The sequence below is a fragment of the Acomys russatus genome, chromosome 10 (assembly GCF_903995435.1).
Source record: "Acomys russatus chromosome 10, mAcoRus1.1, whole genome shotgun sequence".
NCBI lineage: Eukaryota > Metazoa > Chordata > Mammalia > Rodentia > Muridae > Acomys > Acomys russatus.
Window position 1 is genome coordinate 37286217 of NC_067146.1, and position 1152225 is coordinate 38438441.

General features: G+C 40.8%; 9 protein-coding genes and 1 pseudogene across 14 annotated transcripts; 2 read left to right on the forward strand and 8 right to left on the reverse strand.

The window, feature by feature from the left end:
* Positions 1 to 55087: 55087 nt before the first annotated feature.
* Fzd1 (frizzled class receptor 1) lies at positions 55088 to 58713 on the reverse strand. The gene has a single exon (XM_051152012.1). The coding sequence runs from the start codon at positions 58091 to 58093 to the stop codon at positions 56165 to 56167; it is 1929 nt and encodes a 642-aa protein (XP_051007969.1). The 5' UTR covers positions 58094 to 58713; the 3' UTR covers positions 55088 to 56164.
* Positions 58714 to 104198: 45485 nt separating this feature from the next.
* Positions 104199 to 643895, reverse strand: Cdk14 (cyclin dependent kinase 14). Of its 6 annotated transcripts, none has more exons than XM_051152013.1 (15): positions 643680 to 643895; positions 636665 to 636696; positions 507675 to 507920; positions 491458 to 491552; positions 456694 to 456773; positions 401932 to 402026; positions 371987 to 372049; positions 360931 to 361054; positions 328392 to 328512; positions 306627 to 306720; positions 244145 to 244208; positions 223006 to 223054; positions 188571 to 188710; positions 182882 to 183024; positions 104199 to 105707 (listed from the first exon to the last, which is right to left on the reverse strand). In XM_051152013.1, the coding sequence occupies exons 1-14, from the start codon at positions 643768 to 643770 to the stop codon at positions 182909 to 182911; spliced, it is 1410 nt and encodes a 469-aa protein (XP_051007970.1). In that variant the 5' UTR covers positions 643771 to 643895; the 3' UTR covers positions 104199 to 105707; positions 182882 to 182908. The 6 variants fall into 6 exon arrangements, with proteins under 6 accessions (XP_051007970.1, XP_051007973.1, XP_051007975.1 ...); XM_051152016.1 differs by lacking the exons at positions 636665 to 636696; positions 643680 to 643895 and adding exons at positions 526103 to 526198; positions 526566 to 526591; XM_051152018.1 differs by lacking the exons at positions 636665 to 636696; positions 643680 to 643895 and adding an exon at positions 560453 to 560507.
* An 86226-nt stretch (positions 643896 to 730121) lies between these two features.
* Pttg1ip2 (PTTG1IP family member 2) lies at positions 730122 to 752478 on the reverse strand. Its single transcript, XM_051151484.1, has 5 exons — positions 752328 to 752478; positions 746059 to 746105; positions 735844 to 735937; positions 734490 to 734587; positions 730122 to 730214 (listed from the first exon to the last, which is right to left on the reverse strand). The coding sequence occupies exons 1-5, from the start codon at positions 752476 to 752478 to the stop codon at positions 730122 to 730124; spliced, it is 483 nt and encodes a 160-aa protein (XP_051007441.1).
* A 2241-nt stretch (positions 752479 to 754719) lies between these two features.
* LOC127194131 (uncharacterized protein C10orf143 homolog) lies at positions 754720 to 755251 on the forward strand (annotated as a pseudogene).
* Positions 755252 to 785605: 30354 nt separating this feature from the next.
* On the reverse strand, positions 785606 to 787567 carry Cldn12 (claudin 12). The gene has a single exon (XM_051152022.1). It carries the CDS (start codon positions 787364 to 787366, stop codon positions 786632 to 786634), a length of 735 nt encoding a protein of 244 aa, XP_051007979.1. The 5' UTR covers positions 787367 to 787567; the 3' UTR covers positions 785606 to 786631.
* Positions 787568 to 804258: 16691 nt separating this feature from the next.
* On the reverse strand, positions 804259 to 823582 carry Gtpbp10 (GTP binding protein 10). The gene is made up of 10 exons (XM_051152020.1): positions 823467 to 823582; positions 821386 to 821579; positions 820213 to 820304; positions 819404 to 819548; positions 814809 to 814882; positions 812069 to 812121; positions 809746 to 809853; positions 809003 to 809080; positions 807656 to 807779; positions 804259 to 804482 (listed from the first exon to the last, which is right to left on the reverse strand). Exons 1-10 carry the CDS (start codon positions 823497 to 823499, stop codon positions 804274 to 804276), a joined length of 1110 nt encoding a protein of 369 aa, XP_051007977.1. The 5' UTR covers positions 823500 to 823582; the 3' UTR covers positions 804259 to 804273.
* Positions 823583 to 843907: 20325 nt separating this feature from the next.
* Fam237b (family with sequence similarity 237 member B) lies at positions 843908 to 844922 on the forward strand. Its single transcript, XM_051152023.1, is given in 2 exon segments — positions 843908 to 844276; positions 844278 to 844922. Coding segments are annotated over 2 exon segments (399 nt in total). The 3' UTR covers positions 844308 to 844922.
* Positions 844923 to 848704: 3782 nt separating this feature from the next.
* Cfap69 (cilia and flagella associated protein 69) lies at positions 848705 to 900549 on the reverse strand. The gene is made up of 23 exons (XM_051152024.1): positions 900209 to 900549; positions 893803 to 893862; positions 891878 to 891943; positions 888578 to 888687; positions 886044 to 886120; positions 882565 to 882663; positions 877292 to 877441; positions 877012 to 877189; positions 874369 to 874492; positions 871588 to 871636; positions 871377 to 871498; positions 870821 to 871037; positions 869637 to 869801; positions 868147 to 868265; positions 865753 to 865871; positions 863234 to 863315; positions 860955 to 861147; positions 858479 to 858616; positions 857869 to 857945; positions 855794 to 855991; positions 853528 to 853614; positions 851152 to 851256; positions 848705 to 848882 (listed from the first exon to the last, which is right to left on the reverse strand). The coding sequence occupies exons 1-23, from the start codon at positions 900326 to 900328 to the stop codon at positions 848715 to 848717; spliced, it is 2823 nt and encodes a 940-aa protein (XP_051007981.1). The 5' UTR covers positions 900329 to 900549; the 3' UTR covers positions 848705 to 848714.
* Positions 900550 to 909700: 9151 nt separating this feature from the next.
* Positions 909701 to 929594, reverse strand: Steap2 (STEAP2 metalloreductase). Its single transcript, XM_051152025.1, has 6 exons — positions 929418 to 929594; positions 924713 to 924762; positions 918363 to 918884; positions 914372 to 914899; positions 912807 to 912971; positions 909701 to 910019 (listed from the first exon to the last, which is right to left on the reverse strand). Exons 3-6 carry the CDS (start codon positions 918849 to 918851, stop codon positions 909732 to 909734), a joined length of 1470 nt encoding a protein of 489 aa, XP_051007982.1. The 5' UTR covers positions 918852 to 918884; positions 924713 to 924762; positions 929418 to 929594; the 3' UTR covers positions 909701 to 909731.
* Positions 929595 to 975824: 46230 nt separating this feature from the next.
* On the reverse strand, positions 975825 to 982496 carry Steap1 (STEAP family member 1). The gene is made up of 4 exons (XM_051152027.1): positions 982386 to 982496; positions 979287 to 979799; positions 978710 to 978874; positions 975825 to 976082 (listed from the first exon to the last, which is right to left on the reverse strand). Exons 1-4 carry the CDS (start codon positions 982467 to 982469, stop codon positions 975825 to 975827), a joined length of 1020 nt encoding a protein of 339 aa, XP_051007984.1. The 5' UTR covers positions 982470 to 982496.
* Between the last annotated feature and the right edge of the window lie 169729 nt (positions 982497 to 1152225).

Consider the following 1152225-nt stretch of genomic DNA (forward strand, 5'->3'; position numbering starts at 1 on the left):
CCATAAGCTTATCTTCTAAAACACTTGTCCAGATGCCTAAAGGTATTTTTAAAAAACAAGGTCTATACTTCAAATTGGAAACCCAACAAATTGTCTTCTCATCCAAGTGGTACTTAACAAGTAGCCTCTCATCCGGAGTGATCTGCTCTTTCTAAAACAGAATGAGGTTGCTTCACAAACACTACCTGGAAAAGGGTCGATGGCATTCAACAAAGAGCAAGCCACAAAGCAGTGTGCACAGAACGGTCCTACTTTGTAAAGGAGAAATAGGGTAGAGGTGTTTGGAATATACATAGATGGGCCTCTTACTAAGAAGCCTCACTTAAAAGTGATAGAACCCACAGAAACTGGATCCAGCTAAAAGAGATGGCTTGGCTCTTGTGGCTGGAGCCCATAGGTGGAGCTGGCCTAAGAGTAGCAGGGTCCCGAGGCTTCCAATGCTGTGTGCAGCATGATCTCTCTGCTGATTGTGCTTCCCCCTGGGTTTTGTCCTCATTCTTTTTCTTTCCGACAGCTGCCTCCTTCCTATAGTTAAAAAAAAAAAAATGTGGCCACTGGCAAGCTAACTTCAGCTGTTCCAAATAGAGTGACCTCTACAAGCAAGAGAGAAACTTCCCTGTGGTTCTGGAAGGAACCCCAGGGAGGACCTTGACATGCTCTGTGGAGGTCAGGATCTTTCCCTGTGGCCAGGGGAGCTCCTCTTTACATTTTTGGGCAATAGGAAACAGTCAGGCCACAGAGGAGCACGGGCCCTTCCCAAAAGAAAGGGTTCTGAATATGGACCAATGTTTCCAACTCCACAACTTGGATAGCAGCAATTGTGGAGAGTGAATTTCCATTGCAATTGAAAACCCAGCTGTAGGACTGAGGTTTCAAACCAAAACCTGCTTCCAAGTCCTACAGCTCTCTTCTGCAGGTACCTCTTAAGACTTGCAGGCACCTGCCTCTCCCCATCCTCTCAATATGTCTTTCTCTCTCCCTCTTCATCTCTCTCCTTCTCTTCCTCTTCTCTCTCCATCTCTCCTACCTAGCATTATTTGTTAACCATTAATGTGGTTTACATATTTCTTGGTAATGAAATGGTTAATTGTAAATTTCTTACGGATTCTTTTTAAACTGACACAATTTTTTCTTTGAGCATTGGGGTTGCACAAGATCTATAAAGGCAGGAACAAGTCCTGGGTGAGTGCTGCAGTGGCTCTAAGTGAGCTTGTTCTGGGGAACCATCCAGCCCAGGAGGGATTCCAGGACAGCCTGGTGGCTGTGCTCCAGACCTCAGCCCTTGGGGAATGTGACAGCTTCTGAATAGGCTGAAACTAACCTCAGAATGTTTTTCTCCCCAGGGACAGAAGTGGCTCTGCGCTTGACCTGACAGCCTTCCTTGGGAAAAGCAAGCCAGTGACAAACCAAGAATATAAAAGCCAGTGGTTAACGTCATCTGATTACACAAATTGATATTAATCAAATAGGAACTACACAAAGCTTTCATATTTATTATTGATGAATGAAAGATTTACTTTGCAAATTATAGAATAAATAAGATCCCAGTAGGATAGATTTCCCAAACATCATTCACTATTTTAGTTATCAGGTGATAGACTCCGAGGAATGATAAAGCACTGATGTCTCCTCTACTAGACCGTCTTTGTTGCTATGGTCCAAGAAGGACAGGCTACTACCTGAATGAGGCAAAAGATCATGTGTCATTGTCTTGTTGGTCTTGCAGGCATTCACAGGGCAAGAGATACCGGGTCAGGGAGGATTCCACGTAGATGTCTAAGGCAAGCACAGGAAGCCAGACAACGTGTGACCAGGTCAGAGTTTGTTCAGGCAGTCTCTGGAAGGGCAATATCTGAAGCTGCAATGGTGAATCCTAAATTATCATGGAGATTCAAGGGTGTTGGACATTTTTACAGTGTGCCAAGGAACACAACATTCAATAATGGAGACTGCTCAAGAGTGAGGCTATTTGGACTTCAAATTTCAAGGGTATAGGGACAGGAATGTCCATGCCTTCTGGACCTTCTATACTAAAACCTCGTGATCTGAGTGCCAGATATGAATGTGCAGGAGCTAGTGTTTATAGTGCAGGCTTTGGTCTTGCTTTGGCCAAGTGCTTCCTTTTTTTTTCTTCCTTCCTTCCTTAACCCAGTTTTTCCTATCTAGTGAATGCTTACTGTGAATGCTCACTCTGCTATTTCATATTAGACTATGTAGCTTTATTTCTTACTTACACAGGCTCACTATTTTTTTTTTTTTATCCATTCTTCAGTTTGAGGGACATCTAGGTTGTTTTCAGATTCTGGCTATTATGAATAAAGCTGCTATGACCACAGTTAAACAAATGTCCTTTTTGTTTGGCGGAGCATCTTTTGAGTATATGCCCAGGAGTGGTATAGCTGGGTCTGGAAGTAGAACTATTCCCAATATTCTGATAAAGCACCAGCTTGATTTTGAAAATGATTATACAAGTTTTCACTCCCACCAGCAATGGAGGAGTGTTCCCCTTCACCACATCCTTGCCAGCATGTGCTGCCATTTGAATTTTTGATGTTAGCCATTCTGATAGGTGTAAGATGGAATCTCAGAGTTTTTTTTTTTTTTTTTAATTTACATTTCTCTCATAATAAAGGATGTCGCACTTTTTTAGGGTCTCTCTTGGCTATTCGATGTTGCTCTATTGAGAATTCTCTGTTTAGCTCTGTACCCCACTTTTAATTGGATAATTTGTTTGGTGGTGTTTAGTTTCTTGAGTTCTTTATATATTATAGATATTAGCCCTTTGTTAGACGTAGTGTTGGTGAAGATCTTTTCCCAGTCTGTAGGCTGTTTCTTTGGCCTGTTAACAGTGTCCTTTACCTTACAGAAGCTTTTTAAAGGTTTCATGAGGTCCCATTTATTAGTTGTTGACCTTAAAGCCTGAGCTATTGGAGTTCTGTTCAAGAAGTTGTCTCCTGTGCCTATGAGTTCAAGCTCTTCCCACTTTTTCTTCTAACAGGTTTGGTGTGTCTGGCCTTATGTTGAAGTCTTTAGTCCACTTGGTCTTTAGTTTTGTGCAGGGTGATAAATATGGATCTATGTGCATTTTTCTACATATAGACATCCAGTTAGACCAGCACCATTTGTTGAAGATGTTATCTTTTTTTCTTTTATCTTTCTTTCTTTCTTTTTTTTTTTTTTTTTTTTTTGAGACACGGTTTCTCTTTGTAGCCTGGACTCACTTTGTAGACCAGGCTGTCCTTGAACTCACAGCGATCTGCCTGCCTCTGTCTCCTGAGAGCTGAGATTAAAGGCATGCACCACGACGCTTTGGCTTCTTTTTCAAAAATCAAGTGTCCAAAGGTGTGTGGGTTTATTTATTGATTGATTCTATTCCATTGGTCAAGCAGTCGTTTTCTATACCAGTACCATTATTATTTTTTTATTACTGTTGCTCTATAGTACAGCTTGAGGTCAGAGATAGAGATATCTCCAGAAGATCTTTTATTGTACATGACTGTTTTGGCTATTCTTGGTTTTTTATTTTCCATATGAACTTGAGAATTGATGATCTTTCTTGGTCTATAAAGAATTGTGTAGATATTTTGATAAGGATTGCATTGAATCTGTAGATTGTTTTTGGTAAGATGACAATTTTTACTATGTTGATCCTCCTGATCCATGAACATGGGAGATCTTTCCATCTTCTGTCTGATATCTTCTTCAATTTCTTTCTTAAGACATTTGAAGTGGGTTTTTTTTTTTTTTTTCATACAAGTCTTTTACTTGCTTGGTTAGAGTTACACCAAGATACTTTATATTATTTGTGGCTATTTGAAGAATGTAGTTTTACTAATTTGTTTTTCAGCCTGTTTGTCATTTGTGTTCAGAAGGGCTATTGATTTTTTAAAAATTAATATTATATCTGGCCACTTTGCTGAAGGTGTTTATCAGGCGTAGGAGTTCCCTGGTGGAATTTTGGGGTTACTTATGTACACTATCATATCATCTGCGAATAGCGATACTTTTACTTCCTCATTTTTTGATGTGGATCCTCTTGATCTTCTTTTGTTGTATTATTGTTCTAGTTAGAACTTCAAGTACTATATTGAAGGCATATGGAGAGAACAGGCATCCCTGATTTTTAGTGTAATTTCTTTGAGTTTCTTCTCTCCATTTAATTTGATGTTTGCTATCAGCTTGCTATATATAGTGTAGGCTTTGAACTTTTTTAAACTTACTTTATTTCGGGATCTTTAGTGCTTATACCTCCCTTCGAACTCATCTACCCTAGATATGAGAGAAAAGAGGTTAATGGTAACAGTAGAAGACCATTTTAATCTAAGTTCCTGGGAGTAATTCCACTCTTTGCAGTCAGAATTTCAGCAGTTAAATAGCAAACCAGAAATTCACTAAAGGTGATTACAACCACAGCAGCCATAACCTGTAGCAGCAGCTGGAACTTCAGAACACCCTCTGGAGTGGTTATCTCTAGGAGCATCTTAAAGCAGAGCAATGAATAACCAAACAATAAGAAGCAATGACAAAATAAAAAAGTCATGTCTCTTGTTTTGGGGCTCTCTCTCTCTCTCTCTCTCTCTCTCTCTCTCTCTCTCTCTCTCTCTCTCTCTCACACACACACACACACACACACACACGCACACGCACACGCACACGCACACGCACGCACACACACACACACACACACACACACACACACACATTCTTTCAGAGTCCGAACTTGGATGCTTATTAGTTGGCAAAGATCATGCCCCTACAAGAGGTGGTTCTTCTAGTGGACAAACACCACATGTTCTCTCACAAGTCTATTTCCAGAGGACAAATACCACACACCCTCAAACAGTCTGTTTTACATCCCACACTTGGGATCTAAACAAAAATATGTTTATAACCACTACAAATTGGCCTTTATTATGTTTAGGTATTTGCCTTGTGTTCCTGATCTCTCCAAGACTTTAAACATGAATAGATGTTGGATTTTGTTGAAATTTTTTTAGCATCTATAGAGATGATCATGTGGTTTTTTTTCCTTCAGTTTGTTTATATGGTGGATTACACTGATGGATTTACATATATTGAACCACCCCTGCATGCCTGGGATGAAGTCGACTTGGTCATGGTGAATGATATTTTTGATATGTTCTTGGATTTGATTTGTGAATATTTTTGCATCAATGTTCATAAGAGAAATTGGTCTGAAATTCTCTTTCTTTCTTGCATCTTTGTGTGGTTTACGTATGAAGGTGACTGTGGCCTCATAGATGAGATTGGTAATATTTCTTCTGTTTCTTTTTTTATTTTTTATTTTTGTAGAATAGTTTGAAGAGTATTGATATTAACTCTTCTTAAAAGGTCTGGTAGAATTTTGCTCTGAATCCACCTGGCCCTGGGTATTTTTGGGAGAATAGAGGGTTGGGAGATTTTGATGACTGCTTGTATTTACAGAGAAGATATAAGACTATTTAATTTATTTACTTGCTCTTGATTCAACTGGTAAATGTAATCTATCAAGAAAATTGTCCATTTCATTTAGATTTTCAGATTTTGTGGCATATAGGTATTTGAAGTAAGATCTAATAATTCTTTGGATTTTCTCAGTGTCTGTTGTTATGTCCCCCTTTTCATTTCTGATTTTGTTGATTTGGATAGTGTCTCTCTGCCTTTATTTAGTTTGGCTAAGGGTTTGTCTATCTTCTGGATTTTCTCACAGAAACACCTCTTGCCTTTGTTGATTCTTTGAATTGTTCTCTTTGTTTCTAATTTATTGATTTCAGACCCAAGTTTAATTATGTCCAGCCATCTACTCCTCTTGAATTTTTCTGCTATTTTTTCCCTAGGGCTTCTAGATGTGTTGCTAAGTTACTTGTATAAGATGTTTCCAATCTTTTTATGAAGGCACTTAGTGCTATGAATTTTCCTCTTAGCACTGATTTCATTGTGTCCCATAAGTTTAGGTATGTTGTACTTTCATTTTCATTGAATTTTATAAAGTCCCTAATTTCTTTCTTTATTTCTTCTCTGACCCAGTTATTATTGAGTAGAGAGTTGTTCAGTTTCCATGTGTGTGTAGGCTTTTTGTTATGTCTGTTGTTATTGAGGTCCAGCTTTGGTCCATGGTGGTCTGATAGGATACAAGGCATTATTTTAATCTTCTTGTATCTATGGAGGCTTGCTTTGTGACCTACTATAAGGTCAATTTTGGAAAAGGTTCCATGAGGTGCTGAGAAGAAGGTATAATCTTTTGTGTTTGAGTGAAAAGTTCTGTAGATACCTTTTAGGTCTGTTAGTGTCATTATTTCTTGGTTTAGCTTCTGTTTCATTGATCTATCCTTTGGTGAGAGAGAGGCATTGAAATCTCCCACTATTTGTAGGGATCATAATGTGGTTTAAGCTTTATTAATATTTCTTTTACAAATGTGGACACCCTTGTATTTGGGGCAAGGATTTCAGAATTGTGATGTCCCCTTGGTTGAGTTTCCCTTTGATGCGCAACCTTCATCCTCTCTTGATTAATTTTAGTTGAAAGTCTATTTTATTAGATATTAGAATGGTCCCTCCAGCTTGATTCTTGTGTCTATTTTCTTGAAAGACCTTCTTCTATCCCTTTACTCTGAGGTAATGTCTACTTTTTGTAACTGAGATGTATTTCTTATGTGCAGAAGAATTTTAGGTTCTTTTTAAGCATCCATTCTGTTAGTCTGTGTCTCTTTATTGGAGAGATGAGACCATTGATGTAGATAGAGTTTAATGACCAATGACTTTTACGTCCTTTTATTTTGATGTTGACTGTGATAGAGTGTTTCTGCACTTGTCTAATTTTTGTTTTGGTAAGGTGAAGTTATCTATTTCCTGTGTTTTCCTGGGTGTGGTTGGTCTCCTTGGGTTGGGGTTTTCCTTCTAGTTTCTTCTTTAGGGCTGGATTTGTGGATAGGCACTGTTTAAATTTGTTTTTGTGGTTGAACATTTTGTTTCCTCCTTCTATGAAAAGGTTATTGAAAGTTTTGCTGGGTACAGTAATCTGGACTGGCATCTGTGGTCTCTCTAGGGATTGCAAGACATCTGCCCATGCCCTTCTGGTTTTTCTGGTCTCTGCTAAATAGTTGGGTGGGATTCTGATAGGTTTGCCATTGTATGTTACTTGGCTTTTTTCCTTCGACACTTTTAATATTTTTTCTTTGTTCTATACATTTAGTGCTTTGATTATTAGGTGGTGAGAGGATTTTCTTTTCTTGTCTACTCTATTTAGTGTTCTATAGGCCTCTTGTGTGTTTATAGGTATCTCTTTTTTAAATTGAGGAAATTTTCTTCTGTGATTTTGTTGAAAATATTTTTGGGCTTTGGAGCCAGGCATCTTCTCTTTCCTCCATTCCTTTTATTCTTAGGTTTCATCTTATCATAGTGTCCTTAATTTCCTTGACATTTTATGTCAGAAACTTTTTAGATTTAATGTTTTCTTTGATGGTGGCATTAATTTCTTCCATTGTATCTTCTACACACGAGATTCTTTTCTCCATCTCTTATATTCTGTTATTAACACCTCTGCAATTCCTGTTTTAAGTTTTCTCTTTCCAAGCTTTTCTCAATTTGTGTTTTTATTATTGTTTCCATTTTCATGCTCATATCTTGGATTTCTTGATTTCTTTCACCTAATTGTTTGCATTTTCCTGAATTTCATCCAGTGAATTATTCATTTCCTCTCTATATGCCTCTATCATGGCCTCTCTAAGGACCTCAGTCTGTTTGGTGGTATCTTCTTGTATTTCTTTACGGGTTTTATTTGTTTCTTCCATTACCATTTTCATAAATAAAGATTTGATGTCATTTTCTTGTGTTTCAGTTTTGTTAGAGTGTCCAGAGCTGATTGCCTTGGGATAACTGGGTTCTGAAGATGCCATATTATTTTGTATTTTGTTGTTTGTGTTTTTTATGGTGGCCTTTAATCATCTGGCTGTCTCTGGTATTGGGTGGTAGTTTTTGGTGTCCTTCACTAGCCATTGAGAGCACCTCATAAGTGAGTAGCTATAGATTGAGACTCCTCATCGTCCAGCATCATGGAATTCTTCTAGTGGATCAGGCACTGAGGTCAGACCTAGGAACTTTCTGTGGACCACCTGAGGTCAGATACACTTGTGTTCTAGCCTTTGGGGTATCCTCTGGGCTACCCCAGACACTGGTGTTTTGTGACCCACAGTTCATTATAAGACACACTTGCTGCATGCAGACAGGCAAATTTGGAGACTGCACACATGCCTGCAGAACCTCTCACATGAAAAACACCAGCAGTGGTGTTTTGTAGCCTCAGTTTGTTCCTTAGGTTGCTGTGCAGTCACTGCTGTCCCACTTATCAGACACAGTGTGTTATTGGTGCTGCCATCCTGGATTGAATCCTGGTATTACTTTTATAATTTTAATATTAAGTGCACTCTAGACTTTTTAATTGCAACATTTTTGGTAAGAGTTTGTAGAAAAATCAGAAATTTTTAATTGCAACATTTTTGGTAAGAGTTTGTAGAAAAATCAGAAATTTCCTCAACATTTAGAAAATAACCTGGTTTTTACTTTCCCTTCTGCTTGGTTTGGATACAGCTTGCCCTTCTTCTCTTTTGTTGAGATAGATATTTCACTGTTGATTTGAAGTTTCCTAACTTGGTTCTTTAGGGCTATACTCCCTTTAAGGGCTGATCTAAACTGTTGCTCCTCATTTTAATACAGTGATTAGTTAGAGCATGTTCTGATTTCCACTGGAACTTCTTTGTTTGGCCTGTTGGTTATTTTGGGTCATATGCTTTAAATTTTCAATTATTTGTGAAATTTCCAAATTATTTTATGGTATTTTTCCCAGATTAATTCCATTGTGGTAAAATATACTTTATACAGTTGGAACCTATCTAAATACATTGAGATCATTGATGCTTGTTTTACAGCTAACATTATGCCCTCTCTCAGAGACTGTCTCATGTAAATTTGAGGAGAATGTATATTTTACCGCTGTTGATTGGAGTGTTCAATAGATGTTAATTACATTTGTAATATTGATCAAAATGGTTTTTATTTTGATCTGTTGTGTCCTCTATTGAATGTGGGAAATCTTCATTTTTATTGAATTTCTTATGTTTTCCTCAATTCTATAAGGTTTGGCTTTAAGGACTTTAAGGTTGTATTATCGAGAGTGTATTGATTTATGTACAAGGATAATTATTAAAGGAATGAATTAATCCTTTTGCCATTATACAATAACTCTTGCTTCGATTAACAATTTTGCCTGACTTTTTTTTTTTTTTATCTAAGGTTAGTAACATATGAACTTTATTCTGGTTATTATTTTCATTTTTTGGCATAGTTTATTTCCTTCATTCTATATTGAGTACTTTTGAAGTGCTCTGAGTAAATACCTGAGCAATTCAGGGTAGATTTGTGGGATTTTAGTTTATACTCTTTGGACACATTGATTCTGGGCCCAAGGTGAGAGACATCACAGTGGCAGGAAATGTGGGGGGAAAGAGTACATTCACTAAATTATCAACAAGGAAAAGTGTGAAAAGGGACGAGAGAACCTAGTATAACCTTCAAATGAAAGGCACATAGTGGCATGCCTTTTACTTGGCCCATACTTGCAAAGTTTCCAGGGCCTCCAAGAAGAACATTACCAAGTAGGGCCCAAGCATTTTATAATAAGCTTATGGAAGACATTTGTATATATAATTCCATATATATATATATATATATATATATATATATATATATATAATTTCAGCTTATTTGTCATATTTTAAAGTGTGTCTTTTGTAGACAACAATTAGATAGTTTCTAGAAGTATAGCCTAACCTATGGTTATTTTATTTTAGAGATTATAATATAATTAAACATTTTTTTTCCTTCCCTCCCTCCAAACCCTCCAATAATCCTTCCTTATTCTCCTTCAAATTCAAATTAATTTCTTTTAGTGATTGTTACTGCATGCATAGACGCATATGTACATACTTATATTCCTAAATATAATCTTCTCACTCCATATAATGTTGCTTGTATGCGTGTTTTCAGGGCTGGCCATTTGGCAGTGGACAACCAGTGCTCTTTCCTGAGGGATAGCACCTTTCTTGCTGCCAGCTTCCCTCTGTTGCCTGTAGTTCTTTACGTTGGGTTGGATTCTCCAGGGCTTTTCCTCATCCACGTTGGCATGTTCATTGATGTCAACCTTGTTCAGCTCCCCTTGCCATTTTGCAACAGGAAGATACCACTACAGAAAACCACGTTCCAATCAAACCACAGAATTGTGAAGCTTAGTCTCAGCAGAGTACAAGCTACTTCTTTACCTGAAGGCTCAAGGAACTTAGTGGAAGAGGGGTTGAAAAGATTATAAGAGACAGAGATCAAGGAGTTTGCTATGAGATTGTGTCTCCCAGTAGTATCAGAAGCTACATTCACAGAGTCTCACTAACATGACAACCCAAACATAAGCTATTAACGTGATTTGTGACTGAAATGTTTAACCTGTTTACATTTAATATAATGACTGAAAGGGTAGAATTTATATAGCTACTATTTTCTATGTTTGTTCTTTTAGTCTTTAGTTTGCTATTTATTTCCTCTCTGTTAACAAATTTGCTTATATTGCCCATTTTGGATTAATGCTAATTCATTTCTGGTATCATGTGAAACTCTGTCTAATATGGTTTTATTCCAGGCTTTACTTCTTTCAATGTAAAGGCAGCAATTATGTACAGTTGGTGTCTTCATTTGATTCATTTGTATTTCACTTGAGTTAGTGAGCATGTCCTAAGGAAATCTTAATTTCTAGTTAAGAAATAAATGAAGGGATACAGTAATTGGGTTAACTCTTCAGGCAGAGGATATGCCAACTTTATTTGCTCAAAGAACTGTCCTATATACTGAGCCTTTTCAGTTCTCATGTGGAAACTCTTATGCTGACTTTATGTGCTCCTGGGAAAACATAAAACTGTTTCCCACAGAATTTAAACAAGGCATAATGCATTCTTAGGTACCACAGATTGTGGGGGAAATTTTTTGATAAGCTTGGATATTGATAAGAATTTCAATTTTTATGAGATTCTTTGAGCACTTTGACTTTTGGGTGGCATCTATTGGCTCACACTTCCTGACAATGAAGCACGTTAAGGGAAGGAGAATAGGGCAGTGAGCATTCTGGGAAAAGCAAAATGTGTCATTGGTGTCTCACAAAAACAATTGTTCTTCAAAATTTATTACAGAAAGGTGAGACACACACATTACTCAGCACATTCACATTTGCACACAGAGTCACATAATATGTAGCATATTACTTGCATTGCAATGATTATCTTGCCATGGGCTGAAGTAGAAATTATGCTTGAAATATAGAAATTTGTATGTGGTCTTCCTAAATGTTCCATTAAAAACAGCATGGTATTGCTGTCAGGCAGATCTGAACTTGAATCATGGTGCTGCCACTCTCAGTGTGACTTGGTACTTAATCTCTTAATCATTTGATCTCGCTAAGACTCAGTTTCCTCAACAACAACAACAACAACAAAAATTTGACAAACTCTGTGCCAATTTCAACAGTTCTGATGAGCTAAAGCACCAACATTACTAGCTATTACTTACACAGTTACTGCTAACAAGAAAATAACTAATTACAAAATAGTGACAACAGCAATTATTTTTTGTTCTGTCAGTGAGGCAGGCTTAAAGACAAATGGTAGATGGCATGAATATACTAAGCCCATTTGATTCAACTGTGCTTCAGGGTAAATCTATGAAATGAGGAATAATAGCCTTCAGAATGATGGCGGAGATTAGGGCAAATCTCTAAGGTATTTTGGGGGTAAGTGGAAGCAGTAGGATTAAGGTAGGAGCATAACTGAAGCCAGAATTTTTTAAATTCCAAAGAAAAGGAAATAACTGGGGTTTATATGTGCTTTGTTTGCAAAGCTTCATTGCACTTACAATTTTTTTCAATGCACTGAAGAAACACTGTAACCATTCATCGGCCCTTGACCTCACCACAGATGCCTCCACCTTTTAGGTAACATATAGGATTTTACAAAGCTGTAGGTTCAGTCCAGGTACCATGAATACACTATTGGGTTCTGAATGACTTTTAGTCTTTTGCTTACCAGTCATCACAGTTTATTTAACTCCTTACACTATGTTCCCATCTCTCCCCTGACAGCCCAAATGCTATGAGTCTTTCAGGGTCATCAGTTATATCACATCTCTTAACTTTTCTAAGGTCACTCTGGTCCTTGGGATTTTCTATTCATGTGAGTGGTTATAGAATCTACATTTAGTTATAAAACAGTCAAACAAGCATAATAAACTGTGCACTGGAATTTCTACTAGAGGCATACAGAAGAGGATGTAGTCCATGCCTACTCTAAGGCAGCACAGGGTTAGATGGTAGACATACCATCTAACATACTGAGAACTATCATTCCAAAGGATTTTTCTCCTTCTATCTGTATTATTTTTGATTGATTAATCAATTAGTTCACTTTATACCCCAGTTGTAGTTGCCTACCTCCTCTCCTCCCAGTTGCACCCTCCCTCCCTCTTCTCCTTACCTCTCAGGAAAGGGAAGCCCCACCCAACAACCCACTCCAGCACATCAAGTCACATCAGGAGTGAGAGTATCCTCTTCTTTGGTGGCCAGACAAGGCAGCACCACCAGGAGAAAGTGATCAAAAAGCATGCAATACAGTCCTTGTCAGAGACAGCCCCTGTTCCCCTTACTAGGGGACCCACATGAAGACCAAGATGCCCATTGGATACATATGAGTAGGGGGGGCACAGGTCCAGTCTATGCATGGTCCTTGGTTGGGGCTTCAATCTCCATATGCCCCTCTGAACCCAGGTGAGCTGGCTCTGTTGGTACAGAGACACCATTAGCGTCTCTGTCCCCTCCAGGTCCTTCTATCCTTTCCCCCTACTTTTCAACAAAGCTCCTTGCACTCTGCACAATGTTTGGTTGTGAGTCTCAGCATCTGTTTTTGATCCACTGCTGGGTAGAACCTCTCAGCGGACAGCTGTGCGAGGCTTCTATCTGCAAGCATAGCAGTGTATTGTTAAGAGGGGGTTGGCTCTCTCCCTTTGGTGTGGGTCTCTGATTGGGCCATGCATTAATTGGATATTTCATCTATCTCTATCGCTGCACATCTTGTAGACAAGGTAAATTTTGTGTCAAAGTTTTTGTGGGTTGCTTGGTGTTCCCCTCCCTCCACTAGGAGTCCTGTCTGGGTAGAGGATGGCCCCTTCAGTCTCCATGATCCCTGCTATTAGAAGTCTCAGCTAGAGTCACCCCCATATCCTCCCAGAAGCCTACCTTGTCTTAAGCCTCCAGCTCTTTTATGAATGAAAGAATATTTTTGGAGAAATATTTCATCAGAAACAAACCCAATCATTCATTTCCTTTCATCTAAGTTTTTGTGTAAAGCATTCAGCCGGACCTTAATATCTTTTACAATGATGGAATTATGGCCATTTTCATACAGTTGTTGATTTTCTGTGTCCATAGACAGAGGCAACATTCACTTTTCTATGGATACTCCTCTTACTGCACAACAGCATTCTAACATGCAATTTTATTGTGCAACAATAGAGCCAAAATGCTACTCTGAAAATAAAGACATCAATACAGTATGTAGCTATATAATAAATAGCTTTGCATAGATGCAAAAAAAATTAGTGCTTTGTGGAAAAATATGCCTCTTGTATCACTTAGCTTTGGCTACAATACTGGTGTATATATAAGAAACAAGCTCAAAACTCAGTGGCTGAGAAAAAAATGCTTTTTCCCCCCTCACACATCTGTGAGTCAGCTGGCCTGGTTTCACTTTTCCCTGCAAGTCTACAGGTCAGGTCTCCTGGAAGGTCTTTCATCCTCCTTGGTCCCACTAGGCTATTCAAGGCACATTCTTCTCAGGGTGATGGCCAAGGCATAACAAGGGGTGAACCCAAACTCCCACACATTTCAAGCTACCTTGTGCATCACATCTGCTAACATTCCATCAGGCAAGGCAAAATACATGGCCAAGGCCAAATTCAAGTAATAGGAAAGGATACACTGAGTTCAGCAGGAGAGCACACGAACCTGCAAGGCAAAAGGTATAAATATAGAAAGCCATGAAGGGTTGAGTGCATTAATTCAGTCCACTGAACTCCAGCAAGGCTTTCATTGAAATGTGTTTGAAACTGAGGGAGGATTTGAAGCTTGCAGATCCCCTTGGTGGACCACAAAGGAAAGATTTGAGAGACGGGAAGAAGGCGTGCCTATAGGGGAGAGTAAACAGTTACCACAATGTGGTAAGAGGTGGGATGAGTCAGGGAGAAGCTGTGAGCAATCTGTTATTGCCAAGTTCCTTGGTGTCATTCACTAACAATGACTTCCTGACAGTAGCTGAGTTTGCGGATGTTAAGAGAAGCCAAGAAGCAAAGGAAAATCAGGAGCATTGTATACACCAGATATTTTGAGGGTGCTGTAATAACATACTGTCCAGGGATGCAAGGCACAGTAAGGGTGGACATTGAACACATAAGTGTTCGCTCAAGGTTTCTAGGAGCATTTTAAGTTGTCTGTGGTCAATATTGGTTTTCTTCTAGACAAGTAGGTTCTGCTGTTTGAGCTATCAAAATTCAAATAACATTGACTCTATATCCTGGCAAAGCAAGGGGTAATGGGTATTTGCTTAACTCAAGTAGCTTTCCTACCAGTAACAATAAGAATAATTATAATTTCTCTGTTAGAAATTAGATTAAATTTAGTGTCTATGCTATCTTCTCATTTGGGAAGCTGCTAACCTGCACTCCTTGTATACTCGGGTAATTAATTTTATTCCTTCTCAAGTCTCTGATGTGCTTGAAGACCAAATAGTTTAGTGTTACAATTAAGTTTAGTTGTTTAAGGGTTAAGATGTTTTTAGGTCTAGATAGATGTTTTAAGTTGATAATGATGAGATATGGTAGATATTGATTTACATTCACAATTATAGATGCACCAAGATAGGAAAAATGCTTTCCTCAAGGCTGCCAAATACAAATAGCCAAAACATTATGAATGTAACATTCATATAATTCCTGCTTATTTTGTGTTTCTTCTTGCTGTAGGTAGTTTATTGTATATATGTGATAACATAAATGTATGTAAAAAATTAAAATAGGAAAAGAAATAGAGGAAGAAACGGAGGAATAAGAGAATTAACAAAAACAAAATTTGCTTGAAAAGTCATAATAAAACCTAATATCATATATTCTCATTTAAACTAACTAAATACATATGTAAATAAAATTTAAAAGAACTCTGTTTCTTGTCATTTGGCTACAAGAGAAGAAATACAAATCAGCGAACAAACAGAAGGAACAAATGAATGTGGCAAAACCATCATTGCTACAGAGGTGCTAAGGCAGGGAGCTGCACTGCAGATGCTCCTGTCAGTTAGCTAATGTGGTGAGGAAGGAGATGGGAACAGAAGCACCACTCCTTAGCATCAGCAGCTCTGAAGCCCGTCCAGTGGGTGTGATGTGACAACAGAAAATGGCAGCCCCTCACTTCGCATCTTTTACCACTTACTGATGAATAAATCCAGCTTTCATCTGGGAGAGAGTCAATGAGTTAGCTCAAGAGTCGTCATAGTTACTGGTATTTTTATATTCTGGATGTATAGACATTAGAAAAGACATTGCATCTCTAAATTTGGAAATAACACAATTTTGAAAAAAAAAAAGCAAAACAAACGAGCTTGATGTATGGAGGGTCAAGCTTGTGCAATCAATGTGTCCAGTTACCACACTTGACACTTGTACTACACAAAGTCACCTTTTTCATGAAAGAAAAGGAGCCCACAGAAGCCTTCTCTTGCTCTTTAAACTTCCTTTCCAGTGCACTTTCCTGGGCACCTGCAGATGGAGGAAGACGAGGGCGAGCAGAAGGTGAACGGCTTCTTTGCAGCCACTTGAGTTCCAGCTGCAGTAAGGCTCACACCACACTTCCTTCTCTTCCAGCTCCTGCAGGAGGACGGGCTGCTACTAACAGAAATGCAGCCAGGCAAACAGGCCTCTATCTTCTCTAGAAAGTGAGGAACAGGAGTCAGGAGTGGCCACACACATAGAATCCCAGCAGCACTCAGGAAACCGAAGCAGGAGGATGGGGACCTAAAGGCCAGCTTGGCCTGGTCTCAAACACTCAAACCAAAACATAACTTTAAACAAAAAGAAAATATGAATAATGACCTCTGTTGTATGGCTCTACTGATAAGAGAAGAAAGAGGTGTGGCCTGAAGCTGTTAGTTAGATATGCTGGTTTGAAATTAGTTTTAAATCTGTGGCACCACATCTTCTTGGCTTTCTACAGGTATTTGTTAGAGTGATGAAGCCCTAATTAATCAAATGAGTAGTTCTATGTGTAGGCAAGTGAAGAAATGTTAAAGGAAAACATACATTGATAGTAAATACACTCAGTGTCTTCACTTTTTGAGATTGAGTTTTAAAAGCTCAAGATACGGCCATGGGAACATCTGTCATCTTCCAAATTTTCTGGATCCATCCCAGTCTATTTAGGGCCAGCGCCACTAAGCTGAGACAGGAAGTTTAAACTATGAGAGCATGTTCAAAGAAAGACTGTACCAATTTAAAGGAAAGAAATGAGAGGGGAAAAATACAATCAAAGTTCTCTCTCCAGCCATCAAAATTGTAAGAATGTTAATTGAAACAAATTTTATATTGTAGTCTTTGTCACATTGTAAAGTGATCCATAACCAACTGTGAGGGCTCTGTTCTTGCAAAAACGTAAAGCAAGGAGGATAATAGTTGTGCATGCTTGTTTCAGAGAGTTGGTCAGATCCTTATATGTGCTAAGGTGCCAAGAAAACATTATGTGTGACTCTAAATGCTTGATTTCCAAAGCAATATTATAAAATTCATGACCTAAGATAGTATGTATAATTTACTTCTGCATTGACACAATATTTATTATGCAAAGGAAGCACATAGTCATAGCTTAGATCCTAAAAAGGTTTTGTTGTTGGTTTTAACTGTGTGTGTGTGTGTGTGTGTGTGTGTGTGTGTGTGTGTGTGTGTTAAAGGTTGTCTCATGTGTCTGAGGCTGACCCTGAACTCCCTATGTACTATGTAGCCAAAGAAGATCTTGAATTTCTGATCCTCCTGCCCCCTGCTTACTAAGCACTGGGATTTTAGGCATGAACTACCACAACCAATTGATGTAGTTCTGGGAATCCAGCCCTGGGTTTCTCACATGGCAGATAAGCATTCTGCCAATGGAGCTACATCCCAGCCCTCCCAACAAGTTTTTAAGACTTTGACATTATATTATGTCCTTTGATCACAATATGCTTATTAGAATGTTATAGCTATTTTGGGCTGGCTCTTCAAAGGTGATTGCTGAATTTCAGAAACTGTGTGAATGGATTGTAAAAGCAGCTGTTATCATAATAAAGTAATATGAATTTATAATTAAATTGAAATAAGACAAACTTGGTACTAAAAATTCAACCACTTCCCAGCTATGTTAGTATTATCTGTTTCTTGAAGTTGTTTGCATTGATCCCATCAATGTGGAGGACATGTCACCCAGTGGCATGCTATCTCCTCATCTTCATGCTCAATGATGTCACATAGTTTATAATGGACCATGGTGGTAGGTCTTGCCCCCATTAAAATTAGAGAACACAGGCGATCAGAGCTCTGTTCCTTGCTTGTCAAGGTAAGACAAATAAAGGACAACAAATCATCAATGTGTGTTTAGTAAGTATATTGGATACTAAACAGTTTTAAATTTTATTTTGTTGTTAATTAAAATATAATTACATCATTTCTCCATCTTCTTCCTACAGCACCTCCCATACCCGATCTCTCTTTCTCTTTATTATTGTTATACATACATATTAATATATATATATATATACACACACACACATACATACATACAGTCTGCTGAGTCCATATAGTGTTGCTTATACGTATATCTTTTAGGTTTGACCCCTTGACATTGGATAACCAGTTAAGGGACTCATCCCTCAGGGTTAACCATAGAAATATATGAAGTACAATAACTTCAAGGAAGTCTCCAACCTGTGTTAAGCTCTGTTCCCCAGTTTCATGTTCCCGTACCTGGAAGAGAAGGGTAAGCCCTTCATGTGTTCCCAGGGAGGCCCCTAGGCTTCTGGACTTGGTTTTAAATGTGGCATAATCACTCTAAAACCCCACTTGAGCATATTTTCTCAGGACTACTCCTGACATTGTCAGTTTGGTATCTATTGAAAACAGATTCAGAGACAGAAAACACTAAACAGTACGCTGAAAAATCAGTGGGATGAGAGGAAGACAGTGGATCAGAAGGAAAAGTTGAGCCTTGACGTTTCCCAGTGAAGGGTTCAGTCAACCACATGGAAAGCTGGGGAACTCCAGTCCTTTAGCACCCTGGATTTGGTGCTATTGAGTGATCAGTCTTTGGAAGAGTGACACCATGCAGGGTTTTTTTTTCTTATAGGTAGCCTCCGATGAGTGCTGATAGGTCAGGACTGGCTCCTTTTGGCATCCTTGGCTCCTCCAAAGGATGAAAGGTCAGGTTTCCAGCTGACAGAAACCAGACTAAGACATCATACTTGAAGTGGGGGGGGGAGGGGGAGGGATTTTCAAAACAAATACTCACTGAAATAAGAAGATCCCCATAGTATAAAAATGTTTGTCTTGACCTTTGAGTAGGCTTATTTATTAAGTCATTTAAACAAACCTTTCTTTAGCACCCATTGCATGCCAGAAATTGTTTTTAGCCCTTGGGGATAAAATAAAGGTTTCAACACTGATGCCCATCTCTCTGGAAGGAATGAGGATAATGGACATAATAATATTAACTTCTGTGCTTGGTAGGAGCTCGCACAGGAGAGTGGAAGTCTTCCCAAGTGGCGAGGGAAACAGAGGGAAAAGGTTGGGTTCATCAAGAGAACAGAATTGTTGGGGTGCAGTTTCCTAAAGGATGGCCAGGTCAGATGACATTTCCAGTAAAACTAGAAAAATCTTCAAGTTATAGAAACATCTAGTGCAAAGGCCTGGGGAGGAGCTTACCTAGCATGCTTAAGTGACTAGAAAGAGAACAGCACACCTGTAGTGGCCCCAATCAGGATGTGAGAGAAATATCAGAAGATATAGGCCTTAATGGGTTGTTCTGTGAACCAATGTCACTGCGCCATGAATGTACACTGAGTAGGTGAATTTACACTAAGTAAGCTAGAGGGACCTGAGAGGAATCTAGAGAGAGAGACGGAACCTGATGAAGATTGGGTTTAATTAAAACATTTGGAAGAGTTTTCAAGGCTTTCACTTTCAATAATTGTTGTGGATCTGTTTAAGTTGTTTATATCCTCTGTTATATGTACCTAAGAATTTACCAGTTTCCTCTGGGTTTCCCAGGGTGTGTCTGTCTGTCTGTCAGTATGTGTGTCTTTGTGTGTATGTATCTGTGTGTGTGTCTGTCTGTGTGTGTGTGGGTGTGTGTCTGTCTGTGTGTGTGGGGGGGGCGCGCGCGCGCTATATGTTTAGATACAAGTTTTCACGTATTCTCTATCGAATCTCCAAATCTCACTGGGCTTGTCTTCCTACAATAACAAAAAGTCCCCTGAGGGATTCCTTGCTGACTTCTAAGACCCTTAAAGAGATAACACCAGTGCTTTTCAAACTTCCATAAAACAAAACAAAACAAAACAAAATAAAACAAAAAAAGCAAAGAACACTTCCTACTTCAGTCTATGAAGCCAGCATTCTCCTGTTGCTAAAACCAGCTAAGGACACATACAAAAAGAAGCTAGAGGGAAATCTCGCTTAAACTAGCTTAAAACACACACAAGAGAATGAGTCTCGTCAAGAAAATGAAAGATGTCTGCAAAGTAAATATTTTTTTAAAAAACACTGAAGAAACAGCAAAGACAGACGGTAGTAGAAGATGGCGCTGCTCTTCTGTAGCCGCAACAGACGCTCAGTGTGGGTGGACGGAGTTGGCCGAGTTGGACTAAAGCGGCTTTGGGGTTTTATTAGACAGACGTAATAGAGAAGGAGAAAGGACAAAGAAGTAGACTGTGTGTAGCTAAGGATGGCTACTGGGGATAGAATCCAGCTGAGAAAAGGAGGAGTCAGAATGCGCAGGGTGGTGCGGTGAAAGGGCGGTAGAAGAGCTGAGGTCCCTCCCGGTAGTCAGTGTCGCCACCAGGAAGGGACTGGGAAGGGGAGCAGGGGATGTCAGGAGATGGTTGTCGGAGTGGGATGCACGACTCTGAGAGGGACATAAAGGAATGATGAAAGAATGTCAAGAGGTCTCAGAATATCAAGTCTCTTCTTGGTAACTAGCTATCCTTCCTCTGAGTGCCACCAGGTCTCCCCATCCAGGGGACATGGTCAGAAAAGGGGCACCAGAGTTCGTGTGAGAGTCAGATCTCACTCTCCACTCAACGGTGGAGAGTATCATGTTCGTCGGCTAGGTCTTGGTAGGGGTTCGAAGCTTACTGCCTATATTCTCCTTGGCTGGTGCCTTAGTTTGAGGAGGGCCCCAGGATCCAGATCTGCCTGTCATAAAGTTCTTCTTGTAGGTTTCCAGGACCCTGTGGGTCCTACTATTTCCTCTTTCTTCCATGCTACTCTTGCCTAAAGTCTCAATCGGATGTCCTCTCCTCTGACCCACTTTCTTGGTGAGTAAAGATTTTCATGGTACGTATCCCTTGGACTAGTGTTTTGATATAAGTGAGTATATACCGTTTGTCTCTTTTTGCTTCTGGGTGAACTCACTCATTATCATAATTTCTAGATCAATCCATTTGTCCACAAATTTTGGGAATTCCTCGTTTTTAATAGCTGAGTAGTATTCCATCGTGTAAATATACCACAGTTTCTTAGAGCATATATAGGAGGAGGAGGTCTCCCTCGGTCACGGACATAGGGGAGGGGAGAAGGGGAGAAATGGGAGGGAGGGAAGAATGGGAGGAAACAGGGGAAGGGCTAACAATCGAGATGTAATATGAATAAATTAATAAAAAAATAAAAAAATAAAAAATAAAAAATAGCTGTGTAAATGTACCACAGATATTCTATCTATTCTTCAGTTGGTAGACATCTAGGTTATTTCCAGGTTCTAGTTATTATGAATAACTCTGCATATGAAAAAAAAAAAAAGAATGTCAAGAGGGAGAACCGAAGATGTACAAATTTACCTTAAAAATACCTAGGCTTAAGTTGATAATGACAAGATGTGATGGAGATTGAGTTACACTCAGAATTTTAGATGCACAAAAGACAGAAAAGATGTTTTCTTCAAGGCTGCCAAATACAAATAGCCAAAACAGCAAGAATGTAACATTTATATATAATTCCTGATTGTGTCGTGGTTCTTCTGGCTATAGGTAGTTTATTGTATATATGTGTAATAATATAAATGTATATGTAAAAATATATTTTAAAAAATACCTTATGAACAAAGAAAAGACCATAAGAAGAGAAAACAAAATGGCCAGTGGGGTTCACCTCTAAGTGAAATGTAAAAAAGGAAAATATATTAAAGAGACGCAGCAAAGAGAGTAAACATGTAAATATTTCTAGTGCATTAAATTTCCTAAGAGTGTTTATAGTGTGTGTGTGCGTGCACACGCACACGTGTGTGTTACACATAGTTCACTAATATTATTTCCACCGTCCATTTCCATTGTCTTCATTATATCTCCCCAGAGCATTTATAATATGTATTTTATATGCAATATACATGCAAACATTTTACTACATATTGTTTTCAGAGTCGGTTTCAATTGTCTTCTACATGATACATTACTTGAAGTGAATAAAATTTGTGGCTAAATTTTGAGCTGTTTTTTGTCTCCAAAGAGGTCTTTGTTTTTGTTTCACTTTTAGTCAATAGGATCAACCCCCGCGCCCCCCCCCCCCCCCGCCAGCCCCTCCCCGCCCCACCCCCAGCCCTCCGGGGAATTTGCTTAGCTCCTTTTTTCTGCCCTTTACAGAAGGATGCTGCTGTGTAAAATTGCAGCTCCGAGTTTCAGGCTGGCACATCTGGATCAGGTGTGGAGAACCCGCCTCCTGACTCACTGTGCTGCAGTAAAGTGGCTGCTATTCAGGGTTAGTTTAGAAGAACAAGACTTCCACTGTGGGGCTGTTAGTTAGCCACAGGATGACCAGGTAAGTTTAACAAGAGTGATGCTACTTAAGCCCCTCTTTAAAAGAATTTCTCATTGAAATGGAATTATGTCACTTCCCCCACTTTTCCTCCCTCCGGCCCCTCCCAGCTACCCTCCCCTGAACTCCTCCCATGCTCTGCCACCCTCAAGTTGATAGTCTTTCTCTTTGATCATATTTGTTACATATATGTAGGTATGCATAAATACGTGGTAGTAAATTAATTTTTAAATTTTACAAAAATTTCACAGTATATATTTCTGTTTTTTATTATTTTTAAAACAAAATTTAAGTTTAAATCTATTTTGATCATGTTCGCTCTCTCACCCAGATTCCCCCTGATGCTCTCCCCTATCTTACCCACCCAACTCCGAGTTCTTCTCAACAAATAAAAACTCAGTGCAACAACAGACCGACCCAAAAGCAAGAAAAGAAAAGAAAAACACACCCCAAACCAAAACAGAAACCTACCAAACTATAATAGAAGCGCGCGCACACACACACACACACACACACACACACACACACACACACACACACACACACACACACAGACGTCGGGTCCCAGCCCGTGGGAAAAATTGAATCAGGGTTCACCTGAAAGAGGGGTTGGGGATTGAAAGCAGGATACAGAGATGCGAAAAATAACGAATCAAGTCAGGAAATTTCTGATCAAGATTCACTTTATTGCCGACTAGCAGGAACATATATAGGGCAAGGTCAATAGGATCTATTTTTATCTCACTCACCCTAGCCCCCGGGCAAGAATACAATAGCCTAAATTGCTCCCTGTAGAACTTCCTAGTTCTCTGAGTAGTTCCTTGTAAGAACTTCCTAGATCCTCTGGGTGGTTCCAAGTTGCGACTTCTCTACTTCTTTCAAAGGTAAATAGGCCAAGGATGGCCTAGAACACAAGACCTCATGGTGAGGTAAACATCAGCAACTTGAAGGTCACAGCATAGAGCCTAAGCACAGGATTTCTGACATGGCAGAATTTGTCATGGGTCCCCCCACCCACCACCACCACCACACACACACCAAAAACAAACAGACAGATAAAATCCTGTGGAGTCCATTATATGTTGGTCGGCTACTCCTGAACGTGAGGCCTATTCTGAAGTGATTTATATACCCAGTGTCACACTACTGGAGAAAATAGATTTGGCCCCTCACGGAAGGTACAAGTGACAGTTCTGCTGTTAACCTTTACCCTGGTGTCTAAGTTTTCACTAATTCACTCACTTTTTAAAATATAGTAAGAGAAAACAAAAACTATCTCTTTGGAGTTGGAGAAGACTTCAACAGAAGAGCCCAAGATAAGGCACAAGACTCAGAGACCTGTTCATTTGCACACTCAAGAATCCCATAAACAGTAAACTGAAAGCTGATAGATATTATATGAAGACCTTGTGCAGACCCATGCTGGCCCTGTGCTTGCTGCCTCACTCTCTGTGAGTTCATATGAGCTCTGCTCAGGCTGATTTCGATGGCCTTGTTTTCTTGGTGTCCTCCATCCCCTCTGGGTCTTTCATACTTTCTGCCTCTTCCACAGGGTCCCTGAACTCTGAGAGGAGGGGTTTGATGGAGACATTCTCTTTAGGGCTCAGAGTTCTAAGGTCTCTCACTCTTTGTGTAAAGTCTGGCTGTGAGTCTCTACTTTTGTTTCCATCCACTGCAGGATGATTCAAGTAAAAGTGCTCTCTCTCTCTCTCTCTCTCTCTCTCTCTCTCTCTCTCTCTCTCTCTCTTTTCCTGAAGGACAAAGTACACATCTGCGTTTTTTAATCTGGAATTTGTCTTATGTTGCTTTATTTTTCCTTCCGTATTTTCCTAAAGACTTTCCTGCTCTTCTCAGGGTTATTGTGTGGGTAACAAAGCCCTAAGACAGTGCCTAGACTCTCAGCCTAACTGCTTCTATAAGCCCTTGTCTCTAAAATCCTCTAGAAGATTAGTTCATAGCAGATTAGGTTAGAGAAGATAGAAGAAAAGATTTCAGATTGAGTTACATGATATTTGATTCAATATTATCATTGTAGAAAAATTTATAAAAGCATTAACCTTGTATTAACCTACTCCAAGGACAAATTCCCCTGGCTACTTTCCATTTTTAACATGTAAGGTTAGAAAGGAAAATTTATTTTTGCTTGAAAGCCATCTATATACAATATATTTGAAGGCTAAAAATTGAAGTATGATTTAACTTGAACTATGGAAATCTTGTATATCTGATCTCTGAAGAAAAGTCTCTGGAGCGATTCTGCAAGGAAAACAAACATGTTTTCTAAAAGCTAGGGCAGGGGGAAGCCACTTTAAAGTATAAAATTCCACAAGTCTTAAGGATTCCAGTCTCTCTGCTACTTCTTGAGTACTCATTACTGGTCTTGAGTATCCTAGTCTGACAATCCAGCACCTCCCACCTGGTCAGCGCATGGTTAGGGTGCTCATCTGTCTTCTTCTGTACTACCTCTCTCTCTGACCATAAGGCCAAGATGAGATTTCTTTTAAAGCCATACCTACCTCTACTCAGTTACATACAGAAACTTTGACATGTCTGGGTAACATACAGCCTTGTGATAATAAGGGATCTCATTCCACTTTTATGGTAGCGTACTCATCTCCAAAGGTGATGGGGAAGTCAGAAAGATAGGTAGTCTAGAGCCCAGTTTTGCAGAGTAGGAAGGCACGCATACCAGGTAAGTATTAGGGCCATGTAGGAGCACTCACATGACCTCAAAATTAGAACCTCTTGAGCACATATGTACACAGGAGCAATTCTCTCCTTTTTGCACATGCACGCCTGCATATCCACCCAGGTGTACACACGAACACACACACACACACACACACACACACCATATACCTTTATTAAGAAGGAAAGTTTAGGGGGGGCTGCATAAAATGATGCACCAACCAAGGACAATGCGAGCATAGGAACTAGACTCCCTGTTCAGATGTAGCCTATGGACAGCTCATTCTCCATATGGTGGCTGGGGGCATGGGAGAGAGGAGGAGACTGCCTTTGACCCACTGACATACACTCTGGTACCCAAGATTTGATCACTGCTTCTTGGAAGAAGGGGATGCAGGTTATTCTGATGAGACCGGATAGGCTGTGGCCAGATGATGGGGGAAGAGGTCTAGGGGAGGGGAATAGGACAGAAGAGGGAAGGAGGGTAGGAACGGGAAGATAAGAGTGAGGGGATAATAATCAGGATGTAATCTGAATAAATTATAATAAATAAAAAGCATAAACAACTAAAAAAGGAAAATCTAACTTTTGGCTATAGTTACTGACTCAATTGTTTGATTTATGCACTGAAATTCTTATTTCATTGTAACATTTCAATTGTGGAAATACAGATACATTGTATCCCAAACAATACTAAATGTACAAATATTTTAGAATTACAGGTTAAATTGGAAAAACAGGTACAATGACATTTATTATAAATTTTCAACTTTTTCCATAAGAATTCTTCCTGTCTGTATTGATTCTAAATAAATTAAAAACTTAGTGTTGTAGTTCAAAAATACTAAGGTCCTTTAGCCTGCACAATCTGTCCAATTAGAATGGCTTCGGCTAAAAAAATAAAATAAAATAAAAATCAATTGTACAGTTATGTAAAGAAGCTACTGATATTAAAACTAAAATCAATACCTATAAAACCAAAAACTAAGTAATTAATATGTGACAGAGACCACCTGCTGCAAAATATTTTTTTTTAAGTTTTAGATTTAGTTGATTTTAAATGGATGAGTGTTTTTGCTTTGGAGGTCAGAAGAGGGCATCAGATCCTCTGGAATTGGAGGTAAGGATGGTTGTGGACCACCATGTGGGCACTGGCAACTTAACCCAGGTCCTCAGCAAGAATACCAAGTGCTTTTAACAGCCGAGACATCTTTCTGTTCTTCAATTTCACCTTCTCTAACTCAATAACCCCATGAGGACAGCTGCTGATAGCAGGGCAATTTTATAAGGGAGAGATCTGAGCACTGAAAGATGATAAATTTCCCAAGATAACCATCTACTGCACAGCCAAGTTAAGACTAAAAGCCAGAGGATCCTAGAAACCTACAAGAAGAAAATTATGATAGGCAGATTTGGGCCCATGGGTCCCGCTCAAACTATGGCACCAGCCAAGGACAATACGTGCAGTAAACTTAGAACCCCTATGCAGATCTAGCCAATGGACAGGACATTCTCCACAGTTGAGTGGAGAGCGGGGCTGACGTTCACACGTATTCTGGTGCCTCATATTTGACCACGTTCCCTGAATGAGAAGACCTGGTGGCACTCAGAGGAAGGATAGCAGGCTACCCAGAAGAGACCTGATACCCTATCAGCATATACATGGGGAGGAGGTCCCCCTCAGTCACAGTCATAGGGGAGGGGAGTAAGGGGGAAATGGGAGGGAGGGAGGAATGGGAGGATACAAGGGAGGGGATAACCATTGAGATGTAATATGAATAAATTAATAAAATAAAATAAAATTTTAAAAAAGACTAAAAGCTAGACTGTCTTAACCTGATGGCATAACACAGTTACTAGTAAGTTAGAGACGTCTGCTTCTGTGTGACTTCAGGTCTCAGCTAATGAGCTGTGTACTCAGCTGATGGCTAACGCGATTATCACCTTATAAACCATGGAAATGTTACTTGTCAAGCGTGGAAAATGGAAATATTTGTGCTTACTCTTCTGTTTCCAAGACTAATTTCTTACATTCCATGAACATAAGATAGTGATGATGGGGAAAGAAGTTAATTGCATAAACAAGTCACTAGATTAAAAGTCTACATAAGCATGACCTACCAATTTTGCGAACTGATGGTAGAAATTAGTGGGTTGACGGACTTTAGCCATTCCATCAAAGCAGCCAGCGCGCCCCTGTCAATCAGCGCTGAACTCATTACTCATTGCAGATTGTGTTTCTCATTATAACGCCGCATGTAAAATTTTGACATGATTTGCCTGTGCATCCAAACCACATCTTCTGACTCGAGCAGCGTGCTTCTCTGGTGTGTCAGCCGCTGCAGGTGTTTCTCGATCACGGTGAATAATCACATCAAACAAAGACAAGAAATAGTCTAAAGCTGGCAAAACCACACATCTGAAATCTGTATCTTCTGTCTCTCGGGAAAGTAAAACCCACAAGTGTGTGGGTTTCAGTGCCCATGTCTTGGGGGGCCATTCCAGGAGTTTGAAGATGTTCTTTTCTTTACACACCCAAAGATTGCAATAATGCAGGAAATTAAAGTGCGTTTACAGACTGGACAGCACCACGCCAGCACATATTCCTAGCTTTCTGAATCTCCCAACAAAAATAAAAACACTAGCAATCAAAGGAATGAGCCAGAAATGACAAGTGTTTTGACAGCTCTAGAATACTTTGAGGTATTTTTAGCATATTTCTGAGTCGTATTAGCTTAACCTGTAATAGAATATAAATGAGCCCATATGGCACAGATGTAATTATGCTCCATGTGAGAAATCCCTGCGGTAGATTGGGAAGGGGGAGGGGAAGGGAGAAGAATAGACCAGCGTCCTCACCCCTCTTCCCTCTCTTCGCCTCACCACATGCATCTTCTGGAGGGCATGATTTACACATCATTTGCATCAGGGAGAATAGAAAGAAACACAATGCTAAGAACATAGGCCTGCAAAGGGCGGGCACAAGACTGGGGATCCCTAAGGGTGCCATTCGCTTGCTCTCTGTGACTGACATCCAGTGAGGAAGAGAGGCGGCTTTCCCTCGGGATGGCATTGATGAGGTGATCTGTGATTATGTGGGCACAGCAATCATAAAGGCGTAATTATTATTACTGCTAGGGAATGGGCAACAAGTCTCTCGGGAAAGACTCTGTCACAGGCACTTTGCCGGCGGATGCTAGAAGCGAATGTTCTCCCAAGGATCATTTCCATTCCAATCTGATATTTAGCCGAAGCGTCTTTGACTACCAGTCATGAAACATTAAATATAGATTAGAGCCAGAGAGATGTTGAAAGTTGAAATTCACCGGAGGTGCGCGCTCACGTCCTTGAGAAACAACCTCAAATGCTGGCCAGATGTTGTAGCAGGAAGGCAGAATGGTCCCAAGCTACAAGCAGGCCACAACAGAGGACGGAGAAGATGGTTAGCATTCCACCCGCCTTCTGGTTGGTTTATTTGTACTACACTCGTTTAGCAGAGAAGCCTAACAGGCTGTTAGCAGTAGACGTTGCAAAGTATTCACCATCCCACAAGAATGAAAAAGAGTTTTTGTGCCAGGAAGGGGAGTGATTCAAAGCACATAATTGATTTTCTACAGTTTGTAACTGTGATAAGGCCAGGGTCTAGCAACAGAAACATATGTTCGCAGTTTTGTCTCTTACAGTGGATGCAAGGGAAGGCACACTCTAACTAGTAGATGGGTAACTGGCTTTGAACTTCTCCCTAGATATTAACAAACAGTGGTGCTGGAACTTGGAATTCCTTAGTCTGCTTAGGCAGCTGTACTGTAGAAAGTAAACCCATCCCCCACCTGCCATCCCAGGTACGGTGTTCGGTCACCCCTTCCCTTCCCATGCTAAATAATGAGTGCAGAGTGGACGCTTACCATTTCTCTACTCTTCCCTCTCCTCCACCTCACCCATGCTTGCAGAGCAGGATGCAGAGATAGGCTTTTCTGGTACATGTTGGACACCTGTGACATGCTTTATTCAGAGAAAGCGCCTGCTCTCTAGAATCCCCGGCACACCAGAGCCATTAAACCAGCCATCCTGGAGCCAGTTGACCAGCTCGTCTCCCTCGTCACTCTGACTTGGACCCAGATGGGATAAGCAGCAAGCAAGCTAGACAGTGGGGCTTAGGAACTCTATTGCTGACAAATGCTGCCTTCAGTGAACAAAAGGATTTCGCTCCCAAACACCTTTAGAAACGGGGCCACTGGTTGTTATTTCTTCAGATCACTCTGAAAGCCAAGAACTGGATTAGATAACGGACTGACGCCCCCTTCCCAGCTTCCTAAGATTTTCCTTTTCTATCAAACTGTCTTACAGATTTTTCTGAGTCTCTTCCGAACCAAAAAATGTAAAGAGAAAGAAAAGTTGAAACCAAAAGCTCCGTCTGAAGTTGAGACGGTCACTGGGGGCCTTGAATCATTGCGCTTCAGGGCCTAAGGTAATCATTAACAGTCAAGCAGGCAGGAGCCTGAGGCAGGAGAGCTGGGAAGAAGCCGACTTGATTCCTAGCTTTTAGACATCCCTGGAGCTAGAGGCCCCTTCTGCAATGCCAAGTTTGTGTTTATCCTGCCTCGGGAAATAGATTTGTAGGAATGACCTTCAAGTCACACTAAGCAAAGCCAGTCCACCAAGACTGAGAAGAGAATGCCAGTTTGTGCCAATTCCGGTCATCTCTGTTCCACTTAGAACCCTAGCAACTGAACCTCCAGAATAGTGCCACACTCCAGTGGGCTGCCATCTTTTGAGAGGTATGGGTGCGGATGAGGGTGCCCTGGGGTCTGTTTCACCAAGACGGTGAACCTTGAGTTGGTTCTTGAAGAAAAAAAAAAATAAAATAGAATTTTGCAGGTGCACGAAGCTGAAGAATTCCAGCTGCTAAGGAAGACAGTCTCTGCAGTTGTGTGGTACATGTAAAAATAATATAGATGTGACAAACCTGAGAGATTCCAGGGCACAGAAAAGTGATCTCCGAGGGCCAGAGTTTAATTAAGAAGTGGGGGAAAGAAAGAAGGCCAGTCTTCTAGTCATTAAAATGTTCTGGGTTAGCAAGAGAGATGGGATCGAGGCTATGATGCTAGTGAGTTAGCACTGGCATGGTGCAAGGGAGAGAAGAAAACAGAAGGCCCTGAACTAGGCTTGGCATTGGGGACAGACACCAAAGAATTAATGACAGCTCTGGTGTCAGAAATGACTGGTCTCGATGGCTTTGAGGGTATGAGGAATGAGAGAAGGGAGTCCATGTGGGCAGATGTCACAGGTAGAGTGAGCAGTGGCAGGACCAGTAGCAATGCACTGGAATTTCATCTCTAAATTGATGACTAGAAAACTTAGGCGGTAGGGCTATGTTTCTATGTTACATTTGATTTTCAAAGAAGTGTCCACTGCAGTATTTTTAGAATGGGGGGAAACCTTAAATGATCTGTAGTTGAGGAATAATTAATGACTTCTTTAAAAGTTTAGTTAATAATTATGAAAAAGAATAACACAAGAAGCATACAAGTTGGAAAAGGCTGACTCTATCATCATTAACAAAAGAGACAGGTGCATCTGTGGAAGTGAATCAACTGACATCTTGGTTATAAACAAAAGAATTCACTAAGATGACTGTGTGACCTGACAAAAAAAAGTCAAAGTTGCCTTAAATATAACGTGCAATCAGAAAACAATATAATGCCAACAACAACAACAACAACCCAAAACCTTATTCAGGGAACATAAATGATTAATTAAATGGAAAGACATCAAAGTTAAGAGGCCGGATGATTAAGCATAAAAAAAATCAATTCTTTCTAAATCAATTTATATTTTTATAATTTGCAATAAGAACATTAATCTTCATGGATTTCATTGGTGATGGTAGTTTGATGGGTTTTGTTCTTCTTTGCTTTTGAATAGGCAAAAAATATCTCTAAAGCTCACTGTAGTGAGATTTAATATTTGAATTTGTGAAAATAGCCTTAATTGCATACATTTCAGTAAAAAAAAAAAAAACCCTCTTAAAATTGGAAATTAAACATTTGGTTAAATCAATGGAAGACAAGAATGGATCCAGAAATAAATTTGAATGCTTACTAGAGTTTATCAAATGGCTAATGGCCCAGTGCCAGTCTGACCTTAAAATCTGAAATTAAAGTCCTATATTTCAAGATTTCGGAGTGGGGTGGAAAGATGGCTCATCAGTTGAGTGTTTCCTGTTCTTCCTGGACTTAACAGTTCAGTTTCCAGCACCCATATGACGTGGCTCACCGCCACCCATAACTCCTGCTCCAGGGCATTCAATGTTCCCTCTGTTCTCGGCAGGCACCTTCATGTACACAGCATATGCTCACACGTATAAACGTATAGAAGTAAACAAACAAATAAATGAATTTAAGCAATCAGAAAATACTTTTTTCCATTTTCATAAGCAAGAGCATAGAAGGTATATTTGCTTAAGTCTACCTGTTTGGGCCAATTAATGTACATTGTTAAGAGCTATGTAGATCACCCAACATTTATACTGTCGTCAGATACTCAGGCTGCCCCAGATGTGACCTTTTTGCTCAATGCAGACATTCTTGGGTTCCCAGAGAAACAAAGCCATTACATTGTCATCTTAAGCAAAAGGTTTGATAGGTAAGGCATTTAAAACTTCTGGCTAAAATAAGGTTTGGGGATTATTAACGGATTTAATTTCTGCAAGCCAGTCCCATGACACATTACCATGGCTGGCTAAGCATTAACTGGATTTTCCATCCGTTTCCCACATTGTTGAGCTCAACCTTAACTTGTCAGCTCGGGTAAATCCCTTAACCCCCATAAGCCTCAGTTTCTTCCCCTGTCAAATGAAGGGGTTACAGAATTGATCCTGCAGGCCATTGCTCAAAGCTTCTGCTATTCTGGGTACAGCAGCTTGCTGCCGTACTCCTGCAGTAGCATACGGTGCAACAAAAGAAATGTGCTTAGCTGTAAATGACATCTGAAGGTAAGGGGCTGCTAGTTAGGAACAGTGGTCTTTAGGCATTTTTGGTCCTGTAGCCCTGTGCTTAAAATAAACAATTTTCAAAAAATGAAGCCCAATATTTGTAAAAGAACATAGTCACAAATTATATGCATTTGTTGCTATACATATGTACAAGTATTAAGGTCCACTGCAGTGATATATTTTCTTCACTCGAATACACATAAAACACAACATGGAAAGCGCTAATACTTTCTTCTCATATCCTAACAGATTATGTGTAGCCTCTAGAACTACTGGATTATAGACAACGCCAGTTTTGCTCAAGTTACTATATTTAATAGAGAAGAAATGGTAGAAATTTTCAATTGATTTCTGTTGGTGAACCAGCTAAGTTTGGTTGAAAAACAAAACAAAACAAAAGTCGTTTGCATCTGAAATGAGAAAGCCAGCATTTGCACCATTGCTCTGACAATGAACAAAAATGTCATTTTATCACTCCCAGGGACTTTTTGTGTTTTGTTTCTTTGTTTGTGAAAAACAGGGTCTTACTCTGTAGCCCATTTGACTTAAAACTCACTGCGTGTACAGGCTGACCTTGAACTCATGGCTGTCCTCCTGCCTCATTTTTCCAAGTGCTGGAGTTGTAGGCTCTCACCATCTTGCCACCAACTCAGCTTCCCTAGGGATACCTTTCATTTCCCTCATGAATGGTTAGCTCCTTATCTTCCTCCTATACTAGTGCAATTAATAGCATCTGCCCCATACACCTTTCAGAATTATTATGCCTAAATAGGTGCACAGATACAAATTGTATATATATATACCAAGCAGACTATATATAATGTTTATTTGTTGTATATACAGCATGTTATGGTATGTATATGTAGCTATATACTTAAAATGATGTTTGTGCCATATTACATGTAATGCACTTTATGTATTTGAGTATGAGTTGTTGCCAATGCACAAAAGTATAGATTATAGTTCAATCTAAGTCCAACTGTGAGATACTGATAAACCTAACCAAAGACTGCCAGGCACTGGGTATCTTAAGTTGATAAAGGTTCTCATTCGGGAAAAGAGCAGGGCAATTCCTTTAAAAATTATCTTCCCACAACAAAATTGAGCTTCTCATGTTTCTAACACAATTAATTCCTAGGGGGCAGGCCCCTTGGTCACACTGAGAGCACATGTTGCTCCTTAGCTACCTACAGCTCCCCACCACAGAGCTCCTTGGCAGCATTCAGCTAGTCACTGTCCGTTGTTTGATGACCTCGCCACTTTATTACAACCTACCAGTCCCATGACACATCCTCTCGCACTTTACTGTCTCCTCGTCTATAAAGCACCATCCATATATCCTTGAGTGACCAGAAACCTGGAGATGCTGTCTATTGTCCAAAGGATAACCAGCTAGAGCTCAGTTGTAAACAAACTCCTAGTAGGGAGGGCAGTTGGCATTAACTTTGGCTTCGCTGTGGTTACTTTGGTTGGCTCTCACCCCGCCCCCTAGTCAAGCTGAAGACTGGGCCCACAAACCAAAGACTGAGGCATTCTTGGCAAGTTGTCCAAGTAGGGATTAGGCACCAACTACTGTTCACAACCTCTCCAATTCCAAAGGGATGGCAACTGACAACTGTTAACCATTTACTAGGTATCAGGGTTCATCCTGAAGGCTTTCATGTTTTATGCAATCCTTATTCACAACAACTCTGTGACATTGAATGACATGTCAGAGAGGCTTAAAGCAGCAGTTGGGAGCCACCCTGCATGGGTCTTGGGATCCACACTTGAGTTCTCTTAACTGGTGAGCTGTCTCTCTAGCCACTATTAGACCTTTTAAAAAATTGTTATTACACAAATATTTTTGAGCTACAACTCTATGCCTATAATTTGAATTTTAATGTGAATTAGCTCCTGAAGGCTTATGTGTCTGAATGTTTGGTTCCTAGTTTTTTTTTTTGGAGGGTGCCATTTGAGAGGTTGTGGAAACTTTTAGACATGAATCTTACTAAAAAAGCCTCTCTGTCTCTCTCTCTCTCTCTCTCTCTCTCTCTCTCTCTCTCTCTCTCTCTCTCTCTCTCTCTCTCTCTCTCTCTCTCTCCTCCCCAGTGTGAAAGTCACTACAAGCTTCTACCACCAGTATTTCCCCACTATTAAACACTGAAAAGCAATCAATCCTTTCTTCCGTTTGTTCTCATCCTCCCCTAAAGAGCAGATTACAGGTGAGCCCAGTTCCAGTATATACATCTACATGACATATTCTATGGCTCAGGAAACAACATGGAGTAAGGAGAGGAAAGCTTTCTGGAGCCAGCTAGCAGCAGGCCTGTGGTGTAAGTCTCTCCTAGAGATGACTGCATTAACAAGATCAGAACAATGGCGATGTCAACAGATGTGCTGACATGGAAGAGGAGCAAATTTACTGGATCCCACCCCTAAACAAGGAACTGTAGGTAACCAAGAACTGCTGAGGGAGAATTAGCCTCTCTCAGGATTAAGTGATCAGTCCTGAAATCATATGCTCGCAGGCAACAAAAGTAGACTCAGCAGGCTGTATTTATATACCTATGTGCATATGTGTGTGTGTGTGTGTGTGTGTGTGTGTGTGTGTGTGTGTGTGTTGGTAACAATAATAGTCAAAGAAAAGGCTCTCAATTTGAAAGTGGGGAACATGGGAAGAATTGAGCAGGGACTATCTGGGAGGGGCTGGAAGAAGGCTAAGAAATGAGGAAAGTAATATAATTCTAATTTAGCTAGAAAATATTTTAAAATTTCCTGTTGTCAGATATTACATCACTGCAACAAGTAAAGTAACAACACACCTGAATAAACCCATGAACAAAGTCTTCATCTTCAAAGGTCTTAGACAACTAGGGCAGAGGAAGACTATAGGCAGAATTCTTAAATAAGACCAGGTCATCAACTGCTTCTGATAGACCATCAAAGCTATAGTCACTGGAATGGCGCCTCTCTACTTTCAGAGGGCATGTATTCCACTGTACTTACTCTCTGGTGGACACTGAAAGCTGAGTCTTCTAGTTGGACTCCACTACTTTCTTCTTTACCTCTTCCATTCTACCTCGCCCCTTTACTTCTTCCCTTTCAACCCCCTAAACCTAGATAGGAGAGAAAAGGTGATAGAGGGGAAAGGGGTGTTATAGTTAAGCTCGTTCCTGCTGGCTAAGAGTGTCTAGTTCCGTGGGGCAAGAGTGAGCTTCTCCATCAGGATATCTCATTTCTTCGTACATGACTACTTGACAAACTACAACCAACAGCACCCAACCATCAACTAGCCAGCAACAGCAGCAACAGCAACCTCGCCTCTTAGTCTCTAGCATTTATATAGCACCTGAAAAATTGACAGAAGTTCAAGTGTCACACACTTGCAGAAACTATCTTCAGCTGAAAAAACCATGCCCCTGCTAGGGCATGAGGCAAATCATAGTCACCTGCTGTGAAGTAGTGACATAACCCCACACCTGGGATTAAAACAAAAACACACTCCCATAATATGTCTGTGTTTTAAAATAAACCAAAAATTTCACTGCAGAGTCTGGCATCTCACAAAGGCTTAAAGAACATGCCTGGGACTAGGATAATGCATGAAGAATTTATATTCTCCCTGTACCCACCCAGTGAACAAGAGAACTGATCTAAAAATGAGCTTTTAAAATCTTAGTAACCACACACAGAGCTCATGATGAAACAAGTGAACTGTGCAATGTAAGTTTCTGGGTGAATTAAAATTCACCAAGGACAAAAGTTCAACTCTCTTTCAGAAAAGGAGCAACTGCTTTTTGGGAATTAAGAGAACTTTAAAGTAATATCTTTATTTTGTCAGATACCCTACTTAAAAAGAAGTATCCTAGCATCAGCACTCGGGCAGGACTGATGTAGTCAGCTGTGATGAGGAAGCGTTGTGTTCCCAATCTTCACCCCAGGCTTTTAGTAGAATACTGCTTTAGATCTTGGAAGGCTACTATCTTGGAGAGATGACAAGTCAGGCAGTAAAATCAAATGACTAAAATAGGGCACCACATAACGGAGCATTGGTTATATCTGTGCTAATCAAGATGGGGGCACTTTGGGCTTCCAGTGGACAGTGGGTAGTTTAAAGACCTACAGTTCTAGACTGTAATATAGGGTTGGGGAGGGACATCAAACCAATGTAAATGGTATCCTTGTATTTTTGCTTGCCACTCTTAGAGCATCTCAAGTCCTTTTTCTCCAGGTAAGACACGCACACCATTTCATATATTATTCTATTTAAAATAAAACATGTTTAGGATAAAATCCAAACACTATAAAACAGAGTTCAAAGTAATAATTCTTTTGTGGTGTCCCTATTCATTGCAGTTTGCTTAGGAAAGTAGTTTATGTGTGTTATATTAGCTAGTAGTAGCAAAGCCTTCCTTCTTAAAGGCATCTTTATTTGGACAGCAAATTATGTCTTGCCTTGCTTGTAACTTACACCTTATGTTAACTCCTCCAGTATATTTAAAATATCCTCTCTCTCTCTGACACACACACACACACACACACACACACACACACACACACACACACACACACACACACACAGAGGCTCTATGGGCTCTGCCAAAATCATATGCCTAATGTGTGCCCGAGAATAGGCTCTTCACTTCTTCACAGCCCTTATTATGGCAGCCAGCACTTTCTCCTTCCTGGGCTTTGCTTCTGAAGCATGGAGCATCTATGGTCCTCCTAGGAAGCCATTCCCACAAGCCTTCTATTTTCATTTACAGGTACACACCTCTATTTATTCCCTCAAGCCCGTCCACCCAACATAGTGATGATACCATAACATGATAGCTCTAGGGAACCAAGTGTGCCAATATTGCCAAAGCTGCCAAAGACACACAGCTTTTAGTTTCACAGAATCAGTATGTCTTCTCCCCAGCAACAACACAGCATGCTTCTAGTATTTTCTACAGAGACGTTTGAGAGAAACATATTTAGGGTTTATCCTCAGATTGCCTTCAGTGGGCCTCAGGGTATTTTGTGAGGATGGATCCAAGGTTACTATGCACATGCACCCAATATCTGAAAATGGTTTCAAATCTTCCACAAGCTGGGATATTCAGGATTGGGATGTCCTCTTGGTATATCTTTCCTTTGATGAGTATGAAGTTTCCTTCCCCATCTCTTTTGATTAGTTTTGGTTGAAAGTCTATTTTATTAGATACTAGAATGTCTACTCCAACTTGCTTCTTGGGTCTGTTTACTTGAAAAACCTTTCTCCAGGCCTTTACTCTTAAGAAATGTCTATATTTGTTGCTAAGGTGTGTTTCTTATATGCAGCAGAATGATGGATTCCTGATTTTGTATCCATTGTGTTAGCCTGTGTCTTTTTATTGGGGAGTTGAGTCCATTGATATTGAGAGATACTAATGACCAGTGATTGTTAATCCCTACTATTTTGATGTTGGTGGTGATGGAGTGTACATGTGTGGTGTGTGTGTGTGTGCTTCCATTCTTTTAGTTTTCTGATATGGAGTTGTTTATTTCCTGTGATTTCCTGGGTGTAATTAGCCTCCTTGGATTCAAGTTTTTCTTCTAGTATCTTCTGTAGGGCTGAATTTGTGGATACATATTGTTTAAGTTTCTTTTTGTTGTGGAACATCTTGTTTTCTCCATTTATGGTAATTAAAATTTTGCTGGGTACAGTAGTCTGGGCTGATATCTGTGATCTCTGAAGAGTCAACAAGATGACTGTCCAGGCCCTTCTGGCTTTTAGAGTGTCTGTTGAGAAGTCAGGTGTAATTCTGATAGTGCTTTGGTTATTATATGGCAGGAAGATTTTCTTTTCTGGTCCAATCTACTTGGTATTCTGTAAGCTTTGTATATGTTTATAGGCATCTATTTCTCTGGATTGGGGAAGCTTTCTTTTATGATTTTATTGAAAATATTTTCTGGGCCTTTGAACTTGTAATCTTCTTCTATCCCTATTATTCTTATATTTGGTCTTTTCATAGTATCCCAGATTTCTTGGATGTTTTGTGTCAGAAACTTTTTAGATTTAACATTTTCTTTGACTGATGTATTGATTTATTCAATCTTATCATCTATCTCTTGTATTCTGTTGGCGATGCTTGCGTCTGTACTTCCTGTTCTCTTCCTTAGGTTTTCCATCTCCAGGGTTGCCTCAATTTGTATTTTACTTATTACTTCTATTTCTATTTTCATATCTTGGACAGTTTTATTCATTTACTTCACTTATTTAATCGTATTTTTCCTGTACTTGTATTTCATTAAGGGATTTATTCATTTCCTTCACTAGTTTGATTAAATTTCTTTTTTTTTCCCCTTTAAGTGATTTATTCGTATCCTCTTTCAAGGTCTCTCATCTTTTTAAGGTTGGGTTTAAGGTTGTTTTCTTTTGTTTCAGCTATGTCAGTGTGTCCATGTCTTGTTGTAGTAGGATAGTTGGGTTCTGGTGATGGCATATTAGCCTTGCGTTTGTTGGTTGCGTTGTTACATTGGCCTTTATGCATCTGGAATTCCCTGATGTTGACAGGATATTCCTGATTGCTGACAGGACTCCCTGAGGAGGCAAGCAGAGCCTTGGGCCTGATAGTGAAGCTCAGGGAAAAGCAGACTGCTCACTCTTGCTGGTTGGGTGTTCCTGGACATCCTGCAGACCCGGGTGTTCCTCTGATAAGTGTGTCTCCGGTGAGCAGGAGAAAGGATGTGTGGGGTTTAACCTGACACTTCCTGGTGCCTGGTTGATCCTGGTGCTGGTAGGCCTCCTCCAGAGGAAAAGTTATGGATCTGGAAGGTATCCATTATTCTTAATCTGGTTTTTAAAAAAATTTTTTATGATGGTAAAAGAGATGAGGAAAGAAGCTTTCTTGTAAAATGGTATTTCTTTCCAACTGTCAATTTCTAGAGAACAGGACTTTGTCACAGCCCAGATTCAACGTTGTGCCAAAGGACTCTTTAACTCTGTTTACGACTTACAAGATATCCTTCATATTATTAACTTTTTGGCCAAACAGAACTACAGACATCAAAAAATTTTTTTAATGTGGAGTTGAGTCAGGAAATGGAAGTACAATTTTATGACACCCACTACCCACAGGGAGGGCACCAACTAGAAGGACATTTCCGACTCTTCAAGTTCTGCTAAGAGAAAACCGAATTTTCCTTAGTGCTGCTGCGTGTGAATGTTTGCTAAGCGGAGCATCTTCAGTTTTCATACTTTTCCAGTTCTTTCCATTTTTTTTTTTTTTTTTTTTTTTTTTTTTTTGCTTTTGTGGTCCAGAAGTTCCTCTTGCTGTTAAGATGGGCATTGGCTCCTGCATCTTCACAGTCTCGGATAGGAGACTAGGTATTGGGTCAACAAAAAGGCTCTTAAGGAGGAGCTCCTAAACTTGCCTGCATTCCGCAGACAACAGCCCCACAGCTCCTAAGACCCTGGCTTAGCTTGCCAAATGGGACGAGTTAAGATAATTTTAAGCAGCCTTAAATTTCATGGCAGCATTTTGTACGAGGGAACTGAAAGTCTCTGCTAATTAGGGATATTTATACCATGGGAATGTCTTGCACCGTAGAGTTTTTAAAAACCAAATTATACTGGATTCTTCCGGTAAAGCCCTCCTTAGGCTTCCTGCTGTGGACCTCCTTCGGGTTTGAGTGGCTCCTAATAAGACCCTTTTAGTGTTTCAGGAAAGAAACAGCTTGAAGAGTCTATGAGCCCCCTGGCCCGCCGCACGCAACCAATTCTGCCTCGCAACCTGGGTATAGGGACAATAACAATAATAACAACCCAGAACGGTTTGATTGATCTCTTGTTCAGTGACAAATTATTATACTTACTGTAGGTTTTGAGAAATTTAAAATTTTTGCTGTCAGTCATTATTTAATTGCGGGAGGAAATGATTCTATCTGAGAAGTAGTCACTTTGTTGACTCTCTTGCCTTTCCTTGAAATAACGTCCTTTTCTCTCCTGAGACATCAGGAGATTCTCTTTTTTGCTTTTGAGCCAATGTTAACCACACAGAAGAATACAGTATCTGTAGAGATTGGAGGAGTATTCTGTGATGGATACACCTCCAGCCGGACAATGTACTGAACTATTAAGATATGAATAACATAGAAATTAAAGGACATGCAAAGTCCAGAGTGCTAGTGGAGAGTGGGGTCTGACTTTCACACGAACTCTGGTGCCTCATATTTAACCATGTCCCCTGGAGGGGGAGACCTGGTGACACTCAGAGGAGGGCTAGCAGGTTACCAAGAAGAGACTTGATACCCTGTGAGCATATACAGGGGGAGGAAATCCCCCTCAGGCACACTCATAGGGGAAGGGAGTAAGGGGAAAATGGGAGGGAGGGAGGAATGGGAGGATACAAGGGATGGGATAACCATTGAGATGTAACAAGAATAAATTAATAAAATTAAAAAAAAAAGAATATATTTTAAAAAAATAAAGGACATGCAAAAACAGACATTTACAGACAGGATCACACAGTGTCCAGGTGGGCCACAGTACCAAATGGGACAATGGTCTATAACAGTGGAGGGGTAGAACACCAGAGGGGCGAATACCAAGGGCATAGCCACTTCGTGGGGGATGGGTAACAGGCAGATGAAACATACATAATGCCATATTTTCCCTTGAAACTGTCTAAGTAGATTCTTCTAGCATCTTTGGAAATTTTGGTGATGTTTAGGAGAAGGAATGTGGCATTTTAGAATCTTGAGTTAGAAGAACAATAGAAATCTCGCCACCATGATCATGTGCGTGGGCTGTTTCTTTAGCACTGGAGAGAGAATAACGCCAAAAGGACAACTGTACATATTTTACTTTATCCTCTCCCAAAACAGATGATATAAGGCTGGGAGACAGAGTGGCTGTGACAGAGGACAGAATTTCAAATGAGCTTTATCATTTCAGTTTGCAGAGGTTGAGGTTATCTTTTCTGGGATACATAAGAAGGTTTGCATTTAAATGAGAAAGTGAGAGCAGAGGAAAGCTTGGTCTGGCAGCAGAGTGTTAAAAAGAAATCACAATGTTTAGTAACGTTCCCTTGGGTGCCAGAGTGAACAAGCCTGTGAAGGAAAGCTGTGCAGGCTGAGATGATATTCATAAAGTATTATTTCCAGGGCAGGGAGGTATCTAGGATGTGGCAAATGTTTTTTTTTCAATCTGGGGTTCACTTTTGAAGAGAGACAGGAGCAAACTCATGTGTGCTTACAGAAGTCACGTGAGATCGGTACATGCAACTCTGCTTTTGGACAGTGGCTTTGTGTTGGACACTGGTGGTATGAGACAAATGAGGACGATAGCCTCGTGTGAATCAGCCATAGTCCACCAGGGCGGACAGACACAGACGAGTCCCTGTGATAACTCCTACACACAGCGGAAACACATAGTGATGCCATCTGAGTTTGACCTTGAAGAACGGAACTCACCAGGTCTTAATCATAAGGGAAAAGAGACAGAAGAGGTCAGACAAGGCTTTGCGAGGTGAAATGAATGTTGAAGCCAGCCTGCCAGGATCATATCAAGGACTGAGAGGAGCTCAGGACTAGAAAGCCAGTCTAGGGTTAGCAAGTTTAGCCTTAAGTCTCCTAAAAATGGGGAGTCATCTGATATTTGTCATAGAAAGAGTGAATGCTCAGATTTGAAATACACAGAGCTTTATATGTGCTTTAAGCAGTTGTACTGCTGCCAGATAGAAGTGAGAGGGTTACTTAGCGCTTCTGTTGTCTGGGATTGTTAGCTACATGAAGAAATGCTTCAAGACTTGGGATCCCCGGGATACTGGTGGGATCCTGCAGAGAATAAAGACCTTATAATACTCAGTAAAGGGCTCTGATTGTTGTTTATTTTTTATACATTGTGCATTTTTCATTGGGTCACCTTGTCTCATACGAAATTCAATAACAAGAATTTAACCCATGAAACAGTCTTACCTGCATTTTACTCACCCCATACTCTTGTGTTTTCCACACTTATGTTGCATTATAGATTTTGATAAGTCATACAAATTCCTTTTATTAACAGAGTAGCATATGAGTAAATAGATAGGCTTTTAATCTTATTCTAAAACCACTCTCGTGTGTGTGTGTGTGTGTGTGTGTGTGTGTGTGTGTGTGTGTTCATGTGTACACATGTCACAGCACTGGTAGGAAGGTCAGAGGACGACAACCTCGCCTTTTGCCTTGATTGAGAAAGGGTTTCTGTTCCTTCAGTGCTGCATACACCAGACTCCCTAGCATCCTTGCTTCTGTGGCTCCTCCCACTTCATCTTTGCTCTCACCACGGGAGCACTAGCATCATTACACATGGGACCTCCTCCTTTGTAGCTTTACATGTGCCCCAAGGGTTCAGACTCGGGTATTCATGTTCACAAGGCAAATGCTTTACTCACTGAGCCATTTTGCATCTACCTTCCTTTTTCAGTTTACTCACAGGTGTAAAGGCCTCCATGAGCTTCACTCTCTTTCCCATAGAAAAGGAATTCCAAGCACTGAAAATATGTGAATGCATGTAAAAACAACAGTGATAGCCTATCTCATGTGCATTACAATGACTGCAGTCAAGAGACGGGCAAGGACAGGTTTTTGCATAGCTACGGAGGAAACGGAACCGTCAGATAGTAGTGGTGGAAATATAAATGATTAGTCAACTAAATAGAGTTACTAAATGGACCAGCACCACTCCAAGAATATATGTAAAAGAATCAAGGTCACATGTCCACAAAAATTAAAACATGAATGTTCATGGTAACATGACTAACTATAGCTCCAAATGACAGCTCAGTTATGTCCTGACTGACAAGCAGAGAAGCAAAATGTGCCCCCAAAACACAACCAAATGGTATTTAATCATAAAAGGAAATACCACGCTGACATACACTAAAGCATAGATGAACGTAGAACAAACTGTTCTAAATAAGGAACAGATAAAAGTTTTATACGTGCATAGTCTCATTGCAGGTGTGTCCACCCTGCTCTGGCCCATGGGCAGCACAGAGGTTTCCTAACACAAAATCATAAACAATTGAATTCTGTAGTGTGAACCATTCCCCAGTGAGGCAAGGTTGGAGCACCCTGAAGGAGACTGAGAATAGGCACTTCCTAGCTTACAGAAAGCAAATTCATCATTGCAAGGGGCTGGGGGACGAAGTGTTTGTTAATAGACAAGGGCTTCTTTTTCTGTGTAATAAAATTATCTGGAACTGGGAAGTGGTGAAAGTCATCACTTTATGAAAATACTAAAATATACTGAATCTTAATATGTAAAAGACTGACTTTTGTAGAATATGAATGATAACTCTTTAAGATTGGTATATATCAATAAAAATCATTGAAAGAATTAATTGATCAAGTGAATTATGCCGAGGACAGATAAAACTTTATTTTCCTACAAAGAATTTTACTGACTTATCATTTCATTCATCTGCACTTAATTCAGACGCTTCCTGTTGCAACTTTCATTACAAATTTCATTTTAAATGTGCTTACTAGGCTTAATAGCCTATAAATTTGCAGTTTACTAAGCATAAGTATAGCAGAAATATATACCAGAAATAACTGCTAAGTGACAACCTAGTAACTGAACTGTCTGTGTATTGAATATTAAGACTTTGTAAAAGTAATTACAAATATTATATTAATATTAATACTAAATATTAATAAATCCTTATCTTTGAAATTCACCACCCATTTTTACATAGAATACCTGGTTTACATTTTTTTTGGCTAGCTTATGTAAATAACATGCAAATAATGTTTGTACAAACATTTTAATATTTTCAGTGGTCAAGATAACTCTCAGTACTCCTAAGCTAAATTGGTATTATGCGCTCTATACGTCCAGAGAGGGTATCTCCTTCCAAACTATCCCATATTATAAATAGACTACTTTCATTAGTTAAAACTGCATTCTAAAAAGATTCAATAGCCTTTTCCTTTCTACTGTAATTCCTACAAAGAATTAGCATTCTTAAGATGCTTAAGACAACACAAGTTTAAATATCTTAGGCTTGGATTTGGTATTTCATCTGGTGACGTCAGCTGGGATATATCTCAGTCTGTCTCACTCACAGTTCCCACATACCTGGACTAATTGATGTGAGTAACAGCAGAGGTGCTTTGAAGTTCCAGGCACAACAGTGGAAAAGATCACACTTCTTAGTTAATGAATCAATTGCTCTTTCCTAAGGATTTGTTTATGTAAATAAATAGACTAGCACCTTGATTAGCAAATTCCTTGGGAAGGAAAGTCCTTCCATGCCCTGCTATATTTAAAAGCTAAACAAAACAAATTCTCTGAAAAGATGGGAAGCCGAGCTTCCTGGGAAGTCTTCATGGCTCTTTCTGCCTGCAGCAGCCCCACCTCAAGGGAAGCCAGGAGCTCTCTGGGGCTCTCCTCCACGCTCCCATCCCACCCCGACCTGCTGGTTCTATTTCTACCTAGTGATACCTTAGACTGATTCTATTCTAGATGTCTTTAAATTCAAGAAGGAATACTAAACTAACCTTTACCTACAGAATTAAGCAGCCCACTTAAAATAAAAACTTCCCATTCCTATCCTCCCTCCCTCTTCCCCCTATTCCCTTCCCCTAGACCTCTGACAGAAGGGGACCTCCCCCCGCCCATATGACCACAGCCTATCAGGTCTCATCCAGATAGCCTGCTTCCCCTTCCTCTGTGTGCCCCCCACCAGGCCTCTCCACCTCAGGGAAGTGATCAAATGGGGGGGGTGTCGCCAGAGTTCATGTCAGAGGCAGTCCCTGCTCTCCCCACAACTGTGGAGAATGAGCTGTCCACTAGCTGAATCTGAACAGGGAGTTTAGGTTTACTGCATGCATTGCCCTTGGTTGGTGCAACAGTTTGTGCAGGACCCTCTGGGTCCAGAGCCACAGGCCTTGATGGTCTCCTGTGGGGCTTCTGAACACTCTGAAGAGGATAACAATAGGGATGTAGTCGGAATAAATTATAAATTAAAATTAAAAAGAAAACATTAAATGATAACTAAGATACTTTCACACAGTATATGTAATTTGTATACATATACAAATATCTTTATGTTACATCTGTATCTCTATGTACTCTATGTATATTTAAATCTAGACATTTTGAAAGGACTTCCAATAGCTGATGTAAAATTGCAAAATATGAGAAAAATTAAACACGAAGTAAATGATGTTTAAAATAAAAGAAATAAAGTCAAAAGGAATTTTAGGTGCAGGGGAACTGCATTATATTAGTAGAGTTTGTTAGGCTGACTAGAGTCTGGCCATGTCAGAATTAGTCCTCTACAGACAAGGAGGCCAAGCTGGCAAACCAAGGACAGCGTGCCCCGTTCTGAGGGTTCCAAACAGGAGTCCTGGTTCTGATTACAATGTGTTATGGGACACGGTTTGCCAGTGGGAGGCATGGCAAGGACTTGTCTTGAAGTTTGTTTTATTCCCATCTTTTAGAACAACTCAGAACCTTCATCCCCTTCACTGACCAACACAGAATCTCTGAAGATAGGACCAGAACTTCTCATAGCTTACGAATGAATCCCTCATGTATATTTTATCCATGCCCAGCTTTAATAATTGCTGGTTCGCAGCCAACCTGGTCTACGAAGTGAGTCCAGAACAGCCAAGGCTACACAGAAAAAAAGAATTCCTGGTAGTTCATTACCATCTCTGGTGAATATTATTTTGACAGTCATCTGGCTTTATCTTCATTAGCATTTCATGGCGCTCCATCACATCCTGACTTATCCGAGGTCTCAAAGCATTCACTATATCTTCTGTATTAATTCAAGTTGGCCCTCCACAAGCACTGCATCATCAAAACTCACCTCCTTTACAGAGGCATACTCCTCTACTCCAGTGTGTACCTCTACTCTGTTCCTGGACCATCTCTAATTCGAGGCGCACCAGTGTGGGAGCCAGGTCTACAGAGAAGACAGATGCCAGCAGAACTAAAAATAGCTTTTAGCTTTGTCCTTGCTAACTTAAGGCTCATTACTAGAGAGTTTGTTCTATCTCTACACTCCTTTCACATTTACCTTTGAAAAGAATGTGTGTCTGGGCATAAGAACTTTGGAGGTCCTTCCTCTTAAACAGCTGCTGATGGGTTTTGCTCTCAGACTGATTTAAATGTGCCCAGGAAAGGAAAAGTTTGCTGCTGGCAACAACACTCTAGATAGAAAACGTTTTAAGTTGATTTCTAGTATAAGTTAAAAAAATTACATTTTAGACACTATTTTAAGGATGGGTTTTAATGCCAGAAAAATTTCTTCTCCAGAAAAAAGTCAACATAACATTTTAAACTAGGACAGGGAAATTCATCATACAAATAAAATGCAATCCAGGCCACTGGAGTTCTTTGTTGACAAAATGTTTAAAGAGGAGAACAAGGCTCCTTTATAAACAGGATGCACACTTCATACAGACTTAAAATCTGGAGTCACTGCTAGAAGTATGTACAGGGTTATAAAGGATAAGATGAAATATGCCAGTTGTCCCTCACATTCGGTCCCATATCAAAGGCTAAAACTACAACCACCTGACAGATGTATTTTTGAAAACATATTTTGATGAACACCATCTACAGCTACACCAGAAAAACGGGGCCACTGTGACGCAGGACAGTTGACATTAGCACACGTCGCCATATTTTTTCTGACCTGTTTCTAGGACTCACAGAGAATGCAAATCTAGAGAGAATACGTATTGCCCTGAGACATTGTACTAGGTCCTTGAAACTGGAAAACGAAAGGCATTCTTCCAAGAACTGGGATAACTCACCACCTTGATTTTAGCTCATGGAGGTCGGTGTCAGTCTTCTAGTGTATAGGGGTGTAACATGATACACTTAGGCATTTCCAGTTTACAGTGGTTTGATACAACAGCAATGGAGAACTCATACACTAGACCTTGGAGGTGACTGAGACACCCAGATGCCTAGTTGCTCTTTCTATATGGAAAAACACATAAGGAAAACCACCCCATGTGCATTATCTAAGCCCACAAATCCTACTCAACTTCACGGGCTCGGCGTGAAGCTCAGCGGCATCAAAGGAGCACTTTTCATAACTGCCACTGAGTGGATTTCATTTGGCAATATATAGTCAACAAGGACAAGCAGAGAGCCCTTGAAATTTTTCAGCTGGTTATCAATTGAGTAGAGAGCCACATTTTAAAGAGGAAATTATAGTTCTCATCCTGATTGTGACTCAGAGTGGCCTGAAAGAGCTGTCACCACATTTCGCTAGTGTGCAGGCTACCAATGAGGTCAGAACTATCAGCAGCCATAGAGGAATTGTGTTGAAATAGTGTATCCTAAAGCATACATAAATGTGTGGAGAGGCCTATTTATTTTAAGAGCATTTTCTTACTTGGCTGATACGGTGCATTATTTGTGTCGTCTAACTTTAAGATGGCCCATTAGCTTAATCTTTGTGTGACCAGGTCTTAGAAAACATTCTTAGCTTAAAAAAAAAAAAAAAAAAAAAAGATGTAGGGAAAAATAAATGGCATCAAGTTACACCATGCTTTTTCAATTTCCATCTGTGAGATACCAGTGGGTTAAAGAAGGAGGGCAAGAAAAGAGAAAGGAAGTAGGAAAGAAAGGAGATAAATGAAGGAAAGGTGTGCGTGTGTTGGGGCGTGAGGGGGACTAACAGAGTAGAGTGAAGAAGAGAGATAAGAAAAATGCAGGGCGGGGAAGAATTTTAAGATTGTAATGACTCTAGCACTCAAAGTACCATTTTATTTTGTAATCTCCTCAATAGCTATGTGAATTAGGAAAAATTGCTATTATTAACATTTTAGATAAATGGATCTGAGGCTAAGAGCTGGTTGGGATACAGTCCAGGTCTTACAAATCCAACATTCTTTCCAAGATAACATTCAGTTCCTCTCTATAATTCCTTGTTGTCTTGAAATTGAATTGTTTTAAGTGAAGAGGCAAAGGAAGAGAAGGGAGAGGAGAAGGAGGAAAAAAAGGAGGAGGAAGAGGAGGAGGGAGAGGAAGAGGAGGAGGAAGAAGAGGAGGAGCAAGAGGAGGAGGAGGAAGAGGAGGAAGAGGAAGAGGAGAAGGAGGAAGAAGAGGAGGAGGAAGAAGAGGAGGAGCAAGAGGAGGAGGAGGAAGAGGAGGAGAAGGAAGAGGAGGAGGAAAATCATTTTTCCAATCTAGGGTCATGACTCTATTTCAGAGATGTTTCCATTTCGCTCCCACCAGGAGGACCAGCTGGAGGAAAGTATTACTAATTCTGGTTTTCCCAATCCCTCTTCTCTTCCTCACTTCCAATGCTGAATGATTCCAGCTGCCTGTCCTCAGTACATACGCATCCACAGCTGCTTCTCTTGTCTACCCAAAGCCACCCACGAACATTAGACACGGCCAGTCTGGAGCACACTCACCACACTGTGAGTGTGGGTTTGCCACATGTGGACCTAGAGTATAGTTCTCAGCTCCCCACCGCCACTCTCTCTAGTTCCAAAGCTCTTCTGGAACCCGGATCTTGTCTCTATCAGCCTTCTCAGACAGACTCCTTCTAAGGAGTGTTCAGCTCCACGAAAATAACGAAGCGGGTGGATGCCAGATCAACTCACCTGCAGCCGAGGCAGAGTTTGGAAGTCTGCTTGCGTAGGCCCAGAACCCAAGAGTGTTGGTAAATCCGATGCTACGGCAGAAAGACCCGCAGGCACCCTGCATCCCAGCAAGAGCGGGAGCGTTTCTCCCTAAAGAAGAGGCAGTGGCTGAAGCCGAGCAGAAGTCTTCAGAACAAGCACGTTCTTTAGTCATAATGATGTGAACACAAGCGACGCCGCTTCACACTCGTACTTCGCTCTGTAACATAGGGTGCACATCCGCGCTTCTTTATCATGACGTCTTCAGTTTAGACTGTGTGGATCAGATCAACACTTGATCTCTTAACACATGGTGATCAGGACGAGAAGCCAGGCTTTTTCTAGCTTCCACCTTCCAGACTGGAGTTCTTTCCCTGTGTTAATGCCTCTCGAAACACAGTGAAATGCATGAAGCAAATGGCAAACGGAAAAAATAGAAGCATGGTAGGGTTTTGTTGTTGTTGTTGTTGTTGTAACTCTGAATGTTTAGAATTTTTTTCTTCTGTAATTGTGATATTGTATATCCCTTCCTAGATTTAAATAAAGCGACTTTACTTTATTGACCGCGATGGACCAAATGCTTTTGTTTTGCCTTTGTTGTCCTGTTTTCCCCATATTTACATATTGAAACCCTAATCTGCAACAGGGTTGTACTTGAAGACAAGGCACTCTGAGAGGCAGCTTGATCTATATGAGGCGTTACTGTGGGGTTACTATATTTCTAGGAAAAGAAAAATAAAGACATTTCTCTCTACCTGGCAGCACTGAGGAAAGGTGATGGGCAAAAGCTTCCCCAGGAGCCTGATCGCTGGTGGGCTCCTCGCCTTCAGCAGTGTGAAAAAATAAAGGTGTGCGGCTTATAGCACCAACGCGGTGATGCTTCATTACGGCAGCTTGAAAGACATTGACCTAGCATGCGACATTATCTAGTTTTTCCATCAACTTAAAACAAACTTTACATGTCAAATGTAAGATACACGCTGTGACCCACCAACAGCATCAATATTTTTCTTATTTTAAAATATTTCACTATTTTTAAACGTACACTTCATGATTTCAATGATCCATCCGGAGCAAGGAGTCTCCACTTTGGAACTTTGAAATATATACTTGTGGTTGTGGAGAGCTGTCCTATGCACGAGTGTCTCTGGTGTCCACACACTATATGCTTTGCCACTTCCCTTCCCACACTCATGATAGCCACATGTGTGTCTAGATTCTGCCCAATACCTCCTGGCACCAAAATATCGCCTGCTGAGCAGCAGCTACAGATCCCAGTGTGTTCCGGAATAATTACATCAATTTGCCTCTTTTTAACTTCATTTACATTGAGTTATATTAAGAGATAGTGATAGCGGTGCTGTGATTTCAACAACGCCAGTGATATTTTATGTGCATTTACATGAAGGATGACATTGAAATAAAAAAAAAATGGTGGTGGATGAACTAATTCTGATTGAAGAGCTTCATGTGGAAGTGTGAAGACCATAGGTTGCATGGCCCTACACTTTGTTCTACAACTGCCAATAATGACAGTAGAATCCTAAGATCCAGCCGACATATTTTTTTTTTCCTTGTAGAAATGGTTTTTAGTTTGGCAAATGTATGAGAACTAACCCTAGTTATCTCTGAGAAAAAAAAAGTTTGACAGTTAAATTGGTATAGGTGTACGCAACTCTTTGGAGTGACTTTCATTGGAGTGTGTAATTTTTCTCCATTGGGTTGCTTTTATAATGAAGAAAAATAAAATAAATACAAAATTGCAAAAACTTAATAGGTCCCCATATTCTGATAACTGATAAGGCCAATTAAAAAATAATACCCCAAGGGAATACATATGAGCTTCTTTTCTAAAAATTAGATGTTTAACCAGATCTCTCAAATAGCGAGAACAGGGTCCAGTGCGTGGTCAGACTTCTGTATCCACGCCTGTCCGGTGTGTGTGTGTGGCGCTTTGTTCCATGGTGGTGCCACATTCCACCCAATGTTTGTTGATTGTGCTTACCGCGAAGATATGCCACAAAGACCTGAGCTCATGAACTTCCTGTCTAGTCACAGCAAGAGCACCACAGCCTCAGTGGCACACTCCGAATGTTGTGACCCACACATGTGCTTTTAAGAAAATATAAAAGCTTATTTTTATTATATGTTGTCATTGTACCTTGGTCATACTTATCTAGCATATATATTTCTACTTTATTTTATGGGAGTGTACTTTAATCCACGACACAGAGGTCCAGCCATCCATTTGTCCAGAACATTTTTCATTTTTCTCTTTCTTTCCTTTTCTTTTTCTTTCTTTCTTTCTTTCTTTCTTTCTTTCTTTCTTTCTTTCTTTTTTTTTTTTACTACTACAACTTCTCTGTCCTGAAGAAACTCACATGGGTGCTTACCCTATTGGAGGAACTACAAGTTTTTGACAAGGTACTTATTAAAATTAGCATTTAAAATTGTTCGTCAAGATGTGGAAATACAAGGTCAAGATTAGTCTCTAAATCTACTGCGTATTTATTTAGTCAGGGTCTCTCTTTGTAACCCAGGGTGATCTGGAATCTGGACTACTCCTAATCCTGTCTTCAAAGTGCTGGAATTATAGCTATGTACCAACATGCCCCAGCTTAAATCTACTTCTAAAGAAAAAGAAAAAAAAAAAAAAAAAAAAAACCAAACCAAACCAAAAAACCTAACACTCAAGTACCACGTGGCATGTGAACAGGGCATCAGCCAGACTGTAGGCCTTCTGGGTACTGTGGCTACAGTAGTGGAGACAAGCATTTCCAAGGAGGAGAGAACAGTGCATCTCAGAGCGTTGCATGTGAGCAAGGACATGCTGCCACCTTGAAAGGTAACAAAGGCCACACTTTGTATACTGGGATGCTGCAGTTATTCCCCCTGCAACTTTAATTCAGACAGGTACTGAGATCTGAAACGTGGAGAGATTGACAAATTAGATGGATACTTGGTTTTCTAAAAGGGAAGAAAAGAAATCCAGGCCACAAAGAACTAGCTCAAAGCAGCATCAACAGCTCTTTTGATGTTAATCGCTGCGTGGCTATGAACATGTTTTGAAAGTCCACATTGTGGACAAAATTTCTTGGGAGCATTATATGAAATACATGTATTATAAATATTAAAGCTTAAAAATTGTTTCCAAGAGTCAATTTCACCTTTTAAAAAAAGTGTGTGTACAACAGGCAAATAAATTCTATTTGAAAACTCCATATTGCTTTCAATTAGTATGCCAATGTTCACTGAAGAAACTCAATTTTACTTGAGTTCTGTCCTTCAACTGGACCTCTTGAGAATATGAATATCTTAAAGAAATTAATCTCTATTGGAAGTGGCACTTTTTTCCCCCCAAGGAACTTTAGGATCTAAAACTAATTATGATACACAGCACATTGTATGTTCACATGGCTACAGAGCATAGTTGAGTTTATCACATAGATTTCATTTAATGGGTTATTAGGTCCCATAAAGATCTATAAACAAAATTCCCCAAATTAATTATTACAAGGCAACTCAACTCCAGAATAGCATAAAGACACTTCCCACCGTGATAAAACTCAAGGAAAACTCATCTGCAGATTACATTTTAATTGGCAGCTTCTAAGCACACTGCTTTGTGCTATATCTTGACAAGTCCAATAAAAAAAGGTGAGATCTGAGTGAGCAGAAATGCCCAGCTCCTTCAATCGTAAATCTTAAGGAAAATTTGAGCCACCATGAAGCTCAAATACTATTTTCCCCCTTTTATGGGTTTCTGACACTTGCTTAGCAGTCCCTTCTAAGCCATTATTGCAAATGTAAAGGCCTCAACATAAAAAGTGTGAGTGTTAAGTAACATTACAATTCCTTTTTAGTTACCCATGTGTCATAGACCATAGCCTTATTTGTGCCCCCATAGGTCAGTCCTGCCAGACGTTGAGACTTGTGTGTTTTAAGGAGTATTCAATGACAATATTACTAGTGTCCACACATGGACATATGTAGTCACCATGTTTTTAATTTCATGGACTCCAGTTATATAGAAAATCATCACCTGAAATGTGTCAAGGGTATTCCATGTCATGTAACTCTGATGGGCTCTTTTTTCCTAGCTGGATCTTTAATAACAATGTGTGTATGGCAGAAGGCTTCAATGCCTACAGCAGAGACAAAAGGACAAGCGCTCTAAACTCAGGCTAAGAGACTGTTGCAGAACAGCTGAACTATCCTGTCTGGTTCTGTTGCATATGCTTGGCACTGCCGGAATCTGAGATGAAAAATGAAATTCTTTGTCTCCATAAAATTTAGGTGAAAAAAAAATGAGCATTGGAAGGTTTTCATGTTACCTTCATGTTTACTGTAAAAGCTAAATCAATTACACTGTGAGGGGAAATTGACTCCAATAGATAGCTGCCTTAAAAAAAAATCCAGGCAAATCAAACCATGTGAAAATAGGGTTTGTCATGGAAACAGCATCCTAATGGGATCATATCGTCAGCAGCTTTATGGTTTCCCAGGTAAGTTCTATTTTGCCATCAATATTGAACGAAGCAAAGACAAACCAAATTTAAAAACAAACAAGCAAACAAAAAACTCCCTGGTTTTACGTATCTCACATACCTTAAAATAAATTGCTTTCTGAACAATAAAGCCTGACAGTGACTTAAAATACTGTTTGAGCATTTGAATATAGAATATAAAACCTTTTTGTGTCAAATTCACATCTGCATCATTTTAAGGGCACCCACAATAAGACTGTTTTTGACATTTATTCTTGGGGCAGAAATGAATGAATTAATTGTCTTAAAAATTTCTCCCAGAAGTTACATAATTATCTAGTGAGCCATGTTCTAATTTGGATAAAGACTTACTGTTTTTTCCATGTGTACCTCTATATAAAAGCTTCTCAAATATCACCTTTTCTATTAATATAACAAAAAGGGGGAAAATTGCTTCTTGCTACTTAAAATGGTATATTTTCCATTAAATTAAAATTTCTAATGTCTTAAAATTAATTAAGGCTTAGAACACAATTTCCTGACAACCATAAAAGTCACTCTAGTGTATTAATGGTCTTCTCTTTAGCCATTTGTCCTCGTATTTTAAAAAGTAATAAAAAAATATAATAAAGATATTTCTAATCTTTAAGTATTTGAAGTTTTCCAGGAGTGTTCCATTTCTCATATTATTCCCATACAATAAAATGTAAATTGCTATTTCTATTTTAAAATTTAGTGTATCTACAGTCACAAGCATGTGTACAGGTATATATGTACATGCATGCATATACATTCTGAGGAAGAGCAGGTCGACTAAGAAATTCCTCCGTGAAAGGTTCTGTGAACAACATGAAAATGGAGTCTTCAGAAGGGAATGAAAGACTTCCACAGCCTACTGATGTCCTAAGATGCTTATGAGCTGTGGCCACTTACTGATGGCCCTTGTATGGGTTTTGAAATGTGCACAGACGGCAATGAGCAAAAAAGATAAAACAATACCTCCCAGAGCACCACAAAGGCAACAACTGAAAGATAAACCTCCATGTAAAAAAGTCACGTAAATGTGTCCCTTGAAAGAAAAAAAAAAAAAAAACTTTAATGTTAAAATTAGAGTTACAGTTTAATAATATTATTTGGCTTAAAAACAAAATGGAAACCTTCTCTTTTCTGCTGTCATGAAAACAGCCTTTTGCGTGGGACTTTACAAATGCCACTTGGCAGGCAGGCAGGCTGTTCTTTGGAATCTTTAGGTTTGTGTCATGTGGACTGGTTGTGAGGCATTAGAAAAAGTAAAGACAGTTCAGATATGTCTATTATTTTTCAGGCACAAAACAATGTAATTTCGTACAAAACTTTCATTTTTTATTTGCGAAATTAAAAATATGGCATTTTATATATATAAACTTCTATTCCTCTATAAATATAGATGATCTCATGGTGGTGAGAATAATAATAATAATAATAGTAATAATAATAATAATGCATACCAAATTAAAAAACCAATGTCATTTTAGGGTATGAAAGACATATATATTTAGATTTTGATAAACTCTTAAAGTTTAAACACTACAATCAGGAGGATTGCTTTTCTCCTCTTCTTCATAGAGAACTAAAGTGAATATTTTTTAATGGCTTTGAGAGACTTACATTTGAACATTGTTGTAAACCCAAACAGGAGCACACGAGATGGGATGCAATAGGGATGCACATGCTTGCCCTTGGGCATGCATGCCCAGATCACCTTTCTTCCTCTCACCCACCAGTCAGCCCACCTCCTCTGTCTTCAGAAGTCTTACCAGGCTATTTGCGGGGCTGTGGATTGTCCGTCCCTCAGAATGTGCTGCTGAGTGATCACAATATGTTGACAGTGTACAAGTTTTTGGGTTGTAAAATGTGATACATGTCTAATAACAATTTGACTAAAACCAGAAAAACAGCATTTTCATTTTGAGGAACTCCACTCCACTGACATCTCCTTCCGTTTTCATATTCTGTATGTTCTGCCATCCTGCTATGGAAGGGGAAGATCAACTCCTTCACCAAGCTTTCCAGGTGACCTCAAGGTCTCCATTTCATAGAAGGGTAAAATCTAAAAGCAAGCAGCATGGGGGGAGGAGGGAGGAGCAGGGAGGAGAGGAAGCAGGGAGGGAGGAGCAGGTTGCCAGCCATGAGCATGCAATTAGAACTAACACACTTTCTAACCTCTCTCTCTTCAGTCTCTCTCAACCCACACAAAGCTCGCTGCTCTTCCGCAATCTGACTAGCCCTGTGTCTTTCCATGGTGATGGCCAAACCCATAGCAGGTTCCAGACACTAGAGAGTAAATGAGCTCATCTACACAAACTCAGACTTTCCAAAGTTTGGCGTTGGTTACTGCACTTACTCTCTGACCAATTTAAGTGGAAGGAGGAAGAGTCTGGTTGAGGGACACCAGGGTAGAGGGAAGCTGGGTCATTTGGCCGCGCCCACCCTCTGGGCCTCTAATGAAGTTGGAAGGTGGTTCTTAAACAATCATCATTCGGGAAGTCACAGGGACAGCCCTCCACACTCTACCGCTGAAAAGAGGAACTGGAATGGGCGGGGCCCACCTCAGGATCTGGAAACTTTGTGGGATTCTGCACCTTAAAAGTTCCCACTGCAAGGAGGGAGGGGGCGTGGAGTGGGGAGAAGCTGATGGAAGCGACTAGAAAGGACCCTGGACAGGCAGTCCCTGCTACAGCCAGCAGGGTGAAAGCTGGCCCTATGCTCCTACAAAGGGATGAGGGCACAAGGCAGAGCAAAGTGTGCTTCGTTTTACCTCCTCTGCAGTCCTCAGAAAAGGGCAAGTAAGAAAAGCTTCAAATGCTTAAACCGCCCGAAATAATTAAACATTTTTTTTTTAAAGAAAAGAAAATCCCCTGTTTGGTAGTCTTTAAATACAAATATACTTACAAAAATCTTACACAGGTTATTTACAATCATAAAAGCATAAAGTCCTGCGATCAGAGAGAGGGCTAGAGAGATGGTCCACACACAAACACCTCTGGCATTTGCGCCCTCTGATTCCTTTACCCCAGGGACGGAAGCTCTTGCAGGACCTGTGCAGACTGTTGAGAGGAGCCTGCAAAAAGTGTATGTCTAGAGACGAAGCCTGGAGTGGCCAGGCCTGGCAGAAATTCCTTGGGGCCAGCTTTCAGGCAGTGGCTGGGATACCGCCAAGAACCAGGGAAGGTAATGAGTCCAGGTCTCAGACAGTAGTCTCCCCCTGTTTGCTGTTGGTAAGCCTCGTGTAGAACTTCCTCCACGAGTGCAGCGTCTTGCCGGACCAGATCCAGAAGCCCGACGTGATGCCCACGATGAGCGTCATGAGGTATTTGATCATGTAGACTGTGAAGTCCGGGCTCATGGGTGGGTGTGGCGGGACGCCTCCACCCCCCTGGAGGTGAGGGCAGGGGATGGCATAACTCTTGCAGCTCTGGGCCACCCAGCTGCGCTCCCACTGGTCCCGGAAGGCCTGCTCATAGAAGTAGCAGGCGATGACGATGGTGGCCGGCACGGTGTAGAGCACGCTGAAGACTCCGATGCGCACCATGAGTTTTTCTAGCTTCTCTGTCTTGGTGCCGTCATGCTTCATGATCGTGCGGATGCGGAAGAGTGACACGAAACCGGCCAGCAGGAAAGAGGTGCCGATGAACAGGTACACGAAGAGCGGTGCCAGCACAAAGCCACGCAGCGCATCCACGTTGTTGAGCCCCACAAAACACACCCCGCTCAGTACATCGCCGTCCACCTGGCCCAACGCCAGGATGGTTATAGTTTTGATGGCTGGCACAGCCCAGGCGGCTAAGTGAAAGTACTGCGAATTGGCCTCGATGGCCTCGTGGCCCCACTTCATACCGGCTGCCAGGAACCAGGTGAGGGTCAGGATCACCCACCAGATGGAGCTGGCCATACTGAAGAAGTAGAGCATCATAAAGAGGATAGTGCAGCCCTCCTTCTTAGTGCCCTGCACCACCGTGCGCGCCCCGTCCTCTGCAAACTTGTCGTTACACACCACCCGATCCTCCAGCAGAAAGCCGGCGATGTAGGCCACGGCTACTGCTGTGTAACAGCCGGACAGAAAGATGATGGGCCTCTCTGGGTAGCTGAAGCGCTGCATGTCCACTAGGTACGTGAGGACCGTGAAGAGCGTGGAGGCGCAGCACAGCACGGACCAGATGCCTATCCAAGTGCGCGAGAAGCGCAGCTCCTCAGGCCCGAAGTACATGAGCCCGTACACCTTGGTGGGTTCACAGGGCGCGCCGCAGTCCTTCTCTCCCAGAAAGTGGTAGTTGAGGTAAGAGGGCACTCTGAGGGCGCGAGGGCAGGAGAACTTGCCCCGCTCCACTGGGCCGGTACCCCCCGGATAGCCGCCGCGGTAACCGCCGCCGCCGTGCTGCGGATTGCTGGTCCAAAACTCCGGCAGCAAGGAGGGAGTCGGAGTGCCTTTATCAGACGTGTTCTGGCCCACGCACAACTCTCCTGCGCCGTGGACTGGGAACTTCTCGCACTTGAGTGTGTCTGGCCACTGGAAGCCGAACTTGTTCATGAGCGCCTCGCAGCCTTGGCGCGCGCGCTCGCAGATGGAGCGGCACGGCGGGATGGCCTGCTCCAGCACGGTGCACACCGGAGCGTACATGGAACACAGGAAGAACTTGAGCTCGGCGGAGCACTGCACCTTCACCAGCGGGTAGAACTGATGCACCTCTAGGCCCGCGTCCTCCTGGTTCGTGTGGCCGAGAAGGTTGGGCATGATGGTCTGGTTGTAGGCGATGTCCGTGCACAGCGGGATGGAGATGGGCTGGCAGAAGCCGTGGTCCGGGATGGAGATGCCTCGCTCGCCATTGTACTGCTGCCCGCTCTGCTGCGGTTGGGGCGGCGGCGGGGCTTGCTGGCCCGGCCCGGGTACCTGGCCCGCCGCCTGCGCTCGGACCCCCAACAGCAGCGGAGCCTCCAGCAGCCAAAACAGCAACAGCAGCCCGCTAGCCCCGCGCCGGAGGTCAGCCAGGGGACGGCGGTGGCAGGTCCTGTCCCCGTGCCCCACCTCCTCCCGCCGGTCCCGGAGCGCCCCGGCACAAAGTTCCAAGCTCGGCGGGCCGGCGGCCCGGGACTCGTTAGGCACCGCCTCCTCAGCCATACTTTTTCGGCTCCCTCCTCGGCGCCGGTAGGCTGGGGCGGTCAGCGGCGCGGCGGGTGGAGGCTCCCACTCTGTTTAGGGAGATCTGGTCCCCTCCCGTGCCCTCCGTCGGGCTGCGGCCGCGCTCCGCCCGCTCCCCCGGATTCTGCTCTGCGTCCCGCAGCCGCCGCCGCCGCCGCGGAAACTTGCGGTTCATGAAGCGCGGGCGGCGAGGAGAGCGCGAGTGGTCCGGGCGCGCCGGGATCGCGTCCCTCCTCCCCGGCCAGCGGCGGGCTGTAGTTCTCGGCCGGCGGCGCCGCGCTAGTGGCCGCAGCGGGGAAGAGGAGCGCGCAACTCTCGGCAGCCTAGCCGCCTTGGGTCCCCCCTGCGCCTCCGCCTCCTCCTCCTCCGCCGCCGCCTGACCATTTGTGTCAATCCCTCAACTCGCTGCCTCTCCTTTCCCTAGCGCGCCCTCCAACCGGTTTCTAGGCGCCCCGCAGTCTGTCTTTCACCGGGAGGGAGGAGCCTTGAAACCGACGCGGAGCTGGAGGCTCAGGGACCGTCGCCCAATCGCAGCACCCGCTTCACAGCGCAAAGGGAGCTCTAGCTGGAGCCGGCAGCAGGCGGGAGGAGGAGGAAGTGGTGTGGTGGTAGTGGCAGAGGCACCGCTCTGGCACAAAGGGTAGCTATGAAGCGGCACAGGCTTGGTTGCTTTTGGTTCGGCGGAAGAAAGGCCGAGGAAAAGTAAGAGAATGGCCCCATATGCTGCTGGATATAATGAATAGAAATCGGCGGGGATTTAGCTCTGCCTTGCTTTTTATCTATCTTCATATTTTTAATAATCCTACCCTGGACTCTAGTCACAAACAGCTACTTTGAGCGCCGCGTTCTGAATGCACGCCTCTGACTTGAGAGTCAGGTTTCCTTTGAGTTCAAGTCTGTCTAGGTTTTGTTTAAAATATGACTCCAATAAACCTTGGAGTTCACGAGCTGGGCTTGGCGGGCTTTGGATGCGCCATTTCCCCGGATCGCTGTCAAAAGAAAACAACAAAACACAAAGTTTGGTGGGATGTAAAGTGTAAAGCCAGACGCGCCTTCTGTGAGTAGTATGCTTTGTGTAGTCAAACTCCCCCCCTTCTCTTTAATGGAGTCAGAAACAGACGTAAAGGAAAGCTAGCTGTCCATTAAATGTTAGAGAAAAAGGCTTGAGAACGAAAGCAGTGGGTGCCCCTGCCTGAGATACAGGGTCTGCACTGCCAGACGGGCGGGCAAAGCAACCCAGGAGCCATAGGGGGCCCCTTCTGAACTCTGGGGACACTGCAGGGTCTGGTAGGAATTCCTGAGACCTGGCCATTTAAATTCCTCCTAGGCGGAAGTACTCATAGCTGAAGGTTTTAGTGTGAAAGACAAAACACTCCTGAATAGAGTCTGAAAGCAAAGGGTCAACTACACTCTCTTAACTCAAAATGGGACGACAATAATTGCAAGATTATTTTAAAGAACTTGTGTGACTCTCATTTATCAACAAAGTGTCGTGTTTTATTAATTGTAACAAAATTTCCCCCTTTGATTAGACTTATATCAGGAGACTGTCCCCCAAATATATATATATGTATATATACATATATATATCCATTTATTCATTAGATACTTACCAAGCCATCCATTACACAGTGAGCACTGTCTCTGGAGGTAGGGTACACAGAGCCCTAGCACATATTTAAAGGAGGGCATAGTACAGTGGGCACAGGAATGTAAACCAGGGATGGCAATGTCCACCCCTGATCAAAAGGGCACAAGGGAAGCAAAGGGCCAACTAACCCAGGAGAAAAGGAGTGGGAGGGGCCCTAAGGGACAAAGATGCAAAATGCAAAAAGAAAGGAGCAAAACAAAACAAACCGCTTAAGTCTCTGCAGGGCAGAGTGTGCTGTCCTGGGAGTTAAAGTAAAGAAAGGGCTCTTTAGCCCATACAAAACAGCAGGAGCCAGACTGCTCAAATAACAGAGAGCTATAGTAGGGGGCTCTCCCCACAGAAGCTGGAAGTGGCTCCAGGGTGACTGAAAGAGGGAGCAGCGATCAGATCATGCTGTCATGAAGAGACACCAACATTCCTCTACACATATGATCACCACTCAGGACTTGTATATATCCTAACAGACACTATGTCTGTTGTCTCCATGTCGTTGTCTGAGGGAACCTGAAGTCATATCATCACCTACCAAGGAAGAAAGACATTTATTTGTCTCATAGATACCTTATCTTTTTTTGGGAGGGGAGGAAGTGTCTCAAGGCAGGATTTCTCTGTATAATAGCCCTGGCTGTCTTGGAACTCACTTTGTAGACCAGGCTGGCCTCGAACTCACAAGATCTGCCTGCCTCTGCCTCCCAACTGTTGGAATTAAAGGTGTGCATCACCAATGCCTAGCTCACTATTTTTTAAGTGTTTTGAGTCTTTGCCTGGAGCTTGCATAAAACTTACTATCCTCCTGCCTCAGCCTTCTGAGTACCTGGGACCACACACACCACTATGTCTGAAGGGGGGGGCGGGGATCACGTTTTTTAATTAGTAGCATTTTAAAGAGCAACAGATGCGAACTATACAATAGAGTAGCAGGTGTTGTGGGGCTTGTTGAATGTAACTCATGACACGTTTCGATAGTGAAAAGGAGGTAGGGGAAGCACAGATCCTCGCCAGAGTCTTTTAAACACTCACTAATTGTTCGTTTTACCTGCCTCATAGCACCCTGAGGTCCATAAGCTCACAGGGACTACTCTCAGCATCCACTCTGATGTTTATTCATCGCTGCTAACAGTACGCTGCCCTTAGGCTCTTTGCTGAGCCATTTCTCTCTCTTCTTGGGCATCTCTTATAAAGACCCATTTGTCTTGTGCTTCATTCTCTCCAGGTCATTTAGCTGACCGTGCTGAGCGAGAATCAAGTTTATTCAAATAAATTAACTCCCAGGAAGCATCATAGGAATTAAGCACTTACCATCTCTGTCATCCCACGGCATCGCTCTCTCCTTAAAGAGATAGGGCAAAGCACAGGGCCATGCAGAAGAAGGCTTGGTTCTGTTTCACAGAGTATGGAGCAGCTTTCTGTTTCAAAAGTTATTCTAATGAGATCCCTGAATTTTCATCGCCCACCCAATGACAAGATTTGCTAGAAAGGAGGCCAAGATTAGCAGCCAAGGTTTTTCTCTGCAGGAATACCAGGCCAATCTTATCGTATCTGGAACCTGAAGCTGCCCTCAAACCAAAGATAACATCTAGGAACTAGGTTTTTCCACAGTTTACCATTAAAGGCACCAGGTCTAGATATGTTAAGATATATGCGTGCTTCAGGTTAATGGCTTCTTTGGCTTGGATTTTTGTCAGTCGCTGTAGTCTTTCAAGTAACTGTAACTCTTGGTACTGTTTTTAAAGCCAGTTTTCTATAGATTCTTTCCCTAAATTGATCGCATTGAAAAGTGTATGTAAAATTCAAGATCACTTTCAGACAGTTGCCTTTCAACGTTAAGTCCACTAAAGTAGATTTCCTGTTTATTTGTTGTGCGCATAGAACATTTCACGTATTAAGCAGATGTGACACAGAAAAGGCTACAATAATGAAAAAATAAAATAAGTTAAAAAAAAAAAAAGCAAAGGAATCAATAAACGGTGTACCATGGCTACCAGTGTCAACTCGTGTTCTAGAAGTCCATTGGGACGGTGGTACAGGCAGTGGGGAAAACCAAAATCAGCAAAGAAACTTGAGCACTGTATGGCAAACATTATTTTCTGGGGATCAAAAAGCTTTGGGATCCACAGATTAAAAATTACTAAATCAGTACAAACTGTCATGGACTTGGTAATAGATCATCTCAATTGCTCCAAGATAACCTAATAAACATAGTTCGATTCCTCCTCGCTCTTGCTTTGGCAGGCATCAGAATCAGGTGCAGTTTTTTTTTTTTTTTTTTCTCTCTCTCAAAAATATCATCATAGCTGACCTTTCTTAAATAGTGTGAAGAATCTGGAACTGACTATGCCCAATTGGATGTGGATGGTAAGTTACGAGGGTGGTGATCTAGGTTCAGTTGCACACAGGGACTCAAGCAGTTCAGTAGATGGTTCCAGAGCATCCCGGGGGCTCACTTTTAGGGGACTTGTTTTGTTGTTGCTTCTGGCTGACAGGCATGGATGGCCTCTGTTGAATTACAGATGCTAGATCATAGATTAAACCTATATTTTTGAGGCTCTATTTTGGATGCTTTTTTGACGGTGCTTTCTTTTCCTGCATTGCATTGTTTGAGCTGTATTTTGTTGTGGATATTAACCATTAGCCCTCTTTAATAGATGAATCTAAGTCTCATAGTATTTAACTAATTCTAAATTCCCAAAGACAGACAGGCCTACCCGAGTAGGCTTTGAGACTGACCAAGGTCATAGTTTTCTACTGAGGGCAATCTCTGAGCATGCCCACAGAGGAAAGCTTGGGTTCTAAGGGCCAATCATAGTGACTCTTGAGTCTTCAACACGGTTTTCCAGGGTACATGTGTCAGAAAAACACTGGGATTAACTGTTGGGTTGGGCCAGCATTTTCCAAATGGTCTTCTGTGCAATGCATGACCTTCCCTAAGGTATCCTATAAAATAAGGTTGTTCAATAAAATTTGAAAAAAAAAATACCATGCTCTATGTCCTCATTGGAGATTTATGGTCCTCTAGAGTCTGTGGGAAGTGCTAAAGTAAAGGGGAAAAAAATCTCATTTTAAACTTTGTCCTATCCTACATTTTACACACACACACACACACACACACACAGAGAGAGAGAGAGAGAGAGAGAGAGAGAGAGAGAGAGAGAGAGAGAGAGAGACCAATGCTCTTGCTTGTCATTAATGCTCTATAGAATACAGTTTGAGAAAAGCTGAAGTAGGAAAGTCATATCAGCTGAGACTCTTCTGGCTCACTTAGGTATGTCATGGGGAGAAAGAGAAACGTGCCCTGTTGCACTCTGGATCCCTAACTGAACATGTATATGGATACGTATATCTGTTTGGTCTAAATGTGAATCGTGGCACAGAAATATCATAAGGCATTTTAAGGTAGAAGTACAAAATATGACAGGACAAATTCACACTAAATTTTCACCAACAAAATAAGTCAACAATCACTTCGAATTTCCTTGGCACTCAGAGATGAAACTATCAAGTACAACTTTGTGGAGTGCACCTCTCCATTCAAAAAAAGGACAGACTCTGGAGGCCTCTTCACGTCTCTTCCCCAGTTCTGTTGCCACTGTGCGACTGGAAATTGTGTATACTAAATGACAGAAGTCCCCCCTCAATGTCCAGGGGGGACATTTGGTTTATAATGCAGTCTTTTGTGATGCTTCAGCCAAGCAATATAGATGAGACCTCATAAATTAAAACCTTATGCCTAATATGTTTGAAGAGGCCTGCCTGGGTGGCTAAGATGTTAAGATGCAGGAAGCTGGGTTTGCAATCATTTAGTACAAGAAAGAAACTGAGAGAACAAGGCAAACATGTGTTTCTGCGAGTGAATATTCTGCTCTCCCAATGGACCACTTTGGTTTCTTTTAGTAGTTTATTGGGTAAATAACTTTATACCTCTTTTTAAAAATTGCAGTCTGATAGATTGTTCACTGTGTCTTTATTTGTAGTTTCTTGCTTTGTCCTGGATAGGTAAGCAGGAAGTTAACCCATTTTCTAAAATGTTGGTAAAAAGTCTTGGAATCTAGGAATTACGATTAAAAGTGAAGGACAGTATACCCTTCATTTGCATTTCAGATATGGCATGCTTTTGGCCAGTAAGAGGAAAGCCCTGATCTATCTGTGCTTCACTCAACATTTTAGAGTAAATATTTCTTGGTACTTAAAAAGGGTAGAAGTACAGAATGAAAGAGAAAATCTCCCCATGAAAGCCATCCTACTACTGAGCCTGAGTTTATCTTCCCAATCCTGTTGTATTGTAGGACGGCCACCCTCACTTGAGGTGGAGACCAGGAGCTTAAGAATTGGAGTCACAGCCAAGCGTGATGGTGCATGCCTTTAATCTCAGCACTCAGGAGGCGGAGGCAGGCGGATCACTGTGAGTTCGAGGCCAGCTTGGTCTACAAAGTGAGTCTAGGACAGCCAAGGCTACACAGAGAAACCCTGTCTTGGAAAAACAAAATAACCAACCAAACAGCAACAACAACAACAACAAAACAAACAAACAGAAGTGGAGTCACCTATGTGTGCCAGAATAAGGATTCAAACAGTGTTACCACATGCACTGACCCCAACTACATGCCAAGGAACGCTAGTGGAGCCCATGGCCTTTGCAGCCTAATTAACAAAAGCTCATTGGGAAATAGAAAATTCTCCCAAGGACACAGCTCCGAGACAGCCATTTGAATCTTTAGTATAATGACAGCAAGCACCATAAGTGCAGTGTCAAAAGACCATTACACTTGACCATGATAACAACCAGGCTACCATGGTGTGTCAGTCTTAGCTTGAGAAAGTTTGCCTGCCACTAAGGCGATAAAGCGATTAGGGTCAATATAGAGTTTTCCTGTGAGCAGTATCTGCCTAGGGTAGACCTTTAAAGTCCTGTGTCCTCTAGTCTCACAATTCTACATTGAAAGAAAGGACTATGCAGTAGAGAATTCCCAGGGCTGGGTGAGAGGCATGAAGCCTCCCATCATGGTGAGCCTGCCATGTCTTATTCAGCCTCCAATTTCTTTATGTATAAATCAGTGGGCAGGGCTTGTCTTCTTGGTTTCATGGCAAAAGAGTCTGTGAGTTCACATTTAGAAGTCAGAATATTAATCAACAGGCAAGCGAATTTGCTAAAACCCTCATAGCTCTCTGGTTTCAGAAATCTCTCCTCATTGTTGATCTCATAGGATGGAATGCAGTAAGAGGCTACTTAAACCAAGGGCTTTTATTTCCACTCAGTTCCCGGCAACACAGAAGTAAGAGAATTCTGACTGCATGCACTGGTATGCTTTCCCTAGGGGCCTCCCGCATTATATAGCCTTTCAGATTAATACAGACCATTTAGCTCAGGCAGAAAATAAGCTGCAATTATTACCAAACACACACGGATTGAAAAGTGTGCACACAGATAAAGATTTGTTACGAATTTCAGATATGCTGAAATTTCCTCTGTAATTTCATTATTGCCCCATTCATTAGTTTCCAAATGTTCTCCATTGTTGTATAGATGAGTGTTCCAAGTTTACTGTCATAACAGTACATCCATTCATATATCTCAGAATTGCGAGATCTGTAGTGCGAACAGAGACCCAGCAGTTACTGGAAACTCAACTGAGAGGACACAAGTAGCTAAGGAGTGTGTTAGGCGCTCATGAGTTCAAGCAAGGAAGGGCAGAGGGGGATCTTCAGGACCTGCTAGCAAAGTGAGTCTGATGGGATTGTTAGCCAGAGAGATTATGGTGACCTCACCTGCATGGCCAGCTCAGTGCTTCGTACACAGCAAGCTGTGTGCACTTTCTCAACTGAGCCTTAGGAACTGCCCAGTATTGCTTCAAAAGAATTCTTCCCCCAAGCAGAAGCAGGTGCAGGGGACATACATGATGTCAGTGGGAACACTGTATATGGAGAATGTATAGCAATGGTGAAAATCTGCAGTACCATCAAATCTGAACTTACAGGGTAAAATTATTCTATATTATAGCGTTAAAGATGGTTGTAGTGGTGATATATCGATTGCTTACTGTGTTGTCCATTTTCAATCAAAAGTTTGTTATCAGCGTTCCATAGACTAGGAAAGGGAAGGATGGGGAGAGGGTAGGGACCCGGTCACATCCTGATTAACAGGACGATGGAGAACAAGCCTGTATGGTTAGAGAGTAAAGAAGCTTACCCAGTAGGCTCAAATTTTCCTCCTCAGCTACCTAGATTAAAAAGCTGCTCCAAAAAAGTTAAAGATATGGCTTTCTTTATTAAGAGAAATCTTGAATAAAATTGTTACTGAGACAGGCTTAGTGGCCTTGGGCCCACAGCAACTAAACAAAAATACCTCATCTCTACATAGACACCTGTACCTCAGTGTAGTATTTTCCTGACAAGACTGGGCAAGCTCAAACTGACAGAGCCGAAACCTTCCCCAAGGAGAGTGAGATGAGTCACCAGGCCTAAGGCTTGCTGGCCTGTGACTGATGGGAAATTAGGCTTTTGTCCTCGACTCTTAGTTGGATGTCATTCCATAGCTCAGAAACGGTTTACATCCAGAACTGGGCTCTTATTGAGACGTACTTGGAGACAAAGTTATTTTATCTCTCGGGGCAATGAGGAAACAGATCGCTAACAGAGTTACAAAGCCCCATTTCTTAAGCTCAAATTTCACACATTAGGCTGAATTATCTGGCAAGTTCACGTTCTGCCAAAAAAATGTAAAATTACAAAGAAACACATTTATTGATAAATTAAAAGGCTGTGTTACCAGGAGCCTGCAGTTGACTAAAATATCTCAGCTTGCAGGCAGAGAGTATAATAGCCCTTGTGATGCCAGCCACAGGAATGCTAGGGCAGGAGGATAAGGGCATCCTCAGAGCTATGAGGCTTTAGAATCAATTGTGACACAGAAATTTCAATCCACTGGCCTTTTTTCTCATTTCCCTAGTGTATAGGAACTGGTATAGACAAGAAATGGTATTTCTTCTCTCTCGTACCCTTAAGCATCTCTCCCTTCTACAAGGGCCTGGCATGGCTGCTCTGGGCCACTACACATTGGAAGCGTGAGAGGCCATAGGAAGTCCTGGTTGCTCTTACACTGCCTCTGTGGCCAGTCACAACTTGTCCTGGTTATTATTATTTATTTTTGTCAACTTGACACAAGCTAGAATTATATGGGAAGAGGAACTTCAACTGAGAAAATGCCTCCATCAGCTTGCCTGTAAGCAAATCTGTAGAGCATTTTCTTGATTAGTAATTGATGTGGGAGGGCCCAGCTCATCAGGCGCAGTGCAGCTTCCTTCTACCCCGTACAGTGGTCCTTGGTGTGTAACACAGCCAACTGAGAGGGCCATGAGGTACAAGCTAGTAAGCAGCATTCTTCCATGGTCTCTACATCAATTACTGCCTCTAGATTCCTGTCTTGAGCTCCTGTCTTGACTTTCCTCGTTGATGAAGTGTGACTTAAAAGTTGTAAACTGAAATAAACCACTTCCTCCATGAGTTTCTTTTAATCATGGTGTTTTACCATAGCAGTAGAAACCAAACTAAGACACAACCCTTCATTATCCATTGTTTTCCAGAGCTACCATCTCCTGCTTCTATGGTGCCCAAGTTTAGAGACCTTTGCTGACTTACTAAGCAAGCCCCTTAAGCCAGTCTTGCTATGCAAAGGTCTACAGGGCTTATTTCACTTTCTGCCTTTCAGATGGTTTCTAGATAATGAATTAAATGACTGACTGATCAGTAGAATTAATGAAAATTTTCTGTTCAAAGTGTTAGGATCATCAAATTCAAACCCACAAGGTTCCTTTAACTCTTCCATTCAGACAAAAATGAAATCTTATTTCTTCCCAAGAACTTTCCAAAGAGCTATTTGAGTTCTGTATTTCCATATATTTATTCACTCACTCACTCACTCACTCATTCATCCATCAATCATTTAGTGCTTCAGAAACAATATTAAACAGCACATATTCCTTCCCTGTCTTCACAGAGGTTTCATTGCACCAAATGACATAGGAAATGAAGTAAACAAAGTATCTGTACTAGTGGTCCACACACACGTAAGTCCATTTCCATTTATGTAAGTTTTGTATTAATTATTTTGCCTGGGAATTATAGATAGCTCTGGATAATTTCATCAAAGAAAGGCATGCATGGGAAGGACATGGCGATGTCTAACAGGATCCAAGGAGAGATAAATAAGTGCAAGAACCAAATTGGCTGGACAGCTTTGACAGCCTTTTGATATGCTTCATTAATGTGACTTCAATATCAACAACTCCAAATCTTGACACTAATAAGGGGCTTCATCTGTCTCACTTGAGTGTAATGTCTGCCCTTGGACTAATTAATGTAAGCTGGGGATAAGAGTTGTAGAAGACCATCGTGGTTGTCTGGGTCTGCCTCTGGCTTGAGGAGTCGAGCAGCCTCTGTAAACTTATTTATACAAGAAAAGGAGGAATTGTCCCAAGAGCAACTTACCTAGTTTTGAGAAGAGGGTGGTGTCAGAGAAAATTTCACCATGCGTGAGAAAGGTAACCTTGCAGCCCAAAGGAAGAGGAACTAGCTATGTTAAAAAGAAACTTCTGGGAAAACGAAAGAGCAAGGTGTCATGATAAACAGAAACAGTGTCTGCAAAACCTCAGAGGCACGAAAGGGTAAGACACAGGCCAGGGCTCACCAGAGGACTGACTCCAGCCAAGGGCTCATTTAACTCCAGCAGCTAGCACAGTCTTGTCTCAAACCTCAATTCCTAGTCATTAGTCCTCCTGGCGGCCATAAAGGCACTCCTGGGTTCCCGGGCTGTGTACCTAGAACTGACTCTGCTTTTGTTAGTGAAAACGTTAGTTGACAACTTTGCCTCATAGTCTGTTTTTACCTCCAAGACACACGCATTTTCTTATAGAAATATATTGGCTTTGTGTGTGTGTGTGTGTGTGTGTGTGGTTAGAGGAAAACAGTTTGGTTAAAATTTCTTTCACCTTCTTTCTCTAGAATTCCCATGACCTGTGTATAAAACAGGCCTATATAAATGTGAACTGAATTATAAATGATTGCCAAGCAGCTTTTCAAGTCCTGATATTAGTGTTCTTCTAACTTAAGACCAGAAATTGAGCTGTTTTATTCTATGGAGGAAATGGTAATTATTGTGAGTCATACGAGGTGAGGCCCTGATCTATGCTTACTGATGCTGTAAGGAATAATTCCGGATGCAATGGTGATAGCAGCAGTGGTCCGAACAGAGAAAACCAGGAAGCTGAGGTGACATAACAGGAATCAAACCATTCCTGTCATTCCTCCCAACCTGAGCTGGTTCGTTTCCCATCCTCTTTCATCTAGGTTGCGGCTAGGGTCTGTGCTGCGCATCCTCAGAATGAGGGAGAAATATCTCTGAGCTGCATCCATGCCTATCTCTCCATGAGGAAGGCGGAGTCTATGCTTGTGCTCCTGGAAGACAACTGCCATCCTGTCACAAAGCTCTAAGGGACTGTTAAGCCAGAAAGGAGGCCCAGTGATTCCTACAGAAAAGGGTGCCAAGTTGTGAGTCCCAGGGCCAGCTGGGGCTCCGCCAGCTGCGTGGAGTTCCTGGATGAACTCAGACACACCCTGTGGCACAGAGCTGCCCACATGGACGGGCCCTGTCCACCCTCAACATAGGCAGACCTGATAGCGTTTTTTCTTAACGTAGGCCGGTTAATTTGGAATGGCTTGTTATGAAGCGGCAAATGCGTCAGCAAGCTCCGGTGTGGATTTCTTTCCCGTTTCTTTAGGAAGAATCCATTTCTAATGGTCATTTTCTTTAACTTGCGGTTTTAAGAAAAGCTTTCAACATTTTCTTCTGGTAATTGCTACCAGAAAGTATACAGAAAAAGCATCTTCCTCTTACCACCCCAGTCAGTGAGTTCTACTTCCAGGGATCACTGTGGGAAGTTGCTTTTGTTTTGTTGTTTTGAGATAGAATTTCACTGGGTAGCCCAAGCTGGCCTCAAATACCTGATCTTCCTGTCTAGGCTTCCTAAGTGATGGCATTACAGGAATGAGCCACCATGCCTGATTAGGTATTTGAATATAAGCGCAAACATGTGCATCATCTTTGTTTGTTTGTTTGTTTGTTTGTTCATACACCTCCATTACTCACTAATTTATTTTTTGATAGCTCCATATTTGATATACACAAATATACTTCCCTTTTAAAAATGATTATATCATATTCTGTTGCATAACCACTCCTACTTTATCTTGTGGGTCTCCTATTCGTTGTGGTTTGTGTCTAATCAGACTGTAATAATGCTCAAGGCTGTAGCAGATGCAGTGACTCATGCCTGGAAGGCCAGCGCTCAGGAAGCAAAGGGAGGGCCAGTATGTGTTTGAGGCCAGCTTGAGTTTCATACTTGAGACTCTGTCTCAACTAAACAGAACAACAAATAAGCAAAGCTGTAGCAAGTATATTTGTATTTGCATCATTTTGCACATGAGTATAATATTACAAGTAAAACTGTTGGTCCAAAGGCTATGTCCATTTTCAATTTCCATAGAAGAAACTGAATCTTTCAGCTAAAGTGTACCGAAGCACTCACCTTCTAGCAAGAGGTGAGAGTGCATGCATCAATGCACCATGGTTAACTTATTCATAAAAATCCCTCTGTGGTATGCTGTACTTTTACAGTTGATTCTTAAGGTTTTCTGATGATTATAACTTCCCTCCTTCCCACTGATATTTCATCTTCCAATTCTTTCATTCCTCTTCTTGTATCTGCTAGTACTTTCAGAAGGCCATGCACTAATTCTGGTGATGGGGAACATATTTGTCCCAACCTTGATCTAGTGAGAAGGATTTTACTGCTTTCTCGCCAAAAATACAAAAACAATAAGGCTGACATTTGAAATGAGACATGTTAATTTTGTCATGTTAAAAGCAGCGTCCAAAAAAAAAAAAAAAATAAAATAAAGCAGCGTCCATTTATTTCCCCACCACTGAGAGCTGTTTGTTGAAAAGGGTCCATCAGAATCCACAGAAGGGTCATACCATTTTCAGGTCTCTTTCAGTCTATGAATATAATATAATATAATATAATATAATATAATATAATATAATATATTGAATTAATGCCTGTTTTCATTGAGTAAGCATTATGTTTTTGCTCATAATGTATTAGCCTTCTGAATTTATTTATTTGCTGGTTCCTTTTTGTTTGTTTTTCAAGACAGGGTTTCTCTGTGTAGCCTTGCTTGTCCTGGACTCACTCTGTAGACCAGGCTGGCCTTGGACTTACAGACATCCACCTGCTTCTGCCTCCTCAGCGCTGGGATTACAGACATGTGCCACTGTGCTGGGTGGCTTTTTGTTTTTAATGTAGGTATTAGGTTATATTTTACTTGGGTGTTCTAAGAAGGAATTGGTCTGTTGTTTCATAAGAAATGATTTCACAAGACACAAAAGTATAATAGTATGAATAGATAATCACCAAGTGAGGAACTAGTGAGCACAGAAAATGCTAAGACTGAAGGAGATCATGGCTCCACTGAAAGAGACCCTGGAGGAGAAAACCGAGGGCATCCTAAGTGAGCTGGATAGAGGATAAAGACGCTTCTATCACACTGTTGAATTTTAGTCAAGTGGAGACAGGGAAGAAACGCAGTGCTTCTAACAACAGTGTGTGCTGAATAATGCCACTTGGCATCAGGCAGTAGGCAGATTCTGAACAAAAACATCTTTATTTTATTTTTTTAATTTTTATTTAAGTAATTTATTCCGATTACATCTCATTTGTTATCCCCTCACTTGGTAGAAAAATAACTTTAAATTATATCTTACTTCACTGCACCTAGAAGAGAGTAAGAACCAATTTTCTTATGGAAAACATTTAGTGAAGGAAGGGAAAGTGGTTGGCTCTGACCTGTAGGCGTCTACCTCATCCATTATTCATCGTTGAGACGTGCCTTTTCACTCCTTCTTTGGTGGAGTGAATTCTCCAGCTCAAAGTTTATAACCCAGACAGGAGGGACACACTTCTGGTACAGGGGAGATGCCTTTTGTCAAAAGCCAGGGCTCCCCTGCACTCAGGCAGTGTGTGAGCAAGCAGGCAAGTTCGAGTCCTGGGTATGGGAGAAGCAGCCTGCTGGAAGCCCCGTCGTTTATGGCGCTGTACCATCTATTTTCTGTTTTCTCACGGGAAAAGGAAGCCGAACCTGAAGATCATTAGATGCTCTCGAAGGTCCTGGGTGTCAAAAGACATGAGCAGGACTCCTCCTGACTTTTATTTGTTTAAAGTGTTTGAGCTTAGCAATGATATCACCAGAAGCTATTAAGCTTAATATGAGATGAGATAATTTACAGCCTTTATTAACATATGACACCGAACACGCTCTGTTTCTGCATCTCATTATGTCGGTGACTTTGGAAAGGCTTACTTAGTGATGCCGAGCCTCAGTTTTCTCATCTGTGAAATGATTGTTGTGAAAACAGCTTCCCCACTGACCTCATTGGGCAGTTGTGTAAGGATCAAATGAAATAATGTACGCTGCAGTGAAACTGGTCTCCAGACTCCGAGCACATTGCATAAATCATTGTGAAAAATACCTCTGCCCACTAGGACAGCTCGTCTCAATTCCAGGGCAAACTGGGGGAAGAATTTGGAGTTTTCCTTTTTCTTTTTCCAAAGCAAGAATAATTTCCTTTCTAGAGCTATCTTTTTGGAGTCTGAGTGGTAAAGGCTGCGAAGTCACTGAGCTTTTGCTGGCCTCTGAAAAGCTCACAGCCCTGCTGAATCCTAGCTAGCCATGCAGTCGAGTGTAAGAATCATCAACACGGGCAAGATACTTAACTAGATAGAAAATTTCTACCCAGACTAGGAACCCTAGCCTCTACAACCGTGGGTAGAGGGGAAAACCCTTGGGAACACAAGGAAGAAAGAAACAGCACATTTTCGACAAGTTAAGTATCCAGAACTTAATGGCTGAAAAAAAAAAAAGTGTTTGTCAAAGGCATGAACTTAAGAGCCAGATTGTATGGGTTTGGTTCTCAGCGTCTGTCATTTAACAACTGGGATCTTAGGCATTCTTCACTGGTTCTCTGTGCTTGGTTTCTCTGTCTATATGCTGAGGAGGGATGTAACAGCACCTCCTACCCAGCACCCAGCATCTTTATGGTGATTGAATTTAGTTAATATTTACAAAACACTTCCAACTGTGCACATACAAGTGCTGCACAAGGATTTACTCCTGAGTTGTTCGTCAGATGCTGGCTAGGTTGCCAGGCTGAGTAAAGCATCCATGTTTGCTTATTAAAGAAGGTATACACCACAAATTTTAATAACGAATACAAAGTTCAGGGGGGGGGGCGGTCTTTGCGTTTTTAGATCTAAAACTTTCAGCAACGTTTTTTAGCCTTTGGTGTAAAAAGCTACACCTAAGCGCTTCACAAATGTTCTGTAGACAACATCAAGCCGGTCTGGAAATCTGGGATCTCAGTTTAGACAAACCGTTTAACTCTTCATGCCCCATCTACTTTATGAAGAAATGCAATAAAAAAATAAAAAAAAAATGCTGGCTTGACAAGGATGTCGTAAGATGAAAATGAGATAACGTTGGTGAATTCTGAGTGTTTGCCAGGAGAGGCGCCACCTAATGCAAATTGTAATTATTAGCATCATCTCATATCCCACTGGAGGCTGCTTTACACACTATTATCTTATTAAATGACTAAAGCCAATCTTAGAAATTACAATGTTAGGGGTTAGACCATTACGATCATGGTGCCAGACAGCCTTTCGCAGGAAAGTGGTTGGGAAGGCGCCACAGGACTGCTGGGTTGGAACTCACAGGGGGCAGTACCAATGCTCTTGGGTCCAGATTAAGAGGCAAGTCTAAACACTTTGCCAAATATGGCTCCCTCAGGTTCCTGTTTGTGATGCAATCCATGGGAACACAGCCGGAAGATTCTGATAGTGATTTTCCTACCTGAAGTTCATTAGCTACTTACAGCAGTCCATATGCAGTGGACCTCCATGATTTTAATATTCTGACTGTCCTATGTTTTCTGGGGTGGATAGTAGCTGGCAAATGTTTGAGGAAATTAATAAGTGGAGATCTGTTTCTCCCTAAGAATTCTACTACTGCTGGGAGACAGAATCTCCAAAAAGAAAAACAAAACAAACAAACAAACAAAAAACCAAAAACAAAAAACTGCTACAATGAAACAGTACATTGAGCAAGATGATTTTAGATGATGCACAGATAAATATTTAATGCACATGCTTAGATGAGTGTATGTGTATATAAAAGCTAATATGGTGCACAAAACTATATAGTCATAGATAAAATTGCTCTGCCTATAGTTTGTACTTGAAGAAAATGGTTGCTAGTGCAAAATGGTTTGGGCTTAAGAAATCATGTATTAGTGATAATAGACATTACAGCTAAAGGTCTGGACGCAGCATCTTGGAATAACGAGAGCATCCGTTTTTTGTTTTCAAATTTCTGAGACTGGGATTGAGACCCTAGATCAGAAGTTAGAGGAAGATGATTTCTCCCATCTGGACCAGTCACCACTGTTTGGGAAAGACTCTTACATGCTTTTAGTTATTTTCAGGTCAAGTGCTGTTGTTGCTGTTTAGTAGATGGAGAAACAGATTTACTGTCTTTGAAATATTGTGCAATAGAAAGTTGGCAAGGAAGCTCAGCCTGCATATGCTGTGATGCTGTTTAGGGAAAGAATCATATGCTGAGCATTTCCTACAAAGCAGGGAACTCTGCAGAAACTAATGGAGACACACTTAACTCTTTGTCCACCCATGTATCTATTAATGGACATGTACTTCCAGGCAGTAGAAGGCAGGGAGAGAATATGGCCCCAAGGAAGTTCAGCCTTGGCCTGAATCCTGGAGGGAGTCATGAGGCGTTAACTATACCACAGAATTGCCATTTGTTGAGGCCAGGAGTCCAGACTTTTCTACATGTATCAGTTGGTCATGGGCTGTGGCTGCCCCTACTAGCTTCCATGGTGAGATGGCTGCTCTAATTGTCCTGGGCAGATTTCCCAGCAGCAGGGACATTTGTTAAGTCATTCAAAACAGCTGGGAGAGGGTTCACTAGCCCAGTGAGTGAGAGTTTAGAGGGACCATCACAGCAACACCATCTCAGTCCTGATCATAGTCACAGTGGCATCCAATTAATATCCACAGCCCATGCGGATACACACACACACACAAATACACACACACACACACACACACATTCAACATGACATATTTAGTAGCAATTTGAGAAAATACATAATATCCTCTTCTCAAATAACTGAAAATTAAAAGCTAATAATTTTAGACCAAATGCACAGATAAAATATGAATATAGATATACATATATATGTAAAACATAATGTATTTAAACATAGGTATGATTGTGAACATTTGGAAAACATTTTGCCCCCCAAAGTGAAAAATCTTCCTGTTCAAAGGGTTCAGAAAATCAATTCTATTTCCACAGAGCCTATCCTTTTGGGTTTTGTCATAAGGAGGAAGAAAGAATTTTCAAGAAATACCAGATTGTCCTCCTGGCATATTCCTACTTTGTTCTGAAACAACCTGAGCTACGAAGTGCATTCCTTCAAGGGTAGACATATAAGTTTTGGTAAATATGAATAGAAAAGTGAAATGGGGCAAGGAACCTATGCTGGTGTGAAATAAAGGTCTATGTTTCACCTTTAGAAAAATGTAGCTGGGCATCCTACTTATCCTCATTATTGAAGGATGTTGATTGTGTACTCCTTGTGATGGGAGACATCAGTGCCAACATTTGAGGCAAGTTAAGGGGAAGAGAGAGGAAGCAGACATCCAAGGTAGATGTAGTCTGTTTTATTTCTTCTCACAGCACCTCAGAGATGTCATCCTAAAGTTATTAACATAGCTGAGCATTTTATATAACAGAAAGTGCAGGCACCTTAGATCTCCTTCTGCATGACAAATATTTAATTGGAAAAATAATAGGATGGAAATGAAATTGATATTTACTATGACTGGAACATAGACTTGTCCTAGAGAAGAAAAATCAGTTTTTACCCACCAAAGGCCAATCACAAAAGAGAATCCTAAATTAAAGCTGGAAAGATGTGAACTGTATAGCTCATGCCTACAATTGAGGTTGAAGTCCCCCACCTCTCTCTCTCTCTCTCTCTGTCTCTCTGTCTCTCTCTCTCTCTCTCTCTCTCTCACACACACACACACACACACACACACACACACACACACACACACACACACAAATAACAGGAAAAGAATGTGAGGAGTGTGGTACACAATCTTAAAGCTCTTAGGTTAAAGAAGTCCATATTAATTGCTTAATTTATAAAAGATGGCTCTAAATATTGCATGTCTATCATTGTAGATAAAATATATGCCAAATTAGCATGTATTCTGCATCCTATTGTGCATTGCATTAGCAACATAATTATAACTGCAAATAATTCAGTGTGGAACCATATGCTAAAATATGATAATTGAAATTGTATGATTTTGGAAAAAAAACAAGCTGTGTTTCCCAGTGTCTCTCTCCGTCCCTGTTGATCTGTTGACTTTGGGTGTTGGGTCAGAGGCCATAAGTGTCATCGTCATTATAAACTATCTCAACTATGGTAATTCCTTCTGCTGGCATTTGCGTGCAGACTTTCATTTAGCAGAAAATCTTGTCATGAAAGAGTGAATAAAGTTTCCTAGAGGTTGGGACCCTGAATTTTTTTGTTCATTACAGTCCAGCTCTGGGCGCTGGATCCAAAGCTTCTGGGATTCTTTTGCAGAATATACAACAACTGTTACTGTGCCCCATGCTGAAGGACAGGGTCCAGTTGACATGAGCTTGTGCCCTCAGGCATGAGTGGTTGCCTTTCTGGTTGGATATTCGCAATTTGTGCTCTGTGGTGAATCGAGTGGCTGGTACACAAAAGGTGGAACCAGGAAAAGAAGGGCAATGGATGGGTCATCGACCCAAGAGCCACAGCCCTCAGCAACTTGTTCTCATTAGCAGTATCAGCAGCACCTCCTGCCTTCAGTGGTTGAGTGCAGTGGCTCTACTCTGCAATAGACTGCACGTGAATATGATGTGAAGCACAGAAAGCAACTACTGACCTCCAAGTAACGTCTTCAGTCTCTGTAAGTCTCTAATATAGAGTTACAGATAGCGTCGGATAGCATCCTCCTTGTAGTCTGTGATAAAGATTCGACAAGAAGCTAACTGTGGCACCCAGGCAGCCCATGACACTGAGCACTCTGATAACTGTCAGTTATCTATTTGCCCATCTCATGATGAACCCCGTTTCCAGAGGTGTAACCCAAAATCTTGAATGTAGTCTCACATGAATTGTTTCAGATTTAAAACATATTACATAGAATAAGGTTTATTTTTTCAAATAATATTAGGCACTCTAGTTGCAATCCAGTTGATACTAAGTTTAATTTCTTTCTACTCCTAATCAACAAAATTAATCTTGCTTGGACTTTTGATTAAAATTTTTTAAATATTTCAGAAAATGGCATGGAAACACTTTTAAGTGGGTCTGGCAGCAGTTGCATATCTCTGCCAGTTTGCTAAATGATTTCATTGTATATCTAAAACAGATGACAGATATAACTGACTAAAATCTGAATGGCACATACTTAAGTTTTCTTGCTGAAGAAACAAACACAGACGTTTTTCTTTGAGAGTATGTACAAAAAGGGGAAAGCCTTGGGTCACCTGTGGCTATGAACATCACCCCGTCAGGGTTGTCATTAGTGAGCTGACTGCACAGTTGCTGCTTCTGCTTGTTCATCTTTTCAACATTTTTACTGCTTCAAGAACAAGAGCAAATTAAGAGCATCATCTGAAGAGGCTATTAAAATTATTATCTGTGAACTGTTTGCCTTGAAACTGACACACAGTAGGTCTTCATATGATCTGAATGCTCCAGGGACTACCTCTTATATGACGCACAGTTCAGTCTGTGACCATCCCACTAGAGTTTGGCCCAGAGCTCATCTCTGCCGCTTTAAAAAAAAAAAAAAGCACAGCAACGGCACAGAATTACTCCTTGAGTTCTCTTTTCTAGCTACAGGGTCTGCAAGAAATAAAGCTTGCTATGTCTTATTTTTTATTTATTATTTATTTTTTGTTTCTTCTGTCATTTCTAAGACAGACAATCAATAAAGGATGCATGGTGACAGACAGGGTCGTTCATGTCTTGTGCTTGATGACAGTCCCTTCCCAGGCCTCTTGTCACCTTTGGATGAGGGCAGCTACAGGACCCATATCATCAGGATCGTGTGTAAAACTAAACGGAAGTAAAATTAGATGCTATTTCAATGCCTTCAGCTTTTCTGTTGTTTTAAGATGGGATGGATTCTTTTTTTTTTTTCTTGGTTTTTCGAGACAGGATTTCTCAGTGTAGCCTTGGCCATCATGGACTCACTTTATAGACCAGGCTGGCCTCAAACTCACAGTGATCCGCCTGCCTTTGCCTCCCGAGTGCTGGGATTAAAGGCGTGCACCACCACGCCCGGCTCGATGGGATGGATTCTTCTTATTTATATATCCCAGACTCAAAATCTTTGAGTCTCAGTCTCCAAAATTCTGGGATTGCATGCATGTATCACTGTGCCTAATTGTAAATTCACCCATCTTTGCACATGGTATTGTTTGCCAAGTTCCCAATCCTGCCTTAGGCTCTGGGAGTTGATATGAACATGGGCTGCAATGGAAGGAATGGGAGGGTATGTAATTCTTGATAGATTTCAAAATCTGTGAACCTGGCCATAAGAGAAGAGTCCTCTGGCCCTGGGACCTGAGCTACTGGTGCACTTGACAACAGAACTATCTTATAGTTGCAACTATATGGGAGAAGGTCCTAGGAAATCTCTTTCTTTATTCCCTCATGATTATGCCCCAAGTCAAACCAAAATTACCTCAACAGAATTGCTGACAGAAATGGGCTTCTAACTGGCTCCTTGCCTCTTTGGTCCACCTTCTCAATTCCATTCTCACAACAGCTGGTGTGAAAAATACAAATCAGACAATCTCATCATACCCCCACCTTTGCCTTGAGCAGCACAGACCTGTAAAGAATTGTGCTAGAATTTTGATGGGAATTGCATCAAATCTGTAGATTGCTTTTGGTAAGATGGACATTTTTACTATGTTAATCCTATTGATCCATGAGCATTAGAGATCTTTCCATCTTCTGATATCTTCTTCAATTTCTTTCTTCAGACTCCTGGAGTTTTTTTTTCATACAAGTCTTCCACTTGATCATGGTGGATGATATCTTTGGTGTGTTCTTGGATTCAGTTTGCAAGTATTTTATTAAGTATTTTTGTACCAATGTTTATAAAGGAAATTGGTCTAAAATTCTTTTTTGTTGTTGAGTCTTTGTGTGGTTTAGGTATCCAGGTGACTGCAGCTTCATAGGATGAATTTGGCAATGTTCCTTCTGTTTCTGTTTTGTGGAACAGTTTGAGGAGTATTGGTTAGAGAATCTCATGAGGAAGGCCTCCCTGGGAGCTGGCTCTGCCTGCTTCTTTGATCACTTGCACCCACCCACGCGTCACACTTGGCAAAGCACACTTCCCTGAGCATCACCATAGCACAGTGCTCTGATGCTTGCCTTTTACTCTGGGTTCCCTTTGCAGTCTGTAGGTGGAGTTTGCACCCACAGCCTCAGTTCATGAAAAGCAGGTGATCTTGGTGGGGGGGTAAGCAATGAATGTACAGAGCATAAAGTTCCCGGTATATACAGGAAATCTTCAGCATATTTAACTCTTCCATTATTACTCTTATTCTTTACTTCTAAGACATTATCAGGCATAACTGCAGGGTATTTTCTTGTTCCTGCTTCTAATTCTACAAGCCATATTAATCAGTCCTCTCAAGTGATCCTTAACCTGGGTATAGCACCTATCATATTTGAGCTCTACTCAAAGAATTGCTTCAGACTGTGGCCCTCCTACCGAAAGGGGCTGTGTTGTTGGTCGTTCCTGGACTTCGAGCACCTGATACTGTGCACAGGGCCAACTGAGTGATGTGTTTGGTTTTGTGCAATACTTGGACCGAGCCATGAGAATACAGTGGGGACAAGGAGCAGCATGCTTGTTTGTGGCATATAGAAGAGCAGCTTCTGAAGACGCCACTGAGAATCCAGGTGAGGTGAAAGACTCACAGAGGGGCGGTACACTGGTATGTGACCAGGTGGTTGGTCCACAGAATTCTATCAAAGGAGCCTGAACAATAAATGTAAACATTGGACAGTAAGCCTACAAGTCCCAAGGTGGCACTTGTCTCTGGACCCTGGGTTCATCCTCTCTGTAGTTGAGACAAAAGGAAAGAAACAGAACAATTTATCACTATGAAAAGGCAGTCATAGAAGCCTGGAAATCAGCAGATCATTTTCTGCTTCATTAACATCTCTTTCTGATTTGAAATACTGTGCAAAGGATGTATTCACTTTTGAAAAATTCCACCTTGGTGACCCGTGTTCAAAGTATCATCTTGTTGAGGTGCCCCAAATCATACAAATATTTAACCATGATGAAACAAAGTCATGAAATGGCCCCATGGACCTCTAAAGGTACCAGCCTTAGACCTACCCACATAGAACAGAGCATATTGAGAAATGAAATCTAAAAATCAATGGACACTGCCTCCTTTCTGTTTATGAGTTATAGGATCTACAGGAATGCTTGATATGCAAGCTTAGTTGGGAGCCTTTTCCATTTGATCAATAGAAAGAAAACAAAGTCCGACAGACAGAAAGGCAGTAAGTTTGGAGTCTGCCTCGTGGTCATTGTTACTAAGGAAACCAGTTCTTTAGTATTCATGTGTTCAGCTGCTGGCATTGTGGAATCTCTGAGGCCAAGGAAGCATTTGAGGTGGCACAAGGGGAAAGAAGGGATGAAAAAAAAAAAAAAAAAACCCGTGTAGACAAATGGGAAAGCTATTTAAACAGGTGTCAGCAATTTAGCCCTCAACTGTGTTTCCCAGCGGCTCTCACAGCAAGATCATGGCCAGCATCAAATGATTCGCTGTGTGATCAGGTCTTGCGTTCTTCACAGCTCTGTGTTGTCATATTTGCACACTGTCCACTCAGAGGGAAGAGAAGCTTCTCAGGGGACAAAGATTTTTTTTTTCAATCTAGTTCCATTTTTAAAATAAGCATTGCTTAATGCAAAGAGCCTTCTGTACTTAAGCCAACTTATTCCGAAGTGCCTTTCCCTCAGTGCTTAAAGAAGGTGGCAGTGTCAGATGCCTCCTCAGTGTCCCCACGAATGACATTTTCTCTGCCAGACATCGGATGCATCCATCACTTCCTGAATATATGCACTTCCCTTAATATATGAAAGTAAGAAATTCCACAGAACTTAGGATTGCCAAGAGGAGAGCCTGTTATTCCACTCAACAGCCTGTGGTTGGTGATCAAGCAGTGAGAGGTGGCCAAGGCACTAGAATGTGAAAGAGCCAACCCAGGAGCCGAGAGCCCCAAGTCACAGACCAAAGATCATCTGAGTGAAATAAAAGGAGATAAAAGAACCAGGCAAGTAAGAGAACCCATTTCTCCCTTCCTTATTAGATTCTTGCACTGTAACAAAATACCTAATAACAAACAAACAAAGAAAGAAACAAAATGAAAGGCAAAGGCTTTACTTTGGCAGAATCCACTAGAATCCAAGAGTCACTTGGTCCTATTGCTTCTGAGCCAGTAGAGCACGGCATCACCCACGGAGCACGTAGCTCACTGTGTATTAGATGGATGGAAGGAGAGAAGGTTGGAAGAGGGGATAGTGGCAAAATATATCCTTCAAAGGAAGGCGCACTTCCAGTAACCTATTCTTTTCTGTTAGGCTCCACCTCTTAATACCTTGCTCATTATAAAGTTATCAATGGATTATGTTCATTGATAAAAAGCAAATATCCCCAGGATCCAATCACATCCCAATAATGTCACCAGCTGGGGCCCAAACCTTCAACATATACAGCTTTTTGAGGGACACCCCCACTCCCTCCTACTAGTCATTTGAAAAATGCTCAATGATATTTATAATTGAGATTGTGCCTGACTAGTGATTTTGCTACTAAGATTCTGGCCAAGGGAATAGCTAGGATCTCCTTTTCTTCTACAAAATTATCTAAAGTAAAATGTTTGTTGATAGTGTCCTTGTCCCTTCAACTGTGGTCTGCAAGGAGAAATCACTTGGTATTCTAGGGCTCGCCTCCTGGTTTGCAGTCAATAATGGCCACTGAACCAAGTCTACACTCTTAGCTGACTGGTGCCTGGTCATGTCACTGTGCCGCAGGGTGTGGTAAGAAATACAAAGCTTAGTATGATGCAGGCTTACAATTCAACAATTTGGTGGCTAGGACACAGCACTAAAGTATATATCTGAGTTAATGGCATGCCCGTTTAACACTTCAAAAGTTGTACCAGACAACAAAATTCCCTGGCTCCTGTCCAGTTCTTAGGATTCATCAGTTTGGGCTTCTAGTTCCTTCCACTTTGATACTGGCTGCATCCAATTTACTGCAGGTTCTTCTCATCAGTGAGAGTGCAGCGAAAAGACTCCCTCCTAAGGAAGTTTATCCAAATCCCCAGATCAGGCTCCCTGCTAGGTCTTCTCACAGCGACCTCCTGTTTCCTCAGTTTCTATAGTTGTAGTTTGATTATGCACTTTGTGGTCTGTTTCACACTCTGTGAATTCGGCATTAAAGCCCAAGTTTCATGCTGGCCAAGGCTGAGTGAAGGGTTGTTCATGGCTGATATTTCAATCCCCATCATAGGTCTTAGTACAGAGTTGACACTGTAACTATTTCTTAAGTTAATGAATCAATGTCCACAAGGACCTAGATTAGAAGGTGAGAAAAACAAGATCTGCACACAAGACAGTTCTTTTGTTTCAGTTTGAGGTTTTTGTTTGTTTGTTTGTTTCTTGTTTGTTTTGTATTTTTGAGACAGTGTTTCTTGGCTGTCCTGGACTCACTTTGTAGTCTAGGATGGCCTTGAACTCATGGAGAGCTATTAAATGATGCAACTGCATTTCAATTGTTTCTTCCCCATACATTTTGTGTACACACATGCCTTTCATACATTTTAGGAATGAATAAAATTAATGAATGGGTGGCAGAATGACATTATGCAAAATCATCTCTTATTTACCTTTGTTCATATAAATATATGTCAACAGTAATATTCACAATACATTTGTTTGTGTGTATACTCCACATATCTGTGAAAGGTGGGTTTAAAAAATGCATGCAGAAAACAAACACAAAGACAGTCAAAACCCCAAGATACAGGAGCTGGGTAGATGGCGTGGTGCCTCAAGCACTTGCCATGCAAATATGAGGACTGGAATTCAGTTCCTCTAAACCCCAACCTGCGCATATTGGGTGCGCAGGATGATAGACCTGTAATTTCAGCCTCCGAAGGTGGAGATAGGTGCTAATCCTCACAGCAAGCTGGCAAGCCAGACTAGTCATCTAGGCAAGTTCTCCATCTGGATGAGAGACCCTGCATCATTGAAAAGGTGGAAGAGTGATCAAGGATTCTGACAGCAACCTGGGGCCTCTATATGCACATGCACATGCATATGCATTTACACACAGTGTGCCCACACACATTTAAAACATGACACACACACACATACAGCAAAAGAAAAACAAAACCCAAGTTGGGTCTGAGAGGGTTTTCAGTGGTTCCTTGGAGCCGGAGCTAAGGGTTGGAGTGAAATTTGTGTCTCACAGTGATGAGGGATATACTCTGTGTTCTGTGAGACACAGTGTTTCGATTTAACTGGTTTCAGTTCTAGAAAGCTTCAATCTTCTTTCAACGCCCAGAGCACTGCATTCAGGTTCTAAAGCCACTTCTTTCAAACCCTTAACGGCCTGTATGCTAGCCTTGATGGCAGCACATGCAAGGCTGTGGACTCCGACTCTAGCACCAGAAAAGTAAAACAAAACACAGCAAAATGAGATCTTTGGATATGTTCAACTAAGGCTCCTCAGCAGTAAGAAGGGACCTGTTCCTTCACCTAGCTCATGAGGAAGTGATTTGAGCAAAGATTATGGAACTCCATCTTCTCTTGTGAATCTCTGTCTTGCATCCCAGGCTCACATCCTTCCAGTATCAGAAGTCTATTCTGGCCTTTCTCTCTGTATATAACAGGACCAGCTCTCTCAAATGTCCTGTTCTCTCTCCTATGGCAGATGTGGGCAGATTGGCTCCCTGTTGTCTTACATCACAAGTAAACTGTAAACATTCTGGTACCCCAGATAATGTCCTGAAGCTGCTTTATGCTAGTGATGGTTTTTGACTCTCTTGTGCTAGGTAGACTCTTTAGTAATTAGTGAAGCAGTAAGCAGTGAAGATGGGCAAACTTGCTTTTCTTAGATTAACCCTAAAATGTTTTTAAATAGAAAGGACTAAAGTATGGACGTGTCTAACAATATCATATCGTATCATGTTATCATCCTAATATGTTAAATAAGGATCAATCAAAATGAGAAAAATTATCATAGGACAGGAACATGGGACATTAGAGAAGTGGGACAGCTCAGAAAAAGATTGTATTTTGTTAAGCCTGTGACCATGGATTTGAAACTTTCTCTGAAATTTTCTGATCAAAGGTAAGCTTTGGCTACTGGTCGTCCTCTTGCTGTAGTTGGGTGACACATTAGCCTGTTCAAATTGTGTCATCATGAGCAAATCTTTAGAGAGTGAGCTGGCAGTTCTGACATGCTCATGTGTTACCCTGGGAGCTGAGATGAAAGGAAGGGGTGAGGCTACTGATTGTGACTTTCCTACACATATGAGTTTCCCCTAGCTGTTCCAATTCCAATAATTTTAGCTAACAGCAACAACAACAATAACATCCTAAATGTTTTACTTCCAGAAGGTGAGAATAATCCCAAAGTAACAACAATAATAAAGCCCCAACCACATCTCTGGGAAGCTGCCTCTAATACCCCATTTACTATGTAATAGCAGCAAAAGAGATACTGTTGCCATTGGTGATATGAAAGAGATACTGTTGCCATTGGTGATACTACTTGCTAAAGGATTTTAGCAGTGATGTTGTCCCAGGAAGGAAAACTATGAAGACACTAAGAATTGGAAGTTGACCTAACTCAGCATGAGGCTCCGTCACTATCGCCCACTGTCCTGCTGCTGCTTCCTTCTTTCATGCTGCTTCTTTGGCTCTTCTAAAGAAATGATCTCTAAGCCGGGCGTGGTGGCATACGTCTTTAATCCCAGCACTTGGGAGGCAGAAGTAGGTGGGTCGCTGTGAGTTCAAGGCCAGCCTGGTCTACATAGTGAGTCCAGGACAGCCAAGGCTACACAGAGGAACTCTGTCTCAAAAAGAAAAAGCAAAACCAGAAAGATCTCTAAAATCTATCATGCCTAAATGTCTATCAAATCTTCATGAACTCCACACACCACTCTTCACCAGTGCGGAGAGGAACCAGCAACATGGAGCTGAAGGACTTGCCTGGGACAGGATGGCAGGTACTCAACATCCAAATAGCAAGGACAGTGTTAACTGAAAAACTCTGAATGTGCAATCCCCCTCACAGTTCCCTGCAAAGCTTTGTCGCTTTAATTGTTTCCCTTCTTGTCCAAAATAAACTATCTTTGTATTACTCAAGGATTGCTCATGTTTTCTGCACAATTTATTTTAACACTATAAATTACTCACTGGTAACATGTAACTCTTATTTTTTTTTAAAGATTTATTTATTTATTATTATGTATGCAGTACTCTACCTGCATGTATGCCTGCATGCCAGAAGAGGGCATCCGGCACATTATAGACAGTTGTGAGCCACCATGTGGTTACTGGGAATTGAACTCAGGACCTTTGGAAGAGCAGCTAGTGCTCTTAACCTCTGAGCCATCTCTCCAGCCCCATAACTCTTATTATTTTTTTATTTTTAGCACAAATATGATCTTGGAGAAAGGGGGACAGATAGAAAATGGTTTAAAGCAGGGGTGTGGGGGGTGAGAGGAAGAACAAATAATGCGTTTTTATGAACTCTAAGATATAGGGTAAATATAGAAATGGAAACGCCAATTGTCTTCCATGGTTGAACATTTCCTTCACTTGCACCACCACTGTGCTCAAAGACACGTTGCTATTTGTCAGTCAGCAAATACATGGTTCTGCACATCTACAGCTTCTTCACACAGGAATATTTATTTCTTACTATCCTAATATTGGCTACAAAACTTACATTCCCTAGTATCGACACCTGATAGATACGGGGTTTCCTTGCCTTGGGGGGGGTGGGGTTGAACAGTTGGTTCTCTGTCCACAAAGATGCTATGTTAGTTCCCTGTGAAGCACTTAAAGCTAGAAGATGCCTCCTTTGATTCTTTAAGAATTAGTGTTGAAAGCTCCTTGCCTGGTGCAAGGCAAATCTAAGCATTATTAGCAAATCTTGGAGACTAGAGATGGAGCGAGCCTTGTTTGTGAAGAATTATTACCTTCCTTTTGGGACAGTGGCTACTTGGCTTTGAGAATCAGGAAGCCAGTCGAGGACAGAGGGTAGAAGTCCCTGTGTAACACTTTCCTTCATGTGAGGCAAGTGAGGTACTAGGCTATTAGCACATCAGGATTCAAAACAGTGAGATGGGCAAAGGTTTCCTAGGTGATTATGAGGGGGTAATATCCAATTGCAGGTCACTTCAAGGACGTAACTCCCAAAAGCACAAGGAAATCTCTATCTATTCTCATGAGTCTGGCAAGCTCATCTTTTTCTTTTTTTTATTGTTATTAATTTATTCATATTACATCTCAGTTGTTAGCCCATCCCTTGTGTCCTCCCATTCCTCCCTCCCTCCCGCTTCCCCCCCCTACTCCCTTTTCCTATGTCTGTGACTGAGGGGGACCTCCTCCCCCTGTATATGCTCATAGGGTATCGAGTCTCTTCTTGGTGACCTATTATCCTTCCTGAGTGCCACCAGGCCTCCCCATCCAAGGGACATGGTCAAATATGGGGCACCAGAGTTTGTGCGAAAGTCAGATCTCCTTTTCCACTTAACGGTGGGGAATATCCTGTCCATCGGCTAATCTGTGTAGAGGTTCGAAGTTTACTGCCTATATTTTCCTTGGCTGGTGCCATAGTTTGAGGAGGACCCCCGGGCCCAGACCCGCCTGTAGTTTTCCAGGACCCTCTGGGTCCTTCTATTTCCTCATTCTCCCAGGCTTCTCACACCTAAAATCTCAATAGGATGTCCTCCCCTCTGACCCACTTTCCTGGTAGGTAAAGTTTTTCATGGGGACGTACCCCTTGGACTAGTGTCTCGCTGTAAGTGAGTATATACCATTTAACTCTTTTTGCTTCTGGGTGAACTCACTCATTATGATAATTTCTAGTTCAATCCATTTGTCCACAAATTTCGGAGATTCCTTGTTTTTAATAGCTGAGTAGTGTTCCATAGTGTAAATGTACCACAGTTTCTTTATCCATTCTTCTACTGAGGCACACTTAGGCTGTTTCCATGTTCTGACTATTATGAATAAGGCAGCTATGAACATGGTTGAGCATATGTCCCCGTTGTGTGGTAGTGCATCTTCTGGGTATATTCCAAGGAGTGGAATAGCTGCATCTTGAGGAAGCCCTATTCCCATTTTTCTGAGAAAGCACCAGATAGATTTCCAAAGTGGTTGTACTAATTTGCATTCCCACCAGCAATGAAGGAGTGCTCCTCTTTCTCCACATCCTCGCCAGCATGTGGTGTCAGTTGAGTTATTGATCTTAGCCATTCTGATGGGTGTAAGAATCTCAGTGTCGGTTTGATTTGCATTTCTCTGATGACTAAGGAGGTCGAGCATTTCTTTAAGTGTTTCTCAGCCATTTGAAATTCCTCTGTTGAGAATTCTCTGTTTAGTTCTGAGCCCCATTTCTCTTGGGTTATTTGGTTTGGTGGTGTTTAATTTCTTGAGTTCTTTATATATTTTGGATATTAGACCTTTGTCAAATGAAAAGTTGGTGAAGATCTTTTCCCAGTCTGTAGGCTGTCACTTTGTTCTCTTGACAGTGTCACCTGCCTTACAGAAGCTTCTCAGCCTCATGAGGTCCCATTTATTAATTGTTGACGTTAAGGCCTGGTCTGTTGGTGTTCTGTTCAGGAAGTTGTCTCCTGTGCCTATGTGTTCCAGATTCTTCCCCACTTTTTCCTCTAACTGGATTAATGTCTCTGGTTTTAGGTTGAGGTCTTTAATCCACTTGGACTTGAGTTTTGTGCATGGTGACAAATAAGGGTCTAATTGCATTTTTCTACATGTAGACATCCAGTTAGACCAGCACCATTGTTGAAGATGCTGTCATTTTTCCATTGAATGGATTTGGCTTCTTTGTCAAAAATCAAGTGACCAAATGTGTGTGGATTCATCTCTGGGTCTTCAGTTCTATTCCATTGATCCACTAGCCTATTGCTGTGCCAGTACCATGCTGTTTTAATTACTGTTGCTCTATAGTACAGCTTGAGATCAGGTATGGAGATTCCTCCAGAGGATCTTTTATTGTATAGGATTGTTTTTGCTGTTCTGGGCTTTTTGTTTCTCCATATGAAGTTGAGAATTGTTCTTTCAATATCTTCAAAATATTTTGTAGGTATTCTGATAGGGATTGCACTGAAATCTGTAAATTGCTTTTGGTAAGATGGCCATTTTTACTATGTTAATTCTCCCAATCCACGAACAAGGTAGATCCCACCATCTTCTGATGTCATTTTCAATCTCTTTCTTCAGAGATTTAAAGTTTTTTTCAAATAAGTCCTTCACTTGCTTGGTTAGGGTTATTCCTAGATATTTTATATTGCTTGTGGCTATCGTGAAGGGAGTAATTTTCCTAATTTCTTCCTCTGCCTGTTTGTCATTTGTATATAGGAAAGCTACTGACTTTTTTTAGTTTATTTTGTATCCTGCCAATTTGGCAAGCTCATCTTGATGGGTAATCACATACAGTGTTGTTCAATGGCCTGTGTGGTGCTGCAAATTACCTTACCTACAACTTCTTCAAAATTTTGCTCATCAAGGGGCTGAATCTACTTCCTCTTTCATCTCTCACTAAACACTGCGCTGGTCTTGGTGACTCAATCCTAATTCTTTAAGCATAAATAAGTAAATCTTGGAGAAAAAGGGAAGGAACAAAAAATAATCCTATGTGACTTTCAAGGCCAGTTATTAAAGACATTGAAGCAACGCCCCCTCCCGCCTTTCTCTCCCATGCTCATATGTTCCTTTGGAGAATGAAAACCACATAATGATAGAACCACAGACTGAGAGACTGGTCGCATAGACAGAGCGATGCCTGAAAGGACCCAGGAGTTCTAGCCCTAGCTGTTCTAGTCATTGCTGCCCGTATGTCAGAAATGGGTGAAGAGGGTGTTGGCTCCAATCCTAGCAACAGGTAATGAGCCAGAGCCACTCAAGACAATTCAGGATGCTGGTTTGCTAGGAATCATTACATACTAAACAAGCAGCTGAATATTGAGTGTTACAGGCTAATAATTTTGAAAGTGTTGTTTTGCAATGAGTTACTGTTATATCACCTAAAAGTGAGCTATTGCCATGAGAAAACATAAAGCCTCTGACAGTGAATTGGGCTTTGGAGAGGCTGTGGATGAGAGATTAGAGGAAAATGCGGAAAGGAGACATTGATGGTGAAGAAGTGCAAAGTCTTATGTGGGGGCCTGGAAATCAGAAAAGCACAGGGTGCAATACTCAGGATTTAGTAAGGACACCCCCCAGGGAGGATGGCAGAGGTTATTTCTTGTTCTTCTGGCTGACTTACTAAATTGGAAGAGGAAAGAAGCAGACCAAAATAAGCCTTAATTAATATGAAAGAGTGAAGACTTTGGGGATTCAAAAGTGAGGCTATTTCATTCTCTCCTGGGTGGCCAAGGAGACTAAAACAAAGATGAATGCAATGGCGCGACTCTAGAATCTGTTCTTTGCCTCAGGTAGGATGAATCTGGTGCCTTGTGGGTTTTCAAACAGGTCCAAGCTCCTCTAAAGAGTTGAAGGGTGTGGACTTCAGATGTGTCTATTAGGCAAAAAATGTTTCTGAGAATCTAAATTAAGGGTGCAATCTCATAGCAGCCTTTGGTGGACCAAAGGCAGAAAAAAAAAAATAAAAATAAAAAGAATATACGAAGAAGGATTTTCACTGTGGTTTTTATTGGATAGAGAGGCTTCCGTTAAGATTTGTCTGGAAATGGAATTTTAAAGTGACGTTACTCCCCCAAGTGCTGCCAATTAACACTAAGGATAACAGAGTTTGTACAAAATGAAGAGGAGTTCCAGGGCCCCAGATTCTTCTGGGAAATCATTCAGCCATAATATTGGGCTACACTTATAGGAGGAAAGGAAGGATAGCTCAGAGGGAAAAAACCAAGAGCTTAGAAAACAGGGCTAAAACCACCCACCAGTCTAGTGCTCTCTACAAGTCACAGATTACTGATCTCTAGTCAAAGAGCAGAAAATACCCAGATGTGGACTGACTGCAGAATGGTCAAAGACTACTGATTATGGCATGGGCTCTGTTTTTGAAACATCTGTATGGGTTGTCCCGCGCTGACTCTAGCAAAGAATGTTAATTGTAGAGCAAATACAAGGACCTGTATCTGAGGAGCCTTGGTTATAGCACCTTCCCCAAATGTAATGAGATTCCAGACCCTAAGCCAGAGATAGATACAGACTAGGTATATACTGGGGACTTTGTATGCTGTGTTGTGTGATGGTTAATTTTTGTTGTCAGGTTTGTATAGCCTAGAATTAGCCTGGAAAGAGGGAAGCTGATGAATTTTCTGATGGTCATGTCTATAAGAGATGGTCATGAATGATGATTGATGTGGAAGGGCCCCGCCCACTGTGGGCGGCACCATCCTTAAGCAGGTGGGTCTGTGTTACATATAAGAAAGCTAGCTGAGCAAGCCAGTGAGAAGACCAATAAGTAGCATTGCCCTGTGGTTTCAGCTTCAATTCCTGCTTAAGGTCTTGCTCTGACTTACCTAAATAATGGATTATTGCCTGGAAGTGTAAGCTAAAATAAATCCTTTGACCCCAGATTACTTTTTGTCAGCGGTTTATCACAGCAACAGAAAACTAAGTATAGCCCAGGGTAAATGGTATTTTGTGTATGAGATCAGTATACATGACTTGTGAACTGTATGTGACCTGTACGTGACTACAGTTCTATTAATTCTGTAACATGACCACAATTTCTATTCAGGTCCAATTCTCTTTGCTTCAAAGACAGACTGGCCAAGGTGATTTTGCTGTTGTCTCTTGGAGCCCTGAGACTGTAAAGCTTGTTGAACTAACCTGAAGCCATCGAGCTTGCGAGGAACCATGTTAAACTAGAGGGCTTTGCTCTAGCTGTTCACCACTCAGTGCATTGACCTTCAAAGATCAGGCGCCGTTACCACAGCCTCAGGTGACCTCAGTTGAGCCACCATCAGACTGCAGCCTGAGTTCATTGAATGGTGGAAGTCACAGTCACCTAAATAAGCTCCTTCTGAAACCATTGAAAGTACAAAAAAATAAAGGTCCCGTTAAAGACACCAACCGCTTAATGTTATCTATCACATAGAAATGGATTGCCAGAACAGCAATACACCATACTTTGTTCTGTAAATCCCAGTCCACAGCTGCAGGCTCCATCCCGCCTCCTTTGTTTCTTGCTCACCTTCAGGGTCCGAGTTTAGACTTCCACTGGAATCCAGATACAGATGCTTTAGGCTAGGCATCAGTGATGGGGACTTTTGCATACTGCTAAAGTCTCTTGAGACTCTGATTCTTTCTGGAATTTTCTCTGATGTCTCTACCAGCACACTTTGGCCTCACAAGACCACATCTTTCCATCTTCAGATCTTCTGCCTTGGAGGGACTCAGGGCACCTCTGCCAGCCCCACATCCAGACTTCATTTTTAGTTTATGCAAACCACACGCCTCTTGCCTGCTCTTCAAACTCCAGGCTGCACATAATGGGAGCAGATATAGTGCATTTTCAGAAAGACAGGGATGGGGCTTATATAGACCTATCACAGACTTGGCGAGGCCTCTCAACTTTGACTTTCAGAATCCACAAGGAGGGAAAGAACTGGTCCCAGGAGGGCAATGCTGCCTTGATGCCACCCACCAAGACTAGGGTGTGTTCTGTGCCTGACCCATTCACTGAAATAATGAGAGAGCTTAACTGGAGGCAGACTACTGTCCCCATCCAGGAAGGAGGGGCGTGATGGTGAATCCTGGGGTTCACAGTTTATCATTGCTGCAACTCTGAGAAATTGCTGCTTGATTCCTACTCCCCCTCCCCCACTGTTGTTAAATTTGGAAGCATCCCATTGTCATTTATGAAAAACATTACTGTTCTAATAAGGCCTCCTGGAGTCTTGAAGTAACCTTCAGAGAGCAGATAATTTCCTGAGTTAAGCCACCAACACAAAGGTGCCCATTCATAGTCTCTGTCCCAGGGTTTAAATATGAAGCTGACATCATTGTCATTAGTAGCTGGGGATTTATTCTGTGGTTTGGGTGGAAGCATTTGCATTGCACTTCTGTGGTGCAGCCTAACCCCCAAAGGACCAGACTGAGATGCCAGCTGCACCACACACTAATATTGTGACCTTAGACTTACTAATTCACCATTCAGGCCGTCATTGTAGGCTTACGGAGTGGGCATGCACCAGGTTTCGTGGTGAGACCTCCCTCCCAACAAAACTGCAGCTGGTGGTCAAAGTCTTCAAGGAGAGAGAGAGAGCACCACTTTAGTCCATATGCAGCTGCCCGACAACATGGACTAAATATTATAATAAACATATGACTAAAACCCCAGCATTAACTGACATAGACTGGGCAGTAACGAGACTTCTTAAATGGTCTTTTATAGACTTGCACCTTGGCTCACTACTTTGGTAGTGACAGAAAGCACGTTGCCTCGCCTGGATATGGACACTAAGATAGAAGGAAGATTCTGTCTCTCTCCCCAGGCACAGCTTTCCTCCGGGGCTGCAGTAAACGACATGTACCAAAGTGCATGTGTGACTGTGGCATTCGGAGAAGAGGCCCACAGGGTGAGTAGCTCTTCCATTACTTCACAGAAAGTGAGAAAGAATTGGGAGCTGTACTTTGTCTGGCTTTGTGAAGATCCAGGGAAGGCCCTTGCCAATAGGCTTGTCTCTGTGTGTTTTCTATGTGCCTGAAGCAAAATTCTCTGTGCTGAAAATATCTGGGAGCACAGAATTATGCTAGGTACAAGCTGCAGAAATAATATGAGTAAGTCTGGATGAACCGCTTCTGGAGCTCTGTGTCCTAAGGAATGTCAGAAAAGCACTGGCCTAGAGGACAAGAGGGTGTGTGTGTGTGTGTGTGTGTGTGTGTGTGTGTGTGTGTGTTAGGGGATGGATTTGGGGGAAGGCCTGTACATGCTACTCTGGAGGGTTTGATGTTTTAAAAATCGAGAGTCACATTGAAGTATAACACTTAGCTTTGGTGGAGCAAATTCAGAAACCTTAATGTTTCTTCTACAGAATCCCAGAACTGGGATTGAACTGATATGAGGGCATTTATTGCTGCTCTGTGTTTCTTTTGGCTCTTTGCCAGAAGACTGCCCTTGTTTCCTCGGAGACTTTCCTGTGCCTTTCCCTTTCCCAGCCCAAATCCCTGCCTGGAACCAAGGAGCGGTATCAGATCTTCTCTGATGCTTCTGTGACTTTTACTTATATCCTTGTTGGCAGGAACACAAGGTCTGCACGGTGGTTTCTCCCATGGAGGCTGAAGGAAGGGCAGTGTCTCTCCAGTTCATTGTCTTCAGAGCCTAGCTCAGTGTTGACTCCCGGGAGGCATTTGAGAGATGTTTGGAGAAAGGACTGACACTAGGTGACCCATGCCAAAGTGAAGAGTCTCAAAGCAGAGTCTTGATTCTGTCGTTGCTTTGGTGGGCATCCCAAAATTAGAGTCATATCTTTTGGTACCTGAATTCTAGGCTAGGCACACGTTTATTATCTCATCTTCCACATCATCTCAGCTGAGCTCTGTAATATTTATTTTCTCCAAGTATCCTGCACTCCTAGTGTCTTAGGGTTTTATTGCTGTGAAGAGACACCTTGACCACGGCAACTCTTATAAAAGAAAACATTTAATTGGAGATAGCTTACAGTTTTGGAGCTTTAGTCTGTTATTGTCATGGCAGGAAGCATGGTGGTCTGCAGGCAGATATGGTACAGAGAAAAAGGTGAGAGTTCTGCATCTTGATCCAAAGGCAGCAGAAGGAGAATGGTGTGCCACACTGGGTGTAGCTTGAACAAAGGAGACCGCAAAGCCTGCCTCCATAATGACACACACCCTCTAACAAGGCCACACCTCCTGGTAGAGCCACTTCCTGAGGCCAGATTTCACACACACACACACACACACACACACACACACACACACGAGTCTATGGGGGCGATTCACACCAGCATGCCTAGTGTTTGTGTTTATTTCCCTGTTTCCTGCAGCTTAGTGTGACTTCCTCCCCCACCTCAGCAGCTTATGCTAAGATGGCAACCCCTTGCGGAAGATCAGTTTGGATACCAGGCCTTCAGGAAGCCTTCGCAGGTATTTTTAAGTAGTAGATTCATTTCCTTTCTTATTTTCTTTCTTTGGGTTCTGTTTTATTTGTCCTGCTATTTTATTCTCACAAATTCATTTATTTAACAAATATTTATTGAAAACCTAGGTTGGGTCAAGTGTTACTCTAGATCTAGACAGTGAAAGATGGAAAAGGTCTAACACTCACCATTAAGGTGGATTCCAATGTGTGGACACATGAATAGGTAGTTACAATACAAAGGAAACAGCACAACAGGAGAGACACCCAGAATGGCCTTTTCACTACTCATCAGTGCCTGAAACCACTTTCTACAATTTTATTTATTTGTAATCCAAGAGGTTGAGCCTATGGCCTTGTGTATCTACTCTACCACTGAGCTATATGCCACTGGCAAATGCCATGTTCTGTGTTTTCAAGCATTATTTAAAAGAAGCATTGTTCCTAGCCCATTTCCATCACTCAGAACATTCATGATAAATGGTAGATACTCAACTATTATTTCCCAAATAGATTGTTATAGTATGTACTCTTTTACTTTTTCCAATTAGTTCATATTTTTGTCTTGCTCAAACAAAGTCCCTAAAAGATATCCTCGATTATCTTATGGCTCCATTTCAAGCAGAAATTCTTCCACACTGTTGCCCCCATCTTCTTAGCCTTGTGGCTTCCAACGCGACCATGTTGCATGAAGATGAGATAGAAACACAAAAGTCTTTAGAGTCGGTTTGATAAGCTAGGCACAGAGTATTGTGATCACAAGTGTCCGTGTTCAGCTTCTAGCAGTTAATACTCAGGCACTCAGTAACACCAGGGCCCTGTGAGATGTGTATGTGAAGTGTGGTCCGTATGTTCAAGTCCTAGAGGAAAGCGGAATACTTTTGTAGCCTCTGCCACACTGCATGAATTACGAAAGGGAAGAATGAAGAGAAAATAGAAATAAGGAGAAGATGATAAGGGTGAACCTATTAGTTGGTTTTCCATTTGCTGTGATCAAACACTATGGTCAAGGAACCCTACAGAAGGGAGGATTTGTTTGGGTTTACAGTTCCAAAGGGTTTAAGAGCCCATGATGGCAGCTAGTGGCAGGCACAGTGGCAGGAGCAGAAGTGCTGAGTGTTCACATCTTGAACCATAAGCATGAAGCAATGAAAGCAAACCTGGAGTAAGACAAGGCCTTAAGCTCTCAAAGCTCATACCTAGTGGCATACTTCCTCCAGCAAGGCCACACCTCTGAAGCCCAGAGAGCATAAGTATTCAAATGCTAGAATCTACTGGGGACAATTTTTACTCAAAGCACCACAGTGACCTAAGCAGGTGTGATAGATAGCCTTGTCTGCATTCACGAAGCAAACGATGGAAAAGATGAGACTTAAAGGGTAGGTAGGGTGGAGCCACATGAGGAGGTGAGAGGTATGTGCGTGTGTCAAGCAAAAGTGAGAAGAAAAGTGGGGCAAAGTAGCAACATTCCCTAGGGCTGAAAGACTAGGAAAATAAGAGGCAATGAAGAAAATGTGAATAGAAGGGAAAGGGAGGTTTGGGGGTACATTGGGAGCATCATGACATTTACATATAGCTTAAAGTGCAGCCTGAAGGAGAACTGTGGGAAAGTTTGAAGCTTGTGTGCATCACAGTCGATTTGCAGGTGAACATAGTCTTCAGGTGGAGAGGATCGAAGACGTCTGAAAGGGAAGCAAGCAGACCAATTGGAAAGTGTACCTTTAACTTTCCTACAGAGTCTGTATGTGGTGTTCAGTGCAACCATCAGGGGAGATTTTAGAAAGCACCTGGGCCCCTGTCCCAACTACTGCATTTCATTTGGACTATGTGGAAACCTCTCCAAGTGACAGTGGCGCAGCCAGCCTTGTGTAGGAGCCATGGACTTGGTGCACAAAGGTCAATTCTCATCACCAGGAAGTGCCTCATGTATAACCCTGTATAGCTGCATAAATTATTCTTTATTAACATTCTTTGAAGTCTTTCTTTTCTTAAAAAGGAAAGTGATACTCTCATTTGTCTTATTTAAGTGGCACTATTTTTTTTTTTTAATTTGCTAACCAGCATACCATTTTTAGTCCCAAGGACATAGAGATTAAAAAGATACGTGAATGTGGCTATTTTTGAAATGATTTGGGACATGAGAAACTTCAAGACAAGAATTCTAAGTGTAAATCTGGTCTTGGTCGTTATGAAGGCATATTTCAAAGTGACAGTCTGGAATGCATTAAGATTTTATTAGTCGGGGTCATATCTCAAGGAATTAAAAATATGGATCTTCATTTTCCCTGTGATCCTAGGTCTTGCAAATGTTACAAGTGGTTCTTATCTGCCCCTTTACCAGAACTAGCTTTTAAACCCCCAGCTTCTTTAATTGGAGTCTGTGACCCCATTTGGGATCTTGTAAATGCAGGGCCCCTCCAATTTGGCACTAGTATTAGTTTCCTGAGTGTATGGCCAAAAATTATGTCAAAAACATTGAGGAAATCTAATATATCTCTGGCATCTGCTCATCTGTGCTGCCGTGTTCACCTTCACTACAGTCTTGGGTCTCAATGCATATGCTCTTTATATTGCACGTGCTGTCATGTCATCCAATGCCAATGACCGATGTCTTGACACAAGCGTATATGACAAACTATATTGTTTACTATACATAGAAAACTTTCTGCTTTTTAAGAGCCACTTGGTTTCATTATGGAGAAGACACTTTTAAAAGGCTGGACAGATGGGGAGGATGTGGAGAGAGAGAGAGGAACACTCCATCATTGTTGGTGGGACTGCAAACTAGTACAGCCACTTTGGAAATCTATCTGGTGCTATCTCAGAAAACTGGGAATAGGGCTTCCGCAAGACCCAGCTATTGCACTCCTTGGAATATACCCAGAAGATGCTCCAGCACACAACAAGAACATTTGCTCAACCATGTTCATAGCAGCCTTATTCATAATAGCCTAAAAACAGCGTAAGTATCCCTCAGTAGAAGAATGGATAAAGAAACTGTGGTACATTTACACTATGGAATACTACTCAGCTATTACAAACAAGGAATTCCAGAAATTTGTGGACAAATGGATTTAACTAGAAATGATCATAGTGAGTAAGTTAACCCAGAAGCAGAAAGAGTCAAAGGGTATATACTCACTTATATTTGGACACTAGCCCAAGGGGCATGTCCCATGAAAGTCTTCACTTACCAGTAAAATGGGACACAGGGGAGGACATCCTATTGGGATTCTAGGTGAGAGAAGCATGGGAGAATGGGGAAATAGAAGGATCCAGAGGATTCTAGAAACTTACAAGAAGAACATTATGATGGGCAGATCTGGGTCCAGGGGTCCTGCTCAAACTATGGCACCAGTCAAGGACAATACGTGCAGTAAACTTAGAGCCCCTACCCAGATCTAGCCAATGGACAGGACATTCTCCACAGTTAAGTGGAGAGTGGGGTCTGACTTTCACACAAACTCTGGTGCCCCATATTTGACCATGTCCCCTGGATGGGGAGACCTGGTGGCACTCAGAGGAAGGATAGCAGGCTACCAAGAAGAGACTGGATACCCTATGAGCATATACAGGGGGAGGAAGTCCCCCTCAGTCACAGTCATAGGGGAGGGGAGTAAGGGGAAATGGGAGGGAGGGAGCAATGGGAGGAGACAAGGGATGGGACAACCATTGAGATGTAATATGAATAAATTAATAAAATATATTTTAAAAAAGAACACATACTGTTCTTCCAGTGGACCAGGTTTGGTTCCTAGCACCTACATGATGGTCAACAACTGTTTGTAACTGCATTTCTGGAGGACCTGTCACCCTCTTCCATCTTCCTGAGACCTACATGCATGTGGCACACAAACATATGGCAGCCAAGAAATCATGCATGTAAAAAAAAAAAAAAAAGAGGCATAAACACTTTAAGTAATTTCAGGCCACCATTCTGCGACATCTAAGTATAAAGCGAGCATGTTTAGAATGCACTGTGTTAAGAATATTTGATTTCAGCAATTGCTGTCCACATTGCTAATTTGAGTCTCATGAAAAATTGTTAAATTTTGCCCTGGGAGTAGGATAGATTTTCCACTTCTATCCTTAGCATTGGCAATAGTAAAACCAAAATCTTTAATGAAAATCATTAAAGAGGATCTGTGTCCTTTAGTATTAATTATTCTGCCCAAATATAATTGTCTCTGCAAAAATAACTGAGCACATTCATCTCACTAGCATGGTAATTCCCTTTTGATTGTAATAAAAGGTGAAATTATTTTTATACCAAAAATTCCAGGGATCAAATCCAGGTTGCCAGGCTTGGCTATACATACTCCTGCTAGCTGAACCACCCATCCAGCCCTAAAATAAACGCATTTATGATGTACTATGAACAAATGCTTGATTTGATTTGTGTACCTATTTTATATATTTACATACCCAGGGTACTATAAAACATTTTCACATAAAAAAGGGTGGGAAATGAAAAAAGTTTGGGAATCTGTTTAAATGATACATTCTACATGATGTACAAATTGGGAGATTCACCGTCATTCCCATGAATGAGAAAGTTAACTTCATCCTAAACCAAGATGTACAAACTATAGTCCCTAGGCCATTTCCTGCCCACAGTATTTTATATATGATCTCTGTGTTAAATTTATATATATATATACACACACATATATATACTAATATATATACTAAAACATTTATTTTAATTTTATTTTCATGAGTATCTTACTTGAGTGTGTATATGTGCACCACGTGAGTACCTGGTACCCACAGAGGCCAGAAAAGAAAGAGTCATATCTCCTGGACCTGGAGTTACAGTTGATTGTGAGCCTCCTTGTAGGTGTGCTAGGAACCAGTCCTCTGCAAGAACAGCATGTGAAAATTAGATAAAAACCCAAGTCTGAGTGTGCAAACTTTCTCATCAGAACCCTGCACGCATGTGTTGTGAATGGCCACTTTCTCTGCACACTGACAAAGCAGGTAGTTGTGGCATACTGAATAGGCTGATAAGGCAAAAGTGATTTCTCTCTGGCCCATGCAGAGAAAGTGCTACCTGTCCCTACAGTGGACCACAGGCGGGAGAAAAAGAAGTCTACCAGTTCCCACGATGCCTGCACAATACAATCACCTGTTGAGTTCCCAAAACAAATCAGTGCCAGGTCTCCACCCTCAATAGTTCTAGAATGAATTGGTCTGGGGTGGAGGTGCTTTGAAAACTTCCTGGGAATTCCAACAAGAGTCAGGGCTGAAAGCCACTGGATTAGCAAATGGCTGCACAAAGTTCTGAATTTCTCAACTGTTAAGCAAGCTAGTCCCATACCTGTGTCTGCTGGGAGCTTAGTGGACTGCAGCCTTTCGTTTAAGGAAGCAAAGCAGCTACTGACGCTGGAGGAGAGGGAGAAGTTGTGGTTTCTCACCATAGCACTATTAGAAGCATCAGGGTTTTTTGTTGTTGTTGTTGTTGTTTTAATTTTAATTTTAATTTTATTTTTTACATATACATTTATATTATTACACATATATGCAATAGATTACCTATAGCAAGAAGAACTGCGACACAATCAGGAATTATATAAATGTCAAGCTTAGCGTTTTGGCTGTTTGTATCTGACAGCCTTGAAGAAAATATCTTTCCTATCTTGCTGCGTCTAAACTTCTGAATGTAAATCAATCTCCATCACATATTGTCATTATCAACTTAGAACACCTATCTAAACCTAAAAACATTGTAACCCCTAAATAATTAAGCTTCATTGTAAAACTAAGCCAGGGAGTTGAAGACCAGATCAACATCAGTTTTGAACTTCCCTCTGCCCGTGGACTAGCACCTTGGACGCGTTCCGTTCCTTGAGTTCTCAGGACTGTGTGCGCATGTCCCACAAGCCACCTCGGGCCGCGTATGTAGCACACACCTTTGCAGGAACCCCAGCTGGTCTTGTTTCTCAGGATACACCCCCAAGAAGCAAGCCTTATTCTGTCTTTGCAGTAGCCTTCTATAATTATTGGTGATCTCACAGGAAAGGGGGGTGAAGGACAACTTTATCAGAATCCTATTCTCAGCACCATTGGCACAGGATGGCTCTGGGACTGCGAGGCTGCTCTGAGCTATTATTGTGCCCGGCTCCTTCTCAGCACGACTCAGCGCAGACAATACAGCACACAGAGCACATGGGGGATGAACAGTAAATACGAGGCCTTGGATTTTTTTTTTTAATCTTGTCAGTTTTTCCCTGATTTGTGTCCTTTATCCTAGCCCCTCTGCTATAAAAGCTTCTCAAAGCTAATGCCCATAACGCTGCCACCCACTGGTAGCAGCAGGCTGCTGGACCACTATCGTGTTCTCACTGCAGCCATTTCTAAAGCCTGCCATTATTCAGCGACTGTACATGCTAACCCAGTGGCATAAAGTTGCTGCAACACCTTCCCCTCCTGTTTCTCTACACTCTGGGGGCCAACAGCAATGACAAGAGTCCTTCAGACTCTAACTGCCTGCCTCAGACAGCATGCATCACATCTTGCCAGAGATGGAATAGCCCTCTGCTGAAAAGAGAAGGGATGCTGGGTAATTATGGGCCTCAGAGGGTGCTTGACATCTCTGTTGCCATATTAGAAAGTTAAAAATATTGCTCAGACATATTTCTTTGCCTTTTGATATTCCAATAATTCACCTTCCCCTTTTGTTTATTGAGAACTCATGTGACTAAAGCAATGGAGGCACACAGCCAAGCTCTACAATGTACACTAGCTGTGGAGGCTTCTGGGAATGACTCCCAACAGAAGTCATGCAGCTGTGAGGAAGTGAAAGATGACCCTATATTTTGCTTCTTGGAACCGGTTCTTCTTTTTACACCTGTGTGATGTGAGTTACTTTCTACAATAACTTATGGGTCCCCAAATTTGCGAACTATTGCTACTACGGTTATTGTGAAGGCCACGTGTATACAGTGCCTGACCTCAACAGACAGAGGAAATGGTAGTAACTGTCTTAAAATGCATTTGCCCTTAGCACAGGTCCCTCTGTGCTTTACAGACAACAACAGGAACAGCTGGGCACCAAGAAGCAGCTGTTCCCACGAGCTGCTCTTGTGAGGAATACACACAGGCTAAGAAACAGATTTCATTGACCCATGGAAATGTGGTTTTGTGGAGTGCTTAAAACAGAAAACCCAGTGGCTACAGGAGAGCAAAGGAAGAAGAGCTAGCTGCCTGCTCTTCATGTGGAGGGGTCTGCACAGAGGAAACAGGACGTCTGCCTCTTCCTAAGTGGGTTGTAGCCTTGCAAACATCTTCCAATCACCAATACCCTCCGTATGTTGACAACCATATTTGTCATGACCCTTATTAGTAACTTGGCAAATTATGTGGGTGTGCTTGAAGTTGTGACAGATCCAACACGGTGACAAAAGGAAAGAGATGTGTCTCCCAAGTTGTCACTATCCAAATGTGGGCTCCTAGCCCTGTCTTGCCTACCTGGGCACAGATACCCTCTAGGTGGTATTCAGGTATACCCTAGCTCAGTCTCTGAGAACAGTCTTGCCCCTTCAGAGAGTCTGCAGCATCTTACAGAATGTCAGGAGAGGGCCACCTACTCCCATCTTCTGGGGATATGTGTAAGGTCAGAGAAAGGGAGGTAAAGGATGAATATGGGTGCAAGTAACAACTAGGTAGGCTCCAACTGCATCTGCGTTAGCAGAACACGGGGGGGGGGGGGAGGATGCTGAGCACAGGGCCACGGGGAGACTTGCAGCTCACAACTTTGGCTAACAGGGCCCAGAGTTTCTACCAAATGAGAAAGGGGATGATTTACAAGATTTCTGGAACCTTCCAGGAACATACTTGCTCCCATATACTGTGCATCTGGTCTCTTGTTTCACTCTTTCCAAGGGCTTTGTTGAGTGTTGAGCTCTCATTTCTTTGATACGGCACATGGCTTCACTGGACACACCCGAACAGGTAGCAAGCTGATGTATGCAGATTCGGCTATACTTTATTCCATATCATGTTACAGAAAACAACAATGATATCTGACAAACCATTACATCCTTCATAATACAGACAAAGTACAATTGGCAACACATATGCAACATGTAATATTCCATTCTCCTCGCTATATGCCATGTCGAAGCATTGTGAGCATCTGAGGTACTAACCGCATTTAAAAAGTACACATCTCAGTGCATTACATAAACAAAGGGTGAAAAAGAGAAAAAGGAACCAGAAGAAACGGAAAGCCCACTCACAAAGAATGTAGGTTTTATATGTGCCTCTAATATATGCTGCTGTGAAAGGGGGCAGTGAGAACGGGAAATTGCTTATTTCATTTGAGATTTAAATTTTTTTCAGTTTGGTGTATGAGGAAGCTGAAGTCTAGCATACAGTTTCCTCTGTCTACAAGCCAGGAACGGAGAAGGAAGTTATGCACAATTATGCAGCATAGTTCTATGTATAGGGGCAGGCAGTGATCTACCCCAGTATGTACAGCCTAAACGTCCTCTTATATAACAAAAGATTACAAACCAGGAATATTCACAGATGGGTGTCTGCTATGAATGCATACACAGGGCACTGATTACAGTGACTGTCATAGACACACTGAGGAAAGGGTACCAAGAGTCCCTGGTTTTCCTACAATCCCACAAGCTCCCTTAGAAACTTCTAGTCACTTGAGAGCTAGAAACAGATTCTCATCTGTGCATGGTGGGTAGATAGCTGCCCCTGCCTTATACCTCTAATTTCTTGCCTAGCACAAACACATTTTTGCAATCCATGTATCTTGTATTTCTTAATTAAATAAACTGTTCCCCTTCAGAAGATGGAAACTAGGTCCCAAACTTCCTTTCCAAATACTGTGTGCCATGAGGCTGAGATGACCTAACCGCCATGCCAAGGTGTTCGTGCTATTCTTACCAGCTGTCATAGAAAAATAATCTCACCAAACATTCCGGTGCTTTCTCAACAGTGTAATAACATGTTAATAAACACAGCAGTCTGTGCTGATTTTCATGATGCCCTTGGAGGGCAGAAGAGAAAAGCGGGGGGGGGGGGGGGATATAACATATAACTGTGCTGGGTTGGGGCTGGGGGTGGGAGGCGGCACACACACTTTGGATTTCCTTCCTTGATGACAAGGACAGGAAACTTAAACCCTTTTAACTTGAGAGGTATGCCTGTCCTGAGGCAGACCTCACACCAAGCAGTGTTGTGTCTTGCATCCCAGGAGACGCTGTCTAGACAAGGACATGGGTCTCTAGTTGCCTTTACATTCTTGGAACCTTTCAACACTGGCATGGAGCTCCTCCGACTTATACTTAGTGAAATGCAAACATGGTTGTGCACCACCCCACCCAACCCCCCGCCCCAATGAATGGAGGATTCAAGCGAATCACAGGGGAGGCTGTTGTTAATTACACTTAAGTTTTCACCCCACTTAAAGAACTCCCAGTTTAATTATACTTTAAGTCAAAATACCTATAAAGACTTCCCATGGAAGGAATGTACAAAAGAGATGAAAATGGTTCTCAGGTAGCAACAGTAGATATTGTCGCCTTGGGTGTCTTTTGCTTTCTTTCAAACCATTCTGTAAGCAATTCCTTGCTTAGTGTCTGAAGTGAGTGACCCCATGACTAGGCTGGGGTTATGCCTACTACTCAGAGAAAGTCCCTTTGAAAGTTGAGAAACCTGGATCTACCTCAAGGGATACACTGGGTTTGACTACAGAGAAGCTTTCCCCTCATCCAAGAATCAGCCCTTGTCAAATTGGATCAAAATTCTTAGTCTTGATCCTAAAAACGTGCGACACATTTTGAGCTTGTAGGATTCCCCCCCCCCCCCTCTTTCTCAGGAGGAGTGAAACACAGTACAATGCGCACAGACGCGTTTCCATGGGGATTTGTGTCAGGAGGAGCAGAGGGCATGCTTCGCATGAAGTTTGCTAACTGCCCTTTGGGCCCAGCTATACTGGAGCTCTGCAGTGAGGTTGCCCCTGGAAGTGGCCTGCACTGGGCAGCTGCCCCCAGATCAAGGGGCAGTGTATGCTAGGGCAGCCCCTTTCTCCCAGTGGTACAGACTCGCCTTCATCCTGCACGGTCCCAGAGCTCCTTAAAACAAGGGAAGCTGGACTTTTTTTTTTTTTTTTTTTTTTTTAACTATTTCTATTTTTAAAGCAAAATTCCCCATGTTACTTGTAAGATCTGCCTTTGAACAGTTATTACAGGAGACTAGTTTAAAGCTTGGTACCCAGTGATACCTTCTGAATGGCTTGGAATGTTTCTGAACACTAATTCAAAGGTCCTTTGTTGTAAGTGAGCAAACTTTGAACTCTGGATAATTTTTAAATTTGCTTTTTAAGCATTAATCGGCCAAGACTTGCTACTGGGACTCACCCTGACAGACAGATTTTTTTTTTTTTTTGCACCCAAGTTTTAAGAATGATGTTCATCATTATTTTATCCAGTTTAAAAATACAGAGCATAACAGAGTTGATTTAAAAAGAAATAAAAAGACATTGACGAGACCCAGAATGCATGTAAAAAGTTGCCGTGCTTTCCACAGGCTTAAAAAAAAAAAGTCAACTTTTACTCATCCCTGTCTTTGTCCTTGTTGTTTGTTTCTCTACCTAAAACCTGCTCAGAAGCAGTCATGCTATTGGAAATGCCGAGCTAAGCTTCTGGTCTCCAATGTAAATATGCAGGCATTTCCAATAAAAACGAAAACCCCACATTTCCAAACGTCCTCAAAGGTAAGCAACAGGTAGGGCCCCACTGTCTGCAACCATGCTGTCTAGTCAGTCAGAAAACATGGGGTTGGTTTTAGCAAAAAGAACGTTCTTCCTGATGGTTGCAGAATGAACTCAGCTCTCAAAGAAAACACACGTTGTTTCATGCCACTGTGTGGCTTTCAAGTGTACACATTACTGACGAAGTGTGAACACCAAATGTGTTGTCTCAATGTATTTAAGACATGGCTGCTGAAAGCATTAAAAAAAAAAAAAAACCTTCACAGAGACACTGTGCGGCAGAGGGAAATCAAACAGAATCAGACACAAAAGACTGAAAAGAATACATGCCATGTATCAGGAAGCAAAGCTTAATCTTCACATAGCTCTTGGAAATCACAAGGTATCCAAATGCGTGCAAGGTTTTAAATGAACTGCAGAGAAAACAGGGTCTTGCCAGCTTCAATTTTCTTGGAAGTGAAATCCACCACAGGGAACCGAAGGGAGCTGATCCAGGAGCCCCCTTCGCACTGTTGGCCACTTCATTAGTGTTCTTTATTTTACTATTATTTTTTATTTCTTCTTCTTCTTTTTCTTCCCAGAATGATGACAACTTAATCCTGGGAGGAGGAAAAGAGAACATGGTTACACTAAGAAGTGAAACTTTACCTCATTCATTTCCTCAAGATTACTTGAGACATTAAAATTGGTCAGGCCAAATTAAGTCCACGGCCATTCCCTGCAGCTACACCAAGCATGTACATTTGAGATAGAACAATTTCCTTTATGGAAACATTTCTTAAATATGATAAACTAATATCCAGGCTATATTTTCTTCCCTAGAAATGCCGTAATTTTATGAATTTAAATGGGCTAAATTCCTTCCCTAAACTGTTGGGGCCAATGCTGGTCCTCAAGTGCCTGAAATGCTATGAAGATGATTAGAAGGACGGATCACCATCTTGGCCATTATGTATGTGAAAAAGGAAAATGGATCACAGACTTGTCCTTAAAAAAATCAGCATGTGATTCCTTGGCTGTCTATTCTCAGTTATATTGGATTCATCAGAATGCATGTTGGCCAGCGTGACCCGAATTGGCAGCCTGTTCCCAGCATCATGCACAAACCTTTGTGCCTCCAAGGATACCAGCTTGAGAATGGGAACCCACTGAAGGCAAGAGGTTGGTGAGAATGAAGGAACCTTCATATATATATATTTTTAAAGCTCCTATCCATCTTTGCTGAACGTTTGGTAGGAAAGAGAATATGCCTACTTAGGAAAAGTGTTTGACTCCCAAGTCCAAGTCCCACAGTTTAAGGAGTTGATGAATCAGTTTTACTCTATACCAGAACCCATTCCTTAACTAAACTTAGGACCATGTTCCTGGCCACTGCCTCGCCAGGCTTGCCTGGCATCACCTACAGGAACATCGTGTCATCCTGCGGGACACAGAAGAAATCCTGGCCAACGCTGCTCCCACGCCTTTCAGATACTTCACACACACTTGCCCCATTGCTGCTCCCATGGGCTGCAGTGCTGAGGGCATTCCCTGCCTGGCAGTGACCCAGCAGTGCCTGAGCCAAGAGTGCAAAAGCCCCATTCTTAGATTTAGGGCACATTAGAACAACAACGTCCCTACCTTCTACCGATCTTTACTTAGGCTAATAAATTTTCAGAATTTTAACCTCCCCTTCAGTTTTTTTATGGAGGTGGAATTCATATAACACAAAATCAACCATTTCAAGGTGTATAGCTTGGTAGCACTTAGTCCATTCACAAATCTAGACAGCCATCTTCTTCTTCTCTGTGTAATTTCAAAGCATACCACTTTCAAGGGAGACTCGACACCACTTCACCCAAGTCATTCTCGTCATCCCTTGACCTGCCCCTTGGCTAGCACCAAGTGCCTTTCTGTCTCTATGGAGTTACCTATTCTCAATATGTCATCTAAGAGGAATCAGACAATGTGTGGCCAGTGGCATCTGGCAGCTCTCGACTAGCATAACAGTTTTGAGGTTCACCATGGTGTAGTATACATCAGTAGTTCATTATTTTATAAAATGTCCAGGTAACATCTCGTTTTCTGCCTATGTCACATGGCCCTTATCCATCCGTCAGTTAATACATGCTTGAGTTGTATCGCCCTGTGGCTTCTGTAAATAAAGTTACTATCAACACCGATGCCGTGAGTGTTGGCTCCAACTCCCGACTTGATTTCTTTAGCTTGTACATCTGCAGGTGTGATTCTGGGCTCAGGTGAAAATTCTGCCTTTAGAGTTTTTCCTCACTTGCAGTGAAGAAGCACTCCAATTTCACCATACCCTTGCCAACAGTCTTTGTTTTATAACCATAGTTATTCTATTATGGTAAGCTGATTTACTTTTACTGATTTGCCTTTTCCTAATGGTTAGTGGTGTTGACCACCCTTTTATGAGCTCATTTCCTTCAGAGAAATGTCTACTCAAGTGCTTTCCTCACCTTGTGATTTATCTTGCTGTTGCTGCTGAGTTACAGTGCTTCATGCATTTGGGACATTAATTTCTCATGAGATAAACAACCTGAAAATAACTTTCTAGTATGCATTTTTGGATTTTGATGAGGATCAAAATATGTATTTTTTACTTCATTGCTTATACTTTTAGTGTTGTACTTAAAAATGCATGGTGAAATCTAAAGTTACAAGGATTATATCCTATATTTTCTTCTATGATTTCCTATAATTCCAGTTTTTTTTTTTTAATTCATTTTGTGTCTTTTAGGTATGGCCTGAGGTAGGGCTCACCTATTCCTGAGAATCCATGGATGGAATATAAATATTCTGGGTAGAATATAAATCAAAGCCTCCTATCACGTTTCTGGAGAGGTCTTGGTATGGACAGATAATGCACGTAAGCTCTTTGCTGCCTCCAAATCCTAACTCATCCACCATTGATTCAAATGTTTGCTGCTTTATGTAGCATTCTCTATCCACAGGAATCCACCCCTCACCTCTGCCTAGAGACACCTTTATTAAGTATGTTCTAAAAGAAGTCATAACCATAGCACAGCGATTACATGGAACATTTTGTAGAGCCCCACCCCATCTGCTCCCTCCAGAGAAATAAAGCAAAAGCACTTTTCTCCATCTGCACTTTTATATGAGCATCCATTCTGAGTCATGCATGAAAATCATTTCTCAGGTCCTTGAGATCGAGGAGAGAGGCCACTTGCCCCCACAGTATTTCAAGGACATTTTCCATTTCAAGCAACCTTGTCCTATCTCAGTACCAGTTTTAACTTGACCTTTATATTAAGCAGATGACAGGGGTGTCCCTTTTTATTGCATGAAGCTTAGGCAGAATGAGACTCCAAGTATTCCAGGGAGACTCCAAGTCAACCAGTGCTTGCCTAGGCATGGAACCCTTATGACTCTCTCCAAACCAATCAGTCTTTGCTTGGTTCTCCTGGTGCCCAGTCGGACTTCCTGAAACTGACACTTAGTCTCTCTTGATGTGTTTCCTTTGACGAAGCAAGCTAAAGATGCATGTGGCATAAATATATTACTGATTAAACCCATGTGTACCCAAAGCACGGCACAAGCGTAGCTCAGGGACACAGTAAGTAGTTGATGAAGGACAAGAAGTGAAAAGGAAGGATCTGAAAGCATGGGAATGGGTGGGAAGGACACATTCCCCTGAAGCTGAACAGCTCTGTACTGGGGCTTGCATTTGTTGCTGAGACAGCTGGTACCAAGCTGCTCTTTCAGCCACAGTGCCAGTTACTTAGCTTGGCAGAGAGAAGAAGGTTATCGACAAGCACCACCAGTCAAGAATGATTTTTACTCCACTATGTTATATTCCAAAGATGTGATTTGATTTCCAAAATACATGACTTCATATAACAATAAATTATGTTGACACTATACACTTTACTATCCTCTTGAGTTCATGAAAGATATTTTATACACATGGATACTATTGATTTGGCCTTGTGTTGTCCTGATCCTGACTGCAATCTATAGGAGAATCACACATACCTTACTAAGGTGTAGCAGAATCGGGGTGTAAGGACTAATACACACTAGCAGTAACTGGCTAGTCAATGTGAACACAGTGGTTATGGCAAGTGCATCACTTAGCTTTGGGCTTTGACATTAATGGCAGGTTCCAATGACAGCATGCCTCCCATCTCTCTGAATAGCTCATATTGTGCCATCTACCCTGCCTGATGCTTTTACAGAGCACAGGATGCCCATCCTCTCACCTTGGGCTACATTAGCTTCAGCTTTTCCAGAAAGCAATAAACACATTTTTAGAGATCTAAGCGCAATCAAATATTTCGTGGGTGGGATGTAGACTGAAAGAATGAAGATATGCTATGACAGGTAAGTAAAATATGAATGTAACTCTTCCTCTTGCATTTGGTTGCTAATTAAAACAACACACACACACACACACACACACACACACACACACACACACACACACACACCAAATGAACAATGAGTACCAAGTATAAGCTGGATGGTTGGCATGCACAGCTACCCCTAGGTATGTAAATCATAAGCCAGGTGGGCACCATTTCCATCCAGTTTTTAGTTTTCACAATGAGCTTTTTCCTAAAAATGAATGTTTTAAAGAAGAAATTGGATTCAATTGATAAAAATCCTTATTCAGAAGTATCTACATAGAGCTTCTCAGCTATAAATATTAATTAATTGGATCCCTGGTACCCATAATGCAACTTTGTTCTGACCCATGTGCCCTATGAACTAGATATTTTTTGGATTCAATTTTCTTAAAACCAACTGTCAGCATCATGTGATGGAGGAGATGAGAAATGAAAATGAGGAGTCCCGCTGTGCAGGTGGGTGACCTGTGGGAGAGAGTCTGCCTGGTAGGATTTTTGCACCAACCATCAGACACAGACCAATTGATTAGATCATCTCATAGCCGCCACCAACTAGGCTCAAGAGACTAATTAGAGAGAGTACTGCCTGCGCGGGCACCCCATTGACACCTAATTTGCTCAGCCAAAGCCTTTGGGGAAAATGTATTATCTCTGCAGCTGCACTTCATGCATTTCTGATTCGAGGCGTAAGCAAGGAGCGCTTCATCACTCTTTTGAGCGAGCTGAACGCAGAAGCCCTTGAGTGCTAAATGCAAGCAAACAGACTCAAATTAAAAGCAGGCCCAGCTCTTTCTAAGTCCCTCTGTGCCCTCTGATAAATCTTTGTGTGTACATTCACACATCACTACACACATGCATGCCGTGTACACGCCGGAGGGAGAGCGGAACCAAGGCCCCAGATCAGGGCGTTCCGATGCCATCAGATGGCCTGTGTTTCACACTGGCCTATTTACCCTCTCCAAGGCTTTGTGTTTATTTTTTATTGTGGGCTCCCCCCCATCCCACCCTGCCACCCTGGCTGCTCACTGTCCCTCCTCAAAGTACTCTTTCTCTACAGGAAGAGACAAACAAACATTTCCCTCTAAGCCTCACTGGAGAAAAGCAATTGTTCTGCTTCAAAATTAAAACAACTGCATGTGTTCCTTTAATTCTCTGGTTGCAGGTGTGGCTGAGGATATGCGGGCGTTCTTTCCCTCCATTGCAGAGAGTCCTGAAGAAGTCTCTGCTTAACTGAGAAGAAACACCAACTTTTGACAGGAAGGAAGCTGCTTCATGCAGCAAATTCAATATAAAATGATCTAGAAAGCAACTAAGTTCTCTTTTTAAAAATGGAATATCATAAGCTGGGAGGTGGTGGCAAAAGCCTTTAATCCAGGCACTTTGGAGGCAGAGACCTGCAGATCTCTGAGTTCGAGGTCAGCCTGGTCTACAGAGTTGAGTTCCAGAACAGCCAGGACTATACAGAGAAACCCTGTCTCAAAAAACAAACAAACAAACAAAACATTTAATTGAGTTTAGTTTTATCTGTTTACAAGTTAAAGTAAAACTAATGTTAGCGGCCCCCCCCACCCCCCTAACCCCACTCAGATGGAGGGAGTCCCAAATAGGGGGCATTTAAAGATAGGTATGTAATTAATTACACGCTTGGAAAAATAAAACAATCCAGGCAATATGGAAAAATTAGGGTGGCTTTGTGCCAAATCTAGAGGATTCAGGCAATGCAATTCCATATGAGAGAGAGAGGGAGAGAGAGAGAGAGAGAGAGAGGGAAAACAAAAAACAAACAAATAAAACAAGTAAAACAAACAAACAAACAAAAACAACTAAGCAAAGGGAGACCCGCTGTGCACAGTGTCTGCAGTGGGAGATCTGCTGTGGCGCAGTGTCTGCAGAGGAATCTCTGGATTTATGGCTTCCTACTCTCTGTTGGATGAATTCATTTTCCTATATGCTCCAGGAAATTACAATAAGTGTGATGTTAAAAAAATGTTCACTTCATTCCTAACTACTTCATCACTAATTTCTAAGAAACTACTTTAACTGTGTGGCTTTTAAGTCAGTATTTAAAATTGGACTTATCCGGATCCTGTCAGTGGAGTCTGGTGGCCATGAGACTGTTTTTCTAAACATATTGGGAGAGTAGTTTGAAAAGACTTAGAAGTTAGAGCCCTTACTAAAATGTGTGACTCTCTGTAAAACTTACACTGGTTTTGTAGAGAATCAAGTTCAGAATCTTCCCCTCGACTTTCATGCCTATAAGATTTCACAAGAAAATTGCCTGGGAAAGGCCACCGACAGATCTCTGTGGCTCTCTCCCTGTCGTTCTGTTTAAAGTACTAAGAAAAACAAAATAAATCTTTGTGTCCATTTCATCTTCAAGCATAGTTTGCTATTGCACAGGCTTAAATGTACAAATAAGACACTAATTGTTAAGTACTTCTGGGTAAGCCCATCTCTGTCTCTCTCTCTCTGTCTCTCTCTCTCTTACACACACACACACACACACACACACACACACACACACACACACACACACACACACACACACACAGGCACACACATGCACACACATTCACACGCATGTTCTTTTTTGTGTGCATGTAAATACCACACGATCAGTTTTTATTGAACCTTTTTTTTTTAATCAATGCTGGAATCAATTCAGAAAATCTGAAAATTGTTTAACTTACTGTGTTTCTGAGTGAGTTTGTGTTATGATTTAAATAGAAATACAGTTTTTTTTTCTTTCAGAACATCTTTAGTCAGTGTATTCCAGTTTCTCTAGCCCTGTATCGACTCTTTCTAGGGGTGGGAGAAGCATAAAACAGATAGAAGTAGAATATAGTTAAACCTACTTCTGTAAGCTATTTCTGGTTTATGATGATCATGTCTCCTCCCTCCAGACGAGAACACGTCTTTGAGACCAGCAAGATACTATTAATTAAAATGAATACAGAGAAAGACAAGCTTTGTTTTAAGCTTACCAGAAGGCCCATCATTCAAAATAGCCCAAATCCTTTAAGTTGAAAGCTGTTTGGTAACATCCATATGGACGCACAATTCACTAATTGCAGCAACTTTGCACATTTTAAGCTTTTGTGCCAAAGTGGTGAGTTTAATTAGAAAAACTTCAGGCAAAGCTGGAAGTCTGACATCTCAAAAACAAAGCATTTCTCAACCGAGGAGACGGGTTTAACATATCATTTTAATAATCATCACCAGCAACAAACATTTATTGATGTCCTCATTAAAGGCAGGCATTATATGATGGAGAATTAGTATTGATTGAAAAGAATGTGCTATTTTAATGGTGTGACTGTTTATTATATCAACTTTATGCAAATGTCAAGCACTGGTCATATTTTAGACACATGTAGACAAAAGATGGATAGTTTTGGGACTGCTGCCCACCTTCTCGAGTACCAGGTGGTCATGGGAGGCTCTAGGCAGTCTTCTCAGAACCAAGACACAGTTCATGTCTTAAATATACATACTTACAGAAAATTAAATATTAAACCGATACATTAAAGTATAATTATGTCTATACAAAATACATAAAAACTCTGTGAGGCCTAAAATATCTTACTGAAACCATTTGAATAACAAAGCCAACAGAAAAGTCTTCACCAAAAGTGGCTTCTTCTTTTCAGGGATTTCTTATTATTTGAAGCTTTTTTTATTTGCTCAGCATACTTTTACAAGTGACTGGTTCCCAAGTGAGTATAAGTTAATTAAACAGGATTCTGATGCCTTAACCCTTATTATGCATCACAGGGCTATTAAGATATATCTAAAAAAAAAAAAAAATGCAATGTCATGGAATTCAGCCACGAGAGCATTTTTCACAATTTACAACAGGCACATAACAAATCCTATAAGACTGCTTATAGTATTTAGCAGTCAGACAAGCACAAAAGTTCACATTGAATTTTAATTAAAATATTTGAGAGGAGGTTTGAGTACACTTTGGATAAACCCGCTAGTTTTCAAAATACACATTCAGCATTATTGCCTAAAATGTTTACATGCTTAGGGTTTTGGATTTAGTATACACGATCACCTATAATTTTGAACCCACTTGATGAACTATAATATTTAGTAACACTTGCAAAGCTAAAATTAATTTCTGTAGCATACACAGATAACATATAATTGGTTGGCAGAGAATGATGTCAGTATAGCAGGCTCATGGGAAATTTCTTTCTAATTCTATACTCGTGAATTATGAAGCAACAACAGCCATGTGCAGAATGCATTCATACAGTTGCCTTCCAGCCAAAGAGGCACATGGTACTGCATACACAGTTCTCTTACCTACATGCGTCTTTTCTGTTTGCTTTGGCTACAGGCTCTGTCTTGGGATGGACTGTTAACCAACTGTACCACTTGCCTGAATCCTCTGGGATTTCCCCCTTTGTATCACTTTTGGTTCCTCAAAATTTACACCAGGCATCTTTCACTTGTAACTTGTGTTCCTCTTTTGCATCTGTTATGAATGAGCATTGTGCTGTCAAGTTGTGTAAATTTATAATGCTCTGCTTCTTGCTCTGCCCCACCCACCAGAGAGTTTTCTTTAAAGGTTAGAAACATAACTGTAACATTATACTAGATAAGTTTATATTCATGGAAACACTGTGACACTGTCACAGAATGCTTTATTGGACTTTTTTTCTTTTTGTCCCACCAGGAAATGCCTGCAGAGATGAAGGCAGGCCCCCTGCTCTGGGATGTTGGACAGGTAGCTAAGCTTCCCCACTTTTGCACCACGAAACTACTTTACAACAGTAGCAATAAACACTTCCTCCATCAAAGACTTACCACTAACTGCTGATATGTGGAAGCTTCAGCCACAAATAGGAAAATCCTCCATTACACACACACACTCCCTTCAAAGTCACAAGCTATTAAGTTTACGTGTTGAAGTATTTTAATATTATTACACCATTAGTTGCTGCAGTTTTATGATAGTCTTGATAAACTATAAAATAGGTAATTTCAGACCATGCATGTTATTGTGAGAAATAGACACCAGTGCTTGTACTCAGGTGGCATTTTCTCCTTTTCAAAGTGTTCTACCATTTATTCTAATTTTTAAAAAATCAGAAAATAGGACCATATCCTATAGAAGAAAAAGGTCACATAACTTTTTTTTTTTTTTTAAGTTCTAATCCTTTTAGTCATCAGCTCTATGCCTTCTGGAACACTGCCTGCAGGAAGCCTACTGCAGGCTTAAGTAGTCAGAGCACTGACAACAGGGCCCACACCATCACAGGAATTGGAGAGGCAGAGAGTCCCAGTTTGCCTAGGTGGAGGGGGAACCTATGAAAGTGAGGTCTTGTTTTATGACCGAGGCAAATCAGAATGAGTTGGGGACTCTGGTAGAGCAACTGGATTAATATGTGGTGGCCTCCAAGTTTATTAGGAAAAGAGAGATGGCAAGGTTGGTACTTTATTGCATGAAAATAAGAAACATGCTGGTGTCTCCAGGTAAAAACATGAGCCACAATGGCAAAGAGTAAAAAGGCAAAAAGCTCAGGGATAAGAAGACAGCAAGTAGGCCAGCAGTGTGTGTGCCTTATCTCAACTCCCCCAGACGCAACTGGGAGTTTTCACTCCTCTCCTTTGGCTCTGGTTTTGGAGTCCTCTTTTTACTAGGGCTGTTATGAGTCTGTCACATTCCGTACCAGGCTTTTAAGTCATGGCCATCAACATGCTCCTCTCTACAGTTCCACAGATGAGCTTTCTGTAGAACCATTTACTGGAGTTCATGCAGGCCTGTGTAGTGTGCTACACAGAAGTGGTAAGGGAGTGCCACCAGCCAACTCCCACCCAAAGTCCCTCAGGAAACACTTACTAAGCATTCCTTTTCATGAAAACACACACACACACACACACACACACACACACACACACACACACCACCACCACCACCAACAACAACAACAACAACAAAAACAACGTTGTTTTCGTTTGTTTTGTTTTTGTTTTTCTTGTCATAACACTTTGTATTCCTCCTGGGTCACCATTCAAAATGCTGGGACTACAAACAGGAACCACCATGCTCTGCTCTGGGCATCTGTTTTTAAGCACAGTATAGTTTTAAGGTCTAAAGGGAGGATAATGCCAGGACTTGCTACTAAGGCAAAGCCCCCGATGGCGATCTGAAACATATGCATACACTTGAACTGGATTGAGAGACCTGAAACCTGTGTCTCCAGAGGTGTTGCGGGATAGCTGTTAGGTAATCTCCCTTGACATTAGCAACTGGACTATTTCATGCTACAGGACACAGTCAAACAGAGCCAGCCAGGATTCTTTTGCCTTTCGAAGGTCATCAAACATGTATCAGGGCTGTATGATGCTTAGACTGTGGCCAGAAAAATGACTGTCCCCATGTCAAAATGGGATGTGTAAGCATCATTCTACGCCTGCCAAGACAGTGAAGAAGCATTGTGAGCCAGGCAGAAAGACCAGGGGATGGGGAAGTGGCACAGTTGACAAAGTTCTGAGCAGGCATGGAGGGCGAGTGTCATCCCAGCACATGGGAGGCAGAAACAAGGTATCACTGGACAAGCGGGCTAGTTAGAGTAGCTGAAATTGGCAAGCTCCAGGTTTCAGTGTGAGGCCCTGCCTCAGTAAATACAAATCAGAGGGCAATTAATGGAAACATCTGCACAGGATACATCTGTGCGCTCACACATGTGAACAAGTATACCCACACAGGCACACCACACATACACATTAAAAAACAAAAGCAAGAACAAACAAACAAACAAAAAACCCAATAAGGACAGAAAGAAAGGTAAGCCCAAACACAGTCTCCGGAGAAGGAGGAAGGAATTCATCCTGCTCAGCCAATGACTGGGAAGCAGCAAGTGGCCAATGCAGTAGGTATGTGTTTGATTGGCAGCTGTGGATGCCGATGGAGGCGAGGATGCCCAGAAGCTCCAGGGTGGCAGAGTAGAAGTCCGGAGCAGGACTTTGAGCAGGGGAGCCTCATGTCCCAACCCAGAGAAAGACATGTGCTCTCACAATCCTGAATTCTTGAGGTGCTGCTTTGAGGGCCATAGGCAACTGATACCCTCTTTAAGATATCAGGAAGTCGGTGCTCTTATCCGCTGAGCCATCAAAGAATAGGCAGGCTACCAAGATGAGACTTGATAGGCTGTGACCATATGGTGGGGGAGGAGGTCCCCTTCTGTCACAGACCTAGGGGAGGGGAATGGAGTGTGAGAGGCAGAGAGACAGAGAAAGAGAGAGAGAGAGGGGGAGAGAGAGGGGAGAGAGAGAGAGAGAGAGAGAGAGAGAGAGAGAGAGAGAGAGAGAGAGAGAGAGAGAGAGAGGAAGGAACAGGAGACAAGTAAGGGGGATAACAACTGAAATGTAATCTGAATAAATTAATTTTTAAAAATACCAGGAAGTTGGAGATTTCAGCCGCTTCTTCCAGTGACTCCTGCAATTGCTAAGTACTATGTTTTGTATCATTAAATGCTGAAATGTTTTATTTTACCCATGAGAAATATTTAGCGTCGGGGATGAATGAGGGCATAGAAATTAAGTTTTCTCCCAAGGACTATAATTTTCAAAACATAGCCCTTGGGTACAATTTGGAGACTTTCATGTCCCGGGAAGATGCACCAGGTACTCAGTAAATAGCGTGTTCACTCCTTTCTTTACATTTGTCTATGAAGTCAGAAGGAAGAAAATGAAATAATAACTCCAATCTTTATTGCTCTGCTATCCTTTATAATTCAGACATGATCAGCTGTTTTTGATTAACACACAACCTCAGACAGACTTTCTAATTGCAGCATTTGGCGCTCTGAAATGCCGTCAAACTCTGGAAAGAGCAACCACCCTAAATTAGAAAACATCATCACTCCATCACTTGTCTTGATCCACTGTGGTTGTGCATCTTGCACGAGGAATTGCAGCTCATTAAAAATGTGGAGCCTGTTACGTCTGATGAATGAGACGTTCACATTAACACAATTGGTTTCCTCCTGGTATGGAACAATTGACATGCCAACAACTCTGTGGTTTGCTGCCAGAGTAAAGAAGAGTGGTGGCAGGCCTGGGGTCAGTGTCTCACTTCCACTAGCAACAGAGCTGGGGAATGCGATGAGAGGAGCCAGGGTGCTCTAGGCTCATGGGATTAGGGGCTGCTTTATGTTTTTATGCTGTCCTCTGTGGTAGCCTGAAGCAAACGCACCAAATGCATTAAATGAACAGACTTCCCATTATGAGAATCGGCGCGGTGCCCCTTCAACTTGCCCCACACCAGCACCCCAGACAACGTAGTAGAGCAGGAATGTGACATCTTCTGTTTTACACCTGTGAATGGGGAGCACAACCCAGAAAGATCTGATTTCCTTTTCACACAGACGCTAAAGAACAAAGTCACGTCTTGTCTGGGTTGCGCTGTTTGTTTTCCAGTCTGCTGGCATTAAGGTTGCACCCTAAGCACCTGTCACATCTCATGACTTTCTGTTAAGTCCTTCTCAAAAGCTCTGGCTGGTCAATACTTGGTGTCATTTGGAATTAAAAAAAAAAAAAAAGAATCTAGTCTCTTGGTTGTTTCACGTTATCACAAGGGGAGAAATCATCAAACTTCCATTTAAAAATAATGATTAAGCAGACAGTAGATTGCATAAAGTTTATAGATTGAAAAGAAGATGAGCCCCGTGAGCTCCGGTGAGCCAGTTTGGTTTTATTCCTTTGGCAACGGCTGGAACCAGTTGTCCAGCAGGAGCTGCCCCAGCAATGAGGCTGGACCTGAAATGCCTGCTCAGAAACACTCTTTCATGTCATGTTTGCATCACCAACCTCCCCATTTCAGAGCCACAGTCGACAGAATTCTCATCATTAAATTTTGAACGTTCTTGTCCAAATGGAATACAAAACACATGTGTTCAGACTAATATAATAAAGCCAAATTGGTCTCTATCAGTACTTCCTTATTAAGAGGAATTCTAACACGGTTGAGTTTTTAGACTCTGGTGTATGTTGGGTAAAATGTAAGGGGGAAAAAAAACCAGTAGCTTTCCCCCAGACCTCTGGGATCTGATCGAGTTAGTGCCATCTACACATTAGAGATGGTGGCTCTGGTGAGACCAGGTATTGGCGTCAGTGGACTTCCCTGAGCAACAGTTTGTGAGATGCTTCAGAAACAAGTAATAGAAACGACGGCGTTCTGATAGAGGCAACTTCAGCGAAAATACTACTGACCCTGACAAAACAGCCAATCATGGTTGCTATGTGGAGGGCTATTATGCTAAGGACATGCCCGTGCCATAAAAATCTCTTGACCGTTATTCTTTGCTATTGATATCTCAGCATAATACAGACTTGACCTCTGGTCATGGAATGCTTCAAAATTTGATATAAATATCGGCAACAAAACTGATCTCTTGACTATCACTTCCTCCTTCTAGCCTCACTAAAACGTCAGTGGGTAATAAACAGGTCAGTGTGCTGCTCATGCTGAGTGCATGACAGACTCGGCGCTCCTTCCCTTTCTCAGTTAATGACAGAACCAGATGGACTGACAGACAAGGCAATTCCTTCCAGAAAGCAACATGCTTAGCCGCACGCAGAATACTCCGGGTAATTTCAGTTGGTTCGCAGAGCCTCTGCCTTCTGCCACTAGATCCGTAGGCTACAGAACAAGAATCTCTATCCAGATGCCAGCGTGCTGAAATATCGCGAGAGCAGCCTCCAGTCTGCTGGACATCCGCCCACAGCATCGTGTCAGGGAAATGCCACCGTGAACGAGGCACGAAGGAACAAAGAAACGCCCCCCATACAGAGATAAGGGAAACAGTAATAATTAAAAAAAAAAAATCTCAACCTGTGTTGCACTTTTCCTTCTAGGGAAGGGAAGCCTAGAACAGTGTAGCCAAGAGGGACCAGGGGCAGCTACAGGGCCGGTACTGGTCCCTGTTTAGACACCTGGAAAACAGCTTTCTCCAAGGAGAAACCCTCGTTCTCCCCTTCTTTTTCTCTCTACTAACACCAGAATCAGTGATGAAAAAAAAAATGGAAATGGAAATTAGCTCTACAGCACTCATTCTTACTAAAAATCACATCAATCCTTTGTCCTCAGCAGGCTATATTTTTTACTACATGGTTATGAAAATAAAAAGTTCCTCATGGCTTTGCCAGTGACCTTGAAATGTTTATTTTCCTGTGTGTGTGTGTGTGTGTGTGTGTGTGTGTGTGTGTGTGTGTGTGTGTGTGTAATCAACATTAGCCAAACATTTTCAGTTGTTCTGGGTTTGGCCATCCATCTTCCTCCTCACAGAGCGGATTGCAGACCCAGCTCATCTGAGTTCCCAGGGAGAATTTAATGCGTGCGCTGCCAGGCCTCAGGGTAGGTATTTTTAATCCTTTCTCTAGCTGAAAAAGCAGGAGCTGGGCGAGTTGAGCAGTGGTCCTCTTCCTCCTCTGGACGAGCTCTGTTTCTGTTATCAGCAGGGCTTCTTCTGGGCTTGAGAAATTCGCTCCTGCTCCCATGCATCTGCTCCCACGGGCTCGGCTGGTCTTCATGGTCTTCCTTTGGTTTTGTCGTGCCAGAGCTCCGGCGGCATACCGGTATGCGGCCAGGAAGCCTCCTCACTTCCACTTCCCTCACAAACTCTACCTACATCTTAGCCTATTCCTCTCGGGTAGACGCACTCACTGTATGTGCCTTCCTTGTTAGGAGAACAGCTACTTCCGGTTTCATGGCATCTCTCTGTAAGGTGGCTCGGTAGCATCGAGACGCCAAGGACTTCAAGTCTTGAGGAGCCAGGGAAGGGAGAAGAGAATGTGGAGGCAGGTATGAATCAGGAACTCTCAAACATTTCAATCAGCATATGGTTGCCATGGCAACCACACCTAACTGCTCCCCTGCCTTGCTCTTCCTGCAGATCTGCTTGCTTGCTTGCTTGGGTGTCCAAGGTAATTTGCACAGGCTTGCTTCAGTGCCCTGATCCACACAGTTCCTTAAAAAATTTATAACATCCCTTCTCTTGAACACTAGACTAAGAGTTTCAGAATCACAGCATATGGAAGTTTCTGAGCATTTTTTTTTTCCCAGTTGAAGTGCAGCATACCCATGGCTCATTTATCTTCCTTGAAGCTTCTTCCTTTCCCATCAAAACACTGACAGTCATATCTCCACGTCAATCATCTGAACACCAGTTTGTGATACTTTGGGGAAATACTTTGAAGAAAAATTCTAAATATAGAGATAGGGGCCTCTTCAAATATTCAGACCTTAAACCCTTCTACAATTGAGCCAAAGTTGGGGATGTTTAAGGAAAAAAAAAAGACTCTGCACAATGAAATCAGAACTTTGTACAACTCTCATGCATTTCTATTAAATGATAAAGGAGGGTCAGCTTTAAAAAGCAACTAAAGGAAAATCAAATGCTCTTTAGACAGTATGTTGTGGGAGTGGACACAGAACGTGAATATGGTTGTTTTAGTGGCTTGTGCAGCCTGATAGCCATGGTTTCCATATCCCTGGATTAGGCTGTGAGGAAGAAACACCAGGTTCCATACAGAGTCAAAGCATTATCTACCTCAGTACTGATAGTGAGCTCAGTTACAGGATACAAGAAGTAATACTGGGAACTGAGCCAAAGGTGGGCCACAGAGGCTTCTGGGTTGTTTACTTGTGGAGGCTCCCACCTTTGATGTCCACAGGTAAGTGAGGGCGAAATCACGTAGGCTGCAGTTTGCTACCCTCTTCTGGCCTAAATGTGTGACTGACGTGTAGTGACACATGAGATGTGATGCCGTCCTGCCCCTCTTCTCACTGCCTGTTCTACTGACATCGGAGGGCTACGCCCCTTCCAAGCCTGAACAGGAGTCCACTGTTTGCTCTCCAGACTTGTCTTTTCTCTTTTGGAAATCTTTCCTGATCTCTCTGAGACCAAAGAAAATGACAAAGAATGAGTTCCAACTCATCTCACTCACCTCTAGAAGAGTGTAATACGGTCTCGTCTCTAACGCTTGCTCATCGTTCTGTTGTGGAGAGTAGAGGAATCCTGAGTGGGCACGTATTGTTTGACTTGGGCACAGCTGTGCCAAGGACCCCAATGTCTGAGCGCCATGACAGTCACAGAGGCTTTTCTGAATGATGCTTAGGGTCATAGCAAAGCCTTCTGTGGGGTTCTGAGGACGACTGTTGATAGTGTAGGAAGTTATGTCCACTATAGCTTTTTCCCCTGACATATTTGCTGCTGAAGTTGGTTCCCCACAGGGATTGCTCCTTACCAAGATCAGTTAGACCTGCAATGGCTTGGCAATCAGTAATGACACTCAATACTTCCCAGATCTCTGGCTTCTGGCTTGCCTTCCCCGGATCTTTTGGAAATGGAACAATAGACACTGACAGGAGCATCTAATAAAATGTGTTTATCCATGAGACAGAATCACGTGGCTATATATATCCATATTGGTAAATCTCATTCCCAAGGGGACAATGTCAGCACTTTGTGAATATGGAGCCTGAGTTGGCTGTGTCTCTTAGTAAACAATGACCTATCTGGGCATGTATTATCAGTGAGAAATAGGCATTTCTGGTTTTAAGCCATAGAAAAACCTAGCTTGCCTGAATGATTCAGCACCCATCATGTCTAATTTGGATCACAAATTCTTACAGGAAAAAACCTGCATCTTTTCCCATACTTCTTTTACCAACTGGTGATGTTATCTCTTCACTTTTTAATCCAATGAGAGATAAAAGTGGACAAAACACAGGGTGAACTTCAAATTTCTTACAAGTGACAAAACTGAAACTTACCCCCAGGGTTTATTGTTCCAGAACCCATGGCCTGTGTTTTCTACCTGGATATGATGTGAGCCGACTCACATTGTGTGATAGGAGATGTTTCATTTTTGTAAAGCAATAGGATGCTTCTGTACAGTAATATATCTGACACAGCATTTTATTTTCTTGTGTTTCTTCCCTCCAGTAATAGAAAAGATTACAGCAATCCAGTACAAAATGATGGTTGAACGTCCTACAATTTGACTCTAAGTAAAATTCAGGTAACAACAGTCAGAGAGATGGAATTTGGCCTAAGCATGGAAAATGGGATTTTGTGGGGTAAATGCTAGTAGGAAAGATTGAGATTGGGAAAGGTATGAAAAGTCAGACCAATGAAGGAAGGGAAACACTATGTAAACAGTACTTTGGAAGACTGATGCACCATTGTTCAGAGCACAGGAGGGCAAAAGAGAGTCAGCAAGCACTCAGAATGTGCTGTTCAGTTAGGATGGAGAAAGTCCCACAGGAACTCAAGAGTGAGATGTTGGCAGATGGAGAACTGAGCAGGTAGAGGCAGCTGATGGGGGATCTTGGGACGCTGACTAGAAACTCAGAAGAATGGAGCAGCACCTCCCACCCCTGAGAACCCAGTGGGACTCTGAGGAAAGAATGGCTGAGTGTGCTGTGTTGGCCACAAAGACACTAAGGCAAGGCATGTCTGTGACAGAAACAGACACTGTGCTGTTTCAGTCAGACCTCCCTCCCACTGTGCGCCACCCCAACCCAGGCCTAGTGTTTAAGCCAACAAAAATGAACTCACTCATAAAATTAATGGAAACAATCTGCTTTTTACTTGTAATAGAAATAATTTTTCTTAATTACTTAAAAAAAAAAAGAAAAAAAGCTTTGAATCTCCTATCTTGTAGCTAGATGAGATCCCTTAGGAACCAGCCAGGCATTGGAGGTGTGGGGCCTGAGTCTTAGAGCTAGTATTCTCATTAGCTGCCTGTAAACTGGTAGGCTCTGAAGAGCTCTCCACAGCCAAGGCAGTGAATACACCTCTCCCCCCCCCCCCCCCCCCCCCTCTCTCTCTCCAGGGCAAAATGTATTCCTCAGTATTTTCATATAAAAAGCTGGAGGTTTAAAAAAAAGCTAGGAAAAAAACCAAATCTTTAGTGAACCTCTCGATTCAAAATTAGGTTTTACAATATGAATCTTATAATTGTATGGATCCTTCCCTTACAGATAAGCATGGTTTCCATCTATTTTCTCCCCCTTTTGATTTTTCAAATTCTCACACCACTTTTAGTGGTGTGGTTCTCGTGCCCTCAACAGAAGCATACTGACATTTATCTAAGTAGACAAGTCATACATACAGATAGATTTGTTTCTATTATAAAGACGTCCAACTCCCTTCCTTGCTCCTCTCTTCCTTATATAACTTTAACACAAATGGTGGCTTAGTGGAAGGGTCGCCATGCAGGCATTACTTAGTGGACGGCATACCACAAAGTCTAGGAAAAGTGTACAGGCAAGGGAGAGGCAGGGGTGGGTAGATTTTCTGAATATATCTCGTTTCATAGATCCGACTTCAAGAATGTAAATTTACTTCACCACGCAGGAATCCTATTCTCCCAGAGGAATAGTTTGCACGGCTTCCGGTGGATGCCTGAAATTGCAGATCTGATTAAATTCTAAACATACTAGAATTTTTCCTGTTTCCTACAGCCTTGTCATTAATGGTAGAATTAGCATCTTTTAGCATGTTTTCTTGGACACCTACAATGCCTCACTACTTCTGTGGTTTGTGACTATTCAATGTAAAGTAAGAATTACTTAAACACCAACAAAACTGAGATATCTGATTGATAACCAAGTGTCTATTGAACCGATAACAGATACTATACAAAGGCAGGGATGACATTCAACCCGAGGGATGCTGGGGAAGGGGGGAGAATAAGATGATTCAGGTGCAAAATTTTACCCTGCTGCTCAGCAAGATTTAACACTTAGGAACTATTTCTTGAATGCTCCACTTAATACTTTGGGGCTTATAGTTGGCTATAGGGAACTGAAACCATGGTTTCATGGCTAAGAAGAATATATATAAATTAAAAGGTAATCTTTAAAATGTTAATAAACCGGTTTAACCGGTTGGCAATGTAGAGAGTAAATTGTTCTGAGTGGTTTTAAAGCATAAGAGTTTGGCAGTTACGCTTCAACTTGTCTGTGTGTGCAGCCGATGTTCCATGCCTGTGTCTGAATAAAAACAAGCAACTATAACACAAGGAATGAAAGGAGTGGAATTCTTAAGCTATTTATAAGAATCATATTGTCACTACAAGGTTACTCTGCCAAGTGGGACAATTGGGTGGGCAACATTCTGGCTATGATTTGGTGTGTAGAAAGGGGAGAACACTCTGAAGTCGGCAAAGTCAGAAGGTAACTATTCCTACAGTCGCTGCTTCATATTCAAAGCACATAAGCACATCATAACCCATGTCCTAATCAGCCCAGGGCCAGTGTGTGCCTTCCATGTCAAAGGCTGACTCCATGCCTGGTGCATGAAAAGCATAGGTCTGGAGCATCTTGCCCTATAACAATGGAAGGAGCCGCTAGAGATTATTAGTGTCTTATCACAGTGAGAGACAAGCAGCCTGGACAGACTCTCCTATTGCCCCAAGGTCAAATCAAAACAAGTTGATCACCTTGGGAAGATACATTTTCTCTTTTGTTTTTGTTTTTTTGTTTTGTTTTGTTTTGTTTTGAGACATGGTCTTATTATGTAGCCATGAGTTGCCTGGAATTCACTCCCAGAGATCCCTCTGCCTCTGCCTCCCAAGTGCTGAGAGTAAGGTTGTCTGTATTATAATTCATTGAGAAGTAAGCTATTATTTTGTGTTTTCTATATTAAGAGTTCCTTAGGGTGGCAAAATGATCAACAAAGAGAAATTTTTATTTATGGAAATATTTTAGTTTATAAACTAATAAGAAATTAACAACTTACAATAACATTATTTTGCAAAGCCAGATGGTTATAAACGAGTTTAGAAAGCTATGGAAGAATACCATTTCATTATCTCCAAGTATTTTGCTGATTAAAATGCAGTACTAGTTTATAAAAAAAAAAAAAAACACGAGAGAGGAGAAGGTGTTAAAGGATACAGCAAGAATACAAACAGCGCAACCTCGAGAACAATCGACTTGGTTTTCTCAGCCCAAAGGCAAACAGAAGGAGAAGAATGAGAGGAGGTCGGAGGTCGGGGAAGCAGAGGAAGGTGAGGTAGATCTGACTTGATAAAACCAAAAACTGATACACAGGACACTGTTAGAAAAGTAAATACGACTTGAATGACTATTCAGTGCTTCTAGGGAAATGGTGAAATCGGGAGCAATTACAATAGTTTGATTATGTTGTTAGATGGTAAGTCTCAGGGCTAGAGAGATGCTCAGAGGGAAAAACTGTAAACTGGTCTTGTGAGGAGCTGAGTTCTGTCCCCAGTACACACAGCAGGCAGCATACAGTCACCTATCACCCTAACTCTAGTGGGTTCCTTAGTCTCTGCCCTCCATGGATACCTGTATTCACATTCAGAGACCCATACTCATAATTAAAAATAATAAAAAGTCAACTATGTATAAAAACGCATTGTAAAATAGTTTAAAATGTAACAGCATTTGTTGGGAAATCGTCTGAGGAGGATGGGGAAAATGGGTGATGGCCAGAGGGGAAAAGCATTAACGTTGTGTACGTAGGGTTCCATCACTCTAAATTTTTGTCTGTATACAGTTTTCTTAAAAAACAAAAAACAAAAAACAAACAAACAAAAAAACACGTGGGGGCTGGGGAGATGGCGCCATAATATGACTTGCTGTGCAAGCATGGATACTACTGGACTTTGGATTCCCAGCCCCATTAAAAAAAAAATGGTGCCTCAGTCAATAAAATGGAGAGCAACTGAAGCAGACAGTTAACCTCCACAGGCACAGACAAACATGTGCATACACACACACTTGTGTTCTTTCATATGAATACACATGTGCACGCGTGCGCGCGCGCGCGCACACACACACACACACACACACACACACACACACACACACACACACAGGTGAAGAAGAATCCTTGCTGTGTTAATCGTATAATTGTGGATCCATACAGTCTAGATCCATTAAAAGCAATCTCATTCATTTCACACAACGTCCTCAAGCTTTTAGTATTGGAGTACAAGAAAAAGAATCCAGGAGCAGAAATCTGCCTGTTTCTAGATGGTGTGGCTGTCGCCAATTTAACTACTGAATAGTTCTAAATTCAAATAAAAACACCAGCCTCTTGACCCAGCTTCTTTCATGCTTAGATCAGCGGGAAGGACAGTAATCAACAAAGCAAGGAAGAGGAGGGTTCATACTTTTGTGAGAAGCCTTCAAAACTTGCTACCACTTGAGATTAAGCAGGCCCTTTGGCTCACTGGCAGTAAAATAGTTACAGAAGCCCTGGTCTTGGGTGGTCACTGCTGGCCTTTCAATATACATGTTTTTATATTTGAGATGGGGGTGGGAAAGCCATGCTGTCTCCCTATCCATCTATGGCACTAAAATCAAATGATAAGATGATACAGGAGATAAACATTTTCCACATCTGTTCAGCCCTCCCTGGGTTAGATTCTGGTCACTTAATAGTTCTCATTCATTTTTGCTTACTGTTTTATTTATGTTTTGTTGTTGTTGTTGAGACAGGGTTTCTCTGTGTAGCCTTGGCTGTCCTGGACTCACTTTGTAGACCAGGCTGGCCTCGAACTCACATCGATCTCCCTACCTCTGCCTCCTGAATGCCTCACCATGCCCGGCTCTTTATTTATGTTTTCATTAATCTGTTAGACCTCTATTTAAGTATCTGCACATTTTCTAGTCAACGCAGAATTTTTAAAATCATAGTTGTAAATAGTAAAGCCTGAAAATATATGGGTTTTTAAAAAAAACATTGGCACTTTAAAACAAATATTTTATTTTAAAATAAGACTAATATTTTTTAAATGGGTGTAGTGGAATATGAAGATTTCATTGATCCTCCTGTATTTTAGAAGCATGTGAATAGCTTGGCAGGGTCATTTGTGCCTTAATCGCAACACTCAGGAGATAGAGTCAGGAGGATCTCTGTGAATTTGATGCCAGCCTGGTCTACATGTTGAATTTCAAGCTAGCCAGGACTACATAGTGAAATCCTGTCTCACAAAAGAAAGAAAGAAAAAAGAAGGCACATGAGTAGACTGGTATGGTGGCACACACCTATAAGGCCAGCATTTGCACAAAGGATTGCTGGTTTGAGGTAGCCTGGCCAATAGAGTAACACCAGATCCAAAAAATATACCACAATACGAATATGAAAGAAACACATATCATTATTGTACACACACACACACAAAAAAAAAAAAAAGGAAGAAAAGATTTTAACAGGGGGTTGGAGAAATGGCTCAGTGGTTAAGGGCACTGACTACACTTCTGAAGGTCCTGGGTTCAAGTCCCAATATCCACATGGTGGCTAACAATTCTCTGTAACTACAATTCCAAAAGGATACAATGCTTCTTCTGGTTTCCATGCGTACTGCATGCACATGGCGCACAGGTACACATGCAGGCAAAGCACCCATACACATAAAAATATAAGTAAATAAATCCCCCCAAATTATCTCAGAATTTAATAGCGTTTAACATCCTTTCATGATAGCAACTCTCAGCAAATTCATGCAGAAGGAATGTGTCTTAGCATAATAAAGGCCATAGATAACAAGCCCCCCCCCCCCGCTGTCGTCACACTCAGCAGTAGAAAACGTCCCAACCCATGTTTTGCAGGAATAAGATGGAACTGCCTACATTCTATACAAACTAAAATGAAAAGTTATAGGCAGGCTGGGGATGAAGCTCCGCGGTAAAGCGCTTGCCTGGTATTGTGTAAGGCTCCAGGTTTGATGTTCAGCACCACAGTTTAAAGCGTACATGAGTAAATTACTCTTTCACTGTTGAGAAGTTTGTATCATATAGCGCTATCAATGCACTTAACGGAATTGTAACTTGACATGAGAGCCATCCTTGTCTGTAAACACACATGCTAAAACACCAAGGGAGTGTCTAGAGCTTTGGATAGTGCCAGATCTCTTCGAATATTTTTTTTTTCTCCTACACATACACCTATAATGGCCAGCACAAAATGAGACACAGAGAATAACCTCTACAGTACACTGTGACGAAGATGCTGGCATTACTGCTTGTCCCTGCTCTTGCGCCCAGGTCACATTGTTAAGTGAAAAAGGTGTTCTATGAACACAAGAGCTGTGACAAAACAGAGCTGAACTGATAGTAGAATTGGGTGAGAAGAGACTAATGGGTGAGCAGTCAAGACACTGTGGATACACTGGGCAAAAGGATGACTCACTTCCTGGCCAGGATGCAGCCGGAAGCCATGTGACTTCATCATGCTTCTTAGCATAGCATGCACTTTGAAATTCTGGAATTTTAGAACTTTGGATTTGATTTCGGAATTTTCCATTCTACATTTTTTGGCTGTAGTTGGATTGCAGGTAATTAAAACCAAGGATGTGGAGATACTGCTTAATACAATTTAACACTATACTATACTCCATATCATAAATCTGAACATACATTTAAAACTAATTAAAAATGTCCAAGAAAGGGCTGGCAAAATCGTTTAGTTGTTAAGGTGCTTGCTGCCAGGCCTGATGACCTATGTACCAACCCTGGACCCATGAGGTGAAAGGAGAGAACTTGCTCCTTCCTGTAAATTGTCCCCTAACCTCCACACACATACTCTTGAACACACACACACACACACACACACACACACACACACACACGCACGCACGCACGCGCACGCACACACACACACACACACTAGTTGATAAATAACTGATTAAAACGTGAAATTTTCTTCAGAGTTGAATTATAATTAATAAACGTAATTGGTATGTTACTTATCAAACATGTTTCAAAAGAAAAAAGTAATAGAGAGTTAGATGAAGGTGGCTTCCCCCCTCCCCAGGTGGGCTAGCTGTACCTTGGGAAGAACAGCATCCACCAACATAACGAACCCAGATGCATGCTCGGGGATGCTTTCTGGGCACGTATACATCTATTGGTCCAGTTTCTAATTATCATCTCAAGGCTCACATGGCTCACACTTTCATAGGAGAGACATAAAATGACTTAAAGTAAAACGTGATATATGATATATGTAAGATAGCTGGTTACGAAGGAAGAGAGAAATAAAAGTTACCCCTTCATGGAAACTTAAAAAAAAATACTCTTGAAGAACTAACTGCAAGGGAACAAGGGCATGTCCAGACATGGGAGGGATGGAAGAGCACACATGTCCAGTGTGGCAGGCCCTTTTCAAGAACACAGTAAGTTTCAGGACTTAGTCGGAAAGATGAATCAAAGCCGGTTTACTTGGGACTCTGAATCTTTAACTCCCTAGCAGTTGGAGGACACTGTAATATATCCAGGTAGGAGTCCACCTGCCCGATGGACACTGGGCAAAGAAGCTTGTCTTAGCGGTGAAAAAGAGGGAAGGTGGTAAGGAACAGGAGTCATCAGGGACGGGGACAGTCAAGGATGCACAAGATAAGCAAAAAGGATCTCAAGGCAAGAAGAGAGTGGGGAGGAGAGAAGAGAAGTTAAAGGTAGTGTTTGGAAGCAGATTGACAGGCCTTCTTAGTGTCAGGTCAAGAAGACAGGGAGGTCAGAGGTCATGGAGGATGCTGAGCTTCCTGGGCTGGGCAATGTGTGGAGGAGTACACAATTCAGGGAACGGGACAGTGCACAGGAAGTCTATCAGTGAAGGGAAGACCCGCTGTCTCACTCACGCTTGTTCCGCACACACTAACAGTTACTGTGGAAATGGATAAGCCTTTCACTATTTATGAGTTCTCTGTCTCCGTGTCCAATAAGATGCCACTCTCTAAGCAGCCTGTAAGTTTTGTTTTATGATAAAATTTCAAGGATCACACACAGGTGACTTTTAATCATAAGAACTGGAAGCCTAGCCAACTGTTGGAAACAATCCTGTGCATTTAAGAATGACAAAGCTAACTAGAAACATGGGAATCAAAGGCTAAAATTAGGCTACTTGACCTAAAATTATGCAATTCCATGAGCTCTTTAATTCCTTGGGTTGTTAGGTGTCTGTTTAAATGCTAAAACAGACAGCAGTTTATTCTGGCATATCCTGTACGATCCAAAATCTTACATATACTCAAAAAAGCACCTTCCAGGACATAATTATAGTAATGGCAGCTGTGGAGATGACGCTGGGTTCAACTAGAAAGATATCTAAAGGTTGAGCTAAAAATTGAGATTTCAAAATAATTTTGTAGTAAAACTTGCTTGGATAAGTAAGATCACTTAAAATTATATCCTCTTTGGTGTATTACTCCTCAGAAATAATCCTGTATAAACGGCTGAAGTTATTTTTTAAATTAGTCGGTCAGCTGTCACCGAGGGCGAAGGACTTTGTTGGATGTCTTTATTTAAAAACTACCTCTCTATGTGGAAAGCAGCACTGAAGCGACTAATGCTGTGGCCTTTAGACTGCTTCTCAAGATATTACAAAGCCAAGGAGTTTACCATGTCACATTAACTACCATTGGTTGGACAAACACACTGATTTCTGAAAGGTAGATCCTGACAAACTTAGTGGGGTCCTTCGTAATTTTGGAACTAAAAACCAAAAACCACTAAATTCTTTCTAACAAGGCATGGTGCAATCTCAGCCCCCTGGAGGAGGGCGCACGAATTCACTGTCAGCATAAGCTATGTTAGCAGTATGACGCCAGCCTGGGATACTTACGGCCCCACTACACCGAGCCTTCCAGAAGGAAAAGAAACTTTTTCTTTTTAAAAAGAGACCCAAATCTAGAAGAAAAAAAAATTGCTAAAGTGAGAGCATTTGCCCTTATTTTTAGGCCTATTATGAAGTTTGGGCTCTAGCCCTTCCTGGCTCTGTGAACACACAGGGAGCAACTTATCATAGCATCACTATTCGACCTCTGCGGATGGCTCATGTCATCACACAGCCAAAGTGCTGGCGAAACATTTATCTAGATGAAAGACCTCAAGCAGTTAACCTGCTCAGCAGAGGCAATGCAACCAGGCGACAGGATAATGACCTCTATCCAAATGTGGAAGGTGCATCAATTTAATACCCTGACAGCTGCACAAAAGATGACGGCAGCTCGGTGGGAGAACATTAGCCATGATAACATGCCGTACTGTATGTGAAAAGAATGAATTATAAAGCACAATGCTATTTGGGCCGAGGAGGGATTTTTTTCCCCCCACTTAACCATATAATATAACTTTATATTTAGGACGATAGTCATGCCTAAAACTTCCATTCTTTTCTACCTGAAGAATATCCTGATAAAAGCAAAAAGGCAGTGTGGATTAAATTGACAGCTTGAATACAAATGGAGTTTCCTATCCAACCCAGGGGATGCTGTTCATCTCTGTACCATTATTTGAGAGCAAAATCCCTGAGCATCCATAAATTGTTTTAATCCAGAAGAGAGAGAGAGAGAGAGAGAGAGAGAGAGAGAGAGAGAGAGAGAGAGAGAGAGAGAGAGAGAGAGAGAGAGAGAGAGAGAGAGAAACTGAGTGGACAAGCCCACTATTTACTTATTTAATTTAATTTAATTAATTTATTTTATTGTATTTTTTGGAGACAGGGTCTTACTTTGTAGCCCAGGCTGGCCTGGTACTCACACACTTTCAAGTGCTGGGGTGATTGGCATTCACCACCAAGCCTGGCTTATCTTTTAACCAGGGAAGGTATCTGGCACACATTGGGGGCTTACAGTTCTGTAGCTATTAGATGTCTCTACTGCAAATTCAGTTTATAAAAACAATTTAATTCTAAAGTAGCAGCATGCTCTTACTTGTATGTTTACCCAGGGCCCTTTCCTCTGTGGTGAGGTTTCTGCCTGTGAGGTTTTTCTCTACACATGGCAGGCAGCTGTCAGAACCAGTGTGAGGGTGAAAGGGCAGCCTGGCTGCTCTGTTAAATCACGGGGTTCCATCAACATCTCAGAATTCCTGCCGAGTGGGAGCTGGGAGACCACAGATTAGAGTACACTGGAGTGTGTATATTAGGTCACTCGGTGTCTATCAAAGCAATAGCACGCCGGTGAACTGTACAATAGATTTTACTGTGTTCTGTTCAAAGGAAGTGTAAGGCAAGGGGACATGTGTGCAGCAGACCACAGCCGAACACTGAATTCTTCTTGTCTTTAAGTGGAGGGATTTACTATCCATGGGATGAATGAAGTGCAGGGGCACAATAAGGAGCTGTGGAAAACATGCGGGGCTGGAGTTTATTCAGCTTCTGGAAACAGCCTGGGATGAAGCACATGGTACCCTCCACCTAGCTCCAAGCAGGGACAAAGCGCTTGGCCACAGCTGCTGTCCTGGACCCGCCTCAGAATTCTGGGTGTTCCCTTTGCCCCGGTTTTACAGAGCTTCAATGTATACATCTATAAGCTGAAAGTAATTTCACTCTTCTCTCTCGCCCCAAAGGAAGAAAACAATTTTTAGGTAAGAAAGGAATTTTAAAAGTATGAAAGCAACTTAGTCTAAAGTTATACTGGAAATAGAAAATAAAGTTTAATACTTAAGAAACTAAAAATTGAAATTTAGCCAGAGCTAATCCATATTTTGTAAACATGTAAATAAAAATACTCACTATAAATACTTATTGTTCAATTTTGTAAATGTAGTAAAATTCATATTACACAGATATAATATAATCTTTAACATATATGTTTAGAACACCAGGTATGACAAGGAAAATGAAATATTAAAAAGTTTAAGCATTCTTACATTTTTGTTTCTTACTATCATTTATGCAAAGCACTCCTTGATTATGCCATGTACATTAATTTACATTAAAAACAATAGCCAACACTAACCAAATGGATACTACATGTCAGAAATGATTCTGATTACTTTATAAAATTTACTTATTTGACATAACCATACATATGGTGGCTAAAGTAACTAGCTTTTAGCCAACATCACATTTGTAAGTTTTATTTGAGAAAAGATCTCACTCTATGGTCCATGCTGGCTTAGAGTCATAGGGGTTCTCCTGCCTCAGCCTCCCAAGTGTGGGGGTTACAGGCAGAAGCCACCATGCCCAGCACGGATCTTTACTTTATAAAAAGAAGACTGCGTTGTAGTCCCAAGTTGAATTAGGTACCTTCTAATCTTGTGAGGTGTGAAGAAGCCAACTACTCTCCACAAAACAATTTACCTTTCTCTTCTACATTAGAAATATTTGTCATCATTTGGAAATAAGTCCTTGATGAAAACCTTTAAAAGACGGAGAAAAATAAAATTCATAGACTCAAGTTCATTTTGCCTGTTAGTGGGTGACAAAAAGAGGGTAAAGAGAGCAGCAACAAGCACAGACAGACTGCGCAGAGCGGCTTTGCAGCTTTCCCTTCAATAAATGCACAGACTATCTTCCTATCCAGTGACCTTTAAGGGAGGATTAAAAAAAATTTTTTTTTTTTTTTTAAATCAGAAGACCCAATTATAATTCTCAGTCTTATCCTTTATAGTTGCTTCTCAAAATTCAGCTTAGGTAAGCAAGAACTGAGAAAGATTCCTCCTTCCTGGATAATATTATCAAGGGAAGTGAGGCCCAGGTCTTGTCTCGCTGCTCTGTGCATGGCTGCTTCCACTGGTGACTGATTCCTTAATGAGCTTGCCAGCAGGCACAGGAGTGGACAGTGCCCAGCGACAATGACAATTCAGACACAGACTGGGGTCCATCGTTAGGACTGACTAGAGGACCACGACACATATTCTATGAATAACAAAATAGGAATAGAGATGCACTTGACACAGTGATCGCACATATTCAGACCTTATGAATAAGAAGCAAAAATGTGAAGTTACTTGGGTGGCAACCAGCCCCAGTGCTCCACTTCTGGGCTAGATTAGCATCGTCAGAACATTGTAGGGATCTGTGCATAGGGTTTTAATTTGTTTATGTATTTTCAACTAGAGAAAAAAAATCACTAATTTTCAGGATCCAAATTTGTTTTGCTAATAGCCTGCTTTAAACAAGTATCTTTGTAAACAAAATAATGTATACAATATATTATATGAGGTATGAATAAACAAACCTAATGAAGACAGCCATCATCCGTTTACTTATATATATGGTGAGACATTTGAATCTTATACTTTTAGTGACACTGAAATATCTAAGTCATTGTCAACTGCAGTCACCATTGTCCAACAGCTCTCAAAACTAACTTATTTCCTCTTGTCTATCTGAAACTTCTCATTTCCACCCCTCCTCACTTTGCATTAAACCTCCTGGTAACTATAGTTCTATTTTTATCCTACAGGGTCAAATTTTATCAGATTCCTTATATAAGCTAAATCATTCATTTTTTTCTCTCTGTGTTTTTTTTTTTTTTAAAGTACAAATGTCAAGATAGCACATGTTCATGGATTAGAAATAATATGGGAATGACTAGGTGGCCCATATTTATCAGAAGAGTCAATGGAGTTCCAGTAAAAATTCCAGTGTCTTGAGCAAAAAGGACAAAGCTGTGGATTTCACACACATATGTAACAATAAGAATTACAGAGGAAGAGGTTATAAATTTGAAAGGGAAAGAGGAGTTGACAGGTGAAAATTATATATATTTATGTATGAGACTCTTAAAAATTTTAAATATAAAAAATTATAGTCAGGACAACAATAGCATTGATATAAAATCACATGGCTTGGCCAATGAAACAGAGTAGAAAATGCATAAATAAATAATTGAATTTGATAAAAATCAAAGATTTGATTTAGGTACATGGGACAGAGGGGAAAGAGGAGGCCTGGTTAAATAAATCTAGCTGACTCTATGACAGGCTTCAGTTCTTGTTAGCTTGGAGCAGGCCTGAGCCTCCACTCATCAGAAATGAGCTCAGCAGTTACTGGGAATACCTCAGAAAACAGGCAGCCAAGCAGGGACAGCCTAACCACCTGGCCTGAGGGAGAGAAAGTTGCTCAAGGTTAGTTTACTGCAGGTCTAGAAATCTCTTGTCTTATGACCACTGACTAAGGCTGCCCACGCCTTTTCAGTTTGAATGCTCCAATCATATTAAAAGTCACCAACTTCTCCCTTGGAATTCCCCTGAATGCCTTTAAAAAGAGCTTGAGAGCTCACCTCAGCATCGCCATTTTGTCTAATTGGTGATCCCAACATGCTGGACTTCTGCAGAAATAAAGGCACCTTGCTTTTGCATACATGAAAATAAATAAATAATTGCATTAGTATTCAATTTATTCTTAAATTTGCATGTGTGTGTGTGTGTGTGTGTGTGTGTGTGTGTGTGTGTGTGTGTGATGTATGTGGGCATGTGTCAATTTGTGTATGGAGTCGGAGAACAACTTTGTGTGATATCTATAACTTTGTTCTTTTTGCTCAAGATTGTTCTCACCATGTGGGCACTTTTGGGAGGGTTTTCATGTGCATTTCAGAATTGATTTATTTACTTTTCCCCCTTTTGTTTCTGAAAGAGGACACTGGAATTTTTACTGGGACTGCACTGAGTCTTCTGATAAATTCAGGCTGTCTAGCCATTTTCATAATATTAATTCTAATCCATGAACACATACTACCTTGACATGTGTATTTTTTTTTTTTTTTTTTTTTTTTTTTATGTTTTTCGAGACAGGGTTTCTCTGTGTAGCCTTGGCTGTCCTGGACTCACTTTGTAGACCAGGCTGGCCTCGAACTCACAGAGATTGCCTTCCTCTGCCTCCTGAGTACTGGGAGTAAAGGCGTGTGCCACTACGCCCGGCTGACATTTGTACTTTTAAAAAAGTTATTTCATTGGTGTTTTATAGTTTTCAGTATGTAAGTAAAAAACTGTTCTCTTAATTTCCCTTTCAGACAGCTTGTTACTTGTATGTATAAACACTCGACATTTTTTCATGTTGGTTTTGAAACACGCATATTTATGACTTGGATTTTCAGCTCTAACAGATTTTGATAAAGTCTTTAGGTTTCCATAAGAGAGATCGTAAGATCAAAGAGTGGAAATCATTTTTCCCTTTTTATTAGGATGGTTTTCACTTCTTTCTCTCCCTTAAATCTCTGATATGTTGAATAGATTATTTTTTAATCTTAAAAAACGTGGATAATCCAACTGCCTTCTACAAACCAGCTTCACTTCATAGATCCCTGCACACGTGGGCAGCTAGGCTGCTGCACCGCGTTCAGAATAGTTAATTAAAAGGCAGTTCAAGTTCAGCCTCTTCACAAGGCCATCCAATTTATTTATAACTTTTATTAATTCAGAAGTCAGTTGCTCCTCAATGGCGCATTTATGTTCAACTAGGTCAGGTCCACTGGGGTGATATGTGGTCTTTCACAGAAGACACACAGAACCTGTAAGGACAGCAGGCTCAAGCTACCAAATATACTTCCTGTCTCAAGATCTGACTGCATGCATCTGTTAGACTTTTGTGGAAAAACATATAGAAATCCAGATATGCATTCCCAAGGCTGTCTACACGAGAGCTTCTACACACAAGGCTGCCAGTGCTGGGGAAGCAGGCACTTGGCAAGTGGTCCATCCATGATGCCTAGATAGCAACGAGGAGCATCCGCAGACGTGAGTGGGCACAGACGCTGAAAACAGTCTTCTCAGATTGTGTTCGCTTTCTCAAAAAGTATGTGTTTGCTGACCAAGCCACAAACAACTATTTTTAATTTAGCTGCAAATCCAATAAAATTTGGTAAAAGAACAGCTTAGGTGAGATTGAAAAAAATGTGTTTATATTTCTGATAGTGCCATGAAAGACAAACTTTGACAATATTAATGACATAGAGATTGCTTCATATATATACCATTCAAACTAAGTAAACATCCCCACTTCCCTTTCAGGAAAGTTATACGAGGTTTAAATGCAGAAGGGAGAGTTTGAACTGGCCAGCCTCAACATGAAGGGAAAAGAAAAAGAAAAAATAAGGACTCGCAGAGGCTAAGTGACATTTCCAAGGTCATAGCAAATTGGTGGCAAGGTTAAATTTAGTCTAAATCCTTTGCCTTTGGATTCCTAATAAGGTGCTTATTCACTCCATGTCTGTAAATGTGATGAAGGACAGGTAAATAATAGTAAGTGCTTGCAGTCCCTGGGTTGACACTTGATTATTAGATGTGTACTGCTGACTCTTGGAATTGTCCGAGGTTGGAAGAAATGTATAGTAATCTAAATGTCACAGGCCTGGAAGTCACCACGAGGAAGCTGGATGTTAGTCACAACCGTGCATGGTGTTCGTAACGTATCTGTGGTCGGCTGCAGTGTGTTATTAGAGCTTGGGTTTTTGTTGTGACGGTATGAACTGAGCTGCACAGGGAACGCTGAAGCGCGATTACAAAAATACCTTTCTTTCCCTACTGTCCCTCAAGCAGCAGGGATCAAATAACTGTTTCTCGGCTGTCTGTCTTTTAAACAAAAATATCTGCTTCACTCAACACGTATCGGTGGCAAGCTGGCGTCTGCTTCGTCTCTCTGCTGCTCTAGTTTTTGAGACCCCAGCCATGGATCACCAGGGGATACTGGGACTAGAAAGGGCCTGACATGATGTTTTACAAATTTATCTTGGATTCCTTCAGCGCATCACAGTTTGTGTTCAATAAAGGCAAGCAGTATAGAACAGGAGGCAGAAGGGCCTGCGATTGCTTGTGGGATGAGAAGACTTGTTTGCAGCCAGTCTTGGTAACTGATGGGCTCTCTACTGAGTAGGATGCCTTTCATTTGCATCTTGGGACACATACTATGATGCCAAAAATACAGTAAGTGCTTTTTCATCAGTAGCAAGCCAAGTCTACCTACACTTGCCCAGGAAATTACAGAGTTTGGTGGGAATTTTGTTTTGTTTTGTTTTGTTTTCATTTACATGACTCCCTATCTGGTCACAAATTCCCCCAGTTCCTTTTACCTGATTATGGACTTAACAACCTGATACCTGGACACATTTCTTAGTGTCATTTTGTCCTAACAGACTCATGTGTAAATAGGAGTAATAATAATAGCTTTCCCTCTCTCTCTCTCTCTCTCTCTCTCTCTCTCTCTCTCTCTGAAGAATGCTGTGAAGCTCTCATGAGTAATATGTTCAGGATTTACAAAGAGCCTGGGATGTGTCATAATAAACAGAACTTGCTATAATTATTATTTCTACTACACAGCATTAAGACTTCCTTGTAGTTCTGGGTATCAGATGGCTGTGATTTCCTTTATGTCAATGAAGGAATGGCTTATTAAGCTATTGGATGTTGTGTGGCTAGATTATAATTTCTTCATCAGCTTTACTGCTGGGCAGTTATTCCCAGTGCTCTGCTGTGTGAACACCACACAATATCCATCACTTCTAGGAATCTATCCGTAGAACTTCTCCCTGGAAGAGGGTACTAATTCACCTCATAATTTCTAAATGATTAAACTGATATTGAGACAATATAAATCTGATGCAACCACACAGCCAGTAAGCATTATCTGAAACACACAATCCTCTGCTTTTGGCTTCTTATCCATTCCCTGGCCATCTTCTTTCCCACAGTGGCTGTAATGGTAAGCAATCTGCGTTACAAAGTCTACTTGATGCTTTTTTCTCATATAAAGTACCTCTCTCCTCAGTAATTCAGAATAATACTAAAGGTGGGAGAGGGCAGGTGAGGAGGTGCTCCTGATCAAAGAGCACAAAGCTTATACTATACAAGAGGGACATTTAGATACATTACAACTATAGTCAATAGCAGCATATTGTATATTTCAAAATGACTAAGAGTAGCTCTTCTCGTTATGAAGAAATGACAGGCAGGTGAGTGAATTAGCCTGGCCTACTCATCTCACCGTACACTTATATGAAGCCCTTAAGTGGACATGATTACAATTTTCAATTCAAATAATTTAAACTAATTGCAGTGGTATTTTTTCCTTTGACCCCCCCAATTCCTCAGTTTAAAGCCTTTGACCTCTTGTTGAGGATGCTGACGCTGCAATACCACCAGCAGCTCCATCAGCATTTCTAGTAGTTTGTAAAGGACTCAGACACTTCCTTGTACCAGTTCATTCCAGATTGGCTGGGCCAACAGGAGTGAGCAAACATGAAGAACAACTCAAGGGCCCAAGGGGATAAGATGATGATATTCCAGCAAAAAGGTCTCTCTTGCTGCTTTAACATGTTATGTACTTGGATAGTCTACTCACTAAAATCTGGCTGAACACCTTATTGGTCAGGGGGGAAATCCCTGTTATCACTTTTGTAAATAGTATGAACAAAGTACATAGGGTGCTAATTTTAGGGACATGAAGATGAATGTTAACCAAGGCAGCACCATGTGAGTAGGCTAAATTCATGCCTCCTTAGCATTGTGAATTTGGAGATCACAGGTGTTCCAAGAGAGAGGGATGATGATGGCAATGTCACACATTCAAGCTGAGACTGTCTATTCTGACTACATGTCCCTATTCCAAAGAGATCTACGACAACAACAACAGCATCAATAATAATGATAGTTGTAGTTTACTATTCAGTTGTCATGAGTCTGACAACATTCTAAGTACTTAAAACATATAATTCCACCCTTTTAATAATTATGTGATATAGTCACCATTGCTGTCCTTTTCTCAATTTGACAAACAAGGAATGAAAAATGCAGGTAGGGAAACTGTTCTGGTTTGAATGTGAAATGTCCTGTGATGATGACACAACATATAAAAGGATTGGAAGCTTACTGATAAACACCAGGGAAACAAAGGGATAGTGAGGGTTCTTAACTGGATGCTTACTGGAAGGTGGTCCTGGTTGAGAGAAGTAGACACATGGCGCAGTGCCCAGTAAGGGAACAGCTTGTGTCCATCCCCTTTTCTCTTTGCTTCCTAGATGCCACACAGTGAGCATCTTTACCATGAGTCTCAACATGACCTGCTTTACCTTGGGCCCCCAAGTAGTGGACCCAATCAAGCATCGGCTTAAACCGCTGAAGCCAAGAGCCAAGATAAATCTTCTCTCCTTAAGGCTCATTTGCTCACCTTTTTTGTCCCAGTGCCAACAAGATAACCAGCAAAGTATCTTCTCCAAATTACATAGCCAGTACTAGTGTTTGACTCCAGCAGCCTGGCATGCAGACCTTTGCTTTCCCCAGGCCCTAGGCCTGGAGGTGTCCTTGCTTCCTCCATTCCCCACACCTAATGCACAGAAATTTGCTTCCGCTCGTTCGTCTCATTTGCCACTCAAACTGGCAATCTCCATACAGCCTCTCCCGAGCCTGACTCCCATGTGTGTGTCCCTTGCACTTCCAGCTGGCCTTCCTACTCTGTGACAACACTCCCAAGAAAAGTCTAAGGAATTCACACTTACCACTAAACAATAACAACAACAACAACAAAACCAACCAACCAAACAAACAAACAACAACAACAACAAAAAAAAACAACAATTCAACACAAGACTTAAATGACTTCTAGGACTACCAGAAGAAGAAATACAAATACTTAATATAAGTAAATGAAAAGCATACATACATATAAACAAAATACTTTTTAGAAAAAATTTATTGCTTAAATAAACCATAGCATCCCTTCACTATCTTTTTATTATTATTATTATTAGCTGAGTGTGGTGGTGCACACCTGTAATCCCAGCACTCGAGGAGGCAGAGGCAGGCAGATCACTATGAGTTCAAGGCCAGCCTGGTCTACAAAGTGAGTCCAGCACAGCCAAGACTACACAGAGAAATCCTGTCTTGAAACAAAAAAAGTATCTATTTTATGTGCGTTGGTGTTTTGCCTGTATGTATGTCTGTGTGAGGATGTCAGATCTTAGAGTGACAGACAGTTGTGAGTTGCCATGTGGATGCTGGGAATTGAACCTGGTTCTCTCTGGAAGACCAGTCAGGGCTCTAAATTGCTGAGCCACCTCTCAAGCCCATCCCTGTACTATCTTAAACAAAAGAGACAATAAATAAAAATATGTTACTTGGTTGGATGAGTGAGGTTGACTTGGAACTGCAGCGAGCACTCTCTGGAACAAAACTCTGTGGAAACTAGAGATAATGTACCTCCTTTGAGAGGACGCTCCTCTCAAAAGGGACCAGCACTGCCATACTTGTTTAATGCAACTTTCTCCAGGTAACACAATCCTCTCCTGAGGGCTGTCCACAGTCTGTCCATGCCAAGGCAACTGACCTACCAAAGAAGGCAGCAATGGTTCTCCTATATGCACCTGTCTTTCAGAGCTTTAGAAAACAACCAGCATTGGGCATATCAAGAGAATAGTAAATGTTTTCTAAGCATCAAGTTCATGCTTAATCTGCTATCTTGACTTCTTTGGAGATTTTATTACACAAGTGTTATACAAAACATGTACTTAAATTTCATGTTGACATGCCATTTTATAAGCTGTTAATGAAAATTACTAACTCACAAGTTGAAGGGGGAACTAATATTTATTTATTATGTCTATTACATGTTGAATGCTAAGAAGACATTGTTAGTACCCATTTCCCTCCATTTCAGTATTTCACAGGATTTTATTTTGCAACTATACCTTAGGTTTAAAAACTATTTGGGGTCCGTTAGTAGCTGAGCAGATAAAGGCACTTGCCTCCAAGCACAAAGCGCTGAGTTTGATCCCTGGAACTAACATGAGAGAAGAAAGGAACTATCTGACCTCCATCAAGTTGTCCCCTGATCTACACACACATGTATACACACACATGAAAACACACACACACACACACACACACACACACACACACACGCATATACATGCACACAATCAAAATTAAGTTTTGATCCATTGAGTTTTATTTACTACAAAGAAGTTGTCTGCCTTAAGATTTTTAAAGTGTCAGAGGATTTATATTTTAAGTTTGCATTTAGTTAGTTATGATTTATCTGTGTACCTGTTTATCATGGTGTTATGGGTGTGGAGGTCAGAGGACAACTTTCTGGAATTGGTTCTTTCCTTCTATTATGCAGTTCCTGGAAACCAAACTCAGGTCATCAAGTTTGGCAGCAAGTGTCTTTACCTACTGAGCCATCTAGCCTGCACAAGGTAAGGGTATATTAACAAGGAAATTTAGCTAGAGTAATGAAGAGCTTGGTGACTTAATTACAAAACTGAGACGTTGGTTCTGCCCTTTCACAGCCCATTTCTGGATCACCCTTTTGTGAGGAAATTTGTGCTGTTACCTGGCATCAAAAAACAGTTATGTCTCACCTTACATTATAGAGACATGCACTGTTCTGTGCAGCACCCCTGCATGTTAGGAAGACCAACCAGTCTGTTTTCTTAGAATATGTTGTAAATTATATAGCAAATGCTTAGATTTCCAAACAAAACAACAACAATAACAAAACCAAAACCAACCAACCAAACAAAACCCACCACAATTCAAGCATCCAGCTTCATACCAATCCATTCTTGGTGACCACACCATTGGTCTATGTGGGGCAGCTCTTGCTGGACTCCCTGTTCACTTGGCGACCACAATCCTACCAACACACACTTGGGCAGGCCAAAGGCTACTTCCAGGGAGAATAGTCTGAGCCAGAGCCAATATCTCTTGGTTCAGAAGCCTGCCAACACTTGCCTGTATCTCTCCAACTGTTTTCCTCCTGACTTGTCTTTCTGTGGCTTTTGTTCCTGAGAGACACTCCAGGAAGTCAGAAGCTCTAGACATAGATAACAGTGGGCTTCGGTGAGCTTTCTCCACTGCAGAATAAATGAGCTTCAGCATTATCACATACAACTATGAACAACTATGATGACGACAACAGAAAACAAAATGTAGATGGTTTCTGGGTGGATCCTAAGGTCGCTTACTCTATTGTGTTGTAAAATCCATAATCAATATTGTTAAATATAATGCCATAAAGTAAACACAAAAGAAAAGAAGGAGTTCAACAAGAAGAGTGTGAAATAGATACTAAACTATAAATTACATATGTTACCCATCGCTATGTGTTACTGGCTAAGGTAATTGGTTACCCCTGAAGTGGGTGAGTCATCCTAAACTTCCTGTCTCATTTTGTTGGCTTGGAGCACTCTTTAAGCTGACTTCAATTCATTTCCTTTGATTTGTTATTAAAGTTTAATGTATATATTTACAAATAGTATACATACTACATATTAACTATTTGGCTGATTTCAAACCTGAGCACTTACAATCAATATATAATTACAAATTAGAGTCTGACAATCTATCTGCTGAACTTACCACTACCATACATGTATTTGCTTTCTGAGAGTTGATTATATATTAAGAATTTATTTCTGCTTACTTTCATAGTACAATATACGCATACTACACACAAGGTGTGGCTGAGGATTTTTCTGCCCTTAAAGCATGGCTAAAACTGATGGGGACTCTGCCAATTGCTCAGCCCATGGGAATTCACTGTCTGCAAGACCTCTTCAAATTCCAAAGATGGAGCCAGGCATGGTGGCACATGCCTTTAATCCCAATACTCGGGAGGCAGAGGCAGTCAGATCGCTGTGGGTTTGAAGCCAGCCTGGTCTACAAAGTGAGTCCAGGACAGGGAAGGCTACACAGAGAATCCCTGTCTCAAAACACCAAAAAAAAAAAAAAAAAAAAAAAAAAAAAAAAAAAATCCAAAGGTGGAACAGTACTTACGCTCTGAGCGTCCTGGGCTTCAGTGCTCTCCCCACTTGCCAGGAGGGCCATGAACACCAAACTTCAGCTCCCAATTTGTTACACTAGTGTAATCTGATGAAGATTTGATAAGGATACAAACAAAGACATGTGGTCTTTTGCCACCCAGATGACTTTCTTTTCTATTATCTTTCATTTTCTATTGTCTTTATTCTCTCTCTTCTAGAAAAAGGTCTTGAGACTTCCTACAGAAAGTATCTAATCTCCCTGCCCCCAGGAAGGAAGACCTCATTTTTAATCTGTAAAAACATTTGTTCAGACAAACGTAGTATCTTACTTGAGGGAAATTTTGATCTTGTCGATTAAACAGTGTAAAAGGGTCTCCCCAGTGGCAGATGGTTAACAATCTGGAAAACCAGAGCTCACCAGAGCTCACCAGAGCTTATCAGACATGCTGATATATCTCTAAGCTTACTCATGATCTGAGACTGAAGATAGTGCCGGGGCCTGAAAACACCACTACGGCCATATCTCAGATTCTTTCACTCGTCCCACTCCAGTATGGACTTATCGCAGAATCCTCCATCATAAGCCCCACTCCCATCCAGGCCAGCCCGCCCTAGGATGGGAGGAGCTTTAGCATCATCTGTTTTCTGGTTGACTCTTGGCTGTGCTATACATCTCAAACTGCTGCCTCCTGTCCAGTCTTGAAACATTCCCTGTTGCAGGGTATTTGATCACACTGTGATCTACGATTGTGTTGTTTGCTAGAAGAACCTGTTTTTAGTTGTGGTGTGGCTCAGCTCTCCCACACACCTTTAATCCAGGAGCTTTCTGATTAAATATTTTAAACAGGATTGAATAAAGTCAACCAACATTGGTCAAGAGGCAGAGCAAGCAGCCAGTTGACAGGGAGTGAACCTAGGGGAAAAAAACCATAGAGAGTGAGAGGAAGTCAGGTGGAGGGATAGAGAGATGCACAGGAAGTTGGGATGCTGGCTGAGGAGGAAGGTCAGCTGGGTGCTTTCTCTTGGCTTCTCTGAGCTAGCAGGCTCCTGAATCATTATTGATAAAATTGAACATTTGACATTTTATTAAAAACACCCCTCTCATTAAGGCCACTGTACTCTGCAGACTATGGGCCTGTTCCACTTCTCTGGTTCTAACAGTAAAGACAGCAAAGGTGGAGGAATGCTTCAGGTAGCATGGACTCGGAATAATGGCCAAGCAAATTGGCAATTATTGTTTCAGATTTTAGGTATCAGCTCTGGGTTTCCCGTGTTTATAATTCTCATGTTACTTCTCTCCTCAGACTGCTGGGGAAGGATGTGACCTCTTTGCCTAGAAGGTTTTTGCGCTTGTCATTACAGAATGATCATTTGCAGTGGCCACTCACAGCCTTCCTTTTCTACAGCACTTTTCTGTGCAACCTGTTTTATCTTGGAAAGGACACTGACTTTCAGAGAAAACTTCTTGGAAATTAAAGAGTGCTTCAAAGTCTACAAACATATGCACCAGTGACCAATTTGCATCTCCAATAATGGATCTGGAAAAGTCAGATAGTCTCTGTTTGGCAAATGAACATCATGAGAAATAAAGTTTCTTGGGAGCTCTGAACTTATCATGGCTTTGAGGAAATACAACAGCAGCAGACATTGAGAGCCAGGTGGAATGCGCTGGGGCCCTGAAGATCCAGGGGTCTCTGACTAAGAATACTTCTGATATTCACATAAAGAAGTTGGACATGGTGGCATATGTTTGGAGTTCATAGAGTGTATGCCACCGGCATACCTTAGCACTTCATTTACTTGAGAAGCATGGAGGCACTGTGGCCTGGCCATTAGGAGTTCTGCTTCCAGAAGTGCTTTCTGGGTTTGACTGTCAACTCTGAAATGTTAATTTTGTTCCACACTGAGAAGGCAGAGACCTGGGGTTCGCTGGCTGGTGAGCTTCAGGCTGAAGATAAACCTTATCTCAATGAAAGAATTTGCCTGAGGTTGACCTCTGGCCTCCCATACATGTGCACATATATATATACACACACATACACATACATATATATTCTCATATACATATATATACACACAGAGAGACTCCTCATTAAGTCACACTCCACTTACTGTTTATACAGAACACGCAAGAAGCCAATACTACTTGCTTACAACTTTATAAGGTTGCAAATGAGAGTGATGAGAACTTTTCGTATGTCTAACAAGTACTAGTCTAAGTGTTCAAAGGTGTTATATCAGTAATTACTCCGCATATATCTGTGATTTATAAACCTGATACCTCTTGCTATCTGAATAAGGCCATGGGGCCTATTTTCCCAAGACCACAAAATTAATGTTTCAGAGCTGGCATACAAACCCAGAAAGTTCATTCTGAAAGCAGAATCCCTAATGGCCAGCTATAGGGCCTTGATGCTTCTCAAGTAAATGAAGCTCTAAGATACGCCAATGACACATACTGTATAATAGAAATCTTTTCTATATCAAATATAATAATGCTGTCATTAATTGACAACAGCGCTGTAAGATCAACGTTACCAGTACTTGGAAATGAGGACTCTGAGCCTTGGAGATGCTTAACCACGCACAACCATGGGTGTACAGTAAGAAGTGATGTGGCTGGGATTTGAATCCAGATCTGAGTGGACATAAGGCACAGCTTAAGCAGTATGGGGTCTGTGAAGGACAACCCATAGCAGGTCTCCTGAGCATCATGGACAAACACTGACCACAGTCAGAGTCCATGTGCTCATAAGCCAGTGTCTCGGGCAACAACAGAGCATTTTAATTATAGCTTGCCCTTCAGACTTATATGGTCACTCGTCTCATAGAGAAAGAAACAATGCATAGCATCCAATAGAGCATCCTTTCCCATGAGCTTTATCCCAAATCTGAACACAAATCCCAACTCTCTTTCAACATGCTTCAGTGCTTAAAATGCTCTGAGCACTTACGATATCCACATCTCAAGGACAGAAATCAATCACCAGAGACAGGGGGATACACTGCATATGGAAAGAATTGCAACTTAATAAAACATAGGTGGTACCATCCAAATGGAGGCCAGCCCAAAAATGCCATTTCAAACCACCGACATTTCCCTTAATGCGTCTATGGTGTTTTCGTAGGCCTGTTCAATGCCCAGTGTGGATCGCGCCAACAGGCGTGGGTGTAAACGGCTTCCAATGCAAATCTCACAGAAAACCATATGGCTTTTCACAAATGCTTCAAATGTTCAAAGGTACAAGACTGAAAAATACAATCCTTCAGATACCAATATACAAATAAATCAACGGTGCGGATGCTTCCTTTTCCTTACTAAATTCCCAGATAGGCTGGGGAGTGTGAACCGCGTCTGCTCTGTGGCTGATTTTCGGGAGTGTGAACCGCGTATGCTCTATGGCTGATTTTCAGGTCAGATAACTCATCTTTATTCATCTCCTTTCAGTCATGATGAGCCATGTTGAGAGCAGCTGTAGGCAAAGAGGAAGAAAGGCTCTTCCCCCCTCCCCCTCCCCCCTCCCGCCTCCAAATCCTTGTCAAACAGTGCTCACAAAGACTCCATCTGGGCTCTGTGCTGTGCAGGGCACCCACGAAGTAACAGAGAATGGGAGAGGAAAACTCAGTGAAATCTAGTGTCGAGAATTAAAAAATCACCTGGCTACATATTCTGGGAGAAAAATCAGTCCCTCTAATCTCTGAATTATTTGATGCAAAGCCAGGAAGGGCAGAGTGGCAGAGAAATTACACTTCATTAAATTTCAAAACAAACTGAACAAACCGAACACTAAAGACAGCGGAAAGGGTGATAGCAAGTGGCTAGTTCTTGGAGGCCTGGTAGCCAGTTCCAGGTGAGAGTTACATGGAAAGCTAGAGGGTGAAAACTACCAGGTGAGAGTTACACAGAAAGCTAGAGGGTTTAAAAAAAAAAAAAAAAAAAAATCAGTGTTCGTAAGGGAAGCCCCAAACGCAAACATAGGGAAATGACAGCTCACACAAAGTGAGATGGAAGAAATGACTAATGTCAGTGATTGAGGTTTCAGATCTTCAAAATATCTTCCAGGTTTAGATAGCAAATGAATATGTGATTGACACTTAGTGTGCTTCCTTCCTTCCCTCCCTCCCTCCACCCTTCCTTCCATTCTTCTTTCCTTCTCTTTTTTCTTTCTTTTCTTCTTTCTTGAATTTTGGGTGAATGATTTTTTTTTTTTAATAATGTTTTTGGATCAAGCTTTGTCTGAGCTAGGAAGTAAATGTTTTTTAGCATTTTATTTAAAATGATTTCATCTGTTTTAATATGTAAACTCAACAGAAATCTTGTTTCTAGATCGTTCTACTACACTCCAATGACATAAAAATGGCTCCAGTTTCAAAGGGGAGACTTGGCAAGTGGTTATTGCATAAAAGATTGCAGCCATGTTTATTTTACAGCATTTTTGCTCATGCATTTTTAATAGTTACATGGACCAAATGCTTAGGCGACTGTGCTCAAGACAATGATGAATGAGAAGGAAAGATCTGTAGCAAGCAAGAAAGCCTGCGGCCTGCTTCACACGCTGCCTTAAAATATAGCTGTATTGCACAGTGAAAGGGTTTTTAAGCTGTGTTTGAAAACAGCCAAGGGAATATAGTAATTAAAATTAACAAAAATTTAAGCCAAAGTGAAAAGTAACAGAAGAGTAGTCACAGAAAACTCAGAGTGCATTCCAACTTTGTAGCCTTTCTTAACTACAAGTAGAGGCCATCTTGTTCTTCTGCCGCCTCTGCCGCCTGTGCCACTTGGCACAGCTGACTGCCTGCCCTCCTATGACATGATCGGCATCATGATCCTTGTGGCTGTCCTCTGTGATGATGTCTTCTCTGTCTTCAGGGCTCCTCTGCTCCGGGGGCTCTGTTATCCTCATTGGCCCTGCCTTTGCTCACTTTCCTCCTGTGCTCAGGATTCCCAGCTCTGCCCTGTCGGCATAGCTTCTTTCCCGTGGAGGGGATCAGTTTTCATTCCTAAATCCACACCACCCTTCCTCCGTCTCTGGCCTCAAGTGCTCAGGCACCAGCTGCAGTCCATTTCCTGCAGTTGACTTCAGCACAGTTAAAACCAGAGGCCATCTCCACCAAGCAGCCCTTCCTCTAGGCCTGAAAACTTGGCCACACTTTTTATGTCTTCTTCTCCTTTTCCCAGGGTAGCCAATGAGTCACAGAGTCCCACGGGCTCACCCGACTTTCCCCTGCGCGCATCCTCTTGACTAGTTTGACAGGGTTAGATTTGATGTGTCAGCCACAGACCTCACCACTTCTTGTGAACTGTCTAGTTGCCTAGAGAGAACCCATGTCACAGAGACTTATGCAGCTGGACTATGCAGCAAGTGGAGGCGAGATCTGAACTCAAAACAATTTAGTTAGGTAGAGCTGATACTGAACTCCCACAGAATTTCTAATGCAAGCCCTATTCCATATGACATCACGTCATTTTCCTAAATATGAGTTTTAAGTACGGGAATAATCACCAACATTAGCAAACCGCATCTGTAGCTTGAAACCTCTTCAGTCAAAAATTTTGGAAACATATCCTAAGGAAATATGCGAATCACAAAAGGTCAATCTTCTAAACAACTTTAGTTTGCAAAGGCTGGTACTGTGACCCACTCGTGAGAGCTACGACAGTATCATGTGTTTCCCTGCAGCAGAATCCATCATTAAGGAAGAACGTTCGAGTGCAATAAGGAGAAAAATATCTACCAAAATATTAACCAAACCAAAAGCTATATACCTAAATAGTAACCAAATTGGAAGAGATATACCTAAATAATAGCCAAAGCTGTTTCTGATGTGTTGGGATTTGAAAATAGGGGATTCATTTTCTGTTTTTTCAGGGGATTCATTTTCATGCTGTATGATACACAAAATCAATCTGTGCCTTGATGTTATGTAAGATGGCACTGAAATGACCCCTCTTCCACGTTGCCACCTTCTTGCTCACGGATGCAGCAGTACTTACTGTTTGTTGCATGGAGTTGAGAGTTTCTTCAACTGGAATTCAAGTCCCTCTCTCTAGGGCCTCCTACTGGTTCCTCATTCTTCCCAGGAGGATGTCTAATTATAGTCAGACTGGGTTCCTTGCTGCAGTTTCTCTACCCAGGTCCCAGCAGCCTTGCAGCAGGCAGAAGGCAGCACTGCTTGTATCACAGCTACAGATGCACCAATCTCTCACTGGTATTTTAGAGCACACTGTGGATTTCCTTATAAACGGGTGAGTGTTTCTGTTTACTTTTGGCACGTGTGGAATGGCACTTAGCGCATGGGTTGTACATCACTACAAAGGCCATTTTCATAGGCAGGTGGGCTTACTGGTGCTTCTCATACTTACATGCTGTACTTTTCATATTTATACACTGACTTAGGTTGTCACTCTCTGTCTTCTGCCGCACATTGCTCATAGGCTCTACAACACTCTTTATGCTGCATGGGTATGTTTATATGCATGCGCATTGCCCAGTTGTCAGCACAACAGTAATACCTAATTAAATTTACTAGCTCCAGGACATAGTACACAGTATTCACTCAAAAAATATTTGAGTACTAAATTATATATTAAAGGAAGTTTATAAATTTGTATGTGAAATAAGTTGCTTAGGGAAAATTCTAGAAGCAAATTTCACATGACTTATGAACAGAATATATCCCTGGCACCAGAAAAATTTAAATTAATGAAATAAAGTAAAGGAATATTATAGCTAAAGGAAATGTCTAGATTCGGTGATATGTATATAAATAAGTCTAAAAATTCAATGCATTGGGATTTTTCATCCACCATATTAACTTTTTATAAGACTATGGTTCAGTGATAAGATGAGTGAAGGGAAAGGAAAGAAACAACTTTAATAACTATGATTCTTCAGTAAGATTTTTAGATGGTATTTCCCACATTATTCCTAACTTAAAATTGTTATGTGTCCATGGTGACCAGAAAGGTCTACTATGACTCATGAGGCTCAATGTTGTATAAATAAGTAGTCTTTTGTGGAGCTATAATCTTTCTGTGGGGCTATGGAGATGTTACAACCACTTGAGGAGAGCATGATGGGAATACGTAGCCAGCAAAGGGCACTGGTTACAATTAAGCACGCCATAATGCCAACACGCAGGTTTGGTTCTACATAATGCATGGGTCTAACTCCATCTGCATACCGCAATGACTACTCTATCTTCTGTCAGCCCTGGTTTTCATTTCTACAAACGACTTCATTCTTTTGAGCATGTAGGCCATATCCTTACATCACAAATGGGCAAACTTGGGATGCCTTTGCCATCTTAATGACTGCGGTGTGGTCATCTGGCTGCCCGTGAAGTTTTTACACAGAAACCAAGCAAGAGGACACGCAGAAAAGGGAAGTATTTGCTTTCTGTCCTGCTGGGTACCGAACAGAAGTGACTTTGTAGAACCAAGTTCAGCATTCCATGAGGGAGTTTGTTCAAAATCAGTTTTGGTTTTCTTTTTAAGAGAGCAAGAATTTATCTGGAGCCATTTTCAATGTGGAAGCAGTTTCATAAAGTTTTATAGGACAATGAAAGTCATACATCAAAGCAGGTTTAAAACACATTGGTGGGTACATCAGAGAAGCAGGTATGGCAAGACGGAAGAAGTCTATAGGCCCAAGATGCTGCCTGATGACATTGTTAGCCCTTGGGTTGGTGGAGGCTAGTGGTCAGCTAAGTTAATGGTCAGTTAGGTAAAACGTTTTTGTCTCTCAGGCATAAGATGTTAGTTCAGAAGCAGAGGTAAGCAAAGGATGGCTGTTCTGCGGGGCTAGAACTAGTCAGTAAGGTAGTTAGTCTTTGAATCTGAACATTCTAGTCTCTTCACATACTGACATCCAAATCAGTCAATCAGTCTCAGCAGATATAGCATCTTCAAAGCCAGTCTTTATTTGGATTGCTTAAAATCCTAACAGAAGTTATTTAAAATAATATTTTAAGGAATTCAGAGAGATGACATCAAAGCGTCACAAAATGCAGAGTTGCAAGTGGAATCTTATCTAACGCTGGAGCCAGGGAAATTTGACTCAAGTCTCCATCCCCTCTCCTCATTCTGAAGGCTAACTATATTCCCTCAACTTCCTCAGCCGGTAGAGCTATGCTTTGCGAAGACAGAGAGCCTGGTCACATCATGGTTGCCTGGATTTGAACACCAAGCCATTTGTAATAGTCCATTCTGCATCAGGTTCACGATTCCGTAATGAAGATGCTCCTGGCTGACTTACAGCTGTTAGCAAACAGCACTCACTTTGAAAATAGGGCTTCCGAGTCCTCTGTCCCAAATCACAAGACAGCCCGCCTGGTAGGGTGTGGACACAGAGCAGAGAAGAGAAAGACACCGCCTGCAGCAGAGGCACAAAGGGCTCTGGTGTTAAAGAATAAGGTGTCTACCTCATGGGCTATACAAGCCTCAGAACAGCAGGGCATGGTAGTGCATCCCTTTAATCCCAGCATTCGGGAGGCAGAGGCAGGCGGATCGCTGTGAGTTCGAGGCCAGCCTGGTCTACAAAGTGAGTCTAGGACAGCGAAGACTACACAGAGAAACCCTGTTTCGAAAAAACAAAACAAAAAAAACCAAACGCCAAAAAAAAAAAAAAAAAAAAAAAAAAAAAAACCCAAAAAACCAAGCCTCAGAACATGGTTGACTTTAACGGAAGATATTAGTAATAACTCCTGTGTAGAGAAGTCTCCACATTAAGATATTAAAAAGACTTTATGTGCCCAATATGGTGGTAGCACACACCTTTAATCCCAGCACTTCAGGGGTGGGGTGCGGGGGGTGGGGCAGGGGGGGATGAGAGAGGCAAGAGGATGCATCTCTGTAAGTTCGAGGCTAGCCTGATTTACATAGTGAGTTCAAACAAATCTTGTGTTTATTATAGTAAAACCTAATAGATTTACATTAGTGGCCTAAAAGTTCTATCTGAATCAACATCTAAATTGTATTGTCTGTAAGCACACACAGAATCTAGAAGAAGCTACTTTTCAAGCTGAGGCCCTTCATGAGCCACGAGGAGCTGGCTTATTAACAATAGTTCTACCATGCTTACAAGCAGTTTGCTCAGAAACCACAGCCTTTGCGTTTTACTTCAGAGCATTTGTTGGCTGAGCAGACTACTTTTCAGAGATGAAACCAAGGCCATATTCACCAAGCCACTTTACTTAATAAATTATTACTACTGATGTTTAGATGCTTAACAATTACATACATTTATTAGTGATCACATGCACAGTTAAAAGTGTGTAAGTTTTAGGTCTTTCTCATTCTTTTAGAATCATATGAATTTTTTAAAAAAATTCCAAAGGTGTGTAAAACAATGTAAACACACAAGAACAGGACTGAGTAGATTTTATTAAATGGATATTATTAATTGGTTGATCTAATATACTTAGTTGAGAAGAGACATGGAAAGAGAAGTACATAAAATGTTTTAAACACAAAAATGGTTTCTTGTAAAAAGCTAGAAGGCAAGTGATAATACACTGTGGTATTAAATAAATCACTATCCACGCCCCCCTTCAAAGTAGAGGATTTTGTTGCTGGATTTTGCTTGTTTGTTTGTTTGTTTTTCGGTTTATGAACTGGCAGGCCAGCTAGCATCCCGAAGACTGCAGCCTCTGTCTACGTCTAGCTCATACCTGCTGGGAAGAGACAATTCCCTCACTCGTGGAACCCTGCAGCCCTTTAAGCTGCTTGCTCTGAAACAGAGCCAGCTGGGCTCTACATAATTCCTCATCTCCGACCACCAGGCCTCACTAAATAAAGACTCTGGTGCCTTGTTAGCCAACAACTGAGCGTGAAATCACTACACTGCAATCCTGCACTTTCAGAGTCAATCAATTCCCCCCTCCCCCCGTTATAGATCTGGGTACACAGGGTCCATAAAGAGAAGGGAACGAAGCCATGGGATACAATGCATGTATCAGGGCGGCTGTAACATATCCATATGGCATATTTAATTCCATATGGCGAGATTAGTGTGTTCACATAAAATAGCTCTGAGCTGGCTAATAACAGTAAGGCATGTGCTTTCAATGTCATCACAGCCTTTGAACTTGCCCAGGATATATAAGGGAGAGAACTGTAAAGACAGATGTATGACCAAGAACAAGCTTCTGTCAGCCTAAAATTGCTAACAGATCAGCGTGTGTCTGACAAGGCACTGGGGCTGTAACGTATGTTCTCTTTAAGGAGTATTAACATTTTAGGCATTAACTACATGCTAAGGGAGGAGAGCTCAAAGTGCTAAACGCTATTAGACTGTCACTTTCCTGCCATCAGCGGCTCCCCATCACACCTGGAATCCTGCCTGTTTGTACGTGCCTGAACTTAGGAAAGGTAAAAGGTCAAAAAAGGAACAGGAATGAGGCTGCAATGAAAGTGGCGCTTTTTAAACTTGAAAGCCGGGATGTTCTGCAAAGGGCTTTGGAAGGTGCGATAAAGTTCTCAGGGTTTCTTTCCACCTAGTCAGGTAGGAAGATGTTGTCTAGCATCCCCTATCTGCTGAAATTTCCAAACTCCCACAGCTTGGTACTCGGTGTCTGAAAGAAAGAACGAACCCCTTTGCTTATACTCAGAGAATAGTTCTTCAAAAGGGCAATATTATTTTATGGCAAAAAAATCAGCATGATAAATGAATATTATTAATGAAAAATAAGCTAAGACTATTGGCCCACCAAGAGGGCTCTAAAGCAGAAAGTCTTCAGTGTGGGTTGCAGAAATTTTCACATATGGCCCATTGTGGTTTTTATATAAAATTTCAACATTTGCTGCTGTTAGGCTGTAGATAAAGCTCATGGCTTTATTTTATCTTACACAGTAGCTGGTAGACATAGAGAAATGGATCAGCATTTATTGGCATGTCTTGATGTGAAGGGAAAAAAATCATAGAATAATACTTCTAAGAATGAGCCACTCTCTATACCTTCTCCATAATGCTCCCAAGAGTCTTACTCCAAGTAGGCAGGCCAGACTTACTGTTGTCTGTCTCCCACAAAAGAATGCTGTGTCTTTAAGAGCAGGCATTCTGATTTTCTTGATTTTGTAGCCTACACATCTAGGACAGTGTTGTGTTTATAGGATCACTGCACCTTTCACACAGAAGCAATGGTCCTAATTCCCCCACCCCACCCCACCCCACTCCTAATTATTAACTCACAAGCATCACAGTCCACAACAAAGCTATGGCAACTTTTTTTTATGTGAGTGAAATGTGGTTTTATAGATACACCATTATTTTGTTTGCAAATTACCTTTGAAAACGAACTTTGATTTCACTATTTATATTACTTTTAATTTTTAAGATACCTAATTGAAAATATGTGTCTGTGTAGATTTGCACATATGTGTGTGTGGACAGACAGGTGCACACATATAAACTTTAACCCTAGGTCTGTATTTGCTTCTTGACTAATTCCTCAATGATGATTTGAATGTTAAAATATGCTAATTTAAAGATCAAGCATAATTAGAATCATAGATTAGAAGAATAAGCATTATCATACCAAAAGAGGAATAATTTCAGTTTGTTGTTATGCTGGATTATTTATGGCCCTAACCAGTATTTTTGGGCAGAAAAAATTAGTTTTTGATCCTTAGGCTCACAGACTAACTGAATACATGCATGCTGGTAGTACCTACTGTGGTGTATAAGATAACTGTCATATATGCAAATGTAATCTGCTAGAGCAAATATGACATGACTTATATATAAATGCGCAGCAATAATTTGAGTTGAGATGGCCAATAAATAAGCAGTACATATAATTTATTTAAACTTTTAAGATACCCATGACAAAACTCTACATAGAAATGCTTTATAAATACAGCTGACATGGAGTGAGGAAAGAGTATTTTCTCATACGTAGGCATTAGTTGGATTTTCTATTCAACGTACAAATTATCTTCATAATAGAACATTGGGGGGAAAAGAGAGAAAACGGCAGGACCCATCTGCCATCTGCCTTTTCCTGACAATGAGATACCCAAAAACATGATTCAATCTCTCTCTCTCTCTCTCTCTCTCTCTCTCTCTCTCTCTCTCTCTCTCTCACACACACACACACACACACAGAGAGAGAGAGAGAGAGAGAGACAAAGAGAGAGAGACAGAGAGACAGAGAGAGAGGCATTTTTGAGAAAGCATTAAAAAGCAGACACTGCCGTTGCCTGTGTCCCTCACTAGCTTGCTTTGTCTTACTCAGCCTGTGCAGGTTTGACTGCCGTGCTTTGCATGCCACAAGATTGAAAGAAACCAATGAAGCAGAGAAACCAAATACTGTAAATTGCATTTTTTAAATAGAAGGAAAGGAGCCTTATTGGTTGTGCTTGTGTGGTGAAAGAGAACTATGGGCACAGAAAGTGAAGGTGTTTAACACAACAAAACAGAAGTTAGGAAGGAAAAGCAGAAAGCTTATAGAATCACAGAGGACACAAACAGGCATCATTATGTAAGGCTCTTTTGGGCACATGATGGAAAGACCCAGATTTACACAACTGGTGGCCATTCAAGACACAGCCTCTACTAGAACACTGGAACAGGCCCGAGAACCTTGGCAAGTCAAGAGAGGCTCCATCCTTGACAGGCCAGGAAAGGCATCAGGACCTTCTAGATGTCTTCCACCTTTCAAAATTATCTTTGAGACAGCCTTGAATGTTCTCATGGACAGGAGTCGGGGGATGGCTAGCCTAGTAGGCCATTTCTTCATTCCCCACACTAGCTGAGAAAATGGAATGTGACCATGAGTGTTGTATTAGCCATGGCTGTTGTCAACACCAGCCACTAATGACCCAATTTGGGAGATGACGGGTAGAGGGGAGGAGGTTGCGGACCAACCACAGTACTGTCTAAAGATGTAAAAGATCTTTCTTGAGGTAATTAAAAAAAATGTTGGCAACTTTAAAGGCTGGCTTTCTTGTGTGCAGTATGGCACAGAACAGCTTGCAGCCCTGGCTGGTTTATTAGCTTAAATTTCAGCCCTCCAAAGCTATGTCTAGAGAAATAAGACACTCTACGGAGCACCGAAAAGCTACTCAACCAGAACAGGTCTTCAGGAATCCAGGGGTTAGCACATGACTTGGAAATCCCAAATTATGGAAGAGAACAATCCTGGCCCCTCCTCTCACATGCAGTTCTGTGGGAACCCTGACTAGACCTTGTAGCTGGGCAGCAGACAGCAGTGGCTTTCCTTGAACAAGCTTCAGTAATTAGTTAGGCAAGAGTGAAGACGTGAACGTGAGTGTGTAAGAGCCAAGACTGTCAGGATGGATGGCCACTTTCACTTCGTAGTGTCTCTGACAGCTGTCTTTAGTATACAACCTAAAGTCTTGGGTGGAAATGAGGTGCCAGAGAAAGCTTATGATTTTTTCCTTTTGGTTATTTCTACCTTTGTATATTCTATTTTGATTCTTTACCTTGTTTTTTTTTTAAATATATTTATTTTAAAAATCCCTCTGTCAGTTGTCAGAGGCTCCAAGGCATCAAGGTCTTCTGGGGTTACAATTAGTATTTTAAGAAAGACAAGTTAATTTTCTGATCAGGTTATTGTGGTAAAATTACTACCGTAGTACAGCTGGAGCAAAGCACCCTCAAACCAAGTGATTTTCTTTTCTTTTTCTTTCTTTCTTTCTTTTTTTTTTTTTAACCTTTCTCCATTGCAGAAGCAGAGAGAGCTGCCTGGATCTATAGAAGCTGGTCACTGACTAAGGCTGTAGCTCAACTCTGCCGCTCCAGTTGTATTTTTATCCTGAAAGAAATATTTATGAGATGCCAATACGATTCAAATATGGCCCGTAGTGACAGCATCTGATACATGTGTTTTTTAAAACACCAAATGCTTATGCAGAAATCTCAGGTGCTTTCCGAGCAATGTGCTTTTATGAAATTTACAGGCGGCATTATCATTTTATTAATAACCAACTGTGATATATATTTGAAGAAGCAGCTGAAACAATGACACGTCTGCCACATTTTCATGTTGAGAATTTTAGATTAAAGACAGACTCACACTTTTTATTTTCTGATTGCATTCAGTTTTAATCAAGGTTCCCCAGGCGTCTCACTCATAGTAAAATTGTATTTAAATAGGGCCTTTAGGGTGTTCAAGTTACAGATTAATTAACTCAATTTGGGCAGGGCTTGAGGAGCACTGTAGTTCTTGAATCTCTAATTTTATCTCTAGAGGTAGCCAACGTTCCTTTAGATATTAGCAATGAAGTAATTGCATAGGCCGAGATAGATTAAGATCGAAACATCTAAAACGAGCAGGCTTGTCAGAATAACAAGGCAGTGAGGGATAAGGGAAGTCAGGATGCACTACCAGCGTACAAATGTGAGCTCATTGCCTCTGAGCTTGCATCCTGGTCCCCACATCTGCAGGACAGGTTTAAATCCCCACCCCCACCCCGACCCCCAAGAGCATGCTGCGGGGAGGCTCAATGAGCTGGTTCGTGCAAAGCACTCCACGTGGCCTCGGCACACAGTGAACAGCACTCTGTGAATGAGATAAGGGATCAGGATATGATTCAGTGGTAGAGTGCTTGCCTAGCGTGTGCAGGGCTCCAGGCTTCATCCCCAGTACCGAGAAAACAAAAGAGATGCTATCACCGCCATTGTCACCACTAATCCCATTGGGCTTCATGGCAGGGCAGAGTCTCTGGAGTCAAGAAGCAGAGTTTATGGGATATAGCTTGTGCTTCTTCTGCCATGTTTTCTGCTTTTCTCCGGGACCTGTAAACCCTCACAGACCCTCCCGCTGAAGTAACTGCATCTCTTCTCCATTTCCAGATACACTCTGGACTGTCAGCCTTTCTAGACCTGACACTCCCTCCTGCAATGGCTTGTTGATTGTTAAGTACCAGGTCTGATGAACCAGCTGTATCTCAGATGCCACCTTGCTCCCTGCCACTGCTCCCAAAAGCTTGTTTCTGCTATTAGGCTGCACTGTAGTGCATGTGTCAATGGTACACTTCACATTTAACATGGGATGGACAGAGCTATCATCTGCTGGACCACAGGGGGCTGCCTGCTACATCTCCATATCTCTTAGGGAATCTCTGTGGGCATCTAATTGTCTTCTGACTCATTGGTTTGTGTCACTTACTTTCATGACGATCTTTCTTCCCTTGGAAATTCCCTTCACTCTTGGATCCCCAGAAACTATATGTAAACCTTTTACTTTGTGGTTAGCATTCTGTCATGTGCCATGGAACAGGCAGGTTGACCTCAAAGAAAAGTAATGTAATAATAAGCCCGATTAACAGTTAGAAAATATACCTAAGACGAGCATCAGTAAAAACCTGAAAGATGACTGAAGTGAGAGACATGGGCTAGGCCATCACCAGAAAGAAACATGCAAGAAAAATGTTGCTTTTCTTTTCTCCAAAGACAAAATAAACATTAGCTATATGAAGGCCCATGTGTCTGGGACACAGAGGACACTGGAAGCTTCAGTCAAGGCCCTTCTGATGAAAGTATATAACTGCTGTCTCTTTTCTTCTTCTTCTTCTTCTTCTTCTTCTTCTTCTTCTTCTTCTTCTTCTTCTTCTTCTTCTTCTTCTTCTTCTTCTTCTCCTTCTCCTCTCCTCCTCCCTCCTCCTCCTGTTCTTCTTTTTATTATTATTTTTTTACATGAAATCAAAGTGGCTATCATCTTAAAGATTTTAAAACACTGACTTAGTCAAATGCTACATGGATGAGAGCAATACCTGTTACATGTTTTCAGGTTCTAACTACTAGCTACATGTGTTGAGAGAGAGGGGGGAGGAGAGATTACAGTATTACAGTTACCAGCAGGGGGTACCCTGGCTGGTCATCAGGGAGGCAGGCAGCTGGCATGAACCTGGGACTTCTCTCTGTCTTTCAGTCTGACCTTATGCTCTTTCTTGTCAGTGCTGACCTCTACCCACAGTTCAGCAACAGTGACCCAGCTTTCAAACACTGATGTTTATCTCATCAGAGCTCTTTCAGGTCTAGAGGGAGTAAATCTTTGGTCTTGGTTTGAATTCCCATCCTCAGACCGCTATACTGAACCACTAAAGGGTTCTATTATATCTTCCCAGGCTTGGCCAAGTTGTCGTTCTTTGCAGCTCACCTCCCCCACCCCCAAGTTCTTTGAGGACACCTGTAAAGGGGCTGTGTGGCCAGTGAGCGCTCATCACTTAGGGACAATATTAATTAGTGTCCTGCCTATTGCTCCCCATTTCAGCCATGTGACTGTGGCATCCTGGTGATCTCACTGGAATGGGCACTACTGAGGAACATGAAAATTTAATTATTATCTTCATAACTATTTCCTCTTTATTACTTCTCTGCTTTGCACAAGTGTATCTTGGCTATCTCTTGCATCCAGCACATTTGGTCCTTCATTTGTGTGATTTCATTGTTAATAAGAAAAACGATCTCTTGAATGTCTTTTCTCAACTGCTACAGAACTCTTTAACAACTTATGCCCACCCAAGCTCTCATCTTTGCTCTACCTTCTGCCATCTTTATCATTTGTATCAACTAATATGGTGCATTGTTGTCTATTTTTAATTTTCATTTTAGATAAAGCAGAGAGCTGAAAACTCCAAAGTCAGCATGAAGGGTCTCAAATAAATCTCGTGCTTATCACAAATGCCACTCAATTCTTACAAGCCATTTCAGTTGCTGAGCACTTTCTGTGGACAGACAGACACTGGGCTAGATGCTCCACAGTCTACATTCTGTTTGATCTTCACAAACTGATGAGATAGGTCCCTTCCTTATTCCTGCCTCATTGTTGGCAAAGCTGAGGTTCAGAAAAGCTGACTTAGCCCAGGATACCAACTTGTAAGTCATTCAACAAGGTCCCAAGCTCTGGCTGCCCATGGACTAGGTAAACGCTCACAGTACTTCCAAGTTCCAAGCAGCTGCTGCAACTGAGGGAAGTCCTGGAACAGGACTCATGGTAACCATCCAAATGACTAATGAAAGGCTCACTAACAGCAGGTAAATACAGAGGATGCCCATAAAGGCTTCCATCTTTTGTCAAATGAGCCCTGAAAACACTCATCATTAAACATAAGAGCTCCATAGAAGGGTCTGGCTTTGGGGGCAGTCTGTGTCACATGTGTACAATGTCCAGAAGAGGGAAGAAACAAACTCAAAATCTATTTCAACTTTCCAAAGTAAGTCATATGAAATGCACTTTGAGGGAAGTCAGCTTGTTTTGTTCTTAGGTCTTTGCTCTCTGTTAAGGAATCTCTTCTCTCTGGGATTCTCTGCTCTGTAAGGACCTCAGCTGAGCCCATGAAGAAACTCCCACATCCTCTACGCAAATGTCACTACGACTTGGCTCTGCCTACGGATCAGAACAGGAGAGAGGACAGAGAACGAACGGCTCCTCTCTTTATTCAGTTGCAAATCTGTTTAAAGTCTACCTATATTTAGTGTTGTTCATGGCATTAGTTAGAGAAAGAGCATTTAACTTGGAGGAAGGGAGGGAGGGAAGGAGAGGGAGAGACAGAGACATAGGCACAAAATACCGACATCTAGCTGGTTTCCCAAACCATTTCTAGAACACAACCAAAGTAACGGCTACTGTACTTAGTTCTGAAAAACCCTAAGAGAAGCCTGAGAAATCATCCCTTCAAGTTCCTGCCTATTGCATCCTTTGTTTAAAAAACATCTTAGGTGGAAGCACAAAGTGCAAAGCAGATTAAAGTGGGGCTACTTTGATGCGTGAGTGCAGGGGCTGGAGGGCTGCCCAGTGCCCCCTCCCCCTGCCTCCCAGGAGAAGCAGTGAAGGGGATCTGAGGAGCAGCCACTGCTTTGAAACTTGTTTTGGCCACAGCTCACTGTGAAAGAAAATGCATTTTATTAAGTGACTCTGTGTAGTATGGCCACTATGTGTGTGTATGGGAGTGCGCGTGCATGTGTGCACATGAACACACGTGTGTGTGCATATGCACATATACAAGCATGAACACAGCTGAAAGAATCATTTCATGAAACGTAGCTGACTCCTACTACATGTAATCAGCTCAGGCAGCTTGGGTTTTCCATTTACTTCCCTGGCCCTAAAAAAATGCCATTTTCAGTCATGTTCCATCAAGGGAATTAAAAGCACTGCATTCAATACTCGGAATAACTCTGTAGATGAGGAACTTGGCTCCAGTCTGAATTTGAAGCAGTATTAAGGGACCAGTTGGGGGGAAACGCAGCAAGGAGTGGTAGGTGAGGGCCCCTACATCCCCCAGTGGGGGGCGCTTCACTTGGTCTAGGTCAGGCTGTGGGGCAGTACAATGGTGACCTGAGTAATAATGTCTGGTTTCTTATTACAAGTCACAGGAGAAGCTCACTTGGCTTCTATCACATGAATGGAAAATGGGGAAGCCAGAACTGAGACCTCTAAATGACAGTGCAGGAGAGACCTCATTTTTTTTTTTTTTTTTTTTTTTTTTGCTGTAGTCTCATTATTTCAAATTAATTTTGCTTTGGGCTTCACAAAACACCCTATATCCTTGTGATCTCTTATTTTATGTAATAAAGAGAAGAAACCATTGTGATCATGAAAAAGCTGATGTTTGTCATCAACGTACGTAAAATCTATGTGCACTGCAAAATCGTCGCCAACATGGGGCAGGTGTCTTCCTTAAAAGAGCAACATAGAAAATAGTGCCTGTGGATTTAAAGAATATTAAAGGGAATAAAAATGTATTGTTTCCAGAAAAGTTCCCAACGCCTGTTGTTCCTCTCCTTAGGACCCAGAGATAGCCACTGGATTTAAAGGTTTTACTGCAATTTCCTCATGAATGCAAAATTAAAACAACAACAACAATAACAAGTGCCACGTATTTAAACGTGTGTCCCTTGTCACCTCTAATGTCAACAGGAGGTTCTAAGAAACAGACCTTTAAAAGAGTCCAGCCACAGTGAACCTATATCCAGACTTCAAACGTATGTGCTTCCACACCACATTACAAAACAGGCTTTTATAAACTTCTTTCTACAAAAATAAATAAGAGTAAGTAATAAAAAAAAAAAAAGATAAAGCCTTCGTACAGAATTGCAGCAATTATAGCCCCACAGCTACACTGCAGTCCAAAACTTTGCAAGGGCTTTGATTATTGAACCATGGCTGAAGTGAATGATTTGCTTTTCACTAAGAAAACAAGCACATTCATTCTCACCACAATGGAGAGAGGCAGTTTTAATTAAACCTTATCAAAAGATGAATAAGGAATAAACTCAATACCCATTGCACAGAACTCTATTTTCATCTGTTTAGTTTAAGCTTTGCCATGTTCGTGCGATAATTACCCACTGTTCAAGGAATGCCGGAGTTGTGTTAATGTTGGTAAAGATTTAATTAGCTCAATTATCTGGAGAGTAGTAAGGGAGGCTCAGCACAGTACAAATTTCTTCAGGCTTTATATGTATTTCTGATCCAAAAACATGAAACTGAAGTCTGAGCCTCTTACCTCTGCAAGTCCACCACAGAAATATTTCCACACTTCGTAATTTTATTACTCCAGTTAAACACACAGTCTTTAGAAGTAGAACTGGAGTGAAGATTTATCTAGATGCACATGCATGTGCATGTGCGTGTGTGTGTGTGTGTGTGTGTGGGTTTGCATGTGCATACATGCCTGTGAGCATATGAGCATGTGTGTGCATGTGTCTGCACATGCGAGTGCACATACATGTGAGGCTGTATATTTGTGTGTATATAGGTGGATTCGTATGTGTATACTTGTGATTGAATGTCTGTGTGCACATGTGAGACTGTATGTGTGTGTGTGTGCATGTGTGTGACTGATATGTGTGTGTGCATCACTGTGTGTGTGCATGAGAGACTGTATGTGCGCATCTGTGTGACTGGTGTGTGTTTGAGAGACACTGTGTGTGTGCATGTGTGTGTGAACAGCACACACAGTTAACTTCCTGGATCTGTAAATATGTCCTTAGAAAGTTAATAAAATTTGCCATTTAGGTAAATATTAACATCCAAAGTCCAATACTTAGAAAGGTTTTCTTTTCTTCAACACAGCCTATGTATATATTATCTTTTTTCCAGAAAGCAACACATTTGGACACTGCTGAAAGCACAGCAATACAGACAACTGTTTCAATCTGTCAGACACCAGGGACAGACAGTAGGGTTCATTTCAGAAAACAGATTGGCCCCCAGCGGCCTGACCTTCCCGGTGGGAAAGAGAACACAGAGCCATGCTTGACAAGCTCAGCAACAAAGAGGTATATTCAACTACCCCCCATTCAGACACGCTTCTCACAGGGAAATGCAAAGCAGGAGATGGAACGAGCCACTTTCCAGTAAAGAGAGTTCACTGAGATCAGAGACGGTGTCCCACCATAACCAAACTTGGTACAGTTAGCAAAGTTGCAAGCACTGTTTCATCCTCCCTCTCGCAACTTCAGAAAGCTCCCACTGGCCACTGCCACTGTCTTAGCTCGTGGCTCACCTCTGATGATTCCCACAGGCTTCAGAATAGCAGCAGAAGCCCCCAGACACCATCTCACAGATAAAAGGTCCCTGCTAGTTCCTTTGGCATGGAGTCCATAGCCTGTCTCCCAGGAGCTGGCTCCTGGGAGTCTCTTTCCATGTTACCAGTTCTGCCTTGATTGTGAAAGTCTGACAGACATTTCCTTTCCTTGTAGATACCGAAACATTTTCATTATTTTCATTTTATGTTTGTATGTGGTCTTCCAAGAAAGTGGAAAGCGAGCCAAAGTTTTATCCCAAAGATCAAAACCCATAAAAAGAAATTGATAAAGCAATAGGCTCAGTAAAGCTCAAGTTACATTTGGTGCTATAAAACAACACATGCATTTTTTTCCAACTTCCACTGCCAAGTTTTATTTTCTGTCCTACTTGATCAGTCACAAGGAATGTTCACTTTATATATTGTAAATTTTACACACACACATACACACACACACACACACACACACACACACACACACACAGAGAGAGAGAGAGAGAGAGAGAGAGAGAGAGAGAGAGAGAGAGGCAGACAGACAGACAGACAAGATTATTTATTTTTTACTTATTCATTAAGCTCTATGAGGAAAATAATCAATTTAAAAGGCAGTCACAATGGCTCATATTACCCACATGAACAAATACACTGGTTGAAAACAATACGGTCAAAAGCATATGTTTTTAGTAAAGATTTTTCTGACTTATAGAGATTATGAGCATTTAGGTTCAAAACAAAACAAAAAACTAGGGAAGTTGAAAAAAGTTTTAACTTCTGATCCATCAATACTGTGTCAAGAAGGTACTGCATCTGGGCATGGTAGCACACGCCTTTAGTCCCTGCACTCGGGAGGCAGAGGCAGGCGGATTGCTGTGAGTTTGAGGCCAGCCTGGTCTACAAAGCAAGTCTAGGACAGCTAAGGCTACACAGAGAAACCCTGTCTCGAACCCGCCCCCCAGAGAAAATACTGCAGACAAACACATTTTGTTAAAAATACATAGATTATGACATACACTGACAGTGAAGGACAGGCCACTGAATGCCACATAGCACATCCTATTTTCAAAAGGAGGGCGTCATTCTGAAAATCAGATGCAGACTTAAGTCACAAGATGAGGCCGGTTGAGCCTAAGAAAAACTGCATCGCAGAGTGATGCAAACTGTTTACCTAGGCTTTAGATGTGAACACTCCAAGTTCCTCAGATCTCACAAGGGAGCAAATGATCCATGCTAATCAAAAACTGTTTTTATCTGATACATATTTTGAGGAGAGGAGCATATATTTGGCAAGTGAGCCAAGACTTCCTTTGTGCTGGCAAAGAAAGACTTAAGTGTGGGTGGGTTTTGCCTTGTTTGTGGACAGTAGAGAAGAGCTGGTGGGACCTATTCAGTCTGGCCCTAAAAGGGACTCAGTGCTTCAGAGTCACCTGCATAAAAACAAAGGGGGCTTGGGTACAGGCTGCAACACACATGAGCCATTTTAGCCACACAAATGTCCTTCTTTTGTGCTGGAAGAAGGGAATACTTTTGAGCCCTCTGAGTTTAGAAGATCCTCAAACAGACACTAGTGTGCAAACAGCCCTCAAGAACATGACTTCACTGGCACAGCCTCAAGGCTGAGCTCAAGGCTTTGAGAAAGGCCTCTATTAGCTGAGTCCCTCTGCTCTTCACCATGAACAAAGCCAAACCCACAACACTAAAGTCTCCTTTCTTTGGATTAAACCTCCTCTGCAGGAAAAGTATGCAAATGCCACGCAGGTCCCTTGTTTGAGGCCCCTCCTCCTGGGATGTCTTTTTTCTCTCTGGCTCCCCAGCAGACTCTCCACTGCCCAACTGGAGACCAGTCCTCCAATTCAGCATCTTTTACACCTCTGACAGATAGATTCCTAGCCTGCCACCTCCTCTAAAGGGGGTTCGTTTAGTCCTAATGAACTATTCCATTCATATTCCCTTAGGTCTAGTAATTGTGCTAAAAGCCAACAAGTGATGCATTTGCCTACTTCTCATTTAAATCTATGGCCCCTGAACAGCCTCTTCCCTGTGACTCCACACACCCTCTGACTCCTTGCATGCACAGCCTTTTCCTTCCTTCCTTCCTTCTTTCCTTCCTTCCTTCTTTCCTTCCTTCTTTCCTTCCTTCTTTTTTTCTTTTCTTCCTTTCTTTTTTTCCTTTCTTCCATCCTTCTTTCTTTTTTCTCTTTTCTTTTCTCTTTTTCCCCCCTCCTTGGTAACATTTCAAATGAAAACGGGGAATGAAGTTGAGAATCTGAAACTACAGGGAAACAGTCAGCTCAAAAGACACACATACTGAGTGATGAGGTGTCCTGTGAAAAGTCACAAAGAAGGTGAAAGGAAATTTAAAGTGACACAAAGTATTTTTGTTGGCAGCAGCACAGAGGCACATAACCCGTACTCCCCCCCACATATCATTAATATATTTATGCAAAATAGCCAGTGTAGGAAGCTCATGTTTGGTCCCTACAAATTCATTTTTTTTTAATGTTTTGAGTCTTCTTAAAATTAATTTTTAACCTGTATTACAAATAACTGGTACAATCAGAAGACAATAACTTCATCTCTTTTTCTTAACATGCAGACAAGACAGAAATAAGTTCATGGATCTAAATTTCTGACCACTCACTAGCAGCCTCAGGTCTTGGTGAGGAGGTGGCTGTCTATTTCAGACCATTTGTATAGTAAACAGTTGACCATCAGGAGACATTTAGGATGAGGTTGGGTGACAAAACACCCTTGGAAGACTGTCCATTAGCCAGGAACTATTTAATTTGTGTCTTCTAGAACAATCTAGAAAACGGGCCTTTCTTGAAACTTTACCATCTGCTCAGTCCACTTAGTCTTGCAATGGGTGAATACATTAAAACATCAACAGTTTAGTGTGTCACAGAGATCCTTCACAACCTGGGTCCAGCCAGCTGCTGCGGGCCCTTTTTAGCTCACTCTAAGTTCCCTGCCATCTTTTAGAAAATTCCTGAAAGAAGTAGAACTTTGTGACACGGCTTGCTTTGGGGTATCACTTCCTTTGTTTTAAAGACCATTCTTATTCATGGAAGGGAAGGCAGAAAGAACACAAGAACTGTAAGATAAGAAAATGACTCTGAAATGTCATCTTCTAGGTGTAGCATTGCAGTCATGAACTGACTCCAGCTACAGCTGTCTGCACTAGAGTGGCCATGTTGGCAGTCTGCCATGAACGGGGAAGGGACTCATGGGGCCTACCTACCCCTCCCTGGTGATAGAGTCTGGCTGATGGGGAACTATTGTCATCAGTTGTCCACCTATTGGTGAGCCCACCAGGCCCCAGTAGTTCAAAGCCCGTGGTTATACTGATGGCCCTGGTTAAACTCAGTGGGTCACAAAACCAAACACCAAGACATGGGCATGGAAAATATATTTATGGAAAAGAAACAAGGCTGACAGGTATGAGAGGAAGATAAGAGAGGGCATGGCAAAAATAATCAGAATTCAGCATAGACCCGTAGAAAATGGTCAAAGAACAAACCAATTTACAACAATAAAGAAAAAAAATACCATTTCTTTCCTTTATGACTATGCAAATTGCAAGGCCTGCTGCTTAAATCTCTCCCTTTGGTACTATTTGTGTAAAACCCTCTAGCAAAATTAATTTCTTCTTCATTTGTTCTCCCATATGAATTTATGCAAACTTCTACTGTACCCATTATCATCCTTCAATTTAAGTGACAACATTTTTGCCCCAGAGTTATGAATGTCTTTCTTACTACCACCCAGTATCAATACAGTTCTGGCTTGAAAATTACTTGCTCAAAGATTCAATATGATGGCTATTGACTGACTGAGTCAAAATTTCTATACACACACACACACGCACGCACATACACACACGTGTATTCTATGTGAAGAGATGTAGAAACAGTGAAATGCAAACACTACTGTGAGCTTTATATTGTAATGGAAAAGACACTCAAATAGACAGATGACCTAAGACACTCCATCTTACTGGCACTCTTCCCCCAACTTCAGAATCCTAGTCTAATTGTGAACAAACATCCTAAGAGACATTCTATAAAATGACCAAGTGCTATTCTCAAATCCATTAAAATCATAAAAGAGAGGATTGAAAAAAATATGACAGCCAGAGGAAACTAAGGATGCATGGAGACCCAACGTAGTGTGCCCTGCATGGGAGGCTAAAGCAAAGAAAGATCATGAGGGTAAAAACAGACAAAATCAAAACAAAGCTATAGTGTCGTGAATAGTATGGTACACACACTAATTTTATAGTACTGTAAATGTACTATGATTATAAAGGAGGCTATAAAGGAGAGGTCCTTGATTATCTATATAATACTATAAATCTAGAAGTACTAAAAATAATGAACTAAAAAAAATTATAATGCAGCTGGGTGTGGTAGTGCACATCTTTAGTCCCAGCACAGAGGTAGGCTAATTTACCTGAGTTTGAGGCCAGCCTGGTCTACAAAGCAAGTTCCAGGATAGCCAGGGCTACACAGAGAAGCTTTGTCTTGACCTCTCCGAAATAAGTAAGTAAGTAAGTAAGTAAGTAAGTAAGTAAGTAAGTAAATACTACAACCCTACACTGGATAATGCTCATGCTCAGTTATTAGAGTTCTGAACCCTAAATGTACACATATCCCCATGAGAGCAGAGCAGAGCCCCCAAACCCTAATGGACAGCAAATATCTTTAAGACTGTCAACCCACCATGAAAATATATTAAATGATACTACCATGATTTTCAGGTGATAACTATGTGAACACATACTTGCTGTGCCTCATGGAAGTTGAGACACAAAAGTAAATTGATAGAAAGTGAATAATTTTATATGGCAAAAAGAAATTTTGTAGAGAATAGTAATTTCTTCAAAGGACTGATAGAAAGAGCATGCTACCGTAACACACAGCACGGCAGTCCATGTACAGGGCAGTAGCACCTACTCCACAGTCTTTGAAGTCCTTTGCACTCTAAAAGTGTAAAAATCCCAAGTTGCTCATGATTACGTTGACTGTAGCTCATGACAGTTACCACATTCACAATTAAGACTGTTTACTTAAAAACATTTAATTCAGTGAGTAAAGGCTCTTTCTGTGGAAACTGGTCTTCTAAGTTCATTCCTCTCAGATACCATGTCAAAGTGGGGGGACCCCATGTAGCACCCAGAAGTTCTTCAAACTCCACCCACCATCACACATACACATACACACACCATTCATTCACTAAAATACCATTACCTATTACCATAAAAATGTTATTTGACTAAACTATATTTTCCAAACAGAACAACCAAGAAGGTGGCACTACTCTATCTACAGATGTAGAGACACAGTCATATAACACCAGTATTTAGAGGTAGTGTGAGGCTAGCCTGAGCAATACAGTGAGATTTGGCCTCAAAAGGCAGTAAAAATCCTAACAAATGTGCAAAATAAAAGAGAAACAAAGTCAATCTATATAAGCATTTATAATTATTTAAATTTTTCTAGCTTTTACCTGAAAAAAATTAGCTGGATACTCATAGTTTGTTTCTGCATTTAATTAATCTGCTATGATATGTTGTTTGGGCTGAAAAAAAGCTAAAACTATGTGCTTACTTCTCAGGGCTGCATAACAAGGAAAGGACACATTTTAGTAGCTTTTCTAGATAATTACAGATACCCTTTGACTACAACAAAACACAAGATTTCTCAAACATTAAAACACTCTACCATAAACATGAGCGTGATAATAATAATAATAACAGTAGTAACAACAACAACAATAATAAAACTCACTTTTAGCACCACAAATCCTACTTGAAAAGTTTTGGAGAGCTGCCTAGCTCACAATGGCAAATCCAAGGTTTCCCTAGTTGTCTCAAATTCTAGTTTTCTACTGTGAACTCCAATTTTATCAGCAGCAACAGGTATTCTTGGCTATTTCCATGAATGCTGTTTTCCACGAATGGCAGACTCACAGTTTTTCATACATAAAAAAAAAAAAAGCTTTAGTAACCTTAGTTGGTAAGCTTGCTCCAACTAAAATCGAAATTCCAGAAATCAAAGCATCTAGCTCAGTGTGTACCTCATTGACCTCCAGTGTGACCTCCTTCCTGAGACAAGCATGGCAGCTAGGGACACAGGACACATGATCTGTGCAAATGTGTCAGAGTGGGGACTTGAAAAATAAATGACTTTCGTTTCTTCATTAAGAACAGTATTGACAGAAACTAGCCTTTAACATGTTGTTGTGGTGAAAGAGTGCCCAGGAATCGTCTGTTGTTGCTGCTGCCTTGATTCACCTGAGAAGCCAGCTTGGCTATGCACTGAATTGAAGCTGTGGCATCTCTGGCGCCAAGTGCCAACATAGGTGAAAAGGCAACATTCAGGACTTGTGTGGAAACCATTTTGATTCTGCGGGGACCTGTGTGGTAAATACAGCACATGTTGAGGTCTGTCCACACAGAGGACAATCACAGGTGCCAATTCCTTTCCTCAAACCCAAAGGGACCTTGTCTGAGGAAAATCCTCAGACCTGAAAGTGATACTTTAAGCAATGTTTACCCAGTCCATAGAGTTCGGAAAGTCTCACAAAGAGATGGGCAAGAAAGAATTCAAAATAGTAGAACCCACAAAGGTAGTGAACACAGAGCTAGCTTTGCTGTATTGAGTCGGGGAAAAGGATAGTGCAATGGGACCAGGCACGTGCAAACTCTCCTTCTGTAAAGAGGCCACCTCTGAAGTTAGGGCTTCCTGCCCAAAGAAAGGTGATGGCTTGAGAAACCAGTATAGACAATCAACCATTTAAAATATTTATTGTTTGCCTATCTATAATTCATCTATCTATCTATCTATCTATCAATCATCTATCAATCATCTATCTATCTATCAATCATCTTTCAATCATCTATCAATCATCTATCGATTATCTATCTATCTATCTATCTATTTATCTACCTACCTAATCTAGCTATTTTGTTTGTGACTAGCCCTAAAAAAAAGAAAAGCAAAATAAAATTACCCCCACAAAATTAATTGATCTGATTTATACTCCAGTCCCCAATTAAAAAAGTGAAATGACAGTGGTTTCTTTCCAAATTATTCATTTTCCTAATAAATCTGCCAGCTATTAACAAATGGAATTACTGTGATAAATAGTATTTATTTTAGGGGAACCATTCTCATATAAATATATATTCCCTTCAAGGCCGGTTTCTGGACTATACAATAAAACTCTCAAACGAAGAGATGAATTGGTCCTCACTGATGTTTAAATTTTTTGATTTGCTGGAACTAATACAGTACAACTTGACAGTATATACAGTGGCTTAATGCTAAGCTTTTTATGCTAGATAAAGAAGAGAATAAATTCTGCACTGGTGTTTTGACGGGGAGGGTTTAAGAACGCGATTCACAGTGCACAGCAGTCTGAGGCTGCTCGATAAAACAGTCTCGGCTACTTAATAATAGCCTCATAAAATGTCTCAGTACTCAGGGGAAAGGAGAAAGTCAAGACACACTTCTTCAATAGGATCTGGATGCCGAGTGAGCACCCTTCAGCGTCCAGCGAAGAAGACCTGCAGCTGAGGCCTTCGTAAGTACAACAAGAAGATGGTGATCTCCAAGCAAAAGAGAAATGATATCATAAAATTTCTTATTGAAATACATTTCTAATAGAATTTATGGAGGTAAAGTCTCCATATGAAGACCTATTTAGATCATTATAAAAACCACTGGGGTTTTTTTTTTTTTATTCCAGGCTTGGTGCTAGAGTACCTGTCAGGAAATAGTACTTTCTGCTCTGTCACTGTGCTTTCTTTTTACAGCTTGTGGGTTAATTTTCTCTGTGAATGTTTAGTTTTGCTTGTATTCTGTTGGCTGCAGATCAATTCTAGGTGAACTGATAGCCAGGCTGTGGTGAAATTTGGGAGCTTCCCCTTTAAGAAAAGCAAGGATTAAATATTTAACCATGTACCAAAATATGATGCAGTCATAGTTGGGTGTACTTCTCTTTTAACACGGGTCAGATGTAAATATCTCAGAAGGCATCGGGTCTCCTGTATGAATCCGGCTGCATGAAAATCAAGAGCCGTGGTTTGGTGTGTGCCGTGTTACTAAGCAGTGAGTACAAACACACCAGCCTTCTCGTGATTCAGTATGAAGCTAGCCTAGTTGCCCACACCAGCAGGGGAAAACAACCTCCTTCTTCTCTAAAGTTGTCCATCTCGCCATCTGTTTCTGTGGAGTCGCCACAACCGGGCCCATAAAACATTCCAGAGCATGTCAGCTTTCATTAATGTAACACGGACCTGATCATTTTCACAGTTAAGAATAAAGAAGTTTGCCTTCCTTAAATCCAAAGCTCAACCTGCAGATTATGCTAAGTTGCTTCATTCACAGTCCACACTCCTCTGCTCATGTCAGAGGGACAGCATTTGTCCCCTCTAGTGATAAACAAATTATACATGAAATCAATTCCAGTTCACAATCGGTGTCCCTATTGGGTAGTATCTTTCCTTCCTTGCTCCCTCCAGTTAAGCCTGCATCCTGTAACTAGCTAATGAGCTGAGGGCTTTCTGTTGCAGGTGGCACCCCCTGCCTGGAAGTCATGACATTTCCCATTTCGAATGCTGCTGGCATTTTTCGACAGCTCCTGCTAACTAGCCTTTTTGACCTGCACTAAGAGGAACTCATCTGATCGAATCCTCTAACCTGCCAATCATTCCAGCAAATGATCTTCACAGTCACTCCCAAGGCAGGAATGGAAGGAGGAGGGGGGAGGGCTGAGAAGAAAAGCGAGTGAGAGAATGAGGGAGTCAGTGAGGCCGCTGCCTCTGCTGCTACCTAATGAGAATACTTTAAGTCTCCGAGGCGGCTGAAACGCTGAAAAACTGGTGGGAAAATTAGGACACAACTGAATGCCTGGCTCTGTAATTACTGATTTCTTTCCATCCTGAGATCATTTTGAGAGCAACACCTCTGAGATGTGCCAGTTTCTAAAGAACACAAGAACACCCCACCTTGCCCAGAGAAAATAGATTCATTTTCTCCTGCCACTATCAATATGCAATTCTCATAATCCCACTCTGTCAAACAGCATCCTTTGCAGAATTAATTATGTGCTATAAGCTTGTTAAGTGTGCATCTGTAAACCAAGGATGATTATAATGTTTGTCACAGCCAAGACAAGCCCTCTTTTTTTCCCCCCAGGCGTATTTTAGTGCTGCTGCTGCTGCTGCTATGCTTGGTGCTGATGGAGCATGAACACAAAAGCAAACAGGTATAATGGGGCTTAGTGTTATGTTTAGGAAGACTTAAATCCCTGAAACTCACAGAACTTAGGGATTTGAGCATTTTTAATCAACGAGGTAAAGTCATTTTTTTTTTCACATTTTGATGTGTGTCTGGCTTGCGCAGAATCAGTGTATTCAATTGCACTCACAGAATAACCCAATTACTTCACAAAAAAGGGTCCAGAGGGTGGCTTGTTGTCAATGGATCACAACTCCATGTGTTTTACTATGGAGATTTGTTGACTGAAGGAAGATTCAAGATGATTATGTGTTATCATTACACGTGCAATAAAATAAGTACTGTACACAAGCTAGTTGCAAATGATAATCACACATCTTTCCCATTTATAGTAATTAAGCCAGTAACCTCATTCACAATAATCATGTAATTGAAGGTATTTTACTAATTGCATTGAAAATTATAATCCACATCAATTAAAAATCCAAAGGCACCAGACAGAACACAAACTACTATACAACAATGGTGATAATTCACAAGGGAGAATTTCACCGAAGTGTGGGAGCTAATGACAGTATTTGGCTTATATATCGTACCAATTTCTTTAACTTTATATTATTTTAGTTTTTCCTAGACCTTGTAGAGTATTTCCAAAAATAGAAAAGTAAAGTTTAATCCACATGTTGTTAAAATTAGTGTCATTGATGTGTAGCACTGACTGTGTGTGTGTGTGTGTGTGTGTGTGTGTGTGTGTGTGCATGTGTCTGTGTTGATAGAAGCAACAGCCATTCTAAGTTCCAAAAGATTCAGTAAATTATTCATTTGTACAACCAAGTTCATGTTCTTAAGAGCTTTATTCATATAAGCATCTCAGAGTACCACAAACATTTTGTTCATTATACTTGTAATAATTTAGCTAAAATGTTTAACTTTGGTTATTGGAATACAATCTGGGTGAGGTTTTCGTTGCATTTGCTGGAATTTTAGTCTGTTTAAGCCCTCATTTTTGTGCCTAAGTCCAAATGTCTAACCCTTCTGACCCCACTCCCCTCAGACAGCAGTCCCACTAGAGGACGTCCTCAGAGGGAGAGCTGAGGATGATCTGTGGGACAATGGGTAGAGTTCCAAGCTTCTGGCTGCCTTTTCCTCTCAACACTGCCCTGTGTACAACTGTCTTTCATGCATTAAAATGTCAGCCCAGACCATCAGCCCACTTTGCTCAATCAACCTCCTTTTATGCTCAGACACTTCCTTGAGTGCGGGCAGACCACAAAGATAATCTGGTGGGACTTTGCTGCTATCCTGGTATTAATAAGGAGATACAGTGCACTTAGGGCAGAGAGGATTCCTTCTTTACCCCCAAATTCATGAGTCAACAGTAAATAAAAAGGGAAAACAAGAGTTCCTGAGCTGGTAGCAACCACAAGCCACAGGTGGGGTCATACATTGTAAAATAGTTTAGTTATTAGTTACTAACACCCATGCCTCTATGCAAACAGTTCCCTCAGATTATGCTGTTGGCAAATAGTCCCTAAGAAATTGATTTGGGCTTTGAACTGCCAGAAGCTGCAAGTATTACTTTCTCAGTCCAATTTATAGTTTGAAACTCCTCTAATCTGGAAATGCTAATGCACTTATACAAAAACATCCAGAAAGCCCATTTGTTTTAGGATACAGGGGGCTAATGAGCCAGGTTGTGGAGCACTAAATCAGTTTCTTTTCTTTCAGCCATTTAAAATAAAAAACAGCCGCAAACAAACAAAATCCCAAAAACAAATAGCCACAAAAATATGCAAAAGAAAAACCAGCCAAATAAACAAATAAAAAGCACCCCTAATCAGTGGATGAAAGAAAGAAAATCAAGGTCAAAAGGTTATCATTACTTTTAATATTAAAACTATCACTCTAACTTGCTTCTCTTTATTGTGTTAAATAGTACATTTTAAATCTTTTTATTAATTACGTCCCCATTGCAGCTTTCGCTTCCTCCTCTCCTCCCAGTCCCTCCCTCTCTCCACCTCCCATCATCCCTCCTCCCCCTTCTCCTCACAACCAGATTGCCTATCTTGTTTTTGTTTCTTTTTAAAGATAAATACAATGTGTTATTTAAACACAGAGGGTTATCATGTGAACTGCACACAGTTTAGACAAGTAAAGTGTATGTTCACATTTATGTATGGCAGAGACGGGGTAGAAAAAGAGAGAATCGTATTTAGGAACGTGAGGCCAGGGGGTCTTCATACTGTTCCCACAACTTTTCTCTAAGTCTGTTACTTTAGTATGAAACAAAGTGGTTTACAGAGGCACTCCCGAAACACACTAGAATGTTTCCACTCCGCTTTTAGGCAGTCAAGGTCTGAGTCTTTCACTCGCCCACTTGTGGAGTTGGGGTGGTGGTGATGCTGCAGACCACAGATGAGAGGTGCAACAGGAAAAGGTAGAAGGAAAGGACAGAAGAGGCACCTTCTCCATCCTTCCTGGAGCCCCTTAAAGGAGATGAGCGACTCCTCAGCGTGGAAGAGAGCTAAGGCTGCAGGGGGAGCCAACCTTTAGACATTGTGACAAGTGGTTGCGGTGTACACATCTGTTGGGTTGCATTCATAGCTGGGCTGGGATTCATATGGTCACCCCATTATAGTGAAGGGCCTGTAAGAGGGTGGGTGGGAACCTAAACAGGGCTGCAGCCCCCTCTCAGCTCAGCTCAGCGCTTAGAACATGCACCATGCTTCTGTGATACAAAGTCCTATTTTGGTTTTCCAGCCCAGCTGGAGCAATGACAGCAACCAGAGCGCTTTAGGTAAAGCTTGAGAGGATGCTCGTGTTTGCTTCCTCTGTTTCCTATTATTTCCACAATGCTGTCCACTCCCAAGAAGAAAGAAATGATGAAGCTGCAGCTGCTTGAGAAGAAATATTTGTTGGCAACAAGAAGAGAGATAGTTATCTTCCTTCTCCCGAAACAAACTCAGATTTAGCACTTGAATAAAGATGGCGACATCCTCTAATAGCCTCTTTCTCCCTTTGCTTCTGTAGTTGAGAGAGTGCGAGAGGACTTAACAGAAAACTTTTAGCTAGTAGCCGCAAATATCTCACAGTAAGGATCCGAAGTGTCACATTCAAACTGAGCCTTCGTCTCCTGAGTCTGATATTAACCTGGCCCCACACATCTAAGGCAAGGTGCATTCTACACACATGGTTTGTTTCACAGAAGCATTTGGGACAGACAGGCTCTGAGCTGCATTTTGAGTGGTCTTTATGAAGGGACTGGCCACCCGATTCAGATAAGTGAGGGACCAGGTTCAGCTCTGACCCAGTCCTGAAGCAGCCCAGAAGCAGCGCAGAAGCAGTCAGTAGCAGCTCATACAGGGATGGGTGACCCAGCATCCTCCCCCTTGGCTTATGATGGTTATGCAAATCAGAGCTGCTCTCTAGTGGGGGCCGGGTTTAGAATCCAAGGCAGTAAGAGCCCAGCAGCCGGACTCCTCCAGAAGTAGGAAAAGGGAAGGAAGAGGAAGATGGATGCATGATTAAGCAGAAACAAGGCAGCAGAAGCTAAAGAGTGAAGGGAAGATGAAGACAGTTTGAATTGACACAGACCAAACAGTGAGCCACCACAATGTCACAGCGTGGAGGAGAGCCATGGGTGGCTTGATCTCCTGGAGAAGTTTCCAGAGTCAAGATGGCAGACAAAGATTAAAGTTACTGCTGGCTTCTGTCTGACAGTCCAGTCTTTGTGAAGCTTGTCAGTGCAGCTATAGAGACTGCCAATCTGCCCTTCCTTTTGCACACCCACCCACTGGTAACCAAGGAAGCCATGGTGGCACTTTACTGGAGTGATGCCCTTGCTGGCTTCCCCTTTCTCTCTTGTTCCTGTGGGCACCAGGCTTTGGGGCTTTGCAAGTCTCTTTCCTGTCACTCTCAGTCACCCGGCTCTGGCCCTGTTCCTCTTCCTTTGGTACGTGCCTCTTTGTCTCTTGAATATTTCCTCACACAATCTAGGGTCTTCTGAAGCTATTTTAATCTAGCCCCAAAACACACTATGTTGCAGTGAATTCAGTTTAGTTTTCCTGATTTCTCTTCTAAAAGGTGGATGGAGGAAGTGCTCTCCCTCAGCATTGTCCAGAAGGGCACTGCGAGATGCTGTCCAGCTGTTGCCTGCCCAGTTTTATCAGACACAGTGACTATGCACTTCAACTATAGAGCACTCTAAATTCTAGCAAGTAAAGATATTTAAGGTGGAGCTGGGCGTGATGGCACACGCCTTTAATCCCAGTACATGGGAGGCAGAGGCAGGCGGATCGCTGTGAGTTCAAGGCCAGCCTGGTCTACAAAGCGAGTCTAGGACAGCCAAGACTACACAGAGAAACCCTGTCTCAAAAAAACCAAAACCAAACCAAACCAAAACAAAACAAAAAACAAACAAACAACAAAAAAGATATTTAAGGTGAATTCAGATACTTATTAAAAATAATTTTAAATGGCAACACAGTTAATATATTACACATCATGGTATCATTCTTTCTCATGGAAAAGGAAGAAAGGAAAAGGAAGGAATGAAAAGAAAGACAATTAAATAGTTTTGATTCATGTTGTAAAATACCATTTTCCTAGTTTATCTTTACCCTGCTCTGACTCAACTTGTTTATTTTACTTTATAAATATCTCTTCCCTGAATATACTGAAGACTTCACTATCTATGGTCCCTTCAAGTTCTTAATTTCTCTAAGGACTTCATGTATAAGTGCTGTACTTATGTCATTTCATCTTCCCTTTTCCTCTTTCCAACCAATCAAGTGCCCCCAAACTTATCACCTCTTTAATTATTGCTCTATACACACACCACCCATATATATCTGTCCTACTGAGTCCATTTAGCTTTGCTCCTGTGTATATGCATGACCACCAAGTATTAGGTAACCAATTAGGGAGCTCGTCCCAGGGGAAGAGTTACTTTCCCTCTTTCAATAGTCAATTAATGACTTCTGGAGTTTGTTAAGATACTGATTCATGGGCCCTAGGAATTAGGTTGAAACCCCACAGGAGTTTGGTATGCCAGCATATAAGGCGCCTATTTTCAGAGGACATGGAACCAGCATACTGTGTCATGAATAGAATACGGCAAACAAACAACATAATAAATAAACAAAATGAAATCTTTGATCCTACTCAGTGAATGTTTCCTGACCTATTAACTCTTTCCAACCTCTTTACCTAACAGATCACTTTTAGCAAATTACTATTTCCAGACAGAGGCACTCAAAGTGGGACTAACCACCTTTACCACTGCCATGTAATTCTTAAAGGATACGGACTACGAATGATAATGTGCTGAAGTGGAAAGGGACCACTCAAGCAGGTGTAGTTAACCTCTTGCAATTTAGCCAGATAGTATTGCTCCATGCATTAGACAAATATTTGTAGGCTTACTATGCCTGTGATGGACTCTAAAGACCAACTGATTGACTGAAAAGGGATGTTCTTATCCCTAGACTATGTAAAAAGATAGTGGCTAACACTTTCTATGCCAGTTTAGAATGACTGAAAAATTCGGCTCTGCACAGGCTTATAGCTGGTATCACTATATGCAGATATGTGTTACTAATAGACATGGTATTCAATATTGCCACTGGTATTTTCCTTAAAGAAACGTTTCTATGTACATTTGAGACTCTTTTAGTTTTACTTAACTATTCAGTGGTAACCAAGTGACTGGGAACAAGCTTAGAGACAACTTACTAATAGCTCTAGAGAATAGCAAAATAAAAGGAACTTGGTATTTTTTTTTTATTAATTTATTCAGATTTCATCTAAATTGTTATCTGCTTGCTTGTCTCCTCCTGTTCCTCCCTCCCTCCCTCTTTCACTCTATTCCCCTCCCCTAGCTCTGTGACAGAAGGGGACTTCCTCCCCCACCATATGGTCACAGCCTATCTTGGTAGCCTTCCTATTCCTTCTCTGAGTGCTACCTGGCCTCCCTACCAAGAGGAAATGGTCAAATAGGGGGAACCAGAGCTCATGTCAGCATCAGTACCCGCTCTCCACACAATTGTGGAGAATGGAACTTAGTATCCTATTCTTAAACCAGGCACTTGTGTTTTTCTTCTCATTTAATTTTGCTACAAGACTCTAAAACCCAAATTGCTTTCTTCTGCAAAGCAAAATGCATCTCATTAGCTTTTCTGCTAAGGCCAATTTATGCAAATCCAACATTATTAACTAACTAATTGAAGTGACCTTAGTTTGTAAGGAAAGAAATAATGTGGCATTGAGGTATAGGAGAAATATTAGGGCTTGAAGCATTCCTGCTTGCCCAGTCCCCAGCATCTCAAAAACAGCATGACAAAATGAAAGTTCCACACTGAGATCCCTGCAGATCACCAGAGAGGGATGGCTAAAACTCTAGCCTGTGCTTAGGCCACCTCAGCCCCCAGTCTCTTCCCCTCTTTCTCCTTCCTAGTCACTATGGGTATTACAAAAAAATAAATAAATGGAGAGAGAGAGAGAGAGAGAGAGAGAGAGAGAGAGAGAGAGAGAGAGAGAGAGAGAGAGAGAGAGAGATCAGTGAATTTTAATATGCTATACTGCTCTGAACAGGTGATGAATAAATAAACAATAAGAAAATTAAGGATTAGAGTATTATATCTGTTTTTCTGAGAATCATTTATTAACAAGACTTTTTGCTTCATAATGTCTTTAGTCTGAAATTCATCTACTGAAAGCTATGCTATAGGATGTATGGGACCAATAGAATAGTCTGCATTATTTTATCTCTACCATGGACATTTTTGATATTTAAAGGAACTTGTAAAAATAGGGAACTAAGATGATTTCTTTTCTGTTGACAGAAACATGTTAGAATCTAGCTTTCCTGTGGCTTTTCTGAAAAGAATTGAGATATTCCTTTTGTGGCCTGCTGAATCAGAGTTGATATCTGGAACAAAAATAATATTGAAGCCTTCAAAGTTGATGTGACAAAGACAGCACTCATAGGGAAACATCTGTATTGTTATCAAACAATTCTAGAGAAACTTGTGCACTGTGGATCTAAGCCTGGATCCAGTGTGAGGAAGCATACTGCAAGCTTTACAGGCACTGCTGGCGACAGTCCTGAGCACCTTTGAAAACCGCTTTTCAATTAGCAAGCTTTGAGTCTTTCTAGACAATGCTCTGTCCAGTTAGCTCCTTTTGATTTTACAACAATGAGCTGATCGTAAACACACCCTTATAGCTTTGACTGGATAGGTCAGAAATTCAAAAAAGTCAACAAGAAAAGACATCTATAGTCCTGTGACTGAAATGCAGACTTTGTGTGTGTGTGTGTGTGTGTGTATGCGCGTGTGCGCGCGGGTGTGTAAATCAATAAAACAGAGCTAATATGAGAGCTAAATGCTAATAAACTTAGCATGCTACTTACAACACTCATGAATCAAACCATTCTCAGAATCATGAGGTTACTGGTCAGAAACTGGTTAGAACTGGAGCCCCAGTCTATCTGTCCAATTTTAACCCAGAGTGAGTCCCAGATGCCACTGAGGAAAGTTCCCTCCAGGCAACCTCATATCCAATAGCCTAAAGAGAGCTGTTCTTCCTCCCATGCAGTGGCAGGCTTCATAGCAGCATCTCCTAACCAGCCTTGGCACATCATACTTTAACCAAGAGCCTTTTTTTTTCTTCCAAAGCAATATAAATCTCTGCCATATCCCTAGGCCATCAAAATTAAACTCCATGTGGAGGGCATGACAAGCTAAGTTCTGAAACTGCTAACGACACTGGCCGGTGTTTCACAGGGCTGTGTGCACATTTGAATTTGCAGCCTTTGCCATCTATCCACTTAACTTTTTGCCATATACCCAAATAGGAGCAATTTGGTCCTTGCACAGAACATATTAGAAAAAAAAAAAAGCCAAGCATGGTAGTTCATACTTGTGAACTTAACGCTACAGAGGCAGAGAGACAGGAGGATCCTTGAGGATTGCTGGACAGCTAGACTACCTGAACTGGAGAGTTCCAGGTTCAATGAAAGACCCTTTCTTAAAAAATAAGGTGGACAGAGACAGAGGGAGGGAGGCACTTGATGTCAATCTCCAGCCTGCACCACTCCTGACCCCCAACAGAGACAGAGGTCACACACGTGACTACTTCTTACTGTCCATATCATTCATCTCCCTTCAAGCAACACATAGTTACAGAACACGGAGGAACACGCTCTACAGAAACCAGCATATAAAAGCCTTGCCCACAAGAGTGAGCCATGAGTAGTGGTGGCATATGCCTTTAATTCTAGCACTCACGAGGCAGAGGCAGGTGGAGCTCTGAGTTCAAGGCCAGCCTGGTCTACCAGTTCCAGAACATCCAAGCCTACACAGAGAACGCTGTCTTGAAAAACTAAACAAAACCAAAAATGCACTTCTGTAATCCCAGCACTCAGAGAGGCAGAGGCAGGTGGATCTCTGTGAGTTTGAGGCCAGCCTGGTCTACCAAGTGAGTCCAGGACAGCCAACACTACACAGAGAAACTCTATCTCAAAACAAACAAACAAAAAGTAAACAAACAAACTCCAGTAGAAGTCAGAGAATCAAATTGTGAGAAGCAAAGCCTTACTCTGATAGGTCTGTGCCAGGGGCCAGACAAGTATCAGAACCCTGGGAGGACCCGGCGGCCAGCTGATCTTAAAACAGGGCCTGTGAATTCATTCTCTTATCACACATGGAACCTTCTAGTGGGGCAGAAGTAGAGCATTGTCAGAGCTGCTGATACTTCATGGGAAGCTAGAAATCTAGGCTTCTATATGAAATACACCAATCTTAAAACTGCAGCTAATAAAAAACAAATGATTTCATCCAAATAAAGCAGGCCTGTTGGTCAGGTGCAGCTCATGTGGAACTTTCCTAACTGCAATGATGAAGTCAGAAGAAGTCAAGATAGATGCTCTGGACTCAGTGGTTTGCTTCTGACTGCATCACTAAGCTATATCCAGGGCAACTTTACTCAGAGTCGAGGAGGTACCTGAGAAGATTGGAATTCCTGTGGTTCTCTGCCTCAGAAAAATGCTCGACACATGCCAAAATGAGGCCACGGGACTCATAAGGCAGTTTCAGGGAGAAATGAGGCTGAAATATTTCACTGAAAAGCTCTATTCCATGTCTATTAAGAATGTTACTCTCCAGTAAAGCAGGTCCTCTTACCTGAGCTCTCCTAGGAATGCCGGCTTGTCAGTGCTTGCTGTTCGATAGACTTTTGCCAAAACTATTGTTTTTTCCAAAGGCTCTCATGCTCTCTCCAGCTTCAGGTTGCAATCTCACATTTGGGACGGTAAAAATAGAAGACACTGAGGAAAGAAAAAAAATGCTTCTGTTTACATATTTCTTCACGCGTTGACAACATTTTATTTAAAGAGGCAAAGGAGGTTGCAATGCAGTCTGGATGTCCAGCATCCGGCATGTGGAGCATTGTGGTATGTGCTGATGTTTGAAATGGCCAAATGTGCACACACAGTTACACATGCTTACACACATACACACACATACACTGCTGCATGAGGTGGAGCTACAGTGCCTGCATTTCTGATATTATAATGATAAACTTGGATTTGGAGACAAGTCTTTGCCATCCTTTAATTCACTCATGAGAGAAGTATTGTTTTGACTAACATTTCCTGGGAACTGCAGAATTCTGTATCAGCTACATCAGAGTTGAAGGAAATGCTTGCCTTGGGGCATTCTGACTAGGATGGCAAAATAAACAAACAAATCAAGCTAATAAACACTGGTCATTGTTAGAAAGAAGTGAAGTAGGGAAAGAAAAGTGAACATTGGAGAGAAAAAGGAGGCCAGAGCAATCCCTGCTAGGGAAGGAATGTTCGAGCAGCCATGTGAAGGAAAGAGGGCAGGGAGACCTAGAGGAAAAGCAAAAGGCAGAGCAACCTTAGGGAAAGGACAATTAACCTGGGGTGAGTGAGGAATGAAGTCAGAACTGGTGTGAAGCGGTGGAAGTGGGGGGTAAAAGTGTGTGAGAAAAGCAGAGGACATGAAGATCACTTTCATTACCCAGAGGACAGTGTTGCCATTTATTCTCAAGGGTAGAAATCTGGAAGGAGCAAATTGGGGTGAGAAAATTGTGAGTTTGAACCTAGTAATCCTAAGTTTTCAGGGTCTACCAGATGGCTAAGTGGATGAAGCTAAGTAGTTGGTTGAATATGAGAGTCAAGTGAGCTAGAACTAGAATAGGATTTTAGGAGTCAGTGTTAGTGTTTGGATGCTATTTAAATCTTGAGACTAGATGACATCACCTAGTCTTAGGGAGTGAACCAGATAGGAAGGTCTACAGAGCATGTGTTGGAACACTAACGGTGTTCCTTAGCCTTCTTGGCAGAGCAGAGAGTTTGGAAAGGAAAGTTATAGGAGGTGGAAGGCAAGCCATGCAAGAATCCTGCCCTGGGAACCAAGTGAAGGAAGTGCTAATGGGGAAAAAGTGGCAGATAATTGTGTTAAATTCCACTGACAGATCAAGGTGAGAGCTAGGAAAACCCCCAAAGACAGAGGTGTTAAAACAGCAGTGTAGGAGTTATTCCCACCTATGTAGAAAGCATTCAAGATAGAATAGGAAAAGGAAACAGCAGAGCTGCTCAAAATGGGTATTCTGACCAGGACGGTGATGCCAGCTTTAAATCCCAGCAGAGGCAGGCAGGGAGCACTGTGAGTTCAAGGTCAGTCTAGTGTACATAGTTGAACCCCTGTTTCAAAAGAAATGAATAAATAAATAAAATAAAATAAATAGGTGTGTTTCTATATTCATGAAAAGATGGCATGATACTACGTTAACAGCAGCACGCTGTCAAGATATTATGAAGGACCATGAAGGCAAAGATACAAACATTAGATCAAAGAAAAGGTCTGTCAGGACTTCTGTATCTTCTTAAGCCTCCTCCCTGAGGGAGAAGTTGGAAGCACAGAGGGACTAAAGCACAGATCCAGTTGCCTGGCTAGGACCTGTGGAGCTGAGCGTACAGTTGGGGGTATCTGTTTCCCAGCTCAGTGCTTTCAACGCTGGACCAATTTGCTGGCCTTCTTTTAGGAGATTTGAGTCTTGTGAATTAGCAAATGAATGTAATAAAATCAAGGACTCTGTGCTGTGAAGTGTATTTTGTTCATTTACTTTGACAAGGATAGTTCAATTATTTATGTGGCCTGATAGTATACACAGGAGAATGCACTGTGGTGTGCTTGGGGAAAGTAATGAATTTCTTCTAATTCAGCTCTCTATTTATTTCCCTGCAATTAAATCTTTGTGAAGAAGTAGAGCAAGGCTATTGGGGTTTGGGGATAGGGGAATGACATTGTCACCATCCCTGGTCAGCTTTAGCTGCCATACAGATCCCTAGGTGATCATATAATTACTCTTGCCTGATGCGTTTATTCTATTTTCTGCTTTGGTGACACTAACATCTCACTTCTGAACTTTCTTATTACATAACTAAAATAAACGTCCACAGATCTAATGTGTACCAGTGGCCATTTTGAAAAGAAAGTTGAATTTTCTCATGCCACCACCAGGGCAGGGACAGCCATAACACACTTTACCTCTACACTTCCTACCCCTGTTCCTGGCAAATCCAGGTCAACCTTACCAACAGCTGTATTATCTGCTCCCTGGGGGTCACTTTCCTGTGAGGCCCAAAGGGCTCCACTGATTCCACAGATTCTCATGCCCATGTGGACTGTACGGTCCCACACAGCCTAAGTAAAACAAGAGCTCAGTCTTCTCCTTTTAATTTGGTTTCACCTCCTGCCTTAAGTATTTTTCCTTTTGTGGGCACTCTTCTTAAAAAGTGCTATGAGCCATGAGAGACTAAGCTTGTGTTAATGCCCCAGTCCCAATGTGTTGGTACCTGGGGAAAGTACCTTTGAGAGGTGATGAACCTTAGATGACCCCAGGAAGGAGATAGTTCTCATGATAGGATTAGTAGCTTTATAAGAAGAAGAACGGAGACATCTTCTCTGTACCCTATAAGGACCAAGCAAGGTGGGCCACTGACAACCATGAGAACAGCCCTTACCAGGACAGAATCAGCCAGTAGCATCTTCATCTTGAACCACAGACCTACCCGGGCCCCACCCCTGCCCACACTATGCTATTCCCTCATGGCAATGTGAAATACAGCCACGTTCCTGGATTCGGTGAACCAGCACCACCGCTTGGCTGCAGAAACATCCTTTTGTTTTTCCTTCTGTACTTCTTGACAGGTGCACCCTCCCCTCCCCCAATCTCCCTTGACTAGGAAGACACGTGGGCTCTGCTGCTGTCACAAATTCTGCCATTTGCCAGACAGTGAACTTTACAGAAATCCACACTAATCTGAAGTTTAATATGAAGAATCTCAAGGATTTCTAATCACAGCCAGCCAAGCAACTCAGACAAGAGTTACACACACCCGCCATTCACTTTAAGTAACTAATTCCCAAAGTCACAGAAGTCTGGGGATTCTTTGTTTTGCAAGCATGTTTACAAGGGCAGCCACGTTGTTCTAAATGGAAATGACTATAGTATTTAATATTGGGATTGTCCTTTCTCACGAATGGATTTATCCTTCATAACGATTATCTTCTAGACACAGAAATAGCATTTCTGTAACTCAAAAATTGTTACCGGAGGCATTTAGCAGAATCTCGCTTTAAAAAAATATAATGATTTTTTCATCTTTATTCTCGCCCCCCTTCAAAAGGTTTCACTGCTCGTGATGTTTAACGTTATGCAGAGACGTGTTTCCGCCAATGAATATCGCCTTATGGTTACGCTTCAGCAAATAGCCTGCTGTGAGCTGATAAAGGGATTAATGCAGCCAAAATTCTTAATCTGTGAAATTACAAATTAAATTCTCATATTAAAAATACCACCCTGAGGTATTTTTTGTGGTTTTAATTCCCCTCTGGTGTTCTGCATACATTGTGCTTGTTAATGACAGGGACAAGCCTGTCTCGGTTGGCAGTCTGCTGCTCAGCGATAATGTGTAGGCATTTACTCCCTTACAGAAACTGGATTTAACCACTGGCTGATAAACTAAGTGGCAAGTGGGTAATAAGTCCATATTAACAGGAAAGTACTACTACAGAATTTGGAATTCACAGACACTCAAAACCCTGGCTTAAACTCAACCATCAAGCCAGATAGCATGGAGTTGTGTCACCAAGGAGGGGGGAGATCAAGGTGGAAGTTACACTGCGTGGGAAAAACAAACACATTTTTTTTTTTTTTAGTACAGTGAGCTGTAAGCTAGTGTGACCATTTGTACTTTTTGTCTTTTCCAGCATTAGGAAATCCATGATCAATTTATTGGATTTTTCTCCCTTGGCTTTAACCTTGAATTTTCTTTTTAAGTCTGAAATCACTGTTATAACAGAAGTAAGATAGAAATATAGGCTGGGAATGCTTGAGAAATTAATGGGGATTTGTAAGCATAAGGGGAGTATCAGGTCAATACATCTATAGTTACCTTAGGGCAAAAAAAAAAAAAAAAAGGACAGAAGTAAGTGTCTCAACACACAGAGAGAGAGAGAGAGACGAGAGAGGAGAGAGAGAGAGAGCGAGAGAGGAGAGAGAGGAGAGAGAGGAGGAGAGAGGGAGAGAGGAGAGGAGGGGAGAGAGAGAGAGAGAGAGAGAGAGAGAGAGAGAGAGAGATTAAAAAGACTCAGGGGAGTTACTTAGGATTTTGTTCCAAAATAAAGGGTGACTGTGACTGTTGCTATGGAGAATCCAATATGGCAGGGATAGTCAAAAATTCTGGAGACAAAGAAAGTGACTTCATATCTACTATAAGTGATGTGTGCACAAGAACTAATACATGCATTATAAATATTTATGCATCTATGCAGTATGCTATTTTTAAGGCAATCAGGAAATATGTGAGGAAATATCACTAATGGGTCTTTGGAAAAAAACATATCACCACTGAATAAAAATATTCCTACTGCTGCCACAGTGTTTTTCAAAATTTCACAAGAATTCTGTTTCACACTTGGGAAGAAAGCTGAGATCCTCCCAGCCATAAATCTTTCCCCAAATTCTTTAAATGTAATTGAAAAAGCCTGTGTAAATATGAGCAATTTTATAATAACAAAACAAAAACCCACCCAGGAATGTGTTTTGTTTTAAAAAAGATCTAGAGAAGAGCTGTCTGTACAAATACCAAGAGCATATGTAGTTAAAATGAATTACATGTCAATTGAGCGCATTAGCCAATGGCCAGCTCTGTTCCTCAGCTCACTGCCTAGCAGTGCTGTTTAAGGTTATTGTTACAGCCAAGATGGTCTCTGAAAATCAAACAGAAATGAATCATTTTTCCTCTGTGTACTGCAGCCAGTTAAAATAGTACTGTACGCAGAAAGCACTAAATATGTAAATCATATTTTCCTTCTCCTTTATGACTGCTCAGATCATTTTTGGGACACACACATAATCAAATACAAAGACATACAGCTGCTGACTGCAGAATAGAGATAGCAAAAAATGAATCCATTTTCTTCCTGGGTCTGGTAAGCTAGCAATTGAATGGCAGGGCTCCAATGAATATATGTATACACATACGATCCCCCTTCTGGCTTGAGCAATCTCTTGCGTGCGATCTCTCTCCCTCTCTCTCTCTCTCTCTCTCTCTCTCTCTCTCTCTCTCTCTCTCTCTCTCTCTCTGTCTCTCTGTCTCTCTCTCTGTCTCTCTCTGTCTCTCTCTCTCTCTGTCTCTCTCTCTCTCTCTCTCTCTCTCTCTCTCTCTCTCTCTCTCACACACACACACACACACACACACGAATGAGCCTATCTGTCTATATGCATGCTATATACTGACGACCAAGAGCTTTGATTGGATGCTACAGCCCTACTCACTATCAGTCAGCTCCCATAGCCGCGGGGGCAGATCGCTGAAATACTCGTGGCTCAAGGCAGCTTGTGCAGATAGCCTGTTCTTTGGGGAACACTGTAGAAGCTTGGAGGCCAGATCTTCAGCATGATTTACATAGCTGAGCCTGAAAACACAAGCAGAAACAGAGAAATTAGACCAAAGAAGAAATCCGCTGAGTAGGACCTGAGGCTCAGGCTATTTTATGTACTTCAATTTATTCCTGGCCAGGGAAACAAATTACCTGCTGAAATAAACAAACCAAATGCAATGCGTTTTTCCAGTTACACCAAAATGGCCCTTTCTGTAGCTATGCTAACTGTTGGTGACTTAAAATATTTTGAGTGTAAGCAAAGTACTGATTATTACAGAATGGATGAAAGTAAGCCCAGAACTAGAAAATTATAGATGACAGTTTATCAAATAGTTGCCAGCATTTATTCATAGAATCTTTGTATGGCATACACATATGGATACATTTATAGGAAATTAATACCAAATAACTAGGGGAATTAAAATAGAGCTGTTATTAAGTTCTCTAGTTACTAAAATTACTTTTCCCTCTAAGAATTTATATTTTCTTGCCTTATATTTCTTGCCTTCTATTTAGAAGATTACTGAAGCAAGTGTCCTGCCAAATGCCAGCCATTCTGATACCAGCATCCAGGTTCACGAACAGATACACTTAAATGATATGGGGCTGAATCAATTCAAGATGACCTTTAAAACAACAGTAGATAGAGGACATGTGTCTCAAGATTATTGGTGAAAAGGATAGAAGCAAAGCCTTTGATGTGGCATAAGCTCTCCAACAAGTGACGGCCACACTCAGTTGTTCCCAGCTTTGCTTTTCATGGAAACTATTCTGCCATTTGGTCAGAGCAATCAGACATGGGTAATTAACATAACACTGATGAGACTCCCTTTAGAGGGCCTAGAACAGATGTCAGGCACTTTCCCAAGCACTTTCCCCCATTCTCGTATTTAGTACAGTTCAACAAGGAAACTACCCCCATCTGGCAGTGTGGAGAGGAGGTGGAGATGGTGGTTGGTGGAATGCTTGATGAGCAATTCATGTCCTCCAAAGGCTTCGCCACGGATCCCTGCGACTCTCAGAGACAGCAGGCAGGGCTCAGGGCCAAGCTGCTCCAGGAATATTTTTAAGAACCTTGAGGGTTCTGAGCATGCCCTTAGCCTCCGCCACCAGCACCACACTCAAGCATCTCTGTAGGGGGAAGGTGAGGGTGCTAGGAGAGGTCTGAGGGAGGGGAAAGGAGGTGCTGCACTCAGGTGGAGAGACAAAAGAAGGTGGAAGACTGGCCTGAGAGACTTCTTTACATCCTCCTGTCAGAAGGCTTTATGAATGGGTCCACTGCTGCAATGGCCAGTGGGTTTATCTGCTTGGTTCTTTGATTTTCAGAGAGGCCCATGGACTGGTTTCAAGTGTCCTTGGCTGAGAGACATTTGTTCACAGGGAAGAGTCATTCTCAAAGCCCTCTTCTCTCCCTTGCGGAGGATCTAGGTCACTAATGCTGTATCTTCCTGACTCAAGACCTCTCATGCTTACACACCTGCAATTAGTATTTCTAAAAATCAACTTTGAAATAGAAAGACTTTGCAGTAAAGGCACAATTACATTGAAAGTACTGATAATGTGTTACTACAGCGAACATGCCATTCCTGTCAATTTTATATCACTTTGATAAAATAGAGCAATCAAGCCAGACTGGAATCAGATCTAAGTTGGGGACCTGACACAATTTTGTACAAATTAAATAAATATCATTTACTAAAAGAAGAAAGAATGCTGCCAATCACCTCAAACCCTATGTTACTATTTTGTGTACACAAAGAAACTAATGATTACAATAGTTGGTATGCTGGTACCCAACACCAAATTCATGACTGTAAACATGGAAACATGTCAAGTACAGAATAATGCATAGAGTTCTTTCTCTCCTTCGCTTTCTGAGATAGGATCTCATTTTGCTGTCAAGGCTGGTTTGGCATTCACTATGTAGTTGAGGCAGGTCTTGAACTCATGACCATTCTCCTTCCTCAGCTTCCTAAAGTGCCCGGATTAATACATGAGACATAACTGTCTCATTTTATAAGACTTGTATGGCTTGACATATTACTTCTGATCTTTTTGTTTTATTTATTTATGTATGTATGTATTTATTTATTTATTTATCTTTGAGACGGGGTTCTCTTGTAGTCCTGGCTGCCTTGGACTCGCTTTGTAGACCACACTGGCCTTGAACTCACAGAGATCCGCCTTCTCTGCCTCCCAAGTGCTGGGACTAAAGGCTTATGCCACCATGCCTGGTTTTATTTTCTCATCTAAGAAATAAAATGGATCAACGACATATGTCTGCAGTCCGTCTACTACAAGAGCTATGTGTAGTACTTGAAACATGGCTTACTGCTTACACACTTGCAATTAGTATTCCTAAAAATCAACTTCGAACTTACCTAAATGTAATAATCTACATTCAGGTATAATGAATTATTCCTAAACCAAAGAAATTCACCAATATAAGACAATCTCATTCTTCCCACCCAAGTTAACTAAACTTTTTAATAATGTCTATGAAATAAATTTTTAGTTGTGGTATCAAGGTTATACACAAAGTTAAAATCATAAATAAAGTTCTTGTTTGGACATTTTACTATTTTCTCTTGTATTTCAAGAAAAGAACGAGCTTTGTCCTATTTCCCACCATGCATTTTTAGAACCAATGCTTTGGTCATGCTAGAACCTCTCCTCTAGGTCCATCACACACACACACACACACACACACACACACACACACACACACACACACGTAATCACACCTTGAGGAATATGTTTTATCTGAAGCCATCAGTTTACCCTATCAGAGGGCTATAATGGCTGTAGATATCAATTTCCTATTAGGATGGTATATTTTTCATATCTTCCATATTTATCCATTAATGTTTTATGCTGCACAAGGCTAGTAAATAGATGCATAACATTCTAGATATGTTATACTTTCCACGTAAATTAGGACTTTCATCCTCATATGATCTTTTCTACATTTAACAAAACATTCTAAGCTAAAGTTCACATTTTTTTCATTAATTTAATGGGTGCATGTGCCTTTGGTATAATAGTTCTCTGACACCTTTTGTGACCTGCCCTGTTTCACATATATTACATAGCTGGGCTTAATTTTTATGCATTCAAGCAATCCCTGTGATTTAATAAAGAAGTTTAGTCCATTCACATTTTAAAAAATTTTTAATTTATTATAATTTATTCAGATTAATCCCGATTGTTGTCCTCTCACTTGTATCTTCCCTTTCCCACCCTCCATCCCTCTTCCACCTAGACCTCTGACAGAAGGGGACCTCTTCCCCCATCATATGACCACAGCCTATCAGGTCTCATCCAGAGAGCCTGCTTCCCCTTCCTCTCTGTGCCACCAGGCCTTCCTACCAAGGGGAAATAATCTAATCGGGGATGCCAGAATTCATGTCAGAGGCAGTCCCCACCCTTCCCACAGCTGTGGAGAATGAGCTGTCCATTGGCTAGATCTGAACAGGAGGTCTAGGTTTACTGCATGCATTGTCCCTGGCAACAGTGTATGCAGGCTCCCCTAGGTCCAGATCTACCAGCTTTGATGATCTCCTTGTGGGGCTCCTGAACCCTCTGAGTCCTTCCATCTCCCACTCTTCCACACCACTCTCACCTACAGTCCATCAGCAAGTGCTTAAAGTCTTGAGAGATCAGGGACACAAGGCACATACCTAAACACAGTAAAGGCAATCTACAGCAAGTTGATAGCCAACATCAAACTAAATGGAGGGAAACTCAAAGAAATTGCACTAAAATCAGGAACTAGACAAGGCTGCCCACTCTCTCCATATCTCTTCAATATAGAAGTTAAGTTCTATCTAGAGCAATAAGACAGCAAAAAGAGATCAATGGCATCCATGTCAGAAAGGAAGAAGTCAAATTATCCCTATTTGCAGATGATATGATAGTGTACATAAGTGACCCCCAAAACTCCACCAGAGAATTCCTACAGCTGATAAACACCTTCAACAAAGTGGCTGGATACAAGATTAATTAAAAAAAATCAGTAGCCCTGCTGTATACAAATGACAAAGGGGCTGAGAAAGCAATTCGGGAAACTACCATTTACGTTTTTTTAAAGTATCATATGTCTGGAATTGCTGCTATCCAGGTAATTTTGCATTGCAATCTTAAAATTCAATATCTTCTGTCTTCCCTTTTAGTCAGATGCTTAATTGCTCATCTGTATACTGGTGGCTACTCTTAACTCTCCTTTTCCCTCTTTAAAAGGGGTTGTCATTTCCTCAGATGTGTAAGATCTTGCCATAAATTTTCAAGAGATGATAAAAAAAACCCATGATTTCTTCCTTAGGACTATAATCAAACATCTATGCTGGAAGTAACATCAATATACATTACAATTTTACTGATTATACAAATTTAAAAATATGCAGATATTAAGTTATGCAGATCAGCTGGCATATAAAGTATTGAATGTGTGCTTAATTCATTAGCACAAGGTTGTGAAGAGAAGGACACTTACACCAAAAATACTTGGCAAACAACTTTCAATAGAAATAAAAATATTTAATAGACCTTACAATTTTTTATGATTAAAAATTATTGCTGGTTGTGGTGTCCATGCCCACAGGGGTAGGCTATATCAAAGAGGCAGAGGCAGGCCTATAAGGCTAACCTGAGATACATTTTAAAAAACAAGCTTTAATCCCAGTACTAGGGAGGTAGAAATAGGTAGAACTCTGAATTGGAGGTAAGCCTGGTCTATATATGAGTTATAGGCAAGCCTGGGAATCCTGCTTTAAAACAAAACAAAACAAAACAAAACAAAACAAAAAAACAAAAACCATTTTTAAACATACAACCCCTCAGCACTCCTACCTTAAAAAAATTTTTAAACTCAAATTCCTGGAAAATCGAATATATTTTGCTAAAAAACATGTAATAGCTCACACCAAGTTTGTCATCAGCCTTTCTTGTTCAAGACATCCCCCAAAGTGCAAAACATTACATGAATTTACAATTTTCTTGTTTGAATTATTTAAAAATGTGTGCTTCTATACAATGTGGACTTACCACAGACCTTTGAACTGGAGATTTGTCATTTTTCAAAGTAGAGGTTTTTACAACAGCACAAAATAAAATCTACGAAAGACATCACAAAACCATTAAGACTTAACTTAAACCTGAGCCAACAAAATCAATGGCTACACAATTCTGGTGTGCGCTGTTTCAAACATGGGTGACATGAACAAAGAACTAAAGGCAGATTGCCAACAGAGACCCGCCTGCCAGCTGGCTCTGATGACTGTCTGATGCCCGCCAGTAATGATGACTGTGGAGTAAACTGCGGGTCTGGACCACTGTTGGTATCCCAAGATTCCAGTTCTGAGTGATGAGGAAAGCTTAACGATTCTGCTCAACATTGGTTCGCCTCGTCTCTGTGAATGGCTCATACAGTGAAAAGATTCTGGCATGGGAACAGTTTAAAGATGTGACCAACACTGCCTGATTTCAGGAGAGGGCAGCTGATATAAATGGCAAGCACATCTTAGATGTGCTTGCTGAGTTGGGATTCCAACACTGCCTATATCCACAAGCCCAAAGAAGCCCCATTGTGCTTACGAAGTTGATCCTGTCTCCTTTTACCTCACAGGCAGTAGAAGGCAGTTTTGTTGGCATCCATACTCTGCCCCCCGCCCCGCCCTCTATCTAAGTGTTCAGCTGCACTGTAGGGCTGCGTGCCTTCAAATGTAAATGTTAATTTCCCCTCCACCTTAATATCCGGAACTTCACTACATCTTCAGGTAACTCTAGAGCAGCAAACAGTGGAACCCTTGCAAGGCCTGCAACTTCTGACAGCGAGACAAGACAGCCTGCCACCAACAGCGTCATCCATGGCCAGACCTGAACGGAGCCGGGGGGGGGGGGGGGGGGGGGGGGGAGGAGAGGTTGGGGGTGCCCTCCCTTTCAGGAAAGCAGCATTAGCACTGTGTCACATGCCCTCACACCATGGTAGCACCAAGACTTTTCGTATGACAGGACCCTCATGGGGGAGGGACACTCGGGAATGGAGTGTGGACTGAGTATGCAGAAGCAATGGAAAGACACCTTAATGTAACAAATCCTCAGCGCCTGTGAAGCTGGAGGGAAGAGAATGAATGTCCCCACGTCAGCAGAGGCTTTTTTTTTTCTATCATGTATTTCATCCCAATAGCAGCCCCCTCCCTCCCCCGCCGTCACGCCCCTCCCCCACTTCCCCTCTTCCCCAGATCCACTCCTCCTCTGTTTCCCTTCCGAAAAGGGCAGTCCTCCCAGGGATATCAACCAAATATGGCATATCAAGTTGCAGTAAGACTACGCACCTCCTCTGGAGGTGACCCGCTAGAAGGAAAGGGTTCCAGAAGCCGGCAAAAGAGCAAACGACACAACCATAACATGCATGCAGAGGTCCTGGGTCAGACCCATGCAGGCTCCCTGCTTGTTGGGTCAGTCTCTGTGAGCAGCCATGAGCCCTGCTTAGTTGATTCTGTGAGCTTTCTCTTGGCGTCTTTGATTCATTAATCCAGTAATGAGGCAAGAGAGCCAGCTCCTCCAGGTTTTCCCACATAGGTCAGAACTCTTGTAAATATTGCTCCTGGTTTTAATTCTGTCTCAGGTGTCCTAGTTAGCGCGCCTCATGGGCTTCTTGGTGGGATAGTCACGGGTTTCTATAGGACACATGTCTGCATAGATTATATGCCTGGCAATGATGTCCACTGCCCTTCAGATAATTCCCAAACCTGTGACCAAAAGCCACAGAACTACCCAAACTACAGATGGCAAGTGGGAAAGCCACCGGAAGAAACATCACCATTCTTCCTTTGACTATAAATCAAGCTTTAGGGTAATCTTTACTTGCCTGCCCAATAATTCAAAACACACTAGAGTATGCTAATTCAAGTGATGTTTTTCTCATCTTTTATGTAATTGTCTAACATTGGCTTTTATTTTCTACTTTCTTCAAAAGACGCACATTAGACTCTATGATTGCTGCTGTGGCATTACTTTGTCTCTTTATCCGTGCTTGCTAATTTATTAAATTATCTTCTGTCTCCTGTTCAGACATTCCTTGCTACCTTAAAAACAAATTTATGGTTGCTTTATTTATTTAAATGTGTTTACTTATTATTACATGAGCTTTATGTATGTGCTTAGCATTCGTTGTTCCCTAAATTTCATGTCCATCAATTGCAGAAAACCTGCCCTAGTTTTGACCCTTTCAGAAGTCTCTTTTCTCACCTGTAACTCCTGTGCAAATTCTTCACATCAGTAACGACTTGTCCATGTTCTTCCTCTGTTGCTCCCTGTCTTCTCTGACAGGAAATCACCTCAGAGCCAGTTATTTGCATTTAATATGTATAATATATAATTTATTAATACTCATATATATTCATATATGAGAAACATTACCTGACAATTCTTAATAACTGAAGTTGTGATTTAGGAGGGAGTTTAACCCAGCTTCTCTTGCTGCTGAGTCTCAGTCCCAGTGGTTTCTTAGATTGCTTTGTAACTCCGGCTGGTGAGCGCTCACGCTTGCTTGCACGCCGGTGATGCTGAGGAGCAGACCGAGAATGTGCTTCTTCTCCATGGGGATTTGCTTTTACTTTTTCCAAGAGCCCCAGGGCTCTCCCAGGACCCAGAGACTTCATAGAGTCTTGCTGCTGGCTTTTGAAATCCCATAAGTTGTGTAGATTTAGGCCAAACCTGAAGGAATTCTCACGGGAGACATTTTCATCTCTATCTAGAGGGAAATTGGTGTGAAATTTTTTTCTTGCAGTTTCTCTTTTTTAGAAGCAGTTCTTGTAAAAAACAAAAACAAAAACTGAAGGCCGTTCCCATGCTTTGAGTACTATTGCTCTAGGTGGGGACTTCTCCATCCTATGTCCTGTTGATCTCAGGCCTACAGCAATGTTTCCTACTTTAGACAGTGCCTCCAGGGAAACTGCAACCTTATTACTCTGGTTTCCTTTCTTCCTTCATTCTTTGTTACTAGAGCTTTCCCTCTTTGATACACCTGTGAATTTGAAAGGATGTACCTTAGATAGCATTGCAGGTAATTTCCAGTGTTAGTGAAGAAAACGCCCAGTCACACACACACACACACACACACATTTATATACATGTATATGTACATACATGTCCGCCACAATTTAATTACACACTATAAAATCATCATCTATAGTTGCAATTTTTACATCATTTTCCCTGGAATAATGACTAAATTGATGTTTCCTTGTGCCCCGACTTCCTCTTTACAAATCAGTTCTTTCAAGTCTTCTCTATTTAGGATCAATAGTTTGCCATGTGAAGATGATTTAGTCTGGTCTTCTTTTACCACATAATATTTTATTTCCTTAGTGTACTCAGCGAGCCTCTATGCTTATGAAGGGTCAGAGAAACCCTAGCAGGCATGAGAAAATGTTCATTTCACATTCATTTTTAATGCTCATGGGTTGGTTGATTGACTCACTGAGCCACCTCGCTGACGAAATATTTTCATATTAAAAAAAAAAAAAAAGAACTGCTGTTTGTAGAAATTCTTTGAGGGAAGATCTCAGGAATTTGAAAATCACCAGTTAAAATAAGAAATAAGTAGGTCTTATCAGCTCTAGAGTGAGGGTGAACAGAATCTTATATGAGTGACTTTCAAGCAAATACTTCTAAGCTCGTTGAAAATGATGCTATACTTTTATTTAAATCACAGTGGATGTTCTGCATCCCTCTTAACCCACCTGCCACTCTCATTCTCTCTCTCTTTACTTGAAGTGTTTTAAGCATAAAAGGTGATACCTGGGACGTGAAATACAGCCATATACTTGGACCATCACTAGCAGGCAGCATGGTCTTTGTTTTTCGCATAGGAATGGTTTGTGCCTCAGAAACAAGGCTGAGAAGGTAAAACAGACCCAGCACGCTCTAGCTATAACACCACATAACCTTGGATCTGGGGAAAGCGTGACGAGAAGTAGGGGCCATGGGGTTAGCACTGGCCTGCTGGGAGCGACCTGCACAACTCCGCTGCCTCCAAGGAACAGATCAAACAGAGCCTTCTGTTTCATTCCATCCACCCTTGCACCCATCTGCTGCAAAGCGAGTGGAAACTGCACCTTCTTGACAACAGAGGGCAAGACAAAGCCAGAATCCTTGATTAGACTAAAGAAGATTGCTCAAGTTGAGGAGAATGGACGCAAAAAGGTACAGAAAAGAGAACACAGCTGTCTGTGGCCAGGTGAAAGGGGCCATGATATAGGGAAAGGGAGGACAGGGCACTAGCTGAATGCCCTGAGTCAGCAGATCAGGGCTGAATATAGCAGTGATATCTTAATCTGAGAAAGAAGAACTTTCAAAACTAAACACTCATTTTCATTTATTTTTTTTAAAGATTTACTTATTTATTATTATGTATACAGTGCTCTGCCTGCGTGTATACCTTGCAGGCCAAGAGAGGGCATCTGATCACATTATAGATGGTTGTGAGTCACCATGTGGTTGCTAGGAATTGAACTGAGGATCTCCAGAAGAGCAGTTTGTGCTCTTAACCTCTGAGCCATCTCTCCAGCACTAAACATTCATTTTTAAACCACACCAACCACCACCACCACCACCACACACCACCACCACCACCACCACCACCACACTCACCACCACTTACCACCACCACCACCACCACCACACACCACCACCACCATCACACACACCACACCACCACCACCACCATCATCACCACCACCACACCACCACCACCACCATCACCACCACACCACCACCACCACCACACACCACACCACCACCATCACCACCACACCACCACCACCACCACCACCATCACACCACCACACCACCACCATCACACCACCACCACCACACACCACAACACAACAACAACAACACAACCACCCTCTGTGTTCAAGTCCTGGTTCTTTAAATACTTCTTCAAAATATATATCCCTGGAAGAATGTTATTTTACTTCTTATGCTTTTGTTCTTTTCCAATTGGGATTGAGACCAGCTCTTGTTTTGATTTTTTGTTTTTATGTCACCTTAAAAGGCAGACATGGGTGTTTTTGCTTTTGCCTCACACTGTGGTTCCAAAGGGTCTTCCCTCCAAAAACTGATGATAGGTCTGCTATTAGAACGAGTAAGGAAAGTTCCACTTTGTACTCTAGAGTTTAATTCTAAATATAATATTGATTTTTAACTATTAATATAATGAATACATGTAATATGTAAGTCCTCATTGGAATCTCTGAGTGGTTCTGCTCATGAAAGCAGGATATAATTAGTAGTTGCACTAGGCATAATATACTAACTACAGCATTCAACGCAGAACTAATTTCCATACAAAAGCTTGAGAAAATATAGAACGGAACAGAAAGTTCCAGACTATTCCCCACTTCCATCTTACACAGGTTTTGAGTAGAAGTCTATAAACTATGTGCCTATGTCTGAAGCACAATTACACTTACCATGTTTGTTTTATACATTGCTTAACTACTTGGAGTAATGTGACAAGGAGCTATGCCCATGAGGCACATATTGCATAGTCTCGGCAGAACAATGCCATAGGCCATGGGTCCTTTCATTTGATAGCACGCATGTAATTCTAGAAGGCACCACCATGGATAGTGGCCACTGGGTTAAATACCTGACCTCTTAGAACAGCTTCCATGACTTGTGAAGTAGCCATACACCAGCCATAAAGACGATCTCTCTGTTCTTGACAGCACCAAACAGAACTATGGATGCAGCTCTCCATCTTGCCTGCAAACCAGAGGCACTTGCATATCTACTTTTCAGAGCGTCTGTCAGAGGAGATCATCCTCAGAAGTCTCCTTTGGGTTCTCAGAAAGGCTCTTAGTTTTAGGCAATTAAGCTTATTTTCTAAAGAAGGTTCAGTGATTGATCACCCATGACTTAATGGATGCTGTGACACTGGGACAAACTCTTGGGGAAAATAGACTAATGTGAGGGGAATCTAGAGGCGTGTGCAGGGAACTCCTCAACCTGAGAGGTGAGGCAGTGCAATAAAAAGGGAGGCAGTCCTAGCCAAACCGACAGCAAAGACAGGCGGAACCACACAGAGAGCACAGTCCTTTGCTGGTGTCCTCCCTCCAGAGCAAACAGGCAACCTTGCATAGTAGTTTCCATAAGTGCTTAGAAGACTTTGAATCTCACTCATTTACCGTAATTATAATCTCTCTGCAAACACCTGTCCCTATAAAACTAATTTTCTTTACTATCAGTGTCTATAATGATAATGCTATTTGCAGAAAACTCTGTAATCTATGAACTGTTTTTTTTCCCAAATACTATTTTATTGATTTAGTTGATCAGAGGGTTATTAGATCAGACTCCCTCGTGGAGGAAGCTGTGAGGCACCGCTTTCTGGACATGAAATGACCATTATAGTCAGGAACTCACCATAGCTGTCACCTGCAGGAGACCTACCCAAGCTGGGGCCAGCCAACACTCTTTCATGGACAAGGCCTTACATAGGCCAGAGTAGCTATTGGGAGTTAATGGTTGCTGGGAGGAAGGAACAATCGGTTTCAGCAGTGCGGCACTGGTTAGTTGCCTGTGCTCTGTAGATACACCGCAACCCCAACTCATGGGAACGATCTTACTTAAACTCAGTGTGTTACAAATGCCTGTGTGCACACATGTGCACACACACACACACACACACAGAGACACACATACACACACACACAGAAAGAAAGAAAAGAAAAAAATCAAAACAAAAAGGGATTCAATGAGAATTAGAAGTGGATGAAGGAGGGTAATGGAGGAGTAAAAAGTGGCCAGAATGTATTACACACATCTTATAAGTAGTTTAGTCATATAAAATAGAGTTGCCATCAGACTTTCGATTCTTAAATCATGATGTCTACTGAATGCCTTGTAAAATATTGACTGCTAAAATACGAATTTAACAAGTTGTATATCACTCAGATGGTAAAGATATTATTGAGTTAATATTAAGTTCTTAAAGTCTCATTTCCCTATATTTCTCTTTCCTTTAGTTTTGACTTCCATTTGGTATAGAGATATTCTTTCTCTAATGTTGAGACCTTTATTCTCATAATTTAATAGCAGGGAAAGTCCAGGCATAAAACAGGAAGAATAGTCTTAACATGGACATGGCAATCTGCAGAGCTAGGCACCAGCTACAATGCAGGGCATACATGTGCTCAGCACACAGTGGCACTCGCCCTCTATCTACCTGGAGAAAAAGCAGATAAAGCGCTAAGACCCCCCTCAGTGGGGTCTGCAAGAATCAAAACTTTAAAAACACTCAGGCCAGCATTTCCAAAACTATGCTAAATTGTTGAACAGTGGGATGGACAAAGCAAAATATTAAACTTTATCCAAACTTAGCAGTCTTGATTTTTAAATGACCATTTTCCCTGGAAAACAAAGGTCTTAAAAAGCTTAGGTTCACTCAAAAATCCAAATTGGTGATTCTATGCTATAACTATACTAGTCTTTCCCAAGAACACATATGGAACTATCTCAGTTGCACATCACAAATCCACTGACGTAGCCATCTTAAACATTCATAGTGCAAATGGTGAGCTTTCTGGTGCACCGTTTTCAGCAAGAGCCCTTACATTTGCTTTTACTTAACCATCGCAAAAGTCGATCACACATCAGTCTACACCCGTATGATAGTTATCTATTAACTACTTTCTTACATTGATTTTACAGGGAACCCCACTTTTTAAAATATGTATTTACTTATTTATTTATTATTATGTATTATCTTCTGCCTTTATGCACACCTGTATGCCAGAAGAAGGCACCAGATCTCATTATAGATGGTTGTGAGCCACCATGTAGTTGCTGGGAATTGAACTCAAGACTTGTGGAAGAGCAGCCAGTGCTTCTGAGCCATCTCTCTAGCTCCAGGGAATCTGTTTTAATTTCTCTTCCAGTTCTCCAGTACTTCTTTGAGTTGTGAAGTTTTACTTAACACTATCTATATAGTGTGCGTTTCATATATAATACATACATATGATACTTATTACATAAATAGGATAATAATAAATTCTTAAATATACTTAAGGTACAGTTTTATATCTCTAATGTCAAAATAATATATTTTAAGTTACACTTTTATTTGTCAGTGCTTATCAAGCATTTTTTTTTTCTTAAGACAACACAAACCTCTCAGATAGTATACTTCCGTCTTGCTATGTTTTAGAGGAGGTCCAAGATTAAAGCCAATAGCTATGTGGTCCTGTAATTTTAAGTATCTTAACAGTATAATTAACAGCAGAAGTACTGAAATCTTTTTTATGAATGATGTGACTGGAGGGCATAAAAGAAAAAAATTAAAATATATTTTATGATAATAACCCATAATTCAGAAAGATAAAACTTGTAGAATACTTAAATAAAGCTTCTAAACTTAGAAGTTGCCATAGAAAATGCTAAAAACCAAACGCCTATATGCAACAAAACCGGCTTGCAAATGTACAGTACTTTTTTTAAATTGAATTTTTTCAATGCGGTATATTTTAATGATGTTCACTACCCTCCACCAACATCTCTTAGGTCCTACCTACCTGGTGACACTCTGTAGGCGAAAGCTGGTTGTTTTTCAGCAGGTATCAACTGCCATAGGGGTTGGAGTCCACATCCCCTTCTCCCTCTGGGATTTTTCCAGTTTGACCCTGTGTGGGACTCCTGAAGGCAAGCCAGTCACAGTCTCTGTGAGTCATAGGCGCAATCGGACTACTTTTGGCTTTGGACAATACTGCCTCCTTACAGTCATCCACCCTGTCTACACTGAGAAATAAACACTAGGCCTTCTTAACTCCACGACCCTACTCCGTGTGGAATTCTGCTGCTACCTCAAGGACGCCAAGGGACTCACAACCCTCCCTTCCTCGGGATACAGGTCAGTGTGGGACTAATAAGCTTATCCTCGTTGACAGTTTCTGAGACGGCTGACATTTCCTTACCTTTAACTTGCTTACATCGATGTAGATGTCTTATCATTTCACCTAGATCGGCGATTCTTAAAGGAAATCAAGAGTAAAGCAAGATAAAGTGCTAGTGAACGTTAAACAGTATGATGCTCTGGATATTTATACCAGATTAGCTACTTTTTTTTTTTGTAAATTCAAGTGGTTGATTAAAACACTATTTCATCTGAAGTGGATAATTCTCATTATTTTTTGTGATGCAAGATGGAACTGAGAATTCAAATCTAAATCTTCATTTATGAAAAAAAAATCAATCCACATTGAACTTTAGAGATGGCTTCTGTTTCAGATAGATCGGCTATAAATATTTAGCTCAAATTACACGGTCGGCATGAACATTTTCACCCTAAGAGGTCTGCATAAACAGTATGACTTAGTGGCACATCTGCTTGAGGTAAAGAGTACACATTACTGGTAGCTACCTCTGAAGCCTTGGAAATCACAAATCTCCCCCACAGTGGACTGTTTCTGAAGGCAGAGACCTGCCTCGCCCTGTAAACATGGCTCAAAATAGCTCGAAAGGCATCATTTGTGGGATATTATTTCACAAAAAAAAAAAAAAAAAAAAAAAAAAAAGCAGCAGCAGGAAAAAAAAAAAAAAACCTTTTAATCCTGAGGAAAACCTCTTCAAGGTTTATGTTCTCAATAAACATTTCACTGAGAACCGAAATATAACTCAGTAATACAATAAATGCCCTAACAAATATATCAGATTTTTCACTTAATGCCTTTTACAGGCTTAAACCAAATGGAGTGAAAGGAAATGGCCGTCCCCAGGCTGACTGCTGCAGGAGACACACTCTGCTGCAGCCCTTTAAAGTGGGCATGGTGAATTTATAATCAACTCTGGTCCATCTTGGAGAATGATAAAAGGAGAACTAGAGAGCAGTTAACATCTCCGCAGAACTCTCTCTCTCTCTCCATGTTTTTATTCCCTTACAGACCAGATGTGGCCCAAGACAGTACAACACCCACAGATTTAAGAACACTCAAGGCAAAAGACACTCTAGTATTTTATGCTGACATAGAAGACAAGTGTCTCCACCCTTTCAACAATGCCACCTTGTTTGTTCGAAGCATTAAATGGGTAGGAATGGAGAGTGTCACCAAGTAACAGTCCTGCTTAAAGAAAAATGAAAAACAAATCAGGGTAGAGGTCAAGGACGTACTGAAAAAGCTCAAATAAGGGACAATGTCTTGGCTAGGGACTCAGATTTCAGCTTTGTCATCTTATGACACTGTCAGTGGAATCTGAAAGTAGGCGATACTCTTGAGATAGGAGGAATTGCATTTATGTCTAAAAAACAAAGGTGTAGACTGTTTTCTATAAGAACCTTATGCCTTAAGAGAGAAAAAAAAATTAAATCTCTTTTGAAACTTCTTGCTTCCTGGAAGGCTGGAGAGATGCCTCAGAGGTGACGGCTCAGTGATCCCTGCTTCTCTAGAGGCCGCAAGTCCCTGGTCCCAGCACTCACAACCCATGACTTACAACCCCCTGCACCTCCAGCTCCAGGGAATCTGATGCCCACTTTTGGCCTCTGAGTGCACACACACATATACACACAATATATAATATATATATATATATATATAAAACTTTTAAAATATAAAAATATAATCTTTGCTAAAAGTAACTCATCGTTTCCACAAGGACTCTACCATCAACCTTTCTGAGAAGAGTATCTCCCAACTGTAAAGTGAACTTCCTACCGGTTTTACTGGTGATTCTCACCACGGTATCACCAAAGACACATTTTAGTTTATCAGTTCTTTATATATTTATAAAAGGTATTACCATTCAAACATTTAGAAAATATACAGAAAATGAAAATCCCCTGTAAATCTTAACCAAGGGGTAACATTTTTTATTGATTAGACATATGTCCTTTTGTGAGGTCAGAGCACATAGATAACTTTAGTTCTTCGTGTATATAGTTTTTATGTTGAGATTTCTCAATTTCAACAGCTTTTCTTATACAACTGGACGTTAGGCTCAAGACCACAGTTAGGCCTTATTAGCCATTTAATTCCTATCTAGTGAAGAGAAAAAAAAAAAAACCTCAATCAACAAATTTAGATACAACAAGTATCCCTTTTTAAAGATGTGTTCTTTTCTGGCCCTAGGGCTGTTACCTTTTTCACATTGCCACTCAATATTCTTTTACCAATGTCACCAGTGTTACCTAATCTCCAAATGCTGAACCATAATTATAGAATTTTACATTAGGCCACCACACTGTGTGATGCCCATAAAAAACATGTAAACTTGCCACAGTGTTCTATTTGTAATAAGTCTGTAGTCATGAAGTTTGCCATACCAGAGACTCCCAGTAACACAGGGCAGGCATAGGAATGGGGATGTTTAAACTTGATTGCATGCCTGTGCTGTGGTGAGAGAGAGAAGACAGGAAAATTTAGTATTTTCTTTACCCTATTTTATAAATGATACAACAGCAGATATTTGTTATGTAACAAAGTTTCTCTAGGTTGGACACCTGGGGGCAGTTTATCTGAATGGCTCATACTCCGTATCGCAGAAGGCTGCAGTCAAGTTACTGATCTGAAGTGTGTCTTGCCCTATTTCCAATGTAGCTCATTACATGGCTGTTGGCAGAAAGCTTTGCCACTATTTAGTCTTCTCTACAGGTCTGGTCATGTGACATGGCAGCCAGCTTCTCCAGAGCCAGTAAGCAAAGAAAGAGATGAGCCAGAATCCAAGGGAGAAGCAACTTTGATAGCCTAAGGTTAGAATTAACCTGCACACTGCTGGTTACTAAGTCCAAGCCATGGAGATATGGTATAGTGTGGGAGATGATCAGGAGATCTATGGGATCACTAAGAGCCACCATGAAGGCTGCTGACGTCCTTCCTTGATAATTATGGAAGATATGGGGCAGTTGTTAAATGTGAACAGATATATTCTCTCTCCGTCCTTCTGTCTCTCTTTGTTTCTCTCTCTCTCTGTCTCTCTCTGTCTTTCTCTCTGTCTCTCTGCTCTCTGTCTCTTTCGTCTCTTCTCTCTGTGTGTGTGTGTGTGTGTGTGTGTGTGTGTCTAGCTCCTAATATTGCCACTTGGACTATCTGTAAGTGTCCAAATCAGTAGCAGCAAAGTCACAGTACCAATCAACCATTTCTAATGTTTAATTTCATAAACCGCATCATACACCTGAACAAAACGGCCATGCTAGTTTAAAAAGATACCGCCCTTATAAATGACAAAAATAAAAATAATTTTTACAAGTTAAAATTCCACCACCTATCTTCATCTTGTAAATTACATGTTGGTCATAGTTACTGTGTTAGCGTGCATACAGTTTCTTATTTTGATCACTTTTGGAAACTCAAAGAGAATTTACCTTTGTGCTCTTATACATATTATTCTAACGACACAGTATATTTGATTGAGTTCATTCATAAGTCATGGCGTATTAAACCTATATCCCTATCCTCTTAAACTTGGTTAAATTAGTGTGAAGCATTTATTATGCTTTCCGTGTTTTATTTATTTATTCAGTCGGGGCTGGAGGGGGGGGGGCGGTCAGCAAACAACTTTCAAGAGTCAGCTGTCTCCTTCCACCATGTGGGTTCCAGGATGGAGCTTGGCAGCTGACATCTTTATCTGATGAGCAATCTTAATGGTTCAGGGCCAAATCCTTTTAAAATGTTAATCTACAAAACAGCTATGGGAATCTTTGACCGCCAGTCTTTACTTAGCTATTTCCTGAAAGAACCGCTAAAACGCAGAATTACTAAACAAAAACTCACCACGCCTCCCGGTACTCCCTCTGGCCACTCCCGACCTGGTCTCCCACCTCCGCCCACCAATGTCCTCCTCTCGCACTCCCTCCACTCACTGCGATCACCCTTTTCCTCCAACTGACATTTACTGATGTCCTTATGTGATGGGCCCTGTTACTGGTGCCTTCGTATGGCAGCCAGCCAGTGTGCTTCATCTTAATTACATTGCCTGTTTGCTTGACTTTATGTACCAATCACATTATTTTACTACTGCTACTCTTGAACAGTGGTCCTCACCCTTCCTAATGCTGTGACCCTTTAATACAGTTCCTCATGTTGGGGTGACCTGCGAACTTAAGAGTATTTCATTGCTGCTTCAGAATTGTAATTTTGCTACTCTGTGAACAACAATGTAAATATCTGATATGCAGGATGTCTGATATATGACTCCCAAGAGGTCACAACCCACAACTTGAGAACCACGGCTCTCGAAGGTCACATCGAGAAGAGCGGGAACCTTTCTGAGTATTCTCAAGACCACGCAGACAGTGATACCTACAACTAATTAAATGTACCATGATATATATAATCACAACCTCCAAAACAGTCTTATTGCTTTTTGTGTTCTTTGCCACTTTTCAGGGCCACACACATTCTCCACAACCTCCCCAGATTGGTGTTTCGAGGAAGAGCTATAGTCTTGGCAATGGTGCTAATTAGAAAAGTAGTGCATGGATGTAGTTAACCACCGTAGGTTGGTGTTTTTCTTCTACTATTTCTGTAGGGTTGGATTTATGGATAGATATTCCTTAAATTTGGTTCTCTCTTGGAATATCTTCTTTTTTCTATTCATAGTGATTGAGAGTTTTGCTGGGCGTGGTAGTTTGGGCTGGCATCTGTGGTCTCTTAGTGGCTGCAAGACATGTGTCTAGGCCTATCTAATATTTTTGAGTCTCTGTTGAGAAATTGAGGCTACCTTTGTAAGTTACTTGGCCTTTTTCTCTTGCAGCTTTGAATATTCTTTGTTACATAGATTTAGTGTTTTGATTATTATTTGGCAGGAGGATTTTCTTTTCTGGTCCACTCTAATTGGTATCCTGCATGCTTCTTGTATGTTTATAGGCATCTCTTTCTGTAGGTTGGGGAAATTTTCTTCTATGATTTTGTTGAAAATATTGTCTGGGCCTTGGAGCTGGGACTCTTCACCTTCTTCTAGTCCTATTATTTATAGGTTAGGTCTTTTCATCGTGTCCCAATATCTGTTTTTGCCATGAATTTTTAGATTTTACATTTTCTTTGACTAATGTACCAATTTCTCCTATCATTTCTCCTACACCTGAGATTCTCTCTTCCATCTCTTGAATTCTGTTTGTGATGCTTGTGTCTGTTGTTCTTGTTCTCTTTCTTAGGTTTTCTATCTCCAGGATTCCTTTAACTTGTGCTTTCTTTATTGCTTCCACTTCCATTTTCAGGTCTTGAACAGTTTTATTCATTTCCTTCACCTTTTAAAATGTGTTTTCATGTATGTCTTTAGGGGATTTATTTATTTCCTCTTTAAAGGTCTCTATCTTCTTTTTAAAGTTGGATTGAAGGTCATATTCTGTGTTTCAGCTGTGTTAGAATATCTAGGACTAGTTGAAGTAGGATAGCTGGGCTTTGGTGGTGTCATATTGCCCTGGCTCTTGTCAGTTGTGTTTTTATGCTGGCCTTTAGCCATATGGCTGTGCTTGGTGGTGGCCAAATGTTCTTGATGCAGGGCTCCTGAGGGAGGCAAGCAAAGCCTTGGGCCTAACAATGGAGCTCAGGAAACATCCCCTTGCTTACCTCTGGTAGGTGAGCCTCAAATGGACCTGAATGTTCCTGGAGTCCCACAGGCCTCCTTGTGAAGAGATGAAGAGCAGAGGTCCTGACAATGGAGCTCAGGGAACAGAGCATAGCTCACCTCTCCTGGCTATGCCCTAAGTGGCCCAGGCAGGTAAATTATTTCACAAAATAGAAACAGGAGTTACACTGCCAAATTCATTCTATAAGGCCATAGTTACCCTGATATCTAAACCACACAAAAACTCAACCAAGAGAAATTTAAGACCAATCTCCTCTATGAACATCGATGAAAAAATACTCAATAAAATACTCACAAACCAAATCCAAGAACACCTCAGAAACATCATCCACCATGATTAAGTAGGCTTCATCCCAGGGATGCATAGGAATGCAAGGATGGTTCAATAAAATATAATCCATGAAAGTAATCCACCATATAAACAAACTCAAACCAAACCAAACCAAACCAAAAAACCCAAACCAAACAAAACAACAACAACATCCACAAAACCATATGAAAAAGCCTTTGACAAAATCTAATGTTAAAAGCCTTGGAGAGATCGGGGATACAAGGCGCACGCCTAAACATGAAAGGCAATAACAGCAAGCCTATAGCTAACATCAAACTAAAAAGAGAGAAATTAAAGCAATTCCACTAAAATCAGAGACAATACAAAGTTGACCATTATCTCTGCATCTATTCAATATAGTACTTGAATTTCTAGGTAGGGCAATAAGATAACTAAAGGAGATCCAGGGGATACAGACTGGAAAGGAAGAAGTCAAAGTATTACTATTCACAGATGATATGATAGTGTATGTAAGGGACCCCCAAATTCTACCAGAGAACTTCTATAGCGTCAGCAAAGTGGATGGATACAAAATTAACAACAACAACAAAAAAATCAGTAGCGCTTCTTTATACAATTGATAAACAGGCTGAGAAAAACTAGGGAAACAATACCTTTCACAAGAGCCACAAATATAAAATATCTTGGTATAAGTCTAACCAAGCAAGTCAAAGACTTGCATGACAAGAGCTTCGAGTCTTTAAAGAAAGAACTTGAAGAAGATGGAAAGATCTCCCATGCTCATGGATAGGCAGGATTAACATAGTAAAAATGGCCATCTTACCAAAAGTAATCTGTATATTCAATGCAATTCCTATCAAATTCCAACACAAGTCTTTACAGACCTTGAAAAAGCAATCTTCAACTTCACATGGAAAAAAAATTACAGTATAACTAAAATAATTCTGTATAATAAAAAATGTCTGGAGGTATCATTATCCATGATTTCAAGTTATACTACAGAGCAAGAATAATAAAAATAGCATGATATTGGCATAAAAACAGACAGGTTGATCAATGGAATTAAATCAAAGACCCAGAAATAAGCCCACTCACTTATGAACACCTGATTTTTGACAAAGAAGCCAGAACCTCTTACAATGGAAAAGAAAAAAAAAAGAAAGCATCTTCAACAAATGGTGCTGCTCTAACTGGATGTCTGCATGTAGAAGAATGTAAATAGACCTGTATTTACTACCCTGCACAAAATTCAAGTCCAAGTGGATCAAAGACCTCAATATAAAACCAGATACATTAAATCCAATAGAAGAGAAAGTGGGGGAAGAGCCTTGAACTCATTGGTACAGCAGAGAACATTCTGAACAGAACACCAAGAGCTCAGGCACTAAGATTAACAATTAATAAATGGGAGCTCATGAAACTGAAAAGCTTCTGTAAGACAAAGGACACTGTCAATAGAACAAAATCGTAGCCTACAGAATGGGAAAAGATCTTTCCCAACCCTACATCCAACACAGAAAGCTAATATCCAAAATTTACAATGAACTCAAGAAATTAAACACCAACAAACCAAAAAATCTAATGTAAAAAAATGGGGTACAGAACTAAACAAATTTTCAACAGAGAAATTTCTAATTGGTGAGAAAGACTTAAATAAATGCTCCATGTCCTTAGTCATCAGGCAAATACAAATCAAATCAACTCTGAGCCTCAATCTTACACTCATTAGAATGGCTAAGATAAAAAACTCCAGTGACAGTACATGCTGAGGAGGATATAGAGAAAGGGAACACTCCTCCATTGCTGGTGGGAGTGAAAACTTGTACAACCACTATGGAAATCAATCTAGAAGTTTCTCAGAAAATTGGAAATAGTTCTACCTTAAGACCCAGCTATACTACTCCTGGGCATATACCCAAAAAAAATCTTCCACAATACCACAAGGACATTTGCTCAACTATGGTCACAGCCGCTTTATTCATAATAGCCAGTAACTATAAACAACCTAGATTCCCTCAACCAAAGAAATGGATAAAAATGTGGTGCAGGATAACTATAGGACAGTTACAGATCCAAAGCCTAAGTAACAGGGAGGGCCCAAGGGAGGATGCTTGAATCTCACTGAGAAGAGGAAATAAAAAAGGCATTTATGTGAATGGAGGGGAGAGGAACTGGGTGGAGAGGGGATGGGTGGGGATCAGGTGTGGGGAGAGTACGGAAGGGTGGGAACTGGAGAGAGAAAGAAAATTGGTTGGGGGGCATTTCTGGGAGAAGGGAAGCCTCAGGGAGTCTATGGAGGTGTCCCTAGATAAGACTCCTAGCAGCAAGTGGGGGAGGGCTAAGGAGCCTGAAGTTGCTAACCTCCTGTAGCTTCCAGTGGAGGGAGGGTGACACCAACCCATCCATGAAACCTTTCATCCAAAATTTGTCTTGCCTACAAGAAGTGTAGGAAAAAAGATGGAGCAGCGATTGAGGGAAGGGCAAATCAATGACTGGCCTAACTTGAGACCCCCACATGGGAGAAGGCAGACCACTATCACTATTGATGAGGTATGATTGCTGACAGCCTAGCATAACTTCCTGAGAGGCTCCACCCATCAGCTGATGGAAACAGATGCAGAGACCCACAGCCAAACAATAGACCAAGCATGGGGAGTTTTGTAGAAGAGTAGCCGGAGGGATAGGAGGAAGTGGAGGGGTTAAGGACACCACAAGAAGACCTACAGAGTAAACTAACTTGGCCCATGGGGGCTCACAGTGTCTGAACCACCAATCAAAGAGCATGCATGGGCTGAGCACATATGTAGCAGATATTCAGTGTGGTCAACATGTGGGTCCCCTAATAATGGGAGAAGGGGCTGTCTCTGACTCTGTTCCCTGCCTCTGGATCCCTTTGCCCCTAGCTGGGCTGCTTTGTCAGACTTCAGTTATGAAATATGCTAATGTGGGACAAGCTTCTATTCACATTTTGTCACATTCTCTAAGTTCTGATTTTATCTTTGGAAATCTAGACACAAATAGGTGGTGACATTTAGATTACAAATTGCCCAGCACCCACAGCTTCACTGTGACTACAGTTCACCCTCTGAGACTCGATTCCAGATACCCAAGAGAAACACAGCCAGTACTCAGCAGAAGGGAAGAATTTGAAATATGAAAATCTCTCAGATGTTCTGAGAGAAACTAAATCCTGGGGCGCAGAATCAGGGATTTGAATTTAAGTCTGCAGCTACGTGAGGCATTAGTAAGTGTGAAAAATAAAAACCTGGGCTGTAGTTTTGTAACTAAAAAATTTTAATCCACCAGCTTAATATATTCTAAATACTAGCTATGAGCTGTGCAGGAGTTATGTTGTGGTCTACTAGCCAATGGAATAGTCACTAGCTACACATAAATTGAAATTAACAGCAATTACACGTCACAGAATACTCAGATCAATGGCAATTTTAAATTACCCAACAGCACCATGTGGCTAGTGGTTAGTGGAGATATTCAGGATTTTCATCAGTATACAAGGACCCACTAGACAGGACTACTCTGGTTCTTTTAATACTTCATGCAGCTTCTAGGAATTTCTATATTTCCTCAAAGGAACTGGGTGGTTCCTGCATTGTCATGGTCTGGCTTATTAGATGAACAGTGGACCTAGCTTAAGAAAACAAAGACCGTGGCAGGTAGCAGAGAGTATAGCCCTGGGTCAGGGTCTCACCCAACAGATGCATGGGCTGACCAGGGAATGGCCTCTGTTTTAGGCTAAAGACCACAATGGCAGGAACTGTTTCTCAGTTACTGTTAAAGAGCTAGTAGGATTCTTTTGGTGGTTACAACCTCCAACTAAGGAATGGAGGAGAGCAGAATTCTTAGGATAAAAAAATGAAGGCTGCGTGACTAGGCACAATTTAACTCCAATTGTAAACATTAGTCAGGGTGGCAAAAAGTGAGAAACAAACAGATAATCCTATTTATATGCATTCTATATATAGATGAAGCAATGCACTTAGTCCTATTCGACTCAAAACATAAGACCTGGTGTGATGTTTAAATAAGACGCCTCCAAAGTAGCTGAGCCCACTCCAAAAAATATTCATTATCCACAGGCACATAACTTATGCACAGGGACAGACCATCTAACAAACAAACATAGCTATTTACCTCACATTGCGCAGTTAACTTGCTTTGTTTCATCAGAGCATGCTGCCCTCTACAGGCCATGGGAGCATACACGTGGATAAGGTTCAGGGAGCCAAGTTAATTGGAATCCTTTGCAAAGGTGAGATAGGAAAAAAGGGAGTGGGGTGGTAGCGTGTTTGTATCTACATGTTTTCTAACTTTTAGGAACAGGATGAGAATCAACCAAATTCATTACAAAGCTTAAAAACTCTTGCAACTTCATCTGAGATTATGAAAGAGAAGTCATAAGCAGTGCTGCAGTCCCATGGCATTTAAAAAAAAAGAAAAAGAAAAAAGAAAATTGTAAGCATGCTGAGACAGCCATTCTGCCTCTATTTCAGCTATTAACAAACAGGGTACAAAGGAAAGGGAGGGAGGGTGGGTCATGTGGTTTTACAGCCGTTACTAACATCTCCAAAGTATCAATGTCTGTTTTAATATAAAATTCACTAAGTGGGATTCAGCTCTAAATGGGGACAAAAAACAAATGAATCTAAAGCAACATACATAACCTTACCCTTAAGTGTCTCAGCTTTTAAGCCCATATGAACAAAGTGATTAACATTTGGCCTGAGAATGGAGACCAGCCCTTCCTTGTTACTGTGAATTGATTCTTCTCCAACGGCCATGCCATATACAAGTACTCTCTCTCTCCTCTCCTCTTTCCTCCCTGCCCCCTCTCCATGCCCCACAGCCGGTTTTATTAGTTTAGCCACTGAAGGATTTATCTGGACAAACATCACAAAGATGATGGCTGATTTAATTGAATTTATGATCAAATGTTTTTCACTTCAGGAAGAGTGGGAAATCACTTATGAGGAGATTTGAATAATTTAAGGGAGGTTCTCTGTTTGGCATGATGTTTGTATATCAACTCTTGAGGGATTAAATGCAGCTGAGGACTAGCAAAGATTTCATATGCAGATACACAAAAAATAAGCAGTAAAACAATGCAGTGAGGGGAGGGGCAGGCACCAGTCTCTCCCCACTATACTACTTTTCACATACATGCTGTTTGCAGAATGAGTAATCACACACATGCACACCCTCATATGCACACACACACATGCACACACATGCACACATACACCCCACATGGGGGGGGGACAGAGGGAGAGAGAGAGAGGGAGAGAAGGGGGGGGAGATATCAATTGTATACCACAAGTAAATTGTTCTGACATCCTCCAAATGCTAAAATTATATATACATGCTCTCCGGTAAAACAGAAAAGAACGGACTAAAAAGCAATAAATGTGTATAAGACATTTTATACATTTTATGTTGTTGGCAAAACCACAAAATCTCCTAATAAAATCATCATTAGCATGATGGATTCAAGAAAGCAAACACGGGATTTGTGCTTAAGGGTATTGACTTGGCCCAGTGTCTGAAGAGAAAGGCCAGTTGCCTTGGGAATCCAGTCTGCTTGCCTTGCCAGCGGTGACAGAGGCAGCAAAGCCACACTCCTAGCCATTATTCTTTGTGCTGCAAGAGATAAGACACCTACTCTCTTCATTTTAAATATCTGAAACAAAGACAGATCGAGTGTGGACACCCAGGTCCTTTACACCAACTTGAGGTCACCCATCCTTTTGTGCATTCAGGACACCAGAGGGGGGGCGGGGAAAGTCTACTAGACATTTGAACTTGGTAACGGTGATTTATCCGTGGATTTCTTTCAGTCTAATTGGGAAAACTATCTAGAAGATGTGTTTCAAGATTTAGGATAAATCACAGTTTTTCATTAATTATGTACAATGCTATTTGTTAACATATCACACTCTTAGGAAGGAACTGATGGGGGAAGATAGAATCTTGTTTCCACATAAGTATTTACAAGAAAAACAAAATGGTCCTCAAGCAGCTAGGCATGCTCCCCTGGGATGGTGGGAGGACGTTATAGCTGCCTAGGGGCCTGCATAAAAGTAGCAGCCACGTCCAAGGAAAACCGCTTATTTGGAACTGAACCAATTGAGTGATAGGGGAAGGCAAGGAGTGCTAGCAAGCACAGTGGGAGGTGGTAAGGCTATGTGAGGGACTGAGGGTGTTAAAGCACTGGGTAATTCACACTCACACCTGCAAGGCGGAGCTCAGAGAGGTTAGTGAGCCTCTTGCATGTCAAAAGGTTCCTAGAGGACCCAGTGTGAAAACTCTGGCTGGAGGGCACCAAAGATGATTTGGTTGCAGGCATTTTCTTGCCAGGTCTGCCCCAACTTGGATGTGCAGCCTGCCTGCCCTTCCTTCCTTCCTTCCTTCCTTCCTCCTTCCTTCCTTCCTCTGCTTATCGTTGGGCTCATATTAACAAGAGTTCTTGACCATATATTCTTAGGTGAGTAGGACCACCACGCACACAACAGGCAACAGACACCTACATCAACCTGCATAGTTTGGAAACTGTTGTCATTGTAAATGGGAGATGAGCATTCAAGCTCCCACAGAAAGTGCCCCTAGCAAAGAGGTCACCTTGTTTTATCAGTGTGGTGCCAGTGTGGGTGCCAGTGATTACAAAGTATAACATTGCTGTTTAGAATCATCTTTCTTCATATTCTTCATCATTCTGAGACAGAAAGTTCACTAAATTCATCAACATTTCTTAATCCAGAGAAAAGTCTACAAATAAGTGGTGAGGAAAGGGATCAAATTACAGGAACTTCTAAACAAAGTAGTTTAAAAAAAAAGTCTGCACTTCTGTTTACGTACGACAGTATAAAAAAAAAATGACGATGTTCAGCATTCTAAAGTTTAAATATAAGCACATGTATACAGCAGGGGCAGCGAAGGGAGCCCACACTCGATTAAGGAGGCTTATTTGGGAAAGAGAGTCCTCTTCCAGAGCATTTCCTATGCGGGGAGCAGGAAGCTGGCTTCTGCCAAGGTGTCTGAGCAGAGTGAAGAGAGATCAAGGGGATCGGAACAACAGCAGAGAGATGAATCCTTCAGGGAGTTCAAAAAGGGTAGAGAGCGTTGTCTAACCCCTACCAGCTCCCAACAGAAGCGGGAAGAGAGAACACTGGGGGCGGGGGGGGGGGGGGGGAAGAGCACTGGCAACAGGAAGAGTCACTTAGGAGGGAACAGCATGGCGTCTGCGGTAGGAAGAGGTGGGGGCAGGGACGTCTTCTTGATTTCTCTTTGATATTCTTCCCTTGGCGGATTATTGCACTCACTGGGCACTCCAGAGTTACTGTCTTCTCAGAGTGTTTACAATTATGTGTGTGCGTGTGTGTATAAACATTTTCTCTTTCTTTCTCTCTCTCTCTCTCTCTCTCTCTCTCTCTCTCTCTCTCTCTCTCTCTCTCCTCTCCTCTCTCTCTCTCTCTCCCCGCCTCCCCCTTCCCTCTTCTCTCCCTCCCTCCTCCCTCTTTCCTCTCTCTTCTTCTTCTTCTTCTTCTTCTCTCTTCTTCTTCTTCTTCTCTTTTCTTTTCTTCTTCTTTTCTTCTCTTTCTCTCTTCTCTCTCTTCTTCTTCTTCTTCTTCTTCTTCTTCTTCTTCTTCTTCTTCTTCTCTCTTCTTCTTCTTCTCTCCCCCACCCTCCAAGAAAGAGCTCCAGACATTTAGGTGCAAAGTACAATGTCTTTTAGACATGATATCCATCCTTGTATTACGGCCCTGCTGCTCCATATGGTCGCCACCAACTGCATGTGGTTCTTTGCGTATCAATGAAGTAAATTCAAATTAAATTGAAGCTGAGCTCCCGAACCGTGCATTTTAATGGTTCCACCAGTGGGTACTGCTGATGCGTGTATCAGCAGTGTCAAGTCAAACCTTCAGTTATTACCAGGCTTCCTGAGCATAATCTCTTCTAAAAAGAACGGGCAGCGATTCCCTCCTCGTGCATAATTTTGAACGTATCTCCTCTGAACCAGGCAAAGTGGATTATGTCTGAGCTGGCTAGGGCTGGGTCTGCTCTGCTTCACCCAGGCCTAGTGACTACATAGGGAATGTTTTACTGCCCTGTAAACAATGGCTTCCCAAGATGCCCTGCTTACTAGTAATTCCCTCGTGGCTGTCGATACGCTAATAGACGGGCCTTGCTCCTGACTAAGGGTACCCATTTTCCAACAGAGGGAGAAACCTGGTCCATATGTGACGTTGCCTTCCGTGACTCAGAGCAGAGGAAGGAACTGGAGACATGCAGATTTCTGCCCCGCAGAAGTGTGAGATCACATTTCTAGATAACATTCACAGGCCCCTTGGTACAGCGGTCAGAGAATACCAATGGCCGACTCACTTTGGCTGAAGCAGAACAGCCCCCGCTGGAATCCGACTGGGGCAGCCCCGCCTGCCCCTGGGAGCTCTGGGCTGCTTCAGAAACTGCTGCTGGGGTTTCCTCCTTAATGAGCGCCCTGCAGAAGGATGGCATTAACCACGCCAGAAGCCTGTGTACTTTTGGACGAAGAGGCCAAAACATAATCCAAAGGATGAAAAACAGTGACTGTTGCCAACTCCCAAACCTGGCACGTCCTGCCAATTAGCAGGAGAGACGATGGCTATTTCCTGTCTATCAGAAGAACAGAACCTGCCACCTGACAGGTAGCCAACAGCAGGGGGCCTGCCCTCAGCCACCACCAGGAGCTATTAATGACAATGGATTTTTGCTACCCCCAGAAAAAAGGGGGGTGACAGACAGATGAGAGACCTGGCTATGAGACAAAAGAACAGGGGATAAGTCCCTTAGGGCAGTGAGGGCTTGTGGAGTAGGTAAAGAATTTCACTTGCAGGAAGTGAGTGGGTGGCTGGCAGAGCCATCAACCTCTGCACTTAGTTGTTTTAAGTCCAACCTTCCTCCCACCACACACAGGGCACTTCTCAATAACGCTACAAAAAAGGCTTGTGCTGGCAGGCTGCGGTCAGAAAGTTGCAAACACTTCTTTTTCCCAGCGAGGAGAAAAAAAGCAGGTTTCTACTCTGCCCTGCCCCTTCTGCTGCAGGAAGCCCAGACAGAGAAGGACATCAGGTTCGGAAGAGTTCTTTCTACCCAAAGGCGTCCTAAGAGTGGATAAAACCAGGTTGTTTCTAAGTACATGTGTGACAACAGGACTACTTTAACAAGGCTCCCAGGAGCATCCGTTCCAAGCTGTGCTTCTTCGATCGAACGGGCATCACCTCTACCCTGTCTTCATATTGCCCTTACCGATCAGTAACCTGCAAGCCCATTAGCTATTTCTCTTTGCCATGGAAAATGCCCCAACTGTGTATTGGCATACACCCCCATTCTAACTTTTTTGGGGCGGTCTAGGACACCTTCCTGGATCCACATAACGTCTCTTATTTTTGGCCTTCCTCACTTTCTTTTCAGGACTCCTTGTCTGCAAATTCTTAGGTGTCATTGGGTTTACTGGATCTGCCTAACACATCCCGGGTTCTAAGGAATTAACGACTCATTATTGTGAAAACAGTTGTCACCAGGAGCTGCTCTTGAGCAAGCAGGGGAGCCTTCTGGGCCTTAAGACCAGACCACATATGTGCAAGGGCAACTAAGAGACCTGCTTACTCATGTGTTGAAAATGACATTTTGCTTTGTGGTTTTGTTTTTTGAAATAGGGTTTCCCTGTGTAATCTGGGCTGCCCTGGACTTGCTTTGTAGACCAGACTGGCCTTCAATTCACAGAGATTCACCTGCCTCTACCTCCCTTGAGTGCTAGGATCAAAGGCATGCACCACCGCAACCAGCTTAAAAACGACACTCTTAAGGCAGTAGAATGTGGGACGAGCTCCTGCCACACATCCTTCTACTGCTGTACTTGAATCGATAGAGACAGGCAGCTGGCAATCGCAGCCCATCCTCAAATTACGAAAGGATGGGATTCCAAAATGTCTGGTTTAGAGCTGATCACCCCTATAAGCACCACTGCCCCCTAAATCCAATCAATGATGCAAAGAATCATTGCTTTGAAAATATTGTGAAAGGAAGTCTCCAGGCACTAAATAAATTAAAACTGCTACTTTGAAGTAAATAGAATTATAACAAAAAAAATCATCAACAGTGAATAAAACGTGCAAGTGGATGACTTTAATATCTGACTTGACTCAACTGCTCCCCCTAGTGTAAGGACAGTGCTCTTACCTTCATCATATTCCTAGGTGGGCCAAGAAATGTAAATCTCAAATGTACTTTGTAGTGTATTGTTTTGCTAAGGTAATTTTAAACCAACATTGAACATGGCAGAGTGGAAAAGAGGTTCTTTTTGTTTCATGGGAAGGTACTGATTTAAATCTTAATGCCCCACATCAGATACGATGGCAAGAAAAACAGTAGAGTGCCTCTAACAGAAATACACAAACAGAAAGGTTGTTCCTGCAAACCTTACTTCCTACATCATTCCTTATGTGTATGTGGCAAGACTATTCAGCCAGTCATCTTTAAAGATGAAATTGGATAAAATGTTTCAGGAAAGCTCAAGAGCACAAAACTGGGCTGTTTCTAAATTAGGGCTGTGGCTCTGTTAGGATACAGACACACAGCAAGGAAATGTTTCCTTTTCTATTTTTTTTTTTTCATGCCCAAAGGTGGCTTCATCATTGCCTTTGTATTTACTGCACATTTACCAATGCCAGCTATACACATTCTTAGGAGAAATCTGGCTGCTCCTAGGACCAGCATTCAGTGTTCCTGCATTTTCCAGATGTGTCTTCTGTGACTTAGTGGGTTATCCTTAGTTCTCATTTCAGAACTTTCAAACCTCCCAAGTTAAAAAGTTCCAAGACAAGCAAATGTGTTCTTTGGGTCCCACTTCACTTCGCTGGAGAATGTATATTAAGCTTCTTCTCCAGCCAAAATAATAATAAAAAAATATTTCAAGTGGCTGAAATTCTTGGTGGGTTGCACATACATGCCAATGTCAGACAACTATAAATAGAGAGATTTGCAAGAGAAACCATATGAGTCTTCATAATGCTATTGAAATAAAATGGACTATTTCGAAGGCAGTTAGAAACATAAGACATGTTTTTATGAAATTCAGATTTCTCTCTGTTTAGCACCAAATCCCCTTTATGCAGGAAGAGCTTCCTGGACCACCCCTCTTCTTTTGCTGTGTACCCATAAAATGTAGTTTATTTGATTCCCTCACTCATTTGACAAGTCTCATTGATGCGACTCTATACATGGTTTATGATGGCAGAAGGTTGGATCACATGACTTTCACATAGATGTATATCTTTAATTTCTTTTTCCTGACTTATAACAGCATGGATTTAACGCCAAATACAAGTCCACTTCTAAATACGTTTCTGTGCACTTACCTACTTTATTTGTTTGCTTTACATTTAAATTTATTTTTTAAAATTTATTTGCTTTACATCCCAATTGTAGCTCCTTCTCTCATTTCCTCCTGATCCCACCCACACTCCCCCGCCCCATGTACCTCCCCTAGTCCTCAGAGAAGGGAGCCCTCCCTCTCTATCATCTGACTCCAGCCTACCAAGTCTCATCAAGAATGCCTGCATCCTCTTCCTCTTTGGCTTGGTAAGGCACCCTGCCAGGGAGAAGTGATCAAAGAGCACGCAACAGAGTCCATGGCAGAGGTTCCCTATGGAGAGTGAGCTGCCTACTTGCTACATTTGAGCATGGTATAGGTCCTCTAGATGCATGGTCCTTGGTTGGTGCATCAGTCTCCGCTAGAGTTGCTTGCTCTTGGTCTTCTGATGGAGCTACTGTCTCTTCTGGGTCCTTCTATCCCCCCACTCTTCCATAAGACTCTCTGCGCTCTGCTCAAAGTTTGGCTGTGGGTCTCAGCTTCTGCTTTGATCTCCTGCTGGGTGGAGTCTTTCAGAGGACCTCTGTAGGCCCCTGTCCTGTTGCTTTGCTTCCACTGCTTCCAGTTTCTATTGTACTTGCCCTTCTGAATGAGAATTAAACACCCTTAAAGTGAATTGTTTCTCTTTATATTAGGGGTTTCAGTTTGGATATCTGCAGCATCTTTTTGTGTCTTCCTCTACCACTGCTTTGCTCATATAGAATATGTAAAAATTCAGAAGATAAAATTATGCTTATGGCTACTGATATAGGTGAGATCAACTGATTTTTCTGCTGGTGTAAGCTAGGGAAGATATGGATCCCAAATGGATTTGATTATTTGTGATAGCTATTTTGGCAGGAGCTTCTCTTCCTCAAGAAATTCCTTACTATTTGGCAGGCTAACACCCTCAGTAGCTTCCACAGCTTGCACAATACATATCTTTGAAGGCATTGTTTAATTTTGAGCCTTAAAATATTATTACTTAATTCTGCACCTTAAATTTGAACAGCAACCTTTCTTTTTAGATTAACTCATTGTCACATATTACGCAAATAAATTTTTGTAAAATTATTTTGAAGGCATTACTTAAGTACAAGAGAATTCAGCAATTGCTTCAGGCTAGCCACCGTGCTCCAAATTTTTAAAAAAATTGTCATATATGCATTTTACAAAGTGACTGGATTTCATGTTTTCATTAAAATGTATCATTTTACTTTACCCTCTACACCTACATTATCCCCTCCTATTTACCTATGCAGTAGTCCTTTCTTCTTCCTGAATAGTCACATTGCTACTTTCACGTCATTCACGTGAGTGTGTGTTTGTGTGTGTGTGTGTGTGTGTGTGTGTGTGTGTGCATGCATGTGAGCATGTAAATTCTAGATTCTGTACATAACAAAAACACGCCATATTGATCTTTCTGATTTTAGTGTATTTTGCTTAGTATGATGGTTTACAGTTCTGCCCATCTTCCTCTCAGAGGACTAATCCAGAACACAGCCTGCAGAGGGTGTGCCTCCCAGGGAGCTGACCCTTCAAGTGGTGCAAACAACTAGCATATGACCTAGCCATACTATCCTCGTGAGTATACACATTAGAACTTAAGTCAGCCCACCACAGAGATACTGTCTTAGCTGCAATTAGCATGGCAAGGTTCATAACAGCCAACTTAGGAAACTTGCCAATAAAACATGGCAAGATGAAGAAGAGGTGGAAAGCAAATTCAATGGAGCATTCTTTAGCCATGAATAATGAAGAAGGTTCATAAAGTACATGACACATTTTAAGAAAAGTATTATGAAATCCATAGCCTTGTGCAAGGAACATATCCTAATAATTAAGAAAAACCACAAGCATTATTTTTCAAAATCCTTGTAGTAGGCAAATATGGCCATACCAGTCATTCTTCTAAAATATGCAATTATTTTTAAAATGGTTCAATCCTTCAAATTACTACAGAGTGTGATTTATTCATACTAAGAGTTTCTCACCATCAGCTGACCACCAGCTGTTTTGACAGCATTGATTAAAAGCATTCCTGTATAATTTTTTCTTATTTTTAGTGTCATATCTGACAATGCCCAAAATTAAAATGTCACAACACTACATTGTCATGCTAGATCCTCTATAAACAACTTGTTACAACAAATGATATTTTCCTTAGTCAAAGGAGGTACCATTAAGTTTTCTGCAGTGTGGTATTTGCAATGATGTCAAAGCTTAAAGGGGCAGACTCACCCTGTTTTCTAAGCGTTCCGCTCCCAGGTTGCAAACCCCAAGTTTTCCTATTCTGTCATCTTTTCAAGCCAGCAAATGTCTCTTCTATACTTGTTATTATCATGTCTATGGCATGTGTAGACCACTACATGCCATGTGGAGTTCAGAGACAACTTTGTGGAATCAATTTTCTCCTTCCACCTTTATATGTCAGGACATTATGGCAACCTTTCTAACGATGACATCAACTCTCACACAATAAATAAGACTATTTTTATAAGGTCAAATGAAATGAAAGAATTGGGGCGGGAAGAAAGAATATATATACTTCAAGTAGTAAATGTACTTAGCTCCTAGTAAGGTTTAGGGGAATAGTAAGTAAACTGGAAAAAAATTTTAAACATCCATTTTAATAGAACTCAGGCATAGTTGGCAATGCCATTTGTTAGACAGTCAGTTACAATAGTGTATTCTGTAAGTGTTATTCTGCGAAAACTAAGATATTGCCTAGAATGTGGTTATAAGATAGACCACAGTAGATTCTGGAATCTACAGTTCACATACAATGCCACACGGCTGGCTCTGATGATCCTAACCCACACTGGCTGCTGGCTCTGCCTGAACATGGTAATGGCAGGCAGTAAGGGTTTATTTGTGTTTAAATTAATGGATAGGTAGCAGCACCGGTGAATAAAACCATGCTGTGACAAATTCACTCAGCGAGTTGGAGGGAGGTGGGAGAGAGAGAGAGAGAGAGAGAGAGAGAGAGAGAGAGAGAGAGAGAGAGAGAGAGAGAGAGAGAGAGAGAGATCTGTGTAAAAGACTTACTTATTCCATGCTTGTCTAAGGCTTTTAGAGCTGTACACGGTAAAGCGTTCTGAAATAAAAAAGAAAAATGGTAAGCAATCTCTGTATCAAATATATATACTACAATCCTGTTGGAGGAAACAACTTGTCTTTAAAAGGCAGTCTCACTTAGTAGGCCTGGGTCTCACTGTGTAGGCCTGGGTCTCACTGTGTAGGCCTGGGTCTCACTGTGTAGGCCTGGGTCTCACTCTGTAGGCCTGGGTCTCACTCTGTAGGCCTGGGACTGCTCTCCAGCTTGCAGCAGAGCTCCCCACACCTCCCAAGTGCAGTGGTTATAGCCCGGCACCATCACGCTTGAGAAAATCCAGTTTTTTCACAAGACGCTGTTTAATTAGACCATGGTTAGATATAGGCACAGAAAGGCCATACTCATTAGGTTAAACCGTTTATATTTATAGGTTGAACATGCCTTATATTTTCACAGAAATTTCCCATTTCCCACAGCAATGAGGAGGAATACCATCTCTTCTCCATGCTTTTCAGAACTAGCTATTACCAGCCTTTCCTATTTTTGCCCAATGGCCGCTTCACAAATTTTACTTCATACTGGTTTTAATTGGGGGGGGGGGGCATCGGTTCTTTATCAGTCTAGAGATGCTTTTTATGGTAAGACAAGTTGTGCCATAGGTACACAGAGTCGTGTACGGATAATGATGGTTTGGCCAAGAATGGAGTGCACGCATGCGTACAATAGTGGTCTTGTCAGGCTATGATACAGGTGAAATTTTCACAGTACCCGACAATGCCGTAGCTCTCACGTCATAGTACAACGTGCTTGTGATGACACAGGTACACAAACCAACTGTGCTGCCAGTTCATGAAACATTGCACATATATTACATAAAGTACAGAGTACAGCGATAGTACTAGCAATAGTGATATTATTAGTTTATCTATTTACTATAGCATACTTTCAATGGTTACTTTAGAGTCTCCCCTTCCCTACCCCCCCACCCCACTTTCCCCAGCCCTGTGTGTGCATCCATCCATGCAGGTCTTTAGGAAATTGTACTGGCTAGTCTTATATAAGCTTGACACAAGCTAGAGTCATTTGTGAAGATGGAGACCCACTTGAGAAAATGACATCATCAGATTGGCCTGTACGCAAGCCTGCGGTGCTTTATCTCACTTAGCAGTTGAGGTGAGAGGGTCCAGCTCTTTGCTGGTGGCTGCCTTTGTGAAGGTGGTCCTGGGGTATATAAGACAGCAGGCTGGGCAAGGCTTGAGGAGCATACCAGTAAGCAGCACTCCTCCATGGCCTCAGCATAAGCTCCTGCTCTGACCCTCCTCAATGACGGACTGTTACCTGGAAGTGTAAAATGAAGTAAACCCTCTCTTTCCAAGAGGCTTTTGGTTGTGGCATTTTATCACGAACAGCAGAAACCCTAATTGAGACAGAAATATTCCAGGCATTGTGATCATAGAGAGTGGCAGCTTCCTGAGTGTTAGGGCCCCCTGAAGACCTTCCATGGCACAGATATGTTGCTGCAGATAGTGATGTTGATGTCCCCGGCCCTATCGCTGTGTAGTCTCCTGTTAATGTTCATGTTTAATTTTTAACAGAAGCATTTGAAAAGGATCCAAACAAGACTAAACACACACACACTACTCACTACACACAAATGTTTATGATTGGGGGAATGGTTTTAAATTTAATTAATTAATTTGTTGCTATAATAATACCAATACTAATATTATATATTATTATTAGTAGTAGTATTAGTATTAGTATTTTAGACAAGTTCTCTTTACATAGCCCTGGCTGTCTGGAACTCACAGAGATCCACCTGCCTCTGCTTCCTGAGTACTGGGATTAAAGGTGTGCAGTACATGTCCCCAGGCCCCCAGTGTTTTTAAATAGACAAAAGCTTTTCAGTAGCTGAGGAAACAGTTCAGAGTACTTGTCTGAATTGTAGAAAACTTTGGGTTCAACCCTGAGCACTGCATAGGCCAGGCACGGTGTGCATGCCTGTAATCCCAGCAGTTGGGCGATAGAGTCAGGAGGATCAGCAGTTCAAAGTCATTCTAGGCTACTGATTTCAATGCCAGCCCAGAACACATGAGGGTTCTACTACAAACAAAACAAAGCAACCAGAAAATAAAAAGCTTTTAACATATTTTTAACATAAGGATATGTGTTATATCTTAAGTATTATTACAAGAGTCTAAAAGTTTAAAAAATTAAAGTATAAAAGCTATAAGTGAAGTTAGTTTATTGTTGAAGAATGAAAGTGAGTTTTTATAAATTTAATGCAGCCTACATGCCAGAGTATCCACAACAGTGGCCTATTGTGCTATGAGCCTTCACATCCCCACACTCTCTGCTTACCTACTGATGCACATGGAACAAACTCTAGTCCGGTGAGCTCCCCTCATCCTAAGTGCTCTACACAGGTGAATCACTCATTACCCTTTATATTATGTTTTTGCTGTATTTTGTGTGTTTATATACACTTAGGCACACAAATACTGTGTTATAGTCACCTACAGTGTTCAGCATTGTAACATGTGGTGAGAGGCATGCAGTGCAGCAGCAATGAGCTACACCATACAGCCCAGGTGCAGAAAGCTGTACTATCCAGGTCTGCGTTAAACTACTCCTTGACAGTCACACAACAACAATCACATCAGGAATCACCTAACCACTTCTCAAAACATATTCCTGTAGTTAAACAAAGGATAGCTGTGTGTGCGTGTGCATAATTGTAAATGTACAGGTGTGCAGCTCCGTTTTCACTATTGCACCGCATAGTTCTTGACCTGTTTGCTCAAAGATGATCAACAGTGATGCTAGGTATGTGCCATTCACCAAACTGTTACCAATCATTCTCCAATAATTTAATCATCTACACAATGCTTAGGCCTAAAGTACACCAGAGTCCAGGTCATTTCATGCGCATCTGTTTATGCTAACGCTGTATATTATCTTAACCACAGTACCTCATGATTTCTTTAAAAAGCATCTTTTTCTTATTAGCATTTATCTTATATAAATGGATACTTCCTTATGTGAGGGCATATAAAACCAAATTATTCCATGCTTTCTTAGTTGAATATTAGATATACTATTAAGTAACCACATAATGCCGCCAGTATTTTTCACAATGGCAATTGCTTTTGAAATTATGTTAACTGTTATTTAACTTCATTTGTGTAAATTGTCTAATTATTTTCACAATGCTATGTAACTACTTCACTTCGACCATAAAAAATGATGCCAAAATGAATCCATATAACATGAAGCTCCTAGAGTGATCAAGTAAAGGCAGAATAGTGACATTTCCAGCCCACTGCAGAGCAGGGGTGTGGACTGACTGCAGAACTTCCTCCTGGGATGATGTAATGTTGCAGATATGGACAGTGGAAATGATTCCACATTGTTCTAATTATATACCCCAAATTCATTCAAATAGCCATGTAACATGCATCTTAACACAATAGTAAGAAAAATGCACAATGGAGCCTGAGTTGAAGTAAGAAAAAGTTTGTACATTTCTTCACTTTCCATAGACATAGACAGCTTTGGTGCTCAGAACACAGGAATGAGCAAACAGAAAAGACAATGTTCCTCCTGGATCTTACATTTTGTCTAGTTGAAGGGAGATGGGCTGTTAAACGCCAATGCTGTCATTTGCTGCTACCAGCACCAACACCAAAGAAACGAACACACTGGTTTAAAAAAGCCTAAGTGTTTGAGAAAGTCAAACAAGGAGCTGCAGAGTTAATGACACACAAGAAGACAAGCTGGCTGGGTAATGAATGCAGGACAATTTTAAACAAAGTACACAACCAGCCAACTATCCTGAGTTCCCTCTGGAAATCTTGAGGGAATCCCATTAGGATGTATTTTTCTGAAAGAGGTAGTAGGCAGCCTGTGTTCACCAGGTTGTGTTGACATGCACAACTTTCAGGAAGATCACACAATCTATTTTTCCAAACAGACTGGTTTCCTTTTCATGATTCATATTGAATAGGTATAATTTAGCTCAGATGAAGCCTTTGTCAGTCCTGTCTTGCCAGTATTGTTTGATTTAATTTATAAGCAGTGAGAAAGGAAATCCAAGTGACGTATACTGATTTTGTTACAGGGTATTTCATGACTAAGAATACTATCAGATTAGAAAAGCCAACACATGAAGTAAAAAGCACAGCTTCCTATCTAAACCAGAGTGTATGAAATGGAGTGACTGGGAACACCATACAGTAGTCTACTCACCCATCCATCCATCCATCCACCTACTCATAACACACACACACACACACACACACACACACACACATACACACACACATACATACATACATCTACCTATCCACCCATTCTGTAACCAGAGTACATCATGTTTTCTTTTTATTTTTAATATATTTTTCTTGGGTTGGAGAGATGGCTCAGAGGTAAGAGCACTGGAGCATTGACTGCCTTTCCAGAGCTCCTGAGTTAAATTCCCAAAAACCACAAGGTGGCTCACAACCGTCTATAATGGGATCTGGTGCCCTCTTCTGGCGGGCAGGCACACATGCAGACAGAACATACATTGTGTGCATAATAAATAATGACGTCTTTTAAAAAAAAAAAAAAAAAAAGTCTTTTTCTTATTAGCATTTGTCTTATATAAACTGCCACCACCTTATATTAGTGTATGGAGAGTCAGGCGGACTTCTTGGGATTGAGGATACAGAAGGAAACCAAGTAGAAATATTTTCTGCTTGCAGGGACCTGGCATTCCAGGAGAGGCTGTGCAAGGCTGGAGTCGGCTGGAGGCTAGGGGAGGTGAAGCAAAGAGTGCTGCTGGATAGAGTGCAGAAGGGCCGAGCTGATGCACGGCTTTTTCTTTTACAGACCGCTCAGGCCAGTCAGTCCATTTAGAGACTGGGACCACACCTATGCAGGAGGGAGAACACAGGACTTGGGCTATGGTGGTGGAGCAAGGGCAGTAAAAACGGGAACCTGAAAACTCTGGCGGGAAGCCCAACAGGGTTTCCTGATGCATTGTATGGTGGTGCCACAGAAACCAGGAGTCGAGATGACTGGCAAAGCACCTAACTGTCCTTAACCTCCCAGGTGGCAAAGGCATTGGCATTTTCCATGTGATATAAGCAGTGCTTCGAGAATGGATTTTTCTTTCTGCGGTGACTCAAACAGCAGCCAAAGAATAGTGTTCATGGAGTTTCCGAGTTATAATTCAAGTGTCAAGCCTCTGACAGCATTTCGTAGTGTGTAAGACACAGGTGTGGAAAAAGAGAACAGAAGCCAGACGTTCGGTTACAGCGGTGTACATGAGCCAACCGTCTGCCTAACTGTAGACATCTGTTGCTCTGAAGTCTTGATCCTCGGCAGGATCTGTTCCTTTCAATAGAACATGTCATGTCTGAGCTATCCTTTACTGGACAGCATTGCAAGGTACAGCGAAGCCCAGGCAGTTAGGGCAGCAGCGCCAATAGTGAAAGGATTCTTCTATGTTTGAGAATGAAATGGCAAGGAAATGAGACAAGGGGATAACTTGTTCTTTGTTAAAGTTTTTAGGAAAATATTATCAAAAGTCTAACATTTGAAAAGCAAGAGATATTTCAAAAGTTAATTACATCAAATGTCCTTGTAAAACGAATTTGATTCTCTTAACTTTGTAGTCCCTACAACGCAATTTGAGTAATCGGTATCACTTCAGATGAACAAGAATTCTATTAGAGATAAAACCAATGGAACCTTGCACTTACAAGTAAATTATTATTCTCACTAGTTAATGACTACACATAAATACTGTTTCTAAGAAATGCCTCCATTTAGAACTTGACAAGATTTGCTAATAGGATTTTTTTTTTTAAGAACTATGTCATTTTCAGCTGTGTATAAGAGACAGCAAGAGTAAAACACATCATATGATATAGGGGTAAAAAAAATGAAAGTATTTAAGGTTCATTGTTACATTCACATCACCATCCTCATAACATCTCAATTCTGCCAGCTAATATTCCCTGTGTGTTTGCCTGTTTCACATGATGCACTGGGCACATGGAACTGATTACAGTTCACACCCCATGTGTATAAGTGCAAGGTCACAGGTTCCGGGTGGGAAATGCTGCCCCACGGATACCAGCAAAGCTCCCAAAGTCAGTGACTAAACAGAAGCATCTCTTTTCTACATGAAGACAAAATAAACCCAAATATCTGCAGCTAATCCAGGAACACACAGGATTTCCTGCCCTCCACATGATAAGTGTGTTTAGTATCTGGGAACAATGAATGCCCAGAATCAGAAAACAGTGTATTTTATAACAGTAAAGTACTTGCACATATAATTTATCTGATTATTCAAGTATTTGCATATGCATGCTTTACACTGTTCTCCCTCAGCTGAACATACTCTTGCTTTGCTCCTGTCATGTCAGCTCTCTCTTCCCAGTCATGTTTAAACCAGGGGTTTAGAGTGTCATTAAAACACTAGCTAAGTCAGCTTCACCAAGAACTGCAATTAATTTAAACCTGCAGGCCGACTTTCACCTTCTCCTCTTATTATTGCAGGGACATTGCAGAGGATGATCACAACACAGCAGGAGACCAGGGAGAGGAGCCCGCAGAGAAGAAATTACTTGCTAGGCGACATCACTCAGGGGACAGAAGACTGGAAAGGTTTTCCCTTAAACCCAGGCTCTGTTGACATTCCCCAGGAAATGTCTCGGGACATTTGGCCTGATGTGGCCTGAAGCAAACTGTAACCCTCCTGAAGTCGGAGCCTCAACTGGATTTTACGCACGTGCTTATAGGTAGGCACTGTGTAACCCAAGACATTCGTTTTAAATTCTATTCTTCTCCTCCTCTTCTCATGGACACTTCTGTAACTTACAAGATACTGCTATGTTTAGAACTTCAATAACATGAGGACATAGCGAGTAAAACGTTCAACCCACTGATTAAAAATCACACAACTCCAGTGTGTGCAAAAGGTAGGACTGGCTGACTGTGGATATTTTTCTCCTGGGAGGGTGAACAAGGAGGAGAGCAGCACGGAGATCATAACACGTCCAAAGATAGATTTGATGCCATGTAACATATCAGTACCACAAAGTGACAACTTGCTAGAACTTGATATAAAAATGAATATATGCTTAGGAATAAATGCACACATTTACTCCAATTAAACACACAGGAAAAAAACAAAGAAAATTGAACACAAAGGAAAAAGGCCATGAATTTGAAAGAGAGCAAGGAGCAGATGCACAAGAGGTTTGAAGAGAGGACAAGGAAGGGACAAATGATGTATAATTACATAATAGTCTCAAGAGGGAAAAAATTACAAAGTGTGTGCCAACTGTCACATGTCTACTGTGTCAGTCATGCTTTAGAACTGAGACTACTCAGCTCTCCACAGTTTCAATTTAGACTTACCTTACATTTTAATAAGTGTATTTACTAAGCTGGTAAGAAAGTGGCCAGAATTTAAGCAAAGAAACCCGGCCATCCTGGAGGCTCCCTCTCATCTGGCAGAAGTATAGAGATAGAGAGCAATTCCAATGCCTTTCTTGGGAGTGCTTCGTTGGAGGAAAATAGCTTGGCCTTTCTAAGGATGAATAATCACCATAGTCACCAATCACTGTGGCTATGTTTCAAGCAAGCACCCTAACTGTATGTTTATATAGCAGACAATATCCTCCAATCCTGTTGGGTAGAAGTCACAAGGACCCATTCATTCTTTTATTCACTCCACAAGTACTTTGTGTAGGTCTACTACGTGTCAGGTGCTGTGAATACAGCAGGGAATGAAACAGTTATAAGTGTAAGTAGCCCACAGGCAAGTATGCAAAGCAAGAGGGTGGGTCCTCAGCAGAAGAAAACCATACTCACATATGCTCGTGAGAATAAGAATGATTATTTTTTGTTCTGGTATTTATTACGAAAACCAAGCAAGACATGAATATTTCACTTAGTGTCCGCATATAGCTGTTTTAAAAGCTAAAAGTTCCAACAGGCCTTGGAACACAGGTAACAGGGGAATTTACATATACCAGAAAAGAGCTCACTTTTAAACAGAAACTCTGAGGACTTTAATTGTGCTAGTGCCAAAATACCATAGTGATTGCAACTGGCATTCTGGAAACGCTACCTCTGTTGTGTAACTATGACTCACATCTTTAAATGCCCCAATACATCATGGTTGAGAGCTGACAGAGTCCCATCATGAGCAGCAAGAGGCTCTCACGTGACACAAGCATCCCTGTGGACTATGTTACAATGCTAAGAAACCATCCTCAGACCTCAGAGACACAGCACATGCTTGGCTACCACAACCATCCTCTGCCTTGCTTTTTCGAATCGGCAATTGCTGAGAAACTTCTAGACTCATGAATTCCATTCTATTCCTTATTCCTCTATTCCTTCCATCTTCAATGGTAGACATATGCGTGTGGGTTCAGGAATATCTCTGTAGGAGGTGTCCCACCGATCTATACTTCCTCCACCCACACAAGACAGAACACTTGTCTTTCCACCAGACGAGTCTTTCTAGAGGGCATTTACGAAAGCTTCCAAGTGTGCTCTCCACAGGTAAGAAGCTTACAACTCCTCTAAAAGAAGATGACGGAAAGAAAGGAGACATTTCCATGGTTGCAGAAGGCAGCAGGAGGGTTGGCATCCACAGTCTGCAGGACTGCAGTAGCACTGGGGGGACAGGGAGGAGAACCCCTTCATCTTACATGCAAAATCAGAGAGGCAGGAGCTGTGTTGCCTGAGACTGTGATGTGGGCTAGTGGCAGAGGCTGAGGTGGGACTACGTGCTCCAGTCCTTGTTACCAAAGAGCGGAGGGCACTCGTGCCTTCTACGTGGCCTCCAAATGGAACCTCCCTCTTTTCCTCACAACGTGACTGAAGGGGCACAGCACTGCAGTTTACAGACACTGGAGAACCTGTGCATAACACACAGCTCACCAACAGCTGGGCTATGCTCCAGTCCTCACCCCATGAGGTGTGTCTTGGTTGTGAGAGAGCCGAAGTTTTACCATGAAGTCACAGAGCCAGATCAGAGCTCCTTCGGCAGGAACAGAAAACCTGACCATACACAACACTGCCAACTTTCCTCATCTGTAACGTCCTGTCTACCTGCTCCCCGCCTGCCTTACCCCAATGGGTAGCACAGCATTCCTTATGTGCATAGCAGCGTAAGGAATATTCATAAGGAAACATAGCTTTTACCTTTTGGTATTTACAACTCTTGGTCGCAGCATTTAGACATCCTATGCTTCCGTGTCCTCCAGATCACAGGTCAGGAGACTAGCAGTTATTATGTTACAGAGACAATGAAGATGGAGAATAAGAAAATGCCTATCCAGGGACAATAATAAACACACTGACGTGCCATGCTAACCATGAGTATTATTGTGATTAATAATAATAATAATATGCCTAAGAAACTGACCATCTTACAGGCAATTTTGTATGTGTCTTAGGAGACGTTCAATGGAAGAAAGCCTCATTATTCCAGAAAGAAAATGATCTGAGTTAAACTTCATTTTGAAGCAACAGGCAAATACATACCACAAACATGTTTGTGTTCTTCTAACTCCTGATATGTAATTTCGTGATTTATTTTTCTTCTGGGGAGGGTGTTGGGGATTGAGCAAGGCCTTAAGCATGCTTAGCAAGCACTCCACCACATCCCTAGATGTATCAAGGGGTTTTTTGTTTTGGTTTTGGGGACAGGGTCTCACTGCAGGTCTGGCTGTCCTTGAACTCACAGAGATCCATCTGCCTCTCCCTCCTGCGTGCTGGGATTAAAGCATGCACCACCAATGTCAGGCTTTAGTTCTAGGTCTTTTCAGAAAAGGAATTGCAACATAGCCCAGGTTGGCTTCGAACTTGTGGCCCTCATGTCTCCACCTGAATGATTCCATTACAGGTGTAAGGTGCCATGCCCGGCAGTAGCTCAGTGATTCTAGTGCACTGGTGAAAAGTGAAAGTTGACATTCTTAGAGAATATGAGTTGCTCTACTTCATAGTAGGGGTGAGTAGGGGTATATGTGAGGCCCCTAAGACACAAGTGTTTGCACACATGCATCCACACACGTGCATGCACACACATGCATACACATAAAACAGGTATAAGTGAAGGAAGCTTCAGTATCCCTATGACCTCACCCATCAGTACAGTCAGTGTACTGGTCTGATTTGAATATTTGGAGGGTAAAAACACTACCTGCATCACAAGTAATGGAAGCCTACATTTTTCTTTCATCCATACAATAGCATAATAATTGTTTTAACTTTTTTTCTCTGTGTATGTGATTCATGTGTATGTGTGTGCATTCACAGGTGCATGAGTGCCATCTCAAGCGTGTGAGGATCAGAGAAACACCAGGCTAGTCTGTCTCTGAGCTTCTGGGGATTTTCCTGTCTCCAGTTCCCATCTGGCTCTAGGACTAGTTACAGACATGTGCTATCACAGCCAGTTTAACGTGGGTTCTGGAGCTCTGGACTCAGTTCTTCATGCCTGCAGGGTGAGTACTTTACCCATTTATAGTCATCTCTGCAGCTCGATAATTATTATCGCATAGTGGTGCCTTTGTCTTAATGCAGTTCAGGTCCGCACTGAACCCATGTTCGCAGCAGGGTATCAGTGGTATTGATATGACAGAGGCTTCAAATGCACCCACAGCCGAGTCTTCCATAGTTTGCTCCTGTCTTTCAGGAGGAAAAAGCTGAGCATTTTTTTTCCCCCATAGCATCTCATGGAGGATGCAAAACCAACCTCCGTCCTGGAACCAAGAATTGTAAGAACCAGCCAAGATCAGCCCGACCTCAGCTCACCACATAGGCAAAAACAATTAAGCAACACTGTTCTGTGCATGGCTACGACGTGTGTGTGTGTGTGTGTGTGTGTGTGTGTGTGTGTGTGTGTGTGTGTAGGTCAGGGGTGGAGAGGTACACTTATCTGTGCATGGCTACAACAAGTGTGTGTGTATGTGTATGTGTGTAGGTCAGGGGTGGAGAGGAGGGAAGAGGAGGAGCTGTTTGAGACCTATCACAGGCAGGATGACACAGGCTTGCCCATTCCGGTTTGGTGTTACGCATGGCTTCAGCGCCAACCATCTCCTTCACTACCTGCTCATAGGGCTTGGAAAAGGACTCGGCGGGCAGTAAAAAGTGACCCAGCAGGAAGCAACAGCCACAGACTAGCACAGAAAAGTTTTGTATTTATTCCTCTTCTAAGAATTCTCAAATCTACAAAATGCATGTAAAACATCAGATAACTAAGTGCCACACTATGCTTTGTGATCTCAGTGTTCCCAGGGGCTTGAAGACAGAAATTATTTTCTATTACCCTCGCCTCCACCACTTTTCATGGATTTTTCACTGTGGCATGGAATTACTCGTGTGGGAAGACACAGTGCTCTGTTATGTTAAGGTTCTACTGTCAAGAACCAATCTGAAGACAAATTTCATGTTCTCAGCTTTAAGTCCAGGTTCCCAATCACCTCGTCTTCCTCTTGAAGTAGTGATTTCTCTTTTGGAAAGATGTCTGAAAGGTTAGATTCGGGAGTTGTGAGGGATTTTTTTTTTTTTCACACTGTGGATTTCTAGCTATGTGCCCGCTGACATTTATTTGTGAGCAGGATAAACATAGCATGCCAAGTAACTGAAGACAGACATAAAGAGTAGCCAGCTAGTTCACAGTAATGCTGCTGGCACTTAACAACTCAATCAAATGTAGACCAGGCTGGTCTTGAACTCACAGAGATCTGCATGCTTCTGCCTCTTGAGTGCTGGGATTAGAGGCATGCGCCGCCACACTCAACTGCACTTAGTATTTATTTGTATATTTAGGGTAAAAGTTTACCTTCTCCCCCCTTAAGTATGACAGTAACCAAGTCATACAAACTAGGCAGTAGATAGCAGGCAAGGGTTTTAATAACTTGCAATGGGAAGTCCCTGAAGAGATGGAGATATGTTTATGTGGTGACTGACACTCTGTGTACCATTTGGTGAGGTGGAATATGATTGACACGGACACTGAAAATTATAAAATTACCAGGGCTAGGAAGAGTGGAGGAACAAGTATCCTTGGAATTAAAAATAAATCCACTTTGAAGAAGCTCACATCCCCTTGAGAATTTATTTCCTTCTTTTTCTTTCTTTTCTTTTCTTTCTTTTCTTTTTTCTTTTCTTCCTTTCTTTTTTTTTTTTTTTTTTTTTTTTTTTTTTTTTTTCTGATACTTGGTAGACGTCCTGTTAGTTTCCATCATTATGGACACTACTGGTGCAAGTGAGTGAGACACTGTTTAAGCAGACAAGCGGAGATACGTATCAACCCTCTCTGCCGTAGTGGTTAACAAGACACCTGGCGCCTTTCTATTTATGTGTATGTCACTGGCTATACCCCTGACGCAGCTTATCAAATCTTTATCCAGCAACAGACACATGGGGGAAGATGTCCCTGTGTCTGGGATGTCACTGGTCACTGGTATGACAATAATTTTCCTCTGAGTCAAGACTGACTGGTATAGACACTCTCCCCCAAGGGCTGCCTGGCAGGAGGGACCGACCAATCAAGAGAAATCCACATGACATGAAACTTCTTCCAGCTCCGCATTAGGTCTATGACACTGTGTAGCCCATGGGTCCTTTTGAGAATGTAAAACATCAATTTCCTTCCCTATTCAAAGCTCTCTACTATTTCCCATACTTCAGAAGAACTCTCAGTTCCTCCCTGTGGCGTCCCAAAGCCTGGGCCCCTCTAAACTGTCTCCTGCCACATTTCTGCAGCCACGCTTGCGGCTTGGCATTTGTCCTTATCTGTTCTCTCTGGCTTGTGAGCTGCTTAGGGGGAGGTTTGTCTGCTTGGCTCACAGCTGCGTCCCCAGCACCTGGAGAGCACCCACCAACATGGCAGACTCTTGAGCACATATGCAAAGAACAGTTACTTCTGGCTGAACAGACTCCCTGCTTCCTCAGCATCCACTCTACAATTTACACCCACTAGTGACCACCAGTAACGCTGTCCCACAGTCAGAATGTTAAAGTCAGTCTCTCCTTCCTGTCACTTTCACATTTTTTTAAACGTCTCCTTCTCTTCAAAGTTCACATAATCCCATCCTTCCCCTAGCAGCTATAGGAAGTTAATGGTTCTTCTCAGAGGGAAGAGACATTTTCTTCAGTAGTGTAGCCACTCTTAAGTTGTCCACCTTCCTAAGCCTTCAGGAATGACATTACTGTAAGCAATCTCAATTAGGCTCATTGGATCATGCATATGGGCACGCACACACACATACACACACACACATACACACACACATACACACACACGTGCGCACGAGCACGCACACATGAAGGTAGTGGGAAGGAGATAAGAGCGAGTGGAGGTGAATTTGATCAAAATATTTTTAAAAAGTTTATGCAAACTCACGTTTACTAATTACGTAGTTTTTAGTTGACATATGTGGTGGTGGTTTATAGTTAGAGAGTTCTGAAAATCCCAAACCTATGTCATCAAACTTTTAAGGTTTGCAGGAATGCAACCTGACACAAGAACCAAATCGGTGCATGATAATTCTTGTGCTAAGTTGTGTGTGTGTGTATGAATATAAGCATGTGTGCACATGTGTGTGTATATTGTGTGGATGTGTGGATGCAGGTGCATGCTCACATGTATATGCATATATATGGAGGCCCAAAGTGGAAGTCAGGTGTCTTTCCATCACTCTATGATTATTTTTTGAGATTGGGGGGGTCTCTCTCTCTCCAAGTCTGAGTTCCCTCTTCAAGTAGGCTGTCTGGTCAATGAACTTCAGACATCTGTATCTGTTTCCCCTTACCCTAAGACACAGTTATCAGCCTGAACCACAATTAATGGCTGTGTTGAAGAGTAAAGGAGGAATCTCTGCAAATCACTTTAGGGGTGCTCTGTGAGGTACCTATGACACCAAGACGCTGTCTCTCTTATCTTCAAGGATTCTATAGCCCACCGAGCAGGAATTCTTGCCCCAAAGCTTTGTGAGTACCTTATGAAAGACTTGCAAACACCTAGTAGTGTGACTATAGGCAAGGGCCTAAACCTCCCTGGATACAGAAAGGACCAAAGTGGCATTTCTTACCCAGGTACTGAGACCCCCAACCCCAGACTCATCATTGGCAGTTTTGTTACGTGAGATGTCAGCCCTACATATTTGCCAGCAGTGCTGAGATGAACTTCGTCTGGCTCTAGAATCCTAATCCTGTACTCTGTGCAATAAAGAAGCTCTGGAATAGGTTCTACGGGGAGGGACCACGTTTCTGATCACTTTAGGTCAGGCTGGTTTACGGCCTTTGTCCTAGTGGTAATATTCATTGTACCACTTTTCAAAAAAACAATGGAGGATAAATCATCTGAAATTGTCTATAGAATTGCCAGATTATTTGAACAGCAGGTGTGGAGAGCTTAAAGATGTCATCGTGAGCAGGTGGTGGGCAGTGAAAGACCCTATAGGGGTATAATTCTTTGGCAAGATGCACCACACAGACAGGAGCCTGGCAGTGGTCCCTCAGAGCTTTGGCTATAACAGGCAAGCCCTCTTTAAAAGCAGTTGTAAACTTGGGGCAAAGTCAGAGCTGGCTATCACTTTGTCTATAAAATGGGACTGCAACACTAAGAAAATAGTATAATTTCAATTCATTGTGAATATCAAATGAGATAAGGTATTAAAATATTCTGTAAGTACTGAGATGCCACAGAGAGGTTAAGGTACCAAGGTATATTTCTGAAATCACTTCCTCCCTGTGGAGGAAGTGCTTGGCTCAAGAAGCACTGCCTGTGACTAAGTAGGAGAAAGTTTATACCTCATTGGCATAACTGAGTCCACAAGGAAATGCCGATTCAAAGGTCAGTGTGTCTGCCTGCTTGGATTAGGGCATAATACGTTTTTTATTCCACTGTCCCTCACTTTTCCTTCTTCACTGGCAAATGCTTTTTTATTCATCTGATGTCATTCATGTGGCAGACCCATCTTCATTAAAGTTCCTTCAACTGAACTCCAATCCTTGTATTGGAGGGTTGACTTTCCCTGAGAAGTGATGTAACCACTTTTGATATGCCCTGCCCCTTGCTTGCTTGATTTCGGAAAATGGGGCTATTTTATTTGAAATCTCATTACTTCTCGTTGCTTCCAGTCTGGCAGCCCTGTTTCCTCCTTGAACTTCACAGCGTCTTCCTGTCTGAGCTTCTGAATAATACTCCATCATTAAGCCACTGATGAATGCCCCTTTGTTGGGAGAATTTAAGAGCTGGAGGAAAATACCATACATAGAGTATACATGAAGCCATTTTGTACAGAATTCGTTCAGGGTTTTTGTACATATTTTGAGAATACAGATATGAAATCATCTCCAAGAGATGTAGCTGTCCCGATTTATTTATGTATGGCCCAGAACACTTTGAAATGCTTTCTCTTATATGAATGTATATACAAACTCTGTATGTGTGTGTGTGTGTGTGTGTGTGTCAGGATTTGGTATTTATTTTAAAAACTCATGCCTGTACTGTACTATTCTGCAAATATCACGGCATTTTCTTTTCTTGAGACAAAGCATATTGTTAGGCAAGTCAGAAAAGATACAACATAACCCCAGGACTACACTCATCTTTGCTTTAAACTCTAGAGGACTCTGAGCTTCTGCAGAACCAGACAGTGACGAGGGCTCAGGTCTCGTGGCCTCAGAGGTCAATTGAGAGCCCAGGCTTCAGCCCCAGTGTGCCCAATGTCCTGTGAGCTTCTGAAGCTTTGTTGTGGTGGTCTCGGAGGGCATTATAGGTGCGAGGTTTCTGAAGTTCCAGTGGTTACGTCCACACCCTAACTCACTGTAGGCGGAGGTCCAAGGTAAGACAGCCACTGCGGAGGTCAGCTTGGAGATTTCTCAGAAAGTTAAAAATACAACTACCTTATGTTACCTGACAATCCCACACCTGGCCATCTTCCCAGAGAACTTCATATCCTCCTTTAGTGGTATTTGAAACTCATGTTTAGTGCTGTTAGTCACTACAGAAAAGTAACAGGAATCAGCCTAGTTGTCAGTCAACAGATGAATAGGTAATGAAAATTTGGAATATATACATATCTACTTATCTGTCTATAGCTTGAACTATAGATACATATATACATATGCACGCATGCATTTATAGATATAATTATATATATATAGGAATGAATATTATTTAGTCTAAAGAAAAATGTAATCACAAAATTTGCAGAAGAATAAATGGACTTAGAATGTGTAATATTAAGTTAGGTAACACAATATCAGAAAGAAAAAAACCACATGTACAATCTAGACACACACACACGCACACACATGCACACACACATACACATACATATATACACAAACGTATATAAACAAATATGTGTATGGGTAGAGTATAACATGTGGAAAAGTCAAGAAAGACTAAATATAGAGGCTGGAAAGATGGCTCAGAGGTGAGAGCACTGACTGCTCTTCCAGAGGTCCTGAGTTCAATTCCCAGCAACAACATGGTGGCTCATAACCACCTATAGTGAGCTCTGGTGCCCTCTTCTGGCAGTCAGGCACATATGCAGGCAGAACATTATCTACATAATAAACAAAACATTTAGAGGAAAAAAAAAAAAAAAAAAAAGACTAAATATTAAGCTGGGCAGGATGGTGCATGCCTGTAATCCCAGAACTCTGGGAGGCAGAGGCAGGCAAACCTCTGTGAGTTTGAGCCAGCCTGGTCTACAAAGTGAGTCCAGGATAGCCAAGGCTACACAGGGAAAGAAAGACTGACTAAATAGTAGAGCACAGTGAGGAAAGACCAAATGCAGGTAATGAAGAGGAGTTATGAGAGGGGATATGAGTTAATGTTTTCCTAGTTCTAATTGTGTCATGGGACTTTAGGTCTTGGTAGTAGATGAGTGCATACAAATATTTTGATAGTGAAAGGGTAAAGCCCAGTGTCAAGAAGCTCCACAGCATCTGTCCTGGACAGCTGTTAAATTATCAAAACTCTTAGAAATTAATGAGGAGATGACAAAGATTAAAACTTCCAATTGTAAATTGAACAACAGCCATAAATAGTTTACAGTGAAGGAAAAGCTGAAACTGGTGAACAGATGCCCAACCTCATAGAAGAAGTGGGCAAACTGACATGAATGTGAGAGTCCTGTCGGTGCAGAGAAGACTGAGGAAGCATCACACATATTGCCAGCACACAAACAAAGGGGACCATCCCTGTAGACTGATAGAAGTGCTGAAAATCACAACTGTTTATACTTGTTGACTCTTTAACCCCATTTCTCTCAATTTACTATTTAGATATAGCTGTCACTCCATTCCTACGTCTAATGGTAACGTATGGAAGACAGCCCAAATGCCCTTAGTTAGAAAGCAGGTTAAATCATGCAGTGGGAAATTATATAGCATTCAGAGACAAGAGGCAAGCCACATTGACTTTTGTACGGTGACCTGTAAAGACCTATAAGATATACTAGTGAGAAAAACAAGACACAACTGTAGTTTGCATAGGAAAAATAATATATATTCATAATTTATTATATTTTCATAAAGGAAAGAAACAAAGGCAGCTAATATATCAGAGAGGGAACCCGGTTGTCAGGGAGGGCAGTGGTTGCTGCGGAAGCCAGCAGATGGGAGAAGGGGCAGAGAGAAAGCTTTGTGCTATGGTATTGTTCCATTTTTCAAAATGCTTAAATTTATTTTGTTAGTGAGTAAAGCTGTTTGCCATCAAGGCTGAGGACCTGAGTTCAAGCTCTACAACTCATGTGGTGGAAAAAAGAAGAACCAATATCTGCAAGTTACCGTCTACCTACGTACGTGCACACAATTTTTTTTTTTTTTTAATTAAAGAATGTATATCCTTGTAGCTTTGCTCCTACCCTTTCAGGATCCCTGTAGCCCTCTTTGGGAATAGACCAGGCAGGTGGGGAGTAGGGTGGAAGAGGTGACCCTTAGATTACTAGTGTCCTTCAGGGTATGTGTTTTCTTCCCTTGGAGTATATATAGGCTGCAAAGTCTTTGACTAGCACCCCACCCGACATCATGGTCTGGCCGTACACTATGCGAAAGTCCTCAGGGATCTGTCTCCCCGCAGTTCATGACCTTGCCTCTCCTAGGCGAGCCTCACACCATCTAGTCCTGTTGTTCTTCTGCGTCCCCAGTACAGCCATGTGTCCCCAGTACAGCCATGTGTCCCCAGTACAGCCATGTGTCCCCAGTACAGCCATGTGTCCCCAGTACAGCCATGTGTCCCCAGTACAGCCATGTGTCCCCAGTACAGCCATGTGTCTGTTGCAGTGCTCACACAGCATTTAATATATCTATCCTCTTTAAATATTTCTGCAGGAGTTTCGTAAGACTGCTTTATAATATTCAGTATAATTCAGAGCATCACCAAATTTTGAATGTCAGATGTGTGCTGTGTATAGTCAGTTCCTTGGTCTCCTGAGGTTCACGGTCTGCTATGCTAGCTTGTTCTGTATCTTAGCCTTTGTGGAAACTATTAAGTGCTTGCATGTATCTTGATGAAGATAAGCTCTCATCACACAAAAAATAGACAAATGGCTCCATATTTTCTCGTCTAGACACTTGACATGTGAAATGGATGTCTTAATTGGTCCTTTATGTATATAGCTTTATTCACTTAAAATATTATTTGTTTGCTTGTTTTGGTAAATGCTAGGACAGTATTCTGCCAGTGAGCTAAGTCTAGCTTCTCGGGTTCTTCTCTTTTATTTCTTGTGTCTTAGAATGTTATATCCTAACAGGACTGCTAACCTCAAGGGCCCATAACAGTTATAAAGAGCTGTTGTCTTGCCTTAAACATCACTAGGAATAAGAACACTGGCTACAAGATGCTTCTTCTTTAATTAGAAAAAGAAAGATCTGTTATAATAAGTTGCTGTGTTTTTAGAATTTTCCTGAACACAGAATTCATTTATAATTTTCAGTAAAAGTACAAAGAGCCTTGGGGCTTCTGAAAAAGATAAAGAAAGTCCCAGCACAGTGTACACTTTCAGAAGAAAAATAATGAAGAATACAAATAGTCCCCAACTCGGTCATTCTTTGAAATTGGTCATTTATTCCTGGAGTCTGCAAAGAGGAGAAAGAAGCAGAGTGTACTTGGCTCCCTCAGTGAAGTTCCTCAGCTGTCCCTCTGACAGGACGCTGGCTGTCGGATGCTCCCTGAAGTTCCTTGGAAAACTATGGTGGACTTACAGTTGATGAATCATATTTTGTAACCCCAAAAGAAAAACAACAGGAGAATCACATAACAATTCATTCTCCTGGTCTTATTCAATTTCCATGTGCAAATCTTTCATCTCTTAAAAAAAAAATTAAAGCACATCATGGCAGCTTTTCTTGTCACTATTAAAACTAAAAGTTTTAAGACTGCCATCTACTGGTGAGTGAGAAGGTGACAATTTATTTTTGAAATAACACATTCTCAAAGGCCTCTAGTTTAGAGGCCTACATAATTTCTATTGAAATATCATTTGCTACACAATTAAAGAATCAGGACACTTTATATTTGACCATATATTACTAGCATAATTTAAAAGAGGACAACGTGTTTTCTTTTCTATAATGTATTACAATTTCTACGTATTATTTAAAAGTAATAATATAGGTATGAGTTGTGTTGCAATTTAAATTTTTCTCGTGTGTGTGTGTGTGTGTGTGTGTGTGTGTGTGTGTGTGTGTGTGTGTGTATTGATGTTGGGTCTCTTCTTCAACTTCTCTTCACCTTGCCCTTTGAGACAGGGTGTCTCCCTGAACTTGGTGCTCACAGATTCATCTAGACTTACCCAGTCCGCCTGTTCCCAGGGATCTGCTTTCCCTGTTTACCTAGGCCCCACCATGTCCAGCCCCACCATGTCCATCCCCACTGTGTCCATCCTCACCATGTTCAGCCCCGCCATGTCCATCCCCTCATGTCCAGCCCCACCATGTCCATCCCCACCATGTCCATCCCCACCATGTCCAGCCCCACCATGTGCAGCCCCACCATGTGCAGCCCCACCATGTGCAGCCCCACCATGTCCATCCCCATCATGTGCAGCCCCACCATGTGCAGCCCCACCATGTCCAGCCCCACCATGTCCATCCCCACCATGTCCAGCCCCACCATGTCCATCCCCACCATGTCCAGCCCCACCATGTGCAGCCCCACCATGTCCAGCTCCACCATGTCCATCCCCACCATGTCCAGCTCCACCATGTCCATCCCCACCATGTCCAGCCCCACCATGTCCATCCCCATCATGTGCAGCCCCACCATGTGCAGCCCCACCATGTCCAGCTCCACCATGTCCATCCCCACCATGTCCAGCCCCACCATGTCCATCCCCACCATGTCCAGCCCCACCATGTGCAGCCCCACCATGTCCAGCCCCACCATGTCCATCCCCACCATGTCCAGCCCCACCATGTCCATCCCCACCATGTCCAGCCCCACCATGTCCATCCCCACCATGTCCAGCCCCACCATGTGCAGCCCCACCATGTCTAGCCCCACCATGTCCAGCTTTCTTTCATGGATGCTAAGCAGCTGGACTCAGGTTCTTATGCCAGTGCGAACGTTTTACCTTTGCTTTGCCATCTCTCCAGCTAAATTTTGCTTTTATAAGCAGGGACACATTGCCTAATTGATAAATCATTAGTTACTACCAGACCGTCTATACCAGTGGTTCTCACCTTTCCTAACGTGGTGACTCTTAGATACAGTCTCTCATATTGTGGTGACCCCCAACCATGAATTATTTTTATTGCAACTTTATGACTATAATTTTGCTACCGTTATTAATTGTAATGTAAACATTTTGGGAGATGGGAGTTTGCCAAAGGGGGTTGCGCCCCGCAGGATGAGAACCGCTGATCTAGGCCAATCATAGTTCGTATGGTGAAACTCTCCCATGGTAGAGGGGCAGTGAAGTCTATTTTTGAAAATGAGTTGTGAAAATCCAAGGACAACTCCATTAGCATAAGATACACAATGACAAGGGTAAGCAGACAGTTTCAAGGCCGTACGTTGCTTAAACATGAACATTTATATAGTCGCCTTTGACATACAGGAAGCATTTAGCATTTACAATTAGTGAAGCATACCTGGCTTAAAATGTGGTAAGGAATGAACTCCAGGCCACGTGTCCTCATTTGGTGTTCCAAGAACCTAGTAGAGAACAGGAAGTTGTGAAAACAGACATTATTTCCAAAGCACTCACAATTCTCAAGTGCAGAAGGCTACACACTGCATGGTAGGAAACTGATTGTTTGCACCACTATCATCAGCCACGGTTTTCATTTCAATAAAAGCATAGCCAGATTTAAAAAAAAAAAAAAAAAAAACACCCAAGGCAAATCTCTGTGTTCTAACAAATGCAGCTGAATGTGACAAGTTATCAAGCACAAACTTGATAAGTAGGTGAAGAGCCACACAGTGCTATGTCATCTTCATGGAACTGAATAAAGTATGCCCATGCCCCTCACGGCTTTTTCATGAGTGCCTGTCCTCCACTACGCTGTCACGGTGTATCACCCCAGTTGTGAGACTTCTGTCATTTCTTCCCCTATGCCCTCGGTCTCAGCGTCGTGACGCTTCAAAGACTCCAGCGTCACAGGATAACATGTTCAAATGTTCTCAGTACACTTCATTTTTAATCACTGTGATTTACAGTCTCTTCTTGTCAAAATGGCCTTTTATATGCACGGTCTCTTTTTTCCTATTTTTTTGTTTCCACTTCTTTCTGATCTACATTTGTTCTTGCAAAAGGAGTTTAAGGGCAGTTAGGGCTCCCACGCTGAACGTGAGTGTTCAGTTCTCTTAATGATCATGATGCACAAAGCTCAGGTTTTCAGATCAAAAGTGGTGAGTTGAAGAGTTCAGAGCCTTGAAGACAGGCTCACTGGGCTGAAGTCCTTGTTCTCCTGCCTCCTAGCCATGTCACCTTGGGTGAGAAGGGGCCTCACAGGGATTCATTTTTCTCATGTATAAATCAGAGTGTGGTAACAGTGCCTGCTTCATCTGTGTGGGTAATAGTCCATGGCATTCAATAAACAAGAATAGGTAAGTACCCACAGAAAACTGGATGGCTCAGGGATGTACTAGGCTTGGAGACTACATAGTCTTTTGATAGTAGCTCCCAGCTCAGTGGAATCTGAGCCAACGCTGTCATTCCAATGATCCGGGACAAGCATGGACAGTGAGCAAGTTATAAGGGTGAGAGACAGCAGTAGAGAACTGTGAAGAAGTAGGCAGATGGGCACAGTAGGAACAGATAAACCATATATCTTTCTATCTGAGGATAAGCAGGTACTGGTAGGTAGAAGACAGTATAGTGCTTTGGCTACTGGTACAAGGATTTACTGGTGAAAGGTTCCAGGGCTGTGTTGGCCAAGTGTGGCAGGCACACTTCGTGTTTTATTCCCATTTCCTGCACTGGCTATTCAGTATCAAATAGATGCCATGTCCTCACCTCAATATTAAATCAGCACAAGAGATGATAAAAATCTTTGAAATTACAATTGCTTGATTTTGAAAACACTAATAAGTATTAGCAGAGATCTTTTCTTAGTTATTTTCCTATTGTTATGATAAGATACCACGATAAAAGAACTTACAGGAGAAAGTGCTTACTTGGAGCTTATAGTTTCAGATGGTAAGAGTCTGTGACTATCATGTTGGAGAGCATAGCAGCAGGCAGGAAGGCAAGGTGCTGGAGCAGTAGCTGAGAGCTCACATTTTTTAATCCACAAGCACAAGATAGAGGGAGCTAACAGTGAACGTTATGTACCCCTAGTACACACCCCCTCCCACAAGGGCACACCTCCTAATCCTTCCTAAATAGTTCCACCAACTTGGGACCAAGTATTCAAAGACATGAGACCATGGAGACCATTCTCATTCAAACACCACAGAGCTACACAAACAAGGTTGCATGATTGATGGGCTATGTGGATAGAGGGAAGGAGAGAGACAAGGGGGCCAGAGGGAAGAAAAGTAAAAGGGCACTGCATAAAGGATTTTGACAATAGTGTCTCTGCCAAAGGCACTTTTCCAAGTTTTCAGGCAACACACACACACACACACACACACACACACACACACACACACACACACACACACACGGCTGTCTGGAGATGATGCTTCTTTGTTCTCACACTGGTTAAATTTTTCATAAAGGACAAAGGAGTTCCACATTAAAGTTTAACTAGAGAGAGGTGTGTTCAACTAAAACTGTGAAATGGACAGTCTGTGCATCACATACGAACCTCTGGAAGGTCTATGAACAAAAGTCCAGCAAGGGTCTAAGTCTTGCTGCAGAATGACTACTCAGCTGGTGGTCTAGTCAATGTTCCCATAAGGCCTGTATCAGAAAGCCCTTTTCCTAGGCATCACCCCCATCCTTGTACAGTGCTCTGTTTCATGGAGATTAGCAGCCATTATGGCTGTCACATGAACATCCATGGGAAAGACAAACCACATGAGACTGTCCTTTAATGACAAACTTGGCGATGAGTTCTTGGACTCCATTTCTTCTATAGACATTCTTGGAGCCTTAGTTCAGGAAATGCAAAGTGGGCAGAATGTTCACAAAGTAAAAGAAGAATTAAAAAGTAATTTTGCTTCCAGTAAAAGCCTTTTAGAAGGTAAGGGCAGTGTGGGTTAAGTGGGTGATGGGCAAGGGACGGTATCTATGTGCTACAGAAAGTGTGCATGTCTTGTCTCTGGGCCAGATATTTATTTGCATGAACTAATAAGTTTTAATGCTAAGAAATTTCTAAGTTAGAAAGCAAAGGAATATTGCCTAAAAGTCAAAAACAATCTTTTGTGAATAAAATATGAAAAAGAAAATTGAATCTGTGCTATCAAAATGTAAGAGTCTCCATATACGTAAGTAAATGTGTTTATAGTATCTGAAGCCCCCTTCATCTTAAGATAATAGGTCACAAGGGTCCTTTTAAGTTTTTCTCTTAGTTTGGAAATTATTATTATATCATTTCTCCCTTCCCTTTCTTCACTCCAAACCTTCTTATGTATTTTTCCTTGCTCTCTTTCAAATTCATGGTCTGTTTTCCCCCCATTAATTGTTGTTAAATATGTGTATGTATGTATCTATTCCTAAATACATAAATACAACTTCCTCAGTCTGCATAACCTTAGTTACATGCATGTTTCAAGGGTTTAACATCTGGAACCATAACAACGACCAGCCTGTCACAATAGCACTAATGGTGCAGTAGGGGTACACACACCTTGGTACACACAGCTCTTTAATTGAACTTGAGACCCATTCAACAAGAAGAAAATCATACCTGGTACTGGAAACCTAGGTAACCACCCTGTATTAGTAAAGTGGATCTTGAGGGGAGAATTTATAACCACCATGTTACTAAACCAGCAGCATACTCCCTAACTACACTCTAAAAACTTGTCCTTATATCCACAGATAAGTATAGTTCTCACCCATCGTTATGAAAACTTCTCTTGGCAACAGCCAGACAATAAATCCAAACACAGAGTTGTGGAGCCTAGTCCCAACTGGCACATTTGCTGTGAGTCTGTAATGTCAGAAGCGTCACCCATAAAGTCTCATCAACATTACTATGTAAACATAGCTGAACAAGGGCAATAATAGGCATGCTGAAGTAGATGGGAGAAAGCCCAGGAGGCCTCAACTCTACACAAAGAACCACAGGAAACCAAAGAATGTTGAGAGTGGAAGAAATTGTCTTCTGTGGGGAAGAATGCACCAACCGGTTACCCAATACCAAACGGTCAGCTCGGAGAGGCCTTTTATAGTCACTTATGCAGCTTTACCTTAAATCTGCCCAAGAAGTTGTGTATCTATCTTCTAGCTTCCTACAGAGGATGCAAAGTTTGGGATCCTCTTGGAGACACCTTAGTGAGGGAGGTGAGAAGGGGAGGAATTGGTTTCCTTTGGCATGACAAAGGGTCTCTACAAGGCGCTAGGGTGGGTGTTGGGGGGAGGACTAAGAGCACAGAGGACTCTATGCTCGGCTCCCTCACGGAGGGAACAACTCAGTGCAATAGAAGTTAAGGAGACAGGAGCACTGGGTCCTGAGGCAAGAATGAATATGGAAGCCTTGGGAGCACCAGCAGACAACCGTGGGAGCATTGCACTTCTCAAAACTGCAGGGCTGCCCTGCAGCGCTTTCCCTTAGCGGTTTTATCTCCTGCAGGTCTGGCTTCTGCCTTGGCTGAACTTCCACCTCTGATTCCAGCTTCAGTGCACCATCCACCTTGGCCTGGGAGCATCTCTGGACAATCTGGCTCGAGTCCCAGGATGCTTCTCTTTGTGATCCTGGAGCACTTACTGTAGACTTCTACCTACAAATAACTTGTTTTTCCATTGGACTTCCAGTCTCATAATAAAGGCCACCATATTTACCCTTTGGTTCTTAGTGCTCACCATGTATCTGGTACTGGATATAGATTCAGAAAATGTTGACTAACTGACTGGGCGGATGGATGGATGGATGGATGGTGTGCCTGGATGACATAATTTAGTTCTGACTGCAGGCTAGCTTCAGACTGAGAGGCTAAGATTCAATCAGCCTGAGGGGGGCTGCATTTATCTGTTGCAGTGTGTCGGCATCCATTGTGAGACTGTAATTTCTTTTTACAGAGTCAAGTGAGTCCCTCAAGGCAAGGTTCCCCAACTACTTTCTGGGATGAATATAAGACTTGGTCAAATGGTGTGGTAAACCAATAAATTAATCGGGAGATATATGCCCGCCATTAGTTAAAAAGAGATATGATAACTATCAGAGGGTGATCAACAGTAAAACACAACGCTGTTTTTGGAAACATATGTTCTAGTTCTAACTCTGTGTGCATAAAGTGAGTCATAATGCAAAAATGTTTATATAGCTGGTTAAAAGCTAATTTCTATTCTAATGAGAAGCTAAAAGCATAAATCAGGAATGCAAGAGATAAAAGACATTTAGGCTGAAGGGCAATGGGCTTAGCTCTGAGTCTGTTAAATGTTAGGAATGCCTTCAGGTCAAGAGAGAGGTTGTGTACAGGGCAACTGGAATCAGATATGGCTCCTGGGGAAGAATTTCAGACGGAAAGAAATATTTGAAACTCCTCAGTATATATGTGGTAATTGAAAGCAAATGTCAAATACAAGCTACAAAATGGTCTCACTTTCCTGTGCTCCCACATATGCTAGAACTGTGTAATCACTGGAGTGTTTGGAATTTGTTAAGGCCAACAAGAAATGAGCCCATGTTTATCAGTGAGGTCTGTGCTTCTGATGGTCGTGACTTAGAACCAATAATCCTGGACTTGCTTTTCTGGGATAGGCTCAGACAATGCAGCACCAATCCCTTCCATGCCAGCCTCTGTGGTCAGCCATAAGAAGAACTGGGTACCTCTATAGAAATACCTGTTTCACAATAAGGAGAAAGTAAGTGTCTGGAGCTCAGAGTTCAAAACTTAGTGGGTTTTAAAAAGTATTTACTTGTTCTCCCCAACTATTAACAATTACAAGAATGCTCACATTTTTCCAGTCTTGTGGTTGCATTAGCCTTGGGTCTGCTAACATGGAGCTCATGGGCTTCTCCACCAAGAGTACCCAGGGCTTCTGGAAAACAAGGACGGACAGAAGTCCTCCCCAGCTTGAGACAACCTCGAAGTTCCTAACAGAAATTCCAGCACAGGGTCCTTCTGGCCTATGGTGTATGTATTAAACTGGATCACACAGGCATGGACTCGTGAACGGGGACAGAAATGCTGGGTTCTCGCTTCATGAGCATAACCATAGTGGGACTGATGAGTATACACCAGTGTAGCCGTGAATCTCAGGCGAATAGAGAACTGAATAATGCCTTTTCATCTGAATCCATGAAAGCCCACACACAAAGGATCTCTAAAATAGTACTGCTTTTGTGGCTCATGGCTGCTTCTGGCTCCTCAGTGGGAACTCCTGACTCAGCAAGACGATGGGGCTATCACACACCACACTCTGGACAAGAGGCAGAAGAATGAGAAAAGCCAGAGAACGCTGATCTTTCAAAACTCTTGCCTGGCAGTGTGTTCTCCATCCACAATGATGGTCAAGTGGAGATTGAGAGCATCTCGTGTTGCACATGGAGTATATTGTGGATGGTGAGAAACAAAGACTCAGGAAGCTACTGGCCCCAAGGAGGGTGGTGAGCAGGAAATCTTAAGAGCTCATGGGTAGTAAAGACAGTTACAAGATGGATTCAGCTAAGGAGAAGGGGAAAGATGCAAGTAGCAGGAAGCCAAAGGTGGCCCAGTGCAGAACAAAATACATCAGGCAAATTTCTGATGGAAATCTTTGGAACCACAGACTACAATGCTTAGATCAGTCAATTATTATGGTTTGAACCCGGGTCTCCAGCTGGTGGCGCTGTTTGGAAAGGTCATGGATGCTTTGGGACATGGAGCCTGGCATTTGGCTCCAATCTAGATCTCTGCTTCCTGGTGAGCCTCCGAGACGTGATGAACATCACACTCTTGGCCCTACAGATGATACCTTTCCTGTTGCCACACCATCTTGACCACCTCTAATACAGCAAGCTGACAAGTAAAAGAAACAGTGTCTGTCTACATCAGGGTAGGTGATAGAATAAGGTCGAATGTCTCTCACTCTTCATCAGATATGCTTCCACCTCTGTAGCTTCGTATCGCACAGTTACCTCTTCACACATAAATTATGATGGTTTATGTTTCCAGCTTGGTGGGATCTAGAATTAACTTGAGACAAACCTCCGAGCATGTCCCTGAGGCATTGCCCAGGATTAGGGGAGATGAAGTGGGAAGACCCACTGTAGCCTGGGTAGCACCACTCCCTAGGCTGCAGTTCCAGTTGCATAAAAAGAAGAAAGACAAGCACCAGGACTCACAGCTCGCTGCTTCCTGGCTGTGGGTGTAGTGTGACCAGCTGCCTCAAGCTCATATGTCAGGCATTTTGTCACAGCGGCAAGACAGGTACTTGGTATGCTCTCTGCTGTAGTTTGAATGAGAACGGCTTCCCTAGGCTCATATGTTTGAATGTTTGGCTCTCAGTTGATTTACTGTTTGGGAAAGATTAGGAGGTGTGGCCTTGTTGGAGAAGGTGTGTCACTGAGGCACTCTTTGAGCTTTCAATCTGTCTGTCTGCCTGCCTCTGTCTCTGTTTCTCTCTCTCTCTCTCTCTCTCTCTCTCTCTCTCTCTCTCTCTCTCTCTCTCTCTCTCTCTGTCTCTCTCTGTCTGTCTCTCTCTGCCTCTTTATCTTTGTCTCTGCCTCTGTCTCTCTCTGTCTCTGCCTCTGTCTCTCTCTTTCTGTGCTGTCTGTGGATTGTGTATAAAGCCCTCAGCTACTGCTCCAGAGCCATGCCTGTCTGCCTCCCACCATGATGATTATGGACTGACTCTCCAAAACTGTGAGGACCCCCCCGCCCATTAAATGCTTTCTTTTAGAAGAGTTGCCTTGTTTCAGAGTCTCTTCACAGCAATAGGTGAGTAATTAAGGCACCACACATGCAATAAATAGGAACATATTAAGTGCTGTCAATATTGCCTTCTCTGATAAACAGTAAAAGTGGAGGTATAATCACACTCCTGGAGACATGGTACGCCAGCAACTGGGAGATGAATAAGGTGGCCACAGGAGGAGGCTGAGGAACAGGCTCTGACCAGACGCACACAAGGTCTACATCACAACCACCGGAAGCAGCTAAAGCAGCTACGTTCAGTCCTCGCTTGCCTGCTGCCTCCCTTTATGCTTCTCTTCCCGGTGCTGGCATGGGTGACCATGCCTGCTTTATGGGGATGGCTGGGATTGGAACTCAGGTCCTCACGCTTGCTCAGCACGCACTCTCGCCCACTGAGCCATTTCTGCAGCCTAACCCCCAACTTCTGGTTCCTATGCTAGAGGTAGGGTGACGTATGCAGTCTACAGCAGCCTTCCTCACAATGGAAGATGAGAAACCTCACATATAAACTGCTTTAGTTGGCAAATGAAACATGGCGTGATATTTATTCTCTTAATGAGAATGTCAACCCTTTTTGCTTCCCCTTCAATTCTGTTGAGAACACTAAGAAGAAAAATTTCATCTTGCACCTTGGTGTTTGATTTTTTTCCCCCAATATCCCAAGCCCTTGGCTCATATCCTTCTGAGGGGGAAGTGGGCCTTAGGTTCAGAATCCTGGGTGGGTAAGACCAAACTTAAATAACACCTCTTACTTATTTTCATTGATTTTATTTTACCTTCTTTTCTAGTATGGGAACTCTTAAGGGATATCTGTAGTGATATGAACAAGCAAAATTGCTGGAAATGAGTTGACTGAAAGAAAAATATTAAACCGCTGACAGTAGGCCATGGCGCAAGAGCAGAGATCTCAGAAACGGGGACAGAAAAGCAGATTCAGTGCTTTGTTGTCTTGGTGGGGGAGGAGGCCTCAGAACTGAAGACCATCAAAGCAGACCCCTAGAATGGTACCTCAAGGACCAAATGCTAGGAAGGACCATTTCTGTCCACCCTCCTCTAATAGTAAAGATCAGGTGACCGGGGACTCCTCGGGACTGCTCCAGAGCCGAGCGAACACATGTAAAGATGAGGCAGGAGTTTCGAAAACATTTTAAACGTCTTTGCTTGCTATTTTTATACATCTCTCAACCCCATTAATGTTATTTTCATTATACTTTCCCTGTATCCCTCTTAAATCCATCAATTCTTTTCCTTCCCTTGGCACACCCATGCTACCCCAGGCTACCATCACTTGCTAAGCCCAACGCCTCCCAGTGATCTATGTGCCATCACTCTTACCTTCTTCCCAGTTACATATCCATACTTCTAACTGGCCTTTTCAAAATCAGACTCAATTAAGTGTTACTCTGTGAGGAAAAAACGTCTTCGATGACTCAAAAGCCTCCCACTGTGGATAAATCTCTTCTCCAGTGACGCACTTAAGTAGCTGCCTGGCTGAGGCCTGCAGACCTCTTTTCCCCTTATCTGTAATTGTTTACACATTCTTTCCCCCTTTGTGCTCTCTCACATGATCCTTCAGTGCCTGCATCTGGCACATTCTCCCACTAACCACAGTTTTCCCAGACGCAGTTCCGAAGCCTAGACATCTGTGTCCTATCCATGTAATTAGCTGCTCATTAATTTCTCGGCCCTGTGTTGAAACCTCATCCTCAGGTCAAGTCCCACGACTTTTGTACTAGGACAGGATTTTTGTAATACTCAACTGTAACACCACAGGCTTCATGGCAACTGTCACGGCTAAATTTTTAGTAAATGTTTACTTTGCCCTCAATTATTATTAAATTTTTTTGGTTTTGGTTTTGGTTTACTTTCTATTTATTTTACCTATTGAAGTCTATGGCATAAAGTAGGCACTTCATATCTGTTCAACAAACTACACAGACCTGAAAGATCCTTATGAATGGCCAGTGGGTATCAGCATGAGCCAATGACTGAAGTAAAGAAAGTTCTTCTTAGTCTTCTTCAAGTACAGGCTGTACCTCATATATTCAAGGTGTATATTTCCTACACTGCTGAACTCCACTTCTAAAGAACAGATATGCCCGTCCTTGTGGGTGAGATGTGCTCTTGAATGTAGAAGAATGTTGGGTAATGTTTATGCATCCACTCAGTCTGTGTCTTTTTATTGGAGAATTGAGACCATTGATGTTGAGAGAGATTAATGACCAGTGACTGTTAAGTCCCTTCATTTTTGCTGTTGGTTACAGTCGAGAGTTTGTGAGGTTGTGATTTTGTAAGACTTGTTAGCCTGCGACCATAAAGCGGGGGAGGAGATCACCCTCAGACATGGACTTAAGGGAGGGTAATAGGGTGGGAGGGTAGGAGGAACGGAAGGATATGAGTGATGGGAGAACAACTGAGTTGTAATCTGAACAAATTAATAAAAAAATAAAAAAGAACAGAAATGCATGCTCAGATCTTTTTCTAGGATCCATGCAGCCAGATGACTGTGGTAAATGGTTGTGTATGGTACTGCAAAAAGGAAGGTTTGATATGTGTGCACAGCTGTCTACAAAGAGCATTGACTATGTGGCTCCCGAGCGTCAACGCCATGTGGAATGCAGGACAGTACCACCAAGATCATCCCTTGACAGGGCTAGGTGATGCCAAGATTTCCTATAAATCATTCTGAACTTGACAAAGTTCATTCTGTGAGAAATTATTTAATTCAAATTTTATACAAAACGCAAATGCAATGGGTCCACGCTGTTCTGAACTCAGAGAAAAGGGGCCATATTGTAACTTGTGTACTGCATGTTAACTTTAGGCAGGCGTTAGCAAAAGTTGTTGTTATCCACTGATGCAACTTCCTGACCCTGAGAAACACAGCAAGGGCGGCTGAGCTAGAAAACGGCTCAATTAAAAAGCAGGCTATTGGGATAGAAAGGCTTGTCTTTTCAGAGCTATACTCCCTAGCTGCCAGAGGACTGGGGAGTCATGAAGCTCAGAGTCTTAGGAGTACAGCTTTTGTCATTCTTTTCCTCTGAAAACACATATATGTAAGTGTGTCTGTGCATGTATGTATAGTGAACGTACGCCCATATATGCATACCAGTACCTTCTGCATTTTCACCAGTGACTTGACAGGGGCACAGAGGAACTTTCTTACACTTTTAGGTGAAACATAACAGAAGAGATGGGTGGGGCTGGGGATGCATCTCGGGGTGTACAGGACCCACTCAGCATGCACAGGGCCTTAGTTTCAATCATAAAATAACCCCAGACATGGTGAGGGTGCTTACTGTTTAGTAGAGCAGAAGCAACTGTCTACCTAATGAAGAGAAAGGTGGCAGCAATAAGCATAAAGCCTGGGCCTTGTGTTCTACTCAGTTGTTCATGATGGGCAGAGCTAGGAGACATAAGCTGCATTAAAAACCCATGCTGAACCTCCTGATGCCCACCACTTGGCATCCACACCTGAGTGTGGGAGTGGCCAGTGACTTTTTCTAACCAAAGGAATACGGCCATGGTGAGATACCAATGTTGGCTCAGTTGATAACTCCCATTGCATTGCACTAGAAGATTTATTCTCTTACTGACTATTTGGAAGCAAACAGCTATGGTGGGAGGGTTTAGAGACAAGAAGCTGTGGCTGGCCTAAGCTAGCAGCCAGCAAAATTCCTAGCCAGTTGTCAGTCCAATATCCAGCAGGAAACAGTTTCCAACAACCACATGGAGTTGGATTCCACCCTTATCCAGCTACCTCAGTTAAACTTGCAGGCCCCAGCAGACTGCTTGATGATAACCCTGTGCGTCCAGGAAACAGAGGTAACATCTTTCCCAAGTCTGCAAACTCCCACCCCACAGAAAACTTGAGGTGATAAACATGCATTGATTTGGTGAGTTTTTGGTAACAGTTACACAGCAATAAGCAGCTTGCGCTGTGGTTGGCATGACGAATACTATGTCAGTAACAGACACTCCATGTGAAGATGACTGGGAAGAAAAAGTCGGTCGTCAGTGGAAAGAACCTTGAAAGGCCAGAGGATGGTGCGTCCATGTCTTGTGACTGCATCGGGAAAGGATGCCCTTGTTGAGAAAGGATGGTTTGGGCTGTTACCTCTAAGGGGTAAAAAGCTGCATTGCTCACTACAGGAGACAGAGTTGCCATTGTGCTGAGGCCAATGAAAGCAAGAATCAACAGAGTACGATACTCGTTACAACACAGACATGAGAAAAGCTGTGTACAGTGCAATGGGCACAGTTATAAGCATTAAGAGAGGTAAGGGTTGTGCAATCACAGTCTGCATTCTCGTGGAGTTAAGATCAGATTCTGCCCCCAGAATGGAACTGGCCGTGATATAACACCATGGCAGTCTGTATGATATGTCTATTGTTCTTATTTAGCTAAGATTATAGCTTGACATACAGGCAAAAAAAACCTAATAAACAAGGCGATAGAGAAGACATTCAGAGAGGCTTCCCTGTCTCGTTTGCTAAACAGAGTAATACTGTTAACTTTCTTTCAGGTACCAGCAAATCATGGACCAGCAAGAAACCGTGTGTGTGTGTGTGTGTGTGTGTGTGTGTGTGTGTGTGTGTGTGTGTGTGTGTGTGTGTGTGTGTATGCTTATAGTTCTCTTCTTTCATCCTTAGGTTGAGCCTAGACTGGGACAGTTAATGATGTAATGCTTTGACTGTTCACTGTGGCGATGGCATGCAGCCTGGATGTGGGATTCTAAAGATGGCTTTAAGGAGAATGGGTGAGCATTTGGGGTAAGAAGAGAACCACCCGGAGGCAGAGGGCATAATAGATGGGGTGACTAGAAAAAAATATTGTCACACGTCCTCACAAAGAAGCTATAATGAAGCCCATTACTTTGTACGCTAACTTTAAAAAGTTCACTAAAAAACAAAAAACAAAAAACAAAAAACTAGTGATAAGGTAAGGGAATGCCTCTTGAAAATCAAAACAAAGAAATGTCATCATTGTGGTTGTGGGTTGCAGAGGAGCAGAACTCACGGTGGGGCTCTAAAGAGCAGCAAGCACTACACAGAAAGGACCAGCAGGGGGAGCCTATAGACTGAAAAAGCTGCTTCAGAAAGGGCCTGGATCATTAACCGGCTGCCCAGCTGTACTGGCTTGAAAGAGAGGATGTTTCCAAATATTTGCAGTGTTCTCACCATGGCCAACGTTTAGATGAAAAGAAACCGAGTAAGTAAGGACAGATTTTGGGAACTGTTCAGGACAGAGTCAGATAGCAATGGTCTGGTTCAGAGGGGCTGGCCACACACGGATTCCTCTGTAAGCATTAAGAAAACAGTAATTAAAACAAGAAGAAAAGGGAGGCTACAGAGATATCCGTGCAAGTACGAGGACCTGAGTTCAGTATTTATGTAAACACCAGGCACTGCGTGTACCTGTAGCCCCCAGTGCTGCAGAGACAGACACATAACGCCGAGGATTGCTCGGCTAGGACAGCTGCATTGGCGAGCTCCTGTTCTAGTGAGAGATCCTGTCTCAGAGCACAAGGCAGAGACCGAGGAATGACAGCCAACCCAGACCTTTGTCCTTTACACACATATCAACGCATGCACACATGCAGTCACACACATGTGCATGTCTACACAGATGCACACACGTAGGAAAAATGGGGAGAGAGCTGAGGAAGTATCTCAGTCAGCAAAATGCATGTTATGTGAATCAGAGGACATGAGTTTGATCCCAGAACTCAGTTGGACGTGGTAGCTCCATGTTTGTAGTCTGTACCAGGGAAGCAGAGGCAGGAGGATTGCTGCCTGCTGGCCAGCCAGTCTAGCTTACCTGAGTTCCAGTGAGAGACCCTGGCTCAGAAAACCAACGTGGAAGATGACTGAGGAACAAACAACACTTGAGGTGTCCTCTAGCCTCCTGCACATGTGTACATGCACACACATGCATGTGTGCCAATGCTCAAACTGCATACACTCATGCACATGTGTACACACACACACACACACACACACACACAGCAGAAATAACACTCTTACCCCAAAGAGTCACTTGAACTGGCACAAAGCAGAGTAAAGATATGTAAACTATTCTGAAACTCACAGATGGACAGCCAGGCCTGGGGCCTCTGACTGCCCCAGTCTGACTAGGCAACTGTCAGGGGTTCTTCTCTGATAAGTGACTTAGAGATTTGTTTGTTTGCTTTCAATACAGAGGTCACAAAAAATCTGTAGACAGAGGAGAGATGAAACAGTTGTTGGAAAAATCGCAGGAGAAACAAAAGCTAACTTTAAAATTACTCAGGAAGATGCCAGCAGTAAGAGGAGCTTACTTAAAAAATCCCCTCCCCTTGCCCCAGTGTTTCCATCTTTCTTTTTTCCTGTTGCTGCAATTCCTGGTGAGCATAAATCCCAGCCTCTCATCGCTTTCTGCTCTCACCTCAGGGACTCTTTTTCAGAGTAAGTTATTGTAACAGAGCCTCAGACCATCAGTCCCCAACCCTGTGCCACAGGAGCCAAGGCAATGACGCCTGCAGGTGGCAGCCCATGGGGCAGCTGCATGGCGTGGGGGTGGAGTGCTTATAAACCTCCACACCAATGCAGCTTGCCCCGCTCAGAATGCAGCTTACACCCCCCCTCCCCCGCCGGAGCAACACAGCAGAGCTTCCTAGCGACCCAAGAAAGGGGTCCAGGGCAAAAGCACTAGATTGGAGCTCTGCTACTCAGCTAGCGGCAGCAGGGTGGCTCCGGGGCTACAGCAGCACAAACTCAATGGATCTCCAGCGCTCCAGGTGCGAGCACCCCTCGTTTTAACAGCCTCCCACCCGTTAACCTAAGCAGCACAAGCAGAACAGAGGAAGTCATGAAGGGAAACCACCACTTCACCAACATGAGATGAGGTGCTCAGTCAGCGCCTGGGGTGAGGGCTTGAGGCAAGCTAGAGTTCAGCGCCATGGGCATCTCAGATGATGCGGATTTAGGAGCTGGCTGTGAGCCTTGCAAATCAGGCCTCACCACACTCCTTCCTTTCCTCTTGGACTGGCTCAAATCCTCCATCCACTTATGACACTGGTCCACGCACTGAAACCCTTCACTTTAGCTGTGAACGTGAGACCAGTTAAATGATAAAAGTTAATGTGGATCCAGGCCACCCCAACACTCAATGTGACAAAGTTACCAACTATGAAGCACCGATATTCTTGGACTGATTTTTAAACACACGTGTGGTGATTCAAATGATATGTTTCCCATAAACTTTGGGCATCTGAATACTTGGTCTCCAGCTAGCTGCTGTTTGGAGACCACCAGGAGGTATGGCCTTGCTAGAGAAAGGGTGACACTGGGGGCAGGCTTTGAGGCTTCAAAAGCCAAGTGCTGTTTCCAAGTGAGCTCTTTCTGCTTCTTGTTTGTGACTCAAGATGTAAGTTCTCAGTCGCTGCTCCAGCCCCATGCCTGCCTGCTGCCATGCTTCCCCTACGGTGGGGGTGATGGACCAAAGGCCCCAAATACACCTTTCCTTCTAAAAGTTGTCTTGGCGATAGTGTTTTATTACAGCAATAGAAAGTAAATACAATATTATACTCAAAAGCATGTAAGCATGAATATATTACTTTCCTGTGAGTGTAAAAATACATATTTGGCACCCTCGGACAAGATAAATGTATTCTCTCCCAGTTTGGGGCCTGACGCCAGCAGTCATTTCAGGGAGCTGAAGTGGAGATGCCAGCAGGGCTCTGCTCCCCGTGCAGGATCCAGGAAAGAGCCATTTGGGGCTTGTTTCAGCTTTTACTGGTACCTGACATTCTTTGATGTGCTTCTTCCTCCACCTCCATACTGCCTTCTGTTTCAAATTTCCATCTATGTCCTTCATATAAAGTCATAACTGGTGGCCTGTCCGGATTCCTTCTCAAGGCCTTTAACTAAATCCTATTTGTAAATATCCATTTTCTAAACAAGGTAAAATTAATATCTTCTTTGTTTGTTGTTGTTGTTGTTGTTGTTTTGTATTTTGTTTTTTGGGTTTTTTGTTTTGTTTGTTTTGTTTGTTTTGTTTTGTATTTTGTTTTTTTCTTTTCTTTCTTTCTTTCCTTTTTTTTTTTTAGACAGGGTTTTTCTGTGTAGCCTTGGCTGTCCTGGACTCGCTTTGTAGACCAGGCTGGCCTCGAACTCACAGAGATCCGCCTGCCTCTGGGATTAAAGGTGTGTACCACCACGCTCAGCTCTCTATCTAATATCTTGATTTTTTATAGTTTAGCCTAAAAAGGAATGGAAAAAAAAATCACCATTTCCAAAGTATTCTTTATAAACGATCCTCAAAATGTGCCACTGTGCATCTATACACACATGAACTCGACCCAAGAGGCTGTGGAAACACATCTGCTTGGCTACAGTAACTGAGAAGCTGCCTGGGTGTTTGCAAGTTTATTCACGGTTATCTCATGAGCTGTACATCAGTCTAGTGAAATGACACAATAACAGAGAATGCCAAGAGAAGACCTCACTCCCTATGTGCCCTTAGGGGCAAGAGACACAGCATCAGGACCCAATTTGGATCTACGGTCCCTGCTGCATCTGAGCACACAGATTTATGTTGTCAGACATTGTTAATATGACTGTAATTTACCTCAGCTGACTTGCAAATCAGCTTATGCATGCAAGAGCAGTCAAGATCAACAGACTGAAGCTGAGGGGCCAACCCAACTACCTCCTGGCTAAGTGACCCTGTCCCTCTCAGCAGGAGCTGCTGACTTCCTGTGGCTCTCCTGGACTTATTTCCTTTGGTTTCAAAGTTAAGGATGGCATTCCCATATGGTACTTCCTATGAAAACCGGTCCATTCTCATTTGACCCTGGCAACTGTGATAGAAATGTTTTTCCTCGAGCTGAGAAGAAAAGAATCTATCCAGTATACTTCTCTTTCCTCGGATCTGGCACACGAGATTTTGTTTAGATTATCTTAGTAAGTATCCATGAACTCATTTGGGAAGGAACTGGGTCATTAGATACCACACATCTAACCGGATGTTCTCTGCCTGAAGTGAGCCACACCTAAAACATGTTCATTATCATCTTTCATTTAAATAACTTTGTTTTTAAATTAAGAATATGTAATGTTTTCTATTATTTATTTTAAGGTTTCTTTGTAGCTAATTTTTTAGATTTTCCCACATATGTTACATTGCTAAATTTTATCCAAATGCTGGTGTTCCTATTACGTGAATGAGGTACTGTTTATCCAGTGTCCTGATCATGGACACAATTACTTCTTATAGGTTTCTGCTCCTGTTACTGGGAGGAAAAGTGGACCATGAGAAAGTGGCAGTGGAAAGCTCCACAGATCTTATTAGCAATATAATACTACTGCAAAAATGAAATACTTAGACCCATCTGGAGTTGAGTTTCAACAGTCAAAGAGCTGTGAGACACTCACAGTAAAACCCCCAAATAACAACAACAACAACAGAAATCCTTTGAATAGTAGTCTTTTGACCAATGCACAAAAGAGTGAAATATCACACACACACACACACAAAACCAAATTTCTTTCAAAGGAAACACAACTGTGCTTTCTGCTACAAGTCTTTCTGATAAGAAGTACCTGGCATGGACACCTCTGTTCTATTAAGAGGGAAAAAGCTAGGCAGCGGAAGAAGACTTCTGGTCTCTTATCCAAGCTAGAGACTGGGGCAACAACAATCCAAGTCACAGGAAGAACAATATTGTAGACTAAAGCTTCCTAGATGAAGGAAATATATGGACGGAGGCCATAATTCTAACCCTAACTGCAACCCTCTAACCCAACCCTAGCTTTAACCATAATCTCAATCTTCTAACCCTAACCCTAACCCCAACTCTATCACCCAACTCTAACCCTAACCCAAACCACAACCCTCTACCCAACCCTAATGCTAACTCCAACCCTCTAAACCTAACTCCTACCCCAGCCCTCTAATCCAACTTTAACCCTAACCCCAATCCTCTAACCCAACTCTAACCTTAACCCTAACCCCAATACTCTAACCCTAACCCTAACCCCAACCCTCTAACCCAAGTTTAACCTAATCCTAAACACAACCTTCTAACCCAAGTCTAACCTAATCCTAAACACAGCCCTCTAACCCAACTCTCACCCTAACCCTAACCTCAGCCCTCTAACCCAAATCTAACCCTAACCACATCCCTCTAACCCAAATCTAACCCTAACCTCAGACCTCTAACCCAAATCTAACCCTATCCCTAACCCCCTAACTGCTGAACACTAACCCTAACCTCAATCTTCTAACCCTAACCCTAACCTTACCCCCCTCCTCTAGCCCAATTCTAACCCTAACCCTAACACTCTACCCACAACCCTCTAGCCCCGCTCCAAGCCTAACACTTTATCTATACTCCATTAAGTGGGTTACTAATTGCTAGCAGCATTAGTGGATCAGGAATTGGTTTTTAGCTTTGTTGCTTGTAATCTAGGACTAATAATGGCAGAGGCCCAGAACTGAAAGGTCTGTGACTTAGAACAGACAAGAGCAGAAGTGGAAGGGATGAGAAAGGATGGTCAAAAGCAATTCCTTCACTCTCTTCTGAATTCTTAGTACCAAGTCCAAGATTGATAGCAGGGTGGGGCAAGGCGGCAGAGCAGGCATCTCCACTAGGTGACAGGCTTGGTCTTTTATTTCCTCTTTTCCACACTTTCCTGGTTTTTTCTTCTATAGAGACTTGGGGTGGGGCATTTTAGAGATAGAATAAGAAGCTTTTGAAAAAGGTGGGGCATTACGGGAAGTGGGCATCTTCTCTGAACTGTGGTGTTCGTGGGCACTGAAGGGGACAGCAGAAAGCAGAGCAGGCCCTGCAGGCTGTCCCAGGAGGCCAACGGTAGTCTGCAAAGGCTGGTCCTACACTGAGAAAATGTAGGACAAAGCGTGATCTTGGAAAGAAAACCCATACATTTACTCATCCTAAAACAGATGCTGATATTTTTAGAGCTTTGAATGGGGCATATATAGTGCTAAATGAGCTACTGCCAAACATTTGGTAGGCACAGTGGCAGGAAATCACTAAAGAAATTTATGTCAACAATAGTTTTATTAAAAACATTTATTAAAACACTCTGTAATTATGTTCTTTTGCATACTGATCCTAGCTTATGAGGTTTCTTGTATGTATGTAACTAGGGATTACTATGGGTCTTGGCTATGGAATTTGAAAGAAAACCGCAAGTAGAGGGCACAGAGGTATTGAGAACAAGGGATGACAACAAAACCGATGGACATGAAAGCTGAAAGGAGAGTATGGGGCTGTGATCTAAGACTAATCAAATTAAACTGTAAGAGGAGGCATTTTCCCAGAGAGGACAACAGGCACCACTCCTTACAGCCACTGGCACCTGGGGATTGGGCATTTGGAAGGAACAACGTTTAGGTCTGGATTCATCGCCAGTGTTACAGTGCATATGCTGTGATTTATAGCTGCCGTGACTCTCCATTGTAAGTGACGAATCACTTTCCATCCTCAGTACCAGCATACCTTATAGCTTACTACTGCAAGGTAACCAACTAAGTTTAATAATATATAGGAATGCATATTCCTATATTAGGCAAAAGATAAGGAGGAATATATATTCTTTTATATTATTAAACATATATTATTAAATATATACATACACATATCTTCTCCATATTAATTGTTTGAGACAGGTCTGTCTTAGCACACTACAGTCTTTCTTGTGCCTCCTGAGTTGTGAGATTACCAAACCCAGAAAACTTCATCTTATATTTTAATGTACTTCTATATCAATAACACATCTGGGTAACTATTTTCAAATAACTAGAAATTTTAACAGCACAATGTAGATTATACATGTGCCAGCTACGAAGCTGATGCTTAAGCAGATAGAGATTCATTCTCCTTATCATTTGGTGAATATTTTTGAACACTGACGTGGGGGGAAGCAGCCAACAGATCTCTCTACTACTCAAAGACACCAAAGAGAGCAAAGTGGCAACCTGTCCTGAGAGTTCCTGGCAAGAAGCACCCAGTTTTTAACTCCTCCTGCAGCGTGAGAATGAGCACAGTTTTAAAGAGGGCGTTGGAGAGAGAGGGCTCCATCCCATGTGGCTGTGAAGTGGGGCATGATGAACAATAAACTCTGATCCTGACTTACGCTGGCATCCACACATAGCCTCTGGGACAGGCAGAGTGACTTGCCAAAGGTTACAGGAGCTAATGGTGACTGGTGGGCAGAAGGGAAAGCAGATGGCTCCTGAACTCGAGGGACAGCCCAACTAGACTACAGCAGAAAGATACCTTCAGAACACATGCTGACCTTCCACAGAGACTCTGCCTGCCCTCACTTGCAGGCTGAGTTGGAGGTACTAGACCCTCGGCTTTTTCAGCGAGGTACTTTAGTTATAGTTCTGCATGACCTGTCTGCCTTGCTGCTTCTCAAAAAGATGACCAGCCAGTCACACAACACTCACAAGCTGCATTACATGTTCCATAGGAAAGTTAAAATCTGAAGAGTCAACAGAATGGTCCCTGCTGCAGCTCAGCTGCCTCAGCTGCTCCTCACAGCGTGGGAAGCAACACTGCAGTCCACCCTCTCCACTGCACTCCTCTCCAACCGAGAGGTCACAGGGACAGATACCTTTCAGTAAAAGGATCCAAGGCCAGTCCCAGTCCCACCAGGGCTCAGAGGATGCTGATGCCCTAAGCTCCCAGAAAAGTCAGCATCTCAGCCTCTAAGTGAGTTTGTGGAGATTCTAGATTTTCTTTTCTTTCTTTCTTTCTTTCTTTCTTTCTTTCTTTCTTTTTTTTTTTTTTTGGCTTTTCGAGACAGGGTTTCTCTGTGTAGACTTGACTATCCTAGACTCACTTTGTAGACCAGGCTGGCCTTGAACTCACAGCGATCAGACTGCCTCTGCCTCCCGAGTGCTGGGATTAAAGGCGTGCACCACCACGCCCAGCTAGATTCTAGATTTTCAGCCATTCCTGTTTTGTGTCTTTATTATTGTGATAGGTGCTCAGAGAAATAACCTGTGGAGAGGAGATGGTGTGGAGGAGGGATTTTTGCAAGATAAACGATCAGGACTGGGCTGCCGTGAGGACCTGAGCTGGATCCCCTGAATCTACGTGAAAATATCCTGGAATGGTAGGGAGTGCTTGTAGCCCCGGTACTGGAGAGAAACAGGGCGATCCCGATCCCTGAAGACTCACTGGACCTAGTAGGCCTAGCCTACCCAGCGAGTCTATTCCAGTGCAAAGATAACACCTGGGCAAACAAACAAACAAACAAATAAACAAGTTGTCAAGGAAAGACACCTGAAGTTGACCTTTGACCTCCACCCACACAAGTCCAGTATCCCACTCCTGCCCCAAATCAGGACTTCCTGACAACCATCCCATTGTTCAAAAATCCTGGGGACTCATTCTTTTAAATTTTATTTATTTATTTATTTTTGAAGGCAGGGTTTCTCTGTATAGGCTTGGCTGTCCTGGACTCACTTTGTAGACCAGGCTGGCCTTGAACTCACAGTGATCCACCTGCCTCTGCCTCCCGAGTGCTGGGATTAAAGGCGTGTGCCACCACCGCCCGGCTCTGGGGACTCAATCTTATACCACATAAAAACTAAGTTAAAAAAAAAAAAAAAGAAGGAAACCTATTGCATTATTTCCATTTTTCTGCATTCTTCTACAGCTGTAGGGACTGCAAATGCAGTTGGCCTTGAAGCTTGCTCTCATAAGAGAACTATGTCGAAATTAAAACAGTGTTATTCATGTCTGTCTTTGTCTTAATAGCCTTGTCCCTGGAGTCAGAAACCATGCGATCAAGGTCACCCACAGTCCGTTGAAGTACTAGACCTGAGTCCGAGACCCGCCACCCTCTCTTCACATGCTCGCATTCCGCTGCCCGAGCAGGTGCGCACACCATTTAATGAGATGGAAGTCATAAAACTTCCCGCGCTGCTCCTGAACTCGCCACCTCCTACTTGAACTGACCATCAGGGTTTCCCCCAAGATGCCTTTTACCATTTTCATCCCTGTCTTTGTACAACTGCCTCCCCTGGGAGGAATCCATCTCTCTCTTAGCAAGCTCTTTACAGCCGACTTCAGAATAAAGCGATCTGAAGAAAGTGGCAGGCCGACGACAGGGGAGTATGGCAACGCGGCTCTGTGGTGGCTTGTGTTTATTATAGGGCACGCGCGCGTGTAGCTATGAACACGTATCACAAACTGATCTGTGGCTAGATTAGAAGCCAACGCTGAGGCTGTAGCAGACCCTAATGAGAAAAGGAGGTGATTAAACAAGTACCCACAGACAAATATGCCCGGTTCCTAAGGTGATCTGAGGATATTCAGCATTATCTGTATCCAGGGCCAGGCTGGACTGTGGGGAGGGTAGAAAGGTCACAGCTGGAAACACAGACAGTCCAGGGAAGATGTAGGGCACAAGTGTCAGGTGCACAGGAGGAGCTACACCGGTAGGAAGCCGTGCTGGGGAGCACGGGCTGTGTGCTAAGGGGAAGAAGGCATTTTGCCGTGCTGCCGTGCCCTCACTCAAGCCTTACAGTGGTCTAAGTAGGCCGGGCTCTCCCACACTGCGGAGATGGGAGGTATGATTGGCTGCGGGTGGGTAGGCTCAAGAAACAGGACTTAAAGGGAGGTCTGTTGTGGGGGGGATATAAATTAGCAGAAAAAAAGTGTCTAGAAGCTCTTTGCAAAACTGAAGTACAACTCCTGGACGAGCAGTAATCGTGCTTCTGGGTCTACAGCACGAGGACACGGAATCGGTACGTTCACTGAGGCACTGCAAAAGCTACAAACTGGGGGGAAAAAAACCTGTCAACCAACAGATGAGTGTGTAGGAATAGGGCTAGAACTCTGTGGTTCAGCCCTTTCCTAAGAGAAAAAAGAAATGCAATAACCACCCTTTCACCCCTCGCTTCTATTAATTCACTTACGTTCCACACACAACTTGGGAACTGTGGTATTTCTGTATCCAGCTTACTTTACTTATGGTTAGTCCTCCACATTGAAACATGTTGTTACAAGTGACCAAATTTCCTCCCTTTGAAAGCTAGTGTGTGTGTGTGTGTGTGTGTGTGTGTGTGTGTGTGTGTGTGTGTGTGTACCTAGCAAGCCTTTGTGGAGGCCAGAAATCCATAGCAGGAATTCTTTTTTAACCTCCCCATATCAGTTTTTGAAACAAAGTCTCTCACTAACCCCAGGGCTCTCTGGTTGAACTCTGGGGATACCCGTGCCTCAGCCCCACCCACCCGCACTAGAGTTACAGATGTTGACAGACTGTGCCAAACACATGTGTTCTGGGGATCCGAACTCGGGTCTTCATGCTTGCAGAGCAGGCACTTTACTGACTGTGCCATCTCCCCAGTCCCCTCAAAGGTCATTTCAGTTTAGTATGACACTGTTGCTGAGTTCAAAGCCCAGACTTGTATCTTCTAGGGGGAAACTGTATATTTTAATGTTGGCATTTTTTTTTCCTGATTGGGAAGTCATCAAGACATTCCAGGGGTACCAGAAGTGTAGGGGTAATCCTAAAGCGATGAATAACCTTCCACTTCATCCTCTGCACGTGGCCAGAGCTAGAAGGCTGAGAAGGCATCTTCTTTATCTTCAATCATTATTTTGTGATATGTAGTTACTAGGTACAGGGCTGAAGGGGAAGAAGACTTGCACGCTACACCATATGGCCTTCTATCAGATGGAATGAGCTTTGTTCATTAGTTCTGCTTGGTGGGTAGAGCATGTATAGACTTGGGCTTAGGCCTGTAACTCACCAATCACACGATCGTGGCATTAGAAATCGTGATAAAATGGTGGCTTCCAAAATCAGTCTACCTAACAGTCTACATTTAAATATTTTGAACTCTGTGAATTAAGTTTATTTATTTTAGCTAACTTCCCTACATCTCAGTTCCCAGTTTGGCAAAAAAAAAAAGAGAGAACATAACTCATTGGGATTTGGTAAGAAGATCGAATAAAACAATATATGAAAAGTGCTGAGAACATGGTGAGATATTTAATGGTACTCAGTATATTTAGCTGCAGTCATCATCATCATCATCATCATCACCATAGTTACCATCATGTCCCAGGCTGATGCTGAACTCACTGTGTAGCTGAGGATGGCCTTAAACTTCTGATCCTCAATCTCTACACCCCAAGCACTGGGTTTATTACCACATCTGGTTTATCCAATGTTGGAAATCAAACCCGGGACTAAGTGTACGCTGGGCCAGCTCTCCACCAGCTGAGCTACATCCCCACTGTCTGGCTTCTTTAAGAAGCACATTCTGTTCACACGTGCTAGCAACAGCACATATTTCACAGCATCGTGACAATAAAATAAAGCAGGAAAGTGCTTAGCCTTGAATATTTTTTAGCTGCTGGAAATAGTAACAGTAACAATAAATCTAACTTATTTATTCACTATCTGCCATCTTTTCCACCTAGATTTTAGGTCCTTGTGATTATTTAGTAATTCTGAGAAGTCTAGTTTCTGAATAATATTGTACAAATGTCCAACAGCTAATTGATCCAGTGGAGTCACTGTCTTGCCTTATAATCATGTCAGGAGTGCTACAGAGCTCATCTTGCCAGTGGCAGAAGGTATCATTTTGAAAGAACATCTCAGAATGATTATATAACACCTTAAAAGTCAGGATGTCAACATTGATAATGGACACATGTATGTGTGACATATTCTACTATATAATAACGTAGTGCAGTGGTGCAAAAAATATTATTATCATGGGTGTGGTGTCCTTGGTAGCACCAGGAAGTCAATAAAACCCAAACCTCATGTATTCCCAACAAAACCTAGCAGCTAGGATTTTTTAAAAAAGATTTGGTTGTTTTGTTAGATGAAAAATGCATACTTCAAGATCTTAAACCATGAATACCCCTAAGAGCTCTTTCTCACAGCAATAGAGCATTGGTCTTAAGACAGACTGCAGTGCAAGGCTCCAGAGGCTGAGGAAATGCAGCAAGGGGGTTCAAATAATCAATCATGCATGAAATCTTTCTTCTTGAGATGCATATTTCGATGCAGAAAGAGCTGACAAGCCACAAGGAAACAAACTGAAGCCGATTCATTCTAGCCATTTTATCTTCATTCATACTGAGCAGAAATGTAAAAAAAAAAAAAAAAAAGTCACTAATCCAAAGCATAAAAGACACACCTGTGTGTACTATATGTCTATGCCCATATTACAACTTATGGGCATCTGCAAACTAAAGGATGGTGATATGTTCATCTCTGGAGGGGAAGCATGTCGCTGCGGTGTTTGGAGTAAAAGACACAAGCTCACTATTGGTCCCTCTCAACTGCTTGAACTTATTAAAAGCATGCAAAGCATATTATAAAATCCACTAAAAAACTCTACGTATATAAAATAGAAAATGAACTCAGGATATCTTGCAATATTTATAGACATTCTTGATTGCCACAACTTGGGTTTAAGGTAGCGAGGGCTACTGGCGACAAGAAACTAGAAATTTGAGCTTTTGTTAGGCATTGTGTGGATGTGTGGGACAACCCCACAACAAGGAGCGAGCCAAATGTAAAGGGTAAAAATCACTGGTGTTTAGCAACCTCTAAATGATGGGCCTTGGTCTCCAGGGCCAACACAAACTATGACCAAGGCTGCCTCACTGCTCCAGGCAGGGCATATCATTCAAAGAGACAGGAGTGGACGGCATCCTGCCGACTGTGCCCTAGCATCAGTTTGTAGCACATCCCAGAAGGAACAACAGTCATCAGCAGCTGTCAACAGGGGCCACAGGGACAGCAAGCACTGAACTCATTGTATGGCCTCAAACATTTGAGACAGATGACCAAAGTCTCTCTCCTGTGGGCCATCTCAGGGAGTAGAATTCACTGAGGTGTGGAACAGCCCTGGCTATCCATGTTTAAATGGTAAAAGCCATTCACACTTTCATAGCTCAGACAGAGCACTGGCGCCTGGGCTCCACTGATTACATTATAAGCCAGTGGCATCGGCCAATGGTCTATTCAGGACCTCAGACCTCAATTAAGAGAGTATAATAACCAAAAGGAATAGATTTTAAAAATGTGACATTTGTTTGAATCCTTTAGATCCAAAGCAGACACTTGATAAGATATTCCACCAAATATCAAACCAGAAAGAACTCAAGGAAGAAGTGCCGACAGCGGCATGGAAGCAGAGTCTTGCTTGCTTGACACAGACAGCTTGGGAGGCTAACTTCAAAGAGTCCCTCCACTGTCCCATTGCTCTTTCTTTTCCAAGTGCATTTCCTGTATTTGTCCGCTGTTGTACCGTAATGTACTATAAAATACGGTGAGGTTGAGGTGTAAGTGATCTTTGAAATCATGTAATAGAGTCCTTACATGGAAGGGATAAGAAAATAGATAACATGCTGAGATTTCTGTTATCAAGTAGTATCCTGAGTGCTTCACTTAATCTAATCCCCTTAATTCTCAAACTACCCCATGAGGCTGACAACATCTACATTTCACTGAGGAGAAATTTGGCACACAACACAAAGGTATTAAATACTATGTGTGGCAGCCAGATGCTAAGACAACAAATGAGCCATGTCCTTGCATAGGGGTTCTGACTACATACAGGCTGGAACTCTAATTCCATCTAGTCCACAGAAAACGGCAATGACAGTGGAGTCACCTCCCATACGGCTTTAGCGTAATAGAGCTTAATAAATTGGAGGTGGCGTCTCCTGCTGACTGGCAGCAATAGCTTGCAGGAGGGAATAGCATCCAGGAGAGAGAGAGGGGGGGGATGGGAGGGAGGGAGGGAGGGAGGGAGAGAGGGAGAGACAGAGAGAGGGAGAGAGACAGAGACAGATACAGAGACACACAGAGAGACACAGAGACAGAGAGAGGGGGAGAGGGAGAGAGGTGGGGATTTCAGTTATTTGGCCATAAAGGATTAAAATGTACCAAAACCATATTAGACTAAAAGAGAAGGTGAACCTCCAGAAAGAAATGCAACCCAGCCAATCCACAGACTTCCAATCAGTCTTGGAAGATCCTAATGCCAGAGCCGAGTGTACTTGGCTTTAAGACACTAAGTCACTGGTAACTTTTTTTATGCATCAATAGAAGCATAAAGGAATATCCAACAGATTCTAGATCACAAAGGAACTAAAAGGAAGAGTAAGCATTTAAATCCCAATGGCCATTTGTAAGTCCTGGCAGCCCTCAACCCTAAGTAAAAATCCATTAACAACCTCCGCAGCAGAGAAAAGTGAATTATTTTGCTTGCTCTATTAGTTTTTTCCTCATTGAGTTTTCAATCTGTTACACACTTACACATGCAAGTGAACACGTACACATTATTAATTCATTCTCTCTCTCTCTCTCTCTCTCTGACTAGAATATGAGATCCATGAGAGCCAAGATTTCTGTCTGTCTTGCTCACTATATTACTATCACTTAATCAAAGGTACTGCATTGGGTATGTGGCTGTCTTATTTTCTTTTTTCTTGCTCTGACAAACTACACTGATAAAAGCAACTTAAGGGAGAGAGTATATTCTGGCTCATGGATAATGTCCACCATGGCAGGGAAGTCAAGGCAGCAGGTGCATGAAGCAGGTGGTTAGATCATGTCCACAGGCAGGAAGCAGAAGAGATGAATGAATATGTGCCCTACAATTCCCTTTCTTCATTCACAAAGTCCAGAACATCAGCCCAAGAACAGCAGTGTACACACAAAGGACAAATCTTCCTACATCAAGTAATATAATCAAGAAAATCCTTACAGGCATACAGGCATACCCAGAGGTCTAGTGATTCCATGGTCTGTAAATTTGAAAACACAAACCATCACAGTGTAGAATATGTGAAATGGAGTACGTAATCACTGAAATGCTGAGGTGTGGTGTTTGCTCCATGTCCCTTGACAATCAGTGGAGTGGCAAATCCAGACTGTGGTCAGTTGTGTTTTGTTGAGGATGCACACTCTTTACTATTTTCTATAACTGGGATGTCTGTCACATGATTGTGTATTTCCATAATGGTAATTTCACTTTCTTGGCCATTGTAATGGAGCTGGAAGTGAAAGGGTCATTACACACCCATGACTTAGGACGCACTACATTTCCATTCACAGTCCTTGCTGTCCTGCCACAAGAAGAGAAGAACGGCCTTAACTCTGGCCCAACAGGGATGAAAGAATACGCAGAGCAATGCTGGACTCAACTGATGGTTAATGAGAAAGCTTGGGTTAGCCCATCTCAACCTCGTGTGTGAGCATTGCAATAAGAACAATTGCTATGAGCAATTTCAGTTAATTTCTGCAGCAGCTTGCTAACACAAAGTTATCGTAGAGTAGGATGTGTCCTCTGGGCTTCTACCTCTTCAGAGGCCTATTAGCATGGAATTTCATTGCACTGACATAAGTGGGGGAAAGTTCCAAATGCTATAGGCAGGTATAATCAGTGCCTGGATAGTCCTTTCGTGTGCAATAAGATGCATTGCAACCATTAAGTTGAAAGCATCTTTTAGGATAGAATATTGCAAAACTCATGGTTTCGATAAAATAACAAAGCCAATGCATAAATATCCACTCCTGAAATAAAGGCATTACAAAAACCATGTTATATAAGATTAAAGAAAGAATTGAAGTGTGAATTGGAGCCAGGAGTTCAACACAAAGGAGCCCAAACCACTGTGCAGCAGACAATGGTTAATCATCTGCTTTCAAGATCTGAAAAGGCTAAAAAGGTTTTGGATTTCTGGAGCCTGGAGTTTCTAACTACTTGAAAATAGTGTATTATTGTCCATAATTCAGCCAGAATTGAAAATAGATAAAAGTCAGGCCTACTTGCTATAATTTTCCCTGGGTGAAGAGGCAACAGGAGTGTTAAAGCTCAAATACTGTAGACATCAAAGTCCCATGAAGCTAAGAGTCAGATAGAGTTGCCCATACACAAAGGCAGCCAGGCTCAGTAGGCCACGGAGATGCTGCAAAGGGAAGCCAGCTTAGCACAGGGGCTGCTGCCACTTCCATTGGTAACAATCACAAATTTATTCCTATTTACTGGGATTTACTGGAGCTTCTGCCTCCACCTCTTCTCCTCCTCTTCTTCTTTTTCTTCTTCTTCTTCTTTTCTCTCTCTCTCTCTCTCTCTCTCTCTCTCTCTCTCTCTCTCTCTCTCTCTCTGATAAGCTGTATTATCTTCAATCATCACAAACATGCTGACAAGTACCATACTAGCTATGGCACCCAGTGTTGTTTGTTGAAACCTACTCACCAAGGAGAATGCAGTAGGCCACGCAGGTGTAGACATGTGAGTAGTTAATAAAGACTGCCCCGTGATGGGTAGGGCTGGTATCCTTGTAAGCAGCTAAAGAGACCAGGGCTCTTCCATCCACTCAGTGAGGATCTGGGGCGAAGATATATTCTGTGAGGAAGAGAGACTCTAAATATGCCAGAGCCAGAGCCTTGATCTCGGATATTTCAGCCTCCGAGGTTGTTAGAAACAAGTTTCTAGCTTCCATACTACTCAGTTTACAGTATTTTGTTGCGGCAATCCTGATGGACAGATGGTACTCTTCTGTTCTCAACATTTAAAGCTCAAAGAGTACAGTTCACTGTACATGAATAAGCAGCTACTAAACTGCAGAGGACGGGACAGAACAGAACAGAAGGCCTTGGAGAAGAGTGCGCTGGTAGCTTCCTTCCCTTTCAGGTTCCTTTCTCTTTCTTAGTGTCGAAGATTTCAAATTTATTCAGTTTTTCGTATACTCACCATTAATGCCATAGACTGTATAATACATTTTTTAAAATCAGAAATACCAATGCCTCCCTATTTCTTTCAGAAAACATATTTGTCTGCTGTTTGCCAGCACAGTCTCTGCTTGATGTGAAGCCAATCCAATTTCATTCCACCCAAGCCCTGCAATTGCAGGAAGCTGGTTAACAACAGCATCCTTTAGTTATGGAAATAGCCTGGAAGGCTGGTGTGTCTTCGCATCCTGGTGGCCCTGGAATTCAAAACGCCTTATCTCTGTGTACAAATGCAGCTAACAACAGGACAAGAGCGGTGACAGAATGCACAGGCGTGGGTCCTTGCTATCAGCACTCTGTGCATGCTCAGCCCCTCAGGAAGCTCAGGCATTCTTCCATTGTAAAGCACTACCCATTTGCCCTGCTAACGTCAGGAACAACCCCTACCCTGAAGGGATCAGGAATAGCTCTACAAAGCTCTAACACCCAGGGAGCATCAGGGAGCATCCCATCCCCTGGTGAGCCAACACCTACTAAGAGATCCCTGATCTAAAAGGAGAGCTCTGAAAAGCCTCTAGGAAGAGCAGCACAAGAACAAAGCAATGATTTAAAGAGGATAAAAGTTTTTCAACAGAGAGTTGTTTTTGTTGGCACAGGTTGGGTTGTGAGCGGCATGGGAGGAGAGTGACAGGAAACAATCCATGCCGCACCTGGGCATCACATCATGTCTATCTGGTCAGTCTCCTTCCCACTTCTCCTACTGAAGGCACAGAGACCCAGCTTGTGTTTAGCTTTTTCTTACTTTATGTATCTTTTTAAAAAAAAATAATCTTTCCATATTCGAAAAAACAGTAGGAAACTGCCATAGGTCAGTTTCTTTTGAAAAGTGGAATATGTCTCAATAAGAAATATTAACTTCAGAATGGAAAAAAAAAAAAAAAAGCCATGTCCTCAAACCATTTTTGCTCATTACAGATGGATCCCAGCAGAGGAAGTGAAGGAAAGCAATATCACTGGAAACCCGAGAACAGACAAACAAGGAGTGCCAGTCCTTGATGTCATCGTTTTGTTCCTTATTTCCCGCTCCTCTTTTGTGAATACGAGTGGTAGGTATATGGAAGCTGTCTGGCTTTAACAGACGTGTCCTTCAGGAGGCCGTCTGTTCCTCTGTAGTACTACTAGCGCAAGCGACATTATATTGACAGTGATTTGCTTAGTTCTGCTTGAAAGTTTAATAATAGAGGGGATTTAAAAATGACTCCTTTCTCCCCTATCCTTCCAAAGAATCTGGTTTCTAAAACCATAAGGATCTCTGTAGATAATGGCTCTGACAGGCACCTGGCATCTGTGGGCACCTTCCTTGGTTTTGCCATGGAAAGGCTCAAGGAAGAAGATACCTTATCCAAGTTTCAGATAACCCTTGAAGTCAGTTTCTGAGCTGGGTTTCAAATCTCTTCCAGTTGCCCACTAATAAGAATGAAGGCTCGGAAGGGTCCGCTGAGGAGGAGGGAGAAAAGATGGGAAAGTGCCTCGCTCTCAAAAGAGGCTGAAAGTCAAGGTGGGACCCTAAGCAGACACCAGGGAGTTAAGAGAACAGTCTACAAATAGTGAAAATAAATGGGGACTTGCATCGCTTAGGAGAGTGGGGAGGTGGCTTTTCGCAACACTCATATGCATATTTGGAACAGTCAGTCTTTAAGTTCAGGCAACACAAAACCAAGTCTGCTAGACTTGAGAGGCTGCTGGAAACCCTGATAAGGTGAAGGCAAGTACAAAGGGCTATTGGTAGAAAGGCGATGGGGCACTAGGTCTCTACCAGCAGAGGAAACACACCACAGAGTTTCAAACATTCTCCCATCCAAAGGCACAAGGGACAGATGCTGAACCTGCAGGCATTATTGTGCAGCGGCTACCTGTCCCAGGCTACATTTCCAATGAGCAGCTCTCTGTGGCTCCACACAGGATCCTGCAGAGTGACATCAACAGGGGAGGATAGGCACTGCTCACTTCAGGTCAACAGTCAGTTTCTGGAAAGCCAATGTTCCCTTTGAGGATGGCGAGCGCCTATTCCCTATGACTTTACATTGAAACAATTTTGGTATGTTCCATTGATTGTCAGAATGAATTTCAAACACAATTTTTTCTGTTAATATATAAGTCACCAGCTTTCACTTAAAAATGTATATTGATGGGATAACAGTTGAGATGTAATATGAATAAATTAATTAAAAATAAATAAAAATGTATCTTGAAAACCAAAAAAACGAACCTTGTGGAGTGTTGAGATACTGTTAATCTATGTATAAAACCCAGGCTGAATCTGACCTATATTCTATGAAGCAGTTTACGAGAAAGTCATGCTATAATTGAAAATAGTAACCTATTAGAAGGTGAATATTGCAGGATGCACATGCCATTGTTGTGTGCGATACATGGTCCAGATGGCAAATGGGATGAAAACAACCTTGTGTGTACTGCCAGGAAGGAGCAATTACTTTGCTAAGAAATCTTGCTGAGGTTGCATCCCTAGAGCAACGGGGATATAAAGAATGTAGGCAAACCAGAGAAAATAGTCAATGCTTTGTGAGGGGATCAGGGCTCAGTAAAACAAACAAACAAACAAAGGAGATTTTTTTTGGTTTTATTATTATTATTATTATTATTATTATTATTATTATTATTATTTTCCTTTTTTTAATTAATTTATTCTTGTTACATCTCAATGGTTATCCCATCCCTTGTATCCTCCCTCCCATTTTCCCCTTACTCCCCTCCCCTATGACTGTGCCTGAGGGGGACTTCCTCCCCCTTTATATGCTCATATGGTATCATTGGGACTCTAGATGAGAGAAGCATGGGAGAATAGCAAAGTAGAAGGATCCAGAGGGTCCTAGAAACCTACAAGAAGAACATTATGATAGGCAGATTTGGGCCCAGGGGTCCCGCTCAAATTATAGCACCAGCCAAGGACAATACAGGCCGTAAACTTTAAACCCCTACCAAGATCTAGCCAATGGTCTGAACAGAATCCACAGTTGAGTGGAGAGTGGGGTATGACTTCCACACGTACTGCCTCATATTTGACCATGTCCCCTGGAGGGGGAGACCTGGTGGCACTCAGAGGAAGGATAGCAGGCTACCAGGAAGGAGATTTTTTTATTAAGGAGAAAGATTAGGTTTGATGAGGAAAAACAATGGGTAAATGAGGTCCAGTCCAAGAGATCAAAGTGTCAGGTCTTCCTCTAAAGCTAAAGGACAGCAAGAGGAAACACTAGGAAAGTCAAAGAACACATTGTATGCAGTATGTTCTGGGAGACAGAGAATCTGGGGAGGGAAATGGACTAAGCGTATGAATGAGAAAGGAGTCACAACAGACGGTAGGTTTGAAAACCTAGTTTTAAGGCATAGAGGATTCCATATGGACAAGCAAGTAACCGTAGACTTTGAGAATGGAAAGGGCTCTCACTGCTGTCCCAGATAACCAGGCATCTTACAAGTGATTGGTTTACACAGTCAGGCAGATGGTCCTTCCGGCTCTGAAAGCTGAGATGCTCCCCACACCCAGGTTCCTCACCATTCTGGGCATATACTACAGACTATATTCAAATCAAATAGCACTAATTAGTAGCAATATAGATAGCAACTACTGAAGTCCGATAACAGCTTCTCATAAGGTTGTTTAAAACACTAACTTGTTATTTCTTACACATGTATGTGTCCTGGTGGCAATATAGTTTCCTAATAAGAATTAGGGGTAAAATTATTATTAACATATGCTGAAGAACTGGTAATGCTTGGCAAAAGATTAGGGAAAACATAGGCTTGACCATTATTTTAAAGATGATCTCATGTTTTGACTTGTGGGGAGACATTCACACACAGCAGTTTTGATTTCTGGTCTAGGTGTCTTTGTGTTTCAGATTTCCATGTCTAAATAAAGTATTGCATTGCAAAGGAGGAAATCCCTAAAATGTAAACTAATTTGGAAAAGAAAGAGGGAAAGAACTGGTGGACAATTTAATACAAGCAAGAGGAAATTTATTTTCCAGTTAAATTCTGTCTCTTTACTCCGTATTCCCCAACTATACTGGGGAGAGTAGGAAGAGTTCGAACTGTGGTGTTCTAGTGTATGCCTTCAGAAAGAGAAAAAAAAGTCATTACTGGGCTATTCAAGTAAACTGAAGGTGAAGTCTGGTGGTAGAGACAACAGAAAGATATAAGATGTCATCTGGCATGATGTCTTAAGTCTCTAATACCTTGGCAACTAACAAAAACTGCCATCTGCTTTTAACACCAGAGTTTGGGTGCAATACTCTGGGCACATCTGTAATTAGAAAGGATAATAAAACGAGGTCACCTACTTTGTAGTTCAATTTGCTCATTCTGAACAGCTTTTCAGTAGTTACAGAATCGCTCAGGATGGAAAGACTCTGCTGTATTCTCTTTATTAAAGCCACTTTCAATTGTGTCTTAATTACCTGTTACCTCAAATAATCCTGCTACATTAAGTTTGTGATTATAACAGACACTGAGATTCTCTGAACTCAGACCCAACATTTGTTATTGTTTTTTCTTTTTAACTGCAAGATAAATTTAGGGGACAAAGGAAAAAAAAAAAAAAAACCCAAGAGACTAATAAGACTCCGTGTGGTCAAGAGAACTGTCTCTACTTAATGGCACTTGTGAAACACCATAGACACACAGGTTCTGCCCAGATTGCTCAGACATTTTCAATGCCAAAGTGACATTTTGAAAGAAAAGTGTTAAAACTTGATGGATTCACAGGGCATTGCTTACAGTCTCAAAGAGGTTCATGGCTCAGTATTAAGAACAGTTCATCGAGCCTATATCAGTGGTTCTCAACTTGTGGGTTGTGCCCCTTTCAGGGGTCAAATGACCCTTTCACATGGGTCAGCTAAGACCATCAGAAAACACAAATGCTTACATTATGATTTATGAGTATGGCACAATTACTCTTATGAAGTAGCAACAAAAATAATTTTATGGTGTGTGTGCGTTGGGGTTAGGTGTCACCACAACACGAGGAACTGTCTTGAAGGGCTGCAGCACTATTAAGGTTGAGAACCATTGCTTTAGATGAGTCTTAGGTCCTGTTTCCCAATGTTCCAAAGCAAGGCCAAAAAGATAACACTTTTAAACAGAATTTGAACTTGTCATAGAATAGCTGACAATGATCTGAGTAGGGTGGGATTAAAAATTAGCACAATCTCATAATAAAGATTTAATAATCTATGTCTTTATACTTTTTAAAAATTGGGGACTCGTGACAGTTAATTTTGATTGTCAGCTAAGAAACAACCATGGAATCATTGAAGCGTGCCCTTCCTTGTGCCTGGGATGGTGTGAGTGGTGTCTTGGGTAAAGGTTGGTGATCTAGAGGCACTGTTGAGTTCCTTTCATGGAGTGGGGCTGGCATTTACAGCCTCCTAGGGGCCCTCCCCTCTGGACTCGCTTTTCTCCCTAGGTGGTCCGGCCCACAGTATCCTCCCTTGGATAGGCTCTTTTTCTCCAGGTGGGCCATTGCATCAGTTGTGATTTCCTGAAGAGGGGGTCCTAGGGTTGGGGCACAAGTCTGAAGCAAAGTACAGTCCTTCTTAAAAAGGCCACTCTCAGTTTTCCCAAGTTTCAAGGGCCAATTAGGGTTCTTGGTGCATGAGGGTTCTTTCATAATTAATACGTTAGTCCTTTGATGGATTTACAGTATGATGGTGTCATTATTGGGAGTGATGATGGGGAAGAAGTGAGAGCCAAGATACAGGAAGCAGACCACAGGGGCTATGCCACTGGGGCTATATCTCAGCTGGGTCCTTTCTGTGTTCCCTTTGTTCTTTAATTCCTGTTTATCTAGAAGTAGAGACTAGCCTCTGACACACACACACACACACACACACACACACACACACACACTCACACACACACACATACCACTGCACCTCTGCCAGCCTAATGTTCTGTCCTTAGCTGACAGAACCAAAAAGTATGGATTAAATCTCCGAGACAGTGAGCCAAAAGACACCCTTTTCATCTTATTTCTGTCAGGTGTTTAGGCCCAATGATGCAAAAGTAACTGATTTAGCATTCAAACAAGAGGAAGAGGAAGAGGAAGAGGAAGAAGAAAAAGAAGACACAATCAATAAGAAACTAAAGTTAAACTGACTCAATCATATTAATCCAGAAAAGACAAAAAAAATTTAAAGAATGTTTGAAAAAAAGAAAACCATTACAGACATTCTATAGTTCAAAAATCTAGAGGAAGCATTACCCATATTAAGTGGAAGTACAGAAGGGATTTCTAAGACTAAGACCCAAAATAAACTTCTAGAAACCAAGCATATGATGTTTAAAAATAATATTGAATTAGATGTTGGAGAAGAAAAGCATAATTAACCTGAAGGCATAGGTATGGTTACACACCAGGGAAACATACAGAGGGGATGCAAAGAGGAAAAAAGGAAATTAAGATTGTCACTCATGTGACAATCAGTGCATCGGTGGACCTAACCATCATGTAAGTGATGTTCCTGGAGGGGAGACACAAAATAGGATGGGAGTGGGGTGGGGATCCATGGCCTGAAAGTTTTCAAGTTTCACAGAAACTATGAATACTCAGGAAGTTGAGGAAGTATCAAACACAAATATGGTGGAAACCACATGGTCAACACATTACAGTAACATCATGTAAAACCAATGACAATAGCACATTTTAAAGGCAGCTAAAAAAGAAAAGCAAAAAAGACAAAAATCTAAACATAGGAATATATATATATATTCCAATATAATATATGATTTATAATAATATGTATCCCAAGATGATATAATCAATTCAGCAAATTAAAAATAACAAAATATTTAATCAAATCTAATATCTATTCCTGATTTATTTTTTAAAAGCCACTCTGGAAAGAAAGGTCTCCTCAACCAGATAAGGGGAAATTGTAAACAACAGCAAATTCTAAAGCTAAAATCAGGTTTAATGGCTAAAGACCATATCATCTTCTAAAATAAACAAGACAAATGTGTCTACACTGAATACTTCATTTCTACATTATGATTGAGGTTATAATCTATAAATTAAATGAAGAAAGACATAAAAGGGTTAAATCTTTGAGAGAAGAAAAATAACCCTATCTTTATTCATAAACTATTTTTAAAGGTTTATTTTTGTTTTATGTGCATAAGTGTTTTTACCGGTATGCATGTATGTTTCTGAACGACATGTGTACCTGGTGACCCGAAGATGTCCTCAAATCCCCTGAACTGGAATTACAGACAGTTATGAGTGACCATGTGGTACTGAGAACCAAACCCAGGTCCTCTGTAACACCACAAGTGTTTTTAACCACTAAGCTATCTCCCTAGCCCAGCAAAACCTTTTAAAAGGCTATGGTAATAAATTGAGTTTTGAAAAGTTAGAGGATATAAGATGAACACACAGAAATCATTCATATTTTCATATACTAGCAATGAAAAGTTGAATGCAAAAAATTAATGTTTATTTTTTTTGTAAAAAATATCATGTATTTGGGAGGAAACACAAGCATGTCAACTATAGCATCTCTACTCCCAGTGCCTGAGCTTCTTGGTTTCTTTTTAAAAAATTTTTATTAATTTATTCATATTACATCTCAATTGTTATCCCATCCCTTGTAGCCTCTCATTTCTCCCTCCCTCCCATTTCCCCCTTACTCCCCTCCCATATGACTGTGCTGAGGGGGATTTCCTCCCCCTGTATATGCTCATAGGGTATCAAGTCTCTTCTTGGTAACCTGCTATCCTTCCCCTGAGTGCCACCAGGCCTCCCCATCCAGGGGACATGGTCATATATGGGGCACCAGAGTTGACATGAAAGTCAGTCCCCACTCTCTACTCACTGATCCTAAACCAAGATGTTAGTGTGTGCTTATTTATATATAATTTAATATGTATTTAAATATGTTCTTTCCAAAATTATGTCCTTTGCCCTTCAAAAGTAGCTTTTAAGCAAAAAGACTGGACAGGCTATTTTCAAGCTATATATCCAATGCAGCTGTCTACCCAGAGCACATAGAGGCCCCAAAGCCAGTGATTGGAAAGGGAGTATCCAATATGAAAGGGACAAAATATCTGAACAGAATCTTAAGCAAAGAGAACATATTGTCGACAAACATTGGCACAAAAAGCTATTCGACATCTTTAATCATTAAGAAAATGCAAATGAAAGTCACTATTAGATACAAGTGCCTGTTTTCTAAAATCAGAAATGCAACAGCTGTAACTCTCAGACACTTCTGACAGTCAGGTAGACTGCAGCTCTCATGTGTTGATGATGGACTGGTGAACTGTGAATTCTTTCTTTTCTTTTTAAAAATTAATTTATTTTATATATATGAGCATTCTATCTGCAAGTACACCTGCATGCCACAAGAAGGCATCAGATCCCATTATAGATGGTTGTGAGCCACCACGTGGTTGAGGGGAATTGAACTCAGGACCGCTGGAAGAGGAGACAGTGCTCTCAACCACTGGGCTATTTCTCCAGCTCCTAGCTGTAACTCTCATGCACTGATGATGGCCAGGTAGATTGCAATACTTACACATTACCATTTACCAGGTAGACTATTTCTCATATACTGTGCATGGCCATGTAAAATGCCATAGCAACTTTAGAGACTGGACAGTCAGGATTTTTAAAGTTGCCTTTATTTATTTATGTGTGGTCATGCATCTGCCAAACTACATGTGTGGAATTCAAAGTTCTTTCCACATACCACGTGAGTCCTGTAAGAACCTTTATCCATTGACCCATCTTGCCAGCCTAGGATTTTTATCTAAGCCAAGCTTGTATCTACCATATGATCTCTCCTTTCTACTTCTACATGTTCAAAGAAAAGTTAAGTATGTCCATATAAATAATTTTATATGGACATTGGGTTATTAATATCAGCTCCCTTTGTAATAACTGGAAACAACAAAACTAGAATCAACTTAAATACCTATCACTGTGTAAATGTTTTTTAAAAAGTGGTACTGTGGACTCTGTTGCCTGCTTTTCCATCACTCCCCTCATCAGGCCACAGGGGAAGAGGATGCAGTCATCCTGATGTGACTTTGATATACTGGGGTGGGTGGGTAGGGAGGCTCCACTTCTCTGAGGAGTAGGGGAGGAAGGATAGGAGAAACAGGGAGGAAGAGGGTTATGACTAGAATGTAGAATGAATAAATTTTTTAAAAGTGGTATAGTTCCACACATGATCTACATCCTTGTTCCTCTTCCCTGGAGATGGGAGGGCTGGAAGAGAAAAGGGAAACCGATGGGGGTAGTCATCTCTGAGACAAGCTGGAGACCTGCAACAGGGTTGGTTCCTGAGAGGATGGGGGTGGGGGTGACTCTAGCTGAGACTCCTAGCAACAGGGAACATGGAGACAGAAGTGTCTACCTCATAGCCCAACGGGACTTCCACTGGAAGAAGGGGGGCACCAACCTACACATAAAACCCTTGACACAAAATCTACCCTTTCTATAAGATATACATGGATAAAGATGAAGCAGAGAGAGAGGAGAGGGGAGGGGGCGATGGCCAACCAATGCCTTGCTCAACCTTAGGCCCAATGCATGGGAGAAAGCCAACTCCAGACACTATTAATAATACTCTGCTATGTTTGTAGACAGGAGCCTAGCATAGCAGTCCTCTGAGAAGCCCCACCTAGCAGCAGATCGAAACAGATGCTGAGACCCACAGCCAAACATTAGAAGGAACTTGAGGAGTCTCGTAGAAGAGTGGGAGAAAGGATAGAGGAACCCAAAGGGGACAAGAACTCCACAAGAAGATCAACAGAGTCAACTAACCTAGGCCTGTGGGGGCTTACTGAGACGGAAGCATAAACCAAAGAGCATGCATGGACTGGACCTAGCTACACGTATGTAGCTGATGGGCAGCTTGGTCTTCATGTGGGTCCTCTGGCAAGTGGAGCCGAGGCTATTTCTGATATGGACACTGTTGTCTGCTTTTGGATCACTTTTCCTTAGCTGGGCTGCCTTGTGGAAGAGGATGCTCCTAGTCCTGATGCAACTTGATGTGCTTGGGTGGACTGGTACTCTGTGTGTGTGTGTGTGTGTGTGTGTGTGTGTGTGTGTGTGTATGTGGGGCTTTTCTATGGAGACGGGGATCAGGGAAAGGAGAAAGGAATAAGAGGACTGAGGGTGGGACCAGAAGGAGAGGAAGGAGGGGGCTACAATTGGGATGTAAAATGAATAAATAATTTTTAAAGTGGTATATTCATACAATAAAAAATTAATAAATACTAATAAGAGTTAAAACAAGATAAATGTGAAAATAGTTAGATTTTATCAAAGAGTTAGACTCCCCACCACAAGAGAACACGTAGGCTGTACTTCTACAAGATTTAGAATATATAAATTAATCTCTAGTGACAATAGGCTTCCTGGAATATGGGGAGAAAGGAGGAAAGGAGATAAGATGTCGAATGATCACATGAATTTGGAGAGGTGATATACACTGTCTCAAGTAACAGTTTTAAGGATACACACACAGACACACACACATATATGTATATATAATTTACAATTTGACTATACTTAACTAAAGGAAATAAATCTTGTAACAGAGTGACAGCTTTAAATGGAGAAAATGTTAACACAAAACAACTCTGCATGCTTGTTCAAGAAGCGTTTCATAGACTTTAGTAAACTCAATGTCCTCCCTTTCTTACCCATAAAACACTCAAGTCCTCGATGGAATCAGTATTCTGGAAGGAAAAAACAAAGGGAAAAAAACCTGAAGGGGCTTTTCTATCTTTAAGTCCTCTTCTACTCACTATGGCAAAATCTACCACTTATAACCTTTGGCTTTACAGGGAAATATTGTAGTAGGCATCTGAGAGACATAAGGCATATGCAAAGGAAGAAAGGAGAAAGGGAGGCAGTGAAAGAATTGGGGAGGGGAGCAAACAAGATTAATAAACATACGTGAGAAGCTCAAAGAATGACCTCCACGCAGGCTGAATTCAAGTGTTTGCAGTCTAAACTTAGCTCAGAAGCTGCGATGCTGATACAGGTAGCTGTGTGTTCATTTTCCTCACCTGCTGGTGTTTCTCTCACCCTTGATTAGTCTGAGAATCCCAATCCTGCCTGCACCTCTAGTCACCAGAGCTCTGCAAAGTGACAGACAACAAACTCTGGAGAGGAAGGACTACCACTAATGATGCAAAGTCCCAGTGTTGCGGCCTTCTCCCTAGCCTTGCTCCTGTCCCCAGATGCTCTGTAAGGCTGTGCTGTGCCCAGAATGAGTAATGAAAATCTACTAATGAGACATCTGAAGAAGTGAAGGTCTTTTCTGAGGAGGCCAGCCCCTCATCCCTAACTCACAGACTGTAAAGGCTGAAACCATTACATAGAATGTCTAACAAAATGCAATGTTTGAAATAAACAAATCAGAACGCAAAAACTATATTCATGAAAAGACATCATCAACCACAGATAACAGATGGCTAAAAATTAGAAAAGCACACATAAAAATGAAAATAAAGAAGCTGGCAGGACTTATGTTTTTTTTCTTTCTCCTGTTTTCCCAGACTATCTTTATTGATGCTATATTGTCTTTATAGAAGGAAAAGGGGATTATTGACAGGAGGTAGCTTGAAGGCATTTTCATTCCATACAGCTGAAATGAATCTGAGGCTTCTATTCATCTGGGAGAAAAAAGGGAAAAATAACATTTATTTTGCTCCTGTGGTGGGTGGTTGGAGCTGAGGCGGATTTGTTTGACTGCCAATTACTGGTAACAGTTATCTGGTTGTTATACGTTTTATAAATGTGTCTAGCAGTGTTCTGTCTACTTAGATCATGCCTATCATAACTTAATATTCTATTCTACAGGATGAAGAAGACTAACCCTGTTTTAGTATGTAACTCCCAGTTTACAAGTCCCAGGAAGGTCTGGGTTGAACACCATTCTCCAGGGAATTATGCTACACTGGCAAATTATCGAGGACGCGAACAGGCTTCTGCCAAAGTGCATGTTGAAAAAGGGAACTGGGCTGAGCAAGGATACTGCATCACCAGCCAGCCAGTCAGCAACATTGGCATAAGGAGAGTGTACGCTGATGGGAAGTGCAAATCAGCCCAGTGCTTTTAGCGAGTTATCTAAGAAGCATATAAAATGCTGGGTTGTTTCTGCAGAGAAACCGTATGTGCAGAAAGCTCTGCGTATGATATGAGGGCTGACCCACTGGGCCTGTTCTTTCGTGACAGTGAGACTGTAGAAAGCAACCTAAGTCCTCAGGAGTAATACAAGTTATTATGTACCCACACAGATTGGATTGACATGTGCTACTAAAACAAAATTCAAGTTTTATATGGAACGAGGAACAAAACTTTCCATGACTGAATTAAGTGGGGGGAAAAAAAAAAACAAGTCGAAATAACGTTTGTAGCATTTTTGAGAATCAATGCAGATTATCACTTTCAAACCTATACTGTTTAGGAACTGATTGCCCAGGCATGAGAGCAAGGGCATGCGTGGGCTTTTTAATCAGAGCTCCTAGGGATTATAGCAATGCTGAAGAAGCCTGGCTTCTTAACTCACATACTTCCAAACTCTAGTGGGATTTGGGGAGCTTTTTAATTTAGGAAGTCATAAAAGAAGACAAACTCTGCAGGGCATGGTGTTGAATGCCTGAAATCCCAGCTCATTGAAGGCCAAGGCTGGAGGATCATGCATCACTGTCACAAGTTTCCAGCTTGACCTGGTCTACATAGCAATGCTCAGGCCAACTGGGCCACAAGCAGAAAACAAACAAAACAAAACAAATTCCCCCCAAACCCAAGACAGGATTAAATAAATTTGAGTGCATCAGGTTATTGATTCAGGGAACAAATAATAACAATGGGGCGAGACCAAATTAAGGAAGGGAATTTGGTAATGCATGTGTTGGTAGTAAGCAATTCTTTTCAGGGGGATCTTTCTGATATACATCTGACTGCATGCTCAGGGGCTTGCTCCCCACTGCTCCTCTGACCCACCCAGGTAGCGTCTGAGACTGGACAGACAAGTTATGCTGCAGGTGGAAAGAACATTAAGAGTAATTCCAAGTGGGGTCTTCTGGAGAAGGATGAATTCAGCATTAGGATTTGTTTTTTAAGAATTAAGGGATGTCAGGGGGAGGAAGTCCCTCTCCAGTCACAGTCATATGGGGAGGGGAGTAAGAGGAAAATGGAAGGGAGGGAGGAATGGGAGGATACAAGGGATGGGATAACCATTGAGATGTAATACGAATAAGTTAATAAAATAAAAAAAAAGAATTAAGGGATGTCATGAAAGGAAAAACTTCAAGCTCTTTTTCACATCAAAATAGGCCTGGCTAAGCTTTTTCTGAGCACAGCCAGCAGGCAGAAACAAGCTGTCGAGGGCAACTGCCTGTCTGCAGGGTCCAGTACGGTCCACCCACTAGGACTTCTGTCTGGACCAGCCTGCAGCCAGCACTGCCTCTAGGGTGGGCCGAGGATAAGATTGGATGTCTTTATGAACTACTTCAGATGCTAAACCACAGCCGCCCACATCACCATCTGTTGAGTGCCATGTGGACAAAAAGAAAAATCCACTTTGGTCCTAAAAATACTATTTGCCTTACAAGGAACAATCCCTGATGGTTCTGCTTCCCCAGCCTCTCTCTGTTTTACATAACATTAATCAGGGGATGCTAATTCTGTGTCAGAATGGTACTGCAGCCACACCCTGGAATGTGAAATCCTAAGCCATAACGTGCTGCCAAAACGTGTCATTTCATCCAAGTGCAACAAATTCACTTTACATTATTTATATTTCTTGGCTTCCTGACCACAGGTCCGCTGAACTGGAGTTGTAATCTTTCCTGACATATGGAATTGTCACCATTAACTCGTCGTATGTAAGCCCGATTTTGTCATCCTTTAGTCAATAATAACAGTACACTTATTCACATGTGTTTGAAAAAGAAAAAGCTTTTGACTGTTTCAGTGAACTTCCATGAAACTAAGATAGTTTTTAAAATTCATTTTACAAACTATCTCTGCTTTCATTGGAATGCCATTGAGATCCAAGGGTCTCCCAGTGGTACTTCCATCTTTCCAGAAGACAGGCTATGGGTTTTGCCAGGTAGAAGATAGGGAAGAAACCCTGGAAGAGAAAGGATCTTGGCCTGATCTATGTAGGGTCAGGAGACCATAGCAGTGCACTGGCCACCCAATGATGCTCACTTGCAGCCTTGCAGGCCTCTCCAGCATTACTTCTCTGCCTGCCAGAAGCCAGCCTGGGCCCAAGGGCACACACAGGCTTGTGACTCCATGCCATCTGTCTCTGACCTGCAGTTGTGGACCATCTCCAGCCAAGCTCCTGTCTCCCATCCAGCCCTTTTATTCTCCTTTTCCAGTTTTGCAAATACCTCTCTTCTATTGTCTCAATTTCTGAGCCAGGTGTTGACCGCTCTTGACTTTGTTGATGTTTTCAATTGGTTTTGTTTTCAATTGTCTATCTTTTCTTTGACATTTATTATTGCTTTCTTTCTGGTTGCCTTTGATTTAATTCGCTTCTATTCTCCTACTTCATAGAATAAACACATACATCATTGATGTCAAACTTTTCCAGTTCCCCGTGTAAACTTTTAATGCCATAAACTACTTCAAAGCACTGCTTTAGCAGACTGTCACACAGTCTGATGTATTTGGAAGAATCTGTTTGATATCTAAATCAAAGCGCAACACAAAAGCTATTAAAGACTGTTAACATAATTTGACGTTCTGAATAACCACCCTATGTGAAAGTTTACTTATAACCATTGTCTGTTTTCTCTCCGAGGCAGTCAATCTTCTGGAATTTTCTTTGAACACGTAGTGGCATTTTATCATGCTCCTCCATCATATCAATTTGCAGAAGTCTGAACAAAACGTCATGAGAGAAAGCAGCAACTACTAGGCCATGTCATTAAGAAAGGGCCCCTGAGTGCTGCAGGAGTTAATAACATCCACCAGGTGAATGATGGCAATACCCAAAAGAACAAGAGGCTGCAGACATGAGAGATGCCAAGGCTGCTGGAGAACTCATGGGGCATAGCACGGGGACACTTACCAGTTTGCGTTACACAGAAGAAGTGATTTTTTTTGAGATACACCATTGTGTTTCTTCTGAAGTATAAAAGATAATAAACTAGCTAATACATTCTGGTTACCAGTGAAAATGAGAGGACTACTGTCAAGGATGAAGGCAAGATGGGAGTTGTGGTGGTGACCAATGGAGATATAATAGAGTCTTAGAAAAAGGTATGGTAAATTTTGGGCCAAATCAATGTGTATGTTAGGAATGAGTAGAATTATCTGATTCATTCAATTGCTGGCTTTGGTTTCAATGGGCACTACCATTCACTAAAAGAGGAAAGTGTGGAGACCAAATGTGAGTTAGTTTATAAGTGATACATCAAGAGTCATGGTTGAGATTGGTTATATATGATATTCTTATTATGAAGAAGATGGATTACTAAGTAAGGCACAGACATGAAGACTTGTTACCACATGCTATCATAACACACTTCCTGGTCTTTCTCCCTGGCTACAGTGGGAGGTCCTGAGATATAGGAACGATGTCTTATTTATTTAATAAATAAGTTGAAGTAATAAATTAAATAACTTTAATAAACATGTGCTGATCTAAATTTACCATTAAGCATTAGTAAAAGAAACATCAAGGTATAAAGTATGAAATACAATGCTATTGGGTTAAAATACCTATGCAGCATGAATGATTTGAATAATTAATGATTAAAGGAACTAAGAAGGTGTTTTGTTTGTTTGTTTTTTTGTTTGTTTGTTTGTTTTGTTTTTTCCAGACAGGATTTCTCTGTGTAGCCTTGGCTGTCCTAGACTTGCTTTGTAGACCAAGCTGGCCTTGAACTCACATTGATCCACCTGCCTCTGGAGTGCTGAGATTAACGGTGTGCACCACCACACCCAGCTAAGAAGATTTTAACAAAAAGCTTTAGTGAAAACTATGTACTGAGGCATACAGACAACTTTGTGACTTTAACTTGAAAGTATTAGAGATATTAAGGCAAAACAGTAACTATGGTGGAGAAAGATGAATAGTTCTGGAGAAACATTAGGAATTTTCTGGCCTAGTGGTTCTCATGGGGTGTCCCTGGCAGAGTGGCCATTTGCCTAGTAGGGACACGGGTCAAGAAGGTGGGATTTCATTTTAAGAAGGAACTACACTATTAAAGCTTTTGTTTTTCCTTTGAAAGCTACAGAGACTCTAACCTCATTCTACAGGTTAAGAAAGTGAGCCCTGCTGTTCTGTTCTAGGATTTCTCTTTAATAAAAAAAAAAAAAAAGGCTTTGTAGCATACTTGCCAAGTCTCATCTCCTGGAACCGTGAGTCCCATACCTTTATAGTAAATGGTTAAACTGCATCTCCCGTGGCATAACACAAAAAATGGGCTTTCAACACCTCCTCCAGGTGTAAGCTCTGCCAGTTAGCAAGTTATGACAGCATTATTTTAAAGGAGATCACGCACTACATTCAAGTCAGCCACCTTTGCTCCATGAACATGGAGGAGATGAATATGAAAATTACTAGGTATAGCCTAATTTCCCCCCCCCCCCCGAGTGTTCAGTCGGAGTATTACACACTAGGAGATGGAGAGAAAAAGAGAATGAAAGGACAGTTGCTGTGCTCATCTCTGAGAAAAATACTGCCTTTCCCATGAAAAGAAAGGAAAAAAAAAAGAGAGAGAAGTACAATCATTGTTGGGGGTTCCTTTAAGTTTATTTGCATTATCATTAGATCATTTATCCAGCAGGTTTGGCTACAACACACTGAAGATAGAATTTTATCATTTTCTTTCTTCTTTCCTTCCTGAGTAAATGTTTTATCTTATCACCCAAAATGACAGGCTGGTATTATCAAAGCAATGTACCCTGAGAGTCAGCAGCAGGGGTAAATTTCCTTTTTTCATTATTATTATTATTTTTTTTTTTGGTAGAACACACAGACCTTAGGGGTAAGCTATCAGCCAAGATATGCCTTCAAATTCTTACCAGGCTCCCGTAGGGGAGAAAGGAGGTAATTAATCTGTCATCCTAGACAGCATACTGTGTCTCTACAGTATTTAAAAGCCAATTTCATTGTGATAAAATTTTGTCATAAATAGATGAACTAGAACAAAAGGAAAGGGAGTGAAAAGGAAGCAATTTTTAACCAAAACTTGCTGAACAGCATAAAGGGAATAAATATTAATCTGAAGAGTTTCCAGATCCCAAGACTGAAGGGAAAATCTAAAACAACCAACTGACAGAAGTACTAGTTTTGCTTGCCGATTAAGTTACACAGCCTGAAAAAAAAATCTGGATAAAGAAATTTAGAAACCCGCTGGTTTTTCAATGTATAATCCTCTCAGCTAACATGCTGACCTGTTGGTTTCCTGAAGCACCTAGCAGCATTCTGGATCAACCCTTTCCAGTTGCTCTTTAAAAAGACATCACTAGACATGTCAGCCTCTCTGAAAATGTCACACATTTTCTGGGGTTTGAAGGCACTGATGCCCCATCTTTATTTATCTCTGCCTCCATGTTCAAGCAACCCTCTTTTAAAACTTATTTTATGATATTGGTTTTAAAGACAGGGTCTTATTAAGTATTTTAGGCTGGCCTGGATCTCATTATGTAGACCAGGCTGGCCCGGAATGCACAGAGATCCTGCTGCTTCTGCCTCCAGAGTGCAAGTGCATGCTGGGATTAACAGTGTGCAGCACAGCCTGGCGCCTCTTGAATCATCTTCAATTCCAGAAACAACAGGCTAATGAATAAACCTGTTTATGACTAGGGACTCAAACTGTCCCCAAGCAACAGGAGCCCTCAGGCAATTATTCACTGCCATAAGGCTGTGCTGCAGAGTAGAAACAGAGATGGCAGAGCACACTTCTGCACTGCAGAAGCCAGACAGTTGTTAATTAGACCACACTGTGACCAGCTAAGCATCCTCTTGGCTTTGCCCTGACTCTCTCTTTCTCTTAAACTCAAGCCTGCATCCCTGCCTGGAAGAGAGCTTGTGGCTGCTGGACTCTGTCACATATGTCTCTTTTCAGAGTGACCACATTGTCTAAATCTCTGTGTCTGTCTCTGTCTGTGTCTCTGTGTCTCTGTCTCTGTCTCTCTCTCATCTTCCCATAATTACTTATCTCTTAATTAGCCTGCTGCACACTGGTTGAGCCTCTTAGGAAGGCAGAGCTGGTGCTTTTGACAGAAAAACTCCAGTAACAGTTGGAGAAAAGACCCTCTTTAGACAATTTTTCATCTTATCTTTCTAAAACTTGTCCTAAGTATTGCTGAAGGCTTTCCTGAAGTTAGAACAACTGCCAAAGCATCAACCAGGTTCTGTGGAAGGAATACATAATTCTGTCATGATAGCAACATCTAAAAGTGACTGACACTGTTAGGAATCTGAACATAACCATGCCCCTCTACAGCTTTCTTGGATGTCATGCCAATTCTGTAAGGACTAAGCCTGGCACAGCAGACCTGCCTGACAACAGTAGAAACAACACGAAACGAATGAGCAGTGTGGCCAAGTACAACATAGCTGTGTCTTGAGAGGACCACATGAAAAAAGACGGGAAGATACTGAGAGTGAGGTAGGAGTCATCTACTGAAGGCATCCCTTTGATTTGGATGCAAGGCTTTGGACACTAAATGCTCCACATTTGTCAAACTCAGTTCTTGAGCTATGGGCATAACAAATGAGTCAAAAGCAGTTTTGGAACTTTATTCAGCTCACTAATTTTTTTTTAAGCATAAGCAGTTGACTTATTAAAACAAAACAACACCTGACCCCTCCCCTCAATTAGTCACCCAGCTTTTTAAACAGCATTTTCATAAACGAAACAACTACTTTGGAAACCAGAAATAGAAGAAATATATATCTTGTAGGGAACTTGAAGCTGCTTGAGTTGTGGGGCTTACTCATTAGTTTTTAAAGATGCTAAAAGAGCATTCTGGTGCACAGAATTGCAGTAGCAGTGTTGGGAGATGGTCGATGTATTTTGACGCTAATTACTGCTTGCTGTCTCTGTAATCCACCTTTTGATTAATAAAAAGCCATCCCGCCTGGGCAGGGCAAAGGAGATAGGTGGGGCTAGGAGAGAGAGGGATTCTGGGAGGAAGAAGGAGAAAGAGCGGAGGAGGAGAGGAAGGCTGCCATGGGTTTGATGGAGGAGAAGCACATGGCTGGTGTGGATGGGGAATTCAGCCCAGATGAAGAACATTAAGAAGTATTTGGGCATATATGGGGGAAGAGATCCCCCTCATTCACAATCACAGGGGAGGGGAGTAAGGGGAAAATGGGAGGTAGGGAGGAATGGGAGGATACAAGAGATGGGATAACAATGGAGATGTAATATGAATAAATTAATAAAATATATTTTTAAAAAAGAAGTGTTTGGGATTATGCATGGGAATAGCTTGATAGAAATTGGTAGAAACAGATGGCATAGGATTGGGGCAGGTATCACAAAGCTGCCCCACTATGGGAAGTAGTTTAGAAGATTAATGTCTGCCCTGCCCCAGGCTATTTTAAATATAACAAGTGTCTGTCTCTTATTTGATTGCTAGCCAGGCCTACAGATAATACAGATAATTTAAAAACAATAGTTCCAGTACTTGGATTATGGAAGCAAGAAGGTCAGGAGTTCAATTTGAGGCTAACCTGCTATACCTGAGACCCTGTTTCAAAACAAACAAAACAACAACAACAACAAAATGCTAAAACAATAACAATGAGTTTTATATCTTTTTTTTGTAGAGATTGGTAGATATTGCTAAGAGTCACAAACTACTTATATTTTCAAAAAAATAGATCATTCTGATCTTCAGCCTCAAAGGCAAAACACTATTTTCTACTAATGTCACTGAGTTTTCTGTGAGGGACAATGTGGCCCACCATCTGTTCCCCTTTTGGAAGTAAGGGTAATGCAGGTCTGTGCAAAAAAAATGAATGTTCCATTTCAACCAGTTCATACCACGTTAACCACTAAGGAAGAATAATCCAAAGTAATATCCTCCCAACCCAAGCCCTGCCTCAGGTACAGAGAATAGAATTTATTATTATTATTGTTATTATTATTATTATTAATTATATCTATTTATTTAGTGTGTGCCAAAGGGAGGGGGTATGAACATGCCAAGGGGCTTGTGGTGGGAGTCTGTTTTTCCTTTCACCATGAGTGTCAAGAATATGGAACTCATGTCATTGGATGGGCTAGAGCTATCTCGTTAAAGGTGTTTTGAATGCACTGGTTTGTACTCATAACTACACTCTTGGTTCTTTCCCTTTAGAGATTAGTATATATGATCCTTCACTTCCCACACCCTTACCACAGCTATTATTAGTAGGCAAACACATTTTTAATGCCAAAGTATCTACTCCTATCCATGTCATGTCTCACTTAATGGAAGGTGATGCCATCAGCTCAAAAGATAATGAATTATGTGAACAGTATTTTTTTCTGCAATTTACTATGGATAACAGCATTTTGCATTTGCATGCATATAGTTTTAAGACTACATAATAACTGAGTAGAAGGCATAGAGAGTCACCATAAATATTATTTTTAAGTTTACTGCAAAAACTGAACTTACCATTTAGAAAGAACAAATACCGTCTTACATTTGTTTCTACATGTGAAGAAGGTGGCTGTAATTTCCCTAAAGTTAATACCTCTAACATTTTGTATCGAATTCAGCACCATGGCATATCAGGAAGACCACAATTATGAGATGGGCCATTTGCTACACTTGCTGATTATTTAACACTAAAATGGAGTTTTACTATAAAGAAGAAAATTTGTAAATAATGTATAGTCATATTTCATGCCTCCATAATTGTAACTTAATTCCCTAAGATTAGCACACTCTGCAAGTGAGAATTTTCTAGAAGAAAATTGAAAGGAAGCTGCAAACGTCCTTTAAAAATGTAGAAATTGTTACTTCTTAGCATATCATAGACCGAAGTGATAAGTCAGTTGACCCAAGTGCCAGAAGTGCACAAGATCAGCTGTGCACACATCAGTATCCTGCATGAGAGATGAGCACTATTTTCCATCTTGTCATCAGTGTGAGCAGATTGAAACAGTGAGCCTAGCATTACTCTTCATAAAGGGTTCATCAACGCCTTTCAGATGTTTGCTTTCCACCTGGCAAACATGATGAAACACTTTTAAGGCTGAATTTTGCTTGCAGTAAACTGATAGTAATTTGTCCTACTGAACTTCAATGAAATGAACCCTGCATCTGAATGTAAATTGTTACCTATTGGTAATTCCATGTTATTAGAAGCAGGAACTCCAAGTGGAAAACAAATCTCACATCTATTTTTTTAAAAGATGCAAAGGAAGAAAGCATTCTTTTAAATTTTTATGTGCCTACCACAGTCGTTCTGTGTGAGTCTTTAAAGTACGCATTTCAGGAAGAGCAGAGAAAGCTGGTTATGGTGCACAGTGGCTCAAGCCTAATTCCTTTCCTCAAGAGATTAGATAGGAAGATTGTCACCAGTCTGAGACAAGGATGGGCTATACAGTTAGATTTTACACAGTGAGGCCGCAGAATGTCAATCACCCTCACCCCCGGCCCTGCAAAAAAAATCAGAAGACTGAAATTAAGGTTAAGAAATTTTTACTGGCTACTGCATGAATCTATGAGTTACTACAGGTGCAGTGTTAAGGTCACATCAGTGCTTGCAACATACAAAGTACCCCTTTCCTTTCTATGCCCCAGTACAGCATTTTACACCCTTGTAAGTAAATTAAAATAGTAATTCCAACTGCAGTGCAAAGTATGAACTAAAGGGATAACGCAGATGGGTTGATGCGGAAACGAGATGGGAAGAAAGAGGAGGAATTTCCAACCGGGCATTGAGAGAGCTTCACTGGGGGCCAGGGTCCATTGCTAGTACTTAGAATCATGAATTATGCTTAGAAACAATCTGTAGCTGTTAAGCACAGTGGCAGGATAACCCTGTGGTGGTCCTGTGAATAAGAAACGCCCCCCGATGGGTTCCTAAGTTTGAATATTTGGCCCCAGTTGTCTTCAGTGTTTGGGAAGGTTATGAAACCTTTAGGAGATAGAGCCTTGTTGGAGGAAGTATGACCCTGGTGATGGACTTTTTATAGCCTCATCCCCAATACCCTCTCTATCTCCCCATCCCCTCTCCTCATGCCCTGCACTTTTTGTGTGGATAAAATATAACTAGCCAGCCAGGTATCTGCCTCTTCTATGCGCTTTCCTGGCTATTACAGAAACTCCCTTTGGAACCATAAGGCAGAATAAACTCTTTCTTCTGTAAACTGCTTTTGGTCATCCCGTTTTGCCACAGCAACAGAAAAGTAACCAAGACAGCCCCTCAGAGAGGTCTTGCGTGGGCACCAGGAAGTGGCAAACATGGATGGCAAAGTGTGGTAATCCTGACATTTGCTCTTCTCCTTGAGAAGATAAATTAGTGAGCAGAGATTGACAACCAGGGATACACTGTATACATACAGTTATTAAAACTCGACATAAAACCTTCATTCAGATGAGTCACTGTGCTAAGAGGAAAAAAATATTCTGTCACATTTATGTTACTTTTCCATCACAGCTAAACATACAAATAAAGAGACTTGGTGAAGAATACAAATTGCCATGGCACACACACTAAGTCTAGGAAATGTATGACGACCATTGTCTGAAGACAGCAGAGACGGAAGATGAATCACCTCCAAGGGCAAATAGCCTGTTAACTTCACTTAGAGAGAATTTGTTCTCTAAGGGACATGCTCCAATGACTCGAGTAGATTATTTTATAAGATGTATTTTAATCAAACAGCTCCAGACTTTTATCAAGCTATCTAATAACAAGACCTGAGATATCAGGTGAGGAGCAAATATTCTGAGGACGATTTGTTTCCTTGCAGAGATCTGGACAAGAGACAACTGAAGGTCCCTTCAAGTGAAGCTGTGCTTCACAGAAAGATTAATGGGCGAGACAGATTCACCATTCTGGAGGATAAGTGAAGGGAAGCAACAAAGTCAACGTGGGAAACACATTATTAATCAAGTCGTGCAGGAGATAAATGGTCCTGCTTCAGGGACAGGCTGATTCCAGCTCTGCATTTCCTCCACTACAGAATAGCGGGTGCAGCATAGCACTAAAGGAAAAGTGAGCCTTGTTTTTTTTTCCTTAAAGGTCAATTTTAAAAATTTATGTAGCTTCATGTGTATGAATATGTTACCTTCATGTATGTGCACCTTGCATGCTTGGTACAGGCAGAAGTCAGAAGAGGACAGCAGATCCCCTGGAATTGGAGCTAGGGTGCTTGTGAGGTGCTGTACGGATGCTGAGAACGGAACCCTGGTCCTCTAAAAGAGTAACAAGTGCTTCCAACTGCTGAGCCATCTCTCCAGCCTTAGAAGCAACAACCCTTTGTGCCTTAGTCTATAAAAGTGCTATATGCCTCCATACTCTACCATTAGACACAAGTCACTAGATCCAACCCAGTACCAGGGGGACTGTTTCAGATGCTGCCTACATGAGGAGAAAAGCTGTGGACACTTATTTACAAATAAAGAAAAGGCTTTAAAAAGCAGAATTTGAGTTATATGGCAACCTTTTAACATCCTGAGAATTTACAAAGTGTCATCACCTCCTCACTTGCCTCAGATGTGTCTGTCACACTGCAGCAGCATTTGCGGTAACCAGTGTTTCAGTCTGACACATCTGTGAACTCGCCAGTGCAAGTGGGAAGAAAGAATGGTAAGCAAAGAGGGTACCCGACGGCCTGAAAGAAACAAGGTGACAATTCACACTTTCACAGTCATCCTGGGACATGGCACTGTGAGGGCTACAAGGAGCCTTGGAGAAATGGAGATAAAAATAGGAGTTTGAATCAACTGTTGACAGAGGATGTCTCCCTGAAAGGTTGTTTACCAGCTTCATATGATTTAATGAAAATTGAGACAGCCAGTACAGCAATTTTAAAAAATGGCCCCGTTATTTTTACATCCTTCCCTTCTAAAATTGGGGTCTATGTCCCTTCTGGATTTTCAGAGAGAGAGAGAAGGGGGTATCCAAGCAGATGCTGAGACTCACTGCCAAACCCTGGGGTGGAACACAGGGAGTCTTATGGAAGAGTTGGGGAATAGAAAGATCTGGAGGGACAGGAGCTCTACAAAGAGAGCAATGGAGCCAACAAATCTGGGCAGAGGAGGGAGCTGCTGCAGGGACTGATGCACCACCTAAGGACCATGCACGGTGAGGACCTAGACCCTCTGCTCAGATATAGTAGATAGGCAGCACAGTCTCTTTGTCGGTCCCATAATATGGGGAGTAGGGACTACTTCTGACATGGACTCTGGTCCCTACACATTGATCAGTTTTCCCTGGTGGGATGGCCTTGCCAAGCCACTGAGGAAGAGGATACAGGCAGTCAAGATGAGATCTGACAGGCTGAGAGCAGATGTTAGGGGAGGAGGCCTCCTCCTTTCTGAGGACTAGGGGAGGGAGGGAGGGGGTATAAGGGAGGAGGCAATGAGGGAGGGAGCTACAATCAGGATGTAAAGTGAACAAAGAAAAAAAAAATAACCATAGTAGTATGAAAGTAAGCAAGCTATTAACTGAGAAATTGGAAATAAAGCCATTTCTGTTTCTATAATAGTGTCTCAAATCAACAAAAAATCTCAGAAGGTGGTCAGCCACGTCTCCTCTCCTGGTCATACGTAGTTTCTAATTATCATCTGTTACTGTCCCTTCACTGAGAGAGTATTATACACCCTCATTTACAATGCTGTGCTGGCCCCACTTTTTCCTTTCATTTGTGAGAACCTGAGATCACATTCTGAATTTTTCATTGTCCTCTACAGTATTAGTCAACTGTGTCCACTCCTTTCAAGGCACCATCTCCTCTCCCCACTCTCTCTGGCTTTTTGCAATATCTTGATCTACCAACTATGTCTCCTTCAATCTTCAGTGTCATTTATAAACACCCTAACCTGCACCATTGAAAAATATTTATAATAACACTCCAACCAGGGAAGCAGATCAGTGCCCTGCTCAATCATCACCAGAGAGCCTCCTCCTACAGCAGATGGGGCCAAGTATAGAGACCCACAGCCAGACATTATGCAAAGAATGAGAGGCCTTGGAAACAGTCAGCCCTAATAGGACGTCTCCATGAAATTCCTCTCCCAAAGGGTGCATGGAACCCCCGTGAAGAGGAGGCAGAAAGAGTGTACAAAGCCAAAGAGGACAGAGTACACAAAGGAAAACATGGGCCTCAAAATCAGCAAGACCTACACATATGAACTTCCAGAGACTGAGGCTGCATGCCCAAGGTCTGCAAGAGTTTTCACAAGATGGTGTCCTAGAGCTGGAAGTAGAAGCGGACACAAGCCCCCGTCCCTAACCCAAAAGCAATATCCAAGTAATAACCACATGCAAATGAAAATTTAGTTTCCTCCAAGGCAGTCTCACTGGGGAAATGAAGCACACATAAGGGTAACTGCGTTCCCAGGAGTGAATGGCCAAGAGGCTCAATGGTATCTTTGAAGGTTTCTTGTCTTATAACTTTATATATATACTATGTATGTATATACATATATATATAATTTAGCCTATATAACATATAAGTATATATAAATACGTAAACAAATAAATATATAAATATAGAATTAAATATATTATGCATTATATATATATATATATATTTTTTTTTTTTTAACCCTACAGATCCTTTGCATATATATTATGGCTCCCAGTTTAGTGTTTTTATGGAATCCTCAGGGTGCGAACAAGTGAGTTCCTTTCTTGTGCTTTCTTTTGGACTCTTTTCTTACTCTCTTTGTGTTGACCTATAGAATGTGTTAATTTTTATTTTAATTAGCCCTTAAAATCCTTTTTTTTTTCTAATGAGAGATAGGAATGGGGGAGCTCTGGAAGGGAGAGGAGGTGCATTGGAACTAGGAGGAATAGAGGGAGGGGAAACCATAAATAGGACAGATTATGTGAGGAAAAAGGCTTATTTTCAACAAAGAAAATATTTATGATATATCATAACACATACAAATACTGACTTTAAAGTACCCTTAGGGGAACATCAGTCCTCTCTGCTGACCAATCTCTCAACATGGCTATCCTCACTGGTTTTTAGTTTTTCATAGCCTACTCACACCATCAATACACTGCAACCTGGTTCTCCCAATCTAGCATCATAGAAGTATTTGTTCAGATGTTTCAAACATGGCCTTTTCTCAGTAGCCTCACTAACCTCACTGCATTACACGGGGCAGAGGACAAAGCCCTCAGGTTCTGGTTCTGACGTGCAGAGACTGAGCCCATGCTTTCTGCAGTCCGGGCAGTCTTCTGTCTCCTCTTAGCCAACATCTGCTCTTCCAAATGGAAACATTTCTCCTTTCCTTCATCCATGCTAAGTCTCATGGTGAACTGAGCCCTTATCACCAGCCTAAGACACTCACTCAGGTGCTCTGCAAATTCTCTATGAATCAGTTTAGTATCTGATAGTAAGCGATACACGAGCTGAGTGATTGACACACAAGACAAACCTCCCAAGTGAAGAATGGTTTATGTTTAGAAAGTCAAAGTAGTATTAGAACCCACTTTGATTATAAAGAAGAATACTTTTAACAGATTTGGTCTTGAGAACTTTCATTTTAATACTGTTGCCAGGAGCTATTCCCTCTGCCTGAAATGATCGCATTCCCAGTATCTTTGTGCCTTCTGCCTACTACCGTCAATCAGCAAGTACCATCTTCATAGATAGCACCTGAGCATGGTAAGAAAGCCAGAGCCTCCCACAGCAGCGATGGAAAAGTATCTCCTTATTTGTGTATTGACCGTCTTCTCTTGTGGGAATGAGGTTTTACCCATCACCAGTCCCAAACAGCCCACTGTGCACACACACACACACACACACACACACACACACACACACACACACACACACAAGGTCCACTCCTACTGCCCGTGCCCCAGAGCTAATCCATCACCTCCTGTGTTTCTCCACATACCCCACTTGTTTCCACATCTTCAACCCTTGTTCTTTCTTCAATGCCCCCCAAAAAAACCTTTCCTAGAAATGTCTTCTTTAATCATCCACAACCCTGAGGCCTAATCTTATAATACCATACATTTTTAGAATTAAAATTTTTTTGTCAATAAATGGTAAAAACACTTAACTCCAAGCCTGATGGCCATTTGTGTCTGAAAGAACTGACTCCAACAAGTTGTTCTCTGACCTCCACATGTGGACTGTGGCATTCCTGCACCTGAGCACACACAAATGGACACACACACACACACCCCACACACATACTAAAAAACAAATAAAATTATATAAAAATGCAACAGTTGTAAGACAGAACTAAACTTACTTAGCTCATTCCTCCCTCTACAGATTAGAGGGAGGTGACTTACTCAATTAGAGAAGGTGACTTACTCAAGGTTCAATCTTTTAATACTTTAATTAACATAAGCTTCAGTATGGTTGCTGAGTCTTCTATCTGCTCATCAGGTGCTCAGCAGTCACCAGGAACTACGTTTTTAAAATTATTTTATTTTTGTATGTATACATTTATATTATTACACATATATACAGTAGATTATCTATGGCAAGAAGAACCGCGACACAATCAGGAATTACACAGATGTTGCATTCTTAGTGTTTGGGCTACTTGTATTTGACAGCCTTGAAGAAGACATATTTCCTATCTTGGTGCAGGAACTACATTTTTTATGGTTCTTGCAGCCTGTCGCTCTTGTGTCTCGATAGCAGCGGCCAGGCTCTACACAGATGTCATAATAGCACATGACTCTTCCACATCACACTGTACTGAGAACTGCAGTGAAAGAGCTGACGCAGCCCAATGGAAACAACCTAGGCTAAGCAGAATGAGGGCAACGATGGGACAAATAGCTTACACCAGCATGCCTCTATAGCTGCCACAGTCCCCTATGGCCGTGTAGCTTTTCCACACACTCTGTATGGCTTCCTTAGCACATTGTGCAGCCCCTTGACACAACCCCATTGTGTCAATGGGGTACACAAGGGTACACAAGGACAGCAACTAGGGTATTCTCTCACAGTCAGTTCAAATAGAAACATGGGGGCTTAAGAATCTTGAAGGTTTAAAGTTAAATGGACTATCTTTTCTCTCTCTCTTACACATACAGAGAGAGAGAGAGAGAGAGAGAGAGAGAGAGAGAGAGAGAGAGAGAGAGAGAGAGAGAGAGAGAAAGAAAGAAACAGAAAGAAACAGAGAGAGACAGAAAGAAACAGAAAGAAACAGAGAGAGAGAGAGACAGAAAGAAACAGAGAGAGAGAGAGAAAGAAACAGAAAGAAACAGAGAGAGAGAGAGAGACAGAAAGAAACAGAAAGAAACAGAGAGAGAGAGACAGAAAGAAACAGAGAGAGAGAGAGAGAGAGAGAGAGAGAGAGAGAGAGAGAGAGAGAGAGAGATTTAAATCCTGAGTGACACACTGATGAGGAGGAATATTTTCACCAATGTACCAATCAAATAATATAAACTAGGTTAACAACTGGCAGAAGAACTTCTGGCAGGCAGATATGAGTGACATCGCCAGGGTTATCAACGTTCAGAGACAGGGAGGAAAAAGCAGGCCTGTAAAACAGAAGCATGTGGTCCCACTGTCACCAGTGCTGTACTCTGGGCCATGAGCCGCATAAACCCAGAAGCATCTGTCGAAGTCTCTGACAGCTGTCCTTGTACCCTCTGTCATTTGCTCAGCTGTTTGGAAGTGAGTGACACATATTCCCAGGGTTCTACCATGTGGGCTTCTTCTTCTTCTTCTTTTTTTTTTTTTTTTCAAGCCAGAACATTGTGTTCAGAATAGAAATTCTTATTAGTTGTGACTTTTGTCACTCACCTAAATGAATGTATATGCTGCTTATGTTTTACAGCTAACGGAGGTGAACAGAACACAGCATGTTATATTTTAAAATAGGCAATGCTGAAAATTAAAACAAACCACTCTCCCCATATTCCAGCAAAGCTGCCCTAGTAAATATGCACAGGCAACTCCACATTGAATAGGATTTGTACAAAGTCTACCGCTTTTCTTCATGCCTTGCATATGAACATCATGAATTCAAGGGAAATGAATTCATGTGAAAGTGGAGACTGAAGCAATGCCAGCTCACCTTGCATAGCAACATGATTATGATGCTCTGAAAATGAACTAATTGGATTTGTTAAAAATGTGACCTGCTCTCTCCCATGAAAGAGCGATACATAAAGAAAGCAAAACAGAAAGGCTTTCACTGACTGAGCTCTGCTGCCTTGCTCATTTTTAATATAGACTCGGTATGTGGAAACTAATTATATTGACTATCTTAGGTTACAAGGAATTAATTTTGTGCTTCAAGGTTATTAACCACCTTTTAATACACAGTTTAGAGGGAAATGAATGGACTTAATCCCAATATCAAGACACGAAACAAAACAAACAATCCCACATTTCATGACTTCCACAGTTGATTGTCTTCTTGGCAATGCTTTTCTATATGTACAGCTGCCACTTTAGAAAAGAGATTCTGGCAGTTTCCAGTAGATGCCTCTTAAAGGGGATTTAATCCCCATTTAATAGCCATTCCTGTTTAGGCCAGATATAAAAGCTCACTGAGGAAAAGAATGTTTTCCCATTGATTCAACCTCATTGAGCTTGTCCAATGTCCTTATCCAGTGATCGACAAGCCCCGAGAGTAGCTTGCTTAACATGTCATATAGCAGATCAACAATCCAGAGGAGAATACACAAAATTTACGATTATAATATTTGCTTTCCAAAGTTCCTAGACTTTTTATTTTGATTTGTTTTCTAATTCTTCGGGGCAAATCCGTACTGTCATTTAATTCTAAATCAGTAACCTTCCACAAAAGGTGGTCTTCAGCTCCTAACCACCGCAGGATAGTTTATCTTAAAGAGCATTATGCACTTCAAGTATCTGTGGAAAATGAAACATTTACTGCCAGCAGTCACAATGGTTATCTGCGTTTATGGGTCTCTGTGCTCTAAGAAGAGCAAATTGTGGCTTGGTACACCAATAATCTCATGGGAAATTTGTAATGATTTATTTCTTTAGCTTATTAAAAGCCTAGCCATGGCTCAAAGGTCTCTGGATACCCATAAAATTAGAAAAGCATTGCCATAAAATTAAGAAATGGGAGCTAAATATCCTTACAGGAAGAAATCCAACAACGCTCCTGGACACAAATTATTTGCATTATACAAACATTTCTAGTAAGAATTTGCTGTTGTGTAAGTCAGTTCTATTGCTATAGTATATACTTCATTTATATAACTATTGAGGTTTCTTCTGAACTCATCCTAAAATAATATCCAAGAAAAAAAAAACTAATCTTGTTATGTTTTCTTATTTACCTATTTATTGAGACGGGGATTTAGGCAGCAGTCTGGCTTTGAAATCCCGATCCTTCTGTTTCTGCCTCCTAAGTGCTAAGGTTAAAGGTTGCAAACCTAGCTTTCTTATTTTAAATACAAGAAAGTAATTATTTTATCATAGAGAAGAATAAAACACTTGAAAAGGTTATTTAATTATTGTTTAATAGGATTCAGTATTAAAAGCTAACTAAAAACTTAAAAAACCAGTCTCAGAATGTAACAAGTAATATAATGACTGTATTTATGTAGTAAGCAAACCTGAAGGCTAAATATTTAGATATGACTTAGCATGATATAGAAAACATATAAAATATACTTCATTAAAACAGTATGTTCAATGGTTTTATACAGTCACAAAATATGTGGAAGGGCTCATGGAGAAATGGCTCAGTGTTTACAATAGTTGCTACAAGAGCAACTGAAGTTTTTATTTCCAGAAACCACCTAGGTGTCAGGCTGGCATGTTTATAACTCCAGTGTCAGAAAAGCATGGCCACAGCAAGCTGTCTAGCAAGCCTAACCTTACTGGTGAGCCCTGAGTTTGATTAAGACACTGTGCCTCGAAATAATAAGATGGAATAGAAATCTAGAAAGATTCCAGAATCAGCACTGGGCCTCCACACTCCTATGCGCACATATGCATGTACACTCAGGTACCACCACACATGTGACTATGCATACATACATCATTATACACACAGAGAAAAGGAAGGAAAAAGAATACTTAGGAATAAGTTGTTTAAATTAACTCAGTGAAAATGGTGGTTCTAGAAAATAGGAAACAAAAATATGTTTATAAGGATTATACCCATGGAGCTGGCTGTATAGCTCAGCTGCAGAGTGACTGTCTGGCATACACAAAGACTATGCTCAACCCTAGCACTGCATAAAAGTACTCATGATGGTCCACATCTGTAGAGCAGAAGTTCAAGGTCATCCTTGGCTACATAAAGAGCTTGAGACTATGACAGACTGCATGAAAACCAAACCACCATCACCATCAACTAAACTAACTGGGCTGGAGAGATGGTCAGTGGATAAAGACTCCTGTTCTTGTAGAGGACTCAGGTCTGATTCCCAGCACCTACAAAACAGCTTACAATTATCCATAACTCCAGTTCCAGGGAATGTAACACCCTCTGTGACCTCTGTGGGCACTAGACAAGCACATCGTGCACAGACATGCATTCAAGCAAAAACACTCATATGCAGAAAATAAGTCCAAAATTTTTAAGTAAATTAAACTAAATCACTCACATATTATGACTCATATATATTATATGAATAATTTCTTCTTAGTAGAAGTAAAATGTTTCTCACATGAGAAACATTTGTCTCTCAAATAATCTGCTGGCCCAATCCAACTAGTCTCTTTCTCACTGTTTCATAGCTGATAGGAGGGAAACACAATAGTGACAGCGTCTCAATCCATGTGGAACATCCTCCTGTCACATCTCTAGAGGAAAGCTCACATCTCTAGAGCAAATGGTCGTCAGGAATCTCCTGATGTGGTCTACACTGAAATCCACCTCAGCGGTTTTACAGGGGAGTTTTGTAAGTAAGGAGAAAGTATGGTATCATGAGCTATCACAATGTGTTTAATTTAAATCCTTTAAGTAAAATTATTACTTTGTCTAGATCTTATTCTCTGTTTAAAATGATATAATATTTATGGCTAGTAACTAGCATAAAATCCCTCCCCCCAAACAAAGTACTTGACATTAAAATGATGTGCATATACTACGCGTACTAGGCAATTAAGAAACACTTTTTATTTTAAGCCAATGATTCCTCAAAGTGAGAAGCGTATTGTTCATACTCCTCTCTCATCCATGAAGAAACAACCTCGGCAAGTGAATAAGGCCTTGTCCAAGACAGAAGAGGACAGACACAGACAAGCTGGCTCAAGACAACCTTTTGCCGAAACTCAAGATATGCCTTTAGTTTTAGAAGAAATTTTAAATTATGTAAAGGTTGCAAAAATATCAGCGAGAGTTCCTGCACACCCTTCGTTCAGCTCTCATGTTAAATTTTTACCTAGTACATCTGCCACAAATAAACACCCACACTGATACATGGCATTAAGTAAAACCCATACTTCATGTGGGTCTCACTAGTTTTCCTTTGTTGACTTTTGATGACCCAGAGGTCCATCCAAGAGACTACATCACTCTGAGCTGCCACATCCTCCTCACTTCCTCACTGGATTATGATAGTTTTTTAGACTCCTCTTGCTTTTGACATTGGCAAGCTTTGGAGAATGCGAGTCAGGAATCTTGTAAACTGTCCTGTAATTTGGTTTCATGTTGTATGAGGCATAGTTAGGGTGGACTTATATGCTCTAAGGAAGAAGATGACAGAGGTGAGGCACCATTTGCCTCACGTCATCTCCTGGGAACATGCTACCATCTGACTTCTCAGAGAGGAGAGAGCAATCTTGAAGACCTGGCTGAGACAAGTTTTGCCTGGTTATCTCCTCCGGAAGGTCTCCATGCTCTCCTCACCTACCGTTCCTCAAATTCAATGTGACAGAAGGCAGCTAGCAATTGAATACTACAGTCCACGCGTGGAGGATGGTACACAGGGGACCTCCTCCTTCTTGGAAGATGCAACCATTGTGCCTGGATGTTCACTGCAGCCCATTAGTCTACAGTACTTCTCTTATCTCACACATTCTTACTGCTTTATCATTTTATTCACATATGATAATTTAAAAGGACATGTCAATTAACTCTCTGCTTCTTAAAGGCAAAAAGAAATATGTTAGAACTAAATGTGACAATGGGCAAATATGTCTTAAATTATTTCAGGCAGTTCATCAAGTCACTAAAGAACTAATTAGAGACAAGTTTTTCTGAGAAGCACTTTGTATAGAACTTACCAGAAATATTCGTTCAAGTTGATCCTGAATATCTTTCATTCCTGGAAATGCAGCGACTCCTTGGATCATCTCAACAAAGATACAGCCAACTCCCCTGAAGAGAGAATAATTATTATTTAAAAAAAACTTCTATAATTCTGCTTAGAAAACCAAATCAGAGAACTGAATGTCCCCACACCAGAGAACGCTCAGTGGTCAACCAAAGCTGCGAGGCACACCTAGACCCACACTCTGCACCCCCTTTTTCTGTTGCCCTGGGTGGACTCTAAACTTGTGCAGCCACGCTGGCTTGGAACACAATGGAAACCAATGATGCAGCAGGTTTCAGCATTTCCTCCCTGTAGGTGAAGAAATCCTTGGCTTGACACAGGAAAGCTTCTGTGGTCCTGTCCTGGCACCTTTTCCAGTTACGGTTCACAAATTCGTAATGGACTATTATTCTCTCTCAGCTGCTGGTGCTTCTCAGTGAGCTCCCCATCAGCATCATCTGGGAAACTTTGAAAAACCACAAATGCTCTGACCACAAACCCCAAAGATTCTGCCCAGGCATGAGTTGCTGAGATGGTTGAGGGCAGCTAAGCACAGGGTTGCTGAGCCAGATTCATACCCTGCCAAACAGAAATGTCTCATTCCTTGGAACAGCTTCCCTTCACACATTAGCTCTTGGGCTCTAAAACCAATGCAGGCACTAACCCTGCATCACTGTCATCTCCTCCAGGAAGCGGGCCCTGTACTTTCTAGCTAGTATACAAGATCGTTCCCCCCATGCCCACCCCTGCCATAAGCTTGCTATGACGATCCAGTGAGCTCAACCCTGCCACCTACCTGAACTGCCATGTTCATAATACCTGTCCACCATACAGGCAGACAGCTAGTCAAGTACACGTGCTGAGACCTGGGAGAACAAGTCACTTGGAATAAGATGGAAGGGACCTGGAATAAGCCAGGGAAGTCACACTAATGACAAAGAACTAGAACAGAGTGCGCGTGCTCTCTCTCTCATTCCTGCACATGAAAACCTCTGACCCGATCTGATTCCTGCCTGCAGGAGACCAGGCCGTGCAGAATGCTTGGTAATTTTTTTTTTCAGCTCTATTTTTGAATCATTCTCTATCATTTTTAATGTCTCTGCCTTGAACGTGAGCAGGTTTCCTGACTGACAATACCAGGCCATTTCTTCAAATGCTGCATTTACTTCAATCTAGGGCAAGCAAACCATTGTATCGCTAACTTACGTCAGAGTCCCATGGGGTAAAAGACAAGTGACCTACTTCTGTGCAGCCATTTCAGTTGTTGTCACAGTTGTGACCAACACTGTTTCGAATTAAAGTCATACGTTAGTTGGAATGACTTTCTCACAATGCGTGCCCCATCACTTCTACTTAAACATGCACAGAAGGGTTTATACGCCAGAATGCCTGTGTAAATCCCAGGTTACATCATAAACAGAATTTCACTCGGGGAATGAGAATTAGTTTCATCTCATTCTAGACAGATGGAGTTCAGATGTCTGACTGCATCTACTTAAAATGCTAGTATGGTAGTTTTCTAAATTTTTCTGCAAAGAATTTTTTGCAAGCCTATTGACCCAAGTTTCCATTGTCCTCTTATTCAAGTCCACATTAAGCATTGTGAATTTGGAATACCCACACCTTCCTGTTTTCTGCCTCTGTCTTTCCTCTTGCCCCCTTACTCGGCATCTTTGACTGTGAAGCTGACCATTTCCTATGTGCATAGGGCTGAGCTGTCTGGAGGGATGGGGGAGGTAACAATCACACTGTCGGAACTGCCTACAGAATTTCTTGTTCAGCTACTTTTCTTAGTTTACATCGTTTCCAAAATATAATACTTAGCAGATAAACTGACACTTCACTTCTGTTCAGTTGGAAGAAAACGATACTGTTACTCTGTAGATTTTAAATGCTTGGCTGGCTGGCTAAGAGATTTGGACATTCATTCCTAATGGATGGTTTCTATGACATCATTTTTCTCAAAGACACTTAAGATTACACTAATGAAGCTCAAAGAATATACTTAGCGACCATAAAGAAATTATAATGCACAAGAAAATAAATTATAAGTAGAATTATACCATGTATCTTTTTTTTTTTTTTTACTAGAACTGCCAGGCAGCAATAAAAGTCCTTCAATTTCACATGAAGAAGCCACTGCCTGCCTCCGCCCTTTCTCTTTACCATTAGTTTTGTGCTTCTTTAACAGACAAAGTAAGTTGATGGCACTGAGCGGGTTGTTAAGAACGAATCCATCTACTTATTCACTCACTCACCTCACTTAAGAAATGATGTTGTATATGGGACCTGTCTTCTTTTCTTAATTTGAATGGTTATATTATGACTATCTGCAGAGTCTAAAGTCTTCATTAAGAAAAAGATAGGCGATGCTGGGGAGACAACTCACGGTGGTTGGTTCTGCATGCATGAACACCCAAGTTCAAATTCCCAGCACACACATGCAGACTTGAGCATGGCCACGGACACCTGTAATCCTAGCACTGTGGGGGCTAAGACAGACAGGAAGATCACTGTGGCTCGTTTATGTGAGAGACCCTGTTTCAAGGGAGTAGAACAAAGGGGACAGAGTAGGACACCTGATGTCCTCCCCTGGTCTCCACAAGTAGGCACACCAGCCTCTACATCTGCACACACACATGCATACACCACAGGAATACACATACACACTACAGAGAAAAAACACGGTCTGGTGCAAAAGCTCAGTTAAAAGGCCTCATGCAATTTAATACACTGACACCAGACTCTAGGATTGCTGAGCTGGCAAGATAACTTGATGTGGCCACCCAGGCACACATAGCTTTCAACCTTTGGAACTCCAGTTTTATAAATTTAACTTAGGTCATCTGCATATGAATTATAAATGCTTTTTTTTTTTTTTTTTTTTTGGTGTTGTTAAAATGGAGAGAAAATAAATAAATAAATAAATAAATAAAATGGAGAGCAATGGATTTCAGTCACATCACTAGCCAAAATGTCCTGAAGGCTGGAGATTTGGCTCAGGGAATGTACTGTTCTTTTAGAGGACCTGAGTTTGCTTCTAGCACCCACATTATCTGGCTTAAAGCTGCCTGTAACCTGAAGTCTCTGGCTACTGTAGGCACTGCACTCACGTGTATAGACACCTCCCACACACATACATGCACATACCCAAGTAAAAATATTTTTTTAATTTTAAAATAGAATTTGAAACAAAATTTATAATTCTTTGCCATAATAAGCAAAGAGAGGTGCCTTCTCAGGCCTGGATGCCTTTAATTTGGTACTATTTATTGTGAAAAAGAATACAAAGTTAGGAATAAAAACAGTATAAAAGTGAACTTAAATAAACTTAGTCAAAATTAATTACATGATTTTAAATGCTAAAAAGTAAGCTATAATGTGGAAAATAATAATCAGTATTTATTACTAACTGTCACAGAAAAAAAACCTCTCTATTTCTTTCTGCAAATTGGTTGGATAATCTATAGTGGATTCATAATATCTTAAAATATCTTTTAAAAATATTTCCCTCCTCTTCCTTCCTCTTTTGTTTATTTGTTTTTGGTACTGCTGGCTTCAAGGCTCCCCCACCTTGACAAAAGACCTACCTCTAAACTAAATCCCTAGCCAGATATCCTTTCTCCTCTCATTTGATCTGGGTTGGGGATCAAACGGAGAGACTTGCACATGCTAAGCATGTGTTCTCCCACTGAGATCTACCCAACCCAGTCACATCCTTTTGTATTAAGAGACTAAACAGATGACTTATACTTTTCTCTAATGTGTGATATTGGTTTCTTCTATACTCAAAAAAAAACAAAAAACAAAAAACAAAAAAAACATTTTGCAGCTTCACTCCTCATTATGGGTAAGTTCAAACAAAATTTAAGGGCCATTGCCAAATTAGGACAATCATATCGCATTTCCATATACACAAACACAGATTTTTAGTATATCCTATAGCTCCGCGGCAAGATGGAGAACAGGACATGCTACACTCGGTGTGGAAGTCTAGGGAGACTCAGGGATCTCGAGGCCAGAAGAGCTAGAGAGTGTCAGCCTGTTGGATCACGTGATACGGGACCCCATGGATGGGGCCTTCCAAGCAGAGGAAACAGAATCTAGTAAGTAGAGAGTCTTGAGAGAGTCAAGTGCTGCTGATATGGCTTTGTGTGAAAAAGTGGAAGAAAGGCTAAAAACAGCTAGAGCTGATATTTGCTTTTGTAAAATTTTTGTTTTACTCCACAGTGAGTACATACACAACCCCCCTTTCTTCTATTCCTCACTCAAAGGGAGACACTTGACAGCTGGATATACCCACAGACACTCAGAGGGGATGGAGAGAGGCTCAGTAGTTAAGAGCACTGGCTGCTATTCCAGGGGATCCAGGTTGCAAGGGGGACTGGGTGGGGTTCTGTCCTCAGCACCCACATGGCAGCTCACAACTGCCTGTTAAGTCCAGTTCCAGAGATTCTGAAGCCCCTGGAGATGCTGGATGCCCAGGGACACACTATATGCACAGGCTGCACAGATATACGTGCAGGCAAAAACATCCATGTGAATGAAATTAATTAAAATGAAATTCATTACAGCTTTCAGAGTTGAACCCATTACAATCACTAGTTGTTAAGTCATCTGACCCTTCCCAGTCCTAGCAGTGATCGCAGTAGGCAAAATGTAGGCTCCTTTTCCAGAGGCTGAGGGAGGGATAAGTGCAGAATGATATACAGCCTATAGGCCTGCCTACTATGGAGCTTCATATAGCCTCTGAAAGATACAAGCATTGTTTCCTCTTCAGATTTATTTGCTTTTATTGACACACTATATATGTATATATATTTCGATAAAATATTGACATGATGCTCTGAAATGTGTGTGAGAGTAAAATCTAGCTAATCAACATCTGTATTATTTCACGCACTTATTTCTGTGGTGTAAAAATGATGTTCACACTTAGTATTTTTCAGTCATACACTACACTGTCATTAACCTGTCACCATGTTAGTTGAGAGGCTTCTCAGATTACTCCTTTCTGTCACTTTGCATCCACAGCATCCCTTAGATAAGGACGAGCCACCGAGACAGTGTGAATCTGGAGATGCTTCAGAAACAAGTCCTGGAGGGATTGCTTCTCAAAATGGAGGGTTTGGGCATTGGTTGGTACGACAGGGTGAAGGAAGAATTTATCTCCATGAGTCAACATCACAAAGAGTTTTTGTTTTCTATCTAGAAGATTGGAGAGAACAGTATCTCATTTCTTGAGAGAATTACCTTTTATTTTATAGCATAAATGCTAGGACATTCAGTCTATTGAGCTGAATTTTATATGTAAATGCACAGTAGCTGAGATCTGTGATTTCAGGAGTTTTTTTTTTTTCTTTCTATCTGCCTACACTATGTCTATACCCTCCATCACTGACTCTGCATGCTGATAAAAGGAGAATTCATTTTTACATTATATCTTAAGTTTTCTTTTCCTTGTACTAAATAATGGAGATTGGAAGCTTATACAGCCTTTTTCCTGTTACTACTGTCATGGTATACACAAAAAGAAATGTATGTACCTCCCAGTTAGGGTAGGTGACAGTCTGAACAACAGGCATGAGTTCTAGAGAGGGGCCCTCACCATGGCTGCATCATCTCATAGTGAAGGAGGAGAGAAAGACAAGGTAAAGAATGGCTAACTGCCAGTCGAGGAGCCAGAGCCATACCTGGGCATGTTGTATTCCTTTCTCTGAGCATCTCTCTGTCTCTTGACCCTTGTGTTTGATTATATAACCAAATTCTCAAACTGGGAGGAATAGAGTGAGGTTGCCAAAATCACTTACTAATATGCATTCTGCAGTACCTGTTTGTTAAAGTCCTGGTTAGATTTTATGACAGAGTGTGACAGCACGTATAAGACTGATACAGGAAGATCATGAATTCAAGTCCAGTATAGGTCTGGTCCCAAAACAGAGGGAAAAGAGGTAAGTGGGAGGACCTAATTATATCTATCACCAAGCATATTTGATTCCAAGCATAATCTAAATGGTCATCTCTAAAAAGAAAGGTAACATAGTACCTATGCAGAGGTCTCAGGGACCACCTGAACTGCCACTGTCACAGCAGGGAGAAGCTGCCCCTTTGCATGCAGGCTTCTCCAACTGCAACTGAGGGAGGCCTCCAATGCAGTCTAGAGAACTTCTACAGCCTTCACAGAACTTCTAGAATCATCGGCATCTTCAAAACCTCTGCAAAGAGGACTGCAGACCAAGACACTGATAACTTACTCTTGAAAGGAGGCAAGCAGATGAACAAACCCATAACTTAGTGCATTATCTTGGCTTTCCCCCTTTCAGCATCATGTTGGCACCAGAAATCCATCGTCAGCCCATGTGTCCATCCAACAGCACCGTGGGAAACAGTTTCTCTGTCTAGTGTGTATGCTGGTCCTGCAGGATCCTATCAGAAGCTGGACTCTGGCTTACTGAGTGAGATCTGAGATCTGAGAATGCAACGAACTCCTAAGTTACTCCAGGGTGGCTGTTCTCCAAGTCAGACACTGAAAAGCAAGAACCTGTGTAATTCTGTTTTGAAAGAACTTTGGGTGCCTCCGATAAATCCCTGTAAACATGTATTAGAACTATGGCTGAAAACACAACAATGAAACAATGGACTAGTAAATTAAATTAGGTTGAATGTAAACCACAATCTAAACTCAACACTAACTCAGAAAAGCTTCCTCGTTAATTAACCTAGCAGGTAATTTTATTTAGCCATGGTTCACTGAAACAAACTATTATCCAAAGAAAGCTGGAGCTATTTTGTGCACCAAGGTGGCTATATATTTATCCCACTTTTCTCTGAAGAAACATATCTACTTGCAAAACAAGCCAACTTTTTTTTGTAAAAGACTAAAGAAATAAATCAACTTATTTTTATTATAACTTGTACGAAAATTTCTTATACATAACAGATGTGATCTTTTAATTCTAGCATTCTTAGTCGTTGAAAAGCGAAAGATTAAAAAATTACACTTCACCATGCCCTTGGTGGGTACTGAGAGGACTGAATTGATTAAAATGTCACTCACCATTTACTGTGGTTAGTGCTTCATTAGGCACCGATAGGCACAATATATCTTTGTCAAATACTTCTATGGAGGACTCAGCTCTCAGGCCATGAACAAACAAAACCCTACATTGTGAGGAAAATCCCTGTTTAGAAAACATTCACGTCCATACAATAGAATTGTAGCAGAAAGAGCAACTTGGAACTAAATTTTCAAGCTATTTAAGAAAATTATGTCTCCAACAAGATGTATCTACATATTAAGCAAATCAGAATAAAAATAATACGCAAAAGCAAAGAATGGGCTCTGGAGTGGAGTTCCAGGGTGGCCGCAGCAGGGAATTTGCAGGTCTCTCTGACCAGAGTCCACATCTGCAGTTAAGAGCAGCAAGAAACAGCAAGGACCCCTGACTACACCATGGGCTCCATAAGCTCCAACGATAACTTTGGTCACATATGTTCAATAGCATGTGCCGGTCTATATGTTCTATCAGTAGTATTTTTAATCAAGCAGCAACCAAATATTTTTGTTTTCTTGTTTCTCTTTAGTTTTCTATTTAGCATCTCTGAAGTCTCCAGTCATAAATCCAGGAATCATCCAAAAACCTTGCCTTTCATGGGATACAGCCAAGCCACTGAGCATTCTTCTAACCTTTAGCCACTTGCTCTTCCCTCCTGCCCTCCTTTTTCCCTACCTGTTCCTGGGTTGTTATCTGACATCCCTATGCATTAAGTGCCAGCATTTCCATGCCCTTGTGACATCTTCTTCCAGGAATGCACCTAGTACTGTCAACTTAGAAGGATGCTGTGCTGGCTGGTCTTATGTCTACTTAACACAAACTAGACTTATCTGAAAGGAGAGAACCTCAATTGAGAAGATGCCTCCATAAGATCTGGCCGTAGGACTTTTTCTTAATTAGTAATTTATGGGGGAGGGCCCAGCTCATTGTGGCTGGTGCCATCCCTGGGCTGGTGGTCCTGGGTTCTGTAAGAAAGCTGGCTGAGCAAGACATGAGGAGCAAGCCAGTAAGCAGCACCCATTCATGGCTTCTTCATCAGCTCCTGCTTCCACCTTCCTGTCCTGTTTGAGTTCCTGTCCTGACTTCCTAAAATGATGATTTGAAAGTGTATGTTGTTTCATCACAGCAATCGTAACCCTAACTAGACAGATGGCTTTCTCAAGTCAGGCTGAAGAGCGTACTGCTGGGCCTGTATGTATCCAGAGATACATCTTAGCACTTCCCCTCAGAGTTACCACTGATGTAACTGTATTCTTGTGTAATGACACACAATCTTGAAGGCATGTGGACCTTTCTCATCCCTGTGACCAGCACAGTGACTAGTGAAAATATTCAGAAAATGCCTTTAAAATGAATGAATCAATCAATTACTTAAGTGAGTCTGAGGAGTACTCACACACATGGGATAGTCAAAGGAGATGTCTAATTGATAATTAATCTTACTACATAAGATTAAAAAATTTTAAATTATCCACTTTCCCCCAAACACCACCATTTTAACTTTGTTTATAAGATACCTCAAAGAAACTCCAGCAATTGCCATACTTTAGAGATAGAAGAACTTCAGCAGTGCCCAAAACAATTGCTTTTAACTTATAAAGAAATTGCATTTTCTAAGTACATGTCCAATTTCAGCGCCAGGTTTGGAAGCTTTCCTCCTGAGTATGTCTTAATAGGTCTTCACAATCAGACGAAAAGATATTAAGATGGTAATTCTGTTTTCTATCCAGGTGACATAAGGATGGCCGGATAAAAATAGAGCTGGAATCAAGTGTTCAGAATTAGAAGTTTTGGCAGAGAGTGTAAAACAATTAGCCAAGGGAAAAAATGTCTACTACCACTGTGAGTTACCCTCAGCATATGACAGCTACAGATCTTTATAGATGTCTTAATATTTGAGAAAGGTGAGCATGGGTCGTGGTTAACCATATAGATAATGAGGGACATTCAGACTGCAGATAAACAGCTGCCAGGTATAGTGGGCGGAAAAGAAAACACCCCCACCAAAGCCTACTCTGAGGAAAACCAAATAGAAAATGCAGAAAGTTACATCAAACAGCATGGGGATATTACATGGTGTGTTTTAGAACAATTAAAGAAGGAAGTCATTTAAAACACAACCAGAGGTAATGCTTCTCAAAGGATTAAGCATAAACCAGGCAGAACAAGAAAAACAAATTATGAAGCCTGAACATCTTTGATGTCTGTGTCTCTTCCAGCTGACGCAGAATAAGCAAGATATTTCTAAGGCTTCTCTCAGCAAATGCATCAATTCCTGTTCAGCAAAACAAAGAATTAGGGGGAAATATGATCATATTCAGGAGGAGGAGGTCCCCCTCAGTCACAGTTATAGGGAAGGGGAATGGGGTGAAAGAGGGAGGGAAGGAGGAACGGGAGGATGCACAAGATGGGATAGCAATCGAGATGTAATATGAATGATTTTATTTTTCAATAAAAAAAACAGTAAAAAAAAAAAAAAAGAATTAGGGGAAAAATCTACTCATGGGTATCTTAAAGATCCAAGCAAATGACCTATTTCAGCTGTTTTGTTTTCATAAAACCATATATGGTATATCATGAAGAAAAATTATTACTAAAATTTTCATGTAAATTAGTCTCCTACAAGGAGAATTCTGAAATTCAATTATGTTGCACACTATATTGGTATTTAAGTCTATTCATCAAATGGCATAGCTGAATTTTTGATGGACTCTGATTATGAATATTATAACACTACCACATTAAGATAAGTGACAGGGCAGCTGATAATTAAGAATCATTTAGTAACTCAGATAATATTTATAAGATATGAAGACAAGAACACCTTTCATCATAGAATGTCATGGTTCATTTTTTGGAAAAAGCTGTGTACTTTTTGGTGCATTGTTGAATACTTCGCCTGAGTGTAGTTTAAAGGCAGAATCGGTTCCCTTTCACCCTGGAGTATCCTGTAAAATGTCATTCAAAATGAATGAATGAATGTCTAGACTCTTTGTATGTATAAGGGAAATCTTCATGAGAATGGGGCTACCCTGGGATTCTAAGGATAGTTTTGTCTTTTGTGTTCTGGTTTCTTTCTGTGCCACCATCAAACAGTGTGGGAAACATAACCAAACATCTCCAGATGGGGGTGGGGGGTTAAAAATCATCATAAAACAATACTAAAATTATAAATTGATTTCAGAGTGTTACTTAAACTCTGAAGCAGCTTCTAAGTTAAACATGTTAAATTAAACATGACAAATAAGTGCAAGTTTATATTGTTGCTATAATAAGGTTTTAATCTGTTGAATTTTCATTGGGTTATGAAAATATTCAATTTCTAAAAGCAAATATGGCAAAAGCTAGGAATAAAAGTGGAATTGTTTGAACTATCAATCAGAAAGAATGATAAAAGCCTTGCCTGGCTCTGTAGGAAACGTAATTAGGTAAGTATCTCACTAGCTGACTCTCTCATCTCACATGGGAATACGGAGAAATACAAAATGTCATGGCAAAGATGAACGACCCTCATACACCCCAGAAAACAGTACTCGGGTCCCGCCTCTAGCGATCACTAAGTGACTGTCACAGACCTGGAGTTCTGGATATTTTAATGGATTCAGCAAGCTGTTTCTTGGCCACTGGTAGGTTATTTTAGTTAAGTTTTCCTTCAGTTCTTTTAAATGGTTGCTTTGGGGTTATAGACATGACTCAGTGGTTGAGAACAGATGGTATTTTTGTGGGGCTCAGGTTAGATCCCTGAATCCACATGGCAGCTTATAATCATCTGTGAACTCCAGCCCCAGGGAATCCGATGCTCTCGTCCACCCTACCAGGCATACATGTGGCACATATACATAAATGTAGGCAAATACTCAGATACATAAGAAATAAATCCTTAAAAATTATTGCATTATTTTCTTCATTCTTTGCATGACATTACTTAGCAGTGATAATAGGAGAAACTACATACAATGAAAAAATTAAAAGAAATGTTAGGTATTTAAGCTTATTAACTGCATGCTGTACCATCTAAACTAGAAAAAAATCTGCTAATACATTTAAATTTTATATAGCAGTATATCTGTAAAGAAGATATGATTCTTATTTAAACTATATCTTATACAAAGCAGTATCATGAAGAGTAAATTGCCTCCATTTTTGTCCATTGATGAGCAGTGAAAACAGCAGACTCTTTACTGAGTACTGTTATGAATGGTATTCATAGAGTTGGCTAGTTTCTGTCCAATCACATTTCCATTTACACACAATTATGTTATTCCCACGCATACAAACCAGCATTCCATCTTTTTAGATTCACTGACCTAGAAATTTTCTCGTGGGTGAGAGATAGTTCTTGAATGTCTTGCTAATTAATTTTTCTCTTGAGACCAAGTCTCATGGAGCACAGGCTGGCCTTTAGCTCACTTGGTATCAGAGAATGAACTTGAACTTCAGATTCTCCCGTTTCAGCACCACATGCCTGAGACAGCAGGGATCCACTAGCACAGCTGCATTTATGTGGTGCTGGGGACCAGGCCTGGACATGATGCTAGGAAGCGCTCGACCAACGTAGGTAGCTGCATCACTAGCAACGTTTGCGTGTTTAAACAGCAAGTTCACAATGGACACATACAGGACATAGATCCAAAGGTCGGCCTTCTTCAATACATTCTTTATATTTACGGAAAATGTTTATCTTTTAAAAACTATGAATCCATATTTTGTCTCCTTTTTATAACTGACTCTTAAATCAAAATTTGGTTTTCTTGTAAAGTTTGCTCTCTTATATAAAGTTATTTTTATTTCACTAACAATAGTAAGGCTTAACTGTTTCCACCATCATGCCTAGAGGCTGGCAGTCACAAAGTTTCCTCCACAGCTCTGTCATTTCACTGGCTCCCACCTAGGGCCACCTTAACAATAACCCATTCATGAGAACTCAAAGCAGCCATCTTATCATAGTTAAAGCCATAAGTATTGAGTTATCAATGGGAGAAGGGCATACTGTAAAATGTACAGTTCTTTTTTCCTCTCAAGGAGACCAATATGCCTGATCAGAAAAATAAAATTAAAACAAATTAACACACACACGACAGGAAGGGACCTGGGGTGAGAGATAACCTGTTTTCAGATGTGCATGAAGGTGTCTGGATCTGCACAGACCACAGACAACAGCAATTCCGAGCTGCAATGAGAGGATTTGCAATTTAGCAACACAGACAAAGCTAAGCACAAGGAGACACAGGCTCTAAACATTGGGAAGATGGATCTGACAGCTGGGAATGGGGTGGAAGATTAGAAATGTGTAGAAAGGGTAACTGCCCCATCAGCTTCCTCTCACCAGCCTCTTCTCCGACACATACATGAAATGTAGTCAACAGAGTTTCAATCATGTCATGATTGAAAATGGGGAGGCCCTGAGAGGAACACAGGAGTCTAGTGAGAAGTATGTGCTTTGTCTGTGTGCTTGTCAGGTCCCATCATCTACCCTGATCTGAGGACATCATCTATCCGCTACCAGCTTCTGAAGAACCAAAAGTAGTTCCGGGATACAGATTTTGGAGGGTTTCCTGTCAAGAAGGCCAGCCTGATGCGAACCCAGTGCTCTGACCTGTACTGGACAGGCATATCTTCAGCAAGGCGTGTACTGGGGCTCCTGGTCTGAGGAAAAACACTGCATATTCAGAAAGATGATTTCTATGTGAATATATACATATATATTCTGTATTTTGTATATATATGTATATATATACAATTTAAAACTTAAGGATATATATGTATAGATCGCTCTCTCTCTCTCTCTCTCTCTCACACACACACACACACACACACACACACACACACACACACACACAACTTAAAACATAAATGGGGTGGGCTGAGGATATATTTCAGCCACACAGTATTTGCTGCACAAACAAAGAGCCTGGGTCTGGATCTCCAGCGTATGCATAAGAAGCCAGGCATGATGGCATGGGCAGCATGCATCTGTAATCCCAGAGCAGGGAGGTGGAGACAGGGAGGTCCCTAAAATTCCCTGGCAAGCAAGTCTTGAACATAGGAACTTCAGCTTCACTGCCAAACCTGTCTCTAAATGAATGAAGGAATGAATGGATGGATGGATGGATGAATGAATGAAAAGTTGAAGAGCAATATAGGAAGACGTTCAACAATGATCTTGGCTTTCACACATATACAAGCATTCCTGGACATATAGTAAACACACACACCAAAAAATTAAAGGGATTAACCTACCTATCACAGTCCTTAATTTACATATTTCTAGATTAAAACATAGAATCATAGTCTACCCACGCCCCATTCTCCCATGTAATATGACAATATCCTGAGCTGAAATTTCTAATTCCTAAGACAGAGGCTGTATGTTCATTCCCTTAAAATGAAGTATAGCATCTTCCATTTCATTGTCATATCCTAAAGCACTCTTGGATGCTATAAGCCAATAGAAACACAAGACATTTAATTTGGTTGACTGACAGACCCAAAGGGTAATAAGAATGCTGCTTTCAATATTGATACAGCTTTATATTTCTCAAGAATTTCTTGTAATCATCTTTTTCTATTCTCACATTGCAGTGAGGCAGTAGTGTGTCCCAAGGTTGTAATAATGTCATGACACTTAGACTGTGTAGCTGGCTATTTGAAAATCAGTCAGGAAAACATTTGTGAGCAGCCAAGTACTTTGCCAACACTGACAAAAAAGAAATTAGGTGCAACTTAATTTGTGCAATATATCTACATATTCACCCTATATACTATTATTGATACTCTCGTGGCCAAATATGTTGACTGAGTGACACTTTGTCTCACAGACAATCACATTGATAAATGAGATGTAAAAATATAACCACACATTTTTCATTAAAAACAAAACAAAACAAAAGCTTCTATTTATCATTCCAGAGGCAGATCTGGGTTTGGCATGCTGGTGTTTCACAACCAGACAGAGTGAGAGGACCATATTGACAAAAACAAAAAACAAACAAACAAACAAAACCTCATAGGCAATGATAGCTTTTCTGTAGCCAGCAGTCAGCCTAGGGTGTGACTTAAACATGGAAACTATTGCAAATCTCTTTGACTGAAATACAGAGCCAATTATTGTTCTGGTGTATTTTAAGTCATGTGGCACAGTTGGATCCTTTGTACCATTGTCCTTGCTGAATTTTTAACTCCCAAAGGTATCATTGTATGTTCATAAACTAGGCAGTAACTTAAAATTTCAGAAGCCTTATTACTTGTAATGGACTGAAAACTCTGACTTCCAGCAGGGACATGCAGGTCCTTCTTTGTGGCTGTTGCACCCCACTGTCGGAAGCTACAGTAAGTCAGTTGGAGCATGCATTATTTGAGCTCTGCTTGAGAGCTATAAGAGAGCTGAATTTGACAACGACTGTTTCATATCTTCCTTGGCCTCATGACTGCAATAATCAGAAAACATGCAAACAACGCAGGCAGAAAGATGACTCTGTTGTGGCTCAGGAATCCAAAGCTTCATTCTTACTTAGCATTCTTTTTAAAAATGGACTCATTCACTTTAGCAGGAACGATAAAAGGGTAATGACTAGGAGTTGGGAAAATGTATTCAGCACAGATACTGGTATCATGAAACTATATTCAACCCAATGATTCATGTCTTTAAAAAAGAGGCTTCCTTGAATAAAATTGTGTCATAGAAGATATTGGAATAAAGCTATCAGGAGAGACAGACAGGGCATGGGCTCCTGAGTGAGAACCAAAGCCACCCAAAATAGCAGAGCGACACAAAAGACCCTACATGGACTGAAGTCTAATATTTTATAAGGCACTTTGTATGTATTTTAGAGTTACATTAGTAGTAAAATGAGACCAATTTCTTACAAATCGTCTGATGAGATAGTACAGAATATTGGAAAGACCAAGGGATGCCGACAAGGTTGTCCTACAGTGTGCATGTTGACGATTTACTAACCACATGACTTTAAAGTCATCATTTAGATGTGGTGAGCATTGTTTGTTTCACTGCATAAAAGGGAAGTAATTTAAAAGCACAGCAGGGCTTAGCTACAGTTATGCCCAATGAAAGTACATACTATTACTATTATTATCATTCAAGTTTCCAAAATAACACAGACCTCACACAGAAAGAATCTGTGTTCAGGATTGGGGGGGACGACTCTTTCTCTTAAAATAATGGTAAATAAACCCAAGTCTTAAGAAGTTTTATTGTATAAATTGCCTTGTTTCAAGATAGAAAGATCAACTAAGATGATGGCAGAACACTGGATACTGCCAATACATATGGTCATTAAACTTGTGTAATATGAAACAATGCCAAACAGCTTTATGATACTTAATAAATAGGCAATATTCTTTCTAATATACTAAAAATCAATCTTGTTTCAGACATTTTCTTATATATTACAACTTGCACAGATTTTTTTCCAAACCACCCAGCTGCTACAATGTTAAATAAATTAATTTTAATCTTAAATCAGAGATGTAATAGAGAAGAGGTGATTTAATATGCAATCTCATTATGTTTGACAGGCTTATTTATAAATGATCTGCTCCACATTTTGACAAGCATAGTTAATATGTTAATTAGCTTTAAAAAAAGATGATGATAGGAAGTGCCTGACATCCCATCATTCATTGCGTACTATGTTGGGGGGCAGCACAGTTGCTACCATGGGTTCCCTCTAAAACACAATGCCTTTGACGAGATAATCACGTATTAACAGTGGATAATTTAGTTATCTGATACAAAACATTTAATCCTGTAAAATGATCCCCAGCCTATTCTGCTTTAGAGAGTGTGTGCAGCTGCAAACACAGCTCTGAGCATCTAAGAAGGGACAGACGTTTATTTAAAAACACCGGCCAAGGACTATACGTGCAGTAAACTTCAAACCCCTACCCAGATCTAGCCAATGGACAGGACATTCTCTACAGTTGAGTGGAGAGTGGGGACTGACTTTCACATGAACTCTGGTCCCCCATATCTGACCATGTCACGTCCCCCTTGATGGGGAGGCCTGGTGGCACTCAGAGGAAGGGTAGCAGGCTACCAAGAAGAGACTTGAAACCCTATGAGCATATAGAGGAGGAAGAGGTCCCCTCAGTCACAGTCATAGGGGAGGGAAATAGGGGGAAAGCATGAGCGAGGGAGGAATGGGAAGATACAAGGGATGGGATAACTAACTATTGAGATGTAATATGAATGAATTAATAAAAAAATAAAATTAAAAGAAAAGAAACAAAGAAAGATAAATAAATAAATAAATAAATAAATAAATAAATAAATAAACACCAGCTCTACAGTGAGATCTGCACTCTCCAGAGAGTAAAGAGCTAACAGACAAGCCGCCTTCACAGCCATGTTTCCACTTGTGTGCCTGTCAGAACCCTGAGCATCTCTCTGGCTTCTAAGCTTAGCAATGGTTTTCCATGCTTTGACTTTCAAGGAGCAACAAAATGTAGCCATCAGCAGACGTTTTACAAGAGGCAATGCTCAATGTGATTCTGCTCTTTGGATCTGCATTTATGAATGGAAACAAAAGTATCAGAACTACCTTGGTTTGAGTTCTCAGGTGGCACTTGGCATTCGCATGGCGCCATGGTGCTGGAGACCTACAGGAGAAGCTCCTGACAGTGCCAGCTCTGATTTCTATCACACGCTGACAGCGTTATTACATATGTGTCTTCATTAATATTTTTACCGCCTGCGGCTATTTAACACTGTGTAGGGATCATCAGTTTTTAGTTACTGCCCTGCAGCCCCAGGACAGTAAATGAACTGTAAAAATAGCCTGGAACTCCTGCCACCTGCCTCCCTGCTGCTGTCCCTGGGTTAATATTTGTATTTTCCTTTGATGCAGCTGAGCCATGACTCAATTACAATCCCCATTTCCAGGTGTCTGAATATCCTGCATCGATGCCATTGATTATGCAAAAATCAGTGCCCTGTGAATGTCCCTCTCATGGGAGAGACACATGCATTTTTACCTGACTTACAGCAAAATAGCAAAACAGCTTCTAGAAAATTGCTTGGAATGACATCAGATTCAGAGTGACAGGCATAGCACAGACAGACTTAGATTTTTTTAGGGCTTGGTAGGGAACTGAAAATAAGGACAGGAAGCTGCTCAAACCTGACACATTTGCTCGTTGTTTCTAGCAGTGAATAATCTTGGCATGTGAATCAAAGGGCATTTGGGGTCCACTATTTTCTATCGGTCTCCTTCCCTTCCTCTTAAACAGCAGGCAGGCTTCTTCATAGCCTTCTATTATGTCTATGTTCTAAGCAAGTTGGCAGCTAGTGCCCAAACCATTTTTTACACACATGGGGTGTGGTCTGGTAGGAAATGAAGGTGGACAGATTAGAAAACAAACAGTGTATGCTAGAAGCAAAGATATTAGCAAGTCATAGCCCACCCTGTACTTGATACTACAAAGAACGTTTTCCCTATCCCACCCTGCCATGTGTGTACACATATGCATGTGTGTGTATGTGAGTGTGTATATAGGTGTGTGTATTTGTGGGCTTACTGGTGTATGTGTGAACACAAGTGCACATGGGGGTCAGAGGTCAATTTTGAGTGTTGTTTCTTAGGAAGCTCTTTATGTTTTCGGGAGGAGGGCAGTTCTCTCATTGGCTTAGGGATGATAGGACAAAAAGTAGATTATTAAATCTACTCCTCAACTTAAGGCCTTAATTGCCACTCACAAATAAGGTTAATTTTAATTCATTGATACAAAATTTTGTATATTGATACAAATAAGTTTAATTTTGACAAATTAAAATAGAATTCAAGTGTAATATTATTCTCCACACATTATATTTCTACGGTAATACGAGGTATTGTACACATACAACTCAATTGATATGTGGTTTGCTTCCAATACTCTGATAGTGTTATTGTAAGCTGTTTAAGATAATTAAGTAATACAAGTCAATCGTTGATCAATTCATAGTCATGTCAAGTATAAAATATACATGCTAGCTTTAACAGATATGATTCTATAGATAGATATGGTAAAATAGTTAGACAAGGTCTTCAAAAACCTCAGAGACTTACAAAAAATGGCATTTAAAAATGTTTCTATTGTTTTAAAGATTCTTTGTCAATAAGACAGGTTAATTCCTGGCAGGACCCTACCTACCTCAAAGAAAATGATGAGCATTAAAGAACCTCGTTGTGGAGACGGCTTTGAGTGTGGCAAAAGAGCCACGGGACAAAAATGTCCTTGTTTCTCCCTCAGAGTTCTGCCTAAAAATAAGCAAGCTTGGACACAGGCAGAGTTGATGGCCAAACTCTGTCAAGACAGGGTAAGCCAGTCCTCAATAGTTCCTGCTTCACAAATATGTCTGTCAGATATACCGGGCCAGAAGGCTGAAGATGATGCTCCAATGTTATAGTTTTGGGTGACTGTTCAGGCAGCAAACTGTCATCTTTTCATTTTGGAAGCTGCCAACCTGCACTTCCTGTTTACTTAGGTTGCTAAATTTATTCCTTCTCAAGTCTCTGATGTCGTTGAAGACCAGATAGTTTTTAAATTAAACTTAGTTATTTGGGAGTTAAAAAGATACTGTTAGGTCTAGAAAGATACTTCTAGGTTGATAGATTTGAGCTTTGATAGATATTGATTTAATTGAAGACTTTAAACTCATCAAGATAAAAAAGATAATACTTTCTTCAAGGTTGCCAAATACCTTTTGATTAAACATTATGTATATAAGTCTTACCTATTGGTTTTTATATTTTTTAATAATTGTACTTATTGTATATAAAAAAAGGCCTTTATTTAGACAAAAAGGGGAAAATGTTGGGTGATGGTCTGATGTTTTTTATGCTAATTACTGCTTGCTGTATCTGTGACCCACCTTTTAATTAATAAGAAGCCATCCGACCTGGGCAGGGCAAAGGAGATAGAGGTGTGCCTAGGATTCCCTGGCTTAAGAGAGAGAGAAAATTCTGGGAAGAAAAAGAAGACCAGGAGAGAGACCTGAAGGGAGAGGAGTAGAAGGCACCATGGGTTAGATGGAGGAGAAGCACATGGCCAGTGTGGACAGAGGATTTGGCCCAGATGAAGAGCATTAACAAGTATGAGGGATTATGGATGGGAGGTAGCTTGATAGAAGTTATTAGAAGCAGATGGCATGGGATTGAGGCAGGTATGGGATACCTGCCCCACTATGGGAAGTAGTTTAGAGGGTTAATGTCTGCCCTGCCCCCAACTTAACTAAGGCTATTTTAAAATATAACAAGTGTCCGTGCCTTAATTGATCGCTAGCCGGGCATACTGATAATACAGATAAATTAAAAACAATAAGTGGCACCCAGGCTGACTGGACACTGAGACTCAGAGTTCAGCGTGTCCAGCACACTCATTACTGTACACTGGTCTTGGGGATTGAATTCATGTCCTCCAACTAAGCAATAACCCAAACATCTTAAACAGCATTGTGGCTATGTGTTGTACATACTTGTGGGTGTGTATATGTATGAGTGCAGGTGACTGAATGTGTATCACAGTGAGGCCAGAGCTCAATGGTGTCCTTGCTGTCCATCTTAATTTTTAACACAAGGTCTCTCCTTGAATGTGGAAATCAGTGATTTGGCTAAGCTGAGCTCCAGTGTCCTGCCTGTCTCCTCTCCCCTCTGCTGGGGTTACATGCATGTGCCACCATGCTAAACCTAGGTTATCACACTTGCAAGCACCTCATAACTAAGCCATATCCCTAGTCCATTGGAGAATATTTTTAATGGTTTCTCCCCAACACCACCAAAGCTGAGCCACAGGCACAGTAATAACAGCTTCTTACATTTAGGGGGCTATAATCTTGGCTAAATTGCCGAGCAACTAAGACAAAACTGGCTCCACACCCACAATTATTTCAAAACTACACATTTTATTAGTAGAGACCTTAGCTGAACTCACTGGGAGACTACTAAGAATTTCCACATGCCAAAATAAAGAGAAAAACACTTCATAACTCAAGACTGTGATATAACTGTTATCTGCATAGCCAACTCTCGGCTAACAGCAGAAAGCAGCAAGGGATTAAGGAGGCAGTCAGCTTGTACCCAGGTGTGCACTAGCCTCTCACTCCAACCTTCCCCGTCTATGTTACCCCATGATAGGCCTATCCTTAGGAGAAAATATTAACTACATAAAGAGGAAATAACCAAGGGGCTGGAGAGATGGCTCAGTGGTTAAGAGCACTGGCTGTTCTTCCAGAGGTCTTGAATTCAATTCCCCACATCCACCTGGCAGCTCACAACTATCTGTAGAGTCAGTTTCAGAGGATCCAACACACCCTCTCACAGACATGCAGGCAAAACAGCAATGCAAATAAAATAAACAATTAAAAAAATAAAATAAACAAAGAGTAAATAACCATTAAAAAGCCAAAGCCAGGGAGTGTGATGAGAAGATGGACCAGCTCAGCCACTAAACCATAGGTGGTGATAGTTACTCTTGGGATTTAGAATATCATTAAAATGTGATTGAATTCATGATGAGGTATACAAATTTATGATAATAGATCATTGGGTGTTTCGTAACCTAGATTCTTTTACAGTGCTATATAAAGCTATAACCTATAATGATACCTATGTGTACATGTGATGCTGCAGATGATTTCCATGCAGCAACAAACCCCACAGCTAGGGGCATCTTAAACACACATTAAGAAAGTCCCTTTGCATTGTTATCCATTGCAAGGAATCTGATTGTTTTCTTAATGTATTGGTTTTATATGAAATAGGTCAGGGAATAACCTAGGGCTCATTAGTGACTAATTTTTAAGAGCCGAGATGGCTGAGGGTAGAGCTCTTAAGTAACTACACAAGAGGAACATAAATAAACCATGCTGAAGTTTTACTGAGGCCATAAACATTATATGATCGCGCAGCTAAATCCTAAATACAGCAGCATAATCACTCAGGGACGATGGCTCCAGTTATAAAATAGCCACAAGCTCCATGAATCATTTTACTTCAAACCTAAACGTGAATCTAGAAAAGGAAACGCTGTGCTCAACAGCCACGTGTGACTCTCTCCAGAGTCATAAGAACAAGGCTCGTTTCCTTTGATGATTATGACAGTTAGATCTTACATGACTGGGGATGCAGAGTTGTTTGCTAGTATTAACAAATATGTAACAAACATTACCAACCACTTCAATTCACTAAAAAGATCTTTCACAGCTGGCAGACTTCTGCATGAAATATTACTGTCCTGAAATTACTCCATATTTTTTTTTAAAACTCATGACATTTCACTTTGAAAAACTGGTATCAATAGTTTTCAATCAAACCAATTACCAGAGCTTTGTGGTAAATGTAAACATTTTCTCTCACACCTCTAACTCTACTGCTCTTTGGAGATACATACTTCCTCATTATAAAATAAGCCATAAATTACGACCTTACAGAGAAAATTACAGGGCTGACAGAAGAAAATAAAAAGCCTTTGACCTTGTCTATCAAGAACCATTAGGAGGTCCCATCTGGAGCCGACTCTGATGAGGTACCATTCCCAATCAGGTTTTACAGAGACAACAGTACTGCCACACACATGGGCGACACTTCTGCACCATTAATCTTTGTCCAGACTGTTAGATGTTTGCCTAGATTTGGCCCAGACCAAGCATGGCGCACAGATTAGCTCAAGTGCTGATTTCTCACCACATGTCAAGGCAGGTGGAGTACTCTGTCGAGCCCAGGAGAACATCTGGGGGTCTGTACCACAAGGTGACCACTTCGTTGGAGTACGTGTGACTAGGGACGGATTTTGCTCTTGCCAGACCTGCAGGATAGAGCAAACATAAAGAAGTTAAGTGGGCATTAAAAGAACATGTGTTTTAAATTCAAATCTTCCACTTAAAAAGGCTAAACAACAGTACTGTAATTCAGATTCATGAAGGCAAGGTCAAGCAAGGTTAGTACAACGTTTGAGGAGGCCGTAGGTAGTCTCTATGTTTTGAATACATGTTAATAACCATCAAGTCATTCACACTGCAACTAAAACACTAGTATTATGGATCTGATAAAATATCACTAAACAAAAGCACAACCACCTTAGAATCTCCTGGCTACTTCAAATGTCTGCTTTTTATAACTCTAGCTCTGAGAGTTACAAAACTTGTAAGTCGTATCAGTAAGGGTTCTTTGGACAAACAATTTGTTGAAAAGACATATTAAGGCCAAAGTTTCCCAGCTGTACAACTGATCAGTGCCACCAACATTTACACGTGTATGGAGTCTGTAATAAGAAAGCGCAATTCTTTTCTCAAAAAGCTGCACCAAACGTTCTTATGGCGTGCTTGTTTCTCAAAGACTCAAAAGGGCCACACACTGGGGAGGTTTCTCTGAAAACGAATGAGCTTCATAATTATAAAGCAATGATCAAACTGGCACATATAGATGATAAGAACAGATATCAGATTGCAAGGGGGGAAAAGCAGCAATATCACTCTAATTGAAAAAGTTTATGCAATTTGACCTTATAACGATAAAAATTGAAGCACAGACACAAGACACAAGCAAACAACATGTTTTTGTATGCCCTCATGGTTTACCTCTGGAATGTGTGATTATCCATTTCTCAAAAGACTTATTTTACTTTTAATCATGTGTATGGTGGTATATGCACATGTGTGTGAGACCCTAAAGAGATCAGAGGAGTGTGTCAGTTCTCCTGGAGCGGGAGTTATAAGTGTCTGAGAGCTTCCTGATGTGGGTGCTGGCAGCCAAACCTGGTCCTCTGCAAATGGACATGTCAGTACATACTATTAACTGCTGAGCCACCAATCAGGCCCATCCCCTTTCATAATCTAGTAAATTTTTCTGAGTGTTTTTCCAAGAATGTATATAATGATTGTCTAACACTTTAAAAAAATATTTAGCTGCAGTGGAAGGATTGAACGATTGAACATAGACCCTCCTGCATGCTGAGAAAGCACTATCAGCAAGTTATGTCCCCAGGGTAATATTTAAAAGAATAAACAGATTTATTTTTATGTTTAATTGTGTGTGTGTGTGTGTGTGTGTGTATACATGCACATGCTATGTACACATGCATGTAGGTGCCTGTAAAGGCCACAAAAGGGCATTGAATTTCCTGGAGTAGAAGTTACAGATCGTTGTGAGCTGCCTGACTTTGGAGCTGAGAACTGAACTCGGGTCTTCTGCAGCATTCTAAACTACTGAGCCATCTTCATAAGCCTTCTGAGCCTCTTAACAGTCATACATTTCACAATGTTGTTTTTGAAAGTAAAACAAGTAACAGATCACTACTTGGTTGTCATTAGCAACAAATGCAATACTAAAATATTCCAGATCTAAAGCTCTGTGATGCTCCCTTGTGGCCCTTTTGACCACTTCAATGGCCACAGTTCTACTGGGAGTTGATGGGCCATTCCAAGAGATGGGGACTAGTAGAAAGAAGCTGGTTCCCTGGAGGCATGCTTTTGAAGAGGATATTAGGGAGATAGCTTTTCTCTCTCTGCTCCCAGTCAGCTACAAGGTGAGCAGCCTTGTTCTACCCTGAGCTTTTTCCATGTGACATTCTGCCTCACCATAGGTTCAAAAACAACAGGACTAGCCCATTACCAACTGAAACTTCTGAGACCATGAACAAAGAAAGACCATTCCTACATTTAAATTGATCAACTCTGGCACCTTTTGCAGTTACATAACATACTAACAGCACAAGCATAAAGGAGCATATCTCAGTATTATACTTAAAGTGTAACATAACACAAAGTTTTTGCTGTGAACCTACTTTAACATGTTCATTTCAATGATCTATTAAAATTATTACTAATGTTTGGGAACACAAACTTCTTCCTGTTTGTTAACCATAGCTGTTAATTTTCTGGATTTTATATATAAATTTTAAAATTAATAAGGCAACTAGTAATACAAAGAATTGTTAATTAATTCAATTATCATGATAGTCCAGTATTATACAGTTCAGTCCTTATAATAAGGTGATGATATGCCGAATTGATTAATGCTTATGCATATCCCAAAAAAATGTACAGATACAAGAAACATACAAATATACTCTATTTACTACACCTACTATTCTGCACACAAGTAGAGGTATTTCCAAGCACAGAGTCCATGTAGCGCACTCTTTCCTCTTTGAGGCATAGTCCTACCTCAATCCAGACAGAACAGTGCTATAGGAATGTCTGTGGGGCTTGGTGATCCTATCAAAGGTCTGGTCCTTAATAACTACATTTTCACACAGAACCCGCAGAGCTAAGGACAGGTCTGGAAATAGGCTCTGGCTCATCCCTTATGTGGCTGTCAAGTCAAATGGGATGCCATCCATGCTAGATGATCTTGCTTTTCCTGAGGCCTTATTGTCAGACAGCTCAGACAGAGATAGGAGACAGATAAACGTGAGATTGTCTTTGACAATCCACACAATCAGGCCAGTTATTAAATAGAATGTGATACCCTAAGATGAAGGAAAAAACCCAGAATGACCTAAATATAATGTAAATCAAAACCATTCAAGTGATTGCAGAGCAAATGTAAGTTGTTAAATTGGTTTAGTATTTGTGGAAAATACAAACAGAAATTCCTAATCTACATAATTTACTCCCTTCTCACATACTTTGGTCAAAGAAAACCACATCTTCATTCAGCTGGGCTACAGTGGTTCCCAAAGGAGCAATGAGGATGAGTTTTAAAAGTTTTATAAGAGTTTTTTAAAGAGGGTTTGCACATAGAAATGTCATATAGAAAATAAGGATATTTATATTTCAGAATACACTTGAGAAAAAGCTCCCTCATCATTTCACTTGAATATAGTCAGTTGTTAGTTTTGAAGTTACCCCATACACCAATGGACAAAACGTGTTCATTCAAAAATATTTTTATAATCATTTAATAAGAAAAATAAATCTTAAGGAAGACCAATTTACTTAAACAATGGCTCATTAAAAAAAGAGAATACCTTGAAATATGTTTTTCTAATGCCATTTGCCCCAAATCTTTTTGGTAACGACAACACTACAGGTTTGTGAGGTTCACAAATCAAAAGCTGCTTACTCATGCAAAATTTATTAAACTGCATCTTTCAGCTGAAGGGAACTGGTAGGACAGGATTAATTAACACAGCATGTGTGAAAGCTTTCTCTCTCTGTTCCCTGTCAGTTGCTATGGTTACACTACAGGAAGAGAGCTACACTACCTTTTAAAAAACATGAAGTTCATGGGTGATTATCAAAACTTGTATTAATGTTTAGTCTGAATTGGAAGTCGAAAAGAAAAGTGAGTTGCAAACCAGATGAGGGCAGCTTGCCTGCACAGTGCAGCATGGCTGAGTTTGTGTACCTGGAAAGGGGGCGGGCTGATGCGGGCTCCTAGAATGGCTCTCATAACAAATGTCTATACATGGCTTTTGTGTTGCCACTTCTAATGAGGGCAGACCTGAGAGTAAAGTGGAATCTCCTGCTATTCGAGAACCTACTGCTGACAGTTCAGTGTTGGGATATCATTATTCCTGTACAATAGAATCTTAGATTTCCAAAAGTAGAGTTTTTGTAGCTAACCATTTTCCGTGTCAATAACATGGCAAGCTCAGAGATAAGATCTGCTGCCACACAGATCCTATCTGGTCCTATCCTTTAGGAAGGACAAAGAAGCAATCCCGGGACACTGTTCTCTACACTTGTCTAGACAGGTGAGACCATCAACAGCTAACAATGGATACTCTGCAGCTCTTAGTTGTTCTCTCTGGTGAGTTACGCCCTGCTGATCACTTTCCTTACTTTAACGTTCTTCCTTTACTCTTCCACTACTGACTAATTAACCAGGAGAGACATGATATCCCTCTGGGACGTTATCATGTTTGTCTTATACTGGTTTTGTATAAGCTATACCTTTACATTGGTATCTTGTAATTTGGAAATTCATGCGTCAAACACTTGGTGTGCAATGTAATGCTTCCAGGTGAGGCTTTAAAGAAGAGGTTGGCTCATGGGAGCTTTGATCTAATAATAGATTAATTCATGGGCAGATCTGTAATTTTATGACAGTGTTAGGACATGGTGGAAAACGTGGGCAGAAGTCTTGCTCCCTTGGAGGAACTGGGTACCTGAAAATATGCCTCTCCTTGTTCCTCAACCTTCTTCTAAACAATGAGATGAGCAGATTTGCTCCACTACACACTTTGTATCTTGATGCTCTGCCTTACTAAGGCATAGAAACGTGGAGTCATGTGACATGGACTGAGACCTCTTACCTATGAGCTAAAGTCAGCTTGTCTTCCCTTGAGCTAGTAGTTTCTTATAGTGCTGAAAAATGACAGACACAGTGGTTCTCGTATGCACACAGGCTGTCGTTCATGGTGGATAATGACTTGCTTTTCTTTTACTTTAAAATTCTTAACATTGTTTTATTTTTATACATTTTTTTCTTTTATTGAAAGTAGATTTTTTTCATACAATATATCCTGATTGTGGTTTTCCCTTCCTCTACTTCTTCTTGTTCTTCCCCATGTCCTCTCCCATCCAAATGCTTTATGCCACTCTTAAGCAAGTGGCTTATAATAAAATAAAATACGATGAGATAAAAGAAAAACAAACAAGTTGGAGTTGGACAAAACCAACATGAGAAAAAGAAGCCAAGAAGAGGCAAAGGAAACAGATATAGAGCTAGAGACCCACTCATCTGCATACTCAAGAATCCCATAAAAACAAAAAACTGAAAGCCATAATATACAGACACAGAACCTGTAGGATATATACAAATATAAAAATAAGAAATAAAAAGATGCCTGGACAGGATATTATGAGACAAGGAAGTTCCAGAGATGCCACTGAGTTTCTGTTGGCCATCTATGACCAGGCATGTAGCCAATTATTCAGCACCTAATTATTTAAAAGATATGAGGATCAGCAAATCATGTTTAATTTTTCTATCCTAACAGATAGCTTGTTTCTTTCATTTTTAACAAAAGAAACTTTGATAAAATTTTAACAAAGATTTTTGTGCTGACTAGTTTTTTTCTTTTTTCTTTTTTTTCCAACTTGGCACAAGCCAGGGTCATCTGAGAAGAGGAAACTTCAGTTAAAAAAAAAAAAAAAGCCTTCCCAGATTGGCCTGGAGGCAAATCTGTGACAGCATTTTTTGATTAATGATTGATGTTGGAGGGCTCAGTCTACTGTGGGTAGGACCACTTCTGGGCAGAGGGCCCTGGGTTATAAGAAAGCACGTTGAGCAAGTCATGGGTAACAAGTCAGTAAGCATTCTTCCTCGTGGTCTCTGCTTTGGTTCCTGCCTCCGGGTCCCTTCCCTGCTTGGTTTCTTGCTTGGGCTCCCATCAATGACAGATTGTTACCTGGAGGTGTAAGAGGAAATACACCCTTTCCTCCTGAAGTTGCTCTTCTTATGGTGTTTTATCACAGCTAAAGAAAGCAAACCAGAACAACTTCCAAAGATAATGGAAATGCTCATGTAACTGAGTTTTAAAAACAGGAATTACTTTTTACTCTTGTGTAGAAAGTAAAAATGCATGCTTCTCTGAGCGCTGTTTATTGAAGTGAAATTATAGAGATATCGTAAGGCCACTTAGAATGACTGGACTAAATATTGGTTGACTGTAGAAGGCCTGTGTATTCAGCTTCACCTGACACGGCAAAGCTAACTGCCTGATGTTCTTCTGGAATTACCCAGGTAATTATGTCTATATGCTCTAGTTCTTAGGGCTCTCAAGGGTCTGTTGCTGTTGTTCTTGCTGCTCCTGTTGCTGCTGCTGCTGCTGCTGTTCGTGGATGTGTATGAAAAATGAGGGATCTAAAGTCTGAGGACCACAAACTGGACTAACAGACAGACACCTATCATTCTTAATAAAGTCTTTTGGAAAGCAGCTACATGCGGTTATTCACACATGACAATGATTGCCATTGCACTAATCAGCTGACTGGAGCAGCTGACAGATGCTCAGTGACTCAGAAAACCATGTTGCTGAGAATCTGACATACTACATAAGAAAGGTCTGCTGACACTTAGGGCAGACTATGTTGACATCAGTGCTCATCCGAGTCACCAATTTCTAATGCTACGTGAATAATCCTAAAAGTCTCCATCTACACCTCAGTTCCTTAAGAGCTTTCACCTCAGCAGTTCTGCATCACTGACTCCTGACTCTGTCCCATCTGCATGAGCTGAGGGTGAAGAAGCATTCTCAATGGAGCATGTGTGAATATGCCACCATTTTCACAGCTCACTGCCTTATGTTTCTGGTTTCTGCTTCTCAGTTCCTAAAACTCGATTCATTATTCTAATTCTAGATGACAGCACCACACAGCAAATTAATGTCCCAATATAGGTTGCCATGCCCTTACTGGTTTGGTTGCTTCTTCTTCTTCTTCTTCTTCTTCTTCTTCTTCTTCTTATTATTATTATTATTATTATTATTATTATTATTATTATTACTATTACTACTACTATTTTAAAGATAAGTTTTTAGACTGGACATTAACTTGCTATGTAGCAGAGGGTGACCTTCAATTTCTGATCATATGGCCCCCATCCCCTGAGTGATGGACTTACAGGTATGGAACACGATGATGTGTGGCTTATGAGATGTTTTGGCTCAAACCCAAGACCTCATGCATGCTACGTAGCACGCCACCACCTGATTTGCATCTACACTCATTACCATTTTTAAATTAAATGTAAAAACCACAAAGTTTACTATAATAATCTGTTTTAAATCAACATATGGTATTAATAACTTTTAAAGCAATGGCTTATATAATTAATATTATTACCTAGAACATTATTGAGTATGCATCTGAGTGTATTAACAAAAGATTGTTTTTACAAATGACATTTTTAATAAGAGGGAGATAACTCAACTGTTAAGAGAACTTGCTTACAAGACTGATGACCTGAGTTTGATTTCCAGAAATTACCTGGTGAAAAGAAAACCAATTCCAGCAAGTTGTTTTCTGGCTTCCACATGTATTCTAGTGTGTGTACACACATGTGCACATGCATACACAGTCATTATAAGGAATATTTATTGAAATAATTTACAACTATAAGGTTTAGAAATGGGGATACAAATCAGAAGGAAGAAGTGAAAGTATCTTTACTTGCACATGCTAAGATAGAAGAAGTGACTCTAAAATGTCCACAAGGGAATTCCTACAGGTGATAAACACTTTCAGTAAAGTAGCTGAATATACAATTAACTCAGAAAACCCAGTAGCCTTTCTATATACAGATGACAAATGAATTGAGAAAGAAATCAGGAAATAGCAATACTTTTCACAGTAGCTGCAAATAATGTAAAATTACTTGAGGTAACTGTAACTAGCAAGTGAAAGACCTGTCTGATTAGACGACAACAACAACAACAACAACAACTACTACAACCACAACAACTACTACTACTTCAAGTTTTGAAGATATTAGAAGATGGAAAGACCCATGCTCATGGATCAATACAATTAACATAGTAAAAAATGGTCATCATACCAAAAGCAAACAATAGATTCAATGCAATCACCATCAAAATTCCAATGTAATTTCTTACAGATCTTGAAAAGGCAATTCTCAGCTCTGTATGGAAAAACAAAATATCCAGGGCAGTTAAAAAAATCCTGAACAATAAAAGAACTGCTGGAGGTCTCACCACTCCCAATTCCAAGTTCTACTACAAAATCAATTAATAAAAATAATGTGACATTAGCATAAAAGCAAATACATTAATAAGGGGAATTTAATTGAAGACTCAGCCATAAGTCCACACACTTCTAGACAAATGACTTTTGATAAAGAAGCCAGAAATACACACTAGAAAAGAAAAAAACAAAAACAAAAACAAAAACCAGAAAGCGTCTTCAACTATTGGTGCTGGTCAAACTGGGTGCCTACATGTACAAGAATCCAAATAGATCCACACTTACCACCCTGTGCAAAACTCAACTTCAAATGGATCAAATACCTCAATATAAAAACAGATACCTTGAACCTGACAGAAAAGAAAGCAGGGAATATCCCTTAAACTTGTCACAGGAAAAGACTTTCTAAACAGAACACTGTTAGCACAGGCACTAAGATGAAAAGTTAATAAATGGGACCTCATGAAACGGAAACGCTTCTATAATGCAAAGGACACCAGCATTTGAACAAAGAGGCATCCTACAGAAAAGAGAAAACATTTTTACCGACTGCATGTTGTATAGAGGACTAATATCAAAAATATATAGAGAACTCAAGAAACTAGTATCAAAACACAAATGATCCCATTAAAAATGAGGTACAGATTTAAACAGGGAGTTCTTAATAAAGGAATCTCAAGTGGCTGAAAAACACTTTAAAATATTCATCAGGGAAACACAAAGAAAAACTAAAGACATGGAGTAAGGGGAATGCTCATCCATTGCTGGTGGAAGTACAAACTGGTACAACAGTTTCTCAGAAAGAAGGAAATATATCTATCTCAAAGTCCAGGTATAGCACTTGATCATATACTTAAAGGACACTTTGTCCTACCATACGAAAAACTGCTCAACCATGTTCATTATTGCTCTATTCATAACAAGCAGAAATTGGAAACAGCCTGGATATCCCTCAACAGAAGAAAAGATAAAGAACAGATACACAATGGAGAATTATTTGGCTGTTTAAAAAAAAAAAAAAAAAAAAAGATTTCTTGAAACTTGCAGGCAAATGCATGGAACTAAAAAAAAAAAAAAACAAAAAAACAAAAAAACAACCAAACACCCAGCTATAGTACTCCTGGGCATATGCCTGAAATATGTACCACCATACAACAAAGATATCTGTTCAACTATGTTCATAACAGCTTTACTCATAATAGTCAGAATCTGAAAACAATATAGATATTCCTCAACCAAAGAATGGATAAAGAAATTATGGTGTATTTGTCCAATGGAATACTAATCAGCCATTAAAAGGAAGGAAATCATGAACTTTGCAGGCAAATGGATGGAACTAGAAAAGATCATCCTGAGTGAGGTAACCCAGATCTAGAAAGATACACATAGTATGTACTCACTTATAAGTGGATTTTAGCCATTTAGCACAGGATAAACATTACAATGCACAGACCCAAAGAAGTTTAGTAGCAGGGAGGACCCAAGAAAGGATGCTTAAATATTACCCAGAAAGCAAAACAGAATAGATAGAGGTAGTGGTTGAAGAGAGGGAATAAGGTAGGAGAGGAAGTACAGAGAGAAATAAGGGTGGAGATCAGACCTGGGAGAGAGAGAGAGCAAAAGGACAGAAGGCCTGCAGAGAAAAGAGAAACTGTGAGTGGGGGCATCTCTGTGACAAACTGGAGACCTACGTCAGAATAGGTTCCTGGGAGGATATGAGTGAAACTATAGCTGAGACTTCTAGTAGTAGGGGCTATGGAGACTAAAGAGTATACCCTCTACCGAGACAAGACTCTTAGTGGAGGGAGGAGAACACCAACCCACCCACAAAAACTTCAATCCAAAACTCACCCTGCCTGCAAGATGTGCAGGGATAAAGATAGAGCAGAGATTGAGGGAATGTCCCACCAATCTAAGACCCACGCCAATGGAAGAGACCCAATTCCTTACACTATTTATGATAATCTCCTATGCTTGCAGACAAGAGCCTCACAGCAGCCATTTGAAACAGATGCTGAGACTTCCAGCCAAACATTGGGTGAAGCATAAGGAGTCTAGTGGAAAAGTTGGGGGAAGGATAAAAGGATCTAGAGATGACAGATCAACAGAGCCAACTAACCACAGCCCAGAGGCACCTATGGAGTCTGAAGCACCAACAAGAAGATACAGGGTAAACTAACCTGGATCCATCAGGGGCTCACAGAAACTGAGCCACCAACCAAGGAGCTTGCATGAGCCAGACCTAGACCGCCTACACATATATAGTGGATGTGCAGCACAGTCATCATGTGGGTCCCCTAACACAAGTGTGTGTGTGTGTGTGTGTGTGTGTGTGTGTGTGTGTGTGTGTGTGTGCTCATGTAAATCCCCACTGGGAGTTGGCCACAGGGCCTCAAACATACTAAGCAATGACCCAAGTCCCTGATCTTTTCCAAGAGGACAACAGGCCTTGTTTATTTTACAGGATTATTTGCAGACAGTTCAAGTCTGGGGGTGGGGGATGGGGATGCCAGTCAAAAGAAGATGTAATAAATAGCATGGAGAACAAATGTGAATTGTTTTCAACTATACTTTCAGTTTTTCTTTTTTCATGTCATACTTTTTGAGGAGAGATCAAATTATACACTGGAATCCTAACATTGAACTCAACACAAAATTCCAGATATAATTACCAGAAAACCTCTACGAAGAGAAATGCAGTTTTTATTTTGATGATCCTGGTTATCCTGAAAGTAGGATTGGATGTTGCTCATGGAGGAAAAATATCACAATTTCAAATCTGTAAAACTGAGAACTGGGGGAATAATTTCAAAACTATATAAATGCATGAGTCTCACCCCCACTGCAGGGAGGAATCCAGTCATCTCCCTGTGTCTTCTTCAACATTATCACTTCTTCTTAAAGGGAAAGGAACCTGAGCTCCCAGGGGTATCTACTGTCACCAGCTCTTCCCCTTCTTTCTGCTCACATGCCACCCCAGCTCTTGCTTTTCAGTTCTGAGCCATAAGAACTCCTGGTCGGTCTGTCAGCTGCAAGGCTCATTTTCCTTTTCCTTCCATTGATAGAGAAACAGTTTTTATGGTGTGTGTGTGTGTGTGTGTGTGTGTGTGTGTGTGTGTGTGTGTGTGTGTGTGTGTGTGTGTGTGTGTGCCCCTGGGTCATGGGAGACCACTGCTATAAATGCAGTTTAGGATGAAAGGCACAACCTAGTGGAGTCTTGATGTGTCATCTATAAAATGCATATGGCAGCCCCCTGGATATCCCCTATTTACTCTTCCATGCGTTTTCTTTATGCCTCCTCTCCCTATTTTATGCTCCCCAGAGGCTGAACTGAAGAATCTCTAATCGAGTTCTCTGCTTTCAAGCTGGGTTTGCCCAAGGGAGCTACATAGACCAAAATGAGATAGAAGAGAAAAACCAAGGCTTCTGTATTAGTTTCCTTGGCTTTTCCCCAGATAGACAGGATGCAGCCATGGTGCTCAGGAGGCTCCAGTACCACCACTTCCTGCTCTGAGCCCATGTTAGAGCATGGGAAAAGACTCTGTGCTGTTGCTAGTCTGGGAATGCTTCACAGCCTTAACTGCCCAGTTTCCTAAACATTGTTTCATTAAGCTTTCCAAACGCCCCCATTTGAGTCCCCTATTTTTCTCTACTTAACTTGAGTTGCACAACATATTTAATGTACAACATTTAACTGACAAACTCCTATGTAACTTGCCCTTGAAAACACTCATAAAAAGTCCTCTAGAAGCTCTACTGACTCCCCTCCCCTCCTCCACTATGCAAACGACTGTTCTCTCAATGACTTGGGTCCTGTAATTGCACAAGATGGCCCAAGTTACTCATTTATAAGACAACCACAATTTCTCTGAAAATGGGACCACTGCTCATTTGCTTTGCAGGCCCAGGTTCTGACCTAGTTATGTCACAATATCTGGTCCATAGTGAGTCTATTGCTGGACTTACCCAGGTGGCAGGAGCAGCTACCCAGCCTGAGTGTCTGTAACACCGTGTTCTTTGCAGAAGCTTAAGCACATATTCCTGTCAAATAAGGAGGCAGACCCAGTACATCTCATCCAGGGCATCCCAGCCTATACCTGTTTCACACTGGAGGCTTCAAATAGAAATTGCTCCAATGTTTCAAAATGCTTACATTCCTATTGTGACTAAAGTCCAGTCATGTAAATATTCAAGATCCCTTTGTAGAGAAAGGAAAAAAATATGAAAGATTTCATTTTGAGGTCCAAGAGGGACACTTATCCTTTTGGATAATAGATTTATTAGAAAAGTTACTGATGCCATGGACAGGCAGACAGCAGCACAGTAGGCTCTGAAGAGAGTTCAGGCTCATGTGGCAGAAAATAGGAAGTTCCTATGGAACATGGTACCTTGGTGGCCTAGAGCACGCCCTTGATAGGCTGTCTCTGATTCCCTGTATTACTAGAATTTTGAGAGTCCTTTCATGGTTGTCACCTAATACCAGAGAAATCAGGGTCCATCCTTGGGATTCTTAGTCTAATTAATAAAAGATTCAGAATAGACTCAAATGAAAGCTTGGGAACAATTTCATTAAACTTTAAAAAGAAAAATATCCCAAGCCAAGTGATCTCATCAGTAGCTTGAAGGAGGCGAATAGAAAGAGAGGACAAAAGGCATGTTTGCATTACTGGCATGGCGGCCCATCACGTAGCATCAGGCAGCCTATGGCTGGGAGCTGGTCTATACAGAAAAGTTAGGAAGCCCAACATACCAGAGAAAAGGTACACTTAGGTGAAGAAGACCTAAGAATTAGCCTTTTCTTAAAGATTTTTATTCCCTCTCATTTTCTTAGCAGTCAGCAGGTAAAACTGTTCTATTCTTATATGCAACCTCTGTCTATCTCTCTAGCTATATTATAAACTCTCTAGGTGTAAATGGTCATGGCTTGTAATTACCTCACTTCTTGCCCGCCAGTATCTAACCCCACCACCACCACCTTCCAATCGAACAGCAGAGCTTTAGAAAACTCTGAGCTTACATAAGATGGAGTCTGTCAAAAGAATCTTCAGAAAGGGCAATCATGTTCCTGCTGCGAGGCTCACAGGCTACACACTGCAATACTCGAATGCACTCAATAAGCTAAGATCTTATTTTTTTAATTTAAACATATTTTTATTGAAAAATAAAAAAATTCACATTACATCTCATTTGCTATCCCATCCCATGCATCCTCCCATTCCTCCCTCCCTCCCGCTTTTACCCCATTCCCTTTCCCTATGACTGTGACTGAGGGGGACATCCTCCCCCTGAATATGATGCTAGTGTATCAAGTCTCTTCTTGGTAGTCTGCTATCCTTCCTCCGAGTGCCATTGGGCCTCCCCATCAAGGGATATGGCCAAATATGGGGCACCAGAGTTCATATGAAAGTCAGTCCCCAGTCTCCACTTAACTGTGGAGAATGTTCTGTCCCTTGGCTAGATCTGGGTAGGGGTTTGATGATGACTGCACGTATTGTCCTTGGTTGGTGCCATAGATCGAGCAGAACTCCTGGGCCCAGATGCGCCCATCATAGTGTTCTTCTTGTAGGTTTCTAGGACCCTCTGGATCAATCTATTTCCTTATCTCCTATATTTTTTGTCACCTAGAGTCCCAATAGGATGTCCTCACCGCTATCCCACTTTGCTGGTAAGTGAAGACTTTCAAGAGACCTGCCCCTTGGGCTAGAGTCCAGTTATAAGTGAGTATATATCATTTGAGTCTCTCTGCTTCTGGGTGAACTCACTCATTATGATCATTTCTAGTTCAATCCATTTGTCCACAAATTTTGGAAATTCCTTGTTTTTAATAGCTGAGTAGTATTCCATAGTGTAAATGTACCACAGTTTCTTTATCCATTCTTCTACCAGACCAAATAATCCAATTGAGAAATGGGGCTCAGAATTAAACAGAGAATTCTCAACAAAATATCAAATGGCTGAGAAACACTTAAAGAAATGCTCAACATCTTTAATCATTAGAGAAATAGAAATCAAAACAACTCTGAGATTCCATCTTACACCCATCAGATTGCCTAAGATCAAAAATTCAAGTGACCACATGCTGGCGAGGATGTGGGGAGAGAGGAGCACTCCTTCATTGCTGGTGGGAATGCAGACTAGTGCAGCCACTTTGGAAATCTGTCTGGCGCTATCTCAGAAAACTGGGAATAGGGTTTCCTCAAGACCCAGCTATTCCACTCCTTGTAATATACCCAGAAGATGCTCCAGCATACAACAGGTACATATGCTCAACCATGTTCATATCAGCCTTATTCATAATAGTGAAAACATGGAAACAGCCTAAGTGTCCATCAAGTAGAATGGGTAAACTAAGATCTTTTTTTTTTCTGCATTTCTCTTTTTTTAATTAATTTATTCATATTACATCTCGATTGTTAGCCCTTCCCCTGTTTCCTCCCATTCCTCCCGCCTTCCCTCCCTCCCACTTTCCCCCTTCTCCCCTCCCCTATGTCTGTGATTGAGGGAGACCTCCTCCCCCTATATATGCTCTTAGGGTATCGAGTCTCTTCTTGGTAACTTGCTATCCTTCCTCTGAGTGTCACCAGGCCTCCCCATCCAGGGGATGTGGTCAGAAAAGGGGCACCAGAGTTCGTGTGAGAGTCAGATCTCACTCTCCACTCAACGGTGGAGAATATCCTGTTCGTTGGCTAGGTCTTGGTAGGGGTTTGAAGTTTACTGCCTATATTCTCCTTGGCTGGTGCCTTAATTTGAGGAGGAGCCCAGGACCCAGATCTGCCTGTCATAAAGTTCTTCTTGTAGGTTTCCAGGACCCTGAGTGGATCCTACTATTTCCTCATTCTTTCAAGCTACTCTCGCCTAAAGTCTCAATAGGATGTCCTCTCCTCTCACCCACTTTCTTGGTAAATAAAGTTTTTCATGGGACGTATCCCAGAATGGACTAAGAAACTGTGGTACATTTACACTATGGAATACTACTCAGCTATTAAAAACAAGGAATTCCCGAAATTTGTGGACAAATGGATTGATCTAGAAATTATCATAATGAGTGAGTTCACCCAGAAGCACAACTAAGATCTTAACAGCAACTGTAGGAGGCATCCCTGAATCCTCCAGGTCCAGGTGAGCTGCCTCACAAATAGTCAACTAAGTCTTTTGTTTTGTTGAACAACCAGGATGGGCAGAAGTCTAAAAGCATTCATTTCAGAGCTTCCAGCTGTTCAGTGTTACTGAAGAAAGAGACCTGAATTTACCTTTGGAACTGTTTGTTTGTTCCAGGAAAACCAACTTAATTCCCATTATGTAAATATAAAGCAACGCCCTCCTCAGTGATCCAGAGCAAACTGTAAAATTAACCTACATTTTGCTGTTTGAAACAGAGGAAAAGGTTTAGGGCAAATGTGGGGCATGTTCTGGGAGAGCTGTTTCTGAAGCATTGTTGCTTCCTGGGGGAAGATCTTTGCCTCAGGGGAAAATAAAGCAAGGATGCTCTCCTGAGCTCCTCCTGTGAGGTTTTCAGAAACCTGAGAACTGAAGAACTGGTACAGAGTGATAGCTAGTTGCATGCTCCAAAGGACAAGCCCAGTAAACTCCAAGAGTGGTTACAGTTAAGTCTAGATTTCACAAGAGTCCTGATGCTGGGTTGGTGTTGTATTCTGGTTTAAACATCAGGTGGGATGGAGAGATGTCAGTCACGTGGCTGGGAAAACAGGTGGTACTGGAGATCTGATCGTGGACCCCTCAGGAAAAACAAATATCATTGTTCCCCAAGCCTTGGGTTGGGGAGCTCATGTGCTCAGACAAAAGCTTGCCTGTTGATGGAGTGGTACTCATCAGGGTTGCACTGTGGTGTACCTATGCTTCTGGGCAGTCTTCCTGTTGACCCCCATATTACCAGTTTCCATATTTCATTCCAACTCTAAAGCATCCTCAAATTCCCCCTAATCTTAATTTCTATGACACAAGATTCATCTGCAGGTCTGACTTGTCATCTAGCACTCTACCCTGATGGATGAGCTACTGGACAGTAGGCCTAACATACTTAAGGCGGGAGGCCTCCACTGAACCTAGGATTCCTCCCCCCGACACGCATGGGATCTACATAGAAGCACTAGAGTGGCTGTTAGGTTGAACTATGCTTAAAAGTCACTGTTATGCTTCCAAAGTTTCAAAGAGTTAGCAGTGGCAACTTCAGGTGTTTATCTACATATTTGTAAATACAAAGCCTTAAGCATCTAAGCATTGATTGTGACAATGTGAGAAAAGAGGACAATGACCTTGAACTGTAGGAGAAAACTGGCTAAACAGATTATGATATGGACTCAAACTGTGAGTGAGGCCAATACATTTATAAATACTAATATGGAGCTAGTAATAATACACAGTTAAGGGAAATCGCAACGTAAAAAATGAGGGCACACTATGTGCTTATAGGTCCACATTGTATCTAGGGAGTACATCAGTAACTGTGCAAGGCAGCTGCCTTTGGATAATAAGCACAAAGTGGGGGAGAGAGAGAGAGAGAGAGAGAGAGAGAGAGAGAGAGAGAGAGAGAGAGAGAGAGAAACCTAATTGTCACTGTACTCCCTTTTTATCACTGTGTGTGCATGTTGGCTACTTAAAAAAAGTAACTGTTTTTAGTTAGAAAGAGAGAAAAGGTCAACAAGTCCTCACCCAGTTCTGGGAAGTCTCAGGAACCCATCACCCCCAAGATTCCACACTTTGTTCCTTATGCTACCATCCTAAAATAGCCATTCTTCATTTTAAATGACAGGCTATCTTGGAATGACAGTGGAACTAGCGCCTGCAAAAGTAAGTTAATGACTGGGTGGAAGAAGCTGAAATAAAAGATCCTTTAAATACTCTCACCAGAACAACCAAGTTGCTTTCTAAAACTCACACTTGCGTGCATAATAGCCAGTTTTGCTCTTAAAACTAGAGATAAGATTGCTAGAACTATCTGAATCATATAGAGTCCTATAGATTTTCCTCAAAGGGAAAGTGACTTGTGGCACCAAATTACAATAAATTTCTCTAAGATGATGAAAGTGCAAAAGCTATCAAAACAGCTGCAGTATGTATTTTTGTTTCCATTCATCCCACAAAGGACATGAAAGATTCATTCCTACATCCAGACATAGTGTTCTGAATAGCCAAACACCAGTGGAGTCAGGAACACAGTTGGGTAGACTCTGAGTAGTTCCGACTCAGAATCTGCAAGCTGACAATTCATGTCTCCTTAGGTGTCAGCAAACATCACACATGCTAAGTTTAGAGGGCCTAGTGTGTTCCCAGAACACCGTTCTGGTCCTAAGAGAGCTGTCAGCAGTAAAACATAAGCTCATCATAGACAGCTGCCCTATCTCTAAAGAGCTGCACATGGAAACCTAGCATCGGAGGCATGCCCTACTTCTCCTGAATCTGTTAAGCATGCTTTAAATAGTCACATCTTCTCTGGCCAAAGATTTTCTCCTTTAAAGCACCTACCTTTCTCTAATAAAGCTTTATTTGACACCGTACAGTGCAGTTTAAGATATCTGCAAATAGAGAAACTTTCTTCTTCATAGCAAAATTGAATCACTAAAATATTCTTTACTGGAGTGAGGCTATGCATGAAAGCATCAAGAACCGAAGGTACTGAAAAGCAATAAAATGCTCCTATGCTCACAGAACACTGAGAAATGACTTCTTAGGTATTCTTATAGGATATTATTTTATTCTCAATTTTTATTGCAAAGAATAAATACAGAGGCAAAAAGAAGAAGGGTTACATACTGCCTTTTAGTGTGTGATAAGATACTTTTCAAGGTTTGTCTCCAGGGGCTTAGGAATGTGGCTCAGGACAAAACCTTGTCTATCACACCTAAGGGCTTTGAACGCCTCGCACTGAAGACACAGAAATGCCTTCTTTACTTTCTGAAAGGATCAATTTTTTCTCATTCCATCCCTTTTAACTGAGTGGCAGTGATGGGATGATGGCCACTGTGGGGCCAGGGAGCCCTGTGACACAGGGAGCTGGCTAGTAAGAGTGGAGTCGAGGTATATCCAACACCCCAAAATCTCAAAGCTCATATGGCCACCATAGTTTATTTATGAGCCACTGGACCAGTATGAGGCTATTAGGTTATAAGAAAACTACAAGGGTAAACTGACAAGCTGAAAGGGTGGGTTCAGTATGAAACAAGTGTAGCTTCCTGCCTGCTGTCGTGCGCGCGCGCACACACACACACACACACACACACACACACACACACACACCACTCACCTTTCTACTGTATACCACAGACCTTCATTAGGTGCTGGGAATCGTGATTTTAGACTTTCTAACCTCCACAATTATTAAGAAGTAAATGTCTGTCCTTCATAGATGGCACAATCTGGGTATTCTTATAGCAACACAAAATAAGACCAGAAAAATGCCACTGAAAATACAAATATCTTCTTTCCAAATGAAGCTGGCAGTCACAATAAATCTATATTTGTTAATTTCTTTCATTTTCCCCCTGGGCAATGCAGAAGTACTTTGCACTTGGCAAAAGCATCTTGAGGAAATGACCAGAAATGTATAATGTACATCTGGTAGGCATTGGAATAAGCTTATTTTAGAGATAACTTTGCATGTTTAGTTGTGTGTGTGTGTGTGTGTGTGTGTGTGTGTGTGTGTGTGTTTCTAAGTGGATGTGGGTATGGGTGTGGACATCCACACATGTGCTCATGCAATTAGAGGTCAGAGCATAACCTTGGGTGTCACTCCTCATGTTTCTTCCACGTTTTGTTTGAGATAGGGTCTTTCAGTTGTCTGGACCTCTGCGAGTAGGCAAAGCTAACTAGCCAGTGAACTCCAGGTTTACCTTGCCATCACGGGGATCACAGGTAAACACCACAATGCCCAGAATTTTTCTTGGATTTTGGGGATGTAAACCCAGTTACTCATACTTGGGAGGCAAGTATGAGCCCTTGTCCCAAAATATTATAACCTAGAACCTCAAGCTTAAAGACAATTGAAATATCTTTTTAATTTACAGAAATAAGACTTGTTCAATGACGTGTCTTATGTCACTTGGTTGATTAGTGTCCAAGTTAAAAAACAAATGTTTCTTCCTATTCCTTGTTATCATGTCTTATTTTTAACTAAATTTCACTGCCAAAAGAGTCTGAACTTGGGGGTGTCAACCTTACCAGAAAGAGAGGTTTCTGGAGAAAACACAGCTCTTAATAATGCAGCGTCAGGCTTTGCTAGTCAATATTGGCCATTAGATTCATTCTGCACACAAGACAGGAAAACTCAACTAAGGATTTTTTTTCCCCCAGCCTTGGTCTCTCTGCATTTATGGTTAAGTTTGTGCATGGCAAAGTGGATTTTTTTAAGCTAGGTTTGTGCACGGCAAAGTGGATTTTTTTAAGCAAGGCTTGTGCATGGCAAAGTGGATTTTTTAGCTAGGTTTGTGCAGGGCAAACTGGAAAGGTGTAGATATGGGGTCAGGGGTCTCCCACTATGCCAGGGATATCGACTTAGTTTGGTTGTGACCCAAGTACTGTCTCACTTACAAAAATATTCAGAGTCAAAACTGCCGTTGGCCATGTGAGTTTGATAGCAGACATCCCCCTAGTCTGATGACCCTGATTGACTGTAGCCTTGTGAAAACCCTTGCTACACAACACTAAACACTAAAATACCCCATCCTTGCCCTTGCAGCCACCATCTCGCAGTAGAGATGATCCCTCAGAAGTATTAACAATGCCTCTGGACTGGGATGAGGCAGAATGCCTTGACCAGGAGAATAGAAAGGGGAAATGAACTGTAATGAGCATCCTGTTTGACATAATAGTATCATTTAGGAAAAAAAGATTTAAAAAAATATCTTCATGATTTCTTTAAAAATTTCTGTCTTTGGCAAAGAAAACACAAATCAGGGCAAATGTGAATTCTTTGGTGCTTTCAACATCAGTGTGTTAAATTCACAGATAATACTTTATAGATTTTGCAGGTTATTATTTCTTGGTAAATCCTTACAGCTGATGAGTAAAAACTGACATATTTATTCTGCCCTTCCTTTGGTGATTCAAAAATTTCAAGTTTGCATCAAAATTTCTATACTTAGGTACAGTTCTAAGTAAGTTAATACTATAACTGAATTTTAAAATCACTTATTCTAATTGGTAGTTTAAATGTTAACTTGGAGGAAGATCAAAGACCCATATTGGCAACTATTCAATTGGTATATAAATTAAGTGATAGGCTGACTACAAAATTCATTTAGCTATAGTTTTATATTTATAAGATCAGTGATCATAAAGTAACTTGGCACTATTTGAAAGTTGCTCATGTTACTTGAATATATAAAAACAGTAAAATAATCTTGGAATATTATTTCCAGATAAATTCTCTTCTAGCCTGCCAACTCAGCAGAAATGCTCATTTAAAATATTGTTCATTTTGATGCTCAAATTGAGTTAATATTGACAATTATGTGTCAATGTTGACATGCTAGAAACAGAGCAATTAGAATGGCACTACTGTCTTCACAGAGTATAAAGTAATAAGCTATGAAAGCACTTTATAAATGTAGAAAGGGCTGTCATTGCTAATAGCAGAACTGAACTGAGTGAAAGTCACTGTTCTGTCTTAAAAGCAATCTAGTGTCAATTGCTGCAGATCAGATCTCTCTGTGATTCAAAAATGAGAATGCTTTCAAATGCTGAAGTCAATATTCAGAAGAAACAATGCTCTCAGTCCGGCCATCTTCTTCGTCATGGACCAGGCAAAGCACCCATTCTTCCTTCCAACTGCCCAGCACAGATGCCCACAGCCAATGCAGACCACAAGCATGCCATTCATATGGAAGGCCAAATAAACAAGGCACACAATTGAAGTGACACAGCTTGCTAGACAAGCCAGGCATGAAAATCTGCAGGACACTGATATTTTCACTGCAGAGAAGTATACTAGACACAGATTACTTGGTTTATAAATTAAAAAAAGAATCTATAGCAAACCACTATTTGAAATCATGCATTTTGACATTTTATCTACATTTTCTTAAAGATGGCAACTGCCTTTCTTAATTTGACAGTTCCAAAAATTGCTATAATAAACTTCCAAAGTTAATTAGATTTAATTAAGAATAAAAAACAAGTTAGAATACTCTTTACATTGTCTAAACTTATTTTACTGAACAACAAACCACTGAAGATGATTAGGAATCAATATGCCATTATTATGGACATGGGCTGCAGCAATACTGATGCTAACACATCCCAAATATTGAATCTGCATAGTAGAGTGAGTGGTGTGCCTGTAAAAGGCTTCCCATTCGATGAATGGTGTGCTTCTAAAAGGCTTCCCCTTCAAAACCAAGACCCCAAAGAAAAATCTTTAGCATCCCTTCATATCTCCATAGTAGTTTTCTAGTTCCCACAGATCAAAGTCTGAGCATGCTCTGTATCTCACATAAAATGTATTATTTGCATAAAATCTACATACATTATTTTCTATAGTTGAAATAAGCTCCAGATTACTTATAACACCCAATAGAATATATATTATGTAAAAAGTTGTAGGATTATTGTTTACAGAATGACGACAAGAGAAAGATGTAGATATTTAATTCTTTGTTTATTTATTGAGACAGGCAGGGTCTCACTTTGTAACCAAGCCTGGTCTAGAATTCTTAGCAATTCTAGGACCTTAGGCATCTAAGTTCTGAGATTACTGATGTGTGCTTCTGTGTCTGTCACAAGTTTGCTTGTTTTTGAAACCTAATACAGTAGAAGCTTGTTATAAAATATGCATATATAAAAGAAATCTGAATGAAATCACTAATTAGGGGAGAGAGTACCCCAAATAGATATCTGTCACCACCAGGGGAAACCTCCAGTGCCAGAAATGGGTTGCAGTAAGTCAAGTTATTGGCCAATGGGGCCCCGTGGAAACCTCCAAGCAACCCAGGCTATTGCCAAGGCTATTGGCTGCTCTCTACAAACTGATGGTAAGGCCCTACTGCTGAAGACATCACCTACATAACTCACTGAAGATGGAAAAGCCAAACAAGTGCTGACTAGAGCCTTCACCCCTGTTGACTAGTATTCACAGTAGTATTGGAAGGTACTCTGCACACTGTTAAAGGAGAGGAGAGGACAGGAAGTGGGTACAAGCCTTCGTCCCTAACCAAGAAGCTATTTCCAACTGACAGTCCCTCACAAGGGAAAATGAGTTTTGTCAGTGGTGTCACACTGGGTATACAAACCACACTTAAGGCAGGCTCCATTGCCAACACAAACAAACTCAGTCGTATTTTTGGGGTTTGTCTTATAATGCTTTATCTGGGAATTTTTTTCCTTTACATATCTTTTCCCTATATATTGAGATTTCCCTATATATATGAGATTTCTGTGTATGTGTGAATGTGTGTCTGCATCAATATGCATTTCTTGTGATTTTTCTTTGCTCCTTTTTTCTGTTTTTTTGTTTTGCCCTAGTCTTGTTTGTTCAGATTATTATTATTATCATCATCATCGTCGTCATCATTATTATTACATGCCTGTTTTCCAATGTGTGTGTACAAGAGAGAGGTGGGGAGGGAGAGAGACGGAGACAGAGGGTGCATTTTGGTTAAGTGGGTTGATGGAGAGGATCTGAGAGGAGATTGAGGGAGAAAGAACTATAATCAGAACATATTGTGCGAAAAAAATCTATTTTCAATAAAAAGAAAAATTGTTTCTGTTCTTACAGAAATTTAATGGTTTAGTTACAAAAAGCCAAAGTTTTTGCATTTTTCTACCACCATTCTTCAGAGTGTAAATAACAAAGCAGCATTTCTCTAGATTCTATTGTGTTAGAACGCATAAATGGAAAAGTGGCTTTTTGAATTTTTGACTTATTTAAAAAATGGCAGAATAAGTTTTGGCTTTGGATTATGACAGCATTTCCATCAGCTGTATATTCACTATACAATACTTCTGTCATTTTAGACTCTATGTGCACATGGAAGGAACCCAGCATAGATGATTATAAAGATTATAAATATTGATCAACTCTGAAAAATTTGGAGGACAACCTACAATTTGCAGTATTAAATATTCAGATAAGATGCAATTCTTCATTTAAAAATAAATTGCATTTAACTCATTGCTATGCAAATTTAATTTCCTTTTGATATATTATAAAACCTACACTAAAGAGTTGTCTCAAATTAAATTAAATTTATGATTTATTATTTTAAAAATCCCAACTACTTTCATCCATGGAGAGTTGAATCCTCAGCAGACAGGAAGGTAAAACTGTATACGTTTTAAAGATCTAACTGTTTAATGCTATTTTTCCAGAACAAGTTTTCCTTCTGGGCTATAGAAATTCCTCAGTTCATAAATTGCTCCTCAGAAAAACAACTGATGGGATGTCATGTTTTGTGTAAGAAACGAAGGTGTAATAGCCAAGTGATGTCTTGTTTAGCAAAGAAGTGTTCTGTCTCTTAAAGGAATTAGCATGCAGCATAATCTATCCTGAAAGCATGACACAGAGATACAAATCTGTCCTATACAAGTCGTCACAGAATCAATCCCTTTGTTATTGTTAATGCTATTTGTTTGAGAAGCCAGACTGAGGAACTATGGCAGGAAGGTATCCTTAGGTGTGAGTACAAACAACAGAAGTTAGCATTATCGTACAAATTTTAAAAGGTCTTCCCTTGCGAAGTAATTACGTGTGTGTGTGTGTGTGTGTGTGTGTGTGTGTGTGTGTGTGTGTGTGTGTAACTTAATATGGGATATAATGATGTAAAAACGCAGCTATTTAGGCAAAGCTCATTAGCCCTCAGGGGCATCTCTGTAAAATAAAGTAACTGGTATTGAAGAATGGGGTGAAGGCTGGAGAAAGATCCTAAGAGCAGGAGCGGGAGGGCGGTGCCTCTGTTTTATGCAGCCTTGTCTCTTCCAAGCTGCAAACCTGTTGAACCAACCAACGACTCTACTCAATGTCAAGGTTTGAGAAATCAGTAAAGACCAGTGATGAAGACCAAAGTAATACCCTGTATATCATGTCACACAGAGCAGAAATGAAACAGTACAGCCCTCTAAACAGTGATGCAGCAGAAACACTAAATGAACACTGAAAATGAGTAAACCTGAAAGAATTTATTTACGTGGAAGCAAAGACTAGAAAAAAAAAATCACTATCAATTTAATTGTCTAATAGGTTACTAATAAACATGACATTTCTAGTTTACCCCAGAAAATGTTATGAGATGAATGACAGGCACTGACTGTTGAAATTCTTGTAACAACTTTGTGAAGACACACACGCTGAGACACGGAATTTCAGTAAGTAAGCCCCAACAATGATGTGCTACTTATGAGCATCAGGGGGAGGCTCAAGTCTGGGCTCCAGAATCGGTATCTGGAGAGATGTTGCTTCACCTCGCATACGCGAGTGTGTTTGTGTCTGTGTGAAACCTTCCCCCCGCCCCACACTTGCCTTTGCGTGAGCTACATCTCTGACTAGCCCTGTGTGTGCTTATCTCTAACCAGTGCGTGGAGGAAGTATTATAACTTTGGACTAACCAAAGTTCCTAACGTACTCTAGAAATTTCCTGAAAGAGAAGATAAGGCCATGTTTAATCACAACACTGTTTAGTCTTAGTCTCCAGTTTTTGACACAAGGCCTGGGAAGAGCCTTGACATCCCTGAACTATAGGACTGTCCTTCTTGAATATTAAGGAGATGACCCAGGACTGGGGCCCCTAGCTAAGTGACGGGTTGCAGAGTTAACATGCCTGGGGGAGTGTGAGTGTGTGAGAGTTCTCACTCCCTTCCTCTACTTGTTCCTGCACTCCCCTTCTCATTGGCATTTCTTCCATTGGCTGTTTCCAAATTATACCTTTTACAGTAAACTAGGAGATCTAAGTGTTTTTAGTTTTGTGTGTAAGTCATTTTATAAAGGATTTAGCATAAGGAGGAAGCTGGGGGAAACCCTTATTAATTGATATCTTGTTAGAATTTAGTGGTTTGTGATTGGCAATTGGAGTGGGAGCAGTCGTGTGACACTCAGCTTTTAATCTGTAGTGACTGTGGGCAGTGAGTGTCAGCGCTGAGCTGAATCTACAGAAACTCAGCTGATATCTAGGGTGTTGTCATATTGTTTATCTTGATGTAGAAAGACCCCAAGGTGACTTTTGAAAGTGTCAGGAGTGAAAGGATCCCAGTACCTTAGAAGGGAGAGCTAATTAGAAACCTACACCCAGGAGGAATTGCTAGCATTTATTCAGCTAGAGCCCAGTGCTGCTGAAAGGTAACAGGAACATTGCTAAAGAAATTCATCTCATCAATGTAATCCAGGACTTAATTCATAAGTTACTGAGGCTCCAAAGCCCAACTGATAATTCCAGTAAGATCCTTGTTAGGTCTGATACAAGAAATGTTCCTTTTCTCTGTTCTTACAGTTTGGGAGATGTGTGGGTCCAGGGGGTCATACGGGGTGACTTCTAGCATTCCAGGTCCTGTTTCTCAGCAAGGATGTCACTGTTTCACTTGTGCTTAAGGCATCGTCACTTCTTGATTTAAACACTATAGGGCTAATTCCATCACCAAGATACTAAGTATATGAAAATATTTATATAAGGGGTCTGAACTAGATACTCTTTGAATATTCATCGAAATGAAGAGAGGGTTAGGGAAATAACTCAGTGGTAGAACACTTGCTTGGCATGAGTTAGACCCCAGGTGTAAATGTCACAGGGGAAAAATATCTACATTAAAATTCTGAAACATAATGGGAAAGGTTTCCCTTTATCTTATAGATTTATAATTCATTTACCATAATTTTCCCTCATAGATTCCGTGCATCTATTTTGAAAATCAGGCCAAAGCAGAAAAAGTTCCTAATGGTTCAAGCCTACCAACAGCTTGATGGTGGCATCAACAAAAACACAGCATGCTTTGTACTTACATATCGCATTTGTTTTATACTTTTTGTGTAACTAGAGTGACTTTTATGATGCTACCAACTAATTTTAAGTATTTTGAAAGATTAAAGTGAACATAATCACACAGTGTTAGAACCTTCCAACTTTCTCTGCTCTTTCATCTATTGGCTTATCTCTTATCAAAAATCCTCAATTTAGCTGGCTCTTTGACCCAGTTCACCTCTGATACTCCATACTCCGGTACCATCACTTCAAGGCTGGTCTAAGTGAAGTTCCCATACCCAACACTGTCTGCTCGTGGCATTCTGGGAGAGATTTTCCCACTGAAACTGCTCTGAGAGTATTTTAAGGGTGGACATATGTCTCTAATGAACATGAGTGAGTGACACTAAGGTGTCACCGTGAGCTCCCCACTTAGATTCATGACTTTGGGGCCAGATGTTGAGAGAAGAAGGGCAAGGCTGTGCCCATAGCCCTTTCCACATGCCAGAGTGGAGCTCCTAAATTCTAAATATACTGTCTGTTTGCAGAGCTACATAAAAGCAACTGCGTAAACTTTGCGTTAAAATTATGTGTTTAATGGTCCAAGGGTCTTTTATAAGTAGAGTGATTCTTCATTGAGTAATAAGCCATTTTTTATTAGAAACTATGTACTACAAGGAAGACACAGTAAAATAGAATCCTACAGGCCATAGCAAAATGGTAAAGTTCAACCTTAAATTTATTGTTATGGTCCTAATGATCAATTTCATTTGTGAATAATATAAAATAGTCAAGCATCTATAACTTTGGGAATACCAGACTTTTATCTAGAGATTTTATATCTATTAATAGACCCTACTTTGCATCTGAAAATGTATTTCTTTGTGTTCTACTACTTCCTATGAGAATAAAACCAACATGCACTTACCAAATCCTCTACAAAGATACATTTCTAGACAATCTCTTGAATTAATCTAAAGTTGGTTGATGAAAGGTCCCCATTTTTTTAAAATAGAGAACTATTGACATTAGGAATGTGATGTTCTGTCATGGACGGGATTGCTTGAAGCATTGGTGAAGAGAGAGATAAGAGCAACTCAAGATTGTGTTTTGCATCTGAGTGTATTTTTCAAGAAAGGAGTCTAGGATTTTATACATTTTTTTTTTTTCTGAAACGGGGGCGGGGGGGGGGAGGTTGTGGTGGTTACAGTTCCCACGGAGTAGGTTCAAGGGAGTCCACAAGCATACACAGTACAGGTACAGATAGTGTTGTCATAATTTGAATTCTAACTTTAAATGAAACAATACAGGGTACAGTATGTACAGTAAAAGAAGTCATTGCTTTTAAGTTATTGGCTTGGTATCAATATGTATGTGTTCTCTTTGTCTAGGGTCAACATTCTCTTATTAATTTTTGCCCAGCACCTGGTGCTGGGAATACGGAATTAAGATAGTTTTGAAACATTCTGTAACAAATGACTAATTCTTAGCTATGTTTCTTTGGTAAGTGGAGACCAGCGAAGCTTGATGATGAACTTTAAGCTTGAATGGTCCCTGGCTGCAGTCTCATGTTAGTAACATTTCATAGTAACATGTTCATCTGAAAAAAGTCTTGATCTGGGAGTGAAGTTTAAGAAATAAGATACTAGCCCAAGGGGCATGTCCCATGAAAGTCTTCACTTACCAGGAAACTGGGACAGAGGGGAGGACATCCTATTGGGACTTTAGATGAGAGAAGCATGGGAGAATAACAAAGTAGAAGGATCCAGAGGGTCCTAGAAACCTACAAGAAGAACATTATGATAGGCAGATTTGGGCCCAGGGGTCCTCCTCAAACTATGGCACCAGCCAAGGACAATACAGGCCGTAAACTTCAAACCCCTACCCAGATCTAGCCAATGGTCAGAACATCCTCCACAGTTGTGTGGAGAGTGGAGTATGACCTTCTCACGTACTCTGGTGCCTCACATTTGACCATGTCCCCTGGAGGGGGAGACCTGGTGGCACTCAGAGGAAGGATAGCAGGCTACCAAGAAGAGACTTGATACCCTATGAGCATATACAGGGGGAGGAAATCCTCCTCAGTCACAGTCATAGGGGAGGGGAGTAAGGGGAAAATGGGAGGGAGGGAAGAATGGGAGGATACAAGGGATGGGATAACTATTGAGATGTAATATGAATAAATTAATAAAAAAATCTTATAAAAAAAGAAATATGATAAAGACAGAGAATGTCAGTACAACGAGAGAAGGAAAAACTGTAATCAAATTTTTCCTGTCAGGAACAGCTGCCCCATTCCAGGAGGCTTTCCCTGGTTTGGGGTCGTAGCCTCAGGCCTATGTAGTATTTGTCACCCAGACTCCACTGGAGGGGTCGTAACAATATTCTAATTCCATGGTAGAGAGCAACAGAGTGATTTTCCTTGGTTAAAACCACAGAGCTGTTTAACTCCATTCCTCCACTGAAACGCCAGTAAAGCAAACTATGACTTCAGATGCTTATTAGAGATTTTGTGGCCTATCTCTCTCCACCCCAAGGGATAAACACAACCTAACTGTCTGTCAATATAGCTAGAGTGTGACTATTCACACTAGAAGAAGAAATCTGGGTGAATCTCACAGCATATTGCAAACACTGGACAAAATTGTAATTCTATTATAGCCCACTTTAATCTAATTTACATGAAAATTATTTTGAGTTCTTATACTACTAAATAGAAAACAAACTTTTAAATCTTGATGAATTCATGTATTTGCTGCCTGTGCTTTAATTCATTTCTTTTAGTGTACTCAATACATCATAAAAGTAGGACTTGATTAATCTCTTTGAATTTCAAACTACTGAAGGCATATATATATATATACATACATATATGTGTATATATATATTCACAAGTAACATTATATTCACTGAGTAGGTTGTATTTATATATTTAGAGACAAATTCACACATATATGTGTGACAACATTAGAGAAAATGAGGTCATACATTTGAATGAGAGTGTGGGTTCGAAGGGGACATGAGCAATGGCCTGGGGGAGAGGGGAAGGAGAAATGAGGCAATTATATTAATCTCAAAATAAAAAAGAACCACAATTTAGATTCCTGGGAGGAATGGCACAACATTGATTCAGGTTTAGTAAATAGATTTTTACTTACCAGTAAGTTCCTAGTTGTTAGAAAATCAGTAAGTTCAAAAGTGTGCAATACAAACCATCACCACTAAAAAGACCTTGGGCTGTGTTTGTTCCGTGCTCTTTTATTTCTCACAACAAGCACACATCTCAGAAAGCATAAATAACCTCTTGAAAGAACAAACCTGTTAAACTCATACCAATCTCTTCATTCAATGTCTGCTATACTGTGCAGTTGGTAACAGTTTGAGCAGGTGCTTAGATGGGGTCTGAGAGCTTCATCTGCTCAGTGATGTTTTTAACCCCTACAACCTGAAGTTCCAAGCCTTATAAATGCCAAGCAGTATGTGAATCCCAAGTGTGGGAAGTTCAAAACAAAGTGAGATGCCACACTGCCTCAACCCATCAACATAATTTGTTTGCCAAAGCTAACCAAAACATTGGACCGCCTGAGAGTAAAGGCTGTAGACCTGGTATCTGACATACCAGCTTTGTGACCAGACACCTGTGAGGCCCTGCCTCCTAAGGTCTAACATATCCCAAGTTTCACACTTCTCTCAAAAAGTTGGACTGCTTGCTCCAAGCTTATTTGTGAGGAAATAAGAAATGATTAATGAGTATATAGAACACAGAATAAACCTGATACATTCTAGTGTTTTTAATCTTCCGGAATATTTTTCCTAATAAGGAAGTGGCATTTACAGCACATGGGATAGAGTCATTTGGACTACATTGTCCTCCTGTATCCAGATGTTTATGGCATTGTTTACATAAAAGAGAAAGGTAAGACAAAAAGTTGGTTTCCAAAGTTCTGTAAGTGTCCAATGAAGGCCCTACGTTCAATTGTTCTGCTGCCTGGAACTGTCCCATACTGACTGTTTACCTTCATCGCACTTTTCCATGCACTTCATCTCACACACACTCGTGTCCAAATGCAGTAAATCACAGTTAATTGCATGTCTTAAGTTAAAAGACAAAGTAATGCACAATTAAGGCAGGAAAATTATCAGTTGGTGAATGAGTCTCGCTCATTACACTCTATGCTTGGGATGTATGCCAACTGTCCAGTCCTAGCTAGACAACTGGCTGTGATGCTGAAGGCACAAGGGCCATCCTTGGCAGGCCAGCCCAGACCAAGGACTTGATTTTTAAAACACTCACCACTGCACATCTAGAATATCTTGCTTTTGCTACAGAAAGTGAAATACAGCAACGCACATAATTGTGGGTAATTTAAAAAACTAAAATGCTTTTGACAAAGGGTTGAACAGAAATAGTATTGTAGCCAATTATGAGAAACTCCTAGCTAATACAAATGATTTTTGTCACGCTTCCAAACACAACCAAACTTTAAGAACATATTCTTACTAGATAAATACTTATAAAATATAATGTATCTTTTTGAGGACATGTAATAAGTAAGTAAAATACAATATACAAAAAGACACAGAGAAAATATGCAAAAATGTTAACATATCATTTCTGGATTATTTATATTCATAAATTTCCTGCAATTAAAAAAAAAATCACTTTATAGCTGAGCATGGTAGTGTGCGCCTGTAGTCCCAGCACTCAAAGAGGCAAGGCAGCTGGATCTCTGTGAGTTCAAGACCAGCCTCATCTACAAAGTGACTCCAGAACAGCCAAGGCTACACAGAGAAATCCTGTCTTGAAAAACAAAAACAAAATCACTTTGGGTTTTAAGACTTCCGTTTCAATTTGTTAACTGAATCTGATATAAAATGCCAGAGTTTGGGGCATATATAAAATGTTATATTATATGCATACAATATATTAACATATTGTATATTATACATATTGCTAAATACAAGCTGTTGAGTTCATATAACATTAGTTGTATGTATACCTCCAGGACTGATTGGCACTGGGCAACCAAAACATTTAGAGTCTTTAAAGATGAACTTACCTTGCTCTAATAATAAAAAATAATATCTTAAGATGTAAAAGCAACTATAAGGCACATTCATATGCTTGTACTGTATCCTTAGCTATACAAATAATTTTACGACATATTTATTGATATACCCAACACAAAATTTAAGGAATAGGCTCAATTATGTTAAATGTTCAACAAAATAGCATATTACAACAAATATCTTACACCAACAAACTATGATTTTTAAAAAAAAAATCACTGAAAACCTTTTAATATTATTGGCAGTGACAAACTACAAAGCGCCTGCTGCATAGCTGATACCACGAGTTTGAGGTATACAAGCTTTCCTCTTTTCTATCACCCGTACCTCCTCATTTATTTTCTGTACTGCAACAGACCTTCTATCTAGATACCTCATATAATTTTGGTGCCAAGTCTGGCAATACACAGCACATGCATATAAGCATACAGAGTCTCATTATTTGTATCAAAGTAGTTAGCCAAGAAAGGTGTTTTGTAAAATACACCACTAATCATGTTAACTTTTGCTTAGTTTTGTCTTTGGAGGAAAGGAACACACACACACACACACATGTTAACTTTTGCTTAGTTTTGTCTTTGGAGGAAAGGAACACACACACACACACACACACACACACACACACACACAGCAGAGTAAAGGGGTCCAGTGGTATTCGACTACCTAACCTGAAAATAAATAAGGCCTCCCTCTTCCTTTTTTATTTATTGGAGGTTGGATGGGGAAACATATTTTCCTCACAAGGTTGTGTCAACCTCAAGCATCTTTATATCCTGAGGATAATATTTTCATCCCATTCCTAATGGAACAAATTTCTAATCTGAATATGTATTAAAAATTAATTGAGTGTAGTGTCAACACATCACACTGCCATCAAGTGCCACTCCCCAGTGCTAGGAACCCAGTGAGCCACAGCTCTAAAGACAGAATGGAGTTTTGCTTCCTGTGGATGTGCAAAGGGGTGGAAGGCCAAGCCTCAAATTTCTAGGAACAATTTAGAAAAGGCCTGCTCTAGGACCAAGAATTTAAATAAGTATTCTCATTTACAGTGCTATGAGGAATACCAAAGGTAACAGTCACTTCTGGTAAGGTTATGTGAGTCCAAGATTCACACATTATTATGTCATTAGGGTAACATATACTTTTGAACACTGTCCACCCCAGAATGCCCAAAAATGGTACAAAGATATCACTTCACAACTCTTCAAGTTTAAAATAAAATGTTTAGACTTCTTTACATTGTGTGGTAGGATATACTGTCATTTTACTTGTGATTATTTTCATAATAAAAACTAAGAAAAGAAAAAGTCTCCTTGAGTAGAGATTATGTTCACAATTTTACTGACATTTTGTTTGATACTATGTGTGAAGATGTTGTTATTATGTAAGGAAGACTAATAACCAGCCTGCACATCATAAAAATCCACCAACCACTATGTTTTACTTTATCATTTTTTAAAAGACAGAAATAATTTGTTCCAGAAAAAAATTTTTTTAACATGATCCATGATGACAGAAGAATTGCACCTAAACAAATGCAGTGCTACCATCTGCCTGGCATTCTCACAGTGTGACAAATAGACTGGTAATTAACTGCTTTCCTACCGAAATCTGCCAGCTTTAACTCCCCCGTGTCACTGATCAGAAGGTTCTGTGGTTTCAGGTCTCTGTGCAAAATATAACGCTGGTGGATGTAAGACAGCCCTCGCAGCAACTGAAATAAAAACAACTGAAAAAACAGGAGGGAAATGAGAGTTAAAATCCAAATTCAGATACATGCCAGTTCACATACACAGCCTGCCAAATATATCAGTAAGAAAGGGCAACCAGCTTGATATTTCCTACCCACCATTAAGCAAAATATGCAGTGTCAGCACATAAACCCCCAGTTCATTGAGAAGTAAGTCAGAGGACTTCTAAAGCATCCTGGTGTTTATCAAGATGGCCCCCTTAGCCACAGAGCACTACTCCATAAATAACAGAGGCTGTGAAAGACCAGGCACTTAAGAGTTTTAATCTCTCGAGACTAACATGGTGTGTAAGAAACCAAAGCAATCTATAACATTATAAGAGATAGGAAACTTTATATAAGCGTTCTTATTTAATTCTATAGGTATGGCTATGGCATGAATATTTCCGCCATGGCTTCACCCATTAACATGCTTTAAGGAACAGGAGGATGAGATGATTTGTGGCAATCAGAACAAAACAGTCACATGGTCTGATTAATAGTAAATTGTGATCAGGCTGCCTTTGTACGTACGGCTGCTGAGACTAGCTGCTGCCTGAAGGTGCATGTGTCCCTTGACTCACTGCACAGCTGACCTGGCCTAGCAGAGGCAGCAAGGATTCCAGGGCAATACTTTGAGCGTGACAAATAATTTACAGAATGGCTAGTAGCTTTTGCTTTTGGAGTATGATTCACTTGGCATTCTAAAGCTTTGCTTGCAAAGAAACTAATTTCAAATCATTTACTTTCTAAAGTCGTTCTCACTGACCTAGTATTTTTAACAATAAGTATCATCAAACAAAAATAAAACAGATGCTTTTACATTTTTGTGCTACCAGTCTCCTCCTCATATGACCAGCTAGTAACAAAAGGCCATGCCAAGGAGATCCAACATGACTTAAAACACCAATGTTTTAACCACTCTGAAATCCAAGTAGAAACAACACCCTGAGAGCCTTGGGAGTATCTGTGGAATGTTCCAGCTAACCAGGGCCGTGAAATCCAAACACACTTGTCTACTGAGATAAAATACTGAAATGGCAGTACAATTAATTCACCTCAAAAACCTTTGTATGTAATAACTATGCCTGGGCTAGAGAAGGCCTAGGCTCGCTATTTCCAGTAGACAAGTGTGGACATCTATTCTGAGTTAGAAGAGACTAAACTTCTGGCTTAAAGACTACAGGAACCAAACATCTTTCCAGAATTTGCTTCCTTGACTCTTCTTATGTAGAAGGAGGATGGAGCTGCTGTGCCCTAGCTACACTCTCAACTGCTAGCTCTTTTTTTATCCTGGGACTTAATGCTTACGATTTCTGTAACGTTCCTTAGTTCTTCAGTTTAGAGGGAAGACAGGTAGGTGAATTAAAACATGTTGAGTTTCACAGTCTTTAAGCGAGGTATGCATGTAGAGACCATATACTGAATTTTAAAAGTAAACATATTGTTAGGAAAAACTTGGCATTGTCCAAGATGCTACGGTTGCTTGGTAGCTGCGGAGGATTTGCCTGTTTAAGCATGGCGATGCTTTCAACCTAATAGAAACGCAGCACTGCACATGCCCGCTGCCCGCCTCCATAGTATAAGCACCTTCCCGATAGGAGTATTAAAGTACCCCCTGCCGTTAGCTCTGTAACAGTGAAGACACTGAGCTCAAGATTTCTCAGCAATGAAGTGTGTCAGGATGCAAACTGAGACTGCTTGGCTACAACCTCTATCCCCTGAGCTAACCTAGTCCAGGAATTGTAGGCAAGAATCAACACATGTGGGCGGCATGTTAACACAGAAGCTGCTTCCTCAGACTGATAGGATAGCATATGAACATCTAATAACATGGCCTCCGAACCCACCGAACTGAACTCTGGTTTTAGTCAGGTGCTCAGCCACTACTATTCTATATTCCGTGGCTCTAAGAAGTCTTGCCCACACCATACTCAAGGGTGTGCAGCTCTTCCACTCTGTACACTAGTCCCTGGTACCTCCTCTGACCTCCTTTCTATCCACTCTCCAGCCCCACTGCTCTGGACAAAGCGTTCCAACCCTATGTCCCTACTGTAGTTTCTGAACACATCATTCATGCTACAGAATTTACCCCCACCTCCCACAGACTGTGCCCTTTACCCTCACCACGAACTGGATACACAGCTGGCACTCTGTACCACTAACGGGATTAGCGAATAAACTCAGAGACATCTGCATAGGGATGGATTAAAAAAGATCGCGGATAGGAAGTCCCAGAATAGGATTCTTAAACAGAACGGAAGTGGGTGGATTAAGCGGGAGCAAGGGGGATCTTCTTCTAATACTCTCAGTAATTAGTGAAACTATATAATCCTTGTGCTAATCCAGAAGCTATTCAAGGAGGGCATCATGCTGACAAAGATTAAAACCAATATTGGGAAAGGATGGGATTACACACTCCAGCCCTCAAGTGCAGGGGCTAACACAGTTCCCAAAGTACAAAAACCATCGAGACAGAGAAAATGTCTATGCTGCCAGGCAGCACTATGGAGAGACAGACTCACAGTTACACAAGTTCCTACTCAGTATCCTGAAGGTCCAAGGAAAGAAGGCTCTAGCACCAAAAACTACTCTGCCATTATGTGAAGATCAGGCTATGCGAAGATGGCTCAGGGTATTCGCCAACTTGAAAACAGGGAATTAGGCTCTGCATTCCCTGAACACAGAATGGAATGAGGCCGGGGTAAACTGTGTGGCTGTTATGAAGAGAAAACACAAGGCCATGGTCACAACTGTAACATAAATTCAGGAAAAAAACAAAAAACAAAAAACAAAAACAAAAGAAGAGGACAATGACAGATGTCACTGAAACTGGGGATAGTGGCAGTACATGTCTGTCGCCCCTGCACACAGACTGAGGCAGGAAGATTGCAAGTTCGAGACCAGCCTGGGCTATATAATGAGCCTTTGTCAAGGAAGGAAAGGGGAGGAAGGGGTGAAGGTGGGGGAAGGGGAGGGGAAAGAAGGGGGAAGGCTCTTACAAGGGGAGAGGAGAAAGGAAGCTAGGAAAAATAAGGCAGGGCAAGGAGAACGGAAAGTCTCCACTGAAACCCTTAGAAAAGCAGCTGTTTTAAGGATTCCATCTTATGGTGGCTAACCACCACTGGTCATGCACTGGTAGGTGGGGTGGGAGGCATTTCGTCCTCTCCTACTCTTCAGTAATATGAGAGAACTCGCTCATGGGAGATTTCCCCTTCTGCACTGCAAGGCAAGGACCTAACCTTCTCATTTAAGTTTCTAGGAAGGAATGCTACTTCTCCCAGACATTGCATAAACCACAACAAAAGCAAGCTCTCATGTCGTCTTCTACAAAACAACGGAGGATGTCAAGGGGGAAAGACCATTAGAGTGACCAGCACAGGCAAAGAGAAAGAATTGGGTCTACTTGGTTATTAACATTAGTAAATGCCAGTGGAGCCACACAGAATGAAAAAGAAAGACTATAGGCTTAGCTTCTTGAAAGCTTAGCTTTCAAAGTTACATGTATTATTTAATCCATTCCATCTGAAAGCCAGCATTTCTGATGAAGGAATGCAAAAAATGGAGGTCCGAGACAACAATCCTGAAAATCACCTGGGCTCACAATGAGGAACCTGCAGCACATCTTATAATCTCTAACACCTTATCAAAGACCCTGCTTACCACAAGCATAGCTCAGATGCTCAAAAACTCAATGCACTTTCATTATCAAATAAACGCAACTTCACAACGCTCCAATTAGCATATAACGAACTCACGGTTCTCAGGACTTCTTTGTTTGTTTTCTATTTACGAAATTCCTAGAAATAAATAACATGGTGGTGGCAGCAGCAGCAGCATGCACAAAGTTGGTAGGCTATATTTGGATTCATCTTCCTGCCTCTCTGCTGCAGTGTACGTAAGGTCTTCCTTGTACACTTGGTTTAGAATATCCTACTTATTTTTTTCTGAAAAGAAACTTCACACCCCAGTTTGAGTGTGTCCATTTTCTCTATCTGAAACACTAATGGGACAAGCCTTAAGCAATCACACCTCTGTCAGGAACAGAACTCTGGCCCCAAAAATCTTTGGATCCTCTACAATGAACAGCTCACATCCTCAAACCCATGGCATAGATTTCCTAGAAATATTCCATTTTCTGTTCTTTAATAATACAAAACTTATAAACATATTGATGCATATTTAATAAGAAAAATTAGATTGAAAGCTGACAAATTACATGTTAGTATCCTTTAATACTCTTATCTGTTCCTTTTTGAAACTTGTCAAACAAATTTTAGAAGGGAAAAATATCAAGTATTTTAATCATAACTTTGAAAGTCAATTAATTGTTGAAAATAATATGTTGTATTTAGTGTTCCAAAGTATTAAAGACACAGCAACAAGCTTCATAACTAACCCCTCCCACCAGTGTCTACAAATGTAACTTCAGATGCACTTTATCTTACTGTCTGGGGGTGGACGTCGACTGGGCTCTAAGACTGGTCAGAAATACAAGGGTTCTTCAGGATACAGGATTCTCCTTCGTACAGGGTTAAGCACAGTGAACATTTTGCAGTTTTCCAAGGCATGAAAATTTTCCTTTAAGGAGTGTTCAGGGTCTCTTAGGGACCAAATAAGATTATCAAATCTACCAGTAAGAGCGTTTGGCAATAGTGCACATCTTCATGGCATGCCAGTAGGTTCCTACAAAGACAGCTTATCTATTCTGCTGTCATCTGGAGGCCATTTAGCATCTCCGTATCTAGGTTTCTTATTTGAAGAAAGACTGTTTGAATTTTGGATACATACCTTTAATAGCCACTTACATCATTAAATTGTATCATTTCACAGTTCTACGAATAGCAATGAAACAGGCTCTAAAGAAATGACTGTAGCATCAACCACTGACTGAGCCCCTATCATGGTGCATACTGTTCTAAGTGTTGTCTACACATCCATCTTTCTAGAAAAAAAAAAACCTAGAAAAACTGAGTCCTCAAAATATTCTGTGCCATGTATCACATAGTGCTTATCTTACAATGCTAGCTTTTTGATTGGAGACGCCACAGACTGATTTATCATGACTCATTCCGTTTAATTAAGCTGCAAAAAGTCTAATGTAAATATCAAGCCCTAATTTTAATATAATACATTCAATTACATCCACATAATTTTACTTTACAAAAGCATCATTGCAATTTGTTGCATCAGATTTTGAGCAGCAGTAAGGTTATAAAAGGATAAGAAACAAAATAGATTTTTTTTAAATCTAGCTATTAAATGATATAAGTCACTAGCTACTCCTTGATGTGTTGTGCAAATATACTTGGAAGCATTTATTGCACTATTTAGACAGTGAAATATAAAAGGATCCATGCTAGAGCACCAGATCACATGAGTGATTTTTTTTTTTTTTTCCTCCAGTGCACTTCCTCTGTATCTAGCTGCTAGGAAATGCACACAGTAGAAGAAACATCACATTTCTACTTGGGTTTTTCCATTTGACTCTCTACTTCTTTGTTATATTCCAATAATGTCTTCAGAAAAATATACAGCAGGTTTCAGAATTCCTAGATAATGTAAAATTTAATTTCTATTTCTAAGATCCTCAAAAACTAGTAAGTTTTCTTTTTAATGAGACTTTGAGATACATAGCAAGCTTTTGTGGGAATAACTGCTTTCATTTTATTTGAAAATTGGGGCTCATTGAATCAACTGTCTTCCATCCCACCTTCATTCACATTTTAGCACAAGAGTGGACACCAAGAAACACTGTGCTCTTGGATGGAAGTCTCCAAAGTGAGCATGTTAAAACTTCAAGAACTAGAACTAGGAGACTCCCAGGAAATCAAGTGTGTTTGCAAGATAAACAGATATGATAGAATACGCAGGCTTCTAGAAGTTACCAGGCTATATCTGATGAAAAATACACAGAGAGCTGTGGATTTTAATTAGGGTTTTTATTGCCGTAATTGAACAACATGACCAATAGCAACTTGGGGAGGTAATGGATTTCAGTTAATAGCTGGATGTCACAATTCATCATGAAGGGAAATCAGAACAAGAACTCAAAGCAGAGCGTGGAGAAATGCTGCTTATTGCTTGCTCACTCACGGCTTGCGAGGCCTGCTTTCTCATACACCCAGGACTACCTGCCTAGGGGGCAGCACCACCCACAGTAGGCTGGACACTCCCATGTCAATCATTAATTAAGGAGTTGGGCAGGCTTGCATGAAGGCCAAGTTTATGGATGCATTTTCTCAATTGAGAGACTCTCTTCCCAAATGATTATAGCATGTGTCAAATTGGCACAAAACTGAGCAGAACACAATGATTCTGTTTAATGAAGTTGCTAGTCAGCCCAAACTTAAAAACTTAGCAGAAATTCTTTTCTGTCAAATGAAAATAAACACGCATTAATACTTCAATGATTTTTTTTTTGTGTGTATCTGTAACATCATCTTAGAGATTAAGATGACAAATAATGAATCAAGTCTAAAAATCTTGGAGAAAATTCATCAAAGAAAGCTACACTACAGAGAAAAAATAATTTCAAGTGAAATTTAGCAATTGAAGACTTGTGAGTTCAGGTATCAATGATCAGTGAATTTCTCTTAATAACCTCCTGGAGGTGTGTGAAGTAATAGGAATTGTCACAGTGATGATAAGATAATACCTATACCTTATAATAGATAATACTAGCTTTCCGGGCTAGTCACACAAGAGCCATGCTTAGCCAGCACAACCAGGTAAGTCCTGAGCAGAGTGTGCGGCTCCATTGTACCTGTTGATTTCCCTTATGGGCATCTTGTCTGTCTTTATAAACATAAAACACACACATACTAAGCAACAGCCACTGTGGAATAGAGAGAAGCAAGTGAATGAGCTGGCTTAAGGTCTGAGTCTCAGGATGATGACAGCATCTCTCCTGTTCCCCACTGGTACTCCCAATTGCTACTTCTGCCTTACAACTACCTTTAGCATGCCTCTAGTGATTGAATTCTATCATGCTTTAAAGTTGAGTTTTAAAACACTGCCATGGAAGAGTGTACTCCTTAATTAGCTGGCCTCAGTCCCTCTGTCAGATCCAAATAGTTAACAAGCATATCAGCAAATGATTCTGCCGAATGCTCACCCACCATGTTAATCACAAAATTCACTTCTTAGCTGTCGCTTGGAGGTCTAACACAATATGGACTGATAACAAAAACAGGAGACAAGGTTTCAGGAGATTCCTGAGCAGGCATCCAGAATGGATGCAGAATTTAAAACAACACCAACAACATACAATTTAATGGATGTATGGAAAAAAAAAGTCCTATTTTCTAACAGACAGAAAGAACGAGGAAAAGCTCTCTAATATCCCTGGCAATACACCAGCTAGTCCTTACTAGCTGAATGAGAATTTGAATGAAGAATGTGGGAAAAACCAGATGCCATTTGGTTTTCTCTCTGAACATTACCAAGTCTATGGAATCCCTGTGCAGTGCCATCTGCATGCGGCAATCTTAATTTGCCATAACACTATCTCATTTGTGACACACCTGCTTGTTCCCTGGACTAGGAAAGAGTGATAGCAACTTTCCAACCACAATCAACTTCATATTACTTTAACTAGTATCTCTACTGAAATGAAAAACAGAAGTTAGTTTTTATACCAATAGGATTTCAGATACTTCAGGGAATAAAGCAGTGACTTCAAAATTCCCTTGGTCATTTTCAGTTAATTTTTTTAAAAGATGGCAAATATAATTTTGCAAAGAATCATTTAGAAAAGTAATTATACCACAGAAATGGAAATACATTACATTAAACACAGGAAGACTCAATCTCATCATGATAATAAGATGTTATCAGCTACATCTAAGTCTGTCATTTAGAGACAGGCATCAATTAATCTTTTTTTCCCCATGAACTTTAATTTCCAGTCTCTCATGCTTATTAATTCTTAAATACATGAAACCTAAGCGAAGGGAGACATTTAAACTGTTTCAGGTGCTTAAAAAGTTCAGTAGCCAATCTGCAACTCACTAGTAGGCATTAAGATCACAAACTGATTCTAGTTTTGTATGTGATACAATTACGAGCAAACTCTAATATGACTTAAGTAGACTGTATTTAAAATGTGGAAATAATTGGTCTCCAAGAAAACTAAGCAGTTTCCTGTAGGTGAATTTCCATGCTGCAGAAATGGGCTGCTATTTCTTTAATCGTCATAAATATTTATGATAAGACCTTGTCCTCGGGCTTTAACATCAGGTTTTAAATTGTCCTCTGAGTAACTAATTACTGAAATTACTCACTTGCCAAAAATTCACATAATGCTTAGAAACTATTAGTTAAGAGCTAATATTTATTTCAGGATGCCATACTGCCAATAGACACATTCTGTGGACAATTAAAGTAGTCAAATGGTTTAGGAAATTTAGTTAACACTGATTTATTTTCTTTAGTTTACTCAAGTACGTCTAAGGAATCCTACCAAAAAAAATTAATAAAACTTTCACAAATACATTGCCCCAAATAAGCACCAAGTGAAAGTGAGAAATTTCCGATGCTCCTGTGGAGTCAGAGCCCAAAGGCCCCCAGGCAGGTGCTCTTTCATTGTCTCTCTTCTCCCAGAACACATTATCTTGGTGGCACCTGACCTTCTGTCCAAATCAAACTTAAAGAAAAATCCCCTCAATTCCTGAGAGTATCGTTTTACCTAGCATAATACTTGTTCTGAGTGTTTGCAGGGGCTAGCATGTGTGACAATGTGCATTATGGGAGGCCCCATGGGGGCTTGCTCTCTCTTTTCACGATGTGGGTCCTAGGCATGGAATTCAGGTCCTTGTGCTTAGCGGCGAGGGACTTTGGCCATGGAGCTACCTCCTCGCCCTGACATGGACAGTTTTCTTTATAATAAACAAGTATGTATGAAATAAAAGCAAAGAAAATGCGTACATGTGCTGAACCTACAACAAATGTTTAAGATGTTTCCATACACTGTCAAGCTGCATACTGGGAAAACCTGCTGGAAGGACCCTGTGGTGTAAGGCTGTAGTCCTCCTCTTGGTCCGCATAGTCACTCTGAGGTAGGAGTTAGGTGTAAGACTTCCGCTCCCCAGCAGGGCCTCCAGCTCTCTGCCTGACTCCATCTGGAGAGTGTCTTTAGAGATAGATGCCCTAACCACATTTGATACATCACCTTGACACAGCTCCCTGCTACCTCTCCCCTCACCCTGTGCCTATAGGGAAAGTAGGTACCCCGTTCCTGCTTGTATGATGAGAGTGTGCTGCCAAATGCAAAACAAAGCATCCTTCAAGGCATTCAATTATGAATGCTTATCCTGGAAACCCAACCCACTACACAAGGACTATATAGCCTTTGTTCTCCTGACTAAAGATGAACTAGTTCCTGAAGTGGTTCCCAGAGAGTTTGATCTCCTTTGTGATTTATGGCCTTCCAGGCCCTGGGTCTCACCTTCTGCTCCTTTTGCCTCCGTGGGCTGGTGGGCATCATCCCCCACCACACCCCAGGGAAGAGGAAAACCACAAAAACTAATAGTCACTACTGACAAATTTGCAAAAAGAAGAATTTGAACATTTCATTCCTTAAATCAAAATATATATTGAGTATTATCTCCTGATCATTTGATGACATCTTAAATGTTTAGCCAAACACTGAGCATTATATGAGTTAAAAGATATGCCTTTTAACATACATTTTATTTTAAACATTTTATTATTACTGTGTGTGAGTGTGGGCATATGTCTGTTATAGCTTGAGTGTAGAAGACAACTTTTAGGGTACATGGTGCCCTTCCACTATGGGATCCTGTGATTCTAAGTAGGTCATCAAGCCTATGTGGGACACATGCCTGGACTCACTGTGCCATCTTGATAGCCCAGGACATCTCTTTAAAGATAGTAGGATTTCACCTGATATTCAGATCTTATATTTATGTAGAACTATTTAATGTCTCATTTTTAGCTCAACTGGTTACCTCTTAATTAATATGTAGCACAATATTATGAACAGTTGTTAATTTAGTAAATATTATTATTACATTCTTCATTTTGTATTCATAAATTTAAGTGACAATAAATATTACCACATTAAAATATGTTAATGCATCAAATAGAAATAGCCATGGGGCATCTGTCTCTATGTTACTGTCAGACATTTTTGAGAATAATTTCACCTGCAGTGTAAATCCTAAATGTGACCCTGGAAAAGTGATTTGTATCTTAGCAAACAGTGAGGAAAAACCAATATATTACCTTGCCACCACCCACAATTTCCCTTTGGCTAGTATGGGCCTCGCTTCCTTCCTTCCTTCCTTCTTTCTTTTTTTCTTCTGTCTGTCTAAACTTATATTTTATTTTAGTATGACATTAAGAACATTAATCATATAAATTAAGAAAATGCTGAAGTACAGCAAAAATCTCATATGTAAATTGTTAAATCCTTGTAACAGCAGCAAAACACACAGTTATCATTGGTGACGATAACAATAAATACATTCTAGATAGTTTGTTTCTTATTTTTTCTTTGTTTATTATGAGACATCCTTTAAAGCAAAATTAAAAACTCAAGAGGGATAGAGTAAATATCTGAGGAAAGAAAAAATTGCATATTTTTTGCTAAAACTTGAATAAAGGCACTTATACATCACAAATGCTCTATTAACTCAGTTATCTGAAATTGTAATTTATATTATTATATAAAATATATAATATAACTAAAAGCCATTACAAAGCACAAAAGAAAATCCAAATATTTCTGTATCAAAGTTATTTAATTTAATGTTTAAAAAACGTAATTTCTGCCAAGTAAAACAACAATTGATTCTTTTTAATATTATGTCATTTACACAGAAAACTTTTTAAGTCTTTTAAATGGTCATAGACTCAAAAATACATATGAAGACTGTGAAGCCTTGACTTGAAAATCTCTTTTCCTACCTTCACATTGTCTGGATGGAGTCCTCCTGGGTGCTTGTCCATGTACTGACATAAATCAGTGTGCTAGGAAAAAAAGGTGAAAATGTATTAATATCCCTCTGGCTACAGCATGATGAATCAATATCTTTCTACTTCAAAGTCACCATTACCCTCTGGACAAAACAAATACAGGACATGTGGGTGAATGTTTTAGTGTATGCAGTTGCATGCTCCACAACTCACCATTTTTAACGATAATATAACCATCTTTACCTTTAAGTTTTATGTTTGCCAATGTCTGTATTAGAGGGAATACATGTTTAGCGTCTATATGTCTAGAGTGCTAATGTCCTCACTGAATACATATTCTGATACTTAACAAAAATCCAACCACAAGTTTCCCACAAATGAATTTAAATTCTTATCTATTTTATGTGAGCTGAAGACATTCAAAATCTTATTATGCTAATGAAATTAATAACTGGAAATTTTCACATATATACACATAAATATTTTTAGTTCTCAAGAACTGGCTATATTTAAAGAAATATAAACTATAAATTAAGTAAACCACTTTCAAAATAACGAGTTAAATAAAGACAAACAGGTACATTTAAAAAACATCCAGATAAAATGAAGTTATTTCTCAAAAATGACAAGTTAATATACCAATAATAGGATTTTTCCTTAACTCACTTTTGTTTATATGATGAAAGACAGAAACCTTTCTTTTTTGTTTTTTGTTTTTCAAGACAGGGTAACAACCATGGCTGTCCTAGAACTCTCTTTGTAGACAGTGCTGGCCTTGAACTCACAGAGATCACCGGCCTCTGCATCCCAAGTGCTAGGATTAAAGGCGTGCACCCCCAAGTCCAGCTGAAAAACTTTCTTAAAATGGCAGTTTAGTCAAAAGTTTTGTTCTCTCACTGTAAAGGCATCATAATATTTGCAGGACAAACATTTACAAGGCAAAATGAGTGAACAGGTGTTTGGTGTCCGTGGTGCTTACTTGACTGAGGACTTGCAAGTTACATAAAGCATTCAAGGGTGTTGTTATAGGCAACAAGTCCACAATTCAGATTCTGTTCCTGAGATTTGACTGTTCACCAGATGGCAGCTGCTGCTGACACATGGCAGAGTTTCACCTCTTCCCTTCATGCTGAGCTTATAGGAGGCTCTGCGCGTAGGTTAGTCACTGAGGAGAGGTTACGGGACAAAGTAGCTGTAGAAAGGAGTGTCAGGTAACTGCATACAGAGTAACCCTTCTCAGTGCCTTGTAAGGATCTTGAGAGCAGCAAGGGGCAGAATGTCCTCTAAACAACTCAAAAAGAAATCAGTTCTGAGAAACAACTTAGTCAATCCAAGGACAAATTAAAAAAAAAAAAAATCTGACAGAAGAGCTAATCGCTCTAGGCTCTGACAGCACTGTGTCTTACCTATAACCATACTGGGTGTTAAGAATCAGAGTCAAAGCCCACGCTGCTGGCACTGTTTAACATGCAAACTACGATCTATGAGGGCTAGACGGCTGAACCACACCAAGAAGGACACAGACACATAGAAAACTATACATATGAGATAGGCTCACTAGAACAAGCTCAAAATATAATTACAGTGGGTCCATGGGGGCTTTTTCCTGAATAACTATATGAAAGTTCTATTTCAAGCATTTAAGAAAGTAGAGGAGATTCATTGATCTGAAAGTGAGAGTTTTGTAGTATTTACTTTCTCATTCTTTCAAGTGTAGCTAAGAGAACAGCAACTTTAGAAAGAAGTACTTAAGAACATTTGTTTTTTAAAGAAAAAGTAAAATGGTATATGCAGAACTCTTAACCTTCAAGATTATGCATACAGTGTGTGTGATATAAGATTCATAAGGACAAGAATGAATACTAAGTGTCTTACTATTTAACGCAAGCAAAATGATGCACAGAAGATTATGTCGAGTCACATGGACACTGTTTGCTGTGCTTGGGATGTATTTTCAGTGTTGCTCCTCACTGAAAGGCTCGTATTTTAAAACATTGCTTTAAAGAACACTGTGGTAAACTGTTGAGATATCTAAGAGCTGGAGTCAAGTGGAGGTCATCAGGTCATTGTAGGTGTGCAGCTGGAAGGGGTGAAAGTAGTTCATGTAGGGCCCTGAGTAAGTTGTTTGTGTTTTCATTTTGAGACAGGATCTCACTATGTAGCTTACATTGGACTTGAATTAGAAATCCTCTTATGTGCTAAAATTACAAATACATATATATAGCACTTCAGTGAATCCTTTAAATGTTTAATTCCATATTTGCTTACACATAGGACATAGAAACATGGTTTGTGGGCATGTGTGCCTGTAAATCATCCACATATGAACAGGGCTGTCAATAGTCGCGTTACCCTGTGCCAGTCACGTAACCTCTCACTGTTGTATCATCTTCATCTGTATAATAAATTTAATCAGCACGCCCACCTCAGATCTCTTTTTGTGAAACTTAGTGAGTACCCATGTTACGTTCAAACATCAGCCAGTGCACAATAGACACTGTATATGATGACAGTGACCATGATTGTGACCACGATGTTCTGAGTTGTGTTTAAATTAGGAAGGACTAACATTAAAAAAGAAAGAAAAGAAAGAAAGAAAGAAAAAAAAAAAAGAAAGAAAGGATAGAAATCTAGCGAGAGAGAAAGAAAAGCCACTCACTCCTAAGCGGTCGCATTTCCTGGGTGTGTGTGTGACTCGTGTCTTCAAGCACATATGAGCTCACACTGCAGTGCTCTCTACACTCACGCACTCAGTGACCCAACGTACATCATAGACCTTAGACTGTCCTGCCCGATTAGGAACAAGAATCTGAGGAACCTTGGGTGCAGGAGGGCGAGCAGAGTACAAGGCCAGACTTTACTGTCTAGTATTTACGTTTCACAAACAATTCTATCCACACCAAAAGCTGTTCATTCCCCCCCTTGTTATTTTTTTAAAGATTTATTTCCAACAAACAACAACAACAAAATAATAATAATAATAAAAAAAACAGAAACAAAAACTTCCTGGTGCTTCCATTTTTTTCAGTGTGAATCTGGGTTGAGCTTTGAGCAGAGGTCCTGTGACCAACATCACTTTCCTGTGATGATGGACTGATACTCTCAATCCATCTGGCTTGATCTCTGGCAATCTCTTCTAACACCTACAGGAGCACTTACAGGGCAGTTCCTGGATAACTGTCCATCAAGCAGCTCATTCCCCTCTCAAGTCCCCAGGGATGTCTGCTTTAGCATCTCTTCTTCCCTCCCCTCCTGCCTCTCCACCCTCAGCATATTCAACACATCACTGCTATTTGTCTTCAGGACAATGCTGTTTAGAAACACTGGAGATGCTTGTTATCTGACAGGTTTGTGTTTGATGCAGAGGAACTTCAGTCTTCAATGGAGTAGGTGGATCCAAGTGTGGCTAGATTAATAGACCATGCAGAAATAGAGGAAGTGCAGACTTTGGCTATAAAGATTCAGCCCCCAGCTAGCTACCCCTTCCTTTACTGCCATCTGCTCAGGGAACATTTGCAGGGGAAGAACTGTTCCTTCCCCTTTTCTGGGGAGATATTTCAAACCAGAACCCACTGAAGACTAAACATCCACAACAACATAGTGTGCAGGGCACTGAATCTGTTGGTCATCCTGACGGAATGTCTTATGTCTGGATTTAATTAGAAGGCAGGAGGGAATTTTTGCTTTGTGAAATGTAAGGCATGGAGAAATCACAGAAAATGGAAAGACTTCACTCCCATGAACACGTCAGCAAGGTAGAGGCTTGGTGAATTTAAGTCATAGGCAGGCTTGGGAGCAACAGTCGTCACCACTATCAGTCATGGGCTCGTCAGTCATGAAGTTTAACTACGAAGACACAAATGAAAAAAAAAAAAAAAAAAAAAAAAAGAAAAGAAAAGAAAACCAGCATGATGACATCAAAACATGTCTAGCTAAAAACAGCTCTTTAAAAAAGAGAACCTGGAGAAAGGAGTAGAGAGGAGAGGAGGCGAGAGAAGGACAGCGGAGCAACAGAAAGAAAGGTAGGTAACGGTTGGACTCCAACATTCACCTTTCTGTTTCTTTTCCCACATTCCTGCTTTTTGAATCTGGCCTGGGGAAAGAAACAGTGCACTTCCTCAGTGCTGGGAAAGTTATTGAAACTCTGGCAATCTCCTGGATATGAGGGTTTGCCCATTTTACATTGGTAGAACTGAGTACATTCAATTGTTAAGTGTTGCCCAGCATTCGTCATGTTATTTATGGATCTTTTTGTCCTATTTTAATCTTCATGAATTCGGGTTTCAATGGCTGGCTCCAAATAATCAAACTTTATATTCAAAAGTCATCAGGTTCCTTAGGATAATTCTGCTTTTGAATGACCTGGGCTTGGAGAATCGACATTCTGTGTCAGACAAATAAAGCTCCTTCACAAGCACATGTCTCCATCTCTGCTCACGTGTAACGGTAAGTATGATGTCCACAGTATTTGTCAGCTAAATCCAATGTTCTGAAGCACTGCGAAAATATGAGGCTGAAAACAGCACAGTCCTATTTTTATGCATCCAGGCTAAAAATAAAGAAGTCCCCCAAGAGGACAACCAACAGAAGCCATCGTTTCGAAATTACATTAGGCAGAGCCTCCACAGTCTTTACATTGTTCATTTCATTTTCCATTTGACAGAAAGAGAAAAGTCAATATATTCACAGTTAGTTAGTAAAATTTTTATAATGTGGAGAAGAAAAACAATCTGTCTGAAGCATAAGAATGCGGAGACATTACAGAAGCTGAAAGCTAACTAAGAATTTTTGTGTTCATAATACGTGAATTGGTTTCATGTTTAAACAGCAAAGCTCAGTTATAATTCTATTATGAAATTAATGAAATAAAATGTATGAACAAAAAAGTCACTGAAGCATATAGTGGAAAAAGAAAGCCTATATGTTATATGTTAGGAATTACCTGATAAGATAGATTAAATTGGAGGTATCAAAATAGAAAGCACTCTTTTCCCTCACTGACCTTGGTTTGTTAAAAAAAAAAAAAAAATCCTCTTATTAGACAATCAACTTTCATTCTAGGTACCCGATCTGCATCCAGGTAACAGAGATTGTATAGAGAAACTTAAGTGGTAGTCTTGATTAGGAAAGATCAAGACCCTGCCAATAAAAACACTGTAAAGGAAAAGAACCACTACTCATCTCTCACTCTTCAGTGGTATCTCATGTGATCACAAATTTAAGGCAATAACAAGAACTGTTAGTGTGACAAAGCAGCTACCGACTAAGGTTGCCTTTATTAATGCTGTACCATGACTAGGACACAGCACATACAACTTGTGTTCAACAATGACGATTAATAAATGCTGTCAGTTGATTAGCATAGGAATCCCTGAGGAGACTCAGACCCAGACATGGCTATAAGGGTGTGTCCAGAGAAGGTCACCTGACAGGCTAAGACCCATCCTGAACGTGGGTGACACAATCCCTTGAGATGAGGCTCTAACGAAAGAAAAATGCTACAAAGAGAAAGCCAGGTGAGCGCCACCATTCATCTCCCTCCGCTTTCTGACTGGTGAGGCAAAATGATCAGCTACCCCCAGTGCTGCTATGTCTTCCTGCCATAAAGGAATTGTATCTTTTCAACTGTATTGCAAAATAAACCCTTACTCCCCTTAAGTTGCTTCCTAACAGATATTTGGTCATAGCAATAGGAAATGGACAGGGCAAACAGACGCATTGTGTGGAATGCCATCTGAAGGTCAGTATCAAATTAAGACAGCACTTACATGTGGCTCTGAACTTTAGAAGACCATCACTGCCCTTTCTAGTCTAGTTAACCTTAGTTCGTCACCATCATACAATTCCTCAGGGAGTGCCACTGCTCCAGGGAAGAGGGAAAAAAAAACTTACAGAAGCTGAACACTTTCTTCTACAGCAATCACAAGCACTGTCCTCAAAAGGTATAATCTCAATTTTAAACAGCCCAGATTGCTGTGAGAATTAAAACACCAAATTACTGAGCAGTTAGGTCCAAACTGCTCTTATATGCAGCCCATAGGTGTGAATTGACTTTGAGATTGTATTTTTTTTCCTCTTGTGAAGCTTAATAGTACTCGCCTATTTCAGTTCTAAATCACAATTAATCAAATCATAATGGTGCAAGTTCAAAAACATGAGGCTCATTCATTAATGAAGAGAAATGAAAAGAAAGCTTAACTTACAGGATTTAAGACAAAATCACAGGCATTCAAGGCACTCAATGAAGGGAGCTTACATCCACTATATATAAGAAAAAACTACTTGTTTTTTAAACTGTGGTGTTAGGTCAACTCTAAGCAAGCAACTCAACTCTCCTTCAGACCTTACACTAAAGAAGTATGATTTCCCACCACCTTTAACAGAAACAATCATTTGTAAGACAACACAGAGGTGCCACCCTTCTCCGATGAGGTTCCACTTATAACTGAATTATTGACCTGATGACAAAATAAGACACAACATGGAGACAGACAACATGACCTTGCAATCTATTCTATCCTGACATGAGCTAAGGTATTATTCTCAAATATTTTACTATTCCTACAGAAGCCTCTTTTAAATATTACAAAGTCTGTTTCTAGACTATTTTTTTTAAATCTGGTTTTAAACCATACAAGAAATGCTTGAAATTCTCTCAATAAACCACACACATATTCCAAATGGAGGAGTGAAGGTAATTAGGACAAAAGTAGATTATGCTACATAAAAATCCTTCTGTAATAACCAGCATGGAACAGTTTACTTCTAATTGAATTACACATTTCTTTTTAATCATTTAACATATTCTCTGTTTTGGTAATAATAAATCTATGTGTGGCTATCCATAATTCTGCCTAAACGCTTTCAGCTGTCATTTCTCAATCTAAGATGCACGAGCAGCCTGGGGCTGCTGGGTGAACAGGAGACATTTCCAACCACATTTCCATCAGGCAAAACCAGCAACCTGAAATATCCCTTCCATTACAACAAACTACAATTTGACTTCTGGGAATAACATCACACAGAGACAGATTAGACAGCTCCACAAAGGCAGGCAGTCTACTGCAAGCCATTTTTTTCTCTCATAAAAGGAATGCAGACACTCATGCTCCACTAGTTTGTGTCTCTAATAGTTTCAATATTTTTGAAGATAATTCTTAAAGTAAAACACATTTGTATCTACGGGAGTCTTAGGAAACTTCTAAAAGAGAACAGTTTCCCTTTTCAAAGTTAAGCAAATTCAATGTATAATTGGGGGACACTTAAGGAAATCTGAGGAAACCTTCTATAACACACACCACAGAATCACTCACTTTACAGTATGAAACTACACTGAACCTGCTCGCCAAAACCAAGGCTGTTCTGGCAAGGGATCACATCTAAAGACTTGAGTCTGTATGGTCTGGGTGGAATGCAGCCAGGCCATGCGCCTTTAAACCCTCTGGCTGGAATAAACAATGACATCTAATTGAGGGATAGACAAAGTGACAAATCAGAGAAAGATTTAACAGGGTAAGATACTGCCAACTCTCACAAGAACAGCTCAGAAAAGAGAAGGTCATTTAAAGAGTTGGGAATCATTTGAGGAGCAGTGAAGTGGGGTTGAGTACATGGCAGCTCAGTTCCTGGAATTCATAGGCCGTTTCACTGGGACACTTTTACAGACACAGGTGTGTGTGTGTGTGTGTGTGTGTGTGTGTGTGTGTGTGTGTGTGCGCGCGTGTGTGTGTGTGTGTGTGTGTGTGTGTGTGTGAGAGAGAGAGAGAGAGAGAGAGAGAGAGAGAGAGAGAGAGAGAGAGAGAGAGAGAGAGAGACAGGTGAAGCCAGGACAAGGCAGAGAATGAAACGCAGGCAGAAGATTAGAAGCAATTGCTAGAGTTAGTTTGAGACTAAGCAGAACAGTTCAGCCAGAATCTGAGAGAAGCCAGTTTGAATCCATCAGTTTGGTGAGGAGTTTGAGCCAGAACAACTGATTTGAAATAGTCACCCAGAATTCAGAAAGGGTGAGTTTATTCAACAGTAAGCCTCCAAGGCAACAACTATATCTGGGAAATAAAAGTTACTTTTACATATGTGTGCATGACTGTGCATACCACACACATATACACATGCAAAACAAAATGATCTAGGATAGTACTCAAGGATATCTTAACTGTGAAAAGTCTTTCGAGGGCTACGCTGCTAGAAATATGGAAGACTCTAGAGTTACACAGAGACAGCAACAGTAAGCAAAAAGAATTTAGGGAGAGATTAAGAGGTGGAGTAAGAGAACAAGATCAGACAGGGGAGACAGCAGTAAGTAAAGTGGGGATTACAGAATAATTTTGGCTTGGTCTGAATTTGTTGTTGTTTGGGATTGTGGGGAGACAGGGTGTCATACTGTCTTCAGGCTGGGTTGGAACTCTCTGGCTGCCCAGGCTGGCTTTACCTCCCCAAGCTACCACACCCTGCATGGCATAACCTGATGGCTACAAGTGGGAACAGAAGAGCCTCTTCAAAAGCTTGCTCTGTAGGTAAGATAACATTTACAGAGGATGGTCACATGGAGATACGTGGCTTAGAAAATGAACTAGGCTGCATTGAGCTTTAAATATGTGTAATTTTTAATTTAAAAATATTAATTTTAGAATACCTTATGTAAAAGAGAAAATAGTAAATTAGAACTTGTTGATTTTTTTTTTTTTTGGAAAGTCACCTGAAAGTCTATAAATCTTCCAGCGCTGGTAATGAATGAAAGACTATCAAGTTCATAAAGATGGATAAGACATCTTCACTATAGAAGCTTGCTAACAACTATAAGAAAGCAGCAAATGGAACCAACTTTGTCCCAATGCACCCTTTCTCTTTTTAAGTAAAAGGAGACATTTGCAATATCATCCATCTCATTTGACCTGCTTATAACACTCTTAGAAAGCTTTTCCCAAGGTAACAGGGAAAAGCATATTAGAGTCAATGTTTTTAAATTTTTCCTAAATAATGTAGGGTTTGTCTCTCTAGCCAGATTTCCTAGGGCCTGTGGTCCACAAACTCCAAAAAAAGATCAATCAAAATTTTCTTAAAGAAGAGAGGGATCTGTAAAACAAACAAACAAACAAACAAACAAAAAAAACAAACAAACAAAAAAAACATTGCGTTGCAATTATATCTTCCTGGCAGGAGTCCTACACAATGTATAGCGGCAAGCTTGGAGAGAGGTTTTCAAGCACTGAAGTCTGCAAAATGTCTGCTGTGGCCATGGCAGAGGGGACAGTTTACAGTTGTCCCTGTGCTGCACGTGAAGCATAAGTGCTTTTAGGTGAAGATCTCGCATCCTTTTGGTTCTCACTATATACCCCAGGATGGCCTAGAACTCAGCATCTAGTCCAGAATGGCCTCAAGCAAGTTAAAGGCCTTCCTACCTCTCACTCCTGAGTGCTAGTTTACAGATGTCCTCCATTATCTCCAGCCAGCTGTCTGTTTTATGAATAAGATATTTGGGTTTTTTTTAAAAAGATTATTTCAATATATTTGGGAGCAAACGTAGCTTAAGTTTCTCAAGTTCAGTGTGTGAGAAACTCAAGTTCATGCTTAGGGAATATGATGGTCTGAGCACTGGAGGCTGAGAAGTAATGCAGTGCAGTGTTACAAAGCAAAAAAAAAAAAAAAAAAAAAGTAGACATTTTGACTTAAGTAGGAACTCTATTTACAGGAAACATGGAAAAGGCTCTGGCTCACCAACTATGCAGGAAATCTCTTGAATTCTTACATTCTCAGTAGTTCCAAAATTTTAAATGAATTAGAAATTTAGACCCATATACAGCCAAAGATCAAATTATTGTTCTGCTTGTGATTAAAAAAAAAAAAAAAAAAAAAAAAAAAAAAAACGCCAAAGAGCAACGGCTCTCTGCTTCTCTTCTCTTTTGCCACTACTAGCTTTGCTCTGTGCACAAAGAGTTTTGCTGTGTGTGTATGAAATTAGAGGGACCACAAACAAAACAGCAGTTTCCCTCTTTCTCTAAGTTTAGACACTTGGAATGTTTCCAACAATAACAACTTTCCCAGGCATGTGACAGATTTATCAAGATTTTACTTGATGTATGAATATTGAGGTTTCTAGAAGCAAAGACCAATACGATGTTGGTTCTAATGCCAACACCCAGTCACTTATTGGAGCTCACAATACTCTGTCCTTCTCTTGATTTGGTGCAATTTGCCAAACATAGGTTGTTGAAAAAAAGAAAGCCAAGGAAAAGAATAAACCTCCTTGCTCAGTTATAGACTAATTCAGTTGTCCTTTCCTGCTTCCAGGGTTAACACAACACTTGAGAGTTTGCCTCAGCCAGTTTTAAACTAGAGTCAATTATACCAGAAATAACCTCAGCCAGTCATACTTGAGAATTTTGAGTAAAATGTCTCTCAATACTTATTTCAAACTAATGAGTAGACTTGGCACATGATCACCATACTCATCATCTGAAACTAGTTATAACTTCTATCCAGGATATGAGCATAAGCCACACTTGTCAAGGAAAGTGACTGCACACACACACCGAACACTTGATACCACCCATCAAATACATGGTACATTATACATGATACATACACATGATGCCAAAGTGAGAAAAATGAGGTTACTGAAAGTTTAAAATGAAGAAACAAGTGACTAATAAAATATATTTGAAAATGACCATCACTCACATTTACTTTATTAGGAATTTTACATTTATGCAAAATTTGAAAGAACTTCAAAGTTGGGTGTGTGATTTTTATGTTAATGCAGAGGGTGTGTCCATTTGAAAATGGGAATGGACAGTACACAATCATAATTTCTGGTCTTCAATGTCTGTGAGCTCAAAGTAACTTACAAGTACAGGTAGCATATAATAAGGAAATATACAAAAATGTACATGATCCACAGATCACATGCATGTGAGGACAAGTCACAAGTCTTCAAAGACAGCACCTGGTAGCACTGCAGTCTCTGAGAACAGTAAGGGTGCTTATGGACAGGAAGTGACGGGAAGCATGTTAGTAACTGGCCAAGTTATACCACAGCAACAGGTAATTATCACAATTCATTAGCAAAGCATGGAACATGCCTTGTCCATGTTAGCTACGAAAGGATGTATACTCCTCCTGAGAAGAGTAGCATGGGATTTGATACTAGGAAAATCCTATGCAGTCTTTTGTTCACTAGTAATATTGCAGAACATAGGAAGAGTAATAGATGTGTGTATATGGACATATATATATATATTTATTAGATTTTTTAAGACTATGATCAAAATTTAATAACTTTAAGAGGAGGCTATATTTTAGTAGATTATTTTTTTAATTAACTTCTCTTCAAGTTCTTGGTATATTCAGACTTTCTCATACCATGCCTCATATATTCGGATCCTTAAATCAGAACTCCATATAGAAACTATAACTTAAATGGTAACAAACCCTTGGCAAAAGTGAAGGGTTAAAATCTATTTGTAATCTATTTATAAGTTAGCATTTGCAGTTTTGGGGTTATGGATGGGTTCTTCAAAAAGTGGAATAATAATAATAATAATAATAATAATAATAATAATAATATGCATACATACTTACAAAGTATATTCAGAACAAAATTATATAAAAGAAACTATGGAAACAAACAAAAGAGGAAAAAATGAGCCTGCACAAAGGAAATCCAATACATTTTTGGCCAATGCACTAAGCTACCTTTCAGGATTCCAACACAATCAAGGATTTAAACCCTCATAATCTTAAGTCTCCAGTCAAAGGACGCAAGGGAAATGGCATGGCCAATGGGATGAGGTGCTCAGCAGCTGAGACAAATCTTGGAGGTGGAAACAGCTCCAGGTATTATTTCCCGTAGTAAGGCAAGTGCTCATTTAAAAGAGGATAAGCTCTGTTCTCTCTGCGTCTCCTACTCACTCTAAGGGACTTTAGTGAAAGCTTAGTGGATTCTGAAACACTTGTGCATACATACATATACACACTCACACACACACATACATACATGCATGTGCACACACACACACACACATTCACACCTGTGTTCTGTAGAATATTGAAATGAAGTTGGAAATTACCTGCTACAAATAGTATGAGGCACACAAAATGAGAATCTTGCTGCTGTCCTCTGGTGGAAAGCCACCCACACCTTTTACAGATGATATTACAAAAAAAAAAAACAAGATAAATGAAGTGTCCTTTGACCCCTTTACTGTCTGCCTGCAATTTACAGTACTGTTCAGTGGGTTGAAATCTGATTTGGCTTAGAAATAAAGATCATTGGCCTTTTGTTTTCTTCTAATAAATACTCTGAATAATCACACTCACCCTCACAGCTCACTCCTCTAGCAATGTTGACTTTCTGTCCTACTGACAGACTTAGATGGCTTTCCTCAGCATATTTTCAAATTTCTAATTAGATTTCTAACACTGTCTGTTCTTGCTGCTTCTGCTCCTCATCCAAGTAAACTAGACAATGGAATCAAAGGGGTGGGGGTGGGGGAATTAACTTGAGCTTCTAGATGCTGCTGGCCATGGCTGAAATGCAGATGGCTAACTGGGGCTCCAGGCTAGAAAGCAGGTCGTGTATCAGGGAAAAATGAGAAATCCACCAAATGGAAAGTTCTTAGTTAGCAAATAGTCGCCATGACTAATTAGCCTTTTAGTTCCTGGGTTATGAAATGGAGACGAAGCATGGGCATCTGTGGGGGATTTAAAACTGGAGTGTGCGTGGCAGCTAGAAAGGAGCAAACTATTCACAGAGCCTGGAATTTAACTCAGATTAGTAAAACTCTGACTTTAAAAAATGAGGCTGGTAGTGATGTGAACGATGAAAATCCAAAACCACAAGGGCATATGTTCTGAATAATTAAGTTTTAAATTCAGACCAACAGATATTTCTCTACCACAAGAATGCATATTTCCATGTACACAACCACCACACAACCATTAAGACAAGCCATAGCAAACAACAATTAGCAAGGATAAATATTTCTAGCCAAATAAAAAGAATCTTAATAAAGACACACTTTAGATCTTGTCTATTCCTCTAAAAAGTTAAGGACTGTATGGTAACATAATCATTGGTAACTTGAATTTCTTCACTGTCAATGACCTTTGTCACATTTGATAAATTTTCAGTAACTGACGAATAGCAAATTGTTACATGACTCACAACGTTAAAATGAATGATAATTAACGAATCATGGAGGGATTTATAGAACTCAAGCTTAGGAATCATTCATAATTAAACCTTTTAACAATAGATAGGATTCCAAAATAAAGACATCCAGCAGAAACACTATCTACTTTATTTCCTGTTAGCATTTTAGATGCTAAAAGCAAGCAATGGCTAGATTAGCATAGCAAACCATAAAGGAACAAATATCAGCTGCTTAGTGAAGAGAGGCCAGAGGCAACACTGTTTATATATAGAAGTGTCAGGAGACTGGGACCAAGATACAGGAATTCCACGCTGGGAAGTCTATGATATGAGAGGTTAATTCAAAGTCCTCAGTAAGCCATGTAACCCTTCGATCACCTCCCTGGTTTTTTACAGATAGGTCCCTTCTCAAACACGGAGAAGATATCCTTATAGAGAAATGAAATAAGATTAGAGGTGTCCAAACTAGGACTATCAAGTGCAGCCTTAGCCTCTGATTGGTTTCCACAAGATTCTTCACTGGGCATTACTCTTAATTCTCTGTGACCATGCTCTAGCCACACACAAAGACTAATTGGACTCCACAAATTTTTTAAAAAACAAAGAAGAGAATGCAAAGTCGAATGGATAAGAAAGAGTGGTAGAGCTTAGGTTAGTTGGAGGGGGACATATATGAAAACGATCAAAATGTACTGTGTGAAATTCTCAAATAATTATTTTTTTATTAAAGTTGAGGAAGCATCTTTACTGGGAATCTGATAGCACTGGAGAGAAGAAGGGTGCCAAGAGCCAGCGCTTCTCTGTAGATGGAGTAGTTCATTCTTTTTTATAATTAATTCATTCACTTTACATCCCATTGTAGCCACCTCCCTCCTCTCCTCCCATTCCCTCCCTCTACCCTCTATACCTGCTCCCCTACTCCTCAGAATAGGGGAGCCCTCTCCCTACCAACCCACCCCAGCACATCAAGTTACATCAGGACTGAGAGAATCTTCTTCCCATGTGGTTTAAGGAGGCAGGTCGGCCAGGGGGAAGTGATCAAAAAGTAGGCAACAGAGTCCATGTCAGAGACAGTCCTTGCTCCCCTTACTAGTGGACCCACATGAAGCCTGAGCTGCCCATCAGCTCCATCTGTGTAGGAGGCCAGAGTAATTCCTTCTTATGGTGAAGCTCAGATTCTACCAGCTACCCACACACTTGGAGACCTGAATCAGACCGCTCTGTACCAAATATCTGACCAAAGTCTTTAAAATTAAACACAGCAGCCACAACAAAGCACAAGAAAAGAATAAGTACCACGAGGAAGATAGTGTCACTGATATTGAATACTACTGTTAGAATTTTCAGTAGATAAAACATCCTGCAGCTTTAAAATAAGGATTCATAACTGTAATATTCCTAGGTAAGATATGCCACAAACTCATACCACGAGTAAAATTCAAAACATGAAAGTTTAAGTAGAACATATAAAACATAAAAGTGAGGAAAATGTCCATTAACTGCAAGCAAAAGAAAAGAAAAAAAAAGAATTAAAAATGGAAGAAATAAAAAAAAAAAAAATGAAAGCAACCAAAAAGTCATATATTCAAGTTACACAGAGAGAAAACACAGAGCAAAGAGAAAACGAAAGGGGGAAATTATACAAACTAACCTAAGAGAACTGCTCAAAGCAGAAGAAAACATACACATCAGAAGATGCTCATCCCATCATACCCTAGAATCAGATCCAGTGGTGACTTCTGAACAGCCAAAAAGTGGACAATCGGCACTGATCGCGAGTGCACAAAGTCTGGAACTGGCACCTTTCTCTCCAGATCATAAACTGGGGATGCATTCTAGAAAACTGTTCAGAAGTCTCTCAGAAAATGAAAGATGAGTTTTAAAATAATTCAGCAATCTGATGCCCCAAAAATGAACTGGGCACTCAGGTGGACAAATGGTCATACTGCCATTATTTACAACAGATAAGAGGTGAAAAAATGTATATCAACAGGTGATTGGATAAACAAAACGTCATTTAATCTGTACTGTGGGATACTATTCAGCTTTACAAAGGAACTAAGTATTGATATATGCTACAGGATGGGTGAACATTACACAACTAAAGAAACTAGTCACAGAAGGTCACATGTCTCCATTCACATGAAATGTTCAGGCGAATCTCCAGAGACAGAAAGCCGATGAGTGGTTACTGGGAACAGAGGTGTGCCAATGATTTCATGGCTGTGAAGGTGCACTGGGCTTATATAGAGGGCAGTGGACAGTAAAGTCCTAAGACTGAGAGGGTTATAAAAGTCACTGAATTGAATATTTTAAAAAATGACTTTGCTCAGTCCACACAGCTATTATAGTTCAAAAATATTAAAAGCCGGGCCAGTGATATGTCTCAGCAGGCACTGGTGATTGTCATGCGCGCGCACACACACAAACATGCACATGCACACACACACACACCATATGCACGCGTGCACACATGCATGAGTGTGCACACACGCATGAACAAAATGTACACAAAACATTAAAATTAAATTTGAAAAATAAAAATAACAAGAGGAAATGAGATTTCACAATGGAAGGATGGGCCCAGTGAGATCACAGCTGCCCTGTGCTGTGTCTTTCAGAACGCCCAAGATGAAGAGAAGCCACCACCTGTCTGATGGTGATTAGACAACCGTGAAGCACCCTGCTGAAATTCTAATAGAGTTAGTCCCAACCATAACCCCCTCACCCGGCTAAAAAGTCGATCAAGCATGAGTGCTGAGCTACAAATAAAAACACTTTCCATGCTTTGTCCCAAGACAGTCTCAGAAGTTATGTTCCCTCAAGGAAGGCCAGATATGGAGGGGCGAGTCTCCAGACCCAGGCACAAGGGAGAGGGCATTGCAGGAAAGCAGAGAAGAGTTCTCATCCCTGTGCTCCGAGAGGTCCCAAAGGAATGAAAAAGAAATTGATGAACACAGGAGAATTATTTCCAGAGAAAGCCAGTGTGAACAGAGAGCGAAACACAACCATAGGATATTATCTGCCTCAGTGACAATGAAATGATGATACATATCATAAATACAGAACAGTGATATAATTAAAATCATAACAGTGCTCTGAGGAGGAGAGGAGGAGAGGCAGGCAGGAGCCAGGTCTATATTTAAGTGAATGAATAAAAGTAAAAAAAAAAAAAAAAAAAGAACATACATATATATATGTATATGTATATATATATATGTATATATATAGCACATATATATATATATATATGTACATATATATATATATATGTGCTATAAATTACACTTTGTCACCAAGGAGAAAGAATGGTTGATCCCATGGAGGATTAATCAATAAGAGACAATAAGGAGGGCCGGAGAGATGGCTAAGCTGTTAAATGCATGTGTTGCTCTTGCAGAGGACCCTGGTTAAAATCCCAGCACCACATCCAGTAGTTCACAACCATCGGTAACCCCCGTTCCAGGGAGTTTAACACCCTCTTTTGACGTCTGTGGGTACTATACACACATGCACGTATGCATTCACAAGCATGAAATAAATACCTCTAAATAAAAAAAATTTTTTAAAAGATATCTGAGATAGTAAAAAGAAGTTTTATTGTATGTTTAGAAAAAACAGAATCAGGTTTTTTAACGTAGAAAGTTCCAGGAAAAGAGCTCTGTTTTCCTAAAGAACCTAAAACTTAAGGACTATAATCTCCATGCAAGTGTGACCAAAGCATCACCCCAAAGACATGATTGACATCTGGAGTAGCAAGTACACACCTTTACCACAGTGACTGATGCACACGAATCTAAAATGCTATGTGGCCTGAGCTACATGTTCATCAAATATAAGAAATAACAACTTTTAAGAAAGAAAACTTAGGCATTGACACATGCCTATAATCCCAACTCTTGAGAGATGGAGGCACAAGGATCAGGAGTTGAAAAACAACCTGTACTACAAGAGACTCTGTGGCAACACACACACATAGGCACACACACACACACACACACACACACACACACACACACACACACACATCAACATATGCACATGCACACACATATGCACATGCACACACAAGTGCATGAACATACACATGTGCACACATGCACAAATCCACCCATGTGAACACAAATACATACACACGCAAATGGATGCACATACGCACACCCAAGCATGAGTATGCATGCAACACACACATAAACCCATGCATACATGCACATACATGCACAGTAAACACGATGAAAGAAGTAGATACTAAAATGATACATATTTGTCAAGTTGCTGTGAACATTTGAGGTATGTTATCTCCACTCTACTTTGTATGCTATGAAGCAATGTGCACATCCCCACTTAGAATTTGTTAATGATGCTTTCTCTAATCACTTACTGACCTAATCAACCTTAATTCAAAGGTAATTGGAATTATTGATTATCTTCATCCTGATCTTGGGCACATTCATCAAATGACAAATTTCACATTTACAAGTTAAGCTTTCTCAAATTCTTTACACCCATCATTTTTGATAGTTTTATTCTACTTAATGTGTCACTTTCCTTCTCCTCATCCCTACTAACATGCACAGTCATGCAAGCTTGCTATTTTCATAAGAAATATGATAGCATTTCTGGCAAGGAAAAGAAAATTAAAACTGCCTTTCTTTCCCAAGAAACCCTCTTTTTTAGTATAGCTCATCTTTCCTGTGATTTCACAAGTACTAAATGTCTGTGGTTTCAATGATAAAATGATCAAATAAAGTGAGAAATTAAAATGAAAACAAAACAAATCCACAGAGGCCAGAATGTATTCAAACAAAATGGCCTGAAATACAGTAGAATATACATATAGCTGTTGCAGATGATCAGGCAATTGTTTACAGCAAGTTAAAGATCAGACTCGCCTCCATCTTGGACCATGTAACTCAAAATCCTAAGTTGTGCCTGGGGGCATGTGATGAGGATGGCAACCACATGAGATGATACTGCAGTGAGAAGTGTAACACAAGCTAAAAAAGACAAGACTTTCCAATCCCAACATCCAGCAAGAGAATGAACACCACGCTGAAAATGACTGAAAGAAACTACAATGCCTTATTAGATGAGAAAAGTCACCAGGGAAAAGGGGAGAATAGAAGTTAATTGGCTTTGTTCTACCAATTAGAGAAAGCAGGGAGTTCATAAAGAGCTCTGATTGGAAGCTAGCTTGATTCCTTCCCATTTCTTCAATTCCTCCTTTTGGTTCAGAACCCTTGCATCTCACTCTGCCTGCACAGTCAGTCAGCCACAATGCCTACATCTGTTCTTCCACATTTGGTACTCGCTACTGAATGACAGTTTTCCTGTTCAGAATATGTAATCACTATCTTAACTCGTTCTCCATATATAAAATAAAAAACATCCTTAAAATCTTTTATAAAGGAAAGTCTTTGAGTCAAAGCCAGGGATTCAGCTTTTTTTTTTTTTTTTTTTTTTTTTAACCAAGTTGCAAAACTGCCATAGTCCCACCACACATGTAGAAATGTGGCTACACTTTAAACTCAAATGGCTTGTGGAGCTACATTACCTAGCGTCAGTTCACAGGACTTCCTAAGGACAGGCACAGAACCACACTCACACATTTTGTTAATTTGGGTGTGGTTTTGCTGCTGTTTGTTTAGAGGCTCTCGCTATGTGGTACAGACTGGCCTTGTATCCATCATCTTTTTGCATCGCCCTCCAGAGTGCTGGCATCACAATTGTGTACCATCATGCTGGGGTAAGGAATGTGCATTTGCAACTCTAGACTCAAAAGAGAAGGGCCTATCCAGATGGTCCGTTTATGCCACAGGATAAATGAATTCGTTAATGATCAAGTGAACGGCCATAACAATTTTGGTTTGTTTAAAAAAAAAAAAAAATGGTGCCAAATGAGACAAATTTATGTAACAGTAGTGAAACTTGGGCCTCTGCTATCTAACTTGGGGAAGCCTGAATTAACATTGAAGCCAGCCTGCTTTGTGAACACTGATGGGCAGAGGAATTGTCCATCACGACACAGACTCAAACATGATGGACTACAACTACTGTAATGAACCTGGTTTTCTTTTCTCTCTTTTTTGGGTATGAAAACAACCTCATTTTATTTGTAGATCTGATAACAATTCTGGGGAAGTTGAAAGAAAATCAAGCCACAGGTGTAATAAATAAAAGCACGAAATTAGCAGGGCATGGCGGCACACTCCTGTCACCCCATTGCCTAGGAGATCAGGGTCAGAAACTCAAGGGAAACAACAAAACAAAACAAACAACAACAAAAACATGAAGTTAATACAACTCACAAGACCCAGGAACAAGTCTTGAAATCTGAAAGCTCACATTTTTAAAAGCTATTGTTTGATGCCATCATCTGTTAGGCTATGCTGACATGTGAACCTGGTTTTCTCTATCAGCATGTGTACTCCAGGGTTCCAGTGTGGGCCATGACTTCCATGTAATAAGACACCTAAATAACATATTTCAGCACAGCAGTGCACACTGCGCAGGTTAGGATGTAGTTCCACTCACCCTGTTGAATGAACGCAGGTAGTGATAAAGTACTTACCCTCTAAGACGCCGGTTTAAGTTACTAGTAACAGAGCACAGGAATATTCTCCCCCAAATAAGATGAAGCCAGCCTCCTGGTTCCCCCACACCCGACCTCCATCTCCTCTTTAGAGCATACCACATTGCTCTCCTCCCCATACAGCTTCTCATCACTTACTGCTGCCAACTTGCCATCTTATTAGTCAACCTGTGCCAGTGCCGCTTTGCTCCGGTTCCTGTCAACACACACACAACCTACACTAGCTACTGTCTGCTGTCACATCCCGGTGCCAGCTCACAGTGGAGCAACAGAATTACCCATCTTGTTCTACACGAATCGCTTGGAAGTTAACACGCTTGCATGCCTCTTTCTATATTTAGCTAAACTGCCCTTTAAAAAAAAATACTCAAGGGCACTGTTTGACACAGAACTTACCTTGAAGGCTGGACTCATGATTTTACCAGACTGTTTTCTGACACTCGATTACATCATTGTAATTGTTAATGAAGGGCCCTACCTAGGGCAGGCACAGACTAGCTGGGCACATCATTGCCACTTTTTTATCTGAATCACTAACTCAAACACAAGGAGAATGATGTCAACAATAGCCCCCTCCAGTACTCCCCTCCATCGTGTCAGTTCGTCAGTCAATAGGTTTGGGAAAAGCTGTTGAAGCAGGAATAAAGACAAAGGCACAGCAATCTCCCAAGCAGACTTCATGGCCACTCTGTTTGTAAAGCTCTAATTAGAGTTGTTGGGACAGCGGTCAATCAAATCCTGGAACAACCAAATAAGAGCACGGTTTATTACCTAATGAGAATGCAGATAGTCATGACTTAATGTTGAAGTTTAGTTTTGAATTCTGCCAACAGTCTGCACCATGCTGTAGGTATTTATTCTAAGTCACCTTTTAAAACCTAGACTCACGTCTCCAATCTACAATGTAGCTAATTTCTCAAAGTTCATAAAGGGAGGATCTGTGAGTGTGTCACCTACAGTTCACCTCACATTCTTATCTATACCCGGGCAATACAGTTAGTGATTGGTTATGGGATGCTTCAGGGGACCAAGGAAAGCATGTTCCACGTTGAAATGCATACTGTGTGCTAGGAAAACTGCTGCTGTGATTTGAGAATTAATTAATTAGTTAATTTTAAGATAGGGTTAATTAATTAGTTTTGAGTTGTTGACTGGCTGGAACGCATGGAGAGCTCTGCCTATGTCTCCTGATAGCTAAAATTAAAAACATGGAATACTACTCAGCTATTAAAAACAAGTAAATCTTGAAATATGCAATGGAACTAGAAATGATCATCCTGAGTGAGTTAACCCAGACCCAGAAAGATACACATGGTATACACTCACTTATAATTGGATACTAGCCCAACAGAGACACCCTCTAAGAGTCTTCACTCGGCGAGGGATTGGAACAGATGCTAGGACTAGTTACTGGGACTCCAGGTGAGAGAGATATGGGAGAACAGGGAGATAGAAGGACCCAGAGGGTCTAGGAATCCCACAAGGAGACTGGCGGATCTGGACCCAGGGGGCCTGCACAAACTACTGTACCAACCAAGGACAATGCATACAGTAAACCTAGATGCCCCCATTCAGATCTAGCCAATAGACAGTGTGTTCTCCACAGTTGTGTGGAGAGCAGGGAGTAACTCTGACATGAACTCTGGTGCGCCCTATTTGACCACTTCCCCCTTGGTGGGGAGGCCTGGTGGCACTCAGAGGAAGGGGAAGCAGGCTATCCAAATGAGACCTGATAGGCTGTGGTCATATGGTGGGGTAGGAGGTCCCTTTCTGTCACCGACCTAGGGGAGGGGAATAGGGAGAAAGAGGGAGGGAGGTTGGAATGGGAATATACATGTGAGGGGATAACAACTGGGATGTAACCTGAATAAATTATTATTTTTTTTTTTAAAAGCATGTACCACTAAGATCAGCCTGATCTGTGAATCTTGATAAGAAACAGGACCTGTCTCCCAGTACAAAACTGGATACACACTATTTTGGGGTCCTGTGTAGTCAAAAGATGACATATGACTTCATTTCAGCCAACTAAACAGAAACCATTCTGGCTTGTCATAGGACAGGAGCAACCCAAAGAAGCAATGAAGCTACAGAAGTTATTTTGATGTTTTGACAGCATTTACAAACAGTGACATCTATTAATGCAGGGAAGCCATACAAGGCAGGAAGCAGTGATGCCTGTTTTTAACACTTCTGATGGCAGCAGGTGCTCAGGGCACAGTTCCTTGCCATGATTCTTGCTCTGGTTCTGGCTGGCCAGCATCACATGATCTTTCTTATTCTCTTTCTGTTTAAAATTTTTTAAAATTATCCAGGTGTGGTAGCACATGTCTTTAATCCCAACACTCAGGAGGCAGAGGCAGGTGGATCGCTATGAGTTCGAGGCCAGCCTGATCTACAGAGTCCAGGACAGTCAAGGCTACACAGAGAAACCCTGTCTCAAAAAACAAACAAACAAACAAACAAACAAAAAACCAAAAAGGCCCTAAAGCAAATAAAAACAAAAATAAATACATTTTAAATTTTTATTTATTTATTTATTCACATTATATCCTGGGCATAGTTCCATCCTTCCTCACCTCCCAGCCCCACACTCCCTCCCTCTCCCCCATCCTCTTCCTCTATTACTTAAAAAAGGGGAGCCCCACTCCCAATCTGTCCCAGCTTATCAAGTTGCATCAGGACTGAGTGTGTCCTCCTCTTCCCCTGTGGCCTGGCAAGGCAATCCCGCATGGGGGAAGTGATCAAAAAGCTGGCAACGGAGTCTACATCAGAGACAGCCCCCACTCCCCTTACCAGAGGACCCCAGATGCCCTTCAGCTGTATCTTTGTAGGGAGCCTAGGTCCAATCCATGCATAGTTCTTGGTTGGCACTTCTGTCTCAGAAGGCACCTCTGGGCCCTGGTTAGTTGGCTCTGTTGGTCTTCTTGTGGAGGTCTTGTCATCTCTAGGTCCTTTTTTCCTTCCCCCCACTTTCTTACAAGACTCTCTACATATCGCATGGTCCAATGTTGAGCTGTGAGTCTCAGCATCTGTTTCGAAGCACTGCTGGGTGGAACCACTCAGAGGACAACTCTGCTATGCTCCTGTAACAAGCATAGCAGAGTATCTTTAATAGTGGCAGGGGTTGGCACTCTCCCATGGAGTGGGGTCTCGGGTTGGTCCAGGCATTGGTTGCACATTCCCTCAGTCTCTGCTCTATCTTTATCCCTGCACATCTTGTAGGCAGGGTGAGTTTGGGGTCTAAGTTTTTGTGGATGAGTTGGTGTTCCCCTCCTTCTACTAGGAGACTTGTCTAGTGGGCAGGCAGAAGCATCTCTGTGACAAGCTGGAGACCTAAGTCAGGGTAGGCTCCTCGGAAGATATGAGGGGGATTCTAGCAGAGACTCCTAGTAGCAGGGGCCATAGAGATCTTTGTTATTTTTACAGTCTAATCAGCAGGGCTGTCAGCCACAGTCCCTCCTACAAAGTTTTCCTGACTAGATCAGCCAGGGAGAGTTTCTGGTTTCCAGTAGGGAGCTCTGACTGGCGCATTCATTCTGAACAGAGAGATTCTGTCATTGCTCGGACACAACTCTGTATCTGTAGCCACACACAATTGTCAGAAGCTGCTCAAACTGCTCACATATCCAATTTGTTCTGTTTTCTACTTAAAAGAAAATTGACTTTGGTAGGAATAAAAGAGTGTATATGTAGGAAATATAGTTGGAAAGTATATCAACTAGGTAGACAAATGAAAAATATCTTAAATATGAGTTAAAGTGATACAATTGTTGTCTCCGCTCACACTCTGTCTGTCTTTGTCTGTCTGTCTCTTTCTGTCTGTGTCTGTGTCTACGTCTATGTCTTTGTCTGTCTGTATGTCTGTCTGTCTCTCTCTCTCTCTCTCTCTTTCTCTCTCTCTCTCTGTGTGTGTGTGTGTGTGTGTGTGTGTGTGTGTGTGTGTGTGTGTGTACACAAAAACATTTAATGAGATCTTTAATGTGCCAGATAGTCTGGCACGCACTAGAGAGGTAGTCACTGCCCTTGTAAAATTTGGCTCATTTAGAAACCAGGCAAGTTTCCTACATGGATGGGCCCTCAGCACTGTGACCAATAATATAGGGAATATCCCAGTATTCACTCATAGATCTCTATTCTGTACTCTACATTAATATATAATGGAGCCCTAGTTAGTGACTACTGCATGAAGAACTAAGCCAAGACTTAGGATGTTAAAGCAAAACCCATCATAGTCTCACAAATTAATTGGACAACATTTTGGGGGGTATTTCATAAAATTTGCAGAACTGTGAGAACACGTTGTGTCATTTTTGGTGATCTTTCAATCATATTGTATGATTTTTGGTCACATTGTCTTTCTCTCATTCAAACTATCTTATATTTTAAGTTTTATAATATGTTCCATATTAATTTGGATTGTTTTAATAGGTTAGAGCATAGTAGGAGAAATAAAATGACTGCACTTATCCCTATTATGACTATTTATAAATTTCTTGGTTTACCGTCTTTCATTGACAGATTTATGAGCAATAGTTCATATACTAGCATTTGCATATAATCCACAAACACATTTTGGGGGCTCAGGACACACTTATACATAGCCATGTTGGCACTGCCACAATCAAGGTAACAAAGGTAACAGGCATGGCCATCTCCTATATCCTTGTATCCCTGTGCTTGTATTTATTCATGTTTCTGGTGGCAAGAATAATTTAGGTAATATCTGGTCTCCTAACAAACTGTACATGCAAAATATTGTATTGATAACTTTAAAGCCACCATGCAGTACATTAATCTCTAAAATACATATATCTTATAAAAATGGAAATTTTGTCATGTCTGGTAAACTCATTCAATTTTGTGAGATACTTAGTTAGCTAGTTTATGTTAGGGTCTTATTAAGTGGCCCTAGCTGTCCTAGAACTCTCTGTGTAGATTGTGTGATTTTTTTTTCAGAGAAGATATTTGCTATTTATTGTTTTAAGTTTTGTTTTGCTTTTATTTTTATTTTTATTTTTATTTTTTTTATTAATTTATTCTTGTTACATCTAAATGGTCATCCCATCCCTTGTATCTTCCCATTCTTCCCTCCCTCCCATTTTCCCCTTATTCCCCTCCCCTATGACTGTTCCTGAGAGGGATTACCTCCCCCAATATATGCTCATAGAGTATCAAGTCTCTTCTTGGTAACCTGCTGTCCTTCCTCTGAGTGCCTCCAGGTCACCACCAAACCAAATAACCCAATTGAGAAATGGGGCTTGGAACTAAATAGAGAATTCTCAACAGAGGAATATCAAATGGCTGAGAAACACTTAAAGAAATGCTCAACCTCCTTAGTCATCAGGGAAATGCAAATCAAAACAACTCTGAGATTCCATCTTACACCCATCAGAATGGCTAAGATCAAAAATTCAAGCGACACCACATGCTGGCGAGGATGTGGGGAGAGAGGAACACTCCTTCATTGCTGGTGGGGATGCAAACTAGATTGTGTGATTTCAAACTGATTGATCCCTGCCTGCCTCTGCTTCCTGAGTGTTGAGATTAGAAGCATGCCTGGCTTTTACTTCTTTTTGTACATCATTATTAAATATGCAATGAAAAATGATGCTCCAGATTTCTTGCTCTTTTGCAATTTAAAGCAAAAGACAATTGTTATGAAGTTAATGGCAAAACACATTTATATAATCATGTTTACTATTGATAGTCTTATTTCCACTTATGGAATATGTGTTACATTTTTCATCATTCTGTTAAAGACAGTGATGTGGCATTCATTTGTCTCTGACAAAAACAAAGAAGCATAGAAACTAATTGCTTCAGCTTTCTGTTTAAGTAGAGGGACATTTTTTTTGTTAGCACTGTCAAGACTAAATGTGTTCTGGAGTCAGTGTTTCAAAGTGCTATCATATTTCTCTTTCAAGCCTTAACCCCATACGTGAGGTACAGGGAGCTATCCCAGTATCTTAGACCATTACAGAAGCGGCTTCCTTTTCAAGCCTCTGAGCCTTTCCCTGGTCAAAGGTGCCCCTTTACTTCTCTCTTCTGAAGGCAGCATGGAAGCCTGCTTCTCAAAGGCCCACGTGCTCTGCCACTGAAACATGAGCCACCTAGGGAGCCCACAGGTCCCAGCTTTGAAGCCTTAGGTCATTCATTCTACCTGCATCTGTGAACTTGGGTAAGAAGCCCAGTTTCAGGGTGCTTCAGAGACTTTTCATGGTACTTGAGAGGATCAGCAAAGTTCTATTATCCACTAAATTGCTGTGCTAATTGCCTTCCAAGTCATTTCCATGAGTTCTTCCCCCCCCCCATATCACTAAAATTTCATCCCTTGTTTCATTATTCTGGCCCTCAGAAGGCTTTAAGAAAACTAAAATGTCTTTTGTGGGGATAATATCAAAGAGCTAGAAACCAAGTTCTCTGTCAAAGAAAAGGGTAGAAATAGACTATACTGTACGAGCACTGCGATAAATAAGAAACCTTTGCATAGTGAGGTTTATACGTGTACCTCAGAAAGCCACTAAAAACGTAATTCTAATGTAAAAGCAAAGGGACAATAATGTCTAAAAAATTGTCAAACTGTCTTGCTTTCCCTTTATATCTAGGATTTTAATGAGCGTGGTGTACTGAATATTTTCCTATATTGCTTACATTCCTACATTCTTTCAAAAAAGTTTTTAACTTGCTTTCTTACGGTATTTTGTTTGTTTATTTTGGTGGTAGTAGAAATTGATTCCAAGGTCTTTTACAACTTAGGCATGAGCTTGTGGTGGTCCGAATGCTAAACAGCCCACATAGGCTCATGTATTTGAATAGTTGGACCCAGCTATGGCACGGACTGGGGAGGTTATGGAAAACTGTGGCTTTGCTGGCGGAAATACTTCAGTGTCAGTGGGCTCTGAGAGTCTGTGGCCTCACTGAAAGTCCAATTTGTCTTTAGCTTTGTCCTCGCAGTTCAAGAGATGAGCGTGGAGCTTCCTGGCTCTAACCTCCATGCCTGTTGCTTGCTGACATGCCTCCCCAGCTAAAAGTGTCATTCTAATGTGAAAGCAAAGATACAACAGTGTCTCAAAATTTGTCTTGTCTCAGCCCAGGATAGACTCACCCCTCCTGGAATCATAAATCGAAATCAACCCTTCTTTAACTGCTTTTGGTTATGGATGCTAGCACAGCAACAGTAGAGGAAGGCATGCAGCCCTCTGTCACGGAATGGTATTTCTCTGCACCATTCCCACTGGAGGATGGGTTTTGCTAATTTGACCGAGCCAGCCTTTAATTTGCTCTCAAGCTCAGGCAAGCCTTATGCTTTGACTCTTCTGTACTGGTCTCTGGAGTGGCTGGGAATAATGGTATGTGCCACCAGGCCCATCGAGAAGTACTATTAGTGACAAGGAGCAACAAAATTAATAATATTTAGGAAGTAAGTTCCATATTATTAACTTTAAAATATGGAAATATCACTATAAAGCTTGAGAATGTTTGAGACTTGATATCAGAGCATACTAAAGAACAAAGCCACATGTTTATATGTGCATATATACACAGATGTATATAAATGTGCACACACATATTTAACTACACACCAGGGGACTATATAGGGAAATAGTATAGAAACTTGCTGTGTGAAAACAAGTCTCCTTTCCCAGCTCTGACCAATGCTTATTCCTGAGTACAACCATAAAGATGAGCAGGAGATATGTTCCAATCAAAATTACAAAGCAAGATGGGCCTGAAAGGGTGCCCAACCTATGACTTAGGTTTCTACTTTTAAAGTGGTAGAAATCATAGCTTTATGCAACAGTATGGGAGAACATTGAAAATTTAATAATGAGCTCAGCATGGTGGTACATGCTTGTAATCACAAGACTTGGGAGACTGAAGCAGAGGAATCTCAGGTTCGAGACCAGCTTAGGCTCGATGGGAAGACCTTATTTTCAAGCTCAAAAAAGACAAAAGTGTGAATGCTCAACCTCAGCACAGTACCAGCAGAAACCAACAAGCCAGACTTGCTGTTTTTCAGTGCTGTGGTCCATACTCCCGTAACATTCCCGTTTTTATCCTTCTTTCATCATGCCAAACCTACACCACTCTCTGTCTTCCTACGTTACACTCCATAGTCATAGTCGATCTATTCCTCAAGGCATTTCACACTTCAGGCTTACTGTCACTTGCTGGGGATATGAAACATGCAAGAAAAGTATGTTTCTGCTGGACATGTTGAGAGCAGTCTATCTACTGGAGTAGGGAGGAATCTTCATTCTTAAGGTATCAGCATCAAAATTAGAAAGAGTAAGAATTTGGGTATCACTGTGCAAAAACCTCTAGACAGTCTTCAGGGAAACGATCTTCATATCGAGAAACTGACATAAAATCAGGCTAACGTTGCTCAGGGGAGACACCTTTCTACGGAAACTGGCAAAATCCTTGAAACCCTGACCTCAGAGGTTCACTGGAACACCATGTGCTAAGATGTAGCACCAAGGGCTTCAGCAAAGAGAGAGCACACAGAGACACAGACTAATGAGAGGAGGGCAAGAAAGTAAGGAGAGTGGGGGAAATAAAGGAGAAAGGAGGAACAAAGAGGAGGCAGGGTAGTCAGAAACCGTGGCCACGCTCCTCACGCAGGATGCTGTGAGTGCCTGCTGTGTGGTTGACTAAGAAGACCTTCAACATCTAGGTCCACTAGCACAGGGACCAGGGAAATTTTCACAAAGAAAAATGAAGATCAGTCTTAATCAGCAACTATCACAGAGGCAGTGGATTGCTATCCTTTTTTCTGACAACACCATAGAACAAAAAGCCATCAAACGATATTCCATTTCATATCTGTATTGGGTTTTGGCTCCATGAATGCATTGCATTTTCTTTTAAGATTGAAGATATTTTCACATTATAGTTGCTAGTTTCTCTTTTAGATCTGTTAGTTTAGGTGTTCTGAACCTAGTTTTTTTTCCTCTTCTTCTAGTTTAATTACTCTATTTGAGGGAGGGAACAAATACATTCTTAAACACCCATCCTGTAAAAGGATTGTGGAAGGTACTGAGTATAGATAGAAAAATGTAGATTATTTTATTAAAATATGTAAATCAGACATACCAGAAAACATGAATGGAAAATTCCAAGCTTAAGTCAGCTCAATACATTATTGACTCCAGATCATTGAGGAAACAAAAGAAATTATATTTGCATTGATGTGTGAATCTGCTTCCATTCTTGGTGGCATGTAATATATGCAACTTGCTAGCTTTAGCCTCATTACCATATTATGTATCTATCATTTATATGTAAATAGATAAGATGAATGGCTTCTTCATGAGACAACAAAATTCAAGTGATAAACAGACAGAGGCAGACATGAACAAGACATAAATGCTTCAAATATTCATTCTTTTAGACTTTCAAAGAAAATGGGAATTATTTAAATTTTTTTTTAAAAACCTAGTGTGGTAATTATAAAAACACAATCTTAGTAGAGTCAAAAATACTGGTGTCTATTCTTCTCAATAAAAAGTCTGTACCGATGTCATTTGTATCTTATAAATTACATGTTCTCAGATCCATCTGTGAAAACTGGGATGCTAATTATCATGGTTACGTTTCATGATTCCACAGTTAAATGCTGAGACGGTGCTACACAAACACCATATGTTTTACTGAGGGAAATGGAGGAAGATTAATTACCAGTTGAAGATCAGGTCTTCCAGCAGTGACACCCTCAACACAAGAAGATTGTTACATGGCAATGCTATACAAATTGGAAGCTGTAGTTAAAAGCTGAAATAACCGAGGAGGAAAACCTTGAAACCTAAATTATAAGTGTCAGGGTACCCACTCCACCCCCTGCTGTCCCCCGAAATCTACCTAAGGATGTTTTTGTGAAACCAAGTAAAAAACCCCAAGGAAAAGCATTTGTGTGTTCTCTGAATTCCTTTGATAGTGATCATTCTTTTTGATATGCCTACAAACCACAGTGTAAACATACAAATAACAAACAGGCCATAAATAAATCATATGTCTAACAAGATGCCTACTCAAAAAATCCTTCACAGGGCCATTATTTTACGCAAACTTATGTCACATGTACGCAGGAAAACCACTTATTTTCAGTATGGCGATTTAAAAATCACCTCCGTATCACTGTAAGGATTTCATTCACGTTTAACTGGCCTGAGCACTTCTCATCTCACTCACCACATATTCAAAGACAAGTGTCAGCGTTTCCTTCGTGTGGATGATGTCATGAAGCAACACGATGTTGGCATGTTTCAGTCCTTTCAACAGAGAAGCTGTACAGGGGACAGAGAGACAGTTTATCATTAGTTGCCACCAACCAGCATGTTTCATTACCCGTTTGGTCATTGGCAGATGGCTGATATCTGTTTCCCATGCTCTCAGCTAATAACAATTCAGAAAAATGGGTAGAAGAACAAGGTTTTCATTTGGATAAAGCGCTCCAACCACTTCAGCAGTCCCTGGGTAGGTTCCACGGAGTTCAGAGTACATGCTTGTCGCGGCTTCAGACCTTTCAAATGAAGAAAGTTAAAATGCACTTGTGTGGGAGAGTGTATGTGTATGCACATGGCACAGTACAAGTGCACACTCTGCAGGAATTGGTTCTCTCCTTCTCTCCTTCTACCATGTAGCTTCGGGGATAGAACTCAGGTCATTGGACTTGGCAGCATGTGCCTCTACCCACTGGGCCATCTCACTCCCCTCGATTCTTTTAACATTTTGGAGTTTGTTTTAATGAGGATTATTTACTATCAAATATCATTTAGCTTAGCATATGTTCCATGTTCATGTATTATAATGCTTGGTGGATTGTGCTGTAAATATCAATTAGACCATATTGCTTCATAATATAATCGAGTTCTTCTAAACCCTTGATGACTTTCTGAGTAGAATAATAGTTTTTCCACTTACTGAGACTGCAGTGTTAATGTCCCCATCTACAATTATGGCTTAATCAAAGTATCTTTTGAGTTATCTAGGGTTCTTGTATTTTATTTAAGTTTCTACATTTATTTATTTGCTTTGTGTGTTTATGTTGTAATTAACTTTGGCTGTCAAAATTACGGATCCCACAGTTATCTTAAGGAGTCTTGAATAGGGCATTGCCTGGATCGGAGTGGACTGTGGGCATGGCCGTGGGGCATTTTCTTGATTGGTAACTGATGAAAGAGACCCCAGCCTACCATCAGGGGTAGCATTCCCAGGCAGTTGTTCCTGGGCTCAATAAGGAAGGCAGCTGAACAGAAGGCAGGAAGAAGCAAGTAGGCAGCATTTCTCCACGATTTTGTCTTCGAGTTCCTGCCTTGCTGGAGTTTCTGTTCTGATTTCCATCTGCTATGGATTATTACACAGAAGATGTAAATAGCCCTTTCCCATACAAGGTGCTTTTGAGCATAGTGTTTATCACAGCAAGCTAATGTGCATGCACATGTACACCCGTGTGTGTGTGTGTGTGTGTGTGTGTGTGTGTGTGTGTGTGTGTGTGTGTGTGTGTGTGTAGGTCAGGGTCAGTCTCTCTTTCCACCATGTGGCTCCCAGGTGCTGACCTCAGGGTACCAGGTTTTCATCTAACCCACCATCTCGGCAGCTCTGCTTCTTTGGGTCATCAAAGTGCTGGCGGTCACTGTGCACACCTTTATCATGCTTTGTTCTTTATCAGTTAAGCCTTTTATGAGTGCACACTGCTTTGCTACTGGATCTATTCACTCTGCCCTTAACCTAGTCTGGCCTGTGCAGCGTGAATGGGATTGCTTACATGGTGGATCTCTTATGATCCTTTTTCTTTTATCTTACCAATATTGCCATAAGAAGGTGAAGTTTTACAAACAGCATATAACTGAAACATATCTTTTTAAAATCCTGTTCTGCCAACATCTGTTTTTTAATTGATTGGGTTAGGCTGTCTACATTTATTACAGATATCAACTGTGGGGCTGCCTACCATTTGCATTTCCCCTGAACACCTCACAATTTAGTTTTCATTTATTTTGTTGGTTTTTTATATTCTATATTTCTCAGGGGTTCAATTAGCACTCATTTTATTTCATTTTCACTTTTCTTTTTATTCACTTTCTGCTGAGCTTTAGTATTTCCAATCTAATGAGGCTTCCTGCTTGTTTTATATAGCCAAAGGGATGAAGAAAAGTACTTAATTCATATTACAGTGCCCTTTATATTTTTCTTCAGGTTCATGGTGGATTTCTGATGAGTACTGTCAGCTAGAGCGCAGAGACTCCTCTTCTCTTGTTTTTTCGTAGCTGTTTTGTACATGCAGATTCCTTTGTTCTATCCTTGCTTGTTCAGCAGACTGCACCCCTACCTAGCTGGAGAGTCCTCTTTACTGCCAATTTCATCCTCCTTTAGACAATCGCTGCCAACAGCGAGAGGTGAGCTATCCTTTTCCATCCCGCACGGTCCTCCTTATTCCTCTGTCCTTCCTTTTTCATCTTCAACATCATCCAACGTACACTGGCCTTTCCTGATCTAAGGTCCTCTCCATGGGGGTGATGGTTTCCAGCAGCCAACACTCCTGGTGCCTCACACCCTCATCTTCCTTTGCTGTAGGCAGTGCTGTCAACCACATTGAGTCTATCTTTTCTTCTTGAGTGTTTTCTGGAGCTTCAAAAAAAAAAAAAAATCCTCCATCTCTGTTTCTTTTCAGTTTCTTAACCCCCTCTTAGGCCTCCCCAGCACTGTTCTCTATCCACACAGGCTTCTCTATTGATCATGAGAGATGAGTCACCTGTGCTGTGGGGGAGGATGAGTAAGGGGAATAAAGAGCAGGCTGCTAACATCCTGCTCCATGAAGGAAAGGGCATGTCCCCTATTGGTGCCTCCCTGCATGTACACAAGGCCTGGCGCATAGAGGAACTCAAATGTACTAGCTGCCATTTGTTTCTCTCCCTCAAGCATGGAGTAGCTGTAACTTGAAGGAGGACTCATAGAGCCACATGCCAAACCCTTCCTCAAGCTAACCCAACCTTCTACTTTCTCCATTATCCACACTAGCCACGCACCTCAGGCCGATGACCTAATTTCAGCTTAGAGCCTCTTCATGTCTCCTTCTCCAGAAACCAGAGAAGCTGGGCTACCAGGGGGTAATAATTTCAAGTCCTAGTCATTGAAATCTTGGTACTGCCCTTGATTACAAACCTTTCCCCTTGTATGCTTCTTCCTTCTCCTACAAATGGAACTAGATATCTCCAACCTCAAGTCTCCATAAGCCAACTTTCTGACAAACCGCCACAAAACCAAAAAGATTTAGATTAACCTATAGATTTAGATTTCTGTTTCTGTATACAGATGTATTTGGGTATTTATTTATTTTATAAGTTTAAAAATATATTTTATTAATTCATTCATATTACATCTCAATTGTATACATCCCTTGTATTCTCCCATTCCTCCCTCCCTCCCATTTTCCCCTTACTCCCCTCCCCTATGACTGTGACTGAAGGAGACCTCCTCCCCCTGTATATACTCATAGGGTATCAAGTCTCTTCTTGGTAGCCTGCTATCCTTCCTCTGAGTGCCACCAGGCCTCCCCCTCCAGGGGACATGGTCAAATATGGGGCACCAGAGTTTACATGAAAGTCAGACCCCACTCTCCACTCAACTGTGAAGAATGTCCTGTCCATTGGCTAGATCTGGGTAGGGGTTCAAAGTTTACTGCATGCATTGTCCTTGGCTGGTGCCATAGTTTGAGCAGGATCCCTGGGCCCAGATCTGCCCATCATAATGTTCTTCTTGTAGGTTTCTAGGACACTCTAGATCCTTCTATTTCCCCATTCTCTCTTGCTTCTCTCACCTAGAGTCCATGGACAAATGGATTGAACTAGAAATGATCATATTGAGTGAGTTAACCCAGAAGCAGAAAGAGTCAAATGGTATATACTCACTTATATCTGAACACTAGCCCAAGGGGCATGTCCCATGAAGGTCTTCACTTACCAGGAAAGTGGGACAGGGGGAAGACTTCCTATTATTTTATACTTTTATACTATCCCCCCAATAATATTTTTAATGAAACTGCAAGGTCAAAAGACCAAGGTAGATTTCTAGTCATTACTTACTACATGTAAGAACTATATTTAGCCTTACATCTTTCTAAGTCCATGTACAGATAAAGGATGGGCATTTGGGTGCAGGGGCTGTGGAGTTACATGGGTTATAAGCCAGCTGACATAGATACTGGGAAATGAACTCAGCTCCTGTCTAGGTGCAGTATAAACTCTTAACTGTTGGTCTGTCTCTCCAGCCCTGATTCCTTTATTCTCTCATGGAATTAGAAACACGTGAGACTAAAGGCAGTCTTTAAATTTAACAAGTAATAGCTTGTAAATATACTTATGATTTTAATCTCATAGTTCATTAAAAAATACCTTTGTTGTAGGGAGATAGGTTGAAATTAAAAAAAGAAATGCACAAATATATCATTATTGCTAATCCTAGCCATTGATAATCTCTCTTTTAATTATTTAACCTCCTCACCAGCTTTGTACCAGTAAAACCTTAATAAATTGCCAGGACTAGTTTGCTACTCTGTAGAACATATTCACATTTGCTGATTGTCTTTCCGCACTTCTCTTCTGAGGCTGACTCCACAGGGGACCGTGACTTCAGATCACAGCAGGGTATTTGAAATGGACGGCCAGTACAGTGCTTAATACCTACTCTGTGAAGGAACATCTACAAAGGAAACAAATGAAGGACCTACGGAAATCACACTGTAAGAAAGGACCCTGGCTGTGGGAGGCAAGTTTCAGAAGCAGATTCTGTAACATTATTTGTAATCTTGTCCAATTTCATTTTTTTCAATACCCTCTTATGTTGTCAATTTCAGTGATGTTCCCACTGTATGGATGAAACTCTGAGGAAGAACCGAGGCTCCACTGCATTGGAAAGCCCAGAGCACCTCTGCCTTGCTTTCTCCCTCCCCTGCCTTCCCTCTTACTGCCTTTCTTTGCTCACTGCTTCCTCCCAAAGCCTTTCTTATTTCTCAAAATAATATCTTTACACCTATGACACAGTACTGTGCTTTCCCCACAACTTTACAACACCAACTCCCTGTTAAATTTTCATCTTGGCTAAAAGTGGCTTTTCTTTTTCCTTGGAAAACCCTAATGTCACAGAAAAAAAAGATATTTCTGTAATTTGACCACTGACATATGATGTTTAAAAGCCTACAAATATCTTTTACATAGGTCTCAATTTTGACAGTTTGTACATCCCAGAATATATTTATGTATGCTTTCTCAACACGCTGGCAGTTAAATAATATCAATATTTGAAAGAAAGTGCTCTTTTTGAGATCAACATAATGAATCTGTAAGTGGAAAGGGACAGAGCCACTCTTTCCAAAGGTGATGACAGAAAAATGGCATTTGACAGTGGAAAACAGCCAGAAATCTACCAACACAAAAGCATGTGACAGACACTACCCACTTTGCAGCTGCCAAACCCAGAAGCCATTGGCTCTAGCAGGTGCCCAGTGCTGCAGTTTCTGCTGCCATCATGGCAAATAAGTCTCCGGGGTGCCAAGCCAATCCAGAGACCCACATCAGTGGGTTTAGGAGCCCGTCTGTCCTTCTCCACAACAAACACTGTCAAAACAACGTCCTTCACAGACTTAACTATGTCATAAGTTCACTATATGTTATTTTCCCATAGCTTGCACATAAATCAAACCCTGCAACATCTACACTGGTAACTCAGTATGCTTCCTTCCAGTACTAAGTTTAGCCAACTGTCCTCCACATCTCAAATTCAATTCACCATGCAGGTTTGAAATAACACAACTGTGTATAATACAACACTTTGAATTAGGTTTGGGGCTCTGAAGTAAACAACAACAACAACAGCAGCAACAACAACCAAACAAAGACAAAGGAAGGTCTTCCATCCGAACAGGTAACTGTGGGATACAGGAAACTCCAGTATGAAGTGGCAAACTCACCCACAGCATCAGTCAGTCACACCAGTACCTCCTACTTTGAGTATGTAGACAGTCTGTACTCTGTTTTAAAGGTGGTGAATTTTATGTAAACTTTGATCTGAATCAATACAGAAAATCAAAGTAGGTTCATTTGATTAAATCTCCAATGCAAGGAGAAAAACCGTTTATAATGAGGAAAAGCGCCCTTTAAAACTTTCAAGTGTCATATTTTCCCAGGAAAACAAAGACTGAAGACATACAACACATCTCTGCAACTTCAGTGTTTGGAAAGGAATTGGGTATTTACCATTTCTTGTCATCTTTTCAGTGTGTTCTCTGCCAGTAGGAGAGATGTAGACTTTGATACTTGATTTTTCCCAGACTATAATAATTAGTCAATAAAGCCCAAGGATAGGATCATATCTCAACCTCCAAACAACAATATATTTTAATCCATACTCTGAAATTCACACTTTACTAGAAGCAGGAACAATGTTCAACTGAGAACTCTTATCTGATTTGTTAGTGGATTGTGAACATTTTCTGAGCTAAAATATTATGAGTGAGAAAATCTTAAGGATGAACTAGGGTGAAATGAAAAGAAAGTGGTGACTTGTTTTTCTGTATCTGTGGTGGGATATGCTTTATATAGAATAAGAGCAAACATGTACCCTGAAGACTGACAGGTAGCTCCTGGTATTCCACCCACATTCTGTAATGCAAGCTGCTTACCTAGACACAAGCTTTGGAGAGCAATTAAACATGCTATAGTTCTACTCATTTCTGGTCTTCCCTTAATGATATCCAGTATTATAAATACACACATACACACACACACACACACACACACACACACACACACACAGAGAGAGAGAGAGAGATACAGAGAGAGAGAGAGAGAGAGAGAGAGAGAGAGAGAGAGAATTTCAGATTAATAAAATGTGTGATTATACCTTCAACCCTATATTTGCCATTTGTACATCTTTCTCTCTCCTTCTCTCTCTCTCTCTCTCTCTCTCTCTCCTTCTCTCTCTCTCTCTCTCTCTCTCTGTATATGTGTGTGCATGCATGCCAGTTTATATGCATATGCATGTACAGGTGTGTGGAGGCCAAAGTTCAACACTGAGTATCTTCCTCACTTATCCTTAGTTTTTGAGACAGCATATCTTATTAAACCAGGAGTTCACCATTTTGGTCAGACTAGCTGGCCAGCCTCTGAGATCCTTCTGTCTCTATTCACTGGAACTCCAGACACACTCAATTGCTAGATATTTTTTTTTAATGTAGGTTTTGAAGTAATCAAACTCCAGACTTCATGGTCTTGTAGTATGCCATCACCCCAACATACTTTTTGCAGTTTCTATACACATACTCTCTGAGTTATGTAGGACAGAAGTCATAGTGATTCCTAAACATAAGGCTAAAATAAATATAGCATCACAGACTTAAATCTCACACAGGCTTACTAATAACATTTTTGCTTCACAGATGTCATTCAAATATGAAAAGGTAACGCTAGGTTAGAAATACTTTAATAATATCCGCTTTTGCCCCCAAAGTCTGCATACTTTTTTATTTACTTCTTAGCTTTGTTTTCCATGGGGAGATGGACAAAAATTCAATCCCCTACACATTCCTACTGCTCAGCCTGTCTGATTTCCCCAATGACATAAAACTGGATCACACTATTGGACTTTTCAGCTTCCATCTACCCCTTCACACCAGTGACCCACTTATCCATCACTTGACTACCTGCAAAGATCAGTCGTCTGGGAGTTATTGCCACACTGCAGCCACACACACACACTACTGACCAATACCCCTTCAGAGCCCAGCTTCCTCTATTAGTGCAGCTTAACCATGATAACAGCCAATACATGAAGCAGTATATCACAGTTCAACCCAACAAAGTCTAACTGATTCAAAGTGACGTCAAAGCTTTCATAAGCACGCCACATTTACCACCATTAATATTCAGATCAACGAAGCAGGGCTCCTCTTCTGGAACCATTTTTCTAGATGACAAGAGAGAAAGAAAGATATGTGCTTCTCTGTATCATCTGACTTGCTTGTGACAAAGAAGCATTATTTTTCATAATTTAAAATGTATCTGGAGGAGGCTTTATTTTTAGCAGATGGAGTAAGATAAAACATTCAGATGTTTAACTGCAAAAATATTGTGCAGGTAAGAACAAATACTGCCATGAGGCACTGTAACTAAAGCGACGGTCTTTATTACTCATCCTCTATACTAAATAACTAGTAAAAACACAGTGATAAGGGCTCACTCTGTTCTTTTTAACTCAAGAACACTGAGGGCCTATAAGAAGTTATAATTCTCATACCACACAAATTGTTGCAAGTATTCCTTTTCTAAAGAATGATTTCCCTGAAGTTAAAGTTAAGCCTTACTATAACAGAATAGACACTGGAAGCAGCTGAGAGAGGGAGTAGCATGGGAGCCTACCATAGATGCCCTCTGGTAGACTCCACTCAGCAGGGGATTAAAACAGAAGCTGAGCCTCATAGCCAAATTTAGGGTAGAGCGCAGGGATTACTAAGGGAGTGTGGGGGATAGAAGGATCAGGAGGTGACAGGAGCTCCACAAGAAGACCAACAGAGCCAACAAATCTGGGCCCAAAGGAGGGGGCGGCGAAGACTGATGCACCAAACAAGGACCATTCATGGAGAGGACCCAGGTCCCCTGCTCAGATATAACCAATAGGTACCTCAGTCCCCATAGTGGTCCCCTATTAAGGGGAGCAGGAGGTATCCCTGCCTTGGATTCTATTGCCTGCTCTTTCTTTGATCACTTCCCTGTGGTAGGGTGCCTTACCAGGCCACAGAGAAAGAGGCTGCAAGCAGTCGTGATGAGACTTGGTAGGCTGGGGTCAGATGGTAGGGGAGAAGGGCTCCCCTTCTCTGAGGACTAGGGGAGGAAAATAGAGGGCAAAGAGGGAAGGAGGGTGGTTCTGGGAAGAGACAAGGAAGGCAGTTACAACTGGAATGTAAAATGAATTATTTTTTAAATTATAATTAAAAAAATTAAACCTCACGTTGCAAAAACACTTCAACTCCTGCTGTAGATTACAACCAGCTCATAGTCTAGTTAGTCTTGTGCCCATTTGCTATAGGAATGGTCCACACAAAGGCAGGCACTACACGAACGTTAAACACTGGGTTCTTCTCGAATGCAAATATGTCACTGGTTACTTCTACAGAATCTGCAGGTGCACGCCAATGGGGTGAGAACAGCAGTGACTGCGCTCCAGGCACCAGCTGGGATGGAATTCTAGAAGACTTGATAGCACAAGAGTTGTTTGGTTGGCTCTTATCTAAATATAAAGGTTACTTTAAATGGTTTTAGTGGTTTCTTCCATTTTAATTATTTCATGCTTTATTATACAAGTATTATAAATTCAGTGAGTAGAACCCCGCAAAGCACATCATAAGGAGGCTATGTGGCTCCTTATGTCTTCACGCTAAGAATAAACATTTACATTGTATATGTTGTTATCGTCGGCCAAGACTTAAATCAACCTCTTCTTATATGAAGCTGCATTAATAGCTTCTGATGACTAACATTAATTGTCAAGTTGACACCTAGGATAGATAACTCTGGGTGCATGTGTGTGCAGTTGTCTACGTCTAATAAATGTGGGAAGATCCATCTTTACCGTGAGTGAGACCGTCCCATGGGCTGAGGATTGTGGCCTGTATAAACTGCAGAGGGTAAGCTGGACACTCACCTGTCTGCATTCTCTGATTTCTCCTCTTACTGGTGGATGCAACATGACTAGCTCCCCCACGCTCCTGCCATAGTGACATCCCTTCAGTGACAGACTGGAACCTGGGATTATGACAAAATAAACCCTTTTCCCCTAAGTTGCGAGAAAAGAAACTACTATGTACTTAATGCTTTTATACAAACAAATGTTAAGTTCAAGGTTAGTGCCTCCTTTGTCATGATTGCATATCCCAATGCCTGACGGAATGCAGGTGAGACAATCAAGAGGTGCACTGTGCAGAGAATCCTCCACTGTAGGAGGTATCTTTTCAACATAGTTCAACACACACACACTGCACACACCACAACACATCTGCACACACACACTGCACCCATACACAAAACACAAAACACACCCACACTTAACAAACACATATACAACACAATATATACACACAATGCACACACACATATACAGACACCGCACCACAACACCCCTACACACTCACACACACATACACAATATACACGTATACACACACATACACAAGAGAGAGAGAGCCAGAGATAGAGAAAAAGAGAGAGACAGAACAGACCATGGTAACAAACTCTACGGAAAGTTCTAATCTTCAGCTAGAAGGTAAAAGAAATTCTTAGTCCTAAAATTTTAATAGCATTTTGACATACAGTTTTGTTGTGTTCAGTTCAAAATGGCAAAAAGATCAACTCATAGCATCTCGGTGTGAATGAAACATTGATAAACTCATAGATAGCCAGCCTTTAAATCACACCGTAATTTCCAAAGCCAGGGAAACTGGAAGATGCGCTGTACAATGCTACAGGACCAGTGCTTTGAGAAACAGACACTTCAGTGTCTAGAGACTCCGCAAACAGATCAATAGCCCAGACTGGAGAGAAGACAATGAAAACCAAGTGCTGATTTTCGTTAGAGCCAAGCTGAAATTTCAGGCATACTAGCATTCACTCAACTGAATAATGAACCCACCTATAGCACAATTCAAGCCAAAGCACACTGTCCTGGCCTACACATCTCAGAAACAGTTCCCTTTCCATCAGTCCTCCCACTATCACCACAGGCCCTGGCAAGACGTCATAAAAGGTACCTAGGCCTGGACAGGCCATCCTTACCTAAAGCCCTACTGACCCCGCCTGACTTACTACAAGGTCACCCCGCCACCTACACACACCCTCCTTTGCAGTGACTACAGCTACATGGCTGCAGATGATGCAACCCTCCCACTGTACCTTGTCGTTTTGAGGCCTTCTCAAGACATTTAATCTGGTGAAAGAATTTGTAGCTTCAGCCTGGCCCTCTAAACAATGGTGGAAAGGCTGGAGAATACGAAGCTCTGCATGCTTGCATTTCTCTCTCGTTCCACGTTACTCTAGCTAATGCAACATTCAGAGGCTGCAGCAATAAAAATAATTCTCGTTTCTGTCAAGGCACAGAGAGCAAAATCTTATTTAATGACTTTGGGGAGATGCTTCTCCTGATTTTTTTTCTGAAAAGAGTTGTGTAAATCTCCTTTCTACTAGCAAATCAATCTGGTTACAGACAAAAGCTTTGAGGCTCCTATTTCCGCTTAAAAAACATTTTCTCCTCGTCAGAAGCTGCCAACACTGGTGCTAGATTTCACACAAGTGTTCTACAAATGCTTAACTTGGGACATTTGAAGGTATGATTTACTATGAGAACTACACGAATGAAAAGGTAATTTGCATATTATATATCTTATGATGTTGAGTTCACAAGCTAAGTCCAGTTTCTTACAGCTTAAGAGGATCCCAGCTGTTCGAGAAATCACACACACACAAAATAGGTTTCTCTGTGACTAACTAAAATTACCCAGAAATTTTGCATCTCTGTCACTACCATTGCAACAGAAAAACTGAAGTTGTATCTGGTGTGTAGGTAAAAATGACCTTACTGTGTATTGTGAATCTCAAATATGGTGAAGGAAGTGGGTCTATCTTGGTCTGTGTGTGATGACTGGTACCAACCACACTATCTGCCTTTGCTTACATAGAAGTCAGCTCCTAAGAAACACGGCAACCCTCCACCAATAGCATCATCAACCACCTACACAAATGCATCCACCTTCCATTTCCCTTTCTGAAAATGTCACCTAGTTTCATGTGTACTACATGCGTAGCATGGTTACATACATCCATAATTTGGCTTCTACAACAGTGACTGATTCAATAAACACAATGGAAGTCATCCTCACTGAATTATAAGGTTGAATGTCACCTTTAAGAGTTCTGAATCCAACTCTTTGTTTGACAGTTAAGAACACTGCCACTGAGAAATGTGGCCAACAGGTCTCAAGCTTGGGTCTTTTTGGTCCTGACACAATACTTCAGTGCCTTTGGAATCAAACCAAGCACTGTCTGTTTCCCGCTGTCTTCATCTTCCTATCTTTGCTCTTAGATGTTCCGCACCCGCCTCCCATGGCCTTGGATTCCCTTTATCTTCGGGTGTTTCTAGGTGCTGAGGGCAGAAAAATCCTCAAGTTAAGATGATTAGAAGACATCTGATATATCCTGATTGCTGTGAAAATTTCACTTGCAGCATTTCTACTGCAGTAAAGAATTTTTAAGAGATAGTAATAAGAAGAGTACTAAAGGGAAAATTGCTGTGCAAACTAGCTTTATAAAATTGCTTTTATCAGATCAAATTCCTTTCTCTTTGTAAAGCCTCTCAATAGCTTCTTACCGGAGCCTAGAAGTGGCACAACAGGCCCTTAGTGGAGGGCTCTCCACCCTACCACAGCTCTGCCATGCTCTGGGTACGCATCTGTGATCTCCAACACACATGGCCTGTCAGACTTCCGGTAAGTTAGCCCTACGCCCTCTCTCTCATTACCCCTGGGGCTTACCAATTCCCTCCACAGGGTCAGAGGTTAAGAAGCTTATACTGGTCCATGCACTTTAAGTCAGGAGCATTTTCTACCAATTCTTCTATGCAGTGTTGCCCAGCTATTATATCACAATTACCTGTTGCAACCTGTCAACTGTATTAGTCAGGGTGTCCTTTTCTCTCCATCTGGTGCTGAGGTTAAGTTTACAGAATATGCAAAGGAAGTACTGCCTGAATTGCAGAGATATGAGTTAAGAAAAATAAGATCTTCAAATGTTTCATAAGCCACTGTAAGCAGCACAGGTCTTCTGCTATAGGATGCTCATTTTAATACACTGTGTTTGGTCCAGCCTGGATATGTTGATCAAATAAGTTTGCGGTCAGCTTAATATTACTTGACAAACACAGTGCAGTTCTATATCTCTCTGAAGTAGATGTTAAGAAACCTCCTATAGTGGCATAAGAGTGCTCCTTTCACTCATTGGAAAATTATGTGTCTTAATGATCACTATATTAGGTACTTTTCTATTGCTTTGATAAAACACCATGTCCAATGGAAGTTATTTTTAAAAAGTGTTTATTTATGTTTTCAATTTCAGAGGCTTAAGAGTCCAGGAGGGAAAAGCAAAGAAAGCGATGGTGGCAGAAACAGATGAGAGGTCACATCTTGATCCATAAGCAGAAGGCAAACAGGGAATGGTGCAAGTCTTTTGTAAACCTCAAGCCCACCACTGAGACACGCCACGCCTCCTAATCCTTCTCCAATAGTTCCACTGGTCAGGGTGCAAGTATTCAACTATTTGTCTATAGGTACAATTCTCATTCAAATCACCACAGTCACTAAAAGTAAATCACCTAACAGTCCAACAACACCTTTGACTGCACATGACTAAGTAACAATTATGAAGCACCTGGAAGTAATCAATGCACAGTGCATTTTATGAGTCCACAAATACATAAGCAGAACAAGAAACAGGACAGGAAGGATAAGGTGAGGCTATTACAATGTGGTCATAATTCCTGCCAAAGAAGTAAAATCAGAACCAAAACTACAGCCATTCCATAAGCTTTACTGGAAGCCAGCTCCTTGGAGTTGCTAACACAGGATTTACTGGCTCTGTTTAGCTTCCCTTTTCCCACATCACTTGAAATGCACAGTCCTTGACTGACAGATCCAAAGAGATGCTGGAGGGCAAATATTCCAAACGATGTACTTTTCCTTTGGCCAGAAAGAGTATTGAAAAATCACTGCAGTCAGAACATCCCTTCCCGTCTCTAGCCTTCTGGTTCTCTGATTTATTCTCATAGATTTGAAAGGGTAGATATTAAATTTCTGATACCACACCGCCAAGAAAATGAGAAACAAAGAAATAAGATGGACTTGATTCAAGGCAGCAACAAAGAACCAGCAGTCAACCTGGGTCAGCAGCCAGGCTTTGGTTTCAAGGACCTTCTGAAGCTGTGGCTTCCATTTCAAAAAGCAACAGGCAAGGCTTATGATGGCCAGACAAACCCCACACCAGCAGACACAGGAAGAAAACAATGCAGAAGACAGTCATCAGGGGAAAACACTGAAGCAGCAAACACACTCAACGAACCCAACCACCTATCCCCTTTGACTAAGATTCAAACATTCATGGTATCTTTAAAGTGTGGTTATGATTGACGTAGGAAGAGAGAGAGATTGGTCAACAGCTATCAAAATTTAAAATATTGCTCACAGCCCTTGAGGCAGTGTTTCTCCAAGAACATCATCCTGTACATACAGGGGCAGAAATAAGCAGGTATACTAACAAAAATATTCACTATAATCTTATTCATAAATAGTAAAAAGTTGGAGATAATCTACTTTGCCGTTCATTGTACTATGTTTAATAAAGATTGGCATGTACATATAATAGAAACATTGTCTAGAAACAGTGTGAAACAATTCTGAACATACTGATATTGGAACATGCACAAGATAAGTTAGATAGAGGGAAAAGCCCAGAACACTAAAGACTGAGGAAGGGGTGGGCTACTCTATATGTTGTAGATAAAGTTTATCTGTGTGGAAAAGATACAGAGCATAGAGGTCGAAGTGTGGGAGAGTGAAGATTACCTCATTATTCATTGTTCTGTTAACCTAGACAATTTAGTGGATCAAACATTGTGAATAGAAAATTCATGTGGAGAATAGGGACAAATAACACCAATGCAGTTAGATAAAGTCTCAAGGAAATCGTATTATTTTATATTTCTCTAAGCTTACTTATATTCTCTCTCTCTCTCTCTCTCTCTCTCTCTCTCTCTCTCTCTCTCTCTCTCTCTGTGTGTGTGTGTGTGTGTGTGTGTGTGGTGTGTGTGGTGTGTGTGTGTGTGTGTATGTGTATAATTAATGAAGTTATGCCATGTGGGCTTACAATGCTCCCCACAAGAACCATAGACTATCTATCAAAAACCCCAGCACCAGACACGAGAAACCTGCACTCAAGTGTTTGTCAGCATAGTCTAAATGACTCCCAAAACAATACAGGCCATTGCTGCTACCCTTGGTTGCCTCTTGGAGGCTGAAGGTCAGTTTCTACTGCCAAAGACACACAAACTAAGACAACAGGATACAGATGGTTTAAGCTGGATCAAACCTGAAAGTCTCCCTCCTGCAATTTAGTCTGCATAGTGCCAAGAGGGGGAAAGCAATCAATGCAAATTGAAGGAAGCAATTAGTGATGCCTATGAACCACAACACTGGCCAACATGGCAAAATATCCCTAAACAAGCAACTGTGGTACCCTATCTTTGCAGTAACCAACAGTTGTCTGATTAGATTTGAGGCACACTCATGAGGGGAAATCATGGATGCTTCTAGAAACCTAGGCAAGCACTCAGGGCTCGCAATCTTAGAAAGGAACCTACTACTGCATTTAACTTGACCAGCATAGCACCTAACTGCAACCTAAATCTTATCCTTATTTCCACAGATAAATGCTGATTTCACTCTTCCTAAAATAAGCTTTTCTTTACAACAAATGGTGACCATTATGGAAAAGCACAACTGGACCCAAGAGATACATCTTCAACATAATTCCTGCATATAAGGCTCTGGGAACACCATGCAAGAGGGCAATGAAGATTCCAAAAGCCAAAGAACCATGAAGTTTGCTATGAGAGTGTGTCTCCAGAAAAGTCTGCCTGAACCAGAGTTGACCATAACAGTATCAACAGATATGTTAATGCAGAAGAGCAAGATCTCATGGAGTCCTACCCCTAGACAAGGAACTACAGGCAATGAAGGACAAGCAAGAAAATTAGAATAAGCCTCTCTCTAGGTGGAGCCCACTAATTAGTTACCCTGAAATATACATATAAACAACAAAAAAGGACCCAGAAAATTATATATGTGTATGTATGTATGCATGCATGCATATATATATAATACATTGTATATTATGTATTGTTATATATGACACATATGCACAAATAGATAAATGGTATGAATATGGGAGAGACAGGAGGAAGAAAAGGGGAAAATAATACGATTGAGTTTAATTAAATACTAAATTTGGGATTATCTATCCTTGAAAACCATGAAAAGGTACAGCAAATGTCAGGGTTCCTTTTAAGAGTATTATTCCTGCCTGGGAGTAGAGGGATGGCTCAGCACCCACTCCAGTTCACAACTGCCTATGATGCTAGCTCCATAGGATTCAACACTCCTGTCACCTGAGTACGGCTCACAGCAATATACCCTCACACAGACACTCAAAGGAAAACAGCCGTTAAAAAAAGGACTTTACTCCTGGTGGGTTTTGGAGGAGAGGGGAAAGGCAGTGAGAAATAATGTTGCATTTTTCTTTCTTCAAAGTATATATTCTGTGTTAAGTCAGTCAACCAGAAAATCCAAGCAGCCCAGACAAGGGTGAGGAGAGAGAGGAGGCAGAATGCACGGCGATGTACAGAAGGCTGAAGTGCAGCCTTACATCACTGTGTTCCGTTTGGGTGTCAGGGAGGATGCTCAGTCTGCTCAGTTTGTCACCTCATAGAGAATATAAACAAGACGTGAATGTCTAGAAGAGTGATTCAGTAGGAATTCACAGAAGAGACTGCTGTTGGGAAAAAAGACACCTCTGTGCATAAAATAGTCTGAAAGCACTTGTGTGAGAGAGACAGCTTTAGACAACTAGTAATGGCTGAAAACCAGAAGAACAGCTGGCATCCCAGCTCACTAATATAACATTGCCACTGAGGGTACAAGAAAATGATCTTCTCATTTCAGAAAGAAAATATGATGATTATATTAATTAAAATAAAAATGTGCCTGTCTAATAAAAAGTTAGCATTGAGTTCTGCCTGCGACTTATCATGTGAATAATATGCTTTATTATAAATCATGGAGGAAAGTATTTTGGATACATATGCAAGTTTGAGTTGTACTGAAAAAGAGGACCACCCGCCAAAATAACTTTCTTCCTGAGACACAGCGTATTCAAATTTAGACATCTTCTATAATTCTGGTTTTAAATTAATATTTCCTTTAGGTAAGAGACAGGTTATAAAAGGAATTCAAATAAAGGGCATGAGCATATACAGGGAGAGGAGGTCCCCCTCAGTCACAGTCATAGGGGAGGGGAGTAAGGGGAAAATAGGAGGGAGGGAGGAATGGGAGGATACAAGGGATGGGATAACAATTGAGATATAATATGAATAAATTAATAAAATATATTAACAAATTTTTTCTAACAGAAAAATTTTTAAAAAATGCTCTCATGTAGCATGTTAGTGACGATGAAGCAGCAGCTGCGTACATGTTGTGGTACACATCTGTATTCTCAGTATGTGGGAGGCTGAGGGGAAGAATAACAAACTTCAGGCTTTCATAGCTTATACAGTCCTAGACGGCCTGGGCTATGGTATGAACCCTTGGCTCAAAGAAAAAGATAAAGAAAGTAATGGAAGTTTAAGCCAGGGGGATAAACACACTGATGTTCAAGACTGTTTAACCAGAATTACATAAAGCGTTTTCCACAATTGGTAACCCTCAAAAACAGGTGATTTGGATTTATAGCCTGGAGATAGATGCAAAGCAATAGTGGATTATAATATTAAATGAAAGCAGCTCCCTGTCCTTCTAAAAGGGGTAAGTATAAAACATGTACTTGGCTGTACTATAATAAATGCCTACGAGGAAAACCAAGAGCTTTGTGACTGATGCTTCTATCTTGTGGTTGCCCTAAGGTTACAATTTCAGTTCTAACACTAAGGTAAGAGCTGCACAGATGTGGGGAAGGATCACCATCTTTCCCCTAGATTTCTAATCATGAGAATACCTTTCTTCTTACCTCTAAACCGTTCAAGGAAGGACCTCTGGTACTTGCAGCTAAAAATGCACTAACACAAGGAGGTGAGATTATCCCATGGTCTCTTGTGGTTGTCAAGGCTTCAGATGACACTGACCATAAACCTGGGGCTTAGGAAGGCAATCTAGGTCTCTCTGTCCTCCTTTTCTAACCTATAAAACTGAAGTAGGAGCCAAAGACACAAGTAGATAGTATTCTATCTGGAAGATCTAAGAAGATAATCTCCTGCTATTGTAAGGCAGAAAGAAAAAAGAAAAAAAAAAAAAAACCTAGAACAGGGATTTACAGTCCCCATCATCTGAGCCTATGGCCAGTCCTCTGCAGCATCTGTTCTGAACCAGGACATCTGCAGACTCTCTGACCCAAGCCCTTTCTTTGTGAAGTAAACCTGCTTAACCTGCCCACAAAAATCACCCGAAATGCCAAGACGTTATCTGACCAGAGCCAAGGTTTATTGACAACCGGTCAGACTCTCCTAGCTAATTTCCAGATATAACTCCACTTCCATGGGTCACCTCCCTCCAGGCTGCAGTACTCATATGCAATTAGCTACTAAAGGGCTTTACTAATTTTTCAAAAATCTTTCTGAACTCTGTAGAGCCTATTATTGTTCTGCTGTATGCCTGCAACTAAGGGCACTCCAAGGAGCAGTGGGAACCCTTTCACTATAAAACGAAAGTCATAATTCAGCCTCTCTATAAAAATACAATAGAAACCCTTAACATTTCCCTAGCAAAATGTTCAAGGGGCTGTATTAGTGGCAAATTGTGATAGGATACGGTTAAAAAAAAAAAAAAAAATTACACTAGGCTACATAAATCATATCAAGAACTTCATTACCTGGGGCAGAAACAACACAAAAGCCATCCAGGTTCAATCCAGGCTATTAAACTCCAGTGTACAATAAGTTTAAAAAGGATTTATTCGTTTAGGTCTGGGGCTGTAGCTCAGTGGGAAGGTACCTGCCTCATGTGCATGGGGCTCTCAATTCAATCCTCAGTGCTGCTCCCCCAAGTCTGTACAAAAGGATTTCCTCTCCCTCCAATCAGAAGGTAAACAATGGCTTCCTCTTCCAGAGTAGAAAGTTCCATGCAGGCTGCTCCTAGGGCCCTTATGCACCAGGGTAGAGTCTCTCATATCTTAGTAAATGGGCTTCTGCCTCAAATAGTCTTTCCCCGGGTCTGAATGCACAGGATGCACTGCAACCCCAACACTAAACAGGCTAGGCCCCAGTCACTTTGCAGGATGCATTTTATTCAAGAATATGACTAAATCTGATGTTTCTGCTGACGACCCTTATCATATGATTCTGAGGTCTTTCGTTCTCTTTCATATTCACAATATTAGCCTACTGAGCCAGAGAGAGTCGATTCTCAGTGGCATAAGCAGCTACACCATCAACTAGTTCTAACGTTAAATTAATCAAGACATTAAACAATTATCTGATAAAGTGCAAAATTGATCTAAAGAAGATGACTCAGTCTTTTTAAAATTGAAATGTGTGACAAGTCCATGAGTCACACTCAACCATATGCAACTCTTGAGGGAAAAAACAGACTGAGACCAACTGACTGGTGAGCTGAAAGGTTAAGCAGTGATTAATGCTACCTGGACGAGCTGTTGTATCATCATATGTTAGACATGTATGTATGTATGTATGTATAACCTCATACAAATGTGATTAGCTTTCATTCTTAAGGAGCTTCCAAATTCTACTCCTACACATAAAATAAATAAACTGAAAAATTAACAGCAGTACATTTAGAACCAGCATACTGGTTCTGCCTTGATACCAACAGATCCAAGTAGAAATCTTCTACCATGATGTGAATCTCTCCAATAAAAGCAGCAATGGAAAAATGTTGTTGGTGTCCCTATAAAAGATCTGGATAGCAGGGCACATCAGGAAATGTCAGGCAAGTATTCATTTGCACGTTCAGACTCTTACTTAATTCCAACCTCAAAAGAAAGACTGATAAAGAGTTTAATAATGTAAGTCTCTGGGTTTTAACATGATATTCTCATTACCCACAGTGTTCATTAGCAGCTATTATCTCCCACTATCACACGCTATGCCCCAGTGTGTGTAAACAATGATGCCACCTGTGCGTGTGTATAGATGTGTGCACTTATACACATGCATGGGTGGGTGTGCATGTATATTTAAGTGGACACAAATGTATGTGTATGTATGTGTGCTTGTGGGCATAAATAGACAAATACAAATGTGTGGATGTGTGTGTGTGTCAGTGAATGAGTGCATAAACAAACATGTATGTGTCTGTGTGAATGTGGAAAATGTGTGTATCATGTTCAAATGTGTATATGTGTCCAAATATGAATATTTATGTGATTTTTTCTAATATATTTTTTCTAATTTATTTTTCTAATATATTTCTAATATTTTTTCTAATATATTCTGGTGCTTTTGAGAAAACAATATCTTTTTGTTCCAGAAACTTTTTCTACTGTTTTTGCCTCCTCCAATCTGTGTCATTTGTACCTAACCTGCTCCCTTCTTCTCTTCATTTTCCCAAGCTGTAGAACCAAACTGTTTTCTGGAATACAATAATACTGCCATTTTTTTTTTTTTTTCATTTATTGCATCACTAACAAATGGCACTTTCCACATGAAAGTCACTTTTTTCAAACCCTTCACACACTAATAAAGAGTTATGGAGATCCTTTGGCAGGAATGAAGAATACAAAACTAAGTGTATAACATCATTAGCAACACAGTAGTTCATAGGATCAAAATAATATCTTTTGGAAAATATACAAGATAACGTAAAAATCATACTAATATGCAACAAACTTGGCTGTGTCACTTTTTAGGGCACGGTTTCACTGTGTATCCGCAGTTGACCAAGGCTATATACACCAGGCTGCCCCTGAACTCAGAGACACCTGCCTCTCTAGTGCTGGGATTAAAGGTGTGTGTCACCATGCCTGGCCTGAGATAAGTAACAAGAAGATAAGGTCATACTTATCTGAATTTTAGCCACTGTTGCTGAAGGCTAAAGACCTCTCTTGATAAGGTCCTCCCTCCTCCGAGAGAACAGAGCTTATATAACAAGGAACATACAAAGGCTACATGAATACAAATGAAACAGCCAGAGCCCAACAGACAGTGGGCACTCCATAAAAAGTAATTTCCTCTTTCTTATGAGAGAGTTGAACTATCAGGGATATAAGACCCTCTAAGGCAGTGGTTCTCAACCTTCCTAATACTGGGACCCTTTAAAACAGTTTTTCATGTTGTGGTGACCCCCTCCCCAACCATAAAATAATTTTTGTTGCTACTTTATAACTGTAATTTTGTTATAGCTGATCGTGTAAGTATATGTTTTTCTATGGTCTTTGGTGACTCCTGTAAAAGGGTCATTAGACCTCCAAAGGTTCACGACCCATGAGTTGAGAACCACTGCTCTAAAGGAAGGCTTGATAGTGGGATACCAAAACAGAGTTAGGTCAAAGGAACCAGTGCTGGTATTCAACAGCATAAAGGGGTGACTGCTGCCAAGTAACCAACCCCAGATTGTACACAAGAAGAAAAAAAAAACGATCACTATCCTGACTTGACCTGCGCATGCTCTATACATTAGCAAAATCACATCAAACTTGATGAATACCCATCAATAAAATAAACAAAGTAAAAGGAACTACGTGTAATTAACCACAACTCATCTTCTACCCTCGCAGCTCCCCTATGTCCCACTAGAGAAGTTGATGCCACTGCACACATGACAGAAATGTCGTGACTCCAGCAGCAGCGTGGTGCCCAAGCTCTGCACAAAGGCAGCCAGGTGACAAATTTAACACCTGTCTGTGTGATTTCCACTTAAAAATTACATATATTTGCTTTTAATTCCGTTTTGTGCTTATTTTTTAAGCTTCAGGAAGTTCAGAGAGTCCCCATCCTATTTTGTTCCACTTTCTCCTTTCCATTCCCATTTTTCATCAGCATCTTGCATTCATTACTGGACCACACCTACCACAGTTGAAGAACTAAAAAATAAGCAAAGAAATCGTTTTTACTGAAGTATATAGGTTGTGTTTACTGGCAGTGTTGTACATTTTTATAGGCTGTGACAAATATGAGATGTGACTATCAATGTAGTTCAGCACAGTAATTTTAAGCTGTCTTAGCAGCTTTTCATTTTAGACAGAAATAGTGGGATTTGGTCTAATACTCAAGATAAATATACTTTACTTAGAAACAGTTTGTGATTTTTAAAAGGAGAGGGAGAGGGCGAGAGAGAGAGAGAGAGAGAGAGAGAGAGAGAGAGAGAGAGAGAGAGAGAGAGAGAGAGAGAGAGAGAGAAAAGATAGGGTATTATAACCCCAGCTGTTAGGAAACCACAGTTCATTCTTTGGACTCATTATTTTCCTATTCACAAGTTCTCACAATGGGTGTAACCTGATGTCTCCGTGAGATGTGTGTGAGTGTCTGTGTGTGTGTGTGTGTGTATGTCTCTGTGTGTGTCTCTGTGTATGTTTGTGTGCACAGGCGCGCAAGCACCTTCTGGTATCTCTATTGGTCTGAACTTTAATAAGCATGCACTGTAAATAAAAAGGTAGATTCCCCAGGATTTAAAAAAATGCAATATTCACTGTTGTTTTTTTTTTTTTTTTGATAGAGACTAGGTCCTCTGCACATGCATGTCCATGGGAAGTGACTTGTCTGTCTCATCTTTTATTGCAAAAAGAAGCTCAACTACAAGATAGTAGAAAGGCATCGAAGTGCAAGGTAGTGAAAGAGGGGAGTAAGGAGATTGTGCCCTGGACCATTCTTCAATTAGAATTCAAGCAACTCTTCCAGAGCATCCACACAACCCAGTCCTGAAGCCCCTACATCCCAGATGCCCATCCACCAGCTCTACCCAGCAAAGCCACCGAAGGGAAAGACGACCGTTATACACACAAAGAAACACTTCCCATCTTCGCCCTCTGTCCCCAAGTGTCACACTTGGTTTTAGGACCAAATCGTGTCCTGGTTGTTCTATTTAAAGAAAACAGATATAGAGCAGTATGGGTTTACCCTCATGGGTCATTAATATTCCCAGCTTCACAGCTCTGCTCATCATTCGGTTCCCGTGATCACTCTGCTGATCTCAATACTACAAAACACGATCACTATCTTTTTCACGCATTTAAGATAAAGTGGGTCTCAAAAAGGAAGAAGTGCTGGCCAGCAGGTTCTGATGTCAATGACAAGGTAAGAAGAGAGGAAGGCCCTCCTAGAAGGAAAATGCATGTGACCTGACCTTGAAGTAGGTTACTTCTCCCGACTATAAACCCTGACACTCAGTGTTCAAATGGATATTGGCTTAAGTCTCACTCTTTGTTCTTTTTATCTTTCCAGATATCGACATAGTAGACATACAGTAAATGCTGAACCGAATGTTGTGGTAAACTACCTGTGTCAGGACAGAAAAGAGTTATACAGGACCTCATAGTGCTGAGAAGCAATTTAAAAGAGAAAATACTCACAAGCGAAAGCACTTAGTAACTTTTTTGCTTCTGAAAGAGAACCACATGCAAAATTCAATTGCTCATAAAAGTAATATTTATACAATGAATAGTTTATATTGGAATAGAAAGGCAAGCATAGTCACCAATAATGCCACTTAGAAATCTGAAAAATTAACCAAGAAACACAGTTATTTGATCCTTCCTTGTAATATGCAGCTTCCATAAGGCTGTCGTACAACTCCAGAGGTATAAATTTACCATGTTTCTGAATCTTGAAAAAAAAAAAAACCTCACATAGCAGAAAAGACAGAACATTAAAATATTGTATTTTAGGATGGCAGGGGGAGGGAGGAAAGGGCTTTTAGGATTAGGCAGTGACTAGAAAGCCATGCTTCTAGGGTTCCCACACTGAAAAATCAGACAACCCACACACAAAAACCTCAACCAAAATATACCCTACCTACAAGATGAGCAGGGATAAAGACAGAGCAGAGATTGAGGGAATATCCAACCAATGCCTGGCCCATCATGAGGCCCATCCCATGGGAGAGAGCCAATAGCCTACTCTATTAAAGACACTCTGCTATGCTTGCAGATGAGAGGCCAGCAGAGTTGTCCTCTGAGAGGTTCCATCCAGCAGCAGTTCAAAACAGATGCTGAGACTCACAGCCAAACATTGGGCAGAGCACAGGGAGACTTGTGAAAGAGTAGGGGGAAGGATAGAAGGAAGGGGACAAGACCTCCACAAGAAGACCAAGAGTCCACTGACCAGAACCCAAAGGGGCTTTTGGAGACTGAAGCACCAACCAAGGACCATGCATGGACTAGACAGACCTAGGCCCCTTTCACAGATGTAGCCCATGGGCAGCTTGACCTTCATGTGGGCCACCTAGTTAGGAAAGTCAGGGCTGTCCCTGGCATGGACTCTGTTGCCTACGTTTTTATCACTTCCCCCTGGCTTGGTTGCCTTGCCAGACCACAGGGGAAGAGGATGTGCTCAGTCCTGGATGCAACTTGATGTGCTCAAGTGGGTTGGTGGTGGAGGCTCCCCCTTTCCTGAAGAGTAGGCAAGGGGGGATAGGAGGAAGAGCAAGGGAGGGCAGGACCAGGAAGAGAGGAGGGAGGGGGCTATGAAGATGTAAGGTGAATAAATAAGTGAGGAAAAAAGAAAGAAGGAAGGAAAACCAGAGCTGGGCTGGAGAGCTGGCTCAAAATTTAAGAGCACTGGTTGTCCTGCCAGAGGACTAGGGTTCAATTTCCAACCCTCGCACTGTGGCTTACAGCCATTTGTAACTCAAGTTCCAGGATACATGATACTTCCACAGACACTAAGAACAAAAGCAGTAAGTAAACATACATGCTGGCAATATATCATATACATATAAGTAAATAAAATACATATTTTTTAAAATGAAAGAAAAGGAGGAACAGCTGATTCTGGCTAATCATGCTAACTACTTTGTATTTATCAAGAGGCACAATCCAGACGGGAAAAAAACAGAGGGTTGTAAGCTGTAGCCTTAGTTCCATGGTACCCACTACACAACCATCAATAAGCTAACTAACTAACCTCTAGGACAGTAGTTCTCGACCTGGGAGTTAAGACCACGCTAGGAACAAGCAACCCTTTCACAGGGGTCACATATCAGATATCCTACATATCAGATATTTACATTACCCATTGTAACAGCAGCAAAATTACAGTTATGAAGAAGCAATCAATAGAGCTTTATGGTTGCGGGGAGGGAGTCACCACAACATGAGGAACTATACGAAAGCATCACGGCACTTGGAAGGTTGAGAACCACTGCTGTAGGGTGTGACTTGGGTCTTCACCTCTTAAGTAAATGGCTGAGACAAGTCTCAATATTTTTTTAATCATTCTAACTTTCTGCAAGACTTTCCCAATGACCAGGAGCAAATGTGTTGCCACAAAGGGAACTTTAATCAGTTTATGTTACATAAATTGCACCACAGATACAGCAAGTATTCAATATACATTTGTTTAAGCTGTAGAACCATTCCCCTCACTACCACATTTTGGCCCAGCCTAAAAAGCGACAACACTGGACAGCATTCAACAGGTCTTAATGGTAGTAATGTATTATGCCACTAAGGACTATTCTACAGCAAACACATGGTACCTGCATTTTCTTCTGACTCTGTCTCCCCAGGAACCTTAAGGAAGAACGGCTTTGTTTTGGCTCCCAATTCACAGTTAAGAGTCCTTCATGGCAGGAAGCCACAGAGGCAGGAACTTGAAGCAGCTGGCCACCTCGTGTGCACAGTAAGGAAGCAAGCAGGAATAAACCAATGCGCTCTGGCCGGCATCTCTTTCTTATAAAGTCCAGGATTCTCCCTTACGTTGCTTTTGTAAGGGTATTTTATCACAGCAGAAGGAAAAGTAACCGAGAGACCAGACAACATGGGGAGGATTCGCAAATGTACACACTGGATAAACATGAGTCCAAATCCTTGTGTCTAAGATTCAAGGATCTCATCTTTCAAGCTTCCTAGGGATTCTGCTATGTCTTAGTTTTTTATCTCATTTTTTTAGGAGGTACAACCATTTAAAGATTCTGCTTTAGCCCAAGATATGTTGTCACCCATTGTGGGAGAGCCTTCCTAACTTAATTAACCTGATCAAAATAATTTCCTGAAGCCCAAACTCCTTAGCACTTCTAGTTCTGTCAGGCTAATAACTAACAGCAACCATCGGACCTGAGGACTCTGGTTTGCCAATCTGTTCTTTTTTTTTTTTTTTTAATTTATTCATATTACATCTAAATGGTTATCCCATCCCTTGTATCCTCCCATTCCTCCCTTCTTGAGAAACAACCTCGGAGCCTTCCGCCCTTCATGTCATAAGAAACGTTCGGTAACTGATTTCTCCAGCATCAGCAAAGAAGTGGTTTCCAGTCACAACAAACGCCTCATCCTTAAAGAACACGAGTGAGATTTAAAATAAAAGAGGAGCATGTGACACTGTGTGGCATACCTAACACCATGTGAGGCCTGGTGAGTCTAAAGCCCGTCATTTCACTGCTCTGTTCCTTCTTAGGACGAAGGCATGGGCAAGCAGAAGCACCATCATGGTTGAAGACAAGGTAGGGGTTAGGCAGGTGAGCTGCTTCCCACTCAACACTTGGGTTCCGGGGATGTAACCTAAGGCTTGGCAACAAGTGCCTCTTCCCAGGGAGGACCTGGCCAACTCCCCAAGTTTAAGAATTACTGTTAAATCCGTGCTCACTTCCACACATGCTAACGATAATGGGTAAGTGCTTCGTGCACTGAATAGCTCTTCATACATAAGGGCTTATTTCATTCTAAATGGCACTTCAATTTGGAGCACCGGATTTTTTTTTTTCACTGATTTTTTTTTTTTAATGCAATTTTACCTACAGGGTTTTCGGGTCTATTTCTTTTAAACATACTTAACTTTTAAAATACTGTAAATTTTACTATAAATTACTCTGTACATAAAATGATTTTTATAAATGGCAGTGATTAATGTCAATTCTTTGCCAGAGATGACAAGTTACTTTAGCAACTATAAGTCGTCCAATCATTTCAAGTATTCCATCTGATTCTTGGCTTTGTGCTTACACTAATTGTCTTCCGGTTCTTCTTGACATAAAAATGTTAAGAGAGAAGAAAAATCAAGTCAACAAGCTAAGGGCACTATCACAGTTATTTTTATTCAGCTTTCCTAGTGTAACTTACAAAAGACTCCTCTGGCCATGCCATCACTGGGGCTAGGGAATTTAAAGATCAGTCATCCGTTGTGCAGAAAGCATGAGCAATGAGATCTAAGACCAGGATTTGAAATGTCACACAGCAATCCAAACATTCATTCAGTAAGTATTTATAGGGGTATCACGATGCAGCTATGAACCAGACAGGCAAAGCCTCTGCTTTTCCACAGTGCTTTCATTCTAAATAGGACCCACTCGTTCCTTCTCTTAGTATGAACATCTGCCTCATGCATTGATGAAGGCATTAGTGCCAGAAAGAATTCGGGGAGCTGGAGTCATTGCAATGCACTTGTAACAATAAATAAATCAAAGTGTGTAAGAGGCCCAGCAATCGGTAAAGACAAAACTTCCTAGTGAAGAGACCATAGAGTGCTTGGAAGTAGGTCAGAAAGAGGGCACAGGATGGAGCAGAAATCAGAAAAGATGATCAAAGAACACCTCTGAAGAGGCAGACCTTGAGCGGAGATGGAAATCGCATGCGGGAGGGGGACATTTTAATATGTGATGGCAGAAAGAAGAAGGAAGAGGCAACATACGCCTGGGGGTCCTGAGGCAGAGCCTCGGCTGAGCCAGGTGACCAAAAGCAATACTGCGGGCAATCTGGCTGAGGCCAAAGACTGATGGGACTCGGCTGAGCCAGGTGACCAAAAGCAATACTGCAGGCAATCTGGCTGAGGCCAAAGACTGATGGGATAGCCAAAGAGAAGGCCACGGTCTGGAAATACAGGCAAAAACTTTCAAATTCGGGCCCTTACGATTAAAGCCACTGTGGGGGACGGACGCCGGTACTGATAGAATGCTGTCCTGGTGTGTGTTTTAAGACAGTGGAAACTGTCGTGTAGCAGAAAGACCACAGAGATGCAAGAGTCAAGCTAGAGATGATAATAATCTGGTGAAAAGGTTGTCTGGCTGAAGATTTATTCCTAGCCAGGAGAATTCAGGGGTAGACTGGGTGTGGGAGTTGAAGGCAGGCAGTTAGCTCTAACAATCTTATCTGAAAGTTGTTCTCCAGACTGAAACTTTATTGAGCGACTACATTTCTATTTGAAGTCATTCCAGTACGTACAAGATTCACTCATTGACACAAGAACTCAAATGTCCTGCAAGGACATAATTTGTCATCCCTTAATGCATAAAGCTCATGGTCACCGGTCTGTCAGTAAGTAACTAAAACTGGCAGATGAGTATTTCCGTGGAAAGTCAGTTAGACATAATGTGAGAGAGAAGCAGAGCAAAGAGGGAGAACTCACCAGCATCACAATGTGATAGGGTTGGGAGTTCTGCTCTCCTACATCAAAATCCTTGCCGTGTCCTGAAAACGCTATTTCACATAAAGAAAACAATTTCTGCTAGTTATCCACCACCTCTCCCTCTTAAAATCATTTAATGCATGACTTCCCCAAAGATTCCTGAGCCTTGGGGGGCAAAGTATGATTATAGGTGTTCCCAGGTCTCAGCACCATGAAGTCTCTTTTCCTCTGCATTGAGAACAATAGTGGGTCTCTATTCATCTACTGCAAAAAAATAAAATAAAATAAAATAATTTACTGACAAGAGTTAAAAAACTTGATGAGAGTTGAGAGATGAAAGAATCCTTGGGTATAAACCATTAGGGGTTAGTTTAATACTGTGACCAGTTAGCAGAGTAATAGTACTAGATTCTCCCCTAGACTTATCTAGTCACACGTTCTTGGCCCCTGTAATGGTGCCAGGCTTGAAAGATGGGCGCAGGGCATGCTCTTAGCTGAGCAGCCATTGACAACCGAACATTGCTGGAAGAGAGTGACTTCACTTTAAGGGTGTGATCCCTGGTAGGTTAGCAATGCGCCAGAAGAGGGCCACACAGCCAACAGTATATACGCTGCACAAATTGCACTTGATTGGCATAAGGAAAACAAAACACAGAGCACATAGTTGGATGGGAAGGGAAGGCATGAGGTCTGGGAGGAGTTGGAGGACTGGGGTGAATATTATCAAAATACAGTGTACAAATACTCAAAAGAACTCATTTTAAGCATGGAAAACAGGGCTCTGACCTCACCAATAGGAAGAGACATAAGAAAAGAATATGGCTTTCAATGAGACGGTGGGGGGACTAGTTGGAGGCAGTTTAATGTACCTGACTTGAAGAGGATTCGGAGCAGAAACTTGGCTGCATGCACTTAGTGACACAGGCTACATCAAACAACCCCTCACCAATCAGTTGAGAACAATGCCACTGAGTGCAAATGGCAGCGAGCACCTGGTCCGACTTTCTACCTGTGTGGGCCACCTATCTCACTTCATGAAACAAGACCACCATTGCTGGTAACAGCCACTCTAGATCATGATGGGTTACCAGAACACTGTGAATATTCCATTTCAACAGCAATATCATGGCTCCAAACCAAAACCATGGTATTTTGAACCTTTGACTGTAAGTTTGAGAATCAATATATGACAACTTGCACAGAATTTTGTACTTAGTTTATGTTGTGTTTATTATTCTTATAAGTTTCACATGTCAACAAGCTATGCTTGAAATTTTAATTTATGTTATATTTCAGATAAACTGAAACATATGAGGAAATTTTTATAGTTTCCCATCAACACTGAAATGCTTTAGATGAGCTACATTCAAAATATGTGTTTAATGAGGTTTATAAGAAGAGGTTAGGTACTTGAAGATGTACTGGTTGTAAAATCATGACATTTGAATGCTTAACGAGAATCCAACATATTAAATCTATCAAGGTATTTCACTTGCTTATAGAGGGCTGGAGAGAACTCAGTGCTGAAGAATGCTTGCCACTGTTCCAGAAGACCCCATTTGCCTTCCCCACACCCACACCAGGTGGCTCACAACCTCCAACAATCCCAGGCCCAGGGGATCTGACTCTTTTCTGGCCTCTGTGGGTACTGGCATCTCTCTCTCTCTCTCTCTCTCTCTCTCTCTCTCTCTCTCTCTCTCTCTCTCTCTCTCTCTCTCTCTCTCCCCACCCCCCCTCTCTCTCTCACACACACACACACACACACACGAACCACATAACTAGAAAAAAATCAGTTTTACAAAAGTTTTTATACAAATTGAATCAAATCGGCTTGAACTAAGACTTAAGTATTTAGTTGCTACTTCCCTAGGTTGCTCTGTTAATGTAAGTGACACGTATTTCCAGGGCTTGTGAGATGGCTTGGCATATGAGGCCAGCCTTGAACAACTGAGATCAATCTGCAGGATCCACATGGTGGAAAGAGAGAGCTAACTCCTACAAGGTGTCCTCTGCCCTCCACACATGTGCCATGACATATCTACACACACACACACACACACACACACACACACACACACACACACAAAATAAAGAAATAAATAAATATGCAAATGCAAGATTACTTTTCAAATGCCCTTCTATGTTATCCTCAGTCTCCACTAACATGCATTTCTATGTTCAGTCTTCCACAGAAAATGGAGTTTTCATGGGAGGGGGTGTGGTTTAGTTTTTGATCCTAACATTTATATTAAATGTCTACCTCATTTCAATGACAGTTAAAATGAAGCAGGTACCTGTTATGGTTTGGATTGGAATAACCTCTAAAAAGTCCTGTGCCAAAGGCTTAGTCTCAGATGGTGGCACTATTGTGATACTGGGAAGTACTGGAGACTTTAGGAGGTGAAGACTTGCTGAAAGAAAGAGGTCTTTGGGCTGTGCCTTAAGGTTACATGGCTCTTGCTGTAAATCCTGTCTGCTTGCAGACTGCCACAAGGCAAGCAGCTTTCATCCACCATGACCTTCTGCAATGGTGTTTCTGTCTCACAGCAAGCCCAATACAGCACCCAACCATGGATCAAACCCCTGAAACCATGAAATAAAATAAATGTTTCATCCCCGATACTCTTTCCATTAATTTTGTGTGACAGTGACAACGTCTAATACAGTGCTAAATGAACTGAAATCTTATGTTCATCTAAAAATGTGTGTAAGAATGTGTATAGCAACAGGGTGGAGACCCAGGAGTTAACAGTGCTTGCTGCTCTTGCAGAGGAGCTGGGTTTGGCTTCCATCACACATATAGTGGCTCCTAATTGTCTGTAACTCCAGTTCCATGGACCTGTTATCTTCTTATGATCTCCACAGGAACCAAGTATGCATGTGGTATACTTATACATGCACAGGCAAGACAGTCATAAACATAAAGTAAAAAAAAAAAAAAAAAAAAAAGTACCTAAAAAAAAAAAAAAAGAATATCCATAGCCACAGTGCCTAAATTTAAAGAAACTTTGGAGTAGAGAAATAGATAATTTATGAGAACGCATACAATCAAATACTATTCCAGCTTGATGAGCAAAAAAGCAACAAAAACAATATGCATGGCTTTTAACTGCATATTAGTGGGTGGAGAAGCATTTATAAAATGGCTAGCTACTCTGCTTCTAACTATACCATATGCTGAAAAAAGAAAACTACAGAGACAGCAAATATGATCAGTAGTTGACAGAGGTTGAATAACTGTGAGAGGTGGGATAGGTAGGACAGAGGAATATTTAAAGATGTGAAAGTATTATTATGATACTGTAATCATAGATACATGACATCATTCCACAAATAGCAGAATGAACCCTAATACGGGCTATGACTTCAACTCATAGTGACATGTCAGTATAATTTATCACTTGTAAGACAAGCACCTACACTCATACAGGATGGAAAAGGAGAGGGGTTTGTGGTAATTGTGGACTTTGAACACATTTTTTTATATTCTTAAAATCAGCCCCAAATAGTTTTAATTTTCAAAATACATATAACCAAATATAGAATCTTACTGAAAATTAAAATTTTTAAATAATTTGAAATTTAAAACTTTAAAAGTAACCTTAAAAAAAATCTCCCTTTGGTCTTGCTTTCCTACCACCACTGTTTCTACACGGGCAGCTAATGGGCCAGAACACTGCGTTCTTAAAGGGTAACACAACAACAGGCAAGTTTCTTTGAAGACTGCAAAGTGAATAGATTAATAGCCTACAAGGGTTTTTGTTGTAGTTGTTGCTAATTATAGCATTCAAGAGCTTTCCCCTAAGTTTTTGGAAGCTGAACTCAGACTCTCACATGTAATAAACTCCAACAGCTGGAATTAATTGGCATCCTTACTCAATTTCTCTGGGAGGAATTCTTGACAGATAATTATAATTGCAAAAGCTGTTTCTGAAATTTCTATCCAGATGACTAATCAAGTCTTCAGGAGTTTTGACTAGGAGAGGGGTAAACATTCTATGTGGTCATTTTTACATTCATATGTCGTTAAAGAGTCCTTTCCGATGCGTGAGTAATAGCATCTGTAAACAATGACAGACTCATGGTACAGCAATTATGTCAATCGTAATTAGTCATCATAGCAAAAGAGCCTATTAAAAATAATTGCCAAATTCCTAGTATTCAGAATCATTCTGCCAGAAAAAAAATAAAAGCGTGTATCTGTTGCAATTTGCATAGAAGACTATCATATATATATATGATATAAATATACATATACATATATATTCTCCCAAAAAGTAATCCCTTCTGCTGGGTATGACAGCAGTTGATAGTCATCCCAGTATTCAGGCTGAAGCGGGAGGCTCGGGAACTTGAGGCCAGCCTAAATTACTTATTACTTAGCAACATCTTGCATCAATATTAAAAAGAAAAACAGTAAAAGATAAAAGCAACCACTCCCGCGGTAATGATTTGTCTGCACACATCTCCATTTGTTTACCACAGCAAGTAGGCAGAGCAAAAGCTACAGTATCTCCTGGCTCTGAAGGTATCCTCCTGAAGAATATTTGACTTTAGTTTTTAGAAAGAGTCATTCTGTGTCATTAGCGATGCTCATGGGCACTTTGCTTAAATAGAAGAATTCCAAATGATTTCAATGAGGCCATTATGTGCACCACTTACAGAGGAGTTTTCCGGGAAGGCTCTATCGGGCCTGTTAGAATCCCAGGTGCCACTCTGCAGATGCACTCTGTTAGACGAGCCAGATGTTCACTCAGGTATGAAGAGCTACCATGGACCTAGAGCAGGTCAGTGTGATGAGGAAAGAAACAAAGCCACTTACTCCAGCTATGTCCTTAAATTCAAGCCCCTATCAGCAGTGCAGGTGAGCTTTAGTTCCGGACCGGTTGCCAGTCCTTATGAAGAGACCTCCAGTGATTAACATGTCACTTTATCCATGAAAGTCCCAAGCTGAAGCATGGGCAGCTTCAGCTGTACAACCAAAGGTAACCTCCCCCAATCTCCAGGAGATAATTTAATTGCTCCTTTAAGCCAGAAAGAACATGAACTGTAAATCTACCAAAACACCTTAACCAGCAAATATTTGAAATATTGCCAGTAAAGGACAATTTAATCCTTGAGTGACCGTGTCACTCTAAAGTATTATAGCCTATCTTCATTACATTTAAACATGAAGATCATTATTGTTATTATGTCATCATCATGGCTATTAATAGACTGTTAATAAAAAATAATTTACTTTTTAGCACTTAGAGAGTTCATAATGCCAACCTGTTAGTGTAGTAGCTTAACAGTACAGAAAGAAAGGATGCTTCTCGAAAGCCCTTCTTGTGAGGTGGACAGATGCTCAGCTCTGTTGGGTAACTTCTCTACAGCACGCCATTTGAACCCAGTTCTCTCACCCCACGCCCCCATTCTTTATATTATACAATGTAACCCTTTACTACAGAGTACCATTCCATTGTACCATAGGAGAACAGAGTTAGACTTATTGACTCACAGCTCCCCTAATCACATGGCTTTCAAAACTATTTTGGCACCATCCCCTACCAACACCATTCTAACGCAGGGGGAGGCAGTTGGCCACACAGCTTTGGAAAGAGAAACCTCCCCACTCTTTAAGGAATGATGTGGCTCTGGGCAAGTTACACCCTTCCCCTAAGAGCTTGGCTGTCCCCATGTATACTGGAGACAATGCCATTCGGTGCACCTCACAGGGCAGCTATGTGGGCCTGCTGAGATAATGGAAATCAAACACCTGGCTTATCATCTTTGCAGAGGCAATATTGTGTATTCCCTGTATGCTTAATTTCCCAAAAACTCAGCAGGGTTTTTGGCAGAACAGGCCCTTCCTTTCCTGACACAGATCGCAAGAATCTTTGTTTGCTATGGGGTCCCTTTGTGTTTATGAAAGGTCTTTGTCATAGTTAGGGTTTTCATTGCTGTGAAGAGACACCATGACCACAGCCTCTCTCATAAAGGAAAACATTTAATTGGGGCTGGCTTACCGTTTCAGAAGTTTAATCATCATAGTGAGAAACATGGCAGTGGCGGGGGGGGGCAGACAAGGTGCTGGAGGAGCCAAAAATTCTACATCTTGATCCAAAGGCAGCAGAAGGGCAGAGCTTGAGCATAGGAGAGCTCAAAGCCTGTCATTACAGTGACACCCTTCCTCCAACAAGGCCACACCTCCTAATAGTGCCACTCCCTATGGGTCAAGCATTCAAACACAGGAGTCTAAGGTATGGGGCTACAACTATTCAGACTATCACAGTCATAGACTACCTGCCAAAACATACCATAATGTTTTGAGTTATTTCATAAACTTCTGTTCTCGTTTGACGAGCAAGAAATGGTTCCTATTTATTTTCATTTCCTGCAACAACAAAAAGCACTTACCCAGTTGTATCTATATCACGACACTGTTCATTTGGAATGACTGTCTGGAAGCACGTGATCCTTTAGTCCCAGGCTCACATCACAATGCCAGTGACCGGTGTCCAGTCTTCACAGCAGCCTCACTCGGGAAGGATGCACTGTCCCTGACTACTAGAGGACAGGATAGATAATCTGCCAAACTTTGCAGTCCTACTAAGTGTCAGGGCCCAGGCTAGAAATGAGGTCATGTTAACATAAGCCTTCATATTCTTTTTTTCTGCTGTCTCATTCACCTTTCCAGTGTGATCATATCAATGCCCATACTCAAGCTGAATTAACAGACCCTCTGTGGTCTCCTTTTTCTGTTTTTAGAAACATTTGCATTGTAAAACTATGTCTGAATTGAATGAAGCAGGGAAAAAAAAAAAAAAAAACAGTAAGAACTGTTCCTTCTTCCCCAATATACATCTATATGTCTCCAACTGGTAGACATTCAGGAGTATCTAATGAGAAAAAATTTAAACTAAACATTCAAGTATACGAGCCTATGAAGGTTATTCTCATTCAAACTGCCACATTAAGTTAACAGGAAAAAAAAAAAAAGATTTTATGCTCTCCAAGTTCTCCCCAGAATCACTATGAAGAAGGTGAGAAAAGGAGGCCAACCTTATGATCCACTCATTATGCCATCTCTAAGCCAGCTGGCCTCTGTCCACACCTCAGAATGCAGAGAGACAATTTTTAACTACTTTTGTCAGAGTATATCACATACATACATACATACATACATATATACATGCATACATACACACACACACATATATACATATATACACACATACATACATACACACATACAACAGGGGCATATACAAATTAATATACACTACCACTCACTTACACAGTGGGGCGTATATAAATCACAACTATACACCACCATGTAAATTTCACCCAACTAGATAAAGAAATAAAAGCCTCCTAGCCTTCTAGAAGTCCTTCCATAATCCCTTCCTAGACATTATTACGGAGTGACCAATATAATGATTTAAATATAATAGATGAGTTTCTCCTAATATTTTGTAGAAATCATGTATTCTTCTGTGTTCTTTCTTCATTCAACCGTGTGTGTATGTGTGTGTGTGTGTGTGTGTGTGTGTGTGTGTGTGTAAAGCAGGAATCAGGGCTCAGGGAAGCCTTCTCTGTGGGATGAGTTTTCATTGAAGAGAAAGTGAGGAAAAAAGAAAGCAAAGGGTCTCTGGACACAAAGATTTATTGAAACTAGAGTGAAATCACACAGAAGCAAGCCTGAGGGTACAGTAGGCCCAGTTCCCATGGGCAAACGTGAACTGGGAAATAAGGCAAAGAAAGCAGCAGGTACCTTATGACCAGATCCTACACTAGATCCACACATGTGCCAGACAAACACAGAAACCCCTAAGTTTGAAACTCAACAAATGTTTGTTCCTTGATTTAAACACAATGTAGAAGAGTCCCTCCATCTTATTGCATCATGATCAATACTGAAAAAAGTGGGAGAGTACAGATGCAGGACAACTGAAGCAATGGCCTGAAGCCAACACATGGTAAGGAAACAGAAGAGGACCATTAGGTAAGGATGATTCTTCCTCGACAGCAGGACAGACAGTAGAGATAATGATATGAATTAGGCTAAGGTAACAGAAGAACCCTTAAAGTTTGTCTGTGACATTCTCCTCGATAGTAATGTAGGTGACAGGGACCTAAGGATCCACCAGGAAAGTAACATGTCAAGGTTGGTTGTGGCAGATGGGAGGAGGCAGCATCAGTAGCAACACCTCCATCCCTCAGCTGCTCCACAGCTGTGCCATTTGATAGGACAGCTTCTGACTAGAGAAACAGCCCCCACTTTGTTTCCTCTGAGTAGGTAACTTTCTCAGGTCCAGGAACTAGAGGAGGAAAAAGGAGGGTAATTAGCATATGAGTTACAGAGAGAAGCAGCCACAAAAGAGCTAAATTCAAGGGCCCTTAAGCTATCACCCCAAAGAACAAGGGTTGGCATCATCGCCTGGCCTTTTGCTTACTCGGGTCTACCTCAATTTCAGACTCTACAGTGACCAACTGGGGCTTCAGGTCCAACCCACTTCTATATCAGCTTCTCTCCCTGCCTATACCTTGCTTCCTTCTAACTGTCATTTCCCAAAACGTTCCCAAATAAACTTGCATGTGACTTGGTCCAGAGTGCTTTAAGAGTTTATCTAAGACTAGATTTTAAGAATCTAACCCATGTGGCAGAATGTTGGAGAAACAGAAAAAAGGGAACATACAAGCAAAAGGGGCCCCAAAAGGATGGCATTTCAAGGTTCTGCATCACTTTCTATCAGGGATTGCAGAAATGGAGCTGGAAAGGACACGGAAAAGTAGCTGCATTGGTGATCATTCCAGAAACAAGTTGAGGGATTTCCTAAGTGGAAAAAGGAATCTAACAAGACCCTGGCACTGACAACAGAAAAGAAAGTGAAAGCAACACTAACCCAAAGGCAATGTGGAGGGCGCAGTCTGTGGCACCCAGAGAAAGGTTGGCTTACTGTCAAGTTGAGAGAGCAACAGAACATTCAACTAGAGTTACACTCGACTAAACTCCATGCTGAGAGTAAAGGTAGAGCTGTGGATTGGGACGTTATCACAAAGAGGACTGGGAAGTCAGCAAAAAGAAAAATCGGGAAAGTCATCACAAAGAGGTAATGGGCTGTTTGTTGCATGACTCACTTTCATTAGAAGGTGAAGCCAGGCAAGGCAATGGATTTCTTCTTTTTTAATATTTTATTAATTCATTCATATTACATCTCAATAGTTATCCCATCCCTTGTATCCTCCCACTCCTCCCTCACTCCCGCTTTCCCCTTACTCCCCTCCTCTATGACTGTGACTGAGGGGGGCTTCTTCCCCCTGTATATGCTCATAGGGTATCAAGACTCTTCTTGGTAGCCTGCTATCCTTCCTCTGAGTGCCACTAGGACTCCCCTACAAGAAGAACATTATGACGGGCAGATCTGGGCCCAGGAGTCCTGCTCAAACTATGGCACCAGCCAAGGACAATACATGCAGTAAGCTTCGAACCCCTACCCAGATCTAGCCAATGGTCAGGATATTCTCCACAGTTGAGTGGAGAGTGGGGACTGACTTTCACATGAACTCTGGTGTCCCATATTGGACCACGTCCCCTGGAAGGCAATGGATTTCTGAGTGGCTAAAGATGATCGCCACAGAGAGGAAGAAAGGTTTAAGAGGGCCAACTAACAAATAAGAATACAACATCCCCAGCTAGCCTTTAAAGAACATTCTTACACTCAAAAGTATCTGCTGTTTATCTGAACTGGTCCTCATATTTTATCTAGTGACCACAGGGACCTAGAAGAAGGGGTACAATCAGGAACATTTGTATTAGCATTAGTGGCATTCCGGGGGGTGGGGCGGCACAACTGTAAATGACTGGGCAAATGGTGTCACATTCAACAAAGTTAAACATAACCAAAAGCTTGGGAAGGTCACGGGTTTTCACAACTTTCTAGAGAAATAGTCTAGTTTTCATTTATAAAGTCTCATCAAACATTAGTCTTTACTCATGTACTGTTGTATTTGTTTTAATATATTATGATTCTGTTCTTTTATGAAAATCATCTCAGAGGGAAGAAACCTGTTGCTCATCCATAAAAGGACAAAGGTCAGGTACTGAAAATACTCCTCTTTCTGTAGATGAAGATCAAACCACTGCCTCACAAAATGGTAGTTTTTACAATGTTGTATTTTCAGGTTGATAAATATATGCATTTTAAGCAATCACTCAAAAATTCTTAAAGCCTTCTTTCTCTTCTTTGACTAGTTATTGATTTAATGTGCTGCAAAAGCAAAGACTTTCCCTCCTATTCATTACAGTGAAACTTTTGAGAGGAATCCATTACAGCAGAGAAATGCAAAACACAGAGTGCACTTACAAAGAGTGAAGTGTCTAAAATAAGCATTGCATATTCGGGGGTGGACTGAATGTTCTAGTGTGGACGCATGAACACAGTGCCATGCATGGTAAATACATAGGCCTTAAGGGAAGCTTGCTAGCCACTCTGAGCCACGTCCACAAGACAAATCATTTCAATTAATTTCCTGTAACCAAACGAGAATAAACACTCTTTGTAAGTCAAATCCAAAGGCTTAAACAGTCTCAGCTGCGACTGTCCTCCTACGCTACCTTTTGCACTGTGTGTCTCATCTCTGAAGTATAAACAGCCACATACTGCCCTCCAATGACACATAAAGCCTCAACCAAGTCTACACATAACCTACATAGTATTTCACTGTACTTAGGGACCTGCCTACATGCTTCATGAAGTCCCAAAACAGTACTCAAGTTAACCGAGTCATTAAAACAGCATGCCTTATTTTCCTGATTAGATCTTGCTCCAAGTACAGAAATACACACTATTACAGCAGCAGCAAATAGAAGTTTGGCTGACAAGTTGTGCATGTTTATTTATATAAAATATGCCCATTTGCTCTTTGTAGTTTTATTTATTTTTTACTCAAAGTATTTTTAGATTAATATTTTACTTAAAGAAAGAATATCATATTAAATACTGAAAATTCAATCATGATAATTTTTCCAACATTCTCCTAAATTTTTATGTCAAAGGAATAAGCTAAATTTATTATTACTTTCTTGATCAGAATGTTTTGTGACTTTAGGTAAATATGAAAATTATAACTGTATGTACTGTTGCTACTATTACCACTGAGCTTGAAAACATCACAAAATATAAGAAATCTAAGAACAATCTAGAAGTATGGTGCCCATGTTATAGCTAAACCACCAGGGATCTACAATTTTGAGAACACTGAAGCACACATTTCAAAACAAAGCTGTTGTCTAGCAGCTGTACTGTCTTGTCTGTCCATGTTCAGTATAGATTAGCTCTCAAATTTATTTTGCACAAATTAATCCAGCACAGAAGAATAAGTAAGTTCTGCCATACTAATTGCCTTATGAAATAGCCAAGGTAGAATGACTGTTGTGACTTCAAGACCGTAATAAGAACCTGTCAGGAAGGATGGGGGCAAGAAAGAAACAAAGGAAACAGGGATGTAGGAAGGTCACAGACAACCATTTACCAACTATATTTAGCACTTTCAAAATTTTACACAGTCAACTTAAACAAGAAAAAAAAAAAAAAACCCACACACTATTTTTCTGCTTAATCTATAAAATGGCACAATTATCTGGTAACAGGGAAAAAAAAAAGTCCCAGTCTACTGAAAACATAATCTCTGTCTCCATCAAGAAAGTTTTATAACCATAAATACTTCTATAAAACCAAGTCATCATCATTAAAAGTGACTCCTTCTGCTGGAGTCTGTCCATACTAGCCCTAAGCTGCAGGACAAACGTGAGCGCACACACACACACACACACACACACAGGCTCACAGATAACAGGACATGGACATCTGCCAAGTTTTTGCTGAGTATTTCCTTTAATTCTTTTTCTTGGGTCTTGTTCAAAATGTTAGGTCTTTTTAAAAAGCACTACTATCAACTCAATGCTCTCGGGTATACTCAGAGAACTGACCGAGATGGCGAGTATCCAAAAAATATAAATATCCCATACTAAAGTTTTCTTTTCCTTTGTACTTCTGAACTTTTCCCACAATATGCTATATAGTACATTCTTCCACACATGTTATTAATTAGGATTTTAAAAAATAAATTAAGATAGGAATTATCCGATGGTTTATAATGCAAGAGTTCCGCTGCATTCTAAAATGCCACATGAAAATGTCATGAGAAAGATGAATGTCTTATTTTTTTTTGGCACTTCACAGGAAGATGGGATCCAATTCTGAGGTGAGAGCAGCATTCTAAAGAGCTGAGTCACTGCCAGGTCCCTGTCCTCTCCACGGAGATGACTCACAGGACTCTGACTGACTGCAGGTCTGAGCTCTACTGATCTTGATCATTTTACCATTTTCCCCCGGGACTGTTATCTGCTGTAAATTATAGGTCCAGGTTGCAGAATCCCTGGTGCTCCTTACACGCCTCCCAAACCAGGACTAGTCCCCTCAAGCGGACCAGAGTCAGGAGAGAGATGTCTGACCATTTTGGTTTAATACAGCATAGCATGAATTCAGTAACTTTGACCACACAACCCTCACAATGATGCTACCAACTCCATGCTCTCCTCCCTCATTAACACCCCTTAAATGGATGCCTTCAATACCCAGTTCTATCTCCTTTTCCCTCAACCTTTAGTGTCTTCATGTACCCAAACACAATGGCAGTAAAAAAGAAATCGAAAGTAATTATAGGAACTAAACTGTTGATCAGACCAATACTCAGACTCGTGCTGTGAGAGAAGCGTAGGGAACACGAGACCAGGCAGAGTTCGCATTAGAAAATTTCTGAGCAACCTGAGTCCCCGCTATCATAAGGCAGAATTCCCTGAAGTCAGGCAGACTGTTGGGCTGGGTGGCAAGGAGAATATATCTACTTCAGCTGGCTACTCAGCAACAACTCCCCTCTGCGCATTTCTCAGGCCGAACCCTGTGACTGTGCCAGTGGCTCCATCCACTGTTAATGCGGAAACAGCCATGACCCAATTTGATGCTGCCTCAAATCTATTACATCACTAACTGGACTCTGCATTAGCCCCACTCTGATAGCAGTAGGGGAATGTGGGCAACCAAGAAGTCAGTCTTTGTTCCACGCCACAGCCTCCAAAGCACCAAGAGGTTACCAATCGGTCACAGCTTAGCACAGCTGACCAGAGAACTTAAAGTAGTTAGGCACTGAAATATAAGCATGCAAGCCAACAACACAAACTGCAAAGAAAGAACTGCTATTAAAGGCAACAGGATGTCGGTGAAGAGGCGATGTCTAATGAGGTCTTAAAAGATGGCTCAAGTAATTGTTGGGGGTTGGGTGATGGCACAGGACAGAAAAGGGCAGGTACATTCATTCCTCACCCAATATGTTCCTCCCCTGTAGCCATAGAGGTTTAACCTGTCAGTTGCCACCACATGCAATCAGCTCCTTGGTTGTGCAAGATGTATAACAATTTTCTTTCTCATACTGAGCTACTATCTTGCATTGAATGAATAATATGTTGTGATTATAATTGTCAAGAACTGGGAGCCCCTGGGACTGGAGAAGCAGGCTTGTCATCCCAGCTTCTACAAAAGCTGACTGTCCTATAGGCCCTGACTTGCCAATGCTTTCTACCTTACTCTTCAACAGACTTTGTACATGGAGTCCTATAATCCGATCTGTTACATGTGAATTTTTCCTCATTATTTTAATTTTGCCATCATATATATATATATATATATGTGTATATATGTGTGTATATATATATATATATATATATATATATATATATATATATATATATATATATATATATATATTAGGCAACAATCTTTTACCAAATAAATTATTTGACAATATTTTCCTCTGATTTGTGATTGGCCTCTTTGTTTTCTTAGATCTGTGTTCAAGGACCAAAACTTCAATTGATGGATGAGCTATCTTCTTCCACAAAATCTGTTCATCTTTAATCCAAAAATTCGGTTCATCTCTAAGATGTTTGTGTCCAAAATTTTTATAGATTTAATATTGATGCCATAAAGTTTGTATTGAATTTTGCACTTGTTATAAAGTAAGTATTAATCTAGTTTGCATTCAAGCATCTAATTGTCAGAGGGACAATTTTTGTAAGACCTATCATTTGTCCACTTAAGATCAACTGTCTAATTTGTTGGCATTAAGTGGTCCTTTAAATAGCCCTTCAAAGGCCCTTGATTTCTCTGAGGTCAAGAGTGATGTTCTCTCACTGGTGGTGTGGTCACTTGTGCCCTTTGCATCTTGGTCAGTCAGCTGTGAGCTAATCACATACTCACAGTAAAGAACCAGCTTTCTGTTTAGTTGGCTTCTCGATTGCTCTTCGATTTTCTATTTCACTGATTTCCACTGCGATCTTATTTTCCCCCTCTGTCTTCCGGGAGATAAATTTGCTGCTCTTGTTCAATAGGCTTAGGGTAAAAGTTTAGATTTTTTTTTTAAAGTTGAGATCATATTTTTCTTTTCTGAAATGTATGTTTCCAGCTCAGCCTTTTCTTCTGAACACTGATCTATCTGCATCCCACAAATTTTGATGATGTTTTTATTTTTATTGATATAAAAATATCAAATTTCATTATTCTTTGGTCCATAGATTATCCCATATTGTGTTGTTTAGTTCTCAGTTTCTCAAAGTTTAGTTTTGTTGTTTTCAGTAGACAGAGCCTACATCTTGACTGACTTCAGTACTTTTACACTTACTTAGACTTATTTTAAGGTTTCACCTGTGCTGTATTCTTGAGACTAATGTGTTTGCTCTGAAGTTGAACGCATCTTCTACTTGGAACTAATTGCCAGGTTGATTATCATATTATTTCTGTATTCTATATCTTGGTTGGCTTTTTCCAGCTGATATATCAATATTTGTGGATAATTATTAAAAGTTTAAGTAAAATCGCTGGAATGTCTATTTCTTCAATTAATTCAACAAGTTTATGCTCCTTGTATAGTTGACCTGTACTATTATGTTTATGCATTTCCAATTGCGTAATTATCTTCATGTGTTGACTCTTTCATTATAAAATGTCTCTCTTTATCTCTAGAAAGAATACAAAAGTGTCTGTCAGTGTTTGTTGTAATTATTATCTTTCCAGATCTCATGATCACTGTTTACATATCCTTTTACATTTACCCTGTTGAGTCACCAGAACTAAATCTCGTCTTTTATAGAAAGCATGGTGTTGACTCATCTCTTTCTAGGCAGTCTGAAACACTTTTTCTTTGGAGTCTTAAATTGAGAATGTTGATACAGTGTACTTTTATCTTTGTTGAATTTTTTTCAGGGATGCTTCACATACGTTTTTTTGTTTGTACTGTCTTCTTTACATTACTTTTTCACCATACTTTGAAATATAAGCATATTTTGTTGACTTTTAATCATATTATTTTCTTAGTAATTATTCTAGGAATTATAATTTACAGGTTGATTTATTAGTTTACTCAAGGCCAATTTTGGCTTAATACTTATAAAATATAGCTTCTCCTCTCCCTCAGACATTATCTAAATGAGACATACCGAATAATGTTACAATCACTATAACTAAACAGTCTAATATTTTATAGATTAATAAATTAAAAAGAATGATATCTTTATGGAGTTGTCTCTATTTACTGACATATTGCCATTTCCAACATTCTATTTCTTTTCCACTAAGAAGCAGGCTCAGTGCCATGTGCATCCAGCCTGACATCTTTCCATTAGTACTTCAGTTTTTGCTACTTTGAACGTGTCTTGGGCCTTCATTTCTAAAGGATAGTTTTGTTAGATGCAGAATTTTAATTGACAGGTTTTCACTTTCTTTTCTTCTGTTTTCTAGAATATGTCAGTACCTTGCCTTCCTGCACCTGCCAGTTTGGATGAAAGGTCAGCTCCTGAATACAGTTTTCTCTGCTATAATGAGTTGCTTGTCTCTTCTTTCCATCAAGATGTCCCTTTGTCTTTTTCTTTATGCTATTTTACTTTCATAAGTCTACCAGTGGGTGTCTTTGTGTTTCTAATTGCAGTCTATTGACATATTTGCAGTCATGGAATTTTATGAGGATTCTAAAATCATGCCTTGCCCAAACGTTTCACTTCTTTCCAATCTACATTATGTATCAGTTTTTCGAAAGGACCAGTAAAAAAGTCAAACAGTTGGTTATCTTCATCGAGCAGTCACTAAACATATAGAAAATGACTGAGTATAGACCTTGGAGATACATAAAACAGCAAATTCTGCCAGCGACCATGGCACTGGCCACGAATTTCTGTTCATTTCCTCTACCTTTGACAATTTCTATTATTAGGCAGCGTCCATAATATATAGTACAACAATGTAATGGCTTCTCAAATACTCAGAAGTAATAAATGTGTGGCAGTAACTTTAAACTAATGTGTAGCTATGATAACAAATATCAGACAAGCAATAACTACAAAATAAGTTTGTATCTATAAAATGTATTAATATGTTTGATTTTGTCAAGTTTAGCCAAGAAACTGTTAAATGAGTGAAAGATGCATCATTTTTTAAATTTATTTTTAATTTATATATTCACTTTACATCCCGATTGTAGGCCCCTCCCTGCTCTCTTCCAGGTCCCTAACTCCCACCCTTTCCCCCTGTTGGCAGAAAAGGGGAGCCCCCCACCAACCACCCAGCACATCAAGTTGCATCAGGCCTGAGCTTCTCCTCATCCACTGAGGCCAGGCAAGGCAGCCTGGTTAGGGTAAAGTGGTTGAAAGCAGGCAACAGAGTCCATGTCATAGACAGCACTCACTTAACTTACTAGGGGACCCACATGAAGATCAAACTGCCCATCCGTTCCATATGTGTAAGGGGCCTAGGTCCAGTCCATGCATGCTCTTTGGTTGGTGTTTATCTCTGTAAGCCCCCATGGGTCTAGGTTAGTTGACTCTGTTGGTTTGCTTGCCGTGTTCTTATCCCTTCAGGGTCCTTCTAAACTTTCCTTCCCCTCTTCCATAGGATTCCCCAAGCTCTGCTTAATGCTGGAGGGGGGCGGGGGGTGCTCGCAAAGAATGGTTAAGTTAGGCCCCTGTCTGTAAACACAGCAGAGTATCCTTAATGGTGTCAGGGCTTGTTGCTCTCCCATGGGGTGGGTCTCAGGTTGGGCCAGGCTCTGCTTGATCAGTCCATCAGTCCCTACACTATCTCTATCTATGCATAGCTAATAGGTAGGGTAAATTTTTGGTTTGAAGGTTTTGTAGGTGGATTGGTGTTCCCCTCCCATCACAATAGTCACTACCTGGCTAAGAGGTGGCCTCCTCAGTCCTGTGTCCCCCACTGCTAGGAGGCTCAGCTACAGACATCCCCATACCCTCCCATTCATAATAGCCAGAAACTGGAAACAACCTAGATGTCCTTCAACTGAAGAATGGATAAAGAAAATACGGTACATTCACCCAATGAAACACTATTTAGCTATTAAAAACAAGGAAAGCGTGAAATGTGCAGGCAAATGGATGAAACTAGAAAATATCCTGAGCTAGGAAAGCCAGACTCAGAAAGACACACATGGTACATACTCACAAAGTGGATACTAGCTATATACTACAGCCAAGGCCCTCCTTGGATGTCACTCAGATGGGGAACAGAATAGAGAGTGGAAAAGGAAGTAGAGAGGGAACTGGGTAGGAGAGAGTGTGCGGAGGAAAGCAAGGCAGGGGGCGGGGATCAGGTCTGGGGAGAGTGGGGAGGAAGGCTTGAGAGCCTGGAGGGAAAAGGGAAACCAAGTGGGGATGCATCACTGAGACAAGCTGGAGAACTTCGGCAGGAGGCAGTATTTTTGAACAAATACTTCAGTTAAAACCTGAGTTAAAATTATTTCATAGCAAAATATGTGTCAAAACACTATTTATTTATCTTCCTCTCTGCATCTTAGAGATATTTGCACTAACATTTTAACTCAGGACTGTTGAGAGAAATGTATGAAGCAGCAGGTTTAACAATATGGCTGGAAAGAACTGGGAAAGTACGTAGGGATTTTTAGACAATTGTAGGTATTCAGAGCTTTGACTTAACTAATAGTACTAGCCCCAATCTTCTTCCTACTGGAAAAACCCATAATTGTGTCATCAGTGTTCTTTATACACACACAGACACACACACACACACACACACCATAATGAGATACAAATTTATAGTGCTAAAATAGTTCTTTTAAACTACTAATAATATTCCTTTATGTCTGTCACTGCAAAAATTAATTTGAATTGCTATAGAGTCTTTTACAATTGACAGGCAAAATTCTGTAAATGGAAGGGAAAAAAAAATCCATCAGTCTAGACTAAGATTCTTGCTAAGTTTATGTAAATTGACCCAATTGCTTTTCTTTGTGAGCCTGAATAATGTGATGGGTGTCTGCCAGCTAATATCAACAAAAAATTGAAAGCTGTTGGATCATGTGACTTTAAAGCCTATGAAAATTGTGGGGGTTTTGTTAGTTAATTTTGAAGACTGAATTTTGTCTTTTAGTCAAGCACCTGATTTCTTGGCTGACTAAATTTGAAAAAAAAAATTATATTCCATCTTGTTTTTTGTCAACTAGTAATATGTTATGATATTTTAAAGAAATTTTGGAAAGATTTCTGAATGCACTTCTAATTGCCTACAATTCCCTATAGTTTTCTTCAGTTTTTACCTTGCCAAGCTATTAAAGATGCTACCTCTTGTAATTTTCACAACAATCTTATGCTAAATGCTGATAAGAATTATCTCTAAGGTGCAGATAAGGAAGTTGAGGCTTAGGATAAATTGTCCTTTGTGAGATAATTCCCTAGTAAAGAGAATTGTAATTGGAGGCTGTTACAATCGTGTTTATTTGAAGATAATGCACTGTAAAAGAAAGTTCATTTCAGAAATGAAGAGACTGAAGGTACAATTTGTGAAGTATTTGCTCATGATCAGAAGGCTAGAAGCACAATCTCTACCAAGACTGAACACTTTATGAGTGTTTTCAGTGTTTTTCCATGTCTGATCTCTCTCTTTTCGCTGACTTACAACAATCTGTATAATGTTGATCATATGGGTTTCTGTCTCAACAGCAATTCAGAACAGATCGAGAATGTATTCATGCATTTGGCTGTTCAGTCTTTATTGAGGGTCTACTATGTGACAGACGGTTCACCAGACAATGTACCTAGTATTTAATTGTTGGTGTCTTTTGACAAAAAGTATCTGGAGACTCAAGCTTCTTAATTTATAAACGGAAAACGATAATTTCAACCCTCCTCACAATGGCGAAATATTCATATCATGTAGCTGAGTAGGACTAGTAAGGTCTTCACCTGGGTAATAACTGCTCTGTTACCTCAAAAGCACCACCACATAAACAAGTGGCATATGAATGCCAGGTTTCAAGTTTGACACTTCTAAGACTGAACTCCCTAGATTTTCCTATTCTCTGTCCTTCTCCATAGCTCCAGTATCAAACCCATGTCCCAAGAAAAACCTTCGATGTCATCCTAAGGACCACTGAGCTCCATGTCTAAACACGCACTTCACTCTGTGAGCTGTTCCCTCTTCAGGACGTCACGGCCACCTCATCTTTACTGTCCCCAAGTATCTCATTACCTTTTAGTCTCTCTAACACCAGCTACATTATCTGAGCCAAAAAATTGAGAAATGAATAAAAACTTGCTTGTTGAAGGGAGAGAGAATCCCTGCAATCTGTCTCTTACTTGGTCCTCAGACCATGAGCAGCAAACAGCAGTCCCTATCCAAACACACAAAGGCATCAGCTGAGGTCTCTGACTCTGAAATTTAAGTTGATAGTTTGGATGTCAAGGCAGCTGAAGGATGCTTCCGGTAAGGAGGAGAACAAAACAGAAGAATATTCATATTTCTAGCATTTTCCCTCAGAGACATCAAAGAAAGTAACTCTTGTTGGTGCTTCTTTTTGATAAATTTTCTTAAATTCACCATCCATATCTTCTTTTGAATTTTTACTGCCCAGTAGTATTTCTTTTAATATTTATTTATTTATTCACTTTACATTATTTATTTACTCACTTTATATCCATATGGCAGTTCTCTTACTTAGCTCCTCTCCTCCCAGCCCCACCCTCCCTCCCTCTCTCCACACCCTCCCCTACTCCTCAGAAAAGTGGAGCACCTCTCCAACCCACCCCAGCTCATCAAATCTCATCAGGACTGAGTCAATCCTCTTCCTCTGTGGCCTGGTAAGGCAGCCCAACCAGGAGGAAGTCCAGGCAACAGAGTCCATGTCAGAGACAGCCTCGCAACCAAACACTGAGTGGAGCATGGGGAGACTTGTGGAAGAGTGGGGTGAGGGGAAAGATAGAAAGGGAGTTTGGTCTTCATGCGGGGGGATGGTGGTGGTGGTGTATTTTTAATTTCCAAAAAAAATTTCATTCTTTTGTTTTTATTTGATGGCATCACTATTTTTTATAGGATAACTAATAAAATACATGTAATGAATGAGTAGCCCAGTCTGCTCTCAACCTCACAGAGGACAGTGTTGCACCACAGATTTTCCTGTCTCCCCCTACCAAGTGCTAGGACTACAGACATGCAACACCATGCTTGCTGAGCACTGTTACCATTTTCACTTAACTCTTGTTTTATTTAAAGAGTATTTAGATTTCTGTTGATGCTTACCTACAAAAACTATTATATATTCAGGAATCCATAGAAATGACAACGGTTCCCCTGGCCTTAATGGTCAGAAACCTTAGAGAAAATTTTTATATTTGGTCTACATAGTGATAACACAGAGTAAAAACATCTATGTGCTGAAAGTAGTAAAAAGTAGAACGTCCAAAAGGCATTTGTGTGTGTGTGTGTGTGTGAAGGGGGGTTTCGAGACAGGGTTTCTCTGAGTAGCCTTGGCTGTCCTGGACTCACTCTGCAGACCACGCTTGGCTCGAACTCACAGAGATCTGCTTGCTTCTGCCTCTGAGTGCTGGCGTCAAGGCATGCGCCACCTCACCCAGCTCTATCCTGAGCCATTTATCCACTCCCTTCCAAACCATCCCTTGTGCTCATGAGCCTCTACCAGCAGCACCACAAGCTGTGAAGGTGCCACATAAGGATTATAAATCAAATCAGGAAAGCTGACCTTTTTCATTTCCCTAAGCTGCCATCCAAGGCACTGTAAGTTTCAAAGTACCTAAACCTAAGTTAAGCCACTATATGCACTCAATCTTAACAAGATGAAATTCAAAGTCCACCTGGAGACACATTGGCAAGATTAGAGTTGCTAAGCATTTCCACTTTGTGTGAAAATTATGTTAAAGTCTCTGTTCCAAGGTAATCCGATAAGTGGAAAGCAGGCACTTGAAATCCTCTTCCCTGAGCAAGGTGCTTTCCTGATTCTTAGTTTTCACGCTGTTGACATTTTGTGAATGAAGAATTGGCCAGAACACCCGAATAGAGGTAAACTCAAATTCCAGCTCTCTCTCTCTCATTGACCAGCCATGATGTTCCTTCCACAATGGAAAGTTAGCCTATCCCAAGTGTCACGCCCTCCCTAGTGTTTCATGTTCTACCACGAGATGCACATACAAATTACTCTGTGTGTATTTCTGAAGCTCTGATCGACAAGCAGCCAGCAGGAGCCATCCCCTTTGTTTCTACACATAAAAAGCAGGGAAACAGACTGTGAAGCATTGGAAAAAAAGTCAAATATCTAAAACTGACTCATTGTTTAACTCTTATTATTATTGTAAGGTCATTTTTCTTCTACTAAGAACAGAGGGGATAAAGAGATGGCTCAGAGGGTCAGAACAGAATGCTTGTTGCTCTTTCAAAGGACCAAAGCTTAGTTTCAAGCATTCACATCAGGAACTCCAGTGCTAAAGGAACTGACACACTATGGTGGCCTCTACGGTCACTAGGCACCGCATGGTACATATACCTATACATAAGCAAAAATTCATACACATAAAATATAAATAAATATTTTTAAAAATACCATGCACAAGTCAGACTTTATTAGAAAAACCTCAAAATACAGTATTTAAAGACAACACCATGACATTTTGTGATGGGTCATGCCAGGCCTCCACAATTCTTCCTCCACTTCCCACCACAGGAACATTCAGAAATCTGAATTGAAGATTCCTCAGGAAGTCAGGAGCATCGTATCAATGTAGAAAGCTCATAAGCAGCGACATGATGCTACCCCTTCCTCCTGCAAGTTAGGTTTCTAGGGCCCAAACTCTGACATCATTTATGGACTGAACTGTGCCCTTCCACATCAAAAAAAAAAAAAAAAAAATTGTGTGCTGAAGTCCTAGCATGGATGCTTTAGTATGTGGCTGGTTGTGAGTCTGTGCAGAGGTTAAAATGAGGTCATTAGGGTAGACTTTAACTCAGTACGACCAGTATCCTTATAGAAAGAAGCCATTTGTATGTGGACAGGCACAGAATAAAAACCCAAAGACACGGGGGCAACACACTTATCTATGAGCCAAGAAGGGAGCCTTGGGCAGATCCTCTCTCACAGCTGTAAGAAAGAGAGTCACGGTACCTTGACCATAGCTCCCAGCCTCCAAAACTATGCGGCACCAACTGCTCCTAGGTAATACACCATCTGAGGTTCTCTGTCATAGAGACCTGGCAGCCTTCTCAGGTGGCTTTAATACTGTACAGTGAGCAAAGACAATGATACAATCAAAACCCAGAATTCTAGACCCCAAAACCCACTCTCTATAGATTGCCTTGACTAGCAATCAGCCTCTCATTGACACTGAAACTTCTTGGCCCCAAAGACATTGAACTTGCCTCTTACTTTGGCTCTTATTCTTCCTCTGCCATTGGTTGCCATCCTTCTGTACCTCGGGTACCATGGCCATGCTTTTTATACTCTCCGTCTTCCAGAATATGGAGCCAAATGTTCTAAACTTAATAAAATAAAACTGAAAAAAAAATCTTCTGATCTTAAGATCTTGCTAAATGTGCTGCCCCTATTCAACTGCTGTGAGCTCCATGCCCACATCATTAGGTATTTTCAAATAGATGTCTCATGAATTCAGACCTCAAAATGCACAGAAACAAGAACAAAAACAAAAAAACAAAACAAAACCAAAAAACTCCTACAGAGCAAAGCCCACCAACTGTCACATGAGCAGCCACTAACTGAGACCACCACATGAAAATCATCCTTACTGCTCACACCAGGCAAAGACACTAAGTGTCTACATCTGCTCCTTTTCTGTATCTGCCTGGATGGGCAGCGTCTCCATCTTGTCTTCACCATGTACCATCTGATCTCTGGCTTGAGGTCCGGCTGATATCTTAGCACACCTCTCTAGTGGAGAACCTTCCTGAGCTTTCACAGTGCTTTGGAAATGACTTGGCATCTATACGGCATGGCATGTTATTTTCTGACTTATTATTTCAATCTTCTGCCTGCCACCTGGATGACAGATGCCTCAAGAGCACCATCTGTAGCGAATACTCCATCTTATTTACCGACTCTAGCTTAATGATGCACTGTAAGTCACTCAATAGTTGTTCTGGGGGTCGGGGACGGTGTCAGACAAGGTCACTAACCTCATTAAAACTCTACATATGAACAGAGCAGAGGGAACACTTTGCATCCCAGGAAAAACCGTAGTGGAAATGATCAGTGTTGTCGGCATGGTGAGCTGCATAAAGGCGAGGATAGATTAGATTAGCTCCTGTTTTAGACAGGGCAGCCAAAGGAAATTTCTCTGAGACAAGAACATTTGAGTTTCTAGCTGGAATCTAAAAGGAGCCAATAAACGCATTCTAGACAGTGGCAGAGTGCACATGAGGGCCCTGAGACAGGACACTATGGAACAGTTGAAAGAAAGGGAGCCAGAGAACTTGGTAAGGGTCTTTAAAGGGGGAATTAATAAAACATGGCTTACATAATAGCAGTATCAAAGTAGAGAAGAAACAATAAGAATGGCAAAGAAGTAGGGAGCATAATGTAAGAGTTACTGAAGCAATCCAAGGAAGAACTGACGATATCTGGGGTACAGGGAGGAGACGTACATCAGCTGTGGACAGAGCTGAACTATCCGTTAAGAGATGTAACCAACAGAGCTACTTTTGGCTAGTTTGGGTAGGTAACACTGGGCATCACCATTAGTCATGTCCAGAGAATATTGATGGGATGTGACAGACCAGAATTAAGTTTAGAGATAAGTTTTAGGTAATTTGTTATACCTGCCTCGCCTGGTAGTGATAACTTACTCTTTTTAGAGATTGTTGAATTCAAAGGGAATTCCCAAGTAGGCAGGGTCTTAGCTAAATGAACCCATGTATGGAAGTCAACAGCTTATACCTGCTTTTTAAACTTAGGGAATGAGTGACATAACCAGGAATGAGGGCTTATTAGAGAAAAGATGGTTTTTCTCTCTCCTTAGACCCTACAAACTCAAGTAGCAGCACAAGGCAAAGAGACAAAAAGCCAACCTGCCTGGAATCTCTGATGTTGCAGAAAAGAGCTTTTCAACCATGTGCAATCTGCTAAAAGGTTAGACAAAAGAACCCAGAAAAGTCAATGCTTGGCTTATAATACAGAGGCGGATAAAATTTCTAAGAAGTTTCAGCTAAATGGTAATAGAAAAACAAACAAACAAACAAACAAGTCAAACTGAAAGGAAATGCCCAGAAGATTGAGGTAGCAAGTGGACATGAATAGGAGTTGAAGAACAAGAGAACGCTGGTTAGTTTCGGGGCAACCTGACACATGCTGGAGTCATTTTGGGTAGAGGGTTCCTCAATTGAAAAGCTGCCACTTCCTCACTGGCCTGTGATACACTTTCTTCACTAAGGATTGATGTGGGCGGGGCCAGCCCATTGGGATGGTGCCAACGCTGAGCAGTTCAGTGGACTGTAAAAGAAGGCAGACTAAGCCAGCCTTGAAGAGCAAGTACGCAGCATTTCCCCATAGTTCCTGCATCAGTTCTTGCCTCTATGTTCCTGCCCTGCTTGAGCTTCTTGCCTGACCTGCTTGAATGATGAACTGTGATATGAAAGCATAAAAAAATTAGCCCTTTCCCCCACAGCATTGCCTTTGGCCATGATGTCTTATCGCGGCCATAAAAACCCTAACTAGAACAAAGAGAAAGAGGAAGAGGAAGAGAAGAAGGATGATGATCATCATCATCAAATGCCAAACAAGCCACATAAGGACAGAGTACATGTAATTTGTCAAAACGTTCACAAAACTAGGTGGCAAAGCACTGGCATGTCATTTGGATCAGCATAAGGCAAAGCTTTGGTCTATTTGATGGGAGAGTAAAAATCTTAGGCAAAGGGAATCTGCATTTTTAATTTATTTTTACTGTAAGTGCATTGGTGTTTTGTCTGCCGGTGTGTCTGTGTTAGGGTGTCAGTTGGAGTTAAAGGCAGTTGTGAGCTGCCATGTGGGTGTTGGGAATTAAACCCAGGTCCTCTGGAAGAGCAGTCAGTGTTCTTAACCACTGATCTATCTCTCCAGCCCTAATAGTGAACTGTAAAATTTCCACAAATAAGCTGAGGCTCGTCAAGAACTGAAACCCTCCTATGCATAAATGAACAAGGCAAAAGACAGATCAATTTTTAAAATATTTTTTATTATTTTTACATATGCATTTATATTATTACACACATTACACACACATATAATAAACTACATATAGCAAGAAGAACCATGAAACACTCAGGAATTATATAAATGTTCCATGCATAGTGTTTTAGCTATTTGTATTTGGCAGCCTTGAAGAAAACATCTTTCCTATCTTGGTGCCTCTGAAATTCTGAATGTAAATCAATATCTATCATATCTCATCTCTATCAACTTAAAACATCTATCTAGACCTAAAAACATCTTAACCCCTAAACAAAACTATCTGGTCTTCAACTTCATCAGAGACTTGAGAAAGAACAAACTTGGTTACCTGAGTCTGCCAGGAGTGCAGGTAAGTAGCTTTCCAAATGAGAAGATGACAGAAACAGTTTGCTACCTGAGCAGTCACCCAAAACTCTCTATTATGTTGGAACATAATCTTCAGCCTTCTGGCCCAGTATATCTGACAGACATATTTGTATAATTCCTTATATGTGGAATCTACTACATAACAAGAGGACTTTTAGAAAAAAAATAACAGTGGGGAAATATGACAACATAAGGAATACCAATGTATAAAGGGAAGGAGACAACCAATGCACAGAAACAGATATGAACAGTGGAAGCCAGAAGGAAGAAATTCAAAGGAGCTACAAGGTAAGGACAAGCCTTCATTTTTAAGATTTCCTTTTAAAATCATGAAGATTGAATAAAATGTCACTGAGATATATTTTAGCAGTGCTGAAAAAAAACCTCAGACATAAAAATACTCTTCATTTCTTCATTTGCCTAGATAGCCCCAGTATCAATTTCTCCCTGACAAATCTGAATGTAGAAAGGTGGTCTTGACTTGTTTAAATAGGAGTCGGTATGGTGGTAGAAGGCATTGTATTTTTACAATCAAAGGAAACTTTTCCCAGTGTAACTGTAAAGCTCAGCGTGACTGCAGATGTACAATACTTACGTTGCTATGAGCACCACATGAGCACAGAATCAAAGAGAGAAGGTCAGAGTGCCTACCTTCCCTGATGGCTGTGAAAGGCGTGCCCTCTTCCTCCTGCAGCCTGATCACCTTCAGGGCCACCAGCTTCCCATTTACCCTGCAGGAAACCAAAGCACAGATAAAACTGAACATGTCTCTTTTGGTTCGGATTATGCTCCCTAAGATTTCTGTTCTATGCAATTTTTCATTAGGGATGTCAGTGGCTTGGTTATATTGCCGGAGCCATGTTGGCTTCAGCAAGGCTGGGAATTCTGCATCATCACACCATTCTCATTGTTAAAACAGGCTAAGATTGAACCTGATAACTCGGTGATGTGGTCTTTTCCTCGCAGTGAAACTAGAGTTCAGCAAAAACACTTGACAATGATTCTCAGTTTAATTAAAAACAAAGCAGTGAAAAGAACATTTTCCTTTGTTTCTCAAAGCTGCATCTTAAGGCTTGGTTAGGGTCATTTAATCCCAAGGACAGAAACCTGACAATCACATCTTCATTTCTTTCTCAGTAACTCTCACCCATGTACTCCATCTTTCCTGTTCTTTTTAGGGGGAGATTGTTTTTGTTTTTTTGAGACAGGGTTTCTCTGTGTAGCCTTGGCTCTCCTGGACTCGCTTTGTAGACCAGGCTGGCCTCGAACTCACAGACAGCCACCAGCCTCTGTCTCCCAAGTGCTGGGCTTAAAGGCGTGTGCCGCCACCACCCGGCCCTGTTCTTTTTAATAAGTGGCCCTGAAAACTATATTTGACCCGGTTGTGTTTTATGTTATGTTAAAAATGATCAGCAACTTGATGAATACACTATTACTAATATAAAAGCAGACGGCTCTTTTAAACACTTTCTGCATGTGTGTCAGCTCCAATCAAGAGTTAGATACACTATGGAGATAATGTTTTATTCAGTCAGTTCTGTCAACTATCAGCATCAAAGGCATAACTGTATATTCCGGTCCTCTTGATTGCTTTATTTTCTACTTTTACTAGGGCTGGTGGAATATTTTCTTTGGTTGCCTTGTTCATTAGAATGCTTCAAAAGAGATATTAAAATGTAAAAAAATTTAAAAAAAAAAACTAATGAAAAACAAAAGGTCCTGAGCTCCTCCTTCAGCTACCCAACTCCTAACTTCTGAAGCCAGAACGCACCACTGCTCAGATATACTCTCCGGTCTATAGACCTTCCAAAGTTATACATAAAGTACATATGTAGATGCTTGTGCCATATACATATATTGACAAATGTGTGCATATACACATGTATAGTACAAAAACACATATAGAAATGTTGGTACATAATACACTGTATATTGCATTCCCTTTTATAAGTGTCACATAATTTCATACCAGTCTTCAATTGATAGGCATTTAGTTTATTCACAATTTTCTGTTTCTATGGTAATAAATATCCTTGTATATTTTTCCCATATTTTTAAAAATGTGAACCACAAATTCCTAAAAATGGAGTGGCAAGGTCAAAATGTATATGCAACTCTAATTACTATTTTTGATGAAAATTCAAATTTTATACTACATAGCAGAGGCCAATTTCCCTTTCCTCTAGTGACACTGACAGTTCCTATTTCTTCCCTTGGTCTTCTCTTCATCACCAATTCTTGGCTTTGCTAATCTGATAGGTCAGACATAGTTTCTTATTAACATTTTGATTGCTACCAGAACTCCTCAGAGGAACCAAAATGAAGAGCTCATGTGACCCAGAGAATGCTGTATCTGAGTCTGAAATGTCCTTAAAATAAAAATTAAAAGTCACAGCTTCTAACTAACATATGCTTGTTCAAAAAACTGCCCTAGAAGGGAAACCCAGAACCCACAGTGCTAATCACAGTCCAACTGCCAGGTGGCCCTTCTTCTTGAGTCCACTGAAACTCCATTCAAACTGGTACAGCTATGGGATATGGACATCTTGTCACAAGGCTCCAGCGTGTGCAGGCTTTCTCCCATAAGTCAGGATGTGAAGCCAGCCTTGAGGATTTTCTGCTTGGCAACCTCGTTTCCTGAGTGTATCTCCTTGACTTTTATAAACCTGCTGGTGCCCTGGGTACCCAGGTGCACACATCAACAGATGACTGCAGGTGGGGCTTTGTTGGCTACAGAGCCAGTGATCTTCCTTCTGTGCTTTGGAACGAAGGGAGCCTTTGGCAGGGATCGAGGCTGCGATAGAGTCAGAGCTGACATCTGCACAGACTTCTCAGCCCAGTTGAGCTCATCAGTGGCTCCCACAGGAGGCAGTAACTGATTCCAGGAACGCCTTGGAATTTTCCTCTCATTTACAGACATTTTCCTCTCACCCATAAAATACATACACACAACCACCTTCTTCCCACAAAGCTTTCCATTTCCTTTGAGAAGCATTAAATTGTATGTACCATGAACTGAATTCTGGAGTATGGATCTCATACTTCTAAAGGCCCTTCAAAGGGGCCCTCGGAGCATGAAACAAGACTAGTCCTTAGCATACTGAAAGCCACAGAACCTTTACTTGAGTTAACACTCCTGAAAAACAACTATAGTCAAGGAGCTAGGTAGTTTGAATAAGAATGGCCCTCACAGGCTCCTATATTTGAATGCTTAGTCACAAGGAAGTGAGCTATTTGAAAGAGTAGCATTAGGAGGTGTGGCCTGTTGGAGTAGGTGTGGCCTGTTGGAGTAGGTGTGGCCTTGCTGGAGGAAATGCAGCACTGGGAGTGGACCTTGAGGTTTTAAAAGCCCATGCCAGTCCCAGGCTGTCTCTCCCTCTCTTTGCTTGTGGGTCAGCATGTAGCACTCAGGTACTCCAGTGTGATGCTCACCATGATGATAACGAGGGACTAACTCTCTGGAACTGTAAGTAAGGCCAACAGTTAAAAAGCTGCCTTGCTCATAGTGTCTCTTCACAGCAATAGAACAGTGACCAAGAGGGTCAGAATCCCTCTGAGCACCCCCAAAGACCAATCTACCTCATTCCGTGGTGATAAAACAAAACAAAATAACAACAACAACAACAACAACATTTCCTTTGAATTTATCATCTATAACTAGAAGAACCAGTTTCACTGAATTATACTTTTGCAATTTCCAGGAACCAAAACTTCAAGTGTTAAAATGCTAAGGTGTTTGGTTGGTTGGTTTTTAATATTTTATTTTCTTTAATGTGCCTCAGTGTTTTGCACATAAGCATGTTCATCACATCTGTGTGTGCTGCATGAGGAAGCCAGAATCAGATGTCAAAGCACCTTGGACCTGGAGCTACAGACGGTTGTGAGCTACCGTTTGAGTGGCTGGGAAACCAACTCGGGTGTTCTGGAAGAGCCAGCACTCTTGTCTTCTGGGTCCCCTTTCCAGCCCCAAATGTTAGTGGGTTTGGTGTGCTTTGATCCTGTCAGTCGTTGCTGACATTGATGTTTTAGATATCATATCATACGAAACTAAAAATGTCTTTAGAATTTATATATTATAAGCTCTGGAAATAAAGGGACTGCACCGTTCACTGCTGTGTATCCAGTATCCAGAGGATATTTTGTAGAATGAATACTGATGTTGTTGATTCATGGAGACTTTCCCTTTCATTGATGCAAAATAAATCCAAAATAAGGTAGAAAGCCTATTATTTCCAAAATTTTCAGAGACATCAAAAATTTTATAAAGCCTTCAGCATTTTTATTCATGTTTGGCTTGGCGATTTCTTAATTTTCCTTTTGGTTTTTGTTGGTTTTTTTTATTGTATTGTTGTTGTTGTGTGCCTGTGTGTGTTTTCCAAATTAAAGGTGAAGTCTCTCTGATTTTTATGCATATGGAGACAATATTCAGTTCATGGAAGTTTCAGAATTTGTAGAATATTTCATTAATTAACCTTTTTGCATCCAACAGACTCACTGCAAAACACTCACAATCCTTTAATAGCTTGAGCATCAACCACTAACCAGCATCATTTCTCCTCCAGTGCCTTCACGAGCTCCCACTAAGAGTCATATTGATCATCAAACTGCTCTTTAACCTGTGTCACCATGACTTTCTCCTTTCTTAATTAGGTTTTCTCTACATGTCTGGACACTCACCAACTGCTGAGTCCTTCAATTTCAAAGTCCTGAAAAAATGTGAAGTCACAGGCTCAACCATTCTGTAAAAGATCTTTGGGAAGAATAATATGGAATTTTCTAATGTTCTAATTTTTGTACATATATATGTATACACATATACATATATATCTTAAAACTTTAGTACTATTATCTGATGTGCTGAAAATTCTAAGCTATTAGCCATGCATGCATTTCACTTCTTAAAAGTATCAAATTAAGATGCTATCTTTAAAAAATAATGTCATATTTTCTAATTATCTTGAAGTTTTTAACTACATTATGAGAGCTTAAAACATGTAATTCAAACCTTGATTTAAATAAACACAAATTGAATCAATAAATCAGAGCTGTTTACAGAAAAACATTGAGGATTCTTCTTTAACAAGTCATATTAATTAAATCAAAAGCTAATGAATAAAAGGCAATCAAGGTTTGATTGCCAGTGGGAACATTAATTCAGATAAATAACCTGGTGAAAAAAACTATGCTTTAACTTGTGTTACTATTGCCATGGAACATTCCTTTGAATATACTGCCAGCTTTGCCTCTGGTTGCTATAAGCTTCATGGGGAGCCATTATCCTCCAGCCAGGACCACCATTACCAGCACTGCCTCACTGTGAGATGCAATCCAAGCCAAAGGATGAGTAACTCAATGCTCTACTCTGGTCTGATGTCACAAGGAACGAGTTGCCAAGTGCAGCACAAGGCAGAGCTGCATAAACAGGTATTGGGGGAACTCTATTCACAGAGACCTGCATACACCAGGTGGTCAGGCAGAGCCATGTTGAAGTAGGATCCAGCTTCAAACAGATTCTGACCACAGACCTAACACTCCAACCTCGGAAATGGTGCCCCACAACTCCATGTGCCCCTTTACACTTGTAGATACAAAATCCTCCTGTGAAAGCAAAGCCTAAGATGCAGGATATTCAAACAAAAGCAACCTCCTGCTGCTTTTTTTTTTTTTTAACCCATCTATTCATTAGTTTATTTCTAGTTCTGTAAAGCCTAGAAAGAGAGAGTCCCCACTGTGCTCAGGGTGCAGTTTCTGGTTTCAAAAGATGATGTTTAAAGAGAATTTCCATTCACACAAATAATTCTCAAAGGAAAGCCTGAAGGTCTTCCATTCTGCTGGCTACTTCAAATAAATTAGATAACTTAGTACAATAGAACAAAATTACAAATGTTATCTAGGCCGCATCGAAAAATAACATTCAGGTGCCAACACCTAGAAGAAACTGTGTCTGGAAGAGATCAAGGAAATTAAAACAGTATACCTAAAAGAAATTTAATATACCTAGGAAATTTAATATACTACGCCTCCCTCATCCGTTATGATCTTGGATCAGGAGAAAGCACTGAGAAAAACAGCAGGCAGGGGAGCCAGATACATTGCTTTGTTTGCTGTGTTTACAAGAGGCAGCAGTGGGAGCTGTCACAGAGAGCTGTGGTATGGCCAGACCACTGTTGGTGCTGATTTCATAAATTTGGGGCAAAGTCATATAAAACTATTTGGAAAACTATCTTAACCAGGCTTCACTAATTAACAATCACTTTTAAAACTAGTTCAAATGCTAAATATCAAGTATTAGAACCTATAAAGTTAGCTAAGTACTCTGGGGCCTTGCTACTGTCTTAGATATGCATTTTCATTTTGATGTGAATGAGAGTCTATGTCAATGCTATTTTGCCACCGTTTTCTGGTTTATCCTGACAATGTTAACTCCCATACCTTACACTAAGGGAGAATTCAAAAATTGAATAATTAGAATTTCAAGGTAAACTCTAGGAGCCCCTTGTCCTAATTATCTATCAAATGATGCAGACAAAAATGGAAGAAGACTCATACTAATTCTTGTTAAATTGATTTCTTTTTAAATAAAATCTAAGACTGATAAAATAACAGTATAAAATCACTTACTAAGATGTGACTAAGAATAAAAAATCTGAAGATTTAATACAATGGACAAAGAGTACATTCAATCTGCAACTATTACCTATAGAAACAAGTGGTTGCTACTAAAGCATAATTCATGATTTTTAATGTTTTCTCAAACATACAAACTCATAATACATTGAAACAAAATTAGCTTGGATGTTTTGAATATGAATAATGATCACGGCAGTAAAAAGAACTGTGAACATTCCCACCATTTAAAGCTGACCCACTCTGCGCCACTCTAAAACTACAAAGGATTTTGAAGGCTTACTGAGGAAGACAAGCATAGGAAATAGTTTAGTGCCTGGGACTCCTCGTTGGCCTAAGGGCAATGCACACCCCAGACTTGTAATATTGTATCTGGCAGCCTAGTTTCCTGACCTGGATGTACTGCACATACACACCCCTCTCCAAACAGTGCACCTAGGTTATCAGCACCCCAATCCTCACCTGCAATGGACTCCACTCACTTGCATCCTTGACAACAGGACAGGACCCTCATCCCAACAGCAATCAAAATCAGGCAACCCCCATTCAAGTATATCACCCCAACACGTCTGAGTTCAAAGACTAGAAGGACCAACGTGGCCTGAACTGGTTTTGGGTGCATGGGCAAGTAAGGAAAAACCGTGGCCTACTTATCATCTTCTGTCTCATGATTAAGCCAGATATATTGTGAGGACATATATAATAGAAAAGTTATTTTGTAACCTAATATATCAATCAAAATGGAGAACCAATCCAATTAAGTCCATTAGTAACAAATTCTTCCTTTTCCCCAAGTTCCATAGAAAGAATTCCCTAGCAATGATCGGTGCTCTTGAGCACCCTCACCCACACAGCCCACTGCCAATTCTGACAGGACAGCATCTGTACTCTGTCTGTCCTGTAACTTTCCTCCAGTGAAAATTCCCAGTTCTTTGGATAAGAGGCCAATAACCTGGAAACAGCAGGTGACAGAGCATTGCAATGAGAAGGAACCTCGGGGACAGTGAAGCCTTCACAGAAGACAGTAAGGCCCTCACTGGCCGGGGCCCTTCACTCTCACTGACATGCACAAAGTCGCCCTTTAAAGTCTTAGTGGAACTCAAACTCCTCTATGGCCATCCCAATTATGTCATTCTTTCTGCTGCTGAAAAAACCAAAACCAAAACCAAAAACTTGTCACCTTTAGTTCTACCGTCTGCTTCAAGTTCTGAACCAACACAGAAAGTACCAAGTCCTCCCCTACAGTCCAGCCCTTCATTAAATCAAGTCTGAACAGTGACCTCTTATTCAACACATACGAATTGTGAGGATTTGAGTCTGTGCTTGGAAGAAACAATAAGTAGCAATACATCCATGCACATAAAGATCTTGTCGCTCCAGCCCAGGAGCCCAGCATGATAACCTGAAAACCAAAAGCGTGGGATACCCTGAGAGGACATCAGCAGGCTCCCACTTGTTAAATGGCACAATTTGATCCTTTGTAAAATAATAGCTACAATGGAAAAATACCAGATATACTTAAATTGGTACCTATATAAGAAAGCTAAGAAAGCAACTGGGCATGGGTGTACTCTGTGGTCATCTCTTCAGCTCCAAATCTTGTAAACAAAGGTACTGTAGTAAGAGCTTACTTTGCACAGGTCATAGAAAGATGCTACTAGAAAGTGTGTTCCTCCTGGTAGGAGCTTTCATGCTCCTTCACAGAAGTCCAGCCCAACTCTGACACACCTAGGTTTAAGTGCTTAATGAGAGCATATAATCAACAAATTTAATAATGCCTACGGGGTTATCATCTGTATAATCCAAACCATAGGACATTGTAGAAGAAACAAAGCCAAGCAAATAAATTTCAAAGTAGCACTGAGCTCCGGACATGACTAAGACATTAATATTTGTCTTAACTTTGTCAGGTTAGAGCATAATAGTTGTATTTGTGTGCTTGTGTGTATGTGTGTGTGTGCGTGTGTGTGTGCGTGTGCCTGTGTGTGTGTGTATGTGTGTGTGTGTGTGTGTCCTGTGAATTCAGATATCCTCAGAGCTAAAAGAGGGCATCAGATCCCCTGAAACTGGAGTTGCAGGCTCTGACCTCTGGTTCTCTGCAAAAGCAGCAAAGACTCTAAACTGCTGAGCCACAATCTCCAGCTCCACAGTTATATTCTAATACGAGAACTCCCACTTGGGAGGCAGAGGCAGGAGGATCGCTATGAGTTCGAGGCCAGCCTGGTCTACAAAGTGAGTCCAGAATAGTCAAGGCTACACAGAGAAACCCTGTCTCGAGGGGGGAAAAAATCAAATCATAAATACCCTGTGGAAGAGTTGTACTTGGAGTTTTTCTCAATAGCACTAGAGGAAAGTAAATAGAAAACACGATGATGAGACAGGGGGCTGACCATGCTTAAAGCTGTGTGACAGGCTAGCAAGGGTTTACTCAATTATGACTTCTACTATTTTCCCCACAAACAGAATGAGAGAGTCGGTCGGGATGATAAGGAGTACTATAAAATGCTGTCTTCTGGACATAACGTGGCCCTCATTCCCATGAGCTAATTGCAGCAACGATTTCTGCACAAAACCTGCACAAGATAGAACACAACAACACCCCACAACTGACGGGAGGGGTGTATTAGACACCACTGCTCTCAGAGGAGCTCCTGGCTGCTGGAGGACGTGGAGAATTTGCTAGTGGTGTAGCTCTGGTTAGTTGTCATTGTTGCAAAAAAAAAAAAAAAACCCTCTCATCAAGAGGGTTGGTCAGAAAGCTGAAGCAGTGGTCCAGTTTAAGAGGTTAGCACTCATACCAGGGCAGGAGCAATGCAGAAAGGAAGCAAACTTCTGAAAGCAAAACCACTACCATGTCAGGACGAACTAAGACTGAGCATTGGGAAATTGAAAGGGTGGCTCCCAATTTCCTGGTTTCAGCATGTGGCTGGTTGGAGGTGCCATTTGTTGATGCTATAAGGGAACTAAAAACTTGAAGATGGATATGAGTTCCAAGAATTTTACGTGGTAAGATGTTGGACTGGAAACATTTAATGGAGACGGAACAAAAATCTAAGCCAGACATAAATTTGTGATTCATTTGGACTGCAGGAAACAGCCAGGATGCTGAGTTAAGGAAACACTCAGAACAGAGATGGGAAAGATGGAGATCTGATGGAAGATGCTGATGCGAGGACGGATCTTGGTCCTCAAGGACACGTCCTTAATCGGGAATAGCCTGGAGAGTAAGAGAAGGTACCATCAGAGTGCACAGAGAAATACGAGAGGGCAAGGGTTAGGAGAGTGGGTGACTGTTAAAGTTAGATTTTGGGCAGAGGCTCATTGTCTTTCATCCTTTGCCTGCGCTCTTACACTGATGTCCCCTTGTCCCTGTTATTAATAGGCAAAATGTTCTGATAGTGTGAGTCCCCTCTGCTTCTTAGCCGAATGCCTCTTGCCATCTAACCCTCAAGCAGTTAGTTCATCCAGGAGAAATGCCATACCAATGTCCTTGGGTCTGCTTCACGATATTCATTATTATGAGCATTCAGACACTTCAGGGATACAGTTTTTCACAATTTCCACAGAAAATTGATAGCTATATAAAAATCCCAAGTAAAAACATCCTCAAAATTCTGCAGAATAGACATCTCAGGTCTGAAAACAGAAGTCCTAAGAGAACCACCGTGCACCACTGCGCATCACACACGTGACGGTGCACCACTGCGCATCACACACGTGACGGTGCACCACTGTGCATCACACACGTGACGGTGCACCACTGTGCATCACACACGTGACGGTGCACCACTGTGCATCACACATGTGACGGTGCACGACTGTGCATCACACATATGATGGTGCATGACTGTGTATCACACATATGATGGTGCATGACTGTGCATCACACATATGATGGTGCATGACTGTGCATCACACATATGATGGTGCATGACTGTGTATCACACATGTGATGGTGCACGACTGTGCATCACACATATGATGGTGCATGACTGTGTATCACACATGTGATGGTGCACGACTGTGCATCACACATATGATGGTGCATGACTGTGTATCACACATATGATGGTACATGACTGTGTATCACACATATGATGGTGCATGACTGTGTATCACACATGTGATGGTGCATGACTGTGTATCACACATATGATGGTACATGACTGTGTATCACACATGTGACGGTGCACCACTGTGTATCACACATGTGACGGTGCACGACTGTGCATCACACATATGATGGTGCATGACTGTGTATCACACATATGATGGTGCATGACTGTGTATCACACATATGATGGTGCACGACTGTGCATCACACAACTGCCAATGAACCTCCGTGCATCACACATCTGCCAGTGCCCCACAGTGCATCACACATGTGACGGTGCACCACTGTGTACCACACATGTGATGACGCATTACTGTGTATCACACATGTGATGATGCATGACTGTGCATCACACATCTGCCAGCACACCACCATGCATCACACATATGACGGTGCACCACTGTGCATCACACATGTGATGATGACGCATTAGTGTGTATCACACATCTGATAATACAGTTAGCTCCTGTGGCTGCTCTGCACTTGGAGCCTGAATGGAACTCTCTTCAGTAGCAATGACAGAGCAAAAGCTAACGTGAGTAAGTGCATCTGTTCTTTGTCATCTTTCTATGGCGGCAGCATCTTCTCTGTGGACTAAAGCCTGAGCCCCTCAGAGGACTTCCTACATCTCAAACCAGGGCAATCTGGAGTTATCTGGTCTAGTTGGATTTCATGAAACTGTCACCATTTACCTTGATACATGACCATCTGCCATTTGAAGGCAAAGGACTATAACCTTCTCAGGATTCTGAAGAAAGAGCTTTGGAGGCACTAGGAACCCCTGGGGAGAGTGAAATGCAACCCACAGCCACTGAGGAGATTAGCAGTTAGTTGGAAGATCAGAGAGTAAACAGCAGCCCAGATGTGATGAGCAAAGGTAGCTAATCTAGTTCAATTCCTGTTGCTGTGATAAACACAAGGGCCAAAGCCACTTAAGGGAGAAAGGGTTTATCTGGCTTACAAGTTAGAGTGCATCATGGACACAAAAAGGACCACAGTGACTGATGAAAACGCCCAATTTCATTAGAAAGAAATGATTCCTTACCAGGAGGCTTTACAGACTCTTACAGAGTGAGACCTGAAACTTACTGTGTGATATTCACTCAAAAAGGTGACATGCATGGGCCTGTGTGCGCAGAAAATTAAGAATTAAAAAGGAGCCAAGTCAAAGAATCACCAAATATGAAGAAGAAGAAGAAAAAAACCAGTGGCAGTGAGGACTTCTGTTCTGCCCTCTCCCTGTTCCTGTCAAGCACACTTGTCTGGAGAAAGACATCACAGGGGGCTTTGAAAAACCTGCATTTCACACTTCTGGAGAAACCACATTTTCTCTTTCTGAGGTCAAGCTGCCACTTCAAAGGGATTGTTATCTTCAGTAGGTTCCTTTTTCTCCTCTTTTTCCCCAACCAAAAAGAAAAAGGGGGGGAGGGGGGAGGGCGGGGAACAGAAAAGAAAGAAAGGAAAAGGAAAGGAAGGAAATGGCGATACTACTCTTGATATTCTCTCTTCCCCCTTCCTGGATTACTTCTTAGGCTCCAGATAATTCCTATATAGTATATATCAATGTTATCTAAAAGTGAAAGGTGAATCTATGCATATGCTATTTTCTCTCTTCTTGACAAGTGTAACCATAGCATCAAAATCAGAGTGTGCCGTTGCCTGAGCCGGGACTGATGGAAAGCACACAAAACCTGATGTTCACCCGTACAACACTTCAAGCCTCCGTTCCCGTTCTCGCTTATCTAACAGGCCAAAGCCTTCCCTAGCCCTGGCCCAGGCCCACAGCACACACTGAGCCGGGCAAGAGCGAAGTCACGTTTCCACTCAGGATAGGCCTCCCTCCTAAGGAAGGCAGATGAGACGCACAGAAGAGCACACCGCTGATTCACGGCAAAGTTCTGAGGAGTCCCCAAATGCTCACTGCCAACTGGTGTTCACCACAGGGATGTTGCTTTTCCCATCCAAAAAGACCTGTGCGAAATTAAGTGAGTCTTACAACAGCTGGGTAAAACAGTGCAGTCCTGGAGAGTCATTAAGATGGGGGTATTCTGAGTTTAGAGTATGCTCTACCCATGCTAAGGAAGACCAACACCAGCACACACTCCTGCAGTTTATGTTCCAACCAATAAAAACAAAAAACAAAAAAACCCCAGTATTTTCTTTTGGGGAATTGCCTGCAAAGATGCATGGAGAACTAACAAAGGCTATTTCACTTTAACCTTGTGAAAAGGCTTAGAGGTCGGAGGAAGCCAGGAGGACTTGGGATGGGGTGGGGTGGAGTCTTTATTTTCTCCCATAAAAAAGGCACTGCTTTCAGAATTATAGAAAACATCAAAATATCTTCAAAACGAAATTTAAAATACTATCAAATACAGCCACACTTATGTGCTAAGGTTTAAATCTCTTACAGTAAATGAACTTTACAACAGTGCTATGCAGCACCATGGACGACCTCAAGCTAAAAGTAAGTGTCCCTTAAAATGGTTTGTTTTACAAGCATATTGCTGCAAAGCTGATTAAAGAAAGATCATTTATAAAAAGCATCGATAATGTGTGCAAAAGAAAAACATATGCTTGTCTTACTCCCAAGACCTAGCAGTGGGGGCAGAGCATAAGTTAGGCTGGTTTGGGATGCACTGCTTTCAAACACATTTGAGCAGTTAGAAATAAGCAGGTCTGGGAGAGTAGCTCAGTACAGAACACTTTACAGAAGGATAAGTTCCTCCAGGTTCCATCCCTAGCACTGAAAAGAAGACAAGGATAAACCAGGAGTGGAGGGTTTGTAACTGGAAAGCAACACCGTTGCTGAATACTTTTCTTTAAGTGTTTACTGTATGACGCAGGTCCTAAGTGGTGACCTTAATTTACATTGTTTCACTAATTCCTCACACCACCTCTCTGTTTAATAGACACAAACTATGATCTCACTTTCTGGAGAGAACCCACTACACAGTGGCTAAAAGGACTGTTAAGCGCAGGTATGTGCTTAGGATTAGTTATCTGTGTGCATGTGTGCATGCGTGTGTGCATGTCTCTGTGTGTGTGTGTGTGTGTGTGTGTGTGTGTGTGTGTGTGTGTTAGTGTAAGGAGGAAAAGCACATGTCATGGTATACATGGAAGACAACCTTAGGTATTAGTCCTTGCCTTTCACATTTGTTTAAGATAAGGGCTCTTGCTTGCTATAGAATATACTGGGGTGACTGGCCCCAGGCTTCCTGGGAGTCCCCTGCCTCTACCTGCTACCTACATTGCCGAGATTATAGATGTGGACAGAAGCACATCCGGCTTTAGTTTCTGCGGCTCTGAACTCAGGTCCTTGTGCTTGCATGGCTTGCACTTGCCACAGAGCCATCTTCTCTACAGTCCTGGGATTAAAATATGTAATATAAAAATACTTCCGTTATTATTTGTAGTTCCTAATAAAGTTCGTAAAACTGAAAACTAAAGGTTTTAGAATGGCACTAATGAGTTGTAACCTAGTTATAACCTGATATATGTTTATAACAGTATCTGCTGAAAAAAATACTGACGCAATTTAAATTAGTAAGAACTCCAATATTCGGTAGTACACCTTTAACATGTGTGTATGCCCTCTAGATTACTTTCTATTTGTAAATTCTTTTCCCAAAAAATGGCATCCTACAAAACATTTGTAATTGTTAGTGCATTTTATGTGAGTTATGGTTTACTGATATATTTTTTATAAGATATGACTGATGTTAGAAACCAAACAATCCCAAGTTACAACATGTTTATAATTACCTTTCAGGAAAATGGGCCTGGAGGGTCTTCTATTCATAAAGTTAAACGACTCCTGGATTTCCATTTATTAATGAAAGTTACCACAGCCATGATAAGCCATAAAGGAATGACAAAGGACACACTGTAAGGGCCTGGGAGTCACATGGGGACAAAAACTGTGAGGTTGCAATGACTCTGAGATGGATTGGATAGATATTACTCTAATGGGAGTGTCCTATACCCAGTGACAGTAAAAACAAACTAACTAACTTATTCTCAAGACAAGTATGCCAGCAGATTTTACTCCATGAATCCAGATACATGACTTTGGACCTACAAAAACAAGGATTGGATTCTAAGTATACAGGTGAAAATAAGAATTTCCTGTGTCTTGGCTCTAAAATTCCATCCCCTAAGCCATCATTTAGAGCCTTGTGTTGTTGTGGCTTGGCCTTTGGGAGGTGATTGGATCATAAAAGGGATCTGACTTCATCAATGAATTATCCATTTATGGATCTATTACAGAAATGGTTGTTGAAAAACAGGGGTCTCCTTGGAAGAAAGATGTCCTTGTGGGTGTATTGTGCAAGCTTTGTTGCCAGTCCTTTCTTCACTCTTTGCCTCTGGCTAACATATGCTGGGGATGTCCCCCCCCCCCCCCCCAGTGGACACTTTACCATTATGTTTGCCCCATCAGCCATGAGGCTAAAGGCAACTGAGCCAAGACAACAAGGCAGAAACCTCTAAGACCACAAAGTCCTCTCAAAGTTGATCCCTGCCTGGTATTCTCTCACAGTGACAAAAGTCACACTCCTCCTGATCAAAGCACTCCTAAATGCTTTCCTCCATCACCTCACAGTGACATTTACTGACTGAGGGACTATTAATAGCACTATGACAGATGCTAAAGACTAAGTTAATAGAGATGAAGTAAAGGAGACACCAAGAAAGGCATTGACCGAGATAAGTGTTACATATCCTGACATATTTTTTTTTTTTTTTAAAGATAAAACTATGATGACAGGTGCCAGACTTTTGAAATATGGGAGAGAGACTTTGGGCTCAGTTCCAAGTAGGGAAAGTGTGGACTACAGCCAGCAACAAGTCAAGCAAGTAAGAGCATGAAAACATAGCAAGAAACAACAAGGGGAGGAGTTGACAATTCTTACTAGACTGGCCTGACCAGAGTCAGGCTAAGGGCGAGCAGGGTGGCTGGCTATCTAGGTGCAGGGAGGATGCTATGTCCTGGCCTGGTGGGATTCTTGTTTGAAACGGCCTATATGGGCATATGAAAGGTGGGGGCCAAGATCAAAGCCTAAGCAAAAAGAAGCCTCAAAGCAGCCTGACCTAGAGACAAATTTCAGATAATTAGAAAGTTCCATGACATGTCTAATTTGAGAAAAAACAATGTATAAACATATTAAAAGGAGAAATGAGACATTTAGATATGGGTGCTGGGGCCCAATCAGAAACAAGGGTTGGAAAGTGAGGACAGCAAACCGCTCGAAACCTAGACAGAATACATGTGTGTGTGTGTGTGTGTGCGCGCGCGCGCGCGCGCGCGCGCGCATGCGCGCGCACACGTGTTGAGAATGGAATGTCGCATGAAAATCAGAACAACCACCAAGGTAACATCCATCTGAGGAAGCTGAATATGTATTTTTGAATCATAAGCAATAAAAGATAATTAACCAAGTTCATAAAACCTACCAAACATACCATGTCCTAAGTCCAGGTTAAACGAATCATAAAATTAACACTAAAATATTTCATAAACTCCCCATGTATCAATACTGTGGTTATAGATATCTACTACGAAATATCTGATAGTAAATTTTGTTGTTAGAGCAAAGAACTGTGAACACACAGTTTGCTAAGTTCACCAGTGCTTTCTTTCTACAGAGCTTTTTCTGAGTACTGTGCTCCGCAGTGAAGCAGGGTGTTCACCCGGCTCTCCTGCTACGCTGATCCACTCTGCCTTCAGTGCTACAGAACACAGGACACCCACAAGGTCCGACATAAAAACTGGATTCAGTTACCAAACCGAGCCTCTGCTAAGAAATCTAATTTCTTTTCACGGGAGACAGCACAACTTAACCCCTCTAAGGAGGAAAAAAAATCCATGTTGTATAGTTTCTTTCTTATAAGCCTGACTTCAATAATAAAGTCAACTCTCTAAAATAAGGACTAAAACAGTTCCACAAAGCAGGTTATATCAGGGTTTTGCTTTGTTGCTGTTCACAGAACAAGGTATTTAATTAAGAAGCCAAAAGAGCCAGCCTTCTAAAATGCCTCTCCTTTCAGTGCCAGCCCTCACGGTCACCAACGGAAAGCATTCTGGGCTGCTGCCATTTATGGTGAAAGAGAGAATTAAGTAGTAAAGTCTCTGCACAGATGGGCCCAGTACACTCAAGATTCACTCGTTTGGAACACAACTATTGTAATAACACATACAACTATCATGGCAACACATACAACTATCGTGGCAACACATACAACTATCATGGCAACACATACAACTAGCATGGTAACACATACAACTAGCATGGCAACACATACAATTAGCATGACACACTTCATTTATGGCAGATGGAACACCCCCTAGTCATCACGCTGAGGAGCCCTCCCACTATTGCACCCATATAAAACTGCAACCCAGCTACTTAGCACCTGCTCATAAAGAGCTTTTCTTAAAAAAAAAAAACAAAAAACAAAATCCTGAATCTGTTGGGCGTGGTGGCGCATGCCTTTAATCCCAGCACTCAGGAGGCAGAGGCAGGCAGATCACTGTGAGTTCGAGGACAGGCCTGGTCTACAAAGTGAGTCCAGGCTACCAAGAAGAGATTTGATACCCTATGAGCATATACTGGGGGAGGAGGTCCCCCTCAGTCACAGTCATAGGGGAGGGGAGTAAGGGGAACATGGGAGGGAGGGAGGAATGGGAGGATACAAGGGAGAGGATAACCATTGAGATGTAATATGAATAAGTTAATAAAATATATTTTAAAAAAGCAAACAAATAAACAAAAAGAAACTGAATCTGAAAACTTAGAAAATTGGGCAGATACACACAAACACACACACACACACACACACACACACACACACACTGTCTCAAGTCAAATATCTGCAAAGATTAAAAAAACTAGTTAGTAATTAACTTTTTTGTCTCTTCAACATTTTCTTCTATACTTTTCTTTTAAAAATGGAACTGGTCATATAAAAATTACTAGTTTTTATATTTAAGCGAACACTATTAAAACCAAGGTTTTATACCTGTGGTAGACAAATAATACTGTCTCAATATCTCTCTTGTTTTCTTGGGGTTCAGGCAGACGCTCTCTGCCCACTAAGGTACATTTCTAGCATATTTTCCTTTGTTCTTAAAAGCCAGGCTTTAGAGAAAATTTCACTTATTTTCTTCTTTTACCAAGATCTTAAAATCTAGAGTACTAATTAGTCAGTTAAACTTAGAGTTTGATTTATAAAGGTGAGGGAAAAATGTGTCAGCTAGATTTATATCCGATGAAACTACGACAAGACCACTAATTCTGAGTGGATAAGGAAATAATATGACCGAACTGTATATTGGGAAAGGGGAGGAGGGTCTGTGAATTTTCAGTAGATGGAATGGCCCCAACTCTGAAGTGAGGCGAGGAGACGGCAGGTAAAAGTTGAGACGGCTACTTTCAGTGCACAGCTGCTGCCAATCAGCTGTGCAAACGCCCGTGCATCATTCAACCTGCCAGGTCTGCTCGCTGTAACTTACTACAGGATCTCTGCAACCTCTCCGAGGTCTCTCTCTCACAAAAATTACGTGAAAAGAAAGACCTGGAAATATTGGCAAGAGTTTCAGCAGAGGCAGAGAGCCATTTTCTTCTTGCAGCCCATTTTAAAAGAACACTAAACTACAGTACAATACACAGCGGAGACACATTTCAGGGGAGAGCCAAGGAAATCTGAATTTCTGATTTACTCAAACTCCCATCTAAAAGACTTTTATTTTGGAAGAATAGCTGTGTTATTATTTCTCTTCTATTTGTGAGGGCCATAAAAGGGCCATAACCGTGATGGTGAGTCAGGAGTTGTGTTTGCTATTTACTCATACGGCGATGAATGAAAAGCAGTGAGAGAAATGGACACCGTGAAAGCTTGAGCTGAGGGTCACATAAAAAGGCAGCAATAAAATGCAAACATGGCCCAGCAGAAAGGAGGAGGGAGCAGCATGGTCTCCCCCATGCACACCCCACCACTGTGCACAGAATTCCACAAATTACTAGGGTGCAGTAAGGGAGTAGATAGCTATGATGTCTCTGCAATTGCCAGGGAGAGTAGAAATATAGGTAAAAGGCTAAAATGAAATTGTAACATTAACATAGGGAAAAGATTTGAAAATATTATTAAAAAGCAGTCTAATTAAGAAGGCAGAATAAGCGTGGACCTAAAATGGATAAACGTTAAGTCCTACCTGGAGGTAGACTGACTTGTCCTTATTTATGGTGGACACAATCATGTATTTATACCATGTGATCTTGGCAGATTTTCTAGACTATGTGGACTTCAGTTTCTTCCTTGGTAGGATGTAGAAAATTGCTTTATTTCAAATATTTTCTAAGAGTTTTTTTTTAATGATTAATTTAAAAAACTAACAACAACACAACAACAAAAGTGTTAGAATTCCCTGGGCATAGATTCCAAATACTCTAAACATGCTCAGTCAACCTCACTCTTCTAGTTTTATAGGAATGAATTTGTGTTAAATCTTTATCTTTATTTCATGAATCTAAATTACAACGATAAAAGACATAACTAGAGAAAAGATTCACAGAAGTAAAAACATTACTTTCACAAATCACACTACCATTGGTGTGAGAAAAAAAAAAAAAAAAGCCAAGAGTACAGCCATATTCAGGGCTCCATGGCCTCCTGCCGCTCAAACACCCATCACAACAAAGGCAGCAGAATATCCCAGGAGAAATTCCTCATGGTCTAAATCCTGAATAAGATGAAGCTAACAACACCTATCAAATCTATGAACTGTCAGAACAAGAGAAGGGACCAGTAATCTGAGATGTGTGAAACAGCATTTAACTGAACAGGGCTCAAATGATTTCCATCAAGAATATACATCAATGGTTTCCTTAATCACTTCTTCCCTCCTTCCCGCTAACTCCTTCATTCTAATCTATATATTTCTTCCCCATTTGCTTTAAAGCTAAAATGCTCTGAAGGCCTCACCTCTCTCTCAGTCTCCATTAACCTACAACTCTGAGTGTCCCAGCCTCACCTCTCAGGCTTCAAGTCTCATCCCTCAGAATAGTGGCTTTCACTCTCCATCTTAAAAAAAAAAAAAAAATCCTCAACCTCCATCCTCGCTGATCCCATCCTCGCTGACTCATACTTAAAGAGACTTTCTTAATGACAAACCACCTCTGAATCTCGATTTTCTGGTACCATCAGATCTCTGTAATGCTCACTCAATTGTCCTCTTTTGCAATGTTTCCTCCTGTTTTCTCTTTCTCCCTTTGCTTCTCTGTTACTTTGTCCTCTTATTCCATTTGGAGATTAAACGCTATTTTAATAGGATAATCCACTATGCTTTCAAGCCTGCCATACTCCCAGGTGCCCTCAGATTTCTCTAGAGTCAATGTGTTTCCATTTTTCTTTTTAAAAACTGTCGCCGTCTCGTCTATCGTGTTCTCATTGGGAATCTTCATTCCTAAGGAATCCCAGTAGGCTTCATTTGTAACACTACTAACTTGCTTTCTCAATATCTCAGTTTTCCTGTGCTTCTCCTAAGAGGTTTGAACAGACATAAAACAAAACTCTCTGCTTCCTCTTCTATGTCCTCAGGGACTGGACTCCTTTTATCCCTCTATACAGATTCTGACTTCAAAATTCACTCTCTAGTCCAACCCATCAGACCAATTAGACACAACTGCTATAGTATTCTCCACTGATTACAGCAGGCCTTTCAACTATTAACCAAAGTGCCTAATGTTTACAGTTTCCTTCAACTCAGACAACACTTGCAGATCTGGAAGGTCATGAATTTCAATCCCTGAAACAGCAATCCCAAAGAGGCCATTCTAAACTTGAGACAGAATTAGCTTTTATAACTTCAAAGGATTCGCTTATGCAGGGAAATGCCTGTTTCCTTGGAATGCTGGAAAGAAAGAACATATTTGCTCAGGAATCAACCATTAAAAAAAAAAATGACAAATGCCTTATGCCTGAGATCTTCAAATAATTTCCTTTCTGTCTGAGACTTTTTAAGCTCAGATGTTTTGTTGGTTCAGAGCCAATAAGCTCATATCATGTTTCCCATTTTCAGATTCTACAGGCAGAGATATATACCATTCCCAGTGCACCAGGATGAAAGCACAGACACAACCTTCAGGTTAACTTCCCTGGCAAGCCACGCACAATTAGGAGAAGGGTCACTCCTTTCTCCGAAGCCCCTCCCCTCTCTCATCTCCCACACTATGATCTTCTGTATTTCAAACACTTTGATGGAAGCAATGTCTATAATACAATCTTACAGTGATTAGTCAATGTACATATTAATACTAGAAATTCCAGGGGCTTGCTATCTTTCCATCATTAGTACTAAAAGTATATCTATCTTCTGTTTTGAGTTCATGCTAAATAGATAGTAAACATTTGACTAAAAGCATTGATGTTTCACCCAGTCAGTTATGGATTCAAAGAGTACCTGATTTCACCCGAGCCTCTGTTTACCCGTGAATTCCTTTTTCAGTGTCCAGTATTGAAGCTATCTTTGATTATTCTGGACAGATCATTAAGTTATGAGTAGGAAGTGATATGAGAGGTCACTTGAATTTTAGGCTGATCATTTTTCACAAACCATGAGGTTAAGTCTATAGATCTTGTATTTTAAAAAATCTTTTCAAAATAATTGACAAGTTTGAAATAAACAGTCAGTGATAATTCCATAGAATTCAAAATGCTTTACAGAGTCACTGAAATAAATGCTTTTGAATCTTCAATTTGATCCTAGAATAAGCTACTTTAGTCCAACTTTGTTTTAGAGAAAAATATTCTACCAATTTTCAAGAACCATAAAACATTATACAAGTAAGATTATTATATAGTTTCTCGAGCAAATGAAAACTATATTTATAGTAAAAAAGAAATGGTGGTTACAAGTGACCAAAAACAACATATATCAACCAGAACTCCTGCCAGAAAAATGAGGAAACAAAATCCTCTTCCAAACAAAGCATCTTAGCTAAATAAAAACTTTACTCTTCTACATGGAAAATCTGAAAACTTAATGGCATTAAGCCCAAAAGGAAAAGTGCTCAGAGAAGATGACTGTGCAAAAGGAAGGGCAAAAAAATGTGATTCGTATCAGAATAAACTCCAAATCCATGGGAGGTTTTTCAACATGGCCACAAAGCTATTTCACGCTCCCCGTTGGGAGGTATATCCTATATCCTCTACCCTTGAATCCACAATCTTTGAACATTCATCAATAATCAATAAAATAGATGAGCAAGGCACTAGAGCTCTAAGGGGAACATACATAAAACTATTGGCCAGTCTCTGTTCAAATATCTTAACATGATGTGCAAATCCTCACTGATTTTTCCATCTGCTTGAGGTATGAATTGTGGACAAAAGAGTAAAGATAAGCTATAATGGAGAGCTGTTCTGACCTCTGAGAGCTCCACCACTTCCTAACTCATATTTTGGTAGTATTTGTTTTGTTTTCCGGCACATAGACAGATTTCTAGGAGATTTAGCCCTATTATCATTATGCAGTGGCCCCTTCATTCCTGAAGATCTTCTCCATTAGCAGAAATGTTTAGTCTGAAACTAACATGGCTACTTCATCTTCCTATTATTTGTTAACATGATACATTTTCACTCTGCCCATTCACTTTTAATTAACATTTAGAGGATGTCTCGTTGACAACAGAGAGCTGAATCTTGATCATATCCATTTAGTCTTCTCATTGATACATTTTGACCACTTGCATTAAATTGTTTCAATGTAGTTGTATGAATATCTATTATGTTTATAACTATTTTCTGTCTATTGCATTTTCCCTTCTCTCCTGATGTTTCTGATTGTTCTTATTTTAACAGAGAATTTTCTATACCATATTATACGCTTCTTATACCTTATGCTTTCTTAAATTTTTAAAATGGTTGCTCTAAAATGTATAATATGTGGTTTCAACTAACCTAAGGCCACTTTTATAGACACATCATATATTGTACAAAAACATCATTTTAGAGGATTCTCCACTGCAACCTCCGACCCCTTTGTAAGACTGATGCCATTTATACCATTTCCACGATACTGTGTAAGTATCTAGCCACTTATGGCTTCAGCCGTTGGGCTGCCGGTAAGCAGATGCTGGGCATAAATATCTGGATACCCAAAACTCTCTAGAGATTTGGATAGTGGCTTGTCCCTCATGAGACAGTTCTTTCAATTCTGTGAGAGATTAAAGAAATGCTACTCGTTTCTAGTTTGCGTGGTTTTCTTTGTAAGGGCAGAAGTAGCAATGTGCAAGCTTCTTAGATGGTAGCACTGATACCCTAAGCCTCTATGTGTCCTGTTATGCCCACTGTACTATCAGAAAACCCAAACGGTGTGAAGAACCAGCTCCAGCTTTCAGCCATGTACGGAGCCAATATGTTAGTGAGTCCCTCGTATCCCAGTCAAACTGCATGAAACAATGCATGGAGACCAGAAATCAACTTTTCATACCCACCACTTTCCCAAATGCAGATACAGGAGCAAAATAAAAGACAGTTGATTTAAGCCTCATTTTGCATGGCTGATTTTACAGCAGTTATATAAGCACAAATATCCAAGGATAACCCTGAAGGTACTATTGACTTCCCAAACCACCCTGTACCATCCACAGCCCTACTCATACCCCTTTCTCTGAATTTGCAAAACATGCCCAGTTCCTACCTTTTTTTTTTTTTTTTTTTTTTACTGAGGACTCTTCTAATTTGAGGCCTCATCTGAAAGACATTTTTCCCTCTTTACTATTCCTTACTGGCTGGCAAAATCAACCCAAAACAAAACTACCCCTTCTGATCTAAGCATAAATGTCCCTTCCTCAGCAAGTTCCTAATGTCAACCCATCTAAACAATACCTACCCCCATCCCCCACCACACCCACTACCTCCCACCATCCCCACCCCCATCCCCCACCACACCCACTACCTCCCACCATCCCCACCCCCTTCCCCCACCACACCCACTACCTCCCACCATCCCCACCCCCATCCCCCACCACACCCACTACCTCCCACCATCCCTACCCACCACCATCCCCACCCCCAGGTCCCCACCATCCCCACCCCCAGGTCCCTACCATCCCCACCCCCTCACCATCCCCACCCCCAGGCCCCCACCCCTAAGCCCTCACCCCCCACCATCCCCACCCCCAGGCCCCCACCATCCCCATCACCCCACCATCCCCACCCCCAGGCCCCCACCCCTAAGCTCCCACCCCCCACCATTCCCACCCCCATCCTGCCCACCCACCACCATCCCCCACCCCCACCATCCCACCCCCAGGCCCCCACCATCCCCACCCCCCACCATCCCCCACTCCCCGGCCCCCACCCCTAAGCCCCAACCCCCCCCACATCCCACACCCCTGCCATCCCCACCCCCCCACCCCCATCCCCCACCACACCCACTACCACCCACCACACCCGCTACCCCCCACCATCCCCACCCCCAGGCCCCCACCCCCACCCCCGCTTCACTCTTCTTCATTGCTCCCATCTCTCTCCTACTATTAGCAGGTACAGGCATTCCAATCTACCAGGTCAGTTAATCTCTGCTTCTCCATTGGATGACAGGCTCCAGCAAAGGCTGGCCATGGGTGTTGCTTGCTACATCTCCATTGCATACGGAATATAGTGAGAACTTAGACAGAAATTCAGAAGAATGAGCTCGTGTAGACAATGTCTCCACGCACCTCATGGGTTAGACCAGGGCTTATCAATCCCAGTACAACTGACGTCTTGGCTACCTGCTTCTTAGGTGCAAGATATGGTCTTGTTAATTTATGGAATATTTCTTGGCAGTGTCTGTGGCCACTACCACATTCCAAGTGACGAAAACCAAAAAAGCTTCCAGACTCTATCATCGCATCCCGGCAAGAAGGAGAGATTCCCTGGCTCCCAGAGTAAGGTGCTGCCTGCCACCCAGCATCCCTACTCAAAGGATGCTAACAGGAACAAAGCAACTTGGGGCCATGGCTGTTCTTTAGCATGAAGCAAGTAGCAGAACTGCAGTCTTCCTCTTATTCTCAAATATGCCCTAAACAGAGATTCTAGGATGTCTCACACTATGAAATCTCCATATTTAATCTTTCCAAAAGAATTCATGGAGACACTAACACAGACTTCAGCATGTTGTGTTGAGGTTGCCCAATCAAATGATCAAAGAGCTCAATCAAAAAGGCTGAGAGAGGCCACTGCACTTAAGCACTGTCTAAGAGAGGGCTGCTCCCATACGTGCTGCTCTAATAATTGAAATCATGCTTTTTGCTTAAACAATAACCTTTTTTTTCCTCTGATTTTTTTTTTTAATTTTATTATTTTTTTCATATTACATCTCGATTGTTAGCCCTTCCCCTGTTTCCTCCCATTCTTCCCTCCCTCCCACTTCCCCCCTTCTCCCCTCCCCTATGTCTGTGATTGAGGGAGACCTCCTCCCCCTATATATGCTCTTAGAATATCGAGTCTCTTCTTGGTAACTTGCTATCCTTCCTCTGAGTGCCGCCAGGCCTTCCCATCCAGGGGACATGGTCAGAAAAGGGGCACCAGAGTTCGTGTGAGAGTCAGATCTCACTCTCCACTCAACGGTGGAGAGTATCATGTTCGTCGGCTAGGTCCTGGTAGGGGTTCGAAGCTTACTGCCTATATTCTCCTTGGCTGGTGCCTTAGTTTGAGGAGGACCCCAGGACCCAGATCTGCCTTAAACAATAACCTTATTGTCGCTTTTGTCAAAAAGATTAGACACTGTTTGTTTTATCTGCTGCAAGCTAAATGAAAGCAGCTGTACCAGTGAACCAAACTCTGATGTGTGCATTCTTCTTAAAAAGGAAATCAGGGCTGGAATCTGCAATGCGAGTAAGCCTTAATGTTTCTAAAAACTAGAACTAGCAGATGTGAGTGGGTGGACTGCTATCCTCCTTGGAATAGGTAAGGATAAGAGGCCTATTTTTCAACTTCCCCTATACACAAAGAACATTAAAAAACCACATGGCAAACCTCATTTATTACATATCTGTTCTATAAAAATCCCATTTCTTAGTGGGGCGTGGTGACACACACACCTGTAATCCCAGCACTCTGGAGGCAGAGGCAGGCAGACCTCTGTGAGTGCAAAGCCAGCTTGGTCTAAAGAGTGAGTTCCAGGACAGCTGGGGCTACACAGAGAAACTCTGTCTCAAAAATCCAAGAGAGAAAGAGAGGGAGGGAGGGAGAGAGAGAGAGAGAGAGAGAGAGAGAGAGAGAGAGAGAGAGAGAGAGAGAGAGAGAGAGAGAGAGAAAGTATCCCAAACACAGCTCCAGGGTGTGATGCAATTTGCCTCTCTTTTGCACCAAGCTCCTACCTATGGACTGTTGACATCTGAGGATAAGCTGTGTATCAGAAGTTAAGGTTGGAACGCCTATAAACCTGGAATCCAAGTGTTTTCCATCTAGGGATTTCAGATTTTGAATTCTCCCATCTCCTCCTGATAGTGTTTCAATGGAATTGACCTTGAGGGCGAGCAGTCAGAGCCACATCTGTAATCTTACACATTCGGAAAAGGTCCGTCATCTACTGCTGACTTTCTCCTCGCTGTGCTTGTTTTTAATTAAAAGCATTCCTTCCCCTGGTTTCTCCCTGGGGCTTTGAAGAGCTCTTTGAAATGCATTTAGTACATATCAGGCTGGGTTTGGCTACCCTCTCAATTTATGAGGTCGTTTAATTTCAAGTTCAATTATTCAGCACAAATTGGCAGAATGAAATGCTAAAGAAGATTGGCACTTTCAATCACATAAATCTCATGTTACATAAAGTGAGCAAATTCCTCCATTGTTCCTATTGACCTCTGAGATAACAATTTACTGCTGGCACAAGCCAGTGTGGGCAGGTTTGTCCAAAGCAGCTTAGCAGGCTCCTGAGGAGCAAGGCCCTGGCTTCCTCACCTCCATAGAAACTACAGATAAGCTGAGAAAATGACTGCTGATCATGACCATCTGTGGGGGGACTTAGACAGATGAGCCCAAAACTCCAATTCCAGAGATGGAACAAAGGATCTGTTGTTCAGCTTTGAATGACACATGAAGTCTGGGAAGTCAGAAGCAGTGACAGTCTTAGCCATAGCCATTTACTGCCCTGCCAGCTCAGCTGCAGAGCAAAGGTTTCTATCTTTACCATGCATATGGGATCCCACATCTATCTTAAGGAGAGTTTTGGTTTGTTCTGCCAGGAGCAGCAAAGAGAATGTGGGTATACACACCTCGTTATAAGGAGCTGACATGGTGGCAGGTCTTTGCTCTACTTACAGGAACCAGGCAGCCATGGATACTCACATAGGTGCAAACCTGTGGTCCTTCCAAACTATGCTTCTCAAAGCCAACTCCATCCTGATACTCAGTTACTTTGGCTTAGTCAAAATTTGCACAATATCAAAGTGAATCCATTTGCTTTTATTTTGAGACCTTCAGAGTTCAACAAATTTAGGCTTATTACCAAAAGATTAAAATCTTATATTTTCCTGGGAAGTTGAGGAGATCAGCCACATAAGGGAGCCACGAAGAATCCCACAGGGATACAGTGATGAGGTAGACTTGATTTGCCAGCACTGAAGCTATGGCTTCACATTTCAAATTCTGCAGTCAACATTATCCTCCTCCCCTCTTTTTGAAATACCATACCAGTTTACCAGGACCTGTCTTACTGTACATTAGTTTATATAGTAAGAGAAATCCTATCTTATATAGAATAATTTATGCACCTGTGCCATCTCTCTTAAAAATTAAGTTCCATCCTAATAACACTGGTTTTAAACAAAAGCCCAACTGCCAAGTATGATATACCTCCTCATGAGCTGGGGACAGAAAGGCCCCAGAGGCTGTAAAATTGTACAGACTCTTGCCATCTCTCTCAATCACACATCTAAAGTTGGTAAGGCACCAGTGGATAGTTTTAATGGTCACACAGAAGGCCCTGGTTAAACCAAATCAGTTACAAAACAAAATCACAAGTAGTGAATCTAGGAAAGGGACTAGCAGGAGAAAGAAGGAAATCAGAGGGAAGTGAGATGTTGTAGAGAGAATAATGAGAATAATTTATATGCATGTATGAAACTGTCAAAAAACTATGATGATGATCACGGTGATGAGGATGAGGAGGATGATGATGATGGTGATAAGTGTAGTTCTTACCCCCTCATCAATGAAACTTCTGTTTGCAACATTTGGAGACCATCAGAAAACCACAGCTAACCAAAATGCAGAGTGGATCCCAGCTCTGGCAGATACATCTCCAACACAAGTCCTACATGTGAGGCTCGGGAATCATTATAAAAGAGGGGCAAAAAGAGTGTAAGAGCCGGAGCCAGAGGGACATGAGATCTGCGGTGAGATCCTGTCTCCCAGAATGTGAGAAAAGTGGCACTCATGATGTTTTACCAACATGGCTTCCTGAACACATTCTAAACAGGGAGGACACTACTAAACATGCTCTCATGGAAGAAGGAAAGTTCAAGAGGTCTCAATCCTAGACAAAAAATGATAGGCAACTAAGAAGTGCTATGTTCTTCCCTAGGGAAGAACCCCCTAATTGCGTATCCAATACCAAATGGTCAGTCCTGAAAGCATATACATAAGAGTAACATTATATGGACCAGTGTGTATGAATGTATGTGCGTATATATAAATATACACACACAGACTCACTTGTAACAACAATTTAAAAGGAGGAGCATAAATGCGAAAGATGACAACAGGCATACATAGAAGGGTTTGGAGGGAAGAAAGCAAAGGGGAACTGATATGATAATATTATTATCTTAATGAATAAAGATTATTATTGAAAATTAACCCAAAAAGGATAAACTTCCCCAAGAATTGGTAAAAGAAATAAATAAAAAGTAAGGAAATTTCAAAGAGAACAGAAAAAAACACACTGCAGCCAATAAATCACTCTTTAAAAGTCAAGCAGTCAGGGCTACCCACACAGGAATCTCCATGAGCAATGTTGGTGCTCCTACAAGAACTCAAGGGAGGCCAGAACTCAATGACAACAACAGCAACAGCAACAACAATATCAACAAAACAGCCTCTTTCTATTCCACCATGGGTTTCTAAACCATGGATTGCCATTATCCCAACAATAAGCTTTGTTTACATTGTGAATAAACGCAGGAGCTATGGGACAGCTAACATGTCACAGGTTCTAAAAGAAGACTGTTGTGAATACAATGTGAAACTAGGAGGTTTAAATTGAGTAACTGTTAAGGATTAAATCGTGTCCTCCAAGAAAACATGTGTTTATACTTAGTCCTAATCTCAGAAAAGAACAGTATTTGGTATTAAGGGTTGGGGAGATGGCTTGTTTTTTAAAATGCTTGGTATACAAGATTGATGACTTGAGTTTGGATCCATAGCACCAATAAAAAAAGCCAGACACAGAGGCATACAACTGTAGCCGCAGACTTGGCAAAGTCTACGTAAAGACTACATAATGACAGATGATCCCTGGCACTTACTGGCCAACTCTTCTAGCAGAACGGCAGGATCCAGGCACAGTGACAGACCCAGTCTCAAAATTAAGGTCACCAACAATAGAGGCCTACCCATGCACATGCATGGGAGAGCCCATACACACATGTGGTGTGTGTGCATATGCATGTGTGTATGTGGTGGTGGGGGGAGAGAGAAAGAGAGAGGAGAGAGAGATAGGGGAGAGAAAGAATATGTGTAATTGTATAATTCAGACACAGAGAAAGTATGTAAAACAAAAACTAGGGTCATCAAAGAGCCATCAGGATCAAATGAAGCCATTAAGAATGACATTAATCCTATATTATATATGTCTTGATCCAGAGGGAACACTGGACAGATGCAGACACAAACACACTAAGCAGAACACTATAAAGATGAAAGGTAGAAGGAACCCCAAAACCATCACACCACCCCAATGGCTAGAAAGAGTTATGGCAGAGACTTTCCATCACACATCCTGGGAAAGGACAAAGTGCTCTCCTCTTGACCTTTCATCTCCAGCTCCAGAACTATGACACAACAAAATCCTGATGCTCAGCCTGATGTTTAAGTGGTTCTTTGCTTTGCCAGCCTTGGCCAGCAACCACAATAAGGTTAGTGGTGAAATCTAAACATGACACTTATAATCAATACAATGAGCATGTGTGTGAAATCCTTAAAAAAAACAAAACAAACAAACAAAAAACAAACAAACAAAAAAAAAACTGAGAAACACAGGCATTTCTAAGACCAAGAAGCTTTTCTGCAAAATAATAAGAGATGGAGGAGGGTGCCAAACAAATGTTTCAAGGCAGAGGCAGGGATGTTGATTTGTGTGAAAGGGTGCTAAAGAATACAGAAACAGGCTCTCGGTCTTTCAGAGGCTCCTTTAATTACATAGCACTCTAGGGACACACCAAACAAACTCAACTCTCACATTCTGCTGTAGGACAAGTGCATAGCTGTTGTCTTATCCAGACTTTACTACCCAAAAGTAACAGAGCCCAGGAAACCTATCATCTCTTAAATCAGCAGGCAACGGTTTTCGTCTCCTGCTGGAGGAAATTAAATTCTACATGTGACTAGCAGGTTGGAGAGACTTCTTAAGAAATGCTGACAAGATAAACTTAAATCTACTGAAATGAAAACTATCAACTGTCTACAGTCATCCTTCTCAAAGACTAAAGGTGCTGGCAAAGTACTTCCTTTATTTAAGAGTAATGATTGGAAAAGTATTCACCCCGCTCTAAGATTTTGAAGGAAATCTTCATGTTAAATGTTTAGTAGAGTTTCTGACCTGCACATTAGTGGAACGAATCTTCTGTGGGTACACAGTTTTAAGTGCTTGTTTACTTATCATCAAATGGAATGTTTGCTTTTGTTTGAATCACAATTGAAACAAGTCAGAGCATATGTGAGGACTATCTGGATTATTCAATAAGAACCCAATCTTTCCAAGGCTTTAAAGTGTGTATAATACAAAGGGAAGGTGTGGTGATTGGGGGTTGGGGGATGTCTTAGAGCCAAAAGCACATGAGCTAATCAGGTGTTGCTACCAACCAGCTGCATGACCACAGAAAGTTGATGAAGTTCCATGCACCAAGACAGCTGAGCGGTGGGAGAGGGCGATTATGATGGCAGATACCATGGAGGGCACCATCAGAGGTAAATGAGGCAAAAATAAGTCCTGCGGTTTATACCAAATAATTGCCTTCCTAATGGCTAGTTAGCATCACACTGTTAATCTTAAAATGTACAAGTGATTTTTATACAATGAACACTACTAATTTCATGTGGGAAAGAATAAAAATCTTGGAACACAACCTCTGTATACATCAACTTCTCTGTACAAAGCATTACTCTAACCTCCCATGTTCCTAAGCTACTTGAATAAGTCATTAATAGCATAGCTTTCGGGCTCTACTTCTTTTCTTTCTGCTATCATGTTTGCTCAATCCTGAAAAAAAAAAAGGCCTTTGCTCTCAGAGTTAACCCAATTACTACAGTAGAAGATTTACAAAAATAAATCTAAGTGAAGTCACCAAATAATGGGTGAGACATAGCCCCAACTGGCCATCTCTTGTCACCAAATGAGACTTCTAGTGCTGGGAATGGGTTACATCTAATTAAGTTGCTAGTAAAAGGGGTCCCATGGGAATCCCTTAAACAACCCAGGCTGTTGCCAAGACTATAGGTTGTTCTCCACAAACTGACGGCAAGGCCCACACCTCAAGACGACATCTACACAATTCACTGAACATAGAGAAGAACAGCTCGTGCCTAACTAGATCCCTCATGACTATGGGCTGGAGTCTTGGGTATATAGGAGGATACCCCACACACTAGCAAAGGAGGAATGTAAGCACCAACTCAGCTACAAATCTTTACTCTACGATGATGTCCTGCCTGTAAGATATACTAATGCAGTTGTTCCATAAAGCTTGTGGGATTAACCAGCCCACTCCATGAGATACAACCCATAACTGACACATCTTTGGTAACCAAGAACCAGAGGTTAACATAGCCCAGGGACATGGGGTAAAACTAAATACTACTGTTCTTAAATATTTTAAGTAGCAATAAAATGACTCCTAATAATATTCTGTTATACTCAAAGATCCAGTTATCATCAAAGAGGCTTCCTCCTGCAGCAGATAGAACAAATATGAAGATATTTTACAGAATGTGAGAGATCTCGGAACACTCTACCCTAAACCAGGTATCTCCAAGAAATCCCGCCTTTAAGCATTCAGGGAACCACACAGAAGAGGAGACAGGAAGTGGATGAAGGACATCCTGAAGAGGATGTAGCACACCAAGAAAACAAGGCCCTCTGAATCAACAAGATGCACACATATAAACTCATGGAGACTGAGGCAGTATGCACACGGCCTGCTCAGGCCTGCACCAGATGGTGACCTAGAGATGAAAGGAGGAGTGGACACATGCCCCATCCCTAACCCAGAAGCCATCTCCAATTGACAACCACTTGCAAATGAAAAATTAATTTCCTCCTAGGCAGTATGTCTCACTGGGGAAACAAGGTACTCTTAACAATAATCCTTATGCTCAAATTAGATGGCCAAGAGACAACAAAGTCAGTGGCACCTTTGGAGGAGCCCTTACCTCAAAGCTTTTCCTTTCTTTTCTTTTCTTTTTCCTTTCTTTTTAACTGTAACTTCTAATTCTCTCCTCTCCCTTCCTTTCCTCCCCATCTTCTCTTCTCTTCTCTTCTCTTCTCTTTTGTCTCCCTGTGTCTGTCTCTCTCTGTCTCTGTCTCTCTCTCTCTTTCTTTCTCTCTCTCTCTATTCTTGCTCTCCCCCTTTCTCCTCCCTCCCCCATAGGACCCTGTCCATAGGACCTTGTGCATATATTATAGCTCTAGGTTTGGAGTTTGGAGTTTTATGGGATTCCTGAGTATGCAAATGAGTGAGTCTCTGTGTCTATATCTGTTTCATGTTCCTTTTCTTGGGCTCTTTTCCTTCTATTTGTTTTGTCCTATTCTAGGGTATTTGTGTTTGTTTTATCTTATCATATTGTATTTTATTTATTATTATTTTGTTTTATTTATTATTATTTTATCTCTTAGAAGCCTGTTTGTTTTCTGATGAGAGACAGAGAGGGGGTGGATATAAATGAAAGGGAAGGTAGGTAGGAGATGGGAGAAGTAGAGGAAGAGGAAAACATAATCAAGATATGATATGATATATATATATGATTGATTGATAATTTTTTTAAAATTTATTCGCTTTACATGTTATTTGTATCTCCCTCCCCTCATCCTCAGGAATGGGATCCCTCTTTCCCTAACATATGACCTTAGCATAAAACAGAAAAAAAATTTCTAATGTAAAATCATTAAAAGTATTCTTTGAATTTTAAGATAATATAGTATGGTTATTCAATCACTAATCTTTGTGTAGAAAATTCATGCAAATTGAAACATTCTGTTCCTGGTGGAGAGGCAGGTTCATGAGACTCAGGGTGTTCAACCACTATAATTCTTGAGATGTTTCTCAAAGTAAACAAAACAAAAAAAAATGCTTCATGAGGCTCTGCCAAAGGTAGAGACAGGAAGGAAGGAAGGAAGAATAGAAAAGCTTGTGGTTTTAAACTAAATGATTTGGGAAAGATGGAATAAATGTTTAATTCAAAAGAATGTCAAGAATGATAATATGTTTGGACTTAGATCATTTATATTTATTCTAAATCCTAGATGTCCCTCACCTGAAGAGTGGATAAAGAAAATATAGTATTTACACAATGGAGTATTACTCAGCTGTTAAAAATGACATCATGAAATTTGTAGGCAAATAGAAAAAAAAATCATTCTGAGTGAAGCAACCCAGACCCAGAAAGAGAAATATGGTATGTATTTGCTTATATGTGGACTTTAGCCATTAAGCAAATGATAACCAAGCTATACTCTGTAAACTCAGAAAGACTAGATACAGAGGAAGGGTCTAGGGTGGACACATGGATTTCCCTGAGAGGAAGACATAGAATAGACCCTGCAGGTGGACTCTGGAGTAGTGGTGACTGAAACAGGAGGATGAAGTGGGGAGGAGCAGAGAGAGGTAGGATAACAGAGAGAATGCCTGGAGAGACAGCTGACATTGAGGGGCATTTGAAGGAGCCTATGGAAACCTAGATAGTCTTAATGAGGTCTCCTAATAATGGAGATATGGAGTCTCAACTGCCCGGCTCCTGCTGCCAAGTGAGGCTTCCAGTGCTGGGACAGGTTGCACTCGATTGAGTTGTTGGCCAAGGGAGTCCCATGGAAATCCCCAAACAACCCAGGCTGCTGCTGCTAAAATGAAGGGTTGCACTCTGCAAAACTGATAGTAGGGCACCACTACCAAGTACAACGCCCACACAACTCACCGAACATGGAAAAGTCCAGCTGATGCCTATATAAAGCCTTCACCCTTTCACTCCTGTGCCTCTGATGCAGGAAGGTACTCTGCATGTTAACAAAAAAGAAACATAAACACCAACTTTTGACCTACATCCTGTCCAGCCTGCAATATATGCTAGGGCAATGGTGGCACAAAACTTACAGGGGTACCCAACTGATGTCTGATTTGACTTTAGGTCCAACTCCATGAGACAGAACCCATACCTGGTGCTACATTGGTGACCAAAAACCAGAGACTAGACACTCCAGAGATCTAGGGTAAAACTGGTCTCTTAAAAAAAGTATCAACAAGATGACTGCTAATGAAATTCTGCTCTGCTATTGTCATATACCAATGCCTTACTCAGTCATCATCAGAGAAGCTTCCTGCTGCAGCAGACGGGAACCGATGAAGAGACCCACAGCCAGACACTACATGAAGAGATAGTCTAAATGGATGTCTCCATCAAATGCCTCCTCTTAGAGTTCTGAGAACCAAGGAAGAAGTGGCAGAAAGAGTATAAGAGTCAGAGGGGATGAGAACGCTGGAAGAATAAGCCCCCGTGAATCAACTAAACAAGATGCGTATCAACTTATGGAGACTGAGGTAGCAAGCACGGAGCCCATACAGGTCTACACCGGGTCCTCTGCATATGTGGTACAGCTTTTAGCTTAGAATTTTTATGGTACTCTTGACTGTAAGAACAGTGGGTCTCTGGCCTTTGTTCCTGCTTTGGGGACTCTTTTCCTCCTGCTGGGTTGCCATATTTAACTTTGATATAATGGTTTTTGCTTCATCTTATTATATTCTTTAATGAGAGACAGAAGGGAGTGGATCTGGAGGGGAGGTGGATACGGAGAAGAACTGGGAGGAGGAGTGGTAGGAGAAACTATAATCGGTATATATTGTATGGGGAAAGAATATTTTGATAAAAGGAAAAATGAAAAATAGTAAATAAACACTAAAGCACCATATGAAATTAATTGCTTCGTTCACCTGGAAATATTTCTCACTGGAGTGTTCTAACTCCACTGAGAAAAAATAAACAAAGTTATGATGAACTAGAGAAATCCGCAGGACGACCTGCCACCAGGAAAACCACTTCCACTAGTTTTTAGACTTGTTTGAAACAAGCTCACAGAAGTCTGGAAACCAAAAAGCAGGAAAATCTATTATGAAGTAAATTTGAATTGTTTATTTATACTGTTACTTAATATTGAGAGCAGATACACTACGCATATGATGTATTCTTGAAAGCATTTAACTTACTTGCTTTTCCCTTTGTATACCGTTGCATAAGATCCTTCCCCTAGTTTTTCCAGTTTTTCATACGAGTCAGCTTTTCCAAATTTGGGACTTGTTGGCTAAACATGAAACAAAGAGGAAACAAAATAGATTGTATCAATGTACCAATTTGCTGACACTGGATAAACAACTTTTTCTGATATAAGAATATTTTTAAAACAGTGCAATAAACAGTCATAGTACCAATCCAGAACATACAAACAAGCACATGTAGAATTAAATTTACTCATCATCTAACCACAAGGTCACTCTGAATATTATTTTGATACAGCATTCTCGCTGGGCTGTAGATCACTCTGAATATTTTGATACAGCATTCTCGCTGGGCTGTCTTGCGGGCAGCTGCTTTTTTGTATAGATGTTATCATGTTCAATACACATGTTTTATGGCCTGTGTTCTCACATTCAATGTGCTATGAACATTTCCATATTATGACATAATCTTCTAAATTAGAGATTAATAAGCTATTATACATACTGCAATCATAGGCTACCTTGTGTTTTTATATATCCTATGGACACAGAATAATTGTTACCTTCCTTGGTTCAATAGTTGGGAGGGTCCAAAAGATGGGAATTTTGTGACACATGAAAGTTGTACAAAAATCACATTTCACATTCCATAAAGTTTTATTTGAATGGTCATCTTATCTACAACTTTCTAGTTATAACAGCTGCAGTTATAACAGAAATTATACAAATGAAAATACTGTTATTCTTCCAGTAAATCATGAATGTATAATACTCCGTCTTAAAAACTGTTCCTCCAAGATATTTAAACAGTAAATCAAGTAGCTAAGGACACGTCACTCAGGGATAACGGGTCATTCTACTCTTGAATTCTAATAGGTCATAAACAGTATTGTGACTGACAAATGAGATTACATGAAATTGAAGAGTGTTTGCCCTGCAAAGGAAGCAAGCATCAGAGTGAAGAGACAGCCTACAGAACAGGACAAAATGTCTGCCAACTGTATATGTGATAGAGATTGATAAAGACAATAAAGGAAAGTCTTCAAAAATTAAGCATGAAAAATCATCTAAATAAATAAGTAAATAAATAGAACTGATCTCAAATGTAGAAATACAAATGGCAAGTATTTGGAAACTGTTCAACATCCTTAGCTATCATGAAAATGCAAATTAAAACAACACTGAAATGCTGTCTCATCCCAGTGAGAACGGTTATCATTGAGAAAAAATTACAAAAATGCTTACTATGGAAAACACTATGTAAGTGAGGAACTCACAGTACATAAGATACGCAATCCACCTAAATCATCAACAGATTAATTCAATGAAAATCTGGTTAATATACATATGGAATTTTATTCAGCCATAAAGAAGCTGAAAATCATAGCATCTTCAGGAAAGTTGATAGAGATTATCATTAACATGATTTCTAAATGATATATAAATAACAACACAAGCCAGACTCAGAAATACATGAACTATGTTTTGTCTCTCTGGTGTGTGGTGTGTGTGTGTGTGTGTGTGTGTGTGTGTGTGTGTGTGTGTGTGTGTACCATGTATAAGATATATGCAGATATCATAAAGGTAAAAGAGAGATTATGATGAGGGAGGAAGGGACTAAATGGGGGAGGCAAAAGATAGGAAAAAAAAACAATACCGCATGTTTTCCTTCATGTGCAGAATCTACATTTGCTTATACACATACATGAAAGCAGAAAGGAGATTACAGGGGGGAAATTTGTACGTTGAGATTGAAGAGGAAAGTAGTAGGGAGGTTGAATAAGAAAGTACAAAGACACAAATAAATGAAATTTAATGATGAAGTCCATTACTTGTATGCCAACTATAACAATTAGTTTAAAATGAAAATAATAAATGCTTTCTTGTCTCCTTTCCACCCCAAATGAGACAAATTGACTAAAAATACACTTTTTAAACTAATAACTCATGATCATGAAAAAAAAAATCTAACAGACATTTTGAGGGATCTTGAAATGATACAATGTAATTAGGAGTAAAATTTCAAAGAAATGTCCCAAAATAAGAAGAAAATTATTAGGTTAAAATAGCAGAAACCTTTAAGGATACATGAAATTGGGCAACAAGGTAAGAACACTAAGTCTTCCCAAGAAAGGTAAATGGAGTGTTTATTTTATAAAAACAGGAAAGATAGGTGATAATGTGGTTTTTGGGCTAGAAGGGCAAAGCAAAGACTCAGTTAGCCAGTTCTACAGAAAGGCAATGTATAGTCAAAACCCTTAGTCATCAGGAAAATGTAATTCTACCTAAAGTTATAGCCATTACTTTTTTCTTAATAATTTCATCTTAATTAAAAATCATTTTAATTACTTTAATTAAAATAAAATGATAGCATGGCTTTGTGATGCATTCAACAGAAACAAATGTCAGAAATAGAATAAGCTGACAGTGGTTCTCAAGTAAAAACATGAGTACAAATCCTAAAGTCACAAATCCATTTACACAATCTTGAAAGATGAAGCCATGAAAAGAGAAGCATAGAGTTTAATGGGCAGAGGAACTAAAGCTCTGGGAACAGGAGTAACAGTACAATGCTAAGAATGACTTTGAAGTTATTTTATGATCAATATTTAATCAGTATAATAAAATATTTAATGTGTATTGAGTGGGAGAAAACAAATAGTTAAAGGAGCAATAATCTCATGTTTACATAAAATTCTCACCAGAAACTTCAAGGAGAGACAGAATACATAGAAACAGAAAAGTTACTAAGAGATAACAATGGCTGCAAACTGGAAAGTGATATTTTAAAGTTAAGAAAGAGGAAATAATTTGTCTGGGTGTGGTTAGCACTCAGGAAGCAGAGGTACAGAGATCACTGGGAGTTTGAGGGCAGCCTTGTCTACATTGTGAGTTCCAGGACAGCCAGGGATATGTAGAGAGACCCTGACTCCAAAAATCAAACCAACCAAACAAAATAAAGCAATGACTTTATATCACCAATTAGTATGCTGACAGAGAGATATAGATACACTGCAACCTTTGCCACCTGAGGCAAATAAATCAAGGTATTAACTTCCATAGTACTTCAACATGAAGCTTGGCTGGAATCTTGGGATAAGTACAAGAAAGCAAGCAAAAGAAGAGAAAATCATGTTAAGATTTCTTGAATTAATTAGAACAGAGTATAAAAACTACTTAACTCCAAAGTCACAAATTTTAGTGTTTCCCTTACATCTCAAGTGTTTGCTACGTTTTTATAAATAAGATGTATACATATTAGATAAATTGAGGAATGAAAGAAAAATGTAAGGAAGCTAGGGAGTAAAGAGGAAAATTAGAGGAGGGATTCTTTTTTTTAAAAAAGCATACAAGAATATTAACTTCAAATAAAAAGAAAGGTAAGCCCAACCGTATCAAAGATTACAGTAAACATAAATGAGCCACCTTCAGCAAATAAAAGTTCGCAAATTTGTGAGGTAGCGAGATCAACAATATGCTGTTGAGAAGATTCAAAAAGAGAATAAATAAAAGAGTATATCTGAAAACATAGAAGGGAAAAAGTCTACCCAAATGTTTATTTTTATTTGCATTTATAATGTGTTTGTATACACATAAACACTATCAAAACTGAAAATCATCCCTCTGCAAGTAAGCTTTCAACTTGTTGCTTCTGTAACAAAAGCTCAATCTGTGCAATCAGGCGGGGGTGGGGGGTGGAGGAAACAGAATAGTTACATGTAACTAAATAGTTTCATTGTTTGGTTTTTGTTGAATGGCAACAAATAGTACTGGTTAAACTGGTGACACCGATTCAAAATACATCAAGGACTTTAATTTAAAACCTGAAATGTTTAAAATGCTAAAGGAAAAGACTTCAAGATAAGGCTTATGGAAGAACTTTTTTACAAGCTGACAATAACATAGGAAATAACACAAAGCGTTGCCAATTAGAATGACATTACATTAAAAGACTCTGCACAGCAAAGGAAACAAGTCCCAGAATGACAAGTCAGCCTGAAGAATGGGAGAAAGCCTGTCATCTACTTCAGACATGGATTTACAACCTAAAATATATAAAGAACTGCAAAAATTAATCACCAAAAGGTTGTCAGTCAATAAGCGGGGGGGGGGGGGGGGGGGGGGGGGGGGGGGGGGGGGGGGGGGGGGGGGGGGGGGGGGGGGGGGGGGGGGGGGGGGGGGGGGGGGGGGGGGGGGGGGGGGGGGGGGGGGGGGGGGGGGGGGGGGGGGGGGGTGGGGGGGGGGGGGGGGGGGGGGGGGGGGGGGGGGGGGGGGGGGGGGGGGGGGGGGGGGGGGGGGGGGGGGGGGGGGGGGGGGGGGGGGGGGGGGGGGGGGGGGGGGGACCATAGTCCTACTTCCCAGCTATTGAGAATAGAGCTACAGGAACACAGACATACAAGTGTCCTGATAGTAGGATATACATTCCTTGGGTACATACCCAGGAGTGGTTGTTCCAGCTTTTTGAGAAACCTCTAGACTGATTTCTAAAATGGCTGCACTAGCTTCACTCGCCCCAGCAGTATGCAAGGACTCGCTCTCCCCACGTCCATACCCATACCTGCAGTCATTTGTACCCTTGATGAGAGGCATTCTGCCTGCGGAGACATAACATCAACAAGTAAATCAAATCAGAATTTTTGCAGTGATGCTAATGCTTTTTAAAAGTACTTCTTTGCCATTCAAATATCTTCTTTTGAGAACTGTTTAGTTCCATAATCCATTTCTATTCGGTGTTTTGTTTTTTTGGAGTTTAGTTTTTTGTTTTTGTCTGTTTGTTTGGTTTTTTTTTTGTTGTTGTTGTTTTTGTTTGTTTGTTTAGTTACTCTATCAGATATATATTTGGCAAATATTCTTTTCTATTGTGTGCTGCCTCTTCACACAGTTCACCTTTGCTATACAGAAGCCTTTTAGTTTCATGAAATCCCTTTTGTCAACTGTTGGTCTCATTTCCTAAGCTGCTAGAGCCCTTTCCAGAATATCCTTGCCTTTTTCTATATGTTGGAGTGCATGCCCTACTTTTTCTTCTACAGTTTCAGGATATGGGGTCATATACTGAGGTCTTTGATTCACTTGGAGTTGAGTTTTGGACAGGGTAAGATATAGGGATTTAGTTGCATTCCTTACATTTGATATCCAGGGTTCCCAGCAGCATTTGCTAATGACTTCCATCAACAGATGAATGGATAAGGAAAATGGAGCATACATACAAAATGGAATTTTATTCAGCTATAAATGAAAACAAAATGAGACAGGTAAGTGGATGGAACTTGAAAATGTTATAGTGAAGGAAGCAACCAAGGTATAACATGTTCTTTCCCACCTGTCCCCCAGCTCCCACTCCTTAGCTTCATGTGTTCAGAAACAAGAAACATAGAAAGGAGACAGTAGGCAGGGAACAGGGCACCTTGAGGGAGCATATACATCAACACGGAAAGGGTGGGAAAGCTGGGGGTAGAGCAATCAAACAGGGAGAGGTTGGGGGAGACAATAGGGTTGGGGAAGGAATAACCAAAACAAGGAAAATATGAAAAGCTACAATGAACCTTAAAACTATCAGGTAACCCAATTTAAAAACATAAAAAAAAAAACTGGCAAATATTGTCCACGGTCAAACAGCGCCAGTCTTGGAAGTAATGGGTCACTAAACAAAAACCCTAGTACCAAGTGCACGATCAGGCTCTTGGCATTCCTCTTGGTTACCCACAAAAACTAGATGCTAAGACCTCACTGTGAAACACATCACATGCTCTGGATGCAAAATACAGATGGAAGCTCCGTCTCTGCTGGGTACCCTTGAGGAGTGCTGGAAAGTGCTGGATGGTGCCACAAAGTCTATTGGTGGAGTAAGAACATCAATGATCTCACCCAGGTGGGAACTCTACGAACCATAACACCAATGTGCCAGACAAGACATACCCATTGATACAACAGTGGTACAACTCTTGTGAGGGATAACCACCTACATCCTGATTGGATTTGATATGTAGCCCACAAGAGAAAATCCAGGCCTAGTACTATAAATCTGGTTTAAAAAAAAAAAAAAAAAGTGACTGAGGACGATTTAGGCCCTGGGAGGGAGAGGAGCCTACTTATCTACATTGACACAGATTCAAACCACCTTCTAAATACCTATATTTACACCTACATACAAAGGCTACCTTCACCCTTAATCAAAGAAGCCTTTCTTTATAGTGAATGAAGGTAAACGTAGAAATCCATGGCTCCACAAGATATTAAGAATATGAGATGACAAGACATTTACCATACCTCTAAAGGGTGCTTAAAATGAATCCTTTAAAGGGTTCAAAATACACTGTGGAAGGTGGAGCTGAAAGAATGTATGATCTGGAAGATAAGGAAAGGATTGCAAAATGTTGTCTTTTAAGCATGGCAGGGCCATGGCAATCAGGAACTCAAAATGGTTGTGCCCACTGGCATTTGGTCTATACAAATCAGGCCCACCCAACAGTCTGCTGTGAATAGAGAATGTGCTCACAGATCTCTACCAATGAGTGATGAGTTATCGTCAACTAACAGGTTATGGAAGAAGGGGAGGCATAGTTGTATGCACCGATGAGATCATCAATCTCTAATGTAGAATTTCAAACCCAGGTTCACATACATACAGTTAATATCTTCTGTTGAACACAAAATTAAAAGTAATGAATACATAACAAGAGCTGTGTAGGGAAGGGAAGTGGCTGGCAGAAGTGAGAGGGAAATAAGAGAGGAAGTAATCAGAATACATTACATACATGTTTGAAATTGTCTAAGATCAAAATGTAAAAAGAGAGACAAAAGGAAGAAGGGAAGGGAGGGAGGGAGGGAGGGAGGGAGGGAGCAGGCAAATGATCAACATATATTTTTAAAGTGGTTCAAGATTCTTAGCCTTCAAAAAATGCAAATTAAAATAATTGTGAGATTCCATCTCACCCCAATCAGAATAGCTACCACCAAGGAAAAAGACATTTAATGCCAGTGAGGACATGGAGAGACTCTTTCTTATCCACTACTGGTGGGAGTGCAAACTAGTTCAGCACAAGTGAAATCAGAGTGGAAGTTTCTCAAAAAAAATTGGAAGTTTGAGAGGCAGAGGCAGGTGAATCGATATGAGTTCAAGGTCAGCCTGGTCTACAGAGTGAGTTCCAGGAAAACCAAAACAAACAACAACAACAACAACAACAAATTGGAAATTTAACCACTATTTGACCCAGCTTATCCCACTACAGTGGGATACATAGATATATATTCTATATCCCTCGACAGAGACACTAGCACAAACATGTTCATTGTTTCTCTACTTACATAGCATGAAAATGCAATAACATAGATACCCAACAACTAATACAAAGAAATGAGGTACATATATGCAATGACACTTTATAAATCCAAAAAAAGAAATGGGTCTAGAAATTATTATGTTAATGAAGTTAATCCAATGTCAAAAGACAAAACCATATGTTCTCTCATACTCATCAGAGTAAGTGCAGGTAAAGGTTATGAGACTAGAAAGGGGGCTGTGAGGGGGTAAAAGAGGGTTTTCAAGGAGGCGGGGTGTGGAGAGGATAATAGATGCGCATGGCATGAAAGCCTAATGGCATAAGGGTGTAGAAGGAGAAAGATGAGCAGAGAAGGGCCTCATCCGAAGGAAATACTCATTTAAAAATACCATAATGAAACATGTTACTTTATGCTAAATAAATAATAAAAATAAGGACACATAACACCTGACAATAAAAAGGCATCTTTTGTTTAATCAGAGTATCTCAATGTCATCTTAAGGTGTCTGCTCCCTATAATTTACAAGTTTAAGGCAGTCTCAATAAAAATTCCTATGATGGAGTCTGGGTGCGGTAGTGCACACCTTTAATCCCAGCACTTACGAGGCAGAGGCAGGCAGATCTCTGTGAGTTCAAAACCAGCCTGGTCTACATCGTGAGATGCTGTCTCAAAACAATAAAACAAAACAAAACAAAATTCCAACGATGGAGAAAAAGAAGTCAATTTGTCAACTGTGGTGTTAACCTTTTCCAAGTGTCTATGGCATGGCTAGTAACTTGAAGTTGTTTATCTACTAAAGAAGCTGAATCAGACAAATTCTCCTTCTTATCTTTAATACTGACACAAAAATTGTCTTCTGAGTCTCAATTATTAAGCCCACATATTTCTAGATGCTGACTGAGCATCTTCTTAGACAGAAAGAACATGTCAAAGACAGCAGCAAAGACTGCAAGAAGCTTTTAGGGTCAGTTACTCAATCTGCCAGCTTTAAACACCATAGTAACCCATTTCTTCAACAAAGTATCCAATGAGAAGACAATTCCACACAGCCACACCAAGCTCCATAGTTACATGGTGCTAAATTTTTAATGAAGTACAGACCCAAAATAGAATTCTTGCCTTCACAGAAATCAGAAATAACTAGGGCTGTACAACGCTTTCAGCATCATTTACTCTAGTCTAAGTGTATAAATGGGAGAATCTCCCAGAAAGATGATTTTCCCAAGACTATCTGCTGAGTTTTAATTAAACACATTTTTCCTCAAAGCAAAACTCGTCTGTTGAATCTGTTCCCATTCAGCATGCAGTACAAGAAAAATAGGAAGATTTGGTAATTGACAATATTTTAAGAAAACACCCTAACTAATAACAAAGGATTGTTTTCTAGATACGGATTAGTTTGTTGGAGGTGTCCAAATGCTGCAGCCCAGGTGGCATGGACAACAAAAATGGCATTTCCCAAACATGCAAGACAGCAGGTCAAGACAAGAGCAGCAGGTGGAGTCTCTGCTGAAGCCTCTCTGTGGCTGGTGCCCTCTGCTCTCCCTGCGTTACCTCCAGTGTCCTTCCCTTGCCTCATAAGAAAGTCAGTTTCACTGGATTAGGAACCGGCCCAGTGACTGCATTTAAATTTAATCACCTCTTCAGAGATCTTACCTGCAAATTGGGGCTGAGGTACTGTGGTTTAGAATTTCAACACAGAGATTTGGAGGGGGTGGTTTAGACACACAGTGCAGGCCACAGAAAAACACACAGAGTGATGATGGACAAATATACTTTGAATTTTAATGTAGGCAGAAAGGGAGCTCCAAGGTTTGTTTGTTTGTTTGTTTTTCCATTTATTTATTTAATGAGATTTTGTTTCCATATATGCCAAATTACACATTACACTTTTTCCCCAAAAATGCATAAAAATCAAGAAAAACGCGATGGACTCGCATTCAGAACTGCCTGACTAGCCCTGTGTGGGCTACGGTCTAGCTCACTTTTCCTCACCACGGAACAGCTTGTGCGTGTCGCACTCCACCACCACCCTCCTGAGCCCAAGTTCTAAATAGAAATTGCAAAAACCTATATTAAACTTCAGGATAAAATGATCTTCAATGGAGAAAATATTGTGCTCACAGTTCCTCTCTAAATTGTTTTAAATCAGAGTGAAATGATCTTCACATTTGCTTTTGGGCTCCTTTAACAATGAATCTAAGCTAAAAAAAAAAAAAAAAAAAAAAAAAAAAAAAAAAAAAAAAAAAAAAAAGGTAGCTATAGAAAACACCCCTTTGCTCCTATCAGCGGCTACTTGAGAGACATATAAGGACCCCACAGAACTGATAGGAGAATGGAAGACAGCATTTTTTTCTCTCTTGGGAGAGACATAAGTAATTGACTAAACATGGCCATCTTTCATTCTTCATAATCTGACTTGAATATGCAGTTGCTTTCAAATAGGGCATAGTGACAACAAAAAACTGAAGAGTAAATTTTAAAATGTTAAAGTTTACATGTCCTAAAAAACAACCTCCATTTTACTCACAAAAAAAGAAAACCTTGAGAAGATACTAATAGGAAGTATGGTTTCCTTTTCTAAGTAAATGGCTTTAGAGGTATTAACTGCTGTGGCTAAAGTACATTCTATTAACGCTGCAATGGCAGAAAATTAATACTTTGCCACATTTTACAGCAAAACAATCAGTTATTTGCCCTGTGGAACTGATATGTAGACATTGTGGAAATACCCTGTAATTTGCAGATCAATCAGACAGGCTTCATGAGATGGAGCAAAGGCATGGGCGTCCTCCACAACAACAGTGCTGATCTATGAAAGCATGGTTATTTGGAATGGGGCATGCATGAGACGGTCTGAGCTGCGAGGATTAGGTTCTCACAAGTGTGTCCTCTATTTTAAGCATGGAAAAGTAGTCTGATGTGCAATTACCATGTATATAAATAAAGGACCCAAATGCCAAGTGTTTAAAGAGGCCAAACCCTTCCGAGCAAATGAACAAAACTGAGAATAATATAAAAGGTGTGTGTGTTGGGGGAGGGTCCTACTTTAAAATTAAAAGATCAGGTCTTTCATTTGCCTTTCTTCATACAGCTTTATTATTCTGTCCTGTTTAAACAAAGAGACTAGATCAAACCAAGATGCAGTCAGCCTTGAGCATTAGCTTTGTCTCTCTGACCTCAGGTGCATGAATGGATGGAAACAGCCTTATGGGACAACTGTTTTCTTCTTATCGCATCTCTACTTAGAAAGCACGCTTGAGAGCACCGTGGTGACTTGGAAATACAGATGGCTAATGTGCAATTGCTAACAGACACTCCGTGGAGACATTGAATTTAATGAGATAATGTTAATACATTTTTCAAAAACCGAATAGAAGTGCAAAGGGCTGTCAATTGTCTGGATCACTGGAGGGGAACATTGGTGTGGGTAATGGAAAGTGGGGACACTGCAGCTGAACAGAGCTCGCCACTCTGCCACTCACAAGGACCTTAACAGCTCTACTTCATTGTCTGAACAGCAATAACAGATACCAAAAATACCAACGGTTTGCTCTTCAGCCTTTGGCCTTTATTACCTAAATTTAATACTGACAGACCCATTGTGAGTTGATTCTATTATACATCCCATTTGGACATAAAGAACGTAAAGGCTGGAGAAATAACAGAACTTATCTAAGATTCTGTAGCTACTAGCAAAACTAGAATTAAAGTAATTGGTGAGAAATGAAAAAAAAAAAAAAAAAACTCTTTGTTTATTACTACTACCCTGGGAAAATAGTTGCATGAATTGAATTTTCACCCAAACGGGGAAAACATTAATTGTGTTTAGTTCTACCTTAGGCTGAAATCTCATTCCTAGAAGTAGACGTGAATGTTTAAACTACATCATTATAAAATACATGTGTAGCCTTTAATGTGCATTCCAATGATAGAGTCATAGTTCCACACTGACTCTACTGTGTGTTTGAGGCTGTGGAGAGCCCCTGTGTCATAAGTGTGCCATCCCTCCTGATAAAATATCTAAGACATACAGCTAGAAAAGGAAGGGTTTCTTTGGACTCATGGTTTCGGTCCATAGTCACCTGAATCCATTGCTTATGGCCCGTGGTGGCTCAGTACCGAACAACAGGACTGTTTTACCTAATATCAGGTCTGTCTACCTCATAGCAGCTGGGATGGAGACAGGAGAAGGGAGGGAGAATGGGAGAGTAGAAGGGAAGGAAAAGAGGGGGAAGAAAGAAAAGTGGAAGACAGAGAAACAAGATGGGGGGGGGGGTCCAAACAATACTCCTTCAAGGGCACATCGCCAGTGACCTGGTTTTCCTTCTGTAGGTATGGGTAATGACCCTGATGCATAGGTTACGGCCAAGACTCCAATGCACAACCTTAGGCAGGCAGCCTAACAACAATTAAGAATTAACAATTAAGAATTGTTGGGGTACTCTGTGTGCCACATGGGTACTAGAATAAGAGAGGGAAGTGTTCAATCAGAATTCTGTGACCTCATAACAAAGACTTAGAGTCAAGCATGCCTCCAGTCATTTTGCTTTTTCCTCGAACCTCAGAACGGGTTCTATCTCTCAGTAGTTTTATTCTATCACTAAGGCAATTAACAGTTAGTAAATAATTTAATTTCAAAGCTCATCTAAATGCTGAACAAAGGTATAGACCCAAACACCAGACATGGCGACAAGATGACAAGGAGGTTTGGTTCTGTGTGGAGATTTTTCTTTACTCCCAACAGAAAGAAAGCAACACCAACAGGACACGACCCCAGGATGAGTTTGTAAGGACTCTCATTGCAAACCCGTCCATACCTTCCTCCTCTCCCCAGATTTAGCACTACCTATTATGGCGTGAAGATATTCATGGTATGGAATGACATAGATCTGCAGCAGTTTGTAGAATGTATGGAGAAACATAACTTAAATATAATTAAAAAATAATAATAAGCTCTGTTCAGATGTAGCAGATGCCATCCATACTCAGGGAAATACCTTTTAGCCTGAGCCACCAAGACACTCTAACTATGGAACGCTCAACAGCTATAGCTAGTAAGAGGGTAGCTCTAGGGTGGGCTGAAAGTGGCAAGAAAGGCAAATGAATGTTTATCATGTCAGTAATGACACTAAGTAGCACAGCTATTGAAGAAGCAGGCACTCAACAACATGTTGAAAGCAAATTATCAAATGCCTTTTAAAATATTTTAATTGTTATAATTTTATATTCTTTACAGTAAACCTGAATTTTAACATGCTATAGTCTGGGGTGGTGGGGACTCACAAGTATAGACAAGCATACTAGCTCCTGATATCAAGGTAGTCTTGATTCCTGAACTTTAGCCTGTAGCTGGAAAACCCATTCTCTTTCTCCTCTCTCTCTCTCTCTCTCTCTCTCTCTCTCTCTCTCTCTCTCTCTCTCTCTCTCTCTCTCTCTCTCTCTCTCTCTCTCTCTCACACACACACACACACACACACACACACATGCATAAGAACATGCACGCACACATGAACCACAAACACACATGCACATGTAATGAAGGCGTGATCAAGGTCTACAGTGGTTTCGGTTTCTGCTTTTGTGTTATGTTTTGTTTTTGTGCAGTACCAGAGATTAGACACAGGGCTTTATCCACGACAGACAAGTGTTCTCACATTGACTTATACCCTCATTCCGAAATGTGGTATTTCAAAACAGTTTCTCCTGTTTTAAACAGTATCTGTAAGAAATAACCGTTGCCACGTTGTAACAGTAGGTGTCTCGCCATACTTCCTCAAGTTGCAGCACTTCCTTCTCAACTCCCGTCCCGGAGACAACTCAGACTAACTAATGTTTTGAAATGCTGATGAGATGAAGTTACAGATTAGTGCTGCTGTACCAGGGCAGAAGGTCCTCTTGGATTTAGCAACAACTGCTACATCATCTAACGCTTCCAAAAATAATAGAAACCTGTGGCGGTGGTTCTCACAGGCCGTGACTTCCTATGGTTGCCTCAGGTATAAAATAATCAAACTAACACATTGCTGTGGAGGGTGAAATGGTATTACTAATCTTGATAGTTAGGGACAAACAAAAAGAGAATGTGGGACTAGAGAGATGGCTCAGTGGTTAAGAGTTCCCCCTGCTCTTCCAGAGGTCCTGAGTTCAATTCCCAGCAACCACATGGTGGTTCACAACCATCTAAAATGGGATCTGATGCCCTCTTCTGCAGATAAAACACTCGCTTACAATAAATAAATTTTTAAAAAAAATTTATAAAAAAAGAAAAGAGAATGCAATTACAAGTAATAAAAGTTCGAATTTTAATCATAGTACACTATATTTTCTGTTTTATGAGTAATATATCATCAAATGCTATATATTAATGCAAGCTTTAAAATGTTGGATAATTGTATTTGTAGACAAAAATATAACTGAGAAAATTTTCTCCTTGTGTATTCCTTATTACCCATAATTCACTAGCTATGCCTAATGCCTGATTCCTCCTTCCTGGGTCTCCTTGTGCCCTCAGGTCTACTGAACTTACCCTGTGCAGAATTTATCCCAATACTGTCTATGAAGGACAGGAAAGTGCCTCAACCTGTCATTATAGAGAAGTTCCAAAAGAAAGACCTGAGTGCCCTGAGCCTTCCCTGTGCTCTCCTTGCTCTCTTCCCCTCACGGGAGCCAGCGAGGTTCCAGTGCTGTGCAGGATTACCAGTGAGCTGCCACATGTCCCCAGAGAGAGCTGCAGGGCCTTGGCTTCTCCTTCTCTGAGACTGCACAGGTCTTAATACTGTTCAAAGTCTGTCCACTCACTATGACCCTGAGGCTTGCGGAGATATTGTCTGCTGGCTTGGTTTACTCTACTCGTTTCTCTATTTAGATGATGATTTTCAAAACCTATGGTACTACAATCTGCCCAAATTTTATCATATTTGACCTTTTAAGCTATGTTCAAGTACTGATGCAATAACAAAAAGGTTTCATGAGGAGAGAGAAATACCAAGTGCATCAGACAGGTGGGTCCCAGCTTCTTGTGATAGGGAGCTAATTTCCTTATTAAAACTTATAAATGAACATTCAAAGCATACAGTTTATGTTTACGGTATGATGTATGCATTGACTTTTAAAACTCCATGGCATCCAGTAACAATAAGTATGCACAGGAAGCAGATCTTGGCTTCTAAGTATCATCTGCCAATGGGGGTGAGGGGGCGTTGAGAGCTACTTAGAGAAATGGATGATTCTAGATCAATGACAGAAAAGGTACAGCCATAAATCAAGATCATTGTATATAAACAAAAATTATGGGAATTTTCAAAATGAAGGGATTAGAGTATGTTAATGAAAAAAGAAAGAAAGAAAAAGAGGAAGGAAGGAAGGAAGGAAGGAAGGAAGGAAGGAAGGAAACAGAAACATCTTAAAAAGCTTGTTGCCCCTACAGGAACAATCAGAACAATATGAGAAAGGAATATTATGCACAGTATCTAGGTCCCAGAGAGCATACAGGATGCTCATTTGATTTGAACGCAGATAGACAGTATTTTTTAGTATAAGACTCACTCATTATGACATCTAGTATGGCAATTTCTACAAACAATACAGGCTGACATACATGAGAGCCGGATAACTGCACAATAATACAGTACATACAGTTCTCAACATGGTAGGAGCTTGGCTGCGCTCAACCACTCCTCATACATAATACTAAATCGGAAGGTTTTCTGAGAAGTTAATGGTAGAGCTGTGACACAAGTAAATCCTACCTTATGGTTACAGATAAGGGTGGCAGGAGAGGACTTGGCACTCAAGTTTCAAAAGCGTCGCTGTCATATTTACTTCAGCTTTGTTAACACTAGTGCTTTTCAGCATAGAGCTAGGTGGATCTATAGGAGCAGCTCACAGGCTTTGCTGGTTTCACTCTCATAAAAACTTTAAACTCCACATTGGTTTTTAGCAAGATAACAGAACCCAAGTTCCCCTAACATTTTCACTCTCACTTTTTAAAATCTTAAGACATCGATGTCAGGAGATTATTAGGTGCCGGTTAAATCTGAAAATTACTCAATTTTAGAAGATCACAGGGTATTTTTACAATGCTAAGCACCAGCCAGCCTTGAAAGTATGAGCTCTGATTACAATTTTGTAAGCGAAAAGCATCAAGAATCTTGAAATTGGATGCCTCTTCTATAAGCCGAACATTAGGAATACCCCATCTCAGTGACACAGCAAGAGCACAGGCGACATCCGTAGAAGGCAAGGAGCTCTTCTGGTCATTGTCCTTCTGAGTGACTGCCAGAACCCTGAGCGAGGACTTCCCAGCTCCAGAATGACAAAATGTAATGTGGCTTCCATTTCTGAAGCCACCCAGACTATGGAATTCTGTGACGGCAAATCAATGCACCTTAGGAGAAAGGCAAGAATTGCCTTGGTTTGGAGCTTAGGATTTCCTAAAAATGAATGGACTTTACCATTGACCATCAACGCCTTGCTGTGAAATTCTAAGGTCTTCCCAAACCCTGAGGCCACACGTGAACAGTGAACATTCTTGGAGTGCAATGTCTCATGGGTCTGGCAATTTAAAAACTTCCCAACAGCACAGAAAAGTTCTCGACTATCTCTAAGAGGTTGAAATGCAAAAGTTTTTTTTAATGATAAAGTGGTCTAATTCAAAACAATCTTATTTTTTAAAAGAAGAAAAACATGTTATTGGGGTTTTTTTTTTTCTAAAAATAAGTTAAATTATTTTAATCATTTGCTTGCTGGGTACTCTTAACTCAAGAGTCTGTGTGTAGCTTTCTCTCTTGCAAAATATTCAGACACCCTGGGAGAGAATGCATAAAAAGTCATTGAAAGCACCACCTGCCAACTTCTGCACAGTGTGCCTCTCCGATGGAGGCCAGTCCTGTTTACCCCATGATGAATGAAGAAGCATCACTTACCGAGCTGGGGCTGGAATGCCTCCTAACTTTAGGTGACTCTTTGCCAGCGGAGGAGGATTTAAAGTTAATGCACGCATTGTTCTCAGAGTGGACCCTCTTGACTTGATTGGCAGGCTTCTCAAACGGGTCAAAGGTGCTCTGGGTCCTCTGCACTCTGACTTTTTTGTCCTCAGGAATTGTGTCCAGGTGTTTTATCACCGAGTCCATTCCCTGGCAGTTCCGTGTAGACATCTTTGTGACACATATCTGGAAAATAAAGAAAGTGAACTAAGCATTCTTCGGTGAGGCATCATGAGCACTAAACACGCTTAACACTTAAACCCCAGTGCTCATTTCTAGGCCAGGAAACAACAAAGAAGCCCACATTTATAACCTATAATCACAACATGGAAAACTGATATAACTATTCTGTGTGAACTCAACCACTTGCGCTTTAAAAAAAAAAAAAAAAGAAAAATTTCCTACCTAAAGCAAAGCAAAACACAGCAGAGGCCATGTATCCTACAAGGTTCTTGACTCTGTCTCAGGTTTTATTATCTGACTGCAAGTGTATATATTTCTGAGTCATCAAAAGAGTGGCTAACCTGACTTCATAAAAACAACCAAACAAATACACATAGTTGGCTCGGATCAGATGGGCACCTGCTGAGTGCCACAGGAGTTGGCAGAAGACAGCGGAGGAAAGGGGTTATTTTGTTTATGTCTGAAGACAGGTTGAAAATCTGCACCATTTTTACTTCATGTCCAAATTGGACTCTAAATAGGACTTAGAGGATTAATAATGAGGATGACTGTGGGTTTCTCTTTTTAATTTCAAAGCTAATAAATTATACTCTCAGTGTATAGAGGGTGACATTCATTATAAGAGGTTGTTTGCCTTACGGCTCTGGACCTCTGTTTCCCTCCCAGTAGCCATAGTCACTCCCAGGACGCAGCTTGCTCCAGTCACACACTTTACTTCAGGCCTTCGGTGTTCGTCTCCATTTGCCACAGCGTGTTTCAGGCTATAGTCTACAAGTTCTGGGTTCTGGGGTGCAATCTGCAGCTTTCCTGGAAAGTGTTACCGTTGTGATCCTAGGTGTCCTCCAAAGGCCATGTGTGACAGGCTTGCTGGTCTCCACCCTGAACACCATGTGAGGTGGTGGAAGTGTTAGCAGGTGCATCCCAGCAGAAGGAAACTCAGCCATTGCTTTTGTGCCGTTTGTTAATCTCTGGACAAGAACATCCCTCTCCTCCTCCTCCTCTCTCTCTTTCCCCGCTTCTCTCTCTAGCCTGTTCTTGCTCTCACTATGATTCACAGCAACTGTAACACAAGCAACTTTGCTGTACTCTGCACCTTGACTGGCTTGTTCTGCCTCACTGCAAACTCCCCGCCACAACCCCCGCCCCTCCCAACCCAACAACAGTCAAGTTGAAATGTGGGAAACTGTGATGCAAAGAAATCTCTCCTGGTTTCAGGTCTTCTGAGGTCTCTTGTCACAGCCACAAAATATCTACACACTAAGTTCACAATTCTCTCTAAAGAAATGAATATTCTGAATGAAATTGCTTTCGCAGTTTTTCTTCAAGTAAACAGCTTCTGCATCACTAATATGCTATCAAATGAGAAAAACTGGAAAGCATTTAATAAAAACTTCATATGGTTAAAATTTCAAGATCAACTTTTGGAATAGCACACAGGTTGACTCCATCTGAAGATACACACACTGGTGTAAACAGAGACACAGATATGGCTAGAGGCATCAACACTGCAGTGTGCATAAGCACAGTGGGGAAAAACATCAAGCAGAATTTCAGGTATCTGCAGAGTAAAGGCAGAATTACTAATTTTGTAAGCTTTTGTTTCAACTATGTAAAAATGTGTGTATAAAATAATCCAAGTACTTAAAGCTTAAAAAAAAAATTAATAAAATACCCAGAACCCACTGTGTGGCAAGAACTTGCCTTCATTGGTAAGTATAGGAGGAATTATAATGGAACCAAATGAAACAGATCCTGTTTAACGTACGTCCGAAGTACTGATGATGCTTGGGAGTTTTGGATTTCTTCTTTAGGTTTCTTGATGTACATGTGTGTATATATGTGTCTATCTGTCTGACTGTATGTGTGTGTGCCTGCCCACATATGTGCAGTACTCTGAGGCCAGGAAAAGATGTTGAGCATTAAATGCTTGTGAACTATCAAGACAGATGTTGGGGACTCTAGAAGAGCAGTGAACAACCTTAATTGCTAAGCCATTTTTCTATCCCTCAAGATATATATGTATTAAAGATTCAATGGAGACTCTCCTACATATAACCAAAACTTTATATGACAAGTATGCTAAATACACTCAGTATTTTAAGGCTATTTTCTTTTTAAAGATAGGAAGGCAATAAATAAGAAAATATCACCATCATTGAGTCAGTCAATAGAACCATGAGCTCCAACTGTCAATAAACCCTAAACATAAGAAGTTTGAGGGAAAATTCATAAACATGCATCAAAATTAAATGAATAATACTAAATGAACATGGAAAAAAAGAGTGATCTAAATAACCTTGGAATCAATCTTAAGATACTTACAAAGGTAGATGAAATTCAACATAAGCAAAAAAATTAAATAACATTTCAGTATTAAAAAGGAAATAAAATAGAAAACAATGAACATTAATAAAAAAAATTAAAACAAAGTTAAAAATTAACAAACATCTTAGTAGACTGACAAATGAAAGAAAGGAAGCATATTTCTTTCAGTTTAGTGCCCAGGTCACAGATAAATTTAAAATAAGTGCTCATGCCACAGTAGTTTGTGTAGTACCATTTTTTTCCAGGCACGATAAGAGACTGTATGAGAGAGTGGCTACTTTTATTTTTAGTTTATGTATGTGTATATATATATATGTGTGTGTGTGTGTGTGTGTGTGTGTGTGTGTGTGTGTGTGTGTGTGTGTGTGTGTCTGTATGCATACATATGCTTGCTACCCATAGATCCTGGAAGATGGTGTTGGAGCTCCAGGAACTAGAGTTACAAACATTTATAAGCTGTCAAGTGGATGCTGGGAACAGAGCCCAGGTCCTCTGCAAAAGCAGCAAGTGCTCTTAAGTGCTGAGTTGTCTCTCCAGCATCTAAGATACTACAACGCTTTACCTAAGTTCATGAAAGTAAAGGCCATATTGTGTTATTGCATCCTCTTCCCATAATGCCTAGCACAGTCTTCTTGTAGTAAATCATATATTAAAAACACTCATCCAAATAATTAATCATCATATGTTTTAAGCAAAAGAACTAGGCTCTAAGACATTCATCCAAAAGCATTATTTAAAAAGCACAATCCTAGCCAGGCACAGTGGTGCACACCTGTAATCCCAGCACTCAGGCAGGCAGAGTCAGGCAGCTCTCTTTGAGTTTTAGGCCAGCCTGGTCTATACAGTGAGTTCAGGAAAACCAAGGCTACACAGATAAATCTTGGCTGGAAAAAAAACAAAACACCCAAAAAAACTAAAATAAAATAAAAGCACAATCCTGACACAAAAATAATAAATATATATGTTCGTGAATAGCTATCACCAAGATTCTTTAAATGAGGCTTATTGTGATAGATGGATTCTAAAACAATACCTAGAATAACACATAATATCTCTTGCTTTTGAATAACCCCCTCCCCTTTTCATGCAGTTATGATGTAACATCATATCATTGTATTGTTCTACATACAAACATTAGATGACTCAGTGGGATTAAGAAAAAAAACAAACAAACAAACTAGGAGGGCCCTTCAAAACCAGGAAAAACAAGATCAGAAAGCTGTGGGCTGACTAGTCTGAAAGACAGCACGATGACTCTGAGAACTGTGAGACCATATGCTATACCATGGCCTCTGCCTGACAACCACCAGAAAAATGGGGACCACACAACTGCACACACAGGAAGGGTAGTTCTGTCGATCTCTGTGATGACTTTGAGCTCCAGGTGAGAACCACCAAGCAGACAACAACAATCTGTCTTCAGCCTGGTAAGATCGCAGGCAGAGAAACCCTACGCCACACCCAGTCTTTCAGCCTACTGAAGCTGTATTCATGAGCCTATGCCTTTGTGGTACGATGTTACCTAAGAGTAGAAACCTAATACGCACATTTTACTGAAAGAGCTTGACGTACTCTGATACCCTGAGCAGAGGAAAAACAGGGCTGCACAGAGCACTAACAAATCATAAGCAATGGTTGTCATGGTTGCTGGGGATGGCTAAGTACTGAGTTCCATGCACATAACTAAGACTATGTACAATTTATGCTGCTCTCCAGTACGACCAGGCTGCCATGAATTGCATCATTCAGCATCAATACCTTCTTTGTGTAAGGCATCTTCAACAAGGAAAGAAACGTATACTTGGTTTTCCACATAAGGCAAAGTAAACGCTTCTGGATGGGTTTCGTGTTTCCAGTATTAGGGGCACAGGACTTAAACACGATCTGCCCATCTCTGTTAACTGTGAGGGCAACAGAAAGCCGAGCTCAGGTCCTCCTGAAATGCCTCGAGTCAGCTCCGTAGCCCTCGAGCACTCTCCTGTCCCTTCTCCTGGAGACCCTGAATTCCAGAACTCTGGTTCAGAGGAGGATCCAGCAAGGTGAAATAAGAGCAGCATCCATTCTTCGATGAGAGGCATAATTTCTAGCAACTCTTAGCACAGAAGTCGTTCAGTACTGTAGGCCCTGTAGTGGGAGAGGGGCCCGGGAGGCAGGTGCTCCACCCCTGCAGCCACATCTTCCTAGGAACCACTCTATAACCTGCTAGGGCAGGCCTGACAAAGCAGAGTCTCTAGCCCTTTATTCCTTCCCAGCCCTTGCACTCATTCCCACCGCATGCCCAGATCCTGGCTGATGTTGTAGCTCCCACTGGAAAAAAATAGATTCCAGCTCACAGGACATAAGTGTTGGGGGTGGGTTGGAAAAACGAATCAAATAAGAAGAAAAAGAAACGGAAGCTCAGAAACATCCAGCTATTAACAAAAGCCAGGCTCCCTTTTGAAATATCAGGAAGAATGTTATCCAGATAAGAGAATTGGTCTAACGGGGTTCCCACTGACAAAACTGGGGTTGGTTATTCAACCATCAAAAAGAAACCTAATATTGTGTTTAAATCAAATGAGTTGCTGAAAACGCATGAGTTCAATATGATTTCAGATGATGAAAGCTACTAAGGTAGGAATAGCAATTACAATAGGAAAGAATAAATGTAATACAATATAACCAGTCTTAACACAGAGAACGTTGAAGAGCCCAGCAGTGCTAGGCCAAGTAGAAAGCTTACTGAAGACATGGATGTTTGCTCAGGGCCTGTGGGGGAGGGGGGAAAGGCTGAGTGGTATCCATAGAGAAACAGGAGTAGCATGGTGGGCCTGGGCAATTCAATAGCGCAATATGCTGAAGGGCAGGTAAGGTTCCCCATGTGACATATTACAAAACGCACATCTGTTAGACAGACAACAAAGAGAAATGCCCATTTGCAGAAGGAAGTTTTTCAGATAAGTTCACTTTTAGCTGCATATGTGAAATAACCCGTAAAAGGGAAACTCAGTTTGACTGCCATCCTGAGATTCAAATCTGAGTCACGAATTTAGACAAGGGACCCAAGAAGACACCAAATGATCAGCAATTAAGATTCTGTAACCCATGCTACTGTGCAAGCGTAAAGATAACATATTGTAAGAATGCATAAGAAAGAAGTATTATTAAGTTTCCCGAGGAGGCAAGCTAAATAAGTAGATGCTTAGGAAGGCTTTAAAAAATGAGATTAATCCAACTCATAATGTTAGTGTTTTAGAACACAACATACATAAATGCACCAATATAATTTGCAATAATCATATTCATTCTTATCTTTTTTATTTAGAGTATATGAAACATGCTAGAGTCCTAGAGATTAGTATGTGAGAGTAGGGCAATTTGATTAAGTAAGTAATCAGAAATTAAATACTAGGAAAGAAAAATTTTAAAGATTTAAAGATTTATATGTGCAAGTATGCATGAGTGAGTCAGACAGAGAGAGAAAGGAGAACGTGTGTGTGTGTGTGTGTGTGTGTGTGCGTGTGTGTGTGTGTGTGTGTGTGTGTGTACCGGCAGAGGCTAGAAGAGAGTGTCAGAAAGCCCAGAGCTAGTTACAGGCTGTTGTGAGCCTCCCATCATGGGTGCTGGAAACCAAATCCTGCTCCTATGCAAGAGCAGTAAGCCCTCTTCACCAGTGGCCATTGCTGCAGCTCCTAAATTAATTTTTAATTGATTTTATTAGCTAAAGTGTTTTTAAGAATAGGAGTATTCGGCCATGTTCAAAGACTCCAGGCTGAAGCTGCTCCAAGCACAGGTGACCTGGACCATTCCGTGGGTCGTCACTTTGTAAATCATCTGTTGAGTAGTCTTTGTAGGTGATCTTAGGATGGAAATCCTCCTTCTCATGCCAGGCCACAACTGTGCTGAAATACTACCTCCCCAGAGAGGCCCCTGCTGATTTAATCCCCAGACACTTAGAACAAGCTTTGTTAAGAATCCCTCCAGTAAAAAATAAAATAAAATAAAATAAAATAAAATAAAATAAAATAAAATAAAAATAATCCCTCCAGTGACTGCAGTTAGTCTGCCATGTCTTGTACACTTATGTCACAATGATTCCTCATCATTAACAATCTGAACAATCCACCTCCTCCACAGGGCAATGACTTCGTCTCATATCTCATTTACAGCCCACAAAACCACTCGGCTTCAGAGGTTCTCTTGAAGAATCCAGTAGATTTTTTGCTGACAAAATCATGAAGAACAGGAGGCTTAATCCCAGCACTTGGGAGGCAGAGGCAGATGGATCGCTGTGAGTTCGAGGCCAGCCTGGTCTACACAGAGGAACCCTGTCTTGAAAAACCAAAATAAAAATAAATAAATAAATAAATGTGACCATCTCAAATCATAGGGCCAAGAGAAAACATCTTGGGGACATACGCCCAAGGCCAATCACAGTAAACAGAAACATTATCACCCCATGTGAAAACAGGACATACCAGCATGAATGGAAATTAAGGATATATTTTCCTCAACTACAGTTTTTCACACTTCATTTAAAAGCAGAAGTGACAAGAATTACATAAGCAGGGATGCCTTGTGGTACTTGAAAACACTTAATAGAAGAAATCGTCACAATTGCCAGAATAAACTTCTTTTTTACTTCCATTGAATTCAACAGAAGTTAGAAGTTCCATCTAGACAAGAGATGAAACCACACACAGAGCTATTCATCTGACTAACTCTGGCCCACTGATCTTTATTTGCTTTGGTTTGTTTTTTTCTTTTGATAACTTCATATAGTTTATTTTGTAAAAGTATTTCCCGTCCTTCAGCTCCTGTTTCCCTTCCCACCAACTTCTTGTTCTTTCTACTAAAACAAACCAAAACAACAAATAACAAAGAGTCACTAAAAATCCAGAGTCCAGTTTGTGTCAGCCAACTACACCTGAGCATGGAGCACGGTCGACACGCTCAGTGTCACTCCATTAGGAAAAGCTGATGACTCTTCTCCCAGTGCCTATCTTTTCCAATAGCATCTTGGTTAGGGGTGGGCCTTTGTACCCACTTCCCATCCTTCATGCTGGAATTTTTGTCTGGCTTGAGGTTGTGCAGGTCTTGTGCATGCTGCCACAGGCTCTGTGAGCTCATATGTGCATTTGCTCTATATCCAGAAAAGACTGTTTTCTTAAAACCACCCATCACCTCTGGCTCTTATAATCTTCCCACCAACACCACCCTTCTACACAGAAGGCTGTCATAGAGACATAATTCAGGGCTGCTTACTCCAAAGTCTCTCAAGCTCTGCACACTGTCCAGGTATGGGTCTCTGTGCTAACTGCCATCTACTCTAAGAAGAAGCTTCTCTGATGAGGGCTGAGCAATGTCATTTGGGAGTCATCTTACTGCTACATTAATTTAGCGGAATAATAGTAGGTCTTTGCTGGGCCCGTGAATTATTTAGTTTCAGGATCTTGGCCTCATTAATAATATCAGGGATAGTTCTAGCTCATGGCATTGTCCCACTCATCCTTAACAGAAGTTTGCGAATTTGTTGGTAGACCCCAACTTCGTTTAAGAAAAGAAAAAGTTAGATAATTCCAACAGTGTTAGAGGCTCCAAAAGTCAGAGTTTGACCTGTGATTTTTGCTTGCAGCTATGTAGAACCTAGACAACTGTCTCCTGCAGCCTCAGCAATAGATGTGAAAGAGCACAGCTTAATTTGGTTAAGGCTGGCATTCATTTAAAGTGAATTCATTCGGGTTGAAAATTGTCCCTTTGAATCAGCCATTTTCTGGTGATTGGCATGTTCCTAAGATCCCAGAGTGACCTTCTCTACTTGCTGATGCCTCTCTCACAGGGAAAGGCAGCTACCAGAACAGAATGGCTTTAAAAGATGCCAAATTGGGGCTGGGCATGGTGGCGCACACCACTAATCCCAGCACTTGGGAGGCATAGGCAGGCGGATCACCGTGAGCTTGAGGCCAGCTTGGTCTACAAGGCCAGTCCAGGATATCCATGGCTAACACAGAGAAATCCTATCTCGAAAAACCAAAACCAAAACAAAACAAAAACAAAAACAAAAAAACCTAATTTGACCTGTGCCAAATATGGCCACACATCTGGCAGCGGCAAGGTCACAGTGTTCTGATGTTCATGAAGGGAGCATCTATCGCAGGGCGTGTACGAGCTACTACAACATACGCACAGCTTTGACAACATCTCTGCAGCTACCTCTGTTTTGTTTGTTGCAATATACATCACCCCCATGGAAGACTGAGAATTCTCTCCTACTCAACGACGACTCTCAGAATCTCTCCTAATAAAAACCACATTTGGTCATTTTCAAGGTTTTATAGGAAGAATTACCTCTCCCAAAATATTTGAAATTTTAAAATTATAAAGCAAAAAAGGAATGTCAGCTACAAAAAGGTAGGCACAGAATTGTGAGGTGTAAGAGGAACTTATACCACCACTGGAACAATGCCCATGATGGGTCATCTTTGCCTGTTATCTTAATCCACGGGATTAGGGAGGACGGCACCCTCCCCCCGAACACTGCAGCTTCTCTTTGCTCCTTAATTAGCATGCGTTTGCATGTCTCTGTATCTGCGCAGTTACATAGATAAAGATGGTTCCATGAACGCATGGAACAAAGATATAGATTGCATTAACTATGTGTAAATACAGTGATACAGGTATAGATGTTTTATTGCCTGCCATCTTGCTTTTGCAAAAGCCAAGCTCTCCATAACAACATGAACTAATACACACAACACAGAAGAGCTTTCAGGAAGCCTCTTAGATTTGCTGGCTTCAGTCTTCTCACTTGCTGAATGGCACAGCTGTTGTACTAGTCAGGTGCTTTGATCTTTCCAGCCTCTAGCATGAAAATGGGCCCCGGGTAATAACTGGTTAATGATTTTAAGTTTATCAAGTGCCAGACAAAGAAACTCACTTCTTTGTGTTTCCTTTCATGTGCAATTCCTCCTTGGCAATTCAGGATTCGGAAAGTATGAAGGTGGTACACACCATAAATGCTTTCCTTGGTATACATGAAAGTAGGAAATCACAGAATCATCTATCAGCAATGGCAGCAGGAACATTCTGGATAAGGAATCAGTTATATAAAGCGTGGTGCAGTAATTCACCCTATGACATTTGACAACCTTGGCTCTATTAAACACTAGCTCTGCCCCTGCATCGGTGTCATTGCCGTAACCACAAATGCCCTTACTACAAACTATAGCACTTTTAGACTGTGCCTCAAAATGCATCCTAAATAACTGCTGCCATCACAAATTTATGTAAGCTACACTCAGCTTGTTTTCCTATACAGGGTTGGAGAGCCAGAAATCTGTCTTTGTTTTTGCTTGGTTGTTGTTATCTTTCTCATGTGCCAATTATATTTCAGGTCCAAACTGTAAATACTTTGAGTACATAAAGCATGTTTTCCATCTTTTTTGTGTCCTAAAAGAAAAAAGTATAGCCAGGAAATACATGCTCTGCCAATAACTGATCAATGAAAAGCCTTTCCCTTTAGCCAAAGGCAAGCCATCTTAAAAATCATCCTCGGGAACTACATTAAAAGGAGACACCCTCCAAGCTGAGGTTTTCTCTAGTCAATGGGAATGCTTTCACCAGCTGTTCCTAGGCACCAGAACTCGATTTGCCCATTAAGGTGACCTTGTTTTAAAATGCTATTTACTTTTCCAATCGCTTTGTGTATATTAATTGTAGAAAACAATGGGTCCCATTATTACATTTTCATACACACACACACACACACACACACACACACACACACACACTGTGAGCCATCCTGCTGGGCCCCCTCCTCTTTTCAAATTGTCCTCTTCTACTTTTATGTCTCTTTTTCCCCTTTAATCTAGGGTCTGAATATGCAAGAAGAAAATATTTCAGTTAGCATGATGATCCCTAGTTGTATCCACTTTGCTGCAAAAATGACATGATTTCATTCTTCTATGTAGCTCCACAAAACTCCATTCTCTATACAGACCATGCTTCGTTCGTCTACTGATGCCAAGCAGCAGGCTCCCTCATCGTGACTCTCACAAGTAGTAATGCAATAACCGGAAATGCCTGTATCTCTGCACAATGCTAACTTGAGATCTCCAGAAGTACACACCTAGGAATTATATAACTGGATCACATGAAGTTCTGGGTGAATTTGAGGAACCTCTGCACTGATGTCATCATGGATACACATCATTTCCCTGTATCCCCATCCAGATTTGCTACAATTTGGTTTTGTTTTAATTAATTAATTAGTTAGTTAATTATTTTTATTTACTTTACATTCCAATCATAGCCCCTCCCACCTTTCTTCCTGGTCCCACCCTCCCTCCCTCTTTCCTCATTCTCCCTCCCCTGCCCCTCAGAAAAGGGAACACACCCCTCCTGACTAACCTCCCCCAGCACATCAAGTCCCATCATGACTGAGCACAATCCTCTTTGCCTGTGGCCTGGCAAGGCATCCCTGCCAGGGGGCAATGATCAAAAAGCAGGCAACAGAGTCCATGTCAGAGACAATCCCGGCTCCCCTTACTAGGGGACCAACATGAAGACCAAGCTGCGTCTAAAGCAGGTATTTCTCTGCTAATTTGTTTGTTTGGCTCTGACCTAATTTTATTTGATCCCTGCACCAACTAATGGACAAAGCTCAGTGGAAAAGGACAAAGCTGCATCATGTCATACTGCCTACAGAGCACGAATTTCCTTGCCATACTTTTATCTTTTATGCCATTAAAGAAACAGAAAACACGCTTTCTGTACTCACGAGATTTACAGTTTGGGCCTGAAATATAATTAGCACACGAGAAAGATAACAACAAGCAAACAAAATCAAAGGCAGACTTCCTGCTGCTCCCATCATATATAGGAAAGCAAAACCAGGGATTGTAGTTTTGTCATAACCTTTCTGGGATCTAATGTTTACTAGCAATCAGCTAGGCAGTTGTTTTATTAATTTTAATGGGAATATGTATGTATGCTTCAAGGAGCTAAAGTTTTGGTAAATGTAATAATAATTCTAAGTAGCTTTCTCTAATATAATATTATAGTACTAGGTTTATGTGAGATATAGTTTTGTCTATACGCCCATACAGATATATGTAAGCATCTACTTACAAAGCTCTACTATCTGCATTTTTAACGTTACAATTATAAACTTAAAGGCTTAATAATGATTTGTAGCAAGGGTGAAAGTAACAACTGCATTGCTACTTGAGGCCTACATAGAGTCTTTGTCATACTGTTATCTTCATGTAGGACGCTCTCTAATACCATGGCTGCTCACTGGTCAGCAGGAACAGCGCCCCCTCTGGAATGTCAAGCTCACCACCATCCTTCCACATTAGAATTTGAATTGTAACAAGATGCCCGGTAGAGTCACATTTGTGACATAGTGGTAGCGCCCTAGACCGCATGATGGTGTATTCTGCTCTTATGGTTAAATAAAGGAGAGGAGTCGACTCCTTTAGAAACAAATTTTGCTTCAGTTTCTGCATACCACAGGAGTGACAAGCACATTGCCATCTTTGGGGAACACTTTTGCTCAAACAATCCACAAAATATGATGTCAATTTCAGATAACTAATATTATTTTAAACACTGAAATAAAGTTTTGTAACAATGTACAGCTAACATGTATATAGCCAATGTCTATAAGTATCCTCTATTTGAAATAAAAAAGCAAGGAGAGTAAGATAACAACGAATAATATACACATATCATTACAGCATACTTCCTGCCTATAGGCTGAAGTACTTAGATGTAGCTAGAAAAGGGACAATGGGTATATATTCTAGTAAAGGTTTCAACGTTAACTATTATGTCTTTTTTTTTTTTTAATGCCATTAATAATTGAACCCAAAACTGTGATTTACTTATGTACCAAGGTTTATTTGTCATCTTTGGAGGGAAAAATTTTAGAAAGACGTTATTCCTATATCTAGAAAAAAGCATTTTAAGGGCATAGGCATGTACAAAGCCTTGTATACCTACCCTACAGTAAGCCGGGCCATGGCGAGAGAGCTCTCTGCCTACATGGCAGAATGGAATAATCCTCTCCACAGGGCCGTGGCCTCTGTTCTGTGGCAGGATGAATGGAACACCTTTCAGGCAGCAGTGGTCCCAGTTAAATTTTATCAATAGTTCCCAAAGGTCAAAGCAGGTACATACAAATTCTCTGGCTCCTACTTGATATCTCCAGTTGTAATCTGGTTAAAATACCATCATGGGGGAAAAAAAAAAACAAAAACACTTAACGAAATAGCACTCACGTGGGGTGACCATATAAATCAGAAGGTGAAACAGTAGAATTGACACCTGTATTTTAGCACTGACCACACATCTATGGTCAGAAGGAACCAGAAAAGGGGTATGTGTGATGATAAGAACGCACACACAGCATGGGAGTGACTCTGTCCTGCTGCTCCACAAAGTGAAGGCTCTGCCAACCCATAAAATCCCCACAGCTGAAAGTAGAATGCCCATTTTGGAAAAAAACAAAAACAAAAACAAAAACTGAAACGTTAAGCCATACAAAGTGGCTCTTGATACATGACTAATTAGTCTCATCATCAAGACGCTGTTCCCTTAAAGCCGTCAAGAAAAAGTCTACTCCTCCACAAAGGAGCGTGCTTCTCCTCTTTCAAAGGTTTAAATACAGCTCTTCTTTTATTAATCTCTGTCTCTAGTCCTGCCTGAGAAGGGGGAATAACAGTATATTTTCCAAAGAGCCTCCATCATGCATTAGTGTGAAGCAACCTGGACAGAAACACACATGAACCACAGCAATTTCAAAACCAAAACCATGTGTCATTTCAGACATACTAAGAGCAAATAAAATGGGCTGGGCTTGAAGCGAATGTTGTATCATAACCAGGATGGCCTTCTGCCCATCCTGGAAGGCCAACTGTTTGAATTTCACTTTTTAAAAGGCACCGCAGAAGCCGTCATCTGTCAGAAAGGCTGAGCAAAGGTCAGTCCCAGGTGCCATCTGAATTCTGTTTCATATCTGAGTCTCACTGAATCGCCCCTAGCTTGTTTGTACTGAGCCAGGACTGTTCCATCTTCGTGTGTATTCCTCTCAAACAGCTCTCTATTCGGCCCCTCGTGCAAGATAAAGCGTCCAGACAGTACAGCATTGAACAATGGAAACTGAGAAGAGTACACTAGTGGAGATAAAATTGATCCATTAGGACCTGAATTCTTTCCACCTAGTAACTATACAAGCAACATTTAACAATAAAGATTATAAGTACTTTAAAAATTCTTTCCTAAAGAAGAAACAAAATGTCATACTATCATCTTATTCTGAAACACATAGAAAATAAACACAGCTTCTATCACCTCATCTAAATCAAACATCTTTTCTATAAAAAAAAAAACCTAAATGCTTTATTAGTGCTTGGGTGATAACTTAGCAATTATGGTCAAGAGTGATGTTGCTCTGTTTAAAACAGGATGTTTCTCTTCCAATTAAATCACTCTAAATATAAACCTGACCAAAGAATTCAGGAAAATATAGGACATCACTGAATATAGTTGACTTCTGAAGCTCTCACCATTTTCTGAGCATCATATGTGGGTAGCTAACCACACGGAACTCCTGAATGCACAGAGCAATGAGCCCTTAGCGGGGAAATGGAAGTGTCTTTCAATTCAGCTTTCACAATTGGTCCATCTACTGCAAAGAGCTAAAAATCTCAGCAATAACAAATTTATAGTGATCCTTTAATGACAAAGTCCCCTGATTCCATGAAGATCTGCTCTACATACCTTTCCCACAACAGAGTCAATAGTGACTCCCCACTAATCCAAGGTGAACAGAGCAGAGCTGCTGGATGCAAATATCCTGCTGCATGCTGTCTGAAACAAACCCGGTGCTACCAGAAGCATTTCACTGCCAACAGTTTTTGTGTTTTGGTTTTTTGTTTTGTTTTGGTTTTTGTTTGTTTTTTAGCAAGCTCTCATTTAGTTGAGGAACTGGCTACTGGTTGAAATGGGTTGTTGGCTGGACCGAAGAGAACATCTTCAGAACACACACCCTCCCCTGGCAGATGGAAGCAGAGAACTGCAGCATGCTGGTACAACCTCCTTTTATCTTCTTCAGCTCTGTAAAATTAAAAAAAATGCTCATATATGCCCTCTAATGAAGCAAACTGGAGAAGGATCTGGGATCTGGTAAGACTGCAGTGGTTAGAGAAGAGAGACGGACACTGGATTTCTAGATAAGGTAACAATGGTAAAAATAATGGCTAGCTAGTGTGGATTTCTTCTCTAGAAGTTACTATGAAAACTGCCTCTTACATAATTTCTCACTCTCTACCAAGAGCTTCAGGAGGGGACATCGTTATCTCAGTTTCATGGGTAATTAAACGGAAACACACACGGACTAAGCAACCTGTCGAAGGCCGTGCAGAGAGTAAACAAGGAAGCAGAGATTTATTGCAGGACCCAGCTAAAGAGAAGCTCCAGACCACAGTGCACACATCCCCCAAGACCTACATCTTGGAAGGAATAAACAAAGGATGGGCCTCGCTTGCAATATTGCCCATCCATATTTTTTCATCTCTATTGATACAAAAGAAAAAGTATCTTCAAAGCAGCATTGAGTGACTAGGGTGTAGCTTTCTGGCCTGCTCTTCCTTCCTCCCAACTCACCACCAAAGTAAACATTCATTTAATTAACCTAATATTCTGAATATGCCTCTATGCAAAGCCAGGCTATAACAGAAAGAAGAAGAAGAAGAAGAAGAAGAAGAAGAAGCAGGAGGAGGAGGAGGAGGAGGAGGAGGAGGAGGAGGAGAAGGAGAAGAAGAAGAAGAAGAAGAAGAAGAAGAAGAAGAAGAAGAAGAAGAAGAAGAAGAAGAAGAAGAAGAAGAAAATGCACTAAGAGTCATTAAGGACATGTGTGGTAGCATTTAAGGGGCAGAGGCAGGAGGCCTCAGCTATATAGAGTTGAAAAAGTCAGCATGACAACACAAGATACTATCCCAAAGAAAACAAAAAGAGAAATTCTATGGCTACTCAGAAAGATGGGATGACTCAGGTTATAAACACCACTATGGTGAATCTTGCTCCTCTGTGCCTTGGACAGGGAGTTACAGGCATAGATAGAAACTTTGCAGTGGTTTAGTACCAAAATTGTCAAATCAACTGATAGCAAACAGACAGATGGCTCTGAGTGGAGCCATAACATGACCTTCTAGAAAGAAATAACCTATTGGAAAAAGCCAATTGTATTTAAAAGAAGCAGTATGTAGAGAAATTCAAAAAAGGAAAACTTTATTGATGAAGCTAAGCGTGCCTATCTAATAAAAATCTGTTTACTGTGATGTTGGGCATATAACCTCTTTCTATTCTTCATGACTAATACAAAGGCTATCTAGGGGTTTCTAGTTGACTGTCTACTAAAAACAGGACTAGAGGCAGAAGGTAGCCCACAGAGTGCATAGAAAATAGTATATATATACATATATATATATATATATATGTGTGTGTGTGTGTGTGTGTGTGTGTGTGTGTGTGTAGTATGTGTGTACATATATAATATACACATGCATGTGTATGTTTTTCTTTTACAGTTAGAATGAGTAGTGCACTGGAAGCAGAATAAGTGAAATCTTAATATTAATGATGACAAAAGTCACATTCCAGCTTCACAATGAATAGTCCAGCTGGCCATTGCTCTCTAACAGCAAAGAATAGACAAGAAAATCTTAGCAATCCAGGTACCGTGTTCAATCAACAAGACATGTAAATAACCCATAAATGAAGGGACGGTTCCCTTCGTGCATCTTTAGTCCTCGTTCCTTGCTGTTTGGGGGCTAATTTTAGAAGCTCTACATCATTTACTACCGTATGCAATGGGAACTTGATTTAGTGACACCCTATATACTAAGGAGGAAAACTGCTATCTTTTCCATATTAAAATCAAAGCATGCTCTCCAAAGAATGAACTTCCAGTGTATGTTGCTGTATTGGTGAACTGTGAAAACACGCTAAGTGAAATAAGCCAAATGCTATGTCACTCCACTTGACAAGAAACACAGCACCTAGCAGAGGCCAACTTCATAGGCACCGAAGGTAGAATCAAAGTTATCAGGGGTGAGGGGAAGGGAGAATGGTAGTTACCATGAAAAAGATCTGGATATGGAGAGGAGTAATTAGTGCAAAACACTGAATATACTTACTAATGCCTCCGTAGATCTAAAAATGTGAAACTGGCAAACTCTGTAAGTGTATTTTAAACACAATTTTTTAAAATCAAAGCATGCAGAATCCCTTTCACAATTACCAAAACAGAACAACAAAAACTTCCCACAGAATTTCTCTTCAAAATATTTTTTTAACACAAGATTCTAAGTTCCATGAGGACAGAAAGCAGATAAACCTGTCCCATTCGCCATTGTCACAAAGTAGACTTCCCACAAATGTTTGTGTATAAGTGAATGCCTACAATAAAGAGGTCTCCAAGGCAGTCATTCTACTAGTTAGAAAGTTCCAAACTTGCTTTCTGTGAGAGAACACGATGGTTCAGGCTGCAGGGGGAAACGGTAACATCGCTACACCTAAGCCCCTTCCATCTCCTCTCTACTCGCTACAAACATGTCTCCTCCTAATATCTTATACACGGAACATAGATAATAAATGTCTGCAGAATAAAGACACAACTGTGATTGTAAAATACATGTCATATTACTGTTCTACTGTCCCCTTTTTGGAAATTACTTTTTGCAGATGTACCATTCCTCCTGTCACAGGATGAAAAATAAACCTCACAGCTTACACAAAATGAAGGTGAAAATATAAATAGCTAGAACATATCACTCTTCAGAAAGAGACACAGCAAATATAGCATCATCTCAATAGAATCAGATGAAAAAATAACAGTTTATATTTCCCTTTACTTTTTAGAAAATAATAAGTGATTGATCAAAACACAAGAAAATTCCAACTATCCTTTGAACAAAATCCAAGTATTCATTCCTAGAAATCAAAGGCCAGTTTCATGCTTAATTTTTGATAAGTACAAAGGTTCCTCCCCCAGTAAGTGACTTATTGTGACTCCTAAGTTCCATCAATGCTTTTCTCAGCCGATAAAGTAATGGAGTATTCTTTCTTATTTTTCTTGCATTTTCTTGTATCACAAAATTACATAAACTAGTTTCTGGCCAATATGCAAGTTACTGATGGTCAACTAATATTCACAAACTATAACATTCACATTTCAAGTGCATTCCTAATTTCAAACATACAAAGTAAGATATTTTAAAGCAAAATATCAAATGCTTACATCCTTAATATTCATCACTTACATAAAAGGTGGACCCAGACAAATTCACAAGATCATCTAATGTATTAGTCTCAATGTAAACAACATGAACATATATCACTCAACCTCAAACCCCCTCACTACTTAATGCCATGTCCCAATTACTGAAACAAATAAAAATTCACCCTTTCTCACGGTTTATATTTCAACCTTGCTTTTCATCTTCCTCGTGAACAGGCAAGCCTCACTTTGGAGTAGCCTGTCTACTGCCTCAGCCTTTCACGCATGCAGGGGCTCTCCATCAGCGTCTCGTCTCCAGTGCCAGCAGCACACTAGTAGAGCTAGCCAGCACTTCAAGCAGTGCTGCATGGAGAATTATCACCTCTGTGCAGGAAAGCACAACCACTACAGGTGTAATGATGCTAAACGGCAGCACCCTGACCTCTACTTAGCAACACACACTTAAAGCAGGTGCACTTCAGGGCTCAAGGAGGGGAGAGGGAGAGATGGGTAGAGAAGAAACCCCAGATCTCTAATATAGTAGAGATATCAGTTCCACTCAGATCCAATCCAGCTAAATTCACAGACATCAGTTTACCCAAAGGAAAAGTGGTCTCTCGTCCTTCAGTGGCTTGACTCAGAGGGCATTCAGCCGAGCACAGCCAGGCAAAACCATCTGCAAGATCTCTTTAAGCTATAAAAAAAAAAAGACTAGTTTCCAAAGAAATCAGACTCAGACTCAGCTATGGAAAAAAAAAAAAAAAAAAAAAAAAAAAAAGCAGTCATTGAATATTTTCCTTATCTTTGCTACTGGTGTTTACCAACTACAAGCAATAGCCTCGGGAGCCTCCAGAGACTCGCTAGTAACCTCATCAGATCCTTAATTTAAATAGCCCTTTATCAGTCTCTGATGGGTTTGGCAGTTAAATAGAAGGGAATGAGTAAAATGACATGCAGAAAATGAATCCTTTTCAAGTTGTAAATGAGTGAGTCAGGATTCAGACTTGCCGAGATGCTCCAAATTAGAAAGCCTTGCTATGATTGCAGGCATGCCGCCTTACCGTTTCGCTGTTGTCTCCCTCGAGCTGGACTCACCTGGAACTCTTTAACATATTATCTGGCAATGTGCTTGCACCCGGCCAGCCTCGTACAGCAACTGAATTCACGTCTTTCTGCACTAGCAAGCCGAAATGGTACGGCCGTACTACAACCAAGAAAGGGGGAAGCATAAACAGGGGGGGGGAATCCAGAAATCACTCAGAGAAGCTGATGTCAGTGGAGCAAGACCAAAAAAACGAAAAACAAAAAAACCCGACTTCAGAAGAGCACAAAGGACATGCTAATGTTCAGTATCAAAAGCTTTAACAGTTGAATTTTTTCCCTACAATGATCTATTTTTTTTTTCCTCCAAACACGATGGACTTGCCTGTGGAGTTCCCAGGAAGGCAGAGTAACTGGGCTCTGCAGCAGCATTGCAGCCAAAGTAACCATGCATATGCTATCCAGGCAATCCACAACACACTGTCTCTCCAGAAAGATATTGATTTGCAATGCAGTGTTGCCTCAGAAGCATATAGAACGGGAGCCAACCAGGCAACAGTGACTGCACACGAGGAAAAACGTTTAATGCAGCACTGCACCTTATCGTGCTGAATTCAATTTTTCAAAGGCACTACAAAAAGCCACAAAGTGTCCTGAGTGACGATACCATTAAATACAGATCTGAGGTCGTATAGAAGGCCAAGTTCAGGCTACCATCACTAAGGCTACGAATGCTTGAAAGATGGCATAATGTGTCTATATGCATACATTTGTCATATGTAAATGAGACATAATGAGGACTCTAAAATTACCATGCACCAAACACATGAGGTTAAAAAAAAAAAATTGCACAGGTGTGGCATTTACCGAACTAAATTGACAGAATGCATAGTGATGAGCCGGCAGAATGGGCTTAGGACCCATGACACCCTCAAAAAAATAAAACAGCAACACAAACCAAACCAGAGCACACAATCTTTAAGTAAATTGTGCCAAGTCATGCCAGAAGGTGCTGGGTGGCAAAGGACTACTAAACTACTACTCTCTTAGCGCCCCCTCCAGGAGAGATGCTGATCTATGCCTCATACTTGTTTTAGGATTTCCTATGCGGGGGGGGGGGGGGGGGGAAGAGACTCACTAAGGTTCATAAATTAAAGTGAGGTACAGCAAAATGGGAAAATAATTTACCCAAGAAAACGTTTAAATGACAAGGTAATCTCAACTCATGAATATTCAATTACATGATAATTTTAGTTATGAGAGATAGTAACTACTGTGCTAATGGCAAGTGGTCAATACTCCCAAAGCTCTGAGCTTGAGTATGATGGGTATGGCCACAGGGTGAAGAAGAACCATTTGCCCATCACATCCCAGCTGACGCAAATGAACCACTTCTCCTTCCTACTACTTCACCCTCCTCACCACTCTGAATACGGCCTGAGAAATAATCAACCGGATTTTTTTCCCCTGCAACACCAAAGTTCTGTCAAAACTCTACTCTACCCTACCCTATCCACCCCCTAAAAAAAAAAAATTAAAAAACCAATCTTGTTAAAATAAATATATTATGTACTTCCTTCTTTACCAAAGGTAAGAAACAAGTTACACACTTTGGGGCGTGGGGGTGTAGTGCATACATATGCATGCGCATTTGCAAGCCAGAAGTCAAGTGTAGACCTTGTTCCTCAGGAACCACACCTTGGTTTTTTGGGTTTCTCGATGGCCTGGAATTCACAGATAGTCTAAATTACCTCCCCAGTGCTGGGGCTGTGAGTACCTGGCGTTTTACGTGGGTCCCCGTGCTTGCATGGCAAACACTTTTATGCTAGAGCTAACTCCTCAGACCAAGTTTGTCGCCTTAGTATCTGAAAACTTTTGAATGATGTGAATACTATCTGAAGAACAGACTGTAAGTTCAATATGTACTTCAAGACTTGAGACTCTGTACAGGACCGCTCATCCCACCAGCCCACAACCTCTCCCTTTTGCAAAGCCAACATTGCCTCATATTTGAGTCATTTGGGATGTAATTATACGCTGCCTCACAGAGTGCTCTTTTATTATTGGTGCTGTCCCTAGTTTAAGGCCCTTGAATACAAACCATGCCAATCACCAGCCTTTTTCATTACTCTGTAACACAAAGCTAGGCATCTGAAAACATTGATTAAATTCTTAAAATAACCAATCAATTTCCTGATTCCATATTTGGGGCCTAAAATTGTCTTAGGCAAACCCCATTCCCATCATCCAATGCTCCCTGAAATAATCATGTCCCAAGCCAGCTTCACCACAATAGTTCCTATGGCTTATTTTTCCTGAAATTGTATGTGAAATGTTCCTATCAATTCCAAAAGCATGTATTTACATATAGAGCATTGGGAACAGCCAGGTTCTCTAGATTTAAGAAACAAATGAGTGATTGGAAATTAAGTGCCTACTATATGCAAGGACCTGACACTACAAACACACATATAAATAAATACACAGCATGCAAGACATGAGATTATCTGTCATTATCAAAAAATCTATGTCTATAAGAAATTAAATTTGCAAGGAGATCATATTAGATCTAACTCAAAAAATAAACTTTAGATAATGATTTCAAACACTTAATAAAACCTATCATAAAAAGACTCTAAGAAATAAAACAACTTATTATAATGCAATAAAATAAATAGGATACTGTTTTAAGACAGGGTCTCACTATGTAGCCCAGGATGGTCTTTGGTGGTTATGTAGATGAGGCTATCTTCCAACATTTAATTCTCATGCCCCAGTCTCCCAACTCCTAGACATAAGCATCACTGGCAAAGTAATTTTTTGTCAGCATGTGTCAGGTACAAATGACCACCCTTCCGTAGAGCAGAAGACACTCAAAGACCATGGAACATAAATCTGAGGTGTCTGGACTTTGCCCAGGTGGGGGAGGAGCAACATGAAGCCTCAGCTGGCTGAAGAGATAGCCAAGAACAGTGGTGGCAGCTGTGTAGGCTGAAGGCAAGAAGGTGCGATGCCAGAGCTTGAAGGGTCTTGTAAAGCCCACCATGAACTTAGGCATTTTATCCTGTGTGAAACTGTCTTTGAATTCAAAGGGGAGGTCCTAAGGGATTCCAGGCAGAAGGCGGGTTGGGCAGGGTATTTCACGCTTCAACAAGGAACTTGTATAGAATACGGATCTGGACAAGGAGGAAAAGAGGGAAGACACGGGCAGCAAGGACAAATGTTTAGACAAGACCTTAAAGAAGGCAATGGGGTTAGGGCACTGGGAGCTAAAGAGGTCTTTCATTACCTGATAGTGAATGGACGTGAGGCCTAATAAAGTGGGGGACTCAAGTACAGCCCTGAACTTCTTGTGTAACCAGGAGGAGGTGGAGTCATAATCAACAGATGTGGAGGAAAGGCAGCCGGAGGAGCAGAAGCTGTGCTCCGGCAAATGTGTACGCACATGCTCACTAGCCTGCTGCCTTTCACGTGCCTTGAGTCAGACTGTCCTAATATCTGGGCTGAAGCAAGACGCTGGTCCACCTGACTTCCTGAGGGCATTTTCTCCGGAAAAAGGGAACTGGAGAAAGCAGGACAAAGAAGGGGAAATCAAAGAAAAAAAACGCAGCCACGGATAAAATGTCTGCACTCAACATCAGGCCCCCTGAAACTAGAAGATCTAGAAGATAAGCCACTTTTTGCCTTATGCAGGGAGGCAGGCAGCCATAGACTGGGTCAGCCGAGCAAAGGCTCCAGGCAGGGCTGGTCCCCACGGGGCTGCAGAACTGAGGCGGCTGAGTGCTGTTCAGCCAAGGTGTGCCATTTTCCACGTCCTCAATGCTGACAACTGCTATAACCATCTTCATCTTCGCTCTTCTCTCTGTCTACCGTGGTTTGACCAGCCAATTGCTGTGCCATTCTCCTGGCCCTGGGACCACTCAACTGGACGTCAGCAACCCCCTCAGCATAGCCTTTCCCTTCCCTCCCTATCACGCTGCACTTTTCTGCACACACGGTAAAGTAGTTTGCTTTGTTCCTCTGTTCACCATCACATCCAACTACACTCTGAGCCCCGCAGGAGCGGGGACTTCTCTGTGTTAGTCCTAGGTCTCCCCGGCACCTATACATAAGTGTAGAAGAGTTGCTGGTGACAGGAGTTCAAACATAGTCTGTGGGCTGGGATAGAGTGGAAATGAACAAAGAGGGCGTGGAGGGTGTGAAAAGAAAAACAAGGTTGTATTTACAATCTTATGGTTAGCCATAGAATAGCAGTAAAGACAACGCTGGGGGAGCAAGGCATCAGAAAATTAATCACTGTTTTCCTGCAATGAAGAATATCTTTATGGGGACAGTGACATGTATCTGAAACCTCACTAGAACACAGCAGAGGCTGCAAAACAGTTTGAGAATCAAAGAAAAAAGACAAAAAGTCTTGTAAATAAACTTCACTTGGATTTAGGGTCAAATGAAAATTACAACATAAATAAAAAGGCTAGAATGTAGCATCCATGTCAAGTCATTTTTGCAAGGAAACCGAAGATAATCCCCTGAAATGTAAGGTTACCTTTTCCAATTCTGAAATGTATCTTTTGCTCCATCGTTTTATATTTTTGATTGTGAGTCTAGCCTTTAATGGCTAAGCCCTCCTTCCCCATCCCCACCCCGTGCCTTATTTTAGGTTTTTTGAGACAGGGATTTTCTGTGTAACCATGGCTGTCCTGGACTTGCTTTGTAAACCAGGCTGGCCTTGAACTCACAGAGATCCACCTGCCTCTGTCTCCTGAAAGTTGGGATTAATGACATGCACTACCACACCCAGATTGCTCCCTCATTTTAAAAACTAGATTATAATAAACAGTCTTTATGTTACTTCACCTGGTGATGGGGTCGAGCCAGGCGTGGTAGTGCACTTCCAAACTATACCAACACTGTAAAGAATATGTACATGAAGATGCAGATACACCTATATTATTTCTGGGGTTTAGTAAAAAAACATTTAAAATCAACTTTTCAAAGCTGTGTTTGTGCTACGTGTTTGGAAGTGATAGGCTCATTAATGTTTCATAGCTAAAGACAAATCTGTGTTGAAAATATGTTCATGTTGGGGGGGGGGGACCTTCAGCTATGAATTTGGTCTACACTGGAAATTGAAAGTCCAGAGACTGAGCTATTACAGAGGAGCTTTGGATGGCTGCAGCCAGCAAGAAGCTGCAGGGAAGGGAAGAGCCCTGACTCTAATAAGAAAGCAGGTCGATGCAGACTATAGCAATAAAGCAGGCCTTTCTTATTTTCACCTTGCTTTCTGCAGTCTCATTTGGGACACAGTTATGCTTCTCCCTGGACTTCAGCCACTCCTTCCCACCTTCATCTATTACCTCCTCAATTTCCCTAGCAACAGTGTGTGCGCACCTCAGTCTTCGTTCCCTTTGTTAAATCTTCATCACATCAGACTTGTATTCGCTTTGAGATATATTCGTTTTCTCTATACCTGCTGTATATGGTTCTACATCTGAATGCATGCACACTTAAAAGCTTACTATTTATTTGAATGATATATGAACTATGTGTGCATTTTTCCTTGTTTATGATTCAATGGAAACAGCTGAGTTCTGATGTGATAGCATGTACCAAGTATCTACACTGGGGAAAGTCAGATGAAAAGGAGATTTTGTTGAAACCATCTCCACAAAAGAGACGTATTGGAGTTTGAAATGTTTAGAACTAACACGATACAAGAAATGTAAATTATAAAGCTTCATTGGCACATACAAATTCCGTAGACAGGAGCAAAGGGAAGGCCAACTGCAGGGGGACAAGACAGAGATTCCGCTCTCATAGGCATGACTCTAGTGAGGATGGGCTCTCTATGAACTCATGACTGCCAAAGAGCTCCCGAGAGAGCCACCGCTCCCGTTGGTTTCTTGTTCTTGTCTATTTGTTTGTGTGAAAAAGGACAAAGTGAAATGCTAGATCAGGGTTATAAGTTAGTGGTGTTGCTTTTAGACACCTTAGCCCAGGTTTCTGAAACAGTCAGAAATTTAGGAAAATCTCAAAAGGGATAAAATCATCTTAGAAGTGTATCAAACAGACATAGGCAAATAACTTTTAATTACCTTTGACATTTTTGAATCTAGAAAACTGTAACTGATCTACTATTTAAAGTATTAAGGGGTAGGCAAGATGGCTCCATGGGTGAAGGCCTAACCTAAACTCCATTTCTGGAACCAACATGAAAACAGATGAATGTGGTAGCACACATCGGAGGCAGGAGAGTCACAGAAGCCTGTGGGCCAGATGGCTCGCGCTCTGTCTGTCTGTCTGTCTCTCTCTCTCTCTCTCTCTCTCTCTCTCTCTCTCTCTCTCTCTCTCTCTCTCTCTCTCTGTATACAATGCAGCAACAGAAGAGAGACCTCACCTCAAAAACAAGACAGAAGAATCAACCACAGTGAGCCATGGCACATACGTAAGCTCTGCCTCAACACACACACACACACACACACACACACACACACACACAATTTTGTTTAAGATCAAAATATTAAAATAAAAATCAGTCGCTAAATGATTTGCCTTCATTGACTCACTTTCAAGCTCTAAGAACTGGAATATAGCAATGCTATAACACAACAGTAGCACTTGGCGATCACAGGACAAACTCAGACATTCAAATGTGCTGCTGTGTAACTCCGCTGACTTTCCTGTGGGCATGGCTTTGCTTTTGGTCTTCATAAGGACATGCTGGCATGACTTTGGTTATCCTAAAATTTCATGTACACTGTCCTGAAAAAGCAAAGGCAAATGAAAGTATGCCTTTGGCTACTTTAGGCACACGCACACAACACATCATAATGATTGCTGATACTAGAGAGAATCGGATTTGGTGTGAACTGCCAAACAGGGTTGTGAGAAATGGTAAGATGCTTCACCGTCTCCACAGTCTTTTTGTACACAGGACAAGAGTGACAACAGCCAAACTCAAACACTGGGTGGATGCTTCTGTTATTCCTGTGCACTGTTCTTCTGGAATGAAGATTAAAATAGAACAGATACCCACTGTAGAGAGAAGAAGATTACTTGGAGTAGCCAGCACAGCTTTCGCTTGCTCTCCCTCGGTAACGCCTCTGCTCTGCACCATTCCCTCTAGCCTAGGAGAGCATGTAACTTGGCCCAGGACTTCTTCCCTAAGACCTGATAACAAGTGCTCAACCAACCGCACTGCAACCCTACCCCTTGATGGTGGCAAAGAAGAGTCGGTATCTGCTTGGAAATGCCCACTGGCTGAACCACCCTCTGCTTCAAGGAGATGGACGGGGATCCTGACTCTATTGAGCAGTGAGAGCAGAGATGAGGGAAAGTGACAGAGCCAGTGACACAGAATATGGGTTCTCGCCCCAAGTCCTCAACATTCTGGCTGCCTGGGGGCTCTGACACAGACTAAATCAGTTTTTGTTTCTATTTTGCCATAATTACCATTCCAATAAATCTCCTGCTTTCCTATAGACATTTTAAACTGACTTTCACTCCCTTGTAACACAGAGTATTAGTAAAGATGAGCATCTATATGCATAAAGGGTGTTGAGCTGTGATGGAGCACTAATGCCAGAGACAAGGATACAAGACTTAACAGAAGTGCTGTTTTAAGAGCTAGGAAAGGGGGCTATATGGCTGATGCACTGACTGAGATAACAGTAGGAAAGGATGGGTCTCACACCAGTCAAAGTGTTTTCCCAAAACTACTTCATATGTCAAATCCTATAGACCTGCACTAAATTCAGTATCAAATTAATTTTTGTATTTATATTTATAGAACAATAGTTATTAACCTCTTATCTGAATGTTTAGAAAGCTTGAATGTTTGGCAAATTAGTTTGGACAGGAGCCAAGTTGTTGTGACAACACGCTAAAATGTGAGGTCCAATATCTACACATTGGTGGTAAATATCATGACTAATAAGCAGCTAACAAATGTTATAGAAATTGCAGAAGTAGTCAGCCTTTTGCAGCAATATCGGCCTTTAGAGGCCTCTAGACATGACAGTAAAGAGACTTAAAAACAAAACAAAAAAACACAGAAGGGGCTTGGGACATGGCTCAGAGGTTAAGAGCACCAGCTATTCTTCTAAAGGTCCTGAGTTCAATTCCCAGAAGCCACATGGTGCCTCACAACCAACTATAATGAGATCTGGTTCCTTCTTCTGACATGCAGGCAGAGCACTGTAAACAAAATAAATAATTCTTTTAAAATAAAGCCACAGAGATGTATGGAGGATGTAAAGAAAAAGCTAAGAAGATATTATACAGTAAACTACATTTTGCGTGCTTTGTTCCTAAACTATTTCTCTCCATGTTCTATTATTTTACCATTGAGGTTTTTCATTTTATTCATCGAGTTTTGAATTCTGCCCCATAGGGGCAGAATTGAATGGGACACCACTGCTGCTCTCACAAATACTCACAATAATAAAGACAACAAATAGAATAATCCCCATAGACCTGACAACGGAAGACACTTTGAGAGTTCAAGCTAAGGAAGAAATGGATCAAGCAACACTGGTTTATTTCCAGCTTAGGTAATCAAATCCAAACAACCAGAACCAAAATGGTGCAAAGTGGGAGCTGTACATCCAAAGACTAGAGGTGATCACACTAAACACAGCACTGTTATCTATTTCACAAGGCAACTTGATAACATAACGATGACGAGGCTTTGAAATATCACAGGGGCACAGTTTAGAAGAGTTACCGGGCATGTAGTTATACATGCAGACACAACATTGTATATATAATAAATAAATAAATCTTTTTAAAAATGAAAAAGAAGAGTGAAACGAGTTCTGTAACTCAAATCCTCACAAACAATGGCTCTTTGAGCCTCCAGTGGAAGAGTGTTTGGATGAACTCCAGGGTCTCCGTGCACACTGCCTGCCCACATGGCTCAAAGATGTGTCTTTTCCTAGTTGCCCTGGAAGCATACAACAAAGCCTTTTCCTCACATTTTAAACAGAACTTAACTTTGGACAGTTGCAATAGTTTGACCAAAGAATTTGGAAACCATCTTTGCCCCTCTATTCTTCTCTCCAGCGGTGATTCTAATTCAGAAAACTTGTATGGTTTCTCGGACCACAATGCAAAGGGCAAATCAATTGTGTTGGCTCTATCAATTCTGCCCTAAAACACACACCTCTTTAATTAATGCCCCCACTCATTCAAGAAGATTCAATTCATATAAAGCATGGAGTTGCTTCCAAGCAGATCCCATCACAACCAGAATTTTCTATGGGCAAGTGCTAAACTAGCTACAGCTGCAACTGGGCCACTCAACAACTTCAAGAAACCACACGCAGCGCAGATGGACTGTCATCCAAATCCTGCAAAAGCAGGTTATTTGCCTCAGAATTCTTAAGATATCAAACAATTTCAATGAGGAAAAAAGTACCAGGAGAAGGGGAGGGAGAGTACGAGAGGGAGGGGAGGAGGAAGAAGAAGAGGAGGAGGAGGAGGAAGAGGAGGAGGTGGCAGCCGCCTCATAGATGAACCGATACAGACAGGCATATTGGAGCACTAACTCCAACACAAACTCAGGGACAAAACAGCCAGATGGAGAATGTAAGGACCAGAATGGCACAAAGATGTGTTCCTAACAAAGGCCTTCGGCAAGACACCTTACTTATTGGAGCAGTAACAGTTCTTGCAATTTCTCTGGTTCTTCTAAGACTAACTAAGGAATGACTACCTAAAACAGTCCTTGATAAAGCAGGGTTTAACTCCAGTGATCACAGATACCTAGGAGCGTCCAGGCAGTAAACGTTTAGGCACCACAGAGCCACAGGTACCAGAGATTGTGCTTTGCCATGCAGTGCGGGGCCAGCCTCGACACTCCTGGTTCAAGCCAGCCTACACATTTCCATCTGTATGAGCTAGGGGCCACCCAGGCTCATTTCTCAGTCACGCCTCAACTCCATCAGTTTCTACTGTTTAGTCCCCAACATCTTTATCTGTTTCCATTGCCACTGCACTTTTCTTTCACATCATTTCAAGAAATTGAAAACCTTTTTTAAAAAAGAAACCTATAAGGATGTTGCCACAGGCTTTCTTGATATGTGCTCTGATTTCCTTTGAATAAAGGTGGAAATGCCTGATGATAATTCAGTATTGAGTCTATGTCTCTCCCCTTCCTCCATTCTGTCTTTTCCCAGCCTGATATTTCCCCATTGTAACTAACTATAAAGCTCCAGGATGTAAGATACAGCTTCCAGAGTTAGAGACCAGCCTGGTCTACATAGTGAGTTCCAGGATAGCCAAAACTATGTAGAGAAACCCTGTCTCAAACACACACACACCACATGCATGCACATATAGAAACTAGAGAAGAAATTCATAATTGTCAATTAAAAAATCAGCTGCGTAATATATTCATAACTGAGTAATTACCACAAAACACTGTCAATAGACCATTAAAAAATAACTCATAAGAATTAATTTCACTAATAATAGCCAAGTAACTTTTCAAATAAATAGTCTTAAATTTTCAGGTGCACATTTCTCGGAAAAGGTATTTTAATTGTTGCGTAATTGGTACAATTGGTGCCAACCAGAAAGCAGGACTCTGTCTTATAAGAGAGTACTCAACAAAATATCCTATCTGATCAGAGCAGGATTAAAGTAATGAGGCACTGGTTTTTAATGCATTCATGAATAACTGGCTTTCTACTAAAAATAGGTGAGTCATCCATGATGCATTAATCTCTGAAGACACAGGATCTTCCCACATGAGTTAAGTCTCAATGGGGAAGCCTACAGCAATCTTTTACTTTTTAGTAGCACAAGCAAGTTACTTCAACTGAGAACCTGGGTTTTTATGGGAGGCAAGGAAATATATTAGTAAAACTCATTGGTATACTATCATTCCAAGAACATAAAATTAAAATGATAATATAAACACTTATAAAAGATAACTATTGGCAGAACTATGTATATAAGCACAGATAAAATGTCCTCTGCAGAAACCATTTTCTCCAAGACATGGCCCTACACTAAAAATGAAAGCACACACGTGTGTGGACAATTAATTGTAACTTAGCCTAAACCTACCTGTGCAGACAAACATAAAGCAGCAGGTGTCAAGTAATTCTCATTCAGTGCTTAAACATGTCTTTACAAAGGCATATGGTATGTCCATAAGAAGAGGCTTCTTTTAAAGCAATTGATACTTGAAAAATACTGACTGATTTTTTAAAAAACTATTTAAATATCTCAAAACAATTAAAATATTTCTACCAACTTTACTTTTCTAATGTTTTTACACTGAAATGTCTTGTAGGTTTATAGAAAATCTCACGCAGGGCCATTCAGCTCTGTATCAGTTCAAAGGCACCACCTAACATCTGAAAACCTGAAGGAAAAAAGCACTGCAATAACAATGGGATTGGACACCCTATAAAGACTGCCAGCACCAGAGACCAGAATACATCCTCCCTCAACAGTTTTCTTCTGTTTATAGGGCAGCCTTGTAGCTGAAAGGCTCTTCTTTTTGTTTGTTGAGAGAGAGAGAGAGAGAGAGAGAGAGAGAGAGAGAGAGAGAGAGAGAGAGAGAGAGAGAGAGAGAGAGGAATGAAACAATGTTGATTCCCACAGCTCACTCTTACCATAAATCTCCATAATCCCAACCCATTTCTCTATTTTTCTTTACACCAACATTTTTAAAAGGAAGACTTGGCCTTTCCCAACCCCTTTCTGCATTTATCCTTTAACTCATTAAAATCAGGGTTCTGTCTTCTCCATTTCACTAAGGGCCATCCATGGCCTCCACGGGCCAACGCCAAGTCTTACCAGAACCTGGAACACCGGGCACAATGGAGCAACTTCTCCTTCCTCCACCCTCAGTGGAGCTCCAATTACACACGTCCAATTTTCTCCTGTTTCACTGGCTCTGTCTCTTTGCAATTGCCCCAAAGCCACTTTCTCCCCAACTGGAGACTATGATGTGGCAATACTGGAACCCTGGACCTCTCCTTGCTTCAGTCTCCATAGGTGAGCTCATCTTTCTCCACCGTCATAACAATGACCCTCTTTGTCCCTTGTTTTCAGACTCATACACCCCACCATTAATTGATGAGGGCTGGGCTTGTCCAGGGTTTTCCCTGAAACCCTGATGTATGGAGAAGGAACACAGCTCCTCCTCTAAAATGAGGACCTTGCTTGGTAATGTCTCAGTTGCTAGGGGATGCAAATGATGGAGGATCCATCCCATAGTGTGCGGTTGTGTCCTTGGTCCTGGATTGTACAATGATGCTAGTTGAATGAGCCAGAGGAAGCAAGGCAGCAAGCAGCACCACATCATGTTCTCTACTTCAGTCCCTGCCTGGAGCTCCTGCCCTGGCATCCTTCAATGATGGATGGACCTGTAATACACCCTTTTCTCCTCAAATTGCTTTTGATCATAGTGTTATCATGACAGAAAGCAACATAGAATGGTGACAAACCCTGGCACATTCTTCTCTGAATGTGCTCAGCTTTTAATCAATTAGCTCTTTGAGAACACTTATGCTACGATCTTTAATCAACACACAGCTTCCCGTGTGTGCACAGCCAATAAGTTAGCTTACTTATAACATTAAATGTTAATAAATCTTCAATTGTCAAAAAGAAAATTCAATTACATCTGTTTTGATTTGTAATAATATAAATATAAGTAACTGGCATCTGATTATTAAAATACCAAAATAATCTAGAATTTCCCCACTACAAACTTCAAATTAAAGTAAGAGTTTACAGAGAGACAAGCATTGCCTATTTACTCTCAAATGTGCAGTCTTGGTAGGGGGAGAAGGCATGACAGTAGAAAAGGCCATATCAGGGGGAAAGAATGGAGACTAGCAAGAAAGGAAATAAAAGAGACTAGAGAGAGTGAACACGACCTAAGAACATTAAATACATTACAAAGCGTCACAATGGCATGAATTATTTTGCAAAATATAAGCTGTTTAAAAAAAAATAGGAAAAGGGCCAGGCATGGTGGTGCATGCCTTTAATCCCGGCACTCAGGAGGCAGATGCAGGCGGATCTCTATGAGTTCGAGGCCAGCCTGGTCTACAAAGCTAGTCTAGGACAGCCAAGGCAACACGGAGAGACCCTGTCTCAAACCCCCCCACCAATAAAGTTAGAAATTTCAGCTGTTTAGACAAAAAGCATATGCATAAAATACTAGTTTTAAATTAAGCTTGTTTTAATCTTAGCGTTAAAAAAATCAACATAAAATTAAAACAGCTGGGTTTAGAATTCATTCTAATATTTACTAGTTAACAGAATATTAATGTGACGTACTTAGTATACTAAGTTTCTTTTTTTTTTTTTTTTTTTTTTTTCGTCAAATGTCCTTCAATTAAAATGAAATGGCTATTTTTTTTCCAGTGGGTTTTGTTTTAGACACCTCTCTTCTTTTCTGGGTTTCTTCTATATCTTTAAATTTAGCAATTCTTATCATACCTGAGAGCTATTATTTACATCCCCCGTTTGCTGTGACATCATCTTCAATTGCTTCACGAAAAAGTTAGCACCTAGTATTCATTAGTTACACTGTCAAGCAGTGCGAAACAAAGTTCAGTAGAATAAGATCCTCTAGCGAAGCAGAACCTGATTCGGCCATCTGATTGCCCGTCTTTCCACCTCTTGCGCATGCTCAGTAGCTAGTACCATCCTTCTAATGGACAGGCTTACTCCCAACACCAAAAGTCAAGCAGAGAACTGCTACAAGTTTCCGGCCCGCCTAGGCTACGTGGCGTGTTTCAGACCATCCTGAACAACAACGTAGTACCTTGTTTCAAAAGAAAAGGAGTAAGAGGAGGAGGAAAGGAGAAGAAAGAGAGGGCAGAGGCTACGATCACCACCAGAAATGGCAGCGAAGTTACCAGAAAATGAACAACACCAGATTCCAGTGCCCTCTGACATCACTTCCCTCTGTTTCAGCAGCAAGGTTAGGACTGATACCAAGTGAGAGAGAATCTGAAAAGAGAATCATTAAGGGAATGAAAAGGGCAAAAGATTCAAAATACTGACAAAGTACACCTTCCTTCACTGGGACTTCTCTAGCACTAAGGGACAAAGGAGCACAGGACTGGTCCTGCGTAACAGACTTGGCTAATAACTGCTCTCCAGATCTACTCCTCTGAGAGAGCCTTTCCTAGCTGCTGAAAATAGCACAACAGTGAATGTGCCATACTACTGGGAGAGCCATAAAGATGGGCATCTTCAGAAGCTATTCCTTATGGAAAGTCCTTCTAAAACAATGGTGAAGCTCCTAAAGATTCTAACTGAGGAGCACGTGTCTCACGTGCACTAACCTTGGTGTGCTTCTTTCAAGCTTTGTTGGCATTGCAACCCAGGGTCTACTCTAGGTCATGAATCCCCCACCAGCGCCTGTGACTTACACAACTTCTGTTCAATAAATATTTAAGCATGAAGGAGTGTAGATGTTTTAAATTTTAAAAACGACCTTTAGACATCGACCTCAATATTTATATTCCACAGAAGTAGTCACATTTTAAATACCTTTGGGAAGAACACACAGCGCAGCCATCTCAAAATTGAAAAAAAAAAAAAAGAAAAGAAAAGAAAGAAAGAAAAGCAAATATGTACAAAAGCTGAAATACTTCCTATTACAGCACAAAAAAGGAATTTGGGTTTTCACACTCAGGCTAAAAGTACAATTCCTTCATTCATGTGCTTCACATTTTTATGCACCTTTTCCTAGCACAGACCATAAACTAAAGAACTCTGCTGGAAAAATGCTTTTCCCCCGGGGTGAAATATTTTTAGCTTCATAGACAAAATAGCTCAAATTTAGAGCAGTTTTTCTTCCTTCTCATCAGAAAAATGCGATGACCTCTATGCAAAATATAATGAAAAATATAAACGAATGCTGTAAGCTAGAAAATGAAGCCTGGGTTTGTATCTGAAAGGAATCAGATCTATGGCTTTAGAGTTCTTTCACGCAACTGAAACAAAGACAACGTAAGTATGCTTATGCATGAGAACCCTCCTGGTAACAAGCTTTCACACAGAAGATGCCTGCCGATAGGGAGACTAACTCTGATTGCCAGTCTTCTTCCCAAATTCCCTAATGCCAAAAGTCATACACATAGAAACACTGTTAATGTCAAAATTAGGTAAAAATCCCCTATAGCCTATCACATCCCAGTAAAATCCCAACCTGTAGTAAACACAAAGGGTAAATGAAAAAGACATCAGACTGAGACTCAGTTAAATCAAATCCGGTCTAGTTCACTAGGTATGAATATAACCAGGCTTGACTAAAGAGCTGGGTGATCACTGGTAGGGGTTGGGGGTGAAATGACAGCTGCTCAGGGACTGACTTCATGGCATCAGAAAATAGAGCAAGAGAGTGGAACTCCCACTCCCCTTCACCAAGACCAGGAACAGAAGCTTGCAGCAGAAAACAACTACCTGGGGCTTACACCTTGGCAACCATCATAGATGAGTACCCCAGAGCACATGCCTTTCTGTTCCAGGTTAAATAAAATGGTTATGCTGAAGACGGGGAAGAGTACTGAAAGAGACCGAGCAGTGCAGGGCCATGAGCACAGTTGAACACAACTGGTCAAGAATCATGGACTCAGCCGGGTGCAGTGGCGCACACCTTTATTTTTTTTTTAATTTTATTAATTTATTCATATTACATCTCAATGGTTATCCCATCCCTTGTATCCTCCCATTCCCCCCTCCCTCCCATTTTCCCCTTACTCCCCTCCCCTATGACTGTGACTGAGGGGGACTTCCTCCCGCTGTATCAAGTATCATAGGGTATCAAGTCTCTTCTTGGTAGCCTGCTATCCTTCCTCTGAGTGCCACCAGGTCTCCCCATCCAGTGGTGATGCACACCTTTAATCCCAGCACTTGGGCAGAAGAGGCAGGTGGATCTGGGAGTTCGAGGACAGCAAAGCAAGTCCAAGGCTGCCAAGGCTACATGAGAAACCCTGTCTTGAAACAACAACAACAACAAAAGAATCATCAACACAGTTGACCACAACTGATCAAGAATCATAAGGGCAGATTTTTGATGAGTCACTGAAATCAAACAAAACAGACAATATGACAAACCAACGTGACAGGTATAGAAAAGAAATTTGAGAAATACATAGTATGTGAAATCTACAGAGTAAGGCTGTAAAAAGTGAGCGATGTGCTACTATAAATAATTCTTAATTATATGCAATTATTACAGTTATCATAAAATGTGCAATGGGCGCTTCAGTGTGCTAGTCACTACTAAATGCTTTTCTGCATTATTCCACTTAATTCCATTTCTTTTTCAAAGACATGTGCACTATCCTTGCCACCATATCAGATAAGAGTGCAAGGAAGTTGAGAGTTGCTCAGCAGCATGACCAGAGTCCTAGGATAGCAGGTGAAGCTGGAAGTCAAGGCTGAGTCAGTTGAAGGCAACCCTTGCTATCTATGCTGCTGCCTATACTCCAAGCCTCTCAGCATTCTGAATGTGAAGGTGACCAGAAAGCCTCGTTTTCCTTAAAAGGATCTAGGTCTTAATGAACCATGCTGGAATTCTATATTGTAATGGCATCTGGGTATCTGGATGGATTGGCCTTGCATCTTATACTAATCACCCCTTCACCTAACTCATGATGAGTGCTGTGATGGGTGCAGACATTGCATATGTCACATCTGAGCTGTACGGATCTACAGATATTATAGCTCTAAGGTTAGTTTATTCACAATTTTCCATCCAGTATAACCTTACCTTCCAATGAAGGGGTCATATCACCTACATCACTTTAAAGTCTAGAAGACACTCTATCCTCATGTAAACAAAAAACTGGGCAATTCTGGTATTTATCTGCTGAGCCACAATGTCAAGGGGACCAAATCATTGGGCTACCTAGTAAAGTTTAATGCCTAAACACCTCATAAAGAAAATAAGCAGGTGTTCCAAGTGGAAGCCATCAATATTTATCTTATAGCCTCTGATAATGGGCCTATTCCATCTCACCCTGCACACATAATGTGGGTCATTACAGAGAGGAGGGTGTAGAGATCTGGTCACTAGAACATCTTTGAGGCACTGGAGGTACCACATTTTCTCTGTTCTGTGCAGCTCTATGGCTATAAAAGGATAAAATCCGCCAGGTAACTATCGAACCATGTTGGTCTTAGTCTGCTTTGAAGACAGTGAAATTTCATCAGCAATGTGAGAGGGAGGCCCATGTCCAAGACAGCAGCAAAGCTTGAGTGTTATCTGCTCAAAATGGCTACCGCTCAGAGGGAACAATACAGTCATGTTGCACATATAAGGGACTTAGAAGACTTGGTAAGATTCTTAATTTGTCAAATTTATTGTACTAGCACATTCAACAGTTCTTTCTTTCAAAGGCCTTTGTTCAAAATCTTATACTCTGCAAACTCTTTAAAATCTATCACAGTGCATAAAAAACTGGAAAAGCTTTATAAGTTTTATGCTGACACAAAGTCAACATCATCATCCTAGTCTTAGCTATTGTTCAGTCACAGTTGTATAGGTCATGGATGCTGAGGCTAGATTGTCCAGGTTCATATCGTAACTGTGTCGGTTTCCAGGTGGTCAACCCAAACAAGTTCTTTCACTCCTCGTGTCTACTTGCCAAAAAGTGAAAACCATCACAAGAGCACCAACCTCTGAATACTGGTAAGGATGGAGGTGATTCTTCTGAACTTCTAGAGCAGTCTTTTGCCACAGAATACACACTATATACAAGTACATAAGTAGTGCTTATTAGATAAAATACAAATAATACTATCTGTAGAGATTTTGCAATTACACCAAACAATGAGATGGTTTCCATACCTACATGAAACACCATCCGTCAAAAGGAACTTTTAAACATTTTTACACTCAGTTAAGTATCATTCTAGAAATAATTTCCAGGCAGAATTTACAATACAAACCCAAGTAGAGTGGCTGTAGAGATAGATGGCTCAGTGAGTAAGAACATATATTGCTCTTACAGAGAAACTAAGTCCTATTCGTAGTGTACACATCTGGGCAGCTCATACCCACTTGAAACTCTAGCTCCAGAGGACCTGATGCCCTCCTTGGCTCTCTACTGGCACCTGCCCTTACATGTGCATATCCACACCATATACACAATTTAAAATAATTTTTTAAAATCTTTAAAACAAAACACAAAAACTTACATAGCTCAATGGGACCGAGACATCTGATTATACATGGCAGACTGACCATAGACCTTTCTCTCCTCCCCTATCAAAACAAGTTATAAACTCACTGGGACACAGACCAAGTGAGAAACATCTTGGTAATGCTGAATGAGCAGTTAATGGTGTGAATATGTAGTGTGGTGGGGAAGCCAATGGCATGTGAGCTAATTTCTGCACCGAATCCAGACAGGTCAGAGACCAGGCAGGGGAAATAAGAAGCTGTGCTGAAATTGGAGAGCTGTGAAAAGTCTCCTTAGGTCACAACGGAAAGGTACAAGTCCTTGCCCATCCTTATCCAAGGTACCTAGGTTGTTCTCTGGAGATACTGACGTCTTGGAAACTGGAAACAGCAGCACTCAATTCAAAGGACTGAATACTGGGCTCACTAGGACTCTCACATCAACTCCCTTGACTGCTCTCATACACAAAGATGAACTTAGCCCATCAGATTTTCCCAGGCTAGAGAAAAATGTTTCCAACAACAATTAACTCCTTTTAGGAAGCCATTTTGGTTGCTGTGTCATTATCATAAAGCAAAGCACCTTGCTATAATAAGCCTTGCATATGGAAAAGGGCTAATCAAAGAACATGTCAAGACTTATCCTCATACACTGGATAGTATACGATAATCATGCAAATCATGCACTTAAGAACAGCTGCAGACATGTAAGAACAACATACAGAAAGCAAGAGAAAAGGAAGGCTACATATAACAGAAACTACACAGAACAGAACACATCAGCTGGCCTCAAGGTCACACACCTATAGTTCCAGCACTCTGGAGGTCAAGGAGGGAAAGTTGACAGTTCAAGGGTATTCTGAACCACATAATGAGACCCTGTCTCAAAATACCAAAGGCAGGGATGGGGGGGGGGGGCGGCAGCGCGGGAATACTATAGAAAGGAACCTGAAAGACAACAGGGTGGTGATTTTTTTAAAATCAAACTATACATTTCCTTTTTTTAATTAATTAATTTATTTATTAATTCATTCAGATTACATCTCAATTGTTATCCCATCTCTTGTATCCTCCCATTCCTCCCTCCCTCCCTCCCACTTTCATCCTATTCCCCTCCCCTATGACTGTGACTGAGGGGGACCTCCTCCCTCTGTATATGATCATAGGGTATCAAGTCTCTTCTTGGTAACCTGCTATCCTTCCTCTGAGTGCCACTGGGCCTTCCCATCAATGGGACGTGGTCAAATATGGGGCACCAGAGTTCGTGTGAAAATCAGTCAACAGGGTGATGATTTAAAAGTTCTTCAGGGCAAATTATTTCAACGGCCAACATATCACCTGAACGTAAGAAAAGAAATAAAGGCAGTAACGAGGCACAAGGAGCAGAGAGCCTCCCCTGTTAGCTTCCTTAGGAAGTCACTGGTTAAGCGTTCTTCGAAATAAGAACACAAGCCAGGGATGCTGACTCATGCTTGTGTCATGGCATTTGGGAGACCTAAGTAGGAGGCGCTTGAGGTCAGCTTAGCCTGTGGAGTGAGATCCTGTCTTAAAAAACAAACCTAGAAAGCAGGAGGCAGAAGATCTTGACGAAAACATCAAGAAACAGTGAGGAGTCTGCAAGATAATCAGAGTCCTTCAGGACTAAGATCAGGTCGACTGGGAGCCTAGATCCAGAAGAGCAGATGCTGTGGGACCGAGGAACCTTAACGCACTCAGGCACAACACTGACTTCGAAGAGAGGAGGAAGGACAAGAACATGGGCAAATAAGGAAAGGGGGAAAGTGTTGAGCTATTAAGTGAAGGCCATGCACTACAGTGCCCTGTTGGCCCTTAAGAGTGCCATGTGCCAAAACAAAGTTGGTAAATTTAAAGTGACAGCGACTAAGTGGCTTATACGGAAATTTTAAAATCCACTTTTGAGAAATTGTTTAAAATGTATTTGGGTAACTACAGCATCATTTTCAACTATGTGGTCATTCAATACAGACTATGTTTGAAAGTAAGTCTTTAAGAGATAGATATAAGATAGAGTATCTGTGTGTATCTTTCTGAAAACTGAAGCAACAAAAACAAAAGTTCATTCTTGGCCTCCATAAAAAGTGTCCGGGCAGATCAGCACCATGAGGTGAGCGGTCAGAATAAGTTCCCCAAGCATTTGCAATATAATGCATCTTTAAACCAACTCTAAATAAAGCACACCATGCTTCCTTCATCTCTGTTCTGCAGACAGTTAAGTGTGACGCCCATGTCATGGACTGAAGTTAAGCCACTTCCCTCTACTCAACTTAGTTCCGTTCATTTGCTTAGTTTTAGTTTGTGGGCATGAGGGTTTTATCTGCATGTGAGCATGTGAACCACCTGTGTGCCTGCTGCCCTCGGAGACCAGAAGAGGGTGTTGATTCCCCTGGACCTGAAATTATAGATGGTGGTAATCCATTTTTGTGGGCACTGGGAACTGAACCTGGGTCCTCTGTAGTGCAGCAAATGCTCTTAACCACTGCGCTATCTCTCCACCCACTCAAAACTTTCACCAGCTGTGTGTGCTAGCCCACCCCAGAAATTCCAACATTTCAGACACTGAGGCAGGAGCATCTTGAGTTCAAGGGCAACACAAGCTACAGAGACCCTGCCTCAGAACCCTAACTCAAAAGCAAAACTGTGTTTGACTTGCTATAAACTTCTTTGTTAGGTACAGAAATGGAATGGCAGCAGTTAGGTGATTCAAGAAAGGAGCTGACACATCACTAACTGCACTTCATGAAAGAGCCTCAGTGACTAGGCTTTAAGATGGAAAAACATGAGAAAGTATCAATACAGTAAAAATAGTATAGCACTGCTTTAAATGACAGGCTTGCCTTTAAAACCTGAAGAGGGGTGTTATTAGAGTAACAACTTAAAGTAAGAGAGAGAAGGATAAAGTCTCCATGAGAGAGACAGGGGTCCCTAAGAGGCTTCAGAGAAATCTCTTGAACAAAGAAAAGTATCTGAATTTTATAAGTTTCCTCAGATGAGCTGAGGAGATAAGAGCTCTTTCCAAGTCTTTCTAGCTTTTTCTGAACTCTTGCTGGCCAGTTCAACTCAGCTGTTCTGGCCCAAACACCCCCTACCTCCTTCAACACCAAAGGGTTAAGAAACGTTCTGTGCTGTGGTTTTATAGCTCCTGATTTATTGCCCATAGCAGTATCTGCCTCTTCCATGTTCTCTGTCAGGTAGGCTATCCCAGACTAAGTCACAAGGTGAAAACTTCCCCTAGTCCCCAAATGCTGGAGTGACTTTCCTTACTTTGTATGGAGGCATGGCCCTGTGTTTTCAATTGTTAATTCTGTACCAGCAGAGATCTAAGTGCTGCCAAGATTTTGGTCATTTCTATGGCCCGTTAAAGAGCTTTCTGTTTGTAAGTGCTAGTTCTTCCCACCTGCCCAAAACATGAAGGTCGGGCATTCTCAATGCCTTAGGCAACCAAAGAAAAGTCCTGGCATTGTCTTATTGCTGATTGGTTATATAAAAGATCTGACAGCCAATAGCTGGGACAGGAAGTACAGGGTGGAACTCCCAGGCAGGCCCAGAGGGATGCAAGCAGAAGCAGGAGTTTCAGGACAGACACAAAAGGGAACAGCAGAGAGACTGGAGTCAAGAGAGAAGTAAAGAACTAACCATGTGGTAGCTGCAGGCCAGGAAATAGGATTAAGTTAGAAGCTAGCTGAGAGTCTGCCCCAGCTGAAGGCTGACAGTTTAAGCTATATAGAAGTCTTTTCCCTTATTTATACCTCAGGTGGGTCCAAGAAAGCCCCCACTATAACGGGAGGAAGTGACCTGATGGTTTTCAGGCTCTGGATTCTGACTTCTTAGCGTAACCAGCTTCTTAAAGTGGAAGGCTACGCATCCCCAGAGCAAATGCTGTTTTACGACAGCCCACAATATGTAAAACGTAGGATACATTTCTGACTTTATCCCTACAACCTTCTCCCTCACTCACCCTGTTCCACTCCAAGCTGCCCCTGACTATTGCTGGAAATCCTAATCTCCCAAGTATCTATTCGCCTTATCCCTCCTGGCCTCATGTCTACAGAGGGGTCCCCTTGAATACCAGGGATACCTTCACCCAGGTGAAGCCTGAGTGCTTCCTGCCTGCCTCACTCTACAGTTAAGTTCCACGAGGACAAGGACTGTCACCTGCTTTAGCCATGGCTGTATCATCATGGACCGGAATGGAGATGAACACACATGATATGACACTTGTGAATGCTCTTCAAGTCACTGGGTTGCATGTGGTCAAGTGGGAGTACATTTTACAGTTTAAAAAGACAGCCTCAAGCCGGGCGTGGTGGCGCACGCCTTTAATCCCAGCCCTCGGGAGGCAGAGGCAGGCGGATCACTGTGATTTCGAGGCCAGCCTGGTCTACAAAGTGAGTCCAGGACAGTCAAGGCTACACAGAGAAACCCTGTCTCAAAAAAATCATAAAAAAAAATAAAATGAAATAAAAAAATAAAAAGACAGCCTCCAGGAATCATGACGAAGTTTTGTTTTGTTTTTCTCCTTAAATCACAATACAGAGTACTTAAATGTAAGCTGAGGGCCAAGAGAATAGTGGCCATATTTATAATTTACAAATTATTTGTTTTTATTTATATTTCTTACTTTCTAAAGTGATCTTTGTGAAAGGAGCCCCATAAGTATAAACTTAACACACACTCTCTCTCTCTCTCTCTCTCTCTCTCTCTCTCTCTCTCTCTCCCTCTCTCCTCTCTCTCTCTCTCTCTCTCTACTCTCCTCTCTCTCTCTCTCTCTCTCCTCCCCCCCTTAAACGTTTCTGGATACACAAGCGACTTAACTATAGCTATATAAAAGACTCCACACATTTGCTGCATCAATTTTTAAATTTGGGGTTAGCTACAATTTGAAACAATGTTTGTGTGAAACAATGTTTCCTAAAATGACACAGCTTAAGGACTGACTCCTCCTTCTGAAGTTAGGGGACGCTGCCACTTGAGAGAAGTCACATTGTGACGTTGGATGCATGCTGCAGTTCATGCGTCTAAAGAGACTTCTACTTAAGATGAAATGAACTACATTGGGGTGTTTTGTTCAGTTAGTACATACTTTGTAGACTAAAATTGAAGAAATATAAGAAAGAAAATGAAAATATTTAGTAACTATTGCAAATAATGGTAGAGGAACTGCCAAGTGTATTTTGTATATATCGTCATATTTATTTGAGCTGGGTAGGCAATGTTGTTAATTCCATTTGGCAGATAGGAAAACAAGGATGCTGAGAAAATAAACCATTAAAATAGGAACCACTTCAAGTTGCAATTCAAATCCATGTCACCTGACCTCAGAGCTCATAGCCGTCACTGTCCCATGACTTTCCCTTTCTAAACCAGCAAGTTCCAAGTTCCAAGTCCATCAGTGCCTTTGCCTTGCACAGCATACTTTAGGATCAGACTTGAAGTCTAAAGCTACAGATTTTCCTCTTTTTGAAGACACAACACTTTATCTAAAATTAAAATCCTTGGTGACTGCTGAGCACAGTAGCACACACCTGTAATTCCAGCACTTAGAGAGGCAGAGGCAGGCAGATCTCTGTGAGTTCGAGGCCAGCCTGGTCTACAAAGTGAGTCCAGGACAGCCAAGGCTACACAGAGAAACCCTGTCTCAAAAACAAAACAAAACAAAAACAAAAACAATAGATCCTTGGTGACACAAACATTTGATTCCAGCAATCAGGAAAAGCAATCAGATTTTTATGACTTCAAGGCCAACCTAGTCTAAATACAGTTTCAGGCCATCAGGGCTTCACAGTGAGACTGTGTCTCAAAAAAAAAAACAATAAAAAAGAAATTAGGATCTGTTTGGATAAACAATTAGATTCTTCTAACACAGTTCTCTCTCCCAACTCTCCCTCTGCCTCTCCCTCCCCCTTCCTCCTCCCATCCCCCCTCTTTCTCAGTCTCTCTCTCTCTCTCTCTCTCTCTCTCTCTCTCTGTGTGTGTGTGTGTGTGTGTGTGTGTGTGTGTGTGTGTGTGTGTGTTTGTATGTAAACAATTTATGTAAAAAACTTAAAATGTAGGTCAGGTATCACCACAGTAGCTATATAAGTCAGTCAGCTCTGTTTTGTTTTCGAGACAGGGATTCTCTATGTAACATAGCCCTGGCTATCCTGGGACTCTCTTTGTAGACCAGGCTGGCCTCACACTCACAGAGATCCACCTGCCTCTGCCTCCCAAGTGCTGGGATTAAAGGTGGATGCCACCACTACCCAGCTCATCTATAAATCTTAAGGACAACCAGGAGTATTAAAATGTAGAAACATTTCCTCAAAGACTAAAAGCTTCCCTTCCCATCTGTTTATCAGAAAATTATTAGCAATTTGTAAATTCTTTCACCCATTTACCAACCAATTATTAACTCATAGAACCTTCCTAAATGATAGTTCAAATATAGATAATTGTGTTTAATGCTTCCTGAATAACCAGAGCAAATTAATATGCATTTTCAAATGTCATTTTGAAGTCAAACTCTTACCCAGTTATGTCAACTTTATGAAGACTGAATATACAAAAAAAATCTCTTCCCAATAACCAAATAAAGTTTCTAGAGAGCAGCTAACAAATTCTGGGTTAACAAGCCAAACTGCCCCCCATGTGAAGAAATGTGGCTGTACCACCTCCAAAGTCTTGGTTTCTCTCGAGCAGAGTATTTTCATTCAGTCACATGCCCCATCTGTAACACTTCTCCATGTTCTTGCAACAAGGTGAAGGAGTTCTCCAGTCACATTCAGCTTCCCAGACAACCCCTTAGATCCTTACACAAAACCACAAGGGATGCCAGGGATGAAGCCCAGTCCACTCCAGCCAAAAGCAAGGCCCTTAAGTTCTGAGATTAAAGCTATCATGCAAACCACCAGGGGCAACATCTATGGGTCCCGAGAGGACCCACAAGTCTCTTAAAAACTGCACATGTCTCTTCCCACTTCTCCAGCCACATGGAGCCATAGTGGTTGCCCTTAGCTGCCAGAATTCCAGATAATCACATGAACTTTTGTGACGCTCTTGTTGTTACTGTACAGCAGGTGTCTGCTGAGCTGTCTGAGAACTAAGGCCCTGAGGGTGGAAGCAGGGAGGATGGCAGGGTTCAACCTCCACTAAGGGAAACAGGCAAAGCAAGGGGCCAGTCTGCCATATTTAACAACCACTGCGGCTCAGCAAGGTAAATTGTTAAGGCACAGTGTGGGTGTGTGGGACGAAGGGAAGGGAAGGGAAGGGCTGCCAGTTCCTTACGGGCTGTGGGCTGCTGACGTGATATCATCATTGTAACCACTGTTTCCTTACATTGGTGCTATTTAAAACTGTCAGCACTGATTACACCACTGTAGAATGAAACGCCCGCACTCTCAGAAAGCTCAGGGTAGGTCACAACCCCACCAGGATACAAAGGTGAGTCTTTATTAAATTACCATTAGAAACTTCCAAAACACCACAGCACTTGAAATACAGAACAAAATATCTTTTTTTTTTTTCTAGTTTACTTGTATAATAGTCTATTAGTGGTAGACTTTTTTTTCTCTTAACATCAATTACACTGTCAATGACTATTGACACCATGCATTTCCACACATTCCTTTGGCTCAGCAGTTAAAAGCACTGTTTGCTCATCCAGAGGTCCTGAGTTCAATTCCCAGAAACCACATGGTGGCTCACAACCATCTATACTGAGATCTGAGGCCCTCTTCTGAAATGCAGGTGTACATGCAGGTAGAGCCCTCATATACATAAAATAAAAAAATAAATCTTTTAAAAGTAATAATAAACAAATTCTTCATAGACAGAAACAATTAAACAAATTTTTAACTGTGTGGTTTTATAGTGATATATATGAAATTCTCATTGAATCCTAGGAAAACAAACCCAGTGTTCGGGGTGGGCTTTCAATATCTTCGCTGTCCATGCTATTTCCTCTCATTTTCCCATCCCTCATTGTAGGCTCAATTTTCTTAGCAAATATGTTTTACTATGAACTTATTAACTGAGAGTACCTCACTTATAACCCGACTAACCTAAACAATAGGAAAAGAAGATTAAAGAATGAAAACGTAAGGATGTCAGTTCCAAGGAATGATTCTCTGGGAGCGTCTCGAAATGGAGCAACGAACAGCCAAAACTATCCCAAGTCTCCATAGGCCCCGCCTCTTGTTTTTGGCTCACATTTATACCTCCTCTCAGCATTTCTTCAAGAATGTTTTTCAGCTGCTTAATAACCAATCTCCCCCACATGGTGGTTTGACCTCTGAGGAGATAAACATCACCAGCTCTCTCACAAGTCTTTTTCTCATCTCTCACTTGTGATCTAAACAAAAAAAAACCATGCTTATCTCTCCTTCATCTTATTTATTTTGTTGGGAATCATTACTGACTTGCATTACAAATCTGTATTCACTGGTCTATGACTGATCCCAGGTGTCAAAGCTAGATATTGGATTCCACAGAGAATCTCTTGAAGCAATTGTTTTATACACTCATGTCCGATGCAGGGGTGCATCACAGGAGTTTTCCGTACACGTGGACTCTGACTGCCATGACCACTGCAGCCCAACCTTCATCCCTCCAACTTTATGTAGTTTCCTAGAAGCCTCAGCCTTTCACTTTGTATTTTGTCATCCATACAGTGTGAGCACTGATTTATGAGAGATGGAGGGGAAAAAAGAGAGATCATAATTCTAAGTCCCATTTCTCCGCAGTCAAATCTGACAGCTGACTTAAACCAGTATTTACCGGCTGCCTCATCTGTCCTGCCGCAGCTGCCACTGCTGTAGCTGCAGAGACTGTTCCTAGTCTACAGCAATGGGAGAAAAATGCCATACCTCACAACGCTATTCCTCGGGGTGCCTCAAGGTTACTTTTATAACCTAAGTCTTTTTAGGACTAATAATGTTGTCCTGTTTTAATTTCTTTGGGAGGGTTAGCTATTTTTAAAGGTAAAACCCCATTTTAAACAAGGGCTTTCTTAAGGGTAGGGGGTCCCTAACCCCAAGGACCACGGATAAAAATTTACTGCCTGAGTATCAAAACCCAGGACATCCTGGTCCCTGTCCTAACTTCTTGCACTTTATGTATCAAGAGTAGTTTTGCTCCCCACATCCCATAATTATTTCTACTTTCAGTAATACCATTCCCATTTCCCCTCTAACCAAAAAAGGAATCTTGCTTAACTCCTTCTGCCAATCCAAACTCTGCTCATCCTTAAGAGCCTAATTTAAGCACCTCCTGGGTAGAGCAGTGACATGCCCCATCCCACCTCCCAGCCCCACCCCTGCTTCACTTCCCCTGCTTTTGTTTGGAATAGCTTCCCTGGACTCAGAGGTTCAAACCTTCTCTCTAACTTCCGGACCGGCCCCGATTCAGTCAGTTATGGCTGACTGAAGTCTATCTTCGAAGTCTACTTGTATAAACATAACTGCAACTCATGTTCCTAAGTCCAGATATCCCCTAAGCCCACCACCGCTCACATTCACATGTGCTCTGTAGCGCACTCAGATCATGGAGTGGAAATGGCAAAACTGATGCTTTGATCTAGCTAACATTTGTAAATGTTCTAAGGAGCAGCTGCTCCTTTAAGAAGCCATTCACAATTAAATCATGCATTCACTTATTTAGAGACTGTCACAATGAATGAATTTTTAATTCTTTCTTCTGCCCTGGGAAATAGTTCACAAACAATTTGCTATGTGCTTGGAGATTTTTTTAAATCTCTTCTCAGTGATATACTTTCATGGAACCACATTACTCACTTTTAAATTAACCTTAAGTACATCAGAATGTTAAACACATGGGAAAACTCAAAGGCAAAAAAAAAAAATAAATTCTACTGGTGCTCTCAAAAAATTTTGATCTCAGGATTAATAGCCACAAGTTACAGTTTGGATTCATCATTTCCCTCAAATCTTCTTTTTAGAAAAAAAATGCAGATACACACTTGTCTTATCTTATCTTACACACACCATATAATTTATGGTTAGTTCATGTATTTGGCAATGTTTACCAGCATTTATACAAAGAAGTGACATACACTATGACTCACAACAGTCTTTAATGATATGGTATGGGACTTCTGTCTCTGACTAGGCCATTCTGTCTGAATAAAGATCTCTTTTACAGACCAGATCTTTAAGGAGTGTCTCAATTGAAAAAAAAAAAAAAAAAAAAAGCACCATGTTGCATATTTATAATTTTCCAAGTTCATTTACATCAGGATATGGGAGACATTTTGATCAGTAAGTCAAACCTGCATGAAAGTGGTAATGACCACAGAAACCTTTTCTCTGAGTTAATATGATTCTAAAACACACTTTTCAAACTTACAGGAAGCCAGGCATAGTAATGCACGCCTGTAATCCTAGCACTCACAAAGGCAGAGGCAGGAGATCTCTGTGAGTTCGAGGCCAGCCTGGTCTCCAAAGAGAGCTAAGGACAGCCAGGGTTACACAGAGAGAATCAAACACACACACACACACCCTTCCTTCCTCCAGAAGCCATCAATCAATTTCATAGATCTTCAGTTAGGGGTGGGTTCATGGGTTCATGACCCCTTACCTTCTCATGTTAGAATGATGGTTGACTTGATACCGTGCAAATCTTGTTCAGACAATCTCAGCTGCTTTAAGTTCATTAGTCCTGACATATACAAAAGTTACTGTTTTGCTCAAGTCATCCCTGACCTTTGACTCTTACACTCTTTCTGTAGTGGTCAGATTTCTCTGCAATGGTCTAAGACTTTAGGCTGACACAGGAGGGCAGCAGCCTGGACCACACAGGCAGATACGGAGACTGTATCAGGAACAAAAAACAGTTTTTGAAATCTGTACTGTCGGTAGTGTTGTCTCTTCTGCAATGGAGTCAACAAGAAAATAAATCTCATAACATGCCTGAATCCTATGTGTCCAACTTAATTATTCCCATGGAAACAATCACATCCTTCCCTTATGAATGTATATTTCATTCGTTTATCACTCACTTAGATCTTTGAAAGTTAATCTTCATTGTCAAGCCAACTTGATTTATAAATCTCCTAAAACACACACCTAAAGTTGTGCCTGTAAGGGAGTTCCCAGAACCAACTGAAGGGGAAAAGCCCACTGTGAATGTAGGTGACATCACCCCAAGGTGGATTAGGGCTCTGAACACAAAGGGAAATGAAGAAGCCCAGTTGAGTCCCCGTAGTCTCTGTTCTCTGCTTCCTGGTCCAGTGAAATGTGAGCAAGTTCCCACCACCACAGCTGCACACTGCTCCCGCTGCTGCCACACCTTCCTCACCACAAAGGATTGTCCCCTCAATCAGGAACCAAAATTAACCCTTCCTTAAGTTGCTTTCTTGATGTGTTATCTGACTACAGCCCTGGGATAGGCACTAACACAGTCTTGTCACAAATCCAAGTGTATATTAATGACACTCTGCTATGCTTGCAGACAGGAGCCTAGCATAACTGCCTTCTGAGAGGCTTCACTTAGCAGCTGATGGAAACAGATGCAGAGAGCCACAGCCAAACAATAGGCCAAACTCAGAGAATTCTGTGGAAGAGTGGGAGGAAGGATTGTGGGGGATAGAAGGGTCAAGGATGCCACAGAAGATACAGAATAAACTAACCTGGGCCCATCAGGGACTCACAGAAACTGAACCACCAACCAATGAGCTTGCATGAGCCGGACCAAGACCGCATACACATATGTAGTGGATGTGCCGCACAGTCATCATGTGGGTGTCACAACCACAGGAGTAGAGGCTGTCTCTGACTCTGTTGCCTGCCTTGGGAATCCTTTCCCCTAGCTGGGCTGTCTTATCTGGCCTCAGTGGGAGAAGCTGTGCTTAGATCTGCTGTGACTTGAGGTGCCAATGGAGGGATATTGGTAACCCTTTTATGAGAAGAAGGAGAGAGTAAATGGAGCGAGGGGCATGAGGGTGGGACTGGGAAGAGAGGAGGGAGGGTGCTGGAATCAGGCCGTAAAGTGATTAAATAAACAAAATTTAAAAAGCTATGCTATAGTAAAAAATAACCTAGTTTGGTGGTTGTTCATAAATGGCCCATTTACTGGACAACAGACCAGCAGCTGCGCACAGGCATCCCACATACTCCCAGCACAGTCTGAGCTCTCAGAGGGAGAAGACAGGAAAGTCTGTCAATCTGAAGAGTCTGGGAAATGGAGCTCAGCTGAAAGTGTAGAAAGCCATACATGGTGGCTCACACCTGTCAGAGCAGGAGGATCACCCTGGGATCTGGGACCACAATATGAGATTCTGTCTCCAGAGCTTGGGGGAGTCAAAGGAGCAAAGCTGGCAGACACTCAGGTGGAGTCACGTCTACCACCAAGGAGGTACTGGAAATATTTGCCTCAAACAACTGCTGAGCACTTTGCGAACCTTCTCAGATCCCCAGAAGCGCACAGGGATTAAAGTGACCTTAGGTCAGATTTACAAACAACTTTAACTTAAGATTCTCCTGCTTTCTTACAGACCAATTGCACACACACAGGGCAGAAGTGCCCAAAAGGAATTAGTACACCAAAGTTTGAAATGTGTGTCCTAAGTGGTTAGTTTTCTATTGTGTTGTCTCATGTAAAACTTCAGTGGTGCCCTGGGTCTGATCTCCGTCACTGAGGGGGGGGGGGGAAATCAAAGGGCATTAATAGAAAATACAAGACAAAAGGAAAAATTAAGAGCTTGCTTGTGTTCTCTTAGAAAACAAAACACCTACATCTTCAAACCTGTATATGACAACAATATAGAGTTTGTCTCTTCACAGAATCCACGACACAGACTACTTAACTTTCCAACAGTGTTTGGAATACACTCAGCTATAGACAAAATCATGTTCCAAAACATAACTACATATAAAAACCAGGCTTTAGTGTGCCCCACAAAGTTTCCAACTATGAGAAATGAGTTCTTTTGTCTTCTACTTTGGGATCACAATGGTGTTTAGAGTATAAGCAAGTCCAGATAAAACAATGATAATATCAACCCTTCTCCACCTAAGACCCACAGGAACTGAGGTTTATAAATGCTCCAGCAGCTGATGTGGATCACTGCGCACATCTAATATGTGACAAGGAGACGTGCAAGACAACACTCTGCCTTAAGCCACAGGAGCTAACGGCTGAGAGCTGACTAATCTGTACAACAGACTTCCGATGTGATGCTACATCATTGAGCACAAGACAAATTGGAACTCAGTCCCTCTGACCCCAGGCCTTTCCACTGCGGTTTATTATTCTTCTATACTGTGGTTTATTATTCATGCTGTATTTTATTTCTCTAGTCAATGTACATCTGGGGCTCGTCTATGCACAATTATGTTGTAGATACCAAAATTTAATTATATTGAATATTCGATGATCTAAAATAACACTCAAATAAACTGAGAACTTTTAATTAAACATTAGAAATTGTGCTCAATAAATTCATCTCAAAAAGATTGTCACAAAATCCAAGGAAGATAGAAACTGATGCCTTCCTAATGCTCTTAGCTGATATAATATTCCACAATATTAAAATAGTCTGATGTCCAACACTCTTATCTTACTGGAAAAACTTTCAATTAATCCTAAATTACCTCAAAGGTTTCATATATGAGAGTAGTATGTATACATGTACACACACACACACACACGTATATATACCACACAGATACACATGGAACAAAAGGAATATTAATGTTTATAAATCCTTCACCAGTTACACAGAATTATCTTTAACATACAGTAACAATGGCCTCAGAGAGCTGTCTTTCTCTCAGTAAGAGATACCCTTCCCTCAACACTCTGACATGATCTCTGTAGTAATCTGCAATGATTATGAATCTACATGACAAAAGCTCATTTCAAAACTGCATTTTTAAAAATGAGATTCAGTGGCTTACATAGAAAATAATAAACCACAGCTGCCAGTAAGTAAGTCAATTCACAAAGCACACTGGCTCAGTGAAGAGCATTGCTTACACACTCAGTATGCAGAAAATAGAAAAGTATGCCCGTTCACTATTTTTCTCATTCTTTGTGATATGACTTATCTGGTGCTATCTCAGAAAACTGGGAATAGGGCTTCCGCAAGACTCAGCTATTCCACTCCTTGGAATATACCCAGAAGGTGCTCCAGCACACAACAAGAAAATTTGCTAACCATGTTCATAGCAGCTTTATTCATAATAGCCAGAACATGGAAACAGCCTAAGTGTCCATCAGTAGAAGAATGGATAAAGAAACTGTGGTACATATACACTATGGAATATTACTCAGCTATTAAAAACAAAGAATTCCCGAAATTTGTGGACAAATTGATTGAGCTAGAAATGATCATAATGAGTAAGTTAACCCAGAAGCAGAAAGACTCAAATGGTATATACTCACTTATATCTGCATACTAGCCCAAGGGGCATGTCCCATGAAAGTCTTTACTAACTAGGAAACTGGGACAGAGGGGAGGACATCCTATTGGGACTCTAGATGAGAGAAACATGGGAGAATGGCAAAGTTGAAGGATCCAGAGGATCCTAGAAACCTACAAGAAGAAAATTATGATAGGCAGATTTGGGCCCAGGGGTCCCGCTCAAACTATGGCACCATCCAAGGACAATACAGGCGGTAAACTTTAAACCCCTACCCAGATCTAGCCAATGGTCAGAACATTCTCCACAGTTGAGTGGAGAGTGGGGTTTGACTTTCACACGAACTCTGGTGCCTTATATTTGACCACGTCCCCTGAATGGGGAGACTTGGTGTCACTCAGAGGAAGGACAGCAGGTTACCAAGAAGCGACTTGATACCCTATGAGCATATACAGGGGTAGGAAGTCCCCCTCAGTCACAGTCATAAGGGAGGGGAGTAAGGGGAAAATGGGAGGGAGGGAGGAATGGGAGGATACAAGGGATGGGATAACCATTGAGATGTAATATGAATAAATTAATAAAATAAAATTTTAAAAAATAGAGTTTATTTGGGTTTTTGTTTTTGTTTTCATTTTGTTTTGTTTTTTTGAGATGAGAATGCTGTATGTGGCCCAGGTTGGCCTAAATGAATTATGTAGGCCAGGTTGGCCTTGGACTTGTGATTTTCATGGCTACCTGCCAAGCGTTGAGATTATAGGCGTGTGCTATCACACTCCTGTAAAAGAAACTGCTATGGAGACTGGTGTTTCAAGAGGTCCTTGGAAGGAATATCTGCTAAACAATTTAACAAAATGCACATTTATGCAGTAAGAATGACCTCCCCTACATGCCGTTAAAAAGGCACTATACTGCTTATCCCAACAAGCCATTATTAGAAAATTGTATTATTATAAAACATAAAATGCTTTATATTTATCATGGTTGAGGTAACAAACTTTGAAACATTCCGTTCCACTACACAGCCCAACTAACTTTAATTCAAGTTGCAATCAGTGAACAAACTTTAAGCTGTCACTGAGGTACATCCTTAAAGAGCTGCTCCCAACTCTCTTTACAATGCCTCCTAATGTAATTCTTCTCGTTTTTGTCTTGGTGACCGTTATTCTTGTCCTGTTTACCTTAAATACACAGGTCTGCCAGCCTTTCTCAAGGCACTAAGCTGTGCTTGCATTCTGAACACTGGCACATGAAAGACAATGCCCAGCACACGCTGGTGAATAAGGAGATGGGTGAGAATATGGTGGCCCAGTGAGACCTTCTCCTTATATACAATCCTTCATTAAATTCCATACCCATGCCTTACCTCTAAGTGGATGGAAGGTATTACTGGAAGCCACAGGTTCACAAAAACATATCAAAGGGACAATTTACCATCAAACTGAAGGAGAGAAATGCAGTGTGGTTTTCAGCTCATTTCAATAATGCTGGGATTGTAATGAACAGGCATGAGCATCTACAATCTAGTAGGAGAGACAGAAACCCAAACCAGTAATAATAGGGGTAATAATTAATATTTCACTTTTCCTCTCTCCTTCTTTTTGTTTTTTGTTTTTTGTTTTGTTTTGTTTTTTTGTTAGTTGATCTGAGACAGTTAGTTTCTCTGTGTCACCCTGGCCACCCTGAAACTCTTTCCATAGACCAGGTTGGCCTCAAACTCAGAGATCCACCTGCCTCTGCTTCCCAAGTGCTGGAATTAAGGAAGTGCACCACCACCTCCAGGGTCTGCTCTTCTTCTACAGCTTTGGGAAGGGTTCTTTTGTTCCTGTGCCTACCTAAGTGACTGATAAGGGTGCTCAACAGCCAACACCTCCTTTTCCCAAAGCATGACTTAGACAAACTACTTACATACCTACCCTTCTACGGGTCCCTCTTAGTACCCACCATCTTTGTTTCATCCTAACATTGCAGCTTTGTTTGATACCCTATAAACATGAGTGGGCTCCCTGGAAGCGTAGGTCCCTGTATCTGTCCCTGCTCACACATCTCACACCGCTGCTCTCCAGCCAGGAGAGAACTGGGGCTTGCCTCCACGTTACCCTTATCATAAGCTAATAACCAGGCAGGAGCTCTGCTAATCATTTAAACTAAACAAATGTTTACACTCGCTGAGTCACAGCCTCTCCGACCCAACTGTTGACTTTGCCCAAGAGACAGGCAAGGGGCCAGCTGCCTGCCAGCCATGCAGCTGGCACCAGTGGGCATCCTCCTAACCCATTTCCCTGGCAACCTAAAACAATAACATTCCCTGAAGCAGGGCACTGGTGCATAACCCACAGAGACCTGACCTTCTCAGTACTGGCTCCTATCCCCAACTTCCATGACACCAAGGCACAAGATTTGAAAATGTTAGACAAATGGAAAAACACCCAGTGTTCTCATGCACTAACATGAGTTTCGGAGGAAATTGCCTTGATTATCTATGCGTCTATGCGTGAGCGCAGCTGGCAGGCTCATTAGAAAGCAGCTCTCAGGAAAGCACATTACGTATTCCCTCCCAATTACCTCCAGAAAGTGGGGACCCTCAGTGGCTTTTTTCCTTAGTAACTATGAAAAGAAGACCCCAGTTAAGTCACTAGTAGGTTGTACTTTCACAATACAAAAGAAACCATGATTTTAAAAACAGCACACACACACACGCACGCACACACACACACACACACACACACACACACACACACACACACAGCCTTTAAATAAGCAAATAAGAAACAGCCTTCAACACAATAAGACTTTGAAAACGATTCCAGAACTTGGGGAGCATAATTTGAAGGCACATTTGCCCAGAAAAAGAACAGTTAGATTTAGAACGAAGCTGAAATTAACCATTACAAGCAGCCCAAGCTTCATGGTAAGTTTTTAGGAACTGACAGCATTAAAGTTCAGGGTGGACGGATACAGGGACCTACGCTTCAGGGCTCAGAGGAAGCAGCTCGGACTGCTGACACATGACTAGGAACCTCAAGACTCACCATCTCATAGTTGTGGTGGGCCTTTAAGGATTCATCATGGCAGTGAATCTAGCGAGATCTCTTACTTGCTTTCAAAATAAATAAATAGCAGATGCATCAAATTTAGAATTACATCTTAAATTATCTGCTAAGAAATTATAAAAGAAATGATAAACAGACTTGAATGCATCACTGTTATTTCATTTAAAAAAATACTGAAAACTTAAAGAATATCTTTTTTTTTTTAAATTGATATACAACTAAAGGGAAAATGAAAAAAGATGGTAGGGCTGGTTCCCTGGTTTTATTTGAGCCTTGCTACTTTTTTATTCAAAGGCCTTGACATATCTGTGACTGCCCGTCAGATGCAAGTGGCAATCACAACCACATCTGTCCACTGTCCCCTCATTCACTCTGCCAGTGCAGCCCACCCTCTCCTACAAGAACAACAGGGTCTTTGCCCTGACTGTTCCTGCTGCAGGGCCCCTCCTGACATCTCTGCATTGCTCTCAGCCTTTGGCCACTTGGCTAAAATCTTTCTCTCAGGGATGCCCTCCTGGACCACCTGTCTCCTCTTCCATCCTTTCTCTCTCTAAATAATTATTACTAACATACTAAGCAGACAGCACAGTTTCACAACCTTTCTCTTCACTAAAATGTGAAGCTGACAAAGGACAAATCTACGACTGTTGGTGAGGCGCACAATGTACCTCTTCCAGATGAGCTACGGAGTCGGCTAACTCCATCTCACAGCCTTCCACCTACTGAAAGGCTCTTGCTCACCTTCTTCACTCTTCTAGTTTTCTTATTCCTCCCTGGGCTTAATTTCAGGTCTTGTTCAAAGGAGCTTTCAAGATAAGCAATCTAAAATCACTCATGACAGTAAATAGAGTGTAAGGAAAGCAATAAGTAAAAGCAAGGTCAGGTTGCCACAGAAAGCTTCCACTGTCTTAGGTCTGTAAGTTTTTCCAAGCCTTGGATCAGATCGCTGTCGACCTTATTTACATAAGATATTTCCAAACAGAGGGCTGATATTTAATCTATTTAGGAAATAGCTGACCTTCTGTATCTAGGCTTGTTCTTAGAAAAAAAAAAAAAAGAATAAATTAAACAGGTATATTACTCAGAGGAAGGGGAAGCAGGCAATCCAGATGAGACCTGATAGGCTGTAATCATAATGATGGAGGAAGAGGTCCCCTTCTGTCACAGGGAATAGGGCAAAAGAGGGAATGAGAAGATACAAGTGAGGGGATAACAATTGGGTTCTAATCTGAATAAATTATTTAAAAAATAAAATAAAATAAATAGTTATATTAAATTGACTTTATTTATGATTAAAATCCATGAAAGTCCTCTTAAGGGTATGAATTATAAACTACTTAACATAGATACAGTTGGCCAGTTATTTGACAAAGTAAAGTCCTCACTTGCAGCTTCGTAACCCTCCAAAGTAACTGCTGGAACTTTGCTAGGAACAGCCAAACCTTTATTTTAGCAACAACAACCAAAGGAAACGTTTTACACAGCCTATGCCAGCATTCATTTAGGAAGGGAAAGCGTTATCTTAAGACGATAAAAGCAAAGCATTCAAGTTTGGAAACAATGAATTAAAGGCCAAAGCAGCCACACTTGGCATGCAAATGTGTTAGTTACATGGATGCAATGAATAAAACAATAGGTTGGCATAAGAATATATACACTGGAAAATGGCACCTTAAGGGAAGCAATCTCTATCTCTTTGAAAAAAAAGTCAATGTGCAGGAAAGGAAAGCCAGACCCACAGAACCCTGAGCACCCTTCTCAAACGGTCTCCAACCCTAAACCATCCCTGAACTAGCCAGGCATGTGCTACGGATCAGCCTCCTGCTCTTTAGCTTTGCTCAAACATCACACGACAACAGGGAATCATAGTCAACAAATGCTCCTAAAACTCACTCTTGGAGCAGGAAGTTATTTAAGTCTTCCCGGATGGATCAGGCTCCGCTCCACCTTTATGAAGAAAGACCAGGACAGAGCAGGTTTGGGTGCCCAGCCAGCCCAGCAGAGCCAGGCCAGGACTGAGGGTGTCCCACATGCGGGGTGAGAGAGGCTGTGCTTTCTGGAGAAAAGCAAGCATGGAGCTGTGGTTTCTACTTACCCGTTTTAAAGTTGCCTAAATGAAATGGCTTTGGAAAAAGATACTTACACAAACTATAATTATGTAGTTTATGATTTTTTTTTATACTTCTGAAAAGAGAATTCTCCCTAAATGTCTAAATCTAAAAGCCTAAAATTGGCTTTCCTTTCCTATTTTCAAGGATAATCATGGGTGCAAATTAAGTTGTTGAGCTCATCTATGGCTCACTCCACTCCTCACCTGGAACGTGTCTGCGTCTGCAGAATGTCCCTCCTGACATTTGCTAGTGGACTGGCCTTCCCTACGGGACCATCTCTATTGGCCAAAGGTCCCTCTCCAGCTCTGGCTATCTTCTCTCTACATTGATAAGCCAGACAAAGGCTGAAACGTCTTACTCACGGCCTGACTAACAACATTCCCTCCTAACAACATTCCTTCCTACTTCACCTGGCAACACCTTCAACCCTACAGATTCCCCTCCTAATTTTACCCTAACCTACCCATGATTCCAGTAGTCATAAGCAGCTTCGTTCCTAATGTTATGGGGGGTTTACTACCAACAATTATATCTTTAAAACTTTGTACACAGACTTTGCATAAAAATTCACACAGGACTTCTGTGCAATTTCATATTGTCTACATTATGAACAATAAGGCTATCTCAAAATGAAGCTGGGGTCCAAGAGAGCCAACTTAGTTAAGTGCCTAGGTGCCAAATGTTCTCAAAACAATACACCAACCTCAACGCCATCAGCACTGAGCATCATATAAATGCTGCAAGTGTGTAGGGGTAGTAATACACAAGCTGCTAGTTCGGTTTATTAAGTCTTTGATGTCTACACAAAAGTAAGTTCTACCCTTGATATAAATTAGTGGGTATCAAAACACTTAAAATTCACCACTCACACTATTTAGTTATCTTAATGGTGGCATCAATAAGAGCCATGAAAACAAAAGTAAGAATATGCTATACAGTACATAAGAGGTGTAATTAAGAGTTTATAATGTAATAAATAGGAAAATTTTATCATTAGTGATTAGGTTTTTCTCTGTATAAGGTATAAGCTTTTTATATAATGATGTAGGTAAGTTTATATATCTATATTTAAAATAATAATTAACATTATAAACACGACTCTAACGTTTCAACTGGCATTTCTGTTATGAATATACACTACAAAACAAGAAAATTTGATGCAAAACTTTTTATAATTGCAACTCTAGACATTTTTTCACTTTAATAAAACATTGTCATAACACTAAAAACATCCACCTTTTCTCATGAAGCCATGAACCGGCTACATGAAACAGCATAATGCACAAGTAGTAAGGAAAACAGGATGAGTGTTTCAAACCTGTTGTACGACTTTGGGCACATTCTACAACCTATCTGGGACTGAATTTTCTTCTCTATGAAATGATGAATTTGAAAAGATGACCAAAGTTCACACAGCAAGATCAAGTCAAGGTCAACTCCATGAAGGCAGGAAAAAGTATGTGTAGCCTGAGCTCCTGGCCTTGTGTGTGTGTTAAGGGTCAAGAGTCTTTCAGAGAACAAACCTGGAAAGGAATGTGAAGAGTCATAGGTCTGGAATGTCCAGGGATAGTTATGCTCCAAGCACAGCAAAACCCAGATGCTGACCTGATTGCTAAAGGCATGTCTCTCCATCTCTTAGCCCACTTCTCTCCATGTTGGCTTTATAAACAGGCAAACATCCGTTTACAGTTGTTAGACAGCCGAATTTCCATTCTATGCCAATTCACTTTCACAACAACTATGATTACCCCCGTTATCCTTTTTTCTCTGTGTCCGTCTCTGAGCTACCCACTCTTTGGGCAAAGACAATATATAAACCAAATGGTAAAGCGGGAACTCCACAGGGAACAAATGAGGCCTCACTGCCAGAAAAGCAGAAAGAGGAGAGAGGACATTGTAACTTAGTTGTTTAGTTAAATATAATCACATTTATAAAGAGACTCTGTCCTCCCCTAGGTTCTATTTCTACTGCTTAAAATTACACAAATACCAACTAAATGTGTCATTATTAGTTAAGAATAGAGGCTATGGGACAGGGTGAAAATACAAAAAGATATGGAGGTAAGTATAAAAAGATAAATAGACCTACCTTTCTAGATCATCCTATAACTGAAGTCAAATTGTATTATTAATAGTGTGGCCTTTCCTCACATCATACACAAAGATTAACTCAAAATGGAGCATTGTCATAAAAGTAAAGCTAAAACCAGTAAGTTCTCCTAAAAAAGACAGAAATGTAGATGTACAAGATCTCAAATTTGGTAATGGCTTCTTAGACAGTAATCATGTCCATGAAGAACAAAAGAAAACAACGGGAAACAGGACACAATCAGAACATAAGTGTTAGTGTTTCCAAGCACATCAACAAGAAAGTAAAAGACAAGCCAAGGAACGGGAGGCAGTTTTGCAGCTCATGTGTCTGATGCAAAACTAGACCCCAGAATCAACGACAGATTGCAAGACAATAATATAAAAGCAACCCATTTAAAACCCAGTGCTTAATCCAGAGGTGGTGGTGCATAGCTTTAATCCCAGCACTAAGGAGACAGAGGCAGGTGGACTTCTGTGAGTTTGAGCCAGGCTTGATCTACAGAGTGAGTTCTCATACAACCAGGGCTGTCGATAGATAGATAGATAGATAGATAGATAGATAGATAGATAGATAGACAGACAGAGAGAGATAGAAGCTAATATCAAAGTGAAATAGTATTCAATCACTAATCATTACAGAAATGAAAATCAAGATCAGATACACTTCCCCTCTTGTTGGTTCAGTTTTCTTAACCAATATATTTTATTATGAACTTATTAACTGAGGGTATGTCCCTTATAACAGGACTAACTGAAACAATAGGAAAAGAGAATTAAAGAATAACAAAACCATAAGGATATCAGTTCCGAGGAATGATTCTCCTGGTGTTGCCAGCAGGATTTCTTCTGCTGGAACCTGGAGTAACCAGAACCTGGAACCTCAGCAGGAACTGGAGCCCTGAAGCCTTCTTCCCTCAAGTGGTTCTCTCTAGGAGTGTCTCAAAGTGGAGCGATGAACAGCCAAAACTATCCCAAGTCTCCAAAGGCTTCACTTCCAGTTTTGGGCTCATTTATATATCTCCTCGCAGAGTCTGTTCACGGGATCTTTTCAGCTGGCAACAATCAAGCTCCTGCATGAGGTGGTTGGTCTTCTAGTGGATTAACCTCACCTGTTCTCACAAAACCGTTCAGATCCTACACTTGGGATCATAACAAAAACAACAGGGTTATCTCTCCTTCACCCTCTGGATGAAAGATAACACCAAACAGACAACAGGCATCAGAAAAGATGTGGAAAGCAGAAAACTCTGACACTGCAGGTGAGATTTAAAGTGCGCACCTTGGCACTTTCATTAACAGTTATAAATACAGTCACAGAATGTCCCAAAGGGCCAATTTTTCCTAATTTACACCAAAAATTAAAACATATGTGTAGTTCAGCAACTGGCGGGCTGGCCTGGGTTCCATGGACCCATGGGTCACTCAAGAATGGACGAAAAAAAAAAAAAATAAAATAAAAAAAATTAAAAAAAAAAAAAAAAAAAAAGAATGGACGGACCTTGGGGTCAAAGGTCTCAAGGGCCTGTTTCTTGCTCAGGGGTGGCTAGAGCACTTTAGGGCAAGGCCCATCACCTGGACACCAGGCCAGGTTCCTGACTCGCAGGAAAGTGCTTTACTGGAGGTCAGCACCGAAACAGCCGTAGTTTTGGACCGCCATTGCTGCCTGACCACCTGGCATCTGTGGAAACCCAGCCATTGTAACTCCATCTTATTGCTAGACTCCCATCTTAGCCCTGTCCTTTGGCCTGTCCTCAAAGTCACCCCAGTTACTGTACAAACCACAAACTGCTCCAGGAAATGAGGGGACAGCAGGAAAGTACCTAACGTCTCCAGAAGTTAAGCATCACAAGGTCAGGCTCCACCAATCCCCTAGTGCCAAACCAGCCTTTCTAAATGCCAATCAATCCTGTAACTGTCAAACCGGAAACTCCTGTTCTTTGCCGTAACCACAATAAAAACCCTGCCTAATGGCGGTTCAAGGCTTTCCTACTGATCTGCAGCTTAGGTGAGGTTCGAGAGCCCTCCAACTTGAGTTTAAATAAAGACCCCTTGATTTGCATACAATTTCGGACTCCTGGTAGTCTTTGGGGATCTAGTGATCTGGGCATAACAGCATCCAGCAGCATGTCCTCCCCACCCTCCACCCCCTGCTCCCCTGCCCCCACACCTCCCCACCACCCCACGCCCCCACCCCATCCCCACCCCACCCCCACCCCAGAATAAATGGGAATCTCAGACTGTCATAGTGGAGGAATGGTGAGCAAGAGAGCATGAAGGAACACACACACACACACACACACACACACACAGAGAGAGAGAGACACAGACAGAGAGACACAGACAGACGGACAGACGCACTGAAAGCCAGTCAGCCTTTATTTATAAACCTTGGGCAGTGGGAAGGGTTTTTGAGGTGAATGTGTCTCATTCACTAGGGCTAAAGGTGCCATGAGAAAACAATATTTAATTTTCCTGTGTGAGGGGATGACTTCTAGGTAAAAGTCATTTGCTGGAGGCTAGGATCTGCTCAGCATTGGATGGAGTACTTTCAGGAATTCTCTGTGCTTGCAGGTCAAGTTCCTTATCAGGAAAGGGTCAGGCTTGTAATCTTCCCTGAGGGCTATGTGACACTCCTTACAAAATCTGGTGTCACTAGATCAGGTGAAGTGAGAACCCTGCTAATAAAACAGAGTCCATCTTCATAACCTTTCGTCGTAGACCAAGCGCCAAACTGCCAAACAGAGGAGGGTCAGACTTTAACCTTATCCAGCAGAGTCCCACACATATGTCAACACAAAGATTGTTGATGAGTGTTCACAACAATATATTCATAGTAGCTAGGAAGTAAAAGCAGTCCAAATGTCCCCGAACTGATTAGTGAAAATATACAATGCGGTACGTACAAAGGAATATAGTCACAACAGGACACTCAGTGTCTACAACAAACAAAACCAGACACAAAAGTTACACTAGTTAGGTGGGACGAAAAAAATGAAAAGTTCCTGCTAATGACAATAGGTGTCTTTCAAGAGTGGTGAGAATGTTCTGGAATTAGATAGTGGTGATGATTACATATATGGATATGTGGAAAGCCGGTTAATGACTAGCATGTTAAAAAATTAATGTTGTGGTATAAGATTATATTTCTTTCAAGTTTGAATATTGACAGAGTATTACTTTACCAGGGATTTTACCCGGAGATAATTACCCAGGGATTATCACTGTGTAGGCACAGCAATAGCACTGAGAGAGAGCAATGCACCTTTATGAAGATACTTAGGGCGTCTGCGCCCAAGCAGCTCAGAGGCACAGCAAACCTTTGTATACCGTTCACCAGGCCCTGCTCCATTCTCCATACCCCTAAGTCCTTTGACGAGACGTATGCACACTCAAGATTAAGTAAAATGGCGTTTCTCATTATGCTTTAAAAATAGCTTGGCCAAAAATATTGGTAAATAATATTATGTGATTTTGGTAACAGCTGAGTTTGGATAATAGAATTGTCTTCACTTTCACATGTGTTTTAAATTTTTCAAATAAAAAATATTAAGAGACAGACACTAAAATTGCATTTGGTGTGGTTGGACTACAGGACAATTAGGCCAGACACGGCTTTAAAGAAAAACCCCTGAAAAAGAACTAAAGATTGAAACGCTGAAGCCAAGTAAGAGTCCGCTCAGAGAGATGGATAAAATCTGCCTGCAATTCCCATTACTTCTAGAACATTCCTTTCTCAGACATTTCCTCTAATTAACTAAAACCATATTTTAGGGCAACATTTTCCTAAGCTACATTTTGTGTGACAACAAATAATTCTCCAGACAGAAACAGATGTTCTGAAACAGAAGTGATCAAAGAGTGCATCAGAGTTAGCTATTGGTTACGCTGACTCTCCTGGCCCTTGACACGCTCACACGTATGACAAGCATGACAAGCCAGCCTGGGAAGCATGAGAACCCACTTACTTCTATCTTCTACCTATTAAGATCATGAAGTTATCTCTCAGGGAACCAGAAGATAATCATTCAGAACCACCTCCAGAGCCTCACAGGCACACAGCCCCCCACCCCACACCCACCCCCACCCCACCCCCACCCGACCACCACTCCACCCCCACCCCACCCCCATGCACATTCTCATGGTCCTTTTCTCTCAAGGGGGTCTCCATACATAGTCCGTGCTAGCCATGAACTTATGATCCTCCTGGCCCAGCCTCCACACAAGGGCATCATGCTGCACCACCCATGCCCAGCTCTTGTCTATCTCTTCAACCCTCCCTAAGCCAGAGTCTAGGACACGGGTCCTTGAAGATAATATTTTTCCACGGAGATAATACATTTGAGCTAACGTTAAAAATGATCCATGCAATGTTCTATTCAAGGCAAAGGAAATCGGAGGTGCGGGGGCCTGAGGTGAAAAGGACCTGTGGGGCACTTAGGAAATCACGGGGGGGGGGGGCAGAGCGGGAAGAAAGAGGAGCTCACAGATGAAGGCGTGAGGGCTGGTAGATGACGGCAGAGCAAGTATCCACAGGAAGGAGGCTCTACAATGATGTTCAACAGTGCGCCTGAAAGCTGCACCTATGGGAATTACTACATATGTGACTCTTGGGTATTGCACATACCAGAGGGGAAAAAAACTTTTGAAATCCTATTTTTCCCTTATACCAACATTTCTAGAAAGACGATATGCTTCTAGGATATACTGAAACCTAAAAGAATTTCCCATCAGTACTCAGAAGCTTTTCTCCTGTCACTTCTTGGGCGCTACAATTCCTAACAGTTTTATTTTATGTATTCAATTAAATATAATCATATCTAGATTCATAAAGCACTGACTGGACTCAGTGGATTATTTGAGAGGAGATTTGGGGATTATATGAGATGAGTTGGCTGGGGGAAATGGCGGAGGGGAAGGAGCATCAGAGACAGAGACAGACAGAGGCAGAGAGACAGAGGGAGCACGTTACATTTATTTAATGTTGATCTGATCCTTATTTTATTTTTATTACATGAGAATCAAACTCACCTAAATTTTATATACATAAAAAAATGATGATAAGCCAGCACCAGTCAATTAAAAGGAACAAGCAAAGAGAATTTCCAGATGTCTTGCTGACATTGCTTACAGCAGCAGAGTCCTGCCCTTTCTAGAAAAACAAAAAATGTTGTTTGGTTTTCTTTTGTTTTTCAATTTAAACATTAGGGGTTCCAAGGCGCTGAGCTCACCAAGAAACACCTGAGTTTACAAGAACACCATCAAAACCTGGCACCAAAATTGCTCCCACCTGTTTTGCTCTTTAGCTTGCTATTAATTCTATAAGCACGAAAGAGTCTCCACATTACTTTCAGCTTGCCATGGATTATCATATAGGTCATATATATTAGAATGGTGGTTCTCAACCTGTGGGTTGAACTGCACCAAAGGGTCACAGCGTTAGGGAGGCTGAGAACCACTGCATTAGAAGATAATGTCCATAAACTGCTGGCTATGCATAGTGGCTCAAGCCTATAATTCCAGCATCCAAGAAACAGATGCAGGCAAATCTATGCGAGTTCAAACCCACATGGTCTACATAGAATGTTCTGGACATGCTAAGGATACGTAGTGAGATCCTGTCTTAAAAAGAAAAGAAAAAGGAAAGCCCATAAATCATGTGTGGTCATTGTGATCAACATCAAATGTTTTAAATTCTACTCGCTCTTGCTCTACCTACTTCTATCCGAATAGTCAATTCCCTTTGCCCCTTTCCAATAAAAACTGGTTTTGAGATTCCATCCTTTTCCAGTCAGAATGTTATCCCCAAGAGGACAAAAGACAGCAAATACTTGGGAGGATGGAGAAAGAGGAGCACTTAGACATTGTTAGTAAAACTCAGTAAACTGATGTAGTCACTGTGGAAGTCAGTGTTGAGCGGTCTCAAACATTAAAAATACAATGACCATATGGCCCAGCCAGCTATGTAACCATTCCTAGATACATGCCAAAAGAACTGTAAAGCAGCACTATTCAGATTCTTGCATATCCATGCTATTGCTACACTATACACAATAACCAACATCCTGCACCAGCCTAGATGTCCACGAACAGACAAATGGAAAGATATGATAAGTATATACAGTGAGACTTTATTCAGCCATGAAGAACTGAAATCACTGTGTTAAGCAACAAAAGCCAGGTTCAGAAAGTCAGAAATCATGTTCTCTCTCTCTCTCTCTCTCTCTCTCTCTCTCTCCCCACCCCCCCTTCTCTCTCTCTGTCCTCTCTCGTGCGCGCACGTTTGTATGTGTGTGTGTGTGTGTGTGTGTGTGTGTGTGTGTGTGTGTGTGTGTGTGTGTGTAAAACATGAAAGCAGAAAGGAGGGAGAAAAGAAGGAGTTTTTAAGGAATGGATAGAAAGAATGACCAAAGAGACAAATGAAATAAAGCTGGCAGGAAGGCAGAAGACCAGCAGCAAGCCACTAAGAAAATCATCATATTGTTTGCTGACTTAAAGATAATCATTAAAAACTGATATAAAGCAATAAAAAAAAGAGCCACACCCAGCTGTGTGTGGTGGTTCATGCCTTTAATTCCAGCACTCATGGAGGCAGAGGCAGGTAGATCTCTGTGAGTTCGAGTCTAGCCTGGTCTATAAACTGAGTCTAAGACAGCCAAAGCTACACAGAGAAACGCTGTCTTGAAAAAGCCAAACAAACAAACAAATAAACAAACAAAAACCCACTAACTGCTAAAGATAATAAATGATTAGCTTTTGCTTCCGCATTAATTTTAGAAAGACAGAAATATTAAGTTGCTAATAGGCATTTCCTACTTCAATTAAAAAAAAAAAAAGGAAACCATTTGAGCACAGCTTTCATGCTAGTATCAGACTATTGATGGGTTGTGGGGCCTGCAAGGGACTACATGCTGTTGCTTGTTATGCCTTTGGTGATCCTTCCTACAAAGACCTAACATCACTGCTCTCAGATAAACACCCACTCCCCAGCTTACAGCAAGGCATGCCACTGCATGTCACTGCATGTTGGGGAGGGGGCATTTTCTAATGCAAATGCAATGGAGAGGGAGCCCTTCTGAACTTGAAATCTCACATTTTACAGGAGATATTTTCCCCTTCCTCTTGATTTGATGCACACAGTAATTTAAAGCCTGTGCTTCAGATGGCTTTGGGAAAATGTCTAAGTCCCTTTGATTTCAGTGACACACTTAAAAATTTAGAGAAATAAAGTATTCTAATTCTTATAAACTAAAACAATCATGGGAAAATGTATTATTCATCCTGATCCAGCTCAACAATTCATCATATGTCAAATAGTTTTTGTTAACATTCATTAGTTTGGGAGTTAGCAAAACTTAGAAATGTCTTCTGACTTTGACAATTTCTTGACCATTAATTTAATTTTTAACCTACTTTATAACACATTGTGAACTCTTAGAGGGCAAAAACTAAGGCCATGTCATTCATCACCCTATCCCCAGACCTCAGGACAGCAGCTCCACACAGAGCAAAGCAAACAGTGAATTAGTAAATATTCTTTAAATACTGCTAGTAGCAGCTAGAGAAAAAGTCAACATAGGAATGTTTTAAGTCAACATAGGAATGTTTTAAGCAGAAGATAGCAAGTATGAGTACATTACAATGCTAGTTTGTCTGTATTAAGAGATTGTAATGAAACTTTTTTTTTCTTTTTTTTTGTTTTTTGTTTTTTTGCAAATTTTTTTATTAATTTATTCTTGTTACATCTCAATGTTTATCCCATCCCTTGTATCCTCCCATTCCTCCCCCCCCCCATTTTCCCATTATTCCCCTCCCCTATGACTGTTCCTGAGGGGGATTACGTCCCCCTATATATTCTCATAGGGTATTAAGTCTCTTCTTGGCTACTTGCTGTCCTTCCTCTGAGTGCCGAAACTTATTACTTTGCAAAAACTAAAATTTTAAATAAAATGTGAAAAGTTGAATGTGAATATTAGCCTGAGCAAAAATTACCCCCTGCAAGCTTCTGCATTGATAGTCTATGTAACTTTCACTGACTTCAGTCTCTACAACAGTAAATGTATTTTCTGCAAAATCCTTTCTCTTCCATGGAGAGAAAGTATTGTAAAATGCAAGCGTTACCAAGGAGCACTTGAACCATAAAACTGACTGGGAATTCGGTTTTGTTTTACTAAAGTTAAAAGTGACTGAAGGGCACAATTTTTGAGAGGGACACTAAAAAGAAGACTATGACAAAAAGCTTTAAGCAGAGATTTGGCTAATAATACTTCAATGGCCAGGAATTGAATCAGGGGGTAAAAATGGAGACAGTGAAAATTCCACTGCTCCTCAGAATTCAAAAGCAGACACCCTTAATAAAAAGGAATTAACACTAAAGCAGCACTGAGGAGAAGGCTAGGCTAGAGAATAGGGTTCTGAACACACTGACAAGAGACCCACGGCTGCACTGTCAGCAGCTTCCTCCCCCCCACCCCCAGCAGATGCTAGCCCCTCGGTTCTGAGGAAAAGGTGGACAGACTAAACACAAGCAATGCTTTCTTCGCAGGACGTGTTTCCCTGCAGAAATAAAACAAATGTGAAGAAAGGATGTTAAGCAATCCAAGAAAACATGCAGGAAATGATGTGGTTGTTCATGCACAGAGAGAAAATGAAAGTTAGAAAAAGTGCTTTAGGGAGGAAACAGAGCGAGAGAGAGGAGAGGAGGGAAGAGAGAGACAGAGATTTTGTGTGTGTGTGTGTGTGTGTGTGTGTGTGTGTGTGTGTGTGTGTGTGTGTGTGTGTGTGTGTGTGTGTGTGTGTGTGTGTGTGTGTGTGTGTGTGTTTCCACCCACCTTCTAAACACTTCAAAGTAGGGAGAGACCCTACACTTAGAGGAAATGGGGTTGAGGAAGAGCCCTGTGTGATATACTACCAGGCTCATGGTCCCTTTGCCCTCATCCTCATGGTAAGATGTGCAGTCTTACCTCTACGGGTGAGCAAACTGCTTATAGCATGTTACTAATTCCTAGAAAGCAGAAGAACTCAGATTCAAGCCCATGGTTACCCGTGCCAAAATAAGTTGTGCCATGTTCATATTCTTTCACTTTGTTTGCCAGAAATGGGTCTCTCTGTTGTGCCTAAGTTACCTTTCCTCGGGCTGTCAGAGTGGCTGGGGTTACAGATATGTGCCACGTGCCCAGCCCCCCTTTAATATCCTAAATACAAGCGAGGCCACAACTTGATGACTACTTACACCTTTCTACAGATTAAGTCTTCTCTTGTATGTGGATTTTATAAAAAAACAGTTTTCAAGATCAATCCTACCAGCTCATGGTTGTTTGGCACCACCGTGTGCGAACTGCTGGTGAGAGTTCCAGTGTCAGCTCTCAACATCTCTGACCTTGCGGGGGATTGGATGTGATTTAGTGACTCAAAGGCGGCGATGCAGAGAGCTTAGCTAACTGCCCCTGAAGTAACATGTACTTGGTAAGCATGTTTTCACACCATACCAGAAAGTGTTCAAATGAGAACTCACTGCACCCAAGGAGTGGAATATTCTAAACTCCCCAGGCAAGCCTACCTTCTGCTTGGCTCAGGTTAGAAACAAGACAGCAAAGCAAGACGTGTATTTGTTTTTCATTTTTTGTTACCTTTGAGACTCTCATGCATATGTTTTGCCAGCCCTGCGTTGCCAAGGCACTGGTTCACAACTCTGACCTCCCAGTTACTCTGCATCCCAAGCCTTGGGTTTGTCACCCATAAAATAAGGAACTCATGGTGAACCACATGTGTCCCAAATGACTGTGGTGAAATCAGCAGATTTGTACCACACCTATTTTTCTAATGAAAAAACAAGAAGAAATAACCCTGACCATAAGCAATTAGTATCCAATTTACAAAGCAACATACATATACAAGTTATAATCACCCCTAACATTATAGCTCCTTTTTCTGCCTCAATGTTAAGATTCACAAGCTGAAAGTATTCTTCAAAGTGTCTTATAGCATTGGGTCAAAGCAAACAATATGCTTTATGAACTTTTTCTCCCAAAGGAAGTGGCCTCACGGGGATAGTGTCAATTTTCTTTGCCTTTCGTTGAAATTTAATACTGTTTTTATTTCTGGAGTTGTTCTAAAATTCCTGCCAGACGGCCCAGCAAGCAGCATATTTAGTCTTTCAGACACACAGGAGAGTTCTCTCTCTCTTTCTCCATCTCAGCACAGGTTGGAGTTGCTAGAAATCTGCCTGGAGCAGCTGGCTGCACAGCGGCCTTGCTGGAGCAACCTCCTAAACTCCATCACCAACACATTCATAGCCCCCCAGACCTTCGGGAGACATCAGGAGGCATGGTGATCATTACCGGCAACCGTGGATTTAGTTAACACAAGCCAGGCTGAAATGTGAAGGATTGTCAAGCACATGATGCCTGGAAGTCCTTCCAACCAGGTACTAGGTGACTCATGCTGATAAGACACATCACAGTAACCCTGGGAGTGAATGCTGGAGTCTGGGTACCACTGGACATAGGCACTTGGTGAAATGCAGGTTATTTGAAAACTGGGAGCTCAAGGTCTCATCCTGTTAAAGGCCCAGTTCCATCAATAAGGCCAGCATCCATTCGAAAGAGGTTGTGATAGCAGGTTCTAAGAATGTGACAGAGTTTACTTCAGGGCTCAGACCTCGTCTGTGGCTGGGTGCTTCACAGCTCCAGGGAAGGCAATCTACATTAACCGTCTGTGAAGGGTATCCACTGGACTTGTGCTCTACATTGCCTTACTCAGCTTGCTTCTGGAAGAACAGCAGAGGCCCAGATAATCTGTCTCAAGCAAAATTTAGTAAAGATGATTTTTGAGAAAATGTGCACATTGTACTATACTATGCTGATGTGTGTGTGTGTGTGTGTGTGTGTGTGTGTGTGTATACATACATATACTAGTGCATGCTGCTTACCCAGTAGCATGTAAGAATTTGGGCACAGGAAATTCTCTTTCATCTCCTACTACCTGTATCACAGAACCAGGGATGTCAGTTACCATTTGCTAGGTATTTCTCAGGTACCAGGTACTAATCTAGATATTTCTCTGTATATTAACAAATCCACTCTTCACAGTCATACTAAGAGGTAGTCGCAGTTATCAACCCGGCTCTTGCAAAAGAAGAAACTGAGGCAAGTAGTTGACACGAGGGTCTGCTGCTAGGATCTCTGCTCCCAGCCAACATGCTGTCCTTCCTCAACTTTCCGCATATTCAAAAGCATCAATCCTTCCCTGCAAGATGAGTTCCAAATGTCATCTCCTCCTAAACAGACCCAGCACCTATGTTATCTATGCTATTGGTTTCTGTGGTTATGAATCTTGGTTTCCAACCTGACCAGGTTCAGGGATAATGATAAACACTACATACAACAAGAAGAACCACAGAACAACCAGGAATTATATAAATGTTACATTCATAGTGTTTTGGTTATTTGCATTCGCAGGTGCCTTTTCTCTTGCTGCCATCGCTCACAGATACTACAAGCCAGATTCTTCTGCCTTCCTATGGGGATCTATACCAGTGTCTCTCTAGGATCCTTCAGCCTCAGACTGAGGCTGCACCAATAGACCCTCTTGATCTCCCTGAACAAGGCTTCAAGCTTCTTGGAGTGAACAGGCACTCATTTCCCCACCTCTGCAGTCTGTAAATGTCCACTGTGGGATATTCAGTGTCTGGTTTTATATATATATGCCAATCCTGTAACATTCTTCTTGGAAATTGTATGTGCATCTATCTTATTGGTTCTAGTCCTGACTCAAAAAAAGACTTCTCACTATGAAATTCTAAGTTCAGTCCTTATTCAAATTTCACAAGAACTTCCTCTTCAGACTCCAAATTACTAAATCTTTGTTTTCACCATTAAAAATTAGTATGAAACATTTATACACACACAACACATACACATAAACATGTAGAAATATACATATACACACACTACCACCATCATCTCCAGATTGTACCCTCGTAGGGCCTCAGATGGCTAGGCTCCTTGTGAACCACTCGAACTTTCCCATAGCCCTCTGCTCCATCGCAGGGCATTTTTCTTCATTCCTGACTCATCTCATTGTTTATGTAACTAATGACCCTAGTAAGGCAGGGTAAATCAAAATATCCAGTGTATAGATTTTCTTCTCTTTTTTTAGTTAACTGTACAATAATTGGGGGCAATATTCTCACAAGGCTAAATTCATCATATCTTTATTTTAATAAAATTATTTCTGGAAATATACAAGGAATTATTAAACCATATGTTTAAAAGCAGCTTCACATTTCTGCCATTTCAATAACAAATGTCCTTTCTTTACGTTTTTAAATTTATTTATTTCTTCACTTTATAGCTCAATCATAGCCCCCTCCCTTCTCTCCTCCCAATTCCACCCTCCCTCTCTCCCTCCCTTTCCCCCCTCCCCTATGCCTCAGTAAAAGGGAGCGCCCACCCCCTCCCACCCCAGCTCATCAAGTCACACCAGGATTGAGCACATCCTCCACCTCTGTGGCCTGATGAGGCAGTCCCGCCAAGGCAAAGCAATCAACAACAAATGTCCAATTTTTGAACGCAAAGAAGCTATCCTGCCTTAAAAACTGTAGACAGGTCAGCAGGAGGCACTCAGTGCAATTCTGGGTCAGAGAAAGACACAGGAAAATTCTATAAACTAACAGAGATTCTTGTCCGGCTTTCAGCTCATAAATTTCCCCACAGATTTCTTGAATACCTATGCAAAAGTGCAGGTTGTTATTTCAATGGAATTCCTACCAGCAACCTACGGACTCCTGCTTTTCATGTCGCACTGAGGATGTCACTTCCTGAAACAGCTCATACAGCAAACAGATGAAGAAATGGGTAAGGAACATCGTCATGGCTGCAGAAATCCAGCAGTGTTGGTTACTGTGTATCAGGACAGATGCTGGGTCTTACTGCTGGACTCTGGATGGAATGCTGATAGTGGTAAGGATGAATTGGGGGTGGGGGATGGAAGGATCCAGGGGGTTCAGGAGCCCCACAAGAAGACCATCAAGGCCAGCGGATCTGGACCCAGGTGGGCCTGTACAAACTTTTGTACCAACCAAGGACAATACATGCAGTAAACCTAGACCCTCTGTTCAGATCTAGCCAATGGACAGCTCATTCTCCACAGTTGTGGGAAGAGGGGACTGCCTCTGACATGAACTCTGGTGCCCCTGATTTGATTACTTCCTCTTGTTGGGGAGGCCTGGTGGCACTCAGGGGAAGGGGGAGCAGGCTATCTGGATGAGACCTGATAGGCTGTGCTCATATGGTGGGGGAGGAGGTCCCCTTCTGTCAGAGGTCTAAAAGAGAGGAATAGGGCGCAGAAGAGGGAAAGAGGGTGAGAATGGGAAGATACAAGTGAGGGGATAACAATCAGGATGTGATCTGAATAAATTATAATAAATTAAAATTTGATTGAAGCATTTTTATTACGTTTTTAATGTAACATTAAGAATTTGTTAATTAAAAAAATAAAAAATATAAAACATAAAATCTAACCAGAACTAATGTGGAGATACTGATGATCTTCAACTAACCCTTAGCTGTTCTTGTCTTGAATCTAGAGTTTGCTTTACCCCTGATCTGCTCCTGAACAGTAGTCACCATAAGGAAAGAAGGCAAAACCACACTCACCAGAATGAAAGTAGCACTGGCTAGGTAAGGTGGTGCACAGTTATAATCCCAGTACTCCCAGAGGCAGGAGGATCACCAAGAGTTTGAGGCCAGCATGGCCAACATTGAAAACTCCGGGACAGACAAAGCTACTGGAGACAAGACTCCGTTACCAGGGGAAGGAAGCATGGCTGCCAGAGAAGGCACCACAGACTCAGAAACACTACAGCTACATACGATCCAGTCTTACAAGTACACACAAGCAAAATAAAACTGGACCTCCCTCCCATGAGCACTTATGTGTGTGTGTTAACCGAGGCAATTCTTTTTTTTTTTTTTTTTTTTTTCCTTTTATTGAAGTAAACTGTTTCCTCACATAATATATCCTGATTACAGCTTCCCTTCCCCTCTGCTCCTCTCGGTTCCTCGTGACCTCCTCCCTCATCCTGATCCACCCCCTTTCTGTCTCTCATTAGGAAAACAAACAAACAAACAAACAAAACCAGGCTTCTAGGTGATTATAATAAAATATAAAATAAATAAAAACTATCACATCGGAGTCGGACAAAACAAACAGGAGAAAAGGATCCCAGGAGAAGGCACAAGAAACAGAACTACTTGTTTCCACGTTCAGTTCAGGAAGCTCATAAAAACCCCCGTGCTGGAAGCCATAATACCTGCACAGAGGACCTGGTGAAGACTCACGCATGCCCTGTGCATGCTGCCTCAGAGCCTGGGAGCTCTTATGGGCCTTGCTCATACTAATTTGGAAGGCCTTCTTTTCTTGGTGTTCTCCATCCCCTCTGGCTCTTACTGCCTCCCCTTCTGCAGGGTTCCCTGAGCTCTGAGACGAAGGATGTGATGGAGACATCCCATTCAGTGCTGAGTGCTCCAAGGTCTCTAACTCTCTCCGTACTGTCTGGCGTGGGTCTCTGTATTCATTCCCATCGGCTGTAGGAGGAAGCATCTCAGTAGCAGCAATTCTTATGATCAAGAAAAGGATAAAAACTTAAATATCCATCAGGCTGTGAGTGAACAAAGCATGGAATGAGTATAAAATGAGTGTAATTAAACTACCTAAAGGAACGAAGTGGTGAGCTGATACATACAGTAGCAGTCATGAACCCTGAGTTATGATACAGGAGAAAGACCTCATATATAAACCTATTTAGTGAATGCTGTAATCTGAAGGTTTCATGGCACAGATCTCAAAATGCATTACATTTCAGTCTCATCTCTGGTGGGATGATTGTAGGAATGGGCCTTTGGCAAGTAATTAAATCATGAGGGTAGAAAGGAATTCAACCAGAAGGGTGGTGACCTGAGTGTCTTTATTAGGGGAACAGAAGAGCAAAGCATCACTGGAGTTCTACAACCCAGAATGGCGCCCTCACCTGGCCTTGGTGCTGGGCCCCAGCTCAGATCTCCAGCCTTCAGAACTGTCACTGGTAAACGTGGCTTAGAGGACACCAGGGTAGAGCATACTGTTACACGCGCCTGGAGAAGCCAGGCAGGATTTGATGTCATTTATAAGAACTCCAGGACATCTTTAGAATCAAAACTCAAGTAAGTAGTTGCCCGTGGAGAGAGGAATGCAATCGACTCTGGCTTTTCATTTTAGGGTGGGGAGAATCCTGAAAAAACGGGAATCTAGTCATAAGAAAGTTTTGGAAAGGCATAGATTAAGGGTGGCTAATAGTGATCCTGTCACCGGAGGGGGAAAAAAACTAGCCTTCGTAGCAAACAAGAACAAAGGCATATACTGGATCTGTGGCCCGAGCCAGGCTGCTTATGCTCTGTAGGCCCTGGTTTTCTTACAGTATAACTGGAGCTCATCGTGTTCTTATTGGTGGTAAAAATAAAAAATAAAAACAAATAAAAATCTAAATACTCAGCAACAGCAACATTCTTAGCATGAAGTGACCAGGGAGACAATTCTTATTCTAAGCCACATGCAGTGGCTCACACCTATAATTCCAGCACCTGAGAGGTAAGTGCAAGAGGAAAGAGATGCTCAAGGTCCTCCTCAGCTACGCAGCAACATCAAAGCCTGTTTGAGCTACAAAAGACCCTGACTAGAAGCAGTAAAAACAAAACAAAATAAAACCATTTTACTTTAGATGTTAAGCCCAGAAGGCCATTAGTTAAAGCTTAACACAAGCCTTGAGAAGGCAAAGGCCGAGAGCTGCACTGTACCTAAATGGACCACGATTAACAAGCAGTCCAGCTGTTCACTCCCAGAAGCCACCTCTCACGGAATGGACAATAAGAATCATACAAGGGTGATGCTACTAGACTGCACAGGCCTAGAAAATGTAAAACGATCACAGACACGGATCCAGGACATGTCTGCCACCATGGCTCTAGAGAAGTAAAGATACTCAAATTAACTATCATGCGTTGTACCCACCCTTAGGCCCCCATTGCAGCCTAAGTTTCTAGCATCCCTTACTGAAGGTTACATAAGGAAAACAGAACCGTAAAGTAACAAGTTTCACTGAAAAAAAAAATGGTACTTTGGGCAAGAAACAAAAATAAAGTTGCAACCAAAGTCCTGATCACAGTTAATGATCCAGAGTGCTGAATACACTCACTCAGCAAGTAAAACTATAGCAGTTTGGTCATTACACAAAAAATGAAAAGTCAAGAGATAAGCAGGAAATAGTGATCGCTAACAACCAGATGTTTATGGTGTCGATTTTTATCAACAAATTTCTTAGAAAAGATATTGAAATACTTGCTTCTGTGTAGCACGACCTGGCTGAGGCCAACAGAAAGCTTAAATATCCAAGAGCAATAAAATATTATCATTTTTAGCCACTCATTGTCTACATAATACTTTCCCCACTGTTTCTAGCTGTGTCCGAAGTGTAAAAACACATCCTGTTTGTGACTTGGAGTGAGCACAGGAAGTAGAAAGCTGTTCCTCACCCTCACTCAGCCCCATGGACAGCACTGCACACTGGAGTGTACCTATGAACTGGGCAGGACCAGCTCAAGAGGCTCAGAGGCCTCTATAGACAAGAATGAGGAGAACTTCTTTGCTTCATTTTAGGTTCAGCAAGATTCTAGGCCACTGTGTATGACAGACTGAGCTTCAAATGCCAAAATAATAAGGTCAGACTTATGATGGAACACTGGATAATAATTGTAAAGTTCCCCCGTTGCAGCTCAAATGCTTCCACATTCAAGATGAATTAGCCCTCTGAAGGAGCCAAATGGAGGCCCTGGAAGAAAAGAGTAAGCATTTGGTTTTCAAGTGGGTGCACTTTGTTTGCCTTATTCCGGCTGTAATATACGAGTAATTATGCCTGGAAGTTTCAAAGCACTTTCCCCTGAGAGCTGTAAGAGTTCTAAAAAGACTGGCTAATCTATGCTTACAAGATCCCCAGGCAACAAGAGGGGCTTGCTGGTCTCTACACACACACACACACACACACACACACACACACACACACACACACACAAAAGCTGAAGTAGCTTAGAGCTACGCCACTGCAAGTTCAGGTTTTCATCAGGGAACATACATGCTCTGGTTCACACCACAAGCAACAAACCAGAAGATTCGAGAGACCGCAGGACCTCCGAGGCTCTTTCAACATGAGTCAACCTCTCTGATTAAAGTTTGGCAAGGTCCCAGGACATCAAGCCCCTCGGCAGAGTGACTAATGGCCACAGGAAACCATGAAGAATGAATGCCCTTTTGCCTACTCCACAGCAAGCAAGAGCCATGTTAGCATCCCAGAGATGTGGTCATACTCCAGACATGCATGTGAAATGTGCATAGAGATTTCTCGCTGAAACAAATTGCTCATGAAAGCTTATGGATCAGGGAAGTATATTTATACTGACTTATATTTGATAATCAGCATGCATCTCAACTCGAATTCTCAGCTTAGATATAAATATCTAATTAGTTAATATCTTACTTAAGCTTAAGGGTGGCTAGCAACAAAGTCAGTATCTGCCCATAGCTTCAGCCAGATCGAAGAATCCCATTTGCAGGATCAGAAATTGTACTACAAAAATGAAAATAGGTAGTTTGATCCAAAAGTACTTCCTTTGCCATGCTACCTTCTGATATTGTGCTGTAGCTTTAATGCTAGGCTTGTCCAATCAGACAAGCCATTATAACAGGGTAAGAAATAGGTGGTGGAGAGACAAGAACTGATACGCCTTTCCAAATGCCACCTCCATCTTAAGTGTAGGACACCAATCCAAAACTCCTGTCCACACTAAGCCCCACACAAGGCTGTCGGTAGCCACTTCATTCATGGCTGCCGAAACCTGGAAGCAGCCAATATGTCAATACATAGGTGAGATAAATAAATAAACTGTGGAACATGGAGACAAAGGGATAGCATTCAGAGATCTTGTTTTTAAATTTTAGTTAGTTGCCAAGCCGCCAAAAAGACATGGAGGTCCTTAAATGCTTCCCACTGGCTAAAATAAGCCAGTCTGAAAGGATCACATACCAGAAGAGTCCAAATGCATGTGTAACATTCTAGAAAAGGGGGAAGCTATAGAGGCAGGAGAAAGACCAGTTGCCAGCAAGGGCTCTGGGGTAAGAGTGAGGGATGAGGAACAGATAGGCACAAATTACTTTCTAGGGTACTTAAACTATTCTGTTGATACTACATTGGGAAACGACATGGTGTATTTGTCAAAACACCGAACTGTGCTGCACAAAGTGAACCTTATGGTTGACTGAAGTTAACAATAATGAGCATGTTGGCTTACCAACAACAAATGTACAGCACTAAGACATTAGTAGCAGCGGAGGAGGAAAGGAGGCATAAAAGGAATGGTTTATAAATGCTGTACTTTCTACACAAAACTTGTGTAAGCCTAAAAGTGCTCCAAAAGATCAACTATAGTAATAAAAAATAAAAATAAACAACTTCATATGGATCACTAATCCAGGAGCACCAGTCAGCACTGGTTATTTAACAATTATCTCTTTAAGGTAAAGTTTCCTAGTCAAATGCACCCTGAAAACCAAGTTACAGTTAGCAACTTCATTTTAAAAGAATGTATACTTTCCTTGATATTGTATCCATCTAAACATTTAAAAATTCTGGCCAAGTGAGAGCTAACATACATGTCAGCCACAGCCCACAGAATCAACTGATCAGGACTCAAGTGGCCTCACAGAAGTCTGCAAGCCTGCATGGGGCTTACCTCGGTTCTCCGCGTACGTGTTATGGTTGTGTAGCTCAGTGTTCTTGTGGGACTCCTAACTGTGGGATAGGGACTGTCTCTGACTCTTTCCCCTGCCTTAGGAACCTCTTCCTCCTACTGGGTTGCCTCCAGGCTTGATGTCAGAATATGTTCCTGGTCTTATTGTAGCTTGTTATGTTGTATTTGGTTGGTGTCCCTGCAAGGCCTCCTCTTTTCTATTGGGGGGGTGAAGTGGGGGTGGATCTGGGAAGAAAGGAGACGTAGGGGGGCAGAGAAACTGAGGGATGAGGAAGAAGAAACTGCAGTTGGGATGTAATATATGAGAGAATGATAAATAATAAGGAAAACACTATAAAAATATATGTATATGCTAGTCAAAATAAGCAACTAACTTAGGAGCTCCTATCTGCACTTCCCACTAAGTAATTTCTTTTTTTAATGTTTGTGTTATGAGTGTGTATGTATTTATAAGAGTGTAAAAGTGTTATTGCATGTGCATATGCTCAAGTATACAGGTACATCTCCCCAGCCCTCGGTCTCTCTTTTTAGTCACTTGGCTCTCTGCATACCCTACCAGTGTTCACTTTCATTATTATGAATCAAATCCTGACAATAATGAGTTCCTTGAGGGCAGGCACCATGTCTGAGTTTTCCTATGCTCAGTGTCGAGCATGCTGGGAAGAAATGAGAAAACAATAGGGTGGGAGAAAGGAAGGAAAGCTTTATAATAATTCGGCTTGTACTGGACTCTTAGTAGGAAATGAGAGGGGGCTCCACACCTTGACAGCACAGTGGAGCTGGCTCTGGAGGTGTGGATGCAGGTGAACTGTCCCCAAGGGCATGAGAGGAGGAGAGCTAACCCTGTCTCCTGCAGATGGTGGCACTGGGTGGCCTAACCAAAGCAGTGCCAGAGAGCTTGCCCTGGTGGTATGGATAAGGGAGAGCTGGTGTGCTGTCCAGCTCCACTACCACCCAGGCCCAGATTCTGAACTGTCCCACCCCAACATCTATATCATCTGCAAAGGGGCCAGACCTGTTGTTCCAAAGCTGCAGAATGTCTAAGACCCAGAGTAACAACAGGATGACTAGGGGGCATCTCAGTAAGGATTCAGTATTGATGGTGTCACAGAAGCCAGAGATCTCAGACCAGACCAATGACTCATTGCAAGGAATATTTGCAAATGAAGATGTGTGGACAGAGGGATGTACTGTGGGACACACCATGACATACTACAGTTTCTAAGATGTGATGTTTTCTATGCTTTGGACTGTTTTGTTGTTCTTGTTGTTTGTGTGGTGTGTGTATGTGTGTGTCTGTGTATGTGTGCGCGCGCTCACGCGTGCGTGCATGCGTGCATGCGTTATCTGTATGGGGAGGCTGCAAGGGTAAAGGGTGGAGATGAAGAGACTTGGGTAAATGTTGTGAAACAAAGAACCAACACTTTTTTGTTCTGTTTTGTTTTTTCGAGACAAGGTTTCTCTGTGTAGCTTTGGCTGTCTTAGACTCGCTTTGTTGACCAGGCTGGCCTCGAACTCACAGCAATCCACCTGTCTTTGACTTCCGAGTGCTGGGATTAATGGTGTGCACCACCACACCCAGATAGCACATTTTTAAAAAAAGAAGAAATAAAACATAGGTGGGCAAGGTTACCTCTGAAAAGGGGTGGTTCTGAAAGGGTTAAAGAGTGAGAGGAGGAGTCCTGAAATCCAGGGAGGGAGCAAGTGATAAAGGAGAGAGAGGGAGAAAGACAGAGAGAGAGAGAGAGAGAGAGAGAGAGAGAGAGAGAGAGAGAGAGAGAGAGAGAGATGGGAGGGTCAGGACAGACACAGGGAAAGCTATAGAGCAAACAGATGGGGACTGACAAAGAGGAGCAGGAGAAATTAACATCCCATATCCTGGTCTCGCCCTCTGAGCTCCTGAATTCTTCTTATTGGTCAAATCTGGCTGCAAGACATTACGCTCGGGTGTTCATTGGTGAAGTCCACATAGATTAGCTACCCAGAGCTCAGAGCAAGATGGAAAAGACACAAATAGGAGACATCATACGACCTCATATAACTCACAGAAACAAGTGCAGCCACAGGTAGGAGGCTCCTTCATTATAATCTTCAGATGAGGCCAGTCAAAATCCTGTCACTCTGTCAATGTATGTCTCTGGGCAAATGAATTGACATCTTAGTCTCAGACTCATCACATGCAAAATCCAACTAACTGGGGATATAAATATTAAATAAGACAACAAAGTGTTCAGAGCCCGTGTACAGATAGCACCATTGTCTCTCCCACGGCACGTATTTAAGCACAGTATTTACCACATCAGGCTCACTTGTTTTCATTTCTCTCCATTGTTGCATATGGTTGCTCTTTCCCCAGCTACACAGTAAGGTCTTTCAGGACAGACAAGGGCTGGGCCATTTTAGGCCACTGCCACGCTCCAAAATGCACCTGCCTAAAATCGAGTTGTACAAACGGTACAGAAAAGATAAGTGTGCAGTAAAGACACACGCAACCCCTCTGGTAGACACAGAAAGGCTGCATTCACCTACTACCCTGAAGAACAGACGTAGCATTAATGACATCGCTGGCTGTTTCCTTGGGTCTATAACGCAGCCATATGATTCCCGAGTTGCTATAATCATGCTTCCTCATGCCGTGCCGTTATCCTTATGTAAAGTACGAGCCATTCGGCAGATCTACCTTCTCAGCAAGTGCTTCAAACTGTAATATACACAAACTATCAATTATCCCAACTGGGGACAATAAGAAAAAGAGGGAATTAGGGTTTGCGAACAGAAAGGGGAAATACAGCAGATGGCAAAGCAGGGATAAGTAAGTGTCCTGGGGAAAATAAAAGAAGATGAGAGGAAGTGAGTGAGCCTGGAGTTGCCCACTGGTGAGCTAGAGGCCAATGTGCCACATAAGATGCAAGCTCCCAGCAGCGGCCCTCACACAGGCAGAGCTGGTGGCACCAAAAATTTACCTCATGAGTCCATGGTGATGGGAAATGACTTTAAAAAAAAAAAAAAAAAAAGCTCCTGGGTTAAGTTCATTTAACAAACCTACCCAGCATCACGGAATACCTGTATTTCTGGACCGGTCAGAATGAGGAGACTGGAGGTGTGCTACAGACTAGATCCACAAAATGACGTCAGAGGTTAGTGAGCACTAACATTTTGATAAACACATCTGGATAAAGGACCAAACATGAAAGGTTGGTTTCCTGGTGTGGTTATCAGGCCAAGGACACACACATACAAAGGAAAATCTCCTGTAGTTGTCGAGGATGGTGTGTCTAGAAATCTTATTGCCAGCAGCAGTGGGGGGGGGGGGGGAAGCAGAACCCCCACATGACAGGCTTTTTAAAACGTCACACGCACCTGGGGGCAGAAGAGTGAAAACATGGCATTAATAGCCAGATATTAGTAGCTGTTAGAAGCAGCTACCAGGCTCAAGAAACATTAAGGAAGATCTGTAATTAGTGGATCTGGGTGTGCAAAGGGGCAACAGAACACAGAGTGCAACCGCTTTTCACACCTTGATGAGAGGTCAAAGCATCACGGGTACTTGTGCGCTCCTAAAGAAGCTATGAGCTAGACGCAAGCAGGAGCTGAAAAGAGCATTTGTGTCCGTTCTCTGCTGTTCCCCTTCCTTTTGCATCTGAGGCTTCATGGGGCACAGGATTCCACTGGAAGTGAACTGGAATCCAGATGGCGAAGGAATCTGGAAAATATAATCTCCAGAGCTCCTTCTTCAGTCTCACACAACAGAGTCTAGAATGGCAGTTCTGAGGCTGAAACCACAACTGGCCAGCCAGCACAGTTGGACATCCATATTTTCCTATTAGATTCCAACTCCCTGGCCTGACAACCTTTCAGTACAAGTTTTCTGGGAATCTCAGCCACAAATTTGTGGCTCCGCTCCTCTCTCATGATGATAAATATATTTTCTATTAATTCAGGCCAGAAATTCCACAGGATAAAATATAAATTGTTTTCTAATTGAGAACATTGCCAAATTCCAACAATTTCTTCCAATAGAGGAAATTTTTAAATAAGTCTCTGGTTTTCAGCTCCCTCAAAGTTCAGCCCTCTCAAAGTTCTGGGCTCCACTAAGACGAAATGTGGGTGTTAAGCAGAGAGAGTGTTTTGTCCGGCAGGCTGGATCAACGTGAGGCTTTGCAGAAAGGGTGGCCGTTCTCCAGGAAAACTCCCAGGACTGCTCTTTTCCTAGCATTGACTAGATATAGGCATCCCCTTCCATCCTAAATACAGTTCATCTGATGACCAATGAATGAGACACTGAAGAAATGACAGTTCATGATTTCCAAGGTCAAGAAAGACATATGGTTTCCAGTGGGCTTTCTCTGTTGGATTACTCCCTCTGGGAGAAGCCAGCCATCATGATGGGATACTTGGGCAGCCCTACAAAGACATCCATGTGGCAAAGAACTGGGGCCTTCTGCCAACAGCCCATGGGTGAGTCACTAGGCAGACAGTCCCCATGGCTCAACCGAGCCTTCAGAGCACTACAGCTCAAACTGGCATCTTCTGGGGGACAGCAGAGCCAGAAACACTTGACTGAGCACTCCCAAATCCCTGCCACATGGAAATTCTGGGAGAGAATAGATGGGCAGTGTTGCTTTAAGGAAGTAAGTTTAGGGATAACTTACCTACTGTGTCTCAGTAGCATAGGCAACATACTCTCAAAGGGAGCTGCTTGGTTCTATTCTCTTGTTCTTCAGTTGCCCGAATGAGACTCATGAAACCTACATCAGCCCTCAACCCATAGCTGGACCTGAAAGAATTCCGTAACTCCACTAATGTCACTTATTTAAAGAATCCAGCTGCTCCCACCCTCTCTATTTAATGACTCTTTTAACATACCTTGAAATTTCTATCAGCTGAAGCCAACAGGAATTAAATGTTCATGGGGCTTTAAGCCCCAGCAGATGATCAAAGGTCAAGTCCCACAAATCATTCTCACCCAACTGGAAGGTGCGGGACAGATAACTTCCGCAGCTCCTAGGAACATCAGGGAGTGGTAAGGCACAGACCTGGCATCTGTACCCATCAAAGCTGCACACTAATTCTTATCAAGTGGAGGGAAGTATTAAAGTAGTTGAGAGTTCATGGTGGGTGGGTTGGAGGGTGGGGAGAAAATGGTTTAAAAACAAAAAGGAAAGACATTCAGCTTCAATGCTAAAGTAATTCACCCTCGAAACAACTAGGAAAGCATTAGTGTTCATGTGTCTGATTGGGAAGTCTTGATGTTTCAGAAGACAGGAAAGGAAAGCTTAGGGAAATAGACCTTGTGGGCAAGGGTGTGGACGATCACATTAAGCAGTTTTGGCAGCACACACAAGTCCTGTGCCTATCACACGAGGGCCTTTTATCAATGGCAGACTTATATACAACAGTGGCCCCACAGACAATATTGGGCAGTAGTGTCACAGCCATCTGAGTCTGCTGGACTACACATAACAAGGAGGCTACCTAACAACACTGCATGTTGTGCAACAGGTTCCTGTCACTAAGTGACTCGGGACTTCATTACAATTTTTAAATGCCCATGGCCCACATGACTCAATATTTACAAATGTGAACAAAACTGTCCACTCACCTATACTTGTAGGGACAAAATGCTTAAAAACAAATAAATGAAGCTAGAGAGATGTCTCTGGTTCAGAGCATTTGCTGCTCCTGAAGAGAACTCAAGACTGTGCCCCCAGCACCCATGTGGCAGTAAATGACAAACTGTAACTCTAGTTCTTGGGGTACTAATGCCTTCGTCTGGCCTCCCTGATCACTGTACTCATGTGGGTTACTTATATAGAGACAAAACATTCATACACATGGTATAAAAGCAAATAATCTTTAAAAAAAAAAGCTAAGTGCCTCTGTGAATGTAGTAATATAAACCAACTTTCAAAACATACTATTATGAAGAAAAGCAAGGTAAGTTCCATTGCTGTAAAAAAAGAAAAGAAAAAAGAAAAAAGAAAGAAAGGAAAAGAAAAGGAAAGAATGAAGAAAAATAAAGGATGAAAGAGACAAGCAAAAAAAAAATGAAAGTACAGAAGTAGTGTTTAAAATGCTCATAGTCGCCTATAGGGGAGAGGAACCTTGGACTAGGAAGCAGAAAAATTCTCCATTATATGCTGTTTCAAACTATATTGCTTTTATTGCTTTTTGTTTAAAAAGTAAAACAAATGGCTTAATAAAGAGACTAGAAGAGGAAGAATAAAGGCTTCCATTCCAGCTACTCTTGAAGCAATCTGTAATGCCATCCGTCAGGGTAGCCATGGCCTCGCTCTGGGCTTAAGACACTCACGTGTACATCCAAGCATTAAAAATCACCATCTGGAGGAAAAGGTCTTTCACAGTCTGTGTGCTTCTCACTAATTAAGGACAGAGCGCTTTCTCTTGCTGTCTCAATGTAAAGTCAACATCGGGAGGTGGCCATGAACTGCTCACTCTCCTGCCAAAGCCTGGGGAATCCTGAGGTATGATGGAATTGCCTTTCTCTGAGTGTCAGGGGAGAATGGCAAGGTTAAAGAAATAAAAAGGAGAGCGTTTTCACTTCAGTAACTCTCTGCAGGGCCCAGAAGTAGGATGCTGCTATCAGAAAACTGACTGTGCCTGCCTCCTGACTCCACCCATAAGTGTCAGCAATGATTTTCTTCTCCATTGACCAAACCCTTTCTGAGACCAAGAGAGCACTTCCCAGATCTGGCTGCTCTAAAGAAGTCTACCGAGCGGCTCTTAACTACTCTCAGTGTGCATGACATAGAAGGGAAATTAAAGTAGGACAGCATGCTTTCAGGAGAGAGCATTGCCTGTCTCTTCTGCCAGTGTGTCAAGGATGGGCCTTTGTGTATTGAACTGGACAAAAAAAGAGGCAGCACGTTGCCATTTGCCTACCTATAAATAAATTGTAGCTGTCTAAAACATTCAAGTGCTACCAAATGTGTGTTAGTTCTACTTTAAAAGGAAAGAAAAATGCCCAGAATTTTCCTTACAAATTATTTAAGCAAGACTATCAAGTCCAGACAGAAAACACTCCAAACAACTTTGCCCATACCTTCTTCACCTACTTAAAACCTCTTTCAAATCAGACCTGAAAAGCCTAGATTAAAACAAAATCAAAACTCTGCAATTAAAGGAGGATATACAATTTTTCAAGGTGTTTAAAAGAAAATATTTGTATAATGACACATTATAAGCAAAGCATAAGTTAAAAGCATTTTCCACAGTTAAAACAGCAGCACTCAAAAAAACTAAAAATTTGATTATCTGGAAAAAAATGACAAAAATCCAAAAGATACATACGGCACTTCCAATTGTAACTCTCTCTCTCTCTCTCTCTCTCTCTCTCTCTCTCTCTCTCTCTCTCTCTCTCTCTCTCTCTCTCTCTGTGTGTGTGTGTGTGTGTGTGTGTGTGTGTGTGTGTGTGTAAGCATATACAACCCATAATCTACACATTTGCTCTGTAAGATAAGATTCTACCTACAAAATGCCAACCAGATTCGTATTCAAAGCTCACCAAAACCAGCGAAGGTCATCATTTAAAAAAAAAAACTGTTCGATTTAAATAAAACCAGGCTGACTCTTCCCAACACACGCCAGCCCCACACACTCACAAAGTGCACTTCCTCATTTCTCCTCTGCATGCATGGCCACCTCAACCCTAGAAGATTCTCTGCATGATCATCATCAAACCCACACATCTGGAGACCACAATGTGGGATGGGAAGGTGCCCTTCACCCAGGCCCAGGCAAGAGTTCTGGATCTGCATGGGGCTCATGTGGCTTCACTTCATATGGTCCAGAAAGACCACCAGCGACAGGAGCCACTCCTTGAGCCTAGGACATGGGAGCATGTCCTTGAAGGAATACTGGGAACCCAATCCTCCTTTCTTGGTGTCCAGGCACCATGATTAGAGGAGTTTTGCTGCATCCTACTCTTTCGGCCACAATAATTAGCTTCTCCACAAGCCCAAACATTCAGTGCACTATAAGTTAAATATACCTTTGGTAGATGGTGCCAGAACCCAGTGACCACTTTGGCTCTCAGTTTAAACTGGTGTCCATGAACCTTTCTCTCCAGGATTCATAAGAAGTTATGTTTTTGTTGCCATGATAAAATATCATGACCAAAAGTAAATTAATTTGGAAATAAATTTATTCTGGTTTATGGCTCCAGAGGAATAAGAGTCCATCATGGTGGAGAGTCATGGCAGAAAGCAGCAGGAGTAGGAAGATGAGAGATCACATCTGAACCACACACAGGAAGCACAGAAAGAGAACAGCAAATGGGGCAAGGCTTTAACACCTGCTCCCAATAATGCATTTCCTCCTTTAAGGTTGTACTTCCTCCTTCTTTGGTCAGGATTCTCTAGAGGACCAGAACTTAGGAATAATAATAATAATAATAATAATAATAATAATAATAATAATAATAATAATAATAATAATAATAATAATAATAATAATATGTATATGGCTTACAGGCTGCAGTCTAGCTAATCCTGTGAACAGAAAGTTTAAGAATCTAGTACTTGCTCAGTCCCATAAGATTGTCTGAGCTGGTCTTCTGAATATAGAATCCCAAAGAAGTAGGCTCCAATGCCAGGGAAGGAATGTATGTACTAGTAAGGTGAAGGCAAGCAGGCAAAGAGCAAGAGCTTCCTTCCTTCTCGTCCTCATACAGGTGTCCAACAGAAGGTGTGGCCCAGATAGAAGGCTTGTGTCTTTCTACCTCAAAGGTCCAGACTAGAAATGGATACACTCACTTCAAACCAAGCAGAAAGTTTCTCACAGGTGTGCCCTCCATTTCTAGGTTGTAGTTCATTCCATATAAGTCAAATTAACAACCAAGAATAGCTGGTGATCACACTCTTTAAGGTTCCATGACTTTACCAAACAGTGCCTCCATTTCTTCTCCAAAACACCATATCTGGGAACTTCTCTAAGAGACACAGATGATTGCTTACTGAAGGATGGTGTTCCTGTTATAATTCTGCTTCAGTCTGCCTACCTGTGATGTCATTGCTTACTTGCCATGGGGGCATAGCCCTGCCCAGGGCTATACAAAAGGATAGTCCTACCTTGCCCCTTCCTCCTCTTCCTCTTCTTCTCCCCTCTCTTCCTCTGTATCTCTCTCTCTCTCTCTCTCTCTCTCTCTCTCTCTCTCTCTCTCTCTCTCTCTTTCTCTTCTTGGGTACCCCTCCCCCTTCCCCACCTTATTATACCTGATTATCTTATTGCCTTATGTCTCATATCATTCTCTTTTATTAAACATAAAAGTTCCTAAAGATAAACACTCATCCATGCGCACATGCATACACTAACGCACAAGCATTTTTTAAAACCGAGACTACTGAAATGTAAGGAGTGCTGCCAGTGACCTGCAGAGACCCACTGTGGTTGAAGACTTAGCTTGACTCTCCAGGTTAGAAGAGAGACCCCGTTACAGCTTGAGGACAAGGACAAGCAAAGGAAAGCTATCAGGATAATATCTGGCCACTCTGCCATGAAGGACCATATGTATTTGCTACTTCTGGACCACTGAAATCTATTAAATTATAAATACTAAAAGTTTCTACATAGTCCATATGGAAACAAATCATCAAAATCTAATCATTAAAGTTAGATGTAAAGTAACTAAAAAAAAAAAAACCTGAAAGAACAGACTAAATGACAAAAAAAAAAAAAAAGAAGAAGAAAGAAAAAAGCATTGTTACTTATATTACCATGGAATGCAAAGACCAGACACTCTGAAATGCAAGGTCAGATAGGAAGCCTAGGTCCAGTTAAAGAACAATACAAGAACAAGTGTTCTTCCGGAAGCTTCATCTTCATGTGGTTTTTGTTTCTATTACTAAAAATAAATAAGTAAAATGTCAGCAAGCTACATTCCTAAGAGTAAAGCATGACTTTTGCAGACAAGAAAACTCATCATGATGAAATGAATTTTAAAAGTACCACTCTTTAAAACATTAAAATGCACAAAGTCCTTACAGAGATGGGTAACAACTCCTGCTTTCACAATAAGATCCTACATAAACACTAACAGTAATCATTTAAAACCACAAAATTATGGTGTATACTTTAGGTATTTAAAGTAACATTTGAACAGTTCATTGCCAGTTTATTTAGATTACACAAAGTATGTGATTTGGGCTTTTTTTTTTTAATAAGCATTTTATTTGAAAGATAAAACCATTACATCACTTCCTTAGGCAGTCTGAGATAAAACTTGAATAATATGTACCATATCTGCTTAGAATGCACAAATCAGTGAGTTTTGTGGTATTTTTTTAAAAGATTTATTTGTTTATTATGTATGCATTGCTCTACCTGCTTGTACCCCTGCAGACCAGAAGAGGGCATCTGATCACATTATAGATGGTTATGAGCCATCATGTGGTTGCTGGGAATTGAACTCAGGACCTCTGGAAGAGCAGCCAGTGCTCTTAACCACTGAGCCATCTCTCCAGTCTGAGTTTTGTGATATTTATAGAGTTCTACAAGCATCAACAGTCAGCTATAGAACTGTTGATTACCTGAAAAAAGAACTGTATGTGTGTATTCTAGCCATCAACACACCTTTGCCTATATCATATATCGTCACCAACCATGAGACTTTTAGTCTACTTTCTATCTCTACACATTTACCTATTTTAGATCATTTTCATAAGGGGAATCATACAACTTGTGGTTCTCTTCATCTGCCTTCCTTCATTAGCATAACAGGTCAAAGTTAGTTTGTTTTTAACAACAGTATATCATTTCTTTTATGAATGAGTAATACTCCATCATACTGTCGGGAGCCGGTCCGCCATTACAAGATGGCGCTGACTTCCCGTTTCCTGGTTCTTCACGGAGGCCCTTATGGCCAGTGCGCATGCACAAACACGTCACCCTTACATAACCCGCTTACGCAGGCGGTATGCTAATTAGGTATTCTCTAGAGCACCAATCACGAGAAGACACGTCCCTCCACGCCTCCATAGTTCCTATATAAGCCGTGGATTTTACGGGGAGAGGGTCCTTCTCCATCAGTCTGCAGAGAGCTGTACAATAAAATGCTGTCAGAAGAATCCTGAGTTGCCGCGTCTCCTTTATCGGCGAAAGGTGCGCGCGACAAGTGGTGCCGAAACCCGGGAACTGCCCACCCCTGGGTGAAGGAACGACTTGAAGGACCCCCGACTGCTCGTCGGAAGAGGATTCAGAACTGACGGCGTGAGAAGCCTAGGCACTTTTCTGCAAGGTATGATTTCTTTTGTGTGGTACGGTCCGCTCTTGCTGTGTTGCCTTTGTCTTATAAAAGATGAAAGATGCAGAGAGACAGTTAGCAAGGGACAAAAGGCTTTGGCCGACCACCAAGGTAGTCTATCAGAAGCAGAAAAGGAAAGAGGTTTAAAGAAAAGGAAGAAACCTCAATCAAAAGGATCCGAATTAAAAGGGAAACAAAAGGAGAGAAAAAAAGAGAAAGCCAGTGGGCTGTATCCCGTCTTAGATGAATTTAAAAATCTTAAAGTAGAATCTTCCGCCTCTGAGGAGACGTCTTCAGAGGACGGGGACTTGGGATCTGCCTCAGAGGAGGATGAGTTAGATCCTGAGGAGCAAATAGAACTGGACGAGGAGGCTGCTAAATATGAGTCAGAGAGAGATGGGGTTGATCCGCCATTCGCCCCTAGGTGTAGACCATCAGCACCTCCTCTAGTGAAAAAGGTGATGTTGATAAAAAATAAAAGGATGACAACGAGACCTAAGACAGCTAGCTCCTTGATTCCAATGGAAAGATGTTATCGATAACAAATGGAAAGGCCCGGATCCAATATTAATAAGATCCGGGGGAGCTGTTTGTGTTTTTCCACAGGACCAAGAAAATCCAATTTGGGTGCCGGTGCGGCTGACCAAGATAGTGAAAAAGACAACCTCCCGTTCTTCTACAGGCTGCGGCTGTGTTGGGGCAGAGCCCACAGCTGTGGGCAAGATGAGCTGAGCTCCAGCCATGCCTACCACCTCCTCTGTGTGGTTCTCACAGGCTTACTATATTGGCCATAGCCACCAGCTGTTCCACATTTGTGCGGTGCTGGGCACGCACTTCCAGCTGGAGGCAGTGCTGGTTGATATGGGCTCCCGCAGAGCCTGGCTGGCCACACAAGAACCCACCCTGGTAGAGATGGGGTCATTTGGCCTTATGTTGGCGGCGAGACTAGTTTTCTGTCTTTGGTTGCTCTACAAATTTAAAAAACAACAACAACGTGACAAAGTTGTGCTTGCGCAGGCTATGCTTGCTGTGGAACAAGGAGCATCTCCCCAGATTTGGCTTAACATGCTCAAACACTGAGACACTATCTTGGTTCTAACATTCCTGACGGGCACAGGTTCCCATTGCACCAGGATGCTACAAGATAGACCTGTGCACCTCCCAGGGCTCGAGTTCCCATTGCACGGGGCTTCAGGTGTACAGGGTCTCCGTCCATGTGCCTTCCTTGATCGCTCCCTGCTGATGAAGTGGAGGGCTAGATCGGTAATTTCATGGCATTCGTTTGGCATTTTAATTTGAAATTTAAGGGGGAGATGTCGGGAGCCGGTCCGCCATTACAAGATGGCGCTGACTTCCCGTTTCCTGGTTCTTCACAGAGGCCCTTATGGCCAGTGCGCATGCACAAACACGTCACCCTTACATAACCCGCTTACGCAGGCGGTATGCTAATTAGGTATTCTCTAGAGCACCAATCACGAGAAGACACGTCCCTCCACGCCTCCATAGTTCCTATATAAGCCGTGGATTTTACGGGGAGAGGGTCCTTCTCCATCAGTCTGCAGAGAGCTGTACAATAAAATGCTGTCAGAAGAATCCTGAGTTGCCGCGTCTCCTTTATCGGCGAAAGGTGCGCGCGACACATACAGACAGACCATTTACCCATGGACATTTGGCGTGCCCCTATTGCCATAAACAATGCTGCTGTAAACACTGGGGTAGAAGTTTTGTGTGGGTGTAAGTTTTCATTTCTCCTGCTTACGTATCAGGTCATGTTGTAATTCTGTGGTCACCAATTTGAGGAACTATTGTCTGTTTCTGCAAAACAGCGGAACGTTTCTCCATCTCAGGGTGTGAGAGTCCAAAACCTTGGCACAACCACCAGCATCTGGGACTTCCTGCCATCCAAGCAAGTGACTACTGGACTCCAATATTTTTCTGTATGTTGGCAGGTGACTACTGGACTCCAATATTTTTCTGTATGTTGGCAGGTCATCATCCATATGTCTACTTCTTAGAATGTCTAGTAAGAAGTTTTTCATTTTAACTGGGCTAACTTTCATATCTGGGTTGTCGGCTTTTATTATTTGTTCTGGAATAAGAACATCTGAACAAATACATAATTTATAAAAAACATTCCCCATTCTATTGCCTGTCTTTTCACTTCCTTAATGCATTTAGTTATGTATCCACAGAACTTTGCATATCACAGAGACCTCATTCCCACCATAAACAATGCGAAATATATGTAGGAAAGTGAGGAATCTTGATATCATACAATTTTGCTTTTGAAATTACATTTCATTTCCCTCTTCTCCTGAATTTCACCCTAGTGGAATAATAAATGTATGTTTGGAAGTTTTGCGGTTTTTTGTTTGTTTTGTTCTGTTTTGTTTTGTTTTACTGAAATACACCATTTATCCACAACAACAACAAAAGTACATACTTTAACTTTTGAATTTTAAGTTTTTATTTCTTTTATGTGTGTGCATGTGTATGTGTGTGCATGTGTGCATGTATACACACTTACAGTGCCCACAGACGCCAAAAATATGCACCAAATTCCCTGGAACTAGAGTTCCAGGTGGCTCTGAGTTATGCGATCTGGGTACTGGGAACTGAACCTATGTCCTCTCCAAGAGAAGCAAGTATTCTTAACTACTAAGTCATCTCTCCAGCCTCAAATTTTAAAGTTTTAAATGTTTTTGAATTCCTGTGACAATAAATAAGACTCTAACATTAGTCTTAAAAAGAACACTATTAAGCCTAATTATTAACAGGACACAATAAGCATATCACTTTGTGTGATACAGTAAAGCAGATGGGGTAGAGAGTCATTAAGGGACCTGAAGATGTGCCTGATGTTAAAACTGTGGACTGCCATTTTAATGAGTAGAGCTTTGGAACCCTGAATCGATATACATAGTAAGAGCTGGGGAGAAGGCTCAGGCAGTTAAGTGCTTGTCACACAAGCAGGAGAACCCAAGTTCCGATCCCACGGCCATCACAAAAGACCAGTTGTGCAGCAAGTATCTGTAACCTCAGTGCTAGAGACACAGAGACAAGAGGGCTCCGGGGATTCGCAAGTTAGCCAGTCGATCCAAATCTGGGAACTCTAGGGTTAGTGAGAGATCCTGTCTCAAAAAATAAGGTGGAGAATGACTGTGCTCACAACCATGTATAAACACACACACTTACACACACACACTCAGTCTCTCTCTCTCTCTCTCTCTCTCTCTCACACACACACACACACACACACACACACCATAGTAAGACTGCGAGGAAGTCTGGAGATGCCTCTTCAGTTATGAGCACTAGCTGGCAGCTCTACCAGAGGACCCAGGTTCAATTCCCAGCACCACAGTGGCTCCGGTCCCAGGGAATCTGATGCCCTCTTCTGGCCTCCATGGTACTGCATGCACATGGTGCTCAGACATACAAACACTTGTACACATAAAATATAAAAATGAATAAAGTACTTTCAAAGATTATTTGCAGGGAATAATGTTTCAGATTTGTTTATTTCACTGTAAAATAGGACAGGGGTGTATCACAAGATAGGGTTGGAAAGAACTCCTTGCATCAGGCCCAGGACATGGGTCCAAGGATATTCTCAGTCAACTCAATTTTAAGAAAGAGAACAGAAGCTGACAGTCTGGGAATCAGAGCATTTACATCCAGCAGGCTGACATGGCCCACGGAGGGTCTTCTCAAACACCATGCTCTGACTGGGAGGGGATCTGCATTTAGGACCCGAGAGGCGGCTGTACTGTACTGAAAGCTTCTAAAGTGTTACACAGCCTCTCTTTGCTGACGCCTCGTTCTACACAGCACAGAAATGGAAACTACTAAAACGAAACTGAATTTTTCCCTAATATATCACAATGAAACACAAAACAATCAAGCGAAAGAATGCACTCAACTGTTGGTGAGAAGAGCTCCAAGTGACGATGAATTTTATGTCACTTTTGCTTCCCAGCCTAAAAGTTTGATGGGCTCATACCATGTGGTCCCATAGACAGCGATAACCAAATAAGCCTAAAATAGCTACTTTTAAAGTCAGACTCAAGCTTGACAGGAGCTTATGACTGGATTAATATTGCTTACATTCCCCTAAATGTCACTTTGACAAACTAAATGTTTGTCTTGATGACATCTCCCCCTAGGCATATGGCACTTCCACTAACTCCCGCATTATCTCTGCAGCAGAAAATGATGCTTCATTGTCTTTAGAATATTCATAATTTACAAGCTGACTCTTTGGCCATGATTGATAATTTCTCATAACACTGAGGGACAAGATCTCTGCACAGATGCTGTCCAGTGTGGAGGCTTTCAGTAATTACTATTCATTTCAAAGAACAAAGAGTTCTCTTTGAGACAAACACCTAATAGCCATGACTCACATATTAGATGAAAATATTACCATATAAAGCGTAACATAAAAAGATACTGGGTTAAATTTTATAATAATGATATTGGAACACTCAGAAAAATAATACTAAGTTATAGAGTAATACAAATTCATAATGTTAACAATTTCATCTACCAAGTATTTATTAAAAATTTGCCTTGTTTAAGACCCTGTGATACAAACTGTGAAAGATAAACTTTCATTAGCCTTGAAACCACTATTATCATCACAAAATACATTAAAAATCCAAAAGCTATAAAGAAATTTTGCAACCAAAATATGTATCCTCAACCACAGATTGTCACAATTCAAAATTATTTAGGAATATGCTCACTTCTAAAATTGGTTCAATAAACACTCCTTCCATATGCAGTGCCCTCTCCATCCATGACATGAGAACACAGACCAAGGCAATCTTGAAAGCAGACATAATGCTCAAATTTGAAAAAAGAAATATGGAAACAGCTTAAATAAAATACATAAGGGCACAGAAAAGAAGGGCATTAGCATCCTCTGTGAGTGACAACTAACCAGGAAAAAAATTCACAGTGTGAGGATCCATTAAAGAAGATCAAGCACATGTGTAAAATGATTTTAATACCTTATAAATTAAATCTTATTTAACAATTATACTAAAGCATAGCAGGTTATGTTATTTGGTTTTCACAAGAAAATGTTCCCCAAATCAATATAGCATTGCTTTTCTAAGAATTAGAAAATAATTTCGGTTTCATGACTTATGTCCTAAAAGATTAAGTTTCGATCAGATTTCTATGCACAGCAGCCATGGAATTTTGATCTTCATTGTAAGTGGATTCACTCTGAGTGACCTGTATGTAGATTCATTTCGAGTGGCCTTTTACTTTCACCCTTGAGTGTCTTTCCAGCTCCAACTAATGCCATGTTCCAGCTAGATCTAACAGACTGAAAGCATTTGTACTTCAGGGAGTTTTCTGCTCTGGCACCTATTAGCATTTATCCCAACTCAACCCCAAGAGCCTTCCCTGTTGCTGAAAGTGAACACTATGCACACTTCTTTGGACCTCGGACTTTGAGGCCTACCCCAAGGTAAATGCTGAGGGAGACACTCTCTTCGGTGTCTGCAAGCCATGGCCCTGGCTGCAGGGGCACTCATGAGACACTTTCTATGACTTTTCACACAGTGATTTGTTCCCTGTCAGTAGTGTTGTAGATGACCTAGTAAATACAAGTTGAATGAACAGTCTGCAGAATTAAACTGAAAATACGCTTAGCATTTGTTATCAAAATGTTGATGCTCCTCCATCTTTTTCAGTATGTTTGCTTTGTTTTTTGAGACAGGCTCTCTCTATGTAGTCCTGGCTATCTTGGAGCTCACCATATAGACCAGGCTGGCCACGCATCTTCCATCTTTTGAAAACAAAAATAGCTGTAATTTACAGAGACAAAAGTCTAAACAGAAGGAGAAAAACAATAAAATGCACAAACTGACACATAAATGCAAAATAAAAGGCAGTAATCTGTATAGTCTTTATTAGTTATATATGTTCATGTATGCATATCTATCTTGAGATGTAAAACACTATGTGACTTAGTGATAAGATATTTGCAATTATTTTTTAAGCAGTTTAAGTTGTAAAGAAATAAAAGTACATTTACCTGACTATTTTGAGCACCTCTTGTAGATTAATTGGAAATGTGGCCTAAACACAAATGAGTACAAACACATTCATAGCCAACATACCTTCTACAGCTACGTATCAGTGCAGTTCATATAAGACAATGCTAGAGAGTGGTTCTGTGATTTCAGTAGAATCTACATAGATGAAAGAAACACCTTTATAAGGTAACCTACATAAAATTACAACGTTTTAAGTGATCAGCAGTTATATTCCTAACATTTTCAGTAAGAAACTTGAGTCATGGACACACAATACACACACACACAGTGTGTATGTACTGTAAATGGACTTAGTATGGACTTAGAACTGGTCAATCAGAGACAAGCTTCTCATTAACTGAATCACAAATAGGCGTACTGAGAGGTTTTGCAAAGTGCAGATAGCAAGTCCCCATTTGTTCGTGTATTCTGTATATTGGAAAATATGTCACAGTTCTCACCAAGAACTAGTAGCACACAACATTCTTTGTGCCAACCAAAGTTTCCAAAACACTCCACTAGGAGGCAGTACTACTACCACAGAATAAAGCCACCCTGAATGCCCAGCCTGATTGGGAATCAATGAAGGTCAGGAGGTCAGGACCTAACTCACAACGCCAGGAACAAAGTGACTAAAAATAATAATGATGATGACTATGGTGATGATGATAGAGCCTAGTGCTAGTGAAGAAAGTGACATTGAACAACTACCCAAGTAATTATATCAATACAAAAATGCTATAAATATTGGAAAGGAAATCATAAACACACTGCTAACTTAGAAGACAGGATGACATTAGACTTTAGAAGTTTGTAATGCAGGGTACTTATTTTATTTTATTAATGCAGAGATGTAAAGTTTTGTTAGCTTTTGAATTCTGCCATGAAAGGTCATTTTAAAAAATAATAACTACCATTTAGAATAACCATGGTAACAAGGCAGGGAAGAAATTATCTCTGAATTTTAAAGAGATGTGAAACAAGAGCACCATTCAGCTGGGAGGAAATCTCACTACATTATTCTTACTTTACTCTTTCTGTAGTAGGTTAGTGAAATGCCTAGGAGTACCTCTAGAGTTTTGTTACCATGGCATCATATCACTGCTGCTCCAGGTGTGGACTGAGGAAAAGCAGTACAACATCACCTGAGAGTTTGGGAAAAATGAAAAAGCTAAGCCCCCACCTCAAACCTACTGCATCAAATCCCGTTGAGCACATCCTCAGAGAGTCACATTCACATCAAAGCTTGAGATGCACTGCCCACGACAGACAGAACGCAGGAATCCTCCAGCGGCTGAGGCTCCTCCACAGCCACCTACACTGAAGACTCAGTAATGGCCTTCAGCGCTTCATCCTTGAGAAATAAAATCAAGCCCTCATCACAACCAAAAACTGATTCAATTTTCAGCAGATTTCAGGGCTTCCAAGTGAGCAAATGCAGTCCGAATTGTGTTAAGTGCTGGCTCTCGTCCTCGCTGCCAAGGCTTGCTTTACACAGAGCACACGCTGTCAGTCAGTCAAGATGGCAGCCTGTCAGCTGGTGACCTCATGCACACTATATGCGAATCCATATACAGAGATCTTTTATCAAAACTTAAAAGTCTCTCTACATTTCTTAGACATTCAAGTTCAGACTCATGACTCTTTTTGTGGACCCTTTTGATAGAAAATAACTGGCAATGTAACAAAAGTTACAGCCTGGACGTATGTGGACCAGTAGGTAGCCACTAGCAACCTGCATGGTTTGTAAAAACCAACCATGTACAAACTAAGTAAGTTCTGGAAGACAAAAAAGAAATAAGGAAACATTCAAAGGAATAGTTCCTACATTCATTTTAGACCCTGATTAGTCTATGTTTGATATTCAGGGTTAAGAATACATGGGGCTAAGCCAGGCATGGTGGCACATGCCTTTAATCCCAGTACTTGGGAGGCAGAGGCAGGTGAATCTCTGTGAGTTCAAGGTCAGCCTGGTCCACAGAGTGAGTTCCAGGACAGCCAAGGCTACACAGAGAAACCCTGTCTCAAAAGACAAACAAACAAACAGCAACAAAAGAATACACAGGCAAGGCTAAAACATGGCTCAGAGATACAGTGCATATGCAAGCTCTGAAGGCTAACCCCAACCACTGGAGGAGAAGAATAATTTATTCTGTTTCTTTTATTTTAAAATTAAACTAATAGGAAAAAATGTCACTTACATTATACTTCTAGTTGACAGTGATGGCCTGGAAGCTCCCTAGGATTACCTTAACAAGTGCTAAGTAGCTCAGCCCTTGGGAAACTTTGGAGAGGAGGGAGGGGGTCCCTGAATTCATTCCCAAAGGAGAAAGAATGCCTTTAATAAAAATAAAGCCAAGAGAGTGGCTGACGTGGCCCAAGTGCACTCACAGGGATGCCCAGTTCTCTCACAGTCTAGGAATGTAGGAGTGGAAAAGATAAACAAATTCCACCAACAAGGGCCAATCATTTCCTGGCCTAAGCCTTTCAATGGCTACAATGGGGACAGTAACAGCCACAGACCCTAGGAGCAGCTCTAGGCGGGAAACACAGTCAGCAATCGAAATTGATGGTACTAATTTGTACACATGAGATAATGTAAAAGTAATTCACAGTCTCCCATGGTGGGGGCACACATACACACACACACACACACACACACACACACACAGACAGACACACACACACAGAGAGAGACAGACACACTCTCACACACAGCTTTCCTAAAACTGAAAAGTAGATTCCAGAACCATGTTTAACAGGAAGACATCTGCACATATCAGATTAAAGCAGCACTCCCAATCTTGGAAAGCACCGGATCCAGTTTGGGAGGAAGGCTGCAAATTGGAGGCCAGCAAAGTAACTGAAGCCATCTTCCAAACCGGGCAGATTCCTCTCATTCCTGGCCAGGGAACAATTCTGTCACTCAGGAAATCTGGAGCCACGCCAACACACTGCTTCAGCAGCCTGCTGGGGGATGGGTGATGAGAGGGGAAATGTCTGGGCAGCTGGCTTTTGTCACAAAGCCTTCTCTCTTAAAGAGGCTTATAATGAATTTCCTAGACATGATATAAGACAATGTTTTAAGTGATTAATAGGGCAAAAATATCCAAGGTGTAAAAAGCCAGTCCATACATGAATTAAATCTGACGCAAATAGTAAAATGTGATATTACAGTCGTTTTTCAATTATTTCCATTAGACTGGCCTCAAATGTCTATATGGAAGAAAAAGCCAAGTCACTAAGACCTTAATTTACACTCCAGGTATTTCCCTCACCCTTAGGAGTACTGGAGCCTCATGAGTCCAGGCAGATCACACGCAGCACTGGCCTAAGGTGCTGAGAAGCCTGGCAGCCATACACCACAGGCAGACACACTGAGGCTCAGGGGGTGACACAGCAACTGTACTGCTGTTAAGAGTGACAAGGTGCCTGAACACAAGGCCTGAATCCACAGCTGGTGCCAAACCCTTCTCCTGAAGGGCTTCCTGAAACGGCCAGACTTTGTACTAGTTTGGGATGCAGTCAAGTCATTTCCTCTTGGCCAGACTGCCAATACTCTCTCCATTGCTTGAGCTGTTGGAGCCTTAAGCAACTAAAAGATTATGAAATATGGTTTCAAACTATGAAAAAATAAGCATTTGGAGCCATGAATCTGGAACACAGGACACAGAAAACAAAATGCGTTTGTCTAAATGGATAAAGTAGTGCATGGCTCATCTTATCACTAAATTTATATTATCAAGGAATTAACTATCATTTTGAAAACCACATTACTAAGGTTTTTAGGTATGCAAAAAAAAAGAAAAAGATTTTTTTAAAAAAGTTAAACTTTCAAAACGAGCCTTCTGCCTAGCTGACAGCTAATTAGAACTGTAGGGTTCTATAGTTTGGAATGCTACAGGTCCTGAGACAAACTATCTTTAGCCTCCTCTCCCTCTCAAGAGCTATGCATCACACTACTCTGTACCTGACCTAACAGCTTTGCAAGCTTTAGGCAAGGCACTTCCAATTTACAGGCAGAGCACTGGTTTCCCTTTGGAGCATATTAACTTAGCAGTCCACTAGTGTTAAATATGCACCACACAACATACATGGTATAAGATTTATTGTAGAAGCATGGGGTAGAGAAACATGAGGCGGGATGCCCCAGGAGGATAGAGAGAAAGCCAGAGAGGGACAGAGAAAGTGAGAGAGGAGGAGTAAGAGAGTGATGATGGATGACATGGCAGGCTTTGTCCTTTTTTATTTTTTTGCATTTCTTTTATTTTATTTTTTGCATATACATTTATATTATTACACATATATACAATAGATTACCTATAGCAAGAAAAATCATGGTATAATCAGGAATTATATAAATATTACATTCTTAGTGTTTTAGCTATTTGTATTTGACAGCCTTGAAGAAGACATCTTTCCTATCTTGGTACGTGTAAATTTCTGAATGTAAGTCAGGCTCCATCTCATATTGTCATTATCAACTGAGAACACCTATCTAGACCTAAAAACATATTAACCCCTAAGCAATTAAGTTTCATTGTAAAACTAAGCTACCTGGTCTTCATCTCCCTCAGAGACTTGAGAAGGAATAAACTTGATTATCTGAGTTATGCTGGGAGTGCAGGTTAGTAGTTTTCCAAATGAAAAGATGACAGAGACAGTTTTCTACCTGGATAGTCAAGCTGTTTAGGAGAAATAAGTTATACAAATTAAATGTTAGTAGATTAAGTCATGGTCATGTCAATTGCTAGTCTACATTCATCACAAGAATATACATCTTATGTGCAGCAGATAGATATGACTCTATTGAAAGATAAAGTCTTCAAAAACCCCAGAGACATGCAGAACATGGCATTTAAAAATGTTTTATTACTTTAAAGATTCATTGACAATAAGACAGGTTAACTCCTGGCCACACCCAGCCTACGTCAAAGAGGATGATGAGCATCAAAGAAGCTCCTTATGGAGATGGCTTCAAATGTGGCAAACGATCCACTGGGCAAAATGTCCTTGTTTCTACCACATACAGAGTTCTGCCTTAAAAAGGGCAAGCTTGGATGCAGGCAGTCAATGGCCAAACTCTGCCAAGACACGGTAAGCAAGTCCTCAATAGTTCTTGCTTCACAAATATGTCTGTCAGATATATTGAGTCAGAAGGCTGAAGAAGAAGCTCCAACGTTATAGAGAGTTTGGGGTGACTATTCAGGCTTTGTCCTTTTTATCCTGGCCCCCCAGTGGCTGCAGCAGGTGATGACGTCAGAAGTTGCTAAGCAACCTGTAGGCAGGCTTGTGAAGCTGCTTATATGCTAACATCTAGTTTGTACCAACCCAAAACCTCTAAGCATGTCACCAGATAGAAACTGAGGCATTGGGCAAAGATCACCCATCTTGCTGATTTTCCACCACTGTATTTAAAAATTGCCTTGACCTCTGCCTTCTGTTTAAAAAAAGAAAAAAAAAAGAAAGAAAAGTCCCACACTGGAGCAGGGAATGTAAGAGCAACCTAAATCTGTGTTCCTGGGCCAGACTCACTCATATTTGACTCCAGAATGAACTCTTAGTCTCTTTGACATAAGAACTGTGTTGTGTCAACAATTACAACATCCAACATGGGGCTGGAAGAATAATCCACTTCCGCCAGAGATGTCACCATCATGCAAGAGAAGTTCTGGCACAGACGCGCTGGGTGCAAGCCTTATCTCCTGAGGTAGATTGTGGTGAGTTCTTTCCAGGGCTCACGACTCCCCTTGATGTGGCTGAAGATGCATTTGTTTATCCTGAGCTGGTTGTTTAAGGGTCCTATCAGGTAGTCACCTTTTGGGGTTTAGTTTATTTTCAACGTGTTTGGTTTAAGGTGTCTAATTTGCTTGCTTGCTTGCTTGCTTGCTTGCTTGCTTGCTTGCTTGCTTGCTTTGGAAGCATTTTGGTCTAGACATCTGGTTTTATTTTCTGCTTGCTTTCACACCTCTAACAACATTTTGGATTCTGGTTGTTTGGTTTGTTTTCAGTTTTTGTTCATTTTTAAACTACTGACGGCATTTTGATTTTTTGCTTTGGTTTGTCTTGGTTTTGTTTGTTTTGGAATATTTTGATTTATTTCCATTCGGCCTTTGTCTGCTGACACTCCTCCCCAAATACATAAGTCTGGATATTTTTTCCTGTAGCTGCCCCTGCTTACTGCAATACTGTTGCCTTTATTCTAGAAATGTTAGGAGTGCTTCATCATGAGGACTCCAAGGAGGCACTGATTCCCTCCAACCTCATAGGGTAGATGTGTCAGAGGGAAACACAACATGATGCCCCATTCCTGGGTCAGAAGGAACTTTTTGGGTCATCAGGAAGACATAGGGAAGGGTTCCATTGCCCTGTGTTGAGCATCCTTTCATTTCAGTGACAATGCGGGATAATCCCATGGCAGCTGGAGACAGTCTTAAAGTGCAAGCACAAAGCGTCAATCCCAAAGGCAGCTCCTAAACTTGACCCACAACACACACACCCTAACTAGCACAGAGAGCCATACAGCTTTTTAGGAGGAAGAATAGGGGGACAGGGAGACAAGAAATAAAAATAAATAATAATAATTTTAAGTATTTTTCAGAAGATTATATCAGAAGTGAAGATAAATCTGAGAACAACCCATTCCTATCGTCTCTTCATTCTTCCGAACGCAGCAAAAATTGTGTATTAAAAGAAGAGCTGTGGCTTGTTTTAAGATAAACGCTAAAGAAAAAAAAAAATGGGTTCCATGTTATATTAGAAACGTCCCTCTGCAAAGTCCACTTCCCTTGGGGAGATACACTCACACTTGCGTGTGTCCTTTTTCTTTAACCCTCAAGCTTAAGTCTATATCAAAATAGCTTCATTACACAACCAGTCCTAAAATTCCTTCATTGTTGAAGCCACAAATCCAAGATCCCTGTTTGGCCTGGGTCAAGGCCCCTAAAGGTTAGGGGGAAATCTTCAGGCTGCTAAGGATGGTGCTGTGGAGCTGTGTGTCCCTGCACTGCTAACGTTCCAGTTGGTGAGTCTCCCTGTCTGTCTCTTGGCTCATCCACCCTAAGGATGCTTGGCAGGTAACATTGTGTTTCTTTGCTTCATTTTTCTGGCCAGAGACCCATTTTCGCATTTCTTAAGTTTGACTGGCACCAAAACAAAAGTCCCCAGGATTCATCTGGGGTCAGATGGCACAATAGTACAGTGGCTTTCCTGGGGACATAAAGAGACTGGATCCCCTACCTGTCCTCAGCCAGTCTCCGGCATACAAGAGGGCAGCCCAAGACACAGCGGAGAGCTACTTCCCCAAAGCAATGAGCACTTCTGTACTTTCTCTTAACCTGACGCTTTTTGCTTCTTTGCTTTCCGGCCTGTGCTTTCTGTAAAGCTCATAGCTTAAACAAGGGGGAATCCAGCCAGTGTCCTCCTTATGATTTTTATGAAGAAGGGGCTGGCTAATTTTTAAGGTCAAAATAGACAAACTCCGTATGTTCTCATCATATAAGAAGTTTAAAAAACAAAGCAAAAAAAAAAAAAAAAAACTCACTTCTGTATACATCTGTGCCTTTAAGCCTTACCCTAAACAGAACCATTTCTGAACCAAGGGCCCCTAGGGAATCCTACAGTGGAAAAGTAGCTGCCTGAGGGTTAGTACCAAGCACCGGCTGAGTAAAGGGCTGCATGGGACAGACCTAGGGTGCCTCAGCCAAGACAGGAGACGACAGCAGGATTGCCCTATCTAGGAAGGGAACAATATCCCAGAATAACAACGAGCCAACGGGTAACGCCTGAAATGATACGTCTTTTCTTTCTTTGCATTTTCTTTAGATATGTGGTGGTTTGGTCCCCACTGTGTGAATGCTCGGCCCACAGGGAGTGGCACTATCAGGAGGTGTGGCATTGTTGCAGGAAGTGTGGGGGTGGGCTTTGAGGTTTTCTACGCCCAAGCTCCACCCAGTGCAGAAGACAGCCTCCTCCTGGCAGACTGCACACTGAGATGTAGCCCCTGGTCTGTCTAGACGCTGCCATGCTTCCTGCTATGATGATAAGGGACTAAACCTCTGAAACTATAAGCCAGCCCAGCTAAATGTTTGCCTTTATCAGAGTTGCCTTGGTCACAGTGTCTCTTCACAGCAACAAAACCCTAAGATACAAAAACAAGCATGAGAAATATAATTTAGTCTCACTATAATTTTGTTTTGTTTTGGGTTTTTTGTTTTGTTTTGTTTTGTTTTACAAGACAGGGTTTCTCTGTGTGGCCTTGGCTGTCCTGGACTCACTTTGTAGACCAGGCTGGCCTCGAGCTCACAGCAATCTGCCTGCCTCTGCCTCCCTGAGTGCTGGGATTAAAGATATGTACCATCACTCCTAGCATTAAAAAAAAGAAAAAGAAAAAGAAAAAGAAAAGAAAAGAAATGTTTTAAAAAAGAAAATGTTGGCCTAAAGTAAAATTGAGAAAAACATTTCATGATCAAAGGCATAACCCATCCAGCTATTTAGCTCTTTAAAAACGGCAAGGTATTGCATGAACTCTACATGACAATCTTGACTTTTGGATTTTTGATGCTTACCGTTTTGTTGTTGTTGTTTATTTGTTTGTTTGGGGGCTGCAGGGGTGGGGTTTTTTGTTTTGGAATTTTTGAGACAGGACTTCTCTGTGTATCCTTGGCCATCCCTTAACTTACTCTGTAAACCAGGCTGGCCTCAAACTCAGATATCTGTCTGCCTCTGCCTCCCAAGAGCTGGGATTAAGATTTGTGCCACCACCTCCAGCATTACTAAGCCTTTCTCACAACATAAGGAAATAAGAATATTTTTTTTTAATGCCAAACTTTATCATGCTTTGAAGTCTCACAAACTTAAATGAAAATTGAATCTTAATTTTTTACAAAAACAATGATTTTTTTTACTAAAAATAGATTTTTTTCATATAATATTTCTAATTGTAGTTCCCAACCCCAACTCCTCCCAAGAGTCTTCCTACCTCCTCTCCTGCCCAAATCCACATCCTTTCTTGCTCTCTCTCATTAGAAAAGAAACAGGCATCTAAATAAAAGAAAATGAATAAAATAGTATGAAACAAAAGCAAAGAAACCTGAATAGAACAAAATAAACAGAAAAACAAGGAGCCAAGGAAAAAGCACGAGAAACACATATAGATGCGGAGGGGAAAACACTGGCAGGCCCACCAGCCACGGGTGAATGTTCCCCAAACCCAACATCCTTGCCAGCATGAGATGTCACCAGTGTAAGAAGGAATCTCAGAGTCGTTTTGATGTGCATTTCACTGATGACTAAGGACACTGAACATTCCTAACTGCTCCTCGGCCATTCCAGATTCATGTGTTGGGAATTCCCTGTTTAGATCTGTGCCCCATTTTTAATTGGGTTATTCGCTTTCTTGATGACCACTTGTTGGGTTTTTGTTTTTGTTTTTGTTTTTTTAGTTCTTTATATATTTTAGATATTAGCCTTCTACCGGATGTGTACTCGGTTAAAAAAATTTTTTTTTCACATTCTATATGCTGTCCCTTTATCTGAATGATGGAATCCTCTGTTATACAAAGCCTTTCAGTTTCATGAAGTCCCATTTACTAATTGTTGATTTTAGTGCCTGTGCATTCTTGTTCAGACAGCCTTTTTCTGTGCCAATGAGTTTAAGGCTATTGCCCACTTTTTGTTGTATCACAGCCAGTGTATACGGCCTCATGTTGAGTTCTTTGATCCATTTGGAGGTGAGTTTTTTGCAAGGTGATGAATATAGGTCTATTTGGATATTCTAAGATGCAGATAGGCGGTTTGACCAGCACAACTTGTTGAAAGTGCTAACATTTTTCAAGTGTGTCTTTCTGGCTTCTTCATCAAAAATCAGGTGTCCATAGGTATGCAGATTTATGTCTAGGTCTTCAAATTGATTTCATTGATCATCGTACCTGATCTTGTGCCAATACCATGCGGTTTTTATTACTATAGCTCTACAGCAAAATTTGAGGCGGGGGCTGGTGAACCCCTAGCAGTGCTTTTATTATTTGGGATTATTTTTAGCTGAAAAACAATTTCAAAATGATGGCTATAATTATTTAAATCTTAAAGAGATAATCAATTTAATTTTTTATAGAGCACAAAACTATTCATGTTTACCTGCATTTATAACGATTAGATATTTTAAATACCATGTATGTTTTCTGCGTATTACATAAAGCCCCTTGAGTACTTTAAGTTATTTTATTAAAAACTAGTTTTTAGCTGGGCATGGTGGCACATGCCTGTGACCCCAGTACTCAGAGGCAAAGGCTAGGCCAGCCTGCTTTACAAAGTCCAGGACAACCAAGGCTACACAGAGAAACCCTGTCTCAAAAAAGAAAAGGAAATAAAAAGAAAAATCAGAGAAAACTAGCTTCTAATTCTTATTGAAATAATAACAGTAATGATGATGATGTTGATGAAAATATCAAAAAGGGAAGAAAAGTTACAGATATAAGATATGTATTTTAGTTCCCCCTTTGCTTTCTCCCCTCCAGCACCTCTCTTACCCTTCTCATTGTCCTCGATGAGGTATATTTTTGGTTTAAAATAAAAGGTTAAAGAAAAGAAAGAGGATTTTGTAACAATACTGTATGGTAAGATAAGGATTATAACAAAATGAAAATGGATGAGAGCAATGTTATAGGATTGAAGTACATTGTAGAAAGACTATGAATAAATGTTAGATAAAGTAAATAGAGTTAAAATTTAGTTGATTTTAATATAAGAGTTATTAAATTTTTACTATAAAATAAAATTTAAAACCCTGAGATAAAATTAATGGTTCATTCTCACTTTAAAATAATAAGATTTTCTTAAGTATTCTTAAGTATTGGTATTTACCAAAAATGAGATAGACAAACAAAAATTTAAATATGATAATAAAAATTCAGAATTAATTACAGGGTCTTTCTCAAAGGATGAAGAAAACCAGATGATTTCACCAACTAAAAAGATAGAAAGAATATCGCATCTAAGATTCCATTCTGACTAGAGAAAAAATACTGTCCCCAGTACCTATAACCTCTGATGTACCTGAAAACTCAGGGACCACATCCATGGGGACTTCAAAGTTACTGGGAACTCCTCTCCAACCACACTGACAATGGAGTTCCCAAGTAGCTAAATGTTTCTCTCACTTTTGTATCTTAAATCCTCTTACAAATAAGTGTTTTTAAAATTGTCGATATTTATGAATATTTCACTTAGTATATTTCAAAGTGATAAAATAATGCTAATCTGGACCTCAAAAAAGTTTAAAACGAGGGTGACATTATCTCATGTTTCTGTAACCATGATGTTGTAACTATTTGCTTGCCCAAAACCTCTACCTTACTTGAATATAGTTTTCCTGCTTCAGAGATTCAAGTGCTTTCATTGCCTCTGAAAAGACAGTTTTTTCTCATTATTCAGTATAATTTGGATAAAAGAAATCTACTTTTTAAACTAACAGAAACTATCTTAAATTCTCCAAAGGAGATTCACTTTGGGTGGGAGTCCCTACATTTTAAATCCAAATCCCCTTCTACCCCATCCTTTTGTTGTTGTTGTTGTCGTTATTCTTGTTTTTCAAGACAGGGTTTCCCTGTGTAGCGGTGGCTATCCTGGACTCACTTTGTAGACCAGGCTGGCCTCAAACTCACATCAATCTGCCTGTCTCTGCCTCCCCAGTGCTGGGATTAAAGGTGTGCGCCTTTATATGTATAAGTGTTTTTGCACACTTGTATTTCCATCCACCACGTGCACGCCTGGTATCTGCAGAGGCCAGATGACATCACGGAATCCCCTGGAACTGGAGTTGTGAGCCGTCATGTGGGTGCTGGGAACCAAACCTGGGTTCACAACAAGTGCCCTTAGCCATCCATTTAAGAAGACAAACTACAGCCGGGCGGTGGTGGCGCACGCCTTTAATCCCAGAACTCGGGAGGTAGAGGCAGAAAGACAGCTATGAGTTTGAGGCCAACTTGATCTACAGAGTGAATCTAGGACAGCCAAGGTTACACAGAGAAACCGTGTCTTGAAAAAAAAATAATAAAAAGATAAATTACATGTGTGTGTGTCTAACCAACTAGATTATTACGTTTATACTCATATTGAAATGTTAAGATACAGTGAATTGAACACTAGAAGGCCCTACAACAGGCTCGGATACTTAATAAAGACATTTTAGCCCTTTTTACTCAAGCTACAGACGCCCAAAGGCCTGGGTAACGCTTCTTGTCAGCTTATACCACAGTATCTGTGTCATAGCACTCATGATGGCTTATTCCGCAAGTGCTGATGTTTCCTAATGAAGCCAGCATTTATGGTGTCCCATGTTAAAATTAGCTAGTATTAAAGAAAGATAAATTTTAAATTATTTATGTTTTGCTAATAAAAAATAAACTAGACCACACTAGAGTGACCCTTCTAGAGTTCCATTTCCATTTCTAACCACCGAAGTGATAAAAAAAAAAAAAAAAATTATGGTATAAAAATTCTATAAAATTATGATTTCTAACAGATCTGATCTTTTGTTTATAACATTTCTATTAATATTTATTATGTTTAAGAAGTAATATTGTTAAAACCATTTTTAAGAAATACTATGTTATTTAATTTCTTCTATAATATGGCCTTCCATTTACTTTTCCAAATTAAATCAGATTAAGTCAGTATTCACAGATAAGTTACATAATTACATATGGTAATTTAGATATTAAATTCATTTTCTTCCCTCAGACTGAGAGTTAGCCCCTCCGCACGATATTGTAGGTATAAGATCAAGCTAGACAAAAAAGACAAAACAACCTGAAATCTAAAGATAATCATTTTTTTTAAGTATAAGCGTTCATTGTGTGCCAAAACTGTAAATACAAGAGAGTGGGGGAGCAGTTAGGGACATACAGTCAATCAAGCATGTTTTTTAATGTGTCAATTTTAGTTATTTGAAATATGTTTGTTTCACCCATCACCTTGCCCACATTTGACCAACAGTGTTCCTCATTTTATTTTAATTTGGAGTATGTGTCTCATGCAAATAATACATGAGATACACAGGACAACAGAAATGACAGGATAAGTCGAATACGATGGCTAACAGTTGTCATGGGCCAGGAGTTTCTCCCTGAAAGGCTTCAGGCAGCTGTTCTTCCCTCCTGAAGACTGCCTCCCACCCAGTCTCGTCTACATCAGATGCTCAGAGTGATCACTCCTAGCAGTGTGGAACATTGTAATATTTAATAAACAATATGTGGCCCCAGCATGCATAAAAGGTGATGTTCGGCCAACAGGGAGGACCTATGGATGAGAAGTCCTAGAGCAAACCCTCTGTGTGGTTGACAAGCTGATGAGACCTGCAGGGCTCTGCAGAGTTTGGACTGCTACAACTTCAGAGATAATTAATTATCTTTAGGCTCCTCGGCCCTCTCGGGAGTCAGGCATCGTACTCCTCTGTATCTGACCTAACAGCTTTGCAAGCATTAGGCAAGTCATTTCCCATTTACAGGCAGAGCACTGGTTTCCCTTTGGAACACATTAACTTAGCAGACCACTAGCTTCCACCAACCCAAAAGCTAACCTAGATCCTATCTGAGGTATACAACAGAGACAATTCCATCTTCCTAGACAGCCTGCCTCTCTGATGTTTCCACCCGTGCATTTGAAAGTGCCTTCTTATTGCTGACTCTCTCTATTCTGTCACTATAAAAACTTCATGAAACCACCTCAAGACTAGAAGACGCAGTTTGGGGAAACATCCATCTGTGTCCCTGGGTCATGGCCACTCACTACTATTTGGCTCCAGGATCAAACAATCCCATTTGAGGTAAGAGCTGTGTTTTTCCATCAAAATAGGCCACTCACTTCTCCCAAAGTAGTGGTCAATACAAGTCTTTGAGCCTCCATTTTCCCAGGTAAAGCAGAATAATGAGAGTGAGGGGTGAGAAGGCAGGAAGCCTAGATTCTGCACAAAAAACCACGAAAAAGACAAAAACCTGGTGCCTAGGCACAGTGTTCAATACCTCAGAGTGCCCTGTTCTCTAGAAAACGCAGAGGAAAACAGAGTCCAACAGTGCACAGGGTTGTCACGAGAATTCATGGGGGAAACAAACAAACAAACATGAAATTACTTTGTAAATCCTGAAGGCCTATAAAAATCTGTTATGAAAACAGTGACAATTTGCCTGTGTCTGTCGCTCTAATCCCACACACCCAACAACTCCACTTCTGAGATAAAACCGCTCCTGAATTTGACTGCGTGGGAGCTGTGGTTTTCAAGGACCCCAGAGATAAAAAACACTGATTCAAGTGAAAGAATTGAAAGCTCCAGGAGCACTGCAGCTGCCAGCAGCCTAATCACCTCTTCCCAGGACGGCAGAGGCAAGTGCTAATTGCTAGACTCCGATCAAGTACAAGATGGGGAAAACAGTGCCATAAACTGACTTAAAACGAAATGACAGGCCCAGAGATCAAGTGTTCTTCTTTTTCAAAGCCAACTGGGGGGAAAAAAATCATCATAATAATAATTGTACCTTGCGATCTGATGTGCAGAATACTCAAATTTTCATTTTCAGATGTTTTTATATTTCAGAAAATTGCTGAATATCTCACTCTGCCACCCATCTCGCTGCAGCCATGCATACGTGGAGAAAAATAACCAAAGGCCTCCAACTTTGCCACAGAGTTGTGGGGCTCTGTCTATTGGTATTTGTGCAATTGAGCTATCTATGCCTTTAGTGGGGATAGAGACACTCAGCATGCACAGAAGAAATCTCTTAAAGCCACCTAATATACTGTACTGAGTTTTAGGCCTGCATAAACCATTGTTAGAGGCAAAAATATTCACAACTCTAGAAAGAAAAAAATTGACAAGTACCTTTTTAAAAAAAATTAAGACATAGAAGAAAGCCATTGAGCTCATTGGTGGCATATGATTACAATAAGAACAGAAACTATGACTTCACCATACATGGAGCCATAAGGAGGAGAAACACCAAAAGCAGTTAGGTCAAGAACTCTGAAAATTTTTGAAAAAATAAAAAATAAATTAAAAAAAAAAAAGAGGGTGTAGGTAGAGGGCTGACATTCCCAAACCCTAAAGTCAATCCCTAGCACGACAAAATAACAATTACTACTAACTAAACAAATTAAAATAAAGTGTTTAAAAAGAAAAGAGAATGTGCAGACTCAGATAATACTGTTTAAGTAGAGGGCCCTGAGTGGAAACTTTGATCTACGATAAGATGGAGGGATAAAGAAGGCATTTCCTTACACTGTGTAAATAAATAAATGGCATAAGCTCCTCAGTGACAGGAAGGGCTTCAGTCAAAACAGCCAGGGAAGTGTTCATCTCCCAGGTCACTAGTAAGGTCACTTGGGTATTCCCCTGACCCCCTCCCCACTTTACACAAGGGACAAGTCTAGAAAAAACTCCAATACACTAGAGAGCAGTTTCTGAGGCTCAGCTTTTACTTGTCATGGGACCAGAAGTAGACAACCCTGATCCAAGTACAATTACTGCCAATATATGTGACTTTTTAATCCAGTTACATGCTGGGGGCTTGGGGGAAAGGTCATCGGATTCTATTATCAATTTTTTCTACAAATTTCAAGATTGGTAAAGAAAGCTCATAAGCTAGTGCTCTCTTCTCCCCTCCCCCCTCCCTCTCTCTCACACACACATACAGGCCTTTTAAAAAGAATGAACTCATTGTGCAGAGTCATTTTGTTTTGTTTGTTTTTAAAAGGGAACTACATTATTTTGAGTTGTTTCCAAACAAATAGGAGCAGGGGGAAAAGCCATAGGTTCTGGATTCCTCGCATGCATATCTGGTGTGTACTTTTTAATTGGGTAAGAAAGTCTCCTTAAGGCAAATGCCACAGAACTGATAGTAAGTACTCTAATTCAGAAAATCAATTTGTATGCAGCACTTTTGTTTCCTACTTTGTTTCTCAATTAGCCCCACAACCAATACACTCTCAGCAGTAATTTGCAACTTGAAAGTTACAATTCAACAGAAAATGTAACCCAAATCAACATTCAGAGTGCCAATGTTCCTTTTCAAAGGCCAACCCAGGAAGCCTCTCCCTGTGCTGTGGAGCCACCAGCTAAGACCTGCCTAGATCATAGCTTTCTTCCTCCACTCATGATCCCTTTCCCAGGACAAATTTTTATGTGACCCTGGGTATATACATATGTAAAATAAGTATTCAAGTCAAATATTTACTGATAATAAATCATAATGAGTTTTATTTTAAAACAACTTTGGGGCTAGAGAGGCAGCTCAGTTGAGAGATGTTACCAAGGACACAGGTTTGGCCCCTAGCACCCACATCCAGAGGCTCACAACCACCTTTCATTCCAATTCCAGGGAATGCAACACCCTCCTCTGGTCACTGCAGGTACTGCATCCTTGTTATATAACACAGACAAGCAGATACATGCATAGCACATCAAATAAAATAAATTTTTAAAAAATGTTTTGAAGTAAGTTTTGGTGTATGTATGGACCTGTGTATGTAGAATTTTACCATGTATTAAAGAGAAAGGAAATGTACTTATTTATTTTACACAAAGAATTAAAACTTGACTAAATATTTAACAATGTAAGACCTACAGCATCTTCCACACTTTTCAGAACTGGTCTATATTTCTATTTTGTAACTGTTAGGGCTGAGGACACCATTTCACATACATATGTAATGGCAAACTAGCAGAATTATGTTGAAAGCTATTTCAGAAAGTGTTGGAAATTCCACCCTAATCCAAAGCCAATATTCCCCTAACAGTTTTTCATGAAACTCAAGTCAGCAATTTTTTAAGCCAAGCATTCCCTCACGCTACGAATCTGATACTTAGATGAGGAATGATGGTATGAAAATAGTAAGCTCTTGTTTTCTATAACCAAACTATTGTGTTTATATGAGAGCAGAAAACTATGTGTGCATAGTGAAAACACTTCTAATCAAAGCACGGGAGGGCCTTGAATCTGACCCAAGGCATTGGCATTGCATGACACAGTGGTGTGTGGTCATATGTTATGTGTTCAAACCCAAGGTGTAGAAAAGCTGCATGGTATAACAAGAGCAAGCATGGCCAAAACGATCTGGACTTCATCATACAGTTGATATAGAATTAATTTTTGGTCACTTCATGTTCCAAAACCTTTTACTATGACCAAACTGCCCACTACATACACATTTGACAAAACAACTGGACACAGGGCCCCAATACAAAGTTCAAGAAGCTGAGGTCTACATCACTCCTAGTTCAAAAACTTCACTAGCTTTATGCTAATTGTTTTGCTCTAAGACTCAGTTTCTTCCATTTCTGTAAAACCAAATTAATGCAAACATTATTGAAAGAATTAAACAGAATACAGAAAGAAAGAAATCCATGATAATTTATTGCCATAGGATTAGTCCCTTCCTGTGGCATTCTGGGGGAAAAAAGGGCAGGAAGAAAGCTCAAATAATCCAAACACCCCAAAAAGATCTCAAAAGTGTTGGCTGGTTATTGTTAGCTCACAAGTGATTCCACTAGTCTGTCTTTCAGGGACCTAGCAACCTCTGAGGTCATTACTTCTGCCACTTCCAGGTGGGAGGCCAGATGTGTGCTGGATAAAAAGGACACACTCTCTCTGTGTCTCTGTCTCTGTTTCTGTCTCTGTTTCTGTCTCTCTCTCTCTCTGTCCTCTCTCTCTCTGTACCCCCCTCTCTCTTTCTCTCCCCTCTCCCCTCTCTCTGTCCTCTCTCTCTGTTCCCCCACCCCCTGTCATGGCACACTGAGGCTCTAACTCCTCTCCCCTTCCTTTCCCTCAAATAAACTTCCTTGTGTCAGACCTGTTGCAAGGCATGCAGTTCCTCAAATATATTACAACAGTTAGTCTTTTGGTTTCTTTTGCTTGCAAGTACAAAGCACTGTGTTGAACACATTCTGGAGAAAAGAATATCCCAATGGGGAAAGCGGATAAATTACTCAGCTCAGGGTTGCATGAGGCAGGGACCTGGGCAAGTGGGGCTTCTCTAGGCAACAAACACAATGCATTCCAGTGAAAACGTCAATAAACACAACAGAGAACCAATAGACAGGGAGACACAGGGAGGCCCCAAACCAGAAGAAGGAACAGGAAAGGATGGGCACTATCTTTCTCCCACTCCATCAAGGATGATCTTTTTGTCATTCTTGTCACCATGTGCACACTGTAGATGTGACATATGTGAGCCTCATTTCTTTGTAAAACATTGGTTAGTGGTGCTCACAAAGGCTCCCATATAACAAGGTTGGACATAACAAGTCTTATCCACCCAAAACCACCTGGTACCTAACTTATAGTTAGATCCAGTTAAGATGACTAACAAAAGGCTGTGTGGCATTAGAAGTTGAGACCGTCACAGCAGGAAGCCTCAGTTTGGATTTTACTGTGCCGGTTTCCTCATCTTTAACATGAGATCACCAGTGCAGGTGATGAAGCTAGCCAGGTACTGTGTGTCTCTGAGCCTGTGCCCCCAGGTGTGAGGGCCCCTAAAACCAAACGCACACCACACCACGAGTATGGAGGGTGCTTCTCTAGGAAGTGGCTGTGCAGCCTCTGCACCAAGACTCTGAAAGGATTTACAAGCTTCAGGTTACTGCTCTTCACAACTACTCCTGGCAAAGAGTATTAGCCTTCTTGGGCAGGTAAGGAAAAGGAGGCTCCCAGAAGGCCTTGCGGAACCTGGAAGAAGATAAGAGGAAGCTTCGCTGTCTCCTGCTCCAGCTTTCCACTCAGCAGCCAGCGTTGCTCCCAGCCATCTGTGTAGCAGCACAGTCACAACCTGAGAAGTGGGCGCCAATCCGTGCACAGATCAGGAAGAATCCCAGAGGAAAGCGCCTCACCCAACTGACTGCTAATCTATACTCCCTGCAGCAACTCACTGCCTTGCAGAATCCCCAAATGACAGTTCATGTCCCAATAAAAGTTCATAACGCTTTCTCACTCTCCCAGCTACCCATAAGTACCATGCTGGAATTACAGACGCTTACAGGTGGTACTTGTGGCTTTCAAAATGGATGCATCTGCTGACATACATACTTTGAACAACAAAGGGTGCCAGCTAAAGAGTTTGACTATCTGGAGGCCTTTCACTATTAATACCCAGAATGGCTAAAATGATCCATATTTGTGTTCATTAAAAACGTTATCCAGGCCAGGCATGGCTGACCACGCCTGTAATCCCAGCATTCTGAGGGGCAGAAACAGGCCGATCTCTGTGAGCTCGAGGACAGCCTGATCTACAAAGCGAGTCCAGGACAACCAAGGCTACACAGAGAAACCCTATCTCAAAAAACAAACAAAAGAAAAGAAAAATGGTTATATTACAAAATATGCATCTGAGACCTATGGAAAACTAACAACTTCCATTGAGAAAAACTACAGCATCAAAAGACTTAAATATAAGAATTTCATGAGACACCAGAAAAAGGAAATATAAAAAGTAAGTTGTAGATGGCATGATTATATGCCTACAAAATCTCTGAAAAGTACTGGAGTCAAAAGACTTGAGTAAATAGACCAAATTGCAAAAAAAATTCATAAAAATTGATTTTTACTCTTAACTAACAATTATGTACTAATAAACAGTGTCTCCAAAATAACACAAAAGGCAGATTGTTTGAGACTAAGTTGTCACAAGAGGTTAAAAAAGCAATAATCTGTTGTGATGGGATAGTTTTATTAACTGAAGTCAGTATTCTGTTGACATTTTGGAAATAAGGACCTGCAGAGACGGCTCAGCAGGGCAGAGCACACACTGTTCCTTTAAAGGAACTGAGTTTGGTTCCCAACACCCACATTGGGCAGCTCACAACTGCCTGCAACTCCAGTTCTAGGGAACCTGACGCCCACTTCTGGCCTCTATTGTCCCTGCATTCATGTGCACAGACACACACACATGATTTAATTAAAGAGAAAACTAATTTCAAAATACTAATTATAAAATAATAATAATTTTAAAAAGTTGTTACTAAACAGAAATATTTTTCCCTAAACTTCCAAGATTTTCATGTCATCTGTATTTTTTTCACCTTTCCATTAGAATTAATAACCAAAACATGCACAATTTTCATATGTGATTGTTAGTTTTTCAAGGTTGATCTTTAATGAGATACCCAGTCTCTTCCTAATATCTCAGCAGGGTTATTTAGAAATGGGCTGGAAAGCACGAGGCATCATTTCATCACGTGAGCAAGCCTAGGCAAGAGACACAGAGAAATGGGAAAATCTAACTCAGGTTCATTTCTTCCCTGAAACCCAAGATACATGTAACTTCAAGAAAAAGAAGGCAGCGTCGCAACTGTGGCCAAGACCATGACACAGGCCACCAGCCTCACAGTGAGGCACCCAGTGGCAGGGGAACGTCATTTGAGATTTCAAGTGGATGTTAAATTCTTGCCAAACAAACAGCAGGAAGGGCTGGCAAACACATTCATTTTGAAAGTAAATATTAACTTGATGAGCATGGTGACCGGAAAACTGATTCTGCTCTCTTGAGATTTTTCATTTCCTCATCAAAAAAAAGTGGGGGTGGGGGGGAATAAATCCATGAATAAGAAATAGATTCTCCTACATTGGGGTCTGAAGGAGAATTTGAAATCACTGCTTATGTGGATGCCCCCACATCTTCTCAACACACCTATAGAATGCTCAGTGCCATCCACAGCAAAAGACAAAGTAAATGGACTGATGTGCACGCTGGAGCCCATGAGGAGCACAGCAGGTGGCAGCATGAGGTCCAGGCCTGGTCTCAGAAACTGAGCATCACAGAACATTTTCATCTCTTCCCCACCCCTCCCCCCAAAAAAACAAAACTACATCAGCATCCATGGGAGGGTGGCACTACAAATGCCCCTACCCCCAAACTGCCATCGCAGTGCCTGGTCCATGAGGGCTCAAGAGAGAGGAAGCTCATCAGCTCCCACCTCTACCACCTGCTGGAGAAGGGATAGTGTTGTGTGTTTCACCCAAAGCCAGGCAGTGTTCAGAACAAAAGAAAAGACCAACCAGTGAAACTGGGGCCAGGGAGAAAAGAAGTGGGCAGAGAAAGGAAAAGGAAAAAAAAATTTTAAGTCTATTTCTTTCTTCAGCACCCACGGTTACCAAAAACAAAAACAAAAGCAAAAGCAAACAAACAAAAAAACCCACACAAACAAGACAAAAAAAAAAAAAAAAGAACTCTTTGCCTACTAAAGTCTTTAATCTTTCTTTCTAAATGTAGATGCTACAAAGTATCTGCTTACTTTCTTCATAGCAATCCTCTCACACAGATTGCAGCTGCCACAGTATAAAATAAATAAGAAGGCAAAGTCCTTTCATATTCACGAGGACTCGGAGGGAAAAAAACATATTCAGTATTAGCCGTTCTGCCTTGTCCAGTGAAGGCAATTTACACCCACTGTCAAGTGTTCCAGCACTGCTTTCAGAACCTGCCAGTTAAAACACACACTGACATCATTCATCCAGCTTCCCACTTGGACCCAGTCTCTAGACCATGCAGCTGCCACCCGAGAGTTAACCGTCCATAACCTCCACCGTCTTTAGAGAGCAACAGCACAGCCATGAATGTTATCAAATAAAAATGTTACTGAAAGAATCGAGCATGATTCACCAAACAATTCTATACAATCGTCATTTAAATCCAGATAGAAACAACAATATGGACATAATTTAAAATATATTTACACTTGGAATCTGAAATGTGAAGAGCAAATTAGCAAAGAGACCCCTTTGATTTCACAATAACTACTCAGTCAGATTATCTCCATTATTATTATTATTATTATTATTATTATTATTATTATTATTATTATTATTTATTTTTGTTTTGTTTTGTTTTCTGAGACAGCGTTTCTCTGTGTAGCTTTGGCTGTCCTGGACTTGCTTTTGTAGACCAGGCTGGCCTCGAACTCACAACGATCCACCTGCCTCTGCCTCTCGAGTGCTGGGATTAAAGGCGTGCGCCACCACACCCAGCTTCCAATATTATTTTTATTGACATGTTCTCCGGCCTTGGTTTCCTCTCAATAAGATGGGTGTAACTTGACTGGAACACTGTCCTGTTGGGGCTTGAGAGATGGCTCAGTGTTTAAGAGTACTTAAGATGATGTGGGTTCAGTTCCCAGCAGCCACATGTCAGCTCACAACTGCCTGTTACTGAAGTTTCAGAGGACCAACGCCCTCTTCTGGCTTCCTTGGGCTCCTGCATACACATGGCACACATAAGTTCATGCAAGCAAATACTCGTACATATGAAATACATTAAATAAGTAAACCATTTTTAATGTCCTATTTACTGCAGGAATCCACTCCTTTTTTATTGAAATTTTTTTTCCTTACAACATATTTTGCTCACGTTTCCCCTCCAATTCATACCAGATAGTCCCCACCTCCGTACCCACACAACTTTATGTTCTTTGTTTTTAATCTTTTACTTCAATATGTAAAACAAGCAAAAAAAAAAAAAAAAAAAAAACAACCAGAAGGAGGAGGAGGAAGAGGAGAAGCATACACATGCATGTGCACGTGTACACACACAAACACACACACACACAAACACACAAAATGAAAATCAAAATAATACTTAGCATCGTGCCTTGTTAGAAAAGCTATTCAAATGCTGGGATTACTACTAAACACAGGTTAGGCTGTCTATGAGAACTTTGGGTCCTTTACGGTCTATATGCCATATGTTACCTGGCACCCAGGCAGGTAAAATGTTATTCCAGACAATGTGGTCATAGCAATACAGGGAAAGGAGAATATAGTCAAAATGGCTCAGCCAAAAGTGACATCATACAGTTAACATCAGTCACGCAGGCTCTCCTATTTCCATTTTCCAATAACTATTCAGAAGCTGATGTGCTGCGCACGGTGCAATCTGCGGTGCCCTCTGCAAAGCACATGTTTGCTTTTTTCTCCCCGTGTCTGAGGCACCTTTTGTTGCACATGCAACACATCATTTAGACAGAGCCATGCAAGCCTCCTGGGGAAGCCCCAAACTCAATTAAGGCATCTGGCACAGGCCATATGTTATCAAGCCCTTTGCACACCTGAACCCCAATATCTAATGACCCAAGGATCCTCGTTTGTAAGATGTAATAGTCTGCCTTTTAAGAGAGAAGTGAGCACTGCAGGACACTCTCCATCATATTCACTTGAAAGCAATCTAAAGAGAGCCAGGGAGCTGAAGACTGAAAATAAACGAGCACCTACAGCACAAAAGCATTTGTAATTCACGCCATGAATGACAATTCTTAACAAACAAGTTTATCTCGTCGATCTTTATTTCTTCTTCATCTATAACTCATCTGGATTAACGAAAACAAAAACGTTTTCAAGAAATGACAAAAATTCATTTTTGCCTGCCATAAAATAATTTCCCTTTGTTAAAAATTTCTATATACCGACTTAGCTTTTCTTTTGGGTTGGGTACCTGAAGTACTAATTTGGTATGAAAAAGGTATACAGTGTGGAACTAAGAAAACACCAGTTTCTAAATCAGAACTCGGAAGCCATGTTGTGAAGCTGAGCCATTCTAGAATGTCCAGATCGCACATGAGCGTCAGCACAACCCCCATCTTCACCTCCTTCCCACGTGTCAGCAGTCGGTGTTTTTTAAGAGGGCCCCTGATCATTTTTATCATCTGTTCACACTTACAGGACATACAGAGCCCCAGCACTGACTCTGGCAACCTCCAGCCGTGATGGATGAGGAGAAGAAATGTAGAAAACGCTCCCTCTCCCCCTGCCCAGGGGCCACTGCTGCTCTATAGCACAGGTGTCATTGTCTTCTTTTAAAATAGAATAAATAAGTACCTAGATATTTACATTAGTGTCCCTGTCTGGCCTGAAAGCAAGGACTAAATTATAGGGACATATTTCAGTTTGTTTCCACCAAAACACGCACTATGGGTGATAAGATCCTGATTGACACATCCTTGTTGGCAAACCCTGGAATGTGTTGTTTGTGGTTTTCTAACTACAACTCGGTCCCTGTGTTTCCCTTCCCAGAGAAATATTAAAAATACACTGAAAGATTGGCATCAAGCTGCTATATTTTTTTTTTAAAGAAAATTAGTTGCACACTCCAGCATTTAAAGTGATTAGAACGCAGAGTTGCATAACGCAGTTGAGGTATGGTGGGTTAGGAGTCTAACTCCTGACCTCTGACTTGATGACGATACCTTCCAAACATTACACTGTATAGATCAGACACCTCACATGTGGGGTCCTAGAACTGAAAAGGAACAAATAAGGACACAGAATTGAGCATTCCAGCACTCCTGAATTCTCTGTCTCTTTTAGTACCTACATGTAATCTTGATAGATAGATAGATAGATAGATAGATAGATAGATAGATAGATAGATAGATATTCTGGATGTAATGTGCACACCTGTAAACCCAGCACTCAAGAAGCTGGGGCAGGAAGAATGCTATAAATCCAAGGCCATCCTGAGCTGCATAGAAAATATCGTGCTAGGCAGGGCTATACAACAATACCTTGTCTCAAAGCAAAACGAAAGAAAAAGCATTTTTTAATCACTGGGAAGACAAATACAAATTCTCCTGGGAATGCAACTGTATATTGTTGAAATATTTTTCTCTCTTCTATTTGCTCATAAAAAGCATCAAATGGTTTTTGATACATTCTCTATATACATATATATGATTTAATATTATACAATTAAAATAGATATTTAAAAATATATGAAGGGCTAGAGAGATGGCTCTGCACCACCTGCTCTTACAGTGGTCCTGGGTTTGAGTCCCAGCATACACTTGACTGCTCACAACTGTCTGTAACTCCAGGTCCACAGGAGCCAACTTCCTTTTCTGGCCTCTCTAGGTACCAGACACACATGTGATGTACATATACACATGTAGGGAAACATTTATGCTCACATAATAGTAAAATAAATTGTAAACAGTAAATATCTTTAAATACTACTGTCATTGTTTCACAGCATTAAGAAAATATTTCAAGAAAATCCCCAGGATTATATGTTTTAAAAGGAGTAGTTAATAAAATTGTTAATAAAATAAGAAAAAACACAATGCTAAAACTAAATAATAAATTGAAAGAATAAGAAGTAACTATATATTAAAATGAACAATAAAACAAGATTCACAAGGAGTATCACTTTAATTATTGTCATAAATTTGAAAATGCTCGTTGATGACATTCAAAAATTATTTCAAGGCTCTTCCCCACTTTGTCTTCTAATAGATTTAGTGTTCGGTTTTATGTTGCAGTCGTTGATTCAACTGGATTTGAGTCTTGTGCAGGGTGATAAATAGGGATCTATTTGCATTTTTCTACATTTAGACATCCAGTTAGACCAGCACCTTCACCAATTCGAAACATTGAGAGTAAGAAAAGACACGTCTGTTATAGTTTTAGAAATCAAAAGCAGACCAGGGAGACACCCCGCCCCTGACAGGCCAATTCCAACCATCATGGTCCCTGTAGGAGACCACTTCAGCCACAGCGAGCAACCTTGGTGCTCAAAGGAAAAATGTAAGCACTAAGGCAATACAGAAACTCTTCCAATGTCAAAGGTCAGCTTTCCAGCTTTCCAGGAAGGAGATCTCTCTCTCTCTCTCTCTCTCTCTCTCTCTCTCTCTCTCTCTCTCATACACACACACACACACACACACACACACACAAACACACACACACATGAATAAGGAATAACAGTCAGAAAAGGAGCACTCACCTCTCACAGGAGAGACAGCTGCAGCCTGGTGACCCTGACGGCAGAATGATGATGTTTAAGGCAGAAACAGGATGATATGGGCTTCCAAGTTCTATTGGCTCTCTTGTCCTTGTCAGAATGAAGGCAACTAATGCCACCAAATGTCACATATTTTGCATTTTGTGACATGTACTTCCTCTCGGACTCTTTAGAGCACTACCCAGACATTCCAGCCACTGGCTTGGATGAAACATAATTATGGTAATTATGTCTGCCATAATTAGGGAGATGGCAAATCTGATCAAACATTTTTAGAATAGAGCTCGCGAAACCATGCAAAGTTTTAAGCACGCAAAACTTAAATTTCCAGCAAGAGAATTAAGGGGCTTGAGGCTCCTTTTCAACTTCTGCAAGATCATGAATTAGAAACACAGTTGATTTCTGTTATGATCAAATAATAGTCTATAGGTTTCTGTGTGTATCTTAGTCAGGGTTACTATGGCTGTGACGAAACACCAAGACTAAAGCAATGTGGGGAGAGAGGGGATTTATTTGGCTTACAATTCCACAACACTGTTCCTAGTCGAAAGAAGTCAGGGCAGGCACTGGAGGCAGGAGCTGATGCAGAGGCCATGAAGGAGTCCTGCTTTGCTCTCCATGGCTTGCTTGGCCTGCTTTCATATAGAACCCAGGACCACCAGCCCAGGGATGGCACCACCCACAGTGGTCTGGGCTATCTCACATCAATCACTAATTAAAAAAAAAAAAAAAAATCCACTACAGGCTTGCCTGAAATCTAATCTTACAGAGGCATTTTCTCAATTGGGGTTCCCTCCTCTAGGATGACCTTAACTTATGTCAAGTTGACATAAAACTAGCCAGCACACACTGATCTGAATCAGGCAGGCACGACCCCAGTGAGGGGCACAGAAAGATAACGCCGAGTATTTCTGTATGACCGAATGAGCTGAAAGGTGTCATGGGAGGCTGCCTGGTAAACAACTCGATGTTTACCTCTCCGAGTCCGACTAAATGGAGAATCAGGCTGAGCCTCATGTCCAGAGCCACACAACAGAGACACCCATAGGCACTGGATGCACGAGTCTTTACATAGGGGAGGATCATGACTTGGCAGACCTTTGGGAAAAGGCTGGAGTGAAGGAACAATGGAGTCATAAGACCAAAGAGGAGCTGAGATTAAAGCAGGTGACAGTGACAAAGCACTGAACTGACACATTGCAGAAGCTGTGATAACGAGGGCCCGGAACAGAGGATAAGTGTCTGTCAGGCACCACAGGCAGAAACGGGACGAGCTGTGAAAAGCCTTGAAAGTCAAGCCAGGTGAAGGAACAAAAACCTGTGGCTGAGTTGGTATTTGAGATCTCATCAGGTTGGACCGGGAAGCAAGCCATAGGCAGGATAGCCAGTCAGAAGACAACCCTAAGGCCAGGCAAGATATGCTGAAATTGTCTATCCGTATTAGTGGTGGGAACCAAGGAAACATAAGAAGAGCCAAACCAGCCAGGCACGGTGGCGCACACCTTTAATCCCAGCACTATGGAGGCAGAGGCAGGTGGATTGCTGTGAGTTCGAGGCCAGCCTAGTCTACAAAGTGAGTCTAGGACAGCCACGGCTACACAGAGAAACCCTGTCTCGGGGAGAAAAAAAAAAGCCAAACCAGTGCTTGCATGAGGGACTGGAGAATTCAAGAAGACAACACCTAGAAAGTCACATGGCTGGGAAAGCCAGTTTTAAGTTAAAGAAGAGAGAAAGTATAGGTTTGGGGAACGTGGGAATTATTAACTTCTTGTGTGCACTGAGTCCAGGCTAACTGGAGATTCAAGGACAGACACACTTAAGTGGGCAGTTGGATATCTCAGTGCAGAGTTCGGAATAGAAAGTTGAGTCAGACACTCTGGTGTGACTATAATAAGAGGCCAGCCAAACGCAAGGGACAGACGAGACGCTTGATGAGAGCATGAGAAATGATGTCAGAGTGCAGAGGGCCGCTGTTAGAAAAGAAAAAAACGAGGGCGAGTGAAGTGTGCTCAGAGCCTGTGGCAAAAGCGCTAGGACAGGGGAGTGACAGAAAAGATAGAAAGGCATCAGTGATGCAAGCTTCCGGAATAGGAGGATTGGGAGGGGGAGGGGAAAGGGAAGAGTAGGTGGCCTGAGCAAGAGAAAAGGAGCATCCTCCTCTGACATCATGGGGAAGGGGGAAAGGCTACTGTGCGAGGTGCCTGTGTGTGAAAGAAGTGAAAGCCTAGGGTACCAAGTCTCTTCTTGGTAGCCTGCTATCCTTCCTCTGAGTGCCACCAGGCCTCCCCATCCAGGGGACGTGGTCAAATAGATACCCTATGAGCATATACAGGGGGAAGAGGTCCCCCTCAGTCACAGTCATAGGGGAAGGGAGTAAGGGGAAAATGGAAGGGAGGGAGGAATGGGAGGATACAAGGGATGGGATAACAACTGAGATGTAATATGAATAAATCAATAAAATAAAATTAAATTAAAAAAGAAGTGAAAGCCTAAAAGACTGAGTGCTTTAAGAAACGGTGGGCGTAGTGTCCACAAAAAAAATCTCACATGTCTAAGTTTTAACTCTGATTCTTCCTGAAGTGATTGCATTTAAGAAGGAGGAAAAAAGATTGTTGTAAATATAATAAATTAATAGAGGAGGTTATAGAGGAGCAGGGTGAGCACCGGATCAAGCCTGAAAGATGCCCAGATAAAAAGAAGGAAACGAATCCCAACACTTGCTGTGCAGAGGTAGGAGGGATCCTGAGTCCAAGGATAGTGTTGGCTACATAGTAAGTCCCTGTGCAGGGATGGAGGGAGAGGAAGGGATAAACAGACACATATTGAGGGCAGATGACTTAAAGAAGCAGGAAGAAGCCAGCATCTACAAGCCAAGGAGAGGGGACTGGGGAGAAGGCCTTCTCGCTCAGCTTGATTTCAGACTTGTGATTTCAGACTTCTGATCTCCAGAGATGAGTGTTGTTGAAGACACCTAGTCTGCGGCCCTTTGCTCGGAGAGCCCTAGGAAACGCATATAGAGCAAAAGCCATGTACTAGGGACAAGGAGCAGAAGGGCTCAGCAACACACAGGCCGGTGACAACAGAAGGGCTCTTCAGGTGCTTTAGGTTTCAGCAACCGCCTGAACTGGTAACTTTACTTGCAAAGGGATTTTTTTCCCCCAAGTAGCTCCTAGCAGCCACTAGATGAGAGGAGAAGATGACAAGTCAAAATCCAGGCTGACAGAGATTCCAAACGATGTGCAAAGGGATATACCACTGAGGGCACTGACAGGAGAGAGATATGCCCAGCGTACGGAGAAAGAAGGACAAAGGGCAGGGCCAGGGCAGTGGGGCAGGTGGACAAAGACATGTCAGTCACAGTCATAGGGGAGGGGAGTAGGGGGAAAGCGGGAGGGAGGAAGGAATGGGAGGATACAAGGGATGGGATAACAATTGAGATGTAATATGAATAAATTAATAAAATATTTTTTTAATAAAAGAAAAGGAAGGACTGGCCTACTTCCCTTTAGAAACTGGGTGAGGGAGAGATGGGCTGGAGGTGGGGCGCAGAAGTGAGGGAATCCTGCTGGACACCATGAATACACCCACAGACACTGAGAGGCCACGAGAAAGACAATTACAATGGTTGGAAAACAGGGTCGAGGAACATCCCTGCACCCCAGCCCAGTGTTCTCATAAAGTCAATCACTGCAGCATTTGTGATTTCAAGTGTTACATCATTATATAAGTAACAGGAGCCGGGTGGTGGCGCACACCTTTAATCCCAGCACTCGGGAGGCAGAGGCAGGTGGATCTCTGTGAGTTCGAGGCCAGCCTGGTCTACAAAGCAAAACTGTCCAAGACAGTTAAAGCTACACAGAGAAGCCCTGTCTCGAAAAACAAAAAACAAAAACAAAATAAAAGGAGTAACAGAGCCATGCTCTAGACCGGAAGCTAAAACGAGTGTACACTGTCCCCATCTATCTGCAGGAATTATTACAGTAAGCATATAATGTAAGTTGACCTCTAAAACTTACCTCTGACTACTCACAGATGAGATTTTTTAATGACATTTTAAAAATGTATTTTGTATACATTCCCCTAGGATTTCAAGAGTGAAATCAACGGAAAACATCAAAATAAGTCCAGGGAGCACCTTTGAAGTTACAAACATGACAACAGCAGGTATGCCTAGAAAGCTCATACAGTATGGGGCTTTTTTTTTTTTTTCACCATAAAAATAAATGCTGAATTATCTCAATGTGCATGCCATGCTCAAACGAAACCCTTGACATTCCCAAGATTTGTTTCAAACGCTAAAGTTTTGTACTTCTTACTAAAAAGTCAAGGAGAGTCAACATTTTATTCTAGTTCCTCATCTGGGCTCCTTTTAACAGCACAAAACAGAACTATATAATTTAAGTTCTCATTTAACCAATAACAACTCTTGGATTGCTGTAACTTCAGAGGTTTCTAATCCTTTCTATATGTATGCATTTACACTTACTAGAGCTTCTGTCTCCAGTGTTCAAAGGACTTCATATGTGGTAGTTTTACATTGGTGAATAACTGTGTTCTCTCATCACTTATATATTAGGCATCATAACTATTTTTTTTAAGTTAAATAAAAAACTGAGATTCAGTATAAAGGCATGGTGTAGGTTTCCTGCCTAAGGAAGAAGGTGGCCACAGAGACATTCAGAAAGTTCTAGAGAATCTCAGACACTGAGTGGTGAGGTCATCACCGTGCTTCCACCATGCCCAATAAAAACAATGGAGAAAGAAAACAACTTTCTTTTACCTTCTATCTAGTTGGTTTGTTGCCCAGCATTTGCCTATTTGCTTCCTTCATTTTAGCCAAGTGTTACATCAAACCCTGAGGATCTAAGCTTCAGTTGGTTGTAGAAGTAAGTTTAAAACTGGGAGGGGGGTTGGAAATCCTAAAACTGATTAGTCCACCCAAAACTTAAAGATTCAGCCCACAGATCATGAACTGGCTACCATTTAAGTCAGGGTCTAAATAAATGCACAATGAATGAAGGGCTGATGATCGTCCTTAAGATTCTCTGTCTCCAAGCATGAGGGGTTTCACCAGCATCCACTAACACTGTAAATGCCTGAGGGTCTCCATACTTACTTGCAAACTGGTCACATGAACACACACACACACACACACACACACACACACACACACACACACACACACGAGATCAACTTCACATAGTTCCTGCAATCTCATGCTGTTTTATAAATCAGCAGAGTATTACAGTCAAAGAGTAAATAAATAACTAATGCATATTTTTCCCACTCTGTTCAAGGTCAAACATTTACACACATCTGAAATGAATCTTCAAACAAATGACGGCATAGCACTCACATTCCAGCCCAGGCTCCCTCAGGCAGCTCCCTGCGATAAGGAGCCTAAAGCTCACAAACTCAGAGTAAGGAGAGAGCTGCCACACCTTGCTGCATAACCAAGAAACTGACCCAGCCCTCAAGCCGGAAGACTCCAGTCTGAAGTGAATTCCAAGAGACTGTAGAGACCAGATTCTAACACCAGGGGAGGAAGTGAGAAAACCACACACTCAAGATAACATCTACAAGGACAGTCTGAGAATAATCCTCAAAAAACTGTTACTTCCCATTTATATAAGCACCTACCTAGTGTTTCTCTGAGACCCTGCTAAGACTTTAATTTTATGTGAGATAACTGTGCTACTTGGCATCCTACACTGGAGCCCAAAGCATCTTGAAGAGCATAGTCTGATGGGTTGACTGCTAAATGAGAAATCCAGCACTGAGTATGTTAACAACTTGCCTGAGTAGCTGAGAAGTGGTCAACGGGAAGCCATGCCATGCTGCCTTCTCTTAGCTCATCCCTCTCTCTGATCCCTGAAACAGTTTGCTCATATGTAACAGTCAGTTATTAAATGTTAACCACATGCAGTGTGCCCAAGGGTTAACAAGAGTGAATGTGGCATCCCCTTGTGGAGGATGAAAATGGTGGATTTTAGATAACATTTTCACCGTCTTAATGTACAAATCATTACGCAAAGCCTTATATGAAATTTTAGAGGTATATATGAAATTAAATCTCCTCTATAGCCTTAATTTCTAATTGAATTATTCCATCATCCTTCCAACTAGAGAGCACAGATCAATGAAGACAGTGTTGGTGATACAACGGAGATAATAATACACACTCTTCTAGGATGCCAGATATTATTCTAAAAGCTTTATATACACTAATCTATTTCATCCACTCAAGCCACCTAAAAAGGAGGACATTACCATTTTTCAGACCTGTGGAACGAGGAGCAGTTGCCCAATTGAGGGTAGATGCATTAGCATTTACCCGCAGGCAGGCCTGCCCTGCTGCCACTCCTCAGATCATGACCTCATGTTTTCTTTAACTAGCTGAAAATTACTCTGGCCTTCCGCATCTTAATGTGCTCCTCTGTGAAATGCTGGGGTGGGGAAATGGTAGTTTCTGCCATTCTTCTAGATCTACCAGTCCGTGACTTTCTGATTTACAATATCAAAAAGAAGAAAGAAAGAAAGAAAAAAAGAAAAAACCTCTCTGTGCCATGGAAGAAGGAAAATACTGGGTGTGAGCTGGTGATGATTCTGTGAATTTTTGTGAAATTGATCACTATTGGAAATGGCAAGCCCCAGACCCATATGGTTCTACAGAGGTTTTGGAAGACTCAAGGAGCACTTGCCAGCCTGTGGCCTCCGTATATACTGTTTACCCACCGCTCTGCCCCAGCCCCTCAGTTTTACATGCTTGCTTAGACAAGTGTATGAGACAGACTAGCACACACACAACAGTGGTGCACAGGTAAGAAAAGAGGTGAGTTTTGTTTGTTTGGGGTTTTTTAATTCCTTATAATGACCAGGAAGAACCTATGAAGGCACGGTGAAATGTGCCATGGCTTAAAGGAGAAGCGTGGTATAATGATGGGTTAGGGTTTTAAAACTTGAAGAAAGAAGCAAGAATAGTCAGCAGTGGCTATATCTGGGTAACACAACTGAAGAGTTTTACCTTCCTCCCTTTCTTTAAGTCTCTCTTTATGTGAGGTTAAATTACTTCCATAATTATAGGGGAGATTTTTCTTTATAAAGAAAGAAAAGGTGCCCAATATTCTCATTCTGCTTTCTCAAAAAAGAAAAAAAAAAAAAATCTCTCTTGCAAACAGATATCTCAGTAACAAAACAGTAGAAATTCCAGAAATACAGGTTTGGAGGAAATCCCAGTATTACCTACTAAGGATACTAAGGATGGAAAAGGAAATTTTCTTCTACTCCTTCAGGATAAAGGAAGTATACTTAAGAGGAAGTTACAGGAACATCCTCCTGGCTGTTCTGGATGTCTGGGAGAGCTGCCTTGGAGTCCAGCGACACAGCTTTACAGAGCTCGGACTGGGAAAGTCGGAACAGGTGCTGCGATGAAGCAGCCGACCATGAGAGCCAAATGGCACTGGCCTCATCCAGAAATCCCAGCCTACAGGCTTGCTCTGAATGGCCTTCCCTGTGAAACAGGGCCAGCACATGGCCAAAGGGACATTCCATTGAGCACATGTGCCCTTTCCTCGCTGCAGTGGAGGGAGGAGTGGTAGCATCTTTCACGGAATCTGAGAGCATTAACAATCAAAGCCAGCTACTTTCTGCGTTCATTAGGCTGTGGGGTAAGCACTAGATGTAGAAAACACCTCTGTTTACATGTAACTACATACACTGCACACACAGAGCAGGTTCACAACATCCACAGGAACTGGCTTTACATGGCTACAATGAAACGCTTCTGTGTGTAACACCCTGAAAACAGTAACAAAATCTCAGGGAAGTACAATTTTAAAATCAATTCAGAATGCTTTGTTACTTATGAACTTAGGCCTTCTTTGTCTACTTCCTAGCAAGTGAATAGAGATCCATCTGATCCGCAAAGAACAGGGAAACTAGAACAGAAAAAGTCACCTTCTCCTTTGGGAGCCTTGCAGACAACCCATGGCGTTAACACAACACACCCTGGATTCATCAGGGTCTGCAAAGGAGCCTTGCTGTCTAATTCATCAACAGCTCTGGACTTGCCCCACACATGCGCATCACAGTGGGCTTCTCAAGCTCTGCCCCTCAGCAAGAAGACAACACAAAGGCCCACATGTGTCTCTTGTTTATTGATTCAAAGACACATTTCTGATGATTACTACAAAGCTCACTTAAATGACTATTGAAATTGAAGACTAACATGGGGTAACTACATAAATAAATGCCATCTCTTGTTTCTTGTCGGGGTCTTCTTACTTGTTTCTTAACAATTTTTTGTTTTGTTTTGTTTTTAAGCACAAAGTCAGCACCTACAGACTCTCCTTATTTACCCAGTAAATAAATAAACCTTTATGTCAGAAGAAGAAATTTAGCCTACCTCATCAAAGGTGGTGTCATCTTTCTTCAGAGCTAGAAAAGAAAAAAAGAGAAAGAAAAGAGTTACTGTGAAGCATCCCGAAGAGGCCAACTATCTAAGTTCTAGAAAACAGAAAGTGGGTGGGGGGGGGGGGGAATACAGTGTTTTCATCTCAGAAGGCAAAACTGTACTGCAACCTGAATAACAATGTCGGGGTCCAAAATACAAAAACTGCAAATGAGAGTGAGAACAGCACAGTATGCATCTCTGTGGAAGACTGTTCATAAATATGCAAATGAAGCATTCTTGAAAATAGGGAGGAAAAGCATGAGCAGCTTTCACCACCTCCTCTTCAGCTGAATGTGTTTTAATGGAAGTAAAAAAGGAACACAAAGCAATCGCAAGTTACCTCTCAAACACCTGGTGTTTCCTCCTGTGTGGTTTGTGGCCCTCCCAAGCCACTTGTTAGGATGACAAACATTCTGCATAGTGTCTAAGTGATGGTTTAGTTCTCGTGAAAGTTTAAGCATGGTAATAAAAGACTAAGCATTATCAAATAAGCACGGCGTAGAATAAGAGACATAACTCAAACACTTTAACATGATGAATTTTATAGTCAACTGTTTCCAAAGAAAACACATTCGATATGTTTCATAGGAAATAACAAATACCTCAGATTTATCGTAAATACACTTAACCTTGGAAATGGAATTTTATCTCACTCTAAAGAGAAAGAGAGGGGCCTGGAGAGATGGCTCAGCGGTTAAAAGCACTGACTGCTCTTTCAGAGGTCCTGAGTTCAATTACCATCAACCACATGGTGGCTCACAACTATCTATACTGTGATCTGATGCCCTCTCCTGGCCTGCAGGTGTACATATAGACCACTGTATAAATAAATAAATGAATAAATAAATAAATAAATTTTTTTAAAAAAGAAAGGAAAAGAGACGAATGTTTCTGGTAGCTGTCAAACATCAGTTCATTAAATTCTGGTTACTTACGGTGTTACATAGTAAACTAAATAGCTAAATAGCTAATTTATCTGAAGCTACTAGTTGCAGAAATCTTTCAACTCTACAAAATCCTGCCTAAAAGCAAGGCATGGTGGCACACACCTTTAATCTCAGCTGTCGGGAGGCAGAGGCAGGTAGATAGCTCTGAGTTCGAGGCCAGCCTGGTCTACAAAGCGAGTCCAGGACAGCCAAGGCTACATAGAAAAACCCTGTCTTGAAAAATCAAAACCTGCCTAGGTATGTACAGGCCTATCCTAGACAGTGAGAGCCTGGATGGAAAGCTGTGGGGGTATCTGTTGCTTGAAAGGTTGTGGCTCTGATAAAAGCAATGAAAAGCAAATTATTCTGGCAATTAAGTTCTGAGAAATTAACAAGCCCAAGCAGAAACTCCTAAGTAAAAATGTATATCCTCTAGTATATGGTATTATGATGTATTGTGCTGTGCTGTGCTGTGCTGTGCTGTGCTGTGCTGTGCTGTGGTTTTGGAGACAAAGTCTTACTCTTTAACCCAGTCTGTCCTGGAACTAGCAGTAATCCTCCTGCTTCAGCTTCCCAAAGGATGGCTTGAGCTATCACACCTGCCTTTCTAGCAATCTTGAAAAGGTTTTCTCTGTGTCTCAGATTGTAAGTTTATCTTTCTAAAAAAAAAAAAAAAAAGTGCTGTGGTGGTGGGCTAACAGAGTGTAGGCTAGCTGAAGAGGATAAAATGCTTATCAGTTAGTTTTTAGTCTTTCCTTTTAGCCTAAGACACTGATCCATAACAGACTGTCCACTTTCTTCGTTAGAGAAAAAGTTGCCCAAATGGAAAAGTAAAAGACAGTCATGCACCAGCCTCAACGGCTGCTCCTGAAATCAATCACATGTACATTTTCACAACAGCACTGTTCATTTATGCTAACTCTGAAAAAAAAAGATAGAAGATCCTAGTTGCGTCCTACTGAAACAATTTTCACTAAAATTTAACTTCTAATCTCGAAATTCTCCAGCCTGGTCAACAATGGTTTGTCTTTTAGCTAATATGCTTGCCTGGCAAGGTTATTACAAAACATTAGTGACATAATAATATAAACAAGTTTCTCCACCTTTTAAAAAAAATATTTTTTTTAGACTAGCACTGACTTCAAATACAAACGAGAGTATGAGCACATAATTACAGCTTTATCTGTCAATCAGTTAGCAAGTGTGAATGAGCCACAGCCAGGATAGCCTTGCAAAACTTGTGACTCAGAAGACACAGTTTTAAAAATATTTTATCTTCTGTGGACACTACACAAGTACGGGAAGGTTAGGTATTTGTTTTCGTAAGCAAAGCTGCACGACAGCTGATGCTGGCCCACTGGGGACTCAAAGCATGGGATGAAGTTGAGGAATGAACGAGGTGGGGTCGGTGGGGAGGCTCTCAACTATTCCTACTGGCCCACTCTTCCTTGCCTTCTTAGTGCTGACAGTTTCCCACATCCTAATTGAGATTAGCCAGAAAAGGGGGAGGGGCGAAGAAAAAAAATTCTAGGTGCATCTGCTAAGTAGTAAAGGAAGGCAGATTCTCTCCTCTGCATGATAATACACTTGGGCCCTGCGTACCATATGGAAGAACAGAGTGGACTACAAAGTCTAGTACTCAACAGATACCTTTCATTGTTAGATTGATACCTGACAAGGTTTCCTCTAAATATTCCATCCCAGCCCTAAAAAGCAGTTGGTAGTATAACAAAGGCCAATTAAAGGTGTCCTAGCCAGATAGCTATCAGGTCACCGATGAATAAACTCTGACCTAAACATGCACACAACATCTTGTTATTGATTATGTACCCTGATTGTCATTAATCATTTATGTAAATGTAAAACCACAATTGTCCTCAAGGATGTCATGGGACAACAGGCCGATTGTGCTACTCTGGCTTAACAAAAGGATAGATATTAAGTCGTTTAATATGATCAGAGAGTCTATGTGGTCCTCAGTGCAGACACAGCTCCTAAAAGCACAGGGGCAAGATCCTGCTGTGTTCTCCAATGGCAAGTTCGCTACTAATTTTCGTCACCGAATGTGGCACTTTGGACCGACAATGCCTTCCAGCCAGCCACATTGCTCACTAACTCTTAGTGCCAGTACAGTTTCCAACACCACAAGATACACGGTAACGTGTGACATTAATGAGCCCTACCTCAGTGGCAAAGAGGGAACCTCATATTTTGATATACACTAGAGTTGTGGCAAATGAAAAACATACATATCTTTATTTAAGAACCATAACCACAAAGTCCATTACCATAATATCCACTCCGTCTTCTTCACTGCCCCCTCCTCTCCCCTCCCCCCTCCCCCCACCCATGCTTGGACAGAGCTCTGGGCCTCACGCATACTGCACCAGCTCTCCCCACTGAGTTATACCCCCAGCCCAAATTAAAATCTTTCGGAGCTGCTTCGGAAAAGAATATGGCACAATACTTAAACTGTGCTGGTTTAAAATAGTTAAACCTTCGCTTTACATTTCTCTTCCTTCACAGAATGGCTCACCAATGACAACCAACTTTAGAAACACACACCTACCTACCTACAGCAGAAGGCAAGAAACCCACAGGAATCCACCCTAACCACAGCGTCCTCTTTTCCCTAGCCACTTCCTTTACAGAAATGGTAGACATGGATCCATCTCAAATATCAAGCGTAAACTTCCTTTCTCTAGGAAAGACTCCCATCAGGTGTGAGGGAATGTTGGTAGGATCCCAATCCCAATCACACTTCACAGTCTCCATCTGAACAAACCTGCCTGGAAGACACAGGGGAAAGAAATGGGTTGTGGTGCATTCAAGCAACCTGGCATTCAAAGTTCTTATTTGCCTTAGTCAGCCTGGAAGTTTTGAGTGGGGAAGGGGAGGGAACCAGCTATAACACAAGAAAGGTGACCAGCAGGAAACCAGAAATACTCACTATGGGAATGGATGGTTGACTTTAGAATTCAACTACACTCATCTTACAATGGAACCAAGGCTCTACTGTAGTCACTCCCTAGCAGATGTCATAAATTAGAGCCCTGGGGCCTGAAACCCAACATGTTGAATCTGACCTTTTGTAATGTAGTAATCTCAGATCAGTTATGTTGAGATGGATGATGACGAAGCCAGCATGATCGATGAAACATTCCTACCTTTTGTGTTCGGAGTCACTGCTAACAACAACCATGGATTGCATGCCACATGCATGTGTGAACTGCCATCATTTTCTAAGTAAATAATTAGTGATTTCTTATGGCTGAACAATAATATTGGACATTTCACCACATAACAAAGCTACACCTGAACGGTGCTAAGAAAAGAAAAGAAAGCCAGTATGTACATTTAAAAGGCCCTCGGTGACCAGGCAGTGGATGACACGGTAACACTGGCTGTTCAGCAGGAAGAAACCATCTAGCTTTCCACCTTTCAATGAAGGAAAGCGGAGAAGAGGGGACAACAGAGATCAGGACTTGCAAGAGCTTCTAACACTGATCTTCACCATGTGACAGAAGATGTACCAGATAATGTTATTCCATCTCCCTTAATCCCCACAACAACATACAAAGATGTGTATATGAGGATACAGGAGTGAAGGGAATTACTGGTTGTCCAAGATACACAGGAAAAGAGAGTACCTGGCCCAGAACTGTCCAATTCCTAATCCTTGTTTTCAGGAAGCTCTATTACAAATCTGTACCCACTTCTCTTTTTCTTGCTTTCTATAATAATAAAGTCATATCAATGTGACCTAATCCCTAATAATGACAACACATTGCAAACACTTATTGAGTCCACATCGTTTGCTACATAAGACACTGCATCGTCATTTCACCAAGTGCCATCAAACGACTTTTTAAAAAATGATACATTAAAAAAAAACCTGAGACTCAGAAAAGTTGAATAATCTATTCAAGGTCACTAGGCCAGGGACTGGCAACAGTAGGAATCCCATCAGACACACAGACCACATGCTTTGCTTACGAACTATACGAACCCATAGAAAAATCCCATTCCATTGCCTCTCGCTCGCTCCCCCCCCCCCCCAACAACGCACCCAAAAAAGCCTTCAGTCATCAAAATGAGTTCCCTGCCTCTGAGCATGAAGAAAAGCAGAGACGAAAGATGTTTTTCAGTGTTTCTGCTTCTAATAAAGATCCTGGGTTTGGTGCGTAGACAACAAAAATCACTTTTAAAATGTCAATATTTTCATTCACAATATACCCCAGTAAGACCCACTCTTGTGGGTCACAGTCCTCTTCCAGTACAAGAAGTGACCAGCTTTCTTTACTGGGCTGAACTATTTCCTAGAGGATGGATGTAAAAGCCACATGATCACACACGGCATTTGTGAGGAGGCTTAGACTAAATCTCAATAACCTAGCAAGCCCGATTAACTATAGCGCCTATTTGCCAACATTGCAGTTCACCCAAATTTTCCTGATTGGCCATCAGGCCCTGAAAGTATTTAAACATATAGGATTCTTATATTAATGCCCTTGGTTTCTTACTGAGACTCAACTGCGATGAATTATTTAACACAAAACTGGAGGGGCTCCAACGGAATCATTAGCATTAGTAAATGTCTAGCTAATGTGCTTTAGAACAGGCCCTAACGGACTCCAGAACCCGCCAGGGTGGCGTGTTAGGTCCAGCACTGAAAACACCCTTGTTAATAATGCACGGGACTCCACACCTCTCTCTCACACTCCTCTTGGCTTCAGACTTCATTTGTTTATGTAGGGTTCCACGCTCAGAAGCCTAACTCAGAAAAGTGAGTCTGTGCACATTCAATAAGTAAATTGTGAACACCCGCAAGTAAAGCCGGACTAATTTGGCTTCTGCACATAACTTATAGTGTTGTCAGGTAAAGCAAAATGTCAAAAACAATATTGACCAAATAACAATAATAATAACAGTAAGCTGGACCGAATGTTTATCCATGTTTTCTCTCACTTGAAGACAGTGTGTTATGTATGGACAATGAACTAAGAAACAGACTGCTGACACTCACTGGCACATCAGGGTTTTATTTTAAGGAATTTGCTTGTTTATGATTAATTAATTAACTTTCGTTAACATGATAACAGGTGAAACAAAGGCCAGAGGGTGTGCTTGGACACTGTGACGGGTTGGTTTGAGAGCTTGTAGGAATCCCTTTGCTTTGCTCAGCTACCTGTATCAAAGAAAGTTAGGACCATTTAGGAGGCAGCTTTGCCTCCAGGTTAACAGGCACTCTCTGCCACTATCACTAAAGCTTTAACAAACCCATGCCACATGACACAGCTGTCATCCTGCTGAAGCCTATAAGATGGATTTGTCTTTTCAGTATCCTAAACATTCCCTGATCTTTGTTGTTTTTCTTTGCTGAGTTGGTGAATTTTTAAAGAAGACAATAGCCTCTGAACTGTACTAATGGGCAAGTTCAAGAGACTTATTCATAAATGTCCCCACAACTTCCCCGCTCACATTTCTCCACAGCAGCTGGAAGGTTCAGAGACCTACAAACTGAACACCCAAAAATCCATTTATAGGACCCGAAGTACGGAACAAAAGGTCCCAAGGTATCTGTCCCACTTCCCTTGGATTGACTACGTTAAACAACATCAGGCACACATCGACGTTTCAACAATTCCCAAAACTAAATTATCAGTTAAACATTTAATACCAAAGCACTTTAAAAATAAGTAACCTTGGTGACCTCAGAGCCCCGATGGTGGTAGGAGCCGGGTGTCCCCTCGCAGGTCCACTGCGGGCGCAAAAGATACTATTGGAGGGGAGGAGGAACCCAAATTGAAGGTTTGAGACAGTCCACAAATGAAGCCCAGATCCTGGGGGAGAGGGGTGGCCCTCCCGCTGGTCCCTACCCTCCCCGGAGTCCCCAGCGACGTCTCCTCCATCCTTGGTCCGCAGCCCATGCCGAGGTAGCAGCTGCCAGGCTGGTGCCCTGAACACGGCGGGGGCGCGGGGACGAAGGAGCGAGCGCGGGGATAGCCCGCAGGGTATGGGGGACAGGGGACCACACTCACCGATGCGACTGAAACTCTCTGACAAAGTTCTCCTCAACTTCTTCATCTTGCCGATCTTCTCGGCCGGCTGCGGCTCAATGAGGTCGCACATCTGTGCGGCGCAGGGCCCGGGCAACTTCGCGAAACTGGTCCAGCGCAGCACAGACAACGGCGAGGGCGCGCGGCGCGGGGAAGGCGGCGCCTCGTCCAGCTTGCTCCTCCGCCTCCTCGCGGGCCGCTGGCGACGCGCAGCGCTCGGGTGGCTGCGGGGCTCGGGCCTGGGCCGAGGCTGGGCGCGCGGGGGCGTCTTACGTGGTGCCGGGGGCGGCCACGATCCCCGCCACCCGGGGGCCCCCGCGCTGCACCGCCGCCCGCCGCATTTTCCCTCCTTTGTAAGCGAGTGCCGCGCGGCCGCGGCCGGCGAGGGGTTGGCGAGGCTGAGGAGGCGCGGGCGGCTGCGGGCGAGGCGCGCGGGACAAGTTCCCAGCCCCAGGCGCGGGGGCTGCACGCAGAGCCCGGGGCTCGCTTCGCCGGAGGCCTGGGCGCGCGGAGACCCCGGCGCGACCCCGCTCCGCGCTCCGACTCCGACTCGGAGGCCTCCGCCGCCCTCCCGGACCCGCCGCGCCCGGGCGGCGCCCCCTCCCGGCCGCCCGCGTTCCTCCCACGCTCTCCAGGACCGTCGCCCTGGGCCTGATGGCCGGAGCTGGGTTCCGTACTGACCCAGCCCGCCAGGTGCGCTGCGGTCCCTGTGGTCCCCGACTCATAAAAGGTTACAGAGTGTCGTGTTGGACCTCGGAGTACGAGGGCCTAGGGGACGCGTTCGGGCTTAGAGATTTTCTAGGCTTGCTTGATTGGTTTGAATTTACAGAGAAAATGAGTGTTCCAAAGGCAAGGAGAGGGTCCATTTTCATTGGGGTCAAATGCAACAGCTGAAAATGCCCCCCCTCCCCCAACTCCCAGTGACAGGAATGTCACTGTAGGTGATTCCTCCGGGGAGTGTCCCATTTGTTAGTAAACAGTGTACTCAGCCCTTCGTCTAACTTACAACCTATTTTTACAAATACCTTTTTTCGAACTGGAAGACTTAGAGGCTAAAAAACACCCTCACTACCTTTCACCACTTAGGCAAATGAAGTTGAAAAGAGACTAAGCGAAGCTTTTTCTAAAAACCCAGGAACAAACAGTTTCGGCAGAAAACACAGTCTTTTTTCTAATAAACGTGATACTCCACGTCAGTCTCCCAGGGGAGAGTGAAGGAAGATGGGGGAAGGCCTGGTGTACTGATTACTGGCCAGCAAAGTTCTTATGAATAGAAACGTTAGTAATCTTGAGTCATCTGGCTGTGTAAGTAACAGGAGTTTTTGTGGGTGTGACAATGCTGTTTGGTTTAAAGGAAGTTTTGGGGAGTTTGTGTTTTGTCAAAAGATTTTTATCTTAAAACAAAAAACTAGCCCCCTGCCTTCCTTAAATTGTGAGGTAGAACACTGATTTGTTCCGCCCTGTGCTGAGCACATTACTGGGGTTTTGGTAGATTGCCACTGATAAAGACAGCTAGCTAGTCAAGCCAGGCCCCCAGCGGAGGAGTGAGCCAGGAATTCATGAGGAAAGTCAAGAGAACTTAAACTCAGGGCTGTTGAATCCTGACAACCATATTCTCGATAAATACACAAAGCACCAAGTGTGGCCTCATACAGGAAAAAAAGTTTTGACATTTACCACTTCCTCAGATCGATTAGAAACTTAGCAGTTACAACTGGAGAGAGAGAGAGAGAGAGAGAGAGAGAGAGAGAGAGAGAGAGAGAGAGAGAGAGAGAGATCCAAACACTGATAGCTTCTTTCAGTTAACAAAGATGAAGACATAGTCACTGATTAAAAAAAAAAAAAAAAAAAGAGTGTCTGTGGTCATGCTGTTGTTCACTTTGGAAATGACTGGTTTGACTACAGCACACAGGCTCAGTGTCCTGCCTGAGTGTTTGTGCTTTGCGTATGTATGTGTGCACATACCTGCACAAGCATGTGTGTAATATCCTTTCTTTTAATCGCTCCAGTATTTGTAATTTCCGAGTTTTTAAAGCCAATTTACCATCTATGCATATAAAGCTATTGTATGTAACCATTTTTTTAAATATCGTAAACTTGCTGGGTATGTCTAGAGTTAGTAGAAAGCATATTTAATATTAAACTATGGCAAAATATGCAAAAATGTATACATTTCTGTTTGAAACAAAATTTCTGGAAACAAAAGGAAAAAGTTAGGGGTGTATGGGAGACACTATGGGTTCTGTACTTTATCCTTGAAAGCGGAATATGAGTATTTGACCCCCAAAATGCATTGATATATAGCAAAAATATTAACTTGCAACTTAATGGATATTTATTTCTTTTTCCCTGCTTGACTACAAACTTTCAGCCCTCCCAAGTGCAAAACTCTCCACGGAATTAGAACAGCACATCTGGAGGTGGATGTTGTGTTGGGGAACAGGCCAAACGAAGCCTGGAAGTTGTGAATAACCTTCAGCGTTTGCTCCATGTTCACGTACGTCCTTTCTCAGATATGCTCTACACTGCAAAATATGCACGAAAACTACAAAATAGAGGAAGCAATTAACCTTGTGCTTTTCAGATATTTGTACTTCCATCCAGCGTGTGTGTGCGTGTGTGCGCGCACATATTCAAGTGTGTGTGCGTGTGCACATGTGTGAGCATGTACAAGCCACAGTACACATGAAGGTCAGAGCAGAGCTCTCAAGAGTCGGCTCTGGAATGCCATCTTGAGGGAGCCGGGATTGAACTCTGCTTGCCAGGCCTTCCTCTCCTCACTGAGCTATTTCACTGGCCACAAGGATTCAACTGTATGAAACTGGTTCTTTACATCTGCCTTTCTCTTATTGTGAGAAAAGCACAGGACATTGTGGCCTAGAGAGAGGAGTGACTGCTTGTCAAAGAGTGTAGAATGGATTGCTGTGGCTAAGAAATGACCTGTTGTTTGTTCAGAGACACAAAGATTACAGTCCAGCATCTGCGTTGCATATGTATTTCCAGTGGGAGGATGGATCTGCGCCAACTCTCTGTCTGCACTCCTGGTTCACAAGGTTATAGCTTGTGGTGGCCCAACTAAAAAGAACAACATCTGCCAACGAGGAGATAAGCTTATCCAGGCCCTAACCTGCAAGTGTCGACCCAGCCAAATCCAACAGTGCAAGTGTGGTAGGCCTGAAGAAGTGACTACAACCCCAGGGATGCGTGAGTTTTCATCCTTGCTCCATCAAGGGCTGTGTAGCCTCAGACAGTAATATACCTACTTCCTTACCTATAAAAGTAAAGACCTGAGCTACATAACCCCTAGTCTCATTCTTAGCTCCAAAAATCTGATTCTAAATTTACAAGTGATATTACTTTACCCAAGCCTCAGCTTACACACTAAAAGTGGATGACCCTCTAATACGTGAAGCTGGAGGGGAATAAGGGGAAAATGGGAGGGAGGGAGGAATGGGAGGATACAAGGGATGGGATAACCATTGAGATGTCACAAGAATAAATTAATAAAATTTTAAAAATTTTTAAAAAAGAAAAAAAGGTACAAAGGATGGGTTTTATAGATTAAAAAAAAAAAAAAAAGGCAAAGATCCACTGACAAAATTACCTGTGACTTAACATCTGTCATTTCTAGTCACTCTAGACATAAACTGCATTTGTTATAAAGTGTTGTGGGTCTTATTACAAATCCTTTCTGCGTAAGAAGAAATGGGCTGCTATGCTGCCAGTAGATGGGAAGAGAAGAAAGCCTAACCCATGTAAGCTGCACATGCAGGATTTGATTAGGGTCAAAGAGCCATCAGAAGCAGTCTTGATGACCCATTACAATATGCAAAGATAGAATCAGAGAAAAGAAATGCATGAAACAAGGAAGCCAAAGACATGCATAACTGAGATAGAAAAATAGATATACTCGTTACTGTGAATTTTCAGAAAACTGCCAAAGTTTCAAGGCTGACATCCAATCAGCATAATTATTAAAGTGGTGGAAGTTTATGGCATCAAACATCCTCCAAGAACTCTGAAGTGTTGTTCTAATAAATTATTGTTAGGATCAAATTTCATCCATTTCTGAACTCACTCAGGAAATGGAGGAACACACAGCTTAGCTAAGTTGTATAACTTTTCTATGAACCATCGGTGAATTCGGCACATGTGATTTAAAATGCTTAATTGTTACTGCTTTCTCTTATCTGTTTACTGATGGACTGAATTGATTCATAAAAGTTCCCTTCCTTCCTTCCTTCTTTCCTTCCTTCCTTTCCTTTTCTGTATCTTTGTCTTTCTTTCTTTCTTTCTTTCTTTCTTTCTTTCTTTCTTTCTTTCTTTCTTTCTATGATCACAAGACTCTTGAAACCAGAAAAGGGAGGGTCACGGAGGGTTACAGAAGCTCATGTACTTAGCTAGAACAGTTATACAGCCTCCTATAAATGGTGGTTTCTTCTTTCCCTACCTTTCCTCCTCATCCTCACCCTGCCAGCCATCAATTGCATACAGCTTATTCAGATTCCTCTTATGTTTTCAGAAATCACTCCTTGCTCACACAACCTCCCAAGTTTATCCAAAAGTGAGAACTACATTTCACTAATTATTTTATAAGTAGTCCTGAGGTTTTTCATCCTCCAAAAAAATTCCCAGTGATGGAAGTAAAATGGTATACTTGCAGATAGCTGACAGAAGAAGAAAGTTTTAAAAGCATCTAAGTGACATTACATATAAATTAATTATCTCAGCATAGGATTGAAAGTAACATGCTGTCCATATCAAAACATACATTAAAGATTAGCAAAACATACATTAAAGATTATAATTTGCCATATCAGCCCCAATTTTCATCGTTAAAATAATTTCTCTGACAGAAATTTATATGAGAAAATACCTACCACTATTTATAACAAAGATACAATTTGTTTAGTCATATCCTTTGGTGTTCCTTGTGTGCGTTATACAGATGTGTCATTAGCTAAGAGTTCTCACGTGTGAGCATCGTCTGCTTCAGCGTCTCAGGTCCATCAGGACTAAGCCTCAGTAGCCAATGCTGTAACTGAAGTCAGACATGAACATGAAAGTGGCCAGGAGCTGCCGCCTCCAAGAACTAAAACCTTAAGCCCTTTGATCAATAGAGACAAGCCCTGTTCAGAATAGTTAAATGAAAGACTAGAACTCTGCTGTCAACAACATCCTGGGTCTGTGTCTTCTTCCAGGATATATGGCCACTCAACCTCATGCACATGCCTATCCAGAAGAGGTATCTATAAAATAATTAGCGATGGTGTCATCGCACATGTCATATGCCTAAACTGTAGTGACTTCCTACTTATGACTTTAAAATGTAACTACGGTACTGATACATAGCAATGGTTAGAATTGATGGACTCGTTTTATTTTAATCTCAGCCGGTACCTATCACACTCTAAGAGGCATTATCCTCTCTACGTAGCACATAGATGAAGCTAAAGACAGCATGAGAAAGTGTCCAAGGCCATCACATATGCTTCGGTCTTAGACTGAGACACTTTCAGTTTCCAAAAGGCATGTTGAAATAAGCCATGTTTGTAGCAAGATGTATGTCGTCTCCATCCCTGAAATGTAGTTGCACTTATTATGTGGGATAACAGGAGAATTTAAGGAACTAGTCACACTTCAACATTTTACCGAATGGATCAAAATTCCTAAATTGTAACACTACACGTTGCTCTTCTCACATAAGGGAGATGTTTGTGACATTGAAAGACACACAACCGACTTTGGAAAGAGGCGACTTTCTACTCAGATTGGTGTTTATAAATGAACTAAATGGTTTTAAGTTATGACATAACTCATTACTACATGTTGGGCCCTCAAAGGCACTGCCTCTAATCTCACAAACACTTTCTGAGGTATCTTTTGTTGTTCAGTTTTACAGGCAAGAAAATTAAGACTCACAGAAATCAAACTGGTCACTTAAAACTAGTCAGATACTAGTAATTTCAGAGGTACAGAAGCATTGCAAAAGCCTAATAGTTTATCTCAATAGAGACAAAAATCACTGGGAATGGAGGTGTTGGGTAAAACACTTATTTTCAGTCTGTTTGAGCTATAATAAAAATATGATAAGGCATGTAGTTTATATATATTATGAATTTGTTTCTCACTGTCCTGGAGAACAGGAAGTCCAAGCCAAGATGGAGGTGCAGACGCACTGAGTGCCTGGGGCAGAATGGCTTTTCACAGAAAGTGCTTTCTGCAGCACTCTCATGCTGTGGAAAGCGCTTGGTAGCCATGTGGTAAAGGTTTTATATTTTTTAGCTCTTTCAGAAATATCAGACTGCATGCACGGTATCATACATTCCTCTTCAAAACTCATTAAAAATATATCATGACTAGATTTTTTTTTTATTTTATCTTATTTTACAGGATGGGATATCGTTGTGTAGCCATTGGCTTGTGTGGACCTTAGTATGGAGACCAGGCAAGGCTGAACTTAGAGTGATCACCCTGATTCTGCTTTCCATGGGCTAAAAGTTCATGCACAGAAGATAAAACACCAACATGATTTTCGAAGCTAAAACACAAAATAATAGCTGCCTAATAACTGCATTATCAGCCTCAGAAGATTTGAGACTTTATGCTAGCTACTAGCTAGGCTAAGGAAGAAGCTACTGGAAGTTCTAGGTGATGATTGAGAATGCTGCCTGTCTTTCTTGCCCATCTCCCATGGTCCTGGCCAGTAGATAGTTCCACAGTGTATCCCATGGCAGACCAAGCTACCTGGTACCAGGTGCTCTTGTACCATTTTACTGCCCCTCTTCTAAATATTGGCAGGCATTTGTGGATCTTCAAACTTTGAGTAGGGTATCCTAATAAAAAAGATAGAGGCCAAGACAAAGTATAGAAAATCCACTAAAAAGCAGTAAAGAGTTTGCAGGAGGAAGAAAGCAACACTATTATTTCTATCTTCAAAGATGTAAAGCTACTGAAATGTTATATCATAGCCACTAAACAAGACATAGATACTACAACTTTTAAAGTTTTGCTACAAATTTTTGGTGACCAAAAGTAAAAGCAAACTCTTGTATATTGAACTTATCAATTAAAAAAAAAACAATTCAGATGAAAATTTAAAATATACGTCATGAGAAAAACCTTCCATAAATTAAAGCAAGATTACGGCATTAGAAATCTGAAGAGACTAAAACATGAGAGAGGTGCAGTCCCACCCAGGAAGTTCAGTATCTGAATAATGGGAGTCCCAGAAAGAAAACAAATGGAAAAGAGAAGGAGGAAATTATTAAAGAAACGATTCAACAAGATTTCCTGGAATGGCAGGACATAACTTCACACAGTGAAAGGGCCTATTGAGTTCTAAGACAATGCATGAAAATAACTCTACAGTGGGACGCATCACTGTGAAACCACAGAACCACAGACAAAGGATATTCTAAAACTGTTCAAAAAAGAAACACAGGATTCTAACTAGAACAGGGCACCAAATGGCTTCAGACTTCTCGTCAGCACTGCTAGATGAATTCATGTGTGATGGCAGGGTTACATGAAGGAGATTTCTGACTATTTGGAATCTGGGATGGATGAGAAAGGACTCATGAATGACACTGCATTTCTGAGTTGGAGAATGAGTAGATAGATGTGACATTCATTTAGACAGGGATTTATACTGACCGGATAGAGTCAGGAGGAAATGATCTTGGAGTTGTGTATCCAAGGCCAACAAAAATGTGAATCTGGAGCTCCACAGGCTAAAGATGTGGACTTGGAATCAACATGAGAAATCACAACTGTAGACAATGTCAATAACACTCGATTCCCGGCATGAGAAACCACCTTTCCAGTCTGGAAAGTGAGTGCAATACTCCCAAACACTATAGGCTATTGCTGTTGCACTTGGTTTGGTTCCCTCCTAGAGACTGAAAGTAAGTCACCCTTGCTAAAGACGCCCTGCACTTTGTAAACAAGGCCCAGAGAAACTGAGCTGGGTCAGACTTGAAAGACTCTTCCTTGAGTCAAAGTACTTCAAGGTGCTATGCAAGCTTCAAAGGGAGGAAAACACCCAATAATCATACCCAATTATAATTCTTATGAACGACAATGATGAACAGCCTGGCACAATAACCATAAGGGTGCAATAGTGGCACTCATGTCTTGGTAGTGACCAGCAGCTCTCTAACTGGACTTAAGGCCCACTCAACAGGAGGGACGCTATCCTGGTACTGAAAGCCGAGCCAGCCCCTTGGGACTAGTGAAGTCATGGATCCTAGAAGAGAATCTGCTACCACCAATTTACTGAACCAGTGCCATGTCTACAGCATTATTCTGAATATTTATGTGTATACCCACTGATACATGCAGCTCTCATCACACAACAGAGCGTCTCTTTGCAACATACAGAAAAACACAACTGGTCCAAACACAGAAGACAAGTGACTGAGTGGTACTTAGTTCCCATAGATACAACTACAATGCGACTCTCATACCCAAGGCTCAGCCAACCTTGAGAAAGAAGAGGCCAAAGATGGCAAGAGCCAGAGGACTAGGAAATCTGCAGTGAGATTGTAACTCTGAGAAATGATAGAGATATTTCATCCGTGATACCTTAGCAGTGTGGCTGCCTTATAAAGACCTGAAGAAGTGCAGTATCATTACATGCTATATGGAAGGGAGAGTTCCATGAACAACTAACAACAGGCAACTGGAGAATGCTGAGAGTCTTCCCCAGGGATGAGGCCCCTAATTGGTCAGCCAACACCAAGTGGCCAACCCCCACATCATACACATACAAGTAAGATTAAAGGACTGAGCCGATTGTATTTATATATTTAGCCATAGGGTGTGTGTTTGTGTGTATGTGTGTGTGTGTGTGTGTGTAAAACAATAACAAAGAAAAAGAGGTCACTGTTTTAAGAAGGAGCAAGGAAGGAAAGGAAGGATACATGGGAAGGAGCAAAGAGAAGGAGGGGAATTGTGGGAAATTATATTATTATTTTAATTTTTAGTGAAGAAAAAATTTGCAACTGAAGTTCTAAACTCATGTAAATAGAAACTACTGTTAGCCTGTGTGGTGGTGCAAGCCTGTAATCCCAGCATTCAGGGAGGAAGAATCAGGTGGATCTCTGTGAGTGCGAGTGCAGCCTGGTCTATAAAGTGAGTCCAGGACAGCCAAGGTTACACAGAGAAACCCTGTCTCAAAAAAGCAAACAAACAAACAAAAGAAAAGATATTTGTGTCTCTACATCTATTATCTAGAATTGAAAACAGAGGCTCAAAGAGATATTTGTATATTCTATAATCATAGAAGTATTTTTCACAAAGGATGATAGACATACATAATGTAATATTATGTAGCTATTAAAGAAAGAAAGCTGATATGTGCTAAAATGTGATTGATCCTTGAGAGGCTTGTGCTAAGCAAAATAGGTAAATCAGAAAAGAACAAATATTGTTTAATTCCATATTTATGAGGTACTTAGAGTAATGAAAATCATAAAGATAAATACTAGAAGTATGGATGCCAGGGCCTAGAAGGAGAGAGCCCTGGAGAAGGTATTTAATGAGTATAGAGTTTGAATTTTACAGACTGAAGAGTTATGAAAGTAGGTAATGATGATGATTGTGCAACATTTTTGTTGGGTTTGATTTTGTATTTGACACAGTGGGAAACCAGATGGGCAGCAGGACTTGTAGAGAACTCAACAACCACGGCAGACCTGGGAGGAACATAAAGGGAAGAGGAAGAAGAGCCGGCAAAGGGAAGTAACAGGAAGGCCTGGGAGACGTGGAGAGAAAAACTGTGCATTGTGGGAGAAAGGAGAATCTTGAAGGTACATGAGATGCCCAACAGGGAACCAAGGTCACATGAGAGGCAAAGAAGAATGGCTTTTGGGAACCTTAGCCTGAGCTGTGGGGTGAGATGTGAGCAGTCACTGTATTCACAGGCGATAATTACGCATTTCCTAAAGAACATCTTGTGGGCCAGATATTATATACATCCCCTCGTTTAGTCCACTAAGTAACGCCACCTTCATGAAATAGATGCTGTTATTAATATCCACATTATCAGATAAGGAAATAGAGTGCGGAGGGGTGCAGCAAATACGAAAAAAGCTGGGTAGCTGGCATAACGACTCCAGAGAACAAATTCTTGAACATTTTGCACCCATCTTCCAAAATGATTTACCCCAAATAACACACCTCACTCACTCACTCACTTACTCACTCACTCACTCCTCACTCACTCACTCACTCCTCACTCACTCACTCCTCACTCACTCACTCCTCACTCACTCACTCACTCCTCACTCACTCACTCCTCACTCACTCACTCCTCACTCACTCACTCACTCCTCACTCACTCACTCCTCACTCACTCACTCCTCACTCACTCATTCACTCTTCACTCACTCCTCACTCACTCACTCACTCACTCACTCACTCAGCAACCACACTGTGTGCTAGGGCCTGACCCAAATAGTCATAATTCAAAGCAAAGCTCTTGACCTCATAGGGTTCTGTAGGAAGAGATCCCATTAAGCAAACTTTAAGTGTGTGTGTGGTGCCAATGCTTGAGGCAATGAACCATGAGAAAGCAGAAAGGGTAAGCAGATGAAAAATGCCTAGAGAGGAAAGCCATCCTAAGACAGCATCACAGAAAAACCTGGAAGACTCACAGGTTTGTGACTTGAAAAGATGGAATGAAGGATAAAGGACCAGGAAGTAGCTTGACCCCAAAGTGAAAATGAACTTGACTCAGAGGCAAGCCTGGGGCAGAGGCAGAAAGAACAAAATTGGGAGACAACGAGTTTCATGCTGGGAGGCAAGGCTGTATCCTCTTCAGTCTCTGATACTTGAGTTATTACTCCAGCCATGGTGGAAGGCATTTGAAGGGTTATGTGCAGAGTGATAATAAGTCATGACTCACACTCTACCAGCCTAGCCTAGAGTCCAGACTTTGCATTTTGTGACCTTCACCGCTTTGTGCTGTCATGTGACTTCTGAGCATTTGAAACATGAATGGTCCAAACTGAAGTATGCATTAAGTGTAGAGAGCTCACTAGGTTTCAAAGACAGTACAGAAAAAAAAAAAAATGTAATGGACTTGTAGACAGTTGCTTATATTCATTATGTGTTTGAAATGAAAATATTTTACTGGTGTTAGGATAAGAATAATACGGAAATTAATTTCACCCATTCTCTCTGTCTCTGTGTGTGTGCACGCACGAGCGTGCATATGTGTGTGTGTGTGTGTGCGTGCGTGCGTGTGTACAGTGTGTGTGTGTGTGTGTGTGTGTGTGTGTGTGTGTGTGTGTGTGTAATGTAGCTACTGGCAACAGTTCTCTTTCTATTGGCCAGCATGGGTCTGGACAACTTCCCCTGGAATTGATAAGTTATTTCTTAATCCTGGGAAACTATGACAAACAGAATAATATGTGGAGCCATTGAGAAGTCTTATGAAAGCATTTTATGCAATAACTTACATTGCTGAGATGACAGTCATCCAAAAATGTACTGGCTCCTTAAATAAACAGAAGATAATGTTGAAATCGTTTGTGGTTTTGTGTTGGTTTTCCGATAGAGGTGATGAAGTTGTTGAAAATTATCCACTCGCTCTGGTTCCTCCTTGTTCTTCCTTGGGTCTCTAGCACCATAATCCTAAAAACATGTCCCAGGTTAAGAATATAGTTCTCAGAGAAGTGTCTTTGTGCAGAGGCTGGTAATTAAGGCAAATGTTCACAGTAGCCAAATGCAGAACATGTCGATGGAGTGCTTAACACACACACACACACACACACACACACACACACACATCTGCCAAGACTCCTCAGGGTCCATCACAAAAGCTGAGCATGGAAGGGAGTGTAAGAGGCAGAGGTAGAGCCAGGCAGAAGTGGCACATGCTTTAAGCCCAACACTCAGGAGTCAGAGGCAGGTGGATGTCTGTGAATTCGAGGCTATACAGAGAAACCCTGTATCAAAACAAAAGAAAATAAACAAAAGAGCCAGAAGTCAGGGAGGACCTGAGCCAAATAGTCTCTTTTGGACATGATAGGACAGCTACAGTCATAAACCCCAGCACTTATGGTTGCCTGCACAAGACCTGCATAAGATGAAGCCAGTAAATATTCCAGCAGGGAAGAGGTTAGTTGGTATGTTCTTTTTTGCTCGTTTGTTTTATTTTGTTTTGTTTTTTTGAGACAGGGTTTGTCTGTGTAAAATAGTCCTGGAACTGTCTTTGTAGACCAGGCTGGCCTCAAACTCACAAAGATCCGCCTGCCTCTGCCTCCCAAGTGTTGGGATTAAAGGCTTGTGCCATCACACCCTGCTTAGAATGTTCTTATAACTTATAATTTTGCACACATGTTCTAATTTGGAGATTTTTGTGGGTGTGAATTTATAGAGCGTCTCACAATGTTATAACTCAATGGTATTTTTGAATTACTTATAACAGCTTTTAAAAAACATAATTGTAGGAGATATTGGGAATGACCATAATAGCAAGGAGGAAATAGAAGAATCATATAGATCATCTTTCAAGATCTTTGCCTTCCATTCTAGCTTCATTATGTTATGGTTACTGTGATAGGGCAAACAAAACATTTTGACCAAAAGCAATTCAGGGTTAATTTTAACTTGAGACTCCCAGGTCACAATCTGTCCATTGAGGGAAGACAGAACTGGATCTCAGTGCAGAAATCATGGAGGAATGCTGCTCATTAGATAGCTCTCCACTCCCATATAGTCTCATGCCTAGCTAGCTTTCCTCTATACTCCAGCCAAGGAAATGGCACAACCCACAATAGGCCGCCCCCTCCCTTCATCAAGTCATACAAAACAATCTCTCACAGACATGTTCACAGAACAACCTTATAAAGACAAACACTCCACGACTTTAGATGGGTCTGGCTGTCAATTAATGTTAACTATATCTACCTTCTCGCTCTCCTGTTCTACACATGGCAAGCCTTCATTCTGAATTTGTATCCACGGTCTTTGTGTTCAGAATCGTCTCTGTTCTTCTTTCCAAGAACTGGGTTGCTTTCTTCTCTCTCAACATGTCACAGCTACCCATCCTCCTTAGTGAACAAATGAACAATAGCACCTCCTATCTTTCAATTAGCAAGTGTAGGTGAGTGTGACCGTGTTTGTGCAGACACACGCACACACACATATTCATCCATCACTCCCTTAGTTTCTTATTTCCCTCTCTCTCCACCTTCTTCTTCTTGCTTTTGATGGTGGTGTCTTTTTGAGAAAGGGTCTCGTGTAATCCAGGCTAGTCCTGATATGACCATCCTTTGCTGCCTCCCACCCACTTAGTCAATGTACTACAATATGTTTTTCTTCCCTTTTTGGGATTATTCTTATTAGAAACACATTAAACATAATCCCCCTCAGGAACAGTCATAGGGGAGGGGAATAATGGGAAAATGGGGGGGGGGGGAGGAATGGGAGGATACAAGGGATGGGATAAACATTGAGATGTAGCAAGAATAAATTAATAAAAAAAAAAAAAAAAAAAAAAGACTTCCACATGACAAAATGCAGACCGCTCTACCTTCATCTCAGTGTTGTGCAGTACCTGGGATATACAGGGTCGCTCCTTCCTTGAAAAACACTTCTTTTGACTTCCAAAACACTGCACTCTGATTTACATATGCACTGCTTGCTAATCATTTTCAATTTCCTGTTTAGCTTCCTCAACTCTATCAGATATATAAACTCTGATGATCTCCTGGTCATCAATAAGATGATCTTGGCCCTCATCTCTTCATTTATCCTATTCTTAGGGGCTTTCAGCCATTCCTATTGCTTTAAATCCCTCCTAGTTGCTGATTGATGCTCAAACTAAATGCCTCCTCTAGAGCCCAGATAAACCTATCTCTTAAGATACATTTAAACTATACACCTCAAACTTAGCATCTCTATAAAATACTAATGTATTTGTCACAGACCTCTACTATTAATCCTAATATTCATAATAATGAGTCAAAAACAGGAGGAAAAAGAAGGAAACCTAAAAGAAGGAATGCTGGGGAAAAATGGAAGGAAGAAAGTTGGGAGAGAAGGAAGAAAAAGGGAGGGAGGTGTTAACATAAAATTACAACAAATTTAAAGCTCTAACCACTTTTTTTTTTTTGAGACAGGGTTTCTCTTGTAACCCTGGTTGTGCTGGAACTTACTCTGTGCACCAGGCTGGCCTCGAACTCATAGAGATCTGCCTGCCTCTGCCTCCCAAGTGCTGGGATTAAAGGCGTGCACCACTACTGCCCGGCTCTAATTGCATTTTTAAACATTATTTTCTTCATTAACTTAAAATTCTTACCATACAAGATGTTCACTTACTTAGAGTTACCCCAAGATGTTTTACATTATTTGAGGCTATTGAGAAAGGTGCTGTTTCCCTGATTTCTCTCTCATTCTGTTATTTGTACATAGAAGGGCTATTGATTTTTGTGAGTTGTCTTTTGGTTCTACCTAAGACTTCAAGACTGTATTGGATATCGTGGGCAAACTAGTTTTGGTACTGATTTTAGTAGAATTGCTTTGAGGTTTTCTATGTTTAAGTTACATTGGCTAGGGGCTTCTGTAAACTGCCTTGATTATATAAAGGTATGCCCTTGTATCCCTGATTTCTCCAGGACTTTTATCGTGACGGGGTATTGAATTTTTCTCAAAGGATTTTCTACATCTAGTTAGATGATCATGCTGTCATTTTTTCCATTAAGACCATCTCTGCATGCTTCATCAAGTAGGATAAAGCCTACTTGATCATGGTGGATGATCTTTTTGATGTGTCCTTTCACTCAGTTTGCAAATATTTTGTGGGTCAGTTTCACATGCTTGTTCATAATGAAAACTGGTCTGTATTTCTTCTTTGTAGTTAACTTCTTTTGGTTTGAGTTTCCTTCTAACATGTTCTCATTGTTAAATTTGGTTTTTATCAGGGAATGTCTTGTTTTCTCCGTCTATTGTGATTGAAAGTTTTGCTAAGTATAGTAGTCTGTGCTGGCGTCTGTGCTCTGTTTGACTCTGTATAACATCTGCCCAGCCCCTCTAGCTTTTAGAGTCTCCATAAGAAGACCATAATTCTAATAGGTGTGCCTTTATATGTTACTTGGTCTTTTCCCCTTGCAGCTTCTAATATCCTTCTTTGTTCTGTAAATTTAGTGTTTTGATTGCTATGTGTCAAGAGGAATTTCTTTTCTGGTCCAGTCTATTTGGTGTTCTGTATGCTTCTTGTATTCTTGTATAGGCATCTACTTTAGGTTGGTGAAATTTTATTCTATTTCTATTATTCTTAGATTTGATCCTTTCATAGTGTCTCAGATTTTCTAAATGTTTTGTGCCAGAATTTTTTTCTTAAGAGTTAACATTTTGTTTGACCAGAGCTTATCTGTCTCTTCTATCATGTCTTCAAAGCCAGAGATCCTCTCTACCATCTCTCCTCCACCGCTCTGTTGGTAAGGCTTGCCTCTGAGGTTCTTAGTCAAGTTCCTAAATTTTTCATTTCCAAATTTTCCTCAGTTTTGGTTTTCTTTATTGATTCCATTTCCACTTCAAGTCTTGAACTGTTTTATTTGTTTCCTTCTACTATTTGTGTTTTCATAGAGTTTTAAAGAGGTTTATTCCTTTCCTCTCTAAGGACTTCCATCATATTCATAAAGGCTATTTTAAGGTCTTTGTCTTGTGCTTCAGCTATTTTCCAGTACTCAGGATCCCTTGTGGTAGGGTTGCTAGGTTCTAGTGGAGACATAGTGTGCTGGGAGTTATAGACAGTGTTTTTACGTGGTGTTTAGGCATCTGGGTTTGAGAAAATTGTAATTCTAGGTATTGATATACGGACTTGTCTTTCTTTGTTGGGTGGGTGTTTGTGGTAACAGTATGTTACCTGTTAAGAAATTCTTCCGGGATCCTGATAGGTGTGGCCATGGGGGGTTCTGGGTAAAATATGTTTCTAGGTACTGGGGGATAACACTTAGGAATGGGAGTAGGTCGGAAGAGGGGGGCTGCTAAAGGGACCCACAGAACATAGGAAAGCTGGTGTTCCACCAGGATCTTGTTAGTCCCCTGGGAACGGGGGCAGAAGGCGTGAAGAGTGCACATGTAGACTGCTGCAGGACTGTGAGTGAGACTGTCATGGAGGAAGGAAGGGAGAATGGAGGTCTGGTTAGCCTGCCTGCTTTGCTGGTCCACTTGTTTCTCTGTGAGGCCTGGATGGATGGTTCCCAGGGAATGGCTACTGTAGCTGGATGTCAAGATAACGCGATATGGGGTCAGGAAGGAGAAAGTAGCCACAGCAGGTGGTCTGCTACCGAGATGGAGGTGAGAGTAGGGAATTGAACTTGGAGTAATGGAAGGAGACCGTGAAGAAATGCAGTTAGCCTGCCTGCTTCAATGGCCAGAGTAGGCTGCAGGTTCCCAGGGAATGCCTGTCAGAGTGGTTGGCTGGGATAAAGCAATGAGTGGGAGAAAGTAAGTTTGGAGGAGGAGATCTGTGTGGTCCAGTGGAGATGAGGTCAGAAAGGGAAGGGAGGCTGCAGCAGGGCGTCTGCTACGGAGCTGGGGTCAGGGCAGGGACTGGACTTGGAGCAGAGAGAGCGGTGAAGATCTGCAGTTAGGTCACACGTTTCCCAGGGAACAGCTCCTGGACTTGGGGGAGAGGCTAAGCAGTGAGTGAGAGAGGAGGGGGTCCATACCACACTTGGAGGCAGAAAGAAAAGGGAGGCCCCCAGTAGGTGGTATGCTCCGGAGTTGGGAATGAGATCCAGAGACTGGATTTGGAGAGCTGGAGGGAGAGGTGAAGATCTGAAATTAGTGTACCCGCTTCCTTCACTTTTAAATTTTTTAAATTACATTTGTTTGTTTGTGTGTGTGTGTTGTAGTGTAATGGAGTATATACCACAAGGAAAATATGAAGGCCAATGACAGCTTGTGAAATTGTTTTTGGTTTTTTTTTTTTATTTTTGCTTTTTCTCTTTCCACTGTCTAGGACCTGGGCATAGAACTCAGGTTGTCAGCCTTGCTGGCGAACACCTTTACCCACAGAACCATCTCACTGGCCCTTCAATTACCTTCTCATTCTATTTCTGGAATTTGGTGAGACCTACAAAATAGAGTAAGTGTTCTGATGAGCTGAGCAAAGAGGTAAGGCCTAAAACACAAGGACAAAGGAACCAAAAGCAGATTGGTCATCCAAAGGTACTTTCCTCATAAGAGTCATAGCAGAGAGAAATTTTACCAACTAAATCTGGTATATTTGGGGATTTGACTATTTAATCTCTCATTTCTCCCTCCCCTCTCCTGCCCTCCCCTGTCCTCCTTTATCCTCTTTCTTTATAAGTTTTACTTGGCAGAAAGAGAGAAAGAAAGAAAGAAAGAAAGAAAGAAAGAAAGAAAGAAAGAAAGAAAGAAAGGTGTGTATTTTGTCTCTAACAAAGTATTTTGGTCCCTGTCCCTTAGTTCCCATGTGTAATTGCTGTGCAGACTGCGCGTGCCCTGGCTCTGTGTTGAGCCCAGCCCTGTCACCTTGTGTGTATGTACACTGTTAATGACTTTATTTCAGGACACTGCTGTCTCCCACCTGCTAATACCCTCCCAGCTGACCTGCCTGCTTTGCATTTAAACACGCTTGGCTCACTTTCATGGCAGCCATAGTGATCTTACAGAACCATAAGTCACTTTGTGTCACTCTTCAGTCTGATGATCCCCAAACTTGCCCCCTGCTTTTTATAAACTGTATATGCCCAAACATCTCCCTCAGCCTCGCCTTCCCTAGGCCCTGCCTCCCTAGTCCCCGCCTTCCCCTGTGTGCCCCCTCCCCCTGCTCTCCTCCACCTTGGGCCCTTTGTCTTTTCTGATCTTTGAACCAAGAGTAACTCTCCCTCCAACTTCTCCCCACATTTTAATGTCAAGTCCTTCAAATCCTTCAAACATTGGCTTGATGTCCTCTAAAGCACTCGCAGGCTACCAAGAAGAGACGTGATACCCTATGAGCATATACAGGGGAGGAGTCACAGTCATAGGGGAGGGAAGTAGGGGGAAAAGCGGGAGGGAGGAATGGGAGGATACCAGGGATGGGATAACAATTTAAATGTAATATGAATAAATTAATAATATATAATAATATATTAATTAAAAAATGAAGCAATTATTACGAATACACAAAAAATATTTTCTACAGTGTCTTACCTTCATAGTGTTTGCCACAATTTGAGTAGCACATTATTTTTCCTTTGTAATCTTTCACTTAATTTGAGGAAAAGACAGGAGGAGGAATATTGCACTTTTTAAAATGCAGTCTCTGGACTTACCTGCTCATTCTCATCTTACTGCAGCTGAGAGAATGACGTACTGTTGGGACAAATCATGCTGCCTAGCCACCCCTCCTCTCCCTGTAGCTTGGCTGTGGAGTATGCATCTAGCTGGGTACTCTTTTCTAGAGTTTCTCAAGAAACTAGTTAATAGTGTTGACGTCAGACATGTTGAGAAGCATAGCGGGATGAGCCATTGTTGAGAATCTTGGCACAGGGCTGTAGTGTAGGAAAGAGAAAAAAGGGGGACGCTGCATGATGCCACCATGGATATATAGCAATGCCTGTTCCCTGACAGGAATGAAGACCTAGGGTCTGCCCCTTCTTGGCATGATTACAAACTCTACTCTTGCCAGGTGTGGTGGAACAGGCCTTTAATTCTAGCACTCGGTAGGAAGAGGCAGGTGGATCACTGTGAGTTTGAGGCCAGGCTGGTCTATAAAGCAAGTCCAGGACAGCCAAGGTTACCCAGAGAAACCCTGTTGAAATAAAACAAAACAAAAAACAAAAATTAAAAAAAACCAAACAAACAAAAAAGAAACTCTACTCTTTAAGTGGCATATGTTAGTACACATGTGTATGTACATACATATATGAGAAAATATAAAATAAATGTGGAAACAGGTGATTGTGGATAATTGTAAAAATTAGCATTTTTATGTAAGTTAGAGACTTTTTTCCGAGTTAAAAAAAATCCAACTCAAATAGCAAACAATAAGGAATTGTGTGTGTGTGAGTGTGTGTGTGTGTGTGTGTGAGAGAGAGAGAGAGAGAGAGAGAGAGATCTGTACATGCATGTACTTTTCACTGATGCCACTGAATCACTATTACAGGAGGCCATTGTCTTGGACCTAGAACTTCCATTAGGTTTAATCAAAACAGAATCATTCACACTCAAGTTCCCTGTCACCAACATGTTCATCTCATCTGGAAAATTGAGGGTGAGGCTGCATAGGCGTGGCAGTGTGGCCCCATTAGCCTTAAAAACACACACAAGTGACCCAAAGCCTGCCCTGACCACTCAGCCCTTTTCCCTTATTGTTCTGTGTCTCTGTACTTCCTTTAGCAGGAAATTAACTTTAAATTGATCAGTCTGATTTTCTGTAGAGGGATTTTAATTCAGAACATGGCTGCTCTGGCAAAAGATCACATCCAAAGATCTTCTAGGTCTGTGTGATCTGGCTGGAATACAAGCCTGCCTTAAACCTGGAGACTGGGGCAATCAAATCTGCGTTCAAGGCCATTCTGGTATAGATCAAGTATCAGGTAAAGAAAAACTTAGTTTCAGGTATGGTAGTACGTGTCTTTAATCCCAAACAAGGAAGGTAAAGACAGTTTGTAAAAGGAAGCACCCATGTTTGAGAGTGATGTCTAACTGAGGGAGAAAAGAAAGACGTGATATAATAGGATATTGCCCAACTTAGAGGGCAATGCAGAGAGGAAGATGGAGAGAAGGAGAGAAGGAGGGAGAGGGGGAGGAAGAAGAAGAGAGAGAGAGAGCAGGTGGCAGTTTTATTGGAAGAATTTTACAGAGAGTGGTTGAATGAGACAATACACTAGACACAAACTTGCCAGAGAGAATGAGAATGAGCCAGAAAGTTAGAGCCGATTGCTGGAGTTAGTTTGAGGCCAAGTAGAGCAATTCAGAGGTCAAGGCAGAAGCCAGATTGATTCAGTCAGCTGGCAGAGGAGTTAGAGCCAAAACAGCCGAATTGAACCAGCCAGTTGAACAAGAAAGGGTGAGCTTATTAAGCAGTAAGCCTCAGAGGCTGAAAACATTCTAGGCCTTGGTTAGATTGTATAGAGGCTAGACGCCTCCAGGACTAGGCCTAGGTTAGCTGAAGGAGGCAGTAAATGTCTCAGACAATGATTACTTCAGGAAAAGAAAAGTCCCTTTTACAATTCTGAATATCACCTATTTGTTTGTTTTCTCCAATCTCCCCATGTCTTATCTTTCTTTAAAACCAAACCCATCTCCTCCTCTCCCTGGAACACTTGTTCTAGTTCATGATTTCAGTATCAAAAGGTTGTTAAGCTAAATGATTTTAATCATGTGTTTGGAGCTCAGGACTCATGTGGATGAACTACGAATTCATCTTGGACCAGTTTCTTTTTTCTCTGTGTCGTGGCTGTGCCAAGAGTTGTGAGAACGTCGAGATGAAGACAGAAATTGCAGAGCAAACAAATAGTCTTGCACCTTTTTTTTTGTTTTTGTTTTTGTTTTTGTTTTTTGACACTTCTGCTCTATGGTTACAAGATAACCATAGAAGCTAGGTCATCCTGATATCCAGTAGAACTTGGCAAAAATGTATTTTTAATAAGTTCTTACATGTCTTATTTCTACCCAAAAGCAAGAGCGCAATTCCTTGTACTACATTACATGCCACCGCTAGCGAATCCCTGCAGCGAACAGTCTAGAATTGGTGTAGGTATTCAACCAACTAGAGCCCGGGCCAGAGTTGAGATGGGATCAAAGCACAGACACATCGCTAAGAATGAGCTGGGAGCTGTTCAAGTGTCTTTACTCACCTGATGTAATCGTTGTCTCAGCAGCTTACTGCCTCTGTCTGCTAACCTACTTACTCCTAGTCCTGGAAGCTTGTAGCCCCTGTACAAACTAACCTAGGCCTGGAATGTTTTCAGCCTCCAGGATTTACTGCTGAATAATCTCACCCTTTTTTGTTCTTTCTGAACTCTGGCTGGTTGAACTCAGCTGTTCTGGCTCAAATTCCTCTCCAAGCTGACTGATTCAATCTGGCTCCTCTCAGCTTCTCACTGAATTGTTCTGCTTGGCCTCAAACTAACTCTAGCAATATGTTCTAACCTTCTGGTTTCTTCTCATTCTCTGGCTCATTCTACCTTTACCTGTGTCTAGCTTGTTCTCTCTCTGCAACTTGCCTCTGCACACCTGTCCCGGTAAAACGTCCCATTCCCCTCCACCTCCCCCACCTGTGTGCTGTTCTCTTAACTTGTCTGCCTTTTCTCTCTGTTCTAGTGAGAGTTGGTCATCTGCTAGTCTGTCAAATCTTTCTCTATTTCATCACTTTTTCTGCTCCTCAATTAGATATCACTTTCAAAGCACTTCCTTCTACAAGCTAACTTTACCTTCCGTGTTTGGCATTAAAAGTTTGTAGTGGGGGCTTGTCTGTATTCCAGTCAGAGGAATTAAAGGTGTGTGCTAGGGGCCTGTCTGTATGCCAGCCAGAGTAGTCATGTTACTGGATTAAAATCCCTCTACAGGGAGCAAGTTTAATCTAACTAGAACAGTGGAACATTAGCACTTATATTGCTGTCTTAGTTACAAGGCCTGGTGGAGAATAATAAGAGGTTTAGTTTCAGAAAATGTGTGCTATAGAGGATGAGGAAGGGCACCCAGGCTGCAGGACAACATAAGAGGCTGGCTACAGGCCAGGATGCTAAAGCTGCAAGCCTAGAAAAGCAAATGCTAGCTAGAGATCAGCACAATTCAAGCAGGGGAGGGGGATGAAGGAAGGCTTGCTAAGGCTAAGGGGCTGAGATGGCTTCAGATAAGCTTTCCTCACAGACTCAAGAAAGCTCCTGCATTCCAGGCCATGGCACTGCCTCCTTTCCTGCCTCTTCTGCAAGCCACTGTTTTTATAGCTTGGCCCTAGAAAGGCAACCTACACATCTTTCCCAGACTGATGAGATCCATGGCCTAGGCTGAGTGAGCTCTATAGGGTCAGGAATAGAAAGTACATTCACCAATCAGGTGGATTCCAGCTCTCCTTTTTTCTCCCATGAAAGTGAAGGGCACTTAGTTAAGTTCTGAGGGGAGAGGTCACTGAAAACACCCATAATGGGGTCTTAGGCTCATCTTATATGTGAAACGTCCTACTGCTTTCCCAAATCTCTCTCTCTCTCTCTCTCTCTCTCTCTCTCTCTCTCTCTCTCTCTCTCTCTCTCTCTCTCTCTCTCTCTCTCACACACACACACACACACAATGCCATTTTAGGTCTATACCTGAAGAGTCCAAGAAACTGAGCTCTGTCATCCCATATTAAAACAAAAGAAAAGAAAGGCTCGGCATAGTGGCACACTCCTTTATTCTCAGCATTTGGGAGGCAGAGGAAGATGAATCAGTGTGAGTTTGAGGCTAGCCTGGTCTACGTAGCTAGTTCAAAGCTGGCGAGGGCTACAAAGAAAGACTCTGTCTCAAGAAACTAAAACTAAAACAAAACCTTGTGTCTCCATAATTCCAGATGGTTTATTTAATTGAAGGTTTGCAAAGCACCTGTCTCCATCAAATAATAGAATTAGAACGAATGCGGAGTCCTTATATATTTGCCTAGACTACAAGGGCAAGGAAGACTCTACCCATCTCTGTAAGAAATGAATTCCAATATAATTTTCCTTTTTATGTTCAGTAATTAATCATGAACATCCATATATATGTTCTGAATTTTATTTTTAAACCTATCATAAGAAATTTAAAATAATTTTTATTTATCTAGATAGTTTTATTGCAGAGAAACCTGGACTACTCTGAAGTAGAAAAGTACAGTAGAGAAAGGGATGGGAATGTGATGTCAAGGGGGAAAGCGAGCACAAAATCTCCCAAGATAAAGCAGCAGATCATACTTTTGTTCTGTTTTTTTTTAAGGAAAAAGAAAAACAGGGTCTCACAGTGCAATGACAGTTGGCCTGGAACTCACACTGTAGACCAAGCTGGCCTGGGACTCACACTGCAGACCAAGCTGGCCTGGAACTCACACTGCAGACCAAGCTGGCCTGGGACTCACACTGCAGACCAAGCTGGCCTGGGACTCACACTGCAGACCAAGCTGGCCTGGGACTCACACTGCAGACCAAGCTGGCCTGGAACTCACTCAGATTCACCTGCTTCTGCCTCCCAAGTGCTGGCATCAAAGGTGTGTGCACCACCAGCTTGACACTGACACATAGCCTTATCATATAAAGCAGAAAACTACAATATATCTCTCTATAGACTTCTGTACATACTAGATAATATGCAGAAATTTTGTTTTACTGTAGAAATCATTTCACTGTATAAAATATATAGAATCATATATATACTTTATAATACAACTGCATATAATAAAAATAAAATGATGGGACAAAAACTGTTTTACTATTAGTTTATGCTATATGAATATCAACTAATCTGTGATAGTCTTAAATATTATTTTTAAGTATTAGAATTTGAATTTGCTTATAAATATACATACATACATGCAGCTCTTTTACCTCATGATAAAATATTGGGGTTTCAATATTAAAATACAAGGAAGAATATATTTCTTTTTAAAAATATCTTTAGGACCTACGTGTAAGCACATTTGGAGACAATACAAAGAGAAATACATTAGAAAAGCAAGCAAGAAGTGGGCGATCAGGCCCACTGTTTGAACTGGCTGTGGGAGTCAGGATGATGACAAAGGGCCTGTCTACTCACATTTGTTTTAGTATCCTTTAGCAAGACGATCTTCTAACTAAGAATGATCGAATGCACGTTGATAAAGGGAAAGAGTAGCTCAAGATGGAAAAAGAAATTGTAACAGCTATTTCTCTTGGGAGCCAGAGAGAGCAGTGAGAACAGCAAGGGTTCAGTGAGCCAGGGCTGACTCTGAATTGAGTTGTTATCAATGCATCCAGAGACAAGATGCTAAGGTCAGCTCATCCGAACAACCAACGTAATGTGATTTACCACCCAGGGTTAAATGTAATACTGTAAATCAAGAGCTTTACAGAGAGTCGGGTACTGCAAAGCACAAATAGTTTTACTGCTGTTAATGCTACTGTGGGACCTAGGACAGTTTTGTTCTCCAAGAGCTTCACTTTCCTTCCCTCTAGCACAGAATTCGAACCTCTATGTCCCAGGATGCTGTGTACAGGAAATTGCTCAAAACATAGTACTCATGACACAAAGAGCCTCTCCAGCCAGTGTTGGTTCTTTCTCCAACTTCTGTCACATTGATTTTGGATAATGCTTTGGTACTCTGATGGGCTACAGTGAAAAAGAATCCTATCTGAAATATGTGCTTATAGAATATTGCTGTTATTGGGTCTAGGATCCACTAGCTAAAAATAAACAGAAAAGATTTTTTTTTCTTGCAGAAAAAAAAAAGAAAAGAGACCAGTATCTTTACATCATAAATGACTCTGTCCCTGTGGATAAGACGTTCCGGCTTTGCTAGCTGGTCTCATGAATGACAAAACTCCTTCCACAAAATATATTATGCTATAAGCTCTTATCAATATTCTCATGGAGAGGATAACGTCACAAGGACCATAAGTTGTGTCTTGTGTTTCCTTCTCTCATGTGAGTGAGAGATGAAGCAGGTTCTAGTCTTTGAGAAGAAACACTGTTGAATGACGTGTGAAACACTGCTGATTGACAAGTGTCACTTATTTTCAATGGTAAGAAATATGACCTCATTGCAGCGTTGTGCTTAAAACAGAACACTGTGTAAGCTGAGCCTAGATGTCCAGTGGGAAACAATGGAGCTAATCCTCACTGAATAGGTAATGAAACACCCTTAAAACGGGCATCTCGCTGTTTTAATCTGCGGGTTAATTTCATTTTCAGCAGTAGGCTTTCAGGTTGCTCTTCCCTGCCAGAGACAGGAATGGAGTGACCTTCAATAACACAGTGATAGTATTAAGCCTTATCTGGGCCATGATCTCAGTAATAAAGAAATGTCAAACTTGCAAGGGTAACAAGTTATTGCTAAAGCTCTGCAATGAGTACATGGGCATCTGTTAGAATATTCTCTCCTTCCCTCTGTATTTGAACAGTCTATGATAAAATATGAACAGAGAAGAGCATATAGGCGGAGTGAAGAAAGAAGGGCTAAGGACGACACATGCAGGGGACAGGGGAAATGACAAGGAATGGTGAAGTCACTTCCCTTCTCTGCTGACATGTGTAGTCTCCCATCCACCCCAGGGCTGGTGACAGGAGCAAGTGCCATCAGGGACAGACTTGGGAAGGGCACAATGGCAAGGGCACAACTCTAGAACACAGGGAGCTCAGAGGGGTCTCCTCTCGAGGTCTTTGACCTTTGATGGTGTGATATAGGCCCTGTCAACCAAAGCTACCTAGCTTGGGGCCCAGAAGAAAGAAAAAAAAAAAATTACATGGAAAGATGGTGGCTAGATGCCTTGAAACAGAAAGCATTTGCTTTCCTTCTGTAGTTTACTTTCCCTGCTCCCCAATGCCCCCCCCCCCCCGCCATATCTCTCCAACCCCAACTCCTTCCCCCCAACCCGCTACTGCCTTTATTTTTGGACAAAGCCATGCTATGACTTTGTTGGCCTGGAAGTCACAGAGATTCACTCGCCTGCCTCTGCCTCCCAAGTGCTAGGGTTAATGGTATGCTCCACAGTGCCTGCACAGCTCTCATTTTTAAAGTATTCCTGTTTAATAACCACAATTTTAATAAAATCTTATCATTTCTCTTCATTTATCCATGCCAGCCTTAAATGCATTACAAGAGTCTTTAATTCCTTCGCACATGTCATAGATTGTGATAGATTGTACTCATGTTTTTGCGTCCTGTGGGAATAAGACGCAGAAGTGACTCAACTGTTTGGCTCCACTTCTCTGCATGTGCATGTCAGAGCCCTAGTCTACCTCGGCTTGCTGATGAACAAGGCCGCTCTGAAAGGAAAAGGGACTGTGCTTGCTTTGGCTTTCCTCTCCATCTATGGTCTCGTTTTTAATGGAAACAGCAGGTTAATACAAGAAAGGTAAGTGAGTCCAGACAGCTATGGAAGCAGGCGGCTAATTCAGGGAATTTATGTGTGCAGGGAAAGGTGTGGTAGAGGTCGCACTTAGAACACCATTGCCTATTTTATGAGTTTCAAGTAATTCTGGTTGAAATGGAAAGCAAGGCTTCATGAGCTGTAGCTGTAGTAAGCTTACCTTGAATTTGTTTTGATTCCTTTTTTTTTTTTTTGATACTGTAGAAGAATAATATTTTTAATTTTATATTATTTGATTGTAAAACATTTATTATTCCTTTCTGAGAATTTCGCTCATGAGTACTGTGTTCACATTATTTTCCCCTCTTCTCCTCCTCCAACACTCCCCATCAACCCCCACTTCCTTTCAACTCCATGATTTATTTGTTAGTTATATAAGTATGCATGTGTATATATGTGTGTGTGTGTGTGTGTGTGTTTATTTATTTATTTAGTGTTGTTCATATGTATGTGTTCAATGATGGCCACTTGAGATTGGATAACACATCAGGAGGCCTCTCCCTGGAGAAGACTTATTTCCTCTGTCTCAGCATTAATTGCTGTAGCGCTTCTTCTGGTGGTGAGGCCTAGTGAGATTTCTCCCAACCAGGATGAGATGTCAACTGGTGGTATCACTGTGCAGGTCTTGCGCAATAGGTGGCCACAGTGTTAAGATCCCATAGGTGCAGCCCCCTGCCACAGATAGAAGACACCATCTTTCAGCACACTTCCTGTCCTCTCTTACATCCTTCCAGTCCCTTTTTCAGGATGTTTTTTGTAATACATCCCTTGTGTGCAGGAGTTGTGTTGTGGATATAGAGTGACCATCCACAATGGCTTTGAGTCTTTTTTTTTTTTTTTTTAACTACAATGGATTTTGCATGGGTGCTCAGAAATTCTATTATTCTGAGAATCTATTAGCATATTCTATTGTTATGGTAGACTCATGAATACAGGGAACTCTTCTATGTCTATATTTGCCCCATCCTCCCATCAGATTTCATTATAGACTATTGCACTCAAATGCAGGACTAGTAATTTCCCACCACACACACACAGCTACAATGTTTGCATGTACTTCACTGTGGTTAGAGAAGCCTACTGAACTCCAGGCTCACTCTGCAGGGAATCAAGGGAGGCGCCCACTCCTCTGTGCTCTGGAGTTCTGCTCTATCGTTTGTAATGCAGAAATCAGCCAAAGAAAAAAGAAACCTGAGAAGTAACTGCCCAAAGATTTACTCTTGCCTAGCCAACAAGTTCTCTTTAGACATAGACCCTATCAGTCTTTACCTTAGAATGGTTAAAGTCCATTTGGACAATTTACATTAGCTCCAGGGTGGAGGTGAGAGGGAGGGGTTGGGGGAAAGCCTGTCCTGGATGATGCTCCAGAACCAGAGCCCTGGGGAGGGGGAAAGAGACAGGGGTAGACAAAGACAACAGAAGAGGGTGGGCGATACCTGTAGGGAAATGGACAGGTGACATGTGAAGCATGTGAAGATAAATTAGGATTTGCTTTTGGTAAGTATGATAGAAGCTGAAGGTATTTGGTGTTAGATGTGCCTCAGACTACGAAGGTTGCTGGGGAAAAATGCCACAGACTGTATGTATGGCTTATACCATAGCTGTTTACAGCCATAGCTGCAGAGGTTAGGACGTTTGAGATCAAGGGATACTTGAGGCGTCCTCTCTTGGTTTCCACTGTGTTCTCACACCATGAGAGCAGCGAGGCAGTTGAACGGAACCTCCTTAATACAGGCACCAATCTCATTTGCTAGGAGGCTTCATTCTGATACACATCTCAAAGCCTCAGCTCCAATCACCTTTGGGGCTGTGGTTTTAAGATATGCATTTGGGGGAAAAGGAGCAAAGACAAATGTGTCCTTAACACAAGAGTTTTGTCCTCAGTAGGATTGCTGATAGTGGTCCTCTGACCATAATGTGTATAACAGGCACACACATGTACTGACACAAATACGAAAAATAAATAAATAAAAAATAAATAAATAAATAAATGGACAGATGGGTAAACAAGCAAACAAATAAATGTACAGAGAAAAAAGCAAACAAATGTAGCAGGCTAATACTAAATAAAATGGGGTCCAATCTGGACCTATATTTATAAGAGAATTTGGTCAAGGAACTCGCTTACTCTGTGCCCAGTTTCTTTATCTAAACAACAGAGATGCATATTTAATTTCATGTTATCTCACGTCATATCACATCATTTTATGGTCACACTGAGTTCTGTACATTATTTGTGGAGTTTACCTTATATTGTGTAAGTAGTAAATAAATTAACACAGATGAACTATTTAGTATAATTCTTGGTATGCAATTAGTACTCAAAGTGAGAAATGACTGCAAAAAATGGCACCAGACATGGTGTACATTTGAACAATTTTTAAGCTGCCCAATTAAAACTTCTGTAATGGATAAAGATGCTAACCCATTTGTTCTTATTATATTTAATTATATAAAACTTACTGTTTTTTGAGTTGATGGATATTTTCATATGTAATCGCTAGCTAACAATCAGTATTGTGAAGTTTTTGTAAAGAAAATATTCCTTCAGCGTTTCTTACCAGAAAGCAGACTCACTATAGATATTTAGTCCTTACAGAGGAGCTGACTGTGACCAGGCAATAAGAACAGAGTTGTTTTTCTGTATAAGAAAGTTCTATTTGTGTGTGTGTGTGTGTGTGTGTGTGTGTGTGTGTGCAGGATAGCTGAAGATACATGGGTGGGGGAGGGGGGCTCTACAATACCAAGAAGCATTTATTCAAACGTTTCTCTTAATGTATGTTCTCCTACCATTCAGCAGCAGGTAGCCTGATCCATCTGCCAGGGCAACAGCCCCGAATTAATCCCATTCACATATCTGAAATGCTCTTACAAATATCTGTAAGAGAAAGCTCACACTTAATTAATTAACTGAAGTTCTGTAATGCTAGTTATAAACAGAACGGATCTGGCACTAGTACACATTCAATAAATGTTTGCTGAATGAATTAGGAAGTGCTATAATTTAAAACGCTTGACAAGATTCCACTTCTGAGGCCCTTAAAAGTCAAAACAATGGCCAAACAACCTCGTTACTAGGGAGACACGATTTTCATGGAGGGGGAGTTGAGTAACAACAACCTGAGCCTAGCGACAAACTGTCTTCTGGTAGAGCCCACCCGCATGGATGCTTGGTTTAATATTCCTACATATTAAGAAGGTGAAGAGGCATAAAGTCTCCCCTGGACATACTACAGTGAAACAGAGCACACAGGGCTCATGGGTTTGCCAAGCTCTGTGAGGAGGCAGAACCTTTGTACTGTGCGCAGGCATAGAACAGTTGATTCCTAAGGGGCAGGCAAAAGTTGTATAAACCTTAATTAATATGTCAGAGACTTAGAAAATGAGCAAGGGAGTTGTCCTTGAGGTAAGACTATTAGCAGAGGCTTCTGCCATCTGTCTCTCTTCAACCTTTGCCCCAATATTTTGCAATTATTTGCCAGCATTTTTTTTTCTTTTTTAGTAGCATTGCATTCCATGTAACTTACCCAGGCAGGATGTGAAATTCATTGGCTTTAGTATGTTTAAAAGGTGAATTTTCATCACCATCTAATTTGAGTGTTTTTCTGTCACCCACAGAAGGAGCCCATGTTAACAGTTACTTCTTGTTTCCCTCCTTGTCAGGACAACATTTCACATAAAGGGAATGATGCAATATGTGCTGTTTTGTGACTTATTTTACTCTAATTTTTTAATAACGATTTGTCTTGTAGCACATATAAGATAATTCTCTTAACTTCTGAGTACTATTCAACCACATGGTAACACTTCACCCCTTCATAGTTCATAAGCACTTGGGTTGTTTCCATTTTGAAGTTATTCAGATAATGGCATATAGGATTTTGTGCGGATGTGTTGAGTTACTTTGAATCTAACCTTTTTTCTTTGCTTAAAAAGGTACAATTTACATGCTATAAGCATTATCATTTCAAATTGTACGTTTTACCCAAATTCAGGTCCTGTCCAGGAGCAGTTTGTGCTGTAATGATTGAGCCATTTTTTAATTCCCTGCAGCTATATTCTTGTAACCCCATAGCTTGTCTACTCAGTCTCTTAATTTTGATAAAATTCCATTTACATGCCCCTCCCCCTTTAGTGGCTAGTGCTTTCTGTGTTTTTCTTGAAAAAACTCCTGACCACCAAAGCTACACAGACATCTTCCTACGATATTTTTCAGAAGGAGGAGGGCTTTAACTTTTCTATCCATGCCTATCTATGGTTCTCCTGAAGTCACGTCTGTAAACAGTGTGAGGTCCTGTCAGGAGGAAGTGATTGAAAAGCAGTCGTGTCAGAGACAGCCCCGCTCCTTTTACTAGGGGACCCACACGAAGCCTGAGCTGTCCATACGGTACATCTATGCAGAGGGCCTATGTCCAGTCCATGCGTGGTCCTTGGTTGGTGCTTCAGATTCCTCAGTCCCTCTGTGCCTTGGTTAGTTGGCTCTGTTGGTATTCTTGTGGAACCCTTGTCAACTCTAGGTCCTTTTATCCTTTCCCCAACTTTTCCATTAGACTTCCTAAGCTTCACCCAATGTTTGGCTGTGAGTCTTAGCAGCTGTTTCGAACAGCTGCTGGGAGCCTCTCAGAGGACCCAAGGGAAGAGGATAAACTCAGTCCTCATGCGATTTGACTAGTTGGGGCGGGTGGGTGGGTAGGGAGGGCTCCTCTTTTCCTAGGAATAGGAGAGAGGTGATGGGGGGGGGGTGAAGGGGGGAGGAGGAAGGGTGGGACTGAGAGGAGAGAAGGCCCGTGGGGGTCTACACCCGGGATGTAAAGTGAATAAATAAAGTAAAATAAAATAAAAGCAAGTAAAACAAAACAGTGTGAGTTCTGAGCAGAGGTCTATTGTTTTTCTCCATATAAATGTTGAATTGTTTCAATTCTATCTGATGAAAAGATTTTGTATTAGCTTCATTTCAGTAAATTATATCAAGGACCAGGAAACTTTTGAAGTCTTACAAAGGGAAACTGGAGTAAAAGGAGAACCTGAGTCATGCTTGAGTCATTCTTGGTACTGAGACAGCAAATGACCATCAAGACGTTTTTAAAACCAGCCATTACACATAGGAATTTCTGACAGCAAGGTCTATTTTCTGAATGAACAAAGCTATTTAATATGGAAAGAGTGTGCTTTCTATGGTACAATTTGTTTTAACTTGCAGCTCTTTTCTGTTTGACTAAACACCTTTAAAGTCATATAAGATGGGCTGGTTACTAGTAACCTTTTCGTTCTGCAAAGATCAAGCCCAGATTTCCTTTTAGATTGGAGAGTTTTAAGCACTTCAGAGAGCTAAAGAACGGATGATGATGATGATGCACACTGGGCAGAGGAGGCTCCATCAGATTTTCAGAGGGATAGATGGGCTAGAGGAGGGTCCACCAGGCTTGCAGAGGGAGAGCTAGATGTTTTTCTCTGAGGAGATGGGGTTTGTGTTCTGGGCAAGCAGAGAATTGGAAGGAGGCTTAAGTAGAGGGAAGGAAAGGTAGACAGGTGTGTTGCATTGTTTTCAACCAATCAAGGAATAAAGTCAAAGGTCAGAACACTTTTGGAAAGCCATGGTTTGGAACAACTTTTTTTTTTTTTTTTTTGTACATGTTTCTATTCCATGGAACTCAAGACTTCAGAAAAGGTAGAGCCAAGATTTCCTGTGCTCGTCAAGAGGGGCACAGAACTATGCTTCCATTTGTACTGAAATGGAAGGACTGAAAGCTGCAAACTTTAGAATGAAGCCTTCAGAAGCTTAAATAATAAATTAAAAAACTGTAAGCAAATACTCGACAGAGAATATCAACGTGTTCATAGTAAACATTACAATCTGACTTATGGGCAGCACTGGGTATTGTTAATATTTCTGTTTTCAAGAAGGTTAGGATCAAAATTCAAAAAGATTTGGATCAAAGACTTGATATGACTCTTTATGAATAATCAATTTGAAACATGCAAGCTAAAAAATAATGCTCCAGAAGTTTTATAGCAAAAATGCTGTAGGAATGAAGTGGGAGTGGGGTTGTCAGACTTCTAAAGAAATCATCCAATCACACTGAAAGAACTTGTTAAGATGTAGATTCTGATCTGTTAAATGAGGTAGGTCTAAGTCAGTCAGTCAGTCAGTCAGTCAGTCTGTCTGTCTATGTCCCCCCCCCACACACACATACTCACACTCACACATATGTATATGTGGTGTAGTGTGTGAGTGATGAATTAACTTGCAGATGAATGCGTCTGTGTGTAAGCCATCGCTCTCTACTATTTGTTTGTTTATTTGTTTGTTTTGAGGCAGGGTCTCACCATGCAACCCTGGCTGGCTTGGAACTCAGTAGATAGACCAGACTAGTCTTAAACTTAGAGATCCCCTTGCCTCTGCCTCCCAAGTTCTTGGATTAAAGGTGTCTGTCAGCATGCCTAGCTCTCTACCTTTTATTTTTGAGACAGGATCTTTCGCAGAACCCGAACCTCTTCTGTTTGGCTAGGCTGGCTGGCCAAAGAACTTCAAGTGTTCACTGTCCTTCCCCGTAGCACTGAGGTCACCGGCACACGCCACCACATCCCATCCAACTTTTCACATGGCTTCTAGAGATCCAAACTCAGGATTTCACGCTTGTGCGCTAAACACTTTTCCAACAGAGCTGGCTCCTCAGCTTGTACTTTTAACCAGGTCTGAGCAGCAGTTCCCAAAAACATGATCTCCAAGCAAGCTTCATTGCATCTACTTGGAACATGTTAGAGTGAAAATTCAAAACCTCCTGGGAAACGGGGAAGGTGTAGAAATCTGTGGCTTTGGCCCTTAAGGTCATTCTGATGTAATATGAAAGCCACTGTTCAAGATATGTAATGTCAAAGGCCATAATCACACATGTCATTTATTTTTAAATTCTGTAAGATAATAAATAGAGAAATTCATTTCTTTGGTCACACTAGTCACATTTCTAATACTCAACAGACCAGATCACACAAGACCTTGCAAATAAGATGGCCTTCTATCCCATCTGTCCAGCCTCAGTTTCCATACTTTATGCCTTCCTAACTGTCAATGGTATTCCCTTTATATCCTCAAAAGTATTCCTTTCAGGTGACAAATGAGATGGCTATAATACTTGTGAAGAGTAGAGTTTATTATCAACTTGCTAGAATCCAGAAGGATCTGGGTGACGAGCCTGTGGCCATGGCTGTGAGGTATTTTCTTGATTGTATTAATTGAGGTGGAAATGCCCACCTTCTGGGGGTGGCCTGGATGCATTCACCGGGTGGGTCCTGGACTACTTGAAAACAAAGAAAGAGCTGTAAAGAGAGCTCTGTTGACTGTAGGTGACTGTGACCAGCCATCCTCAGTGCTTGGTGTCATGATTTTGCTGACATAATGGACTATACACTTAAACTGTGACCAAAAATAAATACTTTCACATTTGTCACAGTGTTTTAGCAATAAGAAAAGTAACTAAGTTACTCTGGATTAGCTTTGGTAGAAAATTTTTACTTTAGGGGGTAGAAAGGTGGTTCATTGGTCAAGAGCTGCTTTTTAAAAGAACCCGCTTTTGATTCTCGACACCCACATTGTGGCTCACAGCAAACTGCAACCCTCGTTCCAGTTCCTCTTCTGATCTCCTGGGGCACCAGCCGTGTGTGTGGTACACATAAAATAAAATTTTTTCTTAAATTGGCCCTGGGAGGATTTTAGGTAGAGACTTGGTCCTTCTACTATTTTGGAATAGTCTCTGAGATGTCAGAGACAATAATGAAGTGGAGACCAGTCAGAAAGTTGTCACAATTTCCCAGCAAGAAGATGATGTTTGGCTAAGCCATGTGATTCTGAGTTGAAAGAACTGGACAAAATAGCAAATTATTAAGAAATGGAAATGGATAACATTTATATGGAGAGATTGGCATCAAGCTTGCTACTTTCATAGTTTTTTGGGAAAAAAAAATGTACCAGTGTCATTGACTATGACAGGAAGAAGAACAGAAAGACAAATATACCAGCTAATGATGAAATCAGTTCTTTTGAAAGGACCCTGCTGTTTGAGGTTGCAGTTCTCCCAGTCTGGATAGCCCTTCTGAGCCCAGCAGCAGATGAAGGACTCCCTCTCCCTAGCAGGGCCTCCCACTCCCTGCCTGACCCCATCTGGAGAGTGTATTTAGGCATAGATGCCCCTAACTACATTTGATAAATGGCCTTTGACACAGCTCCCTGCTAGTTCTCCCTTCACTGCACCTATAGGATAATTAGGTACTGTGTTCCCATTCATATGATAGGAGTGTCCAACCAAATGCAAACCAAGCAGCCTTGAAGTTCCTAGTTCCAACCAACTATGCACACCTAGCCTAGGAGCCCCCTACCCACTCCCCAAGGACAATATAGTCTTTGTTCTAGTTGAACTAGCTCTCTGAAGTGGCTCCCAGAGAAGTCATTATCTGTTGTGCTCATGGCCTTCAGAGCCCTGCACCTCACATTCTGCTCCCCCTTCTTCATAGGCTGGTTGGCCAACAGCCACCCAGGGAAGAGGAGACACACAAAGTTGTATATTTGCTCAGAAGAACTATTGGATATTTGTGTCTACCACTTGAGGAGGAGCTCGAGCTATCCATATGAGATTCATTGAGAAGTAAGTTTACCCAGGTGGAGAGTACCTTTCCCAGATGGTAAGAGGTCCAGTAGGATAGTCACTGATATCATTTGTGTGTGTGTCAAAGGTGATAAACTGAAGAAGAAACTACAGTGAATGAGTTGCAGGTAAATGGAATGACAGGGAATTGTAAAGTGTAGACAACCCAACCATGGTTCTAAAGAAAGAAGGGAAGGAGTATAGCACTGGGGAAAGTATCCCACCCCCATGTTTCAGATTAGAAGAAGGGACTAGAAAGGACTATTCTATTTGATGATGTTGAAGAAATAAAAGAGGGAAAAAGGATTCAGAGTATAGATGATGGTTGTATTAGCTATCTACTGCTTCATTAAAAAAAAAGTAAGCCAACATTTAGCAGGCTGAATGTGAAACGGATCTGTATTTGGTGGTGCATGCCTTTAGACAAGCAGATTTCTGTGAGTTTCAGGTCAGGCAGGGCCAAATACTGAGAGTCCGCTTCAAAAAGGTAAGATAAATTAAATGCCAAACATTTTCTCATATCTTTTTAGGCTCAACAGTTGGGCCTTATCTTAGGTAGGTGTTACAGACCAAAGTGTAGAGGAATTTTAATGCAGCAACGGCTACTCTGCTTGGAATGCAGACACGCCCTGAGCACACACCTTTAATTCCAAACAATGAAGCTAAAGTTAGTTTGTAGAAGGAAGCACCTACGTATGCGAGTGACATCTGGTTGACAGGCAGAGAAAGATTTGACATAATGAGTCAGAATAGGTTATCCTCAACTCTCACCAGAAGAGACAAGAGAAATGACTTAGGAGAGCAGTGCAGAGAGAGAGGAGAGAGAGAGAGAGAGAGAGAGAGAGAGAGAGAGAGAGAGAGAGAGAAAGAGAGAGAGAGAATTTTTACCATGATAGTTGTAGAGAGACAGGTTAAAGACAGAACAAGCCAGAGAATGAGAAGGAACCAGAAGATTAGAATAGATTGCAAGAGTTAGTTATAGGCCAAGCAGAGCAAAAAGTCAGAAGCTGAGAGAAGTCAGTTTGAATCAGTCAGCTTGGAGAGCAGTTTGAGCCTGAACAGCTAAGTTGAACCAGCCAGCCAGAGTTCAGAAAGAACTAGAGAGGATGAGCTTACTCAGCAATAAGTCCCAGAAGCTGAAAACATTCTAGGGCTAGCTAAGATTGTATGGAGGCCTGAATCTTCCAGGATTAGGCCGAGGTTAGCAGATGGAGGCAGTAAGCTTCCAAGATGACAATAACCTCAGATGAATAAAAGTTAAGGTTCAAACCAAGGTCTCATGACACAGCTTTGTGCTTGGACTGTGGTTTCATCAGAAGACTCAACAAGGGGAGCTGTTGTTAGAAAGATTCAGCTCTTCCGGGCTGTCAGGCGTCTTAGAACATGCATGTCTTCACAAGCCAGCTCCCAACAAGCTAGCTGGCTTCTTCACAGTACAGGAGAAAGCAAGAGGTACCCAGAGCGTTCCCAAGATAGTCACAGTCATTTTGTAACCTCTCATAGGTGACATTATGCCATTTTTGCTGAAATCTATTTATCAGGTGCAGCTCACTGGATCTAATCCTTCAAGAGGAGGGATAGCACAAGGGCGAGGATGACTGAGATGTGAGGATCCATGAGATCGGCTTACAGGTGCCTCCCACAGACAGAAAAGCCTTAGGCAGAATGGGGAGAGCTCTGGGTTATTAGAAAGAAAGTGGGGGCTGGTTTCCAGTAGCTTGTATTACTGTGGTGAGAATGGGATGAACACGCTTCAGCTAGAAACTCTTCTCTTCTCTGCACAGTACAGCAATCCTTCTGAAAGGGAAGGGAGGGCTGGAGTTGAGGCTTGCTAGAAGAGAAGTGGATACCCATGGGAAAGAGAGAAGATTGGATCCCTAAGTCTTTATTGAGACTGAGAGAGTTGAGTGGAGAAATGGGTTGGGCTGGGACTCGAAGCAGCTTTGTGTAAATCTACAGTGAGAACATTTGACACTATTGCATGATTTTTTTCAGCAACAGTTAGCAGGAGGGGTCTTCTACGGCTCCTTCTGAATCACTGCCTACTTGACTTAGGGGACATAGAAGGAGTGGAAAGTTGTCAAAGCTGTAACCCAAATTTGCGTGATCATAAGAATTGAACAAAATAACTCCCAGTTGGGAGTCTGAAAAAGAGGCTTGACATATACAGTTACAGTTGGTGCAAGGAATCCCAGAGACTCTGGGGAGCACAAAAGAAGCTGAGTCCACACAACTGAGTTTTCTACTTATCAGCTTTCCCTGGAATTCATGTTTGCTAATGAAATCAACTACACCAATAAAAGAATATCAGAAGTTTTTCATTGATTATATTGGGTAAAGTATCTTTGAAACATTCCCAAAAGAAATCTTAAGAAATAGGTATGCATTTCCTCTTCCTCCTGAATAAAACCTAATTAACATCCACTTTGATTGTTTTATGTCATATATATGAATATATATAGTCTCATCTCAGGGGAAGGAACATAGCCCCAAACTGGAGACCTGGCTACTGACTGACAAAGTGCTGATAATCCTATTTTCTGCTACTCTTTGTTCTATAAGCTAATTATTGCATTGGTGCCTGGATGATGTTTGCATACTGCAGTGAAAGACAGGCGTGGTACATACACATATATGGTACACACCTTATCTTTGGGTGTACTCATTGATCCAGCAGGTAAAATGCAAAGTTCTTCTCTCAGCCTTACCTATTTAAGGGGTTTCCAAAGGCTACGACTAACAGGGAAGCAAGGAGATTAAAAAAAAATCCCCATATTCCAGAAAGCCTCAAGCCCGGACATCTATGTGGAGAAAATAGGAGATAGATTTCTCTGTAGTTGAGAGAGTTTCTTAGGTTTGTTGTTGTCTTATTGTTTCAAGACAGGGTTTCTCCGTGTAGGCTTGGCTGGCCTGGAACTCACACTGTAGACCAGGCTGGTCTCAAACTCACAGAGATCCATCTGCCTCTGCCTCCCCAGGTGGTGGGATTACAGGCATGTGCTACCAGGCCCAGCTTTTTCTCAGGTTTTGAGGTACAGAAAATAAAGAATTGCCCAGAGGGAGTAGTTGACTCATTAGTTACCATGAGATGGAACATGAGGTCAGGGAGGGGCATGAAAAGTAGAAAGAGCAGAATTGTCAAGAGTGGTGTGTGTGCATGCGTGCAGGTGTGTGTATGTATGTGTATCTGTGTGTGTGTGTGTAAGACAAACAGACCAGAGAGCTGAGAATGCCAGAACCACTAAGATTAAAGAGGAGAGTTTTTCTTTGGGCTGTGTGGCCTAAAATAGTTTGATTTTTACTATGGCTGAGTGTTTTAAGGCATTATCATGGTACCACAGGCATAACTAGTATACGTGGTATGGTTTGTGAGGGAGTGTTCTTTCTAGCTTCCTGTGATTTTATAAAATTTTATCCATAGTTGTTCAATAGTATAGAGACTCCTCAACAGATAATGAAAGGAGAACAAGGCAGTGGTGACAATCTATAGTATTAAATAGTAGATATGACACCTGAGTGGCTTAGTTACCTAAGAGGTAACACAAGATTGCTTTTCAAGCAGCATATCCATACCACACACTTCTTACTCTAAGGGAAAGTACTCATTTTAGGAAACTCAAAATATGTAATCCTTCGTGAATGTAAATGTGAGCTTGTGTGTGTGTGTGTGTGAACAAATATGTATGTGTGTGTACATATATATGTGTGTGGGTATCTGCATCTATCTATATCTGTATCTAGTGGCCTTGTGGAGACACACACATTGTTGGAAACAATGAATAAATACCCTGCTCTACTGGTCCCTACTTTCTAGAGAGGCTAAGTAAAAACCATAATCGTATTAGTTAAAGAAGGGAAACCAGGAGGACAATAGCATGGAGAACGACTCTGGATAGGGAGATAATCTGCCATGCTAGATGTGAGGGCCAAATGACCCATCAAAAACAATGAGAGTTGAGGCTGGACAGGTGGCTCAACAGCTAAGAGTACTTGCCTGAGTCTGGTTCCCAGCACCCACATTTGTAGCTTCAGTTCCAAGGGATCTGATGCCATTTTCTGCTTTCACGGGCACTGCACTCATATTACATACTAACATAGATGTGCACACATACGCATATTAAACCCCTTCCCAGATCTAGCCAATGGTCAGAATATTCTCCACAGTTGAGTGGAGAGTGTGATACGACTTTCTCACATACTCTGGTGCCTCACATTTGACCATGTCCCCTGGAGGGGGAGACCTGGTGGCACTCAGAGGAAGGACAGCAAGTAGCCAAGAAGAGACTTGATACCCTATGAGAATATATAGGGGGACGTAATCCCCCTCAGGAACAGTCATAGGGGAGGGGAATAATGGGAAAATGGGGGGGGGAGGAATGGGAGGATACAAGGGATGGGATAAACATTGAGATGTAACAAGAATAAATTAATAAAAAAAAATAAAATTAAAAAAAAAAAAACACATCTTTTAAAAAATGAAAAGAAAGTAGCAGTTGATGTGAGATCTGAATAATAGCATCTGAGAGGATTATGGGAGAGACCCAAGCCTGTGCTAGAAGCTGACCAAAGCCCGGCTGCAGCTGAGTAGGCAAGCAAGGAGCTGAGAGACATCTAGAATTATCAGGAGAAGCAGGTGGCACTGTGCAGACTGTCCAAGGGTTTGCATTGCTTGAGGCACAGTAAAAAGCCATGTTGGAATTTCAGGCAAGGGATATATGTAACTCAATTCACACTTTTGAAAAGATAGAGTCAGTGAAATGAATAAGGAAACTTTAAGAAGTTACTTCCAAAATTCTGATTGTAAATCAATATCTAGCACCAAGATAGGAAAGATGTTTTCTTCAAGGCTGCCAAATACAAATAGCGAAAACACTAAGAATGTAAAATTTTTATAATTTCTGATTGTGTCATGGTTTTTCTTGCTATAAGTAGTTTATGGTATATATGTGTAATAGTATATATGTATATATAAAAATATTTAATAAAAAAGAAGTTACATCTGTGAGTATTCCCCAAACTGTAACTCTAACAGGGCTCATTTGTATATACTTTTAAAAGACTATATGATGAGGTGATATGCATGTCGCTGAAGGTCATTTGACAGGTCAAACATGGTGGTGCATGCATGTAGTCCTATGCTGTAAAAGATGGAGGCAGGGGAATAAATTGAAGGTCATCATAGGCTACATAGAAAGGCCAAAGCCAGCACAGGCTTCATGAGACTCTTCCTCAAACACCCTTCACTTCTCTCAAAAAGAACTTAATAGAAAGTGAAAAAAAAAAAAAAAAAAAAAGCAAATGTATTACTTTATGAATCCATTCACTAAGTTAAAAAAAAGAGCCAACGAAGGGTGTCCTTGTGGCGTCATCCGAGTTTTACCTCAACTTCTTCCACCCAGGCTTATACTGTTGAAAAATTTATTTCTAAATTTATCTATTTTAATTATGGTAATCATATGGTGGCAGTTGGTATTTTCCAGTGTGTGTGTGTGTGTGTGTGTGTGTGTATGTGTGTGTGTGTGTGTGTATGTGTGTGTGTGTGTGTGTGTGCTGTACTTGTGACTATGGATGCAGGAGAAGACCAGTAGAGGCTAACAGGGCTCTAGAGCTGCGGTTACAGGTGTTCCTGAGCCATCTGATGTGGGTATTGGGAAGTGAACCAGTTCCTGAATCAGCTACAGCTCCTGCTCCTGCTGTTAGGAGCCCCACATGAGGACTGAGCTCCACAACTATCACAAATATGCCAATGGCCTAGGTCCATCCCATGCATGCTTTCTGTTTGGTGGTTCAGTCTCTGTGAGTCTCTATATGCCCAGGTTAGTTGGTCTGTATGTTTTCTTGTAGTGTCTTTGACCTCTCTGGCTCCTTAAATCCTTCCTCTCCCTCTTTCTTGGATTTCCCTCAAGCTCCACCTAATGTTTGGCTGTGGGTATTTGCATCTGTTTCCATCAGTTGCTGGATGAGGCCTCTCAGATGACAGTTATGCTAGGCACCTGTCTGGAAGTATAGCGAAATATCATGAATAGTGTTGGGGTGGGCTCTCTCTCATGGCATGGATCTCAAGCTGGGACAGTCATTGCCTGGCCATTTCCTCAATTTCTTCTCCATCTTTACCCTTGAATATCTTGTTGACAGGACAAATTGTAGGTCTAATGTTTTGTGGCTGGGATGGTGTCCCAATCCTTTCATTGGAAGTCCTGCCTGGTTACAGGAGGTGGCCGTTTCAGGCTCCATATCATCCAATGCTAGGGATATTAACTGTGGTCACCCCCATAGACTCCTGGAAATTTCCATTATCTTAGGGTTTCTAGCTCATCCCAGAGAGGCCCTCCACCACCAATTCCAGTTCTCTTTGCCTGTACTCTCTCGTCCACCCTCCCCCTACCTTGATTCCTCTTGCTCCTCTTCCCAACGCCCTTCCCCATCTGGTTCCCTTCTTCCCTCCACTCACAGTGTCTATTCTATTTCTACTTCTTAGTGAGGATCAGGTACCTGTGGGCGCCCACCCCCGCCCCCAGGCCATCCTTGTCACTTAGCTTCTTTGGGTCTATGGATTGTAGCATGGTTATCCTGTACTTTAATATCCACCTATATGTGAGTGCATACCATGTTTATATTTCTGGATCTGGGTTACCTTCCTCAGGGTAATCTTTTTTAGCTCATCCACTTGCTTGCAAATTTCATGACATCATTGTTTTAAATAGCTGAGCAGTATTCCATTGTACAAATGTACCACATTTTCGTTATCCATTCTTTGGCTGTTCCAGTTTCTGGCTACTGTGAATAAAGTTTCTTTCTTTCTTTTTTTCTTTCTTTCTTTTTTTTTTTTTTTATTTGGGCAGGGGGCGGGTTGAGACAGGGTTTCTCCTGGCCGTCATGGACTCTCTTTGTAGACAAGGTTGGCCTTGAATTCATAGAAGTCTGCCTACCTCTACTTCCAGCATGTTGGGATTAAAGGAGTGCAGCACCACATCCTGCTTAAAATGAGTGTTTTTTAAATTTTTGATTTTTAATTTATTATAATTTATTCAGATTATATGCAGATTGTTATCCCCTCACTTGTATCTCCCTGTTCCCACCCTCCCTCCCTCTTTAGCCCTATTCCCTTCCCCTAGACCTCTGACAGAAGGGGACCTCGTCCCCTGCCATATGACCACAGTCTATTGGGTTTCTTCCAGATACCCTGCTTCCCTTCCTCTGTGGGCCTCCCCACAGGGAGAAAGTGATCAAACAGGGGACACCAGAGTTCATGTGAGAGGCAGTCACCACTCTCCCCACAACTGTGGAGAATGAGCTGCCCATTGGCAAGATCTGAACAGAAGGTCTAGGTTTACTGCATGCATTGTCATTGGTTTGTGCAACAGTTTGTGCAGCCCCCTATGGATCCAGATCCACCAGCTTTGATGGTCTCTTTGTGAGGCTCCTGATCCCTCTGGGTCCTTCCATCCCCCCATTCTTCCATACTACTGTTAGTGTTCCAACAGCCAGCCTCAGCATCTGTTCAGATCCTCTAATGGGTGGAGTCTCTCAGAGAACATCTATGTTGGGCTAATATCCACTTATATGTGAGTATGTACCGTCTGTGTCTTTCTGCGTCTGGGTTATCTCACTCAGGACGATTGTTTCTAGTTATATCCATTTGCCAGCAAATTTCAAGATTTCCTTGTTTTTGATAGCTGAGAGTATTCCATTGTGTAAATGTACCAATTTCTGTACCCATTCTTTGGTTGAGGGACATCTAGGTTGTTTTCAGAGTCTGGTATTATGAATAAAGCTGCTGTGAACATAGTTGAGCAAATGTCCTTGTTGTATGGTGAAGCATCTTTCAGGTGTATGCCCAGGTATATGGCTGGATCTTGCAGTAGCACTAGTCCTAATTTTCTAACAAATCGCCAGACTGATTTCCAAAGTGGTATTACAAGTTTTCACTCCCATCAGCAATGGAGGTATGTTCCCCATTCTCCATATCCTTGCCAGCACGTGCTGTCACTTGAATTTTTTTTATCTTAGCCATTCTGGTAGGTGTAAGATGGAATGTCAGCATTATTTTGATTTGCATTTCCTTGATGACTAACAATGTTGACCATTTCTTTAAGTGCTTCTCAGACACTAGACATTCCTCTGTTGAGAAATCTCTGTACCCCATTTTTAAATTGAATTACTTGGTTTGGTGAAGTTTAATTTCCTGAGTTTTTAAAATATATTTTGGATAATAGCCCTTTGTCCAATGTAGGGTTGGTAAAGATTTTCTCCCAGTATGTAGGTTGCCATTTTATTCTGTTGACCATGTTGTCAGCCTTACAGAAGCTTTTCAGTTTCATGAGGTCCCATTTATTAATTGTTGATCTTAGAGCCTGAGCTATTGGTGTTCTGTTCAGGAAGTTGTCTCTTGTACCAATGAGTTCAAGGTTCTTCCCCACTTTTTCTTCTAACAGGTTTAGTATGTCTGGTTTTTATGTTGAGGTTTTTAATCAACCTGGACTTGAGTTTTCTGCAGGGTAATAAATATGGATCTATTTGCATTTTTCTACATTTGGACATCCAATTAGACCAGCACCATCTGTTGAAGATGCTATCTTTTTTACCCTTGTATGGTTTTGGCTTCTTTGTCAAAATCAAGTGTCCATAGGTGTGTGGGTTTATTTCTGGGTCTTCAATTTGATTGCATTCACCAACCAACCTATTTCTATGCCAGTACCATGCCGTTTTTTATTACTGTTGCTCTAAAGACAGCTTGAGATCAGGGATTCCTCTGGAAGATCTTTTATTATACAGGTTTGCTTGAGCTATTCTGGTTTGGTTTCGTTTAGTTTGGTTTGGTTTGGTTTCCCATATGAAGTTAAGAATTGATCTTACAAGGTCTGTAAAGAATTGTGTAGGTATTTTGATAGGGATTGCATCAAATCTATAGGTTGCTTTTGGTAAGATGGCCATTTTTACTGTTGATCCTCCAGATTCATGAACATGGGAGATCTTTCCATTTTCTGATATTTTCTTCAATGTCTTGCTTCAGAGATTTGAAGCTTTTTTCATACAAGTCTTTCACTTGTTTGGTTAGAGTTACACTAAGATACTTTATATTATTTTTGGCTATTGTAAAGGGTGTAGTTTTCATTATTTTTCAACCGATTTGCAATTTGTGTACAGGAGGGCTACTGATTTCTTTGAATTAATCTTATATCCAGCCACTTTGCTGAAGGTATTTATGAGCTGTGGAAGTTCTCTGCTGGAATTTTGGGGGTCATGTATGTACACTGTCATATCATCTGCCAATAGAGATATTATGACTTCCTCATGTCCTATGTGGATCCCTTTGGTCTCCTTTTGTTGTCTTATTGCTCCCAAGAGAACTTCAAGTACTATATTGAAGAGATATGGAGAGAGTGGGCAGCCTTGTTTAGTCCCTGATTTTAATGGAATTTACTTGAGTTTCCATTTAGTTTGATGTTGGCTACAGGCTTGCTGTATATAGCCTTTATTAGGTTTAGGTATGTACCTTGAATCCCTGATCTCTCCAAGACTTTTAAATATGAATGGGTGTTGGATTTTTGCCAAATGCTTTTTCAGCATCTAAGGAGATAGTCATGTGGGTTTTTCCTTTCAGTTTGTTTATATCATGGATTTCATTGATGGGATTCTGATTCTGTATATTGAACCATCCCTGCATGCCTGGGATGAAGCCTACTTGGTCATGGTGAATGATATCTTTGATGTATTCTTGGATTCAGTTTGCAAGTATTTTATTGAGTATTTTTTCATCAATGTTCATAAGAGAAAGTGGTCTGAAATTCTCTTTCTTTGTTGGGTCTTTGTGAAGGTTAAGTACCAAGCAAGGTGACTGTGGCCTCATGAAATGAGTTTGGTAATGTTTCTTCCATTTTTATTTTGTGGAATAGTTTATAGAGCAGTGACATGAGCACTTCTTTGAAGGTCTGGTAGAATTCTGAGCTCAAACCATCTGGCTGGCACTGGGCTCTTTTTTTTTTTTTTTTTTTATGGAAAACTTTTGATGACTGTGTCTATTTCTGCAAGAGGTATAGGACTATTTAATGTGTTTACCTGATATTGCTTCAACTTTGGTAAGTGGAATCTATCCAGAAAATTGCCTATTTCATTTGATTTTCATAACTTGTGGCATATAAGCTTTTGAAGAAATGATTATTTGGATTTCCTCAGGGACTGTTGTTATGTTTCCTTTTTCATTTTCAGGCTTTTTGGTATTTCTTTTGTTGTTGAGATCCAGTTTTAGTCCATGGTGGTCTCATAGGATACAATGGATTATTTCAGTCTTCTTATATCTGTTGAGACTTGCTTTGTGACCTATTATATGGTCAATTTTGGAGAAGGTTCTGTGAGGTGCTGAGAAGAAGGTATAATTTTTTTGTGTTTGGGTAGAAAGTTCTCTAGGTTCATTTGATTCATGACATCTGTTAGTGTCGTTATTTCATGGTTTAGCTTCCGTTTCATTGACCTATCCTTTGATGAAAGGGGGGTTTGAAGTCTCCCACCATTAATATGTGGAGATTGACATGTGGTTTAAGCCTTATTAATGTTTCTTTTACAAAGGTGGGTACCCTTGTATTTGGGGCATAGATGTTCAGAATTGTGAAGTCATCATGTTTGAGTTTTCCTTTGATGAGTATAAAGTGTCCTTCCTCATCTCTTTTGACTTTCTGGTTGAAAGTCTATTTTTATTACATATTGGACTTCCAGCATCTACTGTAGGGCTGGATTTTTTGATAGGTACTGTTTAAATTTGTTTTTGTTGTGAAATATCTTATTTTTTCCATCTATGGTTACTGAAAATTTTGCTGGGTATAGTAGTCTGCAGTGACATCTGTGGTCTCCCAGGGATTGCAAGATATTTTCCCAGGCCCTACTTGCTTTTATGGTCTCTGCTGAAAAGTTGGGTAATGGTAGATGATGTTTTAATGTGTTCTTAGATTCAGTTTTCAAGTATTTTGTTGAGTATTTTTGCATCAAGGTTCATAAGAGAGATTGCCTTGAATTCTCTTTCTTGGTTAAGTCTTTGTGTGGTTTAGGTAAAAGAGTGATTGTGGCCTTATAAAATGTATTTAGCAGTTTTCCATCTGTTTCTATTTTATGGAATAATTTGAGGAGTATTGGCTCTTCTCTGAAATTCTGGTAGAATTCTGCACTAAAGACATCTGGCCCTGGGCTTGAATTTCTTTTGGGGCGAGTTGGGAGATATTTAATGATTGCTTCTATTTCCTTAGGAGCTATAGGCCCATTTAAATTGTTTACCTGGACTCGATTTAAGTGGAATCTATCAAGAAAAATACCCATGTTATTTACTTCCCAATTTTGTTGAGTACAGATTTTTTAAATAAGACCTAATGATTCTTTGGATTTCCTCAGTGTTGTTTGTTATTATCCTCTCTTTCATTTCTGATTTTGTTAATTTTGAAACTTACTCTCTCTCTCTGCCTTTTAGTTAGTTTGGCTAGGGGTTTGTCTATCTTCTTGCTTTTCTCAAAGAACCAACTCCTTGTTTCATTCTTTTTTGTTTTGTTTTGTTTTTCAAGACAGGGTTTCTCTGTATTAGCCTTGGCTGTCCTGGGATCCCTAGTACTTACTTTGTAGACCTGGCTAGCCTTGATTTCAAAGAGATCCACCTGCCTCTGCCTCCAGAGTGCTGGAATTAAAGCATGAGGCACTACGTCTGGTGGTTTCATTGATTCTTTATATTGTTCTCTTTGTTTCTAGTTTATTGATTTCAGGCCTGAGTTTGATTATTTCCTGCCATCCACTCCTCTTGGGTGTGTTTGCTTCTTTTTGTTCTAGAACTTTCAGATGTGGTGTTGCTAGTATGAGGTCTCACTAATTTCTTTATAAAAGTACTCAGTGCTATGAACTTTGCTCTTAGCCTAGCTTTCATTGTGTGCCGTAAGTTTGGGTATGTTGGACCTTTATTTTCACTGAATTCTAGAAACTCTTTAATTTCTTCCTGGACCCAGTGGTCACTGTGTAGGGAGTTGTTCAGTTTTTATGGGGTCACAAGCTCTTTTGTTTTTGTTGTTGTTTAAGTCCAGCTTTAATCCATGGTGGTCTGCTAAGATACAGGAGGTTATTTTATTGGCTATGTTGACTTATTTTGTATCCAAGTATATGGTCAGTTTTGAAGAAAGTTCCATTTTGGAGGTATTAAGAAGAAGGTATATTCATTTGGATTTGGGTGGCATGTTTCATAGGTATCTGTTAGGTCCATTTGATTCATGACATCTGTTAGTTTAATTATTTCTCTGTTTAGTTTCTGTCTGGGTGACCTGTATTGATGACAGTGGGGTGTTGAAGTCCCCCACTATTACTCTGTGAGGATAAATGTGTGATTAAGCTTTAATAATGTTTCTTTTACAGATATTGGTGCCCTTGTATTGGGGGCATAGATGTTTAGAATTGTAATGCCATCTTGGTTGAATTTTCCTTTAATGAATATGAAGTATTTTTTCCTCATCTCTTTTGATGAATTTTGGTTGAAAGTCTATTTTATTAGGTATCAGGATGGCTATTCCAACTTGCTTCTTGGAAAATCTTCTTCCAGCCTTATACTCTGAGGTAATGTCTATCTTTGATGCTAAGATGTGCTTCTTGTACATAGCAGAATGATGGATTTTGTTTTGTGTTCATTATGTTAGCCTGTATCTTTTAGGGAATTGAGTCCATCCATGTTAACAGGGATTAGTGATCAATAATTTTTAATTCCCCTTATTTTGATGGTGGTGGTGATGGTAGTATGTGTGTGTGTGTGTGTGTGTGTGTGTGTGTTTACCTTCTTTTAGTTTTTCTGATGTGGAATTTATATCCTGTTTTCTTGAGTGTAGTTTATCTCATTGGGTTGGAGTTTTCCTTCTAGTTTTTTCTGTAAAGCAGGATTTGTGAATAGATATTGTTTATGGAATATCTTACTTTGTCCTTCTATGGTAATTGAAGTTTTTCTGGGTACAATAGTCTGGGCTAGTATCTGTGGTCTCGTAGCTTCTGCACGATATCTGTCCAGACTCTTCTGACTTTTAGTCTCCATTGAGAACTCTAGTGTAATTCTAATAGTTCTGCCTTTATAGTTTACTTTCCCTTTTTTCCATACAGATTTTAGTATTCTTTGTTCTACATATTATTTTGATTATTATGTTGTGAAGGGACTTTCTCTTTTGGTCCTATCGATTTAGTGTTCAGTAAGCTTTTTGCACTTTTATAGGTATGTCCTTCTTAAGAATAGGAAATAATTCTTCTATGATTTTGTTGAAAATATTTTCTGGGTCTTTTTACTAGCCTGAGTGGCCGGGATGTGTAGCTAATATTCATGTCCAGGAGGTTGTCTCCCTGGGTGCATTTTTGTTTGTTTGTTTGTTTTGTTTTGTTTGGGGGGGGTTGCATGGCTACTGTAGTTTTGGGTGCTACCCTTGCCTCTGGGTTCCCTAGTACCAGTGTAGCCTGGATACCACAGTGATGTAAGGCTAGGTTGTGGGATGGAAAATAGAGTCCAAAGAAAATGCAATTTAAGGCTGATGCCTATGTTTTAGGGGAATATGGAGGGTCGGGGCTTGAGCCAGGTTCTTACCTGGTTGCCCCTGATGAGTGCAGGCCTTCAGGAATGCAGGCAGAGTTGTGGGGGAGGAAATAAAGAGCATTGTATAGGGTCCAACTTACCATTGTTGGAGGTGCTTTCAGGTGAGCTGGCAGGCAGGGGTTGGGAAAAATGGGACTTACCCGGTGTCCCTGAAAATGGCAGGCCTCCAAGAAAGAAGGCAGAATTGTGGGGCAGGAAATGGAGCACAGGATATGGGATGCAGTTACTGCTGTTAGGTGTGCTTTCAGGCAAGTTGTCAGACAAGGGCTTGCCACTTTATCAGTCTTAATCCCAGATGTGAAATGAGATTGATGGATCAAAAGATAAGAGTTCCAAATTATTTTCTTATCAACTTGATACGGCTGGGGACTCGGTTTCCCACAGTTGTCTCCCTATAGCTTAGAGATGAGGTTGCATCTGGGAGATGTATCCAATGGAAAATGGCAGTGGTCACTTTGACTTTCTGAAGGTACTGGCTGCCAGAGCAGAGCAGAAGTCATGTTGTTGTCACTCTTTCTTTCTCTGTTGGTAAACCTTGCCCCATATCATATACTGGCCACAGATCTCCAGCTCTCCGGCTTTCCCAAGACTTTAAAGAAGATTCCTGTTGGGAAAATTCCACATCTGTATCCACTTTAATCACTCAGATTTGTCTGGGAGCACTCTGTCCACTTATCACATGGGGTGCATAGATAATGATTCTGACAGCTTTTTCTGTAATTGTATACTGTCTGCTCATCTGCTAGCTCTCTTAGTCTGTAACATAATCTTCCCTATTATTAGCACAGTGTATTTTGATGGTCTAGTTACATACTGCCGGGTTGTTCTGAGAACTCATAACCAGGTCCATATCCACCAGAAGTTCATGAAAACGATCATCTCTCCAACCTTTTGCCACTATTATGCTTTAAATAACTCCAATTTTATGATGAAAAGTAAACATGTAGTTTAATATCTCATACTACTGATAAAATTAAACTTTCTTTGAGATTCTGATAATTGCTTTCTCTCCTGGACTTGCTTTGTTGACCAGGCTGGCCTTGAACTCGTAGAGACCTGCCTGCCTCTCCCTACCCAAGTGCTGGGATTAAAAAGATTTGTGCCACCACACTCAGCTGTAATAGCTTTTTAAATGAATCTTCTTTGTAACACCCCCACCCCATTGGTGGTTCCTGTTAAATTCCTTCACTGGATTAAGATTGTTATTGAGTTTTCCTCTTCTTTGTTGTTGTTATTATTTAATAAGGTCAAGTTACAAGTCAGTTGGTAGAAGGTCAGTCAGGTAGAGCCTTTGGGTTGGAATACAATGGAAATCAAATATGCTGGGCTTATGAATGATGTAATCATAATGCTGATGATAATGACAGTGCTTCTGATATGTCTAGACATATGCCCAGTGAGGTAGTACCAGGACAGCAATGAATAAATTCTGACAAAAAATAATTTCTTCGTTGTAGCCATGAGCTTTTCTACCAGCTCCCCAGTTCCCCCAAAATGACTCTGAATCTTATATTAGTAATAGGCCTAGGCCTTAAGCTTTGGCTTGTTTTGTGACTAACTTGTAACTTTTTAATCCCATTTATACTAACCTAAATTCTGCTGCATGGCTGTTTACCTCTCCTCTGCTTTTTTCTTCCACAACCTGGTCTTGAAACCTCATCCCCTTCCCCCTCCCCCCAACTCCCGCGCCCCCCCATTCTATCGCAGAGTTCCTCTCTCCCTGCCAGAAGTCCCACCTCCTAATCTTGCTTCTGTTTATTGGCCATCAGATTTTTATTGACATGTGATGTTTCTACACAGAACACAAGAGATTATCTCTACATTTTTCCACTAAATGTAAAGTGAGCCTGATGGATATTGGGTCTGAAGCTGCTCTTCAGCTCCATCTAAAGGTGCTGGTACAAAGAGCCCCCAGAGGCCCCTTTTCATTCAAGTTAAACAGGAAGAAACTGAAATTTAACACTTTATAAAAAACATTTTTAAAAAGTTCCCCAAAGGGAACTGGGGAGCTGTTGAGAGAATGAGCTTTGTATGGCCAACTTCCAAACACCCATGGACCGAACCCAACAGACCCACATGGATTTTCATTTGCTGGCATCAGCGAACTTTGAAATCAGAGAGATTTTTAAATACCAAATATTTTGTGAGCTATCATTTAGAAATCTATCTAGAGCGAATATACAACAGAAGAATTTCATTTTCAAGTTATACTCAGATTATTTGGGCTTTGTGGAGTCTCTGCTAATAGGTCAAAGCCTTTGACAAACACATTTTGCATGTGTTTGTCACACTGTGGAGGAAAACCTTAATGTTAGCAATAGAAATTCCTTGCACTAGAGTTTGTGTCTTGTGGCTTTCGATGAGGGCTGTTTCTTTTGAACAGGTTTAACAGATTTCTTAAACCCTGTCAATAACTTTCAGCTCCTCTTATGCATAATAGTTTTTGTTTGTAGCTGCATAGCTGTAATATCAATAGATATTATCAAGCAGCCATGAAGCTGATTTCTTTCCCCCTTGTTACTATAGCAATTATTTTTCAATAAGAATAAACAGTGAGGCCTGTTTCTCTGAATCATCCATTGAAAGCCAGTGTTTGCTTAGCAGGTAAGTGTTCAATGTGAATAGAAAAGTCACTCTCAAAGGAAACGCATCCAGAAATTATAAGCAATTTAGAATTTTGAAAAACAGAAATAAGACACAGCTATCACACAAAGGGTCAGAGTCAGGATATAAAAAGCATTAAGGGGCACAAACAACTTCTTCCTCCCTGCCCCCCTCTTCTCTCCTCTCTCTCTCTCTCTCTCTCTCTCTCTCTCTCTCTCTCTCTCTCTCTTTCTCTCTCTCTCTCTCCCTCTGCCCCCACCTCGTTTCTGGCTTCCATTTCTCTGTGTCTTTAACTCTTCAAACGCTTTCTCTCCACCTATCTTTAGTTTCTGTTCGCACCCTTTCTGTATAGAAGGCCTGGTGCTATTGCCCTGCACTGGAGCTTTGCTGTGACACAGGTAGGACACCATGGCAGAAGTGTTCAGGGGAGGAAAGCTGCTCACACTTGGCAGCAAAGGCACAAAGAGCACAGAAGGGACCAAGGGCATGTCCCATCACCCCCAGGGGCTTACTTCTTCCAACGAATTCCCACGTCTTAAGGTTTCTGCCACTCCTCAATTGCTCCAGTAATTGCAGAACAAGCCATAAATTGATTGATCTTTAGGAGGATATTTTAGAGTTCAATAAAAGCTTGTCTCTATTATCCCCCAATATATGTCTCTCTATTGGCCCAGCATAAAGTGTTTTCTGCTAAACTCATAAATATTTAGCTCATTTCCCAGCCATCCTTATAGCCGGCTATGGGCCCATGACTCCCTTTTGACCAAAATAATGTGGCCAGAAATAGTAGAACTCATAGGTATATGCCTTTCCCTTTGTCCTTCCTACTGACCATAATCCATAGCAGATAATGTGATCCAGAAAAGCAGACCAAGGCCCAGAAAGAAAACTTGCCATGGCATACACGGCCTGCAGGATTAAATTGTCACTACGAGATTCTCATGTGACAGAGAAACCACAGGTACTTTTTTGAAGCTCTGTCATGGGGGCTTAGGTTATATTGGTGTGTGTGTGTGTGTGTGTGTGTGTGTGTGTGTGTGTGTGTCCTATACTTTCTAAAGAATTACACTGGAGGTTGTTCTCTGGCTTCCACATTTATCTCTTTCAGATATATATATATACACACACACATATATATATATGAGACAGGGAGCATACTAAAGGAATTTTCTTTCTATTTAAACAATATTTTATGATTAAACAAAATACCCACATAGAGACTATTTGGGAAGGGGCTGGAGAGTTGGCTTGGTGGCTAAGAGCACTTGTTTCTCTTTCAGAGTGCCCAGATGTGATTCTTGGCACTTACAGGATGCTTCTCAACAGAGGAATATCAAATGGCTGAGAAACACTTAAAGAAATGTTCAGTGTCTTTAGTCATCAGAGAAATGCAAATCAAAACCACTCTGAGATTCCATCTTACACCCATCAGAATGGCTAAGATAAAAAACTCAAGCACCGCCACATGCAGGTGAGGATGTGGAGAAAGAGGAACACTCCTTTATTGCTGGTGGGAATGCAAACTAGAACAACCATTTTGGAAATCTATCTGGTGCTATCTCAGAAAACTGGGAATAGTGCTTCCTCAAGACTCAGCTATTCCACCCCTTGGAATATACCCAGAAGAAGCTCCAGCACACAACAAGGACGTATGTTCTACCATGTTCATAGTGGCCTTATTCATAATAGCCAGAACATGGAAACAGCCTAAGTGTCCCTCAGTAGAAGAATGGATAAAGAAACTGTGGTACATTCACACTATGGAGTACTACTCAGCTATTAAATACAAAGAAATCCTGAAATTTGTGGAAAAATGGATTGAACTAGAAATGATCATAATGAGTGAGTTAACCCAGAAGCAGAAAGACTCATATGGTATATACTCACTTATATCTGCATACTAGCCCAAGGGGCATGTCCCATGAAAGTCTTCACTTACCAGGAAAGTGGGACAGAAGGGAGGACATCCTATTGGGACTTTAGGTGAAAGAAGCATGGAGAATGGGGAAATAGAAGGATCCAGAGGGTCCTAGAAACCTACAAGAAGAACATTATGACAGGGTCTTGTTCAAACTATGGCACCAGCCAAGGAAATACATGCAGTAAACACCAAACCCCGACCCAGATCTAGCCAATGGATAGGACATTCTCCACATTGAGTGGAGAGTGGGGTCTGACTTTCACACGAACTCTGGCGCCCCATAATTGACCATGTCCCCTGGATAGAGAGGCCTGGTGGCACTCAGAGGAAGGATAGCAGGCTACCAAGAAGAGACTTGATACCCTATGAGCATATACAGGGGTAGGAGGTCCCCCTCAGTTACAATCATAGGGGAGGGGAGTAAGGGGAAAGTGGGAGGGAGGGAGGAATGGGAGGATACAAGGGATGGGATAACTATTGAGATGTAATATGAATAAATTAATTTAAAAATGCGCTATATTTGAATATTTGGTCCCCAGTTGGTGGAACTGCTTTGGCAGGACTAGGACATGTGACTTTGCTAGAAGAAGTGTGTCATGGCTTCAAGATTTCAAAACCCAATGCCATTGTCAGTCCGCCTTGCACTTGTGGATCAAGATGTGAGGTCTCAACTACTGCTTCAATGCCATGCCTGCCTGCTTGCTAGCATGCTCCCCAGCATGGTGGTCATGGACTGTAACCCTCTGAAACCATGAGCCCCAAATTAAACACTTTCTTTTATAAGTTGCCTTGGGCATGGCGTTTTGTCACAGCAATAGGAAAGTATCTAAGATAGAAGTCTAAAGCATTTTTGGAAAAGAAAAAAATCTTTTTCTCAAGGAAAACATTAGCATATACTAGGAATCATCTTCATATGAATCCATTGAAATAAAAGTAGAATGATTAGTATTGTTATGTGTACTGATGATTTCCGTCAATGTGGACTTGCACAATTGGGCACAAATCTAATTTTTCTAAAAAAAAAAAAAAAAAAAAAAACATAGAAGAGAGAACTCAACAATCTCACTGTCATTGCAAACTGCATTACTCATGTTATCTGCATCAAAAGGACTCCTTTAAATAGGACCCCCTCTTCTTTTTTTAATTAGAGTTTTCTTATGTAGCATAGGAGCAAATTCTTGTTCAAGTGACAGTAATGGCAAACTCTGGGCCTGCTCAAGACCCAAAGAAGTCACTTTTAAGGTTTGCTTTAAAGCTTAATGAGCCAATGTCCAGGAGTCCATGTTAGAAAACTTTTAAAGGCATGTATTTTTGTTAATAATTTCCACCGAGAACGGCAGAAATCAGGTTGAGCCTGACAAAAGGGGACAGTCATCATAATGTGTGGAGAAATTCCATGGTATCTGTGTGGGAACACATGGGTGAGAAGGTGCCCCTCCAGTGCAAGGGCCTGGCAGTATGAGTCAGCAAGTTGTACCGGGCCTTCACTGCCCCTTCTGTTTGTGTACAGTTTCCTAGAGGCATCGTCATCTGCCCATCTCTTTGTTTTGCTCACTATATTCCTGCTCCACTCACCTCCCCACTCAGTTTCTCTTCACATCCAAAGGGGAGAGGAGTGGGACCAGCTGCGTTGCCAGCACAGAACAGATGCCCCGTCCACAGAGAACCAGGAAGGAGAGCAGTGGTTCAGCTAAAATCATTGCTATGTTTACTTTTAAAAATCCACATATGTTGTATAACTTTCTGTCCATGAAAAAAAAATCCAGTTGAAATGAAAAGCCACATTCTTCATTGTTTTGCCACAACAACAACAAAAAAGAAATGGTGATCTAACAAATGTTGTAAACATTCTATGTGACCCCAAAAAAGGTAGTTTCTAAATTGGGGTTCAGACTCAGGAGCCAGAATCTTTTGCACTGAATCTTTATTAGTTGTCAGGGCTACTGTAGTTTTGGAGCAAGACACTTTGAACACATATAGAGGTACCTCCTAAGTCTTGGGTGTGCCCTATCAATAAACAGAAGCATCAATTTTCAAAATAAAAAAATATTTCCTTCTCTTACATTTGAGCTGCCATTGCTGAAAAAAAAAATGATCATGAGATGTTGTTTCCAAGATAGTAGAATTCACTATGTCCATGAAGTCTTTTCCTGTGGTTTATCACTGTGATATATTTTCAACTGGCTCAGCGTTGGTTGCTATAAATTTAGCAACATTTTCTAGAGTGGTGTTCTAGAGTGGTTTCTGGGCCTTGACAGCTCCTTTCCCTTGTAAACAAAGAGGACGCAGCTGTGAGGCATGCTGGTATCTGAGGTTGACCAGAAGAGTTAGTTCTGAACATGAAACATGGGGAGCGAGACAGAGAATCAGCTGCAGATATTGGTTAAATCAGGAGCAATTCCACCATGTTAGGAATCAGTGCAGTGAGACCTGAGTCATGGACTTATCAATCAGCCCATCGGAAATGCTTCCTTAAACCTGCAAATTACAGTAACCTTTCCTGAAACTGGCTGAGGCAACATGTAAAGAAGCTCATGTAACTGTCAAGTTGAAGGATAGGGTCGGTATTAAATGTGGCTTATGCTGAGGCCTGAATGATGTAATCACATCTAGTTTCTGTTCCCTTCTGGAATGTTGGGTTTATTTTGACCTGGGTCCTACATTCATGATGGTGCGATTATTACTGTATGTTAGTTTTATTGCTGTGGAAAAAAAAAAAACCTGACCAAAGCAACCTGAAGAAGTGTTTGGCTTTCCGTTTGAGAGGTGGCCCATCATGGCAAGGAAAGCATGATGCTAGAATAAGGCTGTCACCACATTGCTTCTGCAGGGAGGAAGTCAAAAGCGCTGAATACTGCTATTATTTATCTTGCTGCCTCCTTTTTATGTAGTTAGGAACCTCAGCCCAAGGGATGGTACTACCCACATTCAAGATACATCTTCCTATCTCTATGGTTCAAGTTTATACTAGACCTTTTGGTGAGTTTGAGCCAGTCTGTGCTACACCGCTCCTAGGAATATATCCAAAAGATGCTCCACCAAACAAGGACAATTGCTCAGCTATGTTCATAGCAGCTTTGTTCATAATAACCAGAATCAGGAAACAACCTAGATGTCCCTCAACTGAAGAATGGATAAAGAAACTGTGGTACATTTACACAATGTAATACTATTCAGCTATGAAACACAAGGAAATCTTGAAATTTGCAGGCAAATGGATGGAACTAGAAAAGATCATCCTGAGTGAGGTTACCCAGACCCAGGAAGACACATATGGTACATGCTCACTTATAAATGGATATTAGTCCAACATAGATATCTTCTGAGAAAATCCACCCAGTGGGGGATCAGGACAGATGATGGGACTAGCAGCTGGACTTTGGGAGAAGTGAGAATTGTATGGAAGAATGGGGGGATGGAAGGACCCAGAGGAGTCAAGAGCTCCAGAAGGAGACCATCAAGGCCTGTGGATCTGGATCCAGGGGGTCCTGCACAAACCTACTCAACAACCAAGGACATTGCAAGCAGAGAACCCCTGTTCAGATGTAGCTGATGGACATGCAGGGAGGCGGGGAGAGCAAGGACTGCCTCTGATATGAACTCTGGTGCCCAAGATTTGATCACTGCCCCCTGGCCCACAGCCTTCAGGGCGCACAAAAGAAATGGATGTAGGCTATCCTGATGAGACCTGATAGGCTGAGGTCAGATGGTGGGGAAGGAGGGTCCCCCTGTCAGAGGTGTAGGGGAGGGGAATAGGGCAGAAGAGAGAGGAAGGGTAGGAAAGGAAAGATAAGAGCAAGGGCATAACAATTGGTATGTAATGTGAATAAATTATAATAATTTTTTAAAAAAAGAAATAAAACAATACTGAGGCATGCTGGCACATGCCTTTAATCCCATCACTCAGGCAGGAGGAGACAGGCAGATCTCTGTGAGGTCAGCCTGGTCTATAAAGAGAGTCCAAGTCACCCAGGGCTACACAGAGAAAACCTGTCTCGAAAAACAAAACAACTCTAAGAAACAAACAATAACCTAAAAAAATAACAGCTTTGTGAAAATAGAAAAACTATTTTGCTGGGATTTTTTTTTAACTTCTCAGAGACACTCAGGAGTAAAATATGACCTTTTATAAGTATGTGATCTCATATGGTAGAGGGATCCCTTCCTTTTTCTTTTAGGTTTTAGAAATGAATGTCAGTAAACTATTAAAAAGTCCATCAGTTCTAAAACTGTTATGGACCCAGACGAAGAGAAAATGTCTTTAGAACAATAGATGCTGACAAACAGTAGTAACATAACGGGACATGAGAGGACAGGTCCCTGTGACTCTCCAGCACAAAAACAATTCCATTTAATTTCCTTTAGTCAAAAAATTCAAAATTGTGGGTTAAAAGTACTGTAAATTTTCCCAACTTATAAAATATCTCCCCATGAGTAGGCAATGGCTCCCATAAAACTGGGTGGGGTGAGCCTATCAACACCAACATCCTTTTGTTTGATTTTTGATTGTTTGTTGTTCTTTCCTTCTTTTGTTTTTGTTTTTTGTTTGGCTGGTTTTGGTTTTTCGAGACAGGGTTTCTCTGTGTAGCCTTGGCTGTCCTGGACTTGCTTTGGAGACAGGCTGGCCTCAAACTCACAGAAATCTTCCTGCCTCTGCCTCCCAAGTGCTGGGACTATAGGCATGAGCCACCAAGCACACCATTGTTTGTTTTTCAAGACAGGGTTTCTCGGTGTAGCTGTGGCTACATAGTTGGGAACACTGAGGACTCCCCCATCTCTTCCTTTCTGCTTTGATCAATATAAGACTAGGAACCTTGGGTCTAAGCTAAATATTGCCAATTGCAATTTATTATAGCTCCTTACCCGTCATTTCTCACCTGTATCAAAACTAGACACATACCAGTTTGTGATATTTGGAATGTTTCAGAATCTTTTAATGGTTTGGGCCTACACAAGTCTAAAAACACTTGTTCTTAGAGGACACACTGAACTGTAGTATGTATTTCATGATCAGGAAGTACCCAGGAACCTCAGAAAAATGGCCTGTAATTGTTAAGAACCACAGAAAAATGGCAGGCAGAGTACAAGGATCCTAGAGATATCAAGTAAAAACTGGCCTTCATTTCACAACTGAGGAAACTGAGGCTCAAACCAAGCCTTCAAAGCTGTATGGCTCAGTTAGGAGCAACTTTGGAGCTGGGTAAGGGCTACATTCTGATATTAATTCTGTCCCTTTCTCACACAGACTTTGCCCATAAACACAGTAGGAGAGTACCAACATTTGCTTTGGGACTCACAGGTAGGTTATTTCCTGCTGAGAAGGGCATCTTCCATGTGCCTTATTTAAGATAAGGAGAACCTTCCTTTGAGGTTTCTAGAAGATATCCCATTCCTGGATGGCCAGAAGAAGATTATGTGTGCTTTCTAAAACAATTACTGGCAGCTAAAGTGAGATAAACCAATTATAATTGACTGGGAGTCAGGCCAGCCTCCTCCTCCTATCCAATGGGATGCTTTGTGAACAGAATAGAATCCTTAGCATTTTGTAAAGGGCAAAAGCCCTGAGCAACAGCCAAAGATCACTGGGGATGACATTTGAGAAGCCTACCGGGAATTTCAGTTGTCTACTGCTCTGCTATAGCTGTGCTCTTCTTTTTCTTCCCGGCATGCCTTATTACATCTCCCTTTCTCACTCCAAGCTGGTTGTGAAACTGTATCACTTTGAGCATCTCTTATGTTCAAAGCCTCATACTAATGATGTTTGACTTTTGGAGAGTATCAATTTTAATTTTATAGAATTATTACTTAAATCAGCTTCTAAAGAAAACTGTAGCTCAATATTATGTACTTCTTTCTTTTTTGCCTTGATAGAATTTAACTAAATTTTAAAGAAAAAGAAGGCTTTTCCACTGAACTGTTGGCCCTGAAATTCATTATATAGCCAGGATATGAATTTTTTGATTGTTTTTTGTTGCTCAAAATGTTATTGCATTTATTATTACTATTATTTTAATTATTTCTTCTGATCATTTCATTCTGTGATAATGTATTTTCTCTACTAGTGGGAGAGAGGTCTTCTTTTTTTTTTTTTTTTTTTTTTTTTCTTTGTTCTTATCCCAAAGACCATACTGGCTCTACTGTGATAATTAAAACCTTGGTTGTATTGTCACTCATAAACTGTAATTATTGATCTTACTATTATCCATAGCTTTGAAGGACTCTAATGGTAATCACGGTGGATTATGCTTTGCAAGAGGAAGGCATGTCCCTAAGGAATCAGGATGATTGTTTCTTTAACACAACTTTCATGGGCCAGTCCTTTCACTGACCTGAAAAGTCACAAGAATGCAGAGGCCGGGCAGAGGGAGGCCTGAACTGAAATAGCCACTGTTTTTGCACATTGTTTCTAATCTCTCCATTGGTGGGGTGAGGAGGGGTGGAGGGATGGGGGTGAGGGTGGGGGTGGAGAGAGGAGAGAGAGAGACAGAGAGACAGAGAGAGAGAGACAGAGACAGAGACAGAGAGAGAGAAAATCTCTCAATTTATGGTGAGACTGGACTGCTTTCTACATGCCCTGGAAAGTAAACTTTGCAAGGTTTTATTTTGTTCTATGTCTTATTTTTGGTGGGGGTGTTCCACATTTACAGAAAAGTACATATGTGCAGGTGTATTTTTTCACACTGTGTAAAATTCTGGTAACCACACCCAGGTTAAAAAGCTATTAAAGCAGCTTCCAAATCAAGACATAGAAGAGTTACCAACACTACGATGTGGATACTTTGGGGGTTTTGACAGGCTGTTATTTTTTTAATAGTCTAATTTGAATGCAGTTGACATACAATAGATTCTAAGTGTCTGAATTCTACAACCGATGCTTTGACAAATGCCCATAAAACCTCTGGCTCATTTGGATGACAAGCATGTCCTCCTGTGTCTTTGCAGGTCCACCTCTTTCCTGTTCCCAGGAAAACACCCACCTGGCTTTATCTTTATAGACTTTTAGATAGAGTCATATATAATTTTTTTTCATTTAGCTTCACTCACATAGTTAGAGAATCTTAAATGTTTTATGTAAAAGAAGGGTGTTTTTGTTTGTTTGTTTTGTTGTGTTGTGTTTTTCCAGGACAGGGTTTTCCTCTGTGTTTCTGTGGCTGTCCTGAACTCACTATGTAGACCAGGATGGCCTCAAATTCACAGTGATTCACCTGCCTCTGCCTCCCGAGTGCTGGGATTAAAGGTATCCACCACCATGTGTAAAAGAAGTTTTTATTTCTAAATGATATTCCATTGTATGGCCATACCAGAATTTATTTGTCATTTTTTCTTATTAATACACATATGGATTTCTAGTTTAGAGTTATGTAGACCTAGCTAGTCTTCAACTCACAGAGATTCACCTGCCTCTCATTCCAAGTACTGGGATTAAAGGCGTGGAGTCACTATGCCTGGCTCCACCTCTTATTCTTTATGGCAATGTGAAAAGTTCTAGTCTTTACCAACAATTGATAGGGTTGGTGTTTTTAATGACAGCTTTTTTAGGGAATGCAGTAGTAACTGGCTATGGGTTCCATTTTCCTAATGACTAGTTATGGTGAATGTGCCTTCGTGTATTTACTTACAGTTGTAATTTCACCAAGTCAACAGGCATAAACTGAGATGTTCTGGAGGCAAAGTAGAACAAAAGAGAATGAAGGGAAGAATAAAGATATGCAGACAGGAAAAAGCTTGTTTCACTGGGGTACAATGCTGTGACTTTTTGTTAGCAAGAGTTACATAATATCTTATTATTGTTACTATGTAAATTAAAAACTCTAATGCAAGTTGACTTGTTTTATCCTGAGAGAAAAAATATAGCAAGAGGATGTGAGGGTTAACATTTTTATGAAAGGTAGCCAAATACATTTAAAATTACTCTATGCAAAATACATTTATCATTTAAGTGGTATATAATATAAAACTTCAAAAAGTATAGAAAAAGTATATGTGAAACAGTGCAACAAAGTAACTGCTTGATAATATATTCAATATGACTCAGTTTTAGAAAAATTAAATGATTCCACTATCTAAGCAATTCCAGCCTCCTTTTTCCTCCCACTCCAACACATGAGAATGTGTAAGGTCCCAGACTGCTACCGGCTCTCTCGGAGATGCTCTCCCAGGCATGTGAGGATGTACAGGCAATGAGACACCTGGTTGAGCATTGTGAAGCACAGATGTTTTATCCTTCTGCTCTGTTTTCATAAAAGGAAACACTGACAATTGAAGATGTTTAGTAAGAATCCATTGATTCTTTTCTATTGTAGCTGTCTTTTAAAGTAAAATTGGATCCGTCTGTCTTCTGCCAACTAGAGCAGCAAATTTAAGAGGGTATGGAAATATGCCTGTGAGTTAGCCTCTGTATCCAACAACATCCAGTCCAACACATTGTGTGCGATATAGTCATTGCAATTGATCTCAATAGCACAGCAGTGTATACATAGCACAGTCATTTTAAGGATTAAACATCAAACAGAAATGTACTACCAGTGAGCCTAGAGTCTCTAGGGCTGTAATGTCTGACTTCCTGCTGGCTAGAAGATGATCTTTAACATAATCAATTATGTTCGCCGGGATTTTCTATGATGAACAACAGAAACATTTGGAGACCACTGGAAGGACTTGAGTTCAAGAAAAGGCTAATAAGAAGTAAAAGTCTCCTTAACTTTAAAACCAAGCACAGATTTTTTTAGTTGACCAGGCACAGCTGTGAAAGTATTTGCCTCTAGAACTGTTCCATTTCACTGACATGGGAGTGTTTTCTGTCAGGATAACCTTTTAAAAGAATGATTTCCTTTTCTTTTCATTCTTTCTTTCTTTTCCTTTTTTTCTTTTCTTGGTTTTTCAAGACAGGGTTTCTCTGTGTAGCCTTGGCTGTCCTGAACTCACTTTGCAGACCAGGCTGGCCTCGAACTCACAGTGATCCGCCTGCCTCTGCCTCCCCGAGTGCTGGGATTACCTAGCTAGAGAATGATTCTTTTTCAAATTAAAAAAAAAAAAAAAAGGTAGTCACAAAGTAACAGAAAAAGAACTAATGTGCTTCATATCCTAGCTCCATGTCTTAACTATATGACCTTGGGCAAGTAATTTTGTCTCCACTGATTTGTGTCTTTAAAATTCTGCACAAAACAGTGCTCTGTCAGTTTCTACCTCAAATGATTCATTTAGAAAATGAGAAAACCACCATTTTCTCAATGTCATCTGTCAGGCTCACCAATAAATGAGTGTCATTGCTGAGCCCGGGTGTCTAATATGTGTCAGCCACTTGATCTTCTATCCCACGAACAGCACTGCATCTTTTGAGATGAGCCACTTGTGGAGTTAGTGTGCAGCTTCAGCTAGCTGCCTGAATCAAATGGTTGGTTTTCATCCCTTCCTAGCATGAAAACTGCCCAGCATTGAAGTCCGTCCAAAGCTGACTGCCATCTTGGCTGAACATTATCTATGTAGCACAGAAATGCTAAGCAGGTCAACACTGCTTTGCTGTCTCCCCACCAAGAATCAGCAGAGTGGGGGTGGGGTGACCATTGGAGAGAAACTGATTTGAGGTGAATGCCAGGGGCTTAAGAAATAATAGTCACAGTTTTAATTTTTTCGAAGTCCCAATGTGGATTTACTTACTGGGCTTGGAAATAGAAGTGAATGTCTATAAAATCTCATTGTCTCCTGGGCTGCCCCATAAGTGCCCTTCTGTAGCCGCAGTGGAAATCCTCTACATTTTTCCAACAATCTTTGAGGCCATCTTACATTTTTCACTGCAAGTCAAGATGATAGAGCTTTCTCCCATTTCCTCCTTACTTTTTCACTTTTCCTCTCACAAACATGTGATTTAGGCCCAGTTTGACCAAAAATGGATGATTTGAAACAAGCAATTTACCTGTTCATCTTTTATGGTGCTGAATGCCTTTTCACATACTTCAGAAAGAAACACTCTGCCCTTGTTTCTCCACCACCCTTGAAGATTGATGGTCCACACTGCTGAATATTTATAGACTTTAAATGTTCTTCAGGTTGCTAAGGACATTTCAAAAGGGGAGATCCAAAGACATTTTAAATATCAGTAGCAATAAACTAAGTGGATAATTCCCAATAGTGAACGCTCTCAGGGAAGAAAAGCACTTCGGTGTTTCCTTTAAAAACCTTTGTTAAATGCTGAGTCGGGCTAAGCTATAGCCGTACTTCATATGTGCAGATGCTCACCGTGTGTGTTTGGGTGCTTACAAACTTAAGGTCTCTTGCACATTCTAAAAGAAAAGTTAAAGTTAAAAGACAGAGGCAGAGAAAATTAGCACATAAAATGCTATGGGACAAAACATTTGTTAGGAAAACAGGGAGATTTAACAGGTTTCTTAACTCAGAAAACATGTACTCAGTAAAGAAAATATTGTAAAAAGACAGCTGTATTTCAATATTCCTAACATACTTAAAGGTGTAACCAAAAGCCAAGATGTCCGGGATCTGAACATGTTCAAAAGGCCTTTTGCCTTTTAGTTTCAAAATACATTTTTACTCTATTATTTTAATTTACAGAAATTTTAGGATGCAGTTTCAATTTGATCAACTTTAAATTTTACCTCTTACCAAAAGCCTCCTAAAACTGTATTTCTGTCTCATCTGGATGATATTTTGCTATAAGCCACTGAAAAGCCAGGAATCATAAGTGCGCCAACCTTTTGCTCCTGCAGCGCGAGAGCAGGCACTCTTTAATAATTCAGTGGCTTTTGGTAATGATGAACTCATACTGATGAGCTCAACAGAAGCATTCATAATACCAAGCAAAACTCAGAGACTAGTAGGCACAATAGAGCAATGAAAAATACATTTTAACTGCTTGAAATGTTTTGCCTTTTCTTATGCTTGTGCACATTTCTTCAATTACAGTGACAGCTTTTCCTCTCTTTTGTTGGAATGCATGACAGCCAGTCATATTCTGGAGCAGGTGCAAGACATAAATGCTTTCCTATTCAAGTTAAGAACATCGGCGCTCCGAGTGCAGTGATGGGCAGGCCTCCATCACTTTGCATAAGCTATCTCCTGGGACGGCTACCACCATACCCCGCAACCACGCTATCAATTTATTCTCACCTCAAACAGCTATTCTTCAAAGGCTGTCAGCTGAATGGCACTTTACCCTTTTAGGTTCACTGATAAGGAGTGAAACAAAAAGTCAAACATTGCAGAGAATATAGTCATTAGTAATTTTAACATAGGAAAATAAAATCCAACACTTTAATATAGTATTTCACATTTTGAGTAATGACATAGTATTATTAAATCTATATAAAATAATTTTAAAACCTCTACTATAATCAGAATAAAATAAAAGTCCCCACTAGGATTTCATATCTTTTATTTCTTTTGGTGTCTTCTATCTCATATGATAATAAAAAGTCAGGTTTGAGGTGGTATGGCTTACAGGAGGTAGCACAGTCATTTTGAACGAGGATCCTTACTTGGGAATTTTTAATGATGAAAGGACAATTCCCTCTAAAGACATAAATTAGTGAGATTTTGAAAGGTATGTGAAAATGATCAGATGCAGAAAATTAATTTTAAAAGGATTTACTTTTAACATTCTAAAAGTTAACAAACATACTTTGTGACATAAATTCTTTTTTGTTTTGTTTTGTATCTTGAGACAGGGTTTCTCTGTGTAACAACTCTGGGTGTCCTGGAACTCACTCTGTAGACCAAGCTGGCCTCGAACTCACAGAGATCCACCTGCCTCTGCCTCCCCAGTTCTGGTATTAAAGGGTGCACCACCACCACCCAGCACATGATATGAATTCTTTAAAAAATTATATATATATGGCTATTATAATCTTATAAATGGTCAAAGAAAATATGCTTTCAGTTATTCTTCATTGTCTACATATTAATAGCCTTGCCTGTGCCTAGGACTTAGAATAAAGTACTCATTTGCGGCAAACTGAATGAAGCCCGACTAATCTGGATTCCACTTACACTTCCAAGTGTGGAGTGAGGCCAGTCAGTTTATACAGCTGACACCAACCCCAAGGAAGCAACTAGAAGAATCCTCAACACCCCCCCCAACCGCCCCCACACTGCCCCCCAAGGAAACTAAGACTAAGCAAGAGCCCTGTAATATTCTTCCCTGACAGCAAGAGTCAGGATACATTCTGTGACTTCAGACACCAGAACTAAAGAGCAATGGAAACAAGGCAGTGGGGAGGCTGCATCGGCTGACTGGATGGCTTCTTACTCAATGGGACAGAGAAAGTCCTAGGATTCTGGCTGAACAAACAAGTTTACTTATTTCCACGTTGCTGTTTCAGTCCAACAACCAGTGCCAAAGTTTCTGCCTGTGCCTGCTATAATTTGGATCTTGAATATGTAAAGTGGGCTCACCAGTGTATATAGCTACTGGGAAGTGGTGGGATCTACAGGAAGTGGGTCTTCACTCAAGGTCTTTGTAGAAGTCTCTTCTTAGATAAAGGGACATCACACCTTATCCAATAGGGAGCAGCTTTCCTCCAACACATACTTCCCACTGTGATGTCCAAAAGAAATGAAGTGATGTAACCATTGGCTAATGGTTCTAAAGCCATGAGCTAAAATAAACCTTTTCTCCGGTTCAGTCAATTTCTTTTTAGATAACTAGAAAGAGGACGCACAAGAAAGCTAGTAAAGCAAGGCTCGTGGTGCACACATTTAATCCCAGCCCCTCAGAAGGCAGAGGCAGGTGGGATCTCTGTGAGTTCCAGGACAGCCAGGGTGACATAGAGAAACTCCATCTCAAAACAAAAACAAATAAACAAACAAACAAAAAAGAAAAGAAAAGAAAGAAAGAAAAGAAATTACTAAAAGAATTATGCCCAATAAGGAAATCAGCCCTTGACCCCGTGTAAGACACATCTTGTTTCACGTGCTCACGTTTATTTATCCCAGCTTAAGGCGGCTTTGTCATGTTGGATAACAATTTTAGTTGTACGCAGACTCAAGTGTCATTCGCCCTTTTGTTACAGTGGATGATCTTCTTGTCAGTTTTTGATGCTCCATTCCCTCCATCATGAAGTTCAGCTGAATCCTTTGAGCTTTATATCGAAGTAATACTGCAAGTAGAAAGAATTTCAAATCTTTGAACATTTTGCCTAACAAGTGGAAAATTAAAAAAAACAAAACCAACCACACACACACACACACACTTGTTGCTTTTAGTCACAGATTTACTCTTCTTTTGTCACAGGCATCCAGGGCCCAAAGAATAATAAGCCACGGGGGACATGGAAATTTTGGCACTATAATGTTGACTCCCAGGGTACGAGATTGTGAGGTGTTGTGAAGACTGGCCACTACACTCTCCCCAATTATGTCTGTGGCATGGCCACCTTGCTCAATAGGGCCTGAGTCAAGCATCTCTCAGCCAACAGGAAAAAGAGAGGGCCTCCAAAGCAGCTTATCAAGGCATGAGAGTGGGGCTCAGTGCAAGAGTCATGTGGATAACATGACATCCTAGACTAGCAGTAGGTTGTCAGCACAGCCATGCTCTTTGAGGGGCTCGCTCCCCAGATGTGATCTGGAAGAAGCTCCGCCCACACATATTGACAAAGGGTGGTGGCAGGGCAGAGGAAGATGATATGTGATGAGGTTAGCTACATCTCATGTTCTCTGTCCAGTGTGACTAAGGGGAGAAGGAGAAGCAGGAGAAAGAGGTGCTGTTCATTCAACTGTCACTTCAGAAAACTCAGTGCATTTACTGGAAACCATCATGTCCAATACTACCCGAGCTAATAAGTGACCAGCTAATGTGGGAAAAGTTCATGAAGCAATTGTTAATGGATAAACTGAGCCTTATCAAACATTAAGGAAGAAACCAGTTAGTATTGACATTAACCTGGCATGTTTTTATTCTACTAAAAACTCTCTAATATACTAAACTATAAAGAATCTTCAACTTTGTATTTTGGAAAAATGTGTATGTTTTTAAAATCTATCATTAATTTAATCAAAATTTCATCAAATTCTAATAATATTCATGATTTCAAATTTACTATTGGAAGGAATTGTTGAATAGTGGAGCACTTTTATAAAAATGAATGTGAACAAAATTAGAAATAGAGTATTGTCACTATAATGATAAAAATAGTATCTGACATGATCATGAGGTTAAGCTGACAAAGCTGAAGCTATATGGAAATTGATTGATGCGTCAAATGTATGAATATATAATATCTACAACATTTTTTGTCCAAAAGCTTATCAAACTATTTAGGATGAAGATTATTCAAATATTAAAAAAAAAAAGAAAACCCAAATTTTAAAATAACAAAATCTCGTTCACCACATACAATCTGAAATTAATAGACAAGTCATAATGTCTAAGTAATAAAATACTCTACAAAAATGTTCAAGAGAATTAAAAATTTTAACTTATAGAAATGTTGATGTTCAATCACTCTCAAAGAGTTTGTAGACATCGTTAAAATCCCAGTGAAATCCTGAAAAGAAAAGGACACTAATTACTGAGCACATAAAACAATGTTAACTCCAGTTGTATGTTCTGACCAGAAGACTTAAACATTCACAGCAACACACCAAGTTTTGTAGAAATGTATTATTTTCCAAGCCAGAGTTCATCACTGGAAAAGCCTGTATGTGGCCACAATCATTAGGCACGCACACTGGAGTAAGTCGAGAATGAAAAGACTCTTCATCTACCCAAGTGAACGTTTCTTTTTGTTGTGCCGGCATGAAAGACAGCAAGTTAAATGATTGTGAACAATGGCATTTACTCAGCCCATTCTGAAATTTGAGTGCACACTCAGCATAAAGATTCCAGGAAGAAGTCCAACATGGCAGAGGAGAAGCCATCTATTTCAATTGAGTGCAATGAGAATTCAGGAATAGGGAGTAGTGGTGCACACCTTTAATCTCCGGAGGCAGAGGCAGGCGATCAGGCAATCGCTGTGAGTTCGAGGCCAGCCTGGTCTACAAAGCAAGTCCAGGACAACCAAGGCTACACGGAGAAATCCTGTCTCGAAAAACCAAAAAAACAAAAAACAAAACAAAACAAAACAACAACAACAAAAAACCCAATAGCAACAAAAGTAAGCTTTATAAGGGCTGGAGCAATGCCTCAGCCATTAAAGGCTAGGCTCAGAACCAAACACATAAGAGAATTCGGGAATGGGCCCACATCAGGAAAGCAACACAATTCTCCCTTTCCCAGTACAGCTCCTCGGTTTCTTTAAATTTCTTCTCCCTCTCTTCACAACTGTTCTAAACCACAATCCATGGCCTTGCTTTTCCACCTGAAGTGTCTGCTTCCAAATAATCCTCAGTGTAAATGCGGCTGAAAAACCACTCCCCCTGTTGTACCTAGGGTAACCTTCACTTCTCATAATGACCTGTAAACCCCAACACAGACAGCCTGCTTGTCTAGGGTGCCTCACCTTGCCAGCTTTTCAGAACCACACCACTTGCTGTGCCCTTTACCCCCACTCTTCTCCTGGTTGACCCCCACGTCATACTTTGGAGTGTTTTCATTATTGTATGTTGTTGACACATAACAATGTGCTTGGTTATGAGATTTTTTTCATACACATTTACCCCTTTCACTGTACCCTCTTTTCTTCCACTGTTGCCCAAACAGTCCCATTTCTACACACACACACACACACACACACACACACACACACACACACACACACACACACACAAAGTATAGACTCTGCACATGCAAGAAAACACACTAGCATGTGTTTCGGAATCCCTGGTTTCTGTCCCTTTTTATAATGCAGTGGTGTCAGTTTACATGCATTTTTCTTTGCACCTTACTCTCTGTATCCACACTAGAACATACCTGCTCCCTGAGGAGAGCTGTGCCTGCCTTGTCAAAGATGCATTCCCAATGCTTGACATACAGCGTTAAAAATCAATAGTTATTCAATCAATTCCATTCCACTCTGATCTAGCCCATTCCACCTCCCTTTACTCTTATCAATTCCAAAGCAAAAACAAACTCACTACTATCTAGTCAGTTTTATCACTCATACACAGAGATACAGGCCAGGGTCTGTGACGTGCAGCTCTCACAGCTATTGTGTGCTTAGAGCCGCTGGTGTGCGAGGCAGTTATCGGTGCCTTTTATGTGACCAGATTCCCACCTCAACCATGTGCGTGTGCAATTATTTTAATCCCTATTTCACAAGCAAGGAAGTGGAGATACAGAAAGGTTAATAATGAGCCCAAGCCATCAGAAGCAGTGAGAATTCTACACCCCACGGGCTGAAATGCAGATCCACTCTCCTGTGAGTACAAGGAGAGAGGAGAATAACGTGAGTTGGGCATTCAAGAGAGAAGAAAGGAAGCATGCACCAGTGAGGCCAGGGCCATCTGTGTGAAGATGAAAATTGAGCTGAGCTTTGAGGGAAAAGATATTAGGGTTTTAACTAATGAACACCAGGGATTGGTAAAAAGGGCCCCTGTCAGAAAGTAAATAGTGAGAACAAACCTGCACAGGAAGAGACACTAGAAGAGCACAAGAAAATTTTAAAAATAAGCCGGGCAGTGGTGGCGCACGCCTTTAATCCCAGCACTCGGGAGGCGGAGGCTGGCGATCACTGTGAGTTCGAGGCCAGCCTGGTCTACAAAGTGAGTCAAGGACAACCCTGTCTCAAAAAAAAAAAAAGAGCTATTGTTTAAAGTTTATTGTTATAATTACTGTTGATCCATTTCCTAGTAATACTTCTTGGTTCTTCTGTGCTTCTGGTGACTGCCCTCCACTATTTTAAGTTTTCTGATGACAGGCACCATCAAAATCTTACACTTCATAAGTAGGGCTGTGAAAGAAAACTCCAACAATGTCAACAGGCAAAAGAAAAGAAAAGAAAAAAGAGAAGCCAAGAAACTCAAGAGAGGCCAAGACCAGGACCACTCAATGCCAATGGTACAGAGATAGAACATAGCCCTTGCCTTTAGGGGCCTTATATGCTGACACAGGGTTGAGGGGTATATCAGAATAAATACAAAAGGTCGCTGCTCTCAAATTCTGCAAAAACAGAACTATTTAAAAATTAATCCTGGGGAGCTGGGTGTGGTGGCACATGCTTTTAATCCCAGAAATCAGAGAGGCAGAGGCAGGCAGATATGCTGTGAATCTGAGGCCAGTATAGTCTCCAAAGCATGTCCAGGACAGCCAAGGCTACACAGAGAAACCCTGTCTCCAAAAATAAAAAACAAAACAAAAAAAAATTAATACTGGGGCTAGGGAGATGGCTTGCCTCGGTATGCTGCTTCCTGTGCAAGTATGAGGAGTGGGTTTAGAATTCACAGTACCCACAGAAACAGTGGCACTGCCACCTAACCCCAGTTCTGGTGGTTGGGAGGAACAGGGAGATAGCAAGTTCCTTGAGATTCCAAAAGGCCAGGCCACTCTAACTGAACAGTGAGCTTCAAGTTCAGGGGGCAGGTGGCAACCAATAGAGGAAGACACAAAGACACCCAACATTGACCTCTGGCCTCCACATCTGCACACAGGCAAGTGCACCCATGTACACCTGTGCACACATGCTCATAAACTCTCTCCTCTCTTTTCTCTCTCTCCCTCTCCTCCCTCCCTCTCTCCCCTCTCTCTCTCTCCCCTCTCTCTCTCCTCTCTCTCTCTCTCTCTCTCTCTCTCTCTCTCTCTCTCTCTCTCTCTCTCTCTCTCTCTCTCTCACACACACACACACACACACACACTGTTTAAAATAAAAATTCCACAACTAGAAGTGGCTCAGCCATTAAAAGCTAGGCTTTCAGCCCCAAACACAAAAATTAGTTCCAATATTTGTTTAAATTACAGTCGTGTTTTCAAAGGTATTTGTGCAAAAATTTCAATACTAAAACTGGTACTTTTTTTTTTTTTGATAAATGAAAATAAAATAGGCCTGGAGAGATGGCTCAGAGGTTAAGAGCATTGGCTGCTCTTCCAGAGGTCCTGAGTTCAATTCCCAGCAACAACATGGTGGTTCATAACCATCTATCATGTGATCTGATGCCCTCTTCTGGTGTGCAGGTGCACACGCTAGCAGAACACTGTATACCTAATAAATCTAAAATAGAAAATGAAAGCTGCACATACTTATTTTTAGAGCAGGGAGAAAGGCATTTGGACTTATTGATGTGGTTGGGAGAATCCCCCCACTGAGCATAACAACTCTACACTCCTTTTCCTACCTGGGGCTTTCTGTAATGACATTTCTTTTTTTCTTCTTCTTCTTCTTTTTTTTTTATTTAATTTATTCTTGTTACATCTCAATGTTTATCCCATCCCTTGTATCCTCCCATTCCCCCCCCCCCCATTTTCCCCTCCCCTATGACTGTTCCTGAGGGGGATTACGTCCCCCTATATATTCTCATAGGGTATCAAGTCTCTTCTTGGCTACTTGCTGTCCTTCCTCTGAGTGACATTTCTTGAGCTCAAGAAACTTAATATTTTTTCCAATTACCTCAGTTCTCCTTACTCATCCCTACCATCTCCTTAGGACCTTCTCTAATTTCCTAAATAAATAAACACACGCACACACACACGGGGGGGGGGAATGAGAGGGAGAGGAAGAGGGAGGGAGGGGAAGAGGGAGAGGAGAGGAAAGGAGAGAGAGAGGGAGGGAAGGATGGAGAGAGAGAGAGAGCTCAATGTGCACAATTTTCCCATGTTTACCTAACCAAAGACACAATGATTGTTCACTCCTGTACTGTAGAAAGCTTGGTGTTCACCTGCTTATGGGAAACTTTGCTGCTGCAAAATTATAGAGACTTGTTGCTGCCCTCCCTCCCTCCCTCTCTCTCTCTCTCTCTCTCTCCTCCCTCTCTCCTCTCTCCTCTCTCCTCTCCTCTCTCCCTTCCCCCTCTCTCCTCTCTGTCTGTCTGTCTGTCCTGTCTCCTGTGTCTCGTCCTGTCTCTGTCGTCTCTGTCTCTCTCTGTCTATCTGTCTCTGTCTCTGTCTCTATCTCTGTCTCTGTCTCTGTCTCTGTCTCTCTCTCTCTCTCTCTCTCTCTCTGTCTCTCTCTCTCTCACACACACACACACACACACACACATTTGGAATGTATGAAAGTGCTAATAATAATCATACAACTGTGGAGTGCTAACAAGACCTTAGGAAGCATCAGAGGGTGGAGGAGGTGGGATTTGGTGGTGTGTCCCCCACTCCTGGGCACATATTGACAAATTGCAACCTAGGCATTGTTTAGATTCCTTTACTGCCTGATGCTTCAGGCAGCCAATACATCTTAAGATAAAACATTTATTGTGTATGGCTGACCATTCCCTTAGCACACAGGACGGATCCTGTAACTCGAGGCACTCTAGGAAGCTGCATTCTATTTTCGGCTGTCATAGAACCTATTATTTGACAAAGGACTTCGTATTAGCTTGAAACACTAATAGTTTAAAAGCATTGCTGCAGTTTGTAGAACAGACTGTATGAGCAGCAGCATTTGCCTGTGCCATGTGCTCTTCAGCACTGTGGCTCACTCCCTCTAGGAGTCCCCCACCGCTCCCCGACTTCTGGTTCCCCATCCCACAGCTTTGGACTCTACAACCTTTATCTAAACTTATAGGTCAGGGACCTTAAAGGACCCATTCCCATCCCCTGCTCCCTCTGCACAGTCCACTGACATTCTCACATATATCGAGGCCTTTATGCACTATTTTTTCACTTAGGTCCACAGCCTAAACAGCTCCAGTTCCAAACCCACCACCCCAACTCTCAATTTGCACATCTTTCTGTTACCACAATTTCAGTGTAAGAATATCCTCCTTTTGTCTTTTTTTTTTTTTTTAAACCAGGACTCTCCAGCATGGGCCACGGGAATGTGAAGGCGGCTGCCCAGATCACCATCTTGAAATACTATGCATGCCTGCATCATGACTTCCACACAGACAAGCATGCATGTGAGGAGATCATGTTATGCCCAGCAAGAAGCTCCCTAACAGGATTGGTGAAGCCGAGTTAGGGAGGTCCTATGAGTGGTTCTCTATTAAGCTGCAGGAAGAGGTAATTATGTTCCTGGAGTTTCAGCCCTTGATCAGATCACTGAGGCAGACGCGGAAACCATGGAAGTGCTGAAGCCCCTGGACTTTGGCAAGCTCTCCAGTCTGCATGCCACTTGGTCTATACCTGGGATGAATTTCAAAACACCACAAGAAGCTGTTTGAATCTGTTCTGTAATATTTTTAATAAACTTGGAGGCACCTTTAAAAAAAAAAAACATCCTTTTATGGATTCTTCTTCACATTCCCTGTCTTTTCCTCACATTAACATCAGCAATCAGGCCACCTAGAAACAGTTTTTCTCTAGCAGACCCCCCACTTCTATATGATTGATCATTGAGGCTTGTCTATTGTGACCTCAAACAGTATTCATGGCTTTCCCCACCTCTAAATTTCTAACACCCTTATTTGGGCTTTTTCCTGTGCTCATTTTATTGTTTGGCAGGCTCCTTTTAATTATTCTTCCTGGCTCAATCTCTCCACTTTACTCACAACCTAAAACTTCCCTGCCTCCCCTCGCCCTACCATAACACCAGCAAAGCACTCCTCTCACAAATGGGATCGTTTTGTCCTTTACACATTTGAGCCTTCACATGCTTTCAAATTACCAACTGTGTACTGCCATCGCCTTGAAAACAATGCCTAAGTCCTCAGGTGTAGACTTAGGTATTCTCTGTGCACAGCACCATGAGTGACAGCATAGGCTGGGGAACAGAGTGGCCTGCTGTGTGACAAGGAGCAGGGCCTCCGTGCCCTAGGGTGCTGGCTGAGGTGTCCTCTCTGGTTGAGAGGTAGGCATATGCAAGCAGGTCCCTGACCTATGGCCATGTTGTGTTCCCCAAAAGAGCACTGCAGACTCAGAAGGCAGCGATACCATTTTCTCTTTCACAGAAAGACAATGTAATGAGGGCTTCCCTGTACGTACAGTATGGATGACACCAAGTTTACTCGCTCTGGCTGTTGTGAGTGCTTGATGGATTAACAGGCACAGAGCCCTTTGAACAGTGCCTCAAACATGAATACACCTTGGGTGTCAGCCTGTATGCACCCATGATTTAAGTGAATAGTAGAATTGATTTATAATTACTCATGTATAATCTGTATTTTCCAACCTTCTTTCAGAGCTCATTCTGCTTCCTCTAAAAAATAAGAGAAACAAACAACCCCCCAAAAAACCCCAAAATAAAACAAAAAACCAAAACCAACCCCCCCACACACAAGCCTTCTGTCACAGATGTAATTTCTGCCTGTTGATATGCTATACCCTTTCTTGCCTAGCTAGGATGCCATGATTGACTGCTCTAAGCCCTACCTGATCACAGGAATATATTCTCTCCCCCTTAAATTAACCCTTGGGTGCCCACAAACCTCAGTCATGAAACTTGCCAGAATATATTTGGTACTATATAAATTTGTCTATAAGTTTTATTTTCCTTGAAGGATTTTAAATCTTTTAATGTTTCTTCTGCATGTTCTCACAGAATTACAGTGGCACAATAGGTTCAAATAGTTAAGATGGGGTTCTTTCTAAGAGAACTGGCTGTGTATTAGTTACTAAAACAGTACTTTACATATACCATTCCTTTCTCAGACAACTTTTAAAATATTTCCTTCTTTAATTCAGGGAGGATTCAATAATTTAAGCAGTTCTCTTAAATAGCAAACCAACTAACCAACCAAACAAACAAACAAAATGAAGTAAAAGCAATCTGAGATCTTTCTGGCTCAGACTGACTTCTTCCTGTACCCTGGTAGTTAGCACTATGCCTGGCTCTTCACCTGACCTGGAGCTACCCTTTATTGATTTTGAGTATATTCCAGGAGTTTTCTTATATTGCTCCCCACTTTTCTAGCAAAGCTGTTCTTATTACATCCTCATTGGCCCAGAGATATTGAACAGTTGCTTTATATTTCTCAGAACTTATAAACCTGAGTCTAGAATTCTCCTACTCACCCCTCAGACAGCTCTTGTCACATTCTGGGAGGTGTCACTTTGGGACAAAAAAAATGTTATTCCTTCATTGTTATTCATAATTCTTGCATATGTAGTTCTATTTCACTTAGGCCCTATTTCTTTAAAACTAATATTACATTACATAATTTTCCCTATACAATGTGTATATTCCATTTTAAATAACATGGCTAGTTGCTGTTCTCACAAGAATTTGGTGGTTTCTTGGAGAGATGGTTCAGAGGTAAGAGTGCTGGCAGAAAACCAATTTTGGTTTTCAACACCTAAGATGGCTTACCTGCTCTTGTAACTACATCTCTATGGGCTCTACATCCTCTTCTGTCCTCTATAATTCCTGCGTATATATTGTATGAACACATTCTCTCTTCTCTCTTCTCTCTCTCTCTCTCTCTCTCTCTCTCTCTCTCTCTCTCTCTCTCTCTCTGTCTCTCTCTCTCTCTCTCTCTGTCTCTCTCAAAATACATGTCTCTCTCTCAAAAAAAAAAAAGAAAGAAAATTGAAAAGATTTTTAAATAAAAACAAGCTTAAACTTAACAGGGCAAAAATTGATTATATAACATTAACTTCACTAAACCATTAACTTTTACTTTATACTTTACTATATTCAAGTGACTTGGAAAAGTCAGTATAAAATGGAACTTACCAAAAACAATAACTTGGCACCAGTCTTCTTTCCCAGAGGAATCCTGAACTAAACACATTCACAGAGAGCAGTGGGGAAAGAAAGATGCAGAATCAGAACTAACCACCAGGTGTTTCTTTTTATAAGAATTTCAGTGCAGAAAAAATTGCAAAAAGGTTTAATAGGAATTGGTATGGCTGACTGCTGAGAAAGATCGCATTCTGTATTTAACTCACATATAAGGAACTACCAAGGCAATAAAAAAAGGTCCTTAAAATATACACATAATTTAATCTCACATGACTTGAATAAAGCTATTCAATTTTTTCAATGCTCATTAACTAGATTATAAAAGCCCTATTGCATTTAAAGATTACACACACACACACACACACACACACACACACACGTACAGATGAAAAAAATGAGCAAATTATTTACAAATAAATGACTTTAAACCTGTACTGTGGGTTATGACAGTCTTAGTTTCTAGAGCTCCCAGAGTGGGCAGAGCTAGCCTGCAATGCATTATAAATGGGTAATTAACATTCACATGGAGGAAGAAAGCTGGTGAGTGAAGTAAGAAAAATCATTTTATTACAGCTAACCATAAAGCTAGCATTTCAGACAATAATAATCCACTTTGCAGAGCCCTGTTAACAGAGCTATCGTTATTCTGCTGCTCAGCCCGGATCTTTAACCGGCACCATCTACCAGAGAAAACAATAGCTTAGGTCATTCCTCATGATTTTCAATCACAATTTGCTCATTAGGCTCTGGCATGCTCCATATGTAATTTCATGGTGTTTGTTTATTAAAAGACAAGGAATGGAAGGGTTTCTCTTTAATTCTACTTTTAAGTGAAAATATTAAGTTAAAAGGTTACATTTAAATGATCATTTTTGATCATCTCAACAAGGTTTCCATAAATCATGGCTTATGCACCAAAAACATGCACCTTGCATGTGTCACACATTCATTTGCAAATTGAGTACATGTGTTGTTACGCTACAACAGTAGGGCAGTTGTGTCAGGGATAAGCAAGTCCCAAAGCCCACAATGCTTCTTGCCCCTTTAATGGAAGCAGTCTGCCAGTGTCATCTCTTATTTTTTTAGATTAGGCTCTGGCATGCCCAAGTATATATTTTCATAGTATTTGTTTATCAAAAGTCAGCCAAAGAACACCTTCTGGACATGGTCTTCTGTTTTTCTTTTTGATTCATGTTTTTAATCTACTTTACCCAAAATATTCCATTTTAAAAAGTTATTTCCTGGTAAATCTCCCATCTGATATTGGTGTATATTTCCTTTCCAGCAACTATCACAATTAATTCCATTCTAAAATTTATTAAACTTGGATATTAAAAAGATCAAATGTGGCCCAGCTTGTCCATGGGATCAATTCAAAGAAATATCAACTCAGTAATGATGAAAAGATATAATTGAAATTTAAAGCTTTACTTAGTGTAAAGGTTTAGCTAAGGTTTCTATTGCTGTGATGAAACACCGTGGCCAAAGCAACTTGAAAGTGTTTATTTGGCTCTACACTTCCACATCAATGTTGATTATCACAGGAAGTCTGGACAGAAACCCAAGCAGGGAAGGAGCCTGAAGGCAGGAGCTGACGTAGAGGCCATGGAGGAGTGCTGCTTGCTGGCTTGCTCCCCATGGCTTGCTTAGCCTGCTTTCTTATAGAACCCGGGGCCACTTACAGGGATGACACCACTCTCAATGTGCTGGGTCCCCTATCAATCACTAATTATGAAAATGCTTTATAGGTTTGCATGCAGCCCAATCTTGTGGAGGCATTTTCTCAATTGCTTCCTCTCTAGTGACTTTAGCTTATGCCACATTGACATAAAACCAGCCAGCACACTTGGGCTTTAAAGAAAATACAGCTCCTCATGTGGTGGTGACCTCCAACCATAAAGTTATTTTCATTGCTACTTCATGACTGTAATTTTGCTACTGCTATTAGTCGTAATGTAAATATCTGTGCTTTCTGATAGTCTTAGATGACCCCTATGAAAGGGTCACTTGACCCTCGCAGAGCGGTTGAGACACAGGTTGAGAAGAACTGCTCTAGATCAGTGCCAGCTGCTGTTGTGGGAATCACGGCACACAGCTCATATTTCTGCTTCGGGGGCGAGGCATTCACTCCTCCAGATACCAGACCCTTTCTGGAAACTGACCTCAGTCTATGTCCCGCATCCTACATCTAATGACTGACACTGCTGCCTCTCTGTGGGTCAGCCTCTCTCTCTCTCTTTCTCTCTCCTCTCTCTCTCTCTCTCTCTCTCTCTCTCTCTCTCTCTCTCTCTCTCTCTCTCCCTCCCTCCCTCCCTCCTTCCTTCCCTTCCTCCCTGCTACTCCTCTCTCTCTGGTGTCTATATGGCAGTCCTCCCTCTGCCCAAGTCTGTTGCTGTCTGCCCTTCATGTATGTTACTCCTGATGACACCTCCTTTGGAGGAACAGCACTTAACATGGCTGTCCTCTTCCAGCTCTGCTTCTCTCTTCCTGTTCACCACTCCACCTTGCCTTTCTTTACTCCCCCCTCCTTCTAGCCCTGATTCCTATATTGCTAGATCAATACATTTTTCCTCACTAGAGTTCATTATCTTTACTTTAAATTTACCAAAACAAAACAAAACAAAAAAACCACTCCAAAACCAAACCAAAACAAAAACCCAAAAACAAACAAAAAACCATGGCTAGTTCTTAAGTTGTAATAGTATGCCTCAAAAGACAGTTTAGAAATACAGGGTATACTTTTTAAACTTTTTATCGATTCTTTGTGAGTTTCTCATCATACACCGCAATGCCAGTCATCTCCCATCCCTTCATATCTATCTGCCCTCTGCCCTTGCAATCTTCCCCACCTAAAAGAAAATATAAACAAAACAACACAAAGCATAGAAAACATCTTGTCATGGAAGCTGTAGTATGTCACAGTGTGCTCCACAGTATACCCTTGGTCCACACATTTTCACTTGAAAATGTTCATTCCTATGAGTCATTGGTCTGGTCCGAAGCCTCTGGTTTCTGCTCCAGTATCAACACTGGATTCTCACCATGACTCCTCTTAGAATTCTGTTCTTGTCCCGTGTTGTGGAGATCCTGCAGCTTTGAATCTGCAGGACTGGCCCTTTTACATGCTCTAGCAGTTCATAGATGGAGTAGATTTTGGAGTAGGCAAGCTCAAAGCCCTGGATCTGGACCTGGTTGGTAGCTGAGCTGGTCAGCCCACCAGCTCTCCCACAGCCATAGAACCAGGTCAAACTCTCTAGCACTGCCCTAGCTAGCTCACCCAATGCTGTAGCCAGCAAGGGCCATGGCCTTGTCCAGTTCTCCCAACTGCCCTAGGTAGTGACGGACAAGGGGTCAGAGGGTATCACCCTCACTCCCATGTCACCCTATGGAACGAGTAGTGGGGCCAGCTCTCCTGTGCTCATGCCCTCCGGGCACTCACTTGCACCCATCCCCCACCCTGCCACCAGGGCCAGCTCCACTGTGCTGCCCAGGCTAGGTACAGGGCCTGCTCTCCCAAGTGCTGCAGCCTATGAGAGCTGGGACCATCTCTCTAGAGTGCCACAGCCACTGTTAGGGCAGCTCGGCACAGGCTTGGACATCTATGTGGTCCCAGGTGGTAGCCCAGACCAGGACACCCACATGGTCTTTAGTGGTAACATGAGCCACAGATATCAACACAGACCCCTGCTGCTACATGGCCAGGGATGCAGGCATGGCCCTCAGCGGCAGCTCAGGCTAGGACTTCACCATGGCCTCAGGCAGTGGGGCTGACTACTCACAACAGGCTATTCCTCTCCACCCTTGCATCTTCAGTTCCACCTCTCTTCATAATGGTCAAATTGTTCTGCTTCTCTTTCTCTCCTATACATTCAACACATGCTTGCAAATAGTAGTGGCTCCCTGCTGTGGGCAAGCCACACTGCTGGGCTAGAAGGTATCTGTGTGTCCACACCCTGCACACAGGCCTGTGGTGTGGCTGTGGACTGGGCCCTTGTGTGTCTATAGCCCAGGGGTGGGATGTGGTGATGGGCTGGCCACCAGGTGTCTTCTGCTCACTCCACATAGTGTGGCAGGCGGGCCTTTGGGTATCCTCTGCCAACTTCAGTGTGGGGTGTGGCTCCAGGGGTCATTTTTAACAGTGATTTAATTTTGACTAAATACTTAAATCATAGCTATTTAAATTTATTCTTTTTACATTACACATTTATAAGTCTTTACATGACGGTTTAGGGGCAACTGTAAAGTGAAAACTTTTCTGCCAAGCGTTGTTCTCCTGTAATGGTATTTAAAATTATTATTTTTTTATTGGTGATATGTTTCGTAAGGACAATTTCAATATATCTTGTGTTTTGACATATTCACCTTTCCCCACATTTGTCTCTTATCTTTTAATTTCCTTGTCCCAGTCTACCGCTTTCATCCTACATGTTCATCTATAAGTAGATTTATGTATCTATCTACAATTCAGGATCCACAGATGTAGGAAAACATGCAGTAACGGTTGCCTTGTTGAATCTGCCTCATTTTGATTAATATGAAGATCTTCAGTTCCATACACTTTCCAGGAAATGATCTAATTTTCTAGCATATGGCTGAGTACAACTCCATTGTACCTCTATTCCACATTTTAATTTTTGGAATATTTCATACATGTATGAATATATCTTGATCATAGCCACCCCTCCTTCGCTCAGACGGCATCTGGCTCTTCCCAATACACTTCCCTCCAAAATTTATCTCATATAGAAATATGATCTAAATAGTGCTGTGCATATGCACATGGGTGTGGGTGTCACCCACTCATGCATGAGCAACCTACCAGTGGTCAGACCGTCAAAGGAAAATAAACTCTTTCCCAGGGAGCCATTAATTAATAAGAGACCCTCAGCTAGGGATGGGATGCTGGGAAGCCCTCCCTTCTTCATGCCGGAATGTTTAACTGGCTTGCTATTGCTCAGGTTTTGTGTGGGTAACCACAGCTACTTCTGGATCAGGTGTGCAACAGCTACGCCATGTCCAGAAGACGTTCTTTCACATCACTAGTTGCCATCCTCTAGCTGTTACATGGTTTGGCCTCCTAGTCCATGATGTTCCTAGAGCTTCTAAGGTGTTTGATATAAATACTTCATTTATAGCTGAGTGCTCATGGTCACTTATTCTCAGCAGTTGGAAAGGTATGCCTCTGCTTTAAGCATTACCCTCTGCGATAAGAGCTTGTCTGACCAAGGTTGGGAGCAGCACGCATCTATTGGTGGCAGGAGATAAGGCAGCCTATTTCACATTTTCTTTATTCATTTGTTGGGGGAGGGAGTGGACAGTGAATATGACCAAGATATGTTTGGGTATATTTTCAGAATGGTACATCTGGATCATATGGTAGTTCTGTTTTTAGTTTTTCGGGAACTATCATACTGATTTCCATAATGGTTGGCCAGTTTAAAGTCCCACAAGCATCCTTCCTACATTAATTGTTGTTTGTTTACTTGAGGATATCTGTTCTGACTGGATCAATGTCATTAATTTTAATTTGTATTTCTTTGATGGCTAGTAAGATTGAACACATTTTCCTATGTTTATTGGGCATTTGTAGTTCATCTTTCGGAAACTTTACTTTTGTAAGTCCATGTATTAGATTGGGTGAGGGCTTTTGGTATTTAGTTGGTTATGTTTTAGTTATCTATATATTATAATTATCAATCTTCTGTCATCTAATAGCATCTTGTTTTGAATCACAAACAGGAAGGATGAGAAATATTTTGAAACTCTTACCATTGAGTTTGTTTGGCAAACCTGTTGGGAGGATATGGTGGAAGAGAGAGGGATGGATGAAAGTGGGGTGCAAAGAGGAAGGAGAGGGACGGACGAAAGTGGGGGCGCAAAGAGGAAGAAGAGAGAGGGATGGATGAAAGTGGGGTCGAAAGAGGAAGAAGAGAGAGGGACGGACGAAAGTGGGGGTGCAAAGAGGAAGAAAAGGGGAAAGTAAAAAAGAACGAAAGTGGGGATGAAACCACAGTGAGACAAGGCTTTAAAAAGACACTGTTAACAAAGTGACAGCCTACAGACTGGGGAAAGATCTTCACCAACCCTACATCTGACAAAGGTCTGATATCCAAAATATATAAAGAACTCAAGAAATTAAACACCACCAAATCAAATAACCCAATTGAGAAATAGGGCTTGGAACTAAACAGAGAATTCTCAACAGAGGAATATCAAATGGCTGAGAAACACTTAAAGAAATGCTCAACCTCCTTAGTCATCAGGGAAATGCAAATCAAAACAACTCTGAGATTCCATCTTACACCCATCAGAATGGCTAAGATCAAAAATTCAAGTGACACCACATGCTGGCGAGGATGTGGGGAGAGAGGAACACTCCTTCATTGCTGGTGGGAATGCAAACTAGTACAGCCACTTTGGAAATCTATCTGGTGCTATCTCAGAAAAATGGGAATAGGGCTTCCTCAAGACCCAGCTATTCCACTCCTTGGAATATACCTAGAAGATGCTCCAGCACACAACAAGTAAATTTGCTCAACCATGTTCACAGCAGCCTTATTCACAATAGCCAGATCATGGAAACAGCCTAAGTGTCCTCAGTAGAAGAATGGATAAAGAAACTGTGGTACATATACACTATGGAATATTACTCAGCTATTAAAAATAAGGAATTCCCGAAATTTGTGGACAAATGGATTGAGCTAGAAATGATCATAATGAGTGAGTTAACCCAGAAGTAGAAAGACTCAAATGGTATATACTCACTTATATCTGCATACTAGCCCAAGGGGCATGTCCCACGAAAGCCTTCACTTACCAGGAAACTGGGACAGAGGGGAGGACATCCTATTGGGACTCTAAATGAGAAAAGCACGGGAGAATAGCAAAGTAGAAGAATCCAGAGGGTCCTAGAAATCTACAAATAGAACATTATGATAGGCAGATTTGGGCCCAGGGGTCTCGCTCAAACTAAGGCACCAGCCAAGGACAATACAGGCGGTAAACTTTAAACCCCTACCTAAATCTAGCCAATGGTCAGAACATTCTCCACAGTTGAGTGGAGAGTGGGATATGACTTTCTCACGTACTCTGCTGCCTCACATTTGACCATATCCCCTGGAGGGGGAGACCTGGTGGCACTCAGAGGAAGGACAGCAGGTTACCAAGAAGAGACTTGATACCCTATGAGCATATACAGGGGGAGGTAATCCCCCTCAGGAACAGTCAAAGGGGAAGGGAATAATGGGTAAATGGGAGGGAGGGAAGAATGGGAGGATACAAGGGATGGGATAACCATTGAGATGTAACAAGAATAAATTAATAAAAAATATGTAAAAAAAAAAATTAAAAAAAGACACTGTTAATTCATGACTTGCTTTGTATGTAATATCTCCTAAAGTTATTGAATGATGATTTCCAGAGACCATATATTTTAATTTTGTGAAATATCAAGCATTGGAAGAATTTAAAATATTTATTCTACTTGAAATTAAAGTTAGTAAAAAAATAGACACAAGAAGAATAATGTAAGGTAGGGAATCATTCAGTTCCATTAATATCTTTAAATTATTTAGTGGACTTCACAATGAAACTATTATGGTACTAGGAAATGATCAGACAGACAGACCAATGGCTGTGAATAGATGTGCAAAGTTATGCTTGACAGGCTATGGAGATGACTCAGTAGAAAAAAATGCCTGCTGCACAAGCATAAGGTCCTTAGTGTGGGTCCTCAGCACCCACATAAAAGCAAGGTGTGCCAATGCTTAATTGTACCTCCTGCACTGGGCAAGACAGGTGGAGCTAGGAACTCCCTGGGCAGCCAGTTTGGCTAAAACCACAAGTTCCTGATTATGTGAGAGGGCTTGTCTCAAAAGATAAAACGGAAAGTGATGGAGAAAAACACTATTGTTCACCCATACTTTCACAGAGAGTGTACAGGAACACACTCAAGAGCACACACATACACACACACACATACACACACACACTCACACACACACCACTATATGTGTGTGTGCATTTGTGAATAGTAATTTAAACTATGAAAAAGATTCCATGTTGGACTGGAGAGATGTCTGAGCACTTAAGAGCACTGGCTGCTCTTCTGGAGAACAGGGGTTCAATTCCCAGCAACCATATGGCAGCTCACAACTGCCTGTAACTCCTGTTCCAAAGGATCTGGCACCCTTGCGCAGACATGCAGTCAAAACACCAATGCACATATAAATAAATCTAAAAACAAAAAGAAAAATCTATCTCATATCACTGATATAAAAATGGACTTTTGAAATAAATCATAGGAGCATCTTTATCATTATATTTTTAAAAGCTTTGTCTCTTCTTACAGTGTTTTATTTTTTGGTGGGTGGAACAGGGCTTCCTGTATCCTATATTGTTTGTGAACTCACTATGTAGCTAAGGATGACCTTGAACTTTTGATCCTCCTACCTCTATTCCCCAACTACTGGGGTTATAGACGTGTGCCCCCACACTCAATTGATTCAATGCTAGGACTGCCTTAGGATTTTATGCATGCTAATCAAGACTGCTACCAAGTGAGCTCCAATATCAATTTCATCTTTTTTAGATTTCTTTGATTAAATTCTATTTTGTATTGTTTCAATTTCTACTTGCATGAAATATCTTTCACCACATCTTCTTGTATGTCTTTAAAGAAGAAATGGGTTTCTTGTGAAGAGCATACAGTTGGGATTGTTTTTTAAATCTATCCAATGCCTTTTGATTGGAGAATTTATTACATTTATTTCATGATAATTGATGTTAATCTTTATTAGTGTCACTTTCTGGTAACTATACAGTGACAAAAGAATCAATTCACTAAGAAAATGCAAGAACTATAAATACCTACATTGAACTATAAATACATATACACCCAACACTGGCACATCTAAAAATAAAACAAATATTAAATAGATATGAAGTGATAGAAAATAAGAGGGAATTTCATATCCCAGATTCAACAATGTATAGATTACGTATACAGAAAATAACAAGGAAATTTAGGATTTGAGCAATATTTTAGATCATGCAAACATATACAGAACAGGTAGCAACAGAACACACATGGTCAAGAACCCATGGAATGTTTGCCAGGATAGATTATGTGTGGGCACTAAACACATCTTACCAAATTTAAAAAAAAATACTGAAATCATATTAGTATCTTTTTTGATCACAATATTATGAAACTAAAAATCAGAAAAAGGAAAAAAAAAACTTAGAAAATTCACAAGTTTGTAAAAATTAAGCAACTTGTTCCTGAACAACAATAGATTGAAGAAGTAAAAGGAAAATCAGGAAATTTACAAAGATGGAAAAACACAGAAATGTATAGGGTCAGCAAAGTTAGTCCTAGGAGACAAGTTAATAGAAGTGAGAAACCATTCAATATAAAAAAGAACCGTCTAGAATAAACCACTAAAGTTACACATGAGGAACTTGAAACAGAAGAATGATCTAAGCATGGAGTTAGTAGGAAATAATAAAGGCTAAGGCACAAGTAAATTAAATACAAGCCAGGAGAAAAGAAAAAAGAAAAAGAATGCACAAAGTAAGAGCTGATTTTGTGGCATGATAACCTTTGTCAGCAACGCCTTAGCTACTCTGGGTCCACATTAAAACAGAAGCCTGACCCAGAAACCCCACAGTCCCATCCTCTGTTGCATTCTGTGTTCAGAGATTGAAATTTGCCTACAAATTTTACAGGTTCTGTGTTTCTTTTTCAGTAGTTATAATTGTAAATTCCTGACAATCTATTTTATACAAGCTGGGGGGTCCAGACAGCTCCTGCAGGATTCCTGAGTCCCTTACCATGCGAGAGCGCTCTCCTTCTCTCTCCGGAAGATCTGTCTTTTCAGTTATTTATTCATAATAGGCTACGGAAAAAAGAAAATAAATTCACCTTTTCAAATACTGTTAACAAAATTTAATAAGGGCATTAAAGTTTTAATCATTAAAAACAACCATACAATATCCACAGATGCCAGAAACACACTAAGGACTTGTATGCTCTGATTGTAATGCTACTGCTTTTTTAATATTTAGGGGTCAAGGAGGAACATAAGATGGCAGGTGCCCATGTGGGAATTTGACAACGAGGAAAAGGCTAAGACATCTGAGAAAACCACAAGTGACAGAAAATAATCCATGAGCACTCAGTGACTCCCTAACCCAGGAAAGCATGCAGATTCGTTTTCTGAGAAAACAGTGTGGACCAGAAGGAGTGCTCTCTCTCCCACTCCCATTGTGAGAAGCACTGTGGTAAAATAACACTGTATATGATCCATATTTTCCTACTACACAAACCAGAAACCTGCTTAGTCCCTGTCTTGTATAAACAAAAATCACCAACCAGGAAAGCCACACTTTGAGTCCTGTATAAGGGAGCAACTAAGGGAAAGCTTGCAGAGCCCAGAAAGAGTTGGACACTGGGCGGCCCAGAGTCCTAAGCGAGATGAAGGGAAATGCACACAGGGTCCTTAAGACAAAGGTTTCCTTGGGTTTCCTCAGTTAAGTATGAAAGAAGGGAAAGGGGAAGCAACAAATCTCCAAGTGAGTTGAAAAAAATTTTCTTTTTTGGCTTTTCGAGACAGGGTTTCTCTGTGTAGCCTTGGCTGTCCTAGACCTGCTTTGTAGACCAGGCTGGCCTCGAACTCACAGTGATCCTCCTGCATCTGCTTCCTGAGAGATGGGATTAAAGGCATGTGCCACCACGCCCGGCCGTGAGTGAAAAATTTTTAACAATCCCCTCCAGTACTTATTTTCCCCACTTCATTTATTATTATTGTTACTGTTACTGTTATTTATTCACATTGCATCCTGACTGTAATTGGTCTTATCTTCCTGTTCTCACCCTCCTTCTCTCTATTCCCCTCCCATAGACCTCTGACAGGTGGGGTCCTCCTCGCCACATGAGTGACTTCCAGCTATCAATCACTGAAAAAGCTTAGGGGCGCCTATCAAAGAGACGAAAGCACTTGCCTGGAGCATTCCAGTTATAACCAGGAATTGGTCCACCTCTTGCCTGATAAAAGGCCGGCTGCCTGTTCAAAATGATGGTGAATTTAGAATAAGTTTAAGAACAGTAGGTTATAGTAGAAATTCTCTTAATTCTTTATATAGAGTACAGTTCTATAATACTTTAGCATCTATGCTTTATTAACTTGGATTCTTCTTTTATCTGCTCATCAGGAGAATTAGTATATTTTATTAACAAAAACACAAATGAATTAAATGGGATACCATCTAAAACTCAATTAACAATAAAAACCAACAATTGCTTCTTTGCTCATCTCTGTCCCACATAAAGGCAAAGTATGACAAACTTCCTCATTATATCTCTAGTGACAGAGATACATAGTGCATAACAAATAGTTATTTTGATAAAGAATAGATGCACTCAAGAAAACACCAAGTATATCAAATATCTATATTTTATTAATGTTTAAAACTTAAAGTGCTTTAATTTTTATATGCTAACAAAACTATATCAAATGAAATAATAAACAGTTTTAAAAATAAAGACTGAAGTTTCTATAAGAATTTCTTTTCTGTGCTGTATCTTGAACCCAGGGCCGCATGCATGCTAGGCAAGTGCTTTACCACTGAGCCACATCTCCAGTGATGCACTAGAACCCAAGGAGTTTGACTGGACGATCACAGACACATCCTTGATAGAATAAATTCTTCTCATAAACATCATGCCCAATCAATTAGCAAAGGTATAGAACGTCTATAAAAGAAGTTTAAAATGGAGATGGATAGCTAAGTTAAGTCAGAGCTAAATACAACTGTTAGATCATATTTATTTTTTATAAACTGTCAATAAAATAAACTTCAGCAAAGGTTTTTGCTAAGGCCTCTAATGAGTGTCATTTGCTATTTTGCTAATAAGCACTGTGCAAAATTATAATGACATTATAGACCATAACCTTTTAAAGAAGATATAAAAAAATAGCCTCTTGCCATGCATGTACTGGGTCCCATTACTTCTCTTCTCTTAATTGTTTTGTTGTTGTTTGAGGGGAAAGGAATATGGAGGTCTTACTCTGTCTTGTACTAATAAGTTAAAAAGGAAAGGACATAATCCCTGAGACCAGAAAAACATAAATTTCCAGACAAAGTTAAAATGCTAAACTAGAAAACTGTATTTTGGCCAACCTTTTTCTATTTATGTATTTTTATAAAACATTTTACATGCAGGTAAGCCTATCCATGTGCATCTATTTATATTTATTTCTGCCTAGCTTATCGAAGCGTTCTTCTAATAAATGGCATACAATCTGACCAAAGAAACACCCTGCTAAGCTATAAAAGAGTGGAGAAAGGACAGGACGGTGGGACCAGGAGGAGACAAGGGAGGGGGCTGCAATCGGGATGTAAAGTGAATAAATTAAAAATAAAAATAAATAAATTTAAAATTAAGATAAAAAGGAAGAGAGGTAGGGAGGAAGGAAGGAAGTAGACACTCTGTTCTCCAGGAAAGAGAACAAAAGAAAAACAAAACCTCTGCAAAGAGGAAGACAGGAAATCAAAAACACAGTAGAGACCTATGGGATGGGTGGAAGAAGGGTATGTGTTTGTGGGGGGGGGGAAGCAGCAGGGTAAGGGAAATGGAGGAGGACAGTGGGGGCGGAAACAGTAGTATAGCAGCATATACTTAAGGAAAATGTAATGAAACTGTGTATGCACCTAATTAAAAACCAGGATAGGATGTCAGGAGTGCTTCAGAAGAATGACTGCAGAAATTTCTTATGTTAAACAATAAGAGAAAAACACAGATAAAAAAAAAATGAACAGGACTAAGTCAAGTCCAAAAGATAAGCAATATATAAATATTAGTAACCTCAAGGTTACTAGTGAAACATGAAAAGTTGTTAAAAAAAATATCAAAATAACATGTAAAATAGCAAACTGACACACACAAAAAATTATAAGAAAATTATAGAATTTTCAGGTTTCTCAAGTGACAGCACATGCTGGCGAGGATGTGGAGAAAGGGGAACAGTCATCCATTGCTGGTGGGAGTGCAAACTTGTACAACCACTTTGGAAGTCAATCTGGCACTTTCTCAGAAAACTGGGAATAGGGCTACCTCAAGACCTAGCTATTCCACTCCTTGGAATATACCCAAAAGATGCTCCACCACACAAGGACATATGCTCAACCATGTTCATAGCAGCCTTATTCATAATAGCCAGAACCTGGAAACCTAAATGCCCCTCAGTCAAAGAATGGATAAAGAAACTGTGGAACATTTACACTATGGAATACTACTCAGCTATTATTTAACAAGGAAATTCTGAAATTTGCAGGCAAATGGATGGAACTAGAAATCATCATCCTGAGGGAACCCAGTCCCAGAAAGACTCACATGGTATATACTCACTTATAATTGGACCCTAGCCCAAAAGGGATATCCCATAAAAGTCTTCATTTACTAGGAGATTGGGATAGATGCAGGGACTTCCTATTGGGACTCTAGGTGAAAGAAGTATGGGAGAATGAGGAAATAGAAGGATCCAGAGGGTCCTAGAAACCTACAAGAAGAACATTATGATGGGCGGATCTGAACTCAGGGGGTGTCTGCTCAACCTACTGCACCAACCAAGGACAATACATGCAGTAAACATTGAACCCCTATTCAGATCTAGCCAGTGGAGATCTAGCCTGTGTGGAGACAGGGGACAGACTCTGACATGAACTCTGGTGTCTCATATTTGACCACTTCCCCTTGGTAGGGAGACCTGGTGGCACTGAGAGAAAGGACAAGCAGGCTACGAGGATGAGACTTGATAGACTGTGACTATATGGTGGGGGAGGACGTCCCCTTCTGTCATAGACCTAGGGGAGGGGAATAGGGTGAAAGTGGGATGGAGGGAGGAATGAGAGGATACAAGTGAGGAGATAACAATTGAGATGTACTCTGAATAAATTAATTAAATAAAAAAAGAAATGAAGTGAGAAAAACTAAAGGGAAAAACTTTCAGGCTCCCGGCAGGGAGCTAAGGGTGCTAGTGAGTATGTGTGGCGTGAAGTGTTCAGCCGTCTGGCTGAGCTACATGAGGATAACCAGCAGAGCCGCAAGCACTGAAGGATGGGGTCAGCAAAAGACGTGCTAGACGTGCAGTTGGGACCAGAAAGTCAGTTATTTCTTCTTTTCATCTCGTAATGTTGTATGTACCTTTTACTGTTTCTTTACTATGCGGATACACTATTTCCTTTTCCCCCAGTATATAATGTTTTTATTGATTATTTGTTATTTTTACATCATCTACTCCAATCACACTTACTTCTCAGTCCCCCCAGGTCCACATTGCCACCTTTATAACCCCATACACAAGAAGAAGGAGGAGGAGGAGGAGGAGGAGGAGGAGGAGGAGGAGGAGGAGGAGGAGGAGGAAAGAAAGAAAGAAAGTCCTAATCTGTGTTACCCATATTCTCACAGGATAATGGCCAGCCCCTTAATGAAAACTTAGTCCTTTCCCATCTGCACCCCAACCAGAAGCCACCAACTGGGGAGAACTACACTCAGCATCCTTACCACATTTTTTCAGCTTAGGGAATTTTATTGTGATTACTTACAGAAATATAGGTGAGAGGTTACTTACGGGAGCAGAAATGACTCAGAGACAGCTGCTTCACCAAGAGCCCACCCCAGCATGGGTGAAAAGTCATAAAAGCTAGATGCCTGGAGCACACTGCACAGCCTGCAGGCAGCTCAACAAGCCTGGACAGTGCCCAGGCAGCTCAGCTAATTTAGGCAGTTAGGCTGGTCTCTGCTTCTTTTCAGTTGTTTGGTTGCTTTGTTCTTTTTCCAGGCCACTCTCTCTGACTCTCTTCTAAGCAACTCAGTGCATCTTCGTTGCAGCTTTTCTTGTCTGAGAATGACTCTTAGCAGTCTTTGCTACTTGGACACTTTTGGGGGATGGAGGAACTGAGTGAATCTGCTCAGTCTTGGGGAGATCCTGAAGCCGTTTAGACTTCCAGGATTACTTCATCAGTTTACTTCTTGTCTTAAGAAGCTTCCTTACAGGATGGAGTGCTTCACTTTCCCTTAGAGCCCTGGCTCTCAGCCTTCCTGATGCTGTGACCCTTCAATACAGATCCTCTGGTTGCCTTACCATGGTTTTTAGGAGCTCTCTACCATGGCTTCCTGTTTAGGCTGTTACTTTGGGGGCGGGACTGGAAGTGGTGGAGATCGGGGTTGCCACAGAAGCCTTCTGTGTCCCTCTTAGACACTTCCTATTAATCATCTTAGTGTTTTTTCAATGCTATCATCCCCACAGTGAATTCTGAGGAAGAACAAAAGGACGTACTCCTGCATGTATAAGTAATAGGAGAGGCAATACGACAAGAATCCGATCACTAATATCGCAACCAGTATCAGCATCATGATTCCAAACATATCAACTGAAAATAATGAAAAAGAGATGTATTTTAATAGCAGGTCAAAATTCTTCTCATGCTTTTAATTTTTCTAGTATCACGCAAGCTGGATTCTTGGATATGCTTTCACAAATCATTGTTGGGATGAGACTACAACAATACGTAAGGCTACCACTAACACAACAGTCACTACTGTGGACTCCATCTGGACTGCAGCACTTCCCGCTTCTTTTCTCGTACTTTCTCATCAGGTAAGACAGCAGATGTCTCATGCTGCCGTTTCCATGATGGTGCATGTAGGCAACATGGGGTGATTTGTTGTATGAGTGACAGCCTTTCATTTCAGAGTCAGCCCACACTTGCTGGGTAAGCAAAATTTTAAGCCTGGTGCACTTTCCCCTCCCTCAGACTATATAACTTATTAGCCTAGTATACAGTGAAATAAACTAGAAGGGCGCAAAACTGAACAGAGTTTCTGTTCATCCTGAATACAAAGTGTTTAAGGTACAAATATAGATTATTTAAACAGACCTACAGAACTTGAAGCAACGGAGATTTAGAGAAAAATTATCATTTTCATTTCAATGAAGAAAAAAACACCCAGACAACTGGGGTTTGCTCATAAAAGCAAAGTTCACCTGGGAAATCAACTATTTTGGCTTTTCTGGAAATTTCATTGAAAAATATTAATACATTTTTCCTACTTTGTTAACTATCCTATAACATGCTCAAATTTGACATTATGAATATAAAAATTTTTTGTTAAATGATATTTGAGGAGTCACCATTCTTAATGGTGATTACATCTTAATGTAATAGATTACATTAGCGGAGGAAATATACTATAGTAACACCACTGGATTTGGTACATCTGCATTTCAGTTCTAGCATATACCTACACACACACACACACACACACACACACACACACACACACAGAGAGAGAGAGAGAGAGAGAGAGAGAGAGAGAGAGAGAGAGAGAGAGAGAGACTCTGTGCAAGTTCCTACAACATCACAACACAAATATCCCTTAACTAAGTCATGAATAGCATACTACGGAGATTTCTACAGATGAATCTAAACTATCAAGTATTCTGGCAAAGTTTCTGCTTGACTCAACTCAAACCAACACTACTGAATCAATGAGCTTAGATCAGAAGGCAACCCTGAAGAACAGCCCTGGACTAGAGAGTTTTACTAAAGCAAATCTAGTCATTTAAGTTTCTACTATTTCTAAGTCAATTGAAATGAGGTCACTGAATATTTAAATGAGAACTTACCTCTACAGTTTGCCCAAAATATGGAATTGAAGCTACAGTCAGAATATGGAAAACAGTACTTTTTGCAAACCCTTTCTTCTCGGCACCAAATACACTGTATGTAGAAGATACAAATAAAAGCAGTGTCAAAATATAATAACACCTACAGTGAGGTTTTAGAACTAGTTAGTATATATTCAATAAATAACACCCATTTTCACCATTGGTTTTGGTTATAGTACAAGCCATTGGTGGCCTGTGAAGAGCCTTATTACCAGGCCAGTGTTCTCAAATCACAGCAGCAGTGAATACTGGCTGCCAAAGGCTCACATACTCTCTTCGGGAATATTCACCCTTGGGAGACCGCCTTGCCCTCGAGGCTCCTATCCTCATGGGCCAGTAACTGACTAATATGGAGTTCCAAGCAGTGACCCACTGAACATCTTTGCTTTTAGTTAAAGGAGACAACTTTGCTGTGTGTTATTTTCTTTTACCCACAAATGACCCATCGGTCAGGGAAAATTTAGATGCTGAGACCGCATTGTTTCCTGGGTCTTGTCCCCTATCTTCTTGGAATCCGTTTCTTCATGGGATGTTTGCTACAACTCAGTTACACAGATGTCCCATATACTGCAATCCCTGTCTCAGATGCTGCATTTGGAGCATTCGACCTAAAACCTAGGTCCGGAAGTAATGTTGAGAACTACATGAGTTAGTATTTTAAATGTCTCTAATGTCTTTCTCAAGTCCCTTTTCTGTAGCATCTACTCTCTCTTCTGGAGGAAGCTTTCTCTGTGACATATGGTATTGGTGGTGATGTCAATCAGCCTTTTGTCAGTTCCCTACACCTTCTGCTCACTAATGATAAGACAATCGCATTGAAGCAAGAAACAATGAGGAAAATTACTGTTACTATTCCCAGGCAGAACCTGGAAGAAGAAGCAGAAATGTCAAGGGTGGGGCTGGAGAGATTGTTCAACAATAAAGAGAACTTGCTACTCTTTCAGAAGATCTGGAGTTCAGGTCCCAGTGCCCAAATCAGATGGCTAACAACCACCCGTAACTCCAGCTCTGAGGGTCTAACTCCCTCTTCTGGCTTATGAGGGCTCTAGGCAAGCAAGTGGTACAATACATATATGCAAGCAAATACTCAAACACATAAGATAAAAAGAAATCTTTTTTTTTTAATGTCAAGAATGATAAACTGGCTGTCACACAGTGCTTAGTGTGTGACAGGCAGTGTTCTAAGTCTTTCATAAGCATTAATTCATTTCATTCTTGTGGCAATCCTGTAAACTAGCCACTGTATAGCTGAGAACAATAATGCACAGAACAGGCCAATGACTTGCCCAATATGACCACACAGCTAGTGAAGATGGCAGCCCAGTTTTGAACTTGGAAACCATTATAGGGGGACTGATCCTAGATACAGTCGCATCACTCCTTGCTTCAGAATCCCAGAACTAGCAGAGGTAATGATTCAACCAGTGTAAAGAATCTCCTTAAGCCCCACCTGAGAACAGGAGGGGTATCACAGACCAGCTTTTGTTTCGTGCTTGTCAAGACCAAAGGTCAAGTAAAGCTGGTAAAGCAAATTGAAGACTAATGCCACTTAGGCCAGTGGACCTGTTATCTGAGGCTATGGCTTAAAGACTGGAACCACAAAGGCAAGGTCTAGACTCAATGATAAGGGCCTTCCTACAGACAGCCTCAGCAACTACTCAGAGCATCTAAGAGTCAAGCTCATGGCATATAGCAGAGTGTTTTTCCCAACATGGACTTTATTTATTTATAATAAACTACATACAGTAAGAACAGTTATGAAACAATCAGGAAAGCTATATGTAAAAGTTACTTTCACAATGTTTAGCTCATTTGTATTTGGGATCCTTGAAGAAAATACTATTTATTCCATCTAGATGAGTCTAAAGCTTTGTACCTAAATCATTTTCTGTCGTATTTTGTATGTATCAATTTAAAAAACAACTTTCTAGACCTTAAAGCATTTCCTTAAATCCTAAACAACTTAAGCCTGAGTAAAACTGTAACCATGGCTCAGCTGTTAAAGAATAGGCTCATAACCAAAAACATAACAGTGTTCTAAGAGAAAGAGCTGACAGAATAATGTGAACCTAGCTAATGTGAACCTAGCAGAGATAAACATGCTATTCAAGTGCCAGACAGACTGACAAGACCCCGTAGCCATGGCAGTGCACCAGTCAACTCCTAAGATAGAGCCATTCGCTCCTCGGCCTCTCTTCCTAGAAAGTGGCCATCTTTAGGAAGCCTAGCCTGGGTATCCGAAGAGTCAGGGAGCAAAGAACTCACTGCTTGGCCTAGGAAACTTGAGATGAGAGTACAGCATAGACTCAGCTTGTTACAATAGCACTAACCACTTTCTTCTTTTCTGAATAGGGGTTTTCACTATTGTTACCTTGATTCGTGTGTGTGTGTGTGTGTGTGTGTGTGTGTGTGTGTGTGTTGATTAGTGGGTTCTGGGGAGTTTGTTATATTGATTGTGAGATGATTTGATGGAACATACAACCTGAGTAGCCATATCAAAACACAAGATTCATCCATGACTCTATAAGACTCAGAAGCTGGGAGCAGAGTTCACAGTGACTGTGAGTAAATATAATGTTTAGTGAGGACTGGCAGCATTATTTTACTTGGGACACTTTTTTATACAAAGAGGAGGGGTAAAATGGAATGTGTGTCCTGAGCAGGCAGTGTCTAAAATGCAGTCGGGGGAAGCAGTTTGGTTGATTTGTTTCTGTTTTTTCACGTTTGCTCATCTTGTGTTTTCAATTCTTCTTCTGACAATCACACTCTCAGTCCTTGTGAATAACTTCAATCATTGCTTTTTTTCTCTGCCTTTTTCTTACAGCTAGAGTGGTCATTTGACCCAGGCAATGACACTCAAGGTAGTTCATCCTTGTGGCCAGCCCATGGTGCTGCTTTGATTCTAAGACCTAAATAGGAGCACTTAGAACTTTTTTTCTCTTTTTTTTTTTCAGTTACAGACATTGCAAGAGATCAGCTAGCAATGAGCCCAGCCCTTGGCTGTTTAGAGAATACCCATGTCCCGTGGGAGAAAATGAGGTCAGTATACGGAGCATCAGGGCTGGGAGATAAAAAGGAGGAGAAAAGTGGTAGTGTGGCACCCTATGACATTTAGCTGAGCACAAAGCCATGCCCAGCCAATCTTGTGAAGGAGCGAATTCCCCCTTCTATAAAATTAGTTTGAGTTGAGTTTCTACCCCTTACCACAGAAAAGATATGATACCTTAAGTACTGTAACTATGTCTAAAAAGTCTTCAAAGCACAGAGCTTCGTATTCATTGCCTAGAGGAACACTATAATATATTGAGCATCCCTAAAATGTTACTGTATAATTTAAGACAAATTACATGGGATTTTCCTTATAGCTAAGGAGGGAGAACCATGTAGCTATGAGAGCTTTACCCCCTCAACCTCTTAAGTATGTGACAGCTGAGAATGCAGCTCAAGGCCTTAGGGTGACAGTTACTGCTGCTCCACAAGAACACTGGAACCTTCATTTTGGAATAGAAGCTTATTTTCATACCTTTATGTAGACATAGAAATTTCTATTTTTATATGGAAATGTCATTAAAATGAAAAAAAATACAGGAAGGGGAGAGGTACATATGGTGATTAGTGGGTTGTTAACATTGTACTTAAAGGGGCCTGATGTTATGCTACCTGACAGATAGAAGATGAGTGTTAGGACGCAAAGAACAAAAGCTTTACAAGCAGGTGCTAGATGCAGCAGTGATTACACAGATGAACAAAACATTGCTTCTGCTTCCTGGAAGATACAGTGTGCACACTTTAGATATAAACAAATTTACCATTTGCTTATCTCTGAATCCATTCTCCATTCATCTCTGAATGGATAAATATCATAATTCAAAATGATCACTATTTAAAATGTGGTTGTCAACAAGAGACAGTACTCACTTCTATTTTAAATGACTGGATAATATTTTTCCCATCACTATGGGGAAGGTAGCATAGGTCTCCAGGCACAAGCATATATAGAGGGGGAAAGAAATTCAGGAGACACAGCAGGACCCTATGACAAATACATTGGTGGAAAAGTGACAATCAGTTTTTGTAATGCCATTCACAATCTCTTGGATTGTGATAGATTGTGACTGTCAGACTAAGGAATATATATATTGTGTTTTACTTAATTAGATTATTTGGAATTCAACAGTGGCTTGATTATAAAATAGAATTGTAATGATTAAGGCATGAGAAAAGGCCGAAAGGACGGGGCTGGGGATGGGAGAGGGTGTAGCAGTAAGAAGTCTAGGATTGCCTCATTTTAAATAAAAGAATGAACAGATGTTGTACGGAAAGCAGAGGAGCCAAAAATTTAAAATTAGATTTCTTGAGGAATAATGCCCAGAATAAGTAAGAAAGTATAAAAATTTAGCTTCTTTGTGGAAGACAAAATGATAAATTTAGTTTGAGATATTGTAAGTTTGAGTTGATTAAACAAATACCAAGAAGGAAATGTTAATCAGGCAATTATGAACATGACTGGTAGAAATCCCGTAGGAGTAAGGATTTCTGGTAGAAGCCATGACTGCAGACAGGAGAGCACAGGACAAGCATGCAGACTGAAAATGTTCTTCTTGCAGTAGATGGTAATTATCACAGACACCCATAACTGGACAATGTGTAGAGAGTAGGAGACTTTGGAGTGCTCTGTCCTGAACAGATGTGTTGATTATATCCTTCCCCTCAAGGCTCAGAGGTCTAGGCAAAAGAAGAAACAGAAAGCTTATAAAGTCTGGAGGTGGTTGATGACTCCAAGGAAACAGGGTTTTCCAGATTCAGCAAGGCTGATGCACATATGAATGTTGAGGCTATGCCAGCATGCACAAGACCTGCACAGGTTCAAGGCAGACAAAATTCTACATGAAAAAGAGGAAGTAGGCACAAAGTCTCACCTCTAAACAAAAAACTATTTGCTACTGATACATGCTGAGAGAGAAAAGCAGGTTTCTTCAATGAAGTAAATGACTAGTCAGTGATATTCAAGCACAGGCCTCATGGGCTCAGGAAGAGTTAGCCAACAGAAAATAGCCGCCATGTTTCATTTGATTTTTTTAAATGTTGGCTTTCTGTTTTGTTGTCATGGTGGTGGTGGTAGTGGTGGTGGTTTGATCTTTTAAGGGAGAAAGAACATTAAGTTGGGTGGGAAGGGAAGAGGCTCTGTAAGGAGTTGAGAGAAGGGAAGGAATATGATCAAAATATGTTGTATGAATTTTTTGATGAAAATTTTTAAAGTAGTTTATGTTACAAAAACAAAGACTAATCTATTAATTAAAATTTTATCTTGTTTAGGAATATGAAATGAGTAATTGATAAGGGAAGCAGAGGTGAGTGAGACAGGAGGCTCTGGAGAAGGGCAAGATCAAAGAGCCAGCATCTTGCAGAATGGCTACTTGGTTTGCCAGCATCTTGCAGGATGGCTAGCTGGTTCACCAGAGTCTTGCAGGATGGCTAGCTGGTTTGCCAGAGTCTTGCAGGATGGCTAGCTTGTTTGCCAGAGTCTTGCAGGATGGCTAGCTGGTTTGCCAGAGTCTTGCAGGATGGCTAGCTGGTTTGCAAGGTCATAGCATTTGGTTATGGAGAGGCTTTTGTAACCTTCAAGTCAGTTTGCTAAAGATGACATAACAAGCAGTAGTAAAATATCTACATTACCTACTAGAAAGAAACAAAAAGAATTTGGATTTTTCTCCATTTTATCTGAACTACAAAGGAAGAAAGCAATGCAGAGAAAGAGACCTCAGCTCTAAGAGAGCAAAGAAATGACTACAGCTCCTAGCTTTAAAGGTTTTTAAAATTGCATTTATTTTATTACCATGTATATACACACATGAGTGTGCCTGCCATAGTGTGCATGTGAGGGTCAGAGGACAGCTTGCAGGAATCAGCTCTCTCCTTCCATCCTGGGAGTCCTAGGGATCTATCTCAGGTCTCTGGGATTCATGGAAAGCACTTTTACCCACTAAGCCATCTCCCTGGCCCTATTTCAGATTTGACCGATGGATAGAGGCAGAGACTAATAGATGCACATTGAAGTGAAGACAGGTTTCTAAAAGAAAGTTTATGAGAAGAACAGAGAACGTAATGAACAGCCTTAAATATCTCAAAGAAACGCATCATCCACAAGAAAGGTCATGTCAAGAACCTGTAAGGTAGCAGGAATACTTGCCATGAAAACAATCTGTAGTACTGGTCCTTGTTTATTTACAACTGGGGAACTTTTGATAGCTGATACATATATGTGCAGGCCATACACACATCTGCATATGTTCATATCAGAAAAATGAGTATTAAAATGGATCTCTTGGTGCGGTGTGGCTTACAGCATTTATACATGTATTTGACAGTCATGATAATCACCCTTTTGTGTGAACTAATCAAATAAGTTTTAGGCCTTGAGAGATTTACAAGTCCCCTTTAGCTCTCTCTAACTTCATTCCTTTTTATCCTGAATAATAATCCTTTTCAGAGTGCAATGGATGAGAAAGACTTGATTGTAGATATAACCTATAATCTTCTCTGAGTTAGCTTTTAATCCACTGAAAAATTTGCCCTTCTAACTCTCATTATTGAACTAAACTTACTTAGACGATCTCTGTGGCATCATGATTGAGAACTATCATTTCAAAAACTCAACAGTGATACACAAAATTCTAAATGGCAACAAAAGACCAGCAAAGCATGCTTAACCTGTTTCAGTTGGCATGGTTCTTGACATTTTACTTTTAATGGGGTGACTATATCAATATTTCGGTGCTTGAAAATGTGTGTGTGTGTGTGTGTGTGTGTGTGTGTGTTCATATATGGGTGTGCATATAAATGAGTGTGTATACATGTATGTGAAGGTCAGGGATTTGCTTGTCTTGGCCTCTCCAGCCTTGGGAGTATAGATCACGCCACTGTGCCTGGCTGTTTTGCTGGGTCCTACGGATCCTACCTCAGTCCCTCATGCTTCCCTGCAGGCACTTTACTCACTCAGCCAGCTGCCTGGTCCCAAAATTTTTCTTTTCATACACTGTGTAGATAATGATAAGGTTTTAAATGTTTCTTTGTATGGATTTGTTTTGGGCAAAAATATTTTTTAATTCTAGGAAGGCTGGTTCTTTGCTATTGGACTACAAAGAAAAAATTTACACAGAATCTAAAATGCTCTTTCACCTAAAAAGAATGAACACATACTATACCAACCCAAACTATAATGTTCGTGGAAATTTAGGTGCTGGTGTGAAAATCTTCTTGATGTAGGTGAAGCACTGAACATGCCAGACACCTGCCCACCCTGCTTCATTCAAGGAGAACTCAGATACTTTCAGTTACTTTAAGAACGGCTACTAATAATAAACCTGGTCTTTTGTGTAAGAAGTGATAAATAATCATGAGTAAAAGTCACCATCCTTCTGGTTTCTTGGAGGACAGAGAGTCTATAATAGTCAGAGAGTAGACAATAGTTTACTTCTACATTGACCATGTATAGTTATCCTCTCATTAATTCCTATGAGATAGCAGGTATAGCTTTCACATCCTCTAATAAACTTCTCTCCAGACATGTCATAATGGTTTATGTGTGGAGATGTTTCAAGATAAAATTCTCTACCTTGTTATATTAGAAAGTGTATTGAATGTAATTTAAGCTCTCTAGTAACTCAATAGTTAATTTAATAGTTATTGAATGTTTTTCATTCAGTAACGGGAAATGTATGAGGAGTATTGACACAAAGGTGAATAAAACACCTACTTTGTGGGGGACTGAGAACAGAAGAAGTATGACAGAAAAAAAAGATGTATATTGTATGACAGAAAATTTAAAGATGTATGTAAGTCCAAAAGCAATATGGCAGAACTGCAGGAAGCACTAATCCTTTAAGGAAAAATGATAAGGACATGCAATTCTGAATTTCTCTGCTTCTGAACTCCACAAACTGGACTGCACCGAACTGCCTGTGCTGTACCAAACTCAACTCTACTGTACTGTCTTTTCTACTGAGCTCTCTACTGTACACAACTCTACTCCTTCCTCTATTGCATTGTATTCTCTACTGAACTCTCTACTCAACTCTATTGTATTGTCGTCTCTACTCTCTCTCTACTCTATCCTACTCTATGGTCTCAACTCTACTGAACTACTCTTAAGTAGCTTATTTTTCCTGTCCTCTTAAGAGATGGGCATATCTTATCTCTGACTCATTCTGTCAAATCTTTCTCTGATTCATCATTTTGTCTGCCCCTCAATTAAATGCCACTTTCAAACATGGGTGCTTACTGCTACAAACTAGCTTTATCTTCATAGTTTGAGGTTAGAGATGAATTTGAGCCAAAACACCTGCGTTGAACCAGCCAGCAAGTGTTCAGAAAGAACTAGAAAGAGGACAGTATTCAGCAGTAAGCCTCTGAGGCAACAATTACATCAGGTGAAAAAAGGTACTTTTACACCTCATTTTCTGCTAACATCACCAAAGGCTAGACCAGAGTCTAATTGCCCTTCTAATAAGGCTTTATCATGAAATAATGCTGCCAAAAATTTCTACAGAATCAGATCAGTCCCTTATGTCTAGTTTCAAGCTTATAAGAAGTGGGGAGGGGGGGCAACACAATAAAATTATCTTAGTAATGAGGATGTGACCAACAAAATCCAGCCTATAGGAAACTCAATAGGACAACAATCTATTCTGTAACACATACACTGCAAAAAGAAAAGGAGAGAGGAGAAAGAATATACAGACTCGAAGAGACTTAAGGTATGCACCAACCAATTACAGCACGTGAATCTGATTTAAACAAATACAAATATGAAACAAATTAACTGGGTAAATAGTTATTAATTTTTAGATGTGATTGTAGGTGTAATACTTTAAAGTCCTTGTCTATTAAGGGCATATGTAGAAGGTAAAATATTTACAAATAAAATATCATATCCATATAATTATTAATTTCAAAATAATGTACTTGGAAAGAGAGGACATTCGTGAGACACAGTTAGACAAGATGATCCTTAGTGGTTTTAAGTTTTATTATACTATCCCACGTATTATCTTTTAAACATGGTGTTCTTTTAGTTGCCTAGGCTAGCCTTTAACTCCTGGGCTCAAGGGCTCCACCCACCTCAGCTTCCTAAATAGGAAAGGCACAGAGCTCATGCCATAGTCCCCAGGTATGTTTTCTTTACTTTTATATGTTTGAAATTTTACATTGAAAACAACAAAAAAGTTGGGAGATGAACTCAGGTGAATAGCCATTAGACTTCACAAGAAGGAGGTGAACCCATTAGGGCAAACACGTGAAGAAAAGTGAGGGAATTGAAGGACTGGGTGGGAGGGCAGTTAGATAGTCTTATCTTGTTGAGGCATAAGAATAGGTACAGTATCAGGAAAAAAGGGAAAGATAGGCACCATGAGTAGTTCAGGGCTCAGATTGAGCTGTGCTATCGCAAGACAGAAGCTCGTTAAAACAGAAAAGTGATCTGGAAAGGGAGAGGAGGCAGGTGATACTTGTCCAGATCGCTATGACTGTTACTATCACAGATTGTGTCCCTTTGTGATCAGCATTTGCACTTGTCTTTGTTCTGATCAGGTTTCCAGGAGAGGTTATAAAAACCATTCTCCAAGAATGATTTTTCAAGAGTTGCTGTAAAGATGTCAACAAATTAATACCATTTGCTTCATCACGTTTTTTTATATGTTTGTTTGTTGCTTCTTCAAATTTGTAAGTGAAAAAAACAAAAATAAGAGACAATTAATCATCAGAGAAAGAGTGCTTAGTTACACTGAGGTTAAGATCAGTGTGTCACTCTTTCTAGTATTTAGAGATTAGAAATAGCAAAAAGAAATTCCATATCTCAAAAGATATATCTTTCCTTTGCTTACAAAAATTCTTCCAACATTTTGGTGTGATTTCCTTTTTCAAGCAAAAACTTATCTTTTTGACGTGTAATTTTCCAGATGGAAGTACATGTTTGTACTAAATTATATCCATTATTTATTCTAAACCCACAAAGTACAGTTTGCAACAAAGGAACATATCTTCACAGCTGTCGTTATTCATTCTTTCTATAAAAAGTGTAGAAAACAAAACTTAGCATATCTTTCAGATGACAACTATAAATGTGTGAGTTTATAACATTCCCAGGACAATTTCTTCATAAGAAAATTAACTTACTCTCTTATCTTGTGTACACAATGGACAAGTTTGCTTTTGAGCGCATTCTACAAGAAAAAAAAGCATTAAAATTAAACTAAAGGTAATTTATTTTTCAGTTTTATATAAGAGTACATTACATTTAGTCATTCTTGTTTCAAGCTATATTTATCCGTATTAGAACATTTTGCTTTTTTATTTTCATACATCTAGATACTTTTCTCATGTGATAGTTTTAGAACAGCCCCCATATGCTCCTGTATTTGAATGTTTTTCCAGAGTTGGTGGAACTGTTTTGGGAAGGATTAGGAAGGGTAGTCTTACTAGGTAAGTATGGCCTTGTTGAAGGAGGTGTGTCACTTGGGAGTGACCAATCTCCTCTCTCTCTCTCTCTCTCTCTCTCTCTCTCTCTCTCTCTCTCTCTCTCTCTCTCTCTCTCTCTCTCTTTCTCCCTCTCTCTCTTCCCACCCCCTCTCTCTCCCCCTCTCCCTTTTCCTCCTCCCTTTCTCTCTCTCTCTCTCTCTCTGCCTCCTGCTCTTGCTTGTGGATCAAACGTAAGCTCTTAGCTACTGCTCCAGTGCCATACCCGCCTGCCTTATGCCATGATTCCCATCATGGTGGTCATAGACTCAGCCTCTGAAATTGTAAGCATGTCCCTCAACTAAATGCTTTCTTTTATAAGTTGCCTTGGTCATTCTGTCTTTTCAAAGCAATAGAAAAGAAAAACATCCAACTAGTACAATTTAATCCTTGTCTCATTTCCTCTAATTTCTTGATAAAACAAAATATAGCATCATCCAACATTGATTAGCCAACTTCTAAAACTCAACTTCCTGAAGGTAATCAAAATTAGCACTTTGTCAGAGTTACCATACAATTGCTACTTTAAAAACAGTTTAGTAACTCCTTTGTTGTCAGAACAGTTTTGCAAACACATTCCTGGCTAATTAATTAATCCTTTAACTATTAAAAAATTCTGCAATCCTCCATTCTATTTTGCCACAAAACTTAAAAAAACATAAATTTTTCCAGATGAAGATTTCCTTTTATTTTGTAGAAAAGAAAAAAATAATATCACTTATATTTGAAAGTTCTAAAATTAAAACTGTGAGCTCAGAGCCAGGCATGGTGGTGCACGTCTTTAATCCCAGCATTCAGGAGGAAAAGGCAGGCGAATTGATGTGAATTTGAAGCCAGCCTGGTCTACAAAGTGAGTCCAGGACAGCCAAGGCTACACAGAGAAACCCTGTCTTGAACAACAACAACAATAACAACAACAACAAAAACCAAACAGACAAACAAACAAACAAACAAAAACCAAAAACAAAAAAGAAAGAAAGAAACCAAAAACCCCATGAGTTCAAATTTAAAAACTCATTTTGATGGCTTATTTTGTTACTCTGATATCTTCTGAAAAAAGTTTATATCTGATACTCTTGTTTTATGATAGAGGAAAAATGAAGTCATTCTATCTATTATTTTGTGGCAGAATGCACAGGTGCTGTTAGAAAATCTATTTAATTTCAGATTGCTTAACTTCAGATTGGATGCAGATCTCATCTGGCTAGGAAAAAATGTACAGCTTAGTTTCCAAATTAAATTCTATTAACCATTAATTCCTTTCCTATACTGTGAGAATGTTAAAATTCCCGCAGGAACATGAAGACAATGAAAAAGCAAAGTAAATAGAAAAGATTCTACAGCTTCATGAACGCCCAAGATGCCGCTCCAGGCTTATTTAGAAGAGATAACCTGGCCACCATTATCCAAACTCCAATCCTTCTTAAGCTTGTTTTGTTAACTAATGTCATTCTGTGGAATAATTTCAGATTTCAGGAACACTGGGGAAGACAATATAGGAGTTCCTGTGTACTCTGGAGCCATTTTCTCCATTGCTGACATCTGATACTACATATCGCACAAAGAAACTAGGGCCAGAAAATTGGGCTCAGTGAGTAAAAGCACATGCCTTGTAAACCTGAAGATACGAGCTCAGGCCACACAAATGTGGATTGAGAGAGAGTTAACTATGCAAGATTGTTCTTTGACTTGCACATGTGCACTATGACAGGGATAGACCTGTAGATAAACATCATACACACAACAATAATAAAATTAAGTAAACTTAAAAAACTAAGACACCAAAGTTAATGTGTTGCTTTGGACTCCAGATCTGCTCAGGGTTTTTGCTAGATTTTTACACTAATATCTTGTTTGTACCCCAAGATCTTGTGGGGTTCCATAATGCCTTTAGTCATCTTATGTCCTTAATCTGCATCAGGCCTTCATGTCTGTACTTGTTTGTCATGGCCTTGGCATTTTTGATGAGGGCTGATCAGCATTTTATGGGACACCTCTAAATTTGTGTTTGTACTTGTGTGTGTATGTATGCACACATGAGGGAGGGAGGAAGGGAGGGAGGGAGGGAGGGAGGGAGGGGAGGGAGGGAGAGAGAGGCAGAGACAGAGATCAGGTTCACACACACACTACAGACATGCATGATGGATCTCAGAGGACAGCCTCCAGGGTTGGTCCTCATCTTCTACCATGTCTTGAGGCAAATCTCTTGTTTACCACTGCATATGCCAGATTGCTTGGTTATGAGCTCCCAGGAATGAATTTCTGTCTGTCTTCCATCTTGTTACACATATATGCTACCACATCTGGCTCCACACGGGTCCTGGGATGTGATCCTGGTCCTCATGCTTGTGGGTCAGGTGCTTTATCCACTTCACCATCTTCCAAACCCCAGCCTGGCTTTTATATTTCCTGTTTGTCTCCTTCCATGAGATTACATTTTTTTCATGAGTTCTAATGCACCAGTGTCTCCTAGATTTTGTGGAATATTGCTGGTCACTCTCTCAAGTCCTGGGCCAGTTCCACGTACTCTACAACATCTATAATGCTGCTGATACATCAGATCTCATCTGTTTCCATGAGGGATACAATTACAAATGTCTAGAGACACCTGGCTTCAATATTCATATCTAATTAATTACATAACATATATACCAAATCAAAACTTCCTTTTATTGCTATTTCAATAAATAAATTATTCAACAAGTAAAGTTACTTAGGGAAGAATTTTTTCCAAGAACAGCTAAGAGAAAGAATAAACAAATTTCTATTTTTCACATTCCTAGCTACTAAGAACCTGACACTCTGATACCTCACTTAAAAGTTAAGGGCATTCTCAGAGTGCAGCTTACTGCTGCAGCCACTCTGGAACATGTAGGCATCTAGTGGGCTGATTGGTCAACCTCTCTAGGATAGACTTCTATCATTTCTTGATTCTTTCTCAGAATACATAAAGACCTTTCCTACCCAGACTTAAAGGACTCAAGGAGTTATCCACTATGATAACTCTCCCTACCCTCTCTCCTGAAAACTTTAAGATAAGGAAGGTTAGAGTTGTGAACTACTAAGACTTAAACATTCTCAAGAAAAAAAAAAGGTTATAATTTACAATCTCATGTTTTTATGTTTTTCTTTTAATATGTATCAAGAATGAGTTACTTCATAGAAATCTTTTGTGTTTTTCTCACTAGTGTGTGTGTGTGTGTGTGTGTGTGTATGTGTGTGTGTGTATGTGATAACACCATCAGAGAATCTTACTCCTAAGCTCAGAGGCTAAAATGAGGACAACTGTACTATAATGTTTGATAGCTCCAGATATTCTAAGTTCAAGGGACCTGCCAAATGCTCACAGAAAATGTTTTTGTGTTTTCTAGAACATAGCAATTCCAGACTAGTTTTTTTTTTTTTTTTTTTTTTTTTTTTTTTTTTGGAGGGGAGGGGAGGGATACAGGGAATGTAGCCAACTCTTACCACAGGCTAGACAGAGCTATTCTGAGTGTTCTCAATGAACCAGCTTGCCTCCATCTTATGCTTAAAAGCCATCATATAGTAAAGACAAACTGAGTTCATTCATGATTGTGATTAAATCTCCCCTTCTCAAGGACTAGGGCTAAACCCCACCTATAATCTTAACTACTGCCTGTTTCATGAAATGGCAACAATGCCTTTGTTTCAGTAGGTTATTGTGACCACTTGTTGTTATGACTACTTTGTTACGCCCACCTTGCAACATTGTCTTTGTTTCAGGAGGTCGTTATGACAAACTTATTATGCTTATGTTCCACTTCTATAACCCGTCTTTTTCCCTTGCCAGACTCCCCATTTGGAACCTCCCTACTCCTGAGCTATAAAAACCTTGTTTTCTTCACATTGAATGCTGACCTCTTGAGTCCCACCTTAGGTGGAGGCAGCTCATGTACACATATAAAATTTTTCTTTATTTATATGTTTGCTTTAATTAATCTGGTCATAATGAGTTGGGTCTTTCTCCTCCCACCTTTGGGATTAACATTAAAGCCCTCATAGGCAGGGGTCATGTACAGTATATAGAAGTAATTACATAAATCAAGTCATCATTTTCAGCTCCCCCAAAAGATTTTTGAGACCATAGATCTCAGGGGTCATATGAAGCAGGAAAATGGGACAGTGTGATTCAGAAGGCTTTTGCAAAAGCTACAAAATTAGCTGGCAAGTTGGCAAAAATGAAGGCCAGAAGAGGTTCCCTGTAATCCTCCTGCTTGCCCTCAGCCCAGAGACCAAGGTCAACTAGATTGGCACAGGTGGAGAGGCGCTCTAGAGGGTCTAGGTCACTATAATACTAAAGCACAGTCTCCTGGATGGGGATTTAAGAAGCTACTGAGACATGAAGCACATGAAGTTGTGCATAGAATACAGCAAAAGAGCATTTGTAGAAAACTTCATGCTGTGCAAATGACCCCCAAAGCATGTGCTAGTTGATACAAACACCCCAACTCTTTTGAGCTTTAAATACAACTTTTTTGAATAAGCTAACTGTCCCTGCTTCAGCTGGAAAACATTTTCCCTACCTCAATTCTGTACTTGATCTGTTGATCTCACAAAAATGTGCAATCTGCTAGATACTCTTTTTTTTTTTTTAATATAGCTCTTGCTGTATCAATTTTAAAAATATACTTTAGATAAATAAAAGTTTAATACATCATCCTGGTATGTTGTACTGCATATAAATATAACATCACCAGCTCCTCTACTTGCTTTTTAACTTGAAATTTCTCTTATTTAATGTTAATATTGCTGCCGGGTACGGTGGTGCACGCCTTAATCCCAGCACTTGGGAGGCAGAGGCAGGCGGATTGCTGTGAGTCCAAGGCCAGCCTGGTCTACAAAGTGAGTCCAGGACAGCCAAGACTACACAGAAAAACCCTGTTTCGAAAAACCAAAATAAAAAAAAAATTAATATTGCTACCCTTGACTCCTTCAGTACCATTTGCAATATTTTTTTGTTTGAGCTCAAGAACAATTTTATTCATGTTTAAAAGAAAAAGAACAAAACAAAACAAACCCCAAGGCAGGCAAGATGTAACTTGCCCAGTAGTTGTCCAAAGAAGAGCAATGGAAGAAAGTAGGAAAAAGCCATGGTGTTTGAGCCAGCATGGAGGTCAGATACATGCATGGCAAACAGCCTCATGGTGGGAATGAGGGAGGGCTTTAGAGAAAGAGTAAGTAGGCCCAAAATGTTGGGGAAGGCCAAAGTGTTAGGGAAAGTATGCTTAGAAAAAAAGAGAAGAAAAAAGTTAGCTAATGGTAAGACTTAAACTTCATGGTTGCAGTTGGGTGAGCTACTGCAGCAGGGGCAGGTGTTCAGGAAAATCAAAATACATCTCAGGAAAGGACTATGCATTTCATCTATCTCTTTCCCTTGGTTTCCTAGGTATAGCTCTTTGGCCTGGTAGTTGACCTTTCAAGTGGAATGCTAGGTCTCCACCCAAGCCAGAAATTCCAGTCTCTCCATCAGAAGGAATTTTATCTTAACTTTGCTTTATCTTTCCTACTGCTCTAACATGGCTCCCTCTGAAGGGGGTATTCCTAAAATCATTTAAGAACCAGATCAGGCATGAGAGAGAGGCCCCAAGACACTATGGTATCTCTGGCCTCTGGCAGTGAAGAGGCTGCCAAGACATAGAATCTGGTCATTTTCCTTGGGGTCTTTTTATACTAAACGTTATAGTCAGTTTCTACCTCCAATTCTCATCAATACAATTTAGGAAGTGGAAGGAAAAGGAGTTCAATTTTAATTAAATATCCTCAAGACACCAAGAGCCATTAAAACTGTCTTACCACCACCACCAAATGGCAAGTTTTGAAATGGACAACTGAGCCAGCCAGGATGCCCCAACCAAAAAGCCAGTGGGGGCACCGCCATAGGCCCCTGCCTGCTGTGCCAGGTCACTTACCCTTTTCTACATATTTTCCTTCTAGTTTCCGTCTCCAGTGATGGTGGGTTTCAGTAAACTTATGGTCGGAGAAGCTGTTAATCAGCTGGATGAGAGCTAGGGAGAGGAACACGGGCAGGAAGATCTGCCTCCAAGCCCTCAGCCAGCACATGGCTCCTCTAACCCTCTGGGCACTGGATTGGATAGGATGGTCCTGCTCAGGGACCCCGCCCAGCCCTGGGCCCTAGGCCCTCCTGTTCTGATCCTTGCACGCCAGCATAATTAGCAGAATCTTAGAATGTTCTGGCTAGAATGAGAACCTTGAGACTTCCCTCCTGGTGAGCACTAGTCTCAAGCCCTGAACACCACATGCAGTTTGTCCGCCAGACTTGATCAAGATCTCTTTCTCTGCCCTCGAAGCCAACTGCAGTTTTTTGGGGTTTTTTTTCTGCTATGCTGTTAACTCTTTATGAAAGGACTACATTTTAATTTTTAGTGTCCATAGTGTACAAAGTCCTTGGCCCTTCAGGAGCTCACGCCTCAGATATAAATGACTCTCCACTCTCTCATCCCTTGTTTGGGATGATACACAGAGTGCAGCAAAACTCACTGTCTGAAAACTCCCAGTCCTACCCTTGACTTGGCTCGGGCAGTTAGTGTACTCTAATGTAGTTGCTTCATGGATGGTTTGGTTTAGGTAATATATAAATGAACTCTCTTATTTTCGTTTAGTAGTTACAATATATAATGGCAACAATATAAACCTCTCTTAATGTAAATCTATGCTTTAAAAAAAATCAACTTTTGGAAATGTAATAGTTGTACACAGAGGGCATGGCAAGGATTTCCGGGAAGACAGATCCAGAGTGACTGAAATTGGAGCACTGTTGACTCCACGTGAGTGTAGAGAATTGTAGGTAGATGGGAGAGTAATAGAAATGTGTCCTTAAGCAAAGACCTTTTTTTCTTTTTCTCCTAAAAATGGATGGAGGAGTGGTTTCCCATATTACTGGCATGCTGGTCTACATTGTAACTTGCTAATGAAGTATCTAACACTGACCATAAATAAGGAGGAAAGACATGACCAAGAGTTCAGGCTCCTCTTCCATCGTCTATTTGTCAGGCACACATCAAACAGGACTGCATGCTATAATATGAAATGTGCTTTTATACACAAGAGAAGTGCAAAAGCAAAATGGGAAAGTGAGAGGGGATATGATGAGCCCATTTATAGAGAAGTAAGTCTGAGGGAAGTGCTGAGACTAAAATCATCATTAGAACAAGAAAACTGTAAGTCACAGTAGTAATGAGTTATAATGTGGTATCAATCAGCAAACATTTACAAAAGAAGCTAACACTGCTGGGGAAGATATGATGAAGGTTATCTTTGGCACAGTTTTGAACTGCTAGAGCCTTTGGAAAGCAACCTGGAGGAAGCTACAAAAAAAGTACTTAACAATAAATATATTCTGGGGATTTATATATATCATCTCAGTGAATGTGCTTCTTGCTGTTCACTATCTCTTAAGACATAACTCGTGACATGAAAGTGAAGCATGAAACATTAGACCTGAGAGAATCAAGGCATAGAGTGCTTTCTGGCTCAGGCGGTCGGGGTGGGGGCAAATAATCTAAGTGTATCCAATCCAAGATGCTCTTAGAGCTTTTACAGAAGGCTGGAGCAAGGGTGCATGTTTTCTCTGGTTTTAGACTTGGAAGGATTTGGTCTCCATGGCTGCTAAAAAGCCATCTTGATATATAGTATGGCTATGAAATGCCCATATCAAAGCACAAGTGCCTGATGACCTCAGCTGTTGTGGCTCAGACACCTCTACCGTATTCATCCCAGTGCTATGCTTCCTACAGATTGCTTAGTCAAGACTGAACATGATAGAGATGCTAATACCGAATGTCTTCAGTCAGGGGTTTCGCCTTACAGATCCGCCATAAATCTATTTGAAACTTTCTTGGAACTCTGAGGTATTCTGAACCACTGCCAGCCAACACTGCTTTCTTCTCCCCTTCACAGGTGTTAGAACTGTAGGCGTGTTGGAAGCTTCTCCTTCCCTTCTGGAGCTTTTTCTCTTTATCTTTCCCAACATTTCCCTAATGAAGAGCGTGCATGTATAATCCTATCTCGGCAGATGATTCTTGAAGGACCCAAACTAACACAAACACTGATGGTTTCTGAGTTCTGGGAAAGGCTATTATGTTAGTCAACATCATTTAGCCTCACTCTGAATTATGATTAGCTGGTAACTGTACTTTGCTACGGGTACAACAAGGGGACTACCACAGGTTGATTGACTTGAACACAATTTGTCATGGTTCTGGAGGTTATAAATCTAACATCAAGACATTGGCATGGGTGGTCCCGCCTCTGGGAAGCCTGAGAGGCCACATGCAAAGCCGCATGGACAGTTTGGCACTGGGCTGATGGAGACGACCAAGGACGGAGATGCTGCCAGTGGCAGGGGACGCAAGACGGGCGTGCAAGAGATCAGAAGCCAGTGGGCATGCGTGCAGCGGCCAGATACTGTGCCCTGTAACTGTGTACCTGTGCCCTGGTGTTCTGGAGCACAGAGGACCAGGAGCCCTGGCCACTAGGCCATCCTGCACCACGGCCAGAGTGTAGCCAGGTAAGGCTGAGTGCAGTGATTCTGCAAAACGGTGGAAGAAATTCAGCCCAGCCTTGCCTGAGATGTACCGCGGGGGATTCTGGCCATTTAGCCATATCAGGAATGGGAAGGAGGAAGATTCCAGTCGAGTTTGGATCCTTGTGGGATGGCCAGTACAAATCCTTACAGCTGGCCTGGGTGCCCACCTGTTCTAATGACAGTCAGGGCTCCCTACAGGGGTTGTTTGCCTCTCAGGTAATCCCACTGTCCTCTGCAGAAGGCCAGGAACATCCTGAGTGTGATGGCTCATTGCAGCCTCTTCTCTAATGTCCTCTACTGGACAGGAAATTAGAAGTCAATAAATTCTCTATCTAACTGCCTAGAGGTTCTAGGCTCATGTAATCATAAGTCTCAGCTGGAGATCTCCCTCCCTGTGACTTTGGGTTGTTTCTGGGCATAACCAGGGCTGCTCAAGCACTCTTTTTAGTTAGAAGACTTATTTTTGTATTTAAAATGCTCTATACTCTTGAAGCAAATTTTACTAAATGCTGTTGTCCAATCAAGTTATGTAATTCTCCAGATGAAGTTATCATGGACAGAACCCCATTCATATTAAAATGGAAATTGTGGACAGGTCGGCCTTCGTTGTGTTGTGTAACTCTGGAGACTTGGCCTTGTTTTCACAGGATCAGGAAGCTTCCTGAGCGGAGGTCCTAAAGAAATGGCTGGATTAGAGAACTGATTCACATTCTTTACCCGGAAGCTGGAGGTGGGCCTACCCCTGTCTTCCATGTGTCCAGCATGTTCTTTACAGGACATCTGTTCCCTGGCAGGAACATATGGAAGAGCTCAGGCCATATGAACCCTGATGTGTGGTCACGATGCCACCCACACTGCAGAACTGGGACAGGGGAAACCACGCTGCCAGAACTAGTGTCATAGTGTCTGTGAGGGAGATGCTCCAACATCACAGGGCATGGTTGCTAAGCCAAGGAAGAAGCCAGCACTGCAGGCTCAGAGATGACAGCCAAGCCCAAACAGCCAAGACTGTGAGAGACAGCTTGTGGCTTGTGGCCTTAAAATGACGGAGGCAGGTTGTTGTTCTTGCCTGCTTGTTTGCTTGTTTTTGAAGAGCTTTGGTTTTGTTTTGTTTTTTGTTTTTTTTTGAAAATGACATTATACATACATACACACACACACACACACACACACACACACACACACACACACACAAACAAACAATTGGAAAGCTTAAAAAAAAAAAGACACTGGCAAGTTGGCCTTCACTGAGCAGAACCTTCTATGTTCTCACATCTCATGTGTGCTTTTCTCTGTGCACACAAAGCCCTGGTAACTTCTTTTCCCTTTAGGACAGAAGTATTCTTAGCTTAGGACTCCACTTTTATGACCTAATTTAACCATAATTAGCTCCTCAAAGTCCTTGTGTCTAAACTGTCATACTGGGTGGCTAAGACTTCAACACATGAATATGGAGAGATATTATAGTTTGATGTATATAGCAAATATATTATCTCTAATATATTAGAGATATATTAGACATAATATATTAATGCAAACCAAAATAGTTTGCCACAGTTTTATGGATTTCTCTGTTCTTATTCAGCTTATTGTTTTATTCAATGTATTCTTTGTCTTTCAAAATTATTCCTGGTTCCCCCCCCCCTGCAAAATCTTCCTCATACATATACAAATCCTATTTCCCCTCTTCTTCCTTGCTTCTCAAGTACTCTCTGTTCTTGCCTTAGTCATAAGCAAATGTGTGGCTATTAAGATGGTTTCCAAGCACTCTCTTAGATTTTTGCATTCATCAGGTATAGAGTTAATATTTAAAGCATTTTCAGAAGATGAAAATGGCCAACAAACTGAAGAAATCTTGTCCATATATTTCTGAGTATGACTACTAACGCCACCTGTTGGTAGCAAAAACAATGGCATGGCTTTAGTTTAAATAGGTTTGTTGTGTTCCAGGGAGTGGATGTGCTGCAAGGGTAAAGGTAACATCTCTGTTACTCTCCTGTTGCTCCTTACCCCTCTGCATCAGTGAGTAGCCAACTTGGAGAGTTCATTAAAATACTTAAATGAAGGGACAAAACACAGAGGCGTGGCTGGAGTTACAAGAACAAAGGACAGTGGTACTCTTAGAAGGAAGAGTGAAAGCAAGATGATATCATTAGCAGGGACTACAGGGGAGGCTGGATCAGAAACAGCTGCTGCTCTTCTGAATCAGATCTGTGGGCTTAAGGCTGCAGAAATCATTTTGTCTGACAAAGTAGGAGAAATTCATATCACAAATTCTTTGTCTCTCTCCTCCTGTTATTTTTCCAAAGCCAGAGCACACAGAAACTCAGTCAGTACCTCCTGTAAAGGGTAAGGCATAGCTGAGAGAGATGAAAAGTGCATTTGAAGGGTTAACCAGTGATGCCAGCATAACCAGAGCCATCTCCCTCCTACATACACATAAAGATTACTTTGTATTATGCATATTTGTTTTACATTCTCGATACCCATGTTATCCTATGGTTAAGTTATCAAATGTCTCCTCTGTGATGGTAATACTCCTGTACCCCATTATAGAAGAACACATAGGTATTTTTAACTAAATGAAAGAATGAATGAATTTTCATTTTCTATTTTTAGTTTAACATGTTGCTGGAGGGAAAGGGTTAATATAACCCAGTTTATGTTATGTCTTAATGCTCAATGAATTTCTATCCCAAGTTCAACATGTCAGCATTTCAATTTTGAACAATGCCATGTATCAACAAAGGAAACAAGATAAATTCTCTTGGTTCCTGCTGGTCAGTTTATGTGAGGAACACATTTGATTACCGTTTTCTATGACTCCTTCCCCCACAGTTTGGCTTTTAAACATAAAATATAAAGCATATTTTAAAAACAGCTCACTGTATTTACCTCTAATCTGTCTAAGCATCCATACAAAGGCTTTAAATGGAAGTGAAGAGTCACATTTATCTCTGAAGGCAGCACTAAGATCAACTCCAAATGCATTCAAATGCAGCCTGACAGCTGAACTTTTAGATAAATAGCCTGTCGGAGGCCACCAGATAAACAGTACCCCATCTGCTACAGGTTACATCGCGTGCCTACATCTCTTCTCCTAAAGACACAGAAAAAACTATGCTTATGATGACTGAAGTCCATCTCTTCACTCTGACTACTGTAAAAGTACTCATTGAACTGAAGACATTTAAGACACACAGAGCCCTTCATGGCTGTCTAATTACCATGTTGACAGGGTGGCAGGGCCATACCAATATTTTAGTAGTGCTATCAATCTCCAAACCTTGGAGCGGTTAGCTCTTCAAATGTCACAGTCCTTGTGCATTCCCAATAAGGGTGTGGGGAGCATGGTGAAAACTATCGGTATTCTGTTGTTACAGAAAAAGGAATGCTTATAATCTACAAGTCATTTCTGAGGGCACATATATAGCATGAAAAGGCATGTCAATGGAAAACACATACAATCTGGCTGGAGAGTGTTGCTAAGTGCACCATTCAGCAAATGTTCCACTATATTGAGTTTCAGGCATCGGCTGAATTATATTATGGGGAGATTTGTGATTAACGTATGCTAACTCGAAATGACAAGCCAAGGGCATTTAAAGCCCACATTTCAATGAGACCTGGCAGCACAAAAACAGCTGCCTTAAGTCTGCTGCTCTAGTATTTCAAAGGAAGAATATCAATGTATTTCTGATACCATATGTGCCAACTGCAGAAATTCTAGAACAGCATGAGAGACTGTGGGTGAAAGGTCACACTGCCTTATACAGATGGCACATTCAATTATTAAAGAGTAATTTTCATCATTTAATCATTTCAGGCCTTGAAATAAAAGATCTTCTTAGGTACCCCGATGTTTGTGGCAACCTAAACTCCACTATACGACTTGTCTGAAGCCAGTAAGTAGCATATGTTATTTCATACCCTAATGTGATTTACATTCTCATGTGAGTTGAATTTGTTTTGCAGGCAGGCTCTAAAAGGCATCTCATGGAGAAAAATGGAGGTCATGGCATCGGCAAGGAATTTTTAAATTAAATCTGAGTCTTTGCTTCAGTTTTAAGTCTGGCTCAGATCCCTCAGGAGAATGGCGTCTTCTTTCATCAAAACTTGTACTTCCACTGGGCAATTCTCTTCTAGCTTAAAAAATGTTCTGAAAAATAGTCCCTTTAAATTGTGTCTACATACATACTTAGAAAAATCATATAATACCATTAAATGGCTTGGTATAGGATTGTCTTACTCTACCTGCTGCTGCAATAAAAAGCCCTGACAAAAGCAACTTCACCAGAGAAAGTGAATTTCGGTTCGTGGTTCAAGGTTCCAGCTCATCATGCTGGGGTAGTCACAGCAGCAGGAGCATGAGGCAGTTGTGGTCATCTGCCCTCGAGCAGCAGAGAATGATGAAAGCGTGTGCACAGCTCACTTTCTCCTTCTTTCCCTGTCCAGATCCCTGGGAATGGCGCTACCCACAGTAGGTGAGTTTGTCCACCTCAATTAACCTAGTAAAATAATCTACCACTCTCATGCTCAGAGGTCCATCTCCCAAGTGATTCCAGATCTCATCACCTTGACAACTGAGGTTAACCATCACACATTCAGTAATATGCTAGGTTCCCTCCTCATCTCATCAAATGCACTCACATTTGCATGCACACGCTGGGTTTCACACTGAGATAATTTAAACAGGAACATGTAGAATAATATATATTATTCCTTAAAAGCAAATTCCAACGGGGAATTTCTGCCATGCAAAATTGGTTAGAAAGCATTCCTTAAAGGAAATGGCAGCATCCCTTGGATGGTGCTGAGCAGTGTGGGAAGCTGAAGCTATCGCCCACACTAAGATGGCGCCTGGCAACCTGCCAGGCAGGATGACTTGCAATTCTGCTCCTGGTAAACAAGTCCTTATTCGGGTTGTGGGCCACGCTTTGCTCTGACGTATGCATCCAGCCTTGTCGGGAACCAATTGGAGCTACCGACGTAAGGGCTGCTGATTGGTGGAGACAGAGGATATAAAGGGGCGTGGAAGTGTTGGGGGAGGAGAAGCGAGCGAGCGGGAGAAGAAGCTTGCTGAAAAGGTTCCTGAATAAACTGCCTGGAGAAGAATGCTCGGGTCGTGTCCTTATTTTCCGCTGGTCAGAAGGGACGCGACAGAGCAGGAATGAACTCACAGAGCTGACCCCACCCCCATGAAATGAACACCCGATCAATCAGTACACTTCGTGAAAGTCTAACTCATGCTCTATTGCTGGTAAGTGGTGGGAACACTGACTTTACAGTCACTCACATTTAATGCCCCAAATTGTTACCAATACTCTTGGGCCAAAGACTACCAGGGTCTCACCTGTAGTTGAACAGTAGAATTTATTCTTTTCTACAGAGGGAAAGAATTCACAGCTTGAAAAAAATGTGAGTTGTCTTAGTAAGAAGGGGTTGGGAAGCTGTACCACAGAACGTGGTCTTGCGTTAGAGACTGGAGAGAAGTCTTAAGTTCTGAATTGATTTCTATCATGGAGTGGGGTTAGTCTTATCTAGAAGGAAGACTCGGGGGTGTCTGACACTGTAAGGAGTACACAGCAGTCACTCTTACTAGCTGGAATAGGGCAGATAATGTCACCCAGAAAGGAGGTGGTAGAATCAGGACTTGAACTGGGGGCCTAACAGTAGCCTGCACATTTATATGCTTTCTAGGCACTGGCAACAGAAGCAGCAATGAAGAAGCAAAACAAAGCAGGAAAGATGTTCTAAGAAGCCTGTTTCACAGTCAAGCAGAGGAAGAAAGGCTCAGTGACCAGATTTCCATCAAGTTTGCAAGTTTGCTCTATGTAATGCAAGCATGAGACAAGATGTTTTAGAGGGAACTGACATCCACAATGTTAGCCCGATGCCTCCTTGGAGTTTGTTTCTTCTTTGGCCATCTCCTTCAGGGTTCCTAGATCTTTTTAGTACTGTGTGAGGAAGCTCTGTCAGGAGATAGCTACATTAACTCATGATAAAGTGCACCCCAGGAGGGGTGAGCCCAGGCTGTCCTCAACAGCTGATCTTTCTGCTCTTGAACAGGAAAGCCCTGCTTTCTCCTCGCCTAGCTTGCCTTTTCTGACTACACACAGTCCAGGAGGGACGTGAAAGTGAAACTTTCTTCCCTGTTTCCTTCCTTTAGCCATCAGCACACATACAAGGAGGGACCATTTGGCAAAAATCAGCAAGTCAAGTGGGACAAAGTGTCACACGCCTGTAATACCAGTACTGGGGAGGTGGAGACAGGAGGATCAGGAGGTCAACATCATTGTGGCTTCATAGTAAGCTCAAGGCCCCCTAAGCTACATGAGACTTTGTCCCAAAACAATATCACACACACTCCCCTTGGAAATAGTGTCTCCCTACCCTGAGCCTGGTGCAAGTGATAGATAAGGATATCAGTGTTGATAGAAGGCTATTTGTTCTCTGAGGAGACTGTCCACCCATTTCCTTCATCAAGATCCCTACAGCGTTCTTTCTTGGGGTTTAATTGTTCAGTGTTTTGTTTTGTTTTTTGTTTTTGCAAAGTCCTTTAAGCTTCTCAGACTATTTCCAGCAAGTTAGCCAGGCTTTGTTGTTTGCATCCAAAGAACCCCATGCGACACAGATTTATTTGGTAATGTTCTCTATTTTGCAGAGTTTGGGAGCAATGTCCTTCAACAATGTAGGCTCAAAAGGAGGAAGGAGACACTGAAAGCTGTGGCTTTCCAGTTCTTAGGGAAGCTGGATGACACTCTCTCAGGGTCTCCTGCTTTATGACGATTATGCACTCTCCCCGCAGCATGCAGAGGTGGTCAGAACAAATGCTGCAAAGACAACGGTTCTTTGACTTCCATTTTCATTATGTTACTCTCTTCAGTGGGAGCAGATGCAGTTGAACTCATAGTGCTGACTCAGAATGTGTTGCTCATGAAACAAAAAGAGAACATCTCTATTCCCATCTGTTTATGCAGAAATCTGAATAAAAGCCTTCTCAATCCAAAACCATCTCTCCAGAAATTTACTGGCATATGAAATTACAGCTATTCCCAAGCAAGGTAATGTTTGTCTTAAAACAACGTCAAGCATGTGCTTCCAGTTACATGGCTTTATAGTGTGCCATTTGAAGTCATACCAAGCAATTTTTGGGAAAGAATATGTTCAGATGACAGAGAGGAGGGTGGGGAAAGGCACAATTATAACTATATCCCTTGAGAAAAAAAATCAGGATGGAGAAGAAAATGAATCTGCACTGGAAGATAGATACCGGAGAGCAGTTTTAGAAATCAGATATCCTGTGAGCTTTTCATTCTGTAAAGTGCAAGTCATGGAAAAAGATGGTCATTCTAAAAAATGCTTGTCTTGTTTTTCCAGTTAATTACCCACATAGCAAATGATAATAATAATTTTAAAAACTGCAAAGAGTTCAGACTAACGATTCCAGAAAGTTTCCTTGAGTACAAGTCATTAGGGAATCCTATGTATTAGCCATGACAATTACAAAAGGTACTTGGGACTGTATGCTTTGATTTTTTAAAAACCTGTATTATTTGGGGTTCCATAATGCCTCTACCTCCCTTCCAACCCACTGATCTTAGGTAAGAGAGGAAAGTTAGTAGAGACAGGGGATGTAGGTCTTTTTAGACCCAGTTCCTTGTGGTGATTCTACTCTTCATCATCAGGATTCCAGTAGTCCAGTTAAACAGCAGACAGCAGCAGCCTTCTTCAAGTGTTCTCCCAAGCAGCATTTCTCTCTAAGAGTGTCTTGAAGTGATTCATTCTCTCTGTCTCTGTCTCTGTCTCTGTCTCTGTCTCTGTCTGTCTGTCTGTCTCTCTCTCTCTCTCTCTCTCTCTGTGTGTGTGTGTGTGTGTGTGTGTGTGTGTGTGTGTGTGTGTGTGTGTCTCACTGGGATCCTATTTATACCCTATCAGATGGCACATGGATGTTTTCCACCTGGTAAAGACCATGGCACAAGGCACTTCCCAGCTGACAAAGATCACGTGCCTCTCGGCTGTTATCAGCTGTGAATAAGCTAAAGGCACTTTAACATCCCACACTTGGGCTCAAAACAGAAACATGTTTATATAACATAACCAAAACTTCCACTACATGGGACAAAATCCTATTTGCAGTATCACAGAGTTAAACATATGTAGCTACTGCCTCTAAACAACCTAAATCTCAAAACAACACTGGATGGATAATACATGTGGAACAATACATGTAAGATACACAAAGGATAAATTAATCCTTTAAAATAAGCCTAAGTTTTTCCTTTATGCCATATGCACACACGCGGGTGCGCACAAGTGCATGTAACATATTCATAGAGATCAGAAGACAATTTTCTGGACTTAGTTTTCTCCTTCTACCACACTGGTTACATGTATCAAACTCAGGTTGTCAGGCTTGGTGGCAAGTGCTTTTATCTTGTGAGCCATTTCACCTGCCCAGTGCAAAGTCTTGTGCTTAAAATTAAGCTAAATTCAAAGGTATTATGTAAATACTTATGGGTTAATATACAGAATGAAGATTACTGGTTATCTCTAGCTATTGCAATGAGAGAATGGGATTTGAGACACAGTTCTATTGCTTAGACCTTTAAAAAAAATATATATATATATATATAAGTTAAGGTGTATTATATAACAGCAAGATGGAGTCATTATTATCCATTTCTTTATTCTTTATAGTTTTATTTATATTTTACCATAAAATGTTTTTGAGCCTTACAGTATATACAAGGACCAGGAAAAAAAGTCCCCACTGTCCCTTATTTTAGTTAGAAAAATCATAAGATAAAATAACATCAGTTTGGACATATGGGTGATTTTGTTGTTTTGCGGAAACTTCATTAGCACATTGGCCAGTAGATGAAGTCATGCTTGAAACAAGCCATAGCCACACATTTAGAGCTGGTGCTGTTTGTCTAAATGTTTCCTCTTAGGAGAAACTTGTCATTCAAGTTTTTACCAAATAGAGACTGCTGTAGTGACCTTGGGCTCAGGAGAAAAATGTCACAAGTCCAGGCTCCAATTTTGCCACCCTAAAGAAGTTACTCTCCTGTCCTGTCAAGTTTATTACATAAGCCACTGAAGGAACGCTACAAGATTCATCGATTTCCAAGTTGAACTCCATGAAAGCCAAACATGATTTAAAATGTCAGGGGATGAAAAAAGGTGCATTTTGGGTGAAAAACAGAAGTATCTGTGTAATAGTGAAGGTTCCAAGACAGGCAATGTGAATGGGATTTAGCCCCCAGGAGCCTCTTTAGAAAGAATAGAAGGTATTCTTTTCCTTATTTACCACAGGACTTTATTGGGAAGATGCACCGGGAGATGCAATAGAAATGACAATTCTTTGGGAAATTTGTGGCAGGACCAAGCATATCCTCCAGCTTTACTTCAAATTTAGAGCAACAGCTCTTTTTTCCGATTTTGACCACAAATGTAGAAAGGCAGTGGCTAAAAGCTCAACCCCAGTCAACATTGGCTCTGAGTCCATACTCCACCACCAGTAGCTATGCAATGAACAATGAACTGGCAATGATGCTACCACCCACCTTTTAGCCACTAGCGTTTCAGAGGAGGGGACCATACCTCTCTCTATGGGTCGACATGGGTTTGTGGGGCCTGAAGTTCATAACAGACAGAGAAGCCAGGCACTAAAACAGCCACACTTAGCTCATGGGAAATGGAGGCAGGAGAATTGTGAGTTTGATTGAGTTACATAGGAGGATCTTATCATAAAATAAGATAACCAAACATTTCTTATGTGAAATTTAAAAAGAAACAAGAGCAGGAAATGTCCATTAAAACTCACTATGTGTTCAGGTGTGGTGGTGCATGATTTGAACTCCAGCACTCAGGAGGCAGAAGCAGGAAGATGTCTGTGAGTTCTGAGTCCCAGACCAGCCTGGTCTACATACTGAGTTTTAAGACAGCTAGGGCTATATGGAGAGACCAAATCTCAAAAAAACAAACATCCAACAGCAGTGAGACATGCCTGTAATCCCAGCACTTGGGAGGCAGAGGCAGGTGGATCTCTGGGAGTTCAAGGCCAGCCTAGTCTACAAAGCAAGTCCAGAACAGCCAGGGTTACACAGAGAAACCCTGTCTTGAAAAACCAACCACCAAACAAATAAACAACACCTACAACAAAAACTTGCTATATACTCAATGATTAGCTAGAATTTCTGATCTTGTCTCCAAATGCTAGGATTGCAAGCACGCACCACCAAGGTCAGTTAAGCCCTGTGCTGAGGATAGAACCCAGGTTTTCTCGAATGCCAGGTAGCACTCTGCTAACTAGGCCTCCAAATCTAAATGCATAAGAAATATCTGTGAATTAACAATTTTTTTGTCATTGTTTCTGCTTTTTTTTTTAAATGGCTTTGCCATCTATGTAGCTCCAATAGGCCTTAAACTTGTGCCCTCCCGTTCAACTCCAGGGTGCTAGAATCACAGGTGTGGGCCACCGTACCCATGAGAGTCCACATTTTAAGGATAAAATAGTTAAGTGGAGTGGGAAAGAGAGAGAATGGTAGTGTGAGAGAAAGTACTATTTGAAATTGAAGCATCCCACAGAGATCTATGATACGGATTAGTAAATATAAGATTCCTCCCACCTTCTGGCCCCAGGCATCACACAAGTTCACTGTAAAGTGCTTGGGAAGTCGGGAACAGTAGGGTATGACACAAACGTCACTCCAGAGGCACTGATAACATCTCTGGTGTGTGTCCACTCAGCATTATTTCTTTACCTAGGCGTTCTTTAGCTTTCTATGGCGAGTTACTTTATTCATAGCATTATAACTTGTTTTGCAGTTAAGATCCTAAATATTTCCTGTATTGAGCTTTTTTGTTTTGTTTTGTTTTGTTTTTTGTTTTTTGTTTTTTGTTTTGTTTTGCTATTGTTACAAAATATCTGAAATAAGGCCCATCAAAGAGGAAAGGCTTGCCCTGGCTCATAATCTTGGAAGCTGCAGTTCTCGGGCAGGTGGTGCACTGCTCTTCCGTCTCCTACGAGGCAGTGCATCATGGCAGAAGCACATGCTGGGGAAAATCTTTCTCGAAGCTAGAAGGAAATCCAGAGAAAAGAAGGAATGGGGCTAGGGTTCCACTACAGCCATTCGAGGCATGCACACAAGGCCCCTCAAAGTGCCCAGTTGGAGAGTGTGGCTTCATTTAACACCTGGACCTTTGGGGGACATAAAAGTGCAAACTATCACATCTCCCCCATATTACAAAGTGTTCTTAAAAACACAATTTTATAATGTAAGTAATGCATGTTCATGATAATATGTTCACTAGTAAAGAACTATATATATTCAAAAGTAAAACAGTGCTCATCTTGCCAATGTCCAATATGAACTCCTTAGAAGAATCCACTAATAACTTTTTAAAAATTAATTGTTATGTGTTTTACCAGCATAAAGGTTTGTGCATGGCAGTGCCCACAGAGGCCAGAAGAGGGAGGCAGATCTCCTAGGACCAGAACTGTAAACAGTTGTGAACTGCTACGCAGATGCTGGGAATTGAATCCAGGTCTTCTGGAAGAACAGCCAGTGCTCTTAACCTCTAAGCCATTTTTTCCAGCTCTACACTAATAATAGTTTTATGTGTGCATGACCCTGACAAGCCTGTTTGTGTGTGCCTTTTTGGACATTTTGTTTTCTGTGTCTTTGTAGGTAAATAATGTTTCTGAATAAATGGAATTATATTATCAATATTTCTCTCATATATTGACATCCCTTCCCATCAGAATTTATGGGTACACCCCAAAATCTTTCTTCATAAGTATATTTAGGTTTGTCAATCATCTTTACATTGCTAAGGAAAAATAATGTTTTAGCTCTAGTTTCTTATTATTAATATACCAGGTGATGAAAGGTTTAAATGAAATAAAAATACCTGATTGTACATAGTGTGTTACCCAAATAAACATAGGATTTTTTATTCATGTCTTCTGAGAAAGGATGTATGACTTGAAAGCACAGTTATAAAGGAAAGTTTTATTATACCTCATTACAGGAAAATTACAATTGCATAAAGCAACACATATGCATAAAGCCCAGGATTCATCCTTCTACACGGCATAAACTAGGTACAGTGCACACCTGTAGTTCTGCCATTCGGGTGGAGGGAGGAGGATTAGAAGGCCAAAGTTATCTGAGACTGGCTGAGGCTAGAGATCTTGTCTCAAACAAACAAACAAACAAACAAACCAAAAACGATTCCCAAAATAAAAATCAGGGCCAATAAATGACAGGTATTTTTTAATGCAAGCGATGGTAAATGACACATTTCACCAATATAAAAACCTTACAAAGATGGGATATAGATAGGAGTTGGCATCACATTGATAGATACAAATAGTCAAGCAAAATTAAACATAAAGAAGGTGAATAGAAACAATGGTCATCCTTACTGAGAAGTGAAGGTTAAGGGACCTAGAGAACTGGCAAGTGCCAGAAGGGGAAATAAAACAGACGTTTGAAGTAGATGGAGGGAGGGACCTGGGTGGGGAGAGGAAAGGGAGATCCAGAGGTGGGGAAGGGGAAGTAGGGCTGGGAAAGAGAATGGAAATTGGTAGGGGGGGCATCTGTGGGACAGGAGAGGTTCCTGGGAGTTCACAGGGGTGATGCTACCTGAGACTCCTAGCAGTAGGAGAGATGAAGCCTGAAATGGCCACCTCCTGTAGCCAGGCAGGACTTCCAGTGGGGGAAAGGTAGGACATCATCCCATCCACAAAACCTTTGACCCAAAATTTACCCTGCCTACAAAAAGTTTATGAATAAGGATGGATTAGAGATTGAGGGAATGGCCAACCAATGACTGGCCCAACTTGAGATGCACCCCATGGGAGAGAGCCAACCCCTGACACTATGAATGATATTCTGCTCTGCTTGCAGACAGGTGCCTAGCACCTTCTGAGAGGTTTCATCCAGCAGCTGATGGAAACAGATGCAGAGACGCACAGCCAAACAATAGGTGGAGCTTGGGGAGTATTGGGAAAGAGTTGGAGGAAGGACTGAAGGAGCTGGAGAGGTCAGGAACCCGCCAGAAGACAAAGAGTCAACTAACCTGGGCCTATGTCAGCACACAGACTGAACCACCAACCAAAGATCATGCATGGGCTGGACCTAGGCACCCTCTACATAGGTAGCAGATGTGCAGCTTGTTCTTCATGTGGGTCCCCTAATATTTGGAGTAGGGGCTGTCTCTGACTTTGTTTGCTTGCCTTTGGGTCCCTTTGTCCTAGCTGGGCTGCCTTGTCTGGCCTCAGTGAAAGAAGATGCGCCTAGTCCTGCTACAACTTGATGCACCAAGGTGTTGCTTCATGACTAACTTTGGAGATGGTTCATTACATCACACACTTCTTCAGCTACGTCATCTGAAATGCCCAAACCTTTTTGGCACTAATCTCTCCAATGATGTAGTTGAGAGTTGGTGCTGTGCTCTCAAATGCTCAGCATACAGAGTGAAGGCACTACAGTGGCATCTCAAGTGATGCATGTGGTACAATTGCTACTTCCTTCATCTCCTGCAAGGTGAAACAGCTCCCATTGGTTGGGAATCCCTTGAAGAACAAAGGTGTGATGTTACCGAGTGAACCCTGAAGCATCCAAACTGTGTCCTGGAGACACTGATGTTGTCTTACTGCTGCCTCACCTTCATTGCCTGTGGCCATCTCCACCAAGCCCCTTTGCAACAAACACCTCTCTCTGCTTGATCTGGGGTCCAGTTTCCTGGAAGATACTGGAATGAACACTGTGTGAGGCTTTGAAAGTTCCCCTCCGGGAGTTCTGGCTAGCAGATTGCCATTTCACTTCAGAATGCTATGAGATCTCTGCTGTCCTTACTTGCAAATAACTAACTAAATAAATAAATAAAAAACCAAAACCAAAAACAGAAACTGGGCAACAATAACATACAAGACACTGGGCACAAACAGTTATGTGGAGTTCTGAGGGATCCTAATTGAAAATTGCAGTTATTTGGGTCAGGCGTGTGAGTTCAGCAAGACCTGGCCTTGGCTCTCAACACCTGCAAAACATTGAATACCCTAAATCTCCACTGGATAGCCTTGGACCATGCTGGGCTGGTGGTGCTGTGTGAGGCTTTGACTCACAAAGACTGTAACCTGAAGATGCTTGGACTGGACAATTCTGCATTTCCTGAGGGATCACAGATACTACTGCAAGCTGTGGAAAAGAAAAATCATAATCTGAATATTTTGCATTATCCCCGGATTGAAGAGGAACACAAGGAGAGGAGTGTTCATCTGGTATGAAACAGCAAGAATTGAACTTGAAATAGAAGTGTTTCCCTTGTCATGTGTCTGCTACACATTCAGTCCCACGTTGCATACAGTGGTGGTAGCTAATTCCAAGGTTGCTCTTTCATGATGCCCTGCCCCCACCCATCTTTATATCTCTTCTCACCATTTTGCAATATTAGGTTAATAAATACATTCAATAATTTCTAAGCATGTTATTATGGGTGGGGAGAGAATAATAATTTAAAAAGGATGCTGAGTGCTCTTGATGGGGGTGAGCTCAGCACCCATAGCAGACACTCACAATCCCCTGCAACTCCAACTTCATGGGATCTGACACCCTGATGAGTACTGCATTTACACGTGCAAATTCCTCCCCACAGGTGTACCCAGAATTTAAATGAACCTCCTCCTTCTTCCCAGTCCCTTCTCTTCCTTCTTTTGGTTTTTTGAGACAGGGTTTCTCTGTGTAGCTTCTTGAGAACTCTCTGTAGGCCAACATGGCATTGAATGCAGAGATCCACCTGCTTCTGTCTCCTGAGTGATGAGATTAAAGGCTAAACAGATATTTTTAAGATATGAAAACTAAGATTAAAGATATAAAACACTAAGATTAAAACTAAGATGAGCCTATTGATGGATGGATGCAGGGAAACATTATAAGCACAGTGGTAGGGAAAAAAAAAACAAAAACTGGTGTGCCATCGTAGGATAAACCAGCAGCAGCAACACTCTCAGTTTAGTATACTCTGATTTCTTTTCACACTGTGTAAATGTCCCTTTAAATAAATTTAATTACGAAAACTTTCATGAGGGGATCCAAAATGGTGGACCAAACACACACCTTGTTTGATCAACAGGACAGCAGTGACTGTACAGTAACCTAAGGACTGAACTGAGAAATACAAAACACCAGTGCTGTTGATCCCCAGGTGAGAGGCGTCCAAACTGTGAGGAGCATCAGCAGGTCTGGCCTCAGGCCACCCAGAAAATCTAGAGAAAACACCCCGGGTCCCAGCAGGCATGGCCACCCACTCCAAGGTCTAGCAGCAGCACTCTTTGAGGGAATGTAATTTCTAACCTTCAGGCCCCAGAGGAAGCTGTGTGCTATAGAAAAAAAAGTTGTGTGCTACGGAAACTCCAGCATCTGCACTGCTGGCCCACTGGAGACCACACAGCCTAGAAAACAAGCTCATTTGACCTCAGGTCCCAAGGCCAACCCACAGAAAGTTTCCCAGTCCTGGCAGGCACAAGCTCCTGCCGGGGACTAGTGGCAGCATACCTGGTCTGAGCGCAATCACTGGCCTCCAAGATCCAGAACGAGCTGTAGGCTGCTAAACCATCAGGGTCACACATTGCCCTCTGACTTCTAGAGGCAAGTTGGCCCACTGGAGCAGTTCTCTGCTCTGATATCTTTCTTCCTGCTTCCCAGCTTACCTGGTTCACAATCAGGGAGCCAAACGAAACAGTGAACTGGCCTCCCTGGCTCATACACAGGGAGCCAATGAGACAGTGATCTCAGCAGAAGTGAGTAGGGCAAAGAGTGGCCCTCTATTGTCTATACCTACCCCCAAACTATCTTATCATCAGAGACCACAAAACCAGCTAACACCAGAGACACCAGAATGGGAAGAACACAAGCAACAATTCCCAGGACCATTTGATACCTCCAGAAACCAATAGTCCCACCACCACAACAAGCCCTGGAGATAATATCTCATCCAATGTACAGAAGAAAGACTTCAAATCTGAGGTTATGAAAATGATAGAGGCCTTAAAGGAGGAAAATAAATCCCTCAAACTAGAACAAGAATACATAAAGAGATGAAACAATTGAACAAATCACATAAAGAAATTAGTGAAAGACAGGAAACTATAATCAAACAGGAGAAGGAAATGAATAAAAGGATACAAGACCTAAAAATAGAGATAGAAGCAATAAACAAAACAATCCGAGACAATCCTGGAAAAACAAAACCTAGGGAAGAGGACAGGATCTACAGACACAAGCATCACCAAGAGAATACAAGAGATGGAAGAAAGAATCTTAGGGATAGAAGATATGACTGAAGAAACCAATACAACAGTCAAAGAAAATGTTAAATCTAAAAAGTTCCTAACACAGAATATCCAAGAATTTTGGGACACTACGAAAAGATCAAACCTAAGAATAATAGAAATAGAAGAAAAAGAAGGCTCCCAGCTCCAAGACCTAGAAAATATTTTCAACAAAATCATAGGAAAAAACTTCCCCAATCTAAAGAAAGAAATGCCCATAAATATACAAGGGGCCTACAGAACTCCAGATAGATTTGGTCAGAAAATAAAATCCTCCCACTACATAATAATCAAAACACTAAACATACAGAACAAAGAAAGACTAAAAGCTGCAAGAGAAAAAGTCACATATAAAGGCAAACCTATTAGAATTACACCTGACTTCTAAACAGAGACTATGAAAGCCAAAAGGGCCTAGACAGATGTCAAGCAGACACTAAGAGACCACAGATGCCAACCCAGACTACTATACCCAGGAAAACTTTCAATCACCATAGATGGAGAAAACAAGATATTCCATGGCAAAATCACATTTAAGTAATACCTAGCCACAAATACAACCCTACAGAAGGCACTAGAAGGAAAACTCCAGTCCAAGGAGGATAACTACACCTATGAAAACAAAAGATATAAATAATCCCACATCCACAAAAAACAAATAATCCCACATGTGCAAAAACAAAGGAAGGAATCTCACACACATACTCTACCACTACCAACATTAAAAAAAAAAAAAAAAAAAAAAAAAAAAAAAGGAACCAACAACCACTGGTCATTAATATCTCTCAACATCAACGGCCTTAACTCCCCAATAAATAGATATAGGCTAACAGAATGGATGTGAAAACAGTACTGATCAATCTGTCGTATATAAGAAACATACCTTAGCAATAAAGATAAACATTATCTTAGAATAAAGGGGTGGAAAACCATATTCCAAGTGAAAAGATCCAACAAGCAAGTTGAAGTAGTCATTCTAATATCTACTAAATCAGTCTTTCAACCAAAACTAATCAAAAGAGATGGAGAAGAACACTTCATACTCATCAAAGGAAAAATACTCCAAGAGGACATCTCAATTTTGATCATCTATGCCCTGAATTCAGGAGCACCCACATTCATCAAAGAAACATTACTAAAGCTTAAATCACACAGTGAACCCCATGCATTAATAATAAGAGATTTTTAACACCCCACTCTACCCAATAGATAGATCATCAAGACGGAAACTATATGGAGGAATAATGAAACTAACGTCATGAGTCAAATGGACCTAACTGATATCTACAGAACATTCCACCCAAACACAAAAGAATACACCTTCTTCACAGCATCTCATGAAACCTTCCCCAAAATTGACCATATACTTGGTCACAAAACAAACCTCAACAGATACAAGAAGATTAAAATTATCCCTTACATCTTATCAGACCACCATGGATTAAAGCTAGAACACAGCAACAACAAAAAGAACAGAAAGCTTACAAGCTAATGGAAACTGAACAACTCCCTTCTCAATGACCTCTGGGTAGAGAAGAAATTAAAAACTTCCTATAATTCAATGAAACTGAAGGCACAAATACCCAAACTTATGGGACACAATGAAAGCAGCGCTAAGAGGAAAGTTTATAGCACTAAGTACCTTTAAAAAGAAATTGGAGAGTTCCATACTAGCAACTTAGCAGCACACCTGAAAGATTTAGAACAAAAAAGCAGACACACCAAAGAGGAGTAGACAGCTGGAAATATTCAAACTCAGGTCTGAAATCAATGAATTAGAAACAAAGAGAACAATTCAAAGAAACAAGAAAACTAAGAGCTGGTTCTTTGAGAAAATCAATAAGATAGACAAACCCTTAGCCAAACTAACTAAAAAGCAGAGGGACAGTATTCAAATTAACAAGATCAGAAATGAAAACGGAGACAGAAGGACACACATAGAGGAAATCCAAAGATTCATTAGGGATTACTTCAAAAGCCTATATGCCACAAAATTTTTAAATCTAAATGAAATGGAAAATTTCTAAATAGATACCAACTTCCAAAATTGAATCAAGTTCAAATAAGCAAATTAAATAGCCCATATTTCATAAGGAAATAGAGGCAGTCATCAAAAGTCTCCCAACCCAAAAAAGCCTAGGGCCAGATGGATTCAGCACAGAATTCTACCAGACCTTCAAAGAAGACCTAATACCAATTCTCTCCAAACTATTCCACAAAATAGAATCAGAAGGAACATTACCAAACTCATTCTATGAGGCCACAGTCACCTTGATATCTAAGCCACACAAATACTTAACAAAGAAAGAAAATATCAGACCAATTTCTCTTATGAACATTGATGAGAAAATACTAAATCAAATCCAGGCAGATAAGGGGGAGACACATAGACTAATGCAAGGACCATGCATGGTGAGGACCTAGACCCTCTGCTCAGATGTAGTAGATAGGCAGCACAGTCTCCTTGTGGGTCACAATATGGGGAGTAGGGGCTGCCTCTGACATGGACTCTGGACTCCCAATGTTGATCACTTTCCCCTGGCAGGGCAGCCTTTCCAGGCCACAGAGGAAGAGAATACTGTTTATACAGATAATACTTGATAGGCTGAGGTCAGATGTTAGGGGAGGAGGGTTCCCCTTTCTGAGGACTAAGGAAGAGAGGGAGAGGGGATGAGAGAAGGAGGGTGAGATTGGGAAGCGATGAGGGAGGGGGGCTACAATCAGGATGTAAAGAATTCAATCTGCAGAACAAGCAGTTAACTGTTGTTGCTAATCCTGCTACAGGACAATATCTCTGAGATTGGCTGAGACATGATATGCATAGACAAGGCTTCTTGTTGGTCAAAGAAACCCTGTGACTTAGATGCCATTCTTTGTACGGCATGAATGAAGATTTACAGATAACTTTTTTCTGTTCATACAAAGAGCAGAGAGCCAGCCTTAACTGTTCTGTGCATACCACACACCTCATAGATTTCTAATTTTAGGACTGCATAATGCTTGTGAGAAATTATATTTCCAGAACAAAAGAACCAGACACTGATGCTGGATCAGACCTTTCAAGATTCATTCATCTCAGCATGTTGAATGCTGACATCCTGCATCCTTCATGTTCCAGCACCAAGTGCTTCAATTGCTGTTTCTCATCAGACCAGGACAGCTTTGAAGAAAGCTTCCAATCCCAATTGGTCCAGCATTTCAGACTGTCACATACAGGACTTCTATTAAGCTGGAATTTCTCAACATTTAGAAACTGGACCACAAATGCTATTCTTAGCTTGTTTAACCATTTCTCCCAATTTTATTTGTGTCCCCACAAAGGTATTATTTGTCCTAAATCAGCTGGAAAAAACCTTAGGAGAATGACGCCCCATTTCCCTTAAGGGGTTGGGTAGGTTTTTGGTTGCTTTCTTGGACTATCGATGTTTATTTTCACTGGGAGTTGGTTATAAGTTATTAGTGGTCTTATTCAGAAAGAAAATGAGGTTGGCCTCAGAGATGTCTCTCTTTTCCTTTAACTTTCATTCTTAGGTTTGGAAATTGGGGTTGAAAAGAAAGAAAAGGGAATATAGAAATATATAGGTATAACAAAGAAATATATAGGTATGATAGGACAAAAAGTAGATTATTGGATCTACCCCTCTACTTAAAGTCTTAATTGTTACTCACAAGTTATTTTTAATTCATTGGTATAGAATTTTGTATATTGATGCAAAATAAATGTAATTTTGATGCATTGGTATAGAATTCAAATTTAAGATTATTCTTTACACACATTTTATACATTTCTACTCTAATATGAGGTATTGTACCCTTACAACTCAATTATAATACAAGGTTTACTTGCAATACTTTGAAAGTGCTATTGCAGGCTATTTAGGATAATTAAGTAATAAAAGTTGTTAGATGATCAAATTATGGCCATGTCAATTACTAATCTATTTTTATCCCAAGAATATACATCCAGGTTTAACAGATAGATATCATTCTATAATTATATATGTCTTCAAAAGCCTCAGAGGCCTACAGAATATGGCATTTAAAGATGTTTTTATTATTTTAAAGATTCATTGACAGTAAGACAGGTTAAATCATGGCAACACCCAGCCTACCTCAAAAAAGATGATGAACATCAAAGAAACTCCTTATGGAAATGGCTTCAAATGTGGCAAATAAGTCACTGGGCAAAATATCCTCATTTCTGCCACAGACAGAATTCTGTCTAAAAATGGGCAAGCTTGGATGTAGGCAGAGTTGACAGCCAAACTCTGCCAAGACAGAGTAAGCAAGTCCTCGATAGTTCCTGCCTCACAAATATTTCTGTCAGATATATTAGGCCAGAAGGCTGAAAATGATGCTCCAATGTTACAGAGAGTTTTGGGTGACTGTTCAGGCAGCAAATTGTCTCTGTCTTTTTTTCATTTTGGAAACTGGTAACCTGCACTTCCTGTTTACTCAGGTAATTAATTTTATTCTTTCTCAAGTCTCTGATGGGGCTGAAGACCAGATAGTTTTGTTTTACAATTAAGCTGAGTTGTTCAAGAGCTAAGATGCTTTTAGATCTAGGTAGATGTTTTAAGTTGATAGATATGAGATATGATAGATACTGATTTACTCTAAGAATTTTAGAGTCACCAAAATAGGAAAGATGTTTTCTTCAAGGCTGCCAAATACAAATAGCCAAAACACTATGAATGTAACATTTATATAATTCCTGATTGTTTCGTGGTTCTTCTTGCTGTATGTAGTTTATTGTACATATGTTTAATAATATAAATGTATATGTAAAAATAGAAATAAAAGAAACATGTTGATTCTAAAACTCCTGAAAAAGAAAGAAGGAAGGAAGGAAGGAAGGAAGGAAGGAAGGAAGGAAGGAAGGAAGGAAGGAAGAAGAAAAAGAAAGAAAAATCTGCTGAGGGAGAAAATCCCTTGTAGTTACTTTATTTGTCCACTAGATGTCAGGGTTGTTCCACACCACCAGGCAAACAGCTCTCATTCAAGCCACTCAGGGCAAGTGTAAAATGGGTGTGTGTGACTCTATCATACAGCACTTTGAAAAACTACATTTCCTAAGCTTAGCTTCAAATTATCATATAAAAGTGTTCTCTTGAAAAGAGACTTAGAATTTTACATTCTTTCACTAAAATCTCTGAAGCTAGGTAGCCTCAGTGTTAATTTGGTAACTTTTAAAGATTCATTGGAGTTTAAGCAAGAAAACCTGTCCCTGTGTATGAAACTTAGGACAGCTGAGGTGAGGGCAAATGATGAGGAAGACATGGCTCTTAGCTGGGAGCTTCATATGACTACTGCACTCTTATCTAAGCAGAATGTTTCATAAGTGTGGTCTTACCACTGGGAGTACGGATATCTTAGGAAACCCCGCGCCCATATTGTCAGGCAGGTCTTACTGCTCACTTAGGAGTACATATGCACTCTATAGGCTGATCTAAAATAAATAAGCACGAATATGTTAGTGCCTAGATATCATTTGTTTCAGCAGATATGGAAATTAAACCCACAGTTAACTGCTGGTTAAGAAAGAGCTCCACATAGAAGGGTTTCTTGTACACATGAGGCAAGGCAGATGTACAACTGGAAAGCAAGAACTTCTCTAAGGACAGAAAGAGGAGCTTAAACAGATTATGTAAGTGGTGCTCATCCTATGCAGCCCAAAATACAGATGCACAGTCATATCACGAAGAGCCTTTGTGAAACAAGCAGTTCCTGAAGTGAACTTCAAGTTATGTTTTCTTTTTATGTGACACAATCTCACAGTTTAGCCCTGGCTGGCCTTGAACCTACTCTGTAGACTAGGCTGGCCACAACTCACAGAGATCTGTCTGCTTCTGCCATCGGAAAGCTGAGATTAAAGGCCTATGACACTTGGTATTAAGTTATCTTTGAACATGTCTATCTTGTCTGAGGTAACACAGGAAAGTGCATCTTTATGTTAGGAAACACAATTTTACAGACAGCTACTCTATTTAGTTTAGTTTTTTGTTTTAAAATTTTACTTATTATGCCTGCATGTACATTTACACACCAGAAGAGGACATCATATCACATTATAGATGGTTGTGAGCCACCCTGTGGTTGCTAGGAATTGAACTGAGGACCACCGGAAGAGCAGTCAGTGTTCTTAACCTCTGAGCCATCTCTCCAGCCAAAGACAACATCAGATCACAACGATCAACAGGACTAAGACAAATCTTATTTAGGCAAGAACCAAATATAGAACAACAGGCCTGGAGCTAGCTGCTTTTCAGATGTTTCCTGTTTGAAAATATTATGTTAACAACATGATATTTATAGGTAGTGTTTAGCTATAAATGCCAGGCAAATATCAATGCCTTTTGGTTTTGTTTTGTCTTGTTTTATTGTTTTTTTGTTTTTCAAGGCATGGTTTCTCTGTGTAGCCTTGGCTGTCCTGGACTCACTTTGTACACCAGGCTGGCCTTGAACTCACAGAGATCCACTTGCCTCTGCCTTCCTGAGTGCTGGAATTACAGGCATGTTGCCACCATGTCTGGCCAATCTTCCTTTCTCTTTTTCTTTCCTTCCTTCCGTCCATCTGTCTGTCTGTCTCAATCAAGAAACACCAACGGGGAGTTTCAATGCCAACTCCAAGGCACCCTGCCAGCAGGAAAAAGGCTGGCATAAAAGAGTTCCCAATTCCTCCCATTACATATGCTCCCTGCTGTGTCCTCTTAAAAATACAAGAGTCTGGTGTCCTACAGATGCACATTTGTTTTTGAGATGGAATGTTCCTATGTATTCCCAGGTGGGCTCCAACTAGTAACCCCCTTGGGATGACATGAATAAGTTAATGTGTTGCCACACCCAACTCATGTGCATGTTATACAACACTGGATTCATTTTCTGGTCCACCAACGGCCTTGGAAATTGTTGCCTCCTAAGTTCTGTTCATGACTGATCATTATTGCTCATAGATCCTGCATTCATGAATTAGCCGCCTTACAAAAGTCTGTTTGTGACCCGAGTAAACACTCACTATGTTTTTATGGCCGTGCTCAGACATCTGCTAAGTGGAAGCACTTGTTCCTAGCTGGAGATTAAGAGGGAAACTGCCTTTTTGTTTCAGCTTTCATACTGAGAACAAGCATCCTCCTGTTGTCTGTTTGCTGCCCTATTTCCGTGTGTGTGTGTGTGTGTGTGTGTGTGTGTACACTCACGCAGTAAGGTCTGCTGCCCCCAAGGATAATTTGGGATTGCTATGCAGTGTTCACAAGCAGAAGAGTGGGATGTGCCTGTAGGGAAAATGACTGCATTAGGTAGTGTTTCGTTCTTATTGATTCATAATGCTGTCAGCCAGGAGATGTTAATAAACCAACAGTGCTCATAAATAAGGTATCCTTAAACAGAAGCACACACAATACAGACATGAGCTGATTAATTGAATAAAATTGAACTAGAGGTTCCCAGGCATCTCCTAGGTGCAACAGTTCAGAATTTGCTAATTTGGTCTTGGTAGTGACCACAAAACATTAACTGCCACAAAATAATGAAAATGGGCTATTTAGGTACATTCTCATGACGTCAGCCCTATGACCAGAACTGATCCGTGAGGGCTAAATACACAGACTTACTTTTATTAGTAATAATCATAATTAACTTTCGCTCTCCTACACGTCTCTCCTGCATCCCCACAGTGTCTAACTTTCAGAATTATGCCCGCAGGTAGCTGGGATTGTACTGGCTGGGGAAGAGAATCTGTGGAAGTATAAGCCAAATGAACCTTTCCTCCCCAACTCGCTCTTTGGTCATGGTGTTTTATTGCAGCAATAAAAACCCCATGGTGCTTCAATATCGTTCTTTGAAAGTGATGAACAATAAGGTACATTTCTTTGGGTGCAAAATCTGGGGGCAGACTTAAAATGAGAAGAGACCTGCAACACTGATAATGGGAACAGTGGGAAAATCCTCTACCACAGACTACCAGAAAGGGGACACACACGCACATATACATTGAATCTCACATTCTCTCTATCCATGTCCTTGTTTCCAGACTTGGCTAATAGAATCATTAACAATACAACTGCACTAGAAGAAGTAGCTAACATTAAGAGGACTGTTAACTTTCTTCATCACTGCTACAGCTGATATGATAGTCATTAGAAGCTATGAAGATCCTGGTCCGCAGCTCCCTGTAAAACCGAGATCTATTTTCCTTGGTGTCCTCAAGCCTCTCTGGCTCTTACACTCTTTCTGTTTCATCTTCCATAGGGTTCTGTGAGCTATGAGAGGAGGGATCTGAAGAAGCGTCTCTGATGATGGCTGAGCAAGGTACTAATTTATTGAAAGTCATTTAATTGCTACCTTTATTTTTTAGACAGTAGTATTTTGTCTTTTCCTAGGTCCCTGGGCTATCTAGTTTCAGGTTCTTGGTCACCCAACCAAAGTCAGGTAAGGGTTTCATCTCGTGGCATAGACCTTAATTCAAATCAGATATTGGTAGATTACTACCCACAAATCTTCTGCCGCCATTGTATATCAAAGAGTTTGTGGCTGGGTTGGTGTTTTATGTTTCTCCTTTGATAAAGTACAGAGTCCCTTCCTGTACCAAAGATGCTTAGGAGTGAAGGTTCTATGTTGACTTCTCCATGTTCATTACGTTGTATAGGTGTTGTCTTCAGTAATGGGACCTTGCCATCAGTTTGTGGAGAGCAACCTGTAGTCTTGGCAACAGCCTGGGTTGTTTGGGGCCCCTTTAGCCAACCATTCAATTAGATGTAACCCAAAACCAGAAGCTTCATTTGGTGGCAAGAGATGGTCAGTTGGGGCTATGTCTCCCTCTTATTTAGTGATTTCACTTAGATCATCTTCAGCATGTATGTATATATTTTAGGAAGCTTCTATTGCATTAGATTTTTATACTATGCCTCGAATGGTCATTAATTTTAGCTGTCTCTCCCTGTATTCCATTCCTTCCCTCATTCTCCTCTTCCTGTCCCCTCTTCATTTGATCTCCCTGCTCCAGTCCACTCCCCTCCATTCACTCCTATCTATTCTTTTTCCTTTTCTTAGGGAGATCTGTTCCCCCACCCCCATCAGCCCCTTTCTCTATACCTAGCCTCTGTGGTTCTATGAACTGTAGCCTGCTATCATTGACTTAACAACTAATATCCACTTAAAAACAAATGCCATATTTCCCTTTCTGGGTTCAGGTTACCTCACTCTGGATTATCATTTTCTATTTCCATCCAATTATCTCTGACTTTCATTACCTCAGGTTTTTTTTTTTTTAAGCTGCTGAGTGTACAAGCTCCATTGTGTACATGTATATTTTCTTTATTCGTTCATCTGTTGAGTTACATCTAGGTTGTTTCCAATTTCTGGCTATTATAAATAGAGCTGTTGAGCAAGTGCCTCTGTGGTAGGATGAAGCATCCTTTGGGTGTATGTCCAAGAGGGCTATTGCTGCATCTTGAGGTAGATCAATTCTCACCTTCCACAAGAACTGCTGTATTGACTTCCATAATGGCCATACACATTTGCACTCTCACAAGAGAGGCATGTTCTCCCCTACTCCATTTCCTCAGCAGTATGAGTTGCTCCCTTGTTTTAATGGACCTAGACATCTTGGTGGGTGTAAGATGAAATCTCAAAGTAGTTTTGATTTGCATTTCCCTGATGACTGAGGATGCTGAGCATTTAGGTGCTTTTCAGAGATACTGGCTTGGCCATGTTCACTGCTGCTCTGTTCACAATAGCTGGGAAATGTAAACAACCTAAAAGTCCTTGAACTGTGATTGCAGAATCTCAGAAAGCTGGTCCTGTTCTTGTGTCCTAAGAACCCCACAGACAGTTCCAGTGGAGTCAGGGAAGCGTGTAGTGGTACTTCTATTTGGCACTGGCATAATTCATGCTTGTGCCATTCATTGTTAATTTCTTTGGCAGTCTGAGTGCCTTTGCTTCTAAAATAGATTTCAGAGACATCTGTCAAAACCAAAACAAATATTTCAACACAGAACTACAGGCTGCCAGACTCTTGACATGTAACTGATGATGGTAGAGCTTTTAGGGGGAAAAAAAGGGAAGAACTACTTTGTTCCTTGCCATTTACATTTGAAATAACTACATTTTGATTTCTTTATGTCCTTATTTTTTTTTTTTTTTTTTTTGTTCCTTGAATAAATGGAATTTGTATTCATCTTTTTGGAGGAGGGGGAGTACAGATTTCCTTTGAGCTGAGCTATAGATAATTCTCCCTTACCACAAGGTGTTAGGAATTCTTTGATTTCTGTCCTGTTCTTTGTTGGAGCTAGCTTAACACCATTGGCACTGCGGCTCCTCCACTCATCTCTTACTCTCCTATTACCGGGCTCTGTGTCCCATCTAGGTGTGTGAAACCATATGATTTGGTGTTAGAAAAGCAATCAGATGAAATGTTCTATATTAAAGACAGGGTGTCTTGTTTTTCTTCTCTAAATCCTCTGCTCACAACTGGCACCACAAGCTTTTATTGTATTTGTTTTACCAGAGGAAAAACTTGCCAACTCAACGGCTAATGAGTTCCAGAATAAGCTATTTCCCTCTTCTGGCTGAAAAAATGGCCATGGTACTTTCTTAAATAAGAGGCCCTAGATACAGGTGGCTCTATTAGAAATAAGTGTTTTAAAAATAGGAATTGCTCGCCACTCCGGTAACCGAAGAGAGTATTTGACCACAAGCACGGTTGTGAGGAGATAGCAGCCATAATGCTGAGTAGCAGAGAATGGTTAGGTCATTCTGTTGCTTTTGTACAGGAAGAGTCAGTTTCTAGTACAGATGGAGCTAAAGCAGTAGTACAGACAGGAACAATTACGAGGCTTTTCCAGTGCGCTCTTCAGTAACAAAGCTTTACAACCCTCAACATTGGCCAATTCCTAATTTCCTTATTAATTAATCTGAAACTTGGCAATTTACAATCTTCTGGGTAGCAGTGTGCTGGTAAATGTACAGTAAGCAGCTGTCAGAGGAAAGAAAAACACTGACTTGCAGCATTTGGCAATTTTGGAGGCAGAAAATGCTACTATAGCCAATTTCTAGCTACCAGCATGTCATTCCACAGTGCATTGGGAAGAAATGCATACAGCTGGTTCTCAGGGACCAGAATAAACACCAGCACTCCATTGATACCTTTCAGGTCTTAAAGGAGCAGCCAGAAGCCAGAATCCCTGTACCTGGGAGGCAGAGGTAGGCACATCTCTGTGGGTTTGAGATCAATCTGGTTTGTAGTCATGACTAACAAAGGACAGGGTACACCTTCCAGATACCTGCTCACCAAAGAGGATGGCTACCAGATCTTGTGGCAGTCTTCTTGCCTTTCCACTTCACAAAATTATTTTCTATAAATAGTCAAGAAAAAGAGTATGGCAGGGGGCTGGACTGGTGGCTCAGCAGTTAAAAACACAGATTTTTTTTTTTCCAGGACCCTAGGTAGATTCCCAATAGCCATGTGTCAGTTCATAACCATCTGTAACTCCAGTTCCAGGGAATCCAACGCCTTCTTCTGGCCTCTGAATGCTACAGGCAGGCAAGTGTAATAGGCAAGACATTCATATACATAAAAATAAAAAAGAGAAGCATATAGGAGAAGCCCCATTTAAAGATGTTGGTGGCCTATCTTGACTTACCAATGATATTTTTCTGTACTTTTTTTTAACTGTAAGAAGTGACTTGCTGTCACTTCCATAGGTTACTCACATAGCTTACTTCACTTGATGGGCTACAAGCCCATTATTACTAGTCATTGTGATGCTTAGTGTTTCAGATTTGACTAATGGGAGCTCCTTGAGTTAGCTACTGTGTAACTGAATGCACCTCCTTAGTTCTCAGAGCATCTTACTTCTAATGGCAGGTATGCTGGGTCCCTCTTCCATTTTTCTTGCCCCAACAATGAAGTATCCTTATGCACATCTTAGACAATGAATGCAAATTCTGTAGACTTTCACTGCTGGCTAAAGCCCAGACTGTTATGATTTTGTTAGCATAAAATGGTTCTCTAGCATTCTCTAGCATTCAGTCCCCTCCCACTGCAGAACAGAGTGCGGACTCTAGGTTAGTACACCTCAGAGTCGCTACCTGGGATGCTCAGTGTGAAGCTGTTTCTGATTTCTGCTGTAACGTATGGTTCTGCCACCTAACAGTCCATAATAAACCCATGGGCTTCAGTGGGGCCTTCATGTCTGGAATGGTTCCAGATGGCTGTAACCCAAAATAAAAGCGCACCCTAGGCCTTAAAAAGTGCTGAAGTTGCTTTCCTGTAATCCTTAGGCTTCAAGCAAGGAAAGATGTCCCTACCTAAGCAGTTCAAATTCCCAATCACCAGCATAACCACAAAAGTTCTTTGATGAAGAAAATTTGGCCAACAACTTTATTCAGCGATTATTTGTGGACTAGTAAAAAGCCCAAGGAGTGAAGGGTGTGATCCGTTTAGAGGAATGACTCCTGTATTGCTGCGGCTCCCTAGTTCCCAATCCATGGTCTTTAGGAGTGCCATATTTTCACTGACATACACATGAAAACATTTCTTAAACTATTTTACCTTAAAGCTGAAAAAAGAACAGAGACAAACTTGTAAAAATACATCTTTTAATAAACAAGAGGCAGCACAGTACTCCCACTGAGTTTTTTACCATGTGGTTTACAGCAGACGTTATCCATCACAGGGCATATGTACAAGCAGAGTGAACTCAGTATCTCATTTATTCTTCTCCCAAAGCTGGGTAACAAAAATCCACTTGCACCATCTCACATTCAAGGCTGTTTGCCAAACTGGCTCCTTAGAACGCCTTTAAAATCAACAGCTTGTAAGCAACAAAAGAAGTTATCCACCCCGTCTCAGTAACAGCCCCAGGAGTGCTCAAGTGACTCCAAAGGACTGTAAATACATGCTTTCTTTTGATGGCTTTGAAAAATAGCTATGGAACACTAAAAAGATAATACAGAAACATCTGTTTCTCTTCCTGAGTGAATTCATAATAAATACTAATTGGAGGCTATAGATGATAATGCCAAGAGATTCTCATAAGAAAACTTAATGTTTGTAGTTGTAATTCTGTGAGCTGAAAATTGTCTGATATTCTCATTGCTGAGTCTACTTTTTTCTTAAAAAATTTTTAAGACAGAATCCCATCTCACTCTGTCGCTCTGAATGGCTTGGAACTTCCTAGGGAGACCAGGATGTCCACAGAGATGGACCTGTCTCTGCCTCCTGAGTGCCGGGATTAAAGTCGAAAGCTACCATGCCTGGCCCCACTTTTATCTTCTTATACTAACACCAAGGGATGGTGGAATTCTTAATCTTTCTGAAAACAGTTTAGTGAGAGAAGAACTAATATTAATTAACAAAGGGGAAAAACTATCATTAATCTCAAAATTCCAGCTGCCATTGTCTTGGAATGGCCAACATTCAGCTTTATCTATGAATGAGAAGAACCAGAGGTGGAAAAGATTAGAAGCTGTAATTTAAAAAAAACAAAAAACAAAAAACAAAACCCCCAAAACATAGATGTGCATGCTTTGTATTGACAGCATTTAAAAATTATACAATTGGATTTACTTGCCTACATAAAGTAGTGTTGAACTTAGGGAAACATACTACATGTTTCTATAGAAATACTCAGATTTGCAAAAGAGGCAACATAAATTTTTTTACCATGAAATCAGCTGCCTGTAAAAATCTATAACCATAATATACCACAATCCTTACAAACATAATGCTACTAAGTGAAAATTATACCAATTCATGAGCAGCTCAAATCCCTAAGAGTTAAGACCCAACGTCTCTCAATGTCCAAGTGTGACTTTAGCATAACATGGTTTTATCCATTTGCTATCACATCAGAGACATTTAGAAACATGTCCCTCTTTAGTGTATCATGTCAGTTCCAGAGGTAGAAAGGGTACAGTTTAATCTCTCCTATCTTGCCCGCTCTCATGATCCAAGACTGTGATTACAGCTTGTCAGCTATGTGAGGAGACTTCACTAAAATGGCTCTCTGGTGTCCAGGCTCCTGCTGGTGGTATGCCATAGGCTGTCTGTGACAGAAAGACACGGCTCAGCTGAAGTTCATTCCTGGGTCGATGCTTGACAAGGTCACAGCGGCCAGAAGCCAGCCTTTCCACTGCTTGCCAGGTGTCAGTTTGGTCTTCTGTTAGATCACAATTTCTACACAGACGTAGCTACACCTCCTGTTTGTGTATCCTCCCTCTAAAGTCCTTACTCAAGCATTAGGCAGTGTTAGAAGCAAGTAACCACTGGTGACGTGGAACCTGAACACGGGGAGCACATCCTTTACATCATTCACTCCTCAGATAACAGCCACCAAATGAACCCTCTGTGCTGTCACTCAAGAACAGACTCCTGTGCCCCACCATGTGTGTCTAAAACACAAGCACCTGGCTTCAACCACCTTGTATTCATTTGCCTTAGCCACCAAGAGCTTGTACAGGGCAGGAGCACTGCCGGACTGATGGGCGTCTGCAAAGCATTTCTTGTTTCAGATGAAGCCACAAACTGTCACTTGGCACATTTTAACTCCACCAATATAATCAGTAACAAAAAATTGTGGTGGGCTAGATGTAGTTGGGCATGCATGTAATCAGTGTTCGGCAGGCACACAGGAGCCTGGTGGAAAGCTTGAGGGCAGCCTGGTCTGCAGAGTGAGTTCTAGGCTAGTTAGAGATATGCAACCAAGACCGTGTGAAAACCAAAAAAAGAAGTTAAATGTTAACTGTATTTAGATAGCCGTACTCTGTCATCATTTAAAATGCATTTTGCTTTTCACTGAAGTGAGGTAGAAGATAGTAATCTTCAGCAGACTGATACTATCCAGTTAGTCCCAAGAGAGAACAAAAGTATACCCTCAAGCTGGTGGAGTTCTGAAGACAAACCTTTATCCTCATCTGACCAAATTTTCTTATATTTGAAACTGCCCTTCTCAGTTTAAGTCAGAGATGATGCACAGTCTGAGTATTGGTAAGGACCAGACACAACAGCACTGTTCATTGATACACTGTTTTCATCGCCTCAACTGTTGCCGTGGGTCCTTTCACTTTAGTCATGATCAGACGTCAACTTGGAGGCTAAAGACCCTTCTAGTGTTAGAAGCACAATAAAAGGAATGTTTCACATTTAGAAGAACGTAATATATACCTCATAAAATCTAGCAGCATTTCATTCTACCAAGATATACAAATTTGGCTCCACTGACTAGTCAGGAACAATGGAAAAATGTACACAGGTCCAAAAAGGCTCTTTATGCAGAGGACTGTGAGGATACGAGACATATTTTTAACAAGTAATTATACCTCCGTTAAGTGCTATGTGAGACTACTGGAATGTCGATTTCAATGGCAGAGAGGCGGGAGCGTGAAGAATAGGGCTGTGAGTAAGCGTGCATACTGGGAGGATGGGAGTACAGTGGTTGCCAGAAAGGAGAATTCAGAGACTTGCATGCACAATACCAAATAAACAGGAGAAGAGCAGTCATAAACAGACCCCCTGAGCTAGCAATAGTGACAAACACTGCATAGTCAAAGGCAAAGACTGGCTCAAACTTCTTGTTGAGATGACTGTTATAGAAGATGGCCCAAATAGATGGAGAGAGGCTCACAGTTCCTGCCAGGAAAAACAGGAGTCCAGCCACCAGGTGGCAGCCTGCACTATTGACCAAACACTTGGCCAGTTTGATGTTAGGCACCGAGGACTTGAAGGCTGTGTTACACATTCCAATCAGGCAGAGCAGCAAGGCACCCATTGCGATCAGGATGCTGAGGGGCAGGGCGAACTGGAGGACACGAAGGTCCAGCTGGTCAACTGACAGGTACCAAGTACGGTCGTACATCAGGCAGTCACTGCTTCCATCATACCGGGCGCACTTCACCCACAGGCCTGTGTAAATAGTCAGGTTCTTCTCGTTTCTGTTGAATGTGATCAGTCGCAATTTCCTCCAGTTGGGAAGCAGGGTCCCCGCAAAGAGGCCTGCTACAGAGGCAATACCACACAGGAAGGAGAGGACTGTGGCGGCGTGGACATCTCGGCAGCCCATGGCAGGAGGGCTTGCACAGTACAGACAGACTAGGGAGTGACACACAGGAAGCAAATCAGGCACTGTAGGAGAGCACAGCTAGAGTTGCCACCGACTGGCAGCACATTTCCTGAAGAGATGCCAATGCAGAGAGGGCTCTGCTTGCTGGCTCATTACTGCAATCCCAGCATTTCTGAGGCAGGAGGACTGCACTAAGTCCGGGGCCAGCTTGGTCTCTATAATGAGTTCTAGATCAGACCCTGCCCTGCTGGCTCCTCCCAATAGGGGGGAAAAAAGATGGAAACACCTGTTTCCTCCCTGTACTATAGGAATATACATCAACATATATGTCCCAGATCAAGTGCACACACATATGCTTTGTCATCACTGTGTCACAAAGCAACTAAAATCTTTAGTCATCATTATTTTTCTTTATAATTAACTAGAGAAACATCACACCTAAATCCTGAAATTGGTTGTCAATATTCATTCAACATAGATATATAGACCACTTTGCATATCAGGTATTCAATGAAAAAGCAGACCTTAGCATAAATTATTCAAATAGCAAGGGTTAGAGTACTCAATAACTAACAGTTGGCTACAATCACTACAAATTCAGAATAAGTGTTCCATCAAATGTAAAGTGAGACCCAAGCAGCAAGTGAGTAAGTGGCCTGCCAAAGGTAAAGCTATGGAGAAAGCATGGCAGGACAGCAGGATGTTAAGAGCTGACTCTGGAACAGGCTGAAAGGCAGACACTCCCCGAGCCATGTCATTCCTCTTCTGCAAAATGAGTGAGAGAGCCACACGCCCCCAAGCCCCCCCCCCCATGGATCCAAGGAGTTAATGCAATGTCAAGTGCTTAGAATTTATCTGTGTTAATGAACGCTAAGTATGAGCACATGGTGACTGCCTTTGTGCTTGACCAGTGCTCAGTACTTGGCACACTAGAGTGGTTCTAGCAACATTTATTGAATGAATGCTAAATGAGAAAAAGCAAACTCACCTCACTGTTATAATTTGGGTACATCAGGAAATTATCAGAATTGAAATTGGCTTATCCCCAGTGAATCAAATAGAAGAGAAGAATTAAAGCCCCTGGGATTCCTGCTTACCTACCTTCTGGATGATTCAATTTGATCCAAGTGCTTTTCAGGGAACTCTCTAGCACTTGGTAGTTACAAAGCTATTAACGCTCTCAAGTAGAACACACAACTCCACTAATGGTCTTGTAATAGAAACAACAGCATGGCCTTCCTCTCTATTCAAATTAGAAGGAGGCTATATTCTTTCTCCATGTATCTGATTCAGATTTTTTTTTTTAAGAGTTTACAATGCACATCAGGGCACTACTCAAACATAATTTCCAGCATAAGGCAACACAACAGACGACTTTCAGGGGGTACATTTACTACTGTTGTTGTTCAAGGCAAGATGAAGCAGTGAAATTGGGAGTAACTTTTTATCTGATACGATCCCATGATGTTCACAGAATCCATCATCTTTTCCAGAATCAAATAATCTCTACTGAAATGGTATAGGAACATTCTCAGGAAGTCATGATCAGAAATATCATCATGGTGAAATGCTAAGGAACTAGGTCAGGACACATTCCAGCAAGCAGACACGGTGTTCTTTAGAAAACAATCTTGTGTGCATGTCCTATACAGCCATATGGACTAGGGATAGTTTTACTAGAAAAATTCTATGCCCATATGGTCAAATAATAGTACATCCTTAAGTGTATAATAGGAAAGTAGAATTCGGGCATAAGTGGCCTTGACTTAGGTTTTTAAATTAAACATGGGTAGTTCTAGTTTCTCCACAATGATTAGCTGCTTCTTGCTATGTTGCCTTCTACTAGTATCAGAAGCTTTAACTGTTCCAGAAAGCTTTCAGAATTAAACTGCAAATTATAGTTTAATTTTTGTGCAAATTAGAAAAAAAAAAAATCCAAGCTAGGAATAGTAGTGCACGCTTTTAATCCCAGCACTGGGGAGGCAGAGGCAGGTGGATCACTGTGAGTGTGAGGCCAGTCTGGCCTACAAATCGAGTCTAGGACAGCCAAGGCTACACAGAGAAACCTTATCTAAAAAATAAATAAATAAATAAATAAAAATAAATAAATCCACCTCTCCCTTAATTTTGGCAACAAAGTCTCTGGATCAGAACAAACACCTTGGTATAGGTTTGAGAATGCTTGCATTAGCAATGCTTAATGATGCCAAGCTCCAGAATTCAGTTCTGGTTGTTTTTTTGTCCTTTCCTCCCCATATATGATGAGCAATTTATATAGTACTCAACATATAAATGATTCTATGGTTATATGAATGAGTAGTGGGCCCTGAACCAAGACTACACAAGGAAATTCACAAATGTAGGACAGACAAATGGCTAGCTATGGCTAAGAAGTCAGTCATGCAACAAGTATTTGTAGTGTGAGATGCATATGGAAAATACCCTAAAAGGACACCAAGATCACTGATCTAGTGTGTTAATAAAAATATGCCATCTCATGCAAATTCAAAATACTAGTGGTTAATCAACTGTATAATTACCATGTATTAAGTCATCACTGTTATATATTAAGCAACATAAGCTAGCAAACCATTTATTAAAGTTATTGCCCCAGGTTAGGTAAATACTGAGCAATAAGAAAAAGGTTACTCCTGTTTCTTTTAAAGCCTCAAGACTCCTTCAGCAGTCTTAAGTCAATTACAATTTCATTCTTGTGTCCAGAGATTAGAAACAAATACTTACAGGTTCAAAGGAATTAGTATCTTTCCAAACAGCCTGTCCTGTGCCACCTGGAACGCAAAGGCAATGAGAACAAGATGAAAATATACTATTTATTATTAATGCTTTCCCATAATCCTTAGCCTACAGACAACCAAACAATATTAATGAACATGGGCAGACCAACATTTATTTCAGTGCCAAGTGTATTTAGCTTTATCTTCCCTCAAGTCAACATAAGTTTATTGGTTCTCTGAACTTGCTATGGTGATACATGCTTAGCTGAGCTCTCAAAGACTAGCAATTTTAAACAGAGTCCACAGAGATACCAGGAAATGTGTTTCAGAAAAAGAGCATCAGTAATTTCCTCAAATCTTTGGGTTCAACCCCAGTGCTGAAATGATAATTTAGTGTCTTGTAATCCTTGACCATTTCACTTTTTATGCCATTATTAACTCTACATATCTATACTATGTTAATAAGTCTCATCCCACTAGTGAGATAGCAGCGGGGAAAGGATATATTTAGAAGTAAAACGAACAGATAATGCTGACTTCCAGATTAGGACTTTTTCATATTTGAAACTCTTGTGCTATGTTAATGAATTCTCTAGAATAATTTTTTTGGGGATGCAAATATGTCACTTCATTTCTTCCCACTCAGTAGCTTCTCATTTTCCAAATAATAAAGTCTCCACAAACCTCGAACATCCCCAGTGTATAGCTCCTGGCTTTTACCCCCATCCTTAGCCTCTTTATGTAGCACTCTCTTATGTGCTACACTGTCTATGCAACCATACTACTTTTCCATTTTACTTTGCAAGTTTTCCACTCTTTAATTGAATTAAGAGCTAGGCTTTATGCTATTCTTCCAAACTTTTCTTAAAATTTATTTTTCCTTTATGTGTAGGATATTTTGCCTGCATGTATATCTGTGCACCTCATGCATGCAGTGTCTGAGACGGCCAGAGGAGGGTGTCAGCGCCTCTGAAATTGGAGTTACAGAAGGTTGTGAGCTGCTATGTGGGTGCTCTGAACCAAACCAGGTCCTCTGCATGAGCAGCAAGTGCTCTACACTGCTCAGCCCAGGCGGCTCTGCAACCCTTTAACAACTTTCTCAGTCCCACCCTACTCTTTAACTGATACCCTGTCATCTTGGCTTGGAGACCTAGCTAACCCTGTTCCTTTCTGTCCTCTGCCTTCCCCATTCCCAGCCGCACGATGTGAACAGCACTGTTTCACTTTTTCGTTGTTAGCAGTGATGATCATGTTTACAATTTCTTGCTTATGTACTGTTCTTCCCCAACAGATTATAAATTTAAGGATAGAAATCCCCGCTTTTGTTTATTGTATTTACTAGTGACACACAGAAGCACTCTCTTACTGACTGACATAGTTGGTCCATATGGGTCTAGCTAGGATATAGAGAAAATTGTAAATTTGGTTTAGTGTACGTTCCATTCATTTCATTTGGGACAAGTCACTACACCCTCTTCTCTGAAGCACTCCAGCTGTTTCTAGAATGAGTGTCTGCTTCTACTTCTTGTTGGTCAGAAGTTCCTCCAATTTTGTAAATTAAAGAAACATTTATCTAGCAACAGTGACAGACCCTGAGGTTTGGAGTGGTTACTAACCAAATACTCTGCACCAAAACAGCCATTTCACGTTTGTCATCCAGAATGACTTTCAGAAAAGAAAATTTGGAACACAAATGTTATTGATGAGATCATTCCGAATAAAAATATTTTCAAAAGGCTGTTTTTTCTGGCGTTGAAGAGAGTTCAAAGAAGGCTGATGCAGAAACAGTGGCTAAGGGCCTCAGGGATTCACAAACCCATTATAATTTTCTTGGGAACAATTCCAGGGAATCACTACCAAAATATGTACCTCTCATGGCCACTAAATTAGGTCCTGATGCTAACACTGGCCGCCCCCTTCCACCTATAATCTGGGTGTTCTTGGAAGATGTAATCATCAACCACTGTACCCACAAGGGTGTTATGTGTTATTTTGCTGAAGAGAAGAACAGCTCTGCTTCTGACTGAGACAGCAGAAGAAAGGGAAACATTACGTAATCAAGGGACACACTTACCCCTTAGTGTACCTGATCCTCCAAAACCAGCCTAGCCAACTCAGACGAAACAGGAGCACAGCTGCACACAAAGTAGAGATAATTTGGGCCTACCAAAATAGGAAAAAAGTCCCAGATTACTACAGCACTTCTCTAGAAACGATACTTTAATTTGCATACAGTCAGGAGGTAATTAGTAATCATCGAACTTAATAAAATGCTACAGCAAAACAGGCTGGCAATAAGATTTTCAAAAAGACAGTTTAAGGCTGGTAGTGCAGCTCAGTGCTTGAGTGTTTGCCCATCATGTAGAAGGCCCTGGGTTCAAACACCACACACACACACACACACACACACACACAAAAAGCAAAAACAAAAGCACAACAAAAACTAACACAGCAATCTATTCTTATATTCACTATTAGATGTGAGCCTCAAAAGAAAACTAACTCTTACTTTGTTATTGGAAAATTTAGGATAATAAGGCTAAAAATAAAAATCACTTTACTGGGTTAGAAATCTATGGAAAAAAAAATTTTTTTTTCCAAGATCGGGTTCATGGCTATTCATGAAAGAAACGAAGACGATGAAACCGCTATACAGTTGTCTTGGAATGAAAAGAAATGCACTATTTTCTAAAATGTTTTTAAAACGGTACTCACAATAAAACCAGACAAAACTGATCTATACAGCCTAAATTTTACAACCAGAATGTTCTTTTTTACTTCATGCTGTATGGTATTGCCTTTGGCTCGACCTGCCATTAAGGATGTTTTCTTAACTCTAAACAGGAGCGACTTCCTCTTTAAATACTGTTTAACTCAAGCAGGTAGGATGAGTGAAAACTCATAAACGCCTGGGAGCTTCCTCGATGGAGGCGTTTATCACTGGTCCTATAGCAGTAATTACGCAGGATGTGGCTGACCTGTGCGCTAATTTCCACCGAGGTTCCCCTAACTCCTATGACTCTTAAGTTGTTATCAAGCCCTACTGCTTTAGAGTTGGGCTCGTTTGACAATCAGAAACACCAATCGGACCCCTGGGCAACCTTTTCCAGTGAGGTCACCTAGTGTGGCTGTTCTGACGTAGAGACCGGGCCCTTTCCAGCCCGTGGCACTCTCCCGAGGGGCAGCTTCGCCAGTTTCGCCAGCACCGCGGGCTCGCCCCCGCCTCTCCCCTCCCCGCCACGGGGGAGCTGCGTCCTCGGGAGAACCGGAGCGGTCGAGCAGGGGAGAGGGGGGCGGCGGCGCACAGCCAATGGCGTGAGTCCGCCACACCCGCTCGCCCGAGCAAGCCCACCCCTGCCCGGTGCGTGGGGACCGCGAGGGAGCAGGTCAGCGTTACACAACCAGCAGCATCAGCTGGTGCTTCGAAAATAGCAACCCGCAGCTCACACCCCCGCCCACCGGCTCCCAGCCCTCAGTTTCCCCAGCAACGCGGCTCCACATTTCCACACTCCACTGAAGGAACGAAAATGTTTTAAACGCTTCACCAAGTACCTCCTTAGCCAGCTTCCACATCCACCCATGTGGGCAACGTTTCAAATGCCGACTCGCCGACACCTCGCCGTTTCACACAACACCTTCAACTACTTGCAAAATACTCCCAAAGGGAAGCGTTCCGGACCACACCTACCGGCTCCTCACGGCCCGGGCATCCCGCTCGCCCACTCGGAGAAGCTTCTCCTTGTCTCCCTCCGCGGTCGCGGAAGTGCGTTCTGGAGAAGCCGCCCCGGAGGCGTCAGGGAACCAGTCAGGCTCTCCCAGGGCCCAGCTCAAGAATGCCTCAGCGGCAGGGAACTACAGTTCCCAGCATCCACCGGGTCGCTGGCAGCAGGCCATATCCTGTGACCGCCTCCTCCTTCCGGGTCCTGCCTCCCTTGTGTCCTCTTGCACCCTGTTAAAAACTAGGTTTCAGCAGCCTGGGCTTAAAATGCTGTTGAGCAAACACAGGAGAGACAAAATTGAGAGTCGTTTGAGTTCCCAATCAAATGTTCATTGAAAGTAAAAGAGGTCTAACTCCATAACTGTATAAATGTTCAAGGGTGCTTTGCATGTTACTTCTGTGGCTATCTAACTATAGGCAAAAGATAACTTACCACAACAAAATTTAGTAGGTGTTAAAGTATTTAATTTGACTCTCCTACACATCTTCTCGCGTTTTATCTTAAATGTGTGTCCCTTCCAGGTAAATATCTCAAAGGATTCCTGTACAATATTTATTAGATTAAACAAAACAAAACAAAACAAAACAAAAACCTCGAAGAGATGTGATGTCTGCAACCTCCAAATGATTCCATCCCTGAATATACACATGCACATATGGAGAAACAAAAACTGTGGTCAATGTTGACAACTTTTGTATTATTTAAACTTTTTCATATATTTTGGCTATATTCTTTTCCCTCCCCCAACCCCTCCCAGATCCTCCCCACCTCCCTACCCACCCAACTTAATGCTATTTCTCAAAACAATAAAACCCATGAGACTCAAACAAACAAAACCAAACAACCCACGACCCCCATCCCCCGCCACCACCCCCCCCAAAATCAATAGAACAAAAATACCAAACCAAATCAAAACAAAAAGCACACAAACGACACGGAGTCTTGTTATGTGTCAGCCAACTACTCCAATGGTTGATGTCTTTTGGGAGAAAACTAACATCAATAGCAAAGAGCCTCTAGGTTAGGGAACAACCTTTGAATCTAAATAAGTAAATGATTTAAATTTTATATATATATATATATATATATATATATATATATATATATATATATATATATACATATATTGTTCATTTAAGTGCTCTGAACTTAATTACAATATCTCAAAAAAGATGGAAAATTATCATAGTTGACACAGCTGTAAAAGATGTCACCCATTCCTGTTCTACTCTGCCCTGATGTGACCTTGGACAAGTAGACCTGATGTATTTTATGGTCTCCACCTGTAGAACAGTATGTCTACACCAGAAAATCATGAGAATTAAACTAATCTAAACCTTATAAGGAATACATAGAAAAGCACAATAGCATGTACACACAACAAGGTCTTGGCTATTAATACTTTCCATTTTGTGTTGCTATGGTAACAATTGGACAGTTACTGAAATGGAGGAAAGTCTATTCTCCATCCACCACTATCCCTTTCTCATTTTTGCCGTATTGTTTCAGATACTGAGCAAGTCCAAGGCTGGGAACAACCCAGCCACCAGCCAGAGCTGGAGGAAGTGGGTCTCTAGAGCACAGGTCTTGTCACCCCAGTGCTGTTTGTGGCCACAGCTTCTCTGTCTCCTGGGTGTGGCGGAGGTGCATCAAGGTCCCTCTCCTACCATGCCTGTGCCACCTTGATGGGTTGTGCTCTCTCACGTGAAAGCCAGAAGAAATCCTTCTTATTTTGTTTTTCCTGTCAGGTGCTTTGTCAGTGATAAGAAAGGTAATATGGCCCCTCTGTCCTCAGAATAGCTGGTCACCACTTTCTCACACCTCACTGTTCTAAACTCCCCCATTCCTCTTCCATCTTAGAGCCCCTGTGATTACTTGGGGACACACAGATATTACAGGATGTCACAGTTTTAAATTCACACTAAGCCTTACTCCCTCCCCCCTGCAATGTAACATGACATGTTCAGATTCAGGAGAGGATGTCAGTGGCTTTAAGGAATTCTCATTCTGTCGATCATATTCCAAAAACCCTCTTCCAGGGTGAGTACAAAAATATAAAAAAATTCATTAAATTAAAAAAATTAACTAAAAGTTTTAATTCTTTCCACTTTCTTCTTTTACTGCTTAGAAAAAAAAAAAAAACACACAAAACCTTCTTTCCCTTGGATTTGAGAATGATGCCATTTTCATTCCTAACTTCTCTAGTTAGATCCTTGTCAATCTTTTGCTTTCATTTTCTCCTTTCCAATCTCCAATGTAACTAACAACAGGCTACGTCCTCTGATTTTCTGTCAATATGCTTTCGTGGAGAGGAACAACCTATTATCTCAAACCCACATCTTTGGCCTGGATTTGCCATTACTTTAGCATATAATTGCCAGCTCATGTGCTTGCCTCTTATCTCTTCAACTTTAACATTTGATAATACAAGTTAAGTGTACCCCTACGGCATTCACTTTGGAGCTGTTAAACACTTAGGTGGGGTGGCATGTGCCTATAGCTACTTAGCTGAGGCAGGAGAATCCTTTCAGCCCAGGAATTCAAAGCCTGCCTGGGCAGCGCAGATTGTCATCTAAAACAAAACAAAACACCAAAAGAACACAGCACAAGAAAAGAAAATTTTGCTCTTCATGGGTTTTCAAAAACTGTTAGGAATCCATTGCACAGTCTGTAATAGGAAGTATGACAGCATATTTCTTTTTGTTTAGTCAGGGTGGTGGGGATTGAACCTATGGCCTCACACACGCTAAGCAAGCTGCCACTAAGTGATAGCCCCAGGCAAGAACAAAAGAAAGAGAGAGGAAGAAAAAGGAAGGAAGGAAGGAGAGAGGAGAGCAAGAAAGCAAGTACTACTTTGTTCATTCATACTCAGTGACTTTTCAGTCAGGGTTATATGTAGCCCTGGCTGACCTTGAATTTATCCTTCCTGCTGCTGCCTCCCAAGTAGCTGGGGTTACAGAGCTGTGCTACCAAACCTGCAGTAAACTTCCAATCTTTAAGAAAGCCGCCATCTGAGGGGAGAGGAAGGACTGGAGGTATACAAAGGGAATCTGTTTACAAGTGAGGCAATGTGGCTTTGGCTGTACCTGCTTCCTGGTTTTTAAACCATTCAGTGTAACTATGACTACACCACTGTTACCTCTTGCTTCAGTTTTGGTTTTTAAAAGAAAAAACATGTGTCTTAGCCACTTGAAGGAATACATTACATTTGGAATTATCACAACTGCTTCTCTGAAATAGATTAGCTCTTATGGTCTTATGTTTTATAGGAAAATCCATCTGTATTTACCATACAGTTCTTACTATTGTTCTTGATGTGAAATGATAGAACTTCTGGGAAAGATTTGTTTTTGAAACTGAGGTCCAATTATTATATAGTACTCTTGTTTTCCCCATCACGATGCAGCTGACTAGGAGCTTTTGCTATTTTATTTAATCATGTTTCAAAGCCTTCTACTCAGAAGCTTTTACTCAATATCTGTCCTTGATTTAAAACAGTGCCCATATCCTGTAATTTGTAATAAATCATATACAAATAAAAATGAAGATATATTTTAGCTATCTAATTATGTCCTTTTGCTTAGTACAATAAAATTAGTCAAAGTCTTCTTAAGGCTTTTTATATAGAAATACTACCAAAATAATATATACCAAAATAATGTTTGATATCCAATAACAAAAATGAAGGCATTCGTTAGAAAACACTGACAATTTCAGAAAAACACACTGAAATGTGAGGTCATGAGCAAAGGAAGCCTTTGTCCTTTGCTTTCAACTTTGAACACATCAGAGTGTAGACAACAATAGAAAAAAGACCTTGTCATATATTGCTCCAAAATTAGTTACACTATAAATCATATTTCCTGTTCTTCAAATTCCAAGTATTTCAAAGGTCATGATTCAGACAGTAGCTATGCTTCACACAGCGTGGTATCTGGGCATCCCAAAGGTTTAGTTTCTACTGTAAACAATTTAATGCTATGTACAAAGGGGATAACTTCCTCTACAGTCTTGCAAGTATCTGATAATTTTTAATTAATAAACTGTCACATGGGAAAAACATCTTAAAATATAATTTGCCCCAAATGAATGGGTGGGTCTGTTCAGAGATAGCTAAAATCACCTTCATACTGATTAGAGCCACCAAGGCATGGCCCTACCTGTTTCTCCTAAGTATCCACAGAAAATTTCCGACATCAAAATTATTTTTCTTCTACCCATTTTCCATTTATGTTGGTCATTTTTCACTCTCCTGCAACTAGTTGACAACATCTATACAAAGATAAAAATAAAACCCCTGGTAGTTTTATGTTCTCTCTACCTGCCAAGCTCTAATCAGAAAACAAAAAAAAAAATACAAGCTGCGTTCCCACCAGCAATGAAGGAGTGTTCCTCTCTCTCCACATCCTTGCCAGCATGTGGCGTCACTTGAATTTTTGATCTTAGCCATTCTGATAGGTGTAAGATGGAATCTCAGAGTCGTTTTGATTTGCATTGAGCATTTCTTTGTCTGTCAACCATTTGATATTCCTCTGTTGAGAATTCTCTGTGTAATTCTGAGCCCCATTTCTCAATTAGGTTACTTGGTTTGGTGATGTTTAATTTCTTGAGTTCTTTATATATTTTGGATATTAGACCTTTGTCAGATGTAGGGTTGGTGAAGATCTTTTCCCAGTCTGTAGGCTGTCGCTTTGTTTTGTTGACAGTGTCTCCTGCCTTACAGAAGCTTCTCAGCCTCATGAGGTCCCATTTATTAATTGTTGACCTTAAGGCCTGGGATGTTGGTATTCTGTTCAGGGGGTCTGATCAAACTATTGCACTAACCAAGGACAATACAAGCAGTAAATATCGATCTACCCAATGGACAGGACATGCTCCACATTGGGGACTAACTCTGACATGAACTCTGGTGCCCCATATTTGACCACTTCCCCTTTGCAGGGAGGCCTGATGGCACTCAAAGAATAAGCAGGCTACCAAGATGAGACTTGATAGCCTATGACCATATAATGGAGGAGGAGGTCCCCCTCGGTCTTAGACCTAGGGGAGGGGAATAGGGTGAAAGTGGGAGGGAGGGAGGAATGGGAGGATACAAGTGATGGGATAACAACTTATTTGTAATCTGAATAAATTAATAAAATTAAAATTAAACAAACAACAAATAAAAAATAATCAAGACACTTCTTTAAGGTGTGTGTGTGTGGGGGGGGGGGAGGACACGACCCAGACAACACCAAAACTGCTACCTTTCATTGGTTTGCAGTAAAAACTGTATTAACTGCCAACTTTTGATGACAACTACCATCTCATCAGCTTAGTCCCAAGTTATAACATTTTATAGAGCTGACTATTTCCCCCAATGTCTTTAAAAATTAGCTATTTTAGACTCAGGATAACTTTTTTTTTCTTACTAACTGTGAGATAGTGATGTTGGCTCACCTCAAACTCACTAGGTAGAGCAGGCATAAAGACCCACAGCCTCTGCTGGGATTAAAGGTGTGTGCCACCATGCACAGCTTCTCACATTTTAAAAGCTTTCCTATAGGCCCCAGAAAAGATTAAAATAAAAAGAACAGAAGGAAATGTACTGCAGTATTTAGATACCCAGGCTATGGCGACAGTACTATTTTAGCTGACGTGACAAAGAGCAGTCCACCTACTCAGTCAAAATTTCCAAACTTGTTTCATTTGCTTATTCTGTAAGAAAAGTCAGATTTAAATAAAATGTGTAGTACTTTTAAGAACTAGATATACAGGGTGGTGGCGGCACACATCTTTAATCCCAGCACTCAGGGAGGCAGAGGCAAGCAGATCTGAGTTGGAGGCCAGCCTGGTCTACAGAGTGAGTTCCAGGACAGCCAAGGCTACAAAGAGAAACCCCGTCTCAAAACAACAACAAAAACAACAAAACTAGAAGTACACATTAAATTTATAATGTTCTTTAAATGAAACGTTGCAATGTTTTTAAAACAAGGTAATGGTATGTATTCTTGTTATTTTTGTTAAGTTTTCATCATTTTAAACTACAGTAAGGATGTTTATGCTCTTGCTTTGAAACATTTTCATCATTATAATTGAGCATTTGTGGTGTTGGGAATCAATCTCAGGGCAGTGCACACGTTAGGCAGGTGTTCCACCACTAAGCAACATCCCCAACTAAAACACTCCTAATGTATCTTCAGTGCAGGAACCGGTGTTGGCTCAAGACAACCCAAGACCAGTTCTCAGCCCAAAGCAGATTTATTGTTCCAAGAGGGACAAAGGGCAGGAATTAAGCCAACAAGAGGAGATAGAGAACAAGGGAGACAGGAAAGGTGTATCTGTCCCCTCCCCCTGGGGGACGTGCAGAGGGCTAACAAAGGACTGCCTCTGGATGGAGAGGAAACAGAACATAGAGACCAGTGGTTTATAAAGGCAAAATGGAAAGCCCCATGTTAGGATGAGGTGTTTAATTTTAATTGGGAAAATTAGGTGAGCCAAAGGGGGCTTTTGGTTACTGGACTTCAATACTTTGATAGTTGGACCTTGGCAGTCAGCCTCAGGAGGAGGTAGTGGCCAAATAAGGGAATAGACTTGGTGACTGGCTTTAGGAATTTTATCTAATGGTTTTCAGCAAGGCAGAGGGCATGGGGGGCAGAGCAAGGGCTGCCAGTGCCGTCCCTTCATTCATGCCATACATTTCTGCATGGAATGTGCCTTTGCTAACTGGCTTTTCCATCTTACCTTAAAAATCAGAAAAGTATCTCTTGAGTTTATGTGCTTCTTTTTATGTGTTGAGAGCTTTTTACCTGTCCTGCCTCAAAGAATCTCTGCCTCCTATCATTGCAAAGCAAGTGCATTCAATGGAAATACAACTTTATGGAAAGCTGGATAGACTTGAAATAGTATACCCATAACGTAGCCTGTTCAATTACAGAGGCAGATGTGGGCCACTGGGGTGATCAGTGTGGAAAAGTACCTGCTGCACACCTGTGGAGACACACCCAAAGGATGAAGACAAAAGCCAACTGCACAAAACTGTCCTCTGACTTCCACACATACGGTGGCACACATGCCCTTCCCCAACAGTTACAAAACAACAGTATTTTCAAAAGCAGACATTTCTCTTTACATAGCTAATATTTATCATTTTAAAAAGGAAAAACTTCATTGTGATAATGAGATTTTATAGAGTAAAACAGCCTGTTATATATGATTAAGGCTAGATCATGCACACAATGGTAGGACCACAGATTATATGGCCTGGTGACATTGTGCCTGTCTTAGCTTATGCAAGTATATGCTCTGTGATGTTTCAAACTGTGACATTACCTAAGGATGTACATACCACTCAGACCACATACCTGCTATAAATAATGCACAACAGTATATCACAAAAACATTAACTAATTCTGATAATTTTTACATGTTAAAATTTCAGAACAGATTCAACTTCAGACTGCAATATACTGCTTGGCAATGTCTGTTAGTATAATCTCGTATTTTATACCAGTAACTCTGATATGGCAAGCTTCGGAAAGACTTCTGAAATTTAGTGAAAGTTTGCTGTACATAGTGTACTGTAGTGTACTGGAACATTGGTTATGCACTAATATAATTATTAAATATTCTAAAAGTAGGTATTTTGAAAATATATTTTGAATGGTAACAGACTTGCAAAAATTTATTTAAGAAAATGTTAAAACATTTACTTTATAGTAAATTAACCACAATGCTAGAGGTCAAACCCAGTATTCTGAACATGCAGCTCTTCAATGTTTTGTTTTTAACTGAACTTCAATCTGGGACTGGGGAGATGGCTCAGTCATTAAATGTTAGTCTCACAACCAAAAAGAGCTACTACGCAATCATGAGGATGAAGGTTCGGATCCCAGCCCCCATGTGACAAGCCAGGCATCCTGTAATGTCTGTAAAATGCAGCTCAGAGGGATTCAACCTCAGGCCCCATTGCTGCACATGTACAAGTGTGCACACACTACATTGTTTTAAAAAATCTGGAGTTTGTCTTTTTGTTTAGGGAAAAAAAACACTCATAGGTTTTTAAAATGGGGTAAATAGGTCATACCTTCAACAACTAGAAAGTACATTTCAATAATTAACACAATAAGTCATGAACTGCTTTAGTAGTAGCCTGAGCATCACTGACAAACATATTCCTCTTCATCTTCAACATTTGCATCTCTCATCAAGGACAAAATCAGATCAGAGCATAGACTCTTGAATCCACCTTGTGAAGCTGTCCTCACTGCTACTTTGTGTATAGGTAGGAAACAGCTGAAAAGGCACTGATGACCGGATAAGCATGTAACAAGCCTGGCTGCAATCACGTAAGCTGCCAAGTACTTTTCCTGAGGCTCACTTCTTTGTTAAGCAGTAGGCCATGCCAGCTCCCTGCAGCGTCTGCTGTACAGTGGGAGAGGATAAGGCTTCTGTCTGCTCTTTGTGTGGCACCCTGCACAGCGCTCAATAAATGCCCATGTTATGAAGAAAAGAGAGATACAAGGCAAACCAGTCCAGGAACTAGAATGAAGCAGGAACAGAAACCAGAATCAAATTAAAATAATATTTTATCAAAGTACACACAATATCAAGTCAGAGGAAATTTAAGTCCAATCAACATAAATTTTTAAAATCTATTTTTTAAAAAAAAATGAATCAATTAACACAAGTGTAACTAAGCACTGAATTACCAAATAATTTTTAACAAACAAAAATTATTATTAAAGAAGGGGGCTGGAGAGATAGCTCAGCAGTTAACAACCCTGGATGTTCTTGCAGAGGACCTGGATCTGATTTCCTGCATCTGTATGGCAGCTCACAACAGAGTGCACTCCAGTTCCAGGACATTCCAGCCCTCTTCTGGTCTCCACAGGCACTTCATTCACACGGTACACAGACTGACAACTACACATAAGAATAAGATAAGACGTACTACTGAAAAACAGTATTTTTGAGACATGATCCCGCCATAACATCTAGACCACCCTAGACCGTTCTGTCGCCCAGTCACTTCAACTCGTCTCCTGCTGCTCCTTCCTCAGTGCTACGGCCACAGGCCCCCACCACCATGCTTAGCTGAGGGATTTTTTAAAGCTCATTAACTTGTTGCTTTTTGTAAAAAAAAAAAAAAAAAAAAAGTCAGATAAAATTACAGGGAACTCATTTGTGAAAAAAAAAAGTCATAAAAATTTCCATAAGAATAAGCATATAAGGTATTGACAGCAGCTTTCTCTGGGAAGGACTGAAGGGTCTCAGCAGACAGAAATGTCTTTTGCCTCATACTCCTATATACTGCTTGAATTTATTTTTTAAGTGAATATGTACATTTTATAATATATTTCTCTTAAAGGAAACAAAAATTTACTTGTAAATATTTTTTAATACTTCAAGCAGGAATTAATATTTTTAATACTTTAAGCAGGAATTAAGGAAACATATCTTCTTGGAAGGTAGGTTCACCCACCAATGATATGAATAATTTAATCTTTCTAAATGGCCAACATATGATGCCTAAATTTGAAAAGTAATGTAATAATAATAAGTAATGTAATAAAGAGGGAGTAGTTGTGAGAAACTTTAAAATCAAAGTAGTTTAGCCAGTGAGGACTCATGTTTCCTGAACAGTTGCCCTTTGATCCAATTAGCCATTAGCCAGACTGTGAGGCTGCACTCCCACCAATGGGATGAGCCCCAGTCACTACCCACATCAGGTCTACAATACTGAGCCTGCTGGTCTTGGTGTGCTTGCTGGCCCAATCAGAGTCTTGTGTAGACTTCATGCAAAAAGAAATCTCTTTGCTGTGGTAAAACCAGAAGAGGAGGAGGAGAAAAAAATCATCTTCCTGAATGATGACGCCTATATCAAGAAACTTACTGATAATTTTTAAAATGTGGAAAAAGCTTTTATATTAATATAATTTTACTACCATTTTTAATCAACACAAAATTATACAATTATCTTTATCACACACAGAATGTTTTGAAATACAGAATCAAGCTGTTTTAAAATATTTATTTTTTCAGACTTTTTTTGTGGTCAGAACACTTGAAATCTACTTTCTTACAAATTTTCAAAATATAAATACATACACTGTTCTAACTATAAACAACAAGGAACACAACAGAGCTGGAGAGCTTAACGGAAACTCTGTATCCCTTGACCAACATCTCTCAACCTCTACCTCCCGTTTACACTACAAGTAACCCACACTTTTCAGGACTTCTACCAGTTCAATTTGCTTTTAAGATTCACATGTAGGTGAGATCATGTGATATTTGTCTTGCTGGATCTGCCTGGCTTCTTTAAACATACTGCATCCTAGGCTCATCTGTGTTTGAAACAACATGATTCTCTTCTTCCTAAGAACCAAGTAATACTCTATCAATAGACTTTACTAGACTTAAATGCTGCCTTTTCTGGAAACACTAAGAGTGTGCTTTGCTGTGGCTCACTCTAAGATGCTGTGCTAGGAATCTGCAAGTTAAGCAACTGTTCCCTGTGATGTGCATCATTTTCTCTGTCATCCTGTTCATCCAGGGCTTTCCTCACACACTTCTTCAATTCCTCAATGCCTTCTCCAGTAACTGTTGAGACAGGGATGACATGCTGGAATTCTACAGCCTTCTCTGGAATCATGTTTTTTTCAAATAAATGCAGAAAATCTGAAACAAAGAACAGGTGATTTTCATTGCCTTTTTAAAAATTCAGTCAAAACTACGGGACTGACAACTTAGCACCTGGAACTCCGTCCCTGTTCTGCCCTAGCGAACAAGCTCTTGGGCAAGGATGGTCCTTAGCACATGGTGAGGACTTCATAAACAAGTGTTTAATTTAAACCAAATAAGGAAAAGTGTTAAATAAACCACGGCAATAATTAAATAATAAAATTTGTTTGAGAAGGCCAAATAAAATGAGGCAAAATAGATACTTTGAAGGTTTCCACAAAAACAGTGACATCATTTGGAACATTCCCGCTTCCCTTAGTACACATTTGCGTTTTAACTTCTCCCAGGCACAGGCTTCTCACTATTTAAATGGAGGCCAGGCTTCAGTTTTAAAACTGCAGCATGAGGCCGAATAGTTAATCATTTTATCTGAGTCTAATCAATCACTTAGGGGCTAACAGAGGCTACAAGGCTTTATCTTCTCCCTAACACCACAACAGTAGAGGATGGGGGCAGCATACTGACTGGATGGGCCAACTGCCATATAAGGCCAATGATATTAAGGGATGAAGACTATTAGGGAAGGTTGATGTCCCAAGACTAACTTACTAACGTAGGGACAGTTCTACCATGGACATGATGCAGGGGGATGATTCTCAAGAGAAGGAAAATGACTTGGTGCTGTTGATAATCCTAGTATGTAAAAGTCTGTTTTCCCCAGCTACCACAGTAACAGAAAGGAAAGAATCAGTATTCTTTAAAGGCAGGTGGCCGCTTGCCATTTGTGCATGGGGTCCTCTCCTAGACCCCAGAAGCTGAAAGCACCATCATTACAGGATAAGAGTCAGTTTTCCAAACTGTGGAGAGTCCCTGTGGTGGTTTGAATAAGAATGGCTTCTGTACCCTCATATATTTGAACCACCTGGTAGTATGGCTGTCTGAAAGGGTTAGGAGGCATGGCCTTGTTGGAGGAAGTGCGTTGTGTCGGGGCACATCTGTCTCTGTCTCGCTGTCTGTAGATCACGTTGTAACTCAGCTACTGCTGCAGTGCCATGCCTGCTAATTTGCCCCCATCATGATGATAATGTGTTGTGGTACTGTCTGGTGCTTTGTATTTGTTAATTGCTTGGCCAACAAGATCTTCACTGTTCTACAAGAAAACTTCATCGACACCAAGTGATGCTGTGTAACCTTGTCTCCGAATTATCCCTGATTGGTCAATAAATGCCTACATCTGGGCAGGGCAGAAGAGCGGTAGGGGTAGGTGGAGCTAAGGTCCGAGGGCTTGGGAAAGCAGAGGATCATGGAAGAGGAAGAGGAGAGACAGGAGAAGAGAAAAGAGTCATCATGGGTTAAACAGGAACTAGAAGCACGTGGCTGCAAGGAGCCTGCTCTGAGCATTGGTAAATAGAGAGAAGCAGCCCAGATGGAAACCATGTGCAAGTATTTCGGGATTTTGGATGGGAAGTGGCCCAGATAGGAATAATTAAAGCAAGTGGCATGTGATGTGGGGCTGGGAGATAATCAGATAGCTTAGGGGGTTAGTTTCTGTCCAGTTCCAGTGTACAGGCATATTAAGAATCTAATGGGTGTCTGTGTACTTTTAATAGTGGGTTAAATAGTAAATGCTGTAATAATTATATGCATTAATAGTAAAGATTAAAAGCATTTTTCTCAACAACAATAGACTAAGCCTCTGAAACTGTAAACAAGCCCCCAGGGAAATGCTTTCCTTTATGAGGGTTGTCAGGGTCTCTTCACAGCGATACAAGAGTGACTAAGACAGCCCCTCTAAGTTTCTTCATACAGTGGAAATATTTCCACTTACGAATTTTCAGACAAATACTTTTAGTCACAGGATTTATTTTCAGTTCACATAAACACAGGACCAAATGTTCTCTTCTAAAGACTAATAGTCTTCAGAGCTACGAAGTTAACGTTAATAAAACAAAAAACCTGTTTGAAACTGGCTCTGGGGCTGGGGGGCTGGCTCGGCAGTTAGGAGCACTAGCTGCTCTTCCAGAGAACCCAGGTTCAGTTCCAGCATGGCAGCCAAGAGCTGCCTGAAACTCCAGACCCAGAAGACCTGACACTTTGCACCAGACATGCACACGGTGCAGACATACATGCAGACAAAACACCCATACATATATACAATCTCAAAAAAGATAACAAGAAAAAAAAAAGTAAAACCCTACTAAGTTTGTTAAAATATACTGTGTACTAGTGAAACAAAGTTCCAGGGCTGACAAAACCTGCTAAGTTTAACAGACAGTTGTTGACTTTTCTCCTTTTACCCACATCTCCAGTATTTTGGTTTTGTTTTCTTTAAAAAAAAAGATTTGGTTTATTTTCAGCTACTCACAATGGTATATAACTTTAATTCCAGCATTCTGGAGGTATAGGAAGGTGGATATCTATGATTTTAAAGCTAGCCTGGTCTACATAGCGATTTCTAGAGTGTCAGAGCTACATAATGAGACCCCATCTAAAAATACAAACAAAACAAAACCCAAAAAACAAACAAGAAGTTTTATCTTATCTTTAGTTAAATGTATGACTGGGCATTGGGTGTGGAGACGTCTGTGTGAGCATGAGAAGCATCAGATTCCCCGGAAGCTAGAGTTACGGCTGGTTACCAGGCCCCTGACATGGATGCTGGAAACCAGACTCCGGCCCTCCACAAGAACAGCATGTGCTCCCAATGGCTGGGACGTGGCTCTTGGCCCTCTGTCACACTCTAGCCATACAAATTTCAGTTCTATAAAGCCTAACCTTTCTGACCTAAGCAATCTTTCTTTTCTTTCTCTAACTTAACTGCACTCATTCTGAGACCTGATAATGTTGGCTCAGTGCTATTTCAGGGCTTCATAAACTATGTGTTCTTTCTTCAAATATAGTTCCTTAGAGTTATAGAAACTATTACTTTTCTTCCTAATGATTTTTTTTCACTATCATTGGCTGTGGTAGTACATGCCCGTAATTCCAGTACCTGGGAGGTAGAGGCAGAAATTCATGGTGATCCTTAGCAAAACAGTGAATGTGAAGCAAGCCTGGGCTACAGGAGACTCAAAAACTTAACCCCTCCACCAAAGTACAAAAGCAGAAGTCCCCACCACGCTCTGCACACAGCTAGTCCCGCTGACAGATGAAGTGAATGCTGGCATTACCTTCAGGGCTCTGGAGCTGATTCATCAGTTCATGAAGTTTAACATGGGCATCCGGCAAGTCCATCTTGTTAACTGCCAAGAGTGCAGGTTTTGCCTGCAGTTCCTCTTTGTATAACTCCAACTCCTTTAAATAAAACAAATAACCAACTAATTTTATAACAATTTGTCTATCTGTCTGTTTTCCTGACACAGGGTTTCTCTGTGTAGCCTTGGCTGTCCTGGACTCACTTTGTAGACCAGGCTGGCCTCGAACTCTCAGCAATCTGCCTGACTTTGCCTCCCGAGTACTAGGATTATAGGCATGTGCCACCACTCTGGCTAACAGTATATTTATCATGATGATCTTTCTCTAACAGCCTGGGAAATCTACAGCCCGTTCATATCATCACAAGGCAATAAATCCCAATAACTATAAAACTAACAAAGCAAAGTCAGCAAATCCTTCTTGCTAAATATGAACAGAATGTTAACTCACATGACTTCCCAGAAGCAGCTCATTTTGTGCCCAGAGTCAAAGACAAGTAACTCTCAACAGATATAACTCATATGCTAATTATTACACCTGAATGTCTGAACGTCTGTTGCATTCTTGGAAAAGGTATATATATTTAAAAGTAAACTTCAATAAAGTCATGGGGGTAGCTAAAAGATTTTTAAAAGGTGGGGGATTTTTGGTCTCTTACTTTGAGTGGTTAGCACAGCACTCAACTGCCAGTAAGTATCTAGTCTAAAGCATAAGCAGAAGATCTGGTGATCGGTTACAGTCTGGGCAGCCAAGGCACCTTCACTGTGAGCGATGAGAAACGACGACAGCAGGTAAGCTCACACACTACCTCTCATGTTTAAATGCTAAGAAAAGTGCTGGGATAGCAGCTCAGTGGTAGAGTGCTTGTGTAGCATTCATGGTTGATCGTACCTCCAAAAGGAAGAAAAAAAGTGAGGAAAGTTTGTGAGTGGAGAATGTTTCAAGAAGATGCCAGAGCAGAAGAAAGATACGCTGTGAGGGGACATGGAGCACAGGAGGGTGTGTTGCCACGTAAGAGTTTGAAGAATGGGTAAATATTGAAGAACTAAAAACAGCAACTTTGATTTTTTTTTCCCCCCCTGAGACAAGGTTTCTCTGTGTAGCCTTGGCTGTCCTGGACTCACTTTGTAGATCAGGCTGGCCTTGAACTCTGAGATCTGCCTGCCTCTGCAGGGATTACAGGTGTGTGCCACCGTGTGTGTCTCTCAACTTTGATTTTTTAACTAATATAAAAAATTTTTTTAAAGGTGGTTATTCTGATTACTGTGTGACATGCCTACTTAGTGGGCTAGATGCTGAACACAGGAAATCAGAAAAGTTACCTTCATAAGAAGTATTATAGTTTCAAAGGCTGTTCTGTACGGAGTTACAGAAGAAAGCTGGAATCCAGAAATATCAATCTAAAAAGAGAGAAAAAACACAGAACATAAAATGGTTTGGTTTTATGTTTAGAAATGTTTTCTCTCAATAATTTAATAACTTCTCAATTTTAGTGACAATTTAGTCATTCAATGCAATATAGAAATTGAGTTGTTATAATAACTATAAGCATTACTATAAAAGGAGTCATTGATGAAAAACTAGATGACTGATATCAATACAGGCAATCTCATCCTGACTCAAGCATCACCAACTAAGAATGACAGATACTACATAAGAGTATGCCAAACTCTCAAGGAGTTAAACCTTGATACGATGGCCAAATGTACATACAATACAGTCGCAACAACATTCCCTCCCCCATATTATAAACAAATATTACCTACTGTATGGTCCCCCATTAAAACAGACTGGAGTGATATTTACTAGTACAGTCACATACTGCTTAATGCCAGGGCAACACCCTGAGGACGCAGCCAATGATTTTATCACTGTGTGAGCTCAGAGTGTGATCACACATCTGAGATGGCTGTGATGTAATCAGGTTCTGACACCATTTGGCACTACCATAAGATATATAACAGTCCATCAATAATAAAAACATGGTTTGTAGCACATTATCTTCAATCTTACTTACAAAGCATTACTAGGAAAAACATGTCACATTAATATGTATATGACTTACAACAAAAAGCAGCTGTTTGGTTCTCTCTAAATGCTTGAGGAATTTGTGGCCCATTCCTTTGTTCATATGTGCTCCTTCTATCAAACCTGGGAGATCAGCTACTGAAATCTAATACAAAATTAATGATTTGATGATAAAGAAAAAGAAATGAAACCAAGTTCAATTTATTCCCAAATTCTCAAATTTCACATATAGTTCCTAATCAATCACTCTATGACATCTTTGAAATAAACGTTGAAATCTTTTATTAGATATTTGAGTACTATTTTAACACATTAGTCTACCAATTTGTAGATACTGGGGGGTTAGTTTAATATTTATTACTTTAACTTGTACTTTACTAATAATGTAAGTATGTAATTTCCTTTTTTTCTCAACTCAAATGATGAATTAATTAGTGTGTGTAGATGTTTAGATTGTGAAGGCACACATGAACTAGAATACATGGATGGACACAGGACAACTCTAGGTAGTCAGTTTTCTCTTGCCACCTGTGGAATCCAGGAATTGAAATCATGTCATCAAGGCCGGCATGTAAGCTCCTCTACCTATAGAGCCATCACACTGACCCTGTTAGTCTGTAGTTCTATAAGCTGTATTGCACTTAAGAATTTTTTATAAAACCACAGCTTTTAAAAGAATTCATTAGGATTCACATTTAGCAAATACAGCTCTGTATTTTAAGGTTTATACTCCATTTGTAAATGGCTGCATTGTTCCTTTTCTGCTCACTTAGTGCCAGCAGGACTACTGGCTACTCCTACACAGTGAAACATGCACATCCTGCATCATCCTGCAGGTCACAACTATTAACAGTCGCTTCACACTTTTAAGCCTTGCTGTGCACCATCACCTAGCCAGGGCAATCCACAGGACATCCAGTGTGAAGTCTCTGGGAACCTGGCACAGTCTGTTACTACAGTCCCTAGCCCGCCCAGATGATTGGAGATGTGGTAAGGAAGGAGAAGCCCAACAGCCATGCTCAATGTGGAAAGAACCCTGAGTCTGAAGGGGGGCTCTGGCTGTATGATGGAGGTGTGTGCACATCAGAATTTCCTTCAGAAATTTCTATTGATATCCCTTAACATCAGGTATAATGTTATTTTCTTCTAAATATTGTTCATTATGTTCAACATATACTATATGCTGTGAGTTTATTTAGAATTTAATACTGTCTAATAGTTGGAGGTGTGTTGTGTTGTGTTTTGCAATTCTCTCTACATCACACCCCTGCCCAGGGCTCCTGAACTGTGCCTGAGAATTTCATCAACACTCACTCATCATTGCCATTCAAGGTCCATACTTCACGTGGAGTTCATCCCTGATCCTGTATATGTTGTACAATTTGACGAATAACTAATGCTTCATTAGTGATGGTACCACACGGGACAACTGCCTTATCCCAAGAATCCTCTGGGCTTCATCTACTCCTCCTTCCTTTCTGCTTTATCTTGGCAAAGTTGACCTTTTGGCTTTTGCCACAGTTCACCTTTACCAGAACATGAGGAGCTGAAATCGGGAGAAGACAGCCTTTTGGCTTCTTTATGCACTCAAGATTGTATGTTTTCCTGGCTTCAAAATCCATTAATTTTTAAAACTGACTATTCCATTCTCCAGATGTAACACAGTCCATTCACATACTCAGAATCTTGCTTGTTTCCAAGTTCTAGTAATTATGAATAAAGCTGCTAGAAATGTGAATGTGCAGGCTTCTCTGTATATATAAAGAAACTCTATAGTTCTTCCCTATAAAGAATATAAGCAAGCCTCAATGAAACCTTTTCCCTCAGAACCAGAAACAGCTTCCACAGAAGTACTATAATTTCTATAGAAAGTCCTTTCAAAAACTGGAGATTAACAACCCCCGTGGTGGTAAACCATGAATATGTACTAAGAACAGACTAGGGAAGACATAACAAAGACATAACAAAGACATAATTCTATAGGTATGAAGTGACCATAACAACCGGAAAAAAATAAAATTTTTGTTTTACTATTATAATACTGGGCTGAATTACTTTGTTCATAGTTTTACTTATCATAAAAAAAAAAAAGTCTGTTTGTTTTTTCCTCCAGGACTATAGATGCATGTAAATACAGAAGCCCTACTACCAGTTAAAAGCACATACTGTTCTCACAGAGCATTTGAGTTTAATTTCTGGCACCCAGGCAGCTCACAACTGCCTATAACTCCAGTGACAGTGAATCTGACACCCATCTGACTTCAAGCAAAAACATACACATGTATGTAAATAATAAAAAAATATCTTTTTAAAAAGTTCTACTACCAAAAAATAAATAAATAAATAAACAAAAGACCAACCTGTTTGAAATCATTGTACATAATCTTTCCAAGCTCAGGCCTTAGTGTTGTAACTGAAAGGAAAAATAGCAGTAAATTAAGGAACAAATAAAAGACTAATTATCAGAAAAATGTGAACACTATCTATAGAATGAATAATATCTATCTTCTGCATATTTAGACTCACTTTAATTTGCTGAAATGGAAGCTACAGTTATCTCTTTCATTTGCATTTTCCTTTAAAAAAGACAGAGACATCTGTGCTCTGGCCTAAAGTCCTACTGCATGGCCAGGGGCAGTTTAAGAATTTTGGGGGCCCAGAATTTAGGTTCTGATCACAATCACTGGTTTTGCAGTAAAAATTTTCTATCCTTTTTCCTTAAAGATTCATTACCTGTATGTATTTATGCATTTATTTGGGGGAGGGGACTTGCACATGGAATGGTATGCATGTGGAGGTCAGAGAACAACTTACAGGACTAATTGTCTCTTTCCACCAAATGTAAAACTGAACTCCTTCAGGCTTAGCAGCAAGTCCCTTTACCCACTAAGCTGCCTCACAGGGCCCAGTAAAATTCTCTGGCCTGCTCTCCTGAGCTGTTCTTATGCCTATCATTGCTATACTAGGCCTCTCCTGTGACTTTTTGTCTTTCCTTCTGTCAGAGCTAATCTGACTTGTCAACTTGACAAACCTGAAAAAAGGGGACTTCAATTGAAAAGTTACTGCCACTGGAAACATATTAAAGCATTAATGAACCTAGAGAGAGTAGTTAGTATTCTAGTGCAGTAGCTAGATGAGACACAGTAAAGGATAAGGTTAAAGTTATTGACTGAAAATAATATTGTATTTGCCATTATCATGCAAAAAAAAAAAAAAAACCCCCGACAGAATGGCTATTTTATTTATATTAATACATATTAATATTATTTTCCAGATTATTGCCATTCTATGGTATTTTTTGTTTAATAACGGCAAATATATCATAATCACTCAATACCTTTGATACACACACACACACACACACACACACACACACGTGTATGTTGCAGAATATTTTATCACACTGTGAACCCCAAGATTGTGTACTGGAAAACCTGTTTCTAGTTGTGCTGTGGCTCAGCCCTAGCACATCCTTTAATCCAAGAACTCTGTTTATTATAAACATGTAATTGTGTGGTTCAGCCCTAGCACAAAACATTGGTTCAAGAGCTTTCTGTAAACAGAATTAAATAATGTCAACCCTAGGTCAAGAGGCTGAGCAAGCAACCAGTTAATAGGGAATGAACATAGGGGAAAACCACAGAAAGTGAGAGGAAGTCCAGAGGACGGATAGAGAGTTGCACAGGAAGTAGAAAGGAGGGGCATTCAGTTTGGCTTTAACCCCAGCATCTGGCTTCTTAATCTTTACTGGTAAAATCCTATGTTTGGGATTTTGTTTAAAAACAACAAAAATGCGCGCGTGCGCGCGCGCACACACACACACACACACACACACCTTGATGGAGTAAGCCCTAGTCTACTGTGGGCAATGCAACCCCTGAACAGGTAGTCTTGGGTATATAGGAAGGGTAGCTGAGCAAGCCAGTAAGCAGGATTCCTCTGTGGTTTCTACTTCAAGCTACTGCCCTGAGGTCCTGCCTCGGCGTCCCTTGATGATGGGTTATAACCTGTAATCCAAATGAACTTTTTCCTTTGCCAATTGATTTGGTCATGGTGTTTATCACAGCAAGAGAAAACAAACTAGAACAACTCCGTTTTTCTTTTAAGGAGTCCCAGGTGGTGTAACAAACATTGGCCATGTAACTAATAAGAGTCTTAAATTAACTAATTCACCAAATTCTAAGTTTTGAATGGTTTATTTTCCAGATTACTGCCATTCTGTGGGGTTTTTGTTTGTTTGTTGTTTAATAATGGCAAATATTCTAATCATATACTCAGTCAATACCTTTAACCTAATTTTTCATTGTGTCTCATCTAACTAATGCACTAGCATACTAACTAGTCTTTCTAGATTCCTAAATGCTTCACACCAACCAATTTCGATATCATAGGCTAAGAGAACTTTTGGAAAGTCTATTTGATCCCTTGCATAGTCGTCTAAATATGCTAGAGAGTTAAGAGGATAAAGACAATCCACGTAGTCTCTCAGGTTAATCTGCCTTTGTCCTCACGCCCCTCCCTGTCCCTTACTTCATTTTCTCTAGACAAACTTCTGTAACTGCTGAGCCAAGGACAGGCTGCTTTCATGACTGAATGGCCTTTTCCTCTAGTCTAACGTCTGATTAGTCATAATTAGTATTCATGTCTCAGTCTAAGCACATTGCCTCAAGAGGCCTACAGCAGTTATCTATCCTCTAACAAAACACTTTCCTTCCCTTATATTTATTTATCAGTGATAGGCACACATAACTGATGTCACAACACTTCTGTTTACCAGCTTTTCTAGCAACATAGTCTAATATGGTTCCTAGAAATAAATTCTTATAAAATTAATAAAAACATTAATGTCTGTCTTCCCATGGTCTAACATGAGCTAAGTAGCTTTAAAATCCTATATAAACCAAGTGATTGTGTAACAGAGGAATAAATGCAGCAAAGTTCCTAACAAGGACAAGAAACTTTTGTGAGGACTGTAGTAGTCTGAAAGATAAAAAAGAAATGCATGGGTTCTCACTGCTGAGAGCTTTCAAACTAAAGCTAACCTCAGAGTTATGCAAAGAAAACTCATCTCACATATTGAAATATACCAATTATACTTACATGCATAATCTGCAATCGCAGGCCTTGCATGGGAAACTCGACTTAGTAAGGAGGATTTTCCAGCATTTGGGAATCTGAAACAATACATTATATGTGTGCGTTATAACAAATACCAGGATAACTAATAGTTGCATCTTTCTGAATTCCCAGCATTTCAAGTGTTTACTGCTCTAGTTGGTAGTGTGAACCTGGGAAAGCGAGGCCTAACAATGAGGTAGATTTTAAAAAGTCTCATGCACTAGCCAACTTTATTCAGAGGCAGGTTCAAGATCTTCTTGGCCTACAATTTCATGACCACCAGGGATATATAGAGAAACAGCCCCCTGCCCCTTTCTGTTTGTTTGTTCTGTGTGTTTTTGCTTTTCTCTGAGCCAGGTTTTTCTGTGTAGCTCTGGCTGTATTGGAATCAGCTTTGTAGACTTAATTCAGAGATCCACCTGCTTCTGTCCCCTCAGTGCTGGGATTAAAGGTTTGTGCCACTACCAACGGAATAATTTGGTTTTCTGTATAGGCCTGGTTTTCCTAAAACTCACTCTACAGACCAGACTAGCCTCAAACTCACAGAGATATGCCTGCCTCTGCTTCCAAACCAAAAAGAAAAAGAAAAAAAGGAAAAAAAGTAGAATCTTGACTATTTATGGAACTAAGATTTAGAATACAGGGATTTTACAGCTCAGTAGTAGAATGTACACTCTACATTCAAGAGGCATAAGAGTCAATTCTTCAATCTGTAACCACAAGATATTAAGTTTAAAAAATCTTGGAAACCTTGAGAAAAAATATACTTTATATAAATAAAGTACCTATTTTTTAAACTTATATAAACAAAATAAAACATTCAGGACTGGAAAAATGCTGTGGGGATAAGAAGAGTCTGCTCTGCTTCTGTAGAAGAGGAGTTCTGTTCCCAGCATCCATGCTGGGCGGCCCACAGTGCCTGCTGAGACCAGAAGAGGAAGCAGGAGGCCCAGGAGTCATAGATGGTTGTATTACCATGTGGATGCTGAGAATTCAACTCAGGTCCTCTGGAAGAACAGCCAGTGCTCCCAATGCTGAGCGTGCTCTTTAGTCCCACAATTCACTACCTTTAGCCAAACACTAACAAAACATTAATGTGTTCTGGATTGTGAACATTTTCAAATAATAGTATATATCTCTCCAGTTGTACACATATTTTTCTTACATTTATTTGTGTTTGTATATTTGAGTGTGGACATGCAATTGCCACAGTACATGTGTAGAAGGCAGAGGATAGTTTTTAAGAGCTGGTTTTCTTTATTCGCCATGTAGGTTCCACACATCAAAGACAAAATGTCAGGGTTTGCCCAGAGCCATCTCAATGGTCTCTTGATAACTTTTTAAGACAAATTTTTGCAAAGTTAATTATAATTGCAACAAATTAGAAGTGATATAAGTGTCACTGGAAAGTTGGCTGGGTAAACTATGTATTAACCGTTGAAAAGCTGTTCTTAATGTCATGCAGATTAAAAATTGATCACTAAACTATGAAAAACAACCTTAAAAAAAAAATCAAGGCATAGTTTATTAGTCAGGGTTCTCTAGAACAATAAAACTTATACCACCCAGTACTTGGAAGAGGACTTAGACTAAGGTGAAGATGGAACTGAAAAGCCCAGTAATTCAATTAGTAAGCTGAAAGGGCAATAGAATGAAACAAACAGAAGACAGAATATTGGGAATCGAAGATAAACTTGAGGATCTAAACAAAATAGACTAGGAATATGAAAAATTAAAACATAGAGTAGGGGAGTCAGGAACACTCAGGAAATGTGGGACATCATAAAAAAAACTTTCTATTATAGGCAAACTTTCTAATTATAGGCATAGGCGAGGGAGGAGAATCCCAAATCAACAGCGTAGACCAGAGCTTCAATGAGATCACAGTTAAAAACTTTGCCAAACTAAGGAAAAACACAACCATAAAAATACAAATAACACATGGAACACCAAAGAGACAAGACTAGAAAAGAAAGACTCTATGGCGTATCGTAGTTAAAAAGGCACTAAGTATACAGAACCAAGGAAGCACATTGAAGCGTTCAAGAGAAAAAGCACAAGCTACATGTAAAGAAAACCTCATCAGAATAACAGTTGCTTTCTCAAAGGAAAAATAGAAGGCCAGAGTAATGCATTCCACATCCTACAAGACTACAAAGGCCAGCTTATCTGTCATAATTGAAGGATAAAGAAAAACCTTCTTTAAAATTTCTAAAAACTAAACCTAAAAAAAATACAGGAAGCAATATTCAGGCTGAAGAAAGGGATGAGCACAAGAGGCTGTGGAAGGAAATATGAGAACATAAAGTACCACTGAAAAGACAGACAACCACACAATGACCATTCAACACACATCTGAATAATAACTTTAAATATCAATGCCCTCAATTCCTCAATCAAAAGACACAGGCTGACTGACTGAATGGATCAAGAAATAAAATTCATCTATATGCAGTTTAAAGGAAGCACACCTTATCTTTAAAGATAAGCCCTGTCACAGAATAAGGGGAATGTACAACAGTACCCCAGTCAAACAGGACCACGAAGCAAGCGAGAGTCACATCTTAATAGCTGACGAAAATAGACTTCAAACTAAAACTAATCATAAGAGATAAGAAGGGACACTTCATTCTAATCAAGAGACATTACTATCCTAAACATGTATGTACCAGATGCTTGGGAACCCAGTATCATAAAATATGTACTTCTGCGTTTAAAGACAGATTAACATCACTCCATTAATAGATGATTTCAATGCTCCGTTTTGTCTACTACACAGATCATCTAGATAAATATTAAACAGAAACATCAGAATTAATTAATCTACATCATATATCAAATGGACTTTAACAGATATTTACAGAATATTCCACTCAAACACAAAGAATATATATTTTACTCAGCAGCACACAGACACTTTTCTAAAATATTCATCCTGGGACACAAAACATACCTTTACTAATTCAGAGATTGAAATAACTCCTTGTATCCTATCTGACCAACGTAATAAAATTTAAAATTCAAAGCAAATAAATTTCTAGTAAATACACAAACTCATACAGATTAAACAACTCATTTCTGAATGATGAATGGGACCAAGAAATCAAGAAAGAAAAAAAGGAAGTCCTATAACTAAATGAAAATGATTTGTGCTATCATGAGGGTGTTGAGAACTAACCCAGGTCCTCTGCAAGAACATCAAATGCTCTTAACCACTGATCCAGCTCTACAGAAACACACACACACACACACACACACACACACACACACACACACACACACACATTATATAACAAATATATGTAGCTTTTACATCATCTAAGGCATATAATATGTAACATGCAAATAATGCAAAATAAGAATTCAACGGTCATGCCGGGCGTGGTGGCGCATGCCTTTAATCCCAGCACTCGGGAGGCAAAGGCAGGCAGATCACTGTGAGTTTGAGGCTAGTCTGGTCTACAAAGCGAGTCCAGGATAGCCAAGGCTACACAGAGAAACCCTGTCTTGAAAAAAACAAAACAAAACAAAACAAAAAACAAAAAGCAAAAAACAAAAAAAGAATTCAACGGTCAACAAAGAGGCTATTATAGTTAAGTTTTACAGGAATCGAAAGTTACATGCAGAGCCAAGGATGGTGACTGTGATGTTTACTTTTAATTGTCAACCTAACACAATCTAGAATCAGGGGAGAGGAGTCTCAGTAGGTGATTATCTAAATTAGGTTGGCCTGCAGCTAAGTCTGTGGGAGACTATCTTGATTGTATTGGCTGACATGGAAAGACCTAGCCTGAGAGTGGGTGGCAGCATTCCTTGGGTTTGATTTCTAGGCAGTATAAAGTGGATGAGGTCCCGGAGAGCATACATGTGCATCTACTGCCTGTTGTCTTACTTATTTTTCTCTTGCCATGACAAAATACCATGAGCAAGGCACTTTATAAAAGAAAGAGTTTAATTTGGGACTCACTGTTGCAGAAAATTAGTCTGACCATCCTGACAGGCAGCATTGCACTGAAGGAGTATCTGAGAGTTTACATCTTGAACCACAAGCATGAGGCAAAGAGAAGTAACTAAGAGTGGTGTGGGCCTTTGAGAGCTTAAAGCCTGCCCTTGCAGTGACACACCTCCTCCAACAGGCCACGTCTCCTAATCCTTCTCCAACAGTTCACTGCCTGAGGACCAAGTATTCAAATATATGAACCTACAAGGGCTGTTCCCATTACAACCACCACACTTGTAACCCCAGCATCTGAGATGCTGAAACAGAAGGTTTAGTCTGAGGTTGGTTAGGAATGTCTGGTAATTTCCAAACTAGCATGTACGACATAGAGACCCAAGAAGGACAGAAGCAAGGAAGGGAGGAAGAAAAGAAACTGAATACAGACTTTTTATCACAGAGATATACTGTTAGAATTTGTGCCTCGCCTCTTAAATTTTTAAGAGTCAGTTGTACTTTTAGCACAAAGCACTAACATACAAACCATATAAACTAGAAATATTCACGGCCCAAACTTCCACTTATTTGTGGTCTTGAACTGTCTTCTCGAACACAGTCTAAGAATATAAATGACACTTACCCTACTAGGCCGACATCAGCTATGACTTTTAGGTCAAGGTGAATTACTCGCTTCTGGCCTTTCAAAGGTAAGAAATTTGTATGTAATTTACCACCGAGGCCACCTTTAGCAACTAGAATTCTGTCTTCTTCTTTATTGAGTTCTCCTTTAAGAGGAGAGAAAGACAACAAACATTAGTAAATAAAACCAAAAATATGTTTTGTTTTGGGTTTTGTACAAATATATGTCATGAATTCCAACTTAGAAATCTATAGGGCTAAACTGTAAGATTTAATATCTTTAAAAGTATAACCCTTTTGAAACCAGCTCCCTAGGGCTGGCTCAGAGGTAAAGTGTTTATCTAACATGGAAACAAGGCAAAGAAATCCTGACTCCAGAAAAACTTTTTTAAGTAGCTAAAGGGAAGCTGATTACTCTTAAAATCAGGAGTATCCTCACCTCTTTAAAGCCATCTTAAGTCAAGCAGTACACTTTTGGATATATTTTAGATACATTTAAAAAATCTTTAATAAGCTTGTAGCTGGAGTTTATAAATGTTAAAAAGGAAAACCTTTCTTCTGTGAAATGGCTTGGTGTGTTAAGTTACTGCCACCAACCTTGATGAACTCACATGATGGGAAGAGAGAACTGATTCCTGAAAATTGTCCTCCAACCTCCGTGAGTTTTGTGTCACAACACACAGAATAAATAAATAATGTAATTTTAATGTTAAAGAACATTTTCTTCTGCAAGTTAAGAAGTTATTTCCTGGATTCATTTTTGGAAAATGTGCTCACTACTCAGAAGCTTAGAAGCCACAGAACACTCACCTATGACTTTACCATTTTCATCAGTCACTGAAATACCCACAGGCACAGGGATTTCACAGTCTTTTCCTTTGGAGCCCTTCAGTGCACTAACTCTACAAAAAAAACAAAAACAAAAACAAAAACAAAACAACAAACAAACCAACAAAACACCACTAAATTAAATGATTTACAAAGGCTCACTAGTACAGATATTAAAGGTTAAACACTAAGAAAAGATTATTCTTATTTTTTTAATTTCATACTGTGTCCTATAAAAATGGGCATAAACTGTTATTAAGTTAACCACTAAAAGTCATTTCAACCTGAAATGAACTTATTGACATCTGAAATACAAAGATGGCTGCTTCACTATAAGTAAAGAAGAAAACCCCAGAAAAATGTCAATTGTCTAAAAAACTGACCAGAACCAGCAGTGCTTAAGTTATAAGAAGCTAGCTGGCTACTTTAAAGATGCTATAATGAAAATATGTTGGTATAATATTTTAGTAGTAACTCCACTTGTAAGAATTTGTCAAAAGAATTTGAACATGTGAGAGTCCCTACACAGATATCATCACTACACTGTGCGTATGGCAATAAAAACAAAACAGAGCAAAAAACCAGGGTCAACATTCGCTTAAAGGGGCAAAAGGTCAAATGTTAATTGCGAATCTGTGATACACAGCTTTCTGATTAAGATTTAGGCATGAAAAGGTTAATACAAAGAGGAGGTTGTAAAATATTGTGCTTTCATATTATTTCTTTATGCTGGATCTTATATACAAATGCATAATTGCCATTTTGTACAACACAGAAATGTATTAGAAAAGTCAAGTCAAAGCAAAGAGTAGTTATATCTGGGTGGAAGAATTATAAATGAAAGGCTTTTTATGGTGGTGAGTTGCAGTGCCATTGCTGAAACTCTGCCCAGGGGAAGTCTGGAGGAAAGTGGGACTCAGATCATAGCTAGTCTCACAGAAGACATGCAAAAGGGAGACTGGAAGAAGAAACCGGCAAAGGTCAAAACCAACAAAATAGTCATGTGAGATTTTTGCTTGATTAATCACAAAAAATAACAAGTTATTAGTAATATATTATATTTGTATATAAAAATGTTAGTAACTATATTCTATACTGTTTTCCCCTGAGGAGTTTGATTCTCACGAAGCTAAAAATCATTGCATAAGCACTTACCGACTGTTTGCTCCTCCTCCAGCCGCAAACCGTTTCTGAGGATATTTGTTTTTAAGCTGCTTTAAGGTCATATTCTTTTGGGCTACGACCCAGACATCACCACCTTTTCCACCTTCTCCCCCCAAGCGAGGGTAGCCCATTCCACCACTGCCTCCCTTGGTGAAGATTCTTACGTTATCAATGAAGTTCCCATACTTGAAAAGAGAGAGAGTATATTTACACCACATGTTCTTATCAACTTAACAGTTCTGGTTTCACTCTCCTGAGGCTTCTTTGCAGAAAGAATCAAAGCTTTCAGTATAGCAACTCTATAGCCTTTTCTTAGATCACCTCCTTTCCCCATCCCCCTTTCTTAGGACCCTCTCCTTCGATGCTTAATAGATTCACCTATCCATGCTCTTTCTCCTGTCCTCATTCTAAACCTCTCCAGGGGGAATCTCAGTAGGGACCAGTCAACTCTCACCTAGGAAAAATATAAGCTTTTGCTGGGCGTGGTAGCACATGCCTTTAATCTCAGCATTCGGGAGGCAGAGACAGATAGCTGTGAGTTCGAGGCCAGTCTGGTCTACAGAATAAGTCTAGGGCAGCTGAGACTAAACAGAGAAACCCTGTCTCAAAAAACAAAACAAAACACAACAACAACAACAAAACCCAAGCTTTTAATAGTTCAAAACAACTGAAAGCAGAACTGTATTTCATTTACATTTGAAGCCCTTTAGATAAGTAACTTGTTGGTGGGTATCAGTGAATAATCCCACCAAAACAAAATTTTAAAAGCATCAACAACAAAAAAAATCTATTCCCCCATATAATTACCAGTTTATCTGCTCACCAGGATTGAGCAAATGGATGGCTTGCTTTTTACTGTAATTTTTGCTTTCCCAAAACCCTAACTCCTTTCCGGTACCACTGTCCCCTTAGAACCGTGACTGTTAACTCCAAATGGCCTTTCCATGTTTCATCATCCATTTGTAATACATCCACCACCATGAGCCAAGAGCATCTTTTTCCTCCTTTAAATGAACCTGATGTGTTTTCCTCTACTCAGAAACAATCATGGCTTTGGGGTTTTACTGCTTATGAGATAATAAAATTCATAGTACTGTCTTCAAAGCCCTCACCCTATCTTCCCAGGATTATTTTTGTTTGCTGTAAGTTCCCCCATTCTCTGCACAGTCTCTCTGCCACTCTACTCACGCCTTTTCCTCTTCTTACCCTATCACCGTCCTTTTCCATCATAAACCCACCACTTTCTGGTGTCGGATTTTCAATGTATTTCCAAAATAATAAAACTCAAATATGGTTTCTGGCTTAATGATCTGAGGTACCCTTGGAATACTGCTCTCACTGACTCTTGCTCTGACTTTGCTTCCTCAGAAATTGGATTAAACCTTCTGACGTCTTACTCTGCATTTAGTTTCCCTCACTAAATCTGTAACTTCGTATAAAGCTCTTGGGTATAACCCCAGGCTTCCAAATTACAGAGTAATCCTTTATATTAATATTCACATTTCTGGTAATCTGACATACTTTTGGATACCAAAAATATCTGGGGGCTTAAAAACCTGAAGATTGACGACCCCGATATACTAGTGCTAAGGGTTTTGAAAGCTGTATTCAATATATGACCTTTTCTTTACTTCCTAGATTCGTCAATTTTATTAACGAATCTCTTTTGTAAGGAGATTAATGGCTGTTAGTAACAACATAATGGCTTATGTATGTAAGATGACTTCTAGCTTTCAAAAACCATTACTAGTTAGTTCATTTAGATTTTTTTTTAACTGAAGCTGTTGAGAATTGTTATAAAAATGACAGGCACTAGATATCTCTGTAAGAGGCACACCAATTACACCCTTAGGCTTCCAGAAAAAGTCTTCAGAACCACAGGCAGGTACCCCAGTTCTCCTCCCACATGCTTGGGGAATTTTTTTAAAAGGAATTCTCCAAAGCCGGACCCCAAACAGGCCTAAGCAAACAGAGACACATTCTTCTCCCAGGACAGAGGGATCCGAGGAACGACAACCCGGGAGGAGAGCGGCGAGACCCCAAAGCTGGGGGAGAGGACACCCGACACGGACCTTTCTCAACAACACGCAGCCGCAGCGCACCATGAGCTCGAGGGGGGTGGACTCCCTGCCGCCGCAGAACCCGCACAAGTTTTGGTTAGGTGCGCCTTCTGACGTCACTACTGGTCGCCGAGGTGACGCCTCAGCGGATCTGCGCGTGCGTGCTTTAGTGCGTTCGCGGAAGACTGCCGAGCGCTTTGGGATTTCTAGGTGTCTAGGGGTGGAGGAAGCCGAGTGAATGCAAAGTCGAGATGGGTATTAGTTAGTAGAGGGCCAAGGAACAGTAGGACTCAAGAGTAGGAACCTCTGGAGCTAACGTTTTGAGCGCAATGCGTTGGCGACTGTCCTGCTTCACACACATTTTTCTGGTAGCCGAGGTGCTAGGATTTTCTGTCGGGTGAAAAACCCTCCAACAGGAGTTAAACCAAACGTGTCAAGGACACCGAGAGCCCTATGAGACCGCTGGGTGACGACCTGAGTAATCTCTAGCCAAGGCTTTACCTTCAGGAACCAGTCACTGAAAACTTGTAGCACAGACGTATTGGAAGAAGTGTGCCGATCTTAGGTCTTTAAGAAGAGTCAGGCAGCCAAGAGTTTTCACCTGTCCTTTGAAGGCGTTGTTAGAACATGAGAGATTACCATTCCTTAGTTTGGAGAAGAAACATGAAAAAGAGATGCATATCAGGTCTCACTCACCACCTCTCTGCCTGTGCACAGGCATACTAGGCAGGTCTCCCTATACTGCTCATTTTATTATTGTCTATCAATAGAATTATTAGGTTTAGAATCCTTCGTGGCGGGATGCGACTCTGCCACGGTCACTGGCCAGGATGGTGCAGCTGAGAGTAACTGTAAGAAATTGTTATGGTCTGTTTTCAGTATGAGATGCATTTAAAGTTGGTTACAGATAGCAGGAGACCCTAAGACTGCAGGCCTCTAAGGCTCCTCCCAGAACTCAACATGCAGTCTGCTACATGCCTCAGTCCTAGTTAGAAAACAAGGCTCCAGCTTCTTTATTTAGATAAATCTCTGTATCTTCAACAATAGGATGGGGAATTTGGGAGGGGGGGTAAGTCCTAGCCTATGGGAAGAGAGGGAAGGAATTTCAGGAGACCAAGGGACTTTAGAAAACCATCTTCTTGTGCCAAATCACCAAGTCAAGCCATTTTTGTCCCCTTTCTAAATCTGTTATCTTATTTCCTACATTTGTGCATGTTAATGTGACAGTTTCTTCACCTATCATTAAAGGCAACTACTTGGAATACACAGAATGGAAACTACTGCTCTGTCTAGATTAACTTACTGTTCTTGGACTCTGAAGCTGTCATTGTCATTTACCCTGTAACAGGTGTTTACTTGGTGGGTGGTGGTGTTGTTTTTAACCTCTATAGATTAAGGTTAAATATTGACCCAAATATTCCATGTTAGTATCCATCAATATACTTAACTTTTAAAAATCATACTATTAGATTGCTATTATTAAACTTTTTCTATTTATCAGAATGTTTAGCCTAACCCATATACCTTTTAATGTGTATTTATGATTATTGAATACAATCCCATCCTCTTTCCCATAACATACACAAAAACATGTACATAAAACAATAAATAAAACATAAAGGAGAATTGATATCTAAAATGCTAAGAATCATTGATGATTGTAAATAAAGGAAATATATTAAAATAAACCTTTTAAATCTATAAACTGTCTCACCTCAAAACATGCTGTTAAAAATTGACCTGAAATGGGGTGGAGGGATGACTCATTGGTTACAAGCACTTCCTGCACTTCTAGAAGCCTAGAGTCTGAGTCTAGCACCCAGGTTAATCGTCTCATAGGCTTATGTAACACCAGTTCCAGGACATCTGACACCCTCTTTTGGCTGCTTTAAGTACCTGCACACACACACAGACACACACACATGCGTGCGCACACGCGCACACACACACACACACACATCTGACACCCTCTTTTGGCTGCTTTAAGCACCTGCACACACACACAGACACACACACACACACACACACACACACGCGTGCGCGCACACGCACACACACACACACAGGGAGAGGGAGAGAAGGCTAGCAGATACACACACACGCACGCACACACACACACACACACACACACACACACACAGACATGGTTTAAATGCTTTTTTTGAGATTTGGCATTAGGCAAAATGACCCAGGGAATCATTCAGTTCTCATAAAGAGGTCATTATTGGATGAAGATATTGGTACCTTTGTTGGAAGAACATACTTTCCCAGTGTAGAGGAATTTTAATTCAGTACCTGGCTACTCACACAGTTTTTGTTGTCATTGTTTTGTTTTTGTTTTTCCAGACAGGATTCTCTATGTAGCCTTGGCTGTCCTGAAACTCTCTCTGTAGACCAGGCTGGCCTTGAACTCAGAGATCCACCGGCTTCTGCCTCCCAAGTGCTGGTTTAAAGGTGTGTGCCACCACTGCCCCACCCAAACACGCCTTTAATCCTAGGAGACAGAGGCAAGCAGATCTCTGAATTCAAGGACAGCCTGGTATAGAGCAAGTTTCAGGTAAAGAAAAGCTTAGGTCCAGGCCTTTGATCCCAAGCACCTAGGAGACAGAGACAAGCCGATTGATTGGTCTCTGGGCTGCATTCAGGCATGTCAGTTGAGTCCGTGGGTTGAGAGGCAGTGCAGTGGAGCTGAGTTCATGGCAGTTCAAATCACAGAATTCAGAAGCAATTTTCCTGGGAGAGATTTACAGAGACAGGTGGAAGGGAGGACAAGCTCGACACAGGTAAAGACAGAATGAGCCAGAGAATGAGAAGGAGCCAGAAGATGAGGACAGATTACTAGAGTTAGTTTGAGGCCAAGCAGAGAAAAAAGTCGGAAGCTGAGAGAAGCCAGTTTGAATCAGTCAGCTTGGAGAGGAGTTTGAGCCAGAACAGCTGAGTTGAACCAGACAGCCAGGATTCAGAAAGAGCTAGAAAAGCTGTGCTTATTCAGCAGTAAGTCTCAGAGGCTGAAAACATTCTTAGCCTAGATAAGATTGTATGGAGGTTAGAAGCCTAGCTGAGCACACGGAGGCAATAAGCCCTCAAGACAACAGTTTCATCAGGTGAATAAAAGTTATGTTAACATGCCAGGAATGAGGCTTCTTCAAAGATGAAAGCTGGCAAAATGCTCTCAACAACATTGGAGAGTTTTTTTTTTATGTTAGTCATCAAAGTCACAAATGAATCACTATATAACTCATAATCCAATTTTAAAAATATTTCAGAACAGAGTTGTTTTGATCTGAGGGTTGAACAACTTTCTTTCGAAATGTTTTTTTTTTTCCTTTTATTTGATTTGGCCTTTTTAAAAAAAAATTTCATACATGCATAAAGTGCATTCTGATTACTGTAACCTCTCACGCTCTCTTATCTACTTCCCACCCCTGTTACCCTCTTCCCTATGACTATCTTTCTGATAGACACGTCTCATCATCATCCTCCTCCTTTGAGACCCATTGAGTTTAATCAGAATCGTCTGTGATAAGGGCTTTGAAGCTATATATTGAGCCTGATAAGACTCCTTAGTGGACACACAATTGAAGAGAATGGCAGAATCCATCATCAGGAGCCACAATCGTTTGAGGATCATGGGGTCATGAAAGCCCACTTTTCTGATCCACCATGTACTGTCGATAGGCCATTGCACACAGTCACAGCAGCTTTGAGGCCATGTCCATAGACCCTGTCTTACACCCTTTCCTCTCTCTACCTTCCAGCTCTCACATTCTTTTTGCCGGCTCTTCTGCTATGATCCCTGAGCCTCGATGGTATAAATGCTGTTAGAGCTGAGCATTCAACAATCACTTATTCTCAGCATCTTGAGCAACCACGAGCTCTGTGTTCATTGCCATTCACTGCAAAGATTAAGGCTGGGAGTAGTGTTTACCGACGTGGATAAACATAAATATAGAAGGCAGCTCGATGCCATGGAAACTCAACTAAAGAACAGCAGCGGGTTTGCCTCTAAGACCCCTGCAGCCATGGATTTTGACTGAGTTCACACTACCATCTTGCAATGATTTACAATTTTACATGAAAATTGAGAAGATAACCCAAATTTCCTAGCATGTCCTAATGTGAATGTATTAGGTTGGGCATAGTGGCGCATGCCTGTAATCCCAGCACTTGGGAAACTAAAGCTGGAGGAAAAGGCTACATAGTGAGTTCAAGTCTTTCCTAAACTAAGTAGTGAGACTCTGTCTTAAAAAGCAAAGAACAAGGGGCTGGAGAAATGGCCCAGCACTTGCTGCTCTTCAGTTGCCAGTATCCACATGGCAGCTCACAACCATAAGTAACTCCATGGGACCTAACCCCCTCTTTCGGCTTCTTCAGGCACTGAGCAACATGGTGCACAGACGTACATGCAAGCAAAACACCTATATACCTAAAATAAAGGTAAATGAATTAAATTAGTTTGGGGACAATATCAGTTAAGCTTCCAATTTTTTTGTTTGTTTGTTGAGAACCAGTGTTGAGCCTGCTGGACAAGCAAGCTCCGATTCAGCTACATTTTAGCTGTAAGTACAAACTTTAGGTGCCCTGACCTTTATCTGCTTCAGGTTCAATTACTGGACAGGTTGCACTTAATATAACCAACAGTTTAGTCTGGATACGTTTTAAAACACAAGCTGAACAAATATAATTAAGAAATCTAGTATACATTGTTTAATTTTCTTAGCTGATTGAAATGTAAATTGTTTGACTTGGTTCTCTACTTCATAGATTGCGTCTATCAATCTTCTATTGTTTCCTCCCCGCTCTTAATTTGATTCCCACCATTTGTTCAGAATGCTGTGGGTTACACTTGGACAAGTGGACCTAACAAGGTTATGTGGCCGAGGCCTTGGCCTCAGTAGAAACTGAGTATTTTGTTGTTGTTGTTGTTGTTGTTGTTGGTTGTTAATTTATTTAAAAGAAAGACAATCTCTATAGTGTTGATTCTTAGGACAAACAAATCGTTTTATCTTTAATAACTGCCAAAGTGGCACAACAAATAGCCTTTGATGTATGCTATTCAAATGTTGTGACTCTGAGAAATGCTATAAATTGAGGTCTGAAAATTTAACATGAAATCATTTGAATTTTCCCAAATGATAAATATGACTGGATTAAGCCAATGATAGAGTTTATAATGTAACAGGAACTTTTATTCTTCACATATTTCATTTGCTGTCCAGAGGATTATTGCCTCTGCCTGCTAACCTAGGCCTAGTTCTGGAAGCTTCTAGCCTGGAGGCCTAGAACATTTTCAGCCTCTGAGATTAACTGCTTAATAAGTTCACACTGTCTTGTTTTTGCTGAGTTCAAGGCTGCCTGGTTCAACTCAGTTGTTCTGGCTGAAACTCCTCTCCCATCCGACTTACTCAATTTGGCTTTTCTCTTGGCCTCTGGATTGCTCTCCTTGGTCTAAAACTAACTCCAACAATCTTTCCTAATCTTCTGGCTCCTCTTTCATTCTCTGGCTCATTCTGTCTTCACCTGTGTCTAGCTTGTTCTCTCCTTTACCTGTCTCTGTACACCTGCCTCCTCTCTTTTCTTTTCTTCTTCTTCTTCTTCTTCTTCTTCTTCTTCTTCTTCTTCTTCTTCTTCTTCTTCTTCTTCTTCTTCTTTTCTCTCTCTCTCTCTCTCTCTCTCTCTCTCTCTCTCTCTCTCTCTCTCTCTCTCCCTCTCCATTGCCTCATTTAAGTAGCTTCCCTTTCCTCTCTCTTCTCATGAGAGGTGGGCATATCCTATTCTGTCAAATCTCTGATTCATTACTTTTTCTGCCACCGAGTTAAACATCACCTTCAAACATGGATGCTTCATTCTACAAACCAACTTTATCTTGTTTGGGATTAAAGGCATATACTGCTATGCCTGGACCTAAGCTTTTCTTTACCTGAAATTTGCTCTATACTAGGCTGGCCTTGAACTCATATCTGCTTGTCTCTGTCTCCTTGATTAAAGGCCTGTTTATATTGTAGCCAGATTATACTGACATAGAAGGTCTTTGGATGTGATCTCTTGCCAAAGCATCCATGTTCGGAATTCTAATTCCTCTAAAATATACCAGGTATTTCTGTAAACAAAACTAAAGCATTGTCAAAATTAGCATCATCTAATTGTTCCCAAACAAGATCTCCATGAAAGAGAAAAGAAAGCGGATCTATAGTGTTGCCATTCTTTTTATGAATTCGTGGTGTAACCAAATTTTCATTTATAAAACAATTTCGGAATTTGTGCTATGCACTCAGATATGAGCAGGGGCACTGCCATAGCTACTGGAATAACTGAACAATAATTAGGTAGAATAGTTATATTAATGGTATAAAAGCATATTTTTAACCTTTCTGGTACTTAATTTTATAACAAGCTGTGAAAGCATTCCTATTGAACATTGTCTGTTTTGTTCGTAATGTATGTTGTTTTAATCTGAAGGATAACAAAGGTTCATTTTAAAGAAATACCTATAGAGATTCTAAGAACTAGTTGAATTGTACTTTTAGTATCCCTATTGTCAGCCATGGGTTCCATAAAAATTAAAATATTTAAATTGTCTCTACTGTATTAATTACTTTCTCTTAAATATTTTTTATTCATCAGCAGGCATAAAATATCAGTTCAGTGATCAGAAGGGCCTCTCATAGTAAGCCTTTTGTTTGTTCAAAACAAATGCTCATGTAGCAACAAAGTTGGTAGTATATTCATGTTTTTCATTTACCTCATTTTCTTTACTGATTGTATAGAGATTAAATAAAGTTATTGCTAATAGGAGGACAATTTTTGAAATTTTAAATAATACAATGGATGTAATGTCTTATGCACGTATTGTTTTAAACTTTTATTGTTACTACATCATAATTCAGTAAACTGGAATATTCTTCTCAAAAAGAAGATATCTATGAATAGGTTAGCCACTGCTCTAGGTACTAAACTACTCCTCCATCTGTGGTAAGTTACTACCTTGAGATGGAATATCATCTGTGCACGTTGCATGCTTCTATAGAGAATTCTCTGCATAGAGAATACGGCAGATTATTGTAGGGCATGGTTGTGAGAGCAGAGTTAGTTCTCTTTTTCTTTTTTACTTTTTATTGGTTCTTTGTAAATCTCATATCGTTCATCCCAATTCCTCTCATCTCCACCACCCTTCACATTGCAACCTTCTCCCAACAGAAAAAATAAATGTCATTGGAAGCTGTAGTGTGTCACAGTGTAGCCTTGGTATACCCTTTTGTCTATGTTTCTTTGCATGCAGATGGCCATTACAGTAACTCCTTGGTCTGGTATGAGGCCTCTGGCTTCTGCTACAGTATCAAAACTAATATTCTAATTCTGCTCTGTGTTATGGAAATCCTGCAGTTTTGGATGTATAGAACTGACCCCTTCGCTCATTCCAGCAGTTCATCGTTGAGGTTGATGTTAGGGTGGGTACATTTTAAGCCCTGGTATTGGGCCTGAGAGGTTTCTAATCTGGTTAGCTGGATGGCTCTTCCTCTTTCATCCCCTAGGGCCAGCTTATCAGCAACCCCCACAACCAGGGCCAGCTGTACCCAATTGCCCAGATGACGTGCAGGGCCTGTACTCCTGCCTGCTGCAGGTGGCGAGGGCAAAAGTCAAGGAAATCTTTCTCTCTCTGATGTCACTGCATAGAAGACAAAAGGCAGAGCTAGCCCTCCTATGCTCATGTCCTCAAGTCAGCTCACGCCCCAAAAACCACATCCAAGGCTAGCTTTACTGTGCTTCCCAGGTGAGGTTCAGGGTTCCCCCTCTCTAGTGCTGCAGTAGATCAGAGGCTGGGCCTACTCTCTCAAGTACTGCAGCTGGTGAGGGACAGAGCCACATCTCCTGCTCTCATGACCCCATGGCCAGGTCACCCGTCTGTTGCAGGTGTCGAAGGACTATGGGGTTGGAGAGTATCTCTCCTTCTTCCATGACACCTCACAGGAGATGAGTGACAGGGCCAGCTCTCCTATGTTCATGCACTCTGGATCAGCACACTGGGAATTCCCAAAATGTAGGCCCTTCCTCCTGCCTCCAGTACTGCAGCTCGCTAGGGAGTGGGGCCAGTTTCAGGGCCCCAGGGCCAACTATCCCAGAATTCCCAGAAGTGGGATGGGCCAGTTCTGCACAGCCCTCAGACATCAACATGTCCCCAGGCACCAGGCCAGCATATACGTCATTTATTATTTATTTATTTATTTTAGAGACAAGGTTTCTCTGTGTAGCCTTGGCTGTCCTGGACTCACTTTGTAGTCCACTTTGTAGACTCACCTGGCTGGCCTAGAACTCACAGAGATCTGCCTGCTTCTGCCTCCCCAGGTGCTGGGATTAACGGTGTACACCAGGCTATATAACTCTTTTATACAATTCTTAAATTTAGAAATTGGCACAACCTTTAGTGTGTAACAAAACAGGGAAGAAACCCTGCAAAATTTTGATGTTAAGCCTGAGTATCAGCGCCCCCAGCCCAACTGATTAGACTGCTAGAAAGTTGCTAATGACTCAGTGGGGACCAGGAATTGAAGAAAGGAAAGTACATTTTTCTATTTAGTAAGAAATAAGTGGCTTGCAGAAAGCAGTGAACAGAGAAGGGTGATTTGTAGCTGATTTTTGTGATACTTTTTTATTAACTAAGCCACAACCCAGAAGACCTAATTAAAAATTCTTTGTCTCTTATTGTTTCCTTAAGTCTTTTTATTGATGGAGGGTTCTCTCCACGACTAAATTCAAGCCCCCAGATTTTCTGCTCACCTTCAGATGATGAATACTCCCAAGACTTTTAAAGCCTGCAGACACTATACAGATTTAAGACACTGTGTAGATTCAAAAGTGGTGGGTTTTCCACCAGTTTTGTTGACAGGAAAAGAAGAGGGCAGTTTGACAAACACTGGGCAGAAATGCCCAGGCTCAGTCCAGCCTGCCGTGAAGCTAATTATTTCAAGAGCTTACTAAGAAAGTTGGAGAATCTGGTGTTCACTGGAAAACGCACCGTGCATAAATCCTCCCCTGGCATGCTATTGTTCATGTCAATAGATGTATTATGTGAACAAAGTAGTATTTTCCCAACACTGAATAGGGTGAATAGTCGGAAAGGCTGCAGCTTTCTGCCTGTGTTTGGCTAACGTTTCATTCTTATTCTGTGGGGTGGGGAGTAACATCTGCATTAAGACATTTAAGATCTAGTGGTCTGGGTTGTAGTTTTTTCTGTCATAGGTGTTAATATTGTTGTCATCATCTCCATCCCCCTCCTCCTCCCCCTCCCCCTCCTCCTCCTTATCATCATCATCATCATCATCATCATCATTCCAACAATGAGTTACTTCCTGGTGTATCCAGGATCTCATTCCTGGTCAGGTTTGTTTGTGTCTTGTTACTTGTTATGAAATTCTGTTTCTAAAAGCGCCTCAGAGGGTTCTTGCTCATGTTTCACTTTCTTGCCTCACCCCCTTTCTCTCATTTTTCTACTAGTATTACTATTTCTAAGTGTTATAAATGCTGAATTTTCAGGCAACTGGTTTGTGTTAAGCATTTAACACATAAGACTGCACTTCCTCCGGCTGGAGAGATGGCTCAGAGGTTAAGAGCACTGCTTGCTCTTCCAAAGTTCCTGAGTTCAATTCCTAGCAAACACCTGGTGTCCTCTGTTGGCCTGCAGGGCAAACACTGTATACATAATAAATACATAAAATCTTGGAAAAAAAAAAGATTGCTTATCCTTCTATAAAATGCTTGTAATTATCTAGTGGATAATTTTAATTATGGCACCAGCCAAGGACAATACAGGAGGTAAACTTTAAACCTCTCCCAGATCTAGCCAATGGTCAGAATATTCTCCACAGTTGAGTGGAGAGTGTGATATGACTTTCTCACATACTCTGGTGCCTCACATTTGACCATGTCCCCTGGAGGGGGAGACCTGGTGGCACTCAGAGGAAGGACAGCAAGTAGCCAAGAAGAGACTTGATACCCTATGAGCATATACAGGGGGAGGTAATCCCCCTCAGGAACAGTCATAGGGGAGGGGAATAATGGGAAAATGGGGGGGGGGTGAGGGAGGAATGGGAGGATACAAGGGATGGGATAAACATTGAGATGTAACAAGAATAAATTAATAAAAATAAATAAATAAAAATAATTATAATATAAAAATCCTAATGGATTTAAATTTTACTCTAATGTACCATGCATCATTACAATTAAAAAGTGTTGGTTCTTATATAATAATCAATAATATTTTACACTTACATCTTGTCCTCTCCTTAGTTACCCCTGGTTTAAGAAAAACATATATTGACATAATTTTAAGACAATGCAGATTTAAACCAAGGGAAGACAGACAAAAACTATAAGAAAGTTTATATCTGAGTAATGTCTCTGGTAGACTGGGTTTGAATGTCTGGGATCTACACATATTGAGGCTGATTTCCTCATGGACGATTTTGTGAGTGCTTCCTCCATCCCTGGGGCCTCTCATCTCTGGTAACCTAATGGACAGACAGGCATTTGACTGCATTTAGGCTGCCTCTGCTCTTCCAACCTGAAGAAACATCTGAAAGACATTTGAGCTTAAAACCTAATCACTTCCTCTCTTTGGTGGTCTGAATAGTTTGAATCGAAGGCGGACTCAGCCTCATACCTAGCCTCCAGGTCAGGAAATATTCATTTGGATTTTACCACACAAATTTAGAAGAGCAGTGCAATCTCAAAGCATTAGAAACTGTCCTCTGCAAACAAACTCATCGGTGAGCTGGTCTCTTCACCTCTTGTTTTCTCCGGATGTGTCACTGCACTGGAAGGAAACTAGGATCCCTCCATAGGCTTCCTGTGGAATCCTATCCGTCTATAAGAGCAGCGGGGCATTCACTGCACCGCGACCTCCTCCACTCTCGGAGTGCAGGACCTCAGAGGGCTAAGAATTCTGTGATCACTTACAAGTGTGAGCTTGTGTTCCACATACACATCATCTTAGTCTCAAGCACCTCCTTAGATGCTCCGCTTGCTGTGTCATCTGGAGCTTGACATGCAGTAACCGAGAAATGTTTTGTTTGGGAAAAATGTGAATTTGGAGGCTTGAATTGAGTTTTTACTAAAATACCTTTTTTTCCCCTTTGCTGAGACATCAAAAACTTATTATTTATCTTTTGTTAATAATTGAGTGTGGGGGGAGGTTAGAATGGTATTAAAATTTGCTCTCTTCAATTTTATTATAGTAATGTGTTGGGAAATGATATTTCCCAGCTTTGTTTTTCTTCTGAGATGGAAATGAAGTAATAACCCTACAAATCACCCCCTCGGGGCTGGTCTTTCACTGTCAGAGCTGTCCCCTTCCATGCTATCAGTGTAGCGTGGGACTTCTCCTTTGCGGCTGCATAAGTTGTCTCAGTGTCAAGAATGACTCTTCCTGTTCATTGATGAGATCATGTCTCACAGAGATCTCATCTTAAATGTTATTAATGTCAACCCTGCTATGTCCTCCTGACAGAAAAATCTGCCCGCAGATGAAAGATGGTAGTTTACTTATCAAAGGAGCAGTGCTGGGTTGTTATTGGAAGGGCCTCTTTTCTTAAAAGAGGATGAGCTACATAATGTACAATGATTCCTTAGGGTTCACAGAGGAGAAAGACCAATCCCCACATCAATTTCACATTGCTTCCTTCTAAGACACTGAAGTGTTACAATAAGAAAGCAAAGATCACACGCAAATGCAGCCGGTCTAGAGTGAAAGGAAATGGCAGAAGTAGAATTAGAGAGGACAAAAAAATTGAGTAATCTTGATTTATTTGTTCTTCAGAGTTACAAAGAATGGCTACTGAATCAAAGCTGAATCAAAGCTGAGACACAGCTGGAACCAGATGATGTCATACTAACTTGGAGCAGGCAAAGCACGGAAGGACAAGTACCACATTCCTCATTGGACTGTGGAACTTAAAATCTGATTGCACAGGAGTATACTGAAGAACAAAAGTCACTAGAAGTAAGGAATGGCAAGGAGGCAGAGGGACACGGAGAAGATAGACAAATGCCTGCCAAAACACCAAAGAGGAAAGTGCTTCTAATAGTATAATTGGATGGGAGAGTCTATATCAATTGATTACAATAACTATGTTGCTATTTATTAAGTCCAATGCTTATTTTTATGCTTACTCTCATATAATAATAAAAACAAATAAAAGGGGGATGGAGAGATAGCAAAGAGTTTAAGAGCATTGGCTGCTCTTCCATAGGGCCTGGGTTGGGTTCCCAGCACCCACATGGTGGCTCATAATCATTTGTAACTTCAATTCCAGGGATTCAACTCTTTCCCACTTGTATCCATGAGCACCAGTAATACACATGTGTGTGTATACACATGCAGGCAACACACACACACGCACACAAACACACACACTAATCAAAGGAGAAAGGCAGAAGAGAAGATGCTAAGGTTGCTTAACTTTCTTTCTCAGAGTTAACTTTCAGGTGCAAGTACAAATGTGGCAATACCTATGCGTGTTCCCCACCTGAGTGCCATGGAAGTCTGCACGTACAAACCTATTGTTCCATTGATGACCATGCAAAAGCCCCACATAAGTTCAAGAATAACAAGGGACTCTAACCACAAGGCCATAATGACTAATCTTGGTTGTCAATTTAACTGCATCTGGAATGAACCAAACCTCAAACAGTTGGGCATGCCCGTGAAGGCCTTTCTTCACCATAGTGTGTCAAATGGGAAGACTCGCCCTAAATTCAGGCAGCCCCTTCTGGTGGCAGTCCACACTAAAGAACCTGGAAGAAAGAAACTCTTCTTTTTGCCTACTTGCTTTTAGTCTTGCTAGCAAGTTCACCCATCCACTTGCTGTGACATTCCTTCATTGATATTAGAGTGAGCTTCTTTGGGTTTAAGGTTGACTGAAAACCAGAAGCTCTCCAGGCCTTGATAAGACATTCAGCCTTGTTGACTAAGCAACTAGTAGGTTCTTGAGACAGTCATTTTGGGGGGCTACCCATATCGTATCAAGGAAGCAATCCCCTCATTCTATCAGTTCTGTTCCTTTAGAGAACCTTAACTAACACATGAGACTATTAACATATACAATGTGTGTGTGTGTGTGTGTATATATATATATATATATTGTGTGTGTGTATATATATATATATATACACACAGTGTTTCAATTTCATGTCCTAATAAAACTTTTTTCTTTCTCTTTCTTAAATAATTACAAAATATTTTATACTAATGATCCTCCTTCTCCCCTTCTGTTTCTTCTTTTGAAGAAGTAATAATTGAAATTCATTTCTTATCCCTGTCCTGAACTTTTTCTTTTATCTCACAGTCAGTATTCTGTTCATCATCCTTTCCCTCATGTTCCTGGAAAAATAGTGTTTCTTCCCTTAATTATCAGACAAGGAACATTTTTTTTTTCTCTGCAGACTTCTTACTCTGCAGACTTTTGGCCTCTCTGGTTTTCTGCTCTTTTTACCAGCAGCAAGGTCACTGAAATACACTTTGATAAACACATTGTAATTAAGGATTACCAGAGGGAATTGAGGTGTGGATATTTAAAAGTAATGGCTTTCATTATAGTGAGTCAGAAAGCCAATGCCCTGAGAGCCTCTTCTCTTTGTAGGGCTTCAGCACGTCCCTGCTGTGTGTGGAGGGCTCTTCTGGATGCGGTAAGGAGATGATGGCAGTACTTCCTGGGGAAGTGTGCTATGCGGAATCAGGATGAACACAAGTGTGACAAAACTGCCACCGAGGGATTGGAAGACAGGAAGTGGAGGGACGCGTGAGTAGGCTCTCGTCTTGATTCAATCAGAAAACCTTTGCAGGCGGCACTAGGGTTCTGGGGAGCTCAAGGGCTGTGGCTGCTGAGAAGCTGACAAGTTCCCAAGAAGCTGAAATTTTCCAGCACAGAAATAGAAACCAGGGGAAAAAATACTTGAGTGTTCTTTGTAGCTTATGACAACCACCAGGACGTCCGTAATAAGTGTATTTCTTTTTGATAAGTGATCACGAGGGGAAATGACACAGTGCTACATGAACAAATGCCAAGTGATCTAGTAAAAATGAATGCCTAATTATAGTCATAAAACTGAATTGTCTGGAAGGGACCATGGAGTGAGGTCAGGGCCTAAAGTGACGAAGAGGAAGGCACAGATAGCCTTGATCTAATTTGGAAATGAAGTGTGGGGACATTAGAAATGAAGTGTGGGGACACTAGAAATGAAGTGTGGGGACACTAGAAATAATGAAGTGTGGGGGACACTAGAAATGCGTTAGGAACAGATTGATCATGATAGAACCATGAAGAATACTTTACTTCTGGTAAAAATCATCTTAATAAAAATAATGAATGGCTTAGAAAATACACTTGCTTAAAGGTTTTTATAAAAAAGTATTTAAAATTTCTTATTTATAGTGTGTGTGTGTGTGTGTGTGTTGGGCAGTACATTTGGCTTTATAAATAATCAACCTTGAAGTCTAAAGTATTTATTATTCCCTCCCCCGTTTTGAGAGAGTGAGGATCTCACCACGCCACTCATGATATCCTACAAGTTCTGATTCTTTTGCCTCCGCTTCCCTAGTGGGATGTCAGATGCACATGACCACACCCAGCCTTCATGGCCACTTCAGGATGTATTTTTGTGTGCTTTGAGTTTTTCCACTTTACTCTCCTTTTCGCCAGATCAATCATATCAATTCTCCCAGTGCTAGGAAAATTTCTAAAATGTTTGGCCTTACGCAATCTAACGTATCAAATTCTATCCTATTGTCCTACCCCGGAGATTGTCTGAGCTGGTGTGTCTTAATCTTCTTCCTTCATTGATCAAGGTTGCAGTTTATGGGCCTTAACTTTCAGCATAGCGCCCCCTACTCATCTGGACACTCTGTTGCTGATGTATATCTTTAGGCAGCAACTAAGGTTCCATTAAGACAACATCTCCTCAAATCTAATCATTTCTAGGTAATTTTCAGTAATTGCAGAAGACCAAGGACCTACCCTCATACAGGCTGTCAGTTCATCTTTCTTAAGAACCACCTTCTTTTTCTTCTTCCATGTTGGCCAGTGTCACCCTTAAAGCAGGTATGCCAAAAGAGATTCTTTTCTCTCCATTTCTTGTATGTGTAGCCAGACACCAAGTTTATTTCTATCTTGTCTTACACAGTTTTTGAGAAAAAGAATGTAATTAACACATAGGAGTCATAAACATATAGATACTACTGCAGACCTAGTACCATGAGTTTGCCAAATGGGCACAGTAATAACCGGTCCCTTAAGTACATTTAAAAATATTTAAAATTTTTAATTTTATGCATATGTGTGTTTTTTTGTCATATACATGCCTGTGCCTGTGGAGTCAGTTAAAGGCATCAGATACCCTGCATCTAGAGTTACAGATAGTTCTGGGCTACAATGTGTGTTCTGGAAGTTGAACCTAGGTCCTCTGGAAGTGCTCTTATCATCTGGTTCCAGGTTAGTACATTGCTTGGCCCTCATCACTATCCAGACAAGATTCCAATGTCTTTTCCAGATCTATTTCTCTCATACATCCAAAATGTGTCACCATTACATTGCTTTGTCATTTACAAGAATTTTTTAAAAAAAGTTTAATTTTGCCTGTCTTTGATCTTTGTGAAAATGATGTCTTCTGTGATTTTGCATTTTTGAACTACTGCATGCAAAGAAAAATCTAGTGAGTTTGTGTATATATGCATGTGTATAGCTACTATTAATCTCACTGATGAATAATACCTCATATTGTTGAATATTCTATAGTTATTTTAATAATGGTCATTTTTCTTGTTTTCATGGCCTTCCTTTTATGAGCTATGCTACTATGAGCAGTCCATTGTTCCCATTTACAAGAATTCCTGCAAGAATAGTCCCGAGAATGTATGTGCATCTTAAGACCTGAAAACCCACCACTGTGGAAGCCCCCTGAAACACACACACACACACGCACACACACACACACACACACACACACACACACACACACACACAAACACACCAGTGAACAGGACAATGTCTCCCTCAGACACTATAGGCTATCAGATAATCCTATTACTAGGTATGGATTGTCTCTTTTTGAATTGTTGGTCGGTAAGGTCCCATTGATCCCCCAAGCATGACAAGGTATTGCTCTTCGTTAACCTCTACAATTAATAGTAAGATCCTGTTGCTGAAGATACCACACAGCTGAGTCACGAGACATGGAGAAATCATTCTGGCACCAACTTGAAACTTCATCCTTACTGGCTAGCCAGCTTTCATAGTGCTTGAAGGTACTATGCAAGCTAGCTACTTGGGAGAAAAATAACCCACAGTCTTACCCATCTGTGAACCCTGTGAGCTATAATAAGGACTGGGTTGGGAAGATATAGTCACGGGTGCAACAGTAGCATAAATAGTATGGGAGTAACCAACCACTTTCTGATTGGTTTTAAAGTCCAGGCCAGAACTCATTCTTGATACTATTAACTAGGTCAAAAATGTAGAACTGGCTAAGCCACAGGCCCTAGGGAAGACCCTAGTACTATTCGTTTGCTAAATAAACATAGTAATAAACTGGCCCTTAAGTTTTCAGTTTTAGTGCCACAGATTAGTGCATCGCATTAACCCTCATCAGAGAAGCTTCTTTTTACAGTAGAAGGTGATGACTACAGACACAAAACTACTCAATCTGCAGAGAAAAATTAAAATGTAGAGTGCTCAGCTCTAAATGGGATGGTTCACACAAAGCTTGGGCTCATCGTGGGCGAGTGGCAATGGCGGACCTCTGTAGCCAAGCAGCATTTGCCAGGCATGGCAATGGGCACCGCTGCACTCATGAGCTCACAGCAGATGCAACTGCATGCTCAAGACCCGGACAGACACAATCCCAGCCTGGTTGCAGGAGTGGCTCATGAAGCTCTACCCCTAATCGGGGAGCTGCCAACAATGGCTGGCTTCCAGAGGACAAAGAATCGTTTTCTTCAGAAGTGCAGGCCCTCAGAGGTTACCTATACTCCAGCAGATTACCCGGCACCCACGCACACCACATGAAACTCAGTGGCCTTTAACAAAGAGTGGTGTGGAGTCAGAGGAGGAATAGTATTTGGGGTGTTGAGGGAGAAATTGGATGAGGGAAATGGGCATGAATTTGTTCAAAATGTATTACAGGGTGTATGAAGTTCTCAAAAATTAAAAAAGGGAAGATTATGTGCTTGCTATGACTTAAATTATAGTGCCGAGTATGGCCTAATTACACCAATTTACAACATTCCTAGTACTGTGTAAAAGTGCTGAAGCTTCAGAAGTTGGCTACACGTGTGAACTTGATCATGGGCTGCCCCTGTGTTTGGTAAACATTTCTGGGTGAGTCTGTGAGTTTGAGTTTGAGTGAGATTAGTGTTTGAAATGGCAGGCCGAATGAAGCAGACTGCATTATTGTCCTTCCGGTTGTTGGGTGGGGACCTTACAATCCACGGTGGGCCTGAGAGAACAAACCCAGCAGAGAAGGGAGTGTTTGCTCTAGTCCTGACAGTGCAGGCTGGGTCATTAGCTCTCTTCTGCTTTCAGCTCCTTGGACTCAGGCTGGAGTTGTCCTGAGCCTCTGGCTCCATACTGCAGGAGTTAACTGGCTTTTTTTTTTTTTTTTTTTTTTTTTTTTTTTTTGAGAAAAAGAACTGGAAAGAAATATATCAACTATTGCCTATTTCTGTATATTTTACAGCTTTTCTATAAATAGTTTGCAATATTTGCATACAGGTACAGTATTTTATGGAAAATATTATACATTTTTACAAAGGCATGATTTGCATGGTTATTTAATAGGAGTTCACCTTAGAAGAAATTATTTTTAATTAATTTATTATAATTTATTTGCCTTACATTCCGATTGTTGTCCTCTCACTTGTATCTTCCCATTCCCACCCTCCCTCCCTCTTCCGCCCTATTGAGTGGCTGACATTAATTGAAAAGTACAAGTGTGTGTGTGTGTGTGTGTGTGTGTGTGTGTGCTCACAGTCAAGTGAAATTGGACAGCAGCTTTGGTGAATAGGAGAATTCTGTAGAAGTGTACAAAGTTCAAATTTAAGATGAGGTGTTATATTAGGTAACATTTAATCTGTCTACTAAGAGAATCCATGAATAATTGTGGACTAGGACGCCAGAAACACCAGAAGAGTATACTGGTGTGAGGTGGGTTTGCATATGTCCTACAAGATCTGAGTATTAAACCTTCCCTTTTTCTCAACTATGTTTGTGTAGGGGCTGGTCCTGGAGGCAGAAGGGACACAGGAAGCATTTAATGTTAAGATATGGCTAAGCATGCTAAAACTCCTCTCCTGTGATGAAGAGACCAGGAAGGAAACATTAATAGCACTTATGTGGGGGTGAAGTCCATTTTACTTTAGGGGAAGTTTAAGGACAGTGAATTGGGAACATTGAAATTCACCTGCATCTTAGCTTAAGAAGCTGCAAGGAAAGGAGACTAAAGGCAAGAAGGGCTGCATCAGGATTGGCTTCCCATCACACCCGTCTGTCCATTGCTATGGAGTTTGAGCACAGGAAACAGGTATAAGCCCCCATGATTGTCTTAACGATGCATCAAAACCGGAACCACCGGCAACAATACCACAGCCATACAACATAAAGAGATGTTCTGAAGTCTTCCTTCTGCTGAAGGCTACAGAAAACGGTTCCCAGACTTAAACTGCCTTGCGCGAGAGGCGAGGCCATCCTTGAGTTAGTGGTTAGTGTTAATAATTTAAACGGTGATTAGCTGGATGTTAGAACCCATCAGGAAGGGTTAGGATCTTTAACAGGTCTCCAGCCTTCAGAGCATTTTCCTGTGGACACAGGCGCATCGCTGAGGAAGAAGATAGCTGTGAGATGGTAACTGCCCACTGCCAGCACGGATCAGAGAACAGAATGAGGTAGCCAGGAAGACAGATCTGACTACTATGAGGCCAAGCCAGGGAAAAGCAGTGACTGGAAGAGCGGCTGGGTTTCGGGGATCCCTGAGGGGGGCGTGGCCAGTTCCTCTGCCGGATTGCTCTGTCCCTAGAAAAGGATCGCTGTCCTGCAGGGCTGCCTCCAGAGCTGCTGCGCCCGCAACAGAGCCGCCAGCACAGCGCAAAGATCCGCGCGCTCCCAACCCCTGCGCCCCTGGGTCCCGCGCCCTCGTCCCCTTCCTCCTGCTTCCAGGAGCGAGAAGTCCAGAGCCTGCACGGACACCTCTGGTGCCCCAGCTAGGAGCCTGCACCGGCACCTTCTGTTCCCCAGCCGGAGGCGCATTCGCCGGAGGCGCATTAGGGTACCGTACCAGGACGCGCGAGCAGTGGACCTCCACCTAAGGTACTTGGTTCTCGGGTTCCTGGGATGGCTTACTCTTCTGCATCTCAGCCAGGCGACTCTGGGTAGAAAGGGCGTTGGTCGGGAAACTAAGCAATTGGGGCGGGGCGGGGGGCGAGGGAGCCTTGGAGCCCACCCCTCACATCTTTTCAGATCTACCACCTGGCACTGTCAGAGCACTCTGCTGGCAATCTGCACAATACCCATCTGTGTAAAACGACGTGAATATTATAGTTCTTTCTTCCTTAAAAATATTAGTTTCTTTTAATGAGAGGGGGAGAAAGGCAATACGCACGCAGAAAAGAAATGAGTGTCTTGGGTTCTGAGTTCCAAACTCTTCACCCCCCCTGTCTGAGCTGGCTGTCTTGGTAGTAGCGTGTATAGGCGCATCTAGACCGTCAGTCTGGATGAACAGCTATGTGGCAATCTATTGGCAACTTAGTCCTTGCTCTTTAGTCATGTGCTCTAGGTCGATTTGTTGAAGGGCCAAGTGTCAGGGAAACTTTGCAGAGAAGCCACTAGACCATGACAGTATGTGCTGACCGTAATTGACTCTACACCATCTCATACTAATTTGTACCCACCGTGTTTTCCTGCTCCTTTATGGGCATATCTTCATTACTAAACTAATCCTAAACAGCCCAAGAAAATTCAGGATCAACCAGACATGAGTGCTTAATAAACAAGTTTTCTTTTTTCCACTGAAAAATGGGAATAGTTGAGATAGCAGGTGCCATTAGGTAAATAATTTTTTAATTAAATTAAAAACCAACAAAACCTATCATAGCTACAAGTAGAATGAGCTGCACTTTAGTGCTCTTGGGCAGGGAGACAGAACCACATCACAGAGAGGTGTTCTAATCTGTACAGTGAGAAAGACAGTGTACATGCCTGTAAGGTTTCTTGCAGCTGTTAAGGCCTATGATAAAATGAACATCACATCTTCACATATGCTAGATTTCAGTGACTCCCAAAGACAGTTGGCTGACAAGCCAAAAACACATCCTGTGAAAGGATGGTCTGAGAGTCAGCAGCTCAGAGGAAAACCAAGGAATACACGCTCAACTATACCACGAAGCTGGTTTGTAATTTTCTCTGCGTAGGATGGGTTCTGCTGCAAGAAGAGGGCTCTGCTTCCCCTTGGGCTGCATCCTGCTGTTCAGTCTCACTGATGCTGACTTCGAATTTCAAAAGGGAGTGCTTGGCAGCATCAGCCCCAGCACCACAGAAGACATCGACCTCCAGTGCTGGAACACATGCTCCCTGGCACTGATAGACCTGAAGGAACTGAAGATAGAGCACAGCGCCGATGCCTTCTGGAATTTCATGTTGTTCTTGCAAAAATCTCAGCGCCCTGGGCACTACAATGTCTTCTTAAACATAGCCCAAGACTTCTGGGATATGTACATAGACTGCTTGCTTTCAAGGTCTCATGGGATGGGCAGGCGACAGGTGCTAGCTTCCAAGTATAATTTCCCACAGAAAATGGCAGGAGGGGATCTGAAGGTATATCTACGCAAGTAGCAATGTGGTTTTATTAAAAAATTGCTATTTAGTTAAATTATTTCAGGTTTATCAAAAAAGCTAGCAATTTTGCCATGTTCAGTTTTTAAATATAAACTTTTCATTTTTACATTATTTAGAAATCATGAGAGTGCTTGATTATAGGTGACCTTGAAAATCATCTTACTGTTAGCCTGAGAGTAGTTCATAAGGAAGCTGTATAGCTCTGTATCTATTCATATTGTAAGATGTACATGTCAGGCATGTAGTAGCCTTTTGGACAAAACATTTTCAGTTGGGTTTTATAGAAGAATGGAATCTTATATTAATAAATATTAATTTCCCCAATATTACAGAAATAGATTATAATACACAAATTTTACATTTAAGAAAACACAAAAAATACCTCAAGCAAGATGCCAACTGAAGAGCATAATTTTTGTCAAGTCAAATATTTCCTGCTGTAATTAAAATGTTATTTTCAGTTTCTTAATCTGGTGGCTTTCTTTCTTAGCTATATAATTACCTTACCAATACTGATTGGATTATTTGCAAATATGTAGGTAATTTGTTAATAGTTTGTTATTCAGAAAGCATTTTGTCAGGTTATTTTTGTTTTAAAATACTACTTCAAATGAAAGTATTTTTTTACTAGTCAGTGAAGTAAATTTTATAAAGTATCTGGTAGCTTTATATTGACTTAAAAACTTTCCCAACTAGTGCCAGTATCTGAAAGTGATATTTAATCTTGATGTAATGTCCTGCTTGCCTTCTGAAATATACATTTCAGCACTAATCCTCCTTATATATTAAATATTTTTCTATGTATTAAGGACAAAAACACTTATGGTATAATTCTTTAACATTTTTATGTGGATGGATGTGTTCCGTGAGTGTCTGTGTGAGTGTGTGTGTGTGTGTGTGTGTGTGTGAGTGTGTGTGTGTGTGTGTGTGTGTGTGTATGCTGTGGGCATGCAGGGCACAGGGGTTATAGATGGTTGTGAGCCACCATGTGGTTGCTGGGAATTGAACTCATAACCTCTGGAAGAGCAGTCAGTGCTCTTAACCTCTGAGCCATCTCTCCAGGCCCGAGTATTATGGTCTTAACTCTAATAGACCATACATTCATCTTTAACCCAAGCAGAACATGTACTTATCATCTATTGTTTTATTCCAAGCAGCAGGCATTGAACCTTCCTGGTTTCAGGCACGTAGGGCCTGAGAACTTGAACTTAATTTCACCTTATAGTCAAGATGGAGACTTGGAGTCAAACTTTTTTGATATGCTAAGAGGTGGTGTTAACAGAAAAGCTGCAGCCATGCTAGGAGGTAAAGTAGGGTCTCAGTGGAGGGGCTGCAGAGTTTAGGCGGCTACAACACGGGCGGGAATGAAGATGCTACAATTTAGCAAACTACAGCATGAAAGAATTTTTGCCTCGCTATTAAGTGAAGTCAGATTTTATGCTATGCTTATTTTTATGTTAGTTACAACTCACCCCATATTCCACAAACAGTATGAAGCGTTAAAGAAATGTACCAAACAAAAGAATGACACATAGCTGACGATGAATTGGCATGGTGGGAAATGACTCCAGGAAGGGATTCAGACACAATTATGGTTTATATTGATAATTTGGTTGTATGCCATCAAGCAGTACTTTGGGAGTTTGGGAGGAACTCAAGTTGGTAAAGTGTTTGGGGCACGAACCTGAGGGCCTAAGACCAGACCCTCAGGCAGAAGAACATGTGTCTGTAAACCCAGACCTGGGAAAGGGGAGGCAGGAGGATCCCTGGGACTTCCTGCACAGCCAGGCTAATAGAATTGGTGAGCTCAGAGGTAAGTAAGAAACCCTGCCTCACAAAATAAAATATGAGTAGTAGAGGGAGGTTCCCAAGGCTGGCCTCTGCCCACCCCAGCCTATACCCTTGATAGAGACCTGAAAATTAGCGAGAAATCTAATTTTCCAACTGAAGAGGGAGTCAAAGCACTTTGACAATTCTTTTTCTTTCCCCCAAGAAGAACCAAACCAGATGTTTAGGAAATCCTCACACTTTTCCAGGACAAAGAACCAACAGAAATCTGCTCTATAGATTTCTGTAATGGCTATCATGATGTAAATGATGTTTTCAAGTGTTTCGATGATGGTGACACATTCTTCTCTGTACAAAAGTAAATATAAGCAAACTTAAAAGCAGCAAAAATAGCAGGGTGGTGGCAGCACCTGCCATTCATCCCAGCACTCAAGGGGCAGAGGCAGGCAGATTTCTGAGTTTGAAGCCAGCCTGGTCTACAAAAATAGTTCCAGGACAGCCAGGAGTACACAAAGAAATCCTGTATCATCCACCTTCTGCCCCCACCCCCCAAACAGCAAAAAATAATACTGAGAAAATATGTAACTGTCTGATGGCTTGACTTGATCCAAGAATAAACCCTGAATTAAAAAAGGCGTGTTCTCTGAGTTTGGACCACACTGAAATTCTCATGAAGTAATAGTAGGGCTTTGATAAGGGCTGTACACACACACACACACACACACACACACACACACACACAAATTTAAGGAGAGCACATGAATTGCAGGTTAAGAACCTTCATTGTTTAATGAAAAACCTCTTAGTCCTTCAAATACTACTTGACAAGTATTACTTTGTGTAACTAAGTTTTGTGTAATAATATATCAGCTGGGTAGCAAACAGAGTGAGACTGTAGGTCCAATATGTTTTTATGTTAAAAATATTTTGCCCACTAAGGGAGGAGCTCTAAGCCTTAGAAATCAGCATAAATTCTTTTTTCTATAGGTAGGCTCAAGAGGTATCATAGTTTCCCGTAGGAAACAGTTTAGTGATTTTCATAATCTGTGTGCAAATGATTACAGTTTAATAGTTCAGTGCCATAAAGCACGACTATGTAATTTTGGCTTAAAATTTGTCTGAACAGTTGTCATTAATCACCCATAGTAACTATAAAAATCATGTTTCATCAGTGATAACCATTTCAGCTTTAATTAATAAAATTAGGGGTTAGCCTTCCAACCTAAATTGACTACAAATGGTCTCCTCATTCTCCTAAATTATCTTCTGCTACACCGTAGGAGCATTTAGGCTGGAGAGATAATTCAGTGGGTAAAAGTGCTTACCACCATGTCCTAGCACTAGGCTCCTCATGGTGGAAGGAGAGATGCCTACAAATTGTCCTTCTGCCCCGTTTGCATGTGAAGCGCGCGCGCACACACACACACACACACACACACACACACAAATACATTTTTTTTTAATTAAAAAATAACATTTGCTAACATGAGTATTGCAAGCATTTTTAATGCTTTAGTTATGTTAAAAATTTCTCCCAGTAAATTGCCATGTCCTATACTGTTTGGACATGGAAACCTGACTGGGGAAATATGGGAGTGAAGAAACGACAGGCAGACACACAGAAAAGCTAGGACTGGGGGGAGTGTGTTCCCTATGATGGAACACAGCACAAGGAAGACTCAGCTAGGCTCACTGGAAGGCCTGTGTGCTGGAGCTGGCGCAGGCTGGCTTTATCAAGAAGGAGAAAGCCGCTGTTGATGCTTTCTGCATGTGGTCAATATGCACCAGCATTTTATCTATCTATCTATCTATCTATCTATCTATCTATCTTGTACTTTGACTACTGTAGACTCAAAGTCTGTTTCATGGGTTTGGGTTTATGCTAAGTTCATTTAACTTAACACATAATTGGTGAATTTGCAAAAACAAAACAAAACAAAAAAAACCCCAACAAAACCTTAAGGATATGGAGTCACAGAACAGCTAATCTGATTCCATACTACATGTTTTATTTACTTGATTAGTACATATTTCAGTTTGAAAGCCTGAAATTTTGTCTCAGCTAAATCATGGAAGAAAATAAGACTGTCCATCTCTCAGAAAGGGCAGCCTAGGCAGCATCCACTAGACCTCAAGAGGAGCTTGTTCGGCATATGGAGAGAGAAAGAAAAGCAGAAAAGTGTGATGTCCTCAGAGCGGTGGCCTCACGCTGGATGAACATAAGGTAGGGCTGCTGGAATGCCTACTAACTCAGCTCCAGCCCATTTGATCTAACAGTGTCCACATTCTAAATCACTCATGGTAGGTGAAACAAAGTCCACAAAAACGTCCTTTAGATGTTTGGGGTAATTGATGGAGAGCCAAAAGTCCTAACTGATAAACGAACTTTACAACTTCAGATAAGGGATAGTGGCGACAGCTTTTCTGATACATATGCTGGTGTTGTCAATAAAAATAAGCTATATTATCCTGACTTGGATTTTTGTAATATTTTACTAAAACACTTGCTCTAAACGTTTGCCTTCCATTTGTATATAAATATACACTTAGCTAGAAAGTTCCAGGCAAGCTTTATTTCGGAAGGCCACAGGGCACTTCAGATGGGGATGCTCTTTTTAGACTCATTCAGCGTCTTCACTTTCACCCGCTGCAAGGCTCCTCCACGAACAGGCAGTTTTTTAAGAGCAATGTCTGTGTCAGCCAGAGGTCCTCCCAGTAATCGAACAGGGGTGCTTTCCACTGTCACCACCCGACCCGAAGGTACCTGGAAAAGGAAAAGACAAACACCTAAAGATGAGGGAAGAAGGGGAGGAAGGAGGGACTTGGAGGCCGTGAGGGACTGGGCTACAATTGCGATGTAAAGTGAACAAACAAACAAACAAACAAACATAAAATAAAGTATCTTTTTAATAATAGAAAAGTATGAACAAATGGTGCTGGTCTATCTGGAGGTCTATGTATAAAAAAATGAAACTGGACCCATATTTGTCACCTTGCACAAAACTCAAATCCAAGTGGATTAAAGACCTCAACATAAAACCAGAGACACTAAGCCACTTAGAAGAAAAAGTGGGGAAGAGCCTGGAACATATTGGCACAGGAGACAACTTCCTGAACAGAACACCAACAGCCCAGGCCTTAATGTCAACAATTAATAAATGGGACCTCACGAGGCTGAGAAACTTCTGTAAGGCAGGAGACACTGTCAAGAGAACAAAGCGACAGCCTACAGACTGGGAAAAGATCTTCACCAACCCTACATCTGACAAAGGTCTAATATCCAAAATATATAAAGAACTCAAGAATCTAAACACCACCAAACCAAACAACCCAATTGAGAAATGGGGCTTGGAACTAAACAGAGAATTCTCAACAGAGGAATATCAAATGGCTGAGAAACACTTAAAGAAATGCTCAACCTCCTTAGTCATCAGGGAAATGCAAATCAAAACAACTCTGAGATTCCATCTTACACCCATCAGAATGGCTAAGATCAAAAATTCAAGTGACACCACATGTTGGCGAGGATGTGGGGAGAGAGGAACACTCCTTCATTGCTGGTGGGAATGCAAACTATCACAGCCACTTTGGAAATCTATCTGGTGCTATCTCAGAAAAATGGGAATAGGGCTTCCTCAAGACCCAGCTATTCCACTCCTTGGAATATACCCAGAAGATGCTCCAGCCCACAACAAGAAAATTTGCTCAACCATGTTCATAGCAGCCTTATTCATAATAGCCAGAACATGGAAACAGCCTAAGTGTCCCTCAGTAGAAGAGCGGATAAAGAAACTGTGGTACATATACACTATGGAATACTACTCAGCTATTAAAACAAGGAATTCCCGAAATTTGTGGACAAATGGATTGAGCTAGAAATGATCATAATGAGTGAGTTAACCCAGAAGCAGAAAGACTCAAATGGTATATACTCACTTATATCTGCATATTAGCCCAAGAGGCATGTCCCACAAAAGCCTTCACTTACCAGGAAACTGGGACAGAGGGGAGGACATCCTATTAGGACTCTAGATGAGAGAAGCATGGGAGAATAGCAAAGTAGAAGGATCCAGAGGGTCCTAGAAACCTACAAGTAGAACATTATGATAGGCAGATTTGGGCCCAGGTGTCCCGCTCAAACTAAGGCACCAGCCAAGGACAATACAGGTGGTAAACTTTAAAGCCCTACCCAGATCTAGCCAATGGTCAGAACATTCTCCACAGTTGAGTGGAGAGTGGGATATGACTTTCTCACGTACTCTTGTGCCTCACATTTGACCATGTCCCCTGGAGGGGGAGACCTGAAGGCACTCAGAGGAAGGACAGCAGGTTACCAAGAAGAGACTTGATATCCTATGAGCATATACAGGGGGAAGTAATCCCCCTCAGGCACAATCATAGGGGAGGGGAGTAAGGGGAAAATGGGAGGGAGGGAAGAATGGGAGGATACAAGAGATGAGATAACCATTGAGATGTAACAAGAATAAATTAATAATAATAAAAAAAAACCAATACAGCTACCTTAAAAAAAAAAAAAAGTCCACATCTCCTATGCTTTGCTTTGAAAAAGAGACCAAGCATAAGACATAAGAGACAGTGTGACCTAGGAGAGTGATAAGGACTTTGGTGTCAGGAAAGTGGGCTTGCGTTCTTCCATTCCCTACTAGTTTGTAGGGGGTGGGGCACACACTGTGAACAAGAGAGATCACTAGCAACACTGGTATGTGGCACTGGTCTACTTACAGGCAAAGGAGAATTGTGCTTATCCTACAAGTGAGCCAACCACAGCCTTGAGCAGAGCTGGCAGCGCCTTCTGAGGAACCCTGGGCGGGGCCTAGAGGGGACTCTGCTCTAATCTAGCACTAGGACTAGGGATAAGGGAGACAAACAAGTACCTTAGAGACAAATATGCCTTCACGATGGGGAATTTGAACAACAAAAAGCAAGATATATGAGGCAAACATAAGCATAAAAACAACATTTTGGCAGCCCAAATTTTACATTTAAGAGATGTGGGAAAAAAATCATCTTACCGTTGTGTTAAGGCCTTTAATAAGTGTTTGGTGATAGGTGGCATTATGTGGTCGTTCAGCGTATTTAGAGGATTCTATAGCCTTTTCTTGAAGCCTTTTTGCTTTCTGAAATGTTTAAATTAGAAAGAAAACAGCATTAATTGCCAGTACAGCAAGGTCGGATGCCAAGAGCCGCCCTGTTCAGGGAGCTCACTAGGCATGTGGGCTGTCTAGGAGGTGATCTGGTGTTTGCAAGGTCTTATACCACGATGTACCCCAAAACTGCTTCCAGCCTCTGACATGCTGTCAGGAGCCATTGATTTGGGAAAGTCCAGGAGGCATGAGAGATCTCTGGAGGTGATCCATATTTGCAAGGTCTGTATTGTGATGTACCCCAGAACTGCTTCCAACCTCTGACTACCCTGTCAATTGTGCACTACTGCATCTCTCTGAAATCTGGCATTAGAGCCAGGCATGGTGGCGCATGCCTTTAATCCCAGCACCCAGGGAGGCAGAGGCAGGTGAATCACTGTGAGTCTAAGGCCAGCTTGGTCTACAAAGTGAGTCCAGGACAGCCAGGACTACATTCATGGCCAGCCCGGTCTACAAAGCGAGTCCAGGATAGCCAAGATTACACAGAGAAACCCTGTCTCGAAAAACCAAAAATAAATACATCTGGCATTGGTGTGAACTGTTATCTTCTGGGTACTGACCAGCTCTGATTGAGCAAACTTCCTAGAGGATCTTATTGAAAATGTACTTTTTGTTATGCAGATGAATTAATCCCTGATTATGGAATTGCTGATTTGGCTCAAATAGTTTTAAAAGTTAAAGTTAGGTTATGGCTGCAATAAATACCTTTGTGGACCTCCAGATGCCTCACTTAGGATAGCCTACCAGCAGATTTGTGGCTTCAGATAAGCCTCCACCGCAGATGGCACCACGAATCCTGGTATTTGACCATAAATATAGCCAAATTTGTTTAAACTCCATGTGAACCTATGTAGAATGAAGTTACCTAGAGATGTCTGAATTTACTCTGTTTCTTATAATGAAAGGCAGACAAAATTATTGTCCTGAGCTCATATGAACTAAGAGATAGCTGGACAATGTATAGTCAGGTCCATCCTAACTGATAGGTTGTATACTCTTGTAAGTTTCAGACCCTGTTAACCTTAGACCCTGCCAACCTTCGTCATTTTGAACTCGCCATGAACTTATGTAATGGATATATAGATAAGAAATGTTTAGATTTAAAGCATGTAACCTGTTGTATTTTAGAATTCACCTGCTTTTGTGATTAATTGTACTCTTCTAACTATGAGGTAATTCCCTTTTCTCAGAAGTATATATATGGGCTACAATAAACGTGAGTAAGAGAAAAAAGAGAAAAGGAGAAAAGGAAGGAGAATGAGAGAGAAGTGAAGGGGAACAAAGGAGAAAATGAAGGAGAACAGAGGAGAGAATGAGGGAGAACAGAGGAGAAAAGATTGTGCAGATTAACTTCAGTTGAAGTTAAAATGTCTGACTTCATCCACCTTTTCTCCTGGTCCTCTTTTCTTGAATGTATGTGTGTGAGTGGTTTATTTTCTATCTCTCTCTCTTACTTCTTATTTCTCTATAGATTAGCAAATAAGTTAGCAGACTCAGGGGCATCAGCCTTCTATGGCTGATAAGTCTAAGTTTACACCAACTTACTGGAGATCTCCGCAAAGAGGCCTATCTACAGATCAAAGAGCCTCCTTTTAGGACCCCGTGCAGTTTCCAGCCAGAAGCCGCTTTTACAGCCTCAGCCATATGAAAAAAGGTGGTCAGTTTAAGTTCTCCTCAGCTGCAGTACAGCCAGTCCCTAGAGAAGAAACCTTGGGCTCTTTTTCTCTTTCTTTCCTTTTTCTTCTTTCAATCCTGATCAGTTGCCTGAGCCATCAGCTCTGGTCACCCAAGAGATAAAGTGAACTAGAAGGGCATCCGCAATCCAACCCCAGAGAAATTACCCTGGACCCTCTCCAGAGCACTAGCCGGGCATTAACAGTCGACGGTCTGACGGTCTGTACAGAGGCTGTACACTTGTTCTCAACTTCCTCACTCTGCTGCAAATGAAACCCTTCAGTGAGAGGGCTCAGAAGGCAGAGCAGCTCTCTCAGGCTATCATCCTCAAATTTTTCAAGAACACTTCCCTGGCTTCCTAGTGTTAAGTCAAATGAAATGCAAAGCAGCATTTTTCATTTGTAAGCTGTGCTTTAAGTTGTCAGTCTAAGGAGCCAGCAAGGCTCTAACAGTGGTAGCATCCTACAGAACATTCCAGGAAAAATGGAAATGAATATTCCTTCTTCAAAAAACCTTTTCCTTATGATTGGCAGGTTGTGGTGCATACTGCTAGGGCTTAGAAAATCCTACCTTTAATGTTTTGGCATTTGATGTTCTAGCCAAGAAGTTTTCCCATGACTTATTAGCCAGCTCTCTTTGCTTATGTGTGGCCTGTATCTGAAACAAATAAGAAAATTAGGAATTTCAGTTCCCATGAAACATACTAAAGGACTCAGAAGTCCCTGTTTTAAAGGAATCTCCTCCCTTTGCTAAAGAAAAAATTGAGGTTGACTGAAAAATAAATTAAAACATATAACACAATTAAAACATCAAGTATTGCTGGGCATGCTTGGGCAAGCCTTTAATCTGAGCACTCTGGAAGCAGAAGTTCACAGAAATGTTTCAGGTCTAGGCTAGCCTGCTCTACAAAGTGAGTTTTAGGACAATCAGGGCTATCGAGAAGCCTTGCTTTAAAAGAAAAGTCTTAAAATGAAAAAGGCTATCCATTTTGTGGTGAGACTTTGAATAATTTTCTGTGGAATGTAAAGCAAACTACTGAAAACAGTTTAGTAATGACCAGTGCCAGCCAGACTGAACACTTTCCATAGTTTCTGTTCGTGAAGACATAGTCTAGAGGAAACTAAATACAGGATGTGAAAAGAAATTCACAGGTGAAAAAAAAAAAGATTCTGTTGGCCAAATTTAGTTTAGGCAAAATTATGTCAGTAAAATTACTTTTAATCTGTGACTGCAACAAGGTAAACATTTTGTGAGATTGCTAAATCCAGTGTGCTAGTGCTGTCTGGAAGGGGAGCTGCTAACCCACACTCTGCATTTCTTAACAGCCTTCTCATGGAATGTATGATCAGAGGCCACATGCCATCGGCGTGTGTGCGCACCATATAAATACACAGACACCACTGTAAATACAGTGCTCCTAGTACTTAAGAATATGTGATTAAACAATTTCCTCAAAAAGTGGGAACAGATGCATGCCAGTAACTATTCAGTCAAAATGGCAAAGGTTCTGTGATTTAAACAAACTAATGGCCACGAGGCAGCATAAGCTCCACATTTTCTTCCTAGCTCTGAGCAGATCAACCGGCTTATGACAGTACTCATGTCATAAAAACTTTGTGCAAGCAAAACTTTGAAATAATTATCAGTGGGGCGGCATTCAGAGGTGAATGGATGCAGATCCTAAGCTATAGAGCCAAACAGGCAACAGTCTATGTGGAAATATCAGGCAATAGACAACACTTTGGAGATCATCCCAAGGAGGTACAGTGCTTAGCTGTACTCATAGAGAACCAAGACAAAGCAGTGATGCCTCCCTGTCCATGGATAACTTTGTTTAAATGTCTCTTAGCTGGTAAAACAAATGAACAAACAAACAATGTTATAGCTTCTTGCCTGTGCAAAGTTTAAGGGAAATGGCTGTTTTCCTGGCTGACTTCTCTGTTTAGCTGAAGTCAGACCAGTTTTCCTAGGCATGTATAGAAGAGATACTCATAAGTGTTTTGGCATTCAGGCGAGGAGGAAGCTGATGGACACGCCTATAGTTGGCAAAACAGTAAAGGTCTGTGACAGAAGGGAGGTGTGAAAGACAACCGTATCTCCCTAGGAAGCTGTGCATTCCCTTACAGATGAGCTGTCAGGATGTATTTAAAGTATATATTTAAAGAGGTTACCCTGTTAAACATTTCAAAAACAGAACTGTGACAAGTATCTCTTTATCTTTATCTCTTTACCTTCTAAAATATAAGAGAAAAAAATCAAATTACAAGGCTGGAAAATGACTCAGCCAGTGAGTTGCTTGCTGTGCAAGCATGAAGCCCTGAGTTCACGTCCCCAGCGCCCACATACAAAGCCTGCTGTGGTGGCCTATGCCAGTTATCCCAGTGGCGGTTGGGAGGCAGGAGGATCTCTGGGACTTCCTGGCCTCTCAATGGAGCTAAATCACAAGCTCTGGGCTCAGAAAAACCAACAACCAACCAACCCATGGAGAGAGATCATAAAGATACCCAACACTCACCTCTGGCTTCCGCCTTTAGGTACACACCTCCATGCACATAAATATGTACACATGCATATACCACATATACACACAGAAAAAAGACAACAAAAAAATAAATTGGAATACTAAAAGCAATGCTGACAGTAGTAATAGGGTTTTAAACTATTAATTGCGTGGTTTCTTTTAAAATTGCACAAGGACATTGAAAATAACTATTATAGAAAGGAAAATGATTGAATGTTGACATATTTACAAATAGGACAAATATATTTTATGAGTAACTTCATCCAGTTTATACACTGAAATTAACAACGTGTGTCTCGGGTATTGTTGGCTTACTTTTGCATATACTCTTTGTTCGTTTTGCACATCTTGGCGTGCTTGGCTTTCAATCATCTCATTTTGCAAGGAAGCAACCATCTTTCCAATATTTTCTGTTGCTGCTATAATAGACTGCAAAGATTTCTCATCGGCAGTGACTAACTTTAAGTTTTCCAACTTTACTTCTTCACATATTTCATTCCATATTTCTCCAACCTGTCATGGCAAAGTTTAGGTTGAGAAAGTTAGGCTAACAAAAGTAAGTGAAGCCATCTTACATAATTCTTTATGTGCCGGTCATTTTGCTCTTCTCGGGAATCAGTTAGATAGATGTGCTGAGACTGATAAGACAGCAGCTACACCTGAGGATTCTGCCTTATAGTTTGTTCCCTTTCACGGCTGCAGATGCTGCAATTCAAGCTTGGCTTTCCGAAGTCCTCATGCTATTCCTCCTTCCAGCCCTCTAATGAAGGCTAGGCCATGCTGAACTTGAAGGAACATGGGAGCCCTAGAAAAGGCGTCCTGGTGTTTACCTACTCGCATAGGCATGTAACTAAATCTCAAGGTTTTATCTCGCCAAAATCTATGCAGAGAACTAGAGAAACAGCTATGTCATCTAAAACAGAAATGCAACTTGTTTTTTTGTTGTTTGAAAAAAGACTTCTTTTTTAGTGTTAGTTTTAAAATTGTGCATACTGCAGTTTCTCTCTTAAGCCAGCTAGCACCCAAATAATTGAGACTGGACTATGTTATTTATTTAACCAGATTCACAGCAGAAGAATTGAGCAGTATTAATCTGTTCTCAACTTCTATGCTAATCTGGCTTCCTCTCAGTGTAAATCCCTGAGAATCCTGCACTTTGTGGCTTTCTCTGCTCAGCTGCTCTCTCCTGATGTCTCTCCTGGACATTTGCCTGTAGCTGAACCTCTGCTTCCCCTCTCTTCCTGTCCCCTGGCTGGCAGGGAGTAGAGCTCTATTCTCTCCCCTGCTCAGCAACTGGCTGTAAGCCGCTTTAATGGAATATCAGGGGACAACTGGGGAGCAGTGTTTACACAATACTGAGGCAGGAGGTTCTCAGAATAAGATTGCAAGCAGCTATGGGGCACAGAAATCAGCATTTGAATCTTGACACAGTGCGCAATAGCATTATGTCTACGTCTCTTCATTTACAATATCCAAGTATATAATCCGAACATTAACAGAAATAAAATGTTTATTTCAGAGGATTTTCCTGAGATTTCAAAGACATTCTACTCAGTTCACTTAGCAAAGAGCTAAGCAACCTAACTGCTTTTAAGTGAGATTTGATTTATGACATGAAGAAATGATAAAAAATACATCAGTAAGAATTAATACTTCAATAAGCAATAACGTGCTTCCCTCTAGCTCTACTGCTTTCCAAACAGTAAAGACTCTATTTTTAAAATCCTGCCAGGCTTCAGAATGACTCTGTCATGATATTCATCTTTTCCTATAAGCTAGCAATTGGACTGACTGAAAATTTCATACATTCATATACTGAATTTATATGAATTTATATGCTCCACTCCCATTTCCTCTCCTCCAATTCCTGTACTACCCCACTCCTGACTTTTCCCTCTCGTTTTCCCGTGTCTCTTTTTAAAACAGACAGCAATCCATGAAATCCACTAGTACTGTCAGTGTGCATACAGATGTAGGGTCCTCTACTGGAGTGTGGGTGACCTATCAGGGGAGCAACACTCACGAAAACAGCCACCCACTCCTAGCAGCTTCAACTGCCCCTAGCTTCTCAGCTGGCCGTGGGATTCCCTGATCCGCGATGAGATGGCCTGGTTTTCTCTTGTGCAGGCTTTGTGCATGCAGTCACAGCCATTAGTCAGTTTCTATGTACAGCTACCCTGTTGTACTACTGTGAAGTATGTGGCTGTCAGTTATATAAAATCTTGTCCCGTGGAAGAAACCCAAAGAGTGCTATGCTTACTTAATCATAATATGAAAAATATAAAGAGAATACTAGAGTATTTAAACAACTGTCCCAGTTATGGACATATCTTTTATTTCCCAATTTGTTTGTGACATAATAGATTTTAAGTTATTGAAATGGTACTTACTTTAAAATCGAGGTATCTGTGTATTATACAGAGGGTGACAAAATCTTCAGCAGACAGGCCAGGTAAGTTTTCAAAATCTATCAAAGTTTGTACAGAGAGAATTATTTTAACAGTAGCAATTTATTTGAAGCATCGTATCCCTATAGTAAAAACAAATGCAAATAGATACTCGTTCAACAAATTTTCCTGCCAGGTTACGCTTCCACAGTCATTAGCAGAGAACTCATTCTCTTTCGATCATAGTCAAAGAGATTTTACTATCAGAAGCTAAAGAGCAAATGGGAACTTTTCCCTGGATAGGAAGCAAAGACTTTAAACATTGAGATAATTCAGAATGCCAACATTTAAGCCTACATATCTGAATGAACTGCTCATGGTCCTGCTACACACTGAAATTGCCTGGAAAGCTAAAAAGAACTGCTCCTGGTGCTCCACATTGCAAAATTTGAAATTTTGGTTGGTGTTATAACTTGGGCACTGAGGTCATGAGGAAACATGCATTTATTGTAGAAAGAGACTTTATTCCTGTGTGTCACTGGACTCTGCAACAAAAGCAAGTGCAGCCATACTCCTCAAACAAAAATGCTTGTGAACTTCAGGGGTTTCTTACCTAGTTTGCCCAACACGGCATAAATTTTTGCTCTGATGTTCTCAGCAACCTCCATCACTGCAATCGATGGGCAGTTAGCAGGAAGGGGCATGATCTTTTGCTCTTTTTGAAAACTAGTTAACAGAGGTTTCTTTGTATCTAATCATTGGGTATTATGAAACATAGAAGGCAGAGATAAAAGCCACAGTGAATATTTGAGATTTTATTCAATATGTAAAATGGACCAAAATACAAATATATATTTTAAAATTAAAACAAAAACATACTAGTGCCTTGCTATTTTTTTTTTTTTTTTAAATTTCTAAGAATCCATCCTAGGACTGGCAAGCAAGCATTGTGTCATTGAGCTCCCTGCAACACTACCAGCCCATGGCTGCTACACTGTCAGTTGTGGCTACTACTTTGAAAACATAATCAGTAATTGTTACTATATAGCTTTTTCTTATTTATGTAAGATAAAACATTATAGATACATAGGTCATAATGACACACACCTTTAATCCCAGAATGTGGGAGGCAGAAACAGGTAGAGCTCTGTGAGTTTTGAGGCCAGCCTGGGCTACAGAGAGAGTTCCAGGACAGCAGAGGCTAGAGAGGGGGACCCTGTCTCAAAAGAAAAAAAAACCCACAGATACAGTTTTAAATTTTTAAAGACTTGTTTTACTTATGTATGTGTGTCTGGGCATGTGTATGCCTCATGTTTGCGGGTGCCAGGGCAGCCAGAAGAGGGCACTGGCTTCCAGAATCTGGAGGTACGGGCAGTTGTGAGCGATTGCACCTGGATGCTGGGATTCAAACTCAGGTCCTCTGAGTGAGTAGGAAGTGTTCTTAATTGCTGAGCCTTCTATGCAGCCTACAGCTAAACCTTCTCTAAAGGTGAAAATTTAATGTAAAAAAGCTTGTCAAATATAAAGTTCCAGAGATGGGATAATGTCAAACCAATCGTGATTCAACAATTTTGGTCGGTTTCAATGGATTATGCCACAAAGGAAAAAGCTATCTCAGATATTTCAGTTTACAACTCAGAGAACAAAAAGATTAGAGACAGAAATCATCCTAAGTGGTAGTATTTTAATTACTTAATATAGATATTACTAATAGTTTTACTAAACACAATTTGAATGAGAAAGGTTCATAAGATATAAGACAGGATCACAGATTCTACAAGTTACTGACACATTCTGATACCACCAACCTCATTAGAACATGGCAGTTAAAACTTGTGAACATTTTCCTTGTTTTTACTAAAATACAATCCCTTTCATGTAAAAAAGGAAAATACATAAACACTACTACACAAAATACTGTAAAGTATGCTGTGAAATATCAAACACTACTTATCTATCAAAATTTAACTGCTAAATGGAACATCATTGAACCTAGCTATAAAAGCAAAAAGAAAAGAAAAAAAACCCCACAACAAAATTTATTTAGGAAGTACCATTACTTTCTGAGTTAAAGAATATAGTTAAATACCATGTTTTAAAATAGCCTATAAAAAGTGAACCTACTATTAACTTACTCAATTTTGTTCTAATTTTTCACAACTTATTTTATTGGGTGGGGGGAGAGAGAGAGGAGACAGGAGACAGGGGGGGGAGCGAGAGAGAGACAGAAAGAGAGAGAGAGAGAGGGAGAGCGAGAGAGAGAGAGAGAGAGAGAGAGAGAGAGAGAGAGAGAAGATCCCCTTTGCTTGCTTGTTTGCTTGTTTGTTTTTGCGGCAGGGCCTGCAGCTGGTCTGGCATACTTGGTCCTGCTGGCTGGACAGTGAGCCTGGAGATGAGTCTGCTTCCCCAAAGCCAGGATGAAGCCTGTTTTTGTTCATTTGCTTGCTCTGCTTTTTGAGGTTCTGGGACAGAACTCAGGTCCTTCAACCCTTTACTGACAGAGCTATCCCCTCAGACCCCAGTTACTCATAATTTATGACACAAAGTCCCCAGCAGCTTGTTGTAACAACCTCACAAAATGAGGTAAGTAAGCATCCTGACATTCCTGTATTCTTTATTTTATTTTATTTTATTTTTTTATTAATTTATTCATCTTACATCTCAATGGTTATCCCATTCCTTGTATCCTCCCATTCCTCCCTTCCTCCCATTTCCCCCTTACTCCCCTCCCCTATGACTGTTTCTGAGGGGGACCTCCTCCCCCTGTATATGCTCATAGGGTATCATGTCTCTTCTTGGTAACCTGCTGTTCTTACTCTGAGTGTCACCAGGTGTCCCCCTCCAGGGGACGTGGTCAAATATGGGGCACCGGAGTTCGTGTGAAAGTCAGATCCCACTCTCCACTCAACTGTGGAGAATGTCCCTACAGAAATAGAAGCAATCATTGATAGTCTCCCAACCCCCCCCCCCAAAAAATAAATAAAAAGCCCAGGGCCAGATGGTTGCAGTGCAGAATTCATTCCTGTATTCTTTAAAGCTCTCGAGACAGGCCTCTAATTGTTTCTCCTGAAACTTCAGAGCACACTTACCAACGATCCTGCCGTTCTCATCACGCTTTACCCCTAGTTCCTTTTCTTCTTTTCTCCACAGTTTAATTAGGAGACTAGCAGCAGTCAGGTCTTTCTTCCCTCGCCAAGCATTGACATGAGCAGAAGTTTTGGGATTATCACAAAATTCAACCATTATTCCAAGTATCAGATTACAGAATTTTTTTTGGTTCAGCTTTGCAAGGAAACAGAAAATGACAAAAATGGGAATGAATACTAAGAACGAGCATTTTACTGAAAGAGAAATTTAGATTACCAGCCAGGTCTTTCTGAGCAGTCTGACTGTGACAATGCCCAGTAAGTCATCCAATGGGTATTTGCAAATACTACAAATTAAATCAATAAAGAGATTTATAGGGAGGAGGGACGGATGACAGGATAGAAAAGAAGTAAGAAAAAAAAAAAAGAAAAGAAGTAAGAGAGGGTGAGGGATGAGAGTGAAGAGGTTATATTGTATACATGCATGAAATTGTCAAAGAACAAACCTAATTAATAATTATTAAGAAATCCCATCTACAACAGTGTGTTCCACACAGTAAATTTTCTATGTAAAGCACTCTTTGTTGATAACTCCTCTGGCACGGAGGACACATAACCTTTTGTTTGAATTGCAAATGTGGTCAATTTATGTGATTGCTATTCTTGGTTGTCCACCGACTACATCTGGAATTAATGAAAATCCAAATGACTGGATACACCTGTGAGGGATTTTTTCTTAATTAAATATTTAAAGTGGGAATATCCACTTTAGCTGGGCCACATCCTATACTAGGAGGGAATAAAGAATATGGGAAAGGGAAGCTTGCTCTCTTTGCCTCCTTGCTCTTGCTAGCAAGTCCACTCCTTCCTGATATTACAGTCCATTTCTTCCGGATTCTGGCATACACTAAAGACCAAAAGAGACAACCAGCCTCATGGACTGAAAGACTAGCAGATTCTTGGGCCTTTTACTGGTAGGTAGCCATTGTTGGACTAGTGGACCAGCCTGTAAACCATTCTAATAAATCCCCTTTATAGGTACATCTGTATTTTTTATTCCTGTGCTTCACTTTCAGGAGAAACTGATGTAACAACATTCTTACATTTATTGACTAGATGCACACTTAAGCACAATTTAGTAACATAATCCTAGCAAACACATTACAATAATGTGTATAGGCACAATCTAGGCCAACATAGCTTTGTTCACATATGTACCGCATATCCATGTACATATCACTGAGTTCACACACACACACACACACACACACACACACACACACACATACACACACAGTCACTCATTTAACCTTCTTTACACTGGGATGAGACAGATACTTTTGTTATCCTGGTTTATAGAGGAAAACACTATGAATAGAGTAATTTACAAAATTCCCTTTCAAGGACATGGTAAGACACAGATAATTTTGGAATGTTTGTCAAATCAAAGTAGGTTTGTTATTCTGTTAATAAAATAAGTGTGAAAATTATATTGACATGGGTATGACTCTGCATGAGATTTTTAAAATTTTACTGAAACAAATCATGACTTCCTTCTGTTATAATACTGACTACACTTCTAATTCAAATCAATAGAGCTGAGATCTGCTCTCCACAGCTTCATGGTAATGACTCCTAGCTCCCTCCTGACACACCATACACCCTCATATTATCTCTGGACTGCAAACACTTCTTTAAAAGGGTCAGCTTTTTCTAGAGTTACCCATAGCTTTAATATTGGGGAAAAAAACTAGAAGTTATTGATTGTTTGATAGAGGTTTGATACAGGACAGAAAGTAGCTTGTCATAAGCTGTTTCTTGGCAGGTAGATGGAACAGAAGAAAAACCATCTGTTTACTCACCTTTGAGAACACTGAGCTACACATACTGATTCCTTAACGGAAAGAATGTTCAGAACCCTTAACATGCTAAGTGTTTTGGAAATATCCAGGACAGATTTTATTTAAAACAATGTAGCTGGCTGGGCATGATGGCACACACTTTTAATCCTCACATTCAGGAGGTAGAGGCAGGAGGATCTCTGTGAGTTCCAGGCCAGATGATCTACCCAGTCAATTCCAGGACAGCCGGTCCTACACAGAGAGACCATGTCTCCTCTCTCCCTCCCGGCAAAAAAAAAAAAAAAAAAAAAAAAACCTCAACACAAATAACCCTCACTATATCTGATATGATTAGGTCACATTTAGTCACAGACCCTGTTTTCTGCTACTTGGTTTGGACATATTTATCTTTCGTGTTGGAGCACTGTGGATATTACTTACTGCCAATATATCCAAAAGTAGGAAAATCCCTTCCTCTTCAAGAAAATAATCCTCAGAAGTATAACACCCCAAAATGCAGCACCTTCAACAAAAAGAGAGCAGTCATTCATGAAACATCTGCTGTTAGACTTAACTTGTTGGCCTTCTTCCTATGACAGCATTGTTAGGCAATGATTTCACTTTATTCACTAAACCAAGTAGTTAACTCATTTTCACTTTAGACATGGAAACTCTGAAGAAGCTTTATAAGTGTAGTTTAATTTTAACTATTTGTGTGTGTGTGTGTGTGTGTGTGTGTGTGTGTGTGTCTGCACCTGAGGAGGCTAGAGGCTGGCATCAGGAGCTTTGCACCTGGAGTTGCAGGCACTTATGAACTTATGAACTCGGAGCTGGGAAATAATTTAGGTCCTGTGGAAGAGCAGCATGCACTCTCACAGCCAAGCTGCCTCTCCAACCCTAAACTCATTAAAAAAAAAAAAAAAAACTAATAACAAGTAATTCTTCTCTACAATTTTTTTGTTGCAAGTGGAACTTTCTCCTTTACTTTCATGATACTGACACAGACTCCTAACGACCTCTAGTTAGTTGCTATAGTAACTGTTTCTTCAAGCTCATCTGTTTACCATCTCTGTCATGGTTTGGTGCTGCTGAATTTCATGATGATTCTTGATGCCATTCCTCCTTGCACTTGACATTTGCCACAGTGCCTACTATTTAGGTCCACTGGGCTGCATGCAGGGAGGGACTGAAACTGCTTCCAGGGCTACTGCTACTGTTTTTCTCAGTGGTCTTCTTAGTAAGCTGACAAAGCTATTGCCAATAGTACAGACAACGATTTGTTGCAGGATATTTGATCCTATTGTGAACCCCAAGTTTGTAAACTGTAAAAAACCCGTTTCTTGTTTGGTGTGGCTCAGCTCTAACACACATCTTTAACCCAAGTACATTCTGTTTACTGTAAACAAGTAGTGGAGGTGTGGCTCAGCCCTAGAACATACCTTTAATCCAACAGTTTTCTGTAAACAGGATTGAATAAAGTTAACCCTAGGTCAAGAAGCCACACAAGCACCCAGCTGCAGGGATTAAACAAAGAGGAGGGACATTGAGAAAAGGGTATTTAAGGCATGGAGGAGGATGAGTTTTTGGGCTTTTTTTTTTTTTTTTTTAAGATTTATTTATTTATTAATATGTATACAGTTCTCTACCTGCAGGCCTGAAGAAGGTATCAGATCACATTATAGGTGGTTGGGAGCCACCATGTGGTTGCTGGGAATTGAACTCAGGACCTCTGGAAGAGCAGTCAGTGTTCTTAACCTCTGAGCCATATCTCTAGCCCCAGCTTTGGGGCTTTTAGCTTTTGACTTTTTGGCTTTTTCCATTTTTGATGTGAGCTGAGTAAGAAAGGCTTTTTCCTCTGGGATGTGAGCTGAGTAGGAAGGTCAGCTGGATGCTTTCTCTGCCTCTCTGAGCTACCAACTTTTCACCCCAGAGCCTGGCTTTGGTAAAATCAAGCAATTTGGCATTTTTTTGTTTTATAATAATGATGACAATCATTAGTAACAGACTGTTATCTGTTACTTCAATGCATTAAAACCACCTAGGGTCAGCTTCCTGTTCCTTCATTAAAAATGGCTTCCTCTTTAACACAAGAGACCAGTTGGTTGGAGTACTCTGTTGGGGGTTACGTTGATTACATTATCTGTGGTGGGAAGACCCATCCACTGTGGGCGGCTCCACTCCCTGGGCTATCTCAGACTGGAGAAAACAAGCTGAGCACAAGCATGCATACATTTATTCTCCCTCTGCTCTCAACTGTGGATGTAATGTGACTAGCTGCTTCAAGTTCCTGACAGTTGGACCTCTCCAGTGATGGACAGGAACCTGGAATTGTGAGCTAAAATAAACTCTTTCTTCTTCAAGTTCCTTTTGTCAGGGTCTTCTGTCACAGCATTTAGAAAAGAAGCTAAGATAGGTATTTAGCTTGTTCTATTTTTTTTTTCCAGCTTAGAACTTTTCAGCCTTTATAACTGTGCCAATTCCTACAATAAATATTCTTTTCCATATAACATGAATCAATTTTGTTTCTCTGGAGAACTCTGACAACATTTAACGCATCTAAGCTGTCAACAAAAGCTAAGAAGAAAAAGGAACAAGGAGAAACAATTATTGTACCAAGTGTCCAGGTATATTTAAAAGTCATAATTCTGAAGACAACACAAAGCTACAGAAAGGCTAAATGGATGTCAATGGAACAGAGCGGAGAGTCTAAAGGAGCCAGAGCAGTAGCACCACACTGCATGAGTCAGGGGATCTCTATGTTTTCCTACACTGCTGGAATGTGAGTAAATTGGAACCAGCAGCTAGGTTCTGAAACGAGTGGCTTCCCTGCTTGAGTGACAGGCCATGTAACAGAAAAGGAACTGGCTTATCGCTCTCGTGTAATTTCGAGGGAAGAAAACGGCAGCTGTAAACTCAACTTTCTTGTACTGGGGTGTTCTCTTGGTCATAGTAATACTCACCAAATGCAGTCTAAAGTACTGAAGAGCAGGACGTTGTGGCCCAGGCCAATCTGTAACTTCTTGTGGTCTGTCTTCATTACATGAAGGACTATGTCAACTCCTTCACTCCCAAACATTTCCTGTTGAATAGAGTTGGTCTTTCTTTAGATTTGTTTGTTTGTTTGTTTATTGTTTATTTATTTATTTACTTATTGTGTATGAGTGCTTTATCTGCAGAAGAGGGCATCAGATCACATTATAGATGGTTGTGAGGCACCATGTAGTTCCTGGGAATTTAACTCAGGACCTCTGAAAGAGTAGATGGCACTTTTAACCACTGAGCCATTTCTCCAGCCCTGAATAGAGTTGTTTAATCATTTCTTGGAATAAATATATAAGTGTTCTCTTCTCTACCTCCTCCTATCTCTTAAACCTATTTTTCTACCTGAAAATAATGCTAGCAATGATTTGGTTGTTTTCAAACTACTTTGCTTAGTTTCCAAACTAATACTTTTAATATGGTTAAAAATTGTTCTCATTCGAAGCTAGAGGGGTGGTTCAGCAGTTCACAACACTTGTCCCAGAACCCACATGGTAGCTCACAATCACCCATAATTCCAGGTTCAGGAAATCTGTTACCTTCTTCTGATATCTGAGGGAACCGAGGGCACATGTGGTGAATGTACATACATGCAGGCAAAGCAGTCACACACATTAAATAAGTAAATCAACCTATCTAAAAAATAGTTTGTTTTTAAGAAAATGTACTCATGCATTATTAGTTCTTTATGGTAAATTATTATAATGTGGACCACTTTAAGATCAACATGGGAGCTTAGTGATTTTAGGAACTTTTTTTCAGGCATCAGTCTGTACCATGGAAGATATTATAATGTTCTCAAAAGGGGAATAAGTAGATAAGTGATCATAAACCTTTAATCATTTGTATAAAATTACTACCACTCAATCTTTCCCCTTATCAATTATTTTTCTCACTCTCATGTTGTTTTGTTCTAGTTTCCATTTAGATCATGATTATTCTAGACAAGCAGGCACAAGACAGAAAAGAATAGCACATTATATGTCAAGGTTTGGAACTAAACCAATTTTCCTTCCTATTGCCTCTCCTTAAAAATCTATTTATGGGAGTAGAGTAGCAATTAAGAGCATTAATTTTCTTTCCTAGGACCCATATTTGAGTACCAACACCCACGTGGCAGCTTACAACCACCCCTAACTCCCGGGGATCCAATGCCCTCTTCTGACACTTTGTACCAGGCAATCATATAGTATACAGACATATGAGTGAGCAAAACACATACACAAAAATAAACAAATCTAAACAATGTTTAAATCTGCCAAATTTTTTCTAATTTTTATTTTTTCCAATTCTATCTCCTCCTATCTAAATCATCACTGTATGACACTCCATAGTTTACTATGGAGCTAGTAAGTATCAAAGGGAAGGAACTAAAGCATCATTTTAAAGTTCTAGGTTTAGAAACAAAGACAATTCAAACTCCAAGCAATAGTTCAAACTACACAGGCTCGCAGGGATGCTATTTGCTACTGTAGGCCTTGTGATTCTGCTCCTAGTCTTTTACTGAGATGAACTGAAAGCATTACATGTCCCAAAAGACTGGCTCAAGAATGTCCACTGAAGCTTTAGTTCTAATCAGTCCAAATACAAACAGCCTAAGTGTCTATCAATACACTAAGATAAGCAGACTTTGATAGTTTATAGATTAGCACTGAGTGATAAGGAGGAATGATAGACACAACAATATGAATGTATTTCAGAAGTACATGCTATTTCTTTCTGGATAACAAAAACACATACAGAAGAGCAAATACTGTGTGATTTTACTCACATAAAGATTGGCAAAACTAAACTATAGGCAAGTAGGGGTGTGACTGCAGAGTAGATAAGTAAATGTCATACCGATATGAGATTGTGGTGTATATTATATGTTCCAATTGGAGTATTGGTAAAATGTGTTATACACATTCAAAAACAGCTATTGAAATATATATATATTCAAGCCCTGTGCATTTCATTGCATGTAAGATACTCAAAATATTAAAAAGTATTAAAATTTAGTTAGGTTTTAAAATTTTATTTATTTATTAATTGTGTGTGTGTGTGTGTGTGTGTGTGTGTGTGTGTGTGTGTGAGAGTGCAGGTATGTGTCATGCTGCATGTTTGGATGCCAAAGACAAGTTTCTCCTTTTGTCATGTGGATTCTAGAAATGGGACTCAGGTTGCCAGGCTTAGTAGCAAGTGTGTTTACCTGCAGAGTCATCCTCCCCTCCCTGGCCCAAATTCTACAAGATTAGGAAAAAGGGGAAACATTATGATAGTAGGGATAGTATTGGGAGACTTGGAGATCTGAGGTTTGGGTTTACATTACATACCTTCCTTTGAATATTGTGTTCACAAAGACCTGACAGGATCAGTAATATGTCAGACTGGATTTCTAAGGCAATGGCCTCTTCCTTTTCATCAGGTCTGCTTATCATATTTTTAAAGATTCCTGGTATGAGAAAAATTAAAGAATGTAATTATTAGATGCAATTTTTATTATTTTCTATTAGGAACCCCCCCTCCCTTTTAGGGTATGTGCCACAGCACAAGAGAGCTAGCATGAACAGAACACAGGAGAAGCCAAAATCCAGGGAGTCTAGCTCTCAGCTGTGTATATAGTCTTGTGTACTTTGAATCACCTGCAGATTACCTATTATTCCTAAAACAATGGAAATGCTGTGCTAATATTTGTTATAAACCACAACTTAGAGAGTAATGAAAAGAAAAGTCTTTCTGCACTCAAACAGATACTTTCCCCGCTTTTCTGTAATGTTGACCCATGGATGGTTGAGCATGTGGCTGCAGAAAGCTAGGCTGCACAGGGCCAACCACATGACATTTAAAGGAAGTAATTAATGCCTGAGACAGCACTTGTCAAGACCAGGGAGGAGAGGACTAAGGGACTATGTATTTTCAAATAATAAAGGGCAAAGAAGTGTGAACTGGAAATTGAAATTCATGAATTTTCTAGCATTCATTTTAGAAAAGAGACTCCTGGATACTTTTCTCTATGCACCCATGTGCCTGTTGCTCTGAATGGGAAATGTAACTTTATCTTCTTTGAATATGGCTCCACACAGCTTGGCCAGAAGTGGCAATATCATTACAGAAAAATGAGACATAACAATAGTGCACTTAAATTCAAAAGATACTGCTTACTTGCATGGTTTTCAACCAATACATAGTCATAATCACTATTTTAACTAAAATAGGTAACAGTTTCCTCACTCCAAAATATGCTCTTATGCTGTTTCTTCATAACAAACATCTCTTTACTCTTACACTCTGGAAAACAGTAGCTTATTTATTTTCTTTCTTATGCTGCCCTTCCGGCAGAGTTTTATAAATGTAATGTACAGGAATATGCTCCGTGAATCTGAAGCTTTTCATTTAGCATAATCCATTTTAGATTGATCCATACTGTTTCAAGTCTCAATACTTGGTTGTTCTTAATTGTTGAATCACATTATCAATGAATGTACTCAAAATCTGTTTATTCACTGCTCAAATTAAGGGCATTTGGGTGGCTTCTACTTTGGGGCCATTATACATAAATAAAGATGCTGTAAACATCCATATACAAGCTTTCATGTGAACTTAAGTTTTTTTTTTTTCAGTTAAAAACCTCAGGTGGGATTTATTTAAACAATTAAAAAAAGATATTGTTTAATAAACACTTAAAGGATTAATGATCATGAAAGAGAGCTGATTGATATCAACAGAATAAAACAAAAAACCAGGAATATGCTCATTCATAAAAGCAATTTATAGGATATTTATTTCATATGAAGCTCTCAGAATTATAAACACCTAATTTTACCTATCAGTTGATGAATAACACCTTTTTCACAAAGATCCGTGTTCACAGTCTCATCTTCAAGGTGAACCATGGCTCTGAGGAGCCGTAAAGTGTAACGCATCTGGGCAAACTTGTTTCCACGGCCACCTGTACCATGGAAACTGTTACCATGAATGAAGAAGTTATCTGTGGAAAAAATAAGTAATGTAATTTATACTGAGAAATCTAAAGCTTAGGACATTTCAAGTAAATGTTTTCATTTATAAACAAAACAACAATATTTTAGATATCTATATATTTAAACAGATGTTAAAATTCAGTCATGTTTGTTTTCTTTTTTTACAGAAATATTATCCCTTCTCACTCTCTTTCTAGGCTCGGAATGGAAATGTGCCTCCTAAAGTTTCCCCCAAAGTTATAATTGTTTGTGTCTTTTGCAACATTCTTCTGTTAGTAAACACCATGTTTTAAAAATTAATCACATTAGGGCCAGAGCAATAAACAATGCATATTGCACTTCCAGATGACCAAAATTCTATTCCCAGCACTCACAGTGAGCAGCTCACAGGCACTTGCAATTCTAGTTCCAGGGCACTTGAAACCATTGGCTTTTATGGACAACTGTCTGGTACTCAGTGGACTCTCAATAAGTGTTTGTTGAATATATTAAACTATTGAATAAATATATTAAACAGATTTATTTCCTTTCTAAGTATAATTTTTGTATAGGCCTCATAATATAAGAATTTAAATAAAATCACATATAATTTCTCTTAACTATTAATTATATTTAAGATCTTTATTAATATCAAACTTTGAAATCTCAATGTTTTTAATTATGCACAAATGTGTGTGTGTGTGTGTGTGTGTGTGTGTGTGTGTGTGTGTGTGTGTGTGTGCATGATTGCAGGTATATGAAAAGGCCATTTAATCTCCTGGAGCTGGAGTTACAGGCAGTTGTGAGCTCTCTGGTCTAGGTATTTGGAGCCCAACTCAGGTCTTCTGCAAGAACAGTATGTGTCATTAACTGTTGAGTCATCTCTCTAGCCCTAAAAACTCCACGTTTATGAAGTCATATAAATACAGTAACAGAATGAATTCAATATTTTTATTTTCTTCAATGTAACTATTCTTTTCTACGCAAATACTAAGAGTTCAGGGGAAATAAAGAGTAAGATCCTTATAAGGCCTTGAAGAGCACTCACCCTCGTGATCACACCATTCTAGAAATGCAAGGACTCGAACGTTGCCCTGGCATGACATATACTCCTCTATTAACAGAGGCGCCACTGAGGACAGGGTGGCAAGTGCATGCAGTTGTAGCTCTTCATACTGCGCGGCAGACCACTCGATAATTTTGAGTCGCTCAGGCTTTTTGACAAAGGTAAGCAAAGCCAAAATAACCTTGCCATCGATTAGTAGCTGTAAGGAAGGGCAAAATGTACTTTGTTAGCAGCATAGTTAAAGTACCTTTATTTAACTTAGCAAAATTAAGTGCGAGATTTCAAATTTGATGTTTTAGTGATAATTTCAAAATATTTCTCTTCTATCTGTGACAGTACCTCAAACACATGGAAACAAAAGAGACAACACACTACCACCATCAACAACGGCTTTGTGACAGTAAGAGTACTGATGCTCTTTCCTGGGGTGTGGGCTCTTTAGATGACAATAACAGAAAATATACATTAATGAATTTTTGATGCTCATCTGTTTGTGAGATGCTTTTTTAACAATCTCCGTGTTTTGATTAGACCTTACCTGTACAGTGGTTAGATCTTTACATAAGATTATAATCATGTTGAATAACAATTTCTTCAACTCAAAGTCTTCATAGGAATTAGAAAGCTTAAGGCTTTTTACCAAAGGATTTTGACTTTTAACTGTGAGATGAGAGAGAGAGTGAAATGAAAGCTTATACACAAGACTCATCGAGGCACTTACAAAATGCTTAAGATGGTACAATTTTTACCTTCATTGAAAGTTGCAAATAGTATCAAATCCCTGGTAAAGCCACATTCCTATTACAAACACACAAAATAAGCAGAAAGGTGAAATTGGAATGGCAGTTAAGCTACAGGTGCTCATATTTGCCCACTATTCAACTGTTGCTATATAATTTCCCTACTGCAACTCATTTGAATTTAAACATGAAATAATAACAAGTAAAAGCAAAGAAGCAACAGCACATGACTAGGTAGCTCTAATGCACTTACTGTAAATGGCTTCCAAAGCTTCTAAGGAGCACTCTACACTAGCCTATGCATATTTGATGTGATCTGTAAAGTTAGTGAGAAGTCAATACATATAGTCTACCCAGTTACTTCTGCGATTCATTGTCTATACCTTTAGATGACGCCATAGCAGATGAACATCCAAGTCTTTTCAATAGCTATTCTATTCAATGCTCCCTTTATCTCAGTCACTTGCATTATATCAAAGGATAGCCAGGGGAGAGCAAAACAGTGCCACTTAACAGGATACCCTTGAAGAATGCTCAGACCTGCAAATACCTCAGCTCAGGGAACACATTCCTCAGAGCCATGCTAAATGGTGTTTGGGTATTGAGGTTTATAAGTGCATATAACACTGGGCTTTTGCATGGATGGCATCCTTTTTCTACCTCTTCAGGATTCACATGGCTTCTTTAATAATGTAGGGATGTTACTGCTTTGGTTTATGCTCATGGAATCACTGGGATGTTTACAGTGACAGAACTGAGAACTCGTTAGCTGGCCCCATGGTCTACCTACATATGGCAGACTTAACTAGGTGCTATAACAGATTGATCATACATTTTTACAGTATGGATCCCATGACTTTTCTTATGTTGGACCACTTGATGTACATTGACAGGTACTGGGACCCTTATAGCTAGTCCTTTGAAACCCAACATATAAAGTAATATGGCTGATGTGTGAATATTGTTGCAAAATCTCTCTATTTTAAGATTTCAATCATTCAGGGATTTGTTCCCTATACAGTAGAGAAAGGGGCTGGAGAGACTGCTGAGGAGTTAAGAGTGTTACAGACAGCCTGAGTTCAGTTCCCAGAACCCACTTCAGATGGCTCACAACCACCAGTAACTCCAACTCCAGGTGTTTCAACTCTCTCTAGTGCCTCCGTGGGCCACTACCCTCACAGACAAACCTATATTCAGTCAGACACATGTACACAAGACTAAAACATTAAAATAAATGTTTAAATATAGGTAGAGTTAGCTTCTGATATATCTGGGTATTATGATAGAACAAACCTTTGAAAATAATATAAAAAGTAGAAATCTTGTGGTCAAGAGAAAGCAGACATTGGAAGAACATTGGAACTCTGATAAAGACTGTGTAAATTCTCTTATCAACGCCTTTTAAAACTGGCGTTCAGTCTGACAGCAATTCCTATTCTACACCTTGTGGGGATGCTAAACTCAAAGGTAAACCTGTGGTCTAAGTGGGACAGTGACTGAGGCAGCCACAGCCATGAGGATGAAAGGTACAGTCTCATAAAGGAGAATGCCAGAAGGCAAACTCAAATATTCACACAAATGATTCCCCAGTCTTTAACTGCTGCCTGACTTGTTCAAAGACAGATCTACACATCATCACCAAAGCTAGAAGAATCAATTGAGATTTGAGCTTTATCCACTATAGGGATGAATATAGACAAGTTCAATGTCTACTACTAATAAAACTGAAAAAGTACTCTTCAGAGGCCTATGCCAGAATCCATAGCAAAGACACTCCTAATGAGTGGGAACACAGGAACTCTGAATAAAAGTAGAAATCATAGAAAGGAATCAAAGTGGACTAGATGTGTAGCTCAATGGTAGAATCTTTGCCTACCATGCAGAAAACCCTGGGTTTGATCTCCAGAACTGAAGAAAAGAAAAGAAACTCTAATATCTGAAATACAAACACACTAGAAAGGATGATCAGTACAAGGCACGAGTCAGGAAAAGTCAGTTAGTTTAAATATACAGGCCAATACAATCATCCAATCTGAGGACTAGAGAGAAATATTACTAAAAACAGTGACCAGAAGCCTATGAGACAATGTAAAAACAAAACCAAAGTACCAGTAATGGAATGCTAGAACAAGAGAGGAGAAAGAATACACTAAAAAGTATTGATGAAAATAATTGCCCAAATTTGGTGAAAAAATTATGTATGTAGAAAAGTTTATAAAGTATAAACAGAAAAGTGACCATGCCTTGGCACACTGTAGTGAAACTGGTGCACAGCAATGATGGGTGTGGGGGAAGGGGGTGAGGACCTTCCAAACATAAGGAAGCAAGAATCCCAATAACAAGTACTTACCAGGGACAGCAGAGGGCAGAAGACAGCAGGGCATTATCTTTCAAGTGCTAATAGAGAATTTTTTTTTCAACCTAGAATTCTATAGTCAATGAACATAAATTTCAAGAATTAAGGTGAATTAGAAATATTTGTAGATAAAAGAAACCCAAGAGACTTTGTTGAGAGCAGGTACCACAAGAAATGATAAACAACATTCTTTCATTGAAAAAGAAATGAAACTAGGTGGACAGGAACAAAAGAAAAACACCGAATATGTTAGTGATAAAATACAAAAAAAGATACCAGGCGTGCAGAGGAATGCAACGAAATGGCAGAAGGGAAGTACAGCAGGGACTCTCATGAATTAAAATACAGCTCGCCACTTTAGTAAAACACAAGTTTCTAAAACGGAATGTTGAGCACTCCACCACTGAGGTTAATGCAGTCTGATGCATACTTACAATCATTGGTGCTCCGGGGTTCTGAGCTATAATTGTGGTGATAACTAAGATATCATTTCTAAGTTGACGTTCATAATGACTATGGCCCCTTATAAACAGATTTTTAAATACTTCCTTCAAAGCCCTAGAAAATAAAATTTTAAAAATGATATTGTTATAGGCAAAAATGTTTGTGCTTCTTTCAAAATTCATTTGCCGAGCCCCTCCCTTCTATGAAGTGTATTGGGAAGGTGTGTTTAGGGAAAGTATATAGACCACAAAGCAGAACCATCATAAAGGAATCAAAGTCCTCACAACAGAACCTCTGAGAGCTCTCCTGCCCCTTCCTTCCTGTGAGATCGGAAGTCCAAGTCCTGCTATCTGAAAGAGCATGTTTACCAGAACTCTGCCATGCTGGCACCTTGAGTTGACTTCTAGTCTCTAAGACTATGAGAAAAAGATTATTGTTGCTTATAAAGTACAGTTCTCTGAATCTTTGTTAGGGAAAGCTGAACTCTGTATTCCATAGAAATATATCTCTATGAAAAAAAATCCTACTTTCACTTTTAGACTTTTGACCAAAGAATTTCTCATCTTCTTTATCCTTCCAAATATTCTTCTATGTCATGACAATGTGCCAGATAAGAGCCTACTAATTGAAGCATATACAGCTGTCAATGTGATCACTCTACATGATTTAATCATGGCATGCCAGAGCCACTCAAAGCCTCTCCCTATTCTTTGGATAAAGTCCTCTGTTCTTAGCAAGCTTCCAAGGGCTCTGATATGATGGCTCCTGCTCTCACTGTAGCCTCAACTCTTACCAGCCTGCCCTCCCGACTCTTCTGCTCTTCTCATACTAAACCTCTTTCATTTTTCCCCCAGTGAATCTGATGTCTCCTTCTTTCCTGAGTATAATGTTCTCTGCCAATGGCATTTCTGTATGACTGATTCAGGAAACATAAACCAACCCCTCACTCCCAGGGCAGGTTCCTTCCGTAGTACACAGTCGCTGTTTGTGCCTCTTGGGATCCATTTGCAATTTTCTATATAATAACACTCTTCTTATTTTTTATTTAGGTATTTGCTTTCTTTAGTTTGTGGTTCTACTGGGCTGAAGGAGAGCATCAATCAACAGACAGGGAAAAGCTAGGCCCTTGCATTTGCTGAGATCTATATAAAGTAGCTTAGCAAATCAGCTTTTCTTTGTTTTGTTTTGCTTTGTTTTGTTTCTTTAGTTGCATGTTCATTAGTCAGTGTTTTAGTTTTCTATTGCTGTGATAGAACCAAAAGCCACTTAAAGGAGGAAATGATTTATTTGGCTTACACTTCCAGGTCACAGAAGGGAAGTCAAGGCAAGAATTCAAGCAGAAAATTGATGGCAGAAACCATGAAGGAACTGTGCTGGCTGACTCACTCATAGGCTCTTGCTTAGCTAGCTTTCTTGTACAGTCTAGCACCACTGACCAGGGAATGGCACTGTCCACATTGGGCTGCACCATCTTATATTAGTTACAATAAGACAATCTGATTTGACCAATCTTTCAGTGTCGACACTCTTCTAAGTAATTATAGACTGTGATAAGTCAATAGTTAAAGTTAACTAGGAGGGTTGGGTTGGTTTTTTTGGTCACTTAAAAACAAAAACATGTTCATCCATCTTATTCTGAAAAAGATGCAATACCTTGCAAAAATCTCTTTATGCTAATTATACTTTCTTTTAATTGCTTATGTACTTGTTTTTCTCTGTAAACATGAGTAGGTCCATGAAATATTCTGGTTTTTAAATTTAAAATTTAATTTAGAATATATATATATATATAATTTTAGAATATATATTCTAAATATATATATGTTTATATATATATATATATAAATACATGTATATGAGTGTTTTGCTCTTGTAAGTCACATGTATGTGTGGTACCCATGAAATTCACAAGAGGGCACTGGATGCCCTGGAAATGGAGTTATGAGCAATTGTTAGTTGCCATGTGCTGAGCCATCTCTTCAGTTCTTTTATTTTACTTTATTGAAATAGGGTCTTACAGTGTAGCTGTTTGGCCTGGAGTTCACTCTTGAACTCACAGAGATCTGTCTTCCTTTGCCTTTAGGTTCTGGGATTAAAGGTACAGTAGTTACATTTTTAATGATCTTGGACTGACCCTAGGATAACAGACAATAACCACTTATAAAATAAGTGGGTAAGCAACTTGAAAACTTATTCACACTTACTATTTTAAGTATAGAACTAGAAAGGTGGAAGTACTAATCAGAAATCTAATGAATAAATAGTTCTAAAAGTATAGTTTTTACTTTATCCATCTCCTAAGGCATAATTCAGCTATACAGTAAGACACTTTTAGAGCACCCTAAGCAGGCAAGTGTGGTTTCTCCTGGGCGTAGTAGTACACAGTTGCATGTAATTTCACTACTCAGCCATATAGAAAGTTCTAGGCCAGTCTTACTACACAGGACCTATCTCAAAACTCACAAAACAACAAAAAGTATAGCTTCTTATTGTGGAGATTTATTTCTACAATGACATGAAACAGCCATCAGATGAATCAAAACTTTAACTGAAGACAATTCAAAGTTGTTGGTTATCTATCATTACCTGTGGTTCAAGGTAAAAGACATTCCTATCTATCCACACACACTTACAGAAGGCATTCCAAGTTACTAAGCTGTTGTATAATTTCAGTTTTTGAAGATCTTTCCAATAAATTCCAAAGTATTTCTGATGAACGAAATAGAAGCTGTCCTGAGGGATCTGGGTCATTGAGGTGAGCACAGATTCTGCTGGCTGCTTGCGCTTTCACCATTAAAGTGCAATTAACTTCTGAAAATTAAAGTTAGCAAACTATTTATATTGCATAGTCTGTTAGAGCAAAAGACAAACAGCAGACAATGACATGTTGAAATTCAGCGATGCTATACACACCAGACGTAGAGAGATGCTGCAGAACTTTAAGAACCCAAAGTTTCTCAACAAGCTGATTTTCAAGCAGGAGAACTGACTCGACCACTGCTTTTGCCAATCCTCCGATCTCGGCCATTTTGATCTTGTATGAGGAGCTAACTTGCTGGTAGCCTAATGTGATAACAGGGACAGTTATTTCACACAACGACCATTTAACAACAAAGACAACTTCAACAACATTTTAAAGAACACGTGGCATTTACGACTCGTACGGTACAAGGATGGACAAAGTTTTCTATAAAGGGCAAGGCAGTGTATCTTTCCAGGTCATCAAGGTCTGTGCTTCAGTTATTTAGCTCTAGCTGTTATAGCATGATACAATGGCAAGAAGAAAGCCATGAGTAATGTGAAAATAAATGGACATGGTTATTTAATTTCCAGTATCTCAGTTTTTTCCTGGAGGGCCCATAGCTTTTTGTGGTTTGTTTGTTTGTTTGTTTGTTTGTTTGTTTGCCTTGAAATACACAGAATTTTGGAAATGCATCTTAGATTTTAAAAAAACAAACCCCAAACAAAAAAACAAAAAGCAAAGTCAACAACAAAACAAACAGATCCAACTATCTGTCAATAAGTAGTAACTTTCTGTAAAGCCAAACCGCGTGGTTACAAATACTTTACACTTTCCCTTCATGGGACAGTGCGCTGCTTCATCTCTTTCAGGAGATAACAATTACATCTTATCACCAGTAAATGTGGGGGAGTAGTACATGAGAGTACAGGGGTACTTAGGGCGGCTGAACAGCATGCCTTTACAACAACTTCATTCTGTCATAGGTCCTATGAGGCACAGTGCCACTTTTGCGGATTGCACAGATGCCTGCTTAATTATGTTTATTCACATGGATTAAAAAAACACCACAGTGAGGTGAAGCTAATTTTCCTCAGTGATCTCACTTGTAACTCCCTGACACCTCAACTTTTGAAACCAACCAGATTCTTTAACCTTGACACGGTTCTGAGATGTCTATCAGTTTGCCTTAACTTTCTGAGTTTGATGTCTGGGCCAAAGACAGTGTCCTGTGTTGTCCACTCCTGGGATAGATTATTGGGGGTATCTGCCCTACACATTCACTGTGTAAGTTTTAAAAGTACAAAGAGGGCTGCGGAGACGGCACAGCGGGTAAGGGCACTGCTCTACAAGCATAAGAACTTGACTTTGAATCTTTAGCACCAAGGTAAAAAGCTAGGTGTGGGCTGCGCATGGGGGCACATGCATGTCTCTATGAGTTCTCTGCTAATCTGGTCTACACAGAAAGTACCATCAAAGCCAGAGGTACATCGCAACACTATGTCTCAACAACAACAAACAAATAAAACTCGACAACAAAAACAAACACAAAAAAATCATGGCATGGGTACACACTTGCCTGACCCCAGGGCTTGGGGATAGAGTCAAGTTAGTAAGCTTGCTGGGGTTTATTTGCCATCAGATTAACTCTGGGTTCAGTAAGGACTAGTTTCAAAGGACTAGAGAGTAAGAGAGCAGGACAGCCAATATCCTCAGCTACCTATACCCATATATTTATTGCTGATACTTTTAATGTGCAAATTGTAATAGCACAATCCATATAGAATTTCAATCTCTATCGTAGCGCACTGTTTTTATTGTGTTTTCTTAGGATGAAAAATACTTTCCCAACCCATGATTTTAGTTGCATAACTCTTTCATACAGAGGCCCCCAAGTACTTTACACATGGTATTTTTCCCCATTGAGTTTACATCTCTATAGAAGGACACAGTAACACCCAGGCTTATGGACCTGTCTCCAGGACTATATGTATTTCAAAGCACTCTACTGAGGACTTTCCAGCTCTGGTCCCAGACATTCAGCCATGCCCATCACTTTTAACCAACTGAGCAACACTTAGTAAGGGCATTGTCTACAATTCCCGGTTTCCACAGTTTGATCATATCAAGGTTACACTCTCCTCTACCTCAAAACTTCTCTCTTAACTCATGCAACACTGGCTTCCTTTTCATTTTAAATTAATTCTGTTTTCTTTTCTTTTTTTTTTTTTTCGGTGCAATCCGGTGGCAATATGTGCCATCACCCATGCATGTTATAGCACGTGTGTAGAGGTCAGAGGACAACTTGTGAGCCAGGTTTTTTACTTTGTGGATCCTGGGGATTGAACTCAGGTTGCCAGCTTTGGCAGCAGGTGTCTTTACTCAGTGAGTCAACTTCCTAAGCCTGTCTTTTCTTTAAAAGGTGTCTCTAGTTTGCTGAGTTAAGTCTATGCTTCTGCTCTTAATTACAACTTCTCATGTATACGTTGAGGATTTTGCTTTTCCATTTCCCACTTAGGAGCTTCCAGCTTGTCTGCTTATAAACTTCATTTCCATATCCTGAAGCTAATAACAAACCCCAAATAACCATTCTTTGATTTCCTACCAGTTAAGCTGTTCCCCATTTCTTGTCTTCTTTTCTTTTTCTTTCTTTCTCTCTCTCTGTTTCTTTCTTTATTCTAAATACAAGCCTGTATTTATGAACTGCCCTGTTTCATTCTGAAATGACTGCTTCTGTTCTCACAATCCTTTCATATTGCTGTAAGATCATCTTTGTCAATAGATAGCAGACATTAACTACAGTTTCCCAGGTATGGCATTAGCTTGAATTTTCCATTCATCCTTACATGAGCTTCTTTAGCACTGACAGACACCAAGACCACATTTCTTCATTAAGCATTTCATTCATTAATAAATACGTGGTGGGCTTTAGGTTTCTTCCACTGATAAAAACAAATGAAATTATTTCTCACTTTTGAAAATTTCCTTCAGGATGAGTATTTTTTTAATTTTAATATAAAATGCTACATCAACTACTTTGCTTCAGGCTTTTCCTTGTACATTCTTGTTCTTATTCTTCACTTAAACTTTTCATGGGATATTGACATGACTTGTGACAACTGACAGTGTCATTTTTTTCACATCCACATAAGCCAGAGTAGTACATCCTTATACATAGCTCCAAAAACACTGCATATTTCTCCTACCCAAGGTTTCTCACCATAGTATCTTCTATCTGTGAATTAATCGTGATAGCTAGAGCCATTACATACAACTTATGTTAATACAGGTTCTCTGTATTTGGCATTTTCATGGGTACCGGAAAGTCAGTTATACAATGATGAACACTTCTTATGCATGTGGTCAGCGCTCCCTTCCAGTGTGAGCTCTTTTAAGTTTGTGACAGTTGCTGGGTTGAATAAAGGCTTTTCTACATTGCTTACAACAGTGAGTTTCTCATTTTTGAATTTGCACATGTCTTCAAAAGTAAGTAGAGCAACTGAAGGTTTCACAACAATGCTTACATATGAAAGAATTCTGTCCTCTATGAATCTTTTCAATTAGGCAAAGGGCCCTGCACCACTCAGGAATCTTCCACATTGCATCTATCTATCTGTCTGTCTGTCTATCTATCTATCTATCTATCTATCTATCTATCTATCTCCAATATGAGTTCTTTCATGTGTCTTATCACAATGTTTACACACATAAGGCTTCTTTCTCTCCGGTATGTTCTTTTACACATTTGAAGGGGACATGAACGATTGAAGATTCTTACATTGCTTACATGCATAATGTTTCTCTTCAGTGTAACTTCATGCATAGCTTTGAATAGAATAAGATAAAACCACATGTTTCCCCACATTGCTTACACTTACAGACTTTCTCCTCAGAGCTATTCTTTTATTAGAAATGGAGTGGAGCAGCCTAAGGCTTTACCAGACATCTGACATTGATAATGTTTCTGTGCCCTGTGTGTTAGCGTGTGTGTCTGAATGCCTGGCAGAGTCATTGGCTTTCCCATTTTGCTTATCTATATATGTTTTCTGATCATCATGTGTCCTTTCATGTTTTGGAAAGTACTGGATATTGTCAGGTTTCTGTGTTCCTTACATTTATTTATACAGCTTCTCTTCTCTCCTGATGTCCATCTGTAGACAGGCTGAGCTTTGGATGGTACATTTGGAGATGAAAGGTTGAGATCTGTTCCACAATCCACGTTTCTCATGCCAGGAGAAATTTTCTTGTTCAGAATAAAGCCTAGAGTCTGGTTTAACATTTCTGCACATTGGTTATACTATTTTATGTTCATAATTCTCTACTGATTGGCCTTTGAGGTTTCCCTTGAGGTTCTTGCTTTCTCTCCAGTGCTCTGGCTTTCGCCCTTTGGTCTTTGTCAGCTTCCTGGTGTTCCAGGTTCTCTCCATGGCTGCTCTCTCTTGCAGCCTGTTCAGATCACAGCACAACAGAAGCTGGGCATCCCAGGCCTCAGCAGCACATGTGGCATCTCAATGCTGCCAGTGCCAGACAAAGCTCATTCTCTTTTTGAACCTTCCTAGTGTTTGGATTCTTTTTGAGCCTCCCTTAATTCTTTGGATTGTATTTACTAACTCTCCACCAGTCTCCACAATGTTCTTCGTGGTCCTTTGCTGTTCACAAGATTAACTTCCTGCCTAATTCAGCCTCTGACAGTTTCAATTTTCATTTCTCCTCAGCGAATTTCAAGCCTGTTTGTCTGATTCCTGCTGTTTTAGTGTTGAGTACCTTCACTGAGCTCTCCTGTCTGTCTGAGACTTCACACATAATAATCTCCTTATGTACTTCACTAGCTCAGGTATTTTTACATGTTCTCGTTAGTAATACATTTTTAGACTACCATAGACTTACTTTAACCATTTAAAAATAGAACTTTAAAATATCATTTATTTATTCTTTCCCTTACAATACTGATTACAAATTATATAATCAGTGAAAGTAAGAAATGTCTGAAACATTGTATCCTCACAATGGTAATGTTTAACATAATCTAGTCACCATTTATATATTAAGATTCCCTAGCTATAACATGCAGAATTCTCCACAACATAATAGAGAATAGCACAAGGATTACTAATTTAACATCTACTTGGGTGGGCTGATACTATAGTTAAAATAATTTTATTTATAATGCTAAGCAATACTAACAATTAAACTTGGCTATGGCTTTATCAACTGGGCCATAAATACTTACCAGAAGATAAAAATTTGATATAAACCCTCAAACTAAAAAAAACAAAACAAAACAAATTTTAAAGATAACTAAAGAGGTCAAAGATATGCAAAATTTGTGTTTTTATGTATTAAATCCATGAAACCCTGTGTCTTCAAAGTTTAATGAAATATGAGACGCTTTTTGTTTGTTTCCCAAAGAATCAGGTTTTTGTTGAAAGATCAATGAAAACTTTACCTGGAATGTGCTTTTTTGGTGGCTCTGCATGATAGAAGTCAATAATACACTTACAAATTTGTATCCTTAATTTAGAATTTGGTATTTTCATTAATTCACCTGCCAGAAGGATAAAGGAGAGCAATGTAATAACATGTTATAAGTTCATTTTAATATGTAAGCATATAATACTGATATTATGATGATTATTTTAAGACATTGGGTCTTTCAATTGCATGTGTGATCACGTATACATCACTTCATATAGGAGTATTTTCTGAATAATTTTTTGTTAGGTGTTATTTTTATATGAACTCTTCCATAAACATGATGTTAAATTTGCAAAGAGACAAAAGAGCAACTGAGATACACAGTGAATATAAGATGCAGGAGGTTGCTGCTGGCCAACAGTATACAGTTTGATAGTTAACTAAAAAAGAGTGATTAGCAAGTACACTCGAAATGATAAAATATAGTCAATATGTAACCCAGGAACACAGTGACTTGTCACATACCAAGTGTTATGCACTGTATATACCTATATTGCTATATTTTCATATAAATGGCAATGAGGAGTTTGCTTATTCCAGCCTCACTAGAATTATGCCTCAATAAGGGATCGAATTTTTGGCTCCATGATAGATTTATAGGACCATGATCTTATATATGTTCTATTGTTGGGTGAAGTGAGGTGATACAGTGTATGATAGCACATGTGAACATACATGCATACATACATACGTGTCTACACAACACTTTGAGTCTATCCTTTTATATTCAGCATTTCAATCATTTCAGCCTGTAATTTCCAGAAGGAACATAATTATACTAATAACAAACATACTGGAGCCAAGCAGTCTAAGATTAAATTCTGGCTCTGCTACATACTCCCTATGTAATCTAGTACCTTGGTTTTTCCATCATAAAACAGGCATAATAGTTATTACATTTAAGATTTCTGTAAAAATTAATGTCATATGAGACAAGGGCTGAGAATAATGTTTAGCATACTCTTAAGTGCTACATGTGACAGTTACTGTTTGATAAAACAAGGTTAGTTCTTTTCCTAACTAGACTCGAATACTTGTGTTCTATAGTGCATTCTTTCCTTAAAGTTCCATCTTAGCTTTGCTCTCAATTTGCTGGCAGACAGAGGGGAATCTGGGACAGTCTTTGCCTCAAAGGCAATAATTCTATGTTCAAGTTTTCTGGGTGAGGATGAAGGACGCAGTGTTCCTTTTCAGCCTTATCTATACCATTATTGAGTTCAATTGGGCTGACTCAATACTTCAAGCTAGACTGCATTCAGTCCTTTGATGTCCAACAAGAACGCTCCCCAGGGAGTCTGAAGATAATTTGCAGAGCTCTGTACTGACCTGTGCTGTCTGGATGCCTAAGGACAACTAGGGGCAGTAGAATCAGCTTTGAGATGAACGTGGATCAGGTTAGAGTCTCTGAGCATAAAAGAGCGAAGAATCCCTTTAAGCCAAGGCTTTAATTTGGGGCCAGTGTCATATTTACTTCCAGTCGAGTGGCCAATGGCTGTGAAAGCGCAGGGACAAGGAGGAGCACAAGGCCGGCCTCATTTTGATTTAGCACCATCTCATCCAGAAAATAGAGCCATAATAATGCCAAGAATAAATATTTCCTTCCATGTCATTTGGAGTTAACCCCCCCCAAAAAAAAAATCCAACAATGACAGGCAAGAGGAACAACTAAACTAGCTAAACATAAAGGATGAGACACTTTCTCATCTGCTCCTCCATCCTTCCAGCTCCCACAGAGTAAGATTATTCCTTATAGCTTCCTGCCTTATCATTTTAAGGCAGAGATAAACTTTTTCTCTTATTTCCAGAGCTCCTCTCTGGAGCTAGAAATATCTGCATAGCATTTAAAGAGGCCATAACAATTACTAATATGGGAGAACCTGGAGGTAGTAGTAATGGTCACAAAGATATTTTATTCAATACTTCATACTGTGTTTTTTCATTTATTTCATGTTTGCCGCCATTTAAAACAGCAGGCCACAGAGCAGTATTTGCACTACTTTGTCACTGAAGGGAATTCATAAGCAGTCAGGAGTGCACACTGTCCTCAGTGGCACAGCAATGTACTTTTACTAACAGGCTGTCAGTAAGCAAATAATAATTGGATAATAGATCATGGATTATTCTAGAATGTCTGCCAGTTTCCCAAAAGGCAACATTTCACATACCAGGGCCAAGAGGACATTAAAAATAATGTTACCAATGAAACCTACATTTTTGTTAATATTAGCAAGTCATCTTTTAGGGTGGCTTCCTATTTAACTTTTTCACTAATGAAAAAATTGAAATCTCCCATTACTTCCGAATCTCCTTGATTCTTGTTTTTTTTTTTTTTTATTGTTTTGTTTTATTTTGTTTCTGTTTTTTAATTCTCCATGTTTCCTCTAGTCTTTGGGATACTTCCTTCTACTGTTTAAGCTGAAATTTAGTAACTTCTCTCTGTGTAACTACAGTTGAAAAAGATGAAATTTAGACATAAAATAATTATAAGTAATATTTAATATTAAAAAGAAAAATGTTTTTATTCACATTAATTCACCCTCTAAAATCATTTTTCATGGAGTATAGCATTTGGAAAATAAACTAGGCAATTAGTTTTACAAGTTTATCAATCATTTATCTATTATTTCACTTTTACAAATAAAGACATAAATTGGTAACTATGAATTTAACAAAACATTCATTTGGAAAACATCATCAGTCCCACGGGCAGTTTATCAGAAAGCATTTCACATGAACTCATTTCTTAGGAAATTATTTTCTCATTTCTAAAAAACTGAAAAAAATAACCCAGATATAAATGTATAGACTCTTATGAAATTTTTCATATTTGATTTGGAGCATGCAGTGAACAAGGAAGTACTCAATGGTTTCAGCAACCCAATATAAAAACTCAAATGTGAAAACTTTTTGTGATTTCTAAAAGAACACCACATATACTCGATGGGAGTTGGGCATGAAATTCCTCCCCTAGCCATGCACCAATAGGCAACTGGGAGCTGGTGGCAGAGGAAACACTGGTGGTGAAAGACCACAAGTTCAAGAACATTTGGGCAGCACAAATTTGTCTTAATGGGGGAAAAAGGACCATACAAAGTTGGGGGTAAATCTAGGAAGAGTTTGGTGAGGAATAAATATGGTGCATGAACCTCTCAAAGAACTAAGGAGAGGTTATCAAACACATATACATCAAGTCAAATAAGTCGAAGAAGTGAAATCCAGTCTTTCAACATAAGGAACAGAGACCTTGCTGAAATTACGGAACACCTCAGGAGCAAACAGCTCCAGAATTATTATCAAGCACACGATGATCACTCTCAACTAGAAAATAAGGAAGGCGGAGCCTCGGGGTGGAGGGTACCATTAAGGAGACAGTGAAAGCAGACAGAGATACACGTCCCCCATGTTGGTCAAGCGGTCTTATATTCCCCATCTAATAAAATCTTAACTTACCCAGAAGAGCAAGTGAATTGGCAGTATCTTCAGTATAGGTTATTTCATCTGATACTTTCTTTTTCAAAAATGGCAAGCTTCAATAAGAATGAAGAATGTCAGAGTAATTTTTAACGGGTTCCTTGATTGTTACATCACTTATAAAAGGGAAGATACGTATTTCCTAAAGAGTAAGGGACATTCCCTCCTATCTTACCTTATTCTTCGGTGTAGAGAACTAAAAACAATCAAAAGAAAATCGTGTGTCTAACTAATCAACCAGAAGGGGGGAAACACATTCATAAGAATAAAGAGAGAGGGATATAAAAGGCATGAGCTAAGAGAGCAAGCTTACATCACTGTAAAAAAAAATACTTACAAATCATCTTTCTGAGGGCAAAGTCATAGTGAATTATAGTTGTAATCAAAGTTCAGGAGACTCAACTAAAACTTAGAAATGTTTAATGACTTTTCCTGAAGTTTATAAAGCAGGAGATACCAAATTAATGTTCTATTTCTTTCCAAAGGTCAGTTCCCCCTCCTTATTAATTGGATTAGGAACTATTCACAAAAGAGCAGAATACTTTTGGGAACAATAACTATTTAACTTTAAAAATATTAATTATATTAAAATTGCAATTCACAGTTACTATAATCAGACTTATCTGAAAATATTCATTTATAAATCACAAAAGAACATGCTTGTGACTCCCAGGTCATCCTACTAAACTTCAAGGGACAGGTAAAAATTACTTCTTAAGCTGTGTGTGGTGGCTTAGGCCTGTAATCCCAGCACTTGGGGGAGGCAGAGGCAGGTGAATCTCTGTGAGTTCAAGGCCAGCCTGGTCTACAAAAGCAGTCTAGGACAGCTAAGGCTACACAGAGAAATCCTGTCTCAAAAAACAAAATGAAACAAAAATTACTTCTTAAAACAAATTATAAACCATTTGAATACCCTGTGCTGTTTGATGATGCATGCCCTTTGAAACATTTACCAAATGGTTGGAAAGTGGCATTGAAAATGATCATATGGGCTGGAGAGATGGATCAGAAGTTAAGAGAACTGTCTGCTCCTCCAAATATCATGAGTTCAATTCCCAGCAACCACATGCTGGCTCACAACCATTTATAATGAGACGTGGTGCCCTCTTCTGGTGGACTGGTGTTGCATACAGACAGGGTAATAAATAATATAACATAATAAATAAATAATTTTTTAAAAAAAGAAAATGATCATATGTGGATATAGAACACACACAAGTTAATTTGAATTTAATAGTATATCCAGGAAAGCAAAAAGAGACAATTATATAATTTCTATGGGAACTAATTCCTATTCTTTTATAATTGAATTTAAAAACATCATCCAGTTGCTTGATGGACAGGTAAAGATCTCAAAACTCTAAATATCTTGTCTATTCCATTTTTATATTTTTTCTACCAAAGGAGACTTCTATAGCAGAAAGTATTGGAGTGAGAGGTTCAACCCAAAAGGTTCTGCAGGAAATAAGAATGTGCTCCTGCTTCTGATATGATGAAAAAGCAACTAGGGACCAAAGCAGAAAAGTTTGACGTATTTTCAATGTTTTAATCTCCAAAACTTTCTTGAAAAGACAATCAAGTGAGAGCTGGATATAGTAAAATACTGAATATAGGTGGAAATTTAAAATGTAAAAAAAAAATTAATAATGTGAATAGTGAAGGAGGGAAAGGGGAAAGCACAATTGAAAAGATTTGGAATGTCACACAGTGAGACATTCCACAGACTGAGAACTACCTGTACTGAGCAAACACTGGAGCTAAGACTGTGAGCCCAGCTCTTTAGACCCTGACAGCCCAGCCCCCAACTTGAAAGGGCTGTCCACAATACAGTCTCATATCCACATGAAAACTTAGTTCTCTGAAAGCATTAGAGCAATCATTTCTCTGTTTACAGCATCTCTATTATAAGATAATACCAGATATAAGTATCTGGTAAATTATTTTTCATTATGTTAGTATGATATAAAAATTAAATGTAAATAGCTATAGAATTTTTTATTTTACTGCTGCTAAATCTAAGAGTTGGAATGTGTGTGTATATATATATATATCATACTAATAGTGTTATTTTGCTATTTAAAACATTAAATTGATAGATAGGTTTAGAAGATAATTCTTTCCAAATTTAAGAGGTCTCTTCTACTACAATCTATTGACCTGAAAGTGGCTATTTACATATATCTAGATCAGCCACTATGTGGCAGCAAAGAAGCATTTTATATAACATATATTATTGAAAGATAGTCTCAAAAACTACCATCCTTTGGTTTCATCTGTTGCTTACCAACACATCAGAGTGACTACTTCTAAGAAATTATTTTATATATACTTATAACTTTTGCAGCAATCTGAGACTCTAACATTTAAATAGTAACTGCTCAAATCTTTCACCAACTTGTTTAAGTTTTGCTTTTTAGCTCTATTATTATTCTGATACACTATATATCTAACATCTTAGTAAAATAAAATAAAGCAAAAAGTAGTACAAAGTAAGTTAAAGAAAAACAACTTACCCACACAATTTTATAAGGTCAGATGCAGGTTCAACAAAACAGGGCTGCCTTTCAAGTTTTTCTGCACATAGACTCAGAATTTTAAATATCTGCACCAAATCTCTTAGAGGCTTTAATATTTTTGTTAAGAAATAAAATTATCATTAATTTATAAACATATTTCTTATAGGACTTTACCCCAGAACGTTTACAAAATTCTGTCTATCTTGTTATATATGGTAATTTTTATTTTAATTATTTTGAATATAATTTATTTTGAAGTCTAAAGAGAAAATTTTATAACTTTAATTTACCAACATTATTTATTTTTTTATCTCAGTGACCTTTATTTCAACCCACAACACAAACAGACATAGCTCAAATCCTTTTTAATGTAGTACTTTATTTTTTTCAGACACATTTTCTTCGAATTAGCATTAACTTGTTTGGGATTTTATTTTGTTTAAATAGCTCACATAGAAGCAGAATGAAAATCTTCTAGAGCTTAAAATAATACCAATTGTATTTTGCCTGTTTAAAAAAAAAGCATGATTAATACAAAACCAGATTTCACTGATTTTGCGTGATGGCTAAGAGGTCATGGTGATTATGACTCCAGGTTGTTGGTTGTCCTGGCAGGGAGGAGGCACACCTCTGTTAACTTGTTCTGGAGCAATTTCCTCCGAATTGAGGCATCCAGTCCTATAAGAGGCTCATACGCCTCCAGAAGTAAAAAGCCTTACAAGTCCTGGAAAGCTGCCATTTATGATTGGGGGATCTGCATACAAGTTTCAAGAATGTAGTTTTGGGAGTTCTCGTTGCTACTAATGATGGGGTGTGCTTTTCAGTGATGCTTCTTTCTGTGGGTCATCCATGTTCCTGTCAGTAATGCCAATAAAGTCAATGGTTCACTAAACCATTAGACTTAGGTAGAGCTGAAGGTGAGTTGGGACAGGGTGATTACATGGCCCCCTGCAGTGTGTGATGAGACATGCATCTATGACTGATCAGAATCCATGGAGGACAATCCCATATGGGTTCTCTTCTCCATAAGATAAGGGATGGTGTGCCTCCTTGTCGTATGGAAGTTCCATGCTCCCTGAGACATGTAACAGGTCATGCAGCCAAGGCTGAGCTGTCTCAGAATGGAACGTCTTTGGGCAGGCGGGGTGGGGGGATGGGAGGTGGGGGGTCGGGGGGAGATCCCTGTTTGGTCATCTTCTTTTACGTAGTATGAGAACGGTGGCGCTCCTTCATGAGTGAGATTCGCTGCATGTGCAGACACTGAAAACAGTTCAAGAACTAGAGACTGCATGGAAGTCCCCCATGAGTAGCACACATGGGACAGGGACTGTAATCAAGCTGCAATGTCCTCTGCATGTCCACTGCTATATGAAATAAGATGTGTAAAGGAGGCATTACAATGGAAAGGGGCATACAGCGATCGCCCTCCATGCTAGCCTCTGATTTGGTGGGCACTTCCCACAGCACTCCTTCCAAGTAGCTGGAAATGACAGGATTCAACCAAAAAAACATAAGTCATGAAGAGGAGGTGGAAGGGAAGGAGCATAGAAGTTAAGAGCTGTATTGGGGGGGGGGGGCAGAAAATCAGAAATTGTGGCAAGAAGCCAACAATGATGAGGACAAGAATGAATCAGAAATGATAAATGGTACCTCTCAGGTCTGAGCTGTAATAGAGATGAAGTGGAAAGCCATGATTCAACATACAGATAGGGGCCTTAAAAATGGATAGTGAGAAAGGACACAGCCAAAGTGATGGAAGACATCCTTTGGGTCTGACCTTCAATACAGAAGGGGGAAATCCGTGATTTAACATACTTTAACAATGAACAGCAAGGAAGAGATCATGGTCGACATGATAGAAGACTTCCTTCAGGGTTGACCTTTAATAGAGAAGGAAAAACCCATCACTCAACATGGAGACAGGAGTCTTCACGAAGGCCCAGTAGAAAGAACCTGTGATACCATGTAATTCCCAGCACCTGAACTGCTTCCATTGGGAAACCCTTTTACATAAGCAAAGGCAGCTTGTCAGAGTGTGGCTCACAGGATTATGGGGTGTGGGCATGGATGGGTTCAATCTGAGCAGTGTGGATGTGCAGAAGCTGGGTAATGTAGCTATTCTTCTCTGAGAAATAAGCTGCATCCTCTGAGGCAAGGTGAGAAGAACCAGTTTCTGGTGGACTGACTCATGAACTATTAGGGATTAGCGCTGTTTCAAGCGCCCATGAATACCGGGGATTGGAAGACAACAGACAAGCACTGCTGAGGGAAGTGGGTGTCAAGTGTTATTTAATGCCTGGTTCACTAGGCCAGATAGAAATATGTTCAATGCTGCTTAGAAAAGGCTGATTTAGTAGGGACCTCATGTGGCTTTCCTGAGCCCTAGGTGAATATGGTCTTTATCAGGTGGGAGAGGCTCTTGTGAATCTGACTTATGTCAGCACACAGAATGAAATTTGGCATGCAGCTCATGTCTCTAAAGTGCAGAACAAAACACCAAAAGAGGAGAAGAAAGCAGACATGGGGTAAAGGGTACACTTGAGACAAGCTAGCATCACCAGTGAATAAGGAGCCACAACTAAGGAACTGCTGCCATGAACTGGTCTGCAGGCAAGTCTGTGTGGCATTTTCTTGATTAATGATTGATCTGGGAGGGCACAGGCCACTGTGGGTGATGTGACCTCTAAGCATGTGGTGCTGAGGCATACAAGAAAGGTAACTGAGCAAGGCATGAGGAGCAAGCCAGTGAGCAGTGTTCCTTCATGACCTCTGTGTCAGTTTTCCCCTCTAGGTTCCTGCTTTGAGTTCCTGCTTGAATCCCCTCCACGATGGCCTGTAAACTGTAATCTGAAGCAAACCCATTCACCCTCAAGTTGCTTTTGGTTAAGGTGCTTTGTCATAGGAAAAAAGTAAACGAAGACAGGAATGTTGTACTAGATTATCCAGACATGTTCAGCTGTAAGTACTAGGACTCTTTAGGAGTGTCAGAGACAAGTGGATGAAATGCTATACCAGGGGCATGATACCAGTTTACAAACCAATGACATGCAGGAAGCGGGGTGGAAAGTCAAGGAAATGAGCCCCCTCGCCACCTCCGGACTCTTCAGATGTACCAGTCTTTGCTGACACCTTGACATTAGCCAAGTGAGGTGAACTAAGCTTTTACTCTCTAGAACTATCCAATAATAACCTTACATGGTTTGTGACTCCTTGTTACCATGGCCATAGGAAGGAATCTAGTCCATTTTCTAGTGTTTACACATGAATGAAATAAACACACATATACAGGAAGGATACAAATCCATTCTGATAACAGTGTACAAGTTTCTTGATGTAACTAAGTTGTTTTTCTTCTGAGTCATCCTAAAACAAATAGTCTATTAATTCCTTTGTGTTATTAAATTGGTTAAGAGTTTTAAAAGTTCATTCTGTGTATTGACACATTAAAAATACTAAGTAATTGTTATATAAAAAAACAAATGCATATTTGGGTACAGTATCACATAAAGAAAAGAGAACAAAACCAGGCGAGGTGGTGGACATCTGTAATCCCAGCACTCAAGGAGACAGGGGCAGGTGGATCTCTGTGAGTTCAAGGCCAGCCTGGTCTACAAAGTGAGTCCAGGACAGCCAGGGCACCAGAGAAACCTTGTCTTGAAAAACCAAAACCCCAAACCAAACCAAACCAAACCAACAAAAAGAAAGAAAAGAGAACAAGAAAGGCTAAATATGAGGGGATAAGGAAGAACTGAATGCAGTAATGGACATGAGCTATCAAGAGGAAATAAAGCAAATTGTTTCTCCAGTAATAGAGTTTGTTCTTCTGGTGATGGATAAAATATACTAAAAACGGAAACAAAATTCTATGCGAAGCCTCACAGCTTCTGTTCTGAATGCCAATTCTGACTGTATAGAAGTTCACTGAATCATATAGATTTTGAGTACAGTTAATAAACATCCACATAGTAATGTGTTCTCAAAACTCATATATCAACAAAAACAGAACCCCAAACCATGATATGTTCTTCCATTTCATCTTGCTTTCATTTATTTTGTGTGTGTTTGTGTCTACATTTTAAAATTTCTTTTATATGAGATTGGGCACACATTCATGCATCCTATGGCACATGTAAGGACATCAGTGGACAATATTCAGGGGTTTGTCTTCTTCTTCTACCATGTGGTTCTAGGGATTAAACTCAAATAGTTGGGTTTGATAGCAAATGCCTTTACCCAATGCACTATCTCCCCTGCCTCTGCCCCATTTCAAATGAAACTGTTCATGAAAAGCACTGGCATCGTCTATATTTTTCCACTGCACCTTAAAACAAAAACAAAACCAACTAATAGGAACTACTCATAGTTGTGTTTTATTTTCCTAATGTGAATAGATTTGCAATTTACATATTTAAATGTCATAAAAATCAGTCATCAAAAAATACATTATTCTTGATAGTTTTTATTTTTCTTCTGTGCAAAGAAGTAGAGACTGAAAATGTTAAAACAATAGCTAAATGTTTGTGTTTACTGATCATAGGATGTTATTTTTTTTTTTGGAGGGGTGGCTATCTCTGAGATGATCTGTTTTCTATTTATTAAAAATGTGCATTCATCTTTGAAAATGAGTATAGGTGATTCTTGAGTGGATGCTATCTCTGAAGTACTTACCAATTCTGGGGTAACAGTAGGAGAGTGGTGTGTATGAACATGTGTGTATACGCAGTTATATCTTTCCCCTATACAGTTTTGAGTCCTTAAATAAGAAATATTACTTTCTTTGTATTCTTGACATTTTCCTCAAGACAAGTCATCTATTTATCTGCATAACTATATTACATGTCCTGACTCAGATTAGAAATTTTCTATTAGTTCATTCACGTCCTTTTGCTACCATATCTCTTCTCCAGTCCTATTTGGCAAGAATTATTGGCAGGATAGATGGCTCTCTCTACTCCTGAAGTATTACCTAGAATAGACAGTCCTTTCTCTACTCTTGCAGATCCTTCTGATTATAGTCAACCTGGGTGTGTTTGAGCCTCTTATGAAAACAAATTGGTTCTCATCCTAAATTCAAATTCCTTGAATATAAAACAAACACTGTGGGAAAAGATTTCAACACATAGAGATGAACAGGACTTACATTGGACGGGATGCCCATCACTGTTCAGGGGAATATGAGTTTCTAAGTGACGTAGCAATAACTTCTTCTCAAGGTTACTCACCTTATCATCCTCTTCAAGGAGTTTGATGATACGATTGAGGTCCATTGGCTTGAAAATACCCTGGAAACACACAGCACAGCGACATCACTCCACAGCACGAGAACAAAGAAATTAAGTTAAGCACACACCCCCCCCATCCCTTCCAAAACCCCATACATGTCTTTAAATTTTCCATAGATGTATATAAGGCATCTTAATCATATCTGTACTCACTCCCTCTCTCTACCTTCTCAGCCCCCTCTTCTTTTATTATAACATACTGAGTCCAGTTAAAGCCACCCACATGTACATGGCTATGACATTATCAAGTTGGACATGGGCAACCTGCCAGTGGCCACTTCTCAAAGCAAAGTGACTCTCAGGCCCATAGCAGCCATCAATTGCCAAAAGCTCCTCACCCAGTGGTGGGGTCTTAGAGAGTCTCCCAATTGATAAACATAACTATTAAATTGTTAAATTTACCATTAACAGTTTGGTAAACAGAACTTTAATAGTTTCTATTAATAATTTGAATAGTTTAATAATGGTCGTCCCCTATGGTTACTTCAGCTTTCTCTTTCTCTTTGCAAACTCCTATGTTTTCAGATTTTATGAATACAGATATAACTATAGGCAGGTAGAGTAGCCTTTTGTGTTACAATTTGTGAAATACTTTCTTTTAAGGGTTAGACAAAGGTATTGAAATGAAAACTTGGTACATGTTATTTTTTTAAATCCAGTTTCCCTTCCCCAAATAACCCTTCACAAGAAATAGAAAACAGTAAGAGTCTCTTTTGTATTTATCTCACGCTATTGCCTCATGTTGCTCTCTATAAATTACTTTTTCTGAGTTTTCCCCTTGTACTTTGCTAGCCTTCCATGAGTTTTAAATGTCAGGTCCTATGTCTCAGGTATGACGGGCACATTGTCCTGATCTTTGGTAGCCACTGAAGGTTTTGAGACTGAATATATAAATGGACAATGACCAGATTTGTGTGTTGACTATTACTTATAGAGTCCAGCTTGAATTCAGGCCCGACCTGAAAATTCCACAGCTATCCTTGAAGATGTACCATAACATCTGCAGAAATCTGTTCAAAAAGTCAAAGTGTGGCCAATGACTTCCACCTGATTTCAACTCTGTTCCAATCAGAGAAAACGAAAAGGAAGCATCAGCATAAAGCACACAATCATGGCTCCCACTGAGGTTACTAGCCCAGCTCACGCTTCTCCATGGCAACCACCTCCAAGCATCACAACACACCCTCCCTATCAAGCTCTTGTGCCAGTCTTGCATTCTCTGCCAAAAGTAAACAATGCTGCATGACTCCCTCCTAACAGCAAGTTTACATTGAATTGTCTGACTGGAGTAGTCTTCCATATGACTTAGCCAGAAGAATGCAATAATAAAATGATTACTTTTTCTGCAGTGTGGTGACCTAATTAAGAGAGAACTACATTGGAGGTAGAAAACCAGTGTGTAACTTTAGCAACTGATACAGACCTCAGTAAATGAACTTAAGGCATCCAGGAGGCTGAGGCTGCAAGATCTACTAAGTGACTGGATGCAGAGGGAAAGTAGGGGAAAGATGAGGAGGAGCATCCACCTTGAGGAATCATATATGCCAGACAGTGCTGGCTAGAGGTCTGTGTTGGGGCTGAGGATGAGCTCTTTCACAGGTTTCCAGTGACATCATGCTGCTGACTAAGGACCACATTTTCCATTGTGACTAACAAGGCTTATAATTTTCAGCTGCAGAATGGTGTGAGCATCCAGACAGTTGATGGAACCTGGGTACCGGCTTCTGAATCATAGGCTCAAGGTCGTAACCGAAAGTCTGGGGTAAATCAGACAACTAATCACAACCACAAAATCGACTGTCCACATTGTTCTAGATGCTGAAGATATGAAAATAAAAGACAAAATACACTGGCAGATTTTGCTATGACTTTGCTATGAGAGACATTAAATCAGTAAGTTCTATTGCCCAGTGGAGGATGACAATGTGCCGTGGAACATTAAATGGTCATAAAGTAGTGGCTTGCACAGCCAGCAGTCAGTGAAGGACTGACTCTCGGAGAGGGTACCATTTCAGCAAAGTCTTAGAGGAGGCAAGGAATAAGCTGTGGTGAAGGAAGGGCAAAAGCCCATGCAGTGAGCACAGCAAGTGCTAAGGCTGTGGCTGCAGCACTTCGAAAACTTTAGGAGAAGCCAGAAGGTCAGAGAAGCACAGAATTGCTTATAAGCTAGGACTGAGCCCTGAGGAGAGGAGCTCGGGCAAAGGCACAGGAACACAGAATCTAATGGACACCATCTAAAAATGAAGCAACGACTAACATAAAATAAGCTATAACTGGGTAAAAAGTTGCCTGATGCAAAGCTAAAACTATTCCATTCCTGCAGAGATAGATAGATGAGGGTAAAATTACATGGGAAACACATGCTGTTGGAAGAACGTCAGTGCCTGAAGGAAGAGAGGGTGTGATTAGAGAAATCCACAAGAAGAGAAGAGGCCAGGCACTCAAACTAATACCACTTCCTGTGTGCTTAGGCATTGCACTGGGAATTACACTAAAATGCTGCAGAAAAAGACTAGGAAGATCTTGTCTTCACTGAGGTGAGGTCAAGCCCAGCATCAGCTCCAGATACAGAGATGGAGCTTAGCCAGCAGCAGCTCGATGATTCTGGTGCTTGGGTGGCACTTGAGGGGACACACTTTAAGGCCCACACTGGAGATTATAGCTGATTAAATGTGCAGTGGGGCCCAGCTGTGGCCAGTGTTTCCCAAAAGCTTTCCCAGAAGATGGTGATGGTCATTTAGGACTACTCAGCAAGTACAGGCTGCTTTCATAAGGCAGGGGAAAGCTGGAGAAGGTAAGTAATTTTAGAGGCCATTTTCTTAGCTTCAGTAAGCAACAGGACCCTGAAAGGAGCCGAAGGTGTGTCTAAGGGAGGAGGAACGAAGTGTGAAATGGTAGACTTGGGCAGATGTGAACCAATGGCTAGGCGAAGAGGCTGACAATCCGGGACTGTTGAAATAAACGGAAAGCAAGAAGGTCTTCTGAAACCCATTTGGAGCCCCTTACTTTTTAAAAATAATATAACCCTGCCTGGTCTAGTTGGGGGAGGGCTGGAAATTTGTCTCATTGCTATTGTTTTGTCATTTTCAAATGCAGGAAACTATTCCTGGCAAGCTTTCCAGGAATTAGTTATGAAACTAATTTGTTTATACCATCCTGTCACTGTAATGCATTAAGAGGTGCTTGCTATTCAGAGTGGGACACTGGTCCCTCAGCTAACAGCACCAGCGTTCCCTGGTCATCTGCTGAGGAGGAGAACACAAAGGCCCACCCCAGAGCTGCAGAATGAAATCTGCACCTTCGTAAGATCTCGTCTTCTTTATGCACACTGAGTTTGAGAAGCTCTGCTTTAAAGGGCTTTGTGATTCTTTAGGATGAGGGAGGACAGCACTGAGCTGGATCCGAAAGAGACAAAGGGTAATCAGGTGCTCCTGATTTCCACTCCATCAAGGACTACTGCACTGCTACTCTTATCCCCTCTCTCAGAAAACAAGGACTCACCTGTATTGTCTAAGATCACTACCTTCTGGTGGATGAACAGGGCTAAGAGCCCTGAGATTGGTTCTAGGAAAGGAACCTCACAGCACTAGACCTCATAAAGGTTTAGTCACCCTGTAAACATCGGAGTTGAATAAGGACAAAAGTGGAAAGGAAAAGCCATGATTAGAGCCATCAATAATAATCACATGGATCCTTACAGTATGATGGGCATGGTGTTCAATGCTTCACAAATCTTCCTTTAAATAACTCTAGAAGGTCATGAATCTCTCTCACTTAGAAAAGGAAAGCAACTTCACCAAACAAAATAAAGAAAACAATCACCAAATTCAAGTAGGAGTCTATTGTTTTGAAATGTTTTTAAAAATTGCTGTTTTCTGAAAGCTTTAATAATCATTATTGTGGGCAGAGTTAAAATTCTTATAAAAATAAAATTAGAATATCTATGAAAATCACAACAAGAAAAAAAAAAAAAAAAAAAAGAACACAATTAAAAATCCAAACTCTTAAACAACTATTTTCCGTGTTTACTACTGCCTTCAGACTTACAATCTACATTTCCATAATCCAGTTTTAAGGTTAGGAAGATATAACATTCTGAAATACATTTTGGGGATGATTTGGAGAGGACTTAAATTAACTATTGTCTCCAACAAAGCTTTTTTTTTTTCTTTTAATTCTGACTAACACTACTACTTGTATAAGTGAAGTGTATGCACTTTAAAATGTACAAAAAAAGAGCTGGAGACGTGGTTCAGTGTGTAAAGGGACTTGTTTCCAAATGATAACACAAGTTCAATACCTGGGACCGACCTGCTGGCGGGAGACTAACTCCTTCCTGCAAGCTGTCCTCTGGCCTCCACACAGGTGCTGCAGCATGCACACCCCTCCAATGCTTCCAAACACACACGCACACGCGCGCACGGACATGTACAAAATATCCTGCATATCTTTTCTGTTCCTAAGTAACAACATTCAAAAGCCAATTTCTCCAAATACTTCAAATTTAGGTCTATAATGAAACAGCCCTTAAAAGCGTAGGTAGGAAAAAAAAAAATAGCATCTGCATAGCAGGAAATCTTTAGCTACTACTTTAAAATGTCATATACTCCATGAGTTTTAATGACAAATAATATTGCAGACCTTAGTTGCCTCCCTGAATAAAGAATGATGGTGAAACTGAATATTTGGCACTATATAATTTTTCCATGTACACTATTTGTTTAAGCATTTTTTAAGGGGTTTATTTTTATTTATTTAGTATGGGGAGGTGGGTGTGGAGGTGAGAGAAGCTGTCAATTCTCCTTCTAATGTGGATTTTGGGTATAGAAGTCAGGCTACCTAGCACCCATATCTGCGGAGCAGTCTCCGGGCCTTCAGTTGAATACAGTCAACATCGGGACTATCATAGTGTCCATTAGTATCAGCATTTACCTTTGATTTCACAGCTGGCGGAGTGGCTTAGGCTGTCTCAAGTACAAGCAAAAGTGGAATGCTTTGAACGGACTGGGAGCATTAAATGTCCAAAGGTCTTTCTCTGCTGAAGTGAGCAGAAGGCTAAAGGTTATCATCTTAAGTATTACTAGGAACACGAGGCCCCACAGTGAGTTAAGAAACTGAGTGGCTCCAGTTAATTCCTGGTGGATTTAAAGTCATGTATTTGTAAAAGCAACCACAAGCAAAACATCCGAGAGATTTTTCCTAACTCTGAGATTTCTCCTAACTCTGAATTGTTTTCTATTTCACTTATTTAGGTAGAAATTGCCTTTCCCCCACCCCCTGCCTCAGTACTTTCTAAAAATGTGAATACGAGAGACATGTACAAACAGAAGACACACATAGCTATGTTACTGCCTATGTTACAGACTTTTTTGTTTTTTGCAACGATCCATTGAAAGTATCTCTCAGTAATCCCATTTGTCTGACTACATCTCATGTAATCTTTGCCCAAATAAAAGAATGAGAGCCAAACTCACCTACTTTTTAGTTCTGCTTACTGCCTAGGAGTATAGTGGCAGTTCTGAGCTTCCTTGGAGCCCAGGGAGTGGAGAGATGTGGTTGCTTACACTTTTCTGATCCTGTACAGAAATACCTCCACAAACCTGATTAGGTAAATTCCCCGGGCACCGTGTCTTTATGTAAAAGTACCGTTTCTCTGCAGGCTGTTGCGTAAATGTGTGCCTGTCCTCAGAGAGCTCAACCCAATTCCCACAGAAGGAGTCCCAGTCAACTGGCTGCTCCAAAGTAACTCTCCAAGGCTCCAGGGTGTGAACGCAGGAGACTGAGTTCCTGACGCAGCTAGAGACTTGTGAAACCTCAGCAGGAATTCCCACAGTGGCCCCCACACCATTAGTGTGGGGCAAAGCAGAGGGGTTCCTCAACCCAACTTTAAAAAAAAAAAGCTTTGCAAACCAAAAATAAACACTATAAAGAAAATAAATTTTGTCCCCAGCTTTCCAATAGCACCTGCCTACCAGTGAACACAAGCTTTCAACAGCAGAAAACTACAGGAAATAAACCCAGGGAATGCTACGTTATAACGGATTTATAGACAAAATCTCGTCACAAAAAGTGATCTAGTTATCAAATCAAACGTCACTAAGAACGATTCGTTCCCTTCGTAGCCACTCTACAAAACAGCAGATAGTTTTTTCAGGAGGACCGCGCGGCTAGAGTCCCCAGACAGGTTGGTTGACGACAGCCAGCCCCCTCGCTGTCCTCCAGGGACCAGCTCTGCTATCGTTATCTCCGTCCCACAGGCTCCCGAATCCTACTCTGGTTCTCATTCCACGCGGTTGTTCCGGAGCCTCGCGCCCTTCCCCGCTCCCGCGGCATAGCCCGAAAGTACCTGCATGTCGTCATCCCGGATCACCGCCCCGAACACTGGGATCATGCGGGGACTGCCGGACTTCGTCCTGTCACTGGGCTCGACGACGTCCGCCACGGCCAAGGCCTCCGCAGTGGACATGGCTGGAGGTGGGAACCTGCGCTCCTAGGTGTGCTCGCAGCCGCAGGACCCACGAGCCGTGGCAGAAAACGCGCAGTGCGACCTGAGCTAGGGAGGAGAAAGACTCCCGAACGTCGGGCCGTGGCCCCGCCACAGCATCTTAGCTGACATCCAGCTGCCGCCACTGCCCACGCGCGGACGGAGGCGCCGGGCGAGCTCCAGTTGTTAACACAAGCCAGAGTGTTGCTAGGGGCGGGGCCTACGGAAGCTGGGAAAGCCAAACTTTCCCAAAGGATAGTCTGCGGGAGTGCAGCTGGGAGACAAAGGAAACCAGTGTCTTGAGATCAAGGTATGCACTTAAATCTTGTACTGACGGCTCTTGCTCAATAAGTGCCTGTGTGGGGCGGAGGTGTATGCATGGAGGTGGGATGCGTTCTGAGGGATGTGCTTGGCAGAGAGTTGAAAGCTGAGCACTTTTTGCAAAAAATAAGACCGGTCGATGTAGCCTAAATTCCCAGATTTTTACAACTTTTGTACTTCAGTGGCCTAGCTGGAAAGTTACAGAAACAAATAAGGCAACGTGCAGAGTGTTGAAAAGCTTTCAAGCAGGAGAGTGGTTGGCTGCCTAGGATGCTGGAAGCGCTGGTGTTAGGTGTCCAGTGTGGCCTAGGGTGGGGAGTTCACATTTTGCAATCAGAGAGAAAAGTTGAAATTCTTCACGGGACAGGTTCTTCTACTTGACAAACTAACAGTCCAACAAAGCATTTTTTTCCCCCACGATGACACATATTTTATTCATTGGTAGACTGAGAAGCAACGGAAAAGGAAGTTCTCAAACACTTGGTGCTCAGTCACCTTGGGGATCTCTGGCAAGTACTGACTATGCAAGCCATCACTTTCAGAGAGCTAACTCCCTATGAAATTGGGCCTACCCGATCTTTGCTAGGACACCTGTATTTATTTATTTATTTTTTTTTCTGTTGTGTTGGATGCCACGCTGTGTGGCATGCTCCCGCGTCCCCCCCCCCCCGTGACATTTACTGATGAAGCGGCCCAATTATACTATACTACTGAGACTATAAATCAAGGAAAACTAACTAAGATTTGTACCCAACTACTCACGCCCAGAGAACACTGAGCCAGGGTGTGGCTATGTATCCTCGGCCTGTGAGATGCTGGCGATGTAGACATGGTGTGGACACCTCATCTGGCTCAGATTCGCATTTATAGAGAGTTCCCAGGTGACGCTGATCAGTTGGTCTAAAGACCATACTCTTGGTCCTTTTAGTCAAGATCATCATTAAAACCTCGAGGGTTATGAATTACTTTTAGATTTTGGTTGAAGGTAAAACTAACACATTTTGTAAATTATTCAGAGTAAACATTCTAGATCCTTGCTGCTCAAGAGTGCTTTCCATGGACTGACATAGAGACTTGTCAGGAATGCAGAATTTTTGACCTCCTGGTGTAAATACTGAACACAATTTCCATTTTTAACAAGTACACACATAAAAATTGAGAAGCTCATGCTGTCTGTGTGTTCATCATTACTGTTTTGGAGTTTTATCAGTCTTAGCCATTTCCAAAGGAGGGAAAAAGAAACAATTGGCTTGGACTATTCTATTTGCTAATGGTCTTGGTGACAATATTTGTTTTATTTCGTTTTCTTTTTAGAAGTGTACCAAGATTTAAGTTTTAAAGAGCTTCAACGGTTTGAATGTGTAATTTAATCTTAATTATTATTAATTGATCCTTGTTTATGATAATTCAGGTGGACACAGATGATGAAAGGATTGAGCAATACTGAGATGTTCAATTTTCTCAACAAAAGATAAATAGTAGCAAAATGTGTGAAATAAGTTGCCCCTAAAGAATAAAAATATTTCAATATGTTTGCAGCCCTGCAGAATGTAACATCATGAAGATATAGTTTCTCAGAAGTACTTGTAGATGTAATACAAAGTTTTGATATATCAATGTACATACAATTTGTACATTTACATGTCATGAAGAAGGTTAAGTATAATCTTAAATAAATGTTATTAATGTAGTTCTTCCTATTTTGTTTGCACCCTGCCTATTAGTAAGTTAGCAAAGTTGCAATTATTCATTATCATGAATTAAGAACATTTTGTAGGCAATTTAAGGTACATATGAATTTAATTCTCTCTAAAGTAATGCTGTATGTTCTAAATGTTCAAGCAAAGATTATTACTTGCTGAGACAAAGTAGTTTGTTTTAGAGAACTTGTATAGCATAAATCAAATATTATTAATATAGTGGGCTAACTTTGGGAGAAATTTATAACAGAATAATAAAATGCTAGAATTTAACTTACTTGTGTGTTTTAAAAAGTCTTTCATATTGACTTCCAGTTGCCAGCCTACAAACTAATCACCTCTGACAGAACCATTCATGCAAGTAAATTAGAACATTAGGCAAATAAAATAGTAGAACAGCCACTCCCAAAGTCAAGCTACTCAAATAAAAACTGTATCAATGGTAATCCAGATTGCAAGTAGAAGTCAGGGGAATGGTTGATGTGTGGTGGCTAAACGGAGTGGCCAAGAAGGAAACGGACTTACAAAAAACAAAAACAACAACAACAACCCCCCCCAAAAAAAAGCCCACCTGCTTCCATCTGACCAAGACACCGGAGTACCACTATGAAATGAAAACAGCCCTGGGAGCATTCCTGACCAGAACTGTCAACTATGTATTGTGTGTACATGGTGAAGGCCCCTACGATTTGCCTGACACATTTCTTTCAGTGGCATTAGTTACTCAAGTTATATAAATAAGTTCACTTGTTTTGATTCCATGCTCCTTATATCTGTTATTTAAGTATGGAGTAACTAATACCATGGATCAGGTGGCTTAAAATCAGATTTTTCTTACAGGTCTGGAAGCTAGAAGATCAAGACCAAAGTTTAGTGTAGAATTCTCTTCTTGGCTTGCTCTTCTCTCCCTTTTTCTTCCCATGGCTTTCTCTCTGCCCATGTCTGTACTGTAATCCCAGCAGAGGCAGAGGCAAACCTGTGAGTTTGAGGCCAGCCTGGTCTACAAAAGTGAGTCCAGAACAGTCAAGGCTACACAGAGAAACAAAAGCAAACAAACAAACAAACAAACAGAACTTCACCTACTTGATCTCACCCTAGTTATCTCTTTAAAGCCCAATCTCCAAGTACAGTCATATTTTGAGGTGGTGGATGTTGGGACTTCACCATACAAATTCATAATAAACCTCACCATCTTTTAAGTGAAAATATGAATTCTTATGAACATACTGAAGAATACAGTGTCTTGTTAAAGCCATGCTGGTATCATCACCCATAGAACACTGATACCCTTCAGCATCAATAAACTGCTGCTAATTTAACATTAACTGCTATATATTTGATCAGTATGACTCCGTCACTGGACCACTCAACACATCTGGATTTTGAGCTTGCAGGGTCTTATGCCTAAAACTGCAAGAACAATTTATTCCACACATTACTTGCTATTCAACACAATCCACTAGTGCTAATCTGTTTCCTGAGCCCTCCATGCACTCAGCAGCCATCACTTTATCTGGGACTGTTATTCCCGGGAAGGGGAAAGAGAAAAAATAGATGTTGATAAACTTGACTTTTGAACAACAGGTATAGTTATAATTGCTTGGTTTTATAGGATACTGCCATGAAGGTCTGCTGAATTGCATTCTGGAACATTCCATCTGGAGGAAATGAATGGAGAATATATCTACTAGCTCAATTTTATGTTCTATCTCCTTGGTCACAGCTTACCCTTCATTCGAGTTGCCACATTAAGGGGGAAAAAAAGGCCATGCAGTACTTGTACCATACTTAAAATACCCACAGTAAAAGGTTATTTATTATTAGTCTGTAATTCAAATTTAACAAAGACTCCTCTTCTGTTAGTCCTGCCAGTGTACACACTCAAGCCTCTTCATGCAGATGTCAGTTTCTCCTGATGTGCTGCATGTATGGGACTCATCAACATGAAGCAGTGTGGCAGTGGTGGTGGTGGCAGCACCCTAGCAACTCCTCCTCCCGGGGAGGACCGGGCAGATCTGGGCTACAGGCCGGAGGCAAGCCAAGAGGGGAGGCAGCGATAGTAAGGGATGTAAGGTCCAGGCAGGAAAAAATAGTCACAGAAGAGATGAATAGCATAATTTTCTACAAAAATGAGTCATGTCTCTTTATATATCTGCTATAGAACATACTGTGTTAGACACTGAAGATGGAGACTTAGCAATCTCGGCTTAGCATATTCCCGGCTTACAGAATAGCTCAAATACTGTGGGTATCCTGACATAAAACTGCTCAGTAAAATGAAATGATCTTCTTTAAGTAGAGGCTTTTCTAAATGACTACATGTGTAATATCAAATAGTCCCCTACCAAAGCCAAACTACCAGTTGGGTTGCTTTATGGATGTCTTTTTAAAAACAAAGACCAAAACATTACACGAACTTACCTGCCAAATTATCCGGTAAGGTAAAAGAGCCAAGTGAAAACATTAAGTAATACTTTTATTGTAATGTTTATAAGGCAGATCTATGAGAATGACATAAAATCATGGTGTGCAATTTGTTAACAATATTTTACAGGACACAGGCTTTTTAGCAAAAGTGAATACACACTTACAAGGAAAATTTGTACAAAGAAAATCATACATGTCAATACAAAATAGCTAATGAAAGATGGAGGCAAACCCCAGTATAATTAATTAACAATTTATTAATCTTAATGTAAATTGTATATTATCTTTTAAAGTCTTTTTAAAGTAAGAATTATTACAGTCTAACCTATTCAAGAATGTTCAACCGGTGACTGGGAAGGGTAAAATTTAGAATTGACAGAACACAGAAACCCAAATTTATAATGATTTAGACACAGGATGAGCAGCGGTTTGTCTGTTTTCCAGTAGCCTCGGCTCTGCCTTCTCAGAGTGTTCCCTTGACCCTCTGGGGACAGTTGTTTATCCACAGTCTTGTCAGCCAGACAGAGGGCCCATCAAGAACACATGCCAAGTTCCTTGGAGCATAGTCCTCAGAGGCCAGGACTCCCCTCAGGGTCACCTATCAGTTGGTGACAGAAAGCAGTCACAAGGACACCTAACTCCAAGAGCAGCTGTGAGCTCAGCAGCTCCAGGGTGAGGAAAACAGACCTTGGAGAAAGAATGTTCCTGTCACTGTGAAAGTCCCCGGAAGGAGAGCTCTGTGAGAGTAATTCCTTCAAGTTGGCAATATGGGGATCGCACAGAGCACCTGCTTTGTGAGTTACTCAGATCACCTAGGTAACCGGGGTGACCCTAAGCTAGCAGGAAAAGCTCCATTCTACCTTCTCTGTGGACCAGTGCACGATGGAAATTCAATCACTTATAAAGTTAAAAACAACCCAACGGTTCCTAGCGTGTGTCTCGGGCTAAACAAAAACACTTTATCATATGGCTAGACCGCCCCCAACCCCTGAAAAACTAAGCACTTTATAACACTCAAAGATACTGAAGAACCTGTTCAGTCCTGTGATTCACAAGAACAGCTGTTGCCACTAAGATCGCTACGCTTTCCTTTAGCGTTAATTACAAAGACTGAATAAATGCAGGATTTGTCCCACTGAATTCTGAATAGTAGAGGGTTGAGCATCTCGTTTTCCTGGTATTGCACAGAACGGTAACACTGGACTAAAATGCATGAAGTGTAATGTGTGGTACTGCTTTTTTAGGAATGTACAAAACAATCTTTTATATTTCAGTCTGCTTGCACATTTCAACGCAGGATTTTATAGGCTGATACAAGCAGAGCTGGTTGTTTACAGTGTAGTTATGAATTATATTTATGGTACTTATATCTTGAATGCCATATGACATAATTATAAGGAAGCCTTATCTGGGGAGGGAACACTATAGAATACATTACTAAATAGCTTCTTGGAATAAAAATTATGAAGTAACACTTTTGTCATATTACATAGGAGATAAATAATAGAAAAGTTGAATATATTCTTTTTGTTTGTTTGTTTTGAGACAAGATCTCTCTACATAGCCATGGCTGTCCTAGAACTCACTGTGTAGATCAAGTTGAATACACTCTTGAAGGCCCTTTAAAAATAAATTTTTAAAATAATTTGACTGTAAGTAGAAACATATTATCATTATCAAATTAGCCATTAATTTTGAACTTAAAATTATTCAGTCAGCTTGAAGTTATGGTAATTTATAAGAAAAGAATCAGGTGGTTTAACATGAACTAATAAACTACCCCCTAATGTACAAAATAACTAGCTCTGATGACTAGTCATAATTTACTTATGCTTTCTAATATGTTACATTTTAAATAAAAATCTCACATAGATTACCTGAGCTAAATATCAGTGTATCTTCTTAAAAACAGATGATAATATGAATACATTTATATTTAAATGTGGTTTTTAAATATTCCTAATAAAGGAGACATGGGATCTGCACAAAAGCTAAGTAGCATGATACATGTTATATGGTTTTCTTTTCCTCATAGGAAAAATTACTTGGCTGTCTTGACAAAAGATGAAGACAGGCTTTGTTTTCTACATTCTCATCATGTCCTCACTCACAGGTCTCAAAAACATACATCAGGGAACAAACATTCACTCCTCTTAAAACCTGCCCCGCCCCCTCCACCCCTAAAGCTTTTTAATTGTACTTCACTTACGCTGTGTGTTTTTGTGTATGAGAGACAGAGTCGGAGGGAGGGAGGAGAGAGATCGTGCGTGTGCAGGCCAGAGGATAGCTTGCAGGAGCCACACTCATCCAGGGCCCAGGCTCGATTCACCATGCTTGTCCACAGGCACGCGTGCTCTCTGAGGCACCTCATCTGTCCCCCTCTTTCAAGGGTCAGCTCCTACACCTACACTCTCTCATTTGACAACAACGAAATTCAGTCTACTTCTGCAGCCAGAAAAAAATGCCTCTAAAAACAAAGAGGAAATTAATAAAAAGAAAAATTATAGAAGTAGTAAAATAAAGCAACTGACAGTCAAGAAATAGATGTACACCGAGTCCCTTCAACAGTTAGAATTATAATGACTTTATTACATTTATTTTACAACTAAAATATCCTTTTATAGCATTCTAAAGAAATGTGCCATTTGAAATTATATTCATAGCTTTTATGTAAGTTCATATTTTCAAAAGTTCCATGTATGTATAATAGTAGTAACTTTATAGTATGGGCTAGCTAACACACACACACACACACACACACACACACACACACACACACACAAACTTTAATCATCTAACTTTTAGAAATATATCGTTGTATTTTCACATTAAATTGCCTTAGAGTGAACTTTAAGAAGCAAGTGTTAAAAACACATTGCTATTTTCACTACTTCCTGACACTATCAGTATGTATGTATGTGTATGCATGTTATGTATGTGTGTATATTTGCATGTATGTACTTAGACACGATCTCACTGTGACTTTTGGCTGTCCTGGAACTCACTATGTGGACCAGGCTAGTCTCTAACTCACAGATATTCTCCTGCATCTGCCTCCTGAGTGCTGGGATGAAAGCTGTGCACCGCCACACCCAGCTTGTAGGTATTTACTTTTAATAGTCATTATTGTACTGAATTCTTAGTAAAAATTAATGATGGTGATCAATATAATGAAAATGGGGTGTTCAACATTACAGTTCACCAAGAAGAAAACACCAAGAATAGTGGACGATTTCCCAGACCAACAAGGCAGTAAGAGTAAAAGACACTGAAGGGAAAGATGGGTCCCACAAAAGTAAGAGTCCTTTTATTTTTGATGGTTGGATTCAAGTCAGTAGGTAACTTTACAAATGATACAATTTTAGGAAGAGTACATGTAATTATATCTTGTCTATAACTTTTCCTATAATAAGTAAGGAACAAATGGAGGAAATGTAGTATATCCTAAGGTTTGAACAAAATGCAATTTACACACAGAAGACCAACACTGAGAAATAGAATAGACTGTAATTAAACACTTGTCCCAATATCTTTCATGGTGACAAAGATATAAACTGCTTCCTAATGAACAGTAATGAAGGCAGGAAGGCTTCTCAGGAAAAGGAAAGGGCATGGCCTCCTCATGGGAATCTGTAAGAAGATTCAGGATCTCAACAGTCTGTCCACACTGCTATGGTCCTGCTGGGTCCTTGGCTGCATAAGGAGGCTTTGTGCTACTGTGGGGTTCCAGGCAACTATGAACTACCCACAGGCAATGATAAAATTATGATTAAGACATTTTTATACATCCTTCAATGCACATAACATACTCTAAAGACGGTCAATGATTGTACAGGAAAGGAAACATATAGGTTGGCACCACGAATGTGACACATGGATGTTTAATAAAACCATGGCTTCTGAAGGAGGACTCCTGGCCATGACTGCCAGATTTAACTTTTCTGCCCTTCAGTTTTTCCATATGTGGAACGAAGATAATTAACTGCCTTATAGATTTGTTGTACGTATTCAGTCAGACAGGAAGAGTGTTTAGAGCCATTCCATCCTCCCTCAGTGGACACCAGTGAAGTCCCACACAGGAAGGGTGGAGACTAGTCAAAGTAACAAACACACAGTGATAGGGAACAAAGCGCAAACCTGACACTCTCACTGTAACTAAAGATGGTTCTATAATTCCTGGGGTTGGAACTCTATTGAAAATAACAGCTTCAGAGGTCAAGTGTCACCGAGTTCTTTCCCTGACTGACATAACTATAAAAACGAAACTGCTTTGTAACATGATAAGAATAGAGCGCTCGTGAGTTGTGTGTTAGCACTATTCATGTCGTGCCTGCAGTGCATTCTAAATACTTTCAGGGTCATCTTTAGTTTGTGCTCATATACTTGCACTCTTGTGTAATTAATGACATTCTTCTGGTCCCATTTTATGAATGGGTAAGATTGCTCCTGTGCACCCTAGACTAGTGTGTGTGTCCCTTCTCGGTAATATATGATTATGCATTTCTGCTTCTGAAATTGGATAATAATTAAAATCTTTAGCTTCAAGGAAAAAGCATATCCACTGAGTAATGCCAAAAGCTTCAAATTTTGCTGGTTTGCCAAGTGTTTTAAACATGTATTTCACCTATACTGTTAACTACAAAATACGTCTGCCTGGTTATGCAATAGAGTTAAAAATAACAATACTGTTACAGTTTCACAAAGGAAACTACTCCTAGATTGTAACAATATATGTGGACTACAAATTTTCATGTTGGCAAAACATGACACTTATAAAAATTAAATTCAAGCAAATCCTATTGCTATTTCAGCTGAAATCTCGTTGCCAAGTTTCATACTGCAGCAAACTGACAGTCCACTTACAGGGAGCGTGGCGGGAGTCCTAACATAATGGCATGAATGGAAGTGAATGTGACATCAGTGAGCACCTCTTTTCATCACATCACTGTGACCCTCTCTGGGGACAGATGAGGAACTGTTCCTCCCAAGCCTTCTTCTAGAAACTGGCTCTTTTCCCAGCCCTTTTTAATTCTTCTTAGCTTTCGGCTTATGCATGGGAGGAGTAAAATCACCTTACCCAGAATTACAATTGAGGGCAAAACAAGTGCAAGAACAAAGTTTGGTGGTGTGTAAAACCGGTAGTATTCTTCCGCAAAAGCGCGTTTCCATCCGTAAATTAGCACGTGGAAAGTACTTATGAGTAGAGCAACGTAGCCAAGTGTAGACTAGAGACAGGAGAGGAAGGAAAAAGACATACGTTACTCACCCACGTAACAGCCTGTGCAGATGCCCTGTTTATGTTTTTAACTTTAAGTGACTGACATAGTACCTTCTGAATTAAGCAACTTAAGACAGTTTCATACATTTCCATATATACTTACGAACAGTGCATCAGTCCTGCACAAACCAGGCCATACTGCATAAACTGAGTATCTTCATTATTTAATTTAATATACCACAAGCAGTTCCATGCCATGTCAAAACACACCATAAGTGTTGTGTAGTGTTTTATTGAATGGATACATATAGCTTAATCATTCTGACCCCAAATGTCTTCAGCTATAAATGATACCACTTTAGATGGCTCATATTTTGTTTTGTGTCCTTGGGAACTGATTCTACTGGGATTAGTGATCAGAATGTGCAGCTTTTCTCTGATGTAGATATGCATGGCGTCCATATGCTTTATAAAGGCCGTACAGCTGTCACTGCGGCACATGCCTGGGGTCCCAGTACGAAGAAGGATGAGGTAAGGGGCCTACAAGTTCAAAGCCAGCCTGATCTACATCGTGAGTCTGAGGCTAGCCTGGGCTATATAGTGAAACTCTGTCTTAACAAACAAGCAAAGTTGTGGTGGGAGTAATGCAAATTGCTACACGTTATGTACAGAACTGTGTAACAGTGTGTATTCAGATACATACAGGTATGTACATGAACATGTACAACATTAAATCCAAAGAGTAATCTCATGTATACATAATGTACACACATAGGTACTAGTTAATAAGAAAATATGGTAAGGCAGAGTTTTACTATGTAATGTAACTAATAATTCAAATGTGGTTTATTGACCACAATAAATAAGATAACTAAAAATACCTAAATCATTTATCTTATATGTTCAAAAGTTACAATGTTTTCAGTTATTTAAATTATTACATTAAGCCTGCTTACTTTGACAACTAGCTTATATTACATAAAAGTAATGTATCAGTATAGTGACGTAATGTCTAAGTTCACTAGGAAAATGTCAGCTCTCTAGCAGGCAAGATGTTTGCAATTACTCGTCTACCTCTGTGATGATAGGTGTCTGTCTATCAGAAGGCCTTCATTTCCTTTCAGGTGTGATTAAGGGGAGAAAATGAATCTAAACATGGGTTGTTCTTAATTTGAGTAAGATTTTTTTTGCATGACTTTAAAGGGGTGAGTTGAGCCGGGCATGGTAATGCATACCTGTGATGCCAGCACTCAGGGAGGCAGAGGCAGGTGGATCTCTATGAGTTCAAGGCTAGCCTGGTCTACAAAGCAAGTCTGGGACAGCCAAGGCTACACAGAGAAATCCTGTCCCAAACCCCCTCCCAAATATATGTTTGTGCATGAATGTGTGTGTGTGTGTGTGTGTGTGTGTGTGTGTGTGTGTCTGTGTGTGTGTCTGTGTGTGTGTCTGTGTATGTATATATAAAGGGATGAGTTGGGGGAAGTAGTGCAAAGTGGATATAATAGAAACACATTATATGCATGTATGGCATTTTGAAAGAATTAAAAATATTATTTAAAATTTCCCTAAAGCAGCCGGGCATGTGATGCACACCTTTAATCCCAGCACTGGGGAGGTAGAGGCAGGTGGAGCTCTCTAAGTTTCAGGCCAACCTCGTCTACAGAGCAAATTCTAGGACAGTTAGTGCCACATAGATAAACCCTATCATAATTTACTCCCCACCCCCCAAAGAAAACCCTCAATAGACAAGGGACAAAATAAAGCTTAGTGTACTACCAAGTGACTCTACTGATATGTTGTATATATTGTATATATTGTACCGTACACATCTGGATCAGAAAATACAGACTGTGACCATATAATTAGAATCCAAATTGTATTTATATATATTCAAAATATGTAAATGTTATACAGATATTAATGTAGGTAAATGTCTAACTTTTTAAGGAACACAAGTTTCCTTTACTTTCTTACAGAAATTTTTGTGTATTAGTTTGTGATTGACATGTTAAAGCATGTTAACAAGAAGCACAAATCCAGTTGGTTGTCGCAAACATTAGCATAGTTACCTAGTGTGACAATGCTTATAATTGTGTAAGTTCATTTGCCTAGTAATCAATTGACGCTGGAGAGATGGCTCAGTGGTTAAGGACACTTGTTCTTGCAGAAGACCTAGGTTTGATTTTTAACACCCACAAGATGGCTCACAACCAGGTTCAAAACTTCATTTCCAGTGGATCTGACCCCTTATAACCTCTGTGAGCACCAGACATGTACACGGTGCACAGATATACATGTGAACAGAATACTCATAAGAGTAAATATTTTTTTAAAGTAAAAGTAAATTGACCTTCAACATTAAATTTGACCTAAGCCACTTCTCCCTTTATTTATTTATTTATTTTATTTTTTTCTGAGACAGAGTTTCTCTGTGTAGCCTTGGCTGTCCTGGACTCGTTTTGTAGACCACGCTGGTCTTGAACTCACAGAGATCTACCTGCCTCTGCCTCCTCAAGCGCTGGGGTTATAGGCATGCGCCATCGCACCTGGCCTGTCTTTATTCTTAACATGATAGGCAATGCTATGACATCCTTCTAGTGTAACGATGTACCGACCTTTCACTTACTAAACCAGAGTGGTTGTAAATATGGCCTCCACCTCCATGCGTTGCCTGAACTGGACATGCAATTATGGCCTCAAAAAGGCACTCTTATCAGATGGAGCATATGTAACATTGAACTTAACAGTGAAATTCTATGCTGCCCACTGCGTTAGCAAACAACACCCCACATACCTGGATAAAACTGAATTCCCTCCAGTTTAAAGCATTGCTCACTGAAGGGATGGAAGTGATTGCCAGGAGGGACAGTAAGCCCAGGCTCATGATACCAAAGGAGATGTACATTTCGATTCTCCAAACCTCCTCCTCATTCCAAGCATTTTCAATATTTGCATGAACCTAACAAGAAAACAAAGATGGATTTCCTTTACTTAGTAAAACATTAGCTGACTCTATACATAGTTTACTCTTGGTTGAAGAAGAACCAGGCCATTTATGATCATCATTAAGATTAATCATAGGAATTCATCATAATGAACTATTGCGGATAACCTGTTCTTAGTATTATTCCAGATGTAGGGAAAAGGGGGAGAGTGTTGAATCAAACCAGGACTAACACACCTCGTTTTCCAGCATGTAAAGAGGGTAGGGTGAGCCTATGTTATCATGTGTACAGTGAGTCACTTTTGCAGAGGCTCTGCAGTCCAAGACCATGAAATGACAACTGACTGGTCCCCAAGTGACAGAAAGAAGTATCTATAGTCAGACTCAGTTCCGCGGTGCTTTTATGGGTTGGTATACATGGGACTGAACACTTCGGGTATATCCTGCCAAGTTTAATTAAGAAGCCAAGCAGGGACTTCAAAGTTACTTTCTTCCTCACCCAGTGTCAATGTCTCTTTCTTACCTGGAAACCAAAATATCCTCAGGACAAGGATAAGAAGCTGAAATATCTGTCCACTTGAATTATCTTCTTAATATACCTTCCAAACTCCCAACTGCTTCTCTCATTTGTAGTGTTTTTAAGAATTTCTTCCATTATATTGCTAACACATACCAATCAAGTCTGGCTTAACTGTGAATTTATGGCTCGCAATATGCACAGAGGATTCTTCTAGAATTATTTGTTTATCCACAAACAATACAATTAGAGTATAAGACAAGAGTTGGACTTTTCAGCTGAAAATTTGACTTATTATGTATCTCTAGATGGAAGGAAACACATTCTTAATACCACCTTAACTTTGTCCAGTTTCAGTTAACAAAACATATGAAAGAAGCCACTCCTACCAACATCCTGAAAGAGCCTTTGGGGCTCCCATGCTGAAAAAAGCTCTAACCAAATTCCTGTCCACTGGGTATCGTGGCTCAAGCCTTTAATCCTAGCACTCACAAGGCAGAGGCAGACAGGTTTCTTTGAGTTCAAAGCCAGCCTGGTTTACATAGCAAGTTCCAGGCCCATGAGGGCTACATAGGGAGGCTCTGTCTCCACCAATACAAAACAAAACACCACCACCACCATCACCACCACCACCCCCAACCCCTCCTCACCCCCTCCACCCCTGCACAAACATTCCTTTCCAGTATCTACACAGCTATACAGAAGAGCAACATACACTGATGCACTGAGACTCAGTCTTGAAAAAACAAAAACAGCACCATACTCTCCCTCCCTAAATATGCCAAAGGAAAGATGCCATTTTAAAGTCTATGTAAACCTACACTACTTTATCTCAGATTTCACAATTCTCACGAGGGTACCACACGAGAGCCAGATGAATAGCAAGCATGCTCAGTACCTGCTGGTAAGCCATGTTGAGAAACAAGTACCGTTCTGACCTTCTCATTGGCAAGCAGAGGCTGTAGGCTACGTGGACAACAGCAAAGAAAAAGCTGAGCAACCCCAGCTGCTTCCGGCACTGTAACCAGGTATCCAGCCATGGTGGGAATCTGCGATACTTGGTGCCATAATAAAGCTGATATGCAGCCGCCAGGAGGCCTGCAAGGTAGGCCAGCGACAGCAAAGTAATGGCTACTATAGGCAAGGTTTTGTTCACAATCTCAATGGGAATCTTGTAAAAGTCACTCTGCTGGTTTCTGGCATACGGATGTATCACATCTCTGACAAAGGAATAAAGAAAGAAAAATGTGGCCAGGCTTATGGCTACCACCACTGGCCCCCTCCAGAGAGTAAACAGTCGCAGGGGCAAATTCTCAATCTCCTTGGCCGATGATAAAGATCCCAAGTCAACGGGAATAAAATTCAACTGACGGGCAAGTTCAATAACCTGTTGTCGAGCTTGGATATTGTTGCTGCATATATAAACCTGTAAGAAAAGCCAAGAACCTCGTTAGCACTGCTGGTCATAAAAGTCCCGTGGCTAGTCACAAACTCTGCTACACCTATGGCACACTGTTTAACAAGTAACGCTAGTGACTTAAGATGAGAAAAGGTAATGACTAACTTCGTCAACAGACTTAAATACTATCACAGGCATTATTATCAGGTTCAAAACAGTACCAGAACAAAGATTAAACAATCAAGTGTCACAGTATAGCCAGATTTATTAGTATCTTAAAAGACTTAAAATACTGCAATAAAAATTTTTTTTAAAAAGGTCTTTGCCATCTATGATGAAAGTAAAGAGAATCTAGCTGCAACCGGGAAAGCTCAAAGAGGTCCTCGTGAGAGGGAGGCTGCTGGAAGAGGAGGAAGCATGCTCTTCTGCGGCACCAGGGTCAACAGCAGCCACAAGGGAGGCCACATCCCTCCCTAGAGGTGTATGTGGCCATATCCTCCCAAGCCAGCTTCCTAAGGGTGAGGCTGGGGCTCCTTGCTTCTGTGGACAGCTCTTAATCCCAGGAATGTAGAGGTTCTGCCTGGCAGACCCATGGAAATCACTGCCCTTCACTCCTTATCCAGCAGAAGCGCAGGTGAGCACAGAGTCTCCGCGATGGCCTTTGCACGTAAAATGTACAAACTGTGTCAGGATGCCAGACTCCCTATAAAATTTAGATTTAGAGCCAATTTACTAAGCATCTGTAAAACATCTGAATAATTCCAGGTACACTATTTCATTAGTGAGCATGTAAAATTTCTTCATTTTTTGATGATTATATTCCTTACAAGTAAAGTGACGATTCTATACGGCTTAGTTAATTTGGACAGAACGGCAACTGCCATTTTCTAAAACTAAACATATCTCTGTAGGAACCCTAATGATGTGACAGGTGGGGTGAGGAAGCTTAAGACCCCTTTGATGCTATAATATAGTCGAAAATTCAACAAGTACCTGTTGGGCCCTGAGTTCACTGCTAGAGCAAGCCAGTTCTAGGAATAGGTAGGTCATCTCACTCAGGGCTAGAAAAAATATTGGTACAGAGTCTCCAGTAATGCTCGAGGAAAACAAATTTCCAAACCTCTCTCTGGAGATGTTTGAACACACGCTGCTAAAGAGGCCGCGCTGAAGTGTTTGCATGCAGTACCTATGCACGCGAAGGTGGCAACATAGAGCTCAGCGCTAGAGTTTGGCATCACAGCTCACGGCAGTCAGATCAACTCTATGCTGCTAAACGAATAATGGATTTCTAAAATGGAAACTCTTTTGCAGACAAGAAATATGGAAAACATTCACATTAATCCACTGCAGGTGTGAAGTGGGAAAGCCAACTCTTCTTTCTTACCTGGAGGGAGTCTATGTATGAGAGCATATAATCTGGACCTGTGAGTGAAAATATTCAAAACTAAGGGCACAAGCATTACGCAGTACCACTTATATGGCTCTTGCCATGATGGAGCTCGTTTCTCATTTTGAATTTGAATTTAATCACTATTATTCCATGAGGTTTTAATTAAAAATTAAAAAGGTCATAAATATGAGCAAGTGGTTATGTCAACTTTGTCTCCTGGTCCCTGGCTTGAATTTGCCAAACACCACAGGATCTGTTTTTTTAGGAGAAAGAACAGTCTCTAGAACGAGAACAGCTCATGACCAAGCACCTGCCTAGCCCATGCAGGGCTGAGTCTGATCACTAGCACAAAGCAGTGAGAGAAACCCTGGGGATGGCACACACTTGAGCCAGGTATGGTGGCTTAGGCCTATAATCCCAGGACTTGGGCGGCCAAGGAATGAAACTGCAGCAAAGTTAAGGCCAGCCTGGACTATAGTGTAAAACTACCTCAAAAAACTTGAAAGCAAGAGAGAAACAGACTTGGAAGTGGACGGTCACTGCGTCGATGTGACTGACTGTGGAGTCACCTAAGGGAAGGTGTGGCACACTCCTGGGTGTGTCTTGTGATGGCATTTCCAATGAAGAGGAACCAGGGAGGAAAGGCTCACCCTGAAGGTGGGCCAACCACCCCATGGGCCGGGGGCCTGCACTGAATAGATGATGAGAGAGCCCACAGAACGGTGGCTTTGTCTGTCTTGGTTTGCTGCCCTCTATGACGTCAACGGCACGGCTCCATCATTCTGCCCCACCATGATGGACTGAACCCTCTGAGACCTGGAGCAAAGTAACTCCAGCTCCCTTAAGTCCAGGCACTGGAGTCGCAGTGATGGAAAGTACCCGCGATAGACACACATCATAAACTTACACAGTGTTTATTGTATCAGCGATGTAATTAACTGTCGTTTAAAAAGGTCCATTGTGTGAGTGTGTGCACTTGAGTGCGAGTGCCCCCCAGAGGCCTGGAGTTGGGGCTACAGGTAGTCTTGAGCTACCCAGTATGAGTGCTGAGAACCAAACTCTCATCCTCTCCAAGAACAGTGTGTACGCTCAATTGCTGAGCCATTTCTCCAGCCCCATAATTACCCATCTTTATGAACAAAAATGAGAAGGGCCTTTTAGCACAAGCCTCATATTTAACACCTAACACACCACTGGAGGACTGTTAACACGGTCTACCTATGTGTTTTCTTATAGATGCTCTTCTTCCTGAAGCATAAACAGAACCTGCCACCTGCTTTGCTCACAAACTGACCTAGACCTGTATGCTGAGAGTAAGTCTGAGAAGCTCGCTCTGCCTCTGCCTACCTGCCCTACAAGCTTAAAATCTGAGCTTAAAACAGACTTTCCATTTTACATGCTACAAAAACTTAATCTGTGAAGAATACAAAGGTGGAATGGAGAGTGGGGACTCACTTTCACACGAACTCTGGTGCCCCATATTTGACCACGTCCCCCGGATGGGGAGGCCTGGTGGCACTCAGAGGAAGGATAGCAGGCTACCAAGAAGAGACTTGATACCCTATGAGCATATACAGGGGGAGGAGGTCTCGCTCAGTCACAGTCATAGGGGAGGGGACTAGGATCAAAGCGGGAGGGAGGGAGGAATGGGAAGATACAAGGGATGGGATAACTATTGAGATGTAATATGAATTGATTAATTTTAAAAGGGGGGGGGAGAAAAATACAAAGGTTACTCTCAAAAGACTGTATTACCAAGTAGCTGCCAAAGGGTAGAAAGGGGAAAAGAGGAGGAAAGAAAGGGTGGAAATAAGAAAAAAAAACATAAAAACACTTGCTTTCTTCTCTAAAACTTCTGGAGGATTAATACAATGGGTTACATATCACGTCCGTTAACATCACCCTTTAATTAACTGATTATGGGAAAATCCATGTCATTTTATCACATTTTCACATCATTTTGTAAAGACAAACCTGCCTTTACAAGCTTGGAATGTCATCTCCGTGCGATCTTACATAGTTTTCAATCACTACGATGCCTTATAACTAGGTTCACTTGACTGCAAAACACCAAACAATAAAATGAAAGGCCTCACATACCTGGCGGCTGGCATCCTTGGGTCCTAACTGAAGTGCCCAAGCTGAGATGACGTTAAACCCTTTGACAATCAAGGAATCCGGGAATAATGAAGCCAGATACTCCGCATTGGATTCTGGGTACTGGTTTACCCTCATGTTGTTGCTTACGTCAATCAGGATTTTGCCCACGAGCAGATGTCTCAGGTCCCACAGGGAGGTGTAATGTTCTCTATGGATAGCCACGAATATTATATTCGTTTTCGTTAAAGCGTCTTCGTGGTGGGTGACATCTACCACGTGCGGAAAAAATTCAGACGCAAACTTAGGATTTCTGCTCCCTATGACCACGTGATAGCCACACCTAATAAGTCGAATGGTCAGAGACTTGGCAAAATCCCCACTCCCTATGACGCCCACCGTGACCTTCCTCGCGTCTTTGATACCATTTATGCCATTAGGCAAAAAAGTCTCTAGGCTCTTGGGGCTTCCTATCATAGAGATAGATTCCATGGTCGAAACTCTTCTTAGACCACCAGGAACGTCCTAGAGGAAAGGGAAGGAAACGCTCAGCAATTAAACTTATTGACAAACATTAAAAAAAAACCTCGAGACTCTATAATTATGTCCTGCATCTCTAAAGGCAAAATATTTTGACATGCTATGTAACCCAGAACACAGCAAGCACAATTTGTAAGCTAGAGATCTCGAAATAGAAACATTAACACAAAGGTGATGAGCTGAATGGGGCTTCGCAAGTACACACAAATAAACCTGGGGATCTCAAGATGTAGCAGTTCACCCGGCCAGTCTGGAGGCAGGCTCCAGGGGCTGCCTGGCTAAAAGAGTGCAGCAGACGCTATGTGTAGCAAGGCCTTAGGGCAAGAAGGGATTTCACTCAGAATGTTTGTCAAAACCAGCTCCAGCAAGCATGCAGGCAGCACATCAGGCGGCAAATCAAAAATGACACCGGAAGCAAAGGAAAGAACCTTGATGTCAAGAGATAGCTTAAAAAAAAACAAAACAAACAAACAAAAAAAAAAAAACCATAAAAACAAATTTCCATGCAATACATCCAAAACTGGACTGTCATTTTGGGGTAGAGTCTATGAGCTATCCAATACCCATAATGCCTACAGATTTTAAGGGAGGCTAAGCTAAAACAGCCAACAATAAAAATTAATGCCATTACTTAAACAATATTTAAAGAAAAGCAGGTATCAAAATCTAGTGCAGAGCCAGGCACGGCAGTGCATGCCTTTAATGCCAGCACTCAGGAGGCAGAGGTAGGTGGATCTATCTGAGTATGAGGCTAGCCTGATCTATGTAGTGACTTTCAAAGCCAGCCTGGGCTACATAGTGAGGCTCTGTCTCAAATAAATAAATAAATAAATAAATAAAATAATAAAAGAGCAAAGGACAACAAACAAACAATAAAAACCTACTAAAGAATCAGTCAAACAGCACAGACATCTTATAACTTTCCCCATATCCCATAGCATGGCTGCCCTATTTAATAAAGGGGTTAGTTGCATTTATGGGCTTTTCTTTTTTTCCAGTTTTTGTTTTTGTCTTTCCAAAAGGGTGGCTGCTGCTGCTGCTGGCTGGGGAATAGGTATTGTAATTTTTTTTTGTCTGTTTTCACTGCTCTTCAGCATTCTGTGGTGACCTTAATGTCTAACTTGGGTCCTGTGAAGGGAGGAGATTCACCACCATGACATCAGTTACAAGTCTCACTCCATGCCTTTCCAGTCAGACAGTGTCATCATTTGCGCTCATGCAGCCCTGTGCTCTCGGAGTCCTAGGCAACCTGGTAGTAGGAAGCCCTCCGTCCTCACATTCCTGCAGTGGTGCCTACAATCCCAGGAGCCAGCAGTTAAAAGAACCGCAATGAAAACAACGACCATTTCATCTCTAAATTAACCATGAAATGACCAACTTACCTGCCCCTTCTCATGTACACACTACCTAAGAATAAAAAGTGTTAACTAGAAAGGAACACCACCATCCCTGAGTTACTCAATATACATTATAGCATCTCTTATGTCAGAACTGCAAAACTTTTCAATTTAATAATCATAAGGCCTTTTCAAACTAAAAATAAAATATAAAAAAAATTCACTTACCTGCTTTTTTAAAAAAAAAATATAGAACAAGTTCAGACCTTTCTAAATCAAGAGTGTAAATAGGTACATAAATAGCTTAGAACCTAAAACTGTCACTGGTGGCCTCCCATTAAAGCACAAGTTTTATATCTATTACTGGGCAACACTTGTGTTAACATGTTTAGACCTTATTCACAGAGTATCTCTAATGGCAAGTTCTAACTGGACCCTAACAGTATGGTGTGCATAGGAATAAAAACTAGCCTAATAAATGAGACTCTTTAATTAGAGAGAGAGAGAGAGAGAGAGAGAGAAGAAAGAGAGAGAGAGAGAGAGAAGAAAGAGAGAGAGAAGAAAGAGAGAGAGAGAAAGGGATTGAAATTTTAATTGTATTGCCCATTGTGTCTGTTGGTAGCAATGCATGTCTGTGGAGATTAGGAGACAGCTTTGTGGAGATTGTAGTTTTCTCTTACACTGTTTGCTCAGAGGTCAAACTTAGATCACCAGAGTTAGCACGGCAAGCACTTACCTGCTACACCATCTTGCCAGTCTAAGAGAGCTCTTTTATGGATCTGAGGCATGAACTGTTTACTGTTGAAACCACATGCCATCCTTTGTGTGTTATTTCATAGCGTCTAGAGTATTTTTATATATGTTGGTTTGTTAAATCCTCAGGTGGGTGGAGAATGTATATTGTCCCTCATCTTTAAAGGGAAGCAGGGGCTCAGGGAACTAAGCAACTTGACAGCAAGGATGCAAATAGAAGTCTTCTCAGCTCCCACTGGGTCTTCAATCCTGGCGCTCTGGAGGCTGAGGGAGCTCTGTGAGTTCCAGGCTAACTTTAACTAGCTAATATCAGCTTTAGCTGGTACCTATCAAGTGATCTGAATTTATGAGCACCATAAAACAAAAATGTGAATGTTTTCTAAGTAAGAGGGACCAAGAGTCTTTTAGGGACTAGGTAGCTACCTTGGAGAGGCATGTTTTGCTTTTAGATGGAAGGAAAAAGAAAGGACCAAAGAGTGTGTTCATATCCCATTGGGCTCCCCCATATTCAGGCCTAAGAGAAGCACACCTCCCTCAAGAAATGAATAATATATCTGATGCTGAGACCGTGGTGCAAAAACTTCATCCATTTATAATTGGTTCATCCATTATTTTGGATCATTTCCTTAGCATCTGACAAGCAAATATATGAATTACTAATGATATCTCCAGATTTATCTAGTTAAGAAAAATAAAAATAAAGACACTGTAAACTTTACAGTACACATTTCAGTTGACAAGGGATGATACAGTTATAGTCCCAAGGCAGATCTGCGCTCAGTAGCCCACCATGAATGTTTCCGGGCCACGGTGCTCTGTACATAAGAGATAAAAAAGCAAGGGAAGACATGGTGCTTGCACTGGAGAAATGCAGTCTCATTAGGGAGTGACGGGATGAACTTACAACAAAAAATTCATCAGCTTAAAATAAAACGCTAAAGTGTATAGTTAGAACATACACTAGAAAGTCAGGAGAACACATTGCATAGTGTTTATGCCCTTACTTTGGGGCAGTCCGTGTGTGTGTGTGTGTGTGTGTGTGTGTGTGTGTGTGTGTGTGTGTGTGTGTGTGTGTTTATTTATTTGTTTTATGTATATGGGTGTTTTGTCTGCATGCTTGTCTACACACCAGAAGAGGGCATCAGATCCCATAGGACTGCAGTCATAGCCAGCTGTGAGCTGCCATGTGGTTGCTAGAACTGAACCCAGAACCTATGGAAGATCAGCCAGTGCTTTTTTTTTTTTCCTTGATATTCTGAATAAATGTTTTATTCTTAACATTGTTGTAGGATGTGGACAAAGGTCCTTTTGAATTAAAGTATACTTAAGATTCAAGTTCTGATTGAAAGTGACCAGCATACATATCAATACTATATTCTCTGCAGAGATACACACGGTAAAAGAACAACAGCATAAGCAGACAACTGTGATGTCATGCAGGTAGAGACTCCCTTAGGTAATGAACTGAGCCATTCGCTCCAGCTGCTGTGTGTTATATGTGTGAAAGATAATGAACTTATATTTACAAACTACTTCCTATTTCATGTTTAGCTTCTGCATCATTTGGATGGTAGTGTGCCATGAGGGCAAACTAGCTTAAAAATAGGAATGTCTCCAAGTGAGTCTGGCATTCTGTGGCCTCAAGTGTGCTGACTCCTGAATACCAACTAAAAGTCCACTGGGAGAGCAAGGTTTTCTCCACGGTTAGTCCACTGAAGAACTGTCCTTTACACTTAAAGTGCACCTTTCCTACTTTTGTATATCAAATGTCCTTTTTTTTTTTGGGTAAGGATAGTGATGACAGTTGTCTCTCTTGGCAATCTTGTGCAGCCTCAGTCACTGGTTTTTTGTTTTTTGTTTTTAATTGGTTTGTAAAACTACCAAGCTTAAGGGCTATAATTTTCATAGCCAGTAGGAGGCTCCCAGTGAAAGGGCCCAGTAGCTGTTAGGAGAAAATGCCTTTCCCTAGAGAGAAGGCACCCTGGAGGCAGCCCCCCACCCCCATCCCTAACCAACAGTTATCTGCTTAGTCATACTCAGAAGGCAGGAGTGCATTCCAGAAGTGGAATGCCAACCATCCTAACCCAATTTTCTCTAACTACAGGATGACTTTAACCATTGCAACTCTGGCTTGGGCTAAGACAGTCCCCAAATTCTTTTGACATTTAAATAAACAAGTAAAAACCAACCGCTCATGGAGGGCAACAACAGTATAAAAGTATTTCTGTTTTGTTTAGACATTTTGAATATTTTCAAACCCTTCAGAAAACCCCAAAGGCAAGGCATGCGATTTCCTAAAGCAGTAGATACTCCAAGGCTGTTTCCAATTTCCAAGGTATTTTTTAGGTTCAATATGTACTCAATAACTAACTGTATGTAGATGTGGTCTCAATTCATTTCAATAATATAAAATGTTACGTTCACCGTACTGCAATTACTAGGACGGACACGGTGGCACACAACAGTAACCCCAGCACTTGCTAGGTGGAGTCAGGAAGATCAAGTGCCAGGCATGGTAGATAACTTTAAACCCCAGAACTTCTGAGGCTCAAGTAGACTCATCTCTGTGAATTCAAGGCCAGCCTGCTCTACCTAGGGAGTTCCAGGATGGTTAAGTTCAAAGTCATCCACACCTGAATGGGGAATTCAAGGCCATGCTGGGCTCCATGAGCCGCTGTTCAAACAGGGGATGGGGGCAGTGAAAGAGTTTAGCTAACTTTAAAAAGATTTCTGGTTAAACTTAATAATTTCCCCCAAAGATTTCAGGTAATAATTTTAGTTGTGCCTATTTGTGCACCTGTGGGTAGGTACACATGTGTGTTTATATGTGCCTGTGCATGTGGAGGTTAGAGGTCCACACTGAGTGTCTATCTCAGCCAATGTCCACTTTATCTTTTGAGATAGGATGTCACAGCTCCATCCTCCTGCCTCAGCCTCCATAGTGTAGTGCTAGGATTATAGGCTTTCTGCATGGGTACTGGGGACGGAACCAAGGTCCTCATCAAGCACTTTGCCACCTAAGCCATCCCCTCAACCCTTAGATCCCTTTCAATAAGTTAATATGTCTCCCTAGTGTTTGCTCAAGTAGGAACTTCAGATTCTTGATGGGGGATTTCAGTTTAGCATCAAAGACCCACACACTGGCTCATTAGTTCCATTACTTTACCTACGAAGGTGCTGACTCCCCAATGGCACAAAACAGGCATTGGCTTCCTGGTTATTCAGTCAATGGAATTATGAATGCTGAACATACACAGAGCTTAAAAATACAACTTGACTGAGGTGCAAGTTACACAAAGAATTTCTTGATTTGAAATATACAAGTTAACAGCTTTCAGAAAATGTACCACACTATGAACCCATTTTTTTTTTTTTTAATCAAAGCTAAGATCACTCACCCAATTTAAGAAAATTGTCTAATTGCAAACTCCCTTTCAAAAAGAAAGCCCTGCATTCCCCAGCATTTGGAGAGGCCACTGGCCAGTGAACATAGCCATTCTGTCTGTCTGTCTGTCTGTCTGTCTGTCTGTCTGTCTGAGCTTGGTTCGACAATAGCAATGGGAGGAGGTCTCCACTGGTGGGTGGAAAGGCAGAAGAACTGCCTTTTTTCACAGGGGTCTCAGAAGGCAGCCGTTTTTAACTCTAGCCCCAGCAAATGACCTGGAGAGATTTGAAAGTAATGATGCCTGGGTCCCGTGTTTCTCCATCCTGATGTTTACTTACTTGGCTGAGGGTTCAGCAGGGGCCTCAGAAGTTTTACAGAAGGTCACTGCCTGTGAAGAATAGGTAAACAATATCAAAAACATCTCCCAAAGGTCAGGGTTCACTCCAACACTTTTCTGCTCAGAGACTGCAGATTAAGCTGATTCTTATTTATGTCCATTTTCATATTCTTGTTTCCAAAAGTGAAAAATAACCACCCCAGCGGGTAACAGTTGCCCTTTAAAAAGTAAAAGTGAAGAATGCACATGTAGCCCATTCCCCTCCCCTACTCAGGAAGCAGTGTTAGAAAACCCACTTAGGGTTTCTGGGAAGAGCAGTGCTATTCCTTAAAACGTGTTATCACACTGCACAGGACGCTGAGTTCCTGTTTCATAACATTCACTCCCATGAAGGGGTGCTGCTTTCCATAGGTCCTTGGTCTGAGCAAACCCAGTCTGTTAAGTAGAGAGCTTGGTGAACTTTAACGCAAATGTGAGCACCAGTGCTGGGATTTTGCTGAAATACATAGTGTCTGATTTCTGTCTGACTTATAATCTCCCAATTGATGGCCATGGTGCTAGCCCAAGGGTTAGAGTTAGGGTTAGGTAAAGAAAAAAAAAAAAAAAAGACTCTCCATCTTCTCAAAATTTTTATTTAATATTATTTGAAAGTAATGTAAATCAAATACTTGATAAAAATTCCCCATTTATAGCAAATTTTATTGTTGTGCTGTTGAGGTAAATGGACTGGTGTAAGCTTCTGAAACTATTCTCTTTGTCAAATAGAAAACAATTGTACTGGACTCCTATGATCTCTTCCAAATGCTAAAATTCTCTTCTTTGTAAGTCTTGAAGCAGCATAAAATGTTACATTATCACCTTACATTAGCACCGTCTACAGAAGTTCTAGTTAAAATATATTTTAAGTAGCATACAGGCTCCTTGAGATTTCAAGGTCACTATGAGTATTTAATTTAGTATTTGAGGAAATATTAACACTATAAGACAATGCAATTACAGTCAGCTGCGCAGCCTCTGTGGTAATTTGAATAAGAATAGTTCCTAAAGGCTCATATAGGTGTGGCCTTGTTGGACGAAGTATGTCACTGGGGATGGGCTTTGAGGTTTCAAAAGCTCATGCCAGGGCCAGTCTATCTGTGCCCAAGGATCGGGATGTAGAAATCTTAGCTAATTCTCCAGCACCATGTCCGCCTGTGTGCCACCAAGCGTCCTGCCATGATAATAACAGACAAGCCTGTGAAGCTGTAAGCCAGGCCCCAATTAAATGCTTTCTTTTTAAGAGTTGCCTTGGTCATGGTGTCTCTTCACAGCAAGAGAACAGTGACTAAGACAGCCCCCCAAGATTTTTCCAGTTTAGGGTTCCTTGACATTACTCTTGTAGAATGGTAGCAGTTGTGCTAAGTTGATCTTGAAAAGCAGAGCCTGATTTATTTTGCATGGAAAAATCTAGGGCATTAATGGTTGGATGACTGCAATTTAGAAAGAGCTATCCTTTCAGAGTCTCATGACATGGCTCTCATGACTTGGCCAGTCTGATGACTGCCACGAAGAAAATAAAATCCCCTCAGGCCAGGAGACTTCTACTGCATTCTTCATAAGCTCATATCCAAACTGCTTTAACTTATCCCGCCACTCCTCACAACCTCCCCCTTATCCTACTGCTGTCCACTGACGTCTGAATTATTCCTTCTCACTGGAGATGTTCTTCGTATCCCTGCAGCTGTCAATCTTCTCAAGACTTCACCCTCTCAGGAGATGAAGTCTTTTTATTTTTTGTTTTTCGTTTTGTTTTTGCTTTTGTTTCTGAGATAGGGTCCCCCGTGTATCCTTGGTTGTCTAGGAACTCGATCTATAGACCAGGGGAGCCTCAAACTCAGATCGACCTCCCTCTGCCATCCAAGTGCTGGGACTAAAGGCAACACCACTGCCCAGTGGCGCTAAACCTCTTAACCTCAGGGTCTCTTGTTTTCTTGACTTATTCATCAAAGGCAACAAAGCTCTGCCTCCATCTGCCATTTGCTTTCTGATACTCCTATCTAGTGTCTTTCTAATAACCTCAACTTAAATATTCACACTGATAGGTGTAGAAGGCAAAACAACTTTTGTCTATGGACCTCAAAATCTACTCCCGGCTTCTCTTTAAACCCCACCTAGACTTCACTGTGTACATTGAGTTATTCCCTTAAAGGGACCCTCCACTCTTGCTCACCTCCACATACACTTAGTGAAACTCTGGAAGAGCCCAGCCACCCATTTTCTCTGTATCTGCACCACGCTGAGTGCAGAATGCTAAAGAAGAACCCGACAAGCAAGTTCGTTGATCTCATCCTACATTCATGACGGCCACCCTCACCCATCCAAGGCTAGTCTACCCACTCTGCCCTAGAAACCATCCCTTTTGCCACCTAAGGGCATATAGTTATATAGCCTTTCTCATGACATCTCAAACTTAATCAGCTCTTTATCTGCAATATGTCTGCTTCACCATTTCCTACCAGGTGCTCAAATGAGAACTAGGGGCAGTTGGGGGAGGGGGGTCAATCTCCTATTCTTTGCATTCCTCCACTCTTGATGCAAATTCCTGTTCCTATATATATATATATATATATATATATATATATATATATATGTATGTATATATATATAATTTATTTATTTATTTATTTATTTTGTCTCACAGTGTAGCTCCAGCTAGTCTGGAACTTGCCAGACCAGACTGGCCTTGCCTCATGAAGATCTGCCTGCCTCTGCTGAGATTAAACGTGGGTTCCACCAATCCCAGACCCTTTAAAATATGTCTTATGCCTTCTCCCCTGACACCCGCACACCTCACTAGCCCACATGTTTATCCTTTCTCACTGCAAACCTTTATCACCCCCATCCCCACCCAAACTTTGCAACATGGTCTCCCTGTGCCCCTCCCCTACCCCTGCCCCCCACCCCCACTCCCCACCCCCACGGCTGGTCTCAAATTCCTGGGCTCAGTAGCTCCTCCTGCCTCAGGACCTGGTATTCTAAACACATGTCACCATGCCTGGTGACTTGCAGACATTTTCTAAATGGCCAGCCTGTCTTCACCTTTTACACAGCCACTCTCCACCAAAGAGGTCATCTTCAGGCATAAACATGATGAAGCGCTTCTCTTCCTCCCAAATCAGTGGCTCCTTCTCAGACCTGACTGTGACCTAAAAGGCCTCTCCTTATCCTGTGTGACCCTTATTTCCTGCTGCCCAGCCCCGGAATCCTTCTCTAGAAGTGGAAAAGACAAAGCTCTTTTCCATCCTGGGAACTCTGTCTCCTTGCCGGAGTGATTCACTCCAGCCTACCCACCCCCAACCTCTTTAAGCCCTTGTTATGTTCCTGGGGAGTTATTCTAAAGAACTGCTTATTTTGCTCATGTGCGTGCACACACACACACACACACACACGCACACGCACACACACACACACACACACACACACCCAAGTGCTGTCCATCCTGCCTCTACTCTGCCTGGCACATAAACAACTAAGTATGGAATAAATATCCTTTGTTACTAAATGCACTTTTTAAAATGCCAAGGCCAAAGAAAATATAATGAGTCTTTAGGCCAGATCCTCTCTTTCTGGTGGTCAAGATCCATGGACCCCAGAAGATTAAGCGGTGTGTCAATGTCATGGGTATATGTCAATGTCTTGGTTACCTCAGAATCACGTTGATAGGCTGAGGGGGAGTCACTGCACCGCCTGCTAGTCTGCCTGCATCTCTTCTCACAGGCCTGGCCCTCTGAGCTTTTGGTGCATCCTTAGTCTCATTTTTTTTTTTTCTGTATCATTTATAATCATTTTAAAATTCTGCCTTCATCTGTGCTGTGTTCCAGCATTAAATACAATTATGTTCATTCAGGAGAAGTACTTTTTCCACAAGACCAGGACAATAAAGGGGATTTGGATGAAGCAGCATCTCATTTCCATCTTTCACAATTAGCTAACTTCTCACTGTTGATGCTGTCCCCTTTCCTACCCCCAACTGACTGGCTAGCCGAGAGGCAGAAACTGCAGCTGATGCCACCATCTCATACAGAGCCTCGTAGCTGCTCTGATGTTGCTAAGTACTCAGGCTTTCCTATTTTTCTTTTCCAAATAGGTTATCTTGGTGGTGGTGGTGGTGGTAAGTATAGTGTCAAAGAAAAGAGATCAACTAAATAAAGAAATAATAAAAAGAGATTAAAGGGTGGGGGAGGTAGGTTGGAGAGAGAGAAAAGGCTACACGCAGTGGGGTGCTTTACTGGGACTAGAGGCTAATCAAGTCATGAGGTAGGGGAGTGGGGATGGGAGCCCGAATTCTATTTCGCCTGCAGTGATGAGCGATAATTAAACGTGGCCTGGAATAAGTTTTTCTATCTAAAAATTAAAAACAAACAAACAAAACTATCTGCCTGGAGAGTAAAAATCTGACACCAATCCTGCTCCACCAGATAGTGAAGATAATAAATGAAAATCTCCCTACTTAAAAAAAAAAAATCTCTTTATCTCCCCGTGTTATTTTAAGAACAAGATTTTTAGGGCATAATTTTCAACAAGTTTCAGTCGAGGCTGAACATGGGACGCAGAGGTAATTAAGGACACTCAAAGAACAGACCAATTACTTCTTAAGGCCAAATGGCCTGAACACACCAGGATTACATTACCAGGTGATAAGCAAAGCCACTGCAGGCATAATTTACCTGTTTGCCAAGCAGCGCTTTATGGCAGTGAAAAGTGCCGCATCAATCCGAAGTGGCTGGCAAAAGTAACCTGCGGGTCCTTTCCCTTTCGGGAATATCCTACCTGGGACAAGGTCTCCTGGCCTCCTTTAGGCTGGGCCCGACCGGAGGACTTCCCGGAGCCCCGGGAGGTCCGAGAGAAGAAAGGGGGCGGGATGGGTGGGACGGACGCCCTTCCGCACCCCTCCCACTTACCACCTGGCCAGCTCGAAGCCCGCCGGGTCCGGGAGGAGGGATGCGGCGCAGAGAGCCAGCTGCACGGCGACCCCGGACTCTGCCACCCCCGCGCTCTCGCCCAGCCTGCTCACCTCCGCGCCCTCCTCTCCGGGCCTCGCAGCGCCGCGCCGCGGCTCTCACGCGCCAAGGGCCCGCCGAGCTCCCGGGCCTACGGAGCGCTCCTCCCGCCCTCGGTCCTCCCGCCCCCTAGCCGGGAGGAGGAGCTGGGGGAGGCGCGCGCCGTGGCAAGGCTGCCGGTGACGCGCAGGGGGCGCAGGGCTCAGGGAGGGCTGGCGACGGGGGCCCCCGGGTAGAGTGCATGGGGACCACCCGGGGCTGCGGGCCCCACGCCTGCGCGCGGTCTTGCGGGGAACCCTGTGGAAGCAGCCTTATGTGAATCCTGCCCTCGGTAACACTCCAGTGCCTCCCAGACGCCCGCCACGCAGCTCGGGACTGGGCTTTGATTAGTGCCCTTTTCCCTTTCCACTCCTCTTCTCCCTACTCAGTTCCACACAAACCTCGAAGAAACTGCGCCCTCCCCCCGCGCCCCCCCTCCCCGCCGCCTTTTGGGCTGGATTATGTCCTTGGAAGGGGATGATCAGAGATGCCCTTTCACGAACTGCATTTTAAAACTCTCTGGGGCAGGAGGCCCTTCGCAACCGGGGGCTACAGGGATTAGTCGGTGGACCCTGACCTTCACTGTCGTCCGTGTGTGAGCTTTGTGGGGGCTGGAAGGTTAAGCCGAGTCAGGAGACCAGCGTGCTTGCGGAGAGCTGCTTACCTCCAGACTCTGCAGTGGCCTTGGAGCATCTAGGGCTTGCTGAGCTGTGTAAGGGCACCTTGCTTTCTTTCGACTACCAAGTAGACAGGTATCCCTTACCTTTTCCGTCCAAAGTGTCAATGGAGATCTTTATTTTTTAATATAAAATCAATTTATCAAAAAAATCTCAAATTTGGGCTTTTTTCCCCACAGACGTTAGTAAATTCTCATTTCAGCAAATAAGGTTTAAAAATTATCTTTCTTGGTGGTTTATTAACCAGACAAAACAGAACAAAACCAGAAGAGGGTCTTGGATCGATCCTGGGGCACTGCACTTTCCCCTTTGAAAGCCATACACAGATTAACCTCTGCAAGTGCAGCTGGAAAACATTCTGTGTTTGATCCTTGTGGAAGGCATCTTTCCCCTACCCCCAAATACGATTAAGGTTGTAAGTTTAGGCATAAACTCCTCTGGTGTTAGCGATGCGTCAGGGCATGGAGGCATCGACAGCTGGTAAAATACTTTCCATTTTGGTAACTGTGAAAAATAAATGCCCTTACATTTTATATGGGCGTTTATTATTTCATTTCAACTACTGTCCAAGTAATGGAAACAACAGGGTACTTCTAAGCCTTCTGGGGGATCCCACAGGAGGAAAAGGCTGCATCTTTAAGCTTTTCTATCATATAAACAAAAGCATTATATAACGTGTAGCAAAGGGTATTAGGAGCTTCTCTAGCTAGCATAAAACCGTAAGTTGTTATAGAAAACACAGGTAAACAAACTATGCACTTAAACTAGATTTAAAAGCTGTTTAGACATGGGTTCTGCTTATTTTTTTTAACGAAGTAATATGTAAAATCATTTACCTACAAAAAGAATGAGTGAGTCAACAATTTGCAGTTTCCAGAAGGAATATCTGCTTTTCATATTTGAGCTATTAAAATAAACAGACATCCTCGGTGGGTGGAAAATGCTATGTTGCCTAACGTGCCCCCCAAAGACGACCATTTCTGCTTCGGAGCATGGCTCCTTGTGGCCCGTGTCATGAACCAGTGGTCATTTTTACCAGTGTTTTCCAGTTGCGGTTTCAAACTGTCTACAGCTGATTTCGCAAGCCTTTCCCAGGTCATGAAGCACTCTCTGAGAAGCGTCCTCCGTTCCCTGAAGTAATTCATTCCGCTGAAGCACCGCGATAGTTCATTAAATGAACCTCCAGTGGCCTAGAGGTGTTAACATAATTTCTCCTTCGCGGCTATTATACAACTGGATACCTTTGGAGTGATAGTACCTGGAGCTCTCTGGCAACTCGTTCACCAAGAAACCTGTCTGTTGAGTCCCTGCTCCGTATCCTGGGTGACAGTCACTCTTGAACAATGCAGGAGACCTAGGGACTACAAGTCTTCCAAAATGTGTCGTTTGGTGGGGGAGGATAATTTATTAAATAGGTGCAAATGAAATGCGCACAAGTCCTCCTACATGTGTGAACGGTAAAGCTTGGTAGAGACAGTAGACTTTGGCATAAGTAATCGGCAGGCTCTGAGCTTTAGAGAGCGAGCCATCGAACCATCCTGTACATGATTGCGCCAAAGGCCCCGTGGCTCCGTGACTCACTACACTAAAGACGTTCACTTGGCCCATTCTCAGCAAATAGGATTTTTTTTGAGAGTACAGCGTCTCTATGAACAATGCGCATTGATCGGACGGCTATTGTATGAAATCCTGTGCTTGTGGAAATTAAACAATTCAGTAAACGTAAATCAGTAGCCTGCTAAATTTTATTTGAGAATGTATTTTATATACTTCAGGATGAGAGAATGTCTCATATAAACTGCTTGAAATAGATTTTATTTGAAAACTGTACTGATTTGAATAAGAATGGCTCCCATAGGTTCAAATATTTGAATGCTAGGTCATTAAGGAGTGGTGCTGCTTAGGAGATGTTAAGAGGTGTGGTCTCCTAGAAGGAAGTGTGTCACTGAGGCCTGAGCTTTAGGGTTTAAATGCTTAAGCCTGGTTTCTCTCTCTTCCTGCTGCCTGCTGATCCAGGTGTAGAACTCACAGCCCCTCGAGTGTCATATCTGCCTGCATGTTTCCCACCGTGCTAATAAGGGACTAAGCTTCTGAACTGTAAGCCAGCCCCAGCTAAATAATTCCCTTTATAAGAGTTGCTGCGGTCCCAGTGTCTTTTCATAGCAATAGAACGCTAACTAAGACAAAGAATATAAACCACTTATAAAGCAACTAAATGATACAATGTGCATCTTTTCAAAAACAAATATTTCATAGTTAACATTATGTCATGAACATCTTTCCATCAACATAATTCAGGAGCCTTTTTGGTTTTTCTTGTTAAGCTGGTCTCTCTGTGTAGCCCTTGCTGTACTGGGACATGCTACGTAGACCAGGCTGGCCTTGAACTCTTCTAGAGTGCTGGAATTAAAGACAAGTGTCACCTCATACAGTGAGAAAATTGTTAATGGCTATGTATTCTATAATACGATATGTACTAGTCCAACACAAAGCTTTAAGAAAATACATTTTTCAGCCAGGCATCATTGTGATGCATACTTTTAATCCCAGAACTTGGGAGGCAGAAGAAGGCACATCTTTGTGGGTGCAAGGCCAGTCGGGTTTACACAGAAGCTTCAGGCCGGCCAAGCTACATAGTGTGACACTGTCTAAAAAAAAGAAAGAAAGAAAAGGAAAGAAAAACAAGAAAGAGGGCTGGAGAGATGGCTCAAAGGCTAAGAGCACTGGCTGTTCTTCCAAAGGTCCTGAGTTCAATTCCTAGCAAACACATAGTGGCTCACAGCCATCTGTAATGTGACCTGATGCCCTCTTCTTGCATGTAGATTTAGATATAAATAGAACACTCATCTACATAAAATAAATAATTAAATATTAAAAAAGACAGCCTGAAAAAAAAAAGAGAAAAAATCCCAATTCCTTTTCTATTATGAGTAATACTGCTTTAATATTTTTACATAACTTACTTTTGGGGATAATAAGCAAAGAGAATATTTCTTTAAGATATATTCCAAAATGTGGATTTATTAGAAATTACTTTTACAGGGCTGGAAAGATGACTCAGCAGTTAAAAGCAATGGCTGCTCAAACGGAGGATCCAGGTTCAACTCCTAGAATCCATATCGTGACTTACAACTGTCTGTAATTTCAGTTTCAGGGCATTTGATATCCCCTTTCTGCTTCCTCAGGCACCAGACATATATGTGGTACACAGACATATATGCAAGCAAAACACCCATACACATAAAATAAAAACACTGACATTCTTTAAAATTATGTTTCTGATAACATGTCTTATTTCTCTCCATGGAAATTTAAATTTTTATGGAAAAAATATAAATGTACATTTGTCTTTCAAATTCAGCATCTCAGCAATGGCTCTTATCCTTTATATTTGTTTAAGTAGATTAAGAACACACGCTTCAGAATGTGTGCAGGTGCAATGGATGATGAGGAAATAACATTAATACCTGGAGGAATCTGGCTGAGTAGCTTTGTCATTAATTTACTGTTTCCCTCCTAATAAGCATCTGCTCTGTGAGTTCTTTTCAATTAATTCTGTGTTAATAAGAAAATAAACTATGAGCTGTAGAGGTGGTTCTGCTGGTGGCAGCAGTTACACCTCTTGAGGAGGACCCAGATTCGGTGCCCAGCGCCCACAGGGACACTCACTACTGTACATAACTCTAGTTCCAGAGCACCAGACAATGTATGCAGCGTGCACACACACACACACACACACACACACACACACACACACTTATACACAGAAAATAAAAATAATCTAAAGGAATTTACAATAATGCTCAGAAAAGTCCAAATATGTAGATCATCAAGGTTGACCTAAACCCAACGTCTTATAAAGAAGCCAAAATCTGAGTAGTACGGATCTTTGGAATGTCCCTGTAGGATTAGAATTTGTCCTAATTTTTCAAAAGGAAATAAGCAGGCAGCATGGCAGCAGGGCTCGTATTCCTTCCTAGCTTTGAAGTCAGCCAACTGGCTACTATTCAATCAATGGGGCAAGAATAAGACCAGTAGCACAATTTTTGAGTCAAATTTGAAGCAAGCTTTAATTAAATACTAGCCAGAATGATGAATTCTGCCTAGAACCATTCAGAGGTTCCCAGAAAATGGTGACAGTCACATTTTGCAGAGGCTTAGAAAGGCAAACCCATAACATGATGTATTTCCCACCCCATCAAATCAGGGGAAAGCACTTCCTGCCTGTGTACCTCCTGCTTACATCCAATCAGGGGCAAGCAAACATCTTGTCATATTTCTTTCCTGTGTACCTCCTGCCTACATGGGATCTCGTGAGTTAGTGCAAACAAACTTCTTTTGGGGAGTGGAAACATATGGCTTGTTATATTTCATAAACAATAGCTTCTGGCATTTCAGCAAGGCCCCTGGGCCTAGGGGCTTACAGACTAGAGGCATTTTGTTTTATGGATCTCTTAGGCACAGCAACTAAAACTTAAAATATGAAGTTGGCTCTAATACTTCCTTAACTTCATGAGCTTGCAGCACCTGATGAGCTGGGTAGAATTCATAGATATTAGCAGCCACTTGCAGAGTTTTTACTGATAGTAACCAGACTCTACATAAGAATAAAAACACAATCGTATGTTCATGCCTTGGCAGGTGACACTTAAATTTAAATCTAGTAAATGCCACTCCCTAGGTTAAAAGCACTTATCTAATGGGGCATGGGGGCACAAAGTTTTAATCCCAGCCCTTGAGAAGCAGAGGAAGGCAGATCTCTGAGTTTGAGGCCAGACAAGACTACAGGAAGCCCCATCTCAAACAAAACAACACCACCACCAACAAAACCCCATCTAATTCTTACTATTGGGAATATAGTCCACACCCAAAACAATTTAAATTGTAGATCATTTTTCAAGACCTTACTATTGTCTATCAAGTACTTGAGTTGTGGGATGTTTTGTGGTGGTGTTTGTTTTGTTTGTTTGTTTAATGAGCTGGGTGTGGCAGCACCTAGAATTCCAACACTTGGGAGGAGGCTGACACAGAGGGTTGAAGGTTTGAGAGTAGCTTGACCTATGTAACCACTCTGTCTCCAAAACAGAGGCCCTCCCTCCTCTCCTCTAGGTTCCCCCTCCCCACTCCCCTATTCCTCAGAAAAGGGGAGCCCCTCACCCACCCACTCCAGTTCATCAAGTTGCATCAGGACTGACAATCTCCTTCCCCTGTGGCCTTGTGAGGCAGCCCTGCCAGTGGGGAGTGATCAAAAAGCAGGCAACAGAGTCCAGGTCAGAGACAACCTCTGCTCCCCTCATTAGGGACCCACACGAAGCCTGAGCTGCCCATCTGTAATATCTGTGTAGGGGGCCTAGGTCCAGTCTATGTGTGGTCCTTGGTTGGTGCTTCAGTCTCCACAAGCCCCTCTGGGCCCTGCTTAGTTGGCTCTGTTGGTCTTCTTGTGGAGCTCCTGTCACCTCCAGGTCCTTCTATCCTTCCCTCAACTTTTCCACAAGATTCCCTCCACTTTACCCAATGATTGGCTGTGAGTCTCAGCATCTGTTTCTACCCACTGCTGGGTGAAGCCTCTCAGAGGACAGCTATGCTAGGCTACTATCTGTGAGCATAGCAGAATATTGTTAATACCATCAGGAGTTGGCTCTCTCCCACGGGCTGGGTCTCAGGTTGTCCATCTCACACCCATCAGAATGGCTAAGATCAAAAATTCAAGTGACAGCACATGCTGGGAAGGATGTGGGAAAAAAATGGAATGCTCCTCCATTGCTGGTGGGAGTATAAACTTTGGAAATCAATCTGGTGCTTTCTCAGAAAACTGAGAATAGCTCTACCCCAAGACCCAGCCATTCTACTTGTGGGCATATACCTAAAAGATGCTCTATCGTACAAGGACACTTGCTCAACTATGTTGATAGCAGTTTTATTCGTTAAGTAGCCAGAATCTGGAAACAACCGAAGAATGGATAAGGAAATCGTGGTACACTTACACAATGGAATACTACTCAGCTATTAAAAACAAGGAAATCATGAAATTTGCAGGCAAATGGATAGAACTAGAAAAGGTCCTGAGTGAAATAACCCAGACTGAGAAAGACACACATGGTATGTACTCACTTATACATGGATTTTAGCCATTATAGTACAGGATAAATATACTACAATTCACAGATCCAAAGAAGATAAGAAACAGGGAGGGCCCAAGGAAGAATACTTGAATCTCACTGAGAAGGGGAAATAGAATAGACAGAGGAAGTGACTGAAGAGAGGGGACAAGATAGGAGAGGGAGAAATGAGGGTGGAGACCAAACCTGGGGAGGGGGAGGGACCAAAAGAGAACAGAGGGCCTACAGAGTGGGCAGGAGCATCTCTGTTACCGGCTTCTGGGAGGATATGGGATTGACTTTAGCTGAGACTCCTAGTAGCCATGGAGACTGAAGATGCCATTCTCTAACTAGACAGGACTCCTAGTGGAGGGAGGGGACCACCAACCCACCCACAAAACTTTGACCCAAAATTTACGCTGTCTACAAGATGTGCAGGGATAAAGATAGAGCAGATAGAACAGAGATTGAGGCAATGTCCAACCAATGCCTGGCCTCCCTCAATTTCAATTCCACAGTCAAGTGCAGCCTTGATGAGAGAAACTCATTTAGGAGGTAACAAAGAGACAGCAACATTCTTGGACTGTTGCTTTGTGGTCCCTGGCCTTCCTGACCAGTTTCTAACCTCTGTTCTCATCAGCAAGGTTGTGCAGATAACAGTGTAAGACACTAGGGTCTGAATTACATAATGAAACCTTTTTATAGGGGTAGGAAGGCAGATCCATTTTAAGCAGCTTTCCAGAGTGAGCAGCTAAGGAAATTAAAGAAAAAATGTTAACAAGGTCCAATGGAGCATGGAAAGGTTGTGTCATTTCCACCAGCCATTCCTCTAGAGAAGCAAAATTAGTTGCATCTATGTGGGATGAGAAAACCTTTCTTGTTACACCTGCAAAATCCACAATATCTAGGAGTTGCCCCTCTTTCTATTCATTGCATTTTTCTGCGCTCAGCTGGCTTATCCTGGCCTAGGGCTGTGGAGAAACAGAACTGTGCTCTGCCTTCTGGGCCCAGGGCTGGGGTTGGCTATGGCCACTCTGCTGTCACTGCCTCTCCTTTGGTCACACCTGGCTGCTGAGACAACTCTGCTCAACAATAGCACTTACTGGCCACTTTGTATGTATTGAATTCATGTGCTGTTAATTCTGTCCATTTTGTGTAGCACAGAAAGTTTAGAGATACTGCTACACATGGCTCTAGTTGTAGGCACATAGCACATTAAAAGCCCTAAAATCACTGTCAAGCAGTTGCATTTGACACAAGCTGATACATAAATGAATCTTGACCTTGAGACAATTTCCTAAGACAAAAGTCTGAAATGTAAACATAAACAAATTTTAACAAAACATTAAGTGCCATTTTTTTTTAAAAGTCACTTATACAATGTTACTGAGATCAGAGCAGTATCCTTAAGGGAAGCTTGCTGCTTTGGACACAGGGATGTGGCACTTGCTTTACACTGGTATCTTTCTATTAGAACATCAGCATTTTAAAAACCTATAATAAATCTCATTCCTTTCGTTTTTTTCTTTCTTTCTTTCTTGCATTTTTTTAACTTTGGTCTTAAAGACAAACACGATCCTTCAAATAAATACAGAGAAGCCTAATGGTAGTGGGGTATCATGGCTCATGACTTTAATCCCATCACTGGAGAGGTAGGGACAACTCACTATGTACAACAAATGGTGTCAATTATTACTATTTAAGTTTCTAAATGTCAGAGGACAGCAGGCAGTCATTTTAGGATACAAGCTGCCTTATATTTTCCCATGCCCACAAGAGACAAATACTATAAGAGTGAAACTGGAAGTTTTCAGGGATCAGAGATGGAAAGGAGTGCACTCTGGAGATACAACAATCCCAGGACAATTAGCACTGCTGTGTAGTCTAACAACACAGACTTCATTCAGTAAATAGCTATTGAAAAACAGCAATGACCTGGGCACAGGCCTTTGTATCTTGCTTTGTGTAGGGCCTCCTTCCTGTCCTCAGACAGTGTCCAAGAACTTCAAACAAGACTCTTATAGTAAAGATCTCACTCTCCTGTATCCCGTGTGCCTGACTTTACCTTCTATAACAATCATAGCAGGTCCCTCCGGACCCGCCCAGGAGTAGGATAGAAAAACTGCACCAAAGTCTCTTCTGTGACTACTGTCTTAAGCCTATTAAAATTATCTTTCCTAAACTGGGCGTGATGGTGCACACCTTTAATCCCAGGACTTGGGAGGCAGAGGCAGGCAGATTGCTGTGAGTTCAAGGCAGCCTGGTCTACAAAGCAAATCCAGGGTAGCCAAGGCTGACATGGAGAAATCCTGTCTCAAAAAATAAATTATCTTTCTTATTCCATTTCACTATAATGTCTAGTTCTGAAATTCCCTTAGGCACAGAAGCCAGGTGTCCTGGTTTGACCTAAGTTGAGCTCCCTAAAACTCTAGAGGAACCCCAGCCTGCTGAGGGTATTAGTGGAGACTGTACCTCCTGAGCCTGTACCATATGACACTGACCATGCAGGTTTTAACTTACACATTATTTTAGATTTTCACGAAGACACGATGTTTTAAAAGACTACCCTTTCCTATAGTAACTATACAGTACTATGATGTCTCACACTTACACATTGTCATTTCCAGGTACCAGCAGGCATTCCTTTTCATGGAGATTGGAACAGAATGAGAAGAGGAACCTACAAGTATTTCTGTGTCGGCCATTGTTCTGTTTTAAGTGGAACACTATTGTTGGGCCTATAGCACAGAGCTTTAACTCAGAAGGCAGAAGACGCAGATCTGTGTGAGTTCAAGGCCAGCCTGGATTACATAGTGAGTTGCAATAGAGCCAGGGCTACATACAGACACCATGCTTGAAAGAAAAAAAAGGAAGGAAGGAAGGAAGGAAGGAAGGAAGAAAACTGATGAATTTACTTCAATTTAAAGGACAAAGAGCAATAAAGAAAAAATACTGCTTTTAGAAACATGCTTGTTCTTTACAAATAATAGTCTTTTTCTGGTAATGTTACTGAACTTAGGGTTCAAATCTGTTTACCAAAAGTCAAGTCTGTTCTGGAGAAGGCAAGAAAAACAGCCAAATTAGTAGGAAAAGCAGGAAAAGGAGATTTGTTCAAAGTGCCCACAGTGGAAAGAGGGACAAAGAGAACAGTGGAATCCTCCAGTCAAACCCAGGCTCCTGAAGAGAGACCAAAGTTTAAACCCAGGACCAAAGCTGTGCGCATCTATCTAAGCAGTCCAGGTCAAGGTGTGGTCCAGCCCTCCAGTGATCCGTCACTATCCAGGCATCAGTTTGAGTCTTCTTGTAGTTTGACAAATTGGTAGAACTGTGTGAAACTCTTTTCTGGGACACAACTTCTTCTTGCTGGTCTTAGCCTCTCCTGGCCCCCGCTCCCACCCCCAACATGAGATTTCTGGAAATATTCTATTTCTTGGAGTCCATTGTTTCAACAGTATGATAGATTGAGAGAAACAAATGCCTTTTTGGAATGTCTTCATTTTTTGCCAGGCTAGTTACACTAATACAAATACAGATTACAATATAGATGTACAAAAACAAAACAAAACAAAACAAAACAAAAAAACAAAAAACAAAAAACAAACTCTGCTAAGGGGCACCCTGTGAGATGGCCTGGGGGTTAAAGTCCCATCTCTCCTCTCCTCCCAGTCCCACCATCTCTTCCTCCTTCCCTATTTCCTTCTCTTCTTTTTCTTAGAGAAAGGAGCCTCCCCAACCCATGCCATCCTGGCCAGCCACTTCATATTGCATCAGGACTAAGCGCTTCCTCTTCCACTGAGACATGACAAGGCTGCCTAGCTATTGACAGCCTCTGCTTTAGTGAGACAGCCTCTTTCTATAGAGCCATGGCTGTCCTAGAACTCATGATGTAGACCAGCGTGGCTTCAAATTGACAAACATCTATCTGCCTCTATCTCCAAAGTACTGTGATTAAAGTCATATGCCACCCCAGGAAAAAATTGACGAGTGAGATGAGTCACTGAGAAGTGCACTTCAGTGTGCATGGTAAGCCTAGCTCTACAGAGAGGCAGTCTGCATCACACACATTGCAAGCCCTTTAATTGTTGTATAGAACCTCTAATCAGGGTGACTCTGGGAAGAGCTAGGGCAGGGAGGGTAGGTGAATATGACCAAGATACATTGTATGCATGTATAAGTTATCAAAGAATTAAAGGAAATATTTTTTAAGGTTTTAAAATTACATTTATTCATTTATTTTTAAATTTTATTTCTTTGTTTCACCTGTGTGGATATTTTGCATGCGTGTCTATGCATCGTGTGTGTGTGTGTGTGTGTATGTGCCTGATGTGTGAGGGGGCCACAAGAGGATGTTGGATTCTTTGGGACTAGAGTCATAGAAGGTTGTGTTAGTGCTGGGAATTGAACCCTGGTCCTCTGGAAGAAAAGAAAGCACTACTACTCTCTGAGCTACCACCTCTCTAGCAGCAAATATTACATATATTTAAAATGCTCTAACCATGTGGGATTTTTTTTGCCACATATTCATAGCAGTAAAAAAAAAAAAAAAAAAAAAAATTAGACCAGCAGAGTGGCCATTATGTTTTCCCTTTGTCTTTAAGAGGAATTCATACCTTACACACAACTGGGATACAGTGTTCTGGAACAAACTGGGAATGATTTTTTTTCCTTCATATTGTATACCAGTCATTGCATCACAGCAGGTAATATTTGGTTTGTTTTTGTTGGTTTCTTTTGAGACAGGGTTTCTCTGTAACAGCCCTGGCCATCCTGGACTTGCTTTGTAGACCAGGCTGGCCTCAAACTCACAGAGATCCTCCTGCCTCTGCCTCCCGAGTGCTGAGATTACAGACATATGCCACCACGCCCGGCTTCACAGCTGTTACTTTCAAAGGATCAGCCACACCTAATTTCAGTTGACTTATTAATAATTTCACCTGGGTTTCTCATAGGTGAAGGAAATGGATAGCATATTGCATTGCAAATTATTGGGTACCTGCAGTGAGAGTGTGCATAGCGCCTTGCCTGAATGCTTAGCACGGCTTGTACTTCGAGTCTTACCTGTCCTTTGAAATAAAGACAAGTGCCTCCATGATTTAAAGCCTCATGATATTTAATGTATCCTTGATTGTAGTACTGTCCACTAAACTACCATGCACTGATAAGCTTGACAGGAAAGATAGTTTCCAAGGGACCTTTCATGGCGTATTGACCCTTAGAAGTTATTGGTGTTTGTTCTGTAATTTTTTCAATCTCTAACATGACTCGGACTGTACAGGTAGGTTATCCAAAGTAAAGAGAGAAATATGGTAAGAAAAAGTAAGAGATATTGAGATTATTTGCAGACTAAAAAGATAACTAGAAAATAAATACTCACCTCCACAGTATAAAATAACTAGCCCTTAGCATTGTCCCCCAACACACACAAATGTCATATCATATTGTTAGAGGGGCAGTAAAGACTCATTAAGGGAAAATTTCTGGGTCTGGGAGTTGGCTCAGTGATTTTTTTTTTAAAAATAACCTTTATTTAGTTTTATTTTATGTGCACTGGTATCATATGCCTTGGAACTGGAGTTACAGACAGTTGTGAGCTGCCATGTGGGTGCTGGGAATTGAACTCAAGTCCTTTAGAAGAGCAGACAATGCTCTTAACCACTGAGCCATCTCCCCAGACCCTGGCTCAGTGCTTAACAGTGCCTGTTACTCTTTCAGAGGACCCAGGTTACATTGCCAGCCCCCACAGGGTGATAACTCACAACTGTTTATTGCTACCGCTCCAAGGGATCCAATGCTTTCTTCTGACTTCCATGGGGAGCAGGCATGTATGTGGCACACATATATACATGCAGACAAAACACTCACACACATAAAATAAAAACTTAAATTCCTTTTAACAAAATGAAAAACTTCTGGTTAAGAAAATAGAGTCTCTGGGCTGGATAAAGACCTGGTATTTCCATTGAGATAGGTCAGTCACACCGCTAAGAGACCATTGCTCAGAAAGGAGGGACCACCCTTAGGAAGGCAGGTTCACCTTAAGCATGCTAAAGAGAAGGCGGAATCGCCCTTTAATGAGGTAATGTACTTTTTCTTTCCTGAATTTCTTTGCCTTAGCATAGCCACAAAGTCTCCTGAGACTTAGATCCTGAGACTAAGAAAGGCTTTTTGTCTCTCTTCCCTCTGGATGCTGACCAGGACCTATCTGTGCCTGCTTTTCTGGTGTTTTGCGTTTCATTGCCCTTCCTCTAAAGCCCATCTCCAAATATGTGGCTGCCTGTCCTCTGTGCATCTGATTTCCATGCCAGTTTAATTTAAGCTGCAACGCTTTTCTTCTCATCTCTGTCCTCCTCCTCTGGGCAACTGTAAAGATTTACAGCTTGCCTGCCCTGGGACGGAGGGGTCTTTTAAGTTCTAGTAAAACCGTCCTAGAACTTCTGTTGAGTACACCCTTAAAATCCTTTACTACTGAGACTAAGAGCCCCAAGAGGGGACCTCATCTTTTCTGGTGTTATCTGGCAACAATGGAGGGATCTTCACAATTTCTGGTAACATTATTTTTTCCCATTGTGTGTTGGACACATCTTGGCCAGCTTCTACATAAAATAGGATGGGTGTGCTATGGTAGTTTGTCTTCTGGTGGCTTAACTGCTTGTGCTATCTGGGATCTTCTGTACTTCCTACACTGGATACAAGCTGGCACCATGCGACAGATACCAGAGCATGCTATGTGACTTCCAAGGTCCTATCACCAAAAGACATAGTTTCTGCCTTAGTCTTTGGGAATGTCTCCTCCAGACGAAGCAAGCAGTCCTTAAAAAAAAAAACAAACAAACAAAAAACAAAAAGCAAAAAACAAAAAACAAAAAAACACATTACCAGGACCACCCTACTGTGAGAAAGCTTTACAGAGAGGCCCCATAGAGATAGATAGGCACCTATCAGCCTCTAGAGGTCCGAAGGAACCACAATGGGGGGAATCCTAAGATAAAAAGCTACTTTGCACTTTTACACTTCAGATGACTTCAACCCCCTTTTACTGTCTGAAGACAAAAAATATTCCAAGTGAGACTCAATATGCTGAGGGGGGTGAAGTCACAAGCATGTGGAACAGAATGTATTTCTTCAAACTGTGTCATTTTGGAGGGACTTAGTTACATAGTAGTGCATAACAAAACAAAACACCCCCTTTCTGTTTTGATTAATTATATATAATTGAGCCTATAGCTTTCTCATATAAATGGCTCAACAACGTTTAAGATACAAGTAAGAACCGGTCCTCAGCAAACCGTTTTCTTTCTTGCATTGTTATTTTGCTTCACAGCTGATCACTCTTTGGATGCTCCGGCTAAGATAGCACGTTCTGAAGACAATTAAGTTGTCCCTGACGTTACAAATCCTGTTGTCAGAACCGGAGAAACAAGCCTTAAGAAGCAAATCCAACTGCAGGTTCTATAAACACAAGTGTTTGACCTTCGTGACTGTGAGGGATCAGAGGGGATTAGTGACACCACAGAAGATGTCAAAACTGAAGTCTGTTTGAAGCTCTGTCTTATTAACCTTTTTATTTGATTAATTTATTTTTAATTAAAATTTTTCATACAATGTGTTTTGATCATGTTTTTCCTCGTATCCCAACTCCTCCAAGATCCTCCCTATCTCTCTGTTTTATTCACTTTTAAAATTCTATTTTTAAAAAAATTATATTTGGCCTAACTCACTTATCTTAAAAATATGGTTAAGTAAAATGTTCAAATTTTATGAAAGCAGAGAATCATTTATTTCTAAAAATTGTTATAATAATTTATCACAATGTTTATATGTAACAAATTTCTATCTATATAGTTTCATATAATAAATGAAAATAAATTTTATGTAGGTTGACATGGTAAGATTTAAAAGCCATTATGATAAAGAAAACCTCAAAAACATTTTTTATATTTATGGTGGGGGAAAAGAATATTTAAGCTTGAATAGACAGTCAGAATCCTTTTATGTCTTTATAGATTTTCATATATTTAACATATTAACTGGTGGAAAATATTTTCTTTAAGTTAAAAGTTAACTAAAAGTTAACTATTGTAAATAGCTAACATAAAATTCAGAAGAGAAGTAGAAATGTGGTCTTTGAAACTGGAATATATATATATATATATATATATATATATATATATATATATATATATATATATATGACATACTGGGCAAAAGGAATACAAACAAACAAACAAACCTACATACATACATACATACATGCATTGGTGAGTCTATCTACTATGTAGCTCTGGCTTTCCTGGATCTCACTATGTAGACCAGGCTAGCCTTGAACCTAAAGCGATCCACCTGCCTCTGCCTCCTGAGTGTGCACCATTACACCCACCCAAGAATAATAATAAGGAATGACAAAAACCATTTTGTAAGTAGAGATAGTGAGACAAATACTGATAGCAGACTTTCTACATCTTCTCCTATCTACTCATTTTGAGCAATCAAGTTTTTCTTTCTCAACATAAACAATCAAAGAGTTAGACAGAAAAGGGAACAAAACAGACAGCATTATAATTGCCATATGTATAGAGAAAGCCTTGATTTATGGCTGAACATGTCTTATACATCAGTGGAAAGAAAGGATTATGTGATATGAAAAAAATTACAAAACACAATAAAATTGTATCTGAACTGTCTCTAAAACCAATGCTAGGAAAATGAAATAAAAACTTGAAAAACAGGCAACTATCTTTAAAGAATAAAATATAAAAGAATATCTACAACTCTTAAATAATTATACATTTGTTAAGAGATATATATGACTATAAATTAAGAAATAAAATATTTATACATTTGATATAAAGACCAAAACTCCATAACCTAAAACTATAGGAAATACAAAATAAACCATACTGTGAAAAGCTACTTTATACACATTTTCATATGCGTACACACATGAGTGTATTTATACGTAAAGACTCATGTATAACTAAAGTGTTTCCAAAAACAAAAATCTTTACAGATTAATAAAAAAAACAACAGCAGCACAAAAGAAACCAGGATGAACTATATGGCCATGTCTACAGCCTGGCAACTCTCTCCCTCTTCTATGCTTCAAAACTTATTTATGTCTGGAGAATTATTGAAGATTTATTTCCATATCTTATATATCAATATCTACTTAGAAATTACATTTGTGAGATTTAAGTAATATTTCAATTAAAATAATGATGGGTCAATTGTATCCTAACACATACGCCACATTTTTAAATTTAAGTAATTTATTCAGATTACATCTCAATTGTTATCCCCCTATTTTTATCTTACCATTCCCCCCTCCCTTTTTATATGTGCCACATTTTATGGAAGTTATTTTTATAAGAGAGAAAAGTGATTTTTTAAATTATTTTGTCCCCTCCCCCTCTCTCAACATTATCTCACTCTGTAACTCAAGTTGGCCTTATACACTGTTTCTTGCTTCCAACAATATTTTGTTTGTCTGTTGTCTGTGTCTTGTGGATGTCACAATGGCCTCAGAATCACTACATAGCAAGCAGAGGTTGATCTTCCATTTCAGGGTCCTCCTGCCTCCACTTCCCGAGTGAGGAGATTCCTGGCATGCACCACCGTGACCAATAGACGGTTGCTGTGGTGCTGGGAATCCAGCACAAGGCTCCCTGCGTGCTAGCCAAGCAGCCTACCAACCAAGCTACTGCCCGGGCCCCCATCCAAGGGTTTTAGTTTGACTGTCTCACATTCAACATTAAAAAATGCTCACTTTCCTCTTTGGCTTTTGCTCACATGGATCGCTAACTGTAGAGCAATCGCAGGAGTGTAAGGGCTTCTACAGCTCAGAATTGTGTACTCTGTACATTTGAACTTGGTCTTTTTTTGCTAAAAGACGTTTTGGCTCAGATATCAGCTCTCCTTTTAAGTGGGATGTCATTCTGACTTGAGTAGTGTTAAAAACATTAAACTAGAAATATCCAGGACTTGGTTTTATATTCCAGGTGCTTCTTCCATAGGTTATAATTTCAGAATATACTTTTTTAAAAAAATAAATGCAACTTTTAATTTGTCACTGTGCTCTTTGCTATTTTTCGTAATTGTCCTAATTTTAAAACAATACTAAACAATGGTTAAAAAAAAATCAAAACTCACTGTAATAAAGAACATTTCTAACCTAATTGTGATGATCATTTATCATTTATTTAGAATAATTATGGAATCATTTAGATAGTTAAAACATTCCCTTTTAAGTCTGAGTGTTGTTTTATAAAGTTATTCTTGATAATAATCATTTCAAGGCCATAAGCAGATGAAGTACTATGAAACTTAATGTTCTCACCACGATGCAGGGTAATTAGGGTTGTTAATTAGTTCATTATAATTACAGCAATTTCAATGCAAGAAGATGTTTGCTTGTGTACTTGAGATTGCTCTAACCAGTAAATGTAAAGTTTTCATATTTTTCTCTATTTTCCACGTCAGCTTTAACTTTTTATTGCTATAAACAATAGCAAAAATTTTCTTAGTTGTACTATACACTGAAAGGACTAGCTAGACCTCTGTCCTTGGTAAAAGTGTCTGTGCAGTGGGTTCTGGGCGAGAAGGTTCTTACTGAAAATACTTGAGTTTCAGTGCAAACCTTTTTGATGTTCCCATTACGTCAGTCATAAAGCTCTAAAAACATTAATTATATTGTTCCTCTTGAGTTTCCAGTTATATTTTCTTAACGTTTGTAAAAAAAAAAAATTAAGCAAAGACTGGATTCTGGTGTGGTCAGGGAGGAAAGGTAGATGTGATGAAAGTGCCCAATGGTATCAGCTGATCGTCTGTTGCTCTGTGATCCAGTCATCACAATCTTTAGATTCTGTGCCCTATTCCAGTCCTGACTTTGAGGTTTGTTTTTTTTTTTTAACTTTTTTCCAGATTGTGAGTAATATCTGTTGTAAAGGATTGTTTTTTAAGCATAATTGCCATCTTAGCTTTCCCCAGATGATGGTTTTGCTATAATCTTTGAGGAATCAGCATCTTTGAGCATCTTCTAGTACCAGATGAGATGCCCTTTCAGGGATTGAACTCTGAACATCTTCCTGTTAATGGCATGTTTTTTCCCAATAGTGTAGCTGCAAAGAACCACATGGATTTTGAAGAAACTTTCTTCAGAAATGTCCCCAAAGCCAAGATCCCAGTTTTCATATGTATGCATATATATGTGTGTGTGTGTGTGTGTGTGTTATACATACATACATATATACATACATATATACATACATATCTTACACATACATACACACACACACACACACACATATATATATATAAATGTGAGAGTGTGTGTAGATGCCAGAAAATTAGAAAAGGACTGTGAAAGGGATAAAAAGAAGCTTTAGAGGAAAGGGTCAGGAAAGGCAACAGGTCACAGTAATATAAAAGTGAAAGTTGGCATAGCAGAGGTAGAAGTATTTACGTGGAGACAAGAGGCAGGGGTGTTGGTCGGGGAAGGAGAGAACAGGGTCAGAGGAAACCAGAACTCAGTATATATAAAAATGTTGAAGGAAGCCTGTTACTTTGCTTATTAAAACATAAAAGGAAGAAAAAAGAAGAGAGGAAAAGGAAAGAAAGAAAGAAGGAAGGAAGGAAAGAAAGAAAGATGGTTTCTGATATGACTGAGTGAGGTGTGGCTCAGTGGTGGCCTGTTTGCTTAGCATATGCAAGATCTTCTATTCAGTTACCAACAGTGGAAAAATAAAAATTAAAAATGTTCCCAAGGGCTATGGGCTATACTGCATGTCTTCTCCAAACTTCTTAATAGTATTAAGAGTGTTTTCCATTGGCCACAGCCCATGCAGTGACTAAGGTTCGAGAGGCTTCAATACCCCTGGTACAACCATTTCTTTTCTTGCTTTTGTCTTCAAAGTGATGGCCTGTCAGACGAATGCCATCTTCAATTATCTATCTCTTTTTCTATGCAATTATTTTTAATGGTTTAATGATTTGACAATTTGATAATAAAGGATGACTAGAAAACTTAGAAATGTCCAGTGTCTGAAGTGTAAAGGACAGAACATTAAAATGTTGTTCTAGTGTATTCCCCAATTTTCTGGCGTCCTCGTTTCCCTATCATGCCCCTGTGAAATGCCTGTTTTGTGCTGGGTTTTCCAAGAATGTGTCCATCTCTGGTGGGAGTCCGTAAAAAAGTGGCTTAACTTTATTTAATTATACGCTGACTAAGGCACCTCCCCTTGGAAACGTCGTGGGTTTTCTTAGCCCACACTAGACTCTACTTTCTCTCATTGCTTCTGACACCCTATCATTCACTTAGATTGTGCATACTGTTTTGTGTCACGCCCTAGTTAGCGTGATCCCTGGATAATGTGTGTGTCTACTATAACTGGGATAGTGCTTATTCACAGTATTCACATAGTGTCTTAGTGGGGCCATTGGTGAAGAAGTGGTGGATGGATTAATTCCATTTAGAGTACATGCCTTTGCTCTACCTGCAGTTCTTTCCCTGTGACAGTCCACGTGAGTTTCCTTTTGGCAAGGCCCCTATAGCCTGGCTTCTATGAATGCAACATCATCTCTACTAGGAAAGCAAAAGAGACACTGGAAGCCAAAACTCAAGGAATTCTGGCCAAAGACACAAACGGCCAAATTCTAACAGAAGTGGATTCCTAGAAGCAATTTGCATTGACTGTGTTTTATTCCAAATAGGTTTCATTGAACATGGGAGGTAAATCTGTCACTATAAACTGTAGCTTATTGTATATATGTATAATAATATAAATGTACATGTAAAAAATTAAAAATAATAATACATAATAATAAATAAAAATAAATAAATGAAAGAATGTAACATTTATCTAAAAAAAAAAAAATAGAAGTATTGGCTAAAACTACCTGGGTTTTGGAATCAGAATATATTTCTAATTACTGGACATATCTTCTGGTATACATCTTGGCTGAAGCTATCCTGATGAAGGATTTTTTTTTTAAAAAATGTAAATGTCATGGTATAGTGATTAAAGCAAGAAGTCTGTGGAAGCAGTGTTTTTCTTTGATGTGTGAGTTGGTCAGAAAGCCTAGTCTGTATGTAGGGATAAGGTTATTTGCACCTATAATTGTGCACCATCAAAAAACATATAAAGTTGTTCACTAATTGCAGCTCATGTGGTCAGAAGATAAAAATCAATGTAGCCAATAACAATGCCTTTAACAAGTTTGCAAAATTAGCTCACACTGGACAGAATGCCAGCATGAGGGTGTGAGGTGAGCGTGAACTTCTTCCACTCACTGAGGTGCTGTTGGCACTTGACAGCAGCTGGGGCAGTTCATTTTCTTTGGTGGTGTGACCTCTGGCAGGGCAACCACATGCCAGGTCAGGTCCTATTCCCAAGAGTGGTTGGGCAACACAAACTAGATTTAATAGGCTTAAAAAAAAAAAAAAAAAAAAGGGAGCGGGAGGAAGTCAAAGATGCACAGGTAGGAAGTTAAGGGTGGATCCAGGAGGAGTTATAGGAAGGGGTGAATATGATCAAAATATATTGTATAATTTTCCCAAGGAATCAATAAAAATATTATTTTTCAAAAATGAGGTTTGCGGTACAGAGGTGGATAATATTAATTACTTATTGAAATATCAATTAATGATAGGATAAAAAAGTATGTCATTATTTGTCAATGAATAATACAACAAAAATATTTCTGTGAGAGTAGGAAGATGTTCCTTTTGGTTAGGATGACTACTAAAATGCCTACTGACATAAACTCTGGGTTACAATTGAATAGGTAGGTGGGTTAAGGGTAAAGAAAAGAAAGATTTTCCTGGCGGAAAAAAAAATCTCAATTTAAATCAAAGCCATTTTTGGAAAAGTATTGGCAGATAATTTTTTTCAGAGAGATGAAAAATGATAGGTTAAATTAGAACAGAAATTTTGGGTTCAGACTGTGGAAGAAGGTGAATACCAGGCTTGGGACTAAGGAATACATTGTGAGTGGGGATGCTCCTTCTAGGAAGATTTGGGTACAAACAAAAGGCTTGGTACAAGTTGACCTTTCAGAAACTTAGTTTGTCAGATATGCACTACTTGGACAGGAAGGCCGAGAGGCAGGGCAATTCAAAGATGCTTACAAGAATAACACAGCTGTAGAAGTGTGACATAGTTAAAGACTATACACAGTTTTCCTGTTACTCCCTTTTTATGAGTCAGTGGCTCAGATTGTGAAAGCAGCTTTCTTCATGGGCAGCTCCAGCAGAGAATACACACAGTCTGGGTTTGTGTACCAGAAAGAGTCAGTTCTTGTGATTGTTATTTGGTTCATGGCATAGAAACGTATTCTCAACTGAGCCAGTCAGGATTATCTGTAGAGCTTTTCCCATCTTTCCTCTTGGGAAAAATGCTTTCTTTAGGTTGCTAACTTCATCAATGGCCATGTTCCTCTTACATTATTTGGTTCCCAGCCTCCCACGTGGTCCCCCCCTGGTCTCATCTGACAGTCATGCTTTTGGATACTCTTCTTCATTTTGTTGCCAGCATTGGTTGGTGTAATGCATGATCTGAGCATACAGCAGAAATGATAGTACACTATAAAACTGGTAGACAGGGAAAGGCCTGCAGATTCCAAAATAGAATCCACAACACTTGATCGTTGGTTAGTTCTAGGAGACAGAGAACACAAAGACTTTGAGCTTCACAGAACATCTGTTACATCCATAACAGATGTAACCATGTGTGGGAGGGAGTTGGTCAAGCTGTTGTTGCGAGAAATGGTTGGGACAGATAAACAATGCTGTTTCACATGGAGACTTCAGACAGCATTGTTACACATGATTAGGAACAACAGCAAGTTACATTTCCTTCTCTTGAGGATGTTGAAAACTCGGGTAGCTATATAGCGTTGAAGGCATAATAAACAGCAGAAGTCTTGATGATCTCAGTCATACACTGTGCACACATATTTGTATACACATGCATGTCTACACACACACACACGCACACAAGCACGCTCATGCACACGCGCACGCGCACACACACACACACACACACACACGCACACGGATATGCTCCTCTGTGTTTTTCACTTATTGTTCCAGATGGCTTCTAATCTGCCCTTGTACAGTCCCAGCTTTCCTGGAAACAAGGTCAGGGGATTTGTGGCCACATCATCTTGCAACTTTGGAAATTACTTCAGTTCTGTGCTCAAATGATTCTAGGCTGTGTAATGCTGCCTGACTCACAGAGCGCTCACAAACAGAAGTTTCTTCAGTAAATCAACAAAGCCACAAGCAAATGCTTTAAGCCCTAAAAACATGTTACCTTATGTTGCTCAATGTATTTAAATTCTCCTTTTCCTTATTTTCCTTTTTAATGACCATTTATTCCTTGCATGTAAAAAAAAAAAAAAACAATATTAAGTAGCAATAGCAACAAAAGCTTTCATTTTATTTAGTACAACTATGAAGCAAAACAATTTTATTTGGAGAAAACAAAATATGTAAAATAGGCCAGGTAATAAGCAATTGCTTGGATTCCTTTTAGTTTATAAACTTAGATAGCAATCCTGAAGTATTTTGCATCTTGCTTCAATGAACTTGAGTAATAAAGTATGTTTAATGATATCGTTACTTAAGTCATGTTTTCTGATGCTTTTCATTACTGTTGTTTTTTTATAATTCATGTGTGTATAAAAGGGGTTTATGGGCTTGAACAAGCTAATATCCTTCTCTCTGAAGTATCTTATTCATATGAGGCCAAATCTTGATATTCAATCGGGTTTGTGCAACACAGCAAACAAGGAAGTGAGACAAAGCAAAGAAAATCCACCTGCCAGATTGGTGCCTCTTCCCAGCTTCTCTTACACCCTCCCTTACCAGCTTGGATTCACTTTATATTTTTTTCCTGGAGCCTGGAGAACTCTCTTTGGGTTGCAGTATTTGCTCGTTCCCTGCCTTAGATAGCTGAAATTTATTTCCTAGCTATATAGTTAAAATTTTAGTTTTGTTTTCGTAGCCTTGCCTGAACTCACTTTGTAGACCAAGCTGGCCTTAAAGTCACAGAGATCCACCTCTTGCCACCTAGACATGTCAGCAGAGTAAATTTGATATACTAACCAAGCATCAGATGTTTGCTGAAGACCTGGGAATCCGTGTTTGGTCATTTGTAGCTGCAGTACCCTGGCTGGAGGGCAGTTGGGCAGAATAGTTCTGTTTGCATAAGTAAATGCTAACCAATGGCTTCCTGGGGCAACTGGCTCTGTGATGATGCTTTCCTACTTACTGTTGCTCCCTCTGCCCTCCCTTCCCCCTTTGTTGATAGTTCTTTTTAAGATATTCTATTATCTGGAGAGGATATTCCCTGTCAGGCAAAAGGAAAAGTGCCAAAGTAGGAGGCAAAATTTCAGCCGTAATCGGGATTTTCTTGAAGACAATGCACATTTGTCTTCTTTTATTCCCCTGGAAGTGAGAGACAGAGCTCACTAGAACGGAAAAGATTTACCAAAGCCTTTGGTTAAGCATACTTCTTCTTTTGCCATGTCAAGGGGGAAGAAGCCCCAAGCACTCTTTGTGCAAGCGTGTAGTTTTTTGTTTTGTTTTGTTTTGTTTTCTAATGCTTTGCTTTTTCTTTTGGTATGACTTAATCATTAGGAGTATAACTTAATAAAGAAATCCCAGTTACAAGTCTGGTTGCCCGAGTTTAAACTTACTATGTCGAGTTATGAAGAGCAAGTGTTTGGTTGCCACAATGTAGGGTTGTTTGAGTGAGAACACGGGTGCTGGATTTCCAGCTTATATTTTCATTGCAGAGAGCTGTCAGGAAGGTCATCGCTACCTCAGCAGTGGTGTGGAAATATCAAGTAGCGTGAAAATCTGAAGTCATTTCATCTTGTGCTGTAGTTTTAAATTTGTTGAAAAGAGCAAATAAGATTGACTTCGTCATAACAATCACGAGGAAGGAAATGTGCCTACGGTCTCAGATCAAATAGTCAGTTATAGAAATTCATAGAGATTTGGATTATACATGTAAAGACAATATGTTGATTCTTTAGTCTATGTAATATAGATTTGACAGGGTGGTTTACATTGAACGCCCCTAAACACTAAACAAAATTTACAAACTAGCTTGAAAGTGTATCTCATCATTTGGGCTAAATCATGCAATTTTAGTAATTGCTTGGGGCTGCTGCTGAAGAAAAACTGTTGCTTCAATTTTATCCACAAGGCCCGAGGCTCTAAAAATTGGAATGGTGCCTGAGGTGGGTGATGACTAAAAGACACCAGACCATCAGACCTCCTTTCTGCCACTAGAAGGAAGATGGTTGCCACAGAGTACTCATTAGCAGTTATTGAACAAAGCCTGGGCATGGGTTTTCAATGGCATGTTTCCCAGGCCTGTACACACCCAATTCCTCTGGTGACCTGAAGCAATTTCTACTGCCTCTGCCTGGTGAGAGCATAAAGCCAGGACTGAGGAGTTCTGAAGAAGGTAGGAGAAATTTGTCCTGTTTTGAGTCTTTGGGGTCACCCCCCACCCTTTCAAGGGCACAGACGCCCATCCTTCTGCTGTATCAGGCAAATCTGCAGAAAGAGCAGCACTGAGCTCTCAGCATGGCACCAGTGCTGGCTACAAAGTCAGGAGCCCTAGATTCATCTCCAACAATGTGCCATATGCAACATGGGGAGAGTGTCCTCTTCTTGGTTCCAGTGCCATCTATAAAATGAGCCTTTATGAGGGCTTAATAACTTGAAGTAATGATGTATGGAGTTTACAGAAACGATGTTGGGCCATAGGTGTATAGACGCTAGCATGTCATCTTAACGCCGCTTCTTATGAGACATGGATGTCAGACCGGTTTCAATAGCTGGGTGATGATGCTTTGGCATCGGTCCATGCATAGCTGGGGCCAGAATTATAATTACTTTATTCATTTCAGGACATGAAGCTTTACGAGGAAAGTGAGAACTTAGTATCCTTAGCTCACTGTTAATGACATCCCTCCTAGCGATTCTGTCTTCAACTCACTTTTCTTTGGCAAACACATTTTAGCAACTTCCATTGCCTCCAACTCTCTGTCCTCAGTGACTAGGGAATCTACCTCCCCACCCCCCACCCACCCCATGCAAATAGACTGGCTCATCTGGGCCTTTGTCACAATGGAGGTCTTTGGGATTTTTCTTTTTATCTTTGGTGGCCTAAACTTTTAAAAATATATTTTATTAATTTATTCATATTACATCTCAATTGTTATCTTATCCCTTGTATCCTCCCATTCCTCCCTCCCTCCCATTTTCCTCTTACTCCCCTCTCCTATGACTGTGACTGAGGGGGACCTCTTCCCCCTGTATATGCTCATAGGGTATCAAATCTCTTCTTGGTAGCCTGCTATCCTTCCTCTGAGTGCCACCAGGCCTCCCCATCCAGGAGACGTGGTCAAATATGGGGCACCAGAGTTCATGTGAAAGTCAGACCCCACTCTCCACTCAACTGTGAAGAATGTCCTGTCCATTGGGTAGATCTAGGTAGGGGTTTAAAGTTTACTGCACGTATTGTCCTTTGCTAGTGCCATAGTTTGAGCAGGACCCCTGGGCCTAGATCTGCCTGTCATAATGTTCTTCTTGTAGGTTTCTAGGATCTTCTGGATCCTTCTATTTCCCCATTCTCCCATGCTTCTCTCACCTAGGATGTCCTCCCCTCTGTCCCACTTTGCTGATAAGTGAAGACATTCATGGGACATGCCCCTTGGGCTAGTGTCCAGATATGAGTGAGTATATACCATTTGACTCTCTCTGCTTCTGGGTTAACTCACTCATTATGATCATTTCTAGCTCAAACCATTTGTCCACAAATTTCAAGAATTCCTTGTTTTTAATAGCTAAGTAGTATTCCATAGTGTAAATGTACCACAGTTTCTTTATCCATTCTTCTACTGAGGGACACTTAGGCTGTTTCCATGATCTGGCTATTATGAATAAGGCTGCTATGAACATGGTTGAGCATATGTCCTTATTGTGTGCTGGAGCATCTTCTGGGTATATTCCAAGGAGTGGAATAGCTGGGTCTTGAGGAAGCCCTATTCCCAATTTTCTGATATACCACCAGATAGATTTCCAAAGTGGTTGTACAACTTTGCAGTCCCACCAGCAATGAAGGAGTGTTCCTCTTTCTCCACATCCTCGCCAGCATGTGGTGTCACTTGAATTTTTTATCTTAGCCATTCTGATGGGTGTAAAATGGAATCTCAGAGTCATTTTGATTTGCATTTCCCTGATGACTAAGGATGTTGAGCATTTCAAGTGTTTCTCAACCATTAGATAGGTCTCTGTTGAGAATTCTCTGTTTAGTTCTGAGCCCCATTTCTCAATTGGGTTATTTGGCTTGATGGTGTTTAATTACTTGAGTTCTTTATATATTTTGGATAGTAGACCTTTGTCAGATGTAGGGTTGGTGAAGATCTTTTCCCAGTCTGTATGTAGGCTGTCGCTTTGTTCTGTTGACAGTGTCTCCTGCCTTACAGAAGCTTCTCAGCCTCATGAGGTCCCATTTATTAATTGTTGACCTTAAGGCCTGGGCCGTTGGTGTTCTGTTCAGGAAGTTGTCTCCTGTGCCAATGTGTTCTAGGCTCTTCCCCACTTTTTCTTCTAACTGACTTAGTGTCTCTGGTTTTATGTTGATGTCTTTGATCCCCTTGGATTTGAGTTTTGTGCATGGTGACAAATATTGGTCCAATTGCATTTTTTACACATAGACCTCCAGTTAGACCAGCACCATTTGTTGAAGATGCTATCTTTTTTCCATTGAATAGATTTGGCTTCTTTGTCAAAAATCAAGTGACCATATGTATGTAGATTCATATCTGGGTCTTCGATCCATTTCCACTGATCAACCAGCCTATTGCTGTGCCAGTACCATGTTGTTTTAATTACTGTTGCTTTATAGTACAGCTTGAGATCAGGTATGGAGATTCCTCTGGAGGATCTTTTATTGTACAAGGTTGTTTTAGCTATTCTGGTTTTTTTGTTTTTCCATATGAAGTTGAGAATTGAACTTTCAATGTCTTTAAAAAATTTGTGTAGGTATTTTGATAGGGATTGCATTGAATCTGTAAAATTGCTTTTGGTAAGATGGTGACCTAAACTTTTACTAGAGCTATATTGGTCTGCATCCCTGCTTCCTGCCTGTCTCCTCCTTCACTTCTCATCCCCTCTATCGAAGTCTCCTGTCTTTATATAGCTCCAGGAAATGCACTTTTATTTATTTATTGCTTCACCTCATTGCTGCTTTTGTGTTCTATCTTCACGTGGAGCTCTTCTTTGTGTCCACTAACTATTCTCTAACAGCTTTTCTTTTGTGATTTTGCTTTTCTTTTGCATTGCATCACGAAAAACTTTTGCAGTTGAGGTTTTTTTTTTGTTTTTGTTTTTGTTTTTTTGTTTGTTTGTTTGTTTGTTTGTTTTTTTTTTAAGATCCGTAAGTTTGTCAAGAGCTATATGTACCCTAGATTTAAGTACACTTGTTAACATTTAAAGTTTTTCTCTTTTGTGAATGAATCTTGGGTGTAAATAGCCAATGATAATACCTTATTCATAGCAAATTGGCCATGCAGGTCTTGTTTCATTTGTTTGTTTGTCTTTTGTTTTGTTTTGTTTTTTTAGAATATTCACCTCTAATTTGTATTCTGAACACTACTTCTACTTAAGATATTTTAATATCTTATCAGATATGTATTATTGATTGTTAAGTTTTGTAACTTTTCATTATCTAAGTGTGTCTGTGTGTATATGCCACATATATGTGGGTACCCATGGAGGCTAGAAGAGAGTATTGGATTCCCTGGAGCTAGAGTTACAGGTGGTTGTGAGCCACCTGATGGGGGTGCTGGAAACCAAACTTGGGACTCCTGGAAGAAAAGCAAGTGCTCTTAACCTCTGATCCATCTATCTCTCCAGCACTTAAAAAAATTACAGTTATTTATTTACTTGAGGGTAGTGTTGTCTGGCAGTCAGAGGACAACTTGGGAAAATTGAATCTCCTCCTCTGCCTTGTGAGTCCCAGGGACTGAACTCCAGTCATCAGGCAAGTGCCTTTACCCACTCAGCCATCTTGCTGGCACATAAACTTGTATGTGTATTCTCACATGCCGAAAGATGTTTCATTGTTTAATGGGTACATTTGAAACATTAGATGAATAAAATAGTATTGCTGCATAGAATATACATGGCAAATAAAAATACTTGCCAATAATTTCTTGATCCTAAGAAATTTAGATAATTTACAGTAAAATTTTAGTTAGGACAGTAATAGTTTCTAAATCTCTCCAAAGAAATGTTGTACTTAACATTTTATCCTGTGGTCTCCATTGCTCTGTTGTGTCCTTTATGCATTCTGTTACTTAAATTAGATTATCCTGACTGATGCTACTAATTTTCTGAAAGTATTTAGTGATTATTTGTTCTGTTATCGATAAGATTCCATTTCTTTGGCCAACTGAAAATGTATGCTCATTTGTCTGTTAATTGATTCCCTCCCCCTGCCATGGAAATGATGTACGTGAGAGTTTTCAAAAGAAAAACAGAGGCAGCTTCCTTCCAGTAGCTGAAGTGGCCTAGAGTTTTATTAACAGTAGCAAAGTTGCAATTCCATTTTATAATTAAGGAAGACAGACTTCTTCTCCTTTAAAATAAAGCTGATGCACGTTACAAATACTCCAGGTGCCTACTACATGAGTGACACTATAATGAACCCACTGTCAGCTCACCCTACTGAGTCCTTGGCAGAAGCTTATTTAGGCTGTGGATGTAGAAGGGTTTCCTGGTGCTATGAACTGAATTCAGGGCCTCCAATAGGTTAGACAGACTTTTTAGGTTTTTATGTGAACTGTTTTTTTTTTTTTTTTTTTTTTTTAAATGAAATCCATATTATTGTGTCTTCTAACCAAAAGGGGACACAAAGGAAGGTGGGGAAAGGCTAAGCAACAGGCTTTAAGCTGGAGTTAGAGAGAGGCAAGAAGTTCTGCTGAGGTCCTCACAAAACTGGGAAAAATAACTGTAAATGAACAGCTACATTTAATCTGGTTATTACGCAGTATGCATACATACGTATGTATGTATATATCAATGTCACATAATGCCTAGTTAATACATACATTTAGTATTCTACATATAGGTTCAAATAAATTTAATTTGAAAGCTAAAAAAAAAAAAAATAGCCCAGTCAATAAAATTTTTACTGCAGTTCTCAGCGCACACAGAGAAGTCTGGGTCCTGTAGTGCATGCCTATAATCTCAGCATTGGGAAAATAAAAGCATGTAGATCCATGATGTTCTCTGGCCAGTCAACTGAGCCTAATTGTCACACTCCAGGTTCAGTGAGAGATCTTTCCTCAAAAATAAATAAGGCAAGTGGTTCCTGAGGAAGAATATCCAAAGTTGACCTCTGACCTCTACATACACATATACACATGTGTAGACATAGCTGAGCACAAATGTACCCACACCCACACATGAATCTATAATCAATCATACTCACACAAAATAAATAAGTACCTTATGAGAAAGAGAAAAATATATGAGTTTCTAATTTTCTCCGTTTATTTATTTGTTCATTTTACAACTGAATTGCCTCCCAATCACCATACCCTGGGTACCAAACCACCCTGGCACATCAAGTCTCATTAACACTAAGTGCCTCCTCTTTCACTGAGGCAAAACAAAGCATCCCTGCTAGGGAAATGGGATCCAGAGGGAGGCAACAGAGTCCGAGTCAGAGACAGTCCCCACTCCAATTGGTAGGGGACCCACTTGGGGACCAAGCAGCCCATCAGTTTCATGTGCATAGGGTGCCTAGGACCAGCCCATGCATGTTCTTTACCTGATGGTTCAGCATCTATGAGGCCACATAGGCCCAGGTCTATGTAGGTCTCCTTGTAGTGTCCTTGAACCCTCCAGCTCCCTCAATCCTTCCCTTAACTCTCCCGCAAGACTCCCTGAGTTACACCTAATGTTTGGCTGTGGATCTGTGCGTCCGTTTCCATTACCTGCTAGATGAAGCCTCTCAGATGACACTTATTCTAGGCTCCTGTCTGCAAAGATAGCAGAATATCATTAACAGTGTCAGGGGTTTGACCTCTCCCATGGGGTGGGTCTCAAGTTGAGCCACTCATTGATTGCCATTACCTCAATTTCTGTTCCATTCTTTATCCCTGCACATCTTGTAGGTAGGAAACATTTTGGGTAGAGGATTTTATGGATGGGTTGATGCCCTCTTCCTTCACTGGAAGTCCTGCTTGGCTATAGTATGTGGCCACTTCAGTCTCAGTATCCCCCTCTGCTAGAAGTCTCAGATAGGGTCACCCCAATATCTTCCCAAGTCTCTTGATTGTCCAAGAAATGCCCCAACACCAAGTTTTCTTCTTTCTTCCAGTTCTCTCACCCCCAATCCCTTTTCTCCCCACACGTGATCTACCTGCCCCATTCCCCTCTTCACCCACTTTCTCACCCAGTTCCCTCTTTTCTTCTACTACCAACATCTATGATGCCTATATTGTTTCCCCTTCTTAGTGGGATTCAAGCATCTTCCCTTGAACCCTCCTTGTTACTTAATTTCTTTGGGTCTTTGGGCTATAGTATGGTTATCTTGAACTACAATGGCCAATATTCACTTATGAGTGAGTATATACCATGTGTGTTTTTCTGGGTCTGGGTTACCTTACTCAGGATGATCTTTTCTAGTTCCATCCATTTGCTTGCAAATTTCATGATGCCCTTATTTTTAATAGCGTAGTATTGCTTTGTGTAAATGTACCACACTTTCTTTTTTTATTATTAATTTATTCATATTACATCTCAATTGTTAGCCCATCCCTTGTATCCTCCCATTCCTCCCTCCCGCCTACTTCCCCCTACTCCCCTCCCCTATGTCTGTGACTGAGGGGGACCTCTTCCCCCTGTATATGCTCGTAGGGTATCGAGTCTCCTCTTGGTGACCTGTTATCTTTCCTCTGAGTGCCACCAGGCCTCCTCATCAAGGGGATGTGGTCAGAAATGGGGCCCCAGAGTTTGTATGAAAGTCAGACCTCACTCACCACTCAACGGTGGAGAATGTCCTGTCCATCAGCTGGGTCTGGGTAGGGGTTCGAAGTTTACAGCCTATATTTTCCTTGGCTGGTGCCATAGTTTGAACAGGACCCCAGGACCCAGACCCACCCTTCATAATGTTCTTCTTGAAGGTTTCCAGGACCCTCTGGATCTTTCTATTTCCCCATTCTCCCATGCTTCTCTCACCTAAAGTCCCAATAGGTTGTCTTCCCCTCTGACCACTTTCCTGGTAAGTAAAGTCTTTCATGGGACATACCCCTTGGGCTAGTGTCTTGATATAAGTGAGTATATATCATTTGTCTCTTTTTGCTTCTGGGTGAACTCACTCATCATGATAATTTCTAGTTCAATCCATTTGTCCACAAATTTTGGGAATTCCTTGGTTTTAATAGCTGAATAGTATTCCATAGTGTAAATGTACCACAGTTTCTTTATCCATTCTTCTACTGAGGGACACTTAGGCTGTTTCCATGTCCTGGCTATTATGAATAAGGCTGCTAGGAACATGGTTGAGCATATATCCCTGTTGTGGCACCACAGTTTCTTTATCCATTCTTCAGTTGAGGGACATTTGGGACTCTAGGCCTCAAGTTTCTGGCTATTATGAATAAAGCTACTATGAACATAGTTGATCAAATGTCCTTGTGGTTTGGTGAAAAATATTTTGGGTATATTCCCAGGAGTGGTATAGCTGGGTCTTGAGGTAAAACTATTCCCATTTTTCTGAGAAAGTGCCAGATTGGTTACCAAAGTAGCTGTACAAGTTTGCAATTCCAGCAGCAATGGAGGAGTGTTCTGTTTGCTCCACATCTTCACCAGCATGTTCTGTCACTTGAGTTTTTGATCCTACTAATTCTGACTGGTGTAAGATGGAATCTCAGAGTAATTTGGATTTTTCACTTTTCTGGTGACAAAGGATATTGGACATTTCTTTTCTTTCTTCTTCTTCTTCTTCTTCTTCTTCTTCTTCTTCTTCTTCTTCTTCTTCTTCTTCTTCTTCTTCTTCTTCTTCTTCTTCTTCTTCTTCTTCTTCTTCTTCTTTTAAAGATTTATTTATTTAGTATTTATACAGAGTTCTGCCTGCATTGTAAGCTTGCATGCCAGAAGAAGGCACCAGACCTCAGTATAGCTGGTTGTGACCACCATATGGTTGCTGGGAATTGAACTCAGGACCTTTCGAAGAGCAGACAGGACTCTTAACCACTCAGCCATCTCTCCAGCCCCCATTGAACATTTCTTTAAGTGCTTCTCAGCCATTAGAGATTCCTCTGTTGAGAATTCTCTGTTTAGTTCTGTACCCTATTTTTCAGTTTGGTTATTTTGTTTGTTGGTGTTTACTTTCTTGAGTTCTTTATGTATTTTGGATAATAGCCCTCTATCAAATGTAATATTGGTGAAAATCTTTTTGTCTTATTGATGGTATCTGTTGCTTTACAGAAGTTTCTCAGTTCTAGGAGATCCTATTTATTAGTTGTTGGTCTTAGTGCCTGAGCTGTTGGTGTTCTGTTCAGGAAGTTGTCTCCTGTACCAATGAGTTCTAGCCTATTTCCCACTTTCTCGTCTATTAGACTTAGTTTATCCAGTTTTATGTTGAGGTCTTTGATCCACTTGGACTTAAGTTTTGTTCAGGGTGATCACGATGGATCTAGTTGCATTCTTCTACATGCTAACATCCAATTAGACCAGCACCATTTGTTAGAGATGCTTCCTTTTTTCCATTGTATGGTTTTGGCTACTTTGTAAAAAATTGTTTGTAGGTATGTGACTTTATTTCTGTATCTTTGATTTGATTCCATTGGTCAACCTGTCTGTTTTTATTCCAATACCATGTAGGTATTTTTATTATTATTATTATTACTATTGCTCTGTAGCACAGCTTGAATCCAGGGATTGTGGTACCTCCAGAAGTTCTTTTATTTTACAGGGTTATTTTTGCTATTCTGGGTTTTGTTTTTCCATACAGAGTTGAGAATTGTTCTTTTAAGATCTGTGTTAGCATTTTAATGGGAACTGCACTGAATCCGTAGATTACTTTTGGTAAGGTGGCCATTTGTACTATGTGACTCTTACAGATCCAGGAGCATAGGAGAGCTTTACATCTTCTGATAGCTTCTTCAATTTTTTTCTTCAAAGATTTGAAGCTCTTGTCATACAGGTCTTTCATTTGCTTGGTTAGAGTTACACCAAGATATTTTATATTTGTGGCTACTGTGATGGTTTTTTCCCCTAATATTTTTTTCAACCAATTTATCATTTGTATAAAGGAGGGATACTGACTTTTATGAGTTAATTTTGTATCCAGTCACTTTACTGAAGGGTTTATCATCTGTAGGAGTTCTATGGTAGAATTTCAGGGGGTCACTTATCATATTATCTGTGAATAGTGATACTTTTGCTTTGTCCTTTCCAATTTGAATCTCTTTGATCTCCTTTAGTTGTCATATTGCTTTAGCTAGAACTTCAAGTACTATATTGAAGAGATATGGAGCGAGTGTGCTGCCTTGTCTAGTTCCCGCTTTAGTGGAATTGCTTTGAGTTTCTCTCCATTTAATATGATGTTGACTGTTGGATAGCTGTATACTGCCTTTATTATGTTTAAATGTGGGCCTTGAATCCCTGATCTCCTCAAGACTTTTAACATGAAGGGGTGTTGGATTTTGTCAAAGGCTTTTTCTGCATCTAATGAGATAATCATGTGATTTTTTTTCTTTCAAATTGTTTATATGATGGATTACATTGATGGATTTTCCTATGATGAACCGTTCCTACATCCCTGGGATGAATCCTGCTTTACCATGGCGGATGATGTATTTGATGTGTTCTTACATTCGATTTGAGAATATTTTATTGAATATTTTTGCATTATTGTTCATGAGGGAGATTGGTTTGAAATTCTCTTTCTTCGTTGGTTTATTTTGTGGCTTAGGTATCAGGGTGACTATGGTTTCATAGAATGAGTTTGGCAATGTTCCTTCTGTTTCTATATTGTGGAATAGTTTGAGGTGTATTGGTATTAGCTCTTTGAAAGTCTGATAGAATTCTACACTAAAACTATCTGTCTCTAGGCTTTTTTTGATTGGGAGACTTGACTGCTTCTATTTCCTTAGGGGTTACAGGAATTTTTGAATTGTTTACCCAATCTTTATTTAACTTTAGTAAGTGAAATCTATCAAGAAAATCATACATTTCATTTAGATTTTTCAATTTTGTGGAATACAGGCTTTTGAAGTAAGACCTAATTAATTTTTATTTCTTTTGTGTCTGTTGTTATGCCCCTCTTTTTATTTCTAATTTTATTAATTTGGGTACTATCCCGAACTTTCAGTTAGTTTGGCTAGGAGCTTGTCTATCTTGCTGATTTTCTCAAAGAACCAGCTCTTAGTTTCATTCATTCTTTGTATTGTTCTCTTTTTGCTAAGTTACTGATTTTAGCCCTGAATTGGGGTGTGTTTATTCTCTCTTTTCTTCTTATCTTTATCTTCTTCTTCCTTATTTCTTCTTCTTCTTTCTTCTTTCTCTTCTTCTCCTCCTCATCCCTCCTCCTCCTCCTCCTCCTCTCCCTTCTCCTCCTCCTCCTCCTTCTCCTTCTCCTCCTCCTCCTCTTCCTCCTCCTCCTTCTTCTTCTTCTAGACTGAGTTTTTCTGTGTAACAGCCCTGGCTCTCCTGGATTCACTTTGTAGACCAGGCTGGCCTTGAACTCACAGAGATCCACCTGCCTTTGCCTACCTACTGCTGGGATTAAATGCTTTTCCCACCACACCTGGCATTGTGTTTACTTCTTTTTGTTCTAGAGCTTTTGGGTGTATTTTCACATTGCTAGTATGAGAAGTCTCTCATTTCTTTATGAAGGCACATAATGCTACAAACTTTCCCCTTATCACTGTTTTCATTGTGTCCCCTAAGTTTGGGTATGTTGTGCTTTCATTTTTATTGAATTCTATAAAGTCCTTAATTTCTCTCTTTATTTTCTTCGTTGATTCAGTGGTCATTGAGTAAAGAATTGTTCAGTTTCCATGAGTTTGTAGGTTTTCTCTTGTTTCTGCAGCCGTTGAAATCCAGCTTTAATCCATGGTGGGCTGTTAAGATAAAAGGTGTTACTTCAATTTTCTTGTACCTATTGAGGCTTGCTTTGTGACCCAGTATATGATCAATTTTGGAGAAGATTCTGTTAGGTGCTGAGAAGAATAAATGTTCTATAGAGATCTGTTAGGTACATTTAATTCATGATGTTTGTTAGGCTCATTATTCCTATGTTTAGTGTATTTCTTGAGGGTCTGTCCATTGGTGAGAGTGGGGTGTTGAAGTCTTCCACTATTAATGTCTGTGGTTTGATATGGGATTTAAGCTTTAGTAATGTTTCATTTATGAATGAGAGTGACCTTGCATTTGGGGCATAGATGTTCAGAATTGAGATACCATTGTGGTAGATTTTTTCTTTGATGAGTATGAAGTGTCCTTACCCATCTCTTTCGATTAATTTTGGTTGAAAGTCTATTTTATTAGATACTAGAATGACTACTCCAGCTTGCTTTTTGCTTGGAAAAAATTTCAGCCTTTTTCTCTGAGATAATGTCTATTTTTGCTACTGAGATGTGTTTCTTGTAAGCAGCAGAAAGATAGATCCTGCTTTCAAATCCATTCTGTTAGTCTGTGTATTTTTATTAGGAAATTGAGTGCATTGAGAGATATTAGTGGCCAGTGATTGTTAATTCCTGTTATTTTGATATTGGTAGTGGTCGTATGTGTGCATATGTTCATGTGTGTGTGTGTGTGTGTGTGTGTGTGTGTGTGTGTGTATGCATGTGTGTGTGTGCTGGCATGTGTGTGCATGTGTTGCTTCCTATTTTGGTTTTGCTGATGTGGGGTTATTTATTGTCTGTGTTTTCCTGAGTATAGTTATCCTTCTTGAGTTGGAGTTTTCCTTTTAGCATCTTTTGTAGGGCTGGATTTGAATATAGATAGTATTTAAATATGTTTTTGTCAAAAGATATCTTGTTTTCTCCATCTACTATGATTAAAAGTTTTGATGGGTATAGTAGTAGGGCCTGACGTCTGTGGTCTCTTAGTGTCTGTAAGATATCTGCGTAGGACCTTCTTGATTTTAGAGTCTCTGTTGAGAAGTTGAGTGTATTCTGATAGGTCTTTCTTTATATGTTACTTGTCCTTTTTCCCTTGCATCTTTTAATATTCTTTCTTAATTCTATACATTTAGTGTCTTGATTATTATGTGGCAGGAGGATTTTCTATTTTGGTCCTATCTATTTGCTGTTCTGTGAACTTCTTGTATGTTTATAGATGTCTCTTTCATTGGGTTGGGGAAGTTTTCTTCTATGATTTTGTTGAAAATATTTTCTGGGCCTTTGAGGTGGAGGTCTTCTACTCCTTTTAATCATTGGTTTGTTTTTTTCATAATGTCCTAGATTTCTTGGATGTTTTGTGTTAGGAACTTTTTAGATTTAACATTTTCTTGCGCTGATGAATCAATTTCTTCAATCGGATCTTCTATGCCTGAGGCTCTCTTTTCTATCTTTTGTATTTTTTTGGTGATGCTTGTGTCTGTAGTTCCTGTTCTCTTCCCTGGGTTTTTCATTTCTAGGATTTCCTCAGTTTGTGTTTTCTTTATTGCTTTCATTTCCATTTCCAGATCTTGAACTGTTTTATTTATTTCCTTCACTCATTTAATTGTATTTTCTTGTATGTCATTAAGGTGTTTATTTATTTCCTTGACTTGTTTGTTTGTATTTACATGTATTTCTTTAAGGGATTTATTCATATTTGCTGTTAAGGCATCTATCAACTTTGCTAAGGTTGGATTTAAGGTCATCTTTTTTATTTCAGTTGTGTCAGGGTATCCAGGGCTTACTGTAGTAGGGTTGTAGTGATGCCATATTGTACTGGTTCTTTGATTGTGTTATTTAGCCATCTGGTTGACCATGGTCTAGGGTGGATGTTTATAATGCTGACAGGACTCTCTGAGGGGGCAGGCAGAGCCTTGGACCTGACAGTGGAATTTTGGGAATAGCAGGATGTTCACTTCTGCTGGCTGGGTGTTCCTGGACATTTGCAGGCCTGGATGTTCTTCTGCTGACTGTATCTTAGATGGGATAGGCAGTCAGGAGAAAGACTAGTTGTGTTATAACTTGGCTGTTCCTGGGGACACATAGGCTTAGATGATCCTGGTGCCAGCAGACTTCCTCCAGAGGGAAGTTCATGGTTGGGGGTGGAGGGGCAGTGGGCGGCTCACTTCTGCTGGCAGTATCCCCTGGTGGTCAGGGGAAAGGCTATGAGGGTCTAATCTCGGTGTTCCTGGGGGCCTCCAGGTCTGGATGGACCTGGGGCTAGTAGGCCTCCTCCAGAGGGAAGGTTATGAATCTGGGGGTCAGGGGCATCATGCAGCTTACCTCTGATGGCTGTGTCCCTTGTCAAGGAGGAGAAAGCCTGGGCAGTGTCTAACCTGGGTATTTTTGGTGCTGGCAGGCCTCCTTCAGAGGAGGATGTTACAGAGCCCAAATTGTTGTTTTCTAAGTGATGAAGTTAAACAAATAATACAGATATTCTCAACAGACAATTGCAGAACATGCCAAGTCCCCATGGCATCAAAATGAGCAATTGAAATGAGATTTTCTTCACACAGTTCTCTGATGTGTAGGATTTCTGGGCCATGAAGAAGCTGAGCATTGTTAATGATTGTTTGGGTTTTTCCTGGAGCAGGTTCTATCCATTTCCTTTATTATTTTTCTAGAGTCCTGCCAGGAAACAGACATGGATGAAAGGATTTTCTAAGGAGGGAGCAGGTTCAGCTTGTTGCCTAGGGAATGTCTGCCATGAGCCAGCTTTTCATGGGAATAAATGTATAATTCCCTAACACTATCTGGAGGAAACTCTGTCCACTACAGTCTAATTGTTGTCTTCCTTGGAGTCTAGGAAAGCATCCTTCCAGGCCCAGGGAGTACCCTGGGATAGTGTCTGACACAGCTCTAGATTCCAATCTTAGAGACAGAAGAAGAACATCAGGTGTGTGGATGAGAGGAATGGTGCTTTCATTTCCTGGAACTGACTTAGTAAACTGTAAACTCAGTTGCTGGTGCAAACTCTTTTTTTCAAAGTTTGGAAGGCTGCAAATTCCAAGTCCAGGTGTTAGATAGGCTATACGACCATTGTAGGCCCCAGGCTTCCTTTGCTTCTTTACATTTCTGGTCCCCCGGCATCTGGTAGCCGAATACCAGACTTGGTTTCTATCTTTATAAGGCTGTATTTCCTCTCTATCTATGTGATTTTGGGTCTTTGCATGGTCTGATCCTCTCTTCTCCTTCTCCTCCTCTTCATCCTCCTTCTTCCTCCCATGTGTCTACTAGTCATATTAGATTTTAGATTAAGGGACCACTATACTCCATGAATAATATAATGTTAACGCATTCTATCCCTAATAACCTCTTTCTAAATAAATTCATAATCTAGGGAATAGAGCATAAGACTTTAACATTGGGGAAGAGCAGTTTAACCCATGACAAAGGATAGCAGCTTGCCCACAAGGCTTTTCTTCCTTATCTTACAATACTGACCTACTTTTTTTTTTAAATTTTAAATTATTTTTACCATTTAAAAATTTTATTAATTTATTCATATTAGAACTAAATTGTCATCCCATCACTTATATCCTCCCATTTCTCCCTCCCTCCCGCTTTTACCCGATTCCCCTCTCTAGGCCTATGACCAAGGTGGACCTCCTCTCCCACTATATGGTCATAGGCTATCAAGTCTCATCTTGGTAGCCTGCTTATTTTTTCTTTGAGTGCCATCAGGCCTCCCCCACCAAGGGGAGGTGGACTGACCTACTTCTTTAGGCCCAGATGTCACTGTGCTAGTCTTAGAGGCATGTACATGACACTTAGGTCTGTTCAGACCCTCCAAGTCTCATGGAAACCCTTCTGGACACAACTTCCCAGCCCCCAGCACCAAAGCAGGGAGTCCCTTCCAAAGCCTTCAGCTATGTTTATAAGTGAGGTCTGTCTCCAGCTGTTCAGGCCTCTGGGGGAGCATCAGGGCCAGCCAGATCTGAGCATTTAAGGACTGAGCACTTAAGGACTCACCCCATAATTTTGCTGGGGCTGCTTCAGTTTGCTTAACTCAGAGTGTAAACTTGTCTGAGGTTTTCTCCGCAATTGCTGCTTCCTCTTGTTACAGTCTCAGCTCAGCCCTCACTAGGCAGCTCCACCTCCATGCTCTGCTGCTAACCTGCTTCCTTGTCCCCCCAAAAGCCCTTTATTTCCTCAAATATCTGTAGGGTATGTGTTTCAATAGTATGATAGTCAGATTGAGAGCTGCAAATGGCAAATGTCTCTTTAGCATATCTTTCTGCTAGGCCAGTTTCAGAATTCTCTGGTAGGATTTACATTTGGGAAGCAGTACTTTGGTTGCCAGGTGAAAAATACTCTGTGAGAGTAGATAGAGGTAGTCAGAAAGGGTAAGGATGAGAACTGACAGGTCAGACGTAGTTCAGTGGTTTGTACCAAGATGACTTTTGTAATAAGACTTGGGGAGATCACTATAAATATATGTCAACATAGAGGCAGTAATGTGAGAGAGCTAATTACCTAATAATTGAGGTGTAGATTGGATGTAGATTTCTTTTGCTGGTCCAGACAATAGAATTTGCTGATAAACTGCTTAGGGGTATGAGATAAAGAGCAGTTTGTTAAAGATAACTCCTAGCATCTGTCTTCTGCAACTAAGTGAAAAGGAGAAGGAAGTTAAGCTTTGCCTTTAGCATTTTATATTTGAACTATTTTTCAGATACTCAAGAAGTTTCAGGATGACTGCATGATAGAGCTGCAGTAAAGACTCTAGTCATGGAGGCTTGATGACCCGATTCGCCCATTTTGTCCTCTGATCTTCATATGTGCACTGGGCATGAGGACCCATCTCCCTTCCTCCAATAAATAAATAGTAAGTGTCAAGAAGGAAACAAACAAACAAAGAAAAGAAGGAATGGAAAGAAAGAAAGACCAGAGGATGTAATAACAGTCCACCTGTACAGGAGCTTAGGTGAAGGCCTAGGGATGCAGACTTGGAACCATTGACATGGGCTTCATGTTTTATATTTGTGGTATTTGGGCTTAAGATTGCCCATGTTGTGGGCAAGAGTGGAGATGAGGAGGGAGATGAGGAGGAAATTGAGGGGTTGATCTTGCCAACATGGAGATGATGGGGTCTGGGCTCAGTGACAGGGGCAGAGAAGACATGCAGGGAGACACACAAGAAGAACCCCAAAGTTTGTTGGATGCTACTTGTGATCAAGTATGATGAGAATTGTCATCTGGTCATCTGGTGATAAGGAACAGATGGGATTCCTTTTTCTTCCATTAAAAACAAAAAGGCTTTCTACCAAGTCCAAGAAGTGAAGGTCCATCTCCATCTCTAAGTACCTAGAAATCCATGTACCTCCCATCCTGTAGGGAAACGGAGGCATTTCAGATGGAATTGCCTTTCCACACTATGGATGCTTTAGGCACCTGAAAGGCAGTAGTAATTATTATTTTGTTTGTTTGTGGTGTTTGTTTTTCCAGGTAGCTGCGAAAGGAGGACAGATGGAAGCTTGGAGACATAGGAAAGAGGCCAGTTGAATGAGCCAGTGTATTTATATATGTTATATATCTAGATATATCTAGATATATATATCTAGCTACGTTCCTGTCCTGTAGTTCGGATGGAGAGTAGGTGAAGGAGTTAATCTTCCCTGGATTCCTGGTGAGGTACTGTTAGCAAGGATATAGATTATGCTCATCAAAGTTCACTTCCCAGACCAAAGGTGCCCCTCCCCCTGAGCCAGGTTTTCTGTCACGTATTCTGGTGGACAGGTGGAGTGGTTTGGTGGTGTTTTTGCTGAAAAGCTCCACTCAGCCAAGGGACTCCACAGCTGACTGCTCTGTAAATTAGGATGAGAACCAGTCAGCACCTTTAGTTCATGCTTACAACTCTACTTGCCATATTTGCAGCCCACGTTGTCACGGATGCCTGTGAGCAGGGATGGAAGAAGTTAAGAAGTTAAAATGGTGGTGTCCCTAGAGGTGAAAGGGCTATTCAACTCGGGCTTTTCCTAATGCTGGGCTTTTGTTATGGATCTGTTTTAAAAGGTTCTTTATATGAAAAAATGCAAACAAACCTATCCCTTAAGTGCTGTAAGGTTTTGTTCTGCTGTGTAAATCGACTAATATTTGTCTTTGCTGGTGGCACAATTTCAGCTTACAAAATGAAGGCGAGTAGTGTGGGATCATTCTCAGAGCCCTGTGCTTTGGAAATCAGTGACTCTGCCATCAGGCCCTGCCCCCAGCACCCCCAGCTTAGCTGTCAGGTTCTTGGACTCTCAGAAGGTCCATCAGAGTGCAGAAGGGACCACCAGCTGCAGAGAGACTCAGGCCAACACGTCTCTCACATTTCACAGCTGATGCCCTTTTTTCCTGTTTTCTCTCCAGCGCTGTCTGAAATACTGATTTCTTGCTGAGGAAAGCCTTATTTCCCTAGGAGTCATGTGTCTAGGCAAGTGATTAGAGAACTCAGGTGATTTCATTCTCTTCCCCTTCAGTAATTTTATAGCTCCAGCAACTGGCAGCACTCTTCAAACAAGCAGCCCTGAACTATTCTGGTAAGTATCATTAGCCGCAAAGAACAAGAAGCCCTGATCATCGGGAGAAGACGGTCCTGGACTTTACCTTCTAGTCATGTGGAATGGTCACAAGCCAGTGATTTGCTAATTTCCTCAAGCACAGGGTTATTTTCAAGAAGTTAAAGAGAAGTTACTGGCTTCAAAGAGCCTCTCTCAAAAATACCTGGAAAACTGGCATCAAGAAGAGAGCCTGTACCCGAATACAACATTAAATCTATACTGGACAATTTATAATACCTTTTCTTTGAAGACAGGTTTTAGAGAAAAAGGCGTGTTTGTGATTTTGGGGGAGAGTTAGTAAGACCAGCAGAGGTTAGAGGAGCTGGAGTTGCCTGTCATTTGTAGAGCTCATGTGTAGCATGCGTGAAGTCCTGGCTTGGGGCCCCAGCACAGATTACAGCACATGTGGAAATGCTGGCCTGCAATCTCTGCACTTTGGAGACAGAGTCAGGGGAGCAGCAGTTTGAGCTTATGGAGTCAGTAGCCATTCCGGTCTATAAGACTGTCAAAAAAAGAGAACAATTGATGTATTTTATTATTAATTTGTATGTTATTTTCACAGATCCAAGATCCCATGTCATTGGACCATTACTTCTTACATGTTTTCTCAGACATGGTAGTCTATGACCAGAAAATCATGCCAGAATCATACATTTCTTTTTTATTATCATAAAATGACATTAAATGTGACATTAAAATAGTAAATACATCATTTTAACAGGTTCTCCCCCCCTCCCCCTGCCTCCCCCAAAAGATCAAATCCCCACTGAACAAATATTTAAAGAGAATAAGGTTTGGATAGATACCTTTTGATTAGGACAGAATTTCTGCTTAGAGACGTGAGGTGGCTCTGGGCTCAAGGTCAGCTGCTAGCCAGGTGCAGAAAAGATGCCGAAAAGTGGCCAGTTTGTTGACCAAAAGCCAGAAATGTCCTTAGGTCTGATGGCCTCATCCTTGCCTGAAGGACAGAGATGCCAAGTGTGCTGAAGTCAACCTATCTCTAGCCCTGCCCTGCCCTGGGGGGATGTCAGAAAGAAAGTAGAGGTCTAGTCTACTCTTCTATCCCCCCCCAAGTCTAGTCTACTCTCCTATTCCCCCCCCAGCCCCCCTTTCTGGAAGCCACACAGAGAATGTGATCAAGACTACACAGGACCTGGGCACCTGGACTGAAAACTGGCTTTACCAGCTCACCCCAACTGTGCGACTCCTCCATCCCCCAAAGCCTTATTAGCTCCAAGACGGTAATATCAATGGTACCTCACTCAGTCTTGGGGGAATCCCTCCAGCTTCAGAGGAGAGGCCTTTCTTTCCTCTCACGCGTCCCTGTAATAGCAGTTATTTCAAAGACCTATGGGTCATGAATCTCATTATTTGAGTTTCCAAGAAAGGAACCCAAGAGCGGGTTGGGGCGTGGCGTGGCGAGAACTTCAAATCCACTGCCGTTAAGGTGGCTTTGGTGGCCCTAGCCCCACAAGCTAAGCTCACCAAGAACCGTCCCCCCACCCCCACCCCCCGCCAGAAGTAGTGAGGCACCATGTCATAAAATGATGCTGTTAACCTATGTGGGTTGTGATTTTATCTAAAGTGTTATTTCTTCAGATGCATTGTTCCAGCAGGCCTGAGGTAGACTTTCCCATCTATGATGCCCCACTGGGCCCCCTCGTGCTGTGCTGTCCTCCTGCTTCCTCTTCAGTATCCGGGTCAGCTTCATCCCACCCTGAATAGTCATTCCCTCCCTAGTGATGACGGTAAGTTCAGAATCCAGGGATCCACTGCAACTGGCTAGCCTTGCGAGGCTGAGCAGGAATTAAGTCTTTTCTATCTTGTACATCCTTTACTGGCCCAGCTTGCTGTATGCAAAGTGTTATGTGAATGATGGTGGATGAAAAGGAAACTCAAGACTACACCAAAACATACTCTCTTCTACTGTTGGGAAACGTGTGTGTGTGTGTGTGTGTGTGTGTGTGTGTGTGTGTGTGTGTGTGTGTGTGTGTGCCAGAGTTATCTTAGGTATCTTTCTCAACTGCTCTTCATCTACTTTTTTGATTGAGTTTCTCATTTGATCCTGGAGCTTCTGAATTTTGCTAGTCTAGGTGGCCTTCAAGGTCCAGGATCCTTCTATCCCCACCTCGTAGGCACTAGAATTACAAGGGGGTGCATGATATACCTGACTTTTTACACAGGTGCTGGAATGCAGGTCCTAGTGCCTTGCAGCAAGCACCTCGTCGTCAACTGAGATATCTCCCCAGCCCCAATATCGTTGAAGGACAACTTTTGTTGTTTCTTCTGCTCAAAGCAATCCTGCTTAAGTACTGCCAAGAGGCTTGGATTGGCTACAAATGGAATCAGCATGTGTTATTCCTCACATCTGAATCTCAGGCTGCTGTGGACTCCCCTTTTCCCTATCACATGACTTACTGAGCTGGTGTGGCGGCGTTAGGCTTTAATCCCAGCATCTGAGAGCCAGAGGCAAGGGAAGCTGTGGTGGATTCAAAGCCAGCCTGGTCTTTGAAAAAAAAAAAAAAAAAAAAGCCAGGGGGTAGGTATTGGGTGTTTCAGAATAGGCTCATTGTTGCCTGCTTCAGAGACCTGGAGACAGGATTTTCAAACCAAGCCACTCAGAACCCAGATGCTGTTTCTGCGGGCCTCACTGAGGTCGCACTGAGGCTGCGATGGTTTCTGAGCTGAAGCCTCTATGATGGCAGGGGCTCAGCTGCTGTGTCTCAGTGCTAAGGGTCCTGACACTTTGCTGTGTCCATGAGGCTGTAGGTACCTGACTGCCGACCTTGACTGGGTGACTGTGGTGGGACATGTGTAACATGGATAAGTGGTACACCCCCTTGCTGAATCTGGTAACTCTAGGCACCTCAGTTCCCTTTCCTGCTATGATGAATCTCCGCCCTAGGTCGTAACTGTCTCTGCTGCTCTAACCTGCAAACGTGTCTATGCATTTTAGAACTTGAGTTCATCGAATTTAGATGTACCAGTAGGAGGCTCCTTACCCAGCTTCTAGCACAAGCGAAAAATCATCTCTGTAAAAGAATAAAATATTGAACAATCCTAGAATCCAGCCAACAACATACTAGTGCTCCCCAGTCCCCCAATTTTCACCATCAGCAAAGCTCTGTTATTTTTAATTCTGATAAATGGATATAAAGGACAAAGGCAGTGAAGTTTTTTAGGTCTGAAAATCTCAGAATGTAGAGTTGGTAGGAAGGCATAAGGCCGGCCACTTTGCTAGGTAGGAACTCAGTCCTGGAGTGTCTTCACCAAAGTATGGAAGTAAGTTCAACTGGCCTCCCCACATCTCACATATATATGATATATATACCTTTTCTCCTGCATGGCAGAGCTCTGCTTGGCTCAGATGTGCATGTGATATTATTACTCTGTTGCTCTATTTCTGTAGACACATCTCTGTGTTTTTAAAGCCACGGATATCATAAATAAAACCTGATTACATCAGAATAAAGCTATTTAACAGCAACCACAACGTACCTCATAAACATATACAATGGCTGCAATTACATCCTAATAAAAATGTAAATCAATTTTAAGGAGATGGAATGATTACTGGAATATCCTATATTCCATAGATATGTAATCATTAAAATACCAAGTTGATAGATCTAGCTTGGCAGTTAGAACACTTGTGCTTGGAGAAGCTTTGGCTTTGGTTGTGAGCATCCACACTGTGGCCAGCACTTACTTACCTCTTACCTCCAGTTCTAGGGAATCTAACCTGTTTTTCTGGCCTTTGAGGGCACCAGGCATGTACGTGGTGTGCATACAAATACATAAAGGCAAACACTCAAACACATAACAAAACACATCTGAAAACAGATGGTAAAAACTGGCATTTCAAGTATTTCAAGGCCTTTCTAACTTTATAATCCTATGTATTCTGATAAATCTGATTGATTTTGCTTAGCATTTCCACATAGAGAGAAAATGCTAAAGACCAGTTCTAATTTTTTAAAAATCAACTGTCAGAAAGTATACAAATTTCAGATGCATCACCCACGCATACACAGATACACTAAGATTCTGAGCTGGAGTGATGGCTCAGAGGTTAAGAGCACTGTCTGCTCTTCCAAAGGTCCTGAGTTCAATTCCCAGCAACCACATGGTGGCTCACAGCCATCTATGATGAGATCTGGTGCCTTCTGGAATGCGGCCAGAATACTGTATAACTAAAAAATGAATGTTTTTAAAAAGAAAAGGCCCTGAAGTAGAGCTCACAAAAGTGAGATGGTTCAAGAAGTAAAGGTGCTGGATGCCAAGCCTGAGATCCTGGGTTCGATCCCTGGGCCTCATGTGTGGTAGAAGAGAACTGACTCCCACAGTCTGTCTCGCTGACCCCCACATGTGCTCACACACATACACACCGAGTAAACACACAGTTGTAACACAAACTGGAAAATGATCCTGAAGTATTCACTTTATTATCAAAGACAATTTTGAAATGTTTATGATGAAACATGAGTATCAATAGCAGATGTGCAAACAGTACTTCTACAACTTAGAGGCCATCTCAGTCCTGTTTATCTTGCTGACATCTTCCCAGCCACATCTAATCTTCAATATCTTCTTCCTCAAGCAGGGCAGGAGCAGTGCCATTTTACATAGCAGGACAACAATTGGAAGGAAAATAGCTATCATAAAAGTCGGAGGCATGTACCAAACAAACTGATTGATATCTACCCATTTATTCCAGGCAAAAATCAAAGCGTGCACTGTGCCCAGAAGAAGTGAGACAATTCCTAATTTGCTCTGCAAAAGAAAAAGAAGAAGAAGAAGAAGAAGAAGAAGAAGAAGAAGAAGAAGAAGAAGAAGAAGAAGAAGAAGAAGAAAAAAAAAAAACCAATATGACTCTAAGTAAAGGTTGATTCAATAATAGTCAATTCCACCCTACCCCACTGGAACTTGTTCTGTTGCTTGGAAATGCGTTCGTTTATCTAGAATCGTTTCCCCAACATGTTTTTCAACAATGTCCATTCATACCTTTTTGTTGTCTTTATACGTTCTCCTCACCTCATGGCTTTTGTGTAATTGTTCCTGATCCTAAGATAAGTTGAAAGCTTTTGCCTTTCTTTTAGCCTCATGTGGGCAGCAACTCCATCTGAGCTTCCTCTGCCATTCTTTCTATCTATCTATCTATCTATCTATCTATCTATCTATCTATCTATCTCTCTTTCTTTTATGTTTTTTTGAGACAGGGTTTCTCTGTGTAGCCTTGGCTGTCCTAGACTCTCTTTGTAGACCAGGCTGGCCTCGAACTCACAGCAATCTGCCTGCCTCACGAGTGCTGGGATTAAATGCATGCACTACCACGCCCAGCAAGATATCTTTCTTAAGATTTTTTATTTTATTGGCAGTGATGGGAATCAAAACCAGAGCCTTATGCATGCTAGCTAAGTAGTCTGCCACTGGTCAACCTCCCCGGTCTTATTATGACATTTGCATTATGATATTTTGCCCTATTGATTTTATTTTAACTTTGCCTATCAGCAATATGTAAAATTAGACATTGTCTTATCTCAGGGTCCTTGCAGAAGCAACACAATGATTTGAACATGTTTGGTACTCAATGAATATTGCTGACCTGACTAAAGAGTACTGTAAGAAAATCAACATCTATCTATCTATCTATCTATCTATCTATCTATCTATCTATCTATCTATATATCTTTATATGTGTATTCACACACAGTTTTCCAATGAATTACTTTTTAAAATTCTAAGCATAAAGTTTTAGTAAGGGAGATAGAAGAAGCTCTTACAGGATTCTCCCTTCACACAGAATAAAGTCATCCTGATATTTAATACAAGCCCCCTCCCAATCTACCACTTTCTTGAGTTATTAATTCTAAAATCTTTTCTGATGTCCTATTCTGAAAAAAAAAATGACATATAAAATCACTGGTCCACCAGCATTAGAGCAGGTCTGTTGATATCACAATTGTTAGTTCTAGAGGATGCTAGAAAAAGCAGTAAGGAAAATCTGAAGCCAGTTAGAATACTTGTTTAGTGGTCTCAGGAAATGACTGATGGGAATGACTGACTATAAGTTACTTTCTTTGAGACCTCACAGTGTAGCCTCGGGTGTTCTGGAACTCATTATAGACTAGGCTGCAGGAGCCAGGAACTCATAGTAATCTGCCTGTCTCTGTCTCCTGGCAGCTGGGATTAAAGGCCTGCCTAGCAGTACTTTAAAACAGACACTGGAATATGAGTGGGCATGTTATCTGTGGAGTAGAAAGGTGAGTCCTTTTTGCATAGGTCCAGGAGTAGGATGGCTGGGGCAAATCATAAATTTATTTTTAGCTTCTTGGGAATCCTCCACGCTGATGTGCGGAGTGGCAGTACCAGTTTATAATCCTACCAACAGTGAATGAGGACTCCCCCTTCCTCACATCCTCTCCAGCATTTGTTGTCTACAGGGTCTCACTAGGTAGTCCCCACCAGCCTGGGACTCAGTGTAGATTAATCTGGCATTGTACTTCTATAGGTCTGTCTTTTTTAAAGAAATCATATATTCTGATACAGATATTGGGAATCATTGTAATGTTTGAACAAACTAAATCTAGACGTGAGGGACAATTTCAACCTGTTGCACCACTTTGGCATTAAACACAGAAAGCTGTTCAAAGAGCTGTTCACCGACATAATTAAGGCATTCTGACAAGAGTCTCCTAGACGGCTTTGGGCTTTGATTTGCTTTGTTGGAAAAGAGCATTAGCCCGACAAAATGAATTTAACTCCATTATTCGGCTGTACTCTTACGCCCCAATTAAATAGCTAAGTTTATATTTTTAGGATATGAATCGTGGAGGTAAAGTTGTAGTATTATTCTAGGTTCGTGACTGAAAAATGCCGTTGATGGCTTGAAGATTAATTTTCCTAAATGGGTACTATCTACCTACAGCCACGTGTTGCCCACGTAGCAGAAGGACTTGTCAAGATGCAGTGCCCAATGCCGACTGAATCCGAGAAGTGCTGCTCAGCGTACGCATGACAGAAAAGCAATGTAAGAAAGAATTGCAGGAGGCAGAGGGGACTCTAGTGGCTACTGGCCGGACACAGAATCAGGAAATACTTTGCCAGGAGAATGTGCTGGCAAGCGTAAGGCAAGCTGGAGCAAAGGAGGCTTCCCGAGCTCATCAGAATGCCCCGCTACCTCAGCATTAAAAAAGACTATGATGTAAAATGTTTAAACAGTTACTTATGACTGAATTAAGTTGAGCTCCGGGGCTTTTGCTATAATGAGCCCTTTCTGGTATGAGGTCTTTACTACTGGAAACATTTTTTTTTTTATGGGGTAAATCAATAGGATTTGATTTATGGGGTAGATCAATAGTAATCCTAGCAGACTAGGATTACTTTTACATGCCACTTACCTGAATATAGTGAAATTCTCTCCATGTTAGAGAGTCACTCACAGATGGAATTGATGTCACAGCCAGGAGAGCCAGGATGGCCAGTCCCATGATCCCGAGGGACACATAAATCTCCATTCTCCAGACATCATGCTCAATCCAGGCATCTTCTTTGTTTTGTTGAACCTAAAGGAAAAAAAAAAAAAAGGAACGCTACCCACACTTATTAGTACTTGATGGCTTACTCGGATAGAAATGTAAAGCGCATGCAAACTTTGCTAAGCAAGCAGAGAATAAAAACAACCAGTCCTTTCAAACGGTCAGGATGTTAAGGTTACAATATGACACTGTCTATGCAAAATATTTATGTTAACTACTTATTTTCGGTTCAAGAAATATTCCTCAACATAAGATGGCACTTGCTGATGAAATTATAATAACGATTTTTTTTAAAAAAAAAAAAAAGTGCAGAATAACTTCTCAGAGTGTCAGCTGGGGTCTGGGATATTGCTATTGGTACAAGAGGAAAGGGTTAATTTGTTGGGTTAGTTTAGACTTCTCAGTCTGTTGGTCTTGAGGCACCATAGCATCTTCCTACCTGTTTGTATGCCCAGTTGAGCAGCTTGTACCTGTAGGACCGTCTCATCGGGTAAGAGAGACTATAAAGCGCGTGCAGCACGGCAAAAAAGAAGCTGAGGAGCCCGAACTGTTTCCTTGCCAACATCCACCTATCTAACCATGGCGGGAATTTCTTGTACTTGGTTCCATTTCGAAGTTGTACAAAGGCTGCTATCTCTCCTGGCAAATAAACCAAGGCCAAGAGGGTGATGGAGGCCATTGGCAAGACTTTGTTAATGACCAGAATTGGAATTTTATAAAAATATTGCTCACGGGAAGTCACTAATGGATAAATGATTTCCCTCAGAACAGTGTACAAGAAGGTCAGAGATGATATAATGGCAGCAATTTTCATGGGCAAGCGCCAGTTTGGAAAGAATTCCTGCATGTGTGGAAGCTCGGAGGGGCCGTCAGATGCATCAACATGGACTGCGTGCTGCAAATGCAACAGCACAGGTCTTTGCAGCACGCCGGTCTCTCCCGTGTCCTTAGTCTACAAAAGAAAGAAAGGGAGCATCTTAACTCTGGACAAAGCAGTGGGATTTCCTGCTCCATCACTGTGCTTCTCAGTGAACAGGGCATTCGGAAACCCGCCTGTGGTTATCAGCCAGCCAAAGATAGTATAGTTTCTGAAAAACCGACCAAAGGGCTGGGCTTGGTGGTGCACGCCTGTAATCCCAGCACCTGTGGAGGCAGAGGCAGGCAGATCTCTGTGAGTTCAAGGCCAGCCTGGTCTACAAAGTCCAGGACAGCCAAGGCTACAACAGAGAAACCCTGTCTCAAAAAACAAGCATACAAACAAGACTGGCCAAAGGTGATTCTTGGCACCTTGCTGTTTTCCGTTTGTTTATTTCCCTCTTCGTGTTTGAGACAGGGTCTCATATAGCACAGGCAGGCTTTCAACTCCCTTTATTGCTGAGCTGATCTCCCAGCTTGTGGGCAAATGCCACGACCATAGGCCTATGCTACCAAACTGTGCTCTGTTTTTCTCTGAAACAAAAGTGATGCACACTGACATTTACACTAGAGCTTACAGGCCTGTCTCTTCTGAAGATTTGAAATACTGGAATAATCTTTTGTTTGTTTTGTTTCTTGGAGACAGGGTTCCTCAGTGTAGCCTTGGCTGGCCTGGAACTCACTCTGTAGACCAGGCTGGCCTGCAACTCATAGAGATCCTCCTGCCTCTGTCTCTTCAAGTCTGAAATTAAATGTGTCCACTACCACTGCCTGGAAGAATAATAATCTTTTTTTTTTTTGTTGTTTATTGTTTTATTGTTTTTCGAGGCAGGGTTTCTCTTGTAGTCCTGGCTGTCCTGCTTGGACTCGCTTTGTAGAGCAGGCTGGCATTGAACTCACAGAGATCTGCCTGCCTCTGCCTCCTTAGTGCTAGGATTAAAGTCATGTGCTACTGTGTCTGCAAGAATAATCATTAAGAAGCCAACACCAACAACAACCAACAAAAACAAAAAATAAAACAATAAAAAAAAAAAAAAAAAGGAAAAAGTTTTGAAAAAGGCCCAGTATTCTTGGGCAAAACCAACAAACATGAATATCATAATAGATGTTCTGTAATAATCCTATTGGTTCCTGGGCAGTTATGCAGAGCAGTGATGGTGGATTTATTAATTCAAATGCAAAGAATCTGGAATAACAGGATGATTACCAGTAGGGAAAAATATGAATTTCATTATGTGGTTGTGGTTTGAATGAGAATGGCAGGAATAACAGGGTCATTACGATTAAGGGAAAATATGAATTTCATTATGTGGTCTTGCTCTTTGATTTCATATTTTTAAAGCAGATGGATTTATAATAATCAAAAAATTAAATAAAAACCTATTTAGCTTACTAGTTAAGTCCTGCAGACACAGTCGGCTTCCTGACAAGTTAATGCTTTTCTGCCCACTGTATGTTTTGGTAGTCAGTAATTCAAAAGAAATGTGTTGATTCATTTGTCATTTCCACAAGGCATAAACGGAAACAAATTAAAGAAGAGGCCAAATGAAGACCACGGTGTGTTCCGTACCATGCCCCTTTATGAAGCACTTGCTTCTGACTCTTTGCGTCAGTGTCTGCTTTCATTGCTCCACGTGTGCTGACGGAGAACCTTCTACTGCATGCCATGCTAGTCACGTGATCTTGGGCATCTCACTTTATGCAGAGGAACTTTAATTCACAAAGTATTCCAAAATTACCGGGGTCTAAGAATGATCTCTCCTGTCATTTGACTTTTCCTTTGAGCCATAACTGCCTGTTCTATCCAGTGCCTTTCTAATTATTCCACACAAGAAAGAAGCGGCCCTGTAATTCCTGTGTGTTAATACAGCCCAAGAGAATCAGCTGAGAACAGTTTTCTGGCTAACAGTGAAAAGTATGATACAGCAACTAAGAGAGCTAACTTGAAAAATGAAAACAATTTTGTTTTATGGGGTTATTTTTGTAGGTTATATGCTTGTAATTCTTAACCTAATTCCTTTTGAGTAATTAATAAAAACAATTTTTGGAATTGCATTTTCAATATTTTTAAAAGCTAAGTATTTGAGACTGAAAAATCCCTGCCACTTTCTCAAATGACGTAGTGAGAAACATTTAATCCTGTGGTTGACCAGAAGTATGACAACTGATTCTTTGCACGAAGGCAATTTATTTGGTTAAACAGTGAATCACCATTCACTCAGTGGACTCTCTCATAAGCTGCCATAGTGCCTATAAAATGCTTGCCACATATTCTATAAATAGACCACCATAACTTTTGTTTTAAAACTTAGAACTACAGGTGTTAGAAAGTACTGGAGGGGCTTTGGAGATGATCCAGTACAGTTCGTTCATGATATATAGAACCACAAGACCCAGGGTTTTCAGGGACCCACAGAACATTATTTTGCTAAGCCAAGATATCTAGTCAAGTAAACTCCACTATGCCACACTGTCCCTCACTCAGCCCTGCCTCACTCACAGGCCCCTGAGCACAGAGAACAGCAGACGAGACTGTAGTGCACTCTCCGGATTCTAGTATGCTCAGAATACACTTGAAGTGTGTATAGATTTTAATTATTAACTATTATACTCATTATTTTACCGTGTAACTGTCATCTTCCAGATTTTTCTTAGGCTTCATTTTCCACAGTTCTTCTTGGTTCATAATATCTTTACTGATCTCCATGAAATGCTATAAAATAGTATGGCTTCAGCCTCCTAAAAAATAAAAATAAAGTCTATTCCATTTATGATACTATTGTTTTGTTTGTATTATATTGTTTTGCTTTGTTTCTTTTAGAATTCTTTGTTTTCTTCTTCTTCTTCTGAGACAGGGTTTTAGGCTGTCCTGGAACTTGCTCTATAGACCAGGCTGGCTTCCAACTCAGACATTTACCTACCTCTGCCTCCCTAGCCCTGGGATTAAGGGCATGTGCCATCACTATCTGGCTATGATACTATTGTTTGATGGAACAACATAAAGTATTAATAGCAAATAATCTATACATTTAAAAAGTCTCAAACCAGTTCACTTATGTCAACTGTGTGTTCGATGGATGACCTACTGTTTATATGAAACTTAAAGGACTGGCTGTTTCTTTTTACTTCACATTCCCAGGTAGAAGAAAGCCTGATTCCCTTAAAGGTAAATGGAATTAGGAGTGCATTTTTCACTTTTGAATAATGATGGTGTCAGTGGAGGCTCGAGGTAGCAGATGCAGAACTTCAGGAAGATGTGTTTCATAGACTCCCAGGGTTGATGATGGAAGCTGAAACAATAATTAACTGATTTGTATGTTGGAAAGTTCCTGAAGGTAGTAAGCAGAAGAGACGTGATTACTAAGGCGAATCCCAGTTGCTTCAAGGGCCAAAAGGCTGCACTGCCAGAGTGCCTCTGGACAAGTCCTGTTGGTAAACATAGCTGTCCCATCTATTTCCAATGGGGTGCTGGGTTGTACTCAGTCCTTGATATGCCCACTTTCTTAGTCAACCCCGCGGAGAAGAAGCTTGTTACCATTTTTCCCCTCACAAAGGAAATTATTCCTTAGCAGCTTTCCTAGAGCCCAAATGCAGCACAAACAGGAGCTCTGCATTCTTTACAGAGCTGTTTGTGCTTTGTCAAATGAAAGAGAAAAAAACAAGTTAAATACCACAGTTAGGTTGGTGGAAAACATTCGAAATGAGTTGGGATTTTAGACCACCTGTGATGCCTTATTAAGTGGAAAATTATTTCCAGGAGTAGGTCATAATACTTAGAATATTTCCCAGTTGTAAAGGTCAGAACTTGGCAAAGAACAGAGGAGTCACCTTTCCCTAACACCAACATTTAAAATAATGTTATTATTATTATTATGCTTTAAATTTTTTATCTATTCACTTTACATCCTGATTGTAGCCCCCTCCCTCCCCTCCTGACAGTCCCACCCTATCTCTCTTCCCCATCCCCCTTCCCCTACTCCTCAGAAACGGGGAGTCCCCCAACCCACTCCAGTACATCAAGTCACATTAGGACTGAGTGCATCCTCTTCCCCTGTGGCCTGTTGAGGCAGCCCCACACGTGGGGGAGTGATCAAAACACAGGCAACACAGTCCATGTCAGAGACAGGCCCTGCTCTCTTTACTAGTGGACCAACATGAGTACTAAGCTGCCTATCAGCTACATCTGTATAGGGGGCCTAGATCCAGTTCATGCATGGTTCTTGGTTGGCACTTCAGTCTCCACAAGCCCCCATGGGCCCTGGTTCGTTGGCTCTGTTGGTCTTTTTATGGAGTTCTTGTCCCCTCCAGGTCCTTCTATCCTTCACCCTACTTTTCCATGAGGCTCCCTACACTTTGCCCAATGTTTGGCTCTGAGTCTGAGCATCCTGTTCAGATCTGCTGCTGGGTGTAGCCTCTCAGGGGACAGCTATGCCAGGCTCCCTTGGCAAGCATAGCAGAGTATCACTTATAGTGTCAGGGGTTGGCTCCCTCCCATGGGGTGGGTCTCAGTTTGGACCAGGCATTGGTTGGAAATCCTGTCAATCTCTGATCTAACTTTATCTCGTCACATCTTGTAGGCAGGGTAAATTTTGGGTCAAAGTTTTTGTGGGTGTCCTCTGTAGTCTCTATGACCCCTGCTACTAGGAGTCTTAGTTAGAGTCACTTCTGTATCCTCCAGGAAGCCTACCCTGTCTTAGGTCTCCAGCTTGTCGCAGTGATGCCCCCACCCTCAGTTTCTCTTCTCCCTCCAAGCTCTCTGACCTCCTGCCCCTATTCTCCCCACATCCTCATTTCCCTCAGCACTCCATCTCCTACCCTGTTCCCTCTCTGCATCCTCTTCTGCTGTCTGTTCTATTCTATTTCCCCTTCTGAGTAAGAGTTAAGCATCCTCCCTTGGGGCCTCCGTGTTCCTTAGCTTCTTGGGGTCTGTGAATTGTAGTATGGATACCGTGTACTATAAGGCAAAATTCTGCTTGTAACTGAGTACATATCATGCATGTCTTCCTGGGTCTGGGTTACCTCACCCAGGATATTTTCTAGTTCTACCCATTTGCCTGTAAATTTCATGGTGTTTTTAGGATCTGAGTAGTAACCCATTGTGTAAATGTACCTCAGGGAATTGTGGCACATTTACACAACATGAACTGGGATTTCCAGAACTACCTAACTTGGAACATTCAAGATGAGACTATAGGCTGAGCATCTCTCATGTGAAAAATCACAAGATTGGAGTGCTCTAAAGTGCAAAACTGGAGTCCTGACATGGATACACAAGTGGAAAATCCCACGCCTGACCTCACGTGAGGTTTTGCACTAAAATTTCAGGTATAGTAATTATATTCTAAGTGTATATTTCTTTAGATAGGGTCTCAGTATACAGTCCTACCTGACCTGAGGCTTGCTATGTAGAGCAGGCCTCAAACTCAGAGACTGAACTGCCTCTGCCTCCTGAGTGCTAGGATTAAAGGTGTGCGTCACCATATCCACCGGGAAATACATTATGAAAAATCATCTTCAGGTTGAGTGTGTGCATGTGAAGTGTATATGAAGCCTGAATGAGCTTCCTGTTTAACCATGCAGCTTATCCTCAAAATATCTTATTGTGCCTATGTAAATTATTATATTTATATTTACATAAGTATATTAAAAACCCTCCAGCACAAAATGCTTTTGGTTCTAAGAATTTTTTTTTTTTTGATGTAGGATAAACAAACTTGCATCTATCGTTTTGATTGGCCCACGTAACTAAGAGGCATCCTCCCGTTGTAGAAACAGACACAGGCTTGGTCATACAGAGTTAATTCCTGTGATCACTTTGAGTAGCTTAGGGACGGCAGCTAAAACTAGCTGGGGAGTTACAGTCCTCTTCCAATAGCATCTACAAGTGGAAGAGACTAAGGAGACCAGCCTTAACATTGTGGTAAGTTAGGATGGGATGAAACTAACATGCCACCTCCTGGGTTAATCGGAAGATGTCTTCATTTGAACACAGACAACAAACACAGAAAAATCAAGCAAGGAATGAAGAAGGACAGAGACAAATCCTGGTGGGCCATAGTTTTAGATTAAGGCCTGAGACCAGATCTTGAATTGCTCAATTACATAGTTAATACTTCCATTTATTTATTATTTTTTAAAATTGAGTTTGGGTTGGGTGCTGACCATTGTCATTGGAAAGAATTCTGGGTAAAAGTGTATGCCACTCAACAGGCACTTACAAGGCCAATTCTACATAGATTAACTGAAGAGGAAAAAGAGAACAAGACTTCAGGCCTGCCCAGGGGGCGCTTACAGTCTGCCTTAAAAAATATTTCATGCCATTTTGTGACTTTAATAACCAATATTATAAAGAGGATAGTCTGGGAAGTGTATCTAGGATGCAATGTAATAGAATATAAGAAACAGCTCACTAACTTTAGAGTGTATTTTAAGTCTGGTGGTTCAATATTGTAAAGACAGTGACATATAAATCTATAGTTGTTAATTCATTCACCACACTGAACAGTGATGTCAGACATGGGAAATACAAAGTTAAATGATATGTCTAGTCTCAGAAAACCTTTTAGTTTAGGACAGGCAAACACTCCAGCAAGAACTTTGTGGCAATGCATCTTAATGGACAATAGTTTCTAGACAGATGGTGGCTCAGGAAAGGAAGCTGAAAACATGAACCAGGGCTCTCTTCTATACCCAGTTCCGGGACATGCAGCAAGCTGTCAGTCCTTGGTAGAGATTCTGGTGGAAGGCCAGAGTGGCCCGGAAGAGGTGCTCAGCTATTTCTTTGCATGGTAACACTCTGAGGAGAAGACCCTGTGTCTGTAAGGGTGACTGTTGACCCCAGAAAACAAAGTATAAGCTAACTGGAACATGCTGCCTTCCATGAGACATTAACTAAACACGTAATTGAAGTTCTACAAGAGAAAGGGTTTCATCAGACTGACCAGCAAACACAGCAGGGAACAGCATAGTGAAGAGACGTCAAGAACTCCAGGATTTGACCGAACAACACTCACCAACTTTCTTCCCCGTTAAAAAGTGAAGCATGGATTCTGATGTGAGTTCTTTTTTGCTTGGATTAGGATGGCTGGCTTGCTGTTCCTGCTAAATATTGACACAGCCCAACTGACTCATGTTTATGGCCAGGAGTTTAGAATTCAAGAAGCCCAATGACTGGAAAACATTGTGGGTTGCAGGCGCATGTCCCATCTCAGGGACTTCCAAGTGCATTTTTGCTTATTGGAAGAGGGGATGGTGTTCTTCACAGTGCTGTTTCTTAAAGCATTGCTTCCCCATGTGCTTAACATTAATGCTAAATACATTTCCTTGATTAACTACCGAGATGTGGATATCCCTCACTCCAACTGAAAAGCGTTTCCAAATTTGACGTGTACTTAAATTCTATGTCTGCAAACGTCTGTCAGTTGCTTTCACCACAGTGGCCTATTTTAAAGTCTTTGCTTGACTATTTTGGAGCAAACCTGAATCCCACTCAGATTCTGAAAGAGTAAGACCGGTGTTCCAAGGACTTAAAATGAAAAAACCCCTGCCTAGGAAACCAGAAGCCCAAACAGCACGACGAGGTACCAGCCATTCATCAAGCGACGCGAACTTGAGGAGACTGCAAAGTTGGCAAACTTACCATGGAACCCAACCTGACTGCAGACTTGGCCACCATCCTAAGCCCTAGCGTCGCGGTCACCGAGACCCGCTCCCCGCAGGGCCCGGGACTGCGAGGGTCAGAAGGGGCGCTCAGAGCTGTGCTGGCCGGAGCACCGCCACCCACTCTCCGGCTCCTGAGACCTTCTGCACCCCTCCCGGACACGCGGAGGCGGGGAGCGAGTGGCATGCGAACCAGACGAGGGACTCACCCGCTTTCTCCGTGGAACCCGACGGCGAGGCGCTGCCGGGACTCGGGGTCCCACGCGGAGCCTTGCTTCTTGCGAGCGAGCACTGCTTGCCCCGCAGACCACGCCCCTCGGCCGCCGCGCACACAGCGCCCCCTGCCGGCGGCCGGCTCCAGCTCACCTGGGGTGGCTTCGGCGCCAGTGGGTGGGGCCGAGCCCGCAGCGCAGACTTCGCCTTTTTCCGACCAGGCTCGGGCCCAGGGGCGCTGGGCGAGTCTTTCCTTCACTGCAGACACTAGCTGTTAGTCCAGTCAAGGAATGAATCTGAGTTTGTAAGTGACTTTCACTCACCTCATCTAGTTAACAGCCTCCTGGATCGATCAAGTGTTCTGAAACCCAAAGAAAGTTACCGTCAGTATTCGAAAGTTTCAGAAAGAGAACATGTCAGCGGCCGTTCTGCTCCTCTGACTCAGTAATTACTGAGATCTCAACGGCAACATCTCGGGAATTTCGTGCACAGCATTCCTAGAACCAGTCTGATTAAGAAATGTAATGAAAAACAAACTCCCAACCGCATTTTCCGTGGTTTATCCTTTATTCACGAGTCGCCAAACACTGTTTTGTTTTACTCTACTATTTTTTTTTTTTTTTTAGACAGGGTCTCCCTATGAGCGCTGCCTGGCTTGGAACTCGCTATGCACACTACTTTATGTAGTTTAAAATTTAATGCTATTTATTTATTATTTATCACAGTTTATTTAGTCTTTTTTTTGGGGGGGGTTGTTTTTTGAGATAGGGTGTCTCTGTGTAGACTTAGTTGGCTATCCTGGACTCATTTTGTAGACCAGGCTGGCCTTGAACTCACCGAGTGCTGGGATTACAGGCGTGTGCCACCACACCCAGCTTTTCAGTTTATTTAAATTTTATTACAATGCATTATTATTGTAGGTGTGTGAATGAATGTTACGGTACATGTGGGCGGTCAGACGATAAGTATGGTGGTCACAAGAAGCAAGGGTTGAGACAAGTTTACTTCACGGACAATCCTTCCTTCCACCGTGAGCCTTCTGCAGACTGAACTCAGACTCTGGAACCATAATTCAGTGTGGAAGGAAAGCAACTGCACTTCACTGACTGCACTGGGCCTCCACTCTGACTATTGTTTTTAGTGTGGCCTTACGTCACAAACTTCCCCTCTTCCAGAGGTCCACCTGCCTCTGTCTCCTGAGTGCAGGCATTAAAAGTATGTCCCACCACATCCCACTGTACTGCATGTTGTAATGCTCCATATATAATTTTTTGGAGTCACTGACTTTAATCATATAGTGTAAAAGTCCTTTGAAGATTAAAATTACCCTGGACTGACACCTTGTGGTAAAATAGACTCTTAACAGCTTTTATTTCTAAGGAAGGTAGAAAATAATTGAAAACGAAGGCTAGAGAAACTTCTGGTTAGTGGACAAAGGCTCACAACCAAAGGGAAAAGGGTTCTGTTCCCAGCACCCCTCTTGTCTCTTGGGTTCCTTGAGCTATCAAAATCTTCAGAAAAAAAAAGTTGCATAAAGCACAGGTGAAATAAACTAGGTCAGATACATAAATCTGTATATCAAAGTCGCATCAAAATACCTTTATTGTGTTTAGTTACTGACCGATGGATTGTAGAAACGTGACTGAATGTTACGGTACACAAATGGAGGCCAGATGATAGCTGGCTATGTGTAGTCACAAGAAGAAAGAGTTGAGAGGAGTTCAAAATAAGTGTGCTTTAACTCTGACTCCAGGGACAATCCTTCCTTCCGTCGTGTGTGCGCTCTGCAGCTTGAACTCAGACTCCAGAATCCCTTACTCGCAAACAAGGTGGAAGGAAATAGCTGCGCTTTACCAGCTGCTCTGAGCCTCCGCCCTGAGTACTGTTTTTAATGTTGCTCTAGGTCAGGCACATCCCAAACCTACTGATTTGATGACTCCATGAGCCTTTGAAGGACAATTTCTGGGCTACTGCACCTTTAGAAGTAAATGGAACAACACGGCATGAGAGAAAAAGTAGAGAAGACCCTACTAAGAATGACCATAATGGTGTGTGTGTATGTGTGTGTGTGTGTGTTTAGTGTGTGTGTGTGTGTTTGGTGTGTGTGTGTGTGTGTTTGGTGTGTGTGTGTGTGTGTGTTTGGTGTGTGTGTGTGTGTGTTTGGTGTGTGTGTGTGTTTGGTGTGTGTGTGTGTTTGGTGTGTGTGTATGTGTGTGTGTTTGGTGTGTGTGTATTTGGTGTGTGTGTGTGTTTGGTGTATGTGTGTTTGGTGTGTGTGTGTTTGGTGTGTGTGTGTTTGGTGTATGTGTATGTGTGTGTGTGCGTATGTGTGTGTGTGTGTTTTGTGTGTGTGTATGTGTGTGTGTGTTTGGTGTGTATGTGTGTGTGTTTGTGTTTGGTGTGTGTGTGTGTGTTTGGTGTGTGTGTGTTTGGTGTGTGTGTGTTTGGTGTGTGTGTGTTTGGTGTGTGTGTGTGTGTTTTGTGTGTGAGTGTATGTGTGTGTGTTTGGTGTGTGTGTGTGTTTGTGTTTGGTGTGTGTGTATGTGTGTGTGTTTGTGTTGGGTGTGTGTGTGTTTGGTGTGTGTGTGTGTGTTTGGTGTGTGTGTGTGTTTGGTGTGTGTGTGTGTGTTTGGTGTGTGTGTATGTGTGTGTGTGTTTTGTGTGTGAGTGTATGTGTGTGTGTTTGGTGTGTGTGTATGTGTGTGTTTGGTGTGTGTGTGTGTGTTTGGTGTGTGTGTGTGTGTGTTTGGTGTGTGTGTGTGTGTGTGTGTTTGGAGTGTGTGTGTGTTGTCAGATAAAGGGAGGCTGAAAGTGATCAGCGCATTCAGTACCATCTGCTGGATTATTACACTGAAGCCCATTGAGATATATACACTAATGTGGCAAAAGTAAAACAGAAAAGCAGCTAGTGAGTACTGTTTAGCTCCACCACAGGCCTCCTGGCTTGGACAGAAGCGGATTTTATTTTCAATCACGGAGAAGTTGTTAAGTGCTTATCATAACTGAAAACCAACAAACGTGTATTAATCTCTCTTTTCCTCTCTTCCATCCTTCCTTCTCTCTTCTCTCCCTCTCTTTTCTCCTTTCTTTTCTTTTTGTTCTTTCTTCTCGGGATTTGAGGCCAGAGCCTCCTACTGTTGCACTGATCCAGAACGCGCAGGCACTAGGAAGACCGATCTGAATCTGCTTTCTCCCGTTTTTGATGGCTGTCTCACTATAATAATTTTTGCTCTTAATTCTACTTTAGGTAGCATCTGGCCCATGTCCGTGTATTTCTGCTTGCTCAGGGTGATCTCATTCCTAAGAGAAAATCACTTTTGCATAGCAACACAGACCTCATCTCAGCAGCTTTTCTGAGTTCTCATAGCACCTTAGATTCTCATTTTAACACACACACACACACACACACACACACACACCACACCACACCACACACCCAAGTGCTAATGCATTCCTTTAGTCTATTAGTAGGTACTTATTAAGAACATCGTGTTACAAGAAAACCCACAGAATCAACTCACCAGGCCTCACAGGAGCTCAGAGACTGAACTGACAAACCAGGCAGCAGGCATGAGTCTGACCTAGACTCTCGGCATATGTTATGATTGTGTAGCTTGGTGTTCTTTTTGGGGCTCCTAACAGTGCGAGGAGACCCTGTCTCTTACTCCTTTGCCTGCTTTTGGGAGCCTTTTCCTCCTACTGGGTTGCCTAGTCCATCCTTAATATGAGGGGAGGTGCATAGTCTTGATTCAACTTGACATGCCATGTTTAGTTTATATCCCTGGGAGGCCTATGCTGGGTGGGAAATGAAGGGGGAGCGGATGGGAAGAGGGTGGGAGTGGGGGGTGGAGTGGGGAGGAAGGGCTGGGGAGGAGAGGAGGGAGGGAAATACTGTGGTCAGGATATAATATATGAGGAAAAAATTAAGAAAGAACACTGTTACATGCAGTATTGTTCTAAAACCTGTAAATTCAACTTAATTATTTAGACTCCTGCAAAGACATTGTACTTGTAAGATAAAGCTCTGTAATAAAATCACAAGACAACATAAAGAAGGCAGCAGGGTAGCTGTGCTTTATTTTACTCTAAGTTTGAACTTTTCTATCAGCTTCATTACACTTTTTTGAAAGCTATTCAAACGCCATTTGAAATGTGAGTTTATGTCCAGCATACAAAGGGCAAATCCCTCTGCCTCATCTGGAGATTCTAGCCAATGATGTATGCATTTATAAGTATATGGGAATGGCCACATGACTGTGAGGTATGGCTAAACACTCGACAGACTCTTGTTAAAGAGAAACAGAAATGAAGGCACACTTACTTCTCCACGCTTTCCTTACCTTGCCTTGCTGGAAAGCTGGACTGATGCTGTGCACCCAGGAAGAACTGGGCTGATGCCGTGCACCCAGGAAGAATTGGAGAAGGACAGAGGGGGTATATTCATCATGGTCCTCCAGGAAATAAAAATGGATGGAGAAAGAGGAAGGAGATAGTTGGGGCAGCAATGGAATAACAGACTTAAGGATAAGAACACAATGAGATAGGGAAACACTTAAAGAAATACTCAACATCCTTAATCATCAAAGAAATGCAAATCAAAATGACTCTGAGATTCCATCTTACACCCATCAGAATGGCTAAGATCAAAAACTCAAATGACATCATAGGCTGGCGAGGATTTGGAGAAAGGGGAACACTCCTTCATTGCTGGTGGGAGTGCAAACTTGTACAACCACTTTGGAAATCTAGCAGCCTTATTCATAATAAGCAGAACCTGGAAACAACCTAAATGTCCCTCAGCTGAAGAATGGATAAAGAAATTGTGGCACATTTACACTATAGAATACTACTCAGCTATTAAAAACAAGGAAATCTTACGGACAAATGGATGGAACTAGAAATGGTCATACTGAGTGAGTTAACCCAGACCCAAAAAGACTCACATGGTATATATTCACTTATAATTGGACCCTAACCCAAAAGGCATGTCCCATGAAAGTCTTTACTTACCAGGAGAACAGGATAGACGAGGAGACTTCCTATTGGAAGGTGAGGGATATATGGGAGAATGGGGGAAATAGAATAATCCAGAGGGTCCTACAAACCCACAAGAAGAACATCATGATGGGCAGATCTAGACTTATGGGGTTCTGCTCAACCTACTGCACCAACCAAGGACAAAACGTGCAGTAAACATTGAACCTCTACTCAGATCCAGCAAACGGGCAGGACGTTCTCCACAGTTGCGTGGAGAGTGGGGACTGATTCTGACATGAACTCTGGTGCCCCATATTTGACCATTTTCACTTGGTGGGGAGGCCTGGTGGCACTCAGAGAAAGGATAAGCAGGCCACAAAGATGAGACTTGATAGGCTGTGACCATATTGTGGGGGAAGAGGTCCCCTTCTGTCACAGACCTAGGAGAGGGGAATAGGACTAAAGAGGGAGGGAGGAACAGGAGGATACAAGTGAGGGGATAACAATTGAGATGTAATCTAAATAAATTAATATAAATAAGTAAATAAAATGTAACTGAAAAAAAGATGGAAGGAAAAGAAAACAAGAAATGAAGTGGGCAGTGGAGTAAGGTGAATGTATGTGAGGTAAAGTGCAACCCAGCACAGGACAAAGATGATCTGTGAACAGAAGCTGGAACATCTGTTTCTCAGGGAAGAAAGAAGAAAGAAGACAACCATAAGTCAACATGGGAGGCGGTGACTGAGTTCAGGACTCCTGAGATCCCATTTAGCTGCGATGAAAAACATAAACTTTGAAATTACCACAATTAAAGATTTGTTTCCTGCATTTAATGAATACATACCACTTGAGTGGATGAAGGGAAGAGGCAAAGCATGTGATTGACTGAATTCATTGTGAGTAATACAATACTTAGAGCCAAGCATTAGGTAATAGGAAAAGGATTGAGGGGCCCAGAATTCATAGAAATAGTTTGACAACTTGGAGTTTATTTGGTTTAGAAATAATGTAATGGAGAGGAAATGTTTTGAACTTAACTGCCCAAGAGTGAACATCCCCACGCCACCCCCTTACCAAACTGGGAGAAGGAAGGCAGTGTTAATGTGGAGGAGTTAGTATTCTAAATACTGTAGGGATTTCCCTCCACTTCTGCTGTTTGTGGGCCATGCCCTGGTTGTTGTCTTTTGGTGCTTATGAAAGATTTCATATGGGTAAGCATCTTCAGACTAGCTGTTATCCTATCTCAAGACCTTCAGAAAGATCATGATTTATAGAACTGGAGATCAAATTGTTTATTTTATTTTAATTTTAAATTGAGTTCCTTTGCTACAAGTCTGTCCTCAATTCGCTTAAAAAAAATCCACGTCAGTGTCTCAAATGCCACTGTTTGTATCTCCTTCACACGTGCATCCCTCCTACAGTTCTTCTTTGACCCTGTGCTGGTCATGGAAACACTCCTCCTTGTGGGTCGGCAGCTTCAGGACCCTTAAGAACACAGCAGAGTTGTGCAGAGTTTACTGGTTATTGGTGTAATTCAATAAAAAGGCACAGGGAGCTGGGCATGGTGGTGCAGGCCTTGAGGAGGCAGAAGGTGGCGGTTCTCTGTGAATTCAAAGTGAGTCTCTGTGGACTGTGAGTCCATGACAGTCAAGGCTACACAGAGAAATGCTGTCTCAAAAAACCAACACCCCCAAAAGGCACAGAGACATGGTTGTGGGGAGCAGCAGACTCTACGCTCTGCTTCCATCAGAGGGAGGATAGTGTCTTTCCCCAGTTGCTAATCAAAGAAACCGCTTCTCAGCATTTTGTCTGCTCTTTGAAAAGTTGAACCTCAGAAGCTTAAAGGAGCTTGATTCGGTGAGCATTTCTTTAAGTGTTTCTCAGCCATTCGGTATTCCTCTGTTGAGAATTCTCTGTTTAGTTCTGAGTCCCATTTCTTAATTGGGTTATTTGGTTTGGTGGTGTTTAATTTCTTGAGTTCTTTATATATTTTAGATATTAGACCTTTGTCAGATGTAGGGTTGGTGAAGATCTTTTCCCAGTCTGTAGGCTGTTGCTTTGTTCTGTTGACAGTATCTCCTGCCTTACAGAAGCTTCTCAGCCTCATGAGGTCTCATTTGTTAATTGTTGACCTTAAGGCCAGGGCTTTAGTCATCAGGGAAATGCAAATCAAAATGACTCTGAGATTCCATTTTACACCCATCAGAATGGCTAAGATAAAAAATTCAAGTGACACCACATGCTGGCGAGGATGTGGAGAAAGAGGAACACTCCTTCATTGCTGGTGGGACTGCAAAGTTGTACAACCACTTTGGAAATCTATCTGGCGCTTACTCAGAAAAATGGGAATAGGGCTTCCCCAAGACCCAGCTATTCCACTCCTTGGAATATACCCAGAAAATGCTCCACCACACAACAAGGACATATGCCCAACCATGATCATAGCAGCCTTATTCATAATAGCCAGAACACGGAAACAGCCTAAGTGCCCCTCAGTAGAAGAATGGATAAAGAAACTGTGGTACATTTACACTATGGAATACTACTCAGCTATAAGAAATAAGGAAAATTTGAAATTTGTGGACAAATGGATGGCACTAGAAATGATCATATTGAGTGAGTTAACCAAGAAGCAGAAAGAATCACATGGTATATACTCACTTATAATTGGGCACTAACCCAAAAGGAATGTCCCGTGAAAGTCTTCACTTAACAGAGATTGGGATAGATGTGAGGACATCACACTGGGCCTCTTGTAAGAGAAATATAGGAGATGAGGAAATAGAAGAAACCTACAAGAAGAACATTGTAATGGGTGGACCAGGGCCCAGGGAGGTCTGTTCAAACTATTGCACTAACCAAGAATATTACAAATAATAAACATCAAACCCCTATTTGGATCTAACCAATGGACAGGGCATTCTCCACAGCTGGGTGAAGAGCAGGGACTAACTCTGACATGAACTCTGGTGCTCCATATTTGATGACCTCCCCTTCGTGGGGAGGCCTGGTGGCATTCAAAGAAAGAATAAGCAGGCTACTAAGATGAGACTTGATAGCCTGTGACCATATAGTGGGAGAGAGGATCCCTTTCGGCCATAGACCTCAGGGAGGGGAATTAGGGTGAAAGCGGGAGGGAGGGAGGGAGGAATGGGAGGGTATAAGTGATGGGATAACAATTGAGATGTAATCTGAATAAATAAATTAAAAAAACAAAACAAAAAAAACAACAAAACTTGATTTGGCCATTGGCTGTTGTGCAGTGTGACCACAAGGTGGCTCCAGAGGCTTTCGCAGTGAAAAAATTATCGAGGTCTGGTCTCTGGCTGTTCTGTGCTCACACTGCTTTGATAAGCGATCTCAAATTTATTGTAAAAATAGAAGTCTGACATTTGCTGTGGTTGGGTTGGCATTATGGGTTTTATGGTTCTTAATGCTAGTGCTAGTCCGTGTTTAGAATGAACATTGAGCTCTGGATGGCATCCGTCTTTTTTTTTTTTTTTAAGCATCTGTGTATATGTGCACATTTATATAATAATCATCTTTGGATTTTCTGTATTCATGACTGTAGCTTACATTTATTTAATGGCTCACCATTTCAAATAGATTGTTTTCTTTAATCCTCATTGAAAAAAAGCAAACCAGCCTTTTATCATTTCACCAATGAGCAAATTGAGAATTAGAGAGAATAAGTAGCTGCTGGCAGATACAAAACATTTTCTACTCCTCCTACCACAGCGTCATACTTGTTGTAGTTCTTGTAGCTTTCGCAGCAGCTATATTGCTTTTACTTGTTTTAAAAACCACTTTTGTTTTATCTTAGGTGTGTGGGTGTTTTGTCTGCATGTGTGTCTGTGTGCCATGTGACTGCCTGTTGGTACCCTCAGAGGCCAGAAGATCTCAGGTCGTCTGGAAGAGCACCCAGTGACCTTAACTGTTGAGCCATCTTTCTAGCCCCTATATTGCTTTTAAACACTAGTAAAGGGGGCTGAAGAGACGGCTCAGTGATTCAGAACACTACTGCTCTCGCCAAGAACCTGACTCACTTCCCAGCACCAACACTGGGTGGCTCCCAAACACCTGCGACTCTAGTTTCAAGAGATCTGACACCCTCTTCCAGTCTCCATAAGCACTTGCACAGATATGGTTTTCATAAATGCATATAGGCGCATGCATAAATAAAAAAACACATCTTTAAGTTCAAGCAAATGAATTTATAGTTGATTACTCGGGGAAAAGTCACTGTGATCAAAACATGGTGGCATGTGACCTGCTAATTATTAGTGTTTGTGAGTGCAGAAATCTTGTCCTTGGTTCAGATAAACATATTGTACCAAAACCTAACATATCCTGTGGTCCACATAGGTTGAAGGGAGTCAAGGGTCACACATTACCGGAGGGACTGGAGGCGTTCAAGGGTCACGAACAGCAGCAGTGCACTGACATACTCTGGGAAGCTGACTCATGTGATCTTTCTGTTCTTGTCATTATAGCCATGGACTTCATTCAAGGAGTTCAGTTCTGTGTGTACACTGGAGTATTGACGTCACAGATGCAATGAAGGAAAAGCTATCTTTCCATCTTCTATGCTCTCGGGCGGTAAAAGAGAAAATACTTTCATGTACGCCGTACAGTGGCTGTCAGGATTAGGTAAAGTCAATAAGAAATGCTCTATGTGGCACTGGGAATAGAAAGAATCCACTGTGTGCCTTAATTATGATCGCTGGGGCATGGTGGATGGCGGAGTGTAAAGAAGGAATTGGCAGAAAGATGAAGAGACAGGCAGTGAGTGAGACTCTGTGTACTAAGAGACTGTGAAGCAGAGGACGGGTCTCTTTTAGTTGCATCCACCTAGAAAAGGCTGTTTGCTTCTTAGTTCTGATTGCAACCAGCCACATAGCCATAGAGACCATCCAACTTAACTACATTACAGCAGAGAAATTGTCTCTGGGATTTGTCGAAGGTCAGCAAGGGACAGCTCCAGGTGTAGAATTGTGAAGTCTGGTTGTTATTAACCACTGTTCACATTGATCCCTGTTAATCAGGATATTTGCAGTTCTGAGATTGAAATAGATTTTTGTATGTATGATATGAGCTCACTTTAGAATTCGAGTTGCTGAAATAAATGCCGTATGGAACTGAGGGAGGGCAAGGTACTATAACTTTAAATCAAGTTACACGGAAACTTACTTTTCTTTGGCATAGTTATCCTCAAGTTCACGGTGCACTAAATATATCTCTTTCTAGAAAGGCCTCATGTAATGTGATTTTTCCCATTAGCAAAGAAATATGGCCTTCCTTTTTTGTGCAATCTTCTCAAGATGCTTTCTATTATCTTTACTTATGTTGTAACCTTATAGAGACTTATTTCTCAGTAAGCTCCCAAGTAAGAGGAGCAGAACTTGATACTATGAACTAATGTATTTCCAATGCCTCAGAACCTATCTTAGTGAAAGGCTTCAGCAACTGCCTTTTATATATATCCATGGCTGTTGGAAAAACGCAAGAAGACAGAAGCCCATTGGACAGTCTTCTTCAGTTTTAGAAGCCACCAACCAGATACTTTCTGGCATGGTTGGCTTCAGCTGTCAATTTGACACGCTCTCGAGTCACCTGAGGGAGTTCCCACCTGAAGGTTTGTCTAGATCAGAATGGCCATGGCCATGCCTGTGAGGGATGGTCTTGACTGATGTGGGAGGGCCCGGCACACTGCGAGTGGCACTGTCCTCAAGCAAGAGGGTCTGGGCTCTTTAAGAAATCTAGCCAAGGTGTGATCCAGGGAGCACACCAGCAAGCAACATTCTCCATGATTTCTTCGGTGCTCCCTTAGCTAGGAGTGGGTTCCTGTTCTAACGTCCTTCAGCGGTGGACTGAGATCTGGTAGGTGTTTTAGCACAGCAATGGATAAGGAGACTAGAGTACTTTCTTTACACGTTATATTTAAAAAATTGTTTTTAGTTACAGGTATGGAGTGGTCCCACCATTTTCTTGCTTGTCATTTGTTTTACTATTTCTTTCTTCTTATCCTTTATTTCATCACTCAAATAAATATATTAAAAATTATAGTCTGATTTCTATTTCATTTCATACACACACACAGATATGAGTAAAGGGGGAAACTGGAACCATAATAACACTCAGTTTTATTTTACAAAGTAAATGTTTAGTCAGTGAAACACAGAAATTGTAGAGTAGAAAGAGACATTTCCTTCCATCAACTGACACATAACCTGTTGAGAAAGCTGTATACTCTTCCATGGAGAAATGGGTAGGTTTTGTTACAAGTGACTGGGATTACACAAGGCATCTATGCCTTTTCCTACATAATTACCTCCCAACGCCCTGGAATCTCAAGGTGATACCTTAGTAAAGGAGGCGTGGCTTAATGGGAAGCCATGCATCCATGAGAACAGTGCAGTGCAGAGAATATAAACATCTGATCTTGGTTTAACTTTAGTACGTTGTATCTATCAAGAAAAGTGCCCATTTCTTTTTGGTTTTCCAATTTTCTGGAGTACAGGTTTTTTTCAGTGTGACCTAATGATTCTTTGGATTTCCTCAGTGTCTACTGTCAGGTCCCCCTTTTCCTTTCTGATTTTGTTAGCTTGAATACTGCATCTCTGTCTTCTAGTTAGTATGGCTAAGGATTTGTTTATGTTGTTGATTTTCTCAAAGAAACCAACTCTTGTATTGTTCTCTTCATTTTTATTTTATTGAGTTCAGGCCTCAGTTTTGTTATTTCCTGCTGTCTAGTTCTTGTGGATGTGATTGCTTCTTTTTCTTCTAGAGCTTTCAGGTGTGTTGTTAAGTTGCTAGTATGAGATACCTTTAATTTCTTTATAAAGACACAGTACTATGAACTTTCCTCTTAGCACTTCTTTTTGTATCCCATAAATTTGCGCATGTTGTGCCTTCATTTTAGTTGAATTCTAGGACGTCTTTAATTTCTTGCTTTATCTTTGCCTTGACTCAGTAATCATTTGGTAGAGAGCTATTCAGTTTCTATGTGTCAGTAGGCTTTCTGTTGTGTCTGTTGTTGAAATCCAGATTTAATCCTTGCATGTCTGATAAGGTACAAGGGATTATTTCAGTTTTCTTGTATCTGTTGAGATTTGATTTGTGACTGAGTATGTGGTCAATTTTGAAGAAATTTCTGTGAGGTTCTTAGAAGAAGGTATATTCTTTTGTGTTTGGATGAACTGTTCTGTAGATATCTGTTAGGTCTATTTGATTCATAATGTCTGTTGGCTTCATTATTTCTCTGTTCAGTTTTTGTCTGGATGACCTGCCCATTGATGAGAGTAGAGTTCTGAAGTGTCTCATTGTTAATGTTGGAGTTTGAAGTGTGGCTTCAGCTTTAGTAATGTGTCTTTTACAAATGTGGCTAGCCTTGGATTTGCAGCATAAATGTTTAATATTGAGATGCCATCTTGGTGAATTTTTTCCTTTACACGAGTACAAAGTGTTCTTCCCATTTCGTTGATTAATTTTGGTTGAAAGTCTATTTTGTTAGATATTAGAATAGCTACACCAGCTTGCTTCTTGTGTCCATTTGCTTGCAAAATCTTTTTCTAGCCCTTTACTCTGAGGTAATGTCTATCTTCGATGTTGAGGTTTTTCTTGTATGCCCAGACGATGGATCCAGTTTTTGCATACGCTCTGTTAGCTGTGCCTTTTTATTGGTGAATTGAGTCCATTGATCCGGAGACATGCTAATGACCAATGATTGTTAATACTTGTTATTTTGATAGTGATGGTAGTGGTGTGTGTATGTTTTGTGAGCTTACCCATTTTTTTGGTGGTGCTGGTGTGAGATTCATTTCCTGTGTTTTCATGCGTGTAGTTAGCATCTTAGGATGGTGTTTTCCTTCTAGTACCTTCTATATGCCTAGTTTGTGGAGAGATATTGTATAAATTTGACTTTGTCATAGAATATATTTTCTCCATCTGTGCTAATTGAAAGTTTTGCTGGGTATAGTAGTCTGGGCTTGCATCTGTTGTATTTTAGAGTCTGGAAGACATCTGTCCAGACTCTTTTGATTTTACAGTCTCTATTGAGCAGTTGGCTGTAATTTTTTTTATATGTTTCTTGGCCCTTTCCGCCTGGCAGCTTTTCATATTCTCTCTTTTTTTATATATTTAGTTTTGATTATTATGTGGCACAGGACTTTCTTTTCTGACCCTTTCTATTTGGTGTTCTTGTACCTTTATAGGCATGTCCTTCTTAGGCTAGGGAAATTTTCTTCTATAATTTTGTTTAAAAGTATTTTTCTGTTTGTTGTTGTTGTTGTTTTTTTTTTTTTTTTTTTTTTGAGACAGGGTTTCTCTTTGTAGCCTTGGCTGCCCTGGACTCGCTTTGTATATCAGGCTAGCCTCCAACTCACAGTGATCCACCTACCTCTGTCTCCCGAGTACTGGGATTAAAGGCATGCACCAAAAATATTTTTTTCTGGAGGGCTTAGTGGTTAAGAGCACTTGCTGTTCCAGAGGTCTTGAGTTCAATTCCTAGCAAAGTCCTAAGTTCAATTCCCAGCACTCACATTGTGGCTCACAACCATCTATAGTGGGATTTGATGCTCCCTTTTCTCATGCATGCATACATGTAAATAGGGCACTCATATACACAAATGAATAACAAATCTTAAAAATATTTTCTGGGTCTTTTATATGGGATTCTTCTCCTCTCTCTATTCCTGTTACTCTTTCATTTGGTCTTTTCATGATGTTCCAGATTTCTTGGATGTTTTCTCTCAGGAATTTTTTAGATTTAACATTTTTTTTTTTTTTTTTTTTTTTTTTTTTTGCCAGTGTATCAATTTCTTCGATTGCATCTTCTATACCTGATATTTTCTCTTCCATCTCTTGTATTCTGGTGATGATTTTTGTATTTGTACTTTCTGTGACTGGCGGTGAGTGGTGAGTCCTAAGGTTCTGTCGAGTGTCTCCACTGATGACTTGGTGGCCTGCATGAGCTCTGGGGTTTTGGGTGCTAGTGTTGTCTTTGGGTTTCTGGGGCTTTGGAAACTGGTGTGGCCTCTGGGGTTCTGGGTACCTGCATGGCCTCTGAGGTTCCAGATACCAGGTGGCCTTTGGTAGACAAGCTAAAGGGACAAGGAGACAAGGAAGGAGGAGTGCTCTTGGGGAAAGCTGAGCTGGCTTTGAGGAGGTGTCGGTATTGGATGTCTGTGGGCAGGGTCTTGCCTCAGCTTCTGGATACCAGGTGTTTCAGTGTTTCCTCTGGTAGAACATGGGGCTTTTGCCGGAGGAGGGATTGTTGTTGGGGAGAGCTGAGCAGGCTCTAGGGAATGTTGGTAGGCTGTTGGGGGCCCTTACTTTGGGTTCTTGGTACCTGTGTCTTTCTCAGTAGAGCAGGGGGCTTCTGCTAAAGTTCTGGGCTGGGATATGGAGAGGAAGGAGGGATAATATTGCTGGGTGGGATCTGAGGAAGCTCAATGTCTCTGGGCAGGGTCTTACTTGGGGTTCTAGTTGTGGTATGACCTCCAATAGAGCGGGAGCTTCTGCTAGAGTTGTGGGCTGGGTTCAACAAATTGTTTCCTAAAGCACTATTTCTGCCAGCAATGGCTTCTGGGAGCCTCACTAACCAGCATTATCAAACTTGACATTTGCTCATCCCATGGATATATAACTGCATAATAGACCTTTTTTTTTCCTTCTGACTACCTGAAAACTGCAGCAAACTCCTGCAGGTGACTTACCAGTTAGGACCACTCTTCTGTAAATTATCATTTCCCATCACTTGCTTGCATTTTGACCTTGCTGTCAATTTTGATGAAGCCTAATGTTACAAAGTAATAATTTTTTCAGTGTATATGTAAAATTTCTCAATTTTAAAATTTCTTTTGCTAATTTTAAGGACATTTCTCCAATTAATAACTTTTTTCATGAAGTTAAGGACACCAACTTCTAAGTTTCTCCTAAGTTTATAATTGCTCACTTTTATATTTGTAATTTTTGTAAATTTATAATTTATTTTATACATAAAATTAGGTAAAGGTGGAATTTGCTTTATTTGGGATGAGTGGTAACTTCTACCTGTCTCTTCTTTCCTTATGGCATTTAAATATTGCTTTTTAAAATAACTATTGTGAGCTCCTTTTGGGTTTAAGCTCTTTCATATTCTGTTCACATGTAATGACACATTGGATTGAATACAATGGACTAATAGGATACTTTAATATTTGACGTAGAAAATTTCCCTTTCTCTCTCCTTTTAATTACCTAAAATTGTGATTTTTATAAAACTATTAATACACACATTTTAATGGTCATATAATTTTACAATTTTTTTCTCCAGTCAAAAAATAACAGTCCTTGTCATCACTGCCTCATTTCCCTCTTTTATAGGAAATAATTATAACTTGCATGTATCTACACTAAACTGAATTTTACACTGATCTCTCATTGCATCAGATGAGGCCAGAGCTTTAGTTACTTATCATGGCTACATCCCCACCAGAATACAGTCTACCTAGTCCCCATCTTATCAATGTGGTTTTAGGTTGACGAATCCACTCACTTCATTATCATAACTCCAGAAGCCTATTCAGAGATGAGGTATTTAGCACAGTGAGGATATTTTACCTTCTTACACACTTACATTTTCCCAATTATTAATATTTGTCTGGTTCCTGTTGTTCAGTTTTTAATGTAGTTAGTTATCAATCCACTCCCAACTTACCTATTAATTTCTAAGGCTTCCTTTCAGATACCAAAGAAATTTGGCCATCTTGAAGAATAGAAATATTCCGTGACAAAGACCATCCTGGCCTTATTCCCTAGGTCAGATGCACAGCTCCCTCCTTAAGATCTCCCTTTACCATCACTTGAGAGATTCCTTTAGATTTTTATTTAATTTATTTTTACGTGTAAGATTTTTAAAACTTTATTTATGTACATATGTGCATCATGTACATGTCTGGTGTGGTCTGACATCAGAAGAGGGAGTTAGATTCCCTAGAACTGAAGTTACAGATGGTTGTGAGCCACTTTGTGTGTGTTGGGGACTGAACCTGGGTCCTCTGCAAGAATAATAAGTGCTCTTAACTGTTGAACCATCTCTCTAGCCTCTTCTTGTTTTTACTAAATAAATCTCTATACTGAATTCCAAGGTTTCTCCTTTCTCATTAAATAATTAACGTAGGTTCCTGGGAGAGAGAACTTGAGGGACTAATTGTTTGAGGTGACCTGAGCTTGAAGTGACTAATTTGTATGCATGCCATCTTTATTTGATCTTTACACTTGGTTGACAGTTTGACTGTATATGAAGCTCTATTTCAAATATCACTTTCCTTTAGGATTTTGAAGGCATTGATCAGTTGTTCTCTGGTTTGAATGTTTTTGTGAGAGGTCCAAAGTCATCCATATTCCTTCTGCTTAGTGTAGGACGTATTCTACCTTGGTAGAAAATAGCTGATCTTTGAAGACTCACAGTATTCTGAAATTGTGCACTGTGTGCTTGTTGGTGGCTCTGTTGTTCTGTTTCCTTAGTAGCTGTTGGGCATTTGCAACATTGGAGTTAATACACACACACACACACACACACACACACACACACACACACACATCTGAAGCTCAAGACGTGTTTCTTCTAGATTGCAGACTTCAAAACTTTCCCCCACTTTCATAAAGCATCTGCTTTGCAAAACCAGGAATAAAAAGTCTTTCGCTGTCCTTTCAAGATGCAGTGTTATGTTTAGCTTTTGTCTTATGGGAAAGAGCTTCACTGTGTCCTCTAGAGCCTGGGCTGTTGGCGTTACAGGGATGTACCACCATGCCTGACTTAAAATGTACATCTTTTGATGAGTGCCTTGGCAGGTTTACAGCACATGCTTTTTTTTTTTTTTTTTTTTTAGAACTTTGAGGTGGAATAATCAAAGAGAACAATGTTTTGCTTTCCCATTCTTTGTAAGAAGGTATGGTCTAACTTTGTGAGAGGGTATGGGCTAGGTGGCTCCATAATTTGTAAAATTACCTCGTGTTACAAAGATATCAGTAAATTTGTGTTTCCTCTGGTGAAGATCAATTAGCAAACCCAGATGGTGTATGATCTCCTGATATCAGTGCTTAAAATCTCTTTTATTTGAGGGTGGTTTTGATGGTGCACATCTTTAATTCAAGCAGTGGGGGGCAGATGCAGGTGGATTACTGTGAATTCATAGCCAGCCTGGTCTACACAGAGAGTTCCAGAGCTACCTAGTGAGAGTCCATCTCATCTTAGAGACAACAAAAACAAAAAGACCACCACAGAGACCCAAACCCAAACTGAACAAAGCCGTTCCCATTTATTAACTGAAGAGGAGATATGTTTGCAGTGCTGTAGCTACTGCTGAGATGCCCACAGATCTATAAATAACCCCAATGAGACTCACTGGGTCACAAAAAGTAAAAAAATACATGAAAGTAGTAGGGAAAAGGAATGGGGTTAGTGGGAGTAGAAGTGGGGCAAGAGGAAGCAATGAGAATGAATATAATAGATATTCATGCTTGCAGTGGGATTGTGACTGAATATCCAGAATGCAAAGAAGTAATTCAGCTACAGGGCAACCAGCACAAGAACACAACATGCCAGCTCTCATCCAGCATGATCAGCTGGCATACATGGGCTTTGAGTGTCTGTGATGCTTTGCTTTGCAATCAGTAAATGTGCTTTCCCTTGGCACAAGAATACTTCATAGCTTATGTACTGTAACCATTTTGTGTCCACTTTCAACTTGGACTAGTGTAACTCTTTAATTTGATAAACCAAAGAGTTAAGATAGTCCTTTAATTAAAAATTACATTCGTTTATCACCCCCTCTCTCTTTCTCTTCCCCCATCGCTCCCTCTGTCCCCCTCCATTCCCCTCCCCCCTCTGTGTGAGCCTGTAGTATGCCATGACATGCATATGGACTATGGAAGTTGACTCTTTCCTTCAACCATGTGGGAACCAGTGATTAAACTGAGGTCACCAAGGTTTGGAGTCTCATTCAACCAGAAGTCACACAATAGACTCCTGACAGTGTCTAGCCTGAAACAGAGTTGTGATGATGTCTCAGCCAAATCTGAAGTAAAGATGGCAGGAGGCTCTGACTGGCTAACAGCTTCTCAGGTTTGCTTCCACATAGTTCCCTGCCAGCAGGAAGTCACCACTTAAGCAACTCAAGGAATCAGGGGAGCCGCAACTGCAGCTGTGCCAGTAGAGGGAGCCTTTGGCCAGAGAAAGAAGAAAAGAAACCCTTGGTGGCCAAACTCAGTAGGCCAGCAGAATGTAGAAAAGCCACCTTCCCTCCTGTGAGGTGACAGGACTTCTGACTCACCATCAATGTCATCTTTTTGGCCAGGTATAACCTCCCTAGGGGCTGCCCAAACCGCACAATGTGAGATCAACCTAATACTAGCTAAACGTGTGACAAGGGGGAAAAAATGCCAAACTGATACTGGCAGTCAGAAAGCTACTGTGGGACTTACAATTTACTAACAGCAGCTACCCAATGCCTTTTGTTTTTCTTTTACATTTCATTTTTAGTGTTATCTATTTAAATCCTTATTCTAAAAAAAAAAAAAAGATTCTCAGAAACATGAAAAAATAATAATTGTATTATCCTTCAAAGATGGACTTTTGATCATTTATTTTCTTGTTTTCAACAAAAAAGGGGGGCCATAGTGTTCTAGTTAAAATGTATAGGAGCAGGGAGCAGTGGCCCACACCTGTAATCCCAGCACTCAGGGAGGCAGATCTCTGTGAGTTTGAGGCCAGCCTGGTCTACAAAACGAGTCCAGGACAGACAAGGCTACACAGAGAAACCTTGTTTCAAAACAAAACAAAACAAAACAATAACAACAACAGCAACATGTGGAGCCAGATAGCCAAGGTTCAGATCTCATATCTGTTATTCATTAGCTGTTTAATCTGGGGCCACTGAACTAACCATATATGTCCCAATTCTCTCTCTCTCTCTCTCTCTCTCTCTCTCTCTCTCTCTCTCTCTCTCTCTCTCTCTCTCTCTCTCTCTCTCCTCTCTCTCCTTCTCTCTCCCTCTCTATCATCTATCATGAACCAACCTATCTATCTTCTATCTATTATCTTTCTATTTCCTCTATATCTGTAATATAAACTGGAGTTAATGGTATCTGCTAGCAGAAATTGCTGTCAGGATTAGGTGAACTCACACATATAAAGAGATTACCATAGCGCTTGGTAAATGCTAAATGCAATCACCGATGTATGTGCTGTTCAAGTGACTTTCCCTGTGGAGAAAGAACACAAAGAACTGCACATGCACTGGTGTTCTTGACTCTTCATAAATTCTTTGCTAATGAATCCAATATAAAGGCTTGAGAAGGAGGAATAAAGATTCCACACATGTGGAGTTTTGAGGTTCATGATATTCCCTAAGCGTAAAATACAAAATCAGCAGCAACAGATAGTCAAATACAGATTAATTCCTCTAGAACTGGTAACAATTTATATCAAAACAGAAAGAAGGCAGTCTTAGGAGTGGCAAGAGAAAAATCAGGGCATCTAAAATGACTGGGAACTTGCTGAGGACTAGGAGTGCACTCGGTGGTGGAAGCAAGTAGAAAGCAGTGCTCCTCAGGAAGCGAGGCGGCTTTCTCGTTCCTGGTATTTATGAGTGTGGAAAGCTATAGCATTTAATAAGCTCTCTGTGTGGACCCCCTCTTGCTGAAGTTTTAACTGCAGTTTATTGGGAAATATTTTTCCTATGAAATCAGACTGAAGACAATACGGTAATAAATAAGAAATATAGGATTCTCTCCATGGCTCAATTTAAAATAAAGCATTATCTGTAGATTAATTTCCCCAAAGCTGTGCAAGTGCAAGTGAACTAAGTGGAGAGGAAATTCTCTAGGAGATACAGGCCAATAAAGCCACTGCTAATGCATTTTGGACTTGAATTATGCATACTGACTTTTTACGCTTATTTAAATGCATTTGTTCGATGCACTACACACTTGACTCTAGCTATACTGAAATATCCAAATCATATGCTAATAAGATATATATGGCCCCCATTCTCAGAAATCATTAAAACCCCAATAAATTATTCCCTAAGAAGTTTTAATTTCACAGGATAAAACACACTGTTTAACTGTGTAATCTTCTTATCTTAAGAAGTTTAGTACAAGTATGGGCCTAGATGGAGGAGGAAGGAGTTCAGGAAGTGACCATAGTTCCCTCGGTCCTAGAGTTGCTTCAAGTAATATGTAGATTATGGGTCACCATTTAATTCAAATGGGAAATATATTTGCTTTACTCTGTGTAAGACATTTTGTAGAACCTAATGGAAGTTTATAAGATTTCAGTAGAGTTGAAATCTATTTTTGGAGGCAAATTATATCTAATTGTGACACTCAACAGTAGATGTAAGAGCTGTATTATTTTACTTAGTACTTATATTATAGTCTAAATTTAAAGGGCAGTAGATGATCCTTATAAAGTCTCTAATGGAGATAAAACCACACAGTATTATGGTACCCCAGATAATGATATGATTAATTCTATCTATCCAAGAGGATTGGGTAAGGCATTATAGTTAGGTTCTAAGGATGACTAGGATTTGAAGACCTAAATCCAAATTTAAGTTTGTAAACCCACAAAAGTTTGCAAGTGTCTGCCAGTCATTGGCATAAAGTCTGCTGGAGACACAACACATGAAGGTGGGTAACTGGATCCCAGTGTGGTGTGACAGTCAGCAGGAATCCAAATGCTTGAAGAGGAAGCCCTGCATTTCCAGAGACAACACATAATGTGAGATTGGCCCCTCGCATTGTCTTTACAGTGTCTAGAGGTATTGTAAGAAAGTAAATAATTGCACAGTTGAAGGAATTCTAGAAACAGCAGGCTAAAACAACATGGGAATTTCTTTCTTTTCTGTTGTTTTTCTGATGGCAAAGACTAGGCCGAATTCCTCCCACATTGGGGCAAATATCCTCCAGTTATGCATTTCTTTGGCATATCACGTTTCAGGACTTTTACAGTGCTAGTATTTCAAAGTAATCTTCCAATGTGAACTTTCAGACATGGAATTTAAATGTTTTAAAAGCATAGCATAGTTTGCCTTTAATAACTGGAGTTGTAAGTAGTTAAAAGGCATCTGACAAGGGTGTTAAGAGCCAAACTGGGGTCTCTTACAAGAGGGATATGTACCCTTAATCCCTGAGGAAGCTCTACAGTCCCTAAGTCTAATGTTCTTGATGTAAAAAATCCATCTAGTCTTTCCCTTAAGTTTATATTGGTCACATTTTATCACAGCAACAGAAAAGTGCCTACCACAGCGTGCCTCAAGTGTCGTTTATAGCAAGGTGAAGGGTGCCTTCCAGTCTTTTCCTGCCAACTGGCTTTTTCATATATTAAGCTTGATGCACTTAGTCCTCATTGTTTCTCCACAGCATCACTTCATAGATGAGTGACAGAAACAGAAACACCTTGAAAGCTCTCATCAGATAAGCAAGTCTTCTTCAGACATGACACTTCTTGTAAGAAACAATTAGGAAAGTGAAGTGTGTACTAACTGCGGTGAAAGACTAGTAGTGCTCTTGAACTTTGTGAGATATAGATGTTTTCCCCAGAAATAAATATTTTAGAAATTTAATTAAATGTAAAAGAGCAAAATGAAAACTAAAAACTAATAGCTATCATGTGTGACAGGAAAAGAAGGCAGTAACAACAAAGAACCATTTTTAATGGGTGCAGTGAGAGGTATAAAATCTTAAGAAGGGCTCAGTGGGGACCAGTAACTGTTCTGTGATGCTCCTCAGGCTATCTGTGGATTGTAGGTGTGAATTAGGAACAGGGTGATGTGTGGAATTGTTTTTTTTTTTTTTTTTTTTAAGAAGTGAAAACGCTTGAGGTTGACATTTGTTAAAACCCATTCCACTAAAATGCTATAATTTTTAATAAATACACAGGAAACCAAAATGTCAAAAGATGAGCCAGCCTCCTCTTTAAGATCTTTAGGAGCACTACTTTCCTCACCCCTACTGTGGCTCTTTCACTTGGAAATAATTTGCAACAAAGGGAATGTCTTATTTTTGTAGCCGTGCGGGGATAAGGGAGATGGTATTTGAATTGGTAAAGCCCTTTATAAAGATGCTTACGCTCAAATAAAGATGGTGCTTTAGTCTGAAGAGCAATTCTTTTGCACTTTTACTATCTAATATACTGAAGAGTTTCGGTTGATAATCTTCATGACTTTAATTATTAAATATGAAATGAATGCCCCTGTTCTCCATTAGGATGCTTAACTTGAATTTTCACTGTATAACGCAGTAGGAAAGAGCAAGGGTTCCATTCTTAAAACTCAACTAGAGAATTACCATTTGTCTCCTAGGCACGAGTGGCTTAAATGATAGCCCATGTTTCATAGGTATTTAAGAAGACGGAAGTTTCAGGGGGTAGCAAAGGGCCTGGAGCTCTTTGGGAAGGTTTTCCCCAAGGATTGAAGATTTTCCATCCTGACTTTGTTCTTGATTTTCCAGACTTCTTCCCTGCCTATGAGAGAACATTGTGAGGCTACAGCGGCAGGAAAGCGTGCTGCTACCTGCAGAGGGATCATCAGGGATTCACATAGTTCTAATCACTATAATGGCAAAATTAAAAAAAATTCAATAAAACAGGAAAGGTTTTGTGATGCAAGAACCTCAGAAATCTGTGCAGGTCAGTATTTCCCAACATTAAGCAGGTGTTAGGATTGCTTGTAGGACTTTTTAAAAGAACACCTTGACAACTCCAGCCCCAGAATGACTTCTGATTCTGTCAGAATGGACTGAGCAACAACTTGCATTTGCCAAGAAGTCCTCTCAGAACCATTTGATAGTTCTGGTAAGTGCGCTCTGATCCATCTGTATTCCTCAAATAGATTTCAAAGAAACTAAGAGGTGGACTTGCCCCCAACCCCCTTTCTGGTGTATCTGGTGAACCATGGAGAGGTCAGGTTCATTCCAATGCATCAGAACCATTATTATTTTGTAAATGTGGCAACACACACACACACACAGAGAGAGAGAGAGAGAGAGAGAGAGAGAGAGGGAGGGAGGAGAGAGAGAGAGAGAGAGGGAAGGAGAGAGAGAGAGAGAGAGAGAGAGAGAGAGAGAGAGAGAGAGAGAGAGAAGAGAGAGAGAGAGAGGGAAGGAGAGAGAGAGAGAGGGAAGGAGAGAGAGAGAGAGATTGTGTTTAGTTTTTACCATAACCTAATGTGGCAGTAGGTTTTTCTCTACTTATTTCATTTAACTGGGGCTTAGAGTTACACAAGTAACTTGCTCGAGCTCACATCACACAGCTGGTAAATGGAGCCAGATTCAAACTCAGTCATCTTTGACTTAAGTTCCACACTCAATCACATGGCATCAGAGGTGGAGCAGATTGAAGGGGCTCCTTTCCTCTTATCATATGGCACAGAATTGCCTTCAGAAAAAAAAAGCTAGGCCAAGTTGAGTGTGTCACTAAATGCTTGGTGAGGAAGCAACTGAAGAAAATTTTGCTTTACTGGCTTGCCCAATTCAGAATCTTAAACTTTTCAGGGGGATTATTTAGCTAGAACATTTGAATGTGTTTACCCTGCCTCTTTACAAATCTGTATATGCTTTTCTTTGATGCTTTGTGACAAAGGATGTTAACAGTATTTTATAGCCTTTTGTTTTGTTAAGTAGCCACAATACAGTGATGAACTGGTCAGTTTAATTATGACAGGAGGGGGCTTTCTCAGTAGAGAGGTTGAAGATTAATGTTTGTGTGATCATTAAGCTCCATTGTCAAATTTTTTTTGGAGGGGGGGCATGGTTTCCTTGTGTAGCCCTCATTGTCCTAGACGCTAACACCTAGTGTGTTGTTGAGGGCATGAGCAGAAAGGGTTAACTGAGTACAAAAAATTTTTTTCTTTGAATGTGGGCAGCACCACCGCCTGGGCTCAGATTTTGGACTAAATGAAAAGGGAAAACAAAAGAACTCCAGATGAGCACCAGCATTCAACACTCTTGATCTTGATGCACTGTGATGCAAACAGGCAGCTTTCTTCCTTTCCTGCCATAACTGACTATACCTTCTTAAGCCATAAGCCCAAACAAATCTTTCCTCTCTGAAGTTGCTTCTTGACTGGCATTTGGTTATAGCAATAACAAAAGTAAATGATACTGAAAATTGGCACCAAGGGGTGAGGTCATTACTGTGAGAAGCTTGGCCGTGTGGCGTTTATGCTTTAGGAACTGCTTTGCAGAAAGAATGTTGAAGAGCTTAGACTTGTGCTAGGGAAGACCTAGCATTTTGTAATCCGAGCTCAGAAATTCTAGTTGGAGTTTGGGAGACCAAATGTTGATAGAAATGTGGACAGCCATGAGGCTTTAGAGGAGAAAGAAAGACTATAGTGAACGGAACTAGTGGTTACTCACATCATATCCTGTCAAGACTATGGCAGTGTCTTTCTGCATATGCCATGAAAAACTGAGCGAGGATGAATTCAAAAGCAGGAGACTACGTTGTTCGACCGAGGATGTTTAGCGTGACTTTCGGTTGGTGACATGGTCATTGTTCGCTCTGCTTACCAGGGTTATGACAAGAAGTAGAGAGTAGAGCAAAAGATATGAAAGATGTACAGTCTGGCAGGAGGAGTAGCTAGAACCTGGTTAAAATTGAGGAAGGTAAGTGAAGATGAAATGGTTATATTTGTAAAAGAGATTAATACCATTTAGGAAAATCCTTTGGGCTTCCCACTGGAGAGTAGGAAAGATGCCCATGAGCAGGCTCCCGCCCATGGAGTACTCCAGTGTGTAACAGTGCTGGCTCGGCTGAAGACTTTTAATTGGAAAGAGACCAATTGGACAAAAAGAGCCTTCCAAACATCCTGCCCAGCAGAACCTTGTAAACAGATGTGTTCTTTTGTAGGTTCAGTGTTCTTCAACACAGATATCATTGAAGCTGCAGACCAAGAGCCAGAGTACAACTCAAACTGACAGTAGAACAATGTTGGAAAAGGCAGGACTTTGGGGGCATTTTAAGATTTATTATTATTATTTTTGTGTGTGTGTGTTATGAGATGAGCATAAGACTTTAGGATATAGCGACTGAATATTATGATTTATAGTAATGCATTTGGGGTTCATGTTCACAATGGGTGGACAAGAATGTCATACTAGTTTTGTAGTCTGTGTGATGGAGGAGGGCATGGAGTTCCACTAAAGTCCCAGGCAGCAACTGGGGTTGAGTAACAGGTATTCGAGTTTGATTCCCTGAATGGAGTTCTTAAGTGGGCTGTTCATGAAGCTAAAAAACGATGAATTCTGTTTCAATGGAGACTCTGTGATGTCAGAAATGCAAAAAATGTGGGATATTAAGAAGGGAAAGTTGGAGGCACCAAGTGGAGCCAGTCAAAAAGAGTCCACATGTTCTATAGACAACATAGCTAGAACATAGATGATGCTACTACGAGCTTCCAATGCTTGTCATAGAGTTTCAGAGAGTAGTGTTTGCCTTGCTGAGTTTTTGACCTTTCTTTGGTCTGATCATATTTTATTATTCTCCCATCACTCCTCTTTGGAAGAGGTCTGTTTACTTTGTGCCATTGTATATTGGAAATACATAACTTTAGCATTTTATTTTATAGGGATTATCTTGGCAAAAAGAGACCTAGGGTAAAGAAGATTTATTTTAGATCACAATTTCAGGTTTAGTCCATCACTGAGGGGAAATTACAGCATCAGAAGCTTGAGATACCCGGTCACTTCATGTCCACAGTCAAAAGCAGAGAACACTTAATGAATGAACGCTTGTGTAGTGATCAGCTAGCCTTCTGTACTCATACTGTTCAATACTTCAAAACTGAGAATGGTTCCTATAAAATATAGTTTTTTTCTATTACCCATTTTGGCTCCCAAATAATGACACAGAAACCCATTAAATTTATTAATAAACTTTAAAGTACTAAACTGGGAAGATACTCATTTATTTCTGACCTGTCTAAGCTAGTCTGGACTACTTCCCAGCCACATGCCCTTTTACCTGCTTTCTTCTCTCTCCTTGGCTGGTCCTGCTCTATCTTTGTCCTCATAGCTACTCTCTTACGGTGACCGCCTCCTCCTGGCCCCTTTCTCCTTAACGTCCTTCTTCTCTACCTGGGTCTTTCCTACTGGGATTGGAAAGCCAATCCTAACTCTCCTGCCCATGTGTTGCTGATCAGTTTCTTTATTAGACAAAAAGAGATGATGGCGAACAATTTTTATACAACATTGAGATAAGAGATTCTTCATAGAAATGACAGTGCCCTTGTCTGGACTGCAATCAAGTCTCAGATTATTGCCCAAAAGGTGCCACCCACCATTAGGCTGGGCTGTTTCACATCACTTAAGTTGTCAAGACAGTACTACATAAACATGCACACAGACCAACTGTAGCTAGATAATACTTCATTGGGATGTCCATCCCATGTAATTCTGAAACTAGCCATCACAACAGGCTCACATTTAATGGATTGCATGAGTTTTAGAAGAGATTCTAGCCTTGAAGTTTTTTTAAAAAATTATTTTAGGTGTGTGTGTTTTGCCTGCATGAATGTACGCATGCCTCATATGTGCCTGATACTCTCAGATACCAGAGAAGAGTGTCAGATACTATGGAACTGGAGTTAGATATGGTTGTGAGCAGCCATGTGGGTGCTGAAAATCCTCCTCTGGAGGAGAAAACAAATGATCTTAACTATTTGAACTATTTTTCCAGCCCCACTGGAACTTTTAAATGTACATATTAATACTTTAAGAACTTTTAGAGATAGATTAAATGAACTTTTCATTATGAGATGAAAATGAGAGTTTAGGGGCAAAGGGTGGAATGTTGTCACTTAAAGTGATGCACTTGGTTGGGTACCAAATTGACACAGGAAAAGATTTTAATGGTTAATATTCAGTGTCAATGTCAAATGGATTCAGGGTTATTCATCAGACACACTTTGTTTATCTATAAAGGTACTTCCAAAGAGGTTTAAACGAAGAGAGAAGACTCACCCTGAGCTTGGGCAGTAGTATTCTGTGGGTTGGGGTCCAATGCTGAATAAAAAGAGAAAAGAGAAAGCCAGATGAGTGCCAACATTCATGTCTCTACTTGACTGCAGATTCAGCAAGACAAGCTGCCTTCTGCTATGTGCCACTGCCATGTATTCCCTGCAATGATGTACACATTTCTTCTTAAGCTGCGGCCTAAAGTATTCTCCCTGAAGGTTCTTCTTGTCATAGCTTTAGTTACAAAAGGAAGGAAATATAATGGTAATTGGCATTTCCCCTAGGTTCAATTTAGACATCCTTGTCTAGAAATCACCTGTTATTGGCTACTGTGGTCTGCTTTCCCTGGGTTTCAATTTTTTCCACTTCATTTTTGCTTACCTCATCTTTTATCACCTTTATGTCAAACCCATAATCACTCTCTATACTTAATTTGCATTTATATCTCACTTGGGTTTTAGTCCATTACTTGTAGTATTAAAAGGCTCATTAATTTCTTTTATTGTGGCTACACTCACATTTGGTTCTTATGTGAGAGGATCCTCTTTCACAATTGTATATCTAGATAAATATTTTAACTAGATGATTTATTAATTATTTCAGCAAAGTTTCTTCAATTACTTTAAGTGGTGTTCTCTTGTATTATTTTTGCTTTGACCCTTCAAATTATAAATGCTCCTGTTAATGAACTGAACACATATGCAGAAAAGAAATTTATTTGAGTGAATTATAGCTAGCATCCAGGGAATGTGCTACAGCTAAAGACATGCAGTGCCTTTAAAGATTTCCATTCAATAAGGTGGAAGACTAACACCCACAGCAATTAAGAGATTGGCTAACAGTGCTACTGATAGAAACCAACTAGAATAGCAACAGTCCTGGGCTTGAGTCTTGAATTTTAATAATTTTTTGTTTTTAAGCATTTAGAATGTTTCTTTTCCTAAAAGGTGGGCTTTTAAGTACCAACAGCTGTGCTTTTAGTTTAGATTTTGGCTTTAGGATAGTATGAAAGAGACTCAGGAGAACTATTCCTTAAATGTATAAATTTTTATCCCTTTCTGGGCCAAGAATGCCCATGAGTCAAAACACACTACGCACAATGAGAGTACTGACAAATCTACAAGTTCTTCCATAAATTATTTGGACAGATTTAGATTAGTGCTAGAATAGCACTCAAGGCCCATAAAGGAGAAGCTGTACCTCCCACGCAAATTAAATCTACCTCTAGGTGGGGACATGAGATTGTGTCAGACTTGAGGGTTAATCCAGTTGGGCCAGGTCAGTGACCTGGACAAGGTACAAACATCAGGACAGGGTTCACCATAAGTCATGCTAAAGAGATAGGAGAAATAACTATCCTTTAGTGAGGTAATGAGAAGTTCATTCTCAGAGTGTCTGCTCCCAGAACAATTCTACAAGCTTCCATGAAGTTCTGTGGCCTCTGCTCAGCCAAGACCCACATAGGCATTACCCATGATTTTTTTCTGTTGCTTTTCTCTGCCACAAGGCTGGCCTCCTCCATGCCTGCTTAACACTTAACGGCATGGCCTCTCTCTCTCTCTCTCTCTCTCTCTCTCTCTCTCTCTCTCTCTCTCTCTCTCTCTCTCTCTCTCTCTCCTCTTCTACATTCTCCTCTGGGCTCTGGGATTTTCCTTTAAAACTACAATAAAATTTCCTTAGACTTATGCTTGAGTCCATTCTTAAATTGTTTTATTAATGAGAAAAACAAACACCCAGAAGGCACCTTGCTGTATGATTTCCGGGTATCATATAGCAACTCTGGTGGAATCCTCCAAAATTCCCAGTAATAGTATTTTATTTGACCTATACACACTTATGGAAGGCTGTGTAAGTCTTGATTTTATCATGCCTTCTAGATCTTTTTTTGTTTTGTTTTTTTGAAGATTATCCTTTATTTATTTATTTATTTAATTTGTTTACTTTATATACAGATGGTAGCCTCTCCCTCATCACCTCTCGGTCTTGTCCTCCTTCCTTTATACTTCCTCCCTCCCTTCGTCCCCCAGTCTTCAGCAAGGGGAGCCCTCCTCCCCTAACATCTGATCTCATCTGTGCTGCCTGTATCCTCTTCCTCTGTGACCTGGCAAGGCCGCTGCCCCACCACGTCAGAAGTAGTTCCTACTCCTCCTATTATAGGACCAACAAGGAGCCTGTGCTGCCATCTACTACATCTGAGCAGAGGGTAGGTCTTCACCATGCATGGTCCTTGGTGCATCAGTCTCTGCAGCACCCCCTTTCTCTGCCTGGATTTGATGGCTCCATTGGTCTCCTTGTGGAGCTCCTGACCACAAGACTCCCTGTGCTCCACCCTGGAGTTTGGCTGCTTGGATCCTATGCTGGGTGGCGTCTTTCAGGCCTCTATGGTAGGTTCCCTTCCTGTTCCTTCTCTTCAACTGCTTCCATTGTCTATTCTATTTGTTCTTCTGAATGAGAATTAAGCATCCTTCCTAGGGTCCTCCTTGTTATTTAGTTTCTTTAGGTCTAAGCATTGTAGGGATGCTATCTTGTATTGTTTGGCTAATAATACCTATAAATGAGTATATACGGTGCTTGTCTTTCTAGGTCTGGGTTACCTCACTCAGAATGATTATTTCTAGTTCCATTCATTTGCCTGCAATTTTCAAGATTTCCTTGTTTATAGTAGCTGAGTAGTATTCCATTCTGTAAATATACCACAGTTTCTTTATCCATTCTTCCATTGAGGTACATCTAGGTTGTTTCCAGATTCTGCATATAATGAATAAAGCTGCTATGGGCATCGATGAGCAAATGCCCTTGTTGTATGATGGAGCATCTTTTGGCATATGCCCAGCAATGGTATGACTGGCTCTTGAGGTAGAACTATTCCCAATTTTCTGAGAAAGTGCTAGATTCATTTCCAAGTTATTGTGCGAGTTTGTACTCCCGCCAGCAACGGATAAGTGTTCCCTTTTCTCTACATCCTTGCCAGCATGTGCTGTCACTTGAGTTTTTGATCTTACCCATCCTGATATGTGTAAGATAGACTCTCAGTGTCATTTTGATTTGCATTTCCCTGATGACTAGGCACACTGTGCACTTCTTTAAGTGTTTCTCAGCCATTAAATATTCCTTTGTTGAGAATTCTGTTTAGCTCTGTACCCCATTTTTAAATTGGATTATTTGGTTTGGTGCTGTTTAATTTCTTGAGTTCTTTATATATTTTGGAAGTTAGCACTCAGTCAGATCAAGATCTTTTCCCAGTCTGTAGACTGTCATTTTGTTCTGTTGACAGTGTCATTTGCTGTGCTTTTCAGTTGCATGCAGTCCCATTTATTAATTGTTGATCTTAGAGCTTGAGCTATTGGTGTTCTGTTTAGGAAGTTGTCTCCTATTCCAATAAGTTCCAGGCTCTTCCCTACTTTGTCTTTTAACAGATTTAGCATGTCTGCTTTTATATTGAAATCTTTAATCCACTTCAACTTTAGTCTTGTGCAGGGTAATAAGTAAAGGTCTATTTGCATATTTTTTACATGTAGACTTCTAGTTAGACCGGCACTATTTGTTGAAGATGTTATCTCTTTACCATTGTATGGTTTTGGCTTCTTTGTCAAAAATTGGGTCCATAGGTGTGTGTGTTTATTTCTTGGTCTTCAGTCAGATTTCATTGATACACCTCTCTGTTTCTATGCCAGTATCATGCTTTTTATATTACTGTTGCTCTATAGTACAGCTTGAGATCAGAGATGGAGATATCTCCAAGATCTTCTATTGTATAGGATTGTCTTAGCTATTTTAGGTTTTTGTTTTTCCAAATGAAGTTGAGAATTATTTTTTCAAAGTCTGTGAAGAATTGTGCTGGCATTTTGATGGGAATTGCACTGAATCTACAAGATCATCATCATTATTATGCTAATTCTATGGATCTATGAGCATGGGAGATCTTTCTATTTTCTGATATCATCAATTTTTCCATACAGGTATTTCACTTGCTTGGTTAGAGTTACATGAAGATACTTTATGTTTTTGGTGGCTATTGTGATGGGTGCTGTTTCCCTAATTTCTTTCTCAGTCTATTTGTCTTTTGTGTTAAGAAGGGATACTGATTTTTTTTTAATGAATTTTTTTATCCAGCAAGTTTGACGAAGGTGCTTATTAGCTGTAGGAGTTCCTTAGTAGAATTCTAGGGGCCAGTTATTTATACTACCATATCATCTGCAAATAGTGATACATTGACTTCTTCCTCTCCCATTTGTATCCTTTTAATCTCCTTTGGCTGTCTTATTGCTTCTAATTCCCTTTTTAGGTCTTGAATAGTTTTATTCATTTATTTCTCCCATTTGATTGAATTTCCTGTTACTCTTTATAGGATTTATTCAATTCCTTTATCTGTTTTAATGTATTTTCCATTATTTCTTTGAGAGATTTCTTTCTATCCTTCAAAGATTTTATCATTTTCATCACCTCAGATTTAAAGTCTTCTTCTTGAGCTTCATTGATGTTAATATCTCTAGGGTTTTCTGTAGAAGGATCACCAGGTTCCAGTCATGTCATATAGTTCTGAGTTTTGTTGCATGTGTTCTTGCACTGGCCTCTAGCCTCTGGTTGTCTCTGGTATTAGCAAGCCTGGACGTTCCTCCAATGGGATTGCTGTATGTGTATCCCATGTGGGCCAGGCAGATCAGGAGCAGTCAAAGAGATCTCCAAGCTGAAGGCTGTTTTCTAGGCTTCCCAGAGGCCTCCTCAGGATGGTGTACAATGGGTATTTGAGATTGCAACCAGCTCAGCTCTGCTAGGTTCCAGTTGACTCAGGCAGAAGGAGAGTAGGCTGAGAAAGGTCCAATCTGAAAGATGCTCAGGTGCCCCTCAGGCCTCTTTGGTATGGCAGATAATGTGAGTTGTGACTGGCACCTGACTCACCTTTGCTTGTTCACTTTCTGTGACCCAGATGGGCTGGGTTGTTAAGTAGTGGACAGAGAGATATTCAAGGTGCTTAGGCATCCCACAGGCCTCTTCGGGATAGCAACTAATGTGGGTTGTGGCCTGAGCCCAACTCATCTCTTTTTGTTAGCTCTCTGTGTGGGCCAGGCTAGTAAGCAACAGGCAGTTGGAGAGAAATCCAAGCAAAAAGCTGCTCAGGTGTCCCATAGTCCTTCAATGCAGCTAATGTGGGTTGTGTTCCACTCCCAATTCATCTCTGCCTGTTTGCTCTCTGTGTCCCAGATGCACCAGGCTGGTAAACAGCAGGCAGGAGAGAGAGAGAGAGAGAGAGAGAGAGAGAGAGAGAGAGAGAGAGAGAGAGAGAGAGAGAGAGAGAGAGAGAGAGAGATCTCTAAGCCCAAAGCTGCTTGGGTCTCCCATAGGCCTCTTAGGGACAGGATCTAATGTGGGTTGTGGCCTGTGCTAACTCATCTTTGCTTGCTAGTTCTCTGTGTCCCAGCTGGACCAGGTCAATAAGCATTGGTCAGGTGGAGAGAGATCCAAGTCCAAAGCTGCTCAGGTATCCCACAGTCATTCTTGGATGCTAAGTAATGTGGGTTGTGGCCCACGCCTGACTCAGCTCTGTCTGTTTCTTATATAGCTCTTTGTATGTTGGCTCTAATGAGGAAATATAAAACACATCAAAGAAACCTAATTACTTATAATGGCAAAGCAACTATTGCACTGGAAAAAGTTGAACAGGAAGATTGTCTTTATTACAGGTATTGCAATAGTATACAGAGGCCAGAACTAAAAATCCAAATTTAACTGGGTTGAGGTAAAAGGAGGAAGAACTTTTAGGTAGAGAACTGTGGGGTTAGGCATGTGGGTGAGTATAGGATGTCTGTGTTTGCTATTTGGCCTTATCCAAATGAAGAGTAAATTAGCTTATATCTTAAACTTTCTTGCATATTCAAGACAGGGGGTTGTTTCACAATTGGTGTAAGTGATCCTAATGAAGTTAAGTTCCTATCTGCCCACAGAAAAGAGAAGTAAGGGCTTTGTCATCTCTGATGATGCCATTTTAGGGGTATGACTCCTAGGCAATTTCGAGAGACAGTCTTGGGTTGTAAAACAGATTGAAGCCTTTAAAAACATTGACCACTCTAACCAGGTATGGTGGCATATGCCTATAGCTATGAGTCTGAACAGGGAGGGGAGTGATGCCAAGGAATGCCAGGATTAAACAACTCACATTTTCTAGCTTGTTATAAAGAGTTGCTTTGTCTTGTGGAATTGTGGCCTGCTGCTCATTTTCCTGGAAGTGCCCCTGTGAACTGTGTGTGTGTGTGTGTGTGTGTGTGTGTGTGTGTGTGTGTGTGTATGTGTTCAATTATCCTCAAGCTCCAAGAGACTTTTAAAACATTTACATCTGCATCCCAAAGGAGCAGAGAAGAGATTTACAAGCTCAAGTTTCCTAAGCAGAAATAAGGTCAGTTAGGGCCCCAGAGTCAGAGGAAGCCCCTGTGGAGGTCAATGGAGCTGAGGTCAATAGAAAGGTCATGTCAGTCAACACAGTCCCACTTTTTACCCCAAAACCGAACCTTTAAAATAATTCTTTTTCTGAGTAATATAAAATAGTTTTAGTTATAGGAGAGATTCTGAACATTTTATTTGATTTTTTTTTTCTGGTTGTAAGCTGTTATATTGGGAAGGAAAAAGGAAGAATTGTCAAATGAGATGGCTGCCTAAGGAACAAAACTCAGTTTTCTATTTAATCAAAGTGAAATGGAATATGTTAAAAATAAGTAAAGAGAAAGTGCAAGAAAACAGCTCTTTCACATTTTAGAATACTCTGCTCTTGGTGCTGTTAGCAATTATTCACTCCTATAGGTCAACATAGAGCAAAGAAAGTTATTCTGGTAAGAAATAGAATTTCTGCTTTCTAGGCAGAATCATAAAGAGAAAAGAATCCTTCAAGCACCATGGCAAACACAGTTCAGTTGTTTCAAATTTTTATCTCTTATTGTGTTCTTTCATATTTCAGAACAAAATAATAGTCTACTTTAGGACAAATTACCCGCCCCCCCCCCCAATTTCTTTCCCAATGAAATAATGAAAAAGTACAATAGTTAATCTCAATTGTCAACTTGAGTGGGCTGGGAGATGCCTGGATTACTGGTAAAACACACTCCTGGGCATGCCTGTAAGCATCAAGACCCTGAGACCCAGCTAGCTGAGGTGGGAGGAGCCTTCTTAAACATGGAAGCTCCAACCCACAGAACATAAGGAGAGGTGAAGGCACAGGGGCTGAACCTTTCTTCTTTCAGAGGGCGGGCAGGTTTCCGCCGTAGTCCCAAGAGAGTGGGCTTTGTATTTCCAGCCTTTGAATGTAGCTCACACTAGCAACACTCCTGGGTGCTCCTAGGCCCCAGCCTGAGCCTGGCTGCCCAGGTATATCTTTCCCATTTTCAAGCTTCCTAGTTCTTGGACTGTTGAAGCCACAGCTTTCCAGACCGTGATTTACACTGAGGGACTACACAGCCTCTCACCATGGAAGCCAACATAACAAATCCCCATACAGTCTCTTGGTTCTGGGTCTTTAGAGAACTGACTAGTATAGTTCTGTCAGTATTGTTGACTATAGTCCCTAAAACCTAAAATCTCGGTAATTAAAAAATATATATGTGTTTAAAAATTTTGTTCCTTTTATTTTTTTTATGTGCTGCTCTATTTTGCCTGTGCTATACCTATGCACCGTGTTCATGCCTGATACATGTGGAGCCCAAAGGAGGTGGGGCTTGGATCCCTTGAGACTGGAGTTACAGGTGGTGGTAATCAAACTTGAGTCCTCTGCAGGAACAAGTGCTCTTAACCACTGAACTAACTGTCCAGCCCCGCTTGATACATTTTAACCAGGTGGCTTATTACATAAAGTGTGTAGCTGAGAGTAATTGTTGATGAGCATTTTAGAGAACTGTGGTTGGATGCACACATCAGCCAACTCTGCTTAACCATGCTTAATATTTTCACATGTTAAAAAATGCAGTAAAATGGGGTTAAGTAATTTAAAGAGTGAAGTAATGTGACTCTGGGTACTGTACTGAGAATAAGACAGGGAAAGAAGGTAAAAGTTGAAGCAGAGAGGCCTGTTGGAAAGCTATGGTAACAATTTCAGTGGGGATGGTGGTGGCTTAGACAGGATATTAGCAGTGAGTGAGTAAGGTAGTGAGCAGGTCAAAGTTGAGATGCCACAGGCTTTGATGATAGTTTGATAGTTTAAATTTTGTTTGCTGGATAAAGAAAGTAGACAGAAGCAACTACAAAGTTTTGGTCTGCATACAAGGAAGAATAGACACAGGTAAAAGCAATTTGGTCATGCTAGGTTATAGGACCACCGTAGGCTCTTCCCTTTGAAAAAGCTCCCTGGTGATATGACGTTAAGTTGAGACAAGAGTTCCTTTCCTTATCTCTTTGGACTTTAGACACCATGACAGACTGGCAGGCCCTCAGACAGGAAACAGCTCAACTGTCTATAGATGCATAAAGCTATCCAGCTGCCAAGTATTTAACACCCCCTCTCTTCCTCTCTCTCTCTCTCTCTCTCTCTGTGAAAGAAGGAGGGGGATGTTCAGTAAGGATCACAAAAATCTGGCCTCAACAGGAAGATTTACATAGATGCTCTATGGAACTATAAAGTCATATACTTCAGACAATAAGTATATTCTTCTACAGTACTAAAGGTTTTTAAACTAAGAACCTTTAAAGAGTGGTGGAAGAGCCAGAAAAACTGGAGAGTATTATGTTAGCTTAGTTTTCTCTGTCATAGTCCAGGTATCCTGATTAGATTAATTTTCACTGACAATTAAGAAATTATAAAACAAGAGAAATCTTGAGCACAGCAGGTAGATCAGGGGACATCTCAAACATAGTAGGCAGCTGCAACAGAAATCACCTTTTATTAAAAACCAAGAAGCACAGGCACGCAAGAAGGCACACAGAGAGGAGCCCCGTGAAGAACAGAGAGGGATCAAGTCTATTTTCCTCAGGAGGCCTGTGGTCTTTACGTGTCTTTGAGGTATGGGGATTGGTATTTTTTTTTTTTTTTTTTTTTTACTTTAGGATGGATCAGTTTAAAGGAAGCTGATAGGTCCATATCTTTGGGTAAAATGTTCAGGTCTGGCTTTGAGATTTCATAACCAACCTGGACTGGTCACCTGGAAAAGGGCAGGAGGAGGGGAGCCTACTGGTGGGAGAAAAATTGTCAAGCCTGTCCCACAGATCAAGAGGGTGAAGAAGGAGCCAGGTGTATACCATCTTCATTCACATATCTGTGATTCATTTTGCTGTCTTCCTGTCAGGATCTATCTATCCATCTTGTGGCCACTCCCCTCCACACTGAAGAGAATGTACAATGGGATTTTGCCCAATTTAAAGGTTGCTTAAATATCGTCTTTATATTCAGATTCTTAGACTACAGTGCTTATGATTGGTTTCAAACCTCCTTAAGTGTTGAATATTATTACAGAGATGGGTGAGTCCATACTGATTTCCTCCACATACGAATGACTTGATCTCTTTTCCACATCTATAGATATTCTTAGTATGCTTCTTAATTGTATTTGAATTTTTACAGATTTAAAAATTGTGCATTGAGGTTTATTGCTTTTTGATTTATATTTTCAGGGTGAATGGCTTGCCATTTGACACATCCATTCTTATAATTTTTATACTATAGCCCTTAATAGTTATAATATTTCATTATTATATTTAGGTGTGTTTATGTGAGATTTTTTTTTTTTTGCTTATTTGATTTTTTAGAGACAGTGTTTCTCTTTGTAAAACTGGCTGTCCTGGAATTTACTTTGTAGACCAGGCTGGCCTCAAATTCAACGATATACTTACCTCTGCCTCCCACATGCTGTGACTAAAGAAGTGAGGGACAACACCTGGATAGTGTGAGTTCTTTTTAGAAGTATTTCAAGTATAGCTAAAGAAAGAATTTATAATGCTTTCTTATTTTCTTTGTTACTATTTGTACATTTTCAGCAGCAGAGGAGGAAAATCTCAACATTATGCCACTGGATTCAAACTGGATGGTCATACACATTACTTAAAAGCCATTTTAAGTTCAAAATATATAAGGAGATACAAATATTCAGATTTAAATTTGGTTTTAATTCATCATTTTGGAGTTTTGACTAATATTTTGCAATCTTAATGATAATATATTGATTTAAAATGGTATAAAGTGAGTTGAATGACTCCCTGCCAGCTGAGCTGCCCCACTCCCTAGATTTGTTTCCCAACCTCCCTCTCTCCTTCCATCAGTCACAAGAACTGGTGAAAGCCACAACAGTTTGAAGAATAGGCTCAGGCCAAGCAAGCCAGAAAACAGGGGAACTCAGGCAAAGACTCTCTGCTGGACCATATACCACCATGGTGCCAGAAACACCAGGCCCATCAGAGCACTTACTCAGTGCTCACAATCCTCACTACCCTCCTCCTCATCTTATCCCACCCCCAATTCAGGCAAAGACCCCCAGTTGCACCAAAGCCAAATTAGCCACCTGAAGTCCAGACCCCAACATGGAGAGAAACCCACTACTGCATCACAGGTCAAGCTGGCCTAGTCCACAAAGACCAGAAGACCAAAGAAAAACAGAAACCAAGGAACAAAGCACCCAACTAACAAAGACAAGCTCAGAAATCAGCACCTAGACATATAATCACCCAAAATCCAGATGCCTAACCCTCAGTGTAAGAACAACAGCCAGGGAAACATAACGCCCCCAGAACCCTGCTGTTCTACAATAGCAAGACACTAATACTACAAAGCAACTGAAGCAGGAGAAAATGACCTTAAAACCAATGTTATGAAGATGATAGAGGTCCTTATAGAGGAAAGAAAATATTCTTAAAGAAATTAAGGAAAAGACAAAGAATTGGAGAAAATCAATAATTGTCTTATGGAATGCTAAGGAAGCTTAGAAAACAAACAAACAAACAAATAAACAAGCAGACTGGTGAATGAACTCTTCGAGGCCTGAATATGGAAATAGAAGCAGTAAAGAAAACTCAAACAGGGGGAATTCTGGAAATGGAAAATCTAGGGAAGCAAACAAGGATTACAGATGCAAGCATTATCAACTGAATACAAGAGATGGAAGCGAGAATCTTAGAGTTGTTGAATATACAATAAAATAAATAGATTGATTAACCAAAGAATATTTTAAATCTAGAAAAATCTTGACACAAAACATCCAAGAATTCTGGGACACTATGAAAAGACCAAACTTAGGAAGAGAAGAATCAGAACAATCAAAACTCAAAAGCCCAGAACATATATTTAACAAAATCATAGAAGGAAATTTCTTAACCTAAAAAAGGCCATTCCTAAAAGGTAAAAGATGCTTACAGAACACCAAATAGATTGGCCCAGAAAAGAAAGTTGCCACGCCACATAATAATCAAAGCACTAAACATACAGAACAAAGAAAGAATATTAAAAGCTGCCAAAGAAAGAGGCCAAATAAAATATACAGGCAGACCTATTAGAATTACACTCAACTTCTAAACAGAAACTAAAAGGTAGAAGGACCTGGACAGATATTTTGCAGACTTAAAGAGGGCACTGATGCCAGCACTGATGACTAGACTAGCTACAGCCAGCAAAACTTTCAATCACCATAGATGGAGGAAACAAGATAGTTCACAAGAAAGCCAAATTTAAATAGTATTTATCCATAAATCCAGGTCTATAGAAGGTGCTAGAAGGAAAACTCCAATCCAAGGTAGTTAACTACACCCATAAAAACAAAAGCAATAAATAATCTCACACCAACAAAACAATAAAATAGAAAAAAATTGAACAATACAAAGAATTAAAGAATCAAAGAGCTGGTTCTTTGAGAAAAATCAAGTTAGACAAACTCTTATCCAAACTAACAAAATGCACAGAAAAAACATCAGAGTTAACAAAATGAAAAGGGGAACATAACAAAAGACACTGAAGAAATCCAAAGAATTATTAGGTCATACTTCAAAACCTTGTACGCCACAAAATTGGAAAACCTAAAAGAAATGGACAATTTTCTTGATAGATACCGCTTTTCAAAGTTAAATTAACTTAGACCTGTAACCCCTAAGGAAATAGAAGCAGTTATTAAAAGTCTCCCAACCAAAAAAAGCCCAGCACCAAACAATTTTAGCTCAGAATTCTACCAAACTTTCAAAGAAGAGCTAATGCCAATACTCCTCAACTTCATCCATGAATAGAAACAGAAGAAACATTGCCAAATTCATTTTATGAGGTTACAGTCACCTTGATAACACAAACCATACAAAGATTTAACAAAGAAATAAAATTACAGACCAATTTCCTTTATGAACACCGATACAAAAATATTCAATAAACCATCTATTATGGTCAAGTAGGCTTCATCCCACAGATGGAGGGATGGTTCAACATACAAAAATCTGTCAATATATAATCCACCATGTAAAAACTGAAAAAAAAATCACACTATCATCTCATTAGATGCTGATAAAAACTTTGACAAACAAAATAGACTTCAAACCAAAATTAATCAAACGAGATGGGGATTCACACTCATTAAATGAAAAACTCACCAAGTGACCTTTCAAATCAAAGATCTATACCTCATGAACAAGGGCATCCCCATTTTAAAAAGAAACATTACTGAAGCTTAAAGCACATCAAACTTCACACGTTAATAGTGGGAGACTTCAATGCTTCACTCTCCCCAATAGACAAGTCATCTAGGCAAAAACTAAACAGAGAAATAATGAAACTAACAGACATTGTGAATTAAATGGACCTAACAGATATGTACAGAGCAATTTACCCAAACACAAAAGAATAGAGCTACTTCTCAGTATCTCACAGAACTTTCTCTAAAATTGACTCAATAGTTAGCCACAGAACAAGTCTCAACAGATACAAATAATGCCCCATATTGTATGACACCACCATGGATTATAGCTGTAGAAAGCCTACAAACTGAACAACTTCCTAATAAATGACTGTTGGGTCAAGGCAGAAATAAAGAGAGAAATTAAATACTGTCTAGAATTCAGTGAAAATGAATGCACAACATACCAAACTTATGGGACACAATGAAAGCAGTGCTAAGAGGAAAGTTCATAAAACTAAGTGCCTCTATAAAGAAAACGAAGAGATCTCATACCAGCAAATTAACATCACACCTGAAAGCTCTAAAACAAAAAGGGTAGAGGTCTAAACAGAAGAACCCTTAAATGACCAAGAAATACTTACACAAATGTTCAATATCCTTAGCCACCAGAGAAATACCAACCAAAATGACATTGAGATTCCATCTTACAATTGTCAGTATGGTTAAGATAAAAAACCCCACAGATGGTAGCTCATGCTGGTACAGACATGGAGCAAGAGGGACACAGTCTTCCACTCCTGGAGGTAGTACAAACTTACACAGCCATGTAGTGGGTCAATATCGTGGTTTCTCAGAAAACTGGGAATTGGTCTACCTCGAGATCCAACCATACCTCCTTAGCATATACCTAAAAGATACTCCATCCTAATACAAGACTCTTGCTAAATTATGTTTATAGAAGCTTTATTAGTAATATCCATAAGCTGGAAACAACTAGATGTCCCTCAACTAAAGAATAGATAAAGAAAACATGATACATTTACACAATGGGGTTCCTACACAGCTGTTAAAAAATGACAACATGAAATTTGTAGGCAAATGGATGGACCTAAAAATAAATCATCCTGAGTGAGGTAATTCGAACCCAGAAAGACAAATTCACTTATAAGTGGATATTAGCTGTAAAGTAAAGAATAATCATGCTACAATCCACAGTCCAAGAAAGCCCAAGTAACAAGGAGGGCTTAAGAGAGGATGCTATGATCTCTGTCGGAAAGGGGACTAGAATAGATTTTGTGGATGGACTTGGGTGTGAGTAAAGTTGGGAACAGGAGGGATCAGGTAGTGGGGATGAAAGGGGAGAGAGAGAGTACTAGGAGAGATGACTGGAATTGTGGGACGTTTCATGAGGTAGAAACGTTAGTGCAGCGGAAATGCAATGAATTTCCGAGAGTAACCCTAACAAAGACTCCCATTAATGGTGAACACAAAGCCTGAATCGACAATCTTCTGTAAGCAAGTAAGGCCTCAAGTCGAGGGATTAGGATACTAAGCCAGTTATAAAACCTTGGATTTATGGTTTGTCCTGCGTACAGTGTTCTGGGACTGGAGCCTAGCATGATCGCTATCACAGGGACCAGAGAGACTTCACCCAACAACTGATGCGAACAGATGCAGAATCCCATAGCCAAACACTAGGTGGAGCACGGCAGAGTCGGAGGAAGGGAACCAGAGGGGTCAGGGATACAACAAGAATTTGGCTCACAGAATCAACTGACACGGACTCATTGGGAGCTCACAGAGGTAAGGGATCGTGTAGGGGTCTGACCTATGTCCTCTGTATATATACATTAAGGCTGAGCAGCTTGGTGCTTTTGTGTGATGCAGGATATTCGATCACACTGTGAACCGGAGATTATGTTGTTTACTGGGAAAAAAACTTGTTTCTAATTGTGGTGTGGCTCAGTCCTAGCACACACCTTCAATACAATAGCTTTCTGTAAACAGGATTAAATAAAGCTAACCACAAATTTCGGGAATTCCTTGTTTTTAATAGCTGAGTAGTATTCCATAGTGTAAATGTACCACAGTTTCTTAGTCCATTCTTCTACTGAGGGACACTTAGGCTGTTTCCGTGTTCTGGCTATTATGTATAAGGCAGCTATGAACATGGTTGAGCATATGTCCCTGTTGTGTGGTAGGGCATTTTCTGGGTAAATTCCAAGGAGTGGGATAGCTGGGTCTTGAGGAAGCCCTATTCCCATTTTTCTGAGAAAGCACCAGATAGATTTCCAAAGTGGCTATACTAGTTTGCATTCCCACCAGCAATGAAGGAGTGTTCCTCTCTTTCCACATCCTCGCCAACATGTGGTGTCATTTGAGTTTTCACACGAACCCTGGTGCCCCTTTTCTGACCACGTCACCTGGATGGGGAGACCTGGTGGCACTCAGAGGAAGGATAGCAAGTTACCAAGAAGAGACTCGATCTTCTAAGAGCATATATAGGGGGAGGAGGTCTCCCTCAATCACAGACATAGGGGAGGGGAGAAGGGGGGAAGTGGAAGGGAGGGAAGAATGGGAGGAAACAGGGGAAGGCCTAACAATCAAGATGTAATAAGAATAAATTAATAAAAAAAATAAAGTTAAAAAAATAAATAAAGCTAACCATAGGTCAAGAGTTGGAACAAGCAACCAGTTGATGAGTGAACATAGGGGAAATAAAAGCATAGAGAGTGAGAGGAAGTCTATAGGATGGATAGAGAGACGGACATGAAGTAGAAAAGAGGGACGTTAAGTTTGAAGGTTTTTTTGAAAGACAGCATGGAGAAGGAGAATGGGCCTTTTGCTTCTGGTATGTTGGCTGAGGAGGAAGGTCAGCTGGGTGTTTTCTCTGCCTCTCTGAGCTAGTAGGCATTCATCCCAGCGCGTGGCTTCTGCGTCTTTATTAATAAAATCACTTTTGAGATTTTGTTTAAAAACAATACTTGTGAGATTCCTAACAGTGGGAGCAGGGACTGCCTTGACCCTTTTGCCTACTTGTGGGGCCCTTTTCCTCCTACTGAATTGCCTAGTCCAGCCTTGATGTGATGGAATGTGCTTGGTTTTATGGTATTTGGTTGATGTCCCCGCAAGGCCTGCTCTTTTGTGAAGGGAGGCAGGGAAGGAGATGGATCTAGGGAGAAGGGAGATGGGTGAGAGAGACTGAAGGGGAAGGGAGGGAGGGAAGAAACGGTTGGGATGTGATATATGAGAGAAAAAAATTTTAAAGGGACAAACAATTTTGAATTTAGCATTTCTCACACTGTCAAGGGGATAGGAATATTTTCACACAAATTAAAATGTACAGTAGCTGTGGAATAACAAAAATAAAATCTGTATCAAATATTAGTTTCTTGAAAGTTTAATTTATGGTGTGATTTTGTACAATGGTGTCCAGGCCTGGCTGCACATCACCACAAATACAAAAGCTTAAAAAAATTTTTTTTTTTAAAATACAGATATGTTGGAGGAAGGTCCAACTGTCTTTTCAAGTGTTGATTTCAGTGCCTTCACATCTGGCTATCACTCTGCCATGGGCATTATTACCATGTGATAATAAGGAATGTTCCCCAATTAATCCCCAATTGGCTAAATAATGATGCTGAAGCCTATTACTGGGTAGAAGAGAGGGAGGAGGGGTTTTAGGTGCCCCGGGTTGCATTCAAGAGAGGAAAGGAAGGAGGAGATAGAGGGCAAGAAGAAGATGCAGGAGGGGAGGATACAGACAGAAAGGAGTCACCATGAGGCAAGATGGATGATGAGTATGTGGCTCTAAGGACAGACTGATGGAGCAAAGCCTCCCAGGCATCATCAGATTGGCAAGTGATTGGCTTTTATGTAGGTTTTAAAGGTATCGGCTAGCATAGCTCAGATTCTGTCCCGCATAGTTCTTACAGCTTAATAATAAGTCAGTTAAAGAAAACTGCTGCTATAATAATTTACTTTATTGATTAATATAGAAAGAATAATTTGCATTTCTACATAGATATATTTAGAACATCTACACAGATGTTCATTTTCAAAACTGTGATTTTATAGACCTTGGATTGGTGTAGGTTATCTTCTTTATTTTTAAAATATCTAGATGATTCTATTGTCTCCTCAGGCAGGTGGAAAATGTATGTGATTAACAGATACAAGAAGAGCAATAGTGAAATTATTTTTAGAGCCTTATAGAGAATGTGGCAGGGCACAGTGATTGCTTAGATTTGATGGAGAATCCGTATTCAGAGTGCAGGCTATGTAGACTAAAAATCAGTTGCAGTTTCATCATTACTCCTAATCCTAGCCATCCCATCTGTTACGATAGTTTCCATTGTTGGAGATAGAAACCCAGTTTGTAGGCAAGAACAGACAGATGTAAGCTTTTTGGAAAAATTTAACCACTTGAAATATATATATATATATATATATATATATATATATATTCAAACAAAGCAACAAAATGTAGTTCTTTAAAACATTTGAATTATTTTCCTTGGCAGCAGTGTTTTATAATTAGGTGTGATTTTTATCCAGTAAGTGTTTCCAGTATGTATAATCTTCCATTGGAGTAAACAGGTAAAATGTTCTAATGTGAATGCTTTCTCTTTGTCTCTATAAGACCACGAAAAGAGTTCACTTTGTTGCATAATGCACCTACAAGATAATTATGCCACTTTTTACTTTGGACAAATAGTATACACAATGAAACTTGTTTTTGGTGATAAATGCTTATATTTGACAATGAAAAGAAATGATTGCACCATAATTAGGAAAGAAGTGGTTTATATGAAGTCCTAGAATTTCATTGCATGTGCTATAAGTGGTTTAATTTTTAAATGTTGCTGATACAACGTGTTTATTGTAAGTTTACTATAATGCTTTAAAAAAGCAATTAGCTTCTTATAGACTTATTTCTGATAGGTCATTTTATGAACTCTAATTAACTTATCATATACTATTTTTTGAGCAGTAAGAAAATGTACCATTAAATGTCTGTATAACAGTTGAGTAATACAATAAATATAATCTGGAACAAACCTCTCTTGGCACACAGCATTAATTTAATAATTTTCAGGATTTTTTTTAGGCACTATTCAGACTCTCTAAGCCTGAACTGTCACTGAATAATTTTTTTCCCATAAAATAAAGAATAACTATGCTCCTTCTTATTAAAATATTAATTGAAATTGTAAAATGCTGGCTGTACAGGTCATTTCCTAAAATGTTATCTCAGGGGGAGAGAAGAAAAAAGCAATGACCAATCCACTTTATTGTTAATTTTAAATGTAATAACTCTTCATGTATTGTTGCGATGCATTCCTTTGAGAGAAGTTTAAAAATACATGTTGCCATTGTTTAAGTGTGAGATACTAATATGCCAAGTGTCTAAGTAAACTTCCAGCCAATGGGTTCTGGCCATGAATGCATTTTAAACCCTGCAGGAAAGGCTGCACATGTGTACCCAGATATGCTTGCTCATCGATTCCAATATATATGTCACACACACTCAGCCCAAGTGGTAGCCTCAAAGGTAGGAGTTTCTTTTTTAGACTTCCCCCTTCCCTTTCTTTATCATAGGCTCTCACTAGACTCACTTTATCTACTCCTTATCCAGTGCTTGAGAACTGGGTTTTGTATTCTGTTTAAACCTAAGAGTCCACTCTCAGGATTAATATCTATAGTTTTTGATACATATATATATATATATTTTATAGTTTATTCCTTCAATAATTCCTTCATTCATTATCACTTTTTGAAAAAGTTAATTTTGTTATTGTCATGTGAGTTTGTGCACGTGCATGTGTGCATGTGTGTATGCATACATTGTATGTGTATATGTGTACATGCACATGTATGTGTCAAGGTATGTGTGGAGGTCAGAGGAAAAGCAGAGGAGAACTACCTTGTTCTTCTATCACAAGTTCAAGGGTTTTGAACTCAGATCCTCAGACTTGCATGTCAGAATGTCTCTATGTCCTGAGCCAGCTAGCTCCCTGGCCCTCAGCAGCACTATTGTCTAAGCCATGCATTTTTTTCTCTGTTGAGTTATTGGTCCTGAATAACGCAGCCCCATTGCCAAGACTGAAGTTGGTCCCAACAAACTGACAGCAAGGCCCCACTGCTGAAGACAATACCTGCATAACTCACTGAACTTGAGGAAGGGGAGCTGGTGCCTATATACAGCCATCACCCCCGTGTTCTAGAGTCTTTGGTAGAGGAATGCACTTTGCATGCTACTAACAGAGAAGCACAATACCAGCACAGCTACAAACTCTTTCGTCTACCAGAGGGTCTGTCTGTAATTTGTGTAAGTGCAAAGGTGCATAGAGTTGGAGTAACCAACTCATACCTGATTTGACCGAAGGCCTACTCCACAACTTGGAACTTATACTTTATACTGCTTGAGTGATCAAGAACATGAGACTAGAAAGCCCAGGGACCTAGAGTAAAACCAAATATGACTGTCACTGACATGGACAAAATACAGCGACCCACAGCCAGGCATTATGCAGAGAGTGAGAGGCGGGAACACTCATCCCTAAATGGAATTTCTCCAACAGAGACTGAAGCAGCATGCACAGGACCTGTGCAGGTTTATACCAGATGGGATCCTAGAGCTGAAAGAACTGGACACAAGCCTCATCCCTAACCCAGAAGCTATCTTCAGTTGATAACCCCTTGCAAATAATAAAGTTTAGTTTCCATCAAGAGAGTCTCATGGGTAAATGAAACACTCTTAAGAATAGGCTGCATGCTCAGCACTAGATGGCCAGCAGAAAAAGAACTCAACAAGCATCTTTGGAGGATCCTTGTCTCACAATGTTGTTCAGGATGTCTTCTTCTTCTTCTTCTTCTTCTTCTTCTTCTTCTTCTTCTTCTTCTCTTCTTCTTCTTCTCTTCTTCTTCTTTCTCTTCTTCTTCTTCTCCTCCTCCTCTTCCTCCTCCTCCTTCTCTTCTTCTTTTCTTCCTTCTTCTTCTTTGCCTTCATCTTCTGTTCTTCTTCTTGTTCTTGTTCTTCTTCTTGTTCTTCTTCTTCTACTTTGTCTTAATTTTAAAAATTTTATTAAAGCAATTTATTCAGATTACATCTCATTTGGTATCCCCTTACTTGTATCTCCCTGATCCCCCTCCCTCTCTCTTTCATCCTATTCTCCTCCCCTATGTCTGTGACAGAAGGGGACCTTGTTCCCCACTATAATACCACAACCTATCAGGTCTCTTCCTAGTTTCCTGCTTACTCTTCCTCTGAGTGTCACCAGGTCTCCCCACCAAGGGGAAGTGGTCTAATAGGGGGCACCAGAGTTCATGTCAGATTCAGTCCCTGTTCTCCACACAATTGTGGAGAATGTGCTATCCATTGGCTAGATCTGGATAGGGTTCTAGGTTTACTGCATGCATTGTGGTTAGTTGGTATAGTAGTTGAGCTGACCTGCCTGTGTCCAGATCTGCCAGCCTTAATGCTCTTCTTGTAGGTTTCTAGGACCCTCTGGATCCTTCTATTTCCCCATTCTTCCTCCCAGCTATCCCATTCATTAGAATATACCCAAAATATGCTCCACCACACAACAAGGACACATGCTCAACCATGTTCATAGCAGCCTTATTCATAATATCCCGAACCTGGAAACAACTTAGATGCTTCTCAGTTGAAGAATGGATAAAGAAACTGTAGTACATTTACACTATGGAGTACTACTCAGCTATTAAAAACAAGAAAATCCTGAAATTTGCAGGCAAATGGATGGAACTGAAAATGATCATCCTGAGTGAGGTAACCCAGACCCAGAAAGATACACATGGAATATACTAACTTATAATTGGACACTAGACCAACAGAAATGTCCCATGAAAGTCTTTACTTAGCCAGAGATTGGGATGAATACTGGGACTTCTTTCTTTTAATTTTATATTATTTTTTACACACACACACACACACACACACACACACACACACACACACACACACCTTCTCTTTTTACCATATATATATATATATATATATATATATATATATAACATATATATAGCTTTTACCATATCTATCTATCTATTTATCTATATCTATCTATCTTCCAATTTAGTATTTTTATGGGATTCCTAAATGTAGGAATGAATTTATATCTGACTCTTGTGCCTTATCTTGAGCTCTTTCTTCTGTTGGGTTGATTTGCCCAATTCTGATGTGTTAGGTTTTATTTTATCTTGTCTTATTTTATTATTATCCCTTAGAAGCCTGTTTGTTTCCTTTTTAATATATTTTTACATATACATTTATATTATTACACATGTATAAAATAAACTACATTCAGCAAGAAGAACCATAAAACAATCAAGAATTATGTTAATGTTAATTCATAACATTTTGGCTATTTTTCTGTTTTCTTTTTTAAAAATATTTTTTACATATGCCTTGATATTATTACATGTATATATACAATAAACTACCTACAGGAAGAAGAACCATGAAACAATCAGGAATTATATATATATGTTATATTCACAGTATTCTGGCCATTTGTATTTGGTATGCTTGTTCTCAAGTGAGAGACAGAAAGGGAATGGCTCCAGATGGGAGGGAGGGTGTGGAGGAACTGGGAATAATAAGAGAAGGAACTGTAATCAGGATATATTATGTGAGAAAAAAATCTATTTTAAGTGATAGGGGTGGGGGAACCAAAGAGTCATTATAGTCTAATTTCCTTGTGGCTGGAACATCTTCTTGAGCAGTTTCCTCAGATCATTTATACCAGGGAGTATATTTTCTCTTTCTTTTTTTTTTTTTTTTTGGACCATCCAATAAAGTTGTTCTTAACTCTGTCTTTGACAAACTGTAATTATTCTTATGTTTTTTTCCCAAAGAACAATAAAAACTTTAGCTTAGGTCCCCTTCTTTCGTTTTCACCTGTCTTTCTCTGTGTACTCTTGGTTATTGCAAGTTTTTATTTTTTTTTATCACTCATCTCCTTCAGGAAGAGATATTTGACTTTTATTATATTGGGATAATATTTTATTTTTAAGATATTTCTTGAAGAGAGCCCTGAAATTTAAATGTCATCTGGCAACTTTGACTTCACTTTGTTTCACCTTTGGATTTTGTTTCCTAGTTTGCAACTTTTACTTCCACTTAGAAAGTGACATTTTATTTAATTTCTCCCAGTTCTCATAGCCAATCATTCTTAGAAGATGCCTCCTCTTCCTTTTTTAACTTGTTGCATCTTATGCTTTTCTTGGTGCTTTTGCTTAGAGCCCCTCTAATCTTCCTCCTTTATTCTTTCTTACAATGGTAGCTGTCCTTCACTATGCACTTAGGCTCTGTGCTGGGTATTTCCACAAGCCAGTGGCTCTCACTTACATCTCACTGGGAAGGAAAGTGAGGCTTAGAGTGGAGAATCTAGGCTTAAAAATCTCTAGGATGATGAGAGCTCGTTTGAGTTAGAAGCAGGTTACATCGATATTAGGCTCATTTTGTGTTACCGTTTCAGAGATTTCATGGTTTGTTGGCTTCATGGCTTTTGAGTTTGTGGTGAAGCTGACCGTATTGGTTGTGTGCAAAGTTCTTCCTTGATAAACTTAGATAGAGTAGGGAGAAAAAGGGAAGAGAGCTGAAGGAGCTGGGGTCCTGGTATCGCTGCTGAGCACAGGGCCTACGGTGACCCAACTTCTTCCCCAGTAATACAGATCGATAACTAAGCTTCTCATCCATTCTCCTGCAACTGTAGACAAGTCAACTTCTGAGTAGATCCCTAATGAGTGAGTGACTATGCAGTTATAAGGCCAACCCCCATTATCTAACAGCTGCGTATCTTTGTTGGACTAAACAATGTGTGGCTTATTCTTGTATAAATTTTGCCTAAAAAATGGACATTAGGATCTGTTCGGAGCCAGCCCGGGGTCTTTCAAGGCTAAAGAGTCTACTGGCTATGGGAAGATACTGATGCCCCGTTCCAAAGCTAACTTCCTCCTTTCAGCCCCTGCAGATGTTGTTTAGCAGGTTAGCTCGGGACTTTCCGAGAGATAGTTAGCTAAGATAAGATAGAACCTGTTCCGAGATAAACCACAGGATGTTTCCCTGATGGTATTATCTAGAGACATTCTCAGGCCCCTCCTACTGCTTAGTTCCTGCCTCCACCCCATATAAGCTTCTGCTTTTGATTCAATAAACGGACCTTGATAGGAACGCTACTTGGTCTCGCCTCTTTCTTTCCTGTCCCATCCTTCAGGTATAGCTCCCCTCGCGACCCCGTAATTACTGGTCCTGCTGGACAGGACAAGGATCTAATGCTAAGCCTGTGTAGGTAGGTTGGTTGCTTCCCTTTGTTTGTTTGTTTGTTTTTCTGAGATACTTTATGAAGATCATATTTCTCCAGAGGTGCATAGAAACACCAGAATCTCACTTTTACGTGTTTTAGTTGTTTATTGCAGCAGCAACTGAGATTTGGTCTCAGTCTCCAGAAACACAAGGTGAGTTGAGAGATAAGGAGCACAATGCTTCCTGTTGCAAAGCACAGTGACCACTCTGCACAAAACACATTGTACAGCTCAAGCACTTTTCAAGTGAGTGTGCCTTCCCTGTATCTTCTTAGAGGGGCAGGGGTTTTCCCTTGTTAGAAAAACATTCTCAATAAGTCTGATCAGTCATCTTGGTAATAGATAGCTATGGGAAAAAACCCTCTCCTACTTTCTGGTAACAGACTAACAATCAACATTAATTTTTGTTGGTTTTCATCCTTTTGGTGATATATTAATTTTAAAGAATTGTTTTAAATGTATGGATATTTAGCCAGCACATATTTCTGTGCACGCTGTATGTCCAGTACTTAAAAAAATCAGAATAAAGTAGGTCCCCTGGCTCTGTACTTGTAGATGGCTATGAGCTGCCATGTGGTTGCTGGAGATCAACGCTAGGCTCACTGGAAGAGCAGTCAGTGCTTTTGACTGCTCAGCTATCCCCACAGCCTGTTGGGTGATATTCGTAACAGACAGGGGAAACAGGTGGCATCAAAGAACAAAAGCTAGGTGGTTTCTTAAGTAAAGGGTTCAGCAAATTTAGTTTTTGTTTTTAAATTGTGCTTTAAGTATATTCTTCAAATGTGATATTTTGACTAATGTATTTTCTCAGAAATCTCAGGCTAATATCACATCATATGTTAGGGTAGAAGGTTCATTATAGATTGCTGTTTTCTTCTCTCTCTCTCTCTCTCTCTCTCTCTCTCTCTCTCTCTCTCTCTCTCCCTCCCTCCTTCTTTTTCTTTAGATTAGACAAATGAAGGCCTTTATTGTCATTGCCAATGCTTATTTATTGAAAGGGCCTGCCTTTCTTTACAATCTTTTTCTTATTTGGACCTTTGCCTCATATTTTCATGGTTGAATAATTCACAAACACCCTCAAGAATATCTGTGATTTCAGTTGTTTTTTAATAGAATGGTGCTAACCCTAGGTTTTCAATTCTACATTTTTCAAAAGCCTTTCAGTAGAAGTTGCTTTGAGAGGAATTGAAAACAACACAGGTAGTTTTCAATATGTGTAAATGAAATATTTCTACAATAGGATTCATACGCATACATACATATGTAGTTCAACCTTTTAAAAAAGCCAAGACAATGAGATGGTACTCTATAAGACTAAATTTATGTTCATGGGGCTGGAGAGAAGGCTCAGTGGTGAAGAGAACTGACTTCTCCTCCAGAGAACCTAGGTATGATTCCCAGCCTCCAATGGAGGTTCACAACCACCCGGAACTCCAGTTCCAGGGGATTCCATCCTTTCTTCTGGTGTCCATGGGCAGCCAGCATACAAGTCATAGAGACATGAAGGCAAAACACACATACACATAAAACAAAACTAAACAACAACAACAAAACCCTGCATAAGGCAAATTTACATTCACAGTAAAAAAAAAAAAAAAAGCAGAATTCTAACATAAAATATAATAGTAAACCTTCCATTTTACTTCAACAATTTTGTGAAATACACAGATAAATTATACAAAATCCAGGACATATTAATCTTTAAAGTGTATCTTGGGGGCATGTGGTCTCTGCTCTTTGGGAATCTGTTTTAAAGACAAAGCTATCTTTTATAATAGCTGAACTTAAAAAAATCGTTTAAGCTCTTACCACCTCACAAATATACAGTGGAGACTTAAGGTACTAATTCATGCAATATTACATCAGACTGAACACAGAAACAATGCAAGGATCTACCCACCTTCTCTTAAATTAGATTGGGAAGAGAGAAAACTTGTAGCCTACTTGTTTGTAAGCGGTTGTGTGATGGTGTCCCCCAGATGCCCCATGATGTAATCTCTGAATATATGAATCTGCACTTTTTCAAGCCAGATGGAGTAAAGAGTTGGGATAAAAGATCATTCCAGATAGTCTGTGATATTCCTCAAGCAGGTATAGGATCATTAGAGGGAGGAGGGGAGCGGAGTGTGAGGGCCGGACATGCTCTACAGAAAGGCCAGTGACAGCTTTGAAGATGGAAGCGTCAAGGGATGTGTAGGAGCACAAGAAACCAGAAAAAGTAAGAAACAGATGCTCTCCAGAGAAGACAGTCCCACAGGAGAGCAAGACTCTTCAGTCACCCTGCTCAGCCAGTGCAATGCCTTCAGACATCTGGCCTCCAGAACAGTAGTAGGACACAAGACACAGTATTTATCAAAGTCCTTTTAAAGGCTATGCTATTCCTATGACCTAAATCCTCCAGTGACCCCTTGGTGCTCTCAGCATGAAATGAAACTCCACAGTTTACCCAGAAGGACTTTTGTCCTTCTTCTTTAACTGCTAATTCAGAGCTGTATCTGCTTATATCATGGTAGCTTCCCTATGCCCCTGTGCTTTTGTACACACTGCAGTCCCTGACTTGCTGGCCTAATTTTAGTAATGTGTGCTTCTGGTTCCTACCTGTCTGTCCTTATCTTTGCTATTCCCTGCTGGGCAAAGCCTTGTTTATAAATACCAATAAAACAAAAAGGTCTTTCAAGCTGAGGTTGCTTTTGCCAAATGTAATCTATAACAAATTTTATATAACTTACACACACACACACACACACACACACACACACACACACACACACACCCCTCCTGTCTTCTCATTTGATTAAGCTTGTTGGGGGAGGTACTAATGTCATATCTAAGCATCTCATATGCTGCTTGATTCACAGGCCTCAATAAATACTCTTTTCCCGACTGTCCATTTGATTGATGGGCACCCATTTCCCGTCTCATAGTTTTTTTAATTTTTATGACTCAGCATTCAAATATGATTCTATCACAGCACAGAGAAAATTTATCCCACTGTCTCTCGTGGCTGCCGTTCTAGTTCTCTCCTGTTCTCTTTTCATATAACATGGCAGTGTTTACCCACGGGGCTTCCATTTTTTCCTCTTAACTTTTTGATATGTTGATTCCCTTCTGTTAGGGCTTTGATTTCTCTGATGTCCCCAATGAACTCCTTTTAGATATTCTCTCTTATAATTTTGGATCACTATTAGATCAAACTTTGTTCTTTTTAGCTACATATAATAGCTAAACGGTAAAGAAGCTAGTCCAGAAGCCATATGTCTCCTGGGTGCCAACTGCCCTTGTAACATCCTCATAGTCATACCCAAGGTCTTCAAGGACACGCAAGTAGCATGTGTCACCACATTCAAGGACGTACAAAAGATGTGTCTGCAGCAGTAAGTTTTCATTAACCAGCAGTTCCTCATACATAGCTCAGGGCCCATTTTTACACCAGTTAGTATTATGCAGTAGTAAAAGCTAATCTCTACTCTTAGTAGGTTATTATGGTCATAACTTTCTTAGTCCTTTTCCTGTAGTTGTAATCAAGAGAGAACTGCTTTGATTCATTCTGAAACACTTTCACAGCCCATTTTCCCTTTATTCAAATATTTCCCCCGGGACTCCCTAGAGAGTCTTCACTGATTCCTTCCCATAAAAGAAGGGCCTGAAATAATTTAATCCATCACTGTATTCTGGAAGTCAGTACCTACAATGATTCCAGGAGTGCAGTAGCTGTTTAAGAAGTATCTATGAATAACAATAGTAGAGTTATAAGACATATTCCAAATTCATGCATGGAGTCCATACTGCTTTGCACTGATATAAGCTAAACACAGGAAAAAAAAAAAACCCAAAAAACAAAAACACCTGTTGATTCATTGATTGACTGAGGGAGCACTCTTACCAGACTTTTTGGGGGGAATAAGAAAAACCTCCACATGATTTAAAGTTAAAAACACTTGTATCCAATTCAAACATCCAGCAGCATGAAAATGAAAAGGAACATGGTAAGTGAAAATGGAAGGAGAGCCGTAAAATTCCATAGGCATCAGAAGTGCGGGAGGCATACTCTCAAGGTAGCCTGGAGGAACAGGGAGGCTGAGCAGAAAATGCAAACTATAAGCATTACATAGATATGGTTCCAGCTGACCAGTTGTACGACTTCCCCAAATTAATTAACTTTCCTGTGTTTTAGCGCAGGTCCATGAACGCATCGAATGCTAGTTTCCCATTTTTAACTGAAATGATAGTTAGGATTAATGAGGTGATACTGAGAAATGTCTCCAGTTACAGGAAGAGCGATTCAGCAGAAATATAAACTCCTTTAAATTTTCCCATTGGAGATCCAAGGGTTGAGTAACATAAGCACGAGTTATAGCAAAGCGGCCTTAATTGAGTCTGCATAGGCCAATTAGAACAGAAATCAACACATTTTAGAATTTGATCCATAGATACAGGCAATTAAATGAATTCAAATGGACCTGTATAATCGTGTTCTTTAGTAAAAGGCTTGGACACTAAATTATTCTTGTGATTGTCCCCACACCCACCTAACTGACCAAATTTATCGTTTTGTTGTTTGGTGAAAAAAAAAATCAGGAGGAAAACCTCAATCTCTTTTTAGGTATAAGACTAAACTATGTATTTTTTGAAATTCATTTTATTTGTTTAAGTTAGCATACACAGTTGTATTTATGGCATTTAGTTAGTAATGAAGATTTTTAAATCGCATTCTAGAGAAACTATACTGGACAAAATATATTTCATGATACAGGACAAAATGGAAAAGTTTATGAGCTACAAATCTGATGCTTTCTTTGCCAAAGGAAAGGCCAAAGCAGCTGGGCAAGCTGAAGAACACATGCATGCTAAACCAAAGCTCAGCATAAATGTTATGCAGGTTACAGTGTGTAAAGGCTCCCTCAGCACATTAGATTATATGCTTTTGAAAGGAGTGAGGAAACAGGAAGACTTCATCTCCATCTTTCCTAGATTGAAGAATTTCCAGTTAGGGAAAGTAGAGAGAAGAGGGATACTTTGTGGCATGTTCAGCATTCCTCTGCTAGCTCACAGGAAATCAATTGTCCGTTTTCTCTCTGAGGAACCCGAAGTCCCATTGTTCTTGGTCTTGCTCACACCAGCCTTTTAAGCAAGCAGGAGGAGGAGGGTCTGTGGACGGGAGCCCTTCTCACAGTGTGTTTTTAGTCTGTGAGGTTGGCTATCACAGGCTAGTTACAAAAACTAGCTATCACTAGCTGGTTACAATGGCTGGATTGAAAAATGAGGCTGGGAGAATTTTATCACCTGCCATGTTTATTAAGTAAAATGCTTAAGAGCTTGTGTTTCAGATCATAAGGCCATATTTCAGGTCATCAACTATTAAGATACAAAGTCAGAATACATTTTCTTGGAAACCCCAATGTGACCACTTCTGGTAGCTTCTGAATGATGATGTAACTGATGCCACGTGGCAGCTAATATTCACCTAGCAGCACAGAACATTCTCTCTCACTCTATCAATGAATCCTCAAAATATCACATTTTCTTCTCTGTTTAGTTTATATTAATGCAAAACAGTATTATAGAGATATGATTAGTACCATTAGAAGTTATTATGGGGAGAAAATTGATCATTTCAGGCTAGGGTACTCAAGGCTACATTGTAGAAACTAAAAGCTAGAAAAACACTTTTAACCACAAGGTGGCAGTAAGAGCTATATGTATTAGACAGGGGTTTTCAAATAAAAACTGACTTCGGCCAGATCTCTGAGGTCATGATTGTCAGAATAAATAGCCTCTCCTAATGCGGTGTATGCGGAGAGCCTCAGCAAAGCTGCTTGCTTATGGCCTCTGTGGATAAGCACGTTTCGGATTGCAAGCTGGACAAGCTGGGCTATTCCTGTGTCCTCAGCGAATGCTGTTTTTTGTACTAGAGAACAAAAACGTGCTGGAATATTTGTCTTTGCTTTGGTTCAGTTTAAGGAACAATTAAGATAATAAGTTATGGGTAAACACTCCCAAGACATGAAGCTCTGAAGCTTCAAGGGGTGTTCCCTATCATACATGCTTAATTTAATCTGCCTTATCTTTTTTGTATGAAAAATAATATGTAAAGTTTTGAAAATGTTTTACTGGTTTACTATTTTCAAACTCTATTACTGTTTTTTTTTTTTTTTTTTTAATCTTGAAGATATTCTCTTTAGCCTATTTGTCTTTGTCATGAAGACAACAGTATTGTCTACTGAAAGTCAGCCAATTGTGTTGTGAAAATCTGGTCAACAGAGGCATAGAAAGTCCACTAAGATTTAATTACCCTAAACTATGGCCAAGTGGAAACAGATAAAACATTGCAAAAGCCAAAAGATATCCAGATGAATGAGACTTTCTTCCTCCTCCTCCTCCTCCTCCTCCTCCTCCTCCTCCTCCTCCTCTTCTTCTTCTTCTTCTTCTTCTTCTTCTTCTTCTTCTTCTTCTTCTTCTTCTTTGTCTTCTTTTCTGCAAAAGCACTGGAGATTCCTTCACTGGGAATGCAAAGGACAAGGAGATATAGACAAAGGAGTTGTTAGCATCCAAGTTCTTTAAATAATGTTCACAAGAGGAGTTAAGACCCACATACATTTAGGACTTGATAATATCTCAGAACCACATGACAAGCCAAAGCTCTTAATGCAGATGGGCAAGGAAAACTTTGGCTGGAGTAATGGATGATTCTCCTATTCGTGCCCCTGGAAGGATGCCTGCATGTCAAGCTGTTCTGCACTGGACTCAAAGTTGGGACCATGAAGCCAAGGTGAGACACTTGTGCAAGCATGCCTACCGCCTTCTCTCCATATCCCTTGCACAAAGCTGTGGTGACTGTGCTTTATTTATTTATTTTTTTTTATTTTTAAAGACATTGCTGAATTGACAGGCAGCATTGTGTAAATTACACAATTTAGTGCAGTTCTCTAAAACCACTGTTCAAAAACGAGGGATAGTCTTTCTGGAACTTATAAATAGTAAAGATATCAAGTTAATGAAGTCTGTCACACCATGATGGTCTGTAGGTTGCTCTATTTTGAATTTCAAAACACTGTTGTTTAAACTAGCTCAAGCAATAGACTAATCAGTGCTATGTAAGGATGCAATGCCTAAGAAGGCTAGCCGACAGAATTAATAACAAGTGAGAGAAAGTTTGACACTGACTTAACAAATGTTCCAGAACAGAGATTGGTGCTGGAATTGAGGCCACTGACAAGGATGATGGAATTAAAAAACTCGAGTGGACTGGACTGTTTTGCAGGGATGTAGTGGTTAATGAAGCAACGAAGCATAGAGACATAGATGCGTTTACACACCAACCTTCAGATGTACGCACCGAAGTGGATTCAGCATAAGGGGTTGTATTTCTAAGTCAGTCATTATTATTTCATTTACTATTACTGTCTTATTCAGAAAAGACATTCTTTCTCCTGGCCAAAAATGTCCAGAGGGGACATCTGTTTTTCTGTCTTTAATTTAGGTTGAAAATGTAAAATATTAAGCCAGTGAGATGGCTTAGTTGGTAAGGGTAATTACTATCAGACCTAATGAGCTAGGTCAATACCTGGGACCCACACAGTGCAAGTTGTTATCTCATTTCCATATATGCACCAGGCATGTGTACACCATAATCGAACCAACCAGCATACAAATAAATACACAAATAAATGTTGAAGGGACCCATCCACTGTGAGGTGCTCCTCTCTGGACCCCAGATAAGGCAGAGACCACACCCAAACACCAATTTCCAACACAGTGAGATCATTTACTAAGCAAGGCAAAGAGACAAGGTAGCTGAATCTGAATTGGGCTAAACAGCAGCAAAAAGCTTTGTCGGAGGGATTTTAAAAGGAGGAAAACAAAACAAAACAAAACAAAACAAAACAGGGAGGACTAATGTTAGAGTGAGATAGGGTTAGCTGGTATGTTCTGACTGGTCAGTGAGGGTAGCCAAGTGGGAATTTTGATTGCTGGACGGTGGTGTTTTGATAGTTGGACCTCAGTAATCAGCTTCAGGAAAGAGTCAGGGACAAGAAAGTGACCAAATAAGGGGAAGGATCTTGGTGACTTCCTTTAGGAATGTGAAATTGTCTAAATAAGGGAATCTTGATGGCTTTGTCAGGAAGAAGGAAGTGGGGAGTGCAAGACCTGACAGGGTGGTGCTTGCCATGCTTGGGCCTGTTAGAACTCTTTAAAAGTAATAAAAAAGTTGAAAAATTTCAGTACATACTCCACCAATTTTCTTTCTCAATTTAATTAATGAAAATTAAGTTTACATGAATATTAAAATTACTGTGGCAACAGACCTATGCACCTACAGAGCCACAATTCCTTGTGACATATGGAAATGGTTTCCTTACATGACTGGCAAGGGCACTTATGTGGCATTGTTGTTATTTAGCTAGCAAATAAAATTCACTAACCTTGGTGACAACATCATAATTGGAAGTGGTAGCAGATACTGTTTTTATGCCTATAGCCAATCACAAATTTATCATATAAACTATGAATTGAATGTTGAAAGATCAACTGAGAAGTCAGTAATATTCTACTGTTTGAATATTGATTGACTATTCTTATCATTTGTTATCCATTCATTATTAAGTGACTGGAGTGCTTTTTGGTTTTTACTATTACTAATATTGCAGGCCTAGAGAGATGGCTCAGCAGTTAAGAGCACCTCCTGCTCCTCCAGAGGACAAGAGTTTGGTTTCCAGTGTCTACCTAGAACTGCTCATATTGCCTGTGATTCTGTCTCCGAGCTCTCTGAATCTTTCTTCTTCTTCTTCTTCTTCTTCTTCTTCTTCTTCTTCTTCTTCTTCTTCTTCTTCTTCTTCTTCTTCTTTTTCTTCTTCTTCTTCTTCTTCTTCTTCTTCTTCTTCTTCTTCTTCTTCTTCTTCTTCTTCTTTTCTCTCTCTCTCTCTCTCTCTCTCTCTCTCTCTCTCTCTCTCTCTCTGTATGTGCATGTGGACAGTGAACACACACACACACACACACACACACACACACACACACACACACACACGAAATAAAATAAAACAAATCTTTGGAAGAAAAGAATAGTGATTGTCAACATTTGTATTCAGGTCCTTATGTTGTGCTCTGATTACTCTTGGATAAATATTCAGGAGGAAAATTCTGTGCTACTGGATTAATGCATGTTTCATGCTTGAAAAAGGGATGCAAGTCTTTGTAACTTGTCTACCATTCATTGTACTTCTATTTTTGCTACCAAGTGACTTCTGTTTTGAACTGAGGATCTAAATTTAGGTACTGTATTTGTTGTCAATAATGATGGCACATAAACTAATACATGTCACTGAAGTAGAAGAAAACATTTTTCCTCTTTAGACCTTGTCATAGATAGCTCAGCTTCATGAGGTTGACTGGAAGGTGACTAAAGCAGGCATGCACAGCACTAAACATACTGACCAGCACGTGGTTCATGTTGGGTGTGTCATCTGTAGTTATCACCTGAGTCTAATGATACGTTAGGGTGAGGGAGAAGCCGCAAGCCCAGAGCTGTGCAGACGGAGCTGAAGCTGCCCTTGTGCAACAGTGCTGCAGTCTCTCCAGAGCAGCACAGCTTACAACTGCCACCCTCAGCTGCCTCATTGGCTAATCATGCGGTTTCATGTACACTAAATAGTAGAAAGCCACTTTGAAGGGAGAAAACACAGGAAGGAGCCGAACCTAATAATATTCCAAACTGCAAAATGAGAAAATAACATAAGAGCAGACTCATAAGCTGGAAATTATGACAATTTACGGCTGAGCACACTTTCTAACAGCTTCTTTCTCAAGCCCTCCAAACCGAGATAATCATGTTTAGACCTGCAACCACTTTTAACTCTGCCAGGTTACTCAGCTCTTGTTCTTGTAAAACATCAGTGGTACAGCACAACATCTAGGGACCTAACTCCCTCTTCCTCTCCTCTCTCCACCCCATCTCTCTTCTCCCTCTCTTCCTCTCCACCTCCTTCCTTCTTCCCTCCCCCTCTTTGTTGTTAAATGCTCTAATCTTCAAGCCTCCTTAATCTGCAGGAGGCATTATTAAATACAGGAGGTGGAGAAAAGAAAAAAATATCAGCTTCGTAAAGAAGTTGAATTTTTACAAAGGGAAACCCTGAGCAAATGTGTGATTTACTCAGAATGACCAACAGCTTGCGTTCCTTCCTTAGCAAGCAATCTTCTAAACGTCCTTTAGCTGATCTGAAAACTCAATATACCATGGTCAAGCTCTGTTCCCAGTGCAAAAGTAGTACAGGAGACCCTTCATTTCAGCAACTCTGAAGATCTTCTGTGCAATTAAGTGTTGGTTCTGGTACAGACCATATTGATACTAAATTGACCCAGTAGAAATACATAGTGATTTTGGTCCAAAACCGAATGGAATTAAGATCAAGAGAAGCACAAGCGTTACACCTCATTAACCAGGCGCAGGCAAGGGAAAGTTTAATGTTGACAGTGAGCCGCACTGACGCTTCTGTTGGTAAGACACACGCATTCTCTGAGCGGCCATTTGGCTTACGGTTGAAATAATTAAGACTAGAAGGATAGGTTGCCCCAAAGCCAGGGATTGCTCTGAGGTACATCCAAAGGCTCAGGCATAAGGCAGGGCACATCTCAAGCCTCTGAGAAACAATGTGAATCATGAGAATATGATCAGATATAAAAATCGCTAAATGCTGGTGGTGGCTTAGTGCTACTTGGGGACCATCCATCATCAACATATTGACCTGGCTGTGCATTCTTTCTCTGCATTCACAAGGTAAAAGAACAAAACAAACAAACAAACAAACAAACAAACAAATAAAAAACCAAAAATCCACACACATTTCACATTGTGCCAATTTAAAAACCAATACTGCAAATACAGGGAAAGGAATAAAAATCAAAACTATATAGGTCTTAGAGATCCCACTGGATTCTGCTAATATGCTTCAGCTTATTTTATACATCATTCACTTTTGTGAATGACATTCACTTATCTTACTCATAATAAAAATGCTCATTCAACCCATAATGTGACTATCTTAAGATGTGTGTCTCCCATCCTGGTTTCCATACAGCCTAAGGAATATCTACTAGCTAAGTGCAGGAGGGGCAGAAAGAGGCTAATCATATTTTTTCCAGGATATCTAGGGGATAGTATGGCAAATTACATACCTAGAACTCCACAGCATCTCTTTACAGGCCCGTGGACATGCCACTAACACCATGATGTTTTTGACCCTCCAGCCAGGATGCAGAGTGTTTTTCTCTTTTCCCTGGCTCTGTGTGTCTTCAGTGATAACTTTGAGCAACAGGTTTATGATGAAGTGGAACTTTTCTTAGCTCCAAGTCTTTACAGTGTCTGCTGTTGGAATCAGTGCTGCGCCTTTGGGAACCTGGACCAGTTTCCTTCAGGATGACGACCACTTGTGGACCAAGGTCCAGCTCAGAACTGAAGTTTGGACTCAGGGGAATGTGAACGAATCAAGTGGTTATCTTGTACTTGTCACACAGCCATGGATAAGATGGAACCATTGTAAAATGGAAGGCAATGCTTGCTTGGAGTTCTAAAGGAAAAGAACATAGATTAAAGCAGTAGCTACTGTACTAGGTTTGCTGCCCTTCAGGGAAGCTCTTTCATTATCTGAGAGCTGGGTGGGGGTATGCATCATTAGAGGACTTTGAGGTCAACTACACCATGACAAATATTCACTAGAACATTACATTTTTTAAAAAAACATCTATTTTATTTTAATTTACATATGTGTGTATCTGTGTGCCACATGTACATGGGTGGCCGTTCTGGCATTATAACATTGTGAGCTGCTGGACACAGCGGCTCGGAACCAAATTGGAGAGTTTTGGAAGAGTAGTGAGCACTTTTAACCACCAAATCATCTCTTAGCCACCCCATCCACCCCTCTGCTCCCCCAAGTATAACTTTAAACCACTAACCTGGATACTTGACTCCCTAGATGCAACCCATCCCATCAATGATAAAAGCACTTGGGTTTCTTTCCTTCCTTCCTTCTTTCTTTCTCATCATTTAAAACCTATTTTTTATAATTCTTTGAGAATTCCAAACCATGTTTTTTTCCAATATTATAATTATTAGAACTCCTTTTTGAAGAAACATTTTCAAAATGATCTTTCAAACTTTTAAAGTTCTTTTTTCTCCCAAGACTTGAAGTAGCAATGGTAGTAACACACTGCTAACGGTTGCTAGTTGGTTTAAGAGTGAAACGACCAAAGTTAATTCAAATGAACTTCAATTCAAGTGAGAACAATGATTCATTTATCGCTTATCCATAATGCATCTTTGCATATGTGCAGGTGCTCGTCTGCTTTAATCAGCTTTATTTACCCTGATGTGGAGAAGGAGCTGGTTGTAGGGTTATGGGGATGGCTGAACACAAACATCCCACAAGGAGCAGATGGAAGAAAAGCTCTTAGCATCAGTGCTGTGCCAAGAGGAAGCCCAGGCCAGTCTCTCTGAAGATGAAAGGACAAAGAAAGAGTGGGGCTCAGATGAAAGCCTGTGCCAGCCTCAGAAAGGCAGATCTGAGCCTACAGATGCTTCACGTGTGACTCTTGTGCTCCTTGGGGCTGCATTTAGGAGGAAGGTGAGTGGCCAGGGGCTGCCCGTTCCATGCTTTGAGGTGACAGTAGTGCATGCAGTATCTCCTTATTGCTGAGGGAGAGTCACGTGGGCTTGTGTGAATAAGTTACAAGCTCAAATATGCTGCGGAAGGGTTGGTAGAAACTACCCTTATCATTTGATAAGGAGTATTTTTGACTATGCGGTCTTATTTGTAAGAACTGTGTGAGAAGGGAAACTCTTAGTTTTACCAGATACCAAGCCAGCACATAATTGTAAGGGTTCTGCTTTTTTTAATTTTGTTTTTTGTTTTTTGTTTTTTTGATGTAGCTCTGGCTGGCCTGGATATCACTATAGGTCAAGCCTTAAACTCACAGAGATCTGCCTGCTTCTGCCTTGTATGTGCTGGGCCACTTGCTGCTGTTTTTCTGCCCCAGTCATAAAGCTGCCACTTTATCTTTTCTTTCCTGCTGAATAAAGGGTCTCTCAGTGGCTGCAGGGGTTTGTGCCTTATCTGGTGTCTGAACAGGAACCCCCCCCCCCCACTGTGTGCAGGGTCTCCTAACATGTAAGAATTTCTCTTATTATTTTTTAAATAATATAGTATCTTGACTACTAATACAGTGAAAGGACTAACAACCCAGATGCCGTCTTAGGCCTGTCTCCCACCTTAACACACACAGCCAGCCCTTCAGTTCTGGGAAAATGAAGGGACAGTTTATAAACCAAAGACAGACAGATGTTCCCAGTCCCAAGATAGACTGCTGTTGCTGACTTCACATGTGGCTGACTCCCTGTCACATTTTTCTGACTCCTGCCTTGTTAAAAACAATAAGTCCTTTGGGTATTGACCAGCGTAAATAGAACTCTGCCTCTCTTGTACAGCTTTTCTGCTTATGTTTTTGTTTTTGTTTGTCTGTTTTGTTTTTTTACTTAAAAAAAAAAAAAAAAAAAAAAAAAAAAAAAAAAAAAAAAGGACTACAACAAGCTCCTGGGAAGAAACTTGCTGACAAAATGAAGGCTCAAATTCATTTTACTGGGAAGCAGTGATCTCCCCACAACCCGAAGTCTTTGTTCTGACTATGGACATGGAAGAGGGACACCAACTTTACCTTCCCCCTCAGGCTCATGAGGAACTTCCCCAGTAGCAGAGTTAAAAAAGGCATCCCAGGGGCCAGGGCAGAGACCAACCCACCTGGCGTGGCCTCAGGGCACCCACTAGCTGTGGTAACCCTCAAAACCTCAGCCCTACCTGCCCAGATGAGGCAATAGCTGATGACCCCAGAAGCCCAGAAGGGGATTGATCAATACATAAACCGGCTAAGGGAATACGGGACTCTGGTCCCATACCAGTTCCCTTGGAATATCCCCTTATTGCCTATAACGAGGCCAGGAACTAATGGCTATCATGTGGTACAGGACCTCAGGGAAGTTAGCAAAAGAGCTGAACACATACACCCAACTGCTCCTAATCCATATACTCTCCTGAGTTCCTTAGACCCAGACTTGTAGGTGTATACTGTCTTGGACCTCAAAGACCTTTTTAGCCTGACCCTGGAGGCCAAAAGCCAGCTCATCTTTGCTTTCAAATGGAAAGATCCAACCCAAGGATTCAGTGGACAACTTATATGGGCCAAGCTGCCCCAAGGGTTAAAAACTCTCCCGCCATCTTTGAGGAGGCTTTTTATGAGGATCTATGAGACTATTGAGTCTCACACCCTGAGGTAAGCCTTCTCCAATATGTCTGTCTCTTGATTGCCACCAAGGATTGCAACTCTTGCTTACAGGCAACCAGGTCTTTGCTTCAGAACCTGGACCACTTGAGATACAAGGTTTCCACCAAGAAAGCCCAGGTTTGTGTGCCAGAAGTCACCTATTTGAGATACACCCTTAAAGAAGGCCATTGCCAGCCTGAAAACAAGCCATCTTAAACATGCTGCCTCTGAGAATGGGAGACTCAGAGTTTCGCTTGGCAGGCTTCTGTAGGCTTTGGGTTACGGGGTCTGCAGAAATAGCCAAGCCCCTCTATGAGGCAACCAAAGGGACTGAGGAGTCTTTCTGTTGGACTTGGGACCAAGATAAGGCCCTCATATCTATCAAAGAAGCCCTTCTAAATGCCCAGGCACTGGTGCTGCCTGATATTAACAAGCTCTTCCAATTATTTGTTGATGAAACGGCTGAGGCAGCTAAGGGGGTCCTCACTCAAAAGTTTGGGCCATGGAAGCTCTTGGTAGCTAATTTGTCTAAGCAGCTGGGCCCAATAGCCTTTGGATGGCCTGCCTGCCTCAGTATTATTGCAGCTATCACAAGGATGTAGACAAATTGACTTTGGGACAGTTTCTAACTATCACCACATCTCCCTCAGTAGAAAGGGTACTTAAAAAATCATCCTGACCAATGGGTGACAAATGTCTAGCTAATCCATTATCAAGTTTTGCTTCTTAACACCCCTTGCATCAGTTTCCTTCTGAATGCCGCCCTCAACCTGGCCGCCCTGCTGCCCAGCACAGATCTGGAAGTTTTCCAAAACTGCACTGAAACCCTACAACAGGTACATGGAATCCAGCCAGATATGATGGATGTGTCCTGGTTGGAATCTGATGAAGTCTACTTCACAGATGGCAGCAGCTTCATGAGGGAAGAAACCAAGTATGCAGGGGCCATCATGGTCAAGCCCATAGAGATTGTCTGGGCTTCGGCCTTACAGCTTAGGACTTCTGCCCAGAATGCTGAGCATGCAGCACTAACCAAGGCTCTCCAGTTAGGAAAAGACAAAACTGTTAATGTACACACTGAAAATTTGTATGCTTTTGCATCTTCCCATGTAAATGGAGCTATTTATCAGGAGAGAGGACTCCTAACACCAAGGCAAAATTTATTAAAATAAACAAGAGATCATAGACTTCTTATCAGCCCTCTGGCTATTAAGGAAACTGGTCACCATCCATTTCTCCATATACCAGAAGGGAAACTCTCAGGAGGCCCAGGGAAGTAGAAAGACAGACCAGGCAGCTAAAGAGGCCACCCTAGCCACTACAGACTCATTGGTGACAATAGCAGGCCCATCCTTACCAGAAATGCTTAGTTATTTTGGTCAAGATGAAAAAGACTTTGCCATTAAGGATGAGTGGAGGTATGAATATAGGTATACCACAGTAAAATACTTATTCTCCCCATGGAGCTGATCCACCAGGTCCATAAAGGGGCCCACCTTGGTCAAAGGACATTCAACCTTCAAAATCTTCAATGTAAACCAACTGGTGGAGTACTGTGTGACACAATGCCTCCCTTGCCAGGCTACAAACCCACAAAAATTGGGGCCTTATCTAAATAAAAGAGAAAGAGGAATTTTTCCCAGAGTCTATAGGGAAGAAGACTTTACTGAGGTGAAACTTGAAAATGATGGATATAAATATCTTTTAGTTTTTGTAGATATTTTTCCAGGATGGTTAGAGGCTTTTCCCACCAGGAGAGAAACGGCCTCCACAATGACCAAGAGTATTTTTTTTTTTTTTCTTGACGAGCTCATTCAAGGATCAGATAATGGACTGGCTTTCATCTCTAAGGTAACACAGGACTTAGTTAATGTTTTGGGGACTAATTGGAAACTACATTGTGCTTACCACCCCCAAAGTTCAGGGCAGGTAAAAAGAATGAACCGGACCTTAAAGGAGACCTTGACTAAATTAACCCTAGAAACTGATGATGGCTGGATAGCTCTCCTTCCCTTTGCCTTGTTCTGAGTTCTGAATATCCCCTATTCCTGTGGTTTAACCTCCTAAGAGACAATGTTTGGTAGATTCCCTCCCCTGGCTCCCAAATTCCCCTTGGAGGTTATGGCTACAACATCCAAATACAAGCTTCTTAAGTCAATTCAGGCTCTCTAGACAGTCCAGGACAACTTTTTCCTTTTCTTGAGACATGTCTATGAGCTGCCACCAGCCAAACCCCATTACTATCAACCTGGAGACCTTGTTTTTGTGAATAGACATCTTAAACAGGCTCCAGGACTGTGCTGGAAAGGACCTCACAGAGTGATCTTGACCACAGTGGTCAAAGTTGACAGGATAAAGATGTGGACATATCACAGCCATCTCAAATTGGTCCCTGATGGATGAGCAGATGACCTGGATTCCAGAAAGAGAGTGGAAAGACATTCAGAAGATCCCTTAAAGACACAAATGCTCTTAATTTTGCACAGTTTGTACTGGACATGTGTGCCCTCTGTTGTACTCTGTAAACCCCATTAGCCCTTAGTTACAACTTGGATCTTAAGTGCCACTGTATCTGGGCAGGTGGTATGCAATGTGTCCCATGAGGGGTTGTCTGGTACCTGGTTCCTTGCTTTTGACTTTGATTTGTGTGACTTAACAGGTGACTTTATGGGACCCAACTTGGAATCTGTCCCAGGGATCTCTGCTGTAGTCTATCATGGGCTTAAAGTCCATGACAGATGCTTAGGAAGGTATGGATGTCATATACCATGCTTATGGGGCAAATTAGCCAACACACAGTCTTATGTATGTTCAGGGAGAGAGTACTCCAACTGTGGGGGACCATGGGACTTTTATTATGCAGAATGGGGATATGAGACCAGCTTCTCCGCCCCACCCCTCAGTAATAGACAGGTATAAAGACTTGATTAGTCTCCATGCTGATCTGGGTGTCATTCACACACCTTTTCAAACAGAGGATTGAAATTTGGGAAAGACTTGGGGACTTTGCACATATGTTACAGGGTATGACACTGGCCTTCTATTTACCCTCCAGAGATTCATGCACTATGCCACCCCGATGATACAGGTAGGGCCCAATGTTCTCACCAACCCATTTCAGGTACTACCAACTGCAGGACCAGAAGTGGTTAACACCTCTATTGGTCACTCAGGATCCCAGCTGGGCCCAGTCATGACTGACAGAATGACCATATGATCAAGTTCAACACTAAAGCTTCTTAAGGCCACCTATACTTTCTTAAGCTTATCCTAACATAACATCATCCAGTCGTGTTGACTTTGTTTAGACACCTAGGCCCAGTATTATGAGGGGATTGCAATAATGTGGCCCTTGAAAAGCATGGCAGACTCTCAAAGATGTGTCTGGGGAAATACAGCCAAACTGACACTGGAGGCGGCGGTACAGAACACTGGGACTTGCATACATTCACCAAACGCCACAGGCCCAAAGGGGTTTGTAGGCCTCTGTAACCAGACTTGTAACTCCACTGGTGGGCACACACACCTGATGCCGCCCAAAGGCGCTTGGTGGGCCTGCTCTATAGGGCTCACCCATGCACACATACTAAAGTATTGGAACTTAAAGGGGACTTTTGTGTTATGGTTCAGGTCTTTCCCTGAATTATGTACTTCTCAGGTGACTCAATGCCTGAACATCTGGCATATTTTCCCACTTCCCTCCCCCAATATCAGAAGAAAATACTAACATCCCTCCTGGTCCCCACGTTGGTAGGCTTAGGGATTGCTGGAGCTGCCAGAGTGGGAACTGAAGCTTTAGTCCTGCAAGACAGTAATTAAAAACCTGAGTGCAGCCATGGACACAGACTTGGCAGAGTGGAATAGTCCACATCCCACCTTGAACAGTCTCTCAGGTCCTTAGCTGAGGTGGTCCTACACAACCAGAGAGGCTTGGACCTCCTGTTCCTACAACAAGGGGGGCTTTGCTTAGCTCTGGGAGAATGATGTCGCCTCTATGCTAATCAGTCAGGTGTAATAAATGATTCTCTTGCTCTAGTGAGAAGAAGGCTCCAGGACCTGAAGCAACAAAGCTCAGGACAGGAAAACTGGTCCCGGTCCATGTTTTCCTCATCCTACTGAGCAATAATTTTGATTACTGCTCTCGCAGGGCCCTCTTGTTATTCCTCATGGCCCTAAGCTGTGGGCCCTCCCTTCCTTATGAATGCCTTATTCATATTTGTTCGTAACAGGATGTCTGCTGTTAAACGGATGATCTTAAGAACCCAGTATTCTGCTTGTGCCCCTCCCACCCCCCTTCCCCACCCGCCACCGGCCAGAGAAATAGAATCAAGAATTTGATTCAGGGAGAATTCCCAGGTGGGAAATGAAACAACTCAGACTCTATCTTAGGCCTGTTTCCCACCTTAACACACACAGGCCTTCAGGTCTGGGAAAACAAAGGGACCATGGATAAACCAAGGACAGACAGATGTTCCCCGTACCGAGACAGACTACTGTTGCTGACTTCACATATGGCTGACTCCCTGTCACACCCTGCTGACTCCTGCCTTGTTAAAATAATAAGTCATTCTGGTTTTCGATGGTCCAGATAAGACTTCCCTCCCCCTCCTTGCACATGCTTTTCTGATTTTTTTTTTTCCTTTGAAAATACTGCAACAAGCTTGCTCTTGGTGTCGGTTCTCAATCCTGATATTGGAACTGTGTCCCTGGAGGCCATTAACTGTTGCCTGGAAAATAAACTTTTTGCTTCATTGCAGGATGTCCCTGGTGTTTTGTTTGTGCAACTCCAGACACAACGATACACTGTGTAGAGTACTGCAGGTAATGTTTTAAAGTGTGAGAGTATATATAGTTTTTATGAAAACTATATTATTTCATATAAGAGACTTGAATTCTCATAGATCTTGCTATTCGTGGAGGTCCTGAAAATGATGTTCTGTAGATGTTGATGTGGGCTATGCTTTTTTGTTGTTGTCGTTAAGGTTACATTGTATGGCTTGGTAAGGGGACTTTGATAAATGATTGAGAGATGTCACCATTCAGCTGCTAGCATTGAAGACTGTTGGCTGTGTTGGCCAACACTCGACATAAACAACTGTAAGGAAGATTTATTTTGGCTAATGGTTTCAGAGATTCAGTTCATAGCCATTGGTCCTGCACACTTGGAAAAACATTGTGGTGACAGGTAGGTGCATGTGGCTGAGGACAGTTCACATCACCTCAGAGAGAAAGCAACATGTATGAGATGAAAGGGCCGGGAACAATGTCTTTAAGCATTGCCTTCAAGGGCCCATGTCTTCCAAGTAGGTCCCACATCTCAAAGTCTCTAAAACCTCTCAAAATGATACCATCATCTAGGACCAACTTTCAGTGCATGACCTTTTTGGGGGGACCTTCATAGCTAATCCTAACAGCACTGTTAGATACCTGGCTGCTCAAAAAGTCAATGAAATTTAATTATACTTTAATCTTCTTTAGTATCCATTCTTGACTTTTTCCCACATTTCCTCTTATTCCACACATTGGAGGGAGACAATTTACTGCTTTTGTCCCATTTCCCTATCTTTGGCCTGTTATTGAATCCTAGCAAGTCCTCTAACTCCAAAGTATCTCTGTTCAATTTGTTTGGATGCCCACTGCTACTTCATACAGTTGATGTGCGTGGAGCTTTTGGTCAGGGTTTCCTGTGTTAGAAACCTCTGTGTTTCACAGTCTGTGAAGTGCACATGGGTCCCTTTGCTAATTCCCTTTCATGTTCAGCACTGACCCAACCCTTGACCCCAAACATTTTACTACAAGATTAGCATTGTTCTGTTCTCAGAGAACTGCTTGTCTGTAACTCTGTTGGCTCTCCTGTTGTTATGTAACAATTTCTCCTGCGAGCCAAACATCTTATTCTTCAAGGAAACTTTTTTAAGTAGTAAGGTTAAAAAAGACAAAACAACAACAACAACAAAACAAAAACAAAAAACAAACAAACAAAAAACTGAAGGAGCTTCAGGAATTCCTGAAGCTAATCAGATTCTCTAGGCTCCTTCCCTCCCAGAGTAAACAAGCCCAGCTGCTGAGAGTCTCTCTCATCCACGCCAAACAGCAAAGAAGACTCAGAGACTAGCCAAGCTACCTGGAAGAGGCCAACTGAGGTACCTGGAAAGGACAATCTCCAGCCTGCTGAGCTGCCTGTAGACTGTGCCGCCCTGTGCTCCAGATTCCTAGCTTTGTGAGATGTAATTTGTGCTGGTGTGAGACCAGGTGGCGCAGCTGTCATCGAATACTTTCGGCTCCTGTAAGAAATTGCTCACCTATATTCCTGTAAGTAACCCAAATAAAACTCATTGGTTAACCAAGCTGGATTTTGATAGTGTTCAAACTTTAGTCTTTCACAGGCTCCCTGTTTGGCTTCAGGCATTCCCAGGTGCATGCCTGGCATACCCTGCCCTCTACTCTGAATTCTCTAGCCTGGGAGTCGGGCTTTCTCTCTCTTGGAGGCCCTTCACTATATAACCCAGTCATTTTGGTTTCCTTCCTCTCACTCTCTTCTCTAGCTCACCCCTTTACTTCTTTCTGCATTTCCTCTCTTCTTCTCTTCTCTTCTCTCTCTGTGCATCTCTCCCTCCCTCCATTTCTCTGTCTCCCACTCTCCCTCCCCCCTCCTGCTTGGAAGCTTCCAATGAATCTGCATTTATATACTATAACATTGTCTTGCCATTATCTCATCATTTCAGTCATCTGTGGTGAATCGACATGTGTGTTGCATCTTCCCAGGAAAAGTTTTGTCACACAATACTTGGTTAAGCCAATGATGAGCACGTTATTTTTTTTTTAAAGCCACTGTAAGCTTCAGATTTATTCCTGTGCCAGTACTGAGATTTAATATATTCAAAGACTTGTTCAAACCCCAATTCAAACTAAACTTAGAATATTTTCATTATCCTTAAGAGAATCCTTAACTTAATTAGTAATCATCCTTAATTTTCTCTTCCAATTCTTTATACCCTCCCAGTGTCCTTGGCAATCAAGAATGTACCATATTTCTTTATATATTTGCCAATTTTGGATATTTCATATAAATAGGATAATGCAGTATGTGGTCTCTTTTGATGGCTGGTTTGCTGAACTGCCATAGATTTTTGTACAATGTTACATTGTTTCCCAGTAGGGCTTAGTGTTTACTTTTGTTATGAATTTTTAGGTATATGAAATACATTCAAAAGATACTCAATAAGTATAAATAGGAAACATTTTTGAGTTGGGGAGAAAGCGAGAAAACTCACTACAGATGGAAGCTCAAAAAATGAAAGCTTTATTTTCTGAGTGCTCAAGGAGATGGGCAGCTCAGGATCTCAACTGTGTCCCATAGGGGAAGCAGTAGTGCATTTGTAAAGGGTGAGATCACAGAACAAGGGGGCCTTGGCTGAGCTGCAGGGTCATCCAATTATAGTTTGGGGCTGAGGGTCAAAGCGAGGGAGTGTCTGTTGGAGACTGGGCCTTACCCAGGGCACCTGGCTTCAAGGCCCTTAAGTCATTCCTCTAGACAATTGGTATGGAATCAAAGACCCTTAAGACATCCTCCTAGACATTTGGTCCAGATCTCAAGCTTATGATAAAGGGACAAAGGAGCAGGTCAACACCATGTAGTTAATGAAGGTTTGGTAGGCAGTTGGTTATACATGTTTACAACTTAGACATCTTGGTTAAGATAATAGCAAATTCTACATTATTTACCAGTTTAACAGACACTTAAGAAAAACACTTAGAGGGGCAGGGTAGGACCTAGTCCCAGAGCCTTGGAGTATGAATGCAACTAGACCCTGCTAATAAAATGAGGGAGCAAAAGGAAGAGCTGCTTTTGAGATGGCTGAGCTCTGGTATCTGTTTCCTTACAAAATGCCCATTAAACTAATAACCACCCTCTTACTATTTAGGTCTTGACTTAAGTATCCCCTCTGATATCTACCTAACACACCCCAAGTAAAGATAATGAATTTCTATTTGCATATTTCTCAGCCCTTACTGTATTTCTTTTAAAATATTTATGATAAATTGGAACTACTCTCATGTATGTATGTATGTATGTATGTATGTATGTATATATATATGTGTGTGTATACACACACACACACACACACACACACACACACATATATCTTACTAGACCACAGATCTCATGAACAAATAAGCCATGTCTATCTTGTTCATCATTGTAAATGATGAGTTTATAAAACCATACTTCAAAATGGACATGCAAGTCAAAACAACTTTGAGATCCATCTTACACTTGTCAGAATGTTAAGATCAAAGTTACAAGTGACAGTTCATGCTGGAAAGGATCTGGAGCAAGGGGAACACTCCTCCATTATTGGTGGGAATGCAAACTTGTACAACCACTATGGAAATCAATGTTGGCTCCTTAGAAAATTGGAAATCTCCAGAAATTAGACCCAAGAAGACAGGAAAAACACTTACTTCAAATGAGATGAATGCAATGCACAAGGCTAAGTCACTATGAATGTAACATATATAGACCTCATTATTCTCATGATTGTCACATAGTTCTCCCTGCTGTATGTAGTTTGTTTTTATATATGTGTAATAAAAATAAAAGGATAAAAAAAAAAGAAAATTGGAAATCCATCCTCAAGACCCAGCTATACTACTCTTGGGCATATACCCAAAGAACAACCCATCCATCCACAAGGACATGTGATCAGCAATGTTCATAGCAGCTTTATTAATAGTAGCCAAAAAGTTGGAACCTACATGTCCCTCATCTGAAGAATAAAGTAAATGTGGTCGATCTACATATGAAGTATTACTCATGGTGTTAAAAAAAATATCTATGAATATGACCCTAGTGAAGTCTCCTGGTAATGGGGCATGTGGAGCCCAAACTAATCATCTTCTATAATCAGGGAAGGATCCCAACAGTGGGACTGAGACATTAACCCAGACGCAAAATCTTCTACCTACATATGCCCTGCCTGTAAGATATGCTGGGGAAATGGTGGTGCAGAATATGTGGGAGTGGCCAATCAATGACCGGTCCAACTTGAAACCCATATCAGGAGTGGAAGCCTTCATCAAGTAGTACAATTACAGTTCTCTTATTATGTGGTGAAGGGACGTTCTGTTTTGGTCTCGTCAATTTGGTGTTCTGTAAGCTGCTTGTACCTTTATGGGCTTGTCCTATAGGCTAAGAGAATTTTCTTCTATGATTTTGCTGAAAATATTTTCTGTTTTTTTTTTTAGTTTTTAAAAATTAATTTATTCTTGTTACATCTCAATGTTTATCCCATCCCTTATATCTTCCCATTCTTCCCTCCCTCCCATTTTCCCATTATTCCGCTCCCCTATGACTGTTCCTGAGGGGGGTTACCTCCTCCTGTATATGCTCATAGGGTATCAAGTCTCTTCTTGGTAACCTGCTGTCCTTCCTCTGAGTGCCACCAGGTCTCCCCCTCCAGGGGACATGGTCAAATGTGAGGCACCAGAGTATGTGAGAAAGTCATATCCCAATCTCCACTCAACTGTGGAGAATGTTCTGACCATTGGCTAGATCTGGGTAGGGGTTTAAAGTTTACTGCCTGTATTGTCCTTGGCTGGTGCCTTAGTTTGAGCGGGACCCCTGGGCCCAAATCTGCCTATCATAATGTTTGACTTGTAGGTTTCTAGGACCCTCTGGATCCTTCTACTTTGCTATTCTCCCATGCTTCTCTCATCTAGAGTCCCAATAAGAAGTCCTTCCCCTGTTCCAGTTCCTGGTAAGTGAAGGCTTTCATGGGACATGCCCCTTGGCCTAGTATGCAGATATAAGTGAGTATATACCATTTGTTTCTTTCTGCTTCTGGGTTAACTCCCTCATTATGATCATTTCTAGCTCAATCCATTTGTCCACACATTTCGAGAATTCCTTGTTTTTAATAGCTGAGTAGTATTCCATAGTGTATATGTACCACAGTTTCTTTATCCATTCTTCTACTGATGGACACTTAGGCTGTTTCCATATTCTGGGTATTATGAATAAGGCTGCTATGAACATGGTTGAGCAAATTTTCTTGTTGTGTGCTGGAGCATCTTCTGGGTATATTCCAAGGAGTGGAATAGCTGGGTCTTGAGGAAGCCCTATTCCCATTTTTCTGAGATAGCACCAGATAGATTTCTAAAGTGGCTGTACTAGTTTGCATTCCCATCAGCAATGAAGGAGTGTTCCTCTCTCCCCACATCCTCACCAGCATGTGGTGTCACTTGAATTTTTGATCTTAGCCATTCTGATGGGTGTATGATGGAATCTCAGAGTTGTTTTGATTTGCATTTCCCTGATAACTAAGGAGGTTGAGCATTTCAGGTGTTTCTCAGCCATCTGACACTCCTCTGTTGAGAATTCTCTGTTTAGTTCCAAGCCCCATTTCTCAATTGGGTTATTCGGTTTGGTGGTGTTTAATTTCTTGAGTTCTTGATATATTTTGGATATTAGACCTTTGTCAGATGTAGGGTTGGTGAAGATCTTTTCCCAGTCTGTAGGCTGTTGCTTTTTTCTGTTGACAGTGTCTCCTGCCTTACAGAAGCTTCTCAGCCTCATGAGGTCCCATTTATTAATGGTTGACATTAAGGCCTCGGCTGTTGGTGTTCTGTTCAGGAATTTGTCTCCTGTGCCAATATGTTCCAGGCTCTTCCCCACATTTTCTTCTAAGTGACTTAGTGTCTCTGGTTTTATGTTGAGGTCTTTAATCAACTTGGATTTGAATTTTGTGCAAGGTGACAAATATGGGTCCATTTACATTTTTTTTACACATAGACCTCCAGTTAGACCAGCACCATTTGTTGAAGATGCTATCCTTCTTTCATTGAATGGATTTGGCTTCTTTGTCAAAAATCAAGTGACCATATGTGTGTGGATTCATATCTGGGTCTTCGGTTCGATTCCACTGATCAACCAGCCTGTTGCTGTGCCAGTACCATGCTGTTTTAATTACTATTGCTTTATAGTACAGTTTGAGATCCAGTATGGAGATTCCTCTGGAGCACCTTTTGTTGAACAAGATTGTTTTAGCTATTCTGGGTGTTTGGTTTTTCCATATGAAGTTGAGAATCGAACTTTCAATGTCTTTAAAAAATTGTGTAGGTATTTTGATAGGGATTGCATCGAATCTGTAGATTGCTTTTGGTTGGATGGCCATTTTTACTATGTTAATTCTCCCGATCCATGAGCAAGGAAGATCATGCCATCTTCTCAGGTCATCTTCAATCTCTTTCTTCAGAGTTTTGAAATTTTTTTCATACAAGTCCTTCACTTGCTTAGTTAGGGTAACTCCTAGATATTTTATATTGCTTGTGGCTAATGTGAAGGGTGTGGTTTTCCTAATTTCTTCCTCTGCAAGCTTGTCATTTGTGTATAGGAAGGCTACAGACTTTTTTGAGTTAATTTTGTATCCAGCCAATTTGCTGAAGGTGTTTATCAGCTTTAGGAGTTCTCTGGTGGAGTTTTGAGGGTCACTTATGTACACTATCATATCATCTGCAAAGAGGGATAATTTGACTTCCTCCTTTCCCATTTGGATCCCCTTGATCTCCTTTTGTTGTCTTATTGCTCTGGCTAGAACTTCGAGTACTATATTGAAGAGATATGGAGAGAGTGGGCAGCCTTGCCTTGTTCCCGATTTTAGAGGAATTTCCTTGAGTATCTCACCATTTACTTTGATTTTGGCTATTGGCTTGCTGTATATAGCCTTTATTATGTTGAGGAAAGTGCCTTGTATCCCCGATCTCTCTAAAATTTTAAACATGAATGGGTGTTGAATTTTATCAAATGCTTTCTCTGTATCCAAGGAGATGATCATGTGGTTTTTTATTTTCAGTTTGTTTATATGGTGGATTACATTGATGGATTTCCGTATATTAAACCATCCCTACATGCCGGGAATAAAGCCTACTTGGTCAGGATGAATGATATCTTTGATGTGTTCTTGTATTCGTTTTACCAGTATTTTATTTAATATTTTTGCATCGATGTTCATAAGAGAAATTGGTCTGAAATTCTCTTTCTTTGTTGAGTCTTTGTGAGGTTTAGGTATCAATGAGCTATGGCCTCACAGAATGAATTTGGTAATTTCCATCCATTTCTATCTTTTGGAGTAGCTTGAATAGTATTGGTATTAGCTCGCCCTTGAAGGTCTGGTAGAATTCTGCACTGAAACCATCGGGCCCTGGGCTTTTTTTTTGGTTGGGAGACTATTTATGATGGCTTCTATTTCTGTAGGGGAAATGGGACTATTTAGCATGTTTATCTGTTCTTCACTCAACTTTGGCAAGTGAAATTGATCAAGAAAATCATCCATTTTCCTTAGATTTTTAAATTTTGTGGTGTATATGCCTTCAAAGTAGGATCTTATGATTCTTTGAATTTCTTCAGTGTCTGTTGTTATGTCTCCCTTTTTATTTCTGATTTTGTTGATTTCAGTACTGTCTCTCTGCCTTTTAGTTGGTTTGGCCAACGGTCTGTCTATCTTGTTGATTTTCTCAGAGAGCCAGCTCTTGGTTTTGTTGATTCTTTGGACTGTTTTCTTAGTTTCTAATTTGTTAATTTCAGCCCTGAGTTTGATTATTTCCAGACGTCTACTCCTTTTGGGTGTTTCTGCTTCTTTTTTTTTTTTTTTCTAGGGCTTCCAGTTGTGTCACTAAGATGCTTATGTGCGATGTTTCCAATTTCTTTTTAAAGGCACTTAGCGCTATGAATTTTCCTCTTAGCACTGCTTTCAATGTTGTTCCTTCATTTTCATTGAATTTCAGAAACTCCTTGATTTCTTTCTTTATTTCTTCCCTGACCCACGTGTCATTTAGCAGAGAGTTGTTTAGTTTCCACATATGTGTAGGCTTTTTGTTATTTCTGTTTTTGTTGAATTGCAGCCTAAGAGCATGGTGATCTGATAGGATACAAGGTATTATTTCAATCCTCTTGTATCTATTGAGGCTTGCTTTGTGACCTACGATGTGATCAATTTTGGAGAAGGTTCCATTGGGTGCAGAGAAGAAGGTGTATTCTTTCTTGTTTGGGTGAAAAGTTCTATAGATATCTGTTAGATCCATTTGACCCATGGCATTGGTTAATGATGTTATTTCTCGGCTTAGTTTCTGTTTCAATGACTTATCCTTCAGTGAGAGTGGGATGTTGAAGTCTCCCACTATTATTGTGTGGGGATCGATGTGTGGTTTAAGCTTTTTTAGGAGGTCTTTTACAAATGTGGATGCCCTTGTATTGGGAGCATAGATGTTCAGAATTGTGATGTCATCTTGGTTGACTTTACCTTTGATGAGTACGAAGTGTACTTCCTCATCCCTTTGGATTAATTTTGGTTGAGTTGAAGGTCTATTTTGTTCGATACTAAAATGGCTACGCTTGCTTGCTTCTTGTGACCGTTTGCTTGGAATATTTTTTCCAACCTTTTACTCTGAAGTAATGTCTATTGTTATGGGTGAGATGTGTTTCTTGGATGCAGAAGAATGTTGGATCTTGTTTATGCACCCATTCAGTTAGTCTTTGTCTTTTTATTGGAGAATTGAGACCATTGATGCTGAGAGATATTAATGGCCAGTGACTGTTAAGAGTCTTAATTTTGATGTTGTTTCCAGTCGAGCGTTGTGTAGTTGTGTTTTTGCCATGGATAGTTATCTATCTCCTGAGTAGTTTTGGTTGTAGCTTGACCATTTGGGATGGAGTTTTCCTTCTAGTACCTTCTGTAAAGCTGGATTTGTGGATAGGTACTGTTTGAATTTGTTTTTGTCATGGAATATTTTGTTTTCTCCATCAATGGTTATTGATAGTTTTGCTGGGTAAAGTAGTATGGCCTGGCATCTGTAGTCTCATATGGTTTGCAGGATCTCTGTCCAGGCCCTTCTGACTTTTATGGTCTCTGCTGAGAAGTCAGGTGTAATTCTGATAGGTTTGCCATTAAATGTTATTTGGCCCTTTTCCCTTGCAGCTTTCAATATTTTTCTTTGTTCTGCATGTTTTGTGTTTTGATTATTATGTGACGGGCAGTTTTTCTTTTCTGGTCAATTCTATTTGGTGTTCTGTGGGCCTCTTGTATGTTTATAGGCATGTCTTTCTTTAGATTGGGGAAATTTTCTTCTATGATTTTGTTGAGAATAGTTTCTGAGTCTTGGATTCTGATATCTTCTCTTTCTTTAATGCCTATTATCCTCACATTTCTTCTTTTCATGGTGTCCTTAATTTCTTGGATGTTTTGTGTCAGGAGTTTTCCAGATTTGGCATTTTCTTTAATGGTTGATTCAATGTCTGTGATTGTATCTTCTAGACCTGAGAATCGTCCTTCCATCTCTTGGATTCTGTTAGAAAAGCTCACGTCTGTGTTGCTTGCCTTCTTCTCTGAGGTCTCACGTTCTCGTTTTTCTTCTGTCTGTGTGTTTATCATCAAATCCATTTTCATTTTCAGATCTTGAACTGATTTTTTTATTTCTTTCATCTGATTGTTTCTATATTCCTGAGTTTCTTCCATTGCCTCTTTATAGTCCTTCAGAGCATGAACTGTTTTATTTATTTCTTTCATCTGGTTGTTTGCATTTTCCTGCAATTTTTCCAGTTCCACTCTATGTGCTTCTTTTATGTCTCTCACCTGTTTGTCTGCATCTTCCTGCATTTGATTATGAATTTTATTTGTTTCCTCCATTACCATCCTTATCACTAAGGATCTGAGGTCATTTTATTGTATTTCCATTGTATTTGAGTTCTCTGGGTTGTTTTCTTTGGAATAGCTGGAAACTGGAGAAGCCATGTGTTTTTGGGTTTTTTTGCGTATGCTTTTTCGTTGTCCTTTAGACATCTTGCTGTCCTTGTTTTTGTTGGGTAGCTTCCAGAGTTGGATGGAGGGATCTGATGAAAGATTCACTTGTTTTCTCACGATTTCCCTACGCTGGGAGTTCTAATGCTTCACTGGTGTGGATGTTAGGCGGTTAGCCCTGTTGTTTTGGACTCGCACAGCCAGTGATCCTCAGCTCCCCTGAGCTGTGGATCCTGCAATTGTTCTGGGTCTCTGAATGAGCATTGGGTCAGGCCATGGTATCCATAGCCTTCTGTGTGCCCTGCCAATTCCAGCCAGGAACACTGGGCCTGGACCACGGGCCGAACTCAGCTAGATTCTCAGGGCCTGATCCGTCTGCCGAGCTCAGCTAGGGATTCTGGGCCCAAAATGCACATAGGGTCCAGCCAGAATTTTTGGGCTGGGACTACGCACCAAGCTCAGCTAGGGGCTTTTGGCCTAAAGTGCATGCTGTGGTCAGTTATTGACTCAGGGCCGGAACTGTTCGCCATGCTCAGCCAGGAATTCTGGATTCAAACTGCACTCTGTGTCCAACCAGAGTCTTAGAGCTGGTGAAACTGAGCACTCCGCCCAGCCTGCATCACAGCAAGAGAACTGCGGCTGCACCGAGCTAGGGCCTCCGGTGGAGTTGAGTGCTCTGCCCTGCCTGCGTTACAGCAGGAGAACTGCGGCTGCGCTGAATTAGCGCTGGTGGTAGAACTGAGTGCTCCGCCCAGCCTGTGTCACAGCAGGAGATCTGTGGCTGCACTGAGCCAGCGCTGCTGTTGGAACCAATCGCTCTGCCCAGACTGTGTCACCGCAGGGGAGCTGCCACTGAGTTGAGGTAGTGCCTAGGGTGGAACTGAGTGCTCCGCCCAGCCTGCGCCACAGCAGGGGAACTGTGGCTGCAGTGAGTTAGTGCCTCAGGCAGAATTGCTTGCTGGGCTCAGCCAGAACCAGGGACTCTGGGGCCGAACTGTCCGCCGAGTCCAGTCTGGGTCCCAAGGCACCATGAGATTCAAATCCTGCCCAGAGTCCCCTCTCCTGCAGCAACTCCCACTGGCTACCACACCAATTGCCTCCACTGGAAGGCTATGAGCTGCAAACCTCACCCACTGCCGCTGGTGCCGCTGGTGCCGCTGGTGCCGCTGCTGCTGCCACCTCTGCCACTGCTCTGATCCGAGAAAATCCGCGCTCCTCCCGTGTGCAGGGGTGCACATGTTCTCCGCACCCTGGTCCCCCCGAAGCGTGGAGCACTCCCACTGCCGTGGTGTGGGGACCTTGGTGTTCCCAGCTCAGAAATCTGTGCAATTCCCTGAATTGTTCACTGGAGCCTCCAAACATGGTCCACACTGCTCGCCGCCATCTTGGATCCTCTATTTTCTGGGTTTTTGAGCTGGTCTTCTTCTCCTATTATTCTTGAGTTTGACCTTTCATAGTGTCCCATATTTTCTGAATATCCTGCATTAGAAACATTTTAAATTTAAAAGTTTCTTTGACCTGTGTATCTATTTCTTCTTTAGTACCATTAACACCTGAGATTCTCTCTCAAATCTCTGGTATGATGTTTGTAATGCTTATGTCTGTATTTCTTGTTCACTTACCTAGATTTTTGATTTTCAGAATTCCCTTCTTTTGTATTTTTTTAATTGCTTCTATTTCCATTTTAACATCTTGAACAATTTTATTTGTTTATTCAACTGTCTTTTCTTGGCTTTCTTTAATGGATTTATTCATTTCCTCTAATTGTTTGGTTATGGTTTCTGGACTTTCTTTAAGGGATGTATTAATTTCCTACTTAAGGCAATCTATCATTCTCATAAAGTTGGCTTTAAGATCTTTTTCTTGTGCTTCAGCTGTGTTGGAAGAGTCATGGGTTGCTGTAGTAGGGAAACTGGGTCCTGAGAGTGACTTTTTGCCTTGGCCACTTATTGATTGTATTCTTAAGGTGGCCTCTAGGCATTTGGGTTTAGGGTAAATGTAGGTCTAGGTCCTGATTTCTGAATTTGTCTTTGTTGGATGAGTGTTTTGTTCTTTGGTTTCTGTTTTCTCTCTGGCCTTCTGGTCTGTGTATCCTTGGCTTCTTGCAATCTGTTTGTTTTCTGGTAGAACAGGGAGTCTCCATCTCAGTTGGAAGCTGGCGTAAGGCAACCAGAGGGTACAGAAATGAGGATATGGCAGGGGACTATTATATAGTGAGAGAGTTGGGGAGTTTTGTGAACAGGCATCCTACCTGGACTCCTGACTTGCTGTCTTAATTGGAGTGCTTGCATATATTGTGGCTTGGTTGTACTGTGTTTTGTTTTCCTGGAGTATTGAATTTCCTTACTTCTTGATCTGTAAAAGTAAATGTATTCATACAAAATTCATATAAGAAGATAGAATTTAAGATTAAAATGGAATACATTCTCCAGGCATGTAAGATACTTTATATGATAAAGACAGAATAGTAGATGTCAGACTGTTTTCAAATAGTTTATACCATGTCTTTTCTCACAAAGAAGACTTCATAAATACAGATAATTCTTTATAATTTACATAGTTCTGACAAAACTATCATAACTTTTCATTTTACTGATCATTATAGTGTAATCAAAAGAAAAAGAAGAGCACAAGATCTGGACAAAATTGTGGGTAGAATCAGAGCTGTGGCCAGAAAGCCAAGTCTGCCTTTCTTAATAAGTGCTCTTGTCTCCTGAGATATGAGCAGGCAGTGCTGGCGATGACCTGATCTTTATCACTTATTAAATATATGTAAATATTGTGAAACCAGAAAATTTGCTGTGGAGATGATGCAAATAAAAGTTAAGTCCCAGAAAATGCAATATAATTTATGTAGTTTTCATATTCTTAGAGGCAAAGTATGAATAATTAGAAAACTCAGAAGTAAACAAATTTCCCAGAGACTTTCATTCTTGTAAATAATACTTAGTCCCATAGAACATACATTTATGAAACATAGTACACTTTTACATAGGCATTTATGTAATAAATATATATTTATATATATAAATTTACATATATATATGATGTATGTGTGTGACTGTTACTGAGACAAAATTGATACCAGGCACCATAATTGTGCCAGCATAACCATCCTTATCTTGTTAAATTACCCCATCAGTGGTTATTAAGCTTCTCCATTTATATGTTTGCATTCCAAGTAGAAAGGAGAATTCTAAATTGTGCTTACGCAAGAGGAAAGCTCACACTGAAGTAGTTATGACAACTGACAGTCTACAGTGTATAGAAAGCCTGCACACAGATTTGCTCATCTACTGTCCATAATAACCCCAGAAGATGTATGCTGCTGTGTTAGCTACACTTTGTTTATGACTATGTGGATCACTAAAACAAACTGGGATACTACTGATAAGGAGCAGACAGACCAGGAAGATTCAAACTTCCAGCATAAGGTTACTTGACTAATTACTGTATTTCAAATGGCCTGTTCATCATTTGTTAATTGTAGACATAAGGTTATTGTGTAATTCTAATGCTGATTTCTGTAGCCCCCCCCCACATATCTACTTGCAGTCCTTGCTCTGAAAATCTCCTATCTCAATGTTGTATAGATACTGCTCCTCAGTTGTCCCCCTGTTACCCCAATAAAGCAGCTTACAGCCAATCACTGAGTAAGAGAGAGAATAGGGCTAGACTTCCTGCAATCCAATGGAGGAGGAAGTAGGAGATTCAGCCAGGGTTTTTGCCATGAGGTGATATTGAAGAAATATCAGGAGAAGGAGCTGGAGCAACTGAAAGGTACAAAGTGCAAGTATGTCTGGGATGTATGCTGGGGGCAAGCCAAATTATTTTAGAGGGTTAAATGTAGAGTAATAGATGCTCAGTTATTGTGCCGTATTGCTTATTCATAAACAAATATAAAAGAGTATCAATTATTTGTATGATATCTGGGTTAAAAGAGAAAAAATAATCTTAACAGTTAATGCTTATTTTTAAATCAATGTCAACATAAAAAAGGATATTTTTAGGTATTTGAATTCTCATGTAAATGTTATTTATATCTGATGGACAACTGAAGATCAAAGTGTGGAAAAATTATGAGACTTGAATTCTATTCTTGTGTTTTCCCAGAAAAGCTTGTATTAAAGAGAGCAATACTATGTGCATTGAGTGATGTCTGCCCATGGTCCAGATAAGCTCTGGTAAAAGTATCTGGAAAAGCTTTGAGACAGTAAAGAAGTCCCATGATTACAGAAGCCTGTTTGGACTGGTCTGTCTCATTTGTGGTGTGTGAGTTCTATTACTTCACTCAAAGTGTGTGTCATTAGCAGTTACCACATGTCAAAATGTAGAGAAGCAAAGACAACAGCAAAATAGTCACATTGCAGTGTAGAATAAAAGAACCTTGTGGACATTTTAAGGAGACTGGGTTTACTCTCAGGGATGTAGATAGCCAGTGACGGGCTTTAAGCAGTGACAACATAATACATTTTACACAGAAGATCAGTGTAGGAGATCTTCAGAACAAGGGCAGAAAAGAAACTCTGCTCAACTTGTCTGCTTTTGGTTTTATTTCATGTTAGCCAGAACACAGATTCTTGAGTCCATTATACAAGGAAGATATTTCTTCACCAAGCCCTAATTCTTTTACAAAGTCCCAATGTTCTAGTTTAATCTCTGTTGCTATAATAAAATACCTTGACAAGAAGAAACTTGGGGAAGATGGGTATATTTCAGCTCATAATATTTTTGTCCATTATTCTGGGAATGTCAAAGCAGAAACCTAAAGTATCACATCCATCATTAAGAACAGGGGGAGAGTAAATACAAGAATCCTTCTTTATTTCCTTTCTTCATTCTTATATAATTCAGGACCCCATGGCTAAGGAATTGACGGTGCCACCCACAGTGGGCTGGATTTTTCTGTATCAATTAACCATCAACACAGGCCCTCATAGACACACCCATAGGCCAGCTTGGCCTAGACAATTCTTTATTAAATTTCTCTTCTCAGGTGATTCTATATTGTGTCAAGTTGGCAGTTAAAATCAACGAGCATTCTTAGCATAAATTTTGAGACTGTATCTAGTGGAGGGTTCACTCCTACAATATTATGACTTGAGTTCTTGAAAATTTTTTTTTATTTTAATTTTTTTCTTTTTTACATACACATTTATATTATTACACATATATACAATAGACTACCTACAGCAAGAAGAACCGTGAAACAATAAGGAATTATATAAACGTTACTTTCATAGTGTTTTGGCTATTTATTTGTATTTGGCAACCTTGAAGAGAACATCTTTCCTATCTTGGTGCATCCAAAATTCTGAATGTAAATCAATATCTATCATAGCTCATCTTTATCAGCTTAAAACATCTATCTAGAAGTAAATACACCTTAACCCCCAAACAACTAAGCTTAATTGTAAAACTAAACTATCTCATCTTCAACTCCATCAGATACTTGAGAAGGAATAAAATTAATTATCTGAGTACTGAAGAAGTGCATGTAAGCAGCTTCTACAATGAGAGAATGACTGGAATAGTTTGATGCTTGAGCAGTCACTCAAATCTTTCTATAACATTGGAGCATCTTCTTCAGCCTTCTGGCTCAATATATCTGGTAGAGATATTTGTAAGGCAGGAACTATTGAGGACTTGCTTACCCTGTCTTGTCAGAGTTTGGCCGTCGACTCTGCCCGCATCCAAGGTTGCACATTTTTAGGCGGAAATCAGTACATTTTGCCCAGTGGCTTGTTTGCCACATTTGAAGCCATCTCCATAAGGAGAGGTTTATTGATGCTTACCATCTTCTTTGAGGTAGGCTGGGTATTGCCAGGAGTAAATCTGTCTTATTGTCAAAGAATCTTTAAACTAATAAAACTCATCTTTAAATGCCATATTCTGTAGGTCTTTGAGGGTTTTGAAGACCTTAACTGACTATTTTACCTTATCTATCTATAGAATCCTATTTATCTGTTAAACCTAGGATGTATATTCTTGTGATAGAAATAGACTAGTAATCGGCATAACCATGATTTGGTCAACTGACAATTAACTTGTACTTCTTAATTATCCTAAGCAGTCTGCAGTAGCACTCTCAAAGTATTAGGATTAAGCCTTGTACTATAGTTGAGTTGCTAGGGGAGGGAAGGAGATGGGATGAGGGAGGGAGGGTGCTAGCAGGAGGTAAGAAGGGATGGGGCTGAAATGCTCTTGGCAGTAGCACAGACATTAAGACCAACCATTTACAAACAAGACCACATGAAATTAAAAAAGCTTCTTACAGTAATGAACAACCTAAAGAATGGGAAAAATCTTTATCAGCTGTATGTCTGACAGAAATTTAATATCTATAATATACAAAGAACTGAAAAATAAATCCAAGCATTAAGAAAATAAATAGCCTAATTTAAAAACGTGGCATGGAACTAAACAGAAAGCTCTAAAATGATGAAATACAAATGGCTGAAAAACACATTAAAAGTGTCCCATATCCTTAGCCACCAGGGAAATGAAAATTATAATTACTGTGAAATTTTGTTTTACCCCAGTGAGAATGATCAAGGTTAGAGAACAACTGCAGATGCTGGTGTGGACGTAGGGAACAGGGAGCACTTATTCGATGCTGCTGTGACTATAAGCTGGTGTGGCCACTATGAAAATCAGTGAAGAGATTCCTCACAAAGCTATTACATAATCTAGTCATACCACTCCTGTCTTTATACCTAAAGGGCTCCAGGTACTACTGCAGAGCTGCCCACCCATCCATGTTCACTGATACTCTGTTTTCAGTAACCAGAGAACAGAAGTGGTGGATGTCATCAACTATTGACTAGACAAGGAAAGTGTCAATATTAGCAGAATTGGAGTACTACTCAGCTGTTAAGAAAGATGAAATCTGAGAGGATTGGTGAACATCTTTTCCCAATCTGTAGACTGCCTTTTCATTCTGTTGACAGTGTCCTTTGCCTTACAGAAGCTCTTCAGTTTCATGAGGTCCCATTTATTAATTGTTGACCTTATAGCGTGATGTCATTCAGTGTCTGGTGGCAAGTGGCCTTGGTCCCAGGTGTCCTAGGCCCTGAGCTGGTCCAGGCCCTGCTTACCTCAGGATGGAAATGAAGGGACCTCCAGATCAAAGGGCCCAAGGTCCAGTTTCTTGCTCAGGGGTGACTAGAGTGCATTAGGGTGAGGCTTGTGGTCTGGGCACTAATCCAGGTTCCTGGCCTCTCTGGGGGAGGTGTAAAATGAGTTTCCATGGAATGTTACAATTTAGCTCTTTCAAAATGAGACTGCAGGTCTCAGATGGCAGTGGAGGATTGGGACCCCCACAAGCCTGGGATGATACCAAACTCTTACAGCTCCTGGTTTGAGTTGCTGTGTGTCAGGGAGATGTTGGAAACCCTGCTGGCAGGCAGGCCGGCCAGTGAGGTGCAGGCCCAGTGGTGCTTCGCCAGGGGTTAGCACTGAGCTAGAGCCAGTGGTGGAGCAGGCCCAAGACTGCAAAGGCAGGGTCTCCTGCCACCCGTTCCCTGCTAGAATAAATGGAGTCTTACATGATCATAGTGGAGAAATGGCAAGTATGAGAGTGAGCAGCTCAACATGCCAGCCAGCCTTTATTTATAAACTTTGGGCAGTGGTGAGGGGTTTTGAGGGTGAATGTGTCTGATTTGCTAAGGCTAAGGGTACCAGGATACTTAATCTACATACCTCATTTACATGCAGTAACATAGGGTCCTATCACAAGAAGGAAAAAACAGTATTAAATTACCCTATGGGTGAGGGGATGACTTCTAGGTACTATTGAAGGTCATTTGCTGGAGGTTAGGATTACCTCAGCATAGGGTGGGGGTACTTCTAGGAATTCCCTGTGCTTGCTGAACAAGGATCAGGACTGTTATTTTCCTTGAGGGCTTTGTGACACTCCTTACAAAACCTGGGGGATACCAGATGAGGTAGATTAAGCACCTTGCTGAGAAAAGGGAAGAGGAAAGGAGGGTAGGACTGGGAGGGGGGGAGGGGGCAGGGGGCTATGACCAGCTTGTAAAGTAAATAATTAATTAATTAAGGGGGAAAAAAAAAGAAAAGTAAAATCTACAGGTAGATGGATAGAGCAGGAAGCAATCATCTTGGATGTGGACGTTAGCTTTGAATCTTTAAGTATTTGCTTTTCATTTGGATTCCCATAAAGTAAGGAAATAAGGCGACAAAACTTACAGTTCATTTATTTCAAGATATTTTATTTTTTGCACTATTGTGTATTATGCACTATTCTGTTATTTCCTAGGGGGAGACTTTTAAATGCAGTTTTAAAATTTAATTGTTATAGTTTTAATTATTTGTTTTTCTTTTTTATGTACTTAGTAGGTTATGCTGTACTTGAGAAACAAACATTATTTTTGTTTGAGTGGATCAGCACACCTTTATTTGGACTCAAAATTTTCACTGACATGTATTTATATGTTTTAGAATTTTTTTAGAATTTAAGGTTAAAATGTGGATTCACATAATTTCAAATAGCTAAATATTTTCCAATAAATGTATCAAGAATCAGTTTTTAAACAAATTAAATAAAGATTAAACTAAATATGATTGAAATTAATTAGATCAAAATGTGATTTAGACTTCATTACATTTAATTGAAGCTGAACATTCCGTTCATTAGTCATAGCAGTTATAGCCCAAAATCCACAAATGGGTGATGGCTACAGTCTAGGAAAACACAGGTTTAGGCAGATGGCTGCTATTCTGAAGAACCATCATTATTTTACTAGCAACTTAAAAAAAGGCTTTACTTATTTATTATCTTTATGCATGTACCAGTGCCCTTTGGAGTGCCTGTGCATCATGTGCATGCAATTACTGCCGAGACATTTCCCCATCTCCCCTTGTCACTTCTTAACTTCTAGAGTACTTTAAAAATACATATTTGGAATGTAATATCACTTTTCCTTTCAAGTAATTTTGAGTCACAATGACCACATTCTGCTTCTAGCGGAATTATGCTTGATGCCTTCATAGTTTCAGGGCCCTTTAAGCTGCTGTCTGGGAGTGCATTTCAGAGTTGGCATATATTATCAATTGCCCGTGAAACTGTACTTATTCTAGGGGATGACATTTTTATCCACTGACTAGATGAATAGTTACGCTTCCCATTGGGGTGCATACAAGCTCACATTGTTTGCTTATATGGTTTAGTGTCAAGTGCATACCCAGAATTTGCAAGAAGAATTTAAAAGGGCAACGTTGCATATTTTTTATAGGTGGCATTTCTTAAGCCTTCAGGATTCTTGATGTATTTACTGATAATGAGTACACACGTGTGATGGAGATTTAGTGTGGAATTTACTTAGTATGTTTATAATTTATTCTGTGAAATGAGTTCTGTATACCTGTCACCTTGATTTAGGGAATTATCTCTCTTTCCTCACCCCTTTCCTCTCCTTTTCTGTTCTAAACGTCATACTGTCTTTGAACTAAACTGTTTGTTGTGCTCCAGAGTATTTCTCTGTTGGTGAAATTGAAATATCTTAGTGATTTCATTACAGTAGAATAATGTCAAATTCTTGTATATTATAAAATTCCAATTGTAGATTAATTAACCATTATTTTTTCATTGATTTCATGTGTTGGATGTTTGTGTACATAACAGTGTGTTTTCTAAGGGAGAATTCTTGGCCCCTCCTTCTGCAAACGACTTAACGTTTTACTGATATATGCCATTTATCACAGTGAATATGTTAACATACTAGACAGAGGAGTTGCCCCACTTTGCTAGCTGGTCATCTTGGCTGCAGCATATGTCTGCTACTGTCAGAGTTTAAAGGAAGCAAAATAGTGCAGCTGAGCTTGTTTGCCATTCTTGGTGTCCTTGAAAAGATCACTAACCTATGTTTTGCTTTTCCTCGATCAAAATTAAGGCTCAGTGGTAAGGATTGAATGAGCCTTGGCTATTACTAACTTGTTCAATGTTAGGGCACAGAAAATATTGTGTGTGGGTTTGGGAAAAAAAGAAGAGGGGTTGTAGTGTAATTGGATGATTTTACAGAAACTGCAAAGCCAGTTCAAGAGGAAGGAAGACAGGAGGCATAATCTGTGAGCAACATTAACAGAAGAACAGTAGAAGTTTGTATGTATGTAGTTATGTTTGTTTCTTCCCTTTGTCAAGTGCAGAGAACAGGTCCTATGCTGCTTCTGGAGTTTCCCAGAAGTCAGAGACAGAGGCAACTGGTGTGTTTGGGTGGCTTATGGGAGAAGCATAATCCTAGGAAGGTGGGGCTACAGGCAGAGAGAGTAACTCAAGAAGGAGGATGCATGGTGGAAGTAGTCGTGGCTGTGGGTGACTGCTGCCCACTCGATGAGACCATCAGAAAATGCTGTGATGTTTTTCTGTCTCACTCTTGTCTGTAGGTTTTCACCACTTATTGACTAAATGACAACTTTTAGAGTGGCTGCATTTCTGGCTTGTATGTGTGTAAGTGCTGGCAGATCCCAGGCTGTCCTGTGCTGTAATGCAGCACCACTGAAAGGCTAATTTGTTTATGAAAGACACATGAGTCCATGAAATTATAAGTATTGAGAGTGAGCATAAAATTTTATAGTATCTTAGTGGAATAATTTTATATTCATTGAGCTTAATTAAAAAACAAACAGACAAACAAATGAAAACAACCAACCAACCAAAAAATTCTCAAGCAAAACAAAAGTTTGTCTTTTTGAAAGAAGAATTGTGGATTTTATTAACTATAGTAAAATTATTACAGTGACATATGTAAATTAACACTTAGTGATTATAAGATATATTAGCATTTATTCCTTTTTTACAGCTATTTAATAAGAAATATGACAGTGTTCTGTGTATTAGTTACTTTTTCTACTGACAAAATCGCCTGTTCTGGTGGGGAAGTCATATCAGGAGCAGTTTGAGGGAGGTGCTCCCATCATTTCCAGATTCAGAGAGCAGAGAGGGATACATGGTGGTACCCAGCTCCCTATTCTGTTCATCCCCACAGTGCAAGGCATGGTGCAGTCCACAATTGAAGTAGCTCTTCCTTCAATTGGATGCATCATGATACTCTTCACAAGCATGCCCAGAGGCTGACCTCATCTAGATAGTCTCTTATAGCTGTGACCAGAGACTTGCCTCTTAGGTGGTTCTCGAACCTGTCAGGTTGACAATATCAATCAATGATCTCATAGTCTATATTAGCAAATGTCTCCAATGTCCAGCTTAATAAAGAGCAGGATTTCTGCATCTTCTGCTGAACTTGCATCATATGGAGAAGAAGACCCTTTATCTAATAGGTCTTTATTAACATCTCTTGTTAGTTGTTAAAAGTAAATATTGATGATACAAATTTGAAGGAAACCCACCATCTTCCGTGTGATTTTCTTTTTAAAAAGTTTTTCTTATTTAAGTAAGTTATTCAGATTACATCTCAGTTGTTATCCCCTCACTTGTATCTTCCTGTTTCCTCCCTCTTTCACCCTATTCCCCTCCCGTAGGTCTGTGACAGGAGGGGACCTCCTCCCCCACCATATGATCACAGCCTATCAGGTCTCATCCTGGTAGCCTGCTTACCAGTTCCTGTGAGTGCCACCAGATCTCCCCACCAAGGGGAAGTGGTCAAATAGGGAGCACCAGAGTTCATGTCAGAGTCAGTCCCCACTCTCCGCACAACTGTGGAGAATGTGGTGTCCATTGGCTAGATCTGAGCAGGGGTTCTTTGTTTGCAACCTAGATGTCCCTCAGTTGAAGAATACATAAAGAAACTGGTACATTTACACTATGGAATACTACTCAGCTATTAAAAACAAGGAAATCTTAAAATCCGTGGACAAATGGATGAAACTAGAAATGATCATCCTGAGTGATTTAACCCAGACCCAGAAAGATACAGATGGTATATATTCACTTATAATTGGTCACTAGCCCAACAGAGATGTCCCCTGAAAGTCATCACTTAACAGGAGAATGGGATAGATACTGGGACTTCCTATTGGGACTCCAGGTGAGGGAGGTATGGGAGAATGGGGAAATAGAAGGATTCAGAGGGTCCTAGAAACCTACAAGAAGCCCATCAAGGCTGGTGGATCTGGACCCAGGGTGGTCTGATCAAACTAATGTACGAACCACATGATTTTCAAAGTTAAGACAAAAGTGAAACCAGACATGACTACATGATGCCATAAGTGTCCCAGTCTATGAAAGTGTTTCGAGGGATCAGGTATATCTAAGTGGTTTTTCACTTGTGTAAAAAACTGGTGTAATGCATGTCAGGTTATGTCATCAGTTAGCACAATCATATTTAAATTTTAAATAGCTAGAAAGGTCACAATTGTTCCAGAGAAAGAAATGTTCACATTTCACTAACTCAAGCCTGGTGATATGGGGCATGAAGAAGACTTCAGGAGATAAAAAGAGGCTTACAATTTTTACTGGGAATGAAAGTGGAAGTAGCCTCACAGTGGGAGGACAAAGACAAAGACAGAAAAAGGTAACAGGATGGGTATTGCATGCAGGAAGCTCCAGAGCTGGCCTGGTTTCCACAATGAGGGCATTAGCAAGGCTTTTAGGAGGCTACAGGCATTTTAAAAATGAGGACAAGACAGATGTCATATATAATTTATTACCTAGAAAGCTGCTAGTTAGAATGGATATAAAATTTCAGGGTAGGAGGGTTAGGTGTGGGGGAAAAAGCTGCCCTAGTGGAAGTTAATGTGGTAAAGCAATATGCTTTCAAAGTCAGTTAGTCAGGACTATTGAGAATAATGGGAGCTGTGGTTAGAATTTATGGGGTTATAGTGAAAAAAGAAAGAGGAAAAGAACAGCTAGAACTTTTTAAAAAAACCTTTAAAAACTATGCATGTTTGAAAGAATATAGACATGATCTAGCCTCCAAATAAAGCACATTGCAAGAAAGGAAACATGGGGTCAAAAGAAACAATGGCCACTGGAAGATTGTCATTTTGGAAAGTCTTTGTACCTAAAATTTCTTTTTTGTCGTATAATAAAACCCCTGTGAAAAAAATTCTTAGGACCTAGAGAGATATCTCAGCAGTTGAGTGGGTCCTGCTTTTGCATAGGACCAAAGTCCAGGTCTCAGCACCTATGTTGGGTGGCTTTAACAAGCGCCTGTAACTCCAGCTCCAGAGGATGCAGCACCCTCTTCTGGCTGTAGTGGACACTTGCACTCATGTGTACATACACATACAGAGATTAGTAATTAAAAATAAATATATTTTAAAAGCAATGAACTTTAAATGTTTATCTTATAAAGTACTATATGCCATTAGTAAACATAGGTTTAGGAAAATCAACTATATCTGACCATTTCAGTACTTAGAACTTTTTTTTTCCTTCAGTTTTCATTTTCTTTTCAGTAAGTGGTTTTGTTTTTGGTTTGGGTAAGATGTTGATAGAACCATGTGCATTAGTAACTTATTGTGGCAAAATACCTAATACAGTTTATGGAAGGAAGGGTTTATTTAGCTTATTTGCTTGAGGGGACAGTTCCCATAATTGGAGAGATGGCATGGAGGCCAGTACATGCAATAGGAAGTAGAGAGTGAACAGGAAGTGAGGCTTGACCATAAAACTTTAATTCCTGCCCCCAGTGACCCACTTCCTCCAGAGAGGCTTCAACTCCTAAAGGTTCTACCACCTTCCCAAGGAGCATAACTAGTTGGGGCCATGTGTTTCCTCACAAAAGCCTAAGGAAAACATTTCACTTTCAGATGACACCTCGTATCAATATAACTAGGTTTTAAAAAATGATCATATAGCATAAAACTATGAACACAAATAGACCACACAATATTTAAAAGTGATAAAAATTTTAAAATTACTTGTTTAAAAATCATTTTATTTTCTGTGACTTTGAGTGTGTGCACATGCGTTCTATGGAGTGCATGTGGAAGTCCAAGGATGAGTTTTATGAGTTGTTTCTCTCCTTCCACTGTGATATCTACAGATAAAACTCAGGGTGTCAGGCTTGTGTGGGAAGCACATTTATTTCCTGAGCTCTCTCTCTCACCATAACACCTTCAAAAATAAAGGAGAGCTATGAAAGTGTAATGGAATTATATTTGTGTTTTATATTGTAACATACACCTAAATTTTGAGCTTATATTTGTTGAAACCAAATTAGGTATTCATTCTTAAGTTTTGGTTATTATAGCAAGCCTGGAGGATGTTTCTACTGGGTTTTGACAGTATGTGTGGAGTGGGGATGGTATTTGCAGTGCCTTTCTGTAGAGTTCATGGAAGAATAAACAGTGACTTATGTGTCATACTTTTATCCTCTCTCCATGAGCATGTTTGATAACAGCTTTTAGATCTTTGCTTCCAGAGAAAGAGAGGACAGATCAAAAGTTCACCAACTCTCTGATTCCAGTAGAAAGAACTGACTCAGTGGGATGGGAGTCATGGCTGAGCTTTGATCTCTTCTTTCAAGAGACCTTCTTTTTAAAAAATAGTCACATGAATGTCTGTCTGCCCTCTACACCATATATTTCCTCAGAGAGAACTAGGTGTTCTTTTGTAATTTTTGAAATTGAAAATAGATTCCTCTCTCATACAACACACCACAACCACAGTTTCCCCTCCCCTTCACTCCTCCTAACCCCCTCCCCCTGATCCACTCCCTCTCTGTTTCCTCTTCAGAAAACAGCAGATCTCTAAGAGATGAGAGCCAAAAGGGACAAAACAAGGTATGGTAAAAAGGCGAAAGCTTTCATATAAAGACTGGTCAAGGAAACCCAATAGGAGGAAGATAGCAAGGCAGGCAAAAGCATCAGAGATATACCTGCTCCCACCTGTAGAATTTTTAAATGGTTTTATTACTTAGTTTTCATAAGATGTTTAATTTTTGCCCTGAACTCCTATTTTAGTTTATGGCAATGTACTTATCCTAAAATGAGATGACTCCAGATAATGTTCTTTGCATTTTATTTCTATCCTATTTAGCAGTAGATGTGGCAGACACACAATATGGTATTTATTGACTGTATGAGGATTTTCATTTTTTCTGGTGGCATTTTCAAATAAATTGCAAGTGAAATTTGTAGGACCTTTCTTTTGAGCCTGAATTCTGGATTTTTCTGCCTGATGGCTTCCAGTTTATTTTTCATAGCATTTCTCTCAAGATACTACATATAGAATTATCTGGGGGAACTTGCTGAATATTTAGACTTTTGGGCCACATCTTGCCACCTGCAGTTTTAGCAAGTAGTTCGACTTTTGTGTGGTAGGTAGCCATAAGTCCACACTTTGTTGAATGCTGTTGAAGCACTAGGTTGAAGTAGACACAGACCGATCCAATTCAGATCTGTGATTTCCTTAACTGTGTCCCACCTATTTCAGGAAGAGATTGTGGAAACTTTGTTCCAGAAAAACCTTTATGGCAGTCTTTAGCTCATCAGTCTAGGATGATTTCTAAAAGACTGTCTACTCTCAGTTGCAAGTGTAGTTTGTAACAGTTTGTGATCCTTTTTCTAGTCATGATTACAATTCCATGGTTCAAACCTGAAAATGAAAGCTGCTTTTATCACTGTGTTATCGTATGGGAAGGGCTGGCTGAGTACTTACAAGGAGGTATGTTTGGCTGCCTGAGACTAAGGCTGACATGCTCTTGACATATTTGGTGCTCCTCCTTTGAGCTGTGCTTTGTTCCTTCTGGTCACTCTTAAGAGTTATCTTAATACTTCACTGAGAAGTGGATGTCTCCATGGCTACATTTGCTTCCTGCTCTCTGGGTTTCAAAGCATTTCCCATCTTGAGCAGCTGCCCTGGAAACTTTGCTTTAGTAGAAAAGGGCTACTGGGGTCAAGAGGCACATGGCTAGCTGAAAGAGAAATGTTGATGAATAGTGTGGTTGCTGAACTGCCAGTTGGAGCATAGGTCACTTTGTTACAGTTACTAAAATCTTCTTTGTTACTTTACAAGAGCACAGCACAGAGGATCTAACAAGTGTTAATGTTACTTGTGGCCTCATAAACACATCTGTTCTTTTCTGTGCAGCTATAGTAAGAATACACCCCAACTTCCAATTTCTTAGCATCCAACCAAACTCACAATCTCTCTAGTCAATTAACTTTCAAGTAGAATATTTATAAGTAAGAAAGTAGAGAAATGTTTCTATACATGTGGGAGCCTTGAATTACAACTAGAGATGTAGAAATGACAATGAACCCACTATATTAACTGGCAGGTTCCTGTGACTTAGTTGGTGAAAGATAAGAGGTACCCTTACCTCTGTGAGTCCCTCTGTGTTAAAGGAGAATCACCATTTCCTTTAGCACTCCTGACCTATCTCCATTCCATACTTTCTTGACGACAGCACCATTTTTTGATGAATGTGGGTGAAAATCTTTGACATATCTATTTCATCTCTTTCTGATTTATTTTTCTTAAGTTCCAGTGGTTTGTGGGAGCTATATTCTCTGGGGCTGCATCTCTATGCTGGAAGTTTACAGGAGGCCATTTCCATAGAACATGTACAACTACTTAGCACTGTCTGTACCTAGATAGAAATTTAGTGTTGGCTGCCATATTGAGAAATCAATTGGCATGAGGCACCTTATCCATGTTCTCAAAAATGCTACAATAGACATGAACACAGCTACTCAGATCCTGTCAAGAAAGGATATTGTCTCAGCAAGAAGAGGATCCTCATCAGAGTGTCTTCAGTTGCTTGCTCCTTTAGTGCTAGTGTTGGCTGGAAAGAAACAGATGGTTTTTCTCAAGTTTGTGTCCTTTCCAGGGCAGCCTACATTGGGTGATTGAGTTATAGTGACCAAGAAAGTCCAGACATTTCAATGAGTTACTTGCTATCTGATGGAGAATGTTCTTTCCCAGAGCTTTTACCAGCTCAGTCAATGTTGTTTTTTAACTATTTATTTATTTAGTCTTCTCTCTTAGTTATTATATATGTCTTGAACCCAAATCTATCTTAGCTTGTGACATGACTTCTTCTGGTTTTAAATATATTTTAAATGTTTGGCTTTCCCAGGTAGTTTTATAATCAAGATAATGCTGGGCTTTTAAAAAATCACATCAGAGTTTGAACAAAGTCTAGGCTAGGAAAACTGGTACCCTCTATCTATGTAAACTGGAGGGGTAGGTAATATGGGTGAAAGAGGAAGACTTGGGTGGTGTTCTTACTAGTATCTTTGATAGACATCAAAGATGATGTATTTTCTGACTTATAAAATGCTAGGAGAGTCTTAGTTTTAGGGAAACACAAATTATAGCTGACGATCATGTAGGCCTCTTAAGAAAGCATGCAGATGTTCCTCATTACCGGAGAGGAGTTTCATTGGAAACAACTATCATCCTTGACCTAAGAATAAATGGCTGCTACCCTTTCCTATTTCTCACAGATGAAAGTATTAAGTGATTATTCAACGTATTGTCAAAAGCATTTCTCTAATGCAAAGTCACACACTTCTCATGTGCAATATCCTGCTATGACAACTTTGAGCTGGCAATTGTGAGAATTAACAATAGTTTCCATCAAGGTATTGCAGACATTACTTAGAAACAGCTACGTACAATAAGATTCTTTCCCAGGGTCACTGCCTCATGATCATTTTCTGCCCCAGGCATCCATGGGAAATATAGCTATATAAGACAAAATGAGGAGTGAAATGAGAACTCAGTAGACGAAAAGAAGCTCTAGAATATGAATTTTAAGCCAGCCTGATGAATGTTTTAAAATTAACGGTCACAAAGGGAGTTATATTACATCAGTTAAAAAAAAAAAGCTCGATATGGCCAGTATTTGCAGTATGTATTCACTTACACTTAAATTGTGTAGTCATAATTTGACAATCTGTGTCACAGTTTTTGTCTGTTTGACAAATCCAGGCATGCCTAGGTAGAGGGAATCTGAACTGAGGAGTTTCCTAGATCAGATTGACCTAGACCTTGTCTCTGAGATGCTTTCTTGATTGCTAATTGATGTAGGAGAACACAGACCACTGTGGGCAATGGCATCTCTGGGTAAGTGGGGCGGGGCTTTCCAGAAAGACAGGCAAACAAGCTAAGAGGAGCAAGCCAGTAAACAGCACACTCCCATGGTCTGTGCTTCAGTTCCTGACTCCAGGTTCCTTCCTTAAGCTCCTGCCCTCACTTTTATTGATGCTTTACTCTAATAACCTAGGCAAAATAATCCTTTTCTTCCCCCATGGTTCTTTTAGTCATGACATTTATCATGTCAGTAGATATTAAATCAGGCACACTGGTACATGTTTTTTTATTTGAGAAGGTTCTCTGACTTGGGAAGAAATCATAGTACATAAGTAGTAAATCAGATTTAAACCCTGGATGAGAAGTACACAGCTGGATAGACCCATATCTAGGCAGGATTTTCAGTTTGCTTAAACCAGCGGTTCCCATTCCTGTGAGAGTATTAAAATGACTGCACTAAATAAATTCAGAAAATGAAAACGGGGCTTTTTGAGAACAACACCATGAGGGTTACCAGAGAGCATATATATACTGTGCTTGCAACAGAGCAATGGACAGGCTGGATCTAAACCAGCCTTGCCCTCTGAGTGACCTCTGCATCTCTGCCAATGTCATCACTTCCCTAGTCTTTGTCTTCCGAGAAAGGAAATCAGGTACCCCATCACCGATTTTCTACCATTTCTTGATTCCTGTTAGTTTCAAACAGTTCTGTTTGCATACTCCCTCCTTAAAACCATCCAATATCTTCCATCTTCCTGAGAAATCCCAAGTTTTCCTGGTGTCTCTCTCGCTTCATCAAGTAAGTAAGCTTAGCTTTGCTTGACTGAAGGCCTTTTTGTAGTAGTCTCTGGTGGGCTTTAGCATTGAGCTATAGATTGGAATCATCCAAAGGGATTACAGGAAAATCTTGATGCTCAGGCTGTAGCTCTAGGACCAATTAAATCAGAATTTTTGCAAATTTAGAATTTCTGGGGCACTAGAATTTTAAAACGTCTTACTGTGCCATGAAGGTTAAGAACCATTGGCTTGTAGGATCCTATCGAATGTGCCGAGGCACCATGTAATTGCTGGAAGCTCCTTGCAGCCCTGTGGTTTTATCCCCGATATTATTTCATATTGGAGCTGCTTGTTGATGCTTGTGAAGTTTTAATTTATTGAAGGAAGGGAGATTGATGAGCTGGAAGAAATGCTTTCTTGATGCTATTCATGATTAGACTGCAAGGAGATGAAGTGAGATATTGACAGCACTCACGTTCTGTTCTTAGAGTGAAAGTGAATGAGGTTATTTGAAACGCTCTCACAGGATGATTAAAATGGCAAAAGCACATGCTCACCTCTCCACACTACCTTGCTGGACCATCTAAATGTTAATGTTTTGATTAAAATCTCACTTCTCGTAATCTGTTCCTTTCACACTGATGGTTAAACATTTAAATGTGTTTGTTTCTAAGTATTTCCGTTAACAATGTAAATTAATTTCTCCTTCAGGGAAATAGTAATTATGCCATCATGGTTTAAGGAGGAGCATCTGAAACATTTATATTAATACGATGTAATATAATGCTTAATTAACTCGTGCTTGCCATGTGTGTGGTTTAATGTAGTAGAGAAGAATTGGTGGCAGAGGCAGAAAAACAAAACGATCAATTCTGTAAAAGATGCCTCAAGCTAGAACATCAGAATAAAACCAGATACACTTTCTTCCTTCCAGTTCTATCTGGGGCCTGCTTAATTCTTATTTCTGGAGTATGGGCTTTATTCACCCCCCCTCCCCCCCACATGAAACTGAACTTTGAAGCTTCAGGGGCATTTTCTTTGTTCAATAGGTATCTCAAGAGTTAGAATTTTTAGGCCAAAATATTTAACATCTGGTATTAAATATGATCTAAGTAAATAGTTGACCAAATAAATTTCTGTCTTGCAAGAGGGCAGCATAAACACCTTGGTCCTACTGCTGTCACACTCTGCCTTACCTGGGAACTTTAGTGGTCTACTGGCTCAATTCAGTGTCAGGTTTTCAGCCTTGGTGCTGAAGTTGAAAAAATTTATAGGAGGGGAGGAAGCCATCTTTGTTTCCTACCTTATTCCAACAGGAAAATGTCATCTTATCTCTGGGGTATGAGGAAACCTAGCCTTCATTTCACAGCTCCTTAACTTGGAGGTATAACGGAAGGTAAATTGATACATTTTAGCTTCCTCTTCAGACTGCAAACACTTTTTGTTGTGATGTGGCTATGCTGGATTTTGACATGATTTAGACTTGGTACGTGAAGCATTTTACGCAACATTAAACATTCTTCCCCTCCAATACCATAATATCTGTGCTGCGCAGTTGTCAACTCCATATGGGTAAGAGTCAGTTGAGAGGAAGGAACCTCTTCTGCGAAAATGCCTCTATTTGATTACTTGTAGACAAGCCTATGGGGCATTTTCTTGAAGAAAGATAGCTGCGTGAGGGCCCAGCCCACTAGGGGTGGTGATTTCTCTTGACAGGTTCTCCAAGCTTGCATGAAAGAAAGTTGAGCAAGCCAACGAGCAGAATGATTCCATGGCTTCTATTTCCGCTCCCCACCTTGGCCTCTTCAAGGACAGAGTGTAATGTGAAAATGTGAAGCAAGTTGTTGTTGGTCAGTGTTTTATCACACTGATGAAAGAAAACTAGGAAAATGTCTAAGACTATTTGTCAGCCATATTGCCTATAATTTAATAAGCCTGTGAACAGAGAACCATGGTAGTTTGCTAGTGCTTTTAGTAATGCAGTGAACTCCTTGACAATCTCATATGTATGATTACAAGCTTGCTTAGCAGTGTACACTGTTAAACAGATAAATCAACTTTTCTGTTTATATTTTTCTCTTATTATAGCTCTCGTGTCTGTGTCATTGAAATGGTATGTTCATAAGACTATGTATTTTAACTATTCTCCATCTAGCCCTTTTTGTTTTTCCCTTTCCAACATTGCAAGATTTTAGGATTAGGCTCCTTCCTGTCTAGGACCAAAGAGAGTCACAACCTGTTAACATCTGGGATTTAGTTAATGATTCCTAGCCCAAGTCCTTGAAAGACATGAGGATGGATCCTATCTCAAGCTGCACATTATAATCATCTAGAGTGCTTTTATACACAGCTAATACTCTTTACATCTCTAATGAATATAAATAAATAAGTCACAGACAGGATTATATCTGAAAGATTGTAGAAATTGTCTGTTCAATTATGGTAACTCCTGGATTCAGAGCATAGGGGATTGGGATCTCCCATTCACAGTGATCACAAATTCCAGTACAAGTGAACTGGAGAAAACATGGGTCAGAGAACCTGGGAACGGCAGATCTCAAACTAGCACATTACCTTAATTTGCCCAGCTGTGTGGACGACAATCCAATTCTTAGAGTTTCCTCTGTGTGTGTGTTTGTGAAGATCCAAGATACTTTGTTCTTATATTTTCAATAAAAATTATTACATATTTCTCAAATATAAATACTTTCAAATTTAATATATTGGAAGAGGTGCTGCTAGTACTAAATTTGTCCAGAAGGTTTGAAATAACTTAATTTTAATTTATGATCAAGATTTAAAAAAATTCTAATTCTGATTTGCTATCCATAGAGATGAGGTTCTAGATAACATGCATTTGTCAATTTTATATCTTCCAAGGATAATGGAAGTTAAATTAAGTGATCACAGCATCTGTCTGACTGTTGTATGATTTGACAGTGACAGCCTTTGCAATTATAGACATTCAACTATAGACGGCTTTGATACATTTTCTATCTGAATATCCTTGTACTAAGAAGTTTTAATCTGTTGGTTTTCAGTACTGGGAAGGAGGAGAAAGTGTTATTTAGAGCATTGCATTAACACTCATCAGACACTGCTTCGCCTTCTAAAGCTATGTCTTTAAAAACAGAGGAGAAGCAATTTGACCTTTATTTCTTTCTGAAGGACGGGGGTGGGGGTGCTAAGGATAGTTCTGCTTTTTCTTGTCACATAAGGAAAAAAAAAACCTTTAAAAATAACCCACCAATTTTCAACCATTATATTTTAAGCCACAGGAGCTTGTGAGTTATCTTTCATCTCGGTTCTGTCACATAACCAGAGAAATTACACAGCATCCCCCAAAGGAGAGGTCTAGCTGGGAATCAATTCAAGCAAAAATATATTATAGAAATGTGATTGTTCAGGGTGTCATTATAACAGTTATTCATCTTTGCCCCTTCATCTGAAGCTTCTCACTCCTCTCCTCATTTTATCTTTTATATATCTGTGTTTTTCCATGGGTGACTGTGGCAGAAAGAATGGCCAGGAGGAAGCGACCCCTGGGGAAGAATGTTCACGAAATTTATTGGACTTAAATGTTTCAGAGTAGTGTCTGTAATATCTCTGCAGATGGAAGGCAGGAATTTGATTATTATTTTCCCTCAATCTTGATTTGTACTTGTAGAAAGAAATCTAGATGTGTTTAGGTTTAAAAGGATTTTAACACTAGATATTCTACACAGTAGCTGGTATTCCTTCAGGTTAACCATCACTACATTTTAGTACTTACTTCCTGGTAGGATTGTATTTCCAATTAAAAATCATATTTATTGATTTCATTAAAGCTGATTAGACACACTAGGCAAAAGACTGGTTGTGTGGGAAAATCAGGACATATGTACTTCGTATACCATTTATTTATCAAGAATAAGGAGCCACATTCAACAATAGTTTCCTCACACCAGGATTAAAAGATTTGTGCTGAACTCAAGTAGTTCTCCTGACCTTTTATGGAGTTCATTCATGCAGGCAGGTACTCTAGCTCTGATGAGCTGGGTAGTGGAAGGTGGCCTACAGGACACATGTGAAAGTCGATTCTAGCTAGTGGCTTGTTGTCAGGAATATCTACGTTGGTATGGTCATCCCTGCCTCTTGTGGCTCTTTATTCTTCAATTGAAGGTCACAATTCCTTTGTGGTGTTTTTTGCTTATATTCCAAGATATCAAGTGTAAAACTTCTTGTGGCCTCTAATTTGGATCTCTAAGACATGAGGCCTTCCAAGATTCAAAATAGACTACTATATCTCTGGAAGCAAGGTACAAAGCCACACTGAAACGGTGCATGCATACAAGAGTTTGTGGGACTTTGGGAGCCTTTCAGAATACATCCTACCATAATCTAACCTCTGTTCTTTTTACAGATTGCCCATATCTTTCCCCATGAACAGACATTCACCTTCTCTCCTCTCCTCTCCTCTTTCTTCCCTTCCCTTCCCTTGTCTTCTCTTCTCTTCTCTTCTTGTTTTGTCTCTCTCATTCTCTCTCTCACCTGTGTGCATGCTGATAGAAGATTCAAGCAAGACTTATGTCCCCATGGTTCTCATAGAAGTCCTATACTCATGTAGAGTAATGATTGAGGACCAGAATTTTCTTTTCTGGATCAAGTATAGATACGAATAAAATTCTTTACACCAGCTTCTTGGTTATGACTTCTTAATCTAGAAATCTGTGCAATAAAGTGGATAAACATTGTTTTTTTATTTTAACCACAGTTATAGTGAAAGACTAACAGACAAACCAAAAAAAAAAAACCCCACATGAATTTAAAATGAGTAAAATGAGAATAACTTGCCTGAGGACATTGCAAAATCTAAGGAGGTACACATTTTCCTATTCTATTGTCTGAGCATGTTCTTGGCTTTGAAACTTAATTTCACTATGATAAGTTGGTTCCTTATTCTTTTTTTTTTTCATTTAACCCTTTGTTTTTCTTTACAAAATGGCCTGTGTTTATAGCTGAGTTGTTTTTGTTTTTGTTTTTGAGCCTAATTCTTGTCAGTAGGAAGCTGGAGATCCACAAGCCTGTTTTTATCTTGGGTAGCTTAGCCCACTTCACATGCTAAAATTATACATCTCTCTTAAAATCTTTGTGTATTTCTTATTGAGAAATGTTTGCATGTGCCTTTAATCCTAGGATTCAGGAGGCAGGGGCAGGCTGGTCTCTGAGAGTTCAAGATTGAATCTGTTTGGTCTATGTAGGGAGTTCCAAGACATCCAAGACTTTGTAGGGTAGGATAGACTCTGTCTCAACAAAACAAAACAAAACAAAGCAAAACAAAATACCCCAAATAACACAGCATATCTTATCAGGATTGAGTGCATGCACATAAAACCACATTCATAATTTTTTGAGACAGATCTGTATTTGTGTGGTGGTGTGCTGTAGGATTGTTTTATGTGTATTTAGAACTTGTTATACATCTTTATAAGAGGTTTAAGCTTTTAATATTTCTGAAATCATATTGTTAATGCTTTGTGAGGGGACACGGTTTCATGTGGTTTAGGCTGTTCTTGAACTTAGTGTGTAGCTGAAGATGAACCTCAATTCTTGATCCTCTTGCCTCCACCTTTCATGTGCTAGGATTATAGGAATATGCCACAATAATCTAGTTTTGACTTGCCTTTAATTAAGAACATTTTTTCTGTTTTTATATTTTTAAGATTTATTGTACTTTTATTCGCGCGCATGTGTGTGTGTGTATGTGTGTGTGTGTGTGTGTGTGTGTGTGTGTGTGTGTGTGTGTGTATGTGTGTGCATCCCTATAGAGTCTTAAAGATAGTGTCATGTGACATCCTGCCACTGGAATTTCAGGTGGTTGTGAGCCTCCTAATGTTGGTGCTGAGGACTGAACTCAATTCTCTGGAAGAACAGTAACTTTCAATTGCTTAACATTTACTCCAGTCTTAAGATAATTAAAAAAAAAAAATTGGCCATAGTACTAGCTTCAAAGATTAAGAATAAGGTGCACACTAAATTCCAATTAAGCATCTTTCTTTAAATCCTCTTCATAAATAAGTTAATTCTTTCATTATTTTTTCTCTTTCCTCCTTATTTTGTCATATGGATTAGAAATTTTATGTTTTCCTGAGCACTGGTGGCTGCAGATACTTTATAGCTCAAGCTGACCAACTCAGCTACCATTTGGGCACACAACCAGTGCTTAGATGCATGGGTCTATGCCACCTCGTGGTTGTGACCTGTCAAGGAGCCAGTCCTGCAGAACCAGAGCTGCAGGATCATCATGACGTTGGCAACAGCAGGATATCCAAGAAAGGTCTCAGGAATGCTCCAGTGTTGATAGTGTGTCAGAAACCAGACACCTTGACCGAGATCAATGGCTTGCTGCAATGCCTCAGTTTGCCAAGGGAACAAATCATGAAGTGATAGTTTCACAGTGTCTCAGTTCTGAAGAAATCAGGAATGAGTTTTTTTTTTTTTTTTGTTTTTGTTTTTGTTTTTTTTTTTAGCATTTTTTGGAGAAGATAGCATCTGTAGATGAAACTGAAGCTGCCATAGCAGGCAGTGTGAACTGGGAGAAGGGAACTTTCTGGAACCCATTGTTGAGGTGACTGGGGAGGAAGCAATGGGGGTGGCTTTACAGTTTCCAATGCCACTATGACAAACAAATATTTGCAGCACATCAAGGGACTTTCCCTAAAATTGACCATTTACTTGGTCACAAAGCAAACCTCAACAGGTACAAGAAGATCAACATAACCCCTTGCATCTTATCAGGCCACCATGGATTAAAACTGGAACACAACAATAACTGAAAGAACAGAAAGCCTACAAACTCGTGGAAACTGAACAACTTCCTATTCAAAGGCCTCTGGGTAAGGGATGAAATAAAAAAGAAATTAAAGACTTCATAGAATTCTATGAAAATGAATTTTCCCAAACTTATGGGACACAGTGAAAGCACTGCTAAGAGGAAAGTTCATAGCACTAAGTGCCCTTATAAAGACATTGGAGAGAATCCATACTAGCAATTTAACAGCACACCTGAAAGCTCTAGGACAAAAAGAAGCAGACACACCCAAGAGGAGTAGATGGCTGGAAATCATCAAACTCAGGGCTGAAATCAGCACATTGGAAACAAAGCAATCAATACAAAGAATCAGTGAAACCAAAAGCTGATGCATTGAGAAAATCAAGATAGAGAAAGCCTCAGCCAAAATAACTAAAAGGCAGAGGGAGATTATTCAAATCAACAAAATCAGAAATGAAAAGGGAAACATAAGGACAGACTCTGATGAAATCCAAAGAATCATTAGGTCTTACTTCAAATGCCTATAGGCCACAAAAATTGAAAATCTGAATGAAATGAACAATATTCTTGATAACTACCAACTACCAAAATTGAGTCAAGATCAGGTAAACAAATTAATAGTTCTGTATCTCCTAAGGAAATAGATGCAGTCATCAAAAGTCACCACGCCAAAAGCAAAAACAAAAACAAACAAACAAACAAGCAAAATTCAGGGCCAGATGGATTCCATGCAGAATTCTATCAGACCTTCAAAGAAGAGCTAAAAGCAATTCTCTTCAAACTATTCCATGAAATAGAAACAGAAGAAATGTTACCAAACTCATTCTATGAGGCCACAGTTACCTTGATACCTGAACCACACAGAGACCCAACAAAGAAAGAGAATTTGAGACCAATTTCTCTTATGAACACTGATGCAAAAATACTCAATAAAATACTTGCAAACTGAATCCAAGAACACATCAAAGATATCATTCAACATGACCAAGTGGGCTTCATCCCAGGCATGCAGGGTGATTCAATATATTCATATCAGTTGGCTCCAATTCCTTAATGATTCTACTTTATTAGGGATTTATTAAAGGCAGGTACCTCCCTTACAACCAGACTACCCTAAATAGGAGAGAAAGGAGATTAAAAAGAACAAGAATGAAACCTGGGTATTAGTTCCACAGGGCAATTCCCCTGGTGTAATTCTCAGGAGTCTAGCAGATCATTTATCCAACAGAAGAAGCTTCATGATCTATGGGCTGAAACTGAAGGTCTCCACCCAGCTCACCCAGATTGTTGCCAAATTCTCCCATTCCCTGCACTGTGGGCCACAACCTCCCATTTCTCTCTCTGGTTCCCCAATGTCTTTCTCCTCCCCCCCTCTCTCCTTCCTCCTCCTAATCAATGATCCTTTTGACAATACAATACCCCACCTAGAATCACAGGCCCCTGTCTTTTGTCTTGGGCTGACCTTTCCTCTTTCTCTGAGTCTGTCTAAGATTTTTATCAATTTGTAGCAACAAAGTCTCAGTGGGGTCAAGCATCCCAAGATTCTTTTCACTTTGGGCCCAGACTAAGGGAAGGTTACATTCCTAGTCTATATAAGATCTTTAACAGTTTGTAGAAAAAATTATCAGTGAGGTGAAGCATCCCAAGACTGTTTTTGTTTTCACCTTGGGTCCAGACTAAGGCAAGGTTACATTCTCTTCACAAATATCCATCAATGTAATCCATCATATAAACAAACTGAAATAAAAAACCCGCATGATCATCTCCTTAGATGCTGAAAAAGCATTTGACAAAATCCAACACCCCTTCATGACTTAGAGAGATCTGGGATGTAAAGCACATACCTAAACATAGTAAAGGCAATATATTGCAAACCGATAGCCAACATTAAACTAAATGGAGAGAAACTTAAATAAATTCCACTGAAATCAGGGACAAGACAAGGCTGCCACTCTCTCCATATCTCTTCAATATGGTACTTGAAGTCCTAGCTAGAGCAATAAGACAACTAGAGCAGATCAAAGGGATATAAATTGGAAAGGAAGATGTTGAGGTATCAATATTTGCAGATGAAATGATAGTATACATAAGTGACCCCATGAGCTCTACCAAGGCTGATAAACACCGTCAGCAAATTGGTTGGATTAAAAAATCAGTTAAAAAATAAACCAGTAGCCTTCCTTTACAAAAGAGGCAAACAGGCTGAGAAAGCAATTAGGAAAACTATACCCTTCACAATAGCCACAAAAAACCATAAAGTATCTATGTGTAACTCTAATGAAGGAAGTGAAAAACTTGTATGAGAAAAGCTTCAAATCTCTGAAGAAAGAAATTGAAGATATCAGATGGAAAGATCTCCCATGCTTATGGATCCATAGGATTTACGTAGTAAGAATGGCCACCTTACCAAAAGCAGTCAACAGATTCAATGCAATTCCCATTAAGATGCCAACACAATTATTCACAGGCCTTGAAAGAACAATTCTCAACTTCATATGGAAAAAGAAAAAAAAAAAACCCAAATAGCTAAGACAATCTTATACAATAAAGATCTTCTGGACGTATCTCCATTCATAATCTCGAGTGGTACTGTAGCTCAGCAGCAATAAAAACTGCATGGTAGTGACATAGAAACAGACAGATGGGTCAATGGATTTGAATCAAAGACTCAGAAATAAACCCACACACCTATGGACACTTGATTTTTGACAAAGAAGCTAAAACCATACAATGGAAATCGGATAGCATCTTCAAAAAATTGGCTGGTGTAACTGGCTGTCTACATGTAGAAAAATAAAAATAGATCCATATTTATCACCTTACACAAATTAAAGTCCAAGTGGATTAAAGACCTCAACCTAAAACCAGACATACTAAATCTGTTCGAAGAAAAAGTGGGAAAGAGCCTTATACTCACTGGCATAGGAGAAAACTTCCTGAACAAAACAGCAATAGCTCTGCACCTTATAGGTCAACAATTAATAAATGGGACTTGATGAAACTGAGACGTGTAAGCCAAAGAACAGTGTCAATAGAACAAAATGTCAGAATACAGACTGAGAAAAGATTTTCACCAACACTACATCTAACTGAAGAATGCAAGAAATTAAACAGCACCAAACCAAATAATCCAAGGTAAAAGTGGGGTACAGAAGTAAACAGAATTCTCAGCAGAGGAATATTGAATGGCCGAATAACACTTAAAGAAATGCTCAACGTCCCTAGTCATCAGGGAAGTGCAAATCAAAATGTGTCTGAGATTCCATCTTACACCTGTCAGAATTGCTAAGATCAAAAACTCAAGTGACAGCACATGCTGGCTAAGATGTGAAGAAAGGGAACATTCCTTCATTTCTGGTGGGAGTGTAAACTTGTACAACCACTTCGGAAATCAGTTTGGCACTTTCTCAGAGAACTGGGAATAGTGCTACCTCAAGACCCAGCTGTGCCACTCCTGGGCATATACCTGAAAGATGCTCCATCATACAACAAGGACATTTGCTCAACTATGTTCTTTGCAGCTTTATTTATAATAGCTAGAATCTGAAAGCAACCTATATACCCCTCAACCAAAGAATGGATAAAGAAACGGTGGTACATTTACACAATAGAATACAACTCAGCTATTAAAAGGATATCTTGAAATTTGCAGGCAAATGGATGAAACTAGAAAAGATCATCCCGAGTGACACACATGGTATAAGCAGATATTAGCCAACTAATATAGGATAACCACACTGCAATACGCAGACCTAAAGAAACTAAATACCAAGAAGGACCCCAGGGAAAATGCTTAATTCTCATTCAGAAGCACAAATGGTATAGAGGCCGGAAGCAGTTGAAGAGAAGGAACAGGAAGGGAGCCTTCCACAGAGGTCCTCTGAAAGATTCTACCCAGCAGGGCATCCAAGTAGACGCTGAGACACACAGCCAAACTTTGACGTAGATCCCAGGGAATCTTATGGAAGAGTTGGGGTATAGAGGGACCTGGAGGGGTCAGGAGCTCCACAAGGAGACCATTGGAGCCAACAAATCAGGGTGGAGGAGGGGGTGCTGCAGAGACTGATGTACCAACCAATGACCATACATGGTGAAGACCTGGACCCTCAGATGTAATAGATAGACAGCGCGGTCTCTGTCAGTTTCATAATATGGGGGTAGGGCCTACTTCTGACATGGACTCTGGCCCCTACACATTAATCATTTCCTCTGGAGGGGTGACCTTACCAGGCCACAAAGCAAAAGGATACAGGAAGTTCAGATGAGATTTGATAGGCTGAGGTCAGATGTTAGGGGAGGAGGGCTCCTCTTTCTGAGGACTTGGGGGAGAGAGGGGGTATGAGGGAGGGAGCTACAATTGGATGTAAAGAGAACAAATGAAATAAAAAGAGAGATAGGCTGGAGGTACAGCTTTAATACCTTATTAAAGAAATGTTTTAAATCCAATTTTTAAAGTTTAATTGTTAACATAGGACAGGAATTATATCAAAATCTTATTTTAATTTAAATTATCTTTAGGGATCTGTTTCTTCAGTCCCACTCATGCCATGTGTTGTTGCTCAGAATGACTGTAACCCTGAGTTATTTGTTTTAAGCTAACGTTTTTTGTTACCGATGTTATAAATTTTTAATCACATTTAACAAGCAATAATCTATAACCAAACATACAGAACACAGTAAATTTATACATTTAAGGTTAGTCAAATGGCCATATATATTTATATACTTAAAAACGGTAACTTTTTTTTTTTTAACTTTTCCAGCTGTAATTTTAAGGAAGGAGTAGCTTGCTACATGCAGAATCCAATTTCCATGGACACAAGGGTTTTGTAGCAGGACCAGCTATTAGCTTCCTTACTTAAGAAGCTGAGAAGCTACAGGTGTCCCTGTAAGAGCCATTTAGGCAACTGGCTTGCTGCCAGATGGATCTCAGCAGAAGACTTCCAGCTGCTGGGTCCAAGGGCAGAGCCAGTTTTTGCTGTCTGGATTCAGCTGCTGCATCTCTGAAGTCATGGGAGTGAGAAAGAACAAGCCCCAGAGGGGTCTGGGTCATGAGGGGCCTTCACCCATATTTAGGGATAACTCAGTAGTTCAAACAACAAGGAAACTGACACCAAAGAGGAGCGAGGAGATGACTCTGATATTAAGAAAAACTGGTAGACACAGAAGGAAGAGCTATGTGCTGTGGTCGATAGTCAAAGTTGGGCTGTTCCATGTGAGATCCCAAGGCTTCGAAGGAACAGCCCAAAGGCCAGAGGAGGGGCCCAAGCATCCTTGGGACTCTTCCCTCTGTGAGACCAATAAAGACCAACAAAACATCCCTCTGGTCTTTGTTTGTTGAGCCCCAGTTTGTCGGTACAACAGAAACATAAAACAGAGAAAACACTTACTTACCAATCAGAACCAGAAAAACAAAGTTGCTAAAGACTTGGGGTCTCTTTTCCTCAGATTGCACTTTCCCTGCCCATACACCAAAAATGTTGGGTTTTGCAGGAGGCGGTGTGTGTGTGTGTGTGGGGGGGGGGGGGGGTACAGCGGGGGAGGGGGAGTCACACAACCAATGAGGACAGACACAACCAAAGTCTAGTAAACCAGAATGCAATTTTATTTACCTTGGGAGGACGCCTCTAGCCTGCTAGGGAGCTGGGAGCTGCGGCCCTGAGGAGTTGGAGCAGGCTCTTTTTAAAGCGAAAATCTGTGAGCAGGCATCCTTGAGTACTAGGCTTGCTCAGGACGTCAGATTCCTGAGAACAAAGAGGAAATGCATGAGCCTGGGTGTGCACCTGCGTTTTTGTTTTTGTTTTTGTTTTTTGTTTTGATAGTACAGGTGCATGGGAACGGAAGCTGTGCATCCACTTTTGTGATAGCCAGGTGGCGAGTGTAGGGAACGCTTTGAAATGGGAGCGGTGCTAGGGCTAGATCAGGAAGAGAAGGATTGCGCCAGGGCTTCTGATAGAGCAGGCAAACAGGGGCGGCATAAGGACGCTCAGGGCCCTTCACAGGAAATGTGTTGATGTCCGTGGCCCAGGTTTACCAGGGATGTCTTTGGTCTGGACTCCCTGCCTGAGGTCATGTTGATGTTTGGGTCCGTGCTGCCACCCAGGGACATGTCTGTGTTTGTGGTCCTACTGCAGCTGGGATGTGTGTTGGTGTCTGTGGCCCATGTTAACACCAAAGGCCATGTGGATGTCCATGCTATGTGCTACTTCCTGAAGCCATGTTGATATAAGTGGGCTGTGCTGCCACCTAAGGCCATGTTGATGTCCTTGGCCTGTGCTGTTGCCTAGGGCTATGCTGGCACGTCTGGTGGCTTGTGCAGTGGCAGAGGAATGTGTTGATGTCTGTAGTCTGTACCATGTTGAGATTCATGGCACATACTGACACTGGAGACCATGTGGAAGGCTGTGGTGTCTCCAGAAACCATGTGTGAATTCATGATCCGTGCTCCTGGTGATTGTAAAGGGCAAAAAAGCTACCTTTGCCATGGTATTGATGACTGCAGACTCATAGTTGAGAAAGAGAACATAGGAGGCTTCTGTGACAACCCCCACAAAGACTCAACAAAGAGAGTTTCAGACCAATTTCCCTTATGAACATTGATGCAAAAATACTAAATAAAATACTCGCAAACTGAATCCAAGAACACATAAAAGGCATCATCCACCGTGATCAAGAAGGCTCCATCCAAGGGATGCATGAATGGTTCAACATACAAAAACCTATCAGTGTCATCTACCAGATAAATAAACTAAAATAAAAGAACTACATGGTTGTCTCATTAGATGCTGAAAAAGGCTTTAAACAACTTGTGTTGGACACAACTGAATGGGTCTTCTACCCTAGTCTGGAGTAGCTCTTGTGGTAGGTTGAATGGGCTGGAGGATCTTGGAGGACCTTGGTTTGGGGTGGTTTGCCTTGGTTTGGGGTGGTTTGTTAGGGAAGGCATTAGCCAGGGTAGCTAGGTCACTTACTTCCCATGCTATTAGAGTCTGTCCTCTGAGTGGCAGTTTCAATATAACACCACAACACAGAAAGAACAGCCACCAGAATTTTTCATGAGGGTCAGACTTGGAGGTCACAAACTGCCCCTTATACTCTATTCCATTAATCTAAGCAAGTGATAAGGACAGCTCAGAATTGGTGTGGGGAGATAGTCTGTACTCAGTGCTCCAAGCTGCAAGGGCACATTGCAGAGGGACAAATCACAGACAGAGACAGAAGGGATTTTTGTGGTCATTTAGAACCAACCTACAACAGATATTTAAAGGGATATCTAATCTCTGAACTGAAATTCTATAGAAGGTTCCATCCTGTTTTGGTAGTCATAAGAAGAAGAAGAAGACAGATGAACAGTATACATATAAAAAAGAAAATTTTATTCATTTGGGAGATATGTAGATAAATGATTCAATACCATATAAAACCTGGGCATGTATTTTTACTATCTTCAGACATAGAATATTTATGAAAAACCATTTGTCTTTTACATAAAGCTAAGAATTTCAATTCTTCCAGTATATGCCTTAAAATATCAGCCCTATTATTTTCCTTCTTTTTCAATTTATATCTTTATGACTTTATGATCTCTTCATTTCTTGGACTAGGTTTAGTTGAATCCAGGAAACTTTCTTCTAGGCTATGGTGTAAAAGTTTCCTCCAAGTTCGCAACATTCTACCCTACAGGGAAGCTTTCTAAAGCAGGAAGGTGAACAACTCACAGGAGCTTCAGGAAGTCCCTGACACTGAGCGGATTCATTAGGCACCTTCCTGCCAGAGTAAGCAATAACAGCTGAGAGTCCCTCTGAGATGAGGTGAAGCCAAGCAGCCAAGACAAGACCAGCTGATTTAGAGCAACCGAAACACCTGGAATGGACACCCGCAGCCTGTTGAGCAACCTGCAGGCTTTTTTGTTTTGTTTTGTTTTTCGAGACAGGGTTTCTCTGTGTAGCCTTCGCTATCCTGGACTTGCTTTGTAGACCAGGCTGGCTTCGAACTCACAGCGATCTACCTGCCTCTGCCTCCCGAGTGCTGGGATTAAAGGCGTGAGTCACCACTGCCCGGCTACCTGCAGGCTTTTGTTCCGTGAGCTGTCACCATTGCTGTGGAGGGCTTTTGTGATCAATGCAGCTCTCTGAGTAATTTCTTTTCTTGAAAGTAACCCCAATAAACTCATTGGGCCGTGGTGGTATTACTACTTTGGTCTGTTTTGGGATCCCTATCTGGGCTGTGTAGACGTATGTGTTGCCTTTTTCCGGGAAAAGTTTCGTCACACAACAGAGGCTCTCACGAAAGCTTGTCATTTTCCTTCGGATGTTATACTATTAAAGACAGCTGTGTGAGGCCTAAGAAATTTGAAATTCCTTCCTTTTACATACTTAGATTGCTACTCTTGAGAAACCCTGATTGAATTTTTCTTATTGTTTAGGTTTCACAGAGTGATACAGTCATTGGTTTGGTAACACTGAATTTTCATAACTAGGGGAAAAAAAAACCACAAATCTATTTGTTCCAGATATAATATAGTTTACAGCTCTATCAGCAAGAGAGTGCAAACGCTCATACTTTTCAAAAGGAGGATTAAAAGAGACTGGATTGGAAAAAGGGAGAGCCTGCCATTACAGGAGATCTGGACAAAAGGCTGAGGTGAGAAAGGAAGAGACACCACCGGGTGGAGACGACATGGGAGTCTGGATTTACTTTTCTGGTCATTTCATGGATGTGCCTCTGAATATCAGGGAGACAAGCAATCTTAATTTCCCTTCCGTAATGACAGACGTGCCTTACAAATGCTCTCAGCTCCGAGGGCGACCACAACGCTTACTCTTGAGCTGAGCACCGGCCGCTGCCTTATGCCATCTGAGGTTTCTGCTTGTACTAAAAACCTTCAAGTTGGCGCTGCATGGTCTGTCCAGATGAGAAACTCTGAGAAGTCAGTTGCTATTTTTCTCTCGAAATAGGGGACCTTTAATCCTTCATTTTATAACCTCACACTTTTAAGAAAAATAGGAAAGGCGAGAGACGGGAAAACTTGATGAATTCAAATTTTCTCGGCACAAGTAACATTAGGACATCACTTCAGTGCCAGAAATGGCTTACTTGGAATTCTTTGTTGTTTGGTGAACTAGATGGAAATCGTGAAAGGAGCACTCTTTTCATCTCCTCACCCTTCCATAATGATATTTACTCTTTTCACAGCAATCGTTCAATTTTCTCAGATGCTCACCACCTTCTCCTGCTGATTAAATTCCTGTTTGGTCTCACTGCCAAGTCTGTTGGATTAAATTAACAAATTCTGTTTGCTTTTGGAGGAATGACCTGCATCAACCCTCAGCTTGTACAAAATAATAATCTTGTCAGTGATGTATTGATTCAGTGCTCTTTATCTGCTTTTAAAGATGTGTGCAGGATGAGGGCTGTCTCTAGCATGCCTGAGTCTGCAGGCCTGCGTTGCTTACTTCAGTATGCTGGAGACCTTCATCTTTCAACACCCAATAAATCCTTTTTCTTTCCTGTTTTTAATGATTTGGGTTCTTCTAATGGATCACCAAATCTTTATCACCCCAAGGAAAGGCAGGTCTATACAATGAGCTGCTCTTAGAAATTATCTACATCAAAAGGCCAATTTAGGAAGATTAAAGGCTCTCTTCGTAAAAAGCAAAGCCAATTTTCATTGAGGTGTTTTTTTCCCCTCTGCACCTCTTTCATTTGCTTCATAGCAAACAGCTGAGAGGTAGTGGAACTTCTTTTTTTTGTTTTTTGTTTTGTTTGTTTAAGAAAATGACTTAAAATTTGACATTATAAGATTTGAAAGCATAATAAGACATTAAAAAAATTTTACACAATACCCCATCCATTAAGTATTTTCGGGAGCCCTGGAAAACTAAAATGACATTTTCGGAACTTCATCTAAAAAGAATAGTAACAATAGAATAATGAGTAGACGACAGACTGAGGGGATAGTGCGGACAGAGAGAGCAGCATGCGCACTTGCTGATGGTCAGGCTGGAGTGTATACTCTATATTTTCAAACATACTACTGCTCTCCTCCACTTCTCATGTCGCTCCATTTCACAGATGAGGTAAACAAGGAAGAAAAGATTTAATAACATGCCTGAAAAAGGCAACCCTTGACACCGTCAAATTATTTCTTAAGTTATTATCTTTTCTGTTTGTCATTTTCAGTGTACATATTAATTGTACACTTGCCATAAGAACATTTTAATACAATTATGTACTCCCTCCCTCTCCCCTTTAGTCCCATTTTTTCCCCTAGATAGTTCCTCTTGTGTTTTCATATCATATGTACATACATGATTTTATGTATCTCTATAAAATTGAGTAACTATATATAAGAGAAAACATATGAAATTTGTGTTTTAGGGACTGGCCTGCTGGGCATTATATGGTCATCCTCAGTTAAATTTATTTTCTTGCAAATGTCAAACTGTATCATTTATGACAGAAAACTTTCCATTAATATACATATATGATGTTTTCTTTATGAATTTCTGTTTTTGGATAGCAAGGTTAGTTCTGCAATTTATCTATATGAATACAGCTTTGAGAAACACCAAGTACAAGAATCTCTGTGATTTGTTGACTTAGAATTCTTTGGATAACCAGAGTGATATAGTGCAGTAATATGGTAAACATATTTTTGATTTTTTTGAGGATCTTCTACATTTAGTTCTATAGTGTTTGAAGTATTGTACATTCCCACTAGAAGTTTGTATACGGTTTTCAGTTTGTCTACATTTTCACCAGGATTTGTGTTGTTTGTTTCCTTAGTAACTTCTATTCTGATTAGGGAGACAAAGAATTCCAATGTAGTTTTAATTTGTGTTTCTCTGATGGCTTAGTGATGTTGAATATTTTTTGGTGCTTGTTGGTTATTTGTGTTTCATCTTTTGAGAACTGTCTGCTCATTTTAATAACTCATTTATTGATTGGGTTGTCTGATTTTTTGTTGTTCAGTTGTAAATTCTTTGTATATTCTATATACACTATAAGACATTTAGGTAGTAAACTATTTTCTTCCATTCTGTAGGCTGCCTCCTCACTGAATTAACTGTTCTTTTGGTTGTTCACAGCCTTTTAATTTCACAAGCTCCATTTGTCAGTTGTTGGGATCACATTCTGAGGAAGTGGAGTCTGTTGTTCCATTTAGAAACTGATTATTTGTTGCTTATGCCTATATGTTGAAGGGTTCGTCTTCTTTCATTCTTAAAAATGTTCTCTATATATGCATGATAATGGATGAGTATTCATTTGTGCCTGTGAACGTGGATTGCATGTATGCTAGGGCATGTGTACAGAGGCCAGGGAACAACCTCATGTGTCAGTCTTTGACTTGCATCTTGCTTGAGAACAAGGAAGGGCCTCTTTGTTACTCGCTGTTGTGCATACCAGCCTAGACAGCCTGCCAGCTTCTGGGGGTTCTCCTACCTTAGCTTCCCATGTGACCACAGGGCACTGGGGACACAGGTGCATATGGCCATGGCTGATTTCACTTTGGTTCTAAGGACTCAAATTCAGGTCCTCGTGATTATACAGGAAACACTTTGTCCACCCAGCCATCTCTCCAGCATTTCCCTTAGGCTCCTTAATCTATTTAGAGTTGTGTTTTATGCAGAGTGAGAGATAGAGACCTAATTTAATTCTATCTGCAAATACCTGATTTTCTGGCCTTATTGTAGAAGAGTTTGTCTTTGTGCCCGTGCATATTTTTTTGTCATTTTTCCCAAAAACCATGTGGCTGTAGCTATGTTGGTTTATATCTGTCTTCCTTATGCTACTCAATTGACACAAAATCCCAACACCATTCTTCACAGAAAAAAAAATTTTTAAAAATTTGTATGGCTTCATACTAGAGTCCATATATTCAAAGCAACCCTTATAAAATGCTGGATGTATGATCTCTGAACCTGATTTTAAGTCAAACTACAAAGAGCCACAGTAAAAATACAAAACAAACAAACAAACAAACAAAACAAAACAACGAGCTCGGCACTATTGGCTATTCTGTTTTCAGCAAGGGAGACTCTAACTTTGAGAAGGAGGCTCTCCAAGTCCACAACTCCTCACTCTCCTTTCAGGACAAACACACGATCAATGCTTATTTACACCACATGAGAGCCAAGCCACAGTGTAGGTTATGTGAGGGAACTTTCAAGAAGCCCACTTACAATTTAGCCTTTAATCTAGTTTTGCTCTTTCATATAGTTCAATGAAATCTGACTCTTGTTGTCAGAGTGAACGTGGGGGGAAAAAAAAAAGAATCAGAAAGCTCTGTCATGCTCACCGGCAAGGTCCTCAGGACCATGCCACTCAGGAATGAGCCTGAAATGGAAGCTGGCCACCTGTGGCTTTGTCTTCAGTTTTAGAGTGAATAGCTACCTAAACTGAGTGTGTTTCTGATGATTGTTTCTTGCACATCGCTGCTTCCTATAACCCAGGCACTTACTCTGGGCACAGTGGAAGTTAACATGATCTGTTCCAGTGTGGGTAGGAGCCGCGGTGGAGAATGTGGCCTTGGGTTTATTGAGATGATGTGTGGAGGATGTGGACCTGCATACACCGTGGTATGAGGACAATTGAACTGGCTTTAGTTCACCTTGTGTGCTGATGGTTGACTTGTTGTCCACATTGGTCTCATCTTTCCCGCTTCCTTGTCCATTTTTCTACTGTTTCAGTGACACTGTTGGGGTATGACTTTTGTGGTGGTGGTGGTGGTGGAGGGATGACCTTACCTTACACATCCTTTTTAGATTTTTCCATTTGAGTTCTTACAACTTTTTAAATGAGTAAGAAACGGGTCTCCATCTCTGAGGATAGCCACAGAGTTCTTATTTTTCCCACTTTGGAGAGCTTTCTTTATTAGTCTAGAGAAAGCTCCACCTCTTCAAGTTCCTCTTGGATTACATTGTTTTTAATGTGTTCCAAGGAGGTGATGACTCATATCTTCTCTGACACAGGGAAACAAAGTCCTCTCTCTCTAGGAGCTGGATGAGGCAAGTGCAATAAGACAGGGAGGAACAAAAATCCAGTTCAGAATGTTTCCTGTCATGATACAGTTCTAGCCTAAAGGCTGTTCTGGAGTAGCCTTCTGCTTCTTACTCAGCATCATCAGAAGAACAAAAATGCCCTTTTCAGTTTAATACAAGGAAGCCACATCCTTCAGTGACAACAGTTTGCTGGGAGTTGTAATGTAAACTGTGGCTCACTCAAAATTAGACCTCAACAGATAACACTGATGTGGACCATATCCAGCTGTGACATAGGCTGCAGTAGAGATCAAGGAAGGCATTTAGAGGTGCTGGTAAGTAGGCAGTGGGATGTGTTTTGTGCCTCTGAGGAACGTCTCTTGAACTTTGGTCATCTTCATCTACATTTTCTCCTCCTCCTCCTTCTACACTCCCTCTTTATATTTGGAAACATTCCTTTACTATGTAGCACAGGCTGGCCTTGAGTTTCATATTTGTATTTTTTTTTAATGAAAGAGATTAGTACTTAGGAAACAAATCCCATAACCCATTGACTCCAATTTGGCTGTTCATATACTTGGAAGGGATCCACCAGGGTGTAATTGACATCTCAGGAACACCTTCCTTAAAAGAAATTGACTCTTCCTCCCTTAAAAGGGTCTCTGGTTGGTTTGGAACTAAACACATAAACCCACCTGGCCTTGAATTCACAGAGATCCTCCTGCCTTTGCATCCTGAGTTCTGAGATTAAAGGCGTATGCCAACATGCCCAGCGCAGACTCTGTAGCCTTGCTTCAGCTTCCTAAGTCCTGAGGTTTTAAGTATGTTCCATTACTCCTGACTTTGGTGACATACATCTTATTAACCAATTTACAGTTATTTCCTGGGATGGATATCAAAGGCTGCATTTGCATTGGCTTGCTGAATTTCTAAGTGCCATGACTGCGCCATGATGGCATTAATATCTTCTCAGCACTTCTATTTTTCTTCTTAGGAATGGGAGCTTTGTGTTCTCATGCTGTGAGGCATGCTGGGGTTATTAGGCCACCACTTTTCTATGGCCCCATTTATTACTATTCTTCTGCTATCCCTCAGGCTATATACAAAAGAAGTTCAATCATGCAGCCTCTCTATTGTACTTGAACATAGTTCTTGAGGACCTTTCCTTTTCCTCCCCTCAAGTGAGTAGTCTTTTTTCACTGTCATTTTCATTGACGCCACATCAATATCAAAGAAATGATTTCCAAGCGGTTGTGCCTAAGCTTAGGTTTTCCATTGATCTTTGCAGTTCTTTTTCCACAAGCTGAGGTTGTGGGGCAAACAAACAAATGGACAAATAGAATGGTTGTAATACATTGAATCAGAGAATGAAGGGGCTTAGACTCCGCCCTGTTTTCTAACCAATTGATTTGGGGATGGCACTGAGGGAGGACCCTGTTCTTTAGTAAAGAGTGATGAAGTAACCAGCTATTACTCACACACTAGTGTCTTTGTCCTTTATTGCTGTCTGTGTGCAATGATAAGGACTGAGGGGGCCTTCCAAACTAGGCCATAGCATTTGCTGTTATTGCTAGGCTTGAACAGCCTTATTATGGGTTGGCTATTCATCTTTCATAGAGCCCTGAAAGACACCTGGGTAGTGCCCTGTGATTATTGTTTTTTGTAGGAGTTTTCCACATTTAAGCAAGCCAAAATGAAAAGAAAAGAACAACTAAATGTGCAAGATTGTCTCAAGGAGTTGTGACACATGCTTTTTCCTTAAATGTAGAGATTCGGTATGAAAATTTAGGGACAGGGGAACAGACTGTAATCATTTTGATTTGTGTACACATTACTCTTCATCTGTTTCGAGATAAGAGATTTCTATTACAATTTCAATAGAACATCAGTGATAAAATGCCAGAAAGCTATTAAATCATGCTCAGGAATGTTAGCTGAGATGGGCCAGTGGACTCTTCTCACTATTTCTAGGTGTCTTTGAAGCCAGTGTTTTAGTTTCAGTTGTTTCTTTCTTTTTATGCTGATTTCTCCTCTCCCACCTTTTTCTGTATCCTCATTTCCTGTGGAAATGATGTTTCTTTTGTCTTTTCATCAGCTATGGATGTGCATTCCTACTAGTGCATTGAAGCCCATACAGTTTGCCATGTGTTACAACCAAGAAGCCAGTGGCTAATACCTAAAGTAGGCTCTTAGTTGTATTGTATGCACTTATTGTATTTACATACTTATGATTTTATGAATGCTAGAAGTCACATTTCTCTTTTTTATTCATTTTTTCCTGATTAAATTTGTGTGTAGATTAATAATATGGTATTTTAACATATATATGGTAAAATATTTCTTTTAATTAAGAAAATTGGCATATTATTTTCTACATATATGTTACTTCTACAGCTAATGCTTCCTTTCAAAAATATAAAGATATGATTTTATTTAAATAAGCCATCACACACACACACACACACACACACACACACACACACACACACACATGTTTGGAAACCCTCTCATACTATGGTACTATGGTGAATAAGAGTTTGTTTTGGGAAGGGGTTTAAAGTTTACCTCCTGTATTGTCCTTGGCTGGTGCCTTAGTTTGAGCAGGACCCCTGGGCCCAAATCTGCCTATCATATTGTTCTACTTGTAGGTTTCTAGGACCCTCTGGATCCTTTTATTTTGCTGTTCTCCCATGCGTCTCTCATTTAGAGTCCCAATCGGATGCCTTCCCCTCTGTCCCAGTTTTCTGGTAAGTGAAGGCTTTCGTGGGACATGCCCCTTGGGCTAGTATGCAGATATAAGTGAGTATATACCATTTGATTCTTTCTGCTTCTGGGTTAACTCACTCATTATGATCATTTCTAGCTCAATCCATTTATCCACAAATTTGGGGAATTCCTTGTTTTTAATAGCTGAGTAGTATTCCATAGTGTATATGTACCACAGTTTCTTTATCCACTCTTCTACTGAGGGACACTTAGGCTGTTTCCATGTTCTGGCTATTATGAATAAGGCTGCTATGAACATGGTTGAGCAAATTTTCTTGTTGTGTGCTGGAGCATCTTCTGGGTATATTCCAAGGAGTGGGATAGCTGGGTCTTGAGGAAGCCCTATTCCCATTTTTCTGAGATAGCACCAGATAGATTTCCAAAGTGGCTGTACTAGTTTGCATTCCCACCAGCAATGAAGGAGTGTTCCTCTCTCCCCACATCCTCGCCAGCATGTGGTGTCACTTGAGTTTTTGTGGTCAGAATATTCTCCACAGTTGAGTGGAGAGTGTGATACGACTTTCTCAGGTACTCTGGTGCCTCACATTTGACCATGTCCCCTGGAGGGGGAGACCTTGTGGCACTCAGAGGAAGGACAGCAAGTAGCCAAGAAGAGACTTGATACCCTATGAGAATATACAGGGGGAGGTAATCCCCCTCAGGAACAGTCATAGGGGAGGGGAATAATGGGAAAATGGGGGGGGGGGAGGAATGGGAGGATACAAGGGATGGGATAAACATTGAGATGTAACAAGAATAAATTAATAAGAAAAAAAAAAGAAAAAAAAAAAGAGTTTGTTTTTTTCTTCTTTTTTTATTCTTGGTAGAGGAACTGAATGCAAGTATCATACGTTTTGCATAGTTATGAATTTTTAAACATAGTATGAATTATATAGACCTGATTCTTAAGTGCATGTGTGTTTGGCCTATGTAACTTACAGGATTCTTAGGGTAAAACACATTAGTGATAACATCTCTAGTATGTTGTTACCTGGAAAGAAGGTGAAAGTAGCTATGTGGAAGATCAGGGAGCCACACAAGGACAAGCTATTGCTTTAAACAAATGTAAGTTTCCTCATAATAACAAGTTCAAAATGCCCATTCTGATTTGGTAGTCATAAGAAAATGTTATTTTTTTCAGAGAGGTCATCACAGCAATAAAACATACTTGAAGTTTATCCAGAGAGACGGAGGGCATTGTGCAGCATACAGAGGGATAAAGAGTACAGATAAATGTGAACTATCTGGTGTAATAGTCTCTTTCTTTGTTATAATATTATTGAATTTCTCCTCTTTACTCATTTGCATTTTACCCTGTCCTACTGAAATTTCTTCCTTTTCAACTGTCCAAACTATGCCTGTTCTATTTTGATTTCTTGTCGCTGTGATAAAATACTATATCCCAAGGTATGGAATCTGATCCTCGTCCAACAAAACAGAAAAACAAACAAACAAACAAACAAAGAAAAAATCCCCAAACTGGACACTTATAAACTATAAGCCCACAGTTTTCAGTTGTTATAGTCACTCGATATAAAGTTACTCTGCCAAACTGCTAAGAAGCATTCCCAGGATTACTGTGCATCACTGGTTCCTTGAGAGAGGACCAATGTGCTACTGGTTCATAGGCCAGCACCAGAGCAGCATTGCACTGAAGGGCACCCCTTCAGCATACTGAGAAATGTTGGCCATTTTGTTTCTCTGCTGTTTCTCCATTATATATATTTTTTCAGTTTCACCCAGCCTTTGTCACTATTCATGTATTTTGAGACGTTCTCTGGCCCAGGTCTATTTTGAACTCACTATGTGGCTGAGGATGGCCTTGTTCTTAATCCTCCTGCCTCCAGGATGTTGGGATTGGGCATCACCATGTCTAGTTTTACTCAGTCCTGGAGATTGAACCCAGGGCTTTCCGTAAGCAGTGTAGCATCTGAGCTCCAGCATTCTCCCAGATTTAAAAATATAATAATTTTATTTTGTTTTTTTTTTTTTTGTGGATTTTATTTTTTCTTGCAGTATGTGTGTGCCTGGTGCCCGTGGAGGCTGGAAGAGGGTGATGTATCCTCTGGAACTGGAGTTGCAGACAGATGTGAGCTGTCATGTTTATTTGGCTTAGAGCCCACAGGAAAAGCAAGGCAGAAACTCAAGGTAGGAACACAAAGCAGAAACCATGCCTTGCTTTCTCTGTCACATTTAGCTACTCTTCTTATATAGACCAGGCTTACTTACCTTGGGATGGTACCACCTGCAGTGAGCTGGGTCCTCCTACATCAGCTAAAAATTAAAAAAAAAAAAAAAAAATTACCCACAGTCATGGCCTGAGGCCAGTTTGATGGAAACAATTCTTCAATCAGGGTTCAGTCTCTTTCTGTTAAGGTGACAACCAGGATTAGCCATTACAATGTTCTTTGTCCTTTATGCATATTTGGCATCAAGACAGGAACAGGAAGGAAATTCCCTCATCCCTGTTTCCTGCCCTTTTTTATTCTCTTCCTCAAGTCCCCTTCTTAGAAGCGTCTGACTAAGGCCAGATGTAGATTATAGCATTTCAACTATAAGATCACAGTGAATGTAAAACAGCACAGTCAAGGCCCAGAGGTAATAGTTTTATTATTAGGCAAATACTTTATCATTTAAAGGCATTTCTGAATTTACAATTTTGGGCTGTGTGTTATAGCTTCACTTGAAGCTTCATAAATGGCCAGAAGTTTGATAGACAGTACATGGGATAAAGAGGAAAATGATTTATTTTTTATTATACCCTTTACTATTTATGACAACATTTAGACTAATTTTGGATGATGGTTTCCGTCTGTGGTTGGTTGGGTCTACTCTTTCTACGCCATGATGGAAAAGGTCTGGGAACTGTGACTGGCAATTGTGGGTGACAGAATGGGTGGGGACAAGACCCATGGATCTGGCCAAGGTGAACATTGCTCTAGTAATTCACTTTTTTTTTTTTTCCTATTAGTTCCTATCTCTTAAGGTTTCCACAACTGCTCACTAATGCTATTGTAAATCTTGAGTTCATCTCTTATGAGTCAGTCATTCTCCAAACCTTCACCTCCTAATACTATTGCACTGAGGATAAGCTTTCAGGACACCGGTCTCGTAGGGACACTTCATACCAAAGCCATTTGCAATACAGGGGGATCCTAATAGTTTTTTGTTGTTGCTACTGATCCTCTTTCTTGGCATGCTTCTCAAGCCATTGGCTTTATAGTGAGGACATGACATATGTGGGCATGTCAGTAAGAAGAAAGAAAGGACTTAGATGGATTTTAACTGCTTTAGAAGATTACTTCTTGCGCTGTCTGATGGCTGGTGTTATTATCAATTTGACAAAAGTTAGAATTACCTGGGCCTCTTGAGCAGGTTATTGGGGATTATCTCAATAATACTAATTGAAGGGGGAAAACCTGCACATTGTGGGCACTACCATTCCTTATGCAGAGGATCCTTGACTTTAGAATAACATAGAAAAAGCAAGTTGAGCATTATCATGCATTCAAACACTGCTCTCTGTTTAAGTCCTGCTGCTGTGATGGTCTCTAGCCTGGACCCTGAAGCTAAACTAAACTTTCTTCCTGAAGTTGTTCTCAGCATGGTATTTTATTATAGAAACACAAAGGAATTTGAGACAGGTTGCCATGACAAAATATCAAAGACAGGGTAGCTTAAGCTACAAAATATAATTTTCTCACTTTTCTGGAAGCTGGAGTTTTAATAGTATGAAGCCTCCATGTTCTGATTTTTGAGAGGGTCTTCTCCCAGATGGGGTGGGGTGTGTGTGTGTGTGTGTGTGTGTGAGTGTGTGTGTGAGATACTCTAGTCTCTCTCTCTCTCTCTCTGGTGTGTGTGTGTGTGTGTGTGTGTGTGTGTGTGTGTGTGTGTGTTTGTCTGTCTCACTGTCCCTCTCTTATATCTCTTTGTCTCTTTTTTTAAGGACACTAATTTTTATCAGGTTTGGCCCTTACCTGAATGAATGCATTTAATGTTAATTTCATTCTTACAACCTACATCCTCAAATAAAGCAACACTGAAAAATCAATGCTCTAGTACATAAATTTGTAGAGACCCAAACATGTATACAATTACATGGATAGGCTCTGATATTCTTAGTTATAAGTAGAACTCTGGCCTTTTTATGCAAAAGGGAAGAGAAATGCTTATGACAGATAATGATAAAAGAAATCCCCTGAAGTTAAATTTTCTGAATTACTGATAACTACAATATCTACTCTCAGTCTTTTTCCTGGTAGTATTTAGTTTACCTGCAAGCCTTATTACTGCTCAAGTCAAACTGAAAGGTGACTGTGCCTTCATCCATATAATATGCTCTTAGTACCGGTCATAACTGTAAACAAAACATTTCTAGCTTAGTATTTAAAGGTTACTTTTATATTTATTAAACATTAACTTCCATTATAATATTGACTTCTGTGAACACCATGATGTTTGCATGGTGTCCCAAATAGTAGTATGTCTATGGCATTTTAATGAAAGTATAACCTGATGGTTTACTTCCTGGTTCTGTTCCTAGTGTGCTTACTGAAGGCTGATAATCCATGTGCTAGAGATGCGGAGAGTGTGTACAGACATCTTAACTGAGTTACCATACTCTGGTGAGGAAATGCGACAAACACAAATATATTCTTCACCTCATCTGAATGTTCTTTTGGTATTTGCTCTGTACCTTTAAACGCCAGTGCAAATTGCTTGCTGTGTTTTTGCTATTGTGGCTTATAATCATGCCCAGAGGTTATTCAATGCGTTGCATAAGTGAACTATAATTTAAATAAATGCAATAAATGCTTGAGTTTATATTCTCAATGGGGAAGATCAAACTGATCACTGGAGAGTATAGCAAATAAATTATTGACTAGAACCAAGGAACCCTAAATTAATAATTTTACTTGAATACCTCCCCATTACTTCTCAAAGGAAGGGATTTTATTGAAATCTCAGTACTCTTGAATGTCATTACTTCCCAGTGAGATAGTTTTCAAATTTGTTGAAAGAAGAGATTGGAACTAGGAATTTCACGTTTGAAAATTGATTTTGTTTTTTGTTTTCTTTTGCAAATTAAAATGCCGTTCAGTAAATTCCGTGAAATACGAAATCATTACCTCATACTATATGTCAAAACTAGCTTATGTCCTGAGGATAAAAACAAAAACAAAAACTTTGAGGGGGAAAACAAAGATGTCAGTGGGTGCTTGCACCCTCTGTGGAGCTCTGAGGAGTCTGAGAGACTCACGACATTTCTGAAGGGTGACAGAAAAAGAGTTTGCAGCGCCCACAATATCTCTGGAACAACTAAAAGAAAAAACAAGGCAAGTCTTATGGGAAGATGCTTTTAAAAAGTGGACTCACGAAATTGGAAATAAAGATGAGAACAACTTTGTGAGGCGAATCTATACTCTTTGCTGCCACGTCTCAGCCAGCAGCCCGCACCAACAACGGGGAGATGTACAGAGGCTTGAATCTGCTGAAGAAACAAGTCAATACTGAATAGGGCTGGTCCTAGGCCAGCCAGCCAGCTCCCAGCGTGGAGCCCCTATGGCTTCAGCCTGTGGTGCTTACCCTGCTGGGAGACCAAAAGCAAGAGGCAGCAGCATTGCCTACAAGCAGGGCAGTTGTGCCTGGCAGCCACAGGGAGGACAGGCTGGGTTTCAGCAGGCTGGAGCTCCTGCAGGAACATGTCATTACTGAATAAGGCTGGCCCCCAACACAGAACTTCTGCAGCTGCAGCCAGTAGTGCTTGCCCAGCTGGGAGATGGTGAGTCTGGCACAGCTGCACTGCCCGTAGGCTACAAGCACAAAAGTGGAGATAGTGAGTCTCAGGGCGACAGACATTGAGGGCAGGGAGGTGTTTTGCAGTCAGGAATTCATACAGAACCTGCTTATGGGTAACCTGCCTACCAACAACATCACCCTGAGTCTGGGCAACAGCACGATAACTGAGATGGATCTTGACAGTGGTCCAGTATTGATGGTGCCTGTTACGGTGGGTTAGAAACCAGAAACCTTGAACCAGACCAACAACTTGTTGGAATGAATATTTGGATGTAAATCTGGGGGAAAATACTATGTAACACATTGCAGTTTCCAATGCCACTGTGATGAACGGGTGGATATTTGACGGAAAGGTGGGAAACATAGCAGAACCGAATGGTGAGTGTCAAGTGGACAGAGGTGGAACTAGAGACAGGAAGGTGGCAGGTGTGAGAGAAGGCTGTGAGTCAACAGGGTGGTGTGTAGCGTTCTGAAGCTTGCACAGACTCAGGCCCTGAACACGCTGCCCAGCTACAGGATCGCCCTGATTCTGAGCAATGACAAGGTTTCTGAGATGAAGAAGTGTTCATTTTCTGGACTGGACCTCCTCTAAAGCCCTCCAGAGTCAGTGGCGTTGAAGCCTGCATTGGTTAAGCCCAAGATTCATGTGGATGTCCGTGGCTCATGTTACCACCGAAGGCCATGCTGATGTCTGTGGTCTGTGCTGCTGTCTGAAGCCATGTTGGTGTCTATGCACATGCTGCCACCCAGAGCCATATTGATATGAGTGGCCTGTAGTGCTACATGAGGCCATGTTGATGTTTATGGTCCATGTACTGCCCAGGGTCATGTCTGGGTTTGTGGTCTTACTGAAGCCTGGGTCTTTGTTGATGTCTGTGGCCCATGCTACCACCCAAGGCCATGAATGTCCATGGTCTGTGCTGCAGCAGAGGGATGTGTTGATGACTGTTCTGTATTGCCATTGGAGCCCATGCTTAGGTCCATGGCAGGTACTAATGCTGTCAACCATGTGTAAGTCCATGATTCATGTTCCTGCTGACAGCAAAGAGCAAGAAACCTACTTTTGCCATGATATTGATGAGTGCAGACTCACAGCTGAGAAGAGGGACATAGGAGGCCTATATGGAAACTTCTACACCCCTCAAAGTAAGAGCCTAGACAGAAAGCCATTGAGGAGAACTCTCAACAATTGTGATAAGAATGCTGAAATGAAGCTCTCCACAACTGATAGCTTCTGTAAGGGGTACAAGTAGGAGAAGGACTCAGTTTTTTTTAAAAATTAATTTATTCTTGTTACATCTCAATGTTTATCCCATCCCTTGTATCCTCCCATTCCTCCCCCCCCCATTTTTCCATTATTCCCCTCCCCTATGACTGTTCCTGAGGGGGATTACCTCCCCCTGTATATTCTCATAGGGTATCAAGTCTCTTCTTGGCTACCTGCTGTCCTTCCTCTGAGTGCCACCAGGTCTCCCCTTCCAGGGGACATGGTCAAATGTGAGGCACCAGAGTACGTGAGAAAGTCATATCACACTCTCCACTCAACTGTGGAGAATATTCTGACCATTGGCTAGATCTGGGAAGGGGTTTAAAGTTTACTTCCTGTATTGTCCTTGGCTGGTGCCTTAGTTTGAGCGGGACCCCTGGGCCCAAATCTGCCTATCATATTGTTCTACTTGTAGATTTCTAGGACCCTCTGTATCCTTTTATTTTGCTATTCTCCCATGCGTCTCTCATTTAGAGTCCCAATAGGATGCCCTCCTCTCTTTCCCAGTTTCCTGGTAAGTGAAGGCTTTCGTGGGACATGCCCCTTGGGCTAGTATGCAGATATAAGTGACCACTCCTTGGAATATACCCAGAAGATGCTCCAGCACACAACAAGAAAATTTGCTCAACCATGTTCATAGCAGCCCTATTCATAATAGCCAGAACATGGAAACAGCCTAAGTGTCCCTCAGTAGAAGAATGGATAAAGAAACTGTGGTACATATACACTATGGAATACTACTCAGCTATTAAAAACAAGGAATTCCCGAAATTTGTAGATAAATGGATTGAGCTAGAAATGACCATAATGAGTGAGTTAACCCAGAAGCAGAAGGACTCAGTTTTCTAAGGGGCTGGCCACTGGGAGTTTGACTGTGCTCCAGTGAGTATATGGGCAACACGAATTGGACTTGGTTTTTTTTTTGTCATTCTTTGATTCTTTTTTATTCATTCATTCATTGATCCTTTCTTTCTTTCTCTTTCTTTCCTTCCCACTTATACCTCCTCCTCTTCTTCTCTTCTTTTTTAACCTCTTTCTCTTCTTCTTCTTCCTCCTTCTCTTTCTTTTGGGTGGGGTGGTCACAAGGATTGGGACTGGACTTGAGAGGACTGGGAAGTGAGTGTGATCAGGGCTCATGAGGTGATATTCCCAAATAATCAAAAATATACGAAAAGAAAAAAAATTTGAGTAAAATAATAACCGCAAATTCACAACATGTGGAGCATAGACATGTTCATGAAAATTGAGCTGTATAGGGTGACAGAAATGCTTATTGAAAACTACAGTTGATACAGTGCATGAATAATTAACCAAGGTTCAGAGGGAGTAGAAGGACCCACAAAGAACTTGACAGAAGTTATGAAGTCTGAGCAAAATAATACTAAGTACTATTTACTCTCAGCAGCCATTTACTTGTTAATGTCCTATCACTTTACATAGCTTGCATGTTGGTTAGCTTTAACTGTCAAACTGACACAACCTAGAATCATGTGGGAAAGGAGTCTCATGAGGGAATATATATATATATAGTGTGTGTGTGTCTGTGTGCATGCTCACGCATGTGTATATGCATGATTATTTTGAGTTACTTGACTTATTTGGGAAGCCTACTGTGGGTAGCATCACTTCCTAGGCAGGAATATGAACTATATATAGAGAAAGACTGTGTTGAATACGAAGCATGCATTTATCCATTCGCTCTGTTCCTGACTCCCTGAAGTTTCTGTTTCTTGACCTCTCCTCTGTGTAGACTGTGTAACATGGAATTCTGAGCCAAAACAAACCCTTTCTTTCATAGTTGCTTTTGGTCATGATATGTTATCACAGCAACAGAAAGAAAACTAAGACTGGCTGTAAAGATAAAGACTCTAGTAAGATGCTCTAGTGAAAAGTACACAAGGCAGGAAGGAAGTAGAGTTCTTTTCCCCTTTAGTAGCTACAAATCTAATGCAAAGTGAGCGTTGTGATCAAACTCTTTGTCTTACTGTGTCTCCAACCTCAGCTGAAGCGTAGATATGAGAGAGGTAGTAGCTCCTGTAATGTTTTGCTCTCTGTGTGTCAGCAGCTGTTCCAGTGTTTGAATTATAGTCTATAGCGTATGGGAGCCGATGGTGGGCTCTGACTCCTCTAATCCTGTCAACGGTTTTGTCACAGTTCATGCCTTGCTCTGAATGCCTTTCTGTGTGACATTCCCAGAATGGCTTATGTTTATTTCACTGAAGATCAGGATTTCACCAAATGGAGAAGGTGAAAGGGCAAATGTTATCCAAAGAAAATAGAAGAAGCAAGTAGGAAAGAAAATATTAAGTATCAAAGTAGGTCATTTATTGCTGGAGTGTAAGGAGGCAGGTAGGTGGGTCATGGATGCTCTTGAAAAACCTGAGCCAGAGAATAGTATTAAGGTTATTTTTTTCTGTAGCCCCATCTTCAGGCTTCATGATGGAAGAAAAGGGTCAGGTAGGTATTCCTCTATATAACCACAGAGAGAAAACCCCATTTAGGTGTACACTTTTGAGTTAAATCTTTACCATTTTTTTTTTCAGGGAAACTGTTCTTAAAAAGCAGATATTGTGTTGCTTTTCCTGGTAGTTTTGTATCATAGAAAGAAAGTTTTACAAAATTTATTTTCCTCTTTTAAACCCACAGTGAACCTCTTCTTTGCCTTCTAGTAGAATCTTCAGTCTCATTTATTTTAGATTTTCTTTGGAAAAAGTAGGAGGCAAAGGAGGTAAGCGATTCCTGTAGAGAGGGATGCTCTTGTCTTTCCTTGCCGTTTGCATCAGTTTAAAGCACATAGTGAAGCTACCCTAGTTTGCCTTCTTATCCAGTGTTTGTGGCACTGGGGAGAAAAATTATGCTCAATAAAAAGGAGTGGGAACCCTGGGGATGGACACATTGGTGTGACGAAACAGGGTTGATGTTGCTCGTCCCAGGCTTAGGAAGCTGCTACCAAGCTGTTGGAGAAATTGTTGCGTGGCTTCTTTTGCTCATCACAGACTTTGCCTCCACATTCATTTCAAACAGAACTCTCCTGGCAATAAACCTCTGACCTCTATCTCTGAGCTCAAAAGAAGCTGAAACATGAAAAAAAAAAAAAAAGTCAGAACACAAGGACAACTAATGTTTTCAGAAAAAAATGTTTAAAACACATACTGTTTTAAAATTATGTGTCTTTTAAAAGGCAAAAAAGTAAATAAATGTTTTGTATTTTATACAGTCTTGCTCTAATGTGATTCAAACTTGTAGGAACAAGGTACTAGGAGCTGGCTTCCATTTGGACGTTTCTGCATCATTCCTAAAGTTGAAGAAAGAATAGTTAAGACCTTTTTGGCCTTTTGCAAAGAAATAATTATTTACCAATAGATATTTAGGTATAAATGGACAATTCTATGTATAAATGCTTTCTAAATAGACACTGTTTATTGATTAATGTATTGCTTGTCAAATAGAATTCCTGAGATGATAATTTTTAAGGAGGCACTATTAACAGTATGGAATGAATATTGTTTTAATGGGAAAAATGCAATTTTAAAAGCTCCTAATTGAAGACTAAGTAAATATTCAAAAGGCATCATTGGGTTGTAGAGATGGCTCAGCGCCTACACCATTCTATGTAAAATCATGAAGACCTGAGCTTGAATACCTAGAACCCATGTGAAAGCTGGGCACAGTAGCATGTGCCTGTGACCCCGATGCTCCTAGGGTCAGATGGAGGCAGTCAGGAGAATCCCCTGGAATCTAGCCTGGCCTGCATGACAGTGAAGGAAGGGTCCTGCTTCAAGGGTGTCACTGAGTTTGCCCTCTGACCTCCACAAGCATCCATGGTCCATGTGCATCCCATTCAAACTCACTCATTCATCCTCCACATACCTGGTAAAGTATCTGTTGTGCCATGGGCTCTGTTCTTAGTTTCCAATATGTTAAAGAGCAGTCCCCAGGCTTACTGCTCCTGCCTTACTACGTGGGCTTTTGTACACACCAAGCCAGACTTTGATTGGGTGCTTTTTTTTTTTTTTTAGAGCTTTGCATATTAATAAACAACATCTCACAGTTGAATTTGTTAACACCACTGTAATGGATAAGTATAACATTGTCTGTTCTGCTTTACGGATAACCACACAGACCCTTGCATTGTGGGAACCAGATGTTTTCTGCATCTTTCATGTCAAATCTTGAGAAACGTTAGTTTCTTTTTCCGTTGAACTTGGACTCTCTCTGTGTTCTGTGATGTTTTAGATCTGTGTCCTGAATCATGGTTTTGCTATGCAGTAGCAAGAAAGATGTTGTAGCTCACCCCCAAAGTTCTAGAAAGAAGAGAAAACTTTGAGGCTAAAGTGACCTTTGTCCAAATATGTCCGGCTCCATTCACAGTGTTCAAGCCACGGCTTCCCAATTGCACATCAGGTTATCAATAAATTTAGAATTACTGCAGCTTGGGCGTGGGGCTTCTGTTTAACCACTTCATGACTATTTCCGTGCAGATTGTTCTGTTTCCAAATCACTGCATTTTCTTTGCCCCCGTTTGATCCTGTAGCTCCCTATGCCTTTAAATATTGAACTTCGTCATACGCCTCATTCTCCTACCCATCCTTTGAAATGAAGCTAGAAGGGCTCTCCCTGCACGAAGCCATTTTGACTAACGTCTTTTCTATCAGGTACCTTTATTGTAGTATGGAGTTGCTGTTCCAGGCCTTAGTTTTCCACTATGTGTAGGAACCAGGCCCGACTGGGCTGCCTGCCTGTCTTGCTGTTTCATGTCCTGTTTCTAGCAGCTTCCACGTCTGTGTTTATCTTGGTTAGCTAGTCTTGTTTACTGCTCTGAGAACGCGCCCCTCCGTTCCTCGGAGACTTTTCCTCCTGTGTGCGATTACCTCTTGAGGGATTTCACCTGGGAGGAGGATTCCTGTTTGGCTGCCTATAAGAAGGCTCTTTGGAACTCTGGGAAGAGAATAAACTGCTGCTGCTCTCTTAGCATGAAGGACCCCCTGTGTTAGTGTGTGTGTGTGTGTGTGTGTGTGTGTGTGTGTGTGTGTGTGTGTGTGTGTGTGTGTGTGTGTGTGTGTGTGAGTGTGTGTGTGTGTGTGAGTGTGTGTGTGTGTGTGTGTGTGTGTGTGTGTGTGTGTGTGTGTGTGTGTGTACGCGCATGAGTTAAATCTGCAGCCCCTCGCCCTCAATTTGGTACTGCGGTGGCGCGGGCGCCACAACTATGTTCCTTAGCATCTGTATTATTTTACATTATAATTTCTGACTTTTTTTTTTTTCTGTAGAAGACTTATAGGGGCATTCTTGCTGAAGATAGGTGACTAGGAACAAAATTCGTATATATTATCACATTAATTATCATAACAAAAAAATCACAGAGTTGAAGTAGTTTATACTTTTCTCTCTTAAAGTACTTCAAAAGTGTTTTCTGACAAACTAATTTGAGCCATAGGTATCCTGGCTCTTTCTTTGTTGCGCACCACCATTGCCAATGTGTGGCTTCCAGGAGAATGTGGAAAGAGCACAATTGCTTCTCTATGCACGGTGGTCCAGAGTGACCTGGCCATATTTAGATGCAGAGCATAATACGAAAAAAGAGAATACACCTAAAAACATTTTTCCTTAGCACATAGGATAGGAGCAAAGGTGTTCCTTGAACAGGTGGCCGTTGCAACTACAAAGGTGGCCATAGAGATACCTGATATACACTTAAGTATTAATAGTTAATCGTTAAACTACATAAGCAATTCATATCCATCAACAAAGGAGGCAGCTGGAATGTCAGAGACACAAGTTAGTATGTTTTGTGTCTGTTGGGTGGGATGTCTCACAGTATGTAATGTAAAGGAATCATTTGTTTTAGGGGAGAAGTAATCAGTTTAGGATATACCTATGTTTCTTCAGCCATTCTTTGATCTAAAGATTACTGTGTCCTATAGAAACATGACCATTCTTATGAAACCACACAGCTATCTTTTTTTCTTTGCCCATTTTCATCTTTAAAGCTCCTTAACAACATTTATTTGCCCAAAATGTGCTTCTATTTTGAAAATAATTGTTCTCCTTGTTGCCCAAACATCTATTTGTTCCAATGATTAAAGAGTTATTCTAGTCCCTTGGGTGAGACTCAGATATTTATGAGGCCGTGGTAGAATCACAGCACTTCTAAGGGAATGCATTTTTCCCCAGGAAAGATTCATTGAGTGCTGCTTTCTGCTATGTTTCCCTATCAAGAGGCTGTAGATGAGCTATCTATTCACAACTGTCTAATGTCACAGAGTGGCCCGGTGTCAGATGCATAGGCTAGCGAAGAACATCTCTCAATGCAGCGCTGTTTTCAGAAGCCTCCACTGTTCTTTAAATTGTAGGAGTGAGTGAGCAACACGGATAGTGGTTTATACGAAACAAAGCTCAAGCCACAGTGTGTTCAGCATCTGCAAGTAAAACAAAATACATTAGATCTGAACCTTCCACTTCATTTTATGTGTGTTTCCCCAGGAACTGTTCTGCTTTATCACTTTTATTTTTCTTTTATCACAGCCGAGTGAAAACTTACAGTGGGGGTAGCTTTCACATTTTTACTAAAATGCATTTTATTTCATGCTATGAAGCAGATTGCTAACGCTTGCTACTTTTATTATTACCTGCTGCATGGCTCCCTCCACCTCCAGTTAAGGTTGTGCCAGTATTTCCAGTAAAAAAAACAAAAAACAAAAAAACAAAAAAACTCTTTTAAATTTATGTATTTGTTTTTATTCTGTGATTGCCTTCGCTAAGCAGAGGTAAATCTCAGAACTCATGTTAAGTTAAAAAATTAGACAGATAAAATGCAAGCACCAAATACTGTCTGTTATCTTCACACGACAAACATTGGACTCGAAGGGCAATAAAGTTCATGGAGGGTGACTTCCAAAGATTTGGTAAAGAGGCAACCTTAAATCGTGATTTACTCACTCACTTCTGAAATAGAGGTCGATGTTCAAGAAAACCAGTGGACTCCTGAGAAGTACGCTCTGGGGTGGGAGGGCCTTCTAGCTCTGTGAGATATTTCAGGTTGGGAATTTAGTTAATGAGTTAGTTTGCTTATTTATTTATTTATTTCCTCACTGTTATGTTCAGAAGGTACACAGCTCATTTGATTTTACTGGAGTAAAAAAATCTACCATTCCTACTTTGAAGCATCTTTTTAATGTTTTTGTGTGTGTTTGGCCTGGAAAGGATGGACTTTGTTTTCCTTACACAAGTCATTTCGCTCTTTTTTTTTTTTTTAAAAAATTTATTTTATTAATTTATTCATATTACATCTCAGTGGTTGTCCCCTCCCTTGTATATTCTGATTCCTCCCTCCTTCCCATTTGCCCCTTACTCCCCTCCCCTATGACTGTGACTGAGGGGGACTTCCTCCCTGTGTATATGCTCATAGGATATCAAGTCTCTTCTTGGTAGCCTGCTATCCCATTTTGCTCTTAAAACAACTGAGCAGGCTGGGGAGATGGCTCAGAGGTTAAGAGTGCTGGATGCTCTTCCAGGGGATCTATGTTCGATTCCCAGCACCATATGGTGGTTTACAACTGTATGTAACTCCAGTTCCAGGGGACCTGACATCTTTGGCTTCAGTGGATACAGGCATGCATGTGGCATACAGACAAACATACAAGAAAAACACCCATATACTTAAAAAACTGAATAATTAAAAAGACAATGGGACAGTTTAATGCTATAAACACAAACATGCTTAAATTTCAGATGTAAAAGCAATCTGTCTTGAACTCTGTAGCTTAGGGGTAGAGCATATACCTGACATGCACATGATCCCATGTTAGAGCCTACAGGACTGAGAAAAGTCCTTATGTAAAAAATCTAGACATCCATAAATATGGACAGGCACATGCTAAGGGAAAGTGACCCAAGACAGTGAAGGGAAGGTGGGAACATTACCAAGAGAATTCTGTATTTACTTTGCTAATATTCCTGTTCTTGCCTTACTTTTCACCCCGTCCCAACACACATATACCAAATAAAGAAAAGTAGAGGAGATAAGCCTTTCTTTCTTTTTTTTTTTTTTTTTTTTGGTTTTCTGAGACAGGGTCTCTCTGTGTATGCTTGGCTGTCCTGGACCTGGACTCACTTTGTAGACCAGGCTGGCCTCGAACTCACAGTCATCCGCCTGCCTCTGCCTCCTGAGTGCTGGGATTAAAGGCGTGCTCCACCACTGCCTGGCTGGTAAGGGTTTTTTGTTACTTTTTTTTTTTTTTTTTGAGACAGGGTTTCTTTGTGTAATCATGGCTGTCCTAGATTTACTTTGCAGACCAGGGTGGCCTCGAACTCACAGCGATAAACCTGCCCCTGGCTCCCGAGTGCTGGGATTAAAGTTTCTTATTACTTGTCCTTTCACTTCCTTCTGCCCAATGAGGACTAAGCACAGGAACCGGATATGAACAGAGCACAGATTTTGGAATCAGTGCTCAGACATCTTCTTCAATCTGTGATCCTGTAGTCAAAAGCCCTTGCATTACTGTCACCTCTGCACAGCTTCTCACTCTTCTTCCATCAATCATTTGAAGGCTACTTGGTGTCTAACAACATTATATCCTAAATATTTTAATGGCAGAGCTTCTGTGCTATTGCTTCCACACAGAAACATGAGTAAGGTTCAGGGCCAGAGCTCCCCAAAGCCACAGCGGGGCATGTGGTCCGAACCTTTCCCAGGTTTAGCCACATGGATGGTGCCGCTGCTGTTTAACTATTGAATATTTCTTGGGCACCCAAACAAATGAGACTGGCCAGTAAAAATGTGTAGCACATGTAATAAATCTTGAGAATCTATAGTTAATTTCAACCACTCTGGTTCTAGTTCTAAGTGGTAAAAGTTTCAAGCGTTAGAGGACAGCCTAATAACCGTGATCAAACAGAATAGTCAGCTGGGAATAGTTGCAACACAAATTCGATTGTTTTCTGAGGCCAGAGGAAGAAATATGGCCCAAGGCTACTTAGGAAAGCACTGTAGCAAATATAGATAGATAAAGGAAGAAATCGTTGCAGAGGGATGAAATGCCTTCATTTACATTAAGGAAGGGCACGTAATTCTGTTTGCATTTCCAGTCCACTTCTCTGGGGCTTCCTTGCATCTACACTGAAAGCAGACTGCATCTGAGATCTGCTGTACAGATTAGGGGGAAATTATGCCCTTTGCCTCGAGGCTGCGAGCTGAACAATTTACAAATAGATGCATCTGGGCTGTGTTGGAAGAAGATAGACTCAAAACTTTCCAAGGAGACAGAGAGAGGCCCATCTGTGTATAAAAGCCAGAACTGGGCTGCCTTTCCTTTTGTTGTTGTAAAAATCTATTCCATTCAAATCCTAGCTAATGAAAATGTGCATCTGTAAATAAAAAATAAATCAAGGGAACGTATTAATCCTGCAGTTGCTGTCCACTTAACTTTCCTTATAAAAAAAATAACTCAATTTTCTGGTCTGAATGTTATTGCTATTTAGCAATGTGATGACAATTTGAGGGGTAACAAAATAAATATTGAAATCTATTTATGGGTAAAAACCTTGGCGGTAAAAGCTGTTTTGCTGCAACTGTGCAGTTATTTGCTTCTGTAATTTTGTGAATATTTGAGGTTCAGGGTCTGACCCCATAACCACATTACTGGGATGCTTAGATTCTTTTGGTATTTGCCCATGCTATCAATTAATTTGTCTCTTCATCCTAAGACTGGTCAGTGACTAGGCACAGGTCAATGAGGCCAGATTCCGTGACTTATAGTTAAGAAAGACTAGAAATGGCTCCTGGTCAAAATTTTCTTTCTGCTTGTATTTCTTTTTCTTTCATTTTCTTTTCTTTCTTTCTTTTTTCAGTTAATAAAATGTTAATTTTTAAAACGTTTTTAAATTTATTTTTTATTTTTTACGTATACATTTATATTATTCCACATATACAATAAACTACCTATAGCAAGAAGAACCATTACACAATCAGAAATTATATAAATCTTATGTAATATTTCTTTCCTTTTTTAAAAGTCAGGTTTCTCGGTGTAGTAGTCCCGGCTGTCCTGGAACTTGTTCTACATACCAGGCTGGCCTTGAATGCACAGAATTTCACCTCGTAAGTGCTGGGACTAATGGCATGCACTACCTCTAGGATCCTACTTGTATTTCATAGTGACTAAAATATTTGTCTTCTAAATTGTTAGAACATTTCAATGGAAAAGACATAGCTAAAATTATGTAAAAATTAATTCATTTCTTCTATAATAATCCATTAGAACCAGAAATGAAAACATCAAGGAAAAAAAAAAAAGAAGTAAAACCTTTACTTCCTGTTGGAACAGGCATAAATATTGGGGGAAGTTTGACCCTTGAAAGACCATTTTTCTCAGCGTGTATGGTGAATCACACTTTAAAGCCAGTACTCAGGTGGCTGAGGCAGGAGGATTGCCATAAGATCGAGCCTAGTCTGGCGTATACTTTGAGACTCTCTCGAAATATTAACAAAATAACAACAAAAGGGATAATTTCTCTGTGGGTGGCTAGAAATTCTGACAGACCTTAGCATAAAGCTCTTTGTTAGCATTGCTTTGGGGGTGAAATTAGGGTGTGATTTAATAAAAATAATTTTATTCTAGTAAACTTCAAGAGATAGATAGAGTGCTTAGCAGCGGTACAGTAACATGAAGCTGAAGGTGCACTCTGATTGAAACACCCAAATCCAGCACAGATCTAAAGTGTATGTGAGTTTAAAACACCAAAAATTTAACCAATAAATGGGAATGCATAATTCTCAAGCTTTTCTTTTTTCCTTCCTTCTTCCTCCTCTTCCTTCTCCTTCTCTTTTTGTAGCAAGAAGTGAACTCAAGGCCTCACACATACTAAGTAAGCTCTCTACCAGGGAGATGCATCTCAGACCCTTAATTTTATTTTTTAACTTTGAGATTAGGTATTGTTAGAACTTGTGATTCTCCAGTCTCAGGCCCAAATAGCTCAGAATGCAGGTAAATACCACACAGTCTGGCTCAGCCTAGCCTTCTCTTTTACTATTTCAGCAATTTACTGTATATTAGTCTTTGTATTAATAATGGTAACACACACTCTTGATAGTAAGAAATTTGCCTTTAACTGTCAGATGGACCTTGGTGGAAGATTTTCTTGTGTCTTCAGGTTTTTAAAGACACACTTATTGTTTGTGCAGGTAAAAGCATTTGATCTTAACTAGTATTAGCTGGAACTGGTCTCAGAGGACAGTTCAGTGCCTTTTTCCTCCTTTTCCTAATTCTTAAAATGATCAGTGATGCTCTCACTGAGGCAGCTTGACACCTGGCACTTGGAGTCTTCAGTGCCTGAATCCGCTGTGAAAGTTTGGAGTGGTTAGAGAAAAGGAAGTCTCGAAGCAAGTCTCCTCGCAGTCTCTAGGCTTGCAACTGTAGGTTTCCCTGTGCACTTCCTTGTACAGGGGATGTAAACTCTTCCTCTTTCTACCCTCTTCTTGCTGTCTCATCCTTTGGGGTAGCCACCATGGAACCATTTCTTCCTCCTGTTAAGCCAGATGGTGTCTGTTGCTCCCTGAAACCATTAGATTAATGGCAGGATTTTGTGTTCACCTGTTCCCACCATCGCCAACAATCCATTTTCATTTTTGTGTCTTTCCATAAGAGGCAGAGGAAATCAAATAAACTCGCATAATTCCATTTCACAATAAGCAGCTGATTATTCTCACTGTGAACACTGGCAACCAGAAAACAGGAGGAAGCTGGCTGAAGTCCAGACATTGCTGGGTGCTGGTGGATCCTAGGGTGTGTTTAGTGCCTTTTGCTGATGTTTTACTAGATTATGTCTGATAACGGTAATTAAATTTTAGATGGGTACCGTGGTTGATTGATTGCATTATTTTTCTTATGAGAAAAAATATTGGTATAAAATGGAGTTGTGATTAATTACAGTTTTTTCTTTTCAAAGATGAGAAAATATCTCCTTGTGAAGAGGAACTTTTCCTCACCACACTGTGCTATTACTATGCTAATGTGGACGGGCTTTTGTTGACTTACATAGTGAAAACAAAACCTGTAGGAAAGCAGCCTGATCCCAGCTTATCACCCAAGTGTTTGTCTCATTCGCTAAGTAGGTGTATATCTTGTGTATTATGAGGTTTCACAAGGTGCCCTAGCATACGTGGAAAAGAAAAAGAAAACCTGGGGCAAAGCTTAGGTTCTACTGCTTTATTGGCAAAATGAATTCAGGACTGTGAGAGTAAGCAAAACAAGTAAAGAAAGAAGGAAGCAAAAGTAAGGTGCTGTGTTACTAAGCTACATGTTATTCCACAGGTTAGGACACAGGTGGTCTTCAGGCTGTGTGAAGTTAATAGCTTAAAAGCTTCTTGGTCCTCAAAGGACTACTTATGGGGATACAAGTGTTCTCTCTCTCTCTCTCTCTCTCTCTCTCTCTCTCTCTCTCTCTCTCTCTCTCACACACACACACACACACACACACACACACACTCATTAATTCAAGGCAACTGTAGGCGGAGCTGGCATTCTCATGATTTTGGGTCATGCCCCTAAGCTGTGTACTAGAAAAGCCAGATTCCATGCCATATATCTGTGTAGTTCATTAGAATGGTCAGAAGATACATCGATCATAGGCTTTGCCAATGCAGTATGTAAACTCATATTATTGGTCATATGGATTATTTTATGAACCCGTGACAGACTAAGTCCTCAGATAGGTCAGATGGAGAAAATCTGAGGCTGTGCCGTTGTATCAATAGGAACAATATTTTTATCATTATTGGTGAAGTAGTCACTGCCTTTTTCTACTGCTTTCTCCCTGTGTATTTCTCCCATACTTTTAAAATCTATTTTTGTGTATCATATTTTTGTGAAGTTATATCAAAATGACCCTTTCTTCATGTCTGGAGTTTTGCCCCAGCAAGAAGAAAATTCACCACTTAGGTTATAGTTAAGGGTTGGAGGGACTGGCTCCAGTGGCAAAGTGCTTTCTTTAGCTTGTGAAGGCCTGAGTTTTAAAAGTTTATTTCATTTAAAAATGTTATTTGCTCACGATAATGGTGGTGGTGGTGGTGGTGGTGTGGTATGTCTGTCTGTGTGTGTGTGTGTGTGTGTGTGTGTGTGTGTGTGTGTGTGTAAGCGTGAGTGCATGCATAGAGATCAGTGAAAACTTTAGGAGTCAATTTCTTTTCTTTTATTCTTTTTCTTTTGCCATGGATTGCAGGGATGGAACACAGGTCTTCAGGCTTGAATGGCAAGCACTGACCCTTGTGACCGTTTTGCTAGCCTTGACTTGTATTTTATTCATTTATTTTTTGAGACAGAGTCTTACCTTTTATAAAGCTTAGGCTGTCCTTTAAGAAATTGCAATCCTTCTGTCTCAGTATCCAAAATGCTATGATTTAGGCATAAGCTATTATATTGGACCTTTGTATTTAACATTTAAGATAAAGAAATTTAGTTTTTTACAACTTAAGTTATTTGAAATTCCTATTGCTACAATGTTTTTTCGTCTTTGAAATGTATTTTGCCTGTTGTACTATATATATAAAACATGAATTTATTTTGTTTTTTTTTTTTTGGGTTTTTTCGAGACAGGGTTTCTCTGTGTAGCCTTGGCCATCCTGGACTCACTTTGTAGACCAGGCTGGCCTCGAACTCACAGCGATCCGCCTGCCTCTGCCTCCCGAGTGCTGGGATTAAAGGCGTGCGCCACCACGCCCGGCTCATGAATTTATTTTGAATGATGAGTATATTATTTTAGGCTTTCTACTTCATAATATCTCTATTTACAAAATTACCTTGATCCAGGCTTGCCTTTTCCCCTCCCAAGGATAAGTATGGTCAAATCAAAACTGAACTATCCCATAAATCTTCAAACTATTTACTTATTCAAGAAACATTTATAGGGTATTCCAAGTGCAAACACTGTTCTGAGTGCTGGTGACACAGTGCTGAATGAAACATACATTTTAGAGGTTTTAAGAACCTAGAGAAAAAGTAGAGATTATTGTGAAGGAGGCACAAGAAGTTAGCTCATGGCATAAAGGAATTGATTAGAAACACAGAAATGGGTTTTGGGATTTCAGAATCACCCAGAAGCTGTTAAAGTGCCATTCCCTCATCTAGAGTCCCACTAGGAGAGAAGCATGGAAGAATAGCAAAGTAGAAGGATCCAGAGCGTCCTAGAAACCTACAAGAAATACGTTATGATAGGCAGATTTGGGCCCAGGCGTCCTGCTCAAACTATGGCACCAGCTAAGGACAATAAGGGCGGTAAACTTCGAACCCCTACCCAGATCTAGCCAATGGACAGGACATCCTCCACAGTTGAGTGGAAAGTGGGGTATGACTTTCATATGTACTCTGGTGCCTCATATTTGACCACATCCCCTGGATGGGGAGACCTGGTGGCCCTCAGAGGATGGATAGCAGGCTACCAAGAAGAGACTTGATACCCTATGAGCATATAAAAGGGGAGGAAGTCCCCCTCAGTCACAGTCATAGGGGAGGGGAGTAAGGGGGAAATGGGAGGGAGGGAGGAATGGGAGGATACAAGGGAGGGGATAACCATTGAGATATAATAAGAATAAATTAATAAAATAAAATAAAAAAGTGCCATTCCCTGAACATACAACAAACATGCTAAATCAGACTATCTGAGTGGATTTCCAACACTTTGAGAGATTTGTATGCATAATACACTAATTTTTTTACTATGTGCATACACGTGTGTCTATGTGAGTGTAGTGTGGGAGCGCTCATGGAGATCAGAAGAGGACATTGGGTCCTCTGGACCTAGGGTTCCCTTTGTCTGTGAGCCACTACATGTGGGTGCTAGAAACCTAAGGCTCTTCTGGAAGAGCAGGACGCAATCTTAACAATCAAGCCATCTCTGTGTCCCCTGGATATTACAAATGGAGAGATACCACACATATTACTCACATTTTCCCCATCTGGAAAAATTAAGAGCTGTGATAAGTCAGGTCTTGGACTTGTTCTCAAAAAATTATAAATATAACATATAAAAATGCTTAGGTTTTAATCACTGATAGATCAGTCTCAGATACATCAGGGAAGGAATGAAGAGATCTTTTCACTTGCATCTTTATTTCTTTGTCCTTCGTATTACCAATATATGATAAATATGAACTAAGAAATAATAGGAAAAAGTTGAAGGCCTTTTAAAGCCAGTATTTTCATTGACTGAGCAAGCAACTCCCCCAGCCCCCAGCCCCGAACACTCTGTGCATGGCATGGACTTATTTTTAAGTTCTGTTCTTTTTTGTTAATTAAGATTTTCTCAGTATACTAATATACTTACCTTTTAAAGATCATTTTATATTGAGATTTCCTTATTATACCAATATAACTTACCTTTTAAAGATTTTTCTATTGAGGTAACACATGTGGTAAAGCAAACTTCTCTTCTGAGGCATTATTTTTGCTCTCTTCAGGTGGTTTAGAACTAACATTCCTAACTCAATGAAAGACCCATTGATAGTTTAGTGTTGACATAAATATACAAATAAAGGAAATTAGAAAGAACTATCCCTTTACATGTGCATATATATATATATATTATATAGACTAGATAGTTCCTATTTATTTAGATATTTGTCAATGCTTTAGACAAAGTTTTATAACTTATCATTTGTGATGTATTTCAATTTTTATATTGTTTTAAATATGCTTAAATTTTTTTCCTAAATTTTTTCAGTAATACTAGGTAGGTGATACTTTGCCCTTAGCAGAATATCACACACAGAGCTACATATCCGTTTCTCATAGGTGATCTTGAAATTGATCACTGGAGCCAAAATCAGGCCTGATGGCTCTGTAGCATAATTGTATTTTTTCTCCCTTTTAACCAGTGCTCAATCTGTAGGGAGACAGAAAGGCTATGGGAATATGTCCCTCTTCATCAAACGCCTTGGTGGTTCACTCCATTTGAGGGTCAGTGTAGAGCTGTCTTACTGAGGCATGGCAGCAACTCTGGGTGACTGCCTGCTTTTTGCATTCTGACCAAATCTGGCTGTGTATCATATGGGGTCTGTTTAGTCAGAGACCAAGCCACTTTCTCAGTTATTTTTTTTTTTTCCTAGTTGTACTTTCTTTCTTTTTTTTTTTTTATTAATTTATTCTTGTTACATCTCAATGTTTATCCCATCCCTTGTATCCTCCCATTCCTCCCCCCCCATTTTCCCATTATTCCCCTCCCCTATGACTGTTCCTGAGGGGGATTACCTCCCCCTATATATTCTCATAGGGTATCAAGTCTCTTCTTGGCTACTTGCTGTCCTTCCTCTGAGTGCCACCAGGTCTCCCCCTCCAGGGGACATGGTCAAATGTGAGGCACCAGAGTACGTGAGAAAGTCGTATCACACTCTCCACTCAACTGTGGAGAATATTCTGACCATTGGCTAGATCTGGGAAGGGGTTTAAAGTTTACCTCCTGTATTGTCCTTGGCTGGTGCCTTAGTTTGAGCGGGACCCCTGGGCCCAAATCTGCCTATCATATTGTTCTACTTGTAGATTTCTAGGACCCTCTGGATCCTTTTATTTTGCTGTTCTCCCATGCGTCTCTCATTTAGAGTCCCAATAGGATGCCTTCCCCTCTGTCCCAGTTTCCTGGTAAGTGAAGGCTTTCGTGGGACATTTGGAAATCTATCTGGTGCTATCTCAGAAAAATGGGAATAGGGCTTCCTCAAGACCCAGCTATTCCACTCCTTGGAATATACCCAGAAGATGCTCCAGCACACAACAAGAAAATTTGCTCAACCATGTTCATAGCAGCCTTATTCATAATAGCCAGAACATGGAAACAGCCTAAGTGTCCCTCAGTAGAAGAGTGGATAAAGAAACTGTGGTACATATACACTATGGAATACTACTCAGCTATTAAAAACAAGGAATTCCCGAAATTTGTGGATAAATGGATTGAGCTAGAAATGATCATAATGAGTGAGTTAACCCAGAAGCAGAAAGAATCAAATGGTATATACTCACTTATATCTGCATTCTCAGTTATTTTCATACATGGCCCTGGGCAGTTCTTCCTAGGCATCTGATTTCCTAACTCTTCTTATTCCTATAGTTTGTTGCTTAAAGCTCAAGCCTAGATACTTTAGTATTTGTATGGTGATTTTTCTGTTTTCTATAAGAACAGAGTGCCATGTATCTGAAGTCAGGAGAGAACAGCAGAAAGATGTCTCAAGATCTTTAGTTAGTCTTGTCCCTGGAAGCCACTGACTTCTCACAGTTAAAGCACAAGACAGCACATGTTATTTCATAAAAATCCATTCTCAATGTTATGTTCACCCATAAATAATGTCTGAAGAATTAAGCATTAGAAAATGAAGACCAAAGTTAGTGTATTTACATTCTTAGTTAATAGATCTAGTTGGTTAGCTAAAACAAGTTGTTTCTAAAATGTTTCAGAGTGATGCTAGCAAGGATTTTCTAGAGACACAAAAGGTAGAAAACTGTGTGCTAGACCATTTCTAGATATAACTCAGGACAGTAATATCTAAGTTCTTTCAAAAGCTTTGAAACACATGAGCATAGTAGCCTGTGATATTTGCAAAGTGAGTTACTGCTCCTTTTACAATTTCTCTTAATTTTAGGAAAATTACTTTTTTCATGTGCTTGATGAATAAATAAAATAGAGGCCAATTTTAGAGGGTTTTAAATTGCTGTCCGCTTTAAAGGACACATTTTTCTCTTCCACTAAGGAGACAGCATATTGTGATGCTTTTCAATTATTTTCCAACAGTACTGTTTGAAGGATTTTAGATTGAAAGTCCATAGACAATGCAAAGAGAATGCCATAGATATGATTTGAGTTGCTTGAGGCTGGCATTCAATACTTTTCAGAAGGGAATGGCAGTGCGGCTGAAGACTACTCTGGGAGAGAAGCTCTGAGTGATTATTTAAAAGAATTGGCCAGCTACATAACTTTAGCATGGCACTAATTTTTAAATGTGTTTATGATTTCTGAAGTCATAATATCATCAGTTAAAAATAGCAGTGAAACAACACAAACCTTTGTAGTTTAAAAAATATTTTGAAATAAGCGAAATGACCACGCAGAACCGCACATGGGGATGGAAATACGAGTCTCACAGATCTTCATCTTTTTTTCTCTATGTATGGCTTTATTTTTAGCAGTGTTTTATGTTTTTGAAATTGTATTATTTTGTTGTATTTTGGAATCTGGATTAGTTTTCGAGGGCTAGGCCTACCTTAGCAATAGTCACAAAATCCGTAGTTCAAACAGCACAAATAGGGAGTAATTCTGGTGAGGATGTGGGTGTTTCCCCCCAATAAACATATCCCATGGCAACAATAATTGCCAGACAATTTCTTTTGCAAGAAATTAGAAAATAACTTGTTTCTTGATATGGATGCCATGCCTTGCTTTGTAGAGTGGGCATTTGAAGCTCTCTTCCCCAGCTCGTCAGGTGGTTGGCCAGCTTTCTGGTCATTTGGGCTCATTATTTGGGCAATGATGGTGCTCCATTGGGGCAGCTTTCTGGTCATTTGGGCTCATTATTTGGGCAATGGTGGTGCTCCATTGGGGCATCAGAAGCAGCCGTGGGTCAGGCTAAGTGAGGTTTCTAAACCCAAGAGGAGACCTTCTGTCAAGTTAGGAGATTCCTGAAGCCAATCCCGAGGAATCAGCATTTTTCCTCAAGCAATGAGTATTAGTGGAATTGTCAGTGTAGGTCTAGTGTCTGCAATTCCAAGATGGCAGCACCCAGTGTGCATGATGCATGAGTAGCAGAAGATCAGAGACTGCAGACCACGCGAGTGACCTGGCTTCTGACTCCAAATGCCAGCATTTGTGTGTCCCCGATGAGAGGAGGCATCTCAAGAGCTATGGATACACAACTGGTGGCTCCTGGGTCCAAGAGACACACGTGGTCCTAGGCTCCTGGCATCTAGCACCTTCTGTCTACCTGAGTTTGAGTTCCAGGGATGCACAGCATCCAGCATCTAAACTCCTCCCACCCTCCAGAGAATAGCTCCAGGACATCGGGGATACTGTATACCTCCAGGACATCAGGGATACTGTATACCTCCAGGACATCAGGGATACTGTATACCTCCAGGACATCAGGGATACTGTATACCTCCAGGACATCAGGGATACTGTATACCTCCAGGACATCAGGGATACTGTATACCTCCAGGACATCAGGGATACTGTATACCTCCAGGACATCAGGGATGCTGTATACCAGCTTCTAGCCCACAGTTCTACCTGTCAACAATAGGAAAATACAGGCCTCCATTCCAAGATGGTGGCCCTAAACTGAGTCTGAGTACCAGGAGCACAGTGACTGTGAAGCAGTCAAGTGGCAGCACTGCTGACTCCCAAATGCCAGCATCCATTCATCTTTCCCCAGAGAAAGGATAGGATCCTGGCTGCTAGACACACATAGTACCATTAAAAGTCTCCCAGGGCCAGATGGTTTCAGCGCAGAATTCTACCAGACTTTTAAAAAAGAGCTAATACTCATATTCCTCAAACTATTTCACAAGATAGAAACAGAAGGAACACTGCCAAACTCATTCTATGAGGCCCCAATCACCCTCGTACCTAAACTACACAAACTCCCAATAAAGAGACTCTCAGACCAATTTTCATTATGAACCCTAATGCAAAAATACTCAATAAAATACTCCCTAACCTAATCCAAGAACACATAAATATATCATTCAACATGATCAAGTAGGATTCATCTCAGGCATGCAGGGGTGGTATAATATACAAAAATTCATCAACACAACCCACCATATAAACACTGAAAGAAACACACACACACACACACACACACACACACACACACACACACACACACGATCAACTCATTAGATGCTGAAAAAGCATTTGAAAAATCTAACACCTCCTCATGTTAAAAGTCTTAGAAAGATCAGGAATATAAGGCACATACCAACACACAACAAAGGCAATGTACATCAAGCCAATAAACAACAATTTAAATTGTGAGAAATGGAAAGCAATCCAACTGAAATCAGGGACAAGACAAGGCTGTTACCATATCTCTTCAATCTAGTGCTTGAAGTCCTAGCCAAAGCAATAAGACAGCTAAAGAAAATCAAGGGCATGCCAACTGGAAATGAAGAAGTATCGCTATTTGTAGATGATATGATTGAATACATAAGTGACCCCCAAAATTCTACCAGAGAACTCCCACAGCTGATAAATACCTTCAGCAAAGTGGCTGACAACATTAAGTATGTAAAAACAGAAAAATAGCTGAAAAAGATAGTAAGGAAACTACATCCTTCACAACAGCTACAAATAATACAAAGTGTCTTGGTGTAACTCTAACCAAGCAAGCGAGAGACCTGTATAACAAGAATTTCAAGTCTCTGAAAAAAGAAACTGAAGAAGATATCAGAAGATGGAAAGATCTCCCATGCTCATGGATTGATAGGATTAACATAGTAAAAATGTCCATCTTACCAGAAGCAATTTACAGACTCAACACAATCCCTATCAAAATACCAACACAATTCCTTACAGACCTTGAAAGATCAATCTGCACTTCATGAGGAAAAATAAAAAACTGAGAATAGCTAAAACAATCCTATACAATAAAAGAACTCCTGGAGGTATCCCCACCCCGATTTCAAGCTATATTATCTAGCAATAGTAATAAAAACTGCATGGAATTGGCATTGATATTGACTAGTTGATAAAGACCCAGAAATAAAACCACATTCCTACAAACACTTCATTTTTTTTAAAGGAGCCAAAACCATACAATGGAAAAAAGGAAGCATCTTCAGCAGTTGGTGCTGGTCTAACTGGATATCAATATGTAGAAAATGCAAATAGATCCATATTATCATCTGGACAAAACTCAAGTCCAAGTGATCTAATACCTCAATATAATTGAGATACACTAAATCTGTTAAGTGGATCAGCCTTGAACTCATTGGCACAGGAGACAGCTTCCTGAACAGAGAACCAACAGCTCAGGCTCTAAGATCAAGAATTAATAAATGAGTCCTCTTGAGACCAAAAAGCTTCTGCAAGACAAAGGACACTGGCAATAAAACAAAATGGCAGCTTACAGATTTGTAACACTACATCTGACAAAAGGCTAATATCAAAAATATATAAACTTAAGAAATTAAACACCAACAAACTAAATAATCAAATTAAAAAATGGGCACATAACAAAGCAGAAAATTTCCAATAAGAAAATCTCAAATGGCAAAGAAGCACTTAAAGAAATGCTCAACGTCCTTAGACATCAGGGAAATGCAAATCAAAACAACTGTGAAATTCCATCTTACACCCATCAGAATGGCTAAGATAGAAAACTCAAGTGGCAGCACATGCTGGCGAGGATATGGAAAAAGGGCACACTCCTCCATTGCTGGTGGGAATGCAAACTTATACAACCACTTTGAAATCAATATGGGTTGAAATAAAATTTCTCAGAAAATTGAGAATAGTGCTACCTCAAGACCCAGCCATTCCATTACTGAGCATACATCCAAAAGATGCTTCACCATACAAGGGCATTTGTTCAACTATGTTCACAGCAGCTTTATTCATAACAGCCAGACTCTGGAAACAACATAGATGTCCCTCAACTGAATAATGGATAAAGAAACTGTGGTACATTTACACAATATAATACTAGCCAGTTATTAAAAACTAGGAAAAAATGAAACTTACAGACAAATGGATGGAACTAGAAAAGATCATCCTGATAGAGGCAACCCAGACCCAGAAAGAAATGCATGGAATGTACTCACTTATAAATGGATTTTAGCCATATAGTACAGGATAACCATACTAAAATTCAGAGACTCAAACAAGATAAGTAACAAGGAGGCTCCAAGGGAGGATGCTTAAATCTCACTCAGAAGGGGAAATAGAATAGACAGTGGAAGAGGTTGAAGAGAGGAAACAAGGTATGAGAAGGAATGTGGAGAGAAATGAGGGTGGAGATTATACCTGTAGAGATTTGGGACTGGGAAGACAGAGGTACTGCAGAGAAGAGAAACCATGGGCAGGGGCATCTCTGTGACAAGCTGGAGACCTAACAGAGGATAGGCTTCTGGAAATATGAGAGTGACTCTAACTGAGACTCCCAGCAGCAGGAGTCATGGAGACTGAAGAGGACACCCTCTGAGTAGACAAGACTCCTAGTGGAGGGAGGGGAACACCAACCCACCCACAAACACTTCAACACAAAATTTACCCTGCCTACAAGATGTGCAGGGATAAAGATGGGGCAACAATTGAGGGGATGTCCAACCAATGCCTGGCCTAACTTGAGACCAATGAAGGAGAGATAAACATGTTTTCTGTTTAGATCGCAAGTGGGGATGAGAAAAAGACCTGTGAGAGAGCAGGTGATGTTTATCCCCTTAGAAGTCGAACCACCATGTAGGGGAGATTGGTTATTAAGCAGCTGAAAACATCCTTGAACAAATGCTGAGAGGAGATATAAATGTGAGCCAAAAATAAGAGACAGGACCTTTGGAGACTTGGGATAGGTTTCGCTGTTCATTACTCCACTTCAGGATGCTCCTAGAGAGAACTGCTCAAGGGAAGGCTTCGGGGCTCCGGGCTCTGGCTGAGGTTCTGGGTTCTGGTTACTCAAGGTTCCAGCAGAAGAAATACTGCTGATTATGCCAGGAGAATAATTCCTTGGAACGGATATCCTTACGGTTTCATTATTGCATTCTTTAATCTTCTTTTCCTGTTGTTTAGGTTAATTGGGTTATAAGTGAGGTACTTTCGGTTAATAAGTTCGTAATAAAATATATTTGTTAAGAAAATTGAGTCTATAGACCAACACCATGGGAGAGAGCAGATACTCTGTGATGCTTGCAGACAGGAGCCTAGTATGGTTCTCTGAGAGGCTCCACCAAGCAATGGTTAGAAACAGATGTTGAGATTCATAGCTAAACACTGGGCAAAGTGTAAGGAGACTTGTGGAAAAGTGAGGGGAAGGATAAAAAGGACCTGAAGGGGACAGGACCTCTACAAGAAGACTAACAGAGCCAATTATGCAGAGCTCAGAAGGGCTTATGGAGACTGAAGCACCAGCCAAGGACCATGCATGGACCGGACCTCAACCCCCTACACAAATGTAGGCAATGAACAACTTGAGCTTCATGTGGGTCCCCTAGTAATGGCAGCAGGGACTACCTTTAACATGGACGTTGTTGCCTGCTCTTTAATCACTTTTCTCTGGCAGGGCTGCCTTGTTAGGGGAAGAGGATGCACTTATTCATGATGCAACTTGATGTGTTGGGGTGAGTTGGTGGTAGAGGTCCCCTTTTCTGATGAGTAGGGAAGCGGGTATAGAGGAAAGAGACTGGACAGGTAGCTCCAGGAGGAGAGGAGGGAAGGAGCTACACTTGGGATGTAAAGTGAATAAATAAATAAATAAATAAATAATAAATAAAAACAAAAAGTCTAGGTCTCTATCTGAAGAAGAATGGCAGGAGCTGGAAAGGAGTATGGCAAATGTAGTTCTTCAGAATTTCTGGGGGCTGAATGTTGAAGTTGTCATTGTGACTTTCCTTGGAAAGGGGCAGTCCTCAGGTATCAGGAATGGGTAGACTTTGTAGCATGAGTTTAATGTGTCTATCTGGAGACCGGGCCATGCGTTTGCAGCAGGGATGAATAGAGTTGATAGGGTGCATGTAGGTTGTGGGTGTAATAGTTGGTGGTGGGAGAGCCTCACTGCCTAGACACAGGGCTGTAAGGCACTTGGAAGGGATGGATGCAGTTAATGCTGTGAGTCTGGGGGCCCTACTGCTAAAGAAACCACATATCTCAGTTATAGATAGAGCACACAGAGCTGAGCTGGAAATATTTCCCCTACAGGCTAGCTTTCTGAGTACTTCAGGGTGTTACTTAGACTGCTTAGATGTGGGTGGCTGAGCATGGGCAACCTCCATTGGAGCAAGTTTGCACTCTCCTCCAGACTGAGGTTCAACCAACAGAGGTGAGGTTTGGTTTGCATGGTTCCTCTCCCAGCACTGAGTATAAAGGGGGAGGTTTGGAGACAACAGTCCCTAGCTTGTAAAGATCTAAGACATGGAAGGATCACATAGAAACTGAAACAAAACTGGCCACCAGATGATGTATTTATCATAAAGAGCCAAGTCCTGTTTTCATTCCCAAGTTTCTAAGCACCACTTAACTTCCTTGGAGCTAGTGAAAGGCACAGTGCTTAGAAATGGATGCTGTTTGTTAACTGAGAGGACAGTGGACTGTCACTCTTCACTGTGCATGTAACTCTTCTGTTGGACCTTTGAGATGGAGAAATAACCTTTTCCAAAAGGGATGCTGACTTTTCTTACATCTTTGTGGTTTATTGGTGTCGGGTAATTGTGGCTGGACGGATGCCATGAAGTGTTAAGGTTGCAGTAGTGGCTGCATTACAGGAAGACATTTTTGCCCAGAAGGAGTCAGCCATAATGCTAAGTCTTAGGAATAATTTAGAACAGCTGCCAAGTGCCCCACTTACTCATAAAATTGATGCAATTTGAGAGAATTATGCTCCATGCAAACTATTTTACTGGAATCAGAGGGCAGTTTGATATTTTTCAGTTATGTTTCTCCTTGAATGAGGACTTCTTTTAGTAAAAAAGAAGGGTGTGTGTGTGTGGGGGGGTCTTGCTGCTTACATAGCTGAGGAAAATGCTATCCTGCTCCCCACACTGCCTTCACCTTTACACAAACATCCAGTGTGATGTAGCTCGTTTGCACATGATTACAGTCCACATTCAGTTTACACTGTGACCTGAACTCTTTGCTTCTTGCCCCAAGTACATTTAGTTAGGGCAGGATGAGGCTGATGCATCATTTACCTCCTTGGTGTCTCTCCAAGAAAGTGGACAACTCCAGTGACAACTCTGGCCCTCTAGAGATCTTTCAGTGTGATGAGTGTCTGGATTCTCTCTATCTGCTGAGGGTCCTGAGACATAGATGTCTGCTACATGTTAGTCTTAGTGACACTTTCTTCTAAGTCATTGTATCTCATCATGCTGTTTATAACCCCTCATAAATGTAAAATTTAGGATTTGTCAAGGTTTTAGCACTTTTTAAATTTAATGTTCACCCATCAATATTTGATCTTGGCAAAGAGGCCAAGAATTTCCCTTTCAGATCTTTTCCCTGATCACACACGCTACAGACAGGTGACCTAAAGTAGTCATTAAGCATTTGGTATTGAAATAGTGCCTGACAACTGAGACAGTTACTTAACCTCTCTGACCTTCAGATACTTGGTCTTGAAAGTGGGATAATGCTGGTCTCCATCTCATGAAAATTTTAAAAGTTAAAATTGAAACAGTGATGCACTTAAGACAGTGACAGGTCACATAGCAAAGTAATTAACAAGTGCTGGCAATTATTGTTAAATTTCATCCCCATAGTAAGGTTCATAAAGTCCCTCTTCTATTTGATTTGAATTAAAGATCATCACTTTCCAGCATTACAAGAGGAGAGCATCTACAGTGTCTCCCTTCGGAGGACCATTTGAAGAGATAAAGGCTCTAACAACTCTCTTTGAAAACCTTCCCAAGTTGAGCAGGAAGTGCCCTACTGTCGAGAAGCTGCTAGCTTCACTGCACTTTGATTCTTGCTTAATGATGGAGGAGGAGAAAGCTTGATCTTACTATGGACTCCTGCTGGCTCCAGCTGCCTTCTGCTAGGCACAAATGCTGAGATGTAGGTGCTGGGCTTCTATCTTCAATAGCTCCGAGGTCAGTGCATAAACTTCTGCCTCAGGCAGTGTCTAGGGCTCTTTATACAAATCTGAGCACTTAATTCAGGATGATGGACTGGCTTTCTCTGAATGTTGTAGGACTGCGGAGAGTCTCAGCGGGGCTGAAAAATATGGCTGATGTCAGATTTACAGGGATGGGGAGAGAGAAAACAAAAGTCCAAGATGCACTGGGTAGATGTGAACTGCAGTGGATCTTTTTCATTGGACAGGAGACATCAGGGACGAGAATAAGTTAAGTTGGTAAAGGAGAGTTTAGAACAGTTTTAGACAGTCTAAAATAGGCTCTCAAAGCTGTCTGTATTACCATTAAATAAGGCTAGATATACACCCCAGCAGTACTACCTGGAGGTGAGATACGTTTTCACAGGTAACTGTTTATTGTGCCCAGAAGGTACAGAGAAACAGTGACAAGATTTTTTTTTCAGGTGCAAGTGTTTCTGTCATACTTATCCCTACTGCACCTCTCCCACTCCTGCGGGGGCGAGGAGAAGAAGAAGAAGAAGAAGAAGAAGAAGAAGAAGAAGAAGAAGAAGAAGAAGAAGAAGAAGAAGAAGAAGAAGAAGAAGAAACAACAACAACAACAACAGAAGATTAGGGTTTTTATCCTTCTTTTTTGCTTCACTTAATCTGTATGCTTCTTTGATTATATGAGAATTTCTATTAGCATTACTAGTTTTCCAACCAGAACTGAAAAAAAAATTTGATCCCTAAATCACCTCTATCCCTCCTCATAGCCCAGGAAAGAAGATAAACTACAAAAAGGAAAAAAGGAAAAAAGAAAAGAAACCCCAGAAACTAGAAGGGCTGGAGTGGAGAAAAACAGACACTAGTATTTGTTAGCCTCCTTTTAAACTCTTGACCTCAAAGGGCAACTCAGGCTGCCTCATACTCTCCCTGCACGTCCCTTACTCACTTGTTTTCCACTTCTTTTCCTTTCTCATCTTATGCTGATACATTTGTCTTTGACATTTCAGTAAGAGAAACAGAAAAATGAGACTGGAATTTTAAGTACTTCACCATCACCCCCATCCATTCACCTGCACTGTATGTACCTTGTCTTTCACTTTGCTATTGGCTGGAGTGCCCGTGTAGACCCCAGTGATAGCACTTCTTTTAATCTTGTCAAAACTTTGTCCCTCAAATTCTATCTCCTTACTTTTACAGCATCCCCTACTTTTATTCTCCTGATTTAGGTCCATCAGCACCTCGTCTTAAAGACACAATACTTCTTCTAGATGCTTCCCAAAGGCCTTCCTCTAGGCTCTGTTACCAAATATATGCTTACAGCTGTGGTTGTATCTTATCTGGACATTGCTCTTTGATAAGAGGCATAGATGTCACAGTCAATTTGATACTATTAATTACTGATGTACTGAAGTTTCTAATTAATTGTTTTACCTGGATAGCTGGAGTAGATTCAGTGTCTATAGTAGTGGCGGTTTTATTCTTTAGCTGTGTGTGTGTGTGTGTGTGTGTGTGTGTGTGTGTGTATTTGTCCATGTGTGCCAGAGTGCAAATGTGGAGGTCAGAGGACAATTTGTAACAGTTGATTCTTTTATCAAGTGGGCATATAATTCAGATCCTTACGTTTGGAGGTGGGTACGTTTTCCTACTGAACTATCTCCATGGCCTCATTGGAAAACAAGCAAGCAAGCAAACAAACAAACAAAATTGCAGTTCATTGAAACTGAAATGTAAACAAGTTAAGAAATAAACTACAACGCAATTTCTAACCTTCCTGGAACAACTACAGGTGACTATCAGATGTTCTAAGAACTAAACCAGGATTTCATTCAGTGAGAGGTCCAGACTGAAAGCAGTGTTTTAATAGTGACTCAAAGCACAGGCCAAGCAGTACAAACTGAAGTCTGGTGACATTTTTGTTTGTTTGTTTGTAAACTCCCGGGATAAAAACAACACATTTATTCCCATGAAAATCAACATTTACTGTGTGCTTACTAAACATCTGCTAATTGCCTAGAAAATTTAATTTGTGGTTTGGCCTAATTTGAAGTTACTCCCAGCCTTAATTCTCAAATGTAAATCCTGTATAGATTTATCGTGTGAGAATTAGGGTACCTTTATTTACAACTTCTATTACTACTTTCTACTGTGCATTAACTCTTCTTATTTCCAAATGCCTTGCTTATTTCTTAGACTGAGCCACCTTACAGCAACACTACAGGAGTTGTTGTTGTGTTTGTTTATTTGTTTTGTCCAGGAGGTCAAAGCCCAACATTTGTGTGCTAGGCAAATGTTCATCACCTCATCACTAAGCTACGTCGTCAGCAGCCCTGTGTGGCATTAAGTTTGAATTCCAGTTCGTAGAGAAGAAAACACTGCAGGACAGAAGGACTAGAGTTTTGAAAGGGGCTGAATTGTCCTTACGTTCTGCAGCTAAACATTTGCAGCAAATGAGAAACATTTAAGAGAATTTCTATCTCGTTCTGGGTTAAATGATCTGCTGTGAAGTGTTTCCGTGCTCTGCCAATATGCCAGTAGTGTTTTTTTTTTTTTTTTTTTTCCTACAAGAGAAAGACTAATGATAAGCATTGATTAAATGGAGTTTGGTTCTCCCTCCTTGTTTTTAATTATTCTTCAGGTCACCCAGTTACAGAGAAGCCTCACCTTCCAGCACTCTACTTCTCTTAGTAGCAACCATGGGTACATTTGATTGAGAACAATTAGTTTCCAGTTCTGTACAAAGTAGATGAAATTTACTAAGGAACAAGACAAAATGTCCTTAAAGGAAGACATTTCTCTGGAGCACTCCAGCTCCATGCAGTCAAACCCAAAGCACATAAACAAATGCTAGGTGATTTCACTGGTCAACACACTTGAGTTTGGTTCACCACATACACAACCAGAGCTCTGAGAGTTCTGATTTGTGGTTCTGGAATTAGCTTGATGTGCTCTTCTGCAATACAAAATGTACTGAGTCCCGGTTCAGGACCACTGAGACGGGGTCTTACTATGTAGCAAGACTGGTCTCAGACTCCTGCTGCCACTTCCTGAGTGCTGGCATTACAGATGTGTGTTGCCATGATAAGACTTGGGGTGATTTTTGTCAACTTCTCATACTGTTTATTAATAACAACACAACTGAGATTTGCCTAAGTTTTGGGTGAGGCTCAGGAGAATTCTACTGTTGAAGTTATTCTGTACTTTTGGACAGAAAATTAGGTGAATTGACAGTTGAAATCTCCTTTATGTTCTCTAGTTCCCATTTGTTCTGTTTGCTTCCTAGCTGTTTCACATCCAAGGGAGGCAGTTTAGGTAGAGGTTCGTGGCATGACTTAATTGCCATGTCATTTTTTTTAATGAAGCAAACAATTTTAAGGTGTAAGTACTGTCATTGTAGATTCCTAAGTCTTATTTAGGTATCACATCTTATTTAATAACCACCGTGGGAGTAACACTATTGGCAGTTTCTTTATGTCCTTTTACATTATATACAATTACTTCATGCATATTGTTTGACACCTCATTGTTCTAATAAATGACATGTACTACTTTTAAACTAAATTAAAAGAAATAAGAAAATGTAAAATTAAACATATTTTATAGAATTTCAAAGCTTATTACAAAACTCAAAGTTAAATAACATTTGTGACAAATTTCTATGTACCTCCAAAGAAAGAATGTTTTTAAAATTATTTTTAAATGTATTTATCTTTTTTTATATGTATAAGTGTTTTGCTCAAATGTATGTTTGTGCATCACATGCGTGCTCGGTGCTTGTAGGGCCTAGAGCAACACAGAGTGCTGGATGATTCCTTCCGGCTTCAGCTAGAGACAGTTGTGAGCGGCTGGGGATGGCTGGGTTGAGAATCAAACACAGGTCCTCTGCAAGAAGAAAAAGCACTCCAAACCACTGAACCATTTCTCCAGCCCATGAAAAAGTGTATTTTAGTAACAGATATATGTAAGTAGACAAGTTCCGCTTTATTATGATGGCTAACTGTGCCAACTTTGTTTCATTGTTCCAGTACTTTCACCCTTTATAGAGAGATAGGGGAGGAAAAAGAAAAAAGAAAAAGAAAAAAGAAATAGTGGGGGGTATTGGGCACTGCCCTCTTGCACTGTGTAATCTGGATTACACTATTGTTTTTAATTTCATCTGTTTTGTATTTTCCTGTCCCATTTTTTCATTTTTAAACTTGTTACATGGGTCTGACTTTTAAATAATAAATGTAGAAATGCATTTGTGGTTTAGTTGGCTTTGGACAGAACTTCTGTTCTGTGGATCAAGGGAACAATATCCTCTTATGTGTATAATAATACCCCTTACCTTTATCAGTTCTTTAAAAACGTCTCTGTGATATGTCATCCGGTCTGCTCAATAGTGTCTATTGTAGTGCCATGTACACGAACATACATTTGGAGAAGAGTCAGTCTGACAGGAGCCTGAAGACAAGACCCCCTGGAGAGCTTCACAATACAGCTGGAAACTGAAAGGGCAATGAGGGTGTTAGGGCAGATTGGACAGTCATCTGGAATTCATGAATACCATCAGAGGGAAATATCAAAGAGTGTCTCAGAGAGGCATGGTGATTTTGTTCCACTGAGTCCTTGTTCATTGAACTGAACTTCCACTTGGACACCTGCTATCGCAGTTCCTTCTCCCTTGGCTTTAGAGACAGTGTGGAATGCAAAAGAGTCTGAGAGGGTATTTCTCCCCTGAAGATACTGTCACTCCAAGTTCTTTGAGGGAAAAGATGCTGGTAGGAAGCAGAAGAAGGAGCTGACTCAGGTATGGTATGAACATTGTCTCTGAGGACATTTTCATTTTCCAGAGTTGTTGTTTTTGTTGTTTTTTTCTCTAGTAGATACTCTCAGGAAAGAGTCAAGAATTTACTAGAAATTTTACATCCCAATAATAGGTCGTCTGTACCTTTTATACTTGGAGTTTTATTTGGGGTGATATAAAACCACTAGCTCTACTTTTATTCTCAAATATCCTATGTCATATTATCCCATTTCCTTCCATCATAAGACACTTTTCTTTCTTTTGAAAGTCATCTGCGTAAAAATGTTCCTGTTTTTTAAAGCCCAGTTGATTTATGAGAATGTGCATTTGTTTTTGTCATTGCTGTTAAAAACGTCACATTTGTTGATTGCCGTGTCATATAATTTAAATTTTTAAAATTTTCTGATTAATTTCCTTGAGGTGCAGTTTTTAGTATTTGTTTAATTCTTCTCAACTCTGCTAGGGGTTTTTTCTATTGGGACTTCTATTATTTCTATATGATATTCCTTTGTTGCTTCTCCACATTTGTCACTTGCTCTTGAATTTGAAAATACTATTTTTCAGGGGCTCAGTGTTTAGAATCATTGGATGCTCTTCCAGAGGACCCAGGTTCGATGCCCAGCACCCACATGGTAGCTGGCTTACAACCATTGTAATGCTCACTATAGGGGGACCTTATGTGCTCTTGTGACTTCTGCAGGTAAATGGTGCATAGACACACATGCAGGTGCTCACATGTAAAGGAAAAAAAAAACACATCTTAAAAGAAAAAATCCCACATTATTTCTGATTTATTTTGTACTTAAAAAGCCTTGCTCCTCTCCTCACTTTTTCCCTTTAAGTCACACTGTGTTATTTGTTCACTTAAGTTCCTTTTATTTTATTCTTCATTAAAAAAATGTACCTTTCCACTCACTTTCCTGAGTTTTATCTCTTCATATCTGAATTATTGTAATTATGATCTGTGTGCTTTTTATCTTGCTTAATTTTCTTAATATCCTTTATCTTACCTGAAATGGAAGATTACAGCTTTGATCCGTCCTGTGGGCATCTCCTTCTGCCATGTTGCATTGTTCGGATTTGAATCTGCTTTTTTGTTCCCTTTTATCTTATAATAACTCTGTAGAGGTATTGACCCTAATAATTATCTGTTGTTAATTTCTATATGAAATTCATTTTCATGTTCTTTGAATAGAAGACAAGGCTAAAGGTAGCTTTTCCTAGCACACAAAGCTTTCTTTTTAATAATTATGTCCATCATTTTAATAACAGGCTTATAGTGATGTTTTCTGATGTTTTAAACTTTTGGCATTACCTATGCCTATGATAACAAAAACCTAGCTCACTTGTAGTATCCCAGCCCTTACCATGCCAGTTACCTATCTCCCTATGTGGTTGTGATTTTGAATATATAGCATTTAACATTTACATTATAATTGCTATGAAAACCCTATTTGCAGTTGTATTAATATTATTCAGGGTTCTTTATAAAACAGAAACAATAGAATTTATAGATGAATTTGATTATAAAGGATTAGTTTCATCTGATTAAGGAGACTGGTAAGTTCTGGATTCACGGTGTGGCTCACTCACAGGAAATCTAGGAGAGATGAGGGTAGGCAAAGCCAGAAGAGGATCCATGGGAGGTTTTCCTCTGGCTCAGGAAGGCTAGTTTTTTTTTTTTTTTAACCCTATTTGTAGCTGTAACTGACTGAAATCCATTCATGTTACAGAGGGAAATCTTCTTTACTCAAATTTACCCATTGTATATTAATAAAATGCTCAAATACTTTTAAAAATGAGCATGGTTCTGGCTGTCATAAAGGGAAAACTACAGGTAGAAGTTTCTTTTTTATTTATATATATCTCACTTAGCATTTAAATTATGCAACTATATTAATAAGTAGCTTATTTTTTTGTTTTACACATTTGCAATGCCTTCTTTTTTTAGTGCTTTTTTTTATTTATAGCAACTTTTAAAAATTATTTTTTACGTATACATTTATATTATTACACACATATACAATAAACTACCTACATCAAGAAGGAACATGGAACAACCAGGAAATATATAAATGTCACATTCATAGTATTTGGCTATTTGTATTTGGCATCCTTGAAGAAAACATCTTTCCTATCTTGGTGCGTCTAAAATTCTGAATGTAAATACTTATAGCTCGTCATCACCAACTTAAAACATCTATCTAGACCTAAACGCAGAAGAAAGGAAGAATGCAGGTAGAAGATTCTTTCTTTTTGTTGCTTTGTTATCCATGACTTTGAATTTATCCTTTCCCTTTCTCATTTACTTTGTTTTTTCTGGACCTCGACTTCTCCCTAACTGTCTGTATTTACTTTCAATGCATTATATGGGCTTTATTATTCTGTTAATTTGTTCTCTTCGTGCCGTTCTCCAAGGGCTGTCCCATCTGCTCCCATCCGGGCTGTTTGCACTGAGTGCCAGTCTTTCTGAGATCTTCCTCCATTTTTGGTGATAGTTTCTTTGGACTTCTGTGAAAAGTATCACAAAGCTCGTGCACTAAGATCAGAAATATATTCTTTTTTAGTTCTTTAGTCTAGAAGAGCAAAGCCAAGGCATCGGCAGTTTGATTTATCTTGGACTCTAAGAAAGAATATTTCATGCCTCCTTCCCTATTTTAGTAGTTGTCTCAGTCCTTGGTATTCTTTGGCTTACAGATTAATTCAAACTCTGTCTCTGTCTTCTTATGGCATTATTATATGCATGGTATTATGTATGTCACTCAGTTGTGTCTGACCTTTTTATAAAGAGGTGGGTCATATTGGACATAAGACCCACTTGAATTCAGTGTGATCTCATCTTGACTTGTTTCTAGTTCCACAGATCCTGTGTCCACAGAGTCATATTCACAGTCTATAGTGGTTAGCACTTCCTTCTATGTTTTTGGATTCAGAATTCAGGCAACAATACCACCTTCCTCAGATAACCCTTTGCCTTTGTATTGAGAAGAAGCTTCTGTTTTGTGGCTCAGCTGTTCTCTCTTTTCTTAGCACACTCATTTACAGTGTCCATCCTCCAATAGTTTCCTAGGAAAGGTTAAAAGAGATTCTTTTTCTCTCTGTGATCAGGCAAATCTGAATATAGCTTATTTGTTCCTTCTGCTTGAGTTATTTTATTTGCTGTAAGTTTTGTTTACAATTTTGCACGCACATCTTCATTGCCTCTTAGCTCCAGGAATCACTTTGAAAATTCAAGGCCATTATGAATCTTGATATTTTTTATGATAACTGTTTTATTTTTCCTCTGGACACTTGCTGTATCTTTTCTTTACACAGAATGATCATAAAACATTAAGGTTATTTGCTCTTTATGTGCAGGTCCATTTTTATCTCTTATTATTCACTGCACAGGGAAATTGACAAGTTCTTTCAATAGCAACCTATTTACTTTTAATTTTTGGAAAATTACTTTTCTGGACTGACGGCGCAGACCTATTATACTAGCTACTTGAAAATCTAAGCAGGAAGATCATGAGTTCAAAATACGCTTGGGTTATGGAGTGAGTTCAAGGTCTGACTACTTGGGAGGCAAATGCAGGCGGACCTCTGAGTTCGAGGACAGCCTGGTCTACAGAGTGATTCCAGGACAGCCAAGACTACACAGACAAACCCTGTCTCAAGAAACCAAACAAAAAGGGCTAGAGACATAGGTCAGGGTTAGAGTGTAAGATCCTGGGTTCAATATCTAGTATGCCCTTGCAGAAGTTCTCAAATGATGCTATGTTTTCCCTTTCACCCATTTCTTGTTTGCTCTGGAGCTCCTGTTACCCTGATGCAGCTCCCTGGACCAACCCTTCAGCTTCTTCCTTCCTCCACTACTCCACAGTGTTTCGTCTTCTTTTCCCCTTCTACTTTTCCTTGTGTCACAGTTTTCCTTTCTGATTGCCACATTTTAATGCCAGAAGCCCCTTTCATGTGTTTGATTGTTTCTTTTTTATGGAAACCTCCTAGTCTTCTCTTCTGTTCACTTATTTCTTCTTTCAGCAAAAATTTCTTAATCACTTTGTGCAGCAAGTATAATTTACACGTGTTCTTATGCATGTGGGATATGGAGGTAAACAACAATGACATTCAAGCCTTCTATAGTTGGGTTTCTAGTTCAGCAGGGAGAGGAAGAGAATAAATAATAAAAAATGAAGGATGATTATGGTGGTTAGTAGGTGAAAAATGTAAAACAATCTCAATTCTTTGGGATTGCTGGGAGGAGGGTGGTATGTGTTAAGAGTTGAGGGAGTGAATTACATGGACATCTGTTGGAAGATTATTCTAGGTGGTCCAGACAGCTATATTAAAGACCCTAATGTGCATCCTTGAGAGCAGCAGGTAGTCCAGTTTGTTTGCAGACGGGTGAAGGAGGAAGAAGGAGGTAATAGAGAGGAGCCTTATAGAATGATTCAGGTTTTTATTTATGTAAAGATTGTTCTGGCTCTTATGCTGAGAAAAGACTGTGAGAGTGGGCAGGTGAAGCAAGCAGACATCTCTAAGGGCGTCTATGTAAGATACATTTATAATGCACACATGCGCGTGCGCGCACACACACACACACACACACACACACACACACATGCACAAACTCATCTATGTAAAATAAATACATGTTTCAGTTAGATTAACTTTGACCATGGCATTGTTTTAGTAACAACTTGCTGTGGTGCGCTTAATTACTTCATCACAGTAGTCTGGTGCTCATAAGCATAAGCAGACACGTACTATTTATTTGGTTTATGAATGGATATGTTATGGTTACTTGCCCTGCATTACTGTTTTGAACATAATATTTTGTTTTAGAGACAGGGTTTCACTGTGTATCATTGGCTGCCCTGTAAATCCATATGAAAACTAGGCTTGCCTGGAGCTAAGTGAGGCCTACTTTTGTCTCCTGAGTGCTGGCATTAAAGTTTGTGCCACCATGGTCAATGGAACAGACTATTGTGCTACTCTCAATATTAAAATATTTATCTCTAAAATTAAGAACTACAATTAGGCAAATTCTCTTTTCATATACATTATGTACCAAAGAAGAGTGTTAAAGCTCACCTTCTTGCATGGCTGCTGTTGCTTCCTGCTGGTGCCTCTGCCCTGAACAGTTTCCATGAGTATTTTCTCAGAGATGCTGTCCTGACTGCAGTGCTGGCCTACCTGAGAAAGGCTGGAAGACTGTCTTCCAGTCAAGGTGGGATTTGACTGCCAATGCTTGGTAAGACATTCAAGATTAGGTGTAAAACTTTCAATATCAGCAGGAAGCATTTTCTGATTTTATATGGTAACTTCTCTCAGTCAAGGCTAATGTTTCCTCTTTTTTTTGTGCTTGAGGAAGGGAAAGTTGATCACCCTGCCATGAGCATCCTGGGACCCTCGGACTCTGTCTGAACAGATCTTTTTAAGCACTGTGTGTGTGTGTGTGTGTGTGTGTGTGTGTCTGTCTGTCTGTCTGTCTGTCTGTCTGACTCTTTCCTTTCCCTCCCTCCTTTACCACATTTTGAGAATTACATCACTCAAGTTGGATTGCAAATGAAGTTTCCATAATGCGCTTAAAATCTAGCTCTTTGGACACTAAACCATTTACCATTTGTCTGACTGATTTTTGTATCTTAATTAAAGCATATTTTGGAAATTATAATAAATCACATAATTTAAAAAATTTTTTTATTAATTTATTCTTGTTACATCTCAATGTTTACCCCATCCCTTGTATCCTCCCATTCTTCCCTCCCTCCCATTTTCCCATTATTCCCCTCCCCTATGACTGTTCCTGAGGGGGATTACCTCCCCCTGTATATGCTCATAGGATTTCAAGTCTCTTCTTGGCAACCTGCTGTCCTTCCTCTGAGTGCCACCAGGTCTCCCCCTCCAGGGGACATGGTCAAATGTGAGGCACCAGAGTACGTGAGAAAGTCATATCCCACTCTCCACTCAACTGTGGAGACTGTTCTGACCATTGGCTAGATCTGGGTAGGGGTTTAAAGTTTACCGCCTGTATTGTCCTTGGCTGGTGCCAACACTCAAATGGCATATACTCACTTATATCTGCATACTAGCCCAAGGGGCATGTCCCACGAAAGCCTTCACTTACCAGGAAACTGGGACAGAGGGAGGATATCCTATTGGGACTCTAAATGAGAGAAGCATGGGAGAATAGCAAAGTAGAAGGATCCAGAGGGTCCTAGAAACCTACAAGTAGAACATTATGATAGGCAGATTTGGGCCCAGGGGTCCCGCTCAAATCACATAATTTTTATTTCCTTTCTTCCTTCCAATTCCTTCCTTGTACTACCCTCATATATTCTCTTTAATTTATAACCTCTTTTTCTTTAATTGTTGTTACACATACACACACATCTCTAAATATGTAAATAAAACTCCATAGTCCATATGAAACTTGTATATATATGATCTCAGGACTGACCATTGGGCATTGGATAACAAGTGTTGAGGCTCCTTTGGGGAATACTACTTATTCTGTTTCCTACATTTCTTAGGTGCCTGTAGATTTTTGTATAGGGTTGGGCCTCATGGAATTAACCTCTCCCATGTTAATGTGTCTGTTGTGATTGCTGCTGTAGCTTTTTTTCAAACTTGCTTGCTTGTTTTCTTTTTTTAAACTACATTTGATGTTTTACTTTATTTTTATTTTTTTAATATTTTTATTTTATTACACATGTATAAAACAAACTA

What these genes read in the sequence shown, in the direction of transcription:
- Steap2 (XM_051152025.1), bottom strand. Translation starts at nt 918,851, where the DNA reads ATGGAATCTATCTCTATGATAGGAAGCCCCAAGAGCCTAGAGACTTTT. An exon ending in CCAAGGATGCCAGCCGCCAG is followed by an intron (nt 914,900 to 918,362) that starts GTATGTGAGGCC and finishes CTTTTCTTACAG; the next exon opens with GTTTATATATGCAGCAACAA. An exon ending in GGGAATTCAGTTTTATCCAG is followed by an intron (nt 910,020 to 912,806) that starts GTATGTGGGGTG and finishes TCCTGTCTCTAG; the next exon opens with TCTACACTTGGCTACGTTGC.
- Cdk14 (XM_051152013.1), bottom strand. Translation starts at nt 643,770, where the DNA reads ATGTGCGACCTCATTGAGCCGCAGCCGGCCGAGAAGATCGGCAAGATG. An exon ending in TCCATCCAGACAATGTGAAG is followed by an intron (nt 361,055 to 371,986) that starts GTAGGAAAAGAG and finishes CTGTTTTTTCAG; the next exon opens with TTGTTTTTATTTCAGTTGCT. An exon ending in GTTAAAGCTGGCAGATTTCG is followed by an intron (nt 328,513 to 360,930) that starts GTAGGAAAGCAG and finishes TCTATCCTGCAG; the next exon opens with GTCTGGCAAGAGCAAAATCC.
- Steap1 (XM_051152027.1), bottom strand. Translation starts at nt 982,469, where the DNA reads ATGGAGATCAGTAAAGATATTATGAACCAAGAAGAACTGTGGAAAATG. An exon ending in TGGAAGATGACAGTTACACG is followed by an intron (nt 979,800 to 982,385) that starts GTAAAATAATGA and finishes TTTCTTTTGTAG; the next exon opens with ACTAAGGACACGGGAGAGAC. An exon ending in TCAACTGGGCATACAAACAG is followed by an intron (nt 978,875 to 979,286) that starts GTAGGAAGATGC and finishes TTTTTCCTTTAG; the next exon opens with GTTCAACAAAACAAAGAAGA.
- Gtpbp10 (XM_051152020.1), bottom strand. Translation starts at nt 823,499, where the DNA reads ATGGTGCGCTGCGGCTGCGTGTTGTTGAGAAAG. An exon ending in GCTGCGTGTTGTTGAGAAAG is followed by an intron (nt 821,580 to 823,466) that starts GTCCGTGTCGGG and finishes TCTCTTTTCAAG; the next exon opens with TATGGGAACTTCATTGATAA. An exon ending in CCAAACAGCTGCTTTTTGTT is followed by an intron (nt 809,081 to 809,745) that starts GTAAGTCATATA and finishes CTCTCTTTTTAG; the next exon opens with ATTGATATTTCTGGATTCCA.
- Cldn12 (XM_051152022.1), bottom strand. Translation starts at nt 787,366, where the DNA reads ATGGGCTGCCGAGATGTCCACGCCGCCACAGTCCTCTCCTTCCTGTGT.
- Pttg1ip2 (XM_051151484.1), bottom strand. Translation starts at nt 752,478, where the DNA reads ATGTGCTGGCTGAGGGCTTGGAGGCAGATCTTCCTGCCCGTGTTCCTC. An exon ending in AGGAAAATATGTAGAAAAGG is followed by an intron (nt 746,106 to 752,327) that starts GTAAGTGACCTG and finishes TTTTTCTTGTAG; the next exon opens with AATGCGCTCAAAAGCAAACT. An exon ending in ATTTTGGGCAAACTGTAGAG is followed by an intron (nt 734,588 to 735,843) that starts GTAAGTTCTCAT and finishes CATTATTTTCAG; the next exon opens with TTGATATGTTTGGAATCATG.
- Fzd1 (XM_051152012.1), bottom strand. Translation starts at nt 58,093, where the DNA reads ATGGCTGAGGAGGCGGTGCCTAACGAGTCCCGGGCCGCCGGCCCGCCG.
- Cfap69 (XM_051152024.1), bottom strand. Translation starts at nt 900,328, where the DNA reads ATGTCCACTGCGGAGGCCTTGGCCGTGGCGGACGTCGTCGAGCCCAGT. An exon ending in AAGATCTAACCACTGTACAG is followed by an intron (nt 871,038 to 871,376) that starts GTAAGGTCTAAT and finishes CCTTCCTTACAG; the next exon opens with CTACTAATCGATGGCAAGGT. An exon ending in AGAATGGTGTGATCACGAGG is followed by an intron (nt 869,802 to 870,820) that starts GTGAGTGCTCTT and finishes TTTTTTCCACAG; the next exon opens with ATAACTTCTTCATTCATGGT.